The sequence below is a fragment of the Schistocerca americana genome, chromosome 5 (assembly GCF_021461395.2).
Source record: "Schistocerca americana isolate TAMUIC-IGC-003095 chromosome 5, iqSchAmer2.1, whole genome shotgun sequence".
Lineage (NCBI taxonomy): Eukaryota > Metazoa > Arthropoda > Insecta > Orthoptera > Acrididae > Schistocerca > Schistocerca americana.
In genome coordinates this window covers 119,542,522-120,695,954 of record NC_060123.1, presented here as the reverse complement: position 1 = coordinate 120,695,954, position 1,153,433 = coordinate 119,542,522, and the positions used below count along the sequence as shown (strand labels likewise).

Genomic DNA, 1,153,433 nt, shown 5'->3' with positions numbered 1-1,153,433 from the left:
TCACGACGTTCTGCAGGTTCTCTCTGAGGCGCTCAACTACTACGGTTGCTGATGCAGGTGGTCTATAGAAGCATCCGACTATCATATCTGACCCACCTTTGATACTTAACTTAACCCAGATTATTTCACATTCACATTTGCTAATAACTTCACTGGATATTATTGAATTCTTTACTGCTATAAATACTCCTCCACCATTGGCGTTTATCCTATCCTTGCGGTATATATTCCATTCTGTGTCTAGGATTTCGTTACTGTTCACTTCCGGTTTTAACCAACTTTCCGTTCCTAATACTATATGCGCACTATTTCCTTCAATAAGAGATACTAATTCAAGAACCTTGCCCTGGATACTCCTGCAGTTTACCAATATTACGTTAACTTTTCCTGTTTTTGGTCTCTGAGGACGGACGTTCTTTATCAACGATGATAATGTCCTCTCTGGTAAGCCGTCAGGTATTTTATCGTTTCGCCCAAGGGGGAGTCCCTCTAACCTAAAAAACCCCCGTGTGCACGCCACACGTACTCTGCTACCCTAGTAGCTGCTTCCGGTGTGTAGTGCACGCCTGACCTGTCTAGGGGGGCCCTACAGTTCTCCACCCAATAACGGAGGTCGATGAATTTGCAACCATTATAGTCGCAGAGTCGTCTGAGCCTCTGGTTTAGACCCTCCACACGGCTCCAAACCAGAGGACCGCGATCGACTCTGGGCACTATGCTGCAGATATTAAGCTCAGCTTGCACTCCGCGTGCGATGCTGGTTGTCTTCACCAAATCAGCCAGCCGCCGGAAGGAACCAAGGATGGCCTCAGAACCCAAGCGGCAGGCGTCATTCGTTCCGACATGTGCTACTATCTGCAGCCGGTCACACCCAGTGCGTTCAATAGCTGCCGGAAGGGCCTCCTCCACATTACGGACGAGACCCCCCGGCAAGCACACCGAGTGCACACTGGCATTCTTCCCCGACCTACCCGCTATTTTCCTGAGGGGCTCCATAACCCGCCTAACGTTGGAGCTCCCTATAGCTAATAGGCCCGCCCTCTGTGACTGTCGGGACCTTGCCGGAGAATCGGCCACTGGCCCAACAGGCGAGGCATCCTGTGGTGGCTCGGAAACGATGTCATCACCACTAGGAAGCACCCCGTACCTGTTGGAAAGGGGTAAGGCAGCTGCCACGCGGCCAGATCCCACCTTCGCCTTTCGGCCAGGCACGCGCGAGCCCACCACTGTCCGCCATTCACCCTGGAGTGATGGCTGACCGGTAAGATGCTCACTGCCGGAAGACGCAGCGACGTCAGGGGTTCCATGTGATTCCAAGGCCACCGAAGTAGGCATAGGTCTCACCACAGTTGCCCCAACGCCACTACGAGCCGACGCCTGCGCCTCGAGCTCGATGAGCCTAACAGACAAAGCCTCCACCTGCCCCCGAAGAGTGGCCAATTCTCCTTGCGTCCGCTCACAACAACCACAGTCCTTTGTAGATTTCTCATGAAAAATTATAACCAACAGTTCGGTGTCTCATTTGAGTAATGCTAACTACTAAATCATGAAGGCGGTCTAATAAAATGCAGGGAAAAAATTATTCACGTTAAATCTTTTGAAGCTGATATATCATATGGTTCTTTGATTTGTGGGATGGAGGCAACTGGGACGCATGACTAATAGGATGACATGTGTTTCAGCTGTAATAAGGATGTACTGAATCGCCGGTCGGTTTGCGGGTGTTGAAGACCTCCAGCAGGTCCCACCTCTCAGTCCTTGCTGGCGTCCATAGCACGCAGTTGCTCGACGGCGGACGGTAGGAGTACAGTGTTTGGTTTTAGTCGCATTTACTTCGTTCTCCCCTCCTGGGCGTTACGATCTTAGGACCGTTTTGTTATTGGGACCTCTCTTCTTTTTGTGAGGCCCGCCCAAGGTACAGTGTTTTGGAGGCTTTGCGCTGACTTGCCGGAATTGTATTATGCATGACCAAATACAAGTGAGTCACCTTGCTTATTCAGTGTTTTCTTCTGGTTTTCCAGGTATGTTATATTATTTCCCCCCCCCCCCCCCCCACACACACACCCCTCTATCGCTTTCTCTCCTTGTGTGGTACAATTCTTTTGACAATTGAAGGTGAGACAACATTCTAAAACTGGTCGCGCACTGAGTGAATCATTATTCCAATTCAAGTGCTTGGCAGTTTATTAATTTTTTCAGTTCATTGCACATATTTCATTCGTTCAGTCGCTTGAGAAGGACGCCCCTGAAAATAGTGCACACCATTCCTGAAGGGGGATTTAACCCCCACAGTACCAAGGGCAGCGAGCAGTCATTACTTCATGCACACCTTTTGAAAACATTGTAATCTAGTCAGTTACTTTATATTTCAAAATTTTGAAATAATATTTATTGTTTTCAACGTATTCTTGTACTAGATTCCATACTTTTTTAAAAATTTGTCAATTAAACTAAACCGCAAAGCTTAAGTTTAAAGAGTAAATTTTACACTCCTGATGAATGTGATATTCAATATTTTACAGGTTCAGGACCTCTCTTACACATCAGTACCCCTTTAAATAGTATGTTGTGAGTAAAAGTCTACAACATACCGAAATTTACATTTTTCAATTATTTTTTTTTTCCGGTCGGCATACGCTCTGTCCAACTCCCGGTAGCACAACTTAGTGAAAATGTTGATGCTGTTCTGAGAATGGTGAAATATATTTTCAAGTTCTGGATCCCACTTACACATCAGTATGTCTTGAAAAGGTTTGTTGTTATATCAAGAACAAACAAAAAAAATTATTTCTTTTTCGATTTTTTTAGGGTGGGCGTAAAGTATCCGCCCTCCCCCCCCCCCCCCCTCCCACGGGTATTGTTTGTTACGGAAAATGGGCTGGTAGTTGTAGGGTTCAATTATATGAGAACGGCTGTTAAAACTAGTAAATATGAATCATCGAATTCTAGGGCAAGTGCAAGAATGTTTCTGAAAATAGAGTGAATCGAGTAGAGCAGTTTTGGATTTAGTTTCGCAAAGAAGTAAGTGTATGGCCAGTGACATATTTGTACGGCGATGGCGACGTGAACACCTGATCCACACGACGGTTCGTACATCCTCTGGCCTCGCTGGCACAAAGAGGATACATGAACCAACCAGGACGAGCGCCGTCAGGTGGTCAGATGGACAGCGTGGGCCACACTGGAAACGGCGGGGTACATGGTGCTGGCTACAGCGGGATGGGGGTGAGATGCCGATCGCCAGCAGCCCGTCCCAGTTTCGTCCGACAGGCGCGGCCGCCCGACGGATCGCTGCCGACCGGCGGCCATTTGCATAAAGCCCATCATCGCTCAGTTGACTGTTGGCGGTGGAAGTGGGGTATTACGGGCCAGCGGCGTTTATTAGCAAGTATGATATGCAGTGGCAGGAGCAGCGGTGTGGGGGCGGGAAGGGGCGGCTGGTGCCGGGGCGCGCCCGGCGTGGCCGTGTTTGGCCAACTAATACCGGCCGGGCGGCGGGGCCGCTTGTTTAGTCTGGCGTTAATGGCCGGGGGCGCTGTTTGCGGTGTCCGGGCGACGGTGGGGTGCGGCGCGCGCTCCCTGGAAGACCGCGTGGGAGACTGTTCGGAGCGGCAGTCGGGCGCTGCGCCTGCCAGCACAGTGGCGACGCGGAACACGGCAAGGGACGCTTCTCTACATAGGAACTGCAATTCGCAGTACCTAACACTGACAGGAATGCATTCCAGCGACGCGAAAACAAACACACCGCTGGCTTCAGTTCCGGTAATTCACTTGTATTGCCGATGTCGTCCAGAAATGCTAGTGAACCGCACTTCCAGGGAAAAAGGCTCATCGGATGAAATATTTGTCATTCCGTTAAAGGAAACACCGGACGCTTTAAATGCTGTACATATTACTCTCCTATGCTGACATATGCTGTAGTAGTGCTGTGTTGTGTATGTACTAGTCATTTCTGTGGAAGTAGCGCAGTAAATCTGGTCGACACGATGAAATTGTTGTAGTGAGCTCTCTGTCTGGACGTTGTACACACAGGGCGAACTTAAATCAAACCGACAAACGCAGGACGGGTTCCTGACTGGTAATGCAGGGCAAAACGTCAATATTGACATGTGTCCGTAAATGCATCGTTGCCACAGTAGATGGCGCTGCCGAATAAAATTTCTTCTGGCCACGTGGCGTGTGTTCCTCTGTCTTTTAGGCACTGTGGGACTGACGCAGCGCACTGTAAGCAGCATATTGATACAGTATCCGTGATGATGTTTCTCTGCCGGCCGGTGTGACCGAGCGGTTCTAGACGCTTCAGTCTAGAATCGCGCGACCGCTACGGCCGCAGGTTCGAATACTGCCTCGGGCGTGGATGTGTGTGATGTACTTAGGTTTAAGTAGTTCTAAGTTCTAGGGGACTGATGACCTCAGACGTTAAGTCCCATAGTTCTCAGAGCCATTTGAACCATTTGATGTTTCTCTATGGCCAAGCTGATAAAAACGGTCGAGAGGCAGCGCGGCTATGTAAAGTACACCCACAGACATTAACCACGTCGCACAAAATTTCAAGCCCGTTTCGGGGGTTTGTGTGATCATGCGTCCTTTCAGACAGGGAAGCTGCTGACTGGCTGTACACCAGATCTGGCGGGTCGGGTACTATAGGGCATTGAGAGTTCCAGGGAAGTGGCACGCCAACGTGGTGTAAGCCAAAGTACGATTACGTTTATTCCGCTTGACAACCGCTCCTGTCCCTATCACCTGAAATCCCATGGAGGCCACTTTGAACATCTGTTGCGGCTTGGATGCGAGGCAGGTCTGTACTGTATTCCGGCACGATTTGTTGTCGTTGCACGCACACCGTCCATTTCCGTACATATGTTTGTAGGATCTTCTTTCTTCCTTTTCCAGTCAGGAATCCGCCGCTGTAGTTTGTCAGTTTTATCAACGTTCACCAAGCATTCTTTCACGCGAATGTCGTTCACCAAGCAGTGTGTTTCGTTTGCATCCCAACAAATGTAGATAATTTCTCACATCAAACAAGTGGAATATAACTGAATAAAATGTCTTAACCAATGTAGTTAAAGAGTGAGCAGTATTTAGTCTGTTTTTCATGCAGCAAACGACGAAAAGAAAGAGAGAGAAGATCTCTGACAGATGCGAGTGTTGCTGTCAGTTGGAATGACGGAGGACTCCATAAAGAGGACGTGAGCAGTAGATGAGAGTGACATCTGTGTGCAAGCGGGAAAACCTAAATAGAGCCAGAGCGTTTTAGAATGAGCGAAATACATGTAACTATAAAAAGAATGATTCTTATTCGATAGGACGATTAATTTCTTAGTGTTAAGATTACGTTCGTGTTTCTTAGATACAGAAATGAAACTTGCTGTCTTCTGTGACAGTTGTTGTAGTTGTGGTCTTCAGTCCTGAGACAGGTTTGATGCAGCTCTCCATGCTACTCTATCCTGTGCAAGCTTCTTCATCTCCCAGTACCTACTGCAACCCACATCCTTCTGAATCTGCTTAGTGTATTCATCTCCTGGTCTCCCTCTACGATTTTTACCCTCCACGCTGCCCTCCAACACTAAATTGGTCATCCCTCGATGCCTCAGAACATGTCCTACCAACCGATCCCTTCTTCTGGTGAAGTTGTGCCACAAACTTCTCTTCTCCCCAATCCTATTCAATACTTCCTCATTAGTTATGTGATCTACCCATCTAATCTTCAGCATTCTTCTGTAGCACCACATTTCGAAAGCTTCTATTCTCTTCTTATCCAAACTATTTATCGTCCATGTTTCACTTCCATACATGGCTACACTCCATACAAATGATTTCAGAAATGACTTCCTGACATTTAAATCTATACTCGAAGTTAACTAATTTCTCTGCCGGCCGAAGTGGCCGTGCGGTTAAAGGCGCTGCAGTCTGGAACCGCAAGACCGCTACGGTCGCAGGTTCGAATCCTGCCTCGGGCATGGATGTTTGTGATGTCCTTAGGTTAGTTAGGTTTAACTAGTTCTAAGTTCTAGGGGACTAATGACCTCAGCAGTTGAGTCCCATAGTGCTCAGAGCCATTTTTGAACTAATTTCTCTTCTTCAGAAACGCTTTCCTTGCCATTGCCAGTCTACATTTTATATCCTCTCTACTTCGACCATCATCAGTTACTTTGCTCCCCAAATAGCAAAAACCCTTTACTATTTTAAGTGTCTCATTTCCTAATCTAATACCCTCAACATCACCCGACTTAATTCGACTACATTCCATTATCCTCGTTTTGCTTTTGTTGATGTTCACCTTATATCCTCCTTTCAAGACACTGTGCATTCCGTTCAACTGCTCTTCCAAGTCCTTTGCTGTCTCTGACAGAATTACAATGTCATCGGCGAACCTCAAAGTTTGTATTTCTGCTCCATGGATTTTAATACCCACTCGGAATTTTTCTTTTGTTTCCTTTACTGATTGCTCAATATACAGATTGAACAACATCGGGGAGAGGCTACAACCCTGTCTTACTCCCTTCCCTACCACTGCTTCCCTTTCATGTCCCTCGACTCTTATAACTGCCATCTGCTTTCTGTACTAACTGTAAATAGCCTTTCGCTCCCTGTATTTTACCCCTGCCACCTTTAGAATTTGAAATAGAATATTCCAGTCAACATTGTCAAAAGCTTTCTCTAAGTCTACAAATGCTAAAAACGTAGGTTTGCCTTTTCTTAATCTTTCTTCTAAGATAAGTCGTAAGGTCAGTATTGCCTCACGTGTTCCAGTGTTTCTACGGAATCCAAACTGATCTTCCCCGAGGTTGGCTTCTACTAGTTTTTCCATTCGTGTGTAAAGAATTCGTGTTACTATTTTGCAGCTGTCACGTATTAAACTGATAGTTCGGTAATTTTCACACCTGTCAACACCTGCTTTCTTTGGGATTGGAATTATTATATTCTTCTTGAAGTCTGAGGGTATTTCACCTCTTTCATACATCTTGCTCACCAGATGGTAGAGTTTTGTCAGGACTGGCTCTCCCAAGGCCGTCAGTAGTTCCAATGGAGTGTTGCCTACTCCGGGGGCCTTGTTTCGACTCAGGTCTTTCAGTGCTCTGTCAAACTCTTTACGCAGTATCGTATCTCCCATTTCATCTTCATCTACATCCTCTTCCATTTCCATAATATTGTCCTCAAGTACATCGCCCTTGTATAGACCCTCTATATACTCCTTCCACGTTTCTGCTTTCCCTTCTTTGCTTAGAACTGGGTTTCCATCTGAGCTCTTGATATTCATACAAGTCGTTCTCTTATCTCCAAAGGTCTCTTTAATTTTCCTGTAGGCAGTATCTATCTTACCCCTACTGAGATAAGCCTCCACATCCCTACATTTGTCCTCTAGCCATCCCTGCTTAGCCATTTTGCACTTCCTGTCGATCTCATTTTTGAGATGTTTGTATTCGTTTTTGCCTGATTCATTTACTGCATTTTTATATTTTCTCCTTTCATCAATTAAATTCAATATTTCTTCTGTTACCCAAGGATTTCTACTAGCCCTCGTCTTTTTACCGAATTGATCCTCTGCTGCCTTCACTACTTCATCCCTCAAAGCTACCCAATCTTTTTCTACTGTATTTCTTTCCCCCTTTCCTGTCAATTGTTCCCTTATGCTCTCCCTGAAACTCTGTACAACCTCGGGTTTAGTCAGTTTATCCAGGTCCCATTTCCTTAAATTCCCACCTTTTTGCTATTTCTTCAGTTTTAATCTACAGGTCATAACCAATAGATTGTGGTCAGAGTCCACATCCGCCCCTGGAAATGTCTTACAATTTAAAACCTGGTTCCTAAATCTCTGTCTTACCACTATATAATCTATCTGATACCTTTTAGTATCTCCAGGGTTCTTCCGTGTATACAACCTTCTTTCATGATTCTTAAACCAAGTGTTAGCTATGATTATGTTGTGCTCTGTGCAAAATTCTACCAGGCGGCTTCCTCTTTCATTTCTTAGCCCCAATCCATATTCACCTATTACGTTTCCTTCTCTTCCTTTTCCTACACTTGAATTCCAGTCACCCATGACTAATAAATTTTCGTCTCCCTTCACAATCTGAATAATGTCTTTCATTTCATCACACATTTCTTCAATTTGTTCATCATCTGCAGAGGTAGTTGGCATAAAAATTTGTACTACTGTAGTAGGTTTGGGCTTTGTATCTATCTTGGCCACAAAAATGCGTTCACTATGCTGTTTGTAGTAGCTTACCCGCATTCCTATTTTCCTATTCATTATTAAACCTACTCCTGCATTACCCCTATTTGATTTTGTGTTTATAACCCTGTAGTCACCTGACCAGAAGTCTTGTTCCTCCTGCCACCGAACTTCACTAATTCCCACCATACCTAACTTTGACCTTTCCATTTCCCTTTTTAAATTTTCTAACCTACCTGCCCGATTAAGTGATCTGACATTCCACGCTCCGATCCGTAGATCGCCAGTTTTCTATCTCCTGATAACGACGTCCTCTTGAGTAGTCCCCGCCCGGAGATCCGAATGGGGGACTATTTTACCTCCGGAATATTTTACCCAAGAGGACGCCATCATCATTGAATCATACGGTAAAGCTGCATGCCCTCGGGAAAAATTACGGCTGTAGTTTCCGCTTGCTTTCAGCCGTTCGCAGTACCAGCACAGCAAGGCAGTTTTGGTTATTGTTAGAAGGCCAGATCAGTCAATCGTCCAGACTGTTGCCCTTGCAACTGCTGAAAAGGCTGCTGCCCCTCTTCAGGAACCACACGTTTGTCTGTCCTCTCACAGATACCCCTCCGTTGTGGTTGCACCTACGGTACGGCTATCTGTATCGCTGAGGCGCGCAAGCCTCCCCACCAACGGCAAGGTCCATGGTTCACGGGGGGGACAGTAGGGACACGAAAAAATGATTTTGTTGCAAAATGTTAAGGAGAAGACAATAATGGGCATTGGAAAACTCACGAGAAAAAAATAAATAACGAATGTATGTTAATTAGTTGTAATGGTTAAACATAAAGTAATTACACGCTTATTGCCCTCCATTACTCAAATTACAGGCGTTTCCTATTTTCTTAACAAACTGAATAACTGTCTTACAGTCTTAATAAAGAAAAATGGGTGAGTAAAAGGAAGTATTTTATTTGGGCACCCATTCTCCTCATGAGGGAACGGTTATATCTCGATTTTTCAGAAATACGTGCACCACTACATTTAATTAGCGAGTCATTGAACTATAGTCATAACACAGAGTAGTACGTACTTTAAAATTTGGCGTCATGTTTTTTTCTTGTAGGATTACAACAGCGAAGGAGAAAATTTCCTGGATAACTTAAACTAGATCTATCCGCTCAATTTTTCGTATCAGGATAGTTACTCTAGTCTCTCTGCGGATACCACGTGGAGTGCAACATTTTCTTAAAAAATGAATTGGGAAATATAATGGTTCAAATGGCTCTGAGCATTATGAGACTTAATATCTATGGTCATCAGTCCCCTAGAACTTAGAACTACTTAAACCTAACTAACCTACGGACATCACACAACACCCAGTCATCACGAGGCAGAGAAAATCCCTGACCCCGCCGGGAATCGAACCGGGGAACCCGGGCGCGGAAAGCGAGAACGCTACCGCACGACCACGAGCTGCGAACAATTGGGAAATATACATTTATCTGCTAACCACGAGTAGTAGCTTCGGACACTACAAAGCCTCCAGTACAATGATGAAAACGAAATACGATATACACAATGTGATCAAAAGTATCCAGACTCCTGGCCGAAAATGACTTACAAGTTCATGGCGCCCTCCATCGGTAATCCTGGAATTCGATATGGAGTTGGCCCACATTTAGCTTTGACGACAGCTTCCACTCTCGCAGGCATACGTTCAGTCAGGTGATGGAAGGTTTCTGGGGGAATGGCAGCCCATTATTCACGGAGTGCTGCACTGCGGAGAGGTAACGATGTTGGTCGGTGAGGCCTGGCACGAGGTCGCCGTTCCAAAACATCTCAAAGGTGTTCTGTAGGATTCAGGTCAGAACACTGTGCAGGCCAGTAAATTCAGGGATGCTATTGTCGTGTAGCCACTCCGCCACAAGCCGCGCATTATGAACAGGTGCTCGATCGTGTTGAAAGATATAGTCGCCATCCCCGAATGGCTTTACCACAGTGAGAAGCAACAAGGTGCTTAAAACATCAATGTAGGCCTTTGCTGTGATAGTGACAGGCAAAACAACAAGGGGTGCAAACCCCCTCCATGAGAAACACGACAACACCATAACACCACCGACTCCAAATTTTACTGTTGGCACTACACACGTTGGCAGATGACGTTCACCGGGCATTTGCCATACCCACATCCTGCCATCGGTTCGCTACATTGTGTACCGTAATTCATCACTCCATACAATGTTTTTTCAGTGCTCAATCGTCCAACGTTTACGCTTCTTACACCAAGCGAGGGGTCGTTTGGTATTTACTGGCGTGATGTGTGATTTATGAGCAGCCGCTCGACCATGAAATCCTACTTTTCTCACCTTGCGCCTAACTGTCATAGTACTTGCAGTGGATCCCGATGTGGTTTGGAATTCCTGTGCGATGGTCTGGATAGATGTCTGCCTATTACACATTATGACCTTCTTCAACTGTCGGCGGCCTCTGTCAGTCAACAGACGAGGTCAGCCTGTACGCTTTTGTGATATACGTTTCCACTTTAGTATAGCATCGGAAACCGTGGAGCTGGGGATGTTTAGGAGTGTGGAAATTTCGCGTGCAGATGTATGACACAAGCGACACTCAATTACCTGACCACATTCGAAGTCCGTGAGTTCCGCGGAGCGCCCCATTCAGCTCTCTCACGATGTCTGATGATTACTGAGGTCGCTGATATGGAGTACCTGGTAGTAAGCAGCAGCAGAATGCACATAATGTGAAAAATGTATGGTTCTTGGGCTGTTCTGAGAGTTTTGATCACATACTGTATGTAGGGAAACCCAGTTATTAACTTTCTCTCACACTGCGCTACAACAGAGAACCAGCTTTATGAACTTCGGATACAGTTTTTGGCTCGCTAACCTAGCCACCGAGTTTGTAGTACGCAAAATACTTCGTTCTCCTCATAGATCAAATCCGATGTGAACGGTCATTCAGTGCAGTAGGAACACGCTCAAAAGCACGCGGTGATTGAAGATGCTCGATTTGCTCGAACATCAAAGCGAAATTTACAACCTATCTAGAGCACATGTGCCACTTGCATCCATGCAACCAGCTGCAAGAAAAGTGTTCCTGAAGAGATGCATACTAATAGAGACCCAAGGCAAAGTTCACTCCTTGCTATGACTGTGTCAGGACAGACCGGACAGGACTTACTGCTGTCAGCGACTGCAGGTCCTTACCACCCACTTCGTGAGAGAAAGGTGTGAGGGAACTGCATGTGATGGTCACTGAGAGTCGAGTCCCGGGCGAAAGGCCATTGCTCACAGCGGCGCGGCAAGATAATTGTCTTCAGTGGGTCAAACAATCCAGGAACTAGAAAGTAGCTAACTGATTGACGTTTACTGTGCTCCGGAGGGTCTCCGTTTTACTTCTTATCAAATGTTGCATGACATCGGTGCACACAAAGGCCAACGAGGCGTTTAGACCTCAGCGTAATGGTGGTGCAGTCCAGACCAGAGGTTAGTTTGGCGGTTTGGGGTTATTTCTCGTACCGTCACTAGGGGCAACTCATTCAGCGTACCGTGACCATGAATCGTGATATTTGTTTCAATGTTTCTGTTTCTCGTGACTAACTGGGGAACATTCCCAAGTGATGCAGCACTGCGGAAGTATAGAGGGGGACAAAATAATGCCACACCTATTTCTTTTTTGTGGCTAATTTCGCTTTTAAATGATAAAACACACCTCGAAAGCTAATTTGGCATATTAGGTTGAAAGTAGGCTGTTTATGTTTTCTTATTGGCAACGTTACGTAGCGCACTGTATGAAAATCACTAGCTGTGTTGTGTGCAGTCTGTGGCTGGTTTGCATTGTTGTCGGCTATTGTAGTGTTGGGCAGCTGGACGTTAACAGCGCGTAGCGTTGCGCAGTTTGAGGTGAGCCGCCAGCAGTGGTAGATGTGGGGAGAGAGATGGCGGAGTTTTGAAATTTGTAAGACTGAATGTCATGAACTGCTATATATATTATGACTATTAGGGTAAATACATTGTTTGTCCTCTATTAAAATCTTTCATTTGCTAACTATGCCTATCAGTAGTTAGTGCCTTCCGTAGTTTGAATCTTTTATTTAGCTGGCAGTAGTGGCGCTCGCTGTAATGCAGTAGTTCGAGTAACGAAGATTTTTGGTGAGGTAAGTGATTTGTGAAAGGTATAGGTTAATGTTAGTCAGGGCCATCCTTTTGTAGAGATTTTTGAAAGTCAGAATGCGTTGCGTTAAAAAAAAAATATTGTGTGTCAGTTTAAGCACAGTCCTGTATAATTGTTCATAAGGGGACGTTTCAAGGTTTGGAGGGACTATCTTCGGAACGGAAATATATAATAATGTTCTTCAGATAAAAGCTGACATGTAATTAACGTTCTTCAAAAGTATATAATCGAATTTTCTAATAATCTGAAAGTTTTCAAAATACGCTACCACCGTTAACCAGTTTAGAAAAATTTTGTTGGAGTAATACTCTCAATTACCGTGTAGGAAATCTATGTGCAAACACATCGGCACGCGAGAATTCCGCGATTTTGTAATTATAAGATTTTGCGGAACGGCAGTACGTGAGACAGAGCTCGGCTACGTCTCCGCCTAACCGCCGAAAGCCACAGCCTGACAGTATGAATGGTGAACTGGGGGATTTCTGTAATCCGTTTAGAGAGGCCACAGCGTCCGCCAACTTCAGAGGGACGCGCGGCTGCAGGTGTTCAAGTGTTTACCAAAACAGAGCAGTGGATAGCTGGACGGACTTTCCTGTACGTGCTCTCGCCTATGTCCCACTAATTTTACGCCTTCGAGTAACTCAAGTGGGGCAGCCAGGAGTTCCGAATAACAAACTTTCAATGCAAGAACCTGTGTTCTTTAAGAATAGGAATCTCGAGTGGTCTGTTGCGAGAAAACTTCTAGTAAACGTGTTATTGCCCACAGCTGCGGTTCTTCCCAGCCAGCGAGGACGGAGTTTGCTTGTGAAATTTTGTAGAAATAAAATAATTGTGGAAAAAAGTTCTATTCACAGTCCGTACATTGGATTGCACTGGCAAACTGGGTATTTTGAGAGCTTCTAGTGATGTGATTCAGTCGGTAAAAGTTGAGGTGAGAAAACAAAGAGCGATCTTGCTGGACTGTCGGTCGTAGTCTTCCGTTCTGGGCTCTCGTACCGAGAGGACGCTAGCCAAGTCATCTCCCCTCTTGGTCTTTCGTTCTGAGAGGACGTTAGCCGCGCCAGCTCATTGCTGAGGGAAATATTGTCTCAATTAGAGAAGTTTACGGACAGCAGTCTGGTGTTCGAATACTGTCGGATTGTACTTTACGAGACGCCACACTCCGATCGCACGGCCGCGCCGTCGCCGTCGGAGACCGCCGCTACAACAGGAATCTTACGGTGAGATCGCTCCCGCTTCGGCCTGTGTTAGGAGTAACGTAAAATAGTTACATCAATTGCAATTGCTGTTTCCACGGAGGTTTCACAGTACTTTGGAGTGTAGTGGTTCTTCGTACATGTGTTATAAGACATCGCGTTTTCGATCGATTTTAACACAGTTACTGCCAATGCCAGTTAGGAAGATAGTTTGTAAATTGTGCATTGTGTTTTATTTAGCATTGATCTGAAGGTTGTAATAAAATTATTGTGAGTCAGTAGAGCCTTTACTTTCAGTAGTCGATCCTGAATTCACCCATTTGCTTTATTTTATTTTTGTGTATGTGTTTGATGTCATTGAACCCCCAAAGTGTTCGGGATAGTTCACGTTTGGAAGTGAAAATAAGTCCGATTTATCGTCAACATTACCACCGCAGATTAATTACGGGTGACAGGGCCACATTTAAATCCAGCGTTATCCATTGTTGCGTACAGTTCCACTCCCAATTTCTCTGTAAGTTTTTACGTTACTCCTAACACAGGCCGAAGCGGGAGCGATCTCACCGTAAGATTCCTGTTGTAGCGGCGGTCTCCGACGGCGACGGCGGACAAGCAACAAGTGGGGTGTTACATATGGCTGACCTATGCCTGAGATTAGTAATTTTGGGATCTGCCTGAGATGCAGTTCGGAGAAACCTCAGTTTTGTTTTTCACTGTGATCCAACTTGCCTGATCATTTTGATAGTAGAATCACGGATAAAAATAAGTAGCATAAGTTGTGTGTTTTTGTTGTTGTTGTTTTTTTTGCTTCTATGCTGCAAACGCGTTGTTCTTTTGTGGTTTTGTTGTGTGTGCTAACGTTACTTGTTCTCAGCAAATGCTGAACAGTAAGTGCAAACCGTTTGTGTGTCAATCTTATTAGCATGTATGAGTTGGTGGCATTTATGTTCACTGCGCACACCCAGTTTAGCATTTGGTTTTGTGAATGGTATTTTGTTCCTTTTAATTTTTCAGATTAAAATATATGTTGTTGTCGAGTGTATGATTCACATTAAAGTGCACATGTTGACGATAGCGAGAATCAAGTCCACAGCAGAGAAGAATCTCGTCTCTAATAGTGATAAAATGGGTCACAGTCGCGAGGGTACTGCAATCGAAAGTGACGAGTGTGAAATGCAGATGCCGGAAGGTGATGACAAGAAAATGTTCAGCCCAATGGGTAGTAGAATCTACGAGTCCGGCAGTGACGCTGAGGAACCGAGGCACGTGGAGGCTGATGTCGTAATCCATAATTATAGAGGATACAGCCCACGGAGCCATAGTGCTACTGAAACGAATTATTTACGACCCCAGTCGAGTGGTTCAGTCAGGAGCCACCCGACATTACGTTTCAAGATACAGAAAGGTTTACAGGAACACGGGAAACGGTGCTCATTGTAGGACACAGGGGACAGAAATTCAAAATGGGCCAGGTCTAGACAACATTATAGAAATTTTGAAAGGAATGCAGGAAGAAATAAAAAAAGATAACATCGCGCCTCACGCCGATCTCAGTACAAAAATATGCAACTTCGAAAAATATAACTAAGATCTTAATACAAAATTATCGAACGCCGAGAAGGCGAGCGCAAAAATGGTGGGTGAAATGAAAGAGTAGGTAAAGAACCTAGGTGTAAAATTAGAAAAGGAGGTAGCTATGATTAAAAAAACAGCCAATGAAGCGAAATTGATAGCAAAGGGGACAAAGAAAATTGCGAAGGAAACTCGCGACTCGACACAGAGTACCGCGAAAGTAGGGAAGGCTGTCTTATCCAAATTGTAGAGTTGCATTAAGCGAATTGAGGATAAGCAACAGCAACAACTGGAAGTGGCGCCTAGGGACGCACTAGGAGATGAAGTCTCCAAATTAAAACGAAACCTAGAGAATGTATATATACGCATTACCGGTAAAACCACAATACCAACTCAAGGTAGCCATCTTGGCAAAATAGCTGGCAACGATAGCAACAGGAAGGAGTGAGCGCTGAACAAATAGTTCTATCAGCTCGTAAACCGACTTCTCTGTCCGGTAATTTGGACGGCTCGTGTAACACGGTGGAAGCCGGTAGCAGCGGAGCATACCGTAACGCCACGCCGACGCCCGTAGAAAACTCGGTGAACACGCATACGTCGACGGGACACAATTGCTGTCGCCTAGTACGTAGTACGCAACATTTATCGAGTACCCACATTGACGGAGAGGAAGACAGAGTTTCAGAACAAGGAAGTTTGCACCCAGAGGTACCGATTCAACAAAATGTAGGAAGAAATCAACACTATCATGGTGAAAATACACTCCTGGAAATGGAAAAAAGAACACATTGACACCGGTGTGTTAGACCCTACATACTTGCTCCGGACACTGCGAGAGGGCAGTACAAGCAATGATCACACGCACGGCACAGCGGACACACCAGGAACCGCGGTGTTGGCCGTCGAATGGCGCTAGCTGCGCAGCATTTGTGCACCGCCGCCGTCAGTGTCAGCCAGTTTGCCGTGGCATACGGAGCTCCATCGCAGTCTTTAACACTGGTAGCATGCCGCGACAGCGTGGACGTGAACCGTATGTGCAGTTGACGGACTTTGAGCGAGGGCGTATAGTGGGCATGCGGGAGGCCGGGTGGACGTACCGCCGAATTGCTCAACACGTGGGGCGTGAGGTCTCCACAGTACATCGATGTTGTCGCCAGTGGTCGGCGGAAGGTGCACGTGCCCGTCGACGTGGCACCGGACCGCAGCGACGCACGGATGCACGCCAAGACCGTAGGATCCTACGCAGTGCCGTAGGGGACCGCACCGCCACTTCCCAGCAAATTAGGGACACTGTTGCTCCTCAAGTATCGGCGAGGACCATTCGCAACCGTCTCCATGAAGCTGGGCTACGGTCCCGCACACCGTTAGGCCGTCTTCCGCTCACGCCCCAACATCGTGCAGCCCGCCTCCAGTGGTGTCGCGACAGGCGTGAATGGAGGGACGAATGGAGACGTGTCGTCTTCAGCGATGAGAGTCGCTTCTGCCTTGGTGCCAATGATGGTCGTATGCGTGTTTGGCGCCGTGCAGGTGAGCGCCACAATCAGGACTGCATACGACCGAGGCACACAGGGCAAACACCCGGCATCATGGTGTGGGGAGCGATCTCCTACACTGACCGTACACCACTGGTGATCGTCGAGGGGACACTGAATAGTGCACGGTACATCCAAACCGTCATCGAAGCCATCGTTCTACCATTCCTAGACCGGCAAGGGAACTTGCTGTTCCAACAGGACAATGCACGTCCGCATGTATCCCGTGCCACTCAACGTGCTCTAGAACGTGTAAGTCAACTACCCTAGCCAGCAAGATCTCCGGATCTGTCCCGCATTGAGCATGTTTGGGACTGGATGAAGCATCGTCTCACGCGGTCTGCACGTCCAGCACGAACGCTGGTCCAACTGAGGCGCCAGGTGGAAATGGCATGGCAAGCCGTTCCACAGGACTACATTCAGCATCTCTACGATCGTCTCCATGGGAGAATAGCAGCCTGCATTGCTGCGAAAGGTGGATATACACTGTACTAGTGCCGACATTGTGCATGCTCTGTTGCCTGTGTCTATGTGCCTGTGGTTCTGTCAGTGTGATCATGTGATGTATCAGACCCCAGGAATGTATCAATAAAGTTTCCCCTTCCTGGGACAATGAATTCACGGTGTTCTTATTTCAATTTCCAGGAGTATAGATTTGATTTTAAACACTTCATCTCGGTGACGAAGTTTCCACATTATAGAGATGAAGGCAACAGTCTTCATCCCAAAACATTTATAGGCCAAGTTGACCTGTCTCTGCCTCGACCTGTCTAAGCTCGATATCGTGTGCTCACAGATGGAGGGAGCTAAAGCGGAATATATGAGGAACTTTGCCAGGACTTGAAACTTGTATGATGCGTTCCTGAATGCCTTCTTGGGCACATTCTGGTCAAAAGAAACACAGGAACGCATTAAGCAAGAATTAATGATGTCTAGAGACAAGCAACGGGTGGGGTGTTATAACACTTGTGAAGGCACATACATAGGGCTAACAGGGAGAATATTTGATGTCAGATACAAGGAACACATGAGAGCATGGAAATAAGGGACAAATCACTCCACTTTTGCTGAACACCTAAGAGAAAATGACCACAAACCAACGACTAGAGGAGACGACATGAGAATAATTAGAATCAACAATAAAAAGCATCTTCTGGCCATGCAAGATAATTACTACATACATAAAACCAAAGCAGAAGGGAAAATCCTGTTGGATGACCAAGTACACAGCCAAGCAATTCATTATTTTCAGTAATAGATAAAATAATAGAATAACGTTCACAAAAAGGATACATATAATAAATCTGTCCAATGTAATAACAATAGCACGCAACATCTTTACACTCACTCATCAATGACCCCTCCTCAGAATATTGAAACGAAAAGTGAAAACAGCTGTCACCAAAGTTTCCAGCCAGTAAAACCGCCACCCCACACCTACCTATAAAAAAAATTATAAAAAACGGCTCTATCCTCCGCTCTCTCTCGCTCATACACACACACACACACGATATAAACAACATAAATAGAAGTGAGTAACGAACATATACTCCGTTAGGTTCGCAACAAATAGGTAAACATACCAAAGAGGATGAAACACGTAATGGAGCCGCAATATTTACGCTGTGAAAAGAAGTGTACGACGAAATAATTGTAGCAAGTGACAAAAGAACGATAGTCCACCACAAAAAGTGTGAGAAACATGGTGAACAGTGTGTGGATGGCGAGAACACAAAGATGTGAAAATATGGTAGTGATAAAAGTGGTAGTGCGGCCTCCACACAAGATGTGAGGAAACGCAGATCAGCAAATCGTAAGTAATTACTTTTTTTTACAAAAAATCGCGAAGTTAACTGTTTGATAATCTATAACTAACAAAACTGTATCGTTATAGATCCCACTGGTGATGCCTTAGAACAGGAGAAGGCGAAACGCGTATGGGATAAATAAAGTAATTAGCAGCAGGAAAAGGCAGTTTGATTTGCAAAACAAGTACTGAAACGTATTCATTGCCTGAGGGCATGGGCATTGACCTTCATACACATTGGTCTCGGCTTGGATTATTCTCTCATATCGATACAATTTGAAATCGATACTGGAAACCCAGTTCTAAGAAAAGAAGGGAAAGCAGAAAGGTGGAAGGAGTATATTGAAGGTCTATACAAGGGCGATGTTCATGAGGACAATATTATGGAAATGGAAGAGGATGTAGATGAAGATGAAATGGGAGATATGATACTGCGTGAAGAGTTTGACAGAGCACTGAAAGACCTAAGTCGAAACAAGGTCCCGGGAATAGACAACATTCCATTAGAACTACTGATAGCCTTGAGAGAGCCAGCCCTGACAAAACTCTACCACCTAGTGAGCAAGATGTATGAGACAGGCGAAATACCTTCAGACTTCAAGAAGAATGTAATAATTCCAATCCCAAAGAAAGCGGGTGTTGACAGATGTTAAACTTACCGAACCATCAGTTTAATAGGCCACGGCTGCAAAATACTAACACGAATTCTTTACAGACGAATGGAAAAACTGGCAGAAGCCGACCTCAGGGAAGATCATTTTGGATTCCGTAGAAATGTTGGAACACTTGAGGCAATACTGACCCAAAGACTTATCTTAGAAAATAGATTAAGAAAAGGCAAGCCTACGTTTCTAGCATTTGTAGACTTTGAGAGAGCTTTGGCCAATGTTGACTGAAATACTCTCTTTCTAATTCTGAAGGTGCCAGGGGTAAAATACAGGGAGCGAAAGTGTATTTACAATTTGTACAGAAACCTGATGGCAGTAATAAGAGGCGAGGGGCATGAAAGGGAAGCAGTGGTTGGAAAGGGAGTGAGACAGGGTTGTAGCCTCTCCCCGATGTTATTCAATCTGTATATTGAGCTAGCAGTTTTCGAAGTAGGAATTAATATCCATGGAGAAGGAATTAAAACTTGGAGGATCGCCGATGACATTGTAATTCTGTCAGAGACAGCAAAAGACATGGAAGAGCAGCTGAACGGAATGGAAAGTGTCTTGAAAGGGGGATATAAGATGAACATCAACAAAAGCAAAACGAGGATAAGGGAATGTAGTCGACTTAAATCGGGTGATGCTGTTGTTATTAGATTAGAAAATGAGACGCTTAAAGAAGTAAATGAGTTTTGCTATTTGGTGAGCAGAATAACAGATGATGATCGACGTAGAGAGGATAAAAATGTAGACTTGCAATGGCAAGGAAAATGTTTCTGAAGAAAAGAAATTTGTTAACATCGATTATAAATTTCAGTGTTAGGAAGTCTTTTCTGAACCTATGTGTATGGAGTGTAGGCCTGTATAGAAGTGAATCGTGGACGATAAGTAGTTTAGACTAAAAGAGAATAGAAGCTTTCGAAATGTGATGCTACAGATGAATGCTGATGATTAGATGGGTAGATCACATAACTAATGAGGAGGTATTGAATAGAATTGGGGAGAAGAGAAACTTATGGCACAACTTGACTAGGGGAAGGAATCGGATGGTAGGACATATTCTGAGGCATCAAGGGATCAACAATGTAATACTGGAGGGCAGCGCAGAGTGTAAAAGTCGTAGAGGGAGACCAAGAGATGAATACGCTAAAAAGATTCACGAGGATGTGGGCTGCAGTAGGTACTGGATAGAGTAGCGTGGAGAGCTTCATCAAACCAGTCTCTGGACTGAAGACCACAACCAACAACAACAAATGTTACGTACACGTAACGGTTTTGTCAGAATTAGGAAAAACTAAGCAGTAAGCTTTAGTGTGAGGCTTACTGATCATCTTAAACGGCTCGTTATGAATGAATTTAGATTTTTAAATCTCATTATCAACCTCGCTCGATTGCTCGTTCGCCTTAAAGAGAACGAGACCGCCAATTACAAATTTAGAAAACCGCCCTTCCGTATTACGACGCCATGTTCGCGACTCGGCTTTTTCGTTACCTCTCATAAACGTTCATTCTTCACCTCAGTGTCAATACTAACTCGCTGTGGGAAACCGGTCATCTCTTACACGAAACCGTTAGACTTATGGTCTAATGAAATATCCTCTGGAGTGAGTCCTGTATCTCCATTCGTCAAAGCGTTCATAATCGTTTCAAAATCCTTCGTATATTTGCCCCAAGCGCTGTGACTGCGGTGACAATACGTTCTGCAAAGTCACCCCAGCTCACGCATGCATCGTTCCGCTTGATTTCTGGGCGATTAATACGCTGAGGTGAGCATCGCTTCAACACCATTGCTTTCCATATAGTCATTCCAAGATTTGGAAGTAATCTGTGCCCCATTACCGGATACAATCGCTTTTGGTTAGCCGGTATGCTCAAGGTAATTGTTTGGATTCCGCCAACTGCAGTTTTCCATATTTCTGCCTAAGCCAATTTAAAAAGTTGAGAAAGTTTTAATGACGATCAGCTTGGCTTTCAGAAAGATAATGGCGCAAGAGGAACAGTTCTGACGCTACGACTGATAACGGTAACAAAGCTTAAGTAAATCAAGACACCTTCGTAGGATTTGTTGAAGTGGATAAAATGTTCGATGATTTAAAATGGTGTAAGAATTTCGAAACACTGAGAAAAAGAACGGGTAAGGTACAGGAAATGGTGAATAATGTACAACATGTACGAAAGTCAAGGGCAAGTAATAAGAATGTAATCCAAGTTCGAAGTGCTCGGATACAAAAGAATGTAAGACTGGAAGATATGTTGGCCCACCGATGAATTTTTGGTAATATGGTAAGAATGGTGAATAACGTTACTGAAACGTATGACAAATGTAGAAGAGCCAAAATTCCTAACAAAATGTGCAGGCATCCCATGCAAAACATTAATCCAATTGATTTGCTGGAACTGTTTGCCGTGTATTTTTATGACCATTTACTGAAACAAAAGATAGTTTATCCTACATTTTGAGGTGCTGGAGGTGTTCATTAAATTTATAAAGCTATATCCTTTATGGAAAGCAACTGATAAAGCAATCCAGACTAAGATAGAAAAAAAAACTTTATGGTGAATTCCGGGAAACCTAAACCTGTACTTTCTGTTACTGTTTCACAATTTCCATTTAAGAAATGGAAAGAAGTTCTTGTCAATCATGGGATAATAGTGATATATACTTCAACTTGTCATCAGGCCGGACATCCAGCATCACGTTATGTGAGCGAAATCGGCAGCCCATGTCACGAATACTGCAGCAACATTTATATATAGTTCATGGAGTGATACTATAAGCGACATAGAGAACGTAATCAATAATGGTGTTCATGATGTAACGGGGCTTACTCCTTATGAGATTATGAACGGTGGGAAATCTTTGAATTTCCTTCCTAGAAACGTCTTATGTTACGAAAAAAAAGGCGAGGGTGAGGGAATTGGTAGAGATTAAACTGTTAGACAGGAAGAAACGCCATGACAGAATGGTGAAAAACGTTGGTATTAAAGTCAGGGATCTTGTATTAGTAAAGGCAAGAGAAATCTGAAGAAGCAGGTAATGAAGTATCGAAGTTTTTAATGTGTACAAAAGACCATTCAAAGCAGCTAGTACACCTCACGCAAACGCATTCTGTTTGCTGTATCCTGAATCCAAGACGTTGTTTGCCTTTAAGAATGTAGTAGATTTGAAGCCATGAAAAGCAACACTGACACCAACAAAAACTGTAATTGTAGTGAGTGAAATAAATTACGATATTCCCAGTTTGTAGCACGGGATCTGTGAGGAGAAATTAATGGAGGTGTAGAAAGCATATAAATTTGTTTTTATAAAGTATAAAAATGGAATAATACACTCCTGGAAATTGAAATAAGAACACCGTGAATTCATTGTCACAGGAAGGGGAAACTTTATTGACACATTCCTGGGGTCAGATACATCACATGGTCACACTGACAGAACCACAGGTACATAGACACAGGCAACAGAGCATGCACAATGTCGGCACTAGTACAGTGTATATCCACCTTTCGCAACAATGCAGGCTGCTATTCTCCCATGGAGACGATCGTAGAGATGCTGAATGTAGTCCTGTGGAACGGCTTGCCATGCCATTTCCACCTGGCGCCTCAGTTGGACCAGCGTTCGTGCTGGACGTGCTGACCGCGTGAGACGACGCTTCATCCAGTCCCAAACATGCTCAATGGGGGACAGATCCGGAGATCTTGCTGGCCAGGGTAGTTGACTTACACCTTCTAGAGCACGTTGGGTGGCACGAGATACATGCGGACGTGCATTGTCCTGTTGGAACAGCAAGTTCCCTTGCCGGTCTAGGAATGGTAGAACGATGGGTTCGATGACGGTTTGGATGTACCGTGCACTATTCAGTGTCCCCTCGACGATCACCAGTGGTGTACGGCCAGTGTAGGAGATCGCTCCCCACACCATGATGCCGGGTGTTGGCCCTGTGTGCCTCGGTCGTATGCAGTCCTGATTGTGGCGCTCACCTGCACGGCGCCAAACACGCATACCACCAAGGCATAAGCGACTCTCATCGCTGAAGACGACACATCTCCATTCGTCCCTCCATTCACGCCTGTCGCGACACCACTGGAGGCGATCTGCACGATGATGGGGCGTGAGCGGAAGACGGCGTAACGGTGTGCGGGACCGTAGCCCAGCTTCATGGAGACGGTTGCGAATGGTCCTCGCCGATACCCCAGGAGCAACAGTGTCCCTAATTTGCTGGGAAGTGGCGGTGCGGTCCCCTACGGCACTGCGTAGGATCCTACGGTCTTGGCGTGCATCCGTGCGTCGCTGCGGTCCGGTCCCAGGTCGACGGGCACGTGCACCTTCCGCCGACCACTGGCGACAACATCGATGTACTGTGGAGACCTCACGCCCCACGTGTTGAGCAATTCGGCGGTACGTCCACCCGGCCTCCCGCATGCCCACTATACGCCCTCGCTCAAAGTCCGTCAACTGCACATACGGTTCACGTCCACGCTGTCGCGGCATGCTACCAGTGTTAAAGACTGCGATGGAGCTCTGTATGCCACGGCAAACCGGCTGACACTGACGGCGGCGGTGCACAAATGCTGTGCAGCTAGCGCCATTCGACGGCCAACACCGCGGTTCCTGGTGTGTCCGCTGTGCCTTGCGTGTGATCATTGCTTGTACAGCCGTCTCGCAGTGTCCGGAGCAAGTATGGTGGGTCTGACACACCGCTGTCAATGTGTTCTTTTTTCCATTTCCAGGAGTGTAGTTCCTTAAGTTTACAACGCTATTTAAGGCGGAAGATATTCCATAACATAATGACTGCTAATTTACCAGTAGTTTCCTTTTTCTGTAATTGTGTATAACACCCAAATGGAGAAAAAACACTAAGAAAAGTAGTAAAAAAGCAACATAATAAAAACCTGAAAACCTACAAAGGACAGGGTTTTGTAAAGATGCCCATAGGTATATCTTTTTGCCTGCTAACTGTGCCCAGAACGAATAAGTTGAGGTAGAACACATACTTTTCCTTATGTAGAAAATTAAAGTGCATTTTATGTGTTTTTCAGTTAATGAATGTAGTACTTGTGATCCAGTATTGGTGACTTAACTGAGAAACATATTTTAAGATGAGTTCATACACGTTGGATTTAGCAGTATGGTGTATTCAAATACTGATCTGGTAATGGAAGGATAAGCTTACACATGGTGTGAGATGTTTCGTAATATGTGGATACATTTAACTGGTAAATTTGGTAATGACATATGAGTTGCTATAGAACATCTATGAGTAATATATTTTAAGAGATGTGAGATCAAATAAGAAATACACATCCAATCACGGATCATAAAGGAACTTATAGTTTGAGCATGTTGAAATCCGTATAGAAACTTACAGCGATTAGAACTCAGTTATTATAGAGCCATAAATGGACATATTAAGACATCCGAAATTGTGTGATGAACAGTGCAGAACTAACTCAACGCGACTTAAGTTTTATTATCTAAATTTATTGTAATTATTTTTGTAGATTTTGTTGCAAACTGCTATACTTCATAGGTTACTCATTGATAGTTCTGAGAACATGAGATTAGTTCTTCATTTGTTGAATTATTAAGCTCCATAACCCTTAAGATACGAATTTTCGTTATCGTTAGGTAAATACCATACAATCTGTTATATGTTGGATGACTCATGTTTGTTGTCACGGCTTTATTTAACAATGTTTAAAACGGAGACAGTTAAAAATAAATAAATAAATAAATAAATGAAGGAAAAAAATTGTTTAGTCAAGTCAGTTGCGACGCATATTGAGAAAACGTTGTATCTTGAGAGGTTCTTGGGAACATTTCTTAACAATATAGAGTGCAAATGTAGAGATATTGTTAATTATGTGATATGATTCTTTTCCTTCCTTCTTTTCTTTGGCTTCATTTACTCTGTATGTATATCATTGATGGTCTCGAATACAGTTGTGTTTCATTCTAAATTTGAAACAATACTATATTTTGCTTTATTTACATTGCCACTTAAATCTCCTTTTAGCTGAGTATGCAAACGTTTCAGTGAATATTCCAATTTATTTCTAATGCTTATGTGTAATGCGCTGCGTAAAACTAGATGTAATATGCAGCACTTGTATGACAGAGATGCGAGAGCGATATCGATAAACGTAATCGAAGAGCGACGTTGAGTATGTGTAGAGTGTCCTGGCGCACGCGCGGTTTTGTGTTGTGTAACCGTGCCACTCAGAAACACACGAAAACCTGCGACAGTGATCTCACTTTCCGCTCGCGGCTTAAACTGAACTTAGCCTTGGACGTTACGGAATAAAATTTTAGTCTCAGTACTGTGATGTCTGTGGAGTTGTACAACGAACAATGGCAATGTTTCCGCGTATGGACTGTAACTGTCGTTCTGAGGACTAAACTATTTGCAGCTAACCGAAGTGCACAGACTGATATACATTCGAGTTACTACCTCGTTTGCAGTTTAACGAACTGCCGCGTGCATTTAAACATTAACTGTCGCCGTGGAGGCTTTCAAACTGCTAATGACGCGTGGGTGTGACCCTGTTTTCGCCAATACTGTGGATCCGCGATCGCGATTGCTAAAAGTGGACGGATTGTAAACTTGCGATCGGCGAGTCAGAGCGGATTTCATACTGCTTTAAAAGTGTGTCCGGTACGTTGGTAACGAAATGGTGTATGTAATAAACGTTTAATTGCACACATAAGAACTTGGATTCTACACAGCAGCAACTGCATTCGACCGGCCTTTGATTAAAGGATTGCTAAGGAGGATAATACTGCCGCCTGGAGAAGATTATACCAATCAAAAGAATGAATCCATGGAACTTTCTTGTCTAATGGAGCCATAGTAATTACGCTTCTAGTACCATAATCTGCCATTGAAGTTACTAAGTATCGTCTAAGAAAATAGCGTGCAATGCCAATCGCTCTCTCCCATTAAGGACTCATAGAATTTACCGTGGTTTTAAATGCCTTTTATGGCAACTAAACCTTGTATTACCACATAGTAATGACCAAGTGTGAGTTTGCTTGGCTCTTATATAACTGAAGAAAACTGCAGTCATTTCTTAAATTGTTTACCAATCTTTTAAGGGTGTTTTCGTGATTCACATCTTTCTCCAAACTCTGGTGTTGTTACTTCCGTTAAATATTGAAGTAAGGTTATTTCGAGTTTAGATAATTGAAATTTACTGTCACAGTTACTGAAAGTAGGTATCTAGGACCGTTTTATTCACACATATCTGAGTTCGTGACGAACTACGTAACACAGAATGTTATGACTTAATGTCGTTACTCTACCGAGTTATTTTCTTCACAACGTCTGTGTTCTAACGGTTGATATTTCTGTCCGACACTTATATAAGTGTTGCAGATTTGGTTGTACACTACAATATGACCAGTCGTTTCGGTGTCTGGCTAAAAGCTAGGTTTATCGCGATCCAGGAAACACAACGCTGATGTAATAGTTTGAGTTACCAGCGGAACGCTTGATATTAGTGAAAATCCTTCCTCTCACCACTCAGGTGCTTCATGTCTGTAAGTGGGCTTCTCGTCATTTGTGTGCTTGATTTCAGTAATCATGACAGGTGAGCCTCTCACTATCACTTCACTATACCCTATAACAATGGTTGTGGTTTGTATTCCGCCCATACCACATAGAGGTTGGAGTGAGAGTTGAGCCGGCCAGAGTGGTCAAGCGGATCTAGGCGCTACAGTCGGGTACCGCGCGACCGCCACGGTCGCAGGTTCGAATCCTGCATCGGGCATGGATGTGTGTGATGTCCTTAGGTTAGTTAGGTTTAAGTAGTTCTGTTCTAGGGGACTGATGACCTCAGCAGTTAAGTCCCATAGTGCTCACAGCCATTTTGAGAGTTATGGCAGTTGGATGAAAACATACATCCCAATGGCAAGATTCTTTGACGGCCGCCGAAATTAAGCATCCTGGTGGTCTGGGAACTTATCGCAATCAACGCCACCGGAAACAGAAAAGCGCGATACCATAAAAGCAACTTATTTACCAAAAATATCAGTGTCTATCCACATTATTTTTACTGTAAAATCTCATTTTCAGCACTCAGATAATGTTTGAACATCTATACCAACCGTTGGAGAGCAAAAGTTCACATTTACATCGCAAATGAAACATATTAGGCAAATACGTCGGTCCTCAATTGTAAAAACACATACACCTGATTTGTGCTGATGGCGCCGACTACCACGAATGGGAAACAATAGTTTGAGTAAACATTATGCAATTTTTGGTATAGGATTCGAAAATGCATTAAAAATAGGAGTTCCCATTTGAAACTACCATGCTGACCACATCCACTCAGAAGGGGTGTTAGGAGGTGCCTGTTACGGCACAAAATGATGTCTCCTTTACTTATATTACCTTTTCATCAAGTACATCTATTTCGTAAGATGCGCCGTTATCGAGATATTTACATTTCTCAAGTTAAAACAAAACCATGTATATCAGTACAACACTAATCTGCCATTACGATGATTTACGCAATATGCTGAGATGTACCTACAGTTGAGGCAGGAGACAGATACACATGTATTTTAATCTTGAAAATAAATAAACAATGAAGAAGCTCTCTGATTTATTTCATACGATAAGTGAATCAATATATTTTCACGACGAATTTCTGACATCATGACTGCATAAAAGAAGGCCCCTCAAAACCTTCCAAGTAAACAGTAAATTACTACATCCGAAAACAGCAGAACACACGTCAGTGTATAAGCTGTGATAAATGGTACTTGCCAATTATGGCATATTTAATTCCTGCAGAAGAAACCCTAATTGATTCTTTCCCAGTAAACATAATTTACTGACTATATTCTCGACCTTATTATTGGATGACGACTCTGCAACCGGATTTCGATCAGGATTCTAGTAATAGACATACATGAAATTTGTTAAATAATTTATGCATCTTCATTGATTGGCCTGAGAATGAGTTGACCTTTCTAATGCGTGTGAAATTACTCAAGATGCCTCCATACAGAGTCCCACTTGGAAAGTTTCTGCCAGATATTTGCAGATTAAATTTCTAAAGTACCTAATTATCAGAAGTTCTGTCTCGTTTAATGAGATGAACTGAGCAAGAATTTACGTCCAGCGCTTCAAGTTATACTACCGCTAACGAGAGTGCTTCTTTGATCGTTACAGTTAGGAAGTCACATTTCCCTTGTCACAGTTAAGAAAACTTTCCTGGGTGCAGTAAACGAATTAGTGATAGTACAATTAGACACGAATAGCGTCTTCCTCCTTTGTGGACCTCTTCTGGATTTTAACTGAGATAATAAACGTTTGGAAGTTATATGAAAATTGCGTTAAGAATTTCCTTGTCGCATTTCGCTTGTGAGGGTAGAAGATACTGTGGACATCAGATGAGGCAGTCATTACTGGAGAGAGAATGTCGCAGTTGTTACGGTACGTTGAGATAGATATATGCAAGTAAAGGATAGTCCAAACGAATATCAAATGCTTTTCCTGTACAATTTACGGTTTTCACACCCGCAGCTATGTACTGACTACAATTTTAAGACTTAATTTAGATCGTGCTCACTGGGGAGCTGTATACGTGGTGTCTACGTTTGAACTATATCTAAGGTACATCTTGAGGCAAGGGATCATTCGCATTAACACTATCAATTTGCCTCTTTTTGTGCTTGTCGCAAGTGTAATGGAGGATGTGTAAGGGCTACCCAGCGAAACTTCTGCAGTGAAGTCGAAAACGTTTCACATCATATAGCCCCATCTGTCTCAAAGTGGGATAAATGTATTAACAGTTACAGCAGTAATTACATTTGAAGTAATAAGGAGTTTACATATCTTTTCCCGTCTGTCTTCGTTTACAATTTACTGCCCCTTATGGTTTACACTTGGTTTACTTCATTGTCACCTTGGTTTCTGACAAACGATTGTTTTTAAAAGACGTCATGCGGGCCCTTGGCTCTAAAACTGTTTATTGATGAAATTCACTATTGCAATTTCCCTCGTGTGAATAAGATGAGTAATACGAAATTGCAAACGTGGAGTACCTATACAGAAATGAACTCAAAACTAAGGCATCTCTGATAAGAAATGGACTTTCTACTAAGGAACTTGTAAAAATCTCTTACGTTACTAGTAATACATAGAATGTCAATGATTAACTAACATTTGTTAAGATATATATACAAATAAATTACGAAAGAAACTGTGGCTGTAACTGAAGTCTTTATTCAAAAGTAATTACCAGAGGCCACAGCACAACTATCCCTCTGACTTACCAGCAAAAGGATTCTCTGTTCCCAGAATTCCTCAGGCTGTGACAGGAGCCTGACCTCCACTGTGTCGTTCAGTTAGTCCTCCGAATTGAAGCACGCTCTTTGAGTTGTTCCTTTAGCTCACCAAACACATAGAAGTTGCAGAGCGACGATTCCGGGCTGTAGGATTTGAAGGTCACGCTGCTGCTGCTGCCATTACATGTGTGACCATGGAGAAATGTGGACGCGCTTAGTCGTGGAGCTGAATCATCCCCTCCATGAGCAACCCAGGCTGTTTGCTGTGTTTGCTCTCGATGGACTATCGTAGGCTATGGAGTGTCACAATACATATCACTGACAATTGTGCTTTGTGCTTGAGGAATTCAATGAGTACCGGACCTCGGACGTCAAAAAAGACGTGGGTATCACCCCAGATCACGTAAGAAACATATTGCCCGATCGCTTGGTCTAGCAGGCAACCCTTGTCAGAGAACGACCACCAGGCGGCAGCAGCGTCACACCCTTACTTCTGGAATCAACCACTAGATGGCACTCCGTTCTGTGAAATATGTGGCAACATCGGCCAAATGTGTGCAGCTTTCCACTATTTGGCGTCTGTGAAGTACAGCTGTATCTGACATACCAGTGGTTTTGGATCGAGTCGTCATACCGAGGACCTACGAGTATATCAACTGTGGAAGGAGTAGACGAACAAATCCTCAACTAAAAATGTTCAGATTTCCCGTCAAAGATAAAGAAAGGTTATGCTCGTGGATTTTAAATTCAGGTAAATCAATAAATCAGTTACGAGTAAGAATTAATAAAGAGCCATAAGCATTCGATCCTATTTAAATTTTGTCGATGTTATATTCGATATAACGTGGCAGCCCTTCCTGTACAAGAATCATATCATATAATTTTTAAATGAAATCTTTGCTGCGATTTGGACTTTTTAAAACTGTTTATTCACTTCACTATCATAATTTTGGGTGTAGAGGCATTTCTGTGTGCAATGTGAAAACTGAAACCAATATAACATATGGATAACAAAATGCAAAGCATAATGTGGTAACATTGGGCAAACAATTTAAGAAGCATTACCTTAGAAGACCTTTCCCTTGGTACTTGAAAATGGCTCTAGAGCTGAAATCGCAACAGTGAAATAAATGAATAATAGCCGTCATCAAACTGCTAGCTCATCGGTCCCTCTAAATCCTGGTATATACCAGAGCGAACGAATGTAAAACATCGTTTACACTGCTGCAAACGAGTATTCATAGATAATTCGCCAATGTTCACTGCCATTCGTTTATACTTGTGAACAAGCGTTTATACTGGAATGAAGGGAGGAGAATAGAAGAGAACGAGCATAACATTCAAACTATAGACGCCGCCTATTTTAATTTTTTATAATCTCTGCGATAATAATCCTCTCACAGCTCTCGCTTGAAAACAACACTACTTATAGTAACAGGTCTGCGCGAGTGCGGATATCCCCAGTAATAACTGTGTCTTTTGCGAATATTTGCGGGTTATCTTTAAACTGCACAAAGTAAATTTTTGACATAATTATGGTTTGCTGTCTGTGGCTCTTCAAAGTTGACACCGCGAAAATATGCTCGTAAAACACGCTTTCTCTTGTATATTACTGCGTTTGCAGCCCCCTTTCCACAACCATCCAAAATTCATCGTTTTGTGCCACTCATCATATCATTTACGATAAGTTACATGCAAAGTAAAAGAATTTAAATTTGAAATGACTGTCACTGAAGTATGTCGAGCCTTAATTCGCATCATAACCGAGTGCGGATATTGAAAACTTTCTAGTGTTAACCTGCACGTGGAGATCTTTTTTACCACCATAATCCGTATCAGAAGAACTGTATAGCAAACAGGAAATCGACGGCATGGAAGGCGAGTGTAAAACTCTTGCGACTGCAATACAGTCTGCTTTTAAACAGTAACTCGCGAGAAATGTTTGTGTGTTATTTTTCATTTATTTCATTTCGCATGTGATTGTGAGAAATAAACTTGGTTTGTAGAATTACAGGAGCTAATCTACATTCTTAGATTGAAAACTCGGGAAAAACCACAGCCGATAATGAGCTACAGTCAGCAGTGTGACGAATGCATTTCGCGCGCAGCGCTCTAGCCAAACGCAAATGAGCGTCATTCACGTCACCGAAGATACAGCGTTGCCAATTCCGCGACATGGACGGGTCAGTTAGCATTGTAGCGTCGCCTGTGACATCTGTTGACCGACGGGAAAACTATTTTTACGGTTGCCTGTTCCGCCGTAAGGACGGTCAATCTGTTCTTACGTGATCTGCGGTATCACTTTGCCTACTGAGTGCACAGTTTCGATATTTTTAGAGGGAGCTGACGACACTACATTAATGTCAATAGATGTTTCACAGCGTTATCCCAAAATGATATATGGAAATTTCAATTGGATTGGTGATTAAAACGATTCGTACCTTTTCACTTGAACTCTTCTTGTAATTATAACTTAAAGACTGTATACATGGAAAGTAAAGCGCAAACCTTTATGAGAAGGTTACATCCATTTTTCTAGGGAATCAAGTGATTTGTGAAAGTGGAGACCTACTTTCAGTGTTCCAGTTGCCTGTTAGCATTCGGTGCACTAAAGGGAATATTATTAAGATTCATAAGTGGTATATTTTTTAAGGAATAATATAATTTTCGTTCATAAATATGATGTCTGCAGTTACTGTAATGAACATTTTCATATCACCAACCTGAACTTGTTTAATGGTTTTGTATTTTTCGTGTAGATTTGTCAGTAAACAGTACTCAGATTATAGGAGTGTATAGTTTCACGGCGATACGTAGTAATAAAAGGTTCTTGGGATTCTAGCCACGTCAAGTGGTTTGAAATCCTCGAGCTTTTGGCGGAGTACTCTTTAGTCATTGTCAAGTCAAATCACCACTTGACAATGGCCGAGGTGCACTCGGCCGAAAGCTCGGGGTTTCAAACTACTTAATGCGGCTGGATGCCCGAGAAACTTTGGTTTGTACTCACAGTGATTAAATGCTAAGTGACTCTTTGTTCATCCTGCCATGCAGTTTAAAAACTGCATTCCCTGGAAGTAGAACCTATAGGTCTATTTTTTAAGATGTCCAATCGAACATCGATTATCGCTTTTGTCGTGGAACTCACACCTGTATTTCAAACAGCGATGACTCTCGATGACCACCAGGGCCTCACATAGCTAATGAATGTAATAAAGATGGCTTAAGGGTGTAAAAGTAATAATGGTTCAGTAAGCAAAAAGAATTATATATGAATATGTGTAAAACTACTAAACACATCGTGGCAAAGTCAAAATCACTCAGAGTGTATTTTTATTAATTTGAATAATTCTCTCACTTTTATTTGCCATTAAGGAAAGATACGTTACAATTTGCGTCGTGGCACTGGACATTCATGTGAATGTGTATTACAAATAGTTTCTTTGTTCCGTCTAATACGGCGAGACGAATTCTGATAGGGGAGAGGAAATGTGTGTATAAAAATACACTAAAAATACACCAAAATAAGGAAGAACTAAAATAAGTAATATCCATTTGCATTTGTTTGAGAAAAGGAAATTTATATTAACAAAAATACCAGGTAACGACGTTTTTTCTCTTGCTACATGTTGTCATGGATCTTTAGGTTCCGTAGTAGACGTATCATACCCCAGTGTAACATTTTGTAATTTGCTGTTTTTGAATTATAATTAAAACAGTTGTTGGGGTGTTATTATAATAACCAGCATTGTATTCTGCGTGGTTAATATATCGGAGCAGCGAGGTTTTTTCTTGTAAAGTCACGCGCTTCTTCTGAAAAGTTCAGGAAGAATTTCAACGCTTAGAAATTCAAGCGAATTGAATAATATTGTTCTTCAAAATTATTATCTGTGTTACAACGCAAATTGGCAAAGTAGAATACATCGATCACTTACACCAAGTACGAAGTCATTGAAATGTTGAAAATGGCAATAGGGAAGAGCCGACCGTCGAAATAACAGACAGGGCCGTCATTGAAACTATAGTAAAGTACATCCACCCCTAAACAAAACAGTTCCGCAAAAATCTGTCAAGGAAGATCGGTTTGTAATAACACATGAGAAATCAGAGGATGTGATGAAAAATTTTGATATTATTGCGGTAAATCTTGTCAGAAATATAAACGAGCTTGATCAGAGAGAAGATAATCAGGAGAAAACTAATTTTGACCAGCTGACTACAGTTTTAGATACACAGATGAAATATAACTTTAGTAAATTGGCAGAGTAACAGTATGATGAAATGGAAACGATGCCTGTTCAGGTCACAAACGAACAATTCGAACATACCAACGCAAATTTCGCGGAAATATATTCCGAAATTGCATGATTAAAATATCCATATACTGGTTGCGGTACAGCAACTATCGAATTGCGCGAGCACACGAAAAACGACGCAAGCCACAACGGCGACATCAGTACAAAAGGTCGCAATTCAGTTTCAGAATTTAGTGTGGAGCAAGAGGATAAGGTCAGAGGCAAATGAGGAGTGCAAGACCAGGAATTTGCGAATTACATTTCGTCCCGGTTTGGAAGCAAAAGACTCCTATTAGTGGATCGCTAAATGCAATGTACGGCTGCAGCACAAAGTGTGAGTCGTGCATGAATGCAGCGCTTCTAGTGATTTAGGAAGAAACAAATTTAGACAGAGTTAAAGAGTGAATCACGGGAGCGGCGTGAACAAGTAGATGCTCAGGTAAACAACTTAGGGCACGAGACAGCAGTGGTGAAAGTTAGCGTACTTGCTACGTCACCGGTAAGCACATACGCTGGTGGCAAGTTCGGAAGTTGACATTAATACGTCCGACACTAGAGAGAAGACGGGATCGGTCAGCCCATACAAAGAGAGTTGGTTCTATCAGGTGGAGACAGGGCCGACGCCATCCGCTACACTATTAGAAGATAGTCTTATGAAACATAGGTGGTTCCCAAAGATTTTTCCGAAGAAAATGTTACCACACCTAGTTGTAGCCGTAAGAGGGTTTAGAGGGATCCTATCCACAAACATGGAACAATTATTTGAAGATCAAATTTATTCCATCTTACGTACAAGGAGATAATGCTCTTTGGGCTACGGAAACAGCCGAGAAATGTCAAGCTTACGAAGAATTTGAAAGAGCTTTCTTCAATAAATATTATTTAGAGCCCTTACAGGATCGACTTTGAGAAGAACAGCACATTCCTGAGCCATATAAAATGAAACATGTCAGTTTAAGATAGCACTTCGAGATACTTCGATGAAGCCATGTCTTGCAAGGACGTTACTAAAATATAAAAATCGAAGCTGCCGACGGACTTGAAGGTAAACCTAATCCATATAAAGGAGGAGAATGTAGTACAATTTACGTCCGTTCTACATTCACTGGACGTAAAAAAAAAGGAAGAATTAAAGTGCAGCTCTGTTAACAGCGCCGGCAGCCGTCAGCGGCAGCCTGCAGAGGCCACAACAATCGCAGTAGGAACGCCGGATGGGACGGCACCGGCGCGCAGCCACACAATGGACATGCGTATGTAAACGGGTCGCCACATCAAAACAGTACTCCGAATTCCCCTGGGGAATGACAACCTGAAATGGTGAAATATACATGGAAATTCATGCAACCGTCACACATTGAGCAACACAGGACAGCCCCACATGAACTATACGGAGGATAGGTGACCTAATTCTAGAAACAACTCCATCTGGTCGCAACCAGGAAATGAGAACTGGTCGCCACCACAAAACCTGTCTCTGAGAATAGTGCAGGTCATGGAAGATAACGATCTACTGAACGCCAGTGGGTCGACAAATTGGACACTGCGGGGTAACGCGCTCTTTCGCACATCGTCGGCGGTTCTGCAACATAAATTGTCCACCTACCTCGATACTGCTGCAGATCTGCACGCGTAACTCCTGAATGCAGCTACTTAAGATATCTCAGCAAAGTAGTGTTGAAGGAACTGAGATTTCATAACTACACGTCGGAGGCCGCTATTAGTACAAAAAACTGAAATTGTCTTGTGAACTCTAAAGAATAAATCGCAAATGGGTTGCTGTTCAAATTTCTAAGTTTCTAAGTTCCTTATAAACTTGCATTAGGATTTTTTTATTGCTATTTAGCAAGATCATAAGCATACATGTGCTCAAATAATTAAAGTTCCTGTTCACATTCCTCGTCGCAGTCAAACAGCCAGACCTCTTCCTATCCATTTACTAATCATTTGCGAGAGTAACACAGTCAATAAACTGCAATTTACTTTTGCACTCGGCATTCAGTGGTGTCCTTAAATAAAGTTTTTGCTCGCCATAAATACTCAGTAAAAAGAAAAATTACTTAGTACCGCCACGCTTTTAGTTCAAAGTTTAAACATGTGATTTTTTCCAGAGCAGAATATCTCTTGACTCTTCAAACTTCACATATAGTTAATGGTAAACACCAGCTACCTTTATCACTGTACCGAAACGCGGAAGTCACAATATCACTTCATTTTACACATAATGCGTTCGGACACTTTCGGACACTTTCAGCATGACCGGCTCCTTCGAAAGCTAGTCCGCCGCTACTTCGTTCTTCTCTCTGCCTCTACAAGCGCTTCTCTCTCTCGTGCGTTAGGTGGCAAACCGTCTCACTTCTTATTGGCTGTACAGAATTACGGCCAGTCAGAAACGACTTTCAGGGCGCAGCTCGCTCCAAAATTTAGCAAGAACCTACCACTGCCCTCAACTCATTGGCGTCATTGAAGTAAGCAACTCGAAACTCTCTTGCTAAACAAATAAAATGAAATAAGCTTTAAGCTGTACTTTACGTCTGGAATTTAACTATATAGTCGCGAACGCTCTGTCTGTCTCTTACATATTCAAACATGCTTGGACATCCGTCACCCATTAGTAGGGGAACCACTGGTGGATTCGTTCCCACGATACAAAACTGGAACACTTGCAAGTTCCTATAGAGAGTTACAAACTGAAAATTTAGTATTGGCGAATGTCCCACATACACTCACACAAGTACTCTCTTTCACACTCACCCTAACGCAAAACATAAATATCTACTTGAAATTGTTAAGGTTGTTACTACAGCAAAATTGCGAAAGCTTTTCTAAAATGAGAACTTTCCAAATTTGAATCTAAACACTGAAGGTGTTATCATATCTTTTCAAATAGTCACAGTTGGTGAACTATTAACATATACATATATTGATTTAGTTTTTTAAGTGTCTGATAATTACGTTTTATACTGACTTTCCTTTTCCCTTTGTAACTTCCAAATTGTGACAGTTATTCACTTCAGATTTTGACAGACTGTTTCTATACACAACAGAGAGTAACGTACCTAATATGTAGTTCCTCAGGCTATTTCTAGATCAGTTATTAATTTTTATAGTTCCAGAGAATGTAACTACTCTGAAAACGGCTCTCCGCTACTTTCACACGCTGCAGTCACGCCATATGGTCATGACTCACGTCTCCAGGACACAGCTCGCCCGTTGCAGATCGTATAAGATTTTGACTGCTTGTACTGGAGCCCACATACATTTATACAAGAAAGCTTTAATAGACAAATCTGCTATCGCGCCCTAGCAGCGACGCCTCGATACGACTGTGCCTGGGCCCTCCAGAGCATCTTGCAGGGTGGAGTGAGCGCGATAGACACAATTACAGCATCAATATATTGAAGTATGAGAAGATATGGACATTAGTGATGGGTGTATGCAAAACTCATATGATGGATTTGGTCCAGGTGTCTGTTAGCACAATTGTCGAAGGAGTACCTACTATTATTGCGATACACTAAGGTGCAATGGTAGATGTTATTTCAAGCAATTTTTTTTGGTAAGATCAGTCAGGCCCGTCATATACTCGCGCTGGCGGTTCACATCTGCAACGTTTCTGGAGCTACTGTCGCGACATCGCAAAGTGTGAAGTGGCAGGTGCACGTTAAACTGAATATATAACTGCTGCAGCGTCATATTTGCAGCAGTGCCCAAAAGATGTTGCTTGACGATATTTAGTCTAATTTTAAAACACCAAGAACACACGCCACTTTGCCTGCTTAAGACTTCTTTATTGGCTTCTGCTTAGCAGCCATCTGAGAATCATCACATCTTTGCTGCCAAAGAATGAACAAAAGATCAATAGTACGAAGTTCGATTCCATATGTAGGAGTTTCGGTACCATTTGCAGCGTACAATTTGTAAGGTGAATCACCATTAACATTTGCGTGAGCGGGAGTTACAGGAACATCCGTCCCACTGTCGACTAAAAATTGCAATCCCGTTTTATTTGTCGGTTACAAACAAGCGGGTTTTGCGGCAATGGACTTGGGCAGCAGATCTTGCCGCTAATTCAGCTGCTGGGTCGCGTTTCCCTTTTGAGTCCAGCTGCATGGAGGTGTGCATTTTTCAGGCTTGCAGTTCTGCCCAAAGCGAAAGTGGTAATAACAGTTCTTTCCCTTGGGGTTGTATTTATTTCGAGACTTACTACGACTTCTTTTACACTGACGCTCACTACTTCTGTTACGAGACCTGCCTCGACAACTAGTTGACAGCGCGGCCATTTGTTGCTCTAGCCCCCAAATTCTTGTCATCAAGTCACTCATAGCTATCGAAACATCCTGTCTGCTACAAGCACCACTTCTTCTGACGAACAACTCCTTACGAGAATTTATTTCTGTTATTCCATCGGCCATTATAGCCACCTTTTCGAGTCCCTCGTCACTGAGAATTAGAATATTCCTTATAGAATCCGGAAGTTTTTCTAGCCAATGTGTCTTTAGAACTTTTTCTGACACATCTACACCTGTCAAAGCTTGCATTTTGCGTAATACCTGACTAGGTTTTTGATCTCCCAAATCAATTCCAGTAATTAATCTCTTAATACGCTTATCTTCACTTTCTTTGAAAATATTCAGTAGACATTCCTTAGCCAACGAATATTTATTCGCATCTGTGGCGCAAATAATGTCTCAAATATTCTCGATGTATTTTGGTTCTAATTGTGACACTAGGTGGTTAAATTTAGTTTCTTCTGTGACAATTGTGCAAATGATTAACTGTGCTTCTACTTGATAGAACCAAATTTCGGGTTTTTCACTCCAAAAAGGCGGAATTTTGATGCTAACGTTCTTTGCTTCCAGGCGATCTTTGGAACTGCTCCCGTTTGTCGTCATATCTTCTTATTATCACGTAGGGATCGCCAGTTATAACTGCTGTAACGTAATATTTGCGGCAGTTCCCAAAAGATGTTGCTTGACGATACTTAGTCTAATTTTAAAACACCAAGAATACACGCCACTTTGCCTGCTCAAGACTTCTTTATTGGCTTCTGCTTAGCAGCCATCTGAGAATCAGCACATCTTTGCTACCAAAGAATAAAAAAAAAAATTTTAAAGATATTACATCATGTTGTCAGTAATGAACCACAACTATTAACGGTCTTGGCAACTTCATAAAATATCAAAATTCCATTTAGATTCATCATTGTTGCCTTTACAAATATCGGTAACAGAGCGATAAACTGTACATTCCTAATTTCCTAATTGTTAATGGGTTAACTGCCAGCTGCATAACTTGTTCAGAATTTACATGTGAAAAGAACTGTATTATTCGCCTTTCATGTTGTAAATGGATTCTGACAGTTGATGACAAGGAATTTATTGTTCATGAATTAAAAATGGAATGGCAGAGACTTCCAGGGTAACATGTTACAAATTGTACTGAAGGATTTACCATGTATCAGTGACATGAAGTCTCACTGTCTTGGCGAATTTTTATTTATTCATTTTATTTATACATCTAGTTCTGCAGGACAAAATTCAGGAGCAAATCCCCAAGATCATGGAACGTGTCAGTACATGAAATTACAACATAAAAGTAATAACAGAGAAAATAAAATGCTTATGAAACCAAAAAAGACAAGCCATAAGTATATGTGAACGCTATCAAAAATATAACACAGGAACCAGCATAATTTTTCAAGGAACCCCTCGACAGAGTAAAAGGTGTGACCCATGAAGAAACTTTGCAGTTCCGATTTGAAAGCGCGTGGATTACTGCTAAGATCTTGGAATTTTGTGGTACCTTATTGAAAATGGGTGCAGCAGTATATTGCCCACCTTTCTGCACAGGACTCAAGAAAATGAGATCCAAATGCAGACTGAATTCCTGCCTAGTATTAACTGAGTGAAAGATGCTAATTCTTGGGAATTAGCTGATAGCGTTAACAATACACTACAATATAGAATATATACGAGTATATTGAGAATTCAATGTCAGAATACCCTGACTAATGAACAGGTATCGACAAGAGGTTCGCAAATACACACGACTTATTCCCCGAGTCGCCCGTTTCCGAGCCAAAAATATCCTTTGAGAAGGGGAAGAGTTACCCCAAAATATAATACCATACGTCATAAGCGAAAGAAAATAAACAAAGCAGACTCCTTTCGTATCGAACTACCGCTTGCTTCAGATACCGTTCGAATAATAAAAATAGCAGCATTAAGTCTTTGAACGAGATCCTGAATGTTGGCTCTCCACGACAGTTCAGTATCTATCTGAACACCTAGAAATCTTAACTGTTCAGTTTTACCAATCAAATGACCATTCTCCGAAATTTAAGTGTAGAGTTTTATTTAAATGGGTGTTAGAAACTGAGTTTTACTATGATTTAGAATTGTTTATTTTCTACAAACCATGAACTTATGTCATGAACTGCACTATTCAAAACAGTGCCAATGTTGCACACAACAACCTGTACTACCAAACGAGTGTCATCAGCAAACAGAAATATTTTAGAATCACCTATTATACCAGAGGACATATAATTTATATAAATGAGGAATAGGAGTGGTCCCAGCACTGATTCCTGGGGAACCGTCCATCTGACTGTACCCCACTCAGATCACAGCCATTCTCAACATTGTGGAGAATGACGATTTGCTGTCTGTTGTTAAAGTAGGAGGTGAACCAACTGTGAACTACTCCCCGTATTCCATAATCGTCAACTTCTGAAGCAATATTTTGTGATAATCACAATCGAAATCCTCAATTAAATTAAAAACGACGTCCAGCGTTAGAGAGCTTTTGTTTAATCCATCCAGTTCCTTACAAATAAAAAATAATATAGCGTTTCCAGTTGTTAAACCACTTCTAAAACCGTACTGTACATTTTACAGCAAATTATGTTAAAAATATGATCAAATATCGTTAAATACACAGCCTTTTCAACAACTGTAGCAAACACTGATGGCATGTAAACAGGTCTAAAATAGTCTACATTATCCCTTTCGCCCTTTTTATAAAGCTGCTTTGCTACTAAGTTAATCATTCAGGAAACTGAACATTCTTAAGGGAATAATTGCAAATAAGGCTACGTACAGGGCAAATATGTGCAGCACAATACATTAATACTCGGCTACTCGGTAGGCACTCCATCATATTCATGAGAGTCATTAGTCTTCAGTGATTTAATTATTCACTCAGTCTCCCCCTTGTCAGTATCACAGAGGAGTACCTCAGACAGAAATCTTGGAAAGGCATTTTCCAAGAGAGTTATATGATTTCTTGTAGAAACTAAGTTTTTATTTAATTCGCCAGTGATGCTCAGAAAATGATTGTTAAACACTGTACACATATCTCACTTATCAATAACAGATATATTTTTACTACGAATTGCCTTTATATTGCCTACCTTGTGCTGCTGATCAGACACTTCCTTCGCTGCTGACCATACGGTTTTAATTCTTCCTGTGAATAGCTATTCTATTTGCGTAACACATACTCTTCGCCTTCTTCACAACATTTTTAAGCATCTTACAATACTGTTTGTAACGGACTGCAGTAGCTTGATTGTGACTACTCCTAATATTTTGATATAGTTCCCACATTGTTCTATGTGGTATCCTTATCCTATTAGTCAGTCACCCAAGCTGCCCCTTAGTGCTAGTACCCTTTTAGAATGTTCTAATGGAAAGCAAGTTGCAAAAAATATAAGAAATGTGTTAAGGAAAGCATTATATTTGTCATCCACATTACCAGCACTACAAATATCCTGCCACTCTTGTTTCTTAACGAGGTTGAAATAACTCTTTATTACCATTCGATCAGCTTTGTTACGTAGTTTTTAATTATACATAACATTTGTTTGAGTACAAAAACATCTTAGTGTTGAAATTTGTGCATCGTGGTCTGAAAGGCCGTCCACCCTTTTATTAACAAAACGCCCATCTAGTAATGAATTATGAGTAAAAATATTTTCTATGACTGTGCTGCTGTTCTCCTGCACCCAGGTTGGAAAAAACACAGTCTGCACCAGAACATACGAATTTAGAAGAACTTCTAAAATACTTTTTCTTGAACAGTAACATACAAGAATGAGATTTTCACTCTGCAGCGGAGTGTGCGCTGATATGAAACTTCCTGGCAGGTTAAAACTGTGTGCCCGACCGAGACTCGAACTCGGGACCTTTGCCTTTCGCGGGCAGGTGCTCTACCATCTGAGCTACCGAAGCACGACTCACGCCCGGTACTCACAGCTTTACTTCTGCCAGTATCTCGTCTCCTACCTTCCAAACTTTACAGAAGCTCTCCTGCGAACCTTACAGAACTAGCACTCCTGAAAGAAAGGATATAGCGGAGACATGGCTTAGCCACAGCCTGGGGGATGTTTCCAGAATGAGATTTTCACTCTGCAGCGGAGTGTGCGCTGATATGAAACTTCCTGGCAGATTAAAACTGTGTGCACGACCGAGACTCGAACTCGGGACCTTTGCAAAGGTCCCGAGTTCGAGTCTCGGTCGGGCACACAGTTTTAATCTGCCAGGAAGTTTCAATAACATACAAAATTGTTATTGAGGTCACAACATATAGAAAATTTTTTGTAATTCCTATAAACTGAACAAAGGATCCTCTCTAGTTTGGGCAAAAGTGCTCTGAAGTCAGAGCTATGGAACCTATAAACAACAACAATTAGAAGTTTAGTTTCATTAAATTCAACTGCCCCTGCACACCATTGAAATACCCATTAATTGCAATGCCGTGGTATGTCTATCGACTCATAAAGTGAAACTCTACTAACATGGATTTATAACCTTATTTGAACTGCATTCAGAGTAAGATGACACAGTCACGATGCCTTGATGCAATACAGCAAGCCAAACTGGCCGATCCATTAATGAAATATATGAAGGTCATTTTCAACAAACCAGGGATCATTAAGATCTGCCAATATAACACGGAGATAGTCGCTCTCAAAATTTACTACTCATCTATAACCCATCCAATGTACGAAAAGCGAAGCCGTAAGAAAAAAAATAACAGAAACAATCTTGCATTATACGGAGACTGAAAAAAAATGCTCATGGAGAAAGGTTACATAAAACACAAGAGTTTAACACAGGGGACAAAGTAGACCTATGAACCCACTCGGAACAGCCCCTTAAGATGGAAAAGGATAAGAACAGCAGTTGACATATACTCGGCCCATTCAAAGTGGTAAGAGTTCCTCACAGAGGATGTTACCAAACAGCATACCAAAATTCGGAAAATACAAAAGTATGCATGTTCACGGTGATCTAAAGTGCTATGTATGGTAGAAATTTTTATTTTTATTTTCTGTGTGCTGTGATACATCGGTAGCTACAGAGGATAACAAAAACAGAGGGGAAACATAACAGCCGGCCGCTGTGATCGAGCGGTTCTAGGCGCTTCAGTCCGGAACCACGCTTCTGCTACGGTCGCATGTTCCAATTCTGCCTCGAGCATGGATGTGTGTGATGTCCTTAGGTTAGTCAGGTTTACCTAGTTCTGAGTCTAGGGGACTGATGACCTCATATGATAAGTCCCACAGTGCTTAGAGCCATTTGAACTATTTAAAACATAACAGTAATAGACGGTAATATGTTAGAAATTCGAATGCAATTACAATTACAGAGGGAAAGAGACATTAATGTGTACATATGTTTCTAACAAGTACTGACATGTTTGGTTAATCGTTATGACTTATGGTAAAAAAACATATGACAAGTGAAAGTAATGACTGGACAAACCACACTAAACACTTTAAGTTGTATCTACTCTGTTAAACAGTTGAACTTTCTACATTTCAGAAATATCTTTCTTTTGAAATGTAGTGAAGGATACCTTGTGGTGTGTAGCCGTATGAAAATTTACCGACTGGGTGCAAAAGGCACAGTAACGAAAAGTAAAGTGGTATACTTGTTAGAATACTATTGTGTATTACATACTTAAGAAGTGGGACACTAGATGAGTGTACTTAGTAATGCTTAGTTAACAGTAATGTGACGTGAAGACATCAATTCGAGAGTAAAAACCAGAAGCCAATGAACTGCATCTCAAGACATTGGCGTGAATTAATGTAATTACGTACTGCCAAAAGAGTAAAATCAGCAAGGATGAATTTATGAAAAAAATTTCTGTTGGAAATAATCCATTTAGATGTCTGACAGAAAAGTTTTGCAAGTAAAAGTCACTCTCTACGTTCATATTGTGTTAAGATAGCCAGGAAAAAATGGGCTATGATGGTCTTCCATGGTCTTGAAGATTTAAGGACAATACCGGATAGAAACAGCACGTTTTTGCTATTGAAATAGTTTCGTCTCGTCTGCTTTGTTTTGCATTTTTACTTGCATTCGTCAACCTCGCGATCGTAAAGGTCTGGTACCTGTGGGAAATAACAGGGATGTACTGATAGAATCGTAATTTAATTGTATGCAATTAAAACAAACATTAAAACTAAAAAGGAATACGAAAACCAATGTGTATAAATCAGGCCCTTTGGCTTAACCGAGAGTCATACAAAAGACTATTCAGATGTTAAAATTTTATCGTAAATATTAATACTGAACTACCATGTATGGGGTATTTCGGGAAACTTTAAAACTATTAGTAATAAAAACAAAATTCGGTTCCATTGGGGATAAAGATGTATAGACATCGGTAGCATGGAAATATGTGGAACACAACGTGTACGTATAAAGAGACAGGAAAATGAAATGAAATAATCGTGTGGCATTGTTGACCGGGAGGCCCCATCCGGACAAGTTCGGCAGCCTATTTGCAACTCTTATTACAGTAGACGCCACATTGGGGACTTGAGCGTCGATGATGACGAAATGATGATGACAGCACAACACTCAATTCACGAATGGAGACAATCTCCAACGCGGCCGGGAATCAAACCCGTTCTCGCTGCATGGGAGGCAAGCACTTAATTGCTCAGCTAAGCAGGCGAACAAGAGAGAAGAAAAATGTAACACAGTGGACTCGACAGTGGAAGCGAAATATTTGTATTAGCAAAAAAGGACAAGTGTGGGATCTCAACCGAGTGACACTCGTGAGTTAATGCGTGTGCAGCGGCATAGAGAACAGCGTCAGAAAAAAATTAATGAACGAGTCACTTTGTTTTGTGATCTCGAACTGCGAAGTTTACAGCAAATCTATTGTCAGATGGACTCATTAACTGAAGTAATGCACTACCATGGTCACAAAGAATGTATGCTGACCAGATTTCAGAGAAAAAAGACTGAGATACTTGTGCTTGTACTTTATACCTAACTTCATTACTACACTCATGTTAGCTTTCTAGTCATTTATAGTGATATTTTAAAATCGAAAATAGGATTATGAAGATGCAGCAGGTGAAAAACCCATGGCAAGAATGTGTATTCATTTTGTGAACTGGAAACGAAAATATAAGTACATTACACATAAATAAAATCAGTTTCTTCAGAGATAAAAGGAGACATATACATACTTTTGATAATTAGAACATTTATGTAGTGTGGAAAAGAACATGGAATAAGTGCCCGCTTTGGATAAAAATAAAAATTGATTTTGGTATCTTACTTGCAATATAACAAAAAATAACTTCTGCATAGATTTGCATTAGCCTGGATATATTCTCTGAAATGTTTATTCACTTACTAGTAATATTACAAATTGTAGACTCCGAGCGATATTTTAGATTTCAGTCTGTTAGGGAAAGATCGCATACATGACAAAGAGTATTCGATAAGCATGACTAACACAAGCAGCAACGCTCGCATTCTTCACAAACTCAAATTTTATACTTCTACTTCTAGACCTTTTTGTTTTTCACAGATATTTCATTAAAAGAAGAACATTATTGAACGCATTTTGTTTGTCGATTAAAAACCGGGACAGTTATGTGCCACGAATGATTTTTTCTGCACACCAGGGCATTTATGTGAAAACCGGGACTATTCCGACATAACCGTGACCTCTGGCCAGCCTAACTGAGTGATATCTTTGCAGATGTGAACACCACATACATGAGTCGGAACGCAGTACGACTATGACTGCTTAATGCTGACGTTGACAATGCAGTCTGCTGTGAGAGTCAATTGTCACTCTTGAAACTTACGTGCGTTATCACTGCAGCTATGAATAAGCTGTTGCCAAAATAAGCTAGCCAAGAGCGCTTTAACAAGTGCTTGTAACAGTGATTTCGAAACGGGCTGACATCTATAAATAAAGGTTGCTACGCGAATTGAAATCCCCATAAACGAATACGGATCAAATAAATAACACTGGACACCTAAAACAATTTTTCTATCATGTTGTAACACAAAGCACCATTGTACAAAGATCATTATTTTTGATCGTACAGTAAAATAGATTTTATATTGTAACAAACTGATAATGAGGTACGATTCTTATAGATATTCAACCACGATACAGTGCCTAGTCTGCCCAACAGAGAAACTAACCAACCAATGGTAACGTCAACCGCTCGCGATCCGACGACCGAAGCGGCATAGCAGCGAACAAACTCGTGTAATTTGAGAACTGAAATCACACATGGATAATGTGTGACCAGACCGCATTTCCAGTTACCTAATTTCAAATAAATCACACATGTTACGTGTTTTTACAACATAACTTCTAAAATTCAGGGGTCACTAAAGCGTATCTGATAAAAATCTGTTGTCAATAATATCCATTTTCCTAAAGAACCAAATGACTTGTGAAGGACTTACTCTTCAAAACGCTTCACTTCTCTGTGACCATTCGACGTCCTAATTCTTTTAAAACTATTTACAAATTTTCTATTAAAAGTGACTGCAACACTGAAAACACTGTGCTGTGCTGTGTAGTGCTATGAAAATGTGGAGTTTCTTTTCCGCCCCAGCATTAGACGACTTGTTTCTCCAATATGCAGAGTTTCTCCACATATACAATTTCAAACTACCGTTGTGCACATAATGACGTGTCGTTTTATTTTCTTACTCGAAGTCGGTTTTAAAGGATAACATGAGCATAGGATGAGTTGTATTTAGATCTGATTCATCGAAGCTCTGTAATACTGACCGCCTGAGGATCACGTGTATGACAGTACAGTTACAGTTCTCTCCTCACTTCAACGCTTCGAACTCATTCACGCATTCACTTCAAGCTATCTTAGTCAAAAACGACTGCAAGAAAGATACGCAACCGTACATTTTCTCACCAAAGAACGGAATTTTCTTTCTCGCCTTCGGTCTTAACATATACCCTCCACATTGTAGCTTAGAAAAGTAGGCAGCCTATGCTCGTCTGAATGTTTATTAGAGTATTGTATTAAGTTAATAGGCGAAGAAGTTTTCGAGACTTTGGGGAAAAAAGCATCTTCCGTTCGTTCATTAGTACATATTTACGTAAACTGTGTACGAGCAATGTCTTAACTGACTGCAGTTGTGATGGACATGTTCAATACATTTGTTTCGGCGCATGGACGTGAAAAGCGATCAATATTTTTACAGCATCGTTTGCTATATGTTATGAGCGTACAAGCTACCCTAAGGTCTTTTAAGGAAGTTGACTTAGGTTCTTTTAGACACGCCTTAGCACAACCATATTGTTGCTTTACCACACGGAACTCAAAATCTCCGCCATCGGGTTTAGACGTGTTATCGGACAGAAAATGTTTACTCTGTGACAATAGAAAAAATATATGACATTTAGATACGTTTTTCACTGCAACAGTATCAATGATTGCTATTAATACTATGTACATGTGTACGAATTTCGCGTGATTAATGTGCACGATAATGGAAACGATATAAGTATGTACAATTTGCGCCACTTTTATTATGTGCATGACCTCGCTCCCAGTAAATATAGATCAGTTATTTTTCAGTAAAACATTCACTTACTGACATGATGATACGATACTTGTAAGATATTTTACCAAGTTCGGAAATGCACTGAAGCACGTCACTAATGTTTCATTACCCAATGGCCATGAATGTGGCATGTTGGTAACCTATCTTTACGTATTGGCAAACAAGAGTAAGAGAATTATTTAAATTATTAAAAATATGCTGTTTATAAGTATGGGTTTGTCTCGGGAAAGACACATAACAGATGCAGTGACACCATGTGGTTAGTAATCTTACACACATTCGTATACGGGGTAAGTCACGTAAGACATAACAACCCTTTTATTTCACGAACGGTCCCAGGAATCGAAACGAGGTTTCAAGCAAATGCCGGCCGGAGTGGCAGAGCGCTTCTAGGCGCTACAGTCTGGAACCGCGCGACCACTACGGTCGCAGGTTCGAATCCTGGCTCGGGCATCGATGTGTGTGATGTCCTTAGGTTAGTTATGTTTAAGTAGTTCTACGTTCTAGGGGACTGATGACCTCACAAGTTAAGTCCCATAGTGCTCAAAGCCATTTGAACCATTTTTTAGGCAAATGATAGTACCCTAAGAGTCATGTACTTCGCGGTATTTGATAAATTGTCTTAACTCTTGTATAAATTCACATATTTTAGCAAACATAATTTTTTTTAAACTGAATGACATATTTCATCAAAGTGCTTGAAAAGACGAGTATAGTGATATAACGCTTGTTAAAGTCGTGGTTGAACCTCTTCTCAAAAGAATTCGAGAAATGTACTAAAACTGGAAAGCAATGTGGCCAGTGTCAGGTATTACAGCACAAACACCTCCAAGCAAAGATCTGATGCGAGGCTCCGTCGTTATATGCAGCAGGACAGTCCTACAGTGCTAAGATAGAACAGCGTGTTACATACAACATAAATATACTGTCAGCTACGATTCTTGTTAACGGAACTATGACGTATATTAGCTTGTGGCGCATCAGCTGAGGCTTAGAAAAACTATTTCAAACGTTTGTATATTACGAGGCTTTTGTGGCATTAAACCTTGCTCGTTGCTGCTTACTTGTCAAACCCAAAACAGATACTTCGGTCACTCATACTTCATGAACAGACAACTTCAAGAGAAAAAGGGAACTGCTGTGTTAACCTTCTTACAATTGAAAAAAAGTACGTTAGTGGTCTTTTCCTGGAGAGGCCTGTATCCTTCCTGAGGTGAACGACTGGCTGTCAGACAAATTTGTCTGTAAACACTATTCGAAATGTTTAGTAGGTGGGATGCGCATTTGATAAACTGAACAGTTTCTTCAGACTGACCTACGAGTTGTCACACACGAAATAAATGTTGTTCTTAACGAAACGTAGTGCGAAACTTTACTTAAATACGTGCTCAAGTAATATACCATCGACTGCAAGGCACATTTGCAGTCACCTTTAGAGAGGTAGATGAACAGAAGAAAGTACATGCAGTAGCACACTGTGGCGATTCGACGGCCTACATCGTCTCCTGTAGTTGGGGTCGATGATGGGCTGCATCTTTCAGTGTTCCATATAGGAAAAAATCAAGAACAGTCAAATCAAGAGACCTGGCCAGTCACATTCCGTCTGTTCAATGGTCACGAAAGTTTTCATTCAGTATTTACGTTGCAACACAGGAAGAGTGAACTGGGAAGCCGTCGTGTTGGAACCGCATACTCTGTCGCTTATCCAGTGGTACTTCTTCTAGAAGAACAGAGTATTCGTAAGGAAATGCGCATACGTAGTTCCATTTATCATTCTTGGGATGAAGTAAAGTCCTCCCATGCCATTTCGTATGATGCCTCAGCAAAGGCTTACGTTTCACGGTCGTTATTGTTATACCTGACGAAGCCAAAACGGATTTTCGGCTGCCCAGTAGAGCATGTTTCGTAAATTTACGTTACCATGGTTCGTGAACGTTTCTTGGTCAGGATAATCGTAATTTCGTCTCCCAAGCGATGCAGAGAAAAGCATCAAAATTCTATACAGCTGTCGAAATCATGTCCACCGAGGGCTTATAATGGTAGGCGATACGTGTGGAGCTTGTTGATCCCACATTCATTGGTATACATCTAACATTCGCTGCCTCGAAGTGGCATATCTAGCTTCTCCTCATTGATGTACATGCCAGCATGCAAGGAATTTTAAAACAGATATGACATGTCTATGGACGACACATTTCTTGCTAGTTCTGCACTGCAGACAAGTAAACAGCAGAAAGGCCTGATAAAATGAAGTAGCAGTTTATGAGCGTCCTTATAACGCAATAACAGAGAGAAGGCCGAAATACTGAATTCGGTCTTCCGAAGCTGTTTCACCGCGGAAGGTCGTAACACTGTTCCTCCTTTCAGTCATCGTACGAAAGTCGAAATGGCATAGAAAACCGATCGCGGAATTGAAAAGCAGCTACACTCGCTAAGTAGCCGTCAGGACCAGATGAGATACCTATAAGATTCTACAAAGGTTATGCGAAAGAACTTGTTCTCCTTCTAGCAGTAATTTATCGCTGATCGCTTGACCAACGATAGGTACCTAACGACTGAAGAAAAGCCCAGGACATTCCCGTTTTTAAGAAAGGCCGTAAGAGAGATCCACACAATTATAGACCTACATCGCTGACGTCAATCTGTTGTAGATTTATGGAACAAGTTTTATGCACAAGAATAATACCGTTTTTGGAACATGAACAGCTGTATAAAAGTCAACATGGATTTCGTAAACAGAGATGCTGTGAAACTCAGCTCGCTCTGTTCCTCCATGAGATCCGCAACACAGTGGACAACGGCGCTAAGGCTGGTGCCGTGTTCCTTGATTTCAATAAGGCATTTGACACCGTCCTGCTTTGCCGTTTAATGAAAAAAAAAAATGAGCTTACTGAGTATCGAAACAAACTTGCGATTGGATTCAAGACTTTATTGCAGATGGAACTCAACACTTCGCTCTTAACGGAACAAAATCGACAGATGCAAGGGTAGTACCCGGAATACTACAGGGAAGTGTAATAGGACCGGCGCTATTTACAATATACATAAACGATGTAGTAGAAAGCGTCGGACGCTCTTCAAGCCTCCTCGCAGATGACGCAGTTGTCTATACCATAGTAGCAACGCCAGAAGCTAGAAAGAAATTGCGGAACGACCTGCAGAAATGATTGGTGCAGGCTCCGGCAGCTGAGCCTGAACGTAAATAAGTGTAAAATATTGCGCATACATACGAAAAGAAATCCACTACGGTACAGTTACACTATTGACGACAAACATGTGGAGACAGCGTCTCCCGCAAAACATCTAGGCGTAAATATCCAGAGCGACCTTAAGTGGAATGACCATATAAAGCAGATAGTGGAAAAAGCAGACATCATGTTCCGATTCATCGGAAGAACCTTAAGGAAATGTAACTCATCCACCAAAGAAGTGGTTTATAAGGCGCTTCTTCACTCGATTATTGAGTATTGTTCATTTATCTATAATCCCTGTCAGGTAGGGGAGATAGAGAAGACCCAACGAAGAGCAGCGTGTTTCGTCACGGGATCGTTTATCTGGCGAGAGAGAGTTACGGAGATGCTCAACAAACTTCTCTGTCAGACGTTACAAGGAAGGCGTTGTGCATCAGAGAGAGAATTACTACTGAAACTTAGGGACAGCAGTTTTCAGGAAGAGTTGGACAACGTATTATTTCCCCCACATACATCTATCGTATTGACCACGAGGAGAAAATTCGAGAAATTAGAGCCAATACGGAAGCTTACCGACAATCATTCTTCTCACGCACTATTCGCGAGTGGAGTAGGGTTGGAGGGATCAGATGGTGGTACCGAAAGTACCCTCAGCCACACTCCATTAGGTGGATTGTGGAGTATGATGTATATAACAGATTCAGATAGACTTGACCTACAATTTTAGAATATATGTAGGATTCTTTTGAGAAGAGTTTCAGTCTCGACATTAACAAGCATTATATTACTTTTTTCGACTTTTCAAACTCTTCTGGATGCGGTTAAATAGTATATCAATGTATTTAAGAAATCGTACTTGCTCCAATGTCTCGATCCATACAAGACCCTTCATCACATACCAAAATACATACCTCTCAGCTTACTACCATGTGCCGAAAACCTCATTTCGACATTTGGAACCGTCCAGGGAATAAAATGGATATTACGAATCACGTGCGACCGATAATACACAATGATTACGGCATAATCATTATTCATATTACAGAATCGTAAAATAGTATCTTATTGTTATAATTCGTACGCGTTGGTGTGCCTAAGTTAGAAAGCAATGCTGTATGTGCTACATCCGCAAGTAATCGGATATCAGCGCACGCGTCAGAAGACAGGAGAGAAACAGCTGAAGCCGCAGCCAAGCGGTAGCCGAGTTAAACAGGGCTGACGGACAGGACACAGACACAAACAAGGACAAGGGCAAAACGTTCTGTGGAAACAACGAAGTGCAAATCGGAAACCATGACAACAACGCTGTCAATAGGTCAATGGTAAAGAGAAAGTACGAAACGAGGTTATTACCGAATTGCCAGCGGTACAGCGATGATAGTAACTGACAATATCAGAAGCGGTTACGGAACTGACTAACGGTTTCCTGGGCGGTCGTATTTATTAAATCGGTTGCGAGGAACACGTTTCGCCGGCTTATTCACGAGGCAAGACGCTGTGAGTGTAGCGCTGCAGCGATATTAAACCCTGGAACAGCCGTCTAGTTCCCTTATCACTGGCAGGTACTCATCTTCCGCGGAGCTATACATGAGACTATCAGTGACTTATTATCATGTAAGGTAATACACACTCAATGTGTTTCAAAGTACCTTAGTTGTGCAACGTAACATTGCACGTAACTACGTCCTGGAGACATAGGAAGTCGGTATCAGACTAACAGTTGTTTCGTTCAGCGGTGTTTACAAGTGCACATAACCGCATAACTAACAGCGGTATCAATGCAATGTTCAGCGTGAGACAGACAGCTGATGTAAAGGCGAATCTATTAATGGGATTGAAGAAGGGGGTGGGGCACCGCTTCCATCCGATATATTTTCCTGTCAGCACATAAAACTGACAGGAAGTTAACTGAAAGTCTCCTATTTCTTCACATATTTCTTCACACTCCCTGACAGTTTTTAGGTTTTCTTAATTATTTTAAGGTAGCTTTATACAGGGTGTGTCAGGAAAGCATGCAGTTTTGTACTTGTACATAAACTTACCCCAGGGCGTTTTGACCGACTGGGTTAGGTGGTGGGGGCTCTGACCTACAAAGCAATGTCTTCGTCAGGATGGCTTTCTCTGCGTAGTCCTGTTTAGTGCCTGTATCACGATATACGATGGAATCGTCACTCCTGCAACGTTATACGATTAAGTGTTGCTCGAAACTGAGCAAATCTGCTGCAGAGATACACCAGTTGATTATGCATTCTACAAAGACAGTGCTATATCGTATTCACAAGTTCCACAGTGGCTGTAAGCGTTTAAAGAAGGCCAGTAAGAGGTGGTCGACAAACCCTGACCCGGACACAGCCAACCAAAAGAAAAATCCGAGTTGCGAGTGGCACATCTCGGGATTCCCAAAACCGAAAGAAGCAAAAAAGAGCAGGTCGTAAGAGCAGACGGTGTTGATTGTCTTTTTGGACTCCAAAGGTGTGGTCTACAGAGGGTCTGTGAACGCTGGGCACTGCACTGATGTGTTGGGAAAACGGCCAAAAAGGGTCGTTCGAGTGAGAAAAGAGGCAGTCATTAACTGGGAGGTCAACCATGAGAACGCTCCAACACACCGCTCTGCGCGTGCATGACTGCCTAGTGAAGCAGAAGGTGTAGTAACGCCTGCCGCAGCCCCTCTACATTCCGAGCATGGCTCCGGCTATTGTCTTCAAGACCGCCGTGAAAGGAATCCTTTAGGATCGACTGGAACGGTCCAAGGCTTGCCGAGGTCCCCTATGAGGTCATCCAGTACCCGTAACTTGCGTGGGAGAGTCTCTGGGAAAAATGTGTAGATGCCAAGGAAACTACAGGGAAAAGTGAAATGTCCTTATCTACAGTAAATCTATGGGTTGGAAAAATTATTTGCTTTTCGGCCACACCTCGGCTTACCATTTCTTCTAGCGACTTCATTGTTCAGCTTCCAGGAGATGTGTGATGAAATTTTTGGAATGAATCTACGTCATTCACTCTATGTTTATTATACCTTAAGTGCTTTCTTAAGTTGGAGGTACCGTTCGCTCTCTGCCTAATGTGCTGTTTAAATCTATCACAGAATGCCGTTTCCCCAATTTAAAATATTGTGCACATGCCACATTCCGTTATGTAAACCTAAGACATTTTCAAGCGGCCTAATTTCACCAGAGTAGCTGTACTGAATGTGGCTCCCTCCTAGCAGAACTAGCACTCCTGAAAGAAAGGATATTGCGGAGACTTGGCTTAGCCACAGCCTGGGGGATGTTTCCAGAATGAGATTTTTACCCTGCAGCGGTGTGTGCGCTGATATGAAACTCCCTGGCAGATTAAAACTGTGGGCCGGACCGAGACTCGGACTCGGAACCTTTGCATTTCGCGGGCAAGTGCTCTACCAACTGAGCTACCCAAGCACAACTCACAGCCCGTCTTCACATCTTTACTTCTGGCAGCGCCTCCTCTCCTACTTTCCAAACTTTACAGAAGCTCTCGTGCGAACCTTGCAGAACTAGCACTCCTGAAAGATAGGAGTGCTAGTACTGCAGGAATCGCAGGAGAGTTTCTGTAAAGTTTGGAATGTAGGAGACGAGGTACTGTCAGAAGTAAAGGTGTGAGGACGGAGCGTTAGTCGTGCTTGGGTAGCTCAGTAAGTAGACCACCTGCCCTCGGAAGCTAAAGGTCCCGACCTCGAATCTCGGCCCAGCTCACTATTTTAATTTGCCAGGCAGCTTTACGTTTTTATTGGTTTCTCTCTTCTTCTTGAACCTTATGTTAGCGTATAAACTATTGGGCTGCTTATGCACTGTGTCAGTTTCAGTAAGAGTCTAAACAAAACGTATCGCCAGTGTTTAGGAACTAATACCGAACCTCAGTTCGGGATTTCTTAGACTTGGGAAAGCGTTGACGCAAACACCGGCGAAATTTTCCCTACACAGCTACGTATCGGTAGAGCATCTTGTTGTGTGTACATTATTATTTTCGCAGATGTCTGTCATTAGCGGTTCTTTATGCTTTACTAAAATCTTCCTTATTAACTCTGTGTCGTCGTAACTGAGAAGTATCTAAAAAGGAAACAAATGTGCTTTGTATGTTATCTGGACACCTTTTACGTCCAATGCTACATCGCAGGGTAATGTTAATATACAGTCATAACAATGTGTAATTTTTGTAGAACTATGTGTTAACGTTTTCTGCCAATAAAATTAAAAATGTGTTTATTACTAATAAAAGGGCACCTGTACGGTTAACAGTCGGAATTATCTGGACGTCTGCTCACCTTATTTGTGTATTTTTATTGAGCTTATTATCTTGCCTACCTGTTTCCTGCTATATAATTATAGCTGCTTTCCACGTTAACGAGTAGCAACGCTAATACCACCACAGTATTAGTGGTCAAATTGCGAATCACACTCTCTTGAAGGATATCTAACACAATCAATTTCAGAACGTTATTTAGTATGATTAACATTTTTTCAGTAAAACTGTATATGTTAGATTTTTAAAATTTTTTAAATAACTATAAAAATTTATAAACCTTCACGTACTATTGCATGTAATTTCTTTGTCAGAGCCATTACTTTGTTACAATGCTTTTCCCTAACAATCTCAACAGCACAATGAGAGCTTGTTAGCTTAATCGAACTGCAGTGGTGAAACATCGTATGTTAAGCACCATTTGGATACATACAGCTTAACAGCAAGATCGTTTCTTCGTTTAAAAGTGCCTCTAACCGGTTTTTTAGCTCGTCTGCCTGCTGTTGATTTCTCTTTGCCTTTAAAATTTGTGTGTCTTGAAGCTATATTGTCGGATACACATTTTTAGTTAAATGTTATACCCTTTGTTGTCTTCAACTATTTGATCTTCGTTTGCTAGTACTGATGTGGAGTCTCATATGCTTGGCAAGGCATACAACTAACTAACTTATCATATCTGGGATTCACAGTGATACGAGATTTTCAAACTCATCATGGTGACTTTTAACTGTAAAACTATTTATTGATGAAATGAGTGCAATAAACCGAAATTGAAACCACTACTTTCATCAGTCAGTAGTCACACAGCCAAAAGCAATCGTTATGACATTAAAAACTATTATATGATTGTGAACCTCAGTTTCAAGAAGATAGTTATACAGGTAGAACAAAGCAGATACATTAAGCATTGCGTCGATGTGTGTAGTGAGGTTGCACCTTTCATCTGTAACTGCATCAGTCATGTATTTTATTTCACTTCGTCCAACATTCTCTAAAGGACTCATGTTATTATACGTCACTTCTGAGTACAACTAGGTTATTATAATTAGAATAATTATAATTATTAATATTATTACTCTTCTCATTTGCGTAATTCATTTACATTTGGCTGTTGCCCCTGATCATACATCAAATTTGCAGTCCCCATTTGTATCTCTAGATCCACAGATATCCTTCAATATTTAATTTTCTAATGATTGAATGAATTTCTTCTGTCCATGTACTTAGTGATTTCCCTCCTTTCTTCCTGGAGGTTCCCTTTCCATGATCCACTGCAGTGATCTCTCCCTTCATATTTCTGTACCCCACTGGTTTTTCTTCCATAGAATCAATTATCTTACTAATCAAAATATCCACGGGTATGCTGCCGGTCTATAGTGTCCAACGGGCACAATATTTCGGCGATCATACATGTCGCCATCATCAGGTGAACTAACGGACTGACCTCCTGTGAACGTGCCGGCACGGAGATCCGTACGCTATGGCTGCTCAGAGCGCTCCCTCAGATCACGAATGGCCGCCCTCTCTTTACTGCTGTTATTTGACTTCATGGGCTTGGATTTCGTCAACGCACGACAAGTTTCACGACGTAATTCCTCGGCTGATTCTAGCGGAAGTCGAGCTGCAACCTGTTCAACAGCACTAACAATTTCTGCGACCGGAGTGAACTTGGGGGTAGGAGCGAAGTAAAGAGAGGGCAGCCATTCGTGATCTGAGGGAGCGCTCTGAAATTGTTGTCTTACCGGCTGTCAAAGGCAATGCTACAGTTGTTGTCTCCCATAAGGACTACACTGATAAGATGCAGAGCCTGCTAAATGACGATTCCTACCGGAAGATCAGCGTTGACCCTACAAAGAAGGTGGAGAACAAGACGAGGGCGCTTCTCAAGGACTCAGATTTACCGGAGGGTGACGCTAAGAAATTGTTACCCCAAGGTCCGGTACCGCCTAGACTATATGGACTCCCGAAGGTTCACAAAGAGGGGGTACCATTACGCCACATTGTCAGCAACATCAGGGCACCTACATATTTGTTCGCCAAATACCAGACGGGAATATTAAGTCCTTAAGTGGGTAAATGCCCTCATCACATCCGCAATTCCGTGGATTTTGTTAAACGCCTTGATAGCTTCAGGTTAGATGAGTCAGATATCATGGTGAGTTTTGACGTCGTTTCCTTGTTTACGAGGGTACCCCTGCGAGAGTCACTAGAATTGATTAGTCAGAAGTATGACGAGAAGACCACTGAACTTTTTAGGCATGTCTTGACTTCCACGTATTTTCTTTTTAATGGAGAATACTACGAACAAACGGAGGGAGTCGCCATGGGTAGCCCACTCTCACCAGTGGTAGCGAATTTGTACATGGAGAACTTCGAGGAGGAAGCCCTGTCGTCATCCGTATAGAAATCTACTTGCTTTTTCCGTTACGTGGACGACACGTTCGTCATCTGGCCACATGGTATGGATAAACTCCTTGACTTCCTTACACATCTAAACTCCATCCACCCCAACATCAAATTCACTATGGAGACTGAAACGGAGGGTAAATTTCCTTTCCTTGACGTCTTGGTCAAGAGAAGGGCTGACGGCACCCTAGGTCATGGGGTGTATCGGATGACTACGCACACTGATCTGTATTTGCACGCAGACAGCTGCCACCACCCTTGACAGAGGAATGAGGTACTTAAAACTCTAGTACATAGGGCGCGTACTATCTCTGACGCAGAGAGTCTACCCCAGGAATTGGAACATCTGAGAACTGTATTTCGAAAAAATGGGTACTCAGAGCGGCAGATTCAACGTGCTCTCCACCCAACCACTGCAGTACAACCTGTTGAGATGGATGAAGTCACGATGGAGGAGGTAGGCACTGCATTTATTCCATACACAGGCGCACTCTCGGGGAAAATCGCCCGCATTCTGAAGAAACACCGGGTCGGAACTGTATTTTGTCCTCCAAATAAAACTCGTGCACTGGTGGGGAGCGCCAAAGATGACCTCGGTTTGAGGAAGGCCGGCGTGTACCAGATTCCGTGTCAATGTGGCAAGTCGTATATTGGTCAGACGATGCGTACCGTCGAGGATCGATGCCGTGAACACCAGAGGCACACTCGGCTGATGTATCCGAGCAAGTCGGCGGTCGCTGAACATTGTTTGTCGGAAAATCACGCCATGGAGTATGACCGCACGAGGATTCTGGTCCATACGTCGAGATACTGCTACAGCGTTGTTAGAGAGGCCATCGAAATTCGCACCAATGACAACCTCATAAACCGTGACTGTGGCCATAATCTTAGCAAGGCTTGGGAACCAGCGATCGGGTATATCAAGAGTAAATCGAGCAAACGTATAGTTGTGTCGACCACGGCGGACAGAGCCATCACACCGACGTCATCTCAGACGCCGTCGCAATCTGTTCCACCGCGCGACCGTGGCGCGGGGCGCGGACGGCGGAGGGAGCGCGCCGCGGGCGGAGGGTATTTAAATCGGCCACCGTCGCGACCGAACCCAGCTCCCTCTGAGCAGCCATAGCGTACGGATCTCCGTGCCGGCACGTTCACAGGAGCTCAGTCTGTCAGTTCACCTGATGATGGCGACATGTATGATCGCCGAAATATTGTGCCCGTAGGACACTATAGACCGGCGGCATACCCGTGGATATTTTGATTATCAAATACGCCGGGAGAAACTCAAGAATCACAATTATCTTACTTGTTACATCCATTCTCTTTCTGATAACTTTATTTCTGAGACTTTACAATCTGGAAATCCCTGTACATCATCTTCAAAAATCTTATTTGTCATTATACCTTTCTTTAATTGGTATTTTAATATCCACACTTCTGCTTCATGAATCATAATGCTTTTTTCAACTGTTACAAAGAATTTTTCTTTCGTTACTATTCCAATATGAGACATTAATTTAACGTTATAATAGTACACTTGCCAGCTTTTATATTTGAATTCATTTCCTTACATTGTTTATTACCCCACCCTTCATTTTGCGGTGATATTTTTAATGACTTATAAACCGAGTGACAAAATTTGTTGATTTTCAGCAAACTGTTTGGAAAATATAGTACTAGCATTTATTGGTGTTTCCTTGTACTTGTATTAGTTTTTCTCATCTTTCTACGCTTTCTCAGCATATTTATATATATAATAAAGTTTGATTGATTGCATCCTTGAGATAAACCCAGTGTAACTGATATCCATGTAAGCATGTAAGAGAAAGTTTTGTATTTTTATCCTTTCTATAGAGTTTTCATATTGGTTCACAGTTACTTATTATAAAATTACTATAAGATGATTTTAAGGCCCTCAACAAACAGCAGAAATACAGAGAGCTCTAATATTGGAGGATTTTTAAAGCCTACCATAAACTACATGAAGGTATATTATTGTAGACATGTTCTATGTATACAAATTTAGGCTAAGTCGCTGATTACGAAAACTTAATTTTCAGGTATTTTCTGCAAGCAATTAAATAACCTGTAATGATCTTCCTGGTTATATGCCAGCATGTTTTCGTAAACTCGGTCTCTAAAAAAAATTATAATCCTTTCACAATGTCTCTTAAGTACATATCAGAACTACTCCTCTATAAATATTACATTCACGTATTCTTTCCTGTCTTATGAATTGTTGATATAAATCGTATTTCCAATCTTATCGAACAGCCTTACCATTTAAACATTTTTCAAAATGATTTCTCAACACTTGACGTAATTTATCTCTATTATAGTTCAACTGCTCATTTGGGGTTCAATCTGTTTTGGTACCTGAAACTTCCATTATTTTTGTGGCCAAACAAATGCCTGTATCATCTTCTGGTATATGACTTTCGTTATTAATTGTATCAAAAAGTTGTTCCCTATTTTGTGACAAGAATTCTTGAAAACATTTCTCCCAGTGTTGAATACACTACACTTAATTTTGTTGTTGCTCTTAAGAAACTTGCCAGGATATTTTCATTGATCATGAAGCTTTTAGATTGTGTTTCCTCCAACGATATTATTAATTTCATAACCAGTCTGTTCTCAAGTGTTATTTTTTTCATTAGTGACCATTTTTTGTCTTATTTTCGTCTGTTCCCAAGGTGAATGGTAAGTGAAACTTTCAATCACATGACCCAGTGATACATAAATAAGCTGTCACAGGTTGAAGATGATAACATTCCATAATCTGCTGACTGAAACCCGATAGAAGTCGCCTCACTTGAGAAACATGGTAATTCATTTTCTCTAGATCCATTTTCATTAACCTTCAAAACAGCATACTGGTCACATACCTGCGCAAACTTTCATCACATTACAAACAATTTTGTAACACACTTCATTGTGGTCAAGCGTTCAGCCAACATCTGACTGTGTCCCAACAAGTATCGCAAACTTAATCCATCGATCTGTAATACACAACTGTACAAGTTGCCAGTTACATTTTATCGTAACATATAGATTTTAGCACAAAGCATTGATGTTAGGAAGCATGCAGTTTGGACAACATAAATTTGGTAATCTCTGTTGTGGCCTTCACTCCTAAGCCTGTTTTGATCCTGTGACTACAGCATTAATAAATAGCAGGACTGAAAGCTGGAACAGATGGCTTGAGTTTTACAAAGCGGAAAAATTAGCACATTTGTTTAAATAACTGCATCGAAATATATAAGCAACCATCATAACTTGAATAGATCACTCCTTAGAGCATGTGAGGAAATCGCTTTTCAATCACTAAACTCAGGTTATCTCGAGTAACTAACAGCTTGAACACAGTTTTGCCCCAGAATGTCTTGCAAACAGAAAGAATAGCCAGTGCATAAAATGTTCAAGAAACAAGTCTCACAGACAATATAGCATCACATTTTAAGTGCTTAAAAGGAATTTACCAGCTGTTCAAATGTTCAAAAGTCAGGAGATTTTGGAAATATAGCTTTTTGCGCTGTTACTGGTACTTAAAACCCAACTTCAGAAGCATTACAGAAACAGAACATTATGAAACACAATCTTCAAAATCAAACATTTAAGAACAGTAGCTCCTCTTCTCGATGGTTCTTGGTTATAATTCCACACAGCCCTGTTCACATCTACTAGATATTAAAAGTACACGTGTTTTTGTTACATGTACAGACATGTTTCATCATTTTGGCTGGAAAATGAATCATCATTCATGTATACAGTTTACATCAAAATCAGCCATTACCCTAACACATACCACAAACAGATCAATATTATACTAAAGGTACAACATGTAACAACATGAGTTGAATGTACATCTCTATTGTGTTGCTAACACCTTAAATAATTGATAGACCTCTAACAGAGCTATAAGATTTACAACAGCATGAAAAAGTTCATATCAGTACCCACAGGCCACTGGGAACACATTCATAAATCTCTTAAAAATCAGTTTAAACAGTAACTGGTTCAGAATACCTGAATTCACAGACACGTAAATAAATCTTTATTTTATGTCGCATGTAACCTAATTACTAATGGTCAGTTCATCCAGCAAACAAGTTACAGAAGTTTCCCTTTGCCTAAAAATGGTTAATCACTCCAGCCAGGCATGGTCGGAATAAGTGGAACCTCATTTTCCAGCGATTCTTCAAAACTCTGTCTTTTTAGTTCATGCTAACCATTTTTGCTTATGTGTCACACAAAAATGTGCCATGCCAAAATGATCAGAATTCTGACCGTCATCTGCAAACTCAACATAGGTGAGGCCCACATTGCAAAACACCACATCTTGTCTTGCTGATAGAACTTGGGCTGTTTCCACTGCTGACGCTTGTCGCCACATGTAGTCCAGACACAAAAGTCCTGAACTCAGGTCAAAAACCTTTACGACATATTTCTGACACAGTTCTGAGACACAAATATCACTGTTTCGCTAGAGAGAGCATAGACCATCTGTGCCTAGGCAACATAGAGGCAGAATAGTCGCAACCTAGTAACGTAAACAAAAAATAGAGCGACCATTAGCAGTTCCTCCCATCCCCAATCCCCAAATTAGGCTACATGCTGCTAAAAATTCGGATCAATCTTGCAGACGTGGATTTCTCTTACAGTATGAGGACCAGTCAACAAAATGTTTACCAGAGTTGGAAAATTACATACTTACAAGGGACGCTTGAATCTGGGCAGCAGAATTTTTGTAGCTCTTCCTGTATCACTGCGAAAGTCTCAAAGTTATTAACGAAAACTTTATTCACAGCTCAGTACGTATTCTGTTATTGCCTCTCACTGCACTGTTTAGCTTCCCTTAGATGGCATCTTTAATGATGCTCTTAGCCTCCCTCCAATATAGTGGATAGGGGTTTAGTGACACTAGATATTGAGCATCATTCACAGAGGGAAGCAAAGTTCATTATTTTGTCAGGGATGGCGGGAGGGAAAGCAATACTTGTGGGCAGTGGAATAGATACTATACTTGGTTCAGAAGGTGGGGTATGAGAGAGACGTTGGTGGTACCAATAACAGTCACTATTGAGACACAAGATCTTTTAAACAAACAGAGCAATACAATGTGTTTTAACTCGCTCAATTCCTCATGGCAGCGGTGGAAATGGAAATGAGCGTTTGGCGTCATTGGCCGGGAGGCCCCTCGCGGGGCAGGTCCGGCCGCCATATCGCAGGTCTTATTACATTCGGCGCCACATTGGGCTACCTGCACGCCGGATGGGGATGAAATGATGATGAACACAACACAACACCCAGTCCCTGAGCGGAGAAAATCTCCGACCCAGCCGGGAATCGAACCCGGGCCCAGAGGACGGCAATCTGTCACGCTGACCACTCAGCTACTGGGGCGGACATGGCAGCGGTGCATGGGGGGTAGTAGTGTGCAGATTCCAGTACCCACCGATGCTGTGACGGCTCATGTTGCAGCAGAACCCCAGGTGGAGCATTCTGCCATTGAGTACCGTGCCCGTGACCCATAGCGACAGCGGCTCGTCTTTTCCTTGTGAATCCGCTCGTTGCGTTATTAACCAGCGGTTACATAGTGGCGTGGAGTGCTCCGTCCCGGAGTGGAGCCAACGACCCACCAGTTCGGCGTCTTCTGACGGATTTCATTAACCTGTAGGTTCACAGGTGATCCGTTTGGTGAGGCCATAGTCTCTTCGGCCTCGCAAGCCACCCACGTAACACCCACACGAACTTCTTTCTGGTATGGCATCTTCTGCATTGACCTATTGGCACGGTACCGACCCGTTTTGTCGTCCAGTGTAGTGGATAAGTCGTTGTAGCGATGTATGACGTCTGCTGACTAACCATCCCTCTGTCCATACGGGTGATATTTCTTCATGTCTTCTTTCTCCCCTCGAGGGACCTGTCATGTCCGTCTGTCGGAGGTATTTGTTCGGCGTTTTACCAAATGTCGCGAAGTTTCTAGTGCAGCGATTAATCCTATGTACATTTTAATACTACAATTGTATACTCAGGATTTTTGTGACGATTCGACTGGAATTTGATGTAGTGATATGTTACTGTTTGCGTTGGGTTTTTGTCTGATACATAGGAAAGTGGTACAATGTATAATTTTGGAGAAGGTGGTTCCAGAAATACCTGTGCCCAATATCACAATTCGTGTTTTATGTTCCCTCTTTAAACTGTACAATATGCTGCATCGAAGCGTAGGCATCAGTCTTGCCTAGTTGTGTGGTGATAAGAACACCTAATGACTGCAGGATAGAGTAATAAAGGGAATTGCTGATGTGAGAAAAATTCTGAGGTTTCAATAGTTGCATCGGTGATGCAGGCCGGAAAATTAGTGGGTACGATGAATTGACAATGGCCGAACTGGTTATACTTGCACGTAATTCAAATTTCATGCCTGAGAGAAAATGTAATGAGCCTGTAATATGGAAAGTAGTGTCGCTAGGTGAATCTTACATATTTTTGATTTTATGATAAAAGAAAAACCTTGTATGACCTAGATACCCTTATCAATACATTCTGCTGAATGACATACAATTCTTTCAGCACACGGTGCCTTATCATTTGTTGATACTTCCCATTGCTTAAAACTCAGAATTCCCCTTCATACATTTTGCTAACTCACTATTCTGTAAGTGATTCCATGTTATTACATTATCGATAAGATCTTTAGTATACAAAATTTATTTACATTTGAATTAAAGTGGTAGGTTTTGTATTGTGGATGCGTACCTAAATGCAAGCGCCCTTAGGTTATATTGGTGTTTTGTGTTAGTGGATCAGTAGTCTACCGTTTCCGCTGTCCTGCACTCTTCGGGACAGTATTTGCCTCCATTGGTGGCACTCCCTTAAATGCTTTCAACTGGCTTGAATGTTGGTTTTGTGGGCAACTGTGTCTTGACATTAACTGGTGACATGATTTCGACAACTTGGTAAGGACACAGGTAATTTGTTACAAATTTTTTGTCTTTCCTTTAGCAACATAGGTATTGGATTGAAAAAAAAAAACATTGTCCGATTTTGAAATACGGATACTTAGTGTGTACGTTGCCTAATTTTGATTGCCATTCTAATGCTCTGGTAACTGCTCTCTGTACTTTTTTCCACATGTGCTTAATGATTCGTGCAAATTCTCTAACTGCTTTCCATGCTTAATAGCACTGAATGATGAAGGCATCTACCTTCCAGAAATAACTTCATAAGTCGACATGCCCAATCCTTCATGTCTTTTGGTGTTGTATGCGCTTACTCACTATGGAAAGATGATACACCAATTGTTGTGTTGGTTGTTGATAAAATAAAAAAGCATTTTCCCGATTGTGCAATGGACCTTTCCTGCCCATCTGTTTGCTTGTGGGTATAAATGGGTCGTTTCATGGCGGTAGACACGAAGTTACTAAGTTGGTCGCTTATACTTGCTGCTGTTATGTCAAATTTTAAAATCTATTTATTTACCATAGCCTGTGCAATGGTGTTTTCTTGTTGATCATGGAGACTCAGATATCTTAAGAAATGTTTATAATCGATAATATGTTCCGTGTTGGTGTTTTATTAAAGGGAACATGTGTGTACATTACTGCTATTTGAAATGGGCATGACGCTTCCGGGAGTCTTTGTAATGGTGTACATTGAATGCAATAGTCTGCTCACTGCGGGCAAGGTTTGCATTTGTTCACGTATTGTACTACATCGCGCTTTCTTGTCTCCCACCTGAAACCTTTAGCAACCTGTCTTTCAGTAGTGCGTTGACCACTGTGACCTGAAAGAATGCATTAGTACCTGTCAGAGGTTTTTGGGAGCCATGATTCAAGGTCCAAGTCTAGCTGTTTGACACGGGACCCCATTCTATAGGCAAAACTGCAATTGTGCAAGGTTATATGACACCAAGTGAAGTGGGGCGGGTTTTACTGACACTAGATATTGAGCGTCAGTGACAGAGGGGAGCAAAGTTCATTACTTTGTTAGGAATGGCAGGAGGGAAAGCGACACTTTGTGGGTAGTGGAATCGGTTCTTTACTTGGCTCAGAGGGTTAGGAGTGAGAGAAACATTGGTGGTTTCAGTATCAGTCACTTACTGAGACATGAAACCCTTTAAACAAACCGAGTAAGACAATATGTTTTAACTCTTCATGGTATTTTAACTCGCACAATTCTTCGTGGGAGCTGTGCACGTGGAGTCATAGAAGGCAGATTTCAGTGACCACTTATACGGCGATTGCTCGTGTTGTAGGAGAGCACTAGGTAGCGTGTTCTTCCACGCACTACCGTATCCGTGACTCACTACAACAGCGGCGCCGTCTTCTCCTTGTGAATTCGCTCGCTGCGTTTTTAAGAAGAGGATACTGCGTCACGCGGAGTGCTCCGTCCCAGAATCGAACCGGCGACCCTCCGGTTCAGCTCTTCCGGCGGGGTCCGCAGCTCGTGGTATCGCGGTCGTGTTCTCGCTTTTCGAGCGCGGGGTCCTGGGTTCGATTCCCGGCGGAGTCACGGATTTTCACCTGCGTCGAGATGACTGGGTATTTGTGTTGTCCTCATCGTTTCATCCTCATTCATGAAAGTGGCGAGTTTGGACTGAGCAAAGGTTGGGAATCCGTACAGGCGCTGATAACTGCGCAGTTGAGCGCCCCACTCTCCAAACATCATCATCATCTTATTCTGGTGGTGTTCATCAACTTCTTGGTTCACAGGTGACCCATCTGGTGAAGTCGCAGTCTCTTCGTCCTCAACAGCCACCTGGGTAAGTACCACACGATCATCTTCCTGATAACATCTGGGAAGGCATCTTCTGCGTTGATCTACTGGTGCGGTACCGACATCTTTGTAGCGAAGTATGACGTCCGCTGATTAACCATCAGTCCGTCCGTCCAGGTGACGTTTCTTCGTGACTTCTTTCCCCCTCAAAGGACCTCTGTTGCCCGTTTGCCTGTTCGTTGTTTTCGCTAGTGTTGCGAAGTTTCTATGGCGGTGAGTATCAGTGTCAACACACGCGCCGGCTTCCCATCGTTTTACCTTTATGGTGGCGGGATCGGGAGTTGTTCTGTTGTCCTCCCCCGCATCGCCAGATACCTCACGCACGTGAATTCAGCATGCTGGAGGATTGACCGCTGATGTGCGAACTGTGCTGGTTGTGATTCTCCTTGGGAGCGTCGCTCATCTGCTCGGTCGTTCATCTGCGAAGTGCTGACTGCCGCTGCGCCAACTCTGCTGCTATTTGGCCTTCTCAAGTTAGGCAGAAACGTGACCAACGTCGACGCACGAGCCGGTTTTTCTCGTTGGACTGCTGCCGCTTCCGAATATTGTGGCTTAAGGTGTCACAGTGACTAAATTGTTCACTTAACCTATAATAAGTCTTCATGTATTTTTCTGCCGGATCTTTGCTCTGAACAACCATAAATAAAGCACAATTATAATACAAAGCTATAAATAACACAATTATTATACTTCCTACACCACTGACTAACTTTCTGTTGAGCATTGCTCTTCTCAGGCGAAATGTCGTCAGTTGACGTTGTTATGTTGTGGGGTAATTGCTGGGTAACCCAAATACAAAATAGTAGGCATAAACTGTGGGCGTCCATGACAGGCAGTGTTAAATGAAATGGTGAACTATGGAAGCAATTAATTCTAGCTACACTAACCACTGCTGCGATATGCTGCAGGGGCAGAACTTAGGTTCCAAGTAACTGAATCTTGGTGATAAGACTTTATTATGTTATCCAGTAGTAGAGAGTAAAAATATTTTGCTCCAAAATTTGCCAGTTTACTACAAAACTGCAACAAATTGCCCCATATATCCTCATGTATACTCCGCAATTGTAACAAATATTCGCAATTATCATCATGTTCCAATAAAATTGCAACAAATTGGCACACAGTCATATATTACAAAAAAATTCCAAAGAAATTCCCTGTACATCACCAATGTTACTTAAAATTCTAAAATAATTACTCCATACATCACCGTGTTACGATTAAAATGTAGAAAATCGCCTTTCATAAACATGTTATTCCAAAAATTGTAGAGAATTAACCCATATATTGGTGTGTTGCAGTAAAATTCTAACAAAATTCATCTGTTACAGAAGAATTTTATGAAATTGCTCTGTACCTCGCTGGCTTACTGCAAAATTGAAACAAACCGCCTCATAGATTGCCAAGGTACTGCACAATTGCAACTGGTTGCACAATGCGTTGCGATGTTTAGTGGTGTGGACAAAATGTGGAGCAAAAATCTAAACATTCATAAGCATCATTCAAGTTTTCTTAGAGAAACAATTTCTGAGAAATATGGCGAGGGGTGGAAAAGACAAACCATGGGTTAATAGCTATACTGGAAAACTGCTACTTAAACAACAGTCCCAAGGTAAGTAAAAGACTAGTTGATAAACAAAAGGCGAATGAAGTCAAAATGAGCGTAGTGAGAATAATGAGAGAAGCATTCAAAGACTTTGAAAGTAACATTTTGCCAACCAATCTGAGTAAAAACCCTAAGAGACTCTGGTCTTATATAAAATCAGAAAGCGATTTAAAATCCTCTGTTCACTCAGTGAACATAGTGGCATCTAAACAGAAGGTAGCAGAGATGACGCCCAAATACCGAATTCGATCTTCCCGATCTTCCAAATTTGTTTTATTGCAAAGACCATAATGTGGCCCTCCTTTCATTCAGTACATGAAAGACGAAATGGCAGTTATTGAGAAAGCAGATTTTAGAATACAAAAACAACTATAATTACTTAGTATTCCAAAGAAGTAAGAACCAGTTGAGGAACGTATGAGATTCCACACAGATAACGCGAAAAACTGGCTCGCCTTCTAGCAGCAGTTTACTGCAGTTCACTGGAGCCACTAAGGAACCTAGCGACTGGGAAATAGTGCTGGCCATTTCTCTTTTCAAGAACGTCGTACGACTGATGCTCGTGATTGGAGGTCCATACCATTGACGCCAATCTGCTGTATAATTGTGGAACGTGTTTTATGTTCAAGAATTATGATGTCAATGGAGAATGAAGCAACATGGATACTGCAGTCAAGAATCTTGAAAAAATCATCTTACTTTGTTCCACCATGAGATCCATAGAGCTATAGAGAGTGGCGCTCAGTTTGATGCCGTGATTCTTGAATTTAAGTAGGCATATGACATTGTCGCTCACTGCCGTTTAGCGAAAAATATACGAGCATACCGGACAACATTTACGACTCCTTCAAGACCTCCTTGTGGATAGAACTAAACACATTGCTCTTAACAGAACAAACCGAACAGGTGAGAAGGTGATTTACAGAGTACGCCAACGGATTGTTACAGGACCACCGTAAGTGTCAGAAACTCTTCAAGACTGTTCACAGATGATGCAGTTTTCTATGAGGAAGTAGCAGTGTCACTGGAGAGTATCTGTCTACATTAATGAGTGCAGATGACTGATGAATCGTGCATGCCCTAGCAGCTGACCATGTATGTAAATAAATGCATCGTGTTGCACACACGTAGGTAAGAAATGTGCAGCTACACTATTGATGAAAAATTGCTGGGAACAGTATCTATTGTAAAATATGTAGGGGTAACTATGTAAAGCAACCTTAAGTGGAATTACCACATAAAACAAATTGTAGGGAAAGTAGGTGCCAGAAAGAAATTCATAGGTCGAATGTGAAGGATATGAATTCATCCTTGAAAGAAGCGGCTTACAAGGTACTTTATCACGCGATTCTCGATTATTGTTCATCAGTCAGGACCCCTTACCAGGTAGGCCTGAAGAATAAGGTATTAACGATCCAGCTAAGAGCAGGGTGATTTATCATGGGTGTTTGGTGATTTGGAGAACATTACAGTGATGCTCAACAAACGCTAGTGCTAGACGCCACAGGAGAGGCATTATGCATCATAGAGAGATTTAATGTTGAAATAATTAGAGAATACTTTCTGAGAAGAGTCAGATCACATATTACTTCCTCCCACATACAATTTATGAAATGGCCCAACGGGAAAATTTGTGAAATTATAGCCTACACAGAGGTTTATCGACAATGATGCTTCCCATGTACTATTTATGAGTGGAACTAGAAAGAGGGGATCAGTTAGAAGTACCAGAGATGCCCTCTGTCACACACCATGAGGTCGTTTGCAGAGTACCAACATCGATGAAGATGCAGATGTTACGGTACAGAATGACAAACTGTTCCACACAGTATCGTGATGCAACAATATTATAACAAATTATAACAATTTAGCATAATACATAATCACATTACAATGAAATTGTAACTAATAGCTTCCTGGATTGACACGTTAGACTATACTTTTGGAGGGCTTCGAATGTACTGGTTGCTTATAATAACAAAATGTAAAAGGAAAAAGGTATAATTCAAACTCTTCCCTTATGTTGCTATTCATAATTGAATGATCAGGCACCGGTGTTGTAGAAAAACAACGAAGAAAAAACAAAGACCTGGCTAGTTTCATGTGTGTGGTGTTAATGCCACGGCTGATCACTGTTTCAAGACTGTAGAGCTTACCTTACATGCTTCGATCGGCATTGCACCTTCCCCAGTTACCACGGCACGCATTGCAAATATAAATTTGGAAGCCAATCGCACAATGCACCACAGACGATACCCAGCTGAGATACATATTGTTGATATGTTTTGATTTACTGCTGCGTGGTGGGTATCTGAATAAGTTGATGGATAGGTCAATAACATAAGAAGGCCGATCGACCTCTGTAACTTTACAGGATGTTCCACAGAATGCTTCCGCCTTACTGACTGGAATTGCATTTACACGACCCAAGTTCTGAGGGACAGGAAGCTGTGACTATGTCCCCTTCCACAACTACGTCTGCAGAGTCCGCCATCCCAAGTAGCCGAGCAAAACAGAGCATACTACCTGACCGTGCCGTGGCACGTAAGAAATCTAAGAAAAAAGGTTGCGATTACGGGGGTTGTGGAACCCCGACGTCTGATTCCTCTGTGGATTCCACAGTGGATTCTACTCGTACGTTCCGTACATTGCTGTATAGCTGTGAGCAATGACCCAAGTCTACAATTCCGTTTCCTTAACAGTTAATCGTGTGGAATCAGAATTGCGATTGGCTTCACTGCGTCAGTCCATTTTGATTCATGTGCGACGTAGCGTTGTTCTTGGGGGACGAAAAGAAAAAGAATTGTTATTTTATATTTTTTGAAAAATGTCGAAACAGTGAATATTTTGGTGAGCCACTTGGCAACAGAATCAGGGATTGATTACACTGTTATAATAACATACGTTGAACATTAAATATCTGGTTGGATTATTTTGAGCAAGAGCAGCAGATAGATTTATTTGATATCGTTCGGAAGAAACATTTTCATTTCCGTGCATTTTTATAGTCGCGATGTAGTCATACTAAGGGGCCAGAAGATTTATAGACTTTAAAAGAAATGCAGCACTACACAAAAAAGAGCTGATTCAGAAATAATAGGAAAACGATAATGTTCCTTCTGCCTCATGCTGCGTTCGGCCCATTGGCGTGATCATAATTTCTGTTGATGAACTAAAACCAAATAATTAACATTCAAGTAAATGAGGAGATGGAAATCATCAAGGTTAATTTACTAAAATAAGCACACTTATCTTTAACACACATTTTTTAATGCTACGTACCTTTTCATATTAAATTACAATAGATGACCATTGTGGTTAAATACTTTATACATAACAGTGAAAACGTCCTCTTGATGCTGTCTGTTCGTAATCAATTACAAGAAACTACATGTTTTCTGATTGGAAAAATTACAGCATATTTACTGAATATTTTCAGTTACAACATAAAATAAAGATGCGGAACGCAGTAAGTCCGCGTCCGCCTTCCATGGAATACAAAGAGTAACAGGTGAGGCGCCCAATGTCTCATTTGTCTTGGAACAACAGAATTCTTTTTTATATCATCAATCATACATGTACATAGAGATCTGCAGGCACAGCAGAAGAACGGCAAAGATAAAGAATAATAGATTCTGTCACTGCTATGTGGTGGTACATTTATTTTACTTTACAATTGATCGATAACTTTAGGCCATCAGTTGTTTACTATTGTGCGTATATTAATGTTTGTGAGGCGAAAATTACTAATATTACACTGCCTCCTATGATGAGGGAAGGGATACCGAAGGTATTACTTTCATCCTCATCGCCACTGGGATATTTGTAATTTTCTGGTGTAACATACAGGTTATTAAAAGTTTGCATTTCACATTCATTCCACAATAAAAGAATTAGCTTTACAATTTCCAATTACTGATGGTAGATCGTTGTGAGTTTGTTCTATGTTTCTATCAGTCTTTGTATGGATTCAGTCTTTCTTGATGATTCTTAAAATTAAGGCTACAAGTACACACATTTTCAAAATGTACAAGGAAAAAAAGTCAAACTTCGTTTTTCATCGTTGCAAAAGTAATTTGACTATCACAGCTGGTACACAACTTTCTGTTTTGACTGTATTCATTATACTGTCTGCGTCTTGTCAGTTGATTACTTTGTCCGTTATCGCACTTAATTATACTCTTATTTTCGTCGCACATACACCGTTTATGATAGACTTGGATAGCAGAGCGGCCACTGGTGATGGCTCCGACAAGGAAGTCCGTATCTTTCACTTTCAGTGTTCGAGAGAGGCTCTCCGAATTGAAACTTCCTGGCAGATGAAAACTGTGTGCCGGACCGAGACTCGAACTCGGGACCTTTGCCTTTCGCGGGCAAGCGCTCTATCGACTGAGCTACCCAAGCACGACTCACGCCCCGTCCTCGCAGCTTTAATTCCGGCAGTACCTCGTCTCCTAGAGCGCTTGCCCGCGAAAGGCAAAGGTCCCGATCTTTTGACGTTTTCCGTGTGCTTATTTTCATTCGAATCGTGACCTCTCGTTATAGTTTATATTTCAGCAGTATTCTGAGGTGACCTGGTAACTTATCTCTGTGTGTAATCAGTCATTATACTAATTACGCTAACTTCGCCATCTTCGAGTCTCTCAGAAGGTTTATGATACATACAAAAATGTTTTCAATACTGGGTGTCAATGTTTTTGCTACAAGATGTAGCGCACAGCAACTGCTGCCGGCGGTTGAACGTCTGCATTCTTTCGTCATATTGTGGCTCTCGGCCTCCAGTGTTGCGAGTAGTCTTGAAATTCAGTCTGCGCGTGCACGTGACTGGAGCTTACTTACAGAACGCTGATTTCGCGTTTCAGGTGCCGTGCGTCGCTTTTGTTTGTCGGATCGTGGCTTTGTGCTTTCTAAATTGCTGGATGGAGCTTCTGCCACCGAAACTGCCTCACATCACTTCCTGTCCACTATCCAGTTACGGATTCACAAGTAACGAGTAGCTACCGCTGCAACTGTATGTGTGGAATGACACTTATGACACACCGCACACATCAATGAATTTTTCACGTATATGGTGCAGTAGAATACTGCCACTGAAAATCGTCGAACTTTACAACTTCACTTGCACTGTGGTGAGCGTCTGCGTCAACGTTGTATTCGATAAAATTCTCACTTCATAAGATTACACTGTGTTTACAGGTTGATTTACATACTAATATTTACAAGAGTTCATTTAAATCGAGAAATAATGTAACTGATCACTTTGAATCAGAACAATTGTTTCTTAATTAGTCTTTTCTGTTACCATTTATGCCTACGGTCACAGGTAAGCTATTAAAAGTCCTTTTTCTCTGACTAAATTCGTTCCACTCTCCTATACAAATTAATTACATTCATAGTAATCTTTATCACGCATGCTTATTCATTTTGTAGGTCCACAAAATTTTTTAATGCTCATCTTATTTAGTGACTTGTGAGTAGTGCTTTATTTATTTCAAAGTTTCTAGCGTATGTGCTTGTCTTTAAAGAACATTCGAGGACAGATTTGAAAATAGCAAATCCGCCTCTGGATTTCGTGTAGAAATACAAACAGTCGAAAAAGAACGTGGGCAAAGCGGGCCTACTCGCGGATAGTCGACAGAATTTAAATTACTCATCAACGAGGTCGAAAATTTAATTTACATTGTGCGATACAAAAGCAATTTGCGCGTCGCGAACCTACTCATTTTTATACGTAGTGCCTCACTTTCCAATCACATGTGCATCTTTACAAGTTTATCCTGGGGAGTGGATAGGAACAAGGATCTTAAAGGATTTGCACTTAGGAAAGGAATTCAATATATTCACATAAACACAGAGAAAACAATAAATATTGCAGCGCGCACTTAAAATAAAATCTATCACTTCAAGCATGTGTGTGTAATATGTATCTTGCAGCAGGTTTCTTCTGCTCTTTGTTCATCTCTTAGACTAAGTCTATCTTTTGTATATATACAAGCCTCTCACTAGAGTGTTGTTGTTTGCTGCTGTGGCGATCAGTGAAGCTTGGGCGAGATTCTTATTCTATTCGCTGCTAGGTTGTGAGTTTGCAGTATCGCGAATGCTCTATAGTACAGTGAAGTTGCCATAATAAACCATGTTCCTGAAATGTTCTTTTACTCAGCTTCTTTATAGTCTGGACCAATCTTAATTTGCGTTATATAATTAACTTCCTTTTTATTCCATCACGCTTTTACTTAAGGTTAGCGTCAGGTCTTTTTACAATAATTGCGCTGCGTTATCAATCTGTTCATGCTTAATCCTAGGTATCTGTTTACTTCAAAGAGGTGTTATTTTGTCGCTGGCACAGCATTGTGCTGGAACTTAACAAGTCAAATCTACCGACTGCTTTGCGCTAACGGGTGGTGCCTTATTTATTTCATATTTGAAATTAGGGAATAACCTTATGGAATCGAATCTTTTCATATTACTTTCCTCCTTTGTCAGAACGTTAAGCGTCTTCTTTCAAAACAGGTCATTAATTTGTCCTCGATTAAATTTCACTTATAATACTAAGACCATATAATAATCATTTTTACATTTACTATTTAGCGAGAGAAGTGCATTATTCGCTCCTTCCTCTTTCCTCAGTTTAGTACCTCGGGGCTAATTAATACCTCTCGAGTACATCATTTTTCTTACATACTAACTTGTAACTAAAATTGGAAATCGCCTCTAGGGCATGTCCTCCTGTTAAATAAAGATTATTCATAAAAATACTTGTCTACAACTTATTCTGTATTTTATTTTCCAGACACGTTGTTTTAATACATAAGGTATCCTTTGAGCACCGGTTAACGTCCGTAGTCATTTCAGTTGAGTTTTGTCACTCTTTGGTTAATCCTGATCTCCAATACCTTAGAATTTTCTTACAGCTTAAATTAACTTAATTCCTGGCGTCATAAAATTTTCTTAAATCATGATGGTGGAACAATCCTTCGATTTTATTGGTGGCGGGGTCAGATAACAAATAGCTACCAATGTGTGGTTTCCTCATTATCACAAAGGGATCATCATAAATGTGTTGCCACTTACGATTCTTCTTTAACAACAGGGATGGTTTAGAGCGAGTCCTAACTAATACCTTTTCTCCTTCTTTGAAATCGATAACTCTGTTTACCTTCTTATCAAAAGCCTTTTTTCGGAGGTTAGCATACGTTGTCAGTGATATGAGAGCTTGCCGCATATGGAATGGAATAGCTTGTTCTACTGTAGGTTGAATGGGGCAGGACATCCATTCGATATTCAAAGCTTTTTATTAGTCCAGGTCTCTTAGAAAATAATTGTACGTAATCTGTTAATAAATTGTTAAGCTCATTCTTCTGTTATGTGGTTAATTCAGTGGATTCACTAGCTTTAACGTGTAATTCATTCTGACCGGACATTAGGTCTTTATATTCATCGTCAGTAACACTTTCAAGATCTATCACGTCTCCTGTCTGACTGTCCTGTTGTCTCTTAGTCCATGGTCGTACTGTTATTTGAAGCACACCAAAGTTTGTTTTCACCTTACTTCTTAATAAATTTACTGTTACTTCTTGCTGACCTGCTACTAGAGTACAGATTCCACACTCGATGTCAATTGTAACTTTCGTCTGTCTCAAGAATTCCAATCTCAGGATACATGGCATTCATAGGTTTTTAACAGTAAGAAAAATGCATCTTACCGAAATACACTCTATCTGGATTTGAAGCTGAGTCTGAATATTTACACGTTGTATTAGAGGACCAATTGCTCCCGAAACGGTGCAGCCTTGAATTGGAAGTGATAAAACTTGGCATATAGAGGATATTTGCTTAAATAAACATAAAGATAAGATATTTATATTAGCCCATGTATCTACGATGGCTGTTACTGGTATGTTGGCATTTGATACTCTTTTGGAAGCTTGAACTTGTTCGTCCCACGCGTCATCATTGTCTTTCGTCTCAGTATCTGCTACTAGAACATCCCGTGAGTTTGTCTCTTTGTCATACCTAATTGTTTTAATTCCGTGTGGACTAATGGACAGGGTGTCCTCATTCAAACCCGCAGCATCCTCTAGGAGGCTCAAAGATGGTGCTTCTAATTTTCTGCTCGACGCTTACTTTCCTGCTGATTTATATTTCTTAAAGTTTCTTCCGTCTCGAACTGGTGTCGGTTTTGTGGTACGAATTCCGGTGGAAATCGATCTTGTTGTCCTGGCGTACTCGCTTGCACATAATAAATTTGCGTATTATGCGGGCGTTTAGGCTTCAGACTTCCCAAAAGTCCGTTCGCTTGTTGCGTGGTGTATATTATGTGGCTGGAAAGTGTTTTGCTGTGACTTGTGTTGATTGTAACCGTTACTGAAAGGTGTACGTTGGTCTCCACCTTGATTATGCCATTCATTTCCATTCCACTGTCGATATGAATCGTAAGACTGATCGTTTTGATATTTACCGTTGGTCGATTGCGTGTTTCCATATTGCTAGGGCTGTGTATTATAAAGTGCATTTCCGTACTGATGTGGTGACGAATTATATATTGGACTGTATCTCTGGCAGTTATTGTACACATTTTTGTATTTTCGGTTGGAGTACGTAGTGCGTTTATTTTTGAAACCGTTGTGGGGTTGGTACTGGCCGTCGCTGTGACGCGCTTTCGCTCGGCCACCATTATTGCCTGCGGACTCCGTCCGTATTGTGCTGGCCGCCTGCACTGAAGTGGGCGTTGCCAACATCAACTCTAGCGTCCTCGTAAATCAGATCTAATTAGTCTAACACACGTAGGAAGGTGTCCGTACCGTCCTCAGACACGTTTACTGACTTTTCTCTGATCGCAATCGGCAGCTTTGTTTTTAGAATTATAATAACGTCTTTTGCGGTGATAGGCGAATCCCAGAACTTTATATTCGCTAAATTCTTTTCAAAATATCTCCTCCGACTACCGCGCTCACTGTTAAATACTTCGGCGTTGCAGACCTCTTTTTCTCAGGCGCTGCTGCACACCAGAACTCCAGAATTTAGCTAAAAACATCTGTTCAGACTCCTTGTAACTTTTACAAGAGTCGACCATTTCCGTTCCCCATAAGGCAGCATCGCCTACGATAAATCCAGTGACGAACTGAATTTGCTGGCGGTCACTCCAGCTATTCTGAAAAATTCCTGAAAAATTTCAGAGTAATACTACAGGATGAATTTCTCTTTTCTACTGGTGAAAGGTCGGAAAAACACGATGTGTGTTCACGCTTTCCTCCTGCATCAAACTGACAAAAGCGGGTGGGCTGGTACTATGATAAAATTGTGCTTCTATAGAACTATGGGTTTGAGGGTTATCAAGTGGTGAACGGTAATGTACCTGCTGTTGTTCATTACATGGTGGTGAAATATACACTCTCCTGACGCGGGATGTGGGGACTTTTCAACTTGACATTTTAGTGTCAACTATCTGTTGACGCCATTCAGGTAAATCTTGAGCTAACGTTCGTCTTATCTGGCCTAATTCTGACACGACCATGTCTTCTGTTTTTCCAGGGGCTGCCAGTATTTCAAAGGTTACATTTATGACAGTTTCCCTGATTTCGTTCTTGAACTTGTTTTCTATGAATCCGTCTTTGTTTTTAATCTACTCTTGGTAGTGGTTGGACAATGCATCGGCATGTGCCGTAATAGTATTCTTTATTTGATCCTCTACATTAAGAGTCTCAATCTGTTTGAAAAGATCATCAACAACATTCTCGATCGTGTCTACTGCGGTTTTAACTCCCTTGACCTCATCAGAGATTGCATTATAATCTTCTTTTAAGGTCGCAGCTTGTTGATGATATTCCATCACTTTTGAATTTCTCTCTCCCTTGGCTGCTTCGATTTTTTTTGTCTAACCGTTTTGAGAGATCCTCTATTTTTGACTCTACTTGTGCGTCAATTTCAAACCTCATGGTCGTGATCTGACTACTGATTTGGTTTTGGACATTACCCAGCAGGGTGTTTAAATGAGCTGTAATGTTTGTCTTTAGTTCGGGCTTTACCGAATTTAACCGTGTATTTACGTCATTTATCTCCGTTTGGAGATCCTTTTTTACTGAGTTTATGTCTGTTTTTATTTAATTTATGTCTGCTTTTGCTGAATTGCACAGATTTGTAAGGACCTGATCTTTATTATGCCGTCTTTCGGCCTTCTCTTTCTCTTCGCGGGACTTTTCATCTAATCTTTCCTGTTTTTGACTTTCGAACTTACGTTCCATTATTGCCTTAATCATTGCAGCTAAGTCATTTTTTTCTAAAGCGGGAATAGTTTGCACACTATGGCCGGCTTCTAAAACATCGGTCGGGGCTGTTTCTGCCTCCGCTCGTGTACCTATCGCGCGTGATCGTAGTGGATAATGAGGTCCATTCACACCACCGCAGTCGTCTGCTTCTGTTGTGTCCGCTGTTTACCGTCAGCCATTTTCATGAATTGTTTATCAAACGCCAAAACGCTACAGATATTATTTGTCACTGCCGTCAGTCGTTTGTCGGTAACGTAGTGTTATAGCATGCTGGAACCTAATGTGAGATTTTAACTCTGGGTAACAACTGACATTCACGTACGCCAAGGAGACAAGATGGTTCCTACTAATTACAAACAAATGTAATATCACACGTTTTACCAGTTTTGAGCGTAATTATCCGCCTTATTGTAAATTTTTTTTGATGCACTGATAACAACGGTACACTTTCACTGAATTTAACTACAGAAGAATGGACTATGGAGAAATTGGAATAAAGTTGTTTCAAGGCGAGGAAAGGCAGGTTTACGTTTGTGATCAACTTGAAAGATGCTTCATCACTACAAAAGCTTGGCTACTGCGAATGAAAATTTCACTTACTATGGCTGTCTTGATGGCTGTACGGCTGGAGATACTCGCGTAATTTAGCCTTATCTTAAGTCGTTCTTCCGAACTGATTAAAGGTTTGTCCCACTTCTCTTTCTCTGTTGAATTGCCTCCACATGAAAAAATGAAACAATTATTAGAACGAGCTCCGAAATTTTTTTTAAAACACATTCATAAGATGCTTTTTTGATCAGGTTCCTGTTTGGGCGCCAAGTGTAGCGTTGCTCCTGGGGGACGAAAAGAAAAAGAGTTGTTATTTTACATTTTTTGAAAAATGTCGAAAAAGTGAATTTTTGGTGAGCCACTTGGCAACACAATCAGGGATTGATTACACTATTATAATAACATACGTTGAACTTTAAATACCTGGTTGGATTATTTTGAACAAGAGCAGCAGATAGATTTATTTGATATCGTTCGGAAGAAACATTATCATTTCTGTGCATTTTTATAGTCGCGATGTACTCTTACCCGGAACAATACTATGGGACCAGAAGAATTATACACTTTAAAAGAAATGCAGAACTACACAAAAAAGAGCTGATCCAGAAGTAATAGGAAAACGAGTATGATCCTTCTGCCTCATGCTGCGTTCGGCCCATCAGAGTGATCGTAATTTCTGGTGATGAACTAACACAAAATAATTAACATTCAAGTAAATGAGGAGATGAAAATCATCAAGGTTAATTTACTAAAATAAGCACACTTAACTTTAACACACGTTGTTTAATGCTACCTACCTTTTCATATTAAATTACAATAGATGATCATTGTGCAGGGTGTATACGACCCGGGACAACCGGGAAATCCGGGAAAAACCCGGGAATTTTTTCATCCGGGAGAAAACTGGGAAAAACCCGGGAATTTTTCGGAATTCCGGGAATTTTTCATTGTTTTAGCTTTCAGTTAAATATTTGTAATTTTGACTGCAGGATTGATTCTCTAGCAAAGAATGTTATTGTATCCTGCTACTGGAGAATGATACTGCAGCAATGAAATATAGAGAGGGAAAAAAATAAAACTGTAGTGGCAAAGGAAATGTGCAGTTTACAACAACAAACAACCGTGCACGCACAAGTGTTTGCAAATAGCAAAAATATGTCAAAGGACGTAGGGCGAAGACTGTAATTCTTCTTAACAATAAACTGCTTGCTATGAGCATGACGTCACAACTGTTCACATTACGTTCGTTGACCAACTGCCAGCGGTCTGTTGCGCATGCGCATTTGACTCGCGTATAAGCAGTACCTTCTCCCGCTACTTGAAGTTTAGCTGTTAGCTGTATCGGTAGTAGCAGCAAGCAGCCAGATGCAAACGAGAAATTTTTTTCTCGCGCGCGCTAGCTGCCAGATTCACGCTTGCACAGAGTTGTCTTAGTTGTAGTGGGGATGGGGTTAACCTCCACAGGACCCGTGTTTACGTAAAGTGAATTCGCGGCTTCTCTTCATGTACTGCTCCCACGTCAAATGAAAACAAAACGGATTTCTGTGGCTGGGAGCTATCAAGTGAATTAAAATACATTCACATAATTACGCAGGGCAAAAATATATTATTAATTTCGGTTTTCTGATTTTATTTTATTTCCAAGTTAGTAGTAGTCAAGCATTAATCGCCTTGCAGAAGAGTGAAGTTATTTTTGCAAGTTTCCTAAAGAAATTTGGCTTTATTAATCTTTCCGCCGAGGCGATCATTTTACAGTATTGGCTACTTCCAACTGTTCGATAAATTTCAAGTGCAATTTCAGGTGCACGTTATCATCTTCTGCCATATATGGCATTATGCCATAATAAAGAACCAAAAATGAGATCGTAGAGTACTGGTACTCCAAGAAAATTGACATCCCCAAAACCACACTGAAAAGCTGAATATCAGATGGGACCTACTTCATTGTGAATCTGGAAAAAGCCAATTTGCACATCAGCCGAATTATGCATTTTAGTATGGTTTATTTCCATAATATTGAGGACAATATTATGGAAATGGAAGAGGATGTAGAAGAAGATGAAATGGGAGATGTGATACTGCGTGAAGAGTATGACAGAGCACTGAAAGATCTGAGTCGAAACATGGCCCCCGGAGTAGACAACATTCCATTGGAACTACTGACGGCCTTGGGAGAGCCAGTCCTGACAAAACTCTACCATCTGGTGAGCAAGATGTATGAAACAGGCGAAATACCCTCAGACTTCAAGAAGAATATAATAATTCCAATCCCAAAGAAAGCAGGTGTTGACAGATGTGAAAATTACCGAACTATCAGTTTAATAAGTCACAGCTGCAAAATACTAACACGAATTCTTTACAGACGAATGGAAAAACTAGTAGAAGCCAACCTCGGGGAAGATCAGTTGGGATTCCGTAGAAACACTGGAACACGTGAGGCAATACTGACCTTACGACTTATCTTAGAAGAAAGATTAAGGAAAGGCAAACCTACGTTTCTAGCATTTGTAGACTTAGAGAAAGCTTTTGACAATGTTGACTGGAATACTCTCTTTCAAATTCTAAATGTGGCAGGGGTAAAATACAGGGAGCGAAAGGCTATTTACAATTTGTACAGAAACCAGATGGCAGTTATAAGAGTCGAGGGACATGAAAGGGAAGCAGTGGTTGGGAAGGAAGTAAGACAGGATTGTAGCCTCTCCCCGATGTTGTTCAATCTGTATATTGAGCAAGCAGTAAAGGAAACAAAAGAAAAATTCGAAGTAGGTATTAAAATTCATGGAGAAGAAATAAAAACTATGAGGTTCGCCGATGACATTGTAATTGTCAGAGACAGCAAAGGACTTGGAAGAGCAGTTGGATGGAATGGACAGTGTCTTGAAAGGAGGATATATGATGGACATCAACAAAAGCAAAAGAAGGATAATGGAATGTAGTCAAATTAAATCGGGTGATGCTGAGGGAATTAGATTAGGAAATGAGGCACTTAAAGTAGTAAAGGAGTTTTGCTATTTGAGGAGCAAAATAACTGATGATGGTCGAAGTAGAGAGGATATAAAATGTAGGCTGGCAATGGCAAGGAAAGCGTTTCTGAAGAAGAGAAATTTGTTAACATCGAGTATTGATTTAAGTGTCAGGAAGTCATTTCTAAAAGTATTCGTATGGAGTGTAGCCATGTATGGAAGTGAAACATGGACGATAAATAGTTTGGACAAGAAGAGAATAGAAGCTTTCGAAATGTGGTGCTACAGAAAAATGCTGAAGATTAGATGGGTAGATCACACAACTAATGAGGAAGTATTGAATAGGATTGGGGAGAAGAGAAGTTTGTGGCACAACTTGACCAGAAGAAGGGATCGGTTGGTAGGACATGTTCTGAGGCATCAAGGGATCACCAATTTGGTACTGGAGGGCAGCGTGGAGGGTAAAAATCGTAGAGGGAGACCAAGAGATGAATACACTAAGCAGATTCAGAAGGATGTAGGTTGCAGTAGGTACTGGGAGATGAAAAAGCTTGCACAGGATAGAGTAACATGGAGAGCTGCATCAAATCAGTCTCAGGACTGAAGACCACAACAACAACAGTATGATTTACGAAATTCCGATGCTCTTGGAGTATCCTCTGATGCACTGCTTCTTTTATGGTGTAACGTAAGCTCTCTTAGTGCTTTATACACACGAACATACGGGCTTCCTACACCACTGCAGTTGCACACACACAATTATGCCTGTTTTCTGGTGCTCTCTGGCAACTGGTAAATCGAACCTATTTCTAACAGTCTCCGAATAGTATTGCGAACGGTGATTAGAAAAGCGTTACTTTCAAAGTAAACTTCTTTTTACGCAGGATGAATTATGTTACGTGTGAGAAAGTGGGATGGATATCTAAATCACAGAGCGTTCGAAACTGAACAGTTTGAGGACCAGCCACTTACAAGAATTTGGAGACGAGACATTTATGTCATAATTTTAAATTTACTGGCACATTTGTGTGATGTGTCTTAAAGTATAACACACGCAAAAAAATATCAACATTACATGTGAAAGCTTAGCTTCTGTTGTAGCGCGTTAATCTTAGAGACCAACATTGTATGTGAAAGCTTAGCTTTTCTAGTAGATATACGGTACGGCATACATTAATGTAAACCGTTAACTTTTCCTCTTGCGTGTTCGCGCTATGTGACCAGTGATCTGGCTATTGGCTGACTATAACACGTGTCCTATGCTCTGAATAGCCGCTGTCATCGGCTGACGAGATCTCGTGGCTTGAGATATGACTCGCTTACAAAAGGACATCGCAACCTCGGTTTCAACGCTCCGGAAACTAACGCGCTGTGTTTTGTGCAATTCGAATTTATACTTTTGTAATACGAAAATATGCAGCGTATATGTTGCTGCAAATCAAAGGTCTTTCCAAAATTTCTCTCCCTTTTTTTATATTAAAAGTCTTTCGAAAACCTTCTTTGCCTCGTCTTTTCTTTTTTTTCCGGAAATTCTATGCGATTGTATAAAACGTTAACCATTCAAAGGATTCATAAGTTTCACAGTTCCGAGGGAAAATCTACGGAAAACCTACTGTCACTTAGCACATAAAAAGTGTATTTTCGCCCGGGAAAAATCATATTTTTTAAACGGGGTATCCGGGAGAAATCCGGGAATAATCCGGGAATTTTTTTTCCTTGTCCCCGTATACACCCTGTTGTGGTTAAATACTTTATACATAACAGTCAAAATGTCCTCTTGATGCTGTCTGTTCGTAATCAATTACAAGAAACTACATGTTTCCTAATTGGAAAAATAACGATTAGCATATATACTGAATATTTTCACATGAAATGAAAAATACTGTTGCGGAACGCAGCAAGTCCGCGTCCACCTTTCATGGAATACAGGCAGTAAAAGATGAGGCGCCCAATGCCTCATTTGTCTTGAAACAACAGAATTCTATTTTATATTATTAATCGATACATGTACATAGAAATTTACAGGCACCGCGCAAGAACGGCAAAGATAAAGAATAATACATTCTGTCGCTGACATGTGATGGTTCATTTCTATTACTTCACAATTGTTCGATAACTTTAGGCCATCAGGCGTTTACTATTGAGTGTATATTAATGTTTGTGAGGCGAAAATTACTAATATTACACTGAACATAGTCTTCTTACAGAAGGTGCTATTTAGGCGTTTCTCCTTACCTGGTTTTCGTGTGATCCGTAATGTAGCACCCGAATATTCTACGGGGACTTCTTATTCTTTCGCGAAGCCATGCTTATTGCTGAGGTGGAAATGTCGGATTCTGGCAGGGCCGTAGGTTGTCAACTCTTTAATCTTACCTTGGTTCTTTTATATGCTCTTTCTGGCACTGGTCGCGCAGTGGATCGTTCTCGTTTGTGTGAAGCGGATATTGTTTATCCTGGTATTCTGTTGGGTGATCATTTTAGCTGTGTGCTGCAGATCAATCTCCAACTGTTAATTTATGTCACGAACTACATGCATTGGTTAGCTCCTATGCCTGTAAGACGTCTGGGTATGTAAACACCCGACCTTAGATAAATTTACTCATTATTGCGACTTCTAGCAGCCGGTTACATAGATTTCACTTATCAGATCGCCTGCGAGATTGCATTTTTAATGTAGAAGTCATACGAGCTTCCTTTATAGATCACTGTGCTATGACTACAATCCTCAATCTAGAACGGCAACCAGTGAAATTGTTTCGCACTACGTGGATGCTACTTGATGACCCCTCTCTCGATAAAGTGATGCGAGCCGTGTGGGAGCGTACTCTATGGTCCACTAGAAAGTACTCTTCCATCCGGGACACAGCTGGCAAATACGAGGCTCAGGCAAACTTCTAAACTGTCCTGTGCTGCCAAAGAGCGAGACTTTCGGAAACTTACGAATATTGCTATTCCACCCTGCGTGAAGATTATGATGCTGCGGATCATGCCCCTCAGTGAATAGCGGATGTTAGGCGTGTAAAGGCAAAATTATTGACCTTAAAAGCAATAAAAACGATAGGGTTGAAAACGGGGTCAAAGCCACGATCACTGGTGACGGAAGGACTGACTTCTTTACATCATTTGCTTCGGCAATAGACACGTCACCGACGCGCTTGTATTCATTCTCTCCCGACAAATAATGGACGCATCGTATCGGAGCAAGCTGATACAGTGCACGTCCTACACCGATACTACGCAGACATCAAGGACATCGATGAGTTCAGCACAAGGCCTCACGATCCACTAGACAGCATCATGGATACGACAATTACAACCGAACACAATGAGACGCTCTTAGCTGCATTTCAGCCTGAGGAAGTTTACAAACTTATTGTGGGATCGCCTTCTCAAAAATCTCGGGGCCTGGATGGACTTCCCAAGGTATTTTACGTGCGCTTCTGGCCGCTGTTGGGTGCTCCATTTAAGTCTCTTTTGAAAGATGTGATACAGGGTAGAGGAGTGCCGACCTCGTTCAAAGTTGGATAAATTGCTTTTATCTCGAAACGCCCTGGACCGGCTTCCCCTGATAGCTTTCGCCCAGTTTACTTTGTTAAAATTGATTATAGGACTGTGGCGAGGGCAGTTAATAAAATGGTTCTGAGCACTATGGGACTTAATTTCTGAGGTCATCAGTACCCTATAACTTAGAACTACTTAAACCTAACTAACCTAAGGACATCACATACATCCATGCCCGAGGCAGGATTCGATCCGGCGACCGTGGCGGTCGCGCGGTTCCATGCTGAAGCGCCTAGAACCGCACGGCCACATCGGCCGGCAGTTAATAGTAGGATGTCAGCTCCGATGGAGATGATTGTTGCCAAACATCAAAGCTGCGTACCTGGTTATGCCATTCTTACTCCTATAGTAGAGTGTCGAGACGTGGTTTCGGTTGCTGCTGTAACGCCCATCCCTTGTGCTCTTGCTTTTCTAGACTTCGATAAGGCATTTGACCGTATTAATCACGACTTCTTCTTCGGATTCTCGAAGCAGTTTGTTTTATTGCTGACTCATGGCGAGTGCTCTCAAATCTGTTTACGGGTATTTCAGCTTCGGTGGTTTTTAATGGCCAACTGACGCCACCGATAAATATCTGTCTCGGAGTGCCTCAAGGAAGCCCGCTGCCATTGACTTAGTTTTGTCTCTGGAGCCCCTGCTTTGAATGCTAGCATTCCAGCTGAAAGGTTGGACCCTTTCCGGAGGGACTATAGCTGTTCGTGCATACGCAGATGATGTGAAGGTTCTACCCCGCAATTCTGAGGAGATGCCTCGACTGAAGGCTGTAATTGATGATTATTGTCGAAGTTCAGGTGCACTACATAATGAAGATAAATGCAGGTTTCTTATCTTGCGAGGGTTTGATGACGCAGTTTTTTCATGGGCTACTGTGGTGGATCGTCATACGATTCTCAGTATCATCATTGATCATTGTCCACTCAAAATGGCGACGCTCAGCTGGAAGTCTGTTACGGAAAAAAATTCAAGGTGCGATACTAGAACATGAAAGGCGTTCTCTTACTCTGCTCCAGGAAGTCCGAATACCGGATACATATGTTTTATGCAAAGCTTATTACATGGCTCAAGTTTATCCGCTTCCTTCGATGATGGCGAAGAAACTACAGCAACTGTCTAGTCGTTTCTTATGGAAAACACCCAGCCTCGTTTCTTTGGGGGTGTTGGACATGGCTGACATACGAAGGAAGACGCAGATGCAATATGTGTGACGTACTGTTTTGATGATAACTCAATAGACTCATACATTCACGTCTCGTTTATTACTCTGTGTCCGTCTTGCTGGTCTTGAACCCCCTGTTGATGTTGGTCGCATTAAATACAAGTTAAAACACATTCGTCACTTCTATCTTGCGGTGAGCTAGGTTCTGTCATTTTATGGAGACCTGACCTCACCATGAAATTCCTACAGAGTCGTGGGAAAGCAGTCCCTCGCCCGAACCTCGCTGAAAAAAGGTCGCCGCGAACAAACCGGGCGACAGTTCCGTGCAATATCAGTCTTCCGATATTGCCGATGCGCGTAACGTACTCTAGGTATAAGGTAGTAAATAACTTGATTCCAACGAACGAGCAGCTATTCTGTACCGGGTTTAGCGAGACGGATTTATGTAGTCGTTGTACGTCTATATATATGATACGACATCGCTTTACTGGTGGTGGTCATATGGCAAATTGGTCTTGGATTAGGACTCAATTGGTGTCTCTTACTCGATCGTCTGAGCATTTGTACATTACGGACATCATATTGCGACTGAATTCTTCGCTCTTCTCACGGGCTAAAACCCGTACCGTTATAAGGTAACCAGGACATTCCGTTCATTATGTTGTAGAAAACGAGGGGGAAGATCACAAGATCTTCATGCAGTATATGATCACGGCCTATTGGACATGCTTACGAATGCCTCGATACCGAGGCCTCTCCGCCAACATGTTGAATCTTGTTTTCCGTCGGCACGGTGTTGGTTAATTTAATTTTTCTAATGATAGGAATGTCAGATCCCTTAATCGGGCAGGTAGGTTAGAAAATTTAAAAAGGGAAATCGATAGGTTAAAGTGAGATATAGTGGGAATTAGTGACGTTCGCTGGCAGGAGGAACAAGACTTCTGCTCAGGTGAATACAGGGTTATAAATACAATTCAAATATGGGTAATGCAGGAGTAGGTTCAATAATGAATAAAAAAATACGAATGCGGGTACGCTACTACAAACAGCATAGTGAACGCATTATTGTGACCAAGACAGATACGAATCCCACACCTACCACAGTAGTACAAGTTTATATGCCAACTAGCTTCGCAGATGACAAAGAGATTGATGAAATGTATGGTGAGATAAAAGAAATTACGCAGATAGTGAAGGGAGACGAAAATTTAATGGTCATGGGTGACTGGAATTCGATAGTAGGAAAAGGAAGAAAAGGAAACGTAGTATGTGAATATGGAATGGGGGTAAGGAATGAAAGATGAAGGCACCTGGTAGAATTTTGCGCAGAGCATAACTTAATCATATCTAACACTTGGTTCAACAGTCATAAAAGGAGGTTGTATACATGGAAGAAGGCTGGAGATACTGGCAGGTTTCAGATAGATTATATAATGGTAATACAGAGATTTAGGAACCAGGTTCTAAATTGTAAGACATTTCCAGGGGCAGATGTGGACCCTGACAACAATATATTGGTTATTAACAATAGATTCAAACTGAAGAAAAGGTGGGAATTTAAGGGGAAGGGACCAGGATAAACTGAAAGAACCAGCGGTTGTAGAGAGTTGTAGGGAGAGCATTAGGGAACGATTGACACGAATGGGGGAAAGAAATACAATAGAAGAAGAATGGGTAGCTTTGAGAGATGAAGTAGTGAAAGCAGCAGAGGATCAAGTAGATAAAAAGACGAGGGCTAATAGAAATCCTTGGGTAACAGAAGAGATATTGAATTCAACTGATGAAAGGATAAAATACAAAAATGCAGTAAATGAAGCAGGCAAAAAGGAATACAAACGTCTCAAAAATGAGATTGACAGGAAGTGTAAAATGGCTAAGCAGGGATGGCTAGAGGACAAATGTAAGGGTGTAGAGGCGTATATCTCTATGGGTGAGATAGATACTGCCTACAGGAAAATTAAAGAGACCTTTGGAGAAAGGAGAACCACTTGTATGAATATCAAGAGCTCGGTTGGAAACCCAGTTCTAAGCAAAGAAGGGAAAGCAGAAAGGTGGAAGGAGTATATTGAGGGTCTATACAAGGGCGATGTTCTTGAGGACAATATTATGGAAATGGAAGAGGATGTAGATGAAGATGAAATGGGAGATATGATACTGCGTGAATAGTTTGACAGAGCTCTGAAAGACCTAATTCGAAACAAGGCCCCGGGAGCAGACAACATTCCATTTGACTACTGACAGTCCTGGCAGAGTAAGCCCTGACAAAACTCTACCATCTCGTGTGCAAGATGTATGAGACAGGCGAAATACCCTCGGACTTCAAGAAGGATATAATAATTCCAATCCCAAAGAAAGCAGGTGTTGACGGATGTGAAAATTACCGAACTTTCAGTTTAATGCGTCACGGCTGCAAAATACTAACACGAATTCCTTACAGACGAATGGAAAAACTTGTAGAAGCCGACCTCGGGGAAGATCAGTTTGGATTCCGTAGAAATGTTGGAACACGTGAGGCAATACTGACCATACGACTTATCTTAGAAAATAGATGAAGGAAAGGCAAACCTATGTTTCTAGCATTTGTAGACTTAGAAAAAGCTATTGACAATGTGATCGGAATACTGTCTTTCAAATTCTGCAGGTGGCTGGGGTAAAATACAGGGAGTAAAAGGCTATTTACAATTTGTACAGAAACCAGATGGCAAGTTATAAGAGGCGAGGGGTATGAAAGGGAAGCAGTGTTTGGGAAGGTAGTGAGACAGGGTTGTAGCCTATCCCCAATGTTTTTCAATCTGTATATTGAGCAAGCAGTAAAGGAAACAAAAGACATATTTGGCGTAGGAATTAAAATCCATGGAGAAGAAATTGAAACTAGGAGATTAGCTGATGACATTGTAATTCTATCAGAGACAGCAAATGACCTGGAAGAGCAGCTGAACGGAATGGACAGTTTCTTGAAAGGAGGATATAAGTTGAACATCAGCAAAAGGAAAACGAGAATAATGGAATGTAGTCTAATTTAATCGGGTGATGCTGAGGGAATTAGATTAGGAAATTAGACGCTTAAAGTAGTAAGTGAGTTTTGGTATTTGGGGAGCAGGATAGCTCACGATGGTCAAAGTAGAGAGGATATAAAATGTAGACTGGCAATGGCAAGGAAAGCGTTTCTGAAGAAGATAAATTTGTTCACATCGAGTATAGATTTGAGTGTCAGTAAGTCGTTTGTGAAAGTATTTGTATGGAGTGTAGCCATGTATGGAAGTGAAACGTGGACGATAAACAGGTTAGACAAGAAGAGAATAGAAGCTTTCGAAACGTTGTGCTGCAGAAGAATGCTGAAGATTAGATGGGTAGATCACATAACTAATTAGGAGGTATTGAATAGAATTGGGGAGAAGAGAAGTTTGTGGCACAATTTGACTAGAAGAAGGGATCGCTTGGTAGGACGTATTCTGAGGCATCAAGGGAACACCGATTTAGTATTGGAGGGTAGCGTGGAGGGTAAAAATCGTAGAGGGAGACCAAGAGACGAATACACTAAACAGATTCATAAGGATGTAGGTTGCAGTAGGTACTGGGAGATGAAGAAACTTGCACAGGATAGAGTAGCATGGAGAGCTGCATGACACCAGTCCCTGGACTGAAGACCACAACGACAACAATGATAGGTGGTTTCCTTGTTATGTATGTTTACCATCTGATTTGCTTCAGTTTGTTCTCTCCTAGTTTCCCTGCTCGTTTTGTTTAGCGTTTTGACTCAGTATTGCTTCATTTCTATTGCAAATGTGTATAGATGAAGTATATATACAGATGAATGTATACAATCCATGAAATAGTATTGAAATTTTTCTTATTTTGCTATTTAGAATATGATCTGATTCGCCGTCTTTTCGCTTTTAAATTCTATATGATAGAAAAATAAATAAAAATTACAAAAACTAAATAAATATAAAAAACCATAAAAAATTATTTATACCTATCACGAGAGCTTCGTGGCTGTTTTTCGGCTATGTTCTCGGTTTTTTTTCCAGTGTCCTTTTGTTATCGTTTTGTTATCATAATTAAATTGTTGTCCCGTTTGCAGATTATATTATATGATGCTAGTCAATTGAAGTTTCATGATAGTACCAAGTCATTCTGATAAAAAAAAGTGGCTCTGTGGATAGGCTGACGGTTCACGAACACAGAGGGCGAGCATTCGAATGTAAATATAGCCAACTGTCGTTTTTTTTATTGAGACAGGTGAATGTAGTATTTTATATTTCAATTCGTTACAAATCGTTCAGCTGTAGGCTCTGGGTTCCACATTCTTTCAAAAGATCCCATTTTATAATAGTCTAATCTTTAAACAGACAGATGGTCATATTAAAATTCTGAATGGATTTGTTTATTTGTAATAACTTTGACCGCCACCTAGCGTTTTTATAGCTTTCAGCTCAGAGAAACGTATCAGCTGACTGGAATATTTTGTCCTTATACGCGGTTTACACGAACGAGTGGATGTACCTTTAAGTATGTGTTGTTTCCAGTTTAATACTCGTTTTTCAATTACGGTACGCCTGTTTGATACTTACACTAAAAAGCAGTGATCGGTAGCTCTTTGGTTATGTGTCACCTTACTGTACTGGTAGCTGGAGTATGTGTCTGATCGGATCTCACAGCTACCTTGTTTTTAATCGCATTGCAAATGTTTCGTATTTTATTTAATTTTTTATTAACTTATGTAGACTTTTTCAGTGTCCTAATCAGTAAATAACTAATAATGATTTGTGAATTTGATGTCTAAAAATAACCTGCCTTTAAAGGTAATAATTATCTGACCTCCCACAACAATAAAATTAATCTTCGTTGAAGGGTGATATTCATATGACCTTCGATAATAATAGAAATAATCTTAACTGGCGGATGATATTCATCTGATCTCCCATAAAAATACAAATAATATAGTAGGAAGTAGATTTGTATTTTTAAATTTATATTGTTGGCCTAATAACTACGTAGGCCATTTACAGAAAAATGAAATGAAATAAAATGAAGAGTGGGCTACGTGTGTATCAGCATTTTGTCCACATGCCATTGGCGTCAAGAACGGCTTGGATCCTTCGAGACAGTATAAACAAGTCTATGAAAAATATCATCATCCATGGCAATTGTCATCAATGAAGAATGAACCAAATCCCATAGGTCGTTCCCAGTTCCCAGAGGAGGGCCTGGCCAACTGTCCCGAAGTTGAGCACATACGTGCTCCATGGGATTGAGATCAGTTGACTTTGGAATCTACGGAAGGCACTGAATAATGCTCTCCCTTATTTGAAACCAATTTTGAATCGCATTGCTAGTGTGCGATGTATGATTATCGTGATAGTGAGGCGTCCTTCGGGGTACCAAAATCGAGTTCCAGAGATGGTTACTTTTTCAAGGAAATATTCACAGCATGCTGAAATGATCTAGCATTAGATACGTTGTAAGGTTCCTCGATCTATGTAAAGACACCCAGCCCCAATATTTACCCTTACGCGTCCGCTTCTAGCGTGTGTGGCCACTAAGCGAGCGTTATATCGTTGCCCATTCATACGGTTAGCAAGAGCCAGGACCTCTGCTTGTGAACTCAATTGGGCACTCATCGGAGAAAATGACTCTCCGCCAACGACACCTTCACAGCAGCTCCCATCAATATCCTCCCAGCCTCCCAGCATCTGATATCTAGTCTGTACTTCTTATAGACAACTATTAAAATTCCTCTCTTGGCCCTTTCCTCCTTTATACCGGCACTGTAAAAATCAATGTAATCTGCTTTATTTTTAGTCCAACTTCCTCTTGGCCTTTGTTTCACTGAGGACGCTCGCCTTCAATCTCCCCAGTTTCTGGAATACTTCTCTTTTCTTTGTACCGAAACTGTGCACATTCCACTTTGTTATAAACAGAGACCTTTTCCGTAGACATTTTCGTCTCCGTGATGATCCAATACTATTATTTTTCTGAGGCTTTTAACTAAGATCTCGAGTTGAGAAGTAATTTTTTACAAATGCTGGAGATCTGGCCGATAGATTCAACCCGCAGCCTGTAGGCCTGGGCAGATTTCGAGTTGCCATTGTGCTTCTTCATTTGTCTCTGTTATTGACACATTTTTAACCACTGAACTGAACACTATTTCTTCTAAAGAATTAAACATCTAAAAGTAATAAATAAGAAGAAAGAGAAGATTGCCTTTTTTTTCGCATCTACGAAATTAGAAGCGCTGGCAGTAACATGAGTGCAATGAAGAATGGAATCACTTGGAAAGTATTGTTTACCATCTTTTTTGTAGCTTTCTTTCTCTCTAATGGGATTTATTATAATAGCAGTATCGTCTGCGAAAACACCAGTTCTGCTTGTTGAATGCTAAGGAGGAGGTCATTCCCACCTATAAGGAATAGAAATATGAATGAGTACAAAGTAAGATGTAGGGGAAGCCTCCTTCATTAAAACATGACTAAATTTCGAGCACGCAAAGAAACAGTTTTTTCGAGTTGAAACAAACAGACATAAATCGTAATTCACTGATAACCGTAATACGACGCTGAATAACAATGCAATCAGATGGGACAACGAAGATATGACCAAGGAGCCTGCAGTTGAAGAGATGTGCTTCACAGTATCGGAGATGAACAAGTGTTCATAGTTCCTAAGGGATACATCTTGGAGCATATGTTTACTAGACTGGAACAATGTCTTTTTTAACGGAAAAGATGAATCTTACACATACAACATACGGAAAATATCTTCCACACTCATGTGAAGAAAATTGAAGAAATGTATAGTTTTTGTCTCGAATGCAATGTTCTTCAAACAACTAGATTCTCTCCAGTTAGAAACCCTTGAATGGAAATTGAAATTTTCTCTTAAAATAATAAAATCAACAGAAATTTTCTCTTAAAATAATAAAATCAACAGAATTGTGATCTCTGCGACAGATCTGAATAAGCGATGTGTCACGTTGCAAAAGATTCCTCTTACTACCTGTTACCCTTCCTTACATTCTCCAGCTCTAATTCATAACGTTGCTGAGGCCAACTTGTTACATTTAAAAATATTCTAAATGTCTGCTGTTACCGCATGTGTTCCCGTACGATTTAGCAACCCTCCCACATATGCATGAGAAACTGGACTGCTTGTGCCACTTCCGGACCAGCTTTCCGAGCTGTTGCTGTCAGTTTCGTGTTAGGAAAGGGACGTAAATCTGGAATCACCATTGTGATAGCTTCAAAAGAGTGTACCGGCGTGTGGTTGACAATCTGCAACATTGCACTGGTTGCATACAACGTTCACCGGAATGTGTGACACGTAATGCGGTGCTTCAGTGTTTCTGTCCTACTACAGGCACCGCACAGGCTGGACGGTGTGAGTATGATGCTACGGACCTGTTGGTAGGTACAGTTGTCTTAACCACCTTTTGCTAAATTGTCTTCAAGTGTGGTGAGAGGTAATGGGCGTAGATGTTCTGCCACACTTCATACTAATCATCTAGTGAAGTCCGAATATCGGACTTCATCCTCGTAGGCTTCCCCCTGACCGCCTCATAGAGCCTCATACCATTTTGCGGAACGATTCTTAACAGTCGTGTGGGACGTAGCTCTTCTGCTTGAAGAAATTCCATCCAAATGCTAGTTGGGAGGTGTCATCAAAAAAATGGCTCTGAGCACTATGGGACTCAACTGCTGTGGTCATCAGTCCCCTAGAACTTAGAACTAATTAAACCTAACTAACCTAAGGACATCACACACATCCATGCCCGAGGCAGGATTCGAACCTGCGACCGTAGCAGCAGCGCGGCTCCGGACTGGAGCGCCTAGAACCGCACGACCACCGCGGCCGTCTCGGAGGTGTCATCGCTCGGTGTATTGGAGTCACCTATGAAGCCGGTTAGCACTACCTGAATAGCGCAACAGTGGAATTGTCTGAAGATTTTCACATATGCTCACTGTTCTGTGCACCAAGAGTGCAGCATATTTGGCCAAAAGATTGGTGAGTCCTAAGATTCTCTCCACTGGTGGCTGCGTGCGATTCACGGGGTGCTATTTAGAACTCTCATCCCACCACAACTTGAACTACGGTGTCGCGTCCCAAACGTGAGTGTTGCTTGGACAAGGGCAACACGGCTCGGGAAAAAGGAAAATAGTCGGTTGACCTCGGTGAGTGGGAGTCTTGACCTGACTGTGCTATTAAAATGCCCTTATTTCAGAAGTATTTTATGACTTCTGACTTCAAACGGAAAGTGGTATCAACTACTGATACGCTTGCTCTAAGAGAATTGTATCCTCGAAATGCCCAAGTCTGTACACAGGGACGGTGAGTAACTAGCGCCGTTCCGTTAACTTCTGTCAGTAATAAGTGAGCCCATATCCACGAGAATACATGCACGTATCCCCAGAAATCCGTAGCTAAACGACTAGGTTTCTGTCAGTTGTGCAGCAACTAATGAAGATAGCTCTACTTGGCACTCCCTGGCTACTCCCTTTGGCTGCCTCTGCCGGTACAACTACCAACATCGAAGTCTTACTGCATCAAATCTCTTGGAAGGTCCTGCTTCCGAGTTTATCCAGTTTCCCCCATAACCCCTCCCTAACTACTCGGCGTGTCGTTGAAGGGCCCTCACCATCTCATTGGCTCTAATTGTGCACTTTCCTCCGAAGGCAGAGTGAGAGGGGGAGACGTCTGTCATTAATTTATATCTCAGCGTTGCTACTGGCTCTTCATAACGTATAAGTGCCCTTTCCAAAGTAGATTGATTGTATAATGATACGACGGAGATTTAGGAACCAGATTTTAAATTGTAAGACATTTACAGCGGCAGATGTGGACTCCAACCACAATTTATTTGTTATCAAGAGTAGATTAAAACTGAAGAAACTGAAATAGCGTAGGAAAGTAAAGAGGTGGGACGAGAGATTGCTGAGAGTTTCAGAGGGAGCGTTAGGAAACGGCTGAATAGAGCAGCGGAAAGGAATACAATAGAAGACGAATGGGTAGCTTTAAGAGATAAGACAGTGAACGCAGCAGAGGATCAAATCGGTAAGAAAACAATGTCTAGTAGAAATCTTTGGATAACAAAAGAGATACTAAATTTAGTAAATGAAAGGACAAAGTATAAAAATGTAGCAACTGAGGCAGGCGAAAGGGAATACAAAAGTCTAAAGAAAGTGTAAATCAGTTAAGCAGGAATGGCTAGAGTACAAATGTACGGAATTAGAAGCATATTTCACTACAGGAAAGACACACACCGCCTACAGGAAAATTAAAGCTGCCATTTTGGGAAAAAGAGAAGCAACAGTATGAATATCAAGAGCTCAGACGGCAAACCAGTCCAATGCAAAGAAGAGAAAGCTGAAAGGTGGAAGGCAATATTATAGAAATGGTAGTCCTCGTACGTGTAGATGAGATGGGAGATACAATATTACGACAAGAACTCGACAGCGGTCTGAATGTCAAAGCGATGCCCCTGGAGTAGACGATATTCCGTCAGAACTACTGATAGCTTCGGGAGAGCCAGCCATGGCAAAAGTCTCCCGTGTGGTGAGCTATATGTCTGAGACAGATGAAAGAACCTCAGACTATAAAAAGAACGTAGTAACTAAAATTGCAAAGAAAGCATCTACTGACAAGTGTACAAATTATCGAACTATCAGTTTGAGAAATCGTCGCCGCAAAAAAAAAAAAGACGAATTCCTTACAGAAAAATAGAATAAATTGTAGCAGCTGACCTGAGGGAAGATCGGTTGGATTCCGGAGAAATCTAGGAACACGCGAGGCATTAATGACTCTAAGACGTATCTTGGATGACAGCTTAGCCAAAGGCTACGTTCATAACAATTGTACATTTACAGGAAGCTTTTGACAATGTTGAGTGGAATACTTTCTTTGAAATTCTGAAGGTAGCAGTGGTTAAGTACAGGGAGCGAAACACTATTTATAACTCGTACGGAAACCGACAGCAGTTAAGCTAGTTGATGGGCGTGAAAGGGAAGCAGTGGCCAAGAAGGGATGAGACAGGGTTGTACCCTATCCCCGATGTTACTCAATCTGTACATTACGCAATCAGTAAAGGAAACCAAAGAAAAATGAGGAATAGGATTTATGGTTGAGGGAAGAAAAATAAAAACTGAAATTTGTCGATGGCATTGTAATTCTGCCAGAGACAGCAAAGGACTTGGAAGAGCTGTTGAACGGAATGGACATTGTCTTGAGAGGAGGGCATGAGATGAACATAAAAGAAAGAAAAACAAGGATAATGGAATGTAGTCCAATCAAATCAGGTAATGCTAAGGGAATCAAATTATGAAATGAGACAATGTAGAAAATAAGTTTTGCTTTTTCAGCAGCAAAATAACTGATGATGTCCAAAGTAGAGTTTCTAAACGTGAGAATATAGATTTATATACCAGGAAGTCTTTTCTGAAAGTATTTTACTTCAGTGCAGCCATGCGTGGAAATGAAACATCAACGGTCATCAGTCAAGCCAGAAACAGAATAGAAGCTTTTGAAATGCGGTTCCACTGAAGAATTTTGAAATTACGTGGGTAGATCACGTAACTAATGAGGAAGTATTGTTTAGAATTTGGGAGACAAGATATTTGTGGCGCAATTTGACCAAAAGAAAGATTCTGTTGATAGGATACATTCTAATACATCACCAGCTTAGTATCGAAGGGAAGTGGTGAGGAGGGTAAAAACCGTAAAGGGAGACGAAGAGATGGATACAATAAGCAAATTCAGAAGTATGTAGGCTGCAGTGGTTGTTCGGATTTGGAGAGACTCTCACATGATTGAGTAGCACTGAGAGATGCATCAGACCGGCCTTCGGAGTGAAGTCCACAACAAAAACAACCATCGCTTCTTGTCTCCAACTATATCACTGTTGTTTTTACAACTTATAGTGTCATCACTATCCTATGGTTAGTATTTTTCATCAATATGCTTAGGAGCCTCTGACATTTTATGCAACCACTCTCTAACGTCTGGATGTTGCCACACTTGGGCGACCAGTATCTCTTAACTTTCCCTCTGTTGTGTTTCGAACAAACAATACTTGGCGGTTTTCCGTGGGTCTATAACGGTCCTGTCGACTTTCTTCTACACGTTGAAAGCTTGCACAAAAACCGAGGTTTTACACAATTTGTACGAGCATAAGCAAAGTACGATTGTCGTTTTCTGCGTGTTTGCCGAAAAGTCACATCTACGATGGAGTGCTGATCTTTAATTTTAAACTGTGGCTGTGTGAACTGTTCTGTATTGACTCATGCGCGAATCACAAACGTGTTAAGCGGACTGATGTCTGACCTTGACGCTCCCCTATAGCATTGAAAGACCACTGCATCGCTGTCTCTCCTGCTACTAAGAAACGAACCGTCGTCATCTGAGTACACGTGACGGACTACTCGTTCTTCGCCAACCAGTACGCCCCTTTATACTGAACTCAATTCCCGCAGCAGAGGATCGAGCGAGGTAAATCTTTGATTTTGGGCTGGACAACATCTTCGTGACTGCAGTAGTAAACTATGTACCAAAGCAAAATTTCAATACGATTGTCTCCAAGCAACTATGATTCACTTTGTCGTGAGGTTTGCCGAAGTCCACTGAAAGGATCGCCTGGGGTGTTCGTGTTGTAGTGGCACTGGCTACTGTATATCTGTAGTCGAACGTAGTATTGCCATGGATCATGCAGCACTGATTCCCCTAATTACTTTCATCAAAGCCCCGTTATCAGGCGAGCAGAAAAGCAGCCGGTGACGAGACTGTAATCGGGTTTAATATAGTTTACTCTTTGTGTGTTCGCCTTTCGTCAGTAGAACTATAATAGAACTACGATACCTTCTTAGGAGGACTGCGGTAATTAGAATGTCATTAACTATGTCACTCACGACCCCTGTTATCGCTGCGTGCAGCATGTCCCAGAATCAGAAGTAGAATTTCGAGGGCAGGCCGTCAGCCACTGGCGCCTTTCCACTAACACTGTTATTGAGCGTCGCGAACTTCACCTTCCGTGGGTCGTTGGGAGAGATGCTCCCTATTCATCCTTCTGCGAATGTTTGGGATGCAAAGCATTTCCACCGCTACGTTACTGATTTCCTTTCCTGGAAACAAGCTGGTAAAATAGCTGCCCTTGTGACAACATCGCAGCCTGGATGGTAGGATGTTCTCCGTTTTCCCCTCTGAATTGGTCTCGCGTGTGTTCGCGGCGGCGCTTGTTTTCCCCTATAATATGCCAAACGTATGGCTCGTCCGTATGGAATACTGCCGTTGTGTGGCTTATTATAATCGTGATTTCTCCATGATTTCCCTTTACCGTGAAAAGCTCAGACCTGAAACAAGTTGGATGACCGCCTGAGACTCGATTTCATGGCATCCTATGCATCCTTTAACCACAGGAGATACAACCCTCTGATAGACATCGCTAAAATGCTTCCTCTGCGTCACTTCCCTGAATCGCTCCAGGCAAATGCCGGTATGGTTCCTTTGAAAGGGCACTTCCGACTTCCTTCCCCGTCCTTCCCTAATTGGTTCAAATGGCTCTGAGCACTATTTAACTTATGTGGTCATCAGTCCCCTATAACTTAGAACTACTTAAACCTAACTAACCTAAGGACATCACACACATCCATGCCGAGGCAGGATTCGAACCTGCGACCTTAGCAGTCACGCGGTTCCGGACTGAGCGCCTAGTAATTACAATTATAAAGTCTCCGATGGTGTGTCACATACAAAATAAGTACACACTGTACTGCGTTTACTCACTGTACTGACAATAGGAGATGGTGGAAATGCACTTGGTACCAACTGCAATCATAAAGTTTACAAGAGTTCGGTAATCTACAATTAAAATCAAATGTTTGAGGTCCTGCACTATGATTCTGAAAGTGAATTTAAAAGTGTTAATGCCTGATATGTACCCGACGTAGAGGTGCTCTCTTCCTCCAAAAGACCTATGTGTGGTCTAACATTCATTCAAGAAATCCATCAAAGACTGTAACTGAATGGAACATTTAACAATAAAAGACAGTGCGATGCAGCAAAGCACATATAAAACAGTTGACAAAAGTATGTTAAACTTCAGTACCTGTTCCTGGAGTCTCTCCCCATTCCACTTTCCTGTTGTGTTAAGGTTTCCGCGGGACAGTCACTGTGCGACAGCTGGGGCAGGGCCGGCGCGCAGTCCTCGCTCTTCCGCTTTCCAAGTGTTACACTTCGCGTCCGTTGAAGTTCTACAGGATTTGCTTCTCCCTGTGACCGCACCTACGTTGTTCCTTCATTAGCTTTATGAACTGCTTAGGGTGAGAGGCCTTATGGTTGCTCTCGTTGCCACTGTCTTCCGTGTTTGAGGTCTGTTGCATTCATCAGAACGTACTGACGCTAGCATCACAGACAGCGAGAGGAAACTTCCCGGTACATGTATTTATTAGCTGTGAAAGGTGGGTGCGCTTCACGCTACACAACTGTATGTAAATGCAGGGCTCAAAAACACGTATGAGATGGGCAACACAAAATTAGTAAAACATTAAACATTTGCTAAGTTTATGCAAAAAGAAGTTTACTCAGTTTTGAGTGTTGACAGTTTTGTAGCTCGTATCCAAAGCCCAAAACGATGAATATCCTGTCACATTGAACAAAACTACCTGATCTGAAATTGGTTGGCAGGACTGCTCTGTTAGATGGTGCTCTGATCTAGTCACTTGGTGCTGGATAGTCTGACGAATACTGGGAGCTATTGGCAAAGCAGGCTAGCTTCACTGAGGAGGGAAGCGGTTCAGTACATCAGCGCCCTCTGACGCAGCTGATGTCACTAGCGGCGGCTGAATCTGACTCTTTGGCAGTCTTGCAGCGGAAACCGAAATCGTTTCTATTTTATGAGCTCCGTCTAGGCGGTCAAAGGCTGCAACTATGAATGGCTTCACGGCTGATATGACTGAACGATGCATACCGCTGCGTATCAGTTACTAACTATACAGCCGGCCGCGGTGGTCTAGCGGCTCTAGGCGCTCAGTCCGGAACCGCGCGACTGCTACGGTCGCAGGTTCGAATCCTGCCTCGGGCATGGATGTGTGTGATGTCCTTAGGTTAGTTAGGTTTAAGTAGTTCTACGTTCTATGGGACTGATGACCACAGATGTTAAGTCCCATAGTGCTCAGAGCCATTTGAACCATTTGAACTAACTATACATCAAGGTAGCCGCAATGGTCCCAATTTTGCGCTTCACTTTTGTTTTCAAAATTTTGTTGTAGATCTGAATGCCGTCCGTACTTTTTGGGAGAACCTGAGATATCGATTCAACCTATTTTCATAGCTGAACCATAACTGAACTTGAGTTTTCAACTGCATCACACTAGGGATGTTCTACCACTTGAACGTCTACTTCCACCTGTTGAACACGTGGTGGCTGTGGAGCAGTACATGTGACTAGCTCACTCATGAGGGAATGTGACATATTAATATCGACAAACAAGGATTTTCTTGAGCCTCAGCTCGAATGTAATACGTTTACTTGAGACCCAGAATCTTAGGTCAACGAATCAGTTTTAGAAAGCAACGCTCGTGCGAAACTCAGCTTGTTCTTTTCTCACATAATATACACCGAACAATATATGAATGGCAGCAGACGTATTCTATATTTCTAGATTTGCAGAAAATATTTGACACGGTGCGCCGCAGCGTTTTGTTAACGAAGATACGGCTGTATGGAACATGCTCCCAGACATGTGAGTTCTTAAGTAATAGAACCCAGTATGTTGTCCACGACGATGTGTGTTCATCAGAGACAAGGATATCGTCGGGGATGCCCTGCGGAAGTGCGACAGAACTGCTGTTTCCTACACGTATAAATGATCTGGCCATCAGAGTGGGCAGCAGTCTGCCACTGTTTGCTGATGACGCTGTTGTGTACTGGAATGTGTCGAAGCTGAGTGAGTGTAAGAGGATACCAGATGACTAGTTGGTGTGATCAATGGAAGCTAGCTCTAAATACAGAAAAATTCGAATTAGCTCTGATGAGTAGGAAAAACACCCTGTAATTTTCGGATATAGCGTTAGTAGTGTACTACTAGACCCAGTCACGACGTTTAAAAACCTCAGCGTAACGTTACAAAGCGATGTGGAAAAGAACGAGCATGTGTGGGTAGGGGTAGGGAAGACGAATAGTCGACTTCAGTTTATTGGGAGAATTTTGGGAAAAGAGGCCGCGTATAGGACGCTTGCGCGATCTATTCTTGAGTTCTGCTGAAGTGTTTGGGATTCTTATTAGGTCACATAAAAGGAAGACTTCAAAGCAATTAAGAAGCGGGTTGCTGGATTTTTTACCGATAGGTTCGAACACCACTTAAGCGCCACGAAGATTATCCGGGATCTCAAATGGCAGTCTCTTTAGAGAAGGCGATGTTTTCGAGAGTCACTACTGAGAAAGTTTAAAGAACCGGCTTCTGAGGCTAACTACGGAAAGAATCTACTGCAGCCAGCATAGTTTTAGCGTAAGGATCACGAAGATAGGATACAAGAAATCAGGGTTCATAAGGATAATTATAGACAGTCGCTAATTCCTCGCTCTGTTTCCGAGTAGAACAAGAAAGGAAATGACTGGTAGTGGTACATCATACCCTCCTACACGCATCGTACGGTGTGGGGTATGTACGTAGACGTAAATTCAGTTAAACAGGGCTCCACCGCTTCGCCGATGGTTCACCGAATTACTAATTTCCCACGTATCCGGCTCTCCGTTACCTGATTTGTACGTCCTACATCCGCCGGAGTACAAGTGCGGTGAGATGTGTTAGCGTAAATCTGTTCGTGGAGACCAAAAACCACAATATACATGATAGCAGTACGCACCGGCGCGGTATTCGTTTGTTACACTAAGAACATATCCGTACGACCGTAAGGTATTAGACATTTCCTAGTTCGGATATTCGGATGGTACGCTAACAAATTCGTGAATTCGAAAGCATTAACCAGCATGTTGTAAAGTGACATAGCTAATACTACCGCCAGTACGCTTGAATTTACAGATTATGTCGTTTTCCGACACTAGTATCTCACAGATATCCTGGTTTTCCATTTAGAGACAGCACTAATAGTAGTAGATCGTGTCGGTAGGCAGGCACTCAGCCAAATACTAAGAGGACCCTATGCTGCCTAATTACGCTGATCGAGCTAGGAACCATGAACCCAGTGTTTTAATGCTGTTGCCGAGAATGTGGACGAAGCTAATAGTACCACATGCTGTACTGCTTGATGTACGAAGAGGAAAGTGCTATACGCCTTCGGATAAGATACATGTTCGTAACCGCTATTCATTTACGCAAGGCTTGGAAAGGTACTAGGGGGAGGTCTACGCAAGTAACCCCCAGATCTGCATCTACATCACACTCCGCAAGCCACCTAATGGTGCGCGGCGAAGAGTAATTTTTGTAGTACTAACTGAGCCCTCCAAACCAGTTCCAATCGCGAATAGCGCGTGGGAGGAATGATTGTCGGTAAGCCGCTGTATTGGCTCGGATTTCTCGGATTTTCTCCTGATGGTCATTACGCGAGACGTACGTAGGTGGAAGTAATACGTTGTCCGACTCTTCCTGCAAAGCTCTCTCTCGAGACTTAAATAGTAGATCTCTGCATATAACATCTCTTCTAACGTCTGACAAGGGGCACTTATTGAGCAGCTCCGAAACGCTCTCGTGCCGAATAACCGATCCACTGACGAAACCTGCCGTTCTTCGTTCGATCTTATGAGTCGTATCTGTAAGGGTTCCCAGAAAGATGAAGAATACTCAAGAATCGGTCAAAGAAGAAGCTTATAAGCCACTTCCTTCGTGAACGAGTTGCATTTCCTTAAGATTCTTCCTATGAATATTTCTGGCATCTGTTTTTCCCAGTATTTACTTTATATGGTCATTTCACTTAATGTCGCTCTGGATAGTTACTTCTAAATATTTTACGGCAGACAGTGTTTCCAGCGTTTTGTCGTCATTAGCGTAGCTACACACTAGTGGATTTCTTCTGCTGTTTATGCGCAATACGTTATATTTATTTTCGTTCAGGACCATTCATTAATACTTTGGAGATCATTCTGCACATCGTTACTATCATACAACCACATTATCTGAAAAGAGCATTAGAGAGAATCCGACGCTTTCTACTATATATATATATATATATATATATATATATATATATATATATATATATATATATTGTAAACAATAACTATCACACTTCCTATGAACGGTCCTATCACACTTCCTTGGGGTACAACGGGAAATACCTTTACATCTGTCTATTTTGTACCGTTAAGAGCGACGTATTGAGTTCTGTCTGCAAGGACGTCTTGAACCCTGTCGGAAATGTGCTCCGATACTCGATAAGGTCTTATTTTTTTCACTAAACAGAGTGCAGAGTGGTGTCAAATGTCTTCCTGAAGTCAAGGAACATGGCATCGCACTGAGAGCCATTGTCTACGCCACTGTGGATCACATGCACGAACACAGCGACCTTAGTTTCGCAGGATCTCTGTTTCCGGAATTCATGTTGATACATTTAGATGATGATTTCCTTCTCCAAGAACTTAATTCTTGAGATTAAAACATGTTCCATAATTCTACAACAGACTGACGTCAGCGACGTACTACGTGATCAAAAGTATCCGGATACCCGACTGAAAATTACTTACAACCTCGTGGCGCCCTCCATCAATAATGCTGGAATTCTGTATGGTGTTTGCCCACCCTTAGTCCTGATGACAGCTTCCACTCTCGCAGGCATACGTTCAATCATGTGCTGGAAAGTTTCTTGGGGAATGGCAGTCCATTCTTAACGGAGTGCTGCACTGAGAAGAGGTATCGATGTCAGTCGGTGAGGCATGGCACGAAAATAGCGTTCCAAAACATCCCAAAGGTGTCCTATAGGATTCAGGTCAGGACTCTGTGCAGACCAGTCCACCACAGGGATGTTGTTGTCGTGTAACCACTGCGCCACAAGCCGTGTGTTGTGAACAGGTGCTCGATCGGGTTGAAAGATGCAGTCGGCATCCCCGAATTGCTCTTCAACAGGCGAAGCGAGAAGGTGCTTAAAACATCAATTTTGGCCCGTTCTGTGATAGTCTCATGCAAAACAACGTGGGGTTCAAGCCCCCTCCATGAGAAACACGACCACACCATAACACCACCGCGTCCGAATTTTACTGTTGGCAATACACACGCTGGCAGATGACGTTCACCGTGCTTTCGCCAAACCCACACCCTGCCATCGGATCGGTACATTGTGTACCGTGAGTCAGCAGTCCATGTAACGTCTTTCCACAGTTCAATCGTCCAATGTTTACGCTCCTTACACCAAGCGAGGCGTCGTGTGGCGTTTACCGGCGTGATGTGTGACTTATGAGCAGCCGCTCGACCATGAAATCCACGTTTTCTCACCTCCTGCGTAGCAGTCATAATACTTGCAATGGATCCTGATACTGTTTTTAATATTTGAGTGATGGTCTAGCCAGATGTCTGCCTATTACACATTACCATCCTCTTCAACTGTCGACTGCCTTTGTCACTCAACAGACGAGGTTGGCCTGTACGCTTTTGTGCCGTACGTGTCCCTCCCCGCTTCCACTTCACTATCACATCGGAAACAGTGGATATAGGGATGTTTAGGAGTGTGGAAATCTCGCGTACAGACGTATGAATCAAGTGACACCCAATCATCTGACCAAGTAGGAGGTCTGTGAGTTTTGCGGAGGGCCCCATTCTGCTCTCTCACGATGTCTAATGACTACTGATGTCGCTGATATGGAGTACCTGGGGGTAGGTGGCAAAACACTGCTCCCCACATGAAAAAGCTATGTTTTTGAGGGTGTCCAGATACTTTTGATCAAATGGTGTAGGTCTATAATTGTGTGCATCGGCCCTTCTTAAAAACGGGAATGACCTGCGCTATTCCTCAGTCGTTACGTACCTTTCGTTGCTCAAGCGATGTACCCCAAATTAGTGCTAGAGGGGGAGCAAGTTCTGTCACATAATCCTTGTAGAATCTTTTAGGTATCTCAGCTGATCCTGACGCCTTTCCACCACTAAGCGATTATAGTTGATTTCTATTCCGCCATAGGTTATCTCAATATCTGCCAATTTGATGTCCGTATGACAATTGAAGAGAGGGACCGCGTTACGATCTACCGCGGGGAAAGAATTTTGGAAGACCGTATCAGTATTTCGGCGTTCTCTACGTCATTTTCAGTTTCATTGCCAGTGTTGTCACTGACTGCATCAATAGATGATTTTGGCCCACTTACTGCTTTTACATACGACCAAAACCTCTTAGGGCTTCTGCTCAGGTCGGCTTACAAAGTTTTACTTTCAAAGTAATTGAGCGCTTCTCTCATTTCTCTCCTTACGCTCATATCCGCTTCGTTCAGCCTTTTGTTTATCAGCTAGGTTTTTACTTCTCTCAAATCTGAGGTAAAGTTCTCTTCGTTTACGTAGCAGTTTTCTAACACGACTATTATACCACGGTGGCGCTTTTCCATATCTTAAGACCTTCTCGGAATATATTTCTGTAGGGAATACGGCACTAACATTTCGAATGTTTTTCTATTTGTGTTCCACATCTTCGGCCTCATCACTGAATATTTGATGCTGATTGCTCAGATACCCTGAAATTTGTTCCTGTCACTCTTGCTAAGCAAAAAAATCTTCTTACCTTTCTTAACGTTCTTTATAAGAACCGTTGTCACTGATGCTATCACAGCCTGACGATCACGGATACCTTCCTCTACGTTAACTGATTCGATAAGTTCATGTCTGTCTGCTGTCAGGAGGTCTAAGCCGTTAGCCTACCGCTGCGATCGAGCGGTTCTAGGTGCTTCAGTGCGGAACCACGCGGCTGCTACGTCGCAGTTTCGAATCCTGCCTCGGGCATGGGTGTGTATGAGGTCCCTAGGTCAGTTAGTTTTAAGTAGTTCTAAGTCTGGGGGACCGATGACCTCAGATGTTAAGTCCCATAGTGCTTAGTGCCATTTGAACCCTCTAAGACGTTATCCTCACAACTGACTCTCTAGCCATTTGCGTAACGTAAAATTGGGACATGACATCCAGATAAATGTCACATGAATTCCTATCCCTGGCACCAGTTTTGGTAGCGTGGTACTCCCAACGTATATCTCGCACGTTGAAGTCACCCCCCACTTTAACGACTAAAATTACTAACGATACTTTAAAACTCTGTCTGAAGCGCTCTACCACTACAGCTCCTGACATAGGCGGTCTATAAAAGCATCCGACTATCATTCTTGACCGACTTTTGACACATAAATTCACCCAGATTAATTTAAAATCGGTATCCGTGATAACCTCGCTAGATTTTATCGAATTTTTTAGTGCAGGAAACAGGCAGTACCATTGGCGACTAACCTATCTTTGCGATAAATATTCCAATCTGAAATTAGGATTTCATTGTCATTAACGCTCGGTTTCAACCAACTTTCTGTTCCTACTACTATCTGTGTTTTATGACCTTCAGTAACCTATTTTAATTCTGGGACTTTTCCTTGGATGCTCCTGCAGATTACTGAAATCATATTAACTTTTCCTGTCTCTGATCTACGACGAAGAATGTTATCTGAGGATGTTGTGGCTAATTTACTAGAGAAATTGTCTATTATCCCAAGGGAGAGTTTCTCTAACCTAAAAAACACTATGTGCACGCCCACGTCCTCTGCCACCCTAATAGCCGCTTCCTGCGTGTAGTTCACGCTCGACCTATTAAGGGGAGTCCTGCAGTTCTTTAACCGAAAGCGGACGTCAAGAAATTCGCACCCGATATCGTCGCAGAGCCGTATGAGCCTTTGGTTTAGACCTTCCACTGTGCTCCACACCAGAGGGCCGCGATTAGCCCTGGGACTGATGCCACAAATAGACAACTTATCCAGCACTCCGCGTGCGATTCTAGCTGTTGTTGTTGTTGTGGTCTTCAGTCCTGAGACTGGTTTGATGCAGCTCTCCATGCTACTCTATCCTGTGCAAGCTTTTTCATCTCCCAGTACCAACTAGCTGCCTTCACCAAATCAGCCATCTGGCGAAAGGAGCCGCGGATGCCCTCAGAACCCAAGCGACAGGCATCGTTCGTGCAGACATGTGCCACTATATGCAGCCGGTTGCACTCAGAGTCCTCGATAGCTGTCGGTATGGCCTCTTCCACATCATGGACAACACCACCCGGTAAACATAAAGAGTGCAGGCTGGCTTTGTTTCTTTCCATTCCAGCCTTGGCTGCTATTTCCCTGAGGGTTCACATCAGCCGCCTAACATTGCAGCTCCCAATGGCAAGCATACATACTCTCTGCACTTGTCCGGAATAGGCTGGAAAATCGGCCGCTGGCCCAACAGGAGACGCATCTCGTGGTGGCTCAGATTTGTCATCAACACTAGGTAGCGCGTCGTACCTGTTGCTAAGGCAATGGAAATCGGAGATTTGTGGTAAGTTCATATGCGACCAGACTCCTTAGGTCATCGGTCCCTAGGCTTACACACTAGTTAATCTAACTAACTTACGCTAAGGACAATACACACACACATACACATGTCCGAGGGAAGACTCGAACCTCCGACGGGGGAAGCCACGCGAACCCTGACAAGGTGCCTAAGACCGCGGTGCTATATAGCACGGCATTGTTGTTAAGGCATAGGAAGCCAGCCGTGCAACCTGCCTCCAATTTTGCCTTCTGTCCAGCGACACGCGAACCCACCACTGTCTACGATCCACTGTTGACTGAGGATGGGACGGTCGGATATTGCGAATCAGAAGGTGCAGCAACATCCGGGTGATCAGGGGATTAGAAAGGCACCAAAGGTCTTCGCTTGTCTCGTCCACAGCGCCCCGATGCCGCCGAAACTTTGAACATTAGCCAGAATCATGTCGACGGTAGCCAATGCTACCCCCAGCTGTTTGCAGACAGCAGCTTATTCCCCTGGTGTCCGCTGACAACAAGCACAGTTACTAGCCATATTGTGGTGTGCAGATACAAGATATCAAACGGCGCTACTGAGTTTCGAACGTATGCAAGATATAACGAGGAGAGTTAAGAAACACTAAAAAATAGTCTGCAGATTTCTCACTACGCCCTGAGACGACAGATTCTTAGACAAAAATTAATTTCTCTACTGAAATGGATGTATCTATGGTTAGTTGTTACTAGAAACTCTAGTTACACGAAAACTACTGCACGAGATAAGTATCAGAACTAGAAATCACTGATCTAAACTATATGCTATGTACCAGCACGAGATTTAAACTTAGTAGCATGACGCGGCTGTCTGACCCTGGTTCGATTCCCGGCCGTGGTGCAAATTTTCACTCTTCACTTCAGGCTATGTACATTGAAGAGAGAGGGTCAGTGTGGAGTGGGACTGGCCACAAGTGGCCAATCAGGACCACTCGACCGTCGTGTCATCCTCAGCTGAGAATGCAGATAGGAGGGGCGTCTGGTCAGCACACCGCTCTCCCGGTCGTTCAAAAAAAAATGGCTCTGAGCACTATGGGACTTAACATCTATGGTCATCAGTCCCCTAGAACTTAGAACTACTTAAACCTAACTAACCTAAGGACAGCACACAACACCCAGCCATCACGAGGCAGAGAAAATCCCTGACCCCGCCGTCTCCCGGTCGTTATGATGGTTTTCTTTGACCGGAGCCGCTGCTATTCGGTCGAATAGCTCCTCAATTGGCATCACGAGGCTGAGTGCACCCCGAAAAAGGGGAACAGCGCATAGCGGTCCGGATGGTCATCTGTCCAAGTGCTGGTCACGCCCGACAGCGCTTTACTTCGGTGATCTGACAGGAACCGGCGTATCCACTGCGGCAAGGTGGGCGTTTCTGGGTGTGTTACTGTTTCATGAATCATTGTTATGCAGATGTAAGCTGAGGGTATGGTTCAGTACCACGAAACTGCTTCTGATCTCACAATAAAAAGATGATATAAAGCTGAGGCGGCATCTTATTTCTCAAGATGATCTCTCAACTACAGGCCTTCGTCGCACACAAGAGCCACCCTGGAAAAAAATGATACACTTGCGAATAATGTTAACACCAAACGACTGCTCACTAAAACTACAATAACAGAACAGAAAATATCAAGCCTTAGGACAAAAAACATAGGAAATCATTTACTAAAGATTTGTGTGGTAAAGACGATAAACAGTTTTTCTGAAACGAAGGAAGAAATGTAAACTCACTTCTTGCAATTCTTACGTGTTTCCCGCATTTGTAAACGGTATCACACGACATGGAATTGTGCTACGCATAAACGTTAACTCACCATTGTTAGTTTTCCGCTTTTAAGGCAGCGCATTCCGTTGGGATTGCTCTTGGTTCCCTTAGTGGCGCAATGCATCACAAATCTGACAAGAGTACAGAAGTTCTGCCACAGTAGTTCTTCGGGTGTCGGGGTATTGTCAAGTTTCTGTTCTTGTTGGTCGAATACCAGAAGTATTGAATCCGCTTTCCGTGGGAGCATTTTCTCTATTAACTTTGAGAGCGCTGCCAACGAACTGTAACAGAGGAGCAAGGAAGAAATTTAATAAAACGCTACAGCTTATTTCTAGATTTCTCCCAATACATTTCTGGAGAACCACTTCTCAGCTGCTTGGGAGCTGTATTTCATCTCCTCCATATTTTCATCTCGCCGTCTGCAGCAGTCACTAGCATTTTCGAGTTGATATGCTCGCTGCAGGACGTATTTTTCTCATTCAGCAAAGCAGCCTGGGTCGAGGGACAAGATATGAGTGAAGTTTCTCGGCAGTAGGAAAATCCCCGCAGCAGGTTTCTGCTCCTAGCAAGCACCGACAGGCATTAGTCCGGCTTTCCAGTATTATACTGTTTCTACTGGGTACTAAATCGACGTAGTTGATTCACTGACGAAATGTGCTCTGATTTAGCGCTTTTAAGGTAGGTTTATCCTAACCAGTGTTTTGGTTATATGCGGAAATTAATGAAGTGAACTGCTTTTGAAAGGAATTATGACCGCATTCAGAAACTAAAAATTATATTGACTAAAGTTTGAAATATATTTCCCTTGTTAGCAAGCATTATTGCAGCTACAAAGTCCCGAAGCAAACACTAACACTGCAGCTGTTCATACGGCAAAGATATTAACGCCAACAGAGATGTCAAATACTGAAGTCGCACTCCAGGTACGCCTCACATTGGGTGTAGGGCGAAACGTATAGGTATACATGGTTAGTTCTAACTCTGCTCACGAACTCCCATATAGTAGCCACTACTGTTAAATGGATGTTTCGACGTAAGGAACTTGTCCGTCGCTCTTTGTACGTGGAATTGATGAACCACTTACCGAGTGCCTTAGTTCCATTGTGAGCTTGTGTGTGTGTGTGTGTGTGTGTGTGTGTGTGTGTGTGTGTGTGCGTGTTTGGACTTGAGACGTTACCATTGATTCATGGGACGAAAGACGTTAAATCCTCTTTCCTCGCCTTGTGTTGCAATTATGGAGTGATTAATCTATATCTTTCTATCGGCATTGTTTTTGGTACATTACGTCCAGTCAGTACTTTTAGATACCCGGTCAGGAAAACAGTCGTAGCCGCCGAAGTCTTTTACTAACCGTCTGTAAAGCAGGCCTTGGTGTATCACTACTTAGCGTCTGATGATCGTAGTGGGTGTCCTACTGAATAGTCTCCTTACTACCTTTATTTGTATGTTTTTATGATCTGTTCTTGTATTCATGGTCTCATTGTGGCATAACTTGTTTTGAAAGTTTGGGGAGAAAGTTGGCGAAGAATTTTTATCTGTGTTGTCCCTAATGATAACAATCATTCGATGTTAATGTTGTAATAACAGCTCATGTAGTCCAAGTCTGCAGTGTATTGAAATGAACCACCTGCAGAAGACACCTAAAACTATGTCGTATGGGAATTTATAACAGTGGAATGCGTTACTATAGTGTAACAGAGAAATGCATTATAACCACACGTAACAGCAAATGATGTAGATGAACATCTACGAATAGTACTCTAACGGTTATTCCAATATGGTCCAGCACGCTGCAATGTGTAAGTTGGGAACGGTGGAAGTGGTATCGAAATCTGTGTATGTATTTGACTAAAAGTGAAGAAAAAGCTGTAACTTTCTCTAATCCTGTACCTTTTTCCTCATGATTCATGGCAATAGTTTTCAACGATCGAATCTGGGGAAGGAATGGTTCAAATGGCTCTAAGCACTATGGGACTTCACATCTGAGGTCATTAGTCCCCTAGACTTAGAACTACTTAAACCTAACTAACCTCAGGACTTCACACACATCCATGCCGGATGCGAACCTGCGACCGTAGCAGCAGCGCGGCTCCTGACTGAGGCACCTAGAACCGCTCTGTCACAGCGGCAGGTGGCAAGTAATGACTAACAGAAAGAACGCGTTACGCATTGAAACTTGGTGGCGTAGTTTAAAACGACAATTTATCTTATTACTTTATTAATATTCAGGTCCTCAAATTTAGGTGGAAAAACGTTGATTTGAAACGATAACACCATGCCACTTTCGTTCGTTTACTGACTTCGTAACCCACTCCCTGACAACCGTACCATGCTTATGTTAACACTTAAATCTATCGCCCTTTCACACTGAACTCTTCCATTACTGTATTGCTTTTGCGAATAAATCTTTCACGCTATGCCAGTGCACAGTATCCTTTATACCTGTTCAATAATACATACCGCCGACGGATGTTTGTGAGAATGTCTGTATTGTTCAGCCCACTAATTTCGTGTGTAATTACACACATTGTCGGTGAATAAACCGAATGATTACTCACTACTGGCCCACCTGTCCTTGGCAAACTTCAAAATTCATATACACTCCTGGAAATTGAAATAAGAACACCGTGAATTCATTGTCCCAGGAAGGGGAAACTTTATTGACACATTCCTGGGGTCAGATACATCACATGATCACACTGACAGAACCACAGGCACATAGACACAGACAACAGAGCATGCACAATGTCGGCACTAGTACAGTGTATATCCACCTTTCGCAGCAATGCAGGCTGCTATTCTCCCATGGAGACGATCGTAGAGATGATGGATGTAGTCCTGTGGAACGGCGTGCCATGCCATTTCCACCTGGCGCCTCAGTTGGACCAGCGTTCGTGCTGGACGTGCAGACCGCGTGAGACGACGCTTCATCCAGTCCCAAACATGCTCAATGGGGGACAGATCCGGAGATCTTGCTGGCCAGGGTAGTTGACTTACACCTTCTAGAGCACGTTGGGTGGCACGGGATACATGCGGACGTGCATTGTCCTGTTGGAACAGCAAGTTCCCTTGCCGGTCTAGGAATGGTAGAACGATAGGTTCGATGACGGTTTGGATGTACCGTGCACTATTCAGTGTCCCCTCGACGATCACCAGTGGTGTGCGGCCAGTGTAGGAGATCGCTCCCCACACCATGATGCCGGGTGTTGGCCCTGTGTGCCTCGGTCGTATGCAGTCCTGATTGTGGCGCTAACCTGCACGGCGCCAAACACGCATACGACCATCATTGGCACCAAGGCAGAAGCGACTCTCATCGCTGAAGACGACACGTCTCCATTCGTCCCTCCATTCACGCCTGTCGCGACACCACTGGAGGCGGGCTGCACGATGTTGGGGCGTGAGCGGAAGACGGCCTAACGGTGTGCGGGACCGTAGCCCAGCTTCATGGAGACGGTTGCGAATGGTCCTCGCCGATACCCCAGGAGCAACAGTGTCCCTAATTTGCTGGGAAGTGGCGGTGCGGTCCCCTACGGCACTGCGTAGGATCCTACGGTCTTGGCGTGCATCCGTGCGTCGCTGCGGTCCGGTCCCAGGTCGACGGGCACGTGCACCTTCCGCCGACCACTGGCGACAACATCGATGTACTGTGAAGACCTCACGCCCCAAGTGTTGAGCAATTCGGCGGTACGTCCACCCGGCCTCCCGCATGCCCACTATACGCCCTCGCTCAAAGTCCGTCAACTGCACATACGGTTCACGTCCACGCTGTCGCGGCATGCTACCAGTGTTAAAGACTGCGATGGAGCTCCGTATGCCACGGCAAACTGGCTGACACTGACGGCGGCGGTGCACAAATGCTGCGCAGCTAGCACCATTCGACGGCCAACACCGCGGTTCCTGGTGTGTCCGCTGTGCCGTGCGTGTGATCATTGCTTGTACAGCCCTCTCACAGTGTCCGGAGCAAGTATGGTGGGTCTGACACACAGGTGTCAATGTGTTCTTTTTTCCATTTCCAGGAGTGTATTACCACATCAGGAAACTGTTCCACTAACGCAGGTGCGACCTCCCTGTAAACGGCCCTTCTACGTGAAACCCGAAGGAAACAGTGCCTCCTCCCATTGTGGCGCCTTGCTAGCATTGCTGGCACTTGGGCAGTACTGACGTAAAACCGGATACAGATGCTCTGCTGGAAAAAGGCCAGCTCAGGTATAAGAAACCTGCGACGCTAAGTGACGGTACCTGAGGGCTACTGCCTCTAACTTGCTATGCCTAACAGCATCCCATAAGTAGAAACCAGTTGCGTCTTTACCTGTGGCTTCTCGTACTTGAGCTACTTGGGCTATGCAGGGCTCTGTTTGAAAAGAACAACTCGATGTAGTCGTACGGTCGAGGCACAAACCTCTGCTCTCATGCCCCGTAGCTCATTCTTCATTACCAACAATGACCTATAACTGTGATCCTAAAGTCAAATAGTCTATGCACTGGCTAGAATTACGAACTAATAAAATATACAGAAATACAAAATAAAAGTTAAAATAATAATTCAATAAGAAAGGTTCTTCACAGACATCTGCAATTGTTTTAGACGACAGAGAATTATGTTGATTGATGTTTATTCACGAAAGGAAAGTGGCCCTACAGTAATCAAGTAAAATGTAGACTGAAATACTCTTCTAAAATGCAATAAAGTTCCCTTGAGAGCGCCACGAGAATGGTAGTGAAGTCCCCAATCTTAATAGTAATTGAGGATACACAAAAACTAAGTTCATTTCGTAATCACAATATAGAAATATTCACCAGCTCAAAACAGTTCAGAGTTCAACTTGACGAGTCACAAATTAAAACATGTGAGAATGACAAGTGTAAGTATGTACTCTGCCTATCCTGTTCTGTAATATCAAGAGGAAAAATTTGGAGTTCTACTCTGGAGCACATTCTAGCTTTGGGAAATATAGGTCCTTCCATAAGTTAAAGTATGGTAGTGGCCGTTCACTGCCCAGAATCAATCACTTGCGCAATCAAATACCACTCATTACCACAACACTGGAAGTGCACCACAGAAATTAAAACAAGGATACCAATGGCAAAAGAGGCGTTTTATAAGAAAAGGAGAATCTTCTGCAGCGGTATGGACAGAGAACTCAGAAAGAGACTCATAAAATGTCTTGTATGGAGTGTTCTTCTATATGGCGCTGAAACATGGACTATGAGGAAAAAAGGACAGAGAAAGGCTGGAGGCTTTTGAGATCTGGACATGGCGGAAGATGGAAAGAATAAGTTGGATGGACAGAGTAAAAAATGAAGAGGTACAGAGAAGAGTGGGAGAGAAAAGGCAGTTACTAGATGTAATAAAGAGAAGAAAAAGAAATTGGATTGGGCATATATTAAGAAAGAATGACGGACTGATGAAAACAGTTTTAGAAGGTTATGTAGAAGGGAAAAGGAAGCGAGGAAGGAAGAGATTCCAGATACTGGATGACATGATGGACGGTACAACATACAGCAGCCTTAAGAAGGAAGCAATGGATCGCAGTAAAATGGAGAGGCAAAGGACCTGCTAATATAGTAGATAACTGATGATGATGACCACAGCCAGGTCTGCCTCCTTCCCGAACTCACGTAAAAGTGTCGCAACTTGCTCCTTTGAGCTCTTCACTCGAAAAGTCCCACTCTGCAATTGATTCTCGTAGTGTTCCACTACTATGTGCTTCTCCATTGGCTGAAGGCCATCCCCACCAAAAACTAATCGTCCTTAAGCTTTACAGACGTGATTTGATTCATACTGACCACTTTCCCACCCTAAACTAAAATATTATCACAATTTTTAAATGATGAAATTGCTAAAACCTTTCTGTCGCACACATGTGATGTACAATAATTACAAACAAAGTTTTGTCCATAACTAAATAAGCCAGTGTTCTTGCGCAGATGCGCTCATGATAAATGATTACATGTTGTCGTTGTATATTATTTGAACGATTATTTATACCTTATTGACAGAAGCGTCTTTTGTTTAGCTGTTCAACTACGATGTCCACTGACACGCGGACTGATCACTTCAAATTAACCAGTTATTTAATAGCACTTGCAATCAACATTTAAACAAAGTTACTGGGAAAATATCAGACTGTTTATTAAATAAGTACGCAAATATGAAAAAATAAGAAGTATTCATGCTGTGTTGATTTGTTATGTAATTGTGATGGATATGATGTTCTGACAAACATTTGCTTGATGAAATAGATATTAAAGACGTCGTAAGGCAATAAATAATATAGATACAGATACGTAGCTTTCAGCTATGATAGCTGCACTGCAGTACTATCAAATGAGTTACAGTTTGTTGAAACTGCATGAAGCGATTGGATGTTCTTAATTCAGAGCGTCTTTGTGTAAGCATTTATTCACTGTGAAATATTAACTTCTGTAGTTGTAAAGATTTCGAAATACTGTTTTACAACTCAATGTGCCTAGTTTTTCTGAGATCGAAAATGTATTCAGATCTGCATTAATATTTGATGTGAGTTATTGTAGAGGATCAAAGAGCCGTAACTGGACCATCTTTAAGAGCGTCTGACACTGCGCCATTTCTTGGACCACATTCTGCACAAAGGCAATGCGAGTATCAGCTATGCAAATCCCTAGCTATGGGGTTTACCCGTGCCCGGCGATGCGCTCACCAACCGTGGACCTCAGCTCGCCTAGGGCGGCCTCGTCACGTTCTCGTCACGCACACTTTCACACGGTGAATCAGGCAAATTAAGCTCTCGTTAATATCAGCCGTAGGTGGACGAATAAGTCGCTCACACACTCGAAATGTTACACACTGTATGAGAGCTGACGTGCGTATCACATACTCTGGTGCAACGATGGGTACACCTTGTTTTATCAGCAACACGATTGTGTATAATGGGAATGCATTAACCTAAACCAAGCCTCGTTTGAGTTCTCGCTACAGCCACAGGTAACTAAAAGTGATGTTTAGAACACTTCATAGGGCACGAAAATAATGAATGTAGAAAAAAAAATGGTTCAAATGGCTCTGAGCACTATGGGACTTAACATCTATGGTCATCAGTCCCCTGGAACTTAGAACTACTTAAACCTAACTAACCTAAGGACAGCACACAACACCCAGCCATCACGAGGCAGAGAAAATCCCTGACCCCGCCGGGAATCGAACCCGGGAACCCGGGCGTGGGAAGCGAGAACGCTACCGCACGACCACGAGATGCGGGCAATGAATGGAGAATAAACGAATTATTGCACCATATAGTTTCGCTGCATTCATCGAAGCATTAATCAAAAATAACGAAATTTCCAGCAGTCTTCCTGGTACCTGTAGTGCACAGGAGTAGGTGGGTACAATTTCACAGATTGTATAGACACTGTTCCAGTAATTGTGTCTCACTACATACATTGAATAGCGTGTTTATCCAGCTAATGAAGTTGTATGAAAAGAGTGGGAGTTTGTAATGTGGAGAGCTGGACATGCTGTAACGAGAAGTACTTAAATAAAAACCCACTCTTCAAGTGCAATTAAAGTGATGTACTGTTTAAAAAATTCAATGATGCTGATATTTGTGCGATTTGCTTAATTTTCAGGGAAATGCTGTATATTTAACATGGCTAAAGATAATATCAGAAAGTTAATAGTACCAATGAACCTCTGATCAGTTAAAGATTCAGTCGCTTGCTACTTAAAAAGCAACTTGGTTTCTCAGGATAATTCGTAGGGACACGTTCATCTTGTGTTCACTGAATTCGTTTATATTAAGTGCTTCTTTTCCTGTCGGTAAGCAAGTCTCTTGTTGCAGAGCGACGTCATGTTACTGTTTAACTATGGGCACTGATACATTTTTGTGTATGCATGTGAGTGAATATGAATGTCTATAGGCTTTTAACAACCTGCAGTTTGTGTTTTGTTTATGTATTGTTATTCTGAAGAGCACTCCTGATGCTACATCTGTTGTGCATGTTCTAGGCCGTTCATTAGTAATTACCTGTCCGTAAGGGCTGGACGACTGGAAAACAAACCTTTCGAAATTATAAGTTAATACTTGAATAGCTACACACTCTGAAGCCGTATCATATGTAAAATTATATTACTCTCACCACATGTATATGGTGATTACTCATAATTTTAACACGTGATGTCAGATGCTGTGCAGTTATATCTCTTACCAGGAAACTGTGACCGGAAAGGTGCTGAAGGTCCAACGGTACAGACTGGCTGCCGTGTCATCCTCAGCGGGTAAGCGCCTCTGGATGTGGATGTGGAGTGGCATGTGGTCAGCCCACCCCTCTCCCGGCTGTTCTCATCTTTCGTGACCAGAGCCGCTACTCCTCAGTCAAGTAGCTCTTCAACTTGCCTCACAAGGGCTGAGTGTACCCACTTTTCAACAGCTCTGAGCAGACCCAGACGGTCACCCACCAAAATGATAGCCAAACCCGACAACACTTAACCTCCGTGATCTGACGAGAACCGGTGTGGCCACTGTGAGATGGACGCTGCGTTTACTAGGAAAGGGGTTTAATAACTCACATATGGACACCTCTGATTATCAGCCTACTGTTTTTATGAACATACAGGAGTGTATGTCAATATATACACGTTCTATAGGGACTAGAGTGTTCGAATGTTGTAATTTGTGGGAAACTGGGTAGCTGGGCATCAGGATGTCTTGCTACACCATTTCCCACCAATCATAATAGTCGAACACATCCCACTCAAGTGGGCTAGCCGTGAGGAGATGAGTGGATGGCTGGTAGACATCTGATTCAAATGTCAAATGGCTCTGAGCACTATGGGACTTAACTTCTGGGGTTATCAGTCCCCTAGAACTAAGAACTACTTAAATATAACTAACCTAAGGACATCACACACATCCATGCCCGAGGCAGGATTCGAACCTGCGACCGTAGCGGTCGCGCGGTTCCAGACTGAAGTGCCTAGAACCGCTCGGTCACTCAGGCCGGCGTAGACATCTGATGTGCCGTCACTTATAGAGCACTGTTAAACCAAACATTTACATGTCTTACTCTGAACTAGAATAGTCATGCCGAAGTTCAGAGAGGCCAACACGAATGTCTTGCAAAGAATACACAGCCTACAGGGAATGCGCTGTGGTCAGCTCAAGGCTCTGTGGCGTAAAGCAGGCGAGGAACCAAAGGCTCCAATGGCAAGACCACTGACAACAGCAGGTTGTCCTTCCAGTGCGGTGGCCACTCGACTCATAGGAGCCAAGTAGCACGGGATGACAAATGCTGTGTCGTGTGAGTTCACTGTGTTGACCAATTGTAGAAAGGTCAGATCACTGCAGTAATGTCTCCTCACACGGGCTGAACCTGGTAGCCAGAAGCCAAGTCCATGGCACAGATATATTTACGTCGACCTAGGTTGTCCAAAGTATCCATTATGTTTCATAACGGATACAGATATTGATTGCTCTTGCATTTACTTACAGGAGTTGCAGCATTAAAAAAATGTTAGAGATCTGCAGGGTAGAAGGCCAGCTGCAACTTAAGTAGGCCCCCAAGTTACATGCCAGGTAGAGGACGCAATGTCCACACATCGGACATGGCTCTAGCAGCAGGGCTGCAACTAGCAGTGGCAGTTTTCAGAGAAGGAGGTTTGTTAAGGCGTGTAGAGTACAAAGATCATTCCATCGGACTGGTGGTTGCCAGACTGCTATACCTTTAGTGGAAAACTACAGATATTGATATGGTTTTGGCCCACACTTCTTTTGCTACAGCATTGGTTTTGGCCACTGATGTGACAATGATTCTGCCTTCCTGCGGCATCGTTGATATTTCTACTCTGGATACCTTTACTCCCTAGTGCATTTCTTGTTGAATCAGCCGCAGTCCCTGATGCAATAATGTACGATTGGTTCTGGTCTGACCCGATTATGGGACCCCTTGCATTAGGCATGGCATGTGTCTTAAATTTTACTCTTTTGTGTAAAGTTAGGTTCATGCTGCACAACATATCTTTTCGGATGGTCTTCCAGAACCGCTTTCAATGCAGGACATCCTCCTGCATATCCATCGTACAGAATTATTAACGTCGACCTAGGTTGTCCGTTCTCTACTATGTTTCATACAGGATGCAGATACGTTGTTGTTCTTGTGTTTTGTTACACGTAATCGGAAAAATAAACAGCATTTCTTCCATCCATCCAATGACTTCGCGATGGAACAATAAAAATGGCAGCTCCCCAAGCACTCTATCTCCCCTCAAAAATGTCATAAGCCAAGTGCGTACTGATGAACTCTTCCACTATGGGTTACAAGAGTCTGAGTATTCTGTATGGGTTTTTGTAGACTTGAGGATTCAATGTCGTGTCATAGGTGTTGCCAGTATTTGTCCACCATTGTTGAAGAAATCCCTAAACCGCATTAACGATAACCGATTTATCCTGTCCTCTTAAATGCCCCTTCTTTACGTATGATCCTGATGCAGTAACAGTTCGCTTACAGAATAGGCCTCCACTCTATCGATTCAAATGGTTGTCACTTGGGACATCGAAATTCATTAACTGTTTTCGATGATCTATATCATCAGAGGCATATTACCTATAGTCGCTAGAACCATGTAAGCAGCTATACTTTCTGCATAGTGTCGTCTGTACGTACGAACTATGGGCAGTATTCACTTGTCTTTGTGTTGCCAATGCCCCACAATACGCAATTTGTTGGGAAAGTCGGTATCTTAAATCACTCGAAGTAATTTTCCTGTACCTCTTGAAACTCTACAATGACAACTGAACATTTTTTTTGTGTTATCAGTCTTCCATTGGGAAAAAATTCCGAAATAGTCCCCCATTCGGATCTCCGGGAGGGGACTGCCAAGGGGGAGGTTACCATGAGAAAAAGATTGAATAATCAACGAAAGGATAACGTTCTACGAGTCGGGCGTGGAATGTCAGAAGCTTTAACGCGGTAGGGAAACTAGAAAATCTGAAAAGGGAAATGCAAAGGCTCAATCTAGATATAGTAGGGGTCAGTAAAAGTGAAGTGGAAGGAAGACAAGGATTTCTTGTCAGATGAGTATCGGGTAATATCAACAGCAGCAGAAAATCGTATAACAGGTGTAGGATTCGTTATGAATAGGAAGGTAGGGCAGAGGGTGTGTTACTGTGAACAGTTCAGTGACCGAGTTGTTCTAATCAGAATCGACAGCAGACCAACACCGACAACAGTTCAGGTATACATGCCGACGTCGCAAGCTGAAGATGAACAGATAGAGAAAGTGTATGAGGATATTGAAAGGGTAATGCAGCATGTAAAGGGGGACGAAAATCTAATAGTCATGGGCGACTGGAATGCAGTTGTAGGGGAAGGAGTAGAAGAAAAGGTTACAGGAGAATATGGGCTTGTGACAAGGAATGAAAGAGGAGAAAGACTAATTGAGTTCTGTAACAAGTTTCAGCTAGTAATAGCGAATAACCTGTTCAAGAATCACAAGAGGAGGAGTTATACTTGGCAAAGGCCAGGAGATACGGGAATATTTCAATTAGACTACATCATGGTAAGACAGAGATTCCGAAATCAAATACTGGATTGTAAGGCGTACCCAGGAGCAGATATAGACTCAGATCACAATATAGTAGTGATGAAGAGTAGGCTGAAGTTCAAGACATTAGTCAGGAAGAATCAATACGCAAAGAGGTGGGATACGGAAGTACTAAGGAATGACGAGATACGTTTGAAGTTCTCTAACGCTATAGATCCAGCAATAAGGAATAGTGCAGTAGGCAGTACAGTTGAAGGGGAATGGACATCTCTAAAAAGGGCCATCACAGAAGTTGGGAAGGAAAACATAGGTACAAACAAGGTAGCTGCGAAGAAACCAAGGGTAACAGAAGAAATACTTCAGTTGATTGATGAAAGGAGGAAGTAAAAACATGTTCCGGGAAAAACAGGAACACAGAAATACAAGTCGCTGAGGAATGAAATAAATAGGAAGTGCAGGGAAGCTAAGACGAAATGGCTGCAGGAAAAATGTGAAGACATCGAAAAAGATATGATTATCGGAAGGACAGACTCAGCATACAGGAAAGTCAAAACAACCTTTGGTGACATTAAAAGCAACGGTGGTAACATTAAGAGTGCAACGGGAATTCCACTGTTAAATGCGGAGGAGAGAGCAGATAGGTGGAAAGAATACATTGAAAGCCACTATGAGGGTGAAGATTTGTTTGATGTGATAGAAGAAGAAACAGGAGTCGATTTAGAAGAGATAGGGGATCCAGTATTAGAATCGGAATTTAAAAGAGCTTTGGAGGAATTACGGTCAAATAAGGCAGAAGGGATAGATAACATTCCCTCAGAATTTCTAAAATCGTTGGGGGAAATGGTAACAAAACGACTATTCACGTTGGTGTGTAGAATATATGAGTCTGGCGACATACCATCTGACTTTTGGAAAAGCATCATCCACACAATTCCGAAGACGACAAGAGCTGACAATTGCGAGAATTATCGCACAATCAGCTTAACAGCTCATGCATCGAAGCTGCTTACAAGAATAATATACAGAAGAGTGAAAAAGAAAATTGAGAATGCGCTAGGTGACGATCAGTTTGGCTTTAGGGAAAGTATAGGGACGAGAGAGGCAATTCTGACGTTACGGCTAATAATGGAAGCAAGGCTAAAGAAAAATCAAGAAACTTTCATAGGATTTGTCGACCTGGAAAAACCGTTCGACAATATAAAATGGTGCAAGCTGTTCGAGATTCTGAAAAAAGTAGGGGTAAGCTATAGGGAGAGACGGGTCATATACAATATGTACAACAACCAAGAGGGAATAATAAGAGTGAACGATCAAGAACGAAGTGCTCGCATTAGGAAGGGTGTAAGACGAGGCTGTAGCCTTTCGCCCCTACTCTTGAATCTGTACATCGAGGAAGCAATGATGGAAATAAAAGAAAGGTTCAGGAGTGGAATTAAAATACAAGGTGAAAGGATATCAATGATACGATTCGCTGATGACATTGCTATCCTGAGTGAAAGTGAAGAAGAATTAAATGATCTGCTGAACGGAATGAACAGCCTAATGAGTACACAGTGTGGTTTGAGAGTAAATCGGAGAAAGACGAAGGTAATGAGAAGTAGTAGAAATGAGAACAGCGAGAAACTTAACATCAAGATTGATGGTCATGAAGTCAATGAAGTTAAGGAATTCTACTACCTAGGCAGTAAAATAACCAATGACTGACGGAGCAATGAGGACATCAAAAGCAGACTCGCTATGGCAAAAAAGGCATCTCTGGCCAAGAGAAGTCTACTAATATCAAATACCGGCCTTAATTTGAGGAAGAAATTTCTGAGGATGTACGTCTGGAGTACAGCATTGTATGGTAGTGAAACATGGACGATGGGAAAACCGGAACAGAAGAGATTCGAAGCATTTGAGATGTGGTGCTATAGACGAATGTTGAAAATTAGGTGGACTGATAAGGTAAGGAATGGAGAGGTTCTACGCAGAATCGGAGAGGAAAGGAATATGTGTAAAAAACTGATAAGGAGAAGGGACAGAATGATAGGACATCTGCTAAGACATGAGGGAATGACTTCCATGGTACTAGAGGGAGCTGTAGAGGGCAAAAACTGTAGAGGAAGACAGAGATTGGAATACGTCAAGCACGTAATTGAGGACGTAGGTTGCAAGTGCTACTCTGAGATGAAGAGGTTGGCACAGGAAAGGAATTCGTGGCGGGCCTCATCAGACCGGTCAGTAGACTGATGAACAAAAAAAAAAAAAAAAAAAAAAAAAAAAATCGGTCTTCTGACTGGTTTGATGCTGCCCGCCACGAAATCCTCCCCTGTGCCAACCTCTTCATCTCAGAGTAGCACTTGCAACCTATGTCCTCAATTATTTGCTTGACATATTCCAATCTCTGTCTTCCCCTACAGCTTTTGTCCTCTACATCTCTCTCTAGTACTATGGAAGTCATTACCTTACAGATGTCCTATCATCCTGTCCTCTTTCTCAGTGTTATCTGTATTCTCTCCGATTCTGTTCAGAACCTCCTCATTCCTTACCTTATCAGTCCTAGTACTTTTCAACATTCGTCTGTTCCACCACATCTCAAATTCTTCGATTGTCTTCTGTTCCGGTTTTCCCACAGTCCAATTCCTCAAATTAAGGCCTATGTTTGATACTAGTAGATTTCTCTTTCTAGGAATGCCCTTTTCGGCAGTGCGCAGTCTGCTTTTGATGTCCTTTTTGCTTCGTCCGTCATTGGTTATTTTTCTACCTAGAAAGTAGAATTCCTTAACTTCAAGTACATCGTTTCCATTAAACCTGATGTTAATTCTCTCGCTTTCCTTATTACTGTTACTTCTCATTACTTTTGATTTTCTTCGATTTACTCTCAGTCCACATTGCGTCCTCATTTGACAGTTCATTCCATTCAGCAGAGTATATAATTCTTCTTCAGTTTCATTCAGGATAGCGATGTCATCCGTTAATCGCATCACTGATATCCTTTCACCTTGGATTTTAATTCCACTGCTGAACGTTTCTCTCATTTCCATCATTGCCTCTTCGATGTACAGATTGAACAGTAACGGCGAATGACTACATCCCGGTCTAATACCTTTTTCAATCCGATCACTTCGTTCTTGGCTACCCACTCTTATAAATCCCTCTTCACTCTTGTACTTATTGTGGAATCCCATTCCCTCCATATAACTGACCCCTATGTTTCTCAGACTTCCGAGCATATTTCCTCATTTTAGTGTCGAACGCTTTTTCCATGTCGACAGATCCTATGAAGGTGTCTTCATTTTTCTTTAGTCTTAATTCCATTCTCAAACGCAACGTCAGAATGGCCTCTCCAGTAGCTTTACTTTTGCTGAAGTCAGACTGATCGTCTTTTAACACATTCTCAATTTTCTTTTCCATTCTTCAGTACATTATTTTTGAAATAACTTTGATGCATGAACTGCTAAGTTGATTGTGTGATAATTCTCGCATTTGGCAGGTCTTGCAGTCTTCGCAACTATGTGGATGATATTTCTCCCGAAGTCAGATGGTACGTCGTCAGACTCATACATTCTGCATACCAACGTGAGTAGTCGTTTGTTGCCATTTCCCCCAATGATTTCAGAAATTCTGATGGAATGTTATCTATCTCTTCTGCCTGATATGATCTTAAGTCCTCCAAAGCCCTATTCAGTTCTAATTTCGGATCCCCTATCTCTTCTAAATCGACTCCTGTTTCTTCTTCTATCACGTCAGACAAATCTTCGCCCTCATAGAGACCTTCAATGCACTCTTTCCACCTATCCGCTCTCTCCTTTGCATTTAATAGTGGAATTCCCGTTGCACTCTTAATGTCACCACCTCTTCCTTTTGTTTCACCGAAGGTTGATTTGACTTTCCTTTATTCTGAGACAGTCCTTCCGGGGGTTGTGATAAGAACAACCCAATCACTGAACTGTTCAGAGTAACACACTCTCTTTCCCGATTTCCTATTTAATACGAATCCTACTCCTATTTTCTGCTACTGTTCATATTACCCTACACTCTTCTGACCACAAAACCTTTTCTTCTTACGATTTTACTCCAATGACCCCTACTTTATATAAATTGAGTTTTGCATTTTCCTCTTCAGATTTTCTGTCATCCCTACCACGATCAAGCTTCTGACATTCTTCGCCCCGACTCGTAGAACGTTATTCATTCTTTTGTTATTAAATCTTTTTCTCGACGTAGCCATCCCGTGGGCAGTCCCCTCCCGGATATCCGAATGGGGACTGTTCCAGAATCCTTTGCCAATGGAGATATCATCCTGACACTTTTTCAGCTACATGCCACATGTCCTGTGGATACACGTTATGTATCTTTAATGAGCATGTACTCGTTTATTTCGATTGATGCTTTGTTATCGGCGAACCTTGCCACAATGTATCACTTGTAGTTGTCGTTCCACCCCGGACAATGCCCCACTCAGTTCGACAGCATGCTCCAGAAAACTTGTTTCGAAGTGATCCTTATTCAGAAAATCCAGCACTAGGATAGCGCAAGTTCCTCTATTGGACACAGGGTAACTCCTGTGTATACTTATGAAAATTCATTGTTCCATTAGAGGCAGCGCTGACCTCCAGTGATGCAGCATTTTACTCTTTCCACATCACTTATATCCTGGGGATTTGAATACCATCGTACCCATGAGGTGCAGACTAGTTACCTTCACATGAACCACAGTGCCCGCTAAAAACGTATCTTCTGTTCCTTTTATCACGCCCACCAAGAAGCACTCAGCCTCTGTACACGCTCTTACAGTATTGTTTTACTGAGAATGCTGCCCGGATGTAGCGGTTTCCTGTTGTAGTATAACGAACGCATGTTACGACGTCTGTCAATTTGCTGTATACTTTGAAAGTCATAACATTGCAGTTGGCATCATTGTTTCTGAATGTGACCCGTAGCATTTAACCTGTGAGGAGAAAACACCCCTCATGTCTTGCACACAAGTCACATACAGACCTTAATTGCATAAGCAAGATCCTTTGATTTTTCCACTGTACTCTCCTCAACGTATGTTCCTCGAAGGTAGACTGAAAGATCTTGCATGTGCAAGAATTTTGAGCAAAAAATCTTCACTAATAGTAGCAATTACCGTCAGATAAAATTGTTCACTGTTGGTGCTCCAAAGACAATGCAACTTGACGCACTGTAAACCCAGTGCTATGGAGAGAAATTGTTAACAGTAACTTACAAAATTTTTCTAATATTATTCCAGAGGAAATGTGAAAAAATTGTAACACTGTTGGTTCTAGCATACTTGTTCCAGTTCTTCGTGTTTCTCCGTCTATAAGGTTGTTTACAAAGCGTGGTGTTATTTTTAGCTCTCGTAAGTGGTAACGAGGAAAGTTTCCCGCGAAATTTTAAAAGACAGGAAGTCGATGTCTCTCGCAGCTAAAGCTGTAGACTCAGATGAAATAAAACTTGAGACAGCGCTAAGCATCTAGACAGATGGCATGGCAGCAGTGTTACGTGTATAACGTATAAAAGGGCAGTGCATTATTTATACTGAGGTGATTCATGTGAAAAGCTGTACTACGACAATTAACAGACTTCGAACGCAGAGTGGTATTAGGAGCTAGACGCTTGGGACATTACATTTCGAAATTTGTTAGGGAATTCATTACTCCGTGATCCACAGTGTCAAGAGTGTGCCGATAAAATCACATTTCAGGCTTTAGCTCTGACCACGGACAATGCAGGGGTCGACGGTCTTCATTTAACGACCACAGCGGTGGCGCTGACCTGGAGTTGCCAGTGCTAACAGACAAGCAACACTGCGGCACTGCGGGCAATAACTGCAGAAATCAATGATGGACGTACGACGAATCTATCTGTCAAGACAGTGTGGCGAAAATTGGCGTTAATGAACTATGGCAGCAGACGACAGATGCGAGTGTCTTTGCTAACAGTTCAACATCATCTCTAGCGCCTCGGCTCTTGACAATATCGGCTGGAGCTAGTCGACTGGAAAACCGTGATGTGATCAGATGAGTTTCGATTTCAGTTAATAGGAGCTGATGTAGGGTACGAGTGTGGCGCAGATCCCACGAGATCATGGATCTAAGTTGTCAACAAGGCAGTGTCCAAGCTGTTGGTACTCCCATAATGATGTGGGCTGTGTTTACATGGAATGGACTGCATCCTCAGGATGTTTGGCTACTTGGAAACCATTCTCAGCATTCATGGAGGTCATGTTCCCAAATAACGATAGCGGTCTTACGGATAACAATGCGCCATGTTATTGTGCCACGATTGTTCGCGATTTGTTTGAAGAACATTGTGGACAGTTTGAGGGAGTGATATGACCAAACAGATCACCGTACGTGTGTCCCTTGGAACATTTATGGGACATGATCGTGAGGTCAGTTTGTGAACAAAATCCTATGCCGGCAACACTTTCGCAATTATGGCTGGCTATAGAGGCAACACTGCTCAATGTCTATGCAGAGGACGTCCAACGACATGTTGAGTCCACGGCAAGTTGAGTCACTGCGCTACGCCGGGGAGTTTCGTTTCTTTTTTATCTAAGGTATTTTCACTAAAGATGTCTTACAGTGAAAAAAGGCGAAACGTTTCTAGAAGAAATAAATTACAGTTGCAACAAGAAAAGGTGGTTTTATTTACCAAACAAATATTCCTGTGCTGCGGAAGATGGCCACGCTAACAAACAGAAGTTATTATTTCAATAATGTATCAGACACATCGCCACAATCGCATACCGGCGACATTTCGAAACGATACAACATGGATTTGCTTACACAATCACAAGATTTATGCATCTCAATTGAGGTATTCCATTTTGATATCATGGTCAGTGACTGCAGTTTGCGTACTGCAGTGCCGCATGTTGGTTACCACTCTAGTAAACGGTGATTACATCTTACTTATATACAGGGCTTCCAAATCACTTCTGTCACAGTAAGAATGCGTCTTCACACAAGCAGTAAGCAGGATGACTGAGTTAACAGCCGTCACCGACTTCGGACTTCAGAGCATGCGCAAGCCCAACGGCAGCTTTCAAACGAGAGAGCTGACGGATTAGATACAGCTCAGGTAAGGCGACATACGCAAGCCTCCGCGCCAATGGTAAATACGAATAGTAACGTAGCCCATCAAACTTGCTTCATGTTCAAAAGTGACCAGACGATCTTAAATTGGCGTAAATTAGCAATATTTGTCTGATGATTTAACAACGGTGAAATGCCCGTCATTCTCAATAGTCGTACTACGGATATAGTTTAACTATGCGACTCAGGCGTGACGAAATAACGCTTCATCCCACTTGTTAAGGGGATGAGCCCTTACTGCACAACTTTGTTTCTAATGGAATTATATGAAGCAAGATCTAGTATAGCAGAACGCGTGGCAGTTATATAAAAAATAATGATTAAGTTGCTATATAGTCCGTAACTTTAATTATTCAATTTCTGGAAATATTCTAATGATTCTCCGTAGTATTGCTTTAAATTTCAATACTTTAAGTTATGAAATTCTTTTCTCGCCTGTGGGGGGACGGCAAAGTGTGTTTGCGAATCTCACACCATCTCACTCCACTATTTGCTGCATGTATAAAGAGAACGAGATGCAAGCAAAACAAAAAAAACCCTGGATGAGATGTACGAATAATAACCGAATACTTTTCAATATGAAGTTCAGTTCAGGTGAGGAAGATGCTTGTGGAAATTTCGTGTCTTGGAAAGTTTGGATAGTTTCGAACATGAATTAATAATAATCAAAGTGTGTGTGTGTGTGTGTGTGTGTGTGTGTGTGTGTGTGTGTGTGTGTGTGTGGTTATGAGTGACGAATGCCATCTAGCAGATAAGGTCAAGAATTTTTTTTTTTTTAAAGTAGGAAATTAGGTACATTAGAGTAGGGCATAAAATAATAAATATTTTTGAATATTGCATTCTGCACGTACTCATTGCTCTCTTTCATTTTAGGTAAAAAGGTAATTTTGGTTTATCATTGGCTTCTGAGGGGACAATGGAGTTGGTGGAGGAAGGAGGAGTGAATGGAGGGGGCAGTTAGTGATTTGAGTGCGTTCAATTTCAAAATAAGGTGAAAAGTCATTGGCAGTTTCTATGCTCCTGCATGTCGGCAATCCTAATGTCAGATATCATTTTGCTCCAGTCGCCTTAACCATATTACTTGCCTGAAAAGCAAGTGATGCGATATTTTGACTACCAACCCAGCAGTTCGCGAAATTAGTGGTGGGACGTTTGGGCTGCTGGCAAAGACGAGATGAAGCCTACTCTTGCCACAAGCCCCAATACATGTTCAAAAACATTATATCAGCCTGAATATACCATTACAGAGACAATTTGAAGCCAATTCTGGGGATAGGTTATCACACGTATTCTGACGCTAAACATGGAATTCCATGAAATGAAACTTTCTTAAATTCTGTGTCTATTTTTGAAGGTGTCGCTTGAAAAAACAGGGGAACTTACAGAGATTCTTCTGCAAGTTTCGACACTGTAATATTGATGAGATTTGCTTGAGTCAGACTCATAGCAGAATACCAAAGCATCTCCTAAGAAACAATTCTCATTTTCTAATAGTTCTCAAACAAGATAGTATAAATCTGAGGCTTGTATAGATTGATCATGATGTGAGGAAACAGTACACTTACATGTTTGTATAATATCTGGACGCCAACAAGCGCATGTACCAAACAAAATTTTTTTTTGTGCGATGGGTGGCCTCGTAGCAAGACAGTTCTCGCATTTAAGTCAATGGCACATGTATTGCTAAATAACGTTTAATCTGAAATGTTTAAGTGGTGGAGAGTTATATGAAATTAATGCATTACGTTCAAGGGAAGAGATTGGCATAGTACAAAATTCTTTGTTCATCATGGTATGTGTTTATTGAACAACAACGCTCAACATTTCAATTGAAAATAATATAATCATGTTTTAAATGTAACGAAGGCCATATCGTACGTGAAATCAGTTCAGTACAGTTTCATATTTGGTCTATATGGTGGTGTGCGACTCCAGGAATCTGAAACCAATGCACCCTTCAGATGCGTCAGAGAACACGACATATAGGATAGTAATACGGTGAGTACACCAGCTATTTGCGACAGCAGTGCTTCGTGTAGAAGTGGATGCTACGTTGGTTAAGGATGATGGGAATGAAATTGTGGACTGTGCTAATAACTTTTAATTTTGTGAAGGAACTTCGAAATTGTGTCTAGGCACCAGTTATAACAACAGTAACTGTTATGAATATTATTAAAATAGCTGAATTAGGAAAACAGTACTGGTATTTTTGATGTTATTAATAACGAAAGGCAGTTTCTGGATTAGGTTTATGTAGAATATAATTAAGACCTTGAGAGCAGCACGACTAGTGCAACAGAATACTGTGGCATTAATAATGTAATTCCACAATGCATGGTTTAACAACGGTAGCTATGCAAAGAAGGGAAACGCGTATGTTAGGAGTAATTTAATGTTGTAGATATTATACAAATTAGAAAGATCCCGTTGGCAAAGCGTCAAAAACTTAAACAAGTCTTAGCAAGAATTTAAGTAGATTAAAAACGTCGTCAGGACACTAAGAATTCTTATCAAGAAATGAGTGAAACACAGAAAATTTTATAAATGGAACGACAGACAGCTGCAACAAATTGTACAATGAACTTGATGAATTTACTAATTTATTGAATTAGAAGATTGATTAATTCCAAAAAGAAATTAAAAGAAACTCGATGACTGGAAACGGAAAATCAAGATTTGAAGATACAGATTACCAAACAAAACCATTTGACTGACGGAAATCTTCCTGTATGATGTCTATTGAATCAATTGTGTACAGAAATTGTTCAAAATCGTCATCGGGTGCATGAACAAGCATGTCACGAATGTTAATCGGAAGCCTGGTTTTAAGGATCCGAATAACTTGCGATATACGGTTGGTCCAATACCGAGTTTTATTAATGTACTTTTCAAAGTACGACCGTAAGGTTCCCTTCATTGGATTATAAAACTCGGGATTCTAAACCTCTTTCCTTAAACGCTCTTGCTTGCTCGTGGACCAGTACTTCGCCAGAAAAATTTTTTGAAATTCGTGACGTGTCCTACATGTTTCACTAACTTTTCTCACCCAGAGCGAAGCCTCTCCAAGAATCTTTGAAACTATAAATTGAATTTTATTATATTCAGTCAACACTTTCGGAAATATTCTCTTAAAACTATTGATGAAAATTTTGGGATGAGTTCTGTTCTTTTCCGAAGAGAATATCGGGAACTGTCTACTTTTAAATACACTGTTTTCAATATGAATTTATGACAACGCGGTTTCCTGAGTAAAAGTTTCAGATTCAGGCAAAGATCGTTCCTCACTATCGATTCCTACCGATTTTTATCCGTGACGAACTTTTTTTCTGGACTAGTGTCACAATGTTGACATCTAACGGAAAATTCCAGCACGTTCTGACTAGGATCTATCACACTATCGTTGGGAACGAAGCCAAAACGGCCTAAACTCTACATCTCCATGGGTATTTCGTTAATTACTTTGTTCTTAATTATACGAAATTCCTCCTTTAATTGTTCTATGTCCTCGACATTAGGTACGTTTAATCTAGTGTCACTCATGGAAGTCAATTTAAGCTCGACAGTGTCATTTACCCGCTTTTTTATTTCCTCTGATTGCTCATCCATCCATCCGGACATTTCCTTTTCCCACTGACTAGACTTTTTGAGTAAAACCGAATCATCATTTTGCTTCGTATCTAACTCTATTTGATTAATTTTTTCTGATAATTCCGATACCTGCTGTACTACAGAATCTTGAGTTGATTTCATTACAGCGAAATTCTCTTCGAGTGTTTGTACAGCACTAGAGAGGTCGGTGACCTCAGTCTGTACCCTTTCGATTTTCTGGTTATATCTGAGATCCCAATCGTTCTGGAATTCTAACATTTCTTACCTAAACTTTCTCTTCTCTTCCTCTCTCTATAATTCCTCCTGTTTCATAAATTCAAACATAACAGCTCTAAAGTTCCTATCTCTTTCTTCTAGACGTGAGTCCCGTTCTTCCACTCGTAACTCACGTTCCATTCTCTCGGCTTCACGGTCTTCCATCTTCGATATGAAATTGAACAACATATTCATGTCAAAGCGTCACATGGAAAAAGCATTCACAGATCCATAAGTTTCTCTTTGATCATTATTTATAGTTACTTGAGGTCTTCGGAAGTCGTGAGCGCTTTCAGTTCGTCTATTCTTTCTCTTGGCTCAATTTCAGTGTCAAGAAAAGCAATGTTCTGTACATTTTGACTCATTTTCTCTACCAGTCCTTCCCTAATTTCAGATTCATCTTTGCCATGATCTAATTTACCATTCCTAGTTCTTTTAGTCATTTTGAATGTTATTATTCTACAATCAACAGTTTACTAAACCTTTCTACACAATAATAATTACTCAGTTGTCTCAATGGTTGTACACGATATTACACTAGTACACAATAATGGTACAAGGATTTCAATGATACACCATTTCGATTAGTACTCACTAACCTGAGTTGTTCAGTACTTTACTGATTATTGTTTAGTTGAGTTTAGGCGGCGGATGCGCAGTCAACTTTGGCAGAAACAGCGCCCCCCTTTTTGAATAGTTAGTTCACCGGGAAAATTTCAAATTTTACAGTAGAATCGATGTTGGCTGAAATAGCAACATCTCTCATTTTCTATCATTAGCCAGTCTTCACTGAGTCGGAAGTCGTGGCGCTCGAGCGTCGGCGGCCTCCGACTAGTCGAAGTCGGCGCGTCGTTGAAGGTCAGTTCGCACTGCGACCTGCGACGTCGACTCCAAGTTCTGCGTCGTTATACTGTGGCGCGAATGTAGCGCCTACGCCTTTCTTGCTTTGAAGACCAATATTCCTAATCTCAGGGTCCGTACTTCCTATTCGGGCCCCGCGTTTTTTTGGGCGCCACTTTTAAATAACGTCGAAGTCCAGCTAACTAGCGGTAGAGCTGTATATATTGACGTTATATAAAAAAATCTATTTGGGCTGCGCTGAAATCCCACCGAGTGGGTTTTATTTGTCTCGATCAGGTCAAGCAATTGTGCTCCCAGGCGTATTTAAGCACAGCCACACGTGGGGATATATCAGTTCCTATTCCGGTATTAATCACAGCTTCAGTACATACACAATACCAATATCTCCCCTAAAGTTTTTCAGTTTACTTGAGCCTAATAGTTCGTAACCGAGCGATAATTTGTTAATGCGGCAAAGAGTACTTATGCACGCCGCGTTTCTAGGGCAATCAATGTCGTCGCACAGTTAATTATATGCTGAGTACACAATACTGAATGGACTGAAAGAAGTTATTAACGCAGTAATAATACTGAATGCTGGTTTATTTCATTATTTTCACATCCGAACATTGCGCGAGGAAGTATATTTTTGTATCTGGGTGGAATTAATAACGTATACTTCAGTCCAAGATATTATGCAAGTTCCAGATTCCATTAACTGATTTTACGAAAGTTAATTCTATTCCCACAAATCGGTTTCAAAGTTTAGTCTCTATACAGGTCCATCATTAATAGTTTCTAAGTCCGGGTAATGTCCAGTCTTTTATTGAAAATATTCAATTTAACACAATTCCGAATCTTTCACTAACTGGATTCTACGAGAAATCCTATCGGAAGTTACAGATTTACTTCTTACAAGTTCAGTGCGTCGTAGTAGATCGCAAATATTTAACGTTCAAAAAACAATCGCGTCGCGCCCACGTATACGAGCACACGCTGAGGTTCGACTTGCTCCGGCAGACTCTCGTAACACAGTAACAGTGCATGGCTCTTTCTTAGGTATTAAACACCATTCACAAAGAGTACTCATGAGGAGTATTCTTTGAGATCGTTCGTCCTACTCCATGCTTTCTACACTCCTGGAAATTGAAATAAGAACACCGTGAATTCATTGTCCCAGGAAGAGGAAACTTTATTGACACATTCCTGGGGTCAGATACATCACATGATCACACTGACAGAACCACAGGCACATTGACACAGGCAACAGAGCATGCACAATGTCGGCACTAGTACAGTGTATATCCACATTTCGCAGCAATGCAGGCTGCTATTCTCCCATGGAGACGATCGTAGAGACGCTGGATGTAGTCCTGTGGAACGACTTGGCATGCCATTTCCACCTGGCGCCTCAGTTGGACCAGCGTTCGTGCTGGACGTGCAGACAGCGTGAACGACGCTTCATTCAGTCCCAAACATGTTCAATGGGGGACAGATCCGGAGATCTAGCTGGCCAGGGTAGTTGACTTACACCATCTAGAGCACGTTGGGTGGCACGGGATACATGCGGACGTGCATTGTCCTGTTGGAACAGCAAGTTCCCTTGCCGGTCTAGGAATGGTAGAACGATGGGTTCGATGACGGTTTGGATGTACCGTGCACTATTCAGTGTCCCCTCGACGATCACCAGTGGTGTACGGCCAGTGTAGGAGATCGCTCCCCGCACCATGATGCCGGGTGTTGGCCCTGTGTGCCTCGGTCGTATGCAGTCCTGATTGTGGCGCTCACCTGCACGGCGCCAAACACGCATACGACCATCATTGGCACCAAGGCAGAAGCGACTCTCATCGCTGAAGACGACACGTCTCCATTCGTCCCTCCATTCACGCCTGTCGCGACACCACTGGAGGCAGGCTGCACGATGTTGGGGCGTGAGCGGAAGACGGCCTAACGGTGTGCGGGACCGTAGCCCAGCTTCATGGAGACGGTTGCGAATGGTCCTCGCCTATACCCCAGGAGCAACAGTGTCCCTAATTTGCTGGGAAGTGGCGGTGCGGTCCCCTACGGCACTGTGTATGATCGTACGGTCTTGGCGTGCATCCGTGCGTCGCTGCGGTCCGGTCCCTCGTAGACGGGCACGTGCACCTTCCGCCGACCACTGGCGACAACATCGATGTACTGTGGAGACCTCACGCCCCACGTGTTGAGCAATTCGGCGGTACATCCACCCGGCCTCCCGCATGCCCACTATACGCCCTCGCTCAAAGTCCTTCAACTGCGCATACGGTTCACATCCACGCTGTCGCGGCATGCTACCAGTGTTAAAGACAGCGATGGAGCTCCGTATGCCACGGCAAACTGGCTGACACTGACGGCGGCGGTGCACAAATGCTGCGCAGCTAGCGCCATTCGACGGCCAACACCGCGGTTCCTGGTGTGTCCGCTGTGCCGTGCGTGTGATCATTGCTTGTACAGCCCTCTCGCAGGGTCCGGAGCAAGTATGGTGGGTCTGACACACCGGTGTCAATGTGTTCTTTTTTCCATTTCCAGGAGTGTAATTACGGTAGTTTGAGATCTACAACGATTTTGTTTTGAAATTAATGCGATTCTATCTTTCTTCTTTCTTTATTTTTCAAAACACTAAGCTACTTGGTACTGAATTTCTTTTCCATCTACGAACCACTATTCAAGCAACATTGTTCCAAACTGGACTTTGCTTTTTTTCTTTTTTTTCATTTATGAAATTTGGAACTTGATTTTTGGGAATTTTGGGCTTTGGGATACAATTTTTATATTCTTTATTTTTCGTCCAAAGGAAGCGGCGTAGGAAGTTGCACTAGTAAACCTTCGCATAAGATCAATTGCAAATTGGGACTTAAATACATACGGAAACAGGTTAAAAAATCCGCTATTTACTGGGGAATTCTTGATAGGTGGCTACCATACGATGTATCGGTGACAGCAGATGAGTGTGAAAAGTAAACCTCCGTGCTTCTACTGGTCGCCCTGCATATCACACATAGGAAAGCATATAACGACGTTCGTATATTACATTGATGAATTCGGAAACTTCAGACCATATACAGATCAATTCTAACATCTTTCAGGAAAATATGCACTCCATAACTTGAAGAGCTATCAAGATTTCAGCATATTCCTGTCTGGGCCCTGTCTGCTTTACCTGCTATCCCATACCTATACGGTAACATGAAGTCGTTTTCACTAATGACGAATATGTTGCTTGATTAATTAAGTTTCAGACATATTAATTATTCTATTCCAAACATGACAGCAACATATCATAACTTTTGTTACTAAGCAAAGGATCACAAGTAAAGACTGTTGTATTACCAGTAAATAAAAAAATAAATGCTGGATAGTTCCATTCAAAAGGTTACTGCCAAATTTTAATTTTTTTTTTTATACTTTCTGTATCAGAACTAGCAGTCCATCTCCAAACAGCTTGCTACCTGCTAAATGATTTAGACGGCTAACTTGAAACTTCTGTGTTGCGACATGTATTGAATAATTTTATTCCTTCAAAAGGTTCATTTGATATTAGGTACAAAGATCTACTACGACTCTGATTAGCTAAATGTCTTAATATTGTCACATTATCGCGCTTATAATCTATCTAGCTTAAGATCATTCCCGTTAAATTCTATACCATCTCTCTGTCTCCCTTAATTGTAACTGTTACGACTGTTCTCTAGTATTTATGCCAGTTTCTGTTCTTCGTATTCTGTCATTTTGCCTCCCTTTCCTCTGGTGCTTTTTCATCATTTAACTGTATTGCATTTCCTCTTCTGAGGCGATTTTGGACTGTTTTATTTTCAGTCCTACCTTGGAATGCTTCCATATGCTTTAATTGCAATCTCTAACTGCGTATCCCTTGTTTCATTTTCTCTAATGTTGTTCCATTGGAAGCCTATCTTGGCATTTTGAGTACAGTTTGTAGACATATATCTTTGTCAAACATGTTTCATGATATTTTTAATTAACCATTATGTGTAAATGACCTCCTCTTTCTTGCTGTTTATATCACATGTTTAGTATTCTGTACTTTGCAACTTTTTAGTAGACACAGTAATTTCGTTGTAGTTATTTTCTGCAATGTTGGCCATTCTTGGCCCATTTGTAATTTACTATAAGTCATTCACTGACCACAAGCACTCCAGTTTCACCACTTTATTATAATGATTAATTATAAGGCTCTTAGGGAAACATTTTTTGTTGTTTATTTATTATGTGAACACATAAGTTATCTTCATCTTTAGGATACTTTCCTTTATAGCAGGATTTTCAGATTATTTTCTTCAATCATTTCTTCCGAACAGCTCAACATTCATCTTCTTCAGTTCGACCAGTATCTGTCATTAACCAGTTTTGTTGAATTTATAAGCCTGTAATTTTATTTTCAAGGAGGTTCTTAAGCTCGCTTTGTTAGCAACCTCTTCGAAACGATTAGTTTGCTTCACCAAACGTGTTAGGCTGCCTGAAGGTATAGCACTCTCATCGGCAAATGCCTGACAGATTACTTCGGTTTTTTGTAGCATTATAAGGAAATAATTTTTGGCCTCTATTAATAGCAGAGTCTTATTATTTTCTTCAGAACACAGATAACACGATGTGGGAGAAACCATAAACTTGCCTCACTGCCGTAGATAAAGCTGAAGAGTGTCGATGTTTCAATCATGTATTTAATTAATAATTTTTTTTTTTTTTTTGAGATCGTATGTTTGGGAGACTAGTTCGATAATTTAGTTTCAATTTCAAATTCTCCGATAATTCTAGCCTTGGTTTCACCGACAACAGAGAAAAAAGCTTTGAATAATATTGTAACTATGTCCTTGGCGTTTAGTGACATGTGACGCTTTATAGATTTTAAATTAATTTTATTTTTATGGCAAGGTTTTCACTTCCTAAATCTATATCGATTTTCATGCAAATGACTGTCAAGGAATAAATCAATCAAAATCTATACAACTCAGAAGGAACTTGTCGGGTTACAAGCGATAAATCGGCAGTGTATAAATTAATTACAGAAAAGTACACTAAGCTGACTGTCATGAGGCCGGTAAGCTGCCAGAAGTCAGCCGTGTGAATTACGTAAGTAAGATCTGGGGGAGCTCCAAGTCATCGATCGAAGGATTTTGAATGTCTTCCATACATAACGATACTTTTAAGCCAGTTCTGTCACTTGCAAGTCGAAAGCAAATGGTTATAGCTTGATGACGTTTAAGTTCTCTTACTAAACATTCATAGATATCACAGCACCTGTTTCTTTACAAAGTTATGTATAACTTCTGTAACTTGGAACTCCCAGAAATTTCTTCTCCACACATTTTTTGCTATTACTGTTCTTGGTGCCCAACCTCAAGTAGTGTTCTCTTTTCCCAGAGCATTTCCATGTTTCCGAGGTTTTTGTTCTTTCTGTTAACGTTTCTTCACATAGTTAACTTTCATTAGAATCTAATCCAAATGTTTCCTGTGCTGCATTGTTGATTCCTTTAGATATATCTAGCCACTTATCATATTGGGTTGCTTTTGGGTGATATGTACTCTGTATAGATTATATTCTGCTAAAATTTCCATCTTCTTTGATGTTTGAAAGGTTGTAATTGTAATTTATGGTTTAGGTAGCTAGTGATCTCAGACACATCCCTCACATTTTGCTACTACATTTTGCGGAATCGATCATGCCCTGTGCATTCGTCCAACATTAGATCTGCAGACATAAAATCTTCGATTATCATGAAAGTTTCATGAAATAGGTCAACACTGATTAGGCAGAAAGTAATTAACTATTTTATCGATTTTTCTGCACGCTGTATTTGTCTTACTAATTCTTAGAAAATTAGATTTTGCTGTATCAGACAACTCGTTTCTCAAAAGGGTCCAAAATACTTATGCTTTATTGGGTTCATGCAGTTACCTTCATTATCGTAGCATGATAGTTAAGGAAAAACGTACCTTTATGTTTGTGTCTAAGTGTTAGAGGATGTATTCTTTCACAACCAGATCTAAAATCTGTTACGATAGCAATTGCTCATTTTGTTATGTACATAAAGTGAGTGCCCAATACTGGCATTTCTTTAAGGTATTTCGTTTTTGTTGTATTGCGATCTAAAAGTAAGTGCTAGAATTTGTTCAAATGGCTCTGCGCACTATGGGACTTAACATCTGAGGTCATCAGTCCCCTAAAACTTAGAACTACTTAAACCTAACTAACCTAAGGACATCACACACATCCATGCCCGAGGCAGGATTCGAACCTGCGACCGTAGCAGCAGCGCAGTTCCGGACTGAAGCGCCTAGAACCGCTCAGTCACAGCGGCCGGCTGCTAGAATTTGTGTTTCATAGTATTTGATAGTAGTTCTAGGTTTATTTTACAAGTCTTATTTTTTCTTAAATTTCAATACTGAAAGATCCCTTTTATGCTCCGACTTTTCCATAGTGCATACCTGGGAACACATCAGAAACTTAGGACTCAATGCAGGACAGATTTAATATTACTTTTACTTGTAACTGATATGGTCATGTTAAACTTCCAAAAGAATAAGATTTAACAAAAAAGAATGACATTTTGTTGTAAGAATAACAAAATGAGATAGCAACTAATAGTTGTAGTGAACTATTACGAATCTCCGGCTTCACAACCCACACTTTTCTAATATTTTTTTTATATTTATTATTTGACATTGTATGTTAATACTTTACCTCTGTCTTATGTGCAATTACTTATCATAAATTTTCTGTATATGTCACTACCAGGGTTCCTCAATACTCCTCCTCAAAATAATATTGTCCTTTTTGACTTAGGAGTGACTATTCATGTCATAAAACAGACTATCGTTGTATACCGCACATTTATCTAAAGGTGATTGTTTAAGATGATAAACTGACGCGGTCACTCCGAACGTACCGGCAATGGATATCACTTATACTTTTGTAAGTTGATGCTGTATCTGTGATTGTGCTATTCTGTTGTCAACACAGCGGAGATATATTTAACAGCGTGTGAACAAGTGGTCATGTGAGAAGCTGAAAACCAGTTGCACAAAGCAATTCAAAATATTTACAAAAGGTTTTGCTTTCGCGACTAAAACATAATGGGTAAAAGAGTGTATGCTTTGTGTAGCTCTATGAAGGATAAAGCTTGGAATGGACGTTGGTGTCTGCAGGGCAAACAACGGTCGATGGCTGTGGTAGTGGGCCGTGGATTAGCGTGGCCTTTAATTGGCGGAAGGAGCGGAAGCTCTGTGTCTTGGTCTCCCTGCTGGTGTCTTCCTTCCGGGGACTGCGGTTGTCATGGAGACGCTGGGTTGGGAACTGATTAGCTGCGCTGGCAGGCAGCCGTTCGTTACTGGTGACACCGACGGGTGCATAGGAACACTAATGAAATGTCTAAACTATACTTCACGTCACGTCAACAGTCCCTTTTAACAAGACAACAGTTCAATACTGCTTTATCTGAGATTACGATAGGTCTTGCATCACACATACACTGCATTAACTTTTGTTCACTGGTACAGACGCATTTGCATTACTATCATCACTCGCTAAGCCTAATACTGCTATCTAATGGCAGTCGGACTGAATGTTGACCAGGTAAACAATACGTTTTATAATTAACATTTAGAAAAACGAAATATATTCCTTACCTAATTTAACAGTGGATCACTACCACCGCAAACACCTACACTATTCTGCAAGGCAAAGCAAACGCATATCACAACAACAATAGTGCACAACGTACTCACATGGCAGTTCGGTCAGAGAGTCTGTGAAATTAAATTATAAATTAAATCACACTCCCTAGTCAGTACACATATCTCACATATGTACATGCAAGTGTGAGTATGGCGGTCATAATAACTATTCATGGAGTTCGACAGAAAAAAATTTATTAACGACAGTCCTGATATGTACGTAGCTGTAGTTAGTACAGTGAAACAGTTCGAATTTGTGTACGTTCGACACGATTGAAGTTTGCATTTATTGTCACGGTGATATTTATCGATATGTAATTTAACTAAACGCAATTATAGCATTACGAAGCAGGACAATTATTGTTGATGAATAGTAAAATATGTACTTCGGGAAGATTTTTGACCCTGAAATCATTCATTATCATTCCTCAACTCACTCTCTCCGCTGTATGTCAGACATTTTTAATGCAGTTTCCCTCTTCGCTAGTGTTTCTTACAGTCATTTGTACAGCACACCTTATGCTCTTGCACCGCTCTTTTGTCCATCTCGTCGACTTCATTGCTTTTTCAATCGAATAGTTCCACGTTTTGGAATGGATGCGTATTTTCCGTTATCTGTTACAAGAAATATCTTTTGTACATAGTTGTTTACAATGTTCTAAGTCTTGCACACTTGTGCCGTGTATTCACGATGTAGTCTATATGTCGAAAGTGAAAGCTGTGTTTTGGGTCGAGACTTGAACTCAGATATCTGCTTTTCGTGTGCAGTGTGCTAGAAGTCTTATACCTTTAACACACTTATTGAACTATGATTTTTCATAAAGCCCAGCAGAGATCTTCCGTCCAAGGTACGAAAAAGGAAATACCAAACGCTTAAGCTTTTATTTTACATAGTATCTCGACGTCTCTTGTAGCTTTTCTCGTATAGACTGCTTCCCACAGTGGGGTTATTCGTAGCAATACTAAGACATTTTTCATAAAATGAGCATTACCAATTTGTGGGGGGATTTACTTAATGGTCGTCCTAAAAAATTTTAAAAAAATATATTTTAACTATTTTTAGATTACATTAAAAACATGCTTTCTAAAGAGTTACTTATATGTTTGTAGAGTCCAGAATGTGAAACTTCCTTTTAGAACACTCTTAGGAAAATCAGCGCTTTCGATGATGTAAAATACTGTCATTATTACAACACCAAAAACATATTTAAAAATGTGAATGTCATTCCTTGCTCTTCAATTTTATTCCCAACGTACTTTTTAAAGTGATATTGGTGGGTCAGTAAGATACTGAATGTGGAAATATTATGACATTAATTTGGAAAGCGACATCCACTACAGAGACCAATGAATGTGGAATCAGGTTGAAGAAATCAATAAAATAATACATACATTTAAAAAATTTTTACAGTGTGAGGTAACTAACTACATTACAGTATTTTCAAAAGCTGGCTGTAGTGTCCCCCCCCCCCCCCTGGTATTGCGAGGATTAACATTGTGTCATCAACATTATGTGGTAGAAATGTAGTATCTATGTGCACGTGCACGTACATAAATTCGGTAAACATTTGTATTCCACATTTACGTTTATAAATACATAAATTTGCTGAAATTCCTAAAACAATGCTGGAGACAGCGTTTCTCTCTTTTGAAATACGGTTTAGCATCGCTACTCATGTATTCACTCGTTGTGTGATTGCTACAAATACTTTCTAGTATGTGGCATTACTTGTAGATGGGCTGACAGGCTCCAGCGTTATCTGCCAACTCATAATTCGTCTTGAAGTTAAAATTACACCGTACTGTCTGAAAGCAAACGGGACAGCCCGGCTGTCAACAACTAGGTAACATAAAGCATGAGAAAGAAAATCAGGCGTGATACAAGTACATAAGTGACCCTTTGGGCAACAGGCAACATTCATACGCAGAAGTATCAGTGCACGCTTTCAGCAGTTTTTTCTGTGAGAGATCCTGTTGTGCATAAAGCAGTCTTCTCATTTGTGCTCAGCACATAATGGATACGTCTATCGTATTTGACGCGATTACGAGCTTTTGAAACCGGCTGTCATGACGCAATAATGTCGGTACGGAGATTGCATGTTCTCCGCAGCGCTAATACGGGATCATCTACAGCTTTACTGCAGTCCCTAAACGCATTAAACGCTTGCAGCCGATTGCTGTAATCGATGGCATAAAAGGATACGCAGCAGCATCGGTACCAGACGTTCGTCTATCCGGCTTTTAAGTGGCAATAAAGGAACTCGTTTGCTATGTCTTTCTGAATTAGCACTGCTATACAATCTTGTCAGAACTCATCTTTTTCCCTTATATGATGAAGCTTCCGCGGCAAAGACGTTTTCCAAGCGTATTTCAGATTTTCAGTTTCATCTGTTCCTCTAGATAACTTATGTACTTATAAGATACCTATGCCAAAATATTATAAGTCTCTTTCGAATTATTGCCTTAGCCCAAACTACTTCTATGATGACATATCGCCTGCAGAAGCTGATCAAAAATTGTGACGGGGAGATTCTTTGGTGTATTACACATGTATTTAGTAAATCTAATTTATATTTAATAATACGTATATGGCCAAGGAAACTTCATAGAATACTGAAAAAATCAGTAGGTGATGTGTTGAAGGCATCTTGAAAGTTTATGTGTTTCATCGTAACCAGAATACATTTATTTTGATATTGATTTCATATACTTTTTCCATAACTGCCATCCTGATAAAATCACTCTTCAAAATTTGGCATCGAGTATCACAGGTTCACATGAACACACTGACCTGCTTTAGTTCGCCGCAGACGTGTTCAAATGCATAAATTTTCAAAATTCTGACTACATAACTTTTCCTTGCAGTGCAAGTATATTATTATAAGTGAAGACAATTTTTCACATAATGGTTTTCAAATACATGTTAAATAAATTTTAACCAAGAAGAGGTAAATGTCGTATCTATGTGTTAGTATTGTTTATGCATGTCCGTAGAACATTATTTTTCTTGATAATATGAGTGCAGTTGCCTGTTTTTTACATAAGAATGCAGGCAGCGTGTGTCTTTTGTGATCAGTAATGTATATAAATTTATTTCTATTATTTTTCAATAAATATGAGTGGTACGTTTATGAGGACTCACAGGAGTGTTCATTATGGGATCCTGTGCATTTTGAATACTTTGGTCCATCGCAGGGAGTGGAGTGTAGCGCAGAGAAAATTGCGAACCATGTAACACACTTTGGTGGTACTGTAGATCCTGTGCGTGATATAGTAGGTACCAGGTCAACAAGATGGAGTTGTTAGAGTTCTTAAGACTTTGAAGAGTATGGGGAAGAAGAGTGCGAGGCTTATGAAATGTAGCTGGTAACATAGGCCACAATCACAGGCACAAAAACTTTTATGCAAGTTCCTCATACATGAAGGAGTCTTAGGTAGCTGTAATGCTGTACAATGTTATGGAAGTTTTTCGTAGGAGGCACATTGTTTCAGAGATATTAAAAGTGAGTTTAAAGGTTCTACTTTTTGTTAGTAATCAAGCATTAAATGTGGAAGAGCCAGTGCATAGCAAAGGTCATATCAAAAGACTTGTCAAGCCAAGTTCCTATATTAGTAAAGTATTAGATGTGCTGTAAGGTCCAAACGTAGACTATTTTGTATGATTGTGTAACTCAGTGACTTTTCCCTGATACCGTGGTTAAATGAATTTTCGCGGGTAAGGAGCCACCATCGACGTCCAGTCATTAGGGTACTATCTACTAGTTGATGTGGAGAAATCTTCAGGGCCACAGTTTAATTGTTGTTAATTTGGACAAGATAGCGGAATTCTGCAGTTGTTCCGAGCCGTTACTTTAAATCTCAAGCCACTGGTATTTAGAGGTGGAAGAAGACATGGCTTACTCACTTTCGCAGAATTAGTGACATCTGAGCAATCCCTGTCCATGGATCCAAATAGCGCAGTATTCTAACACCGGAATATTTTATCCAAGAGGTTGGATTCATCACTTAATCACACAGTATAGCCGAATGTCCTCGGGATAGTAAAACCGTTGTGGTTTGCCATAGTTTTCACCCGTTCGCAGTACCAGCGTAGGAAGGCTGTCTTATTTCATCCTACAAAGCCAGATCAGTCACTCCTACAGGCTGTTGCAGCTACATCTACTGAGAAGTTTTCAGGAGTGACATGTCGGTTTTGCGTCTCTACAGATGCTCTTCCGATACGTGTACCACGTGAGATGGCACAGTGGTTAGTACACTATACTCGCACTCGGGAGAACGACGGTTCAAACCCACGTCCGGCCATAGAGATTTAAGTTTTCCCAGCTTTAGCTTAATCACTCAAGCCAAATTTCGGGATATTGCCTTTGAAAAAGGTCACAACTGGCCTCCTTCCCATATTTTCGTAATCCGAGCTTGTGCTCCGTGTCTAATGACCACTTTGTCAGCGCAATATACTTTCTGCCACTTCCTCCTCTGAGGTTGCTCCTACGAAACAGCTATGTGTATTATGTGTATCGTAGAGGCACGCATGTTACCCAACATTGGCAGGGTCCTTGATTCAGTCATGTGGCTGACAGGTGGGTGTTTGGTATGGTGGTGTGATAGATGAAAAAGACTTGTGCACCATAGTGATTCAATTGTACTTTTCTGTATTTGAACGTTACCAACAGGAATCATCACTTCACAAGTTTACGTAACCACATGGCATGCCTGTGACGCTGAAACAGAGTTATACTTTAAATGGAAAGCTGAATTGGTATGAGAAATGCGACTAAAAGTCTGCAGACGATGAAAGCTGCTGTAGAAGATCGATTACCTGAGAAAAACCGAGATAGGAGGAGGAAACGAAGTGAAACTTTGTGGATTTAAAGGGTATTTTATGTTGTGAATATTCTTGATCTGGTACTGAGGCGGGATTGGCGTTCGAGCTGGTGCCACACATCTTCTATCTGGGAAATAATCTGTGAATCGTGCTGGCCACGGGAAAACCTAAACATCGCGCAGACGGTTTATCCGTCTCTAATGATTTCATTGCTGATGAGACGTTAATCCCTAATCTCCCTTCTGCTTAGACCGTTCATAGAGACTCATGCCGTCAGAGGCTATCAGTGTCCTGCTGAAGAAATAGCACCGAAATGCTGTTGCATGAGAATTAACACATGAGGAAGCAGGACGTTACTGACTTATTGTTGTGCTGTCAGAGTTCTCTCTATCGTTGCCTACAGTGAACCGAAGTCATACCTGATGGTTGCCCACACCATGACGCCAGGAGTGACACCGCTGTCTCTAGACAAACCATTGGGGGGGGGGGGGGGGGGGGGGATGGGACTTCCTCCATCACCGCTGCGACACAGGAAAACGACAGTCATAAGGAATTGTGCAAAACCGTGATTCATCGCCGAGCACAATAAGACGCCACTTATCAGCAGTGCACGCTTACCGGTCGTGGTACCACTCCAGAGAGAGCCGTTTGTTTTGTGGTGTTCGCTGTTAACCTCTGACCAATCACGCAGGAAGACACAGGATGTTGCAAAGATTCTATTACTTGTTTTTGGATGGCAGCCGCAGATGTGAAGGGGTTATGATGTGCTTGGTACTCGATGCAGCGATCGTGTTTGGGCTCACGGTACCGTGCAGTCCAATATCGGACCACTGTGACATGCGAATGCAAGAAAAATCAAAATATTGCACAATTCGAATAGGCGGACAAATGGAGACCCGTAAGGAGACCACTTTGAAACTCTGTCAGTTGCTGATAACTGTCTCACACGAGAACGCAGCACCTCAACGTCTGAGTTTGTTCTCACCCTTATATACCCTACAAGGCCTGGCAACAACTAAGCACGAAAAACGCTACTGCACTCTTGTGGTACTTGTACCTGTCACAAATAAGTATCGCCGTGTCCCGAAAGAGGAATAGAAGGCATTTAACGGAATACTGGGATTGTTACCTCAATTGATACCATCGGTGAGGAAAGTAGCCTGGGCCTCTTGTAATACTCGAACAGCAGCTCGGCTACAAGCTGCAAGCACTTAGTACGGAATTTCGTCTAAATCTCAAGATACAGAAGGGCTGTTTAAGTCAGACTGGGTTCATTATAATGTTATTCAATTCGAAGCACTACTCTATGGCTAGCCGTCCTTAACTAATTCAGTGTCTAGCTCTGAATTCGTACCGATACAAGAGTCCCAACTAGGCCTCAGTACATATTTCGTTAGCAACGCAACATAAGGACGCTCACAGACTATCCTATGTCCGAGACGGCGTGACTAGCTAGAGATGGGTAGTGTCTCATTACTGTAAAAGACCTCTTCATCCGAGGATGCGGACGGACCCGCGTTAATATTGTTCGACAGTTCTCAATTTAGCAGTTCTCGTGCCACTAGTACTCGTTCAGGCAGCTCCTCAATTGCAACCCGTGCCAATCCTCTCACTAACGAAAGATCTCTGGCAGTAACGGGAATCGAACCCTGGTCTGTATAATCTTAATACAAATGTGCTACCTGAAATTTTGGCATTTGTACACTGCAAATGTTACCTGAGTAACCTTTTTGTCAATTCTGAAATGTCACCATCGAGTGAAAGTGAAAAATATTTTTCTAACTAATGCAAATATAGTTAAACGAAGGTAAGTTAGCTTTGTAATTTAATGTATATAATGATTAAACGTCGTCATTACAGACAGGGCAGTCACAGGGAAAGTTAGGAAAATTTATCGATTCAAAAACCGTGAAAGTCAAATTCTAGCACTGTTTGCGGGTGCGGCGGCAGTGCGACGTCAGTGCGAGTGCGTGGTATTCCAGTGTTAGACACGTTATTGTGCTTACTCTCGTCCTGCGTGTAGAGTTAAAAGTTTGGTCCATGTGAGAGCAAGTTGTTAAATAAGGGACTCAACGGACGTGACAGATGTAGGGATATACACGAGCAACGTTCAATAGGTAATGCAAGATATATTTTTTTCTAAAAGCAGGCTGGCTTTCTTTTCGGGATTTCAGTACATCATATTATTCCCCACCCTTTGACTACAAAACGCTATTTCTTAACATAATCTCACTTCAGTGCGACGGCCTTGCACCACCTTACTGCGAGTACTTGTATGCCCGCATGGACTGACGCTAGCCGGTACTTTCATAGTTCTTACGTGACTTACCAAGCAATATAACAGCGGAGAGAAGCACCTCCAAAACATCTCCACTCCAGGAGCATACTGCATTGGCTCATACCTTTCTACATAACAGCATTACACACACACAACAGAAGAATTACCTGACGATTGGAAGTGTGCACTTATCCACCCTCTGCACAAAAAAGGAGACAGAAGGGATGCCAACAATTACCGAGGCATTTCACTACTGCCAGTCACCTACGAGATCTTCTTTTCATGCCTATTGCAGAGGACACAGGAACAAATTGAACACAAGATTGGGGAGTATCAAGCGGGTTTCCGATCCTGACGTTCCTTTCCTGAACAAATTTTTAATCTAAAAGCAACGTTGAAACACAGACCTATTGGACATAAGCCCATCATATCTACATTCGTCAACTTCAAGAAAGCGTATGACTCAGCCGACCGTAAATCCGTTGTCAATACTCTAATAGAACTCGGTCTTGACCAGAAAACACGTAAGCTCATTGAACAGACACTCTCCAACACGACATTTAAAGTAAAATTCAAGGGGGAAATCTCGGAATGTTTTGAGATCAGAACTGGAGTAAGACAAGGAGACGGACTATCTCCAATTCTGTTCAATATCATTTTGGACAAGGTCATAATAGAATGGGAGAGTGAGCTTAGAAAACGTGGCCTATGGAAACCAATGAAGATGGGAAGGAAAACTGAAATCACCTGCCTAGCCTTGGCCGATGACTTTGCAATTTTGACAGCCAATGAACAAAATGCAATACATCAAATAGAAATACTCAAGGAATGCGCGGAGAAAGTTGGCTTGCAATTATGTTACGAGAAAACGGAATTTGTGTGTACACTCTTAAACATACAGAATCTCACCACAAAATATGGATAGATAAACATAATTCCACATTTTAAATACCTGTGGGAAATTTTGGAACCCACTGAACTAGAAAAAAATCCCAAGAAACTCGAGCAAAGAGACTAAAGTGAGCCTACGGTCGAACACACCAAGTTTACAACAAAAAGTGCATGTCCATGCATGCAAAAATCAGGCACTACAGCATTGTCATTAAACCCGTGGTGGTACACGCAGCAGAAACCTTGTCACTCCACAACAATATGCTACTACAAAATCTACAAACAGAAAAACGAAAGATCATTAGGAAAATCCTTGGACCACGAAAAACTGAAGCTGTATATAGACTGCAAACCAACAAAACTACAGAGGAAATTTCAAATGTTGCTGGTGACATCAGGAAAAGACGTCTTAAATTCTATGGGCACATACACAGACTCCCTGAGTATAGACTCATAAGCCAGATACTCACAGCCACTGAAAACCTTAAAGGTATGACATGGGCCGAACAAGTACGAAGAGACCGAATGCTCAACTCACCATTCAGGACACTACAGACCGTAACATCTACAGAAGCAAAATAGAGAATTGGGAAGTCCAGCCAGAGACAAGAGCCAAAAAGACCATTACAAAGTGGACGGATGAAAGAAAGAAAGCCATGAGCGGGAGAGTGCAGGTCTCACGGAAAAACCGCTGGAAGAACTGTAGAAGCTTCACGTGATCCACAAAGAGGCTGCTGCTCGTCTCTGGATAGGACTGAAGTGTGGTCTTTTAGCCTGGCCCATTAATGGTCCACAGGTTGGGGAGTTATCTTTTGTGGTGCGGGCAAATCCAACTGTTACGTACCAAACCTTGACCAAACAGCTGGCCGCGTAATTCCATAACTGCGAGACCTCATTCACTTTGTGTTCTTTGCTGGAGAGTCAACAAGCGCGAGACGAAATGGCTGCGTTTCATCATGTTAGTAGGTCAGCCGAAAGGTAGGACATCAGTGCTTTGCACGAACAGGGTAGCCAGCATCAGCAGGAGCTTAGTAAAGCAATGCGACTGAGAAATATCACGTCACGTTGTTACGTGGAGTAAGGGGCCACGTGACTGACGCAAGAAGGCGTTCTGAATATTGTTACTGACCCGTTTGTTGTTATAAGAAATGTGTTGAGCGAATAGGCCACGGTATGATTCGCTGATACATTCGTGTTAGGAAAGCCTATGCAGTCATTACCAGCCGATATTTCAGCTATAAATACTCCAGCTTTTGAGTTCAGAAGGTTCAGATGGTTTGAGGTCATCAGTCCCCAAGAACTTAGAACTATTTAAACCTAACTAACCTAGGGAGATCACACACATCCATGCCAGAGGCAGGATTCGAACCTGCGACCGTAGCGGTCGCGCTGTTCCAGACTGAAGCGCCTAAAACCGCTCGGCCACATCGGCGGACTAGTTCAGAAGGCAGTTGGTCAGAAGGGCCGATGGCGTACAGGACGCGCGTATTCGATTCCCTACCACGGTATTAACCCTGGGTGTTAAGTCAGTTGTAGACTTCATGCTTGTACTCAACACCGCTAACAGGCGCCGGAGAGATGTCTTCCTCTCCGAAGCACCAGTCACGAGTTCGCCGCTGATGACAGCTTCCAACACAGATGGGAATGCCTAGGAGTCTTCCGCGTCGACTTGCGCCAGGACACCTGCGTTCCTAACACTTCAGCGGAGCCACGGGGCCTAGCTGCACGGCAGGCCAGGGTCGCCGCACTTATCGACCACACGACAACCGCCATCGCGGCTCAGAGAGCAGAGATGAGCCACAGATACGGCAGGGGATCGAGGACCTCCTAGGCCGGGGTGTGTAAGTCACATATGCGAGGGCCACCTTCTTCGAGTGCGCAGGGTGGAGACGCAGCATCCACTTCCTGTGTAGCTGCCGGGCGCTCGCGGTGCACCCGGACAACCTATGGCAGAGGACCGCCTTAGCATCGATAAAGGAGAGAGGTATTGGCGGAAATAAAGCGTTAAAGTCACTTTTTTTTTTTTTACTGCACCCACCGGCGTACACAGGTCACAACCACCTCCTCTTCCCTGAGGAACTGGCAAGTGGCGAACTGGGAAGTGCCTCCTGACACACCATCCATCTGCCACGCCTCTCCATATCGCCACCTGTACAACCAATCGAGTGGCCCATCACTACACAAGGTTTTGTAATGTAATAAAATAAAAATAGTTGTGACTCTTTTTCTTTACTACCAGTGTAATGTAATAGAATTAATATGAGCCGTGACTTATAAAAAAAAAGAAACACACATTACTGCAATGGCTCAGCATAAAAGAGAAATAACTAATATAGGAATATTATTAACAGTGTAATATGTTGTTTAATTTATACCGACACGTATAAGCGCTCAGTAAACTAGCTCAATTCTCAGGGGTTACGGAATCGAAAATACTCATTTGTTTAACTATTAAAACACCACAGATATTCCTCAATACACGCCTAGTCGACGTCAAGTTAAAAGTTGTGTGCTTATTGCACCAGAGAATATTTTACCAGTCCGTTCAATGTACAATAATAAATTCAGTAACTCAAGATCGTGGTTTCGCCTTGATTCCCAATATGAGATAACAAGCGTAGCTTTTGCTAATAAAATCTTATACCAGAACTAGAATCGTGTGACCAGGCGCTCCTGTCTGGGATGTTTTCCCGCAACTTTGAGGAAATCTGAAAGTGAATCTTGTTAAATTATATGCAGCGGCCGCCAGGCTCATAGAATCTGAAAGAAAGGTTTAGTTTGCTAACCGGCGGCACGTCCCTACGATGAGCTAAAAGAAAGTTCTTAATTATTTTTTAAGATGGCGCCTAACATTGAAGAATTTCTGTTAAGACCCATGACTACTCTAGACAAGCAAGGTTCAGGATTACAAATCATTTCAACGCGGACATAATTTTTTAATTCACAAACAACTCCATTTTCAGTTTAATAACTTGCATTGGCTGATACAGCAAGATGAACCTTCGTTAAACGCTCCTTACGGTTCGCGTCCAGCTCATAAGCCAAGAATAAAAATAGTAATGATAAAAGAGGGCAGAGTTCAAACACAGAATCTCAATTCCATGGAATAGATATACATTGTAGCATAATATAGTATTCCGCAAGATACTCATACAATACTTATTGTAAAAACATGGAATCTATACATTGCACATTCATGTCCACCCAGGAGAAACAGTACACTGCACCAAAAATACAGGTCACAAATTGCAGAACACATTCTACACACGTAATCTAAGATATCATGTTGTATGAGTATTGGTCTGGAAGCTGTTTTTTCGTGTTAGAACACATTTTGTCGCATTCATTAGTCATGGGAAACACCCACAAACAGAACGCATCACCGTACTACATGAACTCTTTCCCACAGAGGACGCTCAAAATATCCTCGGTGACCATTTATGCATGTATCAGCCCCCCGCCATAGTGAATCTCGGCTGCGCTGATGTATCCATGGAGTATTGCGTATGGTTTCTCAGCCTTCCATAATACGAGCACGGAGACTTTGGACATCTTGTCTAGGGTTCTATACACAGGAGTTTTCACATGCCACCACAAATAAAAGTCCAGTGAGTTTAGGTCCGGAGAGCGATGCGCCCAGGCAATTGGTCCTTCTCTACCTATCCATCTGTCATCGACAGACACTAACGCTAAAGTTAGGAGGTGCTCCATCGTGCATAAAGTACATGCTTTGTGGCACAGCTAACCTCACATCTCCTAACAGGTCAGGTGAACACTCTCTACCAAATTATGATAACTTTGTCTGTTGAGCCTGGGTGCAAGAAGGGAGGCCCTACCACATAGTCACCAACAATGGCAGCCCAAACAGTGACAGAAAATCTTTTTGTTGATAACTTGCTTCAACAGTTGCATGGGGACTGACGTTCTCCTATACCGCCGATTGTGAAAATTTACAATCTGATCTCGTTGAAACGACGCCTCATCTGAGAACAGCACAGTTGCACTAAAATTAGGACTGACACTTTGTTGAATAAATCATTCGAAGAAGAGTACCCGCACAGGAAAATCAGATGCTGGTAGTACCTGCACACGCTGTAAATGCTATGGATATAGCAGGTCCTCGTGTAACGCTGACCAGACAGGCATGTGATCAATATTCATTGTTGCAACTACAAGCCTTGTACTGACACTAGGGTCGTCGTCAACTGCATACAGAATTGCCACCTCCTGTCCTCGTCTTTCTAGGCCTCCCCGGCTGAGAGTATCGGACTTGAATGCCCCATGTTCCCTAAGGGGACGATCAATGGCTTCAAACGTTTTCCTGCCGTTGCACCTTAGTCCTGTAAATCTCTCCCGGTGGAAACGTTGAGCGCGAGCCACGCTGCCGTCAGCTAACCCAAACGGGCATCTGTCATCCCTGCGTTTGCGCACACACCTTCTGCACGAGGCAAGTCTGATTAGTTCTACGTGGTAGCCTGCGTGCTTCCAACGGTCGTACTGATCGCTTAGACAATAACAAGCAATAACGAACGCCGCATGGCAACGGGGACATGTAAAACAAAATACGGGCGGTACACAACGTAACCAGACGTAACAAAGAGCGCATGTTCCCCATGATTCTAATGTTCTGTTCTTGTGCGTTTCCCTGATTTATGTGTTGGAGGAAATGAGTTCTAACTTGGGAAAAAAACGTTTCCAGACTCATGTTCACAGAACATAATATCTTCGTTTACGTGTGAGGAATATGTCCTGCAATTTGTGTCGCACGTTTTCTGTATACCCCGTGTTTCTAGCAACCAGAGCAGAGGACGCTGCTGCTACATTTTTCTTTAAAGCATTTATTAACGATTCTGTCAACAGTTGCAGTATTATACTACGCGACTAGTTTAGAACTTTACAGGCTCATTTTCAAACTTGTCCTACTGTGGCTGCACTGACAGTACCTGATCTTGTTACTAAATACCAAAGTGGCAGCACATGTCTTAGATATGTTTGTAGAATGAATGCCGAGTCCGCAAGGCACGTGTGAATCGTGGCATTCATTCCGCAAAAGTTTATAAACCACGTGTTGCCACTTTGATGTTATGTTTACGGTAAAGTGCAGTCGTTAATAAACTCTTCAACGAATTTAATAAAGCTGTTGGTTCCCCATTAACAAAGTGCTGAAAATGAAATTTTTCGGCCAACGCTGAAACCCAAACAACGTACTTCTTTCGACCAATCACAGCAGAGGACGCTGATGTTCTGTATTCCCGACCAATCAGAACTGGCGACGCCGACGCCACTGCAAACTAACATACGATTTTGCTTCACAGAGTGGGTATTGATAAAGCCAGAACATTTGCATGGACGATTTAAAAATAAAATTTTCAGCAGAGTTTTTGAGGAGCACGGTGTCTGCAAGTGCAGGTGCCGCTGCGTCAGAAAACAGGTACTGCTGCATCCAGGGCTTGGTCCTGGATAATGTAGTAAAGAATTTTCTAACTGACACGCACTGTGCGATAGCTGGCACAGCTGCTGCTCCACAGAGGAGGTATTTGATACAGGCAGAGTAGGGTCGTAGATGATACGATAAATTTTGTACCAGACACATTGTATACAAGTCCACAGCGCCTGCTGCTGCCCCACAGATTGGAGCACTGTCTTGGACGATATAATAAATGTTGCACCAGAGCTCCTTTCGAACACACGGCTTGGGACTACGTGTGGAGACAAGTGAACGACTTGGCAGTGCTAGATGTGGTAAGTCCTTAACTGAGGCACTGTCTGGAGGTGTTATGTTTTTCGCAACTGCCCCTTATAGCTTTGCTGGGCTTGGCATGTAAGCGATCTTAACGAGTGCACCACTTATAACTACTCTTCATGCTGCTGGAGATGATGAACTCACCTATAAGGAGCACACACATTTTTATTCACACCATCTCAGTACAGTCACAAACACTGCTAGCAACACATCAGTTACACTATATGGATACCACACTAGGTTCTGTACATACATTTATACAGAGTAGTCACTTGAATGTGCATACAGTGCGTCGTATTCTTAAAACATCACTGTTCATACTACGCTTCCTCAGTCTTATACTCTACGTAGCACAAAACAGTATGGCCACACCACTGTGAGCTGCAATGCTTGCTGAGTACACATGCTACCCATTACAGTCGTGATCTCCCAATCTAACCACAGCCATAGCGGGCCATGTCTGGCACCACACAGGACTATTCTGTGTGCACACTCCAGTGGAAATTAGATAAGCACAGTTCGTGTATGAATATAACACAGTTCATCGAATGATTACGGGGAAGTTTGTATATAGAGAAGTGTCTGTCAGAAAACAGGAACGAAAAACGCTGATTGATACCGCTTCGGATGACAGATCTGATAAATGTACGAAATTAAGTCTCCAGTCCTAGATCCAGTGCATATACTACTCACTATAAATACTCCCTTCAAAGACAGCAGCGCGGGGTAGCCGCGCGGCCTGGGGTGCGTTGTCATGGGCCGTGCGGCTTCCCCCCTTGGAGATTCGGGTCCTCCCTCGGGCATGGATGTGTGTGTTGTCCAGAGCGTAAGTTAGTTTAAGTTAGATTAGGTAGTGTGTAGGCTTAGGGACCGACGACCCAAACAGTTTGATCCCATAGTACCTTACCACAACTTTCCTTTATGTATAAAGACAGGCTAAAAGACTTTGTCGGAGGGGTGAGCGGGTAACCTGAAAAAAACAAATGCATACTTTTTTTAAAGATACATGTTTACTGGCCATACAATTTTAAAGTAATTTCACATTATCTGAAGCAGACATCAAACCACTTCCTTCCTCTTTCTCTTCTTTTTCTCGCTTCTTTTGCATACATCTGTTTGAGTTGGCAGGTTGGTGGGCTGCCATATGACACGAAGCTATGGAAAGAAACGCTCTTGAATAATTCTTCGAACCATGAATCTTTATCACTTTGATGTAAGCTGAACTATTGATGTGATATAAAATCCTGAATGTGATCAGAACATCTTCAAAAGACAAGCCAGGATCATGCTACTGTCTTGAATGGAAATTTCTAGTCAATCGTAATATTGTCCCCCAAGCCTTGGCACATGTAGGATTCGGAGTTGCGAGGAAAGTCGCTGTTATATGTTCAGCATTTGTGAAAGCAAGTAATCGCAAGTCCTTAAATGAGAACTGCACATATTCATTACAGAAGACTTGAATGTCTATGATAATATTTATGTTCTGAGGTACCACCGTAAAATTCTGTGGATGTGATGTATCACTCGTTAATTTATACCACATGTTGCTCGATCGCGTTTGGTGAACAATATTTGATTACTCAGTGATGTAGCAATAATACGTACACCACCGTTACCTTAGAGGAATTGTCTAATGATTAAAATTCTATATTCACATACACTGCACCTTCCTTAGTTACCTGTTACTGCTTTGAGAACTCTATAACAGTAACAGCAACTAATTCCTTATGTATCTATAGATGAAGTATACCTCAGAATCCATCATCTCCCGCACAGTGGTAAGGTTGAAACATAACATATACGTGCACATCATTATTCCCGTTCAGCGGTAAGTTATCGTGTGGATAAAACTAAGAATTTAGGTACACTCTGGCACTGGTTACTTAACAATATTTGAGTATACTCGAATCATTCATAAAATTCCCTTTGCTCTTAGTCTGAAGCTCCAGTATAATCAACTGAGTTGTTTCTAATTAACTGCTGTTTTAATCCACCAAGTTCGTTTGGGTGCAATCTGGAGAACTGGATATTCATACAGATCTAATGAATGGAAAGTTAACGGCACTTGAGGCGTTGTATTCAGTACCTTACTCGTCATCTGCTACAGCAGAGCAATTTCTTGAGTAATGATTACTTCTCTTTGGGATTGGCTTTTCCTTGGTCATATTAAATGGCATTGTGAAGGCTGTAATACGAATCATCTAATTGTATCGTTTTTTACACTGGTAGATAGTTGGTAATACTTTCACTCCTTTTTTTTTGTCAAATACCTTAGTGTTACTGTCAGCATGTTGTTGTGTAATATTGATTGGGTTTTTATCACGAGATGTCAGCAGTAGAGATATCGCCTCCCCTGTGAGGAGACAGCAGATGTTTATCCAAGAAAGGAAGTAGGTTCATGGGCGCATGGCTCCTGGCCACTTGTGTCAGCCACCTCACCAGCAGTGGCACAGGCAGATAGAGCAGCCTCCCTTCCCTACTGCCTCTGGCTGAGTGACATGCCAGTGCGACGAAGATATACTATAGGAACATTGCTTACAGCTACTACCATACTATTATAGTGTTACTATTCTAACCGAAAAGTAGCAAGATTATAATTTTGGTGAAGTGCAGTGTTAGCTGTCAAATTTTTGTGTGTGCTTGCAAGGTATCCACTGTGGCATTAATTGCTAAACATTTATGTGCAGTTGTATGGAATGTGCTGTGTCATTAGTTGTCAAAGCAATGACGACATTTTGGGCCCTGAGTTGATCAAAACTCCAGTAATGCGTATGTACAACTATTACTACTATGTTTGCATGCACTGCTTATGAGTTGGTGTTGTTTGCAGATGCTGTTAGTACCGAGAATGAGACACCCCAGGCCATGACTGCCTTTTATCCATCAGCTCACACAGAAGTGCTCCCATCACAGTTGAGTGCTTACATACGCAGTAATAGCAGTAATAGTAGCAGTGTCTTCTTCGACAATGAAATGAAATGAGCTTATAGCATTGTTGGCCTTGAGGCCCCATGCAGGGGAGTTCGGGCGCCGTATTGCAAATCCTTTTCAGTTGGCGCCACTTCGGCGACTTGCCGGTCAATGATGATGAAAATGATGATGAAGGACACACAACACCCAGTCCCCTGCTGGGAATCGAACCCGGGTCCCCTGCGGGACAAGCGGAAACGCTACTGCTACGCTACGGAGGCAGACTCTACGACAATAATGGACATTTACATGTATTTCTTAAGAGAAGTTTTCCTTGTTTGTAGGTGTTATCGACATCAGTGGAACGATGGTGGAACGGATCAAGGTCACTGCTGTTGCACTCAAGCAGAACGACCTACCTCAAGCCTTGACTTCATTTCCCCATGAGATCGTAAGGTTGGGTCCTCTTCATCATAGATTGATCCTCCAAATCTGTTGTACGCACAGTCTACCGCCTCCCTGTTCGTTCGTCTGTCTGAAAGGACCCATGATCACACAAAAGCCCAAAAAGGGCTTTAAATGTTGTATGATGTGGTTGGTGTCTGTGAGGGTACTTGTTTTGGTATAGCCGTGCCGACTCTCGACCGTTTTCATCTCCCTGGCAGTACACAAATACCATCTCGGCTTATTTCAGACATGAATACCTGATCATTCTGCTGGTTACAGAACGCTGCGTCAAACATACAGCCTGCAACGCGCAAGGAACACGCAGCACATGGTCAGAGGCTCTTTCATACATCAGTGCCATGTACCGTGGCAACGATACATTTCCGAACACGTGTTCATAGGATAGTTTTTCCTCCATTTCCAGTCAGTAATCCGTCCCTGCAGTTTGTCGATTTTACTGATGTTCACTCGGTACAAAATTGGAAAATGGAGAGAAATCGCGGTGTCACTCAATCGCTGTGTGCTTCTGTGAGTTTATCTGAAGTGTCATACTACGCCATTTTTCCAAAAATGCGTGAAAGGCTGGTACTTGGATGCCGACACCTATGTCTTTGAGCCATTAAAAGGGGTGGTGGTGGGGTGGGGGGGCAGCTATAGCAGATTCCTAAACAATATAACTGCTAGAAAGACGAATCAGCTTCGCTTGGCCGGTAAGGGCTTTCAAGAGAAAGTATACGTAACATGGTGAGCGTCTAATCAAATACGGAACGAACAAATTTTTGAACTTTATACTTTAATGTCAGCGATCTCTCCATTAAACTACAATGTCAGAGGTAGAAACCGCACATTGTAGTTCACAGATTTAGCTTGAAGAAAGAGGGAAACCAACCAGAAGAATAAGAGTGTGAGACGCAGGAAAAGAGGAAGTGAAGGATAAAGTCGTCGGATCCATAAAATTTTACAAAGTGACTGCCGTGCATGAGAAACATGTGCAGCTGTTGCTAATTCTCCAATGGTGAGAAACCGCACTACATGTTGGTCAAGAACTTGTCCCACCTACTTTCCTTTCATCAAATAAACGCAGTCATAAATGTCATTACTTCTCTACAGGTCTCAACTCCTTTACTAAGAGTGAACGTCTAGAGATATGGATTTCTGTAGCTAGGTACTAGTACGTCTGGGGAAGCCTTCTGCGGAAAACCAGTTCTTAAAGTTTAACAATTTCCATTGCCAGAAGCTTTGTCATTTCGTAGCATATACTGATTTAGAGAGCCTGCTCGCTTCTGTGGCACACTATGAGGATAGCCCCACTGCCTCCCATACAACCGTCGCAGAACGACTCATACCGCACCAGTGGTGCTGTAACACCGAAAATGCAGATAAAATACCACCTGTGTCATATAAAATTTTCGCCATTTAATATCCGTTACTAATTTTCACTGCACCCTTGATTCTGAAGCTGTAAGCTGTATTGCAGAAACTATATTTAATACTTAACCGATGTACTGTTGTATTTACATCTTACTGTAAATTACTGGGTAACAGCCAAGGGAACTTTGCTGAAGTGGTAGTAGCTCTGCCGCTGTTTTTGGAGAGTTTCTGGACGCGCTGCGAACAGAGAGGAAGCAGGGAAGCTCGAGTCATAAAAGAGTGCGGAAATGTTTGTTGGGTCCTCCGACCCCCGCGGTGTGCAGCTACGCTTGCGCCAATGTACACGCGCCTGATTTGTTGACTCGCGACTACTGAGAGCACGGTAGGAGTGGACAGGCGGAAGAAGGTTCAGTTCCAGCTATTGCCTGTCCCATAATTATCCTTGGCTCTGGAGAGGACTCGATATTCCCATCGAACAACAGTAGCAGCAACTGCGGCAGCTCACCATTGGCTTAGCTGCAACATCATAAGACTGTTAACTGACAGTCTAATACTAATAATATTGTGTAGGCATTACCGAGTCGCATTTCTTTCACAAACTTTAACAACTAACTTCATGTATAATAGCCTGCAATAATTAAAACTTGCAGGGCACCTGTGTTGGAACTTAGAACTACTTAAACCTAACGAACCTAAGGACATCACACACACCCATGCCCGAGGCAGGACTCGAACCTGCGACCGTAGCAGTCCCGCGGTTGCGGACTGCAGCGCCAGAACCGCTCGGCCACCGCGCCCGGCTGTTGCCATTGTTCTCAGACATTATTACCAGGCAGAGTTCCTTTCCTTTCCAAGTAATCACGAATAATAAAAGTGATTAAATATTTACTGCTAGCTTTGTGTGTTTGCTAATGACCAGTTTCAGTCTAAATTTTCTGCCTCAGTGACTGTTCATTCTTGTATTGCGTAACAAAAGGTACTTAAAGTAAAGGAAAATTTCACTAGCAAAACTAATAACTAAAGATGCAGCACAAATTAAGAGTGTGCAATTTCATTTATTCTGTATCTAGCTTAGCGAGTGACTTCTGCTGGCTTGGTATGTATTTTATTAATGTTATTTTAAGAATGAAATCATTTGCTCATTTGCGTAAAGTAAATTCAATTCAATCTTTCAATAATCGAAAGTAAATTGCCTGCCTTTTTCTAAACTTTGCATTAGGTTATACTGAGGTTACCGAAAGTCATATTTTGTACATAAAACTCTGTTATGTACAAAATATGACTTTCAGTAACCTCAGTATAACCTAATGCCAGTCATTCTTAACCGGTAATTCCATTTAATTTTACCTTCAAAATTTAGTATTTCAGAATAAGAAACTGCAAACTCAGTGCTTTATGATTAATTTACTTTCTTGTGAATTGTTGTGCTGTGGAAAGGCGTGACAGACTTCAGTTGCCACGCCAGTGATTACGTGCTAAAATTTCTCTGCCATTACGTTTCCTAAGACGCTGGAGATTCATTGCCCTGGCGGTCTGGCGACCGTTTAATTATCCCCCTTTTAGTTAATCAGCGCCTACTTTTTTTGTTATCAGTGATTCTTGTAGTAAATATTACGTGGTACCCTTCGCTCCCCCCCCCCCCCCCCCACTCCCTGTGCGGTTCGTGAGTGATTGCGTTATACTCCACCCATTTCCAAATTATAAGATTATAATCAGTATTCAGCTTAAGTTAAGAATAGTTTCTTCCTTCAGAAGAGTCTCTTGCGCACTTTTCCCCAGCTAAGCAGCGTAATTTTCGTTTTGGAACAATGACCTTACTAAATAAAAATGGCTCCGAGCACTATGAGACTTAACATCTGAGCTCATCAGTCCCCAAGAACTTAGAACTACTTGAACCTAACTAACCTAAGGACATCACACACATCCATGTCCGAGGCAGGTTTCGAACCTGCGACCGTAGCAGTCGCGCGGTTCCGGACTGAAGTGCCTAGAACCGTTCGGCCACCACTGCCGGCTGGCCTTACTCACTGTAAAATTTCATTTGGTGTATGCGATCACGGTCAGTTATATCGCATTCCAGTAGGCCGATTAGGAAGGGGGAAGTTACAGTGTAATAAGTTCTATTTAATACGTCATAATCGATTCCAGTCATACATCAGGAAGATTTCTGCGAGATGATTACTCTCCAAGCTCGAAATTACTCTCTAATCTCGAACATCTGGTGTGTCATGCCGATATCTATTATGGCACCAACATTTCCATGACGTACTACATGTCAGTGATGCACTGTATAAGAAAGATGTCGTTTTTCATATTTGTAGGTTGCAGTGAGAAAGAAGTGGACACTATAGATAGAGACCATTGTCATCTAATCTGAAATTACTGTGTTGAAGGGTGCAATACGTGCAGCTTCATCTACCAAGTGATACAGCACATACCCAGTCTCTCACACAATTTGAATGGGTATGCTGCTAATTCCATCATTAGGCAGTAGTGTTATTTCTGTTTTCGCATTGATCAAGTCGACGTCCTGCCTCAGAGCGCTGAGAAATATATTTCATTATTTAAGCATATGAGGCTGAACAATACCTAGTGATTCCGCAGATCATTACATTTCAAGCAAGTGCCACTTCAGAAATGTGCTGAGATAATGCATCAGAGGGACATGCACCTCACTACAGCTTCAAATCCCGTTGAGGCAGAGTTTCAGCTACTGAGGGCGGTGTTTCCTTATGAATACCCCCCCCCATGAACCATGGACCTTGCCGTTGGTGGGGAGGCTTGCGTGCCTCAGCGATACAGATAGCCGTACCGTAGGTGCAACCACAACGGAGGGGTATCTGTTGAGAGACCAGACAAACCTGTGGTTCCTGAAGAGGGGCAGCAGCCTTTTCAGTAGTTGCAAGGGCAACAGTCTGGATGATTGACTGATCTGACCTTGTAACAATAACCAAAACGGCCTTGCTGTGCTGGTACTGCGAACGGCTGAAAGCAAGGGGAAACTACAGCCGTAATTTTTCCCGAGGGCATGCAGCTTTACTGTATGATTATATGATGATGGCGTCCTCTTGGGTAAAATATTCCGGAGGTAAAATAGTCCCCCATTCGGATCTCCGGGCGGGGACTACTCAAGAGGATGTCGTTATCAGGAGAAAGAAAACTGGCGTTCTACGGATCGGAGCGTGGAATGTCAGATCCCTTAATCGGGCAGGTAGGTTAGAAAATTTAAAAAGGGAAATGGATAGGTTGAAGTTAGATATAGTGGGAATTAGTGAAGTTCGGTGGCAGGAGGAACAAGACTTCTGGTCAGGTGACTACAGGGTTATAAACACAAAATCAAATAGGGGTAATGCAGGAGTAGGTTTAATAATGAATAGGAAAATAGGAATGCGGGTAAGCTACTACAAACAGCATAGTGAACGCATTATTGTGGCCAAGATAGATACGAAGCCCACGCCTACTACAGTAGTACAAGTTTATATGCCAACTAGCTCTGCAGATGACGAAGAAATTGAAGAAATGTATGATGAAATAAAAGAAATTATTCAGATTGTGAAGGGAGACGAAAATTTAATAGTCATGGGTGACTGGAATTCGAGTGTAGGAAAAGGGAGAGAAGGAAAGATAGTAGGTGAATATGGATTGGGGGACAGAAATGAAAGAGGAAGCCGCCTGGTCGAATTTTGCACAGAGCACAACATAATCATAACTAACACTTGGTTTAAGAATCATGAAAGAAGGTTGTATACATGGAAGAACCCTGGAGATACTAAAAGGTTTCAGATAGATTATATAATGGTAAGATAGAGATTTAGGAACCAGGTTTTAAATTGTAAGACATTTCCAGGGGCAGATGTGGACTCTGACCACAATCTATTGGTTATGACCTGTAGATTAAAACTGAAGAAACTGCAAAAAGGTGGGAATTTAAGGAGATGGGACATGGATAAACTAAAAGAACCAGAGGTTGTACAGAGATTCAGGGAGAGCATAAGGGAACAATTGACAGGAATGGGGGAAATACATACAGTAGAAGAAGAATGGGTAGCTTTGAGGGATGAAGTAGTGAAGGCAGCAGAGGATCAAGTAGGTAAAAAGACGAGGGCTAGTAGAAATCCTTGGGTAACAGAAGAAATATTGAATTTATTTGATGAAAGGAGAAAATATAAAAATGCAGTAAGTGAAACAAGCAAAAAGGAATACAAACGTCTCAAAAATGAGATCGACAGGAAGTGCAAAATGGCTAAGCAGGGATGGTTAGAGGACAAATGTAAGGATGTAGAGGCCTATCTCACTAGGGGTAAGATAGATACCGCCTACAGGAAAATTAAAGAGACCTTTGGAGATAAGAGAACCACTTGCATGAATATCAAGAGCTCAGATGGAAACCCAGTTCTAAGCAAAGAAGGAAAAGCAGAAAGGTGGAAGGAGTATATAGAGGGTCTATACAAGGGCGATGTACTTGAGGACAATATTATGGAAATGGAAGAGGATGTAGATGAAGATGAAATGGGAGACATGATACTGCGTGAAGAGTTTGACAGAGCACTGAAAGACCTGAGTCGAAACAAGGCCCCCGGAGTAGACAATATTCCATTGGAACTACTGACGGCCGTGGGAGAGCCAGTCCTGACAAGACTCTACCATCTGGTGAGCAAGATGTATGAAACAGGCGAAATACCCTCAGACTTCAAGAAGAATATAATAATTCCAATCCCAAAGAAAGCAGGTGTTGACAGATGTGAAAATTACCGAACTATCAGCTTAATAAGTCACAGCTGCAAAATACTAACACGAATTCTTTACAGACGAATGGAAAAACTAGTAGAAGCCAACCTCGGGGAAGATCAGTTTGGATTCCGTAGAAACACTGGAACACGTGAGGCAATACTGACCTTACGACTTATCTTAGAAGAAAGATTAAGGAAAGGCAAACCTACGTTTCTAGCATTTGTAGACTTAGAGAAAGCTTTTGACAATGTTGACTGGAATACTCTCTTTCAAATTCTAAAGGTGGCAGGGGTAAAATACAGGGAGCGAAAGGCTATTTACAATTTGTACAGAAACCAGATGGCAGTTATAAGAGTCGAGGGACATGAAAGGGAAGCAGTGGTTGGGAAGGGAGTAAGACAGGGTTGTAGCCTCTCCCCGATGTTGTTCAATCTGTATATTGAGCAAGCAGTAAAGGAAACAAAAGAAAAATTCGGAGTAGGTATTAAAATTCATGGAGAAGAAATAAAAACTTTGAGATTCGCTGATGACATTGTAATTCTGTCAGAGACAGCAAAGGACTTGGAAGAGCAGTTGAATGGAATGGACAGTGTCTTGAAAGGAGGATATAAGATGAACATCAACAAAAGCAAAACAAGGATAATGGAATGTAGTCTAATTAAGTCGGGTGATGCTGAGGGAATTAGATTAGGAAATGAGGCACTTAAAGTAGTAAAGGAGTTTTGCTATTTGGGGAGCAAAATAACTGATGATGGTCGAAGTAGAGAGGATATGAAATGTAGGCTGGCAATGGCAAGGAAAGCGTTTCTGAAGAAGAGAGATTTGTTAACATCCAGTATTGATTTAAGCGTCAGGAAGTCATTTCTGAAAGTATTCGTATGGAGTGTAGCCATGTATGGAAGTGAAACATGGACGATAAATAGTTTGGACAAGAAGAGAGTATAAGCTTTCGAAATGTGGTGCTACAGAAGAATGCTGAAGATTAGATGGGTAGATCACATAACTAATGAGGAAGTATTGAATAGGATTGGGGAGAAGAGAAGTTTGTGGCACAACTTGACCAGAAGAAGGGATCGGTTGGTAGGACATGTTCTGAGGCATCAAGGGATCACCAATTTAGTATTGGAGGGCAGCGTGGAGGGTAAAAATCGTAGAGGGAGACCAAGAGATGAATACACTAAGCAGATTCAGAAGGATGTAGGTTGCAGTAGGTACTGGGAGATGAAAAAGCTTGCACAGGATAGAGTAGCATGGAGAGCTGCATCAAACCAGTCTCAGGACTGAAGACCACAACAACAACAACAACAACCTAGATCTGACAAGGGGGCCGGCCGCGGTGGCCGAGCGGTTGTAGGCGCTTCAGTCTGGATCCTCGGGACTGCTACGGTCGCAGATTCGAATCCTGCCTCGTGCATGGATGTGTGTGATGTCCTTAGGTTAGTTAGGTTTAAGTAGTTATAAGTTCTAGATGACTGATGACCTCAGATGTTAAGTGCCATAGTGCTCAGAGCCATTTGAATAATTTTTTTTATTTGGGGTGGGGGATATTCGGCATACTGTGAATGTTTGGCAGGAATCGATATCCATAATTGAAGGGCTCATGCAGAGCTATATATATGGACACAAATGTCCAATAAGTTGCAGATATATGCAAGAAATTGTTTAACATAGGAATGACCCAATACACCCTGGTTCCTGTGTTCTGTTACACCTCACCAGGTATTTGGTAGGACGCTACGTTTAAAAAGACATGTATCATCATCGAATTTATGACTGATATCAATATACCGCTGTTTTTTGAACGCAGCATTTGCAGTGGATCTTGCTGATCTGTTCTTACGCATGCCAAGACCGTGAATGGGTGGATAACTGGAAGCATCTAACAATCTGAGTTACATCAAGTACATTGATGTGAGCAACTCATATGGACATATCATGCTACAATCTCTGCCTGTTAGAGGGTTTTGATGGTACTCCAATGAGGACACCGTCAGATCAGATGATTTCACGCATGTGGTACCGGATTCTGGTAAAGGATATGTCTTGGATGCCAACCTGGCATATCTTTTTAGTTCGCATAATGCACACAGTGATTGGCCCCCATAACTGGAGCACCTAGTAAAAGTAGCTCCAAGCTGATGACACTGCTGGAGGGTAAATAAAAGTAGATTAATTGCTTTAGTAGTGTCTCAGTTTTGGAAAGAAGCTTATTAAAATCACCTGTACCATGTCCTTCAAGAACTCGAGAAGGTCGAAGAAGTGTTGAATTTAACACCAGATAAAATGTTCATATGTGTGTGAACTCCCAAGGGACCAAACTGCTTAGATCTTCAGTCCTAGACTTACACACTTCTTAAACTAACTTAACGCAACTTATCCTAAGAAGAACACACACACCCATGCCCGTGGGAGGACTCGAAACTCCGGCGGGAGGTGCCGCGCAGTCCATGACATGACGCATCAAACCGCGCGGCCACTCCGGGCGGCTGACACAAGTTAGAGGGCTCTGGTGACACCTGACTTTGAAAAAGATACTGTTACATCAATGAATAATGCTGTTTTTGGAAAAACGTTGGAGAATTTTAGAAACCACTCTGATATTTAGCTCTGGAAGGAGCGTAAAGGCACAAGAGCCTATATCGCCATCTCAAATTTTAAATGCCTCACAAATTTCTGTCTAGGATTAGTCGCCCTGGAGACACCTGTTTATTTTGGTATGATTAAATTAGACCCTTCCGCACTCCACATGTACCAGTTTCATTATGCATTTACATGGCCTAACCTTGCTGGTCCAGAGTTGCCTTAGAGTATTACAGACTGTTTCATATACTGCGTGAAACGCTGAGATTTGTGTGCAGTAATAAGGTACTACCCGCACGCATTCAGTGTGTCTGGATAGGTTAATAGTACCTAAGGTGTTACAGCTGAAAACAAGAACGTTTCCGGCCTGGTGAAAGTGGAGTTTGTGGGGCTTAGATCCAAAGTATAACCATATCTTTCAGAAACAGGCTCCATCCAATGGCTGGCTAAGAGTGTACATTGCACGGTCTCAATGGTCCTACGGTTAATGATTACTTGGAATGCCAGTGCGGAGGTGCAGATGATTCTCCATATATAGGGTACCAAATAAGCACACGGTCATGAGACAATGAGATGCTCAAATGATCATGTTTAAAAATTGGCATGTTGTGTCATGATGACAAATACTTCATTTTTGGGGAAGGGACTGGTACCATTCCATACACTATTCGCTTTAGCGATGAAGAGTGGATGTTTTTATAGTGTGTGTGTGTGTGTGTGTGTGTGTGTGTGTGTGTGCGTGCGTGCGCGCGCCCACCGGCATGCGCGTGTGTGTGTAATTTAAGTGCCCATTTGATAGAGCAATCCCAAATTAGTCTAGCATCAGCAGCATTGCCCGGGCCCATGCTGACTGCTACTGCCATGCAACAGTGCTGTTTAATTACTGCTTGAGTATTGCTTCTTCTTCGTGTTCCGTAAATTTATACTGATAAAGCAAGTATGGCACAAGACTAATTTGGGACATCTGTATCGAATGGGCTCGATATTTGTAATTAAACACTGAGTATAGCATAAAAGACAGCAGTATTTGTTTGTGGTGACTCCCGTTACATACTGCAAAAACAAAATCGGAAATGTCTTCCAAAATACTAGAGAAAATTCGCCTGACGACTCTTACAGCAGACACACTGTATATATAAAGTTATTTGCTTACTTATTTACATAAAAGCTGTATCACGTACATTTGGTAGTTTCACTGCATTTGAATATAAACTTACAACTTAGCCAGCTGGCAAGTACACTGCTGACTGAGCTGCAGCACCTTTTCATCCTTATATACTTCAAGCATAGTGAAATACTCGTTTAGAGGTAGAAATTCATTTATTTCCTTATTTTAAAAATTTGAGATAACATTGAAGGTTTAATGATCATATTGATGTAGGTACGAATACATACAATCTTTGGTTCAATGGAGTGATATACGTTGTTCGTATTCTCTTGTTCCGACCTTTTCGGATTTCCTTTTTTGATAGACGAGTGAAGAGAAGTAGTCTTTGTAAGACGTCATTTTCGCAACTGACTGTTACCCGACTGAAAGTATGCTATTATTAAAAAGTGGTGTCACAAGTTCCCTTATTCATAAAACCTCGGGCACCTGGTATTATCACTTGTGACGTCACGACTAGTATCGCTCGGCTAACAGCGGCCTAACTTAATTTCAGTAATACAGTACTTCCGTGCCGTGTTTTGTTGCGGTTGAGCTTTGATGGCCACGTGATGATGTTGTTGGGTGTCCTGTTAGCTACATCATAAACACTGAGATGGCAAAACTAATAGGATACCACCTAATGTAGTGTCGGACCTCCGTCTGCGTGACGTATTGCAGCAGTTCGACGTGTCATCGACTCAGTAAGTCGCTAGGTATCTCTGCAGAAATACTGAGCTATGCTCCCTCTATTGGCGTCCATAATTTGGACAGTGTTGCCGATGCAGGATTTTGTGCACGATCTGACCTATTAATTTTCCATATATATGTTCGATAGGATTCATATCGGGCGATTTGAGTAGCCAAACAATTCACTCGAATTGCCCAGGATGTTCTTCAAAGCAATCGTGAGCAAATGTGGCCCAGTGACAAGGCGCATTGTGATCCATAAAAATTCCGTCACAGTTTGAAAAAAAGTAGCCAAACGTAGCCATTTCCAGATAATTATGAGTTCAGGTGGACCAAGGGACCCAATCCATTCCATGTGAACACAGCCCACGCCATTATGGAGCCACCACCAGATTACACAGTTCCTTGTAGACAATTTGGGTCCACAACACCGTGGGCTCCACTCCCCATACGAACCCTACCATGAGGTTTTACCAACCGAAATCGGTACTCATCCGACCAGGCAACGATTATCGATACGTGTAGGGTGATGAGGTCACGAACCAAGGAGAGAGGCCGTAGGCGATGTCGTGCTGCTAGCAACGGCACTCGCGTCGGTCGTCTGCTGCCGTAGCCCATCAACGCCAGATTTCGCCGCACTGTCCTCTCGGATACGCTCTTCATGCGTCCCACACTGATTCCTGCGGTTATATCCCAAAGTGTTAATTGTGAACTCTACCCAAACCCGGCCGTTAAGTGAAGGCCGTGATGAGAGGTAATGCCTGAAATTTGTTATTCTCGGCACACTCTTGACACACTCTTGGCACACTCTTGATCTGGGAATACTGAGTTCTCCAGCGATTTTCGAAACAGCATGTCCCATGCGTGTAGCTCCTGGTACCAACCCACAATTAACGTCTGTTGATATCCATCGTCCGGCCACAATCACGCCGGAAACCTTTTCACATGATTCACCTGAATGCAAATAACAACTCCGCCAGTGCTCTGCCATTTCATATCTTACGTACTCGAGTCTACCGCTAGCTGTACATGGGCATGTCACTCGTGTAGTTTGTTGCGAAGAGATGGAAAGAATAGCACAACTCAGGACAAGGTGGAAAAGACCCGATGACAGAAAAAGCGCTTCGTTTCATAACAACCGAAACTCGTGCTACACACAGCTATAGAGTCAGCCATTCCACTGTGGATACATTTTTAAAAACTGAAATTCGTCTGGGCTGAGGTCACTCACTTGGCCTCGTCCTACACCACTTCCAGCTTCGTGAACTACGTTTATCCATTACCAACATTTTACACAAGCAAAGTGGTTTGCGTCGCCATGGGAATTGGTAATTGCTAAAGCCTAAATGCTTACGCCGTACTCGTTTTTAATTATGTTTGCAAATAGAAGTGCACGTATTACAGGTGTCAATTTATACCAGTGGCCGTTCAGTGCTCATTCGTGGCTGGACATAAAGCGAAAATCACCGCAGTGGCCGGCAGGAATATTTAACGACCGCAGCGAGGGCGCGCGGCCCGAATGCCGTACGTTATAAATTGTGCGCACCGCCCGCTGGGTCGCCGCCCGTTTCGGAAATGAGTCCCACGGCTCGGCGCTGCCTTTTTCCAGCGGCGACTGTGGCGGCGCCTCGCGTGATAAATACGGCAGCGCCGCGACGCCCGGGGCCTTAGTCGGCCCGCGGGGACGCGACGCCGCGCCACGTGACGCCAACGCAGCCGCAGCTAACTGGCGCCTAAATTACTGCCACCGCCGCTGACTGGCAGCCCGTCTGGGCGCCGAAACTGCCCGTCCCCTCTGTGCGAAACACCGTCGTCAAAATTGTGGGCCGTAGAACTCCATTACTGGCAACTATTTCTGTAGCTTCTACCGCGCGCGAACATTACTACGAGGGTCACTCAAAAACAAACGCACACTATTTTTGTAAAAATACAGTTTTCATTTAGCATGTGTGAAAGTTTTGTAGTGTGTAGATACATCGTTCCCACTTGTTTTCAAACTTAGTTCAACCTGTTCCTGTGAGTGGCGCCCGTCACAGCATGTCTCAAGATGGCTGCTACACTTGACGTTTGTCAGAAGCAACGTGCTCTCATAGAATTCCTGTGCTGTGAAAACGAGATCGTGGGAAACATCCACAAGAGGTTGAAAAAGGTGTATGGAGATGGTGCTGTCAATCGCAGTACAGTTAGTCGGTGGGCAAGCAGGTTACGTGATGAAAGCGGACACGGCAATTTTGAGGATTGTCCTCGCAGCGACAGGCCTTGTACTGCAAACACTCCAGACGATGTGCAGAGAGTTAACGAATTCGTGACTGCTGACAGACGCTTCACAGTGAACGAATTATCATGCTACGTTGGGATAGGGGAAGGAAGTGTTTGCAGAATACTGAAAGTGTTGGCGTTGAAAAAGGTTTGTTCCAGGTGGGTCCCCAGGATGTTGACAGTGGCTCACAAAGAAACAATAAAAACGGAATGCAGCGTACTTTTGGAACAGTACGAGAATGGTAGAGATGAATTTCTTGGAAGAATTGTGACAGGTGATAAGACATGGCTCCATCAGTTTTCAGCAGAGACGAAAAGGCAATCAGTGGAGTGGCATCATGCAAATTCACCCAAGGAAAAAATAAATTCAGACCTACGCCTTCTGGTGGAAAAGTTATGGCTACAGTGTTCTTCGATTCCGAAGGACTCTTGCTTGTGGACATGATGCCAAGTGGAACCACGATAAATTCTGATGCATATGTGAAGACACTGAAGAAACTTCAAGCTCGACTGAGTCGTGTTCGACCACATCGGCAAAAGGAGGATGTTTTACTGTTGCACGACAATCCACGGCCACATGTCAGTCAAAAAACGATGGAAGCGATCACAAAACTCGGATGGACAACACTGTAACACCCGCCTTACAGTCCTGACCTGGCTCCATGTGACTATCATCTCTTTGGGAAACTGACTCTTTTCGTGGAACAATGTTGGAAGATGATGACTCCCTTGTGCACGCTGCCAAACAGTGGCTCTAACAGGTTGGTCCGGAATTTTACCGTGCGGATATACAGGCGCTGGTTCCAAGATGGCGTAAGGCAGTTGAGAGGGATGGAAATTATGTGGAGAAATGAAAATATTGTTCCTAATGGATGTATCTACACACTGTACAACTTTCAAACATGTAGAATAAAAATGGATTTAAAAAAATTGTTTGCGTTTCTTTTGGAGCGACCCTTGTAATATATGATTATCATAATTTGTGATATACGGTACCAAGAATGGTGGTGGTAGTTGGGTGCGGGGCTTTTCAGGAGAATGGGCTGTCAGTACCACTGAGTTCTGTTCTTGCTCCTTTCGGTTTCCTGATATATATCTTATTAGCGAAACATGACTCGAAAATAAAAAAATAATTTTTGGCAGCAGACATAAATGTTACTGCGATGAAACTAGAGCGTAATATACACTGAGGTGACAGAAGTCATGGGGTTTGCACATTTACAGGTGGTGGTGGTATCGGGTACACAAGGTATGAAACGGGCAGTGCATCGCTACAGCTGTCATTTGTACTCAAGTGATTCATGTGAAAACGTTTCCGACGTGATTACGGCCCACAACGGGAATTAACAGACTTTGAACCGCGGAAGGCTACTTGAAGCTAGACGCATTGGACATTCCATTTCGGAAATCGTTTGGGAATTCAATATTTCGAGATCCACAGTGTCAACAGTGTGCGGAGGTTACCAAATTTCAGGCATTGCCTCTCGCCACAGACAACGCAGTGGCCGTGGACCTTCACTTAACGACCGAGAGCATCGGCGTTTGCGTAGAATTGTCAGTGCTAACAGACAAGCAACAGTGCGTGAAACTATGTGGGACGTAAGATGAACGTAACCCGTAGGAGAGTGCGGCGAAATCTGGCGTTATTGTGCCAAAGCAGCAGGCGACTCACGCGAGTGCTTTTGCTAACAGCAACGACATCATTCCATGTAGGCTTTCACGGCCGGGGTCTTTATCAGTAAACTCTTCCGGGCTAAGTTGCCGTGGTCGATCTGTAGACCTTCTTCTCCCTGACGTTTCGTTCTCAACTGCGGAGAACATCTTCCGAGGTGAGTCGACGACTGGTTGCTAGGAGCTGGGGCCGCCGCTTATATAGAGATCGTAGGGGGCGCCACCATACGTCACGTGGCGTCGATGTGCAGCTATCTCTGGCTATCGTCTGTTCTCTCGATTGCAGGCAATCGATTGTCACGTGATTGATGCAACGTCGACCGCCAAATCTTATCCAACTTTAATCCTTCTTCTTTACGATTAAAATTGTATTGATGTTTGTGGATTTCAATTGCCTCTCTATACATACGTGTATAATAGTGCGACGTCCTCGCTAGCACGCTTGTTTTACCAAATTTTATGTCGTGATCTCCATCCTTAAAAACATGTTCCGCTACTGCCGATTTGTCGATATGTCCCAAGCGACAGTTTCTTTTGTGCTCCGTCAACCGTGTATTGATGCTTCTTTTTGTAGTTCCTATGTAAACCCTGCCGCAACTACACGGAATTTTATATACCCCTGGGGTGGCTAGGGGGTGACGAGCATCTTTTGTTGATCTTAGGCATTCACTAATTTTCTTAGTAGGTCTAAAAATGGTCTCTACCTGAAACTTGGCTAGTACTTTTCCAATGCGATCCGTGATATTATGGATGAACGGAAGAAATACTTTTCCAGCTGATGGTTGTTGCTGTCTCCTATTTTTAGGCATTTTTCTATTTGGGTGAAGTGCTCGATTAATCTCGTTTTTCGTATAACCATTTTTCGCAAAGGCTATTCGTAAATGATTTAGTTCTTCTTGTAAGTAGCCTGGTTCACAAATATTATTGGCCCTATCCACTAGTGTTTTTATGACCCCCCTCTTTTGCCTAGGGTGGTGGTTTGAGTTCTTATGGAGGTAGCGATCAGTATATGTACCTTTCCTGTAGACCTTATGGCCTAAGGTCCCATCCGTCCGTTTGATAACTGATACATCCAAGAAGTTAAGTTGTCCATTCTCTCCTTCTCCATAGTAAATTTAATCTTTGGGTTGATGCTATTAAAGTGTACCAGAGAATCATTCAAGTCTTCTTCCTCATGATTCCATATTACAAAGGTATCATCCACATACCGATACCACTTCGAGGGGCTTTTTTTGGCCGACTGCAATGCTTGATGTTCAAAATATTCCATGAATAAATTCGCAATTGCGGGACTTAGGGGGCTTCCCCTGGCTACCCCATCAATCTGTTCATAAATTCACCATTGTACTGAAAATAGGTTGAGGATAGACAGTGTTGGAACAAGGCTACTATATCAGTAGGGAACATATTGGATATATGGGAGAGAGCTTCATCAACTGGAACCATCGTGAACAAAGACACTATATCAAAACTGACAAGTATGTCATTAGGACCGACAGTAATTTCCCTCAATTTCTCAATGAAGTGTAGAGAGTTTTTAATATGACTCTCAGTTTTGCCTATGTGAGGTTGTAACAAAGAGGCAAGGTGTCTGGCTAGTTCTTGGGTAGGAGCTCCAATTGCGCTGACTATTGGTCTCACCTCGGAAGATGTTCTCCGCAGTTGAGAACGAAACGTCAGGGAGAAGAAGTTCTACAGATCGACCACGGCAACTTAGCCCGGAAGAGTTTACTGACAAAGCAACGACATCATCTGTAGCCCCTCTCCTGGGCTCCTGACAGTATCTGTTGGACTCCAGACGAATGAAAAAACAAGCCTGCTCAGATGAGTCCAGATTTCAGTTGCTAAGAGCTGGTGGTAAGTTTCGGGTGTGGTACAGATCTTACGGAGTAGTGGACCCAAGTTGCCAACAAGGCACTGTGCAAGCTGGTGGTGGCTGTACAATGGTGTCGATTGTGTTAACATGGATGGGTCCTCTGGTCCAACCGAACCGGTCATTGACTTGGACACCATACCCAGCAATTCATGGAGTTCATGTTCTGAAACAAATGTCACCAGCTCACAACTGTTCGCGATTGGTTTGGAGATTTCGAAAGATTTTCCGACATGAATTCTATCGAAAATTTATGGGACATAATATATAGGTAATTTCGAGCACATTATGCTGCCCTGGCAACGTTTTCGCTGTTATGGACGCCTGTACAGGCATCATGGCTCAATGTTTATGCAGGGGACTTCTAGATACTTGTTGAGTCCATGCCACGTCTAGTTGCTGCAATATGCCAGGCAGACGAAGGTCCGACATGATATTAGGAGGCATCGCATTGCTTTGAGTCCACGTCACAAGGATTGCCGCTATCTCCCAGAGGTTTTATTAATAAGGCAGCTTATGGCGTCAATGCTTTTAGGAAAATAGACGAGAGAACGACGTCTTACGAAGACTACTCCTCTTCATTCTTCTATTAAAAAAGGAAAGCGGAAAGGGTAGGTAAATGAGAACGTCTGTTACTCCATCGTACCAAGGATTGTATTACACTGAGTTTCACGGACTGTGTGCGAACGATACTAAATTGTTCAGTTAACTTCGAACATCAAAATCGTCGTTTCCGAAGTGCTTGGCTACACAGCGTACCTTGAACCGGCACACAACTAGTGTTTTTCAGTAGAAGAGAAATCGATCATCATACTGAGATACGTAATGTTATAGTCGTTACTTTATGTCTCATACTAAATCTTCAGCAGTTTTCTATAATTCTGAGATATAATTTTTGTGACCAATAATAACAGTAAACTTGTAGTAAATAAGATACGCAGAAACAAAAAGCTATGTATGTCTTTCACATGTACATTTATTTATAAATAATGAAATAGTAAACATTTATATGAAAATAAAGATAATTATTTATTTGTGATACGTTAGCATCTGGCGGATGAAATGTTGGTTTAAGTGGTTCAAATGGCTCTAAGCACTATGGGACTTAACATTTGAGGTCATCAATCCCCTAGCCTACTTAAACCTAACTAACCTAAGGACATCACACACATCCATGCCCGAGGCAGGATTCGAACTTGCGCCAGTAGCAGCCGCGTGGTTCCGGACTGAAACGCCTAGAACCGCGCGACCACAGGGGCCGGCGATAATAAGTTATGGGTGCCCTTGCAGCAATGTTCAATGTGTGTGAATTACTAAGGGGCCAAACTGCTGAGGTCATCGGTCCCTAGACTTACACACTACTTAAACTAGCTTATGCTAAGAACAACACACACACCCATGCGCGAGGGAGGAGTCGAACCTCCGGCGGGAGGGGCCGCACAATCAGTAACATGGCGCCTCAAAAGGCGCGGCCACTCCGTGCGGCTTGCAGCAATGTTGCTTCATGGGAAATGGAAGGAGGAAATTACGTCGGGAGATCAAATATATACGGCATAGGTGGCCTAATAAGATATAGCTACTGTTGGTTGTACGGGTCTTGAAAAACTGCAAAACTTTATGTTGGAACGTAATTTCACATTTCTTTCAGGAGGCACTTTGCGAATCTTTGACAAAGGGGAGAGAAAGAAGCGCTTGTCTACATAAATGGCTTCCTCCTTGGAACTGGCTCTCCGGCAATTCTGTTGTATCTTTAACACCGCAGTGATGAGTTTGTAATCTTCATTTGCCCGTTTCTTCCTGATAATAATCCCAGAAGATGGGACCACTTATAATGCCTCGTGCGGAGACCTCATTCATCATTTGACAGCATTTTCTTTCCCTGTGCACCATTTAACGGTATGTCCATAACGATGACCTCGGAAGCTCCTGTACAGACACCTTGGCACCCGAAGATCCCTGAGTCGGTTAAAAATCACTTTCTCGAATGCATCCGTGATGCCAGTCATGAATGTTTTTGCGTACCTACTTCTGCAGCCATTGAAATTTCAAAGGCTATCTTGATTGTGTCGTTACTGGTTCTGGCTTAGGAAATCCGTATTGGCACTGGCTAAGCCTCAGGACCTCCTTACAGGCCTGCTACCTATCACCAACAGGCGCTCCTAGAACTTAGCGTGACTGTTCAACAATCATATCATTCTGTATTCTTGAGAGCAGTTAGGTACTTATCTGTACCCTTCTGAGTATTATGGCTTTTGACACTTCCCACCGCGAGAATCCTTCCCTTACTGAAGCTTTGTCAAAGAGATATTTTAAGTACGACGCTATAAGCGGACGCATCTTCTGTACAGCTTCGGGTTATGTTCTGTCCAGACTTGGCAGCCAGTTTGTCTTTAATTTCATGATTCGCAACTGCTACAGCAGAGCTGACTCGTTGTAATCCAGGTCCAGTGCTTCCATGACACTTACATGATCGTTATCTGTGTTACCGACGTCGTCAGATGAAAGCGATCCACGGTGATTACTGATTTCATCCAACCAGTTACAATGCCCTCTGTGGCATTGTACTGAGAAGGAAGAACTTGTCTGGTCGCTGTACTACTAACCTGGTGTCTTGCTGCTTCGGTAGTCCCTCGACGCACAGTAGCAACGCTTAGGCGCCAGTTTCCATGCAAGCTGTGATTCAGCAGAAGTGGGGTGGGTCGGGATGCCTGTTGTCAAATGTTAACAACGTTTTGTACTGTACTCGTTTCAGTAAAGAATATTTTGAAACACACTTCACAGAATTTCCAATATGGCGGCTCTTGACTACGCCGTTATTCAACCCTTTACAAATCTCATGTTTAACAGCTGGAATGTTTACTCGCGACCGTTCTTTTGGAGGCGCTCCATCCCCCCCCCCCCCCCCCCCCCCCCCCCGCCCACCGCCCCGTTACTCGACCGTTCGTTTTGAGTGGCGCCTCGCCACTAAATCGTCCTGTCTTTCTGAAGGACTAGAGAGACCCCACTTTTCTCTCTCAGCCAATAGGGACACTTCACTCACTTCCTACATATATATGTGTCCAAACTTTCAGCCAATGGGCGTTCAGACAGCTGTTGCTAGGTGGATCTGACGTCACGTTTGCGGGAATTGTGACGGAAGTTTGTCTCGGAACACTGTCTCACATTCTAAGATCCCACTCCCGAATAGTCTGATCTTGCCCCTACTAAGGTTGCACAACATTGCCTCCTATGATATTATCATTAATGGTCCCTGCTGACGCATAATTGCCAGATGTACATGTAGCCTGGCTAATACTGAGCATTCCCGATCGCATAAATGTGCGTAATACTTGGCCTAAACACGTGAAGGTTATGCACGTATGCATTACACACTTATCAGATTACAATCTGCTCTTCTGCTGATGGGTAGGACTGTTGGACCACTAACTTTGCCTCTAATCAACCTCGAGAGTTGCCCCCATTAACCGTCTTTTCCCTCATTGATTTTTTCCCAATGTATGCGTCTCGTTTCAGACAGCACTTTTTTATGGTCCTTTGTAGCTCTTTTGTACAGGTACAATCGATCTTCTGCTTCATTCCTCTTATCTCACTGTCCAACTGAACGTTGGTAAATTCTTCTAGCGGCCCTAAGCTTCGGTCTCATGTGCGAAAAACTGTGCGCCATCGTGTTTTAGCTGATACACTAACTCATTTATTGGAAACGTAGAGTTCTTGAGCTTTTTGATTGAGCTGCGAACGGAGGCATACACCCAAACCAGTGTCTAAATATATCGATCACACAAAGGCAACAACATCGGCACTAAGTTCAGCCCGGTGTGCTTTATGAGGGTCGAGAATTATCAGTTGTTCTGCATTAGCTTCCATAATGTTATAAATGGCACATTGTATCTTCCATTCAATCGCATTGTGGAAGATCGGATGTAAGTACCAAAGCACCTTCCACTATGTAACTGTTGCTGCTGTGGCTCTCTTAGTAATATTTAGGTCTGCGTCAGTGTCCTCTTCTGCTCTCCCTCCGCATGTATGGGGCTGTCCCACTTCGTTCAGAACTTTTAGATTCGTCTCGTCTGTTGTCTCCCGCAGGAACCACGCTCTCTATCACCAGAAATAATACTTACAACTCAGCTATACATACAACTGAGCTATCTTGGCTATAGTGCAGCATCTATTAAGAACAACAGTAGCTGGCACTGACGTATTAAAATCTGTTACAACCAGTTTGTTGAGGGGAAGCAGGCATCCTTCAGTTTACATAGTATGTCTCCTGGAAGCAAACTGTGTCCCGTCTAATTCCTTCAAGGATATTATGTATTTCATTCATTACTAGTGAGTTCGTCCTAGATTACAAATGTAGCTGACTTCACATGCTAAGCATTCTTACTGTGTACCAAGCACTTGCACGCATCTAGGAAAAAGTCAATGTATGCTCTTCCACATGCATTCACCAAGCCCACGGACAGTCTACGTCGAAGACTTCCTCTCTCCTGGCAAAAACCTGTAGCAGCAGTTTGCTTATCGGCGTACACACAGTACACAGCCGTAGCTGTGCCTTTATCTAATATACTTGACACGTCTGTGCCTTGATGAAAAAATTATGGGTTTTATTTTATTGTACTTAATGCTATATGCGAGTGTCTTTCTGTGAGTTTATCTCCATGTTTTCAATGCCCATATGGCAGTGTGCCACACGTAAGGGCATTATAAATCACGTATCCGAAGATATGATGATGGCAATATAACTTTGCTGAAAGAAGTAATCAGGATACGTATCACAGCGATCTGAGCATAAATTTCTATTTTTGAACCTGTTTTACACCTCTTAGGTCTGTCGTTAGGCTGTACTCAAGAAACATTGCTATGACTTTTGATGTAGGGTATGTGTCTAAATTAACTTCCGCATGTGCAACCTTCACTAGAACTCGTAGAACTTTCCCAGCGTTGCTCTACTTTCAAGTATACTTAATCTCAAGTTATCCTCCAAGGTACAATATAGACGTTAGTTTGTGCGTCATCGTCCTTGACTATAGAGTTTTCCTTCCGAGAATTTTCGTTACTGCTACCTGGTACGTCTCTGTCTCTTCCAGAGTCCGCAGGAAACTTCGTACATTGCGGTGACAAGTCGTCGCTTTCACTTGTGGATTACCACGCCTATACAAGCTCGCGGTCTAATATTTGCAGTATGGCTATATTAATCCCTTGCGTAAGCAAATGGTCGTACGTTCAATTCCATTGTAAAGTACGCGTGCGACGACGGAGCGATACTGTCAAGCACTTCAGTACACACAACATGCTACGCAGCTGCGCGTAGCAAAGGTCGATGCGCATTAGCAACCTCGCTATAGCGCACCTCGGGGACTCGCCTGCAGATAGTGTGGACTAGGATATCACGTTGTTCCTGCCACTGTCCGGTATAGTGAAATCGGTGGATCCTATTTGTTTACAGTCCTTTTCCTGAAGAGCCTCTCATTGATGTTCGTTTATCCTAATGCACATTTTAACCGCTTGATCACCCATTCGACCAATATCTGTTCCAGTGAGATTTCGGCTTCGACTTTAATTCTTCTATAGGATAACAGCTCATCATTATAGAAACGTAGCTATATCAACTGATCTTCAAATACAGCTGGATGGAAGGTTGGTGTAAACCTATCGAATGGTTCATATAACCCTAGTTGTCTGTGCCGCTCTATGTTCCGGCCCAGTTCTTAGCAATAGCAGAGAGGATTTGTACCTTCGTTTATGTTGCAACGTATTGTTGATGACGTGACAGAAGAAGAGACAGGGTTTCCAGTATCAGAATCAGAACTTTGAAAGACTGAAGATCGAATAAGACAGAAGGGATGGATAACATTCCATCACAATATCTATAATCATTGGGAGAATTGGTATGGCAAATTGAAAAAGAGAGAGAGGGTGTGGAATATTTATACATGAGTATGCTAAACCCCTTCCTTCGAATATTTCTCTTCTTCGTACCTCCTATGTGTTATCACAGATGACATTTCACTGATCTCATTTGTACTAAGATTGCAGTACACGCTATGTGCCTGTTTGATACCACTGCTCTCAGGGGACTATATAAACTCTGATTAATGTTCACCAACATGCAGTCTTCTATACTTGTCCTTCCCTGCGCAGAAAACAGCACGTAGGTCGTGAATCTGTTATCTTGAGGCTTTTATAAACTCTTAGCGAGGAACTGATTTCATGTGAATAATTAAATGTCCAATAAAATTACTTATATGAGATTCCACTTACTTTGTCAATAGCAGAGCACGAGAAACTACACAATTACATTCTACTTTTTAGAGTCACAAATAATTTCATTTCTTCAAACAAAATAATAAGCCGCTTATTTCCATAAATACTATGACACTGTTCTCAACTATATGTCCAAATAACCAGAGTTTGCTAATAAAGTCTTAACTGGCGCCGACCGGGTCAGACAACATGTCTGTGCCCCGAGACCTCGCAATCAGCTCTGCTCTTCCAGCCGAACCACTTCGCCCGCCGTCCTAGTTAGGAGTGATCCTGAAACCACTGAAGTGCTTCGTCTGCCTTTTCGTTTAGCAGTTGTTTATTATTCTGCTGGTTATTAATACTTGTGAAATAACGGAATGATTGCACGCTATTGAGTGATGCTTTCGTATTAAATGCAAGTAAATACGCTGTTTAACTTTTCTGACATTAATAACCGGAGATTATCATTTTGGCGTGCTACTTCCGAATGCAGCATCCAATCACTCTTTTTTCCACGATACCCTTACCGAACAACTCATCTGTCATCGGTATCTCGCGAGACATTACAGTCACATTTCCACTTTTGCCTTCTCAGCTGCTTTAAGAGGAGTTTCTGGTACCTGAATATGATGGCTGCAATGGCAACAAAGAGGATGTTAACGTTGTTGTGCAGAATTTCTGAGTCTGGCAATATACCATCTGACTTTCGGAAAGACAACATTCACGCAACTCTGAATACTGAAAGAACCCACAAATGTGAGAATATCGGACAATCATCTTAACAGTTCATTCGTCGAAGATACGAACAAGAATAATACACATAAGAATAGAAAATAGAACTGAGCATGTGTTAGATGCCGATGACTTTCGCTTTAGGAAAGATAAAGTCACCAGAGAGGCAGTTGTAACGTTGTGATTAATGATGGCAGCAGGATGAATGAAGCATCAAGACACGTCCATAGTGCTTGTAGAACTGGAAAAAGTATTTGACAATTTGAAATGGTGCAAGATGTTCGAAAATCTAAGAAAAATGGGGAAAAATATAGAGAACGAAGAGTAATATACAAAATGTACAAGAACCAAGAGGGAATAATCAGAGTGTAAGATGAAGAACGAAGTGCTCTTTCACCCCTGCTGAACAGTCTGTACATCGAAGAAACAAAGATGGAAATAAATGAAAGGTGCAAGACTGGATTAAGAATTCAAGGTGAAACGATATCAGTGTTAACATTCGCTGATGACAGTGTTATCCTCGGTGGAAGTGAAGAAGATTTACAGGATCTGCTGAACAGAATGAACAGCCTAGTGAGTACAGAAGATGGATTGAGAGTAAATCGAAATAATGAGAAATAGGAGAACAGCTTGAAGCTTAAAATCAGCACTGCTGATAACGAAGTAATAAAGGTAAGGAATTCTGCTGTCTAAGCCGCAAAATAATCCATGACGGACAGAATATGGGGGACATAAAAAGAAGACTAGCTCTAGCGAAGAGGGCATTCCTGGCCAAGAAATTGCTACTGGTATCAATCATAGGCCTTAATTTGATGAAGAAGTTTCTGACAATCTACAATTAGAATATAGCATTGTATGGTACTGAAAAATGGATTGTGAAAAAAACGCAACAAAGAGAATCGAAGCATTTGAGATTTGGTACTACAGAAAATGTTGAAAATTATTTGGGCTGATAGGATAAGGAATGAGGAGATTCTCCGAAGTCTCGGCGAGGAAAGGAATGTATGGAAAAACTGACCAAGGAAGAACTTCCATGGTACTAGCAGGAGCAGTAGAGGGTAAAAACTTCAAAGGAAGACAGAGAGTGGAATACATCTAGCAAATAAGCGACGACGTAGGTTGCATATACTGCTCTGGGATGAGGAATTGGCACAGGAGAGGAATTCGTGGTGGGCAACTTCAAACCAGTTAAATGACTGACGACTCAAAAAAAAAAAAAAAATGCAATTGTATGTGAGTACTGCGCATCACAGGGTGTTGTACACAAGACTTTAATCGATTCTTTCAAGCAGAAACATACATTTTGCACAGTTTTTATCTACTCCACTACAGGGCTTGCGCCTGTGTGAGCGTGGAATGCACACATGGGTTTCGTTTTTCTTTGGACAGTTGTTTTTAGGTGTACTCCGATGCCATAATGAGCAGAACTCTGGTTCCTCGTACATGATTTAGTAGTGTGTTCTAGGTCGCTACATTTAAATATTTTGGACACTGCCTAATGCTGCTTGACATTCAGTGCCCTGGCCAGAAACATGCTCCGCACACTGGCAGGTACCTCTGACACCTGATGTACTGCGGTCTTGCCTTTATCATCCATTTTAAACCTCAGCTTAACCACACCTTTTTGTGAGACGCATTGCAGGATTCCGTTCATAAATCTCATGTAACTGGTCTTAATTATTGATGGCTGTTTGAACCCTATATATAACAAGTAGGAGCCTGCACTTTTTAGGAGGTTCTAACTGGTTTCTCTTACCAGTTTTCCATTTCCCTACAATTTTTCTCCGTCCTCTTCATCTTTTGTTTCAACAACTGCGCCACTGTTAGTTGCCCTCATCATTTAAATCCAATTTTTTCCTTCATGGTGTTTATAGTATTTGTTAATTCTTGTTTTACATCCATGGTTCCTTCATTATTATTAATACAATGTTTGTTTGTTGAACACCTGTTGGATCTAACAGCAGTTGATGATATTTGCTTTTGCTTTACGTCTGTTGTTGCAAATGTGGGCGTCATATTGCTCACTCCATGCTTTAAAATGTGATTCTTTTTCCAAGTATCCAACATTATCTTTTAACAACCGAGCATCAGGTTAGGAAAGTACATCAGAGAAGCATGCATTCTCTGTCTGCATCTCCTACAGTGTCCGCTTAAGTTTCAGTCGAAACAAAGCCCACATCCATAGTTTGTGCTTCAACTTCATAACTGACTACTTTGAAAGTAGATTCGCCTAAATTTTTTCTTGTAGAAAGTCTGCAACGTTTTAGAAAAACTCCTCAAGAGTATTACAGCCAACTTTGGAGTGTGAATAGTCATTGTCTTTTGCCCCGCCTTTCGCACTGCACAGTACTCGCAAGATCTGTGACACAGTTATTCATTTATTTATTTATTGTTCCGTGGGACCAAATTAAGGAGAAGTCTTCTTGGTCATGGAACGAGTCAATACATGAAATTATAACACGCTTGTAGAAAGAGATAAAATGAAATATAAGAAATATATTCAGGCGACAAGTCGTAAGTTGAAATAAAGAAAATCAACAATGTGACACTGGAATTTGATTAATTTTCAGCTCTTCCAGGAGCTGCTCGGCAGAATAGAAGGACTGAGCCATGAGGAAACTCTTCAGTTTGGACTTAAAAGTGTTTGGGCTACTGCAAAGATTTTTTAGTACTTGTGGTAGCTTATTGAAAATGGATGCAGCAGAATACTGCACTCGTTTCTGCACAAGAGTCAAGGAAGCGTATTCCACATGCAGATTTGATTTCTGCCTAGTATTAACTGAGTGGAAGCCGGTAACTCTTGGGAATAAGCTAATATTGCTAACAACAAACGACATTAAAGAAAATATATACTGTGAGGGAAATGTCAGAATTCCCAGACTATTGGATAGGGGTCGACAAGAGGTTTTTGAACTTACACCACATATAGCTCGAACAGCCCGTTTTCGAGCCAAAAATACCCTTTTCGAATCAGAAGAATTACCCCAAAAAATAATACCATACGACATAACCGTATGTCGTGTGGTAGACTACTTTTCGTGTTGAAGTGTCACTTATTTCAGATACTGTTCTAATGGTAAATATAGAGCATTTAGTTTCTGAACAAGATCCTGAATACGGGCTTTCCACAACAGCTTACTATCTATCAGAACGCCTAGGAACTTGAACTGTTCCGTCTCGCTTATAATATGCCCATTCTGTCGGATCAGACTATCGGTTCTTGTTGAATTGTGAGTTAGAAACTGTAAAAACTGAGTCTTACTTTGATTTAGCATCAAATTATTTTCCACAAGCCACGAACTTATTTCACGAACTACATTATTTGACAGTGTTTCAATATTACGCACAAGATCCTTCACTACCAAGCTGGTGTCATCAGCAAACAGAAATATTTTTGAATCACTTGTAATACTAGAAGGCATATCATTTATATAAATAAGAAAAAGCAGTGGCCCCAGCACTGACCCTTGGGGAACTCCCCACTTAACAGAGCCCCACTGGGACTGAACATCACTACCACTCTCAATATTGCGGAGCATTACCTTCTGCTTTCTGTTCTTAAAGTAAGAGACGAACCAATTGTAAGCTACTCCCCTTACTCCATAATGGTCCAAATTCTGCAGTAATATTTTGTGGTCAACACAGTCAAAAGCCTCCGTTAAATCAAAGAAAACACCTAGCGTTCGCAACCGTTTATTTAATCTGTCCAGAACCTCACAGAGAAAAGAGAATATAGCATTTTCATTTGTTAAACCATTTCTAAAACCAATCTGTACATTTGACAGCAAATTATATAAATTTAAATGCTCTGGTAACCTTGCATATACAAACTTCTCGATAACTTTAGCAAACACCGATGGTATAGAAATAGGTCTAAAATTGTCAACATTATCCCAGTCTCCCTTTTTATAAAGTGGCTTCACTGCCGAGTGCTTTAATCGGTCACGAAAGAGCCCCGCTGTTGTTCCTGACCGGGTGGCGTTGGAAGCACTAACATCCGACGTGCCGACCGGCTGTAGCTCGCGCAGTCAGCACGACCCGCGGCTGACGTCACAGCAGCTCGCTGCACACGGCGTTGTCGGGAAGGCCGCCCTCCAAGCAACACCTGCCTCTCGCCGCCGCTGGCGGTGAAGAAGACAGTGGGGCCCTGCTCCAGCGATGAGCTTACAACGCGGCTGTCGAGAACAGAGCCACTATTTACGAATTCCCTCTACTCACACACGCCAAATCACTGCTACACGGAGACGGAACACATCAAATAGTTTTACACTTGAGAGTTCCCGAACTTAGACTGCCTTTTCATGTATCTATCGCTAATCAAGTTCCCACGGCAAAACTACAGTCTCGAAGTAATTCTCTGTCAAGTCATAAATTTCATCACTAACTATCCGCACAGAAACGTACGCTATGATCCATCAACTTACTCCCATTGAAATCGCAGAAAAGAGCTAGATCGCTCACCACAGGCGTCCGCACGGCACGCCACGCTAACAAACTGCGGGTTCTTCTAATGCGCAAGTACAACTACGAAAAGCACCAAATAAGTGTTAACCTCGTAAGTACGTAGACGAACGAAACAACTTATTGGTTTGCGTCTGTCAAGGGAACGCAGAATAGGATAAATGATCTCACAAAAACATCTCTGTTTCGACATACTATGAAAGGTGGCTACACTGAGTCACTGCGCCAGAGATTGCGCCAAAGAGTATTACTCTGCCGCCTTCACTGGGCAGCTGTAGTTCGGAGGTTGCCGTGGGCAGTGCTTGTTGAGACGATGTCGATAGCAGTACTAGTTGTGAGCATGTCGTGTGCAGTTGTTCTGTTGGGCGAGACAGCAGATGCTGTTTGATTGGGGATGTTGCAATGATCATAGTGTATTTTTCGTCAAGGTATGAAGGTAACAAAAAATTTTCTTGTTTCAAATTTCCTAAATAACAATGCCTCTTGGTCACAGGTTCAGTCAACAAAGCATCTGGTTTGTGTTCATGTATTGGACTGTAATTCTGGTTTCTATGTGCAATTATAGTATTTCTGATTTTTTTAATTACTTCATTGTAAATGGTGTTTAAAATATCTTGTCGTATTGAGGAAGAACCGTGCCAGATGTGTACGTTGAATCACACTTCCACACACAGAGCGGGTACACTTGTGCTTTGTTGTTTCGTAGCTTTTGTAGTTGCTGGGGACTTAATTAATCAATTGTGTTACCGGAAATTTCCTTTCATTCTTTATTGTTATTCTATGCATTCAGATTGCGTACTAATACTACTCAGGCCAACCGGTTACGACACTTCGTAACCGGACATACAGCTACTAAAATTATTTGCATTTTATTTAATTAAGCCCCCATGCACGTGGCGACCGCTGCTTCGGATCATCCCTTGGAATTCTTTTGACAGTAAAAATTGCAGACAGTAGTATTGTTGTAGTAATTTGTAGTTTAGTAATTGTAGTCTATATTGCACGTATAGATTTTGTAATTGAACATTTGTAGTTGTCTTGTCATTCTTCTGACGGGATTTTTGTGGAATTTAATTTTTGATGAGTCGTACACGGGTTTGGCAATTTTGTGCAATTGTGAAGGTTTTAATTGTTCGTTAGGCGTGTTTGTCGGGAATCATTTCGTGTGAATGGTATTGTTGGTGATGAAGTGTTATATTGTGTGTAATGTTCGTATAGTGTGGAGTTTTGTAAATGATTACGCGATCGATGAAAAAGGCAAAAATGATGGATAGTCAGAGTGACGAAATTGTTAACATGGCGAAATCGCCAACACAGGAGAACAGTATGATGAATAATGAAGTAGAAAACAAGCCCGGAAAATAGTCCGGAACCAGTTCAAAAATTTTCACAGTCAAAAAACTTTCATTATACGAGATTAACGACAAAAGATTCTGGAATAGTATCGAACACAGATAGCTTTACGGCTATGACGAAGGAAGTTAGCTTTACGGGAAATGTTAGGGGCGAAAAGAATTTTGAACCAGTTAATATGGAGCAGTTGATGAGTGCTATATTATATTTGGGATCACAGATGGGAACAATGGTAACACGGATAGACTCACACATAGGCACAATTAAAACCGAGATGGGAACAATGGAAACACGGTTAGACTCACTGGGATCACAGTTTGGATCGGAATTAAAAACAGTGGCAACACGGTTATACTAACAAATAGGAACAATTAAAATAGAGATGGAAACAATGGAAACACGGTTAGACTCACGAATAGGGACATGTTTCAAAAACATGAAAGATGAATTACAGAAAGAAAATAGAGAAGAAGTACAACCGATTATGAATGCTCACAATGATAGATTAATTTCAATAGAAATTAGACAAAAGGAACAGGATAGAGAACAGGAAGAAAGAGATCGCGTGATAGTACAAAAATTTTCAGAGTTAAATTTACAACGTGCACACGATAAGGAAGAAATATTTGAAAGAATCGAGGAATCCGTACCAAATGACAGAATAAATAACCTAACACAACAGTATGAACAGTTAACTACTAAATGTGTCAATACTGAAACCCGAGCCGCGACACTTACGGAAGATGTAAATAAACAGAAAGAACAATTAGGTGACTTAACGGAAAGAGTTGAGGAGGTATCAAATAATTGACAAGTCTTAGTTTAAATGGGGACAGAGATTCAGATGATACAGCTCCATTGAAATTTGCAGAAACCGAAGAGAACCAGAACATACATAAACATGTTGAAAATCAAGGAAAATTTAATGAACTCGTCAAAAGGGAATTTGAGGTGTTACGAAAGCAAATCAAACAAATTGAATTCGAAATCGTAGGCAATAATTAATTTCATTTACGAGATGCAACAAGAGGGCGCCAGGCGCGCGAACTTGACAATAATCGACATTAGGACTGGGACAGACGCGGTAGGTCTTTGTCGCCACGAGGCGATAACTTTGACTATTAACACTTTTTAACTGTTCGGAAATTTAAGATCTTTCGCAATTCTCAGAATGACGTACATCAATGTTCATGGTTAGATCAATTTATGTACTCACTTCCACCAAACTCGCCATTAAGTCACAATCTGGAATTTATGTGTGGATATTTAGAAAACGAACCGGTGACACGCATGCGCGCACTTATTAGAGATTGTAATAGTTTAAATGATTTTTATCATGCATTTCTATCGGCATATTGGTCCGAAAACACGCAAGACAAGAGTCAAATATAGTCTTATTATGCACCGTAATTTTAAACAGTCTGAGTTCCGCACGCCAGCAGAATACTTTGAAGTCATGATTCGAAAGAATCAGTTCCTTTCCAACCCTTGTAGCCGGACGGAATTAATTCGCATTTGCTTAACTAAGTTGCCACAATCGATAAGACAAATTGCTTTAGCCGGAAGATGTAAAGACGACATTGAGACTTTTAAAACCTTGCTACAAGAAATAGAATATGACAACGACGACGGGACTTCTTGTAATTTTTTCAGTAACGGTAATCAAAATAGATTTTCAGAGGGAAGGGATAATGATCGGAAAGGACGTTATAGCGGCAATTTTGAGAATGACAGACGAAACAGACAGGACATTAGATACCAGCCTTACGACAGTAACAGACGTTCTAACAGAAATTACACAGACAATTATAATAACGGAAACTCCTACCGGAATGATCAATCATACGGAAATGGTAATCGGTATCATCAAGACAGAAATTATTCATACAATAATAGGAATTCTTACTACAGAAATAACCAGGGTAGTAGATATAACAATAATTTCAGAAGTGACAGTCGAAATTACACAAGAAGTAGTCATGCAGATAGACAGGAAAATAGAAATTTTAATAACAGACACAACCAAGAATTTAGATATAACAGACTGGAGGGACCTAATTGGCATGCTCCAAGTGACAGAAATTCAGAGAGACAAGTGCAAATGGTAGAAACTGATCCGCGAAATGACGAGAATAATCAAAGACGTGACGCAAACAATCGACAATGACTTGTAGCTTCGGCTTCTGGCAGCAATATAGACGGTTCAGAAAGTAATTACACTACGACTTTACACTACGTACGCCTGGAAGACATGAGAGACATTTTGCTAGACGAAAAGGGAAATAATGTAGACGCATTTTTACATCCTGTTATTGAAGTCTGTGTGAGTAAGAATAAGTTCACTGCGGTTTTAGATTCTGGGAGCCCATTGAATGTTATTAGTGAATCAGTTTTCCGTATATTTGGAAGAACTATTGCTTGTCCTGTGTTACCTGTTTCTAAAACTACAATTCGATGAGCTATTTCCGGAAAAAGTGTGGAAGTCAAACAACAGACCAACTTCAATTTCCTTTGTAAAGGTTATGAATTTTCTGCTAATTTTATTATTGTTCCATTACTCAGTACACAAATTATATTAGGTATGGAGTTTCTTAACACACACAAGGCAATTTTAAACTTTAAGGAAGGAAGTGTGACCTTGACTGTTGCCGGAATGCCGAGATGTTTGAAATTTTTTGAGTGTGTAACAAAATCTGAATCAGACACAAAATGTTTAAGATTTCTTACTTCTGATGTTTTCGCTGAGCATTATGACGACAATGTGTTCATTCATGAAAACGACAATAGGTACAGAGACGGGTTGGATGATATAATTAATAGCGAAGAGTCAATTAATGAAAAGGTTAACAAAGCTGAAGTGCCAGATGACGAAGCAAGAGAAGAACTGCACCAAATTTTGACTTCACATGCTACAGTATTTAGTCATCACACAGGAACTATACAAGGCTTACAATATATATTTAAAGTAAAAGAACACACACCATTTCGAGGGAAAAAATACGCCATTCCTTTGGCTTATAGGGACAAGGTTAATAGTGAACTTCAATCCATGTTAGATCAAGGCTTTATTGAGCCAGCAGTCAGTCCTTATACCAGCCCAATACACGTCGTTCTTGAAAAGGATGGGTCAAATCGTTTGGTTCTGGATTCCAGACAGATAAATAATATCATCATTCCTGAAACTGACCGTCCACAAAATTTGGATGAACTTCTTCAACATTTCCATGGAATTAAAGTTTTATCCACAATTGATATGTACGCAAGTTTTTGGCAAATAGAACTTGACCCTGATTGTAGAAAATACACTGCGTTTTTAGCCTTTGGTAACTGTTATCAATTTCGGAAATTACCGTTTGGACTTACTGTATCTTCAGCAGCATTCATTCGTAGCTTAAACGAAATTTTACCTGTTTATCTTCGTGACAATATTACTTCGTATGGTGACGATATTCTTATTGCTAAACGTTCTTGGAGTCAGCATAACAAAATTTTGGATTCATTATTACGTATTTTTGCAACATTTGGCATTACAGTGAACTTGGAAAAATCTGAATTTGGTCGTTCTCAGGTGAAATTTCTTGGTCATATTATTTCTACAGAAGGTGTTCTTCCTGATCCAGAGAAATTAGACGCTATTCGTAATTATGCTGTTCCTACTACATAACGTGATGTTCGTAGTTTCCTTGGTGTCTGTAATTTTCTTAGACGCTTTGTTAGATTGGACAATTTGGTCACACCTCGTTTATGTGAACTATCTGGAAACAAATCTAATTAGTGTTGGGATGAGGAAACTCAATCAGAATTTGAACAACTTCGTGATGCTTTAGTCACTGCTCCACTTCTTTCACATCCGGATTTATCTAAAGATTTTTGTTTGCGCGACGGACTCATCATACAAAGGCCTAGGTGCACACTTATTTCAAGAGATAGAAGAAAACGGCGTTGTAGTACAGAAAACTATTGCATTTGGAAGTCGTGTTCTCTCTAAATCAGAAAAGAATTATTCGATTACGGAACCTGAAGCCTTGGCTGTTGTTTGGGCTTTCACAAAATTTCGCATATTTTGTATGGCAGACATACTAAGGTTTCCACCGATCATCGAGCTCTGGAATTTTTTATGTCAACAAAATTAACACATGGAAGATTGTCAAGATGGGCGCTGTATCTACGGGAATTTGATTTCAGTACTGTTTACATACAGGGTTCTTCAAATATTATTGCCGATGCTTTACGTGCACCCATGGGTTTGAAACGAAGTGTTGAGGAGGACTGCAAAGAAAACAATTCTTGTTTGATGTATATTCAAGGTGTTGCGTTAGAAAATTTTTTTTCGTCTTCGCTCCAGGACATCGCTAAGGAGCACAATAAGGATCCAATCTGGAAGGACATTAAGGAGAAGTCGAGGAGAAAGGAAAGCGTAGCGATTAGACAGTATTATTTAGTTCGCAATGATATTCTTTTTAAACGAAAGTCGGTCGACAACTCTGTTTGGTTAGTTTGCATTCCTGATGAGTGGGTTAATAAATAGATTTGGTATACACATTTAAGTTATGCACACTTTGGTCCCAGAAAATACTTTCATAAATTACGAGAAAATTGCTACTTCAGCAATATGGAAAAACGTATTCGATCTGTTCTTGCCAAATGTAAATTATGTCAAAAGACTAACCCGCCAACTATTTCTCACAGAACACCGTTGTTTCCTATCATTCCAGCGAAATTAAAGGAGATGGCTGCAGTCCATTTGTTCGGTCCAGTGGTTCGTTGTACTAATGGCTTTGCGTACATTTTGGTAGCAGTGGAATTGACATCAAAATATGTGTGTCCTACCCCTTTACGCAAAGCAACAGCTCGTTCAGTGTCTAATGCTTTCATCAAACATTTTCTTAAAGAGGTGGGTCATGTTGATAAGGTTATATCAGATAATGGATCAAAGTTTCGTTCTAAAATTAGACTTCGTACTCTACAGCTTCGTAAGGTGAAACCAATGTTCATTTCGCTTTTTCACCCTCAATCTAACGCTTCAGAGAGATGGATGAAGGAAATCTATAAATTGTGTCAACTTTATTGTCATCAGAATCAGAGAACGTGGGATCAGTATTTTCATATTTTTCGAAACATTCGGAATGAACTCCCTAATGATTCAACTTCTTTACCGCCTATATTGATATTAAAAAATAAAGCACCGACAAATCGCATTTCTGAAATCGTTCCTTTTCTGCCTTCACGGGAACTGCGGCATCCTGAAGTTGTCAACTTGGCTCTACAGAATATTGCATCTGCGGCTGCTAGAAGAGAGAAATCAGCTAAACGTCCTGGTCGTTTAAAATCCTTGTCAGTTGATCAAAAGGTGTTAATCAAGTTTCACCGTTTGTCTCACAAAGGAAAAGGCTTGTGTTGCAAATTTTTTCTGCTTTATAACGGTCCATATAGAATTCGCAAAATTATTCATGATAACGCTGTAGAAGTAGAAACTCTAAAATCTCGGCGCTCTAAGGGAATACATCATATATCGAACGTCAAAATTTTTGTGGAAAGACATACTTTTGAGAAACTAACAGTTATACGTAGACACGCAGAGAATACAAGGATACCGCGCCGTGATCTGGCAGCGGCCCATACTCAAAGCAACAGTCAAGTCAGCGCGCCGCACATGGCAGTCGTTGACCGCGAACAATTACTTCCTACGTCACGCGTACCTACAGCTGATCGAGCGCTCAGTGCGAATTCACTGACAGCCGTAAACAAATACACCGTCTAATTTCTCTGATTAAATTCAGTATAAAGCTATAGTGACTTGATAAATTATGTTATTAACGTTCAGTTTTTTTTTTTCAGGATACAGTTGTATAAAATATTTAAGAATTTCAGGTAAATTCTGTGTGTGTCCGACGTTAACAGGACTTGCTATCGAGAAAATTTCAGGAAGAATGTAATTTCGAAGAAGAAAGTAATAAACTAAAAAGGTAACAATTAATTGATTTATTTTTCAGCTAACATATTTCCACTTAGGTACGTACTTTGGACGTAATTTGCTGCTCGCGATTACGTGATTTATACTTTGTGTTAACTGATTTTGACAATGATTGATTAATGAACAGGGTTGTTACTTATGTATATTATGCATCGCTTGGCTGCACTGTTTTTTCACTGATGTCACATTTTTTTTATTATGTGCCCGCTCTGCTTATTTATTTAAATTATAATTGTCACCCGATTAGTTGTGCTGATATGGTTATGTGTAGGTTATACTTTGTGATTTATCTGCTTGCGCCTTCATATTTACTTATTAAGATTACATATGAACATTTATTTGCTTATTCTGATATGATGCTAATGACCTGTTTATTATGTAAGATATATATTTGCTGCTTTGCGTGTGGATTGCATATTTACACATTTCTGTTTTGTTGTCATAACTACTATTTAATTTGGTATACAGAAATGCTGATAAACAGTGTACAAACATGGAGTTTAGGTCACACTATGGTATTAATTATAGATTGTTCACTTGGCAGAGCCTTGTTATAGGGATTGTGCTACATCCACTTGTTAACATTCTGTTCTCTACTGGTATATTTACTCGCTATTGCACGTTTTTCTTACGCTCAATGCCTTATATTTTCAAGATAAGAAAATGAACTGCTATAATTCTACGAACGACATTGGTAAAGAAACTTCATTGAAGTCACATGAGCTGGGGATTTTATTGAAGCTGTATAAATTTATGCTAATAGGAAGGAAGCTAACGACATGATATACCAACACTACGTTTAGACCATTGACAGTTATCACACTGCATTCTTCGTGAGCAATTGAAATAGCAAGAGACGCTTGACACAAGAAATACTCCACATGTTTGCTTCTGTTTTGCCATGATTCTTGAACTGGTGTACACACTGTGAAATATTACGATCATTCACCCTCCGTACTCGTACTTACTTACTGAAAGCTATTCAAACTAAACGCTGTTAGAGGTCATGTATGCATTTCTTTTATTTAGTGTTGGACAAGGTAACTGAAATGTATTTTATGATTCATAATGAGTAGAAGATTTGGGTCAGATGGATTACACAGAGGTTTTGTGTGGACATTGTGCCTTCAGATTGTATGGGTTGACGAATTGAAGTTTGCACAAGGTTTTTATCTGTACTTGTTCGAGGAGACTGACTAGAGGAAAGAGTTGTTATGGAAGTGAAATGATATTGGTGATGAGATTTATATGTGTCGACATATTGAAGAGGTAGTATTGAGGTATTGAGATTGTGTGAAGTTGATGATAATTGGAGTTTTGGTGGACAAGAGGTAAGGTAAATGATATTGATGATGAGGTTTATATGTATCGACGTAAGAGGTATTATTGAAGTATTAAGATTATGTGATGCTGATGATTATTGGAGTTTTCGTGCATAAGAGGTAAGGTAAGTGAGGAGCATATTTTTTTTCTTGGTTTATATGGAACAAGGAGGATGAAGATGGCTGACTAGAACACTCAAGTAGAAGGAAGATTGTATACACACAAACATTGTAAAATCAATGAGCAGTATATACTTTTTTTTGGAGAGAGGAAGTATTTGCATATCTTGGCACACTGACAGTTGTTCAGCAACCGTACATTTGATTTGGCTTGGCAAACATTGGTCTTGACATGATGACTATGACGTTGACTAACTATTATTGACTGTTATACACTGCTGCCTATACTACTTGATACACATGTTCAACACCAAATTTTTGACAGAATTGCATTCACACAGTTAACGCTATTCAATTAGAAAGATGAGTGAGTGTGTTTTGTGTATTTTCCTTTCCTAATCTCTAATAATTGGTAGCGACCTACCTCCTAAATATTATTTTACTTGTTTGTTGTGGCTTGCACTGACACCCATAAATATTATAGGTTTACTGATATTTGTGTATTTGTAATAGTTAATATGACAACTATCTGATATCATTTGTGTGTTTATTATAATTTGTATGTATAGTGTTAGAGCATTGATAATAAATTTGTAAAAGCAATTGTGTGTGCATTCAAACTGTTGTTTGTGCTTGCACCTATCATCATTGATGGGCGCCACTTGGAAATGTTTAATTTTTGCTGATAAACTCTGATGAACTGTCTAATTAGTGATAGTGAATATTATAGACTGTTACCTGCACTTGTTCAACATGATGGGCGCCACTTGGAAATGTTTAATTTCTGCTGATAAACTCTGATGAACTGTTTGATTAGTGATAGTGAATATTATGGACTGTTACCTGCACTTGTTCAACATGATGGGTGCCACTTGGAAATGTTTAATTTCTACTGTTAAACTCTGATGAACTATTTGATTAGTGATAGAGAATATTATGGACTGTTACCTGCACTTGTTCAACATTGATGGGTGCCACTTGGAAATAATTTCTGCTGATGATCTCTGATGAGCTGTCTAATTAGTGATAGAGAATATAATGGGCTGTTACCTGCACCTGTTCAACATTGCTGGGTGCCAGTGATGGAACAGCTATTACTGATGAGGTCACTTGTTGCTGTCTGCACCTGTTCAACATTACTGGGTGCCACTGATGGAACTGCTACGACTGATGATGTCACTTGTTGCTGTGTGCCCCTGTCCAACATTACTGGGTGCCACTGATGGAACTGCTTCTACTGAAATGATGTCAGGTATTGGTGTCTGCACCTGTTCAACATTGACGGGTGCCACTGATGGAGACACTGCTACTGAGATAATGTCACTTGTTGGTGTCTGTGCCTGCTCGCCATTTTTGGGTGCCACTGTTGGAGCTGTTTAAATACTGCTGATGAAATGTTATGAGACTGCTATTTTCACCTGTTGACCGTTGCTGGGTGCTACTGTTGGAACTGTCAACTACTATGAGCAGTGCTACTTATTTATTGAACTATTGAAAAGATTTTATGTGAATATTTGTATAAACTGATTTTTTGTGTATCTACTGTTTATGAAATGTTATGACACTCTTACCGACACTTATTCGTCATTACTGGTGCCATTGATTGAATGATACTTGTGTAAACTATTATGTAAAATCACATGTATGCAAGCATTTGTATTCCTTACTGTATTTTACATATATTAGGTTATTGAAGGGTCAGTGCAAAGCCAGAATTTATTTAGTTATGTGATATTTACTTATTAATAGTATCTTTTATTTTTGTCTGTATTTTTTTGGACGAATTTGGTATTATTTTCACCACCAATGCTGCAAAAATACCATCAAATTCTAGCCCATGGAGGAGGGGCATATGAAAGGTGGCTACACTGAGTCACAGCGCCAGAGATTGCGCCAAAGAGTATTATTCTGCCACCTCCACTGGGCAGTTGTAGTTCAGAGGTTGCCGTGGGCAGTGCTTGTTGAGATGATGTCGATAGCAGTACTAGTTGTGAGCATGTCGTGTGCAGTTGTTCTGTTGGACGAGACAGCAGATGCTGTTTGATTGGGGATGTTGCAGTGATGATAGTGTATTTTTCGTCAATATGTATGAAGGTAACAAAAAAAAATTTTATTTCAAATTTCCTAAATAACAATGCCTCTTGGTCATAGGTTCAGTCAACAATGCATCTGGCTTGTGTTCATGTATTAGACTGTAATTCTGGTTTCTATGTGCAATTATAGCATTTCTCGTTTTTTTAATTATTTCATTGCAAATGGTGTTTAAAATATCTTGTCGTATTGAGAAAGAACCGTGTCAGATGTGTTCATTGAATCACACTTCCACACACAGAACAGTTACACTTGTGCTTTGTTGTTTCGTAGCTTTTATAGTTGCTGGGGACTTAATTAATCAATTGTGTTAACGGAAATTTCCTTTCATTCTTTATTGTTATTCTATGCAGTCAGATTGCGTACTAATACTACTCAGGCCAACCGGTTATGAGACTTCATAACCGGACATACAGCTACTAAAATTATTTGCATTTTATCTAATTAAGCCCCCATGCAACTAACTCCTAAATACTACGGACTCTTCCACTATAACATAGTGGTATTTCCGTGTTGAACCTTACGTTTACCACTTTAGCAAGCGAAAGGTCATCAAGAGTACTTACTCTAACAGTTTTAAGCTCTGCAAATGGTCCTTCTGTTACCAGATACTCATTATCGAGAACCTCTATTTGAATACTATGGAACCATTCTCTTTAAGCAAATCCAAATGTGAATGGTGGTTTATAAGGAGTCATTTTGGACATCTAATGATGTGATAACCATCCTTGAATGCTTGATTTTCTGTTAGTGCTCCAACATGTGACCTCTTGCCATCCTATTGACAATAAGTGCAGATGTCTTGCACTCCCCAGTCTCCTTCTAAGATCTGCTCCACTTCCCTAATAACTGCATGCATGTGACTTCAAGGAGACTGAGATAACATGTGTACATATTCTTAGTCATCAAGCTCTCTGACTACTTGAGGCTTGTTGAGTTGTGTACATTTGCATGTGTTGGACGTGTGGGCCGCATGTATACCAGATTGTTGTAAGAGATAAACAGCGATATTAGTCGACTGTCAAGAATAGTTACAGAATGGGATGGTCTGTAGTTTCAACACTTTCGAGACAAAGCCCGAATCTCAGAGTATGAAATTTTTGTTTATTTAATAAATGTATTTGTTTACTTATTATGTCTTTAGTACTAACTACACACACACACACACACACACATACACCAAATTTTGCACACACTATCCATGTATACCACTGAATTTCCCTGCAAACTCATATCATGGTACAACACACTGTTCAAGAGATATGATGTCTATGGCCATAGACCATCATCCGAGTGTGACTCAGATCTGTATCTGGGATGTATTTAAGTATTACGCATGTCAGAAATTTTGCAGGATGGGCATCCTGGGTTGTTGCAGCAACTATGACTAGATGTGAGATTTTGAAGGGATTTTTAACAAACTGGAGACGTGTGATTACTTGACATCAGATAGTAACATTTGCAATGAGATCACTAACTTTGCAGAGTGTCCTGATGCTATCTTTAGGAGAATGGGTTCATTTCTAAGACATACACTGTGATGTCACTCACACACACATTAGTGGTGTAGTTTTGGCTTACCAATGATAAACTATTCAGATACTTTTGAGCACTTAGTGCGTTGTGGCAGACAGACCATCCTGATGTCGATGTGCTGTGACGTGACACAAAATGACTTGACACACCGTTGACGTGAAATCGAAAGCTATGAGACGAAACTCATGTAATTGGAAAATAGTGAATCTGTGGAAAAAATACTCAAAATCGTAAAAAATGTTGAAAAATAACATTGTGGAAAATGTTGAATACTAAGGACTGATGATAGAACCTACATATCTGCTTGGGTGTGATCTCTTGTGGTGCCTCTAATAACCAACATCGCATAATATGTAATTTTGTTATTAACCTGGTGTAATTGCGGTAACATTAACATATTGTTAACAAATAGCCACAGCCTGATTCTGTCCACATTCTACGCAGCTCCAGTATGAACCCACCCACTCAAGTATTCTAGTTATAAAACATGAAAAAGTGCAGAGAGCGCTTGAATCTTATTGGTCCAGGGATGATGTTGTAGGGAGAGGAGAGAGGAGATAATCGTGGTGGCCTTGATCAATTACCGGCGATCCTGTGGGGAGGGGGGAGGAAGGGGGGATGACGTTGAATGTACATAGCACAAGCGTGTGGAAAACCTTCCCATTGAGGGTCCCTCTGCGGTGTCGGCATATATATGATAGGCCGCACTTTCAGTTTCGCGCGCAGCCAGTTACGCCGCCGCGTTTCCTCGGACCGCCACCGCGGCATGAGGTCGCTGTCACGAACGACTACCCCGCGACACGAACGATTTCGCCGCTGCCAACGGTGTGTAAGCATCCCCTCTTTGTAGATCCAGCGGCAGGGGTGTTTAAGTTCGAACAATTATGCACTAACAGCTTTGTACTGTCTGCCAGTTGTGTAACATTCAGGGACTTACGTATTGGCCAGGGCTTGTCATCCTCTGAATACACATCATAATGAAAAGTGGCTGATTTACGAATCTTTGGTATTCGTACATATTTTTCGTTTCAAATGTATTGTTAGCAACTTAAACAACAAGGTTATGAATTACGTTTACTATTTGATATTATATGTAGAATAAAATAATGTATGTATTCTCTGTTTATTAACTGCATCTATTCCTCGCTCCCGAATCCACTGAAAGACCGCGTAGCGTGCAGAGAAAGGCACAAAACTCTTATCTGTTCCCATACAGGCAGTGATAACATACTGTCCCTTTAAACCGCATCCCTTTAAATCGCGTACATTTACATCGCGTTATCCTTAGATATGTGTCCCTTTAAATCTATAATCCTCACTGCTGTCCTAGGCGCCTATTATTAATTGTGCCACTGCTTACCGTGGACGAACATACATCGTGTACGAGAGGTCCGATAGATATAAACCCCAAATATATATGGTACGTCGTTGTTGTTTTTTAATGTTACATGTGACGTCGTTCCCTGTACTCGTACATGAGGCATTACGAGCAAACACGTGTGCCGTCCATTTGCATTTTAATTATTGTCCAGCGAAAGCATAACACTGTCATTCGATCGACTTTCGACGATCATTTACTGTGAACTTTGAATCAGACCGTACCCAGTGTGTTAACTGCGTAGGTAGTTTCGAATAATGTAACACAAACCCGAATATCCACTAGCGTACATTCTGAAAATCCGTCAATGAAATAACCATCTGCACTATACGTTTGATAATGTTAATTATACATGTGTGGTGCTGGCGTGTACTGTTAACTGTTGGTAATTCATGCAGCAAGAAACTTAAGACTAATGTGTACTTATGACAACGATCACTCAGTATTGTTTTGTCGGTAGTCTTACAGAACTACTCAGTTACGGCGTCGAAAAATGAGGTTCGGACTTTCGTTTGCACCAACAGTTCTCTTCGTAAGGATATGATGGAGAGCGCGGACGGAAGATTTTTCCTTAAGTATTCCTAATGAAGGTCTCTACTCTTTTCAGTGAAGAAAACGATCGTTCTGCTGATGATATGTACCCGGTATGGTTAAAACCAGGTCACAAATTTTATAAAGTATTCTAAGTCCAGTGCGTAGTTCATTTTGCCACAAGAAACTTTGTACCTCCTTTTCCCTATGCATTCGAAATGATAATTCTTGTTGTCCTAAAGAGCAGGTGCCTTCTATCAATCTCCTGATTATTTATTGGTTGTGTTTCACCGCTTTACTGTGCTTTAAAGGATTTGCATGTTTCTGGTCAACTAATAACAAGTCGACCCCACTTTATCAAATGTGTCCCGGACTATCCATGCATGGATATGACATTCTGACTGTTCATGCGTTGAAACGGCAGTGTGCAGATTATTAAGGTCCGTATAACAGCAGTCTCTCCTGTTATAAGGAGATTTTTCCTTTACGAACAACAAACATGGCGAACAGAAGATTTTACACTTTTTGCTGCCGCATAATCAAATGTTCGTATGTAATTTCTGGATTGTTTCTCTGCCCTTAAATTATAAACTTTTCACGAAATGGCTGTGATTGAAGAGATTTAATAAAAACAATGAGCATAGAAATCATTATTAAAATCACTCATTTTGCGAATCTTCTGGTGTAATACTATTTAAATGCATTAAACATGGTGCATTCATCCGTCACTGAACTCACAAATACACGCTGAATCCATTGTAGCACAGGAGAAAATGAGCTGAAAGCAGTCTTCCTATTACAGGCATCTACACACGTTTCACCCTACCCTGGGGTGTCATTGCGATTGACCAAATCCGAGTGGAGATTCGCAGCGCTTATACTTTTCAGGAACTGTCACAATGTAGCGCTCACGCAGGTGCACCACCTTCCGTGCAACACAGAAACTAGCTTTTGGTTTGAAGGAAAGAAAATACGGACTGTGAAGTTCGAACGGAAGAAAATACTGACTGTGAAATAAGTATTATATTATGACTTACTTGTTTCAAGTGGACTCATATGTTTTCTAGAGCATGCAGTGCAACTATTGCATTCACGTGGAATACGCCCGCGATGTGTGATGAGAACCAGTTCCATACTGATCACCACTGTACGAGTCAGTTCGGAACGTTTTGTATCCTAGTACTACAATAACGATTTAAGTAATGGCGTCGTACTGTGTGTAAATAAATTTATGCACAAGAAGCTTAGTTCAGCTGGATCATGTTACTGAAACTTCTCGTTGAAACTCACAAGCCCGTCGGTAATAACTCACGATTGCTTGTAAACAAACACGGCACGCAACAACGCTTTTCATTTGCTAGTGATTAAAGTTCACGTATATAAAATGATTTACGTCAGATTTTACGCAATATTCGAAATACATTGCAAGAAAGAGATTTACATTACGATAAGGCATTAGCTGCCAATACAAGATGGCCACCTCTTGTACGCAGTGCGACAATGAACAGTTCCTGCGAAGTGCGTCGAGTCGCATCACATTCTGCTCTCTGTTCAAAATCTGCGGAAGGCAGGATGACAGTACGTTCACGATTACAGTTTACTGAGAGTAAGAAAACTTAAAGAGCTAGTATACATAGGCACATGTAACGATATACATAAGTGCCAGGTTAAGATGTCTTACAGGAGTTGCCGGCCGAAGTGGCCGTGCGGTTAAAGGCGCTGCAGTCTGGAACCGCAAGACCGCTACGGTCGCAGGTTCGAATCGTGCCCTGGGCATGGATGTTTGTGATGTCCTTAGGTTAGTTAGGTTTAACTAGTTCTAAGTTCTAGGGGACTAATGACCTCAGCAGTTGAGTCCCATAGTGCTCAGAGCCATTTGAACCATTTTTCTTACAGGAGTTGATATTTGACAGTTTGATGTGTCGTTGTAAAATGTAATATAAACTCGCATTGGTTCTGTTAGAAAGTAAAGGGAGTGTTTGGCGGCCACTGATCAGCTTCACCTGCCTATGCTTCCAGTCTGGTGTGTTATCCATAACCTTCAACAGTCTTCAAAACTGAAGTAAAAGTGAAACTCTAAAATGTCGCAGCTATTGTAGCAGTCAGTTGGAGTGTTCCATTAAGAATAATGCAATACTGAGTTTTAATGTATGAACATGAAATACACGAAAGGAGACAAATTGTGCGTCTGCGCATGGCCTTCCTAGCTCTCTCCATTTCAATATCAAAGTAATTGCGAACGCACCTTCAAACAGTGTTTGGCATAGAAAACACTCCTTTCTCTCAGGGGTAGGCGATCTATCAGGCCCTGGTCATTCATTCAGCGAGAATAGGATTCTAAGACATTTCTAGTGCGCTAGATGTACGTGGTTCCCACCCACCAACTCTTCTACACCTTTGTCCTATTCAAGTTACTGTTACGTCGATGAGCTGATCCTTTAACTAATTCCCACGTTAGCTCTGCTTCAGTTTCTATTTTTTTTATTTTTTACACCGTGTTACGTGGACGATACTAACTTTATATACATATCGGTTTGTCTGCACATTAGGAAAGATAACGAACGTATATGGTTTCTCATCGTTCCCAAAGTCTTTTAAAATTTTAATCTGTGATGTTAGTACCTTAAAAGTAACAAATGACTGCCTTCTTAAGGCCGATATTACTCCACTGATACAGACGTCAACAAATTCTGCGTACCATGATTCGGAGTTTAACGAATGTGACATTAACAATATTTCATATATTGCGACACTGCGCTGTCATTTTGAATCGAATGAGGTACTGTTCGATGCGCTAATTAATAGCGGATAATAACGATTGGAAATAGTAATTATACCGATCTGAATGGGAGACGTGAACAACGTTAATTAGATTTTCCCCTAATACAAGTCTCCCAACTAACTAATTAAAGCTGTAATGGCACCGCGAGGCTCAGTTTCAGCAATTTCCATAAAACGTATAATTTGCTTGAAATAAACAATAACCGGCACGGGCACCGAATTTCCGTCGACAGCTTAAGTTATCACTTAAATATGTGCGCTACATGATAACGTCGGAGGTGACCAAAGGATCAGAAGTACAGATCGCTGTATTTCCGGTAGGGATGGGACCAGTGTGATATTTGTTTGAAGGTTATCCGTACAGCCACACGGCTTCTGTGGATCTGCTTTGGTGAGATTCACTTTATTTTTGAGAGACTACACTGAAATTCCGGAGTGTAACTGCGTACAGAGTAAGGGGCGATTTATCTTAGACATTCGTTCACGAGCCATATCCCGTCTTTGAATGTGGGTGGGCACAAGGAATTAGCAATACACAAGAGGTGGCTCTAATAAATTCTCTCTATAACTTGGTGGATCACTTACGAACCAAATACAACCGTAGGCGGCCACTGCAGTTGCTCTCCGCTAGAAACCTTTCACTTGCTGACGAAGGCCAAGACGCATTGTTATAAGTTGCCTTAGACCAGGGGTCGGCAACACGTCGACTGTTTTCTTAATACTAAGTTAATTTTAACTCAATCGCTGTTACTCCACAACCAAATTGTCGAAACTTCTTCTTTTCGGTTAAAATTATCCCCATGTTTCTATATTTCGATGGTTTCTCTATGTAGCCGTGGATAATAGTTTGTCGTAGTACATAAGACTTCAGTTTCCGAAAATTTCACTACGTGATCACCCAACTGAAGAGCATGTTCCACCACGGTTGACTTGTCTGTTTTCCATAGTCGGCAAAGACTTTTGTGTTCCTTCAACCGTGTATTCACACTTCTCTTAGTAGTTCCAATTTAGACCCTACCACATGTACACGGAATCTTGTGTACACCACTCGCAGACAGAGGGGGACCTTAATACTTAAGGAACGAAGTACTTCGTCTTTTTTCTTAGTTGATCAGAAAATCGGTCGAACTTTATGATTCCTTAAAATTTTGTCGATTTGATCCATTAATTTTTTGATGAACGGTAGAGAAACCGTGTTCTTTCATTGCTGTGCCCTATCGTTGTCCTTAGGCCTCCTGTTATTCGGTCGCCGTTCTTCGACGTCCGACTCGTCAGTCGGCAAGACTCAGCACAACCAGGAGCACCTCCGAAGATGTCCAACGTAGCTTTGGACGAAACGTCAGGGATAGAAGAGTTACATGGACCACGGCCATACAACCTGGAAGAATTATCGGCAGCTGAAACATCCGGTCGTGAAAGCCTTCATCGTATGTTGATCAGAGAACTCAACGCCTCTAGGACGTAAAACGTACTCAACCTGTCTGGAGACCCTGTCTTCAGCGGGAGGCCTAACAGCTTACAGGGGCGTGTATGCCGATGGTTTTTTTTTTTTTCTTTTTTTTTTTTTTGCAAGAACGCTGACCCCAGCATCGAATGTCGAATGGCAGGAACTTCACCCGCACTACAGAACATGGGCTGCTCTGTAGGAGTTACGTTGAGGCTCACCAGTTCACCAATTCACGCTGTGGACCTAGAATGGCAGTGTCTGGTCGCTCTCGCAGCGTCAAATGGAAAAGACAAGAATTCTTCTGGGTTGTATGGCCATGGTCCATGGAACTTTTCTATTCCTGACGTTTCGTCCAAAGCTAGAACACGGTTTCTCTACCCTTCACCAAATGGGCGATGGTAACTGAACGATTGTACAGCCCGAAGCTCGAACTGTAGATCCGCAGCGTAGACGGCCAAAGCAGCACAAGTAGACCCCTAGGGCGGCCTGTCGGGTGAGGGGCCCCAAGTCCACATCATTGGACATGGCACAAGGAGCCGTGTCGATCTAACACTGAGTCTGGAGAAAGTGACTTTTTGATCCATGTAGACTAACAGCTTCTGGACTTACCGCTGGCAGACTGCGATACCTTTCACTAAAATGACGAGTATTAATATGCAATTAATCATTCATTCTTTTGCTAAATGAGTTGTTTGGATCACGTAAGCCATACCAAACCGTGTCTCGTAAATCGGGCGTCTATAATAAGCAATAAATAGACCAGCAGATGTACTTTCATCCGTGATTTATTCCAGAGGCAACCAGTTTCGGCATTCCATTATGCCATCATGAGACCATCTATGGTAACGCTAGACAAAATATCATCGAACCATCATCTGCACCAGCCTACGTAACACGGCTATACTCTGAGTGTTTATGAGTACATAGACGTGTTACGTACGCTGGAGCGGATATTGATTCACTTTTGCATGCAATTTTTTCTAGCAAGTTAAGTTCAGCCACTATGTTACCATAGAGAGCCTCATAATGGTATAAAGGAATATCGAAACTGGTTTTCTCAGGAATATATCAGACGTGAAAGTACAGCTGCTGGTTTAAGTATTGCTGTTTATCACATGTCATCCTATCGTCCCCGCTTGCAAGGATGGATGAAATGAAATGAAGCATCGAGGTCACTCGTGCTGCAGCGGCTCTGCCCTCTAGTCATTAATGTTAGTGTATCTCTGTTGCCTCTGCTCGGTTAAAGAATGTGGTAATCATCCAGAGGTCTTGGGGTCAGTACTTGACACATCAGCAGGTGGCCCCTGGTTTAACTGCATCTGGCCGACTCTAGTCTGACCCGCTTCAATGCCCTTCGCAGTAGCTATGGCAGCGGAGTTTATTCGCACACGCCAAAGAAAGGTCGTGACACAACACATCTTCCGTCTTTGGTAGACCTGACCTCCAGACCTCACCTCATGGTAATCCCACAAAAACTCTATGTACACCGAAGCGCCAAATAAACTTTTACAAACATGAGTACTCAAATACAAAGACTTGCAAATAGGCAGGAAAAGGCGCTGCGGTCGGCAACGGCTATAAAAGACAAGTGTTTGTCGCAGTTGTTAGATCGGTTACTTCTGCTACAATGACAGATTATCAAGCTGTAAGTGAGTTACAACGTGGTGTTACAGTCGGCGCAAGAGCGATGGGACACAGCATCTCCGAGATAGCGATGAAGTGGGGATTTGGCATACGACTACTTCACGAGGGTACCATGAATTTCAGCAATCCGGTGAAATATCAAATCTCCGAAATCGCTGTAGCTGAAAAAGCATCCTGCAAGAACAGGACCAACGATGATTGAAGAAAATCGTTCAACGTGACACAAGTGCAAACCTGCGGCTGGTGGCTGCAGATTTCAATGTTCGGCCATCAACAAGTGTCAGTAAGTGAACCATTCACCGAAATATCATCGAAATGGGCTTTCGGAGACGAAGACCCACTTGTGTACCCTTGATGACTGCACGACACGGAGCCTAACGCCACGCCTGAGCCCGTCAACATCGACATTGGACTGTTGGTGACTGGAAACGTGTTGCCTGGTCGGGCGACTCTCAAAGACAATGCAACACCTCACACAACCAGAATTGCTACAGAGTGGCTCGAGAAATACTCTTCTGAGTTTAAACACTTCCGCTGGCCACCGGGCTCCCAGATACGAACATTACTAAGCATGAAACTTCCTGGCAGATTAAAACTGTGTGCCCGACCGAGACTCGAACTCGGGACCTTTGCCTTTCGCGGGCAAGTGCTCTACCAACTGAGCTACCGAAGCACGACTCACGCCCGGTACTCACAGCTTTACTTCTGCCAGTATCTCGTCTCCTACCTTCCTGGCAGAAGTAAAGCTGTGAGTACCGGGCGCGAGTCGTGCTTCGGTAGCTCAGTTGGTAGAGCACTTGCCCGCGAAAGGCAAACGTCCCGAGTTCGAGTCTCGATCGGGCACACAGTTTTAATCTGCCAGGAAGTTTCATATCAGCGCACACTCCGCTGCAGAGTGAAAATCTCATTCTGGAAACATCCCCCAGGCTGTGGCTAAGCCATGTCTCCGCTATATCCTTTCTTTCAGGAGTGCTAGTTCTGCAAGGTTCGCAGGAGAGCTTCTGTAAAGTTTGGAAGGTAGGAGACGAGATACTGGCAGAAGTAAAGCTGTGAGTACCAGGCGTGAGTCGTGCTTCGGTAGCTCAGTTGGTAGAGCACTTGCCCGCGAAAGGCAAAGGTCCCGAGTTCGAGTCTCGGTCGGGCACACAGTTTTAATCTGCCAGGAAGTTTCATATCAGCGCACACTCCGCTGCAGAGTGAAAATCTCATTCTGGGAACATCCCCCAGGCTGTGGCTAAGCCATGTCTCCGCTATATCCTTTCTTTCAGGAGTGCTAGTTCTGCAAGGTTCGCAGGAGAGCTTCTGTAAAGTTTGGAAGGTAGGAGACGAGATACTGGCAGAATTAAAGCTGTGAGTACCGGGCGTGAGTCGTGCTTCGGTAGCTCAGTTGGTAGAGCACTTGCCCGCGAAAGGCAAAGGTCCCGAGTTCGAGTCTCGGTCGGGCACACAGTTTTAATCTGCCAGGAAGTTTCATATCAGCGCACACTCCGCTGCAGAGTGAAAATCTCATTCTGGATTACTAAGCATATCTGAGATGGCTCGCAACGTGCTGTTCAGAAGAGTTTAAATGGTTCAAATGGCTCTGAGCTCTATGGGACTTAACATCTGAGGTCATCAGTCCCCTAGAACTTAGAACTACTTAAACCTAACTAACATAAGGACATCACACACATCCATGCCCGAGGCAGGACTCGAAACTGCAACCATAGTGATAGCCGGCCGCTGGTGGCCGAGCGGTTCTGGCGCTACAGTCTGGAACCGCGCGACCGCTGCGGTCGCAGGTTCGAATCCTGCCTCGGGCATGGATGTGTGTGTTGTCCTTAGGTTAGTTAGGTTTAAGTAGTTCTAAGTTCTAGGGGACTTATGACCTCAGCAGTAGAGTCCCATAGTGCTCACAGCCATTATTTTGCAACCATAGTGGTCGCGCGCTTCCAGACTGAAGCGCCTAGAACCGTTCGGCCACTCCGGCCGGCGCGAATGCTACGTAGTTCGTCACCCACTGATCTTGGACATGAAGAGTCCTCACTTAACCTACTATCGAGCCTCAACTGGCTACATTTCTTCGTTTGATCCTGGCTGTCGCTTTTGGAACAATCCTGCGACCAACAACGTGGTATATTCAAGTCGGCTAACATTCCAGCCGTCTTCCTGTGGAGTTTAACTTAATTAATTCCCTGTAATTGAAGTTTACCAGCGGTATCTTCTGCCTTTTGGCCGTTGACGTTCCGGCTACCTGCCGTGGTCGTTGACGTAATTTTCGGCAGTGTATTTTCCTCATCGTGTTGTTGCTGTGCAGAGCTGCGTGTAGTTTGACAGCTGAGGTGTAGTTGGTCGGTTTTGGCGCCAATATTCTGTGTGTCGTTGCATTGAAATCTTGTGGTCGTTTTGCTGGTTGCGTGGAGCGGAACGGTGAAAGGTCTCTGTTGGATTCCTTTCATGTTTAATTTCTTAAATCTGTTGTCATTTACGGCATAAATCCTCTCCTAAATTTACTGTGGCGTTTCTGACTATCTGGGAGGAGACTGAGTAGTGGATTGTGTTACTTTTACACATAAACAAGAACGATGTGTCACACTACTACACTTTAAAACACAGTTTATATGTAATTCATGTCACACAGTCTCATATGGAACCTACATCCGCTTTCTTTTATATACTGTATATGATAAGATACTGTCGTCCCCCTTCCCTTCTGTGTGAGAGGATGAATGAGCAAATGTATTTCTAGTTGCATGCTTGAGGGTAGCAGACAAGCCTGTCTGCTAGAGAACAGTAGGACCAACGTCGGAACAGGTAGCTACGCTTTCTAAAAGCAAAGAGGTTTCTATCCTTAGTATTGTCCTGTCCGTCCGTTGTCATGTTGGTATAGGAAGCTGCCCCTCTGGCCACTTCCGTTTGTATTTGTGAGCCACCCCTCAAGAAAGGCGCAGGTCAGTCTGTCCGTGGCGAGCGTCTGAAGTGGTAAGATCTCCGGCTAAGCGCGTGTCTGCTAAGTCCGTAGGACAATGGATTTCTTAAGTTCAGCCTAACTGAAAATTTAATCACCTTTATTTCAGGTTTAGCTCTAAAATATCTAATGTTATCTTAAATTGCAACGCAGTATATTTCGAGTGTGAAGTTCAGAATATTTTCCAGTAGTTGCTTTGTCACTACTTTGTGAGTAAAGTGGAACCACGTGTTGATCAGTAAATCTAACTAAGATCATCCATCTTAAATGCGAGTGTGTGTGAGATTATAACATCTCGTCTTGACAATATTTTTCAATATAGCAACTTTTCTTTATGTTCCACCCAAGTGGGGTGTACATTGTGAGACCAGTAGCACGAGCTTATACAATTGTTTGACCCATTAGGTTAATAGTAAGACGTTAGTAACCAGTTCGAGGTTTTTCTTTTGTAAATTGCTTTTCGATCTAATTTATTTTAATTATCAAAATTATTGTGGAGTTACACGCTTTGTGTAAAGCAAGTTGACCACGTGAAGCATGTGGTGTAATCATCAAAGTAGCCCTCAGCTATTCTTTTTGCGAAGATTTCGCAGAGAGTTAGTATGAATTTAGTATACCAGTGTGTGGTAATTACATGACGGACGGGATTGTGCTACGAGTGTAACTTCTTTGGGTGAAAATTGAATCGGTTGGTTGTGGTTAATTTCCTCTTGCATATGTTTCAACGGTCTTCGTGTGTTATTTTATGAATGCAGTGTTGTATGCAGTCTCCCAATCTTGGCTCCATATTTGATGTGTTCCATAAGATTGCAATGTCACATTTTCACAATCCTAAATAAGGCACTAGTTTAGTTAGGAATCAAGTTTAATATGCTGAAATTTCAATGATCAATGTTAAAATAAATTTCCAAATATGAATTGATTTATTTCTTTTTATTTAAATTATCTTTTATATATATATATATATATATATATATATATATATATATATATATATATATATATATCCTTTAAGTAAGAATTGGAACCCTGTTCTGTTTGACATTAAGAAACAACGGTTCTTGGTTCGGTCATCAAAAGCTTTCAATAGTGTCTGATATCGATTTATCGTTTCCGCCAGCTTTCGCCATTGGTGCGCTGCTGTGCCTTGCGCTGAAGGGCAGTAATGTTCACGCACGTGCGGTTGGCGAACGGCCGGTGTATAAAGGACTCGCCGCCGCGTGTTTGATTTCAGTTTCAGCGAGTTAGGGTGACTGCCTACCCCTCTGAATATGGCGGCCAGGCGAACCGTGGAAATATTGAGTCCAGATGACGGTATGTTCCGGCAGGATACGACATAAATATTAAGTTTACGGCGTAAGCGTCTACACCTAACTTCCACTTCACTAATACTTTGTTGGTAATCCGGTCCATCTCATCTACCTATATGTGCACTGAACTGCCTTCGTTTTTTAGCCATAAATACTACCCAATTTGCCCAACACGCAACAATGACAATAAGCCCGTAAAACTTCTTACTTATTAAGAAATTTCATTACATACCGTCTTTTCACGAGAAACGGCCGTGTCCAAGTTTTATCTACATTTCCTCCCACGTGTAAGGTGGCTTCTTTACTGACTGCTTTAGTACATATCTCGGAACTTTGTCCACGAGACAATAGTTTCCCTTATGTTTCCTCAGAAAACAAACCGCTAAACCAAACCTCACTCATGAACTCCATATAATACAACCGCACACGGCACATTGATTCTTCCCCTTATTTCCCTCGCTGTAATGCTACTCACAGACTGAATCCGCCATGCAGTATTATGTCTCCTTGCGGCTTTTGGTGCTACGCCACGCGTACTGATTGTTAGTGATTGCGCCTACAGTTTGAATGTTTGGTTATACATTAGAGAAGAAACTTGCAGCTGTTTATCACTGCCGACAGTTTTTCCTAGCAGGATCAAAGTTTTCTCAAGTTCCGGCGCGCATTATCAACGGTCAGTTTTTGCATGAGTCAAATGCACTGACTTGTACTTCAGTTTGGCTCCACATCCTCCACACACCACCCATTCTCACCCACTGGCGTTCACACAGCTGCATCTAAATCAATACCACCAACGTTGCTTCTCACGTACTCCGTCACATACGTTCACGTCTGGCACTACAACTTGCTCAGAGTTCATATTTTTAAGGATAAACGGCAGTCATTCGCGCATCTACACTCATGCTCATAAATGAAGGATAGCTGCAGAATGTGGTGCCACACAACGTGCCACTACACAATACTGGCGCTAATAGCACAAGCACATAGGGAATACACACGACAGAGATCTGTAAGTCCACGGTATTGGTGATAATTTGAGAAAACCATCCCGAAACATATGTGCTACAAAACGCCACTGTTTCCTGCGCATATACCCCGACATCATTATGGGATAAAATCACTATGCACACGTACACGGGCCACACAACGGGTTGGCATACTCTGGATCAGGTGGTCGAGCAGGTGGGGTATAGCCCCTCATTCTTGCACCAGTGCCTGTCGGAGCTCCTGAAGTGTCCTAGGGATTTGACGACGTGCAGCGATACGTCGACCGAGAGCATCCCAGACGTGCTCGATGGGGTTTAGGTCTGGAGAACAGGCAGGCCACTCCATTCGCCTGATATCTTCTGTTTCAAGGTACTCCTCCACGATCGCAGCTCGGTGGGGCCGTGCGTTGTCATCCATCAGGAGGAAGGTGGGACCCACTGCGACACTGTAAAGGCGGACGCACTGGTACAAAATGACGTCCCAATAACCTGACCTGTTACAGTTCCTCTGTCAAAGACATGAAGGCGTGTACGTGCACCAATCATAACCCCACTCCATACCATCAAACCACGACCTCCACACAGGTTCCTTTCAAGGACATTCAGGGGTTGGTATCTGGTTCCTGGTTCACGCCAGATGAAAACCCGGCGAGAATCACTGTTCAGACTACATCTGGACTCGTCCGTGAACATAACCTAGGACTACTGCTAAAAAAAAAAATAAAAAAAAGAATGGTTCAAATGGCTTCGAGCACTATGGGACTTAACATCTGAGGTCATCAGTCGCCTAGAACTTAGAACTACTTAACCCTAGGATGCATATACAGGGCCTCCGAGGCCCTTGTATGTCTTCATTTTTAAAATAATTCTGTAATTTTTTGTTTGATTTCGAACTGCTTCCCAGTACTCTTTCGATAACACTGTGACATTTTCCTATCAAGTCAGAGCGAGATACCGTTTTAAGTTTTTTGTACAATTCAATACGTTTACTCATACACCGTGAATGCATAAGCAGGGCTTCAGAAACCCTCACACATTTATAAATGTTTTTAAGCCTATATTGTCTTCAACATTTGTTTGAGAGCAGTTATTAATTCAACAATAACTGTAGTGGTATTTCCAGCAACAGGAGGAGTAGTAGTAGTAATGGTATGACTAAAAAATAATACACACTACTTTCACGTATTGGCGATGTCGGTGCATTATTGATCTTTTTGCTATCAAATGTTGTATTATTGCATAGTATTGTTATCCTGTGCTGCTCTTGTCAGCTTCATTGTTACTGTAGTTTGTTTGTTGCTGCAAGGCCCATATTGTTACGAGTATGACTCGTTTAGTGCTGCACAAGCTGCTGTTCGAGAGACACGCCTTTTGCTATGGCTTCGACACGCAAAGCAAGAAAGTTAGTGAGTGCAAATGCAGCTAAATTTAAAAATGTTGTGGCTCAGTGGTTTGAAGAAGATGATTCTTGCGAGGAAGGAAATATATTTGAAGATGCAAGTAGTGATGACGCAGCCAATGAACCTGAAGGTGTGAATATTGAGGCAGATGACAGTCCTTCCGATAAAATTACTTCATTGTAGTCTGAAAATGAAGAACCACCACAAAAAATTATAGAAGACTACACATACATTAGTCGGAATGGAACGATTTGGAAATTAGATCCTCCTGCAACTTTTCGTACGCCTGTCCATAATATCGTAAAGAAGGCACCTGGTCCAGCCTGTGGTTTGAAAACCTGTAAACCTAAGGATGCCTGGGACTATTTCATCTCCAAGGAAATAATAGAGGAAATCATCAACTGCACAAATATTGAAGGCAGAAGAGTGGCTGCTGTACGTGGTAAAACGTGGAAAAATATTTCGCTTGCTCAAATGGAAAGTTTTCTTGGTCTTTTACTGCTTTCTGGTGTTGAGAAGATTTGGGATGTCCCTATTAGAGAATTATTCTTGGATGAAAAGTCAGATCCTACATATAAGGCCACCATGTCAGTAAATAGATTCGAGGATATAAGGAGAATGATTAGATTTGATGACAGGCGTACCCATGAAGCTCGATCTGCAGGTGACAAACTTGTAGCTGTTCACTATGTATGGGAACTATTTCTTGACAAGTGTAGAAATGGAATGATTCCCAATGATTCACTCACAGTTGACGAACATCTAGTCCCATTTCGTGGAAGATGCAGCTTCACACAGTATATGCCCTCTAAACCAGCCAAGTATGGCATAAAAATATTTTGGTTATGTGATGCTACATTTGCATATGATTTAGCGGAATTGTTTACACGGGAAGGAAGCCCCATGAACCTATTCAGAAAAATTTTGGATTGAATGTGGTGAAAGATCTTGCTAAAAGCATCGAAGGATCATCAAAAAATATTACTGTTGACAACTTCTTTACTAGTGTGCAGCTGGCAGAAGAGATGCTTCAGAAGCAAATTACAGTGGTGGGAACAATCAAACAAAATAAACCAGAGGTTCCTAATGAGATGAAATCATCTGCCTCAAGAGCGATTCATTCATCTCTGTTTGCATTTAGAGGTGTCATTACAATGGTGAGCTATGTTCCCAAAAAGAAAAAGTCTGTAGTTCTCATTAGCACAATGAATCACGACAGAAACATTGATGCAACTCATGCAAAGAAAACAAAAAAAAAAAAAAAAAAAACAGATATAATAAAGTTCTATAACTCTAAGAAGGGTGGAGTAGATCAAACGGATGCGAAAATTCGTTATTACACTTGCAAGAGACAAACAAGAAGATGGCCATTTGCGTTATGGATGAATATGATGGGAGTCGCAGCAATGAAGAGTGAAATTTTATTTGCCGCCCAACATCTGACATACCTTAGCAGAAGAAGTGATAAAAAGCGTTTGCTCCTAAGAGATTTAGCAGAGGAGATGGTAAGACCACTAATGTAACTTTGTATTCAGATAACTAATCTTCCAAAGGAAATCGCTGATGCCATGCAAAGATGTGGTGCTCAAAAACATGTCATATTGCCGAACCAACTACCTGTTTCAGGAAAAAGAAGGAGATGCAATTATTGTCCATATAATAAACACAGGAAAAGTGCTATGACATTCATCAAGTGTAAAACCAACATTTGTAAGGAACATAGTGGCGTTCTTTGTGCTTCTTGTTTGTTACACGTTGATAACTAAGAAAATTGCAATTTTATGTAAGCAATGAATAATAACTTGTCAAAATATTGCCTATATACATAATATTGTGAATAATGAGTATGTTTTAATTGAAGAAATTGGTTGTAGTAGATGTTATAATATGTAAACTGTAACTTATAAGTGAATTAATAAAATTATTTGTATATGTTGTATGTAAATGGTGTAACTAATAAAATTTCACCCTTAGAGTGATTTTTAAAAATTAATAAAATGTTAATCAGGCCCACCAGATCCTGTTACTGTATCTTAGGAATCTTTCAATATGACAATAAACTTGACAGAAATAAATTTAACTCCATAGAATGATTATATGAAAAGAGGAAAATTTTTAATTACGGAAGGGCCTTGGAGGCCCTGCATATGCATTCATGTGTGTTTTCCTCTCCATGCGTCCTAGGGTTAAACCTAACTAACCTAAGGACATAACACACATCCATGCCCGAGGCAGGATTCGAACCTGCGACCGGAGCGCCTAGAACCGCTCGGCCACAACGGCCGGCCGACCACTGCTCCAATGACCATGTACTGTGTTCGTGACACCAGGCTTTACGGGTTCTGCTGTGACCAGGGTTCAGTGGAATGCACCCTGCAGGTCTCCAGGCGAATAATCCATGTCTGTTCCGTCGACTGTAAACTGTGTGTCTGGAGACAACTGTTCCAGTGGCTGCGGTAAGGTCCCGAGCAAGGCTACCTGCAGTACTCCGTGGCCGTCTGCGGGCGCTGATGGTGAGATACCGGTCTTCTTGTGGTGTTGTACACTGTGGACGTCCCGCCTGGACACGTTTCCTGTCTGCTGGAATGCGTGCCATATTCCTGAGAACACATTTTGTGGCACACGGAGGGCCACGCTACGACTTGCTGTGTTTGACCAGCCTCAAGTCGCCCTAGTATTCTACCCTTCATAACGTCATCAATATGTGTTCTGCGAGCCATTTTCAACATACAGTCACCACTAGCACGTCTGAAAACGTCTGCACACTTATTCGCTGCACCGTACTCTGACAAGCACCAAAATACCTCTGTGTATGTGGACAGCGCCACCTCACGACGACCGCAGGTCAAATGCACCGCATGGTCATACCCCGAGGTCATTTAAACCGGCAAACCGCCCAACAGAGCATTGTTTTTCATCATGTATCAGCATTAACCTTAATTTATGAGCATGAGTGTATTAAACTCATACATTTAAGATCTTTCTCTGTATTTTCCAATTTCGTGGATATAGTGCCCTTTCCCCTTTATCCAAGTCTCTCCACAAGTGTTAGCGGCTCCGGTCAAACAAAACCATCATAACGACCGGAAGAGCGGTGTGTTGACCACACGCCCCTCCTATCTGCATCCTCAAGCGGGAATGACACGGCGGTTGGATGGTCCCGATGGGCCACTTGTGGCTTGCAGACGGAGTGCTTTTTTTTTCTCCACAAGTGTCATATTCCTTATGGCGAGAGAAAGACCGTTGAAGCAGCAGCTAATAAAGATTAGCTACAGATATTGACATTTCTAATAATAGCTATGAGCTGTTGTTATGTTATTGCATTAGTGCATTAGATCACGCAGATGTCCAGCGACATGCAATAAAGGTTTCTGTTCATCCTCGAATATCTGTCAGTCTATTTACTATCTCCACAAAGACGACAATGGACATATGACAGGAGAAAGTCATCACGGCAGCTGATTAGCTAAAAGTATTTGAAGAATAGTGCAGCATTAAGGAAACGCAAGTGTACGGATGTAGTAGAAAGAGAATTACATCATAAAATGAATCTAAAAATAATAAAAACTCACTAGTCAGTGTCAATCTTTACTACATCGCATATTTCCGCTCAGCTGCAGATTTTCGATTTGTGTCGCAGCACACTGCTTGGTAGTAAATCCTTCCCTGTTTATTATTAAAATTTCGATTACATTGTGTCAGGAGGTTGCATGCAGACCGGTTCCGCATTTATCAACACTGCGGTCGCGTTCTATGCGACGTACTGCTATTCGCACCAGGAATCAGAATACGTCCTGGTGTCGGCCGACCAGCACATATCGGGAGAACTGTGCCGCGTTGCGGCCAATGCAATCGGTAAACACGCGGAATAACAAACGACCGCTGGGATCCGTAAATCTGAGGCCGCGTTTCAATTAGTCTGCCCGATGATTTGCTGCGGCCAGCCGTCGGAAACGCCCGCGGTGCGGGAGCATGGGGTTGCGCTGTTCTTAGTTTCACACAGTCGGGGCTCGTAGCTCGTAGAGCACTGAGCCTTCTGGCTGACTGCATAGAACTGTAGCTGATATCGTTTGATTTATTTCCTTTTTGCGGAAGGTACAATGAATCTTGGGTCTGTGACGATATAGAGCCACATAACGTAATTTTTATGACATTTATTTATAACGCAGTGAAATTTTATCTACAAATATGAAATATTTTAGAAACAGCTCTCTGAATTTGCATTATTTATAACCTAGTGGAATTTTACGTACAAATATAAAATATTTTATCCATTACATTCGCATTATTTTTTTTCAAACACGTAAAGCCCACTTAAGAGTATACATCGTATTTTCAAGGATTCTTTGTATTCCATTTAATTCCTTGCTACGACAATCTTGTTATTTTCTTCGTAACAACGTGTACTTCTAAATTTGGCAACCAGGAAAATTCAACTCGTTAAATACGGGATGCCCTACAAGATGTTAACACCATTAGTGCTGTATTTGTTAACTGCGAAAGTCATCGAGCCAAACAAGTGTTAATTCGCACACGAGACAATGGGGCCATACGATTACGTATATATAAATCTGTGCTTTCCATTTAATGAAAAATATACGTCACGTTGAAAACAGATCCAATACTTTCGAATTATAAAACAGTACATCAATTTTATTTGTATAATATAAAGGTTTAATACTGTGTATCATAAAACTGGTAATTGATAAACACTTATTCACTCTACTACCGTTTCTTGACAGCAATGAAATGTCAACGTACTATTGATATTACTGGTGATTGCTGATAAGCGCGAACACAAATAGCGCAGAACTAAAATAGAGTATTATATAATTAGGAATACTGAAGTGATGTGGCACACTTGTATCTTAGATTGTCAAATAAAATGGTTCAAATGGCTCTGAGCACTGTGAGACTTAACATCTGAGGTCATCAGTCCGCTAGAACTTAGAACTACTTAAACCTAACTAACCTAAGGACATCACACACGTCCATGCCCGAGTCATTATTCAAACCCGAGGCCGTAGCGGTCGCGCGGTTCTAGACTGAAGGGCCTACAACCGCTCGGCCACACCGGCCGGCGATTGTCAAATAACTTGTCATGAAAGCTCACTATATATTTTAGTAATTTACGCAATACAGTAACAAACAATAGCTCTTAACTTCATCGGTACTGAATTATTATTCAAAGAAAGAGTGATATTGTGTCACCATTTCTTTCCAGATACGACCATAGGTATCTTATAATTACATAATTATTCTTTTACTTGTCCATATGTTGCTTCTCTCCCTCCCCCCCCCCCCCCCCCCCCCTGTCTCTCTCAACTGCTGTACGTACACCTGCAACATTTTGGAGCTGAGAGTTTTCGAAAAGTGGAAATCGCGGGTGTACCACTTGGCTGTGCTACAAATCTCGCACATCTGACAATGAACATGATCTCACCCTCCTCAGTTACATCTTTTATGGGCACTGCTGTTAGGAATGCGACTGTTAACCCAAACGAAAGGAATTCATGCTGAACGACTGAAAAAGAAAGAACGGAATTTGCATTGTTTATTGTAGACGAACCTATACATGATAGAAACTCAAAGCCCGTGTCATTGGACAGAAGAAGGTTCAAAGTTTTTGACATAGGGGTACACTTGCTTGTTTGTGTTGTGTCCTTGCCAATGGACCCAACCGGAGCGGAGCGCTGAGACAGTTTCCCATGGTCGGTTGTTTGAAGTTCGCCGCTGACCACGAACGCGACCCAAACAGCAAATTCCGCGCCTCCGCCAAAGAGATGTACTTTCACTTTGCTATAAGCGGCGGCTACGGCAGCAACGTACGGTTTATGTTGGCGTACGACAGCTCTAGTACAGAGTTCCAGGGATGCAGTTCGTTGCTACAGTTCAAGGAGGAGATCAACCTGAGAGACGTAGTCCACAAATGGAGTCGCCTATAGCCTTCGCTTGACGACGTTACTACAGCGATTGAGACCGTGGCACCCAGGATGGACGTGGTCTTGTTGACATTGTATTCAGAATGCACACCTTGACAGGTCACCGGTAGTTTTATCTGCCTACAAGCGTACCCACCGAGTTACTGTTCAACTAGAGTATCGCAGGGCATTAAAATGTATGTTTGTGTATCACTAATTTGTTTGTACTGTCACAGTTCCTCCGTCTACCTCAGAGCACCCAAACCTGAAACGACGTGTGCGAGCCACTCTACCCAGACACTGTGTACACATCAGTTTGTCGAAACGTGGCGACTGCACCACAAGCGATATCGTTTTGTGTCTTGGAATTCGGGCGAAGACAATCCGTTGTCCAAGTGCAACGTGCATTCCACCATGGATTCACCAAGAAACCCACCCAACACAAACAAGTTTGTGACGAGCGCACTGCATTCTTGGAAGTTCGTTGCACATGCAAAGGGAAGAGCCCTGGTCAGTCACGCACGTCTCGTCAGAATGTCGAGCATATTAGAGATGCGTCCACATGAAGCCCTTGGAACTCCACAAGACAGGCAGGCGTGTTCTGGAAATGACTAGATATGAAGCCTAACAAGTTGCAGTCACTGCAGCAGTGGTCTCCTGGCGCCCGTAACAGAAAGCATGAGTTTTACATTTCAGTTCTCCAGGGTATGGCAGAGGACACTCTTCCCGAACGACTCATCTTTGTGGAAGAATCGGCGTGTAATGAGTAAAGTTTCGTCGAATATGAATGTGTTTTGGTTAGTTTCTGTTCATAGAGTTTTTGAACCTTTGATTACGCGGAGGAGGCTGTGACAGGAACTTCATACCTCGACATGCTGCAAAAATGTTGTTTCATGAAATACACGAAGATTCCAATGATTTAATTGTTATGTATGATGGCGCTCCCACCTCATTTACACCTAGACGTACGGCCTTATCCTAACAACATAATCAAACAACGTTTGATTTGAGGAGGTGAACTACAATATGTTGTGCCGGCCGGGGTGGGCGAGCGGTTCTAAGCGCTACAGTCCGGAGCCGCGCTACCGCTACGGTCGCAGGTTCGAATCCTACCTCGGGCATGGATGTGTGTGATGTCCTTAGGTTAATTAGGTTTAAGTTGTTCTAACTTCTAGGGGACTGATGACCTCAGAAGTTAAGTGCCATAGTGCTCAGAGCCCAACAACATGTTATTCATTGCTTCTGGATTTCCAGATCACCACACCTTTTTTTTTGCTGTGGGCGGTACATAAAAGACAGAACCTTTTTCTCACCTATGACAGCTAATCTTCAGGACCCGAAAAATCGAATTCTTAAGGCTATCGATTTTTTTAATAAATACAAATCTGCTGATTTGTAGAGAACGAAATTCATTACGGTTTCGATATTTCTCCAGCGACGTATGGTACTCACGTTGAATGTACGGTGTAGTGTCGGTCTGTGATAACAGAAAACTTTGAAAATTCTTCTGTCCAGTAACATTCTCAGTGTATTTCTATTTTTCATAGTTTTTTCCGTAATAAACAGCTGAAATCTTTCTTTTAGAGACACCCTGTATATCTTTATCACTCGGGAAATTTCATTTTGTTCATTAGGTATTTCAATGTTTAACAGTCATCACCAGGTGGAAGTTTAATGAGGTGCTATTAGTGGTAAAATTTGGAGATTTCCGGCACTATCATGTGCGACGTTCCAAAGCTTGGACTGTGATTTGCACTGTTAACAATATAGTTAATTAACTACAGAATACATGGAAACGACAGAGCATATGGCTTAAACATATTAAAGGTGCTACTAGCTGAGGAAGAACAGAAGGCGGGTTGCACTCTGCGGCTGCAATTCGTGTATCTTACATTGTAGTTAGCTCACACCTTTTGTTTATTTGTTTCTTTTCTTTTTACAAATAAGCTACGTTTTTTCATCAAAATGTTTCGAATCTAAGACAGAAAAAATGAATAAGATTAACTTCTAGTGGGCACTGACTTAAGTTAATGGGGAAAGTAGGATATTGTTCGTGGGCATGGAATCTAACTCGGATCTCCTGCTTACTAGGCAGATGCACTGAACACTGCACCACGCAGAGACAGTGATTTTCATATTACGCGTTACCCTTGCACACCTCCCGTTAGCCGGCCGCGGTGGTCTAGCGGTTCTAGGCGCTCAGGCCGGAACCGCGCGACTGCTACGGTCGCAGGTTCGAATCTGCCTGGGGCATGGATGTGTGTGATGTCCTTAGGTTAGTTAGGTTTAAGTAGTTCTAAGTTCTAGGGGACTGATGACCACAGACATTAAGTCCCATAGTGCTCAGAGCCATTTGAACCTCCCGTTAGATCCAAATTCTCAACTTATCCACAAACCACCGCGGTAGTGTTCCTTCTCCATTGTTCTCATTACTCCCGGCATTTCACTCATTCCCGTAAAAGTTCGTGAGCTGTGCGAGACTCACGTTCGTGCGATCTATTATGTACCATCTTGTTTTACCGTACGGCCTCCTCGTGATTTTAAATGTCAGTTACTGGTGTCACTGAATTACTGTCTTGCCTGCCTGTGAGTAGCAGCAGCGGCGCGTATCGATATTTTCCCTGCCGTATTATCTTTGCTGGACGGCTGTTACTTCCCGGTCGTGGTGAGAGATCCGACCTGGAGCGGTTGGTGTTGGAACGCGGCAGAAGTGCATTCGGGACGTAGCAGCAGCCTGGGTCGGAACGCTAGGGAGGCGCTGACAGCCAGTACTCGCCGACCGCTCGCGACACAAGGTGAACTGTCCGACAGACTGAGATGGCAGCGGAATCGACCGTTGGTCGGTCGTTCAGTTGGACACCTCTTTTGGGCAACACGTGTTTTGTCTTTTCCACGTTTCTGGGCCTCGTCACTAGGTCACCTTGCTGGACGTGGATCGGTTCCTTCTTGTGCGGAAACTACGTGGCCTATGCGCAAGCGTTACCTCTGCATGACTGGGTCTGAGCCAGTGTGCCCAGATCGCTGTGTCTCCCAGTTCCGGACAGACTTCGAATTGGAGTCGGGTTGGAGCTGCAGTGAGTTCCGGATATTCAAGACTAGCCCGACCGTTGCTGGCACATATGGTTTGAGTAGCAAAGACCTTTGTTGGTTGTTGGTCGGTCGTCTGTTCAGACGACGTTTGTTTCGTCACCGACCGTCTTTCGGTTTGATGTGTGTGTCCGCCTGTGATTTGTTCTAGTTGTTCCTTAGTGATTCGCTTTACTAGTGTTCGATTCTAATGTTGCAGTGTTTCGTGCAACACTGTGTACCCTGTGTCAGTTCGACTGAGCAACGCCTTTAAATGCTGTAATGCTGTCTGCGTGCTGCAGTAGCCAGTTGATCGGCTGCGACAGAACAGCGAGTGAGTGTTTTCTTACCCTGTTGGTGCTGTCCGCCACGGCGTCTAGTTCCACAGTCGTTGCGATGTTCATGTACGTCAGTAGTTATTGAGCGTTGGCTTATTAAAACACCAATATTTTAAGACAAGTGTTACTGGTCTCTTCGCCTCGCTGGCATTTTGGTTGTAGTACCGTTGGCCTGGTGAACGAAATCCGGTAGTTGGTTGCTTCGTCGTCTGTCTACCGGTTGGGTTGCCTTCCGATTAAGAGATTGGTGTTCAGGCTGCCTGTCTCGCCTAAACGGGCGTTAGTGTTACAATTCCAGGCCGACCCTTGGTAACTTCTGAGCGCCGCTCCGTGTCTATTACATAGGAACATCCCTGTTTGAGTTTTAGTATTTTGGTTAATGTGTGGCCTTCAGTCGAGTTTTAATATGTCCAGAATTAATGTTCTTGTCTTGTCCTTAAGGAATAAGATTGCTATTTTTTACATGGGGCTTTCTCCCGAATTTTACGTGAAATCTTTTAAGGCTTTAAGCCGTTAAATTATTGTGTTGATGTGTAGCCTGCAGCCGAATTTCCTATCTCTTCAAATGATGTTCCTAAGATTGTGATGCTATGCTATGGGGCCTTCAGCCGAATTTGCTTGAAATGTTTTAATGTAAGGCCTCCCGCCCTTTGATTGAAACACTTCTTATTGCTTAAAAAGCGGCCTCCAGCTGAGTTCCGTTTAAATTATAGTGCTAAGGCCTCCAGCCTGTATAGATTATAGATTTAGAAAATATTTTGGGTCAAACCTCCATAAGAAACTTGTATTTTAATTTTTTGCTTAGGCCTCATGTCTTGAATTTTGAGTGTGGCCTTCAGTCGATATAAAGTTAGTTAAAGGAGGTCCATTAAGGTTTTGAGTGTTTTGCGTTCTTGTGTAATATGATGTGTGGACAAATAAAGTTTGTATGTTGAGTGCAAGTTACAGCAACCTATTTGGGCTCTTTCCACAACCAAATCCGCTCTGTCCTGCTAGCGCAGACATTTCTGTTCGAGCAATGCAGTGAAATTATTAGTAAGTCGTCCTCACCTTAACTGTACACTTGGTGAAAGAACAGACACTACATATATAAATTAAGGTAAGTACGACCAAGTGATCATTTCAGTGCAGGTGCACACCACGCTCCAACCCTTAAGGGAATCGGCCAAGTGTCGCGAGTGATGAGGATAATTTGCAAAGGCCACAACATCGGTAGTGCGTGTCCAAGTTGAGAAATTGGGTGTGTTGGAAGGGGTGCTACGGTAGTCGGTGTAGTTGTGGTGAGCACTGCTTCCGAATGGCGTAGTGTGTAATGCAACTGCCTAGTAAGCAAGAGACCTGCGTACGAATCCGGTTCGGTGCAAACGTTAAAATTTGCCCTTTGATTTCAGCCAATACCACTAACAGCTAATGTCGGTCAGTTCTTTGTGTCTTGGTTAATGATGACAATGGGATCAAAATGCGTCTGTCCTCTCGGACTGTTCCCAAAGAACGGACAGCACATACATTGCATCAACGAGTTTACCTAACAGAGCTACAGATATACTTATTTTATTAGAGTGACAAGTAGAATTCTTATATACTTTTGGTTTTGAGTAAGAACTGTTACTATAGTTCTCAATGACGGACAGTTCCATTACCAGAAATGTCTATGAGATGGCGTAATGAAAGAAAATGAAGGTAAGAACGTTATGAAACTCCTTATAGATACACGGAAATTACTGTACATATACTGTCTAGATTACAGTTTCTTTGATTGTAAGATAATGGGAGCTTTGTATGACAAAGTAACTACATTTTGGATAAGTGAAGAGTTCCATATTTATAGACTACTTGGTAACATTTATGAATATATTGGGAGCTAAGCTGTGTACAAAATTCTGTGTCAAATATTTTAAAGTAATTGCTTGATTTTCTTTCAGAAGAGTTATAGACAGACGTACAAGATTTTCAGCATTAGAATGTAGCCACGTAATGTTCTTCTTGTACTGTTGGCATCTTTATTATAAATGGTAATTAACTGACACCCTCAGCTGCCGACAGGTGTTGTTGACATACCTTGATGGGGTCAGCTGAAAATGTGTGCCCCGACCGAATCTCGAACCTGGTATCTCCAGCTTATATGGTAGACGCTCTTTCCACATGAGCCACCGAGGATGCCGTGTAAGTAGCAGATCCCGGGTTAGAGACCCGGTAGGGCACACATTTTCAGCTGTCCCCATCAAGGTATGTCAACAACACCTGTCGGCAGCTGAGGGTTTCAATTAATTATCATTTATTCCAGAGAAGCTACACGGTCATCAATGGTATCTCTTCTTTCGAGAACAGTAACTATCTTCATACGCCTTTATTATCTTCGAACTATCTGCTATGTTACAGCTCTACGTTATGTGGTAAATTCACTTTATTATATACAGTGGAAGCCACAATATAATCTCGCACCTACAGATATGAAATCGATTATGTTTACCACTAAAAAAACCTCATAAAAAGACTCATTGCACCTGGTGATGCTGACCGTCCAGAGGCGTAGAAGATGTATTAAACCTTAGTAAGTGACGAAGAAAGATATATTTCACTCTGTAAACATGATCTGTGATGAAAGCTGCTCAACAAATTCGTCGCCGATACTCGTGAACTTGACAGCGATCACGAGTGAGATCTGGCGGAGATTTCACTTAATGTAATTGTAGGGATAAACGAGCCTCCAACCAATACGAAAAATTTGCCGAAATACGTGGGTATCAGGCTCTGGCCCTTCCTTGTTAGTGATGCCGTTTACGCTCAAAAGTAAGGGCCAGTCCCTGGAATCGGATAGCATCGGTAGTAATGTGGTCAGGAGGAGCTCATCAGAACTGCGGTACTCACCACATTTCAGCCTGCTACCAGACTGCCGTAGCAGCGTATTTCTCCTAGGGTAGCACTGTTATTACATCATTCACGTGTCCGACATCCCATCGTCACGTCACGCCCGGGTTAGGCCCGAGTCCTGAAATTCCGGTAGTAGTGCGTGTGGGCTTTTGCGGGCGCGGAGGTAATTAGTGGCGGCCTGTGAGCATGGGGCGGGCCAGAAGGCCCGCTAAGGCTCTCTGGAGCCAACGCATTCTGCCCGCGGCGTCCGCAAATTGCATTACCGCTGCCGTGGAGGCGGAGGCGGCAAGAAGCGGGCTCCCGTCCTGTCTCTAATACACTCGCTGGTTACCGCGTGACGGGCCGCCGACGCGGGATGTCGTGCTCCGAAAATTAAAAAGGTAATCACACGCCAGTGACGATGGCCGTCCCCTCGGCGGGGAGGAAGAAATCGCTCGCTTCCATTTCTCGTTAGGAAATAAATTGTGGACGACCTTTCGTTGTTCCTGCTCTTCGCAAATTACTGTCGTCTGTTCCCCTTATACGTGCTGCGGTTGTAGGATTAGGAGACAACGTGCACAGTGACTCAACAATGGGCAGCATATACACTGTAGCAGACACATCAACAAACGCAAAACTCTTATACTCTCCCTATTCGCTCATGATGCTCGGTGCCCATATTGATACACACACACACACACACACACACACACACACACACAATCACACACAAGCTCGCGCACTTCGAGTGAAAAAAGCGCTTATGTTGCACTTAACTATTCGGCCTTTCTCCTTAATGTTTTAATTATAGAAGGATCAACCTTAGAGACTCTGGTTAAGAGAAGGGATTATCTTTATAACGGAAAGATGTAAACTCCATTTGGCTGTATAGTATGCAAGGTGTACAACTTTGCTTCCGCCGTTTTTTCCCCAACATTGAGGTTTTAATGAAACAAATTGGTTACACATGTATCATTCAAAGTACTTTCCATCGCTGGCTACTACTTTCTCCCAACTTTCGGGCAGTGTATGAATCCCGCGTCGAAAAAATTGTTCGTCTTTTGAAGCGATCCACGAATCGATCCAATTTGTGACTTATACATGAGATCGGAAGTGTTGGTCGGCCAGGCCATACGCTATTCATCTAAACAGCTCATGGTCAGAGGGAGCAGTTTCTGGAGAATACGGCGGGTGGGATAGGACTCCCCATTTTAACGTTTGAAAGAACGTTTAGACCTCTTTTGCAACTTTGTGTCGAGCGTAGTCGTCCTGCAAAATCACTTTGTCGTGCCTCTCACTGTATTTCGGACGATTGTCTTCTAATGGTCTGCTCGAACGCATTAATTGTATTCGATATTGAGCACCTGTGATGGCTTCACTTCCTTTTAACACCTCATATTACACAACGCCGAGCTGGTACCACCAAATGCAGAGCATGATCTAGGAGCCGTGAATATTCGGTTCGGCCGTCGACATGGAAGCGTGTCCGGGATATCCCCATGATTTTTTGTGTATAGGGTTATCGTAACTAACCCATTTATCGTCCATGGTCACAATGTGAAGCAGAAATCTCCTCCACTCTTGCCTCTGAAGCAGCTGTTCACAAACACACAAACGCCTTTCAACGTCTCTTGGTGTCAGCTCACGCGGGACCCAAATCCCTTCTTTCTGAATCACGCCCATAGCCTTGAGACGTTTTGAAATGGCTTGCTGTGCCACTTTCACTAATTGTGCCAATTCCTTTTGAGTTTGACGCGAGTATTCACTCAACAACGTATCCAGTTCGGCATCCTCGAGAACTTTCTCTCTTCCACCACTACGCCGGTCTACGACGTTAAACTCACCGTTCTTGAAGCGTTGAAACCACTCACGACACGTTCTTTCGCTAATAGCGTCCCTACCATAGATAATAAAGAGAATTCGATGGGACTCAGCCACCGTTTTCTTCATATTGAAAGCAAACAGTAGTACCTCCCGCAAATGACGAGAATGAGGCTCGTAAACAGACATTTTCAATGAAGAACAACCTCATGATGCAGACACAAATCGAGTGATGTTTGGATGACGTTATGTTGACCGAGGTACATGGTAACTGCCTGACGGCCGGCCGCGGTGGTCTAGCGGTTCTGGCGCTGCAGCCCGGAACCGCGGGACTGCTACGGTCGCAGGTTCGAATCCTGCCTCGGGCATGGGTGTGTGTGATGTCCTTAGGCTAGTTAGGTTTAAGTAGTTCTAAGTTCTAGGGGACTTATGACCTAAGATGTTGAGTCCCATAGTGCTCAGAGCCATTTGAACTGTCTGACGTCTTTGATCTGTTTCTTTCGACCGCTACGTACCGTTGTCGCCACCTATCGGCAAACGGCGGAAGCAGAGTTGTACACTTTGTACTTTATTACAGGATCTAGATTTCAGCTTCGGACATTTTGCAGCGTTACAACTAGATCGTCACAGATATATCATAGTCTGCCCCACGAAATCTGTGGTGTGCCATATAATGTAAATACTGGCATCTCGTACCTATGTCAAAGCTATTGTAACCAGCGTGTGTCGTCTCTGTGATGATATCCTTTTTTTTTTTTTTTTAACACTGCCTTACAGGACGTCCTTATACAGTTACTCAACAGCGGAATGACGATACGAACTTAAGGACAACACAAGACTCAGTACGACCCAGTGGGGAATCTAACATGGGGCCATTTGATCTGTGACGATCTTTGACTATCATTTCACTTTTGTTTATGTTTGCTGCTTAGATGCAGTGAAACGTGGTTTAAACCTTAGACCAGGTCATTCATTTTATTTCACAACTTTTTCCTGATAATAAGTCCAGCAAGTCATCAACTAATTAACATCTGTAAGTAGGCCGTTTAGGTTTTTATGTTGGTATCGCCATGTAGCGCTCTATATGAAAATCACTATCTGTGCTGTGTGAAGGCTGTGGTTGGTTTGCATTGTTGGAGTAATATTCGCCATTGTAGTGTTGGTCAGTTGGCTTTTAACAGCGCACAGCGTTGCACAGTTGGAGGTGAGCCGCCAGCAGTGGTGGATGTGGGGAGAAAGATGGCGGAATTTTGAGAGCGGACGATCTGGACGTGTGTCCATCAGAAAGAGTAAATTAGTAACATTGGATATCATGGACTGATATACATATTATGACTTTTGAGCACTATTAAAGTAAATATATTGTTTGTTCTCTATCAAAATCTTTCTTTTACTAACTAAGCCTATCAGTAGTTTGTGCCTTCAGTAATTTGAATCTTTTATTTAGCTGGCAGTAGTGGCGCTCGCTGTATTGCAGTAGTTCGAGTAACGAAGATTTTTGTGAGGTAAGTGATTTGTGAAACGTATAGGTTAATTTAGTCAGGGCCATTCTCTTGTAGGGATTATCAGATAGCGTTGCGCTAAAAATATATTGTGTGTCAGTTTAAGCACAGTCATGTATAATTTTTCTAAGGGAACGTTTGATATATCGACCCTTAGCCGAGGATACCTCACTGGAATCGTCTGATTTTTTCTTGTAGTTTGTGTAATTAGTGTAGCTATTGTTTATTGCTAGCACGTAATAGTAGAGAGAATCTTCTTTGTAGTTGTAGTTTTTCATTGTTGTACAGTAAAACCGTTGTGGCATGCATGCAGATTTGCACCAAGTATTTCGTAGCTGCGCTTGCAATTAACTAAATATTATTTTCAATGCTATGTTAATGTGTTTTGTTATTTTGCTCTTCAAATTGTGCTGTTCTGTAGTATAGTGTGAAACATTGTGACAATAATGGCGTGTGAAAAACGTAATACTAGGCTCCAAAGTAAACTAATAAATGACAGTGAAGACGAAAGCAGTGTGTTAGCGCCACCGTGAATTAACTAATGTTCAAAGTAGTAATTTGGTAATTGTGCATAGGTAAATGGAGTGGGCTGCAAATAATGGTGTATACAGTGAAATAATTAGTGAATAGGGAAGCATTATCGATCGATCTGTCGGCAACAGCTCGCCTCAGGAATCCGAAATGACAGGACACGATCTTGTAGATAGTGTAGGTTCAGGTATTGCGTCCTCACCGTTTTCTCAAATAAGTCAACACACATTTTCTGCTTTCTAAATGCGAATATTGGCCGCTCAAATGCACTGCCGAATAGCACTGAGGAACATGTTTCAGACACAAGTGCATTGTTATTACAGTTAATGCAACAAATGGGACAAAGGCTACAAAAGTTAGACAAGACGCCTGAACAAAATCAGAAACAAATGGGACAAAATCTTCAAAAGTTAGACACGATGGAACGAAATCAGAGACAAACACGTCAACAGCTTCAAAATTTAGACTCATTGGAACAAACGCCTGAACAAACACGAGAAGGTTTAACTGCTGAGCTACTTAAAATCGAATTGAAATCTCAATAAGTCTGTAATGACGTAAAAACACAAATTTGTGAGCATTTTCAACCTATTTTTTCACGTCATGAAAGTGCATTACAAAATCACGAAGCAGTCCTAAAATAACTGCCAACTATTGTTCATGAAAATCACGACACCTTGCAAGCTAAAATTGACTCAGTTGCATCTACCGATTCGGTTACGCAACTTGCAAAAACTTATGACAACTTAAAGGACACAGTAGATACGATTTCAACACAAATGGACACTCTGAAACTTGGTTCAGAAAAACACACTGAGGAAATCTGTTCAATATCAGAGAAAGTAGCCGATCTTTCGGATCAGTTCACTAACTTATCTACAAAGGTAGATGGTGGTCTGAATGACACAAGACCTGTAGCCTTCACTGACACAGAAGAGTATGAACAAATTAGAAAATTCAAACAAAATCAAAATCAAATCAATACACAGTACAAAAGAGAAATCCGGGAAGTACAAGATCAGGTGACGCAGGTAATACAAGAATTACATATTTCAGATGACACTCGTGCTCCAATATGGGAAGAGGGACATGGAAATACGGAACAGCCACAAAATAACAACACAGGGTACTTCGGAAATTATGAAAGAAATTGGCAAGGTACACCGAATTTTGAGATGGAACCGCCGAAACGACGTAACAATGACCGACATGCGACTCGCCGACATGATGATTTTGACTATAAGCTGTTTATTACTTCACGTAAATGCAAAACATTTAATAATTCCGGCAACGACAGTCATCCACAAGCGTGGCTTCATCAATTATCTCATTGTTTTCTTCCCAACTGGTCATTAGAGCGCAGATTAGAATTTATGTGTGGCTATTTAAAGAATGAACCAGCTGTAAGAATGCGATCGGTCATTCACGATTGTCACAGTGAAGGACAATTTTATTATGCCTTCCTCTCAGCATATTAGTCTCAAGCTACACAAGACCGAGTAAAACATAGCATCATAATGATGAAACATTTCGAACAATCTAAATTTTCCACTCTTGTCAATTATTTCGAAGACATGCTACATAAGAATCAATATCTTTCAAATCCATACAGCCCCTCAGAACTCATCCGCATTTGCTTAATCAAAATGCCTGAACATTTACAACATTTTATTTTGGCAGGACGTTGCAAAGACGACATTGAAGCATTTCAGGGACTCTTACAAGAATTGGAAATCGACACTGACCATCGCAGAACGCAAAAACAGGAACACAACCATTACAGGTCACATCCGTCACAATTATGCGAGGAAAGGAATAATAACTGGACACCACAAGGCTATTCTTACAACATAAATCATGACCAAAACAGATACCACCCGTATGACAACCGTTGGCAGAGTAGTAATAATTACAGGGAAAGATCACCTCTCCGCAATAATGACTATCAGAGAGACAATCAGAGAAACAGACAATATGGAAACCAAAATAATTATTATCAAGGGAGACAGAATAACAGCAGACGCAACGGTCCACCACGCAGTTACGATTCCGGGAGAAATTCTCCACCACATGACCGACAAAAAAGAAACTATGTAAACTACCGACAAAACGACAGACCTGAATTTCATCAGAACTGGCGGGATTCAAACAGGGCAGGGCCCTCTCGACAAGGTGAATTTGTAGAAGTTAGACCTCCAAATCCCAATAACGACGCGCGCCAACAAAGAGACAGAGAATGACTTGCACCGCAGGCAGCCGCGTGCGCCAGCTGACTCAGAGATAAATAACATAGACGCTAATCTTGAGAAAAATTTTAGCATTCCTTGCCGACGTATACCGCATGATAATTTCGTTCAAGTTCAACCTCTGCGCACTAGGAAGAGTAAAGGATTGCACCACATTTGACATGTAAAACCGTTTATTGAGAGACAATCTGTTTTTTAACTTAGTCTTTGCTATAAAACTTTTCACTTCACATTACTAGTATACTTTGTCAGACTTAGAAACTGTTAACATGCAACAATGTTTAAAGTTAAATATCCAGTCAAGATCAGCGACTATAATTCCTTTCTTCCAATCCTCAGGAATTCTGTTCTCCTTCCACACCACCCTCAGCACTCTGTATAGCCACTGGGTTCCTACTTCTCCTGCTGCTCGTATCATATCCACTGTTACTTCGTCCCAACCTGGTGCCTTGCCCCCTTTCATCCTCTTTATGGCTTCTTCCACTTCATTCCAAGTTAGATCATCAATTTCCCCACTATTATAATCGTCTGCTGCCCTAGGCTCTCCTTCTCTGTTAGTTACCCGCTTGACGGCATTCAACAGATCTTCAAAGTACTCCTTCCAAATCTTTTTGAGATCATGCATTTCCTCCACAACTCTTCCATTATTATCCATGATCCTCAGGCACTCGCTTCTGTCGTTCCTCTTATTTCTTACCATGGTGTAAAGTACTTCTTTGTTCCCTTCACTGTCCTCTTCTAACATTCTTGTCCATTTTTCCATCCACTTCTTCTTCTCCACCCTTACTATGGTCTGTGCCACTTTCTTGCTTTCCTTATATTTTAACCTAGCTTCCTCTGTTCGGGTCTGGAACCATTCTCTGAGGGCTTTGTTCTTTCGAAATACTGCTTCTTTACATATGTTGTTCCACCATGGGGTTTCCTTACTTCTCCTCTTTGTGCTAGTTCTTCCGCACACAGTCTCAGCTGCCTCAACTAGAGCCCTCTTAAAATCTCCCCATTCTTCTTCCACTGTTCTCTGATCTTCCTTTGGCAGCTTCTTCCTGATCAGTGTCTGGTACTGGGTCCTCCGTTCATCCTCTTTCAGCATCCATGTCTTCAAGCTTTTCTCCTGTATGTCTGTTGCCCTGCTATCTTTTTTCTCTCTCAGGGTGGCTACCAACAGCCGATGGTCACTGTCTAAGGCCTCAGATGGAATGACCTTAACATCTGTGAGGCTGCTCATCATCTGCCTATCCACTAGTACATAGTCTACTACTGAAGTTTGGGACCAGTCTCCACTGTACCAAGTTATTTTGTGGCTACTTCTCTTCTTGTACCAGGAATTTGCGATCGCCAGCCCATTCCTCTTGCAGAATTCCAGCAACAATTTTCCTTCTCTATTATAGGAATTATAGTCCCGATCTTCAAGAAAGGGGATAAAAGGAGATGTGAGAACTACAGAGGAATCACCCTGCTATGCCACTGTGGAAAAATCTATGAAAAGATCCTGGAGAAGAGAATAAGAAGCAGTATTGAAAGTAGACTGCAAGAGGAGCAGTATGGTTTCAGACCGGGAAGATCAACAACGGACCTCATATTTGCGGTAAGGCAACTGCAGGAAAGGCACTATGAGTACGGGAAGGACTTAATCATGGCCTTTTTAGATATTGAGAAGGCGTATGGCAGTATCTATAGGGACAAGCTCTGGGATGTGCTGAACGCAAAAGGGATAGATGAAGAGATAACACGAAAAGTCAGAAAAATGTATGAGGGAAGTGAGGGTTGTGTGAAAGTGGGGAGGGAACGTACTGCATGGTTCAAACTGGAAAATGGGCTGCGACAGGGAAGTGCACTTTCGCCTTTACTGCTTATTATTGTTATGGATGAAATCCTACAGCAAGTATCAGATGCAGTTGGAGATCATAAAATGAAAGCAGTGCTTTTTGCTGATGACCTGATGTTATGGGGAAATTGCGAGAAGGAGGTGCAAGAGCAGTTAGACGTATGGGAGGCAATGGCAGCACAATATGGAATGCATTTCTCTGCAAAGAAAAGTGAAATAATTGTCACAACAAGGAAGAAGAATAGGCCAAATGTGGATATAACTTGTGGAGGGGAAAAACTACAAGTGGTAGAGAACTTCAAGTACCTGGGAAGCATGACTGAAAGTAAGGGGGGAAACGCAATGGAAATAAATGAAAGGTGCAGAAAAGCAGGGCAGTTCTTCAGATGCATTAGGGGGCTTATTTGGAGCAAGGAGATGCCACAGAAATCCAAGGGAATTATATACCGAACCTACTTTGGCCCCATATTGGCATACGGAAGTGAGACATGGGTAATGCACAAAAGCTACAAAAGTAGAATACAAGCTAGTGAAGTTCCAGAGGAGCAGGTAATAAGACGAGACAGATTGCGAAATGCGTATGTGAGGGAAAGACTAAAGGAGGAACCAGTACAGGACAGGATAGAAAAATCATGACTGCAGTGGTATGGACACATGAAGAGAATAGATGAGGGAAGAATTCCAAAGAGGATGTTTGATTTGCAACTGGAGGGGAAGAGGCCCAGGAGAAGACCAAGAGATAGATGGGTGAAGGGAGTGAAGGAATGTGTGACGAGAAGAGGAGAGAACTGGACGAAGGTGGAAGAGGGGGAATGGTGGAAAGACAGAACACGATGGAGAGGCTTGTGTTCCCGATAGACCCAGCCAGTGGCTGGAAACTGTCCAAGATGATGATGATGATCCAGTCAAGAACAAAGAGAATTTATTTAAAAAGAAATTACGAATGCATTGTTATAGTGAACAGACCACACAGTGTTGTTACTTGTACATTCTTGCTTGTTAGTTGCATGATTACGTAACGAATATAAGGCTCACATACTTAGAACATTTACTGCTACTGCTAATGAGAGTTTAATGCAACATTTTGGTTTACTTGAAAATACATTATGGATTTAAAGTACTTTCTGAGAGATACCAGATGACACAGCAGTTAGTTTATTTGACAGCTACACGATTATATCACGACGCTACTAATGAGCGACACAATTTATATTATTGCTTTTACGCTGTATCTTTTTTATATCTGCACAGTTTTCCTGAATTATTCCGGAAAGTAAAACATGTTTTAGTAGTAACTTTTGTGGTATAGCTACAATGAGACAGCCTTTTCCGTAGCACAACAATACGTTACAGCACAGTACTTTCTTCATCACGGCAATAAGCGTAATAATTAAGATATCTAGCAAAGCATTTCACTCTTGTTTATGACGAGGTGAGTACATTGACTTCAGCAGAACTTTGCTTACAGAGGACGATAACTACGACAGTTCCACAGAATTATCTTACAGCAAGACGCACATTTAGCGCTACAGGACACCCATTTGAGTGATTAATTTTGTACTGAAAACATTTATTTTCAAAGATTTTTGAATTACAATGATACAAAAGTTTTCTATGATACATTTCATTCCATTGCTGTAATCTGTAACGCCTGAGGTTATAATTACATTAATCCCCGGGGGGGGGGGGGGGGGGTACACACTTACTTTGTGTACCATGTGTTTGGCAAGCACAAGGAGCCCTAGCTAATATGGTATTCGCTTATACAACTTTACATATCGGTACCATATTTCTCTAACACTGAATTACACAGCTATCTGATTATTTAACAGAGAAACCAAAATTTTTTTACTACGTCAGTGACACATGTTTACGCAGTTACACAGTTGGATAACTTCACACTTATGAAATTGTATTTTGTCTGCACTATGTGAAATGTTTGTACTTTTTCGGAACCATTGTGATACTATGAGAGCTTTGAATGTCGTATTTGGTAACGGAGCATGATTTTTAAAGTACGTTTGAGATAGATGACACTATTGAAATGAGCAGAGAATTTATTTTAGGTTTTGACATTATTGCAGAAAGCTACGACGTTTTTGAGATTTGACTGAGGTGTTATGATGTTATTTTTACTACGACGATTTGTATAACGCTGTTGAGGTATGTTTATGATCAATAAGCTGATGCTATACGAGGAATTTGATTATGCTACATATTTATATGATGAAATATTGAAGAATGTCGACGAATATGCATATGTGTAATAAGGTGAGGAATAATGAGTAGTGGTTAGGAACGCTGTTTTGTGAAAAAGGATGTTGGAAACCAAGAATCGTACTTTAAGAGTTATGAAATGTGTGTAAATCCGTGAATGTATTACAATACGGGCGAAAATTTTTTGGTTGCTGTTATATTTATAGTATTTTGTTTCTACAGATTTGTAACGCAAATGTTTCGACCTGTGAAATTTTATTTGTATCAAACTGTGACTGTAGCAAAAACTGATGTAAATATTTCGGTAAGGAAGGTAGGTCACCTTGACATAATGCACTGTGAGCACCCAGCTGTGCAACAGTCGCCTGGAAAAAAGCCATTAGTGTGTGCCTTTCAAAGGCACAGGTGGAGAAAAAAGAGGAGACCATTAACCTCGCTATTGACTTTCCTTTGTAGAAAACATCGCAAATACGACACGCTGATTACTTGGAAACATATTGTACTTTGTGCTACTTACTGAAATGCTTATGAATTGATGGGAAATATTCTTATTCTGCACACCTGATTATGACAAGTGTCCTTCTACGAGAGTTGAGAGAATTGATACTAACTTATGAAATGCCACGTGACTATTGAATGATATTTTTATGCCTTGTGCATAGTTGCTTATTTCATTTGATATCTGGTTTCCAGCTGTGTTGCAGCATTGGTTATATAAAATAATGCATTTGTTAATGTGAACACTTTCTGTCAACAGACCTATTAAATAATAATTTATGATCCACATTCTTCGAAAAAGGAGCATTTGGAAAGGAAAGAACAACAAGAAGGGACTGATAACGGTAACTGCATATATAATTTTCTTTTCAAGTACTTGGTAATTTTTGTAGGATAAGTTTTTGTGGTTGACCACTTTAATTACATAGACATTAAGATGTGAATATACATTTCCCTTACCTGCAGAGTTGTCATTAGTGTACTATTTTTTCTGCTTGTGGGTTTGTCATGTTTGTCATGTTTGCCAGGCATAGTGCTACTAAATTTCACTTTGTATTACTCTGTTAAGCCAGTATTACTACTGATTTATTTTTCTTGTTGCTGCACATTGGCTCATATTAGTTGTAATGTTGCATTTGCTCTGCTAATTCAGATTTACTGCTGCTTGCTTTGCCAATTTGCATTTATTTGTCATTGCTGTTTGTGTTAATTGTTTTGTACTGCTGCATTGCCTCGTCCCTTAGTATATATATCTTGGCTCAGTAGATTTAAGTTAGCTTAAGAGAGGGTAGACTATATAAGATACGATGGAGAATAGGGAAAGAAAGCATTGAGAAGGTATATGATAAAGATTTGGCCAAAATGAGTATTGTACACTGAGAAATAATTATTTTGAAAGAAATATGAATAGAATACAGAAAGTAGGTATTGATGCGGCTTTTTGGGAATAATGATGAATGAAGGGAGATCTCCAAGAAGTAAAGAAAGTTTTGTTTGCAAAATACTGCAGTAAAACAAACCCTGTCTTTTTCTTTTTTGATATTCCGATATGTGTTTGTATACCCTTGTGTATTTGTGTTTTTCCTGTCTTTATGTGCTTAGCTTATAAGATTTACATTGTAGAATTTTTCTAGTACTGATCTACATTCACTATGATGAGGAATACTGTTATCCTCAAATATAATTTGCATTAATAATATGTTATTTACTTTGTAAAGATGTTTAGACATTATTAATTCTGTTCTGTTTCAATGCTCATACGTGAAATTAATGTTTCGAAAATTATTCTCATTATTTTATTTATTTACTAATGTCATAATTCCTGTAACACTGATGTACATGTTTATTTCTATTCTTTTGTAAAGCCCGTATTACTGCAAATCTTATCTGTACTATTATGTTCCTTAATGATGTATTTTCTACCTTTGTAATTATATTCTTATGTTGTATATTTATAATTTTATAGATAGCAGTTCATCAAATTAAGTTACATTTCACTGCACACTGCTTCTGTTGGCCATAGTATATGCACAATAGATGAGAAGTTGGGACTGTTAGTGTTTGCATGTGTGTTAATAATTCAGCAAGGGACTGATTAAGAGCATTGCTGGTTCTAAGGACAATTCCAAAAACTCTGTGAGTGCACAAGTGGTGGTTTATGGACTTGCTATATTCTCCGCAAGACTCTTCGATGGTGATTGTACATCCACACAGCCACAACAGATGGCTGCTGGCCATCTGTACAAGGACTACAGTGGGTCAGCATCGTTGAAGGCCCACCAATACCATTATTTCTACAAGGACTGCATTGGGTCTGCACCTCTGGTGGCCCATAAAAACTATAATCTCTACCGGGACCACAGTGGGTCTACTCTGTGACGACCTACCTACCAATATTCTTCAAAACTTTGACTGACTCTGCTGTGGGTTTGCTCTTTTGTGACCCATTACCTGCTTGCATGTCAAGAGTCAGCACTGTCTTTCCGTTGGAAGGACAACACTGCAATTTTACTGTGATGACTGATCAGGACTGTCTTTATGGACTGTGAGAAAATTTTAGCTTTTGACCAACATTGTAAAATAAGTGTGTGCATTTGATATCTTTGTTAGTGTAATTATGAAAAATTTCTTCAAATATAAATTGGCCACTGCCCAAAACCATTTGTAAAATATTTTGTTGGGAGCAGGGGGGCTATGTAAGTAGGCTGTTTAGGTTTTTATGTTGGTAACGCCATGTAGCGTTCTATGTGAAAATCACTGACTGTGCTGTATGAAGGCTGTGGTTGGTTTGCATTGTTGGAGTAATATTCGCCATTGTAGTGTTGGGCAGTTGGCTGTTAACAGCGCACAGCGTTGCACAGTTAGAGGTGATCAGCCAGCAGTGGTGGATGTGGGGAGAGAGATGGCGGAATTTTGAGAGCGGACGATCTGGACGTGTGTCCATCAGAAAGAGTAAATTTGTAATATTGGATATCATGGACTGATATATTGGATTTTGGACACTATTAAGGTAAATACATTGTTTGTTCTCTATCAAAATCTTTCTTCTGCTAACTATGCCTATCAGTAGTTTGTGCCTTCAGTAGTTTGATTCTTTTATTTAGCTGGCAGTAGTGGCGCTCGTTGTATTGCAGTAGTTCGAGTAACGAAGACTTTTGTGAGGTAAGTGATTTGTGAATCGCATAGATTAATTTAGCCAGGGCCATTCTCTTGTAGGGATTATTGAAAGTCAGATTGTGTTGCGCTCCAAAAAATATTGTGTGTCAGTTTAAGCACAGTCATGTATAATTTTTCTAAGGGGACGTTTCACATATCACTTACTTTTACTTACTATTCATCATCCTATACAAGGTGTTACAAAAAGGTACGTCCAAACTTTCAGGAAACATTCCTCACACACAAAGAAAGAAAATATGTTATGTGGGCATGTGTCCGGAAACGCTTACTTTCCATGTTAGAGCTCATTTTACTACTTCTCTTCAAAACACATTAATCATGGAATGGAAACACACAGCAACAGAATGTACCAGCGTGACTTAAAACACTTTGTTACAGGAAATGTTAAAAATGTTCCCCGTTAGCGAGGACACATGCATCCACTCTCCGTCGCATGGAATCCCGGATGCGCTGATGCAGCCCTGGAGAATGGCGTATTGTATCACAGCCGTCCACAATACGAGCATGAAGAGTCTCTACATTTGGTACCAGGATTGCGTAGACAAGAGCTTTCAAATGCCCCCATAAATGAAAGTCAAGAGGGTTGAGGTCAGGAGAGCGTGGAGGCCATGGAATTGGTCCGCCTCTACCAATCCATTGGTCACCGAATCTGTTGTTGAGAAGCGTACGAACACTTCGACTGAAATGTGCAGGAGCTCCATCGTGCGTGAACCACATGTTGTGTCATACTTGTAAAGGCACATGTTCTAGCAGCACAGGTAGAGTATCCCGTATGTAATCGTGATAACGTGCTCCATTGAGCGTAGGTGGAAGAACATGGGGCCCCATAAAGAATGCACCAACAACGCCTGCCCAAACGTTCACAGATAATCTGTGTAGATGACGTGATTGCACAATTGCGTGCGGATTCACGTCAGTCCACACATGTTGATTGTGAAAATTTACAATTTAATCACGTTGGAGTACATACTGACGAAACCAAAAGCAGCTGTAACATGGAAATTAAGCTTTTCCATACACATGTCCACATAATATCTTTTCTTTATTTGTGTGTGAGGAATGTTTCCTGAAAGTTTGGCCGTACCTTTTTGTAACACCCTGTATAGCCGTTTGTAACTAAAAGTATGCAAATTGTGCCTTTCCAGTACTTTGGAGTAAACATGAAACTTCTGAACAAATAACATTGTGAGCAATTTCTGCTGGGGGCGATTAATTCGGCGTCGTCGTAAATGCTCTTTGATTCTTGTATGGTTAAGCACTTGTCAACCACGACAGAGAGAGAGAGAGACAGAGAGAGAGAGAGAGTTACTTATGGACTGTAGAGCAGCAATGAAGTCCCATGAACACATGGTTATAATGAATTGTAGACATGATCGAGTCAGAAATGAGAGGTAGGTAGCATTGCCAGCATCATGACTCATTCAAGGAAACTGGTGGTACATTGGTTCTCTGAAGGCATCGATAGAACTATCAACGTAACACAATGATGAGCCAAAACATACGCACTGCCCACTGCGAAGCTGTATGCCGCCAGGTGTCGTTTCGGGCACGTGACGCAGGAACAGAAGTACGAAAGCGGAACAGACACGGACGAGGGATCACCCTAACGAAGATATGGGTTGCAATTGGGGAAATCCATTGCCATAAGCGACTCTGACAAAGGGTAGATTATTGTTGTGTAGAGGCTGTGAACGAGTACCTCAAACCGGCGAAGCAGGGCAAATGTTCACATGCTACTGTGGTGTGAAAACCGAGGTAGGAAGACATTGAAACTACCACTAAGGGCTGACAGGTTGGACGTACACGACTGTTCACATAACGTTGGTTCATAGGGTTGTCTGCTCTGTAAAGTAGGATAGATGGGAATCTGTGGCATCTCTGCCTAAAGAACACAATTTCTGAGTACACCATTCATCCTACATTGTTGCACATGGAATTCAAAGTCATACCATACCTACGTGTTCACATATCGACCGAAAAACATCGTCAGTTACGATTGTAGAGGGCCGGCGACCATCAGGATTGGATCGTCGATCAATGGGAAAGTGTCGTCTCTTCGGGTGTATCAGGTTTTTGCTACACTAGGTCGATGGTCGTCTCCACAAAAGCCGCCATCGAGGCGAACGGCGGCTCCAAACGTGCAGCACGCCACTGATGCCAGCTGATGTGAAGAGTACTATGCTATGGGAGACGTTATCCTGCTGTGATCGCTTTGAACCACCTACATCCCTTCATGCTTGATGTCTTCCCCAACGACGATGTCATCTTTCAGCAGCATAACTGGCTATGTCTCGGAGCCATAGTTTGTTGGTTGGTTGGTTGGTTGATTCGTGGAAGGGGACCAAGCAACGGGATCATAGGTGCCGTCGGATTAGGGAAGGACGGGGAGGAAAGTCGGCCGTACCCTTTCAACGAACCATCCCGGCATTTCCCTCGAGTGATTTAGGGAAATCAATGGAAACCTAAATCGGATTGCGTGAACGCGGGTTTGAACCGTTGTTCTCCGGAATACCAGTCTTCCGATTCGTTTGATGTGGCACGCCGAAAATTCCTCTCTTGTGCTAACCTCATCATATCAAAGCAGCTCTTGGAACCTACGTCCTCTATTATTTGCTGGATGTATTCCCACCTCTGTCTTCCTCTACTGTTTTTGCAGCCTCCAGCTCCCGCTAGTACCACGGAAGTCATTCCCTCATGTCTTAACAGATGTCCTAACATCCTGTCTCTTCTCGTTATAGGTGTTTTCCACATATTCCTTTCCTCTCCGATTCTGCACCTCCTCATTCATTACCTTATCAGTCCACCTAATTTTCAACAGTCATCTGTAGGACTGCATCTCAAATGCTTCGATTCTCTTCAGTTCCGGTTTTCCCCAGCCCATATTTAAATATCATACACTGCTGTACTAGAGACGTACATTCTCATAAATTTCTTCCTCAAATTAAGGCCGATATTTGATATCAGTAGAACTCTCTTGGCCAGGAATGTCATTTTTGCCATTGCTGGTCTGCTTTTGATGTCCTACTTGATACGTTCGTCACTCGTTATGTTACTGCGTAAGTAGCAGAATTCCTTAACTTCATCAGCTTCGTGACTATCGACTCTGATATTAAGTTTCTCGCTGTTCTCATCTGTACTACCTCTCATTACTTTCGACTTTCTTCGATTTACTCTCAATCCATACTATGTACTCATTAGACTTTTCATTGCACTAAGCAGATCATGTAATCCTTCTTCACGTTCACTGAGGATAGCAAAGTCATCAGCGAATCTTTACATTGATATCCTTTCACCTTGAATTTTAATTCCACTCCTAAACCATTCATCTATTTCCAACATTGCTTCTTCGACATACAGATTGAACAGTAGCGGCGAAAGACTACATTCTTGTCTTACACCGCTTTTAATACGAGAACTTCGTTCTTGGTCATCCACTCTTATTATTCCAAAAAAAGGTTCAAATGGCTCTGAGCACTATGGGACAGTACTTGAGGTCACCAGTCCCATAGGACGTAGAACTACTTAAACCTAACTAAACTAAGGTCATCACATACATCCATGCCCGAGGCGGGATTCGAACCTGTTACCGTAGCGGTCGCGCGGTTCCAGACACCGGCCGCGTCTTATTATTCCCTCTTGGCTGTTGTACATATTGTATATGACCCCTCTATCCCTATGGCTTACCCCAATTTCTTTCAGAATTTCGAATACATTATACCATTTTACATGGTCGACCGCTTTTTCCAGGTCGACAAATCCTATGAACGTGTCTTTATTTTTCTTTAGTCTTGCTTCCATCATTAGCATTAATATTTTTGTATATTTCCATACACATTAACACAAACTTTATAATTATTGACATTGTGTAATTTCTAAATGTCCATTCAATCTAAATCTATGTTAATAAGAATTTGTGTATTGTAGATATTTAGGAAACGTTTTTTAGAAACACTTTTCAAAAATATCCACAATACATTAATTCTATTAACATATATTTAGTCTGAATGCACATTTACAAATTTCACATGAAATACAAAATATCAAACATGTTACATTTATGGATAGACTTTAACAATTTAGAAATCGAATTACAGAATAGAAATGGACGACATAATTTACAAATTTTCGGTCGTACAGGAGCGACTGAATATTTAAATGCATCTCAAATCCTTGCTGAAGTGATTATCTTTTGCAGTCTTTCAAGTATTACTATGAATTTGTCACATGCATCACTTACTTTCTCAATGCACTTTACACTTTAAAATGTGGGCTGGGTTTGCTTCTCGATGCTGATGTCGATCAGTGGTGGTTGATGCTGCTAGTCAGTTGTACACTGCGTGATGTTGATGAAGACTATCGACATTTACAGTTCTGAGTGTTCGAGCACGAATTTCACCACATGGTCGATTCCATGTAGCATAGTTTTCACGAAAACTTCTCGTCCGATGCAATGCCATGATGTGAGAACATAGGTGGCGTAGTCCTTTATTGGCGTCGTTGTCATTGAGGTTTATGTGTTTAGACCATCATTTGATGCCCCCATTATGCGCAGTCTGGCTGATAGTTTGATCGCCATTGGTTGGTTTGATAGTTAGAATGAAGTTAGTGCCGTGGTTTTGTTGAATATTGCTCTCTGTTAATTCTGCCAAATCTCATACTGGTTTAAGGTACAGAATTTTGAAAGGAATCTTGCTCTCTACTGCCCCCATTATGGGACCGTTTCTTCTCTTCTTTACTTGCTGTGTCTTCATGTCTTCTTTCTTGTAACTTGTAACTTCTCGGGCATAGCGATAGGATATGCTATTCAGTGGAAGTATTCGGAAGGACTACCAGCAATGTTGTCATGAGACTTGGTCAAGTCTGAATAGAAGGTTTCGGAAGTGATATATCAGTTTTCAGTTACCAGCTTCTCCATCTGGTATATTGAGAGAAATATTCTGAGTTCTTTTTTCCAGGCGGTTGTAGTAATGAGCTGTTGCAGACGGTTTGCTGTTGTGCATCACTTCTGACTAGTTCGCTTGGCCTTCCTCGCTGGTGTGGTGCCTTTGTGCCCCTCCCTACTATTGAGTTTTCCCGTCCTCTCGCTGTTGGGGTGAGATGTAGGACAATATTCTTCAAAATACACCTGGCTCAGTCTCCGTACTGATGTGAAGTGTGAGACAGTGAGTTCCTTACCCCTGCCTTCGGTTTGTCGCCAATGCCATATTGTGTAATCGTATAAACTCTCACACTCAGACCGTAGCTACCCATCGACTTTCTGCTCCTGTCGTCAGCGTAGCTCTCTTCCCCAAATGATTGTAGTGACGTTGTGTTCTGTGCCTTCTTTGTTTCATTTGTTTTACAATGACTTTTGCTTAATTTTACCACTTACGAGTATCTTTATCGAAATTTATTATGACCTTTACATTTGAACATTTACATAAATGATACAAAATGAATGTTTTAATAGTTCTTTTCAGTACTTTACATAAGAAATTTAAATATATCTCTGACACATTAAGTTACTTAATTCTGTAACGGATCCTTTACTTTCTGAATGAGCACAGATTGATGAAGCATAGGTTACTTAACTAGTACATCATGATATTAGTTTTCCTTTATTTTTTTAACCGACTTTGATGATTTAAATTATTTGTATTATTGTACCTATGTTTGAATATTTACGTGTATGTTCCTCGTAGTGTCTGCCCTTTGAGATCTGCTGCTACCTGAATCATATCTACATTATGTATCATCTGTGAGCCGTTTATATTTTAGTTTTCATGGCTATTTGCTATATGACCACCGCAAGAATTATGATTCAATATAAGCCTTAAGGAGGCTGACGTGATGTAGACCTATATTTTTTTCTGTTCTTTGGTTCACCAATTCTACTGTATTTGCATGAACCACTTTACTAATTAACGTGGGTCCCTTATAAACTGGTTAATACGTATGGCAAACGTGGTTTCATTTTTGATAAAAAGTGAGTTCTAACCAGAATCAACTGTACCACAGTGAATACCTGTGTGGAAGCACCTTTGTCTGTTCTGGGCTGTTCGTTCAATGTTTTTGAGTGCTAATTTTATTATCTCCTGGTGTAATGGTCTTCTGGATGGGGGTGTGCGGCATTTCGTGATAATAGTCTGTAAATGATGTAAATTGGCATCCCATGTGGTATGTCGTGAATTACAGTACAGACGACACCATGTTCCAATATCCTTCATCGTTCGTTCTGCACAACTGGCGCTTGGTTTTAACTGTACGTGAAGATTGGTTTAATTTTATGACTTTCTAAAGTCGCCAACCAAGGCTTAGAACTATATTGAGGCATATGTTCTGAAATTAACCATTCTACGTGTCCCACCTGCTTGGAGAAATCACGTTGTAGTGCCTTCCTGATCGTAACACCAGTTGCACGTTTCAAAAGTAGTCAGAGTGACATACTCTGATGTTAACTCTAAAACTATAAAGATAAAGGTGTTCCCATTCCTTGCCCTTGATAACGGTCCCATCCAATCTGTTACTGCTAGATGTTTTAGCTTTTTCGGAATTTTGGGTGATAATGGTGGTCTAGTCTGAAAAGTAACGTGTTTGGCATGTTCGTAGTCCTTACATTTTTTGAGTACTTGCCGAATACGTCTTTCCATTTTGGTTAAATATGCGATCTCTTTAAGTTTTATAAAACATTTCTTCGCCCTAAAGTGCCCATTACTTAAGTTGGTGTACCATATATACTTATTCACATGCTCATCAGGAACACATACCGTTCATAACCTTGTACTCGGGTCTTGTCTGTAGAACAACAAGTCATTCTTCAGCTAAAAGTACTGATGAATGTCAACCGAGATCTCGTCTATCCAGTATTGTTTGACCCATAACGCTTCTGGGTCTTTGTTCTGTTCATGAGATTTTTGAAAACATAGTCAGTGATTTTAAAAGCAGTTAAAATTAAAATTTAAAACAGTCTTGATCGCAATCTTGTTAAATTCCTTTCTTACCGGAGTGAGTGACCGGTTTCGACAATCTTTGGTGCAGATTTTGTAGTTCTGAATTTAGACGGCTGAAAGCTCTAAGCCATATTTCACATGATGAACCATTTTAATATTATAATTTATATTCATTGACCAATAATGATCAATAATTGACACTACTATGTATTCCAACTGTAACTGTTCCTTCGTAGCTATGTATTAATTTATCTAATCATGAACGTGTTTTCAGATTGACTTCTTATGATGTCATACTCAGAACGGTGGGTGTGACCAGCCCTATTAATACCCGTTCCTCTATGCACAGTCAGCAGTTACACGAGCGTCGAGAGTCGATGGAACCCATCTAGCAGTGCCCAATCACTGCTCTGGGTATAATTTATTACTTTTCGTCGTATTGTTATATATTTTATATGCTTATTATAACGTCTATACTACTTAGAGAATATATATTTACAGAATCCGAAGATGACTCTTTCATAGAGTCGAAACCAGTCACTCAGTCCAATAAAAAAAAATATTTTAACAAGATTGCGATGAAGACTGTTTTAAATTTTAATTTCGTTCTTTTCGTTTGAAATGTTTGAGAAAGCTGTTGTCATGTAGTTTTCAAAAGGTACTCCTCTTATGTAATATAAACCGGTTTGGTCTTCATCTGCACCGATCTTCGTGCTAATTGGGGTTGCACCACGGAAACCAGGAAAGTAAATCTGCTAAGGCGTTTGCCGGTCCTGAGATACGTTGTACACAGAAATCATTCTCTTGCAAGGTTTAAATTCACCTTGCTACTTCCTTTAAGTTTGTCTCCTCGTCACACATGTGTGTAATCGTGTTTGATTTGGATTTTAGAGCCTGGCAAGTATTCTTTAGTGTGACAGTACTTCACACTTAGATTCTGGGGAGTCGTCAGATACTACGTTAAGTGTGCCTGTACTGCCACCCTGATTCAACTCTTTATCATATTTGCTATCTGCCACTGAGAGTTTCAAATTAAAATTTTCTGCGGTGTCGTCATTTATTTCGACGCTGTTTTCTGTGTCTGGAGTGATGATTACATAGACTTAGTAATACTGCCGTACTATGTCCTCGTATGTGCCGAAATTGTATACATCTGAATCTGAATTATCAGACTGTTCACATACTTTATAATCTGGTACGTTTTCCTGTCCTGACTGGTTATTTTACCTGATATTTTCCTCTCTACTATCGATTAGTTCTTCCCGATTTTGTTCCATTCCCGCAATCCACAATGCCTTAGACTTTGTTGAAAGTTTTTAATAGATCCTGTAGCGCGTCGAACTTTTAATGAAGTGTACATATCCGTACTTCCTTCTTGTTTCTGTGACATGTATTAGGCGTATTTTGTCGGTTAATACTATCGTCTTGATCAATCGTAGCTTCACAGGTTACAATAGGATATGTATTATCCTGCTGAAAATAATTTTTGGTCTGTGCAGAATCAAACATCTGCACCATATACATTAATGCTTCTTCATAATCAAATGGTTCATTACTAGGTAATGCTGGGAGTTCATCCACATTGTCAGCCCAACCTATCTCGTCCCAGGTCTTCAGTTGTGACATCCTCCCTATTTGTAGTATCTGTGCGGATACCTTTGATGATCTTTCAGTCGATCCTGTTCCCAATTCCGCCTCTTGTAGGTAACAGCTTAACCTACTTATTGCTGCGGACGCCTTATCATCCGTTTCTGCTTGAACTCCTGCAATATCTAACTAGAGTCAATTCTCACGTTTCCCAGGACTTCGTGGTAGTAATTCAACCTCCATTTGTATTTCGATTCTCCGCTAACTGCCTGAAGTATTTGCCTGTGGCTGCGTTCTCGCACCACCTCCCCATATGCTTTCTCTCCATGGACCTGGAGATCGGTGATTAAAGTCAGTCTGTCGGTTATCCGGAGTTCTCCAGTTTCATTTCCTGTTTTCGTCCATATTCCACCTGTTCCAACCACTATTAAACGCATATAGATTACTCTGTGGTCTAGTGTTTCCACTACTCCCATTTCCGTAATTTTTCCCATTTCGTCCAAGATTCAATCCCAATACTGGCCTATCATTGCTATCATTATTATTATTCTCCTTAGTATTACGTGTTATTTCAGAATTACTCTGTCCTGAATGGCGACGTCTTTGAGCGTCGTCTTCATACATGAATTCTACTTCTCTCAAAACACTTTTGAAAGTTTCCACATTATCGCCCCCACGTCCTATCAAGGATTGTTGGTACTTCATTCTCATCATTGTTGATACTTCATTCTCTACATGGGTTATCTAAGTATTGCTTCATTTCAGCCATATTCTAAATAAATCTGACTGCTGATTTCTCACGCAAATCTTCGAATGAGACATTTTCTAATAAACCTTCTTTTTTTTCTCATCTGAGTCTCAGGAGACCAATACCTTGCTATAAAGGAACTCTAATTGAAACATACGAATCGCTAGTTTCTGCTATCTTCTGTATAGTTTCAGCAACGCTTATATACACTCCTGGATATTGAAATAAGAACACCGTGAATTCATTGTCCCAGGAAGAGGAAACTTTATTGACACATTCCTGGGGTCAGATACATCACATGATCACACTGACAGAACCACAGGCACATAGACACAGGCAACAGAGCATGCACAATGTCGGCACTAGTACAGTGTATATCCACCTTTCGCAGCAATGCAGGCTGCTATTCTCCCATGGAGACGATCGTAGAGATGCTGGATGTAGTCCTGTGGAACGGCTTGCCATGCCATTTCCACCTGGCGCCTCAGTTGGACCAGCGTTCGTGCTGGACGTGCAGACCGCGTGAGACGACGCTTCATCCAGTCTCAAACATGCTCAATGGGGGGACAGATCCGGAGATCTTGCTGGCCAGGGTAGTTGACTTACACCTTCAAGAGCACGTTGGGTGGCACGGGATACATGCGGACGTGCATTGTCCTGTTGGAACAGCAAGTTCCCTTGCCGGTCTAGGAATGGTAGAACGATGGGTTCGATGACGGTTTGGATGTACCGTGCACTATTCAGTGTCCCCTCGACGATCACCAGTGGTGTACGGCCAGTGTAGGAGATCGCTCCCCACACCATGATGCCGGGTGTTGGCCCTGTGTGCCTCGGTCGTATGCAGTCCTGATTGTGGCGCTCACCTGCACGGCGCCAAACACGCATACGACCATCATTGGCACCAAGGCAGAAGCGACTCTCATCGCTGAAGACGACACGTCTCCATTCGTCCCTCCATTCACGCCTGTCGCGACACCACTGGAGGCGGGCTGCACGATGTTGGGGCGTGAGCGGAAGACGGCCTAACGGTGTGCGGGACCGTAGTCCAGCTTCATGGAGACGGTTGCGAATGGTCCTCGCCGACACCCCAGGAGCAACAGTGTCCCTAATTTGCTGGGAAGTGGCGGTGCGGTCCCCTACGGCACTGCGTAGGATCCTACGATCTTGGCGTGCATCCGTGCGTCGCTGCGGTCCGGTCCCAGGTCGATGGGCACGTGCACCTTCCACCGACCACTGGCGACAACATCGATGTACTGTGGAGACCTCACGCCCCACGTGTTGAGCAATTCGGCGGTACGTCCACCCGGCCTCCCGCATGCCCACTATACGCCCTCGCTCAAAGTCCGTCAACTGCACATACGGTTCACGTCCACGCTGTCGCGGCATGCTACCAGTGTTAAAGACTGCGATGGAGCTCCGTATGCCACGGCAAACTGGCTGACACTGACGGCGGCGGTGCACAAATGCTGCGCAGCTAGCGCCATTCGACGGCCAACACCGCGGTTCCTGGTGTGTCCGCTGTGCCGTGCGTGTGATCATTGCTTGTACAGCCCTCTCGCAGTGTCCGGAGCAAGTATGGTGGGTCTGACACACATATATATATATATATATATGCGAAAATAAAATCTAACTGATGTTTCAATGAGCAATGTGTCGGTATTCCTACTTTAAATTGGCCAATTAATGTGCAGGGGCGGGGAATATTTGCATCTTCCTCATTCTCATTCCGCACTGTAAGAAAGTGGTTATCATCGAAACCTCTCGCTTCTCTCTGTGATGTATCTTCTGGGTTTTGAAGACTGGAATTCGTCTGCATCACATGTATGCAATCTGTATAACTTGGCTCATTCTGTGACTTTTGAGCCGTAGAATCACTTGCAGGTCTCATTGCGCAATATGCGTGCATAACGCCCGCTACCGGCTCTGTATCTTGACGTGTAAGCAATTCTGGCTCGTTAGATTCCGTACTGTAGCCCGTCGGTATGCGTCCTACAGCTTGTGGCGTCGTGTATTGCGTCACAGTGGTTTGATCAGCGTATGTCACGCTTTGTGCTTGACGTACTGAACCTTGCTGCAAACCACGCTCTTGTATTCCGGATTAACCTGTTCTTCTTTCTTGAACAAGCGGTCGCAATCCAAACTGTTCCATACGGTTACCGTCACGTTCTGACATACGCTGGTTTGGACTAATTTCCCATTCGAGGTTTGCCGTTTGGACTGGCATACATGTGCCTTTCCGTCTTACGTCACACGTAATTTCGGGTACACTTTCTGTCGTATTATCGGCACCTGTTGATTCTGTAGTATTCACAGTAACATCTACCGACACTACAGAGGATTCTGTTGTCGTCCGCTACTCCTTACTGACGCTTTCAACGTCACCACGACTTTCCATCTAATGTAAAACTCCCGATCTCAGCGGTTGAAACTGGTGCTCGTTTTTCTCTTCTATTTTGAAAATACGACCATTGAACTCTTTAATGCTGCTTTTGTCGTTCTTTTGTGAGACGTCGTCTCAGCAATAACCTGTTTCGCCTTCGTCGTCGCTTTTAATGGCGAACGTTTCGACCTGTTGTTTATCCTTTTTGACACTTTGTTGTGTATCTTCATGCAACATAACCATGTCTCTTTGGACAGTCTCAGTGTCTGTTCTCAATTTTTTGTGCCCTGTAACGAGCATTTGAAGCGTGATTTGCGCTTCCGTAGCTACGGTTCGCATTTGATCTAATTGGCCTTGAATATTATCACGCGTTTGTTGTATATCCTTGTTAGTTTCTTTCAGCGTCAGTGCTATGCGCCCTTTTATTTTTGCCCTTCTGTTATGCGCCCGTCTATATGCCTTTCTGATTCCTGAAATTGTTGTAATAAACGCTGCAACATTCCAAATATGTTGGCGTTTTCATCTACACCATTTTCGCCAGTTGCCATCTGATGCAACCATTCCTCTCTCGTTTTTCGTGAAATGGTTTCAATTCCGAAAATGGTGTAGGAGCACTAACACTCGTTCTTGTATGCTACTGCAAGCCTAGCTGATTCAATATGATTGCCTTTGATTCAATATCCTGTAACTCACTATCTACAGACTCAGCGTCTGATTCATTAGCAACGCCGTTATTATGCCATTCTGTGGACCATGTTGAACATCATGTGCTGCATTTTCGGTCTCATTCGGTGTTTCTACGTGTTCTGTCTCGTGTTGTCCACTTTGATCTACCTGTTGCATGATCAAATCGATCCTATCAAGATCATCCATGACTTCTCTTTGTCCTAATCGATTATTTTCTTTAATTTTGTAGCGTTCCACTAAGTGTTGCTTTACGCGAGTTTTCCGAGCTTGACTACGCGTTAACATCTGATCATAAGACTTGATTCTATCCCATATATCGTCCACGGTCCTACATTCAATATCTGAACCCATTTTTCTAGACTTTTATAAGGCCTTTTGGTTACTGGAGTTGAGTCAGAACCCAACATAACCCAATTCACCGATGTGGCACGTCAGCAAATAAGAGATACAAGAATACAACTCTATCTACACTTACTACACAGTTGAGTCAATTTGCATTTACATTTTTTTCTCCAATTTGCGTCAGCTTGTTGTTTGGGAGGTTTATGTGTTTTGAACCCATCAAAAGCAAACCCTCTATCTATCAGATTGCTATAATTTCGAATCGTGGCATGATCGCCACTTTTGTCGGATGTCCAGCCTTCGTATCTTCACAGTGAATGTAGTAATGTGTGCAAACTTAGCTTATCACTTAGCAAGCAAATGGACAAAACATCTGAACCGTCTTCTCAAGCCCAGGGTGTCAGACATTCTAAATAAATAAGACCCTATCCCTGTAAGTCAGCTATTATCAGGTGAAGATGGCAACAAATGTTATTAGAAATGCTTTTGTCACTTAACTAAAATACATTAATTAACAAAAGTGAAATTTGACTGCTATTCTAGAAAGACAACACAGCTATTCCAAATTTTTTCTATGTATAATTTATCAACTGTTGCTGTCAGAGGTCAACTGATATGCAACAGTCATATTGAATTACTTTTGACACTCAGTAAAAAAATGTTTAATTCTTGGACCCATTGCAATGATTATTATTAAAATCATTATCTGTACACATGGAAATTTTTTGTCGCACGAAAGAATAATTATTGAAAATCCTCATCAGCTCATTTAAATCTATGTTGTCATAGCAGGTCAATGCACTGATTTGGTGGAGAATAAATTTACTTTTTGAAGCAATGAAAGAAACTCTCATGTACTCAATGTGAGTGTGGGGTAGTATTCTAGCTTTTCATATTCAGTGGTCAAAGCACACACGAGTGGGAGTGAGCAAAATCTAGGCTCAACATTTGCTGTGCCCTAATACATGATGGCTCTTTACCAAGTGGCATCTGCAATGGTGTTGTCTCTGTGCTGGATCTGAAACGCTAATTACCTTACTGTGGCCTTGACTGAATTCACTCAGTCACAACGATTCTGCTTTCCATAGAACTTTAATCTTTTCCTAATCGACATAATGCCTTCGGAACACTCGCTATGGGTTGGAGCGACGTGCACAATTTGTTTGCCAGCAAAAATTCCCGCATGAATAATTAACTACTGCTTTGCTATCTGCCGCCATGATACGTGAAGTGTATCGTCCTCACCTCGCAGAAAGCAAACCTCTCAACACCCTCGCTTATTTGCACACACTTGTGCGGTTCGCCACAAGACGACAGAGAGAGATAGAGGGTTAATTTTAGGTCTCAAATTGCCTTTATATAATGGGGATCTCCACACCGTGTCACATCTGCGTCGCCTATTATGGCTTCAGCCAATCACCATCTAGCTGAGGTGATTAAGCGTTTTTATTTTTCTTGCTGGGTCGCAGCTAGACTATTAATGACAAGCAGCCACTTACCCTTGGTCCCGGCCTTATTTACATGAAAAGGAATAATGTATTGTTCTGGCATTATCCCTTTCTGCGATGAAGCTCACTGTTTTCTTGCTAAATGGGAGTTTTATGATATCATTAACTATCTGCTCGGTTCATCTCCAAAGTGCATTTCTTTAACTTCTTTGTTTATGCCTGTCCATATATTGGTAGATATTGTTTTGGTAGTTTTTGGCACATGAGATCAGATGCAATTGGCTTTTGTAAATATAATATGATCATTATTTTCTGACAATGTCATACTGTGTAGTACTGTCATTATAGACCAAGCTCATGTAAGGTCTGTAATATCCAGACGTCTTACAAACTTGCCTTGATTGTTCTTTTCCATTCTTCTGTTTGTTATTCTTGTCAGCAACTTGGATACAGGAGCTGTTAAGCTGACTGTGCGGTAATTCTCTCACTTGTCAGCACTTGCTGTCTTCGGAATTGTGTGGATGATGTTTTACCGAAAGTCGGATGGTATGTCGCCAGACTCATGCATTCTACACACCAACATCAATAATCGTTTTGTTGCCAGTTCCCCAAACGATTTTAGAAATTCTGATGGAATGTTATATATCCTTTCCGCCTTATTTGATCTTCAGTCTTCCAAAGCTCTTTTAAATTCTGGATATAGTACTGGGTCCCATATCTCTTCTAAATCGACTGGTGATTCATCTTCTATCACATCAGACAAATCTTCCCACTCATAAAGGCTTTCAATGTATTCTTTCCACTTATCCACTCTCTTATCTCCATTTAACAGCGGAATTCCCATTGCACTCTTAATGTTATCGCCCTGTTTTTAATGTCACGAAAGGTTGTTTTGCCATTTCTGTATGCTGAGTCAGTCCTACCAACAATCAATTCTTTTTCGATTTCTTCACATTTTCCCTGCAGCCATTTAGTCTTAGCTTCCCTGCACTTCCTATTTATTTCATTCCTTAGCGACTTGTTTTTCTCTGTTCCTGGGTTTCCCGAAACATTTTTGTACTTCCTCCTGTCATCGATCAATTGAAGTATTTCTTCTGTTAGCCATGGTTTATTCGCAGTTACCTTCTTTGTACCTACGTTTTCCTTCCGAACTTCTGTTATCGCTCTTTTTAGGGATGTCAAGTGCACGTCAGATTGTCACAGAGTGTACTACATGCGTAGACATACCGACAATAAGTATTGGAAATTAACTGTCTGAAGTAGATGTGAAAACTTCATCTATATTCTGTATACAAGAGGAGATTAGGCATCAGGATTTTCATTCAGAAATCGGACGTTCGTGAGAAAACGGTATGTCGCCTCCATTAAAACGGTAAAACAATTACCGTCAAGCGTAGGTATTTGACATTGGCGTCAGTGTCGACTCCCAAGGTTGCTATTTATCGATCCACGGTACTGTTTCTCGCGGTGATCGGAATATCACAGCTGTCATGGGTAAAGTGAATCGAAGGGATCAGGAGCAATGCCGTGCAGGATTTCAGCAAGCCTAAGCAATTAGCACCATGATATCACACGTACATTTACTATGACGTAAAGGATTGTACAGGATCTTCACATATCTTGAGATATTAAATGGAATTTTTTACATCAAGACAATTATGAACACTGACAGTGTGACGACGTCGGGAGAAAATTTCGCCGTTACCACCATGAGTACTATCTGGCTTCCCTATATGTGGTAACAGACAAAGGTATACCGGCAGTGGTGTGCCCTACGAAAACACAGGATGCAGGAATCACACCACATTGTTCTTTAAAGACGAGTCGTCTTTCAGTGCTCAGAGTCAAGAAGGATAAATGTCAGTAAGTGCGGGCACCGACGAAAACGTGCGCCTTCGTCACATGGGTCCAGCGTTTGGAGCGGTAAAGTGGATACCCACTAGATGCAAAAGACGATAACATCTTGTTTACATAACCAGTAATTGGGACAGTAGGTGAAACATTTACGACGTCCTTTGCCAGGTTGCAGTGCCCAATCTCCAAGATCAATGTCGTTTTATTTTCAGCAAGGTGAGACAACCATGCGGCCAGGTAGGCAGCGTAACTTGTGAACCAAATGTTTCACTAATTCATTAGCTGCACACAACTATATGTTAAAGACTCCACACACTTCACAGAGTTCACACGAGATCAGTAAATACAGTCTACGGAACTAATGATCACCTTTGAAATAAAATCCCGCAATACATCAATTTGACGCATTTGTGGCTTGTTTTAGTTGGCAGGGTAGATAGTACGGGCAGAGTGAGAGGCAATTCACTCGAACTTCATTCTTGTGCAGTATCCATGGAAACGTTAGAATAAAGTATGTTTCGCGAAGCAGAGCCAGCGCTGCTGAATGAGTTAATTGACGACGCGTTCATCACACGGCCTCACGGAGACGCAGAGCTACGGAAATTTCATAGGCAACTCAAGAACTTACAGAAAAACAAATTTACGCTCGAGAAAGGAATCAACAGCACCACATTTTGCCTTGATATGGAAGTATATTGAGCCATGCGCAGCTCACGGTCTTGCCGTTTATACCTCGTCACCTTGTTTTTGGGGTTCTGTCGCCTAGTTTTTCTTTTAATTCGATTTTCTGGTGTTACTAGGTTGCTGGTTTACTTGCCTATGAGTGGCAGCAGCGGCACTTAACGGTAAGTGCACTATCGTACTACCTTGGGAGCGACCGCTAGTATTTCTGCGTCGTCGTGTGAGTGAAGTTGAGTTGGGGAAGGAGCGCCAGTGAGGCGCGGACAGCCAGTATTTGCCGACAACTGGCCACACACATGATCTGTCCGACAGAAGAAGATTGGAGTGGGAACAACCGCCGGTTGGTCGTTCGGTTGGTCGTCTCATTGGGCGACATGTATTTGGTCTTTTGACTGTTTCTAGGCCTCGTCAGTTGGTCATCTTGTCGGATGTTGGTCGGTTCCTTCCTCGTGCACAGATGTCGTCGCCGATGGACAAGAGATACCTTTGCATGTGTGGGTCTGAGCCAGTGTGCCTGGGTCGCTGTGTCTCCGACTTCCGAACGGACATCGAGTTCAGTCGGGTTGGAGCTAGAGTGAGCTCTGGAAAGCTACGGCTCGCCCGACCACTGCAAGGCGAACTACAGCCGTTATTTTTCCTTAGGGTATGTAGCTTTAGTGCATAGTCAAATGTTGATGGCGTCCTCTTGTGTAAAATATTCCAGAGGCATAATAGTCCTCCATTCTAATCACCAGGCGGGAACTACTCAGGTCGATGTAGTTAACAAGAGAAAGAAAAATGGCATTCTACACACCGGAGCGTGGAATGCCAGATCCCTTAAGGGGGGTAGGACGTCAAACGGACCGACTTGGAGCAGGAGAGGCACCACAGGACATTTTAATTTCCCCGGTCTATACTTTTACAAAAAAATTCATAAAATTTTGTCAGCATGACCAGGAACGATTCAGAATTCACACTCATAGCAGTGGAAGTTCAAAAACATAATGAAAAAAATTTTTTACGTGTGAAATTTCATCATTTTTTTCACTTACTAATGGCAGCATTTGTTGCTATAGGTGCACTTCATGAATAAGAGAGATTCTTCGATGAATTGTGCACAGCATACAAACCATACTTAGAGGTGTAGGAAACTCTAGAAGTTTCGAAATCTATTAAAAACTGTGGTAAAAATTGAGGTAATTAACTATAAAATTTGTGTTTTTCCTAAACATGAAGTTTAAAATATAACAGTTCATTCGTTTTTCATAAATTAAATTAATTCTAGAGTTTCGTACACCTGTGAGTATTGTATGTATGATGTGCATAATTCATCGAAGAATCTTTCTAACTTATGAAGAAAAGTGTACCCATAGCAACAAATCCAGCCATTAGTAAGTGAAAAAAATGATGAAATTTCACACGTAAAAAACCTATTTTCTTATGTTTTCGAACTTCCACTGGAATGAGTGTGAATCCTGAATCCTTCCTGGGGATGCTGACAAAGTTTTATGAATTTATTTGTAAAAGTGTAGACACTGGAAATTAAAATGTCCTGTTATGCCTCTCCTGCTCCAAGTCGGCCCGTTTGACGTCCTACCCCCTTAATCGGACAGGCAGGTTACAAAATTTAAAATTGAAAGTGATATATCAAAGTTAGATGGATTGGGAGTTAGTGAAGTTCGATGGCATGAGGATCCACACTTCTGGTCAGGTGAACACAGGTTTGTAAATACAAGATCAAATAGGGGAAAACCAGCAGTAGGTTTAATAACGAATAAAAAAACAGAAGCGCGGAATAGCTACTACGAACAGCATAGTGAATGCATCATTGAAGCCAAGATAGGCTCTATGACCACGCGCCCACGCCTACCACAGTAGTAAAAGTTTATAAGCCAACTAGCTTCTCATATGATGAAGAGACTGAAGGAATGTATTATGCGAATAAAGAAATTATTCAGATAGTTAAGAGAGACGAAAATTTAGTAGTCATGAATGACTGGAATTCGATGGTAGGGAAAGAAAAAGAGGGAAAAGTAGTAGGTGAATATGGACTAGGAGTAACGAATGAAAGAGGAAGCCACCTGGTAGAATTCTGTGCAGAACATAACTTAATCATAGCTAACACTTGGTTTAAGAATCATGAAAGAAGTATGTATACATGGAAGAGGCCTGGAGGCACTGGAAGATATCAGATGGAATATATAATGGTAAGACAGAGATTTGGCAAGCAGGTTTTAAACTGTAAGACATTTCCAGGTGCAGATGTGGAGTCTGACAACAATTTATTGATCATGAACTACAGATTAAAATTAAAGAAGCTGCAAAAAGGTAGAAATTTAAGGAGAAGGGACCTGGATAAAATGAAAGAACTAGAGGTTGTGGAGAGTTTCAGAGAGAGCATTAGCGTACGATTGACAAAGACCTGGGAAAGAAATACAATATAAGACGGGTGGGTAGCTTTGAGAGATGAAAAAGTGAAGGCAGCAGAGGATCAAGTCGGCAAAAAACTGAAGGCTGGTAGAAATCATTGAGTAACTCAAGGAATATTGAATTTAATTGAAGAAATGAGAAAATATAAAAATGCAGTAAATGAAACTGGCGAATAGGGGTGCAAACGTCGGAAATATGCGATCGAAAGGAAGTGCAAAATGGCTAAGCAAGGATGGCTAGAGGACAAACGTAAGGATGTAGAGGCATCTACACGAAAATTGGAGAGACATTTTCTGAAATGAGAACCACCTGTATGAGTACCAAGAGTGCAGATGGAAATCGCGACCTAAGCAAAGAAGTGAAAGCATAAAGGTGGAAGGAGTATATAGAGGGTCTATACAAGGGCGATGTATTTGAGGGCAATATTACGGAAATGGACGAGGGCGTAGATGAAGATGATATGCATGATATGGTACTGCGCGAAGAATTCGATAGTACAGTGAGAGACGTAAGTAAAAAAAAAAAAACGCCCCAGGAATAGACAATACTCCATTACAACTAGTGATAGCCTTTGGAGAGCCAGTCCTGACAAAACTGTACTATCTGATGTGAAGGTGTATGAGACAGGCGGAATACTCTCATAGTTCAAGAAGAATATAATAATCTCAGTCCCACAGAAAGCAGGTGTCAACAAATGTGAAAATTACCGAACTATCAGTTTAATAAGTCGTGCCTTCAAAATACTAACATGAATTCTCTACAGACAAATGGAAAATCTGGTAAAATCTGACCTAGGTGAAGATCAATTTGGATTCTGTAGAAATGTTGGAACACGAGAGGCAATACTGACCCTACGAATTATCTTAGAAAATACGTTAAGGAAACGCAAATCTACGATTCTAGCATTCGTAAACTTAGACGACGCTTTGACAATGTTAACTGGAATACTCTCTTTCAAATTCTGCATGTGGCAGGGTTAAAATACAGGGAGCGAAAGACTATTTACAATTTGCACAGAAACAAGATTGAAGTTATGAGAGCCGAGGCGCACGATAGGGAAGCAGTTGTTGAGAAGGGAGTACGATAGAGCTGTAGCTTATCGCCGACGTTATTCAACTTGTATTTTGAGCAAGCAGCAAAGGAAACAAATGAAGCATTTCGAATAGTAATCAAAATCCATGGAGAGGATATAAAACTTTGAGATTTCCCGATGACATTGTAATTCTGTCAGAGACAGCAAAGGAGCTGGAACTGCAGTGGAATGGAATGGACAGTGTATAGAAGCGAGGGTATAGGATGAACATCAACAAAAGCAAAATAAAGTTAGTGAAATGTAGTTGAATTAAATCAGTTGTCGCTGAGGGAATTAGATTAGGTAATGAGACAAAGCAATATATGAGTTTTGCTATTTGGGGAGCAAAATGACAGATGTTATTCGAAGTAGAGAGGATATATGGGAAGGAAAGCGTTTCTGGAGAAGATGAAATCTGTCAACATCGAGTTAGATTTAAGTGTCTTTTCTGAGAGTATTTGTGTGGAGTGTACCAATGTATGGAAGTGAAACATGGACGATAAATTGTTTAGACAGGAAGCCAATAGAAGCTTTCGAAATGTGGTGCTACAGAAGAATGCTGAAGATCACTGATAGATCACGTAACTAATGAAGAGGTACTGAATAGAATTGGGGAGAAGAGGAATCTGTGGCACAACCTTTCTAAAACAAGGGGTCGGTTGGTAGGACACTTTCTGAGGCATCAAGGGATCACAAATTTAGTACTGGAGAGAGGCGTGGATAGTAAAAGTCGTAGAGGGCGACCAAGAGATGAATACACAAAGCAAATTCAGAAGAACGTATGTTGCAGTAGTTAGTTGGAGATGAAGAGGCTTACACAAGATGGGGTAACATGGAGAGTTGCATCCAACTAGTGTATGCACTGAAGACCACAACAACAAGAATTATCACCTTCCTCAGAAGTGTTCAAATTGTGCTATTTTGTCCCGATGTCTTTCCAGGTAGTTGCAATGAAATTTATGCTGATGCAGCGCTTGAATAGTGCTGTGTCATCAACAAACAGGGACATTTTCTCTCACCTTCTTCGGTGTGTCATTAGAGTACAGAGAATACAGCAATCGTGTGAAAACGAACCTACGGCACTGAAGTAAACACTGATTTTATGTTGCGGCAGTGATAGTCATCCATGACGAACGACGTCCGTCCCTCTCTCCACTCTGCAATATCTAAAGTCATCATATCACACTGGATGTACAGGACCGGGTGTAATTCATTAATACTTTATTGAGAAAATAAAGTTATATTTCACACAAGAAATGAGACTCACTAGTTTACATATGTTCTGCAGTTAGTGCTTTTTTTTTTATTGTTGTTGTACGAAGATTCAGTTAACATTATCTTCCACATCGTGAAGTAACGAGCCGCTACATGCGTGTATTCCCACATTGCATAAGTACCAAACCAGTTTGTCCTAGAGGACAGGAGCAGTTCATTCCAGTAAAAGCTGCGCACAAGGTAGAGACCACGTCACCGCGTTTAGCAATGGGGCTCGCGAGAAACGAGTCACGTGTGGGGTTGTTGGAGCGTCTTGATGCTCAGGCCGCATTGTGAGTGATCTCTTGGACATAACATTCAAACAGGGCAGACGGCTTCTGCCTCCTGTCTCTAGCCTTGTTCACCATGCTCGTCCATCAGCCACTTGAAAGAGAACTTAATACTCTCACGCTTCCTTTAGTTTTGTCGAAGCCTCCAAGACTGGCCATCGACCTTTCGTTCCGTCCCAAGGCGAGCCTTCTGAATTCCGTACACTGGAACATATTAAAGTTCAATGACTTTCACTCTGTGATTTTATAATTGTCTCTTCTGTCTCCCACCTCTCCTACACCTGCACATTTGGCATAATAAGTTTGGATCCCCCACCGAAAGGTATGAACTGGGATAACAAAGCTTTTGTTCACGTTTGAAACTGAGTGGTCTACTGTAAAACGTCTCAGCTGTCACTTCGTTGCTAGCCTAGACACGGCAACGGGCCAGCGCTGATGCTGAGTACGTGTCATACTGCCGCATTCCACTGTGCCTGGAGCAAAGGCCGATCCAGAGCTTGCTGCCTGCCAGCCCATTTGTACTGAAATACGTCGTGAATATAACACATTTTCTGTGCATGAGCCTTCGCTGCTCGGGGTCCACTTGACTGCCGCTGCCGACTAGCCGTTGCCACTGGTGTTACCCTGTCGTTGCACATTAGTGCTGAGCGCCGTGCCCTCTTGAAGCTACTCGCACATATGTGGCGAGAAAATCATGCGCTGGGTCTGTACTCACCGGCAGCCTTATCAAGAGCCTGGGTGCGCCGCCCAAAGTCGTCACAGCATTCCTCCTTCCACAAGCATCGCGTCGACGAGGTGGTGCTGCCTGAGCGATAGCTGCACGACGCTCAACGTTGTCGTTCGTGTGATTGCCCGCTTTGTTGCTGCCAGGTCGCACGGCCAACAGCAACGTTTCACCATTACCTGCTGCCATGCGGTCGAACCACCACCCTTAGCGGGCCCGCACCGTCTTGAAGTCTACCAGTTCCCGCGGCACGTCTACTGCCCACTCCTTGGTACAGCCCACCTCCAGCTGCCTAGGCCAAGGGTCCAACGCCTGGGGTCACACAGCGCCTTGCTGACTTGGCAGTCACTAGCCACCGGAAGCTCAACGGCACCCTCGACTATCCTTGATGCCGTCGCTCCGTACCGTGTGGCGTCACTTCACAACTCGATCAGTATGTTCAAACTTGTTGACTAAAGAAAAGTGCCATAGAGTTGTCGACAACATGGGGCGTTTTATTTTTGTTTTGGAAATAGCTTCTGAACTGAGAGGCACTCATTCAGGAATGTCCTGCCGAACATATAGTGTACAGTTTGGTTGTCCTATTGTATATTGCTACATACTGTCTTCATTTGGTCCATATGATCACATTAATTTCATGATTGTATATTGACAGTACTCAAGGTAGTCATGGACCTATGTTTTAATCGTGATTTATGGAGACAGTGGGACAATGGAGACAGTTTAACCTAGATTAAGGACTGGAAACGTGCTTCATATCATCTTTCGAAGTAATACATACGAGCGTATAAAATGGGTACTACACACTCACAATTATAGAGTGGTGGTGAAGGTAGTAGCAGAGACCCTTGCAAAGCACTGGATGAACTCATCCTTAGAAATATAGACTCTGTAGAAGGTTGCAGGACAAATGTCTGTGCCAAGGACAGGTCCGAGGATTCAGACTACACTTGAGTGGCCATGAAGCTGAGGTCAGTGCTTTTACATCACAGTCGGGAATGGTGACCATCTCTGTTGCTATTAACTCGGGGTAACCCACTATAACATCGTTCCTCAAACATCTTCGTGATACTGCTGGAATGTGTTAAAGGCCAGATGGCTTTCAGTTAAACGTAGCGTGCCAGAAGCTGTCAGGTAATGCGTGTACTACGTATAATTTATGGATTAATCGAAAATTTTGGGAAAATATTTTGGCGAGCGGGTTACCATACAGATATTTAGGAAAGAGAGTTGTAAGTTACGGCCAGGGTACATAGGCCAGCTGAAGACACTGAAATGTCTGTAGACAAGATCGTACAAATTCGTACCACCCACATAGCTTTGAGGTCAGCCCAAGCTAGAAAGAACGCATTAAAACCGTAAGTGGAGGCGAGATCATTATTTGTGTATATCAGAAGCAAAAATCAGCAATCCCGAAGCAAGATCAAAGAGGCATCGCCTTCCACTTTGCCTGAGGCAGTTCGGTTCGCAATACTTCACAAGGCGGCCGAGCGATATGCTTCGAGCCCAACGCGCAGTGATGATCCTTGCCGTGTGTGTGTATATAAGATAAACTGCAAGAGGAGCATGTGACCGGGCCTTACAGTCAGCATGCGCCGGGGGCACTGTTGCATCCACTGTAATGAAATTGGTCATTGGGGCTTCCATTATTGCCGGTCACGACATAGGTTAAGCAGAGACAGGAGACGATTTCATAATTCAAAATATCACGTCACTTTCTCATATGTGGCTTTGAAGATGTGGTTTGGTGACCAAAGAATGTCCGAGGCGGTAGTAGCTTGTCCTTCAGTTTCTATTTCGTGTCACGACCAACGATATCTCTTTTATTTATTCTATCGGCCCCTGACCGCGGACCGATGGAAGTAGGTTTCTCCCCTCAGGGTAGCTTGCTCCTCAGACGTGAGAACCTCAGGCGCTTTGGAACCCACTATAACTCAATACAGTGTCTGGAAGAGACGCAAACCATCGACAGTGAGATATGTCATTATTATTTAATCTTTCGTTACAGTGAAATTTTTTGTTCCGACCAAGTATAGATATTATACTAACGTCTGGGACTTGACAAGAACGTCACATATTATTAAGCTCCTCAATCCTGGAATAGGCTACTATGGACCTACAAACGGAAATGTAGTCGTGAAAGCTCGATTAGCACCTGCCATCGACTAAACCACTCGAACACTGTGCGACCTATCGAACTGTGAGAATCAAGTATTATATTTTTGCTAATCTCCACCTTCTCTGTCATAGCTTTTTCTCCTCTTTCTATGTCTCAGTATTCAGCTTGTTTCTTTTGTTTTATAAGTGTGATGTTGTTGCGTGGTATATTGAATACGTGTAATTCGTAACACATCAGAAACGAAGAGAGTGTTACACAGCGCTAAAGGTAACATGATAAAACTGCCACAGCCATGAAACAACGACATATTGCTTTTTGTGTTGATATATGTGAGCGGAAAGTAGTGAAAATGCACTGGTACAGAAGATGTGTAATGATTAACGATGAAGAAGACTTGATATACACTGAAGCACCAAAGAATATGGTATAGGCATGCGTATTCAAGTACAGAGAAATGTTAACAGGCAGAGTACGGCGCTAGGGTTGGCAGCGCCTATATAACACAACAAGTGTGTGCCGCAGTTGTTAGATCGGTTACTGCTGCTTCCGTGGAAGGTTATGAAGGTTTAATTGAGTTTGAATATGGTGTTATAGTCGGCGCAAGATATATGTGACACAGCATCTCCGAGGTAGCGATGAAGTGGAGATTTTCCCGTACGACCATTCCACGAGTGTACCGTAAGTATCAGAAATCTGGGCCATCAACAAGGGTCAGCGTCCTAACCATTCAACGAAACATCATCAATACGGGCTTTCAGAGCCGAAGGCCCTTTCGTGTACCCCCTGATGCCAGCACTATACAAAGCTTTACGCAACGCCTAGGCCCGTCGCTACCGACATTATACTGTTGGCGACTGCAGACATGTTGCTTGGTCGGACGAGTCTCGTTTCTAATTCTATCGAGTGGAGACATGGAGACAACATCATGAATCTATGAACCGTGCATGTCCAAAGTTGGTGGAGGCTCTGTAATTGTGTGGGGCGTGTGTACCTGGAGTGATATGGGGCCCCTGATACGTCTACATACGACTCTGACAGGTGACACGTACGCAAGCATCCTGTCAGATCACCTGCATCCATTCATGTCCATTGTGCCTTCCGACAGTCTTGAGCAATTTCAGTGGGACAATGCGACACACCAAACATCGGAAATTGCTACAGGGTGACTCCAGAAACACTCTTCTCAGTTTAAACACTTCTGGCCGCCACCAAACTCTCCAAACATGAACACTATTGAGCATATCTGTGATGCCTTGCAGCGTGCTATTCGGAATATATCTTTATCCCCCGTACTCTTACGGATTTATGATCAGCCGTGCAGGAACCATGATGTAAATTCTCTCCTTAGTCAATCCATGCCACGTCATGTTGCGGCACTTCTGCGTACTCTCGGGGGCCCTGCACGATATTAGGAAGGTGTACCAGTTTCTTTGGCTATTCAGAATGTATAAAAGAGCCATCACTTCCTGCAAAACTGAGAGAAAAGTTAGGATGCATTTTTATGTTGATATCTTTCCTCATTTATTCCCGGTACGGACAGTACGACGATGGAAGTAGTTACGTAGCGAATTGTCAATTTACTTTTTGACACAGCACCTGTCCTGACATACAACTGTCACATTTTCGATGTATCAGCTAGGCAACAGTGCAGTGCTGTCTACCCTCTCTCCTTCTTACCCTCGCATCTCTTGAAATACAGCCTCTTATAACTCCCACTCAATCTCCTTCCCCGCTTTCAGTATTTTGGAATTTAGACATCTGTGGTAAGCGTCTGTGGGACCAAACCTAAGGTCATCGGTCCCAGACTTACATACTACTGAATCTAACTGTCTTACGCTAAGGACATCACACACACCCATGACCAAGGGAGGACTCGAACCTCCGAAGCGGGGAGGTGGAAGGGGGGAGGGGCTGCGCGAACCGTGACAGGACGCCAAAGACCACGGGGCAACCCCGTTCGGCCTTCATTACTTAGCACCCTATGGCCACCTCCCACAGAAGGGTCTGGGATTGTCTACCTGTCACGGACCTTTACCTCTTATTGCACACATGCTCTTTGTCGACAAGTGCCTTCAAAAGTCGTTCTTATCTGTGTTTTACTGTCACGTTTAAATTACCACGCTATACGTTTCCAGCTGATTGTGCCAGTGCCTCAAGTCTCAGATCCCTTGTCTAACACCTCAGTGTAGTAGAGGCTATAGTAAATGCTTGCCACTAACACAAGATGGTTAAAACTACTCTATTAAATTCTTGTACTTGTTATTCTCATTTTTTAGGTATCATCCAACAGTAAACTTCGTATTTATTACGTAAGATATGTATCAAAAGTCTTAGTGAAATTGGTATATTGGCAGCAGTGTTATAAAAATCCGTTATGTACCTTTTTCTCTGTATGGTAATTACATGGTGCACATTTATTTATTTGCTATGGAATTTGATAGTTTCAAGGAGATGACTGTAAGTCTCAGTCAAAGAAATAGTATCCAGCCAGCTATCGCAGATGGTCATTATTTCTCCCTATGTGTATATATGTACTCAAGTTTAGGCAGCGACAATATCTAGCAGGTGATACAGCCAGTTTATATTGTCATTTTTCCAGGTGAGGTACCAGTCTTAATTCACCTTATCTAGATGTAAGATTTAATTGTATATTTCCTTGAGGCACCGTTCAAACACATGTGCAGCGGTTTTTCCTAACTGGTTGAGAGCAATGACTCATTTATGTAGCAGGCCAGGACTAATCTAAACATTTAGCATAGTGGTACAGTTCCTTGGCACTACTGAGCGGCGAAACAACATTCGTCTCTGCCACCGATATGCGGTGTACTTTTGTATTGCAGGGCCATTGTTGTAGGCTGCTACCCGGCCAATTTTTGCCCTCCCTTGTTAATTTTTAGCCTTCCGCAATGCCCCTGACTCTGTCCTGTTTTTCCTCTTCTGTTGTAAAAGGTTAGTTTACTCTGAGTCCTTCCAGAAGTTCTGGTTTTTCTACTTCGCCTCTTTCCCAATGATTACTGAGGCGTGCAGCCTCCCTTCATGCAGCATTCAACATGTGCCCTCCCCTGTGGCTTTACCGTCAAGAGTGAGTCTCCTTTTTGCTCTCCCTGTTTGTAACCAATATGTAGTTAGCTTTATTGTCTTTCACTAGGTTTACCTTGTAATAAAGTACTCCTTGTCTTGGACACACAGCCAACAATGAAACTGCTTCGTTTTCGTTGACTTTTGTCCCCTTTCCTATTAGCTGCCTATTGGAAAATGTCACGTAGTGATTGTATATGTTTTTGATTATACACATCTTGAAGGATACCCATGCTTATTGCAGTCGCTTCACTACAATATATTTAAATCCCGTACTACCCATTTCAAGATAATTCGTACTTACCAGATTTGTAATAATTCATTTTATTGTTCCTGTACATAAACAATACAGTCTTTGTTATTCAGCTTGCTTTATGGTGTATGTAATTGTCTCATTTCATTGCAATTGAACTTCATTTATCACATGAGCTAATTATTAAATATTTCAAGGTTAAAAGAAGTGATGTACTCATCGCTATCCCAATCCCCTTACAAAGGTATTATGAGTACATGAGCTTCAGCTGTCATGACCTTCATAGTAATGAGTTACAAGTTGACTGTGGTTATTGAAGATACATTCGTTGCAAGAGTATTATACTTATTCCATATCCAGCTAGCGAACTATACGTTAGTAAAAAGATTTTATATCACACAGACAGTGCATTATTTCAGTTAATATACGATTGTTAACAGTTTCCTCCTCCCCTTTCTATTTCATTAATGAGTGCTTATATCCAAACCACCTGAGTGGCAGTGCATCTATACTTCCGCCTTTGAGTGAGCCATGCGTATCTGGAGTACCCAGAATGTACTAAAACTCAATGAATATCACTCTTTAATTCTCTAAATTTAGCTTCCAACTCTCAACCCTCCCGCTGCGTCAGGCTTCTCTCCTTTGACGCGTGTCAAGGAAAACACCGGCGAGACTCTCACCCTAACTCTCCATTTCAGAAATGTTCTAAAACGAGCGTAGAGACTGATTGATAGTTGAGTGCTGGGAACAGAATTCTGACTTGTTAGGGAGGAGGGCTGTCCGCACCATTAGTCGGTCAGCACTGTAAGGTAATCGCTACCAGTGCCACCGTAACGGCAAAGATATCAACTATTTCTCAGGACCGATCCCTATTGCTGGGGTAGATAGTTATCCTGCCACAATGATAGTGAACATGGGTGTGAAGGACTTGTGTAAAATACTCGATAGTCGAGACCAACTTTCACTTAGTACTCATATGTAGGGGATCAAGTATTGCCTAACACGTTACTATAATTTTTCCAACTCATAACGAAAATAAGTTTGTCAGTTTTCCCAGCATCGAAGACGAATGGAATATTCCAGATTTTGAAACACGAACAGCTGCTAGCATGAGTTCCTTTGAAGTAGATACCTTAGGGGTTGCGAAGCAACTCAAATCGCTTGATACGGACAAGTCTTCAGGTCCAGATTGTATACCGATTAGGTTCCTTTCAGATTACGCTGATAAACTATCTCCCTACTTAGCAATCATATACAACCGCTCGTTCACCGATAGGTTTGTACCTACAGATTGGAAAATTGCGCAGGTCGCACCAGTGTTTAAGAAGGGTAGTAGGAGTAATCCATCGAACTACAGACCTATATCATTGACGTCGGTTTGCAGTAGGGTTCTGGAGCATATATTGTATTCAAACATCATGAATCACCTCGAAGGGAACGATCTATTGATACGTAATCAGCATTGTTTCAGAAAACATCGTTCTTGTGGAACGCAGCTAGCTCTTTATTCGCACGAAGTAATGGCCGCTATCGACAGGGAATCTCAAGTTGATTCCGTATTTGTATATTTCCGGAAAGCTTTTGACACCGTTCCTCACTAGCGACTTCTAATCAAGCTGCGGGCCTATTGGGTATCGTCTCAGTTGTGCGGCTGGATTCGTGATTTACTGTCAGGAAGGTCGCAGATCGTAGTAATAGACGGCAAATCATCGAGTAAAACTGAAGTGATATCAGATGTTCCCCAGGGAAGCGTCCTGGGACCTCTGTTGTTCCTGATCTATATAAATGACCTGGGTGACAATCTGAGCAGTTCTCTTAGGTTGTTCGCAGATGATGCTGTAATTTACCGTCAAGTAAGGTCATCCGAAGACCAGTATCAGTTGCAAAGCGATACAGAAAAGATTTCTGTATGGTGTGGCAGGTGGCAGTTGACACGAAATAACGAAAAGTGCGAGGTGACATACATGAGTTCCAACAGAAATCCGTTGGAATTCGATTACTCGACAAATAGTACAATTGTCAAGGCTGTCAATTCACCTAAGTACCTGGGTGTTAAAATTACGAACAAATTCAGTTGGAAAGACCTCATAGCTAATATTGTGGGGAAGGCGAGCCAAAGGTTGCGTTTCATTGGCAGCACACTTAGAAGATGCAACACGTCCACTAAAGAGACAGCTTACACTACACTCGTTCGTCCTCTGTTAGAATGTTGCTGCCCGGTGTGGGATCCCTACCAGGTGGGATTGACGGAGTACATGGAAAGGGTGAAAAAAGGGCAGCTCGTTTTGTATTATCACGTAATAGGAGAGAGAGTGTGGCAGATATGATACGCGAGTTGGGATGGAAGTCATTAAAGCAAAGACAATTTTCGTCGCAGCTAGATCTATTTACAAAACTTTCTCTTCCGAATGCGAAAGTATTTTGTTGAGCCCAACCTACATACGTAGGAATGATCATCAAAATAAAATAAGAGAAATCAAAGCTCGAACAGAAAGGTTTAGGTGTTCGTTTTTCCCGCGCGCTGTTCGGGAGTGGAATGGTAGAGAGATAGTACGATTGTGGTTCGATGAACCCTCGGCCAAGCACTTAAATGTGAATTGCAGAGTAATCATGTAGATGTAGATGTAGATGTATTCAACACTGGAAAGTAACAACGTAGGAAGGTTAATGTAAGAGCTTAACTAATGATGCACAGAAGCAGCATCCCTCAAATCCAAGTTGGTCACAAGACAAATGTGTATGTAATGTTGTAAGTTACGAATAATAAGAGTTGGTTCGTTAGGAGCCACGACGCCAACAGTATCCCAACGCTCAAGAAACTAACTTAATTCTTTTCGCAATAACAGTCACGTGCTTTTCGTTTCCAGCTGATGTCCGTAGTCAGTGTCACACACTTACCCACAGCCAGGAGAGTCTAAGTTTCCGGATTTCTATTTTTCAATAGAAGTGCGGGGTACGGGGGGAGGGGGAGGGTTGGTTTGCTTGCAGGCCGCTATGATCTCTGGACTGTTTGCGACTAAAAGTACTTACCAGACTAGTGGCCTCAACATGAGGTGTTCGCGGAAGGGGAAGTGAGTTAGAACGCCACCGACGCATCACCAGGACGGCTACGCGACCAACGGTCAACACGGTCGACATGATGCACTGCCTAGATATGGTTGGTCTGTGTATAGGCACCGGTGAAGTACGTATCCAAAACGCGTACCAAGTCAGTTTCATTGCGGTCGAGGTAGAGCACCAACTCATGCTTCATGATAGAAACGTCGAGGCCATTCCAATAATCGCTATATGATGGTCGCAGTCGAATCTCAGCTGTCTTTGCAGGATTCATGACAGCATCAGCCACGATCACATTCTTTGAAACCTAGTGAGCCGAAGTACGCAGATATGCGACGGTTTGCGTCGTAACCATTAGTAACTTTAGGATATAGAACTATCTAAACAGATATTCGATTTTCGTCAGGATTCCTGCAGTTTTTGAAGAAAAGCCATCACACGTAGTGGTCTTTGGAACTGTGTCATATAAAGGATGGTGGTGTGAGAAAACAATTTGGGCATAAGTCCACTGCAGTCCCGTTCCGGTCGCTGCTCCTAACTTCTGATGGTTCAGCAGAGAGGGAAACTTTTAAGGTCGTAATGGTGTACGCATTTGGGTGTGCCTCATTGGTGGGAGTGTCCTGATGGCAAGCTTATGTATGTGTATGCCGCCTACTTTCCAATATTTTGACATAACACTGGCACCGACGACAATCCACCGGATGTTCTTCACCACACGTCACGCTTTTGGCCATCCTAGCAGCATGAGCAGAGAGGATGTCTAAAACTTTCCGAAGGCCATGCTGTCAGGCATTATAATCCAACATGCAGCGTGCGTTCGCCAACGAGAAGGTCCAAGAGATCCATATTGATCAGCATGAGCCGCCGTGGGGAACGTACTTATGACATCGATATCTCGCTGCAGTCATATGCTACCTCTGGATGCAAACTCCTCATTCACTGTTGCTTGCCAGTCATTTGCCACAGGAGCACCGGTGGTGCTCCACCGTACCCCTTCCCTCCCACAGGCATCTTCAATAATATACAGGAATGTGAATGTCGGTTGTCATCTGATAACTGAAACAGGACTATATAATCTATATAGCGAACACCATCTTCAGAACCTGAAGAGCACCGGTGCAAAGATGGTCGAAATGTTGGGTTTATAGTTATTTTTTCATCATGACGAGGCCTGACACCAAAAAAGATTTTATTGAAACTGACAGGCTGTGGAAGCTGAGATCTTAAAAGAAAAGATTAATTACACAACTTTAGATTTTTGAGTCGATAATGAAAACTTTATGACTGCCCTCTCAACTTGGTTCCACCTCTGATATACGATTTTTCGCTAGGGGTTGGAGCCAACGAGGTATAGGTAACTTGTAAATCAGAGTAGATATTGCAGTAAAAACGCAAGCTAATGCCGACATTCATGGGAAAAATACAACGTAACTCGAAGATGTAGTAAATTTCTTGTTTCTTGGAACTCTGTCTTATTTATATCCTTCTTTTGAGTGGTATAACACATTTTTGATGCTAATTTTAAATTGAACGTGTACCACATCTGCCTTCAGTAGGTGTATATTTCTGACACTACTAGCTTCTTGATCGCTGAATCTATCAGTTTCTTCCTTTCAACAACTTTTCTGGGCACTGTTCAAATGCACTGCTACGCTTTAAAGTAATAATATTAGAAACAACTAACATTGCTCGTAAATATTAAACTTTTTATGCTGACTTTGCCTTTTCAAAGTAGCCGACGACGACGACACGGAGAAATAATATCAACGAATTTTAGAGCCATTCTTAAAGTATAGATGCTGCATAAAATAGAATAAAATTACGTAGGTGTGATGTAAGATGCATAAATATAAGAAATCTCACCTTGCGTCCAGAAGTCAGTAAGAAGAGCTGTAAGAAGAGCTGCTTTAGTGTGTGACGAACAGAACCGGAGACAGGGCGTTCGAGAGGAGACTGCGCAGATGGTCTCGATGCAGGCGCAACTTTGGCTGATGCCAGCTAATGGTGTCACGATTGCGTGTACCGACGCGCTTATTACCGCTTACCACCAACTGGCCGCAACTTAGCGGCAAACAAGACATGCAAATGTGCCAAAGCGTGTACACACGTGCTTAAAGCCGAAAGCTGGCTCGTTAACTGTGGTGAGCAGCTCTGTGGAGCAACTCGCTTAATGAGGGTAACTAGAATAGCATCTGATTGTCCCGTGTGCTTCTTGTCTCTTGAAGTAAACTTACTGGAAGTCCTGTCTAATCTACAGACAAAGGGAGTTAAAATGAGAGAGAGAGCGAGAGAGGGTAGGAGGGGAAGGGGGATGGGGAGAGTTATACATAAACTTGATTACAAATGACGACTTATGTGGAATATAATATTGGAGAGTAAAATCAAGATTTGATTCCCCTAAAACTCATAATATGACGTGGTACAGGATAAATATTAACCAGGTATGTTGATGAATATATATAACAACTGATAGTTGCTAGTTAAACTTAACTCGGATGGTAATAATTTGATTACAATATTGAGTGTGTAACTAAGTCAGTGAATGACCAGCACTATATAAGACCCGATGACGATATAATTTCAGTAGAGAAGTTAAGGACAGTCAAAGGAACTACTCTTCTTTTGGCTTCTGTAGCCATAAGCTTTGGAGTAAAGACGACAAGAATTACTGGTTCAACCGTTTCGAATGATAATACAAATTAATAATTCATAGTAAAGAGAGTACAAAAGTAGATTAGGTAATAATTACGTGAATGAAATAAGACTGGTCTGAGTAACGTACAGTGGATAAACGAAAGAACCAATTATATCCCGACGGCCAGCCAAATATATATACTAAGAATTTTAAAAGTTTTTTTTGTATGTTGAAAGATATGTTTGCTATATGTCTGACGAAACTGTGATTTTTGTTTTTAAATAATGGCTGATGACGGAAGTATGCGTGACAATTCTTACGAAGTAACTGTGCTGCCGGGTGCCTGCTGACAATCAGCAACGCTTTGAATTGCATCGCTCCTCAGAGAAGTGCTCGCATATTGGGCCTTCATAATGACTCTGTACATTTTCTGGTTTCGTTTGCAGTCTTACAAGTTACTTCATGTTGAAACTTAAAGGGGCCAAGCCTACTCGGCATCACCCATTTCATCCAAACTTATAGTCAACTACCTGAGTACCCCATACTGCTGTGTATATATTTACTGCAGTTGTGTTAGTCCATCTCCTCCTTAACTCTTTCTTCGTCCGTCTTTTCCACCCTCCTCCCTCTTAACATCTCTTAATCTCCTCTGCCCATCTCCTTCTGCCCCTCACCTCCTCTACACATTCTCTACCTCCTCTTGCCCCCTCTCTCCGTCCATTTGCTACTTCCCTGTCTCTTTGTTCTTAAAATCATCCCACTTACTCTGTCTACCAACTCCAATCTCCTCTATCCATCTGCTACTTCTTCGTTTGTCCACCTTTCCCCATTCTGAGTCCACCTCCTCCTGGTCCCTCTATCTTCTCCTCACTCTCGTAAAATCCTGTGCCCGCCCCTCTCTGCCGATCCCCTCCTCCTCCACTGTCTGCCGATCTACAAATTTTTCTTCCCTTTCCTATTTCCTTTCTTTGTCCATCTCCTCATCCCCCCATCTCTCTTACCGTCTCCTGCTAATCCTCTTCTCTGTCCATTTCCCCTTCCACGTCTCTCTTTCCAGCTCCTTCTCGCTCTTATGTGCCCACGTCCTTCCTCATCTCAGTTTGTCCATCTGCTCCTCCCACATTGTCTCTCTATGTTATCATCCCTCGCCGAATATGTTTACTGGTGATTATCAACACATTATTTCCTTCTAGACAGTAGGTGCTTATCTACCAAGTAACCGTGAAATCGATTCAAGTGTTCAGTAAGTTTAGAAGTTCTTTACCTGTGACTTTTCTGGCACACGCGCATGTTCCATGTATTTCACATTTAATTAATGTAAACAGATTTCACATAAACACTGAAGCGCCAAAGAAACAGCCATTGCATGCGTACTCAAACACAGAGATATGTGGACAGCGCTGCGGTCAGCAAGGCCTATATGAGACAAGAAGTATCTGGCGCCGTTGCTATACCAGTTACTGCTACTACAATGGCAGGCTATCTAGATTTAAGTGAGTTTGGACGTAGTGCTATGGTCGGCGCACGACCGGTGGGACACAGCATGTACGAGCATCTCTGAGGTAGCGAGGAAGTGGGGTTTTCACGAATGTCCTGTAGACTTCAGGAATCGTGTAAAACTTCAAATCTCGGACATCGTTGCGGCTAGAAAAAGATCCTGCAAGAACGGGACCAATGGCGACTGAAGAGACTCATTCAACGAGATGAAAGTGCAGTTTTCCGCAAATAGCTGTAGATTTCAACGCAGCGCCGTTAACAAGTATCAGCGCATGAACCATTCAACGAAACAACTTCGGTGTGGGCTTTCGGAGAAAAAGGCCCCCGCGGGTGCCCTTGATGACTGCACGACACACAGCTTTTCGCCTCTCCTGGTCCCGTGAAACCGTTGTTGGACTGTTGATGATGGGAAATAAGTTGCCTGGTCGGACGGGTCTCGTTTCAAATTGTATGAAGTGGATGGACGTGTACGGGTATGCCGACATCATGAATCCATGGCACCTGTGTGACAACAAGGGAGTGTTCAAGGCGGTGGAGGCTCTGTACCGGTGTGGGACGCGTGCGTTTTGAGTGGTACAGCACTCCTCGTACGTCTAGATACGACTCTGACACGTGGCACTTACGTAAGCTCCGGTCTCATTATCTACATCCGCTCATTTCCGGTTTGCGTTCCGACGGACTTGGGGAGCCCAGCAGGACTACGCGACGCCCCAAACGTCCGTAATTGCTACAGAGTGGCTCTAGGAACACTCCTCTAAGTATAAACACTTTCGCTGGCCACCGAGCTCCCTAGTCGTGAACATTATTGAGCATATCTGGGATGTCTTGAAGCGTGCTGTTCAAAAGAGATCTCCGTCCCCTCGTACTCTTACGGATTTATGGACAGCCCTCAGGATTCATGATGTCAGTTCCCTCCAGCACTACTTGAGACATTAGTCGAGTGCATCTCACGTTGTGTTGCGGCGCTTCTGCGTGCTCGCGGGGCCGTACACGATATTAGACAGATATAAGAATTTCTTTGGCTCTATAGTGTATTTTCATACATATTTCACTAGTATCCCTTGCTAAATCGCTCTTATGTGGCAATTTTACTGCATGAACAGCGAAAATGTAGTAAGCGATAAACTGTCTTCCTTTCACCATTCTGGGGGTTCTGGTCAGCGAGAAGTTTCCTAAGCTTTTGAAATTATGTGCAGAGTTTGTTGCAAGTTACGAAGTGCACTCATTCTCAAATACTGTACGAATAAAGTCTGCGAATTCACGCGTCATGAGCAACACTTCTCTTTTATTCCCAACCCTACCCCTTTGATAGGTACGTGTTTCTTACCCCGCAGCGACTGTCTGCATACAATAACCGATATGTGTACCAAGTTTGGTTGAAATCGGTTTAGAAGAGTATGTGGAACAGTTTAATACTCATGCCTATACCAGTCTCTTTGGCGCTTCAGTGTATATTACCCGTCATTCTCTATAGCTTACATCTATTTTTCTCAGTATTTCTATCACCTTGCTCCATTTTACATTATTGAACGCTTTTTCCCCAGTCGACAAACCGTGTGAAACTGTTGTGATTTTTCTTCATTTCTGCTTCAAATATCAAAAGCAGCGACTCATCTGTTTTCTTTGTTTCCTTACCTTTCCTGTAGCTAAACTGCTCACCATCTGACGCATCCCCTGTACGTCTAGTACTTAGGCGAAATCCTTGAATCTACAGGAGAAGAGAAAAAAGGCACAGAAAACTAATAACAAGAAGTGTATGTCCATGTACACAAAAATCAGGCACTCATAACACCCATGTTGCTACTAACAAAATCATTTACATGTATACAGCATAAATTCACTTCATGTCGCACCACAAATGATGCACAATCTGCAGTTCGCCAAGATAATGGGATTGATAATTCTACGTTTCTCTCCTTAACTTGTACAGCATTACTACTTTCCGCGTGATTTAAACTACCAGGATTAATTTTTGTGTACTTAGATTCTGCTTCTACGCAAGTAGTGACATTTTCCTTTCTTTCAGATCTCTCCATAAAACTGATATTTCTTGTTTCATTAGTTATATGCTTTCTACCTCTTCTCCACATATTCCGGAGTAATTCGGCTGCGTAAAGCTATGTTCTTCTCCCCAATACTTATTTTCTTCTCTATATCTGCCTGGTACGATCCTTAGTTTCCTTAGGCACGTTTGTACTGGCTGCTAGAAATTCAAGGAAATGGAATGTAATAATTAGCTTCACTTACCCGAGATATAGTGGGAATTAGTTACGTTTGGTGGCAGAAGGAATAAGACTTTTGGTCAGGTGAATACAGGGTTATAAATACAAACTCAAATAGGGATAATACAGGAGTGGGTTTAATAATGAATACAAAAATATGAGTGCGAGTAAGCTACTACTAACAGCATAGTGAACGCATTATTGTGGCCAGGATAGACAATAGGTCCATGCCTACTACATTAATACAAGTTCATATGCCAACTAGCTATGCAGATGACAAAGAAATTGATGAAATGTAAGATGAGACAAAAGAAATTATTCAGCTAGTGACGGGAGACGAAAATTTAATAGTCATGGGTGACTAGAATTCGAAAGTAGGAAAAGGGAGAGAAGGAAACGTAGAAGGTGAATATGGATTGGGAGTAAGAAATGGAAGAGGAAGACACCTGATAGAATTTTGCAAAGATAATGACTTAATCATAGCTTACACTTGGTTCAAGAATCATGAAAGAAGGCTGTGCACATAGAAGAAGCCTGGAGATACTAGAAGGTATCAGATAGGTTATATAATGGTAAGAAAGATATTTAGGAACCAGGTTTTAAATTGTAAGACATTTCCAGGGGCGGATGACGACTCTGACCACTTTCTATTCGTTATGAACTGTAGATTAAAACTGAAGAAACGGCAAAAAGGTGGGAATTGAACGAGATAGGATCTGGCTAACTGAAAGAAACAGAGGCTGTAGAGAGTTTCAGAGAGGGCATTACTGAATTATTGAAAAGAACAGGGGAATGGAATACAGTAGAAGAAGAGTGGGTAGCTTTGAGAGATGAAATAGTGAAAGCAGCGGAGGGCCAAATAGGCAAAAAGAAGAGGGCTAGCAGAAATCCTTGGGCAACAGAATAGATATTGAATTCAATTGATAAAATGAGAAAATATAAAAATGCAGTAAATGAAGCATTTACAAAGGATTACATACGTCTCAAAAATGAGATCGACAGGAAGTGCAAAATGGCTAAGCATGGATGGCTGGAGAACAAATGTTAGGATGTAGAGACATATATCACTAGGGGTAAAAGGTGGGAATTTAAAGAGATGGGACCTGGATAAACTGACTAAACCAGAGGTTGTACAGAGCTTCAGGGAGAGCATAAAAGAACAATTGACAGGAATGGGGGAAAGAAATACGGTAGAAGAAGAATGGGTAGCTTTGAGGGATGAAGTAGCGAAGGCAGCAGAGGATCAAGTAGGTAAAAAGACTATGGCTAGTAGAAATCCTTGGGTAACAGAGGAAATATTGAATTTAACTGATGAAAGGAGAAAATGTAAAAATGCAGTAAATCAAGCAGGCAAAAAAGAATACAAACGTCTCAAAAATGAGATCGGCAGGAAGTGCAAAATGGCTAAGAAGAGACGGCTAGAGGACAAATGTAAGGATGTAGAGACTTATCTCACTAGATGTAAGAATGATACTTAATACAGGAAAATTAAAGAGACCTCTGGAGAATAGAGAACGACTTTTATGAATATCAGGAGCTCAGATGGAAACCCAGTTCTAAGCAAAGAAGGGAAAGCAGAAAGGTGGGAGGAGTATATAGAGGATCTATTCAAGGGCGATGTACTTGAGGGCAATATTATGGAAATGGAAGAGGATGTAAATGAAACTGTAATGGGAGATATGATACTGCGTGAAGAGTTTGATAGAACACTGGAAGACCTGAGTCGAAACAAGGCCCGGGAGTAGACATCATTCCATTAGAACTGCTGACAGCCTTGGGAGAGCCAGTCCTGACAAACCTCTACCATCTGGTGACCAAGCTGTATGAGACAGGTGAAATACCCTCATACTTCAAGAAGAACACGGTAATTCCAATACCAAACAAAGTGGGTGTTGACAGATGTGAAAATTACCGAACTATCAGTTTAATAAGTCACAGCTCCAAAATACTAAAGCTAATTCTTTACAGACGAATGGAAAGACAGGTAGAAGCCGCTCTCGGGGAATATCAGTTTGGATTCCGTAGGAATGTTGGAAGACGTGAGGAAATACTGACCCAACGACTTATCTTGGAAGATAGATTAAGGAAAGCCAAACCTACGTTTCTAGCATTTTTACACTTTGAGAAAGCTTTTCACAGTGTTGACCGGAATACTTTCTTTCTAATTCTGAAGGTGGCAGGGGTAAAATACAGGGAACGAAAGTATATTTACAATTTGTAAAGATACCAGATGGCAGTTATAAGAGTCGAGGGACATGAAAGGAAGCAGTGGTTGGGAAAGGAGTAAGACAGGGTTGTAGCCTCTCCCCGATGTTATTGAATCTGTATATTGAGCAAGCAGTAAAGGAAACAAAAGAAAAAATTGGCGTGGGTACTAAAATCCCTGAAGAAAGAATAAAAACTTAGAAGTTCGCCGATGTCATTGTAATTCTGTCAGAGAAAGCAAAGGACTTGGAGGAACAGTTGAACGGAAAGGACAATGTCTTGAAAAGAGGACATAAGATGAACATCAATAAAAGCAAAACGATGAAAATGGAATGTAGTCCAATTAAATTGGGTGATGCTGAGGGAATTATATTAGGTAGTGAGACACTTAAAGTAGTAAAAGTGTTTTGCCATTTGGGAGCAAAATAACTGATGATGGTTAAAGTAGAGAGGATATAAAATGTGGACTGCCAATGGCAAGGAAAGCATTTCTGAAGAAGAGAAATTTGTTAACACTGAGTATAGATTTAAGTGTGAGGAAGTCGTTTCGGAAAGTATTTGTATGGAGTGTAGCCATGTATGGAAGTGAGACATGGACGATAAATAGTTTGCACAAGAGGAGAATAGAAGCTTTCGAAATGTGTTGCTATAGAAGAATGCTGAAGATTAGATGGGTAGATCACATAACTAATGAAGAGGTATTGAATAGAATTGGGGAGGAGTTTGTGGCACAATTTGACTAGAAGAAGGGATCGGTTGGTAGAACATCTTCTGAGGCAACAAGAGATCACCAATTTAGCATTGGAGGGCATCGTAAAAGTCGCAGAGGGAGGCCAAGTGATGAATACACTAAGCAGATTCAGAAGGATGTAGGTTGCATTAGGTACTGGGAGATGAAGAAGCTTGCACAGGATAGAGTAGCATGGTGAGCTGCATCAATCCAGTATCAGGGCTGAAGGCCACAACAACAACAACCCCAGGCTAGCCCCCAAGTGGTACCGACAACGACATGGTCATTTCCTCAACTACAGAGAACACAAGTGACAAGGACGCTTAAACATAATACTACCATAGCACTTCGCAGTGTAATAACTTCTCTGCCTGAGTGACCTCTCATGTTTACTTCTGGATACACTGGAAACCATGAGGCACTCCACTTGCTCGCAACCAGATAAACTGCCCACACTAAACGAAGCTTTTTCTCGTGGATCCAATCGCTTCTTTGTAACACCCTGTGTATCAGAATCTGTCATATGTCACCCCTATCCATCAAAACACAGCAACTAAATAATACTATAACAAAACCATAAACAACTGCAACAACAATGCTACACACTTCCACTTTTCAATAAATAAAACAAACAGAAAGCACAGGACGAACTGAATCATATGAAAATAAGCAGACTTAAATGCAAAACTGCCACAACACTTACCGCAAAGTTAGACCCCCTCAAGCGCTACATACAGGGTGTATATTAATAAAACCAACAAACTACGGGGACAGATTCCTGACTGGACATGGAGGAAAAGAAGTCCTATGAACATTTGTCAGAAAATTCATCACTGCCACTGCGGATGACACTGACGAATGAAGGTTCCCCTGGCCATATGCCGTGTGTTCCTTTTGTGCTGCGCCGAGCGGTTCTAGGCGCTCCAGTCCGGAACCGAGCTGCTGCTACGGTTGCAGGTTCGAATCCTGCCTCGGGCATGGATGTTTGTAATGTCCTTAGGTTTATAGTTCTAAGTCTAGGGGACTGATGACCTTAGAAGTTGAGTCCCATAGTGCTCCGAGCCATTTTAAACCTTTTGTGCTGCAAGCTGCGTGATTTACGAAGCGGACTGGTTGCTGTCATTTAAAACTGATAAGGATAATAAATTAAGTGCATTAGATATTAATTTTGGAAATAATTTAAATTCCGAATTAAGTTCTCTGAAGGCTAATGTGGGCGAAATAAATAGTCAATTTGGATCAATGAAACAAGAAATAGTGAACGAATTAGATAATAGATTAGAAAAAATAGAAGTGAGCTGGCATTCCAAGGTTGAAGCGGTTGAGGCTGAGCTGAGGGGTGACACTGATTCTGGAATGTAGATGTGTGATGATAGAGAAGAGGCGATAAGGCAATCTTTGTCTGAACTGAATGTGAAAATAGTGGCTAGCAGTGATGAGACAAAAGCTGTGCTGATAAATAAAGCAGACAGCACAGCTGATGATCTCAGAAAGGAAATGGCAACAGTCACCTCAAAAGTAAATGACAGAATTACCCAGATAGAATTGTATAATGTTTCAGGTCATGCTGGGTGTCCAGGAATGCAGGCACCTAGTGGAAAGCCATTTTCAGGCGAAAACAGATATCACGTCACGGATTTTTTGGCCAATTGCAAGGGCTGTTTTCTGCCTCGGATGTCAGATGAAGCAAAAGTAAAATTTGTAAAGAGAATGCCGGGAGGTTCAGCTCAGACATGGGCTAACAAATTTAAGGGTCAGTTCATTTCATTTGAAATATTTGAACAAATGTGTCTAGACAAATACTGGAGTAAAAATTAGCAGTGTAGGTTGCAAAATGAGTTTTTGAATGGACCTGTATACAGGGGAGGCAGACAAAGTATGAGGGAATTTTGCCAGGATGAGTTGAATAAATTGGTACATCTGGTTCAGCCTTTAGGTGTGTTAACAGAAATATCTACTTTAAAGAGTAGACTACCTGAGGAGTTACAATGGGAACTCATACATTGCCCCACTGATTCTGTGGAGAAGTTTTTAGACTTTGTTGAGAGGATGAAGCAGGCTATGTGATATAGGCCTGGCTCAAAGGGAAACAATTCATGGAATAACCATAGGGATCTGGGGGAGAGAAGAAATATGAATTAGGTAACAATCATCAAAGTGAACACAGAAATAGGAATTTGGGAAATAATCATCAGAGCCATCATGGTGACAGAAATATAAATGAACATTGGAGAGGAAATGGGGGAAGCTATAATGAAGAGAGCCACAGTCAAAGGGATTTTAGGGGCAATGATGTGAGAAATGGACCAAGGCCAATGCTGGGAAATGGACCTGGAAGAGGGGACAGAACAACAGCACGCAACAGGGACAGCATCCTTTAAACTAGTAGTTGTCTCAAATGGGGTCCACTTTGAAACAAGACAAGTTGCAAACAATAGGGCCAATAGATGGAACGATAATAATGATAATCAGACTGGGGGTGGTTATCCTAAAAGGGAGTATGACAATAATGATAGAAGTAGGAGAGAGGAAAGTATTTGTGGTATGGAGGCTATTTTAAATGATGGAAATGTATTGGGGAGGTGGTGCATGGAGCATGGTAAAAGGAGAGCTTTTAAGAGGAAAAATGTTAGGGGTTTAAAGGCCCAAATGGAAGAAATCAGTGCTGAGAATGTTTTTTTGTAAAGAGTTTGGGGATGTGAATTCTGAGTAAGATAGTATTAGTTTGGTGAGCATTATTAACAGGTCAGGGACTAAGTCATTGTCTGAAGGTACAGATGGATGTTGTGATGACCAAAGTGTGTGTGAAAGTAATAGTAAGAAATTTGTTGAGTTGTGTGTAATGGAAGCAGATACAGTAGATGATAATGTTAATTCTGAGAGGGCCAAGGTGCCTGAAACTAATGGTTTTGTAGAAGATGGTAATGATTTTGGGGCCATAGTGCCTATTGTTGATGTACTGATAAATGAATATGTACCAGAGAGTGTATCTTGTGAAATTTATGAGGTTAGCTGTGAGCAGGCAGAAGTGCCTGGTTCTGAGATGTCTGGTGAAACTGGTGTGCAGGATGGTAATGCAAGTGATGTTTTGGTGGGGAAAGCTGTATCCGAATCCATGAAACATGATGAAACAAATTGTGCCAGTGTTTACATGCATGGGGTTAAACAGCAAACTAAGAATGAAGAAGAGTGTGTGATGAGGGAGAGGAATAGAAAAGGTGAATAATTATGTAGTGTATGAGGACGAGCAGTATGGGGGTATGGAAGAGGCTGAACAGAATACAGGTTGGATGGGGAAGAGTGAATGTGACTTTGATGCAAGTGATTGGGTGGATTTTTCTACGCATATACAGAAATTGGGACAAAAGGTATGAGAGAACGAGAAGTTTAGTTTTGCCACAAAATTAGGATGGTTGGGCTTAGAAAATAAAGAATGCAAAGATGCTTTTGAAGTAATATTTGAAGGGGATAATGAAACAAAATCATTCACTGGGGCGGGAGGGGGGGCAGGTATTCACTGTGGAAAAGTATTGTTCTAATGAAGTGGAGGAGGATCTTTCAGCAGAAGTAGAGCTCAAGCAGAAAACATTTTAGAAAGGTACAACCAATAGTTAAAGTTCAGATAGGTGAAGTCAGTGAAGAAGCCTTGGTGGACACAGGTAGTACAGTCAGTGGGATAGTAGAGGGTTTCTACAACTATATCAGGAATGACAAAATGGTAGAATTCCTGGTCACAGGGGCTAGAATAAAAAAATGCTACTGGTAATTATAGTATAACAGTGAGGAAGGAGGTTGTGTTAGAGGTAAACATTGGTGCAGAGCTGTTTAGTCACCCATTCCTGGTGACTCAAAATTTAAGTATAAATATAGCTCTGGGTACAGATTTTTTAAATAAATGTGGGGCAAATAGTAACTGTGGGGGACAGGTTATTGGAATTGAATGTTGGGGGATGTATAAAGGAGACAAAATTTGTAAATGCAACAGGTAATGATTTAGCGGCAAGCTTGCACATGGCCCAGTACATGTTGAATTCAGTAGGGATTGAGGAGGAGATAAAAAGGAAGGTCTGTGAGACAGAGGTATTGGTGACAATGAGAGGGAAGAACTGTATAATTTACTTGTAGAGAATAAAGATATGTTGTCAGAGAGACCTCTGAGAGTGGTAAATTTTGAATATGCCTCATGAGCCTAATAAGAAGTAAACATTATGTGCTGTGGTATCTGAATAACTGTTTAATTTTTGGTGCATGGGGGGTCCAGCACAGGCTGAACTTACCGCCTTGACAGGGAATGGACTGATATGAACTTACCAACCTGACAGGAATGGACCGATACGTCAAAAGGAAGCTGTTCAAGGCATCTTCAGTCGACGATAAGACCTTTCGTATCTAAGTCCTGAAGGTACGAATCATCCATTCAATATCTACACTGGGGGAAAGGGGCACTGGCCGGATCGTATAAGCCATTTAGGCAATAGAAGGCCGTTAGGTAGATCGACGTAAATGTGGGACTATTGTTTGATTCCAGGGTGCAAGGTGACCTGTAACAGCACTGGTGGTGTTTCGGATGATAGTGGACGACATGTAAACCACACTTTGGAACCTGGAAATGGTGTGAACACCATCAGCTACGTACTTCTACTTCTAGTTCTGCATGGATACTCTGCAAATCACATTTAAGTGTCTGGCAGAGGGTTCATCGAACCATCTTCAAAATTCTCCGTCATTCTAATCTCGCAGAGCGCGGGAAGAACGAACACCTATATCTTTCCATACGAGCCCTAGTTTTCCTTATTTTATCGTGGTGATGGTTTCTCATTATGTAGGTCGGTGTCAACAAAATATTTTCACATTCGGAGGAGAAGGTTGGTGATTGGAATTTCGTGAGAAGATTCCGTCGCAACGAAAAACGCCTTTCTTTTAGTGAGGTCGAGCACAAATCCTGTATCATTTCTGTGACACTCTCCCATATTTCGCGATAATACAAAACGTGCTGCTCTTCATTGAACTTTTTCCATGCACTCCGTTAGTTCTACCTGATAAAGATCCCTCACCGCGGCGAAGTGTTGTAAAAGAGGACGGACAAGCGTAGTGTAAGCAGTCTCCTTAGTAGATCTGTTACATTTTCTAAGTGTCCTGCCAATAAAACGCAGCCTTTGGTTAGCCTTCCTCCCTCAACATTTTCTACCTGTTCCTTCCAATTTCAGTTGTTCGTAGCTCCCTGAAGTGATCAACTTGATCGATGTGAACACTCTCACATGGGTAGTCAAGGAGGAGCCATGGCGCTAACTGTTCGCGTAGATATGCGAGTTAGAGAGAATAGGCATGGCAGGAGACGTGTGTTCACTGTCAGTGTCGATATCAGGCCAATAGACGTGCTGCTTGACCAAAGCCTGCATGCGGTAGGATGACCTGGCAGGTTACATGCTGTTGCCACCGCTACAAGACAGCTGACAGAACCTTCTGCATGACGGGGTCACGGGATCATGGGAATTCGTCCAGGGTTGCTTGTAATTTCATGGCGATCGGGTTCCACGTCGGAGCCCAGGGAGGCGGAACGAGGCATTACAGTGGCGTTTCTGGCTGTGGGCTGAAAATGTATGTCGTAAGGACATCCAATTACAAATGACACTTAGGGTTGCCGACGCTGCTGCTTCTTACCCAAGAGCTTTTCCCAGTGTACGAACACCGAATAAAGAGTTTATGGTCAGTCAACAGTTGACATGATAATTCTAGCACCATAAACAACCGCTAAGGTATCTGTCTGAGTTTGGGAGTAGCTGAGGTGCACAGAGTTTTAACATTGTGGAGGTGAAGACATTTGGGTACATCAAATCTGCTGACAGCCTGAGAGACAAAACTGTTGCGGTGCACAAGTAGGATGCGTTCATCGCCAGTGACGCATAGCGTCAAACACGGAGTTGATCTTAGACCACACCCCAGGCGCTGAAAAGCTTTATCAGAGGCGACCAACCACGCAGATTCGATCCCTTTGTTGCGGAGCTGATTTGAAGACTGCGCGACCTGCAGAAACTGTTTAAGTCAGCAAGAGCTGGCACGTTGATAACTGCATCGAAGTACTCGCGTGTGGGTGTGATACGCTTGTGAGTACGAATGTGGTCCAGGTATTTGACGCTGAGGGCAAATTTACTGCACTTTTTCAACCTATAATGGTTCAAATGGCTCTAAGCACTGTGGGACTTAACATCTGAGCTCATCAGTCCCTTAAATTTAGATCTATTTGAACCTAACTAACCTGACAACACACACACATCCATCCACGAGGTAGGATACGAACCTGCGACCGTATCAGCAGCGCGGTACCAGACTGAAGCACGTAGAAGCGCTCGGTCACAGCGGCCGGCCAACCTATAATGCAAACCACTTATCTGTAGGTGAGTGAAGAGGGATTTAAAGTTCTGGTAAGTTTTAGCGTAAGTTGAAGCCATAGTAATAATATTACCCAGATAATTAAGACAGTATAGAATGTCTTGAATTAGTTGTCGTAAAAATACTTTTGGATAGTGACAGTTGCACTGACTACCCGAAAGGATAAGTGACTGTACCTGCACAAGTCGAATGGCGGATCTAAATAGTGCCGCTGGTTTAAGCGTCATCAAGTGACAGCAGAAGGCAAGTAAATTTTTAATCAATTTTCGAAAACGTTTGAGCCCAGCTAGTTTGTACGTTGCTTTGGGCAAGGCACCGGATGTAGTTCAGTGTTCAGTGTTGTGCTGTGGTTTAAAAATGGCCATGAAACCACCACAACTACCTAACGAGTCAATCAGTATTGTAATGACAGCTATAGGAATTTCCCATCGACTAGCGGAAACAGAGGAAACAACGAGTTGATCCTGAAACCATGCGAGATCTGCGTAAACAGCTTGACAATCTGAAAATGGAAGTGGTTGAGCTCGGCAAAATTTAGGCATTGCAAAAGCCTTCAGAGAGATGTGAGCCATGAAGTTAAGTGGACACCCTGGTGCTGGCTGAAATGTCTCGTTATATATCGCTCACAATATGAGTCATTAAGTTACGCACGCACTCAGGCTTTTGTTGAAACATCACCCTACAAATCGCGCAAAGCGCGTCAAGATCAGAAAAAGGCAATGTGTTTGATACAAAATTAACTTAGTACTCTTCTGCGAACTCAAAACTAGTGGAATCACCTAAGCCGAAGAGTGGATAACAGCTGGGGAGCGCACCATTAAAGAGATTAATACTCATACACCGCTATTGCACTTAGCCACCAGTGACAATTCTCTGAGGGAAGGATTAGCCCTGAGGCAGTAAGAGAGGACTCGGACCTTGGCCTGTCGCATCGTTGGTGAATCGAGCTTGCAAATAGTACGCAGACAAGTCTCGTGATACGTGATAGTTGAGTTCCGTGCAACTGCAGCGCATACCGAGTTCGTGTAAATCGAGAATAATTTCGTACGTTGTAAATATGGTTTCAGATTCTCGTTTACTCACATATTACATTTCAAGTAGTACCGTTTCTTAGTATTTTTCACCAAAATCAGTATTTTCGTTGTAGTGAAACGCATTTCAATGCGAAATTTATGCACTGAAAATATTTAACACTGAAACACACAATAATTCACTGTAGTTACTATTCCATCTTCCATGAACGCCCAGCCTGCTCCTGTCGGAACCCTTTCCTGTCCTAAGATTCTCAGAATGGTAGATAATGGGAGGTTTTAATTTGCAGTCTTCTGCAGCCCCTCTTCCGAACTGAAGGCTGCATAGGTCCTTGCCAACCCTAAAAACAGTTGCTGATTTTTCTTCCATAGAAATAAATGTAGCCGCGCAGGATTAGACGAGCGGTCTAGGGCGCTGCAGTCATAGACTGTGCGGCTGGTCCCGGCGGAGGTTCGAGTCCTCTCTCGGGCTTGGGTGTGTGTGTTTGTCCTTAGGATAGTTTCGGTTAAGCATTGTATAAGCTTGGGGACTGATGACCTTAGCAGTTAAGTCCCATAAGATTTTACACACATTTAAACATTTTACATAAATGTACGGCTAGTTATTTATTTCCAAAAGAACTTGATTTGTAGCACAACCTTCTTCTGTCACAATACAGCAGGCTACAAGAAGTTCACCCGCACTGCAGATTATTTGGATGCACCTGATGAAACACTCTGCGCTCTGAGGCGCACAGAATCATGCCTTAGACCCAGCGTGGATGAGACAGATCACAATACCATTGGTGTGCATGGGCAGAGGGCAGGCAAAAGGGAGTGCACCCACTCGAACGATTTCAACTGTGTCATTGCACAGCGGAAGACTTGAATGGTGCAGCTTTCGGGTAGGCCCAAGTAACCTATTTGTTAGAGGCTTGTGACTTGGCATGAGCAACAGGGAAGACCTAGCAGCTGCTGAGTCCTAAGGCGGTGATCTGTAGCCTATTTGTTAGAGGCTTGTGACTTGGCGTGAACAGCAGGAATGCGCTAGCAGATGCAGAGTCCTGAGGCGGTAATATGTTGATCGATGTACGTGTGTAGACCATCAAAGATCCCCCTTGGAATTTGTGGCTGACAGACTGAGCTACCTTTGACTAAAACTGACTAACGTTTACATGGAATTGGCTCATCGTCGTTTTGCTACAGAACTAGTCTCTATCATGTAAGCCACAGCAAACCTGTGCTAGATGACAGATGACCCATGCATTGTAACCCATGGAGAGTGAAATGAAACGTCGGTACGACAGTAGATTGGTTTGCGTATCTTATTTATTCCGGCCCTGAGCCGTAGTACATCAGGAACAACTTGGTGGAGGTGTCCAGTGGCCTCCCTTGCGAAACAATAGACGTCCAGCACTGGTGACACTACAAAGAGTCAGGCCGAGTGTGGCATCACTCAGATAGTGCTGCCAGCGACATCCCTGGTTGCGAATGTGACGACATCACAGCATTGACAATACCGACGACAGCCATGACCTCCATCCAACGAGCTCCAGAGGCAGCGTCTCCTGTGACACAGCGTAAGCTGCCTCATCCCATGGTGAAACAGATGACCCCATACTGCATTCCAGTATATTGCTCCCGGTGTGAGAGGCTTGTGGTGTATACTGTGCTACTGAGACAAGTCCATTAGTACTTATATATTCCTGAATATGTTCGGTTAGGACTTTAAGGCAATTACTCAAACACTTCTATGGTGGAAAGTGAGGAAAGGCTTCCGTCCCTGCACTAGCGAACTGCAATATCGGCTGATGCTTTATTGCAACCAGGTGGCTATGCTCCGCAACGCCTGTCGGCGGTGTTTTGCCTCACAATGCGTAACACTCGTGAATGAGAATTTCACTGTTCAGTGGAGTGTGCGCTGATATGAAACTTCCTGAGAGATTAAAACTGTGTGTCGGACCGAGACTCGAACTCGGGAACTTTGCCTTTCGCAGGCAAGTGCTCTACCATCTGAGCTACCCAAGCACGACTCACGCACCGTCCTTACAGCTTTACTTCTGCCAGTACCTCGTCTCATACCTTCCAAACTTTACAGAAGCTCTCCTGCAAACCTTGCAGATCTAGTACTCCGGCAGGAAAGGATGTTGCGGAGACATGGCTTAGCCACAGCCTGGGCGATTTTTCCAGAACGAGAGACGAGGTACTGACAGAAGTATAGTGTGAGGACGGGGCGTGAGTCGTGCTTGGATATCTAAGATGGTAGAGCACTTGCCCGCGAAAGGCAAAGGTCCCGAGTTCGAGTCTCGGTCCGACACACAGTTTTAATCCGCCACGAAGTTTCGTAACACTCTTGCCAGTCTGCAGCTGGATCTGTGGCAATTCACTTCCAGTCAGGTTGCTTTTCGATCAAATGTTACCCTAATTTTCATCAAGGCCTAGTCCTTCAGGTCATCCAAAGTAGATTATCTTTTACACTAGAGGTCCTGGCAACAGACTCTTCGGTCCTGTTTCGTCTTTTAAGAAATATTCTAACAAGTAGTTTCCTTAACCATATTTATTAATCTCACACATTTCTACACGGCCCCTTTCCCTTTTCCTTAACTCAAACTCAAAGGAACTTCTTTCACTGCAAAGTTTCTTGCAAAATTACTTCTAATTGACTATTCCAGACGTACAAGCTAAAATCTATCAGCTATCCTTAATACTACTCGTTGGTGCTTTCATCTTCGTTTTGTTGTTTTTACTCTCGTGGTATCCAGTCCCCAGGAATCTGAACGACAGCTGAGTCCAGACTCCATCTTGTGCTCCATCATCTATGTAGCAAAACAAAGACTATTCTCAGCAGGACAAGTGCCGCTGTAGTGGTTGGTATGACTACAGTCATTGCTGTCTCTTAGAGGCACTGATTTTCCCCATATAAATTTACGCGCTTCAATAATGCTTTCCGAAAGACTCGTCACTCCCGTTGATTCAGAAGCTTGTTTATGGACTACATTAATCCCGGCACTGGAATTTAATTTAAGCAAGTTAGATTTGCGACTGGTAACACTTCCATCGACTCCTGTGGCTAATATAAATGAGACTGTGAAATAAGCAGTTATCCTTCAAATAGCGGCGAGCAGATGCCAAGTGGACCTCCATTATCTCGCACACCGTTCCATTTAATAACAAACCACTCCTGTATAATTCTAGCCTCTTTGCTGACGTAAGCTGCCCGTACTCGAAACAACTAGCCACTACTACCACCTTGTCACAGGTAGAGTACAAATAATACGTCTCGACCTGCTGAAAGTACAATTCTGTCTCTATGACTTCTTTATTGCATTCTCTTGACTCATTTTGTCCCATTAGCAATTTCACTGAGCAGGAATCCTGCTCCTTCTCTTATTATCGTATTCGGACAGACTGCGATTTCCATTTCATAGCACTTTTGTAACTTTGTTCCTCCATTCCTATAGATCTTCCTTTGCCTTCTGCAATTAACACTTTGCCGTCGGCAGGTCTCGTATAAATTTATTCGCTTGCGGCGGCAGCGCTAATTCGGATTACTTGGCTTGTCGCCGGGCATTCTTGACATTATCAGGAGATTATAAATTGTTACGTTTTACTAATCTCATCGTTAGTCCTCAACCCTGTTCCTCTACTTTCATGAAATTTCGAAGATATGCATTCGTAAATAAATACAAAATTTGTCTGTTTCATTTATATGTTTATTAGCATTGTCTTTGATACTTGTTATTTATCTTTCATATCATATGCAGCAAAACAGTCTCCAAGAAGTAACGTAACTCCACAAGACGTGCTTATTAAGTTAGTTGTGGTTTTGTTTTTGTTTCTGGAACATACATGGCAGTTTCTTCGTTTTCCATTATTCGTTTCGGAAATGCGTAGGCCTATTAGTTGGTGTTGCTTTATGTGACCGGAATGTCTGCCAACCGGATCATGATGAGATGTACCTGATGTAGTGGCAACCTCCAAGTTTTGTTCCGTGCGTTTATCGTAAATAATCGTATCGTCTCTTTCGTCTGCCATGGCAAAAGGGCCCAAGTACTCTTAAATAAAAAAACCTTGTTGACGTGTGTAACTTATTGTTACCTAAACAAAACACCAACAGAATGCAAAAGATACTAAAGTGCTGCCGCCGGCCACTGTGCGATACTATGCTGACGACACCACTGTGGTGTCGGCCACTGAGAGATACAATGCACACGACACCACTGTGGTGTCGCCTGCCGTTGACCGCTATTTCCCGCACGACACCAGTGTGGTGCCGGCGGAAGGCAGAGTGTTAATAATACTCGGTGAGTTTTACTCTTAGAAGTTTTTTCAGTATCTCCCTCATGAGATGATATGCATGTATTATGTAGCACTTGTAACACGCTTTTTCCCCTGCTACTGGTATAGAAACTTAAACGTAAACTTCAGCTGCATCAGCTCTCTTCGTTACTGTGGCTACCTTAAATTAAAAGGGTAAGTTTCCGTGTTCAGGTTCTACAAGCATCCCAATTTCCGGCGGTAGTTCCCTCTGTACTTTTTTTATACCTTCTAAATACTGCCCTGGCCACAACAAGTTTGTCCCTAGCTGACCTGTTAAAAGTCTGTAGGAAAGGTCCTGTAGATTTATTACTTTCCATTGTGCTCCATCTTCGATGGGCCGCAAGCAACCATTTCTTCATTACTGGTTCCCTGTGAAAGACCTCTTCTTGGGTTTGTAGTTCGCTGATATTCTGTATACCTACCTCTTCTGTAGCGCTGGCATACGTCATCACTTCTCAAGTCATACGTCGAGCAGCCATTTGTTACTCAATATGTCCTTCTCTAAACTTGCAATCGGCATAGTATACCAATCACTCACTTTTGCCCAGTGCTTAATCTCTTCTACGCTTTCTTTCACCCTTCCAGCGTCTTCCTCATCAGCAGTGCCTAATATTGTTTTCATAAGGTGACCTCCAGCGTCGATTGAATCCCTCTTTCTTAGCGTACGTGGAATGATACCCAGTACCTGAACATCTCACTACTTAATTCCTTATCGGCACCATGTACTCTCTCACATACTCCCGGCATTTCCCTTATCTAGCGCCTTTCAGTTCCTCGATAGAATTTTTGGAATGTTTCTCCCAAACCTCTCACTTCGTTACGCATCTCCCATTCGTTGAATCTCACCTGTATCACCCAGCAATGACTGGTGATCACCATGACTTTCACATGGCGAACAGCACTCCAACTCCCAGGTGTTTGTTCCGTAACGCTTCCTAGCCGACGTAGATCATGAAACCCGCGCAGCTGCTTAACCAATTACACTTAATATTTATTTTATTTTGGGTCATCAGTATTCTGATAGGTTTGTTGCAGCACTACACTTATTTCCACTCCTGGGCCTACCTCTTCATCTCATAATAGCACTTGCAAGCTACGTCTTCAGTTATTTGCTGGATGTATTGCAATTCTTCATCTCATAATAGCACTTGCAAGCTACGTCCTCAATTATTTGCTGGATGTATTGCAATCTCTGTCTTTCTCTACAGTTTGGCCTCTAAAGTTCCCTCTAGTACCATGGACGTAATTTCCTCATGTCTTAACAGATGCCCTATCATCCTGACCCTTCTCCCTATCAGTGTTTTCCACATATGCCTTTCCTCCCCGATTCTGCGCAGAACCTCCACACACATCTTATCAGTCCACCTAATTTGCAACATTCGTGTGTAGCAGCACAAATCATATGCTTCGATTCTCCTCTGTTCCGGTTTTGTGACAGTCCATATTTCACTAGCATACAATACTGCACTCCAGACGTACGGCCGGCATATGTGGCCGAGCTGTTCCAGGCGCTTCGTTCGCAGGTTCGAATCCTGCCTCAGGCATCGATGTGTGTGATGTCCTTAGGTTAGTTAGGTTTCAGTAGTTCTAGGGGACTGATGACCTCAGATGTTAAGTCCGACAGTGCTCAGAGCCATTTGAACCAGACGTAAGATCTTAGAAATTTCTTCCTCATGTTAAGTCCTATGTTTGATACTAGTAGACTTCTCTTGGCCAGGAATGCATTTTTTGGCGTTACTAGTCTGCATCTGATGTCCTCTTTACTCCGTCCGTCATTGGTTATTTTACTACTTAGGTAGAAGAATTCCTTCATCTACCTCGTGACCATCAATCCTGACGTTAAGTTTCCCGCTTTTCTTATTTCTGTTACTTCTCACTACTTTCGTTTTTCTTCGATTTACCCTCAATTCATATTCAATACTCATTACATTGTTCATTCCGTTCAGTAGATCATATATTTCTTCTTCGCTTTCACCCAGGATAGCAATATCTTCAGCGAATCAGGTCGTTGATATCTTTTCACCTCGAACTGCATTCCACTCCTGAACCTCTCTTTTATTATCATCATTGCTTCTTCGATGTGCAGATTGAACAGCAGGGGCGAAAGATTACATTTCTGTCTTACAACCTTTTTAATCTCCGCTCTTCGTTCTTGGCCGTCCACTCCTATTATTCCCTCTTGCCTCTTGTACATATTGTGTATTAGCCGTTTCTCCCTGTAGCTTACCCCTATCTTTCTCCGGATTTCGAACATCTTATACCATTTTACATTGTCGAAGGCGTTTTCCAGGTAAACAAATCCTATCAACGCGCCTGATTTTTCTGTGGTCTTGCTTCCATTACCAACCGCAACGTCAGAATTGCCTCTCGGGAGCCTTAATCGTTTCTAAAGCTAATCTGATCGTTATCCAGCACATCGTCAATTTTCTTTTCCAATCTTCAGCATACAATTTTTGTGAGCAAATAGGATGCATGAGCTGTTAACCTGATTGTGCGATAATTCTTGCACTTGTCAACTCTAGCATTATCGGAATTGTGTGATGATATTTTTTCGAAAGTCAGATGGTATGACGCCAGACTGATACGTTCAACACACCAATGTGAAGAGTAGTTTTGTTGCCACTTCCCCAAATGATTTAAGAAATTCTGAGGGAATGTTATCTACCTCTTCTGCCTTATTTGATCTCCAGTCCTCCAAAACTCTTTTAAATTCTGATTCTAAGACTGAATTCCCCATACCTGTCGACTGCTGTTTCCTCTTCTAACACATCATACAAATCCTCCCCCTCACAGTGTCTTTCAACGTATACTTTCCACCTACCCGCTCTCTCCTCTGCATTTGGAAGTGCAATTACCGTTGTACGCTTAATGTTACCACCCTTGCTTTGAATGTCACCGAATATTGTTTTGACTTTTCTGTATGCTGAGTCTGTCCTTCTGACAGTCTTTTCTGTTTTGATTTCTTCACATTTTTCCTGCAATCATTTCGTCTTATCTCACTTTCACTTCCCATTTATTTCATTCCTCAGCGACTAGTATTTCTCTATTCCTTAGATTCACCGAATATTTCTGTATTTAATCCTTTCATCGATCAATTGAAGTATTTCTTCTGTTACCCATGGTTTCTTCGCAGTTACCTTCTTTGTACCTATGTTTTTCTTTCCAGATTTTGTGATGGCCCTTTTAGAGATGTCCATTCCTCTTCAACTTTACTGCCTACTGAGCTATTCCTTATTCTGTATCTATAGCCTTAGAAAACTTCAACTGTATCTCGTCATTCCTTAGTTCATTGTATTCCACTTCTACATGTAAAGGTTCTTCCTGACTAATGTCTTGTCTATCCTGATAAGAACAACCCTATCACTGAACTGGTAAAACATTATATGCCCTACCTTCCTATTCATGACGATCCTACTCCAGTTATATCATTTTCTGATTCTGTTGATATTAACCTATACCCGTCTGACCAGAAATCCTTGTCTTCTTTCCACTTGACTGAACCCTACTATATCTATATTGAGCCTTTGCATTTCCCTTCTCTGATTTTCTGGTTTCTCTACCATGTTAAAGCTTTTGAAATTCCGCGCCCTGTCTCGTAGAACGTTATCATTCCGTTCATTATTCAATCTTCTTTTCATGGTAGACCCCCCCCCCCCCCCCCCCCCCGGTTGGCATGGCAGCCCGCTCCTTGAGATCCGAATGGGGGTCTATTCCAGAATATTTTGCCAATGGAGAGATCATCATGACACTTCTTCACCTAGGCGCCACATGACCTGTGGATGCACATTATGTGGATTTCATCGCCTTCTGCATCCACATGCCGTTGATCACTGCTGATTTTTCCGCTTTTAGTGGCAGCTTCCCACCCCTAGGACAAGAGTGTGCCCTGAATCTCTGCCCGTTACTCCACTCTCTTTGAAAAGGCCGTTGGCCGAACGAAGGTGACTTCTTAAGCCGTCTATTAATCAAAATGTAAATAGTTGCGGGATTCGAACTCGGTACTCACCACGTTTCGCTTACTATTTCAGGGCTCTAATACTACACCACAGAACTGATCTTGTATCAGTAGTCCCTAACCTAAGGAAATATTAAATAACTGTCTCCTAGTCCTTAATCCATACCGCTTACTCGTTATCGTTGCATTTACAAGCTCTCGTTCACCTTGCGATACTTGATCCCTCAGCCTCCCTTTCTCTTCCGCAGCTCCTATTTACCGTATAAGTTCCGGATTCCCATGAAAAGGTTTCAGCTGCCTTACATGCACAACTGCCGTTTCTTCGGCTACTGAATATAGACATTTACTGAATATTGACATCTATGTCTCTAAAAAATTGTACGCCCCCTGATACTTTGCAACTAACTTCTTTGTCTTCCCTTCCGGCGTAAACGAAGTTGTTAGCATCACTCACTGATCGACGTTACGCTGTGGTATTCATGTCGTGCCGGCCGGTGTGGCCGACTGGTTCTAGGCGCTTCAGTCCGGAAAAGAGCAACTGCTACGGTCACAGGTTCGAATCCTGCCGCGGGAATGGTTCAAATGGCTCTGAGCACTATGGGACTTAACATTTGAGGTCATCAGTCCCCTAGAACATAGAACTACTTAAACCTAACTAACCTAAGGACATCACACACATCCATGCCAAAGGCAGGATTCGAACCTGCGACCGTAGCAGTCGCGCGGTTCCGGACTGAAGAGCCTAGAACCGCTCGGCCACCAGCGGCCGGCCCTCGGGAATGGATGTGATGATGTCCTTAGGTTAGTTAGGTTTAAGTAGATCTAAGTCTAGGGGACTGATGATCTTAGATGTTAAGTCCCATAGTGCTTAGAACCATTTGCACCTTTTTATTCTTGCCGTGCAGCCCATAGCTTCTTCCTGTTTATCCAATGCTCGTGGATTTGCACTCCGTATTGTATTCCAAATTTCACCAAGCACTCAGGAAATCCTTTAGCAGGCTCTCCAGACTTACTTTTCCTCGTCTTCAAAATGTCGTACGGTGATGTCATTATACGACCATATACTGCTTCATACGGCGATAATCCTGCGTTCGTATGCTGTTCTGGAGTTGTAGGTGGAGACGACGTATTTCAAATAGACTCCAAGTTGCTGTGATACGAATCACCATAGTATCCGAGCATCTTCCCGATTCTCCTATGCACTCTTTCATTTCAGCCATTGATTTGTGGATGGAGAGGACTCGTCCCTAATTTCTTTACATTCAATAATTTAAAAAATTCTATAAACAGATCGACATGAAGTTCGTTCTCTGGTCTGCTTCTACTGTGCCAGGCATTTCATACTTCAGTACCCAATTATTCACGAGTGTTTGTGCCACTTTTGCTGCCTGCTGGTTTGGGATCGCGACCATTTCTACGTATCTTGAAAAATTATCTATGATTGTGAATACGTACGTATTCCTAACAGGGTGCTAATGCTTGAGGTCACTTCTGAGATAGTGCTCTTGTTCCGCTCTGTGTGCGCCCTGTATGTAATTCGGCACATACTGGTTTGCGTCCGTTTGCTTATTCCTCCACCAGTACCTTCCTGCTATGCTTTTGCTGGTAGATCTGCAACTCCGATGAGCCGCTAATACGTGATCATGAACTTCTTGTTGCACTCTACACCTTAGCTTCGCTGGTACCAATTCCCCGCTATCTCAACATGGTTTCTCTGCATAGCAACTCATCCTGCACACAAAACTACGATTGCTTAAAATACTGCTGACATTTATCATCCGCTCTATGTTTGCCATTCCTTATACTCATAATCCCAGCGTGTAATACTGCTACTTTCTATGAAAGCTATTCACATTTCCGTGCTTCTTCCCAGGTCTGACTTCGAATCAAATTCACTTAGACTTAACGCTCATCGTGTCAACCTACTAGAAAAATCATTTAACTCTCAACAATATTAGGCCTAATGCTGCATGAATTGTTACTTCCCTAAAGTTTTTACCGTACAAATAACACTGAAGTACATGATTCCATAAATAAGGTTTAACATCTCCTTCTCTACTCGGGAATAATTGTTTCTGCAGAATTTAGTTTTCTTGGTGCGTAAGCTACTGATGTTCTATGCCTTCTACCTCTAGTGCCAACACACAGCCAATTGTTTGATTTGATGCATCACATGATAAATTCTCTATGAAAGTCCGGAATACCAATATGTGACTCGATGTTAAAGCTTCTTTTTGCTTTTCAAGAGCATGCAGGCACTCTTCTGACTGCACAAATTTATTGTCCTTTGTCAACGTTTCAGTGGTCTGGCAGTACGCACATTTCCTTTTATCAACCAGTGGTGATAGTCCGCGACTCCTTACAACGATTGCCGGATTCTGGTACCGGAAATTCTCGTACAGCTGTAATTAATCTTGAGTATGTCTTAACCACACCTTTACTTATGATATGGCATACATACGCTACCTCTTCTATAAAAAAATACACTTTTCCCCTTACTCAGTGATAATTTCGCTACTTTTAAACTTAAGAGTAATTCCCTCAGTCGTTGCATGTACCGCTCCGTATGTGACGATTATGTCATTCAGATGCAGTAAGCGTTGCTGTGACTTTAAAACTCTGAAACGTTGCAGGTGAAATTTTAATGCGAATTGCATTCTTCAGAAATTTTAGTGCCTCCAGGGTGCCGAAAATCCTGTTTTGTGTCGATCCTGCAGTGCAACATCTGTCTGGTGAAAACCACCCTTCAAATCAATCGTTGAAGAATGTTTGCATTGGCAAAAATGGTCCAAGATGTCTGTGATGTTTGACCAAGGGTAGGTGTTCGTTATGGTTTTCACATTTATATGTAATCACAACAAAACCTATAGTTTCGTGTTACGTCCCTTGGTTTCTTAGACTCGGCCCTTATGCCTGCCCTCTGCATTGTGACTATCTTCATTTATCCCATCTTTCTGCTGTTGATCCATAAAACCCTCCAACACTGTCGGAAAGTACCAAGGTCGTCTGAATGGTTTGCGACAGACAAGCGATTCATTTTCCGTTGGTATGTGATGCTGCGCAATATCCATATCTGGTAGTGGCCCTTTTAGAAAAAATAAACACTTAAATTCAAAAAGTAACTTTTTCATCCGTTTCTCATTGCTTCCCTCTAGGTGCCTCACTTTCCCTCATACTGGAGATTCTGTGGAATCTTGCGACTGTCCATGGCTGACATCCCTATTCTCCCGTTCTTTCTCCTCCAGGAAATCTGTGTTAGTGATTAATAACCCCTTTGTTAATCGTATATCCTCTGCACTGAATTTATCTACAAAACTGGTACCTTGTTTTCACCCTTTATTTCTTGTACGCATGCAATATCTCTTTTAGCTAAACAACACGCCTGATCTGATACTTCATTCTCTTCTAACGGTTCCAACACACACAAAATTTCTATCTGCAAGATAGACTGAACACTGACCCAAAGTGACTTCCCTGTACCCTTAGGTACACAATCGTACGAATCAAGTATTAGCGTTATCGTTCGTGGTTTAATCCGTTCATTTTTCACAACAGACTCCCCTCGCTATATCTTTACACTGACCGTGGCTTCACATAACTGAAACGTCTTTCCGTCAAGTTTCACCCTATGTTGCCCAAGATTGATTATTGCACATACAGTGTGGTCCACCTGAAGTTTCGGATGAGATTATCTTGAAAATTGTACATGAGATAAAAATAGTGGGTAAGACAAGCTCAAAGGGGGATATCAAATGTTACTATACGTGACCCCCATCCCCCGCCCCCTTCGGTGGGGCAACTTTTAAATCTTAAAAGGAAACACCCATTTTTATTGCAGATTCAGATTCTCCGTAAAAAAGTAATCAAGTTTTGTCTGAAAAGCTTTTTCAAACCATTGACAGATCGCCCTGAAATCGAGAAAAATTAAAATTGAGGAAGAACTCCTATTTATTTACAATGATTCGAGAAGGACCCACCAAATCGATAAAAATTTTGCACCTATTCTTTCATTACGCTCATTACGCTCTTTTTTTATAAAGTGTATCCTACCCACCACAGTTTTTGATGGAGGGAGGCGGAATGGTATTAAAATCTCGTTAGGGAACTCTTCGTAATTGCATTACTCACCCGACTGTGGAGCTACCGTGGCCAAACTGTGGACTGTAGCTCTGTATTAAGCTCGATGCAATGGGATCAGACGTCACTTCACTTTCAGATTGTGAACCGTAAACATCAACTGACGAAAGTAAATTATTCCTTAGCGAAACATGGCACACTAACGTCCTACAGAGATTGTTGATATGATGTTAATTTTAGGTGAATGCCATAACAATTACGCTGCAGCTGCACAATTGTATGCGGATCGTTTCCCAAACAGAATACATACAAGTGAAAACATTATTCGAAATTTCACTCAACGAGCTCGAAATGGGTACATGCACCGTCCACCTCGTCATCGTCAATACAATGAAAATGACACTCGTACCCTTACCATTCTCGCCTGTGTTTAACTGGATCCCTAAATGAGTAGTCGTGCGATTCAGAGACAAACTGGAATACCGAAATCAACTGTTCTGAGGTTTTTGGAGGTACATAAATACCATCTGTATCATATCACACTGACACAGGCATTAACGCCGAAACATCCAAATATAAGCGCATTTCAGCCAATGGTCCTTGGAAATGATACCAGGTGACAATGATTTCTTTTTAGATATGTTATGTTCACCGATGAAGCCACATTCAAAAACAGTGGTGAATTAAATCATCATGATTATCATTATTGGTCCCCTGTCAATCCACACTGGCAGAGACCTGTTTACAATCAACACAAATGGTCGTTAACTGTCTGGTGTGGAATTTTAAACAATTACTTGCTATGACCGAAAAGTTGCTCTGGAATCTTATTTGCAACTTCTTCGCAATGATTTGTTGGAGCTAATGCAAGATGTTGATTTAGAAACTAGGCAACGAATGTGGTTCCAACAGGACGGAGCAGCTCCCCATTATGCTAAAAATGTGTGGAACGTTTTAAATTTACGGTATCCTGGTCGGTGGATAGGACATGGCGGACCAATTCAGTGGCCTCCACGTTCACCAGACTTAACATCTCCTGATATTTTTCTTGTGGGGTTATTTAAAAAGTATTGTTTATGAAAGACAGCCCAAAACCCGAAATGATATGGACCAACGTATTCGAAGTGTGCAGCCATACCATGGGATGTGCTGCTCAAAAATGTGGATAACTATCGAAGACGGATGACTTTATGCGTTGAAGCAAATGGGGATAAATTTGAACAACATATTCATGGCTAATTTCATTAATTAATCACCCCAAAATGTGGGAGGCAAGGGGACTCACACTAATGAAGCACCCCAACATGTGATAGTCAAGGAGACTCACATTAATGACGCACCCCAACATGTGAGAGGCAAGGGGACTCACAATAATGAAGCATCCCATGGAAACATTCATTCTACTACGTCCATGTCGTTGTTCCTGGGTAACGCTAAAAGTAGGATACAGTACATTTTGTTCAAAAATAGTTTAATTTGGAGTAACGAAGGAATTGGTGCACGTATTTTATCGATTTCATACGTTTTTCTCGGATAATTCTAAATAAATCAGAGTTCTCCCCCAGTTTTACTTTTTTCTCGATTTCAGAGACATCTGTCAATGGTTAACAAAATGTTTCAGACAAAACTTGATTACTTTTTTATGGAGAATCCGAATCTACAATTAAATGGGTGTTTCCATTTAAGAGTTAAAAGTTGCCACCCCACCCCACCCAAATGAGCGGTGGCCGGAGGTCGCGTATAGTATCACTTGCTGTCCCCCTTTGAGCTTACGAACTTGTCTTACCCACTGTTTTTATCTGATATATACTAATCGAGATAATCTCATCCGAAACTTCAGACTGACCACCCTGTATAAGAACTCTAACCCTAGAATCATGTCATACCCTTGAATCACATGTGACACATTATTCTATACATTGTTTAGATTGAACCATATCCAACTATCCAAATGGTGTGATATCTTTGTACCACACTCCACACAGTCTGTACCGAGGTGGGTCCCATTGCTTGTTTCACCAGACCACTACAGGCGACCGACACATGCGCCCCTACATGCAATGATATCCCGCAAATCTTTTCTCCTGCCCTTCCTCTTGTCGCACACGATTACGTTGCATCCAGTCTTACTGGTCGCTACCATAGGTGGACCTGGGGTGCCCGTCAGCGTTTAACAACATATTCTTCCCCGGTCCTCTGCTTCTATAATTATTACCTCCTACTACATTATTCACATCACCCTGAGGCTGGCGGCACTGCCTCGTAGACGCCCCGTCGGTCCACATGTGAAACATTTTATACTAGCTGCAAACACTGTCCGTTTACACTGCATTCCAGTCGACAAATCAATCTCCTCACACTCTATAACGAACCACACTAATGTTTGCATATCTATCAGACGTCCTGCGCTTACACATCTTGGGGTTTCTGCATACAACCTTCTTAAAAAAAGAATCGAGCGCGCTATTCTCAGCTTCTTAGAAAATAATTTCACTGGCCGCAGTTGTTGTTGTTGTTGTTGTGGTCTTCAGTCCTGAGACTCGTTTGATGCAGCTCTCCATGCTACTCTGTGCAAGCTTCTTTATCTCCCAGTACCTACTGCAACCTACATCCTTCTGAATCTGCTTAGTGTATTCATCTCTTGGTCTCCCTCTACGATTTTTACCCTCTACGCTGCCCTCCAATACTAAATTGGTGATCCCTTGATGCCTCAGAACATGTCCTACCAACCGATCCCTTCTTCTAGTCAAGTTGTGCCACAAGCATCTCTTCTCTCCAATCCTATTCAATACTTCCTCATTAGTTATGTGATCTACCCATCTAATCTTCAGCATTCTTCTGTAGCACCACATTTCGAAAGCCTCTATTCTCTTGTTGTCCAAACTATTTATCGTCGATGTTTCACTTCCATACATGGCTACACTCCATACAAATACTTTCAGAAATGACTTCCTGACACTTAAATCTATACTCGATGTTAAAAAATTTCTCTTCTTCAGAAACGCTTTCCTTGCCATTGCCAGTCTACATTTTATATCCTCTCTACTTCGATCATCATCGGTTATTTTGCTCCCCAAATAGCAAAACTCCTTTACTACTTTAAGTGTCTCATTTCCTAATCTAATTCCCTCAGCATGACCCGACTTAATTCGACTACATTCTATTATCCTCGTTTTGCTTTTGTTGATGTTCATCTTATATCCTCCTTTCAAGACGCTATCCATTCCATTCAACTGCTCTTCCAAGTCCTTTGCTGTCTCTGACAGAATTACAATGTCATCGGCGAACCTCAAAGTTTATATTTCTTCTCCATGGATTTTAACACCTACTCCGAATTTTTCTTTTGTTTCCTTTACTGCTTGCTCAATATACAGATTGAATAACATCGGGGAGAGGCTACCACCCTGTCTTACTCCCTTCCCAACAACTGCTTCCCTTTTATGTCCCTCGACTCTCATAACTGCCATCTGGTTTCTGTACAAACTGTAAATAGCCTTTCGCTCCCTGTATTTTACCCCTGCCACCTTTAGAATTAGAATGGGAGTATTCCAGTCAACATTGTCAAAAGCTTTCTCTAAGTCTACAAATGCTAGAAACGTAGGTTTGCCTTTCCTTAATCTTTCTTCTAAGATAAGTCGTAAGGTCAGTATTGCCGCAGTACCATATCCTAATTCATAGGAATATATACACTAACTTTCCTTGTCCTACCTGCAAATTGTTTCACAGTTTTCGTGTATCTCTTATTTATCACCCCCAATTGTTCCCGACAGCGTATGTTACTATTTCGCTTTGGTATACCTCTGAATTAAACCTTCTGTAAATTCTTCGATTGTTATGGCTCCCTTAAGGGCTTCTGCATGTGTTACATAACTTTTAGTTCCCTTGTTAGTCTCAATTTTGGAACAGTCAGTATATCATTACTAAACCAACCTTCCATCTCAGCTAGAATTCCGAGGTCTCTCACAAAAGCCTGCATATCCTCGGTTGCCTCGTTGTGTAGGCTGTGATACTGAGATGAGAAAATCATACTACGGGAATGCCTGAACACCTGTAAGCTCCAGATTATGTTCGCCTAGGGCTTAACGCACATTATATAAACACTTCCATGGTGGCAAATGAGGAAAGGCTTCCGTCCTTTTGTTAGTGTATTACAGAATTAGACGTTGCTATACTGCTGCCAGCTGGTTCTGCTTCATAATACCTGTCGGCCTTGGTTTGCTTCTCAACACATAACACTCTTGCTGGCTGCTGTGGCTGGCTCTGTTGCACTCACTTCCGCTCTGACATACATTTTGACATAAAATGGTTGATGTGCTACACGTGAACAGGAAGCGACTAGGTCATCCATTGCTGCAGTAGATCTGCCTTTCTGCTGCGTCAAAGCTATTACGCCTCTGGTGCTTCCACTCGGTTGCAGTATGTGGCATTCATCCAGATGCATTGGAGCCACAGCTTTCCGCATCAGCAGGTAGCCTCTGATTAATGTCCTCTGGCTGGCTCTTATTTGACCCACTTCTGGGGCCTCTTGCATTAGCTGCGACAGCAGGATTTAGTCAGCCATTCCATAAATTTTGTTGGCGCTGTGTCTTATCTACAATCACTTACTGGTCCAGCTGTTCGATATAGGCCAATAACATATTTGTCATCCATCAAACCCCGCCAAATAACGTTTTCCTGACTCTTATGGGAACTAGGCTTTGTAGTAATTTAACTAAACGAGACAACTAACGTTTCATCTATAAATTCAGCTGTATTAACCTGAAAATCTAAACAGTTTAAGTAGCCTCCCCAGATTTTTGAGTATGCTCTTGGATTTCTTAATTCTACTGCCAGTTTCAGCTTCTGTAGTTTAGTGCCAGTCTGTTCAACTTACTACTTAAATCAATTTGTAATTATCGTTTCAGTTCTCCGGTGTTTATAAATTCTAGTGCCTTGCTATTCAAGCTTAATACTCAATTGTTCAATGTTCCCAATCTATTTACTATCCAGCAGTATAAATTTACGATCTACTTCAATCGAAAATTGGTGCAACAACACTACTAAGCTTTTCCATTTTGAAATGCTACCCTGTAAAACTCTCGTCTGTATTCTTCACAATTAACGGTGTATGCATAAGCACAGGTCTTGACGCCGTATACAAGGCAGTAACCGCAGTACACTGGCGCAGCACTGTGGCACAGCATCCACTCGGCGGTGCCTGCAGGTCATTGACCAGCTCCTATCAAAATATGGGACACTTCGGCACGCAGAATAAGTGACTTTTGCGGCAGCAGGTCATCGTGTAATCACGCGTCACAGTGTCAGCTTCCCCCTTCAGAGCACCGCTGCTCCATTGGCGTCCTTCCAGAACCACCTGCCAGGGGATACAGCCGTAGCACTGAAGGGAAGTGGATGGTATTGAAGCCCTCTTATCACCAAGCCATTGTTCGTCCACCAGCACCAGGAACAGCTACCCAGGCGCTGGACCAGATTTCGCTCCCTGGACATCTAAACTTGCGCCACACAACGTGAGTTAGGTAGGCTGCTGGCCTGTGCAGCTATTCCAGTCTGGCGCCTCAAATACTAACGTGGATCTAACACTGGCGGGGAATGTCTACCAATCAAGATTGTACAGTGCTTGGGATGTGCTGCGTGCAGCAGCTGCGGGTGTCTTCACGACAATGCTTCGCAGCTAACATATGTGAGCCAAATCCAAATGCTAGAGCATGCCAGATGTGGACATGAGATACAGATAGATATAGATAGATATTCAAAAGTAATGAAAGAATCTGTTGTCACTGATAAGCTTTTGGCTTCCCTTGATCCACCAACTTCCTTCATAGCTCATCCACAATGTATAGATGTATACATCACCACTATACACAATATAAATACTAACATTGACTAAACTGCAAACACTTCCTTCACATGCACTGCTTAGTTGCCGCACGATTCACCATACCTATGGTTATTAGCTGGTGTTGGCGGATGACACGGTGGCATCAGCGGCAAGGGACAGTGAGTTGGTATCGACGACGGCGTTGGGTGGCAGTGTTGGCAGCACCGACCAGTGAGGCGGCGTTGGCTGCACCCATGCCGTAGCTTAATTGTATTTCCTTTCTATTTCGGACCGAGCAAGCGAAAACTTCGGAAAAATACCGGGGATCGTGACGACAGTAGTTAAATACTTCACTGTGAACTGCCGTCAGTTACTTCAGTTATCTGATGCTGAGCAGCAAAGAGATTGTGAATGCAGTTCCAGGAAACAGGAATTAAAATTACACCGTTTCGTAAAAATACTTCCAAGCTCTCAATTAAACATCACTCAGTGTTTTGAATATCCTGCATGTACTTCTCCTCACTTCTTTTCTTTGGAAAAATAAAATATGTCATTCAAGAAAAGACAGCCTTCACATTCTAACTAGTCTCTTCTCTATTCTCTGATAATAATATATTCAACTCCAGGTAAAGTATTATCTTCGATTTATATACGCAGACTCAAACAGGAAATGAAAATTTGTACCATCGCTGTGTTTAGAGCCGGAGTCTCCTACTCAGTAGACAGATGCTCTAACCACTGCACCGCCCTGACCTAGAGGTTTGCACACGTCACTCCTCAATCAAAATTACCATTCACGCCTCTGCGCACTTGCTGTTCTTCTAAACTCGAGCAGCATTACCTAGACTCTCCACCTCTATTAGAATAGCAGCACAGTATCTAAGACATGATGCCCCCTTTCATTCGATGCTGAGGTGGTGTTCCAAAGCAGTTGGATATCCTCTGCAATAGTGTTTGAGTCTAGCGTGTATATCGAGCGCGCAGAGGCGTGAATTGGAATTTGTACTGAGGAAGGGGGTGTCCTAGGGTTGTCTGAGCAGTTGTTCGAACACACTCTGCCAAGATGGTGAAGTGGTTAGCGTATCTGCCTGGTTAGCAGAAGATATGGGTGGGAATCCCAGATTTGGTACAAATTTTCATTTGTCGCTTCAGTTTACATACATACATCATAGACGTTTAAGACTTCGAAAGGTTTTTGGAACCAAATTTTTTATTTCATATTACCATCGAATTCCATTAAAAATAAACATTCATAAAGATGGACAAGAATCATATTGCGTCTCAACAGACTCATACATTTTAACACATTAAACAGAATGAAATATTGTGTAGGGTCATTATCATAACTGATGCTCTGTTACAGCGATGTTGACGGGAGATTTTAAGGGCAACAGATAAGCACTTCTCTCAGGAGTGATGGACTTCGACCCACTGTCGGTAGCTATCATGTACTCAACATTACGGTTCGGTCGTCAAAGGCATAATACATTTTCCCAGTGATCAACCACTGCTTGGCATTAATAACCACGATAACTATAAATTCATTGAAAACATTATTTTAACTCATAACAAAAATTGTAATATACTTGGTACATGCAATTGGCCGTCTGTTGCACGAAGTGAGTCATTTGCTCAAAATTAAATTCTATTATGGGATATTCAGATGGTACTGGGAAGAAGATAAATTGTGTAATTCAGTGCTTAGTTACTTCCTTGTTGCGACGACCATAGTATTAACCACATGTTAAGAGTAGGAGGTCACGCCGAAAAATAATGCCTCTGGATTTATTATATGAAAGCACTTAAAGATTTTTAAATGAAATAAACGCTGCTAGCATTCAACGTTTTTCTTCTAACTTCTACATATTTATTTCTCAACATAGTAACCATAGTGACTAACACATTTCTCCAAACGGGAGTCTAGTTTGCTGACACGATCACTGTGGAGCCACAACTTCTGTTTGCACCCATTCATCACGGTCAAAGTGAAACCCTGGAAGATATTTTTTGAGTCAAACAGGTGAAAATCGAAAAGGTCGAGGTCAGGATTGAACGGAGGATGATTGATGACAGGGGACCCTAGACTTCAGGTTGTTGCCGGTGTCGCAGCGCTCGCGCAGTGTCTGGTGTTGTCATGCTGAAGGAGAGCGTGCACCATGTTTAGATGAACTCTTAGAATTCTAAATTCGATTCCAGGACACTGTTTCTCAGGCACCGACGTAGTACACACAGCCATGTTACAAGCTACAAATGAGAACCCTCTAACGGCAGAGGGCTGCAAATGTATTTAAACTAAAACTAAATGTGTCGAATATTAATAACGTTTGCTTTACCTAAAAAGCCTAGAGTTTTCACATGAAAATTTTGGAGTCATTAGTTTTGATCATGGCCTTTTTTCCTGTTTGATTCATCGGTCTTCGAACGAGTTTGATGCTGCCAGCCATAAATTCCTCTCTTGTACGATAGGTTTCATGTCAGAGTAGCACTTGCAACCTATGTATTCAATCATTTGGTGGATGGATCCTAGTCCCCTTCTCTAAGGTTTTTACCTTCTGCAGCTACCTCTAGTACCGTTGGAGTTAATGCTTGAGGTCATTACAGATATCCCATCAACCCATCACTTCTTCTTGTCATCGCTTTCCATACACCTCTTTCCTCTCCACGTCTGCGGAGTAACTCCTTATTTCTTACCTTATAAGTCCACTTCCTTTCCTAAATTCTTCCGTAGCGCCACCTCTCATACGCTTTAATTCTCTTCTGATCCGGTTTTCCCACAGTCCATGTTTCACTATCATAACATGTGTGCTCGTAACGTACGTTCTCATAAATCTCTTCCTCAAATGAAGCTCTCGTACGTGGGACTACCACATATACGAGACGATGTTGATTCTGTGACCATGCAGTGTTAATTAGCTGTTCGTTAACATTTATTTTCATAGTATAACCACCATTCGTATCTTTCCAGGAGGTTAGGTATTCATGCTGCTTGACTGAATTCCATCTTCAGGCAGCCCTCTGGTAGGAGCAAAGTGCTTTCTCTACTACGAACCTGCAACAGGTTCCTGTAGACTATTGCTACATTCTTGAGAACATGCCACAGAACATTTCCAAGTTTATGGCGGGGTGTATACTACGAGTCTAACGGAGGGCTTAGCTCCCGTCGTCATTGAAAGCCAGCCACCATTTTCCTTCCCACGATGCTAAGTCATCTCTGGCGGTCTCCCACTTCTGATACATAATTGAGAATAAGATATGCGTAGGAGGGCAGATGACGTATATGTTTTTGAACACACTGAAACTCTTCTTTCAAGTAAAAAAAATAAGGACGGTGATAAACTACGAACGTGCAGAAGATATGTTGACGAGACACTTATACTGTTTCAAGAATCTAAAGATTAAATAAAACACCCATAAACATAAAACTATAATAATCAAAAATACAGTCCATAGGGCTAATACCGTCCCATTAAGCGGTAAGAACAAAATCGATGAATTAAAAATTCGTAGACAAACAACGGCACTAAATTATATTACGTGGGTTTTATACATCGGTAGGACATATTCACGAACAAAACGAGGCAAATTGACAGAAATACCGAATTTTACTTTGTAAGGGAGTTATCTCACATAAATAAGGAAAAATTTCATTCGGGACGATTAAAAAACTTGAAAAAAGACTTATACCTAAGATCAGAACTGGTGAAAAGTGGATAGGTAAAGCAGAAGTGTATGAAATAGACGGACATGATTACAATACGAATTGTGAAGGTCAAACAGGACGACACTTTAAAATATGTTTCAAAGAACATAATAACAAAAACAATGATTCACCAGAGGTGAGACAGTGCCTTAAGAATGAGTAGTATTCGTTATGAAATATCACGGGCAGCTCGAAAATATATTGCATATAGAAGAAAAAAGTAGATTTCCGTCAAATTTAGAGTAAATGGAAATACACTCCTGGAAATTGAAATAAGAACACCGTGAATTCATTGTCCCAGGAAGGGGAAACTTTATTGACACATTCCTGGGGTCAGATACATCACATGATCACACTGACAGAACCACAGGCACATAGACACAGGCAACAGAGCATTCACAATGTCGGCACTAGTACAGTGTATATCCACCTTTCGCAGCAATGCAGGCTGCTATTCTCCCATGGAGACGATCGTAGAGATGCTGGATGTAGTCCTGTGGAACGGCTTGCCATGCCATTTCCACCTGGCGCCTCAGTTGGACCAGCATTCGTGCTGGACGTGCAGACCGCGTGAGACGACGCTTCATCCAGTCCCAAACATGCTCAATGGGGGACAGATCCGGAGATCTTGCTGGCCAGGGTAGTTGACTTACACCTTCAAGAGCACGTTGGGTGGCACAGGATACATGCGGACGTGCATTGTCCTGTTGGAACAGCAAGTTCCCTTGCCGGTCTAGGAATGGTAGAACGATGGGTTCGATGACGGTTTGGATGTACCGTGCACTATTCAGTGTCCCCTCGACGATCACCATTGGTGTACGGCCAGTGTAGGAGATCGCTCCCCACACCATGATGCCGGGTGTTGGCCCTGTGTGCCTCGGTCGTATGCAGTCCTGATTGTGGCGCTCACCTGCACGGCGCCAAACACGCATACGACCATCATTGGCACCAAGGCAGAAGCGACTCTCATCGCTGAAGACGACACGTCTCCATTCGTCCCTCCATTCACGCCTGTCGCGACACCACTGGAGGCGGGCTGCACGATGTTGGGGCGTGAGCGGAAGACGGCCTAACGGTGTGCGGGACCGTAGCCCAGGTTCATGGAGACGGTTGCGAATGGTCCTCGCCGATACCCCAGGAGCAACAGTGTCCCTAACTTGCTGGGAAGTGGCGGTGCGGTCCCCTACGGCACTGCGTAGGATCCTACGGTCTTGGCGTGCATCCGTGCGTCGCTGCGGTCCGGTCCCAGGTCGACGGGCACGTGCACCTTCCGCCGACCACTGGCGACAACATCGATGTACTGTGGAGACCTCACGCCCCACGTGTTGAGCAATTCGGCGGTACGTCCACCCGGCCTCCCGCATGCCCACTATACGCCCTCGCTCAAAGTCCGTCAACTGCATATACGGTTCACGTCCACGCTGTCGCGGCATGCTACCAGTGTTAAAGACTGCGATGGAGCGCCGTATGCCACGGCAAACTGGCTGACACTGACGGCGGCGGTGCACAAATGCTGCGCAGCTAGCGCCATTCGACGGCCTACACCGCGGTTCCTGGTGTGTCCGCTGTGCCGTGCGTGTGATCATTGCTTGTACAGCCCTCTCGCAGTGTGCGGAGCAAGTATGGTGGGTCTGACACACCGGTGTCAATGTGTTCTGTTTTCCATTTCCAGGAGTGTATATTGCGCTTTAATAAACCAGCGTTTCAGTGTGTTAAATGAAAATACAGAAGAGTCCAACGGGCATTTCAAGACCCACTTTATGGACGTCCTTCTGAAAGCAGCCACGATCCTAATCTCTTTGTGAACAAGTTTTAATGTTTCGTGACTGCAGTTTGTGATGCACGTAGTGAGTCCAGTGTGGAACGAGAGTCTTGTGTCAGTCGACAGCTCTACTAGCAAAAACAAATGCAGCGTGTTTTGGAAGCAATATCAGTGACCTTGTATAATAAGTTCTTTCAATTCGCAATGGATGCCGATATTGTAGCATAGGGTCTCCTGTATAATGACACATAAACGTTGAAGGAATTTAATGACGACAGCAGCGTGGTAGTTGCTTCCGATGTGTACGTAACGAGAGAGCATGAACTCTGGTAGGTGATTGGCATCTGACTCTTCATTTCAGTAAACAAAGCTCTGTGACAAGATTACGTACTACAGGTAATTACGAAAGTAATAGCTAGAATTTGATAATTGGATAATCTAATTCCGAAAGACGTTGAGTTAAATCAGTGATGCATTTCGGACAATGGGTATTTCGTAATGTCTGTTCTGATATCGTGGTACAGTTTTACGATAGTGTCAAATATTTCACCCTACATGGCTTCTTGAGAACTTCGTCGCCTCCTTTCCATCGACTGCCACTTAATTATGTGCTGGCTATACCCAACGCTTATGATCTTAGCAACGCTTCTTGGAATTTCTTCACAGTCTGTTGTATGCCTACTAGAAAAGGGCTCCAAACTGTGAAACAATACGTCAGACTTGGTCATTTTTTATTTTCGTTACAAATGCACTGCGTTCTTCCAATGACTGCAACAAACCTAAGTACACCATTTGCTTTCCCTGACAGTACTTGGACGCGATAATGCAGTTTCATATCATTTATTAGTATAGCATCTACATACGTGCACGAAGTTACTTGCCCAAGATGTCTGTCATTAAACATGTAATCGCATACCATTGGTTGAACTGTGTAAGCATTCACTTGAGCACGAACAACTGCTACAATTCCGCACTGCATTGGTAATGACCTGACACAGGTCGAAATCTGATCTGCGTTGTGACTATAAATGTCATATTATAGCAACTTAATTCTACGACTGATTGCTGCTATATCTAACCCAATATAACCACAGTCGTTGCGTGCACCCACCCCATGGAGGGCAAACTGATACTCTTTTTTTCTAAAAAATTGCAGATATTAAACGGTATCGACAAATCATTCACCCGGAAAAGGTATTCATGCAGAGGTATACAGCAATAGTCTCCTCTGCACGATAGATGTAATGTAAGTATTAGCGCCGATGAAATGATGGGTAAGAATGTAGTTCAAAAAGTGAATAAATACTTTAGTAAGAATTATTTCTGCACTTTTTCCTTACAGATGTCGCAAATTCATAATAATGGCAGCAGTCGGAAGTGCAAATAGTGCTTTTTAACGTCAGTTACAGTTTAAACAAGAGTTCCTGAAGTATGTCAGCTGGGAATGATTTCGGATAATGAGTTCTATCTGGTTGTAACATTCAAAAACCTATGATGTAGTAATGTTGAAATAATATTACCCCCAAAGAGTGGGTTTGTGTATATGACACTTCAGTGCAGATTACTCCGGTACTACATGGATATGCTCACTCTCCTTCAGTGGTACTGGGTGATGACCTGATCACAGTAGGGGACTTACCACGAACAATTAAACCGTTTGACACGACATAGTGCACTCATCTACAGGACAACGCTTTTAAAAATCTAATGTACTCCAGTTAAACAATCCAACATGCTATAGAATATCGACATATTCTTTCAGTTCTATAAGAAAATGTGGAGCAAATCGTTGGCGCACAAAAATCTTCATCCCTCAGAAGAAACCACCGCTCAATATTATGATTCATTTAGTGCATCGATACCAGTTGAAATGTACGAACCGGTTGTGCAGAATGTAGGCACAGAACTACAGTCTTCCTTAAGTATCTTCATATACCCTACTATTTGAAAGAGTCTATAAATTTAAATAAGTAAACAACAATGTGTACTGTGTGTGTTTTTATATCTCTATAAAGCTACCTCTTTGTTAGTGCACAAAGTCGACACCCTGACAAAATGGACAAAGCAGGTTCGTCGCAATGGTCTCCTAGTAATTAAATGGTTCTTCGATGATACTGAAAATTTGAAAGATAGGTAGAACGGTTCGCTAATTCCAGGAAACTTACGTGCTTAACCGTTCATCTGCATGGAAACTAATCATTTTCTGTCACTGTTTATACATGCGTAGGAGATCAGATCAAGCATGTCTATATTATTTCGAAAACACTACTTCAGCTCAAATACCAGTTATTACCAGAGATTTTGCAAGGCATTGATGGAATAACCTATCGCACATTTTAAAGGTTTGAACATAGCTGCGTAGTCAGCGACCGTTTACAAAATAAAGTTCAAGCAATTATAGCCCTCGGTCGCAAAAAATTAAATCTTTAGACCAGGTTTCGACACTTGTATGAGCGCATTCATCAGAAATTAAACATTCAAATTGTCACATCACGTATAACATATATATCAAGGGATAAAGTATCAGTCACAAATTTAAAAAGAATACATGGAAGGCGGGCCTCTATGGGCTACTCATGCATGTCAAGCCATAGGTAGCAACAGACTTACCATGTAACTTTTATCACACATTTATCGAAACCAGTGAGATTCCACCGTGTGAGTAAACAAAGCCTAAGGGTGTGAACATACTATTTGATAACGTTGTGGTGGAAATCAGTCTCTGAGAAACAAACCTTTTTTCAGGCCATCATATGAAGGCCAATGTCGTTTGCTTGAGCCGAACACATTCCAGGACGCCACAGCAGTTGCTAAGGAATGATTCGAACCTTCATATCGATTTCATAAATGACCACAACAATTTAAAACATATTTACCAAACATATGTAAAACTTGCATGACGTTTACTGACTCTCCTAGCATAAGTGAGGGTTGCTGGAGTCATAAACAGTATGGCTTTTTTGTTATAGAGGAAAAGAGGAATTGTAACGAGAGTCGAAATATACGAAACCTCCAGGAGTTTCTATCTAAAAGTTAGTGTACCAATGAGTACATATCAGTAAATTGAAGACTATTGATAAAACACTCATTCCGAGGTTGTGAGGCACAGGCGTTCACAGTACGTTCTATGCTATCTCAAAACAGGTTTGTTGACGCCCACGTAGGGAGAAACGATCATCTTAATAAAATAAGGGATATTGAGCTCACACGGAAAGCTATATGCATTCGTTTATTCGCACGCGGTTCGAGAGTGGAATAACAGAGAATTTTTATGAGGTTGGTTTGTCGAACCTCATTCACAATAATTGTCTATTATTCCACTCTCGGAAAACCAGGCACTTAAACGGTAGATGTAGATGTAGTATGCGACAGTACAACGAGAAAATGTGAAGTTGTTAAGACACGGAAGGCTATTCGGCAGAAATTATTATTACTATTAGGACAGCAGCAACGAGATTATTGTCTCTGAGAAATGATTAAGAAACTTTGAAATGGCTTTCACAGGCTGTCGATGGAGATAGAAGAGAAAGAGAAGCATATGAAGAAGAAGGATACGCTATTACCATTTTCATTAGTTACACAGTAACAGTGAATTAGAACAATAGGGTCAGTGTGGATAAGCCACACGTTTTATGTGAACATCCTATACATTTCACTGAGCATGCAGTACCATTTGTATAAAAGGAATCTGAGAGAAAGCCAAGGTTGCCTAACCCAATATTCTTAAAGTCACTGAACCCAGCAATTATTCACCGAAAGAAACAGAAATGTGTGGTGAAATACTATTTTTGACAAATGCACATAGGCGAAACAGCACCATAAATGGCGAAAAAAAAGAGTCACATTCACATTCTGCATATAAGACTGAAAGCTGTACCTCTGGAGTAGATATACAATGATGACCTGAACGAAACCACAGAACAATTACGACTACTTATAGCACCACCTGCCACAGGGAATATAGCTCACATGAATGGAACCATATCAATTATTTTAGAGCTTTGAGAAAGCCAATTCACCAGGTAATTGTTGAGACAGCTGTTCATGAGGTCAAACTCTGCATGCAAACACTTCCATGGATCTGTATTATAGTACGAGGTTTAGATGATTCACGGTAAGCTGATCTTGTACATATGAAACCATGTTCACAATCGAGTAAAGGGTTCATCTGAATTTTGGAACACTTGAACAGGATGATACAAAACCTTATGTGGATGATGTCCAATCTTTGCATATCAAAGGGCTAGACACTCTATAGTCTACCACATATTACGGGGGAGTATAAAAGAACTAAACCTCATAGGATTAAAATGACGCCAATTGCTGCTCGTAATGATGAGCTTCTAAGTATAGTACACGATGGTATTAAGTTGGTGCATCCGTGCAAGCAGATCATCAACGTAGGAGATTTAGTGCATATATAGAATTTCATTCCCTGTTTCAGAAGTCTTACCTCTTGAACTGGTCAAAGGAGACACTTGCAATTTCCAAAGAGCATTGCACTAATCTGAGAACCTGCGTATTTGTGGACAGGAATAGCAGTAAAGCTCTGACTGGACGTGTTTCTCGTAGAGCATGTTACAATGTATCGAGAAAACGAGGCCTTAGTTGAGCGCCTCGGCTACCCATCAAAGCACAACAGTTGGATACGTTCATGAATTCGTATATGAGAGGGCACTAGAATATCACACTAGAATATCACCTATGTGGCGTCCCATATCAGCCCAACTGCACACGCCCCACACCACTATACAGCCTCCACTAGCTTCAACAGTTCTCTGCTGCCATATAGATTCCATGGATACATGAGGTTGTCTCCATACCCGTACAGGTCATCCACTCGATACATTTTGGAACGAGTCCCGTCCGACGACGCAGCATGTTTCTAGTCATCAACAGTCCAATGTCGGTGTTGAAGGGCCCAGGCGAAGCGTAAAGTTTTGTATCGTGCAGTCATCAAAGACAAACGAGTGGGCCTTCGGTTCCGAAAACCCATATCGAAGATGTTTCGTTGAATGGTCAGCACGCTGACACTTGTTGGACCAGCACTGAAATCTGCAGCACTTTACAAGAGGGCTGCACTTCTGTCATACTGAACGATTCTCTTCAGTCGTCGTTAGTCCCATGTTTGCAGGAACTTTTCCGGCCGCAGCGATGTCGGATATCAGATGTGTTACCGGATTCCTGACATTATCGGTACACTCGTGAAATGGTCGAAAGAGGGAAAATCCCCACTTCATAGCTATCACATAGGCGTTCCCGACCGCAGCATCATCTTCTGCCCATTTACATATCTGCTTATTTGAATGCGCATATCTGTAGTAGTTTCTTTGGCGCTTCGTTGTACGTTAAGGAATGACATGAGCCTACGAATACATAATTCAGCATTCACTGCTTATGAAGTAATGGATGTCAATCTTAAATTCAATGCCGAAACAAATTTCTGGCGGCTTATGAATGCGGATCATTGCACACTCAAGAAGCAGACGACAGAACATCTGGGATGTTTAAAAAATTGCATATATTCAGCGCTGGCAGTGGTTAAATGCCTTGAAGCAGAAATGAGTAAGAAGAAGAAGAAGAAGAAGACGTGTTAAAATACAGAACTCTACCAATACGTAGGACATCAGGTAGACTGATCCCGTTTGTAATTTCTGCACCTATGGGTCTATGGTGCTGTCGCTATTTGGCTCGTTAGTGGGAGGGGCCGCTGCCGTAGGACGAACAATGAAGAATGACAAAAACGTGGAGGAACGACTACAGGAGGCTAAAAGGCATAATAGGATAATGTTTTCCGCCACCATCGATAATGGACTGTATTTAAAACCACACAGGAAACGACTTAAGTGTTCACAGAAACATGTTCATATTGTTACTACTGGCAGGCTACTTGAAAATATCGATCCTCTAAAATTCATCAAAAACTCAAAATCCTGAGATATCGAGAAGTGTTTATGTGGAATACGTTGTTAAAGACGATGCGGAAACCCAAAAAACGTGGGACTGAGAATTTACATTTTGCAGCAGGATATGGGACTCATAGGGTTGTTTATGTTAAAAGAAAGCGAAATACTACCTACCACTTCGATTCTTTTAGTAAGTTAAGATCGCCAAAAGGATTTTCCCGCTTCTTTACCAACAAGAACCATGTCTTCTAGAATTTTCAATGCTACCAGGACTTCGATTCATATTCCTGTAGACATGTCTGCCTAATGCTTCTCTCCACAATTGGATAAAAACAAGCAGCACGCACTGCGCTGTATCAGCACTCTTACATGGAAACAACTTTCATCGGTATTAAGAGCAAACATCATTCCTTCCACAGATCGAAGCTAGGTGGAGCGAGTATAGAACTGATCTGTTTGGAAACATACAGTAGCATACTAAGTATCACTGAGGAGAACAATAAACTGCACAAGGAGGTGGCAAAGATATGGAAATACCCCTGGCTCAGACGATACTGAAGATTAGAATACTGATATAAAAAGGTTTTTACAGCGTTTTGAGTTACTTGCTAAGATTAATAACATTAAAATAGAGATCAAAACAGTGTATAGTACACTACACTTCAGCCATGAAGGTTGAACAGGAGCACAATAGTGGTTAAGTGACGAATAATAATGGTGTTAAAATTTACGTTTGAATAAAGAAATGTACACCCTTCCAGTCAGTAAGGTTCATGTTGGGCATATATCACTACAGATTCCTATCTTAAAGATAGATTTATCCATCTCGAGTTGAATATCGTAGATCATAATGATAATCAAGGGAATTTTCACAGTGAGAAAATTACAGTGCAACTACACTTGAGACAGTGTGGGTGTAAAGTATCAAACCAATGCACAGACACACACACACACACACACACACACACACACACACACACACACAGACACACACACGCACACACATCAGAACAACACTTTGCAGCGGAACCAGAACATGGTAACCAGCGAGAGTTATGAGTTCCTTAAATCGATGGAATTTAAACTTCATAATGATGTCAGTCTATATAACAATTCCAGCACATTATGATGATACTGCTGTCAGGAATGTCTCGCCCACAAAGCACTATCTTTGGTGATGTTTAATAATAATGATGAGATAAGAATTCTCACTCCACATAACGATATATTAACGTATCCAACAAAGAATTTCCTGCATTTGGAACGAAGATTTGTGTAGTAGAAATATGGCAGCTCTTCAGCCGTGCCATCACATTTGCAGATAATAGATTCAAATTTCTGTTTTAGTATATAATGTTTCGAGTTCGACTGCAGACGAAATGTTGGAATTACTTTAACCCTAAAACTATATGTTTCTGCATCAATTATAGAACTTACCACTTTACAAAATTGCCAGCTGGGTCCTATATGGATCGACAAGTAGCCACTTTATGAGTTCCATTCAAATTGTTATTGGGAGTCTTTGAGGATAATAAGCGTGTCATCATGAAAGTAAAATTGGTGTAATTTTGTTTCGATGTGGTACGGAGGACCACTCAATTACGATACAAGGAGCTCAAGAAGATGAAAATAAACTTGTGTTGGATGGATTGGTTTCGGAAGTACTCCACATGTTGGTATCAGAAAAAGAGCAGCTGAAACTTCAATGCGGGTCAAATGCAGGTGTTCAGCTGTTATTAACTTTGTGTCCACGTGATTTTCACGATTGTCCAGTCCTTCCAAGGACCTGCACACTAACATGGGCAATTTAGATACCATGTGAAATAGCAAATCGCTGGTTTATTACTATGGTGCTTCACACAGACAAAGAGGGGATTGAAGCGTCTTTGACAACTGTAAACTAACCAGTGCTAGAGCGAATTTAATGTCAGAGCTTTTCCTATATGACAGTGTACAGCTTGGCTGTGGCTGTAACAATATCGGTGTACTACAAGGTACGTGCACTACGTTCCGCTCTTCCTATTGTGAAGGCGATAAATATAGGTGCATCGTCACTCCTCAGAAGTTTAGAGAATTATTGCTCATAGTGGTGATAGATTGCACACAGCAATGCGAAGCATAGGAAACTGGAACTGTAGCCATATGTGTCGAATTTACATAATCTCAAATCTTTCCTCTAGGCACTGCAGCATACTCATAATTGCTACATGGCGATTTTGTAAAATACTCATCTCTCGCAGGAACAATACAATATGTAGTATAAACGTAGAGGTAGTGTGTCACATGCAAAGTATTTCATGACGCCTCAGACTGAAAACATCATTGTCGATACACCGATGCTTTATGAGAAATTATGTTTAAGGACATTGCATTCATTGCAGTCTCCAATTCTGGGTGAGTATCAAAGTGGTATTCCACAATCATCACTATGCCCAAACCGTTTAGTACATCGTGAAAAGCCTTGACAAACCCTCTGTGGGTAACTCACTTTCATCATGGGAAGCGCATTAGTTTACGTCAGCGGCAATGACAGAGTGCCATGGTAGTGCGAATTTTTAAAGAAAGTATCAGTTCGAAATTTCTAAGAAAACAACTTGGCAGGTCGAACACCGAAGCAATGTATGATGATGGCAACGGTAGTTACAGCTCTGCTTCATATAACGTACAAATAATCTTAAATTAATTTACCAACGAATGATACTGTCTTTTAAAAAACTGGACTTATTTTTTATTCTGTTCCTCCTATACTTATTTTCATAACAGGTTGCCTCTGTAATTCACCAAGGTTCAAATGGTTCAAATGGCTCTGAGCACTATGGTACTTCTGAGTTCATCAGTCCCCTAGAACTTAGAACTACTTAAACTTAACTAACCCAAGGACATCACACACACCCATGCCCGAGGCAGGATTCGAACCTGCGACCGTAGCTGTCGCGCGGTTCCAGAATGTAGCGCCTATAACTGCTCGGCCACCCCGGCCGGCAATTCACCAAGGACAGGAGATATAATTTTACATGCCTCATCTAAGCAACGGTGGTCAATGGCTGCCTGCAGCCAGGTGTCTTTGCGGGGCTCTCTGTAAACCCAAAAATCCCAATCATTTGATATTTGAACTGATGTACAACACTCATTCAGGAAACGAATTTTATTTTTTCTTCTGTTCCTTCATGTCCTATTTTAATTTTAGGGCAATAACAGCAACTACTGTAGGCTAGCAATAAATGAAACAGTCTTTCACAAACTGTGTATTTATTCCCTGATTTATTCTGCTCCTCCTGTATCTCTTACAGAGGAAGAATTCATCACACATTGCCCATGAACTGTGGGCCACTTGCACCGGTTGGCATCAGCTAAAGCAGCGACCACTCCAATATGTATAGGCACTACATCTCTTGCCTTGCGAGCACCTCCATACGCAGGCAGTGAGTGGCACAGTCTTCGTGCCATTAACTGCCAATGTGCCCCTATTTCGAACGGGTTCTATGTTAAAGTGCATGATCAACAAAATCTGTGACATATCTATCTATATCATTGATGTCGGTTTGCAGTAGGGTTTTGGAGCATATATTGTATTCAAACATTATGAATCACCTCGAAGGGAACGATCTATTGATACGTAATCAGCATGGTTTCAGAAAACATCGTTCTTGTGCAACGCACATCTTTATTCGCACGAAGTAATGGCCGCTATCGACAGGGGGTGTCAAGTTGATTGCCAATATCTAGATTTCCGGAAAGCTTTTGACACCGTTCCTCACAAGCGACTTCTAATCATGCTGTGGGCCTATGGGGTATCGTCTCAGTTGTGCGACTGGATTCATGATTTCCTGTCAGGAAGGTCGCAGTTCGTAGTAATAGACGGCAAATCATCGAGTAAAATTGAAATGATATCAGGTGTTTCCCAGGGAAGCGTCATGGACCTCTGCTGTTCCTGATCTATATAAATAACCTGGTTGACAATCTGAGCAGTTCTCTTAGGTTGTTCGCAGATGATGCTGTAATTTACCGTCTAGTAAGGTCATCCGAAGACCAGTATCGGTTGCAAAGCGATTTAGAAAAGATTGCGGTATGGTGTGGCAGGTGTCAGTTGGCGCTAAATAATGAAAAGTGTGAGGTGATCCACATGAGTTCCAAAAGAAATCCGTTGGAATTCGATTACTCGATAAATAGTACAATTCTCAAGGCTATCAATTCAACTAAGTACCTGGGTGTTAAAATTACGAACAACTTCAGTTGGAAAGACCAATATATTGTGGGGAAGGCGAGCCAAATGTTGCGTTTCATTCGCAGGACGCTTAGAAGATGCTACAAGTCCACTAAAGAGACAACTTACACCACAATCGTTCGTCCTCTGTTAGAATATTGCCGCGTAGAGTGGGATCCTTACCAGGTGATATTCACCGAGGACATGGAAAGGGTGCAAAAAAGGGCAGCTCGTTTTGTATTATCACGTAATAGGGGAGAGAGTGTGGCGGATATGATACGCGAGTTGGGATGGAAGTCATTAAAGCAAAGACGTTTTTCGTTGCGGCGAGATCCATTTATGAAATTTCAGTCACCAACTTTCTCTTCCGAATGCGAAAATATTTTGTTGAGCCCAACCTACATAGGAATGATCATCAAAATAAAATAAGAGAAATCAGAGCTCGAACAGAAAGGTTTAGGTGTTCGTTTTTCCCGCGCGCTGTTTAGGAGTGGAATGGCTGAGAGATAGTATGATTGTGGTTCGATGAACCCTCTGCCAAGCACTTAAATGTGGATTGCAGAGTAATAATGTTGATGTAGATGTAGATATATGTCTGCAGTGCATAGTCAGATATCAATGGGATCCATTTTGTGAAATGTGTATGCCAAATCTAGCGGATTCCTGTCCTGTGTAGAAACGCATGACCCAAAATCGGTGCTAATGTGAAACATGATCATTTACAGCATGCAATCGGGTATCAACGCAACGCTCGTGACATGTAATTATCAAGACAAGCACAGTGCCACACGTATAGCCAAGTGGCGGTGGTAAAGTACAACTATATTAGCATTATTCTAAGTGCAAGTTGGAACAGGTGAGCTGACACTGACTATAAATGAGTTATGCTAAACAGCTGCCATTCACTTAACTCTGATTTTCATTTACGGCTACTGCATCAATATGATGTGCCAATCAGACTGCCCTAATGATGATGGGGGAGTAAGTGTCCTCATTTGTCAGAGGTCCACGACGAGGCATTAAGTATACCATCATACCTCTTTGATAAAGGAACTTTAGCTTTATTCATGAATCATTTACAGGAGGCTGAATGTAAGTATACACATGTAAATTGATTTTTATGTTGTTTTAAAATGACTATTTTATTTCTAAACAATTCTTATAAGAAAATTTTGTTTTTGTAGGTGATCTGAATACTCTTGTGCATGGGATGAAATTATTCCGTTGCAGTTTTCAGCCCAAAGCGTATGAGGTTTTCGATCAATTGTGGAGGATCGAATACGTAAGTAGCATTAATTTTTCTTCCTCCTCTTCTTCTACAGATAATTTAACTATTGGATGACACCTGCACTTGTTTACCTTCTAGATGCAGTTAACACGAATGTAGTGAAAGATAGTAATGCTGAAATGAATAGGAACTATTAGAATTAATGAGTAATATACCCAGTGATGATGATGTCTGTCTGAAATCCCTTGTAGCTATGCCCAGATCGATGGACTTCTTTGTATGTTTTGATGGATAAATGTCTGTTTTCGTGTGTGTGTTTTAGTCGCAGGATACATATCAATCTCTCTTTTACCTTTGTGGGAGTATTGGAGCTTTTGGGAGGTGGACTTGTTGCAACAGTAATAACATTGTGGCCAGCCGCTACTGTGAAGCATTAATTGCCCCCGCCAGGTCCTTCAACGATGATGCATTCACAAAAATCGACGCTGTCGAAAATGTGCTCTCCCGAGTCCAGACTGTTGTGATATTGACCAAACCGTCATCGTCTTCGGTCTGCTCCTAGCTGCAACAGCCAAATGGCCCACTTTGTTATTGATCACCAGATACACTGCGCAACCACACTAGACTACTCTACGACTGCGTGAGCTTTGGGGACAGGATCTTACACGGCGCATTGACAAATCCAATGGGGACTAGTGAGATCAGATCCTACCATTTCCTAAATTCCAGTCAAGTCGTTTTGTGTAGAGAAGTCCCAAAAATCATCAAAGGCCCGCCATAGGTGGAAGGCCATTCTGTTCTGTTATCTCAGGCACCCTGCCCCCCCCCCCTCAAAAAATTCACTGATGCCAATGAAAAGAGATTCATTAAAATCTGGGGGAAAACTGGCATGATATTGCGAACTGATTCAGTTGCAGAGGTTCGGCACTTTTACCAAGAGTTTCATACTGGGCAATTTTTCTGAAATGGAGCGCTCCGCCATGTACTCCACTACTATGTGTACTCGCATTGTATGGATCCGAATAATGGGGAGGACTGGTTTCACCCCTCTTGCAGCTAAAGGGGCATGTATTGATGCCCATAATCAGGATGAGTGGGATGAATACGGTTTTGTGTGTCCCTTCTGGCTTGCGGTACAAATTATCCAGAAAATGCAGAACTTACAGATACGTACAAAACATATATTGTTCATGGGCATCATACCTTCAACGGCATCTCATTCCCTGTTAGTATCCTACACATACGAAAATTCAAGAAGCAGAAACTAGATTATTCATTTCACTCTAACAACCGTTCCCCAGGGGCTGCAGGCAACGTACATAACCCGTTACAATCTTCATTAGCCCGTAAATGCTGAAGTTTTCTATATTGTAATTTTAGTGATACTTGGAACAATGAATAGAATGGAGGACGTTAGAAGTAGTGCCAATACGAGAACACGATAAACCGACTAAGGAGAGAACTCGTATACACCAATAACGCTCGTGCCCTGTGTTCACAAAGGGCTTGAAAGGATGCTGAATCATCAGCTTGAGTGATGGTATGAGCAACACAACCTTTTCCCAAAAACAGCTTTTGGTTTTTGCAGAGAACATGGCGATATCGAAACTCTTGTAAAATAAAATTAGTAATAGGTATCCAGATATACCTCAGTTGCAATGGATATACCACTGCTGTTATTACTGTTATAAACAACGCGTATGATAACGTCACCTTACCAACGCTGGCTGTAAAAATGTAGAGGCGGAATATATCCTGTAGGTTCATGTGCAAACTTATCCACTTACATCCATATCGATCACTGGCTGTCAGAAGTGGCAACGTCAGTGGGGGCCCAGGATGACAATCGCAGAGCTTGCCCAGGGATCAATTACCTCTCCCCAGTTTATAAATATATTTACGTTGTACATACGAGGTATTTTGCCAAAAAATGTATCAGTCTCATTGGACGTTGACGACATATGTCTTAGTCCAGCGATTGACGCTCTTGATGGTGGCGTGTATACGATGGATCAAGTAATGTTTGGAGTTTTTTTTTTAAAGAAGCTGTGCTCAAGTTTAAGCTGCTGAGTAGTTTCGGTTACGTTTGAAAAATCTTTTTACTGTAGTTTAGATCGCGTGACCTAATAAACGCATCGATCTTCAAAGTAAGACGACTGTGTGCAGATTCTGATAAACGGTAGATACAAGAAATTTCGAAATATATTTAAATAAGTTAACATAATTACGCAAATCCGGACTAGCTTACAGTAGCACAATCACAGTGGCAACATTTAACTTTAATTCTTCAGCATAATTAAAAGGTGGAAAATTACTTATGGGAAATTAAGTAAAGCTTTTCATTTATTATTATTCCAGTTAAAACAAGAAACTTATGTTCATTAGTGCAGAAGTGCTTTCAGAGGCGACCTCAGTCAGACAAAAGGCAACAGTGAACAATTTATTGTAGTAGACAATACTGTAAAACAAAAAATGAAGAAAAAAGGAAAATTAAGAGCTCTGGTTCCCAGCTTTTTTTTCACACTGAGGCGAACATACAACTGTACATAATCCATTTCACTGTAACGCAAGTTCATTTTCATTATATACACGTAAAATTAATTTTAAAAGATGGAAACCCTCTCTTAACGTACAAAATGGTTCACAAAGTGGCGCCACAATAAATACAGGCTACTTAGGAACTAAATGAAGTGCATGGAAGCTAAGACGTAATGGCTGAATGAATAACATGAAGAATGCGAAAAAAGGTGGTCGCAAGGACTGACTAACCAGATAGATAAGTCAAAACAACCTTCGCTGAGTTTAAAAGCATGGGCGGTAACATTAAGAACGTAATGGCTTGAAGACAGGGTGAGAGCGGATAGGTGAAGGGAGTACATTGAAGGCCTCTATGAAGGGAAAAATTTGTCTGATGACGTGATAGAAGAAGAAACAGGAGTCGATAGGGAAGAGATAAGCTATCTGGTATTGCCACCAGAACTTAAAAGAGCTTTGGAAGACTTAAAATCAAGTAAGGCAGAAAGAATAAGCAACATTCCATCAGAACTTACAAAATCATTAGAGGAAGTGGCTACAAAACAACTATTCTCGTTAACGTGTTGAATTATTAGACTGTTGATTCACTATCAGACATTCTGAAAAATATCAACCTCACAATGCCGAAGACAGCAAGTGCGGGGTTTCCGTACTATCAACTTAACCGCTCATATATCCTGATTGCTGACAAGAATAATATGCGGAAGAATGGAAAAGAAAATTGAAGGAGTGTTAAATGGCGGTCAGTTTGGCTATAGGAATGTGAAAGGGACTAGAAAGTTAATTTTGAGAAGCGGCTGGTAATTGAAGGAAGTAGAAGAAAAATACACGTTCATGGGATTTATCAACGTGAAAGAAGCGTTCGACAATTACGAATCTTGAAAAATGTTCGAAATTCTGAGAAAAGCTAGGGTAAACTATAGGAAAAGACTGGCAATGAAGAATATTTGCAGGAATCAAGAGGGTACAATGGGCCGTGTGCGGCTCGCTTTGGTGCCGTTCATAGCTTGGCATCTTGTAATAGCGATACTGGCGTCTCGCTTTCTTAGTGTGTTCACTGGTGACCCTACGTTTGCTGGCCTTGTCGGTCCATGAGTGGCAGCAGCAGCGCTTATCGATAGTGCGTACTGTGGTACCATCTTTGGAGCGGCCTCTAGTATTTCCGGGTCTTCGTGTGTCGAGCAAGGGGAGTTGGGACGGTGCAAAAGTGAGGCCGGGACAGCCAGTGCTCGTCCCGCCCGACCACAGGCAACGCACGTGCACTGTCCGACGGAAGCATGTGGTCGTGAGAGGGCACGACCACGTCAAGGACCGGATTCAGAGAGTTTTTAGTTGAATGGACCGTGGTATTCGAGTAGCGCAACTTTCACTTGTGTGTGTGTGTCCGCCTGTCGAAGTGACCTCATGGCAGTAAGTTGTCAGTCGACTATTTGTGCTGGGACCTTTCGTGTGATTGAATTGAGCGGGGACGACCCTCGGTTGGTCTTTCGGTCGGTCGTCACAGCTGACGACGTGCATTTGGTCTCCCGAGCGCTTCTCGTTTCTCTGTATTTGTGCCGACTTGTAATTCGTCCGTGATGTTTCACAGTGATTGGTTTTAGTATTGTGAGTTGTTGGCGGAATTGTTTTCCCGGATCCGTGTGTATCTTGTGGTTTTGAATGAGCAGTTATTTTAATGCTGTCAGAGTACTCGATTTGGTGAGGAGTTGCGAACGGATATCTTGTCGGTTGGGGGCGCAGCAGCGAGCAGGTCCGTGCAGCGCGAGGGCAAGCCGGAGCCGTTGGTGGCGTGCTGCCACTGCCGGATCGAAGAGGGGTACCTGCGAGAGCGGCGACTTCGTTGCACACCGATCCCTGGACGCTAGTGCAACCTCGACTATGCTGAGATCTTGCCTTTGATCGGCGGGCTGTTGCTCCCAGGGTCGCTGAGCCTGGAGGCTACGAGTGAAGTGTTTCGAGGCGGTGGAATACTGCAGATTCTTTCTCTATTTGTTATTCATCATTGAATTTAGTATTATTCTTATTACTGAATTGCAATCAGCGGTATTTTCAGCCTTGTGGGCGCTAAGGCCCTAGGTACCTGGCATGGAGGTTAGCGTACTTTACCGGCAGTATATATTTCCTCGTCATGCTGATGCTATCCGACACTGCTTGTAGTTCGCCAGCCTCTTGTATTGTACAGTGCATGTTTTTTTGGGAGGTCTACCTTGGTTCGAGTGTTTCCTTCGGTCTTGGGTGTTTTCTGAAGATGTAGTGCTGTCTGTCTCTGTGCCCTTGCCTAAAATTCTTCCAACGTTGCACCGGTCATCGGACATTAGGCGGATTTGTTAGGCGGGTGGTCGGCGATTAAGCTGCCCCTAGTTTCAGTTGCCATCCTGTTACGTGAATACCACTCTTGGCTGCCTATGTCACCTTACCTTACGTTTGAGTTACATTCCCCGGCCGACCCTGGGAATACTTGCTGAGAACCGCTTGTATTGATTGCTTAGATTGTGATGTTTGTTTTAAGGATATTTGTAATTTTCTTATTATTGTTGGTGTGGCCTTCAGCCGACCTGTAATTTACTTCTTTGGTGATAAGGCCTTCAGCCGTGTTACAGTTTGTTTTAAAACGAAGTATTGATCTTAATATGTGCTGTTTGGATTTGTGCTTCTGACATCTAATTCAGGCCTTCAGCAGTTTGTTGTTTCAGGTTATTGTTGGTGGCCTTCGGCAATAAAATTGTGGGACTGTTTTGGTGATAAGGCCTTCAGGCGTCAAACAGTCATTGTGTTTTTTTTTTTGAAGAGATTGTTTTAAAATTTTAATTTCCTTAAAGGTATTTTGCGTATTTGTTTTTCAACCGAGAGTAAATGATTACGGACCCATCCACAATAGTAGCCCTATCCTGTCCCATCCTGGGAAACCAGTTCTCAAACAAGGAAACTGGAAAGCCAAGGACGAGGTGCTGATTTTAAAATGTGCGTAAGACTTGGATATAGTCATTCGCCCCTACTTTAAATCTCTAAGCTCCTGAAAGAATTACTGAAATGAATGAAAGATTCAAGGGTGGGATTAAAAATCATGGAGAATCGTATCCGTGATGAGATTCGCTGATGACATTGTTATTCTCAGTAAAAGCCAGCCGAATTACAGGATGTGTTGAATGGAATAAGCAGTCTAATGAGTACAGTTTATGAATTGAGAGTAAATAGAAAAAAGGCGAAATTAATTAGAAACAGCAAAAATGAGAACAAGAGAAGTGATAATCATGGAGCAGGTGAAGCATTGTGTGGTTTAGGCAGCAAATTAAGTCACGACTGATGGCGCAAGGAGGACATAAAAAGCAGACTAGCACTCGCAAAGAGGGCAATGCTGGCCTAGAGATGTCTACTGGCACAAACATAGATTTATATTGAGGAAGAGGTTTCTGAGAAGGTACGTTTATGGAACAGCGCTGTATGGTAGTGAAACGTACACCTGGGAAAACCGGAACATAAGAGAATCCAAGCATATGAAATGTGGTGTTGCAGAATACTGCTAAAACTTAGGTCGATTGATAAGGTAAGGAATAAGGAGTTTCTCTACAGTGCCAGCGAAGAAAGGAATGTATTGAAAATATCAACAAGAAGGAGCGACAGAACGACACGACATTGATGAGATGTCAACAAATAAATTCTATGGTATTAGAGGGAGCTGTAGAGGTTAAAAACTGTAGAGGAAGATGGAGAGCCGGCCGGTGTGGCCGAGCGGTTCTAGGCGCTTCAGTCTGGGACCGCACGACCGCTACGGTCGCAGGTTCGAATCCTGCCTCGGGCATGGATATGTGTGATGTCCTTAGTTTAGTTAGGTTTAAGTAGTTCTAAGTTCTAGGGGACTGATGACCTCAGATGTTAAGTCCCATAGCGCTCAGAGCCATTGTGGAAGATGGAGATTGGAATAAATCCAGCAATTAATTGAGGATGTTTGTTCCAAGTGCTACTATGAGATCAGAATTTCGTTGTGGGCTGCTTGGCCTCATCAAACAAGCCAGAGGTCTAACGACTCAAAAAAAGAAAGAGAAGTAACAACTGCTTGTCTTTGGACTTAGCGCAATTTTTTGACAAATTGACTACATCATTTCGTACTTTGCTGATAAAATACAGAGTTATATATATATGTATGCAGTTCAGAGCGAATATCTTAATGCAGTGTAGCATTTATATCTTTGAACTTGGCGCCTGTTCAAGTGAACGTCACACAACATCTATTTTTGAAATATTTCGCATTTTGTAACTTAATGCCATGTTTAGGAAGAAGTCTGGTTAATTTAATGCTTCACTGATATTGGCTGGTGAGGGAACGGAGAGAAGCCGTAATGTTACCAACTATAAATGAAGTAATTCAGCCATCTGAGTTTTCTCGATTTTGTTTATTTCCAGAGAGTACAGCTGGATTAGTTCCACTATCTTGTATTGTGACTGGCTGGAGAGTGGAGGTAGAGGGTACTTTGGAGGAGGGGATATGGTTTTCCATGTTCACTAATAGGGCTGATTATGTCACTGAGAAGAGTGATGTCTCCACTGCTAAGGAGATGCATCACTGGTGAAGCACCGTCCCTTGTGTGAGGGTGTAATGCATATGGTGATCAACGCGAGTTGGTGATACGCATCTTTAATGGTAAATTGAGGTTCCTGGATCTTGTGTGTGCGTGTGTGTGTCGTGGAGGATTAAGTAGAAGTGGTAATACTTATACGTAAATGAAAATTAGGTTTCCTTATGGATGCTCGTGACGTCAGAGCAGACATGCGTCTCACAGTCTCCATACATGGCGAAATTCCGTTATCGTGGGACTCGGTAGCTAAGGAGATACATACATAACACAGAAACGAATTTGACTCGGAACAGTAAGTAGATTCTGTTTCTGTTATTGTCTGGCTATACGATCACAAGTTAAACCGACCTGTATTTGGGATAATAAACCCTGTTAGTGAGCCTACCGGCGCCTGTTACTACCTCATAGCAGTCATTTCACAGGAAAAGTCCGTGGATGGTGGGGTCCTTTCGAAACGAGGAGAATGACCTCTTCAAGAAGGAGATAACATTTGCACACGCATTCTAAAGTGGATCTGAATAGTTACAGGTATACTAAACAAGTTGCACTGCAGTTCGGAGTCGATGTCGAACTGTAGGTGCCCCTATGGCTTCTTATCAAATCATGGCTCGGAGATATAAAACACCATTTCCACGAGGATAACGAGTTGTAAAATACCGTGGTAGTCAAACCAACCTACAGCTTGAAGCCAGCTTTGCCTTCGTTTCAAATCGAGACCGAAGGTAAGGGTGTTAAACCTACTGCATCTTATACGGGTGACTTAGTTAACCGGACATCAGTCCGATAGCACAAGTTTCTATGTCTAAGATTTGTATCCAGTTAGAAAGTATTACTACAGAGGGACGAGATATTAACGGATAAATGATGTGTATAACGAAACTGAGGACGTGTCCTCAGAAAAAGAAATATCAAAAATAACAAAAAGCTGCAAATAACATTGTGTTTTTAGCGGTCAGACGGTCGTACATTTGTAGGCTGCACAACTAGGCGGAGTAATACTGTGTTCACACAACAGAAGACTGTAGCCGAAGTGGATGGCTTACTAAAAACATACATATAAAAAGTACCCGGACTCTATGTACAAGTTGTTGTCCTGTCTTCGGAAAAATTGCGGATCTATTTCCTGTACGAAGGCAATGAAACCTACCAATATAGATTTATTGCTTTTATGGAGATTCAACAAATTAACATTCAGCTGACGAGCGATACGTTGTCATTAAAACGCAAACACGTGTAATCCGTGCATCTCATCTGTTAATGCCTCGCGGCAAACAGCGTTGTCATTTATTACAGATAATACCGTCCAAATGAATGAAATCTGCCTTCCCGCAGGTACATGGCAACTTTTGCTCGTTTCCGGAACGTTTGCCGCGGCTGGGTGTGCGTTCGAAGCCATCAGATTCGTTCTTCTCTTTTTTACCCATTCAATACCGCCGCAATATAGTTTGATGAATGGCTGCAATTATGGGTGCCCTCTGTCAGCTCTCACGCGGTCAGAACTCGCATAGAGAGGAAAACAGTCCGGCATTAGTTGTTACGTGGCGGCGAGTCTATTCAGTGTGCAGCACATCACATGTCACGTTAAGCAGGGCCCGAGTGATTGACGTGGTGGAATAAAGATACAGGAAATTTCTCTGCGGTACAGCATAAATGGGATGCAGCCAAGGAAGGATGTAATTAATCAGTAATCGTTTTAACATCAACTGCCGGTTCTAGAGCTGCAGTCCGGAACCGCGGGGCTGCTACGGTCGTAGGTTCGAATCCTGCCTCGGGCATGGATGTGTGTCATGTCCTTAGGTTAGTTAGGTTTAAGTAGTTCTAAGTTCTAGGAGATTGATGACCTAAGATGTTAAGTTCCATAGTGCTCAGAGCCATTTGAACCATTTTAACATCAACTGTCGAATGTGTAATGGAGGTCTTACACTGTATTTTACAGACAATAAGATGCTACGGACAATAAGACACATCTTAATTACTAAGCAATTTTCCAAAAAGAAATCATTCTTATAATTTTTATAATTAGATAACAAAGCCAGACTTTAAAAAATATCTTATAAGACCGAACTGACCATTAAAATCCCTGAAAATCATCGTATTCTAGTTTTGGACATTTTGCATTCAGTCCTCTATTTGCACATTTAGTCTTCCTCATTTTCTTCAGTTCTTCTTTACTTTCCCCCCAATCGCGAATGGTTTTTTCTGTTGATGGAGGGCCGAAATGCAGCTCAGCTGCTCTGTTTCCATGTTCCTCTGCGTATGCTATTACTCTCAATTTGCAGCCCGCTTCATATGAATACCTTTTACTATTTTCCATCACGAAACTACGAGTAGCTACTAACAAGAATATTGTTCTGCTGCCTATAACACAAATCACTTTCATTTCAAGTTCGATGGCACCATACACTGGAATGACGCAGCATAGGCTATACAGTGTTAGCAGGCTTGTGAATCCCTGCAACTATTGCTCCTCGCATCGGTGCACTGTTGCTGTCAATTAAATCCAATGTTGCCAGAGAAGGTTTCCCATGGCATCGAATATATGACCATTTTTTAGACTGCTGGGAATTTTAAATCAAACACTAGACATTTTGCGAGGTGTCGGCGCTAGCAGTGTATTTAACACTAAATTCTTCTAGAATCTTCATATGGAAATGATGCTCTAAGCCCTCCCCCTTTCCTAACTCCGACTTTTGCTGTTACACATGGATTAAGAAGAGACGCGAACTGACTCCAATCGACCCTACAAGTGGGGTAGGAAACAGTTTGGCACCTGCAATAAATTAATTTGATAAATAAGTTTCATTAGCGTGGTGAGAAATCTACAGAATGAAAGTTCTGTCCAAAATAAAAATTTGATTTATTATGACTAAACTCAAAATAATAAACACAACACATAAAACATTTACAATATGTCAAATTGGATACTCAAATAAATGCTGTGAAGGTGAAGTTGTCCGTATACTAGCTTGTGACGTTTATGACCAAGTGGTATGTGGAGCCACTTCCCTGCAACTCAAATCTTAAGAGAAACACCCAGCCAACCCAACATTAATTGCTGTTACAGTGGTGAGAACTCAGACAATGAACACCCAAGATATAACCACGTAATAAAAGATGGGAACAGCCACGCTCTGCTGATCTCTGATTATCACTGGGCAAAATTCCCTAATCCGCTGGTGCTGCGGATATACATTACCAAGCTGTCTTCTTAACTGCAAGGACACGATCTGGCGTACCAGAAGCGATGGCTGGTTGCTTCGATATCCCGTAGTGGTGATGATAATGTCACGAGTAAGACGGACAACATAGGCCGCTTGTACGCAGAACTCTCAGTTGTACTCGGAAAGTTACGTTGAAGTCGAAACTTCAGCAGCTTCGTCCAACAGTTACAGTTAAATGAAAGTATATTAGATAGCCAACGGAAGGCAGCAGCGAGAGCTCAGTCTTGTAAACTACTCCGACCAAAAGGCGAGAGCCGACTCCCTCAAGAGCACCCATACAAGCCGAACACAGAACATTCCCGCCCCCACGACAGTGGCCGTGGTTAAACGTTCCAATCAGCAACTCGAAAACCGGCGGAAAATTCTACTCTATTGCCGAAGCACTACCATTCCACCAATAGAGATTCTTGACGCCAATTTCTGCGTCGATTTTGCTATGTCACGGAGCTACGCCCTGAGCAAGCCAATCAAGTTGCGATTTTGCTGAAAACGCGGGAATTTGCCTGACAACACTGCCTGGGAACACAAGTCATTCCCACACCTCGCTGGTAGCCCACCAGAAAGTGTTTTCACTACATTTCTGCGAAGTAACGGAATCTCTGGCCCAGCCGCTCCTTCAGGCCCCTGTGGGTGTGTCGCCCCAGCTCTTATGACAACGTCGGCGTCTGGAAAGCATCCACTCGACTCCCTCACACCCGTCGGCTTAACCCTATCAAGATCGGCAGAACCTGCCTGTCACCGGACCACCTGGGTGACGAGAGACGCTGCGTGGGAAGTCCGCGTGTGAAGGAATAGCAATTAGAGAGGAAAATCGAATTAGTCAGAGTAAGATAGAAGGATGAGAGGAGGCTCATGCCACCTCTCAATTTTTATATTAGATTTGAGCTAAAGATGCACCTAAATTTTCAAGGTAATTTCTCGACTAAAGATATGCGGTTTGTCGACCGTAATATACGTTATATGAAAAGAGCAGGTTATATGTACCGCGCGAGAGACGGTGAAACAGAAAAATATAATACTTTTAAGATGCAAAGTACAGTAATTAAGACAAATCTTCACAATTTGTGTGATATTTTTGCCCCTTAAATGTGAGATGATTCTGCTACAGAGTAACAGAAGAAAACATTAGGTGTGAATACTGCGATTTATCGCTACTATGAGCGTGAAATAATAGGAAAGTTGACGTAGTCCCAATCGCTGGGAATGAATACAGGGGAGCTGGTGCTGGAAACCTGCATCGCCTTTCTAGGCAATGCCGAGTGGAGGCGATCTGCAAGTTGCCATCCTCCAATCTGTTCTGAAGTGTCGTGTGTGTCTTCATGCCGTGTGGACGGCTGTGATGAGTGCTTGTAAAGTGTAGTGTGTCTGTGGGAGAGGGGGGGGGGGGGTCGGCGGGAAGGGGGGCGGAGAGGTGGAGTGGGCATTGTTAAGCATGAAGGAAAGGGAGAGCGTGAAGCGCGATGCCGGCGTATGGTCTACTGTTCTCGAATAGCACTAAGGAGACGACCTGGCTTGCCTCCCATAAGCCGGCGGTACCATAGCAAATACGTACTCACATTAAACTCACGATCTTATCGTAAGGGCGGGACACGTCCCTACTTCATGAGAGACTGCGGGGAGGTTAGACATTTAATGTAGGACATGGGCACAAAGAGTGGTTATCAGAAACTTCACACTATTACCTCTTCTCCCCTCGCTGGTCTAATACGTTAGGTGAAAATTTTTCGTCAGCAGAGTTCCAACCGACGTACCTCCGAATCGTGTACAAACATACAAGCTTGCAATAGCTACTTCAGCCATGGAGACAGCCGAAATTATAGAAGAAAATCAAGAGGTACTCAGACTGGTTGTTGTTGTGGTCTTCAATCCAGAGACTGGTTTGTTGCAGCTCTCCGTGCTACTCTATCCTGTGCAAGTTTCTTCGTTTCGAAGTAACTACTGCACCCTCCATCCTTCTGATTCTGCTTAGTGTATTCAATTCTTGGTCTCCCTCTACGATTTTTACCCTCCACACTGCCCTACAATACTAAAGTGGTGATCCCTTGATGCCTCAGTACGTGTACTACCAACCGATCGCTTCTTCTCGTCAAGTTGTGCCACAAATTCCTCTTCTCCCCAATCTATTCAGCTCCTCCTCATTAGTTACGTGATCTAACCATATAATCTTCAACATTCTTCTGTATCACCACATTTCGAAAGCTTCTATTCTCTTCTTGTCTAAACTATTTATCGTCCACGTGTCATATACATACAAGGCTACACTCGATACAAATACTTTGAGAAAAAACTTCATGACACTTAAATCACTACTCGATGTTAACAAATTTCTCTTCTTCAGAAACGCTATTCTTGCCATTGCCGGTCTACATTTTATACCCTCTCTTTCTTCGACCATCACCAGTTATTTTGCTCCCCAAACAGCAAAACTCATCTACTACTCTGTCTTATTTCCTAATGTAATTCCTTCAGCATCACCTTATTTAGTTAGACTACATTTAATTATACACTGTACATACCATTCAACTGCTATTCCAGGCCTTTTGCTGTCTCTGACAGATTTACAGTGTCATCGGCAAACCTCAAAGTTTTAATTTATTCCCCATGGATTTTAATTCTTACTCCTAACTTTTCTTTTGTTTTCTTTACTGCTTGCTCAGTGCATTGATTGAATAGCATCGTGGACAGGCTACAACCCTGTCTCACTCCCTTCCCAACCACTGTTTGCGTATCCTTAATCTATCTTCTAAGATAAGTTGTAGGTTCAGTATTGCCACACGTGATCCAACATTTCAACGGAATCCAAACTGATCTTCCCCTAGGTCGGCTTCTACCAGTTTTTACATGCGTCTTTAAAGAATTCGTCTCAGTATTTTGCAGCCGTGACTTATTAAACTGATAGTTCACTAATTTTCACACATGGCAACAGCTGTTTCTTTCGCGACTGGAATTATTTTATTCTTCTTGAAGTCTGAGGGTATTTCGCCTGTTTCATACGTCTTGCTCACCAAACGGTAGGCTATCAGTAGTTTTAATGGAATGCTGTCTACTCCCGGGCCCTTGTTACGACTTAGACCCTTCAGTGCTCTGTCAAATTCTTCACGCAGTATCATATCTCCCATTTCATCCTCATGTACGTCCTCTTCCATTTATACGAGGGCAGTTCAATAAGTAATGCAACACATTTTTTTTCTGAAACAGGGGTTGTTTAATTCAGCATTGAAATACACCAGGTTATTCCCCAATCTTTTAGCTACACAACACTATTTTTCAACCTAATCTCCATTCAATGCTACGGCCTTACGCCACCTTGAAATGAGGGCCTGTATGCCTGTACGGTACCATTCCACTGGTCGATGTCGGAGCCAACGTCGTACTGCATCAATAACTTCTTCATCATCCGCATAGTGCCTCCCACGGATTGCGTCCTTCATTGGGCCAAACATATGGAAATCCAACGGTGCGAGATCGGGGCTGTAGGGTGCATGAGGAAGAACAGTCCACTGAAGTTTTGTGAGCTCCTCTCGGGTGCGAAGACTTGTGTGAGGTCTTGCGTTGTCATGAAGAAGGAGAAGTTCGTTCAGATTTATGTGCCTACGAACACGCTGAAGTCGTTTCTTCAATTTCTGAAGAGTAGCACAATACACTTCAGAGTTGATCGTTTGACCATGGGGAAGGACATCGAACAGAATAACCCCTTCAGCGTCCCAGAAGACTGTAACCATGACTTTACTGGCTGAGGGTATGGCTTTAACCTTTTTCTTGGTAGGGGAGTGGGTGTGGCGCCACTCCATTGATTGCCGTTTTGTTTTAGGTTCGAAGTGATGAACCCATGTTTCATCGGCTGTAACAATATTTGATAAGAAATTGTCACCCTCAGCCACATGACGAGCAAGCAATTCCGCATAGATGGTTCTCCTTTGCTCTTTATGGTGTTCGGTTAGACAACGAGGGACGCAGCGGGAACAAACCTTTGAATATCCCAACTGGTGAACAATTGTGACAGCACTACCAACAGAGATGCCAAGTTGAGCACTGAGTTGTTTGATGGTGATCCGTCGATCATCTCGAACGAGTGTGTTCGCACGCTCCGCCATTGCAGGAGTCACAGCTGTGCACGGCAGGCCCGCACGCGGGAGATCAGACAGTCTTGCTTGACCTTGCGGCGATGATGACACACGCTTTGCCCAACGACTCACCGTGCTTTTGTCTACTGCCAGATCACCGTAGACATTCTGCAAGCGGCTATGAATATCTGAGATGCCCTGGTTTTCCGCCAAAAGAAACTCGATCACTGCCCATTGTTTGCAACGCACATCCGTTACAGACGCCATTTTAACAGCTCCGTACAGCTCTGTCACGTGTCGGAAGTCAATGAAACTATACGAGACGAAGCGGGAATGTTTGAAAATATTCCACAAGAGATTTCCGGTTTTTTCAACCAAAATTGGCCGAGAAAAAAAGTGTAGCATTACTTATTGAACTGCCCTCGAATAATGTTGCCCTGAAGTACATCGCCCTTGGACCCTTTCTGAATTCCATTCTTTGGTTAGAACTGGTTTTCCGTTTGAGGTCTTGATATTCATATAAGTAGTTCGCTTTTCTCCAAACGTTTCTTCAATTTACCTGTAGGCAGTATCTATCTTTCCCCTAGTGATATATGCATCTACATCCTTAAATTTGTACTCTAGCCATCCCTGGTTAAAAAATGGTTCAAATGGCTATGAGCACTATGGGACTTAACATCTATGGTCATCAGTCCCCTAGAACTTAGAAGTATTTAAACCTAACTAACCTAAGGACATCACACAACACCCAGTCACCACGAGGCAGAGAAAATCCCAGACCCCGCCGGGAATCGAACCCGGGAACCCGGGCGCGGGAAGCGAAAACGCTACCGCACAGCCATCCCAGCTTAGCCAGTTTGCACTTCCTGTGGACCTCATTTTTGAGACGTTTGTATTCCTTTTTACCTGCTTCATTTACTGCATCTTTATATTTTCTCATTTCATGAATTAAATTCAATATCTCTTCTTTTGCCCAAGGATTTCTACAAGCCCTCGACATTTTAGCTAGTTGATCCTGCGCTTCCTTCACTATTTCATTTCTCAAAGCTATACACACTTCTTCTACTGTATTCCTTTCCCCGGTTCTTGTCAATCATTCAGTAATGCTCTCTCTGAAACCTTCGAAAACCTCTGTTTCTTTCAGTTAGCCAGGTCCCATCTCGTTAAATTCCCATCTTGTTGCAGTTTCTACAGTTCATAAGAAATAGATTGTGGTCAGAATCCACATCGGCCACTGGAAATGTCTTACAATGTAAAGCTTGGTTCCTAAATCTCTGTCTTACCATCATATAATCAATCAGAAAACTTCCAGTGTCTCCAGGTCTCTTCTAGGCATACAACCTTCTTTCTGATTTCTTAAACCAAATGTTAACTACGATTTCTACCAGGCGGCTTCCTCTTTCACTCCTTACCTCTATTCCATATTCACCGACTACTTTCCTTCTCTTCCTTTTCCTACTATCGAATTCCAGTCCCCCATGACTATTATCTCATCATACATTTCCTCAATGTCTTCCTCATGTGCAGAGCTAGTTGGCATAGAAACTTGTATTACTATGGTAGGCGTGGGCTTCGTGTCTATCTTGGCTACAATAATGCATTCACTATGCTGTTCGTAGTAGCTTACCCGCGCTCCTATTTTTTCATTTATTATTAAAGCTACTCCTGCTTTACCGATATTTGATTTTGTATCTGTAATCCTGTATTCACCTGACCAGAAGCCTTGTTCCTCCTGCCACCGAATTTCACTAATTCCCACTACATCTAACTTTAACCTATCCATTCTCCTTTTTAAATTTTCTAACCCACCTGCCTGATTAAGGGACCTGACATTCCATACTCCGATGCGTACAACGCCAGTTTTGTTTTTCCTGATAACAACTTCCTCCTGAGTAGTCCCTGCCCGGAGATCCGAATGGGAGACTATTTTACCACCGGAATATATTACCCAAGAGGATGCCATCACCTTTTAACCATACAGCGAAGCTGCATGCCCTCCGGAAAAGTTACTGCTCTAGTTTTCCCTTGTTTTCAGCCCTTTCGCAGTACCAGCACAGCAAGGCCATTTTGGTTAATGTTACAAGGCCAGATCAGTCAGTCATCCGTACTGTTGCCCCTGCAACTACTGAAAAGGCTGCTGCCCCTCTTCAGGAACCACACATTGGTCTGACCTCTCAACAGATATCCCTCCGTTGTGGTTGCTTCACGGTACGGCTATTCGTATCGCTGAGACACGCAAGCCTACCCACCTACGGCAAGGTCCATGGTTCATGAGGGGGACTTAGAATATAACAATGCTAAACACAGATTTAGGTATATGTGAGCATCATAAATCAATTGACTTCTTTCAATTTACTGTTTTTTTGTAGAGAAGAATATTTTGTGCTGTAAATCTAGGGCCAAACCAGAAGAAATACCTTCAAGTGCTTAAGGGAGGACTTCAGAAGTCTGGGCAATATCAATTGACGTATCACAGCTGTGGAACCATCTCAACAATATTATCATGAAGATACAATGTCATATAATAACTAGAAAAGAAAAGTTATACGTTCCTCAACACGGATATGAAAGAATTGGAGAAATGAACAGGAATGGACGTGTATATCTTACTTTAGATCGTAAAAACGATATAAATATAGAGATTTATAAGTATATTATAGATTTTATATGAAGCTATAGCATCTAACTGAAAATGGACTAAAACAAATTATCTCCATAATATGCAATATGCGGATCTCAGAATTAAAAACAAGTGTATGGGTTGACTGGAAGATCAGGTGTTCCTCAAACAGGAGACATATGCTGAAAGATATAAGAATAATCTATCAACACGTTTATCGCTACTCAAGTCCATATATGGTTCCGATTAAGGAACAGTCCAAATGGAACAACACATGAAATTCTGTTTGTAGCAGAGTATCTACATAAATTGGCTTAAGTCCTATCGCAATTAGAGTGATAAAAATGTCCAGTGTACACTTTTATTATAATACATTTTTAATAATTACTCAGTAAACATAACCTTGGCGGAAATACCTCACAATTTCTAACGACATAACAGGCTGCTGCTATTTTGTTGGGTCGTAGATTTGTAGTTTAACGCTGTCGGCGGTTTTTTGACAATGCGAAGCTCAGTGACCAATAGATGTCATTATAAACAATTTCTCAGAAAATTACACCACGTAAGAACGAAGTATTTTATCCAATTCGCGAATTTTTGCTAGTTTTATTTCCTATTGATGTTAGAATGAAATGTAAATATTAACGTCTATATCACATATTTTTTAAAAAAATAAGACTATAAATAACAATTATATGCTAGCTGCTAATAATCGCAAGGTATCTAAGAAAAGGAATCGCTAGCCGGCACTCTCTCGGTACTTGGCACTTCGTAATGGAGTGAGCTACTTTCCTACAGGAAGCGGCTTTTTTGAAGCAAGGGTGATTCAGTACAATCCAAACAATAGACGAATATTCATCAGTTGGGCTTACAGTATTCTCCTGTACCCCACAATTCACAGCAGGCATTGACAACTAGATGATGATGGTGATTACAAGGATACTCAGCATCGTTTTCAATTGCTGTATTACGAGGAAGACCAAAATGTAGCAGCGGATGGTTTCGAAATGGCCACAATATTTTGAAGTTCATGGACAAAACATATAGGTTCTGTCGACTTACAGAAGCACTAGGATATTGCCAGGTTCTATGAAACCATTGATTAGTCAAGAAGAGAAGCGTCATCTGTTTGTCATGAACGTCAGAAATGCCAACTAAAGTGCCACAAGATGTGTGATACGGCACTCTCTTCTTCCAGCAGCACCCGGTGCTGTCAGTAAGGAACGTTTGCTTTATAAATCTATTAATCGCCTTAAAGGACAAGAATTTATTTCTCGCTTTGGGTTCCTATGCTTTGTGTGCAGCAAATGAGACTGTTGCCGCGCTAATCCCATCCTTTGCGTATCTTGAAAATGTACTGCGCAGATCGCCATTACACAAGCACGCGGCACGAGTCTGCGCTCGCAGAAGAATCAAATGTGGGCGACTGTGTCACCAGTCGCCATTACTACGTTATTATTCCAAAAACATATGCTTAAGCTCAGGGGTGAAGTTTACGTGTTTAGCACTGAGAATTAGAGTAATGTTTATTCTTATTGATGCGTTCGTGTGAAAGAAAATTTCCTAATACTGCCTTGTAATTCCCTTTTGTGTCGATCAGTATTGTGAAGACTCCTAAAAGTGTTTTATATAGTGGCTATTTTTTATGTCTCATTTTAAGGGGTTCCCTAAAATTGTTTAACTTTTTATAAATTTCTTCTGTTTTCGTTATTGGTTGGTTCCTATACATTTACGGTGATAAAGACGTTGTCTGCTGATGTAAACCAGTGAAGTGATATTCGCTCAGATGGGTACGCAAAACTTTTTATGGGTTCTCGTAGATTCCATTTGACCATGAAAGCCGTTCCAAGTGTAGTGACTTTCTATTTATTCTTTATGTCCGGTTTTCCTAAGTAAATCCTGTAGTCATCCGGCTCAAATGCGTTCTCATCACCGTATGTAGTTTCCTGAAGTGCTAGTATGAGTATTTTGCGTCTATTTAAGGCATCCGTCAACTGTTTGAGTGGGTTTGGTTGTGTTGTTTGGGGAAGGAGACCAGATAGTGAGGTCATCGGGCTCATCGGAGTAGGGAAGGAAGTCGGGGGTGCCGAGGGACCATCCCGGCATTTGCCTGGAGCGATTATGGGAAATCACGGAAAACCTAAATCAGGATGGCTGGACGCGGAATTGAACCGTCGTTCTCCCGAATGCGAGTGCAGTGTGCTAGCCACTGCGCCACCTCGCTCGGTCAACTGTTAAATTCTCACAGTCTTCAATAAACTGATGATGTTCAATGTGCCTAGCAGATGTTTTTCCTTAGGCCATATGCGAGATGTTTCACGGTTTCCAATGATGCAGGATTGTATACCCCTTAGAACTATTTCGGTTCAGAGTTTAGCGTAAATTAGGAAGGGATGTTAGCCACTTAATTGGATGTTACTGCATCTATGATCGACACTCCAGATGGGATGTAACAGGCCGTAGCAAGTCGGACGCGATGTTGATTTGTGTTCTGTTTGGCGGATCGCCTCTTCCGCTGCGTCCACCGTATTGAGGTCCATCCTGTCCACTGTGACTATCGTTGACGTGTCACCGTCCGGATAAAATTACGCGTCCGCCTTCCTTGCTGCTGACGTTAATATCTTTATTCGTCTGAGAAGCTCTCAATGTTCTTCACCTCAACGGCCACTTGCAGAGTAACTGGCTTCCTCTCTCTTCTTACCATAGGACCAGCTAATAGAAATAGATTGTACCGCAGATAGCGAGTCACCTGAAACGTACGCAAACAGGCAGAATACGGCCCTGCGACCGGCAACGACTATAAAAGGCAACAAGGGTGAGATCCTGCCGCTACAATGGCAGGTTATGAAGATTTAAGTGAGTTGGAACGTGGTGTTGTAGTCGGCGCACGAGTGATGGGACATAGCATCTCCGAGGTAGTGATGAACTCCGTATTTACCCGTACGACTATTTCACGAATGTACCATGAATATCAGGAATCCGGCGAAAGATCAAATCTCCGACATCGTTGCAACCGGTAAAAGATCCTGCAAGAACGACACCAATTACGACTTAAGAGAATCGTTCAACATGATACAAGTGCAAGTGCAACCCTTCCGCAAATTGCTGCAGATTTCAATTCTAGGCCATCAACAAGACTCAGCGTGCGAACCATTCAACGAAATTTCATCGATATCGGCTTTCGGAGCCGAAGGCCCACTCGTGTACTCTTGATGACTGGACAACACAAAGCTTTACGCCTCTCCTGCGCCCGTTAACACCTTCATTGTACTGTTGATGACTGCAATCATGTTGCCTCGTCGGACTAGTCTCGTTTTAAATTGTATCGAGCGGATGGACGTGTACGGGTATGGAGACAATCTCATGAATCCACGGACTTCAGCGGGGGACTGTAAAAGCTGGTGGAGGCTCTGTAATGGTGTAGGGCGTGTGCATCTGGAGTGGTGTAGGACCCCTGATACGTCTAGAGGGTTCAAAGGGCTCTGAGCACTATGGGACAACATCTGAGGTCATCAGTACCCTAGAACTTAGAACTACTTAAACCTAACCAACCTAAGGACATCACACACATCCATGCCCGAGGCAGGATTCGAACCTGCGCCCGTAGCACTCGCGCGGTTCCGGACTGAAGCGCCTAGAACAGCTCGGCCATCGCGGCCGGCGATACGTCTAGATACGACTCTGACACGTGCGTAAGGATCTTGCATGATCACCTGCATCCATTCGTGCCCATTGTACTTCCTGACGGACTTGGGCAATTCCAGCAGGACAGTGCAACGCCCGAAACGTTCAAAATTGCTACAGAGTGGCTCCAGGAACACTCTTCCGAGTTTAAACACTTCTGCTGGCCACCAAACACCCCAGACATGAAAATTATTGACGATATCTTGGAAGCCTTGCAACGTGCTGTTCAGAAGAGATGTCCGTCCCCACGTAATCTTTCTGATTTATGGACTGTCCTGCAGGATTCATGGTGTCATTTCCCTCCAGCATTAGTGCAGATATTAGTCGACTGCAAGAAACGTCGTGTTGCGGCACTTCTGTGTGCTCGAGGGGACCCTACACGATATTAGGCAGGTGTAACAGTTTCTTTGGATCCTCAGTGTATTGCTTAGAAATTTAAAGTTTCTGCAAACATACACTATTTAAATGGAAAAATTCATATTGACTTTAACAAACTAAAAGTAGGGTAAATTAGAATGTCACTGGTACTTGGTGCAAGGTTTCTAGTGCGAATCATTTACGTATTGTGTATTGTGAAACTTTCCCAAATCGACACTTGTTTTTGATGTTGAACCCGCGTATATGCTAAGAATGACGTTCTTATGCTTGCTTACAATGAGCTTGTGCGTTCTTTGAGTACATTGAAACTTGTTGGTTTGTTACTGTGTGGCAGTCCAAGCAGTAGATCGTGACTGGAAGGTGGAATTTACCAATGCAGAAAAAGCCGACATTCTCATGGTGTATAGAAAGAAATCAGTTCGTTCGTGTACGGTGTGTGCGGCAAGAGCCCCGACAGAGGTCAACCATTTACGCAGGTATCTCTCAACCTCTTTAACCAGTTACTTGAAAGTGGTAGTGTAACACCTAAACAAAGTAAAAGAAAGAAATAAATGATGACAAAAGTCGGGAAGTGAATGGTCTTGGTGCTACTGCAGTCGACTCGCACCGTAGCTCCCGCGCAATCGCACGAAGAAGTGGCATGAGTCAGGCAAGTTTCGTACGCCACTACATCGACATAGGTTCCATTCCTATCATATCTCCGTCCATCAAGAGCTGCATGGGAACAATTATGACAGCCATGGTAACTTATGTACGTGGGAATAAAGAGGGGATACTCCAGGCGTGTCATTTATCTTGTTTAGTGATGAAGCGCCATTTACCAGTAAGGGCCAGATATACGGCAGAAACATGCTGTACTAGTCTGTTGACAACCCATGTCGGCTTCGTCTGGTGGTACGTCAGCGTCCTTCGAGTGTAAACCTGTGACGTGGGATAGTAAACCAAAAGCTGAGAGGCCAGTTTTCCATGGATGGGACACTGAACGCGCACAAATATCGCTGCATCTTAACAGACCATCTCCCACGGATGTTATATGATGTTCTTATGCGGACCTGGAGGACATAATGGTACCAAAATGACGCTGTCTAGCCCACAGTGCACGGAATATTACAGCATGTCCTCACGAATTCTTTCCAAATCGTTTGATTGGTCGCAGAAGACCTGTACCTTGCCCGGCCCGTTCCCCGGCTTTCACACCTGAAGACGGTTTTCTGTAGGGAAAGCTGAAAAACGCTATCTACAAAGACTTACTAACTACACCCGATAGAATGCAGCAACGTATTACAGCAACCTGCTGGGACATCTCCACTGAAATGCTAGCAAGTGTGCGGCAGTCGAAGTGTGGAAGCGTGTATTGCCACTGCAGGTACAAGTGTCGGTGTGTGAACTTTTCAAAACACAAAATCTCGTAAATGACTTGCACTAAAATCCTGCTACAAATAGCACTGACATTCTAGTTTACCCTACTTTTAGTTTTTTTATACCAACAGGCCTTGTTCCTCATGAAGAAGTGTATACTTGCACAAGAAATACACTTTCTAAGTATTATTACAATCTTTTAACTGGCTGATAATACGAGCCCCGATTACCAGACTGCATATTAAAAGCACTCCCCATTTCCACAACATTTACGATGCAGGCTTTAGGTGATTCACCAACAGAAAATTCTCTGCTGAAATTAATAGTTCCTTCAATTTTTGCATTGGGAACATGTTGAAACCACACTTGAGCGATGTTCATATATCTGTTCCAGTAGATATGTCTCTTAACATAAAGTTTCGTTCTGAAATTGCTCTTCCCAGATTATGAAGTGAATTTATTTGGAACAACATTCCTTCCCGTTCCTCTTCGACAAAGTTTCTTCCCGAGGAACTGTTAACGTCTTACGACAATCACTACGAAGTAAATTACATGGTTACTTATATTACTTTACACAAATAAAAAATTTGTTTTATAGTCTGTTGTAGCTTCATGAGTAGTCTTCGTCTTGAATGGATCCCACATGTGGTTAATCAATCATTTTACAGTCACTTAACCAAATCTGTATACTATTTGACATAAAAGGGGAAAAACGCATGACCAATTAATATAAGAAAGGTATTTATGATTGTGCACTCTAGTCTCCATTCGCATCCGATTCGGTTTGTATTTGTATCACATACATGCACTGCCCAACATGCCTGGCTGTGGTGGTAGGAAGACCTGCTTTAAGTAAATGCTTGCAAGTTGTTATCGAATTACCTGGCTGAAGGGATGAGTGAAGTCTATGCAAACCTCTTTGGCTCGCTCCAGTCGTTCGCCTTTGAACTAAGAGAGATTGTGCCAACTCAAGGTTACGAGCTACGCGACCACACAGGATATTTGTACTTGGGACGCCGTCCTTTTGCTGAAATCTTGACAACGCCGCTTATCTTGTGCCATAGAGGACTTCGTAGTTTAGTTTAAAGCCTTTTTCGATTAATAGGTCCTCTTTGTTAAGGTTCAACACTTTCAAGTTTAGTTTCATAACCTTTTCAATTAATTTAACATCCATCAGTAAATATAGAGACCAGCTTGTTAGGTAACCAGAGAGGGCAAAGGATAAGTTCACGGCTGTGGATGGGGCCTTAAACTGTTACTGTGGGTTGCAAAATTAAACACACAACTTTATTTTCTAAAACCACTTATTTACAAATGTCCTTAAAGGCATTCAAAACATTACGGCTGGATGCCCGAACACAAGTTATTAAAATTGCCTTAAGGAATACACACGGCTGAAGGCCTTAGTTACAAACTTTACATAAAAACTCGGCTGGAGGCCACACACTGGAGATAGAATAACTGAGATCTTAAGGCCTGAATAACAAGAATTTCAGATAGAGAAGAAAATTTCAAAAGGTTTTAAACAAGTGACTTTTCAAATTTTAATTTAAGACGGCTGAAGGCCTTATCTTAAAATATTTCACATAAAGTTCGGCTGAAGGCCACATACTGAACATAGAACAATTCAAGGCTTTAAGGCATGGATAATAATAAAGGTGAAACTACCTGGCAAATTAAAACTGTGTGCCGGACCGAGACTCGAACTCCCTAGAATACTTGCCCGCAAAAGGCAAAGGTTCCGAGTTCGGGTCTCGGTCCGGCACGCAGGAAGTTTCCTATCAGCGCACTCTCCACTCCAGGGTCAAAATCTCATTCTGGAATAATAAGGACTTGCAATCGGTAAAATTCCCTCTTTTTTTTTTTTAAAAAAAAAAACGTAGTTTAAGCAAGAATCTTCAAAGTTTTAATTTAAGACGGCTGAAGCCTTTATCTTAACATTGAAAGAAACTAAATTAACAGACGGATGAAGACCTCGCACAGTACTTGACACTAAAAGAAAATCACAATCCAAAACAACAGAACAGTGGTGCTCAGAAGTGCTCCAAGAGTCGGTCTGAGGAGGTAACTCTAATGTAAGTTCAGGTGAGAGAGGCAGCCAAGCGTAATACTATATAATCGGATGGCAATCCCACCCAGGGATGGCTGAAGGACCGACCAACAACCTAATCAATTCCCTTCCGCCAGACCAACAGAACGACAACAGGAAAATCAGCGAGGACGAAGAGACCAGTAGCACTACATATTGAAATTTGCCGTCTAAATACAGTCAAGACACAATAACCACTCAAAAATATCAACAACACCAAAGGCTGCCAGACAGCATCAACACGGGGAGGAAAAACACACTGCCGGAAGACTACGCTAACAACCAGGGCAGGTAACTGGGACATTAACGGCCACAAGGCAGAAGATACCGCTGGTGCACTTAACTAATAAGTATCAACCAGTTAAGTAGTTAAACACCATACGGAAAGACGGCTGCAAAATTTCGCTGACTCCAACACACCATACTTTGCTGCTTGTAGGAACGGCCCAGAAAGCAATAACCGGCAATGAACGAAGAGATGTCACAGCAGTAGAGGTTACATAACAGGCCGGCCGGAATGGCCATGCGGTTCTAGGCGCTACAGTCTGGAACCGCGTGACCGCTACGGTCGCAGGCTCGAATCCTGCCTCGGGCATGGATGTGTGTGATGTCCTTAGGTTAGTTAGGTCTAAGTAGTTCTAAGTTCTATGGGACTGATGACCTCAGCAGTTAAGTGCCATAGTGCTCAGAGCCATTTGAACCATTTTTTTTTTACATGACAGGTTAACTGATGAATCAACTTCAGTGTCCAGGTTCAGTGGGTGACGACCTTTGTAGCTCTCGCAGCAAATGCGACCAGGCATGCACACCGCCACCGGCCCTGGCCTCACTGGCGCTGCAGAGACTTCCTCGCTGCTCTGCCCCAACCGACCCATCAGCAAACAAAGCATTAAAATAGCAGCTCAGTCAGAACCACACGAACTATACGTGGTTCGACGAAACACTTGCACAAACAACTCGAACAATACTAAAAACAGTGACTGTGGAATAACAAGGACAAATCACGACACACAAGGAGAACCCAGAAGCGGTCGGCGACCAAATACCCGTCGTCCGATGAGACGTCCGACCGAACGACCAACCAAGGTCGCCCCCACTCAATTCATGTGTGTCGGCAACGATCAGGCGAATCATGACTGTCCGGACCTCACTGCTGCTCCGTCCCGACTCCTTTCGGACGGACAACGTCCCGGAGACACTGGCTCGTACCTAACCATGCAGAGGGAACACCGGACCATTGGCCACCCGACATCTCTGCACAAGGAAGGAAACGACCAAAGTCCTGCAAGATGATCACTTGAAGGGGCCCAGAGGCGAACTGAAGACCCAATACATATAACCCGATGAGACGACCGACCGAACGACCAACCAACGGCCGGACCCGCTCAAGTCTCCTTCCGTCGGACAGTATCTTTATCCCCCCAAGCGGTCGGGCGAGTTCTGGCTGTGCCGGCCTCACTGCAGCTCCATCCCGACTGAGCTCCCCGCACGCTACGATCCGGAAATACTAGCAGTCGCTCCAAAGATAGTACGACAGTGCGCTTATCGATAGCGCTGCTGCTGCCACTCACGGGCAGACACGCCAGCAACTTAGTGAAGCCAGTAAATCGAATAAGAAACGAGACGGCAGACGTGGGCAAACTTTCAAAGAGGTTGGCCTGATTAGCAACAGAGTCGACGCAGTGGAAAGATATTTGGGGGGGTCAATTTGAAAAGGGCACTTTACGAGCTGGGCGGCGAGGCAGTTAACTGAACGCTCAGGGAGATTAATAATGAAGTAGTGCAGCGGGAAACAGCAGATTAAAGATGCACGGGCAGAATTAAATGCTTTAGCAGTGAATCAGGCTACTAATGAGATTTGTATCTCATGGGGTAATTCATACGCGACAAAGTGTTTTGCAGACTGTGGGAAATACCACCCAGTTGATTTTATTGCTACGCGTACCTGTAGTTTTGTGAGAGGAATGTCGAATCACGGAAAAATTAAGTTCGCGAAAAGATATCTCCAGGGAAATACACAATCATGGGCAAAATAATTGATTGCTTCATTTAGTACCTATAAAGTGTTTCAGAATTGTTTCCTCAACAAATTCTGGAGTGAAGCGTAGCAAACGCGACGTCGGAATTAGATCCTGAGGGACCTATTTTCAAACACAGAGGTGGGTCCATGCGGGATTTTTGTGTGCTTGAAATCGCTAAGTTGACGTACATAAATCGTCGGCTGGGATTGGTGACTGTAATCACGATGCTATCTTGTTGAGAGTCTGACAAATGGTATTGACGAGTTGTTAGATTTTACTGATAAACCTGGACAGGGCTTGAAATTAAATCCACATAATGGGATCAGTAGATAGGGTAATAGGTACCAGAACGGAAATTACAGTAATCACCAAAACAGTTATCACGGTAATAATAACTTTCACAGGGGAAAAGGGAACATTCACAACCAAAATCAAAGCAGGGAACGAAGATCTGAGGGGCAGGAGTCTCACTGAAATGTACGAGTAACGCTAGGATACGAGGACGGAAAGTTAGATATCGCTTTATCTCGGGTCCGAAGATGGTGAAAGTATGTGGGTTTTGAAAATTCGGCAAGGAAGCCACAAATGTTGTAGATGGAGGTCATAACAACTAAGAATAAAATTCGGAACAATTTTAAGCAACGAAGTCACATAGAGGGCACAGGATATATGGCAAAATTTGTTGAGAGACTCGATAATGATGATATGGGGCTGGAGAAGTTATTTTGTAAAAGGGAAGTGAATGATGGAATGAATGCATGTTTGTTGAAAGATTCTGTGATGATAAGAGCGGTAGTGGTAAATCTGGAGGTCGAATATAGAAGCTGTGTCATGGCGGCTGCAGTGTAACACGTGTTAAGTTCGGCTCGCGAAATTTAGTTGAATTCGAAGGTGTTCTCGCAGGTGTTGTTGTCTAGTACAAGTGGAAATCGTGAAAACAACAGTGTTCTGTGCAGTAGTGCAATTTTTTTTCTGTGCTCCGCCAATATCTTCGAGAAAATGGTAAACAGAAGAGTGAACAGCAGCGCGTCCAGCAGCGGGGAAGCAGCAGGTGCGGCGGGCCCGCTCTTGGCGGAAGGTGCGGCCGCGGCTCCCGGTATAGCGGAGCTGGTCCGCTCTGAGGTAAACGCTGCGCTTCGCGATAAAAACAATCTGGATCTGATAGCAGGCACTATATCAGATACTGTAACGGCAGCAGTATTGGCCAAAATGCGTGAAACTGTTGAGGCCAATACTGCCGAAATTACAGCACTAAAAAAGTCTGTGTCTCAATACGAGAAAAAGGCACGAGAGTTGAAAGTCAAACTATCTGCCGCAACTGACGAACTAGAACAGTACCAAAGGCGAAATAGTCTACGACTGTTTGGAGTAGTAGAAAATAAGGAAGAAGACACGGACAACCTGCTTATACAGGTTGCGCGTGAAAAATTAGGCGTTGAAGTGACCAAGGCAGACATTGACAGGAGCCATCGGGTGGGACGAAAATTACCAGGTGCCACCAAACCTCGTCCAATAATAATTAAATTTGTCTCGTACCGAAAAAGGGCAGAGATCTTTACCCAGAAGAAGAAGTTAGCAAGGACAGGGCTTACAATAAGGGAAGATCTGACACACGAACGGCTAAAGATTTTAAACAGTGCCATATCCCATTTCGGTCTTCAGAATGTGTGGACTCAGGATGGCAGAGTAATCATTAAGACAGCAGCTGGAAAGAAGACAGTCACAAACATGACAGAACTGAATAGTATTAAGTGAAGCTACTCGAGCCAAAAGTGCAAACTTAACACCATTTGCAATTGTAACAGCCCCAATACTCAGATATAGTCTTGTAATTTTATTAATTTTGTAATTATACCCATATTTGTACCTTCAACTAATTGTTTTTGTAACTGTATTAACTTTTCACTATTTTTTTGTGTCTGTAGCTCTAACCATTACTTAATTTTAGTTACTGCTAATTCTTTTTTCATTTTCTCAGTTTATTCTCTTCCGTTCTAAAATAGTTCTATTGCAATTATTAGTCTCTCCTTTAGTTCATTAATCACCCATCTCTTCGGTTTAAATTGTTCATAACAAAAATCACTATCAGTATCACTTTAGCAAATTTCAATCTAATTGTAGCTTCCTACGATAATCACTACCAGTATCACTTTAGTAAATTTCAATTTAATTCTAGCTTCCTACGATAATCTATTAATTACTAAGCTTACTTCTCTCTGCTGGCAGCATCGGCCTCTTATATCACTCCCTTCTCCCTTATTTCCACCCTAAGCTGTTTCAAATACGCTAATTACATTTCTCCTCGTACGACAGAGGATATACAGTGAGACACAGCCGTCACTATTTTGGTCATATTCTCCTTGCACAGAATGCCACTAATCCATTTTCTATACTCCCGCAACCTCAGGAAATCTTAAGCAGGCGCCTTTCTTTCGGCACTCGCGGTATCACAAACAGGGCGTGCAAAATCTCTGACACCCCTGTGTTATGTCACTTGGCGGAAGCAGCGGCCAGTGCCCCTCGCGGCAGGTAGTGCCTAACAAAGGGACAAACCAGTCTGCCACCCTACTCCAGGCTGCTCGGCGGAACGCGTCAGAGCTTTTAGCAGCTCACTGCAACATCCAGTCTTTACCTGCGCATTACGAAGAACTTAGCCTACTCTTCAACCAACTAAACTACCACGTAATCCTCTTATCCGAAATGTGGTTGAAACCACACATATCCTCTGCATCTTTTCATCTCCCAGGGTACACATTTCTTAGGGCAGACAGATCAAAAAAGCGAGGTGGCGAGGTCGGCGCGTATATACGAACAGATCTCAAAGCGAAAGTGTTATGTACATAAAATCCTGCTGAAGAAAAAGAGGCTGAATTCATGTTCATTGAAATAAATATACAAAGTCGGAAATTCTTGACTGGCGTCGTGTACAAGCCGCCAAAAATAAGCTCAATGAGTTCCTTCCAGTCGGAATTACATTCACTTCAGTGTCAATACGAACATGTCATCGTAATGGGTGACTTGAACATAGACCTGCTAAGAGACACTCCCTCCGCAATAAACCTAAGAAGACTGTTTAGTTGCAATAGCATGAACATTCTTCCATTACAACCTACACACCATACGGCGCACAGTCATACTCTTATAGACGTAATCGCAACGAAACAGACTGACAAAGTAAGAGATGTTGATCAAACATCGGCCCCTGGCCTCTCAGCACATGATGTAATATTCCTGGCCTACTCTGTGCAGCCCCCAAGGATCAAATCGCGTTACATAACTTGTAGGAACATGAAACGTATTGACCTTGACGCTCTAACAGCCGATTGCTCAGAAATCTCATGGCATCAAATAATCAGAAAACCCACAATCGACAGCAAAATTAATGAACTTGGTGATAAACTCACTGCCCTCTATGACAAACATGCACCTGTGCACACAATCCGTGTAAGAAAATCTCCTGCTCCATGGCTGACAGCTGAATTACGTCAAATGATGACTAATAGGGATGCTGCCCACAGGCGTTTCAAGGCAGATCCGAAACCCGAGCGTTTCGAAGAATATAGAAAGCTACGGAACAGAGTGAAACAATGCATTCGCAATGCTAAAATCAGGCACGCTCGCTCCCTTGTATGCAGTGATCTGACGCTCACGACTTTATGGAAGAATCTCCGTAGCTTGGGGGTCGGAAAGGCAAAATCGGAAACTACTTTTCATGTGTCAGCTAACGAATTAAATGAATTCTTCTCTGCACCTCTGAATACCAGCACAGCTGATAATTACCGTCCACAAGAATCCCCAAACAGGATAACTAACAACGATACCTTCCATCTAAAACATGTAACAACAAAAACGGCAAGAAAAGCAATAATGAGAATCTCTTCTGATGCAATAGGCAACGACAGTATCGGTATAACCATGATTAAGAATGTTGCCGATATCTTAGTACCTGTCTTAACAGACATATTTAATTTGTCTCTCGTGAACGGAATATATCCCACTGCATGGAAAAGAAGCCTAATTCGACCCATCCCTAAGATCGAAAACCCGCAACTGCCTAGTGATTACCGACCAATTAGCATACTGCCTGCTGTTTCCAAAGCACTTGAATATATTGTTCATGACCAAATCACTGAACACTTGCATGAATTTAGCCTATATGACAAATTTCAATCCGGTTTCCGTAAACATCACAGCACAAACACTGCTCTAATTAAAGTAACTGATGACCTGAAATATGCCATCGACAATCGAAAGGCAACAATATTGACGCTACTGGACTTCAGCAAAGCTTTTGACACAGTTAACTTTGACATATTGCTCAGAAAAATGCAACAGCTTAATTTCTCTGATAGTGCAATGAGATGGTTTGAAAGCTACTTAAAAAAAAAGACAGCAATGTGTTGTCTGCGTAAATGAAAAATCTTCCTGGAAACATGTTTCCTCGGGAGTGCCACAAGGATCAGTCTTAGGACCACTTTTGTTTTCTTTATATGTCAACGATATTTCGTCGGTTCTGTCCTCCTGTAAATATCATTTCTATGCCGACGACCTCCAGCTCTACCTAAGCGTCAGACCTGAAGATGTAAACACTGCAATCGCTCAGATGAATGGTGATCTGTCTTCAGTAGTGAGATGGGCGAAAAACCTGGGGCTTAAACTAAATGCAAAAAAGACGCAAGTAATCTTAATAGCCCATCAGAAATTAATAAGTTCAGATTTCCGCGAACGGCTACCTCCTATTCTGCTCGACGGTACTCCAATACCATATCAGAAAACAGTGAAGAACTTGGGTGTAACTTTGGATGAGCATCTCAACTGGGCGGAGAATACAGCCGCAGTGTGCCGAAAGACGTCTGCTTGTCTCTATGCTCTCAAAAAGTTTCGGAACATATTTCCACAGGACTTGAAACGCCAGCTCGTGCAAGCACTCGTTCTACCGAACCTCCACTATTGTGATGTGATTCAACAAGGCATGAGTAGTGAAAACAAAAGACGGCTAGAGCTAACCATGAATGCCTGTGTGCGTTACACCTGCAACATTCGCCGATATGATCATGTTAGTGCTTCATACACCGAGCTAGGGTGGCTGCGGCCGGACAAATTGCGTGACTACCACACTCTATGTCTACTCCACCGACTCCTCATCGCGCAAGCACCCCAGTACCTTGCTTCAGAGATTAAAAACCTGTCATGTCATCATAATCGAAACACGAGGTCACTCTTATTTGGTATCCTAACTGTGCCCACTCACAAAACAAAATCTTTTGCAAACTCCTTCTGAGTTGCCGCTGTCCGCCTCTGGAAGAAACTGCCCCTTACCTTGCGCAACATTCGATCTCCTGCTGCTTTTAAGAAGAAGTTGAAGCATTTCCTACTATCATCCTCACAAAGTTCTCCACAAAATTAATGTACAAGGACAATCCCCTCATCTGTCAAATAGCAAAGCTAGCGTCTCCTATCTTGCTCCTGAGATGCCTTCCTCTTCATCTTTCTCTATTAGCCACGCAATCTTCTTTTCCTTTATATTTCCTTAATTATGTTTCATCATGTCTCTATTCTTCTCCTCCCTTCACCATGAGTCTCCCTCATACTCCCTGCTGCCGGCACTCCTATCTAAAATCTGTCTCTTCAATAATGTCTAATTATAACAGTACTTGTGACCTAAGAATATAAACTCTATATGTATGTATTTTTCCAGGTGTACCTTTCAAATTGTTTATTTCACTTTTTGTACTAGATGTAGTTTAACATGCCTACTAAAACATATGAATGTAAAATAAGTAGAATGCCTGGTTAGATGTAAGAAAGGGCCTGATGGCCCTAATCTTACCATGTTAAATAAATAAATAAATAAATTCTAATGAAGCACTAGGCAGTATCCACAATTACATTAATGTAGGTGAAAGTAGTGTAGATGATTGTGAATTGAGGAAGTAGGTGAAGCTCTCTGTGAAGGCGGCGACGCTGTAGGCTTGTCAGCTGGAGGTGAATCTTGTGTTGCGTATGTGAAGATATTCCTGAAGGCGGCTTAGAAAATGTTTCTTCAACTGATGATGAAATTTATTATGTATCGGTGGATGTGGGTGATTTATTGTTGAAGGGAATTAGAGGTGATGTTTTCTGTGCTGAAGTTGCGAATGTTGACGTCGGAGGTAGGAGTTCGGGCACTTATTTCTTTTCGAGGAAGTGAACTGGTATCCCATGATCAAAACGCGAATTTTGAATGAATGTTGAAGGAAGGATGTGAAAGTGTGTTAGATAGTGTGTTAAAGAATAAAATAACAGAGGCTTCAGAGAGGGAAGGAAGGGTAAGGCCTGAGTTTGGCGGAATTCAGGTGGCCTGTGAGTTCTAACTTTGAGCGATGCAACAGTGGCAGTTTGTGTAGTGTATCGGCGGAGATTCACGGAGATTTTGGAGGTGAACTCTACAATGCATCTATGGATGTAATGGACGTCATAAGTAAAGAACCTTATGACTTATCAGTGAACGTTAATGGAGTAAATTCTGACAAAATTTGTGTTCTTACGGCGGAAATAACTCAAGATATGTTTAAGAGAGGTGAAGTTTTATGCTATGTGGTTAGTTGTGAGAATGTTGCAGCAGATATCGTTAATTCGGAGGAAGGGAACAGTATATTTGGTGCGTACGACCATGATGGAACGACCGATTTTGAAGGTGATTTAAATCCTACGGGTGATTTGGAGGTAGATCACCAGGATCTAGGAGTGGCTAATGAGATTGAGGGCTGTTCTCAAATTATGTGTACCATAATATGGAGCAAAAGGATGGAATGTTGAAATTAATTATTTGAGGGCGCAATGTTTATAGAGGGGTGAAATTAAAAACGTGCGGCCTGAAACTGAAACAAACGATATGATAAAGAAAGGAAGTGTTAGCTTCACGAATCCAAAAGTGATACTCCAGCTGTGATGACAAATTTTGTCTGTAAAAGTAAGAGTGTGTTGGTGAACGAGAAAAGGAGACAGGAATTTGAGCAGGTGAGCGAGCGGGAAAAAGTGAGTTTCAGAACATATAGTAGCGAGTAAAATGTTGTAAGAGGCAACGGTGGAAGAACGAAAAACCAGTCTAAGCTGGAAGTATTTTATTTTCCATTCGACGAACAGTTTCGTGTGGCGACCGACTTTCAAATCAACTTAAAAAGTTCTGTCATCGAATGAAAAATAAAATATTTAGAACTTGGACAGCTTTCTCATTCTATTGATTAACAGAAGTTGCTGACCCAAGTTAATCCAGCATTCTGGAAGTTCGTAAACAGTGGGATAGTTCTATCTTGTGGATGAAAAACTTGGAATGAGAAATGTGGCTTGTATTGATATAAGTGTAAACGTAATTGCAATTGCATGTGTAGTGTGTCAGAAATTTGGAGGGTTACGTTGCTTGTATGTAGGGTAAATCGGTGAATTTAAGATGTATGAAAGACGCATGGAGGCATAACTTACTGCAAGGAGAACGAGGCCGCACGTCTCTTGGTGTACCGAGATCAGTAAGACGCAATTACCTTTGTTATTTACTCAAAAGAAGCATATAAATTGTCCTTACGTAAGATTTAGGGGAAAATTAAAGCGGTTGTTTATATGTGTTACTTCCAATATTTTGGATTGTTTTCTCGTATGGTATGTACAGTGTTTTGCCTGAGAAAGTAAAAATTAAGTTACGTGCTAAGTATGAGGAAAGTATTTGGGGATATATTACGTAGGATAATTATATCAATATGTGTCACTGTTGATGGGTTTCTAATAGATTTATATAAGTAAACGATGGAGATAATTACAAACGTGTGGTTCCTGAAGAGGGGCAGCAGCCTTTTCAATAGTTGCAGGAGCACCAATATGGCTGATTGACTGATCCTGCCTTCTAACATTAACCAAAACGGCCTTGCTCTGGTGGGACTGTGAACGGCTGAAAGCAAGGGATAACTACAGCCGTAATTTCTCCCGAGGGCAGGCAGCTTCACAGTACGGTTAAATGATGATTGCGTCCTCTTGGGTAGAATATTCCTGAGGTAAAATAGTCCCCATTTGGATCTCCAGGCGGGGACTACTCGGGAAGACATCGTTGTAAGGAGAAACAAACCTGTCGTTCTACAGATCAGAGCATAGAATGTCAGATCTATTAATCTTGCAAGTAGGTTAATAAATTTAAAAAGAGAAATGGCTATGTTAAAGTTAGATATGAGAATTAGTGAACGCATTATCGTAGCCAAGATAGACACGATTCCCATGCCTACCAGAGAAGTAAAACTTTTATGCCAACAAGCTCTGCAAATTATGAAAAGATTGAAGAAATGTATGATGAGATAAAATAAATTATTCAGATAGTTAAGGGAGACGAAAATGTAATAGTCATGGGGGACTGGAATTCGATAGAAGGGAAAGGAAGAGAAGGAAAAGCAGTAGGTGACTATGGACTGGGTACAACGAATGAAAGAGGAAGTTGCCTGGTAGATTTTAGGTCGGGGCACAAATTAATCATAGCTAACATTTGGTTGAAGAATCATGAAAGAAGGTTACATACGTGTGAGACACCAGGAGACACCGGGAGGTTTCCGATTAATTAAATAAGGTTACACACAGATTTTGGAACGACGTTTTAAATTGTAAGACATTTCCAGGAGCAGATGTGGACTCTGACCACAATTTACCGATTATGAACTTCATATTCAAACTGAAGGAAGGGCAAAGAGGTAGGAATTTGGGAGAATTAGAGGTAGTAGAGAGTTTTAGGGGGAGCATTATGAAAGCATTGACAAGAACCGGGGAAAGGAATACAGTACAAGAAGAGTTGAAATACTGAAGGTAGCAGAAAATGAAGTAGTTAAAAAGACGAGAGCTATTAGAAATTCTTGGAAAACGCAAGAGATACTGAAGTTAATCGACTAAAGTAGAAAATATATAAAAATACAGTAAATGAAACAGGCGAAAAGGAATACAAACGTCACAAAAATGAGATCGGCAGGAGTTGCAAAACGGCTAAGAGGGAATGGTTTGAGGACAAGTGTAAGGATGTTGAAGCATATAACGCTAAGAGTAAGATGGGTGCCACCTACAGATAAATTTATGACACCTTTGGAGGAAAGAGAACCACCTGTATGAATATCAAGAGATCAGATGGTAAACGAGCAAAGAAGAGAAAGCCGAAAGTGGAAGGAGTGCATAGAACGGGAGACGTACTTTAGGGCAATATTATTGAAATGGAAAAGAACGTAGATGAAGATGAGATGGGGGATATGATACTGCACGAAGAATTTGAGAGAACACTAGAAGACCTAAGTAGAAACAAGGCTCCGGGAGTACGACATTCCCTTAAAACTACTTATAACCATGGGAGGCTCAGCCATAACCATACTCTTCCATGTGGCGGGCAAGATCTATGAGATAGGAGAAATACCCTCAGTCTTCAAGAAGAATATAATGATTCCAGTTCCAAAGAAAGCAGGTGCTGAGTGGTGTGAAAGTTAGCGAACTATCAGTTTAATAAGTCACGGTTGCAAAATACTATCACGAATTCCTTACAGAGGAGTGGAATAATTTGTAGAAGGATAGAAGCCGCGGTAGCTCAGTATGTTTGGTCAGAGAGCTGGCTGACCTCTGTAATAAAAAAAAAAAAAAATGGAAGTGGGAAGAAGACAAGGACTTCTGGTCAGAGGAGTATAGGGTAATATCAACAGCAGCAGAAAGTGGTATAACAGGAGTAGGATTTGTTAAGAGTCGGAACGTTGGGCAGAGAAGGTGTTACTGTTAACAGTTCAGTGATAGGGTTATTCTTATCAGGATCGACCGCAAACCAACACAGACAGCAACAGTTCAGGTATACATGCCGAAGTCGCAAGCTGAAGATGAAGAGATAGAGTAGGTGTATGAGGATGTTGAAAGAGTAATACAGTATGTAAAGGGGGATGAAAATCTAATAGTCATGGGGATAGGAATGTAGTTGTAGCATAAGGTATAGAAGGAAAGGTTACAGGAGAGTATGGGCTTGGGACAAGGAATAAGAGAGGGGAGAGATTAATTGAGATCTGTAACAAGTTTCAGCTAGTAATAGCGAATACTCTGATACAGAATCAAAAGACGAGGAGTTGTACTTGGCAAAGGGCAGGTGATATGGGAAGATTTCAGTTAAATTACGTCATGGTCAGTCAGAGATTCCGAAATCAGATACTGGATTGTAAGGTGTACCTAGGAGCGGATATAGATTCAGATGAGAATATAGTAGTGGTGAAGAGTAAGTTGAAGTTTACGACCTTAGACAGGAAGAATCAATACGCAATGAAATGGGATACGGAAGTACTAAAGAATGAAGAGATACGGTTGAAGTTCTCTGAGACTATAGATACAACAATGAGGAGTAGCTCAGTAGGCAGTACAGTTGAAGAGGAATGGACATCTGTAAAAAGGGCCATCACGGAAATTGGGAAGTAAAACATGGGTACAAAGAAGGTAACTGCGAAGAACCCCAACAGAAGAAATACTTCAATTGATAGATGAAAGGAGGAAGTACAAAAATGTTCCGGGAAACTCAGGAATACAGAAATACAAGTCGCTGAGGAATGAAATAAACATGAAGTGCAAGGACGCCAAGCCGAAATGGCTGCAGGAAAAATGTGAAGACATCGAAAAAAAAATGATTGTCAGTAGGACTGACTCTGCATACAGGAAAGTCAAAACAACCTTCGGTGACTTTAAAATCAGGGGTGTTATCATTAAGAGTGCAACGGGAGTTCCACTGTTAAATGCAGATGAGAGAGCGGATGGGTGGGAAGAATACATTGAAAGCCTCTATGAGGGGAGAAATTTGTCTGATGTGATAGAAGAAGAAATTGCAGATGATTTAGAAGAGATAGGGGATCCAGTATTATAATCAGAATTTAAAAGAGCTTTGAAAGACTTAACATGAATTAAGGCAGAATGGATAGATAACATTTCTAAAATCATTGGGGGAAGTGGCAACAAAACGATTATTCACGTTGATGTGTTGAATGTATGAGTGTGGTGACAGACCGTCTGACTTCCGAAAAAGCATCATACAATTCCGAAGACGGAGAGAGCTGACAAGTGCGAGAATTATAACACAATCAGCTAAACAGATCATGCATACGAGTTGCTTACAAGAATAATAAAATAGCAACGAGGGAATAATATGATTGGACGGCCAAGAACGAAATGCTCGTATTAAAAGGTGTGTATGACCAGGATGTAGCCTTTCGCCCCAACTGTTCAGTCTGTACATCGAGGAAGCAGTGATGGAAATAAAGGAAAGGTTCAGGAGTGGAATTGAAATTCAAAGTGAAAGGTTATCAATTATACGATTTGCTGATGACATTCCTACCTTGAGTGAAAGTGAAGAAGAAATACTTGATATGCTGAACGGAATGGACAGAGTATGGATTGAGAGTAAATCGAAGAAAGTCGAAGGTAATGAGAAGTAGTAGGAATGAGAAGAGCGGAAACATAATATCAGGATCGTTGAACACGAAGCAGATGAGGTTAAATAATTCTGCTATCTAGGCAGTAAAATAACCAATGATGGACGGAGCAAGGAGGACATCAAAAGCAGACTTGCAGTGGCAAAAAGGGCACTCCTGGCCAATATAATCCTACTAATATCAAATATCGGCCTTAACTTGAGGACGATATTTCTGTGAATGTACGTCCGGAGTACAGCATTGTAAGGTACCTAGGATTGTGGGAAAACCCGAACAGAAGAGAATCGAAGAATTTGAGATTTTGTGCTACAGACGAATGTTGAAAAGTTGGTGGACTGATAAGGTAATGAATGAGGAGGTTCTGCGTAGAATCGGAGAGGAAAGGAATATGTGGGAAACACTGGCAAGGAGAAAGGACAGGATGATAGAATATCTGTTGACACACAAGGGAATGTCTTCCAAGGTACTAGAGGGAGCTGTATAGGGCAAAAAATACAGAGGAAGAATGAGATTTGAATACATCCAGCAAATTGACTACGTAGGTTGCAAGTGCTTCTTTGAGATGAAGAGGTTAGCACAGTAGATGATTTCGTGGTGGGTCGCATCAAACTAGTCACAAAACTGATGAACAAAAAATTTCAAAAAAGCCAAGGGAAAGATATATGATTTGTAGACCTAGAGAAAGCATTTGATAGTGTTGACTGGAAACTTTCTTCCGAATTCTGAAGGTGTCAGATGTAAAATAAAGGAAAGGAAGAGCTATTTATAATTTGTACAGAAACTAGAAGGCAGCTGTAAGAGTCGAGGTACACGTGAGGAAATAATCATTGAGAAGGGAGTGAGACAGGGCTATACGCTATCGCAGGAGTTATTCAATGTGTATATTGAACAAGCAGTAAAGGGAACGAAAGAAAAATTTGAATTAGGATTTAAAATCATACAAAAAGATATAAAATCTTTGAAGTTCGCCGATGTAATTCTGTGATAGGCAGCGAAATATTTGGCAGAAAAGTCGAACAGAGTGGACAGTGTGTTGAAAGGAGCTTGTAAGATGTACATCAACAAAACCAAAACGAGGATAATGGAATGTAGTCGAATACTGAGTGAACTAGATTAGGAAATGAGACACTTCAGGTAGTAGAAGAGTTTTGCTATTTGGGAAGAAGTAGAGAGGATATAAAATGGAGATTGGCAATGGCAAGGAAAGGGTTTCTGCAGAAGAGAAATTTGTTAACATCGAGTATAGATTTAAGTGTCAGGAAGTCCTACCTGACAGTATTTGTATGGGGTGTAGCTATATGTGAAAATGAAACACGGACGATATACAGTTTAGACAAGAAAATAATAGAAGCTTTTGAAATATGGTGCTAAATAATAATGCTGAAGATTGAGTTGATAAATCAAGTAACTAACGAGGAGGTGGTAAATAGAATTGGGGAGAAGATAAATTTGTGGCACAACTTGACTACAGGAAGGGATCGGATGGTAGGACACCTTCTAAGGCATCAAGGGGTCACCACTTTGGTACTGGAAGGAAACTGGAACTAATCGAAATATCCATACCCAATACAACAAATATACAGAAGAAAACAGGAGAAAAAATTGAAAAATACATCCAACTGACTGAGGAAGTCAAGGGCATGTGGCATCAGGATAAAGTTGACATGGAGGGAGACCAAGAGATGAATACCAAGAAATGGATACACTAAGTAGATTCAGAAGGAATTAGGTTGCAGTAGTTGCTCGGAGATGAAGAAGCTTGCACAGGATAGAGTAGCATGGACAGCTGCATCACACCATTCGTTTGACTGAAGCACACAACAACAATTGGATACGGTAAAAGTACAGAAATATTGTAAAATCTTATTTGATTTATGGAGACAAAATAATTTCAAAGCACAAAAAGGCATGTTTTCTAGCGGAAATTTGGACAGAATTTTGAAAAGTCGAGGTGAATCAATAATTTTTTTGGTATGAATCAGGTTTTGCTTGCTATCCTATTTGTAAATGCACCGATTCCATTACGTAGGGTGTTCAGTGCACGATTAATTGGGATTGGGGAAGTTATATTGTATGGTAGAAGAGGGTGTAATTAGACGAATGACGAACACTAACTTCACTTACCGAAGGTTTATTCAGCACTTGCACATAGAAGAGCGCGGAGCGAACTGCCTCCGGTCAGAACACGTACGGTGAATATACAGTTACAGAACATTCCAGTAGAATGATTCTTGACATTTATGGATACTTCTAAAATATACTCTAACCGAATATAGATATTAAAATTGTACAGTTCGTAGGAGTTTTGAATTCACGACCCTCGATGCAACAATGTAGTATCATAACCACTACACCACGGTTTCTGCGACAGTTCTTCCTCATCAAGAGAACACCATCTCGGTGTTACGTCCTAGTCCGGGAACGAATCATTGGTCCTGCATACTCCGACTCCCGGTGACTGATGTTCACCCTGGCAGTGACCTTCTTAGAACTTCCTTTGCCGCCACTTCGTCACCTTCCCGCTTGTTGCCTGTCGCTGGAGCTTTGAATTTACCCAGGGTTGCAGGATACTTATAGAGTTTCATTCGAAGAACGTGGACCGTATCTCTGATCTTTCGTCGTCTTGCGTCGGGGTCGAAATCTTCAATTTCATAAGTAAAATCAGACAACTGTCTTACAGCCTTATTAGGTCCCAAGTAGCGCCTGAGTAGCTTCTCAGAGAGGCCAACCTTCCGAACAGGAGTGAAGATCCAGACGAGGCCACCAGGCTGGTAGACAACAGGGCGGTGGCTCGCGTCACACCTTCGGCGATCGTTTTCTTGAGCCTGCAGCGTGCGGAGTCGAGCTAGCTGCCGAGCTTCCTCACTCAGCTCCGGTTAACACCTGGCCGATGTAGTCGTCGTTCACGTCATCAGGATGGAACGGAAACACAGTGTCCATCGTCGTAGTCGCCTCACGCCGATGGTCCAGGAAAAATGGCATAAAACCTGTGGTGTTATAGGCAAACTTCACGAAAAGTAGTGCCTCATCCCAGTTGCTCTCCTAAATATTGACGAACATTGATAGCATGTCGGCCAAAGTCTTATTAAGGCGTTCCGTAAGCCCGTTAGTTAGCGGATGGTAGGCAGTCGTCATGTGATGAGTAATGTTGCACCGACGGTTTATCTCTGTCACAGGATTCGACTGAAAACTTTCCCTCGATCCGTAAGTAAGGAGCTTGGGGGCACCGTGTTTTGTTACAATGTTTTCCACGATGAATTTGGCTACCTCGAATGATTCGGCTGTTTTCACGGCTTTTGTAATGGCGTAGCGTGTCAGATAATCAGTGGAAACAATAATTAATCTATTGCCACAAGCAGACGTTGGAAATCGTCCGAGGAGGTCAATCCCAACATGCTGAAAGGCGTTTCGACTTTTGGGATTGGTATGAGTTGGCCAGATGGTTTCTAAGGAACTGCCTTTCCCTTTTCGCACTCTCGACAGTGGGACACATAGTGACGGACACCCTTAATTAAACGTGGCCAGAAAAATCTCTTGCGGATCCTATAGTACGTCTCAATAAATCCTAAATGTCCGGCCTCAGATGTGTCATGGAATTTCTGTAGAACATCTAAGCGCATATGTTTAGGAAAGACTGGTAGCCACCTCTTTCCCAACGGATCAAAGTTTTTCTTGTGATGTACACAATTAACTACCTTCAATTGTCCTTGAACATCCTCTGACCGTTTTAAGGCAAGCATAATTTGAGATACCTTGGCGTCTGCTAAGCAGAGAGATCCTGGAGTGGAGCGAGACAGTCACTATCATCATCAAAGTCTTGATGATCAAGCACAGGGTTTCTTGAGAGACAGTCAGCATTTTGGTGTTTTCTTCCACTTTTGTACACTGTGGTAACGTCATACCCTTGAAGTCGTAGTGCCCACCTGGCGAGTCATCCTGTTGGATCCTTAAGACCCGTCCACCAACATGGTGAATGATGGTCTGTAACAACTGTGAATGGCCTTCCATAGAGATACTGTCGAAATTTGCACATGGCCCAGATCACAGCAAAGCATACTCTATCTGTAATTGAGTAGTTTCTCTCGGCTTTTGTAAGAGTCCTAGAAGGATAGGCTATAACCATCTCTTCTCCGTCCGAAATTAGCACCAGAACAACACCGATCCCATACCCACTGGCATCTGTGCGTAGTTCAGTAGGTGCTCTCTCATCATACAGACCAAGTACAGGGTCAGTCGTCAGAGCTTTTCGCAGCACATCGAAAGAATCTTCTTGATCAACACGATAAATTTAGAACCGGCTTTTAACAACTCTTGGATTGGCCTGGCTTTGCTACAAAAGTCTTTGATAAAACGATGGCAATAATAACATAATCCGAGGAATCTTCTCACATCTCTAATGCATTTAGGAGTAGGAAATTCCGTTATAGATCTCACCTTCTCTGGGTCTGGCCGCACACCTTCATTTGACACAAGGTGTCCAAGTATTTTGATTTCTTTTGCTCCAATGAGACACTTCTTGAATTAAGTTTCAGTCCGCCTTGATGGAGACACTTAAGAACGGTCCTCAGTCTTTTTATGTGTTCGTCAAATGTCTCTGAAAACACTAAAATGTCATAAGAATAACAAAGACACATCATCCACTTCAGGTGACTCAGAAGATCATCCATCATCCGTTCAAAAGTTGCTGGTGCATTAAACAAACCAAACGGCATGACCTTGAATTCATACAGGCGCTCAGGGGTGATTAATGCAGTTTTCTCACGATCAATCTCATCTACTTCGATTTGCCAATATCCCGAGTACATGTCCATGGTTGAGAAAAACTTCGAACGCAAGATTAAACAGTCCAACACAAGAGCGGCGTAGATCTAGGAACCATCGCTCTAACATCAAATCATTACAGGCACTGAAAGCTGCCTAAAACCGGATATAAATTCAGCCCATATTTTGCGAAGGGTCTATCTATGTTCGGAAACGATAGGCTAAGTACAGTTGGCGGTGGCGTGTTTGTTGCTGTTAGAGGTAGCTTATCTTATAGGAAAATTGAAGTATGGATAGAGATCATTTTTGGCAACTCGAATAAAATAATAATTTCATCCTTCTGCCGGCCTTATAACTCAAATGATACGATTGCCGAAAGGTTCAAAGAAAACTTGAGTTTAATTTCAAACATTTACCTGACTCGTACAGCTATAGTTGGTGGTCATTTCAATTTACCTTAGGTATATTAGCAGAAATACGTGTATAAATCCGGAGATACGCATCTACATCTACATCTACATCCATACTCCGCAAGCCACCTGACGGTGTGTGGCGGACGGTACCTTGAGTACCTCTATCGGATCTCCCTTCTATTCCAATCTCGTATTGTTCGTGGAAAGAAGGATTGTCGGTATGCTTCTGTGTGGGCTCTAATCTCCCTGATTTTATCCTCATGGTCTCTTCGCGAGATATACGTAGGAGGGAGCAATATACTGCTTGACTCTTCGGTGAAGGTATGTTCTCGAAACTTTAACAAAAGCCCGTACCGAGCTACTGAGCGTCTCTCCTGCAGAGTCTTCCACTGGAGTTTATCTATCATCTCCGTAACGCTTTCGCGATTACTAAAGGATCCTCCAACGAAGCTCGCTGCTCTCCGTTGGATCTTCTCTATCTCTTCTATCAACCCTATCTGGTACGGATCCCGCACTGCTGAGCAGTATTCAAGCAGTGGGCGAAGAAGCGTACTGTAACCTACTTCCTTTGTTTTCGGATTGCATTTCCTTAGGATTCTTCCAATAAATCGCAGTCTGGCATCTGCTCTACCGACGATCAACTTTCTATGATCATTCCATTTTAAATCACTCCTAATGCGTACTCCCAGATAATTTATGGAATTAACTGCTTCCAGTTGCTGACCTGCTATTTTGCAGCTAAATGATAAGGGATCTATCTTTCTATGTATTCGCAGCACATTACAATTGCCATTCCCTGCACCATGCGTCAATTCGCTGCAGATCCTCCTGCATTTCAGTACAATTTTCCATTGTTACAACCTCTCGATACACCACAGCATCATCTGCAAGAAGCCACAGTGAGCTTCCGATGTCATCCACAAGGTCATTTGTGTATATTGTGAATAGCAACGGTCCAACGAGACTCCCCTGCGGCACACCAGAAATCACTCTTACTTCGGAAGACTTTCCTCCACTGAGAATGACACGCTACGTTCTGTTATCTAGGAACTCTTCAATCCAATCACACAGTTGGTCTGATAGTCCATATGCTATTACTTTGTTCATTAAACGACTGTGGGGAACTGTATCGAACGCCTTGCGGAAGTCAAGAAACACGGCATCTACCTGTGAACCCGTGTATATGGCCTCTGAGTCTCGTGGACGAATAGCGCGAGCTGGTTTCACACGACCGTCTTTTTCAAAACCCATGCTGATTTCTTCAGAGTAGATTTCTAGTCTCCAGAATAGTCAGTATACTCGAACAATACATGTTCCAAAATTCTACAACTGATCGACGTTAGAGATATAGGTCTACAGTTCTGCACATCTGTTCTATGTCCCTTCTTGAAAACAGGGATGACCTGTGCCCTTTTCCAATCATTTGGAACCCTACGCTCTTCTAGAGACCTACGGTACACCACTGCAAGAAGGGGGGGGGGGGCAAGTTCCTTCGCGTACTCTGCGTAAAATCGAACTGGTATCCCATAAGGTCTAGCGGCCATTCCTCTTTTGAGCGATTTTAATTGTTTCTCTTTCCCTCTGTCGTCTATTTCGATATCTACCATTTAGTCATCTATGCTGAAATCTAGCGAAGGTACTACACTGCAGTCTTCCTCTGTGAAATAGCTTTGGAAATAGACATTTAGTATTTCGGCCTTTAGTCTGTCACCCTCCGCTTCAGTACCATTTTGGTCACAGAGTGTCTGGACATTTTGTTTTGATCCACCTACCACTTTGACATAAAACCAAAATTTCTTAGGATTTTCTGCCAAGTCAGTACATAGATCTTTACTTTCGAATTCATTGAACGCCTCTCGCATAGCCCTCCTCACACTACATTTCGTTTCGCGTAATTTTTGTTTGTCTGCAAGGCTTTGGCTATTTTTATGTTTGCTGTGAAGTTCCCTTTCCTTCCGCAGTAGTTTTCTAGCTCGGTTGTTGTACCACGGTGGCTCTTTTCCATCTCTTACAATCTTACTTGGCACATAGTCATCTAACGCATGGTTTTGAACTTTGTCCACTGATCCTCAACACTACCTATACTTGAGACAAAACGTGTGTTGAGGCGTCAGGTTCTCTGTAATCTGCTGTTTGTCTCTTTTGCTAAACTGAAAATCATCTTACCTTTTTTAATATTTCTATTTACGGCTGAAATCATCGATGCAGTAACCCCTTTATGATCGCTGATTCCCTGTTCTGCGTTAACTGTTTCAAATAGTTCGGGTCTGTTTGTCACCTGAAGATCTAATATGTTATCGCCACGAGTCGGTTCTCTGTTTAACTGCTCAAGGTAGTTTTAAGATAAAACACTTAAAAAAATTTCACTGGATGCTTTGTCCCTGCCACCCGTTATGAACATTTGAGTCTCCCAGTCCATATCCGGCAAATTAAAATCTCCACCCAGAACTATAACTTGGTGGGGAAATCTACTCGAAATATTTTCCAAATTATCCTTCAGGTGCTCAGCCACAACAGCTGCTTAGCCAGGGGGCCTATAGAGACATCCAATTACCATGTCTGAGCCTGCTTTAACCGAGACCTTTACCCAGAGTATTTCACATTTCGGACCTCCGTCAATTTCCTTCGATACTATTGCACTTCTTATCGCTATAAACACGCCTCCCCCTTCACTGTCCAGCCTGTCTCTGCGGTACACATTCCAATCTGAGTTTAGGATTTCATTACTGTTTAAATCTGGTTTCAGCCAACTTTCTGTCCCTAGTTCTATATGGGCATTGTGATCGTTTATTAATGAGAGCAGTTCTGGGACCTTTCTATAGACGCTCCTGCGGTTTACTATTAGCACATTAATATTGTTATTCCCTGTTGCATTTTGCCTACTCATACCTTGCCGCGTCTCAGGAGGCGTCTTGTCGGGCCTAGGGAGGGAATTCTCTAACCTAAAAAACCCACATGTGCAGTCCACACGTACTCCGCTACCCTAATAGCCGCTTGCGGCGTGTAGTGCACGCCTGACCTATTCAGGGGGACCCTACATTTCTCCACCCAATAGCGGAGGTCGAGAAATTTGCATCCCAGATCTCCGCAGAATCGTCTGAGCCTCTGGTTGAAGTCTTCTACTCGGCTCCTAACCAGAGGACCGCGATCGGTTCTGGGAACGATACTAGAAATAGCTAGCTCAGATTCCACCCCGCGAACGAGGCTTTCCGCCATCACCAATTCCGCCAACCGCTTGTACGAGCTGAGGATGACCTCTGAACCCAGACGGCAGGAGTCATTGGTGCCGACATGAGCAACAATTTGCAGTCGGGTGTAACCAGTGCTCTCTCTCGTCGCCGGCAGGGCCTCCTCCACATCTCGGATGAGAACCCCCCGGCAAGCAGACAGAGTGAACACTGGCCTTCTTCCCCGACCTTTCCGCTATTTCCCTAAGGGGCTCCATCACCCGCCTAACGTTGGAGCTCCCAACAACTAATAAAGCCCTCCCCCCGTGTGCCTGCTCGGACCTTGCTGAAGGAGCGGCCACATGTCCACTCACAGGCAGAGCGGGCGATGCCACACGGCCAGCGTCCACATTGACCCTCCGCCTCGTGCGCCGCGAACGCCGCTGAACCTGCCACTCCTCTTGGGGAGAGGGTGGCCCAACCGCGCCCGGTACCCGCGAAGATGTCTCGACAGCAGGGACTGTGGGTGAAGTATGTAACACCTGGGGTGTACCATGCGACGCACCAGACTCCCCAGTGCCGCTACACTCCGAGGCAGCAGCCTGAAGACGGCTGACCGCTGCCATCAACACGTTCAACTGTTTGCGAACAGTGACCAGCTCCTCCTGCGTCCGTACACAGCAGTCACACACCCTATCCATCCTAACAAATCAATTTACTGTAGAGAGTTAATCAACTTTCAACTAGACTGCTAATTCACTAAAGACGGCTGATTGTTGCCTAAACTGTGGTTGCTAGACACTTCTTGTAGAAAACAATGAAAATAGCACCACCTGTCTCTGGACTGTATTGAAAACAAACACTATGGCACTATGGTTGACTAAAGGGACCCTCTCTGACTGTATTCAAAACAAACACGAATCTATGGAACACTATTACTAGCACTTGACAATTAAAACTTCCTAAAAGCAAAAACACACGGAAGAAGAAGTGACAAGTAAGAAAAATACAGTTAATACTTAAATTAACGTAGCTCGCTGCACAGCAGACGTGAAGTAGACGGCAGTTACGACGACACTGACACAGACAGAATACGACATTTTAGTAAAGCCATTCTCTGAAAATTATTTCCGGCATTTAGTTCGAATAATAAACGGTTGTGAAAGCATACCTGACCTCTTAGCGACAAGTAATCCTGATTTAATAATGAGCAACAAAAGTGAGGGGAAGTGAGCACAGGGTTGGCGTAGCGACACTGAATACCATAACCTCCAAACCCACCGAAAATAAATGGAAAACTTATTTATTCAAAAAAGCAGATAAAAACTCGCCTTGACTCCTTCCTGAGAGACAATGTCAACTCTTTTCAACTTAACAATGTAAGTATGGAGCAGATGTGACTTGTATTCAAAAAATAGTGTCGACAGCAGTGGAGAGATTTATACCAAATAAATTAACAAACGATGGAGCTGGTCGTCCATGGCACACAAAACAGGTAAGAACACTTCGCAGAATCAATGCAAAAAGCGTTCAAAATTCAAACGAACGCAAAATCCCCAAGATTATCGATCTTTTACAGAAGTTCGAAATGTAGTGCAGACTTCAGTGCGAGATGCTTATAACAGTTTCCATAACTAAACTTTTTCTCGACACCTGGCAGAAAATCTAAAGAGACCGAATGTAAAGTATGCTAGTGGCAAGGAACAATCAGTGTCTTCTGCCCGCGATAGCAATGGGAATACTGTCTACTACAATGCTGCTAAAGTAGCCTTTTAAAATTTGTTCACCAAAGAAGACGAAGTAAATATTACGCAATTCGAAACAAGAACAGTTGCCTCATGAATTATTTTGAAGTAGATATCCTCGAAGTATTGAAGCAACTTAAATCACTCAATGAAAGCAAGTCTTCTGGTCTAGACCGTATACCAGTTAGGTTCCTTTCAGAGTATGCTGGTATAGTAGCTCCATTCGTAAGTACGATATACAACAGCTCGCTCGACAAAAGATCCGTACCCAAAGACTGGACAGTTGCAGAGGTGACGTAAATATTCCAGAAAGGTAACACAGGTAATCAACTAAATTACCGGCCTGTATCATTAATATCGACAGGCAAGAATATTTTGGAATATATATTGTATTCGAAAGTTATGAGTTACTTTTATAAGAACAGTATGTTGACAGACAGTCAGCACGGATTTAGAAAAAATCGTTCTTGTGAAACACAACCAGTACTAACACGAAGAGTTGAGTGCTTTCGATTAGGGTTTTGAAATTGATTCTGTATTTCTAAATTCCTAAATTTTGACACCGCACCTGACAAGCGGCTTGTAGTCAAATTGCATGCTTATGGACTATCGTCTCACTTCTGCGACTGGATTCATGATATGCTTTCAGTGAGATTGAAGTTCGAAGTAACTGACGGAAGGTCATCGAATAAAACGGAACTGATTTCTGGCATTACCCAATGTAGCGTTATAAGCCTTCTGCTGTTCCTTATCTACATAAACGATTTAGGAGACAACCTCAGCAGCCGTCTAGTTAAGTCATCAGAAAGTCAAAAGAAAAAGAAATGGTGAAGCTTTTTACGAAAAATATTTGTATTGTGCGAAAGTTGACAGTTGATTATAAATAACGAGAAATGTGAGGTCATCCACATGAGTGTTAAACTGAAACTTTTAAAAACGATTACAGATTAAATCAATTACATCTAAAGGTCGTAAATTAACTAAATATCTAGGAATTACAATTAAGAACTTAAATTGGAAATTACACATAGAACGTGTTGTGCGAAAGTCGAATCAAAGAATAGATTTTAGGATTTTATTGGAAGAGTAATTGGGAGATGCAACAGATGTACTATAGAGACTGCCTACACTAGGTTGGTGCTTTCCCTTTTGGAGGTTGTGTGGAGTCCTTGCCAGACAGGATAAAAGGAATACACCGAGAAAGTTGAAAGAAGGGCAGGATTTTTTGTGTTAATGTGAAATAGAGGAGAGAGTGTCACGAACATTGTACAGGATTTGAGGTGGACATAATTAAAACAAAGACGTTTCTCGTCCCAGCGGGATCCTCTCACGAAATTTGAGTCACAGCTTTTCCCTCCCAAAGCAAAAGTACTTTGATGACGACAACCTACATAACGATAAACAATCATCATAATAAAATGAGAGAAATTACATTTTGCGCGGAAAGATATATTCTATGTGTTCGTTTTTTCCGCGAGTTTTTCGACAGTGGAATAGCAGAGAACTGTTGTGAAGGTGGTTCGATAAAGCCTCTGCCAGGATCTAAGAGTGATTTGCCGAGTATCCCAGGAGATGTAGATGTAGGTGTAAATGCTTGTGGCGGTAGTCGGCGTGATTCGAACGAATTGGTGCCAGATTCTGGGTGGTGAATGGGCGCTATCATACTTCAGTTTCTAATATTTAGAGAGGTCTGAACATGCTCCTTAGTAGGACTTTATCCACTTGAAGGATTGACTGACTAAGAGTAACGGTTCATTGTATAGCGTCTGTCAATTTGTGAACCATCATTTTGAACTCTGAACTGTTTCAAGCTGGTGAATATTTCGTGTATTATGATTACAAAATCGACTTAGTTTTTCTTTTTTTTTTTTTTTCATGGCTTTTTAGCTTGGGTGTTTTGCTACCATTTTCATAAGGCTCTAGATGTTACTTTACCGCATTTTAGAAGAGTACTTCTGCTTATATAGTTTAACTGAATATCGTAGGACCATTTCATGTTTATTTGAAATGTCGTTTCTTGAATAATCGTTATTCAGCATAGTTCTCTATCGTCTACAACAACTATATACGTCAGAATAGAACCAATGTCATTAAATTATTTATTTAACTTTTATTTTGTATTTCTGTGATTTTATTAACTCGCAGTCGTAGCCAGTGCATAGACTATTTGACTGCAGCATCACAGGTGCAGATTATTATATGCAGCGAAGTAGCTACGGGGCGTGAAAGCAGACGTGCGCGGCTTGACACTGTTCATTTTTGAACAGAGCTGTGCGTAGCTCAGATACCTGGTAGTACCAGTTATCGCAGTTAAACATGAAGTTGGTTTGTTCTTATTTCTTTGATTCTGTTTGGAAGGGCATCTACTGAGCAGCAATAACCGTCAGTTACCGTCGCATCTGCAGCCTTCAATATGTCGCTGCGGTAGGTATCACGAAGGCAAGATTAAGTTAATTAGAGCACGCACAAAAGCATTTAAACATCTATCCTTGTGTTCTATACGAATGGAATGGCAAAATACCCAAACAACTCTTACAATAGCAAGTACCGTTTACCACGCAGTTCAGAATAGTCTGCAGAGCGTGGATTTAGATATGATGTCCTGGAAAGTGGGAGAAAACATGGAAGTTGTGTCCTTCAGTAACCCGCGTAATAACGTGTTGAAATAATATTTAATCTCTGATATATAATAATTAAGGTAACACAAGGCATTCAGCCATTTAAAATATCCACAAAAGGGATAAAACCTTCAGCTGAATAATGGAGAGGATTTTGAAAACCGAACTGTGGTCAAGGGCGCCCATACCCGTCGGCAGGGGTGGGATGTTGGAGGGGGGCTGGAGAAGTCATTGCCCACCCTAGAGCTCAGGGCAAAGGAACCATATAAGTGTAGTCAGGTATTGTTCTCCCAAAAAATTATTTAAAAATCGGCAATGTACAGTTTTATAACAGGGTCGGAACTGGAACTTCTTAATGGGTACTTAAGGTCGCCATTCGTCTTTAAAATTATTAAAAATACTCCTTACCCACAGGTGTTACACCCTCCCCTAAAATTATCATATAGTTGCTATTGATTGGGATAGTATTGGAACATTCATTGGGTGTTCCACATAATTGAGGCATATCTATTTTACAAGTAGCTTTACTCTCCGCACCCTTAGGTATATTACTATGCATGCGATGTGTCTATACATATATACAAGATTCAGTGTGAGTACGACTCACACTCTGAGGGTTCTGTACAAAGTTAATTATATATACAGGGAGTTCATCCACGCCGGGAATCGACAATGTCGCCGAATTTTGCTCGTTATCAACATCGCTATCGGCGAGGTAGAAAAATATGTCACACAAATTGCAGTATATCTTAATGTCTTTGACGTACAACCGTAAATTTTCTTCGTCGTAATATACCGTAGAACTTAATATCTGACACCAGTTTCAACTTGATACGCCAAGCCGTGGCTGACATGAAGGGGTCTTAAGACGGACGGTCAGGCAATCACATAACATATGAGAAATGAGATTTGTTTCGTGAGAAATAATTGCAAACCAACAAATTTCAGATTTATTCCTTAGTTTTACTTTAATAATTTGCTTCTTGCCATGTTTCTGTATTCTCGGCCAAAGGGACATACTCTGTAGGTTATGATTAGTAAATTGCGAGTATGAATTTATGTGACACAGTTGATTGTATTGACTTAGAAACTTCAGTTTTCTACACCGCCAGGGGACATAGACCGCAGTATGTGACATGAATTTTGACTTGATACATGTACTCGTTCCTGTGAAAATGGGTTCTTAACGGTCGTACAGACAGGCAGACAGACAAACAAACGGCGAAGTGATCTCATAAGTGTTCCGTTTTTACCGATTGAGATACGGAACCCGAAAAATGTAATATGTCTAATTTATACTTGTTAGTATATCATATGGCGCTCCCATTCGTGTATAAAAACTCGCACGTATATGAAAAATTGTTATGTTAAAATTTCAAAGGAATCGCTGAAGAACTTTTGGAGATTTAATATTTTGAACACACTAACGTGGCACGTTTGCTGGCAACGTATTCCCTTTATATATCACATGGTATGTGAATATATATATATATATATATATATATATATATATATATATATTATTTTTTTTCTACACCAAGGCTCAGGTGCTTGTGTGTTCCTGATTTACTTCTCACTGCCACCTTGTTCAGGGACTTGCTACGTCCCTTCAGCCGCTTGTACAGCAGGACTAGCGGTGGAATTGTCTCTGGACTCTTTCTCTGTAGGTGATGTTTCCGTTATGTCTTGTTTTGTTCAGTCTGTAAATAAGGTTGTAAATGTCTAGTTCTCTTCTAATATCTTTATTTCTAACCCTGTATTCCATGGTAACACATGTCACTTCGCTAGGAAAACGTATTTCTACAACTCGTAGTTTGCTTTTATCACGTTTTTAGGGATCCAGGACTCATTGGTTTCATAAAGTTCCAGTTCTCTTTCCTTTCATATTGTGCTCTGGAAAGGTTAGTTTACCTTCCTCATACTAACAGATATTTGTCAATCTTATTATCTATGACCTCGACCGTGTCACAACGTACGTCACATCCTAAAAAATTACATTTGGACACCTACTCCATTGGCGTATTATCTATAATTGTTTATGAGAATGTGTGATATTTCAAATTATGAGTGATGGTTTTACTTTTCTTTGCTGACATTCGGAACTATATTCTGTTTTCCCTAATTGGCGTTATTTACATACTGGTTTCTGTATCTCATCTTCACTTCCTTCCAGAACGGTGAAATTATCTGAGTACATAAGGGTATTAATATATATATATATATATATATATATATATATATATATATATATATATATATATATATATATATAGCTATTAACCTGTGTAGCTGGATTTACCTTTTGTCTCCAGTTCTTAATCAAATGTCTTGTGTATACATTAAATAAGGTTGATGGCAGCCCTACAGTTTTGTTTGAGTCGCTTATTAGTAGTTAAATCTTCTTTTTTATTATTACCAACTTTCAGTATTATTATTTTGTCCCCATTTATAAGCTTTCTATAGCTTCAATAAGATATCTAGGATGTCCAGCATTCATCATTATATTCCATAATTCCTTCTGTTCGCACTGTCGAAAGCTTTCCTGAAGTTACTAAAAGCTATAAATGTCACTGAATTGTAATCTTGGAGTTTTTCTAAAAATCGTTTTATGGTGAATGTATTATCGCTGCATACACGGCCTTTCTGGAATCAACATTGTTCTTCTAATTAGAGAGTCTCTGTTGTGGTCCGTAACACATTATTGATAATTTTAGCAAATAATTTATAGCCTGAATTTAGGAGCATGATTCGTCTATAAATTCGACAGTGGTGACTTCGATCTTTTTAAGAAATTGATACACTTGTGATATTTTCCAAAAGCTTGGCGTTTTACATCGGTTGCAAATCCATTAAACAAATTTAATAATCTAAAATCACTATTGTGTTTTTAAGGTTTCCTGTTATACCTTCTTGTCCATATGCTTAGCTGTTTTTCATACTTTTTAAAACTACTTGCTGTTCTCCTGTTGTGACTGAATCCAGCGTACCATAATGTGACGTGGACCCCACCCCCTCCTTCAATTCTGCCTATAACATGGTAATAAATGTGTAATAATTGTGGAGGAAATTATAAAAAAAAGCGAAAAGTTCATTTACTGAAATCCTGAAACCACCGAAAATTCTTCGCTGATAGCCTCGATGTTTTGACACAACGTTGCATTCGGGTACGTGGGTGCTTTTTTATACCTGTTTCTTCAATATAGGTAACATATAAATAAACATTTAATATATAAAGTTGGGACGCTGTTATCAGAAATCTCAAAAAGTACTCTATCGATTTAATTCGTATTTTTATATGTTAGGATACGTACACATAGACAGACAGGAAGTCAGGGCAGAATAAATGGAGGTGAAAGTGGAAAGGAAGGAATCGCCAGAGAGAGGACCAGGAGGAGATAGAGACAGTGGGGAGAAAAAAAGGCGAGATAGGGGAGGCGGTGATGGACAGACACAGAAAGACAGAGAAGAAGATGGACAAAGGAAGGGGGAGGAGCACAGAAGAGGGAGAAGGAGCTTACGACGTATATCCTACTCCGGTACATATTAGAGACATGTGCTTCTTCTTTTCTTTATCTCCCATTTAAACAGAATGAGCAACAGCAAACGAATGACTGGGAGCAGGTTGTCTGTATAAATCAAAATGTAAATCCTGGTTTGTTCAAAATACACTACAGGCCATTAAAATTGCACACCACGAAGATGACGTGCTACAGACGCGAAATTTAACCGACAGGAAGAAGATCCTGTAATATACAAATGATTAGCTATTCAGAGCATTCACACAAGGTTGGCGCCGGTGGCGACACCTACAACGTGCTGACATGACGAAAGTTTCCAACCGATTTCTCATACACAAACAGCAGTTGACCAGAGTTGTCTGGTAAAACGTTGTTGTGACGCCTCGTATAAGGAGGCGAAATGCGTACCATCACGTTCCCGACTTTGATAAAGATCGCATTGTAGCCTATCGCGATTGCGGTTTATCGTCTCGCGACATTGCTGCTCACCTTGGCCGAGATCCAACGACTGTTAGCAGAATATGGATTCGGTGGGTTCAGGATGGTAATATGGATCGCCGTGCTGAATCCCAACGGCCTCGTATCACAAGCAGTGGAGATGACAGGAATCTTATCCGCATGGCTGTAACGGATCGTGCAGCCACGTCTTCATCCCTGAGTCAACAGAGTATCACTCGGCGTGATGGTATGGGGTGCCATTGGTTATACGTCTCGGTCACGTCTTGTTCGCATTGGCGGCACTTTGAACAGTGGACGTTACATTTCAGATGTTGTACGACCCGTGGCTCTACCCTTCATTCGATCCCTGCGAAAGCCTACATTTCAGCAGGATAATGCACGAACGCATGTTGCAGGTCCTGTACTGGCCTTTCTGGATACAGAAAATGTGTGACTGCTGCCCTGGCCAGCACATTCTCCAGATCTCTCAGCAACTGAAAATGTCTGGACAATGGTGGCCGAGCAACTGGCTCGTCACAATACGCCAGTCACTACTCTTGATGAACTGTGGTATCGTGTTGAAGCTGCATGGGCAGCTGTACCTGTACACGCCATTCTAGCTCTGTTTGACTCAATGGCCAGGGGTATCAAGGCCGTTATTACGGCCAGATGTCGTTGTTCTGGGTACTGATTTCTCAGGATCTATGCACCCAAATTGCCGGAAAATGTGATCACACGCCAGTTCTAGTATAATATATTTGCCCAATGAATACCTGTTTATCATGTGCATTTCTTCTTGGTGTAGCAGTTTTAATGGCCAGTAGTGTAGTGTGTCTCTGAAGGTTCTTCATCGCTCGCTCTGAAATTTTAACAGAACATCGCTTTCGAATACACTCGAATTTTATACACGTGTTGTAGGTCCATATTGTATTTAAATATATTATATTATTTAAAGGAAATACTTAGTAAAAATCTCATGTTTGTTCAAAATCTCACAATCTTCACATGCCGCTGCGCAGTACTGTAACAACTTTGTATTCCAATGAATGGGTGATTTAACATATGGCTGCGTACCTCAATCGGTAGAAAAAATAGCCCTTCTAGGATCACTTCTGTCCGTCCGACTATTGACTCTTTTTTTTGTCGGGAACGAAATTTGAAAAACTGTAGTTTCGAAGTCAAAGCAATCAAAAGATATGGCCATTTGTGTCACATATTTTAGTACTCGCGAACACATTCATTTATCTAATTTTTCTCTTGAAACGGGTCGACATATGTAGTTTAATTTTAAGTCTTATAGTAAGGTCTGTGGCCCCTTTATTATGTAATAAATTTTATGAAATCAGTGAAGTCAAATGCACTTGCGATTTGTTAGAAAGATTTCTCAGAAAATTTCGTTTTTGAGTCATTGCATTTCCCTAGTACTCCACTCATAAACCGATTCCAGCTGTCTATCTCATCCACGACTGACCTTCTGTGGTAGATCCGTTCATGACCCTGCACAATGTTACACACATGTATGAGTTGCCCAATTCCAGCTGTGACTCACTGGTATTATGGTCATAAGATACTATGATTTTTCATTTCGTGAAGAGTTTAATTACATATTTCTGAACATTTAAAGCAAGTTGCCAGTCTTTGCACCCCTTTGAAATAGTATGACTGGATAACAGAACAGCTTCTTTTAGACAGTGCCTCCTTGTGGATAACTTCGTCATCTGCGAAATTAATATTGTTCACAAGATCATTAATATACAACATGAACAGCACCGGGACCCAACACACTTTCTTGAGGCACTGACGAAATCACTTCCATCGCAGATAACTAGTTCCTTCCTCATAACGAAAAAATATTCAGTCGAGTCGCAAACTTCCTTTGATATACCATACATGGTATGGTACTGAATAATATGCTTTTCGGAAATCGAGAAATACAACCTGACTGCCTTCATACAGTATGTCCTATGAGACAGTTGCTGGTAGGGCTCCACGTGTTCGAAATTTTCAGAATCCGTGCTGACTGGCATTGGGAATGTCATTCTCCTCAAGATACCTCTTTATGTTTGAGCTCAGAATGTGTCCTAAGATTCCACAATAAATGGATGACATGGATAATGGTCGATAGTTCTGTGAGTCACTTCGTCTACCCTTCGTGTAGACGGTTGTGACGCGTGCTTTCCTCATACTGCTGCGTACAGTTGTTTATTAAAGGGGTTTACTGTGGATTATTGTTGACTTTGTCCCTAACTGGGTATGGAATGTGACACGGATCAAAGAAGCCCTGGAGTTTTGTTCAGTTGTAACGATATCACTTGTATCTCACAAAAATTGGCAGCAATATTCGTTCACTCATCTCATCAGTGGTATGAGAATTAATTTGGGTCATTACTTTTGGACTGTCCTTTGTCAAGGAACATTTGAAAACAGGGTTAATCATTGCTGCTTTTGATATGCTGCTCCCATTTTCAGTTCACGTCTCATCCTTGAGCGACTGGACTCAAACATTGGTACCATCATAGACTTTACATATGACCAGAATTTCATTTGGTTTTGCTGAAAATCTTTCGATAATATTGTGGTACGGCAGCCACTGAAAGCTTCACGAATTTCTCTCCTGTAAGCCCTCTGTCTATAGAGCTTTGCTTCTATTTTCGCCAGTGACATATTAGTTTCGGTTTCTTCAGTACTTCCTTTACAGTTACCGTATACCACGAAGGATCCCTTGTATCATGAAGTGTCCTCCTGGTTACATATCTATCTAAGGCATAATCAACTATTCTTTTAAAGTCAATGAAATTCTTCTAGGTTTGAGGCCGCTATGTCAACTAGAAAATTCCTACGTCTCGGCGACTATTGCAAGACTCCTTCCTCAGGCTGTATTGCCAAGAGTTAGTAATACACGCTGAGGAAAGCGTCTTTCAGTACTCGCCGAAACGTCGGAATTTTATTGTTGACAATGCGGCCTCAAACCAAAAAGAATTTTATTGACTGTGACCACGGCTGTGGAAGCCTATGTTTATATTCTTTTAAACTTGGGCCATATGCCCCTATCCTGAGCTAAAATCGTATACCTCCACATTGGGACATTACAGTAATGCTTATTTGGACAGTTTGTTGAAGATATAAATTTTTCTTTTCGTTTTAGCTGTCCTTTGTATTTTCTGTTCATTGTTGTTATAGATGCCTCATGGTCAGTGATACAAATTTCGATGTCGACATCCTCAAAGAGGTCAATTCTGTTTGTTGCTGTAAGGTCTAATATATTTACATCTGGGGAAGGGAGTTCTCAGAGAATGCATTGAGTAATGACTCACAAGATGTCTTGTCACGGCTACCAGTAACTAAACTGAAGCTATCCCAGTTGACTTTTGGACAGTTAAAATCTCCTCCAGTTGTTGCAGTAAGATTAAGGAACTCCACTATCAGTGGATTTCATATTATTGTCTGATGTGTCGAAAACATCAACTGAATTTCTCAATTGCCAACCCTTCCCATAAGGGCTTACATTTTTCCCAGAAGGTTTACTGCTGTGAACTACAGATTTCCACCAGCTCTCTGTACCTACTGTTATGTGAGATTCATTGCTTTATAGGAGTGCTTCAGTTTCGGTGCCTTTGTTTACCAAGACTTCGGCACTTATATATTAAGATTTTAGTACTCTCTCCTGAGCGAAACGTCTCTTTTGATCTTATGCTGATACTTCCTGGTCTCCTATAGCTATTGTTATCTCGACTGGATGGAAAGTCGATTACTCCAAAAAAAGCCTTGTGTTCAATCCACACACTGCCATCTACTTAGGTGGTGGGTGCCTGACCTATTTAAAGGGACCCTACAGTTCCCAACGCTATGGTTCAAATCCACGAAGTCACAGCCTACCTTGGCACCGAACCTCTGGAGTATCTTATTCAAGCTTTCAGCTCGAGCCAGTACCAGGGGACGACTATGGAGACAACGCTGCAGTTCGTGAGCTTGATTAAAACTCTGTGAGTGAGGATGGCGTTTAAAGTAGCTCTGATATTCACTGCAAAGTCCAAGTATGACGTTGGGACCCAGACTATAGGCATCGCTTCTCCCAATAGGTGCCACAATGTGCAGTTGGTTGCGCGCTGTTGTCTAAATGGCTGTTGGACTAGCCTCTTCAGCATGTAGATTGATGCCTCCAGGCATCCGAATTGCGTACACTGGCGTTCCTTCCCATCCCTTGCTGCCATTTCCCTAAGGATTACCAACTGTCGCCATACCTTCCCACTGGCAACGGTTAATGGGCGCCTGCCATTTTGCGATCAGCTCCTCTTGACATAGGATGCAGCTGGTTTCCCAACAGGAGAAGTAACTTTGACTAGCTCATTTTCAGTTTCTTTGGAAGACTTCACAATGAACTTGTCAATTAGGGAGACAGATGTAACATCCTGAGCTTACCGTGGGCTCTGCCTCTCTTGTTCAGGACGCCTTGATCTTTCATTGACAGATAATTAACAGTCACGTGAAGGAGTAGTGACGGACCTCGTACAAAGAGACAGTGTCTCTAAGATAAGATAGTATTTGACGTTTCTTTGGTTGCTCTGGTACATGAATTTTGGTATATGAAGATGGTATCTGTTCTTTCGGACATTGACCCTCTTCTTCTGTGCGGATGCACACGTATTGCCCAAATTCTCACTGGACTCGGTAAGATTGTCTGCCACGAGTAATGAGTGTAATGGGCAGGGGCACTACGACTGTAGTGTGTGGACATTAAAAGTTGGGAGTGTGGGTCTCACTGGGCGCGTGCAAAAGATACGTCCCTGCAGTCGCACTATCCTCTGTGCCCTCGGTGGCTTAGATGGATAGAGCGTCTGCCATATAAGCAGGAGATCCCGGGTTCGAGTCCCGGTCGGGGCACATGTTTTCATCTGTCCCCGTCGATGTATATCAACGTCTGTCAGCAGCGTAGGGTCTTGATTTAATTGTCATTTCACGACTGTCGGTAGTCCTCCCTACACATCCATTCGCAGTAGCTTCCAATCATTTATAGGAAGTCAGTGCGATTTCCAGTTGCTTACCGACTTATTCCTTGCCTGAGAACACCAAACACAGTGAGGCTGCTACAACATTTTATACAAAATTAAACAATCGTCTTTAAAGTAAGCTTTCTACTACTCTTTCAGTTTAAGTCTCTGATAGCCTCTGGGCGATTAATAACTGAAACGCAATACCTATTGCAATAAAAAAAAATTCTCAAATTGATTGACACGTGCTTTCTTTATTGATGTGTTAGCGATTTTCTGCAGATGTGATCGTAGGTTACTCATTTGATAAATTTTTGCCGTTTCTCTAACAGCATTATTGTTACACTCTTGTGAAAGACACGTACAGCTAGTAATTACTATAACTATCCAATGTTGATTCTTGCTTTAACACGAATATATCTTAATAATGTTCAAACAGCCAAGGAATGTATTTTATTTGGATTTTACTGGCATTCAGCACGTGCGCCCATTCGGCCATCTGTTATTATATTAACGCAAGGCGAACACAGTACCCAGTCCCAGAGCGGAGAAATTCTCCGACCCGACCGGAAATCGAACCCGGCTCCTTCTCCCTCTGACTTCACCAGCATGCTTGACACATTACATGTTAATCTCAAGATCCGCCTGTTGATGCCAAATCTGATGTACCTAGAGTTCAATGGGTACACAAATTAGCCTATTGTTACGGTGTACGTCGAGAAAGGGAATACAATTTGCAGATTAGCTCTGCAGTAACACTGAAGCTTATCCGCTCTGCGGACTAAGGGTGTTCAGCGTGCACGCGTCTAGCGGGACAGCGTGCGCACGTTTTCCAGTTTCGTGAAACGCCCTCAGGCGTGCTGGGTAACTGGATATGCACGAAACGTCACTGGACTACGCCTGCGTCCGCCGGGCGTTTGTCAGTGATACGCGGACAGCTCGCCTCTCTGCGTGGCACCAACAAGTAACGGGATGCCGCGGCTATAATTGCGCCATTAAACTCTAAGTGGCAGTAAACAGAATGCGTAACTATTCCGCGGCGCTCCTCTTTGACGCCCACGCGCTTTGAATTCTGTTTCATCTAAGCCCTGACGTGGGCTACTGATAATTAAGTAAGGTACGCCACATGTTCCAAAATGCTTTGACGTATTCCCCAACAAGCGTTTCTTCTCCATATCTTATACAGTAAATCGACTTCTGTGTAACATTCTTCATCAGATTCTGAATTCCTAGACAAAATGTATGGTGAAACTTCCTGGCAGATTAAGACTGCGTGCCGCACCGAGGCTCGAACTCGGGACCTTTTGGCTTTCGCGAGTAAGTGCTCTACCAACTGAGCTACCAGAGCACTACTCACGCCCCGCCCTCACAGCATTAATTCTGCCAGTACCTCGTCTCCTATCTTCCAAACTTTACAGAAGCTCTCCTGCGAACCTTGCAGAGCTAGCAGTCCTGAAAGAAAGTATATTGCGGAGACATGGCTTAGCCACAGCCTGGGGGATGTTTCCAGAATGAGATTTTCACTCTGCAGCGGAGTGTGCGCAGATATGAAACTTCCTGTCAGATTAAAATTGTGTTCTGGACCGAGAGTCGAACTTAGGACCTATGCTTCTCGCGGGCAAGTGCTCTACCAACTGAGCTACCCAAGCCCGACTCACGCTCCATCCTCACACAGGTCCCGAGTTCGAGTCTCGGTCCGGCACACAGTTTTAATCTGCCAGGAAGTTTCATATCAGCGCACACTCCGCTGCAGAGTGAAAATCTCATTCTGAAAATGTATGGTGTTGCAGGTGGTTTCCTTTTATTAATAATGTGAAATTGAATGAAATTGTATATATTAAACATTCGATTTATTTATCATCTCTCCAGTTCACAATTATGACCAAAATGCTTAATTGTATAATATTTTTTAAGGCCCCTTGTGACATAAAACATCTCGATTAACAGTTACTTAAGACAACTTGTTCGAATGTAAATCTCTTATTCTGACATAGCAGTCACGGAAAAAGTGGAAGTAACTCCCCTAAGAAGCGAGTGATCATCGCGAAATCAGTTACTGAAGGACAATGGCTGAAGGCAATACGTACAATTATGGAAGACAGTACGTCACACCAGCTGTGGAATTTAGAAGAAAATGTAGTTGACTTGCAAAGTAACTCATTGAAATGAAGCTATAAGATATCAAAGGCAAATGCCGGGATGGTTCCTTTGAAAGGGCACGGTCGATTTCCTTCCCCATCCTTCCCTAACCCGAGCTTGTGCTCCGTCTCTAATGACCTCGTTGTCGACGGGACGTTAAAAAACACTAACGTAACCTGTAAGATATCAAAGTTGAAACGTGATTTGAATTTCCCTACATGTCAACAATAGCTGCCGTTGGTGGCAGATATACTGGAAGATCGATCTGTGGCAGCAGCAGTGTCCTTCTTTCCACGCTGGTGTCATAAGGTGAAGGTCTGTGATGGAGTTCTAAGAAGAAGTCATGAGGAGAAGCTCTTTGAGGCAACCGGGAGAAGAGAAGAGTACAATAAAGTGTGTATTTACTGTGCGACGGCGTCTGTCAAGTAAGCCTTGCTGTGCCACGATTTTCGTTACAAGTAAGACTTGATGGGTTGGATTCTACTTCTAGTGAGCTCGAACCGCTTAAAACTCTTCTGTGAGAGCGCAGGTTCCACTTACCTGGGCTTTGTTTGCCTTGGTTAACTGGTGAACTTCTTCGTAACTGATTCCTCGAAAAAAAGTCATTCCTCACTTTATTTCTCTTTCTTCAGCTAGCAGAGGAGCTCCCTTTTCGATATTGCCGTGCTCTCAGCCTCTCTGGGAAAAGTTCCTGGTGAACCAGCATATGTTTCTTCTGTTCCTAAACAAAGCTTTTTGTGTAAGAGCCACGCATTCAATGGCACTCCACAGCTTTTACAAAGACGGGAGCTTTCTTTTCGACTGCTCTATACAGATATGTGACTGTCCCAAAGTCGTGTCCACATCCGGCAGACATTAGCGCTTTCTGCTAAGGTCATTCCATGTCATAAAACGTTCTTGTAAGCGGCCCCTACACGAAACTCTCCCTGTTACGGAATTGGCACTGCAGTGCAGCGGAGCATCAAAGGAATCTCTGCGAAACCTCGGCCATTGGCGACCGCCGCCAATCATGGCCGCTTCTCAGAAGAAAAGCAACGGGCACCTGGCTGTTTCGGCGTTCGCTTCATTAGCATTCAAGTCTGGTTTTATGCTACTGCAGGTAACGATCACTCGTACATTTAAGGCCAATTAATTACGCAGGTCTTGGCTGAGTACCTAGTCTGAACATTCAGAATTTACGTATTCTGCGGGCACGCTCCGAAAAACGATCCTGTAACACTGTTTGCGCTTCAGTGTTTTGTATCTGCAAATTTCGCAAATAACAGAGGTATTTCCTGGAAACTAAACGTCATAAAAAACAACCGAAAAACTAATAATTTCTACACGTAAGCTCTTACTTGACACAATAGCACTTACTGAACAACGTCAACGACTTTGCAAAAGTTTCGTGATGTCACAGTTTAAATGCTGCCGCACCGACAGGCAACTTGCAAGAGGCGTTGTCCATTCTTTCTCACAAAATCTACAGCATTTACAGCGTACAAGGAAACAGCAGCGATCGTACAAACCTATCAGTATGGCATGACAGTAGTCTCTGTGTTTCAGCCAACTTAAGGTAAACCTCTATCAGCTGACCCCACTGATGTCTTGGGTGGACCTAGCAACCCACTAATAACAGTGGGCGATCAGAAGCCCTAAGACCACAAGAGGAATTAATAGATGACTACAGAGGAACAAATGTTAAAATTTAACTGTAATATAATTCTAAGAGTCTTCTTGGATGGCTCAGTGGTCAGTGCGAACAATTAGTAGCAGTTTCTTGGTTAGCAAAACCGACAACGACAGGAAGAGTCGTGTGCTGAGCACATGCCCCACCATACCACGTTCCGTTACTCCACTGGTAGAGGAAGGAATGGCTGTCGCTCAAGACCCATTGGGCCTTCTACGACGGAGAACGCAGGACTTCTTTATAAGTACACTAATTTAGTGGTTCATTCTTCAACCGAATCAATGTATTACTACACAAGTGAGGCGTTTTACTATACTTCGTCAGTAAATGTTATAAATTTATCATTTCATATTAAGCATTTGTATCTTAAACTCTAATCATAAGCACTTTTTAAGAGAAGTATCTAGTCACCAGCTATAGTGAAAAATGGAAGAGACGAGGAAATTATAAACCTGAACGATGGAAGCAACAAACTAAATATATGATTATCGGAAGGATGTAAGCAACAAACCAAAATTATGATTAATGTAGTACCTAAAATTCTGAGTGTCGAAGAACTGGAGCCGCGCGGGATTAGCCGAGTGGTCTCAGGCGCTGCAGTCATGGATTGTACGGCTGGTCCCGGCGGAGGTTCGAGTCCTACCTCGGGCATGGGTGTGTGTGTGTTTGTCCTTAGGTTAATTTAGGTTAAGTAGTGTGTAAGCTTAGGGACTGGTGACCTTAGCAGATTTCACACACTTTTGAAGGTTTTTTGAAGAGCTGGAACTACAAAAGTGTCGATTACTATTGTGTTTACGGTTGACTGTGGATGACATTAAGCTCTATGCTTCCTACAGCCATTGTTCAATGTAAATCTTGGAACTTCATTGGATAAATACTGTAACAGTAAGAAACAAACAGTCGAAACAGGAAATAAAGCCATATGTTAAGTGATTTATATCCCTACTAGGCACAAGATCATTTCTAAACAATCAATTGAATTTCTGTTATTTTAGCTGTGTGAAGCGTGACCGCTATAGTGTCAGGTGAACTGCACTGTTGGGTTGCCAGGACATAGTGCAGCTCCGACGTTGGGGCCTGTCTGCAGTGGTGGTGGTGGCATGTGTCGAACGGAGGCCCTTCTGGTAAAAAGTCCTAGTTAAGACAGTCGTTCATGCATAATCATTAGAGTGGTGTAATCGGAGCTGGTGAGGCGGTCGTTGTCCTCCGTCACATACCCCCGACGCAGGCGCTGAAGCATGCTGGAGGCACTTACACACCGGAAGAGCGGCGCACGATGCGGTGGTCACCGGTAGCGTGGTGCTGCGATCATAACAGCATTTACACTATGTGATCAAAAATATCCGGACACCTGGCTGAAAATGGCTCACAAGTTTGTGGCGCCCTCCATCGGTAATGGAATTAAATATGGTGTTGGCCAACCCTCAGTCTTGATGAATGCTTCCACTATCGCAGGCATACGTTTGGTCAGGTGCTGGAACGTTTCTTGGGGAATGACAGCCCTTATGTCATAGAGTGCTGCACTGAGGAGAGGTATCGATGTTGGCGATCCCAAACATCCCAAAGGTGTTCTATAGGATTCAGGTGAGGACTCTGTGCAGGCCAGTCCATTACAGGAATGTTATTGTCGTGTAAGCACTCCAACACAGACTGTGCAGTACGAACAAGTGCTAGATTGTGTTGAAAGATGCAATCGCCATCTCCAAATTGCTCTTCAATAGTGGGAAGCAACAAGGTGCTTAAAACATCAAAAATATGTTGGCGAAGAGTTCTCGGGCTTCCAGCCGGGTGGCGATGTCTTCAAACTGCGACGTTTCGAAGAGTGACATACTAATCATCTTCTGGCGAAGTCTTCGCCAGAAGATGATGAGTATGTCACTCGTCGAAACGTCGCAGTTTGAAGACATCGCCACCCGGCTGGAAGCCCGAGAACTCTTCGCCAACTGTATACGCCGGGAAAGCATACATTCACATCAAAAATATGTGTGAATTCCTATGGGACCAAACTATTGAGGTCATCGGTCCCTAGACTTACATACTACTTAAACTAACTTATGCTAAGAACAACACACAGAAACCCATTCCCAAGGGAGGACGAATCTCAGTCGGGAGAGGGGGGGGGGGGGGGGGGGGCAGGCGTAATCAGTGACACTGCGCCTCAAACCGCGCGGCCTTTAAACATGAATGTACGTCTATGCTTTGATAGTGCCAGGCAAAACAACAAGAAGTGGAAGCCTCATTAATGGAAAACACGACCACGACCACACCATAACACCACCGCTTCCGAATTTTACTGTTGGCACCACAAACGTTGGCAGATGACGTTGAAACGGGCATTTGACATACCTACACCCTGATATCGGATCGCCACTTTGTGTACCATGATTCGTCACTCCACACAACGTTTTTTCACTGTTCAATCATGCAATGTTTACGCTCTTCACACCAAGCGAGGCGTCATTTGGCAATTACCGGAGTGATGTACGGCTATGAGCAGCCGCTCGACCATGAAAACCAAGAGTTATTACGTTCCTTCTAACTGTCATAATACTTGCAGTGTATCCTCATCCAGTCTGGAATTCCTGTCTGATGGTCTGAACAGATGTCTGCCTATTACACATTACGACCCTCTTCAATTATCGGCGGTCTCTGTCAGTCAAAAGACGAGGTTGACCTACACGCTTTTGTGCTGCACGTGTCCCTTCACGTTGCCTCATCACTATCACGTAGGAAACAGTGGACCTAGGGATGTTTAGGAGTGTGGAAATGTAGCGTACGGACGTATGACACCTGTGACACTCAATCACCTGACCACGTTCGAAGTCTATGAGTTCCACGGAGCACGATATTCTGCTCTCTCACGATGTTTAATGACAACTCAGGTTGCTGATATGGAGTACCTGGCAGTAAGTGGTAGCACAGTGCATCTAATATGAAAAAGTATCTTTTGAGGGGTGTCCGGATACCTTTGATCACATAGTATGTATTAGGTAGCTGGGCAACTCATTACGGGCAGAAGGAAGCACTGTCGTTTGCCAGCTTCGTTTGCCTGCTTTTGTAGCTCGGCCGGAAACACCCTGGAATAATCTGGGTTAAACCGCTATCTCTGATATGGTCAGTGACGATGGCGTGTGCCCACACGGGGTCATGGAAAGCAACGACGTATGTCCGCATGTGGCATTGGTGGTTTGGTAGCTAGATGGCAACAACTCAACTGCACAGCCCACAGAGGAGGCAGCCATCAGCAGAAAGTGATTAGACGGTGCGAAGGCACGATGTTGACTGTATGCACACTCAGCTCAGGTAGAGGCTACCGGCTGTCGGTGGCAACGTCTGACTGCGGTAGCTGGCTGCTTCAACTGGCATTGCAAGTAGGTTTTATTTCACGGAGAGCAGCTGCGGACAACTGTATAACTGAGCATACTGTGCTCAACTGAACACTACTTAGACTGAAGGTCTAAATTAAGCGGAATATGTTTTCTCTCAAGTGTTTATTACGCTTGGCATTGATTCTCATGTGTAAACTGCTCTGGCTACCGTTTCTCGAATAACAGCAGTCCTGTGGGGTGGACTATAAAAAAAAAAAAATCCCTAATTTTCAGAGACAACTCTAGTGTCTACTGAAAAAATGATTTTGCGCACTGAATATGCGCTCTTGCGTCAAGGCACCTAGTTAGCGAGTTGCCATGCACTTCCTTCCTCAATATGACACACTGCTCGACCGACACAACTGCTGTTGGTTACAATGTGTGAAGCTCTGGTGCATCACTCCTCTTCCCTTCAAAGAAATCTGGTCCCCAGATTTTGAGGTCTTCACTTTTCTAAAGAAAATTTTAATACATTTTTCGTATATTTACAATAATCTCTGGTTGTCGGCAAGTGATGATCAAATGAATGGCTGTGTCACGATCTACGTATACCAGTGACTAAGTTCTGGTTCCTATTTTGACTGTACAAGAGGTGCCATTCTTTCTAGGCGTCGGTAAGGGGGACTGAACACGGCGTAACATAAGGCTGAAAATAAAACTGGAATATAAGACAGCTGGTGGTGTTTTTTTGCCTATTACTGTCGATCAGCACTCGACTCACACTAATAAGCTGGAGCTGTTTGATATGGTGAGAGAAAATGGTGCAGTTTCTGTTTGTTTACCATCGCAGTCTTCACGTAAGCTAACCTCTGGACGTAACCGTTTTCTAGTTGTTATTCTGGTAGAGGGACCTGAAAATTGTTAATAAGCCATCAAGAAAAAAATTGTACTGTTTTCTAATATCTAATATCAAATATAGTTTAGGCCACATTGTTACGTGTTGCCACTTTGCCAACTGCTGTAAAGGGCTTTGGATGTGTCCATCTGATCTCAAAGTATTTTCAGACGCATACTACCATCAGTCAGCGATAACTGATATTCAGCTGGAAAACTACCAACTGCAAACCATAAAATCTCACAAAATGATAACTCACCATCCAGTGCACACTGAGCCTTCCTCCAAGAAGACAACGACCAACCAAATCTCAGTCACGAGTCCTAGACTCGATGCGCGTGAATGCCAGAGTCACCCAACATTTTACGTTCAAAGGAAACTAAGCTTTGCAGATATCGCCCGAGGCTGCCATACCGATTCCACCAATAGCTGAAAAATCAAAGTGCACTCCAAGAAAAGAGAGGAAGAGATGTTGGATTAGGAAACTCTCCCAACAGGAAAGAATAACAGATTGCTGTTACAAAAAGGAAAATGAAAGAAATAGGGTGCAAAGAGATCAAAAACACTGGGACAGGCAAGTGAGGAGCAAAAATACTGTTTGGAAAAATTAGAGCTAAAAGGGATGAAGGAAAATAAAACGAAGAAAGTGGTGAAGCAGAGTGAATCAGAGGAGAGGAAGCTGGATGTATCAACTGGGGGGACTTTTACTAGAGTTCCAGCGACGGCTGGGTCGATTGCCAGAAGTATTCAGCAGACAGTTCATGTGTTGGCGTAGGCAGTGAGGCTGAAGAAGAGATTCTGATTCGTGAATATTGTTAAAAAGACTAGTACTAGTTATTAGTCTGATGTTACGAAACACATTCTGCACCATAGAAGGGGCAGAGTGATAAAAACGCAAACAACCATTCGGAAAATCTGCCAATATTGTTATGGTGTCTTGAAGTCCTCTACTTTAAAGAAGCCTAGTCATTCCGCTTCTAGAGGCGACATTCCCTCCAGTTTTACGACCATTACTGATTACAGTCATTTATCGTCAATACTGCAATCTAACAGTAGTGTGTATTTCCGCCTATTTACTCGCTATTTAATCTCAACTGCCAGAAATATAGCAAGTGACGATCCACTGCTGGTCTTTTTAGATTTCTATCGTAGTGAGTCTTATATAATGCTATGGACAGTTGACAGCTTTGTGGAGCACCCGACAAATGCGCCAGGTGCATTAAAGATTTTATCAACAGACCACATATGACTCCCTTCGAGTATTTCTTAAATTACTGCTGCATCTACTGGGAATAACCGTGGCGTCCATGAGAGCATCAACTGACATATCAACTAAAACGCTCTAATTCACCAGCCGTACTATCAGGTGTATTTGTGTAGGGTTATCTTCGACGAATCTGGAAATACATCATTTTGGATAACCCTGTGTCGTTTTTTGTTTGCAATTAGTGCCATTAACGACCTACTGCTGATGTAATGCACAGATTTCACGATACTCAGTAAGTTCTGACTGCTGAATCACCTTTAAGCGAAATGGGTTTTATAGTTGGAGATGATATTTCTTTGGAGAAACTCCCATACGTTCTACGGAGAAGGAAAATCTGCCTCGTGGAAACACGGTGAGATATTGTACACGTTGATGTTATACATTTCATATACAGTATCATCACTCAATGTTGTGTTTGGGTACTAGTTCATCCTGACGTGCTCCCCTAAGCGAAATGTATACACATTCAAAGACCTTTAGCTCACAACGGTACAAAGTAGAAAAGGAAGTTGCGGGAAAATATAATTGTAATGATCATCAAGATGAAATTGATATGAGGAATTTTATGGATTTCCCGTCAAGACAGGTATTAAATGACGTAACTATCGAATATAACGATAACAGTGTGTTTCTAAATCAAGAATCGCTCCCCACGTTAATTCTTCCTTTGCCTTACCTTTTCTGTGTTGCCACGAATGTCATGTACACTCAGGCGACGTACGTTGTGGGAAGCGTCCTAATATCGTGTCGAACCATCATTTTCCCGGCATAGTGCGGCAGTTCGACATAGCATGGACTCAGAAAGTCGTCGCAAGTCACCCGCATAAATATTGACCCATGTTGCCTCTATAGCCATCCACAGGTGGAAAATGTTGCCGGAACAGGATAATGTGAACGAACTTATCTCTCGATTATAGCCCTAAAAGTTCCATGGCTCGACACATCATCCGCTTCATCTCTCCAGAATGTACTTGAAACCAATTACGAACAACCGCTGCCAGATTACATGGCGCATTGTCATCCATAACAGTTCCATGTTGTTTGAGAGCATGTAGTACATGAATGGCTTAAATGGTTTATAAGTAGCCCAACGTAATCATTTTCGGCCAGTAATCGGTCAGTTGGAACAGAGGACCAACTCAATTCCATGTAAACACAGCCCACACCATTATGGAGCCACCACCAGTTTTCACAGGGCCTTGTTGATAAGTTAGGTCGGCAGCTGCGTGAGGTTTGCGCCACACTCGAAACTACCATCAGCTCTTACCAAATGAAATCGTGACTCGTCTGCCCAGGCCACGGTTTTCCAGTCTTATGGGGTCCAACCGATATGGTGACTGGCCCAGTGGAGACGCTGCAGGCGATGTCGTGCTGTTAGGAAACGAAGTCGCGTCGGTCGTCTGCTGCCATAGCGCATTAACGCCGCATTTCGCCGCATTCTCCTGACGTGCAAATTCGTAGTACATACTACATTTATTTCTGCGTCTATTTCCAGCAGTTTTGCTTGGTTGTTGGCAATTACAACTCTACACAAACGCCGCTGCTCTGTGTCGGTCAGTGAAGGCCATCGGCCATTGCCTTTTCCGTGCTTAGACGTAATTCCTCAAATCTGCTATTCTGTGTATCTAACGATTTCCGAAACGGAATGTCCCTTGCGTCTAGCTCCAACACCATTCGGCGGCCATAATCACGTCAGAAACCCTTTCACAAGAACCACCAGAAAACAAATGACAACTCTGTGAATGCTGCACTGCGCTATTACACCTTGTGTACGCGACACAACCAATGTGTGTATATGTACATACCGCTATCCCACGACGTTTGTATTGGAAATGCAGGACATGCGAGGGGCCTAGTTGTGGTTTCAAGGTAGAACTCTTATAATCTGTCATACTTCGCTAAACTGGGATCTTCTATAGATGTTCTTGTCCCAGTCCAGATGTAGTATTCAGATAGCGAGATCTTTGTTCTTGAAGTGAGGCTGTGAAATGACGTCTAAGATGGCTGCGAAACGATTTGATAAGCTCCAGATCAGGTGTGCCAATAACATTTTATTCACGACTCAAAACAGATACAGCTATAAACCTATAATAAGACGTATGTTATGTGCGTATTGAAACCCGTAAAAAAATTGGATGCCAGTTTAATCAAAAATTAGAATGAGTACAAGGAAATTCGGTATGAAAATGTAATTGATATTGTGAACCATGGTGACTGGCAGTGTGCTATTTTGCATGTCTTTATGAATTCAGTGACGCATTTTAATGCCATCGACCCGAGTTGACAAAAATCACCGTGCAAACTTTTAGTGGCTCCATATTGGTGTGGGCCGTGTTTACATGAAATTGAGTTGGTCCTCTGTTCCAACTGAACCGATCATTGACAGGAAGTGATTATATTGGGCTACCTGTAAACCATTTGCAGCCATTCATGTACTACATGATGACAATACCATGCGATTGTTAAGGATGACAATCAAATATCCAACACTAAAGAAAGTTGCGAACATAAATATCTACCGTTATGACACAAAGGTTTATATTTACAACGTAAATGAAGTGTAGAGGCAAATAAGTCGGTTCTTAACTGCAAAAACAGGCACACTTGATACTTGTCGCCTACAGCGCTGTCTACCTCAAATGCAATAAAATGGTTTAAGCAAACCATGTGTACTTTTGGCATGGAATCCGAATATGCGATAAGAATATGGGGTTCCTGTTTGAAAATGCCAAGTTAACACTGGATAAGCATGAGGGATGGTTAGGAAGTGGCCAGTTGTTGCACAGACAGATGACCTCATTAGTAATATTAACTTTTGATCTCGAACATTTTTTCATACGAAGCTTTGTTTTCGAAATATTTAGTTGTCTCAAGCGTAAAAACCACCCTGTATATATCCTAAGCTGAACAAAATAAAGTGATTGTTAGGGTTGATGGTTAATGTATTACCGCTCATCTTCGGTACTTTCACTGTTAAAACACTTCTGTTCCGTTTCAAATTCGATTCTACTAAAGTCCACATGAATGACATTGGCGATTATGCTTAAGTCCATATCAATGACATTTGTGTCAAAATCGTGTCGTTTTTGTTTGTGAGTATAGTTGAGCCTGTAAATTTACGGAATTAAAATCGGTACAAATGTGAATATATTTTTCACTGGTAATGGCGATAGAGCTCTTTAAAGCAGCAAGTGAAATTCGAAGATGGAACCTGCAGTCTATTTGGCACTGCCAATTCTAGGACGTTGGGATAAAAATAGAGAACAATTTATGACAATGTTTGAGCCCCAAATGTTCGAAACTGTGACATTACAACTGGCCAGCCTATGAGAAATTACACAATGTTTTTCTGCGACCGCATTACTGCTTGGTGTAAAACCATTTGTCGTTGTCGACGGATTTGTACAAAACGCTTTTCGTTTTCACTAGAATCGATTGTTAGAAGCCCGCAGCTCGTGGTCGTGCGGTAGCGTTCTCGCTTCCCAAGCCCGGGTTCCCGGGTTCGATTCCCGGCGGGGTCAGGTATTTTCTCTGCCTCGTGATGGCTGGGTGTTGTGTGGTGTCCTTAGGTTAGTTAGGTTTAAGTAGTTCTAAGTTCTAGGGGACTGATGACCATAGATGTTAAGTCCCATAGTGCTCAGAGCCATTTGAACCATTTTTTTTTTTTTTGATTGTTAGGAAGTTTCCCAATAGATATTAAAATACATGTTTTTCACACTAAAGTATGTACATAATACCTGCCACATACTACATCTAGAACTACTTGATTACTCTGCTATTCACAATAAAGTGCCTGGCAGAGGGTTCAATGAATACTGTACACAGAACCTACCTTTTTCGACGTTTATGGTCTGGAGGCTGACAGTATTGCGTATTTGATGCCCGAAAAACCGATTACCATCGTTTGCACAACTACTTAATTTTTTATTTTGTTATTTCACTTCCATAGAAAATGAATGTAAACATCTGTAAGCGGTCGAAGTGGGAAAAACCCGAAAGGGGCTAGGCGTGTACAATAAAAATCGAAAAGCTTTAAACAGTAACGCTCCGTTGACGACGCGTTCGTTAGGGACTGATCATATACTAAGTTAGTAAGGGTTGAAAAACTAAGTTTTCTTAGAAGCCACCCCGATAAGCGGTTAAAATAAACTACGGAAAATCTAAATTTGGATGACCGAATAATGGTTGCTGATTTTCAGTTTAGTGCCTAGTACCCTGACATTTCCGTGATGTAGAATTATTTTTATCTTTTTGGCCATCGCAGCTGGTAATCTGAGGGATTCAGATTGCTTGTACCCTTATCACCTTATTTATATGTGTAGTGACGTCCTGTGCATTGCGGACGTATGGAAACAAAGTTCACGAGACTCCCGTCAATGATTGCTCGAATGGAAGGGGAAACCATTACCCTGCTAGTGTAAACGCATTACCAAATAATAAAATAAAACACTGATGTTTATTTCGTGATTCGCATGTCTGGCGTCAGTGAATACGTTAATGAGTACTTATTAAGTCCGTATAAAAACCATGTGTCCGTAGTTGGGAAAGTGGGCGTAGTGTATTTCGAAACAGGGCTGGTTGCGCACAACTCGTTTCTTAACAACTCTTCATCTTCCCTGCGCAACTTGCGTCACAGTTTCCGCTACTGGAAATGCTTTTCGTCGATACCTTAGTTGCTCATTCACCATAACACATGGACGCAAGTTAGGTTTTACTCTGTAACTACTGCATGCTTTCATTTATAGTGTCTTCGCTGTTATCAATTGTATCATTTAGTAAAGTAATTTACTGTTAAAGTTTTATACCACGTATATGACAGCTACCATTTAATAGATGTTAGGAAAGGAAGGCTCAGTATTGTTTCCGACTGACCTAGATAAAGAAGAACTAATAGGAAGCAGTTCTTTCACTGCAGCGCACAGAGCTGATGTAACAAGTAACTCGCTACGGAGAATAAATTCCGCCACTCGTGAATATTCATAGTAAGTCAGCCCTGGAGCTCCTGACAGCGTAATTGGAACACTCGTCATTCTATCCAGTAGAGGAAAACTAATCATCTTGTCTCTCTCAGTGAAAAAGCACTTTCGAGTTCACTGTTCTAATTTTCTGCAAAACTGCCCCAAAACATCACTGCAGTCTTATCAAGTATGACTTTTCTCTCGGTGGAAGCGGCTGTGATTGTTATGTTTGTTGAAATAACTGTTATTTCCAGTCGTTGCACAATTTAATATTGGCATCACTGAAAACTTAGACCGTCGAAGCCCGCCACATGAATATACAACGTGGCACTATAGGGAATTAAAATTTATTTTAATAACGACATCACTGCGTTACGCCATATCCAATACTGGACCGTAGAAATTTTAGTGAGTTGCACATCAAATGACAGTCTTAGCAGGATATTGCTTCGACCTTCATGGTACAGTTTAATTTCATGAAAACGATAGATCTACACTGTTCATGCAATGTCATTATCAAAACATTATCTTATATTCTGAAACTAAATTTACAGACAAATCGCTGGTTTTATAATCAACTTGACTGCAAAATCTTTGATAACTGTGTTCCGTTTGGAGTTGTAAAACAGAAAATGTTTTTGACTTGATCCCACCTTTCCTATTTCTTCTTATTCAGGGGAGAAAGAAAATGTGGCACTGATTTTCCAAAAGAGAAGTACATTCAGGAGGATCAGAAGAGCATCTATTTGATCTAAATGACGAGCACTTTTCCACACAGCTAGCAATAGATAATCTTCACCTACATGAGTGTTCACAAAATACCTAAAACTACGTGAGTACAGTGTTGAAAATGGTAAAGAAATACGTGTACGTAAAAAGTTGGTAACACGTTTTTGACTTTCTAAATCTACATCCCCAGCTATACTCAGCAAGTCATGCTAAGGTGTGTAACGGAGGTTACATTGTGCATCAGTCTTACTTCCCCCCTTTCCTGTTCCAGTCGCGAAAGTTTCGCTGGAGAAACGATTGCTGGTAATTCTCTGTGTGGTCTCGAATCCCTCTAATTTTATTTTATATTCTTGGTCTTTTCGCGACGGAGATTTAAGAGGAAGCAGTCTATGGTCTGATTATTCTCGAAACGTAGCTTTGACGATGAACCACGCCAGAATGCAGAGCGTTCTCTAGCAGCGTCTGGGGCTGATCCAACACACGAGTATCAGTGAGACTCTCCCACACTTGACAAATGAAGCCCATAAGGAAACGTGCTGCTCTCCTTTGGACCTCAATTCCTCTATGTCCATCGGTATTATCTCGTAATCATCCCATACTAACGAGCAATATTCAAGTATTGGGAGAACTACTTCCTCAGTTGGCAAACTACGTTGCCACACGATTCTTCCAGTGAATCTCAGTCTAGCGTCTACCTTATCCGGGAACAGAACGAGGATAAAGGAATGAAGATGAATTAAATTAGGTGATTCTGAGGTAATTAGATTAGGAAATAGGACACTTAAAGTAGTAGATGAGTTTTGTTATTTGGGCAGCACAATAACTGAGGATGGTCGAAGTAGAGAGGATATTAAATGTAGGCTGGCTAAGGCAAGGGAAGCAAGGGAAGCGTTTCTGAAGAAGGGAAATTTGTTAACATCGAGTTAGATTTAAGTGCCATGAAATCTTTCCTGAAAGTATTTGTATAGAATGTAACAATCTATGCATGTGAAACATGGACGATAAACAGTTTAGACAAGACGAGAATAGAAGGTTTTGAAATGTGGTGCTACAGAAGAATGTTCAACATTAGATGGGCTGATATCATAAGTAATCAGTAGGTACTGGGTAAAAATGACCAGAAGCGGAATTTGTGGCACAATTTGCCTAGAAGAAGGGATCGATTAGTAGGACATGTTCTGAGGCGTCAAGGGATCGCCCAATTAGTATTGGAGGGAAGCTTGGAGGGTAAAGATCGTAGAGGAAGACCAAGAGATGAATATATTAAGCAGAACCAGAAGGACGCAGGTTGCAGTAGTTACTCGGAGGTGAAAAGGCTTGCACAGTATAGAGTAGCATGGAGAGCTGCATCAGACCAGCTTTTGGACTGAAAACCGCAACAACAACAACAACAACAACGTGGCGCGTTGTTATTTTGTCATTCATATAAACTTCAGCGTTGTTTGGGACATGAAGCCCATGAATGGCCCTAAATGGTCTCCAAGTAGACGAAAATGGCTCTGAGCATTATGGGACCTAACATCTGACGTCATCAGTCCCCTACACTTAGAATTACTTAAACCTAACTAACCTGACAGCACACACATCCATGCCCCAGGCAGGATTCGAACCTGCGACCGTAGCGGTCGCGCTATTCCAGACTGTAGCGCCTAGAACCCTCGGCCACTATGGCTGGCCTCCAAGTAGAAAAAGATAACTATTTACAGTCTCTGATCGTTTCAATTGTTCCCAAAGGACCCAGTCGATTCCACGTAAACACAGCCAACACCATTATGGAGCCACGCCCAGATTACACAGTCACTCGTTGACAACTTGGGTCTATGGATTCGTGGCGTTAACTCGTACCAAGTGAAATCGAGACTTATCTAACTAGGCCACAGTTTTCCAGTCGTCTGGTATCCAATCGATATGGTCACGGGCCCTGGTGAAGCACTACAGGCAATGTAGTGTTGTCGGCAAAGGCACTCGCGTCGATCGTCTGCTGTCATAGCCCATTATCGCCAAATCTCGCTGCATTGTCGTAACGAATACGTTAGTCGTAAATCCCACTTTGCTTTCTGCGATTATTTCACGTATTACTGCTTGTCTGTTAGTAGCGACAACTCTACGCAGATGCCGCTGTAATCGATCGCTAAGTGAAGGCCATCGGTTACCGCGTTCTACCTCGTGTGGGGTAATGACTGAAAGTTGGTATTCTCGGCGCACTATTGGCGATGTGGATCTCGGAATACTGAATTTCGTAACGATTTCCAACCTGGGATGTCCCATGCGTCTAGCTCCAACTACGATTTCGCGTTCAACGTCTCTTAGTTCCCTTCGTGCACCCATAATCACCTAGGAAATCTTCCCACATGAATCACCTGAGTATAGATGGCAGTTTCACCAACGTAGTGGAATTTTAAATTTCGTGAACGCGATGCTGTCGCCGTCTGCATATGTGCATATCGCTGTTCAGAAATGGCTCTGAGCACTAGGACCTAACATCTGACGTCATCAGTCCCCTACACTTAGAATTACTTAAACCTAACTAACCTGACAGCACACACACCCATGCCCGAGGCAGGATTCGAACCTACGACCGTAGCGGTCGCGCAGTTCCCGACTGAAGCGCCTAGAACCGCTCGGCCACCAAGGCCGGCGCATATCGCTATCGCATGACCACCTCAGAATACAGGGTGGTCCATTGACCATGATCGGACCAAATATCTCACGAAATATGCGTCAAACGAAAAAACTACAAAGAACGAAACTTGTCTAGCTTGAAGGGGGAAACCAGATGGCGCTATGGCTGGCCTGCTAGATGGCGCTGCCATAGGTGAGACTGAAGTCAACTGCGTTTTTGAAAATAGGAACCCACACTTTTTATTACATATTCGTGTAGTACGTAAAGAAATACGAATGTTTTAGTTGGACCGCTTATTTCGCTATATAATAGATGGCGCTATAATAGTCTCAGACATATAGCTCACAATTTTAGACGGACAGTTGGTAACAGGTAGGTTTTTTCAATCAAAATACAGTACATAGGTAAGCTTGAACATTTTATTTCGGCTGTTCCAATGTGATACATGTACCTTTGTGAACTTATCAATAAATGCTCAAAATAATGTCCTTCATCCTCAATGCATTTGGCAATACTTCTAAGGATATTCGTCTCAACAGCGAATAGTTCGCCTTCAGTAATGTTCGCACATGGGTTGACAATGAACTGACGCGTGTTGTCAGGCGTTGTCGGTGGATCACGATAGCAAATATACTTCAACTTTCCCCACAGAAAGAAATCCCGGGAAATCAGATCCAGTGAACGTGTGGGCCATGATATGGTGCTTCGACGACCAGTCCACCAGTCATGAAATATGGTATTGAATACCGCTTCAACCGCACGCGAACTGTGTGCCGGACATCCATCATGTTGGAAGTACATCGCCATTCTGTCATGCAGTGTAACATGTTGTAGTAACATCGGTAGAACATTACGTAGTAAATCAGCATATATTGCACCATTTAGATTGCCATCGATAAAATGGGGGCCAATTACCCTTCCTCCCATAACGCCGCACCATACATTAACCCGCCAAGGTCGCTAATGTTCCACTTGTGGCAGCCATCGTGGATATTCGTTGCCCAATAGCGCATATTATGCCGATTTACGTTACCGCTGTTGGTGAATGACGCTTCGCCGCTAAATAGAACGCGTGCAAAAAATCTGTCATCGTCCCGTAATTCCTGTTGTGCACAGTGGCAGAACTGTACACGACGTTCAGAGTTGTCGCCATGCAATTCCTGGTGCACATAAATATGGTGCGGGTGCAATCGATGTTGATCAACACTGTCGTTTTTCAGATTCCCGATTCTCGCGCAACTTGTCTGCTACTGATGTGCGGATTAGCCGCGACAGCAGCTAAAACACCTACTCGGGCATCATCATTTGTTGCAGGTCGTGGTTGACGTTCCACATGTGGCTGAACACTTCCTGTTTCCTTAAATAACGTACTACCCGGCGAACGGTCCGGACACTTGGATGATGTCGTCCAGGATACCGATCAGAATACATAGCACACACCTGTTGAGCATTTTGATCACAATAGCCATACATCAACACGATAACGACCTTTTCGCAATTGGTAAATGGTCCATTTTAACACGGGTAATGCATCACGAAGTAAATACCGTCCGCACTGGTGGAATGTTACGTGATACCACGTACTTACGCGTTTGTGACTATTACAACGCCATCTATCACAAAACGAAAAAAGTGGTCCAACTAAAACATTCATATTTCCTTACGTGCTACACGAGTATGTAATAAAAAATGTGGAATTCCTATTTAAAGAAACGCAGTTGCTATCCGTTTGACCTATGACAGCGCCATCTAGCGGGCCAACCATAGCGCCATCTGGTTTCCCCCTTCAAGCTAGACGAGTTCCGTTCTTTGTAGATTTCTTAGAATAATCTCAAAAGTTCGTTGATCCTGAAAAGAATTGAAGATAATTAGTACATGTAAACAATTACAACTTTTTACACAACACGTACAATTTGTTTTTGAACAATCGTGCAGAAACTGTCACCCGTGCGAGTTTCTACTCGTGCCTCGCCTGCTCGCGATGGTGGAAGGACAATAGATAACGTAAACAATATAGTCCTAACTATCTATCACTTCGCAGCAGGAACTCAACTCAGTAATGCTAAATGAAATTAGCTGAGCAGTGCTGGTTGATTTCTGTTGTGATTTACTATTACTCCTGACTGCTGTTCGAGAGAAACGCAAAACGCATTACATGGCTCAACGTAATTTTGAAAAAACGCGATCGGTCAGTCACATTGTGGCGTAGGGTTAATGGAGTGGCGGACTTCGTTTCTAAGAGAGTGTAGGTTCATTAGCGTACGATAAAAGATCTGATAATTTAGTGATCAGTACCTGGATCAAGCCAATGGGTGACGGGCTCGAGCACATCTGGATTTGTATCGCAAATAGCTGTAGACAAAGCTGATGATAACAAAAGAGTAATACAAAGGTAGATGTCTAGGTTGTTAAATAAACCAGTCTCATAGGGACTAATTAAATTATACGTAAATACATTCATGCTCCTTAAGAAACTATCTCTACATCTACATCCACACCCATACTCCCTGACGGTGTGTGGCAGGGGGTACCTTGAGTACTTCTATCGGTTCTCACTTCTATTCCAGTCTCGTATTGTTCGTGGAAAAAAGGATTGTCGGAATACCTCTGTGAGGGCTCTAATCTCTCTGATTTTATTCACATGGTCTCTTCGCAAGATGTACGTAGGAGGGAGCAATATACCGCTTGACTCCTCGATTAAGATATGTTGTCGAAACTTCATGAAAAGCCCGTACCGAGATACTGAGCGTCTCTCCTGCAGAGTCTTCCACTGGCGTTTATCTATCATCTCCGTAACGGTTTCGCGATTACGAAATGATCCCGTACCGAAGCGCGCTGCTCTCCGTTGGATCTCCTCTCTCTCTTCTATCAACCCTATCTGGTACGGATCTCACACTGCTGAGCAGTATTCAAGCAGTGGGCGAACAAGCGTACTGTAGCCTACTTCCTTTGTTTTCGGATTGCATTTCCTTAGGATTCTTGCAATGAATCTCAATCTGGCATCTGCTTTACCGACGATCAACTTTATATGATCATTCCATTTTAAATCACTCATAATGCGTACTCCCAGATAATTTGTGGAATTAACGGCTTCCAGTTGCTGATCTGCTATATTGTAGCTAAATGATAAGGAATCTTTCTTTCTATGTATTCGCAGCACATTACACTTGTCTACATTGAGATTCAATTGCTATTCCCTGCACCATGCGTCATTTCGCTGCAGATCCTCCTGCATTTCAGTACAATTTTCCATTGTTACAACCTCTCGATATACCACAGCTTCATCCGCAAAAAACCTCAGTGAACTTCCGATGTCATCCACAAGGTCATTTATGTATATTGCGAACAGCAACGGTCCTACGACACTCCCCTGCGGCACACCCGAAATCACTCTTACTTCGGAAGACTTCTCCCCATTGAGAATGACATGCTGCGTTCTGTTATCTAGCAACTCTTCAATCCAATCACACAATTGGTCCGACAGTCCATATGCTCTTACTTTGTTCACTAAACGACTGTGGGGAACTGTATCGAACGCCTTGCGGAAGTCAAGAAACACGGCATCAACCTGGGAACCAGTGTCTATTGATCTCTAAGCCTCGTGGACGAATAGCACGAGCTGGGTTTCACACGATCGTCTTTTTCGAAACCCATGCTGATTCCTACAGAGTAGTTTCTAGTCTCCAGAAAAGTCATTATAATCGAACATAATACGTGTTCCAAAATTCTACAAATGATAGACGTTAGAGATATAGATCTATAGTTCTGCAAATCTGTTCGATTTCCCTTCTTGAAAACGGGGATGACCTGTGCCCTTTTCCAATCCTTTGGAACGCTACGCTCTTCTAGAGGCCTACGGTATACCGCTGCAAGAACGGGGGGCAAGTTCCTTCGCGTACTCTGTGTAAAATCGAACTGGTATCCCATCAGGTCCAGCGGCCTTTCCTCTTTTGAGCGACTTTAATTGTTTCTCTATCCCTCTGTCGTCTATTTCGATATCTACCATTTTGTCATCTGTGTGGAAATCTAGCGAAGGAACTACACTGCAGTCTTCGTCTGTGAAACAACTTTGGAAATAGACATTTAGAATTTCGGCCTTTAGTCTGTCACCCTCCGTTTCAGTACCATTTTGGTCACAGAGTGTCTGGACATTTTGTTTTGTTCCACCTACCGCTTTGACATAAAACCAAAATTTCTTAGGATTTTCTGCCAAGTCAGTTCATAGAACTTTACTTTCGAATTCATTGAACGCCTCTCGTATAGCCCTCCTCACACTACATTTCGCTTCGCGTAATTTTTGTTTGTCTGCAAGGCTTTGGCTATGTTCATGTTTGCTGTGAAGTTCCCTTTCCTTCCGCAGCAGTTTTCTAACTCGGTTGTTGTATCAGGGTGGCTGTTTTCCATCTTTTACGATCTTGCTTCGCACATACTCATCTAACGCATATTGTACGATGGTTTTGAACTTTGTCACTGATCCTCAACACTACCTATACTTGAGACAAAACTTTTGTGTTGAGCCATTAGGTACTCTGAAATCTGCTTTTTGTCACTTTTGCTAAACAGATAAATCTTCCTACCTTTTTTAAAATTTCTATTTACGACTGAAATCATCGATGCAGTAAGCGCTTTATGATCGCTGATTCCCTGTTCTGCGTTAACTGTTTCAAATAGTTCGGGTCTGTTTGTCACCAGAAGGTCTAATACTAAACAAAAAAGCCTCTCCTTCGTTCCCGCCGAAAAACGTCGGGACTGAGCCTTTCTTCACTATCGTAGAAAGTATTAAAAATGTTTATTAACGCTTGTACACTCTCTGGTCCATAGATTTCATATTTCACGAACGGAAAGAAAAAAAAATTCTTGGGGTCTCACATTGAGCACCCTTTCCTAGACGCCTTGACAGGCATAAGAGAACATTTGCCGGATCTTGATAGATCGCATTCGTCTTATCAGTACAGGTTTATGACATGATACAGCCATCACTGACATGCAGTTGCTCACTAAGGCCATTTCTGGCACATGTGTGAGATAAGACACGGAAGTATGAGCTACACATCCAGTGTCAGGTTACACTCCTGCCCTCATTGGACGACCCCAGTCCCTTCCCAGCGGGGATCCACCAGGGCTTGATCAGATCTACCCAGGGGAATCATCACAAGATTAAAAAAAATTGTGCGGTGTATGGATAGTGGCCACGTGATATTAAATTTTTGGGAAACGACTTGCACCATATGTGGAGCTGCTCCAGCACACTCTAGGAGAAACTTTTACATAATGAATCCTGAGAGCTTTTGAAGTCATCCAATGCACACTCTTTGACTGCTTCTGTGCGGCACCTGCATCTATATGGTATGCAAACATCTTTGATTTGGGCACTCCAAATGCCACAGTCTGCAAACCATTCAATACGTCTTTTCCTAGACTGATAGCTTCCCTGTTTTGAGCTATTATTCCAAATTTATTATCTGCCACATATCCAGGTTCAAATGGCTCTGTGCACTATGGGACGTAACATCGTAGGTCATCAGTCCCCTAGAACTTCGAACTGTTTAAACCTAACTAACCTAAGGATATCACACACATCCATGCCCGAGGCAGGATTCGAAACTGCGACGGTAGCAGTCCCGCGGTTCCGGACTTCAGCGCCTGGAACTGTACGGCCACCGCGGCCGGCATATATCCAGAAGTGTCGATTTCTTCTAGATTGCAATAGTGTGCTTCATATGGATTGCACCCATCCAGCATGTAGATGATACTGTCTGTATCCAAATAAAGTAACTTGTGATCGGCGAAATTTGGCTTCGCAAAGTCGTAGTGAACGTACTTTACTCACCTCCTTCACCACCAAGTCAACAACCACAAGTATGCCATTTTTGTCTCCCTTGATCTCGAGAAAACATATGATAATGTGTCATTCCAGCCTCATCTTTAAGCTCGAGACCAACGCACTTCCCTTAATTTACGTCCATCACACCATATCCTTTCTCTCTAATCGACTCCATCCCCAGAGATCCATACTTCTAGTCTCTTAAATGTTGTCCACGCCACTGATATGACAAAGCCACCTCCTTCTGTTCATCGCTTCCAGTATGCCGATGACACGACCTTCCACTCCTGGTCCTACCAGGCGTTCCTCAGAATCAATCCTTCCTAAAACCAGACAATAATTGTGGGCAAAACCACCTCAACAACTCCTACCTTGTCATTTACGACGATCCTATCAAGTTAACTAATATAGTGAAATACCTTGGACGACACTTGATCACTGACTGACACAGAAGCCCCATCCGCCAACCATTCAACAGAAAGCTCACAATAAAACTTCAAAAACTACTAATTGGCTGAATATGTGGACTGCACCGTTCCATTATCCTCGAAAAATACAAATCCCTGATCCGATGAACACTGTGCTCTGCAAATGTGGCATGGAATTACCTCCTCCTTTTGTCACATACTACCCTCGAATACCATATACTGCGCCCAGTCTTTTGGATTCGCCTCCTCCATCCGTCTGGAATAGCAGGTTATAAAGTTCTGTGACCAGCTCTTCCAGCTTGAACACCCCTGACTATCCTATATTTTCTGTAAACACCACATCGCTAATTCCCCCTCCACCCTTTCTCACTGATGCCAGTATACTACCACCACATTCCCCAAAACGTTACATCCACACACCTTCCTCGTTCTCCTACAACGAAAACTTAATCGTCCACCTATCCTGACCACGATGTCAGTCCTGATATACACCCATCTTATTAGATCTAGCAGATCCCTCAGTCACCCTTTGTCAGGGCACCCTTCCTTCCACTTCTTCCGACCCACTTCCTAAGTTTTGGTTCGGAATCGCCTCCCTCTTCACTGTTCGTTAATCACTACTCCAAACAACCATCCACACTAACACCCTCCTAAGCACTACTCCGAATACATTGTTCTGATGGTACCCCCTCCCCAGAAAATGTGTATTGTCTCATCACTTCACTTCTTCATCTATTTCGTCATACATGAGACTGCTGCATCGAGTTGATAAAGGGTCATTTACGAACCTCCAGGAAGAAGTAGAGATTTCGGTACCATCAGAGATCCTCTGACGTCCACGTACTCATGGAGCAAATCGTGGTGAAAAATACCCACTTCTGGGAGATCATTGAGGAGCACCTTGGGAGAAGGAGGCGATAGCTCGATCTGTAAACCTCATGTCCAAATTAAACTGTCGCCATCGCTCATACTGTAGACTGGCAGGTTATCAAGTGAGTGCATTATTACTTCTTACGTAACACTTAGCTCTGTCTCACAAATGGTTGTTCCCCCACATTCCATACTATCTTTCACATGATTTGACATATTCACAATGCAACTCTTTCATATATTGCATCACATGGTCTTCGTCTCATATACTGATTGATGTCTTGAGATGGTGGTATCATTGTAACAGTGATTTGGTTACTGAAAATCTAAGCTGTGTCTACGAAGTTAGAAACATATTATCATATTTTTCATTTTATACATTAGCTGTAAGCAATATTTTGTCATGGTAAGGCCACTACAATAGAAGCATGACAAGGAAAATTACTCAAGCAGGCCACAATTAGCTATGAATGCTTGTGTGCGATACGTATGTGATATACACTGTTTCGATCATACGTGAACAATTATCATGGGCTGCGTTCCAATCAGGGCAGAGACCTCACTTATGCTCTTCCGTCTTATCCTTATATTTATCTTTACCTCCTACGCTATTATCTGAAATGCACAGGAGTATCACTCGTTCTCATTAAAGTGAAGTCCTGTCTGTAGCATCACATAATACTACAATGTTTTCTAAACTGTTTCCTGCAAAGGACACCAACTTAAGAATAATCGTCTTTGATAAAATCAGCCGAGATGAATCCTTACAAATTTCAAAAGACATTTAATGCACCATCTTCTATCAATTAACATCCCTCCCATATATTAGTCTTCAGCTCACTCTCATCAGTCCCCATTCCTCATACAAATTTTCCCTCTTCCATGTTTTCAGAATTCTTTATTTAAATTCTGTTGTTTCCTAACTGCCACTGTAACTGTCATTTCAGTCCTCTCACCTTATGTTATTCATTCCGTCTCCAGAATTTCGAGAAAGAGCTATTGGAAAGTGAAGAGGCGTCCTTGTCATAAGAAATTCGAGGCTAGTAACCTAAGATGAAGGAAAACAAAACAATCAGAGAAAAACAAAGCGGATATTGTAAAGTGTTCTTTGAAAAGGAAAAATGATAGGAAAATAGTATTTCACTACATGCTAGTATTAAGGGAAAGTCGAGAGAGAGGCGTACTCTTGCGTTAAAGAAATTGTTAATCACGATAAAATAGAATGAGTGCTAGGCTCTCAGGAATTAACAATGCGCCTATGTACATGGATTGACGACTAAAGGAAAATGCAGTTTTCAGTAAGTCTTATTTCTTCGCGTGTATTGTCTTGTTTCATTTCTGTAGTTACATCTTCCATGACAATGTTGACCTATAGCTTGATAGCTTGAGGAAGGACTTTTCGCAACTGAGGCACCATCGTTTTTGTGTTTCGCCAGCAGAGAGTGCTGAACTGTGAAGTCAGCTGTGGCAGTGAACAGGCAGCAGCCTCCAGGACAAGAGCACGTGGACCCAGTTGTCGGGGGAGGTGGCTGACGGCAGCCGATTACAGTCAATGGGTGGGACTCACCGCCTCGGCGACTCCAATATCCCCTGCCCCTAACGCAGTTAAAGCTTCACAGATGGTCGCCCGCTGCAGCGGAGCTGTGCGTATTCTGTGAGTGTCTGCCTTCAGGTGGTACCGGAAAAAACGAAACAGAAACCCCCTCCCTAAGAACAATGCGAAAATGCTCAGTGTGCCATAGCGAGATGTCTATAGTTATCATTTCTGTGTGCCTCATGAAAATACGGCAGAGTCACAGTAATTAATTCCCTGTTTTGTGGCAAGTTTCCCTCTTTCGACCTACTGCCCTTACGACATTAAAGGTAACGATTTATAATGTATCTAAAAACCGGAGGAAGAGGGCCTTCAGACAGTTGCCACGTTATATATGTATGTACCATTTTGATTCTGCAACCACTATGTTTTTAGACGCAAAGGAATTAAAACATTAGCTGCCAATGGGTATCGATTTATATCAACGAGGTATGTTGAAAAATTGTGTTGGGTTGGGATCTGAACCCGGGTCTCCTGCTTACGACGCATCAACAGTCACGGCATCTCATAGATTCCTAAAAGAGTTTGAGCATGGTGTGCATCTACACTGATGGAGTGATTGGCCATCATCACTTTAATTTGTCACACGTGTGGTGTATATGAGGGTAATGAGCAGGGGCACTAGATCAGTAAGTGTGATATAAGTTGAGAATTTGTATCTGATGAGAGGGGTTCTAGGGTAGGTAGTCCGTGCGACTGTGTTAGGATGGCGTAGTGGTCAGTGCGTCTGCCTAGTAAGCGGGAGACAAATGTTCAAATACAGCATAGATATTCAGCTTGCCCCATTGATATCAATCAGTGCCCAGTGGCCGGTAATTTCGTAAATTCCTTTGCGATTTGTAACATCCTTACACAGTAAACACATTTATAAAAGAAATTTTAATTTTTATCACTGTGGAGATGGCCACTTAAGGTACATGTTTGCACTCTTGTAATTAAGTTAGGATTGTCGTAATTTGTGTATGTACAGAGGTATTGCCGTATGATACAAATTTTTTATTTTGATGTGTAACTTACTTCTTGAATTTCTGATTTTTCCGAAACTGTTTAAATTTATGTGTTGTATTGATATTGCTTGTGTCTGATGGTTTGGGAGGAATGATGATTCCCTTGCAGAAGCACAAGTCTCTTCAGATGTGCACTCGGCCCTGACTTCATTTTCATGGTTGGCAATGAGCGATTGCATCGAACAATGAGCGTGGAGTAGCTCTTGGAACGAGAGGATATTCGCGAATGGACTGGCCTGCCCATTCCCCCGACTTGAATCCCCCTAGAGCATGTGGGGCATGCATTGGGGAGACGTATTGGACCGACACTACATGCTCCGAAAACCGTCTAGCAGCTGTCAAGAAATCCCCTCCAACCTTGTGGCCAACAGGAGAGAATGTTGCAAAACATGCAGTACCATCCATAGTCATCCAACTGAGATCCATGTCTCGACTTCCGTAATGTTCAGAGGACCATCATGAATGTCAGTGACTTTGATGTAGTTGCAGCCAATTCTGTTGGAAATATTACGTCCTTCGCGCATATGCTCCCTGTACTACACTGTGGTAGTTCTGTCAATGTATCGTTGATGTCTCAGAGAGCTATTTTATTTGTTAGTGACACATTGCCCGAAAGTTACTTTCGTCTCAAAGTTTTGCAAACAAGTGTACATCTTCTGAGACTCGCAGCTATCACATTAAACAATCTCTACGAGCTTAAGTTATTTCTGCAAATTTTTATTTATTCACCTCAGTCTATCATGAAAGCTTTCATTCCAAATATCAGGTTTTTTTTCTGATTAGAATGACCCCATTATCGGCGATATCCTTATCTAAACTTCCATGACCGTATAATTACACCGAAAGCAACATAGAATTCTCAGTCATTCTTCCACCACCTGAACATCCTAAGAACCGCAATAAACATTTCGGAATATTCTTGCAATATGTTAATTTTCATATACTGAACTCAGTCTTCAGTGTTCCGATTATGTCGTTTTTAACTGTCAAAATTCCAGAGAATACTACTATCCAGAATGAAATTTTCACTCTGCAGCCGAGTGTGCGCTGATATGAAACTTCCTGGCAGATTAAAACTGTGTGCCCGACCGAGACTCGAACTCGGGACCTTTGCCTTTCTCGGGCAATTGCTCTACCAACTGAGCTACCGAAGAACGACTCACGCCCGGTACTCACAGCTTTACTTCTGCCAGTACCTCGTCTCCTACCTTCCAAACTTTACAGAAGCTCTCCTGCGAACCTTGCAGAACTAGCACTCCTGAAAGAAAGGATATTGCGGAGACATGGCTTAGCCACAGCCTGGGGTATGTTTCCAGAATGAGATTTTCACTCTGCAGCGGAGTGTGCGCTGATATGAAACTTCCTGGCAGATTAAAACTGTGTGCCCGACCGAGACTCGAACTCGGGACCTTTGCCTTTCGGGGGCAATTCCTCTACCAACTGAGCTACCGAAGAACGACTCACGCCCGGTACTCACAGCTTTACTTCTGCCAGTACCTCGTCTCCTACCTTCCAAACTTTACAGAAGCTCTCCTGCGAACCTTGCAGAAGTAGCACTCCTGAAAGAAAGGATATTGCGGAGACATGGCTTAGCCACAGCCTGGGGGATGTTTCCAGAATGAGATTTTCACTCTGCAGCGGAGTGTGCGCTGATATGAAACTTCCTGGCAGATTAAAACTGTGTGCCCGACAGAGACTCGAACTCGGGACCTTTGCCTTTCTCGGGCAATTGCTCTACCAACTGAGCTACCGAAGAACGACTCACGCCCGGTACTCACAGCTTTACTTCTGCCAGTACCTCGTCTCCTACCTTCCAAACTTTACAGAAGCTCTCCTGCGAACCTTGCAGAAGTAGCACTCCTGAAAGAAAGGATATTGCGGAGACATGGCTTAGCCACAGCCTGGGGGATGTTTCCAGAATGAGATTTTCACTCTGCAGCGGAGTGTGCGCTGATATGAAACTTCCTGGCAGATTAAAACTGTGTGCCCGACCTCGGTCGGGCACACAGTTTTAATCTGCCAGGAAGTTTCAATACTACTATCGATAGCTGTATGATACAGCCATTCGTAATCCCCTACGCATCGCTGGTACTCTGGAACATTCACAGCTGAGCGCGTTTTTTTCCGGCAGGAAGCATGACGAAGAGCCACCATTGAAGCACCTGTATCTGAGACGAAGGCATAAATTGTTCACGTTTCACGAGGAATGTTCTAATACAGTAGAGTCACACATAAAAATAAGCTTTTCATCTCCGTCTTGCAACATTTTCCTGATTATTAATTGGAACGATATTCTTAAAATCGATCGGACATAGGTAAGGGATGATTAACAACAGAACACGCTTCGCACATAACCTAGTCGTGTTGTATTAGAGAAGAACATGTCACTTTCCTGCAAGAATTTTAAGCTCTTTTGTTTTCGGTCGTCTGTCTCCTGACTTGCTTGATGTGATCCGCCGCGAATTCTTCTCCTGTACCAACCATTTCATCTCAGAGTTGTACTTGCAACACAATTCTTCAATTATTTGCTGGTTGTATTCTATCCTCTATCTTCCTCTGCAGCTTTTGCCCTCTACAGCTCCCGCTAGCACCATGGACGCTATCACCTTATGTCTTAACACGTGTCCCTGTCGGCCTGTCCCTTCTTGTCAGTCTTTTCCAAATATTTCTTTGTCGAACCATTGAATGTCGCGTCCATTAAAATAATCCTGGTTTGTCCTCAGTGGTATCAGCAGCCACGCAAATTCTAGAGACAAGGTGCTCTTCAGTTTCCACAACATTTTCATACAACAGCTGTTTCATACGCAGAGGTGGCCAGGCCTTCGGTGCACCTCGGCCGATATACCTACATCTACATCGTACTTCGCAAGCTACCTATTAGTAACTGTAGGAAAATTCATCACAACAGTGCTGAAATGGGCTGGCGTCCCAACGTACATCAGAGCTAGGTTTCCCCAGCATTTCTGGCAGCACATATTCCACGGAGATGCGATATCTCTGCCCGTTGAGGCGGACTGGAGGAACATGCGGTCCAGTCAATCTATCACCGAGAATGCCGGTCCAACATTAATACCGTTGATGAGGACGAAGTCGAGTACCTCGTGGATTCATACGTACTGGTAATGAAACAGCCTTCTCTAGTAAACAAAACCTCGTCGGTGCACAGGATCTGAGCTGGAAATAAAAGGTGTAGGACAGTCTGATGAATTGACCGTTGTGTGAACTACGCACTTCGGGGAAAAACTTCCGGTGCTAATGCTGCTACACGCTGAAGATGGGAAGGATGAAATTGCTGTTAATGTGACACATTGCTGACGCCATGGATGTGTGGAATACGTCGTGAACTTTTAGGTGGAGTGTCTTCAGCATGTTGTGGAGTGCCGTCTTCCATTTCAGGTACTCGCAAAGTTCGGTTTCGACCTGAATAACACATAACAGCATAGAAGGCACATGTTTTACATGGCAGGAGAAACGAGACGTCCGAACGTTTCGCGTTGTAGAATCCATCGGTTGGGAAAGCACTATCGATACGTCATCAAGCCGGACTATCCGTTTCCATTCATAGACCCGTGCAATAGATGGATGTTAGCTATGTCAGTTTACGTCCACTGCTAAATGTTGACTGTTAATAGTTTTTTTTTTTTTTTTTTGTGTGACTAGGGCCTCCAGTCAGGTAGACCTTTCGCCGCGTGCAAGTCTTTCGATTTGACGCCACTTCGGCGACTTGCGCGTCAATGGGGAAGAAATGATGGGGATTAGGACAACACAACACCCAGTCTCTGAGCGGAGAAAATCTCCGACCAAGCCGGGAATCGAACCCGGTCCCTTAGGATTGACCTTCTGTCGTGCTGACCACTCAGCTACCGGGGGCGGACACTGTTAATAGCCAAAATGAGTTAACGATTACGACAGAATGGGAGTCTCTTCAAGGACGTCACAGATGTTGGCACAAGGCGGTGATTCTTGTAAATGAATCGGATTGTTGCCAAGCATACCTAAGAGCCAACCGTCCATACATGCAGCAGTTTTGAATTTCAGTACACGTTCCGTCAGGGATACTGATGCAACACCTCACGATATTGCAGTGACTTAGTTGTAAAGAAGAACGATGCGATGTTCGTCCCTGCGGCGACTGGAGGCGTTATGAAATACAAGAAATGTATTCGCAGTTGCAAATACGGACAACTACCAACTGTACAATGAAATAACGACAGCTAAAATTTGTGCCTGAACGGAAATCGAACCTGGATTTCCCTCTTTATGCGAGCGGTCACCTTATTTGCTTCGGCTATCCGTGCAAGACTCACAGTCTGATCCCAAATTCCGTATGTGTTGTTTATAAGCAGCAACTTGCACTCGTTCACACATTACGTATTTCTGTACATGGGCTGACGTTTTTAATTGAAAGTCGCTGCCTGGTATCGGCGGGTAAATGCGATACTACAGTGCCTGTGTTATTAAGAGATATGAAAATTTGGGTCTGGTTGTGAGTCGTGCACGGACAGAAAAAGCAATTAAGGCCAGCGCTCGCGCCAAGCGGGTAATACGGTTTCGATTTCGGGTACGGCGCAAACCTTCATCTACGTCTACTTCTACAACTACATGGCCACTCTGCAAATCACCCCTAAGCGCCTGTCAGAGGGTTCGTAGAACACCTCCACAAAATTCTCTTTTATTTAGAAAAGAGCGCTCAAAAAAATCGAACACAATAACTTTCCGTACAAGCAATGATTTCCATTAGTTTGTTATGATGATGGTTTCTCCCTTTGTCATCGACGTCAACAACAGCATTCGGTGGAGAAAGTTGGTGATTCAAATTTCATAAGGTGAACCCGTCGCAGTGAGAAAGCCATTGTCTTAATGACCATGTCTGCGACACTATCTCCCTTATTTCTCGATAATACAAAACGCGCTGCCCTTGCTTGAACATTCTCGGCGTACACCGTCAATCCTGTCTAGTAAGGCCCACGCACCGTGTAACTGTACTCCAAAATAGGACAGAAAAATGTAGTGTACGCAGTCTGTGTAGTAGACCTATTGCATCTTCTAAGTGTTCTGCCAACATAACGCTGTCTTTGGCTTGTCTTCCCCACTACATTTTATGTGCGTGCTTTCCAATTTAAGATGTTCGTAACTGTGATTCCTAGGTAATTAGCTACATTTATGGTCTTCAGATCTGACAGATTTATCATTTAACCGAAAATTAACAGATTTATTCGAGAACTCATGTCTATGCCCTCAAAATTTTAGTTATTTAGTTTCAATTGTCAGTTTACGCAGAATAAAGCTATCTAAATCCTTTCGCAAATGGTTTTGACCTTTTGGTACGTATCCCACTCCGGTGAGCAGTATTCAAGCAGTGGGCAACCAGGTGTACTGGAAGAAAGTAGGTTACAGTACACTTATTCGCCCACTGCTTGAATACTGCTCACCGGTGTGCGATCCGTACCAGATAGGGCTGATAGAAGAGATAGAGAAGATCCAACGGAGAACAGCGCGCTTCGTTACTGGATCATTTAGTAATCGCGAATGCCTTACGGAGATGATAGATAAACTCCAGTGGAAGACTCTGCAAGACAGACGCTCAGTAGCTCGGTACGGGTTGAGATGAAGTTTCGAGAACATACCTTCACCGAGGAGTCAAGCAGTATTTAGCTCCCTCCTGCGTATATCTCGCGAAGAGACCATGAGGATAAAATTAGAGAGATTAGAGCCCACACAGAGGCATACCGACAATCTTTCTTTCCACGAACAATACGAAACTGGAATAGAAGGGAGAACCGATAGAGGTATCAAAGTACCCTCCGCCACACACCGTCAGGTGGCTTGCGGAGTGTGGATAAAGATGTAGATGTAGATAACTTTGCTACTCGATAAATTACAGCACGATCTGAAACATCCTAAGCTCAGATTGTCTCCTAAATCGTTTATATACATGAGCAACCGAAGAGGGCCTAGAACGCTTACTTGGGGAACGCCAGAAATCACTTCTGTTTTGCTCCATGGGTTACCGTCGATTACTACGAACTGCGGCCGTCCCTGGTAGCCTAGTGGTCAGCGCGACATAATGTCAATCCTAAGTGCCCGGGTTCAGTTCCTGGCTGGGTCGGAGATATTCTCCTCTTAGGGACTGGGTGTTGTTTTTTCATCCTCATCATCAATTCATCCCCATCGACGCGCAAGTCTTCGAAGTGGCGTCAAAACGAAAGACTTGCACCCGACGAACGGTCTACCCGATGGGAGGCCCTAGTCACACGACTACGAACTGTGATCTCTCTGAGAGGAAATCATGAATCCAGTCGCATAACTTGGGCGATACTACATAAACACTAAAATTGACTACAATCAGCTTGTGAGGTACAGTGTCAAAAGCCTTCTGGAAATATAGAAATGAATCAATTTTTCAATAGCACTCAACACTTCGTGAGAATAAGGAACTAGTTGTGTTTCCCAAGAACGATATTTTCTAAATCCGTGTTGACTGTGTGTCAGAAGACTCTTCTCTTCAATGTAGTTCATTGTTTTCGAACGCAATACATGTTCGACAACCCTGCTGCATACCGACGTTGACGATGGAGACCTGTAATTTATTGGTGTATTCCTACTGCCTTTCTTCAATAATTGTTTGGCTTGTACAACGTTCCAGGATTCGGGTGCGGATCGAGAAGTTGTATATGATTGTTAAGTATGGAGCCACTGCGTCACCATACTCGGAAAGGAATGTAATTGGTATACAATATGAACCGGAACACTTACTGTTATTAAGCGATGAAGTTGCTTCACTACTCCGAGGATGTCTCCTTCTAAGTTCTGCAACTTGACAGTTGATCTTGAGTAGAATTATGGATTATTTACTTCGTCGTCTTTGACTAAAAAATTTGTGAAGGCTGCGTTTAGTAACTCTGCTTTAGCAGCACCGGCATCGATAGTGTTTCCACTGCTATCGTGCAGAGACGACATTCATTGTGCCTTGCCGTTAGCATACCAGTCGTCAGTTCCTTTTGTAGCCGACGGTTGCCGCATTCGCTATTGGGAATACATTTCACGTACAACACCTTACGTCAGCACCACTAGCAAATTGTTTCCTGACATTATTATCTGATTTCAGAGACCACATTTCTTTATCGGAATGTATTTGTTTTGATTATCTTTACGTCCGGTAGTATATCGTAGCAACAGTTTCGGAATATCCTGTATAACACAGTTTGACGCGTAGCAGAAACAGTGTTATTGCGACGAGAAACTATTCCATTTGATTCTATCGGAGAAAAATTCCTATCAGCGCCAACGTTTAGTCTCTATTACACTGTGACTAATAACAGGTTTGAGCTGGTTCTGTTACTAAACTGATTAAAATATCATCTACGATAGTCAAAACACGAGGACCTTGTGACATTAGTACGTACAAGAGCGTCCTGGGTACGGTGGATCACGGTTATTTACTCGCCGCACACATTTAAATGTAAATTGGTACCTGATAGCATTAACGCTCTTGTAAACCCGAATGGAGCCCCAAGGTCCAAGTACACTGGGCACAGAAAGGTTCCGCGGCACTCAGTGCAGAAGATTGTCTCGGCAGCGCCTGTAAACAAGAGTCCCGTCCTTCGGCGAGCGGCTCGGAGCTACTCACAAGGCATTAAGACGTGCCTTCGCGCGAGTGAGCCGTTATTAGAAACAAGCAGGCAAATTGCGGTCGTATTATTGGCGTCGCGTGCGCCGGGCGGCGCGGGGCGTCGGCGTCGGCGTCGGCTGCGGCGGCGCCACTACTGGCTGGCTCAGGGCGCGGAACGCCGGCATTAATATTCATGCGGCTCGGAGCGGCGAGCCTCCGCTAGCGCCGCCTGCCGCGACCAAGTCGCAGAACTGCGGTGCCCTCCAGCGCCTTCCGCAACCACAACTGCGACAGCCGACGTCCGTTTGCGCACTGAGCGAAACGGAGCTACAAATGTGTAACTCCGAAACCAGAACACGTAACGTGACTACCCTTTGCTTAATTAGCTGTTTCCCGAGTCAGAGACACGCGCACCTCCTTCCAATACTCCCACAAATGCTTAATCAGTCTAATATCAAACAATTAAATATTATATGCGCAGACAGGAAATCACGGGAACAACTGAAATAGCTCATCACTTCGCTGCAATTTGCATTTATTGTAGCACTTAATAACAGACCAAGAAAATGTCGCCTGTTACACTTGACAGAAAATAGCACTAGAACAATAATAAACACCTGATTCAGTTTCCTGCACTTTAGCTAAAGTTCAACAGGAGAACACAATTTAAGTTCTCCCATAAATATAAATACGCACGTAGGCGCGTTAAGGAACTGGTTACGAAATAGGCACTAATAACATCAAGGCAGGCACACTCAATTTAAAGGGAAAATTATTAGCGAGTTTACACACTGACTAGAACATTAAGGTGAACAACAGTAAAGTGCACCGTCCACAACACCTTACGGTGACAGCTAACCTCACATTTAGATTCCACCAATGTATATATGATGACAGGTTAACCATTACCGATGTGGCGTACAATGGACAGTCAATAGAGTGAACACGCAGCTGAAACCCAAGTATAATGCTCAGGAGCAAAAAGCGCAGCCTAAAGCGTGTTTAGTGCAAACACCTACTTTGAGAACAAAACAACCATGAAACAACGAATGATGATGATGATGAAGTCCCATACTCCTTGACAGAGCGTAGGGGACGATGTGGGAGACTCGCGCCGCTGCAATAGGCAAGGTCCTACAGGAGGTGGTTTGGTTCAAAATGGTTCAAATCGCTCTGAGCACTATGGGACTTAACATCTGAGGTCATCAGTCCCCTAGAACTTAGAACTACTAAAACCTAACCAACCTACGGACATCACACACACCCATGCCCGAGGCAGGATTCGAACCTGCGACCGAAGCAGTCGCGCGGTTCCAAACTGAAGCGCCTAGAACCGCTCGGCCAGGAGGTAGTTTGCCATTGCCTTCCTCCGACTGGAATGGGGATGAAAGATGATTGTGAAGACGACACAACAACACACAGTAATCTCGAGGCAGGTGAAAATCCTTGACCCAGCGAGAATCGAACCCAGGACCCAGTGCTCGGGAGCCGAGAACGCTACCGCGAGACCAAGAGCTGCGGATATATATATCACGCTTAAAAACTGTTGGAGAAACAGTAAAATGGAAATTGACAAATCTATACTCAAAGGGGCTGCAATCGTTCTAAACACCACAAAAATGGCTACTTGATGGCTAACCAGAGTACCAAATTAAGAATAGCATGCCTATAGATTGACAAGAATAAAGGAATAAATAACAAATACACGGCTTCTGACGGCCGACAAACTGTGTCGGGCTATTGAGCAACGATTAATTTAAGCTAGCCACAACACGCTAAGCAGGTTAGCGGCGTATTTAAAGACAAGCGTCGAGCAAGGACCCTGGTCAGAAGGTAATGGAACCAGTGCTAATTTACAACAAACTACAGCATTGAAATCAACTGATGACAGGTTGACCTTTACCGATGTGGCGTACAATGGATTGTCAATAGACTGAACACTGAGCTGCAGTCGAAGGATAATGCTGAGGGGCGAAACGCACAGCCAAAACCGTGTTTAGCGCAAACACCTAGTTTGAGAACAAAACAACCATGAAACAGAAGGATAATATTGTAGCTTGTAGTACAAATGGCAGAGCCCAAATATAGATTAAACCCAAGGCAGGACTATAGCACACTAATTTCTCACTCAATTAAGCTTTCCAAAAGAGTCAAAACTAGCAGGATTCCCTTTCACGGCAGATGTGCCGACACTTCCCTCTTTACCCCAGAATCAAATAGCGCAACATAAATCATTGACACATTTCAGATAATATTTAAAACAACATACTTAAATACCTTTGTTTACCACAAGCCTTAATTAGTTAACAGGTTAGGCTCTGTTATTGATGCCACGCAAATGAGGTAGCAAGCTAAGGTCTACAATTCTACTTTGCCATTTAACACGCGTTAGGACGAGGAAAGAAAGAATCCAGCTAATTAAGTGAAAGTCACTACTAGGATTCCGTATTTCACGATATGCTTCAAATCAACAGAAAAGAGTGAGAGTCAAGTTTACACTTGCAAGCAGCACGTGCAGAACATGTGCATAAGGTGAACATCAAATAAACTTCTCCTTGTTCAATCATTTACACACCGACGAAACAAATAATCTTCGCCGAATTACTACAGAAGCCGGAATCCCCAGTTGGTTGCAAATTATGCAAATAACGGTCAAAACATCTTACTTTAAGCCCGATGACATTCTTAGGATAAGAGTTTCAATGGACAACCAGGCCTCATCCCCTTGGATTCACCTGCGACCGAGTCAGTGACATTGGCTGCTATCACGACTTTAACGATGCATCACACTTGACACGAGCCACGCCAAACTATCAACAAAACGGCGTGGTCTTCTGTACACTCCCAGATGTCCGCAATCAGATTTCCTCCTCCCGACCGACGCTCTCCCGCAAAAACGGCAGGCAGCCGGCCGCAGCAACGCCACAGCGCCCTCTGGCTAGGTTAAGAAAACAGCAGAGCGCGAAGCGGGAATATCAAAAGGAACGCGCTACAGACAAGGAAGAAATGCAGAGAACCAACCCTGACATTCCTTCACGGTTCAGAGTCTGCCATTCAGATCACGGACGTCTTAACTGGGCTGCAACCTTCGTTCTGAAAGGACGAGTTGGCGCAGTGCTTTGTCATTATCCCACCATACATGATACTGTACCTCCTATCTAAGGAGAGTCCAAAGAAATGACTATGTCTCTTCTGTCTCTAGGCAATTCATATGCCCCAGCCACCTGCTTCCTCCCATCTGCTCAACTATGCCAACGACACCAACTGCATTACTCTCCAGCCAACACTTAAGGTGCCACAATGATTCATTCAAATCCACTTTACTTCCTAGAATAACCTCTCGTCCCCCAAAATACTTCTTCTGAAAGCCCAGGAAATAATAAAATTTAATGGTTCAAATTGCTCTGAGCACTATGGGACTTAACTTCTGAGGTCATGAGTCCCCTAGAACTTAGAACTACTTAAACCTAACTAACCTAAGGACATCGCACACATCCACGCCCGAGGCAGGATTCGAACTTGCGCCCGTAGCGGTCGCGTGGTTCCAGGCTGTAGCGCCTAGAACCGCTCGGCCACCCCAGCCGGCCAGGAAATAATCTCAGGATGTATTTCTCCATTACCTTGTAATGTGACAACGTGCTGTCTAGAGACTGCCAGGCATAGTCAAGGCGCAACGGTAGAGAAAGTGGACGCTTATGCCATCTGTGGGCCAGAATCGAAGGCAAAGTGGATGTGCTTCTGTTTGGTGGCAGCTAAATTAAAGAACGCTATGCTGGAGACAGTGTCTGGCTTGTGCTGCACTCTGACAGCAAAATAACAAAAAGAAATTAAACTAAATAATATTGTTATGTGTAGTAAAAATATAAATGTAATATTACTTTAATACATGAAAATGACTGTAACCGAATATTGTAATGCTATGGTATGTTTAATTGTAATTAGAGAACTTGGCTTAATGTAAAATAATGTTTAGGTGTGGGAGGAATCCCCGAGAATGAGAACAGTGTACAGGTTGGCGCCTAATATTGCCGGTAGAAGTAAGTTGCCGTAGCTCTGAGGCAGAACAAGTGCTAAGTGGCGTAAAAGTGACTGCTGATGTGTGCTGCGGTAAGGTTGCTAGCAGACCATTTAGAAGTGAGCGGAAAAGAGATATGGACTTCGTTTATCGTATGGCTACAAGCTAAATGGACACTAAGGCTTGTAAGACGCGGTTTTTCGACGGAGATGAGGTAGATTGGTGAGCTGACGTCGGTAGCAACGAACTACAAGTTGTCTTACAGGAGTGTTATTATGAACAGTGGTTATTATACCGACGCCATTACCAGTACATTTATATTTTTTGAATCAGTTTGTGTAATAGTCAAACCAAGTTCTCTACAGTGTCTAAAGGTGGAAGGCAATAATAATTTTGTGGTTTAAATTGGATTCCCCTAGTGTAATCAACTATTTAAACCGAATAGCTCATTATTACCCCATAGGAAGTGATTTACATGTGCTGCAACATCAGTGAAAGTTATTGTGCGTGAGTATCGGCGTAGCTATATTACAAGAGAAACTAGTCGGAATTAAGGCCGAAATTGCCAGCAGGTGCCACCTCATGGAACGGATGGAAGATGCCAGGCACTGTGCCACCTTAATTATTATCCAGCTCGATGTGGTGGCTTTTCAGTACATAGCCACAGTCAAAAATTACTCGGTTCCGTCCGAGCAATTTGATTATCAATTAGTGTTTTCAGTAACTATATTGACAAGCAGATCTATATTGTTCTTTAATCAAGCGTTCAAGGAAATTGCTGATACCACAGTAACATTAAATTCAGTAATTACAATTTGTGTAGTTTACATTAACCTAAAACAGGTTCAAGTGTTTATCATGTGCGTGTATGCATTGTGAAACGATTTCAGGCTGTGGTATTGTTTTAAATGAATAACGTCCACCTACTAGGCAATATCAAACATACATAATTAAGTGCTCCCTGTTCAGTCACTTCAAAGAGATTATCAGTGCTACTAATAATCAAATATAGACGTAAAGATAAGATTTCCAAAAATTCCGTGTAGTAGTTGGATCACTACAGGGTGTCTATTCAAACCTATTACACGCGAGAGCCACTTTCCGGAAATCCGATGCCGCATGGTCTAATAATAATACGGTAAATTCTGGTAGTGGCGTTGCAGCCTCCACCTCCCAATCATTACCATCCTCCTCATCGTAATAGTAGTTGTATACTACAACACTTTGGAGTAACCATTAATTAAAAAGGTCCCCCCATCTACTAATCATTCAACAAAGAACCCCCCTCCCCCCCCCCCCCGATAGACTGAAAGTATTGACTACAGTCCTTAATGTCGCTGCTGTTCTCGTGGGATATGATATTAACTACAACGTGGAACTCTGTCATGAACTTTAAAAAAGCAATATTTAGCAAAACATTGATTTCTATAACTTAAAACTGCTATCTAAGTAGAGCTCCGGTGCTTTATTTATATTAATTTTTGTCTCGATGGGTCCCGAATAATGGAACAAGTTTCAATGCTACATGAACGAGAGTATGATCCCTCAAACAAACATGTGTCCCTTTTACTTTACCAATACGAAAGTTTCTCAGTTACGAGGGGTGTTCAGTAAGTAATGCAACTCATCTTTCCTCGGATAGTTTCGGTTGAATAATTGGGGAGTTTGTCGTGGAATATCGTGGAACACTCTCACTTCAGCCCGGATAGTTCCTTGATGTTCCGATAGGAGGTGGTGCCGTATGTTGCCTCCAAAATGGGGTCCGTAATGGAGATGAGTTCCACGACGAGGGATGCCATTGAGTTTCTTTTGGTAGAAAACCAGAGCATAGTGGATGTACGTAGGTGCTTCCAGAATGTCTACGGAGACCTGAGCAGTGAATAAAAGCACGGTGAGTCATGCCTCATCACCGCAAGAAGATCGCGCTAAACAGTCCGATCCCCCAGCGCCAACCGGACGCACACAGCTGCAACTCCTACAGTGTCGGAACGTGTGGAAACTCTCATCCGAGGTGACCGACGGATGACACTCAAACTCCTCGCTGCTGCACTGAACTTCTATGTTGGTAGTTCCAGACACACTTGTCTAACAGATTGGGGTATTCAAAGGTGAGTGCCCACTGGGATCCTCGCCACCTTGCTATAAAGACCAGTGAGTCTGACCCAGTGAAGGATGCATTCTGATGGAAGGAGTAGGTGGATGGAGGAGAGGTTATTGATGTATCTTCGCCGCCTGACCTTACAGACCAGTGGATTACGACCCAATGAAGGGCGCCTTCCAATGGAAGTAGTATGTAGATGATCTGGGGGTTATTGATGGATCCTCGCCGCATGACTATAAGAAACAGCGAGTTTGATCCAATGAAGGATGCCTTCAGATGGAAGCAGTACATGGTTGTTTGCTGGGGTCATTGATGGAACCTCGCCACCTGACTATAAGGACCAGTGAGTTTGACCCAATGAAAGATGCCTTCTGACGGATGCAGTACATGGATAAAGTGGAGGTTATTGATGGATCCTCGCAGCCTGACTATAAAGACAAGCGAGTTTCACCCAGTGAAGGATGCCTTCCGATAGAAGCAGTTCGTGGATGTTTGTGGGTGGGGGGGTGGGGGGTTTCGATGGATCCTCGCCGCCTGACTACAAAGTCCAGAAATTTGATCCAGTGACGGATGCCTTCCAATGGAAGCAGTACATGGCTGTTTGGGGGGGTTATTGATGGATCCTCACTGCGAGATTATAAAGACCAACGAGTTTGACGCAACGCAGGATGCCTTCCGATGGAAGCAGTAGGTGGATGAACGGTTTTTTTTTTATGGATCCAAGCCGCCTGACTATAGAGACCAGTGGATTTGAGCAAACGAAGGGCGCCTTCCAGTGGAAGCAGTACATGGATGTTCTGGGGGTTATTGATGGATCCTCGCCGCCTGACTATAAAGACCAGCGAGTTTGATCCAATGAAGGATGCCTTCTGATGGAAGCGGTATGTGGATGAAGGGGAGGTTATTGATGTATCCTCGCCACCTGACTATAAAGACAAGCGAGTTTGACCCAGTGAAGGATGCCTTCCGATGGAAGCAGTTCGTGGATGTTTGGGGGTGGGGGTTTAGATGGATCCTCGCTGCCTGACTATATAGACCAGCGAGTTTGATCCCATGAACGATGCCTTCCAATGGAAGCAGTACATGGATGTTCTGTGGGTTATTGATGGATCCTCACTGTCTGACTATAAAGACCAGCGAGTTTGTCCCAATGAAGGATGCCTTCCGATGGATGCAGTACATGGATGTTTGTGGGGTGTTTGATGGAAATTCGCCGCCTGACTATAAAGACCAGTGAGTTTGACCCGATGAAAGATGCCTTCCAATGGAAGCAGTACGCGTATGAAGGGGAGGTTATTGATGGATCCTCGCCGCCTGTCTACAAAGACCAGCGAATTTGTGACAATGAAGGGCGCCTTTCAGTGGAAGCAGTACGTGGATGTTCTGGGCGTTATTGATGGATCCTCGCTGCCTGACTTAAAGGCCACCGAGTTTGACGGAATGAAGGATGCCTTCCGATGTAAGCAGTACGTGGATGAAGGGGAGGCTGCTGTTGGAGCAGGACGCTGGCTACGATGTAGACCAGTAGAGCGACACCATGTGGGGATACACGTCGTGCCAGTAACGTGGCGTGAGGCCGTTACATCGAACGAAGATCATGTTGAAAAACAGCGTTTTTTAGTGAAAAGAGTAACGTATAGTATCGTGTATTGACGCGCCAAATGAATCCCACCTGAGTGTTGCCCTATTTATTTGCCGCTCGTCGTTTAACTACGATAACGTGATTTTGAAAGTGCGGGAGTACATATAATATTACTTCGTTTTATTGATCCTTTTTCACTAAACAGAGTTCCTAACAATGCTTAGACACTTCCGATATTTCCACTTTCGTGATGTAGCTGCCACTGTATAATTGCGTTTTCAAATTTATCTATCACGGAAGCCTTTTCATAACTGTTCCTCTAGCGACAGGTTTTGTCAACGAAAGTTATTGATAAACAACGAGGATGTTGTTTCGTACCCAAGATTTCGTAAATAATTACGCGCACCTTTCTGTGAATAAGCCGTATCACTAAAAGAACCAAACAAAGACCCAGCCACTCACATACATGCACGTTACCGAAAGCACTTATCGATTGTTGAGGCTAATAGCAAGTTAATGCCGCGGCGGAAAAAGAAGAAAAAAAGGAAATCACGCTCAACCTCGAAAGTTCTCGAAACCAGCGATGTTTAATGAGTACGATTTACTACGTCGTAACACCAAAGATAGTAGTACTACTGACAACCGTACGTGGGATTATGTCCGCCCTGAACCGTGTGCTCCCAGAGAAGCCCTATCTGACAAATTCTCACCATCGCGAACATAGACTGAATCTCCACATCCCCATAATTTTACCACTCGTAACAACGCCAAGCACTCCACCTAGCCTCCCTAATCCATGTAAACTCGGCAGGAGATAAAATTCCCCTCTGCCTTCCAATTCTTCGAACATCTTCGCATATCCTGCACATTCTGTGGACTCGGAAACATTGACCCAATGTGACTTCCCATTGGCTGAAGCGCTTGTCTGCCTCTGGGTGTTCCATTGCTTGCCTTACATCGAGGCTGCGATACATCTTGCTTCGTCTACTACCCACCTACACATCCCACTTTCAGCCCAATATTACAACCCCTGCACTCGAAAATTACTGTACATCAGTCTGCTCTGTCCAATGGTCTCCCATCCTGTCACTTTTCCTACTTGCCCACACATCATTCATTTAGAGGTGACCTCAAAGGACTAGACAGAAGCAGATCATCATCATCATAATTCTCTTAGCACCAGGCACACCATAGCACAAAAATAAGAAAAGCGATTCACATGCCATTGTAACTGATTTACTCCCCATTAAAAAAATGGTTCAAATGGCTCTGACCACTATGGGACTTAACATCACTGGTCATCAGTCCCCTAGAACTTAGAACTACTTAAACCAAACATAAGGACATCACACACATCAACGCCCGAGGCAGGATTCGAACCTGCGACCGAAGCAGTCGCGCGGTTCCGGACTGAGCACCTAGAACCGATAGACCACCGCAGCCGGCCTCCCCATTAAAAGCCATCTAGGTGTATTGTCACGCTTTTCTTACATAATACTGTATGTGGTAAAGTAGTAAACCGACCGACGTTTCTTATGTGTTTTTTAGTTACCTCCTCAAGTCACCAACTGATTACCTGTGAAGAAGGATCTAAAAAAGAATTCATGATTATATATTCGTTTAACGCCACTCGAAAGCACTTGAAAAGACGAGTACAGTGGTATAATGATTGGTAATTTTGAGGTTAAAATCCTTTGCACAAGAATCAGAGAAATATTCTAAAATTGAAAAGCAAGTCAGCTAGAATCGCTGTTCTCTGTCAATATCCTCTTGCCAGTATACGTCATCGCTTTACATCTTTCGACTGAGTACTTGTCTGCATTGTAAACCAGCAGCGACTCTTTCATCTACCGTCAGGACATTTCTGATTAAACATTCATACAATGCTGACATGTACACCAATGAGGAGAAATTAAACATACTACTTTGTATGTTGGCAGCCCTGCCCTAGACGGTAGATGCTAGAATATTGAACTAGAAAAAGATACTTGGTTAATTTTGTAATAGGTGATAATTAAGTTATTAATCCTGAAATAAGTTATAAAAAATTTGTGTGAAATCCTATGGGACCTAACTGCTAAGGTCATCAATCCCTAAGCTTACACACTACTTAACCTAGATTATCCTAAGGATAAACACACACACCCATGTCCGAGGGAGGACTCGAACCTCCGCCAGGACCAGCCGCACAGTATATGACTGCAGCGCCCTAGACCGCTCGACTAATCCCGCGCGGCTGACATAAGTTAATTAAGGTCTAATATACCTTACCTATAGAATACTTCACTTTTCCAAAAATATAAAGTACAGCCGTATCCAATCGCGGAATTTAAGGTTTAAAGTACTATGTTTTGTTTCTTTTTAAAGCCCAAAAAGTCCGTACCGCCTACCTCAATTTAGGCCCAAGTTTTCGCGTACACAAGTTTATCGTGTTAACATAATTTTAACTGCATTTCGATTCTGTAATAACAGTACCTAAATATATTATTGTCCTACACATTAGTCTCCCCTGACTTGTGTGGGTAATAGATTATTATCGTTATACTTCAGCTAAATTTCGAAAATAAATTTGTAGACAACCATTAGTGCGAACTGTTTCAGTTGCCAGAGGAAAGTTAGTTCTGCGTTACTGTGCATCTGTTCTGACAGATGGCTTCATTGCGGGAATGTAGTGGCATGGGAATTGTAAAAGTCAATGAGAGTTTCCCTCGTATGCAAAGTATGTTTAAGGTCCGAAAAAAATAGCTGTAACGGAAGGGGAGATCAGCGTTCTTAAGGCTGACTTAACTGGGTAATGCTAGGGAGGAAGAGATGAAGTTAACCGTGAAGAACGGTGAAGACAAGTTGAAAGGGACACGAGCCACAGAAAAAGTGTATGATACTTCCATCACTGTCAGAGATATTAGATTTGCCTTGCTACCTCAGTAAAGTGAGGAAGAGGCTCAAGTAGACGAAGATGTAACGAATACCCAACATACGTTAATAAGGAAACCAACTGTTTCAAATTAGAAAGTAGGAGGAAAGCTCTGTTGGTACAGTGTAGCCATGGAAGAGCTGTGGACCAGATTTTTCAGAAAAAATTAGTCCAGTGCATGTCTTACCAAGTGGCAGAAGATAAAGGATCCTTGTGCAAGAATCGTGTTGTGATAGTGGGTGGAGTGAGAAACAGTATTGATATGGACCAGGGCTACATTATTGAGAGTGTCAGACATGGGTTTACTTCCTGTTGATGCTATTGGTAGGTGGGATTTCATTAGGCATGGTCTTTTTCTCAGTAGGAAATGGAAGGGGTAAAGTGGCTGGGCTGAAAGCAAAATCCGTAAGGAGGGTAGGGGGCTCTGGAACTCATGAAAGCACCTCCGTTTTCGGCTGAGAATAGTCACCAGTGATACAACACTGAAAGGAATCAAACATAATGAGAAGCTCAGATCAGTAGGCACTACAGATGTTCAAATATCACAGGATTCTAATAAAAGTAAAGTGAAATAAGTTGGAATATTGCATCAGAATATCAGGGGATTAAAAAACAATGTAGATTAATTTCTTGTTTACCTGGAAAATTTAAAAACAATGAATGCAACAGATGTACTATATCTGTCTGAATATCGTATAGTCACACATATGGAAAAGGTAAATGTAACAAGAGATATTATGGGAAAAAAGAGTTGTCATGTACGTTAAAAGTTTCGCAGTGTGAAAGATTTAGAAACTAAAAGTAAAGCACGTGCCTTTGAGATTATAGTAAATAATGGTAATTTAGTAACTGTAACAGTGTATGGGTCCCCGGTGGAAAATTTCCACTTATGCCTGAAAAACTCGTATTCGCTGTTGCGCTTCCTGTAAGACAGAGAGACGCTAATTATTATTTGTGGGGATTTCAGCACAGAGTTTCTGAAAGAGTCTGTTAGGAAGTATGAGTGTGAAGTGTTAATATGTTTTTTTTTCATTTTGACATAAGTTACTGATTTTTCTGCTCTGGTAGTAGAGGAGACAGCACAATGATAGATAATATTCTCATACGCCTAGATAAATGTATTCTAATAAGCATTTATCCTGTTAAGAAAAACGGTGTTTTCAGTTAGCAGCCTGACGATATCAAATTATAGGGAAAACTTGTAGCAGTTAGACTAGGATGTAGCGTATCGGGAATCTGATGTTAATTTAAATTATAACTTATTTCGTGCTGCGTTTGTGAGTATCTTTTATAACAGTTTCCCTAAGAAAATTTTGAAATCTAACTATAGGATATCATGTAAAAACCATGGCCTACTAAAGTGATAAAATTATATTGTAATGGGAAAATGGAAATGTATCTAATAGTAAGAAAGAATAATGGCCCAGAAACAGTCAAATATTACAAAAACTGCTGTAAAATATAAAAAAAATTTATAATAAAAATTCCATATGTATGTGTATTATGTCTGCGAGCTAACATCCCAAAGATTTTCGGGCTCACATGCAGTTACTCTTCATCGAAATGTCTTGCCTCAATCTCGTCTAGAAGTTCGACCGCACCTATCGCATTACACGCCTGAAATTAGACACTTGTTACCCTGTGAGTTAACGAGCATTGCGCTCTAATTTAAGTATATGTCCGAAAGAGTAAGCCTACAGGAGTTGTTGAAACGAACACTGTCGTCCAGGACAGTTTCCCACAAAGGGTGGCCGTCCGCTGTGGTCGAGCGGACCTAGGCGCTTCAGTCCGGAATCTGCTACGGTCGCAGGTTCGAATCCTGCCTCGGGCATGGAAGTGTCTGATATCCTTAGCTTAGTTAGATTTAAGTAATTCTAAGTCTAGGAGACTGATGACCTCGGCGAGGTGAGGAAACTTACAGCTGTCTATTGTCTATTGAGGCCTATGCGCTGCAGTGTGCGAGTGAGACAGACGAGAACCTACATCAAAGGGAAACCCAGGGAAGCATAGCAGTGTTAAACATGGCAGACCTAAGATCGGATATAAAGGGAAAATTTTAGGAAAATATTGTGTTCTGTATTACTGCAGGGAATCAAGCCACAGGAATTTTGATTTGACGTCCTCCATAAATTTTCACGGTGATCGCAATAAAACTTGAATATTGATCATATCTGTACTAGTTTACTACTTAATGTTGAAGTTAAATCAACAAGTGTTGTAAAAAGACCTCAATGCTAAAATCTGAATGCTTCGGTCCATCTTAGCGATTGGCAATTCATATAGAAGCGCATCATTAAAATGACAAACGTTGTGAATATCAACTCAGTAACTTAATTTGTTTAAAGGATATAGTAAATTTAAATTATCAGTGTTTTCAGTTGAGCATCAGATCATCATTTCCTCCACACGAAAATCATTGAGCGATGACAATATGACACTTTATTGAATCATTAAGTAATAGAATATTTGTTGTAAAGTTTAGCGCATTATAGTTACTTTTGTTCTTTATTTATTTATCAGAGAGCACTTAACTTCAAAGGTAAGAAGGAAATTCTATTGGTTATATGTAAAATAATTTAACATTTATTATGTAATGGATATTTTTGTTACTTTATTTAGAACGTGAAAGTGGTCAAGCTTTGATTATTTAAATACGTTAAAATGTAAAGTATTGTCGAATAAGCTGTAGCCAATCAGATGGACGGCTTCAAGAAAGGGAACTGCGCTAGTCAGTTGAGCGAAGATGTTCGGCGCTCAGGAAACGCGGTCGAAGAAGGGCAGAGGGCAGTTCAGGTCGAGACCCCAAAGGGGACAGTTCGGATGGAGACGCGAGAGAGCCGCGCGGGATTAGTCGAGCGGTCTAGGGCGCTGCGGTCATGGGCTGTGCGGCAGATCCCGGCGGAGGTTCGAGTCCTCCCTCGGGCATGGGTGTGTGTGTTTGTCCTTAGGATAATTTAGGTTAAGTAGTGTGTAAGCTTAGGGACTGATGACCTTAGCAGTTAAGTCCCGTAAGATTTCACACACATTTGAACATTTTGAACAGACGCGAGATAAAAACGGCTGTAGACACCAAAGGGACGGTGTGGATTGAGATACAAAAGCGGTCGGTCGGTGTTTAGGCAGGTAGAAAGTGAAACGACTTAGAAAATTTCGCGTTGTGTGGTATCGCGGGACTTAGTCTCTGAGCGGTGAGCAGCCGCGCGCCTGGCGAGAACTCAAACTTTTCGCAAAGCTAACGACGTGGAGTATCGAACTTGTAATTCTCGATGAGATTGTGAATTATCGAACTGTGCCAAATGGATGTGCGCTCAAATATAACAGTAACTCTAAATACGACCAGTTTGGCTGTTAGTTTGCTTTTTGAATAAACATTATCCTAACCAAATCGTAACTGTGTGGCCTGCAATATTAATGGGTCGTTAGTTTAGTTCCCGTTATTATTATTATTGTCATTATATGTTATGCTAACAATGTATTTCGCAAACTTGCCATCAGCCAGACAATTTAACACCCGTGCATATCCATTTGCCCAGTTCGATCAATCGCAATCTCATCGTGAAGTGCAAGTCTAATATTCCACCTCGTTGTCTTCGCGAAAAGTTAGAGCTCACACCTGGCGCGCGGCTGTTCACCGCTCACAGACTAAGTCCCGCGATACCACACAACGCGAAATTTTCTAAGTCGTTTCACTTCCTCGCTACGTAAAAACCGACCTTCCGCTTTCACGTCTGCATCCAAACTGTTCCCTTTGGTTTCTCCAGCCGAAATGTACTCTTTGGTGTCTAGACCATGTAATATTAGTAATTTTCGCTTCACAAACATTAATATACGCTTAATAGTTAACGCCTGATGGCCTAAGGTTATCGAATAAATGTGAAGTAAAAGAAATGAACCAACGCATAGCAGCGACAGAATCTATTACACTTTATCTTTGCCGTTCTCGCGCGGTGCCTGTAAATCTCTATGTACATGTATCGATTAATAATGTAAAAAAGAATTTTGTTGTTTCAAGACAAATGAGGCATTGGGCGTCTCACCTTTTACTGTTTGTATCTCATGAAAGGCGGACGCGGACTTGCTGCGTTCCGCATCGATAATTTATATTTTATGTGAAAATATACAATAAATGTACTAATTGTTATTTTTCCAGTCACAAAACATGTAGTTTCATGTAACTGATTACGAACAGACAGCATCAAAAGGACATTTTGACTGTTATATATTAAGTATTTAACCACAATGGTCATCTATTGTAATTTAATAAGAAAAGGTACGTAGCATTAAAAAAACGTGTGTTAAAGATAAGTGGGTTTATTTTAGTAAATTAACGTTGATGATTTCCAACTCCTCTTTTACTTAAATGTTAATTATTTTGTGTTTGTTCATCACCAGAAATTACGATAACGCTAAAAGGCCGAACGCAGCATGAGGCAGAAGGAACATTATCGTTTTCCTATTATTTCTGAATCAACTCTTTTCTCTTAATTGTGTAGTGTTGCATTTCTTTTAAAGTCTTTAAATCTTCTGGTCCCTTAGTGTTGTACCGGGTATGACTACATCGCGACCATAAAAACGCACAGAAATGATAATGTTTCTTCCGAACGATTTCAAATAAATCAATCTGCTGCTCTTATTCAGGTATTTAATGCTCAACTTATGTTATTATAATAGTGTAATCAATCCCTCATTCTGTTGCCAAGTGTGCCACCAAAATATTCACTTTTTTGAAATTTTTCAAGAAAATACAGAATAGCAATTCTTTTTCTTTTCGCCCCCCCAAGAACAACGCTATACTTGGCGCCCGAACAGGGACGCGATAAAAAATCATATCATGAATGTGTTTAAAAACTTTTCAGTGTTTGTTCCAATAACTGTTTCATTTTATCATGTGGATGCAATTCAGCCGAGAAAGAGAAGTGGGACAAACCTTTAATCAGTTCAAAAGAACGACTTAAGATAAGGCTAAATTACGCGAGTATTCAGCCGTCGCGACATCAAGACAGCCAAAAGTAAGTGAAAATTTCATTCGCAGTAGCCAAGATTTCGTAGTAACGTAGCATCTCTCGAGTTGATCAGAACAAAAACCTGTCTTTCCTTGCCTTGAAACAGATTTATTTCAATTTCTTCATTGTCCATCCTTCTGTGGTTAAGTTCAGTGAAAGTGTACAAATGTTGTCAGTTCATCAAAACATTTTTACAATATGGCGGATAATTACGCTAAAAACTGGTAAAACGTGTGGTATTTCACTTGTTTTTAATTAGTAGAAACTATCTTGTCTCCTTGGCGTGCGTGAAAGTCAGTTGTTACCCAGAGTCCAAATTTCATCTTACGTCCCAGTAAGCTATAGCACTACGTCACAGACAAACGACTGATGGCAGTGACAAACAATATCTGTAGCATTTTGACGTACGACAAATAATTCATGAACATTGCTGACGGTAAACAGCTGACACAGTCAAAAGAAGATGGCAGCGGTGATGCGAATGGAACTCACTATCCATTACGATCACGCGCGATAGGTACACAAACGGAGGCAGAAGCAACAACGACCGAAGTTCTAGAAGCCTGCCCTAGTGTCCAAACTATTCCCGCTTTAGAAAAAAATAACTTGGCCACAATGATCGAAAGTCAAGTTCGAAAGTCAAAGACAGAGAGAAACGCAAAGAAAGGGACGTGAAAAGCACGGAAAGGAAAGTGGAAAGCGGGAAAAATTAGACGGAAAGGCCCGCGAAGAAGAAGAGAAGGCCGAAAGAGGGCGTAATAAAGACCAGATCCCTGCAAATCTTAATGAAAACATAAATTCAGTAAAAACAAGATCTACAAACGGAGACAAATGAACCAAATACACGGTTAAATTCGGTAAAGGCCGAATTAAAGGCAGACATAACAGCTGATTCAAATACCCTGTTGGGTTATGTCCGAAACCAAATCAGTAGTCAGATCATGACCATGAGGTTACAAATTAACACACAAGTAGAGTCAAAAATAGAGGATATCTCAAAACGGTTAGATGAAAAAATCGAAGCAGCCAAGAGAGAGATAAAATCAAAAGTGATGAAATATCATCAACAAGCTGCGACCTTAAAAGAATATTATAATGTAATCTCTGATGAGGTCAAGGGAGTTAAAACTGCAGTAGACACGATCGAGAATGTTGTTGATGATCTTTCCAAACAGATTGAGACTCTTAATATAGAGGATCAAATAAAGAATACTGTTAAGGCACATGCTGAAGCATTGCCCGACCTCTACCAAGATTGGATTAAAAATTAATAACAAAGACGGATTCTTAGAAAACAAGGTCAAGAACTAACTCAGGGAATCTGTCAAAAATGTAACCTTTGAAATATTGCCAGCCCCTGGGAAAATGGGAGACACGGTCATGTCAGAATTAGGCCAGATAAGTCGAACGTTAGCTCAAGATTTACCTGAATGCCGTCAACAGGTAGTTGGTGAAGTTCGTACACTAAAATGTTAAGTTGGAAATTCCCCACATCCCGTGCCAGGAGAGTGGAATAATTCACCACCATGTGATGAACGCCAGCAGGTACATTACCGTTCACCACTTGATGACGCTCAAACCCATACTTCTATAGAAGCACAATTTAATCGGAGTACCAGCCCACCCACTTTTGTCAGTTTGATGCAGGAGGAAAGCGTGATCAAACATCGTGTTTTTCAGACCTATCACCCACAGAAAAGAGGAATTCATCCTATAGTATACCCCCGAAATTTTTCAGGAATTTTTCCGAATAGCTGGAGTGACCGCCAGCGAATCCTGTTCGTTACTGGATTTATCGTAGGCGATCGTACCTTATGGGGAACGGAAATGGTCGACTCTTGTAAGAGTTACAAAGAGTTTGAACAGTTGTTTTTAGCTAAATTTTGGGGTTCTGGTGTGCAGCAGTGCCTGAGAAAAGAGGTTGACAACGCCGAAGTGTTTAACAGTAAGCGCGGTAGTCTGAGGAGATATTTTGAAAAGTACTTAGCGAAAATCAAGTTCTGGGATTCGCCGATCACCGCCAAAGACGTTATTATGACTCTAAAAGTAAAGCTAGCAATTGCGATCAGAGAAAAGTTAGTAAACGTGTCTGAGGACGATACGGACTCCTTCGTATGTGTGTTAGACTCATTAGATCTGATTTACGAGGACGCTAGAGTTGATGTTGGCAACGCCCACTACAGTGCAGGAGGCCAGCACAATACGGAGAACGAAAGCGCGTCACAGCGACGGCCAGTACCAACCCCACGACAGTTTCAAAAATGAAAAAGCAAAACGTACTCCAACAGTAAATACAAATTTAAGTATAATAACGGCCAGACATACAATCCAATATATAATTCGTCACCATATCAGTACGGAAATGCAAATAATACACAGCCCCAGCGATACGGAAACACGCAACCGACCAACGGTAATCATCAAAAGGATCAGCCTTACGATTCAAATCGTCAGTGGAAAGGAAATAAACGGCATAATCATTGTGGAAACCAACGTACACTTATCAGTAACGGTTACAACCAACACAAGCCACAGCAAAATACTTTTCAACCACAAAATATGCACTTCACGAAACAAGCGAACGGACCTTCGGGAAGTCGGAAGCCTAAACGCCCGCATGATGCGCACATTTATTATGCGCAAGCGAATACGCCAGGACAACAATATCCATTTCCACCAGAGTTCGTACCACAAAATCAAAACCAGCTTCGAGACGGAAGAAACTTTAAGAAATATAAATAAGCAGAAAAATAAGCGAAGAGCGGAAAATTAAAAGCAGCACATTTGAGCCTCCTAGAGGATACTGCAGGTTTGAATGGGGCACCCTGTCTAATAATCCACACGAAATTAAAGCAATTAGGTATGACAAAGAGATAAAGTTACGGGATGATCTAGTAGCAGGCACTGAGACGAAAGACAATGATGACGCATGGGACGAACAAGTTCAAGCTTCCATAATTGCCAATATATCACTAACAGCCATTGTAGATACAGGAACTAGTATAAATGTCTTATCTTTATGTTTATTTAAGCAAATATCCTCTGTATGCAAAGTTTTATCACGTCCAATTCAAGGTGGCACCGATTCGGGAGCAATTGGTCCACTAACACAATGTGCAAATCTTCAGACTCAGCTTCAAATCCAGATAGAGTCTATTTCAGTAAGATGCATTTTTTTTATTGTTAAAAACCTGTCAGCGCCATATATCCTGAGTATGGAGTTCTTGAGACAGACGAAAGCTAAAATTGACATCGAGCGTGGAATCTGTATTCTAGTAGCAGGTCAGCAACAAGTAACAGTAAATTTGTTAAGAAGTAAGGTGAAGACAAACTTTGGTGTGCTTCAAATAACAGTACGACCATGGACTAAGAGACAACAGTTCAGTCAGACAGGAGACACGATAGATCTTGAAAGTGTTAATGACGATGAGTATAAAGACCTAATTCCCGGTCAGAATGAATTATACGTTAAAGCTAGTGACTCCACTGAATTATTCAAACAACAGAAGAATGAGCTTTACAGTTTGTTAACAGATTACATTCAAGTATTTCCTGAGAAACCTGGACGAAAAAAAGGTTTTGAATATCGAATGGATGTCCTGCCGCATTCAACCTACTGTAGAACAAGCTATTCCATTCCATATGCGAGAGGCAAAACTGTCAAGTGCGAGATCAGGAAACTGTTACTCTGGAGTGTGATAGAAGTATCTCATTCACCTTATTCGAGTCGTTTATTGTCTGTACGAAAATAAGATGGTAGTGTGAGGCTAGTCCTAGATGCAAGATTAATCAATAAAATTATAGTACCCATAAGAACGAGACCTGAGGCACTTGAAGAGCATCTGCGGAAGTTTCATAGAGTTAAGTATTTGAGCACCCTTGATTTGAACAGCAGTAACTGGCAAGTAAAACTTGCGCAAGCGTCTAGGAAGTACACTGCGTTTATATTTGAAGGAAGATCTTACCATTTCAAAGTTGTACCGTTTGGACTAAATGTGAGTTCCGGAATTTTTATTTCAGCCCTTGACTTTGTACTAGGTCCTGAACTTTTAGATGAGATAACAGTCTGTGTGGATGACGTTCTTGTAGCATCGAAAAATTGGGAAGATCATATGGCCCTTCTGCAAAAGGTATTTCAACGATTCAGAGAGTATGGTGTTACAGCAAATCTTAAGAAAGCCAAGTTTGGAAAAAGTGAAATTAAATTTTTAGGACACATCGTCATCCCTGAAGGAATTAAACCTGACCCGGAAAAACTGTCTGCTATAAAAAACTTTCCAACCCCTGTTACGAAAAGGCAACTGAGAGGATTTATCGGTCTTACGTCATTCTTCAGACGTTTTGTTTCCAATCAAGTACTGAACAATCCCGCTCTTCAGAACCTTTTCAAAAACAACTCACACTGAAATTGGACGCCGGAATGCCAAGACGGATTTCAGAAAATTAAAGACAGTCTGGTTAACAGTAACATTCTCCATCATCCTCAGATGGATAACGAATTTTGCATTATTGCAGACGCTTCCTTTGTGGGTATCGGCGCTTGTCTTTCCAGATTCAATTAGTAGATGGATACGAACAAATCCAAGTGATTAGCTTTGCGAGTCGAATGTTATCTGAGTGTGAAAAATCTTATTGGGTTACGGAGTTGGAGGCACTCACCGTTTTACGGGCTTTTAGGCGATTTCAATATTATATCTATGGAAGAAAAATTAAAGTCTATTCACACCATCAAGCCTTATCATTTCTCCTTACACGCAAGTTGCAACATCCCCGTCTTACTCGATGGTGCTTATTCCTACAGGAGCATGACTTTGCCATTGTATATATAAAAGGTAAAGATAATGTTATAGCAGACGCACTTTCTCGCTCACCTGAGGGCTTACCAAAAACCAGCGAACTGGTGGAACAAATGTCTAGTTATAACATTTTGTTAATGAAAGATCCAATTCACAGAACGTATTTTCTTCAGTTATATAGGCAGATTCAGATTCTTCAAAATACAGATCAAAAATGGAAAAAGGATAAACAAATTCTTCACGAAAATCCAGCCCACAAGTTGTCAAAGTTTTATAAAGTTCATAAACAAGTGCTATTTCATGAGACGTCAGAGTCATCTGAGAGATGGTGTGTTTGCGTCCCTCGAAATTTCATTAAACATCTTCTGTGGTACACTCACATTTCATAGGGTCACTACGGACCAGATAAATGTAAAAGGAAAATCTCGACTTACTGTTATGTTCCGAATCTACATCAGAGAATCAATAAATTATTGAGAAACTGCGTCATCTATCAAAAGGCAAAATCCTTAAACATTTCCACTTCAATCCCACTAAATCCAATAATTGCTGAAAGGCCAAACCCGCTTCTTAATTTTGATTTGGCATGTACACTACCCACCGGTAGGGGAGGCGCTAAATACTTAGTAGCAATCATGGACAATTTTTCTAAGAACATAAGACTGTACGCAGTGAAATCTTCTTGTGCAAATCCGATAATTCGTAGCATTGAAAATGTTTATTTCCCACGACTCGGGGTTCCTGAGTCAATCTTGTGCGATGACGCTTCAAATTTCACATCACGCCCGTTGCGTGCATTTCTTGCTAGCCGTGAAATCAAACAAATTTCGATATCCCAGTTTCGGCCGCAATCGAATTCGACAGAAGGATCTTCAAAGAATTTAACAGATTTATAAGGACGTACATTCCGAATAAGCAATCTAAGAGGATAGACTCCGTCACACCTTTCGAATAAATTGTAAACAACCTTCCTCATCTGTCGACCGCATTCACGCCACATGAGTTAATGTATGATCAAATGAAAGGAATGAGTGGATAGACCCCCTTCCAAAGTTACAAGGCAACGAATCGGTCCTAGACGCAAAAATCAGGCAAGCTCTCATATCATTGACAACGTATGCTAATCTCCGAAGAAAGGCATTTTATAAGAAGGTAAATAGGGTTATCGATTTCAAAGAAGGAGAAAAGGTATTAGTCAGGACTCACTTTAAACCATCCTTGTTGGTAAAGAAGAATCGTAAGTGGCAACACATTTATGAAGGTCCCTTTGTGATAGTGACGAAACCACGCATAGGTAGCTATTTGTTATCTGGCCTTGCCGCGAATAAAATCAAAGGATTGTTCCATCATCAACATCTAAGAAAATTTGATAACGAAAGAAATTAAGGTAATCTAAGCTGTAAGAAAATCCTAAGATATTGGAGATCAGGATTAACCAATGAATGACAAGAACTGCACTGAACTGACTACGGACGTTAACCGGTGCTAAAAGGAAATCTTATGTGTTAAAACAACGTGTCTTGAACATAAAATACAGAATAAGTTGTAGACAAGTATTTACATTAATAATCTCCATGTAAACAGGAGGACATGTCGTAGAGGCGATTTCCAATTTTAGTTATAAGTTAGTATGTAAGAAAAATGATGTACTCTAGAGGTATCAATTAGCCCCGAGGTACTAAAATGAGGAAAGAGAAAGGAGCGAATAATGCACCTCTCTCGCTAAATACTAAATATAAAAGTGATGATTATATGCTCTTAGTACTAGTAAGTGAAATTTAATCGATGACAAATTAATCATCTGTTTTGAATGAAAATACTTAACATCCAGACAAAGGAGAAAAGCAGTGTGAAAAGGTTCGATTCCATGAGGTTATTCCCTAATTTCAAATGTGAAGTAGGCCCGCTTTGCCGACTATTCTTTTTCAACTGTTTGTATTTCTACACGAAATCCAGAGGCGGATTTGCTATCTTCAAATTTGTCCTCGAATTTTCTTTAAAGACAATCACATACGAGAGAATCTTTGACATAAATGAAGCCCCACTCACAAGTCACTAAATAAGATGAGCATTAAAAAATGTATTGGGCCTACAAAATGAATAAGCAAGCGTGATAAAGATTACTATGAATGAAATTAATTTGTAAAGGAGACTGGAATGAATTTGGTCAAAGAAAATAATAGCTTACCTGTGACCATAGGCATAAATCGTAGAGGAAAAGACTAATTAAGAAACCACTGTTGTGATTCAAAGTGGTCAATTAGATTATTTCTCGATTTAAATGAACTCTTGTAAATATTAGTATGTAAATCAACTTGTAAACACAGTGTGATGTTATGAAGTGAGAATTTCATCGAATACAAGGTTCACGCAGACGTTCACCACAGTGCAAGTGAAGTTTTAAAGTTCGACGATTTTCAGTGTCAGTATTCTACTGCACCATATGTTTGAAAAATCCAGTTATATGTTCAATGTGTCATAATCAGTGTCATTCCACACATGCAGTTGCAGCTGTTGCTACAACTTACCTGTGAATCGGTAACTGGATAGTGGACAGGAAGTGATGTGAGGCAGTTTCCGTGGCAGAAGCTCCCTCCAGCAATCTAAAAAGCAGAAAGGCATCATCCGACGAACAAAAGCGACGCACGGCACCTCAAACGTGAAATCAAAGCTCTGCAAGTAAGCTCCGGTCACGTGCACACGCAGTCTGCTGGGCCGAACGCAGCATGAGGCCGAAGGAACATTATCGTTTTCCTGTTATTTCTGAATCAACTCTTTTTTTAATTGTGTAGTGTTGCATTTCTTTTAAAGTCTATAAATCTTCTGGTCCCGTAGTGTTGTTCAAGGTATGACTACATCGCGACTATCAAAATGCACGGAAATGATAATCTTTCTTCCGAACATCTCAAATAAATCAATCTGCTGCTGTTATTCAGGTATTTAATGCTCAATGTGTGTTATTGGAATAGTGTAATCTATCCCTCATCCTGTTCCAAGTGGCCCACCAGAATATTAACTTTTTGTACACTTTTCAAAAAAATATAATATTACAGTTCTTTTTCTTTTCACCCCCAAAGAGCAACGCTATAACCAGAACTGCCCTCTGCCCGTCCCCGGCAGCGTTTCTCCCGCGCAGAACCTCCTCGCTTAACTGACTAGGTCAGATCCCTTTCCTGAAGCCGTCCATATGATTGGATACAGCTTATTCTACATTATTTTACCATATTTAAATAATCAAAGCTTAACCAGTTTCACGTTCTAAAAAAAGGAACAATAATATCCATTACACAAAAGCAATACAATTTCCTTCTTAGCTTTGAATGCCGCAGCCAGTAGCCTTGCACCAATGTGCTTTCTGATAAATAAATAAAGAACGAAATAAACCTTACAATAAATATTCTATTACTTAATGATTCAATAAGGTGTCATGCTGTCATCGTCTAATCTGTTTTGTCTGGAGGAAATGATGACATAATGCTTAACTGAAAGCAGTGGTAGTTTAAATTTTCTATATCCTTTAAACAACTAATGTTACAGAGCTGATATTTACAACATGTGTAATTTTAATGATGCACTTTTATATGAAATGTCGATCGTTAAGATCGATTAAAGCGTTTAGATTTTAGTATTCAGGTGTTTGTTACAAGACTTGTGAATTTCACTTTAAGAGTAAACAGTAAAATATTAAAGATACGATCAGTATTGAAGTTTTATTGGGATCACCATGAGAATTTATGGACCATGGCAGCTTAAAATTACTGTGGATAGAGTTCCTGCGTTACTACAGAATTAAATAGTTTTCGCAAATGTTTCCCTTTATGGCCGGTCTTAGGTCCACCGTATGTAACACTACTACGTCTCCTTGGCCACAAAAGCTTTCTACCGGGTTTCCCTATGATGTAGGTTCTCGTCTTTCTCACTCACACAGTACTGCGCTTAGGCCTCAATAGACAATAGACTGCCGTCAGTTTCCCCATTTCGTGGTGAATCTGCCCCCTTTGTGGCACGCAGTCCTGCACGACGGGGTTCGTTTCACAGTTCCTGTAGGCTGACTGTTTCGGCCGTATATATTTAAACGAGAGCGCAATGCTCACATGTCTGAGATTTGTAACTGTGATAGTAAAATTAAATCAATTTGGAATATTGTTGAAAGGGAAAGAGGGCAAACAAGACCACAGGAAGACTATATTATCATCATACTGAATGAAAGGTTTATTAACAAGAAGTCAGAGTTTGAAAATACTTTTAATAATCTTTTTTTAGATGTTTTGGAAAAAAAGGATCCAGATATTCATTAGAAAAGACAAAGCTATGTATGGAAGAGCCAATACCTGCAATTCGGTAGAAGTGAAGTTTCTCCCACTCTACGTCTGAAGTTAGAAATAGAATAGACGCACTGAAGAGTAAAAACCCGTATAAAATTAATGGCGTCTCCAAAAATGTATTAAAAGCTAGTTCCCAACACATAAGTGGGGTTCTGAGCCAAATATGCAATAGCTCACTGAAACACGGCACTTTCCTGTGAGTTTGAAATATGCTACTGCTAAAAATTTTCATAAAAAAGGGGAAAGGTCTGATGCCAACAACTACCGTCCAATCTCACTTATGTCAACATTGTCCAAATTTCTTGAAGAAGCACTGTATTCAAGAGTAACATCACGTATTTGTAAAGATAAAGTACTAGCATAATGCCAGTTTTCAGAGAGTCTTTTCAACAGAAAATGATACCTATGCTTTCACTGATCAAACATTAAACGCCCTGAACAATCGAACATCACCAGCTGTGATTATATGTTATCTCTCAAAACATTTGACTGTGTAAATTATGGAATTCTCCTAGAGAAGCTTAAGTATTGTGGAATGAGTCGGACAGAGCACAAACGGTTTCATTCATAATTCACTGGAAGAGAAAAGAAGGTCGAAATAAACAGTTGACATAATGAGCATAAATCAGAAGATTTCTGAAACTGGGGTTTTATCAAGAATGAGGTCCCAGAAGGTTCAGTCTTGGATCTCTTTATGTTGACGAAGAAGGGAAGCTCGCTTTTCTGCTGCGTTACAAGTATTTAATCACACCCGACAGAAAGAACTGCCTGAGGAAATTGTAAGTAATGTCTTTCAGAAAATCATTAAGTCGTTCTCTGCAAATTAACTCTCATCAAAATTTGATGACATACAGTATATACAGATCTATATTATATACATTTCTGTACAGTAAATGGCACAACCCCATTGATAATTATAGAGGTTGAACAGAAGTATGTAGGAATATTCGAAATCTTTGGGTACGTGCGTTGATGAGAGATGAAAGATTGAATTGGAGGAAACAGATTGATGATCTGTTTAAACGTTTGAGTTCAAATTCTTACGCTATTAGAGTTACTGCAAATTTTTGCGTTAAACGTATAAGTTAATTAGCTTACTACTCCTTCTTTCATTCACTCCTTTTGCACAGCCTAATATTTTTGGGTAATTCATCACTAAGGTCTGCAAGTTTTCATTGCAAAAAAGTGTGTAATCAGAATAATAGCTGGATCTCAGCCAAGATTATCTTGCAGACGTTTATTTACGGAACTAGAATATATAATAAGCAGATTAAATTTCTGATATAAATTAGTAATCTTACAATTAAAAAAGGAAGAGGAAAAAACCCTTCGATTATGGAATTAAAGAAATCTTTTGTTACACTGACATGGTCTACATCATAAAGAAGTGTCATACTAATGATCTGTCGGACAAGTATTAAGGGGAGGCGGAAGGCAAGTGGGCTTCAAAAATTCAATTTTTAGATTTTAGCATATCTGAAATGCCTCGTCTTTCCTGCATGAAACAGTTTTTGTTTTGTATAAATACGACAATTTTTTCGTGGGGTATGATGGTTTTGCTGACGCTCTGTGCAATCTGGCATTTAAATGCCACACATTCATTTTTGCGGCATGCAGAGATAATGCACAGCATTCGTTTACTCCTTGTATATTACTTCATGCTTCTATTCTTATATCGCTTCAAAGTTTCCTACCCTGTACCTACTATCGATATTCGTTTTTCCGATCGTGTTTGTTTTGCTTTCGACCGTTAGTGGTTGTACTTAGTGAAGTTTATTGTGAGTGTAGTACTTGTCGATTTGAATTTTCTTTGGTGCATCGTGTTTTCGTAAAACTGCCACGAATAAAGAAATTCTCGCCTACATTAAAATTCAGACGAAATAAATTAGTAAATGTAAATGTGGTTAGTGGGTCGAAAGACCCAAGTATATTAGACATAAAGAAAATCAACACATCAAGAAAGAAACTGCAATGTCTTCAAGGCATTTCCTCCCAGTCAGTTTGTGGAAATGAACATTCGTTTGGAAATACCCCTTATGATGAACATTAGGATGCTGTGATTTCATTTCCAAAAATACTGTGTGCAGAATATGTGGTGGTGACGTATGTTTAGATGAGAATCAGCGTCGTCGTAAAAGTATTGTGCCCAACCTGACACTGAGTTGTACAAAATGTGGTGCAGTTGCTACAACAACGACATCAAAAGTGGCAAATAATACTTTATATGAGAACAACATAAGGCTAGTTTATGGTCCCAGATCTATTGGTAAAGGGATGGAGGCAGGCAAACTCTTATGTGCATTGCTTAATATTCCAAATCCTCCGTTAGAATTTATGACTTACAATAATGTTATTGGTAATGGTTGGTTGGTTTGTGGGAGTAAAGGGACCAAACTATTAGTAGTGCTATTGCTAAAGATTGTAACATCTCAATGAAGGAAGCAGCAGAAAAAGCACTCAAAAAAGTGATGGCTGTGAAAGTGGTGATATTTGTGCACTTTTGATGGCAGCTGACAGAAACGTGGACACAGTTCACAAAATGGTATCGTGACAGAACATCATTTACACCGGCAAGATAATTGATGTCGAGATTCTAAGCAAGTACTGTAAAACTTGTGACAGTGGAAATGAGAAAGAGCATGAACATAACTGTCAGATGAATTATTTTGGTCCAAGTGGTAGGATGAAAGTAGCAGGAGTTTTCAGGATTTTTAATCGTTCAGTGGCAAACAGACGTGTCAGATACACACAGTATTTACACTACAGTGCCAGCAAGGCTTATGACCCGCTATGTGCAGAACAACCGTATGGTCCTAATGTCACAATTTCTATATTAGAGTGCATTGGGTATGTCCTGAAGAGAATGGGGTCCAGGCTGAGAAGACTACTGAAAGAAAAGTCAAAAACAGTATTGGAAAATTGTGAGAAGATAGGTGGTAATGGTCGCCTGACAAATGTTGAAATAGATAGATTACCGAATTACTATGGCTTGGCCATAAGAAGAGATGTAGGGAATTTAGAAAACATGAAAAAAGTTGTATGGGCTATCTTTTTCCATAAGCTTTCCACATATGAAAATCCAGTGCACGTTCTTTGCCCAAATGATCCTGACACTTGGTGCAAGTACAGGAGAAGTGCCAGATATGACGACAAACATTCTTTACCTGCATCATTAATGTATGAAATTAAACCCATATGTAAAACCTTTGTAAAGATACCTTGTTGAAGAAATTTCCTCATGAGACAACCCAAAATTTAAATGAATGTGTGAATTCTGTCATTTGGAACCGGTTACAAAAAACTGTATGTGTTCAACTTACAACCCAAAAATTTGGTGTTTATGAGGCTATTTTATGCCTCAATGATGGTTTAATTAGATAACCGAATGCTTTGGAATTATTGGGCATAAAATCTAGTGGAAATACTGCAAAATCCATGGTGCAAACAGATAAAGAAAGAATCCGCAAAGAAGATATTGCTAATTTGAAATACACAAAAGAAGCCAGCAGAAAAGAAGAGGGACCAAGAGAAGACAAGAAGATCATCGTGATTCAGATGATGCTAAGTATGGTCCAGGAACATATTTGCGGTAAGTAATTTTCGTCAATGACTATACTAGAATTGCAATATTAAACTTTAAATGGATTTTTCTGAAAACTACTTTTATTTTACTTTCAGTTACCATTATTTGGTAAAGTAATGGGGTTAGAAACATGAAAGTTGGGCTGTTTGTACTGCATTTGGTAATAAGTTATCACATGTAAACTGAGAACCACCAAACAATCAGAATTGTTTTATAATAATTAATGTCCAAAAAAGTAAAATTTACTAGTGAAAGAATATTTATTTTCTTCAAAAGCATAAGAGGTATTTTGTTCATTTTACTTGTAAATTTAACCAAATATATTATATATATGCAGTAAAAATTTCGTTGTTTTATCACTTATAGTTCTTTTGAAAAGTGTACCTACTCAAAGGGTAAAATAGCATTGGCAGAATAGGGATAAAAATTGCCTTCCGTCTCCCCTTAATGCAGTATAGCCCAATGTAATCCCAATCTAACCTTTTATAAGGCGAATGTCAAAGAAATGCCGTTTAAACGGTACGGAGGTACAGGGATGTCTATCCCGATCGTCTCCAGCCGTCTCTCCAAGTACTTGCACGATTTATTAGGTCACTAGTGGTAACAGGCAGTTTTAACGTCACACAAAGACCGAGGATGGAGTCTGCAGCTGACAGAGCACATGAAGATGCCATTCTGGCTACGACACTTATCAATCCGCTTAGAGCCGACAGACGTGTTGCCGAGGATTACTGGATTTGCCAGACGAAAGTCATTCGCACTTCCGTCGAAATAAATTCCACACTTACCTGCAAACTGCATTAGACACTCAAAGGGGGTCATGGCGATGGTTTTGGACAAAAATTGTCGATTTCCTCTGCCGCGTCTGAGAGACGACACTACTTTTGTCCACCGTTTGGTCCTAACCTTCCAAGCAACTTTATGAACTCCGGTAACGTAATTTTACGTATCATGTACTTGTGGGCAATTGAAAATCTGCACAAGCTTCGTCAGGAAACAACGCCAATGACAATGGCGTGTAAACGTATGGCGCAGCATCCCACGCCATCCCACTGTGGAATTTTACTTCACCTCAGGATTGTTAAGAATATACCCATATTTAGTGCGAACATTGTAACGGTTCTTCAAAAGATTTACCACTGGTTAAGCGACAGTGTATGTGGTTATAACATTACGGCTGCCGAGCTTATTCTTCCCGTGGTTGCAACACCAATAACGAATAAAAAATTTCTTGACCTTTGCATAGGACGTGATGCTGCAGTGCAATGGACGGCTAGGTCCACGGGTTTCACTCATTTTGATTTCTTTCTGTGCGAAGCACTGAAACATGCAATATGTCATGAAACCCGAACCACCCTACGGCATATTATCCAAAGTAATTTCATCTAATCATCTCTCTCTGGAACAGCGACTGCAGTTGTGTCTTACAATCGATGGTAAGCTCATACCTAATTCAATCGTAAAACTACGTTTAGTCCAAAAAATATTTATTATGTTGGTGACATGTCGTCAATCATTCTGAATAGTTTATTTTAAATTTACTCCATTTCGCTGCAGTTCTGAGTAATCCCGAGAAACATATTTGTCCAAGAATAGGTGTTTCTCCTTTAGAAGGTTTGGGGCGTCTCCAGGCAAAGAAAGTTAACACAACAGTCCCCTTTCTTATTATTATGCAGTATGGATGACCGACGTTTCTGTTTCGGCTTTGACACGTAAGCAGCTATGGAGACGATTCGCAAGGAAAACTGTGTGGCGTAACTGTAGTTGTTTCCACAGAAATCTGGAAACGTACACACTTCTGCAAATTTTTCCTAAGCCCCATCTGACGCCTCAGAATTCAGCATTTGCCGTAGTTCCATGTTGAAAAACCATAGCTGACTCTGTAGAGGAGATGAGATTTTATCTTACACCTTAAGCCGTCCTTTCTGCATATATCGTCGGACTCTTGCATGAGAGCTCTGCTTGACGATGTTTACACCGCAACAGCGGACTCCGTCCACAGTAGTTTCTAATTTTGGTACGTTTCTCAGATCTTCTTCTGGAATGTTTCAATGTCAGTATTAACAAGCGCTATATCAATATAAGTGTCTTTCGACTTTATAAGGGCTATCGGATACAGCGATATCGAAATAAATCCAACATACAACTGTGGACTATGTTTGAAATGGGTCGCATGAAACCAGTCATAAAAACCATCAGAAGTTGAAACAAGTATGGTCTTCGTAATGGAGTCGAATTATTTTCAGACCATACTTTTCCAACTTCTGATGGTTGTTCTGACTGGTTTCACGCAACCCATTGCACAAACAATCCATAGTTATTTGTTGGATTTATTCCGATCTCGGTCTGCCACTACGTTCTTTTCTTTTACAGTCCCCCCGGTAATACCGATGTTACGTCTTGATGTCTTTACATGTGTTAGTTATTCTATACCTCCTTATTGTCATTTTTTCACGCGTTGCTCTACTCCCCAATTTTTCGGAGAATCTCGACTTCATATCTTTCCGGTCCAACTAATTTTCGACGGCATTCAGTACCACCGTATCTCAGACTGTTAGATTTTCTTCTTTGGCTGTTTTGCCTCATTCCATCATTCACTTCCGTGCAATTTTGTGCTCCAGTCACAAATTCAGGGCGATGTTTGAGACTAGCAGGCTTCTTTTCGCCTGTGCGCCTTCTTTCTATGTGTTAGATTTATGTCGTCGTTGCTTCGATCGGCGTGAGTTAGCTTCGAAGGTAGCAGAATTCCTGCACTCCATCTAATAAATGGTCCCTAAATTTGTTAGCGTCATTAGACTGTTAATGCAATTCAACAGAGTCTGCAGTTCTGACTGACTTTCACGAAGAATAGCAATGTCATCAGTGAATCTTATCGTTTGTTTCCATTCACCTTGATTTTTAATCTCACTTCTGAAACTTTCTTATATTTTGTTGTGAAATAACCACATCAAGCTGCTACAGTTTTGCATGAAGTGGAGACGTAGTGGTCGTTATCTAACAAACTTTCAAAATATCTATAATTTTAAAATCTAATCCATGACTACAAATGTTTTATTTCCGCCATTGATTCTTCAATGTATAAACTAGACACCGAAAACGAGAGACTACGTCACTGTATCATAGTTATTCTAATCCTAGAGCCTCGTTCTTGGTCTTCATTTCTTAATACCTCCCTGTTGTTGTAAATACTGAACATTTCCCGTATTTTCGCATGACTCATACCTGTTTCCCTGAAAATTTCGCACATCGTCCACCATTTTACGTCGTAGATGCTCTTTTCTTAAGTCGTTAAATCATATTACCCTATGTTCATTTCTCTTAAGTCTTCCTTCCAGGATCAAATGCAAAGTGAGAACTGCCCCTGTGGCTTTACCTTTGTTACGGACAAACCTAACATATTCTACGTTTTACATGCTGTTGTCTTGAGTCCGAAGACTAGTTTGGTTCAGGTCTCCATGGTGGTCCATCTGCTGCAAGCCTCTTCATTCTGCATAACTACCGCAACCTACTTCCGCTTGAACAAGGTTACTGTACTAATGCATTGAACGTTTTCTACAGATTGTCTCCCACCACCCCCCACTTCGTTGAAAAATTGGTTCAAATGGCTCTGAGCACTATGGGACTTAACATCTATGGTCATCAGTCCCCTAGAACTCAGAACTACTTAAACCTAACTAACCTAAGGACAGCACAAAACACCCAGCCATCACGAGGCAGAGAAAATCCCTGACGCCGCCGGTAATCGAACCCGGGAACCCAGACGTGGGAAGCGAGAACGCTACCGCACGACCACGAGATGCGGGCCCACTTCGTTCCATTACCATATTGGAAATTCCTTGATGCCTCAGGATTCGTCCATTCAAAATATCCCCTCTTTTAGTCAAGTTGTGCCGTAAGGTTCTCTTTTCTCCATTTCGATTCAGTACCCCCTTCTTTGCTCCTTTGTCTTTTGTTTTAACCATCTAGTCTTCAGCATTTTTCTACACCAACTCATTTCAAAAGCTTCTCTTTCCTTTTTTATTTAATTTCTTGTCGTCCACGTCTGATTTACATACATGACTAATCTCCAGATAAATACCATGAGAAATGATACCCTAAAATTGAAGTTTATATTAGGTGTTAACAAATTCCTCTTCTTCGTAAATGTTTCTCTTGCTATTTCCGATCTGCATTTCAAATCTTCCTTACTTTGGCCATGTTCAGTTACTTTGCTTTTCAGAAGACAGAACGCATCTACTACTTTTGGTGTTCATACCCTAATGTACACCCATCAGTACTGCCTGATTTACTTCCACTACATTCCATTACTCCTGTTTTACTTCTATTGATTTACTTCTATTGACGAACATCTTATGCCCTTTTTCCCGCACAGTTTCTCTTCCAAGACACTAGACGTCTCTAACCAAATTACAGTATGACCCACAAATCGCTACTTTTTATATCTTCTCCCTGAATTTTAATTGTCTTTCCAAATATCTGCTTCGTTTATTTAGAAGCTTGGTGTGCAGACTATGTGACATCGGGGATAGACTAAAACTTTTTCTTTCTCCCTTAGCAACTATGGCTCCCCTTTTATGTCCTTCGACACTTTCGTTTATGCACAAGTCATACATAACATTTCGGTCGCTGTATTTTATCCCTGCTACCTTAGAAATTCCAAAGTGTTGTCCAGCCCACATTGTCAAAAGCTTCCTCTAAATTTACAATGATATAAAACTAGGTTTTCCTTCCTTCCTTCAGTCTGTCTTTTAAGTAATTACCTTTGTCTCTCGTGTTCTACGTTTCTCTGGAACCCATACTGATCTTCTATACGATCGTCCTCTAACCGTTTTCCGATTGTTCTGTAAATAATTCGCTTCAATATTTTGAAACGATAACTTACTAGACTGACGGTTTGTAGTGTCAATGGCTGTCAGCATCTGACTTCATTTGAACAGAAATTACTCCAGAGTTCCTGAAGTCTCAAGGCATTCGACCTGTTTCACGTACCTTACATTCTTCTCCACGTTATTCCTGTAAACAAATTGTATAAATGAGATATTGAGATCTGTCAAACTCCCTCTCTAACACTGGATGACATAGGTGTTTCAGATCGACTTTTGTATGCGATGACAATTCCTAGCCGCTCTGGATTAGCCGAGCGGTCTCAGGCGCTGTAGTCATGGACTGTGCGGCTGGTCCCGGAGGAGGTTCGAGTCCTCCCTCGGGCGTGGGTGTGTGTGTTTGCCGTTAGGATAATTTAGGTTAAGTAGTGTGTAAGCTTAGGGACAAATGACCTTAGCAGTTAAGTCCCATAAGATTTCACACACATTTCAACATTTTTGACAATTGCCTTCGCTCGTAGAGGCCCTGAATGTGCTCTTTGCACTTATCCACTCTCTCTTCTGTTTTCAACAACGGAATTACTGTCTTAAGCACTTAATATATACGACTTTGCTTTTAACTTGATTGGCGGCTCTTATGATTTCTCTGAACGTTGGGCCAGTCGATCTGACAACTATATGTTTTTCTACTACTTAGTATTTTTCCTGCAGCCGTTTAGATTCGACTTTCCTGCAGTTATGGCTTATTATGTCTTCTGTTATCCAAGTTTTTCTCACACTTACTTCCTTATATTTATCAGTCCAACCTCTGTGATTGTATCTCAGAGATTTGTATTCTTCCTAAACTAAAATACAGATGGTGATAATCTTTTTTGTATTATCTACATCAGAAATCTTGTAAACTGCTTCACCATTCCTTTTTATCTGGTATACCACTTCCTCCCACACTGACACTTCCGGACGACTCTCTTAAATTTATTCCACTATTCACTATTTGTGAAAGGTGATCTGATTCTAGATGTGCTCCTGAGTACGTCTTGCATCACAATATCTGATTCCGAAATCACTGCCTGAGCATGATATAATCCAGCTGGGTCCTTCATATTTCTCCAGGCCTTTCACAAGTATGCTTCCTCCTCTTACAAATTCCCTATTACGAGATGAATTGAGTTACAGAACTGAATTGCTACTTCCCTTCTCTTGTTCCTGTTACTGAGCTCTAGTCTCCTGCTACTCCGTCTTCTAGTCCTTCCGCTACTACAGCTATACCATCACCCATTATTATGAAGTTACCATCTGTCTGTGTTAACTGAATTACACGTTCAGTCTCCCCCAATTTTCATGTTGTACTTGGAATGTCGATGGGAATATCTTAACTATTGCTGTAGGCGTTGATTTGCTGTCGATTCGGATGAGAATAATCCGATCACTGGACTGCTCACAGTAACAGTCTCATTGACCCACCTTCCTATTCATGACGAGTCATACTTCCGTTTCATCATTAATTTCTGCTGCTGATATAACCCTATATTCCTCTAACCACAGATCGATCTATCGATCTTTCCAATTCCACTGTCCTCCCCCCCCCCCCCCCCCCCCAACACCCCTGTCCCCCACTCAGGTGTGTCTAGCTTCAGACATTCCACTTGCCTTTTCAGTTTTTGTCTATTCCCTACCACATTTTGAATTCATACATCCAATAAGACCAGTAGCAGCATGTTCATCTCTCGGTGGTTTTTCCATCTTTTTCATGATCGCCTCCACTACAACAGTCGCTTCCTTAAACTCGAATGTTGGACTAATGTAGAATCCTTTCCCAAAGGAGAGATTATCACGATTTTTTTTTATATATTTGAGACAACTATCAAGTGAATACACATCAAGAGTCTTCTATAGAGTGCCTTCGGCATCCTCATGCCGTTGGTCATAGCTTATTCATCAACTCTTAGGAGCAGTTTGCTACCCTAAGAGAAAGAAGGCACCAGGGTGCCCCTATTGCACCATCTTTGATAATGCCGTTGGTAGAACTAGGGAGACTGCTTGTACTGGATAGTCTTTGCTTGCCATAGCTCATGTTTTTGAATCAAGATTTAAGCTATGGCTGGGATGAAGGCCAGGGGCAGAGGTATTTGGATGACCAGTCAAAGATGCTAATCAAGTCATAACCACCGACGTCACATTTGGTAGAATTTTATTGACCCTAAAATATTCCGATCGATGTTATGACAGAATATTTGTTTGTTTCACAGCATACCGCCAATTGGTTGCCTGCAACGAATCAGCGACAATTTCCAGGGGAAGTGTTTTCCTGCTGTAAATAGCTCAGAAATTAGGCCAGTTGTGCATTCCCCATTTTAGTATCCGATCGCAGCCCTGTCTGGTGGAGCTGCTGCTGCCCTGTGACTTCACGCTACCTGAGCTACCGGGATTGCTGGCAGCCGCGACGCCGAGTGGTCGCAGCCGTCTGCTCTATTGAAGTTTCCAGGCTCCGTCAGGACTTCGATTACCTCTCTTACTTCTTCGAGTGCTAGTCCATAGCTGCTAGGTAAGTATTCGTGCTTCTTCGAACTTGATATCGTGCCCTCTATTTCGATAGTGCTCCGCTGTTGTCTGTCTTTTCTGCTGCCCCAACCGAACACTACATTCATGGTCCGCTAAGCGGATGCTAACAAGAGGCTTCGGGTTTCTCCAATACAGACGGATCAGCACTGAAATAGCATCTCGTATACACGTGCGGCACTGAGGAGCTTCTGCTGCGTCATTAGTGCTACCTACCAAATTACAGCACTCCCTTTCACAACTCTTTGTGAAAATGTCTTGCAAGTTGGCATTTTTCTGCTATAGACGGCGATAGTGTTACTAATGGTTAGTGTAGCCAGACACCAAGCTGTATATTCTTCCTCGAAACATACATTAGTGAGTATACAAAACATTAGAAACTAAGCACCGCTTCCATTAAGCCATACAAACAGTAATTACGAATTATTACAAGATAAAATTACAGTTGCCAGTACAATGCGGAAATACTTTTCAGTGCGTAAGGAAACTGTAAAGAGTAAACCAAAATTTGGCGTGCCTTATTAATCATCGGCATTAACTTTTTCGTCAGAAGGCTGTTCAATCAAATTTTACGTGTATTATCAATAGTGCGTTTAACTACGTGACACTATTTAACCTGAAAGTCACTTCCTTTCGTTGACGGTTGCAAATATGTTCTACTTTGTTATGAGTAAAACAACATCTAAATTAACAGATGAAGTTAATTTGCAATACTAGTTTCGTCTCATATTAGTCGACCACAGTATTATTGCATCTGCGATTCAGGAAGCTTGAGTCGGCTTATTGTTAGTTTCTGTCGTGATATTTCACGTGGAAACATTGAATTACTTGATAGTGCATGCGTAATTGTCACGAAATCATTTCAAACACGATGCGTTTTCTTTGGTCGTCACTGTACGCTTGTCCGTCCTCTTATAGAATACTGCTGCGCGGTGTGGGATCCTTACCAGATTGGATTGACGGAGTACACCGAAAAATTTCAAAAAGTACAGCACGTTTTGAATTATTGCGAAATAGGGGAGAGACTGTCACTGAAATGATACCGGATTTGGGGTGGACATCATTAAAACAAAGGCTTTTGTCGTTGCGGCGGAATCGTCTCACGAATTTCCAGTCACCAACCTTCTCTTCCGAATGCGAAAATTTTTGTTGACAATGACCTCCACAGGAAGAAACTATCACAATCATAAAAAAAGGGAAATCAGAGCTCGTACTGAAATATATATGTGTTCGTTCTTTCCACGCTCTATTCGATGTTGGAATAACAGAGAATTGTGAAGGTGGTCCTATGAACCGTCTTCCAGCAACTTAAATGTGATTTGCAGAGTATCTATCTAGATGTATATGTAGACTTGTTCAGTGTAACGTCACAGTGTGTTTCCAGTGACGGCAACGAGGCGCTAAGCACACAGTTTCAAAAAACGTTCAAATGCGTGTGAAATCTTATGGGACTTAACAGTCCCTGAGCTTACACACTACTTAACCTAAATTATCTTAAGGACAAACACACACACACCCATGCCCGAAGGAGGACTCGAACCTCCGCCGGGACCAGCCGCGCAGTCCACGACTGCAGCGTCTCAGACCGCTCCGCTGATCCCGCGCGGCAGCACACACTTTATAGTGGCCGGTTAGTACACAGTCCATAAACACAAATACATGTAAATGAAAATACATTTGCCACAGTTTACAAACAGCGAAGTGCTAAACAAAATTTTATCATCAAATGGTTCAAATGGCTCTGAGCACTATGGGACTTAACATCTGAGGTCATCAGTCCCGTAGAACGTAGAACTACTTAAACCTAACTAACCTAAGGACACCAGACACATCCATGTCCGAGGCAGGATTCGAACTTGCGACGGTATCAATCGCGCGGTTCCGGACTGAAGCACCTAGAACCGCTCAGCCACCGCGGACGGCTTTTATCATCTATCATGAAGGTTCTTTATGTACCGTATGGCAATTACAATTCAGTTACTTTTGCATTATATGCTATCTGTTCATGAAATGCAAAACCTATTGCATCATTACGCAAACAGATGATAGAGCAACACAACTAGACTTACTTGATAAATTATTTTCCGAATAAAACAATCATCGGTCCTTGTTAATAAAATACGGCTGCTTTTCTTTATAATTCCGGTGGCAGGGGAAAGATTAGAACTGGGACAATGAACCTATCACGGGTACTTGACATGGGTCAATAATGTTCATATAAGCACACACGCAATTAAAATTTTATTGGTAAAAGAATACTGTCTCGTCTAAAATATAACACGTAAGAGCTATATAGCCGTAGTCGCATGATACATGCTTTTACCCTATGCAGTTGTATGTCTCACACATGGTTCTTCATGTGATTAACAAATGCTGTGGAGCCCTTTTTCAACTTATCCCTTCTTTACAAGCTGAACCAGTTATCATTCGAGGCAGTAATTTCTTGTAACCATACATATATTACCTTCGTGCCAATGTCTGTATCACGACTGACTGAGTCTCTTTTACGTTGCTACGTTCTTTTCGCGACCTTCATGTTTTCCATTAACGCAGTTTTGCGTCCTTAACATAGAGGGGGTTTCATCAGGCTTATCGTAACGTTACAGTTCAGTCGTCCTGCACATGGACCACTAATCCTTTCAAAATTCCCAGATATTACATTAAAGATATGGAAATAATTCATATTCAGTACACATCAGAAATAAATACAAAAATTATAAAAATATGCACGATATACAGGCTAAATATTGTTTTTAGTTGACTGGGATTAACCAGTTCCCAAAATGGTATGCACATCTAGGGAAAACATATGTAATGAAAATGGTATAATATTAGAGGATTTCGCAAACTTTTACCATTTAAAATTTAATAATAGTTTCTTCAGAAAGAAAGACATACACAAATATAACAGGTCAGTACAAGGCTACAGATGTATTGTAGATTATATAATAATAAATGATTTCCTGCACAGGTTAGCGATAGCAAATTTTATCGAGGAGTTTATATTAGATCAGGTCACATCTTATAGTTGGCAGTAACTGACATTTCTTTAGAATGGTGAAAACCGAAGGAACCAATTAAGGATTAAAAGGAATAACAAGTTCTTAACGTTTATCCATTAAATGATGGCGGATAAGAGATCTCTGTCAAAAGCGGACGACAAAATAATTAGCAAATTTAGAGACGATAGAAGATTTGGAAGAAGAATGCAAAAACTTTGAAACAATCACATCCAACATAGCTAATGAAGTTGTGAGGAAGACAAAGAATTACGGGATTGGCAGAAGAGTAACGATATGGACGACAGAGATGAGAACAGAAATTAACGAAAAATTCGACTTCTTTCAAGGCCTCCATACATCATCCCACTAATGGAAAGCGTAGTGGATATAAAGAGAAGAGACCCAATGCGGTATGCATAACTCGGAAAGCACATGCATAATCATTCGATCGCTTTATTAGCAATGCGGAGTATGTTTTACATGGAAGAGCAACGATAGCTCACGACGTCTTGAAATCACTCGACAATAAAATGATCATGTACGTTTTAATAATATAGTAGTGAACGAATGGATAGGTCATTATAGAAAAAAATATGGTGTGATTATACTATAAGTCTGAAGTTACCTGAACTAAATGACACTAAAGGCCTGGACAGTACTGTTATGAGGCTACTGACGGAAGCTCTAAAAGCTACAAAAGTAGCCGGCCGCGGTGGCCGTGCGGTTCTGGCGCTGCAGTCCGGAACCGCGAGGATGCTACGGTCGCAGGTTCGAATCCTGCCTCGGGCATGGGTGTGTGTGATGTCCTTAGGTTAGTTAGGTTCCAGTTGTTCTAAGTTCTAGGGGACTTATGACCTAAGATGTTGAGTCCCATAGTGCTCAGAGCCATTTGAACCTACAAAAGTAGGGAAACCACTGGTTTAGCTGGTAGTAATAGAAAACAGTGAAAATACGGAGGGTTATTCCCACATCTAAGGGATCTTCCCGTATTTGGAGAAATAAGAAGGTAGCAAAAGACTACCTGAGACCCAAAATAATACCCGTCTTTCAAAAGGGTAATGAAGAAAAGTGTAATAACTGTCGAGGTATAAGCCTCCTGGACTCAGCCCTGAAATTATGTGCTAAATCCAGAGTGTAAGACTGAAAAACATCATGTAGAACTTAATATCAGAAGAACTGTCGAGTTTTAGAAAAGAAAGATCAGCCATCGGCAATGACTGTACACTGCAAACAGGTGTGGAAATGAAACGATAATTCAATGGGGATACCCATCTTGCTTTCGCGGGTTTTGAGAAAGCATTCGATAACATGAACAGAGAAATATCATGGCTCATGTCACCTCATAAATGCTCTTAAGAGTCTATGCACAAACACCGGAAATTTTTAATAGGTATGGGAAATATAATGACACAGCCAATAAAGACCGACAAAGGCAAACGACAATGATCTTGTATTCCTCCAACACATTTCCATGTGTATATAAATGAAGTCTTCAGCAAGGGGTAAATTTTGAACATAAATGTGCTGTTTTAGATGGTGACACACACTAAACGTAATTTTATATGCAGCTGACCTAATTCTGATTACAGACAATGAAGATGACCTTCAGATGGGAGTATATAAATTGCAACATGTTGCCTCAAATTAGAAGCTAATATTTTCGGTAGATAAAACGGAAGTAGTGGTATTTTTGCAAGACAATCAGTAAAATTTAAAACAGACTTGAATAAATAATTCTGAAATAAGGAAAACATTTTAAATTCTTGGATGGGACATCACCTACAAATACAGCCATCGTGTGTAGCAAAAATGAAATTAATTTGACTTTCATATGTGAAACCATTGTTTAAAGTTTCCAGAAGAGAGCAAAGGAAAAAAACTAGCTGAAACTGTACAAAATAGTAGCAATATCAACCCATACCTATTGTAGTGAAGCTTCGGCAACAACAGGACACTAAGAAAGTAGAATACAGGCTCAAGAAATGAGATATCTAAGAAGAGTTTTAGTACATACAACAGAAAATCGAAAAAGAAATGAAGGTGTAACGAAATTTTTAGGCATATATAACCTAACCGGAAAACTAAAGCAAAATAGGAGAAAAAATATTCAACATGTAGACCGTATGGGTGTAGATAGATACCTAGCAAAGGCTCTAAATTATAAATGCAGTGGAAGAAGAAGTGCAACAATACCATACAAGAGATGGGTACCGTAACAGGAAGTTAGCCTAATACATGAATTGAAGAAAAGAGAGAAGTTGAGAATTACTAATGGCATGTACTGTTGGTGTTCAAATCCTCTATTCTGCGGTCACACTAGAAAACCCTTTCATTCCTCCTAAACGGAGCTCTTTACCTACTCGCGCACTGATGCTGTTGATGTAAGATACGTTTAGCACACGGAGGTATCTTTAATTTTCTTTCTCTGGCTCCCTGTTGCTTTATTTAAGGTATTTGTGTTGTTTGGTGGTCGTACAGTTGACTCAGAAAGTTTTATTCAGCAGTTTCAGTTCATGTTTGATGTTGTCTGAATCACACAGATAGCTCAGGTAGTTCGTGTGTGTAGGACGAAACACTTCTGGGCTGGATGATGGTGCGAATGAACATGTTGAACACGTTTGTTGGGGACAGGTTTCCGTTACACTTTTTGTTCCAGGTTGCCATTTGCTGTTTTGTCTATCTCCACAACCAGGACAGGATTAACACACTTACCTGTTATTGAGTGATCTGGGTGTACTCAAGCAGACACATAATATATAGCTTTCTAAAATGCTTCCATAAAGACGTCCTCTGCTATCAGTGTGAACGGGTGATTTCATTCCCACCACATCCGTACGCTCATGGTATTTACCATGCCAGGTGAAGTAGATCAACGGCAAATCTAAGAATACCAGATCGGCTTTATCACTTGGTGTCCATTCCTAAATGATTCTCGTAGTTTCTTCGATTGGTATGTTGGCAAATAGCAACATGTTGGCTAATGACACAATTGCTGTATGTGCTGGTCCTCCGTAAGTTGAATGAAGTGATTTGAATCTTTCGCAAATGATACTATGTCTCCTAGAAGCAGCTACGTAAGTAGATGCTGTTAGCGATACGTCCAATAATCCAGCGTTTCATATGGATCTTAGGGACTCCTTGGATTCTTGGCGTAACCGTGACTTTGACGATTAATACAAAAAATGGCTCTGAGCACTATGGGACTTAACTTCTAAGGTCATCAGTCCCCTAGAACTTAGAACTACTTAAACCTAACTAACCTAAGGACATCACACACATCCATGCCCGAGGCAGGATTCGAACCTGCGACCGTAGCGGTCGCGCGGTTCCAGATTGTAGCGCCTAGAACCGCTCGGCCACCCCGACCGGGGATTAATACACGGTAATGCGTTTTGGCAACGGACATAATCAGAACCAAATTTAACAAACCGGGTGAACCGACGATACAGTGTATCGTCATTAGGGCTGTTATGGCACAATTGTTTGCTTGAACTGACGAGATATAGTGTACTGATTTTTTTTTTATATACGTGATTCTGGTGACGGCTGTTGTGGTGTAATCTTACGTGCGAACGAAAGAGATACAGTGTTACGAGCTTTTTAAATATGATTGTGATTATGGCTGGCATGGTACAATCGTACGTGTGAACTGATGAGATAGTCCCTATCGAGTTTTTTTATGTGTGTGTGTGTGTGTGTGTGTGTGTGTGTGTGTGTTTGCGACTGATGTTAGCTGTGGCCGAAAAGCGTCAAGGAGTATTTTTAAAAAAAATAACAAAAATAAAGGTACTATAGTGATAAAGACGGACATTCACAGTGACTAGTGACAATGACTGAAAACTCTACAATGACTTTTATGTGATATATCGACACTTGTGCCTTTGATTAAGGCTTCTACCTTCTTAATTATGTTCGCCAACGGATCCCTCCTAACTCTTTGCAATGATTTATGGAGCGACTAGAAAGCGACCTAAGGTAACGTGAAAGATTAATCGATCGGGTTCACTTAACAGGTTAAAGAATTTTAAAAAATATGGCACGCAAGTGACTAAATAACCGACTTGTGAAAGGCGATGGCAGGAGTGCTGGGGGTCCTCAAATACGCAGAAAATGCTGCTCTGATACTGTTGGCCAGTAATGAGTGTTATCCCTGTTCGAACTCTCTCTTTCGCCACTGTGATTATGTTTCTTATAGGTGGAACATATGGCTGTTGCAAGAAGACTGGAAGTTACTGGAAATAAAATGGTTCCCATATGGATGAAGCTACTCAACAACGTTCGACCAATAATTAGTTAGATCAGCGGAAGATGAAGGCGAGAAACAAGACAATCAACTACCGATACTAGAATTTACGTCACACATAAAAACTTAGAAGAAAGGCCAACTTATACTTGGGACAGCAATGCTTTTGTACGTAGCCACAATTTCTGTGGAACCTATGACACTTTTCAGCTAAATATTATCAGAATAGTTGTGATTGATAAAACAAAATGCTCTTGCGTCGAGGAAGTTCAGATGATTTTTGATTTGTTCCAGATGTAATGAAGAGTTTCTCCACTGCTAATTAACACACCGCATTTTAATAAAACAGGTGTCACAATAAATTTTCTTTTTATGTGACAGTTTGTAATGTATATGTAAAGAAAGAACACTTTAGGTTAATAGCTGAAATATAATGATCGTAAATTTTTATTTGTGATAATAATAAGAAGGGCACCGAGGAGAAGACGTTACAGTACTTAGATCGTCAAAGTGCGGAGACAAGTAGTTGCCAGAGGATTATCATAATACAGTTGTTGCAACGAATTACTGATTTCTAAGAGGAGATGCCGATTTGAAGTTGTGAATAAAGAAGACGATAAGAAGACAGAAGATAGCAGAGGTGAAGAATCTTCGTAAAGGGATTGGTGTAGTACACGTGCTGAAGACATACGAGTACTAGACATCTTAAAGAAAAAGGATTAACGCGGCTGTCACTGTACGAATGTGAATATTTGATAAATCAGCAAAGATTAGTTTGAAAGAGGATGACGATATTTCGTCTTGGTTTTTTTGTGCTTGAGGAAGTGGACAGTGAGCGGATGAAGTATTGTCAAATTACTTACCGTCAAGACCAAAACGTGCGATAAAAGAGACAGTAATCTATTAGAATACAGACGCCATGTCTCTCAAAGAGATTTTCACGTTATCGCCCACTGTTGTGTGAAAAAATGCTTTGTGGATCTATCACCTTCTCAAGCAGATCGTATCTCCTTACTACATACCGAACGTTTCACAGTTTCCAAAGCAGGACAATAGCATAAGTGTGGCATCTTATGTTAATAACACTTTTCCAAATTGATATGTTGATATTAACACGAGTAACGACACTTATTTCTCACTTGTATCTGCCTTTACTAACTTTGCAATCTAAACTCGTTTGTGAAGATCTGTTCATTTTGTGAGGGTTCTGGTGTGTAGCATCTGTAAGTGGTTGTTCTTTGGAGGGTGACAATGCCCAGTGGCGCAGAGAGTCGCAAGCAGAAGCAGTTGTTAAGAGGCTGTGGGAGGTGTAGGCTGCGTGAGCCAAAGGCGGTTGCGTAGCGAATGATTTATCTCTATGTTTAATAGTAGTGGCACACAGTTTGAATTATATCATTAATTAACTCATATAATCTCCAAGGAGAAGGGAGCATATATTTGGCGACGCGTGTGTCGGACGTCGAGTTCTTCGCAATCTTCGGATCGTCGGAGAGGACGGCACAACAAACGGTGAGCGAAGCAGCGAATTGCGACCGCGGCGCTTCGTTTCAAATAGTTTACCACGTTGCACAGGAGAAATTGGGAAAGGACCTCTGAACTATGTTAGAGACTGTGATATTTATAATACGATCTTTTAAATTAAGTGTTGGAACTAATTATTAGCGGACAGTGTTTTTTGTGAACATTGTTAACAACGCAAAACAACAGGGAAGTTATTAATGAGGAGGGACAAGTTAATGCTATAGTCAACGTAGAATGCGAGTTTGGACTTGAGAATACCACACTTAATGTAATGGCAGATGGTGGTGTAGTTAGTTTCCATTCAACGACGCCTAGTTCAACACCAGTGAATAACAAACGGGAACGAGTGTTAGTAATAACGATTTGATAGTGCTGATGATGAGAGAAACCAAACAGGAAAGTAGGAACGCCAATGAAGAATTAAAGAATTTATCAAATGCAATGGTTAACCTGCGAACTGAGCTCACTAGTTCACTTAATCAGAAACATAAGTTGCTCCAAAAGGAATGTGATACCAAACATGAAGAACTTGAAAATAAAATGCAAAATCTTACCACAAAAGTTAATGAACAACGTAAACAATCTAGCACGTTAGTTAACAAAGTTCATGAAACTGTTAAGGCTCAAAACGATGAAATTTTTAAAATTAAGAGTACATGTAAAGGCAACAAAGAAACAATTGTTAAGTTAGTTCAAGGCGTGCAGGCACAATGTACTGAACTGAATACCGAAGTAGGTGAAATTCGCCAAAAGGGAAAGTTATCCGAAAATGGTTTGAATAATGTCAATAAAGACCTTATACGTCAGGAAATCAATGCAGCGTTACGCGAAGTTGAGAACAGTATGGTTAACGTACCTCAATATATTGTAGATAATGGATTGAGCGTACATAACTTTCAAGATTACGTTCCGAAACAAGGTATCCACGCAGTTGCCTTTATTAAGCAATTTACACACGCGTTTCCAAGACATTATACGGAACGTGCGAAAATTGACACGTGCATTAGCCACATGAAAGTCGAACCACATATCTGAGGCATCAGTGTTTCAGAAAATTATTAACAGTACAAGGAATTTGAATCTGCATTCTTGAGTAAATTTTGGTCGGGAGATAAACAATGGGATGTAAAATCAAAGATTCTTACACCAGCGAAATACGCAAGACATTATGGAATAATGTATGAATATATGCAGAGGTTTTAGAACGACAATGCCTATCTTGATGAACCGGTCAAGGAAGAGGAATTGACGTTAATTTTGGTAAAGAAGCTACCTTTCGCGGTAAGTGAAAAGTTAGCACTCACTCCAAAATTGAACATGGAGCAGACCTGCCTAATGATCGATAGAACTGATGTACTTAACCACGATCGCGAACAGCGCGAGAGAAATAATGACGATCGTCATTCGCGTGGTAATGGCCCACCACGACAAGAATTTATGACTAATTAAAGACCAAGCAGATTTGAGAGAAGAGGGGATGGAAAACAAAGAAGAAATGAGTATGATGCACGGAACATACTTAATTACAATCATTACTCATATCGATCACCATTTGAAGAAAACAGAAGACAACAACGATCGCCGAAACAAGAAAGGAGCCCAGAGCGTAGTCCACAGGAACGTGAACCGTCAAACTAAGTCAAGTTTCGAAGACGACCCGTTCCGAAACTCGTTACAAGAAATGGGTCGGATGTAGCGATTAACGCAATCAAGTGTGAACGAGTAGATGATATTAAAGACGATTTGTATCGAGAGGATGAAAATAATGGTCAAGAAATCTTAATGCTTTTTGTAGAGGTGGAGGTATGCGGAATTATTGTGGACGCACAACTGGACTCAGCGAGCGAAGCGAGTGCAATTTCAGAAAATCTGTTTTCACAATTAAACATTCCCCGTGAACGGCGTACGTATTGTCAGTGCTGTAGGTAATAGAAGCAAATCCATTAAAGATCATTCTCTGTTGAAGTTTAGAATCAATGAAGACGAGTATGAGCAGTGCGTATTAATTGTTGGATCTTTTAATGTCGGATTAGTTCTTGGAATCCATTGGTTGACTGAAATGAGGTGCAGTATTGAATTTGGAAAGGGTTGTCTGCAGACGAGAATAAATAATGTCGAGAAGGAGATAATGTTCAAAGGATTTATTAATGAAGAAAATAAGGGCACTGCGTGCGTGAAGATGAGGGTAATGCGTTTCCGAGGAGAAGAGGAACTGGTGACTTATGATGATTCTGAGGAAGATCCTGCTCTGCGAGAGAAGAATAATGATGAAGATACTTCGACTGGTATTCGAATCAAGATTCAGACGTCGGTGAACTTGACGGAAGCAAATAGAGGGAAATTAATGGAAGTGCTGAGACGCGAATTTGACCTGTTTTCAAAATAACCTGGATTAATTAAATGATGAGTTTGCAAAATTAAAGTCAAGGAACATGACCCATTTCGCAGCAAATCGTACGCAACACCTTTAGCGAAGAGAGACGCAGTGAACAAGAATATGTCAATTAGTGAACCGTTTTTAGTTATAAATGTGCTACGTTACTGATAGACAAACCTTTGGACAATACTCGGTAGTTATTGTGAGATGTCGAAGACTGTAGTCGGTAGCTGCAGTGAGTGCATTTTATTCTCTGTGTTTGATATCGTGTGACTTTCTCTTATGTCCTGTGACAGGCGCAGCAGTGGACAACGGAAGGACGCTTGTAGCATGTGTTTTGGTTTTCAGGAGGAGGGCAACAGTGCACAGCTAAGCACCCAGCGTGTAAGTCTTTTCGTACCTCACGCTGCCCTAAAGTTATTTTATTGTTTTCATGCCTGCCTGCCAATGACCTTCGCCGCCCGGTTTGGGGGAGGAGGAGGTGGCTGACGTCACGATCAGCTGACTGGCATCCGGCACTTGTCAACATAACGGGAACATGCCGCCGACGAACCGTACGGCGGAATACTGCTGTTCTTCGTGGGCGCAACAACAGCTCCTAGATCCTCCTGTCTCGGGCGGCGTCGATGTCACTCTTCCCTTGCATCAAACGTCGTAACTGCTTGTGACGACCAGCTCAACACATAGGACAGTGATAAAAGTAGAGTAACAAGTGTTGTATTGCGTATAGTGTTTGTGAGTCCTCAGCGGCAACGATGCCACTCCCCCTAGTGAAATCGTGTGAAGCTCTGCTCAGCTTATAGGAAGGGCCCCAAAGCTGAGTACCCAATATTTCCTTATGGTGTGAAACGTGCTCAAGCCAACAAAATGTCTTTTGTTTATAAATGATTCACTCAATGTAACTTGGTTGTAAATGGAAAATATTTCTTTAAAGGTGTGTTCTGATTTTTGTATAAATAGTCTGTGTACTGCGTGCCAAATTACAAATTTCAATAGTTAATTGATAAAATGTTTTATGCCTGTAACTGTAGTTTTGACAGATGCATAGAGTCAATGCTTTTGTGTATATATGTTTTACATTTGTATTAGGTTATTTAAAATTAGGCTCATTTATTCAGATTCCATTCCTTAGCGTCAATTATGTTCTTTACTGTGATTCGTGTGTGTAATTAAGAGTAACCTTTACTAATATGCTTGATACCTCCAACAAAAGGGAAACGGTGTCAGTCACATTATCTTGTCTTTTTTACCTTTTTATTTTGCTGATTAACCGACAGTTAGTAAATTATGTGTAAAGTTCTTGCTGTCATTAAATGATTTTCAAATTGCTATATTCATTGATCATGTTTCACGTGTGTGGAGATAAGGTTAATTTACATTAGTTATATTTTGAAAGTCATTTGTTCTGAGGGTCAGATACTTATTGCAACTACTTTGACATGAAATATTAATTAGTCTAATTTCCAAATTTTGAATTTTTATTGTATAACTTTCGCTAGGACATCTTAATCAACTGAAAAGGTAACCTAGCTCTAGTTTTGTTTTGGTGGGGATGTGAGGGTACTGGTGTGTAGTATTTTTAAGTGGTTGTTTTTTGGAGGGTGACAACGCCCAGTGACGCAAGGAGTCGCAAGCAGAAGAAGTTGTTGAGAGGGTGTGGAAGGTGTAGGCTGTGTGATCCAAAGGCAGCTGCGTAGGGAAGGATTTATCTCTATGTTTAATAGTAGTGGCACACAGTTTGAATAATAGTGTGTTTATATTTCTGCAGTGTGATAAAGGAAATAAATTAAATTTTACCAGTTCTTAATGCGTCTCCATCAGTTAGTACCACACCATTGCATTTAACATTTAACGAAATCTCGATATACACAGTCAACTACAACAAGAGGATTGTAACATAATAATCATTAATTAACCCATATAATCTCATAAGACGAAGGGAGTTCATAATTTGTACTACTTCATGACAATATATTTAAATGGAAATTAAACATAATGTATATGATTTTATATGTTTCCATAGTAGTTTCAAATACACATGTCATGTTGTTGTTTCCTTCCAATCTCATGGTAGACTACAAAACAGATTCAGTAATTCATAAGAATTTAAACATTCTTAATTCTGCACAGTAAAATGACTTCTAGTGTCACAGATGCACAACCATTCTATCAAAAAGGACAAGTAACTAATCTGTGTAAATTGATGTATAAATGTTTTTGTGATTTGATATTTCTACCTATTTTATGCAAGTGTGACTGAGTGTATGAAAATGTGGATTTGAGACATATGTCATAGGGAAGAGCAGAAGTAAGATTAAGCTGCCTACAGATTTAGGCAAGGCAAGATTTTTAGTAGTGAAATAAATAAAAAAATACCAGCAAGCTTTAGCATTTCGAATGATGGTTATTGAATCGTCTGTTTGTAGTTCATCAGTCATCTCTTCGCATGTGTGTGTGATGGAGCAGCATTCAGGCGTACTTCGGTGGTATTGCAGTGTCATTAATTCAGTCAGTGAAACATATAATTATGTTTATAACCCTTTAATTTGGTGACCATGCAGTGGACGCTGTTATTATTATAACTAGCAGCACCCGGTATAGAACAGCTCAGAAGTCTTTCGGTATTAGGCACCGGTTTTATGACAGTTTATGCTTACTGAGGCACAAGCAGGGTCAAAAGGCACGAAAATGGCTTCCGTTGTAGGAACATTTGAGTTATCAGTCATAATCAATAGCGTACAGGAAGAAGAAAGGGCAGACGAAACTACAATCTCAGATATAAACAGCAACTACAAGTCCACCAGGAGAAGCGAATATTAATCTTAATTTCAATTAATTATTCAGTATGTTGAAATAAATTAAAGGGGGAATAGAGAGCAAAGTAGAAACAGAAATAAAAGGAATGAATGGGTCAAGAGGAGCTTAAAAACAAGGTGAAAGCAGGGCAAAGTAATCTAGAGAAGTTCGATGGAATAGAAGCTAGTCGAAACAAATTGAAAGTTGTAATAAAACCGATTGAAGCTCAGTTGAAAACTAAAATGCAAGCTGGGAAGAGCAAACTAGAAGTAGAACTGAAATTGTAAGGGTTCACTGCTGAAGTGGAGTTACGACTAACAAATAAGATTAAAACAGTAGCTACAGCTGGCATTTCATGTGAACAACGAGGCTGTAAATGAACAGATAAGGAAGGCGTTTGAGAAGAGAATGGCTAATATCATGGAGCTTATAGAATCAAGGTGGCAGAATACGCTAATCGAGCAGAACAAATACAATAGAACACCAGCACAAAGGTAGAGTTTCCACTAAAATGGAGAATTAGCAAGAAAGGTTATCAAATACAATTGGGTCACGGAAAAGTTGTCATGTATGGAGCTCAGCACAACAATTTTGGTAGTATTATGCATAAGCAAAACTCAGCAATCTAGTATTTAGAAAAAAGGGCATGTACACACCACAGAATTTGTGGACGGATTACACAGAAATATACCTCACAATATGCTTGTAAGGTGTCAGGCAAATCCAACACCTGCCATGAAAATCCTGACATGATAGCAAATCCGGCATTATGTCACTTAGATCCGAATACATCCTGATATTAAATTAACCAAAGTAATATGATCAATGAGTCAGCAAATGGAATACCACAGACTAACGCAAGAACGTCTAAATGCATATCATACCTTCCCACTGTGAAACAGACGCAGTTCCGGGGGGAGAAACGAGAACAGAACCCGAGAGCAGAGCCGTGTAGGCAAAAAGGTCATACGATGAGGGACACCCATGTCGCCGGCCAACCGCCAAGAGCAGACCCTAGCCCATGTTAAATGATAGAGCCCTCCAGAAGAACACTATAAATCTTACTATAACACTAAAACTGCCACACCAGCTGCAAGTTTTAGTATGAGACTATACGCGTCTCTGTTACGTGGCAACACTTAAAAACATAGCCCCACCACGAAAATTATAACGTTTGACATTGGATAGACCGATTTTTTTTTGGTGGAGCTTAAGGTTAACATTGAGATGCTGATTGGTCAGTTGAAGACACAGTGAGATACCTTTTTCTTAAACCAACTTCGGTAAACAGTAGTAAGGAGAAGTTCGAGAGAGTTAATACTGAGACGACAAGGTGTGTGAAGCTGCGCCGCCCGCCACCCATGACGCTGCCTAACCACCGACAAGGTAATACTGAGACGACAAGGTGTGTGAAGCTGCGCCGCCCGCCACCCATGACGCTGCCTAACCACCGACAAGGTAATGAAGACAAACGATGCCGCATAAGAGCGCATAAGGCTTCACTCAGAACTGCAGAAGTCTCATCTGTTACATCCCCTTTTTACGTAATACTAGTGTCGATCGTCAATTAAACTTCGTGGTATTCATATTTGCTACTTGAAGCTAAAATATGAAACGCGATGATTTTTCTGTTATATAATTATCGAGAAGCCACAGCGGCCACTGTAATTTACGACAAGTAAAATAAGTAATTAAAGATAATCGAGGGTCACTGTAGACCATTTTGATAGTTTTGTCTTTTATGAAGCTTAACTTAAACCTAGATTATAGATGTGATATGGCATAGGTCATCTTTCGACCCATTATAGAACTTGGAAACCCATTCAGGGAATATTTATTCACATTTTTGTTGAATGCAGTTGGTTTTTATCATCCTGTATTAAAATATTTCCTTTTATGAATAGTGCAATTTATAAACAATGTTTTGTGAGAAGAATAAAAATTCCAATGGTAAACTTAGCTGCTTCTTCGACGTTATTTTACGAGCTAACTAAAAACAGGAAAGCCTTGAACCCGTTGCACTAAATTTAGTTAGTATTAAGATTCCTTTACAGGGAGTGCAGTGGAGCTGACCCTGAAACCATTAAGTATTTGATCATATCATCGCTAGTCTCACTGAACTCTTCTGAACTCTACATGTCATGTGTGGTCTGGCGTCTCCTCACCAGCAACAGGTCCCAGGTTCAAACTAGTCAATTCCTCAACAAACACGCTCAGAGCGTCGTTGCGCGAAAGTGGTAGGAAGACACAACTTAGAACAATAGACACCACGCAGAATGTTAGATGCTGCTATACAAAATTTATTCCTAGTCGTACAACAGTTCTCTTCCCTATTCGTCAGTTCACCAAGGAGGTAGAAGAAAATACTCAAGTACACGTTAGAGAATAGTGGAGCCGAGACACACCGAAGTGTTTCTTCAGACTAGAATACGACAATCACGCACGTCAGAGAAGAGGACAAGCGATAGAGCTGTACACAGCGCTCGAGTAACTTGGGCGTGAAACGCAGTAGGAGTGCAAACACCTACCGTACAATGTTCTCTTGAATGGTGGCCTGAGCAACAGAGTGCATTTCAAACCTAATCGGCGAAACACAGAAATTAATATGAAGCAACAGCTTTTCTGAAAAACTACTCATCTCTAATTTCGTCGTCAGTGTTCTGTATAAAATTGACATCATCCTAAAATGCAAACTAATAAACATATTTTCCATTCTTTGACGTATGTGCATGTCTTCTTGTGGCCTTTTAAGCCAATTGTCTAAGAGATTTCGCGTCAGTGTGGGATATCCAGTGTTTCTGAAAAGAGTCGCAGTTTATAATATGTACTGTACCTTCAACTGAGCCTGTGTGATCGTTCACCCTCTGCCAGGCACTTAAATGTGATTTGCAGAGTATCCATGTAGATGTAGATATCGTTTCACAGTGTAGTTCGCGAGTGTATCTGATTGTAGTTGTGGCTGATACGACACTTTTACTATTTCCTAAAGAGCAGTTCTGCAGTACATGGCTTACGTACTGCCGTCCCGATATTTCTTGGCAGTACTTCCAGCAAGTTTCTTCTATACGCAGTGCTCTAATAACAAAGAATGAGCTATGGCTCACTGAAACCCACGAAAACGCTTACAGATCATGCTGCGTGCATGTCTGTTTTCAGTTATGACAGTTTATGATAACATCCACGTCCTGATATCGCTGTAAGTATCACATTAGGCACTCCCTGCCGTTCTCAGTGGATGTGAAGAGAGCTATACTCGTAAGAGAAGAGTTCCTTTACTGAAAAAGTGATAGGGCTTCTTTGGTACTGGCGCCGAGCAGAATCATCTACATTAGCTAGACGTAAATTTTTACAGCTATCTCTTTTTTTGGAAAGGATTAATTTTATTATTCTCTTTTCTACGTTGAATTATTGTCACGCTACACATCTTAAAGTCAGTCCTCTGATTCTTTTACCTCACTTACCGCTTGTTTCACATGTAGAAATGATTTGCATGTGTGACAAATGCCGATGCCATTGTGGAGTCCACGATGAACTCAGTCATTTCACATACAGGAGGAAGGTAAGTGAATACCGGTTCCAACAGGGCCATGTCTGTTGACGTGCACTGGTATTCAAACCAAACGAGTTGAGGACGTCTTTATGTAACCGCTATTTACGGCACCACCTCGAACTCATTCCTACAAACTTAAGAGTCTCACAGCTCTACAGAAATTTTAATTGCGTCCGTACATGTTCCTGAAACCCCTAATTTCTTCTGTATTACATACCGCTTTTTTAGCACTCTATAGCTTCGAATGGAAGTTTGGTCAACCAATTCTATCGTTAAATGTCATATAAACCCTGCTTTTCCTTATCTAGTTTGATGTCGGTTCATCTGTGTCTAGTGGTATCAAAGCAGCAATCAGAATATAGTTGACAAAGACAGGCTCTGTTCGCCAGAGTAACTTCTGTTTTGTGTGGCGATCAGCGACCCATTCTGGCTTCGTACGAGTAGGTGGCCGATTTGTCTGCCGTAGCGATGGTAAATTACAGCCACAGACCTTCCTCGTGATTCAGTCTATATAATTAAAAAACGATACTAAAATCCTGGCAGTACTTCCTAAGATAGTTCTTCGCATACAGATAGAAATATGAGTCGGGGGGGGGGGGAGGATGAGGGGTGGTTAATTCACTACACGTATTGATGAGTCACGCGCGGTGAATATCACTGTGTGTGGGTAACATAAGACCCAGTACTTTTTTATACTTCAACTGATTTCAGTGATATATTTTTGGTTAGCACTGATTAGTTCTTGGATACTGAGTTCCGATGGTACATAACAAGAAAGACTCAAGTTGCTGTCAGCAACAACTTTTACTTAGTTCAGTCACTTAACGCAAGGATGACGTAAGAGTAAAGAGACGTAAAACCTCATTCTAAGCGGGGTGGTGTTGATTTGGGGCGGGGGGGGAGGGAGTCGTTAGATTTCGTTCAACGATGTCCTTATTAGTATCCACCGAAGGTAACAAGCACTTAAGTATAAATTACATTTTTTTCCAGTTTCCATGTGATAGTAGAAGGTGAATTAGGCTTAGTAAAAAAAAATACAGAAAACGTGTCTTCTTAAGGGTATTTACCTCGACGAAGAGGAAAAAGGTAAGACAGAAATGGAAAGTAACGGAGAGAAAGGGAGTACTTCTACGGCTTTTGTGGCAGGATGCCCATTTGAGGCAAAAGAGCCCTCTGGAAAATAAAGCAAACGAGGAAGACGGAATCTTTCTGTGCAAATGAAATGCAGATGCAAGAAATAAATGGCCCGCGTCTTCGGCCAAGTTGTCCCATGTTGCACAACTCTTGCACATTCCCACACTGATGGAACAGAAATAAGTACGTAATTAATGTACAAGAAGGAGAAAATAAAATCGTCTCTTACCCAGATCCCCTATAGGCCTACACTGTTATTTTATTTCCAAGCAAATGTAAAGATTTCCGCTTTCAACTGTTTCATTAGATCCACAATAGCCTCGGAACCATAGACGCGAGAAACACTAACGAATGGGAGACAATGTTCCGTCATACAGTCAATTGTTGACAGAGACTGAGTAATAGGAAACGAGTCGTAAACTCAAGTGATTTACTATGATTGTACATACAGAGTAAACAACATTTCATAATTCCTTCAACATTTTCTTAGCTGTGGTAGAGTGAGGTCTTCGTTTAACACTTGTCAGTAATTAATGGTACCTCATGTTAACTATATTTCTGACATATAGAACTACAACTTATGTTCTTTGTTGGGACTCGTGCACTATCCCAAAACATTTCATGTGCCACATCCCCTATTGAACCACAGCCATCATAAATCTAATACGATGCCTAAACTTGTATAAAAGCAAGAAATACGTACAAAATACAGTGAGGTATGACCTCAAGTACTTTTTATTGACTAGCACCGTTCCCATCATAAGACAAATGTACTCTTGATACTCCATACGGAACTTATAGCCGTAAGTTAATATTCGCAACCAGTCGTGTTGTTATACTCGTATGAAGCTTGATATGCTGCATAATAGCGCCCAGAATTTCTATTTTCCTGTTATTAACGCTTGGTTTTCTAAGAGTATCCTGTGGCCTTTCGTTGAACGTGTATTTATTGGTGGACTGAGTTACCACAAAGAATTTTCAGTTTTTTCGCATAGACAAAGGGGCACAATGGTGGTGGTGTGCGATAAACCCAGTGTGAAAGTCAGATCTGTTAGACAGCTGTTTAGCTCATTTAGATGAGACAGTGTGTGAGGAGTTTCCAGACGTATTGACTAACAAAATGAGAAACACTGGATCAGTTTTACAGATCAAGTTCCTGTCCAGAAACCACTAAGAAAACTGTCGCCATCGAGGGTTAAAGTAGTAAGGTAACATGTGGAAACGATACAAGAAAAAGCATTTAATTCGTCCATTCTAATTCCCATTCGTTGCTTTCATGTTCTTGGTTCCTACGTATAATGGTGTGTAACATTCGGTAGTGAACTAACATGAATTAAACTGAAATTGGATACTGATGTCAGTACTGCATCTGTTTTTGCATTCATGTTCGGGTCGTTTGAGGGAGCGCCGGTATTTACCATATTAGATCTCGACCAAGCTTATAAAATCTACATCCAGAGACGGCTTCAAACCTGACTACCACCTGCGTTATGGACTGGAACGTACTTGAATTTAATTACGCACCTCTTTGTTTGGCAACAGGAGTGGCGCTTCTCTCAGGGCTTAGGGATGACGCATGTATTTATGTAAATTTTAAAAATTTTTTCAATTATCTGGATGATCTGGTGATATATAGTAGCTTGTTTCAGAAACATATATAGTATTTGTGCAAAGTGTTTGAGTGATAATGAATAGTCAGGTTAACATTCAGATCTCAGAGAGTTCTGTTTGCTCGTGTATCTAAGAGATTTCTAGGACACATACTCTCTGGGAAAGGAAATTGTATTGATCCAGTAAAAGTCATTGACAATTAAAACAACTGCAGAAGGGCAAGGAATTCATAAGGTTTATTGCGGCAGGAGTTTTTCTTAGGAAATTTGTTAGTGGGTTTTGAGGGAAGGCAGTTATACTTAACGAACTACATAAAAGCGATGTAAATTTCTTTGGGGGCCTTCAAAGGAACTGTATTTTGTGCCTTAAAACAAGCCCTATTGCCAGCATGGGTATTAGCACCAATAGATTTCAATGCTTTATTCATCATGCATGAATGCTTCGGCCCTGGGTTTAGGAACAGGAAAGAATATGAAAGTAGTACCCTACGCTTCAAGGGCACTTACTTGATCTGGAAAAGTATTCTGTTCATGATATTCAAGCCTTGGCAGTGTTTTACAGTATAGAGAAGATTAGATATTATCTGTAATACCATAACTTTAGTCTTGGTAAAGGATAATCAAGTCCTCAGCTGGTTGTTGGCCAGACCAAGAAAAACTGGTAGCATTGCCAGGTGAGTAACTAGAATTGTAAGCTTTTGGTTTAAATTCCATGACATTGTGCGATCAGAGAAAGTTTTTCGCAGTAGACTGAGTCACATGTTTGGAGGGAGTGAGAACAACAAAAGAGATAAGCATGTACTGACAGATGATGGTTCGAAGCCCTTGCCAACTTCGCTTCTTACACAAGTTCTTCACTTTTCTTGTGATATCAGAGAGTTCCAGGATCAAGTCGGTTATTTCATGAGATTCAAGAGAGTCTACAGAAAGGAGAAATAGTTAAATCATATGTTTTGTGGGGCAAAGTGTTACTTGTAAGGCACGGGGTACTAATCAGCTCAACTTACTCGCCCCCAAGGAACTAGTTCCCTTACCTTTCCGCTATTTCGATGAATAACCTATAAGAGGAATCTAGGAGTGTTGAAAACAGCAATTTCTTTTTAATGTAATTGTAGCTTGATCTGTAAGGAAATAGCTAATTGTGAGATGTGTGCTGTTCGTAGACCAGCACTAGCCAGCAACATCGGATATGTCGTGTCCAGGTTGGTAGAAAGACGCTTTCAGCTGATGTAGATTGAAGCTGCAGGCCCCTAGCCTAGATCTAAGGCCTTTACGCCTCCATTCGAATCGCTGAGTAAAACGACGGCAACAGTAAAAAGAGCACAGAGAATGTCACAAACAGCGCAAGTAACAGCTTTAAACATGCTTTAGCATACTATAAATAAGGCAGTATGAAAGTATCAATATAAAACTATATTTCAAAAGACGATTTGCAAAAATGTAATAATGTTTTACTGTGTTTGTACAACCATACCATTTTCTGCATGTTTTAGATTGAAAAAAAAAACACTGATTATGGTGATATTTGTCGCCGAAACTATTTTGGGATAATAAAGAAATAAACAAATAACACTGTGTTTTGCATCAAGGCGGACTCAGTTTGTGATATTACTGTTCATTCGATTTGTCTCAATAGTACTCACCAGAGTAGCGACGAATAAAGCAGTAAAACAAAATATTCATGCGATTTTTGGCACTTGTGGCCCTCCTGAGTTCATAGTGACTGATAATGCCACCGTATTTGCTGCACATAAACTTAAGCAGTTTTGGCTTTGTACTGGAGTGTAGCATGTAACTATAACACCTTATTATCGAAATCCATTACACATATGTTCTAATAGTAGAGAATCTAAGCCGGCTCTTATGGCTTATCGTAATGACAATCAAGGTGGATGGAACGTTCACGGTAAATGATAACAGCAAAACAGTTGCAAGATAAAGATTTATTGAACTCCTTGACCACGGTTTCGGTATACCTAAATATATCATCATCAGAAGCCAAAATACATTAACATCACGTCCTGCAGTGGATATGCATAAAAAAAATCGTGTCAAAGGCGTCGTCAGTGGTTAAAATTAAAATATCATCTCCATCTGTACATCATAATTATGAAGAGATTAGTCTGTACAGATGGAGGTGATATTTTAATTGTAACTACTGACGACGCCTTTGGCACGATTTTTTATGCACATCCACTGCAGGATTTGATTTTCGTGTATTTTTTCTTCTGATGAAGATATATTTAGATGTAGCGAAACCGTGGTCAAGGGGCTCAATAAATCTCTATCCTGCAACTTTTGGGCTGTTATCATTTACCGTCAAGATTTGCAACAGTTGCTGCTTCAGCCATGTTTGAAATTTTGGATGGAATCTTCCATTCCTCTGGTTAACAATGGCGTTTAATTACATACAACATGAGAGATATTAGCCCACACCTGCGAACCCGCTCATGGCATATCTCGAAGTCATTCCGCTGTATAAGTTATGGGCTACTGATGACCTCTTGCCTGAAAAGAGCAGTGCCCAGCTGGTGATTACGCAATGGAGGGTTATAAATAGGAATGTAGGGGAAGTGCGTAAGAGAGATGCAATGTGCCAAAATGCGGTGCTGCAGCCGGACAAGTATCATATTGCTGACAAGCATTTTATCAAGAAATTTCAAGATGCCTGCAAAGCATCCGAAAAGATTATAATGAATTACATCCCGCGATTCAATGGTCTGTTAAAATTCTAAAGTTACTGAGCGTCTCACTGTTTTGTTAAAGGACCACCAAACATGTAATATTGTTATGGCTCACCTGTCTCAGATTAAGACGTGTTCTCAGAGCGAATCTGGGTTTCTTGGGAACTTTCCGAATTTTTTTTTTTTTTTGGGGGGGGGGGGGGGGCAGTGCCCTATGGCACTGCTGCCTAGGTTGATATTAGTAGACACATGTTGGTTATACTCCCCATTGGTTTGTGCTCTTCCCCCACCGGTGGCGGAATATTTATCTGGCGGCGGGCAGAATGTGAATGGGGTCGGAGCCACGAGAGGAGAGCCGCGGTCGCTTGCTCGCTCTGAAAGAGCTGTTATTCAAGCAGTCATTGCAGTTTGCATATAGGCTGGCCGCAATCAGTAAGCGAGTGCAGCTTGTAATGTAATAAAATAAAATTTTTTATTATTTTGTGACTATTAGTGTAACGTAATAAAATAAAATATGAGCCGTGACCTCTATAAGAAAACACACATTAATGTAATGGCTCAGCATAAAAGAGAAATAACTAATGTAGGAATATGATTAACAGTGTAATATGTTGTTTAATTTAGCCCGACGTGTGTAAGCACTCAGTAAACTAGCTCAGTTCTCAGGGTAGTTACGTAATCGTCGGTAATTAATTGTCCTTTTCTGATTTATCCAACACTACAGATATTATTCCAGGCTCGCGAGAAGTCATGTGCGTACGAGCGGGGACCCAAAAGAAACCGGACTCCTAGGGCGCTGCCACTGGTAGACGTAGTGCAGGGTTCTCACGCTAGATGGTGTTAGCAGAGACCTTCATGAAACAGCTGTGCACACGGCGTCGGTGTAGAGCTGAACGTGCAAGTGTGATATTGTGTTTCTCTGACTGTAGGCGGGTTACCTCTGCGAAGTCTTTGTGTCAACTTTAAAAGGACAAAGAGTGTGTGTGAAATTTTGTTTCCTGCTTAAAACAACTGCCACAGAGACACACCAAATGCTCCAGGAAGCCGTCCAGGAGGGCGCTATGAGCCGCACACAGATTTTCAAGTGGTTTGGGCGCTTTAAACGTGGTGAGATTTGTGTTGAAGCTCATTCTGGACGCCCTTCAACAACGCGAAATGAGGAGAACATTGAAAAGGTCCGCCAAAAGATCAACGAGGATCGTCGCCAAACGATCGCCCAAATTTCAGCAGAGACAGGAATCAGTAGGAGCTCGTGCCAGGTGATTTTGAGTGAGGATTTGCACATGAGACGTGTTGCTGCTAAATTTGTTCCGCGTCTTCTCACACAGTAACAAAAAACTATCCGCATGAATGTGTGTCAGGACTTGAAAACAGAGATTGCACATGATACAAACTTCTTGAACAAAGTCGTTACAGGGGATGAGAGTTGGTGTTACGGGTATGACCCAGAAACCAAGCAAGCGTCAAGCCAGTGGAGGACTCCCAACTGTCCCAGACCAAAAAAGTAAGGCAAGTAAGGTCAAATGTGAAGACGATGATCATTGTCTTTTTTGATGTTCGTGGAATTGTGCATCGAGAATTCGGACCCCCTGGCCAGACTGTTAACCACCACTTTTACTTGGATGTTTTATGGCATCTGCGAGAGGATATGAGGAGGAAACGCACGGAACTTTGGCGATCAGGTGACGGGTTTCTTCATCACGACAAAGCTCCAGCACACACGGCCTTACGAGTGACCCACTATTTGGCATCTCAGAGGTGGTCTGTTGTTCCCCACGCCAGCCCTGTGCGGCTTTTTCCTATTTCCACGAATGAAAAAAACGCTAAAAGGGGAGCGTTATGACGATGTGGAGGCGGTAAAAACAACTTCGCAAAGGGCACTGGGCAATATCAAACTTGAAGACTTCCAAACATGCTTCCAGCAGTACGAAGAGAGACTTGACAAGTGCATCGCATGTAATGGAGATTATTTTGAAGGAGACTGAAGTAATTTTGTAAAAAGGTTCATCAATAAATTTTTTATGACAACAATCCGGTTTCTTTTGGGTACCCCCTCGTATTGCACCACAGAATATTTGCCAAGTCTATTCGATGTACACTGCTGTAATACGTAACTTCTCGTGGTTTCGTCTCGATTCCCCAATAAAAGATAACAAAAGTAGCATCTACAAATGAAATACAATAATGGAACTGGAATCCTGTGACCAGACCTTTTCTGTCTGGGATGTTATCTCGTTACATAAAGAAAATCTGCAAGTAAAATTGTTAAATTATTAGTAGTTGCTTCCAGTCTCGTGGGATCTGAAATAAAGTTAATGGTCCTAACCGACGGCAAGTCTCGTAGTTGAGCTAAATGAAAAATGTTGAAGATTTTTCTAAGATGGCGCCTAACAATGAAATTTTTTTTTTGTTAAGGCCCACATCTACTTAAGGCAATACTGGTATCAGATTCACAATAGACTGACCACATACACAATATTCTTTTGACAAAATAACCATTATATTATTCCGGGTTTTGAGTACAACTTACATTATCAGCTGGTAGAGCAAGATGAGCTTTACACAAGAACGTCCTCTTAGGTCCGAATCCAAGCAGATAAGATAAGCGAAAGACAAAGGAAAGATAGTTTATGCATAGAAGCGCCAGAGTCCATGGAATAACATGTCCATTGTAGTTCTATCTCTTCTTCTTTGGCGTGCTTGTCGATTATTTATAAAATTTATCGTAATATTTAGTTTAGATTTTTTTAAAACCCAAGTCGACTAAGGAGAAACAGCACAAGCTCTACTGTAGTGTGGAGTCTGGTGACGGTGCAGCCTTAACATGAGGCTATGCCTGTAATGTGTTTACTCACGTATGAGACACGGAATAGATCCATGCATGAATCTGACTGAAACAAGTACTTGGTCTTGCTGTGGGCGTATCACTATTTTCTAGTTACCGTTTAAAGATTACACATCAACTGAGTTAATGGCACTGTATTATCGTATTCAACAATACATTCTGATCCTGGTTCTCTACTGTGTTATTCTTCGCTTGCTGGACAGTCGTACGATTACCTGTACAATGAACTGGACGTATATTTGATGCTGTTTTATAGTTGTACCCTTGTAGGACGCACGGGTTGGTGTACAGTGGACTTGTTAAACTTTTTTAAAGTATTCTATACCGTCTGGCTACACCAATAATTACTGGTTTCTTGTTACAAACACTCAGTTTCTTCAAGTTACCCTGTGACCTTACCTTATTTGTGTATTTACTGGTAGACTGAGGTGCCAGTACCATGGGCTATGTGGTGGTGATGTTCTGATTTGAAATACCTGTTCTCCTGCCAACTTAGTGACAGAACTGTGTTCAGTAGTAGTAGTCCTTTCTTTATGATACTACATGGACGAAATGAAACTGTGACAACAGTGTGCGTTTGATGTCTCTGGCTGCAGGGAAGAAATCTTCTTGTGAGCTGCAGTGACCAATGTGAAGCATAAAACACACATACTTCTCCAGCTTTAGTCTATAGCTGTCCCTCTTCCTTTTTTTCTATTTTATTTTGGTTAGTCCCCCCCCCCCCCCCCCCCGCGGGACTTGGCAGAGGCCTATCTCACCACATACTCGTTACAGCCCTAGTTGTGTTCTTATAATGCAGTTCAGCTTCTATTTTTTATCTAGTTTATAAACATTTTTGTGGTTATCTCTGTATGTTAAGTACGTATGTGCCCATGTGTATTCACTGGAAATTTGTTCAGTCCGTGCATTGTTCGTGTGCTATGGGATGATTACATCTCTTGTGTGTTTCTGTACTGATACTTGCGATTTTTTTGTATTTTGAGAACGTGTGATGACTTGAAAGTGAATTTTCTTATCTGTTTCACTTCCAGGTCTGGAATGGCTGTCGATTGTGTTGTGTTGATGTCTCTGTGTAACTTTAATGTCATGTCATCTGTTTCATCTGTCATCCAAATTATGTCATCAAGACGTTATTTTACTCCACACTGGTTAGCTGTTCTAATGTCCTCAAAGACATTTCCTTCATGATGGTTAAGGAGGATATTGACCAGTAAGCCACTTATTGGAGAGCCATTGGCGAGTCCTTCCTGTCGGGTGTAAATTCATCCCTCAGTCTGAAATAATTTTATCCAAAATGGTAAATAATCTTGTATCTGTCTTTCTGGTATATTATTTGTCAACGTTAGTTGTCATTCATTTATTTTGGTTGGTACCTCATTTCATACGTGGGTGTACATTGACTTGAAATCAAGTGAAATAAATGTCTTTTACTTTGTGTGTAAGTACATTGGTGTCTTCTAAGTTCCTTTTGTTTGCTCTTTTTTCAGTTATTCGATGACAGACATTTAAATGAAGTGTAGTGACTGAGCAAGTTGCACTGCATTTGGGCTTCATGATGCCAGGTCTTCTTGTGTCACATGCCCGAGGAGATGGTGTAGACAGGGCAGTGAACGAAGTAGATCAACGACTGCTCAACAAGACACATCTTGAAATTTCCTGGTGGATTAAAACTGTGTGCCGGACCGAGACTCGAACTCGAGACCTTTGCCTTTCGCGAGTAAGTGCTCTACCAACTTCTTTTTCTTATCCATGTTTTTCATGCTCTATCCGACCTTTTTTTTCAGCCAGTCCCCGGGTGAAGACATTCCACGACCCGGCCGGGAATCCTACCGGGTACCCTCTGATTCAGAGGCAGCACGCTAGGCACGTTTTTCTACTATAGTAGTTTGGATGGTAACTTTCCTTTTATTTCCGAGAAAAGAAGCACCGCGGGAGCAGGACGGCGGGTATGGCAGGGGCCGATACACGAAGCTTGGCCAGCCCGTCGCCACACCCATGCAGTTTGCCCTTTGTTCTAGAATCAGGAAACAGAATAGGCAATTTTATTCCAATAAAAGACAACCTTTACTACATGGAAACAATGGCAGCCAATTGACGGTTTCAAGTTTGTCTTCTCGAAGAATTGGCTTCCATTAAGTCCTCAATCATGTCCGGATAGTCCTGTGCATCGTTTTACAGATTAGGTTTACTATTTCGGCTTCTCGTAACTGGGAGCACGCCACTCACCCGACGGTGCACACTTGAAGTCTTTGCTCCAGATAACGACGCAGGAACTCTCCTGTTATTTTTCTTTCTTGTAAGACTTTAACTGAAACATGAATGGTGGTCTCGTGCATGACTGTTGACTAAGAGCTACATGTGCCTTTCTTCTTCTTCTTCTTCTTCTTCTTCTTCTTATTCTTCGCCCGCATCTCGTGGTCGTGCGGTAGCGTTGTCGCTTCCCACGCCCGGGTTCCCGGGTTCGATTCCCGGCGGGGTCAGGGATTTTCTCCGCCTCATGATGGCTGGGTGTTGTGTGCTGTCCTTAGGTTATTTAGGTTTAAGTAGTTCTAAGTTCTAGGGGACTGATGACCATAGATGTGAAGTCCCATAGTGCTCAGAGCCATTTGAACCATTTTTTTTTCTTCTTCTTCGCGGATGGATCACTTAGGACCACGAGTAATCAACATTTGTTGGCCTTCCTTTTCGCCCATTATTCCTTCATAAGCAACGAATGGGCTAGCTTTCGTTGCGTAGACCACGTATGTCGGTTAGTTTTTCTCTCTTCTTCATTTCTGTCATGTAAATCTGGAGACCCTGATTCTCTCAGGCCTTTTTCCGTCTGTTTGTACCAGTTCGGTCTTGTAGTTTTGTTCTTTAAAAATGTAAAGGTTTTGTGCGTTAACCTATCTGAGTCCATTCTTTCTAAATGCCCCATGAATTGGATTCTTCTCATGCGCATTGTGTCTGTTATTTTGGAGATATTTTTATATATTTTTGCATTGGGTTTTGGATAATGCACACCTCCTTTAGTTCCTAGGATTTTCTTCATTATTTTACGTTCTTTCACTTCTAATTCCCCTTTTAGTGTTCTGCGTTGAAGGTTTAGTGTCTCAGATGCGTAGAGAGCTTAGGGTTTAATTCTTGCTGTGTAGTGTCGTATTTTGCAGTTCCACGAGAAACTCTTTTTGTTGTAAACGTTTTTTGTTAACTGAAACGCTGTCCCCATTTTCAGACTCTTGATCTGACAGATTTCTTTTCATTACACTTTTCTGCAATCCATTCACCTAAATTGTTAAATTCTTTTACTCGAGAGGTATAGTTGTTACCAATTTTGAGATCAGAAGGTGCGTCTTTGATGTCAGTCATAAATTTTGTTTTTTCAAATGAAACTTGTAACCCTGTTTTTGCTGCCTGCTCTTGTAATAATTCTAGATGTTTCTGTGCATCGGTAATGTCTTGGGCGATCAGTGCCATGTCATCAGGAAATGCTAAAAAGTTCTATTCCCTTACGTTTTGGTCCCAATTTGTGTGCTGATGCACCTGCTTTTCTCCATTCTCGAACAACTTTTTCAAGAGCCTTTATATTTCTCCAAAACAAAAAACGTTATTGTAAAGGCACTAACCGTGCGCCATGCACTCATAAATAAACAAACACTCTTTGTGAAAATTGAAACATAGACGTTATGTAAATATATGTGAATATAAAGAACCTTAAGGGTACACCTATTACATTTAGGATAAGAACGCTTGCGTTAATTCAGATTCTTTCTGTACTGCGAGAAGGCAGTAACACACGACCACATACGTAGACGGTGCTCTTTTCTTTGTCACGCTGTGTTTAAAACTGTCGGAAAATAGCCACCCATCTGGGCCTTCCATTATCTGTTCCGGGAAATTTTCGAATACTCTTGCATGAGGTCATATTGAAATTCGACTAGAGATTTGCTCTTGGTTGCCAAGCAGAACTCTACGAACTTACCCATGAGCCAATAGGTTGCAAGTCGTTTCTAATTTGGATAAGGCCAACTTGTGGGAGCGAGCAGTTGTTCCAGAGACATATTGTCGTCAGTCGTGGGGTTCAGGGTAGCCAGTTTACGTCGTGTCCGTAGCCATATCTTGTTAGCGGCGCCTCAAGTAAAACGGTGAAGTAGAGTATCAGTCGTCCGACAGTGCAAGCATTGGTCGGTATTTGACAAGCCGACCTTAAAGAGAAACTCATTTGTGCGTTGGTGTTGTATACTGCGCAATACCGTGTAACTCTTACATGTGACGGTAAGGCTGAAACATGATTGTTTTGCCAAACGCGATTCCCGTGATTGTGGTGAATTTCTTCCCTAATTTTCTCATACACTTATCTTCCGTAAGTACTTCATAAACGTCCTTGCTTGCATAGTTCCCAGCTCTTTGTCGGATGTAGCTTTTCTCAATAATATATGTTTTAATATGCGACAACCTATAATTTATATGGCCGACCATAACTGTCCCCCTGTTGTCTGGAGGAGACACTGCATTCACAACGTAAGCTGCGAGATTTCCATCACCTGCTGCTAGGGCCTTTGCCGTCCGAGATATGAACAGAGATCTGCATTTGTCTGTAACGTTGGCGAGACCTAAACCACTCCTCGTTTCGGGTAGAGTCATGGTTTGAAAATCTAAAGGATTCGCCCTCTCCATATGAACCAAGCTAGATCAGATTCAAACCGTTTCCCTACAGTTGAAGGCAAAGGGAAAATACTTGCGAGGTAGTACACCTTACGACGCAGCGAGATTTATTAGCGTTATTTTTTGTATTATAGCTAGAGGACGGGTGGCACTGTCTCGTAATACCGCCCGGAGACTGTTGAGCTTCATTCTCCAATTCCAGGCCGCTGTCTTGATAGGATATCCCCTAAACCGTATCTCCAGGAGTTCGACGGTATCCGCTTGTTCAACTGGTCCTGCTTCGACGAATATTATCCCTCTGCCTAACTGTAAAATGCTCGATTTACTTACATTAATTTTAGCTCCAGAACAGGAACTGTATGTCTGAATCGTGTCCTGTACCTTCATAACGTCGGTCGAATCAGTGTGATACATCTACATCTAGATCTACATCCATACTCCGCAAGCCACCTGACGGTGTGTGGCGGAGGGTACCTTGAGTACCTCTATCGGTTCTCCCTTCTATTCCAGTCTCGTATAGTTCGTGGAAAGAAGGATTGTCGGTATGCCTCTGTGTGGGCTCTAATCTCTCTGATTTTATCCTCATGGTCTCTTCGCGAGATATACGTAGGAGGGAGCAATATACTGCTTGACTCTTCGGTGAAGGTATGTTCTCGAAGCTCTGACAAAAGCCCGTACCGAACTACTGAGCGTCTCTCCTGCAGAGTCTTCCACTGGAGTTTATCTATCATCTCCGTAACGCTTTCGCGATTACTAAATGATCCTGTAACGAAGCGCGCTGCTCTCCGTTGGATCTTCTCTATATTTTCTATCAACCCTATCTGGTACGGATCCCACACTGCTGAGCAGTATTCAAGCAGAGGGCGAACAAGCGTACTGTAACCTACTTCTTTTGTTTTCTGATTACATTTCCTTAGGATTCTTCCAATGAATCTTAGTCTGGCATCTGCTTTACCGACGATCAACATTATATGATTATTCCATTTTAAATCACTCCTAATGCGTACTCCCAGATAATTTATGGTATTAACTGCTTCCAGTTGCTGACCTGCTATTTTGTAGCTAAATGATAAAGGATCTATCTTTCTGTGGATTCGCAGCACATTACACTTGTCTACATTGAGATTCAATTGCCATTCCCTGCACCATGCGTCAATTCGCTGCAGATCCTCCTGCATTTCAGTACAATTTTCCATTGTTACAACCTTTCGATACACCACAGCATCATCCGCAAAAAGCCTCAGTGAACTTCCGATGTCATCCACAAGGTCATTTATGTATATTGTGAATAGCAGCGGTCCTATGACACTCCCCTGCGGCACACCTGAAATCACTCTTACTTCGGAAGACTTCTCTGCATTGAGAATGACATGCCACGGCCAGGTCAGCAGCGTAACATCTGCAGACAAATTTGTTGCCTCCAATTTCAATTGCAGGGAGCTTGACAAGCAATGATCGTTGAAGAGGCTCGATTGATAACTAGAACAGTAGCATCGAGAGGGGGCAGCCTTGTCGTATCGACGCTAGGATGGGAATTCTCGCTGTGTATTCTCCATTGACAAGAATTCTTGAAGTTACATTAGTGTACAATCTCCTGATGATATCGACGAAAGAGGTTTTAATAACCATTTCCGACATGACACGTAGCACGTAGTCGTGACGGACCCTGTCAAATGATTTGTCCATGTCTAACGAGATGATGGTCACTCTGCAGTTGGACGCCGATGCGACAGCCATTACATCCGGTATTGTTCCAGAGCTTGCCGTGTTGTCCTCTTTGGAACGGTACACGACTGATATTGATCGATGAGGTGACCAGCAATGGCGTTCAATCGACGGAGCAGTACCCTAGCTACTATCTTGTAGTCAGCTTTTAGGAGCGATATAGGACGCATGGTTTTCAAATAATTAATATGAACACTTTTAGGAACCAGCACTGTAAGCCCTTCTAAAAACTCAAAGATATAGTGGAAGACGTACGTAGTTCATCGAACACTCCAGTGAGAGTACTGCCGATTAAATTCCAGTACTTTAGGTAAAACTCTAGGGGTAACAGATCGCGTCCAGGGGATTTGTTCCTCGGGCTCCCTTGCAACGTTCCATGCAGTTCTTCTGTACAGACAGGAGCTTCCAGTTCTTCGTTTCCTGCATCCGTCACAGTCAGGTCAATGCACTATAAAAAAGCCTCACAATTGTCGTTGTCGCCAGTGTCCCCTTCAGCATAAAGTCTCGTGAAATAATTATGGGCTAACTTTTTGATGTTCTGCTAGTGGGTAAGTTGGTTTCCATCATCATTTCGGAGAGCACTTATGTGCAGTCGGCATCCTCTTTTGAATTCGGTCAGAAGGTGGAAAATCGCAATATTTTCATTCTCAATGCCGTTGTTGTCTGTCGATCTTATTTCAATTCCCTCTATTCGGTGGCGCTTCAGAACGGTTATTTTGGCCTTGATCCCTTTTATTCTCTTGATGTGACGTGATACATTGGCGGTATCTTAGTATAGTTCCATTAAGCACTGGAAGTAGAATTACACTGTATGTCTTTCCCAATGTTTCTTTTCAAAAGAGTATCATTTGAGTAAAGTTCGCATTTTAGGTTTTGCATGTGTTACTTACCATTCCATTTTGATTCTGTAGCACTACATCTTCCTTAAGCACATTCACCAACCCCGCGTTAACTCATGCTCAAGTCCAGTGTCTATCAGGTGTGAGATATTGAATTTCCAGACACCCCTACCCAGAAATGTTCTTTGCCTGGGGATGTTAATCGTAGCCACAACTGCAAAGAGGTCAGAAAAACTCAGTGGAGAAGATTCAACGCTGAGATCACTAGTTTTTAGGCGGCGAGAGGCGTAGATGTGGTCTAGCCTACTCATGGAATGGCTAGTAATGTAAGTGAACCCTGGGTTCACTCTTGGCTGGCTTTTCCAGGTGTCGATGAGGTGCAGTCCGTTCACAAAGTCTCCCAGTTCCATGCATACATTAGGACTGGGCGTTTGGTCGGTGGCGGAAAGAACACAGTTAAGGTCACCAGCAAGGATGATGTACTCGTTCGAGTGAGTGATTAATTCAACTGTACTTCCCTGAAAGAAGATACATCGGTCCTGTCTGTCTTGTGAAACGGACGGAGCGTAAATATTAATAAGCTGAGCTGTGTCTGTTTCGACAGAAATTCCTCATCCACTTAATAAATTTTTAACACTACCAGGTATAATCGCGTCCTTCAATAACACGACAGTGCCTCTTTCAGGTCCTCTATTGAGGATACCATTGTATCCTGCGATATGTTCCACTCTGTCCTTACAAAAAATGTTCAAATGTGTGTGAAATCTTATGGGACTTAACTGCTGAGGTCATCAATCCCTAAGCTCTCACACTACTTAACCTAAATTATCCTAAGGACAAACTCACACACCCACGCCCGAGGGAGGACTCGACCCTCCACCGGGATCAGCCGCACAGTCCCAGACTGCAGCGCCTTAGATCTGTCCTTACACATTTCACGCAACATGACTCTGTACAATCACGTATGCATTCAATTTTTGTGATCTAGTGATTCTGTTAATGTTAACTGTAGCTACACTATACGATTGTAGATCAGTGCAACTACACATTTCTGTCAGGCTTCGATTGACAGATGTGTCTCAATAGAAGTTATCTGCCATGTCTGCATCAGATCCACCGAGCTTCAACGGCTCGCGTCCGCAGCCGTGTGTTGCCGGCGCGTTACACTCCTCCATATGCTCATGCCAAGTTGAGTTGTCCTGTGGTGTTGCAGAGACGTCCATACTGTTAGGAGTGAGACTGTCAGCACGCGAACACTACGTTCTGTACCAAATCACGGATTCACTGCTTTGCAATTTTTTACGAAACGTTTCTCCAGAAGCGGTAGATTCAGCGTCTGCTGCTTGCGATGGGGGTCTCGTGTTGGACGGAGTCTCTCTCCTATTCTTCGTGTCTTGCCTTCAGGTGTTGCTGCCATTGCTTGGTTTTGAATACCGATTTCCTGATCCTCCTCCCATGCCCCTAGATGTTTGGCTGTCCGTGGTTCTATTTCCCCCTTCGGTGCGGCTGTAGGATCGATGTTCGTGTTTGCTGCGCCTTTTTGAATGGTTATGGTTTTTGTGGATTCCTCTAATTTTCCTGTTCCTAGATCCGACAGTACTGCCCTTCTTGATTTCTTCGACATTTGTTGATGTTGCTCCTGGCTGTCCGATGGCATTTCATGTAGTTTCAGTCGTACCTGTTGGACATTTCCCCTCAAGGTAGGGGAAATTTTTTCAGCTCCTTGATGGACAATCCTGTGTTTTTTGTTTTCATTTTCGTTGGTGGAGCATGCTGGTATTTCATCGTTTGTCATCTGTGCTTCAGTTTCATGTGAAGACCGCTTCTCGTTGTTCGGAGCTACGCTCGTGCCAATGTCTGCCTCGCTGCCTCGTTCAGTGTCAGTGGAATGGGCTGTAACTGTATCTTCTAGAGTTTCTTCTGTAGTGGTCGTTCTCATTCATGTGTCCTATTCCACGTAGCCCCTTGTGTTATCAATAACTCCATCTGATGTCGCAGCTCGGGCTCCACGAGCTGCTGCGACGCAGGTTTACCGGTAGCTGTGACATGGTGCGTGGAACGTATGCCCCCCCCCCCCCAGCCCCGCCTCCCCCGTCGGCAGTTGTGTCACGTGTCACTCGGCGCTGACACGGAGCGCGTACGTTTCCTGTGGAGCGACATCCAGCGGATGTTCGAGGCAGCCCTTCATAAATAACAATGGCCCTATATCCACAGACGTTAGCATATGAAGGAATATGCTTTATCAAATCCATTTTAATCTGACGCACACCATTTAAGCCCGCGAATTTATGTGCACCGGACCACTTCTCAGCAATGTTACTTACAATGGTGCCAAAATGCTTCAACACTGCAGTAATCCGTTCTGAGGCTATTTCGAATGGTAGACCGAAAACTCAATACTTCTGATTCCAAGTACAGCGTGAGTACCTTTAAGGTTACCGACATTGCCGTCAGACCATTTGAACTTAAAGTTGTGCCCATATAATTCCACAATTTGGTCACATTTTTCGGGATTCTTTAACTTAAGATCGACGGTACTGCTACTTAGCAACAGATGAATTCCAATTATATCCTCAGCTGTCAGAAAGTCCTCTACTTGAAACGATTTAGGTCGTGCATAATTATTGTCATACATAAGCTTTAAAGTATCTTTCGTTACAGGTTCTGTGATTAGAAATCGAATCTGCTCTGTGCTTGTAAGTTACGGACGGTTTACGGCGTTTCAATCACCGACAACAACAGCGCACGGCCGCTAGCAGTGGAGACGTAAACACGGCTCACTTCCGCACGCCACTGCGACCAAGGGCCGACTGCAAAGCCTGAGCTACCCAAGCACGACTCACGACCTGTCCTCACAGCTTCAATTCTGCCTGTACCTCGCCTCCTACGTTCCAAACTTCACAGATGCTCTCCTGCGAACTTTGCAGAACTAGCACTCCTGGAGAAAAGGTGTGTTAGTGCTGCAAGGTTCGCAGGAGAGCATCTGTGAAGTTTGGAACGTAGGAGGCGAGGTACAGGCAGAAGTGGAGCAGTGAGGACGGGTCCAGAATCGTGCTTGGGTAGCTCAGTTAGTAGAGCACTTCCCCGCGAAAGGCAAAGGTCCTGAGTCCGAGTCTCGGTGCGGCACACAGCTTTAATCTGCCAGAATGTCTCATATCAGCGCACACTTAGCTGCAGGGTGAAAATCTCATCCTCAAGACACATCTTACCTATCCGGAGTCCCCATTTTAACATGACAGAATTATTTCTGCCAATGACCACACGAAGATGGTTAAGTGATCTTCATGTTGGTCATCACAGGGGATTAGCTCCTCCATTGGTGGTATCCAATCACTTTAACTCTTTCCCGCAAGCATTGAAGCCTCTCTTACTCCTTTGACTTCACCAAGGGAGAAATACTTGAGACAAAGCTTTTTATGCTCCGAAGATGTCGAGAGACAGCTACGTGCCCATTTGATGGGTGTTAGTCATTACTATCGATTGGGCTTCTTCTGGCTTTTGGTGTTACTACCTGACGCAGGGAAGAGCTATTGCAGCCAGAATCTGTATTTTCTCGACTAGAGTTAGTATCAACCATTTTGTCACCTGGCGCCACGTTTTGTGAAGAACAGTATCAACCTGCTTCGAGTGTCGAGTTTGTATCACACAAAGGGCAGCATATTTTCCTGCGGAGTAGCACAGGTCTATAGCTGACGTGTCAAGTATATGTGGGCTTGCTCCCCAGCTTGTACCTTTGATTTTTTAAGATATTACTTCGTGCTGCAGCCTTCATTCTGACACTGACACAATGTTTCTTGTCAGGCTCCTGTCAAAAATAGCCCCGAGGTGTTTAGGGGTAGAGCTATGATTGAGAGGAGTTGCCAGCCATGAGAAATTTAACCTGTAGTTGGCATATTTGTTACGAAGATGTTAAACGCTGACTTCTGTTTTGTTTGGATTTGGTCTCAGGGTTCTGGCCTTGTAATATATTCCCATGTCGTCAAGAGCAGATGAAAGTTATCATTCAATGCCTTCAGATGTCTTATGCTGGGTACAGAGAACCCGATCGTCAGCATATCAGATGTCTGATGCTGGGTAGAGAGAACCAGATCGTCTTCGTAAATAAATGAGACGCAACCCTTATTATGTGTCTGGTCGTTGGTGTACAAGTTAAATAGTGTGGGAGCAAGAACGCTTCCTTGGAGAAAACCATATTTTGTTTTTAATACTAAGATAGATCTGCAATGATATTTATAAAGCAGTAATTTTTTCTTGCGTTGTACACCTTTGGGAGATGTTTCCTGATGTTTATCTTGTCGTTCGCTGCACCCGTGGTCTAGCGGTAGCATCTTTGATCAGGAAAAACTTCCTCGGTCCCGTGTTCAAACCACACCCCCACTTTGATTTTAATTAATAATCAGCATTCCGGCATAATAAGTCACCCTCAGTCTGCCAACCGCCTTGTCAAAAAGGGCTGAGGGGCGTACAGAAGTTAAGGGCTCTCATGTCCTTGGGGTGGGAAATTGCCCCTAAGGGAGGAAGAATCCGCGTTGACTAATGGTATGAGGATACAGACGGCAAAGGAAAGAACTGCATTAAAGACACGTTACGTTTATCCACAGGACATGTAGCCTGTAACTGAAAAAGTATCATGATGATTCTCCATTGACAAAAGATTGCGGGATAGTTTCACATTCGGATGTCCGCAAGAGGACTGCCAATGCGCAGGTAACCATGAGAAAAAGATTGAATAATCAACGAAAGGATAACGTTCTACGGGTAGGAGCGTGGAATGTCAGAAGCTTGAATGTGATGGGAAGCTAGAAAATCTGAAAATCGAAATGTAAAGGCTCGATCTAGATACAGTGGGCGTCAGTGATGTGAAATGAAAAGAAGACAAGAATTTCCGGTCAGTTAAGTACAGGTTAATATAAAGAACAACAGAAAATGGTATAACGGGAGTAGGATTCGTTAACAATAGAAAGGTAGGGCAAAGAGTGTGTTACAGCTAACAGTTCACTGATAGGGTTGTTCATGTCAGAATCGACAGCAGTACAACACCGACAACGACAGTTCAGGTTTACATGTGAACGTCGCAAGCTGAAGATGAAGAGATAGAGAAAGTATATGAGGACTGAAAGGGTATTATAGTATATAAAGGGAGATGAAAAGATAATACACTTGGGGGACTGGAATGCAGTTAGTTTTAATGGAAGGAATAGAAGAAAAGGTTTCTGGAAAATATGGGCTTGGGACATGGAATGAGAGAGGAGAAAGGCTAATTACACTCCTGGAAATTGAAATAAGAACACCGTGAATTCATTGTCCCAGGAAGGGGAAACTTTATTGACACATTCCTGGGGTCAGATACATCACATGATCACACTGACAGAACCACAGGCACATAGACACAGGCAACAGAGCATGCACAATGTCGGCACTAGTACAGTGCATATCCACCTTTCGCAGCAATGCAGGCTGCTATTCTCCCATGGAGACGATCGTAGAGATGCTGGATGTAGTCCTGTGGAACGGCTTGCCATGCCATTTCCACCTGGTGCCTCAGTTGGACCAGCGTTCGTGCTGGACGTGCAGACCGCGTGAGACGACGCTTCATCCAGTCCCAAACATGCTCAATGGGGGACAGATCCGGAGATCTTGCTGGCCAGGGTAGTTGACTTACACCTTCTAGAGCACGTTGGGTGGCACGGGATACATGCGAACGTGCATTGTCCTGTTGGAACAGCAGTTCCCTTGCCGGTCTAGGAATGGTAGAACGATGGGTTCGATGACGGTTTGGATGTACCGTGCACTATTCAGTGTCCCCTCGACGATCACCAGTGGTGTACGGCCAGTGTAGGAGATCGCTCCCCACACCATGATGCCGGGTGTTGGCCTTGTGTGCCTCGGTCGTATGCAGTCCTGATTGTGGCGCTCACCTGCACGGCGCCAAACACGCATACGACCGTCATTGGCACCAAGGCAGAAGCGACTCTCATCGCTGAAGACGACACGTCTCCATTCGTCCCTCCATTCAGGCCTGTCGCGACACCACTGGAGGCGGGCTGCACGATGTTGGGGCGTGAGCGGAAGACGGCCTAACGGTGTGCGGGACCGTAGCCTAGCTTCATGGAGACGGTTGCGAATGGTCCTCGCCGATACCCCAGGAGCAACAGTGTCCCTAATTTGCTGGGAAGTGGCGGTGCGGTCCCCTACGGCACTGCGTAGGATCCTACGGTCTTGGCGTGCATCCGTGCGTCGCTGCGGTCCGGTCGCAGGTCGACGGGCACGTGCACCTTCCGCCGACCACTGGCGACAACATCGATGCACTGTGGAGACCCCAAGGCCCAATTGTTGAGCAATTCGGCGGTACGTCCACCCGGCCTCCCGCATGCCCACTATACGCCCTCGCTCAAAGTCCGTCAACTGCACATACGGTTCACGTCCATGCTGTCGCGGCATGCTACCAGTGTTAAAGACTGCGATGGAGCTCCGTATGCCACGGCAAACTGGCTGACACTGACGGCGGCGGTGCACAAATGCTACGCAGCTAGCGCCATTCGACGGCCAACACCGCGGTTCCTGGTGTGTCCGCTGTGCCGTGCGTGTGATCATTGCTTGTACAGCCCTCTCGCAGTGTCCGGAGCAAGTATGGTGGGTTTGACACACCGGTGCCAATGTGTTCTTTTTTCCATTTCCAGGAGTGTATTTTACGTAATAAATTTCAGCTAGTAATAGCGAATACTCTGTTCAAGAATCGCAATAGGAGGAGGTATACCCGGAAAAGACCAGGTAATACGGGAAGATTTCACTTAAATTACATCATGGTCAGACAGAGATTCCGAAATCAGATACTGGTTTGTAAGGCGTACGGAGGAGCAGATGTAGACTCATATACATTGTAGTAGTGATGAATAAAAGGCTGAAGTTTAAGGGAATAGTCACGAGGAATCAATACGAAAAGAAGTGGGATACAGGAGTACTAAACGATGACGAGACACGCTTCAAGTTCTCTAAGGCTATAGAAACAGCAATAAGGAATAGCTCAGTAGGCAGTACAGTTGAAGAGGAATGGCTATCAGTCAAAAGAACAGTCACAGAACTTGGAAAGACAAACGTAAGTACAAAGGAGGTATGTGTGAGAAGCCATGGGTAACAGAAGAAATCCTTCAGTTGATCGATGAAAGAAGGAAGTACTAAAATGTTCATGGGAAAGTAGCAATACAGAAATACAAGTCGCTGAGGAACGAAAAAAATTGGAAGTGCAGGGAAGCTAAGACAAAATGGGTGCATGAAAGACGTGAAGAAATCGAAGAAGAAATGATTCTCAGAGTGATTGACTCACCCTGTGGGAAAGTAAAAACTACCTTCTGTGACATTGAAAGAAAGGGCCGTAACACTAAGAGCGTGATGGGAATTCCATGGTTAAATGCAGAGAAGAGAGCAGTAGGTAGAAAGGGTTCTTTGAATGCTTCTGTGAGAGGGGAGATTTGTCTGTTGTGGTAGAAGGACAAACAAGATTCGGTATAGAAGAGATAGGGGATTCAGAGAGCTGTGGAGGACTTAAGATCAAATAAGACAGAAAGTATACACAACACGCCACCAGAATTTCTAAAACTATTGCAGGAAGTGGTAACAAAACGACTATCCACGTTGGTGTGTAGAAACTATTCACGTTGGTGTGTAGAATATATGAGTCTGGTGACATACCATCTGACTTTCAGAAAGAAAAATTGTGCACATAATTCCGAAGATTGCTCGAGCTGACAGGTGGGAGAACTATCGCACTGCTAGTTTAACAGCTCATGTATCCAAGTTTCTGGCAAGAGTAATATACAGAAAAATGGAAAAGAAAAAATGAGCATGTGATAGACGAAGATCAGGCACCAGAGAGGCAATTATGACGTTGCGGTTGATAGTGGAAACATGACTAAAGGAAATTCAAGACGAGCTCATAGGAGCTTTCGCTCTGGAAAAAGCGATAGACAATGTAAAACGGTGTCAGATGTTCGAAATTCAGCGAAAAATAGGGGTAATCTATAGGGGGAGATTAGTAATATAGAATATGCACAAGGCCCAAGAGGGAATAATAAGAATGGGTGACCAAGAACGAAGCCCTCAGGTTAAAAGGTTGTTAGACAGGGAGCTGATTCACGGGAGAGGATATCAAGGATACGATTCGCTGATGACGTTGCTATCGTGGGTGAAAGTGTAAAAGAATAACAAGATACAAAATCTAATGAGTACAGAGTATTGACTGAGAGTAAATCGAACAAATACGAAGATAATGAGAAGTAGCAGAAATAAGAACAGTGAGAAGCTTAACATCAAGATTGATGATTACGAAAGGCCAGCCGCGGTGGTCTAGCGGTTCTAGGCGCGCAGTCCGGAACCGCGCGACTGCTACGGTCGCAGGTTCGAATCCTGCCTCGGGCATGGATGTGTCTGATGTCCTTAGGTTAGTTAGGTTTAAGTAGTTCTAAGTTCTAGGGGACTGATGACCACAGATGTTAAGTCCCATAGTGCTCAGAGCCATTTTTTTTATGATAACGAAAGAGATGAAGTTAAGGAATTCTGCTACCTAGGCAGCTAAATAACCAACGACATACGGAAGAAGGAATTCACCAAAAGCAGACTACCAGAGGCAAAAAGGATAATCCTGGACAAGACAACTGAACAAGTATCAAACGTGGGCCTCAATTTGAGGAAGCAGTTTGTGAGAATTTACGTTTGGAGCACAGCATTGTGTGGTAGTGAAGAACAGACTGTGGGAAAACCGTAACAGAATGGAATCGAAGCATTTGAGATATGGGGCTACAGACATGTTGAAACTAGGTGAACTTATAAGATAAGGAACGAGGAGGTTATACGCAGAATCGGAGAGGTAAGAAATATTTGTAAAAGACTGACAACAGGAAGGGACAGGATGATGGGACATCTGATAAGATATGACTTCCACAGAAGTAGAGAGAGTTGTAGAGGGCAAAAACTGTAGAGAAAGACAGATATAGGAATACATCCAGCAAATAATTGAGGACTTAGGTTGCAAGTGCTTCTGTGAGATGAGGATGTTGGCACAGGAGTGGAATTCGTGGCAGGCCGCATCAAACCCGTCAGGAGATTGGCGTCCGCAAAAATAACAAAATAAAAAAAATTAGAAAAAGAAGGAAGCACTCAGGCCAACAAAGGCAACACCGGTGACAAGACTTTTCTGACGCAGTTCTTAATGTTATGGGTAAGATTCAATACCTGCCCTGTCCAAAACTGCCCAGGTGGAAAGCCAACTTGTTCTCTAATGTGTTTATGTTCTAAAAGGGGTCTCAGCTGGGCTCGAAGAATTCGTTCAGATGGTTGAACGGCTGGAAGAGTAAGGATAATGGCTAAAAAAATTTCCGAGCGTCTGAGATTTTTCTGGTTTTGATCAGAGCGAGAACATGCATCTGTCTCCGGAGCTTTAGAATGTTGAACGCTTCCAGGCAGTTGTGGATCACTGAGCAGAGCCAATCAGTACTCATTTTGTCAAGGTGTTTTGGCATTTCTAAATGTACATTGTTACGTTATTAATAGTCTTCACACGCTTCCTGCTGCAATTTCTGTTAAGCAGAAGTTGGTGGACGTTCCCATGTGCAGTGATGCTGACAAATTGTACAGGTTCGTGACGATAAGCTCTTCGGGTGGTACCTAGTCTCTGCATTAGCGTCTCACTTAGCTCCCTTGTTACACTGAAGAAAGCATCTTCATCAAAGCTGATAGCTGTGCATCGTCATCTTTTAACCCTGGTATGTAGCTGATTTTACGTCCCCTTGGAATACGATGACACGCAGCTTTAAGCAGGAATTTGATTATTGCAAAATAGTTCTTGGGCTGTGAATCTGCTTCGAATCCTTTGTCTTCAACCGTTTTGGCGAAGATAACCCACGGTGGCCTTTTTAAAATTGAATTTGCGACTAAAGTGAGTGACTCGATGTTGTAAAACTTCTTAGTATTACATAAACCGGTCTGTGTTGTGGGTGGACGTATGGCTGGGGGCACCTGCTTCTTTAATATTTGACTGTCATAACTGAAGAAAAGGAGATCAGGGCTTTAGCTCTCCTTCAATTGACAGCAATAAGATGCCGCTGGTTGCTCTGGATCACAAGTAAGTTTGAGTTGCTGACACTCTGCCCACAGTTTAACTTCAGGTCTATCATTGTTACAGGAACTATATCCCCAGTCAATGTAGTGGCTGTTGAAATCGCCTTAGTGACTCTGTTTTAGTGGTTGTGGTGATTTACTTAAGTTCAGAAAACAAACTTAGCGGCAGAGAGTTTGTAGACAGGAGATACAGTGCTCTTGTCGAATTCCACAGCTACAAGTTCGATGTCGTCACCATCGGTTAAACAAGCGGATTTTTGTCACTGGACCCAGTTTGCGGAATATTGAACTTCCATATTATGAGTAAGGTCTGTAACTATATCTCGATTGGCAGTCGCTCGTGCCGCATTGGTTTTCTTTTATTTATAAAATATCACCATCAGTTTCTTATCATAGGTCATTAAGAAAACTGATTTGGTTGTCGAAAACCCTTGATGTTGATCGAAATTGTTCTTTGGAATGTTCTTCAACAGGACCTCTTCTGTTGTCGTCATGGCGAGAGGTTTTACCAGGACAGTTGCAATGTTACTAGGAGACACAGGGTGATCTTCCTCATGATAAGAGCTCTCAACATGGAATTGCCTTGTCCCTCAAGTTTGCTTTTGTCTGTATACGAGTAATATTTTTGTACAAAAGTACACACTTATCTGACTTATTACTTTGCTGATACATTTCTGAAACTTATCACTGGTCAAACTGCCAGATTAGCTTCGTGAATTTTTGATAAAACTCTGTTGGTACTCTGGGTGTTCCCTCTGTAACTGTAATTAGCTTTGTGACAGGGATATTTAATATTTTGTTTGATCTTTGTAAGTCTTTTTAATGTTTGTGTTGGGTCACTCTTTTTTCCTGCTATTTTCTGTACTGTCCATCATGAACTTCAGTGTTTTCTCAGTAATTTCCCTTTCACGCGAGATGGCCAGTGCTCGCTCCTTGCTTACTTTTGTGTACACTACATTGTGTGTTTTAGATTTCTTGTGTACATCTTTCGCTGTTTTCTCCACTGTCGTTATCTTAATATCATTGTCCGTGTTTCTATTCTTCCTTTCACAGTTTTGCTTGATTTCTTCTGTTATAAGTTTTGTGTTTAATCCTACACTGCATTTTCCTGCATGTTTCGTTCCTTCGTCTTTTCGAATATGTTCACCTTCTTTAAAGATGTTTTCTTTTGTTCCATGTGTGATGTATGTTATTTGGTTGTGATTGGGCCCCTTTTGGAGCTGGCGTTGTTCTAGTGTTTAAAACTGTTGAATTAACATCTCGCTCACAGAATGAAGGTTTTTGTGCTGGTGCCCTTGTCCCTACAGTATGGGTTACCCTCATCAGTGTCCGCAATACCTGATCTAGTTTTTCCCTCTTATTTTTTGTTATTATTGCTGTATGGAATTTCAGCTGCCCAGAAGTGCAACAGTAATGAATACAATTCAATATAATTGCCTTGTTCTATGTTTATCTAGTACAATGTTGTGTTAAGCTGCTGTTTCTTTGATTTCAGTTTTTGGACATCAATTTGGAGTCATGGAAAATCTGCTTTCCCTTTTGTATACTGAATGACATATTATGTGTTTTTGCATTTATTAAACCTTATATAAATAAGGCAGTTAGGTGGTCCTTCGCTGTCGTGCTTCTGTATTTTTTGTACTGTTTCAAGGCGAATGCCTGGCATGCTACTGAGTCTATCTAAATCTGATCTCAGCTTTGTTCTCAAACTTGCAGGAAGGAATTATAAATCAAAAGCTCCGCATCCTTGGACGAAAACAGTTTTGTTTTATTTCCAGACGTGTTTCACTTCATTTGAGACTGAAGGATTATTCGCATTCCGATTCACACACTTATGAAATTTTGGGTAGGCTAGGATTGTATTGATGTCAGTGTTTTTGTTGTTTTAATGACATACATCAATTAAACATTATCTTTTTTTACATTCAGTGTGCTCTGTGGCTATCAAACAAAATTAGCTACAAATCTGTACTGGGTATAAAGTCGATGTCTGTACTGAGTTCTCGCTTAGAATATAACCTCGAAATTAAGTATCATGAAAACGTCTGGTTTAGGGATAGCAAAGTGTCTTTAAGTTTCTGTTAAGTACCCGCATTGTACCTTATTTTCCCGCAGAAATTTCAATTAATTACCGGTAATTTATTTAACTTACTCATCATATATATTTAGTACTTTATGATCTTCTGAATGTTAACACATAATCTCATTGGTCGAGACACCAACAGAGCCCAGAATCCATTGCCTCCAAAGCGGTATTCTGTAAGTGATGAGGAACTGTCTTCCAGCGACGTAATGTAAACATATGATACTAGAGGCTACTGGATGGAGCTGTAGAGGAAAAAACAGTAGAGGAAGACAGAAATTGGAATACATCCAGCAAGTAATTGAGAACTTTGGCTGCTAGTGCTGCTCTGAGATGAAGAGGTTGACAGAAGCTAGGAATTCGTGGTGAGCCGCATCAAACCAGTCAGAAGACTAACGGCCCCCCCCCCAAAAAAAAAAAAAAGAATAAAAAAAAAAAAAAAAAATAAAGTTACATCAACGAAATTCAGTACAACAAGAACTCATTATATGACTGCAAATCGTAAGAACTCTCATAAAAGTATAATGAATCACTGAAGAGTAATAAATGAGCGCCGTTTGTGATTGTATGGTGTTAGACAGCCTGTGGATTGAATAAAGGAGATCGTGCGGGGCTTGTACCAACTCGTTCGGTAGACAGTCCTCGATCCAACAGGCACTGGAAATTACCACCCACGCCGTAGTGTCGGCTTTGCGCATGCCCGGCTTCTGACGTCAGCAGTCTACCACTCGTGTACAGCGTGGGAGGCTAACTTCGTTGCCTGTAATTGTGTTATTTAAGTAACTTCGTGGCGCTTTTTATAACCTAAAAAGAAGATGTCTGGTTTTCCGACAAGTTAGAGGAAATTTTTTTTCATACACTCGCCGGCTATTCTGAACTCAAAGGTTGCGAGCCGTGTTCATATAAGTAGTGGAATAATTGGTGAAGGCGTATTTGACTTCCATAAAAAGTTTGTTAATCATAAAATCTAAGCCCAAAAGTAATATTTCTAACTTTGAAAGACCACGTAACGCTATGACTGCCGGGTTTTGTGGACGGAGATTCAAATATACAGCCACTTTCTGAAATGTTCGGTAAATAGTAGCAATTCCAACAAACACAAATCATATTTTAATGATTTACAGAATATACGAAGCAATTCTTTATGCCAACAGTACATGAATGAATAGGAACTGCTGACATTTATGCACATAATTTTTGTATTTATAAATAGTTAAATGTATATACTGACATTCTTTAAACACTCATCAAGGCATAATATTAAAGCTATGAGTCTAAAGTGAATTATTCTACGATAGCTGAGATTATTTTTAAGTATATTGTGACACATGTTGCTTCTAGATTTATATATATTTTTTTCAATAATCCGTTTGAATCTGTCTCTTGCGTTCTTATGATTACCAAATAGCACATTGTCTGACTGCTCACGACACACAATAGCATTAGCAGATCTGATTACAGTGGCTGTGCTAGTTTGATTTCTATTCTCGAATGTCTGTAGGTAAGAGCCGCACAACAACATGAAAATGTTAATACGTATTATATAGGTCAACTTCAGCCATTTGCTGCATAAATACAGGTTTCATACAAAATACGTCATAAGCACTATAGAAATACTTCGTTTCACTTATTTCCCAGTGCAGCTCTTAGCTCCACTTAAAACCCATTCATCATAAATTCATAAATACATTTCTTATACAGTGATAATTACAGAAAACTATCTATATGTATTTTAGACGATCCTCAAAATGTATTTTACAGACTGAATCTTTTTGGTGTATCATATTTTCTTTAGGTATAGAAGAAACGGTAGATAGGAAGAAACGATCATCATGATACAATAAGGGAAATCAGAGCTCCTACGGAAAGATATAGGTGTTCGTTCGTTCCGCGCGCTATACGAGATTGGAATAATAGAGAACTGTGAAGGTTGTTCGATGAACCCTCTGCGAGGCACTTAAATGTGATTTGTAGATTATCCATATAGATGTAGATGTAGATGTAGATGTAGATGACAATGGCTCTAGGAGTCTAGAAGATAATGGTTAAATGTCCTGTCGACGTCGACGTCATTAGGCACCGAGATGATTTCGGATTTCGGAAGGATAGTGAAGATATTAGCCAAGCTCCTTCAAGGAAACCTTCTCGCCATTAACATTACGTTATTTAGGGAAACCACGATAAACTGAATCTGAATGACGAGATGGGGATTTTAATCGCCGTCCTCCGGATCACGGCTTCAGTGTGTCACCACAGTGACACCTTTACTCGGAGTAGTGCCTCACATCCTTAGAACGATCTTTCCTCTTGTTAACAGTAAGAGTCCACCTTTCTTTGGGAATATTGTTCTTTCTTTAGTTACACAACCTGATATGTAAATCTAAGTCAGTGACTTTGTTTGCGATAGTATTAACTATTGTTGCAGTGAAGAGAAAATCACATAAATTGAGTGCTTTATAAACTACTAATCAATTAACCATCCATATCACAGAAGGCGTTTCATAACTAAGTATATTTGAAGAGTATGAGCCAGACTTTTTACACATTGGTCGCTCTGTACTGCTAATTTTCTGTAACCAAATTCTTACATGCTGGTCTTCTGTGATAGCTACTCGTTTGACTGGAGATTTTTTCTGGTCCATGGCATAAGATGCATCACTCAACATACAGACATGATGAATCATTGACACATAACTTATGGTCGTTACATGTACACTCACTGTAGCTGCATGGATGCAATTAATCGGAAATTAACATGCTATTTGACCCACAGTCTACGGACCCAGTCATGCGAGAGCGGGATTGTACACGCAGGATGGGCATGGACCTGGCAAAAATGGTGTGAGTGGCACTTCAGAATGTGAAATATGGATCCTGGACAGGCATCTAGAAGTCAGTCGTCGTTAGCCAGCACATGGCCTCCAGCTGGAAGTCACCAGTTCTGTTTCCAGCGCATCAGAAAAGCAGCAGCTGAGAGTGGCTGCATCTAATAGCAGTTAGGTAGCATGAAACATAGCAATTTGATGGCTGCCTGCGTACAATGACATACATTGCTTAGCTCGAGCAGGTAGTATTTATAGCCGCTCGACCCGCCCCGTTGCGACAGGAAATCGTTTTCGACCGCTCAGACCACGAAAGTGATACACGCCTGGGCGCAGGTGTCATGTTATGTAGGTCATCGCTGCGACGACCTGACCTTTGTAGTGCGCTCCGTTAAAAATTCTCTAGCCTTGGAAGCTGGCACCGGGGCTACTTGTGTCGCAATCACAGCGGAGGATTTCACCATGTGAGTTAGGCTGCTTTTAGTTTCTGGACGATAAATGCAGTGACAGCTTCCTGCTCATTTTGCCGTAGGTTTCGGACGCCATTTTGAAATGCACTGGCGCAACCTTAGACTCTGGCGTCCCACCTTGAGCTCGATCTAAAAGAAATTGCTACAGGATAGAGAAAAAAATGGTTCAAATGTCTCTGAGCACTATGGGACTCAACTGCTGTGGTTATCAGTCCCCTAGAACTTAGAACTACTTAAAGCTAACTAACCTAAGGACATCACACACATCCATGCCCGAGGCAGGGTTCGAACCTGCGGCCGTAGCAGCAGCGCGGCTCCGGACTGGAGTGCCTAGAACCGCACGGCCGCGGCCGGCTACAGGATAGAGAATGCACGATATGTTGGTGCTTTCCTTTGATCCATGAGGTGTTGGGTATGGTACCAAAGCGATGGTGTTACCAGTTGCCAAGACTTGTTGAGAGAGATTTATAGTGCCTTGTCGACAAGGCCCATCAAACACAACACCGGTTTCACAGTCAACGGAGGGAGGTCTTTGTGGTTGGCTTCCTTTTACGATAGTACAGTCAACCAGAACTGCGTAAATTTAGTGTGGAATAATGTTCTTTACTCTGTTTTACAGCTAGAATTACTTTCACACTATTGGACAGAAGTTTGTATTTTACGTTTTGTTGCCATTAATGTATCGAAAATTCTTCCGGTACATTATACCTGGCATCAGAGCAAGGAAGCCATAACAATCATATCTTCCGATACATTGCTGAATGACTTACTGTAGTCAAGAAACATATGAGTGGGCTTAGCGTCTTCTGTTTCACTTGGTAAAATATTTCCGATTCTGTGGTGTTACTATAGCCAGGTAGACAGATGAAGTGCTAATCTGCTGCGTTTTTTTCAGTTACGAACCATCAAACACCAGATCATCACTCAAGTTGTTCGTGGCAAACTTTTCCTATTGATGTGAATTCCTGCAAGTAAATTAGTGTACCTAAAATATATCTAAATGCTTTTCTGAGGCAGCGTGGAAGCTAGAAACCTGTGATTACAATCCAGACATGCTGCCCTTGGGAAGTGTGAAGACCGAATTGGAGAACCGTCGGGGATACGCACTACGCTATACCTTTTGTTAAACTAAACTACTTATTTTACTCTCGAAGAAAACGAAAAAAATCGTTTTTCTAACACATGAAGTTATCAGCCTTATATACAAGTAACCTTTTTCTTCATCAGGAAGGTCAATCTGTGGTTGTTTGAAGATCGAATTTCTAACAGGTTGATCTATAACTTGGAGTTTCAATTAGTTGCAACAAGAAAGGTTTAGCCACTGAAGTTTTCTTGATTAAAACTTCTTCCAATTAAACAAACTTCTGATGAATATCAAAATCACAAAGAAAATTATATCTTTTGCGACTGCCTGTCCCTGGCAATAAAGGAATTTTCGAACTTAACCGTGTGCGTTGTGTCCTTATCGAAAAGTGTTGCAGCCTTTGCTGGAAATCCACATCTGAGAAGAAACCCTTAAAACGAAACCACCAATAAAATCTGCACAGTTACAATTTTCTTTGTCTTTTGGAACGGATACAGACTTATCTTACTGACAAGTAGAGCTTTCGTAATTGTGTAGCATATTCTAACATCAGTAGCAAGCTCCAATTTACCTGCCTCCCTTCTGAACAGACACATGGAAAACTCTGACTTGGCATATGAAATAATATTTAATAATTTGACCTTACATCTGAAATTTAGTGTAATATGGTACCAATAAGCTGTCCCATTTCCGTATGTTTGCTGTGTTCTTGTAGAATAGTTTATAGTCCGTTCTGGAGGCAGTAGACAAGGTGTGAGGATAGGAAAGCGTAACAGCTCAAATCAATTTGCCCATTTCTCGACGAAGAGGCGTATCAAAGATATTTGATCTCGCATGAATCAAACCATATTTGGATGTTTATAACAGTCGTGACAATTTAGTCGCAGATTTTCGTATCTGAACACTTCCTTTTTACCTAGATAAAGCTATAACATCGTAATAATAAATCCACCAGGGTATTGTCATTTACTTAGCCACCTATTTTTCTTTCGTATTTAGCTTTTCACTTGGGTACTTTATAACCCTTTATCCATATCTGCTGATGGAAAAAGCAATACAGCATTTGAAGCTTTGTGTTTTGTAGAAACACTGATTGCAATGTTTTAGATGTGTTTATTATTATTTCTTAGACCTGGACTGCTTTTTTTTTTTTCGTCGAGTCAAATCTTTCATCATGGGCGTTCCCCCCATTTGGTGCACAGTACCGTTGTCTCTGTAGAAGTACCCGTCTGCAAGAGCCTTCTAGAAGCTAACATGTCGTGGTTCCAAGTCAACCCACTCTCTTTTTGGAAATAAAAATTGAACTGAAATATAGAGTGACAATCAGTTACACAGATAACTGCTTGCAGACTGCATGGGGGTGATGAGTACGCAGCCCATAGAACAAAACACTGTTTAATCATTCCTCAGTCAGCCGGCCGCTGTGGCCGAGCGGTTCTAGGCACTTCAGTCCTGAACCGCGCTGCTACTACGGTCGCAGGTTAGAATCCTGCCTCGGGCATGGATGCTTCTGATGTCCTTAGGTTAGTTAGGTTTAAGTAGTTCTACGTTCTAGGGCACTGATGACCTCAGATGTTAAGTCCCATAGTGCTCAGGGCCATTTGAGCCATACCTCAGTCAATAGCACTCAGTCACTATATCCTGACTACGTCGCACGCTGGAATAAGTGTCACTCATTTTTGATGTCAGCCCCATTGTAATATCTGCGAAGGTAAAGAATTTTCGCCATGCAATTTATGACTGGTAATACAACACAGCTTTCTTTCGCTTAGATCCATTAGAACAAAGGTCTCATTTTTTATTAAAAGGAGGCGTGTACATGGTGTAACGAGTGTAAATGCACATATTTTTCTATGTGACACTTACATATGTACACATAAGTAGTCATGTCAGTGTGTTGGTTGTTTTCTCTGCGTGGAACAGTCTCCCACCCAACACGTCGCCTACTTTACTACCTGATGTTACTTGCTCGGTCGTAACTGCACCACTGAGGGGACCTATCCTGTCGCTATAGACCAAATGTTCTTCGTCCAGGCATCATACTTCAACAACTGGCCTACTGCCCAGAGGTGATAAAGCATTAATGGCATTTTCTTGTCACATTTACTTTGAGATACTAACCAACCTAAAACCGTACTACTACAGTAGCGGTAACCAGTAGTCTGCTAATGACGTATATACTGATGTAATGTTGTTCAATACACGGTCCTCAGTCACCAATATAAACATCTGAAGTTGTACATGTTAAACCCTTCATTTGATGAAATCTCTCTTTTTTTTTTAAATTTAGTGTCTATTACGCATGCACTGGGCTCACAATTTTTCTTATATACAGGTACACATCTTATAGAGCAGGATTTTACTTGTTTCATTTTGTAAAGCGTTCATCTTGTATTACAAGTGTCAACTCAATTGATGACCGAAAACATATTATAAACATAGTAGCTACCAATCAGCACTGAAAACGCATGTATGAAAAATTAGGGGGGGGGGAGGGGGGGGGAGATTTCGATACAAAATGACGAAAATTGCCGTGTTGAAAGCCCACAGATTCCTCATCGAAAGTACTGACTTGATATCGAGGAATTCTGCACCAGAAAAATCTGAGAGGTCACATGTATATTGAGAATAACGTTGTAATACGTACAAAGCCATCCTAAAATAAAACGAATATGGATATAAGTGAGCATAAAAGAATGAAGTTTATCCCGCACTACGATCCAGTCGCAAAAATACAATTCAAATAATGCTCATGAAATGTTGCGCGTTATATACCTCGGAACATTGTAAATTTGACGTTAACGCAGGTACACAGGATAAAAAAAAACATATCAACACATATCAGATAATACATATGCTTCCACGAGATGCACATATGTCTTGCAAATTTATGCTAGATATTAGAGTCGCTCAGCATTGCACAGTAGCGCCTTAGGTAAAGTCAATTAGTTAAACTATTCTCTTAATTTTCGAATGAATAGTATCATTACCAATTTCAAGAAAACATTCACAATTTAAAAGTATCTTTTCACGCAGAAGTCTCATAGGATGTTTCACGTAGCAACCCATGTCCGCATACCGTAGCATCATTGAATAGCGACGCGTGACGCCTAGAGGGTAGGCACACAGCATGCCGTCTGAGCCTTCAAGTAGCAGGTCTGCAGGGCAACGATTTCAATGTATTTGTGGCACCTAGGTAAATTAGATGTCCGGGTGAAGTTTTATCACCTTTATTTTAAAACAGTTACCCCCCTACTGCTTGAATCTATACCGTGCAACACCGCGGTAGTGTCAGTTGTACTCTTTCAAACACTTTGGGAAATTGGAAATTGCATTGTAAGGTGCCATAATTCGCGCTATCAGCTTGTTCATAAGTCTCAAGCAGTGTTTCATAAGAGCAGACAACAGATTTCAGGTGGCTCCAGAAGAATAAAAAAATCATTGGGCATCAAGCTGGGTGAATGTGTGGGCCATGGCACCGACCCGCAGAGCGCTATGCAGTTCTGACCAAAGCTTTTATTCAAACGCATTCGCAACTGCATGTGCGAATTGTGCATTTGCACCATCGTGTTGTTACCACATTCGCAGGCGTACAGTGAGTGGAACATAGTCCAACAAATCTGGCAGAGTTACTCGTAAAAAAGATTAAGCATCTCTTCGCGTTCTGTCGCCGGGGGAACATGTATGACCCGACCAGATTATGGATGGCTAAACCGGCCCAGATGTTGACAGCGAAGCGATCATGGGGACCACGAAGATAGACGGCAAGTGGATTTTCCCGTGCCGAAAAGTGTTCACTGTGGGTGTTGTAAATACCCGCTTGTATAAAGGCTCCTTCATCGGTAAAATGTACACGGTTCGGGAAATCCGGTTGAATGACACACCTTAACGAAAACCGCTGGCGGAATTCAATTAGACATGGAAAATGGTCTGGGTTAAGGGAATGAACCTTTTGGGGACAATTCATCTTCGTGTAACACGCCAAATTATGGAATGGGTGTAAGAGGTCAGAGTAGATGTAATTTCGATGTATTGCTCATGCGCTGCCTGCGACATGCAAGGTCTCTCACCAGAGAGCAGTGTTGACTGCAGTAGGAACTGTGTAGCTGTAGCAGTAGGTTGTTGCTAGTCTGGAGTCTGCTCTGGCCTGGTCTGGTGTATCGTGTTGGCTGGCCCGGTCGCGGTGCAGCGATGCCGGAGCCTGAGTATTATTATATAAGGTAAAAAGCAGCCTCGCGCATATGTAGTAATGTTATCTCAAGTCGCATGTAAATGTTTTAAAACTCTCGTAATAATAATCACCGGCCGCGGTGGTCTAGCGGTTCTAGGCGCTCAGTCCGGAATCGCGAGCGGCTACGGTCGCAGGTTCGAATCCTGCTTCGGGCATGGATGTGTGTGATGTCCTTAGGTTAGTTAGGTTTAAGTAGTTCTAAGTTCTAGGGGACTGATGACCATAGATGTTAAGTCCCATAGTGCTCAGAGCCAATAATAATCTTCCTCATAAAAAGTAACTTTTAACATCCATTCATTTCAATTTAAAGAATTTACTAATTTCTCCCATCCATGATCATCCCGATTATTGCAATAGAAAAATCAGTTGTCCCTTTCATAAATGACAGATAGGTCGGCGAGCATTGCACAGAGCTGTACCGGAAAAATTTATTCTAAGAGCAGATATATCCGGCGACTTCATTGAGGTAAGAACTTTTTCCTTTTTTTTTTTATTCAGAATGATCTTTCAGGGCCATGACGCAGCACTGCTGTCGTCCAAAATTTACCGGGTAAAATTCACAGTGAATTATTGAAAAGTCATAAGTGAGCGAAATGTCATCAGAACTTTCACACACGCTGGATGCGGAAGTCGATAAGAAATTTGAACAACAGAACAGCCAAATTGACGAACCTTTTAAAGTGACAGAAATGAAAAATGTTTCAGTCACTAACACGTCACAGCACACGCCACATTCCGAACATTTCTCATACTCACACAGCCTGTGTAATTTAGGTAATTTACAGACAGTACGTGACCTAGATTCCGAACAGCGACAGACAAACAGACTAGCATACAATCGTGAACCTGTTCAGACATTCAGAGACGAAAATTTTGATTACAAGCACTTTCTATCCGTGAGAAAATTTAAGGTACTTAATAACGACAGAACACAGAATCACGCTTTGGACTGGATATGACAATTTGCTTTTGTATTTTCTCCAGCTTGGCCTGTAACGCAGAAACCAGAATTGGACTGGATACAACAATTTGCTTTTGAATTTTCACCGGCATTGCCTGTAACACAGAAACTAAAATTTATTTGCAGCGCGTAAGAGACCTCAGACCTGTGCCGTAGCGTGCACAGGGCCCCGAGCCGTAGTAGTGCTATTTCATCTTTAGTTTTCTGCACTGCTGAATTGGCAAGAACTACCAGCATAATTTTAATAACAGACGAAATTTTAATCATCAGCATAGTCAAAATTATCTGCAACGGGAACCACATTTTGGTAACAATAGAGGTTTTTCCCAACAACAGCAACAAAATCAACCGGTTAGCATACCTAACCAACAATGTGGTTTACAAGGTCAACCAAGCTTTAATGTTTCGCCGCCTACACGTATAGCGTCGGCTCCGCCAAATAGTAACGCACAACAACAAGGAAATCAGTACGTTCAGAAAACACACCATTTCAACTCACATCGCAATGCACCGTATAGAAATGACTATCATGACAGACCTAAAAGTAATGAGCACAATTTTCAGCGTACGTTTAATAACAGTCGGTCTTATCAGCAACAGAATCATCCGGAACAACAGATATCATGAATGAACCCGGCGGTAGATATAATCTCGATCGTAATACGTCAGGACGAAATAACAGAACAGTACAAATAGTTGAAATGCCACAGCATCCTCGCGCAAATAATAGCACGTCAGATAGAATATGACTACATATAGTACAGGTTGCATCTTCCAGCAACACGAGCAATACTTTTGACACACAGAATCTTATTCACGAAAATGTTATTACTTTTGACGACATCCGAGACACTCTTTTGCAGGAAAAACCAGTTATTCAAAAAACAATTTCACACCCTGTCATTGAAGTAAAGATTGGATCATCCAAATTTTCAGCAGTAATCGATTCTGGATCACCTATGTCAGTCATATATGAAGAAACTTTCAACGAATGTAACAAAGAGAATACCCAGCCTACGTTACCATTAGGCAAAACTAAAGTAAAAGGAGCTGTATCAGGTAAAGGAGTAGATGTAAAGTTACAGACACACTTATCATTTTGTATTGCAGGTCATACGTTTCACTCAAATTTTTGGATTGTTCCCTTATTGACTACAGACGTTATTTTAGGTACGAATTTTCTGGTACAACATGACGCAATTATTGACTTTCAAAATTCGTATTTAATGTTAATGGATGAAAATGTACAACTGGCATTAGAATTTCAGCACTCTTTATCTGCAGAAGAACAAACAATTAATCGGACAAAGGTCATTCCCGCATCACGCAACATAGACTGTCATTCCACATTGTTCACACGTACTTACGTACACAACTATAATACTCCAGACGAAGCCGACTATGACGTTAAGCAAATGATTTCTGATAAAGTAAAACAAAGCAGTGCAAATACAGACGACGAACGTACTCAAATACGCAATATTCTTTTACAGCATGTCTGGTTTTATGTATGAATTTCAAGTTAAACAGCCCGACACATATAAAGCCAAACATTATCCCAATCCTTATATTCACACAGAACAAGTTAAGAAAGAATTGCAAGCTATGCTTGACCAAGGAATTATTGAACCGGCAGTTGGTCCTTACATAAACCCGCTGCATATTGTTAAGAAAAAGGATGGTTCACTTCGCCTCGTACGTGATTCGCGTCACATCAATGACATTATCATTAATGAAACAGATCGCCCACAAACACTAGAACTTCTACAGAAATTTCATGGTACTGCTATTTATTCCACATTAGATTTGAAATCGGGATTTTGGCAAATTCAGCTCCATCCCAACTGCAGAAAGTACACAGCTTTTCTCTGTTTTGGAGACTGTTTTCAATTTTGTAAATTACCGTTCAGCTTAACTATTTCTTGAGCAGCATATTCGCGGTTTGAATACTATACTTCCGACAGAATTAAAAGACAGGATCACAACGTATGTAGACGACATTCTTATTGCAGAAGCTAACTGGTCTGAACACAATTTGATTCTTGAACAACTGTTACGAACTTTTCGTGCACAAGGACTCACAGTTAATCTCAGTAAATCGCGAAACGTCTATAAAATTTCTTGGACATGTGATTTCAGCAGAAGGTATTGCGCCTGACCCGGAAAAACTTCAAGCTTTACGTGACACTACTGTTCCTACGACGAAGGTACAACTACTCAGCTTTTTGGGTTTAATTAACTTTTTTCGTAAATTTATTAATTACTCTGCTTTAGACACCCCTAGATTATGTCAATTGACGGGTTAAAACACTATTTGGTCCTGGGGTAGCCAAGCGCAGTCTGAATTTGTGAATCTGAAAGAAGCTTTGTTGAATGCACCACTTTTATCACATCCAGATCTTACTAGAAATTTTTCCATTGCCACCGACAGTTCTAACACCGCTTTAGGCGTACACATTTTTCAGGAAATTGAAGAAGACGCTACTGCAGTAATTAAAAACATCGCCTTGGCGAGTCGCATTCTGTCACCTGCTGAACGCAATTATTCTGTTACAGAACTTGAAACATTATGTGTTGTATGGGCATTTACGAGATTCAGGCATTTTATTTATGGAAGACATACGAGCGTTGACACAGATCATAGAGCTATACAGTTTTTACTTTCCGCAAAATTTACTCATGACAGATTAAGCAGATGGAAACGTCATTTACAGGAATTTAATTTTACAATTGTTCACATTCCCGTTACACAAAATATTGTAGCAGACGCACTATCCCGTTCTCTCAGCAACAATCAGCAAGACATCGCAACCAACTTCTGCCAAGCAAATTTTAGCGTTTGAAAATTTCATTTCGGTGTCATTACGAGACATAGCACAAGAGCAGAGCAAAGACAACGTATGCAAAGAAATTAAACACCTTTGGCAAGATGGGAATAATGTTACCATTAGAAACCATTACACTGTACGCAATAATATTCTGTTTCGTCGCTCTCACCCTGACAGCAACAATTGGTTACTATGTATTCCTGACGAGCTTGTTAACAAATTAATTTGGTATACTCATTTAAGTTACGCACATTAGGGAGCCAGAAAATGTTTTCTTATACTGAGACAGAACTGCTATTTTGCCAATATGGAGAAACGTATTCGACGAGTTTTAGCGTCATGCAAAATCTGCCAGAAAGCTAAGTCAGACACGACATATTCCTCCGTTACATCCCATTGTACCTGTTAAATTAAGACACATGGCCGCTGTAGACATTTTTGGTCCGATTCCAAGATTGAACTCACTTCAAAATTTGTTACCTTCACTCCGTTACGCAAAGCTACTGCTAAATCTGTTTCGAAAGCATTTATAAAACATTTTCTATTTCATGTAGGGCATGTATTGAAAGTTATTTCCGACAATGGACCACAGTTTCGATCTGCTATATGGACACGTATGTTACGAGCAAGAAACATTTTTCCGATCTATATATCCAAGTATCACGCTTCTTCTAACCCTTGTGAACGACTAATGAAAGAAATTGGTGAACTATGTACAATATACTGCCATAAGAAACATATTAATTGGGAGACACACATACTGTCATTCCAGGATGTAATTAACTCCATACCAAATGAATCTACTATGTTATCTCCGACTGTTATACTGAAAAATGTTGAGCCACCTAAGAAAATTAAAGAATTAGTATCCTTTACTACATCTCGTCGACTACGACACCATGAAATAATTGACATTGCGCTGAACAACATCAAACGTGCCGCAGAGCGCCGGATAAGACAGCAAAAACAGGTTTGTACACGCCGTGACTTTCACGTTGGACAGAAGATATCAGTACGTACACACTATTTATCCAACAGAGGAAAGAGTAGATGCAGTAAATTTGAGCTTCTGTACTGAGGTCCACATCGAATTCGCAGCATTCCTCACCCCAATGTAGTACACGTCGAAACTCTGAGAACCTGAAAAGGTAATGGCAATCACCATGTCTCCAATATTAAACCCTTTATTGAATGAACATACTTTATGGTTTATCACACTGTAGTGCCATTTTCTGATTTTTATATGACCACTTATGCAATTATATTTAACAATTACTGATGATTATCATATTTTTTCTTGGCAAGTGCCCGGCAAGGTAAGATTAGCAGGTCGCTTTTCTTGTCGTTACACATCAGACCGTGCACATTTTTCCAGATAAACTTACATATTTTATGACCAATTATGCGATTCTATCTAGTGACATATTAATTTTATCAAATTCTTTCTCCATTAAAGTCTTCAACTCTCGCCTCTATCAACTACACAACATACAAGCTGAACAAAGAGAGGCATTTCTTGTTGTTACACATCAGACCGTGCACATTTTCCACTTTTCTTGTATGTATGATTGTTTCACTGTTTTGTTTGTATGCACTACGCAATCTTCAAGATATAACAAACACCAGTTGACTTCAACATTTTTTCTTATGGTAACTCATTATCTTGACTATTCTACACTTTTGGCTGCTGCATTATGAGACTGTGTGTACATTTTTGCACCTGAACATTCTCTATGTTTTTGACATAATACGTTTTCTGTCTTGCTATGCTGTATACTTAATTGTATCACTAGAAACCAGTTTTTATTTAATGGGTATATGATTTAAATGCAAGATATTAATCCTTTTTCATCATTTTCAGAAGGCAATAACGTGTAAAAGAAGTAACTTAAACAAACCACAGTGGATTACTATGAAATGGGAATTTGACTTTCGGAATGAACGAAAGAAAATGGAATACCATGTCACGAAGAGTAAATGGATCAGAATTAACAAGCATTAACAAGAATATACTATACACATCGTATGATAGCAGTCTTAACTAATTATTTTTCTTTCAGAATAAGAGGCGATTGATGCAGGTTGTCAGACAGAACTACACATCTTAGTTTTAGTAATGAAATATGCTAGAAATAAGAAACCCTATACTATGAATAGTTGTATAAAGTAAATGGTAATATGAATAATGAAGTGTCTTTTTTTCAGATGATAATGAATAATGATGAACAGTTATATGAAGAATATGCTAATATGAATAATGAAGTTTTTCTTTGCAGCTGATGATAGTGATGAAGTTATGGTAATACGAATTATGAAGTTTTTCTTTGAAGATGAGGATAATGATGAAGTTTTTTATATTTACTGTTAGTAGTTATTTAAGTATTTATTACAGTTCATTTTGTCAAGTATGTCTTATATCACATGGTATAATGACTGAATGTTTTAGAAAGGACAGCTAGAGTACATACATATTGAGTACACGTTTCATTACCTGTTAATTCGAAGTTCACTACTATTCAGCATAATACGCGGTTCTTCTTTCAGCTTAATAATCCATTTTGTATTTTTTCCAGGAGAAGCTATTCATGAAATTAATGTGCTATAAGCAGTTAGTTATTAAACCTGTTCTAGTACTCGCAGTTTTTTTACCCATTTGTGTGTGTCATTCATGAATGTGATCACATATACTCTACTTGTTTCATAACCTTGCTACAGCTGACTCATGATGAATGACGTTACTAATCCTTATTTGCAGCAATAAGTCAAAAGCAAATATTTTCATGCCCCAGCAATTAATTATCGATCCCAACGCAATGCATTGCTGGCACAAAAAAATGTATTACCAGTCCCAAATAATGATACTAGTTTAAGAGATATTTATAGTACTAAATATAATGCAGATTTGTCAGATGTATTGAATCCATTATATCTTTGTATTATTGGACCATGGACCTTGAGTAATAGTTGTAATGTGTTACATTTAAATATGTCTTGTGTCACTTGAATGATGAGTTCTGAGTAATACTGAATGATGTTTTCTAACCACAGACTTTGAGTAATAGTTACAGTGTGTTACATTTTAAATATGTCTTATGTCACTTGAATGATGAGTTCTGAGTAATACTGAATGATGTTTTGTAATAATGCATAAATGCTACGCCAATAATTTCTGTAAATAATATTTTTGTTATACTTTATAAATGCTATGCCAAAAATTAAGTCTCATTTTGAATGATGACTTCTGCATAATACTGAATAATGTTTAATAAAAGTATATGAATACTTTGTAACTGCCCAATGAATGCCACTGTTTTTTGTACTTTAAATTTGTCTTATATCACTTACATGATGTCACATATGAATACCAGTAGCTTAATGCTACACTCATTATCTCCTGTTTATAATGATGACTTCTGAACAATGCATAAAAATGGCTTGTAACTGGCCAATGAGTGCCAATGATTACTATAACTAGATGAATTGTGTTAATGCTATGCCATTAATTAACTCTTGCTTTGTATGATCTGAATAATGCATAAAAATGGTTTGTAACTGGCCAATGAGTGCCAATACTTAGTGTAATCAGATGACTTATGAATAATGTTCTGTAATACTCCATACATAGTACAGAAATGTTTAGTAACTAGGCAATGAGTGCCAACAATTACTCAAATCGGTTGATAGACTAGTGTAATTCTCTATGATGACTAGCATAAGACTTAATGTCCTACACCTTCTGACCTAATTACCAGAAATTACTGCAATATCCGTTTGTCCTGTCCATCATGGAGCACTATATTTGGTTTTTGCACTAATTCTACGTTGATGTACCTTACAAGAATGTGGTGTTGACACATCATGCTGTCCACCACCTTGAACGATGGAGATGTTATTATGGTACCACTGTTTGGTGTACCTAATGTACTACCAAAATGATAACATTGAATATTAGTAGGACATTTCAGTGTCTTGGCTACACTGATTAATACTTCAGGGAAGAGAACTTCAGATTGTCTCACTTGGTGTTGTGCTTCTGTAGAAAGATATGGACTTTCAGTGCAGCTACGTGCAACCTACTGTGCTACAACCATAATGCAATCATTCCTTTTCCTTTCCTAGTTCTTGTAAAATGGTAGGGACATATACAGTGCGTGTGCACTTTATTTCATTTATTAATATGTTTTGTACTCATTGCGTATCCTAGTTCTTGTAAAATGGTAAAAAAATATATATATACAGTGCGTGTGCACTTTATGTCATTTATTAACGTGTTTTGTACTCATTGCGTATCCTAGTTCTTGTAAAATGGTATAAAAACATATATATACAGTGCGTGTGCACTTTATGTCATTTGTTAATGTGTTTTGTACACATTGCATATATATTTTGTCATTTCTTGATATGTTGTGTACTCAGTGCATGTGCACTCTATTTCATTTCATGTTATGCACTTATATATATATATATATATATATATATATATATATATTCTGTGACTGTAAACTTAGTTAATTAATTAGAGTTTAGAAAAATTTGTTGCTCATGGCAAGTCCAATTGACTCACCATCGCTGCCAAATTTTTGCCCCCCCCCCCCCCCCCCCCCTGTGGAGGGTTATGTAAGAGGTCCGAGCAGATAGGAACTGTGTACCTGTAGCAGTAAGTTGTTGCTAGTCTGGAGTCTGCTCTGGTCTGGCTTGGTGTATCGTGTTGGCTGGCCCGGCCGTGGTGCAGCGATGCCAGAGCCTGAGTATTATTGTATAAGGTAAAAAGCAGCCTTGCGCATATGTAGTAATGTTATCTCAAGTCGCATGTAAATGTTTTAAAACTCTCGTAATAATAATCTACCTCATAAAAAGTTACTTTTAACATCCATTCATTTCAATTTAAAGAATTTACTAATTTCTCCTATCCATGATCATCCCGATTATTGCAATAGAAAAATCAGTTGCTCCCTTTCATAAACGACAGATAGGTCGGCGAGCATTACACAGAGTTGTGACGGAAAAATTTATTGTAAGAGTAGATATATCCGTCGACTTCATTGAGGTAAGAATTTTTACCTCTTTCTTTAATTCAGAATGGTCTTTCAGGGCCATGACGCAGCACTGCTGTCGTCCAAAATTTACCAGGTTAAATTCACAGTGAATTATTGAAAAGTCATAAGTGAGCGACAATTTAATTGAGAGGTTACACTGAATGTGAACGACATAATTATAATTTTTACTGCTGAGAGGTTTAGGAATTCTTCTGTTGTGAGGTTACGCTAAATGTGAATAAATTTTGAGGTTAGATTAAATTAGAAAGAATTTTGTGGGTAGATTAAATGTAAACGAATCATGTGCGGAGGTTAATGTGAAAAGAATTTTGTTTTGAGATTACACTAAATCAGAATCATTATCCATAATATTTATTTTATTTTGTGGGGAGGTTACACTAGATTAGAATCATATTCATATTATTTATTTAAATGTTTTATGGGGAGGTTACATGGGTTACACTCATTTCACATACAACACACCGAAAGGGTGTGTATTTCAGCAGCCTCCTTTTCAAGCCCTTGTGGGCACAACGTGTGTTGACGACCGCGTGCGTCAGGCCTTCGCACCTCTATTACAAAATTAATAGACCGGGACTCGAAATAAGCCTTAAACTCACATGTGTCATTACGAGAAGGTGTGGAAAACGTACCTCAATTAAATCTGTCTGTCTTAGGGACCTGTGGATGGCATGTATCTGGCGCTAGCCGATCCGGAAACCACTGAAAGTACAAACTTTGGGCTGCGTGAGCATTTCTATCCACCGCCTCGTAAGCACAGTACATGACTGCCCTTTCCTCCCAAGAATTGCGCTTTGTTTCCTGTCCACTCCACACAGTAACAAACGTGAGTTCCTGCCTGACGACACATTGATGCAGAACGAACCAATCTCCGCGGTATGCACAGGTGCGGCCCTCTATGCAACACCGATCAAACAACGCGTTCACGTCCCAGTAAGCGGCAAAAAACCCGTAGTGTTGCCCCACCTGGAATATCGGCAGTTGTGTCGACTAAATTGTTCGCAAATAAAGGTCAAAAAGCGCCAACCCGACATTTCTTTCACCTTGATGTCACAAATACATTGAAATCGTTACCATGTAGACCTCATACCATGACGGCACGGATCGCGTTTTGTGTGCCTGCCGTCTTGGAGGCGCGCGCCGCTGTTCAGAGGCTCTTGGCGCCGTACTTTAAGGCATGCGGACATAGACTGGTACATGAAATAAGTTGTTATAACACGCTCTACCACGCCCCTGTCCGCGCAGCGGTAGCGTTACCGTGTATCACCCAAGGGACCCGGTTTTGATTCCCGGCAGGGGACTGAGTGTTGTTTGTCCATCATCATCACTGACAAGAATGTCGCGAAAGAGGCGTCAACTAAAATGACATGCAATACGGCGGCCGAATCCCGAAGGGCACATTCCGGCCAATAAATGCCGTACGATCATTTCATTTACCAGTCGTCTCCTTTTCTACGTTCATTTTAGATTCACTCTGTATATTTACTCGTCTGTTTCCTGTTTTAACAGGAAGTTCCAGAACCATGTTCACTTGGTACAAGGAATGTATACAAGTCGTTAATGGAAATAACTTGAACGTTCAGTTGTATGGGAGTTGTTGATACAGAAAAATCCTTTTCGGAACACATAGTTTAATTTTATCTTACTTGTTTTCGAGCACTTTACCAAGAAACCACAGGCTCAGATAGTGTTCAAACGCAAACGTGCATTTTCTGCCTTGTTTGCCTTCCATGTCTCATTATTATCTACGAATGGACTGAAGTATGAACAAAGTGACTGATAGATAGAAGACGTTGAACGTCCATGTTTCACTCAAAGAAGCGGAATACCTCTTGTTGGTGGATTAGACAGCAGTATAATTCAGTAGACAGAGAAGTACGGTTCCAGGAGAAGGAATAGAGGTTTCTATATCTTTCATTTTCCCGTTATTACAATTGGGATTTCTGTTATTGTGACGTGTACGTGTACCCTTGTGCAGAGTCATTTGATTCTGCAGGATTTGATCTTACGGCAAAGGATAAACTTCATTTCCGATATTAAAATTAAATTTTGTGACATAATTAAGTTACTAGAGATAAACACTGTGAGAGAATCTTCAGATGTTGGCGAATTTTATTGTTCTCCGACGAAATCTCTGCCACTTCAGATTTTTCGGTTTGATCGAGACGCATATTTGTCACAAGCTCTGAACAGAATTGCAAGACGTATATCTCCTTCTGCTAGATGTACTGCTTGCCACACGCCCTACTGATGCTGCAGATACCCAGTGCCCGTTTCTCTATATGGTCTTTGATTGCTCAATATTCTTTGTTTTAACCGTTGAGCGGAAATTATAATGTGCTTCTTCATTATCCTGTAAAACGTGTCTATGGTGACCCTATGTATGGAAATAACACCAGACGCTTGATTTCGTCTTCTGGTTTCTTCAGCCTTCTTCCTTGGCTTGACAGCGAGTCTTATTTTGTCTCCTTCGAGACATTCTTACGAATTATTCTGCACAGATGCTGTAATTTGGTAGACAGACATAAATTTTCGTATATCTCTCGTGCAGATTTGTGTTGCGCTTATGATGGCAACTATCTGCTGCAGCTTCGTGTGTATCTTCTAGCTGTACACATAGTGTCCCAGAGTGCCACCAGGGTTCGTTCAAATGGCTCTGAGCACTATGGGACTCAACTGCTGTCATTAGTCCCCTAGAACTTAGAACTAGTTAAACCTAACTAACCTAAGGACATCACAAACATCCATGCCCGAGGCAGGATTCGAACCTGCGACCGTAGCGGTCTTGCGGTTCCAGACTGCAGCGCCTTTAACCGCACGGCCACTTCGGCCGGTACCAGGGTTCGTCCTCACCAGAAAATCTAGGACAGGTATGCATCCTCTTCCCTCCACCTCCATGGTCAACCACACGTTGTCATGCATGCATTTAAAATGGCTTATGGAAGCTTGTAGATATCCTTCACTGTGTGTTAAAATGACAAATCTGTTATATATGTCGGTAGAAGGCCTTTGATTTGAGGCATGAGGCTTCGGGGGCTGTTCCAGGAAGTGTGCTGTGTATATGTTAGGTATACCTAGCGATAGAATGTATCTCATAGCTACTCTGTCTCTCTGTTTATAGAGCTTTGCACGATATTGTAAGTAGACAGTGGTGAGCCCGTGCCGCCAGTGTCACCATGTCGCTGTCGAAGTGACTGTCCAGTAAACATCTAACGGTAGCCTTGTGCAGGGGAGACGTATCTTTCCAAGGTGACTGGAACATCTCCTTCGACAAGGCGTATAACTTGAAGTACTTACATCAACACCGTTGAGTTCATGACGACTGTGGACAATGATCTTGCGATTGGTATTAATAGTTTCACCAGATGTTTGGCTTTTGTCACAATCTGAGGAATTTGTAGTTTCCATTACCAGACGTAGTAGAACTACTGGATCTCTTTCTCTGCGTATTTTCGGGAGAACATAAGGCGGTGTGGTACTGGTGTTCTGGCATATAGCATTCTGACCATATCCGTACAGTTATGAGATGTAGAAGAATGAGATGGTCCTCATTCTGACGGTTGTTGTAGGATTGCACTTGCATGTATGGTTGAACCCATAGTAGCATCCATAGTCCACACCACATCAAGTCATCCGCGCTCTCGACGATTGTCTCCAACACTGTAGTCAAGGGCTCTGCGTGACCATCGCGAAACTGGTGGCGCATCAGCATTTATGCCCACAGGAAAGCCTTTGACTCCTCAGAAAGCGGCTGATGAAGTAGTCAAATCTTAGCGACAGTCAGTCCCCCCCCCCCCTCCCTTATCCAGTATTAACAGGTTGGTGAAACGAGGACTGAAATCATAGACAGATAAAAAGTTGTAGTCTTACTGGCAGACATTGGGGACGCTACGATTATCCTCAGTGCTACAGATTACCAGAAGACATTGAGTTTGTTATTGGAAGATAATACATATCACATTCTTAAATGGGATCCTACATCATCTCTTTACATGAAGGCAGTAGACTGAAGAACCCTGGCCTCCATCATGAACATGTGCGAAAGGCCAACACATCTTGACCACGCAGGTTGTATGGTGGGCCTAAAATAACCAAAACGGTATTCCTCTGAGACCATGTGCTATCAGCTCCCCCCCCCCCCCCCCCCCCATCTCATTTTGTTTTTCTTTTTCTGGTCATTAGCCTTCTTACTGGTTTTATGCAGCAACTTCCTCATCTCAGAGTACCACTGGCAACGTATGACCTCAATTATTTGCTGAATATATTCCAATCTCAGTCTTCCCCTATAGCTTTAACCCACTACAGCTGCCTCTAATACCACAGACGTTATTCTTTGATATCTGAAGAGATGTCCACCACCCTGTGTCTTCTTGTTCTCAGTATTTTTCATATAAAACTTCCTGGCAGATGAAAACTGTGGGCCGCACCGAGACTCGTACTCTGGACCTTTGCCTTTCGCGGGCAAGTGCTCTACCAACAGAGCTACCAAAGCATTACGTGAAAAACGACCAGAATATGGAAAAAGGCAACACAAAGTCATATTGTTCCTTTTCAACGCCCCATCACTTAGGTAAAAACGGGTTAGGGAAACGATCGAGGCATTCAGTTGGGAAATACTAGGGCATTCAGCTTATTCTCCAGACTTGGTTCCGTCCGATTATCATCTATTTACATCACTAGAGCACGCTCTCGACAAACAACGCTTCAGTTCGTATGAAAATGTACGAAAATGGTTCGCTGAATAGATCGTTTCAAAGGAAGAACTGTTTTTTTTTTTTTTTTGACGGGATATTGATAGCCTGCAGAAATGTACAAACAGCAATGGAGATTATTTTGAGTAACATATTGTTTATCAGTTTCAAACAACAGACCTTCTGTTATTCCAAGCAAATTCCGGGTTCATACTTTTACATCTGGTATTTAGCTATGGCTAGTGACAGTTGCGAATCCACGGTTGTTTCATCAGTCACCTCATATCTCTTTCCCTGCTACAAAAATAAACGTTGCTTTGGCGAAGATGCGAACTACTAATAGTTCAAATGTATGTTCCACTGGAATATTCGTATAAAGGGAGACCACGTTAAGGCTAATGATGACTTCAATAGGATCTGTCCTTATCATAATGTGCGTGTGTGTGTGTGTGTGTGTGTTTGTGTGTGTGTGTGTGTGTGTGTGTGTATGTGCGCGTGCGTACGTACAAAGAAAATGTAAGAAATCTCTCGTAAAACACACGATTCGTGGGTACTTAATTGGAGATATCACATGCGTATGGAGTTCGATTTTCGATGTATGACATGGAGAGTTGTCTGTGTGTGTGTGTGTGTGTGTGTGTGTGTGTGTGTGTGTGTTTATATATGTGTGTGTGTGTGTGTGCGACTATCGGTGTGAGTGTGTGACCGCTCGTGAGCTTTAGTGTATTTCGTGTGTCTATAAGGCTAAATAATAATAGAGTTAATTTTTTCGTTTTAACCCTTTGAATCCCAAACTACAAGAAAACTTAATTTTTAAATTTTTTTCTCGAAGCTAACCTTCATTGTCATCGTAAGCAAGTGACACGACAATAAATAATCAAAAGTAAACAACCGATTTTGTTAAATGAGGGTGCTTTCAGATTGGAACCAATGGGAGCTGTAGGAAAAACCTCAAAAACACTTCCAAGGAAGAGTCACAGCTCACATCAACATTTGGTACGATCTCATCAGAGATGTCACTCACGGCTGCAAATTTGTACATTGTACACCATTTGGTTTGTTAGTTTATAATGACAAGCTTACCTTTATTCTTCTGCATTCTCAAAGAACATTACAGATCTGCCAAAGGAGATGAATTTCCAGAAGTAATTGCCTGGTGGAGAATATTCACAGAAGCATCCTGAGGGTCACTTTCTGTCTCAGATGTGTCTGAATCCTAATCACTACGAATTCCTCCTTCTAAAACAGGGACGTTTAGATCATGAGTGATGCCCCGAAAGTTCAATGAAAACATAATGTCTAAAAAAATTATAGTCGTAAATAATATGGAAAAAATGCCTAAAATTTGATAAATTCACACCCATTTGAAAAATTAATTAGAAAACTACATACTACCCCAGTGTTTCCGTGTCGAAACAACTCATATATGCTGTAGTACTAACTCAAATTTTCATTACGATAACGTTAGGTATACTACTGTCACTGTCATTGATCCCCTCAATACGATCACTATGTAAAAGTACGTGTCAAGTAAATTATGTAACTAAAATTTACACACACAAATGTTCTCCAGTCAAGTATAAAACACACTGTGCCAGATTTTGCTTTGATCGCTGGAAGCGACTGCTTCGCTACATTACCATTGTCGAAGTACCTCTGTCCACCGGTTGGAATCTGTGTCTTGCAGTAATATCGGTGTTTTTCGCGAAGAGTACTGGTAGTTCAAAAGTAATAGTAATAATAATAAAACGGTGGTTTGAGACGGAAACCTCTGATAATCAGAGGGTGAACTGAATGTAAAATACCCCATCTCGGGGTAAATTGACTTGTCAGACAATGGGAGCGTGACCTGATACAACATGCGTTGATATCTGACTTGTGGCCACCCCAATGGTCAAAGGTCATTTTTGCTTCAGACTCTCCATAACACACCCTATCGTAGTAAACAAAAACGTTGAGCTAAACAAACAAAAGAATACTCACACCTTGTAATTATATCGCTTGCTTCCTTTACGCTCCCTTTTTATTTCAACTGTCCTATGTTATCGTGGGCATGTTCGGAAAGCATTGTCTCCACCGTGTGACGTTTGCGTTTCTTTAGTTTACATGACACCGCTATCCATACGTAAATCTGTAAACTCGTTATCAATACGTAATGTTTCTTTATTTGAATCAGAATGTGATTTTCACATGACGCTTTTAGAACAATAATATGATGTTACATTTAATCATAGCAACTTTTCAAATTTGTTTCGAATGTGTAATATATTAAATTTTCTTGAGAGTCAGAGTAGGGGATCGCTTATCTAGGAAAGTCCATTCCGGAATTATACATGTTTCTTGTGGCTGTCACTATTACGGCCATAGTGTCTGAGCAAGTTTGTTGAGAGCCTAGAACCTGAGGAGTTTTGTGCTTCAACGGAAGGTGACTCTGCCACGCTGTATCAGTGAGTCGTGGACTGATGCGCCGGCTGTGTAATGTCTGAGAGTGGCAATGGTTGTATGCGAAATGAGTAGAATTAGCAGATACGCATGCACCTATAAGAGGCAAGTTCATCTATGCTGCACAGCTCTTGGGGGCAAACAGAATAAAAATTACTCTGATGTCAACTTGGCATTCACTGAGGGTTAAAAGTTTAAGGAAACTCAGCACGCTGAAATGTGAAGATTTGTGACTGTCTTTGAAGACTCACTTAGGTTTCCTCTTTACATGTACAAATACCACTCATCATGGCAGTGCTAGTAATTAAATGTAAAACTTGTAGTAATCGCATAAGGAAAAATTCATCTGAATGAGAGATATCTTTGATAAACATAATACCTCAGTAATATACGAGGGTGAGTGAAATGAAAACCTTAAATTATTATTATTATTATTATTCGTTACAGTCAACTTTGGACTACGCTAAGCATCAGTCATTTCTTGTGCTTTTTCTTGCGTTCTTCCCAGTACTTCTTCATTTTTTCTGAGTGGGCTTCTTTACGTTCTTGCGACCAGGTTGTTCCCGTCTTCTTTGATTGCGTTCGGTCTTTGAATCCCTGTATTTTGTTGATGGCATTCCTATATTCCATTCTGTTGTAAACTGTCTCTGGTATAATGTTCATTTCTGCAATGTCTTCTTTTACTTCTTTCAGCCACTTAATTTGTGTCTTTCTGCTTTCCATGTATTCCAGGATTTTCTTTGCCGTTCTTTCTGGTGCCATTCTTTTGACATGCCCATAGAAACTCAGTCTTCTCTTTTTAAAGGATGTTGTCAGTTTTTCAATTTTCTCGTATAACTCTTTATTGGATCGCAATTTATAATCCTGTCCATCCTTTTTAGGTCCTAAGATCTTTCTCAGTATTTTTCTCTCTTTTATTTCCAATTTCTCCAACAGACGTTTTCTGTTCAGTGGGATGCATTCAATCGCATACAAACTTTCTGGTTTTATTACCGCATTGTAGTGCCTGAGCTTGGCATTGATGGAGATCGACTTTTTATTGTATACATTTCGGCATAGCTGGTATGCCGTTTCCATCTTTATTGCTCGTTCCTGTAGTGAAACATTTGGTAACCCTGTCGGTGTAATCCATTCCCCTAGATACTTAAATTTATGAACTCTCTTAATTATTCCATATTTAGTTTGCAATGTCTGTGTTGGGTCTGTTTTGTCCTGTATCATCAGTTCTGTCTTTTCATACGATATTTGTAGACCTGTCTTCTCAGCGATCTCATGCAGCATTTCTATCTGAATCTTTGCTGTTTCGATGTCATCTGCCAATATTGCCATGTCATCAGCAAATGCCAGACATTCAGTTTTTGTTTTATTTCTTCCTAACGTTATCCCATTTTTCACTCCAGCTTCTGCCATCTTCTTTCTCCATTCCCTGACCACTTTTTCAAGGACAATGTTAAACAACAGCGGGGAGAGCCCATCCCCTTGTCTAACACCTGTTCCAATTACAAACGGTTGTGACAATCTACCCAAAAACTTCACTTGCGATTTTGTTCCCGTAAGGGTTTCCTGGATTAGACTTTTGCTTTTATCATCAATCCCAAATTCTTCTAATGTGTTAATCAGAGTTGGTCTATCAATAGAATCATATGCTTTTTTGAAGTCTATGAATGTAATTACTAGATTTTTCTATGTGCGTGCGCGAAGTTGTATTATGGAGAGTAGACTGAATATCTGTTCACTGCATGATCTTTCTTTTCTAAACCCAGCCTGATATTCACCCAGTTCTTTCTCTACCTGATTTTCAATCCTGTTTTGTAGTGCCTTGGATAGGATCTTATAGGCCACTGATAACAATGAGATACCTCTGTAGTTATTTGCATTTGTCTTGGCACCCTTCTTATGTAACGGATGAATCAATGCTGTCTTCCATTCCTCCGGAATCTTCTCTGTATTCCAAATCTCTTCAAACAGCGCCTCGAAATTATTTATTAAGTTTTCTCCTGCGTATTTCAGTAGTTCCGCGACTAACGAATCTTTACCAGATGCTTTATTGTTTTTCAATCCTTTCAAGATCTCTTTAATTTCTTCTTTATTAGGTGGTTCAGAGTCTGGTAGCTTATTCTTAGGCTTCTCAAATGTCAAGGTTTCATCAGGTCTTTTGCAGCTTAGCAGCGTTTCAAAGTAGTTCGCTAGGTGTTGGCAATTTTGTTCCACGCTGGTGATCAGATTTCCTTTTTCATCTTTGAAGCAGAGTGTCGGTGGTTTATATCTTGTTATTGTAGTTCTGAATGTTTGAAAGAAATTGCGTGTATTATTCTTAGAAAATTCATCTTGTATTTTCTGTATTTGTTGTGTGTCATATTTCCTTCGTTCACTTTTAATGATTTTCGTCGTTTCACGTCTTTGCGTTTTGAACTGCTCCCAGTCAGTTGGCCTTTTGGTTGAGTTGTATTTCTCCCAAGTTCTGGCTCTTTTCTGTAGTGCTTTCTCACAGACCTCATTCCACCAGGGATGCTTTTTCTTTTTGGTTAGTAAAATTGTTTGTTCTGCTGCGTCTCGTATTGAGGTTGCAATTTCTTCCCATTTGTGACTTTTGATTTTATCTGTCTTTTCCTTGTAGTCGTCTAAGACTTGCTGATTGAGCATTAAGTCCTGTACTCTGTATTTGGCTATTTTTGTTTCGTCACTCTTGTGACTTCTTTCTGGTGTTAATTTCATCTTAATTTTGGTCAGATAATGGTCAGAATCAAAGTTGGCCCCTTTCACCACCTGTACATCTTGAATGTCCCTTGAATTATCATAACTTATTGCCACGTGATCAATCTGGAACTCGCCAAGTAATTTGTTCGGTGATTTCCATGTTGTTTGTTTTTTGGGATTCTTCTGGAATTTAGTTGTCATAATGTTCAATTTGAATTTCTCACAAAACTCTACTAATCTCTGGCCATTCATGTTAGTTTTAGTGTGTGCTGTAAACCTCCCTGTGCTTTTTGATAATTCGTTTCTTCCAATTTGTGCATTAAAGTCTCCTAACAGAATTGTAGTGTGTTGCTCAGGGATCTTCCCTATTGTTTCTTCCAGTTCCTCCCAAAATGTCTGCACTTTCTCTGGATTTTGTTGGTTGTCTTTATTTATTGGTGCATGGGCATTTATAAGTGTGTACTTTTTATTTTTATTTTTGAATGTTATCAATGATATTCTTGGTGATTTAGATTTAAATTCTAGTACCTTAGTAGAAAATGAGTTATGTATCACAAATGCTGTGCCATATACCCGAAGACCTTTTGTATTCTTTACTATCTGTGCTGGTTTCCCTTTATAAATCCTGTACTGGTCTGCCTGTACTGTATCCTCATCTGGGTACCTTGTTTCTTGTATAGCCAGAACTTTTAGTTTGTGTTCATCCATTAGTTTTGTCAGTTCTTTTTGTTTACCTGTTCTCAGCATTGAGTTCACGTTCAGTGTTCCTATGAACGTTTGATGTCTGTTCCTATGTTTAGCGTTAGGGATCCTAGGACCCTCCGACTGGTCTGTTGCGCAATGATGCTGGGCCCCCGGATCCGAATGCCCAGCTTCGGCGGTATTACCACCACGGGGAGGAAACTTTCTCATTGCACCTTCCATTTCTGATACTTGGTTAAAGCTGTTGTTTCCAGAGGTATACACCTCCTTCCACTAAGACTTAGTTCGCTACACTAAGAAGTTAATTCAGGCCGCTCCTCTGGAGTACAGACGCCTTTCGCAGCCGCTTCTCTGAAGTACAGACGCTGCTGATTGAAGATAACTCTTCCGCTCCAAAAGCCGTTGGGACATATAGTGTCTTCTTCCGCCTTCTGGACCGTTGGTTAATCTTCACCTCTACCGCCAGTTCCGCCGTTCCGATGATCTTCATCTCCGCCTTCACTGCCGTTGAGGTCTTCACCGTTACCCTGGCAAGGGACCCTTACGAGGTACTATCACCCGGGCCAGGTGAACCAAGGTTTTTTAACGAGGTTGTTACTCCTCCCCCTCCTCCTTTTTCAACCGGGCTTGGGACCGGCTTTGGCGGAGTTGAAAACCTTAAATATTTTTTAAATATTATTTATTCAGCAGACGTGGTACAAAGCTGTATCACTTTTCAAAATAATTTCCCCCACGCTCAATGCAAGTCCTCCAGCGCTTACAAAATGCATAAATTCCTTAGAAAAAAATTCTTTTGGTAATCTGCGCAACCACTCATGCACCGCGTAACCTACCTCTTTATCAGAACGGAACTTCTTTCCTCTCATTGCGTCTTCGAGTGGTTCAAACATATTGAAATCACTTGGGGCAAGGTCTGGGAGACACTCAAAATGCAGGTCTGTGATTGGTGAAACTGTTGTACGGGCAGTGTGGGGCCTGGGATTGTCATGTTGCAAAAGGACACCTGCTGACAGCAATCCACGTCGCTTTGATTTGATTGCAGGCCTCGGATGATTTTTTAGGAGATCCGTGTATAATGCACTGGTGGCAGTGGTCCCTCTAGGCATGTAATGCTCCAAAATCACGCCTGTTTCGTCCGAAAATAGAGTCAGCATAACCTTCCCTGTTAATGGTTCGGTTCGAAACTTCTTTGGTTTTGGTGATGAGGAATCACGCCATTCCTTGCTCGCTCTCTTCCTTCGTTCCCGGTTGGTGGAAGAGAACCCAGGTTTCGTCCCCACTAACGATTCTTGCAAGGAAGCCATCACCTTCTCATTCAAAGCACCGAAGAAGTTCCTCACAAGCATCAACACGTCGTTCTCTCATTTCAGAAGTCAACTGCCGTGGCAGCCATCTTGCAGACACTTTGTGAAACCGGAGTACATCATGCACAGTGTGGTGTGCTGACCCATGACTAATCTGTAAAAATGCTGCAATGCCATTCAGTGTCACCAGGCGGTTTTCCTTCACTGTGGCTTTAACTGCTGCAATGTTCTGTGGAGTCACAACTGGACGAGGAGCATCTTCCACTGAAGTCACACCATTTGCGAACTTCCAACTCCATTCTTAGACTTGCTGCTGTGATAAACATGCATTACCGTACTGAACCTTCATTTGTCGATGAATTTCAATAGGTTTCACACCTTCACCACGCAAAAATAACAGAACGCAGTTCTTCCCTGGTGCACGTCGCAAGTAGGGCGGCCATCTTTATACTGACACTGCGACGGTATTTGTGCATCTGCGCCCTACAGGCCATTCGACACGCTGTTTGTAGCACGCTTACCAATTTACAGGTTAACGGGGCGAAATTTCGATGTGTTATTACAAATTTAAGGTTTTCAATTGACTCACCCTCCTATATTGACTCTAAGAAGTGGTAAGCCATTCATCTCTCCTGTTTTGATTCATATCTGATAACTAACTCGACCGTACGTTAGCTAAGTTAGAGAAGCTGTGATTACATAAATTTTGATATGGATTAATGCGAGTACAGTTTTTGTGTGGGCTGATTTTCTCTCTTCTTTTGAACATTCTGTAAATCAACCTGTTAATAATTATTTTAATTGCTTTTCTGGATGAGCTTTAGCACTGAGATACACTGCGGGTGTGAGGCAGGAGAGCCACACGAGTGGCACGCTGAAACTGACCCGCTGATGGCCGAGGGAGGACGACCTTTACAGAACCACTTGCGGGGAAATCGTGAGGTAAAAGTTACCTGTACTTTGTCTTGGAGAAAGTTGCCTCAGGTATTGTTACACTGGTGATCAGACTACGAGTACTGTCCAGATTATGCAGTGTATCAGCTTCAACAGGTGAGCTGAAGCCATTCGTTTCAGGCGACGGAACTATGCCAGGAAGAAAGTGCTAATAGAAGTATATTCAGAAGATAAATATCTCCCAGTCGCCCACAAAAACTGGCAAACAGCTCTACATATTAGAGCTTCATAAAATGCCGCAAAGTTGACGGAAAGCTTTGAGCACAGTCTTTTAGCCTTTCCCATGTGAGGCTATCTGCTGCCTGAGAGGGCAGAGATTGGAGAAATTGATGTCGCATTAGGAGGACGTAATAGGGTGTGTGCGCTTTTTAGTAAAAGTCAGAGGAATAAATATTATTGGATTTTAGCGTTTCGCTTCTTCTGGCGGTTTACTTTGTCACAAGAAAGCAATATGGAGATAGGGAGGCCAGTATAACCAGAAGGAGATTGCTTGCCAAGATCCTTTTTGTGAGTAAGTGGGCAGTCAGTTCTTTATCCTCCTCAGTCCTGAGCTCCGATTTTGTAAAAGAAAATTTATATTCTTGCTCATTCATTGTTGTTGAGCAAAATAAGATTGAAACAGTGAAATTAAAAATTTGGTGTGATTCGTAAAAATTTTAGGAGATGTTGAGACTGAGTGCTATTTATGCTAGAAAATGATTAAAATATATACAGTACCTGGAACATTCAATATGAAACACCTAAATTAGGTTACTGGAATATGAAAGTACGAATAGTTGCCAAATGTAGTCCCAGTGCTACATCGAAAACAATGCATCGCTTTATTGTTGCTATGAAGTATACAATCACTTATTCGATTGCGTAGGGTCTATCGGCATGTTAAAGCAGGGTGTAAGTGCATTCTAGTCAAAAATAGCTAAAAAGAATCATAAATTACCTTTATTTTTCAAAGACGAGCTGTCATTGCGATGAACACCTTTCTTAAGCTTATGCTGCAACCTACTGAGAAAATGGAGAGACAGATAATAAGCGTTGCAGTGAAAGCACACAGCGTAGCGTGTAAGTTGCGGTTAGGCATAACAAATTCATTTTATTCCCTGAGCTAGGAAGGAATAAAATTTCAATGTAGCATATATGCTACATAGGGACTGAATAGGTTATCAGTTAGCATTTGGATACTTCATCTCTGGTCTTGGAGCTAAATGCAGAGTTGGCAGCAAGCGTCAACTCAATTTTTTAAAATAACAACAGTGTGGTCCAATGTTTGAGTCCTTGGCATATCAGTTCTAGTGATTGTTTGATGGCAGGCAGACGTGCTATCAGCGATTCGTTCATATCGTGCTGACGATAATGGTGAGAATAACTTCCATTTCCAGCATGTTAGGACCATCATGATCTAGAAATTCAGAACCGTGTTCAGTCTCACTCTCCCATGTTCGTCAGCTGATTCACAGTTTCATGAGCTTCTTGGTTACTCCAGTTAGACAAACAAACCCTGTAATTTATGTTTAGCCAGTATGAGTTAAATTTCACAACAATAAGCATATGCTCGTAAAACAATTCGGACCCCTCCAACTAACTCACAGGCCAGCCGCGGTGGCCGAGCTGTTCTATGCTCTACAGTCTGGAACCGCGCGACCGCTACGGTCGCAGGTTCGAATCCTACCTCGGGCATGGAAATGTGTGATGTCCTTAGGTTAGTTAAGTAGTTCAACGTTCTAGGGGACTGATGACCTCAGAAGTTAAGTCCCAGAGTTCTCAGAGCCATTTGAATTTTGAACTAATTTCACCAATCGATACCTCATCTACCTTTTTCTCATAGTTTATATTTTGCATTTGAAATTTTCCTGATTTCATTACTTATTTAGATGCATGTTCATTGTTTTGCTGTATACAGTCAACAAAGATAACCTGTTGGTGGTCATGTTTAATGTGTGTCAATAACGATATGGATTTTCACTCCTTGGGCTGCAATGAGTCATTCCGTTAACTATTTCATTTCACACATTTATTCCAGCATTGGGTCTTAAGTGTGTGCGTGTATAGTGTATAGTTTTGATCTAGTTAACTTTACTCATACACATGTGGGTTTTTGCATAAATTGGCCGATCCTCCCAGAATTGAATTAAAACAGGAAATTCTGTGTTGCTGTCATAAATGTGTCTTGTTTCCGTTTTTAATTATTCATTTAAATACCTTGAACAGGCTAACAACAACCAAGTAGATGTCATGGAGCACAGTCAAGGCAGCGTTGGTGGTGATTCAAGTGACGAATAGTTGGTCTATCCCATGGAACAGTCAAATCCAATAGTTTGCGATAAAAATACAGATATCATGTAACAAGATGACGAGTTGAAGGATACTAGTAGTAATAATAATGAGGAAGATGAGGTCACTTTAGTAAATGTCGAAGCCATTGTAACAGAAATTACGAGGTAGCGATGGGCTAGACAGACCAATGGAGGAAGGTACTCAAATGAATAACTGGAGAAGTAGATTTTGGAGTGTTAAAATTCTTAAAGAAAATTTATGCCGAAGCGTAGAAGAGGGCAGAGGAAATAAGGAAACTGCTAGATGAAATTAGAAAAAAGTTAAGGAAGCAAGGAAAGCAGCGAAAGATGATCCATAAAAGACTTGGACAACTGTAAGGCAAGCAATGAAAGAAGTACAATAAACTAGGAAAGAAAACCCAGGAAACGATAGACGTACTTAAAGTCTTCCCAAGATGAAAGAAGAAATTACTCTAGACGGTTGAAGACACTGAATAGGAACAATAAAAATTTTGGGGTTTGCACAGAATCAATAGGAATTTATGGAGTAGCAGGAGAAATAGGAGAACGTGTTGATAAGACAGACGAGCTGGATGGGTAGGTCGAAGAATAGAGCGACAAGAAATTATAAGAAGCCATGAATCAGTTGAAGATTGACAACCATAAAATAGTGGAAGAAAAAATTTATACAGGTGGCGCGGTGTGAGATGTTACTTACCTGTGTTGTGTCTCTGGATGTCTCCGCAAGCGCAAGTGTACAGTGATACATAAACATTCCATATAAATGCTACTCCAGGGTATTTTTCCAGTTACTCTTTGACTTAAAAGTTATAGATTATTCCATGCTTCTCGTCACCAATACTTTTACTTTCTCATACTTGCAAGTTGTTCTGTAAGTGTTACATGTGAAAATCCTATTTGGTTCTATCTGACGTCCACATACTTGGTGATCCCGAAGAGACAACACCACCGCACGACCGCGCCGCTTTCAGCGTTTCGCGCCGCATCGATACTTTGACGTCTGTCACTTCTGCTCTAGCCGCACCGGGCTAGTCTTCTGGCGAAAATTGAAAATTTTCCAAATACTACAGAAACAGCTGCAATCAACGCAATTAATACCGTAACGATTAAACCACAGCCGTTCTGGCAAGACAACCGTATGTTGTGGTTTGCGCATCTTGAAAGCCTGTACGTCCTTGCGCAGATGTCAGTAGACGATACGAACTATAATTATGTGGTCACAGCGCTTACAGAGCACCTAGCCGCAGGATATTCTAGCCAAACCGCCGGACACTGAACGGCATGCGCCAATCAGGAACGCGCTGGTGACGCGTCTGTCACAATCACAGGCGAAGCGACAATAGAAGCTTTTGCGGAGTGAGGGGATCGCCGCCAGTCAGAATTTTTACGCCGTTAGCACATATACGCTGGCAAAGTGGTGAAAAACGACGTGCTGCGCAATATATGGCTGTCCCAATTACTGATAGACACAAAAAATTGTGATAGCTTCCGCAGACAGTGGACAGGATCGTCGTGCTGTATTCCGCAATGAACGTATCTGGACTGATACCGCGACAAGAGAATATGTGTGCAGTGACGCTAGCATCGCTACAGTCACAATTAACGGAGCTTCCCCCACAAGTAGCCTCACTGCAAATGACGCACACCCGTCAGCGGTCACCGAAGGCAATACAAAAAAGAAAAAGAAAAAAAATGGTTCAAATGGCTCTGAGCACTATGGGACTTAACTTCTGAGGTCATCAGTCCCCTAGAACTTAGAACTACTTAAACCTAACTAACCTAAGGACATCACACACATCCATGCCCGAGGCAGGATTCGAACCTGTGACCGTAGCGGTCACGCGGTTCCAGACTGTAGCGCCTAGAACCTCTCGGCCAGCCCGGCCGGCGACGGCAACACAGGTCGTCACGAAGTCGCAACACCTCACTGTCTGTACCAAGTATCTGCTGGTACCACAAGAAGCTCAGAAACGACGCGCGAGATTGTACACAAGAGTGCAAGTGGAATAATGAAGCGGAAACCATAGCTGCAAAATCCTCTTCTATTGGTAGTACACGTCTACTTTTTGTCACCGACCGCAGCACGAAGATACAATACCCGGTGGGCAGAGGTGTGGAAATGTCATTGTACACGGCAGCTCGTCTACCACGCCCGAGCTGCGACGATTGTTACGTGTTTTCCGCTAACGACTTTAAGGTTAAATAATACGATGGGGCTGCATTGTTCACCGTACAGTCGAACGGCAGTTGACAGTGGCTGGTAAATATCGCAGACTATCGTAGTAGTTCTCTTAATCTTTTTAATTTAATACCTGACCTATGACGCCAGCAGGTGATCGATTCGTGTACAAACCTGATTACGCGTGGGAGGGTGCGTTATGTTACACTGGTGATGATACGTACAGTCACAGGCAATACGCCGTGCACACTACTACTATAAGATCTCTTGGAATCACGCAGGAGTTGCATTCTATTCAGCCACTTAAACACTCAACGGTGCATCATATTTTGCCCACGCCAGGGCCAAACACTCACGAGCGGCCTAGATGTTTGACTCCAGAGAAGCTGAAAGCAGTGAAGCATGGTGTCATAGGGCATTTGCAGAGCTTCGAGGAACAGCTGGGTGGCCCCAGTCCACATGGTACCTAAGAAGAACCGGTGGCGTCTAAGTGGCGATTACCGTCAGCTCAGTGCGATCATGCCGGATCGGCGTCCGTTGCCGCACATAGAAGAATTTTCTTCCAACGTTCACGCTAAGACTATACAGGGTGGTCCAATGTTCGTGACCGGGCCAAATATCTCACGAAATAAGCGTCAAACGAATAAACTACTAAGAATGAAATTCGTCTAGCTTGAAGGGGGAAACCAGATGGCGCTATGGTTGGCCCGCTAGATGGCGCTGCCATAGCTCAAACGGGTATCAACTGCGTTTTTAAAATTAGGAGCCCCCGAATATTTATTACATATTCTTGTGGTACGTAAAGAAATACGAGTGTTTTAGTTGGACAACTTTTTTCGCTTTGTGATAGATTGCGCTGTAATAGTCACAAACATATGGGTCACAATTTTAGACGAACAGTTGGTAACAGATAGGATTTTAAAATTAAAATACAGAGCGTAGGTGCGTTTGAACATTTTATTTCGGTTGTTCCAATGTATCTTTGTGAACTTACGATTTCTGAGAACGCATGCTGTTACAGCGTGATTACCGGTAAATACCACATTAATGCAATAAATGCTCAAAATTCTGTCCGTCAACCTCAATGCATTTGGAAATACGTGTAACGACATTCCTCTCAACAACGAGTAGTTCGCCTTCCGTAATGTTAGCACATGCATTGACAATGCACTGACGCATGTTGTCAGGCATTGTCGGTGGATCACGATAGGAAATAGCCTTCTACTTTCCCCACAGAAAGAAATCCGGGGACGTGAGATCCGGTGAACGTGAGGATCATGGTATGGTGCTTCGACGACGAATCCACCTGTCGTCAAATATGCTATTCAATACCACTTCAACCGCACGCGAGGTACGTGGCGGACACCCATCATGTTGGAAGTACATCACCATACTGTCATGCAGTGAAACATCTTGTAGTAACATCGGTAGAAAATTACGTAGGAAACAGCACACATTGCACCATTTAGACTGCTATCGATAAAATGGGGGCAAATTATCCTTCTTCCCACAATGCCGCACCTATAATAACCCGCCAAGTTCTCTGATGTCCCACTTGTCGCAGCCATCGTGGATTTCCCGTTGCCCAATAGTGCATAACATGCCGGTTTACGTTACCGCTGTTGGTGAATGACGCTTCGTCGCTAAATAGAACGCTTGCAAAAAGTCTCTCGACGTCCCATAATTTCTCTTGTGCCCAGCGGCAGAACTGTACACGACGTTCAGTGCAATTCCTGGTGCATAGAAATATGTTACGGGTGCAAACGATGTTTATGTAGCATTCTCAACACCGACGTTTTTGAGATTCCCGGTGCTACCGATGTGCCGACTAGCCGCGACAGCAGCTAAAACACCTACTTGTGTCCCATCATTTGTTGCAGGTCGTGGTTGACGTTTCACGTGTGACTGAACACTTCCTGTTTCCTTAAATAACGTAACTATCCGGCTAACGGTCCGGACACTTGGATGATGTCGTCCAGAATACCGAGCAGCATACATAGCACACGCTCGTTGCGCATTTTGATTACGATAGCCACATATCAACACGATAACGACCTTTTACGCAACTGGTAAACGGTCCATTTTAACACGGGTAATGTATCACGAAGAAATACCGTCCACACTGGCGGCTTGTTACGCGATACCACGTACATACGCGTTTGTGACTATTACTGCGTCATCTATCACAAAGCGAAAAAAGCGTCCAACTAAAACATTCATATTTCTTTACGTACTACACGAATATGTAATAAAAAATGGGGGTTCCTATTAAAAAAAAAACGAAGTTGATATTCGTTTGACCTATGGCAGCGCCATCTAGCTGGCCAACCATAGCGCCATCTGGTTTCCCCTTCAAGCTAGACGAGTTTCGTTCTTTGTAGTTTTTTCGTTTAATGCTTATTTCATGAGATATTTGGCCCCGTCACTGTCAATGGATCACCCTGTATTTTTCACCTGTGATGTAGTCCGGACTGTTATCACATCCCTGCCGTGGAAGATATTCCCAAAAAAGCGGTGACAACAACGTTCGGTCTGTGCAGGGCAGCACAGATATCCCAGCATTTGATGGATGAGATCACTAGCGACTTAGACTTCTATTATGTCTACATAGATGACGTACTGGTGAAATGAGCGTTAGAAGAACACTTTCCAGAATGTGGCCCAGGTATGTCATCCCTTACACATGCAAGACTCGGCAATTAACTATATTCGACTGCACGGGGTAAGGTAGAAGCCGTAAGCAAGTACCCTCGCCCTTTACAATCAGAGAGCTACGGTATTTTTAGATGTTGTAAATTCCTGTCAGAGATTCGTATACAGTCACGCATTGATAACTGCTCCCCTGAACCAACATCTTAACTTTGCACCAAAACCAGACGACCGGGTGCATTGGACAACTAAGGCGGACGACGCTTTCCAAGCTACGAAAGTAGCAGTTGCACTCCCCGTGCACAGATTGCTCTTGGGCTTGTGAATGATGGCTTGTCTACCGCTCCTGGCACTATGCCGCAACAGCCCATCGAGCAGTGCTGGCAGCCCATTGCATTCTTCAGTCGTAAGTTGTCACTATCCAGCAACTTTTGGGCAACCCATGTCAGCGAACTACACTCCTGGAAATGGAAAAAAGAACACATTGACACCGGTGTGTCAGACCCACCATACTTGCTCCGGACACTGCGAGAGGGCTGTACAAGCAATGATCACACGCACGGCACAGCGGACACACCAGGAAACGCGGTGTTGGTCGTCGAATGGCGCTAGCTGCGCAGCATTTGTGCACCGCCGCCGTCAATGTCAGCCAGTTTGCCGTGGCATACGGAGCTCCATCGCAGTCTTTAACACTGGTAGCATGCCGCGACAGCGTGGACGTGAACCGTATGTGCAGTTGACGGACTTTGAGCGAGGGCGTATAGTGGGCATGCGGGAGGCCGGGTGGACGTACCGCCGAATTGCTCAACACGTGGGGCGTGAGGTCTCCACAGTACATCGATGTTGTCGCCAGTGGTCGGCGGAAGGTGCACGTACCCGTCGACCTGGGACCGGACCGCAGCGACGCACGGATGCACGCCAAGACCGTAGGATCCTACGCAGTGCCGTAGGGGACCGCACCGCCACTTCCCAGCAAATTAGGGACACTGTAGCTCCTGGGGTATCGGCGAGGACCATTCGCAACCGTCTCCATGAAGCTGGGCTACGGTCCCGCACACCGTTAGGCCGTCTTCCGCTCACGCCCCAACATCGTGCAGCCCGCCTCCAGTGGTGTCGCGACAGGCGTGAATGGAGGGACGAATGGAGACGTGTCGTCTTCAGCGATGAGAGTCGCTTCTGCCTTGGTGCCAATGATGGTCGTATGCGTGTTTGGCGCCGTGCAGGTGAGCGCCACAATCAGGACTGCATACGACCGAGGCACACAGGGCCAACACCCGGCATCATGGTGTGGGGAGCGATCTCCTACACTGGCCGTACACCACTGGTGATCGTCGAGGGGTCACTGCATAGTGCACGGTACATCCAAACCGTCATCGAACCCATCGTTCTACCATTCCTAGACCGGCAAGGGAACTTGCTGTTCCAACAGGACAATGCACGTCCGCATGTATCCCGTGCCACCCAACGTGCTCTAGAAGGTGTAAGTCAACTACCCTGGCCAGCAAGATCTCCGGATCTGTCCCCCATTGAGCATGTTTGGGACTGGATGAAGCGTCGTCTCACGCGGTCTGCACATCCAGCACGAACGCTGGTCCAACTGAGGCGCCAGGTGGAAATGGCATGGCAAGCCGTTCCACAGGACTACATCCAGCATCTCTACGATCGTCTCCATGGGAGAATAGCAGCCTGCATTGCTGCGAAAGGTGGATATACACTGTACTAGTGCCGACATTGTGCATGCTCTGTTGCCTGTGTCTATGTGCCTGTGGTTCTGTCAGTGTGATCATGTGATGTATCTGACCCCAGGAATGTGTCAATAAAGTTTCCCCTTCCTGGGACAATGAATTCACGGTGTTCTTATTTCAATTTCCAGGAGTCTATATGCCGCTTATGCGGCTGTCACGAAGTACGGACAGTCACTGGCCGACGGTTCACTATTTATACAGATCACAAACCACTAATTTACGATTTTACTCTAAACCCGGAGAAATCACCGTCGTAGCAGCTATGCCATCTAGATAACATTAGGCATTTCACTACCTACCTTCCCAATGTACACGGGAAGCTGAATGTGACAGTGGACGCTCTCCTGCATTTAGAGTTTTCAAATGCGACAGCAGATGCGTTGGTCATGTGTCAAACTGTAGCAACTGCAATTGATTTTGATGCCCTCTCACGGACCCAGCAATATAATGAGGAGCTACGTCATCTGTTGGAACAACTAGAAAGACTGGAGTTGCAACGCATCTCGACACCTGAAGTGAATGTCCAATTATATTGTGACTTATCCGGAGTGAAAGCACGTCCGTTTGTGCCGCAACAATTTCGAACCAAAGCAGTTGCATCAGTACAAAGTCTGAACCTTCCAGGAGCACGAAGCAAATTCAGAATGCTCAAACGAAGTTTCGTCAGGAGAGTAATGCACGCAAATTGCAGAAAATTTGTCAAGTGATACATAATGTGGCAGAGGAACAAGATTATGTAGCAAGTCAGGGTACCGTTAGACGCGTCCCTGCCACCGAATTAATGTTTCGAACATATGCGTGCTACAGTTACTGGCACTGAGTGAAAGATATCAGATCTGAGACCATAGCTGAAACTTTTTTTTTGTGGTTATCGCCAGATTCGACGTACCACTGCGAATAACTTCTGAACAGCGGCGACAGTCTGAGGCTAATTTTTCAAAGCGTTAGCTACGTTATTAGCCGCAAAAAAAGATGCACCGCAGCCTGTCATTCTGCACCAGATATTACAGTTGAGCATCTGAATCGACTATTGGAAGTAGCTCTGTGAAGTCATTCGATGCAGGATTGGATGAACGCACTACCTACTGTACTACTCGGTCTACGGACATCATTCAAAAGCAATGTGAAATCTATTGGAGCAGAGTTAATATACGAACAAATGTACCATCTACACTTTTTCTTATGTAATTATGCGGTACACAAGTCGGTGCAGCCACCATCCTATGGACCATATCCGGTGAATTGCAGGGACAAGAACACAATCCAAATTAGAATCAATGGTCTGCCTACCACCGCCATGCTGGACCGACTCCGGCCCACGTTTTTTGACGCACTGAATGCTGCAAACCCTTCAGGATCCACACAAGCGAAAGATGAGAATACAACGCCAGGAAATAATCCAGTGCGTCACAGTCAATACGAGACATGACGCAGGGCGCCTCAATGAAGAACACGACCCTGAAGATATGTACCTCACGTACCACTGGAACCACCGGCTCCAGAAGACCAACGGCGGGTTTCAAAAAGCAGTGGTAACGAGTGTTGGAAGACACGTGAAATTTAATCTACGATATCGTTATCACCATAGGGGCTGTCATGAAGTGTCCTATTCTGTCCCTGGCGGCATGAGTGTACAGTGGTAAATAAACATGCTATGTAACTCCAGTTAGAAAGTATTATCCTAGTTACTCTTTAACTCGAAAGTTGTAGACTGTCGTATCTACACTCGACTCATAAATTCTCGTACTTGTAAGCTGCTCTGTACATGTTATATACGGAAATAAAAATTGGTTCAAAATGGTTCAAATGGCTCTGAGCATGATGTGACTTAACTTCTGAGGTCATCAGTCGCCTAGAACTTAGAACTAATTAAACCTAACTAACCTAAAGACATCACACACATCCTTGCCCGAAGCAGGATTCGAACCTGCGACCGTAGCGGCCGCGCGGTTCCAGACTGTAGCGCCTTTAACCGCTTGGCCACCACGGCCGGCAAATAAAAATTGGGTTCTATTTGATGTACACCTCTGGTATCGATAGGAGAAAATCGGAAGGTACAGTCACTATTTATCTTTCACAACACAACAATAAAGCATCAATGAGTGGCAGTGTAGAAGAAACGCTTAGTCAGTTGGGAATTACAACAGTTTTCAAGAAAATATAACACAAGGATTAGGCTGGGAGACAAGAACATTTGAAACACATAATTGTGTCTCGCTGGGCAGGTCACGCTGATGGCAGAAGAAAAAGTAGTTCTGTACACAAAAATAGGTCTCAAAACTAAGGTACAATGTGAATCTCGCAAACTGCAGTTACATCGTGCATTAGAGAAGAAGGTCAAATTCAAACATTTCATCTTACCTATGGCGTATTTGGAGTGTAGGTCCTCACCAAAGTGGTGATTGCTTATTATTATGTGTGGAAGAGGGTGCTTTTGTGTAAGTTCAACAGCAGGACACGTTTCCATAAAATGATAATTCGATGGGGATATCCTTCTATATTTTTAGCGTTCTCTACCTCAGTCGCAAATTACGGAACCCTTATGGGATCACATAGATGTCAGTCCGTCTTTCTGTCTGACCGGCTAATATGGCCAGTTTTCCTCAGGAAATGCCTTATGTATCAAGATGACATTTATATCACTTACGTCTTCGTATACGGTCCCTTTTCAGAGTAGAAAATGTAAACTCATAAGCAAGTGCAATCAAAAACTACAGCCATTTGTAGCACATACATTTTTATTCGCAATACCACTCATCAACACCTATAGGAAACTTCCCGTCGATGTAGAGTCATGAAATGTGGAAAAAAGATCCTAATTTCTTAATTTTTTGCTTTATAACGCGAAAAAAAAATTTTTCTTCTCATTTGTTTTCGGTTTGTGTGTCTGTCCATCTATTTAAATCCCTTTTCGTCTCAGATTGACAATTATGCCCCTTAGTATGTTCTATGGTCTATTGGGGTGTGAATAAGGCAAACTTCTAAAATAATGCAGTCGAAAGATACGACTATTTAAGTCAGAGAGTGTTACATAAGCTCGACATTTAACAGGAATTCCTTTACGAGATATTTCTGAGAGTTGCCACAACGAAACGCTCTCTAAGAAATTGCCAGAAAAGGCAAAGTGATAATGGTCCTATCTAAAGCAAACCAACGGCAAAACTCAATCAAAATCTTCACAGCGCGATAACACTAGTTACGTTATTGATTACAGTGCTCTTAAAACAGAGTTACTAAACTCGATCTTCCAAAACATTTTCTCAACTTAAGGCGAAGTAAACATTCCAGAATTCTAATTAAGAACAGGGGCCAACATGTGTAACGCAGAAAACATGGAAGTACATATTATCGATGTAGCGAAGCATCTTAAAACACACTTGATGAAGGTAAGGCCACCGGTCCACATAGTATACCAGTCAGCTTCCTAGCTACATTCTTAAGAATCAAATGCAGTAATTCCCTCGCAGAAAGATGCGTACCCAGAGACTGGAAAGCTGCACAAGTCACAAAAACATCCGAGAAAGGAAATAGGGGTAATCCTCTGAATTACAAACTCATATCACTATAGTCGATTTGCAGTAAGGCTTTGGAAGATGTACTGTGCTGGAACGTTATGAATTACCTAAAAAATCGATTTGTTGACAAATAGTGAAAACTGATTCAGAATATATAGCTGCTGTGAAGATCAATAGCCCATTATTCTCACGAAGTGGTGAGGGCTTCGGCAGGGGATGTCAAATTGGTTCCATATTTTTTAGATTTCCAGAAGGGTTTCAACATTATTTCTCGCAAGTGACAGCTACTCGGATTGTGTGCCTTTGGTGTATCGTCTCATATGAAAGTGGATTCATGATCTCCTATCAGAAAGATAAGAGTTCGAGTAACGTAGAAGTAATACCTGGCGATCCTCCAGGAAGCGGTACAGTGCTTCTGCTGTTCTTGATCAACATAAAAGATCTGAGGAGCCCGTTTGGATTGTTTGCCAATGATTCTGTCATTTAACGTCTTGTAAAAGTCATCTGATTATCAAAGCAATTTCCAAATGGCTTAGGCATCCGTAACGTGCAGGAAATTACTGTTGACTCTAAACAATGAAAGTCATCCACATTAGTACTAAAAGGAATAGGCTAAAATTAAGTTATACGATAAATCGAAAAATCTAGAGGCTGTAAATCCTAACAAATGCTTAGGGATTACAATTACGAATAGCTTAAATTGATGTGGTAGCACAGATTATATTGTGGGAAAAGAAAACCAAAGACAGTGATTTGTGGAAATGTAACAAGTCTACTAAAGAAACTGCTCACATCACGCTTTTCCGCCCTGTCCTGCAGCATTGCTGTGCAGTATGGAAATCCCTTCAGAGAGGATTGAAGAAGGACATCGAAAAGTTCAAAGAAGGGTAGTTCGTTTTGTATGATCATGAAATGGGGGAGAGAGTGGCACGGGTGACAGTCATTGAAATAAATGCGTTTCTCCATGCGGCAGTAGCTTCTCATGAAATTTCCATCAACAGTTCCCTCTTCCGAGCGTGAAAGTGTTTTGTTGGCACTTACCTGCAAAGGGGGAACTGATGATCGTAACGCACGGAAAGATTCAAATGAGTCACGTAGACGTAACGTCCCTTTAATTTCGTGAACAGTCACACATATCGAAAGGCGGTACTCACAAATGTTGCAGCGTTGAGGGGCGCGTATGTTTTCGTTTGGCTGGTATCAACGGAGATACTGAAGGAGTAACTTTTTTTTAATGGAATCGTATTCTTTTTATTACTGCGTTCCATGTCTCTTGAAAGCCAGTTACAGTGTTGTAGTGTTTGTTAATGTAGATGGTGGAACCTGTCGCAAAAATTCGCGAAATGTCCTAGAATGTGGGAGAACGGCGCCCGGAATCGGAAGTAGCGGTGCAAACACCGCCAAGCAGAGATCTAGTGCTACGCTGTCTCAGAAATTCAACACATTGGCCTGTTTACTTGTCTCCACTGCCGGCCACTCATTTCTGCTTCAACATTCGTTGCGTGCAGACATGTACAACAGTGAGGAGAAGTTGGCTAAACTACATTTGTATGCTGAATGTAAAAGAACTGCTGTAAAAACAGCACAGTGGTATAGGGCTCTCTATTCGGATGGTCAACGTTCGACGCGCCAGGCAATTGCACGAATTATTATTATTCTAATGAGAACAGGCAGCTTGAACGTCAGAAAGGGGACAAAGAAAGAAGACTGCAACTGAAAGACAAGCTGATCTAGTTACAATGCTAATGAATCCGTAGGAAGCCGAACATCCACACTGGCTTTATCAGGAGCAACATCAACATCCGTTAAGGGTAAACGTATAGTGCGGCTTCATAGGAAATTCTATTGCTGCACCTCGCTTCATTTCAGGCACTTTAAATGGACATTCGTACGTAAGCTTTCTGACGCTTATTCTGCCGGGTCTTCTAGAATGGGTACCAGAGGATATTCGACAGTGTGTGTGGTTGCAACACGACGGTCGTCCAACTCACTAGTCTCGTTGAGCATCGCAAATACTGAATGAGAACTTTCCTGGACGTTGGATAGAAGGAAATTCTGTTGTCAAATGGCCCGCTATGTTCCCCGATTAGACTGCTCGTGATTTATTTCTTTGGGGAGCGCACAAAGATGCAGTCTACGACGAAGCCCCAACTACGCCAGACGATACGTGTCGAAGAATTGCCAGTGCATGCTCTACCATATCATCCACATTAATTACTTCTGATCATCGTTATTTCGAGCGGCGATTGTAAATGTGCCTTTCAGTTCACGGTCAACAGTTTCGACACATGCTCAAATACAATTTAAAGTTATTTTTGTGTAAGAGCAAATTTATGTAATGTGATTTGGGTGGTTACCAAATCATTGTTAGTAAATTGTTTATTTTCTTTACGTGTGTACGAAATTTCACTGTAATGGCAAATAAGTCGCCAGCGTGTGTTACACGTAGCTGGTGTCACTGACATTATGGCCTACGTTCAGCATGAAACGAAGTTTTGTGGAGTAAAATTTGTCACCAAAAAATGTTTCTAATAAAATGTTTAGTTCAACAAATGTATCCCATGTGATATAATTTAGAGTAGTGTAGATAGGGACAGTTGTCCCACAGCACGTATTTTAGATCTAAGAACAATACAGGCACGTCCAGGGAAAGATAGGTCGAACCTTCCTTCTAACATTTAAGTACTCAATACAATAGTTGCATTTTAGAGCGCATGTGACCTCTTCAGTTTTGAAGGATGAACAGTTCATTTCTCTGCTTCAGCACATATAAATCTCCGAGGATACCCAAATGTGAAAAAGTTTTCGTAAGCCCTTTGTGATACGCTAAATTCCAGCCTATAACGTATTTTCATTTATAGCATTCGTAGGGGAATCTACATCTAGGTCGTAAGTCGTTTCGTTCTTGTAGCACAGGTCTACCATACGGTATAAGACTACGGAGACTGCGCCGAGACGCCAGTGTGGAAGTGTCTGCACCGCAAATGCCGTTTCCGTCCACCATACTCTCACATTCAAGGATATTTATCGAATATTTTACGACAGGGTTCTACGTAAACATTAACAAACGCTATATCATTGTAATTGGCTTTTCAATAACTAACGAAGGGAATTACAAAAACTATACGGTTTCGTTTAAGAAAACGAACTTGCTCGAATGTCTTCACTGATACTAACGCTAAACACAATAACCAAACAAAGACGTATGAACCCCTCGAGGATCTAACGTCTGTCGAAAGCCACCTTTAGATATGTGCAACCATTCACGAAATAAAAGGGGTCTTGCACACACACACACACACACACACACACACACACACACACACACACACACTACAAAAAAAGTGACAAGACTGACCCGAAGAACTACAGAGGGATATCCCTACTACCGGTCACATACAAGATCCTCCCTAAAGCCTTGCTAAACAGACTAGGATGCCAGACCGACCACTTGATTGAGGAATACCAAGCAGGCTTCCGTAAAGGGCGGTATTGTGCGGAACAAGTGTCCAACCTGAAAATTATTTTACAACTCCAACAGAATCTGATCATTACCTTTGTCGACTTCAAATAGGTGCACGACTGTGACGACGGCAAACTCTCTTCACAATTGAAGCTGAACACAAAACAGGCAAAAAACACGGACTATCATAGAGCAAACCTGGACCAACATGACCTCCAAAGTAAAGTTCCGTGGGAAACTATCAGAGCCCTTTAAAATTCGTACTGGTGTCAGACAAGGCGTTGGCCTTTCACCTCTCATTTTCAATCGAGTGTTAGATAAGGTAATAAAAGAATGGGAGACGTCACAATAGGGGATAACCTTAGGAAACCTACCGATTAAATGCCTGGTTTTTGCAGACGATTGGGGGATTGTCACGAAAGGTATAAACGAAACAAAAGAAGCTATTGAAAAACTACACGAAATCGCTTCCAAATCTAGACTTCGGATCTCCTACGAAAAGACGCAGTTTATGAGCACAAATAAACAATCATCTCTGAACACAAAGTACGGTACGATGTAAAAAACGACAAACTTCAAATACCTCGTTGAAACACTACAGATGAGCGGACATTACACAGACTGAAACGAAGAAAGAAAAACTAAACTGGACAAGGCATACAAAGTAGTGTGGAATGACTACAACAAGAAGTCTATCTCACAAAAAGCCAAATTACGCCACTACGCCACGGTGGCGCTCTCCGAAGCACTGTATGCAGCAGAGACCACACTAATCCCAGGGCATACACGAATCAGACAACTATAATAAGTAGAACGGAAAATACTTAGGAAAATATTTGGCGCAACTATCAACAATGGAATGGGGATCAAGAAACCTACAGAGGAACTGCACAAACATACGGAGACAATCAAAGAGCAGATTAGGAAACGCAGACTACAATTCTATGGACACCAATACAGAATGCTACCACACAGACTGACCAAACAGATCTTTGACTGGATAACCATTAGAAACAACAAACAGGGGGCAGAAGTAAAAAACGACCTGAACCAAATTAACATCACACCAGACACAATAAAAGACAGAATAAAATAGGGAAACATCATTAAGAAAAGTACATGCGATACACTGTGATAAACGAACAGGCGTAAAATGGACAGAAGAACGCAAACAAGATCACAGCCGGAAGATGAATGAAATATGGGCAACCAAAAAGGCAACCAAGATGAAGCTGAAGACACGAAGCCGACAAGAAGCATGGACAGAGGACCAGAAACAGAAACACAGCGAGCGAATGAGGAAAGTTGGGACAGCAAGGTTCAAAATGGTTCAAATGTCTCTGAGCGCTATGGGACTTAACATCTGAGGTCATCAGTCCCCTAGAACTTAGAACTACTGAAACCTTAACGAACGGACTGACAGACAGCAACATAAAAATAAATAAAGAATGTATTTTCGGTGTGATGTAATTGCACATTAAAAATTTTCCGATTTTTCATTATCCTATCACACACATCCATGCCCGAAGCAGGATTCCAACCTGCGAGCGTAACAGTCGTGCGGTTCCGGACTGAAGCGCCTAGAACCGCTCGGCCACCGCGGCCGGCCGGGCAGCAAGGAAGGCAGCTAAAGGAATTGGCCATGTAGTTTAGTCTAATTGCGCTCTTTAATTGAAAAACACCAATATATGTGGGGGGGGGGGGGGTCGAAGGTTGGGTTTGTTAGCATGTGGGTGGGTCTGTGGGAGTGGTTGTGTCATTTTTTATGTGACAGTGTTTGTCCAGCTGTTTAGAGCCCTACCTCTCAGCAACGGGTTGCTGTTTGAAGTTGTAATTTGTGTCACACAAAACCTGTGAATCCCTGGGATGTAAAACCGTTAAGCCTTTAACTCAAGGCAGTCGAAAGCTGTGACTACTTATGTCACATTTTTTTACTCGTAAACTTTCGTCGAAACCTCTAGGATATTTCCCTTTGACCTAGAATTATGAATTTTGGCTAGAAGCAATGTATCACCGTATAGGATAATGAAAAATCGGAAAATTGTTAATGTGCAATTACATCACACCGAAAATACATTCTTTATTTATTTTTATGTTGCTGTCTGTCAGTCCGTTCGTTAAGCCTCTTTTTGTTCAGTAACCAAGTAGTAATTTATGTGAGATACTAATGTCTACGATCCGTTTGCTAGACTACATCACCGATCCTATCATTGTTTCTTCCATGCCACACTGTTTGTAGAAACCTGAGGATGTCGCAGCCACACTTAAACTCGATGGTTTTCATGAGATTTGCAGAGCAGATTGTCGTGCAGTTGCTAATGGACCTCCAGGTTTGGGATCTGTTGACTGTGTCCATCAGAGTCTAAGAGATGGTGTGACAGAAGGTCATGTAAAAGGTACAGTACAAAAAACCTGGGCAGTACAAAGTTTGAACATTTTTTAATGTTTGAAGTACAGTTGCTAGTCGTTTAGGGATTGTCGCTTATCTAAACAATGTTGACATAGAATGGTTAGACATCGAGATATGGGACAACAAGGGCGACAATTATATTTGTTGTCTGGTTGGTGTACAAGATTTCTACATAGATACCAAAACCAAACCCCAAAACGCAATTTTCAATATTCCCCTCGAAAGGCAGGTTACCTTCAATAAACGAAGTCACTACAAGAGCAAACACGATTATCGCCAATCTTTGTTCCCATTTTTACGTAAAATGCGACACTATTAATCCATTTTTCAGTCACCACTTAGAAATTTGGTTGAATCCTAGCAGTTAAGTAATCATTTCAACTGAATTTTCGATTTTCATACGAACTACTAAACTAGCGGTTGACCCAATCTCACCCGATTGTGAGTGAAGATAACGCAGAAAGACGCCCTGGACTTACAAATACATAATCGCTTTCGCTATAATAATGTCAGCGTTTGTAGTTATACGTTTTAGGGACTGTTCGTTTGTGAAATATATTCTACTAAATTAAATACTCCTGGTTTCGATGGGAATTTCAGACCCTGCGTTAAATTTCTAAATTGTCAGTGGTTCGTCAGTTTCTATCATAATTATAACATTTTAACGTTTATCGTATGAAAACTTAACTGATGCCTGAATGCATAAGATCGCAAATGAGAATTATGTAATCTACGATTCAGCTATCTACAACATTATTTAATAACGAAAAATAAGGGCACCAAATTAGCATAGTGTGTAAATATAACTCCACAATTAAGAAGGTAAACTAAAAGTTACAAAAATTCAACTTCTGTCTTAAGAAATAAGTCATTGTTGAATGTCTTGGATTTTCAGGGACCAACATCTTGCCAGTGTCGATATCGATTACAGGCAAAAGTCGTCGAGTTTCTCTATTCCACGAATGGATGAACTATCTGTGTAGATAATTGTACTGACCCGCCAGAGTGCCACTCACCCCTACACGCACATTACCATTTCCTTGTTTTCTTTTGTTTTTTGTTTCCTTTAAGAGCGGGTGAAACGCGTGGGCTGCTGTAGGGTGAGAAAGCTCTCTAGCCTTACGAGAGACAGAAAGGACGACTTCATATCAAAGGGATACGAGTGGCAGCTATTAGTAATCGAACCTCAGTCTACAGCGTTTATACAGGTAACAGATGGACATTAAACTTGAACTGAAGGACACTGTAATAATGTATTCTGAGTATTTGGTCCTTTAGCATTTAAGGAGAATGGAGAGATATCAATGGAAGGAGATCATGTTGGAGCAAAAATATCACATACACAACAAAACGTTAGGAAAGACATGATTCCAAAGGGAAGTGACCATTAAAGAAAAATATAGATGAAGTAGGTATGGACTTGAGTACACTAACGAAAAGATTTGTAACTGTTAATATATACATGAGAATATCATGAGTATTACCACTAAACTTCCCTTGCCTAATTTTAAAATTTGGTGCAATAGCTTCTGCTGTGTTTTGCGTGAGCTACCATTCACAGAGAAATATGGCGTGATCTGCACATCAGAAGAAAGTTAAACGATGTGGCAAGAGAATAAGAAATGTAATAGCCGTAAGAAGACGATAATGGAATTGAGGCGTGCAGTATGCACAGATTGAGGGGTGAAGAGAGACGAAATAGAAAAGAAAGGAGTAAGGGCAGGAAACAGAGCATGACTCCAAGAATCTCTGAGTGTCATATTTGCCGAAATTTTATTTATAATTGCCTTAGCGGAAAATAACTGACAGATGCACTGCGAGCATGTAACGATAACTTTCGTTGTTTCTTTCGTATGGCATGAGTAGAGCTAAACGTAAATTGGACAAATAAACTAACACAGAAACCAGACAAAACTATATGTAAACGCCCGAAACAAAACAAACTTGCCAAACCCAGTTACATAAATTTTGAGACCCAAGCACCTCCTAAGCCAATGTAATTAACAGAACGAAGACGTCTGGAACGCCCGAAGGTGTCTCGAAACCAACACCCGGCCGTATTACAAGAGAAAGATACCTATCTGGTTTTCGAAGGTGTTCGGCAGGGACAACGACTAAAACCTAAACACCTAGGTACTGCGTCGGCGGTCGGGTAGAGAGGGGGGGGGGGGGGGAGGTAGGTCCGGTTCCAGCATAGAAGAAATACGTTATCGCTACGGCTCAGGAAACACCATCAGCTCACACAGTTTAAGATGTCCTGTTAACAAACAACGAAATCCAGGATCGACTCAGGAAAAGGAAACAACAGCCACAATTCAAGAAATCAACTTGTGGCTCAGCTACGAAATCACTATCATCGCAGCAGACCTATAGGTATCTATAAGAAAATAACAGTTAAGAACTCGAAATCCAAAATTTAACTGAAGTTCACGATTCGAAGCTGAAGCTTGCCGGTTCCAAAGGAGGCCCAGAATTCAGCAAAGCCAAACTGGCTTCAACTCTCTCATCGGTGTGCCAAGTCCCAGAGCTGTCTGGCCAGACTATGCACGAAGACAGCAATGGAAGTGAGCCAAGGAACAAATCTGCCCGCAAATATGCCCAGCAACCACTCGCCGGACTCCGTCGCCAAGGCACTTGCGCAAGTCCTTGCCTTGCTCGCCGGGCGGGCCTCTCACACCGTCCCCTTCGCTCCGTTATCACTCCCTAACTCGCCACGCCACAACACGCCGCGTCCCCATCAACAACATCGAACCAGAGGGGCATTACACGACAGATTGAGCTAGTGGCGCCAGGAATTCGAAAGGCGACGCCAGCAACCGCGCCACAGCTCAACCACCTACCTAATAGCCATTATGTCCACCTTTGGCACGGATAACGGCGGCGACGCGTCGTGCCATGGAAGCAATGAGGACTTGGTAGGTCGTTGGAGGGAGTTGGCACCACATCTGCACAACCAGCGTCCTAACACCCATGTATTCCAGGGATGAGGCCATGAGCTCTGACCCCGCATTCAATCACATCCCAGAAGTCTTTGGTCGGGTTCACATTTTTCCAAGTGGGAGGCCAGCACATCAAAGGAACTCGCCACTACATTCGCCGAAGTGCTCCATCACACTCCTGGTCTTGTGACAGGCGCAGTATTTTATAAGAAAATGTCGCTACCGGCGAGAAACATTATCGTCCTGGAGTGGTGTGCGTGGTCTGCAACCAGAGTAATATTCACATCTGCCTCATGGAACCTCGCATCAACTCCACTGGATCCATCGATGCTTCCGTGATTGTTACCCAGAGTATAATAGGACCCCGCGTCACTACAGCATTACAGACTTAAAAAAATTGTTCCCCTGGAGGTCGACAGATTCGCGCCTTCCGATAGACGTGATGAAGATAGTGTCGGGATTCATTAGACCATGCAACGCTCTGCTACTGCGCCAACGTGTAGTGGCGATGGGCACGTGCCATATGGGCTGTGTGAGCCGATGGTGTTTCCTGAGCCGTGGCGATAACGTATTTCTTCTATGCTGGGGCCGGACCTACCCCACCCCCTCTTTCCACCCGACCACCGACGCAGTACCTAGGTGCTTAGGTTTTAGTCGTTGTCCCTGCCGAACACCTTCGAAAACCAGATAGATACCTTTCTCTTGTAATACGGCCGGGTGTTGGTTTCGAGACACCTTCGGGCGTTCTAGACGTCATCGTTCTGTTGATTACATTGGCTTAGGAGGTGCTTGGGTCTCAAAATTTGTGTAACTGGGTTTGGCAAGTTAGTTTTGTTCCGGGCGTTTCGCCGTAGTTGTAGAGGCTGTATTTTGCAGTGACGCGGGTGTACCGTTTGGCTACTTATCGTTGCTTTCAGTTAATTAACCGTACTACGTTAATATTTCTTTTACCATTCTATACCCAACGGAGAGGGCCTTGGAAGGCCGTTCCTCTCGTTGTATCATTTCTACGCCTTCTTATGCACATCTTGTGAGTAGGCAATTCTAACTCTTGGTTACTTAACTGAAGCGGTTAGTCATGAAGAGCTACCTCTTTTCTATCTGGCAGTCTTACTTAACAAATGGTTCAAATGGCTCTGAGCTATGGGACATAACTTCTGAGGTCATCAGTCCCCTAGAACTTAGAACTACTGAAACCTAATCAAGCTAAGGACATCACGCACATCCATGCCCGAGGCAGGATTTCAACCTGCGACCGTAGCAGTCGCACGGTTCCGGACTGAAGCGCCTAGAACCGCTCAGCGACCGCGGACGGCCTTACTTAACAGAAGCTTTTATTAAAGAATGCCAACTTGATTTCGGTTTGGTAATTTCACTTGCCTGAAGTTGTTATTATTGAAGTTCTGCCTGTTTCCTAATTGGTTATTTCACTTAACTGAAACAGTTATTCATGAAGGACTACATGTTTTCTATTTGGTAGTCTTACTTACCTGAAGCTGTTAATAAAGATGGCCTGAATTATATCTACTTGGTAATTTCACTAGACAGAAGCTGTTATTATTGAAGGTCTGCCTAATTGGTTATTTTACTTAACTGAAGTTGTTATAAAAGTAGGACTGCCTGTTTTCTATTTGGTAATTTTACTTAACTGAAGGTGTTATTATCGAAGGCCTGTCTGTTCCCTTTTAATTAAATTAAGAGATATTTGATAATTTGGTTTATGTGAAATTCTTATTAATGAAGGCGTACCTGCTTTTATTGCCCTGTTATTGAGGTTTAATATCTTACTCAATTTTGTTGTAATTAACTGAAACTGCGATTACTAAAGGCCTACCTGTTTGCGAGGTAGTTATGTCACTTAGGTAGCAACCGAAAGTGACACATGATGGTACCTGGGCCCCAACCTTTCGTCTTACATCCTTTTATCCATAATCCAACCGAATTTCTTGTTCTTATCAACCATCTGAGTGATAGTTCAGTTGGAAAATCCTATTGTTTCTGTTCGTTAAACATATAATGCTGTTACCTCAATAGAAATTCTCACTACTACTTTTCCGATTGACGTCAGGAATTGGGTTTAGATCAACCACGCGTCTAGATCTCATTTCTTCGTATGAGGCTTTTCTTCAGCCTATCAGGGTATGTGCATCCTTATGCCTCTGAAACTCCTCCTCATTTGTTTGCAGAGACTTCACAAGAAATAAATATTGGCTTTTGGTGCTTCATGTCTGGTGTCCACTTAGTAACACGCTTCTTTCATCAAACTTTTAATCTTCTGCTTTCCTGTTAGGGTTCGTCGCGCCTGGTGGCAGAGTCCGCTGTACGGATTCCCTGTCTCCACTTTGTTCGATCGTGTGTCATGTCTGGATGAGGCCCTGCCAAGACGCATTGATTTCGATGGCCACCCTAATCGTGAAGCCGAATCATTGGTACAGCATTTCCATGAGGCTCTGGCAGTGGTTTCACGGGTAGCTTGTCATGATGCATGTCGGCAGGCTGTTCACAAGCTGCTGCCAGCATGAAACTGGGTAGCTCCTGGCAGGGAGAAGAGACACTGCATTTCTTTTGTGTTATCTGCCAACTGCATCATACCAGTGGTCCGCATCTCCATTTTAGTTGCGATTTGGGAATTCCTTTTTTTTTATGGAATGTGGTTTATCCGGCCTTCGATCGTTAGTGGCGTTATAGACTGACGCCTTCCATCTTCTTAGTTACCACCATGCCTTTGTAGTAATGGCAAGAACCCTAGAAGCTTAGTTCTATCGGGATAAGGAAGCCTATGATTGGGTCAGGAAAGACAGAAAGTGAGGAGTCTTGCATGAGTAAGTGGAATCAGTATCAGACTTAGCTAAGTACCCTGTGGTCGCCAAGCACGTATTTAATAGGTGATGCCCTCAAAATGCTAGCCTGTACGTCCAGCAATGGTTTATTCCATATCTGGACCAATTCACGAAAATGAGCGACTATACGGATATTTCCACTATAAGATGTAGCAACACCATACAGCGCTTTGGCAACCTTGTCTAGAGATTTTGTAATGTTCAGTGAAGAGAGGACAGTCAGCAGAGACAAGGCAATCTCATCGTCACATGGACCACCTCCTGTGTTTTTTACCTGTGGTGCAAACTGAAGGGTCGGGTGAATTCAGGATGTCCTTATACAATGGAAAAGCTACAGTAAAATACTGGAAACGCTGTTATCTTTTACTCAAGACCACTGCGCATGTCTCACGTCGAGTGCAGAGATTTATCGGCGTAAACGGTGGCCATTTCCAGCATTTTCTGTTATGAAATTCCGTAAAGGACCGAGTTTCAAAATCGGAAGTTTTGCATTTCGCGGACAAGTGCTCTGCCAGCTGAGCTACCCAGCACGACTCACGACCCGCCCCACAGCTGTACCAAATTCTCGCGAAAGGCAAAGTTCCCGAATTCAGGTCCGGCACACAGCTTCAGTCCGCCAGGAACTTGGATATCGGAGCGCACTCGGCTGCACAGTAACCTTATACTGTTCCTGCTGTGATATTCTATGACCAGGATAAATACCACAACTGTCATATTGGAAATATTTTCTGGGACAGTTTTACTTTACTCAACTCATATATAAGACCAGTTACCAGTAGAACTTTGATAAAATAGATAAGAATGTTGTGTAACGAAGATTGTGTGAAGTGAAATTCTTCTGGTGCGCAATCATAATTAGACACCAGCTGAGTAATATCAACAGACGCTATGCCTTTTTCCTCATTATCTTATTGCTTCGTCGAAAGTCCTGATCATTTATGAAACATTAGCGTTGATTATGTTGTTCGAGGTAAAAAAGTATGTGTTTAACATGTGTGTTTGTTACCAATGAGTTCATTCACGGTACGTAGCACCAAATTTAGACCTCTATTCTACGACGTTCAGAGAGCCTTTTCCTAGAGTTACAGTAGTGCAAATATTGAAAAAAAAATTACTTGCCAGCTTCTATAACCGGACGTTATCTACGACAAACTACAGTACCGGTCATTCTACTGAAAATATTCACTCACCCCTAAAATATAAATTATGTAACAATACTCCCCATTTCAGTGGAACCCAAACTTGAAAAGACTAGGTACATCCTAAACCATCGGTGACCACGGCATGTCGAATTTCAAGCGGACCGGGTGTGGGGACCAAGTCTCGGCCTGCCGTGGCTTTGCTCATTCCTTCCCGAAACATTCAGTACGGAGCGACGTTTCATTTAGTACTAGGATGTGGACTTTTATTTTGGGCGTTACTCTTTTCAGTTCGGTAGGACCGTGGTTACAGCGCTCTTTACCCTTCGACGTTTCTTCGTGGGATGCAGGACGTTCACTGATCCAGAGGCTGTTTGCACAAAGTGAAGCAGTCTAGCGATCTATTGTCACAAGCGTTTAAAAGTTATTGGGAATGACAGAAGAGAAGCATGAGAATTCTCCATGAACAAACGATGCTGTGACATAGGTGATGGGTACCGTAAATTTGTTATGAAACGATATTGCCACGTCAAGCGGAAAGAATTTAAAGATTTATTTCAAAATGAAAGAGCACACAATTACAACGATGGACAGACAGGATTCATTGTTCTGTACATCAAGAAGCACTTTGTGCTAAATTTGTAGGCATTTAGCACCTGATTAAATAGGTGGTATAAATAGCATAACGTCAGAAGTATCATTCATTATTGCACTGTCACTTCCAACAGTTTTGGATGACACTGGACCAAGAGTATGAAGACTTTGTATATTATCTCAAAAGTAAGTTGATTAAGTTTAGGGGCAAACCTGAAACGAATTTTCGATTTAAAACTCTCTATTGTAGAGTTTAAGAAGGAAAAGGAAGCGCAAGGACGAAATTTACAACATTCAGAACGGATTTTAGACCTAGCATTTTAAGTGGACTTGCCTGCACAACGCCCACAGTAAGACACTGCAAGGTGAGAAAAAATTTATTTCTGAATAGATGGAGATGCATTTAAAATGTAAATCGCGTTATAACACAGAAAATTTTGACAAACACAGTCCACTTCCCTAAGCTAACTGCCGTTGACGAAAACGCAAGGTCTGAAGAATATTACGAGGATAGTTTCCTAAATGTTTTGAGGATACTGCCAGCCTGACATCTGTTATCGAGCTGTTTCCGAAACTTTTTCAGTTGAAAGCGCCATTACGCATATGCTGATGTAACAGACTGATTTACAGGTTAATTCCCGTTACCATGATAGATTATTTTACGTTAAAAATGCCCAGGAAGTCTACATGACCTCTCTCGGACTGAGTTTCCACGTCTCCATAACAAGGTTGAGAAAGTGCTACGATACATCTATTGACATATTTGCGTCAAAATTTTTTTTAGGTTATGAAACTAATTAAGCCACCGTCATGTATCTACCTGGTTGAGAAAATTATGAAAACATCTTTGTCTGTCCGTTCGTCCGCAACAGAAGATAAAAATTACTTTACGTCCCCAGTTCACCAAAAATAATTAAAAAATTTGTTTCATTTGTCATCTGCGTTGTTAATAAATGAGGAATATAAGACCAAGTCGTATACAGTGAGACAGCACTATCACTTACATATGGTGCGTTTGCAATTTCCCCTTCTTCCCCCCCTCTCGCGCTAGGGCAGTATGGCGTGACAGTGGGGGAAGAGGGTATGGTTCATGAGCGGAATAAACACACACACACACACACACACACAATATGTCTTTCAGCTTCTGTATAAATGTACTTACAAATTTATGTGTCATAGTTAGAATAAAAAGCTTTGACTGATTGTAGCGGGTGGTACTGTTTCTGGCGGACAAACAGCAACAGTTCACGCACTGCGCGTACCTGTCAAACAAACAGCAAAGAGAGCACGGAGCTCTTAAGAAAAATCTGCTGTTGATTGGCGACTGGTGGCGCTTCCCACAGGACTTGCTGTACGTCTAGCCTATTTTAAACGCTGTGTAACGATACGGCAAGATAAAAACGGTTGGAGGCAGTGTCTTGTAATACACTGACGGATAATATACTCATCTCTGCGAGCCTGTAAACCGCTGATGGGTGGAAGCGGTGGACCACCGATCGCAGAGACGAAAAACACAACCCGTGAAGACTGAACCGAAAGTTATGGCCCGCTAGCAGCGCGCTCATGTAATGCGTCAGTCAATAACTGGAAATCTACCAAATGTTAAAACCTATAAACATTTACGACCAGCAAAGAATGACTACTGTGCTCCGCTTTTGGACGGCGCCTAAAATACTTTCTCCGATACTCGTAAATTTTCGAACGCTTGCCCTCCACGAGCGTAGCAGGAGGAGTTACCTTCGCGTGATGTACGTCGAGGATATTGAACTCTCCTGGAAGGCACGGCTGAACTTATCTCCTGGCAGGCTTTCAGCTCTCAGAGCACAGCGGTGCGGAGGTGAAGGTTGATATCCAACCACAGTGTTGTGTTGTTTCGTTTTATGAATGTTCTCCTACCGAAACAAAGTGTGAATATTATTTCCGTACACTTGAGAGTTCAGTATTCACCTACCTGCGTAGTGATATGTGACTGTGTCGTTAGCTGCTATCACCTGATGATTAATACTTAGTAATCAATCGAAGTATCTTGAACATAGGTAGACTATCATGAAAATTAAATACAGAGGATGCTGAATCATTCGTGACTCTCAGAAATTATTTGTTGTATTTGATTGGATTTTTTGGTTGTAGGTATGTACACTCCTGGAAATTGAAATAAGAACACCGTGAATTCATTGTCCCAGGAAGGGGAAACTTTATTGACACATTCTTGGGGTCAGATACATCACATGATCACACTGACAGAACCACAGGCACATAGACACAGGCAACAGAGCATGCACAATGTCGGCACTAGTACAGTGTATATCCACCTTTCGCAGCAATGCAGGCTGCTATTCTCCCATGGAGACGATCGTAGAGATGCTGGATGTAGTCCTGTGGAACGGCTTGCCATGCCATTTCCACCTGGCGCCTCAGTTGGACCAGGGTTCGTGCTGGACGTGCAGACCGCGTGAGACGACGCTTCATCCAGTCCCAAACATGCTCAATGGGGGACAGATCCGGAGATCTTGCTGGCCAGGGTAGTTGACTTACACCTTCTAGAGCACGTTGGGTGGCACGGGATACATGCGGACGTGCATTGTCCTGTTGGAACAGCAAGTTCCCTTGCCGGTCTAGGAATGGTAGAACGATGGGTTCGATGACGGTTTGGATGTACCGTGCACTATTCAGTGTCCCCTCGACGATCACCAGTGGTGTACGGCCAGTGTAGGAGATCGCTCCGCACGCCATGATGCCGGGTGTTGGCCCTGTGTGCCTCGGTCGTATGCAGTCCTGATTGTGGCGCTCACCTGCACGGCGCCAAACACGCATACGACCATCATTGGCACCAAGGCAGAAGCGACTCTCATCGCTGAAGACGACACGTCTCCATTCGTCCCTCCATTCACGCCTGTCGCGACACCACTGGAGGCGGGCTGCACGATGTTGGGGCGTGAGCGGAAGACGGCCTAACGGTGTGCGGGACCGTAGCCCAGCTTCATGGAGACGGTTGCGAATGGTCCTCGCCGATACCCCAGGAGCAACAGTGTCCCTAATTTGCTGGGAAGTGGCGGTGCGGTCCCTACGGCACTGCGTAGGATCCTACGGTCTTGGCGTGCATCCGTGCATCGCTGCGGTCCGGTCCCAGGTCGACGGGCACGTGCACCTTCCGCCGACCACTGGCGACAACATCGATGTACTGTGGAGACCTCACGCCCCACGTGTTGAGCAATTCGGCGGTACGTCCACCCGGCCTCCCGCATACCCACTATACGCCCTCGCTCAAAGTCCGTCAGCTGCACATACGGTTCACGTCCACGCTGTCGCGGCATGCTACCAGTGTTAAAGACTGCGATGGAGCTCCGTATGCCACGGCAAACTGGCTGACACTGACGGCGGCGGTGCACAAATGCTGCGCAGCTAGCGCCATTCGACGGCCAACACCGCGGTTCCTGGTGTGTCCGCTGTGCCGTGCGTGTGATCATTGCTTGTACAGCCCTCTCGCAGTGTCCGGAGCAAGTATGGTGGGTCTGACACACCGGTGTCAATGTGTTCTTTTTTCCATTTCCAGGAGTGTATTTAAAGAAGTACTGAAGTAATGCACTCGGTGACAGATATTTAGTTTCTTATGAGTCTCAGTTGTCATGTCTGAACTAAGAGTTTCCGACGTTTCTGAATCAGTGAAAGCGAACTCCACGACGGCTCGCTAATGACACGCTCCCTAACAGAGGATGAACGTTTCAGTGCTCTGAGAATCTCTGACTCAGTACCAGACAAATTATTTCACCCAGCGTCTTTCTTTCTTGTCACATTAATTGTTTACTGTCTTCTAGATATCCTGTGTAATTACTCATTATTTGCTCCGCTTCACAGTTTGATCTTCTTCGACGGCGACATAGAAGGTTTCACTTTTAATTTCGCTGAAATTTTGTATTTATTAAAAGGTTCTAGGCATCCATGAGATATTTTCATTTCAAACATCACAGATTTCCACTCCGCAAGCAGTTTCTATACTTACAAATGCCATTAAATCTCACGACATGCTCCCGTAAATATTCTGAAGCGTTGGAAGGAGTGTTTCAGAACTCTCCATTACCTAAAACAATATATCCAACTTAACGCTGTCCTTTGCGTCGTGCAAGCACTCAGATATCGATAGTAACAATCTGAGGGCGAAACATGAGAGCGCGATTTTAAGCACCGTTGTGGACGAGGTCTGTCTGCGGGAGTAGAAGAGTGGTGTCGGTCGAGAGCTCGGAGACAGGAGACGTGTGACGCTGCCCTCATGTCGGTGATGGCAGACCTTACCACACTCAGGACCTGATTTTATTGATATAGCCAGGAGAGATTATATGGCTTAATTACGCTTGAAGATGGAATTCGAGGTGAAATTCGCAAGCATAGCGCAAAAAAATTGCAGGGTTAGGATCGTGGTTGTTAGTGCGAGTTTGCGATAATTCCATGTTTTGCTTGTCAGTGAAAGAAGCCTCCTTATCCTCCTAGTAATGCTAATTATTCAACACATCTAAATAAAATGCTGTTGTTAATAAATGTTAATGTAACGTCGAAATGGAAAAAAAATTGTTAATCTGGCACTCAACCATTATTGACACACATGTCTTTCGAAATCCCTTCTGAAAAGTTATTTAAGAGTTAACAGGACCCGAGCAAACTCCTTTTTATTAAACTCATTCTTAGTAACAATAAGCTTTAGCCGTTGCTACTGCGACTTGCTGTAAACCAAATGGAAAATGGCAGTTATCTAAGGAGGTGAGTGTAAAACTTATGGCCGAAACAGAGACACTGACACACGACAACATGTCTTGTGCTGTAGTCCAGCAAATGCCGTTGCAAAGGTCAGATTCTGTACCACTTGAAAATTCATATTCAAATACGCAGTCAGATAGCTTATAGAAATGTTAGTTTTTCTTGTAACGATGTGTTGTAGGCTTAAATGACAGTCAAACTGACATCCATACAACACGTACACAGTATTACGCAGGTTAGATTCCGTTTAGTAATAGCTCAGGTGGCTTATAGAGTCCATTTTCAATGACAAACATAGGCAATATTGGCTGTATCTACGTTACACAAATTGGTTGCATATATGTTACAACGTTTCTTCAAATATCCTAGTTCCCTTCATTCCATAATGGTTCCTCGTGGAACTACATTTTTGTCACATGTCTTTTGCATGTTTCTGAATTGTTTGGGATTTATACAGGGTCAACATCTCTTACCTTAGAAATCATACTGCATTTCATAGTTTTTAACATCTCAGCTCTTTCTATAATACCTTTAACATTTAACAAGTCCCGAATGATGAGAGCTTCGACGGAACTTCTCTAAGGCGTTGCAGTCATGGACTGTGCGGCTGCTCCCGGCGGAGGTTCGAGTCCTCCCTCGGGCATGGGTGTGTGTGTTCGTCCTTAGGATAATTTAGGTTAAGTAGTGTGTAGGCTTAGGAACTGATGACCTTACCAGTTAAGTCCCATAAGATTTTACACACACTCACACGTAACTTCCTGCATGCAGCGTTAAAAAGAATATGAGGCCATACTTCATGAAATATCCTACACATTTACAAAACATAAAGTATGTACTCTCATCACAACACACCATTAATCAAGTGAAACACAATAGAACTGATCGTAGCAGAAACAAACACGTAATTCTTTCTTCTGTGAACGGATCAAAATGTCATTTTGGTTACAGGTGAATAATCTGATGCTAAATAACTGATATCAACGTTCCACCCCGCTTAATGGAAGGTAGTTGGATGAACGTTTCGTGCTAGATGCCCCATGAAACTCTCTAGGCGCTCACGATGCAATGAGGCAATGTGTTCCAGTAACTAATAAACATACCTACTGAAATAAGTCTGTTCTGTTTTGCAGGATTTCCTTAGTCAATAGGACACTACAGTAGTTGTGCTGAATGTCAGCCGATGTGTGATTTTCTTTACACACGTCTATTTATGAAGTTATGAAAGATGATTAGTGGAGTAGAAGCTACATTTTACAAGATCCAATTAAACTGTAGCGTAACACTTTTTCACTGATTAGGCGCTGCTACGTCCCTACGTGCTATCTTGCAATTAACACAAGTCCAACAGCCGTTGTTCACACCATATTCCTAAGGTCTCCACCGCATCGAAAAATGTCAAGGGCTTTCATGCGTTAGTTTGTTATTCCTGTACTAATCATTTACATAATGTCAGAGATGGCCTTTTAGAAGGAAACTATAGAAAAAACTCGACTAATTCATACATACAGCAATATTACCTTTTACACTACTTGTTAGTTTCACTTCGCTGCTGAGAGTTCACTGCTCATACACATACGCACAAAATTACACACATGTACGATGCACTGCGCACGCGCGTGTGCGCCATGTACGCATACGACCACACGAAAATTGAATAGAATGGTGGAACTGATGTACCGTTGCCAGCCTAAGGAAAATACACACACATACACACACACACACACACACACACACACACACACACACACACACACACATATATATATATATATATATATATATATATATATATATATATATATATATATAATCCTTAGGCTCACAACAGTACATCAGTACATTGATGACAGTTCAACCATTCTATTCAAGTTTTCTATTTTCGTGTGGTCGTGTGGTACCCACGGCCAGCCTGTCAAACCTGGATCCACACCTCGTTACTATGAATGAGATGTTGAGCTCCAGAAAATGGAAAGACGCTAAGTTAATAATCACAAGTCCTGGTCATTCGATTTTACAGCAATATTCATTGAACTTTGACAGTTTACTGTAGAATAAAACTTTTTATTGCTAGATAAGGTCATTTTTTACGAAACCCTTCTCTGTGTTTTCTTAATCATCTCCGACTTCTAGTATAAGCCATTTGTGAAATTTTTTTAAACTGAATTTTTAAATTTTGATATTCAAGTTTAGTGTTTAATATTCCTGGAAAATTTACTGTTCAGTTGTACTCCAATGTAAAAATGCTATTTTGTGTTGCTGTTTGTTGGCTTTTGATGAATGTATGGTACTCGTTCCATAGTACTGCATACTGGTGTTCGTGAGATAATTGCTAGTGTTCCCCTTCATGTGAATGTAAGACTGATAGATGTACTCACAAGGTGCAGTTAGAATCCTCAACTTCTCCACTGATCAATACACGCAGTTCAGTTGTTATTTTTAATTATTGATCCGAAGGGCTTTTTACTGCTAATTTGAAGGATATGTCTTTGTTTTATGAGCGGGTTCCCCCAATAGGCAAAAGATGGAAGAGGAATATTATATACAGGAAGAGTTTTTCGACAACGTACAAACTCCACGGATTGCTCAATGAAAGGATATGTAACAATAAATGTCTAATGGACTTACATGGCTTCCACACTAGAGACCACTTATTCAGTCATACATTGTTACACCGTCTGCGGATTAATACGCTCTGTGCCATGCAGCCACAATTACAGTAAGTGTAGAAAATGGGTTCCATGTGCCTCAACGCATGCGTGACTGTGCCGTGGCATGTTCTGTCTCACACGCTCACATCGGCCAGGCTGTATCCGGACGGTGTCTCCACATCTGGAATGGGCTGTGCCTACACGATATTTTTGAGAGGACCTCATAACCAGAATTCCCACGGCTTGAGATCCGGTGAACGAGCAGACAATGCAACTGGACCCCCTTGTCCGATAAAAAATGTTTGTGTGAATTCCTAAGTGACCAAACTGCTGAGATCATTGGTCCCTAGACTTACTAACTACTTACACTAAGTTAAACCAACTTATGTCTAGAACAACACACACATCCATGCCCGAGGGAGGACTCGAACCTCCGGGGCAAGGGGCCACGCAGTCTGTGACACGGCACATCAAACCGTGCTGCCACTGCGTGCGGCTCTCGTCCGATCCATCGATCTGGGAAGACACGACTGAGATGCGTCCGGAAGTTAATGGGGAAGTGGGCTGCAGCACCATCATGTAGCAGCCACATAACCCTTCGGATCACCAATGGCACTTCTTCCAGCAGGGGAGAAAAAGTCACTCGCAAGAAATGGTGATAGTTCCGACTTGTTAGGGGACGTGGAATGAAAACTGGTCCCAAAATACGGTCGCCAGTTATCCCTCCCCACACATTCCCGCTACACTGATGCTGATGATTGCTGTCACCATGTGGTGGGGGTTCTACTTTCTCTCTAACAGATGTCTGTTGTGAAAGTTGAAGATACCACTCTGTGTAAAGATGGCCTAATCTGTGAATAGGATGGATGACACAAATCCCGGAATCGTGGTTGCTGGTGAAGTAACCAGTGAGAAAATTGTTCCCAGTGTGAAAAGTCTCTCGCTAGTAAGCCCTGCACATGCTGTAAGTGATAACATAAGTAATATTGTTAAGAAAAATGTTCGACATGGTCGTCTGGCTTACCCAGTACTGGTCGGCAAACTGCTTGGTACTGAAACGGTGGTCGCCTTCCAGTGTTAATCATATTTTCCTCCAAGTCTGGTGTCCGAACATTTCAGGTAGATCCTTCATGATTTCTTGCTTCCTGAAACCACCCTGTCTTAGACAAATGACGAAACAATGTTGCAATCACTGAATGCTGTGGCTCTTGTCGGCGGGGATAGGTCACCTGATACAACCTTGCTGCCCACCATGCCTTTCCGTAAGTAAAAGATATGTCGGCAAGATCTTGATTCGAATACAAGCATTGTGTACAACACTGTATCACCTGCACCACAGAATGATCCAGCAAGAAAAGTTAATGGGATACATCATTACCAATGACTAAAGCAGGAGAGGGTGCTAGGGCATGATGTACAGGGAACAGTAACACCCTCTAGGAGGAAATCATGCATACTGTAACTGTGGCTGCGTGGAATAGCGCAGATTAGACGGCGGTCACTGTAAAAAAGTATGATTGATTAAGTGGTCTCTAGTATGGAAAACATGTATTTCCAGACATAAGTACACGGTGGAAAAAATAACCCTGTATAATTAAAATATTTCTGTTAAACACAAGAGTTGAAGGGCATAGTATGCTAATGATATTTAGTTTGATAGTTATTTTCGTGTTTTTTCCATTTTAGGTGACAATAATAATTTCTGAAAACTTTTTGCCTATTATATAGCCTATGAAATTATCATCGACATTTACTTATACTCAATTATTTTACTTCTGTAAGCACAAATTTATATTTTTCATTTTCTTTGCGTTCAGAGTAAGTTTATTTCATGGCCACTAAATATAAGCATTCCTCTAGGTTTTTGTCTCCTTTGTTAACTAAGTGACCTGGTTTTTCCTCTTTGATTACAACATAATTAGCAAAGGGAATCCTGTCACACTGACTAATACTGAAAAATCATTAATGCATGTCATAAACTATTAAGTTCCAAAGACGCTCTATAGAGGGACTACTGTGTTAATATATTTGTAACTCGTAAACATTTCAGCGAAAATTTCGTTTAATTTGAAGCCTTTGCTACCTCTACACAATGTACCTCGTTTTTCAGATATGATGGGAACCAGTCACTGGTAATTCCTCTTGTTGTCTACAGTGGTCTACATTATCGAAAATAGATTTAAAAACACAACTGCGACTCTTCTACGGATGGTTCTGTACTGCTACCGCGTTAACAGAACCGTGCTTCGCTGGTGGAGGAGAGGGGGTATGTATATTAATTCGAACAATTCACTGTCCTGCACTCCAGAATGGATTCTATTAGTCTTAGACTCAAGGCAACAGAGAAACGGGCTTGCTGTTTTCTATGCCTTCAACACCACATTTACTTAGTAGAGGTAACACTCCAGTCTGTGTGTGGTATCAGGTATGCTTCACCGAACAATTATCCAGCTGAAGAAACCAGTTGTTTCTTACAGGTGTGATGATACACTTAAAAGTCACACAGTTGGTCCAATTTGCCACTACGTTTGAGGTATTAGCTTGATCATCGTAAGGCATAATCATATTGCGTATGCTTTAATGATCAGCAGCCAAATTCGTTGTAAACACTATTTATCTGTGAGCTTTCAGTCTAAATGACCTCCTCATCGAACAGTTAGACCAATTTAAATAAAATAAATACTAATCAAAACGACAGAAAGAGTTGTGTTCTTTATACAATAGATTATAGGCAACAGTAAAGAAGAGCCGAGTAGAGGGTATGAATCAGCAACTCAGGTGGTTCTGTGACCGTGTAGGCTGCAATTTCCCTGACATGCGAAATCGGATATTGGGTTTCCGGGTTCCGCTTAATAGGTCAGAAGTCCACTACAAACAGGAAGCGGCTACACCGGTAGCGGGGGCTATGTGGAAGGGACGGGGCGGTTTTTTTTAGGTTAGAGGGTCTCAGGAAAGCACAGAAGGGGCGTCCGTCAAAAAGGGGGCGGGAAAAACGAAGTAAGGTACACTGCTGGCCATTGAAATTGCTACACCAAGAAGAAATACAGATGATAAACGGGTATTCATTGGACAAATATATTATACTAGATCTGACATGTGATTACATTTTCACGCTATTTGGGTGCATACATCCTGAGTAATCAGTACCCAGAACAACAACCCCTGGCCGTAATGACGGCCTTCATACGCCTGGGCATTGTCAAACAGAGCTTGGATGGCGTGTACAGGTACAGCTGCTCATGCAGCTTCAACACGATACCACAGTTCATCATGAGTAATGACTGGCGTATTGTGACGAGCCAGCTGCTCGGCCACCATTCACCAGACGTTTTCAGTTGGTGAGAGATCTGGAGAATGTGCTGGCCAGGGCAGCAGTCGAACATTTTCTGTATCCAGAAAGGCCCGTACAGGACCTGAAACATGCGGCCGTGCATTATCCTGCTGAAATATAGTGTTTTGCAAGAATCGAATGAAGGATAGGGCCACGGTTCGTAACACATCTGAAATGTAACGTCCCTTTTTCAAAGCGCCGTCAATGCGAACAAGAGGTGACCGAGACATGCAACCTGTGGCACCCCATACCATCACGCCGGGTGATACACCAGTATGGCGATGATGAATAGACACTTCCAATGTGCGTTCACCGCGATGTCGCCAAACACGGATGCGACCATTATGATGCTGTACACAGAACATGGATTCATCCGAAAAAATGACGTTTTGCCATTCTTGCCCCAGGTTCGTCACCACCGCAGTCGCTCCTGTCTGTGATGCAGCGTCAAGGGTAACCGCAGTCATGGTCTCCCAGCTGATAGTCCATGCTGGTGCAAACGTCGTCGAACTGTTCGTGCACATGGTTGTTGTCTTGCAAACGTCGACATCTGTTGATTCAGGGATCGAGACGTGGCTGCACGATCCGTTACAGGCACGCGGATAAGATGCCTGTCATGTCGACTGCTAGTGATACGAGGCCGTTGGGATCCAGCACGGCGTTCCGTATTATCCTCCTGAACCCACCGATTCCATTTTATGCTAACAGTCATTGGATCTCGACCAACGCGAACTGCAATGTCGCGATACGATAAACCGCAATCGCGATAGGATACAATCCGACCTTTATCAAAATCGGAAACCTGATAGTACGCATTTCTCCTCCTTACACGAGCCATCACAACAACGTTTCACCAGGCAACGCCGGTCAACTGCTGTTTGTGTATGAGAAATCGGTTGAAACTTTCCTCAAATCAGCACGTTGTAGGTGTCGCCACTGGCACCTACCTAGTGTGAATGCACTGAAAAGCGAATCATTTGCATATCACAGCATCTTCTTCCTATCGGTTAAATTATGAGTCTGTAGCACGTCATCTTCTTGCTGTAGCAGCTTTAATGACCAGTAGTGTAGTTGTAGAAACGATCGGTATTTTAGTTGTAAATAGTCGTAGCTGTGTTGGGAAAGAACCAGAGCTCCAAGCCCTAATAGAAAGCACTGACGCTCAAAATGTTACAGGTACAGAAAGCTGGCTAAAGCCGAAAATAAATTCAGCAGAATTTTTTTTTCCAAACGATCTAACAGTGTTTAGGGAGGATATATTACATGCAGTTGGCGATGGAGTATTTATTGCTCTCAGAAGTAGTTTGCCTTGCAGTCAAATTCAAGTAGATAGTTCCTGCAAAATAGTATGGGAAGAGATTATATTTGACAATCGGACTAAACTACACTCCTGGAAATTGAAATAAGAACACCGTGAATTCATTGTCCCAGGAAGAGGAAACTTTATTGACACATTCCTGGGGTCAGATACATCACATGATCACACTGACAGAACCACAGGCACATAGACACAGGCAACAGAGCATGCACAATGTCGGCACTAGTACAGTGTATATCCACCTTTCGCAGCAATGCAGGCTGCTATTCTGCCATGGAGACGATCGTAGAGATGCTGGATGTAGTCCTGTGGAACGGCTTGCCATGCCATTTCCACCTGGCGCCTCAGTTGGACCAGGGTTCGTGCTGGACGTGCAGACCGCGTGAGACGACGCTTCATCCAGTCCCAAACATGCTCAATGGGGGACAGATCCGGAGATCTTGCTGGCCAGGGTAGTTGACTTACACCTTCTAGAGCACGTTGGGTGGCACGGGATACATGCGGACGTGCATTGTCCTGTTGGAACAGCAAGTTCCCTTGCCGGTCTAGGAATGGTAGAACGATGGGTTCGATGACGGTTTGGATGTACCGTGCACTATTCAGTGTCCCCTCGACGATCACCAGTGGTGTACGGCCAGTGTAGGAGATCGCTCCCCACACCATGATGCCGGGTATTGGCCCTGTGTGCCTCGGTCGTATGCAGTCCTGATTGTGGCGCTCACCTGCACGGCGCCAAACACGCATACGACCATCATTGGCACCAAGGCAGAAGCGACTCTCATCGCTGAAGACGACACGTCTCCATTCGTCCTTCCATTCACGCCTGTCGCGACACCACTGGAGGCGGCCTGCACGATGTTGGGGCGTGAGCGGAAGACGGCCTAACGGTGTGCGGGACCGTAGCCCAGCCTCATGGAGACGGTTGCGAATGGTCCTCGCCGATACCCCAGGAGCAACAGTGTCCCTGATTTGCTGGGAAATGGCGGTGCGGTCCCCTACGGCACTGCGTAGGATCCTACGGTCTTCGCGTGCATCCGTGCGTCGCTGCGGTCCGGTCCTAGGTCGACGGGCACGTGCACCTTCCGCCGACCACTGGCGACAACATCGATGTACTGTGGAGATCTCACGCCCCACGTGTCGAGCAATTCGGCGGTACGTCCACCCGGCCTCCCGCATGCCCACTATTCGCCCTCGCTCAATGTCCGTCAACAGCACATACGGTTCACGTCCACGCTGTCGCGGCATGCTACCAGTGTTAAAGACTGCGATGGAGCTCCGTATGCCACGGCAAACTGGCTCACACTGACGGCGGCGGTGCACAAATGCTGCGCAGCTAGCGCCATTCGACGGCCAACACCGCGGTTCCTGGTGTGTCCGCTGTGCCGTGCGTGTGATCATTGCTTGTACAGCCCTCTCGCAGTGTCCGGAGCAAGTATGGTGCGTCTGACACACCGGTGTCAATGTGTTCTTGTTTCCATTTCCAGGAGTGTATTAATTGGATGGTTGTACCGACCCCCCAAACTTAGAAGATATAGTTGCTGAACAGTTCAAAGGAAACTTGAGTCTCGTTTGAGAAATGTACCCCACTCGTCGGTGGCGACTTCAGTCTACCCTCGATATTCCCGAAACATAATACGTTTAAAGCCGGCGGCAGGCATAACGCGTCATCCGAAATTGTACTGAATACTTTCTCAGAATATTTTTTTAACAATTAGATCATGAGCCAACTCGAAGCGTAAATGGTCGCGAAAACATACTTGACCTTTTAGCAACAAATAATCCAGGACAAACGGGGAGTATCCTGACGAATACAGGGATTAGCGACCACAAGGCAGTTGCTGCTAAGCTGCATACCGTAACACATCAAAAAGAAACACAAAGTACATCTATTTACAAAAAAAGCTGATAAAAATGCTCTTAACGCCTTTTTAAGAGACTGTCTCCACTCCTTCCGATCCGATCACGTAAGCGTAGGAAACATGTGGAATGATTTCAAAGAGATTGTATGGACAACAATTGAGAGATATATACCACATAAATTAATAAGTGAACATACTGATCCCCCATGGTACACAAAATGTGTCAGATCGCTGTTGCATAAGCAGCGAAAAAAGTATGTCAAATTTAAAAGAACGCAAAATCCCGAAGATTGGCAAAGTTTTGCAGATGTTCGTAATATAGCGAGTGCTTCAATGCGAGATGTTTTTAATAATTTCCACAACGAAATTCTGTCTCGGAATGTGGCAGAAAACTCAAAGAGATTCTGGTCATATATAAAGCACACCAGTGGCAAGACGCAGTCAATACCTTCACTGCACGATAACGATGGTAAAGTCACTGATGACAGTGCCACCAAAGCAGAGTTATTACACACGGTTTTCAGAAACTCCCTCACCAAAGAAGACGAAGTAAATATTCCTGCATTTCAATCAAGAACAACTGCGAAGATGAGGAACATAGACGTAGATGTCCTCGGTGTAGAAATTCAGCTTAAATCACTTAATAAAGGCAAGGCTTCCGGTCCAGATGGTATACCAGTCAGGTTCCTTTCAGAGTATGCAGATGCAATAGCTCCTTATTTAGCAATTATACAGGGTGTTACAAAAAGGTACGGCCAAACTTCTAGGAAACATTCCTCACACACAAAGAAAGGAAATATGTTATGTGGACATGTGTCCGGAAACGCTTACTTTCCATGTTAGAGCTCATTTTATTACTTCTCTTCAAATCACATTAATCATGGAAAGGAAACATAGCAACAGAACGTACCATCGTGACTTCAAACACTTTGTTACAGGAAATGTTCAAAATGTCCTCCGTTAGCGAGGATACATGCATCCACCCTCCGTCGCATGGAATTCCTGATGCGCCGATGCAGCCCTAAAGAATGGCGTATTGTATCACAGCCGTCCACAATACGAGCACGAAGAGTTTCTACATTTGGTACCGGGGTTTCGTAGACAAGAGCTTTCAAATGCCCCCATAAATGAAAGTCAACAGGGTTGAGGTCAGGAGAGCGTGGAAACCATGGAATTCGTCCGCCTCTACCAATCCATCGGTCACCGAATCTGTTGTTGAGAAGCGTACGAACACTTCGACTGAAATGTGCAGGAGCTCCATCGTGCGTGAACAACATGTTGTGTCGTACTTGTAAAGGCACATTTTCTAGCAGCACAGGTAGAGTATCCCGTATGAAATCATGGCGGTGAATCGAGGAAGTACAGTACACACTGACTAAACTAAAATGAGCTCTAACATGGAACTTAAGCGTTTCCGGACACATGTCCACATAACATCTTTTCTTTATTTGTGTGTGAGGAATGTTTCCTGAAAGTTTGGCCGCACCTTTTTGTAACACCCTGTATACAACCGCTAGCTCACAGAAAGTTCCGTACCTAAAGACTGGGAAATTGCTCAAATCACACCAAAACACAAAAAGGGAAATAGGAGTAATCCGCTGAATTAAGGTCCATATCACTAACTTCGATTTGCAGTAGGGTTTTGGAACATATACTGTATTCGAACATTATGACGTACCTAGAAGAAAACGATTTACTGACACATAGTCAGCACGGATTCAGAAAATATCGTCCCTGTGTAACACAAATAGCTCTTTGTACTCACGAAGTAATGAGTGCTATCGGCAGGGGATGCCAAATTGACTCCATTTTTTTTAAATTTTCAGACAGCTTTTGATGCCGTTCCTCATAAGCGTCTTCTAACCAAACTGCATGCCTATGGAATATCGCCTCAGTTGTGCGACTGGATTCATGATTTCGTGTCAGAATGGTCACAGTTCGTAGTAATAGACGCAAAGTCATCGAGTAAAACTGAAGTAATATCCGGCGTTCCCCTAGGAAATGTTATAGGCCCTCTATTGTTCCTGATCTATATTAACGACAAAGGAGACAATCTGAGTAGCCTTCTTAGATTATTTGCTGATGCTGCTGTCGTTTACTGTATTGTAAAGTCATCAGATGACCGAAATGAACTGCAAAATGATTTAGATAAGATATCTGTGTGGTGCGAAAAGTGACAATCTACCCTGAATAAAGAAAAGTGTGAAGTTATTCACATGAGTACTAAAAGAAATCCGCTACATTTCAATTAAGCTCCAAGTCACGCAAATCTGAAGGCTGCAAATTCAACCAAATACCAAGGGATTACCATTACAAATAACCAAAGGTGACACGATCACATTAATAATATTGTGGGTAGAGCAAACCTAAGACTGCGATTCATTGGCAGAACACTTAGAAGGTGCAACAGATATAGTAAAGAGACTGCTCACACTACGCTTGTCCGCCCTGTTCTGGAGTATTGCTGTGCGGTGTGGGATTCGTATCAGGTGGGACTGCAGGATGATATTTAGAAAGTTCAAAGAAGGCCGGCTCGTTTTGTATTATCGTGAAATAGGGGAGATAGTGCCACAGACATGATTCGTAAATTGTAGTGGCATTAATCAAAACAAAGGCGTTCTTCGTTGTGACGGGATCTTCTCATGAAATTTCAACCACAAGTTTTCTCCTACGATTGCGAGAACATTCTGTTAGCACCCACCTACATAGGGAGAAATGATCATCACGATAAAATAAGAGAAATCAGGGCTCACCCCGAAAAATTTAAGCGCCCGTTTTTCCCGGGCGCCGTTCGAGAGTGGAACGGTAGGGAGACAGCTCGAATGTGGTTCATAGAACCCTCTGCCAGGCACTTAATTGTGAATAACACAGTAAGCACATAGATGTAGATGTAGATTTATATTGAATGAACTGTTCATATAGTTAATCAGTACAGTGAAAGACATAAATATTCAACATAGTAGTATTACCAATAGTACCTTGTAAGTAGACTATTTAGGTTTTTATATTGGTAACCCCACGTAGCGCTCAGTATGATAATCACTGGCTGTGCTGTGTGCAGTCTGTGGATAGCTTGCATTGTTTTCTGCCATTGTAGTGTAGGCCAGGTGGATGTGAACAGCGCGTAGCGTTGCGCAGTTGGAGGTGAGCCGCCAGCAGTGGTGGATGTGGGGAATGAGATGGCGGAGTTTTGAGAGCGGATGATGTGGACCGAGACAGTAAATTTGTAAGACTGGATGTAATGAACTGCTATATGTATTATGACTTTTGAACACTATTAAGGTAAATACATTGTTTGTTCTCTATCAAAATCTTTCATTTGCTAACTATGCCTATCAGTAGTTAGCGCCTTTAGTAGTTTCAATCTTTTATTTTGCTGGCAGTAGTGGCGCTCGCTGTGTTGCAGTAGTTCGAGTAACGAAGATTTTTGTGAGGTAAGTGATTTGTGAAACGTATAGGTTTATGTTAGTGAGGGCCATTCTTTTGTAGGGATTTTTGAAAGTCAGATTGCGTTGCGCCAATGAGACAGCCTTTCCATAGCACATCAATACGTTACAGTGCAGCACTTTCTTCATTACGGCAATAAGCGTAATAACTATACGCAAAGCATTTCGCTTTTGTTTATGATGAGGTGAGTACATGGACTTCAGCAGAACTTTGCTTACAGAGGAGGATAACTACGACACTTCCACAGAATTATCTTACAGCAAGACGCACATTTAGCGCTAAAGGGCACGTATTTGAGTGATTAATTATGCACTTAAAACATTTATTTTTAAAGAATCTTGAATTACAATGATACAAAGGTTTTTCGTGATACATTTCATTCTATTGCTGTAATCTGTAACACCTGAGGGTATAATTACATTAATCCTCAGGGGGCTACACACTTACTTTGGGTATCATGTGTTTCGCAAGCACAAGGAGCCCTAGCTAATATGGTATTTGCTTATAACACTTTACACATCGGTACCATTTTTCTCTAACACAGAATTACACAGCTATCTGATTATTTAACTGAGAGAGACAAACATTTATTTTACTGCATCAGTGACAGATGTTTACGCACTTACACAGTTGGATAACTTCACACTTATGAAATTGTATTTTGTATGTACTTTGCGAACTCTTCATATTCTTTCGGAACCATTGTGATACTATGAGAGCTTCGAGTGATGTATTTGGTATGGGATCATGATTTTTAAAGTACATTTGAGGTAGAAGACACTATTGAAATGAGCAGAGAATTTTTTTTTAGGTTTTGAAATTATTGGAGGAAGCTAAAATGATTTTGAGATGGGATTGATCAGTTATGATGTTATTATTATGATGATGCTGTGTATTATGCTGTTGAGGCATGTTTATGATCAATTAGCTGAAGCTATATGAGGAATTTGATTATGCTACATATTTATTATGATGAAATATTGAAGAAGTGTTGATGAATATGTATATGTGTAATAAGGTAAGGAATAATGAGTAAGGGTTAGGGATTCTGACTTGTGAAAAAGGATGTTGGAAACCAAGAATCCTACTTTAAGAGTTATGAAATGTGTGTAAATGCGTGAATGTATCACAATGCGTGCGATAATTTTTTGAACACTGTTATATTTATAGGATTTTGTTTCCACAGATTTGTAATGCAAATATTTCGAACTGTAAAATTTTATTTGTATGAAACTGTCACTGTAGCGGAAACTAATGCCATAAATATTTCGATAAGGAAGCACCCAGCTGCACAACAGTCGCCTGGGAAAAAGCCATTAGAGTGTGCCTTTCAGAGGCACAGGTGGAGAAAAAAGGAGGCCATTATCCTCGCTATTGACATTTCTTTGTAGAAAGCATCGCAAATACGACACGCTCAAACTTGAAATTATATGATTACATGATGGAGCTCTTAATTTATGATATTTACTAAAATGCCTAATGAAATGATGAGAAACATTTTGCATCTATTGTCTTTCTAGTTGAGAGCTTGCTCATTTTGTTTAATATCTAGTCTCTAGCTGCACTGCAGCATTGGTTAAAATAAAATTTAATAGATGTACTAATATAAATATTTTCTGTCTACAGATCCAGTAAATAATAATTTTATGATATACTTCGAAAAAAATGAGGGAGCACAAAAAGACATTTCCCTTCACACGAATTTTCTTTTCAACTACTTGTTAATATTTCTCGTAGAATAAGTTATGGTGCACCACTTTAATTACATAGACATTAAGATGTGAATAGACATTTCGCTTATCTGAATTGTTGTCTTTAGTGTAATATTTTTTCTGCTTGAGCTTTGCCATATTTAGGTATAAGTTATAGCATTTGCTGCTGCTGTTTGCCATGCATAGTGCTACTGAATGTCACTTGTATTACTCTGTTAAGCCAGGTTTACTACTGATTTATTTTTCTTCTTGCTGCACATTGGCTCATATTAGTTGTAATGTTGCATTTGCTCTGCTAATTTAGACTTGCTGCTGCTTGCTTTGACAATTTCCATTTTTTTCATTGCTGTTTGTATTAATTGTTTTGTGCTGCTGCATTGCCCCATTCCTCAGTTTGGCATCAGAGCTCAGTAGATTTAAGTTAGCTTAAGACGGGGTAGATTATATAAGAGAATGAGTTGCGATGAACTGGAAGAAATGCATTGAGAATTTATACGAAAAAAGTACAGAAAGCAGGCATAGGTAGGATTTTCTTGGAAATAAAAGATGAGGTAAGATAATGGAAAATAAATAATGAGGTAAGAAATATGTGAACATATAAATACAGAAAGCATGCTTGGATCGGATTTTTTTGGTGAAAACATATGTTGAAATAAGACGAAAGGCCTATGGAATGAAGTTTTGGGTTGGACTGCAGTACCAAATGTTACACTGAAAACAAACCCTGTCCTTTCCTGTTCTGTTATTCCGCTATGTGTTTGTGTACTCTTGTATATTTGTCTTTTTCCTGTCTTTATGTGTTTAGCTGATGAGAGTTATATTGTAGAATTTTTCTAATACTATGTTATTTACTTGGTAAAGATGTTCAGACATTATTTATCTGTTCTGTTTTGTTGCTCATATGTGAAGTTGATGTTTCAAAAGTTATTCTGATCTTTTATGTATGTACTTATGTCTTAATTCTTGTAACACTGATGTACATGTTTATTTCTCTTCTTTTGTAAAGCCTGTATTACTACAAATGTTATCTGTACTATTATGTTCCTTAATGATGTATTTGGACCTTTGTAATTGTATTCTTATGTTGTAAATTTATAATTGTGTAGACACCAGTTCATGAAATTAAGTTACATTTCACTGCACACTATTTCTGTTGGTTTTAGTATATGTACAATAGATGAGAAGTTGGGACTGTTAGTGTTTGCATGTGTGATATTAATTCAGCAAGTGACTGATTAACAGCATTGCTGGTTCTAAGGACAATTCCAAAAACTTTGTGAGTGCACAAGTGGTGGTTTATGGACCTGCTATATTGACTGAAAGACTCATCGATGGCGATTGTGCACCTGCACAGTCACAACAGATGGCTGCTGGCCGTCTCTACAAGGACTACAGTAGGTCTGAATCTTTGATGGCCCACCAATACCATTATTTCTACAAGGACTGCTGTGAGCCTGCACCTCTGGTGGCCCACCAATACCATAATATCTAACAGGACTACAGTGGTCTGCTCTGTGATGACCTACCTACCAATATTCTTCAAAACCTTGACTGACTCTGCTGTGGGTTTGCTCTGTTTTGGCCCATTACCTGTCTGCATGTCAAGAGTGAGCACTGTCTTTCTGTTGGAAGGACAACACTACTCTTCAAGACTGCATGGAAATCCACTACTTCTGTGTGCATTTTCTTTTGCTGCTCTGACTTTGTGCATAGAATTGTAATTAAGACTGTGATGAATGATCAGGACTGTCTTAATGGACTGTGAGAAAATTTTAGCTTTTGACCAACATTGTATCGATAAGTGTGTGCATTTGATTTCTTTGTCATTGTAATTATGAAAAAATTTTTCAAAACTGTATTGGCCACAGCCCAAAACAATTTGTAAAATTTTTTGTGGGGAGCATGGGAGCTATGTAAGTAGCCTCTTTAGGTTTTTATATTGGTAACACCACGTAGCGCTCTGTATGAAAATCACTGGCTGTGCTGTGTGCAGCCTGTGCATAGTTTGCACTGTTGTCTGCCATTGTAGTGTTGGCCAGCTGGATGTGAACAGCGCGTAGCGTTGCGCAGTTGGAGGTGAGCCGCCAGCAGTGGTGGATATGGGGAATGAGATGGCGGAGTTTTGAGAGCGCATGATGTGGACCGAGACAGTAAATTTGTAAGACTGCATGTCATGAACTGCTATATGTAATATGACTTTGGAAAACTATTAAGGTAAATACATTGTTTGTTCTCTATCAAAATCTTTCATTTGCTAACAATGCCTATCAGTAGTTAGTGTCTTTAATAGTTTGAATCATTTATTTAGCTGGCAATAGTGGCACTCGCTGTATCGCAGTAGTTCGAGTAATGAAGATTTTTGTGAGGTAAGTGATTTGTGAAAGGTATAGGTTAATGTTAGTCAGGAGCATTCTTTTGGAAGGTTTTTTGAAAGTCAGATTGCGTTGCGCTAAAAAATATTGTGTGTCAGTTTAGTGTTGATCAGAATAGGTAAAGAACGAAATATCTGAGCACGTTCAGTTCTGCTCAGCTGTTTGAAAATCAAGTAGTGTAAGAGGTTTATCAGCACAATAATTCATTAATTTTTCTAAGGGGTCGTTTCAACCTAAGCATGGACAGTAAAAGCCAATTGCTGTAGATATTGCAAATATTAATATATTCCAAGTATTAGTTAAACATCACTGGTTCATAAAAACAGGTTCACATTCTGTTGATCTGTTTGAAATACTAATCGTTAGGCCACAAATAAATAAAATTCAGTATAGCAGTTAGAATGTTAAAGCTAGTGTAATCACGACTAGATTCCAACAGGCTATATAGTAATAATACATAAAAGATGCCGAAATGGATCCGAGTTCGGAGGAACCAATTGACTCTCGCAATAAACTAGAGTATCAATTGGTGAAAAGATTTAAAATTCTAGAAATTCTTTAAAGAACAGATGAATTTTAAAGCACTTGCGCGGAAACCTGCCACCCAAAATAAACTACTGCACGAGTTTTAAATCGCGCTATCTCCAACATACAAGCTACCTCAATGATCACTGACGAATAGCCAAGGCGGCTTGAAAGCACTTACAAGCCTTTGGTAGCAGACCAAATCTTACAACAAGCAGAAAATACATAACATTGACCACCATTGACAACATACATAACTCACGTATTCAACATACACTACTCGGAAAAAATAGCGCACCTATTAAGATATCGTCGATTTTGATCCGATGACAGCTTGTACCACCTATGGCGTAGTAGATTGTCTGAGAATGGTTTCAAAGTCGTCCGCCAAAAGACAGCGCCGTGACCGCCTACCAGATCATCATCTGCGTCTACCATTTAGCAGGGAGTGCTCACGGCCGGAAAGCTCAGTATGGTGCAAACGTGTGAAGGAAGTATGGAACCACGCCACAGAGACACACTCGTGTTTCCTATACTCAAAAGAGGAAGTACAAAGAGGGTCAAACTGTGATCTTACGATTGGCGGGAGGATAGTTTCGGACAATTGCCAGACAAGCGGGATGCACTGCGTCAGTTACACACTATGGTGCTGGTAGTTGTGGTCACGTGAACATTCTCACACTCGTAGACGAGGTTCTGGATGTCAACTCAGCCCAGACTCCCGTGAGGATCGTCGTATTTTAAGGGCAACAGTGGCTGATGGTAAGGCTACCACATCACGGAAAAGAGGGCTTGTGAGTCCAGACGTGTCTACACGAACAGTTGCGATATAGTTATTAGCAGTGGACCGTTGAGCTCGTGGCCTCTAGCCTATCTTTTACTTACACCACGCCAAAGCATCGACGTGGCGTCGGAGGATCACTTGGAAGATGTAATAGCCCACTGTGGGCTTCAAAGCTGAGAGCAGATTCTGCCCACAAACAAGTGATGCATGTTTCCACTTATGACGTAGAACCTGGTGAGTGCTGTGTTGTAGAGTTTGTCAACTTTTCGACGACTGGACTGCAGAGTGAGCACATGCATTGCCGCCAATAACGTGAGTATTGCAGCATGGGTAGATGCTTGACACTTTAGAAGTGTGTGACTGCCTGCGCTACTTATCTGCAAATGTAACAATTTTATTCACTCCAATAACGGTGTTGCAACAGTAAATCATAAGTGAATTGGAAACCTCAAAAAGGATGTACAATTTCTCTTAGGCTGTGTATATGTATTTTCTGGGCCGTTCTGAAACCATGAGCAATGTCCCAAAATAATTTATTAAAATGTGTAAGTTAATTAGAACATGAAATTATATTCTCACATGTGAAAAATAATTGACAAAGTAATTATGTTCAACATAAATGTGTTAAACACATTACAATCAGTGAATATGGCCTGCTCAGTAAAAGCATCATTCACACTCTAAATAATGGTGAGATCAGATGTTACACACAAAGTGTCTTTCTTAAATGATGGGTATCTTTATAAACTATATTAGCTTTTATCCAACAAATAAAAAATCGCTTAATAAACTATACACAGAATACATTGTTATATAGGGAAATGTTATGCTGTGTTAGTTTTCTTTGTGGAAGTATGACACATTTACATAATCAAAATGAAATATGAACCATGGGATGGTTCTGTTAATGGAATATCTCCAGAGGTGATAAAAGATAATGTCCTCCACTACCATACAGCACTCTGTTTGTGAAGATTATGTGAACAGTTCATCCATTATAATATATTATGATCTGTGCAGTATTATTTAATGATATTGGCAGTGTAACTTCTAAAGTTTTTATGACATCACTGTTATTAAGAGCTCATGTTATGCACATCAGTGCTATAATCACATTGGTGCATGCTTTTTTTTTCTTTCTTCCGCCACTAACCTTAGACAAGCGACTCACACCCCACAGTGCCAGGGAAAACCCACTGCTTCCTAGCTACTGTTCACCTACCTGCAGCTACACAGTTCGTGGCTACCATGGCTGACACGGTCGGCTGCCCCAGCTTCCATCACCTAGGCCCTCTGCCGAGCCTGTACTTACAAATCCACGATTTCAGTAATTTCACCCAACAGCATATGCACCGTGTCACAAGTTACCTGAGCTGAATGACTCACGTATTAGGAGGATTATATAAGTAGTGGGACAAAGCTGATTCTGAGCAACTTATGATATCAAATTGACATGCTGATTAATTGAACTGATCGATTGAACCATCTCTTCCTCCCTTCTGGCTTTAACCTATCTTTTGATAATTCATTTATGACACCTTGTGGTTCATTTAAGACCTCCTGGGGATAATCCATCCTTTTAAGAGATGCTCACACCTCAGTGAATGTGGACGCCTTTAAGGTGTGAATCTCGTTTACTAGGATCTAGAATCCAGCAGAAGCATTCCTTCCCGTTGGGAAATAGAGCTCCTCACTGCGCATCGAACTGTTGCACACTCTCCCCCCCCCCCCCCTCCCCCCTCCCCACCCAAGAAGGCCTCTGGCATCTGACATTTTGAAGGAACAAGCCTTCACTATCTCTGGCGCGAAATTGTCATGGTGTCGCAGAGCACACCAGTCGCCGAGTCGTTTCATGAGTCCACCTTGAGTGTGATACTGGACCAGTTTTCTGAGATGGAAGTCAGAGTGTCAGTTGAAGCACTCTGCCTGATACGACATCTTGACGTCCATACACATACATTTGATCCAGTAAATGGAGGATCCAGCTGTATCAGGCTTCCTACTGATATACCTGACAAGATGGCACATATTAATTTCAAAAATGAAACCGACAAGGCTTACTTTGCTTTTGGCCATTCCTGGCTTACAAAAGAAATTAAAACCATAAGGATCATCTGCAGCATCCAGATAGATACCTAAGGAGTATAACTTTGATGATATTGAATTCCCCATCAAGATCCAGGACATAAGTAAGTATGAGATATAGAATACCGGAACATCAGTTCATATTTCTGACCATGAGAAACGGAGTTCAGGTGAGCAGAAAAAGCAGGATGAACATATAGTCGTCAGATTCCTCCACTTATCAGATTTCTCCAGTGAGCGTAATATGTATGTGCATTTGCTGCTTTTCCCAGATGAGGAAAAAGAGAAATAAGGCAGATACTAACATGTTTGTATGAAGGACATGTCTTACATACTTACATCCCAAACGAGCAAACATGGTCATAAACTTTGTATTTGCTTAAGGTCTCTCAGTGGCTTTCCTCAGACAAGTTAGCTGCAGAGAATATAGTAGACTGCGCTTCTAGGAACCCGGTAAATGTTATTTAGCCTACAGAGGAAAATGAATTTATAAAGTTGAAGAATGCTCATCACCTGGAGCGATGCTCGTTTAAGTTGTATGCCGCCTCGCTACTACGACCCGCTGTGAAGGTGACCCTACAGTCTCACATACTACCTTCACAGAAAAACACGTGACTTTACGGCAGTTATAATCCTGTGCCTTGAATTCTCACTGAGTGAAAAACTTTCATCGGAGGTTGCCAGGCCTTACAGCGTCAACACTCTCAAGACCAAATCGAAGGGAACGATGATTTGTACAATAGCATGGCTGACTTTCATATTTGTAGGCTGCCGTTAAATAAAAAAGCAGAAACTCCGTATAGCTTACAGGGAAGTTCCCTGTCACCGCCCATAGCACATGCTATTTGAAGTATCAATTACCTCAACATGAACCCGTCTTATTTCATAACTCTGTGTGGTATGACACTCACTTCCTTGTTAATCACTAGGCTGATTTCTCTATGGAGAAGAATCAGGTCTGTGCCCTGCCTGAGAGTTTGAGGAATATATTAAATTCTCCAAGCGAATGACACAAAGAATTACCCTTACCTTTCTTGAGTCGCTATAGTTCATGCAGGCGCCACTCCAGAAACTTGATGAACCTCTGACCCAGAAGTTTATGCACATCACTCAAGCTGCATTCCCGATGAGACAACATTCAACTTTTGGCTTGGAAAGCGGTTTCTCCATACGAGTAACGAGGGCATTCTCTTGCATTTGGCATGGGAAACCTACCCTAAAGGGCGGGAGATTAAGCAAAGATCAACGGCATGATGATGTAACAGGCAATGCAAACCACTTTATTCAAGACAAATACTGTGTGTCCACAGGACATAAGACCTCTAATGAAAATGTGACATGATGGTGTCTAGGATGGTTCTGCAATGGGAGGTCAACATGCGTCTGGGCGCCGAATGTCAGAAGTCTGATAGTGATAAGGAAACTAGAAAGAAGAAAGCGCTAAGGCTCAGTATAAATATAGTGGGAGGGGGAGTCAGTGGTTCAAATGTCTCTAAGCACTATGGGACTTAACCTCTGAGGTCATCAGTCCCCTAGACTTAGACCTAATTAAACCTCACTAACCTAAGGACATCACACACATCCATGCCCAAGGCAGAATTCGAAGCTGCGACTGTTGCAGCAGCGCGGTTTCGGACGGAAGTGCCTAGAACCGCCCTGCCACAGCGGCCGGCGGGAGGGGGGTAAGTGAAATGAAATGGAATGAAGAAAAGGATTTCGGGTCTGATGATTATAGGGTAATATCAACAGCACCGGATATTGGTGCAACGGGAGTAGCACAAATTATGAATAGGAAGGTAGGGGAAGGAATGTGTTACTATCAACAGCTTATTATTATTAGAATCGACAGCAAACCAACACCAACGGCAGTTCAGATATATATGCCGACGTCGCAAGCAGCAGATGAAGAGATTGAAAAACTGTAAGAGGATACTGAAAGCGTAATTCATTAACTAAAGGTAGATGAAAGTCTAATAATCATGGAGGACTCGAATGCGTTTGCACCGGAAGGAGTAGAAAAAAAGTTATGGGGGAATAAGGGCTTGGTGCTAGGAATGAAAGAGGGGAAAGACTAATTTGTTCTCCTATAAACTGTAGCTAGTAATAGTGGATACTCAGTTCAAGGATCACAAGAGGAAAATGGCAGGCATACACGAAGGTTTTGGTGAGATTACAGCATGGTTAGGCAAAGATAAGAAAATCAGACTCTGCCCTGTAAGACCTAATCAGAAGCAGATACAGTTTCAGATCACAATTTCTTAGTGATGAGGAGTAGTCTGAAGTTAAGAGATTTGAAAGGAAAAATCAGTGCTCATAGAAGTAAGATATGGGAGTACTGAGGAATCAGGTGATAAGCTTTAAGTCATCTGAAAGTATAGATAATGCGATAAGGAATAGGGCGGTAAGGTGAAGAGAAATAGATACATCCAAAAACGCCCATCGCAGTAGCTAGAGAGGAAAACATAGGTGCACAGAAGGTAATTGAGAGCAAACTATGAGTAACACAAAAAATACGATGGTTGAATGAAAATTAATGCCTCCACTTTCGTTAAATAGGTTTGGATGGGGATATTCTAGTAAATCAAATGCAGAAACAACCCCTGAAGGGTAATGATGTCCCCGCAGATCGTTTTTTATTATCGGGAACAGATGGAAGTCAGATGGTGCTAAATTTGGACTGTATGGAGGATGCCTTATGGTGGTGAATTTCAGTCTCTGCAGTTCTCCTGTGGTGTCACGTGAAGTGTCTTGTTTGGTATTATCATGCTACAGGTAAACATTTCCCTTTTCCTTTCACGTCAACTTAATCACCATACACTGCTTTAATTCTCTGATGAATCTCCTCTGGGGTGACACCTTCTGCTGTCCTGAATTCAATGCTTAAATCGCATTGACCGACCGTCTGCGCAGGGTCCCATACTTTACTCTGTAACAACACAACAGTTCATTGCTAAGGCTTCCCGCCAACTGGAGGTGTAGAGAAGAGGCTATGGAGCAAGCCAGCACCTGCCGCATACCGATGTTGTCAAGTGTTGAAGAGTTAAGAAGGTGGAGGCATTACTTTTTAGTCAACCCTCGTACGCGACTGGAACAGGAAAGGGAGGTAATGACAGTGGCACGTAAAGTGCCCTCCGCCACACACCGTTGGGTGGCTTGCGGAGTATAAATGTAGATGTAGATGTAGACTTCAGCTGACCGATGAAAGAAGTACGAATCAGTTCAGGGATGTTCAGGAGTACAGAAATGCAAGTCACTTTGAAATGAAATAAATTGGAAGTGTAGTGAAGCTATGACCAAAAAGCTGCAGAAAAAATGTGAAGATGTCGAACATGAAATGATTGAGGGAAGGACTGGCTCACACAGAAAAGACAAAGGAAACTTCAATGAAATTAAATGCAAGGGTGGTAACATTAATAGTGCTGTGGCTAAAACAGAGGAGAGGGCAGATATGTGTAAGGAGTACACTGAAAGTCTCTCTAAGAGGAAAGAATAGTCTGATGTCGTAATACCAGAAGAAACAGGAGCCGATATAGAAAAAAAACAGGGGTTCCGTTTTTAGCACCAGAGCTTGAAAGGGCTTTGGAAGACTTACAGTCGAATAGGGCAGAAAGGATAGACAACAATCCCATCATAATTTCTAAGATCATTGGGGGCAATGGCAAAAAAAAGTTATAGACGTTTGTGTGTAGAATGTATGAGTCTGGCAAATACCATCTGAGTTTCGGAGAAAACATCAACATAATTCCGAAAACAGCAGAAGTCGACAAGTGCGAAAATTATCACTCAGTCAGGGTAACACCAAATAGATCCAAGGTGCTGACAAGAATAACACGCAGAAGATTGGGGAAGAAAACTTAGGATGTGTTAGATAACTAACGGTTTGGCTTTAGAAACGGTTAACGCACCAGAGAGGCAAGTCTGACATTGCAGTTGATCATGGAAGCAAGACTTAACAAAAATCAAGTCATGTTCATAGGATCTGTCGACCCCGATAAACCGTTCGACAACGCCAAATGGGGCAAGATGTGCGGGATTCTAAGAAAAGTAGGCGTAATATGTAGGGAAATACGGGTAATGCACAATATGCACATGTAGCAAGAGGGAATAATGTCAACAGGGAATGTAGAACGAAGTGCTCGGATTGAAAGGAGTCTAAGACAGGTATGTAGTCTTTCACCTTTACTGTTTAGTCTGTACATCGAAGCAATTACGATATGAAAGAAAAGACCGAGAGTGGAATTAAAATTTATGGTAAAAGGAAATAAATGACAAGATTTGCTGATTACATTGCTATCCTCAGTGAAGCTGAAGATGAATTAGAGGATCTGCTGAGTTAAATGAACAGTGTAATGGGTATGGAATATGGACTGAGACAAAATCAAAGAAAGAGGAAAATAATGAGAAGTATCAGAAATCAGAAGAACGAGAATGTTAAAATCAGGATGAGTGATCAAGAGGAAGGTGAAGTTATGGAAGGTAACAAAATGACCTGTGATGGTAGTAGCCAGGAGAACATCAAAAGCAGACTAGCATTATCAAAAACTTCATTTTTGCGCATGAGAAGTCTGCTAGTAGCATACATAAGCCCTAATTTGAGGAAGAAATTTCTGGGAATATATGTTTGGAGCACTGCAGGGAAACACGGAATGCAGGAAAACCAAAAAAATAATCGAAGCATTTATGATGTGGTGTTACAGAAGAATGTTCAAAATTTGGTACACTGATAAAATAAGGAATGAGAGGCTTCTCTGGCGAACCAGTGAAGAAAGGAATATATGGAAAACACTAGCAAGAAGAAGGGAAAGGATTGCAGGACATCTGTTAAGTCACCAGGAAGTAACATGCATGGTATTGGAGGAAGCTGTATAGGGTAGAAACTGTAGGGGAAAACAGACATTGGAATACACCCAGCAAATAACTGAGAATGTAGGTTGCAATTGCTACTCTGAGATGAAGAGCTCGACACTGGGGACTAATTCATGGTGCGCCACATCAGACCATAGAGGAGAGGGATGATTCAAAAAAGAAAAAAGTCTCGATAAAACGGCTAAACTCAACGAAAGCACGTTAGCAGATGACACAGCATTTCCCAGTAACCTTACAGGTGATGCATTTTGGATGCAGAGTGTGAACATGCATTTAATGTCCGGCAGAAATTCAACTTCTCCACCTTAGGAGAGTACACACAGCCTTACATGGACGCAGAAGTGTGCTGGCTCACAGATGTTTTCGAGAAATTCCGGAGTCTTCCCTTCCCCCCCCCTCCCCCGCTATAATACACAGCACTTGGGTTGTCTGCTGATGCTATGCTCAAGAAAACGAAGCACAGCATCGAACTGTTGACTGATGCTGCCATGCTTCTTTTTTCTGAGAGATGCATCTGTGAAGGACGTCGTCAATGTATTCATAGGCATGAGAGAGCAAATAACTCATGTCTCATGTAATATTGAGAGGTTCGCTGCATCCCTTGATTCAAGTTCAATCATGTACTTGAATGTCAATAACCTATGTGGGCGCGCCATGCTGCGACCACTTCCGATTGGCGAGTTTCGTTGGGTGCCCCAACCAAAATGCAAGGGATTTGGTGACAAAATCGAGGGCTGGTTCTGATTTGGGGTGTGTGGTAGAGGCAGATCTCTCATGCCGCATTAGTTTGCATGATGTGCAGGCTGATTTGCCTGTGTGTCCAGACTAACTAATTCCACAGGGAAGCTCCACCCCAGAACTGATTACAACGCTGGGGAATAAGTGGAGATATATCATTCACCAGCAGTGTCTCAGATTGGAGATGAGGCTGTTTAGTATTTCCTAGACTACCTCTTTCAAGGAATCCCCCGGGTTCAAGGAGTATATAGATCTGTATATGACACTGAAGGCTTCCACAATGTATCACTTTGAGAAAGTTTCTTATATTAATGAATAATAAAATTTTTGGGAAACCAATGGAGAATTTGGGGGAACATAGTGCAGTTTTGATTATAATCGGATTGGATGGCGGTTAAGGGGCAAGAAAGTGCATTGCGAAACCAAATTTTAAATGGGTCGCAGTAGTTAATGTTAGCTTTGCTTCTATGGCGATAACGAAAGTTGCAGTACACTTCACAAAGCAGTCTGCTGTGGCCGAGCGGTTCTAGGTTCTAGGTTCAGTCCGGAACCGCGCTGCTGCTATGGGCACAGTTAGGAATCCTGCCGCTGGCATGGATGTATGTGATGTCCTTAGGTTAGTTAGGTTTAAGTTGTTCTAATACTAGGGGACTGGTGACCTCAGATGATAAGTCCCATAGTGCTTGGAGCCATTTGAACCATTTTGAACACATCACGAAACCTATGTATGCGAGGATGTGCATACTATATATGTCCAAATTCCACGTTTAACGTTTTCACTCTGAGTTTGCGAAACATCATGATTGTAAGTTACGTTTATGGTTAAAGTTAGTTTCATCTATTGACTGAAGTACAGTGATCCATATGACGTAATCAGGTGCCACAGTGAAGAATTCGACACTTCTTGATGCACGGCCGCTGATCTCTTGCAATCTCTGGCGCAATGAATGTCGTACACGCCGCAGTACATCTGGTGTAATGTCGCCGCAGGCTGCCACAATACATTGTTTCATATCCTCTGGGGCCAGCCCGTTCTCCTGATCTCACACCTCTGGACTTCTTTCTGTGGGGTACGTTAGAGGAGAATGTGTACCGTGATGTGCCTACAACCGCAGAGGATATGAAACAACGTATTGTGGCAGCCTGCGGCGACATTACACCAGGTGTACTGCGGCGTGTACGACATTCATTACGCCAGAGATTGCAATTGTGTGCAGAAAATGATGGCCACCACATTGAACATCTATTGGCCTGACATGTCGGGACACACTCTATTCCACTCCGTAATTGAAAACGGAAACCACGTGTGTACGCGTACCTCACCCCTCATGGTAATGTACATGTGCGTCAGTGAAAAAGACCAATAAAAAGGTGTTAGCAAGTGGACGTAATGTGCTGTTCCAGTCTCTTCTGTACCTAAGGTGCATCACCGTTCCCTTTGGATCCCTACGTAATTCGCTGCTCTCCGATACACACGATCGAACACCGGAGGAGTGGTACTCAAGCGTCAGCTTTAGGTTACAATATCTCCGGATGTAATTAACATTTTACAATGCAACAAACGGCACTGATTACGTATTTGTTTATATGTTCAGATGTGCTAACAAAACTAATGTGGTTCCATTTAAAAAAACGTAGGTTTGTGTTAAAAAACATACTTCCGTGCATTTTTGTATGGTTTGTATTAACCAATTACACTAGCCCCTTTCCTCAAGTTCGGTCTGTGGAACCGGTTCGTCAGTATTTGATGTGGTTTACGAAATATATCCAGCGGTAACGTTAGGTGACTCACCCTGCATATACTCAACTTGCACGTAATCAATAAAGAATAGTTTTAAGTTTAACCTCCTGGTAGCTGTCTAACTAGTGAAAGTTTCTTTGTTATTGTTTAAAATAAGCATCTATGCGTTGAATATTATAAGTACAACTACATGGTACCTCAAGAAACTAAATTGTATCTCAAGATTGAAACTGCATCTGTGATAACTGAGTAAACGAGGAAACTCGTTACCTTACGTTGGTCTTGTTCTTACCAAAACCAATCCCATCGGATTTTAGACGAAGGATGTGCTAGACACCAATTATACTAGTTTTCAGCGTAAAGGTGAAGTTTAAAACGGAAGATAACAGAATATATAGAATGGTTGCATGGGAGTACACCAATCGTGCAGCGCAGATTGGTTGATGACAGAGGAGGCAAGTGACCGTGTCTACCTCCAGAGACATATAAAAACATGTTCAAAATTATATCAGCAACAATGAAGAAAACCACGGACATAGTCTTTGGACAAAGCTGTTTACTATCAAGGTGGAAGCAGGGAGAAAAGTAATCATACACAAATGAAGTAGCAATTATTTTACTTTTTATCAAACTTGAAAGAAATTTTACATTTTTATAGGACGACACATCACTAAGTTCACAAATCTCTTTCTTTATCCGATGGAGACCAGGACACCAGGTACTGAGTAGCAACAAACTCGAAGATTCATCATACTAGAATCATTGCGGTGAAGCAGCAAGGAAACAGTTATTCTCGTTGATGTGTAGAGTCTATGAGTCTGGCGATATTTCACCTTACTTTCGGAAAAACAACATCCACACAGTTCCGAAGATTGTAATAACCGACAAGTGATAAAATTACCTCACAAATAGCTTGAAAGGCATGTGACCAAGTTGTTGATGAGAATAATAGGCGGAAGAATGGATAAAAAACTAAGATATGTTAGATGATGATCAGTTTGGCATTAGGAAAGGAAAGGCAGCATAGAAGTAATGCTGACGCTGCGGTTGATAATGGAAGCAAGACACGGTCATAGGATTTGTTGACTGGGAAAATCATTTGACAATGTAAAATGGTGTAAGACATTCGGAATTCAGAGAAAAATAGGGGCAAGCTGTAGGATTAGACGGGTAATATACAAAATGCACGAGAGCCAAGAGGGAACTATAACAGTAGAAGTCGAAGAATTTCGTCCCAACTATTCAATCCATGCATCGAAGAAGCAATGACGGAAACAAAAAAAAAAAAAAACAAAAAAAAAAAAAAAAAAAAGAAGAGGTTCAAGAGTGGCATTTAAATTAAAAGTGAAAGAAGCAATGGGATCGAAGAAGCAATGACGGAAACGGTGCTGACATTGCTGTCCTGAGCGAAACTGATGGAGAATTTCAGGATCTGTTGAATGGAATGAACTGCGTAATGAGAACAGAGTACGGTTTCAGAGCAACCGAAGAAAGACGAACGTAACGAATAATAACAGAAATGGGAACAGCGAGGAACTTAACATCAGAATTGATGATCACGAAGTAGATGATGTTAAGGAATTCTGCTATCTAGACAGCAAAATAACCCACCACAGTCGGAGCAAGAGGGACATCAAAAGCAGAGCAGCACTGGCAAAATGGAGATTTCTGGCCAAATGAAATGTTAGGCTTTAGTGTGAGGAAGAAATTTCTGAGAATTTACATCTGGAGCAAAGCACTATACAGTAGTGAAACACTGACTAGGGGAAAATCTAAACAGGAGAGAATGGAAGCATTTGAGCTGTGGTACTACAGATGAATGTTGAAAATTAGAGGAAGTGATAAGCAAGGCATGAGGAGGTTCTCTAGAGAATCGGAGAGAAAAGAAATATATGGAAAACACAGACAAGAAGAAGACACAGGATGGCAGTACATCTGTTAAGATATCAATGAATAACTTCCATGGTACCAAAGGAGGTTTTAGAGTGTAAAAACCTTAATGGAAAACGAATGTTGGAATATACGCCGGGCAAGTGCTACTCTGAGATGAAGACGTCGGCACACGAGAGGAGTTCGTTGCGGGGCGCATAAACACTTTAAAACTTGCCTTGAGGCATGTGGTAGTCGGTATGGTGATCTCCTTTATCATTGTAATGCACGTTGGTTGTCAAGAGATAAGGCTGATTCTTTGGTTGATTCGGGGGAGGGGACCAAGCAGCAAGGTCAAGACCCCATCGGCTTGGAGAAGGAAGTCGGCCGTGTCCTTCCAAAGGAACCAACCTGGCATTTCTCTGAGGTGATTTAGGGAAATCACGGGAAATAGTAATCAGGATGATTAGACGCGGATTCGAACCGCCGTCGTTCCGAATTTGAGCCCAGTGTGCTGACCAATGCACCACCTCGCTTGGTAGGTAGGGGTAAAGTGTTACGTCGATTCTTAGAATTAAGATACGAAACAGCATGGCTAATAGGTGTCTGCCTTTTCCTCAGCTGCAGGAAAATACTTGGATTTGTAACTTCGCTTCTCTTGCTGACTTCAGCCACTTGAACGAACCAAAGAGGGGTGTCATCAAAGGAGATGAGTACTGTAATTTCGTCTATGGACGAATAAACTATTTGAGGGAAACGCTGTGCATTTTCAGAAGTTATCGCACATATGTTTCGATACGTAGAAACACTCTCTACTGTGTTTCATCTCTTAGCAACAGCATAGTCAGTGGTTGTCAACGATGTTCCTAACACGTACGAAATTGTAGAAGACAAATACAACAGCAAAGGAGAGATTTCTATAAGAATGTTCCCTAAATAAAATTTATTTCGTTGTAAGCAGTTGCTGGACGGTTCTTGTATATGTTCAGTTCGGCGTATTTCAATTGTTTTCTGATATGAAATTAGCAAAGTCAAATTCACGAAGCACTTGGTCAGATCACGACCTAACATGCAATCTTGGATTACGAATATCTTAAACATTTCGTCGCAACATTGACAAACTAGGTAAAGAGAATCGAAACAGAAAATCTGGAAAAATTACCACGTAATTGTTCTCTACAGCTCTGCTCTACAATGTAGTCGAAGCTGTACTGTGTCCTGTTCTATTTACATTACGATACAACTTTTACTAACATTAAACTAGAATGTTGGTATGTTTTCCCATTGTATAGAGCTAAAAACAACATAATCTTTGCGTATTATGCAACTGGAACGGTAAGTATTAAAATTGTGGTATCCGAGACGTCAGTTGTGTTTCCTGTCTTTGCTGGAACGCTGCATCCCGCGTGCCTCCTTCCCTGCGGCAGCAGTGAACAGGGCAGTGACGTCATGAGTTGACTTCTTCGCTGTGAGGATGAACAGCGCTGCCGGCACTGCCTGCCCTCCACTGCAGTAGATCCCCTTCCGCATAGTGCGGCTAATGAACCACTTTGAGCGGCTGCAGTAGGTGACCGAGAATCAACGTGGCTTTCCCTCTTTTTCTGAGTGATCATTCTTCTGACTGGTTTCAGGCGGCCCTCCAAGAATTCCTTTCCTGGGCTAACCTCTTCTTTCTGGAGTATCACTTGTAGCTTACGTCGTCAATTATTTCCTGGATGTGTTAAAATCTCTGTCTACCACTACATCCACTAAAATTTCTATCCTCCGAAGTTCCCTCTAGTAGGTTAACAGTTATTCCCCGATGAACTTTACCTTTTTGCTGTTAGTGTTTCCTATACATTCCTTGTCAGTTCTTCGGTTAGCTTCATCGTTTCTCATCTCATCAGTCAACCTATTTTTCAATATTCTTTTGTAGCATCACATCTCAAATGCTTCAATTCCCTTCTTTTCCGGCGTTCCAACAGTCCATATTCCACTACCTTAAAATGTTGTGCTTCAAACGTATATTTTTTAGAACTTTATTCCTAAAATGAAGGTGTAGGCTTCTCTTGGGCAAAAATGCCCTCGCCAGTGGTGGCCTGCATTTTATATCCTCCTCGCACAGTCTGTCAAGGGATATTGTGCTGCCTAGGTTGAAGAATTCCTGAACTTCATTCACTTCGTGACCATCACCCTGAAGTTATGTTCCTCGCAGTTCCCATTTCCGCTACTTCTCATTACGTTCATATTTCTTCCATTTACTCTCAATCCACATTCTGTATTCGTTAGACTGTCCGTTCCATTCAACTGGTCATGTAATTCTTCTTCAGTTGCGCTGAGGATAGCAACTTGAGCAGCGAATCTTATGCTTACCATCCTTTGTCCGTAAGCTTTAATTCCACTCTCGAACCTTTCCTTCATATCCGTCTCTGTTTCTTATTTGTGTAGACTGAATAGTACGGCGAAAGACTATATCCCTGTCGAACATCCTTCTTAGGCCGACCACTTCGCTCATGGTCTTTCACTCTTATCGTTCCCTCCAGGCTCCTGTACATATTTTACATTACCTCTCTTTCCCTATAGCTTACCCCTATCTTTCTCAGAATTTCTAACATCTTGCGTCATTTGATGGTGTCGAACACCTTTTCCAGGTCGACAAACATTTTGAGAGAATCGGGGTTTATCTTCAGTTTTGCTTCTATAGCAATAAACATGAATTCGGGATCCCTCTTCACATATAAGGTAATTACCATTCCTTATCACCGCATTCATTTCTGTCACAATCCTAGACTATATAATGAGATCATACATTATGGTATACCAAGAACGAAATAACTTCACCCACAGAAATCAACATGTTTTCGCAAAGCTTCGATCACGAGAAATTCAGTTCGTCACCTTCACATAAAAAAGTATCATTGCTGTAGAGTGAAAAAAATTGGATTTGTTCCAATTTTCTAGTCTTACGAAAACCCATACCACGTCCATATCTTTATATTTAAATTTAAATGAAGTTTTGAATTATCATGTTAATGTAAGAACAAAAATAAGTCAGCTGCTCATTTGAAGTTTTGTTACTGTTTTGTATTTAAATACAATGTTCACGGCCATACAAACAGGTGTATCTTATTGCAAATATTATAATTCGATATTATTCTGTTCCTGGGTATTCGTGTTAATGCAAATCTAGTTTTAAGTATTTGCTCAGAAATTGACTGTACTATACGTTAATATACAAACTGATATAACACATCGGATAACTTGAAGTTTGTTCTTGTAGTAATTAACTAATTTATTTATTTTATTTTGCGCTCTCATGTTTAACGCCACTCTGATTAAAGTATCTGCCCATATACCGACTTTAATACACGCAAACAAAAACAAATTACATCTGTGAGCCATATCTTTGTGTCAAGATCTTTGTTACAAGAAACTGTTGTATGGCACATGCTGGATGCTGGTAGAGTTTCGCTATCATTGTGTAAGTGCATACAGATTGTGTGATAGTGTGTGAAGCGATCCACCAATTGGCCCTCAAAATGGAAGCATACTAATAGAAAAGAGCTGCCCATACTCTAGCAGTAAGTACAAAACTAAAACTTTGCATCCATGTCGTCAGATAGACAATACTCATGGCGATACATTAAAGCACGTTCCATCTTCTTGTCACCGAGGCATCACGTAGCATTATGCTAAACATAGTGCTGTAGCTTCCAGAAAACCATCTGAATGTGAATCTGAAAAGGTTCAAAAACCGGTTCATGGAATAATAAATAACTATTCAAAAAAGTGACCGGCTGCAGTTTTATATATTTACATGCAATTAACATTGAGGATTCTAAAATAACCGTAATGGAGAAGATTAATTTGGTATGGCTTTTTTAACAGTAACGATTCACATGTACAGGCTGATGTAACAAATTCGCTTTTAGGAACCGATAATTACACTAAATTCAAATGTACCATTACTCGCCTCTAACAAGGGGAGTCCACCAATTGTGAAATTAAGATTCGATTCATACTGCGCATAATAAAAGCTCATGGCCAGAGGTGTAATGTGGCAAAGCACCAAGATGCACTTCTCAGCCGTTGTCGAGAAAATCGACAGTTAAAAGAAACAGCTGCGGCGAAATACTCTCTACGATTAATAATTTTCTACAGCGTCGTAGCGCAGCGGTAAGCACTCGGGTTCGTAATCCGAAGGTCGCCCGATCAAATTTGGCGCCATGCCATTTTATTTTGTTTTTAGTTTTTTGTAATTAATATATATATATATATATATATATATATATATATATATATATATATATATATATGAACTATTAATGAATTGCTTATGAATGTAGGTGAAGGCGGATCTCTCTCCAATTGTACCGCCTCCATTTTTCGGTTTCTTTAACAGGGTGTACCAATGCTCTCACGTCCGCACCGATTTTCGACGATGTTGTAAGTTGCGCTAGGGACCGCATCTACCTTCTTTCAAAGTTAGCAGGCAATTACGCTGTTATGCATCGGCTCGTTTCGGCCCATTCAACATCTGTCCTTCAAGTGTAACGAGCGAGTAACGGAGTTTATATTTCATACCTGCCACAGCAAATTTGTGTTCGTGGGGTCTCTATTCTAATTCGAACGTTTGACTTACACTATACGTATTCGTTTCGGAATATTGTTTCTACGTCTTCCGTTAACTATACGTGGTTAACATTATGAGGACAATTAATAACATTTATGAAAAACTACTTTGTTTGCGGAAAACATAATGATGTTCGAAGTAGCCAGTATTTCCACGACAAACAACTTTCAACAACTTCTTATACGCATAATTGTTGCAACAAATGGTTCAAATGGCTCTGAGCCATTGCCGGGAATTATATATATATATGTGTGTGTGTATATACACACATTTGAACTACAAAAAACAAATACAAAAAAAAGGTTGCATGGCGTGAGATTCGATCCGGCGACCTTCGGATTACGAACCGGAGCGCTTACCGCTGTGACACGAAGCTGTGGAAAGTTATTAATCGTAGAGAGTATTTCACCGCAGCGGTTTGTTTTAACTGTCGATTTTCTCGACAACGGATGAGAAGTGCATCTTGGTGCTTTGGCACATTACACCTCTGGCCATGAGCTATTTTTATGCGCAGTATGAATCGAATCTGAATTTCACAATTGGCGGCCTCCCCTTGTAAGAGCTGACTCTTAACGGTCAGTTGTGAATTGAGTGCGTGTGGAACTTTTGTATACTTTAAAAGATTACTGTGTTACACGGTAATCCGGGCATTCTGACCCCATTTTCATTTCTGCTATCCTAAATATTCTCTTGTGCGATCCTAAATATTCTCCTGTGCGTGTCCGAGCACATCACGAAAGTTTTATGATTAGTGAGGCTATTGTAAGTTTGTTTGCGACCCATTTTCTGCCTGTATATCTGTTAACAATTGGACGTCGTTTAAATATACACTGTCCGTTAGCTTTTTTCGCCACATTGAAACGTTATTTCAACAACAGTTAAAAAAGTTAGAAAGCACCTTATACAGACATGAAGATTTATTATGCTGTTAGCGGATTATGTCTACAAATTAGATGCTGTAACACCGTTAGTTACTGTGAGCGTGTATCTTCTTCCACGACACACTCTGTAACAAATGCATTACATTATACACAGATATCCAGCTACCACCTTATAAATATTATAGCATGTGTTCCATCATGTGGTGAAACGTATGAAGTTAGAGCTTCATCACGTGTAATTACTTAATAAACAATGAACTCCATGCGCGAAAGGGCTGAATGAAGAGTCAGCATGTTACGAAATGAACACAGTCGGAGGATTTGTTTTGCATCGATTTAATCGATGTATTTCCAGTACAACTGGTTCTTGAATAAACCTCTACTACGTTGATATAGCAGCGGGTTTTTGCTGTTGTATTTTCAGATTTCACACTGTGTATTCCCCTTCACTTTTTTCGCTTGTAATTTGTTGCGCTCATCAGCTACATCAATAATCAATTGGAGTGTTTAAAACTGTTAGGTAAAAGAGGAGTAAAATCTGTCTTGAAATAGAAACCTGCCACCACAAGAGGTCTATGAGGATCCTTATTAATCGCTAGTGTCTGTAGAATAGCATACTCACATTGTAGTCTGGACAACAACTCCATTAATCACCTAGCCTTTGTAATGGTACTGGAATTACGTAAGCATTACGGTACCCCACCTCAACCTCTCGATACCAGCAGTATTTTACTGTGTTTCCGTAAAGTAGTTAACATATTTCTGAGACAACATTTAGATTTTATTTCATTAATGTAGAGCTACTTTGATACATCGACATGTTTATATTGGAATGGTATTATTCTTATGTGTATTCTTTCTTTTGTCACAATGATTTTTGACGTACTTGTAACTCTGATTTTTGGGCGCGTAAGCAGTTATTGGGGAGTCAAGACTTGGTCGTCATGTTGAAAAGACACAAATTGTAGTCAGTTTATAAAATGTGAACTTTAACGGTGAGGAGGATATTTTCAAATATGTTTTATATTGTGAAGTGATGTTTTGTGAGTTACGTGATATTGCAAAAAAATTAATAAAAAAGAAGTGTAACTTAAATTCTGAGTGCTGATTACTTTTTTACATCACCATTATGCTAACTTTAAGTTAAATCTTCAGGAATGGTTTATGAAACACATCTATAAAACTTTTGAATATCGCAGAATAACACCTGCGCCTCTTTGCATCCGAGCTTGGAATTATCACCACCTAGATTTTCGACGATTGAGCCATGAGCTCACAACGAGACCAGCGTGGGAAACACGAAAAGATGAGTGCCTCGTTTATCCATTATTTTATGAAATGACTTTATTAACTGTGCTCTAATGACACCTGCCACACACATAATGTAACTTTGTTGTTGCCCAAAAATGCAATACTTAGCAGCGTTATCAACACTACAATCGTAATTCATTCTTGACCTTTGTTGTAGTAGGGTTGTTAGACCTTCCACATCGAATAAGCGAAATACCAAATCTCTTTAGCATTTTTTGTCACAAAGTAATTTGAAAACGGATTCTCTTCTCTTCCTTTTTTCATTATTGTTATTTCATCTCTCTTGCTCCACGTGGGGTGTAGTTGGGCTGTCAGTGTATAATTTTCCGCTCTTCCACTAACGGAATTAACAATATAACATGGGTGAGAAAAACATGAGGATGGTTCTTCAGTTTTAAATTGAAATACAAAGTAAGTAAAATGTATACATTTTGAAACCACATTCCACAATAGTGAGATTCTTCTGAGGAAAACCACTGAAGCACCGCACTTTCACTTACAATTCTGTAGGATAGAGAATAATTTTTCGCTCTTCCACTAACGGAATTAACAATATAACATGGGTGAGAAAAACATGGTGATGGTTCTTCAGTTTTAAATTAAAATACAAAGTAAGTAAAATGTGTACATTTTGAAATCACATTCCACAATAGTGAGATTCTTCTGAGGAAAACCACTGAAGCACTGCACTTTCACTTACAATTCTGTAGGATAGAGAATGAGAAAAATTGTGTCCTCAGAATACCAAATGAGGTGGGCTGCTGGAGGTGGTTTGGAGAAATGTGCAGTGTAGTGGACATAAAGAACAGTAGAGCGGATTTAGGCTTGGGAAACTCTAGCATTGGGATGGAGGGTACAGGGATTAGTATTATTAATAGTGGCAAAGGACATACAATTAGAGACGAAAGGTGCATTAAGTTGATATAGTTAATGGGGAATGTGAATATCTTGGTTTTGAAGAGGAAACCGGATTGTCAGACAAAGCACGCGTTCTTTCTGTTGAGGGAGGAAGATTTTGTTGATTTACACAAGTTGAGTTGGTAGGATAGGAGATCTGTGAAGTGTAGGAACTGGTCATCACAGAAGAAAGACAAGCCACAAATGTTAATGGGAGATATGTGCTGTTGGTTCAGGTGTTGATGGATGCAGCATGAGAGTATGGATTCGAAGACCTTTCTTAAACACTGAGGTGAGGCTGATGGGACAGTAGGAGAAGGTACCTGTTGGGGGTTTGTGTGGTTTGAAGAAAAGTAGGATCAGGAGAATTTCCATAGCCGCAGTGCGGAATACAGTGATGTAAAGCGTGGTTAGAATGAATAAAAACGAGGGCAAGGTAGAAATCTTTGAGGATAGATAAAGCAGTCATGACCTTGAAAGGGGTTGCCCTTTTAGTGGGATTCTTGTTTCATGTAATTTGCTGTGAGTGGCATATTCTGTGTATGTTATATTGACCATAATTGGAAGCTGGGAGCAAAGGGTGGGAGAGTGCGCTTTGTGTGTTCATGGACGGTTGGTAACAGGGAGTATTCAGAAAGGAAATCATCAGCGATGATGAAGATTCAGGAGAGATACGATGCAAAGTGGTCAGCTTTCCTCTCATTGTCAAGTAGGGGGTGGTTACTGTGGAGGATCGAGTAGTGCAATATGGGGTTATTGCCAGCTTTCTAGTACTTGGAAGAGTTGACAGCGAGTATAGTGCATGTCTGGTGCCAGTCCCCGCGTTTTTTAGCGCTGAATAAATTCCTATTATGTCTCTGTATTTGCCAGGTGTGTAAGTGTATATCAATCATGTGTCTTCAAGAGTGAGTGGAACAGATAACGTGATATTTGAGAAGGAGTAAGGCTTGGTGGGGAAGTTTGAGACAGTGAGTATACATGGTCTTGGTAGGAATGTTAGTGGATACAGCATCAGAAAGGAAGGGTGGGGCATGAGGGATATCGTCAGGTAGCTGGAAGGGTAGGGCATGGCTCCCAATCTGGGTTCATATAGACACCGGATACGCGTTCCAAGTGATGTGGGAGTATAATCTTTCATGATTCTTGCATAGGGTAGGAATGTTAGAGGATATAACAACAGAAATGAATGATGGGGTATGAGGGATGTCGTCAGGTAGCTGGAAGAGCAGGGTGTGACTCCTAATCTGGGTTTATATAGACACCTGACATGCATTCCAAGTGACATGGGAGTATAATCTTTAATGATTCTTGCGTGGAAATTGGGATGGAGTCCATAGGGGTGAGACTGTGTGAAGGAGATGGTGAGGAGTGCAGTAGGTATCACCTCTAGTCTGATCAAGGAATTCTGCAGTAAGGTTTCGAAGGATGTTGAGAGTTGCTAAGTTTTCATGTGGCAGGGCAGTTATGGTGTGGGATGGGAACAATGTTATTTTGAAGGGGGAGGTCTACTATGGATGTTGAGGTCAGCAGAAATAATATAAGTGGAATTTCTACAGTCGATATGATTGAGGAAGTCATAGGGTATGACTGGGTAATTATGAGCAATGTAGATGGTGACACAGGTAATGATTAGGATTTGGAAAGGGAGGATAAGGATAAAGTGTGTGACGGGAGTATTGTGTAGGAGTTGGCGTTGAACATGGATGTTCTTGCTATGACCAATTCCAATGCCACATCTGATCAGGGGAAGGAAGTTGTCTCTGCAGTGTAGCATATAGGGGGAGGGACAGTTGATGTATTAGTTTGGAGGAATTTTTCAGTATAGTGTGTGGCACATAACGGCAGGTACAGATGGTGTGGTAGGGCTGGATGGACTTTTCATTTAGGATGAAACAATGGAGGTAGTGTTAGGACAGGGTATGCATGGAAAGATTTGTTACAGTATTGTGTATTCCCGTCATGCCATTGTATGAGATGTTGGTGAGGAGGAGATGGAGCTTAGACTATTGTGGGTGAGGAGGAGATGGACCTGGTTGTGAGAGTAGGAGGCTCCAGTGTTGAGATGGAAGTCGGAGTGGGCAGCTAGCAAGATTTGTTGAATGGTGTGTGGCTGTTGGAATGGATAATTATACTGAATTTTGTGATGTCTTGATGGGAAGGTTGGGGAGAGGAAATTGTTATTAAGAATTGGGGTATCATGGGATGGCTTGAGACAGTGAATTAAGGTGTCAACGGATGAGGCTTAGCTTAGCATTTCAGGGAATAAGTGGGTTGGGAATCATAGCACATGTATGAGGGTTGGAGCAGATGAAGCGTGGACGGTATTAGAAGGGGGAGATGTTTGAGGTGGGGTGGTTATGTCCATATGCTGAATGTCACTGGAATCAGTTCATACTGTTTTTGATGTGTGAGTGGGTCTAACGCCAGTGTTTAGACGTTTAGATGGTTTTTAATAGATGTTTGAGGGAAGGATGGTTATGGGATGGGAGGAGGCAGGATTTACCTGAGAGTGGTGTAGATCATTCAGCATGGTGTGAATAGACTGGTGCACTAAGGTTTGAGGAAGTGATGCTTGTGATGTGTCCTGATGCACCTGTTGCTCAGCGGCCTGATACGTTTGCGGCAGTGGTGGATGTGGCAGCCGATAAGTCGTGGCTAAAAATAAAGTTATGGGGGAACTGGAGACGGAAAGAGATGCTTTACTCCTGTGGTGGGAGAGGATAGTGGGAGAGGATAAATTGGGTAAGGGAGGATAGATGTAGAGTGGTGAATTATATTCCCTGGGACCACAGTGGAAGCAGGAGAAAGACCGGCAGAGATTACAGTTGTTGTGGGGTGTTCCATAATGGCGCACAGTTAAGAGCAGTGGTGATTACGGTGAGTGGCTGGTGAAGAGCTGTCATAGAGTAGTGAACAATGAAAAGGTCTCCAATGTGGCAGAGCTGGAAGCAGTTACGTTATGCGTGGTGCAGTGGCAGCGATAAACAGATGTAAGTGGTGGCAGCGATTGCAGTGGCTACAGCAAGAAAACCTCTGATGGAAGTGTGCGGTCGCTGATGGGGACAGTGGCGACGGCGGGATGGAGACGGCAGCACAGTGATGGAGCGTCGTCAAAATGGTGGAGGCTGATATCGGTGACGACAGCAGTTGAGGATGATGGCGGCGGTGACACCGACAATCAGGTGATGAAACGGCAGTGACTGGCGGATGGAGTCGAAGACTGGCAAGGAAAATGTGGGCTGACGACCACTGGTAATGATCAGCGGTATGGGAGAGGTCTAGGCTGTTACTGACAACCAAAGTGATAACTTTCAGCTACGACGTGCAGCGAAAGTGAAGACTGACAATGAGGACTAGCCACAAATACAATGAAGGTAGCAAGGACTGGCAGTGAAGGCGATCACTGGCAGCAAATGCGACGTTGGGCAGCGAATACTGGCAGCAGAGGCCATGACTGGCAGCGAAGTCGACAACAATGATGGGCTTTATCTTCCTTGCATCAAGAAGACAATGATGGGCAGCAAGGTTGGCCACCAATGGTGATGTCGTAGACAGTGATGGCTGAAACTTTTCCTATCGATATTCCAATCCTGAGAACAGTCCAGGCTGTTGTTAATTTAGAGAAGAAGTGTGTTTCCAGTCGCGTATGCACTTATCTTTTCTCTTCTCTTATATCAACTGAACTAGCCAACTGTGTCTGACAGTAAGTGCAGGCTTATCTCAGGAGATATTGTATGGAGTCTGATCCGGTTTTGACTACTAGATACATTCACTCACAAACAGGATTTTAGAATTTCATTTATGACTATCTTGTACAAATTGTGCGAATTATGATGGAAATTTCCCTGCTGGCACCTAAGGAGGAGCCGCCATAACTCGAGAGAGAAGCAGAGCTGAAGAATGCAAAGCGTAATCCAATTTCCATCTTCCGTGGTGCTTTAGTACGCCATATTCTCACACAAGGCGACACAGGTAGGATGTTGTTTACTTCCGCACCGTCACAGGGCTACGAGTATTCAAGATGAATATTTATGTGATGTTCTGTCCTTTGTGAGCATAGACCCTACATATTTGTGTTGGTTTACGTGTGCTCTTGTCCGCATCTATTGTTGACATAGCGTCTAGGACCGATCCACGTAATTTGTTTTTAGTCGACCCGTCACTTGTTTTGACAACGAATGGTGTGTTTTCTTGGAATAAAATTTCTCGGTTTCCAAGCAGCGTCAATTGGAATTCTTTTTGTTTTGAATTCAATAAAAGTCGAATAATTAACATATTTATAAGGCTCTTTTCCGTCAGTGAGCACAACCCTTCTTGCGAATGCTGGTGCTGAATACACGAAGGACCATGTGTCCCCTGTCTCATTTACAAGTATGAGGTTACAGTGCACACGTGACATATCGTGGCCAGGTGGAGACGTGCTTCTTGTGTAACGAGAGTGATCATCTTCATCCAAAAGCCCGCGGAGGCATTATATATCGCGATCTTCCCTTGAACAGTGGCGTAAGTTAACGATGGTGAACCTTGTGTCCAACGTCACAGACTCAAGGGACGGTTAGTCTTCTGCTAGTCTCGCCCAGTTGGCTGCAGGTGATTTTTCCCCATTAGGAACGAAGACCTTCTGTGACGTGTCTTTCCCTTGCAAGGATAATCAGGTGAGCGAACGAACGAAGGCCCTGAGCACTATGGGACTTAACTTCTGGGGTCATCAGTCCCCTAGAACTTAGAACTACTTCAACCTAACTAACCTAAGGACATCACACACATCCATGCCCCAGGCACGATTCTAACCAGCGACCGTAGAGGTCGCGCAGTTCAAGACTGCGGCGCCTAGAACCGCTCGCCACTCCGACCGGCCTGCTCAGGTGATACAGAATAAGATGCACCGTACACATGATGGAGATACGCTTTCCAGGCTCCCCCATTCCCCCGCCCCCCTCTCCCACCCAGGAACCTCCTGGTCCTTATCCCGATCCTCTGGTTGTTGGGACCGGGGTGAGGACGAGAAAGATGGAGTGTTCTGATGCTGCTTTGATGCCCGTAGGGGTGGTTCGTTCCTGTGAACCTGCCCAGCGATCGCAACACTTAGTGCTGATTCCCTTGCCGCCTGTTGAGACACAGAGGCCACATTCCTGTAGTCCAGTTCAAAATCTGTTCAAATGTGTGTGAAATCGTATGGGACTTAACTGCTAAGGTCATCAGTCCCTAAGCTTACACACTACTTAACCTAAATTATTCTAAGGACAAACACACACACACCCATGTCCAAGGGAGGACTCAAACCGCCGCCGGGACCAGCCGCACAGTCCATGACTGCAGCGCCTAGACCGCTCTGCTAATCCCACGCGGCTGTAGTCTATTATCCCCGACAGTGGCTCCGTTTGCTCATAGAGAAGACAGATTCGGGGCAGTTTCACGTGATTTGTCCCCCACGACGCCCATCTGCTATCTGATTGTCATGTTGACGAGGATCGGGAATTTTCGATGGCGGTTCCTCCTGTATAGATAGCACCAGTTCAGGGCAGACTACGACGGACCTGAATTCGATGAACGATAATTTCACCTCGTCGGCGGTAGAGGATAACTTACCACACAGCGAAAGTAAACTACGAATCCCACCGGATTGGGCCGTTGCAAGGAAACAGCAGAAGCACATAGGTTCGGCAGGACGTGGCACTAGCCCTCCCTCAGACTGGACAACGTATGCCTCGATGGATTGTGACGTTCGGGGGATGAAATGAGCTGTGTTTGTCTGTTGCCGTTTTCACCTTTCTCTTATTTTGATGCTGACCCATGTTTACACTTTATTAACCTAAATGTTATTACAACAATTACGTTTGGCTTGGTTACGTCTATTTATCTATGATGCCTGTGCTGACAGTGTACTTTTATGAGGAGTTCTTCTCATCAGTTTTGCTCTTCCTGGATTTCAGACTGTTTTTAATGTGGCCCGTGAATGTGCAACGGGTACAGGCCTTTCTCTCGAGAGAGTATTCAGTTGCCGATATTGGAAAACTTGATTCTGGCTGGGCGATAGGGTGTCGTTTTTTGAACTCCCCTTTATTTGCTTTGTATGCGCCGTCTCGTTCGGATAATACAGTAGCGTGCTCGCGGTTCTACGAAGAGGAAGTAGTCTATTTTTTGCGTCAGAATCCTCGCTGCTTCGTGTTGGGTGGCGGTTTTTATTACGTTTTTTGTCCTAGTGATCAATCCCAACATTACAATTTTGTTGTGAATTAAGTGAATTGCACCATTCGATGTGTCTGCGTGACGTGAGGGAGCAGAAATATTCCATCTTGGTTAAATACAAGTTTTTCTCCGCCACCTCTTGTAGCCGTATCGACAGGCTTTATTTTTCTGATTGTTTATTCTATACGACTCTTGCGGTTGACGTTATTCCAGTCTCCTTTACCGACCACTGTACCAGCGGCCGCCGTAAATATTGAACGCCAACCTGCGAAGCTGTGTCAGACTCAATGGATGCTGGATGTCCGCTACTTCGTGACTAGCACACCAAATGATTTGGATGACGCGTATCGGAGCGTTGCCTCAGCTCCGCTGTTGGCTTTATAGACAGATTTACCAAAGCTGAATCTTCATCAGTCCCTAATATCATTCCACGCCGTTAGAGCGAGGAACGTTAGGAAAAGTTATTAATTTTATAACATTCTTCTGCGTGAATTGTGTGTACGAATGGATGACGCTCCCTTACGAATCGAAGTGTTCCGCCGTATTAAAGCAAATCTGCTGCAGCTCGAGAGGTGTCAGATGGAAGGTTTAAAGGGCATATACGAACCTCGGTCGCTTGTTAAAGAGGAACTGACATCCTTGTCTCACCTGCTTCTGCGTTTGTCCTGCCGGCGTCGCTCCTTCATTTACGTGTTTCACAGTTGCTCAAGCCCGTCAACTGTCTGCGCAAGGCGATATTGTGCGCGCTGTCCATTACTATTATTTGGAACTGCATGCGCTGGATGGCATTGTGAGACCATTTCCCGATAACGCTGATAGAGTGGGATGACCAGAAGGTTGAATATTTGGCCGTCTTTAAGGCAAGTGTTTGCTCCTACTGTTGTTTCTCCCTCCCGTAAATCACACTGTCCCGGTGGTCCCCCTAAGGAGTTTCATGTCCGTTTTCCACTCCTATTGAGTGCAACGTTTAAGGCGATGCTAAAATGAAGACTGCGGCCACAGCCGTTCAGAAGCGTAAAACCGAATCACTCTGTCCATTTCACTGTGAACTCAATAGGCCTCATACTCTGAATAATTTTGGTTACCAAACTGCCGCGAGGGTAGTCAATAGATGGTTTTCTTCTCTGTTGGTGAATATTATCGGAGAGCATCAGAGTTACCTTTCTGATCGCTCGCCTTTGACTCCAGTAATGTAGTACCGGAATGTGACATCAGTTTGTAAAGACATTGCTTTCCCCGAAAGTCGATAATATTTTTTTTTCTGTGGGGCATTACCTCGTCATAGTACGTATGTATCATTTATTTCAACTATTCTTTATTTGTTAATACGTCACATTGTTTCTTCATTCATATTGCTACTGTTTTACATTTTATAATATACGAATACGAATGTTCTGGTTTTATATGCTTTGTAAATCTATGGTTAGGCTAGAAGAAATACTGTGTGAGAGAGAGAGAGGGAACGACTATCGATAGAGAGCGTGCGAGTTGTTGTGGTATGGTGGCCGGTTCGCGGGTGGAGAAACGTTGCAAAGTTTGGCGTGAAAGACGGTGGTACGTGGAGGAACAATTAATTACAGTGCGTCCGCTGTGTGAATAGGAGATCGTGCATTATTAACTGAACAGTAAAATTTGAAAAGTATATCGAGTGTTAGCGGTGACGATTTTACATACTGTGTGAACTTCTGACAATTAGGCGTGAACCAGACACCACCATTGTCGTGTGGAGACACTAACTGTTAGAATTGCGTGAAAGTGGAACAAACCAAAATGCTAAGTAAAAGAACAGTGCTGTGATTTGATCAAGAAACATTTATTATATCGTCCAAACTGTCTTAAAGACGACGACGTAAATTGAACTGATGTTTAACGAACTGTTATAGTGATAAACACGTGTGACTGTTTTCCTGTGGCAACACAGTGAAAGAACTGTGCGAAGTATTGGCTTTGACCGGCTATATATCTTAAATACTAAAGACATTGCATAATTCCGACCTACCCGCACTGCTTGATTAATAAACTTTTAATAATAAAACGTCGCGCGCGCAGCGACAACGCACACACTGGAACTATTATTATCGCGTCAGTGCTGCCAGCTGATTCAACTACGAGGTGCATTCAAGTTCTAAGGCCTCCGATTTTGTATCTCCGGATTGGAAAGAGATAGAAACATGCGCATTGTTTTAAAATGAGGCCGCGTTCATTGTCAATACGTCCCAGAGATGGCAGCGCCGTACGGCAGACGGAATTTTATCGCCAGCGGCGAGAATGAGAACTGTTTTAAATACTTAAAATGGCGACATAATCCTTACCTGAACAGCGAGCAATCATTCGTTTTCTGAATTTGCGTGGTGTGAAACCAATTGAAATTCATCGACAGTTGAAGGAGACATGTGGTGATGAAGTTATGGATGTGTCGAAAGTGCGTTCGTGGGTGCGACAGTTTAATGAAGGCAGAACATCGTGTAACAACAAACCAAAACAACCTCGGGCTCGCACAAGCCGGTCTGACGACATGATCGAGAAAGTGGAGAGAATTGTTTTGGGGGATCGCCGAATGACTGTTGAACAGATCGCCTCCAGAGTTGGCATTTCTGTGGGGTCTGTGCACACAGTCCTGCATGACGACCTGAAAATGCGAAAAGTGTCCTCCAGGTGGGTGCCACGAATGCTGACGGACGACCACAGGGCTACCCGTGTGGCATGTTGCCAAGCAATGTTGACGCGCAACGACAGCATGAATGGGACTTTCTTTTCGTTGGTTGTGACAATGGATGAGACTTGGATGCCATTTTTCGATCCAGAAACAAAGCGCCAGTCAGCTCAATGGAAGCACACAGATTCACCGCTACCAAAAAAATTTCGGGTAACCGCCAGTGCTGAAAAATTGATGGTGTCCATGTTCTGGGACAGCGAGGGCGTAATCCTTACCCACTGCGTTCCAAAGGGCACTACGGTAACAGGTGCATCCTACGAAAATGATTTGAAGAACAAATTCCTTCCTGCACTGCAACAAAAACGCCCGGGAAGGGCTGCGTGTGTGCTGTTTCACCAAGACAACGCTCCCGCACATCGAGCTAACGTTACGCAACAGTTTCTTCGTGATAACAACTTTGAAGTGATTCCTCATGCTCCCTACTCACCTGACCTGGCTCCTAGTGACTTTGGGCTTTTTCCAACAATGAAAGACACTCTCCGTGGCCGAACATTCACCAGCCGTGCTGCTATTGCCTCAGCGATTTTCCAGTGGTCAAAACAGACTCCTAAAGAAGCCTTCGCCGCTGCCATGGAATCATGGCGTCAGCGTTGTGAAAAATGTGTACGTCTGCAGGGCGATTACGTCGAGAAGTAACGCCAGTTTCATCGATTTCGGGTGAGTAGTTAATCAGAAAAAAATCGGAGGCCTTAGAACTTGAATGCACCTCGTACAACGGAGACGTGGGCCACCGCCGTAACTGGAATATTAATGGAACAGGAGGATCCATCTTTATATTCATGCCACGAACCAGGATTAACTTCACACATCGTCCGCGTGGACCACCGCTGACGTCATCGCACTACCTGCAGCAACAGATAAGACATTAAAAGAAAATTATTACGCTCTCTGTCATTTGAAAATTAAAGACAATTGAAGTTAAATTATCTAATTTAAAAACTGTCACAATATTAAGGTTCAATTTGTTTCGTTCCAATAAATATTCTTTCCATTATTTCGTCGTGTTGACAGTGTTGAAAACCTGCCAAATTAAAGTTCAGCTAATAATTCTCTTTCAAAATTCTTCTCAGACATTTTTCTGCTCCTCATAGATTTATTATAATGTTCGTGTGTAACTTCTTCTGGAGGGAGTACATATCTTATTTTTTGTGCAGTAAAATTAACTACCATAAAATTACGAATATTACCAGCTGATGCTGTCCGCCATTACTGCTTGAAAACTAACCAATAGCATTTTTGCACCTATTTTCGGATTGGCTGTCAGCTTCAAAACAAAATTACGTATTTCATGGGCATCTAGCAGATGCGGGATGTCAGGCCCTTACAATATTTTTTTTTTTTTTACTTTTGCCGGTTTACTGGAATTATATTGACTTTACTTGTTCATTTGGCTCCCGTTAAAGTGATTTATCGCATATATATAATAATTGTACTGAATTGCCTAATTTATTTTTTTATTACGTAAACATTGGCATACCATACTTAGATTAAAATTGACGTCTTATTGGCCCCACATAAGATTCTGCACGTTCTGACAGAGACTATGGCAATTTTTTATTCTTTTCGTCCATGACTAACACGGGTAGTCAGATTCCTTTTATAGGTCAAGTTTTATTATTTAAAAGGTTTTTTTTTCAGAAGTAGAGACTCGATTTTACCCCTGCTGCTCGATCATGTCACTGCAGCGAAGCTATATGTTAACGAACGCGATTAGTCGTGGTGAGCCCCAGAGCACCCTGCTTTCGATGTCCTCATTTTTTTTTTTTTTTCTCATTCAGGAATTGCACCTTCTCCGAGTCTCACTTCAGTTCCGTGACGCTTTGTGGTGTGACCTTCACAGTTAGGACGTGTACCGACGATGTGCAAGTTTTACTCCACGTTAGTCAAGAGTGTCCCTTGTTAATGACAGTATTAGATGACTGTCTTCGAGTCTCTGGAAAAAAGGCTGAACGAGGAAAAAAGTTAAATGCTTACGCTTCGCTGATATTGCTGTTCCCTGGGCTACTGTTGCAGACCTGCATACTTCTTTGGGAGTCATCGTCAACCGTTGCCTTGTTAAAATGGCAACAGTTGAGTGCAAAGTTGTATCTTACAAAATCTATGAAGCTATAGCGGAAAAGAAAGGACCCCGAGTTACAATTCTCCAAAGAGTTCTCATTTCCGATCCTTACGTGTCGAGTAAGGAAAGAAAATTTAAGCAACTATCGGGACGGTTTTTATTGAAACGTTCCGTAATTATCTTTCGCTATGAGATGAAGGCCAGATCGTGTTATCTTTGAGTCTGGGTCTCTCTGACATTGAGATCAAATTATTTGCTTGATACATTTGACGCAGAGGTTTGATTGTTACTCAGATGTGACATACTTTCGCGACTCGGCTGTTCACATTTGTGCGTACTCTGAGTCTTGCTCCGCCGTTGGTCGCCTTTACTTCCAACTTCACCATGTCAGAAAATTTCAGCTTAAAATGAACAATCTAGCTGCCGATGCATTGCAGCAGCCGGCACTTACGACCATGTCTTTGCTCACAAGCTGGGAGGGGTGGTCTGTTACCGCGGATACATCTACATCTACATCTACATCTATACTCCGCGAGCCACCCTACGGTGTGTGGCGGAGGGTACTTATTGTACCACTATCTGATCCCCCCTTCCCTGTTCCATTCACGAATTGTGCGTGGGAAGAACGACTGCTTGTAAGTCTCCGTATTTGCTCTAATTTCTCGGATCTTTTCGTTGTGATCATTACGCGAGATATATGTGGGCGGTAGTAATATGTTGCCCATCTCTTCCCGAAATGTGCTCTCTCGTAATTTCGATAATAAACCTCTCCGTATTGCGTAACGCCTTTCTTGAAGTGTCCGCCACTGGAGCTTGTTCAACATCTCCGTAACGCTCTCGCGCTGACTAAATGTCCCCATGACGAATCGCGCTGCTTTTCGCTGGATCATGTCTATCTCTTCTATTAATCCAACCTGGTAAGGGTCCCATACTGATGAGCAATACTCAAGAATCGGACGAACAAGCGTTTTGTAAGCTACTTCTTTCGTCGATGAGTCACATTTTCTTAGAATTCTTCCTATGAATCTCAACCTGGCGCCTGCTTTTCCCACTATTTGTTTTATGTGATCATTCCACTTCAGATCGCTCCGGATAGTAACTCCTAAGTATTTTACGGTCGTTACCGCTTCCAATGATTTACCACCTATGGCATAATCGTACTGGAATGGATTTCTGCCCCTATGTATGCGCATTATATTACATTTATCTACGTTTAGGGAAAGCTGCCAGCTGTCGCACCATGCATTAATCCTCTGCAGGTCCTCCTGGAGTACGTACGAGTCTTCTGATGTTGCTACTTTCTTGTAGACAACCGTGTCATCTGCAAATAGCCTCACGGAGCTACCGATGTTGTCAACTAAGTCATTTATGTATATTGTAAACAATAAAGGTCCTATCACGCTTCCCTGCGGTACTCCCGAAATTACCTCTACATCTGCAGATTTTGAACCGTTAAGAATGACATGTTGTGTTCTTTCTTCTAGGAAATCCTGAATCCAATCACAAACCTGGTCCGATATTCCGTAAGCTCGTATTTTTTTCACTAAACGTAAGTGCGGAACCGTATCAAATGCCTTCCTGAAGTCCAGGAATACGGCATCAATCTGCTCGCCAGTGTCTACGGCACTGTGAATTTCTTGGGCAAATAGGGCGAGCTGAGTTTCACATGATCTCTGTTTGCGGAATCCATGTTGGTTATGATGAAGGAGATTTGTATTATCTAAGAACGTCATAATACGAGAACACAAAACATGTTCCATTATTCTACAACAGATTGACGTAAGCGAAATAGGCCTATAATTATTCGCATCTGATTTATGACCCTTCTTGAAAATGGGAACGACCTGCGCTTTCTTCCAGTCGCTAGGTACTTTACGTTCTTCCAGCGATCTACGATAAATTGCTGATAGAAAGGGGGCAAGTTCTTTAGCATAATCACTGTAGAATCTTAAGGGTATCTCGTCTGGTCCGGATGCTTTTCCGCTACTAAGTGATAGCAGTTGTTTTTCAATTCCGATATCGTTTATTTCAATATTTTCCATTTTGGCGTCCGTGCGACGGCTGAAGTCAGGGACCGTGTTACGATTTTCCGCAGTGAAACAGTTTCGGAACACTGAATTCAGTATTGCTGCCTTTCTTCGGTCGTCCTCTGTTTCGGTGCCATCGTGGTCAACGAGTGACTGAATAGGGGATTTAGATCCGCTTACCGATTTTACATATGACCAAAACTTTTTAGGGTTCTTGTTTAGATTGTTTGCCAGTGTTTTATGTTCGAATTCGTTGAATGCTTCTCTCATTGCTCTCTTTACGCTCTATTTCGCTTCGTTCAGCTTTTCCTTATCAGCTATGATTCGACTACTCTTAAACCTATCATGAAGCTTTCTTTGTTTCCGTAGTACCTTTCGTACATGATTGTTATACCACGGTGGATCTTTCCCCTCGCTTTGGACCTTAGTCGGTACGAACTTATCTAAGGCGTACTGGACGATGTTTCTGAATTTTTTCCATTTTTGTTCCACATCCTCTTCCTCAGAAATGAACGTTTGATGGTGGTCACTCAGATATTCTGCGATTTGTGCCCTATCACTCTTGTTAAGCAAATATATTTTCCTTCCTTTCTTGGCATTTCTTATTACACTTGTAGTCATTGATGCAACCACTGACTTATGATCACTGATACCCTCTTCTTCATTCACGGAGTCGAAAAGTTCCGGTCTATTTGTTGCTATGAGGTCTAAAACGTTAGCTTCACGAGTTGGTTCTCTCACTATCTGCTCGAAGTAATTCTCGGACAAGGCAGTCAGGATAATGTCACAAGAGTCTCTGTCCCTGGCTCCAGTTCTGATTGTGTGACTATCCCATTCTATACCTGGTAGATTGAAGTCTCCCCCTATTACAATAGTATGATCACGAAACTTCTTCACGACGTTCTGCAGGTTCTCTCTGAGGCGCTCAACTACTACGGTTGCTGATGCAGGTGGTCTATAGAAGCATCCGATTATCATATCTGACCCACCTTTGATACTTAACTTAACCCAGATTATTTCACATTCGCATTCGCTAATAACTTCACTGGATATTATTGAATTCTTTACTGCTATAAATACTCCTCCACCATTGGCGTTTATCCTATCCTTGCGGTATATATTCCATTCTGTGTCTAGGATTTCGTTACTGTTCACTTCCGGTTTTAACCAACTTTCCATTCCTAATACTATATGCGCACTATTTCCTTCAATAAGAGATACTAATTCAGGAACCTTGCCCTGGATACTCCTGCAGTTTACCAATATTACGTTGACTATTCCTGTTTTTGGTCTCTGAGGACGGACGTTCTTTATCAACGATGATAATGTCCTCTCTGGTAAGCCGTCAGGTATTTTATCGTTTCGCCCAAGGGGGGGGGTCCCTCTAACCTAAAAAACCCCCGTGTGCACGCCACACGTACTCTGCTACCCTAGTAGCTGCTTCCGGTGTGTAGTGCACGCCTGACCTGTCTAGGGGGGCCCTACAGTTCTCCACCCAATAACGGAGGTCGATGAATTTGCAACCATTATAGTCGCAGAGTCGTCTGAGCCTCTGGTTTAGACCCTCCACACGGCTCCAAACCAGAGGACCGCGATCGACTCTGGGCACTATGCTGCAGATATTAAGCTCAGCTTGCACTCCGCGTGCGATGCTGGTTGTCTTCACCAAATCAGCCAGCCGCCGGAAGGAACCAAGGATGGCCTCAGAACCCAAGCGGCAGGCGTCATTCGTTCCGACATGTGCTACTATCTGCAGCCGGTCACACCCAGTGCGTTCAATAGCTGCCGGAAGGGCCTCCTCCACATTACGGACGAGACCCCCCGGCAAGCACACCGAGTGCACACTGGCATTCTTCCCCGACCTACCCGCTATTTTCCTAAGGGGCTCCATAACCCGCCTAACGTTGGAGCTCCTATAACTAATAGGCCCGCCCTCTGTGACTGTCGGGACCTTGCCGGAGAATCGGCCACTGGCCCAACAGGCGAGGCATCCTGTGGTGGCTCGGAAACGATGTCATCACCACTAGGAAGCACCCCGTACCTGTTGGAAAGGGGTAAGGCAGCTGCCACGCGGCCAGATCCCACCTTCGCCTTTCGGCCAGGCACGCGCGAGCTCACCACTGTCCGCCATTCACCCTGGAGTGATGGCTGACCGGTAAGATGCTCACTGCCGGAAGACGCAGCGACATCAGGGGTTCCATGCGATTCCAAGGCCACCGAAGTAGGCATAGGTCTCACCACAGTTGCCCCAACGCCACTACGAGCCGACGCCTGCGCCTCGAGCTCGATGAGCCTAACAGACAAAGCCTCCACCTGCCCCCGAAGAGTGGCCAATTCTCCTTGCGTCCGCTCACAACAACCACAGTCCCTACACATGACTATGTTTACCCTACAAGCGAACGGTGTACTCGCCTTATTAGCAGCAGGAAATCGAAGTGCTCTCTCACTGACGGTCTAACCGACACTGAGCTGTTCTAACCAAACAAACAAAAGCCTGTACGATACGAGGGTCGATAGCAACGGCTATACTGTACACTACACTGTTATTAAAATAAACGGTTGTGTCTAGTAGGCACTCCAACACGCAAGAAATTACAAAAATAAAATAGTAACTACCCAGATAACTGAAAATAAGTTGTACCTGTTTGAAGCTCGCAATAATGTGTAACAAGCGAACGGTGTACTCGCCTTATTAGCAGCAGGAAATCAAAGTGCTCTCTCACTGACGGTCTAACCGACACTGAGCTGTTCTAACCAAACAACTGGAAGACAGTGTGGAACAATATTACTTCCGCTCGAACAATCCACAGGTGTACTGCCTGTCAATAGTGTCCAACGGGCACAATATTTCGGCAATCAGACATGTCACCATCGTCAGGTGCGCTGACGAACTGAGCTCCTGCGGACGGCCGGCCGTCCTAAATCCCCTTCCCCCGCGAGGCGTTCTCTCCGCGTTCCGGGCCCGCGGCCGCACGCCGGCGGTCGCTGAGAGGCTGGCGTCGGCGTCTGTGGTGGCGTCGGTGTAACTGCCTCGTCCACCCTGGTCGCTCGTTTGTTTTCTTTGCTGAGCCTCTTTTCAATTAGACTCACTGCTGGTTCCCATGCCTTGCTGAGGTTATAGCCGCAATCTCTATTGATGAGTCCGTTCCTGGTACGAATTTCGATAGCCTCTCTAACGACGGTGTCCCAGTATTTATGTGTCTGGTATGTTGGTATTCAATTTCATGATTTACGGACAAACAGTGCTCTGTGACTGCCGACTTGTTGTGGTACATAAGTCGAGTGTGTCTTTGATGTTCGCAGCAACGATCTTCGATGGTGCGCACTGTCTGTGGAATGTAACTATTCCCACACTCACAGGGAATCTGGTATATGCTGGCCTTCAGCAAACCTAGATCGTCTTTGACACTTCCCAATAATGGTCGTGTTTTATTGGGCTGGCAAAAGTTCCTACTCGGTGTTTCTTCAATATTCGTCCTATTTTCCGCGATAGTGCGCCAGTATACCGTATGTAGGCGGTGGCTATCTCTTCGTCCGTGACTTTGTCCATCTCCACACGCTGTACTGTAGAGGTGGGGCGGAGAGCGCGTCTGATCTGCCATTCGGAGTACCCGTTATTCCGAAATACAGTTTTGAGGTGTTCCAGCTCATGGGGCAGACACTCTGCGTCCGAGATGGTGCGCGCCCTGTGCACCAGTGTTTTTAGTAGACCATTTCTCTGCGAACGGTGGTGGCAGCTGTTTGCATGCTAATACAGGTCTGGGTGCGATTTCTTCCTGTATACCCTATGGCCCACGGTGCCATCCGCTCTTCCTTTGACCATGACGTCGAGGAATGGCAAATTTCCTTCTGCTTTGGTCTCCATAGTGAATTTGATGTTCGGATGTATGGAGTTCAGGTGTGTAAGGAAGTATAGGAGCTCGTCCCACGGGGCCATATCACGAATGTCTCATCAACATAACGTAGATAACAAGTAGGTTTCTATTTGGATGACGCCAAAGCTTCCTCTTCGAAATACTCCATAGAGAAATTCGCGACCATTGGCGAATGTGGGCTCCCCATTGCGACTCCTTGTGTTTGCTCATAGTATTCTCCTTTAAACACAAAATACGTGGAGGTCAGAACGTGCCTGAAGAGGTCGGTCGTCTTCTCGTCAAATTTCTGTGCAATGAGCTCAACTGACTCTCGAAGAGGCACCCTGGTGAATAACGAGACAACGTCAAAACTCACCAGGATATCTGTGTCTTTCAGTTTGAAGTTCTCGAGACGTTTTACGAAATACATAGAATTCCGAACGTGAAGAGGCATTCACCCACACTAGAGTTTAGTACTTCTGCCAAGTATTTGGCCAGCAAATATGTAGGTGCCACAATGTTGCTGACCATTGGGCTTAACGCCATCCGTTCTTTGTGGACTTTAGGGAGTCCATAAAATCTTGGCGCACAGGTCCTTGAGGTGTCAATTTCTTGACGACACCCTCTAGTAAATCCGCGTCCTTGAGCTCTACAGTACAGCGTGTGGAGATGAACGAAGTCACGGAGGAAGAGATAACCACCGCCTATATACCGTATACTGGCGCACTATCGGGGAAAATAAGACGAATTTTGAGGAAACACCGAGTAGGAACTGTCTTTTGCCCACCCAATAAAACACGACCATTATGGGAAGTATCAAGACGATCTCGGTTTGCGGAAGGCCGGCATACACCAGATTTCCTGTGAGTGTGGGAATAGTTACATTCCACAGACAGTGCGCACCATCGAAGATCGTTGCCGCGAACATCAGAGGCAAACTCGGCTTATATACCCCAACACGTCGGCAGTCGCTGAGCACTGTTTGTCCGAAAATCACGAAATTGACTACCAACATACCAGACATCTAAATACTGGGACAGCGTCGTTAGAGATGCTATAGAAATTCGTATTAGGGACGGACTCATCAACAGAGATTGCGGCTATAACCTCAGCAAGGCATGGGAAACAGCAGTGAGTATAATTAAAAAGAGGCTCAGCAAAGAAAACGAACGAGCGACCAGGGTGGACGAGGCAGTTACACCGACGCCTCCACAAACGCCGACGCCAGCCTCTCAGGGACCGCCGTCGCGCGGCCGCTGACGCGGACCGCGGTGAGAACGCCTCGCGCGGGGAGGGAATTTAGGAAGTCCGCCCGCCCTCAGGAGCTCAGCACTCACGCACGCAGTTAGCGTTGAGATGTAGGAGCGAGAGGATGTCCGTACAGTGAAGGGTGTAGCGGATCGCCGTCCGGCAAAGCCCGCTTTGTCGGCAGCCCCATCCGGCCCCCCCACCTACGGTCACCGTGGCAACGAATATGCATACGGAATTGGAATACGTTTCGGACGCACTGCAAGTTCCGCTGCCCGATTCGGACGACGAGTCGACGGCCAGAAATGACACTTCCATCGCCGCCAGGACGACGTAAAGCCGAGCGACGACTGCCACAGGAACAACCCGAGCCCCTCCTAAGGGCAGAAAGGAGAAACAGGCAGATGTCGTCGTCGATGACGAAGGGTTTCAACTCGTCAAACGACCGGCCAGGAAGGCTCACCTCTCCTCAGCGCCGCCGGTTCGGACGGAAAACGCCTATGATGAGCTCGCTGACGGTGTGGAGATGCCTGCTCAGAAGAGGGAACCTAAATCGCCGCCCGTTGTGGTCCAACACAAGGAAGACTACGACGGACTCTACAGGATGCTCCTTCACCCTGTCGGCCAAGATAACGTCGTTATCAAGCCGGCTGACACGAACCTATAAAATGTCACCTTAAAGGCAGAAGATTGCACAAAGGTTACGGCTACATTCGGAGAACAAGGGACAAGACACTCAAGATCGTCTTTCGGGGCCTCCCTCGAAACTACAGCCTGGATCACGTCCGACGACAACTGGAGTAAATGGGCTATGCGTTTGGTCTCCGGTCGATAACCCACCTACCCTCTCGCCGCACCTGAAAGGAGAATCCGCTGGTCGTCGCGGTCACCTGTGATACCCCACACAACCGCAGGCTATGGCAAGTAACGAAGATCGCGGTGACACCTGTCACTACAGAAAAACTGCGCTCGAAGAGGGGCGAACCACAATGCTACAACTGTCAAATAGTTGGGCATGTAGCGCGGCTCTGCACGCTTCCCCCACGCTGTGTTAAGTGTGCAGGGGGGCACGCCAGTCAAGACTGCACACGGCAGCGGACAGATGGACAGCCAAAATGCGCTGGATGTGGTGGGGAACATGTGGCCTCCTACCGCGGCTGTTCCAGCTTCCAACGGGCTGCAGCACGAAGCTGTGGTCAACGACCTGGCTCAATAAAGCGACCTGCACCAGTCATACCTGGCGTCAGTTACGCTGCTGCTACTACCTCTGGCTCCTCACTGCGGGCCTCCGTCCCTGCGACGAAGCCGGCCACTGTTGCAACAGCTACCAACACCGAGATGGACCGCCGTCCATAGGCCACAGCGTGACTACCAGCTCGGCGCTCTGAATAGCAGCGGGGTGAAGACCAGGCACAACACGACCACTCCCAACAGGGACGTAAGGCTGGCGTCGTGGCAAGCCCGGCTCAACAGTCCTGAGCTGCAACTGTACCATTCCAGGCGGCCGAAACCAGCATGGACGATACGAAGCTTCTCCTGCAAGAACTTCAGGAGCTTCTCAAAGATATCCCACGGCAACTCATTGCCGCTGTTAGTGCAGCTATTCAGGCAATCTCCACCAGACCACTAGCCTCCAGCATGACCCGTAGTCAATGAGGCGTCGTAGTCTGCGTGTGGGATGTCCAGGGCATCCGCACCCAAGATGGCGAATTTCGACAGCTGTTGCGGGATGAAGCCATCGACATTTGCCTGGTTTCTGAGACTTTTCTCAAGCCTGGTGTCCATGTCCGAGCCGCCAATACGTGTGTTACTGGACCAACTCATGGCGGTGGCACAGCGGTCTACGTCCGGACTTCACTGGTGCACCATCAAGTTCCACTCTCGCCTCTACAAGCGATGGAGGCCACTGCTGTAGCTGTCGCCACTTCGCATGGGCGCATCACGTTTGTTGCTGTCTACCATCTGCCTGGCTGACATTTACTCTTCCGGACGTTGAAGCATTGCTGGCATTATCTGGACAAGTCTTTTCTGGTGGTGACTTTAACGCAAAGCACAGCGAGTGGCATTCCGTGTCACCAACAACCATGGACGCAAACTTCTCCAAGCAGCCCAACGGTGGAACGCCATCATCCTCGTACCTCACGAACGCACACACCTTCCCAACAACGGGGGCCTCTGGATGTGCTCGACATTGCGGTGGTCAAGGGGGTGCCCTATGTTATATCTTCCAGCACCTGCAATGCCTTATCTTCGGACCACGTCCCAGTTATGTTTGACATCAATGTCGATGCCTAGCCAGTGAAGCGGAGAGGAATCCCGACCAGGAACACTAACTGGAACCGATATCAGGGGCTGATGGAAGAGGGTCTCCTTGATGCACCTGACGCAGACGACGTTGGGATTGACGGCTGTGCCCGATTCCTCCAAGACTGTGCTCTACAAGCAGTGCTCCGCGCCACACCGCGGCCGCCATCTGACCCACCTGACCGATCCCAGCAACTAACGCCACATCTCATGGAGGCGATAACTGCCAAAAACCGTCTCTTTCGTGAATGGCAGCTGATGCGCAACACAGCGACGAAGACAGTTTTCAAGAGGATGAGGAGGGACATAAAAGTTGCCATTTGCAAACTACCGTCATCAGGAATGGTCCAACCGCCTGGCCACTCTTTGGGTTGATGATGGTACCGCCTGGAAAGCCACACAGCTCTTCCTCCGCCGGCGTCAGAAGATTCCGCCGCTACAAGTTGGTCAAAACATCGTCAGCAGCCCAGTGGACAAAGCAAACGCTATTGCTGATGTTTTTGAACCAAATTTCCAGCCCCTCATGTACACCATGGATGCGAATCTCGTTCGACTTGTTGCTCAATGTCTCCCGGTGTTCCTTGATGCCCCTATGGGTGACTAACGTATCCGAGAGGTGGATGCTGCTGAAGTCTCAGATCAACTTTGGCAGCTCAACAAACGGAAGGCGGGACGCCCTGACCAGCTTACAAATGCAATGCTGCGATGGATGCCACCAACAGCCACTGATCACCTGGCTCGACTTTTCAGCAGCATCCTCCACACTGGCTGCTATCCTCAGGAGTGGAAACATGCCGAGGTAGTCCCCATCCGGAAGCCTGGGAACGACTCTCGTCTACCGAGCAGCTACAGGCCCATCACTTTGCTACCAGCAGTCAGCAAAGTCTTTGAACGGCTGTATCTCTGCCGTTCCTGCGTCACATAAGGGAATAACGTCTCCTACCGGACGAACAATGTGGTTTTCGCCCTGGACATGCAACAACGCACCAACTGCTTCGACTCGTTGAAGAGGCCCTTGATGCCATTGAACGACGGGAGTATTTCGTGCCATCTTCCTGGATGTTTCATGGGCGTTCGATACTGTATGGCAATAGGGGCTTCCCTTCAAGCTCCTGAACTTCGGTGTGCCCCTGCCACATGTCCGTCTCTTAACACCTTACCTCGCCAACAGAAGCTTTCATGTACGCATGGAGGACCTGTCGACGCGCCACCGGGTCAGGGCTGGAGTTCCTCAATGCTCTGTCCTTGGCCACATACTGTACATCCTGTATACCAAAGACATGCAGCTAGTGGACAGGGCCCATCTTGCCCTCTATGCGGATGATACGACGATGTACACATGAAGCATTAATGCAGCTCTGCTCCAACGATGCATGCAGGCAGCAGCTGACACACTAAGTCAGTGGGCCTGGAGGTGGTGCCTCAGCTTCAATGGGGCTAAGAAGCAAGTCCTCCTCATCACCAAGAAGCATATCCCAGCCGACCAACCGCAGATCACCATCAGGGGAACAGCTGTACCTTGGGGCAATACAGCCAAGCACCTGGGTGTAACGCAGGATAGAAGGCTCACATGAAGACACCACATCGATGACATCGTCAAAAAGGTCAGGGGTAGAATGACTCAACTCTACCCCTTCCTAAATCTGACACCTGCACTCCCACCAGAACTGGGTGTTGCGCTTTATCTTACACTCATACGACCGCTCATCGACTACGCTGCTGTGATTTGGGGCAATGCTGCAGCGACCCACATCGACCGACTCCAGAGACTTCAGAACCGGATTCTTCGTCTGGCACTGCACCTCCCTCGGGACTTACCGTTGGACGACCTTAACCGAGTCTCCAACATCCCAACTGTTCGAGACAGGTTTCGTCAGGCTGCACGGCACTTTTACGAGAAGAACGCGCGGTCCGAAAATCCGCTCCTTCGAGCACTGGGCCACCGGGTACAGCGTCTTAACGCAACCGGATGGCCCTACCTGCTTCGCGACCAATGAGTTGCCAGCACGTTCAGGACACCGTCCCAGCAGACTGACAGGCCATAAAACAAGAAGTAAGGACACCTCACACGCTCCGTCAGTTTGGAGGAATAGCCTTCCGGCTTAGACTCCACTGACCCACAGGGGCTCATCTGTCCCTGTCCGGCATCAGCAGCAGCAGCAGCAGCAGGAGCAGTCAGGAGCTCAGTTCGTCAGCACACCTGACGATGGCGACATGTATGATGGCCGCAATATTGTGCCTGTTGTACACTATGGACCGGCAGTACACGCGTGGACTGATCGAGCAAGGAATACGCCGGGAGAAGTTGAAGAATCAATATTACTTCCGATTTATTCCACGGCATTAATCTCTCCAAGCAATAAAAAGTAGTACATTGTTTTATCCCGACTAATGACCGTTTACATCGAATTTCGATTAGTGATGCGGACAAATGTAGTGACTCAGCTCTTACAGACATCACCCAGCATCGATATACCCACTGTGGAAATTTAGCGAACTGCAATTGTCTTCGCCAACAGTTGGCTATCCTTACTTGCACCTGGCAGTTTTTTCCGATAATGAAGAACAGTACCATGATGTGGTTTCTTCATCACTGTGTACACTTCGTGGTCACTGGTGCTGGATTGAAGATTATTTGGCATTTCGCTAGTATATGCACTATTCATACTGGTGAGGCTGTCAGTAGTTCAACTTTTGTCAGCATGCTCCCTCTTATGTTTTACCGGCACAGCACTGGCTAAGCTTGGATGCGAGTGGGGGGATACTTGTGAAACGTCCCCTTTGAACAATTTATACACGACTGTGCTTAAACTGACACACAATATTTTGTTAGCGCAACGCAATCTGACTTTCAAAATTCCCTACAAAAGAATGGCCCTGACTAACATTAAACTATACCCTTCACAAATCACTTACCTCACAAAAATCTTCGCTGCTCAAGCTACTGCAATACAGCGAGCGCCACTACTGCCAGCTAAATAAAAGATTCAGACTATGGAAGGCACTAACTACTGATAGGGATAGTTAGCAAATGAAAGATATTAATAGAGAACAAACAATGTATTTACCTTGATATCACCATATATAAATATAGCAGTTCATGACAAATTACAAACCTCCGCCATCTCTCTCCCCACATCCACCACTGCTGGCGGCTCACCGCCAACTGCGCAACGCTACGCGCTGTTCACAGCCAGCTGCCTAACACTACAATGGCAGACAACAATGCAAACTAGCCACAGACTGCACACAGCACAGCCAGTGATTTTCATACAGAGGTGGCGTTACCAATGGTTCAAATGGTTCAAATGGCTCTGAGCACTATGGGACTTAACATCTATGGTCATCAGTCCCCTAGAACTTAGAACTACTTAAACCTAACTAACCTAAGGACATCACACAACACCCAGCCATCACGAGGCAGAGAAAATCCCTGACCCCGCCGGGAATCGAACCCGGGAACCCGGGGCGTTACCAATAAAAAAACCTAAACAGCCTACTTACATAGCCCCCATGCTCCCCACAAAAATTTTTACAAATTGGATTGGGCAGTGGCCAATACAGATTTGAAAAAAAATTTTTCATAATTACAATAACAAAGAAATCAAATGCACACACTTATTGATACAATGTTGGTCAAAAGCTAAAATTTTCTCACAGTCCATAAAGACAGTCCACATTGTTCATCACAGTAAAAATGCAGAGTTTTTCTCAAAGTCTGAGCAGTAAAAGAAAATGCACTTAGAAGTAGTGGATTTCCATGCAGTCTTGAAGAAGTAGTGTTGTCCTTCCAACGGAAAGACAGTGCTGAATATTGACATGCAGACAGGTAATGGGCCACAACAGAGCAAACCCACAGCAGAGTCAGTCGAAATTTTGAAGAGTATTGGTAGGTAGGTCATCACAGAGCAGACCCACTGTAGTCCTGGTAGAGATTACGGTATTGGTGGGCCACCAGAGGTGCAGACCCACTGCAGTCCTTGTAGAAATAATGGTATTGATGGATCATCAAAGATGTAGACCCACTGTAGTCCTTGTAGAAATAATGGTATTGGTGGGCCACCAGAGGTGCAGACCCACTGCAGGCCTTGTAGAAATGGCCAGCAGCCATCTGTTGCGACTGTGCAGGTGCACAATCACCATCGAAGAGTCTTGCAGAGAATACAGCAAGTCCATAAACCACCACTTGTGCACTCACAAAGTGTTTGGAATTGTCCTTAGAACTAGCAATGCTGTTATTCAGTCCCTTGCTGAATTATTAACACATGTGCAAACACTATCAATCCCAACTTCTTATATATTGAGCATTACTATGACCAACAGAAATGTGTGCAGTGAAATGAATGCTTACAAGTTGCTTAATTTGATGAACTGATGTCAATTACAATTTTATAACATGAGAATACAGTTACAAAGGTACAAAATACATCATTAAAAACATAACAATACAGATAACATTTGTAGTACAGGCTTTACAAAAGAATAGAAATAGACATATACGTCAGTGTTACAGGAATTATGACATGAGTACATACATAAAAGATCAGAATAACTTTCGAAACACCAACTTCACACATGAGCATTAACACAAAACAGAATAAATAATGTCTAAACATCTTTACAAAGTAAATAACATATTATTAATGCCAATTAAATTCGAGGATAACAGTATTCCTCATCATAGTGAATGTAGCTTAATATTAAAAGAAGAAAAAATTCTATGAAACTACACAGAGACAGGAAGAAAACAAATACACAAGGGTACACAAACACATAGTGGGATAACACAATGGAAAGGACAGGGTTTGTTTTCAGTGTAACATTTGGTACTGCAGTCCAACTCAAAACTTCATTCCATAGGTCTTTCGTCTTATTTCAACCTTTGCTTCCACCAAAAAAATCCTATCAAAGTATGCTTTCTGTATTTATATGTTCACATATTTCTTACCTCATTATTTATTTCCAAGAAAATCCTACGTAAACCTGTTGTCCCTAAACCCTACTTTTTTGCTCATATCCTCTTTCAAAATACTTTTTTTGGCCAAACCATTTCCTTATAGCTTCACAATGCATTTCTTCCAATTCATCACATCTCGTTCTCTCATATTGCCTACCCCATCTTAAGCTAACTTAAATCTACTGAGCTCAGATGCTAAACTAAGGGACGAGGCAATGCAGCAGCACAAAACAATTGACACAAGCAGCAATGACAAAAAATACAGATTGGCAAAGCTAGCAGCAGCAAATGTAATAACTTATATCAAAACATGACATAGCTCAAGCAGAAAAAAATATTACACTAAAAATGGCCATGTCTAATACCTATGTCACATCTTAACACTAGAGTGATGCATCACAATTTATTCTACAAAAGAAATTACCAAGTACTTGAAAAGAAAATTATGAATGCAGTTCCTGTGAAGATAAATGTCGCTTTGTGCTCCCTCATTTTTTTGAAAAAAAATTATTATATACTCGATCTGTAGACCGAAAATATTTATATTAGTACATCTATAAAATTTTATTTTAACCAATGCTGCAGTGCAGCTAGAAACTTGATATCAAATGAAATAAGCAACTATGTACAAAGCAAAGCGTAAGAACATCGTTCAATAGTCATGTGGCATTTCATAAGTAGTAAAAAAATCTCTCATCTAGAAAGACAGTAGTCATAGTCAGGTGTGTAGACAAACTATTTCTTGTCATTTCATTAGGCATTTCAGTAAATATCAGAAAGTACGATATGTTTCAAAGTAATTAGTGTGTCGGATTTGCGATGCTTTCTCTAAAGGTATGACAATGGCCAGGATAATGGCCTCCCTTTTTTTTTCCTTCCTGTGCTCTGAAAGGCACGCGCCAATGGCCCTCTCTCCAGGCGTCCGACACAGCTGGGTGCCCACGACGCATTACGTGCAGGTGGTCACTTAACTTTCTTACGGAAATATTTACGACAGCAGTTTCTGCTACAGTGACAGTCTCACATAAAAATATTTCACAGGCCAAGAATTAGCGTTGCAAATCTGTAGAAAGAAATTCCTATAAATATAAGTGTCCAAATAAAATATTCCTCAGCATTGTGATACAGTCACGCATTTACGCACATTTCATAACTCTTAAAGTACGATTCTTGGTTTCCAACATACTTCTTATTCCTCATATACGGTAGCAACATCTTATTGATCATAAACATATCTCAACAGCATAGTACACATTGTCGTCGTAATAATAACATCATAACACCTCAGTCAAATCTCAAAATCGTCGTAGCTTCCTCCAATAATTTCAAAACCTAAAAAAAATTCTCTGCTCATTTCAATTGTGTCATCTACCTCAAACGTACTTTAAAATCATGCTCCCTTACCAAATACATCATTCAAATCTCTCATAGTATCACAATGATTCCGAAAAATATGAACAGTTTACAAAGTACAGACAAAATACAGTTTCATAAGTGTGAAGTTACCCAACTGTGTATTGCGTAAACATGTGTCACTGATGTAGTAAAAAAATGTTTATCTCTCAGTTAAATGATCAGATAGCTGTGTAATTTGTGTGTTAGAGAAATATGGTACCGATGTGTAAAGTTGTATAAGCAAAAACCATATTAGCTAGGGTTCCTTGTGGTTGCCACACACATGGTACACAAAGTAAGCGTGTACCCCCTGAGGATTAATGTAATTATACCCTCAGGTGTTACAGATTACAGCAATGGAATGAAATGTATCACGGAAAACTTTCTTTGTAATTCAAAATTCTTGAAAAATAAATGGTTTAAGTACAAAATTAATCACTCAAATACGTGTGCTGTAGCGCTAAATGTGCGTCTTGTTGCAACATAATCTGTGTGGAAGTGTCGTAGTTATCGTCCTCCGAAAGCTAAGTTCTGCAGAAGTCAATGTACTTACCTCATAATACACAAAAGTGAAATGCTTTGCGTATAAATGTCTTAGTTATTACGCTTATTGCCGTGATGAGGAAAGTACTTTGCTGTAACGTATTGTTGTGCTACGGGAAAGGCAGTCTCATTGTAGCTATACCACAAAAGTTACTACTAAAACCTGTTTTACTTTCCAGAATAAAACAGAAAACTGTGCAGATATAAAACAGAAACACTGCAAAAGCAAAATTGTAAATTGTCACTCATTAGTAGCGTCGTGATAAAATCGTGTAGCTGTCACATAAACTAACCACTGTGCCATCTGGTATCTCACTGAAAGTACTTTAAATCCAGAATATATTTTCAAGTAAACCAAAATGTTGCATTAAAATCTCATTAGCAGTTCTGGTAACTGTTCTAAGTATGTAATCCTTATAGTCGTTCCATAATCGTGCAACTAACAAGCAAGAATGTACAACTAACAACACTGTGTCGTCTGTTCATTATAACAATGCATTCGTAATTTCTGTTTAAATAAGTTCTCTTGGTTCTTGACTGGATATTTTACTTCAAACATTGTTACATGTTAACAGATTCTAAATCTGACAAAGCATACTAGAAATGTGAAGTGAAAAGTTTTATGGCAAAGACAAAGTTAAAAAGCAGATTATCTTTCAATAAACGGTTTTACATGTGAAATGTGGTGTAAACCTTTACTCTTCCTAGTACGCAGAGTTTCAACTTCAACGCAATTATCATGTGGTATACGTCGGATTCTGTAAGGTCCATTGTAAACTAGAAAGAATTTGTGACTCAAATGTTTCTTCTTATGTGACAATGAATGAGCTTTAATGAGAACCTTCTGACCAATATACAATTTCTTTGCATTTGCTTTACCATGTAGTTTTCTCCTTTTGTCTGCTGCAGATTTTATATTTTTAAGAGCCAAATCAATTATGTCTTTGTGTCGAAGTTTACGTGTATTTGGGAAAGGTACAAGCTCTCTGATTCTGTTCAAATGGTTCAAATGGCTCTGAGCACTATGGGACTTAACATCTGAGGTCATGAGTCCCCTAGAACTTAGAACTACTTAAACCGAACTAACTTAAGGACATCACACACATCCATGCCCGAGGCAGGATTCGAACCTGCGACCGTAGCGGTAGCGCGGTTCCAGACTGAAGCGCCTTTAACCGCGTGGCCACACTGGCCGGCTCTGATTCTGTTCGGTGGTTCTTCATTCTTTAGTACAAGAGTAGGTGGTAAAGCAGTGGAATCATGAGGCAATTCATTCAGCACATTTTGAAATAAGTGTAAATATCTGTCCCAATGCTGATGCTTTCTGTGACAATAAAGTCTGCAAAGCTTATTGATTTCTTTCATAATACGTTCAGACGGGTTACAATGTGGTGAGTACAATGAAATAAAAACAGGTTTGATTTTATGGTTGCGAAGCATGCGTGACCAAACAGCAGATCTGAATTGGGGTCCGTTATCTGAAATGACTTTACAAACGTGTCCAACTTCACGTAAGAAATTTTTAACAAAGGCGTTGGATACAGACCGTCCAGTGGCTTTACGTAACGGTGTGAAAGAAACAAATTTTGAAGTAAGTTCAACAGCGACTAGAACGTACGAAAATCCATTAGATTTTCTGACAAGCGGTCCCAAGAGATCAACAGCAGCAAATTCTTTTAATTTAGAAGGAATGATAGGAAACAGCGGAGCACTATGGGAGATAGTATATGGTTTCGCCTTTTGACAAAGTTTACAAATAGACAAGACTCTTCGAATTCTCTTTTCCATATTGTTAAAATAACAAGTCGTTCGAAGAATATGATAACATTTTCGTGGGCCAAAATGTGCGTAGCTGAAATGAATGTACCAAATGAGCTTATTAACAAAATCGTCTGGAATGCAAAGTACCCATAGCTTGTCACCAACAGTGCAGCGTTTGAAGAGTATGTTCTTTCTAACCAGATAATAATGCCGAATCTGAGTGTGCGGCTTTTCATGCCATTTCCTTTAGGTGTCTTTCCAAATCGGATCTTTATCTTGTTCATGAGAAATGACCTTCAAAGATGTGGTGATGAAGTTTTCAAAGGCGACTTTCTGAATGTAAAGAATACTGAAATTTTTCTCGAGGTTGCCTTCTTTGTTACTTTTTTCAAGCCCAGCCGGTGCGCGTGACAGTGCGTCCGCAACAATGTTCTCCTTGCCGGGAATGTAGACTACTGTGAAGCGGAATTCTTGCAGAAACAATGCCCAACGTTTTAACCTGTCATGATTTAATTTTGAAGACATAAGAAATTGTAATGCACGATGATCACTGTATACTTTTACGTGCTTACCAGAAAGAAAGAAACGGAATTTGTTAAATGCCCAAACGATAGCTAAAGCTTCTAATTCAGTAACGGAATAATTTTTTTCAGATTTGGTTAGCACTCTGCTAGCAAAAGCAATGGTTTTCTGAACAGTAGTGTCATTTTCTGTGGCTTCTTGAAATAAATGGGCACCAAGACCGACTTTAGAAGAATCCGTACTAAGGCAGAAATCTTGTGACAGATCTGGATGAGCTGGTATTGGCGCGTTAAGCAGCGATTCTTTCAAAGAATTGAATTCCAACTGTGCTTGTTCGTCCCAGTTCCAAATAGTATTTTTTCCAGTGAGAGAACAAAGTTTTGGTGTAACAAGAATTTGCATGTTCAGAAAACGACGGTAAAAATTCACGAGACCTAGAAAACTGCGGACTTGTCTTTTTGTGGATGGAACTGGAATGGCTCTGATTGCTTCTAACTTTTCAGGATCCGGCTGAATGCCTTCAGAAGAAATAATATGTCCCAAAAACTTCACTTTTGTCCTACCGAATTCAGACTTTTCCAAGTTAACTGTAATTCCAGATTCTGCAAAAATACGTAACAAACTGTTGAGGATGCGATTATGTAGTTCCCATGAAGCTTCTGCTATTAGAATATCGTCCACATATAAGGTGATGTGACGTTTTAAGAACTCAGGTAATATGGAATTTAGCCCGCGAATGAATGCTGCTGAAGAAATGTTCAAACCAAAGGGAAGTTTCCGAAACTGATAACAAACGCCGAAACAAAGGAAAGCTGTGTATTTTCTACATTCTGGATGAAGTTCGATCTGATAAAAGCTGGATCTGAGATCAATGGAAGACAACACTTTTACACCATTAAAATTTTGAAGAAGTTCTTCCAACGTTTGCGGCCTGTCTGTTTCAGGAATAATGATCGTATTGATTTGTCTCGAATCTAAGACAAGCCTGATCGATCCATTTTTCTTCTCAACAACATGTAATGGATTGTTGTATGAGCTTACTACAGGCTCAATAATGCCATCGTCGAGCATAGATTGTATTTCTGTTCTAACACGGTCCCTATAATGTGCTGGAATTACATATGGTCTAACACAAAATTTAGTATGCTCACGAACACGAAATTGGTATTGAAATCCCTTGATTGTTCCTGTTTTATGAGTAAAAACTGTGGAATGTGCTTGTAAAATCTCAAAAAGGTCCTGCCTATCAGTGTTATTACAATTCTCAATTGTTTGAATTTTATTCTGAATTAACTTATTAGTGTCAAATGCGCCGTCGATATCATCCCTGTCAGTACTTGCAGAGTGATTGTTAGTGTCTAGTTCCGTAGAAAATTCCGAACTGTTGTCTAACAGAAGGTAAAGCCGATTGATTTCTTCGTCATGGTTTGAGAGCCAATCTTCAAATTTCAAAGCTATTGACTTACCTTCTTTCTCTAAACTTATTTCAGCATCGTGAAAGTTTAAGATTGCTTTGTATTCATTCAAAAAGTCTACTCCCAATATAATTTCCGTCGACAATAATGGAACAATGAGAAAGTTCATAGAGAAGCTGTGGCTTTGACAAAAGAATTCTAAACTGGTTTGTTGGCATACATCTACACTTTTTCCAAAGATTGCACCTTGTAATTTAATCTTACGTAACGGAAGTGTGGGGCAATCGTTCGATTTGTTGCATTTACTAAAGGCTGTTTCACTGATTACTGAAATGGGACTGCCAGAGTCAAGTACTGCCGTAAATTTTACATCATTTACTGTGATGTGAATCACAGGATATGCTATGTTGTTAAGTTTTACGTCGTGTTCCTGGAGTAAGATGTCCCTAATGTCTTCCATTTTTACGTAATTACTAGCTACGGCAGCTGCGTCATCAGTTTCATAAGTACGTTTTGTTGCTGCCAGCGGTGTGAGTCATTGCCTATTGTCTCTTTGTTGGCGCGCGTCGTTATTGGGATTTGGAGACCTAACTTCTACAAATTCACCGTGACGAGAGGGCCCTGCTCTGTTTGAATCCCGCCAGTTCTGATGCAATTCAGGTCTGTCGTTACGATCACATCGTCTGTCGTCATGTCGGTATTTCCTGTAGTTTCTTTCTTGTCGGTTAAGTGGTGGAGAATTTCTCCCTGAATCGTAACTGCGCGCTGGACCGTTGCGTCTCAAGTTATTCTGTCTCCCGTAATAATAATTGTTTTGGTTCCCATATTGTCTGTTTCTCTGATTGTCTCTGTGATAGTCATTACCGCGGAGAGGTGATCTTTCCCTGTAATTATTACTACTCTGCCAACGGTTGTCATACGGGTGGTGTCTGTTTTGGTCACGATTTGTGTTGTGAGAATAGCCTTGTCGCGTCCAGTTATTATCGAGGAATTGTGACGGATGTGACCTGTAATTGTTGTGTTCCTGTTTCCGCATTCCGCGATTGTCAGTGTCAATTTCCAATTCTTGTAACAGTCCCGGTAAAGCTTCAATGTCGTCTTTGCAACGTCCTGCCAAAATAATGTGTCGTAAATGTTCAGGCAATTTGATTAAGCAAATGTGGATAAGTTCTGAGGGGCTGTATGGGTTTGACAGGTACTGATTCTTGTGCAACATGTCTTCAAAATATTTCATAAGACTGGAAAATTCAGATTGTTCGAAACGTTTCATCATTATGATGCTTTGTTTTACTCGGTCTTGTGTGGCCTGAGACCAATATGCTGAGAGGAAGGCATGGTAAAACTCTCCTTCACTGTGGCAATCGTGAATGACCGACCGCATTCTTACAGCTGGTTCATTCTCTAAGTAGCCACACATAAATTCTAATCTGTGCTCTAATGACCAGTTGGGAGGAAAACAATGAGAGAATTGATGGAGCCATGCTCGTGGATGAATGTCGTTGCCAGAATTCTTAAATGTTTTGAATTTACGTGTAGTAATGAACAGCTTATAGTCAAAGTCATCATGTCGGCGAGTCGCATACCGGTCATTGTTAAGTCGTTTGGGCGGTTCCATTTCAAAATTCGGTGCACCTTGCCAATTTCTTTCATAACTTCCGAAGTGTCCTGTGTTATTATTTTGTGGTTGTTCCGTATTTCTAAGTCCCTCTTCCCGTATTGGAGCGCGAGTGGCCTCTGAAATACGTAATTCTTGTATTACCTGAGTCAGCTGATCTTGTACTTCCCGGATTTCTCTTTGGTGTTGCGTATTAATTTGATTCTGATTTTGTTTGAATTTCCTAATTTGTTCGCACTCTTCTGTGTCATTAAAGACTACCGGTTTTGTGTCGTTCAGATTATCATCTACCTTCGTAGATAAGTTAGTGACCTTATCCGAAAGTTCGGCTACTTTCTACGATAGTGAACACATTTCCTCAGAGTGTTTTTCTGAACCAAGTTTCAGAGTGTCCATTTGTGTTGAAATCGTATCTACTGTGTCCTTTAAGTTTTCATGAGTTTTTGCAAGTTGCGTAACCGAATCGGTAGATGAAACTGAGTCAATTTTAGCTTGCAAGGTGTTGTGATTTTCATAAACAATGGTTTGCAGTTCTTTTAAGGCTGCTTCGTGATTCTGTAATACATTTTCATGCCGCGAAAAAAATGGGTTGAAAATGCTCACAAATTTGTGTTTTTATGTCATTACAGACTTTTTGACATTTCGATTCAATGTTATGTAACTGACTAGTTAAATCTTCACGTGTTTGTTCAAGTGTGGTGTCTAACTTTTGAAGATTTTGTCCCATTGCGTCTAACTGTTGCTGTGTTTGTCTCTGGTGTTGTTCCATTGTGTCTAACTTTTGAAGATTTTGTTCCACTGTGTCTACCTTTTGCTGTGTTTGTCTCTGATTTTGTTCCATTGTGTCTAACTTTTCAAGCTTTTGTCCCATTTGTTGCATTAATTGTAATAACAATGCACTGGTGTCTGAAACATGTTCCTCAGTGCTTTTCGGCAGTGAATTTGCACCGGCAACATTCACATTTTGACAAGCGGAAAATGTGTCTTGACTCATTTGAGAAAACGGTGAGAACCCAAAACCTGAGTCTGTAGTATTTGCAATATTGTGTTCTGTCATTCCCGATTCCTGAGACGAGCTGTTGCCGACCAATCGATCGATAACGCTTCCCTGTTCACTACCTGTTTCACTGTCTACACCATTGTTTGCCGCCCGCTCCATTTCCCTATGCGCAATTACCAAATTACTACTTTGAACATTAGTTAATTCATTACCCAGTGGTGCTGGCAAGCTACGCTCGTCGTCACTATCATTTCTCAATTTACTTTGGAGCCTAGTGTTACGTTTTTCACACGCCATAATTGTCACAATATTTCACACGATAACACAGAAAAGCACAATTTGAAGTGCAAAAATAGGAGAACACATTAACATAGCACTGAAAATAATATCTAGTTAATTGCAAGCGTAGCTGCGAAATACTTGGTGCAAATCTATATGCATGCCACAACTGTTTTACTGTACAACAATGAAAGGCTACAACTACAAAGGGGATTCTCTCTACAATTACGCACTAGCAATAAACAAAAGCTACACTAAATACACAAACTACAAGAAAAAATCAGAAGATTCCAGCGAGGTATCCTAGGCTAAGGGTCGACATATGAAACGTCCCCTTTCAACAATTATACACGACTGTGCTTAAACTGACACACAATATTTTGTTAGCGCAACGGAATCTGACTTTCAAAATTCCCTACAAAAGAATGGCCCTGACTAACATTAAACTATACCCTTCAGAAATCACTTGCCTCACAAAAATCTTCGCTGCTCAAGCTACTGCAATACAGCGAGCGCCACTACTGCCAGCTAAATAAAAGATTCAGACTATGGAAGGCACTAACTACTGGTAGGGATAGTTAGCAAATGAAAGATATTAATAGAGAACAAACAATGTATTTACCTTGATATCATCATATATAAATATAGCAGTTCATGACAAATTACAAACCTCCGCCATCTCTCTCCCCACATCCACCACTTCTGGCGGCTCACCTCCAACTGCGCAACGCTACGCGCTGTTCACAGCCAGCTGCCTAACACTACAATGGCAGACAACAATGCAAACTAGCCACAGACTGCACACAGCACAGCCAGTGATTTTCATACAGAGGTGGCGTTACCAATAAAAAAACCTAAACAGCCTACTTACACTTGTTATGGCATGTTATGTTTCAAAACTGCATAATAACACTTATTTTCGAAGAGACTAAATTTTCAGTAATGGCTGATTGTTAGTGGGTATGTAATAGTACACGTGCAATGTACAGTGAATAGCAAAAGCAACTGGTACACCTGCCTAATATCGTATAGGACCCCAGGGAGCAAGCAGAAGTGCCACAACACGACGTGACATGCAGGACTCTCCATGAATCCGTAAGAATACGAGGGGGCGGAGATCCCTTCTCAACAACATGTTACATCTCTGATGTGCTCAATAATGTACATGTCTGTTGAGTTTGGTGGCCAGCAGAAGTGTTTAAACCCAGAAGAGTATTCCGGGAGCCACTCTTTAGCAATTCTCGACGTGTTGGAAGTCGCACTGTCTGCTGGAATTGCCTAAGTCCTTCGGAAGGCACAGTGAACATGAATGGATGCAGGTGATCAGACAAGTTGCTTACGTACTTGTCAAGTCGTATTTGGACGTATCAGGGGCCCCATATCACTTCAACGCCCCACACTATTACAGAACCTCTACAAGCTTCAACAGTCCCCTGATGACATGCAGGGTCGATGGTTTAATGACGTAGACTTCATACCGGCACACGTCATCCGCTCTATACAATTTGAAACGATACTCGTCCGCTCAGGCAACATGTTTCCAGTCATCAACAGTGCACTCTCGGTGTTAACGGCCCCAGGCGAGACGTAAGGCTTTGTGTCGTGCCGTCCTCAAGACTACACGAGTGGTGCTTCGGCTCCGAAAGCCCATATCAACGATGTTTTTTGAATGGTTTCCACGCTGACACTTGTTGATGGCCCAGCACTGAAAACTGCAGAAATTGGCGGAAGGGTTGCACTTCTGTCGCAGGAACCAATCTAATAAGAGCATCAGACACTTTTTGTCTGATATAAGCGTTGCTGACCACAGCGCCGTATTCTACCTGTGTACATATTCCTGTGTTTGAATACGCATGCCCATACCAGTTTTTTAACGTTTCAAAGCTCACATACAAAAATAGATAAAAATAACAATAAACTTATATATCAGCAGGCTCGTGGGGTGCAGTCCCTTCACAGAGGGTCTTTTGCTTTTTATTATCATTTTTCGAGTGGCGTATACTGCGGATGGACAGATAATATTGAAAGGCCTGGTTAAATCCTCAGGACGTAACAGATAGTTGGAATAGTGGAAAGGGACCAAAAATAAGCGGCTGTCAGTTTCACTCGAAAGCACAACTTTATTTATTTATATTTATATTTATTTATATTATATCGCAAATTTCCAAGCTTAACTATCCACTGAATATGTCACACAATCTTATGGCTTAAGGGCACAATCCCATTAATTTTTAAAACGGCTGAAGGCCCATGGTTTAAAAACACAACTACAACAAATTTTCAAATGCAGAAGGCCCAAATATTTACCCTTAAATAATATTAGAAAAGGAAGCTGTAGGCCCAAACAATCTAAGACTTAACAATAAGGACTTTACTTTAAAAACGGCTGAAGGCCCATGATTCAAAACATAACTTCAATAATTTTTTACAAGACAGAAATCCGAAGGCTTTATGCTTAAATAATTTTTTTTTAATGAGGCTGAAGGCCCAAACAATTTAAGATTTAAGAAGTAAGGAATTTAAATTTTAAGACGGCTGAGGGCCCACAACTACAATAAATTTTATGAAAAATTATTTCAAATGAGGCTGAAGGCCCAAACAATCTACGACTTAACAAGTAAGGAATTTTAATTTTAAGACGGCTGAAATCCCATGATTGAAAAGCAATTTAAAAGGCAGAAGGCCCATTATATAAAACCCAACTAAAAGCATAAAAATTCAAACCATCGGCTATGAGCCATTAAAATACACAATCAAACAGTAATAAAAAAAGGCAGTACAGCCAGTGGCGCTCAGAAGCTTCCGGTGGTCGTCCTGCACTTGAAATATTAACGTTCGCTTGAAACGTCCCCTTCCAACAATTATACACGACTGTGCTTAAACTGACACACAATATTTTGTTAGCGCAACGCAGTCTGACTTTCAAAATTTCCTACAATTGAATGGCCCTGACTAACATTAAACTATACCTTTCACAAATCACTTACCTCACAAAAATCTTCGCTGCTCAAGCTACTGCAATACAGCGAGCGCCACTACGGCCAGCTAAATAAAAGATTCAAACTATGGAAGGCACTAACTACTGATAGGGATAGTTAGCAAACTAGCCACAGACTGCACACAGCACAGCCAGTGATTTTCATATTGAGCGCTACGTAACGTTGCCAATAAGAAAACATAAACAGCCTACTTACATAGAGAAAACATAAACAGCCTACTTACACGCTTAGTGGAGGCAGGTAGTCGGCCGAACTATACCCGATCCGCTGGCCACCCAACCAAGAGAAGTCAACGGACCCACAGGGAACTCCAAAGCCAAAGCGTAAAAGGCGTAGCCGCCCACAACTAAGTATGCATAAGCTGTTAAAACTACACACACGTGTTGGACAGCGACAACACAGTGAGGAAAGGACACTGCCTGAATTTTACGTCAGCGGCCAGGGCAGGTAACCGGAACGCTAACGGCCACAAGACAGAAAATTCCGCTGGTGCACTTGGACTTCAAATAACTAAAATACAGTTTAACTCCACCGGATTGTGGCCAAACTTTAGCCAACATGAACACTCGCTGTTGCTCACTGGAATACCCCCAACAGCCAACCATGAAAACCAACGACACAATGTGAAGAGACCGGCTTTGGTAATTAAATCACCACTCAACTTCGATGTCCTCGGTCGGTGAGCCACGAACCTCGTAGCAATTGGAACAGCTTTCACACACTCTGACACTGCTTAGAGACCGCCAGCGGACTCGGTCCACTGCGCCGCGCGGAGATTTCCTGACTGATCCACACCAACCGACCGACTGTCAATGGATCCACCTAAAAGATAATATGTCCCAACAGCCGACAACGAAATCCAAACGGCATAATGCGAACAGTGGTGACTTGCTGGTAAATTAAATCAAACTTAACTTTCGCGTAACGGATCGGTGACCTACGGAACTCATAGCAATGAAAACAGCAGGATACTCTCCGACCGCGCGTGGACGCGGCCAGCGGGCTCGGCCAAAACGTGCGCCGAGGTTGCCTCGCTGCTCCACGCCATCCGACGAACTGCCTGTTGGTCCGTCCGCGACTGTTGCTCCGTCGCGACTGCACTGTTGGTGCGTTTCCCACTCACTTCCAGACACGCGACGGCGGAAATACTGGCTCGGACCCTACCATGCTGAGGCTCAAAATGGCTCAAATGGCTCTAAGTACTATGGGACTTAACTTCTAAGGTCATCAGTCTCCTAGAACTTAGAACTACTTAAACCTAACTAACCTAAGGACATGACACACATCCATGCCCGAGGGAGGATTAGAACCTGCGACCGTAGCGGTCCGCGCGGCCATACGATCGACCGACCGATCAACCAACTGTTGTCCCCGCTTAAATCTCCTTCCATCGGACAATGCACGTGTTTGATTAGCGGTCGGGCGAATACTGACTGTCGGCGCCTAATCGGCGCTCCGTCCCAGACTTCACTGCTGCTGCGTCCCGACTGCACTGCTGGTCCGTTTCCAATTGCCCTCACGAAACATGACGACCGGGAAGTAATACCAGCGCCGCAAAAATAATACAGCAGGGCTTATATCGATAAGCGCTACTGCTGCCGCTCACGGGGAGGCAAAAAAAAAAAAATTGCTTCAAATGGCTCTGAGTACTATGGGACTTAACATCTGAGGTAATCAGTCCCCTAGAACTACTTTCAGTCTTGAACCGCGTGACCGCTACGGTCGCAGGTTCGAATCCTGCCTCGGGCATGGATGTGTGTGTTGTCCTTACGTTAGTTAGGTTTAAGTAGTTCCAAGGTCTAGGGGACTGATGACCTCAGATGTTAAGTCCCATAGTGCTCAGAGCCATTTGAACAATTTTTTTAGAACTACTTAAACCTAACTAACCTAAGGACATCACACACATCCATGCCGGAGACAGGATTCGAACCTGCGACCTGCGACCGTAGTGGTCTCGCAGTTCTAGACTGAAGCTGCTAGAACCGTCGGTCACACCGGCCGGCGGGGAGTCAAAGCAGCAACTAACACAACGAGATGGCAGTACGGCAAAAACAGCATGTTAAATAAGAGATGGCACGAACACGAACCACGCACGGCTCAATTATATTGTCCAGTGTTGTCTTTATAGGAAAGCGCGTGCCTAAAAATGAAGAGATCGGAAAGAAGTTCAAGTGATAAAAAGTACAAGTCGAATGTATCTTCTCGCATCAGAAAACCCTCTATGCTTAAATTTAAAAAAAATGTAAAGCTAGAATTAGAAAGGTTAAACAAGCGTTAAGGCGTCTAGTTAGAAACCGACGTATTGTAGGATCAAAGCCCCGCTGGGTCACTTCAATCCCCTCTGTCTCTTAACCTAGCATTAACCTCTCAGCGATGTGGATATTCTCCAGAAATTGAGCGTTGCCCGGGTTCCACGTTTCGCTGTAGCTCCACTTTTCCAGGTTGGACAATTAATCAGGAATATGTAGGTGACATACAATTGTTTGTAATCGTTTCCGAACAACTGCATCGCGGAGCAACATGAATATCCGAAACCTGTTGTTTTCAATTCTTCATGTGTTAACTAAATCGCAGAACGGCGTGAAGACTTGCATCCTTATGTAAAGTAAGTTCTACAGCAGCGCGACATTTGTCTCAACTTCGAACATCCTGTTTTCCTTCAATCAAACCTTGATGTGGACATGATTATTTGCGTGGCACGGCGAAGGCAAAGAGTCTCAACTCACACTGCGTACTAAGCTTCACAAGAAGTGTTCTGTAACATGACCTAAACATGTACATTATGTTTGGTTGTTTTTCATTTATTTGTGCCACCTCAGCTAGCCTCTGATACATACGGAACGACTCATACACACATATGCAAATGACTTGCATACAGTAATATTTGTATAATTACGTGCTGCCATCTTTGTCAGGAGATGTCACTCCAGACGCCAGGTCTATATGGAACACGTAAATATCTGATATCAACTGTCGTTTCATAATGTTCGGTCGTTTTCAGTTAAACGATTATAACTGCATTTCAGTTTGAAAACTGGTCACAACTTCATACACTTTAATCCTTGTGTTCCTAAGAGACGGCCTCCGTTTTCGCAGCCCTGTAACAGCCACATTCATATGAAACCCGACCCATAATTCAAGACAATCTACCCATGTTTTAGATTTCGTACTGACAAGCAAATTTCTCATAGTGCAACTGAATGATTAAAGGGGATGTTTGACATAAACGAAACCAAGACAAAACTTGAAGCATAACACTTACAACATATCTCAAATACGAGGTGCGACAATGAAGTAATGATACTGATATTTTTTGCAAAATGTGGCAACCCTGCAGGCTTGCGTAGGCACAATATCTTTGACCTTGGTCTATAGGCTGCTTCTAGTCCAAGCGGCTCATCGATGCAAATGCTCAGTCCTGAGTTGTGCTGTAATATGTAAACACGTGATTGTGTCTCTCGTCACGTAAATGGAACCGCATAATATTGTGCAACGGTATGCCATTTCTTTTTGCGTTAAATTGGGTGAAAAGGCGACGACAACTTACGGTATGCTTCAGAAGGCTTTTGGAGAGGAGGTTATATCAAGAGCTCAAGTTTTTTGTTGGCATTAAGTGTTTAGTGAAGGCAGAGCAAATGTTGAAGCTAAAGACTGCAGTGGACGACCATCAACCTCTTTGATTCCAAGGGATTTCTTCATAAAGTGAGGGTGCCTCCTGGACAAACAGTTAACCAGTATTACTACAAACAAATTTAGGAAGACTTTGTAAAAGAGTTCTCCGTGTCAGTGCCAAAACTGCTGATAATTGGATTCTGCATCACGATAATGCGCCATCCCGTGCTAATCTTTGAGTACAGCTATTTTTAACCTCGAAACAAATTTCAGTACTACCACAGCCACCTTATTCACCAGACATCACTCCATGCGACTTTTTTCTATTTCCAAGAGTCAAAACGGCAGTCAATGGACACCATTTTGAGACAACACAAGATGTCCAAAAAGTTGTGACGAGGCTCTTGGAGGACATTACAGAAGATGAGTTCCAGAAATGTTAACATCAATGACAGAAGCGCTGGAAAAAGTGTGTGCCATCAGAAGGGAACTACTTTGAAGAAGACAGCACTAAACTCGACTAAGACGGTAGGTAAAATTTTTTTCACATCTGCGTCACTACTTTACTGTCGCACCTCCTAAGTACTCGCTACCTGTGCCTCTGACATACGTCTTGTAGATGTAATATGCACAACGCAAATGTGATTTCTCTCTATATCATACAATACGTAGCAGACTGAAAGTATCTGAGCTGAAGTGATACCAAAGTATCGATGATTTTTTCACTACTACCACGTGCCTTGGAATTCCATTGCTCCACGTACTAGCTGAAATTTTCATTTAAGAATAGGAAAATGTCATGACTGTTTAATGCAATTTACTCTGTGCCTCTCCACATGAAATACAGTGGAAGATAAACAAAGTCCATATGAGCACGTAGTTTCTGAAGTGAACTAATTGAACTATTGTAAATTCTTGAATACGAATTAGAGGAGTCAAAAACAAGTGTGTAGAAGTTCGTGAAGTACAGTCGTAGTGCGTCGACCCCTGATGTTTTCTACAGTTTTGTTATAAATGTGGGAAGGGGTTTAAATACCGAATATACAGGGTGAAGAAGAAATATCGCACTTCGGGGTCGGCATGCGATACCTCGTTCGAGTTCAAAACAAAAGTGTATCTAGGAAAACCTAGCCCCGGCAACAGGTTTAGTAGAAATGGATTTAAAGAATGAGACTCTGACATCGCTGTGGCCATGGACAGGTACCATGAACGTTGCAGTGTGCCACAGCTGTTCCATTAACTCAGCGTGACGAGGCTATGCCGTGGAGGACGATATGCAGACTCGATGAAGTTCGAGTAGCGTTCACGCCAAAGCATCAAATTGTACCAAATTTACACCTCCATAAGGCAGTATCATGTATTTCTTTCTGTTTCCTTTATTTAAACATTAAGACATAGCTTCTACCATATTATATAAACTACCACTATGTCTAGCCCATGATACAAACGAAGCCAATAGAAAATGATAGTGGATGCAGTGATATCATCTGGATCCAGTGATGGTCAAAAATCACGAATGGCAGACTGCACTACACGGCACATTATGCTACGCAGAATAATTCTATTCAGACCGTTTTACGTCAAGGTCTATCATCACAGAGACAGTTCTTACACAAACCTGCCACGTTCACTTTAAAGACGACATTATAAACGATCATCTTGCATTAGCATACACTTCGCCACTCGTTCGATTATTTCTGGATCCAATACAACACACCCATATCCACCATCGTTGAAGTGGCCTGCATGTGAGCTCTTGGATGGTGTACATTCATTGTTGGTGTAATGTAAACTTGTTCCTTTAAGTGGCCCACAAATAAAAATCTAATAGATTGAGGTCGAGGGAGTATTGTGGCCAGAACGGAGGACCTCTCAGATCAACCCGGTTTGTTCGAAACGTATCATAAAAGTGCGAGGAAATATATTGCAAAGAAACACAACGCCACAGTTCACTTTTCCTGCAATGGGTAAGGGCCGGAAAGTACCCCTCTTACGATTACAGCCCACAGATTTACTGCAAAGCGTGCTTCAAAGACGATGACAGGTGATATGTGGATTGTATTCCGAGCAATAATGACCGTTCACGAGTGAAGCTAGATTCGTCTGTCTATATCACGATTTTTATAAAGTGTAGGTTTCCTTCAAATTGGTGCTAAAGCCATTCACAATACCCTACTCATCGCATGCGGTGTTGTGACCGCTGGTGTTGCGTTAACCTGTAATGATATGGATGGAGTTCTTCATCGTACAACACTTCAACAACCAGTAATTGAGATACTGTGACCTGCCTGGGAATATCACGGATACTTCATCGAGGTGATGGGTGAACGGTTTCAAGAATCGCGTCCTCAGTTTGGGGAATACTTCAATTCCTTGAAAGGATTCTGCCAGTTACTTCTGCACCAAGATTTCCAGTTTCCCGTAAACGTTGCTTCAGCCGACGAAAACTATCCGTATCAGAATGGCGCCTTCGAGTGTACTACGCAGCATACGCACGAGCGGTAGCAGCAGCTTGGTTAGCGGATGCACCCACCACCGAAAGCATGTCGACGTATTCGTCGATGGTGTACTCCATCGAGAACCCACCCTAAATGAAATTCAATGGACGAGTTATGGTGTGCATTTGGCGGTTATTACACACATACATGCTGTTAAACGGATGCCACTGGCACGTGATAGGCTGTTGTCTAGTGACAAAAGGATGTCCCGCTAATAGACGACGGGAACTATGGAACGGACATCATAAAACTAAAAAAGGAACATGACGAGGATTCGAAACATAGTTCCTTGGAGGAAGTACGTTTAATGTCCCTGCGGTCTTCTCAGTGAGCAAGTGAGTCTGGATGATGGGAGAGTGTTGCAAGCTCCTCGTCTGCAAATATGTGCCCGCATCTCGTTTCCCACGCCCGGGTTCGAGTCCCGGCGGGGTCAGGGATTTTCTCTGCCTCGTGATGGCTGGGTGTTGTGTGATGTCCTTAGGTTAGTTAGGTTTAAGTAGTTCTAAGTTCTAGGGGACTGATGACCATAAATGTTAAGTCCCATAGTGCTCAGAGCCATTTGAACCATTTTTGCAAATATGTGTTTACAAAATGCACCTGACCTAATTTTGCTAGGTAAACTTTTATTCTGAATCTGGTTGAAGAATCTGTTGCAGACCTCAGTAATGGGCAAATGCGGGTACTTAAAACAGGGGCAGTGATCTTGTTCAAACAAACCAGCCACTTATGCTACGCTGATTTAATGGTCCTTATGTAAACAACGTGTTCACCTGGGGGTATGTTTTCTTTATTAGGTCATAATTAATGGGCAGTAACTTTCATGACTACTACCACAATTTATGTGCGAGATGGCGACCTATTGGGTGTCATGTTCCTTAGATGAACACTGTTTTTAGCTTAAATTTGTAATTGTCATTTTTAATTATGGTAATTCATGACCTATGAAAATGTTGCTCCCAATTCTCCACTGAGCTGTTATTGGTCGTCGTCCCCCCCCCCCCCCCCCCTCCCCACGAGATTGTCATTCTTAATCTGTACCTCGGTCGAGCAACGCTGCCACCAACTTGGAGCGTCATCTATCTCCACTGAGGAGAATAAGAAGGAGAAATCTGTTTCATTCGAATGTAAGTATTATTATTGCATTTCTGTTCCCATTATTATAATTATTTACTATTTTCGTACTGTTTTTCCTTTCTCCTACTGTGCAGCGGACTTCTGATGATAATACAGTTCACCAGCATGATTTCTAGGAGTCATTCCATTTTTCTCCACTCTTACCGATTTCATGGACAAACTTGGTGTATGTTTGTTAAGCAATTCAGTGAGCAGTGTACGACCGTGTTGGTAGGTGGGACTGTGTTTGGGGATTTTTTGGTAGTGATTGCTATGCGCTTTCTAACTTCTGAGGACGTTTTCGCAAAACTTCGATATGTATTGTGAGTCTGTACGTAGCATGTATGTTGCGTCACCAGTACATGATGTAGGCAAGGAAATGCGTGTATATTCACATAAGTTTAACTTCAACACAAATGTTATCCGAATTTAAATGCGAAAATAAATGACCTGTAGAGACTCCTGAGGAAATCTAGCCCACATGTACTAGTAATAAGGATTACACAATAAATACCCCAATGAAATCTAATACTCTATTGCCTGAGGATGGCGGTAATGTGCCGCCGAAACTAGTCGTGTGAGACAATTATCATATGTATCATTCAGCTAAAGTCCTCGTCCATGCAATAGAATGCACGTCCATAAATTCCATAAAAATTATTTTATGGAGAGAGAGAGAGAGAGAGAGAGAGAGAGAGAGAGAGAGAGAGAGAGAGAGATGGTTGGTTTGGTTTGGTTTGTGGTATTAAAGGGACCAGACAGCTACGGTCATCGGTCCCTGAGAGAGAGAGAGAGAGAGAGAGAGAGAGAGAGAGAAACATATATACAAGGCATCGAATAGGGATTACAGAGATGAAATTTTTTCCTTTTATATATCTACAAGTTGAAAAGATACATAACACTGAATAGAGATACCTTTTTTTGTTTCCTTAATGACTCGATACATTTTATATGAGTGGAAACTACGTATCCCGTGGCCATCGTATTTTTTATTAATGGAGTTGTCACCTTTTACAGTCCTGGAGAGAATCTTTTCATACAGTATTAGCAATTTTTTGTGTTGTATTTGTCGACTTTGACGTGGAACAGAGATGAGTGAAAAAATATACGCACTAATAATACTAGAGTGGTTGCCAGTAGGGGAAAAAATAACTGTACATACAGATAAGCGCACAGTCAAACGTGTACACTCAGATTATAAATAATTGTTATTTACACACACAGTGTACCCCACAAAAACCCATTTACGTAACTATGACAAACGTTTTATTTAACAATTCCACACTCATACACGGAGGGGCAATCACAAGCACACGCGCGCGCGCGCGTTTACACACACACACACACACATACACACACACACACAAACACACAGCTCAGAAATAAATACCCCATTCACATACTCAGTCACTCAAGCAAATAGTGTAAGAGTGGGAGACTCTCGATTCCGTCCTCGCACATTGACTCGTTTGTCGTCATGACGCGTCAGAATGATTTTAATTTACTAGTAGTGTACACCTCATGCTCTCGTGATCAGATGCTTACCTGTTGCGCCAGTTTTGGAGAAGAAGAATTCTCACCAGGTAAGAGGCACCTTACGACTTATCTTAGAAGAAAGATTAAGGAAAGGCAAACCTACGTTTCTAGTATTTGTATACTTAGAGAAAGCTTTTGACAATGTTGACTGGAATACTCTCTTTCAAATTCTAAAGGTGGCAGGGGTAAAATACAGGGAGCGAAAGGCTATTTACAATTTGCACAGAAACCAGATGGCAGTTATAAGAGTCGAGGGACATGAAGCAGTGTTTAGGAAGGGTGTAAGACAGGGTTGTAGCCTCTCCCCGATGCTGTTTAATCTGTATATTGAGCAAGCAGTAAAGGAAACAAAAGAAAAATTCGGAGTAGGTATTAAAATTCATGGAGAAGAAATAAAAGCTTTGAGGTTCACCGATGACATTGTAATTCTGTCAGAGACAGCAAAGGACTTGGAAGAGCAGTTGAACGGAATGGACAGTGTCTACAAAGGAGGATATAAGATGAACATCAACATAAGCAAAACAAGGATAATGGAATGTAGTCTATTAAGTCGGGTGATGCTGAGGGAATTAGATTAGGAAATGAGACACTTAAAGTAGTAAAGGAGTTTTGCTATTTAGGGAGCAAAATAACTGATGATGGTCGAAGTAGAGAGGATATAAAATGTAGACTGGCAATGGCAAGGAAAGCGTTTCTGAAGAAGAGAAATTTGTTAACATCGAGTATAGATTTAAGTGTCAGGAAGTCATTTCTGATAGTTTTTGTATGGAGTGTAGCCATGTATGGAAGTGAAACATGGACGATAAATAGTTTGGACAAGAAGAGAATAGAAGCTTTCGAAATGTGGTGCTACAGAAGAATGCTGAAGATTAGATGGGTAGATCACATAACTAATGAGGAAGTATTGAATAGGATTGGGGAGAAGAGAAGTTTGTGGCACAACTTGACCAGAAGAAGGGATCGGTTGGTAGGACATGTTCTGAGGCATCAAGGGATCACCAATTTAGTATTGGAGGGCAGCGTGGAGGGTAAAAATCGTAGAGGGAGACCAAGAGATGAATACACTAAGCAGATTCAGAAGGATGTAGGTTGCAGTAGGTACTGGGAGATGAAAAAGCTTGCACAGGATAGAGTAGCATGGAGAGCTGCATCAAACCAGTCTCAGGACTGAAGACCACAACAACAACAAGAGGCACTCCAAACAGTAATCAGTCGCGAGAACCATTGAGGCTGCACGATGCACGTCCTCACGTCCTTGGGCCACCTTTCGGTAGGACCTGTTTCTGTGTGATATGCACACATTTTGAATCCAAGACTCACAAACCTAGCTAAGAGCCAATCGTCTCGTCCCTTATGAGTCTGATAACCTCCTTATTTTGAGATGTAATACCGTATGGATTCTCAGCTACATATATGGACACGTCAGATAATTTGCTGTGATACCTACTCAGTTTATAGTTATCAAACCTTTCCTCAGTATATGAAACCGTCTATATAAACATAAAGAATCGATAAACGAATTTCTTCTTCGCAACGTCGTAGTGAAACGGTACATGTGGAATTTGGAAATGTCCAATATACGCATACCGACATAAACATACAAGTTGTATTTAATACTAAACACCCATGACAGTGCTCAGGTATTATTGGTTCTAGAATTTGTGTGATTTCTCAGCCTCTATATGAATTACAGTTGATCGGCGAAAATAAACTATTATAGACACTGTCTACACAATTCAAGGGGGATTTACAACGAAACACTGTGTTCATAATGTCAATGGTTGGATCATTTTGAGCTTAGAGCAGAGCTTAGGTCATTGAATCTAAAACCATCTGTGATCGATTTTTGTCCACCTTATGATCAGTAAAACCAACGAAATCATTAACTTAAAGTCTTTAGCTTCATTCAGTTTATTCTTGTAACACTGTCGATGTCTTCAAAGTGATGTGTCCCGCCTCCTGAAAATTAGTACTCAAAAATTTCTCTTAATTCATTGTGTTTTCTGTGGGGGACACCTTACCAAAAATGGTTCAAATGACTCTGAGCACTATGGGACTTAACATCTGAGGTCATCAGTCCCCTAGAACTTAGAACTACTTAAATCTAACGAACCTAAGGACATCACACTTATCCATGGCCGAGGCAGGATTCGAACCTGCGACCGTAGCAGTCGCGCTGTTCCGGACTGAAGCACCTAGAACTGCTCGGCCACCGCGGCCGGCCGACACATTACCAGTATTACTATTTTCTGTTAAAAGCTTCAGATGCTTGAACCGCCCTGATACTCACGTGTGTTAGCATGCCGCTTCCGCTATTCGTTGAAGCGCGCCGATTTGGATCCAGCTAACCTGGGGGTGGCTTCTTGGCAGTTTTCCACATCCGTCAGGGTGAAAACGCGTCTGATATGCGGAGTCATGCGTCAGTTACAGGCTTCCCAAATATTTATAACATGTTTCCAAACTCTCACATCAGATAACCCTAGATGCGGACGGGGTGGTAAGCAAGTTACGTCTCGTGGACATCCGACCACCCTCATCGACTAATTTCGGCAAATATAAGAAATAACATGGCAAACCTGTAACACATGGGATAAGGGCTGTGTAGAGAAGGAGAAAGAACTAATAATGGTTACTTTTTCTTTTATTTTCGTGACAGTGTAATTCTGTGTCCGTGACAGTACAGGGCCCGTTATGTTTGTTAATTGTGCTGTAGGGTTAAGCCTCCTGTGATTCTGAATGAAGCGTAGGAAATGGTGAAGCATTTAGCGTACCGAGAGAAGACAACGGAACGTAAAACCAGAGGACTACGCAAAGGGGCCAGTCCGTTACGTCGATAGTCCCAGCGACAGCCAGCGTAAACTGTCGTACCGCGATCCCTGTTAATACAGCGGCGATAGCAACTGCTGCAATCAAAGCCCGCCGCAGGCATCCGGACAATGTTGACGTGCAAAGGCGGATCAGGCTACACATGCCACCCCTGGCCTCTGCATTCTGCACGCGATTGCGGCACCACGAATACCGCCAGCAGCTGTGGATGTGGCGTGGCGGCAGGTTTTATGAGAAACCGGCATGTGGGCGCGGAGGTTACGATGGATGAGATGTGACCTCTATACGCGGTGTGGCACTGGTCCTGCGAGAATCCGGCGATTGAGTACCAGGCGGAATTGTTGACACAGTACTCTGGGCGAGATGCTTAGAAACTCGACGAAACGGACGTGGAAATGGGGCAAACATGCGGGCACAGCTAGCGGTGAAAACAAACGAGCCACGACAATTGAAACATGAGCTCGCCATGAAGGCTGGAGATAGCATTCTGCAGACTGGACTGTGGCCGATTTAACGAGCGTAAGCAATGAAAACAGTACATAGAATTTCGTTCTGTTCCTGCAGATCATGAGTGATGTGGAAACGTAACTATAGCCCGTCGTCACCATATAGTTTTCCATCCGGCCCCTTCTTCCTCTGCCGGCCGGAGTGGCCCAGCGGTTCTAGGCGCTACAGTCTGGAGCCGAGCGACCGCTACGGTCGCTGGTTCGAATCCTGCCTCGGGCATTGATGTGTGTGATGTCCTTAGGTTAGTTATGTTTAAATAGTGCTAAGTTCTAGTTTTCTGCGATATCACCAAGGGAAGTAATATTGGAAAAGACGTACTAGAGGCGGGGTAGAATGAAATGATATTGGTTAAGACATCAGAGAATAGCTTCCATGGTACTTGGGCAAGTAGTAGAGGACAAAAGGCGAAGACTGATACTAGAACACATACAACAATAAGCTGAGAACGGTGGCTATTGGTGCTACTCTGATATGAAACAATTCGCACAAGAGAGGAAACCACGGCCGAATCATAGAAATTGATCAGAGGTTAATGAGTCAGAATAGTGATAGTATCCAGCAATATTGCGTGAGATCAACGCCGAATATCTTCCAAAGGTTCCCATCTCAAACCATAAACACTGAATTATAATCAATTATTGTCATAATGCCTGTAGAAGAAACACATCGACTGGAAGTTTAATTGTTAAACGATAACTAAGTGTAGACGATAGGATGATAATTTCATTTCACTAGTTTAGGCCAGTTGAGACCATAAACTTCGGCGATATTTGTAACGCAGAGTGCAGTAACCTTAGTATAGGACAGATAGAAGAGAAGTAATGAGTCATGATAACCTCCAGCCACTTCACCAGAAGCATGAGGAATTTAGAAGACAGTAAGATTAATTTCAGGCACAACTGAAAATCATATTTACCTTCGACGCCTTCTACTCAATACAAAAAATTTCCGAATCTGTGAAGATACGTAGTTGTGTTCAAGTGTGGGTGATTGAGAAAATATATACTAAAGAGGCAAAGAATTGGTATACCTGACTAATATCTAGTAGGGCCCCTGCAAGCACGCAGAAGTGCCGCAACACGACGTCGCATGGCCTCGACTAATGTCTGAACTAGTGCTGGATGGAACTGACAGCATGATTCCTGCAGTACTGTCCATAAATGCGTAAGAGTACGAAGGGGTGGAAATCTCTTCAGAACAGCACGTTGAAAGGCATCCCAGATATGCGCAGTAAATTTCATGTCTGGGGAGTTTGATAGCCAGCGGAAGAGTATAAACTCAGAAGACTGTTCCTGGAGCCACGCTGTAGCAATTTTGGACGTGTGGAGTATCGCATTGTCCTGCTGGAATTGCCAACGTATGTCAGAATGCACAATGGACAGGAATGGATGCTGGTGATCAGACAGGAAGCTTACGTACCTGTCACCTGGCAGAGTCATATCTAGCCATATCAGGAGTCCCATATCACTCCAACTTCACACGTCGCACACCATTATAGGGCCTCCATGAGCTTGAACAGTCCCCTCCAGACGTGGAGTGTCCTTGAATTCATTATGTCGTCTTCATACCCGTACACGTCTATTCACTCGATACAATTTGAAACGAGACTCGTCCGACCAGGCAACATGTTTCCAGTCATCAACAGTCCAATGTCGGTGTTGCCGGGCCCAGGCGAGGCGTAAAGCAGTCATCAAGGGTACACGAGGTGTCCTTCGGCTCCGAAAGCCCATATCGACGATGTTTCGTTGAATAGTTTGCACGCTGACACTTGTTGATGGCGCAGCACTGATATATGGTGCAATTTGCCGAAGGGTTGCACTTCTGTGACGTTGAACGATTCTATTCAGTCGTCGTTGGTCCTGTTCTCTCACCTTTCTCCGGCCGCAGCGATGTCGGAGATTTGACGTGTTACCGGATTCCTGATAGTCACGGTACGCTCATGAACTGGCCGTACGGGACAGTCCCCACTTCATCGCTACCTCGCATATGCTCTGTCCCATAGCATTGCCGACCACAGAGCTGTATTGTGCCTGTTCTTGCCTATACCAGTTTCTCAGACGGTCTTATATATATATATATATATATATATATATATATATATATATATATATATATATATACTATTAAAATCACAATTCAATAGATCTTAGGGCTAGTTAACATCAAATAAGATAGAAGGCATTGATAAGATTCCACTGGAATTGGGATTTCTAAAATCATTGCTGAATATGGTAACGAAAAGACTAGCCACGTTGGAATGTAGAATGTATTAGTCTTTCGATATACCATCAAACTTCCTGAAATACGTCTTCCACACCGTTCTGAAGATAGCCGACAAGTACGAGAATTATCTCACAATCAGCTTATCAGTACATGTCATCAACTTGCTGACGAGAATAATATACAGAAGAATGGAAAAGAAAATTGAGGTTGTGTTGAATGACCATCAGTTTGGGTTTAGGAAACAGGGAGATAGTTACGCCATTACGTTTCATAATGGGAACAAGAACCGTCCATAGGCTTTGCTTACCCGGGAAAGCTACTGACAGTGTAAAATGGTGCAAGATGTTCCAAATTCTAAGAAAAATAGGGTAAGCTATAGGGAAAGTCGATATGTACAAGTACCAATTGATGACAATAAGACTGGAATATCAAGAATGAAGCATTTCGATCTAAAAGTGTGTAACACAGGAATGAAGTATCTCGCCCATACTGGCCAATCTATGCAGCAAAGAAGCAATGGTGGATATAAATGAGAGGTTCAATACTGGAATTAAAAATGGAAATGGAAGGATATCAATGAGATAAACTGAAGGTTGCTATCCCTAGTGAAAGCGAAGAAAAATTTCGAGATGTTTTGAATGGAATGAACAGTCTACTGAGTAAAGAATATGGACAGAGTGTGAACTGAAGAAAGACAGATGTAATACATGTAACATAAATGAGAACAGTGAGAATTTAACTTCAGAACTGGGATCACGAAGTAGACCAAGGTAAATCTCATATTTACTCAGCAAAACAACCCGGGTGGATGGAGGAAAGCGGACGTCAAGCGCAGTGCGGAAAAAAGCTATTTCTGACCAAGGAAGTCTACTAGTATGAAACATAGCCCTTAAGTTGAGAAAATAATTCCTGGGAATGAACGTTTGGCGCACAACGTTGTATGGTAATGAAACATGGACTTTGGGAAAACCAGAACATGACAGAATCGAAGCATTTGAGATGTGATGCAACACAGGAATGTTGAAAATTGTTTGGCCTGAAGAGGTAAGAAGTGAGGTGGTTTTCCACAGAATCGGTGGGGTAAGGAATGTATGGAAAACACTGAGAAGAAGACAGAACTGGATAATAGGGTATCTTGTTGTGACATCATGGATTAAGTTCCATGGTGCTAGAGAGAGAGCTGTAGAGGAAGACATTTATTGGAATACGTACAGAAACTAAGCGAGGACGTATGTTGTGAATCCTATCTAAGATGATGAAGTTGGCAGAGGAGAGGAATCCGTGGCGGGCCGCATCGAACCAGTCAGAAAACCAATGACTTAAAACAAAAAACTGTGACGGGTGCGCCTTATCATGATATATCGCAGTTCTGATTGTTTTCATTTGTTAGTGCCGATTCCGAGAGTTTCATCTTCTAACAAGACAGGGCAGTTACACATTGGAGAATTGGTGTCTGGCGCTACCTAAACGATGAACTTTCGCGTGACTTGATTTGCCATATTGGTGAAGATGATACGGCTCTGTTCGCTTGGCCTCTCATGTCACCGTACATAACGGCTTTTCCGTTTGGGGATCTTTTTTACCCACAGCAACTGCCAGTAACACTGGTACAGCTCAGAGGAGGCATCAGTGGTGCTTTGATGATCACTGACTGGATGTTGCTGCTTTCGCTACGGAACCAATTTCACTAGCGCCTGGACATGTGTCGTTTGACCATGCAGGCACTCATAGAATATGCATAGGGGGTAAAATGAAAACTTGGTAGTTTTACACATCTATTCATCCGCCAAAAATATTTACACGAGTACATACAATACTGTACAAAATATACAGCACTGAACTGAGAAGAGGAAGAAAAAATTTCTTGAAAAAAGAAATTTGATATTTCCTGGAAGACTCGAACTCGTGACCTTTGTCTTTCGAGGGCAAGTGCTCTGCTGGCTGAGGTACCTAAGCACGACTGAGGACCCCTCCTCACAGCTTTACTTCTGGCAGTACCACCTCATGTCCTACCTTCCAAACTTCACAGAAGCTCCCTTGCGAACCTTGCGAAATTAGCACTCCTGGAAGGAAGGATACTGCGGAGGCACGGATTTGACACAACCTGGTGGATGTTTCCAGAACGGAACTTACAGTCTGAAGCGGAGTGTGCGCTGACACGAAACTTCCTGGCAGCTCTCTTGCGAACCTTGCGAAATTAGCACTCCTGGAAGGAAGGATACTGCGGAGACACGGATTTGACACAGCCTGGTGGATGTTTCCAGAACGGAACTTACAGTCTGCAGCGGAGTGTGAGCTGACACGAAACTTCCTGGCAGGTTACAACTTGTGCTAAATCGAGACTCGAGCTCGGCTCCTTTGCCTTTCATGGGCAAGTGCCCTGCAAACTGAGCTACCCAAGTAAGACTCATGAGACGGCAGTTTTAATCTGCCAGTAACTTTCATATCAGCGTGCACTCCATTGCAGGTCGAAAATTTCGTTCTGGAAAGAGGAATTGTTGATATCTGACACAGATTTAAGTGTTACGAAGTATTTTAAGAAAGTGTTCCTACGGAGTGTAGCCTTGTACTGTAATGAAACGTGAACAAGAAACCGTTAAGATACGAGAAGCAAGGAGGATCAGTAACGTGGTGCTACCAAAGAATGTTAAAAATAAGATGCCTCGATCGAGTAGATAAGGAGGCACTGAACTGAACTGGGGAGAAAGATAATTCATGGAAGAACTTCACACTGTTAATAAATCGGTTGATAGCAGACATCCTGAGACGTCAAAGTGTAGCCAGTTTGGTAATGGAGGTAAGTGTGGGAGATAAAACTTGTAGAGGTAGACCAAGAGATGACTACAATATGCAGGTTCAAATGGCTGATCGCTGCAGTAGTTATTCGAACATAAAGATACCTGCAAGTGATAGATTATCGTGACGAGGTGCACTGAACCAGTCGTTGGAACGAAAACTGCGACAACGTACAGAAATACGTAAAAATGACAAGTTATCAATATTTGCAAACCGCAAAGCATCTTATCTATCAGATATTAGTAGCATTTTGTACGAAAAGATCTTACTGCCATTAAGGAACGAAATTAGTTACGGGGAAAGGTTTTATTGATTAAAAAGTAGCGTGGCTGGGTGCAGTTTCCTTCCTCACTGAAGTTCACGGAAACGGCCGCTCATTTCCCAGGCAATCGCGAATAATAAAATACACGTCTGCCATACAAAGTCATTTTACGTAACTGTAGCAGCCATGCAAAGAGATCAGTCCACGGTGATTCCACTGCAACCGTCTCAGAGTTAATATTTCTGTAATCGTTTGGCCTAAAGCGATGGACAGTTTTGAAGACCGTCGACCCGGATGCGTAACTGAGTCTGTTTGAAATGTTTACTAGCAGACTGTCGAGAGAGGGAACGTTTTGTGAGTTTGTCCGTGACCTTCCTGAATGCTGCGGTTCGGAATCGTCGAAAATGCGTCATTCAGACACGTTCCTGAGTACTGCTTTGTGGTCCAGTGACCTCAACGCCTAACGAATATTACACACTGTTCCTCCTTCAAGTGCACCGCCTCACAACGTGTACTCTACGTTGGTAAAAAGTACCACTTTTTTTTTTGTCATCAGTCTACTGACTGGTTTGATGCGGCCCGCCACGAATTCCTTTCCTGTGCTAACCTCTTCATCTCAGAGTAGCACTTGCAACCTACGTCCTCAATTATTTGCTTGACGTATTCCAATCCCTGTCTTGCTCTACAGTTTTTGCCCTCTACAGCTCCCTCTAGTACCATGGAAGTCATTCCCTCATGTCTTAGCAGATGTCCTATCATCTTGTCCCTTCTCCGTATCAGTGTTTTCCACATATTCCTTTCCTCTCCGATTCTGCGTAGAACCTCCTCATTCCTTACCTTATCAGTCCGTCTAATTTTCAACATTCGTCTATAGCACCACATCTCAAATGCTTCGATTCTCTTCTGTTCCGGTTTTCCCACAGTCCATGTTTCACTACCATACAATGCTGTACTCCAGACGTACATCCTCAGAAATTTCTTCCTCAAATTAAGGCCGGTATTTGATATTAGTAGACTTCTCTTGGCCAGAAATGCATTTTTTGCCATAGCGAGTCTGCTTTTGATGTTCTCCTTGCTCCGTCCGTCATTGGATATTTTACTGCTTAGGTAGCAGAATTCCTTAACTTCATTGACTTCGTGACCATCAATCCTGATGTTAAGTTTCTCGCTGTTCTCATTTCTACTACTTCTCATTACCTTCGTCTTTCTCCGATTTACTCTCAAACCATACTGTGTACTCATTAGACTGTTCATTCCGTTCAGCAGATCATTTAATTCTTCTTCAATTTCACTCAGGATCGCAATGTCATCAGCGAATCGTATCATTCATATCCTTTCACCTTGTACTTTAATTCCACTCCTGAACCTTTCTATTATTTCCATCATTGCTTCCTCGATGTAGAGATTGAAGAGTAGGGGCGAAAGGCTACAGCCTTGTCTTACACCCTTCTTAATACGAGCACTTCGTTCTTGATCGTCCACTCTTATTATTCCCTCTTGGTTGTTGTACTTATTGTATATGACCCGTCTCTCCCTATAGCTTACCCCTACTTTTTTCAGAATCGCGAACAGCTGGCACCATTTTATATTGTCGAAAGCTTTTTCCAGGTCAACAAATCCTATGAAAGTGTCTTGATTTTTCTTTAGCCTTGCTTCCATTATTAGCCGTAACGTCAGAATTGCCTCTCTCGTCCCTTTACTTTTCCTAAAGCCAAACTGATCGTCACCTAGCGCATTCTCAATTTTCTTTTCCATTCTTCTGTATATTATTCTTGTAAGCAGCTTCGATGCATGAGCTGTTAAGCTGATTGTGCGATAATTCTCGCACTTGTCAGCTCTTGCCGTCTTCGGAATTGTGTGGATGATGCTTTTTCGGAAGTCAGATGGTATATCGCCAGACTCATATATTCTACACACCAACGTGAACAGTCGTTTAGTTGCCACTTCGCCCAATGATTTTAGAAATTCTGATGGAATGTTATCTATCCCATCTACCTTATTTGACCGTAAGTCCTCCAAAGCTCTTTTAAATTCCGATACTAATACTGGATCCCCTATCTCTTCTAAATCGACTCCTGTTTCTTCTTCTATCACATCAGACAAATCTTCACCCTCATAGAGGCTTTCAATGTATTCTTTCCACCTATCTGCTCACTCCTCTGCATTTAACAGTGGAATCTCCGTTGCACTCTTAATGTTACCACCGTTGCTTTTAATGTCACCAAAGGTTGTTTTGACTTTCCTGTGTGCTGAGTCTGTCCTTCCGACAATGATATCTTTTTCGATGTCTTCACATTTTTCCGGCAGCCATTTCGTCTTAGCTTCCCTGCACTTCCTATTTATTTCATTCCTCAGCGACTTTTATTTCTGTATTCCTGATTTTCCCGGAACATGTTTGCACTTCCTCCTTTCATCAATCAACTGAAGTATTTCTTCTGTTACCCATGGTTTCTTCGCAGCTACCTTCTTTGTACGTATGTTTTCCTTCCCAGCTTCTGTGATGGCCCTTTTTAGAGATGTCCATTCCTCTTCAACTGTACTGCCTACTGCGCTATTCCTGATTGCTGTATCTATACCGTTAGAGAACTTCAAACGTATCTCGTCATTCCTTAGTACTTCCGTATCCCACTTCTCTGCGTATTGATTCTTCCTGACTAATGTCTTGAACTTCAGCCTACTCTTCATCACTACTATATTGTGATCTGAGTCTATATCTGCTCCTGGGTACGCCTTACAATCCAGTATCTGATTTCGGAATCTCTGTCTGACCATGATGTAATCTAATTTAAATCTTCCCGTATCTCCGGGCCTTTTACAAGTATACCTCCTCCTCTTGTGATTCTTGAACAGGGTATTCGCTATTACTAGCTGAAACTTGTTACAGAATTCAATTAGTCTTTCTCCTCTTTCATTCCTTGTCCCAAGCCCATATTCTCCTGTAACCTTTTCTTCTACTCCTTCCCCTACAACTGCATTCCAGTCGCCCATGAGTATTAAATTTTCGTCCCCCTTTACATACTGCATTACCCTTTCAATATCCTCATGCACTTTCTCTATCTGTTCATCTTCAGCTTCCGACGTTGGCATATATACCTGAACTATCGTTGTCGGTGTTGGTCTGCTGCCGATTTTGATTAGAACAACCCGGTCACTGAACTGTTCACAGTAACACACCCTCTGCCCTACCTTCCTATTCATAACGAATCCTACACCTGTTGTACCATTTTCTGCTGCTGTTGATATTACCCTATACTCATCTGACCAGAGACCCTTGTCTACCTTCCACTTCACTTTACTGACCCCTACTATATCTAGATTGAGCCTTTGCATTTCCATTTTCAGATTTTCTAGCTTCCCTACCACGTTCAAGCTTCTGACATTCCACGCCCCGACTTGTAGAACGTTATCCTTTCGTTGATTTTTCAATCTTTTTCTCATGGTAACCTCCCCCTTGGCAGTCCCCTGTCAGGTTACAGTCCGTTAAATGGCTTAAGGAATATCAATCTTACACTGTCCCTGAAGTTGGAGAGAGATCCCCACGTTAATTTGCCAGTGTCAGGTGAGACCGTATCGTTTTGTCGAAGTTGCAACACCTATGCTGTCTCTTTTGTCGGACCTCAGTATCAAGTATGAGATGTGATTCTGTTTGATTGTCTTTCTTCCAGCAACCCAGTGTTTGTATATCCACATCTAGATACATTTCATACTTCGCAAGCCTCCTAATGGCGTGTGGCGGAGGGTACTAAACTGTGCACTCCAATACCCACTCGTCAATAGAGCGTGGGAACAATGATTGTTCACAAGCCTCTATATTGGATCTAATATCACAAATTTTCTCCTCATGGTCAGTACGCGAGACGTCTTCGCGGGAAGTACAAAGTTGTTCAGTAGTAAACCTCTCCGTGACGCGCAACGCCTGTCTTGTAAAGTCTGCCAATGGAGTTTCCTGAGGATCTCCGTAACGCTCTGTTGCCGCTCTTCTTTGGGTCTTCTCTATATCTTATATCAGTCCTATTAAGTAAGGACCCTGCAGATGAACAATACTAAAGAATGTGTCGACCAAGTCCTTTATAACCCACTCTCTTCGTGGGCGAGTTAAATTTACAGAGATTCTTCCTATGAATTTGAGCCAGGCATATGCTTTGCCTTTTCTTTTGTATGGTAATTCCACTTAACCCTAGAAATGTTGGGTTGGGTCTCTGAGACCTATTATTTTTTGTTCCATTGAATTTAAATTCTCATAGTTGCTGATTTGACTCGAGCGCTCTTTGACTCGAGCGCTCCGCTAGCTTCCTGTAACATCCGAGAGAAAGCGTTAACATCTCATTGCGGTTTTACTTTGGTGAATCATTGTACAGCAGTCTTCCCAAAAGCGCGCGGGTCTGTCATACACGGCGCGACCGTTTAAGTAACTCGTTTCTGGCAATGCGGTCCCATTTTTATTTTGTTGTACACTTATCATTGAATTACTTGTGAAATAATTTGGATGTAGGAAAACCGAATCATCATTGTCAATAATTTACAATTTAAAAGGCAACAGGAAGTGCATCTCCAATAACTAACTCAGGTACGTCACCTATGCGATTTTATAAAGAAAGGAACGGAGCGTGGAAAATCGAGAAAAGCTTGTTTCTTACAAAGTGTTCGAACAAGACGTCACAAAATCGTTACTATGCATTTGCCTGGAAGAATTCCATCTGTGATCTTTAGAATCATTGCTGCTAGTTTTTAGCAATCATGAACTGAAGACATATTTTGGCCTTCCGTACTTAAATGGAACATGTACTGCTGTAAAATAAATGCCGAATACTTTTGGAATGCAGATGGGCTCGGAACAGAAATCTTTCGAGCAAGAATATCGTTGAAGAGATTCAGATTTTTGACTTATTGTAGCAGGTTTGACAACATTCATACGAGGGAATAAAGGAAAGCAGAAGACAATCTTGCTGCCATAGGATCCGTTCTTGATATGATTGTCTACAGCTGCAGTGCATATTTTGTTCCATAAAAAATGTCACTTCGATCGAAATGCTTGTTCCACACAGAGCCGAGTGCAGGTTCAGTATGTATATCCAAAATAAACTTGCCAAGTATAGGATCAAGGTTTTCATCCTAGCTTGTTCAAAAACATAGTATGTGAAACATTCGGAAGTCTAAGAAGATGTACCACCACAAGGAACATACAAAGTCAGTAATATGCAGACGCTAATGTATTCCGTCTTGTAGGCCCAGAAACAGGGTCTGGAAGATTGTTGTTGTTATGGTCTTTAGTCCTGAGACTGGCTTGATGCAGCTCTCCATGCTACTCTATCCTGAGCAAGCTTCTTCATCTCTCATTACCTACCGCAACGTACATCCTTCTGAATCTGCTTAATGCATTCATCTCTTGGTCTCCCTCTACGATTTTTACCCTCAACGCTGCCCTCCAATACTAAATTGGTGATCCCTTGATGCCTCAGAACATGTCCTACCAACCGATCCCTTCTTCTAGTCAAGTTGTGCCACAAACGTCTCTTCTCCCCAGTCCTATTCAATACCTCCTCATTAGTTACATGATCTACCCATCTCATCTTCAGCATTCTTCTGTAGCACCACATTTCGAAAGCTTCTATTCTCTTCTTGTCCAAACTAGTTATCGTCCATGTTTCACTTCCATACATGGCTACACTCCATACAAATACTTTCAGAAACGACTTCCTGACACTTAAATCTATACTCGATGTTAACAAATTTCTCTTCTTCGGAAACGCTTTCCTTGCCATTGCCAGTCTACATTTTATATCCTCTCTACTTCGACCATCACCGGTTATTTTGCTCCCCAAATAGCAAAACTCCTTTACATCTTAAAGCGTCTCATTTCCCAATCTAATTCCCTCTGCATCACCCGACATAATTCGACTTCGTCTACATTCCAGTATCCTCACTTTGCTTTTGTTGATGTTCATCTTATATCTTCCTTTGTAGACACTGTCCATTCCGTTCAACTGCTCTTCCAAGTCCTTTGCTATCTGTGACAGAATTACAATGTCATCGGCGAACCTCAACGTTTTTATTTCTTCCTCAAGGATTTTAATACCTACTCCTAATTTTTCTTTTGTTTCCTCTACTGCTTGCTCAGTATACAGATTGAATAGCATCGGGGAGCGGCTACAACCCTGCCTCACTCCCTTCCCAACCACTGCTCCCCTTTCATGTCCCTCGACGTCGGGGAGCGGCTACAACCTTGCCTCACTCCCTTCCCAAACACTGTTACCCTTTCATGTCCTTCGACTCTTATAACTGCCATCTGGTTTCTGTACAAATTGTAAATAGCCTTTCGCTCCCTGTATTTTACCCCTGCCACCTTCAGAATTTGAAAGAGAGTATTCCAGTCAACATTGTCAAAAGCTTTCTCGAAGTCTACAAATGCTAGAAACGTAGGTTTGCCTTTTCTTAATCTTTCTTCTAAGATAAGTCGTAAGGTTAGTATTGACTCACGTGTTCCAACATTTCTTTGGAATCCAAACTGATCTTCCCCGAGGTCGGCTTCTACCAGTTTTTCCATTCGTCTGTAAAGAATTGGCGTTAGTATTTTGCAGCTGTGATTTATTAAACTGATAGTTCGGTAATTTTCACATCCGTCAATACCTGCTTTCTTTGGTATTGGAATTATTATATACCTCTTGAAGTCTGAGGGTATTTCTCCTGTCTCATACATTTTGCTCAACAGATAGTAGAGTTCTGTCAGGACTGGCTCTCCCAAGGCCGTCAGTAGTTCCAGTGGAATGTTGTCTACTCCCGGGGCCTTGTTTCGACTCAGGTCTTTCAGTGCTCTGTCAAACTCTTCACTCAATACCGTATCTCCCAATTTATTTTCATCTACATCCTCTTCCATTTCCATAATATTGTCCTCAAGTACATCACCCCTGTATAGACCCTCTATATACTCCTTCCACCTTTCTGCTTTCCCTTCTTTGCTTAGAACTGGGTTTCCATCTGAGCTCTTGATATTCATACAAGTGGTTCTCCTTTCTTCAAAGGTCTCTTTAATTTTCCTGTAGGCAGTATCTATCTTACCCCTAGTGAGATAAGCCTCTACATCCTGACATTTGTCCTCTAGCCATCCCTGCTTAGCAGTCTTGCACTTCCTGTCGATTTCATTTTTGAGACGTTTGTATTCCTTTTTGCCTGCTTCATTTACTGCATTTTTATATTTTCTCCTTTCATCAATTAAATTCAATATTTCTTCTGTTGCCCAAGGGTTTCTACTAGCCCTCGTCTTTTTACCTACTCGATCCTCTGCTGCCTTCACAACTTCATCCCTCAAAGCTACCCATTCTTCTTCTACTATATTTCTTTCCCCCATTCCTGTCAATTGTTCCCTTATGCTCTCCCTGATACTCTGTACAACCTCTGCTTTATTCAGTTTATCCAGGTCCCATCTCCTTAAATTCTCACCTTTTTGCTGTTTCTTCTGCTTTGATCTACAGTTCATAACCAATAGATTGTGGTCAGAGTCCACATCTGCCCCTGGTTCCTAAATCTCACTCTTACCATTATGTAATCTATCTGAAACCTGTAAGTATCTCCTGGCTTTCTTTCATGTATACAACCTTCTTTTATCATTCTTGAACCAAGTGTTAGCTATGATTAAGTTGTGCTCTGTGCAAAATTCTACCACTCGGCTTCCTCTTTCGTTTCTTAGTCTTGAACATAGCTGACTGTAATCAGTTATTGTACTTCCTATCCAAAAGTACTACAAGAAAAGAATATTATTTTTGTCGGTACGTTACAACATTAATCCTAAGGTTCCAGTTGAATTATTACCCAAAATAATTGAAAGGAACACTTAAATATATTTGGATTTCAGGAAGGCGTCACATTACTTTCATATGAACCAAACGAAACAAATCTGTACTGCTTATTTTTCCAGAGCATCATGATGATGAAACTGATAGTGACAGCGACGAAAATAAGAAAAGCAAGTTTAACAACGTAATACAACAAAACAAAGGGTGGCGTAGATGTCGTTGATGCTACGTGTGATGAATATGCTATTGCTAGAGGGAGAAGACGGTAGCCTGTCTCTTTTTTCTGTTCCTGAACATCGCAGCTCTCTACGCTTAAACTTTATTCAAAGAAAACAAAAACGGTTCAGTTAGAGCGGAATACCTCAGACCCTAGAAAAGTCTCTCATATAACCATATCTTACGTTGCTTGCAACCAGACAAACCTCCTGCTCGAAATTCGAAGACTTGGCTCTTACCTCTTCGGCACAAAAGAACGAAGAACTGTTGTAGATCCAAAACCATGGAAAGGGAGAATATTCTACAAATGCAAGGACAGCAAAACTAAATACTTCTGCAAATTTTTCATGGTGTGGTTACGCATGGCGCTTGCTGGAATTATCTGCTGTGACTGTTTTAAATAATGATGATTATAAGGGATGATAACTCATTAACTATTCATCAAATTCCTACATTCCACTATATAATATAAATTAAACTTTTTTGCGTCTTGCTTCTACAACATGTTCTCATTTATAGTCGTATTTCATGCAAATTGTTTTGTATTTCCAGTTTACTTACATTTAGCACTACAAAGAAGAATGTTTTTCAGTTGCTGGTTTTTACAATTATTGCGTAATTCAGAAAGTTAAAATAATGTCAATCTAGCATTTAGTTGCACCTAAAGAAAATACAAACTAATATATATAAATATAATATTTGTCACTAGTAATAAGTGTTTTATTTATTGGTCCCCCCAGACCCAGCCCGACCGATCTTAGAAATATTTTTCGCCCTACCGTTCTATGGTTAAGGTTGCTCTAGATAGTTACTCCTAGATATTTTAAGGGGGGTAGGATGTGAAACGGGCCGACTTGGAGCAGGAGAGGCACCACAGGACATTTTAACTTACACTGTCTATACTTCTACAAATAAATTCATAAAATTTTGTCAGCATGACCAGGAAGGATTCAGGATTCACACTCATAGCAAAGGAAGTTCAAAAACATAACAAAACCAGTTTCTTTACATGTGAAATTTCATCATTTTTTCACTTGGCATTGGCTGCATTTGTTGCTGTAGGTACACTTTTCTTCATAAGTAACAGAGATTCTTCGATAAATTTTGCACAGCATACAAACCATACTTACAGGTGTATGAAAGTCTACAATTTCCCAAATCTGTTAAAACTGTGGTAAAAATTGAGATAATTAACTATAAAATTCGGGTTTTTTCTAAACACGTTTAAAACGTAACAGCCCATTCATTTTTCCATAGATTAAATAAATTCTAGAGTTTCATACACCTGTAAGTATGGTTTGTAAGCTGTGCACAATTCATCAAAGAATCTCCCTTACTTATGAAGGAAAGTGTACCTATAGCAACAAATGCAGCCAACAGTAAAAGAAAAAAATCTGAAATTTCACATTTAAAAAATATTATTTTTTCGTGTTTTTGAACTTCCACTGCTGTGAGTGTCAATCCTGAATCCTTCCTGGTCATGCTGACCAAGTTTTATGAAGTTATTTCTAAAAGTATAGACAGTGCAAATTAAAATGTCCTGTGGTGCCTCTCCATCTCGAAGTCGGCCCGTTTGACGTCTTACCCCCCTTAAGACAGACAGTGTTTCCAGCGGTTTGTCATCAATAGTGTAACTATACAGTAGTGTATACTATTAAAAACAGTCTTGATCACGATTTATTTATTAAGGTGACCGGTTTCGACCACTGCTGTGGTCATTTTCAGACCATTGAGTAGAGCCGGCCGAAGTGGCCGTGTGGTTAAAGGCGCTGCAGTCTGGAACCGCAAGACCGCTACGGTCGCAGGTTCGAATCCTGCCTCGGGCATGGATGTTTGTGATGTCCTTAGGTTAGTTAGGTTTAACTAGTTCTAAGTTCTAGGGGACTAATGACCTCAGCAGTTGAGTCCCATAGTGCTCAGAGCCATTTGAACCATTGAGTTGAAACCTCTCAAGCAGAAAGAAGTTCCCAGTCAAAGGACTGAAAATGACCACAGCACTGGACGAAACAGGTCACCTTAACAAATAAATCGTGATCAAGACTGTTTTTAATAGTAAATATTTCTAACATATTGATCACTGCCACTCCAACAATGTATTAAAAAGTAATTATACTGTAATGGATTTCTTTTCCCATGTACACGCAATATGGTACATGTACCGTGTTTCCAGGTCGAACGGACGTCTTCCCAAGAAGACCAGCAAATACACTACTGGCCATTAAAATTGCTAGACCAAGAAGAAATGCAGATGATAAACGGGTATTCATTGGACAAATATATTATACTAGAACTGACATGTGATTACATTTTCACGCAATTTGGGTGCATAGATCCTGAGAAATCAACACCCAGAACAACCACCTCTGGCCGTAATAACAGCCTTGATACGCCGGGGCATTGACTCAAACAGAGCCAGGGTGGCGTGTACAGGTACAGGTGCTCATGCAGCTTCAACACGATACCACAGTTTATCAAGAGTAGTGACTGGCGTATTGTGACGAGCCAGTTGCTCCGCCACCATTGACCAGACGTTTTCAATTGGTGAGAGATCTGGAGAACGTGCTGTCCAGGGCAGCAAACGAAAATTTTCTGTATCCAGAAAGACCCGTACAGGACGTCCAACATGTGGTCGTGTATTATCCTGCTGAAATGTAGGCTTTCGCAGGGATCGAATGAAGGGAAGAGACACGTGTCGTAGCACATCTGAAATGTAACGTCCAGTGTTCAAAGTGCCGTCAATGCCATACCATAACGCCGGACGAATATATGCTTCCAATGTGCGTTCACCGCGATGTCGACAAACACGGTTGCGACCATCATGATGGTGTAAACAGAACCTGGATTCATCCGAAGAAAATGACTTTTAGTCATTTGTGCACCCAGGTTCGTCGTTGAGTACAACATCGCAAGCGCTCCTGCCTGTGATGCAGCGCCAAGGATAACCGCAACCATGGTCTCCGAGCTGATACTCCATGTTGCTGCAAACGTCGTCGAGCTATTCGTGCAGATGGTTGTTGTCTTGCAAACGTCCCCATCTGTTGACTCAGGGATCGAGACGTGGCAGCACGATCCGTTACGGCCATGCGGATAAGATTCCTGTCATCTCGACTGCTATTGATACGCGGCCATTGGGATCCAGTACGGCGTTCCGTACTTCCCTCCTGAACCCACCGATTCCACATTCTGCTAACAGTCATTGAATCTCGACTAACACGAGCAGCAATGTCACGAGACGATAAACCGCAATCGCGATAGGCTACAATCCGACCTTTATCATAGTCGGAAACGTGATGGTACCCATTTCTCCTCCTTACACGAGGCATCACAACAACGTTTTACCAGGAAACGCCTGTCAGCTGCTGTTTGTGTACGAGTAATCGGTTGGAAACTTTCCTCATGTCAGCACGTTGTAGCTGTCGCCACCGGCGCCAACCTTGTGTGAATGCTCCGAAAAGCTTATCATTAGCATATTACAGCATGTTCTTCCTGTCGGTTACATTTCGCGTCTGCAGCACGTCTTCTTCGTGGTGTAGCGATTTTAATGGCCAGTAGTGTATGTGTGTTGATATTGTACAGATGGCGACTCTCGATCTCAGTAACTGGAAAATTTTCGTGATATGTGATCTATAATCCTAGTTGTCCGACAACAAACTGGTATACAGACAACCTATCTAACTCTGTCCGAACAGGCCATGAAAGGCCCAATGGTACCGAGCACCCGCCATGTCATCCTCAGGTCATAGTCGTAATTAGATATGGATGTGGAGCGGAATGTGGCCAGTGACCAGTACGCTCCTCTCCGGTCATTGTCAGGTTTTGTGACCGGAGGCGCTACTTCTCAGTCAAGTAGCTCCTGAATTGTCCTCACAAGGGCTGAGGGCACCCGCGTTGCCAACAACACTCGGCAGACCCAGACGCTGACCGATCAACAGCGCTTATCTTCGGTGGTTTGATGGGAACCTGTGTTACCACTCGGGTAAGGACGTTGACCGACTTACGTCCAGGCTGCTTCAAAAAGGAATACCTTGTATGTGAATGAAGACAGAAACCAGTGGTAAAGTTTAAATTACGTATAGTGCTTCAAAGTATTTATCTTCAAAAAGCCTTCGATTTTCTGAGAGCGTAGCTACAACCTTGGACCATAGACAAATGAAAGATAGATTTTCAGTTACGTTTAGAATTAAAGTTTTCATACACCTGTCATAAATGTGTAGAGTTCCCTCCATCGGAAGCACGGTGAACTTCATACAAAAGCGAAACTAGTCCCATACTTGAAGGAGCATGCCTAACGTTACCAATTTCACTGCTGCAGCTATATCGCTTCACCATGTACCCACATTTGTAGAAACTGAGAATGAAAACAACCTGTTGTTGATATTATACCTCTATCCCGGCTGTAAACACGCTGAGCAATGAGCGTGCGAGGGGTCGTGATAACAGGGGTTGGACGGCCCCTTTTCAGTGTCCCAAATACGTTGCAAGGGTCTGTCTGGTCAAGACATTGTTTTCTGTAGGAGTGAATGCATTATCTCGAGAGTGCATTATGTCGCAGTTAAATGCATTCAAATTGGCTAATTGTTGGTGGTCGTATGGTGGGAGTTTCCGTAATCAACTGAGCTCAGATGTTTGGCGTTTCGAGAATTATACCGCACGCAGCGAAAGCAGAGAAACATCATCCACTGAAACACAACGTGGACGAAAGTCTGTGTTGAGTGATCCTGAAGTTTGGGACGAAAAATAATATGACGGGAGCTGTAAAAGTCATCAGAGAATTGAATGTCGAATTCACGTACTTTCTCATCGGCGTCGATGTAACGCAAAGAGCAACTGCAGCAGCTGGGAATTGTAAGGCCAGATGGAAAAATAAAACTACTCATCAGTGATGCAAATGCCTATAGCAGGAAAATGTGGAGCCAAAGCCGTGAAATCTGTACTATATAGTCATAGAAGTAAGTCATGTTTTCGATGAATATCTTTTCAAACTGTTCTCAATTTCTGGCCGAGTATCGGTACAAGCAGTGCAACGTGACGACGCTTCGGTGATGAAGTGGGCAGACATTTCACGGTATTTCGTCGACCTCTCTGCAAGGTTGCATCACTGCTAAGAGCTCTGTGAACATTTGCCTGATCAAGTCCATCCCAAGGTAAAACTTCTGTTCCCCAATGGTGATGCAGTGTTCCAGGACAACGGGGCCCATGTCCACATAGCTGGCACGTCCAAGGCTGGGTCTGTTACCATGAAGATGAATCTTCACATGTACCCGGGTCACCGCAGTCACCAAATCTTAGTATTACTTAGTCTTTGGAGAGAGGGGTATGTGATCACTATTCACCTCCATCGTCCTTACCTGCACTTGCACTATTTTTCTGGAAGAAAGGTGCAAAATTCCCTTGAAAACGATGCAGGACCTGTATATATGCAAATGAGAGGAAGCTGTTTTGAATTCCAATGGCACTCTGGCATCGAATTCGGCATACTAATGTATTGTGTATTTGATTGTGTCCGGTTATCTGACTAATCCCTGTAGTTTTACCATTTATTTTCAATCAGTATTGCATACTCATTAGACTGTTAAGCAACATTTTAATTCTTCTTCATTTTCCACCGACGATCGCAATGTCATCAGTGAACCACATTCACCTTCAATTTTAATCTCACTCTTGAAACTTCCATTTATATCCCCAATTGCTTTTCCGATGTATAGATTGAACGGTAGTGGCGACAGATTGCATCCTCGTGTTACTTGGTTTTAATCCTAGCACTTCGTTTTTAGTCTTCCACTCTTATTGTCGATACCTCACAACAAGGGTCGGGATAATCTTAAGGAAAGACACGTGCAAAGTCGTCCCACATATTTTGTCATTCGTCAATTTACGAAATATTCTTTATTGCTTAACACAATTGTTACGATTAAAAATTACCTTGTAAAAGTACTAACAATTCCCAAGCATGGATAAAACTTCAAAGATATACACAACGCCCACCGAATATACAGAAAGGATAACAAGTCATACCACAGACTGCGGCTGTCGTAAAGCCCTTAACTGTTTCTATATCTCAGCAAAATCCCTAAAGCAGTAAAATACACAATTCCCCGAGACACAAGAAAAGCTGGGAAGGCATACAAATTAAAAGTGACTCCCAACTGGTACACACCAGCAGATACATTAATAATGACCCTTAAACAAACATACAATCCCTCAAAATAGAAGAAGGATCACAATTACAGAAATCAGAAATCGCTGCAAACTGTCTGCAACCACGTAAGTTTGACCATGAACACAGTTACCTAATGAATGTGGATAAAAAAACTCAACAGCTCATACTCAATAAGGAAAAGACTTTAAACCTTAATACCCACCAGAACTAGGAAAATAGGTCCTGAAAAATTTAGGCAGCTGGTAGAGAAGCATGGCTGCGGGCAAACCTAGACATCGTGCGACGACGGAAGTGTTACCACAGCAGAACTTCTCTGCTCTGGGCCCAAGAAACAGGAATGCGTCGTCCGCTGCGAGAACTACCCTGCCAACAAATATCATAGACGAAACAGTAATCTACCCAAATAAGGCTCCAAACGAAAATATGTAAGATGTAGAGAATATTAGCTTATTGCGGAAGCGGGTACACACTCCTTAGTGTTACATGAAAATTGAACTACAGGCACCTGAAAATCCAAAAACCAGGCAACACCCTCTTTTAACAGTCCATTTCCTTTGACATTAACTCTATCGCAGTCCCAGTAACATCAACTCAAGTATAAAATCTTCTCGGTTTTGGCCGCGTCAATTCCAATGATATTCACAAGCTTTCTATGACTAGCTCCACCATGTATTGGGATTGACTTGGCTTGAAAACCCAAAAGATTTTATAGAGTCATGCTCCCGCGAAACACCCTGAGGAGACTTACATCAACTCAGTTTACGATAGAGATAATTCACACACTTGCAACCATATGATCTGCTATAAACGCATTAAAATCATTTAGACTGACCGGTGAGCATCCACACAATCACTTTGAAGCGTAAGGAACATGAGAAGTCTAATTCAACGTTAACACAGACGTGGGATTGCTATAACAAGTACCAATATAACACTTAACTTCTCTCAAGTGCATAGGAGCCATGACTTCCAGGACTCGAAGCAGGGGTGTTATTGCCTCTAGTCTGTGCATGTGGTCTACAGGTGCCGTAATGTTTAAGCCTCCATAGTTAGCCAGGTGCTTGCTAACCTGGTTGCATGCAGCATCAGCTGCCATTCCCTCAACTCGCCGTTATCAATACTTAATCCAGCAGCAAAACTTTGGCTTCGACGAACTTAACAACTCGCCGCTCTACGAGCCCCACGCCCAGGCAGCAGGAGTGTCGCATAAACCAACTCGCCAGCCACGTGTCATCCCGCTAACTACCAATACCACAGCCCGCCAAACCCAACAACACACTCCTCGTCCAAAGACACAAGACCTGGAATACGACCAGCAGCGATTTCGGCTGTGCAAGTAGTTTCGAAGACAGTGCACCATATTACATCTTATAACGCTATTCCCAGGTCGAAAAACTCTAGGAACGTTTCTTGATTTTCCTTCAGTATAGTTACAATTATTAACTACAACGTCATAACTGTCTCTCTGGGGCCTTTACCACTTCTAATGCCAAACTGATCGTCATCTAACGGTTCTTCAGTTCTCTTTTCCATTCATGTGTATATTATTCGATGCATGAGCTGTTAAGCTGTCTCTGCGAAATTCTCGGAGTTGTCTTCTCTTGCTCTCTTCGGAATTGTGTGGATGACGTTTTTCCGAAAGTCTGATGATATATCGTCAATCTCATACATTCTACACACCAACGTGAATACTCGTTTAGTTGTCAATTCCTACACCGTTTTATGAATTCCGATGAAATGTTATTTATCCATTCTGCCTTATTTGATCTTCTATCTTTCAAAGCACTTTCAATAATTAGATTCCAATACCGGATCCACTATCTCTTCCCCATCGCCTCCTGTCTCTTCTTGCATCACTTCATTCCACAAGTCTTCCCACTCATAGACTCCATGTATGCACTCTATCAGTCTATCTGCTCTATTCTCTGCGTTTTACAGTGGACTTCCCTCTGCTCTCTTAGTGTTACCGCTCTTGCATTTAATTTCACAAGAGATTATTTTAACTTTTCTATATGCTGAGTCAGTCCTTTCAACCATTATTTCTTTTCGATTGCCTCACATTTTCCGTAAAGCCATTTTGGCTTAGCTTTCCTGCACTACCTGCTTCTTTCATTTCTAAGTGACTTGTATTTTCGTATTACGAGGTTTCCCTGAATATTTTTTTACTTCGTTCTGTAAGTAGGTGATTGTGCACCTGCACAGTTCCAACAGATGGCTGCTGGCCATCTCTACAAGGACTACAGTGGGTCTACATCTATGATGACCCACCATACCATTATTTCTACAAGGACTGCAGTGGGTCTGCACCTCTGGTGGCCCACCAATACAGTAATCTCTAACAGGACTACAGGTCTGCTCTGTGATGACCTACCTACCAATATTCTTCCAAACTACGACTGACTCTGCTGTGGGTTTGCTCTGTTGTGGCCCATTATCTGTCAGCATGTCAAGAGTCAGCACTGTCTTTCCGTTGGAAGGACAACACTACTTCTTCAAGACTGCATGGAAATCCACTACGTCTGTGTGCATTGTCTTTTACTGCTCAGACTTTGAGAAAAACACGACAATTTTAGTGTGATCAATGATCAGGACTATCTTTATGGACTGTGAGAAAATTTTAGCTTTTGACCAACATTTATCAATAAGTGTGTGCATCTGATTTCTTTGTTATTGTAGTAATGAAAATTTTTTTTCAAATCTGTATTGGCCACTGCCCAATCCAATTTGTAAAAATTTTTGTGGGGAGCATGGGGGCTATGTAAGTAGGCTGTTTAGGTTTTTTTATTGGTAACGCCACCTCTGTATGAAAATCTCTGGCTGTGCTGTGGGCAGTCTGTGGCTGCTTTGCATTGTTGTAATACTCGCCATTGTAGTGTTAGGCAGCTGGCTGTGAACAGCGCGTAGCGTTGCGCAGTTGGAGGTGAGCCGCCAGCAGTGGTGGATGTGGGGAGAGAGATGGCGGAGTTTTGAAATTTGTCATGAACTGCTATATTTATATATGATGATATCAAGGTAAATACATTGTTTGTTCTCTATTAATATCTTTCATTTGCTAACCATCCCTATCAGTAGTTAGTGCCTTCCATAGTTTGAATCTTTTATTTAGCTGGCAGTAGTGGCGCTCGCTGTATTGCAGTAGCTTGAGCAGCGAAGATTTTTGGGAGGTAAGTGATTTGTGAAAGGTATAGTTTAATGTTAGTCAGGGCCATTCTTTTGCAGGGAATTTTGAAAGTCAGATTGCGTTGCGCTAACAAAATATTGTGTGTCAGTTTAAGGACAGTCGTGTAAGAATTGTTCAAAGGGGACGTTTCAGTTCTTTCAAGGAGCAACAGAACTAGTTTTTTCTTACCCTTGGTTTCTTCGCAGTTACCTTCCTTGCAACTATGTTTTTCGTTTCAGCTTCTGTGATTATCCATATTAGTGAAGCGCATTTCTATTGAACCGAAGTGCCTACTGAGCTATTCATTATCGCAGTGTTTATAGCCTCAGAGGCCTTCAGACGTATGTCTTCATTCCTTAATACTTTCGTATCCCATTTCTTTGCGCATAGATTCTTCCTCACTAGTCTCTTCAACCTACTCTTAATCACTACTATCTTGTGATCGGAGACTGTATCTGCCCCTGGGTACGCCTTATGTACCGATATCTGACCGGCATCTCATTCTGACCATGATGTATTCCAAATGGAATTTTCCCTTTATTCCTGGCCTTTTTCAGGTATACATCCTCCTCTTCTGATTCTTGAACAGAGTAACACAGTATTGGCTGTTATTTGTTGAAATTTGTTGACGAATTCATTTAGTCTTCCTCCCCTCTCATTCCTACTACCAACCTCGTATCCTCCCTTACCCCTTTTCTCTACTCCTTCCCCTATAACTATACCACACTCCAATCCACCATAGCTATTAGGTTTTCATCTGCCTTTATGTACTGAATTACATGTTGAATATTCTCATATATTTTCTCTGTCTGTTCATTTTCTGTTTGCGGCGTCGGCTTGTGTAACTGAACTGTTGTTATCGGTATTGGTTTACTGACTGTTTTAGTGAGAACAGACATATTACTGAACTATTTGCAGTAACTCACTCTCTGCCCTACCAGCTACACATGACAAATCTTACTCCCTTTATACCAACTTCTGCTGCTGTTGGAATTAACGTAAAGTATACTAAGCTGACGAGAAATCCTCGTAAACTCTCCACTTCACTGGCCTACACTATATCTAGGATGAGCCTTGCCGCTTATCTTTCCACATTTTCTAGGTGCTATTTCATTTTAAAGATAATCTGTGTTGTGGAGGATTCTGCTGATTCGTTTATGGACCAGGGTGAGGTGAGCTACACGATAATACACAACGATTACGCCACTCAACAACATGGCGTCACCTTTCGTGAACCACATCCCACAAGAATTTGCCTACATAAGGGCACACTTTTGGCACAAAGTAGATAAATATCTGTAAACATCTTTCAGATGGGGGGAAATAATGTCTGTTATCAGTTACAAGCGTTATTTCTTAATAATAAATGGAAACTTAACTTCAGATTTGGTGCTCGCGAAGTAGGTGAAGTTAAGGAATTACGCTAACAATGCAGCAAACTAACCCATGAGAGGTTGAGCGAGGAGGGCATAAAGAGCAGAGAAGTCTAATAGTATCCAACACGGGTGTTAATCTATGGAAGAAATTTCTGAGAATGTATGCTTGGAGCGCAGCATTGTTTGTTACTGAAGCATGGTCTTTAGGAAATCGGAACGGAAGGGAATTCAAGCATTTCGGATGTAGTGCTACGGAAGAACGTAGAAATTTGGCGGCTGGTAACGTGAGGAATGTGTAGGTTCTCACAGAACCGGTGAGAAAAGGAGAATTTCGAAAACAATGAAACGAAAAAGGGACAGGACTATGATACATCTGTAATGACATCAGGGAGTACTTTACGTGGTATTAGAGGGAGATGTATTGGGAAGAAACTGTCGAGGAAGACCGAGGTTTCAAAAGTTCCAACAAATAACTGAGGATGTAGGTTGCAAGCGGAACTACGAGATGAAAAATTTTGCACAGGAGAAGAATTCGTAGCAGGTCACATAAAAACAGGAGGTTTCCGAACTTCTGCGTTAAATGTCGTTACTCACTTCAAAGACAAAATATTCCTGAATGTTATTTGTACTTCCAGTTAACAACTGGAGAGAAGTATTTCTTTTCTAAAATCAACCTCTGATGACGTAAGCACAACTTACTATTATTTGTGCCTGCCATTGAGAACAGATTTGTAAGTAAATAACTCACTTCTTTTCCTGTATCATACGATTCCCATGAGTCTATCACATGTTTCGTTTTCTTGTCCAAAACGTTGAAAGTCAACAATTTGAATACTTTGTTGCTTTTATGAAATATCGGTAGACTGTTTCAGTTTCACATTTAAATTCTGTTATTTATCATCATAATACTCGCTCAGGTTAATGGTGCAGCACTACCAACATTTATTCACATGTGTGCCATCATAAACATGTCTGGCAGCACCAAGGATTGACTCAGCAATCTACCATACTGGTGTTAAATGACCCTTTGATTCTCAGCTACGAAGAGTGAAATGAGACGAGAGGACTGCTGTGGTTTTGTTCAATTGGCGTATTTATTCCAGACCTCGGCCATAGTACATCAGGAACAGCTTGGTGGAGGCGTCCAGTTACTTCTCATGCAAAACAGTAGACGTTCGGCAATGCTGACCATGCAAAGAGTGGACCCGAGTTCGCAATCACTTGAGTGCCATCGTCAGCGACATCTCTGGCTATGAGTATGGTGGCAGCCCAGAGACGCAGCTGACGATGGCTGTGAACTCCTTCCAGCGAGCAGGTGGTTCCCTGCTCTGGCGGCGGCTTTCATTGAACAGCAGACCCCATGCTGCACTGTAGGATGACACTCCAGGTCTCACAGTCTTGCTGTGTAGGCTCTGGTACGAGAATGATTTAGTACAGGAATTGCTGAGTCGTTATAGGCTCCAGCCTAAGTTCATTTGAAGGTTTAAGGCATGTACTGGTGACAAGTAATGATAGGTTTCCAACTTTCCACTAGCATATTACAGCCCCAGCTGTTCCTGTATCATGGCCAGCTGGCTGCACTGCCCAATGCCCGTTGAACATGTTTTGCTTCAGAATGCATAACATTCTTCCCCGCCTGCAGCTCCCTCTGTTGCTCTCGTACATTTTTTGACCGAATACGATCGAAATGCTACACAGTTTTTAACCGCTCCTTCAATTCATTGATGCTCCACTTTGACAAAATATTTGCATATTGTAGTCTATAAACGGCAGGTATTTCCTTGCTTTTCATACATATGGAGGATGGTAACAGTGTGGTAGTTTGCACAACTGTGAACAAAACGTTTGGAAGGTAGGAGATGGGACACTGGCAGAAGTATGGCTGTGAGGGCAGACCGTTGTCATGCTTAGAGTGGTCAGTTAGTTTGCCGGCACGGTAGCTCAGGATGTTTGTTCAGCAGGATTGGCGACCTCTGTAGTAAAAAAAACTAGAAATATGTTATATGACAGCCGCACGAAGCCACATACGCAAAATAACGAAGACAGAGATCAAGAAACAATGAAGACAAAATGGTAGCATGCAGAGCAATATCCACAAAAGGCAAAGGTCCCATGTAAAAGCATAGGTCCCATGTTCGGTGACCAGTCCAGCAAAAAGTTTTAGTCTGGCAGGAAGCCCCAAACGTTATTTTTCTGTGTGCTTGTCGCTACAAGGTGATTAAATGATGGCTCGTTTGGAATAGTGAACCAAGTAAAACTTAGAGGTGTCAACAATGAGATATTTTGTTAAATGCTAAAATAACAATTTCTTGCATGAAAAGAACATTCAATTACTCTGGTTGCAGTTTGTTTCGTAAACAATACGTATCACTCGAACGCTTGTGTTTACAGCCAAACGATACACGGAATTACAAGTACTCTGGCGCCAGACAGTGCTGATTTATGAACTTAGAGTGTAATTCTAGTGCATCTATTTCTCCAATGTAATTCTTTAACACATGTTATCAATGATAGACGGTTGTTATTTTGTGTGCTAGCTGGGTATCTGGCATAGTCCACGTCTGTACATAGTCTTTTATTAGTTCCTCTCCTCCTTGCCGCTCCCCCTGGCCATGTCCATCTTCACCCACTCTCTCTTCATCTTCTACAAATCTTCTCTCTGTCCACCTACTCTCCTCTCCCACCTTTGTCCATTCCATCCTGCTCCTCTCTCTGTCCATATCCTCCTCCAACCCCAGGTCCTCTTGCCTCCACTCTATCTCCTCATCATTGTCTCGCCCTGCCCACCTCTTCAATCCCTCTTCCTTTCTATCCCCTCTTCCATTTCTCCATCTCCTCCTCTTCCCTCTCACTGTGCAATCGCCTTCCTTCCAGCTCATCCGGCCATCTCCTCCTTTCACCTCTCTTTGTCTATTCTTTTCTCCCTCGTAACATTTGTATAATTATTAGTCTCCTTATGGTGTAACGTTGTTCAATACACCTTCCTTAGTCATTAATAGAACTAAATGTGCGTATACCCGATGTGTATATATCAAAAAATGTTTTGCATCATCCCGGTTCCCAGAACTCCTGAAGATAGACGTTGACTGTGGATATTGTACCACAGACACAGTCCCTTTGGCTGTTCAGAGATGTCACTAAACACGCACAAAAATGTAAACAACCATGCATGAGCAGCGCCTATTAGACGGAGGAGTCCGACATCCAATGACTTCCAGTGATCCCACCAGGAAGAAGGTACACGGCTCGTTTTGTCTGTAGGTCAACAATGCCTATACAGTCAATACTGCAGTTAGATAGCATCCGCATTGTTACATTGTGCCAGGAAGGCTCTCCATAAGGGAAGTGTCCAGGCGTCTCGGAGTGAACCAAAGCGATGTTTTTTTGGACATGGAAGAGCTATAGAGACTCAGGACCTGTCGTTTATATGCCTCACTGACGCCGACCAAGGGCTACTACTGCAGTGGATGACCGCCACCTACGGATTACGGCTCGGTGGAACCCTGCCAGCAACGTCACCGTGTTGAAAAATGCTTTTCGTACAGCCATAGGACGTCGTGTTATGACTCAAACTGTGCGCAATAGGATGCATGATGGGGAACTTCAGTTCCGACGTCCACGGCGGGGTCCAACGTTGCAACCACGACACCACGTACCGCACTAGAGATGGGCCCTACAACATGCCGAAAGGACCGCTCAGGAATGTCATTTCGTTCCCCTCATCGATGAGTGTTTCATATGCCTTCAACCAGACATCGCCGGATGCGTGTTTGGAAGCAGCCCAGTCAGGATGTTAATGGGTATTAGATGAACTGGTGTGTACAGCAATCTGGACCACCCCCTCTGAAGGTCTCGCTGTAAGGTGGTTTTTCAAAAATGGTTCAAATGGCTCTGAGCACTATGGGACTTAACTTCTGAGGTCATCAGTCCCCTAGAACTGGAAACTAATTAAACCTAACTAACCTCTAACCTAAGGACATCACACACATCCATGCCCGAGGCAGGATTCGAACCTCCGACCGTAGTGGTCGCGCGGTTCCAGACTGTAGCGCCTAGAACCGCTCGGCCACTCTGTCCGGCTATGGTGGTTTTCATGAGCAACAGAAAGGTTGATCTCTATTCCAATTTTCTGCACAGGTTCCGGAGCTGTCGGAACCGAGGTGATGTAAATCCTATATATATATATATATATGTGTGTGTGTGTGTGTGTGTGTGTGTGTGTGTGTGGGTGGGTGGGTGTGGGTGTGTTTGTGGGTGGGTGTTTCGCATTAAATGTCTATTGGTGACTGATGAAAGTTAACTTAGTGCGGAACAATTTTCCTTACAGACAAAATGTAATTGATGCTCTTCAGCATTTCTTTGTATTCGCCAGCTCTCGGAAGACGGGATTTCACAGAATTAACAGAGTGCACTAACCAGGTGTGCTGCATACAACCTGCCACCGTAAACTGACAGAATAACCATGCAAGCAAAACAATTTCGAGATTATTATAAGAACAAACTGCTGAAGAGAAAGAAGATTTATTACGTATCACATATATTTCGGTGTTTGTGATGTTTACTCCCTGAGGCTTTGACAGGGAAACAGTAGAAAAGGCTTAGATCATGCGTAATGCGGTATTTACATTGTAACCAGCGTGAGTCACAACACGGTTTTCTAAAAGACAATTACGGTTCAATGTCCCGTTGACGACACAGTCACGAAGGGTGGCCACAGATCAGGAAAGGATGGGGAAGGGAAATGACCCAGCAGGATTTAGGAAAATTACGATAAACTTAGGTGTAGATGGATATATGGCGCTGTCACCTGTCGTCTTCTTGAACGGGTGTCCAAAGTCTTAACACTGCTCCATCTCGCTAGATACCGTTTTAAAACCCTAACACTTGTCCAGCAGGGTATATCCACTGGTCCTTAGCTGTTTAAATACTTTTACAATGGGGGAAATTAATTCACTTTCTTGCAAAAATAATGTCTTAATAAAAGTGATTAAAGCGTGCGGCATTGGAACCTATGAGTAGCTCTTCCCTAAGTTGTTTTCGATTGATGAATACCAAAACTGTTTTTGAAAATAGACTTTTCTAACGTAATTGATAAGTGGAGATAATTCATAAGTAAAATAACCTAGTATGTTCATTTACCTCCAAAACACAAACATTTATAACACAGCTAGTACACCAACTGGCCGTTTGTTTTTGCAAAAGAGAGAGAGAGAGAGAGACAGGAAGAGAGAGAGAGAGAGAGAGAGAGAGAGAGAGAGAGAGACAGAGAGAGTGAGAGACAGGAAGAAGGAGGCAGGAAACAAAAGAGAAACTGGTTGTGGGAGAGAGACTGCAGTGTGCTTACGGTAAATATCTAGATGATACATTTTCTTTTGGCTCTGTTGGAAATTAGAGTCCGAGCAGAGCAAGGTACGATGAATAATATCTCTCTGAAAAGTGCAACTGTTCCTATTGAAGCAAATCCCTCAGAAAACAGCAGTGGTAGAATGAGGAGGAGTAACAGCAATCAGTTACATTAAATGCAGATCTGACAACATATCACAGATCTAATGAAATTTTTGTACATTATCTGTGGAGTGAAGGGATTGTTAATTGTAACAGAAACGGTATTTCACTCTGAAAGAGAGATAAATTTAGGTGTCGTTACAGTAACCTTTCAATGTTACAGGAAAACTTGCTAAAATACAATGACAGAAGAAAAATTAGGACACATGGGAAGGTGACGTCGATTTGGTTGGCTTATGCCACCTGGGGAATAACAGGTGTACTGATAATGGTTTCAGTGTCGTCCGCAAAAAGATAGTGAAGTGGCATAGCAACGCTATCTGTGTCTTTCCTTTAATGGGGAATGTTCACAGCCAGGCTGATTTTCGTGCAAATGTGTGATGCAAGCAGATAACCATGCCACGGGGACGCCCTCGTGCTTCCTACAATCAATTGAGCGAGTTTAAAAGTGGTGGCATGGTCCTTTCGGAGAATTGTCACACAAGTTGGACGCACATCAGTGCTGATGTGAAGTTTCTCACACCCATAGGCAAGGTTCTGGAAGTCCAAGCAACCTAGACGCCCACGAGGATCGTCGTATTATGAGGGCAACAGTGGCAGATCGTACAGCTACCACGGTGCGGGTAAGAGGAACTGCAACTTTTACGAAACGGTTATTAGTAGTGGGAGTACGGGCACTCGGCTTCTAGCTCGTCTTCTAGTCACGCCACATCATCTGCGTGCACGGCTCGACTGGGGACGCGCCGGATCGCTCGGAAGATGGAATAGCGCACCGTGGCCTTTAGCGCTGAAAGCAGATTCTGCCCGCACGCAAATAATGGTCGTTTGCTGATATGAAGTAGACCTGGTAAAGGCTGTCTCGTAGAGTTCATTCGTCCAAGATACACTGGGTCTCTAAGTGGTATCTCAAAACCGCCTGTGCTATTGACCTGTAATTACAGTCATCTCATGCACTTCACATGTAGTGTTGAACCAATAAAACTTCAGTGAGTTGAAAATCTATAAAAGAGCGTATTAATATTTTTCGGAAGTAGTATAATGCAAGCTGAAGTAGTATCTCTAAGTGTTAAAATTCCCGGAATTCCCTTATACGTTAGTTGGTGAACTGCACTCATGCTCATAAATTAGGGATAATGCTGATACATGGAGAAACAACGCTCCGGTGGGCAGTTTGTGGGTTTAAATCACCTCGGGGTATGAGCATGCAGTGTATCTGACCTGCGGTCGTCGTACGGTGGCGCTGGCAGCAGTCCACATAGCAGAGTTGTGGTGGTGCATGTCAGGGTACGGTGCAGCGAATTAAGTGTACACACGTTTTCAGACATGCTAATGGTGTCTGTGTGTTGAAAATGGCTCAAAGAACACATATTGATGGCGTTATGAGTGTCTGAATACTAGGGCGACTGGAGGCTGGTCCAACACAGCAGGTTGTAGGACTGGCCCTCCATGTGCACAAAGTGTGGTCTCAAGATTATGAGAATGATTCCAGCAGAAAGGAAACGTGTCCAGGCGCTATAGTACGGGACGTCCACAGTCTACAGCACACAAGAAGAGCGATATCTCACCATCAGTGCCCGCAGACGGCCACGGAGTACCGCAGGTAGCCTTGCTCGAGACCTTACCGCAGCCACTGGAACAGTTTTCTCCAGACATACAATCTACAGACGACTGAACAGACATGGTTTATTCGCCCAGAGACGTGCAAGGTGTATTACACTGACCCCTGGTCGCAGAAGGGCCCGCAAAGCCTGGTGTCAAGAACACAGTACATGGTCACTGGAACAGTGGCCCAAGGTTATCTTCACGGACGATTCCAGGTATAGTATGAACAGTGATTCTCGCTGGGTTTTCCTTTGGCGTGAACCAGGAAGCAGATACCAACCCATTAACGCCATTGAAAGGGACCTGTATGGAGTTCGTGGTTTGATGGTATGGGGTGGGGCTATGATTGGTGCACGTGCACACCTGCATGTATTTGACAGAGGAACTGCGACAGGTCAGGTGTATCAGGACGCCATTTTGCACCAGTATGTCCGCCTTTTCAGGGCTGCAGTGGGTCTCACCTTCCTCCTGATGGATGATAAAGCACGGCCCCACCGAGCTGCCATCGTGGAGGAGTACCCTGAAACAGAAGATATCAAGCGAATGGAGTGGCCTGCCTGTTCTCCAGACCTAAACCCCATCGGGCAAATCTCGGATGCTCTTGGTCGACGTATCGCTGCACGTCTTCAGACCCTTACGACACTTCAGGAGCTCCGACAGGCACTAGTGAAAGAATGGGAGGCTATACCCCAGCAGCTGCTGGACCACCTGATCCAGAGTATGCCAACCCGTTGTGTAGCCAGTGTACATGTGCATGGTGATCATATGCCATATTGATGTCGGGGTACATGCGCAGGAAAAAGTAGCGTTTTGTAGCACACTTTATCACCAATACTGTGGACTTACAGATGTGTGCCGTGTGTATTCGCTGGGTGCCTATGGTATTAGCGCCAGTTATGTGTAGTGCCACGTTGTATGGCAGCACGTTCTTCAATTATCCCTAATTTGTGAGCATGAGTGTAGCTTCTCCATTAAAGCACACAAAAGTCTGTTGTCATGGGCTTCATTTCTTGTTCACTAAAAGCCACACTAATGGAAAAATATCGACTGACGCCAGCAAGAAATAACATCTGTCGTTAATCAAATACGTACCGAGCATTTCTTTCGTCACCACCTGTTTTCATTACATGTTACACGACGGGCTTCATCCACTTTGTTTAGTATAAAATAAAACTAGTTGGTGGTATTCGCATCGTCGCTAGTAACAATGATCTTATGTTACAGTTCATGGTACCAGCATTACGTGTACGTGCATTAGGGATTACTTAGGAGACTTAGCTTCGTTGGCAGCGTCACTCCATTCTACAATATTTCTTCAAAGGACGACGAAGAATAGTTTAGAATGGACGAAAGTAGAGCCATAGTTCTTATACGCCACTTCCCACACGATACACCTCGAATGTATAATTTTACGTAGTTGCCGAGAGGACAGTTTGTGAAGAAGTAAATGGTGCAAGAAATCCCGTGGCGGCCGGGAAGTCTACCTCCATTTCGAAAGGACGCACCCCTCTCCACCCCTTTCCAGCTTGATGTATGGCCAGCAGACGCTTTCGGGCGCCGTAGACAAAGGCCACCGGGGCGACCTCCGAAGAACTATTTGCGGAGACCTCCGCCCGCAGCAATAAATTCCGAAGATTGCGCGGTCGTCATGCGCCGCTGCGGAGCACCGCTGCCGTGGAACGAGCGAGCACTGTTACGTTCCCTCCCAGCCCCCGGCAGTAGCAGACGCCTCACAAGCTACTGTGCGCGACGCGACTTGATTAATTGGTCCGAGGAGCACCAGATGGCAGCACTGGCTGCCGCCGTGGCGCACTGCATTAATGGGACAAATGGAGGCGTCGACCGGCCGCCCTCTCCTTCGCGTCGTCGCTCGCTGGCCGCGGCGGGGCCTTCGCCGTTCTGTGCGGCCGCTCGTAACTAATGACGTCTTACTCAGCGCCCGGTTCGCACCTGCTTAATGAGCGGACGCGCCCGCTCGCTTCAGCGGGGGCCGTCTTCCCAGCCGAAGCAGCCATTGCGAACAGCGAAAGTGCGCTGCGCACACGGCACTAATGAGGGACGTAACAGTGCCGTTGTAGCTGTACTAACCTCACCCTTTCGCATACAAGTTGTGTGCCTGTACGTTTCTACAATGAACGTAGTGTATTAAACAGGTAATTTTAATTCAACTCATTGCTTTTGTCAGATACTCGACTATAAAACAGGCCTTGCTCTCTACGTCCGGTAACAAAGAAAATTTTAATTTTTATAAATTCCGCATCCACGATTTGGGATACAGTCTCAAATGAATTAATGAAATTTAAAATACCTTTCATCATTAGAGCAGTCATCTAATCAGTTTTGTAGCCATTTTCAAGTGAATAATATTCTCCTTGAAACACACACACTAAGGTTTCTGTTTAAATTCCGCCCTACGACGCTCTGCTTATATAATTGAGTGACGTATGAAAGTATGCGGACTGTAACACTTTTTATCCTTTAACGGTTGATACTTTTTGTTGTGTCTATACAAGACAGCCTAGACACAATGAGAGGAAGCCGATAGGCACGCGCTAAGCCAAACCAGGGTGCGTGACGTCTGAAACAGGATACGTAATGAATGCTATAAAGAAAAGTACATAGCTTCTGGAATACTTAACTTTAATCCATCCTTTTGGTACATCTGGAGATTGTGGCGATACAAGTGAGACTCTTTAGATACATGCAATGTTACTAATGGCGCCTTGCTAGGTCGTAGCCATTGACTTAGCTGAAGGCTATTCTAACTATTGGCTCGGCTAATGAGCAATGCTTCGTCCATGTAGTCGCTAGTAAAGTCGTCCGTACAACTGGGGCGAGTGCTAGTCCGTATCTCGAGACATGCCTTGTGGTGGCGCTCGGTCTGCGATCACACAGTGGCGACACGCGGGTCCGACATGTACTAATGGACCGCGGCCGATTTAAAGCTACCACCTAGCAAGTGTGGTGTCTGGCGGTGACACCACACTCTTAACTTGAGAACGGCCACACAGTCGAAACTTGTTAGTAGTAAGCAATAAAAAATTTAATGATGTTAATTCAAATGTTTCAAATGGCTCCAAGCACTGAGGTCATCAGTCCTCTAGAACTTAGAACTACTTAAATCTAACTAACCTAAGGACATCACACACCTCCATGCCCGAGGCAGAATTCGAACCTGCGACCGTAGCAGCCGCGTGGTTCCGGACTGAAGCGCCTAGAACCGCTCGGCCACAGCTAACACTAAAGGACATTACGACAAATTAACATTATTCAAGACATTTGTCATGGCTATGGACCCGGTTGTAATCAAAGAAATGACCATATTCTATCAAAATCAGATATACACTATGTGCCAGTTGCCCGCACACCTGATATCTACAACTGACTCTACAGTCAGTCTACAGGCAACTGCCTATCTTTCCATCGAAACATGAACTTATAGTACGTGCGGACTGCATATACCAGGCCGTGTTCAAAATTAATGTCTCCTAGATTTAATGCGAAATCCCTTACAGTTTAAAAAAAGAATCAAAACGTTATTAACATTTTACATCTTTAATTTTCATATGTACCCATTTATTTTTGAGTATAGGGACCGTCCTGACGAACATATATCTCCCCTCGAGAGATCAGTTTGACGATACCATGACTGTAAAACGTTTTATTTTGCTGACACAGTCACAACCTCATCTTTGCTTGCACCGCTTCATCATTATCAAAGCGAAGTCCTCGAAGGTGTTCATTAAGTTTAAGAATCAGATGAAAAGTGTTGGGAGCCAAGCCGAGATTGTACGGAGGATGATCGGTAACACTGAAACAAATGTTCAAATGGGTGTCAATCCGTAAGTGACCAAACTGCTGAGTTCATCGGTCCCTATACTTAGACACTACTTCACCTAACTTATGTTAAGAACAACACACACACCCATGCCCGAGGGAGGACTCGAACCTCCGGCGGGAAGGGCCGCGCAATGTGTGGTATGGCGCCCCTAGCCGCGTGGCCACTCCTCGCAGCTGTAACAGTGAACATAAGGCACCAGTGGGTTGCACTTGTGGCAGCCATTACGTGTGGTCTCGCATGTTCATGCTTAAGGTGACGGTGCTCCATGTGTGAAGGAATTCTTCGAATTCGGTATTCGTTTACAGTACTCTGTTTTACACCTTCCGACATAGTTACGTTACACACTTCGGAGACGCAGCATGCCTGGAAACATGTAGAGATGAAGAATAAAGGTGTAAATATTGGTAACGTTTGTTTTATTTATAAAGCTTTAAGATTTTTCACATAAAAAAGTTCGGAGACTTCACTTTTCAGCACACCCTCGTAAGAGTGGCGAGGCCCGATTGTCGTAAGATATGTTAATCTAGCGGGGCTCAACGTATCTGTTGAGGACTGAAGCCGCTCGAAAGACAAAAAGCTGCAAAGAGACGTGCTGAATTCCAGTCTATTGCAGCGGGCTGTAGGGACTTCCACGGCAGCGTCACCAGTAGCAGCGGCCATGGCATTCGGGCCACTGGGAGTGACTTCGCGTTCATCAGCGTCGACAATAGCATCTGCAGCGTCTGCACTTTCGATAGCAGCAGCTCAGCAATAGCAGCCAGCATTGCTTACTACGAATAAGCCATCACCCAGTATGTGTGGTTCAGATGATGCCACTGGGTTAGTTATTAAAAATTCTGTACGTGATAGTGTTAATAGGTATGATATTAGAGGGGCACATAGCCATAAACCAGAGAATGGCGATACAATTGTTGTTGATTCAATGACATGGTTAGTGGCAGGTTTGATAAATTTGAACATTAGTATGAGGGCACTGAAAACAAAGCTAGGTTCGCGAATTGAAAATTTGCAGACAAAAACTGACAACGTAGAGACGATTGTAGAAACTTGAGAATCTCAGGGGGAAACGTTAACTCAGATTTTGAAAGGATGATATACATTAGACTATATGACCAACTACATATTTTTTTTCTTTTTGAGCCATCTGTTTCCTGAATGGCTTGATGTAGCCCGCCACGAATTTCTCCCCTGTATCAACTTCTTCATCTAAGAGAAACTCTTTCAACCTTCTTCCTCAATTACTTGCTGGATGTATTCCAGGCTCTGTCTACTTCTAGAGTTTTTACCCTCTACGGCTCCCTCTAATACCATGGAAGTTATTCCCCGACGTCTTATCAGATATTCTATCACCCTGTCCATTCTTCCTGCCAGCAGTACTTTCCTCAGCGATTCTATTCAGACACATCTCATTCCTCACCTTATCAACCCATCCAATTTTCAACCTTCTTCTTGAGCACTACAGCTCAAATGCTTCGATTCCTCTCTGTTTCGGTTTTTCCACAGTCCATGGTTGAGTAACATACAATGCTGTGCTCAAAACGTACATTCCCAGAAATTTCTTTCTGAAAATAAAGCCTATGTTTGGTACTAGTAGATACTCTTGGCCATGAATGCCTTTTGCCAGTGTGTCTGCTCTTCAAGTCCTCATTTCTCCAACTGTCCGCCTAGGTAGCAGAATAGTTTAACTTTGTCTGCTTTGTGATCACCAATCCTGATGTTAAATTTCTCGCTGTTCTCATTTCTGCTACTTTTCATTGCTTTCATCTTGCTTCCATTTACTCTCATACCATATTCTGTACTCATTAGACTCTTCATTCAATCAGAAATTCTGTAATTCTTCTTCACTTTAATTGAGAATAGCAATTTCGTAAGTGAATCTTATCACTGATGTCCTTTCGCTTTGAATTTTAATCCCACTTCTGAACCATTCTTTTATTTTCGTGCTGCCTTTTCGACGTACAGTAGGGATGAAAAGCTACATTCCTGGCGTACTGCCTTTCTAATCAGAGCAATACGTTCTTCGTCTCCCACTCTTATTGTTCGGTCTTGGTTGTTCTAAATTACTATATTGGCGTCTTTCCCTGTGGCTTACCCATAGTTTCGTCAGAATTTCGAAGACCTTCCACCGTCTGGCAACGTGGAATGCTTTTTCTAGGTCGACAAATCCTATGTGTGTCTAGATTTTTTCATTAGTTGTGTTGCCATTATCACCCGCAACGTCTCTTTAGTCAGTCTACCTTTCCTAAAGTCTAGTTGATCCTCATCTAATGGATCCTCATTTTTCTTTTCCATTCTTCCGTATATTATTTTTGTCAACAACTCCGATGAGCTGCTACTCTGATTGTGTGGTAATACTCTCACTTGTTGCCTCTTGCAGGCTAGGGAATTGGATAGATGATGTTTTACCGAAAGTCAGATGGTATATCGCTAGACTCATATATTTTACACACGAAAGATTTTGTTGACACTTCCCCCAATGATTTTAGAAATTGTGTTGGAATGTTAGCTATCCATTCGGCCTCACTCGAGCTGATGTCTTCAAAGTTCTTTCAAAATTCTGATTCTAATCCTGGTTCACTTGTAGTCAAAATTTCTGGGGAGGGCTGCCTGGTTGACACCGAAATCAACATAGTGGAACAAGATTTCGGTGACAGTTTGGAAAAGATAAAGGACGAATTAGGTAGCGAGGTAAAGAATTGTTTGCTGAGGCAAATTACACGGAAGAATGTGACCACAATACCTGTCGACTATTTGTCGGGTACAGTGTAGAATGTATGAAAGAGATAATTAGAAACAGGCACCCGATTGAATCTGGAGTAGATAACGAAGCTGTGGAACGAGGACAACAGATTCAAGATGTACGGCCAAAACAAAATTCCTTACAAGCGAATCAGGCTACCACTGAAGCAAATGTTCCTTTGGTTAATTGAGGAACGGCAAAGTTTTTGCCATTGATAAAACGTACCACCCTGTTCATTTTATTGCTGCAGGTCAGGTAGAGATGGTTTCGAGCGAGGAACGTCGGAGGTCGGCAATTCAAAATAATGGCAAAATTAAATGGGTGCCTCATTTATCACCTATTAAGCGTTTAAGAGTTGTTTCTGAAGAAATTATGGAGTGAAATGATGCAAATGCGACTTCAGAATGAGATACTAAATTGACCAATTTTCAAACACAGAACTAGATTTACGTGGGATTTTTGTGTGCGTGAACTGACCAAGTTCACGCCTTTAAACCGTCCACAGGGAATCTTGAGGAACTTTATGACACTCGAGAGACGCTTACCGGGACTTTCACAACGGGATCTTCCCTATGGTCAGACAAAGTCCGTCCATGAATTTCTAGATTTTATTGGAAAATTGTAACAGACATTAAAATTGAATCCGCATCATGACAAAAATAGACAGGAGATTGGGTGCCAGAACGGGAACCATAATAATCATCAAAATAATTATCATCATGGTGCGCAGAGTACTTACCATCGTAATGGAAATAAAAATTTTCAAAGAGGAATGGAAACAGAAATATTCGCAACGGGAATCAAAACAGGTAATAAACATTTGAAGGGCAGGTACCTCACGAAACGCAAAACCAAAGTAAGAGGTCGGAAAACTAGAGATCGCTACATCTCAAGTCTGGAGGTAGGAAAATAAACCGGCATCGAAGACGACACGTTACCTAAAAATTCTGTGATTATCGAAAATTGGGCAATTCGGCGAAGCCTTAAATGTTGGAAATGGAGGTAGTAATAACTGACAATAAAATTGGGAATAGTTTTAAGTAGCACAATAAATATCGTAGAATGTGTTGAGATACATGATATTTATGATATGGCGCTAAAAATTTCATTTTGTGAAGTGGAAATGAATGATAGAATGAATGTATGTTTGATGAAAACCTCTGTGATCTGAAGAGAGCGTCAGCCTGTGTCTGATGACAATGATTTTTATTCAAGATTTTCTTTTAATGTCAAGGGTTATTGTATGGAGGTGGAATTCGTGATGAATTCTGATAGGGTACTAACCTATAGTTACAATTATTATATTGTAGGTAATAATACTGCGTGTCAGTGAAGCGAAACGGAAAGAAGTTACGGATATCTGCTATGACGAATATAGGTTAATTTGAATAGCAGCAGAAAGTGATATAAGTGGAGTACAGTGTAATAAGCACGTTTCATTGGGAGGGAGACCTAAATAGATAACCAAGTAGCGCCATTTCTCAGTCTCTTTAATAGCGAGTAGTGGGGGATACGCTACTCTACAATGTCACTTCAGTATTGACTGATGAACATGTAAGAGGAATGATCAAAGATCTTTTGCGAATAGTGTGGAAGAGTATTGAAGATTGGTTACCCCTAGCTTGAAGTACAGTCAATCAGCAGTATGTCCTCTCTGCTTTGCGGACACTCTGAAAATCCTATTCAAACCAAAGTTATTCCAGAGTCTCCTCGCCAATCGATGTCATCGTTACATTCTCTTCCCCATTTCCGTAATTACGAACGAGTTCTTCTGTCCAAAGAGTTTCTTGCTTCAGGAATATCCACACTGACATGGCATCTTTGTTTCAGCAGATACATCGTCTGTCAAACGCTGAATATGTACTGGAAGCGCGATGAAAGTTGTGATTGTTTGTTGCGTAGAAACCGGAAATGTAACCAAATTTCAATAGTATCGAAATCGAATCACGACACTTTTGGCAGTTAAACTGACTAATCATCTCCAAAAATATTTGATGGATAGTTCAAGTATCCCCTTAACTGGAAGAATTGATTCCCTTAAAATGCATTTTACCATAACGTCCCAAAAGAAGTTTAGATATGAGACAATTTAGAAGCATAAACTGGTTGTTGCTGCTTATTTATCATGAGATATCGTATTAAATACAGGCTCAGACTAAGAAACTAAACAAAAAAAGGACTGGTTCACATGCTTGATATGTAAAAAGAGCATTGAGTTTGAATGTTTCAATAACTTTACAGGTAATATATTTAAAGAACTGTCTCAGTTCATTAACTTACTCTCTAGATTCACGATTTTCTACCCGTGGAAGATGGTACTCGTTCCTCGTATTATCGATTTTAATAATTCATTAGCACTAATGTTACGTATCCTAATCTCAAATTTTAACTAATCCCAACGACCCAAAATTCGTGTAATATAAATAAGGGAAACCAAGAATTGCCACGAGTAATACGAGTCAGTGCTGAATCACCGAGTACAAGCTGGAAATACACATTTCCTTCAATTTAATCTTATTTTGGAAGCGGAAATATCTTATAACGTACCAATATTGATCCAAGGGTACACCTACATTCACACTTTATTCGCTGAATATGTACAGACGGCACTAAAGCTCAAGCTGAAAAAGGCAAGGCGACGGATAAGGAAGACATCATTCTCAACCTCAAACGTACCCCACTAAAGGACTTTAATACTGATAACTCGGTTACACTGTTCCTCTCGTGATGGCCCACAAAATTCAATGAGTACTTCGTACGACATAAATAACGCACGCAAATCCCAGCAAACAACACTTTACACTCGCTGTCAGAATTAATGCTGTATCTGAGGAGATGAATGACTCTGTGAGACAGTAACTTAAGTATGCGATTAATGAAAGGCGAATGTGGTTGATGAATTGCAAAAATTTATGTCTGCACTTACACTCACCTTATGCAACCAAAATTTCAAAGTAAGGTGCTTCATCAGGGCAGCTAATCACGTCTTTCGATCGCTGCTGCTGGTTATTGGCAAGCAAAAGGCAACTCCCGTTTTTGGTGAGTGTATTAAGTGCAAGCAGGGTTTTGGAATGACTAGTCGTGGGCTACATGTAATTTTGATCTCTGCACTAAGTTAATTACGAACTAAAATTATACAGTGTGTGCATTAATAAAACCAAGACATTCATGAACGGAATCCTGACTAGAAATGGAGGTGAAAAGGTAATATGGACATGTGTCCGAAAGTGCATCGCTGCCTCGATAGATGTCGCTGACGAATAGAAATTCCTCTGACTGTTGGTGACAATTATTGCATTTGTAGCACGTGATAGGGATGGTAGTGGTTGTCATGCGGTGTACACATAACCATACTTTCGCTTACCCATGTTGGCCTACCACTTACCTGGAACTTGTACTACAGTCCGCCTCAATATGCTAATGATCCCGGCCTTCCAAAATTAGTGTACGCACTGATCGCCGCTTCCTTGCTCGTTCGTCTGTCTTAAAGGACCCCAAACGGGACTTGAAATGTGGTGTTACGTGGTCGGTATCTGTGAGGGTACTTGTTTTGGTATAGCCATGCTGCCTCTCGACCGTTTCCATCTGCTTGGCCGTACACAAACACAATCTCTGCGGTTTCTCGACATGAATACCGCACCAGTCTGCTGCTTATAGTATTTTGCGTCAACCACGCAACCAGCAAAAAAAAAAAAAAAAAAAAAAAAAAAATTGTTCAAATGGCTCTGAGCACTATGGGACTTAACTTCTAAGGTCATCAGTCCCCTAGAACTTAGAACTACTTAAACGTAACTAACTTAAGGACATCACACACATCCATGCCCGAGGCGCGGTTCCAGACTACAACCAGCAACACACTAGGAACATACGGCACGTAGTCAGAGTAACTTTGCATTCGTCAGCGCCATCTACCCTGGCAATGGTGCATTTCCGGACAGGTGTGCGTAAGACCTTTCTTCTTCCATTTCTGGTCATGAAAACTATCCTTCAGTTTGTCGGTTTTTATTAGTTTTATTAAGGTTCACCACGCACAAACATCTGCCGTGCGCATGGTGAAATGATTTGCTTGCGCGCTCTCTCTCTCACACACACGCTCTCTCTCACGTCTTTTTTCAACTGATGTAGATTCTCGTTTACACTGATGTGTTTCGCAGCCGGTATTGATATTACCGGGCGTCGTCAACGAAACGTATTTCCCTAGCGATCAGTCGCAAGTTACTAGTGGAAAAAAATAGTCAGTTAGTCGTACCAACAACCTCTGGTGCCTACTAATCCACCTTGACACAACCTAGTTTCACACAGTAATTCGCTTCACGACATCCTGTAGCGTTTTCGAATATCAGCCTGTGACTATCACATAGAGTGGAGTTCAGCATTCACCAGCATCTAACTTACTTGTAAAAGTGTACTGTACAGTTCGTGTCTAGACGTACGATGACAGCAGCTAAGCTGAACTGCTAGCAAGAATCAGGACTGTGTGACAAAATCCAGGATGGAAAGTAGGTCTGACAGCTCATCAGTCTGATCAGCCAGTTGATGTTGGGATCTCAACGACACAGACTTTTATCAAGCGGAATGAAATGATCCATCATTTCGTCATGAAAAGGAAAATTTCGCTTTTACGACAGAGATGTACAGACGCAGGTTTCGTGGATACTGTCAGGAAGATCTGAGTCACATATACACCAAAGGTATTTGAAACTAGAAGGCGAAAGGAATGCATCTACGTCTGAGTGCGTAACTAACCTCTTACCATTTACTTAGAAAAAGTGTACAGGAGGACAGCCACAAGGAATTGGTAAGCTCATTAATAAGCTACGTGAAAGGACTCTGAGTGAAATTCCCCTTGCGAAGCACTGAAAACAGGGGAAAACCATAAGGTGGTGTTATGAGACCATAGAGATGGAAAACAAAGCGGTGTTCCATTTATCTGATGACTGCACGCACGGCGCAGAAGATGGCAAGCTGCAAGTGCTTCATTACCCGGCGAGTCAGATGACGTGTCAGCCGTTAACTACCGCAGTACAAAATTTAAAATATATGTAAATAAATTTTACACTCATACAGTCCACACAAGGACTTGCTGGAACCGTCTGCCATTGCTTTCCAAGCATTTTTGACATCTACGCAAAAAATTGTTCATCACACAATGGAATTCTCTTTGAGAAATTGAGTTAATTGGGTCGCGGATATTATCCTTTAATTCCTGTAATGTGTGCGGATTTGTTGTGTATACTTCATTCTTTAGTACATCCCACTAATTGAAATCGCTCGGGTTTAAATCGAGACATTGAGCGAGCCAGATAATGTTGCTAATGACTCTTGTCATGGAACACGTCATGATTTCCGTGGAAAGGGTCATTAGCTGTGTGAGCCCCTTCCAAATACTGTGGAAAATACGTGAAGCTTCATTACATTTCGCTGAATTCATTAAAACTAATTGCAGAATGATTTGCACATATCTTTCACTGTCAACTCTGCCATTAAAAATATTCGGCCTAATATTCAGTGACCTCCAACTGCTCACTACACTCGTATTTTATGACCATGAAGGGGTTTTCCATGAAGCAGAATAAGGCCATTGGAGCTCCAATGTCGACAGTTTTGGCAATTAAAGTACCCGTGTAAATGGAACCAAGCCCCATCCGAAAACAGAATGAGGTAAAGATCCATTTGATTGTCTTGCACTTCCAGAATGGGATTTTAGCTCTGCAGCGGAGTTTGCGATGATATGAAACTTCCGGCCAGATTAAAACAGTGTGCCGGACCGAGACTAGAACTCTTGACTTTTGAATTCGCCGTCAAGTGCTCTACCAACCGAGCTACACAAGGACGACTCACGTCCCCTCCTCACAGCTGTACTTCTGCCAGTATCTCGTTTCCTACATTCCAAAGGTACAGGTACTGGCAGAAGTAAAGCTGTGAGGAGGGGCATGAGTCGTGCTTGGGTAGCTCAGATGGTAGAGCACTTGCTCGCGAAAGGCAAAGGTCCCGAGTTCGAGTCTCGGTCCTGCACACAGTTTTAATCTGAGAGGAAGTGTCTTGCACATGTTTCAAAACTGATTCGCAAAACATAATGCTGTGCTCTGTTATATCAGAAGGGTTATGTTCTTACACTGCTGTTAATTTATAGGGCCTTAGTCCAAGTAACTTAGCTCTTTATACAGAGGTACAGGAAATTGGCGTTTGCCGTCAAATACACCTAAGAGACTTTTAGGGGCATTTTCCCGGCGGCTCCCAGTGTCATAGAGATGAGCTATTATGAACTCTGCATGTCGTCGTGCACTCTTCTTGTCATAAACGCTTCTCGTTTCATGACATTTATTCACTAATTTGTGCATTACGTCACAAGTTGGAACTCGAACGCCTGGGAACTTCTGTTCAAACGATCTCCAGACAGTGTTAGAAGACTCTGTACTCACTTACGAATCGTAAATAACCACTCTTTGCGGAATAGCATAATCCGGACTGGCCACTGTTGCATTCGGAGACTTCACAGCTGCCACTCGTGATGTTTGTTTCACCGTTGAAACGACATTGGCAGAAAAGAAGCGTTGTGCAGCATTAACAGGCAATCGCGGGACACCATTCGACCGACTTGTGCGGCCACGGTGGCTGGCAAACACAACCTAGCGCGTGCAGTCATCAGGTAAAAGGAACGCCCCGTAGAATCCTTGACCCCCACCTCCCCAGAATGGTTGGGTCTAGAGGAGAGCCAGTAAGACACAGAGCAAGAAGTTTCCAGCTGATGCCTTCCAGGTTGGCTGCTTAAACAACAGAGTACTTCTGTGCTGTCTCCGCTTAAAGATGCCATATAGTCTCCGAGCACATGGATGGTAACTAGCCACAGTATGTATTGCAAATAATAGAGAAAATGACTTGGGTGAAAGTATATGAGGTGCGACGATATAGTAATGAGACTGATGTGAAACAAATGTTGCTTACCGTTTTAGTCAAGTTTAGTGTTGTCTCCTTCAAAGTAGTTACCTTCTGATTGCACACACTTTTTACACCGCTTCTGCCATTGGTGGTAGCCCACCATTTCTGGAACTCATCTTCTGCAATATCCTCCAAGACCATCGTCGCAGCTTTTTGGACATCTTGTGTTGTTTGAAAGTGGTGTCCCTTGACCGCCGTTTTGACTCTTGGAAATAGAAAAAGTCGCACGGAGCGATATCTGGAGAATAAGGTGGCTGTGGTAGTACTGAAATTTGTTTTGAGGTTAAAAATTGCTGTACTGACGGAGCAGTATGGGATGGCGCATTATCGTGATGCAGAATCCGATTATCAGCAGTGTTGGCACGGACACGAAGAACTCTTTTACGAAGTCTTTCTGAAAATTTCTTTGTAGTAATATTGGTTGACTGTTTGTCCAGGAGGCACCCACTCTTTATGTACAATTCCGTTGGAATCCAAGAAGCACACAAGCATGCATTTCACTTTTGACTTTGACATGCGAATTTCTTTTGGTCTGGGTGATCTCTTCGAGCACCATTGCGAACTTTGGGGTTTTATCTCGGGATTGTACTGAAAAAAAAAGAACAACTTTCATCACCAGTGACAACACGGCTCAACAATACTGGATTGATGTCCGTGTGCTGTAACAGATCGTATGCTACATTTTTCCGTGTTTCCCGCTGTTTTGGTGTGAAACATTTGGGGACAATTTTTGCAAAAATCTTTATCACACCAAGATCTTCAGTTATTATTACACGAACCATTTCTCGATTGATGTTCAGTTTTTCGGCAAGCATTTTCATGGCTAATCTTCGATCATATCGTACGAATTCACGCCCCCTGGCCAAGTTGACATCCTTCCATGACGTTGATGGTCTTCCACTGGGTCTTCATCTTCAACATTCGTTCTGCCTTTACTAAACATTTTCTGCCAACGAAAAACTTGAGCTCTTGACATTACCTCCTCTCCAAAAGCCTTCTGAAGCTTACCGTAAGTTGTCGCGTTTTCATCCAATTTAACGAAAAAAGAAATGGCGTACCGTTGCACAATATTATGAGGTTCCATTTCCGTGACGAGAGACACAAACACATGTTAACTTATTACAGCACAACTCACGACTGAGCAGTTGCATCGATGTGCCACTTGGACTAGAAGCAACTTATACACCAAGGTCACAGATATTGTGCCTACGCAAGCCTGCGGGGTTGCCACATCTTGCAAAGGAAATCAGTCTCATTACTTTACTGTCGCACCTCGTATACCAGAACAGCTAAAGTTCCCCAAATAAGTGCAAAAGTGTGAAGCAGGATGGAAGCTAATGAAGTGGTACTCATCAGCACGAAAAATCCAAGAGGTGAAGGTGGAAGTTACTAGTTGTTTTCACCTTCTCTGCATAGTGTACGTGATGTCTCTGCCAGGGAATCGACGTCGCATCAAGAAATATAAAACTTACCTGCAGACAAAAGGGGTGGGGCTATATGTGCTGACCCGAATAAATCCGAAAGGGGGAATACTAATTGCTGTTTCTTTACGTTGTTGGCTGGGAGTGTGAATGATAAGTTATGTTACAATTACTTGGGATATCAATAGATTCAGTCTACACGAGTGCAAATAAGCGGCCAACATGAATAGCTGGTAATAAAGATTACTTATTAACTTCTCGGTGTAACCAAGAAAATGATGTTTAGACAGAAAAATTTTGCCACATCGTTACACTATTAAGGACCAGTCTGTTAGTACCCACTGAAGTTCTATTGTCGGAAAATCACCGAAAACAGGTTGTACTAACACGTTATTATGCCTAATCGCAGAATAAACGCAGGATAACTGAACCAATGATTCTGGCAAGATTAGTGAAGTTAATGGGAAAGTAAGTTTTGACAATGGCAAGAATAGTTACAGAATTAGTGAGGACAAGATTGTTAGAACGAGGAAGGAGAAGAAACAGGGACATCACACAAATTATATTGAATTGTATGACGATTCATGTTTGTGAAACTGAAGCATATGAATGAAATGTAAAACTATTTCCTCTCACAAGACTTTCTACTTGTAGCAGGCCTAATAGGTATTTCATTTGATACTTCGTGAGTCATATTCTGTCGTATTGCTTACGCAAATGAGATAGATAAAAATGACCATTTGTGCCAAGAGACTGGAATGGGAACCGCAGTAGTTATGTACTACTCAACAGAGGCTGGAATGGAAAGAGGAATGAAGGCTACGGGCCACAAAACAATGGAAGGCGAAACCATGGCTCCGGTCTCAACGGTAATAGAAGAGGTGCGCGAATGAACAACGGAGGAAAGGGAAATAGAGTGAAGCCCAGGGAATTTAGATTCGGGGGCGGAACCCAGGACGAGGGGCGCGAGGAAATGTCAACCAACGTCAGTGACTAGTTCATTAGGCCTAAATTCATCTGCGACTGAACTCGGATTCAGCTACAAGAAGTTTTGCTGGAAGATTCTTATTCTAAACAAGCCACAGATAGTTTAATGGTCGGTGACAGCCAAACATAAGCATAGTAGCATAAGTTTGTTTAGTTATAATAGTTTAAAGACAAAAATCACATCTTTAAATTTTTTTGTAGTTCCTCCATGATAATGAGCATTGGAACTTCTCTCATTACGGCTAGTAGTAGGAGTTAGGCATTGATATAATTTCACTGTACAAGTACACTCCTGGAAATGGAAAAAAGAACACATTGACACCGGTGTGTCAGACCCACCATACTTGCTCCGGACACTGCGAGAGGGCTGTACAAGCAATGATCACACGCACGGCACAGCGGACACACCAGGAACCGCGGTGTTGGCCGTCAAATGACGCTAGCTGCGCAGCATTTGTGCACCGCCGCCGTCAGTGTCAGCCAGTTTGCCGTGGCATACGGAGCTCCATCGCAGTCTTTAACACTGGTAGCATGCCGCGACAGCGTGGACGTGAACCGTATGTGCAGTTGACGGACTTTGAGCGAGGGCGTATAGTGGGCATGCGGGAGGCCGGGTGGACGTACCGCCGAATTGCTCAACACGTGGGGCGTGAGGTCTCCACAGTACATCGATGTTGTCGCCAGTGGTCGGCGGAAGGTGCACGTGCCCGTCGACCTGGGACCGGACCGCAGCGACGCACGGATGCACGCCAAGACCGTAGGATCCTACGCAGTGCCGTAGGGGACCGCACCGCCACTTCCCAGCAAATTAGGGACACCGTTGCTCCTGGGGTATCGGCGAGGACCATTCGCAACCGTCTCCATGAAGCTGGGCTACGGTCCCGCACACCGTTAGGCCGTCTTCCGCTCACGCCCCAACATCGTGCAGCCCGCCTCCAGTGGTGTCGCGACAGGCGTGAATGGAGGGACGAATGAAGACGTGTCGTCTTCAGCGATGAGAGTCGCTTCTGCCTTGGTGCCAATGATGGTCGTATGGGTGTTTGGCGCCGAGCAGGTGAGCGCCACAATCAGGACTGCATACGACCGAGGCACACAGGGCCAACACCCGGCATCATAGTGTGGGGAGCGATCTCCTACACTGGCCGTACACCACTGGTGATCGTCGAGGGGACACTGAATAGTGCACGGTACATCCAAACCGTCATCGAACCCATCGTTCTACCATTCCTAGACCGGCAAGGGAACGTGCTGTTCCAACAGGACAATGCACGTCCGCATGTATTCCGTGCCACCCACCGTGCTCTAGAAGGTGTACGTCAACTACCCTGGCCAGCAAGATCGCCGGATCTGTCCCCCATTGAGCATGTTTGGGACTGGATGAAGCGTCGTCTCACGCGGTCTGCACGTCCAGCACGAACGCTGGTCCAACTGAGGCGCCAGGTGGAAATGGCATGGCAAGCCGTTCCACAGGACTACATCCAGCATCTCTACGATCTTCTCCATGGGAGAATAGCAGCCTGCATTGCTGCGAAAGGTGGATATACACTGTACTAGCGCCGACATTGTGCATGCTCTGTTGCCTGTGTCTATGTGCCTGTGGTTCTGTCAGTGTGATCATGTGATGTATCTGACCCCAGGAATGAGTCAATAAAGTTTCCCCTTCCTGGGACAATGAATTCACGGTGTTCTTATTTCAATTTCCAGGAGTGTATTTCTTTGTAACACGTATGAAGTTTATAGAAGTACAGTCGGTCATCCCAAAGCTGACTAATTACAGTTTTTGAGAGTAGAAATGTGCCTATTTCACGACGGAAACTTCGTTAATTATTTGAGTCTTATTTCACTTGAGTTAATATGTTCTCATAGCAGTTTTGCAGTTCGCACGGAACGACGAAATCAGGTGTCACAACAACGATAAAATTTTATGTCTTCGAGTCCGAAACAATTGCACTAGTATTGGAGATGGAATTCTTCTCGAAACACCTCGGAGTTCAGCTACAATCATATTTCTTCTTTTATTGTTTGTGCGTCGCAATAATCGACCCTGTACGATCCGGTATATAACACGTAGTATAGTGCACGACAGGGGCGTCGTTGAGATTAGTTTGCGAGATCAATGGAGGTATTTTTCAGTATGGTCATGTACTGTCCACGTGAAAGGCATGTTGACTTTCTTGTGTGTTTCGCCGTGGTTTGTTACCATTGCCCAGTGCAATGTGACTTCGCTGTCGGCTGATTATTGTCATCGAAAGTGGCGCGATGTATTTTTGGTGTCTTTTTTGTATATAGATTTCTCCTTTGGTGTGATGTTTCTCACGAATGGGATATTTTACTGGAGTGTGGTTACATGGATGGGCTATCAGGTCTTACGCGTTATTTTGTTCACTGTGGTTATTCGCTTGTGGTTTTCGCTCTTCCACACTATTGTGTGATGATATTAGTGTGGACTGTCGCGAGCAGTTCGCGAGCGCCTAACTGGTAGGTCTTGGGCGATAGGTTGTACTATGTGGCCTGAGCCCTCTCCGGGGGCACCACCTTGACAAAGTACTGTCAGTGCGGGTGGAGAGGCTTGTGTATCTGCTTAAAGCTCTAAACTATGCCAAAGGTAGAGGACCTACTGCGGGAAAGGCCTCAGCCGATGGATCAGACTACGAGCCACTCCTAGTCCTACCAAATTCCCTTTCTCAACTCAATGTGTGATGCGATCCGTGCCGACGGGTGCGTGGCACATGGGAAGATTTACCAGAAACGGAGCCTCAGGGATACCAGGCGACCACCCCGAGTAAATAGCCTTACACCACATGGGGTATTTGTGTTGTGGACCGTGTAGATCCCCAAATCTCGAGGGACCAATATGGACACGATTAAAGAAAATAAAGAGAAACAAACTGAGGGACAAATTGAGAAATCAGACATCCAAACATTGGGGTCAGAGCTATAGAAGGCATTCCCACTACTGTATCAGGGTCTTCACCTGAGCCAGAAGTGGGAACTGTAACACAGAAATTAGACTAGATTAAGATCGAAACCTTGTCTAGGGCCCAGAGAAGGAAAACTACTCAGGGCACAGAGGAAGAAGCAAGGGAAATAATGGCTTCCTAAAGACTACTGGAGGGAATTAAGGGGACTAGAACCTAAGACCCCCAGGAGAAACTGTCTCAATTTGAAGGGATTACACAGACCCTCACAACGTCGAAGACAGGTAGCAAGAGGATAAGTAAGGAATCTAAGACTCCCTCCTCCCTTGATAAGTGACTCCAGAAAGAACCGAGGCAAGAAATAGGCAAACAGACCTATAGTACTGCAGTCTCGGCTTTTAGGATCCACTGGTGGCCATCACCCACAGTGGTACAGGTGGCCCTCTTTGAAAAGATAGGGGGGGGGGGGGGGGGAGCTTGCCCAGGACCCAACTTCAGGAGGGTTTATCTAGATCGTGGTGCCCTCATTTTTGTCTGTGAGGAGGTGCACACGGTGGAATGGCTTAAGGACAAGGTGCCCACGGTATACCTGTGGGAAGATGCGAAGCTGCTGGACAAGATGGCAGTGGAGCTTCTTATAACGGCAAAGGTATCTGTATGGGTACCAAATATCCATAAGGAAGTCTCTACCAAGACTCTGTTCGAGAAGATATGGACCCAGAACCCAAAAGTCTCGACAGAAGACTGCCGACTGATCAAGAAGATGGTTGAACTGGAAGGACGAACTCTGGTGGTGGAGGTCAGAGACAAGTCCCTGAAGGCAATGCGTGAGCAGGACCTGAAATTGTTTTTAGGTTTCTTGCAGGTAACTATCAGGGTTCTGAATGACCTCGAAGATGGCAGCATGACGGGGACTGGAGATGCTGCTGATTAATCTGCAGCGCAGTAAAGTGGCCTCTGCTGCCCTGAGCCACTGCCTGGGGAGGTAGGAAGTGGATGTGGCCCTGATACAAGAACCCTACTCGTATAAAGGGGTTGTATTGGGCCTTGGTGGCACTGGAAGTAAGATGATTTATGCTAGAAATCTAAGAAACTTCAGAACATGCATCAATGTAAGAAATGGAATTGCTTTCATTCCAATGATGGATTACTCCTCCAGGGACTTAGTGACCATTAAAATGCAGCAATGTATGGGACGTATCACGTGGTAATTATTTTGGCATCAGCATACTGCCCTTATGAAGACAAATCTCGTACTCGTTTGGAGGTGAGGAGACAGAGGCTTGCCATCGGCAAGGTAACCAATGCTGGAGTGTTCCGACGCCAATGCCCACAACCTAATCTGGGGCAGCAAGAACAACAACACTAGAGGTGAGTAAATTCTTGAATTTCTTTTAGCTAACAACTTGGAGGTCCTGAGTAGGGGCAATGAACGAACCTCCAGGAATAGCAGGAGGAAAGAAGTAATTTATATAACCATTGGTTCCATGATGATGGGCAGCTATGTCAAACAGTGGCATGTGGTATTAGAGCCATCCTCATCAGACCAGATGTACATTAAATTAAAGGTTGAAATGGGATTCAAATGGTTCAAATGGCTCTGAGAACTATGGGACTTAACATCTGTGGTCATCAGTCCCCTAGAACTTAGAACTACTTAAACCTAACTAACCTAAGGACATCACACACATCCATGCCCGAGGAAGGATTCGAACTTGCGACCAGAGCGGTCACGCGGCTCCAGACTGAAGCGCCTAGACCGCACGGCCACACCGGCCGGCGAAATGGGATTCAGACAGACCGTGACCTATAGGAATCTCAGGAAAACAGACTGGGAGACTTATAGGAGGGACATTGACTTAGGCTTATCGGAAATTAAAACCTCGATGAGGAATCCAGTAGTGTTTCAGGAAGTAGCAGAGACTGTTACCTCTACCATATCAGAACAGCTGCACAGAAGTGCACAAATAGGCATGTGCCTTGGTGGAATAATAACTTGGAAATGCAAAGAAAACAGGTACAGAGACTGTTTAAGATTGTGAGAGATGAAGGACAATGGGCGAAATATCGTGAGGCCCTTGTCAATTTCAGCCTTTCAATCAGACAAGCAAAGAACTAGTCCTGAAAGGGATTCTCTGAGGAAGTGGAGAGCATGGCTGCTCAAGCCAGACTTCACAGAATTCTCACTAGAGTACCAACCAATCTAGGAGGTACGTTGAGGAAGGAGGAAGGGGAATATATAAAGACAGCACATGAGACCCTGGAACTGCTTCTCAAAACTCACTTTCCTCGTTATGTTCTGCCGAACAACACAGACCAGAATGTGATCCCAGAGAGACAATGGATCTTAAGTACTCGAAGAGAGGACTGGGAATCTGCCAAGGTGCTTGTGGATTTAAAAAAAATCCATTGGGCGCTGGGAACATTCCAACCCTTCAAGTCACCTGGCCCAGATGGAATTTTTCCAGCTCTCCTGCAACAGGCAGGGAAGAAGCTCATAAGATTCCTATGCAGGTTACTCAGGGTTAGACTAGCATTAGGAATCATTCCCAATGCTTGGAGGGCAGTGAACGTTGTCTTCATTTCAAAGCCAGGGAAGATTGATCATACTAAAGACAAGTATATAAGAACAATCCGTCTGTCCTCCTTCATTCTCAAAACATCGGAAAAACACGTCAATGTATACGCTGGGAAGAGGAGACTCATAACGGCCCCTCTCCATTCAAACCAACACACATATCAACCAGGTAAATCATGTGTGACACCTCTCCATCAACTTGTTGGATATCGAGGGGGGCTACAGTAACACGACGTTCGATTCCGTAGTAAGGGCAGCTGAGGCGCATGACATAGGGACCACTATATGTAGGTGGACTAGGGCCATGCTTTGTGGAAAAAGGAAGATGCTACCATGATGAACTGAAAGACGGTAATTAAGACCACTAGAAGCTGCCCACAAGGAGGTGTTCTGTCCACTTTACTGTGGAATCTAGTGGTGAACGAACTCTTTCAGGAACTAAATTCCAGACAGTGCTTCTGCCAAGCATAAGTATATGACCTTGTCATAGTAATACTTGGCAAATTTACTGACACAGAAATATGGCACAAGGAGCATTGGACATTGTGTGAAATTGGTGCATTAAACAGGATGTGAGGGTTAATCCTATGTAGACTGTTGTGGTGTCATTTACAAGGCTGCATATCTAACACTCAAGTTGGTATCCAAAGCTCTCCGATGAAACTCTACCTGTGAAGGGGATAGTGAAATATCTAGGTGTAACCTTAGATGAGAAACTAACGTGGACCTCTCACATTAAGAGCGTCTGCGCCAAGCCAAAAAGTACTCTAGTGAATACCAGAAGGGCTTGTGGCAAAAACTGGGTCCTACGCCCCAGGGGTATGCATTAGATATTCACCACAGTGGTTAGTTAGGCCTAGGATTTACTACAGGGCTGTAGTGTGGTGGAAGAAGGTAGAACAGCAAGTTGCAGCTGACGAGCTTGTTAAGGTGCAAGGACTGGCCTGCCTAGCCATAACAGGACAAATTAGCAGCACGCCAGCTGCTGGAATAGAAGCCATGCTGAACATGCCTCCACTACACCTTTGGGTCAAGATGGAGGCAGCAGCTGTGGCATACAGACTTAAAACTAACAAAAACTGGGTCTCATTTAACTATACAGAACCAAAAATAGAGAGTGAGATAAATATAGGAAGAGCTGGGGAAATGCTTGTCAACTATATAATAACTTTCAACTGCTCCAACAAGCCATACTATATAATAATTGGAAGCAGGCAGCAGTGGGAGGAAACAGTTCGACACCATATGGGGGACATAGTTAGGTTCATCGGTGGGTTGAAATCAGACCAAGGAGTTGGGGCAGGGGTGTACAGGGTTCAGCCAAGGCTGGAGGGCATCATCTCTCAAGGAAAACTGGCCTCTGTATTCCAAGCTGAAATTACTGGAATCAGGGTATGTATGGAGGTGAATATGCGTAGGTGCTAAAATGACCATAGCACCTACATCTATTCAGACAGTCAGGCAGCCCTGAAATCATTGGAAGCTCCTGCAACAAGAACTAAAATTGTTTCAGAATGTCACAGGGCTCTGGTGGAGCTAGGGGGAAGTAATAAAGTAAACCTAGTATGGGTCCCTGTCCATTCAGGGATGTGTGGCAATGAATAAGTCAACAGATTGGCCTGGATGGGGCAATGACTCCATTTATTGGACTAGAACCAGTCCTGACAATCAACAAGGCTATGATCAAACGAGAACCATAAACAAAAACATGGTAAGGTAATGATAGGCCCAAGGAATATTTTAAAAGGAGCTCTGTAATTCTGGGACTGAACAGGAAAGACATCAAACTCATGATTGGACTGATGACAGACCATGGGAATTTCAAAAAACACCTACAAACAATAGATATGACCCTAAATGTCTGTGATAACGGTGAAGAAACGGCATGACACCTTATCTTCGAATGCATGACATTGGAGGGCAAAAGTTATACAAACTTCGGGACAACTAGACCTGAATAAATTATGTTTACCAAAAAACTGGTAAAGGAACTCCATGCACTATTTAAGGTCATTGATTGATTTTACTAGACATGCAGGGAGCGATACAGCACAATAAACTCAGATTTAGTGTGGGCAGTGGTGGGTTAGGCCAAATCTGTTTTATCTTCCCTGTTAAAATCAAATGAAATAAAATAAATGTGGCGTGAGCACGGAATGTGCGAGTCACTGTGATATGTTCTTGCTGAGGGAGCGAGGTGCACAACCAATTTGTGAGAAAGGGAAGAACAGGAGAAATGTAGGTTTCCAGTCAAATTTCGATAACACCTTGTGCCTTTTTTACGTTTGTTTCAGGAGGTAGAGTGGAAAATTTGTACACGAACCTGAGAAAATTTTGTGTCAGTTTCAGCAAAAAGAGGATTTGGCAGAGTAATTACATTGCCACATAGGAGAGAGAGCAGACTGGTAACATTGGCACTCACCGAGTTTCATGCCTTACACTAGCGTTAGTGTTACCGTAATGATAAAAAGTATTGGGAAGTCTAGTACCTTCAGTAGTTCGTATATCTCTTTTTTAGTAGTTGGGTCGGATGAATGAGTAGTAGACATAGATGGTGTGAGAGTGACTGTAGGTAATGTGTAGTCGAAGCCAGCTTAGTACCTTGAGTTGCATGAAAGGTTGCAGTAAATTAACACTACACTATCATACATTACAACACCTCACCACTGCTTAAGAGTATAAAGATTTAGACCCGGAAAAGTAACAATTTAAAATTATTGCTGTAATAAAATCAAAGAATACTTGTAGAATAGAATAAGATTTTGTTGTCAAAAGAGCTCTGTAAACCATTTAATTTTTTTCATTGTTGGTGTGGTCGTGTAAAACAATCCTTTACAATTTAGTTATAATTTTCACAGTACTTATACTGTAAACATATTTGTAAAAACATGGTACTAAATTCCCATGTAAGCATTGTGCAGACTATGAGAGCTGAGTGGATAGCTATGTAACATGCAGTTGGAGAGGCCGCTGACACCTGAGTGGCTACAGTAGCTGGACAGATGGGACGCCAAGCAGAAAGGACAGTCAAGGTCGTCCGCCAGCCCTGTGAGATGGAAGGAAGCAGCTCTCTCCAGGTGCCGGTGACCCACATAGTGACTGCAGAGCTGCTAGTCGACATGACGTCATCGGGCTACTTGGATGGAGATGGTTATGCCACGAGCTGTCAACAAAAGGCTGATGCCCTGGCGGCACGCGAGAACTTTCGCCACCATTTCTGACTCTAAGGTCCCGAGAACATACCACTGAATGGAAGGGCTAGCGCGCACCACAGGGGTGTGTTGCCGAACGCTGAATGGAGGTACTTATGTGTCTGGAGACACGGGTGAACGGAGACGGTGAAGGTGGGAGTAGATTCACCTCAAACCTGGGTCCATATGCTGTCCAGCTCATCCCATGAACGTCTTCGACAGCAGCAACGCATTGCTGACTACCACATCATGCAAGATGGTCACTAATCGAGACGCCACTGTTTGCTGCCAACAGTAAAGGTCCTGCCACACCGAGGGTGCTGCCAGTGCTGTACATGCCAAAAAAAAGGGGTAACCCATCTTGGCAAACTCATCCCACAAAGCTTCCACATCTAACCTGTTACATGACGTGTGTAGTTCTGTGTTTATTCGCGTGACAATTGTAAATTGGACACCCTAAAGACCTTTGAAAAGGGAGCTATAGGAGGTATTTGTTGTTTTCAATTAATCTGTTTCATATAAGCTTTTCTGTTTTTATTTTTACAAGATCACATGTGTTTTCTGTGTTTTATTACTAAGTTTTATTTTTTCTTAATGAAGTCATGTATTATTTTTTGGTCTGTGTAATGATTGACTTGTTTTATATCACTTATATGCTGTTTTGTTGTGTTGACACTTGCATCTTTGTACGAGTACTAAAGGAACAGACTGACACATTTTAAAGAAATAAGGTGAACAGATGACGCACACCATATGAACACTAGGAATCTTTTGTATTTGGCGAATGTGAGAACGTTCGTTATCGATGTTCTGTCAAGGAATGATTGCAGCCATGTGTATAACTGAACAGGCGTAGTAGTTTCCCATGGGGTAGAGAATCCTCATGACAACATTATTACACACTGGTTAGGGAACTAACTTTCTGTGGCCACAATTTCAGGATGAATGAGTAGACAAATGTGTGCATGACCCTGTAACCGTTTAATAATTGTCATTATAGCCTTGGTGTACAAGAATATGACCTGATGGTATGACACATCACATTTTTTTCATTTTAATTTTGTAGGCAAGCAACCGAGAGTATATGTACGACCCTTGGTTGAATGTGGTAAAGACAGGGTACAACATTGTGCTGATTTTATGGTGAACAAAGATTGATACATGTGTATCTCTTTGATAATGAGCCAACTAAAGTGTCACAGTTTATTCTGTTCCATGACACACTAACCAATTTAAAGTGTGACACACCCCAACAATGAATTTGAGAGGAATCGGGAGGTTCTGAGAGATGGCAGGACACTCTCACTCACACAATCTTATGCTGCGTAATGTTCTTAGGGATGATGATCTTTATTATTTGGTTGCTATACAGGATATGCTCTGACTTCATGCATATGCTTATTTGGTTGTCAGTAGTTAACCCCCTTTCTTGTGTTCTCTAGAGATGGAATAGCGGTAAGCTTTGCCTATGTTCAAAGGAAGAGGGTGCCGACTTAAACGACTGTAGTAAAAGCATATGGCAGTTGGGTGCAGAGGGGAGCGCTTTTTCAGTGGAATACAGGTGAAAACTTTTGCGGAATGTCCAGTCCATCGGTCTCATTGTGTAGACGCTTTGGATGGTGCCAGTCGGTTGGCGGCCACGTCCAGGTAGGCTCACTAGCGCCAAGGAGTCGCCACTGCTGTGGGCAGAGCATTGATCACCGGAAATAAAGCAGGGGATGGGCCTTTGTTAGGAGGAAGCTGATGAGACGAATGTGTGTTTCTGCGAATTTCTGATGGACAGGTCAGTGGCGCCCAGACGTCCAGGCTCTGCTACAAAACGTATTAGTGAAGGCAAGAGGCTTTTAGCAAGTTTATGGCAGTTCTTGTTATGGATGGCTGTGGTTCCATACAGATCATGCTTTTAGCAAAAGATACGGCGTGAAAGTCTGAAGGAGAGGCCGCTAAGCTGAATCTTTTTTCTTTTTCTCCCGATTAATTTTTAAAGTCGCTGATTGGTCAGATCTGTGTATGCAGAGCAAGGGGTGGTCTCCTAGCTTCGAGTGCCACACTCCAACTGCTGATTGGCTTGGTCTAAAGTGGGAGTAGTCTATGATGTACATGTGCTAGGCTACAGAGCTGGCGAGGATAACTGAGAGAAAGAGAAGAGGACACTCTTGTACTGGCGCTTCGCTCGTAATGAGCTGCAGGTCTCTACCTAAACGTTGAGACTTGTGTCCTTTGCTAGTGTGCCACTTAGAGCCTATGCGAGTCATCTTCTGAACCACCACAGGTACTGCTTCCAATATCACGCACACAATAAGTGATGCTTGGGTGTACTTATGTGTATTGAATCGTCCGTCTAAACATTTGACATATTCCGTCGCGCATAGTCGTGGCACGGAGTCACATTCGTTTGGCAGACCAGCAAACGGGTCCACCTGCACACTGGAATCCACCGGGATTTCAGAGCCTCATAGGGACGTACCTGTGTTCCATATTAGCTTACCACGAGACCCTGTAATTGCATTTTTTTGTGTGCGCGCCTTTAATAACAGATTGCTGCCGTCCACGACTCCAGTCGCCGAGCGCATCGTGGTGTGCTACCCTGACCTGCAGGAGGGTGAAATATTCGCTGTTATGGAGTAGGGCTCCAATATATGCCTCTCAGCACCCTGTTCTTTGGAACCATATTTATCTTTATGGAATTGTGGAGTACAGATTCTTGATATTAGCGTAGTTTTTTGGCCATACGAGGGATTCACATGTATTAAGTCAGGTAAAGCGATTAGTTCTAATTATTATGATCCCCAGCTAATCACTTTGTTCATCATAGACCGCATATTAGTGAAAGCGTTTGTGAAATAAAAATGTTTGTGTGATGTTTCACACTTTTTTTTTGTCTTGTGATGTTAAGAATCAATACATCTGTTGTTATTAAGACCATAACTCCTCTATGTGTTCTCATGAACAGTACCTTTGCCATTTTATTAAAGTCTGGATTGCAATTGAAAGTAGGAAGCTTGCAAGCTTCTGTGGCACGTGACCACTGTGTCAAATTGTAACATTTATATCGATTAGGAGTAGCTTTATTGTAAGTAACAGTGTGCCTACAATTTACAAAGTGTGCATTCTGTGTTGTTCGAACTCCTTGATGTGTGGCAAGAAAATTAGAGTTTTGCAATCTATATATGAAAAAAGCAGTAGACTATGTTGAAATTGTAAATTATTATAATATGAATATGTTTATGAAAAAGTATGTTTGGTTGAAAACTGGTTCATGCTTAGGGCACTTGTATTTTGAAACATGTAAATGATGTAGGGAACTCCCTCTGCATTGAAAGTGGCATGACGCAATGAAAAAGGTGGGTTTGGCGGTCAAACTAAGTGACTCCTTTGTGTGAACGGCACGCAGAGTGGCTAGCCTTAGCAAGGTACACCTTGACAGCGCTAAGAAAGGCGATTCGAAGCCGCATTAGCAAGGATTTGCCTCGGATATGGATCTGGCTATTATTTGGTATTCAAAGAATAATGGAATGGCTGTAATACGTTGAAAATCCGACGACAAGAAGAGATTTTATAGAGCATTCGCACATCAAGATCCGTGAGTACAGTTAGTCGCCATTCCGCCTGCCACTAATTTTTGCCACTGCTTCAGAGACTTCATACATTCAGATACGTAATGTGTATTGACTTGGACCATTTAATTTGTGTGATGTCTCAATAATAATTATGTAGAACGTCAATTCGTTTGCGAAACAAAAACTTCAATCCTGCTCACAAACCTATGAAGGGTCCTCGCATAAGTGCTACTAAAACGGAGTATCCTGATTTAAATTAACAGTTCTGGCATTCGTCTGCTCAAAAGCGACTTTTGTGTAAAGTAAAATGAGTAGTAAAAGTTAAAGTAAGAGTAAAATTTGGATGTTTTGCTTATAGACTACTCCAAGTGAAACTGTTAAGGTAGGAAGTAGAAAAATTAAAGATCAATCAATACGAAAGTGAAAACCTTAATTATTTAAAGGCTTAAACCATAAAAGTAGATTTGGATATGCTTTTGTTGAAGTATCCTTAGCTTATTATAAAATATAGTTTTGTAGGATTATAGTGCAAGATTGTGTAAATATTATTGCCAAGAACACCTATTTCACAGGTGATTAAAGTACAAGTACATATAAATCTTTAATGAACTGGTTAATGGTAGTACTATTATAAGTGAAGTTATTCACTTTTTCAAGGATTGTTTAGTTTGATACCTTTCATGAATGGACCCTTGTGAAGTTAATTAAGCCCATTGTAGCATTTTATTACATTGCAACGTAATATAAGTGAACGATTATCTTTTAGAGATAGTTTTAATATTTGCCGTAGTCAAAGAAACTTGGCTAGCGAAATTATACCAGTTATGGGTACGCATCATACTGTCCTATTAAGAAAACAAGAGAGCTATTACTTTTACTAAGGAAAACTGCTACATGCAGAGGAGTTTAAGCTGTGTATTTAAGATGTTATTCATCTTTATTTCGGTTATTTATGTCAGTCAAGATAGAAACCAGTCATGTCAAAATTAGTTCTGCACAACATGCAGAGCCTGCCGCTGTGGCCGAGCAGTTCTAGGTGCTTCAGTCCGGAACCGCGATGCAGCTATGGTTGCAGGTTCGAATCCCGCCTCGGGCATGGATGTGTGTGATGTCCTTAGGTTGGTTAGGTTTAAGTAATTCTAAGTCTAGCGGACTGAGGACCTCAGACGTTAAGTCCTATCGTGCTTAGAGCCATTTGAACCATTTGAACTTCATGCAGTGATGTTTCAGTATTTGATTAAGTAATGTTAATGACTGTGGCCAACATTAGTGTGAGGTCGGTGCAATTTTGCTCCTCATAACTTGCTGGTGTGTGTGTGTGTGTCTGTGTGTGTGTGTGTGTGTGTGTGTGTGTGTGTGTGTGTGTGTTTGTTATTGGTAACTGCTGCTACACACAGTACAGAGTGCACTGTGTCAGTCTGTATCCTGTTTGCTACTCAGAGGGAAATCTCCAGAAAAGTAACTTCAATAACTAATATCCATTTTCTCAAATATATATTTCCAAATTACTATGCCTAATTAGGCTAGCGACTATTCATTTTGTACATTCATTTACAATTTTACCACCTCTGTTGGTTCCCAAGGTTAAGGCCCGTTTGGTTTTACTGTCAACTTCACAAAATTTGAAATTATAGTCCGATACCGTTTTCCATTACACACACGCACTGTCGAACTTTGAAACCATCTCAGAGGGTAACATTAGCGTGTTTTACGGCACGTTAGTGTTATAACATGCCCTACTGCTGTTTTGTCACATACTTCCACCGGCTCTTTATGAACTGTTGCAATATTGTTCCCTTTCAAATGCAAAAAACGTGTTGCCGCACGTTAATCAACTATAATTTTCTTTTACTTTAAGTCTATCGTCACAAATTTTTTGTCGTCAGACTGCCGTTTTCGGTCTATAATGACACATTCTTATAAAACAGGTCGGAAGATTGTCATTATAGACCGAAACCGGTAGTGTGACCACAAAACATTTGGGACCATAGATGTAAAGTAAAGGACTTTATTCTACATCAGGTCACTGTTTTATTCGCGACCATGTCGCAACTTGTTAATTCACTTTGTCGGTGGGCAGCGCCAAGTGGTTTAATCTGCTCCAGTGAAGACCTACGGTATTGTGGTACGGAGGTTTTGATGCCTACATGGACTACATCGATGAAGCAATGATGGAAATAAAAGGAAGATTCAGCAGTGGAATGAAAATTGGAAGTGAGAGGATATCAGTGATATGATGCGCAAATCACATTGCTACCCTGAGTGAAAATGAAGAAGAATTACATGATCTGCTGAATGGAATGAACAGTCTAATGAGTACAGATTATGGACTGAGAGTAAAAGGAAGAAAGACGAAATGAGAACAGTGAGAAACTGATCATCAGGATTGACGGTCACGAATTAGATGAAGTTAAGGAATTTTGATATCTAGGCAGCAAAATAACCAACGACGGACGGAGCAAGGAGGAATCAAAAGCAGACTAGCGCTAGCAAAATGGTCTTCCTAGCCAAGAGAAGTCTACTAGTATCAAACACAGGCTTTCACTTTAGGAAGAAAATTCTGAGAGTGTGCAGCATACTACGGCAGTGGAACATGGTCTGTGGGATAACTGGAACAGAAGGGAATCGAAGCATTTGAGATGTGGTGCTACAGACGAGTGTTGAATATTTGGTGCACTGATGAAGTAGGGTATGAGGAGGTCCTCTGGAGATTCGGCGAGGAAAGGAACACATGGAAAACACTGACAAGGAGAAGGGACAAGATCATAGGACATCCATTAAGACATCAGGGAATGACTTCCATGGTACTAGAGGGAGCCATAGAGTGCAAAAACTGTAGAAGAAGACAGAGATTGGAAGACATCCAGCAAATAACTGACGACGTAGGTTGCAAGTGCTACTTTGTGATGAAAAGTCTGGCACAGAGAGGAATTCGTGGAGGGACGCATCAAACCAATGAGAAGACTGGTGAGTCGAAAAAGAGGAAACTTGCCACTGGAAGAATTTTTCTCTGTCAGTTGAACTTACTGAAGGTTACGTAGAAATGGCTGCCAATCACCACGTCTTCTGATGAAGTAAAAGACGAGAACAGCTTTGTAGCAGTTTCCATGACAAGTCTGAATGCAAAGGGCAACTCAAAAAGAATACGATTTTGAATAACCTGCAAAACATTCACCTTTGTAACTACGCCAATAAACCCATAGCCGAGGACGAAAAAAAAAAAAAAAACAAAAACAACATAATAAAACAGAACATGGACTGCACACATTTACCTGTATATAGTGGGAGGCGAATGACGAAAGTTTACTTTTCGAAGTAATGATTAAAATTTTATAACTGGTCCTCTTACTGCACGTCCTAGTATAAATGCCAAAGTTTTTATTGAATCTCAATATAATTGTTCTTAAATTTCAGCGACCACCAATGTGAACAAGACGCGCAGTACTGCTTCGGAGCATTCATGTTTGAGCTTACCGTACATCCGTACCAGTTAAAGTAGGAGTTCGACGAGGCGTCTACAGATTTAAATGCAGAACTCGGCAGGGATTTAGGTATTATTGGTCATATCGAAATTTTGATGAGAGTGTACAATTCACTGCTACAGTTTATCAATCATACCAATAGGGATACTGTACACTACACTTTTCAAATAACCATGTGTAGGAAAATCCAGAGATTTGAGATCAGGTGACCTTGGTGGCCTTGCTTCAAGGATTCATTTGCATAGCAGCAAAAGAGCTGGCCGACAATCAAGCATACAATACATTTGCAAACGACGGGCTCTGGGTACAATTGGAGAAGAGGTAGACGGGAATATATTTATAAGTTTGCACGGCAAATACAGATGTACTAACGCGTAAAATACTGAAACAGATAGCAACTCGTAACCTCACAGCCGTTATTATCTCGCCAATGCCTCGATTGTGGATCCCTGTTTACGGTAATGTTATTGCTTCCATTTTCGTATACTTCCATTATTGTCAGTTACGCTACTTATTATTATGCACCCATTACATTTTATAGAACAACGTCAAATCTGGACATGCATCTGGCCGTACCCAGAATTTCAGAAATAAAACAATACAGCTGGATGAACGACCTTCACAACCGTTTCTGCTAGCTTCACAAGCTACGACATGGTTGCGAATTGAACAGTGACCTGAATGTAGAATAAATTTCCTTTACTTCATGTCTAGGGTCACAAATTTTTATGGCATCAGGCTACCGGTTTCGGTCTATAATGACCATTTTCGGATCTCTTTTACGAAAACATATCCAAATGTACTTGAGCCATAGTGGCACTGTCGAATGCTAAACACAAAAACAGCGTGTGACGATGCTGGCACTGATTTTGTGTTTAGCATTTGACGATTCCACTATAGTTCCAGAATATTGTAACCGGTTTTTATAAAACAGATCTGAAGATGGTCGTTGTAGACCGAAACCGGTAGTTTGGTGACACAAAAATTTGTGGCCATATACGTGAAGTAAAGGAAATTTGTTTCCTTTAGCTTGGAACAGAACTCTGTCTGAAAAACTTTCTATGAAGCCTAAATGTTTAAATAGTTTTTCTAATATTCCAATATTATCTGTTATTCTTCTCCAATGTATATCTTATCGATTTTCAATTCAGTCAGATATAAAATCTTACTCCCGTACAATATCATATTCCTAGAATCCGATGCGACGATTTTAATGTTTTCTGGAAGTGACGTTCCAGTTCACTGGATTGCCCCTGCTGAATGTTCTTTTCGCCTTTGCGACCAGCTCTCGTAACGGCTCTGCCTGGGAGTAGGGGATCATTAGTACTGGAAGCGTATTTCCTGCGCTAGTCTTAACAATACGTCGTCCTTTAGCGAAGTTAGAAGGGATGTCAGGCGCGTTGGCGCGTAAAAGATGCTAGTTTGTCACGCTCATTACAGTATTCCTGGAAAGTCTCCGCACTGCCGTAGCCTCTTTTATCCGTAAATCTCATACCAGGAATTGGATTCATCTCCCTATGCCGGATTTTGCCTATCAACTTTCCCAAGAAACTAGGGATATGAGACATTGTGGCAATTACTTCTGAACAAGAGCGCATTGGCACGGATGCAACGACACAGGTGTTCCCCGAGATCGGTAGGTACGGTCTCTTTGGCGTGTGGCAGGTGGCTACTGACCACATCAGGATGTCGGGGCGTGGGACAGACGGCCGGTGCCTAGAGATGGCTAGAATCGCTCAGCAGTACTGAGCCGGTGGTGAACACTGAGCCCCAAAGGTGTGGAACAGCGGCACCAACTTCGCTATATCTCTGTGTCATTTAAAACACTTGGTTGAGTCGCAGGTCAGACTGCTAGAAATCCATGTAGTCAGTCAAAGATCATTGGTTTGCATCCTAGAGGTGGTGGTGTCGGCTGTGGCATAATGACGGCGTCGAGTAGGACAGGCTGAGTGTCGTTACGTGACCCACCTGTGCAGATGGCGAACATCTGGTAGTGTGGGGAGGGGGGGGGGGAGGCGATTCAAACACCAATATCTAGCACTGACCAATACAGAAGAAGCGTTGTTGCTGTGTAGTGTGGAAACATCACGAAGAGGGCTGGTGTTGTAGCTGCGAGCGCCATCACCCGGAAGGAGATCGACATGAAGGGTTGCTGTGTCGTATGGTCTTCTGCAGAAAATGACTGTGATGGCAGCCTTGTTACGTTTCTGGACACCTGCTATATTGTGAAACTCTCGCTATAAGGAGAACATTCATTTCGAGAAAGAGAGACTTTCTCACAGAAAGAAATTGTTGTAAGTAGAACAAACGTGAGTAGAGATTCATTGTGTTCATTGGCTTGTCGAATTAAATGTACGCTATCAGCTTATATGTTTTTCGTTCCTTGTGTTACTGTAAGACCTCTTGATTTACCGTGAGTTGGACGCAGGGCATATTTTTATAAACATCCATAAAATTATGTAGGATTATATTTCACCATTATATAATAGCTCCATTGCAGTATAAATATATTTTCTACTGACTGTAACCAACTTACTGGCAGATTAAAACTGTGTGCCGGACCGAGACTCGAACTCGGGACCTTTGCCTTTCGCGGGCAGGTGCTCTACCAACTGGACTACCCAAGCACGACTCACGCCCCGTCCTCACAGCTTTACTTCTGCCAGTACCTCGTCTCCTACCTTCTAAACTTTACAGAAGCTCTCCTGCGAACCTTGCAGAACTAGCACTCCTGAAAGAAAGCTGTGAGGACGGGGCGTGAGTCGTGCTTGGGTAGCTCAGTTGGTAGAGTACTTGCCCGTGAAAGGCAAAGGTCCCGAGTTCGAGTCTCGGTCCGGCACACAGTTTTAATCTACCAGGAAGTTTCATATCAGCGCACACTCCGCTGCAGAGTGAAAATCTCATTCTGACTGTAACTACTTTTTCTTTGCTTAATTTACCACGAACACAAAGTGTTTAAGGGAATAACGCCAATTTCTAAGTAACTTTTATTTTTATGTGATAACGACTTCTGTGTCGTTCTTGTTTCAGCAGGTGCTTCGTAATTTGACACCTTCCCCAATACGGCAAACTTGCCTTAGAGACTTCGTTCATATGCACAATATTTGGGGCACTCTGATATGACAGTGAACCGACGAAGGAGTGGAAGGGAACGTATGAGCAGACACACTCGACGTCAAGGTTCAGATGATTCAGATGGTTCTAAGCACTATGGGAATTAACATCTGAGGTCATCAGTCCGCTAGACTTACAACTACTTAAACCTAACGAACCTAAGGACTTCATACACATCCATGCCCAAGACTGGATTCGACCATAGCAACAGCACGGTTCCGGACTGAAGCGCCAACAACCGATCGGCCACAACGGTTGGCGTCAAGGTACTGCGGATGACGGCAGGAAGGAGAGATCGTCGTGCTGTGTTCCATACATCATAAACCCATTACTTTAGCGCCTGTCATCCGAGAAGGCGTAATGGACTCCCTATGACATTGGTGTCATCATGCAACATTAGTCGGAGACCAGCTGGAGGCCCACTGGGAATTACCGTCCCATGCATAGGTTGTTGTTAAAACCACGACACAAACCGGTGCTTTCTCCGTGTTGCCTTGACTGGGATGCAAGGACCATGTCGTATTGAGTTTCCTGTCAGGAAGGACGCAGTTCGTAGTAATAGACGGCAAATCAACGAGTATAACTGAAGTGAAATCAGGTGTTCCCCAGGGAAGCGTCCTGGTACCTCTGCTGTTCCTGATCTATATAAATGACCTGGGTGACAATCTGAGCAGTTCTCTTAGGTTGTTCGCAGATGATGCTGTAATTTACCGTCTAGTAAGGTCATCCGAAGACCAGTATCAGTTGCAAAGCGATTTAGAAAAGATTGCTGTATGGTGTGGCAGGTGGCAGTTGACGCTAAATAACGAAAAGTGTGAGGTGATCCACATGAGTTCCAAAAGAAATCCGTTAGAATTCGATTACTCGATAAATAGTACAATTTTCAAGGCTGTCAATTCAACTAAGTACCTCGGTGTTAAAATTACGAACAACTTCAGTTGGAAAGACCACATAGATAATATTGTGGAGAAGGCGAGGCAAAGGTTGGGTTTCATTGGCAGGACACTTAGAAGATGCAACAATTCTACTAAAGAGACAGCTTACACTACACTCGTTCGTCCTCTGTTAGAATATTGCCGCGTGGAGTGGAATGCTTACCAGGTGGGATTGACGGAGGACATCGAAAGGGTGCAAAAAAGGGCAGCTCGTTTTGTATTATCACGTAATAGGGGAGAGAGTTTGGCAGATATGATACGCGAGTTGGGATGGAAGTCATTAAAGCAAAGACGTTTTTCGTCTCGGCGAGATCTATTTACGAAATTTCAGTCACCAACTTTCTCTTCCGAATGCGAAAATATTTTGTTGAGCCCAATCTAAATAGGTAGGAATGATCATCAAAATAAAATAAGAGAAATCAGAGCTCGAACAGAAGGATTTAGGTGTTCGTATTTCCCCCGCGCTGTTCGGGAGTGGAATGGTAGAGAGATAGTATGATTGTGGTTCAATGAACCCTCTGCCAAGCACTTAAATGTGAATTGCAGAGTAATCAAGTAGATGTAGATGAATCGTGGTTCTGCGCTGCCGGGGTCGACCAACGTCTATATGTATGATAGTGACCCCATTCTTCCAAAGATTTGGAGAAGAATAGCAGTGCTACTCCTGGTATCATGACGTTGACAGCCATGGGGCATGAATGCAGGTCACGGCTAGTTGGTGATTGAGGAAACGCAGCAGGCATAGCGTATGTCACGAACATCCTGTGCCCTCATCTGCTAGCCGTCGAGTGACAGTATCGTGGTGCCATTTTTCTACACGATAATGTTCGCCCACACATGACACACGTCTCTGTGAAGTGGGAACATATACTAAATTTGACTCGATATTGTAACTACAACAATAAAATCACCTACCTTCTTATCACCTGAAGTATTAACTGTTTCGTCCTCCCCTTCTAGCTGCTCCAGATTTTCTTGTTAGGCAGTGTATTTTTCTATCCGAGCACATTGTTCTTGGTCTTTCAGTCTTATTTTTACTCTTGGTTCTTGTACGTATCGTATACTATCCATCTTTTCCTATAGTTTACTTCTATTTTTCTCAGTATATAGAACATTTTACGCCATCTTACACTGTAAATACTTCTTGATTTTCTTCACTCTTGCTTCTACGATCAAGTGCAACATAAGATCTTCCTGCATGGTATCGTTAAATTTCCTAAAGCGAAGTGAAGTGAAATGGAAATAAGGCAGGAAAATCTTATCAGATGAATATAGGGTAATATTAACAGCAGCAGAGAGTACGATGCTTTATGAATAGGAAGGTGAAGCAGAGAGCAGGTTCCTGTGAACAGTTCAGACATAGGGTTGTTCTCAATAGAATCGACAGTGAACAACGTCAACAACAACAGCTCAGTTACACATATCGACGACGCAAGTTTTCAACTGGATTGCGTCATGGTAAGACAGGAGTTCGAAATCAGATGTTGGGTTGTAACGTGCATCCAGGAACAGATATAGACGCAGATTACAGATTAGATATGATGAAAAGTAGACTGAAATTGAAGAGCCTCGTAATGATAAATCAGTATGGATGAAAGGGGACACTGAAGTACTGAGAAATAATGAAGCGCGTTTGATTTTCACCAAACGCGTGGATACCGCTGTAGCAAATACCACAGAACGCAAATCAGTTGAAGAAGAACGGACATTTTGAAAGAAAAACTGTCACATATTGAAAAGACAAACGTACGTCCTAGTTAAGGAAACGCGATAAAACCTTGCGTAACAGAAAAATTACTTCAATTGGTCTACGAAAGAAGAAAGTGCAAAGATGTTCCGGGAAAAGAGAGGAATTCATCAGTATGAATCGCTTAGGAATGAAATGAGTAGGAAGTGCATGGAACCCAAGGCGAAAGGACTGCGGTACCAATGTGAAGAAATCGAAAAAGAAGTGATCGTCAGAAGGACTCACTGGGCATACAGAAAAGTCAAAACTACCTTGCGTGAAATTAAAGGTAAGGATGGCAACAATCTAAGTGCAATGGGAATCCAGCTCTTAAACGCAGAGGGGAGAGCGGATAGGTGGAAGGAGTACATCGAAAGATTCTACGAAGGTGGCGAATTTTCTAACGGCGTCGATACAAGAGAGGTATGCGGTCACATTTTAAAAGCACCTTCTAAGACTTGAAATCAGATAAGGCGTGTTTGAAGTTCTGTGAGAAATAGGAGAAATCTGTAGGGAAAGACGGGTAATATACTGTGTTTAGGAACCGAGTCGAACCATTAAGACTTTAAGACCTAGAATGAAGTACTCGGGTTAGAAAGGAGGTAAGATACGAATAAAGCGTTTCACCCCTGATGTTATACTTTGAGGAAGGCATGGCGGAAATAAAAGAAAGAATCAAGAGTGGCATTAAAATTCACGATGACAGGTTATCAATGATTCGTTGATGACATTATTATCCTCGGTGAAACTGAAGTATTAATTACAGGATGTGCTGGACGGAATATACAGTGTAGTAAGTACAGAATGTGGATTAAGGGTAAATCGGAAAAAGACAAAAGTAATGAGGAGCAGCAGAAATGAGAATAGCGAGAAACTTAAGATCAAATTGGTGATCACGAATCAGTCGAAGTTAAGGACTTCTGTTATCTTGAAAGCAGAATGACCCATGACGGACGACGCAAGGAAGACGTAAAAAGCAGGCTACCACGAGCAAAGAGGGCCTTTATCGCCAGAAGAATTCTACTAGTATCAAACATGTATCTTAATCTGATGAAGAAATTTCTGAAAAATTAAATCTCGAAGGTAATGCATCATGGGCCGTGGGAAAACTGGAAAATAAGAGAATCGAAGCATTTGGGATATCGTGTTACATAAGAATTTTGAAAGTTAGATGGACTGATGAAGTGAGGAGTGAGGAGGTCCTCGACAGACTCGGCAAAGAAAGGAACATATGAAAAACACTAATAAGAAAAAGGGACAAGATTATAGGATTGGCTTGTGGTAACAGCACGCATGGCACCAGAGGAAGCTGTAGAAGGTTAAAAACGTAGAGGAAGACAGAGATTACATCCAACGAACAACTGAGAAGGTAGGGTGCAAGTGCTACTGTGAGGCGAGTAGATTATCGAACCGATCCTCACTATTATTTTCCATTCCTCTGTTGGTTATTCTTCTCAGCATCTTGGATGAACAAACTGTTAAGCTTGTAGTGTGATTACTCTCGCATATATGTGATCCTGCTATTTTTGGACTTGTGTACACGATATTTTTTCCCAAAGCTCTTTTAAATTCTAACGCTAGTATTGCATCCTCTATATGTTCGACATAGACTCCAATTTCTTCCTCTACCACAATAGCAGACAGCTCCTCCCCATCAAAAAGACCTTTATTCTACTCTTAATTCCATTACTATTGCACTGTTAATGCTGACACCCTAACTTTTAATGTCACAAAAGTTTATTTATATTTTTCTGCCAATTCTCAAAAATTTTTCGATTTCGTCACATTTCTACCAGTGTCGTTTTGCCTTGGCGTTCCTGCATTGACTATTTATCTCATTCTGAAATGATTATATTGTTGTGCTCCTGCTTATTCCTGAACAATTCCATACTTCCCACCTTCGTCGATCGATCGGAGTACTTCTTCTGTTCCCCCAAGTTTCCCAGAGTTTCCTCCCATGTGTCCATATTTGTCTGCCAAACATCTGTGACTGTTCTTTTCAGAAATGTCCACTCCTCTTCCACTGATCTGCCTGCTCTGGTACTACTTTTCGCTGTATTCACAGTCTTAAAGAATACTAAAAACTCTCATCATTCCCCTGTATTTCAGTGTCCTGTGTCCTCAGGTCTTTGCAAGTGGACCTCCTGGTCTTGTAATTCCTGAACACAGTATTCCTGATGACTAGCTCTAATTTATTCCAGAACCAAATTAGTTTTTCTTCTAGTTCATTACGAGTGTTACGCTGGATAAAAGCCAAGGTCACTGCAGGAATTTCGACTGCTTCAAATCTAGTATCCGACGTCTTTCGCAAGACTGGCTTCAACCCTGAGTGAAGAGAGGATTATTTTATGTTTGGAACCTGCAAAAATAGGTTCAAAATGGCTCTGAGCACTATGGGACTTAACTTCTAAGGTCATCAGTCCCCTAGAACTTAGAACTACTTAAACCTAACTAACCTAAGGACATCACACACATCCATGCCCGAGGCAGGATTCGAACCTGCGACCGTAGCGGTAGCGCGGTTCCAGACTGAAGCGCCTTTAACCGCGTGGCCACACTGGCCGGCTGCAAAAATAGGACTTTGTGGTTTTGACAGAGTGTGAACTACCGATATACAGTTAGATCTCCTTTTCTTTGGGTAGAGAGAATAATTGAATGTATTGCGCAAAGAGTCTATGGAAGCGTTGATGGACATGTTGAGGCTAACTACCTTTATTAGAAACGGAACTGAGGTGACTCACACAGATTCGGTCAGATGGCGACCGTATCATTTGTCACCACTTCGGATGAAAGCTTTAAAGTGCCTGATAGTGGAGTTGTTAGGTCAGGGTCTCATCTGTCCCCCGAAATATCTCCGTGGCCTAAACCCGTAATTTTGGTACCGAAGCTAGCAACCAAATTCTGGTGGATAAGGCATCTAAACACACATCACAGCCATAGCCAATGACTGAAATCTCTTGGACATTGTTCTCCACATCGCTGTGCTGAGTGTGCTGCAACCCTGTTGCAGTTAGATTCGTTATACTCTGACACTAAGTTTACCTTTGTTTATCGTTATCTGGGTTATCTAGCCACTCTTAGTAGCCACTGGGAAGAATGTGTTTAGCATCTGAGGGAAGTATTCACTGGACTTAGAAAGGCGGGTTTAACTGTTGCGAACAACAATATCTCAATTGATTTCGGGGAACTGTTGTTTACTGTGCATATCGAGTTCCCAGAAGAGGTTGAAGTCGATTCAGTTCACGCGCCGGCTGGAAGTGAGTATCCACCTCCCAGGAATCCTTAGGTCGTAGCTAGTTCACCCCATTTGGCTCAGATAGTCATGCCGTTAAACGAACTGCGACAGAAGTTGGAGATGGGGGAGAGTCGCTACAGGTTACTTTTAAAGCACTGAAGAACAACATACTGTATATTTCTTTGTTATCTGTTCGTGAATTCGAGATCATTCAGTGATGCTCCCCTATGCGATAAGTCAGCTGTGCTCCTGCAAGAAGATTCTGCGCGTTGGACAGCAGGTGTCCTATGTGCCTCAGGGTTTATCTCCTATGGAGAAAAAGTGCTCTGTTTATAAACTGAAAATCCAGGCTGCATTGTTTGCTCTGCATATAATTCGATTCTATCTGTAGCATCTATAAATCAACTACTAGGGTGTATTTGATGGGCCTAGGTGTACGATAAGAATAGCAAGGGCTGTTACATGAATACTGGGATTTCAGTTGGAAACGAGGCACATAACGGGGCCTCTTAATGTGATTTTTAACCGATTGAGTAGAGTATCACAAAATAATCCCAAGGATGATGTCACAGAAAAGTTGGAGGAGCAAGTCTGTAAAGCTCAGCTAGGATCCGATATTAGGAGTTTTACCGAATTGCTCAAAGAAATCACAAGGTACGAGGTAGATCAATCGTTGCATCAAGTAACAGTCTAACCAAAGGCTAGGAGATTATGCCTTATTTAATGAGGAAGGAATGGTATCGTGTATTGTTAAGTGGGGGGGGGGAGGGGAGGGTATGGGTAGGTAGTCACCACCCTAGGTTAGTGGTTTTTCAGTGAGTTAGTACTTATGTTGTGCACCAGTTACCACCAATAACTGATGAGTCGACACCTGGGAGTACACTATTCATGCTCTAACAGTACATTGGGACAATGTTATGGGCATGTAAAACCTATTACATCAGTAAGCAGCCTCAAGATACTAAAAGGGGGAAGTTAGCTTAAAAACTTGTTAAGAAACAACTAGAGATATTGTACGTAGATTTAGTGGGTCCATTCGCTAGCTCTCACTCTGTAAACAAGTACGCAGTAGTGTACGTGGAAGCCTTCTCTAGATTTTCTTAGCTGTTCCCCACGTGTACAGCGACAGTGGAAATAGCTTTACACTTACTGAAGTGGGTGTCCGGAATATTTGGTCCATGTACTAACTTAGTGTCTGATAATGCGGTGGCGTTTGCTTCCAAGGCCTTTAAGGAGATTTTGTTCTAGACTAGGTGTGAAACACTCTATGGCCACTAACGTTTATCCTAACCACCATTTGCCAGAGGGTTGATCGCAATACGTGTGCAGCCTTAACTGCATTTTACCACGTGGACCACTCACTGAGACGAGACACTGGAGTGGTCGATGTACGCTTTAACACCTCTAAGCACGAGACTCATAAGGACACTTTGGCGGAGGTTGATAACTGCCTTCTGTACAAATTCCACGTTATCTAACCTACGATCATCTGTTATCTAGTATCCCTAGCGGAGATGAAGAAATTACTTTGGGTTCTTAGTGACACGTTAGTGGCACATGACCAGGCTATCTGCTGTATAACTATCAATTTTGTGACTCTAGTTACAGAGATATTCAGGGATATGAATGACTACAGCAAGAGAGTGCAGCGCACAAGTGTCCTACCTAAAACTGCGTGGTACGTCATTTAAAAGTAACGTCACATGTTTGTGTCCTGGTTGCAGGCAATTATAATTGCTTCTTATGTTGAAATTGTATTTTAATATTTTAATGAAGTTTGCTCTTACAGAATGTTTTGCCCTTTGATAAATTGATGAGGGGTTTCGGCGGTGGAGGTTGTGTCTTGAATTACAGCGTTTTTTTTGTTTCGTTTCTTTTTTTTTTTTTCGCGCCAACAAGTGGGGAGTGTCCAGTGTATGTCAGCGCGTCACGCAGGGGCCGCCTGCAGCGTGGTGACCAATAACAAACACCAGCAGGCGAGAGCGAAGTGAGGCCTTAGCGGAGAGTTGCTTGTAAGAAGAGGGCCAGCAAGAAGGCATGACTGCTGGTGACTACCTAAGAGGGCAGCCAAATGAACGAGCCGAAACAGAACTTCGTGCGGTACGGCAGCGGAGGAAGCCTGTTGACGGTCTACTTGTGGTGACTTTCGTGCCACCCAGAGAATTAATTCCAGTCAAGACGAGCAGCTGGTGGTTGGTTTCATGAATCCAAGAAGCGTGGGGCTGCCATAATACATAATTCTATAATTTATTTAATTTATGAAAAAATGAGTGAGGTGTTACATTTTAAACTTCATGTTTAGATAAAACTAAAATTTTATAGTAAATTATCTCAATTTGAACGCAGTTTTTAATAGGTTTCGAAAATTCTAGAGTTTCATACACCTATATGTGTGGTTTGTATAGTGTGCAACATTATCGGAGGATCTCTCTTACTTATGAAGGAAAGTATACCTATAGCAACAAATGCAGCCAACAGTAAGTGAAAAAATGACGCAATTTTAAATGTATCAAAAAATTATGTTGTTATCTTTTTGAACTTCCGCTGCCATGAGTGCAAACCCTGAATCCTTCTTGGTCATGCTGACAAAGTGTTCTGAATTTTTTTGTAAAAGTATAGATAATTGAAATTAAAATGTCCTGTGGTGCCTCTCCCGCTCCAAGTCGGGCCGAATGTCGTCCTACCCCTCATTAAAGGATGTTGTGCTGGTTGTGTTCAGTACAAACCATTGTCGCACAAACGACTGTGTTGGCTTGACCAATTTAAATCATGTAAGAGGTCACTTTGCGAGCAGCATGTTCTGGTGTTTTAAAAACCTGAGAATCAATATTTCTTTGTTTACTGTTCTCCATGATTTATTTATTTATTTATTTTGCTGGTGTTGACTGATTTCCTCTCTCATACATTTGGGCTGTGAACTGCACTGGGTAACTTGGTTGGTCTACTTATGAATCGTACACTCTACTTTCGTCAATAATTACTTCACTTTATGGTTTCAGCTTTTCTCGTGTGTGTTTTGTTCGGAGTTGAGATTTCATTATTGTGGTTCCTCTTATTGTAAAGATGAAGACTCTGAGAGAGGAAGGAGATTTCAGCGTGTGTTTCAGTGTCTTAGATAGGTAATTGGTATTCGTAAAGATAGCGCTGGTTTATTTTCTTATCATCGTCTTGTGCACGCTTTCGTATTTGTTGACATTTATTAATAAATGAATGTACTTGTTGAGGATTTGCGCCAACACAACACCCCGCCGCCTTCCAGCTCCACCGTTTCCTGGTCCACACATTCAGGTCGGTGCCTCCCTGGCTCACAGCAGACTGTATGGCTCTGATTTCGTCAAACGTCTACGGTCATCATATTTAGCAGTATCCGACTGTGGTAGCATTGTCTCTGTGATACTGAAGGTCGGCCGTAGACAGTGTTGATCTCAGAAACCTGAATTCCGGTTTAACATGCGATACCCTGTTTCTCACACGTCTTGCAACGGATTACCTTTCCAAGTTAAAAGTTGTTCTGATTACTAAGAGCTGCCACTTCCACCGAGAACATGTGAATAATGCAGTATGATTCACTTCTGAGTGGCAATGGATTTGATCCTACGTGCTACCCTCCTAGTTGAAGGGCAGTCGTTGTAACACGAGAGTCTTTTATTAGTCCTGCACCAGTGCGCCACGTCACTTGTAAACTGACAAACGATTCCTCACTAGTGTTGCCTTGAGTGGTACATCTACGAAACAGGAATGGGTAGGTATCTCTTCTGGAGAACCTAAGGATTTGACCAGTGCCAGAAATTCAGACCGCTGGAGGCCTCTTGCCTTTCAGGCAAAAAGCACTACCTTCTCGGGCACCACACTAAGCAGAAGTGATTTAGGCATTTGTATTTTGAATTCGAAAGGGCGCATTTGACAAACGACTTCGAGCAATAGTGTCGCATTGAAGTCCTGGGCGCATTTGATAAACGACTTCGAGCAATAGTGTCGCATTGAAGTCGTATTGCACGATTCGTTGGGAGACCCCGAAAGGCAGGTTCGGCTGAGTTATTGGTGAGGTATCTGGTATCCTTTGCGCATACTGGCACTTTTCCTTGGCGAAGTATGGAATTTGTGTGTTGTATGGCAAGTGTATCTCACCCGTGTAGACGACTGCAATGTTTGTCTGTATGAAGTGTTTTGTCGTGCTTGCTTCGTATGATGATAGGAGAAGGGAGGGGGTGAAACACACACACACACACACACACACACACACACACATATATATATATATATATATATATATATATATATATATATATATATATATATTGGCGCAAAGTCTGGTGATCAGAAACCTCATGCCATCATCCCTCCACTCCTCTATCGGAAAGGCAAAGGGCTAAGCGTCAACAGCGCTTCACATATTCAGGCGGTCACCCATCGAAGCACCGTCCATATCAGCGTTGTACATCTTGGGTTATCTGACGCGAACCTTTGTATTCAACAAGGCAAATTCCTTGGCTATGGTGAGATAGCAATAACCTACGAGTATTTCGGTTTATTGGCGTAATTTCAAATGACGAATGTATTATGTTTATTCAAAATCGTTTCCTTGTACAGTTGCTATTTGCATTCAGACTTGCCACGGAAGTAGGTACAAAGTTGTTCTCATTTCTCATTTCATCAGAACACGTGGTGATTGGTAACCGTTTCTGTGTAACCTTCCGTAAGTTCAAGTGACTTGAAAACATTTTCCCACTTGCAAGTTTTTTTAGACGTGGCCTGCCACCAATACGTCTCCTGTGCCAACTATTTCATTTCAGAGTACTACGTGCAACTTACGGCCTTAACTATTTGCTGGATGTATTACAATCTCTGCATTCAGCAACAGTTTTTAACCTCCATAGCTCCCTCTACTATCCTTTCTGATGGCTTAACAGGCGTACTATTAAACTTCCAGGCAGATTAAAACTGTGTGCCGGACCGAGACTCGAACTCGGGACCCTTGCTTTTCGTGGGAAGGCTGTGAGGACAGGGCGTGAGTCGTTCTTAGATAGCTCAGATGGCAGAGCACTTGCCCGGGAAAGGCAGAGGTCCCGAGTTAGAATGTCGGTCCGGCACACAGTTATAATTTTTCAGGAAGTTTCGTATCAGCGTACATTCCGCTGCAGAGTGAAAATCTCATTCAGGCGTACTGTTGTACAACAACTTCTTCTTGTCAGTGTTTTACTTGTATGCCTTTCCTCGCCAATCTTGCGTAAAACCTCCATATTCCTTACCGTATAGGCCAGCCTTACTTCCAATATTTTTCTGTAGCATCACATGTCAAATCCAACAGCAAGATCACAGCTGCTTCTCTTTGTCTCCATCTTACCCAAAGGCAAACTGGCCATCATCCAGCAGACACTTCACGTTCTTTTCCTTTCTTCCGTATATCATTCTTGTCACAAACGTGGATGCATGAGACGTTTAGTTGGTTGTGCGATAATTTTTGGATTTGCTTTCTTCGTGATTGTGTGGATGATGTTTTTCCGAAAGTTTGATGGTACATCGCTAGTCTCATATGTTCTACACACAAAGGTGATAATTGTTTTGTGGCCACTTTCGCCAACGATTTTAGGAATTCCGATGGAATGTTATCTCTCCCTGGTATCTTATTCGTTCTTAACTCGTCCACAGCTCTTTTAAATTCTAATTTTAATACTGGGTATTCTATATCTTCTGTATCGAATTTTGTTTCTTCTTTTATCACATTATCAGACAATTCCTCCCCCTCTAAGAGGCCTTCAGTGTAATCTTTCCACACATCTGATCTCTCCTCTTCTTTTAACAATGTAATTACCATTGTTCTCTTAGCGTAACCAACCTTGGTTTTAATTCAGCCTAAGGTCGGTTTCACTTTTCTGTATCCCGAGTCAGTCCTTCCCTAGGTCATTTTCTTCTCGATTTCTTCAAGTTTTTGATGCAACCTTTTCTCCTTAGCTTCCTTATTCATCCTGTTTATTTCATTCCTAAGTAACTGTTATCTCTGTATTTCTGAAATTCATTTTTAAGAATTTAATTTAAGGAAACTTTAACCTTGATGCTCTGAGGCGATGTTCATCGGCTTAATCCGATATTTGTGCCGATGGCTATTAACTTAGCGTTCTTCTTTCAGCAGATCATGTTAATGGATTGGTAATTTCCAAGAATGATTGCCTGTCGATGTCGCGGGAGCCCAACGATACATATCGAACGTGCAATTTCAAATCAATCATGGGATTCTGGAGGCGGGCATTATGATCAGTTACATGTGATCGTCATTTTTATCTGTTTTTCGTCGTTCCATTAGTTGCTCTAAATTACATACCTCCGAGAATTACTTGTGAATAGCTTGGGAAACCTAAACGATTTCTGTCGATAGTGAGTGGGATGTCTGGTGTTCCTGACGTTTCTTCGGTGGATTCTCTTACGTGGAAGAACCTAATTCTCTGCTTATCAAGCATAGAAAATTTTTTGACTTTTTGGCGCAAATATGGAGAACTATCGGCCGAGGAATGGAGGGACTGTGTAGACTTTGATGGTGTGAAGTGTGTAAAACATCGTAAGAGGAGTTTAGATGCTGAAATACCGTTACAATTTCATTGCGGACAGTGCGGAAAACGAACGAGTATCAGGACGAATACGTGGTTCGACTCTTCCAAATTATCCATTCAGCCGAGCGTAATTTTTCTATGTTGCTGGATTTGAGACTACACCTTGCAAGCAACAGCATCGGAAACTGACTTATCTGCTACTACCGTGTGTGGCTTTTTCTGGTTCAAAAATGGATCTGAGCACTATGGGACTTAACAGTTGTGGTCATCAGTCCCCCAGAACTTAGAACTACTTAAACCTAACTAACCTAAGGACATCACACACATCCATGCCCGAGGCAGGATTCGTACCTGCGACCGTAGCAGTCGCACGGTTCCGGACTGCGCGCCTAGAACCGCGAGACCACCGCGGCCGGCGGGCTTTTTCTGGATTTGCAGAGAATTGTGTTATGTGGTAGTGACAAACGACAGTGGACCAATTGGTGGACCGAGTAAAGTTGTGGAAGTGGGCGAATCTTATATAGCTAGAAGGAAGAACCAGAGAGGACAACCTACAAAGAGCGAAATCGACAATAGTTGGGTATTCGGTGGAATTGAAAGAGTCCCGGAAGTGTTTCGTTGTCAGAGTATTGTCCAGAGACCGTGTCACTTTAGTGGGTCTGATAAAGCACTTCATACTGCCTGGTACTAAAGTCATCACACGCGGGTTTCAGTCCTACAAGACTCTGAAAGCTGAAGGATTCGACCACGAGTTCGTCAACCACTCTGCAGGGTTCGTGTTTTCGTATGACCCCAGTCTGCACACGCAGAACATCGAGCGGCTATGGAAGTCTGTGAAGTCTTCCATTAAAAGAGAAAGGCGTCCAGGACGAAGAGACGAACTGTATTGGCTCAGTAACTCTATTTCCACAACTTGCGTTTGCAGGGAAAAGTTAACGCCTGTGACACTCTCCCGATATTCTTGCGTGATATAGACAGAATTTACTCAGCCTATGGCAAAAAGGGAATTGTCCCTGTAGCGTACACATCACATGGACTTTCACATGACGATAACACCGACGACGAGTAAGGTAAGTCTTCTCCTTCGTAATTACAAGTATTTTTGTAACGCTCTTCTTTTGTCATTGTTGTAGTGACCACCGTAAATACACTCATAACGCCCGCCACCAGAGTGTCACGATCGATTTACTATCGCACGTTCGATATGTATCGTATGGCCCCGCGACCTCGATAGGCAATCATTCTTGGAAATTAACAGTGGATTTGTCATAGGTTTGTTCTTTAAGGATTTGTTATTTTACAACATTTCATTTATTCGCAACATCCGCCATGTCTGCCAGCCTTCTTGAACAAATACTTGAGACAATTTCGCAACAAAATGTACTCCATGCCGACAGACTTTCAGAGGCCGTTCAGGGATAACTCCTGAGGTCTCAAGCTGCACGTTACAGAGTTACTATATTTCGTTTTGTTTTCTTGTAGCTCTTAGCTCTGTATCTGTATTTTATTGAAACTAGTGCCCTACAGTTCAAATATCGACAGTAAAAGCACGTGTCTTTTCTCTGGAAACAAACTTATTCCACCGAGTCACACTATGTGCTCAGTCCAGCAGTGACATCCACTCTGCTCCTCGCCGTGAAGCTTGCAGTGTGTACTGATCGGTTCTTACCGGAGATTGTTTTTACGGCATTATTACTTGTACGTGAATATCGGTATGGAAAGGTTTAACGACGAAGATCTGGTCAATATGCTTCTCGTTTGTAGTGCAATGAATGCAGCGGAAGAATATCACAATTACACTGCGCTAAGCTAATTCGTCAGAGACGGCAACTATGTCACTGCATTTCTGCATCTCTTCATAGTTGTTCTGTGTGGTACAGTCGTGCTCAAAAGTATCCGACTGACCTGAATTGCATTTCGCCTGATTCGAATGCAACCCACATAGCGCAGCTCTCTAGCAGTTCCTCTAATCACCCCTCGGTACAGTCGTTCAACTATCGAAAATGGTTCCAACAAGTCACCACTAGAAAACACTGCTCTGTATCGCAATAACTCAAGATGTAAAGTAATACCAAGGTACTACAAATATCAGGGAACATCTTATCACAGATAAGACGGTTATTCAGGCTTGTAAGTTCACATTTATTACAATAAATGACATACACGAAATGTTATTACTCTCATTATTACGTCAGATCGGTAATTCACGTAGTATGTTCGTCGTATTCATGATTTCCTCTTCAAAATAAGATACCGTACTTATTATTTAACACAAAATGACAATAAAAATTTAAGTTATTAACGAGCAGCTAGTTGAGAATATGTATGAACTTGAAATGACATGACGAACCGTCTCGTTCTGCATATGGATTCAAACCCAGGACATGCAGACTAAGCAAAGTCTTCGTGACTGACGGAAACTAACAGTCATTCCTGACGAGGTATACAGAGAGTGATATACCTCGATTCTAGACAGTATCAGATGGCAGATATCAACTTTAAATTACGGAACGTAAACATTGTTAACGGACACGAATTCCTATCCAGCACCTATTGTCCTTGTTAACGAACTACGAGAGATGTTAAATATTGCTACTCCACAAGTAACTTACTTGAAATGCCTTGAGGTACAGCTTTGTGTTGGACAGGGATTCGAACCCAGAGCCTAATTCGATTGTCATCGAAGCACAGTCAACTGCGACATATCGGATTTTCTCGGCAGTAGCTGTATATTTTAACGAAATGACCAGACGGAACATTAATTTTTGCTTTCCGAGGACTCCAACCTGGCACCTATCGCTGTTAAAATCTAGAGAAAACGACGTTAAAAATGGGCTTGTTACATCAGCAGCGACATGTGAGCATATTTGAACTATAAATAATATGACTAAGAGTTCAGTGCTGACTGGGAATCGAGCCCCACTGGTATCGTTGTTGACTGCACACAAAGGGACGTCAGCTACCGAATTTTCCTCCAGCAGCAGCTCGGAATAACATCCTTGAATTTACATTGATTTCGCAAAGAGTTCTGTGTCTCACTGGGACTCAAAAACGTCAGATACCGTTAGTGTTGACAACGAATGAAAATACATTAAAAAACAAAATTATTACCCATCAGCAGATAGGTGTTCTCATGCTAGAGCTTGGTAGTACATAATGAAAGCTTTGGTGCCGGGCCAGGATTCGAACCCTTTTACGCGCAGTACGTGGAGATGTTGAGGAATCTGCAGTTTTGAACAAACAACAAATTGCAGTCGAGCTGTATTGTCACGAAGGGATCAAATTCCGTGTTAATGGCGGTGTGAGTTGCATTCCCACATCAGAATCAATTTTATCGACATACAGAAGCTCTAATAAAAGATGTGACCCTACATTGCCTTTGTTTCGTCACTAGAAGTAAATAACTAGTATAAGGAAGGTTTCTGCTGATAGGGTTTCTACGTGACGCGACTCCTGACTTGATTGTGGTTCAACCTAACGTCTACTTGGTAGAGAAGGAATATCATGTTTAACGTGAATTTCAGACCACAATTCCATTATACCTTCTTCACTTGGCTTAGCCAGAAGAGAACAGAATCTGTCTCTCCTTATCAAAAATCATGAGCAGAAGTCGGAATTGGGCCCAGACCATAAGTATATGAAGCGAGCATCAATCCAAGAGACCACCAAATTCTCTGCGCATTCACTCATTGTTCTATCATAACAATAGTGCGCCACACTGGTTGAGAATTCTGACACACAGACTCCCTGTAGTGGTTTGCAGCATGTCCAGTACATTCATTTACTTGGTTGACCGAATCACCATGAACTAGCTGCCTCGGCTACCCAGTGCATACATTCAACTCTTTTGTAATCACCGAAATAAAATCACGTAACTGACACCTACACAGAACTGCCAACAGTGTAGGACGCTGAAATTTAAACAGGAAGTGTTCCTTTGGACTTGAGCTACTCTATTGCGCTGTCTGTTTGTTAAAAACGTCGTGCAGTGCAAAAGAAAAGCAGTAACGGTCTGTCTCTCAGGAGTCTAGATCCGGCCATATGCATTGTCTCACAGCACTGTGCAATGCGCAAGTTTCTGCAGGAATTATTGTTGAGTTCTGGAGCTATGTGTCAGCGAGTAGCGTAAAGGTAAGCGTCGCGCACTGTTGATAGGATGTCGCGAGTTTCGGTACACACACTGCTACATTTTTTAAAACGCCACACTGCTGTCTGCTGAAGTTCTCGATGTAATGTAACTTTGAACATAATTCCCCTCACTTCTCAACCCAAAATAGTCGCATGTGGAAAAAGGGCTAACTTATGCGACATTTTGTTCTTTTCAGGTTTAATAGGTGGCCAGGCTGCACATGCATCTCGAAACTTTTGTATTATGTATGGGGAAAGCGCACATTGCCAAAATACGTCAGAAAAGTATTTTCTACATTAGCTGTCGTGTGGCAGTGACATTTTATTCTTCATAAAACCTTGTTTGACAGCTTTAACTCAGAACATGTTTTCTACATGCATGTAATCAATAAACTGCATGTGCATTATTAGACTATTATGGACAACATCAGAGAATTCGCAAATATCGTTGATGATTAATTTCTCTGTCATGTAACTAATGTTTTAACAACACTACAAGAAACCGTACGACAATAGTGCACTGTATTAGAAGAAATAAAGTAAAACTACCCACGAAAACCTTTCGACGAAAGTCTGTTTCAATGAAACTGAGTATCTGTACACAAGCGTGCCTCTATCGGCACGAATTAGTAAAATAATAATCACTTATATTTCGATTGGGTCTGTGTTTGATTGGTATGCTGTGTCATATTCAAGTGGTATGCAAATGTGGCCTTTCGTAAATAAAGAAACCCAAGATTTGTTTTTTCAGCTGCGGAAAGAGGCGTTACATGTTGTGCAGCATTGTAAGTTTTTGACCATTGCAGTATGAGCCGAAAGTATTTTCTTGCGATTTCCTTATCGATGTGTGATCTGACTGCTTGTAGCTCTTTCACAGAACTGATAGAAACGTTACGGTCAGCATGACGGGAACCGCAAACCATAACAGACGCTCTCTCTCAGGTTTGCACGTTTCCACAGAGCCAGGGAAAAGGCATGTGTCTAGGTCTCCTCTTACGAGACTAGTATTGGCTAGTAATCGTAAACCGCTATTAAAACGACGAGATTAGTTTCTATTTTCACGTGCAACGACTTTCCTCGGCTGAAAACCGTAAATTTACAATATTTTGTTACAGCTCAAGAGTTAATAATAACTCAGATTATTCAATGGAAATGACAGGAAAAAATCAAGTGAACTTTGAGGCTTAATTCCGTGCACACCAGGAAGTAACTCGTCGTTCACAGAGTTCCCAAATATACCTTGCCTTGTTGCCAAATCTCAGTTACATTACCAGCAGGAAGAAGACGAACCGATGTGATCCTACAGCGGGCTGGGAAGTGACCATAGCTGGCGTCTCAAAGACGCGGCCGCTACGGCCTGAAATACGTAATCCGTCTGATTCACATGTCTGAAACTAGGTTTAGGGACTGGAGCGTAGTTACTAATAATACTCAGAACAGACTGCAAACTAAGCTTCATAACTCAGCAACTCTCATAGTTGTTACTATATATCTTTCGTAAGTGTACTGAAAACTAAGATAATCATTGACAAACGTTTTCGTGCCTCGCCGACAGTCGAGCACAACAAACAAATATAAATAAAAAAAACACTGTGTGTGTGTGTGTGTGTGTGTGTGTGTTGTGTGTGTGTGTGTGTGTGTGTGTGTGTGTGAAACAGAGTTATTATTAACGCTTGAGCTGTAACATAAGATTGTAAATTTACGGTTTTCAGCCGAGGAAAGTCGTTGCACGTGAAAATAGCGACTAATCTCGTCCTTTTAATAGCGGTTTACGAGTTCTAGCCACTACTAGTCTCGTAAGAGGAGACCTACACGCATGCCTTTTCCCTAGCTCAGTGGAAACGTGCTAACCTGAGAGAGAGCGTCTGTTATGGTTTGCGGTTCCCGTCTTGCTGACCGTAACGTTTTCATCCCTTCTGTGAAAGAGCTACAAGCATTCAGATCACACGTTGATCAGGAAATACTTTCGGCTCATACTGCAATGGTAAAAACTTACAATGCTGCACAACAGGTAACGCCTCTTTCCGCTGCTGACAAACAAATTTTGGGTTTCTAGGAATACATAACTTTATTTATGAAACGAAACATTTGCATACCACTTGAGTATGACACAGCATACCAATCAAACACAGACCCAATCGAAATATAAGTGATTAGTATTTTACTAATTCGTGCCGATAGAGGCACGCTTGTGTACAGATACTCAGTTGTATTGAGACAGGCTTTAGTCGAAAGGTTATCGTGGGTAGTTTTATTTTATTTCTTATAATACAGTGCACAATTTTCGTACGGTTTCTTTTAGTGTTGTTAAAACATAAGTTATCATGAGAGAGAAATTAATCATCAACGATATGTGCGAATTCTCTGATGTTATCTATAACAGTCTAACAATGCACATGCAGGTTATTGATTACATGCATGTAGAAAACTTGTTCTGAGTTAAAGCTGAGAAACAAGGTTTTATGAAGAATAAAATGCCACTGCCACAAGACAGCTAATGTATAAATACTTTTCTGAGGTATTTTGGCACTATGTGCTCTCCCCATACACAATACAAAGTTTCGAGATGCATCTGCTGCCTGGCCATCTATTAAACCTGAAAAGAACAAAATGTCGCATAAGTTAGCCTTTTTTCCACATGCGACTATTTTGGGTTGAGAAATGAAGCGAATTATGTTCAAAGTTCCATTAGATCAAGAACTTCAGCAGACAGCAGTATGGCGTTTTAAAAAATGTATGCATATGACCGGATCTAGACTCCTGAGAGACAGACAGTTACAGCTTTTCTTTTGCACTGCACGACGGTTTTAACAAACAGATAGCGCAATAGAGTAGCTCAAGTCCAAAGGAACACTTCCTGTTTAAATTTCAGCGTCCTACACTGTTGGCAGTTCTGTGTAGGTGTCAGGTAGGTGATTTTATTTCGGTGATTACAAAAGAGTCGAATGTATGCACTGGGTAGCCGAGGCAGCTAGTTCATGGTGATTCGGTCAACCAAGTAAATGAATGTACTGGACATGCTGCAAACCACTACAGGGACTCTGTGTGTCAGAATTCTCAACCAGTGTGGCGCACTATTGTTATGATAGAACAATGAGTGAATGCGCAGAGAATTTGGTGGTCTCTTGGATTGATGCTAGCTTCATATACTTATGGTCTTGGTTCGATTCCGACTTCTGCTGATGATTTTTGATAAGGAGAGACAGATTCTGTTCACTTCTGGCTACGCCAAGTGACGCAGGTATAATGGAATTGTGGTCTGAAATTCACGTTAAACATGATATTCCTTCTCTACCAAGTAGACGTTAGGTTGAACCACAATCAAGTCAGGAGTCGCGTCACGTAGAAAGTCTATCCGCAGTGACCTTTCTTATACTAGTTATTTATTTCTAGTGACGAAACAAAGGCAATGTAGGGTCACAGTACACTTATTCCATCTTTTATTTGAGCTTCTGTATGTCGATAAATTTGATTCTGATGTGGGAACGCAACTCAGACCGCCCTTAACGCGGAATCTGATCCCTTCGTGACAATACAGCTCGACTGTAATTTGTTGTTTGTTCAAAACTGCAGATTCCTCAAAATCTCCACATACCGCGCATGAAAGAGTTCGAATCCTGGCCCGGCACTACAGCTTTCATTATGTATTATCAAGCTCTAGCATGAGAACACCTATCTGCTGATGGGTAATAATTTTGTTTTTTAACGTATTTTCATTCGTTGTCAACACTAACAGTATCTGACGTTTTTGAGTCCCAGTGAGACACAGAACTGTTTGCGAAATCATTGCAAATTCAAGGATGTTATTCCGAGCTGCTGGTGGAGAAAAATTCGGTAACTGACGTCTCTTTGTGTGCAGTCAACAACGATATGTATGGGGCTCGATTCCCAGTCAGCACTGAACACTTCGTCACCTTATTTACAGTTCAAACATGCTCACATGTCGCTGCTGGTGTAAGAAACCCATTTTTAACGTTCGTTTTCTCTAGAATTTAACAGCGATAGGTGCCAGGTTGGAGCCTGGGAAAGAAAAAATTAATGGTACGTCTCGTCATTTCAGTTAAATCATCTAGCTACTGCCGAGAAAATCCGATATGTCATAGTTGATTGTGCTTCGATGACAATCCAGTTAGGTTCTGGGCTCGAATCCCTGTCCAACACAAAGCTTTACCTCACGGCATTTCAAGTAAGTTACTTGTGAAGAAACAATATTTAACATCTCTCGTAGTTCGTTAACAAGGTAAATAGATTCTGGGTAGGAATTCGCGTCCGTTAAAAATGTTTACGTCCTGCAATTTAAAGTTGATATCTGCCATCTGATACTGTCTAAAATCGAGGTATATCACTCTCTGTATGCCTTGTCAGGGGGCCGGCCGAAGTGGCCGTGCGGTTAAAGGCGCTGCAGTCTGGAACCGCAAGACCGCTACGGTGGCAGGTTCGAATCCTGCCTCGGGCATGGATGTTGGTGATGTCCTTAGGTTAGTTAGGTTTAACTAGTTCCAAGTTCTAGGGGACTAATGACCTAAGCAGTTGAGTCCCATAGTGCTCAGAGCCATTTTTTTTTTGCCTTGTCAGGAATGACTGTTAGTTTCCGTCAGTGACGAAGTCTTTGCTTAGTTTGCATGTCCTGGGTTTGAATCCAAATGCAGAACGAGACGGTTCGTCGTGTCATTTGAAGTTCATACGTATTCTCAACTAGCTGCTCGTTAACAACTTAAACTTTTATTGTCATTTTGTGATGAATAGTAAGTACGGTATGTTATTTTGAAGAGGAAATCATGAATACGACGAACTTACTACGTGAGTTACCGATCTGACGTTATAATGAGAGTCGTAACATTTCGTGTATGTAATTTATAGTAATAAATGTGAACTTACAAGCCTGAATAACCGTCTTATCTGTGATAAGATGTTCCCTGATATTTGTAGTACCTTGGTATTACTTTACATCTTGAGTCATTGCGATACAGAGCAGTGTTTTCTAGTGGTGACTTGTTGGAACCATTTTCAATAGTTACACGACTGTACTGGGTGGCGATTAGAGGACCTGCTAGACAGCTGCGCTTTGTGGGTTGCATTCGAATCAGGCGAAATGCAATTCAGGTCGTTGGGATACTTTTGAGCACGACTGCACATTAGAGATTTAAAAACTAGTGTGGAGGTTTTTCCACAGGAGAAAGCTAATTTGATTAACGCACATAGTAAATCATAATGACACTATTCTGGTATAACGCCTTATCGAAGAAAACCAGTCCTTTCTACATGTGCCATGAATCTCAGAAAGGATGCCTCGACAGCCTTTGAGCTTTTGTATGTGGCGTTCTGGTTCACACAGGAAGCATATGTACTGCTCGCAATTGTCTTCCATAACAAATTCTGCAGCAGTTCAAGCATGGCAATGTAATTGCAGTGTTTCGAGATACTCGGTGGCAGTGACGGCGTCATCGTAAGTTCTTCCTGCAATCACACAAGCTCTGAGGTTCCATGTTATTAGGCAGAGTGGGCAACAAATTACCAAAACATTTTTCCGGCAAACATTGAGCTTACCAGGCCAAGTTTATCAGTCTTTGAGGCAGGATGAATTGCTGCCAGCAGCCATCGCTCTAATTAATTTTAAGCTCAGTTACAATACTTCTAATTTCCTCCCATTCCCCTTTGGTTGCGCTTCGCCGTAATTTATGACGTCTCCGAAACTTAATATTCACAGAGTTGTCAGTGGGGCATATTCACTGTCTGATGGTATATATCAGGGCACAAAACTAGGTTCTTACTCTTATGTTAACACTCAGGTTTACTTTCATAAGGATTAATGGGCTCACACACTTGACTCACATTTGGAAGTAGCAAGGGTCAAATTCTCGTTTGCAATTATTGATTTAAAGGTGTCCAGGTGTCAGCAAATCTATTACCGCGAAGGCTATAATAGTTCCTCTGAAAAAGGATTGTTCCTTTTCCAGTCTCGGTTACTGCTTTGTCATCAATGACAGCGATATCTAGAGGCTGTTAAAGCCAAAATTTCTTTTTACTTTTCTACAGTCTGTGTTTGTGTGGCTGTATTAAGTGTTGATAAACCATCCAAGCAATTCACATAACGTAGTAATTTGCTAATAGTTTTCCTTCGAAATTGATTGGTTCCAAGAAAATCCACACCAAATTAAAGGAACCGAATCAGAGCAAAAATTTATGAAAGTTTGAGAAATCGTAGCGTTCGAAATGATTACGTAAGTCAGCAAGGAATACAGCATTTAATAAATGAATCCCATGTATAATAAACTAATTTTTAAATATGTTTTTTTTAAGTAACTTCCTTTAATATCTGCTTGATTTTCTTCTGTTTCATAAGTCATCTGTCGGTTCAAATGGCTCTGAGCACTATGGGACTCGACTGCTGAGGTCATTAGTCCCCTAGAACTTAGAACTAGTTAAACCTGACTAACCTAAGGAGATCACAAACATCCATGCCCGAGGCAGGATTCGAACCTGCGACCGTAGCGGTCTTGCGGTTCCAGACTGCGGCGCCTTTAACCGCACGGCCACTTCGGCCGGCTAGTCATCTGCCGGATTTGATGCAGCTTCCTCACCTATGACAACTATTCACCTCAGAATAGCACTTACATTCAACGCCCTCATTTATTTCTTGGATATTTTCCAATCACGGTTTTCCACTACAGTTTCCGCTAGTGTGTCGGAAGTGATTTTCTGCTGTCTTAACACATACACCATTCAGCCCTTTCATCTTGCCAACGATTTTCACTCATTTTTGCGGTAGCGTCCAGAGATCGAGTTGCCACACCAAAGTCGGCAACGCAGTTCGACATTATGATCACTGCTGCAATCCGCGACAACCAGCGGGAGGCACTCCAGAATCCATGTTTCCCTCCCAGCTTAGCAGCGGCCTCACGCTGAGATTGATATAGTGTCCAGCTAGCAAGATTTCAGCCCATTTCGAGACAACAGCATAATCGTGTGGGACAGTGACAGTTACAGTTTATGATAAATTGTACTTTCGTAAACGTAGCATTTTGTACTGAAAGAGAATGCTTTGTCAATCAATGCATCAAGTGATACTTTCATAGTCCATGACAGTTGTTAATTATCCAGTACTCCTGTTCCAAAGTAGTGTATCAAAGGTAAGTAAATCGTTTATTCATATATGTAAGAAAGCGAACTAATATTTAATGTGTTCTAGTTTGATGAACCTTCTCACAGAACAATCGAAAACTCCACAATTACGGCACGACGAAATTAGTTTCGTCTGGGCCAAAAATATCTATTTTCGCCACTTCTGTGGAAAACGTCTTCGTTTCATGTCTTATTTGTCTTATAGGTCCAACAAATTTTCTACATCTTTCTTAATAATACAGGAATCGACAATTGTCCCACGTAACGAATGTGGCCCTTGCTCAGATCTGACAGTTCACGCCCCACAAGTGGCGCACGAATGCCTCATTTTGCGAATGCAGGAGGTGTTGGGCTGCGGCCCCAACTTGGCGCAGGGCTGTTGAACCTGTGGATGCCTGCACAGTGGGGAACGCGGGTTCGCACAATCATTTAACGGAGAGCGGAAAGTAAGTGCCAAGATTAATAACTGACCATTCACGTTAGTTTAATGAAATGAGACAACATATAATATTTTCAAGTGAACGTGTCGAATCAGAAAACTATGGCTTACTCGAGTGGGATAGTGGAATCGTGTGAATGTAACGTACTGTAAATAAGGCTTTAGGCGTTGTATGTTTTCTACGGACTAAAAGTATTTCAAATCCAGTGTCTTGTACGAAATGTCCCACCATGAACAATGTAACTTGCCGTTAGTGAAGTTGCTAGCGTGCCTCAGCGATAAAATAGCCGCACCGTAGGTGCAACCACATCTGAGAGGTATCTATTGAGAGGCCAGACAAACATATGATTCCTAAAGAGACCCTTTTCTAAAATTTCAGGGGCAACTGTCCGGAGATTGACTGATCTGGCGTTGTTACATCGACCAAAAAGGTCTTGCTCTGCTGGTACTGTGACTGGGTGAAACCAATGGGAAACTATAGCCGTAAATCTTCGCGAGTGCAGGCGGCTATACTCTGTGGTTAAAAGTTGATGGCATCCTCTAAGCGTAAAATATTACAAAGGTAAAATAGTTTCCTTATGGTGACAACTTAGGAGGATGTCGTCATCACGAAAAACAATACTGTGGTCTCTCTTGTTGGAAACTTGAATGTTAGATAGCTCGATCGGGCAGGTGGGTTAGAAAATTTAAAAAGGGAAACAGACATGCTTAACTTATAGTACGAATTAATGAAGTTTGGTGACAGCAGGAACACGACTTCTGAACAGGTGCATATAGGAATATAAATACAAAATCAAACAGAAGTAATGCATGAGCAGGTTTAGTATTGAATAAGAAAATAGGAACGCCACTATGAACAGCATAGTGAACTCAGTATCGTAGCCAAGATAGACACGACGCTCATCCCCATGAGAGTAGTACAAGTTTGTATACCAACTAGTTCTGCGGATGATGAAGAGATTGAAGAAACGTGTGATGAAATAAAAAGCAGTATTCAGATAGTTAACGGAGACCGAAATTTAACTGTGGCGGCAGTAGGAAAAGGAAGGCAAGGAAAAATTATATGTGAATATGGACTGGGGCGAAGGAATGAAAGAGGAAGCAGCCTGGTAGAATTTGGCACAGGGTATAATTTAATCATCGTTAATACGTGGTTTAAGAATAATGAACCAAAGTTTTATATGTGGAAGAGACCTACGGACACCGGAAGGTTTCACATTGATTATAAAACTGTTAGACAGAAATTTCGGAATCAGATTTCTAATTGTAAGATATTTCCAGGGACAAATGAGGATTCTGACCACTATTTATTGGAAATAAACCGTAGATTAAAAGCAAATAAGTTGCAAAAAAATGCAGGAAATTCAGGAGATTGGTCCCGGATCAAGTGAAACAACCAGAGGTATTTGAGAGTTTCAGATGGAGCATCGGGCAACGACTGACTAGAACAGGAGAAAGGAAAACAGTTGAAGACGAATGGATAGCTTCAAGAGAGGAATTAGTGAAGGTAGCCGAGGATCAAATAGGTAAAGAAAAACAAGGCCTGCTAGAAATCCTTTAATAGCATAGGAGGCATCGGATTTAAGTGATGAAAGGATAAAATGCAGCAAATGAAGTAGTCGAAATGGAGTACAAACCTGAAAATAAGAGACTGACAGAGAGCAATCTGGCTAAGCGGGAATGGCCAGAGGACAACTTTAAGTATGTAGAAGCATGTATCACAAGGGGAAAGACAAATACCGCCTACAGAAAAATTAGAGGCCGTTAGAGAAACGTGAAGCCGCTTTGTGAATATGAAGAGCGTAGATGGAAAATCAGTCCTAAGAAAAGATGGGAAATCTGAAAGTTGACAAGAGTATATAGAGAGTTTGTACAAAGAAAATGAACCAGTAGGCAATATTGTGGAAATGGAGGACGACATAGGTGAAGAGGAGATGGGAGGCATGATATTGCGAAAAGAATTTGGCAGAGCACTGATGAGACCGAGCCGAAAGAAAGCGAAGTAGACTACACTTGGTCAACCAACTGAGAGGTTTGGGAAAGCTAGCCATCACAAGACTCTTCCTTCTAGTGTGTAATATATACGAAACAGGCGAAATACCCTCAGACTTCAAGAAGAATGTTGCAATTCCAGTTCCAAAGAAAGCAGGTGCTGACAGGTGTGAATATTACCAAATTATAAGTTTAATAAGTCGCGTTTGCAAAAAATCTGTGCAAATTGCTTACAGAATAACGGGAAAATTGTAGAAAGTGACTTCTGGGTTATCGCTTTGGATTCCGGAGAACTGTGGGCACAAGCGAGACAATACTGATCCTGATTGGTTAACGAAGGGCAAAACTACGTCTATAGCACTTGTAGACTAAGAGAAATCTTTTGACAATGTTCACTGGAATATTCTCTTTGAAATTATGAAGGTATCAGGGGTAAAATACCAGAGCGAAAGGCTATTCACAACTTGGACAGAAATCAGACGGCAGTTTTAAGATTTTTGGGTCGTTATAAGGAAGCAGTGATTGAGGAGGGAGTGAAACATGGTTGTAGCTTATCCCCAATGTTGTTCAATCTGTGCACTGAGCAAGCAGTAGGGGAACCAAAGAAAAATTTAGAGAAGGACTAGAAATCCAGGGAGAAGAAATAAAACCTTGAGGTTCACCTATTAGATCGTAGTTCCGGCAGACGCAGAAAACGACTTGGAATAGCAGCTGAACGGAATGGACAGTATATTCGAAGGTAGGTATAAGATGGACATCGACAAATGTAAAACAGGGATAATAAAATCTAGTCGAATTGAAGCCGGTAATGCTGAGGGAATAAGATTAGGAAACGAGACATAAAGCAGTAGACGAGTTTTGCTATTTGGGCAACAAAATCACTGATACTGCCAGAACTAGAGATGTTATAAAATGTAGCCTGGCAGTGGCAAAAAAGTTTTTCTGAAGAAAATAAATTTGTGAACATCGAATATAGATATAAGGGAAGTCTTTTCTGAAAGTATTTGTGGGGAGCCCAGCCAAGTATGGAAGTGAAACACGGGCGATAAAGAGTTTAAACAAGGAAAGAATAGAAACTTTTGAAATGTGGTGCTACAGAAAAATGTTGAAGACAAGATGGGGAGATCACGTAACTAATTAAGAGTTGCTGAATAGAATTGGGATGAAAAGAAATTTGAGGCACAACTTCACTAGAAGAGTAAAAGGTTGGTGGAAGACTTTCTGAGACAGCAAGGGAACACCAAGTAAGTACCGGAGGGAAGTGTGTGGGATACAAATCGTAGAGGAATATCAAGAGATGGATACAGTAAGCGGATTCAGAAGAATGTAGATTGCAGTACTTATTCGGAGATGTGCACAGGATAGAGGAGCATGGAGAGCTGTAACAAACCAGTCTAGGGACAACAACAACAACATTACTAAATATTTTGATTTCAACAGGTCCTCCTCATCTCTTTATCTATATGGTACTGCCTTATTGATGCGAAGGAGTGAGAGTGGTATTTTGACACGGCATGTGTCACTTCCGCAGACGGTTAGAAAATGCGAAATAAATACGTGTGCTAACGCGAACTCCAGTTTTTAACGATCTAGATTAATATAAACCCAGCGTGTCGCTTTATAGCTTCTACAGCACCACATCTCAAACGCTCCGAAGTTTCTGTTCTTACCTCCCCGCCCCCCCTCCCCCCCCCCCCCCCCCCCCACGCCGCAATGCATGATTGAAACCCATTACAATTCCGTGACGTAGATTGTCAAAGATTTTTTCATTCGATTAAGGCCGATATCTGATACTAGCAGCCTTCTGTTGGCCAGGAATGCCTCTTGTGCCTGCGCTAGTCTGATTTTTATGTCCTCCTTGCTTCGGCCATCATAAGTTATTACGCAGCTAGGCAGCATAATTCCTTCACTATGTGTACTTCGCGGTCTCCAATCTTGACGATGATTTTTACACTAATCTCATGTAAACTAATTTTCAACACTTCTCTCTTTCTTTCTTTTATTTTCAGTCCAAATTATGTGCTGATTAGATTGTTCATTTCGTGCGGTATATGCTACAGTACTCTGTCGCTTCCACTGAGGATAGCATGCCATAATTGAATTCTGTCATCGAATTTTTTTCACCCAGCATTTTAATCTCAGTCCTAAAACTCTGCAGTGGTTCTTCCACATACTGGTTGAGTAGTAGGGGTGAAAGGTTGCATTTACGCCTTACACTATATGGTAATCCGAACACTTCAGTCTTGGCTTTCCAGTCATATTATTCCTTCGGGTTTCTCATACATATCGTAGATTACCCGTCATTCCCTACAGTTTTTACCTATTTTTCAAGTAATATGAAACTTCTTGCACCACTTTAGGTTGTCGAACGCTTTTACTACATCTACAAATGCGATGAAGTTGACTTGATTTATTGTTAAGCTTGATTACGTGCGTGTGTGAGTGCGCACGAGTGTGTTTGCGTGTGTGTGTGTGTGTGTGTGTGTGTGTGTGTGTATGTGTGTGTCGGTGTGTGGGTGTGTGAGTGTGTGAGAGTGAATGAAAGAAAGTGTGTATGAGTGAGAGAGAGAGAAGAACGGAGAAAAAATGGTTAGAGGAAGGGAAGGGAAGTTGAAGGATCAGAAGATGTAAACAGAGAAAGTGTGACGTAGACTGAAAGAGGACATAAAAATTTGATTCTTTTCCGTTTTGGTGGTCGGCACAACCTTCCTCAACAGTGTCGGTCATGTCCAATAATCGATATAGCGTTCACATGCGGTGTACCGCAAAAAATTACGAACCTGGTGCTCGAGGCATCCCAAGATAGGTTTAATTATTTTCGTGGCTACTCCTTGCGGCCGCTTTGTCGTCGGCGCCTGTGTGTGCCAGTGTGGGAGTAATAGAGCACCGTCAGTGTCGCGCACAAATTAGCCCACCAGACGGAGGGAATGAAAGCGACGCCTGTGGGCGAAAGCGGTGTGTGTGTGTGTGTGTGTGAGCGTTGGCGGTGGTGACACCGGGGTCAAAGTATTAATGTGCAATTTAAATTCGCTGTTCGGTTATTGGCGCAGCGCCGCCGCGTCGCCCGACGTGTCCCGTCTCGCGGCTGGCTTTGTCCGCCTGCGCATGTAATTGCCTCCCCCTGCCCTCCCTCACACACTCCCGTGCCACAGCGCCCACACTACCGCAGGCCAAAAACCATCCACTGTTCTGGCCTGGCTGCGAAGCTGCGGCGTTACCAGTGATGTCACCGGCCACAGCGGGTGGCGCGTGCTATAGACAGGGGCCATAGATTCGTCGTTGACTCCCGGACTTGTAGCGTGTGGCGTTCGCTGTGTTATTCAGTGGTTTGGTATTTAACTAATTTGTAAATGAAAATGATAATCTTATTTTATTACATTGAGTAATTACTAAATAATTTATCTCCCGGTTAAAGATTTGGTCACGTTGCTAAAGAACTCCAAGTTAACGTCGTGTGAAAGTGTAGTCTATAAGTTGAGTCAGTGTCACTAAATCACAGTTAGTACAACAGATTCTATACAACTATTGATTATGACCCCCCATGAACCATGGACCTTGCCGTTGGTGGGGAGGCTTGCGTGCCCCAGCGATACAGATGGGCGTACCGTAGGTGCAACCACAACGGAGGGGTATCTGTTGAGAGGCCAGACAAACATGTGGTTCCTGAAGAGGGGCAGCAGCCTTTTCAGTAGTTGCAGGGGAAACAGTATGGATGATTGACTGATCTGGCCTTGTAACATTAACCAAAACGGCCTTGCTGTGCTGGTACTGGGAACAGCTGAAAGCAAGGGGAAACTACAGCCGTAATTTCTCCCGAGGACATGCAGCTTTACTGTATGATTAAATGATGATGGCGTCCTCTTGGGTAAAATATTCCGGAGATAAAATAGTCCCCCATTCGGATCTCCGTGCGGGAAGTACTCAAGAGGACGTCGTTATCAGGAGAAAGAAAACTGGCATTCTACGGATCGGAGCGTGGAATGTCAGATCCCTTAATCGGGCAGGTAGGTTAGAAAATTTAAAAAGGGAAATGGATAGGTTAAAGTTAGATATAGTGGGAATTAGTGAAGTTCGGTGGCAGGAGGAACAAGACTTTTGGTCAGGTGATAACAGGGTTATAAATACAAAATCAAATAGGGGTAATGCAGGAGTAGGTTTAATAATGAATAAAAAAATAGGAGTGCGGGTTAGCTACTACAAACAGCATAGTGAACGCATTATTGTGGCCAAGATAGACACAAAGCCCATGCCTACTACAGTAGTACAAGTTTATATGCCAACTAGCTCTGCAGATGATGAAGAAATTGATGAAATGTATGACGAGATAAAAGAAATTATTCAGGTAGTGAAGGGAGACGAAAATTTAATAGTCATGGGTGACTGGAATTCGTCAGTAGGAAAAGGGAGAGAAGGAAACATAGTAGGTGAATATGGATTGGGGGGAAGAAATGTAGAATTTTGCATAACTTAATCATAGCTAACACTTGGTTCAAGAATCATGAAAGAAGGTTGTATACCTGGAAGAATCCTGGAGATACTAAAAGATATCAGATAGATTACATAATGGTAAGACAGAGAATTAGGAACCAGGTTTTAAATTGTAAGACATTTCCAGGGGCAGATGTGGATTCTGACCACAGTCTATTGGTTATGAGCTGCAGATTGAAACCGAAGAAACTGCAAAAAGGCGGGAATTTAAGGAGATGGGACCTGGACAAACTGAAAGAACCAGAGGTAGTACAGAGTTTCAAGGAGAGCATAAGGGAACAATTGACAGGAATGGGGGAAAGAAATACAGTAGAAGAAGAATGGGTAGCTCTGAGGGATGAAGTAGTGAAGGCACTAGAGGATCGAGTAGGTAAAAAGACGAGGGCTAATAGAAATCCTTGGGTAACTGAAGATATATTGAATTTAATTGATGAAAGGAGAAAATATAAAAATGCAGTAAATGAAGTAGGCAAAAAGGAATACAACCGTCTCAAAAATGAGATCCACAGGAAGTGCAAAATGGCTAAGCAGGGATGGCTAGAGGACATATGTAAGGATATGGAGGCTTGTCTCACTAGGGGTAAGATAGATACTGCCTACAGGAAAATTAAAGAGACCTTTGGAGAGAAGAGAACCACTTGTATGAATATCAAGAGCTCAGATGGCAACCCAGTTCTAAGCAAAGAAGGGAAGGCAGAAAAGTGGATGGAGTATATAGAGGGTTTATACAAGGCGATATACTTGAGGACAATATTATGGAAATGGAAGAGGATGTAGATGAAGATGAAATGGAAGATAAGATATTGCGTGAAGAGTTTGACAGAGCACTGAGAGACCTGAGTCGAAACAAGGCCCCGGGAGTAGACAACATTCCATTAGAACTACTGATGGCCTTGGCAGAGCCAGTCATGACAAAACTCTACTATCAGGTGAGCAAGATGTATGAGACAGGCGAAATACCCACAGATTTCAAGAAGAATATAATAATTCCAATCCCAAAGAAAGCAGGTGTTGACAGATGTGAAAATTACCGAACTATCAGTTTAATAAGTCAAAGCTGCAAAATACTAACGCGAATTCTTTACAGACGAATGGAAAAACTGGTAGAAGCGGACCTCGAGGAAGATCAGTTTGGATTCCGTAGAAATGTTGGAACACGTGAGGCAATACTAACCTTACGACTTATCTTAGAAGAAAGATTAAGAAAAGGCAAACCTACGTTTCTAGCATTTGTAGACTTAGAGAAAGCTTTTGACAACACTAACTGGAATACTCTGTTTCAAATTCTGAAGGTGGCAGGGGTAAAATACAGGGAGCGAAAGGCTATTTACAATTCGTACTGAAACCAGATTGCAGTTATAAGAGTCGAGGGGCATGAAAGGGAAGCAGTGGTTGGGAAAGGAGTGAGACAGGGTTGTAGCCTCTCCCCGATGTTATTCAATCTGTATATTGAGCAAGCAGTAAAGGAAACAAAAGAAAAATTCGGAGTAGGTATTAAAATTCATGGAGAAGAAGTAAAAACTTTGAGGTTCGCCGATGACATTGTAATTCTGTCAGAGACAGCATAGGACTTGGAAGAGCAGTTGAACGGAATGGACAGTGTCTTGAAAGGAGGATATAAGATGAACATCAACAAAAGCAAATCGAGGATAATGGAATGTAGTCAAATTAAATCGGGTGATGCTGAGGGGATTAGATTAGGAAATGAGACACTTAAAGTAGTAAAGGAGTTTTGCTATTTAGGGAGTAAAATAACTGATGATGGTCGAAGTAGAGAGGATATAAAATGTTGACTGGCAATGGCAAGGAAATCGTTTGTGAAGAAGAGAAATTTGTCATCATCGAGTATAGATTTAAGTGTCAGGAAGTCGTTTCTGAAAGTATTTGTATGGAGTGTAGCCATGTATGGAAGTGAAACATGGACGATAACCAGTTTGGACAAGAAAAGAATAGAAGCTTTCGAAATGTGGTGCTACAGAAGAATGCTGAAGATAAGGTGGGTAGATCACGTAACTAATGAGGTGGTATTGAATAGGATTGGGGAGAAGAGAAGTTTGTGGCACAACTTGACTAGAAGACGGGATCGGTTGGTAGGACATGTTTTGAGGCATCAAGGGATCACAAATTTAGCATTGGAGGGCAGCGTGGAGGGTAAAAATCGTAGAGGGAGACCAAGAGATCAATACACTAAGCAGATTCAGAAGGATGTTGGTTGCAGTAGGTACAGGGAGATGAAGATGCTTGCACTGGATAGAGTAGCATGGAGAGCTGCATCAAACCAGTCTCAGGACTGAAGACCACAACAACAACAACATTGATTATGATGAAAATAGTTATCTTCAGCAAAATGATCATTAAAACCACCGAATATCAGCCGCGCACAACAATGACGTATGTTACCTGAAACAATATTCTTCGCAACTCGTGCGTAATTAATTTCGGCTCCGTACATCAGCTAGTAAAGTTTCTAATAAGGATCGTGCTATGAGCACTGTTTTTAAAGAACGAATCTCATTCGAATCATTTTCATTAAAATGAGTTCGGGACCACCAGTGCACATTTATTTTTACACATTTCTATTACGTTCGGCATTTATGTCTGCAGAGTTGCGTGATTTGAATTAGCCACTGAGATGATTGTTAAGAAGGCGGCAGACAATTGATAGAGACTTTCTATTGTTAGATCAAATAAGTAAGTATTTGAAATGCTTATTAAACTCTATAAACTCTACTTTCGTATTGTGCACTATTTAGACTTCATCAAGCAAACATTTGATTTGTTTCTAAGGAAAACACAAACAAAAACGCCATACAAATCGCTATCATCAATGGCTCCGCTCGTTGCAGCGGAAAGAAATAATTAACACAGATAATGCTTACTGAGAGAGAAATTAAAGTTACAAATAATTATTCACTCATATTTATAATAATAATGAATTCTATTTTCAAGTAATAATTAACAAATAATTACAATTTCTTAACAGACCTCAGTTTGATATGCGTCCGCAACCTACAAAAGCCGACCAACAAAAGGTAAAAACAAAAGAAGATAAACGCAGATGATAAAAGAAATTTACAATTATCATTGTGTTTGTATGATACATATCGATATTACCAATTACATCGTAGAATATTATATAAATAATTAATATCTATCATAAGAATGAGATTTTCACTCTGCAGCGGAGTGTGCGCTGATATGAAACTTCCTGGCAGATTAATACTGTGTGCCCGACCGAGACTCGAACTCGGGACCTTTGCCTTTCGCGGGCAAGTGCTCTACCATCTGAGCTACCGAAGCACGACTCACGCCCAGTACTCACAGCTTTACTTCTGCCAGTATCTCGTCTCCTATCTTCCAAACTTTACAGAAGCTCTTCTGCGAACCTTGCAGAATTAGCACTCCTGAAAGAAAGGCCTGTGGCTGAGGTCCCGAGTTCGAGTCTCGGTCGGGCACACAGTTTTAATCTGCCAGCAAGTTTCATATCAGCGCACACTCCGCTGCAGAGTGGAAATCTCATTCTGGAAACATCGCCCAGGCTGTGGCTAAGCCATGTTTCCACAGTATCCTTTCTTTCAGGAGTGCTAGTCCTGCAAGGTTCGCAGAAGAGCTTCTGTAAAGTTTGGAAGGCAGGAGACGAAATACTGGCAGAAGTAAAGCTGTGAGTACCGGGCGTGTGTCGTGCTTCGGTAGCTCAGATGGTAGAGCACCTGCCCGCGAAAGGCAAAGGTCCCGAGTTCGAGTCTCAGTCGGGCACACAGTTTTAATCTGCCAGGAAGTTTCAATATTTATCATCGTTTTCACTGTTTTTTCATACGTCGAATAGATAATGTTTATAGCTGTTAGAGGCATAATTTCCTTTCGTCACACTGTAGCTAAAATTTATCTCGTGGTTTTTACAAGTGTCATCCAGTTATATGACATTGAGGTGAAAGTGAATGTTTAGAATTGTTCTTGTAAACGTGTTCTTCAAAGGAGGAAGATAATGCTTAAGTCAGCTGAATGTGAGAAAACACAGAAAATGCACGGACAGTGCATGAATGAATTAGCAGATTGACTACTCCCCCTAAACTGAACAGTTCAGCTATTCGAGGTATTGCGTACGCTGAAAGGCATCCTCACCCACGACTGATTTTAGCGACCTAGGACATACGGAGGTTGCTCGGAGAGGGCTGCAGGCATGAACGCCTAGCTCAGGTGAATGGTAGATGTGTTTCTCAATAATAAGGACACGTGGACTGATGGAGACGCCAGAGTCTCCTTATTTAGACAAGGATTATGTGATACCTTGTATTGGTCAAGGCAAATGTCGCCAGAGTCGTATTGTTGGCAAGCAAGCGAATGCACATGATGGGACATTAGATTGAAGTTGATAGTGCTCTGCAGTTTCAAGCAGTAGCAGTTCAGTTACAGTGATCGAGCTCTTCATAGCTGCCACCGCCATCGATCTCACAAGCTAAGACCCCAGTTTAAACTGCGATAAATATATGCACCGCGACTTTCCGGCCCCGTACTCGTTGCCTAACCAGTTTTCCAACAGAAAATAATTTCTAAATGCACGTTGACTGGCAGTTCCATCATTTGGAGAAAAATTTTACAACTGCAGTGAAGCTCAGGGTGTAGATCGTTTAAAACATTGAAAGTAGTGTTGATTAAGCGTACCTTCTTTCTTTATAGCAGTATAGCAAAGAAATAATATGGTACATACTATTAGAAAACTTTTCGTGAAGAGCATTATTTGTTCAGAAAAGATAGAAAACTTCTATTGGTTCAAAATGATCTGTACTGAAATTAAATATATTTAATAATTTATTCTTCCATTGATCGTAAAACGTAGGAATGTGTAACAGCCCGATACGACGCGAAGAAAGGCTCCCTGATTTGATAATTTTGGATATTTGAGGTTGGCATTTGACTACCATCGATCTACATTTCGTCCAGGTTTCGTAATGGCAATCAATTGCTTAAAAGTACAAACAAACATACATTTCCACAGTTTCAATAATTAATAAACTTCATCTTCTTCTGGTACTTTATTTTTAAATAGAGCATTTTGAACTTCAGCGCAAAGCATACTAATAAGTCTCGTGTTATTGCTATTATTTGGCAATGATTTCACCGAATTCTCAGTGATTTTTTAATTTTCATGAAAGTGAAATTTCCGAGGTACAGTGTGACGTTGCCATCTGAGTCTTTATCACATTCCTGAATGAGATTTTCACTCTGCCGGCTGTGGCTAAGCCATGTTTCCGCAATATCCTTTCTTTCAGGAGTGCTAGTTCTGCAAGGTTCGCAGGAGAGCTTCTGTAAAGTTTGGAAGGTGGGAGACGAGATACTGGCAGAAGTAAAGCTGTGAGTACCGGGCGTGAGTCGTGCTTCGGTAGCTCAGTTGGTAGAGCACTTGCCCGCGAAAGGCAAATGTCCCGAGTTCGAATCTGGGTCGGGCACACAGTTTTAATCTGCCAGGAAGTTCTTTTATCACATTCTCAAAGTACTGCTTAATTTCTCGCGATATTCATCGAATACTTCAACTGCTTTCTTTCATTGACACGAGTCTAAGTGCAGTATGTATTTAGGTTATGTTGCCAAACAGCACTGTGTAGTAGACCGCCGCAGTCTATAACAAAAATTTCATTTGAATTTATCACTGGAGACTGAGACAAATCCTCAAAACTGTCATAAAAACTGTATTTTTCCCTTTAGCGTTTTCCATCTTCATCAGGGAAAGTGGAAAAGCTTGAGTTCTTATTGTAGATACTTCCCCACATCTATTTGCTTTATTTAATTCAAAGTAAATTCGCTGAAGAATTAACAGAGGATTAATTGTGACGACGTCATCTTCAATTTTTATCCTGGATGTCACAGAGCGAAGAGACCGAATTTTATTCTTTGATGAAGCTTTCATACCTCAAAAAGGTTCCCCAGTGTAGGTCTGCTATACTTTCATTCATCCTTTATTCGCATTGTAGGAATTTAAACTTCCATTACCAACCATTACAGAATAAACAGACATTACAAAGTTGGTTTCTCGGAACTGACTGCACTTCCCAAAAATTTATCAATTTTCTGAAGATCTGCCGCGTCTCTTCTCATTCTTGAAGTACGAGTCGACATGTTGCTGCGACGTATCGAACGAAGGGCTAAAAAATCTTATCATTTCATTACACAGCTCAGTCAACGCTTTGGTGGATAAAATCCACTTTGTTTCAACAGCATCAGAAATATCACGCCCACGGGTCAACCTACCGGTAGTTTCCATGCCCTTAATCAAATGCTGCTCGATGGTCGTATCTGCAAAAATACCAGACAATGGGTTTTCAGACCTCCTGTTCTTAATAAAGCCACCCTTTACAAATTTAACACATTCAAAAGTATCCATAGAGGATTCTAATGCTGTGATATCTTGAGGGTACATGTGATTGCATTTAGCATACAAGTTATGTCCGCCAGCGTGGAAGTACGCCAACATACCTTTCAAACATTGGAAGTGCAGTCCTCTTATTGCTAGTACATTCAACTTCAAGAAAATGCTTTACGATGTTTATCATAGCAAAATATAGTATCCACAATTTACATGTTGGTCCTCTTTCCTCGATTTTTCGTAACTGGTACCAGCCAATACAATGACGGAAGTTGCAGTGCAGCATCTTCGATCCGTATTACTAGTGCAGCATGTGAATAATAGTATTGTCATTCATTCTCCTGAGGAAAATTTGCGGTTGGCAATAACGATGTTAAAGAAAAAGAAAGTGCAAAGACTCGATAGAATTCTGGTTGAAGTGGTGCAAAAGCTAGTGGACAAAATTGTACCAAATATAATATTGTCATTAAACGAGGGTCTTTTGCAGGGTCAGATGCCCAGAATCTGGAAAAACATCATCATACTAAGAGAAGGGGAAGACCCAAGAGAATCGAAATCTTACAGGTTGATTTGTTTCATAAGTACGCTAGCCGAAGTAGAGGAAAAGGTTATGTGCCACCGTTTGAGGGACAATAGACAGGTTGTAGGCATGAGGCCCCTGCAGCATGGTTTGACGAAAGGGACATCTATCAAGGAGACGATAAATCACGCAATGAATATTTTCGGCAAGTATATTTCAGGTGCAGTGACTGACATAGGTTGAAAGTTTGATAATTTGTGATTGCCTCCCCTGATCAGAAGGGTGCAGCAGATGGACTATCCCTGGTATCTCTTTAAAAGTCTACGAGATTATTGCACACACACGATAATGTCATGGAAGGAGAGTTCTTGGATGTTGGCACAGAGCCATTACTGAATCAACTTCAGAGTATAAGAAACAATAGAGGTTGCAATAGCTACGAGATGATCTCCTAATTATAGTATCTATTATCACATGGGCATTATTGGAGAAAAATAGTACCATACTTACTGAATGACTAAGTAACTGATGTGTACAAAACCAACGAACGGTAGCAGCTCGCAAAACAGTTTATATGTTAATAAAAGGAAAATTAACAAGAACAAGCAATACCATATTCAGAATAAACGCCCAGTCTGTCAAAAGAAAGCTAACATATAGGTGCTTTGGAAATGAGATGGACGAAAAGGGAAAGTTTCTTACAGATGTCGAATTCCTAAATAAAATTGCTACAATCATCCAAAGAAGGTTTCGGCTGTCACTAAGTGCAATAAGAACATACTACAACGGCTGACATGCGCGTAAGGCGCAAAACCGACTGAGGCGCTGCTGATGATATTAGGCTTGCTACCTCTAGGTATACCCGTAACAAAAATAGGTGCACAATATTGGCTCAAAGAGCTACTGGGCACAAGAGCCGTATCGAATAAGGAAATAAAAGCATGCTTTATTAGGGAATTCCTAGAAGTCTGGGACAGGGAAGAAACAGAGAGGAGAACCGACTATTTCCTTCCTAAGAACAAGAAAAACAAGAGTGACATACTTACGTCCGAAAAAGAGAGCTATACACTACTTGTCAGGACATGGTCCATATACTAGCTGCTTACTAAAAATACGACAGCGCACCACGGATTCTGTGAATATGGGGCAGTCGGCATCCCGGATCTCTTTGTCTCGTAATGTGCCATTAGATAAGGTTTACACACTAGGACAGCAACGCATTTGGTAATGCAACAGTCTATAATATAACAAGAAATGAGAGACTGTGGCGCAAGCTGAACATGGTGACATAAAAAATATCAGCTTATGAACTGCAAGCCTACACGGGCGAGACGTAGCCAACAAGAGGCGACAGATCATGATAACGAGACGCTGTACTGCAGAACATCTGCCTACTACAACCCTCTGGAAGTAGTGAGTCTCAGGGAGAACGGGGAAGGCATATATGAGACCCTGATAGCAGTATTCCAATCTCTACACTTTGGTTGGCGCAAGAGCATCTTGGCGCACCGCGGCCAACCTTCTACACAACTGGAAAATTCTACTTGGCTATGCTACTTGGCTATGATACTAATTACAGTAGTGTAATTCAGAGTTGGGTAATTTTGCGTCGTGTACTAAAGCTTGTATAATAGGGTAGTCCAGCATTACAAAATTGTGATCAACCAATACTGCGTAATAAACAGACAAGTAGCGTGTGCCTTCTGCATTCCGGATTCTGGTTATGTGTAGACTTACATCTCATGTAGATAGACTAAGCAGATTTTTGTCCCTTAAACAGCTTAAAGCATATTACTAACGCATTTGAAATTATGTTAAAATACACTAATTGCCATTAAAATTGCAACACCAAGAGGAAATCCATATTATAAACGGGTATACATTGTACAAATATATTATATTAGAACAGATATGTGATAACATTTTCACGCAATTTGGGTGCGTAGATCCTGAGAAATCAGTACCCAGAAGAACCACCTCTGGCCGTAATAACAGCCTTGATACGCCTAGGCATTGAGTCAAAAAGAGCTTGCATGGCGTGTACAGGTACAACTGCCCAGGCAGCTTCAACACGATACCACAATTCATCAAGAGTATTGTGACGAGCCAGTTGCTCGGCCACCATTGACCAGACGTTTTCAATTGGCGAGAGATCTGGAGAATGTGCTGGCCAGGGCAGCAGTCGAACATTTTCTGTATCTAGAAAGGCCCGTACAGGACCTACAACATGCGGTCTTGCATTATCTTGCTGAAATGCAGGGTTTTTCTGGGATCGAATGCAGGGTAGAGCCGCGGGTCGTAACACATCTGAAATGTAACGTCTACTGTTCAAAGTGCCGTCAATGCGAACAAGAGGTCACCGAGACGTGCAGCCAATGGCACCCGATACCACCACGCTGGGTGATACGCCAGTATGGCGATGACGAATACATGCTTCCAACGTCCGTTCACCGCGATGTCGCCAAACACGGATGCGACCATCAAGATGCTGTAAACAGAACCTGGATTCATCCGAAAAAATGACGTTTTGCCATTCGTGCACCCAGGTTCGTCGTTGAGAACACCATCGCTGGCTCTTCTGTGACGCAGCGTCAAGGGTAACCGCAGCTATGGTCTCCGAGCTGATAGTCCATGCTGCTGCAAACGTCGTCGAACTGTTGGAGCAGAGGGTTGTTGTCTTACCAATGTCCCCATCTGTTGACTCATGGATCGAGACGTGGCTGCACGATCCGTTACAGCCATGCGTATAAGATGTCTGTCATCTCGACTGCCAGTGATACGAGGCAGTTGGGATCCAGCATGGCGTTCCGTATTACCCCCCTGAACCCACCGATTCCATATTCTGCTAACAGTCATTGGACGTCGATCAACACGAGCAGCAATTTGGTGATACGATAAACCGATTGGCTACAATCCGGCCATTATCAAAGTCGGAAACGTGATGGTACACATTTCTACTCCTTACACGAGGCATCACAACAACGTTTCACCAGGCAACGCCGGTCAACTGCTGTTTGTGTATGAGAAATCGGTTGGAAACTTTCCTCATGTCAGCACGTGGTAGGTGTCACCACCGGCGCCAACCTTGTGTGAATGCTCTGAAAAGCTGATCATTTGCATATCACAGCATCTTCTTCCTGTCGGTTAAATTTCGCGTCTGTAGCATGTCATCGTGGTGTAGCAATTTTAATGGTTAGTAGTGTATTATGTAATATATGAATGACAACTCGGTTTATTCTTTTATATAGAAAACAGACTAAGAGAAAATAGCAAATAAACAAATAACTCTTCAATAATACATAGCTAATAAATAAGTAGGTCTTCAATAACTTTAATAGCAATTACTTGATCATGGTAGACCTTCGATATCTCATATATTTCCTTAAGAGTCTCTGTATATTTAAAAAGCAAGAAATATCTTGTTGACTTAAAGGAACTTCTTAAAAAAAGTTTACTAGCGCTTTTGGTTGTACTAATGTGTGTCCTTTCATCGTTCTTGATTTTGAATGGAATTCAAGTTCTTTCTCGGACCATTTTTCAGTAAATAAAACGCAAAGTACTTGTTAGAGACCAGATACCTTCACAATGAATGCAACAGATTCCAAGAACCTTACAAGCGTGTGGAAGCCTCCGAACCATACTGCAATTCATTTTAAATTGCAAGGATCGTTTGCAGGATCTACAACAGAAATTATTTGACGTGTTTTGACATATAAAGGCTGATCGAAAGTAATAAACCATGCTCCTGAGACTTTGATTTGCACCATTACCCTGTGTCGACAAAAACTGTAAATACTGTAATGGAATCACTTTGAATGTTGCTTATGAATGAAACTGGTATTATCCTGATGACTTATAATCGATATTTGTGTCAAATTCCTCTTGCTGTTCCTGGTGTCCACTCCATCCTTTCGTTGCAAGCCAATGTATGCTTTTTTATGTAACTAAAGAAAATCTGCTATAGAAATTTCAACTTCATCAAGGTCATCAACAGTTTATTTTATTTATGTGCCTCTGCCAAATAACTTAAGAGGAATAAATCCAAATTTGCCAATTTCCGTAGTTGTCAGTACGGTGCTTAATGTTTTTACTAGACTTTCTGACGCGATAGTCGAAGAAAAGAGTGACATACGTCGTGTCGCCCATGGCATGAATACTTTGAAAGACGTCAGTTGCACTGGTATTATGGTGTGGATTATCAAAAGAAAACTGGAAAAGGCATCGCCATAGATTTTAAATTGTTCGGCATCATTTACTCTAACGGTCCGATTTGCAGAGTTTCGTGGTAATACGCACACAGTCCCAAATAAGTCTAGGTGTCTAAAACACCTCTCGCGGCAGATGTCTTGTGTGTGAAAGGAGACAAACCTAACTAAACTGACGACAAGATTGATCGAGGTTTGACACAAGATATCAGCATGTACATAATCCTTGAAACCCGTTTGGCCAATTCAATTTGCAATGAATGTTAAGAGGGCTTGTTGCTCTTGATAAAAGTATCTAAAAATACCTGAAAAACATTAGGAACGTCTTTTTCAAAATCATTTAATGAGGATCTTGACGTGATATAAAAGTGTGCATATAATGTCTACTTTTTACATTTTCACAAGCAGTATGGGTAGCCATTTCTACTACTTTTAAACGCTCATCTTTATCTTTAGGAACTTTTTTGTACCATTTATAGTCAGTTGCATTACCTTCCCTTTTTACAAAATATATTACTGCATCATTAGGCACTGAATACATAGCTAAGACACCTTCAAAATAATTTTGCACACGATAAGGAAAGTAGGCTGCAGATTAACACAGAAACCTTATATCATTTCTTTTAGAGGATACTGTGTATCGTCGGACTTCTCAATCACATGATTAATTACGTAATGCGCTGCCGCAGTCGCATTTTCAACACAGGACGATCAACTATTTTCGTAGGATACTGTGTGTAAGGAGCTTCTTTATTTTCATGGTCTTGAGGCAAACGTGATCAGAGTTTTACTAGTCTACTAAAATCATCATTTCTTATAGTGACAGTGATTTCAGTGATTTACAAATGTTGTCTTTAGTATCCCCACTAGAGACTAATTTAATTTGTTTTTCGTGAGTATCAACTGTTGCATCAGAACCACAGAAAATGCATGAAATGCCGAAATCACATTTGCGCGATTCTTCTCTACTTCTTTTTAATTGTGTCAGTATCTCTGAAAAGAGCTGGATTTTGCGTTTCATATGGGATGGTTTAATGTACAAAATTTTGAAGTTTATATGAATATTCAGAAACGGTAAGTCATTCATTTTCTGATTCTTCTTATCTCCAATGTCCGTAAGCGCTTTTATAGAAGTCTTTATAGCTTTCTCACCGCTGCGAGATTTCTCTTCCTCCTTGATTCATTTAGTACACTAAATACACACTACTCAATCTCTCTCTGACACTGTACGTCTATACCTTCAAACAAAAGTTGTTGTTGTATTTAGAATGCAACTTTTACAGTTCTACTTACAAATAATGAAACATGGTATATCTGCGGAAATAATTACGAGAATAATATTCAGGTTTAGTTAGGCTTAATATAAAAATAAATAAATTTCAATGCAATGACATCATACGAGAGTATGTTTTTTTTTTTCATTTCAGAGTACATACTAACCTCTAACCTACCCACCCGGATAGCGACACGGTCTAACTTGCTGCTTCCTGAGTGGGAAGGCGTGCTGGTACCCAGCACAAATATGCCCTGTGGATTAGTGTCGATGTCCGGTGTGCCTGCCAGCCTATGGACTGTTTTTAAGGCGGTTTTCCATCTGCCTCGGCAAATGCTGGCTGGTTCCCCTTATTCCGCATCAGTTACACTGTGTCAGCAGTTGCTGCACGAACACTGTCTCCATGTACGCGTACACCACAATTACTCTACCACGCAAACTTTCGGTGTAAATTTGTCTGGTATCAGATGTACCTGTAGGAGGGGGCGGGGGTTCCACTGGGGCCAGAACCGCACAACAATAGCCCTGGATTCAGTGTGGGGTGGTGGTGGGGTGGGTGGACTGCTTTGGCCTTTTCTGAGGTTGTGAATCGCTGAGGCCTACGGCGGGACGAAGCCTCTCCGTCGTTTCTATGTTCCCAGTTCAATACACAATACAAAATACCCACACACACACTAACATTGCGAGAATACCTCCAAAAAGGAGGACAACTGAAAAAAGGATAACACCTACCATACTCCGAATAAACATGTAGTCCACATGGTTAATATTTTACAAAATAAAGATCCAAACATATACTTGCTACATGAAAAAATCCTAAACAGGTTTTGGCTGCACGAAAAAGTCCTGCAAAGGTATTCCCCTTAAATATTCCATATTTTGTGACCTTACTGTTACAACAATGTACAACAATAAGTTATTCAATAATGAAAAGTTTTGCAGTGAATTAAAATAATGGAAAGTATGTGTAGACTATTCTCGTGTAGGAAATATTCACATAGAAATGTTTCGTTGTAACATAGTACATGTTTAGATTACTTTTTTCTTTTCTCAAATCCTAGAACATTATATTTCAAAAAATTATTACTCACTAACTGCTGTAAAAAAATATCTCTTCACTCCACATACTATTGGTAATGCACTTATAACTACTACGTTAATAATCAAAAAACAAAATCATTTGTAGACGAAGTTGGGGTACTATTTGCTGTTACATTGAAACATCAAATATATTGTAAGAGCGGCGGTATAGAATCAATTTCCAGAGAGAATGCACTCCACTTCCCTCCCCTCTGATGCCTGCCCCAGCTGACGAACTCCGCGCTTGTATGCTTGATTTTATTGAGCAATCACTATCACTAGAACTCAAAGAAATGTAACCTAGTAGGTTTTTCTCGAAAATTTCGATATTCGTTATTAACTTCTAGTAACCACGTCGTGACACGTTAACTGCCTTCACTAGATCATTAAAAGGTAATTTCTCGGCTTCAAAAGGACATAGAAGCATTTTTTTTATTTCAAGAAGTAACGTCGTTGGTTTCCTTCTGTAAACGTTAATTACATAAAATAAAAGGTAAGATAGGCGAAAAAATCACACCCAATAAATATAGATGCTTTTCGAAGTCGTCGATTGAGGCTTACTAAAAATAAAATTATTTTGCAATATGGTGGCACAGCTCCTTGCGAAGAAAAGCAACCTTAAACAGTTATTGTCGGGCCATCTTTTGAAAAGATGTAGCCAGTTATCGAGAGCGCCTTTGGTCAAAGAAGTCATTGTGTCCCTAAACACAATTAACGTTTTTAATTTTTCCAGCAAGTACCTTTTTGACATTCCGTGGGCTACAGTTAGAGTAAAGAACAAGCATTTGGACATTAATGCTGAAGAGTTATAGAGAGACTGATTTTGAGCGGTTCTTAACGGGTTTTTTTCATATAACATGGAACGTAACAAAGCAACAGTCTTATAACAGTAATCGATACATCGTTTTAAGCCACGCAAATTTCTCATACAACACATTTCGACCCGAGTTATGGTATTTTACTTATTTAAGAAACCCGTTTCTATCAACTTTGCGGAAATTTTGTTCAAGTTCGTCATACTGGACCGAGTTTCATGAAAAAGAATTACTGTTTAAAATTTCATTTCCTGTACACTCTTATTTTTGGTTTTCAGGTAACAATTTTTGCAGTCACTTCCATCGATAATGCTTGGGCTGTAAAGTTCCAGTGGTAGGCCGAATCAACACATACAGGACATGTGGTTTAAGCATATCGCCACAGCAACGGCAAGCCAAGTGTGTGAAGACGTGTTTGAAGCTATCGCTCTCACGGACAAGTAACGTCAAACATATTCCTCAATTTCCTAAAGCGTTTATTTCAGCATCACTTCCCCTATTAGGGACAGTCTGGCAAAATCCTTATAGTTACATTATAGCTATACAGATGTCAACACCTTGGTATATAAGATCAAAATATCAACAGGAGAAACAGGTGATACTAGAAGGTAGGTGTTGGATTAGGTTACGATATTCATGATGTTAAACTGTATATGCTGACTTTAATCGATTTCGTGAACTTAACAGACTCGACTCCCCCACTCTTGGCGACAAGCTTCCAGTTTGGTGCTTAGAGGGAATTGAATTAGTCATGGGGGAGGGGGGGGGCAGATTAAGTGAGATTTAGATACTTACATGATTTGATTGGTACTTGAGCATTGTGAATATCAGGGTAATGGGAAATTGGTGTCGCTGTGAGAAAGGGAGTACCGTATGTTGTAAGACAGTATCTGATTCTCAGTGTTGGATTAGAAAAACGTAGGCAGCAAAATAGGAAAGCGAATTTATTGGGAATGTGCAACTGGCAGTCAGAGTGCCCTGTTAAGTGATGTGGGGGGTGCTAAAGAGCGTAAGTATTATGGTCGACGATGAAGACACGTCTTGTTGATTCCCACAACATTTCTTCGGTGCAACTGACAGACGTCTTTGGTGCAAGGAAAACTCTTCTTAGCTGCATATCAGTGTGTTGGCTGCGTCTGAAGGTGTCTTAATTATCCTGATGAAATATTTTGGGAATTTCGGAAGGACGTCCGACCTGCCGACTCGGTACTGTTTATGTAGAGTCCGTCGGTAAGCGTCATGCATGATATAAATGATAACATTTTTATTGGTAGGATGTAAGAAATTGCTTAGGTAGTGGGACCAAACTTTTCGGACGTATAAACATGCTCGGTCGTTTTCTTTTCCGATTTAGTGTTCTTGGCAGAATGTGTATGTTTTGTAGATTTTTGTTAGTGATTTTAGCTGAATTATGATGGTTTTGTTGAAAAATTAACCCCAGTAGACGAAACGCAAGCTCCTGTTTTAATAGTGTGGCGAAAAAAATTGCTATGACTGCTAACAATACAAAGTGGAACAGCTAAGACAAGTCATTTCAAATTCATCCGAATGGAGTAAATATATCGAGGTGCGGTTTTCGCTCCGTTATCGCGGACAGTGCCGTGAACTTACGTAGCATCGTTCTGATCATCCTGTGTTAGCACTCACCTCAAGTAATTTACAGGAAACCGCAGTAATCTAAATATAGATGACGGCAGCTTCTGATTACGAGATCTTCATTAATCAGTGCATCATTTCCCTCAAGTGGGCAGATGTGCTTGTGCGAGCTTGAGTGGAGAGCTTGTGTGATCTGTGTGTGAGTGTGTGTGTGTGTGTGTTATGTGTGTGTGTGTGTGTGTGTGTGTGTGTGTGTGTGTGTAAGTTTGTGTTTTACTGTCTTTTAGCAATATTGCTGTGTTACGTGTTGATATTCTCCATATTTTTTCTGCTTGCCATCCAATTGTTTCAGATGAAAACTGTGTGCTGTGTGTGTAACCATTAGTATAAATTATTAACAAATAATTTTGACAACGCCAAAAAATGACTACCTCTATGATTAACTTTCGAATCTAATGGTGCGTAATTCGGCTGTATCTCAAGAAACTGTTTATTAACAACTAATTCCAGTCCTCGAACTGAAGATTCCTGTGTTGAAGTGTCGCAGAGGAAGATAAAAGAACTGAAATATTTAATTTAATATTGCGTGCAATGTAATGACAACAAAGAGAAAAATAGGAATTTCTCTTACTTTCAGACATATTCCTGACCTTTTTATTTATTACATAATATGTAAGAAACAAAATAATATATGAAGATCTATTAATAAACTACAAATAATCACTAAAGTAATATCTAATATGTTTATAGCAAACTTGTAGTTAACACAGTTATCTTGTATTTCCTCTATATGAAATTTAGTTGGACAGGAAGAACAGATTAGTATATAAAAATAGATTTTCATAAACAATTGCTGACTAGTTCCTTACAGAATAAATAAAAACTTACCCAACTGAAAAAAATTGTCCGCTAGGTTAATGTAAAGTAATTATACTGGGTTTCATCTCATATGACAAAAGGCTCCACATAAATAATTGCTAATTACTACTTTTTTCTGTTTCTTCAAGTAGAACCCCTAGTAGGTACGATGCATGATATCAGCTGAGGTCTGGTCCTTGGAAATCCAGTTTAGACCTGAAGTGTCGACATGATATATCGTACAGAGCATGCTACATAAGAAGTAAACAGGCTATTTTTCACACGTTGTATGCTCCCGATTATCAGTATTCATTTTGCAACGAATACCTATTATGTGCAACAAATATATCTGTTTCCTGGCCTTTTACACTCTCTCTGCTTTACTTTTATTAGTAAGAAATCTTTACCCTCTCTGGTACTCTGACTGTTATATATAACTTAAAAGTTTCTTATGCATATATGATATAAAGTTAATGTTTAAACTTTTCTTCCCCTTATTTCTCTGTGGGTTCGGTTTGTTATATGTCTTGAAGCAATTTGAATGGCTGTTGGATGCTGGATGTTGTTCTTGATGGCCATCACTCACTCCCCCTCTGGACCAGGCTCGCCTCCCTAAATTCCAGAATTTAAAATACTCAATTTTCATAGCAGGTCAAAATTAAAGTTTAAATGCAAAGGGAAAATATATTCGAAGTAATCGTTTTCTGTATCAGACTTCTTTTCTTAAGCTTGGGGCTAAGAAAGCTAACAGGTAATATTTAGGTCACACCAAGGAATCATCCTGTCAACAGAGAGTATCGTTTATTGAACTTCACAAATTTATATCATCTGATATTATGGTATGTACTGGAACACAGGCAAACACTGTAATGTGTTCTATAAAATTTCGGGCTTGCAGCTGCATAAATTCGGCTTCTTCTCCTTGTATTACAACTAAATACCATTCAGCCATCTTTGGCCGCATATGCAGTGGTTCGGTCCTCGAGTTTAAAAGGACGGAGCAAGTGAGGGAGCGTTAGTCACCTCGGCTCACTCTGAAGATGGCAGGACGGTACTCAGCCGAAATATTAGAAGAAGCAGCTTAATTTCTGCAGCTGCACGCCCGAAATTTTATGGAACAGTCTTTACACCGCAAAAACATGAAGATGCACTGTAATGTGTATTCAAATTTGACGTTGTTGTTGCTATTACGAAGCCTCGTCCCTATCATCGTTATCTGCAACATCATCATTAACCTTTCAAGGATTAGGCTATTTCCTATTCTAAACTCACAAACAAAACCATTTATATCTTTTTAGATGTCTTCCAATATTCATTAAATCAGTCATTGCGAAAGTTATGGTATGAGTCATTTATGAGACTATTCGATAATACAGTATACTGACTGAGTGATATGGCAGTGTTGGTTCTGGTCCGTAGCTCAATAAACCATCACTAGTCAGATTCACAGTTGCAGTGCTCCAGTCACAGAATCCTAGACAACACTGGGAAACTGAAAACTTCGAAATGGCAACAAGGGAAACTAAAAATTACAGGGGGGGAAGAACTGAGCCATTTGTGCTAGAGAAATGTTAGAAAGGTTAAAAAAACTTGGATGACGACACTAGTGCACCTATGCTAGTGGCCATTACCCTGTCACATTGAAAAAGATCCAAGCGAGCAGAAGTCTGCACGATGTAACTCATTTGAACAATTTGGCTTCTGCACTATCTTCAAAAGTATCCATATAACATTATTAATTTATCAATAACTATGTAAAAGATGTAACATGCAGCGTTTCCACATTAAATAGATGACTACAGCTACACACTTACAGAGACACACAGGCACAGACACACACACAAACACCCCGTCCCCCCCCCCACCCACACACACACACACATGAACATGCACACAAATTAAAACATTCGTCATGCATTGGGTGAAGTGACTGAATTGTCCAGCAAACTACATCTGGGAATGTAAGACAGAACAGGCTTGTGATTGTGCATTTGTCCATAAATGATGCATTACTTAAGTATTTGGTTTCAACTTACAATAAATAAATGCATTATATTGATGATAACTATGAGATATTTTTACTAAAGAGCAAACATTATTCGCGTTTTTAATTCTTGTTTTATTCATCCGAAACGGACTCCAATGTTAGGTAATTAACTTTGTCCTGCAGTACAATACGTTTTTCTTCTTTTGGTATGAATGCTAACTAATGATGCCACACTGTGCAGACTCTGTGACACTTCGATAAAACAGGATATATGTCCGTACAGCTAAGAAATGCTATCAACTATCCACTTTCATCTACTTTCCAGAAACAGCCATACATAATAGTGACCACATGGCAGAATGTGTCAAGTCTTCTGCTTGTAATGTCAACAAATGCTTTTGCACAGGGAAACCTGTATGTCATGCAACGCCGTATTACAGCAAAATTGTAACAAATTACCATATAAATCGCCATTTCTCAGGGAAATAGTAACAAATGAACTAAACATCGCTAAGTTGTAGCATAATTGTAAGGAATTAAAACATACAGCTGCATATTACAGGAAAACGATACCAAATTTCTCTACATATCAGTAGTGTACATCAAAATTAAAAAACAAATTATCTCACTGATTTAAATTTTGGGAAAAAGAAGTAACAAACGGCTCCACTTCATCACATTATAGCAAATTTATAACATTTTACTCCATATGTGAGTGCATCACTGGAAAAATGTAACCAATTGCACCATACATCACAGTTTTATGACAGAATTGTAACATATTGTCCAATACATCAGCACTGATATTCAAAATTCTGAAAAATTGACTTATACATCGACATCGATCCGAAAAACTGTAGAAGACTGACACATGCATTGCCACTCTGTGGCAAAACGGAAAAAAATACTCCATACATTATCGTGTTGCAACAAATACATCACCAAGTTAAAGCGAAATTCTAACAAGTAATCCTATTTATCGTCATGTTACCACATAATTGGAACGAATTCCTCCGTACATCACTATTTTAATGCTTCATGCGTCATTATGAAACAGAAAAATGGAAAGAGATTAAACCCATGCATCACAACTGTTAAAGTAGAGTTTTAACCAAATGCTGTAGCATTCCTGTTTCTGATAAACTATAAAAAGTATCCCCAATCTACAGCAAAATTATGATGTAAGCTCACAGCATCATTATATTACAAGAAAACTGCAACAAATTCTTCCATAGTACATCAATATTGTAACACATTGCTCCATACATGACTGTATTGCAGCGAAACTGTATTTAATTACTCCATACATATACATGATGCAGCAAAATTGTAACAAATTTATTCATGCACAGGCATGTTGCAGCAAAACTGTGAAAATTGCCCAATATTATCCTACATTTTGGCAAAATTTAGCACATTTCCTAGCTGTGTGTATTGAAACATTTGATAAGGTTATGCAACACAAAAAAAATAAAATGACACTTCTTTAACATGAAATTACCATTTCAGTTAATTTGATCATTTCCAAAACTATAACATTTCCTGCCACAGGAGATAAGTGTTCAGTCAATAATAGAGTTAGCCCTGTAAGCCTTTCAAGAATATGTGAACTATATACCTGGCCTTATGTCCTTATTTGTGGTTGAGAAATTTCTCCCAACTGAAGTACTTGGTGCAGGAATAGAAGTTCAACAAAATTCACTTTGCATCGTATAGAGTCCGTAGTGTGTTTAACAATTAAATTCAGTGAGTCACCAAAAACTTTGCGATTCATTGCTCCAAAATTATGCTTAACAATCAGCTGCAATCTTTAACATGGAAAAGGGCTGCTTACCAATGTCTTAGTGATTGTGTTCAAGTTTAGGGCAATACTATATTGATCAGAATTATATACATTTGTAAGTTCTAAAAATAACAGTGAAAGTTACTGGATCCATCTTATAACTCTCCCAGTGCATTTTCCAAACTTTTACGTACATCCTTGCAATTTTTGTTTGCAATCTGATAGGAGCATCACGTAACAGGATGTTTAATTACTGGTGGACCCTCAGTTTTGGTCACGAATGACTCCTTCCAATATTCTTTCTTATCTGTCACGTACGGGTTTCATTGTTTACAAGAATTCATTACTTTCAGTAATATGTTAGCCAATGCCATAAGCTCTGGTTTGAAATATATCTAAGAAAGCACTATGGAGGGGGAAAACTTCTGCAAAAGCATGTAGAGCACAACTAACTGACATAATTATTTCAAGTTTATGTGCAGCACTAGAAGTTCCTTTGTCCCTCTTCTCTGGACATATTATCATGTTGAAAAGATAAACTAGTTTTCTAAGATACAAGGTTTTGACTAAACTTTACGCCAAAGTTCACAGTGTGGAAGGTTTGGGCAGATGTTTCTTTACTTCCTCATTTAGCACCCAGGTGCTCTTGGCTGATTTTGAAAAAAATGCAGCGAGATTATTTAAAATGAAGGAAAAAATTCTTCGTCTTATATTTGACACTATATGTGGCTGCAGTAATTTTGGTGAAGGAGGATAACTGTTAACGCAAACTGTAGTAGAAAACGTACGCTCTTCAATGTAGTCCATTCAAATGAGCCATGGTATCTGCAGCACCATCATAGCTCTGAGCGTATTCATATATTGTAAAAACCTTCCATCTACTTCATCAAAAACCGTCACATGAGACGTACTGAGGAGCTATACGAGAGATTACGTACGTCAGTTGTGTAATCTACATATACATAACTACACGGTGCTTGCCGGCCGGAGTGGCCCAGCGGTTAAAGGCGCTACAGTCTGGAACCGCACGACCGCTACGGTCGCAGGTTCGAATCCTGCCTCGGGCATGGATGTGTGTGATGTCCTTAGGTTAGTTAGGTTTAAGTAGTTCTAAGTTCTAGGGGACTTATGACCACAGCAGTTGAGTCCCATAGTGCTCAGAGCCATTTGAACCATTTACACGGTGCTTGGCGGCTGGATCCTTTCTGGTTCCTTGTACCAGTATAAATCATTTTCACTCCTACTCGACTCACAAATGGAGTAAGGGAAAAATAACTGTATATCTACATCTACATAGATACTTTGTAAGTCAAACGTAAGTGCCTGGCAGAGGGTTCATCGAACCACCTTCACAAAAATTCACTATTATTCCTCTTTCGACAGCGCACGGGATGACGAACACCTATATCTTTCCATGAGAGCCCTGATTTCCCTTAATTCTTTACGATGATTATTTCTCCCTACACAATATTAACCCTTTCGGGGGGGAAAGCTAGTGATTGAAATTTTGTGAGAACATTCCGCCGCAACGAAAAAAGCCTATTTATTAATGGTGTCCATCCCAAATCCCATGCAATGTAGGCGCCACTCTCTCCCCTATTCCACGATAATACAAAACGTGCTGCTCTTTGTTGAACTTTCTCGATGTACTCCGTGAACCCCATCCGGTAAGCATCCCAGACCGCGCAGCAATACTCCTATACAGGGCGCACAAACGTAGTGTAGGCAGTTTCTTTAGTAGATCTGTTACATTTTCTAAGTGTTCCGCCAATAAAACACAGTCTTTGGTTTACCTTCCCCACAACATTTTATGTGTGTTCTTTCCAAATTAAATGGTCTGTAGATGTGATTCCTAGGTACTTATTTGAATTTACGGCCTTTAGATTAGACTGATTTATCGTGCAAAACGAAATTTAACGGATTCCCATCAGTACACATGTGTATATCCTCACACTTTTCTTAATTTAGCATCTACGGTCAATTTCCACGCCATTCAGGTATCTTTTTTAAATTGTTTTGCAATTTGCTTTATTCTACTGATGAGTTTACAAGATGATAAACGACAGTATCGTCTGCAAACAAAGTACGACGGCTGCTTAGATAGTTTCCTAAATCGTTTAGATAGGTAAGAAACAGCAAAGGGCCTATAACACTGCCATGAAGAACGCTATTTCTGGTTTACTTCATGACTTTCCGTCAGTTACTACGAACTGTGACCTCTGTGACAGGAAATCACGAATTCAGTAACATAATCGAGACGATATTCCATAAGAACCGCAATTTCACTACAATATGCTTGTGTGGTAGAGTCTGAAATGTCTTTTGGAAATCCAGAATCAATTTGAAATCCCTCCGTGGGCGTCAAGAGCTAGTTGCGTGTCGCAAGATCGATGTTTTCTCAATCCGTGTTAACTACTTGTCAACAGACCGTTCTCTTAGAGGTAATTCATAAAGTTCCAACACAATATATGTTCCAAAATACTGCTGCACATTGATGTTGATGATTCGGGCCGTTAACTTAGTGGATTACTCCTACCTTTCTTGAATATTGGTGTGACCTACGCAACTTCCAGTCTTTTGGTGACGATCTTAAGTCAAGCGAGCGGTTGGGTATGATATTAAGTATGGAGCTATTGCATCAGCATACTGTGAAAGGAACCTAATTGGTATATACGCAGTCTGGACCAAAAGACTTGCTTTTATTAAGTGATTTAAGTTGTTTCACTACTCCGAGGATATCTGCTTCTAAATCACTCATGTTGGTTGCAGCTCTTTATTGGAATTCCAGAATATTTACTTCTTCTTCTTTGATGAAGTAATTTCGAAAGGCTGTGTTTAGCGTCTCTGCTTTCTAAGCTGTGTCGTCGACAGTATTTGCACTGCTATCTCGCAGAGAAGGCATTGGCTGTGTGTTGCGGCTAGTGTACTTTACATACGATTGGAATGTCTTTAGATTTTCGTCCTGATTTCGAGATAAAATTTGGTTGTAGAAACTATTATAAGTATATCGCATTGATATCAGCGCTAAATTATGAGCTTCTGTAAAAGATCGCGAATTCTTGCGATTTTGCGTTCGTTTGAATTTGGAATGCTTGTTTCGTTGTTTCAGCGACAATGTTCTGACCCGTTTGGTGCACCAAGGGGAATCAGTCCAGTCGTTTGTTAATTTATTTGTATAATTCTCTCATTTGTTGTCGATACTATTTCTTTGAATTGAAGCCAAGGGAAGGAGTGGAAATTGTCTCTCAGAAAGGCGTCCACTGAATTTTTATCTGCTTTTTTGAATAGGTATATCTTTCGTTTATTTATGGAGGATTTGCTGGTTATAATATTCAATCTCGCTACAACCCTGTGTTCACTAATTGCTGTATACGTTTTGATGCTTGTTACTAGCTCAGGATTATTTGTTGTTTAGAGGTCAAGTGTGTTTTCACAACCGTTAACTATTCACGTGGGCTCATGAACTAACTGCTCGAAATAACTTTCAGAGTTTCGTTTAGCACAATTTTGATGATGTTTTATGCGTACCTGCAGATTGAAACATGCATTCTCACCAACATAGCAAAGGCAAATTAAAATACCAACAACTATAATTGTGTGAGTCGAATACGTGTTTGAAGTTAAACTGAAGTTTTCTTTGAATTTTTCACCAATAGTATCATCTGAGTTGGGAGGTCTGTAAGAGGGTCCCATTATTATTCTATTCCCGTTGCCAAGAATGACCTCTGCCCACTCTAGCTCACAGGAACTGTCTGCTTCCATATCTATACAAGATAAACTACTTCTAACAGCAACGAACATGCCTCCTCCAACTGTGTTTACCTATCCTTTTGGAAAAATCTTAGCTGAGCTTATATCCGGCCTTAGCCAGTTTTCAGTGCTTATAACGATTTAAGTACCAGTGCCTTCTATGAGTGCTTGGAGCCCTGGTACTTTCCCAATATAGCTACGACATTTAATAACTGTTATACCGATGGTTCCTGGATCTACGTTCTTGCTATGTTCGACCTGTGGTCTTTGAGACTGAAGTCCTTTTTGTATTTCCCAGAGATCCTCTACTCTAAAAAACAGCCCAGTCCGAGCCACACAGCACCTGGTAGCCAAGTAGCCGCTTCCTACATATAGTGAACTCCTGATCTATTCACCGGAAACCGAAACTTCAGCACCATATTGCAGAAGTTGAGGAATCTACTGGCTACACGGTCAGAGAACCGTCTGAGCCTTTGATTCAGACCCTCCATAGGGGTCTGTAGGTAAGGTCTGCAATTGGACCTTTCGACTATGTTGCGTATGGTGAGCTCTGTGTTCATCTCGCAAGCAGCACTGGCGGCCTTTACCACTGCTGTCAGCCCCTTAAACCAGGTAGGAACTCTTCCGATCCAAAGCGACACACATCATTGGTGCCGATGTGAGCCACTATCAGTAATTGTTGGTACCCTGTGCTCTTCATGGCATCTGGAAGGGCCCTTTCCACGTCTGGAGTGACTCAACCTGGAATGCACATGGAGTACACATTGGCTTTCCTCCCCTTCTTGGCAGCCAAGTCATTATGGGGCCCCATAAAGCGAATAACAATGGAGCTCCAAACTATCAGTAATCCCACCCTCTGTGACTGCCCAGTTCTTGCAGGCAGAGAGGTTCCCTCTGCATCTGGTTGAGGGATAGCGTCATCCACAGACAGCACCAGGAACCTGTTTGTCAGATTATCTGGGGAGGCTTTACTTGGGGCCCCATGGGAAGTCTTTCGCCGCCTGCTACGCCCCTAGGAGACCTCCTTCTCGACCATGGCTGTGTGGTCAACCTCAGTCTGAGCAGTAACTGGGCTGGTCGGCGGCGCGGACTTAGACGAGATGGACGTCCGTTGGATCCGCACGGCCGGCCCACAACTGTGTTACCCATCTAATGCTGTGTGACCGAAGCCATCACAGCCTGGAACTGAGAACGAAGTGTCACCAACTCGGCTCTCATCCGCACACACAGCCCTACTCATACTAAAGACTATGGAAAGCTATACTGCACAGACAGACAAGGGAAATCGACATGCGCTAGCAGATCTCTACTGCAGACACGGAGGAAAATGCTAGACACTATATAATTCACTTCTATTTAGAAGCTTGAAATGTATCACAAAATCTGTTTGATTTCCGATGCAAACGAGAACGCAGGAACTGTAAATTAAACATTGAATTAACACGCAGATACTTAAGATCCCATACTACCAAAGCACACAGGCGTAACTACACAATTCGCTCCATACAAGCCGTAATTCCTTATCCTCATGGTCCTTTTGTGAAATGTACGTTGGCAGTTATGGAATCGTTCTAAGGTCAGCCCCAATAAGTGGGTTCTTTAAATTTTTTCATTAGTGTTCCTCAAAAAGAACGTCCTTGTACCTCAATGGATCTCCATTTGAGTTCATGAAGCATTTTCACAATGTGGGTTCACTGAACCTACTGCTGACTGACTAAGCAGCCTGTTTCATAATTTCTTCGAACTTTCATTTAACATGACCTGGTGGGATCCCAAACTCCCGAACACTAACCAAGAATATTGCATGTCCATCCTTGCAATAGATGATTATAAGGGATGGGGCTGTTCATTATGAAATGAAAATAAACGACCAGCAGCTGTCTCTTTTGCATTTCATTTATTTCTGCAACTTCTGTGTTCCTGAATACCATCTTCATGCCCCTTGACCTATGTAAATTTGGAGGAATCCGATTTCATGTGCAGTCATAACAAGAGCCCATGTACAATTAACAGTATCCCTAGATCTCCGATTTACTGTCCCTTCGTTCATCAATGGACGACTCGTGTAAAGCAGAGATTTGTGAACACCGATTGTTTAATATTGACTGCTCTTATGACTGCTCACGTGATTAGATTCCTCCCCATTTATGTAGGTCAAGAACTTGAAGGTGGTGTGGTGGATTACCAAAACAGGTTGCGCAAAAAATTCAAATACAAAAAGGTTGCTAGAGGTGTTTCAATTTTAATTTCATTATTCAAGATTGATTTGCACGAGTTTCTACATCGATCTTCGTTAGAGATAAACGACACTTTTCTAAAATTCGCCCACTAAAACTAGTTTGACCTTTCACCTTCATTACGAAGAACCATACATGCTCATTCCATCTGATACCGGTTTGAAACCTTTTTCCTAAACATTTATTCAATGTGCAGCACGGTATTAATGTTGAATTCGAATATTATGAGATCTGTATTTCTTCTCATGTTAATTAACTCACATTTTTCCATATTTAGAGCAAGGTGCCATTCATGTAACCGTCTAGTAGTTTCGTCCAAGTTACCTCTCGCCCTCCTACACCCAATGAACAACGGCACCTTTCCATACAACACAGCCTCTTTGACAGTCACAAATTGCAGCTCGATTTGTGTGTCAGGTAATTTACATATAAAGAGAATAAGAACGGTCCCATCACACATGCCTGGGACACTATTGACTGTATCTAGGTCTCTGACGAACACTCTCCATTGAGAGAATGTACTGGATTCCAATCCTTTATAAGTGTTCGAACCATTTCTGGGAACCTATTCTATATGCTCATACCTTCGTTAATAGTCGGCAGTGGGACACCGTGTTAAACCCTTTCCAGAAATTTAGAAATATGGGGCTGCCTGATACCCTTCGGCCGTGGTTAAGGGGCAATTACGTGAGAAAAGGGTACTTCGAGTTCGGCATAAGCAATGCTTTCTAAATTCACGATGATTTGAGGACAGAAACTTTTCTGTCTCAAGAAGATTTATTACTTTGGAACGGAGAAAATGTTCAATATTCTGCAGAAAACAGATGCCCAAAGTGGTCTTTAATTTTGGGGGTCCTTCGTCTCCCTTTCATGTATATGGGAGACATTGCGCGTTCTCCCTGTAGCTTGGGACTTTTCACTGGCTGAGAGATTGGCAACAAATGCAAGCTAAATTTTATTAAGATGTAGAGAATCCACTAACTGTATTTGGTTTTCCCGTATTTTGCTGCAGATTGGAAGATGATCATCACTGACCGAAACCGGTAGTCTAAGGACCTAACAATTTTGTGAAAGAAATTTATTCTAAATTTTGTGGAACACAGTTCTATTCAGGACTATGTCGCCACTTGGATATTTATGCTTATAGTCGGTCTTACAATGTTGAACTCTGTGTATTTGTTTATTATACAGGGTGTTTCACAATTCATGTTACACACTTCCAGAGGTTGTAGGGGGAGGGGGGGGGGCTTAGCATGTCAGGCTTAAATAGGAACCAATGAGCTCTTGCTCAATAGAGTCGTGTTTCACAGTAGCGAAGATGAACAAGCGCTCGTAGCTCCACAGGCATGCATTTTACAGCCTATCTCTATTGGACTTTTCTTCTTGTTTTGGTCCATACTACCACTTTTTAAAGTTACTTACCCTATAGTCTCAGCAACAATAATACTAGCATATGTATTCCACTGTCAGAGATTCGAGAACGGTCTTCCCTTGTAACTTTCAATCCGCTCATTTCCTGTACATGGTCACTTACCTCTAATTCATACCTTTATCCTTTTCCCTAATCCTAGAAAGTTAGTAGTATAATCACGGAATAACCCTGTATATACATATAATTAAAGCCGTCGGTATCTATAACTTTGACACTATGTCGTTGGCTGATGTTTCCAGAAATGGGTGCCAATGTAAAACTAGGCCTATTACGTCACCTCTACAACACCTAGAAGTGTGTAGCATGAATTGTGATATATTATGCATCTCCATAAACATTTTTCATTCAGTATATCAGAATATTCTTATCCCATTTATGGTTATATTCCATGATGTGAGTCCTCTTGTTATCCCCGTCGGCAGTGTTTGGTCCGAGATTTGTAAGAAACAGAGCGTCAGTTATAGCACTGTTACTCCAAGCAGATAAAATACAAGTTATATTCTCACCAGTATTGTTGTCATGCTGGACTTGGAATTTCATTGTTGACCTAGGAAGGAAGTTTAAACAAAGAATTGAAAGTGGTTCTTTTTTTTATTCTTGTCCGCAGCTTTTACTTTTGGACAAGTGTTAATGTATATAAGACTTCCAAAAATTAAAAAAAATCAGATAATCCAGATGATCAATGTGACAAAGATAATGACAACTTGTGGTATGATGAAGATGAAAACGCTGATGATAAAGTTATCTAAGACGATGATACTGTCATAGAAATTAGTGACATTCATCCAATGAAAGTGCCATTAGGAAAAGAAAATTCATCAGATGATATCAACTAGGCCAAAAACCACTGTTTCATGTATGGTCAAATCTAAGAGTGATCTACCATGGCATTCTACATCCTTTATGTTATACGTAGGTATTCTAATAACGGAGTTACGAAGTTTCAGTCGAATACAACGAAATGCACACATAGAACAACCTAAAGATTGACACAACGTAACAAATCATTAATTGTTGGCGTTTATTTCCATACACTTGGCTCCACGTAAGACCCATGGAGTTGGAATTATGAACTGGCGCCCAGATTTATGATATCAGTTTTTCCCGACTGTTAAGTTCGCACCAGATTTCAAAATTTATTAGCTGTTTTGTGGTGGGATGACACAAGAAGTTCGAACATCAGAATTTCAGATACAAATGATAATCTTCAGGCAGCAATATAGGTTTTTCTTATCATTGTGAATGCATGCATCAAGGTGGGACCAGTTCGTGGCAACTGCCCATTTGGAGTATACATGAAACAGGAAAGAGGACACACAGCAAAAATATCTGGGTATATTCAGAAGTAAAAAATGGATATACGTGTTCTGGTATCTTGCCTTGACGTCAGATAAGTTGGGTCTAGGAAACATTCCTCCTCGGATCGCTAGAGCCGGCCGGTGTGATGTCCTTGGGTTTAAGTTCTGGGGGACTGATGACCTCAGATTTTCAGTCCCATTGTCCTCAGAGCCATTTGAACCATTTTTTCGGATCGCTAGACAACATTCAAACAAATTGTTATTCAAACAAGTTCTTATTGGTAACGCCACGTAGCGCTCTGTATGAAAATCACTGGCTGTGCTGTGTGCAGTCTGTGGCTAGTTTGCATTGTTGTCTGCCATTGTAGTGTTGGGCAGCGGCAGCTGGATGTGAACAGCGCGTAGCGTAGCGCATTTGGAGGTGAGCCGCCAGCAGTGGTGGATGTGGGGAGAGAGATGGCGGAGTTCTGAAATTTGTAAGACTGGATGTCATGAACTGCTATATACATTATGACTTTTGAACACTATTGAGGTAAATACATTGTTTGTTCTCTATCAAAATCTTTCATTTGCTAACTATGCGTATTAGTAGTTAGTGCCTTCAGTAGTTTGAATCTTTTATTTAGCTGGCAGTAGTGGCGCTCGCTGTATTGCAGTAGTTCGAGTAACGACGATTTTTGGTGAGGTAAGTGATTTGTGAAAGGTATAGGTTAATGTTAGTCATAGCCATTCATTTGTAGGGATTTTTGAAAGTCAGATTGCGTTGCGCTAAAAACATTGTGTGTCAGTTTAAGCACAGTCATGTATAATTGTTTAAATGGGACGTTTCATATGTCGACCCTTAGCCAAGGATACCTCACTGGAATCTTCTGATTTTTTCTTGTAGTTTGTGTAATTAGTGTAGATTTTGTTTATTGCTAGCGCGCAATTGTAGAGAGAATCTCCTTTGTAGTTGTAGTCTTTCATTGTTGTACAATAAAACAGGTGTGGCACGCATGTAAATTTTCACCAAGTATTTCGCAGCTTGCAATTAACTAGATATTATTTTCAGCGCTATGTTAATGTGTTCTCTTATTTTCTGTGTTATCGTGTGAAATATTGTGACAATAATGGCGTGTGAAGAACGTAACACTAGGCTCCAAAGTAAACAGAGAAATAATAGTGACGACGAGCGTAGCTTACCAGCACCGCTGTGTAATGAATTAACAGACATTCAAAGTAGTAATTTGGTAACTGTGCATAGGGAAATGGAGCGGGCGTCAAATAATGGTGTAGACAGTGAAACAGGTAGTGAACAGGGAAGCATTATCGATCGATCGGTCGGCAACAGCTCGCCTCAGGAATCGGGAATGACAGAACATAATATTGCAAATACTGTAGACTCAGGTTTTGGGTTCTCACCGTTTTCTCAAATGAGTCAAGACTCATTTTCCGCTTGTCAAAATGCGAATGTTGCCGGTGCAAATTCACTGCCGAAAAGCACTGAGGAACATGTTTCAGACACCAGTGCATTGTTATTACAATTAATGCAACAAATGGGACAAAAGCTTCAAAAGTTAGACACAATGGAACTAAATCTTCAAAAGTTAGACACAATGGAACAACACCAGAGACAAACACAGCAACAGTTAGATGCAATGGAACAAAATCTTCACACCACGCTTGAACAAACACGTGAAGATTTGACTACTGAGTTACATAAAATCGATTCGAAATGTCAAAAAGTCTGTGACGACGTAAAAACACAAATTTGTGAGCATTTTAAACCTATTTTTTCGCGGCATGAAAATGCATTGCAGAATCACGAAGCAGCCATAAAAGAACTGCAAATTCTTGTTCATGAAAATCATGAGACCTTGCAGGCTAAAATTGACTCAGTTGCTAATGCTAAAGAACTTGCCCCCTTTCTATCAGCAATTTATCGTAGATCGCTGGAAGAACGTAAAGTATCTAGCGACTGGAAGAAAGCGCAGGTCGTTCCCATTTTCAAGAAGGGTCATAAATCAAATGCGAATAATTATAGGCCTATTTCGCTTACGTCAATCTGTTGTAGAATAGTGGAACATGTTTTGTGTTCTCGTATTATGACGTTCTTAGATAATACAAATCTCCTTCATCGTAACCAACATGGATTCCGCAAACAGAGATCATGTGAAACTCAGCTCGCCCTATTTGCTCAAGTAATTCACAGTGCCGTAGACACTGGCGAGCAGATTGATGCCGTATTCCTGGACTTCAGGAAGGCATTTGATACGGTTCCGCACTTACGTTTAGTGAAAAAAATACGAGCTTACGGAATATCGGACCAGGTTTGTGATTGGATTCAGGATTTCCTAGAAGAAAGAACACAACATGTCATTCTTAACGGTTCAAAATCTGCAGATGTAGAGGTAATTTCGGGAGTACCGCAGGGAAGCGTGATAGGACCTTTATTGTTTACAATTTACATAAATGACTTAGTTGACAACGTCGGTAGCTCCGTGAGGCTATTTGCAGATGACACGGTTGTCTACAAGAAAGTAGCAACATCAGAAGACTCGTACGTACTCCAGGAGGACCTGCAGAGGATTAATGCGTGGTGCGACAGCTGGCAGCTTTCCCTAAACGTAGATAAATGTAATATAATGCGCATACATAGGGGCAGAAATCCATTCCAGTACGATTATGCCATAGGTGGTAAATCATTGGAAGCGGTAACGACCGTAAAATACTTAGGAGTTACTATCCGGAGCGATCTGAAGTGGAATGATCACATAAAACAAATAGTGGGAAAAGCAGGCGCCAGGTTGAGATTCATAGGAAGAATTCTAAGAAAATGTGACTCATCGACGAAAGAAGTAGCTTACAAAACGCTTGTTCGTCCGATTCTTGAGTATTGCTCATCAGTATGGGACCCTTACCAGGTTGGATTAATAGAAGAGATAGACATGATCCAGCGAAAAGCAGCGCGATTCGTCATGGGGACATTTAGTCAGCGCGAGAGCGTTACGGAGATGCTGAACAAGCTCCAGTGGCGGACACTTCAAGAAAGGCGTTACGCAATACGGAGAGGTTTATTATCGAAATTACGAGAGAGCACATTCCGGGAAGAGATGGGCAACATATTACTACCGCCCACATATATCTCGCGTAATGATCACAACGAAAAGATCCGAGAAATTAGAGCAAATACGGAGACTTACAAGCAGTCGGTCTTCCCACGCACAATTCGTGAATGGAACAGGGAAGGGGGGATCAGATAGTGGTACAATAAGTACCCTCCGCCACACACCGTAAGGTGGCTCGCGGAGTATAGATGTAGATGTAGTTGCATCTATCGATTCGGTTACGCAACTTGCAAAAACTCAGGAAACCTTAAAGGACACAGTAGAAAGACACATGGAGGAAATTAGTTCATTATCAGAGAAAGTAGTTGAGCTTTCGGATCAGCTAAATAATTTATCTACGAAGGTAGATGATAATCTGAATGACACAAAACCGATAGTTTTTAATGACACAGAAGAGTGCGAACAAATTAGAAAATTAAAACAAAATCAATCAAATTAATACGCAACACCAAAGAGAAATCCGGGAAGTTCAAGATCAGCTGACACAAGTAATACAAGAATTACGTATTTCAGAGGCCACTCGCGCTCCAATTCGGGAAGAGGGACATAGAAACACGGAACAGCCACAAAATTATAACTCAGGGCACTTCGTAAATTATGAAAGAAATTGGCAATGTGCACCGAATTTTGAGATGGAACGGCCGACACGACCTAACAATGACCGATATGCGACTCGGCGACATGATTTTGACTATAAGCTGTTCATTACTACATGTAAATTCAAAACATTTAAGAATTCTGGCAACGACATTCATCCACAAGCATGGTTCCATCAATTCTCTCATTGTTTTCCTCCCAACTGGTCATTAGAGCACAGATTAGAATTTATGTGTGGCTACTTAGAGAATGAACCAGCTGTAAGAATGCGATCGGTCATTCACGATTGTCACAGTGAAGGAGAATTTTACCATGCCTCCCTCTCAGCATATTGGTCTCAAGCGACACAAGACCGAGTAAAACATAGCACCATAATGATGAATCATTCCGAACAATCTGAATTTTCCAGTCTTGTGAAATATTTTGAAGACATGTTGCACAAGAATCAGTACCTGTCAATCCCATACAGCCCCTCAGAACTTATCCACATTTGCTTAATCAAATTACCTGAATATTTACGACATATTATTTTGGCAGGACGTTGCAAAGACGACATTGAAGCTTTTCAGGGACTCTTACAAGAATTAGAAATTGACAATGATAATCGTGGAACGCGAAAACAGGAACACAATAATTACAGGTCACATCCGTCGCAATTCCGTGACGACAGAAACAGTAAGTCTATTCTTACAACGTAAATCGTGACCAAAACAGACACCACCCGTATGACATCCACTGGCAGAGAAATAGTTACAGAGAAAGATCGCATTTCCATAGTAATGAATATGACAGAGACAAACATAGAAACAGACAATTTGGCAACCAGAACTATTATTATCACGGGAGACAGAATAACTTCAGACGCAACGGTCCACCGTGCACTGATAATTCAGGGAGAAATTCTCCACCACTTAACCGACAAGAAAGAAACTACAGGAACTACCGACATGGGCCCTCTGGGCTAGGTGAATTTGTAGAAGTTAGACCTCCAAATCCCAATAACGCCGCGCGCCAACAAAGAAACAGACAATGACTGGCACTGTAGGTAGCCACGTGTGCCGGCTGGCTCAGAGAAAAATAACATAGACGCTAACATTGAGAAAAATTCCAGTATTCTTTACCGACGTATACCACATGATAATTGCGTTGAAGTTGAAATACTGCGTACTAGGAAGAGTAAAGCTTTACTCCACATTTCACATGTAAAATCATTTTTTGAGAGATAATCTGCTTTTTAACTTAGTCTTTGCTGTAAAATTTTTCACTTTACATTACTAGTATGGTTTGTCAGACTTAGAATCTGTTAACATGCAACAATGTTTGAAGTTAAATATCCAGTCAAGAACCAAGAGAACTTATTTAAACAGAAATTACGAATTCATTGTTAATGTGAACAGACGACACAGTGTTATTGTGTGTGTACATCCTTGCTTGCTAGTTGCACGATTACGTAACGACTATAAGGCTCACATACTTAGAACATTTACCAGTACTGCTAATGAGATTTGACTGAGGTGTTATGCAACATTTTGGTTAACTTGAAATTACATTCTGCATTTAAAGTACTTTCTGTGAGATACCAGATGACACAGTGGTTAGTTTATGTGACAACTACACGATTATATCATGACGCTACTAATGAGTGACAATTTACAATATTGCTTTTGCGGTGTTTCTGTTTTATATCTGCACAGTTTTTCTGAATTCTTCTGGAGAGTAAAACATTTTTTAGTAGTACCTTTTGTGGTATAGCTACAATGAGACAGCCATTTTCGTAGCACAACAATACGTTACAGTATAGTACTTTCTTGATCACGGTAATGTACGTGATAACTACGATATCTGTACGCATAGCATTTCGCTTTTGTTTATTACAAGGTAAGTACATTGACTTCCACAGAACTTTGCTTACGGACGACGATAATTACGACACTAGGCACATTTTTTACCAGTGCTACAGTACACGTATTTGAGTGATTAATTTTGTACTTAAAACATTTATTTTTAAAGATTTTTGAATTACAAAGAAAGTTTTCCGTGATACATTTCATTCCATTGCTGTAATCTGTAACACCTGAGGGTATAATTACATTAATCCTCAGGGGGTACACGCTTACTTGTGTAGCATGTGTTTGGCAAGCACAAGGAGCCCTAGCTAATATGATATTTGCTTATAAAACTTAACACATCGGTACCATATTTCTCTAACACGTAAATTACGCAGCTATCAGATCATTTAACAGAGAGAGAAAAAATTTTTTTTTGACTACGTCAGTGACAGATGTTTACGTAATTACACAGTTGGATAACTTCACACTTACGAAATTGTATTTTGTCTGTACTTTGTGAACTCTTCATATTGTTTGGAACCACTGTGATACTATAAGAGCTTTGAATGATGTATTTGGTAAGAGATCATGATTTTAAAGTACGTTTGAGGTAGATAACACTATTGAAATGAGCAGAGAATTTCTTTTTGGTTTTGAAATTATTGGAGGAAGCTACGACGATTTTGAGAGTTGACTGAGGTGTTATAATGTTATTATTACGATGACTGTGTGTATTATGCTGTTGCGGTATGTTTATGACCAATAAGCTGATGCTATATGAGTTATTTGAGTATGCCACATATCTGTTATGATGAAATATTGAAGAAGTGTCGACGAATAAGGTAAGGAATAATGAGTAGTGGTTAGGGACTCTGGTTTGTGAAAAAGGTTGTTGGAAACCAAGAATCGTACTTTAAGAGTTATGAAATGTATGTAAATCTGTGAATGTATTACAATGCCGATGAAAATTTTTTGGACTCTGTTATGTCAATAGGATTCTGTTTCTACAGATGTCTAACGCAAATTCTTGATCTGTGAAATATTTTTATATGAGACTGTCACTGTAGCGGAAACTGCTGTCGTAAATATTTCCGTAAGAAAGTTAAGTGACCACCAGCACGTAATGCATCGTGGGCAGCTTCACCACAGTCGCCTGGAAAAAAGCCATTAGTGTGTGCCTTTCAGAGGCACAGGTGGAAAAAAAAGAGGCCATTATCCTCGCTATTGACATTCCTTTGTAGAAAGCATCACAAATACGACACGCTCAAACTTGAAAACATATGATTATACTGTGGAGCTTTTAATTTATGATATTTACTAAAATGCCTAATGAAATGATGAGAAACATTTTACATCTATTGTCTTTCTGGTTGAGAGTTTACTCATTTTGTTTAACATCTAGTTTCTAGCTGCACTGCAGCATTGGTTAAAATAAAATTTAATAGATGTACTAATATAAATATTTTATGCCTACAGATCCAGTAAATAATTTTATGATCTATTCAAAAAAAAAAAAAAAAAACGAATGGCATAAAGACATTTCCCTTCACAGGAATTTCATACGGAATTTTCTTTTCAACTAATTGGTAATTTTTTGGTAGAATAACTTCTTGTGGTGCACCACTTTAATTACATAGACATTACGATGTGAATATACATTTCCCTCGTCTGCATTGTTGTCTTTAGTGTAATATGTTTTTCTGCTTGAGCTATGTCATGTTTAGATATAAGTTATTTCATTTGCTGCTGCTGTTTGCCCGGCATAGTGTTACTGAATATGACTTTGTGTTACTCTGCTAAGCCAGTTTACTACTGATTTATTTTTCTTGTTTGCTGCTCATTGCCTTGTATTAGTTGTAATATTGTTGCTTACTATGCCAATTTGTATTTATTTTGTCCTTGCTGTTTGTGTTAATTTGTTATGTGCTGCTGCATTGCCTCATCCCTTAGTTTAGCATCTGAGCTCAGTAGATTTAAGTTAGCTTAAGATGGGGTGGGCTATATGAGAGAACGAGTTATGATAAATTGGAAGAAATACATTGAGAAGCTATAAGAAAATGGTTTGGCCAGAAAAGTAATTTGAAAGAGGATAAGAGCAAAAAAGTAGGGTGTAGGGACAACAGGTTTACGTAGGATTTTTTTGGAAATAAACGATGAGGTAAGATAATGGAAAATAAATAATGAGGTAAGAAATATGTGAACATATAAATACAGAAAGCATGCTTGGATAGAATTTTTTTGGTGGACACAAATGTTGAAATAAGAGGAATGGTATATGGAATGAAGTTTTGGGGTGGACAGCAGTACCAAATTCCACACTGAAAACAAACCCTGTCCTGTATTTTTGTGTTATTACACTATGTGAATTTGTGTTTTTCCTGTCTTTGTGTGTTTAGCTGATATGAGTTATATTATCAGAATTTTTCTGATAATATGTTATTTTCTTTGTAAAGGTGTTTAGACATTATTTATTCTGTTTTGTTTTAATGCTCATGTGTGAAGTTGATGTTTCAAAAGTTATTCTGATCTGTATGTATGTACTTATGTCATAATTCCTGTAACACTGATGTATCTGTTTATTTCTGTTCTTTTGTAAAGCCTGCACTACTACAGAGTTATCTGTATTGTTATGTTCCCTAATGATGTATTTTGTACCTTTGTAATGGTATTCTTATGTTATAAATTTGTAATTGACACCAGTTCATCATATTATTAACTTTTAAGTTCCATTTCACTGCACACGTTTCTGTTGGTCATAGTATATGGACAAAGTGTGAGAAGTAGGGAATGTTAGTGTTTGCACATATGTTAATAACGGCTCATGGGACTTGATAACAGCATTGCTGGTTCTATGGAAAATTCCAAAAACTTTATGAGTGCACAAGTGGTGGTTATGGACTTGCTATATTATCTGCAAGACTCTTCAATGGTGATTGTGCACCTGCACAGTCACAACAGATGGCTGCTGGCCATCTCTACAAGGACTACAGTGGGTCTGGATCTTTGATGACCCACCAGTACCATTATTTCTACAAGGACTAAAGTGGGTCTACACCTTTGCTGACTCACCAGTACCATTATTTCTACAAGGACTGCAGTGGGTCTGCACCTCGGGTGGCCCACCAATACAGTAATCCCTACCAGGACTACAGTGTGTCTGCTCTGTGATGACCTACCTACCTATATTCTTCAAAACTTAGACTGACTCTGTGGTTTGTTTGCTCTGTTGTGGCCCATTACCTGTCTGCCTGTCAAGAGTCAGCACTGTCTTTCCGTTGGAAGGACAACACTACTTCTTCAAGACTGCATGGAAAACCACTACTTCCGTGTGCATTTTCTGTTACTGCTCAGACTTTGAGAAAAGCACTGCAATTTTACTGTGGTGAACGATCAGGATTGTCTTTATGGACTGTGAGAAAATTTTAGCTTTTGGCCAATATTGTATCTATAAGTGTGTGCATTTGATTTCTTTGTTATTGTAATTATGAACATTTTTTTCAAGTCTGTATTGGCCACTGCCCAAGACAATTTGTAAATTTTTTTGTGGGGAGCATGGGGGCTATGTAAGTAGGCTGTTTAGGTTTTCTTATTGGTAACGCCATGTAGCGCTCTGTATGAAAATCACTGGCTGTGCTGTGTGTAGTCTGTGGCTAGTTTGCATAGTTGTCTGCCATTGTAGTGTTGGGCAGCGGCAGCTGGATGTGAACAGCGCGTAGCGTAGCGCAGTTGGAGGTGAGCCGCCAGCAGTGGTGGATGTGGGGAGAGAGATGGCGGAGTTCTGAAATTTGTAAGACTGGATGTCATGAACTGCTATATACATTATGACTTTTGAACACTATTGAGGTAAATACATTGTTTGTTCTCTATCAAAATCTTTCATCTGCTAACTATGCCTATAAGTAGTTAGTGCCTTCAGTAGTTTGAATCTTTTATTCAGCTGGCAGTAGTGGCGCTCGCTGTATTGCAGTAGTTAGTGTAACGAAGATTTTTGGTGAGGTAAGTGATTTGTGAAAGGTATAGGTTAATGTCAGTCAGGGCCATTCTTTTGTAGGGATTTTTTAAAGTCAGATTGCGTTGCGCTAAAAACATTGTGTGTCAGTTTAAGCACAGTCATGTATAATCTTACAAAGGGGACGTTTCAGTTGTATTAAGGCTTTTTAATACGAAACCAACAATGACATTGCTTAAGTTTGACAACAGCACAAAAGGGTCGCAAGCAAAGGGCGACATGCAAATGAATAATGTTCTTCAGTATATACAGTTCCCAAGTCGCTGGTCATGATGTGCGTAATCTTGATGGTGTTGTAGATACGGGCCGCGACCAGTCGGGAGGGGCCCTTATATTCTCTTCACGTACAGGCTGCTGCTGTTGCGTTGTCGTGTTGGAGAGGTGTTGGTCAGCGTGCAGTTCGCTGATATCTTCTTCAGAGCCCTCTTTGCTCTCTCGTTTCCGACTGGCGTTGGGCACTTGACTTTATTCCGTAACATATGCAGTACACAAATATGTACGGGCATAAAGGGCAAACAGAAAGAAATAAAACAAGGGCTTTGGGTGAACCATATTATCAGTCAGCAACGGGAATAACTATACAAAAATTATGTGCATCCACACCGCTAACAGAATAATTGTTCGATCACAACAGAACATTATGGTGATTGTAGCGAAAGCACACTAGCAAGAACGAGTAAGAAATGGAACTGGACAATTTAGAGGAGTTTTAAGAGTCATTGAAGGTAATAGAATTGAAGTAAAGAAGAGATATTCTTCAGAACATAGAAGTCCGCCAAGTCTCCAACAAGAAAAAGATGTACATCGTATCCGAGATATGATGAGCGGAAGATTAATTTCATACGCATAGAGTACGACGAACCATTGTTCCAAACCCACAGAAGAGACCCAATTGTGACAAGATGTCTTCAGTGTTAGGAGAAGTCATATAACAAGGCTAAAGTTATTTGCAATTTCAAATTTGAATTCTTTATTCTGTCAACGAAGTGATTGCAGATCAAGGGTTCTACATTCAGTGTAATGGACAACAAACCATTAATGATTACTTCACATTCCTAATAAATCACCATTCAACGTTCATAATTGTCACTATCATTGTGCAGCACATAATAACAAATTCTTGTACAATGTAAAGCCACGATTATAAACTTTCTTGCTTACTCTCACGCGTAAAGCAGCATGCCAATGTGTGGTTATTATAAACTGTTGAGACATTTATGGCAGGACATGGTGGCAGAACTTGGCAGTTAGTTACGCTTCCTGGGGCTGCAGCCTCCGCTTATGTAGCACATTCACAGATCATTTCTTCTTGCCTGACTTGTAACTTCTAGTGAGCAAGATGCACCTGATCCTTATAAAAATATTGCATTGCATCATGGCTCTCCACCAAAGCGTTTAATATTTAATGTTTCTATTAGATTCGTTGGTTCCTGAAGAGGGGCAGCAGGCTTTTCAGTAGTTGCAAGGGCAGCAGTCTGGATGATTGACTGATCTGGCCTTGTAACAATAACCAAAACGGCCTTGCTGTGCTGGTACTGCGAACGGCTGAAAGCAAGGGGAAACTACAGCCGTAATTTTTCCCGAGGGCATGCAGCTTTACTGTATGATTCAATGATGGCGTCCTCTTGGGTAAAATATTCCGGAGGTAAAATAGTCCCCCATTCGGATCTCCAGGCGGGGACTACTCAAGAGGATGTCGTTATCAGGAGAAAGAAAACTGGCGTTCTACGGATCGGAGTGTGGAATGTCAGATTCCTTAATCGGGCAGGTAGGAAAAGGGAGAGAAGGAAACATAGTAGGTGAATATGGATTGGGGCTAAGAAATGAAAGAGGAAGCCGCCTGGTAGAACTTTGCACAGAGCACAACATAATCATAGCTAACACTTGGTTTAAGAATCATGAAGTAAGGTTGTATACATGGAAGAACCCTGGAGATACTAAAAGGTATCAGATAGATTATATAATGGTAAGACAGAGATTTAGGAACCAGGTTTTAAATTGAAAGACATTTCCAGGGGCAGATGTGGACTCTGACCACAATCTATTGGTTATGACCTGTAGATTAAAACTGAAGAAACTGCAAAAAGGTGGGAATTTAAGGAGATGGGACCTGGATAAACTGAAAGAACCAGAGATTGTGCAGAGTTTCAGGGAGAGCATAAGGGAACACCTGACAGGAATGGGGGAAAGAAATATAGTAGAAGAAGAATGGGTAGCTTTGAGGGATGAAGTAGCGAAGGCAGCAGAGGATCAAGTAGGTAACAAGACGAGGGCTAGTAGAAATCCTTGGGTGACAGAAGAAATACTGAATTTAATTGATGAAAGGAGAAAATATAAAAACGCAGTAAATGAAGCGCGCAAAAAGGAATACAAACGTCTCGAAAATGAGATCGACAGGAAGTGCAAAATGGCTAAGCAGGGATGGCTAGAGGACAAATGTCTGGATGTAGAGGCTTATCTCACTAGGGGTAAGATAGATACTGCCTACAGGAAAATTAGAGAGACCTTTGGAGATAAGAGAACGACTTATATGAATATCAAGAGCTCAGATGGAAACCCAGTTCTAAGCAAAGAAGGGAAAGCAGAAAGGTGGAAGGAGTATATAGAGGATCTATACAAGGGCGATGTACTTGAGGACAATATTATGGAAATGGAAGACGATGTAGATGAAGATGAAATGGGAGATTTGATACTGCGTGAAGAGTTTGACAGAGCACTGAAAGACCTGAGTCGAAACAAGGCCCCCGGAGTAGACAACATTCCACTGGAACTACTGACGGTCTTGGGAGAGCCAGTCCTGACAAGACTCTACCATCTGGTGAGCAAGATGTATGAGACAGGCGAAATACCCTCAGACTTCAAGAAGAATATAATAATTCCAATCCCAAAGAAAGCAGGTGTTGACAGATGTGAAAATTACCGAACTATCAGCTTAATAAGTCACAGCTGCCAAATACTAACACGAATTCTTTACAGACGAATGGAAAAACTAGTAACATATTGAGTATTGTGCCAATGATGGTCAGTTGATTTCGTGACCTTCATTATGGCAAGCACATGATGAATGCTATTGGAAGCAATGTGAGCGGTTCAGATGGTAACTGCTTTTACCACATACAACAGTGGAATTTACAACAGGGCAATGATTGTCGGTTTATAGTATAACTACTAACAGTCCAGACACTATAGTGGGTCACTGATGATGAGGTAACATATGACTGTCTCTACCATCGATATTGTGGTGTGGCAAGGATTATCATTAGATAATTAGGTGATTGACATGACCCCAGATGGCACTGGGGCTATAAGCGTTGATAGAATGACTATAATTACCAAAAATTATCTTGTAGGGTTACGTTGGTCCATTGACGTGGCCATTGTTGTTACCTTTCAAACGGTTGTGACCAGTGATTGTCACAGAGAGGATTGAAGTGGAAGTATGCTGGTTGGAGAGTGGAGAGGTACTGTGATCAAAAAATGAAGTATACTGTCACGCCGATTTTTTTAAATAAATGTCTTTATTTCCGACTATAACCTAAAACTCGTTATGTCGTCTGACTATCGGTTTTGGTTGGTAATGACCATCTTCAGACCTGCAGCAAAACATGGGAAAAACACGAATACTATTAGTGGATAATTTACAGCTGAAAACTATAAAATAGGCCGTAATGAAAAATTTTTCTGGCATACATGTGAAAACTATGCGCTTTAAATATGATGGAACATAACTGCTTCAAAAACACGTCCTACCATAATGGAACCATAGTAGCATCGTCTAACGTGAAAACAGAATCAGGTCAACATAGTTACACATAAAAAATGTTGCATGTACTCGTATTAGAGTCACTTTGTCGACAGCGCTACTCTTAAAAACAATTTGCTGCACAGGAGCCACAAAATGATTGTGTCATAAGCTCGTGAGACATCACTACTGTAGACGTACACATTCTTCAGTCATGTAACAGTGTAATATGGAATGAAAAGAAAAATACAAACGGCAGTCTGAAGTAGGCGTACCAGGAGTATAAGTCATTGAATAATAAAACGCAGTAAATCAATTTACAACGAAAACTTGTTAACAAAGAAATAGTTAAGTGACAATAATTCTGATACCCTCTTGCCGCAAAATTTAGATAAAAGAGAACTCCAGTATCGATTCTGACATAATTAGAAACAAAGTTGGCAACAAATATAAATTATCGGTTTTCAGAATTCCTACATGTTCATGTACTTACATCGAGGCGAGTTCATGCTATCCTATACGACACAGGGAAGTCATCTACACCTCAGTGTTTCACCGCCTCCTTCGTCTACCTCTGGCCGACAGCTGAATACGCAAATAACTCTGTATCTGTAAACAAATTGCTATAGGTAATGGTTTTTCTTTAACGAGATGAAGCGCCCTTCTAACACGCTAAGGAAATCTCTAATAACCAGCAGGTAGACGCACACTTGTCAACAAAATGGAACAAATGAAGAACGAATTAAAATCATGCCATTGAAATTTCACGGCAAAATGTCGTTCAAAAACGTGTTCGAATGTGTGGGAAATCTTATGGGACTTAACTGCTAAGGTCATCAGGCCATAAGCTTACACACTACTTAACCTAAATTATCCTAAGGCTAAACACACACACCCATGCCCGAGGGAGGACTCGAACCTCCGCCGGGACCAGCCGCACAGCCCATGCCTGCAGCGCCCCTGACCGCTCGGCTAATCCCGCGCGGCCAAAATGTCGTGGTAAACAGAAAAATGTTTCAGAAAATCTAAAGTTAGATGTGGCTTTCAAATGAACAACACACTAAAACTGCCACGAAACCTAACTACCTTGAGATCTCATTTATCAGAAACTGGTCATTCTACAAAGAGCATTGCGAATAATATCCACATTCTCCAGAAGGTGCTAAAGTGTCGTGTTCTCAACTTGTTAGATAAGCTCAAAATTTGTAACGCGAAAAAACAAGAGCCAGCAAAAGTCCTTAGTGATTTGTTTGACAGTGTTTTACTTTAATCACTGAACGTCCTTACCTATCATAGAGCGCTTTGTATGCCGTATTTTCTTGTCCCATCTCTGCTTATTATAATATATCTCATTAACTAGATTATCTCATTAATTGACTAGTGGGGTGTCTTATCGTCCTTTGCTTGGATCAGTGTATCACAGAATACGAGGTATCGCCTAGTGGTTTTGTTCATCTGACCACTTCTCACCCAAGCCGGCATTCCGGCCGTCACACAAAGGGTACTGATTACTCGCTACAGCCTATTTCATCCATTTTCTTTCTTCCCCTATTTGTCTTATCACTTTTATATAATTCTGTGCATTTCCTAAGCTTGTCCTTATATATATCATTATATTTTTATCTAAAATTCGCCGCAAGAGCATATCATAATTATTGTCACTTCAAAATTTCTTTTTCAACAGTCCCCTTTTGCTCGCGTTTTAATTTATTGCATTTTATTACTATAATGCCTCGTACACTTAGTAAGCCCGCTACCGACTTTGCCGATTGTATTCTTCTTTTTATTTCGTATCACACAGTTATATGATTGAAGGATTTGTGTGTGCCTACAGTAGCGGCATTTGTCGAACTTACGACACAAACATTTTGAGGCTTCTGTATGGCAGCTTGTTTCGAACGGTAACGTTGTTAACATAATGACTTAGTAAGTATCGTAGTCAATTTATGTCTGACGATGCTGAGTAGATTCTGTGTTTATCTTTTGACTATGCCACTATGGCTCCATTATATTAGGACACGTTCTTAAAACAGATATGCCACTTCACATTTAAAGCCCCTGTTTTCATATGTATGTTAGAAATACTCCTGATTATGAGATATTTTATTGTTTTTGCTGTAGAGAATCCATTTTCTATTCGTGTGTTTCCCATGAATGGCTGCAGATCTGAAGATAGACGTTGCTGGTATTATGAAAAGCTAACAAGATTGAGAGCATGGACAAAAGTCAAGAAATTTGTTCCACCCCTTCTCGTTCACTGCTTTCTATCTGCGAGCATTTTGGGGTGAGAACATGCACAGTTAAATACAATATTTCAAATGCATCAGAGCAAGATGAAAATTAAAAAATAAGAGAAAAAATAAAAAGAAAGAGAGAGGGAGAGATCAAAGGTCACACCACATTGCCAGACTTGAATTAAATTATCATATAATGTACTAAGCAGTTAACAGATAATTCAAGAACATTGATTCATTATACTTATAAACTGCACCAAAGTCTTAAACAAGGGGTTCGGGTGGTGCCCTCATTCTCTATACATTGTTAACTATTCAGTTACCTTATATTTTAATATTTTGGAAAAAATGTTTATTGTGGGCAATAAGTTCTACATCTACATTTATACTCCGCAAGTCACCCAACGGTGTGTGGCGGAGGGTTCTTCTGCAACACTCCATAATAATTTTCAATTAAACATAAGCCAAAAATTTAATTCTTAGTAGTAAATGTCATTTTCCACAATGAACGTCATCTTTAAGTTCGGAACGTCACATAAACATCAGCATCTCTTTAATAAGTAAGTTTTGAGTAAAACTGAAAAGAGTCAACAGGCGATACGATATTTCAGTACCTGCGTTATTCTGAATTACGATACAAAGTTCCTTTGGACATGCGTGCATGTTCAAATTAATAGGCACTGCGGCTCCTACAGCTTTTATGAAATGCCTTTAATGTATTCTAAATTGCGAATACGTTTAATGTATTTCAGAACGGCTGTAGTCGCCGCAGTGCCTGTTCCTTTGGACTTTGCGTGTCCAAAGGACCTTTTCATCGTAGTTCAGAATAACGCAGGCGCTGCAATATCGTATTTATCCGCCGACGCCGGGGAAGCGACTTCCGAGTAAAATAGGTCACCTGTAGGGGAATACACGTAACGGAAGTACGAGTACAGGTCTTAGACGAATAGTTAACGACATATGGAAGTTTTGATGTGGCCATGAGTCGAGCTCGGAAAGCCAAATTGTGAGGCGGCGGCTCGCGCTAAGACGGAGGTACTGGTTCGAGTCCGTCACAAAGTTTCATTGTTGTCATTCCATTACAGCTAATGGTTGTTCACATTCGCAAATGCGAATGCTTTTAATGTACAACTAACGGACTATGAATTGTTAATATTTCACGGTGCGTATAAAGTACCCCGCCATCGGTAGTACATGTCGCTGAATTTGTGTTGATACCGGTAAGACTGTGCTAAAAGATATTACCACTGTCTGGAACCTACTTACACAACAGTCTCTCTTCAAGAAATATGTCTTTATTATAAGTCAAAAAAATATGAACGGTATTTTTAAAAAGTTTTTATAGTGCGCGCGAAGAGTGTCCCCACTCCTCCCCCCTCCTTCACCGGTAATGGGCATTGTGGGAAATACTTTGGTGCTTCTGTGGTTAAGGCTCAATGATAAATGTCCTCCTCAGCAAAATATGTAGTAATTTAAAGCACGAAGCAGTTGCTGTAATGGTGGATCACAGATAGTTGGGAGTCAACACCGTCAAAAAGTACCAAAATGCACTAAGGGCTTAAGGAGCAATAACAAGTGCCACCCACGGTGTAGCCACAATCATTTGAAATATTAAACCACTGCAGTACATATGGATAGCAAATACACACACAAAAAAATGTTATGCATCACCTCGGTTCCGAGAGTCGCGGAAGCAGTACAGAAAATTGGAATAGAGATCAATATAAACATCATTTCCGCCCTCTTTGTTGCGCATGAAAACCACACATTGCATGTTAAACCAAAATACAGCCAGACATTCAGAGCTGGTGGTCCCGATTGCTGCACACACCGGTACCTCTAATGCTCAGTTGCACGTCCTCTTGCATTGATGCATGCCTGTATTCGTCGTGGCATACGTTCCACAAGTTCATCGAGGCACTCTTGGTGCACATTGTCCCACTCCTCAACGACGATTGGGCGTAGATCACTCAGAGTGGATGGTGGCTCCCGTCGTCCATAAACAGCACCTTTTTAATCAATCCCATGCATGTACGATAGGGAACATGTCTGGAGAACATGCTGGCCACTCCAGTCGGGCCATGTCGTTATCCCGAAGGAAGTCATCCACAAGTTGTGCACGATGGGGGCGCGAATTGTCGTCCATGAAGACGAATGCCTCGCAAATATGCTGTCGATATGGCTGCACTATCTGTCGGAGGACGGCATTCACGTATCCTACAGCCGTTAAGGCGTCTTCCATGAGTAGCAGCGGAGTACGTCGGCCCCACATAATGCCACCCAAAACATCAGGGAACCTCCACCATACTGTACTCGCTGGACAGTGTGTCTAAGGCCTTCAGCTAGACCGGGTTGTCTCCAACCACGTCCCGACGATTATCTGGTGTGTGCGACACTCATCGGTGAAGAGAGCGTGATGCCAATCCTGAGCGGCCCATTCGGCATGTTGTTGGGCCCTTCTGTACTGCGTTGCTTGGTGTCGTGGATGCAAAGATGGACCTCGCCATGGGCGTCGGGAGTGAAGTTGCGCATCATGCAGCCTACTGCGCACAATCTGAGTCGTTGCACGACGTCCTGTAGCTGCACGAAAAGCATTATTCAACATGGTGGCGTTGCTGTCAGTGTTCCTCCGAGCCACAATCCGTAGGTAGCGGTCACCCACTGCAGTAGTAGCCCAAGGGCGCCCTGAGTGAGGCATGTCATCGACAATTCCTGTCTGTGTATCTCCTCCATGTCCGAGCAACATCGCTTTGGTTCACTCCGAGATGTCTGGACGCTTCCCTTGTTGATACCATTTCCTGGCACAAAGTAACAATGCGGACGCGATCGAACCGCGATATTGACCGTCTGGGCATGGTTAAACTACAGACAACACGAGCTGTGTACCTCCTTCCTAATGGAATGGCTGGAACTTTTTGGCTGTCGGACCCCTCCCTCCGTCTAATAGGTACTGCTCATGCATGGTTGTTTACATTTTTGTGCCGGTTTTGTGACATCTATGAACAGTCAAAGGGACTGCGTCTGTGATAGAATATCCTCAGTCAGCGTCTATCTTCTGGAGTTCTGGGAAATGGGGTGATGCAAAACTTCTTTTGATGTGTGTAGTTGTAGGTCCTGCCCAATCGAATAATTATTTCCCGCAACTTAACGAACAGCTTAAGGTCCAATGATTGAAACATTATATCCCGCAACTTAACGATCAGCTTGAGGTCCAATGATTGAAATGAAGGGCGTTGACTAAGTAATGCAACAGTTTCGTTTTTGGTCAGGTTGGAACGGAAAAATTCTGAATTTGTTGTGAGTCATTGCGGAAAATTCCTGCTTCAGCCCCTATAGTTTCATGAAATTCTGATAGGTAGTTGCGCTATATGTAACCATCAAAATGGGGTCTGTAACGGTGGTGCGTCCCAAGCAGAGCGCTGTCATTGAGTTTCCTTCGGCGAGAAACCAGGCATTGCAGATATTCATAGGCGCTTACAGAATGTTTACAAATATCTGGGTAGTGAAAAGGAGCACGGTTAGTTGTTGGGCGAGGCGTCTGTTATCATCCCACAAGGCCGTACAAACCTGTCCGGTATCACACTTGCCAACCGGCCACACACGCTTCATAACATGGGAACGTGAGGACACTCTCCTTCGAAGTGATCGATGGATCACGATCAAACACCTCACTGCACCAGTGTACATCTCTTTCTTTAAGGCTGATACACTCGTCCATCAGTTGAGGTACTCAAGGGTGGGTGTTCACTGGGTTTGTCGCTACCTAACAGCAGACCGTAATGACCGACGGAGGACCATGTGTGAGGAATTGCTTGAATGTTACGAGGGTGAGAGTGGCAATGTTTAGTCGAACATCGTCACAGGTGATGAAACAAACCGGCAGTCAATGGAATGGTGCAACACTAGCTGTCCTCTGAAGAAGAGGTTCAAAGCCACTCACTCTGCCGGTAAAGTCATGGCCGCCTCCTCTTGGGACATTAAATGACTTATTCTGTTTGATCTCCTACTTCAAGGTGTAACGATTGTCTCTGAAGTGTATTGTGCAACCCTCAGGAATTTGAGGACATGACTTCAGCGTGTTCGTTGCCATAAAAATTGAAACGAACTTCTCCTCCACGACAGCGCAAGGCTTCACACAAATCTGCATACATGAGATGAGATCACAAACCTTCACTGGACTGTCCTTCTCATCCGTCCCTACAGCCAGGATATCACATAGGTTGGTAGATCGGAAAACTGGATGTAAGAATTGATGCGGGCTTCATGCAATCAGCAGCCCAGCTGTCTCACCGAAACAGATACCTTTTCCACACACGAGCGACCAAATCGTCTCCTAATTCCATTAGTTTCGCCGACTGCAAAATGGACTGCAAGGAGGGTAGTACGTGGATGATGCGGAGGTTATTCATGAGGAAGACGTTGACTCTGACGTCGACCAGAAGTGTGGCCTCATGCGGGCATAGAGCCTCCCCCCTTTCCCCCTTCCCCAGAAAGCTGGCGTAAGGCTGTGGCACTGAACGGGGATTGTATTAAACAAAGAGTGTTTTGTAGCCAAAAGTGGAGTACAACATGGTGTGTAGGAAAACTGAATAAATCAAACCTGCTTTCAGAAAATAAATATTTCGCGTTATCTACCGAACGCCCCTCGTATCTACCATGGCGAACCACTTTTAAATAATACAACTTTACGTACAATTTTCATTAACGGACATGATCACAATAAATTTATACTAAAACCGCTTCTAGATTGTGGCAGCCTTACTGAAGCATTGTTTAGAAGAAATCAGTTGATTAAATAATACACCACTGACAAAGAAAACGCAAAGCAAGCACTCCATTTCCGAGGTTGTAAGTGAGCAAACAGCAACAAAAGCCGACAAAATGTAGAGATGGTGTCTGCTACCACGGTGGACAGCAAAAGTGAATAAACAAATGAAAAGCTAAGTATCACACGGGTTGGTAGGTAGGTAAGCAGGAAGTAAGAACTAATGCCGACTTGATGTAAACAGTTGGCCAGTTGTCTTACCGAAACAGATACCTTTTCCACAGATGAATTACAAAATCTGTTTGGTGAATGCCGAAAGGCCGACCTTGAAAATAATTCATTAACTAATGTCTAATCTGTACTAAAACACAGACTTATAGGTAGAATTATACACTTTCCTGATTAAATGTAAATTAAATACATAAAATAAGTTTCATCTACACTTACAGCGTTAAACAGTATTCTAATAAAATACAGGACGCTAATGAACTAATCCTATTCGGAAATAAGCGCTAAGCACTTTTATGATGAATCGCAAGAACCGTCGATTCTCATGAGCATTGAATAAGCAGTATTTTCATGAAATCAAGAACCTAGATAATTTGTCAGACTGGTGGTTTACAGTTAACCTTAACGGTAGGTACTTTAAACATCAATGAAATACACGACCCTTTAAAGGGGGAAGGCAGTTGTGGCATAAGAATACATACAAATACTTACAGAATGATATTACAGAAAGTATACCGTGCACCCCCAAACAAGGCCGCCACGCCGCTCAGTAACGTGGCGACTAGACAACAAAATTTGAAGTCCAATACGTTTTCGCCACAAATCGCGAATACGTGGCCAGAAAACTCACTAGAAAGGACAAACTGCAAAACACAAATGAGTGCTTTTGGCTCACAACAACGGACGGGAGGAACGACAGAAATCTTAAGCTGGCCCAAAAGAAGCACGATGCTGTGTCTCACACGTTGTTTGAGAATAAGATTACTGCCCATTACCAACAGGCCTTAACATATATTCCATAACGTAGGCACGCAAATGTTCCCGAAGCATACTCGCTTCCTTAAGGCTTGTGATGATGTCGGTAACTCTCCACATGGCAGGCCACCCACTACCAGCAATGCTCGGCCGAACAGAGCGCTCACATGTCTTCAGTTGACGCTGATCTCCAGCAGCCCACTGCTGCCAGCAAGTCATTTCCCCAGAGGTAGTCGAGCACGCCTCTACATACCCGCCCACCGCTGCTTGTGCGACATCTCGATCAGAGACAACTGGAGGGCAGATGTAATCGATAGTAGATGACCAGGGATGTCGCTCGTCTACAGCAGAAAGAAGAATACATCAGTAACTACTGGGTGGCGAGTAATGATCCGTTAACATGGCATCTGTTATTACGCCACATATTAATTTACTTTGAGTTGGTGAATTATTTATGTGCTTGGAGACTGAGTCAATACACAAGCGCACACATGCACCTTTCAACAAAGGCTCCCTTACAATGCATGCAGACAGTGACGTGTGCTAGTAAACGGAAGGAGTGGAAATGGACGTATGTGATGTATGGAGGGCTGTGGTAAGACAAATGCATATGTAGAAGTGACATCACTCTGGTACCGAGCGCCGCGGGTTTAGAATCCAGCGAGACGGCATGGAACTCGATGGTCAATACAGGTCTCTGCACCAGTCGCGCCGTTAGCCGTCGCTGTGCGCGCTCCTGGCCCCGACTCTAATGTGAGGGCGCCACCGTGGAACACGTGGTCCCAGCGGAAAATAGCGACATATCCTGTCATGTATTTAGGCGGCTGCCTCTCACTCAGCTAGGCAGACACCTCTACCATCTCCGGCGGTACCTCGTAATTAGTACCGCCCTTCGATAGTGGCATTTGCCTCTGATCGAAGCGTTAGGGTTTTTGCAGGGCCTGCAAGCCAGCCAGCCAGCCAGCCAGCCAGCAGCGGTCCAGCCAGCCAGCAGCGGTCCAGCCTGCCAGCTGCGGTCCAGCCAGCCAGCCAGCAACGGTCCAGCCTGCCAGCAACGGTCCAGCCTGCCAGCAGCGGTCCAGCCTGCCAGCAGCGGTCCAGCCTGCCAGCAGCAGCAGCAGCAGCAGCAGCGGTGGTCCAGCAACAGCTGCAGCGTTTCCTGCCAGCCAGCCAGCCAGCGTTCCTGCCTACCTGCCAGCGTTCCTGCCGGCTGGCCAGCATTCCTGCCAGCCAGCCAGGGTACCTGGCAGCCAGCCAGCTTTCCTGCCAGCGTTCTTGCCTGCCAGCCAGCGTTCCTGCCAGCCAGACAGCTTTCCTGCCTGCATTCCTGCCAGCCAGCGAGAGTTCCTGCCAGCCAGGCAGCATTCCTGCTTCTCTGATCGCCTCCGCCAGCGGCAGCGGAGTGGGGCTTCGGCCCCAGTCGGCGTTTCGTCGGCCTTCATATGTCTTCGTCTGTCTTTGTCTATCTTCGTCCGTCTTCGTGAGTCCCTCGTTTCCTTCTGTAACTTTTGTCCTATCTATTCCTGTCCTCCTTGTCATCATGTCAACCACTACCACTGCCACCACTACTGCCATAGTGTACACCTCTCCCTCCACCACCAACTCCACAATTACGTTTTGTGCCCAATCACCCCCCCTCATTCCATTCCCCCACTTCTCAGTCTCCCTTCTCCTTCGCTCTTCGTCGCCCCATCCCTAGCTCCTTCCTCCCACGCCTCCTCCTCTGATCCCTTACCCCCCCTCCCTCACTACCCCCGCTAGGGTAGTGGCCACAGCCCACCCCCACTCTCGCCCTCGCCTTCACCATCGTTATCATCTTCATCATTGCCATCGCCTTCACCATCGCCATCCCTGTCTCCGGCGCCAGCTCCAGCATCCATGCTGGGACCTGCCACTTCCCACCACCTCCCAGTTGCTCCTGTCCCACACGCCCCCTCTCACCCTTCCATCACCATCAATTGCCCCAGTGGCACCCCTGCCTCCTCTGCTTCCAAAAAGGCCCAGACCCATACTCCTTCTCCCCACCCCAGGATGCCATGCATGTCTCCCCACCTGTCCCTGCTACTTCCTCCTCCTCCTCCTCCTCCTCCTGCAAGTACCTTCTCTCCCATCCTGATCCCTCCCTCCTTGAGACCCAGAACTGCATGCTCCTCCTACCGCAACACTTTCCCGGAGCCCCCATCTCCTTCCTCACTCCCCACTGAGACTACGTTCTCATCTCCTCACCCAGCCCCACCCTTCACACTGACATCCTCTCCTAAATCCCTTTTACCCGGTTTGGCCCCAATGCCTCCCTCACCTCTGCACCTTCCCCATCCACCTCCTCCTAACCCTAACCCACGTGGCGCCCACCGACCCTCACTTTGGTGATCACTCGGCTTAGTTCGACGATCACGGAGGAGGAGGTGTTGGTGGAGCTCAAGGCACACCCCTCCTTAGAAATATGGGCAGTCTGCCGCATCTTCAGCCCAGCCAGCCCCACCCGTCTTATGCGGGTGTTCTCGGAACATGCCCCATGCATAGACCGTCTCCTGAAGGAGGGTGCCCTCCTCTTCGACCAACGTTACAAGGTCGACCCCTCCTGCTCCCCTCCTCAATCCCTCCACTGGCAGAGGTGTCTGCACTATAACACACACCCTACATCTGAGTGCCACAAGGCCCCTGTCTGCCCACACTGTAAACAGGTGCACTTCGCCCCAACCTACAGTCCCTTCCCTCTGGCAACACCTGTAATCCCCCACATCCAACTTACTGCCAGAAATGTAAAGCCCGACCCCCTCCCACCACTCTTGAACTCACTGTCCCTGTCCGCCCTCTGGACGCCCCCACCCCTCCTGGCAATTCCCTTTGTCCCCGCCCACCCCATCGCTTAGGACATAATCAGGTTCCTAACCATCGTCCTCCAAAATGTCCACCCATTCCTGCGCCCCCACAACCTCCAGCAGATAGCCCTCACAGCCCAATCCCTCTTCCACCTCAACATGTATGCCACCTACTCCCATAATCAGCCCCATTTCACCTTCTCCCGTCTTGAAACCCTCGTTTATATGCCTATCATGGCGCGACAGCACCGTATCTTGTTCAATAACATCCGTTCCCTTCCTGCCAACAAGAACCTCTTCCTGCACACCCTCGCAACCCATTGCGTGGATGCCTTCCTCCTCAATCTAACCTTTCTTCAGCCCCAGCACACAGTATACACCTTGTCCTGCCTCCTTCACCGCTCCGATAATCCCCTCCCGATAGCGCGTGGTGGAGCAGCCATTGTTCACCACTGCCAGATCCCTGTTCAGCTCCAACCTCTCCTTCCTGACCCCACAAAACACCTGATCCTTAGTCTCTTCTTCCCTGGCCTTACCATCACTTGCGCCACCATCTATGTCCACCCCAATGCCCCTATTCCTTTTGACTTCCTCTCCAATATTGACCGTACCTTCTCCTCCTACATGATCGCCGCCAACCTCAACATCCATAGTCGTTCTGCTGCCCAGTTATGGCGGTGGCATCGTTTCCCCTCCTCCCTCCAAGACGACCTCGACCCCTTCCCCACCACACCCGCCCTGAATCCAACTCCGAGCATAGTGGTGGATGACCTGGACCCCACTGGTAGTGACCTTCTCCCTGTCCACCTCACCATTTCAGATGGTCATCGCCCCCATCCTGACCCTCATACTGACCCTTCCCCAAAATACGTCCATGATTATTCCTGTGCTGACTGGAATGACTACCGGGATACCCTCTCTACCCAGTTCGATAGCCACACCCTCACCCACCACCATCCTGATAATATTACCCGAGCTGCCTCCTTTCTCCAGCAGACCTTGTCTGAGGATGTGCAGTCCCACGTCTCTTCTGTCGCCATCCATCCCCACCGTCCTACTTTACCCCCATAGGCCATCCTCCTTCTCCGTGAATACCGCCGTCTCTACCTCTCCTCCCTTCACACGCATGACCCGGACACACTACGACCTAATGGCAACTACGATGACATGTCAGAAACTTGCTCATGGCTAAGAAACGCTGGGACTGGCGACAGACATGCACCCGTCTTATTGCTACACTTCCTATCAACTCTTCCAAGTACTGGTCAGCCTTCCACTGCCTTACCGGATCTAATCGCCCTCCCTACTACTCTCTCCTTCATGATAATCAACCCTTCCCTGATAACCTTAGTAAGGCCAAACACTTTGCTTCCTACCTCTCCAATGTCTATACTATCCCAGACGATCCCCAGTTCGATTACTCCCTCTTCCCGGATGTCTGTGATCGAACTGACACTTCTGTCCCTCCCCTCGCTCCTGGTTTCCAGTACTTGGACAACATTGCACACACCGAACTCAATGCCCCCATCACCACTCAGGATGTCATCGCTACACTCCACATGAAGCGCAAAACAGCTCATGGTCATGATCGTGTCATCTATCACCACATTCATGAAGCTCCCGCCTCCTTCCTCTCCACTGTGGCCAGGTTCTGTAATGTAGTCCTATCCACCAGCTACTACCCCGACCTGTGGAAAACTGTCCCACATCCTGATGTTCCTTGAACCCGACAAACCGCCATCCGCTGGCTCTTCCTACCATCCCATCAGCCTTACCTCGGTCTTCAGCAAGGCCCTGGAATCCATCCTTACCCAATGCATCCACCAGCATCTCTGTCAGCACCGCCTCCTTCCCATTACCAAGTGTGGCATTCGGCCATCCTTCTCTACCAGTGACCTCCTTCACCTCACTCATCTCCTTTCGGAACAGCTCAATTCCCGTCGCTCCTCTATCTTCCTCTCCCTCGACCTCGAATGCGCCCATGACCATGTGTGGCATTCCGGTGTCCTCTTCATGCTCCAAACCTTCACCCTTTCTATTAACTACGTCCGTCTGATCGGGTCCTTTCTTTCCCAACGTCCTTCCTACGTCACCATCCATAACAAGGATCCCTACAACTCTTTCCCCTCCGCCAGTGTGCCCCAAGGTTCCGTCCTCTCCCCTCTTCTGTACCTTTTGTATTTGGCGGACATGCTGCCGCCTTCACCCCCCGTCCACCTTCTCCAGTACGCCGATGACACCACCTTCCTTGCCCTCGCCGCCACCCTGCAGTGCTCCCAACACCTTCTCCAATCCCATCTTCACCGGTTCACCATGTGGTGCAAGCAGTGGTTGATCAATGTCAATCCTTCCAAAACCCAGGCGATCATTGTGGGCAAAACCACCCCATCCTTCCACCTCCTTGACTTCTATGTCACCATCTATGGCCATCCTATCGGCCTCAACCCCACCCTTAGGTACCTTGGCGTCACCCTTGACTGTTGCCCCTCCTGGACCCCCCATCTCCGGACAATCCAAGCCAAGACACACTCCTTTCTTGCTGTACATGGGGTCTGGCCCCCTCCACCATCCTCCACACCTATAAACCCCTCATCCGCCCTATCCTCTGCTACGCCCACCCTGCCCACATCTCCGCCCCTCCTACCTTTTACAAATCCCTTCAAATCCTTGAACGCCATGCTCTCCGCCTCGCCTATCGCATCCGTCTCCCCTCCCCCACTTGGATCTTATACGACCTTCTTCCGTTCCCCCACCTCCTCTTTTCCTTGAACGGATACGGATTCTCTACACCTCCCATAAACTACACTCCTGGAAATTGAAATAAGAACACCGTGAATTTATTGTCCCAGGAAGGGGAAACTTTATTGACACATTCCTGGGGTCAGATACATCACATGATCACACTGACAGAACCACAGGTACATAGACACAGGCAACAGAGCATGCACAATGTCGGCACTAGTACAGTGTATATCCACCTTTCGCAGCAATGCAGGCTGCTATTCTCCCATGGAGACGATCGTAGAGATGCTGGATGTAGTCCTGTGGAACGGCTTGCCATGCCATTTCCACCTGGCGCCTCAGTTGGACCAGCGTTCGTGCTGGACGTGCAGACCGCGTGAGACGATGCTTCATCCAGTCCCAAACATTCTCAATGGGGGACAGATCCGGAGATCTTGCTGGCCAGGGTAGTTGACTTACACCTTCTAGAGCACATTGGGTGGCACGGGATACATGCGGACGTGCATTGTCCTGTTGGAACAGCAAGTTCCCTTGCCGGTCTAGGAATGGTAGAACGATGGGTTCGATGACGGTTTGGATGTACCGTGCACTATTCAGTGTCCCCTCGACGATCACCAGTGGTGTACGGCCAGTGTAGGAGATCGCTCCCCACACCATGATGCCGGATGTTGGCCCTGTGTGCCTCGGTCGTATGCAGTCCTGATTGTGGCGCTCACCTGCACGGCGCCAAACACGCATACGACCATCATTGGCACCAAGGCAGAAGCGACTCTCATCGCTGAAGACGACACGTCTCCATTCGTCTCTCCATTTACGCCTGTCGCGACACCACTGGAGGCGGGCTGCACAATGTTGGGGCGTGAGCGGAAGACGGCCTAACGGTGTGCGGGACCGTAGCCCAGCTTCATGGAGACTGTTGCGAATGGTCTTCGCCGATACCCCAGGAGCAACAGTGTCCCTAATTTGCTGGGAAGTGGCGGTGCGGTCCCCTACGGCACTGCGTAGGATCCTACGGTCTTGGCGTGCATCCGTGCGTCACTGCGGTCCGGTCCCAGGTCGACGGGCACGTGCACCTTCCGCCGACCACTGGCGACAACATCGATGTACTGTGGAGACCTCACGCCCCACGTGTTGAGCAACTCGGCGGTACGTCCACCCGGCCTCCCGCATGCCCACTATACGCCCTCGCTCAAAGTCCGTCAACTGCACATACGGTTCACGTCCACGCTGTCGCGGCATGCTACCAGTGTTAAAGACTGCGATGGAGCTCCGTATGCCACGGCAAACTGGCTGACACTGACGGCGGCGGTGCACAAACGCTGCGCAGCTAGCGCCATTCGACGGCCAACACCGCGGTTCCTGGTGTGTCCGCTGTGCCGTGCGTGTGATCATTGCTTGTACAGCCCTCTCGCAGTGTCCGGAGCAAGTATGGAGGGTCTGACATACCGGTGTCAATGTGTTCTTTTTTCCATTTCCAGGAGTGTACATTTCCCTCTCCTGCTTGTCTCTCACACTCCCTCCCACCCGCGCCCGCTGCCACGCCTGTATTCCCGCCTGCTCTCCATCTCTCCATTCTCCTTACCCTCTCGCAAGGAGGCTTCCACCAGTTGTAATTATGTGTGGCTGTGTTATATGTAAGGGCCAAGCGTCAGTGGCATTAGGTGTAAATAAATACAGTGACTCTGTTGCTTTTGCTGGTTTACTTTAACACGCTTTGTGAACACATTTGATAAGCAGTAGATGTATATCAGGAATACAGAAATACAAGTCGCTGAGGAATGAAATAAATAGGAAGTGCTGGGAAGCTAAGACGAAATGGCTGCAGGAAAAATGTGAAGACATCGAAAAAGATATGATTGTCGGAAGGACAGACTCAGCATACAGGACATTGGTGACATTAAAAGCAACGGTGGTAACATTAAGAGTGCAACGGGAATTCCACTGTTAAATGCAGAGGAGAGAGCAGATAGGTGGAAAGAATACATTGAAAGCCTCTATGAGGGTGAAGATTTGTCTGATGTGATGGAAGAAGAGACAGGAGTCGATTTAGAAGAGATAGGGGATCCAGTATTAGAATCTTAATTTAAAAGAGCTTTGGAGGACTTACGGTCAAATAAGGCAGAAGGGATAGATAACATTCCTTCAGAATTTCTAAAATCATTGGGGGAAGTGGCAACAAAACGACTGTTCACGTTGGTGTGTAGAATATATGAGTCTGGCGATATACCATCTGACTTTCGGAAAAGCATCACCCACACAATTCCGAAGACGGCAAGAAATGACAGGTGCGATAATTATCGCACAATCAGCTTAACAGCTCATGCATCGAAGCTGCTTACAAGAATAATATACAGAAGAATGGAAAAGAAATTTGAGATTGCGCTAGGTGACGATCAGTTTGGCTTTAGGTAAAGTAAAGGGACGAGAGAGGCAATTCTGACGTTACGGCTAATAATGGAAGCAAGGCTAAAGAAAAATCAAGACACTTTCATAGGATTTGTCGACCTGGAAAAAGCGTTCGACAATATAAAATGGTGCAAGCTGTTCGAGATTCTGAAAAAAGTAGGGGTAAGCCACAGGGAGAGACGGGTCATATACAATAGGTACAACAACCAAGAGGGAATAATAAGAGTGGACGATCAAGAACGAAGTGCTCGTGTTAAGAAGGGTGTAAGACAAGGCTGTAGCCTTTCGCCACTACTCTTCAATCTGGACATCGAGGAAGAAATGATGGAAATAAAAGAAAGGTTCAGGAGTGGAATTAAAATACAAGGTGAAAGGATATCAATAATACGATTCGCTGACGACATTGCTATCCTGAGTGAAAGTGAAGAAGAATTAAATGATCTGCTGAATGGAATGAACAGTCTAATTGAGTACACAGTATGGTTTGAGAGTAAACCGGAGAAAGACGAAGGTAATGAGAAGTAGTAGAAATGAGAACAGCGAGAAACTTAACATCAGGATTGATGGTCGCGAAGTCAATGAAGTTAAGGAATTCTGCTACCTAGGCAGTAAAATAACCAATGACGGACGGAGCAAGAAGGATATCAAAAGCAGATTCGCCATGGCAAAAAAGGCATTTCTGGCCAAGAGAAGTCTACTAATATCAAATAGCGGCCTTAATTTGAGGAAGAAATTTCTGAGGATGTACGTCTGGAGTACAGCATTGTATGTTAGTGAAACATGGACTGTGGGAAAACCGGAACAGAAGAGAATCGAAGCATTTGAGATGTGGTGCTATAGACGAATGTAGAAAATTATGTGGACTGATAAGGTAAGGAATGAGGAGGTTCTAGATTGCCATTGATAAAATGGGGGCCAATTATCCTTCCTCCCATAATGCCACACCATAAATTAACCGCCAAGGTCGCAGATTTTCCACTTTCACTGCCATTGTAGATTCTCCGTTGCGCAATAGTTCATATTATGCCGGTTTACGTTACCGCTGTTGGTGAATGACGCTTCGTCGCTAAATAGAACGCGTGCAAAAATCTGTCATCGACCCGTAAATTCTCTTGTGTCCAGTAGCAGAACTGTACACGACGTTCAAAGTCGTCACCATGCAGTTCCTGGTGCACAGAAATATGGCTGAGTGCAATTTGAGATTCCCGATTCTCACGCAATTTGTCTGCTACTGATACGCGGATTATCCGCGACAGCAGCTAAAACACCTACTTGAGCATCATCATTTGTTGCAGGTCGTGGCTGACGTTTCACATGGGGCTGAACACTTCCTGTTTCCTTCAATAACGTAACTATCCGGCGAACGGTCCGAACACTACGATGACGTCGTCCAGGATACCGAGTAGCATACTTAGCACACGCCCGTTGTGCATTTTGATGACAATAGCCATACATCAACACGATATCGACCTTTTCCGCAATTGGTAAACGGTCCATTTTAACACGGGTAATGTATCACGAGGCAAATACCGTCCGCACTGGCGGAATGTTACGTGATACGAATGCGTTCGTGACTATTACAGCGCCATCTATCACAAAGCGAGAAAAATGGTCCAACAAAAACATTCATATATCTTAACGTACTACACGAATATGTAGTAAAAATGTGGGGTCCTATTTAAAAAACGCAGTTGACATCCGTTTGACCTACGGTAGCGCAATCTAGCGGGCCAACCATAGTGCCATCTGGTTTCCCCCTTCAAGCTAGGCGAGTTTCGTTCTTTGTAGTTTTTTCGTTTGATGCTTATTTCGTGAGATATTTGGCCCGATCACTGTCAATTTGGTGACAGTGGTATATGTTGAGAATTTGGGTCTAACAGGAGGCGTGCTACTGTGGTTCGCGCGATTGTGGCGACCACAGTGCCTGGATGGCACAGTGACCAGGTGTATCTGCCTAGTAAGGAGGAGACCCTTGTTCGAATAGTGGTCTGGTACTAATTTTCAACTTGTGCCATTGACATGAATCAATGCACATTGTCAGCTAATGTCTTAATTCCTTTGTGTCCTGAGGAAGTGGATACTCAGTTCTTTTGTTTGGTGCCCATTAGTGAAGCCAATCCCAGGTAGAAACAAAACGTCACTTTATTTTGTACAGTCGCTCTAGGTTTTAGCAATATTATTGTATTTGTATAAGATACATCGATATAAATTATCGTGTTTTCTGTCGTATATATTGTTGCTCATGGTGAGATGAGCATAGTGTAATAGTAATAGGGTGACAAACAATACTGATCTTCTGTATAATTAGCTTAATGATTATTCCGGAAACTGGGAGGCTCTGGTATTTTAATATCTTCTTTAATTATGAGCTAAAGTTTGCACAAACCTCAGCCAAAGTCTTCTTCAGCCAAATCATGCCGCCATGGGTGCCAGAAAGTTTGGCTGATCATATTAATATACTACAGGACTATTTCATAGTTCTTACACTTCAGTTGCGTAGTTCATTTATTGATCAGTACTTCCATTATCACTTTATAATCATCTTTACAGGACACACATCCTTTGATAACATGAGCTACTCTGAAATTTTACTTCAAAGTAATATTAATACTCTAGAATGGGGCCACTGTCATGTTTGTCTCACTCTAATAGCAGTTTTAGCTGACTATTGAGGGTTCTGGACAATTATTGCCAACAGTTTACACTTGTGAATAATAATGTTTTTCTCGGTAAAATGATCGAAATAATACCATCTTTATAATAGTCTCAGGTCTCAGTGATTTTATTGTCATTTTATACCTGTCGTGCATTATCTGACCTTCCATACAAGACCAAATGTTTCACATGCGTCATGCACTGACTACGTTATACTGCATAATACCTTTCAGAATAAGGAATGAGCTGCACGCTGACAACCATATGCAGGTGTTAAGCAATATGTGTCAAGTTCCATCAAAGCCAGGAAAATCCAGACCTGATAAAACTTGTGACAGTAAGTCATATAGCTCTCCCTCCGATGCGCTGTCCAGTTAGCTAGCTGTTTCTATTACATCAATTCTGTTGTGATACTTCTGTGTATGATGCTAAGACGACAATATTGTCATTGCTGTGTCAGTTACTGAATTCCAGTAGTTCAGATATTATTGAACATGATGTTAATTCATTCATATTCAGATCATGTAGATACTTTCGGACAGTGCTCCAATTTTTGGAACATTCAGTTTAACTGCTTTTGAATGTGGCGTAAAATTCAGATCATTGCTATCTTTTGAAATGAAGTTAACTTCCACTAAATTCTAATCGTTCACATACTTGCGCACATGGCTCAAATTCAGTTTGTTTTGAAACTTCTGAACATGATGCAAATTAACACAAAATTCATATTGTACAGATACTTATGAACAAGGTACCAGTTTACATATAATTCGGGTTACCGGGATACTTTTCGAACATTACAAGAAACTCTGATATATCGGATACTTTTGAACCTGGCGCATATTTACGCCAATTCAAATAGTTTAGATACTTTTGTAGACGGCACAAAACTCAGAACTTTCAGACTTTTAAAGCATGGTTGAGATTGCAGCCACATACTATATTTACCCCAAGAATGTTTCCAGTCTGGTTTACTTCGAAATACAGAATAGTGAACATGTTCTAACTTCACAAGTGTTACAAGTGTGCTAGATAGTCTGCTTCCATTTGAGTATAATGGGCAGCACATTCATACAATCATATGAAACAGTGGGAAAAGTCCATGTTTTGGATGTTGTTCAACTCGTGTATCACAATGCTTTGAATTCTGGCTTCGCTATGGAGCTTGTACCACGGACACCATTTAATTTCTGTATGAAATACGTAAAGGATCTAAGGACAAAACTGGAACTGACTTAAATTATGCTCTGGAGACTTACGTGCCAAGTAAGTGGGTTAAGGATGGAATGAACCCAATCTGGTTTAATAATAAACTAATGAAAGTGCTGCTGGAAGCAGAGACTGTTGTACTCTCAGTTCAAAAAAGAATGCGCAGATGTCGAAAGGTGAATTTAGTGGAAATTTGTGTCTCCGTAAGAAGACGATGCGGACAGCATAGATTAATTTCCACTGCCATACTTTAGGGAAATATCTTGCAGAAAACCCAAGAAAAGATCGGTCCTACGTTTAGTCACTAAGTGAAACGAAGGCTTCCAGCTACTGCAAACCTGATGTTTTATACTTCATGTTTAAGAGATGATTTAGGCTAGATTATCATACAAATATACCATGGTATGACTGTCAGGCAGGCTCATGCACGGAGAACATTGATTAGGCAAACGTTACGCAGAAAAGCAGCTGACTTGAGTTGAAAACAAAGAAGTCACACAGGAACAGACGGAAACTCAGTTCGGTTTTGCAGAGAGCAATATCCGGCAATGACTCCTCACTTCAATTGTAGTTATTGCCAATCTGTCACCCAGCACCAAGTTCCAAGCGGTTTGAAAAAAGCTCTGCCGATTCCTGCACATATAAAAGTTTGCAGAACAGGCCTGCATAATTATAGGCAAATACCCTTAATATCGATTTGTTGTAGATATCTTCAACACATTCACAGTTCGTATGTAATCAATTCCATTGATACAGAAAATCTTCTGTTCATAAATCATAGCGGTTGTAGGGAGTACTACCAGTGCGAAAAGCAGGTTGCACTTTTCTTAACTGATACATTGCGAAACATGGATAAAGAGCAACAAGCAGATTCCAAATTACTAGATTTCCCGAAGCATTTGACACCGTGCTCTGCCGGCCGTTGTGGCCGAGCGGTTCTAGGCGCTTCAGTCTGGAACCGCGCTGCTGCTACGGTCCCAGGTTCCAATCCTGCCTCGGGCATGGATGTGTGATACGTCCTTAGGTTAGTTAGGTTTAAGCAGCTCTAAGTCTAGGGGACTGATGACCTCAGAAGTTCAGTCCCATAGTGCTCAGAGCCATTTGAACACCGTGACCTACTGCAGATTGCTGACGTAGCTCAGACCATATAGTTTGTCCCAGATGCGTCCGTGTCTGAAAGTTTGTCTCGATGGCAAGTGTCGATCAGAAGCATGAGTGCTTTATGGACATCTGATGGGAATACTCATATTCGCTCAACAGGGTGAATCACCTCAAACTTGCAACGCAATAAAGCGGAAATGGAAAGTGCTATTGAGGTGAGGTTTTCGCAGAATGGATTGGTAGCCAGGGACTCGTATAGTTAACCAATAAACAGAGGGTAGTAATACTAAGAAAGTGTACTTGTGTGCAAACATACACTCTTTTAAGTGGAACAATGCCTATTGACATTAGCAGACAAAAACGAGGGTAAATTAGGAACTCAGTGGTGTTAACTGCAGGATTATAGTGGGAGTCGTTTACAAGATATCGTATTTCGAAAACTTTTCACCTCGACACTTGTTTGTGACATTCAACCTGCGGCTATTCAACCTACGCGGTTGCTAGATACGATGTCGTTACGTCTGCTTAAGGTGTGCTTGTGTGTTCCTCGAGTGCATTACAACTTGTTAGTGTGTCACTGCCCAAGCACCAGGCCATGAGAGGGCGGCGGGACTCAACAATGCTCATGGTGTGTGGCGTGTGTAGGATGAATGCATTCGTCCTTGTAACGTGTATGCGGCAAGATACCGCAATAGACGTCAACCATTTTGGCAGTTATGCATCAACCTCGTCAACCAGTTACCTGATATTGGTAGTGTAACACTTCAACAACGTAACAGAAAAAACGAGTGACGACGTACACTACGTGATCATATGTGTCCGGACGTCTGGCTGAAAATGACTTACAAGTTATTGGCGCCCTCCATCGGTAATGCTGAAATTCATTATGGTGTTGGCTCGCCCTTAGCCTTCATGACAGCTTCAGGCATACGTTCAATCAGGTGCTGGAAGGTTTCTTGTGGAACGCCACCATATTCTTCACTGAGTGCTGAACTGAGGAGAGGTATCGATGTCAGTCGGTGAGGCTTGGCACGAAGTCGGCGTTCCAAAACATCTCAAAGGTGTTCTATAGTATTCAGGTCAAGACTCTGTGCAGACCTGTCCATTAGAGGGATGATATTGTCGTGTATGCACTCAGTCACAGGCCGTGCATTACGAACAGGTGCTCGATCGTTTTTACGGATGCAATAGGCATCCCCGAATTGCTCTTCAACAGTGGGAAGCAAGAAGGTACTAAAAACAACATTGTTGGCCTGAGTGCAAGCATCCTCCATGAAAATCACGACCACACCATAACACCACCGCTTCCGAATTTTACTGCCGCCACTACACACGCTGGCAGATGACGTTCACCAGGCATTCACCATATCCACACCCTGCCATGGGATCGCCACATTGTGTACCGTCATTCGTCACTCCGTACAAAGTTTTCCCACTGTTCAATCGTCCAGTGTTTACGTTTCTTACACCAAGTGAGGCGTCGTTTGGCATTTACCGCCTAGATGTGTGGCTTATTAGCAGCCGCTCGACCACGAAATCCAGGTTTTCTCACCTTCCGCCTAACGATCATAGTACATGCCGTGGATCCTGACGCAGTTTGGAATTCCTGTTGAGTGTCGGCGGTCTCTGTCAGTCAATAGACGGCGTCGGCCTGTACGCTTTTGTGCTGTACAACTCCCTTCACGCTTCCACTTCGCTATCACATTGGAATCAATGGACCTAGGAATGTTTAAAAGTGTGGAAATCTCGCGTACAGACGTATGACACAAGTGACAACCAATCACCTGACCGTGTTCGAAGTCCATGAGTTCCGCGGAGCGCCCGATTCTGCTCTCTTACGGTGTCTAATGACTTCTGAGGTCTCTGATATGGAGTTACTGGCCGTAGGTGGCAACACATTGCACTTAATATGAAAAGCGTATGTTCTGGAGTTGTCCGTATACTTTTCGTTACATAGTATAAGGAAAAGAAATTAATGTTCTTGTTGCTGTTGGTGTTGATCCACACATTATTTCCCGCACCATCGAAAGAGGAAGTGACGTGGGTAAGGCAGGTACTATAAGCATTCTCCAGCGGCATATTCCATCCTTAACCGTTCTCGCAGCGTCTTAGGTGCAAATTTTAGGTGATTCACTTTCCATAAATCAGTCACCTGGTGTTCAGGGTGAGAAGCAATTTAGGACTATTGCTGACGACGCTTTGGCGTCCAGAAAGGTGTTGTCGCTGAGTGACTTTAGGAGAATACAGATCTAATTAGAAAAAAATTCTAGTTAGTTTGATGAACTGCTGCATGCTCTAAATGTAGACAATTGTGAGTTAATGTGGAAAAGTACTAAGAACAGTCTTGTAAGTACTGAACGCAGCATTAGTAGTGTATTGCTTGACATAGTCACATAGATTAAATATCGAGCTGAGCGTTGCAAAGCGATATGTAATATAACAAGCACGTGGGAGTGGTAGTAGGGGAGGCTCGTAACCGACTTTTCGTTATTGGGAAAATGTTGGGTAATTATAGATCGTTTATAAACGAGATGGCACAAAAAAGATCGAGTGCGACCTTTTCTTGAGTATTGCTCGAGTGTTTGGAGTGCCTAACGAGCCGAATTCAGGACAAAATAGAAGTCGTTTGGAGGCATGCTGCTAGATTTGTTGACAGTAAATTCGATCACCCTGCAAGTGTTCCCTCAATCCCTGGAGGGATGAAAATGCGGGGCACTACTAAGAAAATTTGAAGAAACGGGACTTGAAGCTCACTGTAGACTGCCACCAACATACATATCACAAAAGGATCACGAAGATAAGATGAGAGAAATTAGGATTCGTGTGGAGGCTTGTAAACATTCGCTTTTCCCTCACTCTGTTGGCAAGTGGAACAGGAAAAGATATAACTAGTCGATTCGTTGTACGTTCCGCCATGCTCCGTATGGTGGCCGAGCGAGGTGGTGCAGTGGTTAGCACACTGGACAAGCATTCGGGAGGACGATGGTTCAAACCCCCGTCCGGTCATTTTGATTCGGATGTTCCGTGATTTCCCCAAATCACTTCAGGCAAATGCCGGGACGGTTCCTCTGAAAGGGCAAGACCGATTTTCTTCCCCATCCTCTCCTAATCCAAGCTGGTGCTTCGTGTCTAATGACCTCGATGTTCACGGGACGTTAGATACTAATTTTCTCCTCTCTTCATCAGTAGGGTGGCTTGCGGAGTATCAGTGTAAATGTAGATGTAGATTAATGTGAGCATCCGCAATTTATCATTTGTGACGAATTCATATCATCTGTGATGTTCTTTTTCCACAAAAGAATCGTCTGTGTTTTGCATTTCCATCAAGTCATGGCAGCCGTCTATGCGTCTCTGGTTTTGTTCGTACGTCAAAATATATCAGACAAACACTGTACATACGCTCCTCTTCATCAAAAGAATTTGGGATAACGCCCAGTACACGTTACGGCATTACAGTTTGTGACTCAAGAACATTGACGCAGTAGACCGCACATCCAGTACGAAATACTGCATGCTCACAACAGACTGCTCCAATGCATATCTGTGCCTTACAGTTGTTAGTTTGAGCTTCCACTGCGGCTACTTTCTTCACGTTGCTTTTACTCCAGGAAGAAACTCAATCTTGGAACGTTTCAATGGATAGTGTACTGATGGGGCTGCTTCATTTTATTGGCCAGTAAAATACACCTGTTACATTTTTATAGCTCGTAAAATACTGGCCTTTGTTTGACAGAGCAAAGTGTATCTAAGTATGTATGTTGCTTGTGAGTGTGTGTGTGCGCGGGCGCGCGCGCGCACTCGCGTAGCATGTGTAGGAGGTTGGATGGCTGGATGGATGGATGGGCGGGTATATATATATATATATATATATATATATATATATATATATATATATATATATATATATATAGGTTATGTTAATGTAACTTTGGTCAGTAACTCAGCTCGTTGAAAAGCACTTGGGTGTTTGGGTAGGTGATAGTTACAAAACGCTGTGCCGATTCATAGAGCGTCGTACTCATCATCTTCCATCACCATTCACACAGTAATATAGGTCGTACAGATACTTTCGACCGTGGTGCTGAACTCATATAATCTGGATACCTTTGAACATGGCACCTACATATCGGTTGAGGGTTTTGTTTTAATGGCTGGTAAAATACTGTGCTGTGGTGGCTGTTTCATTTTAATTGCTAGGGAAGTCCTGACATGTGATTAGATCAAAATAAGTGTTTTATGTGGGTGTTTCTGTGTAATAGAATTTGCTGTCGAGGCAGAATTTTTTGTTGACGAGGTAGACTCTTGGAGGAAAAAATGTGTATCAAGTATTGGTGACACAGCGTCTGAGCTACCTGCTTCTAGGCAACCTGTTCCTTTCACTCTTTACGTGTGGTGCTGAGACGCACGTTTGTCAGTACAAGGGTTGAAGATCTGTCAATCATCGCCAGATGTGCTATAGCAATTCTGCTTAGTTGCATTCATATAGTTTTGTGTACATTATCTCATCATGCAGCTGTTAGCTAAACAAACATTCTAGGTTTCATTCGTTGTGTCAGTCTCATCCTATTCATTATGATTCCTTAAACTTGCTATTTTCCATCTGTGATGGTCAGCTGAATTTCCGTAATAGAACTGATGCTTTGTCAGATATACTTTCATGTGTAGCTCGGTACCATACAGCAACATACTCGACAAGAAACAACACTGAAAGATGCCGTCCTAGGTTGCTCCAAGTTAGTTAATAGAGGTACCAGAAAGAAACACTGCACTAAGACAACATTACAAGTGGCAGTCTATGGCGATGTAGTTTCTAACATAATGTAGATTAAAAGAGGGAGTACAGGGATGAAATTACTAGACTAGACCCTATGTGTATTCAGAGCATTCTACGAGCCTCGGCGTAACTACTAATAGAGGAGTCTGGGTGCAAAGAACAGAGAGTAAAACCAAAACAACACGGTCTTCCATGACTGCAAATGCTGCCGCAAGAGAAAAGGAAAGAAAAATGAGAGAGTGGCATCGGTAATGTAATTCGGTCTGCAGCACGCGAGACGACGCCAGATCAAAGGGCAGACCGGAGACCGGAGGGGTGGCTGGGCTGGCTGCTGGTTTATCAAGCGGGGGTATCAAGCCCAGAGCGGGCGGTGGCGGCGGCGGCGGCGGCGGCGGCCGATGCGGTGCGTCCGATCGTATCTACGGCAGCGCCACCAGTTCTTTCTTCGCACGTGATAAATGTATTGCGTGCACCCGCCCCTCCCCAGCCCCCTTCCCCACCGTACATTCACGGCTTTATTTGAAATATCAGCCAGTATCCGCCCTCTTCACAATGCTACTACGCCCAACTCCTCCCTCGCTGTTCTCTGTGCTCTTCCCTCCTTTTCTCTTCTTTCCATGTCCTCTACCAGTTTCTTTCCTCTAAATCACCCTTCACCGCATATAGAAACACGTACACACCCACACATACACACACATACGCAAGAACACGTAATCGTACTCTCTCTCTCTCTCACTCTCTCTCTCTCCTTCGCTTTCCCCCCCCACCCCTCCCCCCACCCCCACACACACGCACACTTGCGATTTTCGCCTGTGTGGGGTAATGTTTTAGATCATAATTCACGTTGTTGTGGCAGGGTATTGATACGCCTCGCTCCCAGTTTGCATTCTCGGCGGTTTGTGTATGATTAATAAACCATGTATTTTGAGATACATGGATTTAGTGTGCAAGGAATTTTCCTTTCTTTCCCTACCATGGTTTGTCCTTTCCAGTACGCCATGTTTCCACGCATGTGTTTCACAGGCTCGAAGAATAAAGGTAGGACCGTATGTAGAGCGCTACAGCCGTCCGAGGTGTGGCTCATATGTGCTTGATGTAAAAGTGACCAATCCGATGCTGAGAACTGAGTTGTTAACGCACTATAATTAAATTCAGAATGAAAAGTTACCTTTAAGAAATAATATGCAATTACTACACGATAAAAAACCTTATGAAGCATTATTTGACTGCAGTAATTCTTGGATTGTCCTATTTTCCAAGTTAAAAACAGGCGCTCAGTCTTCCAGAAGATTTTTAAGGATGTACGTCAAATACTCGATATTATTCTCCACGCGTAAATGGTTTCTGTGCTCAGAGATTTGTATTCCGTGATATAATCTGTTTCAGAATTGAATTTTCGTCCTAGATTCTGAAATAGTTATTCCTTGAGCTAGTTTCCTGTAACAATTATGCACAGATTCAGTGTATTTGAAGAATGGCGCCGTGGAACAGCATAAAACTGTCGTAGTGAATGATTTCTAAATCCCTAGCTTCGGTCAAGCGACTTCCTCCAAGTCACGGTTAACACTATATCAGTCTACTGAAGGTTTCTTGGTGTCAGGTACACTTGACAGCACAATTCGCCGACAGGAATCGCATTAGGTGCAGCAGTGACGTGAATAAAATGCAGCGTGCCACATCTGGGTGTTTCACAAGCGATGCTCAATAATTCACACGTGGAAAGTACAGGCAATAAACAGCTAAAAATTTCCATTAAAAATAGGTCTACAAATCAACCGTGGCCAAAGTATCGCATTAATTCGAATTTGGAACCAATTGTAAATGAGCCTGGATACCGCGTATTTACGTTGGTTTCTCAAGGTTTGGGATCGATTATCTGTTTATTTACACATGCGCAACTACTTCCCTTTCCCCCTCCGCGCACTGTGCCGTACCGGCCTCAGAATCAGTTACTAATGTTAAGGCACCATGGACAGAGATTACACCAATGAAGTGTTCGCTGACATGCAGTTCATGTACGGTAAAGCGAATGGTACTGCCCTTGAGGCTGTACGATTGTATGAAGAAGGTTTCCCTCTCCGTATGCAGCCCGACAGGCGTACATTGAGCAGCTTGGATCGGCGCCTTAGAAAAAACCGGGAATTTGGCAGACCGTGCACGAGAAGATTGACCATGATCCATAACCCCCCTTGTTGACGAAATGCTGTTATGCGTTGTACACGAACGTCTGAATACTTCAGCAAGGAGTACTGCCACTCAAGAGTGTGTCAAGAGTCACAGCACCGTGTGGTGGAGTTTGCATTGTCAAGTACTCTATCCGTATCATCTCCAGAGAATAAAATTTCTCACCAATGGAGACTTCCCTGCTAGAGAGAATTTCTGCCAATGGATACAACAATAGTATACCCTAAATCCCCTGTTTGTAAACAGTATTCCTGTTCACGGATGAGGCTGGAATTTTAACTACAATAACTATCACATCAAGACATCAGCAGCGTTATTCGTTGAATGTCTGGACGCAAATAGACAGTATAATTGGAACACACTTCCTACCACAGAGACTAACCGGACAGGACTACATGCGGTTTCTGCGCACTGTACTTTCGGATGTACAAGATACTGTCCCAATGAACAACGCCTGGGCATGTGGTTCATGCATGACGGTGCTCCTCTTCGCGGGTGTGCTGGTTTCAGCACGGACGTATGGTCAACATTGGAAACGTAGAGAAGGCAGTATGACATGACCTCCAGAGTCTTCGGATTTAAATCCCAATGATTTCTGTGTCATATCAAAAGCCTGGTCACGTCACCAAGGTCAACTCTCTTGAGGAATTAGGCTTAAGGATTGGGCAGCCACCCAACATTCATAGAAGTCCCCAAGACTGCCTCAGAGGATTCTCAACTCATTTCAGAGACGAGAACAGTGTTGCATTCCGACGCATGGACAACATTTAAAAAAAAGTTTGAAATGGCTCTGAGCACTATGGGACTTAATATCTGAGATCATCATCACTGCCCTAGAATTTAGAATCACTTAAACCTAACTAACCTAAGGACACCACACACATCCATGCCCGAGGCAGGATTCGAACCTGCGACCGTAGCGGTAGCGCGGTTCCAGACTGAAGCCACAACGGCCGGCGACAACATTTCAAACACATACTTTAGCGTTTAGAGATGCCACGTGTTCCTAGACACTGATGAACAGCACAGCAAATGTGTTGTAACTCTACAAAGGTTAATTTGTGGACCCATGTCTATGGAGCTTTTTAGGTACTTCTGGCCTATACCTTCCATATGTGAATTATTGACCATCACTTCCGAAATACCCCGTATTTGTATGAACCTTGGGAATACGCAGACGAGAAAATACTACTTCACAAGTTCCAGGAAACTAATTTTGGCGGTTTTTCGTATCTATTCCAATATGACACAAAATACATTCTGCACATAGAATGTCGTGGTATAATCCGTAGACTTTGAGCGTGTTAAATGTATAAGTAAAAGTTCGTGAATTATCACCATAACTCAGTAGACAATGCGCAAGTATTTCATGTGAAGTTCATTTTCTTCGCCACAAAAGACAATAACTTTTGGCTCTCCAGCCCACCGCTGCATCATATGAAACACATTTCGATGATATCGAAGCAGTAGGGAGCTGTTTGGGGAGTGGAAAGGTACTGGTATCGCAAAGTAAAGGATATTTTAATAATAGATTATTAAAAACTCCTAATAATTACAGTTATAAACATACAAAAATAATGTAATGTAAGGAAATGAAAAATTTTACAGCTGGTAGGAGAAACTTGCAGTCCGGAGCCGCGCGACTGCTACGGTCGCAGGTTCGAATCCGGCCTCGGGCATGAATGTGTGTGATGTTCTTAGATTAGTTAGGTTTAAGTTGTTCTAAGTTCTAGGGGACAGATGACCACAGATATTGAGTCCCATAGTGCTCAGAGCCATTTGAGGCCATTTTTAGAAACTTGCGATACAATTAGTGATGAAAGAACAAAACATAAAATAATGTATTAACAGACGGCCTTATCCCTAAGTGGTAACTTCAGTCTCTCAGGCTATCGGAATCTATTTATCTGTAATATTGCGCACACTGATGATGTAGCAACCTTGACCGCCGAGATATGAGTCACATGAACGTTTGTCTTTGACATGTAAACGTGGCTTTGTAATCATTGCTAGCCCTTGCTACAAATTTATCAGAATGGTTTCGTAGACCAGTGTTACTGTTAAAGTCAGTATATTTTGCGTTTCAATTATCCCTTATTTTACGAAAGGTCACCGTTGTGTTCTAGCGTATTACAAGTGCTAGTTCACTCTTTTAGTAAACTATCCGTTAAGCAACTTATCGATATTTCATTTCAGTTTCAATGAAAATATCGAAAGGGACCCTGATAGTAAATGTGTCACTCCGAAGTAAAGTGATGGTCTAATTAAGCCCAATTAGACTAACAACAGTCAGATGTTAGGGATGACGACTAAGGTTCGGGTGACTCCTTTGTTCCTGGGTATGAAGATCTGTCCTGTTCCAGTCATACCATAGACTCAAATTGGTGAAAATGAGAGTGAAAACAGTGAATAGCATTTCGGTGCATATTCCGATTCAGGTGCCACAAAATGGCTCTGAGCACTATGCGACTTAACTTCTGAGGTCATCAGTCGTCTAGAACTTAGAACTAATTAAACCCAACTAACCTAAGGACATCACACACATCCATGCCCGAGGCAGGATTCGAACCTGCGACCGTAGTGGTCGCTCGGTTCCAGACTGTAGCGCCTAGAACCGCACGGCCACTCCGGCCGGCATAAGGTGCCACAGGTAAAGAAAACAGTGTGTGTGTGTGTGTGTGTGTGTGTGATTGTGTGTGTGTATGTGCAAATAATATCAAAAATTACATGATGTGAATGCTGAGAGACCGATGTTAGCAATAACGTGACAAAATTTATGTTACCGCTTGAGGGTACAGGCTAAAGGTGAAGTGACTTCCACAGTTGCAATAAAACTCACAATTACTCTGATGTGCATGCTAAATACTTTGACAAATTAAACAACTGCTAAATTTGTTTAAGGATCAACATAAGGTACGTTTCATCATTAAGTCAAATAACCTAAGGTAACGATAGCCACCGGCCGGCGTGGCCGAGCGGTTCTAGGCCCTTGAGTCTGGAACCGCGCGACCGCTGCGGTCGCAGGTTCGAATCCTGCTTCGGGCATGGATGTCTGTGATGTCCTTAGGTTAGTTAGGTTTAAGTAGTTCTAAGTTCTAGGGGCTGATGACCTTCGATGTTAAGTCCTATAGTGCTCAGAGCCATTTGAACCATTTAACGACAGCCACGATACAATCCAAACGGTAGCAACTGCAAAAATGACTTAAATTCCAAGTAAAGATCTGTTTTATCGGCAACCAAAAACTTTAGACTAGAAGTAGATGTAATACAGTACAACGCAGTATAGCACATTAGGAAACGCAACGGCGCAAATCAAATCGAAATTATTCTTAGCAGCTGCACCAGCGGCTTATCACAGTGAAGTAAATGGGCGCGGCAAGAACAGTTACAGATTAAGAACGTAAATACTAAAATAAAGATTGTAGAGAGAATCAAAACTAAATTTTTTATTGTAGTGAAGTATTTGGGTATTTCAAAAGAGTAACATGTGCTGAATTAATGGCCGGTGACCACGCACACAAGTTTTACAATCGATGAAGGCAGTAATAGGTTTGCCTGAAATTCATGTAAGATGCAAGAAATCCACTGGTACACAAGGAAGCAAACAACGGTAGTAGCCAGTGAAATACACAAACACAAACGGCTCGGCCCGACGGGCAGCGACGTAAATACAGGTAAGGCAAATAATACATCTCAGGTGGCTAGTTTTACAAGGCAACAAATGACATGTAATACGGACTTGAAGTAACGAGCTGGCCAGTAGCCTTGTCAAAATAGGAACTTTTTGTCAGTCGTACTGGAAAACTGTTTTGTGAATGTCAAAGTGAAGTGCTGACAATCAATTCATTAAATAATGGCTGATTCTGCAACACATAAATGTAAATAGGATTAACGTCACTCACGTTACATATAAGCCAATACACAAGCCTCAGTATGTCAAAATATAAACTAAACTGGACCAGTACCAAGGGCTAAATTTAAATGAAATTTCGGTATGAGCAGTGACTGGCTAATTTGACACTACTATTGGAAAGAAACAGGCAGGTGTGATCCTAAAAAAAAAGAAAATCAATGCTATGCTGCTAAAAATTAAAATTAGAACAAGGTCCTTAAAGATACTAAATGACGCTGATGCCGTTCAGTAACATGATGAGTACACAACATGCTTGATGCCGATTAGCTACAGCTTGCGGACACATGTACCACACTAACGAGCGCCTTCAGCCCATAAACCCAGATCGATGTAAGGAGAAAAACACCAAAAAGTCACGGTGGGAACTAAAATGCCGCAACAGTGCACAAATCTTGTGCCTTTTACCAAACGATCTCAACATAGTCCACAATGTCGCCAGGCCACAGTTACCTATATGCAGGCTCGCTTCTTTCAGTGGTCAGCTAGGCGAAGTTCCCAACCTTCGTGGCGATGCCGACAGCACTCCCCAGGAGAGGCCACCACCTTCGAGCAATGTGCGAACAATGGCGAGCACTCCCCACATTCTGAAAGTAAACGGACCCCAGATGCAATTGCTGCTAGCTACTCCACATTCCACGCAGGCGAAAACGGACTTATATCCCATCCGCTGCTGTTTAGGCGGCAAAGCGTCCTCTGTTCCCCTAGAAACGGGCCAGAAGCATACGTAGATACTATTGGCACTAGTGGCGGGCTCACAGCACAAATGTACAGTTACTTTCCCACCGAAAAAGCGACGGAGCGTTGGCTACGATACAGTGAGGGACAATTCTGTTGGAGAATGACCCCCTAGATTCCCAAAATTAAATTTACTGTCTGATTTGAGAGAATACTTGAGAATTATTCACACAGTAGAACTGAGATTACATGGTAATCGACTGACAATCTGTCGCAGCGAGCTAGGTCTGCAACTGCACCATTCGTTGTATAATAGTCAACGACGGTACACGAGCCAAGTCAAACATGTGAACCACATCGCTTTCAGTCGAGTCACACTATGCATTCACCACGCCTTATCATCAACAGATTCTTGTTGATTATTATACAGTGTCAGAGGCACAATATGGCTTTCCTGAGCACATTGCGCTATTATGGAAAATAAAAAGAAAAACGAATACAGGAGGCGTGCGTGAACTGTACCTTTCCGTGTAGCAAAACCTGACCGGGATAATGAACACGACAATATCTTTAACGCAAAATCCTTTTTTAAACGCGATGGAGCTGAAACACACTATTACGTTTCTCAGGTCGGTGCATATGGTTCGGCGCTGGCTTCGGGATGTCTGATGCAAGGAAAGAGCGGCCATCATGGAGCGCCTCTGAAATGATCATCAATTCTGCGGATTAGCGTTCGCCGAGGACAAGTTGGCGATGAGTGGTGGAATTTGATATTTTGTGATGAATCAGTATCATCCTCAGCGAATGATGGTCCAGTACGAGTGTAAGTGCCATGAAGTACCCTTTCCGGCCCCAGATGAGTCCACGAGTGATCTCGCAGTGGCCGCGTGTCTGTAGCAGTTTCGGAATGGATGTGCTCCACAGACATGGAATGTTTCACAAGACAGAAAATCGATTTGAAGCTTCCAATTACACCCTAATATTAATATTATGGTGATATCAGAGTCACAACTATATCCTAAGGAAGTAATGTTTTTCAAGCAAGACTGGGGCCCGACACACGTTCCAGCAATGCTGCGGGAGAGGTTTTAAAAAAAGAATGAGGTTGTACATAATCCCAAAATACTCTGGTTGCAACAGCGACCAGCAAAATAAGAAAAAAAATATTATTTTTATTCCATAGTCGCAGTTTATTCTTTGCTGTAAAAGAAAAATAAAGAACAGTGACCGTTTATTGTTAAAAAGTGGGTCAATTATTACCGCACTTCACAGAGTGCCTTCTTCGCAGATTGTAGACAGCTAACGAAGACAAAAGCTTTAGGACAGGATATTAAGGGGTAAAGAAACCACATACTTTCGATGGTCGAAAATACCTTAGACAGAACTGATACGTAGTGCTTACTGGAATTAAGGTAAACGTGGAAGGAAGGACTCACCAATATAACTTTTTTTTACACAACCTATTTATTTAACAATATATAAACTGTGTTTTATAGATAATCGAAGAATTTAACCATAACATTTTCTTTGACAAGTGAATAAATTTGCAAAACGACAATGGTTACAATTCGGCAGGACCAGCAGCCCGCCCGTTATCGAGTGAAAGAGCTGGACACAATATGTCTTACTAAATGCCCTTCTGCAACACATTAAAACTTTATAAGTACAAATGATGGCAAGAGTGACTCAGTTACACAGAACAGATGACTTAACTTTCAATTTGAAAGCTGAAAGTCGAAACCTTTGGGGTTAAGATGCGATCCTGGGCTTAAAGGTTAAACAGATTAGCAAAGAATGTGACAATGGTAACGCTTACTTCAAGGCAATCAACCTCTTAATTTCAATCAGCAACCAATGTGTGACTGGATATCAACCCGTCCCTTCTGACAATTTTATTTTCTCTAAAGCCCTGGTGACAGTTGGCTGTTAATATTTTCAAAAATTAATGGTCAGTTATTAATATCACTCTGAACGAACGGCTTAAAACATGACTTGTGAACACATATTACAAGAGAACTCACTCGAAGGAACCGAAAGATCCAGCTAAACTACACCAATAAGAATCCGGTCTTTCAACACAGAAACGAACAGCTTAGTACAGCAGGTTGTTCAGATTATGGCTAATGACTGAGAAATGCAGTTACAGTCAAAGAATTCAACCGGTTAGCAGCTACATCTAACCACAAGGTACCTCCTTTGTTTAGCGGCAACCTGTCCATTAGTACAATTGTTCCGGCTGTATTTACGACGCAGAGATGATTAATTATAACATTAATGATTGGGTACAAACCAAAAATGAAAGGCCATATAAAAGCAGGACAGATTTTCAAACGAGAACTAGTGTCTAAGTACCACATACTGCCCATGTTTACGACCAGAGAGCCGACCAAGTAAAATTCTGTGGGTCGGGTACAAATCAGAAAATAATAAGGAGAGCCGGTAGAAAATGAAACAAAGCACCACGAGGTTTATAGAATGTTACTCGCCTTTATCAGCAAGCAGTTCCATAAATCCGCGATGCATCGCAGCGGTTAATGAGTGATGGAAGCCAAGTAGAAAAGGGCAGCCACGCTACGAGCGGTCGTCGAACACGAATGTTGCCAACCAGCCGACGGGATGTCGGCCTGCTGCTTGTAGTCGACGCCGACCCCGATGAAGTACTCCGGCACCTTCGCTCTGCTCAGGCCCACCTTGCCCAGCTCGTGGCTTCGGCCGCTCGGATCTCGTGGCCATTGTGGCGACGCTACCACCAATGTCCAAACTTCGTGCCTCACTCACGGGTCAGCGAATCCCGTATATACAGGGTGCTCCACTGATCGTGACCGGGACAAATATCTCACGAACTAAGCGTCTAACGAAAAAACTACAAAGAACGAAACTTGTCTACCTTGAAGGGGGAAACCAGATGCCGCTATGGTTGGCGCGCTAGATGGCGCTGCCATAAGTCAAACTGATGTCAACTGCTTTTTTTTTTTAAGCAGGAACCCCCATATTATTACATATTCGAGTAGTACGTAAATAAATATCAGTGTTTTAGTTGGACCACTTTCATCGCTTTGTGATAGATGGTACTGTAATAGTCACAAACATATGGCTCACAATTTTAGACGAACAGATGGTAACAGGTAGGTTACTTAAATTAAAATACAGAACGTAGGTACTTTTGAACATTTTATTTCGGTTGTTCCAATATGATACATGTACCTTTGTGAACTTATCCTTTCTGAGAATGCATGCTGTTACGGCGTGATTACCTGTAAATACCACACTAATGCAATAAATGCTCAAAATGATGTTTGTCAACCTCAATGCATTTGGCAATACGTGTAACGACATTCTTCTCAACAGTGAGTAGCTCGCCTTCCGTAACGTACGCACATGTATTGACAATGCGCTGACGCATGTTGTCAGGCTAACTATCCGGCGAACGGTCCGGACACTTGGATGATGTCGTCCAGGATACCGAGCAGCATACATAGCAGACGCCCGTTGGGCATTTTGATCACAATAGCCGTACATCAACACGATATCGACCTTTTCCGCAATTGGTAAACAGTCCATTTTAACACGGGTAATGTATCACGAAGCAAATACAGTCCACACTGGCGGAAAGTTACGGGATACCACGCACTTATACGTTTGTGACTATTACAGCGCCATCTATCACAAAGCGAAAAAAGTGGTTCAACTAAAACATTCATATTTTTTTACGTACTACACGAATATGTAATAAAAAATGGGGGTTCCTATTTTGTAAAACGCAGTTGATATCCGTTTGACCTATGGCAGCGCCATCTATTTTGCCAACCATAGCGCCATCCGGTTTCCCCCTTCAAGCTATGCAAGTTTTGTTCTTTGTAGTTTTTTCGTCTGACGCTTATTTCGTGAGATATTTGTCCCGGTCACCTTGTATATACCAGCAAGGAAAAACCTAAGAACACTACCCACAGATACCAACTCTTTCTCATAGATACTGGCACAGGGGCCGCAAGAGGGACAGTCGATACTACACCTGAACTAGTGGCGCCAGACAGAAGAACCTACTAACTCAATGGCGCCACGGCTCAACAGTGAACTGCCCGTTTCATTAATTTCGAGATCTTTACTGACTCGAAACAAATTAACGAAGGAACGCAAATAAAATGCACTTAACCAGATACGAACCAAACCTTGTCTGCTAGCAATTTACTACTAGGTAGTTGACAATGCCACAGAGCTGCGATTGCGTTTTGCTACGACAGCAAGCATTTACGTACATTTTACTGCTCTTTATTCCACGTCACGATATGTAGCGCCTTTTCCCAGTCTGCAGTGCAATAAATGACGTGGTGTAGTTTTCTTGCGTGTTTTAAAGGTCTTCCTTACGGCAAGTATCAAAAATGTATTAATCCTTCTACTACTCTTACAGTTACAAATGTTCCCCAATTCTATGAGCAGATCTATACACCCCGTAATGTGATTTGCTCCTGTGTAACGAAAGTGCCGAACTCAGCGCTCACCCATGTTTATTTTTGTGCTGTCAGGTGTAATAGGTCGTTAGCTGCGACTTGTATAATATAATGTTGCTGGTGTGTGGTGACATATAATGTAGTTAAAAAAACCGATGTGTTTCACTCCGACAACAGTTCCTTAAAATACGCGAAATATCAGTTCGCGGCTCGAAGAAGGTCGCTTGATCGTTTCTGGTTGTCAGGAATTCAGCATATTTGTAACAGTATCTTTTGGTTCCATGATGTTGTTCTGTATTCATCGAATATGAAATGGAATCAACCAGCCAGTAAAATGTGTGTTCGTGGGATACCGATGGCTCGTAACGCAAAGTTCAAATGTGCTAAGTCCTAGATACCCTGGCCGAATATTCTTCTAAGTTTATGTTCTGCAAAAGAGCGTAGATAGGACATTTATAACTTTGTCTTTCATTTCTACCAAGTGCAGGATTAAACTACATTGAGGTGAAGTACCTGCTAATAGTTTTAAATAACTTAGTGATCGACAGTAGTAAGAGAGGGGTGGGGGGAGAGCTGTGGGTGATTTAGTGTTGCTAGGAAGCTGAAAGCCATGCTCGACAAACTGCTGCAACCACCTGCACGGCAAACAACAATACCAGAACGTAACCGCCAAGGAAGATATGAGATTGGCTGGCGGCCGGGCCCAACTACTCAGCTCCCCGCAAAGTCAATAATAAAATTATTTTAATCCAAACATATTAATCCTTCCAGATATGGTTTCTATACCTGGAAAACGGTACTAGGTGTACATCACTAAGATGTGATCAAAGAGCTAAGATGTGATGAAAGTTAATAAAGCCTAAGATCAGTTTAAGAAAGAAAAGTAAGGAAAAAACATAAGTTTTAGGGATCTTAGAGGGTTTGAAGAACGCTATTAGCTCTTTGATAACCCACATGGGCGGCTTTATCCCACCCATGTCTTCTGCCGGCTGTCGACGTGGAAGAATAGGCAACTGGTGGGTGATGAATTGCGGCAGTTGTGTGATGAGTGCAGCCTCGGATGTTTCTGAGGAAGCAGTTAGAACATGATGGAAGAGTGACAGTGGAGGGGAATTCAGTACCGACTTTTGGAGTTAGTAAAGGGGCTTAGGACCTTTATACTCCACACAAGGCAACTCACAATTCAGTAGGCCGTCGGCGACCCCATACCCTGTCATCAATCTATAGCTTCAAGTGTCAATATGTTGTCTTAGAAACACAAGCGGGCATAGAAGGACATTGGATATGGCGGAGGATTGAATGCAGTGAGATTATGCGCGGAGGGGAATCGTAGAATGGGAGTGAAAGTAATTTGAAATGAACAGAGTTAGGGAGTTGATGAGAATGATTCGTATTCACCGAGTCAAAAATTGAATCAGAACTGCAAAACGTCGGAAGGTGGAAAACTGGCATCAGAATTGAAGGTAATGTCAAATGCCCGCGTAAATGAGCGTAGTACTAGAAAGAAATTCAGATAAATCTAGACTGCTCGTCAGGACAGTATGGAATACATCAGTATCTACACAACTACTCTGCAGTCCACATTTAACTGTTTCGCACACGGCCTGTTGTCCACAGTTTCCACTCAAGAAACGAGTGGGAAAACTGAACACTTGAATATTTTCGATGCGATCTCTGATGTTTCATATTTCATTAAGATGGTCACTTATCTGTATGTACGTGGGAACCAATAAAATATTTTCACACTGAGAGTGAAAAGTTGATTACTGAAATTTCGTGAAAATACCTCGCTGCAACGTTAGCGCCTTTGTTTTGTTAAAAGCCACCCCAACACTCGTATTACAAATATATTGGTGACACTGTCTCTCCTCTTTCACAATAAGAGAAAATAGCTGTACGGTTAAGTTGAAAAAGAGAGAGTTAGAGAGATGGGGTTATTTTTATACGTGTGTATCATCAACCCCTTCCCTCAAAAATATTTCTCTTCTTCATATCTCCTCTGTGTTACTACAGATGACGTGTCACTGATCTCATTTGCAGTAAGATTGCAGTACACGCGACGTGCCTGTTTGCTTCCACCGCCCTGAATGAAATGCATATCCTAATAAATGTTCACCAACCTGCAATCTTCCATGGTTCTTGTCTCTTGCGCAGAAAACAGCGCTTAGTTCGTGAATCTGTTATCTGGAGGCTGCAAGAAACTCTTAGTGAGGAACTGTTATTTTAGACATGATTAAATTTCCAATCGGGTTGTTTACACGGGATGCCAGTCGCTTTTTACTGCCAGAACACGAGAAACATTCCAGTTTAGAATCAAAAGTGATTTCTGCTCTTCAACAAATTAATGAACTGCAAATAACCGAATTAGTATCACACTGTTCTCGACTACATATCCAAATAACCATTAATTGCTAATAAACCCTAACCAACACCGACCGCTGCTGACAACAAACCCGTCTGCGGATATTGCTGAACCACATCTATTAGAAAACCATAGATAACTAACAAATTTCATCTTTACTGACCCCGCCTTGGACAAAATGTTCGTCCTCCGAGACTGCCTAACCAGCTCTGGTCTTATAGCCGAACCACTTCGCCCACCATCGAGTTTTGGGGCGATGCGAAGAACTCTCAAATTTTTCGTCCGCTTTCTATTTCGCAGTTGTTTATTATTCTGCTGGATACTAATACTTTTGAATTAATGGAATGATGGAACGCTATTGAGAGATGCTTTAAATAAGACATGCAAGTAATACGCTGTTTAGTTCGGCGCGCAACTACCGAACGCAGATGCCAATCGCGGAGGAGGACGACTATTTAGGCTGTCTTTCTCAGCTGTCTTTCTCACGGTATCCATACCTAACACGCCATCTGTCATCGGTGTCTCACACCACACTGAGTCATCTTGCAAATGCTGCCTTCTCAAATCCGTTACGAAGAGCTTCTTGTACCTGAATACGATGGCTGCGATGTCAGAAATATTCCATATCCCCCTCCTTCTGAGATATCCAAAAATCTAGGATGATCTCACATATAACAAAAACAATTTTGGAAATAAACAAATTTTGATTCAATTTTTTTTTAATAAATTTTCCAATTATCATAACTCATGGGCCACTATACTTGTAATTTGTTACTGTTTTTCTAAGTTCAATCTACTTTATAGTTTTTCATTCTCAGGTTATTAATCGGCATATAATAACAGACATAAATATTCTGTGATTAGAGAAAACTGTTTTTTACCCCCAATAAATTCGTGTATAACCTTATATTCCAAAATCATTAATCTTTAGTTTTTCTACACTAATCACAAAACTCTTTAAATAGTAAAGATTTTCAAAGTAGTGTCTTTCTGTACCTTTATGTTTTGACAGGTTTTTGTTAGTTTGTAATCTATTATTTCTGCTGGAATACTCTGTAGAAGTCCGCTATCCAAATCAAGTTTGAATCACGAATTTTTACACAGCAGTTAAGCTACTATCGGCACATTGCCGTCCAATAAATTGAACAAAAATATTTCTCGAGGAGAATTTGCAATGTTACTCATTTTTGGCGCTTTGCCGTTCTTCAAATTGACCAACTGCTACACCACTACTATCGGCGCATGGCCATCCATTAAATTCAACAATATATTTTTCGAGAAGTTACACCGCAACTCAGTTACTATCGGTGGGTTGGTGTACATCACATTCAAGATACTAGTTTCTACACTTTACACTTCTTCAGTATTATGTTGGCACCATGCCATTCTGCACCTATTTATATGAATGCGTCATAAAGACATACACTTCACATGGTTGCAAAGAAAATCAACACAACACCTATACATTTCACAAGTACATGGAGATGAAAGAACATTACGATCACACCTTTAACGATAATATACCCACGCAGCCCACAACAGCAACCCATACTGATGATTCTGTTATCCATGATGTGGTCTTGCGCCGGACGGGGTGGCCGAGCGGTTCTAGGCGCTACCGTCTGGAACCGCGCGACCGCTACGGTCGCAGGTTCGATTCCTGCCTCGGGCATGGATGAGTGTGATGTCCTTAGGTTAGTTTGGTTTAAGTAGTTCTAAGTTCTAGGGGACTGATGACCACTGCAGTTGAGTCCCATAGCGCTCAGAGCCATTTTTTTGTGGACTTGCATTGTGAAACTCCAGACTTTCAAAGTCATGTAGAGTTCAACAACTGCCAGTCCATTCTCCCATCTCCAGCTTCAGCATACAGCTCCAGTACTGTTCCATGAAACAATAAAAATTGCATTAAATTTGTTTCCTAATAATTTTAAGGATATTTTAAATAATCATGTTTTCATACCCTATTAGACCATAAATACATAATAGAAAATATTTTGTTCAGTTTTAGTGTGTTTGCAAACAATGCCTATGTTTGTGTCATTCTAGGATAACGATTCGTCAATGTTTTTCTTTTGGTCTCAGCTATGGCGACATCTAGCTTGGTCATTGTCCTTTGCATTCTTTGAGAGCTCTGTGCTTGCTCGTGAAACGTCCCCTTAGAAAAATTATGCAGGACTGACACACAATATTTTCAGCGCAACGCAATCTGACTTTCAAAAATCCCTACAAAAGAATTGCCCTGACTAATATTAACCTATACCTTTCACAAATCACTTACCTCACAAAAATCTTCGTTACTCAAGCTACTGCAATACAGCGAGCACCACTACTGCAAACTAAATAAAAGATTCAAACTACAGAAGGCACTAACTACTGATAGGCATAGTTAGCAAATGAAAGATTTTTGATAAAGAACAAACAATGTATTTACCTTAATAGTGTTCAAAAGTCATAATATATGTAGCAGTTCATGACATCCAGTCTTACAAATTACAAAACTCCCCCATTTCTTTCCCCACATCCAACACAGCTGGCGGCTCACCTCCAACTGCGCAACGCTACGTGCTGTTAACAGCCAACTGCCCAACGCTACAATAGCGAGTATTACAACAATGCCCACAGCAGAGTCAGTCAAAGTTTTGAAGAATATTGGTAGGTAGGTCATCACAGAGTAGACGCACTGTAGGCCTGGTAGAGATTATGGTATTTGTGGGCCACCAGAGATGCAGACCCAGTGCAGTCCTTGTAGATATAATGGTATTGGGGGGTCATCAAAGATGCAGACCCACTGTAGTCATTTTAGAGACGGCCAGCAGCCATCTGTTGTGACTGTGCAGGTGCACAATCACCATCAAAGAGTCTTGCGGAGAATATAGCAAGTCCATGAAACTCCACTTGTGTACCCACAAAACTTTTTGGGATGTCCTTAGAACCAGGAATGCTGTTATCCAGTCCCTTGCTGAATTATCAACACACGTGCAAACACTCACAGTCCCTACCTCTCACATATTGTCCATATACTATGACCAACAGAAATGTGAGCAGTGAAATGTAACTTACAAGTTACTTAATTAGATGAACTGGTGTCAATTACGATTTTATAACATAAGAATACAATAACAAAGGTACAAAATACAGCATTAGAGAACATAATAGTACAGATAATGTTAGCAGTAATACAGGCTTTACAAAAGAATAGAAATAGACATATACATCAGTGTTACAGGAATTATGACATAAGAAAATATATAAAAGATCAGAATAACGTTTGAAACATCAACTTTACACATGATCATTAAAACAAAACAGAATAAATAATGTCTAAGCATCTTTACAAAGAAAATAACATATTAGAAAAATTCCACAACATAACTCATATCAGCTAAACACATGAAGACAGGAAAAACACAAATATACAAGAGTACACAAACACGTAGCAGAATAACACAACAGGAAAGGGCAGGGTTTGTTTTCAGTGTAACATTTGGTACTGCAGCCCAACCCTAAACTTCATTCCATAGATCTTTCGTTTTATTTCAACATTTGTTTCCACCAAATAAATCCTATCCAAGCGTGCTTTCTGTATTTATATGTTTACATATTTCTTATCTCATTATTTATTTTCCCTTATCTTACCTCATCATTTATTTCCCATAAAATCCTACCTAAACCTGTTGTCCCTAAACCATAATTTTTTGTTCATATCCTCTTTCAAAATACTTTATTGGCCAAATCGTTTTCTTATAGCTTCTCAATGCATTTCTTTCCATTCATCACAACTCGTTCTCTTATATAGCTTATCCCATCTTAAGCTAACTTAAATCTACTGAGCTCAGATGCTAAACTATGGGACGAGGTAATGCACCAGCGCAAAACCATTAACACAAACAGCAATGATAAAAAATGCAATTTGGCAAAGCAAGCAGCTCAAATTAGCAAAGCAAATGCAATATTAAAACTAATATAAGGCAATGCGCAGCAAACAAGAAAAATAAATCCATAGCAAAACTGGCTTAACGGAGTAATACAAAGCCAAATTCAGTAACATTATGCCTGGCAAACAGCAGCAGCGAATGCAATAACTTATATCGACACATGACAAAGCTCAAGCAGAACAAATATTACAGTAAAAATGGCCATGTTTAATACCTATGTCACATCTTAACACTAGGGTGATGCATCACGATAACTTACCCTACCAAAAAAATTACCAAGTAGTTGAAAAGAAAATTACGTATCAGTTACTGTTATTAATCCCTTCTTATTGTTCTTTCCATTCCAAGTGCTCTTTCGAAGAATGTGGATCATAAAATTAGTATTTAATAGATCTGTTGGCAGAAAGTGTTCACATTAGCAAATGTATTTAATTTAATTTAATAAAACCAATGTTACAACACAGCTGGAACCAGATATCAAATGAAATAAGCAACTATGTACAAAGTAAAGCATAAAAAATCATTCAATAATCATGTGGCATTTCATAAGTTAGTAGAAATTCTCTCTACTCTCATAGAAGGACGCTTTTCATTATCAGGTGTGCAGATGTAGGTATCTTTCCAAGTAATGAGCATGTCATATTTGCATTGCTTTCTAGAAAGGAATCTCAATAGCGAGGTTAATGGCCTCTTCTTTTTCTTTTCCACCTGTGCCTCTGAAAGGCACACACTAATGGCTTTTTTCCAGGCGACTGTCACGCAGCTGGGTGCTTACAGTGACCTATCTTCCTTACCGAAATATTTACGACATCAGTTTCCGCTATGGTGACAGTTTGATACAAATAAAATTTCACAGGTCGAAATATTTGCATTGCTAATCTGTAGAAACAAAATCCTGTAAATATAAGAGTGTCCAAAAAATTTTCGCCAGCATTGTGATACATTCAAGCATTTACACACATTTCATAACTCTTAAAGTACGATTCTTGGTTTCCAACATCCTTCATCACAAGTCAGAGTCCCTAACCACTACTCATTATTCCTTACCTTATTACACATATACATATTCGTCTACACTTCTTCAATATTTCATCATAATAAATATGTAGCATAATCAAATTCCTCATATAGCATCAGCTTATTGATCATAAACATACATCTACAGCATAATACACATCATCGTCACAATAATAACATCGTAGCAGATCAATCACATCCCAGAATCGTCGCAGCTTCTTTCAATAATCTCCAGACCTTCAATAAAGTCATCTACCTCAAAACTACTTCAAAAATCATGATCCCTTACCAAATACATCATTCTAAGCTCTCATAGTATCACAATGGTTCCGAAAAAATATGAACAGTTCACAAAGTACAGACAAAATACAATTTCATAAGTGTGAAGTTATCCAACTGTGTAATTACGTAAACATCTGTCACTGATGTAGTAAAATAAATGTTTGCCTCTCTCAGTTAAATGATTAGATACCTGTGTAATTCTGTGTTAGAGAAATATGGTACCGATGTGTTAAGTTGTATAAGCAAATACCATATTAGCTAGGGCTCCATGTGCTTGCCACACACATGGTACACAAAGTAAGCGCGTACCCCCCTGAGGATTAATGTAATTATACCCTCAGATGTTACAGATTACAGCAAGGGAATGAAATGTATCACAGAAAACTTTCTTTGTAATGCTAAAATCTTTAAAAACAAATGTTTTAAGTATAAAATTAACCACTCAAATACATGTACTGTAGCACTAAACTGTGTGTCTTGTTGTAACATAATCTCTATGGAAGTGTCGTAGTTACCGTCCTCCGAAAGCTAAGTTCTGCAGAAGTCAATGTAGTTACCTCATGACAACCAAAAGTGAAATGCTTAGCCTATAGATATCGTAGTTATTATGCTTATTGCCGTGATGAAAAAAGTACTGTACAGTAACGTATTGTTGTGCTACGAAAAAGTCTGTCTCATTGTTGCTATACCACAGAAGTTACTACTAAAACATGGTTTACTTTCCAGGATAACACAGAAAAACTGTGCAGATATAAAACAGGAACACCGCAAAAGCAACATTGTAAATTGTCACTCATTAGTAGCGTCGTGATAAAATCGTGTAGCTGTCGCATAAACTAACCCCTGTGTCATCTGGTATCTCACAGAAAGTACTTTAAATCCAGACTGTATTTTCAAGTAAACCAAAATGTTGCATTTAAATCTCATTAGCAGTACCAGTATATGTTCTAAGTATGTAAGCCTTAAAGTCGTTACGCAATCGTGCAACTAACAAGCAAGAATGTACACACACAATAACACTGTGTCGTCTGTTCACTATAACAATGCATTCGTAATTTCTGTTTGAATACATTCTCTTGGATTTTGACTGGATAATTAACTTCAAACATTGTTGCATGTTAACAGATTCTAAGTCTGACAAAGCATACTAGTAATGTAAAGTGAAAAGTTATATGGCAAAGACAAAGTTAAAAAGCAGATTATCTTTCAATAAACGGTTTTACATGTGAAATGTGGTGTATACCTTTACTCTTCCTAGTATGCAGAGTTTCAACATCAACGCAATTATCATGTCGTATACGTCGGATTCTGTAAGGTCCATTGTAAACTAGAAAGAATTTGCGACTCAATTGTTTCTTCTTATGTGATAATGAATGGACTTTAGTCAGAACTTTCTGACCAATATATAATTTCTTTGCATTTGCTTTACGGTGTAATTTTCTCCTTTTGTCTGCTGCAGATTTTATATTTTTAATAGCCAAATCAATTATGTCTTTGTGTCGAAGTTTACGTGTATTCGGGAAAGGTACAAGCTCTCTGTTTCTGTTCGGTGGTTCTTCATTCCTCAGTACAAGAATAGGTGGTAAAGCAGTGGAGTCATGATGCATTTCATTCAGCACGTTTTGAAATAAGTGTAAATATCTGTCCCAATGCTGATGCTTTCTGTGACAATAAAGTCTGCAAAGCTTATTGATTTCTTTCACAATCCGTTCAGACGGGTTACGATGTGGTGAGTACAATTAAATAAAATCAGGTTTGATTTTATGGTTCCGAAGCATGCGTGACCAAACACCAGATCTGAATGGCGGTCCGTTATCTGAATTGACATTTGCAACGTGGCCAACTTCACGTAAGAAAATTTTAGCAAAGGCGTTGTATACATACCGTCCAGTGGCTTTACGTAATGGAGTGAAAGAAACAATCTTTGAAGTAAGTTCAACTGCGACTAGAACGTACGAAAATCCATTCGATGTTCTGACAAGGGGTCCCAAGAGATCAACAGCAGCAAATTCTTTTAATTTAGAAGGAATGGTAGGAAACAACGGAGCACGATGTGAGATAGTAGATGGTTTCGCCTTTTGACAAAGTTTGCAAATAGAGAAGACTCTTCGAATTCTCTTTTCCATATTGTTAAAATAATAAGTCGTTCGAAGAATATGATAACATTTTCGTGAACCAAAATGTGCGTAGCTGAAATGAATGTACCAAATGAGCTTATTAACACAATCGTCTGGAATGCAAAGTACCCATAGCTTGTCACCAACAGTGCAGCGTTTGAAGAGTATGTTGTTTCTAACCAGATAATAATGCCGAATCTGAGTGTGCGGCTTTTCATGCCATTTCCTTTAGGTGTCTTTCCAAATCGGATCTTTATCTTCTTCATGAGAAATGACCTTCAAAGATGTGGTGATGAAGTTTTCAAAGGCGATTTTCTGAATGTAAAGAATACTGAAATTTTTCTCGAGGTTGCCTTCTGTGTTACTTTTCTTAAGCCCAGCCGGTGCGCGTGACAGTGCATCGGCAACAATGTTCTCCTTGCCGGGAATGAAGACTATTGTGAAGTGGAATTCTTGCAGAAACAATGCCCAACCTTCCGACCTGTCATGATTTAATTTTGAAGACATAAGAAATTGTAATGCACGATGATCACTGTATACTTTAACGTGCTAACCAGAAAGAAAGAAACGGAATTTGTTAAATGCCCAAACGATAGCTAAGGCTTCTGATTCAGTAACGGAATAATTTTTTTCAGATTTTGTTAGCACTCGGTTAGCAAAAGCAATGGTTTTCTGAACATTAGTGTCATTTTCTGTGGCTTCTTGAAATAAATGGGCACCAAGACCGACTTTACAAGAATCTGTGATAAGGCAGAAATCTTGTGACAGATCTGGATGAGATAGTATTGGCGCATTAAGTAGCGATTCTTTCAAAGAATTGAATTCCAACTGTGCTTGTTCGTCGCAGTTCCAAATAGTATGTTTTCCAGTGAGAGAACAAAGTTTTGGTGTAACTAGAATTTGCATATTCAGAAAACGACGGTAAAAATTTACGAGACCTAGAAAACTGCGGACTTCTCTTTTTGTGGATGGAACTGAAATGGCTCTGATTGCTTCTAACTTTTTAGGATCCGACTGAATGCCTTCAGAAGAAATATTATGTCCCAAAAAACTCACCTTTTACCTACCGAATTCTGACTTTTCCAAGTTAACTGTAATTCCAGAGTCTGCAAAAATACGTAACAAACTGTTGAGGATGCGATTATGTTGTTCCCATGAGGCTTCTGCTATTAGAATATCATCCACATATAAGGTGATGTGACGTTTTAAGAACTCAGGTAATACGGAATTTAGCCCGTGAATGAATGCTGCCGAAGAAATGTTCAAACCAAAAGGAATCTTCCGAAATTGATAACTAACCCCGAAACAAAGAAAAGCTGTGTATTTTCTACATTCTGGATGAAGTTCGATCTGATTAAAGCCGAATCTTAGATCAATAGAAGACAATACTTTTACATCATTAACATTTTGAAGAAGTTCTTCCAACGTTTGCGGCCTGTCTGTCTCAGGAATGATGAGAGTATTGATTTGTCTCGAATCTAAGACAAGCCTGATCGATCCAATTTTCTTCTCAACAACATGTAATGGATTGTTGTACGAGCTTACTGCAGGCTCAATAATGCCCTCGTCAAGCATAGATTGTATTTCTGTTCTAACACGGTCCCTATAATGCGCCGGAATTACGTATGGTCTAACACAATATTTAGTATGCTCACGTACACGAAATTGTTATTGAAATCCCTTGATTGTTCCTGTTTTGTGAGTAAAAACTGTGGAATGTGCTTGTAAAATCTCAAAAAGGTCCTGCCTATCAGTGTCATTACAATGCTCAATTGTTTGAATTTTATTCTGAATTGACTCATTAGTATCAGCGTTGAAATCATCTCAGTCAGTATTTGCAGAGTGATTGTTAGTGTCTAGTTCCGTAGAAAATTCCGAACTGTTGTCTAACAGAAGGTAAAGCCGATTAATTTCCTCGTCATGGTCTGAGAGCCAATCTTGAAATTTCAAAGCTATTGACTTACCTGCTTTCTCTAAACTTATTTCAGCATCGTGAAAGTTTAAGATTGCTCTGTAATCATTGAAAAAGTCTACTCCCAATATAGTTTTCGTCGACAGTAATGGAACAATAAGAAAGTTCATAGAGAAGCTGTGGCTTTGACAAAAGAATTCTAAGTTGGTTTGATGGCGTACATCTACACTTTTTCCAAAGATTACACCTTGTAATTTAATCTTATGTAACGGAAGTGTGGGGCAATCGTTCGATTTGTTGCATTTGCTAAAGGCTGTTTCACTAATTACTGAAATGGGACAGCCAGAGTCAAGTACTGACGTAAATTTGCGTCATTTACTGTAATGTGAATCACAGGATATGCAATGTTGTTATGTTTTACGTCGTGTTCCTGGAGTAAGATGTCCATAATGTCTTCCATTTTTACGTAATTACTAGCTACGGCAGCTGCGTCGTCAGATTCAGAAGTACGTTTTGTGACTGCCAGCGGTATGAGTCATTGCCTATTGCCTCTTTGTTGGCGCGCGTCGTTATTGGGATTTGGAGACCTAACTTCTACAAATTCACTTTGTCGAGAGGGCCCTACCCTGTTTGAATCCCGCCATTTCTGATGCAATTCAGCTCTGTCGTTACGATCATATCGTCTGTCGTCATTTCGGTAGATTCCATAGTTTCTTCCTTGTCGGTCACGTGATGGAGGATTTCTCATTGAATTGTAGCTGCGCGCTGGACAGTTGCGTCTGAAGTTATTCTGCCTCCCTTGATAATAATTATTTTGGCTCCCATATTATCCGTATCTCTGATTGTCTTTGTGATAGTCATTACCACGGAGAGGTTGTAAGTAGGCTGTTTAGGTTTTCTTATTGGGAACGTTACGTAGCGCTCTGTATGAAAATCACTGGCTGTACTATGTGCAGTCTGTGGCTAGTTTGCATTGTTGTCTGCCATTGTGGTGTTGGGCAGCTGGATGTGAACAGCACGTAGCGTTGCGCAGTTGGAGGTGAGCCGCCAGCAGTGGTGGATGTGGGGAGAGAAATGGCGGAATTTTGATATTTGTAAGACTGGATGTCATGAACTGCTGTATATACACTCCTGGAAATTGAAATACGAACACCGTGAATTCATTGTCCCAGGAAGGGGAAACTTTATTGACACATTCCTGGGGTCAGATACATCACATGATCACACTGACAGAACCACAGGCACATAGACACAGGCAACAGAGCATGCACAATGTCGGCACTAGTACAGTGTATATCCACCTTTCGCAGCAATGCAGGCTGCTATTCTCCCATGGAGACGATCGTAGAGATGCTGGATGTAGTCCTGTGGAACGGCTTGCCATGCCATTTCCACCTGGCGCCTCAGTTGGACCAGCGTTCGTGCTGGACGTGCAGACCGCGTGAGACGACGCTTCATTCAGTCCCAAACGTGCTAAATGAGGGACAGATCCGGAGATCTTGCTGGCCAGGGTAGTTGACTTACACCTTCTAGAGCACGTTTGGTGGCACGGGATACATGCGGACGTGCATTGTCCTGTTGGAACAGCAAGTTCCCTTGCCGGTCTAGGAATGGTAGAACGATGGGTTCGATGACGGTTTGGATGTACCGTGCACTATTCAGTGTCCCCTCGACGATCACCAGTGGTGTACGGCCAGTGTAGGAGATCGCTCCCCACACCATGATGCCGGGTGTTGGCCCTGTGTGCCTCGGTCGTATGCAGTCCTGATTGTGGCGCTCACCTGCACCGCGCCAAACACGCATACGACCATCATTGGCACCAAGGCAGAAGCGACTCTCATCGCCGAAGACGACACGTCTCCATTCGTCCCTCCATTCACGCCTGTCGCGACACCACTGGAGGCGGGCTGCACGATGTTGGGGCGTGAGCGGGAGACGGCCTAACGGTGTGCGGGACCGTAGCCCAGCTTCATGGAGACGGTTGCGAATGGTCCTCGCCGATACCCCAGGAGCAACAGTGTCCCTAATTTGCTGGGAAGTGGCGGTGCGGTCCCCTACGGCACTGCGTAGGATCCTACGGTCTTGGCGTGCATCCGTGCGTCGCTGCGGTCCAGTCCCAGGTCGACGGGCACGTGCACCTTCCGCCGACCACTGGCGACAACATCGATGTACTGTGGAGACCTCACGCCCCACGTGTTGAGCAATTCGGCGGTACGTCCACCCGGCCTCCCGCATGCCCACTATACGCCCTCGCTCAAAGTCCGTCAACTGCACATACGGTTCACGTCCACGCTGTCGCGGCATGCTACCAGTGTTAAAGACTGCGATGGAGCTCCGTATGCCACGGCAAACTGGCTGACACTGACGGCGGCGGTGCACAAATGCTGCGCAGCTAGCGCCATTCGACGGCCAACACCGCGGTTCCTGGTGTGTCCGCTGTGCCGTGCGTGTGATCATTGCTTGTACAGCCCTCTCGCAGTGTCCGGAGCAAGTATGGTGTGTCTGACACACCGGTGTCAATGTGTTCTTTTTTCCATTTCCAGGAGTGTATTATGACTGTTAAGGTAAATACATTGTTTGTCCTCTATTAAAATATTTCATTTGCTAACTATGCCTATCAATAATTAGTGCCTTCTGTAGTTTGAATCGTTTATTTAGATGGCAGTAGTGGCGCTCGCTGTATTGCAGTAGTTCGTGTAACCAAGATTTTTGTGAGGTAAGTGATTTGTGATAGGTATAGGTTAATCTTAGTCAGGGCCATACTTTTGTAGCGATTTTTGAAAGTCAGATTGCGTTGCGCTAGAAATATTGTGTGTCAGTTTATGCCCAGTAACCTGTATAAATTGTTCAAAAGGGGACGTTTCATAAGTCGACCCTTAGCCGAGGATACCTCACTGGAATCTTCTGAATTTTTCTTGTAGTTTGTGTTATTAGTGTAGCTTTTGTTTATTGCTAGCGCGTAATTATAGGGAGAAATTCCTTTGTAGTTGTAGTTTTTCATTGTTGTACAGCAAAACAGTTGTGGCATGCATGTTGATTTGGAGCAAGTATTTCGCAGCTGCGCTAGCAATTAACTAGATGTTATTTTCAGTGCTATGTTTATGTGTTCTCTTATTTTTGCTCTTCAAATTGTGTTTTTCTGTGTTGTCGTGTGAAATATTGTGACAATAATGGCGTGTGAAAAACGTAATACTAGGCTTCAAAGTAAACTTAGAAATGACAGCGAAGACGAAAGCAGTGTCTTAGCGCCGTAGAGTAATGAATTAACTAATGTTCAAAGTAGTAATTTGGTAATTGTGCATAGGGAAATGGAGCGGGCGGCAAACAATGGCGTAGGCAGTGAAACAATTTTTGAACAGGGAAGCATTATCGATCGATCGGTCGGCAATAGCTCGCCTCAGGAATCCGAAATGACAGGACACAATTTTGCAAATACTGTAGATTCAGGTTTTGCGTCCTCACCGTTTTCTCAAATAAGTCAAGACACGTTTTCTGCTTGTCAAAATGTGAATGTTGCCGGTGCAAATGCACTGCCGAAAAGTGTAGAGGAACAGATTCCAGACACAAATGCATTGTTATTACAGCTAATGCCACAAATGGAACAAAGTCAGAGACAAACACAGCAAAAGCTTCAAATGTTAGACAAAATGGAACAACACCAGAGACAAACACAGCAAAAGCTTCAAAAGTTAGACACAATGGAACAAAATCTTCAAAACTTAGACACAATGGAACAACACCAGAGACGAACACAGCAACGGTTAGACCCAATGGAACAAAATCTTCACACCACTCTCGAGCAAACACATGAAGATTTAACTACTGAGTTACATGAAATCAAATCGAAATGTCAAATAGTCTGTAACGACGTAAAAACACAAATCTGTCAGCATTTTGAACCCATTTTTTCGCGGCATGAAAATGCATTACAGAATCACGAAGCAGCCATAAAATAACTGCAAATTATTGTTCATGAAAATCATGGGACCTTGCAAGCTAAAATTGACTCAGTTGCATCTACCGATTCGGTTACGCTACTTGCAAAAACTCAGGAAAACTTAAAGTACACAATAGAAAGACATATGGAGGAAATTAGTTCATTATCAGAGAAAGTAGCCGAACTTTCAGATCAGTTCACTAACTTATCTACAAAGGCAGATGATGGTCTGAATGACACAAGACCTGTAGCCTTCACGGACACTGAAGAGTATGAACAAATAAGAAAATTCAAACAAAATCAAAATCAAATCAATACACAGTACAAAAGAGAAATCCGGGAAGTACAAGATCAGTTGGCACAAGTAATACAAGAATTACATATTTCAGAGGACACTCGCGCTCCAGTACGGGAAGAGGGACATAGAAATACGGAACGACCACAAAACAATAACGCAGGACATTTCGGAAATTATGAAAGAAATTGGCAAGGTGCACCGAATTTTGAATTGGAACCGCCGAAACGACGTAACAATAACCGATATGCAACTCGCGGACATGATGATTTTCACTATAAGCTGTTCATTACCACATGTAAATTCAAAGCATTTAAGAATTCTGGCAACGACATTCATACACAAGCATGGCTCCATCAAATCTCTCATTGTTTTCCTCCCAACTGGTCATTAGAGCACAATGAGAATTTATGTGTGGCTATTTAGAGAATCATCCAGCTGTAAGAATGTGATCGGTCATTTACGATTGTCACAGTGAAGGAGAATTTTACCATGCCTTTCTCTCAGCATATTGGTCTCAAGCTAGACAAGACCGTGTAAAACATAGTATCATAATGATGAAACATTTCGAACAATTTGAATTTTCCAGTCTTGTGACATATTATGAAGACATGTTGCACAAGAATCAGTACCTGTCAAACCCATACAGCCCTTCAGAACTCATCCGCATTTGCTTAATGAAATTGCCTGAACATTTATGAAATATTATTTTGGCAGGACGTTGCAAAGACGACATTGAAGCTTTTCAGGGACTCTTACAAGAATTAGAAATTGACACAGACAGTCGCCGGATGCGAAAACAGGAAAACAATCACTACATGTCACATCCGTCACAATTCCGTGACGCCAGAAACAATAACTTGACACGACAAGTCTATTCTTACAACGCAAATCGTGACCAAAACGGACACCACCCATATGACAACCACTGGCAGAGTAATAATAGTTACAGAGAAAGATCGCATTTCCGTAGTAATGAATATGACAGAGATTACCATAGAAACAGACAATATGGGAACAAAAACAATCATTATCAAGGGAGACAGAATAACTTCAGACGCAACAGTTCAGCGCGAAGTTACAACTCCACTGGAAATTCTGCTCCACATGACCGACAAACAAGAAACTATGTAAACTACCGACAAAACGACAGACCTGAATATTATTAGAACTGGCGGGATTCAAACAGAGCAGGGCACTTTCAACAACGTTAATTTGTAGAAGCTAGGTCTCCTAATCCTAATTACGACGTGCGCCAACAAAGAGACAGACAATGACTCGCACAGCCGCAATCATGTGCGCCGGCTGCTTCAGAGAAAAATAACATTGACGCAAACCTTGAGAAAAATTCTAGTATTCTTTACCGACGTATACCGCATGATAATTGCATTGAAATTGAAACTCTGCGTACTAGGAAGAGTAAAGGATTGCACCACATTTCACATGTAAAACCGTTTATTGAAAGATAATCGGCTTTTTAACTTTGTCTTGGCCATAAAACTTTTCACTTCACATTTCTAGTATGCTTTGTGAGACTTAAGAAACTGTTAACATGCAACAATGTTTGAAGTTAAATATCCAGTCCAGAACCTAGGGAACATTTTCAAACAGAAATTACGAATACATTGTTATAGTGAACAGACGACACAGTGTTGTATTTGTACATTCTTGCTTGTTATTTGCACGATTACGTAACGACTATCAGGCTTACATACTTAAGACACATTCTGGTACTGCTAATGAGATTTTAATGCAACATTTTGGTTTACTTGAAAATACATTCTGGATTTAAGTACTTTCAGTGAGATACCAGAGGAAATAGTGGTTAGTTTATGTGACAGCTACACGATTTTATCACGACGCTAGTAATGGTTGACAATTTACAGTGTTGCTTTCCAGTGTTTCTGTTTTATATCTGCACAATTTTCTGTTTTATTCTGGAAAGTGAAACATGTCTTAGTAGTAACTTTTGTGGTATAGCTACAATGAGACAGCCTTTTCCGTAGCACAACAATACGTTACAGTACAGTACTTTCTTCTCACAACAATAAGCGTAATAACTACGATATCAATACACAAAGCATTTCACTTTTGTTTATCATGAGGTAGGTAGATTGACTTCTGCAGAACTTAGCTTTCGGAGGACGATAACTATGAGACTTCCACAGAGATTATCTTACAACATGATGCACAGTTTAGCGCTACAGTACACGTATTTGAGTGATTAATTTCGCACTTAAAATATTTATTTTTTTAAGATATTTGAAGTACAATGATACAAGGGTTTTCCATGACACATTTCATTCGATTGCTGTAATCTGTAACACCTGAGGGTATAATTACATTAATCCTCAGGGGGGTACATGTTTACTTTGTGTACCATGTGTTTGGCAAGCACAAGGAGCCCTAGCTAAAATGGTATTTGCTTATACAACTTTACACATCGGTACCATATTTCTCTAACACACCAATTACACAGCTATCTGATCATTTAACTGAGAGATAAACTAATTTTTTAAAACATCAGTGTCACATGTTTACGCAATTACACAGTTGGTAACTTCACACTTACGAAATTGTATTTTGTCTGTACTTTGTGAACTCTTCATATTTTTTTGGAACCATTGTGATATTACAAGAGCTTTGAATGATGTATTTGGTATGGGATCATGACTTTAAAGTACATTTGAGGTAGATGACACTATTGAAATCAGCAGAGAATTTTTTAGGTTTTGAAATTATTGGAGGAAGCTACGACAATTTCGAGAGTTGACTGAGGTGTTATGATGTTATTATTACGATGACTATGTTAATTATGCTGTTGTGGTATGATCAATATGCTGATGCTATATGAGTTATTTGAGTATGCTACATATCCGTTATGATGAAATATTGAAGAAGTGTCGACAAATAAGGTAAGGAATAATGAGTAGTGGTTAGGGACTCTGGTTTGTGAAAAAGGTTGTTGGAAAGCAAGAATCGTACTTTAAGAGTTATGAAATGTATGTAAATGCATGAATGTATTACAATGCCAACGAAAATGTTTTGGACTCTGTTATATCAATAGGATTTTGTTTCTACAGATTTGTAACGCAAATTCCTGACCAGTGAAATATTTTTATATGAGACTGTCACTGTAGCGGAAACTGCTGTCCTAAATATTTCCGTAAGAAAGATAAGTGACCACCTGCACATAATGCATCGCGGACAGCTGCGCAACAGTCACCTGGAAAAAAGCCATTAGTGTGTGCCTTTCAGAGGCACAGGTGAAATATAAAAGAGGCCATTAACCTCGCTATTGACATTCCTTTGTACAAAGCATCGCAAATACGACACGCTTAAACTTGAAAACATATGATAACACTTTAGAGGTCTTAATTTATGCCTAATGAAATGACGAGAAATATTTTTATGTCTATACACCTCATTATGACAAGTGTCTTTCTACGAGAGTTGAGAGCTACTGACTTACGAAATGCCACATAGCTATTGAATGAATTTTTTATGCTTTGGTTTGCATAATTGCTTATTTCATTTGATATCTGTTTTCCAGCTGTGTTGCAGCATTGGTTTTATAAAATAAAATAAAATGCATTTGCTAATATGAACACTTTCTGTCAACAGATCTATTAAATAATTACTTTATGATCCACATTCTTCGAAAAAGTAGCTCTTGGAATGGAAAGAACTATAAGAAGGGACTAATAACAGTAACAGCATATATAATTTTCTTTTCAAGTACTTGGTAATTTTTGTAGAATTAGTTTTTGTGGTGCACCACTTTGATGACATAGATATTAAGATGTGAACAGACATTTCCCTTATCTGCATTGTTGTCTTTAGTGTACTATTTTTTATTCTTGAGCTTTATCATGTTTAGGTATAAGTTATTGCATTTGCTGCTGCTGTTTGCCAGGCATAGTGCTACTAAATATCACTTTGTATTACTCTGTTAAGCTAGTTTTACTACTGATTTATTTTTCTTGTTGCTGCACATTGGCTCATATTAGTTGTAATGTTGCATTGCTTGGTAATTTAGATTCACAGCAGCAATTTCCAATTTTTTCATTGCTGTTTGTATTGATTGTTTTATGCTGCTGCATTGCCTCGTTCCTTAGTTTAGCATATGAGCTCAGTAGATTTAAGTTAGCTTAAGATGGGACAGGATATATGAGAGAACGAGTGGTGATGAATTGGAAGAAATGCATTGAGAAGCTATAAGAAAATGGTTTGGCCAAAAAAGTATTTTGAAAGAGGATATGAGCAAAAAAGTAGGGTTTAGGGACAACAGGTTTACATAGGATTTTCTTGGAAATAAATGATGAGGTAAGATAATGGAAAATAAATAATGATGTAAGAAATATGTGAACATATAAATACAGAAAGCATGCTTGGATAGGATTTTTTTGGTGGAAACAAATGTTGAAATATGACGAAAGATCTATGGAATGAAGTTTTAGGTGGGACTGCAGTACCAAATGTTACACTGAACACAAACCTTGCCCTTTCCTCTTGTGTTATTCTGCTATGTGTTTGTGTACTCTTGTATATTTGTGTTTTTCCTGTCTTTATTTGTTTAGCTGATATGAATTACGTTGTAGATTTTTCTAATACTGTGTTATTTACTTTGTAAAGATGTTTAGACATTATTTATCTGTTCTGTTTTGTTGCTCATATGTGAAGTTGGTGTTTCAAAAGTTATTCTGATCTTTATGTATGTACGTAAGTCACAATTCTTGTAAAACTGATGTGCATGTTTATTTCTATTCTTTTGTAAAGCCTGTTTTACTACAAATGTTATCGGTACTATTATGTTTTAGTGATGTATTTTGTACCTTTGTTATTGTATTCTTATGTTATAAAATTGTAATTGATACCAGTTCATCAAATTAAGTAACTTGTAAGTTACATTTCACTGCATACGTTTCTGTTGGTCATAGTATATGGACAATTTGTGAGAAGTAGGGACTGTTAGTGTTTGCACGTGTGTTAATAATTCAGCAAGGGACTGGATAACAGCATTGCTGGTTCTAAGGACAATTTCAAAAACTTTGTGAGTGCAAAAGTGGTGGTTTATGGACTTGCTATATTGTCCGCAAGACTCTTCGATGGTGATTGTGCACCTGCACAGTTGCAACAGATGGCTGCTGGCCATCTGTACAAGGACTGCAGTGGGTCTGCATCTTTGATGGCCCACCATTACCATTATTTCTACAAGGACTGCAGTGGGTCTGCACCTTTGGTGGCCCACCAATACCGTAATCTCTACCAGGACTACAGTGGGTCTACTCTGTGATGACCTACGTACCAATATTCTTCAAAACTTCGACTGACTCTGCGGTGGGTTTGCTCTGTTGTGGCCCATTACCTCTCTGAATGTCAAGAGTCAGCACTGTCTTTTCGTTGGAAGGACAACACTACTTCTTCAAGACAGCATGCAAATCCACTACTTCCATGTGCATTTGCTCTTACTGCTCAGACTTTGAGAATACCACTGCAATGTTACTGTGATGAATGATCAGGACTGTCTTTATGGACTGTGAGAAAGTTGTAGCTTTTGACCAACATTGTATCAATAAGTGTGCGCATTTGATTCCTTTGTTATTGTAATTATGAAAAATTTTTTCTAATCTTTATTGGCCACTGCCCAAAACAATTTGTAAAATTCTTTGTGAGGAGCATGGGGGCTATGTAAGTAGGCTGTTCAGGTTTTCTTATTGGCAACATTACGTAGCGCTCTGTATGAAAATCACTGGCTGTGCTGTGAGCAGTCTGTGGCTAGTTTGCATTGCTGTCTGCCATTGTGGTGTTGGGCAGCTGGATGTGAACAGCACGTAGCGTTGCGCAGTTGGAGGTGAGCCGCAGCAGTGGTGGATGTGGGGAGAGAAATGGCGGAATTTGGAAATTTGTAAGACTGGATGTCATGAACTGCTGTATATATTATGGATGTCAATGTAAATACATTGTTTGTTCTCTATTAAAATCTTTCATTTGCTAACTATGCTTATCAGTACTTAGTGCCTTCTGTAGTCTGAATCGTTTATTTAGCTGGCAGTAGTGGCGCTCGCTGTGTTGCAGTAGTTCGTGTAACCAAGATTTTTGTGAGGTATGTGATTTGTGAAAGGTATAGGTTAATGTTAGTCAGGGCCATACTTTTGTAGGGATTTTTGAAAGTCAGATTGCCTTGCGCTAAAAATATTGTGTGTCAGTTTAAGCACAGTCTTGTATAATTGTTCAAAGGGGACGTTTCAAGGTGATCTTTCCCTATAAATATTACTACTCTGCCAACAGTTGTCACATGGGTGGTGGCTCTTTTGGTCACGATTTGTGTTGTGAGCATAGCCTTGTCATGTCCAGTTATTATTTTTGTCATCGCGGAATTGTGACAGTTGTGACCTGTAATTGTTTTGTTCCTGTTTTTGCGTTCCGCAATTGACAGTGTCAATTTCTAATCCTTGAAAAGCTTCAATGTCGTCTTTGCAATGTCCTGCCAAAATAATATTCCGTAAAGGTTCAGGTAGTTTGATTAAGCAAATGCGGATGAGTTCTGAGGGGCTGTATGGGTTTGGCAGGTACTCATTCTTGTGCAACATGTCTTCAAAATATTTCACAAGACTGGAAAATTCAGATCGTTCGAAATGTTTCATCATTATGAAGCTATGTTTTACTCGGTCTTGTGTAGCTTGAGACCAATATGCTGAGAGGAAGACATGATAAAATTCTCCTTCACTGTGGCAATCGTGAATGACCGATCGCATTCTTCCAGCTGGTTCATTCTCTAAATAGCCACACATAAATTCTAATTTCTGCTCTAAAGACCACTTGGGAGGAAAACAATGATAGAACTGATGAAGCCACGCATGTGGATGCATGTTTTGAATTTGCGTGTAGTAATAAACTGCTTATAGTCCAAATCGTCATGTCGGCGAGTCGCATATCAGTCATTGTTACTTCGTGTCGGCGGTTCCATCTCAAAATTCGGTGCACCTTGCCAATTTCTTTCATAATTTCCGAAATGCCCTGTGTTATTATTTTGTAGCTGTTCCGTATTTCTATGTCCCTCTTCCCGTATTGGTGCGCGAGTGTCTTCTGAAATACATAATTCTTGTATTACATCTGTCAGCTGATCTTGTACTTCGCAGATTTCTCTTTGGTGTTGCGTATTAATTTGATTCTGATTTTGTTTGAATTTCCAAATTTGTTTGTACTTTTCTGTGTCATTAAAGACTACCAGTCTTGCGTCATTCAGATTATCATCTACCTTCGTAGATAAATTATTTAGCTGATCCGAAAGTTCGACTACATTCTCTGATAATGAACTAATTTCCTCCATGTGTCTTTCTGAACCAATTTTCATACTGTGCCCTTTAAGTTTTCCTGAGTTTTTGCAAGTAGCAAAACCGAATCGGTAGATGCAACTGAGTAAATTTTAGCCCACAAGGACTCATGATTTTCATGAACAATGGTTTGCAGTTCTTTTATGGCTGCTTCGTGATTCTGTAATGCATTTTCATGCCGCCAAAAAATAGGTTGAAAATGCTCACTAATTTGTGTTTTTTCGTCATTACAGACTTTTTGATATTTCGATTCAATGTTATCTAACTCATTAGTTAAATCTTCACGTGTTTGTTCAAGTGTGGTGTCTAACTTCCGAAGATTTTGTTCCATTGTATCTAACTGTTGCTGTGTTTGTCTCTGGTGTTGTTCCATTGTGTCTAACTTTTGAAGCTTTTGCTGGGTTTGTCTCTGATTTTGTTCCACTGTGTCTAACGTTCGAAGATTTTGTTCCATTGTGTCTAACTTTTGAAGCTTTTGCTGTGTTTGTCTCTGATTTTGATTCATTTGTTGCATTAATTGCAATAATAATGTATTAGTGTCTGGAATCTGTTCCTCTATGCTTTTCGGCAGTGCATTTGCACCGGCAACATTCACATTTTGACAAGCAGAAAATGTGTCTTGACTTAAATGAGAAAATGGTGAGGACGCAAACCTGAATCTACAGTATTGGCAAGATTGTGTCCTGTCATTTCATTTTCCTGAGACGAGCTGTTGCCGACCGATCGATCGATAATGCTTCCCTGTTCACAAATTGTTTCACTGCCTACACTATTATATGCAGCCCGCTTCATTTCCCTATGCACAATTACCAAATTACTACTTTGAACATTAGTTAATTCATTACTCTGCAGCGCTAACGCACTGCTTTCGTCTTCACTGTCATTTCTCAGTTTACTTTGGAGCCTAGTATTACGTTTTTCACACGCCATTATTGTCACATTTCACATGACAACACAGAAAAGCACAATTTGAAGAGCAAAATAAGAAAACACATTAACATAGCACTGAAAATAATATCTAGTTAATTGCAAGCGCAGCTGCGAAATACTTGGTGCAAACCTACATACATGCCACAACTGTTTTACTGTACAACAATGAAAGACTGCAACTACAAAGGAGATTCTCTCTACTATTATGTGCTAGCAATAAACAAAAGCTACACTAATTACACAAACTACAAGAAAAATTCAGAAGATTCCAGTGAGGAATCCTCGGCTAAGGGTCGACATATGAAACGTCCCCTTAGAAAAATATATGAATGACTTTGCTGATAAACCTCTTACATTATCTGATTTTCAAACAGCTGAGCAGAACTGAACGCACTCAAATATTTCGCTCTTTACCTATTCTGATCAACACTAAACTGACACAATATTTTTAGCGCAACTCAATCTCACTCTCAAAAATCCCTACAAAAGAATTGCCCTGACTAACATTAACCTATACCTTTCACAAATCACTTATCTCACAAAAATCTTCGTTACTTAAGCTACTGCAGTACAGCGAGCGCCACTACTCCCAGCTAAATAAAAGATTCAAACTACTGAAGGCACTAACTACTGATAGGCATAGTTAGCAAATGAAAGATTTTGATAGAGAACAAACAATGTATTTACTTTAATAGTGTTCAAAAGTCATAATATATGTAGCAGTTCATGACATCCAGTCTTACAAATTTCTAAACTCCGCCATATCTCTCCCCACATCCACCACTGCTGGCGGCTCACCTCCAACTGCGCAACACTACGCGCTGTAAGCAGCCAACTGCCCAACGCTACAATGGCGAGTATTACAACAATGCCAACCAGCCGCAGACTGCACACAGCACAGCCAGTGATTTTCATACAGAGTGCCATGTGGCGGCGGCTTTACCAATAAGAAAACCTAATCAGCCCACTTACACTCGCACCATCTGTTTCTAACAGCCCAGTTCCCTAATGACTCATGCTGGTATGCAGCACCATCTGTTACGCACTTTAAATCTTACCAACGGCGGCTCAACATTGCGATTCACAGGCATATCGAAAAAACCGTTTTTAATTTGCTTCAAGCATAACCCACAAACATTCATTTACCAAATAGTTGCTTAACTTCACAGTAGGAGGTATCATTCCTTCTACAATAGTGTGTCACTGTTGCTACAGAACAGAAAGTAGTATTGGAACTGTTCATGTAAGGATTGTGTATTTACTATTGACTTTGATATACGAGCCTCATGTAGAGGGTTAATATGTAGGGGATAATTATATTGTTATTAACTATAGTTTTATTCCACATTCAGTTCATAGTTAAAATCAATATACTTCATATTGAGTAGCCCTCTATTTTAACTTTATCTACAATATTTACGTCTTTTATGAGATTCCATGTGCGTGTTGTGTTCTTTGTCGATAATATACCTACTCCCTTGTACTTCATAAAGTAGTTGCCGAAGCCTTTTCGCCCATGCATACTACTTAATGGCCGACTTACACGTCGCCTTTTCCCTTTCCTCACTCATTCTTCATTAATGATTGGCCGACTTACCTGCCGAATAGTAACAAAACTCCACCTTTCTCTCTCTATGCACATAATTTTCCGATTCGTCTGTCACCTAAACTATAATTCTCTACTTACAATTTCTCTCTCGTCATAAATAATAACGCGACTTTTCTGTCGCCTAATAACCATATCTCTCCATTTACCTCTTTTCTCCCTTTGTAATGGTGCATCATCTCAGGAAAACATTTAGTAATTTCTATTAATTTTTCCACCATTATTGCAATATTGTACGTACATTGTCATGTTCACCTACCTGGTTTAGCGTTGTCGTTCTCTTCTGCAGCCTTCATCTTATTTTTAGGCGTTATTTCATCTGTGTAGTACATAAAAGCCCAAGTCTTGGTTTCCTGTTTTTAAATTGTTTTCAAACATAAGGGTTGTGTATTAATGTTGTAAATAGTTAAAAATTGTTAGGCTACATAATTTATACGACTTTTTTTATATGCATTAACGTTATACTGGTGTCCTGTTGTAACTGTTTAGTGCGTTCATTTGTTGCTGTATCTGTAATCCTACACTTCCTATTTGTGGGCTGTTCACATGTATGCTGTTGAGCCTGTTTTTTACCCGTGCTATGCTGATGTTTATTCTGCTGTATTACTTTTTTTTCTCATAGCTTGATTCTTTGTTGTCGCATTCAGTGTAAGTAAATTCTCTCATCATAACCTTGACAGTGAAGAATGTTAAAGAAGTCAGGTAATAGTTCTGAATGAAAGAAGGGGAAGAACTAACAGCAGGAGAAGAAAATGATGTTGCTGTCTGTTAACTCGGGTACCTGGTAGTCATGAGTTTCATGGCAGTACAAAGAGCGTTATTGTCCCATGAGGTTAATATTCATGAGGCGTTTATACGCCACTGATTGAGATTTCATCTAATAATTGTTGTGCCGCTATTTCGGTGGTAGGATGAAACACTTCATTCACAAATTGCTCAGATTCAACAATGTAAACTACCCTAATGTGATGCTTTTTAGAACTGTACTGATAAATTCGTCTCCCATAGACGAATGCAGTATGCAATGGACCATTTTCGCTGGCAGATTCTGCCAGAAGGTGGCTGTCAAGCCTATATCTACTGAAAGCTTGACGCCATTGAACTTCTGTGCAGGACCTTGTAGTGACTTACTCCTATCCACTTGTGGTATGACTTTTCACCTTAAAACTTTCTGTCAACAAATGCTTCATCTCTCCCTCTCTTTTGTGGGCTGCAAGGCCAGTCTTGATTCAAGAATGCTTGAACAAATTCATTATATGTTTTGCATGTGTTACTGACCTCTTTTCCCCATGACTTTCCTTTCCTTCTAACCAACTGGACACGAAACTGACTTTTTGTTGTTCAGTCATGTTTTCAGGAATGATGCCTTCGAACTGTCCAATGAAAGGTACTGGGTGTATAGATCCATTAATAGAGAAATGATGGTATGTAAATGCATTAGCATAACTTTCTACATCACGTACGTGAATAATACATTTCTTCCGTTCAATTTCACATTAAATTTCGACATTTTTGTTACACTTTACTTTTTGGTTCGCCCTGCACCTCTGTAAGTACATTTTGCTCTGTTTTTCTCAATATTCCCTGAACAGCATTTGTTTTGCCTTTACAAGAAGACTCTACATGTGAAATGTTACAAGTAAGTATTTCATGATCATTTTTGATATCATTACATAATTCGCTAGCATTTCTTTGCTCTTGTCTTACATTACTAACTCCAAATCGAGCGAGGTGGCGCAGTGGTTAGACACTGGACTCGCATTCGGGAGGACGACGGTTCAATCCCGCGTCCGGCCATCTTGATTTAGGTTTTCCGTGATTTCCCTAAATCACTCCAGGCAAATGCCGGGATGGTTCCTCTGAAAGGGCACGGCTGACATCCTTCCCTAATCCGATGAGACCGATGACCACGCTGTCTGGTCTCCTTCCCCAAACAACCAACCAACCAACTAATTCCAATACATGTGGTTTCTATTAACCTATTTTGATCCTGCAATTTTTCATTTTACTTTTTGATTGGTGGTTGCGGCGGAGCGTTCCGTGTCTTGTGTGATCGCTAGCACTGAGTGAAGCAAGCTGCCAAATTAATGTCCACCTACCTAAGTATGCTATGACACATACGGCAGGCGACATGTCGCTGCCACTGAACACTACTATACTGCAGGCTTCCAAAACAGTTCGCCATAACGTAACAAACTTACTGCAAAAATCTGCAGTTGCGTAATAGCTGCGATGCTACATGGCCTAACTTTTGATTTATTTCCGAATTACAGAGTTCTAACTTTTTACCCGATTCTTTTGTTCCACAATCTATTTTCTTCTGACAAGCCGCAGTTTTAACTTCAAGAATTTGTTCCAAAGCATTGGACTTACCGTTACTTTGAATTGTTCCTACATCAAATTCTTTTAACCACTTATCTATTTTCTCTTCTATTTTTCTTAATTACTCTTTACTTTCTTTTTGTGTTTTACTTAATTCTTTCTCTATTTTGTTTTGTTGTTTTCTTGATTCCTTTAGTTCTTGTTAAATTTATTTTTGTATGGACATATCCTGATCATCATCCTGAGTTGGCAACGTGGCATCTGCTGCTGTACCATGATTATATGTACGTTACTTAATTATTGGCTCATTAGTAATGTCAACGTCATAGTCATTTTCTCCCGCATTATAATTCCACTGTGTCATTTCGTTTTGAGTGGGTACTGCAAATCATGGATTTACATTATCAAATATTGCCACTAAATCAACACTTCCACTGCCGTCATTGTTAGTTAACAGTACATTTTCAGTGAAATCATTGATGGCTACTACAGAATTCTCCATTACTGAATTTGCTGTCCGGAATTCTGTCACCAAAGCTTGAACTAAATTTTGACTTTGGTTATCTGTGACTCCATTCGACATACCACTAAACCCGTATTTAAATTCTCGTTACCACGAATGTGAGACTAAACTACTTCTCTAGCTCTCAGAGCGTATCTTATTTCCGTTTTTCCAGACACCCTAATACCAATCTTCCAATAAAAAACCTTAGACTGCTATATGCACGCGCATAACTTATATTATTTTCTACCTCGACGTACTGTCGCTGATTCTTGTAGCTGGGGGCAGCACCGCTGGCTACAACTCCGCCGTCCTCTGTCCAATGCTCCGTACAGTGTTATCCGCGCCATGCGCTGCCTACAGCTGCCGCACGCTACTCTACACTCAGCGCCGCCTCGTAGCATGAACAATCTTGAAGTGATGATTAATAACGTAATCCCACGGACTGCGCACACAACGGTAACTTTTATTCTCGTTGCACTTTCGCACATTCCAGTCCTGCTTTACATCGATCCTACTTTCATTGTAACCGAAAATTGTATTTTGCGGCATCAGTTATCATATCTCAACAACAGTTAGTATCCCCTGCGCAGAAAGGTCGTGAACCCTTTATGTGTTGACTGTAAGAAACTCTTAGTGAGGAACTGTTGTTTTTGCAGCGATTAAGGGGCTCCGGAAAGGCCCAAAATCATGAAAAGTTCAATTTTTACTTTTTTGCGTTTTCTAAATCAGCACACTATTACCTTTTAATAGATATATAATTTATTCAATTCCGAAGACTACAACTATTTTTAATTTTTTTTTTTTTTGAAATGTATTCTACATGGGCGTGACCCACTGTGGCGCTGTTAAACTGCTGTCAAATGGTGTTATTATTAACGTCCGTGTTCATCAGGTACATTTTAGTGATGTGAGATAAAGTATGTGTTGTGGCTAACCTGTGATGGTTCAATATATATCGCGGGTGTGATTGTCGATTGTTTCATGTTTATTTACTCTGTCGTTATATCGAAAATATTCGTAATTAATTCTGTTTCTTGAGTCTCTGTTTTGTTGAAGTATAATAATGAGTAAAAGTAAAGTTATTAGAAATCCTCTGAAGGCTTTTAAGAGAAGGAGAAATGTTGGAAAGCCAGAGGTATGTGTTATTACTGCAAACAATAAAGACGATAACCAAGTGAGTGAACCTAACCTCTCAAGTACACCTGCCCATAGCAGTCAAAGTGGGAAAAAAAAATACTTCACAGAAGAAGCTTGGTTCAATGAGTGAAAACTATGAATGTTTTATAGGCGAATCGGATGTGAATGAAATATTTGATACGTCGGTTCTCAAAGGAATTTTTTCAAACTGTGTAAGATGTATTCGTTGTAGTGAAGTTGGTCTGGAACTCTTCATAATAAAGCAAGTAGGACTTGCTAGTGAAATACAACTGAAATGTGATAAGTGTTCATACATGACCACCTTTTGGAACAGTGTTGCAGTAACTGCAACTGAAGAAAATGGTAGCAAAATCTACGAACACAACAACGAGCGATGCTTGCTTTGGACAAGGAACGCCTTCGGGCTGCAGACAGGGCTGTAAAGAGTCTAGAAATACAAGCAAGAGTAAACAGGAGGAGGAACAAGAGGAAGCTGGAGGAGGAGTTTGCAGAGGATGAAGATAATCCATCCTATGGACCTGGAATGCACTAAAAAGTTAATCCAATCTTTGTCGCTCGATTCCCAAAACTTTTATTTTCTCATACTAATTACATGTTTTCTAAGGATCTTCCAAACATATTTGTTTCAAACTTTCAGTAAATGTTACACAGTACCTTCTGCATAATTTAACACAGCCTTTTTCCAAAAAACTGTATGTTTTTGAATATATAAATAAAAAATTGCAAAAAAATGTTGTGAATTTTCATTACAATTGAAAAAAAATCATCTTTAATAACTGAACTAAAAATTTGTAAAATCCCTGTGTTAAGTTGTAGCCCATATTCCAATAAATAATCTGTAAAAAGTTCAACTTCCTACCTCAAATACTTTGTGAGGAAAGATGTAGTTTATAACCGTTATTTTAACATTGCAAGTATGGGGCGTTCCGGAGCCCCTTAAATTGCCCATCAGTTTATTTATACGGGATGCCAGTCGCCTTTTATTGGCAGGACACGGGAAACTGCTCAGTTACATTTCACTTTAGAGTCACAAATGAATTTTTTTGTTAAAAAAATTAATGAACTGCGTATTTCCTTAACTAATATAACACTGTTTTCAACTATACGTGCAAATAACCATACATTCCTAATAAAGCCTTAACTAACACCGACGCTGCAGACAACATGTCTGTCTTCTGACACTGCGGAATCAGCTGTGTTAATAAACCATCGATTACTAACAAATTAAATCTTATACCGCGGTGGACAACACGTTCGTCCTCCGAGACTGCCAAACCAACTATGGTCTTGCACCATCCAGTTTAGGCGGGATCCGAGGATCTCCGAAGTGCTTCGTCTGCCTTTTCCTTTCACAGTTGTTTATCATTCTTTTGGTTACGAATACTTGTGAAATAATGCAATGACAGGAAGCTTCTGAGAGATGCTTTCAATACGACATGCAAGTAATACGCTGTTTAGTTTGTCTAATATTAATATCAGAAGATCGTCATTTTGTCGCGTAACTACCGAAAGCAGCAGCCAATCGCGGAGAAGGACCAAAATTTAGGCGATTTTTCTCACGCCATCCGTACCTAACAAGCCATCTGACATCGGGAGCTCACACCACACTGCGTCATCTTGCAACTGCTGCCTTCTCACCTCCTCTAACAAGAGACTCCTGTACCAGATTATGATGGCTGAAAAGCCAGAAATACTACAGCTGAACTTCTTTCGACTTTTTCGATAGATTCAAATCAGCATGGAATCGATTCAGCTCGATGTCTATGATACAAAGAAACAAATTTTAGATACTAATACCCGACACCAGCAGCCCAAACAAAATCCACCTTGAGAATACCCATTACACTCCATTATTGCGCGGTATTAACTCCCTCCTTGTGTGAGTCGAGCATTGAACTTTTCTCGTCCACTGGCTGTGTAGTTGCGTTTATTCCGCTTTGCGGGTGAGGACTTTAATCCGGTTTCATCAAAGGTACATAAAACCCCGTATCTGCTGCCAATTTTTGTGGATTATTGTGTCCCCATACCTCACAAACGTTCCTACGTGTAGGTTTCATGGAAGGACTAACTTTCAACTCCAGGCTAACATCTGAAGCGTGGTTGTAAAGACGTTATTTGTCGCAAAAACGCTTCTACGGTTTGCCGCCGGATCGTATGGTGTAACTCCACATCATCAGGTGGTGGTAGCTGCTGCTATCACTGCTGCAATGCGCGACTGATGGTAATCGCGCGCCGGCGTCGAAATTTATCATGCCGGGAGCAGGCATGTGTGCGCGGCAAGACGCTCTGAGTTGGAGGAAAGCGGCGCTCCTGGTGCCACCTGCTGGGAGCCGCGTAAAAGCCTGCCACTCGTGTGCTATGGGCAAGGAATGTGCTGCTGGACGCTCCTGTTCTTAAAGGCTGAGTTAAATGTCAGTAGTGAATCGGAAATTCTGATTTTCCCCGTTTTGCTTTAATGCCAGCCAGTGCAGCATTCCAGGCGGAGCTTAGAAGAAAATCTACATCCCTGTCGATATGGTTGTTGGGCTGGGTTGATTTTGGGGTAAGAGACCAAACAGCGAGGCCATCGGTCTCATTGTATTAGGGAAGGAAGTCGGCCATGCCCTTTCAAAGGAACCATCCCAACATTTGCGTAGAGCGATTTAGGGAAATCACGGAAAACCTAAATCAGGATGGCCTTCCGAATACGAGTCCAGTGTGCTACCACTGCGCCACCTCGCTCGGTCTGGTTGTCCGTCGTTCGGATTTGTATGGCCTGCTTAGTAACACACTCCGAGAAAGATGACGCTGGAGTAAAATTTCAGTCTTTTCGTAGAACATGCGATGTCCAGAGTCCAGGCAATGTTCCGCTACTGCAGATTTATCGGATTGCCCAGGCACGTGTGAAGACGGTGTTCGACGCAACGTTCTTGCACGATTCGGCATGTCTGCCCAGTATAAGATTTTCCTCATCGGCATGGGATTTTATACACTCCACGTTTAATATGACCAAGGTCGTCTTTGACCGAGCACAATAAAATCCTCAATTTTGCTGCTGGTCAAAAAACACACTTGATGTCGTGACTTCTGAGGGTTCTTTCTATTCTAGAAGATATGCCGCTAAAATAGCGCAAGAACGCTGTTGAAGTGAGTGCCTACACGGCTTCATTTACATCCCTGCTTCGAATTCGCTTAGAACGGAGTGCATGGCATATCTGCCTCTCGGAATAGCCATTCTGTGGGAATACCGTTCTTAGGTGTTGCAACTCATCAGGTAAACTGTCGGCGTGTGAGACCACGTGTGCTCTATGCACCAAAGAACCTAAGACACTACTGCGTGGCGCAGGATATGACAACTTGTGGGCTGCGTATACAGGGTGTCCCATTGATCTCTACCACCCTAAATAACTGTTTGTCCAGATGGAAATTAAAAAAGGTTTCAAGCCGTCAAGGGGACTTCAATCATAACGATTGCCTTCGTTGTAGCTTTGTTGTTTACAAAGTTATGAACAGCGGTATGACTTTGTAAATGGCACCCTGCATTTTTAATTCGGTTATTCATTTCCTCTCCTAAAGACATATTCATAAATGAATCACAGTGTACTATTCATTGAAACACAAAGTTATTAATTACATAATGCAACAATGATGTTGACACTCCCAGTGCTTAGTGCAGGTACTCGGGGTAATGGAACACGTCAACGTGCTGACATTGACAGAGGACAAATGTAAGTATAAGTAGAATGCACCCCTCTCATTCCGTCAACCATCGTCAGTTGAAGAGTTGTGGGAGTAGAATGTACACCAACGAAGAGAAGGTAGAAACGCTACTAATCTATGGGGAATATAAGTTAGCAGAACAGTAATTGCAATACTGTTTCCCTGTGTACGGGTACATTTAGTACAGTAGTTTTGTCCTTATAAGTACTGTTGTGTAGAGCAGGCATACAGTAAAGGCTGGCCTTCCTACAAACTGCATCGACATAAAGTTCCTTTTATTGTTGTTGTTCTTGTTGTTATTGTTGTTGAAGGTAAGCGAAATTTTACGCAGGAAGCGGAACTGTTCAGAGAGCGATATCCTGACAAGAACTCACTGTCCCGACGGATGTTTTCCAGTCTTGTTGCGATGATCCAGTAAACGGGAAGTTTCAACCCACGACAACGCAACCACCGTAGCACTCACACAAACGAAGCTGTTCTCTGTTCCGTTGGTATGAAACCACATGAGCTTGAACACGAGATTGGACTTCCTAAAATCAATGTACATCGTATTATTACACGTCACCGGTTCCCTCCTTACCATGTACACCTACGTCAAGAATTGCATGGGAATGATTTCCAGAATCGTGTACAGTTCTGTCAATGGACACAGCAGCAAATTCTCGCCAACCTGAACTTCTTCTCCAATGTTCTATTTACCGATGAATGTTCCTTCTCAAACAAAGGACAGGTAAATACAAGTAACAAGCATTATTGGTCCAGCTACAACCCACGATGGCTTAGGCAGCGTCAATGGGGAGTTAACGTCTGGTTTGGGATGCTTGGTGCTACAATTAATGGCCCTTATTTCATCAATGGTAGTCTAAACGGCACAGCGTATGCCAACTTCCGCAGATGAATTCTTCCTCCTCTTTCGGATGAAGTGCCGCCAAGAACCAAAACGCTTATGTTATGTCAATACAATGGATGTTCAGCATGTAATATCTGGCGTGCACGTGGTGTTCTTAACCGAAGGTATCCTGCCAGCTGGATTGGTCGAGGAGGAACAGTTACTCCACCTGCTAGAACTCCTCATTTAAATCCTCTGGACATTTTCCTTTGGATATGTAATAAAGATGTTGTCTATCGCGATATTCCAATAACTCTAAAGGAAATGCAGGAAGGTATCGCACTTGCTTGTAATTCTCTCCAGCAGACAACATTCGAAGCAGTAAATAATTCTTTCATTCAACGAGTGCACCAGTATATCGGTGTCCAGGATCACTACTTGGGGCACCTTTGAATTTTCTACTCCTGGGAAATGGTACAGGAGAGTGAAAGTCAATTTTGTGTTATGTTTTTACTTGGCTTTCATTTGTTTTCTGACAACTCCAGCAAGTGGACGAGTTTGTGATTCCAAGCTCAAAGTCAATGTTGTGCGATGTAATTAATAACGTTGTGTTTCAGTGAATGGCACACTGTGATACATTTCTGAATAGGTCTTAAGGAAAGAAAATGAATTACCCAGTAAAAAATACAGGGTGCCGTTTAAAAAAGTCATACCACTGTACACACCTTTGTAAAAAACAATGCGAAGGAAGTCATGCTGATGGATGCCCCCCTGACGGCCAAAGAACATTTGCCTGTAACAGTTTGTAATTTGAATCTGGACAAACAGTTATTTATTGTGGTCAAGATAAACGGGACACCTAGCGTAGTTCTGTATTAGTTAATTTTGCGATAGACGCTATGTCCCAGTATACTATCAGTTTTTCTTCTGACTATGACGTCCAGGAACGGAAGTGCCATCCTTTTCCACTCCCATTGTGTATTGTATGTTGGGATGGAGCGAGTTCAGATGCCGGAGAAATACAGATCATGTCTCCACTCCGTGGGGCCACACAACAAAACTACCGTCTGCAAACCTCAAGTACTAGGAAGGTTTGACACTTGCCGACTGCAGTGCTCTTTCCTCAAAGTCTTCCATAAAATAGTTCGCCACCATGGGAGACGAAGGACTTCCCATGGTGAAACCGTCCACTTGTTCAAAATACTGGTCACTGAATAAGAAATAAGTTGAGGTATGAGCATGTTTAAATAATGTCACAATGTCTTTCTCAAATTGATTGCTGATAACCTCTAGCGAGTGTTGCAGAGGTACTTTCATAAATAAAGATACAACGTCAAAGCCAATCAAAATATCCGACGCTTGTACCTTAAGTGTCTTCAGGCGTCCTATGAAGTTCTCTGAATTCCGGATGTAGTGATCTAGCTTGACTATGAGAGGTTCCAATAATGCAGTAAAATGTTTGGCCAGAGAATAAGTAGAAGCTCCAATGTTGCTCACTGTTTGGCGGATTCCCATCCTTATGTATCTTGGATAGGCCGTATAGTCTTGGGGAATTTGCAGCCTGTTAGCGCAGGCTTTTAGTCACCTTGGAACGTTCAAAGGGCTCTGAGCAGTATGGGACTTAACTGCTGTGGTCATCAGTCCCCTAGAACTTAGAACTACTTAAACCTAACTAACCTAAGGACATCACACACATCCATGCCCGAGGCAGGATTCGAACCTGCAACCGTAGCGGTCCCGCAGTTCCAGACTGTAGCGCCTAGAACAGCTCGGCCACTCCGGCCAGCACTTTGGAAGGCACAGAACTCTTCTTGAGAAGTATCTAATGTCTGTCTATTGATTTTGCCAGTCGGATCCTCTCTTAGCTTCCGGTAGGCAGGATCGTCGAGCAATGCCTCCATCTTGCTCGTGTATTCATCTCCTTGTTGGCAGATAAAATGATGAGTATCACAGAGCCTTCCATTCCGCTGAGCTAATGTTGAACTTGATGGGGCTGTTACTGTCACAAAACTGAATTATTTTTAAAAGATCGTTACTATTATCACTCATTTGATCTATTAGAAATGGTATGTGGAAGTCTGCCACTATGAAAATGCCAGGTTCGTTACAAATACTAGCATTAACGCGTGACGCAGTTTATTGGAGATTATAGGTTGTGAAACGAATATATGAACAACATCCTCACGTTATCCACTCGCTACATACATGTTTTGTAACGTTTATCTACGCTGAAGCGCCAAGGAAAGTGGTATAGGCATGCTTATTAAAATACAGAGATATGTAAGCAGGCGGAATACGGTGCTGCGGTCAGCAACGGCTAAATTAGGAAACAAGTATCTGGAACAGTTGTTAGAGCGGTTGCTGGTGGTACAATGGCAGGTTATCAATATTTAAGTGAGTCTGAGTGGTGCATCTTAGTTTGTGCACGAGCGATGGGACACAACATCTCCGATGTAGCGATGAAGTGGAGATTTTCCGTATGACCTTTTCACGAGTGTACCGTGAATATCAGGAATCCGGTAAAACATCAAATCTGCAACATCATGTTGCCGGTAAAAGATCCTGCAATAATGGGACCAACAACGACGTGACAGAGTCGTTCAACGTGACAGAAGTACAGCCTTTTCGTCAATTGCTACATATTTCAGTGCTGAGCTATCAACAAGTGTCAGCGTGCGAACCAATCAAAGAAACATCATCGATATGGTCTTTCGAAGCCGAAGGTCCACTCGTGCACCCTTGATAACTGCACAACACAAAGCTTTGCGCCTCGCCTGGGCCCATCAAAATCGACATTGGACTGTTGATGACTGGAAACACGTTGCCTGGTCAGACGAGTCTCGTTTCAAATTGTATCGAGAGAATGGACGTGTACTGGTGTGGAGACAACCCCATGAATCCATGGACCCTGCATGTCAGCAGGGGACTGTTCAAGCTGGTGGACGCTCTGTAACAGCGTATGGCGTGTACAGTTGGAATTACATGGGATCCCTGATACATCTGAATACGACTCTGACAGGTGACAGGTGCGTAAGCATCATGTCTGATCACCCGCATCCAATCATGTCCACTGAGCATTCCAATGGACTTGCGCAATTCCAGCAGGACAACGTGACACCTTACTTTTCCAGAATAGCTACAAACTACAGAGTGGCCACCGAACTCCACCGACTTGAGCATAAGAAAGCACATCTGGGGTACCTTATAATGTGCGGTTGGGAAGAGCCGGACAGTGTGGCCGAGCGGTTCTAGGCGCTTCAGTCTGGAACCGCGCTACCGCTACGGTCGCAGGTTCGAATCTTGCCTCGGGCATGGATGTGTGTGATGTCCTTAGGTTAGTTAGGATTGAGTAGTTCTAAGTTCTAGGTGACTGATGACCTCAGAAGTTAAGTCCCATAGTGCTCAGAGCCATTTGAACCTTTTTTTTTTGTTTTTTCAGAAGAGATCTCCACCCCCTCCCCTCCCCTTCCGTACTCTTGCGAATTTATGGACAACTCTGCAGGATTCATTGTGTCAGTTCCCTCTAGCGCTACTTCAGACACTAGTCGAGTCCACGCCATGTCGCGCTGCGGCACATGTACGTGCTCGCGGGGGCACTAAAAACACGATATTAGGCAGGTGTACCCGCTTCTTAATGTATGATTACGACTACATCCACAAAATTGACTTACTTCTTGCAGAAAACGGCAGTCGAGGTGAAGAAAAATTCTGTAAACAAATTTCAGTTACACATAAGGAAAACAACTGGAAACAGTAGCATTTTGTTTCCAGATGAGAAAGTCACACGTAGATAGAAAACGATGAATCCGCCCATTCTGTGCTTTGTTCGCGAATTAAATTAGGCAAGAGGGAGGGGGGGGGGCAACTTTATGCCGATTCTTAGCAATATGTCATGTCCCCAATCGCAAACTGAACTATGAATACATAGAAAGATTAGAAACAGCATATGCTTATGATAAGACAATTATTGTCAAAAATTGTTATGAATCTGAGAAGGATATTATGGATCTACCATTCCCAGCTGGAGCTACTTTAGCTCTTTTCACCGTAGTTAAGCCATAAGAGTAGCATATTTAGGAAGACGGCGACTACTGACACAATTATAAACGCGAAATCCTGTCACCATAAGAAGCATAAATGGACGTACTTTAGAAACATGATCAACGATGCTAATACTATCACTGACTCTAAGCTACGAAGTGTAAGAATTAGATCTTATTATACACTTAGCCAAGGCTAAAAGGTATAAGGACCGTGATGTGATGAACCTTTATAACTAACTAAAGTCAAAAATACGTGATAAGATGGAGACAATAGATCCTGACAGAGGGTACGAAGTTTGTTGTTGTCATAATATGGCAGTTTTTCCGACGGACTTGCACAAGCTTTAGGAAAAACTAAAGTAATAATTGGATTTCAAACACCCAAAGATACAACTGGTCCCGGGCTACGACACAAAACTGGCAAAAAGTTAACAAATATTTAAAATATGGTGTCTATATGATCAACTGCCAAGGTTGTGACAAGCTTTATATGGGTCAGACGGGAAGGAATATCAAGGTTCGTTTCGCGGAGCATACATACAGTCAGAATAAAATCGCTTCCGGTACGCATCTGGACAAAGAAAAACGTGGGGCAGGAAACATAGTGGATAACACGGAAGTGATGCGTAAGGCACGAAGGGCTTCATTACTGAACGTACTCGAAGAACTGGAAATTCATGCACACAGAAAACGGAAACGGGAAGCACTGCTAAATGAACAGAATGATTTTAACCTGATCAATTATTTTGATGAATTCAGAAATCTACTAGTTTGAGCAGCTTGGCTTGTTGTCGTGTGCGTCGGTCACGAGCGGCGAGAAGATTGGGCATTTTCCCGCAAGCTTCGACATAGGAAAACAAGAACTTCACGCAAATACAACACGGGGCGGTGCCATTGAGATCCCACTCCGGATGTGTTATCGATTATCGAGTTCCTAATTAATAGTGACTGTTTTGTTAATTACCTTACACTTACGGTTATGGTTTGATACATTTGTCACCCTGGAAGGTTTCGATTTATAGATGTGATGTTCTGTTTTAAACTTTCTATTCTGACTTTTAAAAATTACGTGTTCTTAACTTTGCCTGGTTTATTACTCTTTTTAAGTATGAATCAAATTCCACATTTTGTATGCTAGTTCATGCTTTTTTTTTTTGTCAGACTCTTATTTTGCCACGAGAAGTAATTTTAATTAATGACTACACATTTTAACTATTAAATTTACGATACTGGTTACTCATGTACCATAGTTGCAGTGCCTTCTGCTAGCTTCAGTTATCTGTATAACTACCAGACGTATCCGGGCCATTATCCCCATGTATAGATTTTCACGTAGATACCTGCATTAGAATATTTAATGGTCTGTATGGATGGTAAGCATTGCTCTCAATCTAGTAAATATTTTTTATGTATCGCTAGACCTGTTATATATTTTGCTACAGCTAACTGAACTTAATTAGTTACCTCACTGTTGTTTTATTTGAAAGAGAACTGAAGATGTCAGTAGCTGAAAATGTAATAGTGAATTCTAAAGTTCGTGTGATGAAGACGGACTTTTAAAAATAAACATAATTGACATTAACATTGATACGTCGATAGTAGCGCGTAGGAAGCGAGTGGATAACTTGGATAACTTCAGTGTGGAAACTCCTAGGTTGCTGACGGATCGAGTTCCCCGCACTGCGGTGCAATTTCTTGTCGTAGGTGAACCTCTGACGTATTAAGGAGGCGAAGATGTGCAAAGCAAAGGGGCCATTGTGGCTGTAAGTCACACGCTCCAGGTACTACTTTCGAAAATTTTGCTGGGACTTCGAGGATCTTTTTAGCTACATATTGCCTCTCGTACCGCTGACGCCACCAGAATATTGTGCACCGCGCGAGACAATGCGCTCCATACATCTCTTTCATCTTGTGATAAATTTGTGAGTCATGCTCTCCTTCTGCGAGAAGAAATTGGATAACCGCTCTTTGTGCTGATCGGGAGGAATCTATCATGTAACGAACGGCGGAAATAACTCTCCAGAAATGAGAAAACTGCTGCGAAGCCGGTTAACTTCGCTTGTGCAACTGGGAATTTCACCTCTTCATCTCTCGGAAAATACATTCACCCAATGGGATTATATACAACGCCGCTGCAGCGAAAGTTCGCTTTGAACTTGGCATATCGTATACAAAATGTAAAAAGACTGCTGCTGATATCAGAGTTGAGGTTTATGGCGTAATTTCCATCTGGTGACGACGTCAGATTGCACAATGATGGGAAAATAACTAGTCACTGAGAGTTTCGAAGGATATATCCTAGGCTTTTCCGAAGTCGATTTAATGAAAAGGAGTTAAACTTTAATGGCGAACAGAGATTTGAGTAGGAGTCAACAATATTAACGTCGATATCATATTGTCTGGTTGTGGACATCACATCTCATCTCATCTGCTGTTCCAAGAATGTTTCTCGTCCAGAGCTCTGAAACTCTGCGATCTCAACATAGTGTATGAAAAGGCGAATATTTGTTTTTAGTTTGCATCGTTTGCACTGTTGGCTGCACTGTAGTGGCAGAGTCACTGGACTTTCAATCGGCAGACGTGGAATGCAATCTCTGCCCGATCATTTTGATACAGATTTTCGGCGCTTTCCCTAAATAGCTTGGAGGCGATTCTTTCAAATGACCAATCAGAGATGGTTTTTCCAGGACACATTAACTGATAATTTTATTTCTTCTCAAGTCAACAGCCCAGAGTTCAAAATACATCTCCACATTATTTAGTATTTTCTTGCAATTAGATGCAAAATATACTCACTAAAACCTAACATACACTTTGCATAGCTGTATTTCTTCAATATACTTCTTATTAAAAACAGAATATCTATCCCTTTCAGTCCCAGGAGAAAACGGAAGTATTTTGATGATGTCACTGGCACAATAAAGAGTTCGCCCACGGAGAAGAAGCCAGTCTTTTTGGTTGAATCGAGTCAGTCACAATTTTTGTACCGTTACGGCCATTATGACTGTGAAGAGGGAAGAATACATTGATGGTATGTTTTGGAAGAAAAGTATCGTATTATCAGTGATGAATGAGGACTATACCTATTGGTTTTCTGATGACATCAGCATTAAATCATTTCAAAACTCAGTTAGCTGCTTCAACCAGATTACTCTCTGTCGGCTGTCGAATGGTGCGTTGGTGGGATTGTTTCGTCGTTTTAGCGACTACGCAACAAGAACTTATAAATTACCATTCTAAGCATTCAAAAAGTAGCCTAGAACGTAGTACTGGCGATTTACATTCCACTTATTCACATTTCAGCTCATCTAAATTGAAGTATAAATTCATACTCTTCAATTCGAAAAAGAGTAAGGAAATAACGGCGATGCATTAAAAGTTCAGTGCTTTCAACAGAAAAATATATTCAAAAGATCTATTGTTTTACATGTACAAAATTTTTTATGAGTCTCTCAAATTTTTATTAACCTCACCAGCTCTTTACAAAGTTGAGAGCTTGAATCGGCGGAAAAAGGCATTTAATTTAAATTAATATTTCCAAACTATCCATTCCAGTAATCCAAACTACTATTTGTTGCCCGACTAAAAGTGGTACAATTTGATACTCAACGTGTCACGCGGATTTAAAATGGAAGGCATCTCAAGTATTGCAGCCCATGGAAAAGTTCTACCATTTCTGTAAACGCCCGATCTCGAAGCATCTCGGTATGAATAAAGGGTGTCTGTTAACAGCCATCCGATGATTAGCGTTCCCGGTTGCGGATTACATCGCAATTCCCTTCATTGAGTAGTTCGGAAGTGGTGTGTTTGATGGCAACACCCACTGTCTGTTAACGTCTTTCAGTGAATGAACCACGCTGGAGCTCCGAGGTGGTTTATGCTGTCTCACTTCCGTCAGAGGCGGACCTTGAAACGGAACAGTCTCTGCTAAACCGCCTGATCTCCTGGACCCATTCCTAAAAAGCTCCTTCTCTGCATACTATACCATCAATAACTTTTCTATCAGATATCGTATCGCCTCTGTAATTATACTTGAACTACATTTTCAAATCTTCTTAATTATAAATGTTTACCATTTTTAAATGAAACTTTCAATGGCCTCTATCCTCCGACCCGTCTCTTCTGTACCGTTGTAAAGTACTTCAAATCCGTCGAAACGTGGTACCTCTTTATTATTCCTAATAAGGAACATAATGCTGTATTTTCTATACTATGGCTTAAACTTAAATGTAGCATAATGTACACAGGACCATGATGTGATGAACCTTTAGAATAAAGTGAAGTCAAAAATGTATGACAAGAAGGGGGCTATAGATCCAAACAGAGGTTAAGAAGTCTGTTGCTGTCATAATACGGCGCTTTTCCCGACAGTTCAGTTCCACTCCCTTTTTACTTCAGAATGTACATATCCAGAAAAATGTCGAAGATAGTTTTATCAAACCTTCTACATTATAATTTTATGTAATAACGTATTGATTCTGAACATTTCACCAGTGTATCTATTTTCCCTGCTGGATGTGATATTAGAAAAATTGCATTTTCGTATAGCATTTCGCTGAGACTAAGTAATCTTACATCTACATCATTCTACACTATTCTGTGAAAATATTCCTGGAACATGTCACTCTTTAATTTTCGTTTTACAGTGACTACATAGTCTGTCCTCTGCCAGGAGTATACACAGAAGATGCATCCAGCTTGAGGGTGGGGTTGGATAAACAAATCGCCAAAGTCTCTCTCTACCGCCCTCTCGCCACTGTTACAAGGCAGCAAAGATGATTGCTTCCCCACATTTGTCATATTTACTTTTGTGGTAAAATTACTATCACAAAATGAATACAGATGTATAGAGACTAGTGTATTTTGAGATTAATCTGAAATTTAAACTCCATCTGCATTAACAAACATATCGTTAAGGAAATATACTAGGAAATTTTTCTCCTTACGCTACTCAGATGAAAAACTGCTACCATTAAAGGCTGCAAGTATAATTCAAATCAAATTTTCTCATTTTTTCAAACCACACTAATGTTGAACAGTTAAATAAATGCAGATACAAATACACATGTTTTCAAACTCAGGGTAAAATTTCTTCTCTTGATCATCTTTCACATCAAATCATACAACTTCCTATTTAACTTGCAGTTTTCGGCCTTTAGGAACTAGTGTAAGGCGGCAGAATAGGTGATGGTCAATTTCGCACCCTACATAAGAGTTTTTTACATCGTAATGGGAAGGTGAATATGACATGTAACCTACTTTGTCGCTAATGAGCATATTTGCCCGTAAGTATGTAATGCAAAAGGGACGACACTCAATCGATGGTATTAACACACCACTCCTATATGAGGCATGTCAATGAGCAGAAGGTGAAACAAGCAGGGAGAGGAAACGTTTCGTGTGGAAGCCAGTGTGGGCAGACGCAGAGGCCGCACTCTGGGTGGCGCTACAGAAACCTCTTAAAGCGGGGGGGGGGGGGGGGGGGGGAATCCAATGGTAGGCTAGCGACCTGACAGGTGACGCATACTGCAGGGCGAATAATGGGTCACCTGAAGTAAGACAGAAAGAAGCTTTATAAAACAGCATTTTGGAATGTCTAAAGAATGCAAACAAAACAAGTGACGCATTCGATCATGTGAACTGCAAGTTGTACACATGCGATAGACACACGTAACTTTTTAGGCGTCTCGAACAGGCACAAAACGTCCTTTTGGCGGAAACGCACCGGGAAAGAGTAAAGTGCCACGATTTCGACGCAGTTTAATGGGAGGACCCTTGCGATTGGTAGAGAGAGTTTCCACAAAATAACAGGAACGCTCCTATAGGAGGAAAAAAGCCATGATGTGGAGAACGAAAGAACCCAGTTTGGGAGAGAGTTCGCAATGAGAACGACAAGACAGAAATTTCAAGCGACGCTTCTTTGAACTGGCGTCAAGTGCAGAATGGAGTGCATAACGCTCTGTACAACGCAGAGGAGAACTTTGTGTGAACACTGTGTTCACAGAGGCTCAGCTCCAGCTAGAAATTAGATGTAGCGTCGTTGAGCTCCAACTGTGGAGAAGCAAGCTAGCGAGTTAGTTAATTGTTCTTGTGAGAACTGTGGGGGCATTGCAATATGCATGCTGCTCCAGCCATGCACATGTACATCGCCATAGTCTGAGACAAGGGATGAGTTCATTCTTTCTTGCATGTGGAGAAATGTAGGGAGAGTTACTGCTGGAAAATTCAGCAAAGGTTTAATTAGTTTTATAGTAATTTCAGAGGGTGAGAGTAGCCAGGCAGACGGCACCTCATCACAGGTAAGGTAAATACCACTTGCAGACGCATAAACTTTTGGTTCACCAGCTTGTGTTCATTGTAAACTTGAGCGACCTTGAGCAATCTTTAGCTCGACTTGTCACAAAACCTCTCTAGACCTGATTGTTATCCTAAAAATAGCACCAAACTATGAAACGGAATCGGATTATTTATCGTAGTACTAGTCAACATCATAACCTAATCATAACAATAATTTTGTAAAGTAACTTCTAGTTAATATTTAATATTGTTGAGTTTAGGATTATTTAAATTTCTGAGAGTTACAATTTTATAATATTGTGTTAGGGGTAGTTCACTTACAGAGGTCGAGAAGCATCATTTTGACAACTGTCTTAAAATTGTCATATTGGAAACGGTGTAACCACGTGTATTTCAGTGACAAAATTGCAAAATTAAACATTGTCACTACAGCTTACACTGTTGTGTTCAGTCATAGAATAAGAAAAAACATAACCATAACCTTACAAATGGTGACCTTGCAAGGATGGCAATTGGTCTGCCTGGATGGCAAATAGTCATATTAGAAAGGGAATTTAAAATTTTGTCTTTTTTGTTTCGTTGTTTTTCTGACGAGGTAACCCAATGAATTTAAACGTATAGAGCTCAGAATACCGTATATGTGTGATTCAAAGTGTAGAAAAGTTGCATTAATAAATGAGATAAGGTTTATTTTGGTGTAAAAGAAGCCAGTGTGTGACTGTGCTGGAGTTTGCGAAGCTTTCACGGCGTTGTTGAGTTGGGTTGAAATTCTACAAACAGTGAACAGCGTTGATAATAATGTGTACATAGTGAAAGAAACTTTCTATGATATACGGGAAACGTATTAAATCATATAACTTGGTGTTGACAAGAGCGCAAGTTCGCGCAAATCGAGAAAGACCGTGGTTAGTTAAACGATCGGAGTGGGCGGAAGAACGGAGATTATCGCAGACAGGGCAAAGTGAAGATCCTGACAAGATAGAGATTGATGTACAACAAAAAGTTTCGGGTGCGAGTCACGGAACGGAACGTAGTGATAGGGCTGAGGGAATGGTGGTAGTTTCACGATTGGTATCACATTCTGAGAATTCACAAAATCAAACAAATGACGGAGCTAGTGGGTCAGAAGTAGAATTAGAGGACGAACAACTTTAGTAGGGTGAGCCAAATATTGTGATTCCAAATCATACGGGACAGTTTCCTACAGAAAGAATGTGTGTAAGGGCGTCCGCACTATGTACGGAAGTCGGTGAGACGCCACGTGAAATACGCGAACGGCAAAATCTACACCAGATGGTGACAGGTGACGATGGCGAAGAGTCTGATAGTGTGTTTGCAGTGTTGAAGCAACTCACTATTGTCGTAAATCAAACGAGTGAAACGACAATTGCAAAGTTAACAGATTTAAAAACTAAAACGGCGAAGCTAAAAGCTGAAACAGCAAATATAAAAACAGCAACACATGCTGCCTTAAGTAGTCTCCAATTTGAAACCTACGCTGGGTCCGCGAAGATCAACAAAAACTACGAACAGAAGTCAATGAACAGTTCACAGAAATCCGGAGAGAGGAGAGAGACTAGAGAGAGCTTATACAATCGTCAACGGCTGACCAGAAAAAGATGCGTTCTGACGTTGACCAGGTGCAGGATGCAGTGTCTAATGTTAACCAAACAGTTAAGAACTTAGCACGTAAGACGTCTGGTAAGGCGCAACAAATCGTTGAAGAGCTCAATGCCAGAAAACGTGTCACCCGAGCTGCATTAAAAAGATCCGATGGACGCATTGAAAACATCGTCTCGAAAAATCTGAAACAGTATGAACAGCTTCGTGGAGAACTGTAACAGGGTACCGAGAGCCGTACAGAAAGTAGTAGTGCGACAATGGAATCGGTATTATTATCCGACATAGTGATGGACAGAAAACCAGAAGTAAACAAGTCAATTGTGCACTCTTCCGTAGCAGTAGCTGAAATACAAGAAAGGCGTGAGATATCAGTCGTATATCCACAAGATGTTGCTTCACTGATCACCGAAACGAAACAGAAGCAAATAGGAAAAGAACAGTTAACACAGGTGTGCGAAGGAGGTAATAGGGGGTCACAGCTGACAATAGAGCGAGAAACGGTAAACGTGAGCATTCCTAGAGAACGTACGCGAGTGAAGCGAGAACAGAGCGAGTTGCGGCGACACATGTACCAATTTCTCAATTTCCAAGTTACAGTACAGCAGGTTATAGACTGTAAGTCAATATGAGTTAAATAGGAAGACAAAACACTGAACCAGTAACGGGAGATGTATAGAATATTTCAGTCCGATACACGAGGAACGGTACGGTTAGGATCACTGCACACCATTGCGTATATACGATGCAAAATGGGACGTAAATCTGTCATCTCAGGACCCAAATAGGGTAGTACGAACACGAGAAAACATGTCACAGTTGAAAGGAACGGATAATGTTGAGAAAACACAAACGCTGTATGCTGGAATAGAAAAATTTCACAATGATCGCTTTTTGACAGTCAGAAAATTCCAACATTGCGAAGAAAGCGGGAACGGCTTACACCCACCCACGTTTATAAATCAATTCCAGATCGATTTAACAGAGCATTGGCCACTTCGACATGAACCTGACTCAATTTGTGGGCATATGGACGGCGCTTTAGCGAAAACCATGCAAAGAGTAGCTGTAAACTGTAAATCATATGAGCAATTCAAATCCGCATTCTTGGAACGATAGTGGTCTGCGAAAACCAAAAATAGAATGATGTATGAGTCGTTACAGTAAGAGTTATTCGAAAGTTCAGGAGGAAAGAACCCCGTTAGATTTTTCGAAGAAATGACGTAAAAGTATCAGTGTATAGATAAACCATACAGTGATGAGGAAATGATACGAATGGGCACAATGAAATTGACGTTGAGTTATCAGCAGTGATTGGTTGTTAGGGCAGAAGTTAATATAGAAGCATTTAAGGGATGTTAAGAGAACTTGAATTCATCTTCAATGAAGATGACGCAAAGAAACAACGTACAGTCAGAGAAAACAATGGTAGGGGGAATAACAGCAAACCGGTCAGGCTTTAACAATAACTACAATGGCAATGATAACGTAGGAAAATGTAATCGTTTGGGGAGGAGTGGCAATCGGCCAAGGGATAACAGCAGTAACTATGGTTTTGGAAACGCAGAGATCACGAACAATAATTATTACGGTTCGCTGGGCCGCGGAATTACAATAGTGGGTTTGGTCATAGAAGCTACGGTAGTAACTATGATCCAGGATATAATCACCGTGCAAACGAGGCAGGAAAGTTTAAAGGTTTTCAACTACAAAATACAAGTTATTCAGAACGCGGAAATGTTGGGAAAATCATGCTTCATCAGGACAAAACATGCGAAATGAACCGGTACAGGAAATACAGAGTTGAGGCCACCAAACCCAGGTAAAAGACAGAACTGACGAGATGAACGGTACGAAGACCAGTCACAAGTCATTCAATTAAATAATGAATTTAATAATATAATTAAGCATGCAAATAGACTCAGTTTTGATCAGCGACATTCAGAAGTAGGTTTAGGTGGAGATCGGATACAAACACCAGCATGCTGGGATTAAATTGACTAGGAATCGACCGATGATGAGGAACAGGAGTTATTAACGGTGCATATAGACAGTAGTAAAAATCCTGATGATGACCCGATAGTAAAAGATGTAGCTCAGGGATACGAAACGGAGAGAGAAATAGTGTGCCAAGGGGATAATGTACATTAGTCTTGCACCATGTGAGTCATTTACAAGCGTATAAAGTGTAAACAAAAAAGAGTAACTCTACACGGGAATTTAGTTATATTAAATGTGTAGAACTTAAAGAAAGATTACAAACTGCAAACAGATAAAACGTTTGGCTTGTACTTTTCTCAGTCAACAAAAAAAAAAAATGATTTTGTAATAAGGTAAAAGGAGAATGACGAAGAAATGACAGGAAAGTAAGAACTAAAGAGTAGGAAACAAGGAGGAAGATAGAATCAGCATGTGGATAGTTTGACGAAATAGTAGTGGATTCTCTCTTAAAGATGTAGTGTGAGGGAGGAGGCAGCTGATTTTTATGGACGAAAGGAAGTGAAGAAGTAGGAAAGGAACAGATAATTAGGTCAGAAGGTGACAGTTGTTCCTGATTTGTTCCGTCAAAGACGATGAATAAAATGGTTCAAATGGCTCTGAGTACTATGGGACTTAACATCTGAGATCATCAGTCCCCTAGAACTTCGAACTACTTAAACCTAACTAACCTAAGGACATCACACACATCTATGCCCGAGGCAGGGTTCGAACCTGCGACCGTTCGGTCGCGCGCTTCCAGTCTGTAGAGCCTAGAACCGCTCGGCCACTCCGGCAGGCAACGATGAACAAATAATTGAGGAGATATGTAGGGGGAAAGTGTGAAGCATATATAAATTGTGGAGCGTACCACAATCTGAAAGAAGGTTGTATACACGGAAGAACCCTGGAGATACTAAAAGGTGTCAGATAGATTATATAATGGTAAGACAGAGATTTAGGAACCAGGTCTTAAATTGTAAGACATTTCCAGGGGCAGATGTGGACTCTGACCTCAATCTATTTGTTATGAACTGTAGATTAAAACTGAAGAAACTGCAAAAAGGTGGGAATTTAAGGAGATGGGACCTGGATAAACTGAAAGAACGAGAGGTAGTACATAGTTTCAGGGAGACCATAAGGGAACAATTGACAGGAATGGGGGAAAGAAACACAGTAGAAGAACAATGGGTGGCTTTGAGGGATGAAATAGTGAAGGCAGCAGAGGATCAAATAGGTAAAAAGATGAGTGCTAGTAGAAACCCTTAGGTAACAGAAGAAATATTGAATTTAATTGATGAAAGGAGAAAATATAAAAATGCGGTAAATGAAGCAGGCAAAAAGGAATACAAACGTCTCAAAAATGAGATCGACAGGAAGTGCAAGCCGGCCGAAGTGGCCGTGCGGTTAAAGGCGCTGCAGTCTGGAACCGCAAGACCGCTACGGTCGCAGGTTCGAATCCTGCCTCGGGCATGGATGTTGGTGATGTCCTTAGGTTAGTTAGGTTTAACTAGTTCTAAGTTCTAGGGGACTAATGACCTCAGCAGTTGAGTCCCATAGTGCTCAGAGCCATTTGAACCATTTGAGGAAGTGCAAAATGGCTAAGCAGGGATGGCTAGAGGACATATGCAAGGATATGGAGGCTTATCTCACTAGGGGTAAGATAGATACTGCCTACAGGAAAATTAGAGAGACCTTTGGAGATAAGAGAACCACTTGTATGAATATCAAGAGCTCAGATGGAAACCCAGTTCTAAGCATAGAAGGAAAAGCAGAAAGGTGGAAGGAGTATGTAGAGGGTCTATACAAGGGTGATGTACTTGAGGGTAATATTATGGAAATAGAAGACGATGTAGATGAAGATGAAATGGAGATACGATACTGCGTGAAGAGGTTGACAGAGCACTGAAAGACCTGAGTCGAAACAAGGATCCGGGAGTAGACAAAATTCCATTAGAACTACTGACGGCCTTGGGAGAGCCAGTCCCGACATAACTCTACCATCTGGTGAGCAAGATGTATGAGACAGGTGAAATACCCTCAGACTTCAAGAAGAATATAATAATTCCAATCCTAAAGAAAGCAGGTGTTGACAGATGTGAAAATTACCGAACAATCAGTTTAATAAGTCACGGATGCAAAATACTACCGAGAATCCTTTACATACGAATGGAAAAACTGGTAGAAGCCGACCTCGGGGAAGATCAGTTTGGATTCCGTAGAAATGTTGGAACACGTGAGACAATACTGACCCCACGACTTACCTTAGAAGCTAGATTAAGGAAAGGCAAACCTACGTTTCTAGCACTTGTAGACTTAGAGAAGGCTTTTGACAGCGTTGACTGGAATAATCCCTTTCAAATTTTGAAGGTGGCAGGGGTGAAATACAGGGAGCTAAATGCTATTTACAATTTGTACAGAAACCAGGTGGCAGTTATAAGAGTCGAGGGACATGAAAGGGAAGCAGTGGTTGGAAAGGGAGTGAGACAGGATTGTAGCCTCTCCCCGATGTTATTCAATCTGTATATTGGGCAAGCAGTGAAGGAAACAAAAGAAGAGTTCAGAGATGATATTAAAATCCATGGAGAAGAAATAAAAACTTTGAGGTTTGCCGATGACATTGTAATTCTGTCGGAGACAGCAAAGGACTTCGAAGAGCAGTTGAGCGGAATGGACAGTGTCTTGAAAGGAGGGTATAAGATGAACATCAACAAAAGCAAAACGAGGATAATGGAATGTAGTCGAATTAAGTCTGGTGATGCTGAGGGAATGAGATTAGGATATGAGACACTTAAAGTAGTAACGGGGTTTTGCTATTTAGGGAGCAAAATAACTGATGGTGGTCTAAGTAGAGAAAGTATAAAATGTGTCCTGGCAATGGCAAGGATAGCGTCTCAGAAGAAGAAAAATTTGTTAACATCGAGTATAGATTTAATTGCCAGGAAGTCCTTTCTGAAAGTATTGTATGGAGTGTAGCCGTGTATGGAAGTGAAACGTGGACATATATAGTTTAGACAAGAAGAGAATAGAAGCTTTCGAAATGTGTTGCTACAGAAGAATGCTGAGGATTAGATGGGTAGAACACATAACTAATGACGAGGTATTGAATAGAGTAGGGGATAATAGGAGCTTGTGGCACAACTTGACTAGAAGAAGGGACGGGTTGGTAGGACATATTCTGAGACACCTATGGATCACCAGATTAGTATTGGAGAGCAGCGTGGAGGGTAAAAATCGTAGAGGGAGATCAAGAGATGAATACACTAAGCAGATTCAGAAGGATGTAGGCTGCAGTAGGTACTGGGAGATGAGGAAGCTTGCACAGGAAAGAGTTGCATGGAGATCTGCGTCACGCCAGTCTCAGGACTGAAGACCACAACAACAACAACCACAATCTGGTATTGAAAGAGACATAGGAGGGAAATAGATATAAGAAGTCGTTAGGATGTAAAAGTTAGGAAAGACAATTGAAGTAAAAAAACGGAAATGTCGTGTGGCTAGGGCCTCCCATCGGGTAGACCGTTCGCCTGGTGCGGGTCTTTCGATTTGACGCCACTTCGGCGACCTGCGCGTCGATGGGGATGAAATGATGATGATTAGGACAACACAACACCCAGTCCCTGAGCGCAGAAAATTTCCGACCCAGCCGGGAATCGAACCCGGGCCCTTAGGATTGACAGTCTGTCACGCTGATCACTCAGCTACCGGGGCGGACACAATTGAAGCATTAAGCTAAACAAGAAACATGTTAATTCGTGGAAAGAGGTAAACAGTAGGGAGTAAGATCGACCCAGAAAAGATTTCAATAAGAGTATGATGAGGGAATAAATAATTATAAAATTTACTATCGAGAAAAAGGAGAAAGTGATAAGTGTAACTGAGAAAAGGAATTTAGAAATTTTAAACACTGCAATAGCACTTTTGAGAAGTGAAAGAGCAGAAAGAACTGTGTTTTTGAAGTTCTGTTACAGCTAACGCCAAAATGAAGAGATTGGTGACGTAAAGACGCTGGATTCGGAGTGAAGATGCGAAGTTTTCAAAATAAGATACTTGCAATTAGAAAAATGTTAAGTGGTAATGGGAAAAATTCACTAGTTTTCTAACCGTCATCACCATCAACTTTATTCTTACCATCCGTCGTGATGAAGATGAGGTAACCATGACCTTTATCTTAAGGAATAATTAAACAAAACGGGGGAAAAAAACGAATAAGTGAAAATAGTGATGAGAAAAACAATTTTTGGATAGAATAAATGATACTTTTTGTAAGGTTATAAAAATATTATGTATGTAAAATTTGTAACGTAACTTAAGGGAGTAAGGGTTATAATACAATAAATTTGGATATGAGAGGAAAAAGTGGATAGGTACGGATGCAAAGAAAGTAAGATACGGAAACAGGAAAAACACTGTATCAGATATGAAGTCAGCAGACAAGGAGCACCATCATTTTGGCCAGATCGACGGCAGGACTGAGGAGAGTGGTTAAGAAGGGACACTGAGAGTGAGTGGCTCGTACGTCACCTTACAACAAGACGAAAGAAGAGGCATTGGTGAAACGCCGATTGGTCTGAGGCGCTGCAGTCATGGACTGTGCAGCTGGTCCCGGCGGAGGTTCGAGTCCTCCCTCGGACATGGGTGTGTGTGTTTGTCCTTAGGATAATTTAGGTTAAGTAGTGTGTAAGCTTGGGGACTGATGACCTTAACAGTTAAGTCCCATAAGATTTCACACACCTTTGGACCCTCGTAAAACGACGTTCCTAGAGGATAACGCCTTTGCGGGAAAAGTTTGCAGAGCTAGAACGGATCCTGGATACAATCAACATGTACCATGAAGTGAGCTTTACCTATATGTAAGCCACGTAAAAGCTTCGTAACAATGGATTTGCGGAAGTGTTAGGTACTTGACACTTGTATCGCGAAATGTTCAAAGCAGCATACAGAGAGATAAGGGATGTCCACCGAACCGGAACGGAGGCGGAGATGGTAGAGCGAGGAAGAGCGGGTGTTCAAATTCACCGCAGGAAGAATAAGAGACGCCTTTATGTAACACAACCTACAGACTCGATGAAAGAGTTATCAGACCATACAGGATGCAGGAACTGCGAAACGATCCCTGAACACTCATGGGACGAAGCAAGAAAACGACGGCTGTCCATTCTATCTAGATGAACAACCGAATACAATAAAAGAATATACAACAATTTCAAAGAAAACGCCATAAGAACAAACGATAACGAGATTCAGCAGGTCTTCAATCCCAGATCCCCGTCCAGAGAGGAACGAAGACACAGCTGAGAAGACAGAGAGATGCACTAAGAACAGAAGATGCAATGCAGAAGATTTGGAAGAAAGAAGAGTCCCAACCAGAAGGGACCAAAAACCTTTCCAAATACTTTCTCATACAAAGCATTATTGCATTTAACTGTTCTAGCAGTACAAATATCCGATAATCCTTATGGAAAGTTGCAACACCTTCAGGTATCATACCGAGAGATGGGAGATGACTACCCAGATGAAAACTTGGAGACGAATAGACACTTGATGAACTGACAGAAAGATTCGTTAAAGGAAGAAAAGTGTACGCTGCCAAGAATAGATGTCCAATACAACGACGCCATAGACACATGCGAAATGGAACAAAGGCAACCAGGCATTCACGACACGCTCAGTCCTTTAGCAACCTTTCCCTCTGCCGACCGTCATTCCATGCTCAGCATAGACGTGCCGACGCCCACGGACGATCGTCATCCCATGTTCGACGGAGGTCCGTTTAAACTCACGAGAAACAAGGAGACGATTGCAAAGAACCATGGTAAAGAGGTAGGATAAAGAACTGTCTGTGACAGACAGTATTCGAACATAGGGCAGTAACAAAAATTTTTGCGAATATGTTTAAATATATTTGCATTTGAAGACTTTTACGTGTTAACAACAGATCCTTGTTGGTGATGCGTTTAAGAATTTTTATCTTGACACAACGACAATATTTCCCAGTATTTCATATTTTCAACGTGTTTTCATTAAGAAAACGCAAAGTTAACATTTTTGAAAGGTTAAGAGTCTAATGTGAGAGAGGTTTTTCAAAAAGAGACGATAGATAAATATAAATAGGTTTAGGTATTCCATGATGTCTGTTTAAATTTTGTAAAGTAATTAGTAGGATTAGAAATTTAACATGTTTGTAAAAGTGAAATTTGAGAATTTTTGGGAATATAAACATGTTAATGAATAGGATTATGCCCGTAAAAAATGAGAATGATTTGGTTGAGTTTAAAATAAATCATACACTAATACTGTAAGAAATGAAACTTTCATAGATTATGATTGATATAAAAGCTGTATATGTCGAAAGAGGGGAGGATAATGTCAAATGGTGGTTTCCTCAACTTCAGTAAACATCCATAATCATTTAACATAAATTAGGTAATCAAAAAACAAGTCAGTCTCAAAAACTAAAATTTTTAGAGATAAAAATTTGTAGATAAGCTCCAATTGTTTGTATTTAAATTGAAATTAAAGTGTACACTACTATATTCAAAGAAAATATGCTTGGACGAGTTAAATAGAATTGTACAAAAATCAGAAAATTAGAAAGAATATTAAATTTTGGAAGGAAAAATAATATAACTTAAGAGCTCAATTCCGTAGATATGAAATCAAGTCAATGTGAAATAGAACGATAAGGAGAGTAGTTCGAACCACTGTGCAGGGTACACAAAATATTTAAATAGAATGTTGGTCAGTAAATAGGTGAGTCAGCAGTTGCAAACAATTTTGCACTGACTTCAGTCATTTTCGCAACCAATGATTAACCGAGTACAAAATTGAACACGGACGGAGGAGGAGATGTAAGGTGGCGGAATAAATGAAGGTCAATTTCGCACCTTGCATAAGATTTTTGTAGATTGTAATGTGAAGATGAATGTGACACCTAACTTACTTTGGTGGTAATGAGCAGATTTGCCTATAAGTATGTAATGCAAAGGGGATAACACTCAAACAATGGTATTAACACTCCACTGCTATTTAATGCATGTCAATGAGCAGAAGGTGAAACAAGCAGTGAGAGGAAATGTTTTGTGTGGAAGCCAGCGCAGGCAGACGCAGAGGCCGTACCCTGGGAGCCACTGCGGGAAGCTCTTAAGGAGGGGTGTCCCATCGCGGGCCAGCGACCGGTCAGGTGACACATACTGCAGGGCGAATAATGGGCCACCACGAGTAGGACAGAAAGAAGCTTTAGAAAAGTGCGTTTCGGAATGCCAAAGGGATAAAAACAAAACCACTGATGCATTCGATCACATGAACTGCAAGTGGTACACACTTGAGACGCAGATGTAACATTTTAGGCGTCTGGAGCAGGCACAAAACGTCCGATTGTCGGAAACGCACAGGGAAGGAGTAAAGTGCCGAGATTTCGACGCAGTTTAATGGTAGGACCTTTATGATCGATGGAGAGAGTTTCCACAAAATAAGAGGCACGCACCTATTTGTCGAAAAAAGCCATGATGTGGAGAACGCAAGAACCCAGGTGGGGAGGGAGTTCAGTTACGAGAAAAACAAGACGGAAATTTCAGGGGACTCTTCTCTGAACTGGTGTCGTGTGCAGAATGGAGCGCATAACGCTCTGTACAACGCAGAGGAGAAATTTGTATAAACACTGCGTTCACAGTGGGTGACCTCCAGCTAGAGATTATCTGTAGCGTCGTTGAGCTCCAACTGTGGAGAAACAAACAAGCCACTTAGTTAATTGTTCTTGCGGGAACTGATAGGGTATTACAACAAGTACGCTGCTCCAGCCATGCACATGTACATGGCCATATTCTCAAACTAGGGATGAGTTCATGTTTTCTCGCTTATAGAGAAACATAGGGAGGGTTTCTGCTGGAAAATACAGCAAAGGTTTAATTAGTTTTATAGGAATTTCGGAGGGTGAGAGCAGCCAGGCAGACAACAACTCATCGTAGCTAAGGTAAATACCACGCGCAGAGGCGTAAACTTGTTGTTTCACCAGCTTGCGTGCACTGTAAACTCAAGTGACGTTGGGTAATCTTTCCCTCGACTAGCCATCCTCCATAGACTTGATTTTCATCCTAAAAATAGTACCAAACCTTAAATCGGAATCCGATGATTTATCGTAGTACTGACCAACATCATAACGTAATCATAAGAATAATTTTGTAAAGAAACTTCTACTTAATATTTAATATTGTTGTGTTTAGGATTATTTAAATTTCTGAGAGTTACAGTTTAATAGTGTTGTGTTTAGGATTAGTTCACTTTCAGAGGCCGAGGTGCATGATTTTGACAACAGTCTTAACATTGTCACATTGTAAACCGTGTAAATGCGTGTATTTCCGTAAAAAACTTGCAATATTAGAGAATGTCACTACAGCTTACACTGTTTTATTCAGTCATAGAATAAGAAACCACATAACCATAACCTTACACTAGTAAAATAGGAACTTCCTCTCTAAACTAGATACCCATGTCTTTCTAAATGTTGACTCTACCACTGCCATACTTATGAACACACTTTCACTAGCTGTGACACTAAGCTTGCAGTAAACCAATAGGGAACAACAGTCCAAACTTGGATTTTTTAATATCTGGAACAATTAGTTTGTCTTTCTGACGCTTGTTCACTACACCCACCATAAATTTACTTTTCTAAGCATTGTCTGAACCACGTCGTTATTTTCACTGAGTAACATTGTCTCATGGTGGTACACATGCAGTAGCCGTGATCGCTCTGTCGTTGAATGGAATAAATGAATGCCACCGAAACAAAAATATGTAAATGGCACGCATTGCTTGTGAACTCTAACATCTGTTTGTTTGTGTCATGTTTCGCTCTAAGATCTTAGTCGTTGCTTCTACCAAGTCAGGATGGCAAACAGGATGGATTTCAATCCGACTTTTTATTGGTATTGAGATGCATTTTGATGAAAAGTGGTTCATTGAGTGATTATTATTTCTTGCTAGCATTATGTCGATTTCCTGGCAGGAAGTTCATACGAATTAAGAGGGACAGAGAATTATTAGTTTCTAGAAAGTAATTTTAAGTTATTGATTATAGTACTGTGAACACGGAAACGTAATATTTTATTTATTTGTTGTTTCCCAGGCATACTATATATACACATACGCACAGAAATTGGGGATGTTGGTGTCATTAATTTATGTTCATATATCTTGTAGATGCTTTTATTTATAGTCGTCTACTGACTTTTGGTATACAGAGGCACACAGTTTTAAAATGCGTTATAGAATAATGAATGGGGTAGAAATTGTGGCACCACAAGTTTGTACCGGTACAACATGGAAATATTTCTGAATTTTAAATTGTTATGTAAAATATAAGCGTGATTATTGTTGACGATACACTGTCGCAGGTATCATAGAGTTGCGCGCTACTTGAAACACTGTTCACTGCGTTTGTGTTGTAGCAAGACATGGTCTTATGACGGTACTTCCTAAACTTTAAAATGCAGACGCTCCGCTGAGCTCGAGTCTTGTTGTGACAGAAAAAAAGGAGGCGCAACAGCGTGTGTGTATTTGACAGCTGAAGTGACTTGCCGGCTGTACTAGGCCGGATTGAACAACGACCTACGCCAGTGCTTTAGCGATTGCTGGGAGCTGGGGGCAAGGCTCAGCAGAAGAGCACAGCGTTTAAAGCCAGTGACGGTCGGACAATAACAGAATCGGTAATCCCACGGAAAATCCCTGCTTTGACTAAGTGGATGGAAATGCAAGGTGCAATTAGCCTTTGGAGAGGTGCTTGAAAGGTGGGTCCACCATACTAGAAATGAGTCACAACTGTGAGCATTAAATAGACGGAAATTTAATAAAAATTGATCCCAGACAGATACGGAGTAACTGATAAAGACCAGTGCGTCCGCGAAAACGGGCTCTTGATCAGACAATAAGTTTACAATTTATTGTGCATGAATTGTTCGAAGGTTTCATAGTTAACATGAATTATAAACTTAATATCTGACCGACGTCTTGTACGATCTGTATCAAATAAGCACCCACGGATGAAGACAATACAGCTCACCAGGAAAAAGCTAGTTGATTTTTAGACGTATTATTCATTTTAAAGTACATGCCAAAATACGTATTCCGAGGACAAAAAGGCAAACTTTGCGTAAAATAATTTGAAATTTAATGAAAGTGGCAGATGAATGTAAGTCTAGGCCCAGCTATTTATGAGTAAATATACTTCTATTATTTTCTGATCTATAAACAGTTACATACACTAAAGCAACATTTTGCAAGACAAAATTTTGATTCTGACCAAACAAATTAACTCATAAAAAAGAAAGGTCATCGACGGAAAGCTGATGAAAAGTTCATTTTATCTGTCTTATCGTACATATGTGTACATTGAGATTAATTGCTTTAAGTGTGTGGTAGTGGGGTGGAAGGTGGGGGGGGGGGGGGGGTAGGTGTGTGAGATAAGCTTGTCTGCTAAATTTTTAACGATAGTGTGAGGGTATAAAATGGAAGTCGCACCTGGCCACATGCGTAGGAGTATGTATGGGTGACGATTAGGTCACGTTGCAGTAGGGTTCAGAACTTCTGTATGAACTTCTGGAATTACTGCGTGTCAGTGTAGAATAGTTAGAAATTCTGCAGCATAATTTCACGTAGACAAGAGGATTAAGGTGGGTTAGCCAGAGTGGGGACCCTTGATAATATACTTACGGTGATACGGACTACACTCTGAAATGAACACATCATAAAAGTTTTGCATTACTCCGGTTCACATAACTCTTGAAGACAGACGTTGACTGCGGATGTTGTATCACAGACAAAGTCCCTTTGACTGTTCAGAGATGTCACTAAACCCGCACAAAGGTGTAAAGAACCATGCATGAGCAGCGCCTATTATTCGGAGGGGGTCCGACAGCCGATCAGTTCCAGTCTTTCCACCAGGAAGGAGATACACTACTCCTGTTGTCTGTAGTTCAACCATGCCTAGACGGTCATTACCACGGTTCGATCGCGTCCGCATTGTGACTTTGTGCCAGGAAGGGCTCTCAACAAGGAAAGTGTCCAGACGTCTCGGAGTGAACCAAAGCGATGTTGTTCGGACGTAGAGGAGATAGAGAGAGATATGAACTGTCGACGACATGTGTCACCAGGCCTCCTAAGGGCTACTACCGCATTGGATGACCGCTATCTACGGATTATGGCTTGGTGGAATCCTGACAGCAATGCCACCATGTTGAATAATGCTTTTCTTGCAGCCACAGGACGTCGTGTTACGACTCAAACTGTGCGCAACAGGCTGCATGATGCGCAGCTTCACCCCCGACGTCCATGGCGAGGTCCATCTTTGCAACCACGACACCATGCAGCACACTACAGATGGGTCCAACAACATGCCGAATGGACCACTCAGGATGGGCATCATGTTATCTTCACCGGTGAGTGTCGCATATGCCTTCAACCAGACAATCGTCGGAGACGTGTTTGGAGGCAACCCGATAAGGCTGAATACCTTACACACACTGTCTAGCGAGTGCAGCAAGGTGGAGGTTCCCTTCTGTTTTGGGGTGGCATTATGGGGGCTGACGTACGCCGCCGGTGGTCATGGAAGGCGTCGTAACAGCTGTACGATACGTAAATGCCATCCTCCGACCGATAGTGCAATCATATCGGCAGTATATTGGCGAGGCATTCGTCTACATGGACCACAATCCCCCCTACCCCGCCATCGTGTACATCATGTGAATGACTTCCTTCAGTATAACGACATTGCTCGACTAGAGTGGCCAGCATGTTCTCCACACTTGAACCCAATCGACACATGCGTGCGATAGATTTAAAAGGACGACGTGGCGCGCCAACAGCCTTGATGAACTTGTGGATAGTATGTCATGACGAACACGGGCATGCATCAATGGAAGTGGATGTGACACTGGGAATTAGAGGTACTGCTGTGTACCTCAATCTGCACCACCACCTCTGAACTCGCTGTGTGGTGGTACAACATACAATGTGTTGTTTTTATGAGCAATAAAAAGAGCGGAAATGATGTTTATGTTTATCTATACTCCAATTTTCTGTACATATTCCGGAACTCTCGGAACAGAGGTGATGCATAACTTTTTTTGATGTGTGTATCTTCCAGAGGTTATGAGCGTTTAGGTCTTGTGATGAGTGCTCCTTATCTAGTATAGATCCCGAAATCAGAACACGCACGATTGAACTCAGAACAAATACCAGTAGTTTACAGAAACCACTCTTTAGTTTCCGTTGTATACTCCTCTGGTCTTTTGATCTAAAGACCTTAGTGCTATCCTTGTGCTGGTTCTACTTATAAAGGAGTATTGTACTTCGATTTATTTAACGCAAAGCGTTTATGAGTTGTCAGTACAATTTTTTTACCACATAGAAGAGATTTGCATGCATATTATAGTTAATGAATTCTTTTATTACTGGTGAGTGGACATTACAACTAGAGCATGGCTGGGTCCCAGACGTTATGTGTAGCTAAAATAATTAAAATATCCTGCAGATAACGAACAGCTTAAACCAGTGTGTCCTTATATGTATTAATATTATTATTCCTTACTGTTAAGTTGCAAGCTTATTTGCTTCTATATTGCTTCAGTTTTTTTTAAAATAACTCCAATATAAAAGTTCCTGTCTCATTATCCTTTCCCTCTTGTGCACGAGCCGTGACACATATAAACCGACATGCGAAAGAGCGAGAGAGGCAACAGGTTCCTGCCGTTGCTTGCTTGAATTTGTGCAGACAGACACATGACTCACGTTATCGTTTTAGTGGTTGTCTGCTGAATACAGTACTTCATGGCGTGCATGTGTTGTAGGCGCGCTGGCCGCTTTTCATGGCTTGTAGAGCGCAGCAGAGACACTCGAAATCCAGCTGCACTACCTATTATTGACTTACGAATAAGTGGAAAGCTGTATTGTCTTCTATCTTAATGCGTTATAGAAAACATTTATGATTCACACACACACACACACACACACATATATATATATATATATATATATATATATATATATATATATATATATATGTGTGTGTGTGTGTGTGTGAATCATAAATGTTTTTCAGATACAGACACAATACAGCTTTCCACTTATTCGTAAGTCAATAATAGATAGTGCAGCTGGATTTCGAGTGTCTCTGCTGCGCTCTACAAGCCATATATATAGGCGTGTTTTGTAAGTACCGTTTTGAAATTACAAAAAGACGTGCTAAGATATCTCAATAATTTTATTTTTACATGAAAGCCTGTGCCTTAATACACTTTTCTACATAATTTGCGTCAATACTGAGGCACTTGTCATAACGTTGTACCAGTTTTTGAATACCCTCCTCATAGAAGTCTGCCACCTGACGTGTTAACCACTGCATCACCACTGTTTTGACTACGTCATCGTCTTGATGACGGTGACCGCCCAGGTGTTTTTTCAAGTGCAGGAACAGATGGTAGTCACTGGGCGCAAGACCGGGGCTGTACGGAGGACGATCTAGAGTTTCCCATAAAAAAAATGTGATGAGATTTTTGGTCTGATTCGCCACCTTCGGACGGGCATTGCCTTGCAGCAAAACGATGCCCTTGCTCAACTTCCATGGACTCTGTCTTTGATTCTGGTGTGACGTAGGCCACCCATGTTTCATCGCCTGTAACAATTTCGCTTAAGAAATTATCACCGTCGTTGTGGTACCGCTCAAGGAAAGTCAATGCACTGTCTAAACGTTCTGTTTTGTGCATATCCTTCAACATTTTGGGTACCCAACGTGTGCACAATTTTCGGTAACTCAAGTGCTCGGTCACAATGCCATACAAAACACTACGAACAACATTAGGAAAGTCATCCCCCAAGGAGGAAATCGTAAAGCGTCTGTTTTCTCTCACCTTATTGTCCACTTCCTGCACCAAACTTTCATTAGCGACCGAAGGTCGCCGACTCCGTTGTTCATCATGCACATTTGTATGGCCATCTTTAAATGCTCTCACCCACTATCTTACCATTCCATCACTCATAAAGTTTTCTCCGTAAACTGCTCAGATCGCAAGATGAATATCGATCGCTTTTAGGCCTTTAGCACTAAGAAATCTTATAAAAGCCCGTACTTCACAGTTGGCGGGATTCAAGATTATCGGAGGCATCTTACTCAGAACACAACGTAAAGAAAGGAGAATCATACTGTGATGGTGTCAGTGCGTAGATTAAAGTACTAGCTTTCATCTAAAATGTAATTATTGAGAAATCTTAGCACGTCTTTTTTTAAATTTCTATATGAGATTCACTTCCTGCATCTGATCTTTTGTTCCACATCCCATCTGCAGGTTGTGTTTAGCATATTGACTGGTTTACAAGGAATGATAACACATCATTAAAAAGCTGTTGCTCTGGCCTAACGAAGGCTAGGCATTACACTTCCTCTGGTAAGCCCTCCTTAGCACACCAGAAGCTATGTTGAACTTTATTACAACGTCGGTATTGGCATCATCATCAAAAGACAAAGTTCACTTCCGTGTGCAATTTCTTTACGTCTCATAGACTGAGTTCCTCTCATGTAAATTGTTCTACCATTGAATTCTTAAATCCAGAACAATCCCAGGAAGTAAAAAACGTGGACGGTTTGCAGTAAAGCTGTTCTAATCTTGGCGCCATCATTAATTGTGAGATGAACTTAAGACAGTAATAGAAACTAGACGGCCTTTTCCGCTAGACCGCACTGTTTAGTAGCCAAGTTCACATATTACGCGACGGTTAAAATTACTTGGCGTTAATTGGAATCCACACGCCACGTATTTTCCAGGGCACTGTTTTTCGATGCTCCGTGGCTGTGCTGCTTCTGGCACCAGGATTCACAGAACTTGTGACTCCGTTAATGTATTCGAATACGGAAGTGTGAGGTTTCATATACTGAAAACACTGTGGAATGTTTACCTTCTCCCGTGGAATTTTCCATGTCGTTTACAGTATTCATAATTAATGGTAATTTGCTTAACATCCTGCCAATTGAAATGTCACACCAATTTCGTAGGTTTTTTTATTACTGAATAATCTATCAGTAATTAAATCAGTAAGAGCAAAAGGTAACCCCGAATACGAAAAATTTCTTCCTAATACTGATGGCCGGCCGGGGTGGCCGAGCGGTTCTAAGCGCTACAGTCTGGAACCCCGCGACAGCTACGGTTGCAGGTTAGAATCCTGCTTCGGGCATGGATGTTTGTGATGTCCTTAGGTTAGTTAGGTTTAAGTAGTTCTAATTTCTAGGGGACTGATGACCTCAGAAGTAAAGTCCCGTAGTGCTCAGAGCCATTTGAACCATTAGAATACTGATGAATAAATTTTAGCATAAGCCATTATTATTCTACAACAAATACAATTGTTTAAATTAGACAACTCCTTAATCCATGCGTTGTTTTATTGAAAATTCCCTTCTGTATATATGATCATCTACATCTACATAGACACTCAACAAGCCAGCATCGGAGGGTACCCTGTACCACTACTAATCATTTCCTGTTCTGTTCCATTCGCAAACAGAGCGAGGGAAAAACGACTATCTATATGCCTCCGTATGAGCCCAGATTTCTCGTATCATATATATCCGTGGTCGTTACGTGCAATGTATGTTGGCGACAGTAGAATCGTATGGCAGGCAGCTTGAGATGCTGTTTCTCTAAATTTTATCAAAAAATGGTTCAAATGGCTCTGAGCACTATGGGACTCAACTGCTGTGGTCATCAGTCCCCTAGAACTTAGAACTACTTAAACCTAACTAACCTAAGGACATCACACACATCCATGCCCGAGGCAGGATTCGAACCTGCGACCGTAGCAGTCGCGCGGTTCCGGACTGCGCGCCTAGAACCGCTAGACCACCGCGGCCGGCTAAATTTTATCAATAGAGTTTCTCGAACAGAAGATCGCCTCCCCTACAGAGATTCACATTTGTGTTTTCGAAGCATCTCCATAACATTTACACGTTTTTTTTTTTTGAACCTACAGGTAAAAAATTTAGCAGCCCGCCTCGGAAGTTATTCGTTGTCTTCCTACCACCCGACCAGTTACGGATTCGAAACATTCGATTGGTACTCAAGAATAGGTGGTACCAGCTTAGTACATACGATCTCCTTTTATTAAAATTCTCAAAATAAACAGAAGTCGACCATACGCCTTCCCTGACACAGTTCTCACATGCTCACTCCATTTCAAATCGCTTTTCAGAGCTGCACCCAGTGATTTAAACAACTCGACTGTGTCAACCCAACCTTACACACTGGCTCTGAGCACTATGGGACTTAACTTCTGTGGTCATCAGTCCCCTAGAACTTAGAACTACTTAAACCTAACTAGCCGAAGGACATCACACACATCCATGCCCGAGGCAGAATTCGAACCCGCGACCGTAGCAGTCGCGCGGTTCCGGACTGAGCGCCTTAACCGTCCAACCTTACACCTTTGTTCTTCGTATTCATTCGTATGTACTCACAATCTTCCACAACCAGAATTAGCTGCCATTCATCAGGCCAAATAGAAAATTTGTCTAAGTCGCCTTTTAACTTTCTTCAGTCACTCAACTTAGACAACTTACCATACATCACAGTATCATCAGCAAACAACTGCCGACTGCTGCCCACCCTGTCAACTAAAGCATTTATCTATATAGAGAGCAACAGCGGGCCTATCACACTTCCCTGGGGCACCCCTGACAATACCCTTGTCTCTTTTGAGACTTGACGTCGAGGACATCGTACAGGGTTCTATCACTTATGAAGTCTTAGAACTGTGCACGTATCTGTTAACTTATTCCATGTGCTCGTATCTTCATTAACAGCCTGCAATGTGCTCCTTGTCAAATGCTTTCCGGAAATGTGGAAATATGTAATCTGCCTACTGCTCTTCATCCATTGTTCGCAGTATATCGCGGTCGAAAAAGGCCAGCTGTGTTTCGAATGCGATGCTTTCGAAAACCATGCAAAATAAGCCAGATGACTGTCATAGTCAGCACGCTCCCCACTTTTTCAGAATCTATACTAGCGATATCTTAACAATGATTATCCCTTACGAGTAAATCACAATTCCAGCACCGAAATGCTCCCTAAACCCGTCACATTGAATCTGCCATGCTTAGTAAGTATTACACAAGATCATTTTCAGTTCTTCAAGTCGTAAATAACTGGAGATAGATGACCATTTGCTCGAAGGCTCTCCCTTCACATTTTATTCGTTTTTTCACCGTTAGAAAACTGTCTTCTTGGCTTTAGATTACAATCTCTCCTTGGAGCATCGGCGCTACTTATTGAGATAGGACTTCCCAATGCGACCACGAAAGACCACAACAGTTGTTTTAAGGCTAGGCACAGATTTACTGCGAACAATTTCTAACGTAGAGCGTTAGTTTTGCTTCCTAAGATAACATTCTGGGGTATGGTGGTTAAATTACGTTCTCTGATGAAAGGTGGAATTTACAATAGAAGTCGAAGCAATGAAATGAAAATGTGGCAATGATTCTAATTCGTACTAATAATTGATCAAGAAATTACGATGACACATTAAATCAGTTCCCTGTTTGAAGAAGGCAGTGCTGACAAGATTTCGAGGACACTTTAATAACAAACATGTTTGTGGAAGCTATAAAAATTTCCTTTAGGCTGAGAGTATATTTCAGTTGCCCATGTTTTGAAATTTGGTTCCGTTTAAACTTTAATGTATTAAACTACTCTACTGTCATTAGCTGCTGTTTGTTTGTACTTTAGCAACACCGTTAATTAGTAATTCTTTGCAAGAAATATATCTGAGAGATACTTCGTAACTAGTTTGATGACATGCAACAATAAAATCTGAACATAATTCCAGCATGGATTTCGCGTAAGTGATAACGTTTACTGTAATTTCCTGTCTCACCAACTCTCTTTTTCAAAGTGGGCGTAATATATTGTGACAACTGCGATTAACCATTTAAAGGAAACCAATCCATATATGTGACCAAAAAATTACTCAATAATTTTCGCTGTTGACAACTGGGTAGCAGGGACATCAACCATCCCCAGTCCCTTAAGGCACAAAACGAAATGGTGCCATCAGTTTTTTTTTTCTTTCTTCAGGTAAATGAATGTAGCTCTATACACATCTTCATATAAAACTTTAATTGTTCATGGTATCCTTATTCGTGATAGATTCGACGATATTCGTCGTTGAACCTAGTTGCCCGAGAACGTGATTATGGTGTAACGACAACCCCAGCGGTTGTAAGTAGCCTGTTTGTATGTTGGCATCGCTATAGACTATGTTAATATCGCTGACAGCCCTCTGCGCCCTCGGCCAGAGATTCTGCGTTTGGACGGACTAGCAGTTAGCAAGTGGATAGGGAAGTGTATGGACATGATATTCTTAGTGGAGGCTCTGTGTTGGTGGGATATGCATTGTAAAGTGAGATTAAATGATGTGCTTATAAGAAAATAAGCAAGGAAAGCACAGAAAGGGCGTCCGTTTGAAAGGGGACAGGTAAAGCACAGTAAGGTAGTTATAGAAAGGATCGGTATTGTAGTTATTGTCGTAGCTGTGTTGGGAAAGAACCAGAGCCACAAGCCCTAATAGAATGGGTAGAGCCTATGCTTGACAATCGGACTAAACTACTTATTGGATCGTTTTACCGACCCCCCCCCTCCCCCGACTCAGAAGATATAGTTGCTGAACAGTTCAAAGAAAACTTGAGCCTCATTTCAAATAGGTACCCCACTCATACAATTATAGTTGGTGGTGACTTCGATCTACCCTCGATATGCTGGAAAAATTTTACGTTTAAAGCCGGTGGCGGGCATAAAGTCACCCGAAATAATTGTACTGAATGCTTTCTCAGTAGTAGTAGTAGTAGTAGTAGTAGTAGAGGGTTTTGTGGGCGCACGACAGCAAAGTCTTCAGTACCCGCTCAGTAACAGATTGAGGCCGGTGTCAAGAAAATACTCAGAACAGTAAGATAAAACAGAACGTAAAACACAGGTTACAAGGGTTAAAAAATATTTGCCTACCCACACGGAAGTGTGGGACGAAGCATGTCGTCAGCAGGAAATCATGGACAACACAGGAAGAAAGAGGTTAAGAGAGCTAAAATAATATAGCAGATGGAAGTGGCTGGCTGACCGCAAGGAAAAAAGGGAGGAGCCAGCCACTCTGCAATACACTAAAACCTCCAGCCTAAAAGTTTAGGCCAGAGTCCAGACACATCACAAAACTTTAAAACCCTAGACACCCACATCTCACCGTTTGCTAAAACACAAGGCAGATCCCCATCAACTTGTGCTTCTGCCCTTGCATCACGGTATAAAATGCAGTCTTTTAAAATGTGCCGGACAAGGATGTGCACACCACAAGCATCACAAAACGGGGGATCCTCTCGCCGTAATAGAAAGCTATGTGTAAGAGGACAATGCCCAATCCGAAGACGTGTAAGGGTCACTTCTTCCCGCCTGAGCAACCGGTAGGAAGAACGCCACGGCCGAGTTGTTGACTTCACCAACCACAGTTTATTGGCCGTCACAGCCAGCCATGCTGCCTTCCACAACTCCATGCACTTCTTGTGGAGTGCTGAAATGACAGACTGCAAGGGAAGAGGACAATGGAACACATCCTGCTCTCTGCAGGCCGGTTTGGCAGCCCGATTGTACTGTTCATTGCCCCATATTCCTACATGACCAGGCACCCAGCTGAAGGACACCTCCTTACCCCACCGTTGGAACAGGTAGAGTTGGTCGTATATCAGCTGGACCATCGCCTCAGTTGGGTACAGATTCTGCAGTAATTATAAGGCACTAAGAGAATCGGTGCAGAGGAGAAATCGATTGCCCCGAACACGATTCATCTGCTCCAGTGCCTTCAGGATCGCGTGGAGCTCCGCTGCGAATACGGTATATTCATCAGGGAGGCGAATCCAGGTAACATGATCAGGGAATACTACAGAACAGCCCAGGAAACTTTCGTGTTTGGAGCCATCAGTGTAAACGACAGTAAAATCTTGATGCACATCTAAGATGTTAAAAAACAGAGATTGAAATGTAAAATCTGGTGTACTATCTTTCTTAAAATTAGTCAAATCTAAAAAAAGTCTGGATGTCCGGAGGAGCCAAGGTGGAAATCTGCTCCAACCGCGACGTAAAACATGAAGACCAGCCATATCCATCGCAGAGAGGCAACCCTGTTCGCGAATCCCATAGGGCCGCGTCGCACGTTGCCGGTTATGAAATAGCCATGCCAGAGGAAGCTGAGCAACGGTATGGTATGCAGGTGTGTATGGCGTGGACAAAGTTTTATACGCCTGGTGCACCGTAAGTAGCCGTCGCCGCATATGAAGTGGCGGCTCACCAGTCTCTGCAAAGGGGATTGGTGTGGCGCTAGTTCTGAATGCCCCAGTGGCCAACCGAAGCCCTCCATGGTGCACAACATCCAACATCTTTAAGTAAGAAGGGCTAGCAGACCAATACACCGTGCACCCATAATCGAGCCGAGATCGCACAAACGCCCTGTAAAACTGGAGCAGACAAGTCCAGTTAGCTACCCATGTGCTTAAGTGACCGTCGTTTCAGGTCTTGAAGATGAGGTAACCACGTAACCTTCGAGTCAGAAATGAGCTTCAGATATCTCACCCTGGATTGTGTCCCTCATTCTCAACCCAGGAAAGGTTAAAATCGAACGAGAACGGTGAAAAAGAACACATACGGACATCTTGGTGGAAAACTTAAAACCACTCTTCTGCGCCCAGTCATCCAAACGTCTAGAGTAAGTTGCAACTGATGCGTTGTCGTTGCAAGGCTTGAAGAAGAGCGTGACAAAGAGATATCATCCACTAGCAAGGAAAGCTAGACAGGACATTTCACGATGTAGGTACTGCCATTAATACCGATGGTAAACACAGTCACACATAAAACGATACCCTGAGGGACCTGTTCTCCTGCTCAAAGCGATTAGACAGGACGTCACCAATTCGGTATCTAAAATATCGTGGCGAGAGGAAAGATGAATAAAAACAGGAAGACAACCAAGAAAACCCCATTCGTGAAGCTTCTCCCGGATGAGACGCCTCCAAGTGGTATCGTAGGCCTTCTCGATGTCAATAAATACACCTAGAAGGTGATGATTGCGTAGGAAAGCTTGTTGTATAGACGCCTCCAGGAGGGCAAGGTTATCGAAGGGGGAACGAAACCTGAACCCACACTGAAAGCGACTAAGCAGTTGCCGGGATTCTAACATCCAGACAAGGCGGCGGTTGACCATCCGCTTCAAGGTCTTTCCCATGCAACTAGTGAGGGCAACACTACGGTAGCTACTCGGACTCGTGAGGTCTTTCCCAGGATTTCCAGAATTAATTAAAACTGCCAGACTCCACGAGTCAGGAAAGTGATCTGACGTCCAAATGGCATTAAAAAGTGCGAGGAGGATTTCTTTGTTGCGCCTTGTGAGGTGCCGTAGCATACTGTAATGGATCCTGTCGCGACCAGGGGATGTGTCACAAGCTGTAGACAAAGCAGAATACAGCTCCTACATAGAAAAAGTGCAGTTGTAAACTCAATGAGAGGTTGACTTGAAGTCCAGACTACACCTATCAGCAACCACTCTCACGGTGCTGGAAACCCGGATCCTGAGTGGTTGATGCAGTAGCTGTGGCAAAATACGTTACCATAGTCTGGGCAATGTCTCGCGGATCCGTGTGGGAAGTGCTGCTAGTCATCACAGGAGACATGGAGCACCTCCCTCCTCTCCCAGAAATTCTCCTCACGGTCTCTCAAACAATGGAACTTTCGGTGGAACGATTAATGGTGTTCAGGAATTGTTACCACGACCTCTTCTTGCTCTCACGAATAATGCGGCGACATTTTGCCTTCGCCACCCGAAAGGCTGCAAGATTCTCAGCAGTCGGCCGACACTGGAACCGACATAGAGCCACACGCCTGGTCCTGATTGCAGAGCGGCATTCAGCACTCCACCAAGGGACAGGTTGCCTCTTCTGGTGGCCTGTGGACTGTGGAAGCTTCGTGGTGGACCATCTTGGTAATATGATCCACCCACGCCTCAACGTTCGTACAGTGTTCGAACTGGGCCAACTGGCTATAAAGTGTCCAGTCAGCTCTACTGAGCCCCCATCTTGGTGGTCTCCTTTCGGGGCCCACGCCATCTGGTAGGTGAATCCAGATTGGAAAGTGATCACTGCCGTGCAAGTCAGCAACCACTTCCCATTGAGCACAGGCAGCAAGAGCTGGAGAGCAAAGCGAGAGGTCAATGGCCGAGAACGACCCAGTCGCTGTGCAGAAGTGAGTACTCTGTCCTCCATTGAGCAAGTAAGCACAGGATGACAGGAGAAGCCTCTCAATTGCTCTACCCATAGGACAGGTAATTGCAGAACCCCAAAGCGAATTGTGGGCATTAAAATCACCACAAATAATGAATGGCTGAGGGAGCTATGTAAGAAGGTCGGTGAGGGCCACGTCATCAAGTGCATCATTTGGGGGCAAGTAAAGCGAACAGACAGTCTATGGATGAGGCACATGCACGGACACAGCCAAGTCCTGTAAAGTCGTCATAAGCGAGAGAGGTGGTAGTCCGTCCTGACGAAAATACCTACGCCTCCTCTAGCTCTTTATCTCCACGCAGGTCGTCCTTTTCGTGGATTGTATAGGCTCGTAGCTCAGGGGAGTACCAAAAATGGTTCAAATGGCTCTGAGCACTATGGGACTCAACTGCTGTGGTCATCAGTCCCCTAGAACTTAGAACTACTTAAACCTAAGTAACCTAAGGACATCACACACATCCATGCCCGAGGCAGAATTCGAACCTGCGACCGTAGCAGCAGCGCGTCTCCGGACTGGAGCGCCTAGAACCGCACGGCCACCGCGGCCGGCGGGGAGTACCATGGATGGAAATAAGTCTCCTGGAGACACAGACGCAGTGGTCTACCCTGAGAGAGTAGACGAAGTTCCTCTACATGCGACCTGAACCCCTGCAAGTTCCACTGATGTTTGGGAGCCATGTCAGACGGAGGTAGCACCTTCATCCTGTCTCCCCCACGGGGTGGGGAGACTACAGCAGGTGGAGGGGCAGGCGTGGGGCGAGATGATTGCCCCACACATACGTCATACTCCATGAGCTCTGGGGAAGAGTCAGATGAAGCCTCACATAAAACGACATCTGCATGGTCTGACGGTTTACCGTATGATTTGATCCGCTGTTGCTGCTGTATAGGAGCTTTCTGCGGTTTTGTGGCCTTTGGGGGAGCCGACGTGGGAGTGGTGATGGCCGCTGCGGGCTTCGGAACAGCCGCAGCTTTTGGAGGCGCCAGGGGTTTGCCCAAGTGGCCACTGTACCTTTGTCTGCCTGACAGCTGCAGGTGTTAGTGTCAACACTCACTACCTCTGTCTGCATAGAGGCATCAGCTTTTGGAGTAGGCCTCTTAACCATGGATGCAAGAGATGTTGCAAATGTGGGAGGTTGCATCGACTTGTAGATCTTTTTGGCCTCACCATCGGGGATACACTTGGTTGTCTTTATTTCCTGGACTTTGCGTTCCTCTAAAAGGATTCGGCAGTCCCTACTCCATACAGGGTGTTTTCCAGCGCAATTGATACATTTTGCTGGAGACGAGCAACTGACGCCTTCATGAGCAGCCTCACCACAGTTGCCACAAGTCGCTCCGCCTTTACACGCCAAGGTGGTGTGCCTAAAACGCTGGTATTTAAAACAGCGCATTGGTGTCGGGAAATAAGGCCTCACACTAAGAGGGACGAAGCCAGCTTTAACAAGATCAGGAAGTATCGTGCTGCTGAAGGTCAGAATGAAGGAGTCGGATTTGACAAGATTGCCATCAACCCTCCTCATGATATGTTGTACATCAACAATGCTTACCTGAGCCCACTAACGTTGCAGTTGTTTCTTAGGGATATCAACTAGTTCCTGGCATGTCACAACACCTTTGCTATAATTCAAGGTGCTGTGCAGTTCATTGTCTATGGGATACTCCCGAAGGCATTTAGCAGATTGGAGGTTAGTTGCTTGCTAGGAATTGGAAGTTTCCACCAGCAAGGTCCCATTTATGCAAACGCTTCACTGATTTTAAGGAGCCACAGATGCCCTTGAAACCCCTTTGTATATAGAAGGCTGAAACCTTCTCAAAATTACCCTCCTTCCTTTTCACAATGAGAAACACGTTCCGATTACCAGAATGCATTCTGCTACTAAAGACAATACTTGTTAAAGATGCGCTGGAGTCAGGCGGACTGACTGCACGGACCCTCTGGAGAGACAGGGTGTTAGAACCTTCCAGCGGCACACCCTTTCCGCTGGGAGGAGGAAAAGAGAATTTAGAAGGCTACATCTCGGTCCCACGACCAGCTAGGGAACGAGAAGTCCACCTAGACAGAGGCACGTGTGCCTAGGTAAGCCTTATACAACTGAGGTGCGGCAGGTTCCCCAGTGGTTGCCCACCTCAACAGCCATGCATCTCATCAGTGCGCAGCACACCTTGAGATTGAGGGGTTGTTTATAGAGGTTTATGCCATCCTCGCGATCCGGGCGGTCATGTCAAGATCCCCATTCCCTGAGACACACAACGTTCCCCCGCCGCGCCGCCCAGTGGTCACTGAAGTATGCCCAGAGCTTACGGTAACAGGGGACTGGCGGCGCTTACCAGTCCCCAGCTCAGGAACCCCGGGGTCGCCAAGCCCATACCCAGCAAATGAATGCTGAGCCCCTGGGGGCAATGCTTTCTCAGAAAATTATTTTGAACAATTAGTTCATGAGCCTGCTCGAAGCGTAAATTGTTGCGAAAGCATACTTGACCTCTTAACAACAAATAATCATGGGAAAATAGGGAGTATCATGCAGAATACAGAGGTCAGTGACCACAAGGCAGTTTCTGCTAGGCTGTATACCGTAACTCCCACAACCAATGAAAAAGAAACGCGAAGTACATCTATTTAAAAAAAGATGATAAAATGCTCTTAACGCCTTTTTAAGAGACAGTCTCCACTCCTTTCGATCTGATCACGTAAGCGTACAAAAGATGTGGAATGATTTCAAAGAGATAGTATCGACGTCCATTAGTAACTGATGGTACTGATCCCCCATGCTACGCAAAACAGGCCAGATCGCTGTTGCAGAAGCAACGAAAAAGGCATGCCAAATGTAACAGAACGCAAAGTCACGAAGAATGGCATAGTTTGGCAGAAGTCGGAAATATAGCGCGTGCTTCAATGCGAGATGCTTTCAGTAACGTCCACAACGAAACTCTGTCATGGAATCTGGCAGAAAAACCAAAGAGATTCTCGTCATATATAAAGCACACCGATGGCAAGACGCAATAAATACCTTCACTGCGCGATAACAACAATGAAGTCACTGAAAACAGTGTCACCAAAGCAGAGTTATTAAACACGGTTGTCAGAAATTCCTTCACCAAAGAAGACGAAGTAAATATTCCAGAATTCCAATCAAGAACAACTGCGAAGATGAGAAACATAGAGGTAGATTTCCTCGATGTAACAAAGCAGCATAAATCACTTAATAAAGGCAAAGCTTCTGGTGCAAATGGTATAACAGTCAGGTTCCTGTCAGAGTATGCAGATGAAATAGCTCCATATTTAACAATTATATACAACCGCTCGCTCACAGAAAGTCCCGTACCTAAGGACTAGAAATTTTCTCAAGTCCCACCAATGCCCAAAACAAGAGTAATCCGCTGAATTGCAGGCCCATATCACTAACGTCGATTTGCAGTAGGGTTTTGGAACATATACTGTATTGGAACATTATCAAGTACCTCAAAGAAAACGATTTAGTGACACATAGTCAGCACGGATTCAGAAAATATCGTTTTTGCTGAACACAACTAGTTCTTTATACTCATGAAGTAATGAATGCTATCGACAGGGGATGACTCCACATTTTTAAATTTTCAGAAGGCTTTCGACACCGTTCCTCACAAGCGTCTTCAAACCAAACTGTGTGTCTATGGAATATTACCTCAGTTGTGCGACTGGATTCGTGGTTTAGGGTCGGGAAGGTCACAGTTCATAGTAATAGACGGAAAAAACGTGTAAAACAGAAGTAATATCCGGCGTTCCCCAAGGAAGTGCTATAGGCCCTCTATTGTTCCAGATCGATATTAACGACATAGGAGAGATTCTGAGTAGCCTTCTAGATTATTTTCCGATGATACTGTCATTTACCGTTTTGTAAAGTCATCAGATGACCAAAATGAATTGTAGAATGATTTAGATAAGATATCTGTGGGGTGCGAAAAGTGGAAATTTGCCCTGAATAAAGAAAAGGGGGAAGTTATTCACATGAATACTAAAAGAAATCCACTCAATTTCGAATACGCGATAAGTCACGTAAATCTGAAGGTTGTAAATTCAGCTAAATACTTTGCGATTACAATCATAAATAACCAAAGTTGGAACGCTCACATAGACAATGTTGTGGGTAGAGCAAACCAAAGACTGCAATTCATTGGCAGAACACTTAGAAGGTGCAATAGATCTACTAAAGAGACTGCTTACACTACACTTGTCCTCCCTATTCTGGAGTATTGCTGCGCGGTGTGGGATCCGTATCAAGTGGAACTGACGGATGCTTTTGAAAAAGTTCAAAGGATGGCGGCTCGTTTTGTATTATCGCGGGATAGGAGATATAGTGTCACAGATATGATACGTGAATTGAAGTGCAATCATTGAAACGAAGGAGTTTTTCGTTGCGACGGGATCTTCTCATGAAATTTCAATCAACAGTTTTCTCCTCCGATTGCGAAAACATGCTGTTGGAACCCACCGACATAGGGAGAAATGATCATCGCGATAAAATAAGAGAAATCAGGGCTCGCACTGAAAAATGTAGGTGCTCGTTCTTCCCGCATGTAGTTCAAAAGTGGAACGGTAGAGAGACAGCTTGAAGGTGGTTCATTGAACCCTCTGCCAGGCAATTAATTGTGAATAGCAGATGTAGATGAAATGTATGAGGATGTATGCTTAGTTGACAATGTTTGGGCATTAGGATTATTATTGACATCTATAAAAATTTGGGACCTGGATGTCACACGAATAAGGTAACATTTTCTAAATACATTGTTTGCTCTTCAATAACATCTTTCTTTTGCTAACCATATGCCTCCCAGTAGTTAGAATCCATATTAATTTGAATCTTATTTCTTTAGCTGGCCGTGGTTGCTACTTGCTGTAACAGCTGTAGTTCGTGTTATGAAGATTTTCTGTGGGGTAAGTGACTTATGAAAAAGAATGAGGTTTCCAGTACCGGGATTCGTAATTGAAATGAGTTTAGGCAATTACAGAGTTGGAGGTAGTTTCATACTTCTTCAATTTCATGTTCTCTTGGATTGTATTATTGTAAATATTTCTTGCAATTAGGGTCATTCTTTTGTGTTAATTATCGGAAGTCATACTTTCAATATATAGCATGAGACTGCGTTAGGCTTGTGTATTGTTGGTAATAAATGAATAGGTTAAGTCTGAGTTTTCTTAGTCAGGGAAAATTGTAGGTCATTGTTTAATAAAAAAATAATTAAAGAATTAGTTACACTGTAAACGTTTAACGGGTTTAATGGTAAATGAAAATGGTTATCGGGTTAGCAAACAAAATCATTGAAATTTTCGGTCATGACTGCACTTGTTTTTTCCGGCTTGTAGGTGAAAGTTAAAAGCAGATAGACCCACATCTTCTTGTGAACAAGCTCTATCTATGAAGGACTATTCCGCAAAACACTCTGCTTCATTGCATTAAAATTAGACATGAGATTAGCTGGAAGCCAGATGTGACCTCTGGCACTGTGGCTACAAAAACGATTTCAAATAATAGGAAACACCAGGCCTGTTTCCACCTCTACTTTTTGCCAACATTGTTCTAACGCAGTACTCATGTTAGAAAACCGTTTTTGACACATGATTAGTCGTCTGAAATGCACCACTATCTTTCTTCTGACACATTTTCGGAGTAATCTATCTCATAACACTTTGACGCTGATAGCTAAAAGCGAACTGTAGTAAGCATTTTATTGAAGTTTTCGTCTGTGGCTGCAGTTCTGGCCGTCCTTGAGGTACAGGATCATCAAGAGACTTAAGGCCACATCTTGTAAGACGTCGTGGTCTCCTGACCTTCATTGCTTACGTATTCCGCCCTCACAATCATATTCCGCACATCAAAACGCATCATTCGAACCCAAACTCGATAAGATAATGTCAGTGTGTATGAATTCATGTAAACGATATGCAATTAACAAGTAAGCGCACCGTGGTTGAAAAACTCGAGGCTGGCGTACACACATACATTCCAGACACAACGGTCACAGGAGCTTTTACTTCGAGAGAAGAAACCGTACAACGGGACGCCGGTCCTTTCAGAGGACGACCCAGCCTATGTCGGCCGGTGGCCGCCCGTGAAGCGGACAGCAGGTGTCCGAGTGAAAGGGGGGAACAACCCTGTGTTCAGCTTAATAGCAAATTCCGCTACATTGTGTGGGAGCGGCCGGCCTACGCATTCTTTACACATAGCACGCAGTTTCAGAGATTTTCACAGGGAGATAGCAAACGCCAAACGCCAATGCTACAGGTTTCTGGATTGGTCACCTTAAACGAAACGTAATTCTCCCGTTTTAGAAGAGCAATTCTGATTGGCAGACGATATTTCTGACGCCTTGAGCTGAAGGATAATAGAAGACACCGAAAGATATACCCCTTCACGTCTGGCGTGGAGAGGCGCCGTTCCGTTGTCGCTCTTGCAGCGAGGAACAAGTCTCTCCTCAGCACTTCACTGCGAGAGCACCTCTGTCGAGAGCGAATCGAAGTGCTACTCTATATTGAGTCCTTGCGAGTAAGCGTTGTTTACTGTGTTGGCCGACACACTTATTGTGCGGTGTGAACGGACAGAGTTATAGTTTAACGCCTGCGAGCGAATTTTGAGTGGCATCACGGTGGACTGGTTATCTGACCGGTGTACCACGCCAAAAGTTAGACTAGGGACAAATAGGAATCCTTGACGTCATCAAGGCATAGTGAGAGTTCGATTGGCGAAGGTCAATCCAAATAGAACGGGTGTTATCTTATTTGACAGCAGTGAGCGGCGCAGACAGCAGTCATCGCAGCTTACGGTATTGTGCGCTACAACTCTTGCGAGCTCCATATTTCCTCCACAACAGTACACTTCACTGCATTTCGCACGCGACAGCCTCGACCGTACCTAGCAACATTCTAAAGGATAATTATTCAAGTTGAGTAGGCGCGCCTCTCAGCCATTCTGCCAAGTCAACAACCATCTGAAACTTTGTATAGAAACTTAATTAGCGAATCGTATATTTCAGAGGTAACTTCACATTCCGAACAGAGCCAGAATATATTTTGTTCAATTTATAACTAAAACTGACATTGTGATTTCTCAGAATTTTTGCAAAATAAATAATAACTTTCGTTAGTTTCATGTTTTTCTTACACTAACTGGTACTACTCCAGTACCCAAGTATCCCACTAGTTACGTAAGAAATTTTGTGAATTTTTGTGTCATTTCCTTACGGCGGACGACTCCAGAAGATATTTATTGCTGAAAGTTTTTCAAGCTTTTCTCTTTAGAACGTTAGGAGCGTCTGTCTAACTTCTGTAGTAGTGTGGGGTGGAAATTGCATCTTGCAGTAGCCACAGGGTAAAGGGTACATCTCAGATTAATCAGTTGCGCAGAATAACATAATTACAGATCAACCTCACACATCAGAATCTGAATCCAGCTGCCCATTCTCATCTACTGAAATGATGGAGAAAACTACCTTTTAACATTCAGTGAGAATTGACGAGTTTCCGTTAGCGGCAAATTATCCAGTTATACATTGTGGACCATTGATAGTGACCGGGCCAAATAACCCACGAAATAAGCGTCAAACGAAAAAACTACTAAGACCGAAACTTGCCTAGCTTGAAGGGGGAAACCAGATGGCGCTATAGTTGTCCCGCTATATGGCGCTGCCATAGGTCAAACGGATATCAACTGCGTTTTTTTTTTTAATAAGAAGCACCATTTTTAATTACATATTCGTATAGTACGTAATGAAATATGAATGTTATATTTGGACCACTTTTTTCGCTTTGTGATAGATGACACAGTAATTGTCACAAACATATGGCTCACAATTTTAGATGAACAGTTGGTAACAGGTAGGTTTTTTAAATTAAAATACAGAATGTAGGTACGTTTGAACATTTTATTTCGGTTGTGTCAATGTGATACATGTACCTTTTCTGAACTTAACATTTCTGAGAACGCATTGCTGTTACAGCGTGATTACCTGTAAATACCACATTAATGCAATAAATGCTCAAAAGGATGCTTGTCAACCTCAATGCATTTGGCAATACGTGTAACGACATTCCTCTCAACAGCAATTAGTTCGCCACCGTAATTTCTCTTGTGCCCAGTGCCAGAACTGTACACGACGTTCAAAGTCGTCACCATGCAATGCCTGGTGCACAGAAGTGTGGTATGGGTGCATTCGATGTTGATGTAGCGTTCTCAACACTGACGTTTTTGAGATTCCCGATTCTCGTGCAATTTGTCTCCTATTGATGTGCGGATTAGCCGCGACAGCAGCTAAAAGACCTACTTGGGCATTATTATTTGTTGCAGGTCGTGGTTGACGTTTCACATGTGGCTTAACACTTCCTGTTTCCTTAAATAGCGTAACTATCCGGCGAACGGCCCGGACACTTGGATGATGTCCAGGATACCGAGCAGCATACATAGCACACGCCCGTTGGGCACTTTGATCACAATAGCCAAACATCAACATGATATCAACCTTTACCGCAATTGGTAAACGGTCCATTTTAACACGGGTAATGTATCACGAAGCAAATATCGTCTACATTGGCGGAATGTTGCTTGATACCACGTACTTATACGTTTGTGACTATTACAGCGCCATCTATCACAAAGTGAAAAAAGTGGTCCAACTAAAACATTCATATTTCTTTACGTACTACATGAATATGTAATAAAAATAGGGGGTTCCTATTTTAAAAAACGCAGTTGATATCCGTTTGACCTATGGCAGCGCCATCTAGCGGGCCAACGATAGGGCCATCTGGTTTCCCCCTTTAAGCTAAACGAGTTTCGTTCTTTGTAGTTTTTTCGTTTTGTGGTTATTTCGTGAGATATTGGTTCAAAATGGAACTTAGAACTGCTTAAACCTAACTAATCTAAGGACATCACACACATCCATGCCCGAGGCAGGATTCGAACTTGTGACCGTAGCGGTCGCGCGGTTCCAGACTGTAGCGCCTAGAACCAATCGGTCACCCCGGCCGGCTGATATTTTTGGGCCCGGTCACGATCAATGGATTGCTTTGCATTACAGCAGTGCTCTGAATTCTACCCTCTCATGAAACGTACGCTACAAAAATATTCTGAATAGAAATAAAGGCACAAAAATCACGAGCATCAACTTGATACTGTACGTATCAAGCGCTAACTTACAAATTATACAAAGACGAGACAGAAAAATAATTTACTGGTTTCGTCATGTAAGTGTGAGACCTTTTTTCATAGCCGACGTACAGAATTGACAATAGGCGAAGTACGTAATTATGTGTTGGCCTCTCGACAGAAACAAATTTTTTGCGCCAACAACTGTGGTTTGGGAGGTGCTGCGACTGGGAAATATGAACTGCTATTAAGAGGAGCCGTGTTGTGTTCGACAGTGGATGGCGGTTCTGCTCTACGTCAGGTGACCGTCTACGGCGAGTATGACCCGCGATGTGTGGAGAGGTCACATTCTTCCAATGCTTTCGAGAGGCGTGGCGGTGGGAAATATGGCATGATGCTGTGGAGACTCACTAGGTACGACTTAAGGTTACAGCGTGTAGTAAATGAGGGAATTCTGACAGCGCATCGGTACATGATGGACATTCTGCATCCTCATGTGTTACCTTCCACGTGACTGTATTATGGTGTAATTTTCCATCTGGAAAATGCTCGACAAGAAGTGGAACGTGTCTTTGTATAGTTTCTGCGTGGTTCTCCCACGGCCAGCAGTTTCATTCGGCGTCTCCCCGTTACAACATTTGTGGGACCATCTCGAACATCAAGTCCATCCGTCTGCCGGTCTCCAGGACTTAATGGACTGGTTACAACTGTCGTCGACCAGCTTGCCACAGTAGAGGACACAGAGGCTTTCTGAAGCTCTTCCCAACAGAATTAGTGCATACCATGTGTAGTAGTATGGAACCGAATTACACGTTTGTTGCTTGAAACTGATAAGAAACGTTTCATTAGACCCAATCTCCATTACTATTTATAAATTTTTTCCACCTCTCTGGCAGGCTATGAATGCCACGCCAGAAAACTGTTCTTTTGAAGCGAACTAGTCAGCGAGCAATTTTCTTACATTTTCATACGCATTGGAGCGTTGTTCAGCGGCAGCGTGTTCCAGTGATGCAAATAGATGATAATCAGTTGAAGCCAAGTCTGGAGAATAAGCCGCATGGCCTTGTATTTCCCAACTGAACGCTTCGATCCGTTACAAACATAAAATTGTCTCAATGTTAATGTTTTGTAGCTGCTGTTCACCGCTCAGAATGAGTCACCTACACAATTGAATCATACACTTTACCACAGGTACGTCAGCCTTTTTCAACAACTCGACATAAAGTGTGAGGTATCGCTTCTGTAAGCGAACCATCCGAGAAAATCCGAAATAATGTGTCTGTCTCCACTTGAGCAATTATCCGCCAGTGTCTGCTTCTTCATTGGGCTATGGCCGTCTCCTCCAAAAATTGCGTGTTCTTATGCTCTACACACATAATTTAACTCTGTTTGACAACTTCTTGCTCTAAAGTCTAAACCGATACATAACAACAATGCTTAAATAAATTAATGTTATGAACATTTTATTACAGTAAGGCCAGGCACAATAAATACAAATACAGATTAGTTCGTAAATAAATAAGTCAGCACTCTTTCACAAAGGCACAGACGTTAAATGACAACTGATTGTCGTTGAATATTGTTTAAACAGTTATTTCTGTCTGCATAATAGCAGCATTTTTTTACATGCATCACGACAGTGGTGTCATTTAACACATGTGATTGACCACTTCTTAAATTACCTTGATTGTGTACTAGCAGTTGTAATCTATAGTTAAATAAATGTCCAAAAAAATTGGAAAATAGTCATTAAGTAAATAGTATGTAAGTATGACAAGGCGTGACGTATTCACACTGCATTCATTTACTGTGTTGTTGTGGAGGATTCAGTGTTGAGACAAGCACTTGCGTAATGAAAACAACACAAATAGATCGTACGTCCAGCAATAAATTAGATACAGCTACGTAACTTCAGGGTTGATAGAAGTTGTCCAATGATATCATCTGAGACACTATTGGTTAATTCAAAAGTTCATTGTGAAAATATTTAGTCACTGAGAATTATTGACTTACGTAGCTTTAAATATATTGAACTCATTTTATGTCAGTGGATATGCGTCATTTGTATTTGAGATCGCCAATGTCTACAGATTTGCTTCATTATGCATCCGTGATTTACTGTCGAATTTCAAGGCGTTGTAATTTATCACATTTTTCAGTCTGTCTCAAAGTCAACCATAGCTGGTGCATTCGACATTACACTGAGCGAGCGACCACTCTCCAGCTCCCGTCTCTTTGGATTTTCCCCATTTCCGGCTGTGTTGCTTGTCTTCATACCTGGCTGGCCCATGCAGGTTGGTTGCCTGAACAGAGCTCCCTCAACGCTGGAGCCTCCAGCTAACGTTTAGCTCTACAAGTAAATTCGCCTCACCTAGTACCAACCCTAAGCAGCCGTTTAACTCTCCTACATACGAACGCGTAACACTAGACACCTTCACCTAATGTGGCACATTAGTTCATTGACTTTGCACAATTTGACATACTGAGAAGACAAATAAACGTACCACATACATAAATACACTCTTTACTTAAATAACATAAATACTACATAACTATACTTTCTACATGCGTGTCAGAATCGTGGTGCCAGGAAATTTGTGTTGGAGTATGAAACAACATATGCCTCATAGGATATGCCAAAAGATCTATTATTAGCATAAGTTTTTCGGAATCTGACATAAACTATAAATTGGCAACACATTAATTAAAATCCCAAATAACCAAATAAATTAAAGGAAACTTTTAAGTCAACTCCACTTATACAAAAATTTCAGCGCTGTTGCGTCCATTTCATAGCACTTCACTATCACAAACGCAGTACACGATCGGTGTTCGTGGGTCGAAGCTTTCATCGTTCGCAGTTCGGTCGCAGAAATTCATGAATCCCCCTAGCCACGTACTGCTCGTAAACATACGCCACTCTGCAGGTACCGCCACAGCTAAAGTACTATAGCTGTCGAAATACGACAGTGGTGTAGTTAGCAATAATCAGATGACTTCCTAAATACACATAGATCAGGCACTGAACGCCCTCCCCCGTGGAATCTACACATTCAGAAACAGGATATCATGCAAAATCTGAATTATAGCATGCGCAAAGTACACTTGATTCAACTTGATGTTTGAAACACCCTGTCCATGTCCCACTTGGAAACACATTTGTCGTACTATGAAATTTGTTCAACAACATAAATCAAATAATTCATTTCAATTAGAAACTTTAAAAGAATAACACTGCCCTGTGCATTTAACTCTGCTTTTCACAGTAGCTAAACTGCGCTATAAATTTTTATCAGTATCCTGCTTCTTGAATACAACACTTATCCTTAGAATTATTCTCTTGAACATATTACGAAGTTATCCTCAAAATTTACTTACGTGTACATATGCAAAACCCTTCCACAATGTCATAATTGTAGAGTATTAATAAAATAGTATCAAATCAAGTCGGACGATTAACTGCTACACATATGTGAAATGTTACGCGTTCTGAATTTTACGTGTTTCAGACTAGGTGGCTCTATCCTTTGCAGTAATTCTCCATGATTTCTCTCGCACATGTGTTCCGCCTACATAAACACAAGAAACAGGAAATTAGTTATCCCGAAGATAAGTAATGCTAATAACACGTAGCATCACCTGTAGCTTTTCTAATGGTATCAAATCAGTGAGGAAGGGAGGCCACAACTAAGCCATTTCGAGATGAAACCGTAAATGATGTAGTCCTATAGTCCTAGAAAAGTTGACTGCTGCGTTCCATTTACTTTTGCAAATAGCCTAGAACATTTTCTGCGATGTCTTAGCGCCCCAGTTGAGGTGCACTAGGATGTTTGAGTGTTCATAAAACCAGAAATGGAAGCATGCAACCATTTGAACACGATTACTGTTCTAGATGACAGTAGTGTGCATGGCATACGTATCCTGAAGACGTCGAAGAAAAGGCAATACTTAGTCACAGAGGACTATCACATTAACACGAAAACCAGAATGTGGCTGGGGGCAAAAGTTATCATATGCAAAACACCTCCAAAACTTCACATGACCCCTCTGGCCTGATCTAAAACCTTCACATAATTGGTTTAAAAGCTGCATTAGCTCGTCAGACCGCTCGACACCTTGAGTAATTCGAAAACAGGAATTCCTGGCGAGTCTGACTATAGTACATGCCTGTCATCAGGAATTAGGCAATTCCTAGTGAGTTAAGTGGGCGACGTCTTCACTGCGTAGTATTATTTCCTTTAATTTCTAATTAGACACAGTAAAATTGTAGGTCAATGACCAGATGTTAGTTGGCGTATGGTGCATAACAAACTTCAAAGTGCTGGAGACATGTTTTCTGATGGGAAAACCGACAATGTTATAAAGGTCGAGCCAAATCGAATGTGTTTTTCCTGTGCTACAAATAAGTTTTTGCTTGCTGTCATGTTTGAGAATGTATCGATATATGGTAATTTTGAAAGTCATATGATTACTGCTAGCTACTTGACGTCGTATCTCGACAGCTATCGTCCTTCTGCTTTGACGTATGGTTCGGCGCAGTACGTGTCCAAGGATGTCATGAATTTGTAAAGAGGCGGCTAGACTGCGAACAATGTAAGCTTCGACCCAAGTTCGTATGCTGTGTTTATGGTAGTGAAGTGCTATGATGTTGTCAAAGCGGAGAGTGCTATCAAATGAACACAACTGCTTTGAAGCATTCGTAAAAATAGAGTTGATCCGGAAGTTTCTGTAAAGTTACGTGGTTATTTAGACATTTAATTAACGTGAGATAATTTTTATCGTTAGTGTTGTGTTTGGAGCATTTATGTTAATAAACGGAGCTTGGTTTCTGTCATTGCTCACCAGTGATCGATATCGCTAACTCTGAAGATGAAAAAACTGGAACGAAGATTTTTGGGATGTGGTACGATGAAACGTTAATTTTTATTAGTAAAAATGTTGTTTCCCCATTTTCAAATGCTCAGAAAAGCATGAAAATAAATTTTCAGGGGGTATAAGTTTAAAACACACCCTTAGGTAAGTCACAATATCGGAACCTATTTATTTGTGAAGTCACAATATCGGAACCTATTTATTTTACAAATGTAACACTACTAATAGTAGATGTTATGACTCATTCTAGATGGTACATGGTGCTTCATACACCGCCTCCACCATCTTCGCACTATTGACTCATTGTAGACGGTGCATGGTGCTTTATGCACCGCCACCACCATCTTCGCGCTATTCTTCTGCTTCATACACCGCCTCCACTATCTTCGCACTATTGACTCATTGTAGACGGTACATGGTGTTTTATGCACCGCCACCACCAATTTCGCGCTATTCTTCCAACACGCTAGTAGCGTACTTTATTTATGTTGCTTATATATTTATTGAGTAAGTATGTCAATTTTGCTGCGAGTTAATAACGTAAGTTAGCAAGCTAAAGTGCTACATCAAGTGGAGATGTGTAACATTACACGTATGTAGGCGCCTAGAGTTTAACACCGTTTTCACAACATCTACAGTGCTCAAAAGTTATCAGGGAGCTCTTTTAAAGAGATGACTGATATTTCGTCAGGTGGGCTTATGTGTGTTCGCTGTTCGTGAAAGCTCTGCAGCTTTCTCGCTTCCTTTCTTCTCCATGTCGGTTGTCAGTTACCTATCATGTGTGCCCATACCGTTCACAACGGGTCGCACTGCAGTGTTCGAACGTGCGTCGCGTGTCCATTATGACTGGACGGCCGGCTGGGTGCCCCAGGGCTGTGTCGCATACCGGTGAACACTAACCACGTAGGTGTTGTCCTACGTGAGCGAATCGTTGCGAAGGCGGCGCGGCGACCGTGCGGAAACGTCAAACACTCGGCAGTGTCTAAACTGTCCTAAGTAAGCATATACGCGCAGTGCGTCATGCACAGCACAAAGCGAAGAAGCAGACGCAATCGGTTCGTTCTAAGTTTTCGCTTGAAGTGGACGTGGTTTGCGGTTCACGTTTCAAGCTAGTATTATGTTCGAAATTTTGGTCAGTGCTCTTCATCTACACACTTGAAAAAACGGTCGAGTGCGTGCCAAAAGGGACGTCTTCACCGGTATTTTGGGATTTAGTCCGTGTTTTACCAGCAGACTCCAAATATCACGCAACCATACATCCATCGATCAGAGGGAACACTGATTCCATATGAAACGGTTTTTAAATATTACCTATCTTAAGCATTCAGGTTTATGAAAGGAATATTCGGTATTTTGGTAGTCAAGTGGCAAATCTAGCGTTGTGTCATTACAGATGAAGTGGAAATCTTGAAACTAATTTAGTCCTTTGTAATTTTGATCAGTAATAAGACTTATATCCTATGTTGTACAGGACGTACGACCTCTAAAGTTGGCGACAAGCAGTTAGACCTGGTACTTGTCATCACAGGATAAAAAAAAACAACTGAAATAGTGAGACACCTCCGTCTTAAGACCATATCAGGAGTGTAGCTGTAGAGACAAATTCCCAGGTTTGTATCATTACTTGTAGCTTTAAGCATTCTAAAAGTTGTATGAAAGAAAAGACATTGGATGCAAACTCAAATATTTAAAACGTGTAGTTACTTAGCGATTACGTCTTGTCACATAACAACAATCATATTTCAATTAAAGGTAAGCAGCTCACATAGAAAGTCGCAAATATTTGTGTGCGTTGTCACATAATTCTCTTTTGATTAGATATTAAATGCTATTGAGAAAACAACATTGGACCATGGACATCCTTTCTATCTCGACAGATAAAGTTCCGACGCTTCGATGTGTTGAACTATATGTAAAATATGACATGTGTTAAAACTACATAGAGAAAAGCTTTAAGCATTCTAAAAGTTGTATGAAAGAAAAGGAACTGGATGCAAACTCAAATATTTAAAACGTGTAGTTACTTAGCGATTACGTCTTGTCACATAACTACAATCATATTTCAATTAAAGGTAAGCAGCTCACATAGAAAGTCGCAAATATTAAAGTGTGCGTTGTCACATACTTCTCTTTTGATTAGATATTAAATGCTATTGAGAAAACAACATTGGACCATCGACGTCCTTTCTGTCTCGACAGATAAAGTTCCAACATTTCGATATGTTGAACTATTTGTAAAATATGACGTGTGTTAAAACTACATAGAGAAAATTGGGTTTATGTAAAACAAATCTCCAGTAGACATACAACGAAATATCTCTATAACGAAAATAGGTATCGTTCTTCTGTCATCTATAAACACGATTTCGATATGTTAGCTATATTACATATGCACACTGCATAACCTAAAATGAACCATGCTCAATGTCTACGCAATGCGTTTTTACGTCTGAAAATTCTTCAAATAATTGCAATGATCTAGTTATTCTGGGCTGCTCATTATGATAGATAAAGAAAATGTAGTAAATATATGAGGCTGTGAGACGCAAAAGAATCAAAATTTTTCACCAAGTAGTTTCTTAAAAAGACTAAGACGCCTTCCGACACTTTCGAGAATTGCTGTTACTGGAACTAATAAGTTAACAATGTGTAAATCTTGTATGGCTATTGTAAAAGCTATTTTTATTATCCCTGCGGGTTTACTGGATTGCACACCCAGACACCCACTCTTCTATTGAATCCACTGCTAACCTTAGTTGTTAATTGAATAATTCAGTACTTTTCACTAAAGATTAGAGCCAACATTTACAGCTGTGTCAGGAACCAGTACAGACTCATCGTACATTTTCCTTCTGATTGTAAACAACACACTTTATAGAAACGGTCGTAGAGATGCAAGTCTTAAAAACTATTCTTTTAATTTAACTTAAAATCCATACTGACTTTTTCCTCGCAAGAATACTACTTTTAAGTCAAGAATGAAACGAAAAAGACATTTAGCATAATTAAGTGACTTTTGCAAGGAAAGTAACAAAGGTTTTCGAATTGAAATAAAGTTACGCTGCTTTACTTATTGAATTTCATTTACGATTGAGATACTAAGTAACTCAAACTATTCGGTGGATATTGCAATGCGATCTATTATGCTAACTGCGTAATTCTGTATCTGAATTTCACCAGAAAAACTACCTACTCTCCCTGACATGCCAATCTTTCCCCTATCAATTTTGCATATAACAAGGAAAGTCGACAGTTTGCCTTTAAGTCTCAGTACAGTTGGCGTTCACGGTATCTTCACGTTTCATCTGAAACAGACAAACTACGCCATATGCTGCACCTCTCTGCACAATGCTTGATGTATCTGTGGTACACACATTCCAACACAGAATTTGGTCCAGAAATATCTACCATTCAAGCTAACAATACATATGTCACGACATACTACTAAAAAGGCGATAAGCTATTTCTTTTACAAACAGCTGTGTGTTTCTATAGTGTATCTTATTCAGTCACCCACTCTCCTGAAAGTAGTCCTGCTTCGCAGCTTCTCTGCCAGATTCTATGTATTTCTTCTTCATTTGCTGCTCTAAGAACGAGGTTAACAACACTTTTCTTTACACTTATTTCAATACCTTTACACCTGTTCACGTTTGCGTTTCTCCTTTCTGCTATTCTTTTTGTTCCCAGTCTTTTTGGAACAGTTTTGTCTAGGAGACGTTCTCTTTTATAATTTCGTTTCTGTATTATGCTCTGTTTTAAATTTCTAGAACATTTCTTCCAATTTCCACTATCTTAATTAGTTGAATTTTCTGTTTTATTTCCAAAATTCTGTGCAGTTTCCCTCCTTAGTCTGTAGGATTCAATCTTCAATTATACCTATAATACATGTATCTACTGTCCCTAGTTTTACCTGAAATTTTTTCTACATGCCTTACTTCTTTATTTAACTTTCTCTACTGTTGTTCTATTTTGTAAAACTTTCCTTGCCGTTTTTCGTTTATATTTTCTAATTTCTTCATTTTCTTTAGAATATTTAAAATAGTCACATTTTATTACCAGTAAGAAAGCCAACTATACCTAATTCATATATGTAAATACTCCTGAAGGTCATGTTGCCAGTTTGTCTAAAAACATAGTAAACCGTTTAATACATTTTATCTAGAGCAATTGTAAGCTCATAACGGTAACAACTGCAAGAAAAAGTTCCTTGCAAAGAGTAAATTAAGAAAATCCTTTGCATGGGTTCTGTGCAAATCAACTACAACTATGGGATATTTACGTGATATTTAGAACAACTACATTAAGCTGAAATGGGAATCAGCAGATCCCATAAAGCACCGAGGTATCGCGAATCTCTATCTGCAACATTCCTGTAGGTTGTATACCTCGGTATTGCAGACTTATTCAGAATTCCCAGAAGCTGAAGGTCCTCAAGTAAGATTTAGTAAAAATTATCGAGTTCATAATTATTACGCTCATAGTTCACTGAAAAGATTAATTCCGCTATACACTTTCCTACTTTTTAATACTGATGTTACCCATTGATGGCATATTATCATTTCATATTTTGCATAAGATACAGTTAAATAAATGATGTAATGTAGGATTCCTCCTGTCTCGATCAAGCAAGTCCGCGCCAACCTGAATCAGCTGTGCATTCACGAAAACATCGCGTCGCTGTTCCAAGTTCTCTGCGACTTAGCATAGCGCTGTGCGTTTGCTGTAGACGCACCTGAAGGTTTCACTGTCATCCTATTCCTCCCGCAGCTTAACTTTTTTATATCGTCTACCCTCTCCCGTTGCCATTTTTCTTTAAAGTTACTCTCAACTTCTTTCACCGTTTTCCCCGGATTTTGCTCCACATCAGACAGTTTTTTTCTCATTAATGTTCCTGTCTAACGTGTTATACTGATATTCATACATATACTTCTGCTCTGTTGTCTTCAATCTTTCATCAAACACAACACCATATATCATCGTAGCGTTGGCTAGTGTTGATTTCTTGTGAACAATCTGTGTTTACCTATCATATAACTGAGTGTGCAATCAGACACATTATTTCCCCTCCCATGAAATGTATACAAATTGTAGTTCCTGGTCTATTATTAATTACATCTTGATCATGATAAAATTACGATTTTTCTATAATAAAGAGTGTCTCTCCATTAACGTTAACACTTGATAATTTGTAAGTTTTAACTCCGTATAAATAAACATTCATTGGAGTCAAGCATATTATATAAAATTTCCTAAAATACTTATTGATCAGCGTTCAATAAACACATTACATAGGGCATCAAAATATGCTTTTATTAGTCCTCGCGGATGATGTGTTTCTTTGGCCTTGCCACCGCTACCAAGTGCTTTCTTCTTCGTGCAGTTACTGCATGTCCAGTCGGAAACTGCGTATCACTCCTCCTCTTCGTAGACTGTATACCTCTACATATAATTTGCTCCAAAAATCAATAGTGATACCGTTTAGGATGTTACGTGGTGATGGGATGTCAGCGAGGTCGAGGCGATGTCCTTCACTTCTACATTTCATGAATGATATTACTATACATCTCTAATTCCAGCTCCCTCTTCTCAATCATTATATGAAAGCATTTAAATTTTTAATTAAGGAATGTATGATCTTAAAATGTACTTAGGGATCTGACAAGTGGTTTGTCACACTTACTGAATCAGGTAAGTCCCCTAGCGCAACGATGAACTATGCACGATGAAGACAGAAAGTTGTCTACCGTTTCTCCCCCAGCCTTCCAGTGTCCTCGACCGAGACAGTTCTCAAGGGAGGCTCACTGCTAAACGACAGTGTCGCATGATACGAAATGGAGGACAATCGGCTTCCCGCCAAGCAATACAGTAACAATAGGGCAGTAAAAATAACAATAAAGTTTACGTTTTTCCGTTGATAGTGCTCTGTATGATAATCACTGATTGTGCTGTGTGCAGTCTGTGACTGGTTGTCATTGTTGGAATATTCGCTATTGTAGTGTTGGGCAGTTGGATGTGAACGGCGCGTAGCGTTGTGCAGTTGGAGGTGAGCCGCCAGCAGTGATGGATGAGGAGAGAGAGAGATGGCACAGTTTTGAGAAGTTACTATAAGCGAACGATCTAGAGGTGTGTTCTCCAGAAAAATTAAATATATAGAGTTGGATGTCATGAATTGATATATATATATATATATATATATATATATATATATATATATATATATATATATATATAATGACTACGAATGGTATTCAGGTAAATACATCGATTGTTCTCTATCAAAATCTTTCATTTCTTAACTATTCCTATCAGTGGTTAGTGCCTTCAGTAGTTAGAAACTTTTATTTAGCTGGCAGTATTGCAGCTCACTGTATTGCAGTAGTTCGAGTACCGAATATTTTTGTGAGGTAAGTGATTCATGAAAGGTATAGGTTATTGTTAGTCAGGGCCATTCTTTTGTAGGGATTATTGAAATTCAGATTGAGTTGCGCTAAAATATTGTGTGACTGTTTAGTGATGATGAGAATAAGTAAAGAGAAAACTATCTGAGTGTGTTGAGTTTTACTCAGCTGTTTCTGTATCAAGTAACGTAGAAGTTCACCAGCACAGTCATTCTTAATTTTTCAGCGGGACATTACATATGTCGACCCTTAGCCGAGGATACCTCATTGGAATCTTCTGATATTTTCCTTGTTGTTTGAGTAATTAGTGTAGTTATTGTTTATCGCTAGCATGTAACTGTAGAGAGAATTTCCTTTGTACTTGTAGTTTTTAGACTACACTAGACTAGAGTAGTGCGTTAGCGCCACCATCTAATGAATTAACAAATATTCAGAATAGTAATTTGGTAACTGTGCATAGGGAAATGGACCAGGCGCAAAAACGGTGTAGACAATGAAACAATTAGTGAACAGGGAAGCATTGTCGATAGATCGGTCGGCCACAGCTCGCCTTATTAATCCGAAATGGCAGGACAAAATATTGCAAATACTGGTTTTGCGTCCTTACCTTTTTGTAAATTAAGTCAAGACACTGTTTCTACTTTTCAAAATACAAATTCTGCCGGTTCAAATGAACTGCCGATACGCACAAAGGAACATGTTCCAGACACTAATACATTATTGTTGCAATTATTGCAACAAGGGAACAAAATCAAAAACCATCACATCAACAAATGGCATAAAATAAGAAACAAATTAAAGAAACACTTCAACAAACACATGAACGTTCAACTGCTGAATTACTTAAAACTCAATCGAAATGTCAAAAAGTCTGTAATGACCTAAATACACAAATTTCTGAGCATATCCCACCAATTACTGAATCATGACGCAGTCGCTAAAGAACTGCAAACTATAGTTCGTGAAAATCACGATACCTTGCCAGCTTAAACTGATCCTCAAATAGTTTGGAAATATGTTTAGATATTAGTTACTTTCTTATGTTTTCCTTTAATGATCATATGTCAAATTAATATTTGAATATTCTCATTTATTTACTTATGTCATAATTCCTGTAACACTGATGTATATGTTTATTTCTATTCTTTTGTAAAGCCTGTATTACTACAAATGTTGTCTGTATTATTATGTTTTTGAATTATGTATTTTGTAGCTTTGTAATTGTATTCTTATGTTGTAAATTTCTAATTATATAGGCATCAGTTCTTCAAATTAAGTTTCATTTCACTGCACACGTTTCTCTTGGGTCATAGTATATGCACAATATGTGAGAAGTTAGAAAAAGAACTGCTAGTGCTCGCATGTGAGTTGATAATTTCGCAAGGGAATGGATAACAGCACTGCTGGTTCTAAGGACATTCCAAAAAGTTTGTGAGTGCACAAGTGGTGGTTTATCGACTTGCTATATTATCCACAAGACTCTTCGATAGTGATTGTGCACCCGCACAGTCTCAACACATGGCTGCTGGCCATCTCTACAAGGACTACAGTGGCTATGCACCTTTGATGACCCACCAATACCATTATCTCTACAAGGACTACAGTGGGTCTGCACCTTTGGTGGTCCACCAATACCATAATCTCCACTAGGACTACAGTGGGTTTTCACCTGTGGTGGCCCACTAATAGCATTATCTCTACAAGAAATACTGTGGTTCTGCTCTGTGACGACCTACCTACCAATATGCTTCAAAATGTCGACTGAGTCTGCTGTAGGTTTGCTCTGTTGTGGCTCCTTAACTGTCTGCATGTCAAGAGTTAGCACTGTCTTTCAATTGGAAGGACAACACTGCTTCTTCAAGACTGCATGGAAATCCACTAATTCTGTGTGCATTTTCCTTTACTGCTCATACTTTCTACTACTGTGATGAATGATCAGGACTGTCTTTATGGACTGTGAGGACAATTTTCGCTTTTGGCAAATAGTGTATAAGTAATTGTATGCATTTGATATATTTTTATCGTTAATATAAAAAAATACCAAATAATTATCAGGCACTGCCCAAAACAAATTGTAAAATTTTTTGTGGGGAGCATGGGGCCTATGTAATTAGACTGATTAGGTTTTTATGTTGGTAACGCCACGTAGGATTCTGTATGAAAATCACTGACTGTGCTGTGTACAGTCCGTGGCTGGTTGGCATTGTTGGAATATTCGCTATTCTAGTGTTGGGCAGTTGGATGTGAACAGCACGTAGCGTTGTGCAGTTGCATGTGAACCGCCGCCAGCAGTGGTGGATGTGGAGAGAGGGATGCCAGAGTTTTAAGAAGTTACTACAAGCTAACGATCTGGAGGTGTGTCCTCCAGGAAAATGAAATTTGTAAAGAGGGATGTCGTGAATTATATGATGACTTTAGAATGCTATTAAGGTAAAGACATTGTTTGTTCTCTATCAAAATCTTTCATTTGCTAACTATGCCTTTCAGTAGTTAGAATCTTTTATTTAGCTGGCAGTATTGGCGCTCGCTGTATTGCAGTAGTTCGAGTAACGAAGATTTTTGTGAGGTAAGTGATTCATGAAAGGTATATGTTGTTGTTAGTCAGAGCCATTCTTTTGTAGGGATTATTGACAATCAGATTGCGTTGAGCTAAAATATTGTGTGTCAGTTTAGTGATGATCAGAACAAGTAAAGAGAAAACTTTCTGATTGTGTTGAGTGTTACTCAGCTGTTTCTGTATCAAATAGCGTAGAAGTTTACCAGCACACTAATTCATAATTTTTCAAGTGGACGCTTCAAAAGCACATGGTTTCCCTAATAAATGCACCACCTCACCGCTCCATAATTATTATCAAAATCGTCAGAAGGACAGTCCATGTACGGGAGCGTTCTCGGGAGGCCTTGATAGGCAATATTTTGTACTGGACGTTATACAGAAATGTAGGTCAACAGAGATAATGTTTTTCTTTTGTTCATTTTGCCACGAGCTCAAAAATTCTAAATGTAATATTATAGCGTGAATGGCCTAACTTTGCCTCAGTAGTACTGAGGGGAAATTTTAAACACCAACTCATCGTGACGTTTCTGTTTCGTTTGTTCATATGATAATACTGGAGAGAGAGCTGTTGAGACGTACTGAGAGCCAAAGGAAGCGCGATACATTTATGTGAAGTAGAACTGAGAAATGAGAGGCGAACATAATTACTCTCGAGGCCTACAGAGAGCAGCACTTCCTAACCAGCATATATCTTCAGATTACGATATAATTAAACCCATTTCAGAGAATAACTTAAAGTCTACACTGCAAGCGTACTATGTAACTAATAACTTACCGAAGATTGTGGGTCTTGACAGCAGCAAAAGAGAATTCGGTATAAGGTGCGTTATTTCAGATATAAACTAAATGACTCAGCTTCTGCCTTTGACGGCCTTAAAACGTTTAAAATAGTAAACTTTGGTAGGGAACACTGATTAAACAGAACGCGAAAAAATAATGAAGTGTCAAAATGCATGATTTGATGCGTATGAAAGCTAATAATTTTCTGTCTGACATTTGAGTTCTTTATACTTTTATCTTGTGTACTTAAAAGTTAAGGACAGAATTCGTCATACAGATTATTAATATGTGTGGAGTGATACATGTGTGTGTTTATTTCACACGAGGAAATAACATTAATCACTTTCGTTCTTTGAATGGATAGTGAAATCAACCATATATATTGAACGTACAAATTTTTGTGAGAAATGAGTGTTGATAAAATCTATAAGGCAGTTGGAGATAAAAACATTATTGTTCTTAATGCAGATAAAGGCAATGCCACCGTCATACTGAACAGTGAGGACTATCATGTAAAAATCAATGATACTTTGGTTCCCTCCAATTACAAAAAACTCCAGAAAGATCCGACTATGAAGATTTTAAGAATGAAAAATCGACTGGTGAAAGCGTCTTCATTTGGCTCCGACGATAAGAAGCTGCTTTGTAAAACAGAAGCATACCCACCTAGACTTTATGGCTTACCCAAAGTCCATACACCTGGGATTCCGTTGAGGCCAATTGTCAGCGCTATAGGCGGACCAACACACGAGTTAGCTAGACACCTTGCCTCAATGCTGCAGACTTATGTTGGTAGGACGGACAGTCATATTAATAATTCAGCTCATTTCATTGACAAGTTAAAGGAAACGAGCGTGGGTCCGGATGATATCCTCGTCAGTTTTGACGTTGTGTCGTTATTTACCATGATTCCGGTAAACGAAGCTATCTTATGCACAGCCGATATTTTTCCTACCGAAATTGTGGCATTATTCCGACACTGCTTCACCACAACCTACTTTCAATACAATAATAACTTCTATCAACAGATTGACGGGGTGGCTAGGGGCAGTCCTCTCAGTCCTGCTGTGGCTAACCTATTTATAGAGACTTTTGAACAACGGGCGTTGCAGACTGCCAGTAAGAGGCCAGCCAGATGGTATCGCTATGTCGATGGCACGTTCGTAGTATGGTCACACGGAGCAGTGGAGTTCGATGCCTTCCTGTCACATTTAAACAGCATTAATCCGAAAATCCAATTCACTATGGAGACGGACAGGAATGGGCAATTGGACTTCCTGGATGTGTCTGTGATTAAACAACGGGACGGAACGTTGGGCCATAAGGTGCATAGAAAGCCCACACATACTGATCGTTATCTACACCATGATTCAAATCACCACCCTAGACAAAAAAGAGGTGTAATGAAAACTTTGGTAGACAGCGTACAAACTGTGTGAACCTGTTTATTTAAAAGATGAGATTGAACATCTACGGTCAACTTTCGTGAAGAATGGCTATTCTAGCAAGGATATTGATCGAGCACTTCGCTCTAAGCAGAGAATCAGGAGTAACGACGAACAACAGTCGTCCAAGGGCAAAGTTTTTTCTTCCGTTCATTAGTAAGATCACAGATCGCATTGGGAAAGTTTTAGGCAAGTATGGCGTAGAAACTATTTTCAGACCCACTAGGAAAATAAAAGAATTTTTAAGGTCGGCAAATGATGCACGACACCCTTTGGCTACACTGGGGGTATATAAAATTCCTTGTAGTTGTGGACAGGTTTACATCGGTACCACAAAGAGAAGTGTGAACACTCGTCTTGTCGAACATAAGAGCAATTGCCGCCAGGGTCACACGGATAAATCGGTCGTAGCGGAACATGTTTACCAGGAATGTGATCATGAAATAAAATTCGGCGAGACTAGCGTCATATCAAAAACCTCGTATTGTTATGCACGGTTGTATAGAGAGGCTATCGAGATTGATAAACATCGTAATAACTTTAACAGGAAAAACGAAGGTGTCAAACTGGATAAAATTTGGATATCAGCGTTGCACCGCAAGCGTGACGATCGATTACTTTCAATCGAAAATGTTGGCATTACCAGAGACAATCTCATAGCCGACGCCACGTGATCGACAGTGGCGCCCTCTGTACTGCCTATATAATCAGCGCTTCCTCGAGTTCTCTTCGCAGTTCGCCGCTTTACCTCCGAGGATGTCTCCCGCAGTCGGAGACGAAACGTCAGGAGACAGTTTTATACTTCGACCACGGCCTATCAGCCCGGAAGTTTAAAGTGAAGACAGTACCGGCCGTGAAAGCTTACATTGTATGATATAAGGCAGTTACAAGTAAAGTATGACGAAGGAAAACAGTAAGTTGCTACGTACAAGGAGACTTCCGAAGAGAGACATAATACACACAGATCACAAGATCATCGTAGGTATTTGTTTACAATTATTTTCGTTAATTGATTGTGTATGCACTTTATTAAGAATAGCAATTGCGACTATAGTCATCTTATTGTCAGTTCCTCAGACTGTTCGATAAAAGGTATCTGATTTCCGTGTAGAAAGTAATAATGAAAACTTATGATTGCTGCTCTAATTATTCCAAACTATTTTTATCTCTAGTATGCTAAACTGATGGGTATACAGAAACGGTTCAGTCACACGACACCTACCTCACAGGACATACAATGGACATCATGCGTAATTCTACAAACAATATGTATTGTATAAAAGAGCTCTAATGAAGGTATTACGATGCTGCAATTACTATCAGACAAAGACGTGCTTAAAATTTCTGTACCATTAATTATTCAGCGACAGACCTGCGGTGGTTATATGATGTGATGCTGTAACAACATGAACTAAGGTTTGCAAGTTGAGAAATCCCCAACATGTGAAAATTTACCCTTAGACAGAAAACTACTTGTGTGATGCTATGCCCTTAAGATCTAAGCTATAAATTTAATATGCACAACGTTAATGAATAACGAGATATTTAAGGCACTAGTTGTAGATCCTAAAGTGGGGACTTGCAGAAATAAATACTCTCTAAGACAAGAAAACTATCAGAATGGAACAGAAATCGATAGATGTGATGTACGTGTAAAAACTAATAACTGATTAAAATTTCATTAAAATTGGATGAATTATTCAAGAGAAGGAGCTTCACAAATTCAGCAAGTCAATAACTCGTTGGTCCACTCCTGGCCCATGGCAAGCAGTTACTCGCTCTGGAACAGATTGATGGAGCTGTTGGATGTCCTTCTGAGCATATCGTGCCCAATTCTGTCCAATAGATATGTTAGGTCGTCAAGAACCCGATATTGCTGGTGGGCCTTGCCCATTATGCTTCAAACGATCTAACTGGGGGAAGATCAAGTGACATGTCTGGACAGGGAAGGATATGGCAAGCACCAGGACAAGCAGTGGAAGATCCGTCATGTGCAGGGATTATCTTGCTCAAAAACAAGCCCATGAAGGCTTCCCATGAAGGGCAGAAAGAAAAAAAATAGGAAATCGAGGTAGAATATTACTGACATACAGCTATGCTTTAAGGGTGCTGCAGATGACAAACTGTGGGTCCATCTACGAAACAAAATGGTACGCCGGTCATCACTCCTGGTTGTCATGCCATATGGTGAGGTGTCCAGATCATTCAGAGACACATCTTCATTGGTCATCGGGGCTCGGTTCGAGGCAGGCCTCATCACTGAAGACAATTCTACTCCAGTCAATGACATTCCAGACCATAGACGTATCTGGAAACGCTCCGACGGACGGCACTGACGTCCCGACAACTAGACGTGATACCTGGGGTGCTATTGTCTTTCACAGCGTGACCCTTTTGTTGTTATCCGCGGTACCTATACAGCAGAGCGATATGTCGAAGATATTCTGACCTTTGTTTTGTTCCCTTTCATGATAACCCTTACTGAGCTACTATTTCAGAAAGGTAATTGCCCGGCCGTACACGACGAAAGTTTCTACTGCTTGTCTTCGTGAATGTCAAAGATAACCAGAAAGATGGCCGCATCTCAGAACGTTTGGGGCATTTTGGGAAATGCCCTCCGGCAATGTTGGGTTTCTTACGATCTAAGGTATCCGTCAGGAGGACATCCAACTATTCTGTCAATCAATGCCAAGCTGTATAACTGCTTGCATAGGGGCCAGAGATAGACAGACGAGTTACTGACCTGCTCATTTTGCCAAGCTCTTTCCCTGGAGTAAAGCGTGCAAAATACCTGAAATTGCGAGCATTTGTTTCTGTGTATATATAAATCAATCTACACATTTCCGTTCCATTCAGATTACTGCAGGTAAGATGTCTAACATAGAGAATGTTTCGTTTAACACAATATTTGCTCAGTAAAGGCATAGTTAATCTGATTAGATTATTAGAGACTGTCGAACAGTAAATATTATATAAAGCAAACCAAACAAATTCCACTGTGTGGAATACATCTCGCAAACAGTGGAGTTTGCTTGGTTTGCACTGTTACTTAATTCAGCATTTTAGCAGTGGCGTATTCTCACACATAACAACTAGCCTCACATCATAGGTTTTCTGGAAATGTTAAGCAGCTCATGCGACCAGGCAATTATCTGTAAGCCGTGATATTTTACGGAATATGTCTGATGGTTATCCACAAAACATGAAAACCTGGCACTCTCCAGCTGCTTACATCACAGTCCAGCCACAGTTCACTCACTGGCAGAGCTAGGCTGTAAAACTACAGATTAGCGCGCTACCCCAGGCTTTCTCCCTGGTATCCCAACATCCTCCAAGACAACATCTGAAGACTCGGTCTGCTCTGATGGGTAAGAGGCACTCTTGTTTTCCATTGCATTTTGTGCGTGCCCTGTTCCAAAGCCAAGGAGCTGTGCCTCCTCCCACACTCAAAAATCATCGAGAAAAACAAATGAGCTGAGCACCAACCGAAAACTACATTGACCTCAGTAAGGCCAGCCCCTTCGACCTCACATACTTTCATAAAAAGTTTGTCGCTGAAGTCCAAACCATAATTTATCTCTAATAACAGAATCAGTGTCATTTCAAATGAAAAAGACATGCAAATCTGCCTGCTGCCTGTCACAGTTACTGTCATATAATGCCTGCAGTGAACATCTTATGCCAATTTACAGAGCTTCTGTTAGGAGAAATTATTTCATCGTTATTAAGTTAAGAGCGCCTACACCAATATTTAACAGTAACGAATTTGTTCCCCAAGGTACTCGTTACAAGACCATTGAGCAGTGGTAGGATGACTTCAGGCGAGACGGGCCCTCCTTTGACAAGGTTGAATCAATCACCACAAGCTGTAGATGGTCTCTGAGTGGTATGGATCAGAATGGATCTCTGAGGCCTTTGCGGTCTCATTCAGTTCATCTCACGTTATGTCGTCGACTTCGTTTGGGCGAATGGATAGTTACACATTGCTATAATGCGTGCCTATACTTCACATTTTACAAGTGTGTACGCTCGCACATCTACATGAACGACACATCCATCTGCGGAATGGAACTTTATGTTAGCAGTAGGAGTACTAGCTTTATTCATCTGTAGATCTCTTTTTACAAGGATATAGGACATGTCAAAGTATTTACAAGTTTAGATCAATTTAAAATAAGTTAATTCGTATACACAAATATTAACAAACTTCTAGTTAGAGACAATCATTAGATTTACTCCTGATATACAATATTTCTTTTACAAATAACTTGTTAAATAGTATAATGCCGCAATGTTCACCCATATCTCCTTATCAGTCACTGCACGCACTAACCACACATTGTTTCATAACACTTCACTCACTACACACACACACACACACACACACACACACACACACATACAAAATGGTGATCTCTGGGCCATTTTCTGTACCACAATATCACATTTGCTATCCTGAAAAACTGATTCAGTATCGCTGCATAGTGAGTGAGATGTTGAGCTCAGAAAGAGGAACAGCTGTTGGTATTGTGGTATGCCTAGGTTGAGGGTGCGTCTTTCTAGAAAGGAAAAAAGAACAAAAAAAGCATAAAGTGAAGGTTTTATGCGGAATGTTGGATCTTTTATAATCATTATTATTGTTATTTATTTGCATAACTTTTTTTATCAAACATCTACTCTGTTTTATCTAAGTAATCCTTCAATGTATAATATGTATTGAATAACAGATACTTTTTCGTTGCCCATTTAAATAAGTGTATTTTAGCGATTCCTTTAACCTCTTTTGGTAATTTATTGTACAGTTTTATTCCTTGATAGAAAATGCTGTTTTGAGAATTATGTTTATTTTTTCTTGGTAAATGTAAGTTGAGTCTATCTCATGTCGCATTGTCATAGACAGAGCTGTTTGTGTGCTAATGAAGAACGTTATCTTTGATGTGTACAACTGACTTTTGCTTATTATTCTTATGGCTCTTTTCTGGAGTTTGAAAATTGTGTCCATATTTTGTCCATTTCTTCCCCCTAAAAATAATGCTATTGCTAAGAACCGAGAGTACATGTGAATATTTTGTAACTAAAAGATGCTGCATATTACACACTAACGATAGGATTCTGAGGGTATAAATAACATGGTGACGACATACTGTTTGCAAGTATCTTTGCGTGTTCACACCACTTCAACTGAGAATCTATATTCATTCCTAGAAATTTTGTATTTGTAACACAGCATTTAGAGGTGCCATCTTCGTACATTTAATTTAACATGGCTCTTTTCCTCTTCAAACTCTAATTCATGGCATTAGTTTTCTTTGTGTTCAATGCCACTTTATTGCTTATTGACCAGTCATAAACTTCCTTCAGAGCTTCATTTGCTTTCTCGGCAAGGAGTTCTCTTGTTTTCTCAGTGCCTATAATATTGCTGTCATCAGTGAAGACAATTTTTTCACCATCAGTATCACTACTGGGAAAGTTATTTATGTATATCAGGAATCGTATTAGTCCTAATGTGCTACCTTGCAGAACCCCTGTATTAATGTATTTTGATTCTGATAGTTTTCCTTAATGTTTACATCTGTTTCAAGTATGTGTTATCTCTAATCTTTGTACCCTATCTGTTACATATGATCGTAATCAGTCATTAGCAACCCCCCGTTATTCCTAATGCTTCTAATTTATTTAGTAGAATCTTGTGGTCGACTTTACCAAACGGCTTAGGAAGATCCAAAAATATGCCTGTGACACACTCATCTTTATCAAGAGCATTAAGTACAACTTTTGTGAATTCCACTATGGCTGACTCTGTATTTTTGCCACTTCAGAAACTATAATGTGATTAACTTAAAAGATTGTATTTATTCAAGTAATTCATTAACCTGTCTTTCATAATTGCTTCTATTATTTTTTAGAAAGCTGACAGCGGGAAAATGGGCCAGTAATTTTCTGTGTCTTCGGCATTACCTTTCTTAAGCAAAGATACAACTCCTGCCTGTTTTAACTGCTCTGGAATCGTCCCTGATGTGAGAGTTTCATTTATTTTATTAGTTAAGGGGCCTTGTATAATCCCTATGTATTGTTTCAGTAAACACTTTGGTACTTCATCTAAAACTACTGGCTTTTTATTTTTTAGTTTTTGAACCCTTTTATTGACTTCACTGTCTGTGGATGGAAGTAACATCACTGTATTTAGTGTAACTTTATTTACAGGTTTTATATTTGTTTTGGAGAATTTTTGCTGTAACTTCCCAGCAATACTTGAAAAATGCTCGTTTACATAGTTTGCTAAGTGTTGTGGTTCATTTATTACCCTATCCTCCTCCCTGAGCAGTATGTTATACGGCATTTGTTTGCCTCTCCCTGTTTCCTTTTTTATAACATCCCAGATAGCCTTGCTTTTATTCTCTGCATGATATATTATTTTGTCATTAAATGACTTTTTTGCATCAATCAGCATTTTTCTATAGATCTTTCTGTATCTATGATAGAAATTTAAGAATTCTGGATCAATGTAAATCTTTTTCATGGAATTGAGGTGTTTAAGTGTTTGGGAGGACTTCTTAATACCTGATGTTATCCATCTGTTTTTGTGAGATGTTGATACAGACTTACATGCTCTAGGAAATGACATTTTACAGTTCAATTTAAACAATGTGGTGAATTTAGAGAATTTAATATTCACATTGGTTACCTTATTCACTTCATACCAGCTTTGTTTTGTAGCACTTTTGAAAAATCTTTTATTTTGATTTATGATATATGTCATTTGTACGCTTGTAATTTAGTAAATGATTCAGTGCCGGATTTTACTGTTGTTAATTGAGAGAGATCGTCTGGTAGTCCGAGATCTTTTACAGCTACATCACATTTTTCCCTGTCCATATTGGTGGCCACATGATCAATTACTAATGCAGTCGTTGTAGTATCCTGTGTTGTACTATTGGACATTAGGGACATGCCAAAACATTGAAGGTTGTTTATGAAGGTGCTGCTGGATACATTTATAATATTAGTGTTGATGTTAATGTCCACACACAGAATTATGTTGACTTTTGTGCTTGAGACTTTATCTAGAAACTGTGTTAATTTATTGAACAATGTGTCCGCTTTACCACTGGGAGATCTATAGAAACACAAAATGAATAATTTCCTGGTGATATCAAGCCCTATTAATTCAATAGATGACATTTCAAAGTGTTTGTCTTGACTTAGTGTACTGAGGTCCTGTCTTGATTCGAACTGCGTTCCTTTTCTGACATATGCATGATCCCCCCACACCTCGAAGTAGTTCTGGAGTAAGAGTTTGCCTTTTCTTATAAAGATAACACTACATGCTAGATTTCTGTGTCCCTTCACCAGTGCTCAGTAATATTAACTACGGCGCAGTTCAAAGATTGGAGCTCAACTTCTAATAGTTGTATTTTATTTTTTATCGATTGCATGTTTTCCTGGAGGATTGTTTATTCTGTGAAATGCTCCATGTTACTCTTTCCAATAGTTTGTTTTCTGTGTGAAATCTGGTGTATGTGATATTTGAAGTGTTAAAATCTGTTTTGTATGTGACTGTTTCGGTATTTTTTAAACTGCTGGAGGTACTCTTTAGACAGAGGAACCTGTTGTCTGGAGTTATCGTAAAAGAGACCTACTTTATGTACCGATGACAAAAGGTACTTGACCATGTGTGGCCCGAGACGTGAGCATGGATTGCCTGCCTCTACCAGCTGCTAGCTGTTTAGAGATTTGTGCCACAAGGAATGGTACATATTCGTCAATCGGTATAACGAATTTCCAATGCATGTATGTATTAATATCAAAATCGATTTTTTCATGTCAGGTAGGCCCTGCGCCCTGTGTGTGTGCCATAACTGATGACGTCTTCCACCTGCGAGAAAGTACTGTGCTGTGCCATTGGGACCACGTGAGAACTTGGCCTGTTTAAAAATAACAAAACACATCGTAGGAGGAAGTACCATCAGTCCACACGAGAGTTCTGCTCTGTGTCGTCCGGACTGTGTCATCTTTCCTACGCATATGGCCAGTGAGGATAAACTTTGTAATTGGAAGTGGATCACGCTGAGTAGTCGAAAATATGTGTCAATAATTGGATCATTCATTAAATGAAAGTCAGTGTCAGTATTTGCTTTTTAAATATCGTTTGCAGTCAAATTCAACCTGTAGCTCGACATGTGTGAGCAGCCCATGTCGGCTTGCCTTCCACGTATTCTACTTTAAGAATTTTGTGACTAAAGCTTTACGCTTGATATTCATTTTATACATGGCATTCCAGTTTGAATGTTTTACTTCTGATGAAGGCGCTCATAGTAGTGCCGAAACCAATTAAACACACTTAATTTTGCGACCAAGGGCTATAATTGTTTTAATTTTATCGTTTTATTGATCAGTAACCTATACTTTGTAACGATGTGCAACGAATGTCTAATCGTTTGAACTCATGAATTACGCTAAATATTCTACAGAATTGGTAATTGGTAGTGTTATTTACCTGCCTATAATCATGTGTGTTAAAGCACCACTTCCAGAATTGGGAGGTGCCCTAATTCCATATCGAATCCGCCGGGCGGATTGAAGATGGGGATTAGTGTGCTGGACGGCCTCGATGTGGTTTTTAGGTGGTTTCCCACTTCTCACTAGGTGAATACCGGATGGGAACCCTCGTCTCGCCTGAGTTACATGATTACTAAACATTGGGAAAATGTTCACTCACTTCCGTGTACCTGACACTACATTCAGACGGTTGGGATGCACATATTCCACCCCTTATAACGCGATGGTGACTGGAAGGATATCTGGTTATCTCTTGAAATACACAATGCCAACTACGCTAGGAAAATTACGACCCTACACCAACGCGAGACAAAGTAACAAGTAATGTAAAGTAACTGCTAATGAAATGTATTACCGTATTTAAAATAGCAACAGAATGTAATGAAGCGTTTGAAATCCCTTTATTTGTAACATTGTATCTAATTTTTATGTGTTCAACGTTTCAGAACATAGCAGTTTATGATTGCACGTATAGAGGAAGCGTCGTATAGCGGGAAGTGAAGCTAGGAGCAGTCTGGTTATGTCTATATAACTTCCTGTTCTTTTCTTTCTTGGGTCTATTACGACCAAGCACGTTGTGAACATTTTCTTCTCCAATATAACGTATATTCTACGAAAACTGGCAAATATTATTAAACATTTTTGGGTCTTAAGTAGATTACTTTTCCTTCTCATGTCGTTGATTCTATGATTGTGATCAGGCTCTGTCATTGTGAGTAAAATAAAAAGAAAGCGAAGTGATAGGGAGCTGGTGGAGAAAAGATAAGATGCTAGGCAAATTAAATCGTATTTCCACAAATAACAGTTTATTATCTTTTCAACAAACAGTCTCGAAGGAGTAAGGGGTATCAATTGAGATGGAAGAGTAAAAAATGTTAAAGCATAAAACTAACACAAACGCAATTAAGTACCATTTACAAAATGTTAAATTGTGTAAGTACGGCAACGTATAGAATAAAATGCAAGACGAATCAACACAACTTTAGCAATTTCCGAACAAAAACTTAATGTCAATCGATAACAATAGTAACAATAATCTTGAAGAACTAATTTAGTGGCCTAGCCCCAATCAGGGCGTTCTGGAATAGTTCACTGGAACAGAAGAAAGTTCCCCAAATACATGTCAGTAACTCTAATTAAATTACATTATTGCAGGCAGACAGGCTACATGCATTTGAACGTAATTAAATTCTAGACCCATGCCCAGTCAAAATGTTTGTAGTTACCGCAGAAACTGTAATGGGAACTATAGCGAAAGAACAGAACTGGGCTGAGGTGACGAAATTAAGTTAAACGCCCAAATAGAGAAACTAAGAGTTAAAACAGTTAGTGGTTGTCCATTGGCAGCAATACAGATACAAAATACATTATGCTAAAACGACTGTGGCAGCAGAGGGAGACAAACATGCACAATAATAGTAGTACACGACGCGAGAAAAGTTAACTGCAGTAGAACAGCAGACAACTTAAAGTAAAGCGTATGCATGAAGTTGACCTGCCAGCAGTTTTGAAAATACACAGAATATCTAGTCCAGTGGGGTATAAATGACAGTACCCTGAAGCGTCTCTTCTTTTTTTTTTTTTTTTTTGTATTACTTGTGAACTTAGTTCCACTCGGAATCAGAAAGGTCAATACGAAATGGCACACTTCTGAACTTTCTTTTCAATTCAGTACAATAAATATTGTGAAGTAATCATTAGATCTCCTGCAACATGCAATCTGCATGAATCCTAGTTCCACTAAAACGACAAACAACATGCACCAACGATTGGGGCAGGGTTGTTGAGCACAAGAAGTACAAACGCCAAGAAAAGTTTATAGCAGTTTCTCGATTCTGTATGCCCTTGGACAACATAAAGACGCTGGACTTCTACAGACAATAAAAAGCCATGTCACCCAGCACGATGGCCATGGAATGTCAAATTTGCCAGTAGTAAGTATAATTAGCCAACATTCACCACACGTCACAAAATATGCTGCAAACGGATAGATATAGTGAACCCAAACGAGTGCATATGCGCGCCGCAGTATCAGACCAGCAAGAGTAAATCACTCTTAAACTAGACAGATGGCCAGGATTCATGTGATCGCAATGCTTGTGTATCAAATTCACATTGGTCTGTAACTGGAAATGGACACTGACCACAAAATCCGCAGTTCTATGGATACACGAATTCTAAAGCTACGCTTGTTTTCCGCTAGTTATTGAGTGCCTGGCAGTTTGAATCTAATCTGGTGTCTCGGCGCTTACAACATACACCTCTAGCCGAGCTGTCGACGTCACAAAATGTTCAGCATGCGCGGTTCTCAACACATCTGCGGCAAAGAGTACCCTGATATACACACAGGTCTTGTGATTTAAGACTCTCCGAGTGTACCTTCTGTGTCCACATATTACCGCTCGGTGCTGTCTCCCTCTGCCCTGGCGGAAGGCGTCCTTCGGTTACGCAGCGACAGGGCAGAGACATTCGTCGTAAATGGCTACTGCCATGGTAAGTGAGTGGCCCCGATATGGAATGCACACAATTCAGTAGGGTATAGTACACCAGTCACTGTTCTAATAAATACTACATGACTGTCAAGTAGAACATGCTTTCAGTACTACTTACTGCTTTATTTTATGATATAGTCATATATGTGCAGGAGGTGTTATTCAATTTCATTTCTGTTAGTCTGGGCACAGTTTTACGTTGGATGTTAGAAACTAAAACAAATCCCTAAGAAACAAATGCCTTCCGGAAAATCGGAATAGTACTGTCAGTCCAGTACAATTCTGATTAACTCTATATCACATCTGCTTTTTTTTATTAATAACTACGATATTCTTGTAGTGTAGTGCTCATGCGCATCTGCCCAATCAAACTGCACCATCAAAAATACCTGTTTGAAGGACTGTATTAATAACTACCCCTCTTTGATGCAGGTGCTGGAATGTAACACAATATGCACTTGGACTTCAAGTGTTCCTTTCAGCTTCAGAAGGATTTGCACTTGCCAGAGGCTGCTTAAAATGCTCCTTTGTATCTTTAATGACTGGAGTCCATGATCAGAGGTGATTAGGTCTAAGCAGACATCGTCATGCGCAACAGTCGCCTTTGCCCAGTTTCAAGACTTACTCCTTACATGAAACTTCGAAGTTTTGTTGGCAAACCAGGACCAGCATACACTGTCTGACGAAAATATCCAAACAGCCGTAAGTATTGCGAAATGAACCACTGGATGTCACGAGAAGGCACGCCACTGGTAGAAAAGGAAGCGGGAGGCAATGTCTTTCAACAGATGTACCATAACAGGTGAATGGGTCGATCAAGAGACATCATTTGCTTGAAACGTCAACCAGTAATTTCATTTCACCTCAGACAGAGGGACCTCTAAACCATTCTAAAGTTGTCCAAGTCTATGTGATCGTGGATTGGAAACCTGAAGAAACAACTACAGCCAAACGAAGACCAGGCAGAGCTCATGCACTGAGAGGCTGGTACCATCGAGAATTGCGTTAGTTGGCTGTAAAAAAATCGCATCTAATCACTGGAAGTAATCACTCGTGATTTGTAAATTGCTATCATCAGTCCACTTAGCATGATAAATGTGCATAAGGAGTTAAAAGGAATGGGGTATAATGGTCGAGCAACCCCTCGTTTGCCACACAACGCTACGTGACGCTTGAAGTGCTGGAAAGAGCGACGTCACTGGTCAGTGAATAATTTGAAACGAGTAATTTGCGGTGATGAATCAAGCTATGGTCTGTGTCAGTTCGATGGTTCACTTGGGACTAGGCTAATGCCTGAAGAACGTTACTATCGTATGTAGCGCCAAAAATAACATACCGAGAAGATTATGTTATGATATGAGGATGTTCTTTGGTTAGGGTATAGTCACCTTATAATGCTTAAGAAGGATATGAACACATTTTAGCGCACTGCGTACGGCAAAGAAACAGTTCTGAGGCGATATCGGTATGACTAAGCGTTCTCTCATAAAGCAGTATGTGTGATTCAGTGGTTTATGGTCAACAACATATCTGAAATGCACTAGTCTCTCCAGGCTCAAGAAGTGGAGCCAATGGGACATATTACGAATGAGTAACATCATTGGGTTCACTCCAAATTCCAGGGTTTTACATCACTACCTTCTCTGTTTCGGTTCAGGAGGGAGAACAGGATGCCACTCCTACGTAGACATACAGACACATCGTTGAAAGATTCTGCAGGAGCGTTCAAGCAGTCATAAGGACGAACCCTGGACACTCACAATATTAATGACTACTAACGGCTGTGTGGGTCCTTCTGATTGCATTGTATAAATTCTTTTACGCAAGTAAACAAAGGTGAACTTCAAGAATTCGATAGGTGGCAGTGGGATTTACTATTCAACAGTGACACTGTGCATAAATATAATCCAGAACTGTAGCTGTGTACTAGCGATACTAACTATAGTTTGATACAAGGTGACAAATAATTAGGAAAATTGAGAGTGAGACAAAAAAATTAAAAATGAGTATTAAGAACCCGTCAGGGAACCACATGCTGTATTACGATTTAACTACATTAGGCGTGAATACGTGTGATGTTGTAAAACTTCACAACCTTCTTCATGAATTAGAATGTACAAATCTTATATCAAGAAACTCTATAGAGTGCCCTTGACTTCAATACTTACTGAATTCTCCGATAACAACGTTGTCGAAGATCTTGTTGCATTAAGTTGTGATTGAATTTCAAGATTTCATGAAAATTATGCTTTATGTTCGTCGCTCCTTCGACTATGTAGACAACTACCGCAAAGAGTTGAGCCTCTCAGACACGGATTTAAATTCTGTCTCGACTGTCTGACACAAACTGAAGAAATGTTACGCCCTGTGGAGATCATGTGTGATTTCACGTTTCCGATAGGCTATGGTAGTAGCTTCATGGAAGAAACTTGTCACAGCACTTCTCCGATCACTACTTGCACATTGAGTAAAAATAGTGGACTTTCTAATAAGCACTTAAAGACGTGGAATATGGATGCTGCTTTGGAAGTACTGACAGTGGAGTATCCTTAGGAGCCCATGAACGACCTTGATGAAACTGGGATAGTGTCTACAGAAGGAAAAATAGTTCAACACAAATTCTTCTTCTGGTGCCACGTCTTACTTTCAAGCGATAAACTCACACCAAAGATAAGTTGGCATATTATCTACATCTACATGGGTACTCTGCAAATCACATTTAAGTGATAGGCAGAGCACTTTATATTTGGAGGGAATATCTTCGAAACAATAATTTATAGAAAGAGGTCTCTCATACAAATTTTGATATGTAATTAGTGTTCTTCGGTCTATAATAATTTGAAATTACATACAAATGTTGATATGTAATCAGTGTTATTCAGTCTGTAATAATTTGAAATTTTGCAAAATACCCAAGCACCATTAAAATGAAAACCTTCGTTACGACGTAAATTAAGGAAGCTTTCGAGCTACATACATATATGCATAATGAAGCTGTTTTCTGGAAGACCATATTGTGAAAGTAAGCTCAACACTATGAGCTGTCAAAGTATTTTCAACACACTTTATTAAAATACCCAATCATTCATTGTTATTATTACTATTTATTTTACTTGTATTAGTTTTATGTTTTAAATTGTTATTTTACATTTTACATTCACGATTACAGTAATCATAACCTGTAAATAAATGCTTAAAACAATGTTTTCTTATATCATGCGTATAAAAGAACGAAATTTCGACACATAACATACATGACGGCAATCCAATGAAATACAAAATTCAGCAGGGCTTCAAACCGATGAGGGTAATCCTCTACATATCGTGACTTCTATCAGACATATTTCAGTACATTGGTAAGCCCTGGCGAAAATAATTGATTATATACTAGTGATAGCGCCTCATGTATATTGTTTCTCAATTCAACAGAACTAGATCAGAAAGTATTCTCACGAAGTTTATCAAACATCGAAATCCGTCCACTTCTCAAGACTGTACCTGTACAATTGAGACTTTTGCGATCACCAGAAGAACAGTTTGCTCTATATAGTCCTTTCATATACATGACCCAATAATCCTACAATAATACACCGTTTCCTCCCTTTCTGGGAAAGGAAACATCTTCCAAATGTCATTTCACCTGGTTAGACGTTTGTGTACCAAATCTCAATGCTGACATGAGGATATGTGGGGCTCAAAAAGAGATTCTAGAATTCTTGTTCGAAATTCACAATTTGACTCTTGTAAAATTAAGAAAATGCAGGTGGTCAGTGCGAAAAATCCGGTTTGACTGTCGTGCCTGAGGACAAGAAACCTGTTCATCTGGTGATCCCAAAGAATTCGACAGCACAAGTGCAGATGTGGTACATATACGGCTTTCGATGTTGGAAGAAGGTCGTGAGAAGATTTTCAGATCTAGTTCTGTTGAATGATTTTGATGTAGAACTTCAGCTAAGAAACAATTCCAATGATCTGCAGTCACTAGTACAATTCTTTTCGTAATTTCTTATCAATGTACTGAAGTATGCCTGATACAAATCAAGGGATTTTGAGGATCACTCGTGTCAATTTGAAATCCTGCTAAATTTGGTTTTATCTTGTGTTCTCCGTCGTGTATATTGTGTGAAGAAATTTAGTTTGTTTTAATAACATGTTTCAAGAAAGAGTTCCGTTTTAAGCATTTATTTGTAGATTGTGAGTGTTGTAACGACTTTGTATACTGTAAAAACTGTAAAGAAAGACAGAGATTGGAATACATCCAGCAAATAATTGAGTATGTCGGTTATAAGTGCTATTCTGAGACGAAAGGGTTGGCACAGAAGAAGAATTCGTGGTGGGACCCATCACACCACATATAAGACTGATGATTCAAAAAGTAAAAGGAAAGGTTCGTATTTGATTATCATTTTTGCATGATGTACGATGTACATTGATTCCAGCATTTATTGCCTGGACTAGTTTACAATCGATGTACCGAAGCGAGGGAACGTCTGCACTTTATGGAAATGTAATTTCACTAGAAAATTAGCAAGCAAATAGCCGAAACCGGAGAGCACATCATCCTCCATGTTACAGTGAAAGTGGACACAGTAGGCAAAATTGAAACTGACGAGGGGGTTTGCATTACTGGTCACTAAACTTGTGACGATCAGCAAGATGGAAGTGTAGAAATTATAGAGGTTTGAGGCCCAGGCCCAAAGTATACCTAAAGAAACAAGGGAAAATGAACGGGCTAGAACTAATGAGGCACACTAGCTCCTTAGAGGAATATTGGATGTACTAGGACCGCAGGGTCATGGTAAATGGATTTTTAAGAGCTCAGTAGCACATTATTAAAGGAGAAGGACAACATTTATCACTGTGAATTGTCTGTTATTAAAAAAGACATGATTGGCATAAAAGTTCAGAGTGTACTACATCTCACAAGACAATTATCAGTTTTAGATAATAGTGTAAGTTGTTTGTGAGAGATAACGGTGATGGCCAGTGTTTTGTATTTTAATTTTGCTATTCGAGGTGCCATGACAGGCAAGAGTGCTGATGTTAAAGAAAAATATGAGATAGATTTTATATGCGAAACACACGATTTCTAACAAATTTTTTTGTTACACAGAGCTCAAACATTGAACGAATATTGGGACTATTTGAAGAGATGTGAGATGGTTATGCACCTGAGAGAGAAATTTTTGTTGCAAACGTTGTGAATAGAATAGTCAATCTGTGCTTCGAGAACTATGTAGAGAGAGAGCTCAAGGACAATGTTTTCTGGTAGCAATGGGTGTGGAAATAAAACCGAAACACAAGCAGTCTATAAGGTGCTAGAACTGGTGATACTGAATCCACAGATGCAAGAGCAGGAGTAGAATATGTGTGAAACCTAGGAGGACTGCAGCCATCATTCCGGTTGGTACACAGTTTGTACGGCGTCCGGATTTTATGGACCTTACATGAACTTGATCCATGACGACAGGATGATACAGTATGATATCATCAGAAAATAATAATTACATTATATCAACAAAATGCAACTGCAGCTAATCTCATGTACTGAAAACTAACGAAACAACCTCGACCAATATGGACAATGGTATGAAAGAAACAAATTAAAGCAAAAGGGATTTTTGAGATGAACGAAGCAGGTATTAATAATATCGTAATACTCCCATTTAACAAGGGAACAGCGAGCTTCAGCGCAGAAAGGGATAAGGCAAGAAAAATACGTTATTCTTTTAACGTAAATAAGGCCGGGACGGCGGGTAAGTGGCTGCACGTCATTAACAGGGCTAGGCTGCGACTCAGAAAGAAAAATAAAATGTATTCACCTCTAGCGTGATGGTGATTGGCTGAAGTCATAATTGGCGACGTAGACGCAACAGAGTGGGGAGATCCTCATCATATAAAATGATATGAGACCTTAAAGCACTATTGCTCTCTTTCTCATCTCGCGGCAGACAGCAAAAGTCTGCGGAAATAATTGAGGGCATTGAGAGCTTTGCTTTCTGCAAATTGAGAACGATATGCTTCACGTATGATGGCGACAGATACGCTGCGCTAGTATTAGTCTTAGTCGTAGGAAAGGGGAATTTTGTTAAAACTCAGTAAAAGCGCGGTTGTGCGATGAAGTCCGGGGCCGCTGGCAGTGTGTGGTAATAGGCGACAGCCAGTAGGCCAGGCAGGGTAAACATGGCGCGGAGCTGCAGTGGCGAATTGAACGTACTGTTTGGAGTGGAGCAACAGTGAGGCAGGGAACTGCATCGTTATTTTAAGTTATTGCGATGTATGAATTGAGGCAGTAGGCAAGAGCTGGGAGTGGCGATGTGTATGTGGCTGACATATGGGAATTTACCCCTGATATAGTTTCTCTCAGACACTATATCAGAAGCAAGGGGAAAAGCAGTATAAATAGTCAGGCACTTTTAGCTTGAGGGGGTGTGCCAGGTCAATCGAAAGTTGGCCGGACCTGTACTGGTCTATGCTTACTTGTATAGGGGCCAGTCTGGCAGCAATGTTGTAAATATTCTGTGTAAATCTGTACTTTGTTTCTATGTACTTGTTCTGGTTGTATTCCACCTCTGGGGACACGACACTAGGCCGGGACGGAACGGCAGCTGGGTACTTTGAAAATTCACGGTCTGCTTAAGCAGGGCAGTGACAGAGGTCTGCAGTGGGTCCAGGAGGGGCTCAGTTCCACTCCAGTCTATGGGCCACGTACGCTTCCCAGTGAGTGTATGGGGGTCTGGGCAGGGCGTACTCTGCGGGAGGCATGGCAGCACTGTAGCATCGCCGGAGATGTTGGTGGGTGTTGCCATCCAGCAAGCACAACAAGCGGCAAGTTGTGGCACGTCAGCCAGGAGGGTGCGGGTTTGAGTCCCGTCCTGTCCTGGGAGCAGCGGAGGCCCGACGGCCATGATTGACCAGTACCTCCATCTTCGTAACATGGTCGGACAGAACAGGCCAAACGAGGAGTTGGCGGCGAGGACCATGGACTGTAACAGTCTCCGGAATCGTGGGCAGCTACACAGGGCAAGACGTGATGCCTTGGCGGGGTGCGACCGTGCAGGGCGCGGCCGATTTCCAGGTGAGTGGCCTTGATGACAACAGCAGTGAGTTGCTGAGGCGGCTGGACTCACGGAACTGCGCGTGGACGACGCCCTGACATAACGCCTCTGTAAGCTAGCTGAATATAGAAGGGCTTCCGAATACTGCTGTATCACCCCGCATTGCCCCTCGAATATCTTGAACTTGCTCAGCCCCCTGACGAAATACGGCGCGGTTGGTCGTGGCTTCAGCTCTGCCAACTGCAGTCATGGGTTCAATCATCAACAGCCCGCAACAGATAACAAAGTGGTAGTTAATTATTCCTGAAGGAATTTTTGTGGGCAAGGAAATTGTGCACATCGCTCCAACCCATAGTGATTGTGCAATAGCCATCATTTCAACTAGGAAAGATAAACGTTTTACGTAATGCTGGAAAGTTGTGACTGAATTCAGGCAAGACCAGAGTAGAGAATTAGCGTTTCAGATCCAGCATGGAGACAATGCCATTGCAGATGCCGATTGGTAAAGTACCATCAAGCATTAAGCCAAATTAAATGTTGAGTCTAGATTTAGCTCACTCCAACTTGTGTACATTTTGAACTATTGGATATCGAAAGTAGGGATACTAACTTACGATCACATTTAGTATGTTGTTGTTGTGGTCTTCAGTCTGAGACTGGTTTGATGCAGCTCTCCATGCTAATCTATCCTGTGCAAGCTCGTTCATCTCCCAGTACCTACTGCAACCTACATCTTTCTGAATCTGCTTAGTGTATTAATCTCTTGGTCTCCCTCTACGATTTTTATCGTCCACGCTGCCCTCAAATGCTAAATTTATACTCCCTTGATGTCTCAGGACATGTCCTACCAACCGATCCCTTCTTCAAGTTGTGCCACAATCGTCTCTTCTCCCCAATCTCATTCAATACCTCCTCTTTAGTTACGTAATCTACCCACCTTATCTTCAACATTTTTCTGTAGCACCACAATTCGAAAGATTCTATTCTCTTCTTGTCCAAACTATTTATTGTCCATGTTTCACTTCCATACATGGCTACACTCCATACAAATACTTTCAGAAACGACTTCCTGACACTTAAATCTATACTCGATGTTAACAAATTTCTCTGCCTCAGAAACTCTTTCCTTACCATTGCCAGTCTACATTTTATATCCTCTCTACTTCGACCAACATCAGTTACTTTGCTCCCCAAATAGCAAAAGTCCTTCACTACTCTATGTGTCTCTGTTCCTAAGCTAATTCCCCCAGCATCAGCCGACTTAATTCGAATACATTCCATTATCCTCGTTTTACTTTTGTTGATGTTCATCTTATATCCTCCATTCAAGACACTGTCCATTCCGTTCAACTGCTCTTCCAAGGTGCTGTCTCAGACAGAATTATAATGTCATCGGCGAACCTCAAAACTTTTATTTCTTCTCCCTGGATTTTAATACCTACTCCAAATTTTCCTTTTGTTTCCTTTACTGCCTGCTCAATGTACAGATTGAATAACATCTGGGAGAGGCTAGAACCCTGTCTCACTCCCTTTCCACCGACTGCTTCCCTTTCATGCCCCACGACTCTTATAACTGCCATCTGGTTTCTGTACAAATTGTAAATAGCCTTTCGCTCCCTGTATTTTACCTCTGCCACCTTTAGAATTTGAAAGAGAGTATTCCACTCAACATTGTCAAAAGCTTTCTCTAAGTCTACAAATGCTAGAAACGTAGGTTTGCCTTTCCTCAATCTTTCTTCTAAGATAAGTCGTAGGGTCAGTATTGCCTCACATGTTCCAACGTTTCTACGGAATCCAAACTGATCTTCCCCGAGGTCAGTTTCTACCAGTTTTTCCATTCGTCTGTAAATAATTCGCGTTAGTATTTTGCAGCTGTGGCTTATTAAACTGATAGTTCGCTAATTTTCACATCTGTCAACACCTGCTTTCGTTGGGATTGGAATTATTTTATTCTTCTTGAAGTCTGAGGGTATTTCGCCTGTGTCGTACATCTTGCTCACCAGATGGTGCTCTGTCAAACTCTTCGCGCAGTATCGTATCTCCCATTTCATCTTCATCTACATCCTTTTCCATTTCCAACTTATTGTCCTCAAGTACATCGCCATTGTATAGACCCTCTATATACTCCGTCCACCTTTTTGCTTTCCTCTCTTTGCTTAGAACTGAGTTTCCATCCGAACTCTTGATATTCATACAAGTGGCTTTCCTTTCTCCAAAGGTCTCTTTAATTTTCCTGTAGGCAGTATCTATCTTACCCCTAGTGAGATAAGCCTCTACATCCTTACATGTGTCCTCTAGCCATGCCTGCTTAGCTATTTTGCACTACCTGTCGATCTAATTTTTGAGACGTTTGTATTCCTTTTTGCCTGCTTCATTTACCGCATTTTTATATTTTCTCCTTTCATCAATTAAATTTAATATATCTTCTGTTACCCAAGGATTTCTACTAGCCCTCGTCTTTTTACCTACTTGATCCTCTGCTGCCTTCACTACTTCATCCCTCAGAGCTACCCATTCTTCTTCTACTGTATTTCTTCCCCCAATTTCTGTCAATTGTTCCCTTATGGTGTCCCTGAAACTCTGTACAACCTCCGGTTTAGTCAGTTTATCCATGTCCCATGTCCTTAAATTCCCACCTTTTTGCAACTTCTTCAGTTTTAATCTACAGTTCATAACCAATTGATTGTGATCAGAGTCCACATCTGCCCCTGGAAATGTCCTACAATTTAAAACGAGGTTCCTAAATCTCTGTGTTACCATTATATAATCTATCTGATACCTTGTAGTATATGGAGGTTTTTCATTGGTTGGAATAGTGAATTCATTCTCCACCATCTCAGTGCATTGACCAGCTACAACATGTAGATTTAATTATCTATTCAGGATACTTAATATTTTTTCTTTCCTACAAAAAAATTTTAATTTTTAGTGTTATCAATTTAATTAATCGTCATTTCAGTAAGTCCAAGAATTAAATATTTTTGTTGAGTGTCAAAAGTAATTGAAGCGAAATTATTGCGTTCTGATAGAATGAGGTTTTGCTTCTGATAGGTACAAAATACATAAACCTCCCAAACAAACATCTGCCTGGCACTTCAATGTGAATTGAAGAGTAATCACGTAGATGTATATGTAGAACAATAAGCGGACGCAAATTGGAGCAAAAAAATGAAATGTGAGTATGACTCAACTGTGTAGTAAGTGTAGATAGAATTGTATTCATGTTTTTCTTATTTTCTGGCACACCACATCGTCGATTTGGGTTGTGCTGAGTTGTGACTTAGCTCCACTAACCAGAAGGCTATATGATAGACTAGGAAACGGGTTAAAGTATTGAATATAGTACCTTGGATGATATTTTGGGGTAGTATCAAGTCTTACGATCAGATATTAAGGCGTGGTCAGCTTCGGAAAATTCGCGAGCAGCAACGCAAGATAGAACGCTCAAAAATGACGTAAAATAATCGATTAAGACAAAGAGAAGTCATGGAAGAACTTAATAGGTTCAAGATGGACACGTAACAGGTAAATTAGCGTCACCAACACGAGACAGAACACGTAGAAATACCAAACCAGACCGAAAATGCAACACATGATGTTCAACATTGTCCAAAGAATGTACATGAGAAAGGCATTGCTAATGAATCAGACGCTGAGTCAGTAGATAGTGATTTACAGTACATTGAACCCAACGTGAGCATACTGAATCAGTCAGGCATGCAATTGCATGAAAGAACATGTGTTAGTGCTCCTACACTATGTTCGGAAGTGAAGGAAACGGTTCACGAAATACGAGAAAGGGACGGTTCCATCAGATGGCAACTGGCGAAAATGGTGTAAATGAAAACGCCAACATATTTGGATGGTTGCAGCGTTTGTTACAACAATCTCAGGAAACAGAAAATCGTATAGAGGGGCGCATAACACATCAAGCATCGTAAAAGCGTGTACAAGGGCACATAACCAAGGGCAAAAAGAATTAGAAGGGCATATATCACTGGTGCTAAAAGAAGCTAACAAGGAAATAAAAAAAACGCGTGATTAAATTAAAGGCCAGTTAGATCAAATGCGAACTGCAGCTAAGGAACACAAATCACGCTTAAAACGCACGTTACAAGGCACAATCAATTGAGAACTGACGGTGACACCGTCCATACAGACATGATTACATTGCGTAACGATACACAACAAAGTGTCAAAAAGGTTAAACAACGGGTCGAAGCTGTTGCCATCAAAGCGACGACGAAGGAGAAACATGCTATTGCCGATACGACGTCTCATAAAAGAATGTCAAAAGCAGCATTAAAGAAATTTGATGCTCGTATTTTAAAAATACAAGAGAAAAACGAACACCAGTTTCGACGACTGAGATCGGAAGTCGTGGTGACGTAGAAAGCGTTAGTGACGAGTCGCAGACAACGACAGAATCCACCTTAGTGTCGGTAGATACTACTGCGAATACTGCAAAATCAACAGTTCCCGACAGTACGGCAGAAATGTTACCCGAAATTACGTGTGACGTAAAACGGAAAGGCACATGTGGATGCCAGTCCGAAACCGCGAACGGGCAATTAGTCCAACCCAGTGTATGCCAGAACATCACGGTAACCGTATGCAACAGTGTTGATTGCGACCACTTGTTCAAGAAAAAACAACAGATCAGTCTGAAAGACAAGAGCGTGGTTTGCATCAAGGTGCAGTACGTCAGCACAAAGCGTGACATACGCCGATCAAACCAAAGTGACACGTTACGCAACGCCACAACCTGTAGGACGACCACCGATGCGTTACAGTGCGGCGTCTAACGAGCCACGTCAAGATACAGAGCCAACATGCACACATATTGCGCAATGAGACCTGCAAGTAATACTACGGCACAAATGTCACAGGATGAACAAAGTTACACACGTTTACGTAGATATTTCGCAAACCAAAGACGGAATTCCAGTCTTCAAAACCCAGCAGACACATCACAGAGAGAAGCAAGAGGTTTTGATGATAACCACTTTCTTACAGCGCGGATATAGCAGCACTATAAGGAATATGCAAATATTCTCCAACCCCGGACATTTAGTGGCCAATTTAAGGTAGGAATACGGACAAATTGGCCATTGAAACGTAAGTTAGATTTTATTTGCTCACATATGGAGGGAAGTCGTGCTGATACTATACAGAAGCTAGCAGAAACTTGCGAATCGTCTGATTCGTTTAGAGCTGACTTCACAGCAAGATATTGGTCTCCTGAGGCTGAGATGAGAATAAAATATGGATTATTGTAAAAAGTCTCATTCGAAAATTTGCGTGAGGAAACAGCAGTCAGATTCTTTGATAATAGGGCTAAAAGGGTCCAATAGATAATCCGTATGTAGTTGTTGTTGTTGTGGTCTTCAGTCCTGAGACTGGTTTCATGCAGCTCTCCATGCTACTCTATCCCGTTCAAGCTGCTTCATCTCCCAGTACGTACTGAAGCCTACATCCTTCTGAAACGGATAGTGTATTCATCTCCTGGTCTCCCTCTACGATTGTTACCCTCCAAGCTGACCTCCAATACTAAACTGGTGATCCCTTGATGCCACAGAACATGTCCTACCAACCGATCCCTTTTTCTAGACAAGTTGTGCCACAAATTCCTCTTCTCCCCAGTTCTATTCAATACCTCATCATTAGTTATGCGATCTACCTATCTAATCTTCAGCAAACTTCTGTAGCACCACATTTCGAGAGCTTCTATTCTCTTCTTGTCTAAACTATTTATCGTCCACGTTTCACTTCCATACGTGGCTACACTCTATACAAATACTTTCAGAAACGACTTCCTGACACTTAAATCTATACTCTATGTTACCAAATTTCTCTTTTTCAGAAACGCTTTCCTTGCCATTGCCAGTCTACACTCTCTATTTTGACCATAATCAGTTATTTTGCTCCCCAAATAGCAAAACTCCTTTAATACCTTAAGTGTCTCATTTCGTAATCTAGTTCCCCCAGCATCACCTGACTTAATTAGACTACATCCCATTATTATCGCTTTGCTTTTGTTGATGTTCATTTTATATCCTCCTTTCAAGACACTGTCCATTCCGTTCAACTGCTCTTCCAAGTCCTTTGCTGTCTCTGACAAAATTACAGTGTCATCGGCCAACCTCAAAGCTTTTATTTCTTCTGCATGGACTTTAATACCTACTCCGAATTTGTCTTTTGTTTTCTTTACTGCTTGCTCAATATACAGATTGAATAACTTCGGGGAGAGGCTACAACACTGTCTCACACCATTCTCAACCACTGCTTCCCTATCATGTCCCTCGACTCTTGTAACTGCCATCAGGCTTTTGTAAAAATTGTAAATAGCCTTTCGCTCCAAGTATTGTACTCCTGCCACCTTCAGAATTTGAAAGAGAGTATTCCAGTCAACATTGTCAAAAGCTTACTGTAAGCTTAAAAATGTTAGAAAGATAGGTTTGCGCTTTCTTAAGCTAGCTTCTAAGATAAGTCGTAGGGTCAGTATTGCCTGCCGGCCGGTGTGGCCGAGCGGTTCTAGGTGCTTCAGTCCAGAACTACGTTACTGCTACGGTCGCAGGTTCGAATCCTGCCTCGGGCATGGTTGTTTGTGATGTCCTTAGGTTAGTTAGGTTTAAGTAGTTCTACGTTCTAGGTGACTGATGACCTCAGATATTATGTTCCATAGTGCTCAGAGCCATTTGTACCATTAGAACCAGTATTGCCTCACATGTTCCAATATTTCTACGAAATACAAACTGATCTTCCACGAGGTCGGCTTCTACCAGTTTTTCCATTCGTCTGGAAAGAATTCGCGTTAGTCGTTTACAGACATGACTTATTAAACTGAAAGTTCGGTAATTTTCATATCTGTCAACATCTGCTTTCTTTGGGATTGGAATTATTATATTGTTCTTGAAGTGTGAGGGTATTTCGCCTGTCTCATGTATTGCTCACCAGATGGTAGAGTTTTGTCATGACTGGCTCTCTCGAGGCTGTCAGTAGTGACGGAGAATTGATTCAAATATGCAAAACGAAACTGCCAATGAAGTACCAACAAGCCTTGATAGGACGTGAGGGTGATAATGTAGAAACTTTCAAAGGTGTTTTGAGAAAAGTAGAATTCATGAATAAAGACGAAACTCAAAGACGTCATGATTCACGACAGAGTAATTCTGAAAGAACACATAACAGTAAGGAGAATAACAATAATGGGAACAATTACGGAAATGGTAGTAGTGGAAGCACTACACCACAGCGTAATCTATATGGTTTTAATAGCGGTGGGAACAGGCGGAATACAGACGAAAACAGGAACGGAAACTGGAGAACTCCGGATAACCGACAGACTGACTTTGATCAGCGAGCTCCAGGTCCATGGAAAGAAAGCAGATGGGGATGCGGTGCGAGATCGCAGCCTCAGGCCAATAGTTCAGGTAATTACCTTAGAAACGAGCCACAGGTGGATATTGAATTACGACCACCAAATCCTCCGAAGCTTGAGGATTGACAGTAGTCAGGTATTGCGGGAGTTCTAGCAGATAACACACTTTCGGCAGAAACGGATGACAAGGCGTCCGCAGCAATACGTAGGTTAAGTTGTGACGTATAAGAGACGGAATTGGGAACAGGATCGACAGGAAGCTCATCAAAGGTATCCGCCTAGGTACTACAAATAGGGAGGAAGTAACAACTGAAGTGTTTTGACGAGATGGGTTGGGTTGACACTGACGATGAAGATGAACTCCCAGCATTACATATTAATGAACCATTTGATTATGACGAAGCATTAATGTATATAGTGCAGATATTTGATTCAGCGCAGATGAAAAATGATTTTCAGCGGGATTATACATATCCTATTGTAACCTGTGACGCTACTATTGATCAAGACGATAGTATCAACCGACAGAATACGGCTAGTACACATCACAGAAAAAGAAGGTAGTATGGATAAGTCCACCTTCGACACTCTACAGGATCTACTAAAGTCCTTCCACAAAACTTGGGAAGAAAGGCAGAAACAGTGTAAGGCATCGTGGATAGCGGGAATCGAACAAAATCCGGAAGAACAAGTTGATAGTGCAGAGGAAAATGTAATCATCACACCAACACAGAAAATAGCTTCGAAGTAAATGACGACACAGCTGAAAATTTGAATCTGCAACTGTCAGTTGAAGATAACAAATATGATAACGAGTTGAACCAGGGTGCGAGTACAGACACTCTTAACGTAGAATCTGACGACTCCCCAGAATCTAAGTGTGAAGTAATGTCACACTTTAAGAATACTTGCCGCCTCTAAAAACCAAATTGAGCACGATTACACAAATGTGTGACAAGGAGACAAACTTAAAGGAAGTAGAGGAAGAGAATTTAAAATCCAGATTGGTTACTTTAGAAGCTGATCTAGAAGCAGCGAGACAAAAGTTGGACAAATTATAAACACTCGATGAAGACCTTGAAATGGAAAATTACGCAACTATGGATGTCCACCAACATCCAGTTGTGACAGAACAAGCATATATATAACAGTTAAATTACGAATTAACTGAGGACATATTAATGTCGAAGACGAGAGTACTTTGGAGATAATCCAAGACAGTCAAGGATATTGTCGTTAACGCAATAGTAGATAGTGAGAGTGAGTTAATGGCCATATCAGTGCCGTTATTCAATCGTTGCAGTGGTGACAATAACTTCTAAGTGTTAAAAACACGAAAGGTCAGATTACACGGACGAATTATGGGACGTTCGTCAAATGTCACAAGGCAGACAGGACATGCATTTGACTGCCAGGGTCATGTAATAGAAACGAATTTTTCATAGTACCAAAGATGTCAGTCGATATTATTATCGGAGCAGACTTCCTCAATCAACATATAGCTGTGTTGGATATCGGCTGAGGAAGTGTCACTATAGGAGAAATCACCCTAAAATTCGAGGGAAAACTTCAGACGTGAAGAAATGTGTGGAAATCTTACACCGTTACAAATGCAAGTAGTAGGAGATATTGCTTGTCAGAATAATCAGCGATATCTAAGGATGACCGATCCACTGCATATGGATTTGGGAGTACTTAAAGACATTTGCAAAGAGATAAAAAAAACACACAGAGGGGTTGACAGATCAACAAATTTTAGAATTAAATTGAATACTACGCAAGTATGCGATTGTATTTGAAGCGAACCTGGAGCAATTAGAGATCTACAATACAAGCTAGACGTTAAGGACCATAAGCCTTTTAGAGTAGCTCCAAATAACATCTCATTGAGTTACCAATTTGCTGTGTTCTCGGAGTTAAATAAGATGGAACAAGATGGTGTTATTTGACAGGTGGCATCAACTTATAGCAACCCATTATGTGTCGTGGGAAAAAAGGATGAAACGATACGTTTGGTGTTAGATTGCAGACAAATTAACGCAATCACAATTCCAGAAACAGTCCGTCCTGAGAGACCAGAAGACCTGCAGCAAAAATTTCATAATGTAAAAGTATTCTCATCACTACATTTATGGTTTGGCTTTTGGCAAATTTAATTAGCTCCTGAATGCAAGAAATTTACTGAATTTACTGCTTTTGGAAGGTGTCATAGTTTTAAAAGACTCCCCTTTAGATTGAACATCTCATCTGCAGATTTTATTCTTAGTCTAGCAAGTATTCCACCTAAGGTGTTACAGGAGTGATTGAGATGTTATGAGAATGACATCCTCATAGCAGAGACATTGTCGGCGGAACATAATGAAATTGTGGATGCCTTACTGAAAACACGTAAAGAATATGGGGTAAAGGTAAACTTGGAAAATCCAAGATGAATAATGTCCCACACCTCACCCCAATAATGAGAGTACAGGAAAACCCAGTAGCAGCAAGGGACACAAAGGCCGCACACCTTCAAGGAAGGCCAAGCAAACCCATTAGCAGTGACACACTATAGGAATCAGTCTGCAACAGCTCATAAGTACTACTGCCTGGAAAATTAAGCTCAGAATATTAGTAGTAGTAGTAGCTTTATTCATCCATAGATCTCTTTTTACAAGTATATAGGACTTGTCAAAGTATTTACAAGTTTACGTCAATTTAAAATAAGCAAATTCCTATACACATGCATTTACAGACTTCTAGTTAGAGACGATCATTAGATTTACTCCTGGTATACAACACTTATTTTACAAAGAACTTATTAAATAATGTAATGCCACACTGTTCACTCATATCTCACTATCCGTCACTGCACACACTATACACACATGGTTTCATAACACTTCACTCACTAACACACACACACACACACACACACACACACACACACACACACACACACACAGGTGATGTCTGGGCCACTTTCTGTACTCAAACTACCCATTTACTATCCTGAAAAACTGAGCCAGCATCCCTCCATAATGAGTGAGATTCTGAGGTAACAAAGAGGAAGAGATGTTAGTATTGTGCTATGCACTGGGTACGTATTTCTATAAAGGAAAAAAGAAGGAAAAACTATAAAGTGTTGGTGTTATGTGGAATGTTGGATGTTTTATAATCATTATTATTATTTATTTGTATAATATTTTTCATCAAACTCCTACTCGGTTTTATGTAAGTAATCCTTCACTGTATAAGATGTATTGCATAACAGGTACTTTGTAGATGTCTTTTTAAATAAGTGTATTTTTGCAAGTTCTTTAATCTTTCTTGGTAATTTAATGTACAGTTCTATTCCTTCGAGAAAACGCTGTTTTCAGTTTTACGTTTATTTTTTCTTAGTAAATGTAAACTGAGTGTATCTCTTGTTACATGGTCGTGGACAGAGCTGTTTGTGCAGTAATTACCAACGTTATTTTTGACGTGTAGAACTGACTGGTAAATGTATTCACATGGAGAAGTTAAAATCCCCAGTGTTTTGAACAAATCTTTACATTGAGCTCGACAAGTATTTTTGGTTATTATTCGTAAAGCTTTTTTCTGGATTTTGGAAATTGTGTTCATATTTTGTATGTTTGTTCCCCAAAAAAGACTTCCAAAGCTAAGTACTGAGTGTACATATGAATAATATGTAACTAAAATGCACTGCATGTTACACACTGATAATAGGATTCTATGTGCATACCAAGTTGATGACATTCTGTTTGCAAGTACCTTTGTGTGTTCACAGCACTTCAGCTGAGAATCAGTATTCATTCCTAGAAATTTTGCATTTGCTACACAGTCTATGGAGGTGCCATCTACATTTAATTTAAGATTGTCATTTTTCCTCTTCAAACTGAAATTCGTGGCATTAGTTTTCTTTATGTTCAGTGTCACTTTATTGCTTGTTAACCAATCATAAACTTCCTTGAGAGTTTCATTTGCTTTCTTAGCATGGAGTTCTGTGGTTCTGTCAGCGCCTATGATATTGCTGTCATCAGCAAAGAGAATTTTTCACCATGAGTAGCACTACTGGGAAGTCATTGTTGTATATCAGGAACAGCATTGGGCCTAATATGCTACCTTGCAGAACTCCTATATTAAAATGTTTTGATTCTGATTAGTGTTTTACTAAATGTTTTGATCTATTTGAAGAATGTGTTATATCTACTCTTTGTAAACTATCTGTTAGATATGATCGAAACCAGCCATTAGCTCCCCTCTTATTCCTTATGCTTCTAATTTATTTAATAGAATCTTGTGGTCGACTGTATCAAACGCCTTAGAAAGATCCAGAAATATGCCTGTGATATACTCATCTTTATCAAGAGCATGAAGTACAACTTCTGTGAATTCTACTATGGCTGACTCTGTACCTTTGCCATTTCGGACGCCAAACTGTGTTACGCTTGAAAGATTGTATTTATTCAGGTAATTAATTAATCTGTCTTTCATAATTGCTTCTATGATTTTTGAGAATGGCGAAAGCAGGGAAATGGGCCGATAATTTTCTGTCTTCTGCATTATCTTTCTTAAGCAAAGGAACAACTCTTTCCTGCCTTAACTGCTCTGGAAATGTCCCTGATGTGAAGGATTCATTTATTATATTTGTTAAGTTGCCTTGTATAGTCCCTATGCAATGTTTCAGTACACACACTGGTACTTCATCTAAGTCAACTGAATTTTTATTTTTCGTTTTTGAACAGTTTTATTGACTTAATACTCTGTGGTTGTAAATAACATCATTGTAGTTAGTGCAATATTATTTACAGGTGTTATATTTGTTTTTTAGAAATTTTTGCTGTAACTTCACTGCAGTACTTGAAAAATGCTCATTTACATAGTTTGCTAAGTGTTGTGGATCATTTATTACCTTATCCTCCTCTGTTAGCAGTATGTTATTCTGCGTTTGTCTGCCTTTCCCCTTGTCCTTTTTTTATAACATCCCAGAGTGCTTTGCTTTTATTCTCTGCATTATATATTTTGTTTTGTCGTTAAATGACGTTTTTGCAGCAGTCAGCACCTCCTGATAGATATTTTTGTGTCTATGATAGAAATTTAAGAATTCTGAATCATTGTGAATCTTTTTCATGGAACTGAGGTGTTTAAGTGTTTGGGCTGATTTCTTAACACCTGCTGTTACACATCTGTTTTTGTAAGATGTTGATAAAGACATGCATACTTTACGAAACGCCTTTTCAAAGTTCGATTTAAACAGTGTGAATAGCTTAGAGAATTTCATATTCACATTTGTTTCTTTTTGCAATTCATCCCAGCTTTGTTTTTCTAGATATTATGAATAATCTATTACTTTGATTTCTGATGGATGTCATTTGTAGGGTTGTAGTTTAGGTAATGATTCGATGCCTGATTTTACTGTTGTTATTTGAGAGAGATGGTCTGATAGTCCAAGATCTTTTACAGCTACATCTCATTCAGACCTGACCATATTTCATAACAACATAACTGGTAGTCCTTCTGAATAACTTTCGCTGAATAACGTATCGTATGCCTGAGAAGTTCCAAGTTCCAAGAAAGAAGACATGAAGACACATCAAGTAATGATGGGAAGAAAGAGTCCCAAGATGAGGGCAGAAGATGGCGAGATTTCTTTCTAAATCCAGTACCATAAACCAGTCTGAGATTTAGCAGAATCAACAGAAAGCAGTATTCAACAAAACCCTTGCAGTGTTTCATTCTAACTCTCAAACCAACCAAAGGCAGTAAAACTTTCAACCTGAGTACACATAATTTGGACATCAAAAAGCAGCTGACCATGTAATATCATTTGTGCTTGAACACTCAGAACTGTAAATGCCGATAGTCTCCATCAGTGTTGCACAGAGTCTACAACTGACTAGCAGTCTCAAGCACCACTGATCGACAGCAGCATCAGGAAGCAAACACAGCTCAAATTTTAAAGTGTAAAGTGAATTGAGAAAGAAGGTCGTGAGTGTGACAAATTCATAGTGATATTTTAAAGAGTGGAAAAGATAATCACTTCAGGAAGGAGTTGAGGTGCCTGTAAATATTCATTCGTACTTGTACCACTGAGACTTTGTACTTTGCGTGTTTCATTTGCATTCTGTAACTCTATTTGTAAATTATTACAGTATATTCATAAATATACCATGTTGTATATTTGGTATTTGTAAATGTCAGTTTAATCTAAGTATATGTTAATAAGAATTGGTGTATTGTAGATGTTTTGGGAAAATATTTTTTTTAATGATAAATAATGTCATTGAATATAAAGTTTGTGTTAACGTCTGTGGTAATATGCCAAAATACTAACTATTTTAATTACATTATGCTCACTTAAGTACATAAATGTCTGTCTATGATTACAGTATTTAGTAGTGATGTATCATTTAAGTGTTGAGAGTGGATATAAGAGAAACTAACACTTCTTTGACTTCATTCATCTTTCACAATCATCTACCTATAAGGGACTGTAAAGCCACATAATAAAAATCTAGATATAAAATGCCCTGTAAAGAAATACATATCATATCAAAATGTAATGTTAAAACGACTTCATCCAGCATAAGATAGACAAGTAGTTGGACAATGATTAAATAATTTTAATTTCAAACTTTTTACTTCAATGAGCATTGCCTCAGCCATTTATCACAGCAGCACAAAATTAATTTGGTTGGGACAGCTTGTGTAAGGCGCTGGATTTTACATAACTTGTGTGTGCTTGTTCCATAATGACATGATGATACGGAATGATATCCTCAGATAATAACAATTGCATTATATCAACAAAAGGCATTTGCAGTTAATCTCATGTACTGAAAACTAACAAAGCAATCTCTACCATTATGGACAATGGCATGGATCAAACAAGTTAAAGTGAAAAGCATTTTGGAGAAGAACCAAGTATGTGGTTAATAATATCATAAGACTCCCATGTAGCAAGAGAATGGCGAGCTTCAGCACAGAAAGGGATAAGGTGAGAAAAATTTATTATTTCTTTAACCTAAATAAGGCAGCGGCCAAGGGTAAGTGGCTGCACATCATTAACAGTGCTAGGCTGCGACCCAGCAAGGAAAATAGAAATGTATTCACCTCTAGCGCGACGGTAATTGGGTGAAGTCATACCTGGCGATCCAGACGTGACACAGTGGGGAGTTCCAATTATATAAAAGCGTTTGAGACGTTAAGGCTCTATTTCTCTCTCTAATCTCATGGCAGACTGCACAAGGGTATGGAAATAAGTGAGGGCTTTGAGAGCTTTGCTTTCTGCTAAGTGAGGATGATATGCTACATACATTGTGATGACAGATAGCAAAGCGGTAGTTAATTATTCCTGGAGCAATTTTTGCGGTTAAATAAATTGTGCACATTGCTCCAACCCATAGCGAGTGTGCAATACCCATTATCTCGAATAGGGAAAGATTAACATTCTATGGAACACAGGAAAGTGGCGGCTGAGTGAATTCAATCAAGGCCAGAGTAGGGAATTAGTGTTTTAGATCCAGCATGGCGACAATGTTGTTGCAGATGCCAACTCGTAAAGTACCATCGTGCATTAGGCCACAATAAATGTTGACTGTAGATTTTGCTCACTCCAGCTTGCGTACACTTTGACCATTGAATATCAAAAGGTAGGATACTAACTTACCCTCACATTGGGTACATGAGAATATTTTCATAGGTTCAAAAAGTGAATTTATTCTCCACCAACTCAGTGCATTGACCAGCTAAAACAACATAGATTTAAATGTGCTCATGAGGATTTCTAATATTCAATCTTTCCTCTGATAAAATATTTTACATTTTGAGGTATAACGATTTTAATAGTTATTTCAATATGTACAAGAATTAAATATTTTGTTATTGAGTGACAAAAGTAATTGAACATGATTTTTGGTTATCATTTAGCCCTGAAAGCAACAGTTGATATATTATATGTAGAATAAGAAAGGGAATACCTGTTTTGTCTTTCTGGAGTAGACCCCAAACTTTCAATTTTATTAATTCATGCGTTCTAGGTACGTGACAGCAGGATTTCTAAAGATTTTTGTTATGGCCCGCACATGATATTAGCTGACTTAAAGGCATTTAGAATGTCTGTTTGACACACTGGGCTTGAGAACATAGTTCAGATGTTTTGTCCATTTGCCCACTAAGCGGTAAGCTAAGTTTTCACACATTAAACACTCAGATACAAAGGTTGGGCGTGCAACATGCTTTACGAGACTTATTTCTCGTAAATCGTTTATTCTACAAATATAATACTCTATGATTTTTAATAAGTATTTGACAGATATATGTCTGCAAGGAGAGAAGTATTTAGCACCTTTCTGAAAAGAGACATCATGATCTGCTACTAAATGGTCCACCTCCCATCATCACCTCAGATACATGCCAAGGTACTGTGATGTGATTTGTCATATCCGCGGTAACAGCTCAGCATAGCCTGAGTGTACCACTCTCGTATCACTGTCACCGAACGCAAATGCGGGGTTTTTATCGGCAAGCTATTCAACTGTTAAACTATCCGTACTATTGTGCACCACTGCTAACACAGAACCTAAACTGTTGGAAAAGCAAACCAGGGGTAGAAATTCTGAACGTAAGCCTAACGAAAAGGAATAACGATTGCTGTGGTTAACAGGCACCGACTTCCCAGAAATTCTGTGGGTGCATATTAATGGCGGAGCCCCCACGTTCTTCAAAGCGATTGTCTCTACAAAAACCGACAACAATCCAAATTACGTGGATACAATTTCACCAACATCTTAAAATCACACTTTTGTCTGTAACAATCGGCTTCCTTGTATCTCGGATTAGTCTTTATTATTATGCAATATTGGAAAGCAGATATTTTACAACAGTTGTTGACGAATGGAACTGACATACAGGGTGTTTCATTAAATGTGTTTGTTTCTGTAAGTTACGAAGTAATAGGCGTTGGAAATATTTATAGCAGTATGTCACCATAAGAATCGTTACACTGTCTGCGGGCATATGAACATAGTTTATTGTATTATTATCCAAAGAGTTACAGCAAAGAGATACCATTTTTAAATGGAACAATAGTTGTTTCTAACATCCGCTGAAATCAGCAACACCAGCTGTGTATACATCAATTTAAATTAGATTCCAATCACTTTTAGTTTGGGAGCTACAATCCTTCAAAATTTCATTGGCAGATACCACACACGCTGCGCACAGCGCAATGCGCCTTCTAATTGTGGTGCGGTCGAGTTGCAACGCCGCCGGTGTCACGGAGCGAGAAGCTTCCTCGATGCGCTGTTAGATGGCCGACTGTCGCCTCACACGGCCGTATACCCGACGGTTCGAGCCACACAAACAGATGGGGCTCAGTATACCACAGTTACTAATATCGGGTGAAGATGGGGTTCACGAACTGCGAGTACGTTGACATGTTGCTGATGCTCGGCGAGTGCCCACACGATGCCACTGAAGCAGCCATGGCGTACGCTGTGAGATATCCTAGGCGAAGAGCTCGGCAGCCATTACGTTCTTACATACTGAACAACAACTTCGGGAAACAGGCAGCTTGGTAATGCGCCGCAGTAACAGACTAAAAACTGCTAGAAGCGAGGAGATGGAGGTGTTGGCTTTAGCTGCAGTACAATACAATCCTCATGTCAGCTTACGAGCCACTGCTGCAGTCGGTGGTGTCAGTCTCATTTCTGTGTGGCGTATAGTACACGGCCACATGTTTCGCCTGTACCACTTGTCACTGATCCAGGAGCTGCATGGGAACTGTTTCCGTGTGAGAGTTACATTCTGTGAATGGGCCATCCGTAATTTCACACTGGACTCTTTACAAGGTGTTATGTTCTCTGATGAATCCTCGTTCACAAATTATGGTGCAGTGAATCCCCATCACGTGCACTACTGGGCCGCAGAAATCCTCAGTAGGTACGACCTGTAGACTGTCAATGTAGGTGGTCTATTACTGTATAGTGAGGAATACCTGGGTATTAAGTTATCGGTCCACGCTACTTCCCAGGTAAACTGACAGGTGAGTTATATCAAACGTTTATAATCGACAGCCTAGGTGGTCACCTTGAACACTTGTGTGTAGACACGAGAGTCCATATGTGAATGCAGCTCGATGATCACCCAGCCCATTCTGCGCATGCTGTTGTGGAAGAACTAAACAGCAGGTTTGCAGGAAGGTGGTTGGGGCGCCATGATCCTCATTTATGGCCTACAAGGTCGCCAGATTTAACACCATTAGATTTCTTTTTGTGGGGATATCCAAACGATCGTATTTGTGTCACTGAGCCCACATCCCCAGATGATCTAAAACGGCGCATCGGGGACGCATGTCGCTCCGTGACACCGGAGATGTTACATCTCGTTCACAGATCCTTTAGAAGGCGCCTTACATTTTGCATTAAGGAACGTGGACATACATTTGAACATCTCATTTAAATCAACTTCCCACCGCCAGAACATCCATCACCCACCACACATCCATGTATTACGTACAGTGTATGGTATCTTCCCCTGAAACTTTGAAGGGTTGTGGCTCCCAAACTAAACGTGATAGGAATGTAATTAAAACTTATGTATACACAGTTGGTGTTACTCACCTCAGTGCATGATAGAAACAACTATTGTTCCATTTAAAAAATTGTATCTTTTTGCTGTAACTCTTTGGATAAAACACAATAAACTATATTCACAGCTCCGCAGACAGTGTAACGTTTCTTATGGTGACCTACCGCTATAAATATTTACGTCGCCGATTACTTCGTAACTTACAGAGGCAAAAACCATTTAGTGAAACACTCTGTATAGCAGCGTGTCACTTGTAAGGAAAGATGAAAGCAAACCGAGAAGATGGCGTTCCATTCGCAGTATAGTTCGGCTGTTATTCTGGTGAGTGCCTTTTACTTGCCTGAGAAAGGCAAGCAACTGGAGTGTGTTGCTTGGCTGCCTGAGCACAAAGACATCTGAAAGAAACAGATATGTTTCAGAGGTCAGAAATATTAACTTAGATTTCACTGTATTAATCGTTCATTACCTTCTGATAAAGGCTAGTGAAAAATTGCCCTGTTATTACCTGTGTAAGACAGACACAAGGATGAATGGGGTCAGAAACTAAAGGCTATGCGACTAGCCTGTAACCAGACTGGATCCTACGGGTGCTTTATGCCAGAGTTCTCACAAAATATCATTAGAAAACCTTCGAAATTTTGCTCACAAATCAGCTATATCATATCAATGAATATGGTGTCAATTTTCGTAAGCATGAGTTCTCCTTCCTTGGCCTAAAAAAAAATGAGGCAGCTACTTTATACAGTTTATTTGCATGTTCGTTATTTGCACATGCTCCCATCTAATTAAGGATTGCCTTCATTGCCTTATTCATGCTAAGGCACAGGTGTTCCAATCTTGGTACCCTGGCGCCCTGAAGCAGAGTGCCCCAGTAGTGGGTCATCTAAGTTGGCGCTCGGCGTTCGTGAGACCGATAGCGTGACCACAGCGAACTCAGTGCGCTGCTGCTAAGTGTAGTAGTGGCCACCTGCCGACAGAGGGCAACACTGGCGCCGCACTGCTGCTAATGGCCGCCCACGGGCCTGCTCCTTGGTCTGCGGGCGGTGGAAGCAAGCACTGCGGCAGACCGCGCTCGCCGGCAAGGCGACCAACTTGGCGGGTGTGTACCGACTTCTAGTCGGCGGGCATCCAAAGTGTGGCCAACAGAACTGCGTGCTGCGCTCCCAGTCCTTCGCCGCGTCCACCCTGACCGAGGGACGGCCAGAAGCGCTAATGTAACTGCGCTCTCCAACGCCATTAGGGACGATCAGTATTCCCTTCACGGCCGTTGCTGTCGTGTCACGTGGCAGTGACCAGTAAACCAGAGTTAAGCAACTAGTAGTTTGCTCCTTTGCCATACATGTCACACGTTGTAATTTCAGTGGTTGACGACAACTGACGACAACTACTGCTACATGTACTGAAGGTCGTTAAATACGTAAAGCCCCACATTTTTTTTTTTTTCTCAGAACTTATTCACTGTTGAGGGTCAGACTTTGGTGACAGTATACATCTGTTTGTGTGTCCATGAACTATTTTTCTACGTAGTCTCCATCACGTTCTATGGCCGCACGCCAGCGTTGTGGAAGAGCATGTATTCCATGCTGATAGCAGCTCTTGTCCTGTAGGCGTAGCCATGTTTTCACTGCATGACTGACACTCACGTCATCTTCAAAGTGTATTCCCCGTAGAGGATCTTTAAGCGGCCCAAACAGATGGAACTCCGAGGGTGCCAGGTCTGCACTGTAGAGTGGCAGAGGTAATGATGTCCAACCGACTTTGCAATGTGTCGCCGGGATCTCAGACTTGTGTGTGGGCGTGCATTATCGTGTTGAAGCAAAATATCTGCTGAATTCTTTTCCGATAGAACACGTCGGAAATACTTCTTGAGTTTATTCAAAGTCATCACTTACATCTCTGAACTGCTGTTTGACCCTTTTGGCATCACATCCACGAGAATGACGCCATCATAATCCCAGAAGACTGTCAACATGACTTTACGGGCAGAGGGGATTGTCTTGAATTTTTTCTTTTGTGATGAATGTGGATTTGTTTCTGACGCAAAGTGGAGCATCCAGCTTCGTACCCCGTAACTATCCGTCACAGAAAGGCCTCTCCGTCGGTCTCAAAACGCTCCTACAATTAATATGAACTGCCCTTTTTATGAATCCTGTGGTCGACTGTGAGCATTCGTGGAACGCATCTGGAGCACGTCTTTGAGTATTCGAGAGTCTCGATCATTGCAGACACACTTCTAATTCTGACCGACAAGTGTGGAGCGAACTGTCGAGCTGAGATGGGCCGGTCGGCACAAAAAATGGGACCCGCACGATTCAGCGTGTCTAGAGCAGTGGCCGATCAGGGATCTCTCTGTCTCTGTATTTCCCCAGGCTGCAACTTTCTCTACCCATCGCCCAAATGTACTTCAATCAACTGCAGCATCGCCATACATTGCACACAAACGTTTACGGATGCTCACCACGGTTTCTTTTTCTCCACACAAGGATTCAATAACAGCAAGCCGCTTGTAGCGTGAGTCGTATGTATACGCCAATTTGACGCTGTACTACCGCTCTGACACCTGCCAGAATGGGGCAAAACTTCACCGGCGCACAGAACAAGCATCTAATTCGAAGCACCAACAGATACGTATGTTATCTATATTAATAGCTTTTTTTTAAAAAAAATGTGGGCATTACGCATTGTACGACACTCATATATGTATATTTGTTTCTTTCGGTTAATCGTCTCAATTCTTTAAATCACATACCTAATTAATGTCTTGTTACGAATAAGGAGAAAATTATATACCGAACCTGGAATATTTCATTTGAATACTTGGATTCAAGACAGCTCTGACGTAAGTGAAATAGAAGAAATTAATTAATTATTATTTTGTTATCTTAAATTCGAACCTAAGTAGTAACGAATCTACAGATAAAAAATGCAGGAATAATATATATACATATATATACAAAAAAGAAAATTTTTTGGATAATTGAATAAGAGAAAGGTAAGTATAAGGGAAATTATATACATATACATACAAAAAAGGAATTTTTTGGGATACTTGAATAGGAGACTGGAAAGTATAAGGGAACCAGGAATATTTAACTTTCTATCCCAAGAAGCAGTATTTAAAAAAAAAAAAATAAGAAGAATTGTAAGAGCAGGCAACGATTAGAGTGACCTAAATATCTTATTGAAGGCATCGATGTTGAAACAGGGAGACTTTTAAAATTATTGCATAACTGATACATACAATGTACTGCAAAGTATTATTCTTAAGAACACCACTATAGAGCAGGGGTGTCCAACAGTTGGACCGCGCGCTATGTGTGACAAAGGTATGTGTGAATGCCGCCCAGGAAATGAGAATCTATCACATGGTCTTCTAAGAAGAATAAATTCTATAAAATTGAGTTTCTGTAAAGTTATGATAAACCGTATCATAATCCCAAACAGTGGTTGATATCTGATGCAAAAATTATGAAACAGATTTCAGAATTAAAAAATCAAAATTTTCGTAGTTATTTGACAACTTTTTAAAAGAATATAAAACCCTTGCAGAATATTTTTACATGAAATGCACAGACTTGCAATATGTCATGCAGCTAAAGGAAAAATCTGATCATGTATCCTTGTTGGACTTTCAAATATCATACCTGCCAAGAGCTAAATATCCTTTGTTGCACAGTCATGCGTTATTTACATCGCCTTTGTGTGCAAGCACTTTTGTTTGTGAACAGTTATTTTCAAGAGTAACGCACACAAAGAGAAAAAAATACAACGAAAATATCAAATTAACACAATGAAAACACCATGAGACTTACAACCACTACGATCGAACCTGATACTGAGACATTAATTTCACAAATTCAGAGTCAAATGTTACATTAATTCTACGATTTCTTATTACTTATATACAAAATGTTAATCTAGTCTCATAGGTTACTTACGTACATAACTGTTTATCTCCGACCATACCTTTTGTTGTGGGTTGGCAGGAGAGCCAACACTGGGTTACTAGGGGAAGCTGAAAGGCACGCATTTTAGCCCACGCAGGCTGGCGTGAGGTCTGGAACAGGACAAGGAAATTAGACTTTAGAAAAAACGGACGTAGCTGGTGGAATACTTAACTTTAATCCATTAATGATGAGCGTCGGCCCTTGACTGTACATGATTCATAATATCAATAGTAACTGAACATGGCGCGTTGCTATGTCGTAGCAAATGTAGCTGAAGGCTATGGTAAACTATCGTGTCGGCAGATGAGAGCGTATTTTGTCAGTGAACCATCGCTAGCAAAGTCGGCTGTACAACTGGGGTGAGTGCCAGGAAGTCTCTCTAGACCTGCCGTGTGGCGGCGCTCTGTCTGCAATCACTGATAGTGGCGACACGCGTGTCCGACGTATACTAACGGACCGCGGCCGACTTAAAGGCTACCTCCTAGCAAGTGTGGTGCCTGGAGGTGACAGCATACCTTTTTTCAGCGGTTATAGTTAGTGTTTAGTATATTATCTGAGGCTCAAAAGTATTCCTCTTGCAATCTGAAAGGTTGGACATCCCAGTTGTAGAGCAATGAATGTGGGACTTCATCAATCCTTACGACAGCACACGAGAATCTTAATTGTTCTGTGGCTGTCTACGTAGCAAGAGCTGTTGTAATTAGTGATTTACAAATTAATCTCTAAAACTCTAAAAACAGCTTTAGGAGTTAACGTTTGCTCACGATTCTGACGGAGCAGTATGGGACATTATGGGAGAGTCTGAGTCCGTATTTCTCCTCGAAGTTCGACAATTTGATAAACAGTCAGAATAATGATAAAACGTAACAAGGATTGCTGAACTCTAAATGGAAGCAGCAGATAACATTCATTAAATAGTAGTAGTCAATTTACTTCTGCCACAGTTACAGTAACACATATCCACACACAGACACACACACACACACACACACACACACACACACACACACACACAGACACACAGACACACACACACGCCAACGTAAACAAACAAAGGCACATATGTGTGTGCGTGGCTGACTTTTATGTTTATACGTTGTTGTATACCTGAGAAAAAGTATTATAGGGAGAAGGGAGTTCTTCATACGAAGTACAGACTACATGAAAGCTGAGTTCAGCCCAATTTTTAGTGTGTCACACGGTACCAGCGACTGTAGAGTGGCTGTAAACCACTGCCTGTAGCACACATGTCCGATGTGCGGTCCACAGACGGTTATGGGACACTGCCCGACGAGTGTAAGGGAGGAAGACTGAATACACCAAAAAAAAGTGAGTCAACTTATTCTGTATGTCATACGAATATGCACAATATGCGTAAATTAGGTTGACAGAACATATTGCTACGAGCAGTAATTACGCAGGGTGTACCAAAAAGAATCAACCGATTTTTAAAAAAAATCATAACTATTATGTTATTTGAGATATATGCGTGAACAACGTACTGTTGGAAAATCAAACTCTCGAGTTTTAGTTGGTTCGCGCTTGGTAGCAGCAGTGTGTGTCCACTTCAGTGCTAGTAAAAAATGGTATTGGGACAACAGAGAGCGTTTTGTGTTCTACGTTTTGCGCAGTGCGGGTGATTAATAACTGCTCGGCGGGAGTTTCGTACTAGGTATGGTGTGGAACCTCCCACAGCACAGAGCATTAGACGGTGGCATGAACAATTCCGAGATAAAGGTTGTATATGTAAAGGCAAACCGCAGGGCCGTCTCCGAGTGTCTGACACAACCGTCTACCGCATCCGCCACTGTTTCACAAGGAGTCCGCAGAAATCCGTTCGCCAGCTCAACATGCCCCGGATGTCGTGTGGAGTGTGCTGCGTCGACGTCTACACACAAAACCTTACAAAATGCAGCAACTGCAAGCTCTTCGTGAAAGTGACAAACAGCTACATTGTGGAGTTCTGTAGTGTCTTTCTTGAGAAGATGGAGGATAACAGTGTTCTTCTACGCTTAGTGTTTAGTGACGAGGCAACGTTCCATTTAAATGGAAAGGTGAATCGTCGTAATGTGAAAATATGGGTTACGGAACCACCACATGAAGTTGTACAACATAAGGACTATTCAAAATTTAATGTCTATGTAGCAGTTTCGCGGGAAAAGTTGTATGGTCCGTTTTCCTTTTGCCGCGAACACTGTTACCGGAGGCATATATCTCGATATGCTTGAGAAGTTTTTTTTTTTTTTTCCACCGTTGGAGACTGAGCCGAGCGACTTTATTTGCAAACAGTATGGGGCACGGCCACACTGTCATCTGAGAGTGCTGGAACGATGGAACTGTCGCACTGGACCACATGATTCATCCTTACATTGCTGACCTCCAAGGTCACCGGATCTGACTGTAAGTGATTATTTCTTGTGACAAGCTAATCACACAAATTCTTCTAGTGCAGCTCTTCTACTGTAGAGCCTCTCCTCTAGTGCGGCCGAGACTAGGCGTCGCGTCGCTTTTATTCCTTCTTGTAGTGACTGCTCCTGTCGTGGTGACGTCATGGTCAGCGTGCTATTGGCTGGCGACGTCTCACAGCCCTCTCTGCTGTATCGTTCTTGATCTTCGTGCCGGCGCTTGTCGTTACGCCGGAACAGTATATGTTGATCAGTTTCAGAAATGTAGGCGTGCCAAATCGGATGATTCTTTTTGATACAATCTTGACACACGCAGTGGTTACGGTTACTACAAGCCACACCACAAGTTGGGAAACGGGACCAAATTTCTAGTAGTTTACTGTCGAGTTGACAATTTCACACACAAATGTTTTATTCATATCTTATAGAAACTAGCAGTACGGCAATAAACAGCCTTTTAAAAACTTCGCTAACGGCGATCAAGTAATTTATAGCAATACAACAGTTTAAAAAAAAATTAAAGAACATTAGTAAACAGGTTACTAAAGTGAATACAGAAATTTGTTAATACAGTATGGTGAGGTAGTGAAGCTTAACTTGCCGACAGAATTAGAGCTAACCTCGTGCCAGGAAACATTACACCACACAGTCCTGAATGAGCGACAACATGATCAACCAACAAGATGCATGAATTTACTCATAAAACACGACAGAATAGGGAAACAATTAAACTGGCAGAACTACACCTTCCATCTTATAGTAACGAGAGGAGGAGGAAAGATCACTGACTTCAATTACACCGGTGCCGAGGACAGGAAACCCGATCGCAGGAGGCCACAAGGCAGAAGAGACACTGGTTACTCAAACTTATTACTTAATGATCAAACCATCCACGAACTTAACTTGGAATTATGCTCGAACAGGCAGTACACGACCTCCGATGGCCAGGATCCACACATCCGACCGCGCGCGCGTCGCCAATGTACCCAACACGCCACGGTCACGCGACGACACGCTCTGTCACCGGAGTTCACGTCTTCTCTGCAACGTTGACGGGTAGTGATCGCTCCTTCGTGTTAGATGTCTTCTTTTCAAACTCCAGTGTTGAAATTGAGGACTTACAGAAGCTTGTTAACGTCCCACCAAGGTGAAATGAACAGCAACTACTCGTGGGGCGATTCTGTACACAACCAACCCGCGGGGAGCTCTTCCATCAACTCCACCCGCTCGTTACACACAACTGACATACATCACGTGGCGACTCGGCACAACCGACCACGCCTGCTTCGCGCTGGAGAGCCACACAGCCCTCCCGTGTCCACCAGACTCTCCGAGCGCAACGCTCCTACTTCCGCGACACCACACGAAGTTACGAACTGTCAAAGATCTCACTTCCTCCATAGCAGTTTCCCGGAAGCAAATCGCAGATATCGATAGCTGAGGGAAAAGACAACCAAGCAGCCACTTAATGACTGACAACATATCAAACAAACATGTTAGGGGAAGAAAAGGAAAACCAATGCAATCTAAATACAAGGTGTAGCACAAGTCGGTACACGGCTCAAATCTGTATTAATTTCATTATCGCTTCGGGAAACTCAAGCTGTGACCATGAATGTTCCTTAGTTTTGAATGTGTTTACTGTAATAATGACTGTTGTAACTAGCTACACATGATAACATGTAGAGACCATTTAATGATCATCTCCAAATATCAAATAAAAATGAAACACTACGATTAAAAATATTTGGAGAGACTGGAAATTTTTAAAACCTAAAATTCTTAAACTTCTACCAGAAGTAACAGATAAAATGGGTTCGATGTTGTAAAAACTCAAACTGCTTTAAAAATAATCAGTAAAATAAAAGGAAGAGCATTACAGTATGCAGGTGAAAACATTTAATTGTATCCTCCTTTGTACCAGCTGCACGCTGATGAATGTTGTGCAGAGGAGAGAGGGTGGTAGGAGGGGGACAGGATAGGTTCTTGATTATAAAGATTCCGCCTCGATTGCAAATAGAAACCGGATGTAGACCTAGGTTTCGGCACGGATAACCACGCCTTCATCAGAAGACACTAAAACTACAAACTGCCTAAAGAGGCATGGTCCAACATTAATAAAGAACGCCCAAAAGGGCAAAAAACTCGCATAAAATGTAAAATAAGCGGTACGTATGTGCCATGTCAGTAACTGTACTTAGCTCGAACGTCAGAAGCTTGCTTCCTCACTCCAGCCAACGTTCGGTGGGCAACGGGCTCTCAGATAAACTACTAAAGCTACTAAAGCAGTGCGATACTCAAATGTGACGAATATCTGTCTGGAACATGTAATGCAGTTTACTTAAAATCTAAGAAGCTATTTGGATCATGCACTTGATATCAATAAGTGAGGTCCTTGTTAAAACTCATAATTAAATGAAAAAATTGATTTGAACTGTATGCCTGAGTGCACACAGTTTTTCCCGGAGGGTGTCTAGAGCTGTGCGTTTCTGCTTGTGCGCAATTGGTTAGTCTTCCTGCGGCAGCGCTGCTATGCCGCCTACGAGTTCGGTATTCCGCTATGTTTGTTTTGGGGCTGTAGCGCACATGGAAAGCCCCTGCTGAGTGGGCAGTCCTAGTTCATCGTCAACATTTCTTAAGTTTATTGGATTCTTCAATTCACACTGTAGATTGAATATTGTATAGGGTTCTCCCAGGTGATATCAATAGAATGCAAATTCCTCTAGGATGATCAAAAAACGGCCCTTTGGCCCAGATATACAATTTCAATGTGTTTCACTGTTGGACCTACCGAAACTTTACTTTCAGTTACATATCTCTGACCACACCTTAAACCATTCTGAGCCCGTGGGGTTGATCTGTTATTCTGTTATTCCGCGCAACGGATTAATCTGAGATGTACCCTTTACCCTGTGGCTCCTGCAAGATGCAATTTCCATCCCCACACTACTACAGAAATCAGACAGACGCTCCTAACGTTCTAAAGAGAAATGCCTGAAATACCTTCAGCAATAAATATCTTCTGGAGTCGTCCACTGTGAGGAAATGACACAAAAATTCACAAAATTTCTTACGTAACTGGTGGGATAGTTGGGTACTGGAGTAGTGCTAGTTAGTGTAAGAAAAACATGAAACTAACGAAAGTTATTATTTATTTTGCAAAAATTCTGAGAAATCACAATGGCACTTTTAGTTATGAATTGAACAAGTTATTTCTGGGTTCTTTTCGGAATGTGAAGTTACCTCTCAAGGATAGGATTCGCTAATGAAACTTCTACACAAAGTTTATAATGGTAGTTAACTTGGCAGAATGGCTGAGAGCCGCGCCTACGCAACTTGAATAATTATCCTTTAGAATGTTGCTAGGTATGGTTGAGCCTGTCGCGTGTGAAATGCAGTGAAGTGTACTGCTGTGGAGGATATATGGGGCTCGTGATAGCTGTAGCGCACAATACCGTAAGCCGCGATGACTGCTGTCTGCGCCGCTCGCTGCTTTCAAATATGATAACTCTCGTTCTATCTGGATTGACCTTCGCCAATCATACTCACTGTATGCCTTGATGAAGTAAAGGATTCCTATTCGCCCCCACTCTAACTATTGGCATCGTACACCGGTCAGATAACCAGTCCACCGCAGTGCCACTCAAAATTCGCTCGCAGGAGTTTAACTATAACTCTGTCCATTCACACCGCACAATAAGTGTGTCGGTCAACACAGTGAACAATGCCTAATCGCAAGAACTCAATATAGAGACGCACTTTGATTCGCTCTCGACAGAGGTACTCTCCCAGTGAAGTACTGAGGAGAGACTTGTTCCTCGCTCTTTCAAGTCCATGTACGAGCGCGCACGCTCTCGTTACGTGTTCTCGCTCCAAGAGCGACAACGGAACCGCGCCTCTCCATGCCAGATGTGAAGGGGTATATCTTTCGGTCTCTTCCATTATTCCTTCAGCTCAAGGCATCAGAAATATCGTCTGCCAATCAGCATTGGTCTTCTAAAATGGGAGAATGACGTTTCGTTTAAGGCGACCAATCCGGAAACTTGTAGCTTTGGCGTTTGGCGTTTGCTGTCTCCCTGTGAAAATCTCTGTAACTGCGTGCTATATGTAAACAATGCATAGGCTGGCCGCTCCCACACAATGTAACGGAATTTGCTGTTAAGCCAAACACGGGGGGTTGTTCGCCCCTTTCCATTCGGGCCCACGCTGTCCGCTACACTGGCGGTCACTGGCCGACATGGGCTGGGTCGTCCTTTGAAGGGCCTGGCGTCCCACTGTGCGGCCTCTCTCTGGAACTAAAAGCCTCTGTGACCTTCGTGTCTGGAATGTATGTGTGCACGCCAGCCTCGTGTATTTCAACCATGGTGCACTAACTTGTCATTTGCATATCGTTTACACGAATTCATACAACATTGACTGTATCTTATCGAGTTTAGGTTCGAATGAAGCGTCTTCATGTGCGGAGCATGATTGTGAGGGCGGAATACGTAAGCAATGAAGGTCAGGTGACCACGACGTCTTACACCCTTAAAGACGAGCGAAGCAAATTCGCATAGTAGAAACCGACTATAATTAATTGAGAGTTAATAGTTATACTGTGCCTTTGGCTGCAAATGTGGATTGTATACCAAGCTAACAATGCCTCTGACATGTGATTCCCACTCCTGGGTGTTTCGGGTGCATACGAGTGTACAGAGACTTGCTGTTCGTGTCATTTTTGACAACACATACACACACTACAAGCTATCGTTGCTGTTTACAGCTAGATATAGAAGCATGTTTAGTTCTGAAAATAATTTGTTTGTTCTATAGTGATGCAAATCACATTTTAATGTAATAAAGCAGTTGCATCCTCAACTGAATTTGAAAATAATATTTGTCTAACATACGCATAATTTTATGTAATTGTATTTTGGTGGTCGCGTGCAAGAGGTGAAATCAGGTGAAGTGAAAGTAAATATTTCCCTTGCTTAATTGCACCAAAAGAGCTGAGTGACAAATTGTGTTATCTCCGTATACATACTACAAATTATTACAGGTGTCCTATAATCCCTATGAGCATCCGACTGTGAAGTTCTGCTTCAACAGATTACACTTCACTTCTATTGCGACGTAAAATTTCTAACAAATTACTAATACTCTGAAGCTTTTATTTAATTAGCGATGGATCCCCGATGTTTTACGGTCCTCGAAACGCAAACAGAGATTTCAAAGCTCGTATACCACCTGCGGCCAGAGACAGTTAAAGTTTCAGAATTTCTCGTAATACACAAAGTGATCTGCTAGGATTCAAATCGAGAATGGCAGAGGCGTTCTGCAAGCAGCGAAAAGGGGTGACGTATACAATGATAGATAGGCTTTCAGCCGGTATAAAGGCAGAAGTACTATGCGAGAGGTATCAGTGTGTCGTTGGCCTCGTTACATATGCAAAACAAATGTGTAAAATACCTGCATCTAAATAAGAGAATAAACTGTTTACTTGAATTTTACGAATAGGGATAAGTGTTATTATTTATTACTATTTAAAATAAATGTTACCTTCTTTTTTCGTTTCTAATCATGTATCCAGGGTGCCTCAGGTCGGAAAGAGGTGATAAAGAGTGTACAACCACTGGTAGAGAGATAGGGAGCAAATTGACGGAAATAGTATTTCCTGGGTTATGGACATACACAACGCACACTGCTTGAAAATAGCGTAGCTCATAGTAACTGTTCACAGTGACGACCGTCAGTCTCCGTGCATGTGTTGCAACGGCACGTGCAGTTCTGCCGCACTCTGGCGAAGATCCAAGGGGTCTGTTGTACACCGGAATAGGCAGAGAGTGATAAACAGCTTACACCCTTGACCACCATGCGTACTGAACGTGTGTCGTGTGACGACCGCATGCGTTGGACCAGCGCATTCGCCTTGCCGCACTCACACCTCTATCCCTGGTCTCAGGTGCCCATTGCATTACACAGGTTATGTCCATGATGAGGTGTGTTACTGGCTACAGTGCATGACGTATACTCGAAGATGGAACGTTACAAGTAATGAGAGTTGCCTGACATGGATTTAAAGGATGGTGCGGCAGGATGCAGTCTCGTAAAGCAGCACGAATGTCCCGCGAAGGCTTTACCGACAAGTGTTATCCTACCTGGAGGTAGTTTGTCTCCGTGGATACCAAATTACGAGAGACGGGGTCGTTCACTCCACAGAGAGGTGGCCAAGGTTCCTACCAAAGAAACACCCGACAACCAAACTATGACGAGACAGTTTTGGGGCGGGTGGTCGATCACCCGGACGCTAGCAGCGCCTATCCCAGTACACGCACACATCGAAGGATGCACCCCTATAATAAAGAACGTGTGTAGGCACTGGGAGCAATACATTTCGATCCCCACGTTCACTTCCGTCAATGGATAATCCATCGCAGGTCTGTAGTGCCGAACTTCGGACAGTTTGTATTGTTCACAGATGAGGTCTCATTCACCCGTAATGATATTTTCAACAACTGCAACAGCGAGGTGGAAGTGAGGAGAGTACTCACTCCTCCACCCCGCCCCCCCGCACATCAGTGGTATCTGCTAACTCCCATTTTCAGTGGTCCACGTTACCTGATGTTACTGCGAGATGTGCTGCCACAGTTCTTAGAGACAATACTTCTTGTTGTCCACGAAAGGATGTGGCTTGAACACGACGGTGCACCAGCACACTTCGATTTTAACCTCAGCGAGAACCTGAAAAACAAGTACCCTCACCGTTGGCGTAGAAAGAAGGGTCCTCTTCCATGATCAGCGCGATCGCCGCTAGACTTTTTCCCTGGTTTAACGTCAAGACTTTGCTGTATGAAACCCCTATAGAAACGGATGAACACTTGCTTTCTAGGGTCCAAGCGGACTGTTTCCAGGTAAAACTGCCCCAAGGGTTCTTTGAGACGGTGCTGCAGAACTTGATGTGCGGTTGCCGTGCATGCATGCATGTATACCGTCACTTCGTACAATAACTATGAGCTACACAATTGTGGTATCGATAGCAACGATGCCACGGAATTGTTTCTCAAGTTGGCATTACGAGAGACACAGAGGACAGCGCCCTCTAGCCGGCGCTGGAGAGCTCTACGACCATCGCTACAGATTCAGCCCATTTGATCAGGTGCAGCCAGCCAGGTCACTTCGCTTCAGCATCGCACCTACGTACAAAGTTATGTAATCGTTCATCACCTTGTGTTTGCACCAATAAACCATGTTCTCGCAATACTGACTTGCATTACCTTTTTCCGTTCCTACCCACGCGCCGCCCCCCAGGCGGGATACAAAAACAATGAATATGTATTGCCGAAGACTGGTTCCCTATCTCAATGTAGTCGGTTATGGACACAGTTTCATCTGTTTCCAATTTGAAACCAAAGGTTTTAGGTACCCTCTATGCTATCAATATTTGTCAAAATGTTACAAAAACATGTTTTGCTGATTGAAATGTTGCCCCAAAAATTCGATGTATCCGATTATACCTGACTTGTACAACACTTCTCAGATTTAACCTTATGTGCCTGGTAAGACTTCGTCACTGGTTATGAAACATATTTTTTTCAATGTTTGTTTCCAGTATAATTTTTTTTCTGTATTAAGGTGTTGAAAGACGTAAATAAAATCCAAAAAAAAAAAAAATTATCTTATATGCCTGTTGAATATAGATGAAATTTGCTAGATACAATAGCGCAACAGGACGCAAAAAGTAGGTTAAATGAAATGGCTCTGAGCACTATGGGACTTAACAGCTAAGGTCATCAGTCCCCTAGAACTTGGAACTACATAAACCTAACTAACCTAAGGACAGCGCACACATCCATGCCCGAGGCAGGATTCGAAACTGCGACCGTAGCGGTCGCGCTGTTCCAGACTGAAGCGCCTAGAACCGCTCGACCACACCGGCAGGCAAAAAGTAGGTTAAGAATAGGCTTCCGCAGAATTTCATTTCTTTGTTTCCGTCCAACACATGGTACAAATAAATCAAATTTGAAATTTAGTTCATCAGGTGTGTAAAATGATAGTCGCCCACAACATACAGGTCGTACTGGTAGCACTTTTGACATACGATTTAAAGAAAACACTTCACTACGAAATAATGAGACAGTGTTTGTAGATCATCTGACTCAAAGTAAACGTTAGATAGGACAAATACAAACATATCTGAAAATTTTATACACTGCACTTAAAGGACATTCTTTGATCATTCTGGAAGAACTTGAAGTTGATGGACATCACCTAAAAGAACTAGATAACATTTCAGTCTCAAATGCGATTTTTAAAATTTCTATGTAGTTCAAGAATTTTGAGTACGCACTCAGACTGCCAAGTTAGGATCAGCTCCTCATGCTTGCTACAACCCCACTCGGCGGAAGAGGATTTAAGCAGAACGCCGCACTAGCAGGCAGCTTATCACTGTGGCAGGGCAAGAAAGCCCAACGCACACAAGCAGAGAACATACTTCAGTTGTCCACTGATTGTGCGAACAATTAGTGCTTCAGATCAATGTTTCAGTTAACGAACGGCTGAAAGCAAGGGGAAATTACAGCCGTAATTTTTCCCGAGGGCATACAGCTTTACTGTATGGTTAAATGATGACGGCGTCCTCTTGGGTAAAATATTCCGGAGGTAAAATAGTCCCCCATTCGGAACTCCGGGCGGGGACTACTCAAGTGGACGTCGTTATCAGAAGAAAGAAAACTGGCATTCTACGGACCGGAGCGTGGAATGTCAGATCCCTTAATCGGGCAGGTAGGTTAGAAAACTTAAAAAGGGAAATGGCTAGGTTAAAGTTAGATATAGTGGGAATTAGTGATGTTCGGTGGCAGGAGGAAAAAGAATTTTGGTCAGGTGAATACAGGGTTTTAAATACAAAATCTAATAGGGGTAATGCAGGAGTAGGTTTAATAATGAATAAAAAATAGGAGTGGGGGTAAGCTACTACAAACAGCATAGTGAACGTATTATATTGGCCAAGATAGACTCGAAGCCCATGCCTACTACAGTAGTACAAGTTTATATGCCAACTAGCTCTGCAGATGACGAGGAAATTGAAGAAATGTATGATGAGATAAAAGAAATTGTTCAGGTACTGGAGGGAGACGAAAATTTAATAGTCATGGGTGACTGGAATTCGACTGTAGGAAAAGGGAGAGAAGGAAATATAGTAGGTGAATATGGATTGGGGGTAAGAAATGAAAGAGAAAGCCGTCTGGTAGAATTTTGCACAGAGCATAACATAATTATAACTAACACTTGGTTCAAGAATCATAAAAGAAGGTTGTATACATGGAAGAAACCTGGAGGTACTAAAAGGTATCAGATAGATTATACACTCCTGGAAATTGAAATAAGGACACCGTGAATTCAATGTCCCAGGAAGGGGAAACTTTATTGACACATTCCTGGGGTCAGATACATCACATGATCACACTGACAGAACCACAGGCACATAGACACAGGCAACAGAGCATGCACAATGTCGGCACTAGTACAGTGTATATCCACCTTTCGCAGCAATGCAGGCTGCTATTCTCCCATGGAGACGATCGTAGAGATGCTGGATGTAGTCCTGTGGAACGACTTGCCATGCCATTTCCACCTGGCGCCTCAGTTGGACCAGCGTTCGTGCTGGACGTGCAGACCGCGTGAGACGACGCTTCATCCAGTCCCAAACATGCTCAATGGGGGCAGATCCGGAGATCTTGCTGGCCAGGGTAGTTGACTTACACCTTCTAGAGCACGTTGCGTGGCACGGGATACATGCGGACGTGCACTGTCCTGTTGGAACAGCAAGTTCCCTTGCCGGTCTAGGAATGGTAGAACGATGGGTTCGATGACGGTTTGGATGTACCGTGCACTATTCAGTGTCCCCTCGACGATCACCAGTGGTGTACGGCCAGTGTAGGAGATCGCTCCCCACACCAAGATGCCAGGTGTTGGCCCTGTGTGCCTCGGTCGTATGCAGTCCTGATTGTGGCGCTCACCTGCACGGCGCCAAACACGCATACGACCATCATTGGCACCAAGGCAGAAGCGACTCTCATCGCTGAAGACGACACGTCTCTATTCGTCCCTCCATTCACGCCTGTCGCGACACCACTGGAGGCGGGCTGCACGATGTTGGGGCGTGAGCGGAAGACGGCCTAACGGTGTGCGGGACCGTAGCCCAGCTTCATGGTGACGGTTGCGAATGGTCCTCGCCGATACCCCAGGAGCAACAGTGTCCCTAATTTGCTGGGAAGTGGCGGTGCGGTCCCCTACGGCACTGCGTAGGATCCTACGGTCTTGGCGTGCGTCCGTGCGTCGCTGCGGTCCGGTCCCAGGTCGACGGGCACGTGCACCTTCCGCCGACCACTGGCGACAACATCGATGTACTGTAGAGACCTCACGCCCCACGTGTTGAGCAATTCGGCGGTACGTCCACCCGGCCTCCCGCATGCCCACTATACGCCCTCGCTCAAAGTCCGTCAACTGCACATACGGTTCACGTCCACGCTGTCGCGCCATGCTACCAGTGTTAAAGACTGCGATGGAGCTCCGTATGCCACGGCAAACTGGCTTACACTGACGGCGGCGGTGCACAAATGCTGCGCAGCTAGCGCCATTCGACGGCCAACACCGCGGTTCCTGGTGTGTCCGCTGTGCCGTGCGTGTGATCATTGCTTGTACAGCCCTCTCGCAGTGTCCGGAGCAAGTATGGTGGGTCTGACACACCGGTGTCAATGTGTTCTTTTTTCCATTTCCAGGAGTGTATAATGGTAAGACAGAATTATGATCCAGGTTTTAAATTGTAGGTCATTTCCAGCGGCAGATGTGGACTCTGACCACAATCGATTGGTTATGAACCGTAGATTAAAACTGAAGAAATCGCAAACAGGTGGGAATTTCAGGAGATGGAACCCGAATAAACCGACTAAACCAGAGGTTGTACAGAGTTTCAGGGAGAGAATAAGGGAACAATTGACAGCAATGGGGGAAGGAAATACAGTAGAAGACGAATGGGGAGCTCTGAGGGATGAAGTAGAGAAGGCAGCAGAGGACGAAGTAGGTAAAAAGACGAGGGCTAGTAGAAAGCCTTCGGTAACAGAAGATATATGGAATTTAATTGATGAAAGGAGAAAATATAAAAATGCAGTAAATGAAGCAGGCAAAAAGGAACACAAATGTCTCAAAAATTAAATCGACAGGAAGTGCAAAATGGCAAAACAGGCATGGGTAGAGGACAAATGTACGGATGTAGAGGCTTATCTCACTAGGGGTAAGATAGATACAGCCTACAGGAAAATTAAAGAGACCTTTGGAGAAAAGAGAGCAACTTGTATTAATATCAAGAGCTCAGATGGAAACCCAGTTCTAAGCAAAGAGGGGAAAGCAGAAAGGTGGAAAGAGTATGTAGGGGGTCTATACAAGGGCGATGTACTTGAGGACAACATTATGGAAATGGAAGAGGATGTAGATGAAGATGAAATGGGAGATACGACACTGCGTGAAGAGTTTGACAGAGCACTGAAAGACCTAAGTCGAAACATGGCCCCAGGAGTGGACAACATTCCATTAGAACTACTGACGGCCTTGGGAGAGCCAGTCCTGACAAAACTCTACCATCTGGTGAGCAAGATGTATGAGACAGGCGAAATACCCTCAGACTTTAAGAAGAATATAATAATCCCCAAAGATAGCAGATGTTGACAGATGTGAAAATTACCGAACTATCAGTTTAATAAGTCACAGCTGCAAAATACTAACGCGAATTCTTTACAGTCGAATGGAAAAACTGGTAGGAGCCGACCTCGGGGAAGATCAGTTTGGATTCCGTAGAAATGTTGGCACACGTGAGACAATACTGACCTTAAGACTTATCTTAGAAGAAAGATTAAGGAAAGGCAAACCTACGTTTCTAGCATTTGTAGACTTAGAGAAAGCTTTTGGCAATGTTGACTGGAATACTCTCTTTCAAATTCTAAAGGCGGCAGGGGTAAAATACAGGGAGCGAAAGGCTATTTACAATTTGTACAGAAACCAAATGGCAGTTATAAGAGTCAAGAGCCATGAAAGGAAAGCAGTCGTTGGGAAGGGAGTGAGACAGGGTTGTAGCCTCTCCCTGGTGTTATTCCATCTGTATACCGTGGAAGCAGTGAAGGAAACAAAAGAAAAATTCGGAGTAGGAATTAAAATCCATGGAGAAGAAATAAAAACTTTGAGGTTCGCCGACGACATTGTAATTCTGTCAGAGACAGCAAAGGACTTGGAAGAGCAGTTGAACGGATTGGATAGTGTCTTGAAGGGAGAATATAAGATGAACATCAACAAAAGCAAAACGGAGATAGTGGAATGTAGTCGAATCAAGTCGGGTGATGCTGAGGGAATTAGATTAGAAAATGAGACACTTAAAGTAGTACAGGAGTTTTGCTATTTGGGGAGCAAAATAACTGATGATGGTCGAAGTCGAGAGGATATAAAATGTAGACTGGCAGTGTCAAGGAAAGCATTTCTGAAGAAGAGAAATTTGTTAACATCGAGCATAGATTTAAGTGTCAGGAAGTCGTTTCTGAAAGTATTTGTATGGAGTGTAGCCATGTATGGAAGTGAAGCGTGGGCAATAAATAGCTGGGACAAGAAGAGAATAGAAGCTTTCGAAATGTGGTGCTTCAGAAGAATGTTGAAGATTAGGTGGGTAGATCACGTAACTAATGAGGAGATATTGAATAGGATTGGGGAGAAGAGAAGTTTGTGGCACAACTTGATTAGAAGAAGGGATCGGTTGGTAGGACATGTTCTGAGACATCGAGGGATCACCAGTTTAGTATTGGAGGGCAGCGTGGAGGGTAAAAATCGTAGAGGGAGACCAAGTGATGAATACACCAAGCAGATTCAGAAGGATGTAGGTTGCTGTAGGTACTGGGAGATGAAGGAGCTTGCACTGGATAGATTAGCATGGAGGGCTGCATCAAACCAGTCTCAGGACTGAAGACCACAACAACAACAATGAATTCTGATATGGTATCTCATTTATTAACATCAGCTTCACGATTCAAATAGCTTCCCAGTTTTTAAATAAGACAATATAATGGTTACATTTTAAAGCACTGCAGGATTAGCAGCCTGTGATCTCCCCCTCCCGTCTCCGTCTCTCACTACTCATCATGCACCACTCAGGGTTGTGTATGATGCAAAGTGGTTTAGTAAAATTCACGGTACGTCAGAATTTTGTCACAGGTGTAGTGTAGTGTTGTTCCTTATGACAGTGTTCTCTTCTTGTAATAAATTTCGCATTTCACAGTTTGTGATTAGTCGCTTACTTTGTCTTAAGTTTTAAGTTATTTCAACTAGTGTTAGTTTCCTATTCTTGCACAGTTAAAGAATTTTAAATATGAAACCTCCTGGCAGATTAAAACTGTGTGCCAGACCGGTACTCGAACTCGGGACCTTTGCCTATCGCGGGCAAGTGCTCTACCATCTGAGCTACCCAAGTTTTAGTCTGCCAGGAAGTTTCATATCAGCGCACACTCGGCTGCAGGGTGAAAATCTCATTCTGGAATTTTAAATATGTTCAGTCTATTTTCTTAAATAGTTTTTTTTTCATGTCAAATTTCATTCTATTTATAAAATTTTGTGGTAATCATTATGTGATCGATACAAGTGGTAAAGTGAGACTAGTTGCAAATGAGGCTGTTAAAATAATAATTAAAAGATAATACAGTTGCGACATGTCTCACGAAAATATGTCATCGATTACCAGTCTTCCTTCTCTGTTTACACACTCTCCAATTCCTTACATTTTTCCCATCAATGGATGATTCAACAGAGATCTTGGTTGTAAAAATATGCTTTCTGACTGTCCAGGAATCTTTTCACATCGAACTCAGCGTCCTTTTGGAAATGCCTCACTGGCAATGTTTCATCAACCAAGGAAAGGGATGTAAGTCAATAGTTGTCATTTCACGAGAAAACAGTGGGTTGGAGTGGGGGGGTTGATATTAAGCTTAATTTAGTACTATACAGAAGAGGTAAGTCATACTGCGTCTCGTGCAGAATGACTGCGGACTCTCTCCTGCAGCAGAAACGCCAACATGCAGAGTTACCATCGATATTTCTTTCGGACACTGTCCCGTGCTTTCGTTATGTGTTTGCCGCTCTCTAAACATTTTATCAATAGTCTTCGCAATTTTCTTCTAATATATATAGCTCGCGTTCTGTGGTAATGGGGTGGAGGGATTTACATGTGTACCAGGAGCGATGAAATTGTCCCCCCTCACTTCACACTTTCTCTATGCGTCAAAGGTTTGATTAAGTGCGTGACTGATTTACAGTACTTTGACTCCACTGGCATCTAGCGGATGACCACGCATCTGTCGCAGTGCTCTGTCAATCATGTATTAACTTGTCGTAATTTTATGAAACCGAAGGCAGGATTACAGATGGTGAACTTAATAATGATATAATCACAAGCTGGTTACCGTTTGGTTATAAGTGGTTATTTAACTTTTGTTTGATTCCGTGAGAGAAGCAACAACTTATAGAGTCAATAACTAGATAACGAAAAGTCGCTAGTTTTTGATCACAGCTCCTCGTCTAGTTGCTGGCGTTGCTGTCCCCAAATCTCGGGGTTTCGAATTGTATTCCTGGCCGGTTCGGAGACCTTCCTCACTCAAGGATTGTCTGTAGAATAACAATCACCTCATCTGATTGTCATCTCCGAGTAAGTCGCTCCATTGGAATCAAACAGAAAGATTCGTAACAAGCGACTGAACAATTTTCTCGGTCGAAAGCGCCATGCTATCGCATAATTTTCACAAACTTTTACGACTCTAGTGTTTAAGGTTAAAATCCACGTTTGCATACGGGAAAGTTTTGCTAGTCCAAACACGATGCTGCAATTTATTGATGAACTCCAAGAAACGTACTCTAAGAAACTTTTCTAAGTTCCTGAGCTCCTGCAGAAATTTTACAAGTCTCTTAAATTGTCGGATGATACAATATAGTGTCATGATTGACAAGCTACCCATCTGCACGTGAAGTACGTATCGGTGTTGACCCAAGCCATAGTTACTCTAACCACCATGGCTGCCACCCTTATACAGACGCGGATTTTCAAGATAATTATCCTAATTTCACAAATTTGTACATGTTATTATAAAAGCTACCCACATGAATTCGCAGCAAGCTTTGCTCGTGCTCGCTGATTCCCTTGGACTGTTGAAAGATATTAGATATTTTCTAGTCATCCAGAGGTCCAGTATAATGCATTTGGCTTGCACACATGGTCGTCACATCCAGTAAAATGTGGATGGTACTTATTGCTACCACAAATATGAAACATGAATTAGGACTAGAATTTTGCATCTCTTCCCTTATGAAATAGAGGTTCTGCTGGGTCCTTGGTGTCGATTTATATTTGTATCTGTGAGGTAATTAACGTACCTTTATTTACTATTATTTATAATAGAATTATACGATCACTTAATGCTATGCTAGTTTACTGTTTGAAACAGCCACTACATTTATTGTTTTGCAACTTACTATGCATTAAATGATTTTTTTTTTAGATAAGGAAATCAACATTAGATTCACAACACAGTTTATACCGCATTAACTAATCTTCTGAAGCCGTTTGCCGATAGTGCTGTGCCCGCGTACCCTTTGTTGTATAGTATCGCTGAAGGTGTTGAAAAGACATTACATTAAAAAAATTAATTGATACATACACACACTACATCATCAACATCTTAAGCACAATTTTAGCTACGGCTTGGGTGTTTACACGTGCTTCCGCACTTTGTTTCTCTATTCTATGTGGTGCCATAGACTATTCTGTACGTTTAATGGTTTAGATTTTATTTGCTCAGTGACTGTAAAATAGTTTATGGCCTCTGAGTTAATGTCAAGCCGGCACCTCACAATACAAGTGGGCCTGCAATGGCAAACGTCGTACCCTTCGAGTAAAAAAGACCAGTTACAGCTGTACAGCACTCAGAAAAAGCCTCTGCTACCAGTATGAGATAAAGACATGGCGTCAACAGAGCTCGCATTGCATAGGCTTTCCACGATAAGTGTGACATGCAAGCTTTCAGCTCAACATCACCAACATTCGCATTGTAAACGGACAACTGCAAAGCCTTTATTCTTCTATCCAGTGGAAACGCTACACAAATTCCAGACCTCAAATGTGGTACTAAGTGAAAAGGTTATTCATTATAGTATGGACCGTTAATTAACAATAAATCAGTAACTACTCATACACCACGGCTCATGAAAACAACATCAATACCAGGAGGATACCGACATGCTAGTACTGCCAGCTGTAAATCAATCACTGTGAGCACGTAAGAGCTCTAAGAAGGAAAAAAAGTACGCACTTACTTTTGCTCATTTGCTTTACAAATAATCACCTTATTTAACAAACGTAGTTACCACAACGTATTCCGAAATGAACTAATTTCTACCAACGAATCAATGGCTGACAGCATTTAGTTCATGGGCCTCAATCTGTGCATCCATGATCTTTACCAACACTCCAACTTAGTACCCTATAATTACTTTCACCCAACATTGTTAACAAATCTGTATAAAATTCTAATCATAAACATATATTATTAAAGAGCTGACATTCTATCTACATCCTGGACAAGTAAAGGCACCAAAAACATATTTAGATGTGTAAAAGAAAACTCAACTGCAAACAAAATGCTTAAGAAAACCTAAAACAGTTGCAACAACATGTCAACAAATCTAACACCGAGCCACCCTTTATTTCCTATGGTCTTCTTGTTTAAAATATATGTAGTATGGCATAATGATAAGACACAAACACTAAATAAATTAAACTGCTGAATTTGTGAATTAATACTTTCTCATCACATTACCTTTTGCATCAATAAATTTTCCTTGACAAGCAGCTTCCTGAGAAGGTGATAAAAGTACATTTAGTGCAACATAATAAACAAAGATTTTTTTCATTTTCTAAATATGATTCTAACATAACAAATGCCTGTATCAAAGAGATCAACAAAATTTAGCAAACATAAATATAAGAAAATTTATTCAATTAACACTTCACTTCCAAAACTGCTATTTTAGCTACTGTTTTACTGACACCTCTTGTTTTGACTATGTAAATTCACAGAAGTTTCTTTGTACTAATTGGTTTGTTGATTTAGGATACTGTAATCTATATGCATTTGACTGACACATGCTTACGACTGCAAAAGAGCATAACACTACCGTCCGCTACTGCTATATCATAACATCAAAGCTGGAGGCAGTTCATATAAATGAAATCAATTTTATTAAAGCAACTGCAGTATAAAGAAGCAGAGCAGTGTTACCCTCGAAAAGGAATTATTAAGCTTTGTTGACCGCGATGTACCTAGTGGAGGTGGCTTATCGGAAGCGAAAGTCAGAATTACGTAAATGTTTAAACAGTAACAAACAATAATTTACCTATCCGCAGCGTCCAAATGATAATTAAAACGGTCTCCAGCGTAATTAGGCATGAGAATGAGTAACATTCTTATTCAAGAACTGAAAATAAGTAACTTCAATGGGTAAACACAGCCTATAGTTTTGTCACACGAAAGTTCAATGAACTCTGGCACCTGCATATGTTCACGTTAAGGTAGGAGCTGACAGAGCAGAACAAACTATTTGCATAAATAAAGCAGATAACAATATACACTCTTACATTCTGGGCTTATTCAAACTGAATGGCGTCAATAACATTACTGTGAATATTTACTATAAAATTATAAATTGGGCATAGGTTTAGTCTCTCTTTTACCAATTACTTTTCTATCTGACATGAAAAGATTTTATTTCACTAGCAGACCATTTCTCACTGTCCTCTGAATAAAAGAAGTTACTGTTGTCATAGACAGTGGTCTTTCTGTTACTTGTTACTTAGCATGAGCTCAATAGACAAACTGTGGATCCTCTTACACTATTAATACGCACTTCCAATACATAATAGAGACAAACATTTAGCAGACCTGACTATATAACTTTCCACAAAAGCTGTTCACGACTTTTACTGCAGTGAGACTCAATGTTGACAAATTTGCAAGAAACTGACTCACCTTTTAAAGTTTACTACAGGCAGCACTACGATCATTAACTAAGCAAAACCTTATAAGCCTCAGTTTTAAGAACTTTTACTTTGTAGACTTTTACAGCAAATTGTCTTTATTACCACAGTCTTCTACTTTCAATGACCAATGATTCGTTAAGTAACTTTGGAAGTCCACAAAACTTTAAATTGGACTAGAATGAAATTTTCACTCTACAGCGGAGTGTGCGCTGATATGAAACTTCTTGGTAGATTAAAACTGTGTGCCCGACCGGGACTCGAACTCGGGAGAGCACTCGGTAGAGCACTTGCCCGCGAAAGGCAAAGGTCCAGAGTTCGACTCTCGGTCCGGCACACAGTAATAATCTGCCAGGAAGTTTCATATCAGCGCACACTCCGCTGTAGAGTGAAAATCGCATTCTAGAAACATCCCCCAGGCTGTGGCTGAGCCATGTCCCCACAATATCCTTTCTTCCAGGAGTGCTAGTTCTGCAAGGTTCGCAGGAGAGCTTCTGTGAAGTTTGGAAGGTAGGACACGATGTACTGGCGGAATTAGAGCTGTGAGGACGGGGCGTGAGTCGTGCTTGGGTAGCTCAGTCGGTAGAGGACTTGCCCACGAAAGGCAAAGGTCCCGAGTTCGAGTCTCGGTCCGGCACACAGTTTTAAATTGGACTGTTTCAATCACTGAGAGGCTTTCACAAAGCTACATTTACTACCTCCCACATTTTGACCAAATCCACAGTAAATCTGAACTCCCCCCTCTTACCAAAAGTCAAAGAACATTATTTAATTAACTGTTTGGCTCTGAGGCTTTCATTTCTTCCACAACAATGACACTCGGTAGTCGTATTTCAAACGGAGAGGAACCTGAGAGGTGTTGTGATAAGGAAAAAATCAAGGTAGGTACATAAATTCAATTGTAAGTTACCTTATACATGAGCACACTAAAACATTAAAAGAGCTGACCCTTCACTTTACATATTTACAATTCCTTGGTTCCGTTTCAGCGATTGCGCAAAGTGGTGGTGAGTGTATATTGGTGGGTGGATCTGCAGGCGGAAATGCTGGACTCTGTCATTTCTTGGTGGGGATGATAGGTACCAATTCCAGATTAGTTCCAGCTCTATATCCGTCCATCCGAGGCATTGGAAAGCGGCACGAAAAGCCTCTCTCGTCACCAACACAACACACCACTTTTACATGAGCAGTTGACAGTTTGGTATCTCGTCCCCGTCTGTTCCACCTTTCTATCCAAGTCCATCATATTTAGCACTTGCTACATGCTTCCGTTCTCGAGGGGAACCACAACACCTTTTACATACAAAATAGCTAAGAACCCTAAGTGAAGGTCAGCAGTTTACATAACAGCAAACAATCACTTTAAACAAAACAGAGTATTTGCAGATATTGACATTTCTAAAAAAATTATATTCATTTTTAAAGACAATCAAAGAGATTACGTGAGAAAGACAAAACATATCATTTGTTCATATTGTGCATATTACAGAGATTACACTTCATTACAGTACCGAATTAATAATACTCTAATTACAGATGTTCTACAATGGGATGTTGATCGAAACAGAAAGCTAAATGAATCAACAAAAGGTATGTAGTGACTAAGCTATGGTGTTGCAAGGGCCGTGGTGTAATTCTATAATTCTAAAAGTTTCTTCATATATCTATCTATGTCACTTGCAATTTTCTTTGTTCTCTCAAGAATTAAATCACCCTCTTCGTATTTAGCAATTCTGTACTTTATACCGTGTCCGTACTTGCTTTCCACAGGTTGGTTCTTCATAGGCTCTCTCAACAATGTCTCCCAGGCAGTGACTCAACTATATTAGAGAGGAGGCTGTTGGCGTTTCGTTGAAGATCATGCAACGTGTCATGAACTGCGTCGAATAGTTTACACTTTAAAGTAATCTGCCGTGCCACGTCTCTGTAGTGGCAATATTTTCTGCCTAGCCTTCCAAAGTCTCACATATTGGGTTCTGTGGAAGTGTTCACTGGTTTATACCCTGAAATTCTGATATGCTCGTTGTACATTGCATAAAATTCCTCAATAAATGAGATACAAATAGATACCAACTACTTGACAGCAGTGCATTCGGCTTTCCATGTTTTGCAAAATAATCTCTTTGCTATTTCGCTGTCGTTATTTTGCTGGTCGCTCTCGCTATCCCACACAGTCTCACGTACTTTTCAGAAGCATCTGACACCAGCAGACTGCATTTTTGTCCACCCATTCCATTATGTATCTGTCCTAAAATATTTGTAGCCGGCCGGAGTGGCCGTGCGGTTCCGGGCGCTGCAGTCTGGAGCCGAGCGGCCGCTACGGTCGCAGGTTCGAATCCTGCCTCGGGCATGGATGTGTCTGATGTCCTTAGGTTAGTTAGGTTTTAGTAGTTCTAAGTTCTAGGCGACTGATGACCTCAGAAGTTAAGTCGGATAGTGCTCAGTGCCATTTGAACCATTTTTGTCATTTGTAACAGGTCACCTACCATGCCCTGGGTGGATACGGTGTTTGCTTCACTCTTAGGCATCTGCCACATGCACTGAGTTGTTTCTTAACTGTACAATCAAGTTATTAAATAAGAAAAAATCCTGTAAAATTCAGTGACTGTACATGTTAATCATCTTCGCTTTTGTGTTTTCTAGCCACCCTCCGTGGATCTGCTGTCGTCGATTTCTCTGAAGTCAGATATTGATGTTGTTATCTACTGTATATGCCCGACTTATCGCTATATCTATATCTGATATGGGGGCGCCACAAACATCTTCACTGTAACGGCGACTAAATTTCATGTTTCCACAATAATAATGAATGATGGCTTTTTGCACAGTCGATCGTCCTTCACTTGTTGCTGCGTCAGCGAAAACAAGATAGTTAATAACGTCTTTGGATGTTAGTTATTATTTCAACTTCCAGTTTCCGACGTCACTACTGATTCGCACTGTTTGTGACTTTGGTATTATTTCTGCCCGAGTGGAAATGAAATGTTAAATAGTCTTTAAGTCACAATTTATGCTTCTTAATATTTCATGATCGAACCTTCCTTCACCCAAGGCTACAGTTTGCAGCTTGCTATGATTATCGTTCACAAATACGCTCGCTACTGTTAAAATCACTTTACTTTTTAATTGTTGTTGTTGTTGTGGTCTTCAGTCCTGAGACTGATTTGATGCAGCTCTCCATGCTACTCTATCCTGTGCAAGCTTCTTCATCTCCCAGTACCTACTGCAACCTACATCCTTCTGAATCTGCTTAGTGTATTCATCTCTTGGTCTCCCCCTATGGTTTTTACCCTCCACGCTGCCCTCCAATACTAAATTAGTGATCCCTTGATGCCTCAGAACATGTCCTACCAACCGATCCCTTCTTCTGGTCAAGTTGTGCCACAAACTTCTCTTCTCCCCAGTCCTATTCAATACTTCCTCATTAGTTATGTGATCTACCCATCTAATCTAATCTTTTTAATTAATGACATTTAATAATAGTTAAATGATCACGAATTATTGTGTTTTATTGTATGGTAAAGTGGATTGATCCTACAATTACTCTCAGTAATTACGGCAACTAAAATGTCTGTGATTTTTATTGTTCGTCTGTGCTCTATCGTTCGTCTATGCTTCGATACAGTTATTCAAACTTCGTACGCTGTCGCTTTCACAGAGATATGTATTCAATTCTGATCTTATATTCAATTTAACACCGTTCATATACTCCACAAATCCTATCACCGATTATTCGGCACGTAATAGAATTTAACACCAAGCGCTTCTTTTTCTCGCGCACACAATTTCTCAGAAATTCTTAGTCCATGACCTTACAGCAAAATTCTGACCCATACAAATTAACTATAGTCAATTTTCTTGCAGCTTAGCAAAAGTGCCCTGATCTCTTCCGTAGTACATCACACGGAAATGCCAACTATATCGCACGCCGCGCTGCACAGACCTATTAACAGCGCAGAAAACAAGAAAATGGAACTAGCAATACCCGCGCATGGTTTATATAGTAGAATTTATAAATAAAATTAGCCGCGTTAAACCCCCTTTGATTTCCCTGAATCGCTACTTTGCGGCAGGCGTTATTCTAATGAGAGATTATATATCGATAGTTTTAATCAAAACTTTTTCAACGCTATTAATTATTTACGATATTATCCATCCCTTCTCTCATATATGAGAATAAACCCGATAATTTTATTCTCAGTTAAAAGAGATGTTATACTTTCCTTCAGAGCACCATTTCTAAATTTAGTGTAACCACGTTAAGTTTTCTGTCACCTATAGACTGTAGGTGGTTTTGGTTATTATTTTTAAAGCTTTATCAGCACGTTGAATACATCTAATGCTATTATATTTATTTCTAATGGCTTTTTCTCATGTGCATCAGTCATATAAATCATTTTAAACTTCGTATCTCCACCATCCTCAATGTTCTCCTCACTTCCAAAATGTAGGCACAAAAGCATATTGGCTATGACAGTACCTTTGACGTACTCTATTGTATGCTGAAATTGCTGCAGAAACAGCATTCACTTAGTTTTCTATCTAGCACTTGTAGTCCTCAAAATAGCTTAAAGCTTCATAGTCAGTCACTGCGATGGTTTCATGGCCCTGAAAATGACTTCATGAAGTCCCATACAATTAACTAAAGTTATTTTTCAGAATTATGACAGGCCCCCTCATGTTCAGACAGAATCGTACTGGGAAAAGCCACACTCTAGTACTCCGTAATTTTCTCTAATGATTTGCTTTTGGAAATGAGCTGCACCAGTCCAAAACTCCGGGCGCACAGTTGAACCATACCACAAGCTGATTTTTATCATTTCACTGTACCACTGTGAGCTATCCACAACCATAACACATTCTTCTTTAACATCCATAATAATTAAGATGGATTTGGGTTTTTGCCATTCAAAACCTTGATACAGAAGCTGCATATTCCTTTAAAGGATTTCAACTTCTTCCTATTCCTAAGTTTCGCACACTCCGCTACTGTTTTTGTTTTCTCGTCACTATACGGGACTCTGGTGACACTACATATCCCAAAAAGTTTAATGCGCCTTTTACAAAGCAACACTTCTTTAATTTACGTTTCCTCCATTAAATTATACTGTTCTTGTGAAGTTGCTGTCGCTACCAGATGTCATCGACCTATATAGTGAGTTTACTCATAAATTTACCACCAATTACACAACACAATGGCAAACGAACAGAACAACCGATACTGCTTTGTACTGGTAGCACCTACCTCCAAGCAGAAAAGCAGGGTACTTCCTGCTGTCTTCTACCGATGAATCTTTTCCAAACCATCAACAAGGATAATAAATAACCTAACTTTTTGAAACCCTAAATTAGCTCATCCTTTTTATTAATTCATTATTATTTCGTTAAATTTAGTAACATCTACACTATCAAGATTGAGATATCCGTTTTCTTGACAAGTGTAATGGAAATAGAGAATTCACTTCCACATTGCCCAATAGAATACCACCGTAAAGTCGTTTGGAGCTCACCGCCAACAGAACTGGAGCTCACGTCCATCAATATCAGTGTCTGATACTGCTATGGGTAAGGCCTAATTTTAATGGGCCTAGGTGGGTTTAATTTCAGTGAGTGTATAAAACTTTGCACCTTCCCTGTTCCTTCTGACCATAAATCCCCCTTATTGTGCAACAACTGAAACAGCTCTTCTTTGTCATCGTAAATTTTATCATGTGTACTATTCATTTTTGTTTCATTTCCTCTGCAATATCTATATTCTCCACTACACATAGATACACACAGAAACTCGGAATCAAGTTTCGTCTAATGAGTATCCTCATAAATCTTTCTTTGTTTCTTTCTGCCACGTCCAGCTCTTAATTCAGATCTGTCCCTACAGCAAATGCTGGACTCCTGTTTCACCGAACCACTATAGCGAGAACCACGCTAACAGTCAGCCATTGAATTATAAGGAAAAGTTGATTATATTGTTGCCCTCATATTTCTACGACTAGTATAACATTTTCCTCACTGGTTTAAATAATTCTGAGTGAAATTATGTATTTTTAAACAAGTGACAACAAATTCTCTAATGTTACTGTTCTTAAAACATCAATAAATGTTGAAGCAGTTGAATAATGATAATAATTATGAAATAGTAAAGCGATAAGAGGAATAGGTGGAAAAAGAGACGTGTCGGAATCCTTGAACAGATGAAGGAACAGGTTGGTGGGACTAAAGCTAGGACCTCTACGGTTAGTTGCTTTTCGATGGCAGTGGCTGCGGAGGGGAAAGCAGAAGAATATGAAACGAGAAAAAGTGTATATTACATGAAGAAATTAGAGAAGATAAAACGTGTAATGGTATGTATAGATGAACACACTAGTGCAATATAAAAACAATAAATTAGAGAAGTGTACACTGCATATTGAACTAGAGTCTGTCATCAAAAACTACACTCTCAGACTGCGGCCAAGGGAAAACGCATGGCTTGAAATTATTACTGACGTTTTATGTTGATTGCAGTAGAAAATACTTTCCTGTAGGTTTTTAAAATTGCGGAATGCAGAGCAGTGACCATATGTGATAGTCCCTGCGAATTCGTAAAATCGAAACACAACGACAAAAACCTGTTCAGAGCAAATAAGGGAACTCTATTCGTCGTGGAGGCGGATCAGAAAAGGAGGCACAGGGCACAATCTTCCGATTTATATTCCATTTCCCGTGGAGGGCCGGTGGCGCCACAGCGGCACGGCGCCGTAGTGGGGCTCTGGGGTTGCAGTGGAGGCGGGGGTGGCGGTGGGAGGGACAGGAACGCACACGCCTCGCGTGGAATCTCATTGTTGGCTGGGATCCTCCGTGCTGCCAAGCGGTACGACTGTCGGACCCTATGCCTTACGAGAAGAGTTAAGGGTGCCTGCAGTCTATAGGGTGCTGTTCACTATACGCTTTCATTCCAGTAAGTTAAACTATACTTCTATTAACCGTGTGCCGGCTCCTTGAGTCTTTCGTTGTTTCATTTCTTTTTCCTCCACAACGCCTCTGCCTATTTTGATGAGAATTACCACGATTTTATCACCTGTACCAGTGTCATTAACGCAGAGTAACGGTGATACTGTAGAATTTAGTTTATTGATTTTAGGTGTTTCCAAACTTGTCTTCCCATGTATTATCATGAAGGAGGCGTATACGGCCTACAATTCCCCAAGGGAACGTCTAGTGACATAATTGGATATGGTCTATTTTCACCACAGGTATTGGCCCTTTTAAACATGGTGTAAGAGGTCTTGAAATAATTTAGTTTTCTTTGTTCGCTGTTCTTGTAGCAAATTGATTTGTATTGTTCTTATACCAAATTGCTTTATATTTCGCATGCTATGACATGTTATGTGCTGCTGTTTGTACCGAACCATGAATCACCCCGGTAACGTGGCCATCTGCACACTGTCCATAAAATTATCAGACTGCAATCAAAAACGTACTTGCTTAGCTGGTTTAGCATATTGCTTGAAAACAGTTACACAACCAAAGTGTCATAACATACACAGTAAAACTAAAGATGATATAAAAAAAGGGGAATACTGGAAACTAATTTCTCTCAAGAACCTTATCACTTCTGTTTATCCCGCTGCAGCTAAAAGAGGTTTATTTGTTGCGCCTTTGATATGGTATTATTTTTGCGCTGCCCGTTGATGAGAGAAGGGCCAGGGAGAAAATCGGTCCCTGCAAGTGGTCTACTTCTCTAGAACGGAGCCAATGAGGCCGCCAGACTGATCATCCCCTCCGACTGATGGCTCAACATCTCCACTGTCACATGGCCTCCCTTCAGAAGACGAGGCTCAGAGGTTTGGAATTTAATCAAGGACATTGTGTCAGTTTAAGTGATCAAGACTTTTAGTTTACCACATTTTTATCATCACCGGCCGACTATTTTTGGTGGGCACGACTTGCATCACCAGCTCTCGATCTGGCTACCTCTGGGTCGAGCAACAATGTGCAGAAGTGCATTAGTGACCTCAGTGGGGGGTTGAGTTCTCCACTACTTTCTGTTAGGTTATTCTCTTATGTATCGACATAAGTCCTGTCATCCCGACTCTTTCTCAGGTTACTCTTTTTTATATCATCTTTTCTCGTCCATTTTCCCTGATATTTTATACATACGTCCGACTGATGTAGAAACTCCACTTTCAAGCAGTGTAGTATTCAAAATTACACTCTGGATACTTCTGTCGAGTATTAAGGCGGATGTTTGTCGGTAGCAGATTCCCTTTTGCTACAAAGTCTTTCCTTGCATATGCTAGTCGGCTTCTCATCTTCTCCAGGAAACGTAGCCCGATCAAAGTGTTCCCTGGAGTGAAAAATTTGTTACCCGTGGGGTACTGTATGTTACTCTGGACAGTTAGTAACATGTACAAGCAAACGAAATAGTTTCTACAGAAAATGAATGAAAAAGTGCATTTTATCATCATTCTATGGGTACTATTTTACCAATAAATTAAAGTTATTGGTGAAGCAGAAATAACTGTATTCATTTCACTTTTGTATTCATTGTTTCCTCAGAAGTTTTCAAGTAATGACTAGATGTTTATGGAGAAGAACAGGAAACAAATCAAAAAAGATGTTTTGTTCCGTTTCTGGAACGAAAAAAATGGTAATAGGAAGCACAGTGAAGAAAACTAATGAAACGTTCCAAGTGTTTGTGAACCTAAAGAAAGAATTCAGCAACCTGATCTGAAGAGTGTTCAAATCTCATAGATATGTTAACCTCAAATACAGAAGCAAACGATTGAACTTCGACGTCTGCACAACCGAAACTGGAATTATAAATCTGCATGTTCAATAAATACCACTTAGTTTTAATGAGTGTATAAGGCAGGTTTTAAGTTGTACAGCTCTGCTATTTACGAGTACGTGAAAAATGTTATAAAATTTCAGAGGAGGAATAAAAGAGCAATGGAAAACCGTCCCGGTGTTAAGTGTCACCTAATACAGAAACATAACGGCCGGATATGACAAAAACTCAAAAGACATGCAGACGAGAATGAACATCACTGGATGTGGCATAAGAAAAAAAACAAGTAAAGAAGAAGGTGAAAGAAAGAAGCGTAAAGGAGAACAAGTACTTGCTCAACTTCACAGTCTTATAAGATTACATTGGTGGGTGAAGTAATGTAGTTGTCAGAGACAGGTTAGGGAAGATTGATTCAATGAAAGAGCTCTGCTATTATGATGTATCGACATCGACATATAAATATCTTGAGGCTATATATGTGGAAGTGAAAGGTGGATTATTGGAAAGATAAGCAAATTGAAGGAATTCAAAAAGTGGTTTTGAATAGGGAGGACAGTGGAATACGAGTAACGGTACTGCTGTTGACAAGAATGAAGGGTAGGCAATTTTTAGGATTGCTAGGGTGGACTAAACAAGGAGAAGAACTCAAGTATGCATGCGCTCCAAAATCCATACCTTCGCAAACATGATCACTTAATCAGCTTCGATACTGAGAAATACGTCTCTTATACTGAAAAACAGCCCGTAGCTCATAAGGTACGTATTTTAGAATCCATCTTGACATTTGAAATTTGCATACCCTAAAGTCTTAGCAAAAATTGTACTGGTACACGTATTCCACTGTCCAAGGTATCAGAACAGCTTTCGCTTGTAACTATCCACTCATCGTCTCCGGACCAGGTCCAGTGACCTCAAATTGATACACTTACCCCTCTCCATCTCTCCTGAGTGTATTTAACATCATCACTGAATCACCAAGTACGTGTTTCACATACTCCACCCTTTACTCACTCTTACTATACTTCTTTTTGGTTTGACAATAGCTGTGTGAATGTCCTCATCTTAGGAAAATCTCCTCCTCCCCTCAGCCTCTCAGCTAGCTGGCCTACTGACTGGACGCTTTCGTCCGTGATGAAAGACGATGGTCTTCCTTCCCGATCAGCATCCCAAATGCCTGCGTAGGTCAAACGAAAGACATCATTTCATTACAGCTGGACCCAACATAGCATTTGATCTATTTACCGCCAGAACTTCACCCTGAATAAGTGTGAAGTTTAGGCGATTTCCCCACAAGAATCGTACTGTCCGTACTTCAGGTTCGGAAAACGTCTACAGCTGACGCGCTATTTCACACGATCACTGTGATACATCTGTTACCTGTACCACAGCAGAAGCGCGTCTGCAGGAAACTCAGAGTTTGGACACCTACGTCTCCATCCAGATTCCGCAAACCAGCTAACCCTGTGTGCCGGTGGGTGCTTTTGCACCACTATGTGTTCCCCCCTTCCCTGTGCCATTCGCGAATGGCCCGTCGGAGAAGTGACTATGAATAGACTGTATTAGCTCTAATATCTCGAATTTTCTCGTTGTGGTCATTTCACGGAACATATGTAGTAAGAATTAGTACGTTGTTCTGCTGTTACCGGAGCTTACTCTCCCGGAATTCCGAGACAAAAGACATCGCTCTTCGTTGCAACTTGTCTATCTCCTGTGAATCGAAGCTGATAAGTGTCTCAGACTGATCAATAGTAACTGAGGATCAGTAGAACAATGTTTTGTAGGCTTCTTCAGTTCAAGTTGACTTTTATAGAGATTTTCGTTCTCAGACATTTCTGAGCGTAAAACCGGCTCCAGAATTGTATAAATGATTGACAGCTATACATGACTATAATTTAGGGCGCCTGTCGTACGACCTTACTTGAAAACGGCAGTGAACTTCACTTTTTTCTTCCAGTCGCTAGGTACGCTTCGCTTCTCACACAATCTACGATAAATTCGTCAGGGAAGGGGATCAAGTTTTTAGCATTACATCTATAGTGTCTAACCGGCATATCATCTAAAACAAAAGCCATCACCTATCTCATTATCTGACGTTCGTGCGATGGCTGAAAGGAGGGACTGTATTAGAGTCTTCCGCAGTGAAATAATTTCGGTCAATACGCATTGGTGTTAGCTTTGGGTGACATGTGTAGTAGGTATAAAACTCAAACTTGTTCTAGTAAAGGCCTTCCATTGGCGCCATTCGTGAACTATTCTTCTTAGTAATTCTTCAAATCGTACCTTATGGATCCACTTGATGTTTACTCTTCTTAGATACTGGTTTTAATTTGCTATTTGGCGCACATTTATTACGGTGATAAATATTTATCTACGTTTTTGATGGGTCTGGCGTCAATATCCATCTGTTGAAGTATCGTCCATTATGTTAAACCTGTACTTAAGAGGCTCTCCTCACTTGTAGAAGGGATGATGTACAGTAAGCTCCCGTACCTAGGATATATCTTGAGATCTGAATACGAAGGTCGACATCGCACTAGGCAATCTGTCACAAAGGGTAATACACAAGACATACCGAATCCAAAAAGGAGCACCAAGAATGGAAGATGAAAATGAAGCATTCGATTTAAAAAGGGTATAGGACAGTGAGCATTCTGCCGCGCCTTGTGTTCAGTCTGTACGCCTAAGAAGCAATGACGGAAATTAAAGAAAGATTCAGAAGTAACATTAAAGCCGCGACGAGTAACCGCGTGGTTTCAGGCGCCATGTCACGGATTGCGCGGCCCCTCCTTCCGGCATTGGTGTTGTGCTGTACATAGCATAAATTAGTTTAAGTAGTGTGTAAGTCTAGAGACCGATGACCTGAGTAGTTTGGTCCATTAGGAATTTACACACATCTGAACTTTTTTTGATCAGTAAAATTCAGGTGAAACGGTATCAGTGACCGTGTTCGTTACCGGGAGTGAAGGTACACTGTAGGTATTGTTGGTCCGAATTAATGTCAAAGACGTACAGAATATGGATTAGGGGTTAAAGGAAGACGGACGAACCTAATGAGCAGTAGAACTGAGATTACCGGTGACACCGAAGTAGATCAAGTGTTGAAATTCTGATGCCTTCGAAGCAAAATAACGTATTATGGACGAATCAAGGAGGACATATAAAGCAAATTAGTCTTCATAATCCAACATCGACGTCGTTGTCTGATTTGTCGATATGTACTTTAGAAGACATTAACGTAGGTACAGATTGAAGCAAACTGTGCCCTCCCCCACCAGAACCGATCTCAGAATCCGCACCTCTGGTTATTACGTCGTGTAGAGAGCAATCACTTGCTAGCCATTTGGCGGATAGGATAATTTAATGCTGGTACCTGATCGTCATTTGTAACGGTACCACCTCTGATGAGGTTTGCTTTGATCTGACGAAACTCCACAGCTAACTTCCCGGAAAACTGTTTTTATCTTCCACTACAAGAAATAAGAATTAAGAATAGAAAAAAGGAAATAATTCTGCGGCAATAAACACATGGTACTGTTGGCAGGAGCGGTCGTAATGGGAAACTCGGCACGCTCAGGAAGACGGCGTTCTTTGGGAGAACGCTTTAGAGGCCAATTAAAACTTTGAACAAGCGCCCGCGGCCCTCAGCTTCCGAGCAGTGGCCAACAGCTGCGGTCGGCGGGCGTTTATTCCTCCCCTTGCCAAGCGCCGCGCCCTTAGCGGCGTCGAGAAATAACGAGCAGCATCAGCGGCGTTGCGCCGGCGGCGGCGACGGCGATCCGTCACACGATGAATCGTATAAGGCGCGCCGGGCCGCGCCCTTCCCGACGCTCGTCACTTTTTGCAGCCACGTCGCTGTGCAGTAGTTGCGAAGGGTGCAGCGCAGCGGCACGTGTGGTCTCCACTCCACTAGCGAAAGTGGTCTCCGAGGGTATATGTCACGCTGCCACTCCAGTTACCAGACGTCAATATGGCGGCTACATGTCTGATCTGCAGTCGTTACCTGACGAAATCAGCTCTTATTTCCGCGTGGGTGAAGTAGTGGGGTTCTCAGGGAATGCTGTTGCACCTGTTCTACGTCCATCGTGCCATCGTCAGCCACTTGATATCGTCGCCTTATTCTGAGTGGACACTGCCTTCAAAGGAGGATATAAGATGAGCACCATCAAGGATAATGGAATGTAGTTGAATAAAGCAAAGTGATGCTGGGAGAGTTACACTGGGAAACAACACACTTAAAGTCATAGACGAGTTTTATTATTTTGGTAGCAGATTGTAGTGGTACTTGAATTACGTAACCATTACCGCACCTCAACTCAACCTCTCGATACCAGCAATATTCAACTGTGTTTCTGTAAAGTAGTTGACATATTTCTGAGACAACATTCAGATTGGATTTCATTAATGTAGAGGTACTTTGATATATCGATATGTTTATGTTGCAATGATTTCGTTCTTATGTGTATTCTTTCTTTTTTCACTTGATCTTTGACGTACTTGTAACTCTGATTTTTGGGTGCGTAAGCGATTATTAGTGGTTAGAGTGTCGGACCTTCGAAAGGTCAAGTCTTGGACGTCATGTTGGAAAGACGCATATTGTAGTCAGCTTATAACATGTGAACTTTAACAGTGAGGAAGATGTTTTCAAGTATGTTTTATATTGTGAAGTGAAGTTTTGTGTGTTACATGATATTGCACAGAAAGTAATAAAAAATAAGTGTAACTTAAATTCAGAGTGCTGATTACTTTTTTTACATCACCATTGTCCTGCAAAAGAGTAATCTTCAAGGATGGTTTGTGAAACACATCTATAAAACTTTTGAATATAGCAGAATAAAGCCTAGGCCTCTTTGCATCCGAGCTTGTAATCATCACCACCTATATTTTCGACGATTGAGCCATGATTTTACCACGAGACCAGCGTGGGAAACACGAAAAGATGAGTGCCTAATTTATTCACTATGACATGAAATGACTTTATTAACTGTGCTATAATGACATCTGCCACATAATAACTTTGTTGTTGCCCGAAAATGCAGTATTTAGCAGTGTCAGCAACACCACAATCATTATTAAATTTTGACCTTTGTTGTGGTAGGGTTGTTAGAAGATCCACTGATGATGGCCTATGTAGAGAGGATATAAAATGTAGACTGGCAATGGCAAGAGCAGGAATTAATATCGAATGAATATTTAAGGTTCAGAAAGTCTTTTCTGATATTGTTTGTAGGAGTGCACCCATGAATGAAAATGAAATAAGGATGATAAACGTTTTAGATAAGATGGGAAGCTTTTGAAACGTAATGCTACAGAAGAATTATGAAGATTAGGTGGGTGGTTCACATTAAGTACTGAATTGAACTGGTGAGAAAAGAGATAAGTGGCATAAACTCACTAGGAAAATGAATCGGTTGATGGGACACATTCTGAAACTCCAAGGGGTCGCCAGGTCAGTATTCAAGAGAAGAGAGGGGGGTAAAAATTATAGAGGGAGACGACTGCAGTAAGCAGATCCAGAAGGATGTAAGTTACAGCAGCTATTCGGAGATGAAAAGTCCTGCACTAGGATAGAGTACCATGGAGAGATGCATTAAACAAGTTTTCTGACTGAAGACCACAACAAAAACGTTCTGAACAGAACGGGCACAACAGCCTCGATAAATTTGAAGAATGCTATCGTTTCCACCAGTCTATAACTTTAAAATTCTACTTTTGTAAGTGCTAATATGTGGCTCGAACGTTGTTAAGTGTACAATAGATATCGTTTCACACACACATTGTCGACACATATTCTGAGATGGTATACAGTGACTATCATGCTTTGTGTAACTGTATACACCGTATGATATCTTTTGTGACGGGTACTGTGGGGGTCAGCACTGACACAAGCAAGAAAGCAGAGAAGTTACGATGGCCGTGGCAGGAATCCAAAAACATCTCTATAAGACACTTTCTAATTAATAGGAAACTTTATTTCTATTAAGGGAACAAATATAACTTAACTTGATTCCTATGCTTCCGGTGCCTCTTACATACCAGTACTTTATTCTCTGTTACTGCCCGCACAATGCAAGGCAAGTGACGTCTCTCCCTTACTAAGTACTAATGCTCTAGAAGTTTGCAACCACACTGGGGAGACCAGCGATGGGCCCCTGGTTAAATCAGCATTGGCACTCTTATTGTGACAATGTTTCTTCTATTTCGTCGCTAACTTTTAAATTCAGATGTACACCGACTATATCAATCCTCAAGCTGCGATTCTGGTGCAAAAACGCAGCCACTGGTTTTCCATGCTCATTGCTGTCACAAAAATGGAGTTGCAGTATTTCCACTTTAGCTGTTCCTCTATTTAGTTTCAAAGACGATGTCAGTGATGTTTCAGACTTTCTAGCACATAGGCATGTGTATCTAAATAAATTTTTACTACAAAGTGCCTCACTGGTGCAGATATACACAAGCCATCTGTCATGCCATTAGATTGAAATTGTTTTATATTTTGTCTGGATTTCCTAGCAAATTGTTTTTGGTAACTATCTACTGCATATAATTTCATTATATATTGAGAAATGCCAATAATTAACTTTCTTTTCCAAAGTTTAACTCTCGATAAATTTCTTACACACTGTGCTCTATACGAGTAATTCCCACTTCATGTTTCATAGATGTGATACGAGTGTAACAGATCAGGAAATCCAAAAATGTCTATCGATAACTAATGAAGATCTTAGTGAAATCTGAGTGAGCTCATCAGATGACGAGAAGGATATTATAGCTCTAGGTGACATAATTCATAACCTGGGTTGTGAACATGATTTCCAGGGGCTATGAATGTGATTAGCAGACTGTCATAATTTCTGTGTGGGAAAAGAGGTTATCATTTTGTGGAGTAAAACTCCACACAAGCAGTAGTCCTAAACAGTGAGAAAGAATCTCATAAAAATCTTCCCTGCTCCCGAAAGGAATGCAAGGCATGTGAGGCCAAGGACACAAGCTCTCCCGTTTATGAAAGATGATAATATGATTGATAAAGTAATTACGTGTACAAACTTGTATATTAAACGGAAGAAAGCTGACACTAATCATTTTAAGAGATCAGAACTATATCGAAGTAACGAAGGAGGAAATAATTGCACTACTGAGCCTACTCTATATGATAGGGACGAAGAAAGGAAATCACACAAATGTGCAAGGACTGTGTGCCTCAGATGAAACAGGAATACACATGTTAGAAGAGGAAAAATTTTGTAGATTCTGAGATCGATAAACTTCGAGATTGCAACCACAAAAGCTGCTCGCAAAAAGCAAATAAGCTTGTAACCTTAACAAAAATATCCTCGAATTACTTAGAAAAAATCGGCAAATTTACTACAGCTCTAGCAAAAATGTAACAACTGATGAAAAGCTAGAATCATTTCAACTCAGACGAAGCTTTGTGTCTCATTTTCCGAATAAATCTGCCAACTACAGCACAAAAAGCTATGTTCTATGTGATGTCAAAATTTACTTTTCTTAGAGTTCACAGTTTCACTGTAGGAAAACGACCAGTGGGCCTTTCTACCTTTCAAATATGCCAACTGGTATTGTAAATAGTTTCACAGAGAAAATTTTGCTGTCAAACAGGTATCCTCCTCCTGATAATTGGTACTCCAATTATTATTTAGCATTATATATCCTATAGAATAGCACCACTATTATTAGTACACTGCGTTAGAATAAAAGAGAAATGCCTACACTGTTTCTACCACACAAAGACTGGGCAGCTGCTTGCAAGGTTTTTGGCTTTTACAAAGCCGCTTTTCTTGTCTCGTTTGCTCCTAAATAAAGCACATATATATGTTTGTTATTTTCAACGATACATGAAGATGGAGCTGTGGATGAAGAGGCCAGGTTCTCTGTCACAGTTCTGAATTATAACATGGTGAAATGATAAGTAGGCGCAGTTGACCAGTTATGTTGCACATACGGCGTTTCCTGAGTGACAACGAATGGTAATTGACTTTGTCTTTGCATTACTCAACATAGCTGCAGTTAATACCTCCATAGTTTATGAAGACAATCATCAAAATGAACCAATCACTAGAACAATACTTTTGAAGAATCTGGCTCCACAGATGATGAAACAATACCTAATCATTTGATCACTTATAGAGTTACTGCCGCTAGATATGAAGTCATTTTTGTGGAGGTGTAGGACATAAGACACATCGTCGCCAAGGAATAGAGGAAGAATCGCAATTTATGGAATAGGTAAGAATAAATTGTGAGCTCCCCTCTACATGTTTCTTTATGATATTTAGTCCAACTTTAGCTATTACTCTATAAAAAAAATCTATATTTTATTACCAGGAATAGGTACTCAAAATTTGTTATCCATTTTTAGATCTTAAGCTCATATGCTAACCTTCGACTAAACAGAACCTAATTTCAATTGAAGTGTAAGTGGTCTCATTACAGCTTCTCTACATATTAAATGCACAACTAAAGTAAAACAGTTATCTGGCATTAATTCACTTATCTCACTTCTTAACAATAATTTAGCAGATTTCTCAAAAGCATAGCAGCAAACACCAAGGAGCCTACAGCTAAGCTAGATTTGTACTTCAAAAACAAGTATTGAAACTGTTGCATACCTCATGGTGCACTGTGGTAATACATAGCGTTAAACATACTTTAGACCATAGGATGTGGAGAGTAACTACTCCTATGAAATGATTATCCAAGACAACGATTTCAGAATGCACTATGTATTCAAAAAGCCGAAGAAATGCTCACATGATATTCACACTCAACATTGGTCTGAAAAATATTATGCTTAACCAATTGAACCATTATTTGTAAAGGGTATAAGGTTAACAGAGAACTTCTATAAAAACCTAACACCTTAATGAATTTATACTTTAATGCATGACTGAGGGAAGTGAGTTGGTCTATTTCTCATTTCTGAGCAAGCTAACTATCTGACAATAATTATTCCTGGTTGTGTTGTGCCCCGCTTTTACCTAATACTCGTCTCTGCAAAGATAAAGAACATTACCAAAAATTTATATCCTTTTCACACTACAATCTATACATCATAGTCATCCTTGCTGCCCTTCACAATAAGCCTTTATTCATCTAACTGATAAACCACAAGTCAACAAAGCACTACTTAATTTGTCCTTTACCAACCACACTTGAACTTAAAGTGCATCAGACAGTGCAGAGGCGAAGACTGTGTCACGACAAGATAAAAATTTGTTTAGCAGTAACATAACTTGATCTCCCTCGGAAGTGCACATCGATGAGATACAAAAGTCGAATTCATATTCTCACCTTACATATCGTCTTCCATCCCTGAGTAGAATTTTGTGTGAGGTTCATTTCAGATTCGACTGGGGTAACGACACAACTCGAAACATTTAAGATAGGAACGTAGAAGACATGTTAAAAGTACAAAGATTAAGACTTAAAAAACTACAACAAAAAAATGTTTACATAATTTAAGAACCTGTGAATAAAGTAATCAATAGAATTCACCCCACCTAGGTTATCATGTTTGATAATGTCTGAGAGAATGTTCTGTGCAAGGATAATATGAGAGGCTTATGTTACATTTTGCACTGAAGTAGTATTTGTGATCTACACTTTCCTTGCAGTAGCCAGGAAGTAGATTAGAGTGTCTATCATTCAAGTCTCACATTTCTGAAGCGCAGTCATTTGTGGCAGTAGTAATTTGCATGATGAAAGTAGTTAGAAGATTGTCCTTGTCAGAAACTGCCAAACTTCGTCTAGCTTGTTGCAATTATGTCGTTTTTGTTGGAAGTTATATGGAAGCAGACTCAATGAGACTAAACACACTTCTAAGCTTACAACCCAACAGTAAACTTTGTATTAGTACCTGCTTGAAGGAGACTAGAGACATTGCAGACTCCAAAACCATCTTTTAGTAATGAAGAGTGCCTTATAAAAGTCCGTTTCAGCTTGTATTGGTGAAGTATGCCAATATTTGGCAGAGAATATTTGAGCATATAATCAGTAGACATATTTATTCCACCTAGGCAAGTCTCATTCATTTGTGGTGAGTGGTGAATCAGTTAAAGTTATTTATTTTTGCAACATACAATATACCTATAGTAAGACAGGAGTAATAAGATTTTACAAAGCTGTACATATGGAATGCCTGTGTGGTGTAATGGTAACAACAGATTTCCATGTCTGTAAACAAGTATAGCAAAACAGCGTCATGATTTTACAATAATCAGTTTCAGATACATCAGAGAAGTAAGTCATCCAAAGCAGTGTAAAGTTATAGGCATAATAAGAAGCTATTCTTAAATTAGTAAGGTAGAAAGAGACACATGAGGGATGTGATGGCACATAACTAGAGGATGAAATATAATTAGATACTATGCTAACTACTGACCATATTAAGTGTTATAATACACTGACTTTGACTGTATTAATTATTCTTACTCCTTAATCCATGCTTCTCCTAATAATGTATTTGTGTTTCTCTATCTATATGTGTAAGACCACTATCCTGATTTGTTTTTTTTCTTTGCTCATATAGATGTTATACAATTTCTGTTAATACCATTTCATTTTTATTCCTCCTTAAACATCTTTCATGACTTCTTACACCTCTTTAATGACTTATGAGAGCTCCCTAGAGTACTACCATAAACATAATTATTGTAGAGTACTAATGGCGCCACATCCTGTAGTATCAATGAATACTGAGAATATACATCATAAACAAACTCAATAAATAACACAGGTATCAGAGCAAAATACAAGGTGTGATAGGAGAGTTTTAAGAATGGATCCACTACTGCTTACTTGTTAGGCAGGCAGGTACACAGAGGGTGAGGAATGAGTCATAGTCTGGTCCTTGAATGCCCTCTGACAGGAAAGTGGATTTCCTTTATTCACTTTGTGGTGGTCAGTTTGTTGAGTGTGGGTCTGTTAGGGTTTGTTGCCGATTTCTGCCTGCGTGAAAATGGACGTAAAAACGGAGTAACAAGTTTGTGTGAAATTTTGATTTAAAACCAACAAATTGGCATCTGAGACTTACGAAATAATAAAAATAGCTTTTGGAGGTAATTGTATGAGCCAGTCAAATGGTTTTGTCTGGTGCAACAGATTTAAAAATTTCAACGAATCATTTGAAGGTGAACCACGGTCCTGCCATTCTTCCACCTCAAAAATGAATGAAAATTTTCTGTAACTTTGCGACTTAGAGCACTCGTAGACTTACATTTAGGGATATGGCTGATGAAGTTAATTTATGTTTCTATGCAGTTCAGGCAATTTTAACAGAAGTTCTGAATATGCATCTTGTGTCTGCAACATTCATTCCAAAAGTGTTGGACAAACCAGAGGCAAAACCGACTTGAAGTGTGCCAAGAATTGAATAGTTGGAGTAAAACTGACCCAGATTTTTAAAATAGGGTAATTACAGGTGACGAATAGTGGGTATTTTGATATGATGCTGAATCCAATGTGCATTCTTCGCAGTGGGAGACTCCAGGTCCACCAAGACCGAAAAAAGCAAAGGCAGTCAAAGGTGAGGACAATGCTGGTGTTTTTTTCGATTCTACTGGTATTGTGCATCATGGATTTACTCCTGAATTACAGACAGTTAACCAGGAGCAATATAAATCTGTCCTTGAGCAATTGCATGGAAAGGAGCAGAAGAAAAGGCCTGCATTGTGGAAAGACAGGAGTTGTGTCCTACACCAACACAATACTCTGGCTCATTGTGCCTTCTCCATCGTTGAATTTTTTACCAAATTCAAAATTCCTGTGCTTACGCAGCGGTCATACTCCACTGACGTGGCCCCTGCTGACTTCAACCATTTTCTACACTTACATTTTCACTGAAAGAGAAGTGATTTTACTCGATAGAAGACATCCAGCCAATATGGAGAGCATGCTTAACACACATTAGGAAAAATATTTTCAGGAATTTTTCCAAAGGTGGAAACACCGTTGGAGTCGGTGTTTTCAGTCATATGGGGACTATTTTGAAGAAGGTGCATCACAGTACCATGTAAGTACCACGATTGTACAACTACAAGCCCATCTTAAAACTTTCCAATTACACCTTTTACAACCATACATTACTTAAGCTAAAGCAATGCATGGCATTATACTACATCACATCTAAATAAAAAAGACAGTTACTTTGCGATACTATACATGTTTGTAGGAAACTTAAAATTGTCTTCTCCTAAGTCATTGCAAGAACAGTAAAGCTGAAAAGTAAAAATATCATCATTAGTACGTCACATACTTCCTGTATGTCCGTTGTCTCATTGCAGTCAATCCACGTCATCTTCATTTCCATGTCTTCCAAACATCTAAACTGATGGACAGTGACATTGTTTCATCCATATGTGAAGTTTACCTGTTAGGCAAAGAGAAGGTACATTATCTGTACAGAATTTGTTGCATGCATGTAGCTATAAACAAATCAGAGAAATGTCATTCATCAGTATAAAGAAGAAAATAGACACTACCAAAAAGACAAGACAAAATTTTTTTAATGAGGTACCCTATGCTGAAAGGGTGTGTCCCAAATAAAGTAGGAATCAGTGCTGAGCCACATCTCTGCAAAATATTTTTCATGCAGAAATAGAGACAAAGTCATACACTCTTTGAATTACTGGTTAGTATCCGAAAATGTTAATCTTGTTTGTTCTGATAAAAAATCATAGTATATGTTTATTAAAATGGTTGAATAATCTGCATCAGGTAGTTATGAACTCTACAGAAACAGATAAATGTGTCTTCTCAAATTATCATACCTCAAATTACTATTGTTATGTAACAACAGCTTTTGAAAAACTTACCTTTTATGCTTATAAACACAAAATGCATCCAGAAGGCATAAAAATTAACTATAATAAGAAACAGAGTCACTTTGCCCTAAAAGATTACTCACTCATGCCTTCTCTATATCAATCATCATAATTATTGCCTTCTTCTATTACAGTACTCATCATTGATCTGATAACTATCATCTCATGTACGTAACCAACATAAACCTCTTTATTCTATTGCAACATCAATCATGTTTACGGTCTTTGTTTCAACATACACTTCAAATAACTTTTCCCTGCCATGTTTTTGTCCACATATTAGCACATAAACAACATCGCATAGCTATAATAGTGAACAACTCAGTTCAATAAACAAAACTTCACTACCTCACAACAGATCCTGAGAAACTTCTTACCAAACTACCAATTACTCTTCTTTACAGACAACTCAGTTTCCATCCTAAGCATCTGTATATCTCTTCAGAAGTGGTAGAAGTTAAATGTCTGTGGACTATCATCACTGTTTATAGCTGAAAATATTTTGTAAGTGAATAATACATTGCCAGTAACCTGTGAATCCTACCATAACTTGTTTAATAAAATACTGTCAGCGTTCATTGTATTAGAAATAATGTTCCTGTTCATACTGTAGGTGAAATTTAGAAGACTGGAGCATTGTGATTAATGTATATGTCATTGCAGCAAATAGCTCAATTCGTTGGTGGTATATAAAGTATGTTGTGAGTAGAACGCCCAAGAGAGAAGTGGCTCAAAGAGCATTTTCGAGTAAAATTTAAAGGTTTTGGATCAATGATCTAACTTCGGTGTTTCTCCAAGCCAAAAGGTGACATTGGCCTCTACAAAGGAAACTAAATGCTACATAATTACAATGAGGAGAAAAATGTCAAACAAATTGGAGGTATTATAGAACTTAGAAAATTACAGTAAATAAAAACAAAAGTTTAACTTTCTTTATTTTTCTAATTTTTCCTTCATTTAATTAATTAAAAAAATTTCAGTAAGTATTCTATATTGTGAATCATTAATTATATTATTTTTTCCATACATATTAACATACGCAATTGTATCATTTGAGATATTTTCATTAAAGAATGCATATAATTTCATTGTTGTTTATTGAGTTGGTAAAACATTCATTCTTCCAGTCATATTAATTATATACATATGACAACTTAGACTAAAGTTGAATGCCCGCATCTCGTGGTCGTGTGGTAGCATTCTCGCTTCCCACGCCCGGGTTCCTGGGTTCGATTCCCGGCGGGGTCAGGGATTTTCTCTGCCTCGCGGTGGCTGGGTGTAGTGTGCTGTCCTTAGGTTAGTTAGGTTTAAGTAGTTCTAAGTTCTAGGGGCTGATGACCATAGATGTTAAGTCCCATAGTTCTCAGAGCCATTTGAACCATTTTTGAACTAAAGTTGAATGGACTTACATTTACATCATTATTTAAAGGTAACCTTTTAAAAATCTCTAAAGGAATCATAAGCTTTTAAGAAGTTATTTGGTGGACCAATATTCCATAATGCTTGTGGGGAAACTTCTTTTGTTCCGTTTTAATATAGATATTTTGTAGATTAACATCATCAAATAAAGAAGAATCAAGTAAGGGAATATTTCTTCAGTTATTTTCGAAATGGTATAATTATAATAATTAATATCTAGTTGATAATTTCTTTGTATCTGTAAACCAGGAAATTCAGTTGTTTTAAGTTTCAAGTAAGAAGTTGGAATTTTTCGATTTTTAAATCTTTCTTTTTCTAATTCAAATGAATATTCTGGCTCATATTTAACAACAGAAAAAGGAATATCCATACTTTTTGCAACAATTTGATGCTCTTTATGAAGTGTAAAATCATAATTTTCTGTAGTCCAAGGAAGAGTAGAATCCTGTACATAATTTCTAGACCTCCGAATAAAAATAACAGTTAAATCACCAACAAACATAATTTCTATATACTTTTTAAAAATCTACCAAATAAGACTTCATTTTGTTGATTTTAATATCTTACATGTTAAGAATATATCCATCCATAGTTAATACATTGGAAAGGGAAGAAATCGATCGAACAAGAGTTGAAGAAGAAATACAAACACGCTCCATTCTAGATAACATATTGTAACTTTTTAATTTCTAATACCATCAAACAATTTAGAAACGTTATCATCAATTAGATTAATATTTAATTATGCAACATATACTGAAAAATCTGTTAGATGCATTTGAATAACGTCATAAAGCACCGAAAGTAGCGGACACTTAGGTTAAATCTAGCCTTCACCAATATTAATATTAACTTCTGTTTCCTTGTTAGGAAAATTTACATTATTTTTCGTTTTTCCATTTACTGATAATGAGTAAAATCAATAACTACCTATTTGGTTCACGATTTACTGAGGGAAAAAAAGCATTAATTCATTTCTAATACAACTGTTTCATTACACCATTGAAGTCAATTAAATTACCTCTTTCATCAGTTATGGTTATATATAGATTCCGAAAAGAATTGAAACCTGGAAATTTTATAATTTTGTGGTTCATCATAAATTATTTGTCCCCCCCATGAGCCATGGACCTTGTCGTTGGTGGGGAGACTTGCGTGCCTCAACGATACAGATAGCTGTACCATAGGTGCAACCACAGTGGAGGGGTACCTGTTGAGAGGCCAGATAAACGTGTGGTTCCTGAAGAGGGGCAGCAGCCTGTTCAGTAGTTGCAGGGGCAACAGTCTGCATGATTGACTGATCTGGCCTTGTAGCACTAACCAAAATGGCATTGCTGTTCTGGTACTCTGAACGGCTGAAAGCAAGGCGAAACTACAGACGTAATTTTTCCCGAGGGCATGCAGCTTTACTGTATGATTTGTAAGTAGGCTGGTTCGATGTTTATATAGGTAACGCCATGTAGAGCTCTGTATGAAAATCAATGTCTGTGCTTTGTGCAGTCTGTGGCTAGTTTGCATTGTTGTCTGCCATTGTAGTGTTGGGCAGCTGGATGTTAACAGCGCATAGCGTTGCGCAGTTGGAGGTGAGCCGCCAGCAGTGGAGGATGTGGGGAGAGAAATGGTGGAGTTTTGAAATTTGTAAGACTGGATGTCATGAACTGCTACATACATTATGACTTTTGAAGACTAGTAAGGTAAATACATTGTTTGTTCTCTATCAAAATCTTTCATTTGCTAACTATGCCTATCAGTTGTTAGTGCCTTCAGTAGTTTGAATCTATAATTAAGCTGGCAGTAGTGGCGCTCGCTGTATTGCAGTAGTTCGAGTAACAAAGATTTTTGGTGAGGTAAGTGATTTTTGAAAGATATAGGTTAAAGTTAGTCAGGGCCATTCTTTTGTAAGGATTTTTGAAAGTCAGACTACGTTGCGCTAAAAATATTGTGTGTCAGTTTAAACACAGTCATGTATAATATCTCTAAGGGGACGTTTCATACGTCGACCTTTAGCCGAGGATACCTCACTGGAATCTTCTGATTTTTTCTTGTAGTCTGTACAATTAGTGCAGCCTTTGTTTATTACTAGCGCGTAATTGTAGAGAGAATTTCCTTTGTAGTTGTAGTTTTTCATTCTTGTACAGTAAAACATTTGTGGCATGCATGCAGATTTGCACCAAGTATTTCGCAGCTGCGCTTGCAATTAACGAGATATTATTTTCAATGTTATGTTAATGTGTTTTCTTGTTTTGCTCTTCAAATTGTGTTTTTCTGTGTTGTCGTGTGAAATATTGTGACAATAACGGGGTGTGAAAAACGTAATACTAGGCTCCAAAGTAAACTGAGAAATGACAGTGAACACGAAAGCAGTTTGTTAGCGCCGCCGAGTAATGACTTAACTAATGTTCAAAGTAGTAATTTGGTAATTGTGCATAGGGAAATGGAGCGGGCTGCAAATAATGGTGTAGACAGTGAAACAATTAGTGAACAGGGAAGCATTATCGTTCGATCGGTCAGCGACAGCTTGCCTCAGGAATCTGAAATGACAGGACACAATCTTGCAAATACTGTAGATTAAGGTTTTTCGTCCTCGCCGTTTTCTCAAATAAGTCAAGACACATTTTCTGCTTTTCAAATTGCGAATATTGCCGGTTCAAATGCATTGCCGAATAGCAATGAAGAACGTTTCAAACTCCAGTGCATTGTTATTACAATTAATGCAACAAATGGGACAAAAGCTTCAAAAGTTAGACACAATGGAACAACACCAGAGACAAACACAGCAACACTTAGAGACAATGGAACAAAATCTTTGGAAGTTAGGCACCACACTTGAAGAAACACGTGAAGATTTAACTACTGAGTTACATAACATTGAATCGAAATGTCAAAAAGTCTGTAATAACGTAAAAACACAAATTTGTGAGCATTTTCAACCTATTTTTTCGCGGCATGAAAATGCATTACAGAATTAAGATGCAGCCATAAAAGAACTGCAGACTATTGTTCATGAAAATCACGACACCTTGCTAGCTATAATTGACACAGTTGCATCTACCGATTTGGTTACGCAACTTGCAAAAACTCAGGAAAACTTAAAGGAGACAGTAGATTCGATTTCAACACAAATGGACACTCTGAAACTTGGTTCAGAAAAGCACACTGAGGAAATGTGTTCACTATCGGAGAAAGTAGTAGAACTTTCGGATCAGTACACTACCTTATCTACAATGGTAGATGATGATCTGAATGACACAAGACCTGTAGCCTTCTCTGACACAGAAGAGTATGAGCAAATTAGAAAATTCAAACAAAATCAAAATCAAATCAATACACAGTACAAAAGAGAAATCCGGGAAGTACTAGATCAGTTGACACAGGTAATACAAGAATTATATGTTTCAGAGGACACTCGCGCTCCAATACGGGAAGAGGGACATAGAAATACAGAACAGCCACAAAATAATAACACGAAGCACTTCGGAAATTATGAAAGAAATTGGCAAGGTACACCGAACTATGAGATGGAACTGCCGAAACGACGTATCAATGACCGACATGCGACTCGCCGACATGATGATTTTGACTATAAGCTGTTCATTACTACACGTAAATCTAAAACATTTAAGAATTCTGGCAACGACATTCATCCACAAGCGTGGCTTCATCAATTCTCTCATTGTTTTCCTCCCAGCTGGTCGTTAGAGCACAGATTAAAATTTATGTGTGGCTATTTAGAGAATGATCCAGCTGTAAGAATGTGATTGGTCATTCACGATTGTCACAGTGAAGGATAATTTTACCATGCCTTCCTCTCAGCATATTGGTCTCAAGCTACACAAGACCGAGTAAAACATAGTATCATAATCACGAAACATTTCGAACAATTTGAATTTTCCAGTCTTGTGACATATTTTGAAGACATGTTGCACAAGAATCAGTACCTGTCAAACCCATACAGCCCCTCAGAGCTCATCCGCATTTGCTTAATCAAATTACCTGAACACTTACGACATATTATTTTGGCAGGACGTTGCAAAGACGACATTGAAGCTTTTCAGGGACTCTTACAAGAACTGGAAATTGACACTGCCAATCGCGGAACGCGAAAACAGGAACACAACAATTACAGGTCACATCCCGCTCAATTTGGCGATGACAGAAATAATAACTGGACACGACAAGGCTATTCTCACAACACAAATCGTGACCAAAAGAGACACCACCCGTATGACAACCACTGGCAGAGTAATAGTTACAGACAAAGATCGCATTTCCGTAGTAATGAATATGATAGAGATAACCATGAACCATGAAAACAGACAATATGGGAACCAAATCAATTATTATCGAGGGAGACAGAATAACTTCAGACGCAACAGTTCAGCGCACAGATAAGATTCAGGGAGAAATTCTCCACCACGTGACGGACAAGGAAGAAACTACGCAATCTACCGATATGACAACAGACGATATATTCGTAACGACAGACCTGCATTGCATCAGAACTGGCGGGATTTAAACAGGGCAGGGCCTCCTCGGCAAGGTGAATTTGCAGAAGTTAGGTCTCCTAATCCCAATAACGACGCGCGCCAACAAAGAGACAGACAATGACTCGCACCGCAGGCAGCCGCTTGCGCCGGCTGGTTCAGAGAAAAATAACATAGATGCTAACCTTGAGAAAAATTCCAGTATTCTTTACCGACGTATACCACATGATAATTGCGTTCAAGTTGAAACTCTGAGTACTGTGAAGAGTAAAAGATTGCACCACATTTCACATGTAAAACCGTTTATTGAGAGATAAACTGCTTTTTAACTTAGTCTTTGCTATAAAATTTTTCACTTCATGTTACTAGTACACTTCGTCGGACTTAGAAACTGTTAACATGCAACAATGTTTGAAGATAAATATCCAGTCAAGTACCAAGAGAACTTATTTAAGCAGAAATTACGAATGCATTGTTATAGTGAACAGACGACACAGTGTTATTGTGTGTGTACATTCTTGCTTGTTAGTTGCACGATTACGTAACTACTTTAAGACTTACATACCTAGAACATATACCAGTATTGCTAATGAGACTTTAATGCAACATTTTGGTTTACTTGAAAATACATTCTGGATTTAAAGTACTTTCTGTGAGATACCAGATGACACAGTAGTTAGTTTACGTGACAGCTACACGATTTTATCACGACACTACTAATGAGTGACAATTTACAATGTTGCTTTTGCGGTGTTTCTGTTTTATATCTGCACAGTTTTTCTGAATTATTCTGGAAAGTAAAATATATTTTAGTAGTAAGTTTTGTGGTATATGTACAATGAGACAGCCTTTTCCGTAGCACAACAATACGTTACAGCACAGTACTTTCTTCATCACGGCAATAAGCGTAATAACTAAGATATCTATATGCAAAGCATTTCACCTTTGTTTATCATGAGGTAAGTACATTGACTTCTGCAGAACTTAGCTTTTAGAGGACGATAACTATAACACTTCCACAAACATTATCTTACAACCAGACGCACAGTTTAGCGCTACAGTACACATATTTGAGTGATTAATTTTGTACTTAAAACTTTTATTTTTAAAGATATTTGAAGTACAATGATACAAAAGTTTTCCGTGATACATTTCATTCCATTGCTGTAATCTGTGACACCTGAGGGTATAATTAGATTAATCCTCAAGGGGGTACACGCTTACTTTGTGTACCAAGTGTCTGGCAAACACAAGGAGCCCTAGCTAATATGGTATTTGCTTATACAACTTTACACATCGGTACCATATTTCTCCAACACAGAATTACACAGCTACCTGGTTATTTAACAGAGAAACAAACATTTTTTTTTACTACGTCAGTGACAGATGTTTACGCAATTACACAGCTGGATAACTTCACACTTAGGAAATTGTGTTTTGTCTGTACTGTGTGAACCCTTCATACTTTTTGGAACCATTGTGATACTATGAGAGCTTTGAATTATGTATTTGTTATGAGATCATGATTTTTAAAGTACGTTTGAGGTAGATGACACTATTTAAATGAGCAGAGAATATCTTTTAGGTTTAGAAATTATTGGAGGAAGCTACGACGATTTTGAGATTTGGCTGAGGTTTTATGGTGTTATGGTGACGATGTGTATTACGCTGTTGCGGTATGCTTATGATCAATAAGCTGATGCTATATGAGGAGTTTGATTATGCTACGTATTTATTATGATGAAATATTGAAGAAGTGTCTACGAATATGTATATGTGTAATAAAGCAAAGAATAATGAGTAGTGGTTAGGGACTCTGGTTTGTGAAAAAGGATGCTGGAAACCGAGAATCGTACTTTAAGAGTTATGAAATGTGTGTAAATGCGTGAATGTATCCCAATGCCGCGAAAATTGTTTGGACACTGTTATATTTATAGGATTTTGTTCCTACAGATTTGCAACGCAAATTCTCGATCTGTGAAATTCTTATATGAGACTGTCACTGTGGCAGAAACTGCTGTCGTAAATATTTCGGTAAGAAAGGTAAGTGACCTCGACATAATGCGTCGTTGACGCCCTGCTGTGTGTCGCCTGGAAAATAACCATTAGTGTGTGCCTTTCAGAGATACAGGTGGAGAAAAAAGGAGGTAATTATCCTCACTATTGACATTTATTTGTAGAAAGCATCGCAAATACGACACGCTCATACTTGACAACATATGATTATACTGTGGAGCTCTTAATTTATGATGTTTACTAAAATGTCTAATGAAATGATGAGAAACTTTTTACATCTATTGTCGTTCTAGTTGAGAGATTGCTCATTTTGTTTAATATCTAGTTTCTAGCTGCACTGCAACATTGCTTAAAATAAAATTTAATAGACATACTAATATCACTATTTTCTGTCTACGGACCCAGTAAGGAATAATTTTATGATCTACTTCCAAAAAAAACGAGGGAGCACAAAAAGACATTTCCTCTTCCTGACATTGCATACATAATTTTTGTCAGTGACTTGGTAACTTGTCTGCTAGAGTAAGTTACAGTGATGCATGACTCTAGTGTTAAGATGTGACGTAGGTATTAAACATGGCCCTTTTTACTGCAAAATTTTTTCTGCTTGAGCTTTGTCATGTTTAGATTAAGTTATTGCATTTGCTGCTGCTGTTTACCAGGCATAATGTTACTGTATTTGACTTTGTATTACTCTGTTAAGCCAGTTTTACTACGTATTTATTTTTCTAGTTTGCTGCACATTGTCTTATATTAGTTGTAATAATGAATTTGCTTTACTAATTTATGCTGCTTACTTTGGCAATTTGCATTTTAATCATTGCTGTTTGTGTTAATTATTTTGCACTGCTGCATTATCTCGTCCCTTAGTTTAGCATCTGAGCTCAGTGGATTTAAGTTAGCTTAAGATGGGGTAGGCTATATAAGAGAACGAGTTGTGATAAATGGAAAGAAATGCATAGAGAAGATGTAAGAAAATGGTTTGGCCAAAAAAGTATTTAAAAGAGGATATGAACAAAAAAGTAGTGTTTAGAGACAACAGGTTTAGGTAGGATTTTCGTGGAAATAAATGATGAGGTAAGATAATGGAAAATAAATAGTGAGGTAAGAAATATGTGAACATATAAATACAGAAAGCATGCTTGGATAAGATTTTTTTGGTGGAAACTAATATTGAAATAAGATGAAAGATCTATGGAATGAAGTTTTGGGTTGGACTGCAGTAACAAATGTTACACTGAAAACAAACCCTGTCCTGTATTTTTGTGTTATTACACTATGTGAATTTGTGTTTGTATTCTCTGTATGTGTCTAGATTATGTTGTAGAATTTTTTTGATAATATGTCATTTACCTTGTAAATATGCTTAAACATTATTTATTCTGGTTTGTTTTAATGCTAATGTGTAAAGTTGATGTTTCAAAAGTTATTCTAATCTTGTATGTTTGTACTTATGTCATAATTCTTGTAACACTGATGTATTTGTTTATTTCTATTCTTTTGTAAAGCCTGTTTTACTACAAATGTTATCTGTATTGTTATGTTCTTCAATGATGTATTTTGTACCTTCATTATTGTATTCTTATGCTATAAAATTTTAATTGACACCAGTTCATCAAACTAAGTAACTTGTAAGTTACATTGCGATGCACATGTTTCTGTTGGTCATAGTATATGCACAATAGATGAGAAGTTGGGACTGTTAGTGTTTGCACATGTGTTGATAATTCAGCAAGGGACTGGTTAACAGCATTGCTGGTTCTAAGGACAATTCCAAAAACTCTGTGAGTACACAAGTGGTGGTTTATGGACTTGCTATATTGTCTGCAATACTCTTCGATGGTGATTGTGCACCTGCACAGTCGTGACAGATGGCTGCTGGCCATCTCTAAAAGGTCTACAGTGGGTCTACATCTTTGGTGACTCACCAATACCATTATTTCTACAAGGACTGCACTGGGTATGCACCTTAGATGACTCACCAATACCATACTCTCTACCAGAACTACAGTGGGTCTGCTCTTTGATGACCTACCTACCAATATTCTTCAAAACTTTGACTGACTCTGCTGTGGGTTTGCTCTGTTGCGGCCCATTACCTGTCTGCATGTCAAGAGTCAGCACTGTCTTTCCATTGGAAGGACAACACTACTTCATCAAGACTGCATGGAAGTCCACTACTTCTGTGTGCATTTTCTTTTACTGCTCATTCTTTAAGAAAAAAAACCACTGCAATTTTACTGTGATGAATGATCAGGACTGTCTTTATGGACTGTCAGAATATTTTAGCTTTTCATCAACATTTTATCAATAAGTGTGTGCATTTATTTTCTTTGTTGTTGTAATTATGAAAAAAATTTCAAATCTGTATTGGCCAACGCCCAAATCAATTTGTAAAATTTTTTGTGGGGAGCATGGGGGCACTATATGTAGGCTGTTTACGTTTTTATATAGGTAATGCCACGTAGCGCTCTGTATGAAAATCACTGGCGGTGCTGTGTGCAGTCTGTGGCTAGTTTGCATTGTTGTCTGCCCTTGTAGTGTTGGGCAGCTGGATGTTAACAGCACGTAGCGTTGCACAGTTGGAGGTCAGCCGCCAGCAGTGGATGTGGGGAGAGAAATGGCGGAGTTTTGAAATTTGTAACGCTGGATGTAATGAACTGCTATATATATTATGACTTTTGAACACTAGTAAGGTAAATACATTGTTTGTTCTCCATCAAAATCTTTCATTTGCTAACTATGCCTATCAGTAGTTAGTGCCTTCAATAGTTTGGATCTTTCATTTAGCTAGCAATAGTGGCGCTCGCTGTATTGCAGTAGTTCGAGTAACGAAGATTTTTGGTGAGCTAAGTGATTTGTGAACGGTATAGGTTAGTGTTAGTCAGGGCCATTCCTTTGTAAGGATTTTTGAAAGTCAGATTGCAATGCGCTAAAAATATTGTGTGTCAGCTTAAACACAGTCATGTAAAATTTTTCTAAGGGGACGTTTCAGATTAAATGATGATGGCGTCCTCTTGGGTAAAATATTCCAGAGGTTAAGTAGTCCCCATTCTGATCTCCTGGAGGGGACTACTCAAGAGGACGTCATTATCAGGAGAAAGAGAACTGGTGTTCTACATATAGGAGCGTAGAATGTCCGATCCCTTAATCGGGTAGGTAGGTTACAAAATCTGAAAAGGGAAATGGATAGAGTAAAGTTGGATATAGTGGGAATTAGTGAAGTTCGGTGGCAGGAGGAACAAGGCTTTTGGTCAGGTTAATACAGGGTTATAAATTCAAAATCAAAAAGGAATGATGCAGGATTAGGTTTAATAATGAATAAAAAATAGGAGTACCGGTAAGCTACTACTAACAGTATTGTGAACACATTAATGCGGCCAAGACACACACGAAGCCAACGCCTACTACAGTAGGACAAGTTTATATGCGAACTAGCTCTGTAGATGATGAAGAAATTGATGTACTATATGATGAGATAAAAGAAATTATTCAGGTAGTGAAGGGAGACGAAAATTTAATACTCATGGGTGACTGGAATTCGACAGTAGGAAAAGGGAGAGAAGGAAACATAGTAGGTGAATGTGGATTGGGGGTAAGTAATGAAAGAGGAAGCCGTCTGATAGAATTTTGCACAGAGCATAACTTATTCATAGCTAACACTTTGTTTAAGAATCATGAAAGAAAGTTGTATACATGGAAGAACCCTGGAGATACTAAAAGGTTTCAGATAGATTATATAATGGTAAGACAGAGAGTTAGGAACCAGGTACTAAATTGTAAGACATTTCCAGGTGCAGATGTGGACTCTGACCACAATCAATTGGTTGTGAACTGAATATTAAAACTAAAGATATTACAAAAAGGTGGGAATTTATGGAGATGGGACCTGGATAAACTGAAAGAACCAGAGGTTGTACAGAGTTTCAGGGAGAGCATAAGGGAACAATTGACAGGAATGGGGGAAAGAAATACTGTTGAAGAAGGTAGCTTTGTGGGATGAAACAGTGAAGGCAGCGGAGGATCAAATAGGTAAAAAGACAAGGGCTGATAGCAACCCTTGGGTATAAGGAGAAATATTGAATTTAATTGATGAAAGGAGAAAATATAAAAATGCAGTAAATGAAGCATGCATAAAGGAATACAAACGTCTCAAAAATGATATCGACAGGAAGTGCAAAATGGATAAGCAGGCGTGGCTAGAGGACAAATGTAAGAATGTTGAGGTTTATCTCACTAGGGGTAAGATAGATACAGCCTACAGGATAATTAAAGAGACCTTTGGAGAAAGGAGAACCACTTGCATGAATATCAAGAGCTTTTATGGAAAACCAGTTCTAAGCAAAGAACAGAAAGCAGAAAGGTGGAAGGAGTATATAGAGGGTCTATACAAGGGCGATGTACTTGAGGACAATATTATGGACATGGAAGAGAATGTAGATGAAGTTGAAATGGGAGATATGATACTGCGTGAAGAGTTTGACAGAGCACTGAAAGATCTGAGTCGAAACAAGGCCCCCGGTGTAGACAACATTCCATAAGAACTACTGACGGCCTTGGGAGATCCAGTCCTGACAAAACTCTACCATCTGGTGAGCAAGATATATGAGACAGGCTAAATACCCTCAGACTTCAAGAAGAACATAATAATTCCAACCCCAAAGAAAGCAGGTGTTGACAGATGTGAAAATTACCGAACTATCAGTTTAATAAGTAACAGCTGCAAAATACTGACGCGAATTCTTTACAGACGAATGGAAAAACTGATAGAAGCCAACCTCGGGGAAAATCAATTTGGATTCCGTAGAAATGTAGGAAGAGGTGAGGCAATACAGACCCTACGACTTATCTTAGAAGAAAGATTAAGGAAACACAAACCCACGTTTCTAGCAATTGTAAACTTAGAGAAAGGTTTTGACAATGTTGACTGGAATGCTCTCTTTCAAATTCTAAAGGTGACAGGGGTAAAATACCGGGAGCGAAAGGCTATTTACAATTTGTACAGAAACCAGATGGCAGTTATAACAGTCGAGTGGTATGAAAGGGAAGCAGTGGTTGGGAAGGGAGTGAGACAGGGTTGTAGCCTATCCTCGATGTTATTCAATCTGTATATTGAGCAAGCAATAAAGGAAACAAGAGAAAAGTTCGGAGTAGGTATTAAAATCCATGCAGAAGAAATAAAAACTTTGAGGATCACTGGTGACATTGTAATTCTGTCAGAGACCGCAAAGGACTTGGAAGAGCAGTTGAACGGAATGGACAGTGTCTTGAATGGAGGGTATAAGATGAACATCAACAAAAGCAAAACGAGGATCATGGAATGTAGTAGAACTAAGTCGGTTGATGGTGAGGGAATTAGATTAGGAAATGAGACACTTAAAGTAGTAAAGGAGTTATGCTATTTTGGGAGCAACGTAACTGATGGTGGTCGAAGTAGAGAGGATAAAAAATGTAGACTGGCAATGGGAAGGAAGATATTTCGGAAGAAGAAAAAATTGTTAACATCGAGTTTAGATTTGAATGTCAGGAAGTGGTTTCTGAAAGTATTTGTATGGAGAGTAGCCATGTATGGAAGTGAAACGTGGACGATAAATAGTTTAGACAAGAAGGGAATAGAAGCTTTCGAAATGTGGTGCTGCAGAATATTGCTGAAGATTAGATGGGTAGATCACGTAACTAATGAGGAAGTATTGAATACAATTGGGGAAAGAGGAACATGTGGCACAACTTGACTAGAAGATGGGATCGGTTGGTAGGGCATGTTCTGAGACATAAAGGGATCACCAATTTAGTATAGGAGGGCAGCATCGAGGGTAAAAATCGTAGAGGGAGACCAAGAGATGAATACACTAAGCAGATTCAGAAGGATGGAGGGTGCAGTAGGTACTGGGACATGAAGAAGCTTGCACAGGATAGAGTTGCATGGAGAGCTGCATGAAACCAGTCTCAGGACTGAAGACCACAACAACAACAACAACAAATTAGTTGTCCCCAAAATTCGGAATATGTTTTAAATGAAGCAAAGACTTGAGTGTCTTGAGGAAAATATTCATTATATGTGACATACATTCCATCAGGCAAATCAAAATTTACATTAATAAATTCAAATAGAATGATATTAGGAACAACTTTAGTAAGACTTTTTGTATTAGTTTTGATTATTAAATCCAAAAAGACTTGCAAAATTATTATATGAATACTTAGATCTTTAACACATTTAATAACATATCTATTTGTAATTTTATCTGTTATAATATGAATATTTGGATATTTGGACTGAACACAATTTTCCAGTTTTTTTTAACTATGTTATCCAAGAGGTTTTTCTCCATCATAGTAATGTTAGTATTTTTTGGTGTAATATTTGAGTTAAAAACGAAGAAAAAATGCCGAATTGTAAAATAATTTTACAAATTTGATTAATTGGAACAGTTAATCATTTTTTCAGAACAGAAGAATTATCATTTAGTTCAAAAAATCTATTCATTTATGTTATGAAAAATTGTGTAAATAACTAACAGTTTGGGAACAAAAAATATGAAGCCTGGAAAATAAATTTAAAACAAATATGGTAAACTTTCCCCAAATACAGTTCGATGTACAATTATAGGGTCTAGTGGTTATGGAAAATCCACATTAGTTATTGATAGTTATATTTTAGCAGCTAGATGGTTAAAGTGAGGAAAATTTAAATAATTTGCAAATTTTTCAAGAAGTTTAGAACAACCAAAATATTAAGAAATAATTAAAATACTTGTAAAAATTGAATATAAGACACATTAGATAATTATTAATTGAAAAAAAAATTATTGTATTAGATGAATGTGGAAGTAATGCAGTTGTTGTTTTTGATGGTTTCATTTTTGGGAATCAAGATATAGTATGAGAATGTTTTACTAGAGAAAGACATGAAGGAGAGATTGTAAATATGGAAGTCAAACAAATTCAAAATTACCAAAACAATTAAAGATAGTTTTAGATTCCTAAAAATATTTGGGCAAGATGATACAAATTTAAATCGTATTTGTCATGAATTTATTGGTGGTCATTTTAAGTTTGATGACATTAAGGAATTAGTTAAAGAATTAAGTATGTCTCATTTTGGTGGTGTTTTGATGATTGATGAATTACCCATTCAAAATAACTTAGAATGTGGAGAAGTAGATTTAGATACTTTCTGATCATGTTCACCTTTTTGGAGTAATTATTATAAAAATAAAGGCATGAGATGTGTTTTTTTCATAAGCAAAAGATATATGGAAAAAACTGGTTAGTTATTTGAGAAAAAGTAATGTTTGCTACAATATCGAGAAAACTGAAATCACTGACAAAGTAATTTATGGCAATATTTGTTTGTTTTAAAACTATTGTCCATGAATTATAACCTAATGATATTTTCATTAATTAAGTGAAATTTTAGGAAATAAACTCAGTTCAACTTTCAATCATGTGAACTGAAGACTAACAAGGAATTAACTTAAAAGATTAAATATATTCAATCCACTGCAGACTGAACAAAGGTAAAGGTAATAAAATGAGTCCAGAAAGAATTACATAACACTTTCGAAGTAGCTAAATAATATATTCATTTAGAAAGTAGAAGAATAGTTAATATAGTATGTCCACTTGATGAATTGGATCGAGTGATGAAGACATACGTGGAACCAAGTCTTTTTGATCATAAACAAGTATATGTAAATGTATTAATTATGTTTGAAAACATTTTTTCCAAGGAGGACATTGTAAAAGCTTTATCAGATAAAATATGTGATAAATAAATTATTGTATTTACCTTTAACACCAGAAGAGAAAAAAACACACACAATTTCAACAAATATAAATTTATTCCTAAAAATTTCCTCTTGTTGGTCAAAATATAAACATTGATTTAACGTTTTATAATTTTGGAATTTCGATGTGTGTTGTTGGCGAACATTTCTAAATAACACCTTAAATCGAATCAATCTAAATCGTTCAGAAATAAAATTTTCTGACTGTTGTCTTAAGATTTACCTTGGAAACGGTTCCAGTTGATGTAAAGATAATTCTATTTGGTGAAATAATTTTCATTATCTTTTACTGTATACAAATGGAGAATAATAATCACATTTACTATTGGGAGTACAAAACTCTATTGAAACACTTCATCCACATCGATTAGCAACTAAAAATGGTGAACAAGGAATTGAAGTTTCACTAGCAGTTTGTGAAACTAAAAAGATTAAATTTGTTAAAAATGTAGGGGTCGCTCTAAACGTTCGTGAACAAATTATTAACGGAATTGATAAAATATATCTACTTTCTTTTTCAATTGACATCTTATGAAATTCTGGTTTAGTGAAAATGGTTCATGAAAAGATCAAAGGAGTATCAGAAATGAATAAAGGACAAATATTTATTGACTACTATCAATGTTTTTTTTTAAATCTGCTTGGGCAATTCCAGTTAAAGATAAAACAGGTAAAATATACTTGATTCTACCAAGAATTATTTGAGTTGGGTAAAACCAAATAGTTACCAAACAGATAATAGTTAATAAATTTTATAATTAAGAATTACAGAAATTACTGAAAAAAATTAATATTAATAATTATTGAACTTTCAGTAAATTAAGAGGAAATGTGGTCCCAGGAATTACAGGAACATTAAACCAAAAAATTAGGAAGAATTTTGTTCATCAAAAAATTTTAAATGTGTAGACTTTGTTAAAAAATCTGATGATATCCCTAGTAACATAAAACATTCAACAACGAAAATTCAACTGACATATGTATATAGAGATATTGAAAAATGTTATCGAAATCTGTTTATATAACTAATTTGTTAGATACTAGCCTTAAATATAAAATTGAGGAGATGGCAAGAATAAGTAATAGGTAAGGAATTTTTGAAATGGGATGTACAGTAAATTGGTCAACAGAAATTTCTTATATTGCATTGTTAATCATTTCAGTGCGAGTTAATATAAAATGCGTGATGTGAATGGCGAACAAATGAAAGGAAATTTTTATGAACAAGAAGTACTGGAAATAAATTTTTTAGATATTTACCTTGTTGACAAAGTTTTAAAGATGGAACATAATAAACTTCATGCTAAATGGTTAGGTTTGAAGAAAGACTCCAAGTTATGGTAAATATATGTAAATTTATTATATATATATATATATATATATATATATATATATATATATATATATATATATGATATGAATATAATAGTCACTATTCTTATTGTTTCATTAAAGATTGAAGGTTGTAAATATGCATTGCAGAATTAGTGAATTTTGCTGATTAGATACATAAAAACTTCAAATGAATACGATTTAAAATTTGACTGTAGGTACGGTACCTCAAAATTTAGATATATTATTTAAGAAACGTTTGATTGATTATTTATATTTCATACCATTGTATTTTTAATTATAATTCTGAAATAATTTCATTTGGGAATAACTCCAAAATTTAATTTGATTTGGTTGTATAAAAACTCAGAATTAGGTACATTATAAATTTTTAAAATTTTTCATAATTTAGGTATTTATTTCTGATAAGATCTATTTAATTTTGTGCTTTTTGACTTGTATTTAAGTAACATAATATTTATAATTATAGGCTTTATTTATAATCCTAAAATGGCAAAAGTAGGTACAAACTTTCATCACTCAATGGAGGAACTAAATGTTGTGATATGTATTTATTTTTACATTGCTTTATGATTCTAATTGCTTCATCAATTACTTACCTGAACTCTTCAATATTTTCATCTTTTATTTTATTTAAATTTTTGAGTGAATTACTTGTTCTCTATAGAATTTTTTTATTTTTTTCTGCATTGTTTATACTCTTTGTAAAGCATCATGAGTAACACAACTTTTAAATTGTTTGTTTATTCCTCTATTGATTTGAATATAAGAAACATATTGCAATTCATGAATAATTATTGTGTATATTTATTTTCCTTTTGCAGGCATCCCAAAGAGAGTTTTATACTTTCTAGTATCACACACTTGTCTTTGTCAATAATTTTTCAAATAACTTGTATGGATATTTTATCTTCTAAAAGGTTAGCCACATGTTTTGCTTTAAACAAAAGATCATTATTTTCATAAATTATAATTCTTATGTTTACATTAGATATTATTTATAACTAATATACCCCCATTTAAATACAGTTCATTTAATATACTTTGGCTTTTTAACTACAATATATCTTTTCTTTAGTAACAGAGAGTGATAATAGAATATCTCTCTAAGAAAGAAATTCATAAGGAAATTAAAATAACAAGACCAAGTTTGCCTTCAAAATCATTTTGTAAAGATTGTTACAGAAAGAGATAAGGACAACTTCTTCATAATTCGGACAATTAAACATATATTTTGTGAAAAATGAGGAAAAAAATTTAAAATACTTCTAAATATCTTCATATCTCCAAACACTGAAAATATGAGAGATTAGCTTTAGAATATAAAAATGGAAAAGAAAGAGATTTTCAAAAAGTTGAATAAATTTTGTCGATACTGGGTTTGTGTTTTTATTTTCCAAGTCATCAAAAATTATCGTTTCATGAAAAAAAATTAAGATTAATTTTTTTTCCATGTTTCTGTGCGACTGTTTGATAATTTTAAGATATCACTGCTATCATCTTTTATTTTATTTAGATTTAATTTATATTAAGCTTACACTATTTCCACTTTATAACACGACAATTCATCATCAGAACTTAAAACAATTTATTACATTCAACAGTGTATGAATCATATTTAAATGATCTAATCAAAATCTTTTTTCTATATTGTATTATTTTATCAGTTAATTATGTTTTTAGAATAATCGAAATGAAATGTCTCACTACTGATATTTTAACTTCTTAACTCTTTTTCTCTTCCTTTTCACCAACTTTAGAAGCAAACATATATGATCTTAAAGTAATTTGTTCTAGACTAGTTTTCCCACTATTTTTATTCTTCACTTTTCCAAAACCTTCGTATTTACTACCAAAATTTTATACATAATTTCTTTTGGATAATCACTAATATCAAATTCGTTTGTCAATACATCTCTTCAGTAAATCTGATTGAACAAATGATAAGAATATATGAGTTTTCTTAAATTTTAATCAAAGGTTTAACTTTGTTTAAGACTACTAAATGTAAACATATATATATTTTTTTAATAGTTGTCGAAAGTTATTCCTTCCTTCTGGTGCTGCATGTTAATCTTTATGTTTCATGTATCTTATCAGAATAAAAACTTCCTAGTTACACCCAATTAAAATCTTTAAAAACGAAAAACTGAGACAATGTCCAATCCCATAATCTACATGCATCTAAATATGCAATATAATTTGTTTTTCTATTTACTTAAAATTATAATATAGTTTTGTTATTTGATTTTCATTTCCTTTAATTCTTTCAACACAAATTCTTTTATCAGAAATGAAATCATATCATTATCATGTAATTAATATAATTCTACTCTTCTCATTATAATATGGAACCCCAAGAAAATTCTGGTTCAGTAAAATATCAAGATGAAAAAATTAATAAGATTTAATCTAGCAACGCAAGTTAATAACATTTAATCTTGTGTCTGCTAAATTTAAAGCATTGTGTGGGTAATATAGTTTTTATACAGCCATATTCATGTTTTATGTTGATTTTTTTCCAAAACGTATTTGCTCTTACATATTTGTCATAGAAATTTTATCTTCAGAAAATCTTGAACAAGTTATCTGCTTTAGTCAATGTTTTATCATAATTTTATTTCAGAATCCACATATTTATGAGAATTATCTCTTTTTTTAATTATTAAATCTAATTCATTATGTAAAAAATATTTTGCTTTTATATTAATTTTTTCTTTAGTAAGGTTAGAAAGTAAACCATCAATACTTGTCATAAAATACTAAAGTATCTAAAAATCTTATACTTCATCCATCTACAACAGGCCTATTAAGAGAAATAAATTTTTGGTCGTTCTTTGGAATTGAATCACTATCCTTACTAACTATTGCTAATTCCTATATAACAATTAAACCTCGTACTTTGTTGAATTATACTTCCAAAGTGTAATAAATTTCTGATTTTCATAATTAAGATAGGAATCTTCATATATTGCACCTCAGTATTTTCCTGTCAAATGGCAATACTTTCTTATATTCTGTTGACAAAAGTGAATTATTTTTCATAAATATTAGAAATTTCTGAATATTTGTGATTTATTACTCCTTCTTTAGTCTATTTCACTGGAAAAATTCGATCATATATTCTAGCAATTTCTCTTGATTGATGTTTGTATATTTTAATGATTATTTTGCAGCATATTTTCCTTTACAGAACTGTTATAATCTCCATTAGAAAATTTAACATAATAACTGAATCAAATCGGTAAAAGTTTTTGGTACTTTTTAAATATATTTCTCAGGTTTTTGTTGATAATTTACTAAATCTTTTTATAAATGTTCGAAACTCATGTGGAATTATAATTTTTTTTTTAAATTTCAATTTCTTCTCCTTTAAGAGGCATATTTATTTATACTTGTCTATTTTCTTTACAATAGTATTCATAAATGTCTATTGTCTTGTGTGAATCAAAATTCTAAAAGATCCATAACAAGGATAAATTTTTCCAATGACTTTTCTTGTATGTGTACCAATCAGTTGCCAAAGATTTTTTATTTAATGATACTCTGAATTACTATCATTTATAATAAAAAGAAGTTTGTCATATGTTTCTAATTTATTTTATGTTTGGTAATCAGGATATACAATAGTTTTTTTCTCCATTTGCTTTCATATGCATAAGCAACATTGAAATATGTGATTTCTTTTCAAATTTCAAAATATTTATTAAATGAACAGGAAACGGAATTTAGTGTTGTTTGAAAATTTGATCCATTCTATTCCAATATATCTCTAGTTATTATTTCTGACTACATTTTTGTCTAAATTATATAATACAGATTTTATAGCCCCATAAAACATTTTTGATCTGTGTTTTTCACACTAATTACTGCTTTCTTTATCTTTAATTACTTCTGGCTAATGGATATAAGAAGGTCTATTTACATGTAATTGTAAACTGTCTGTTAGTAGTAAAGACCAATAAAATATTTGCTTTGTATTTCTTACATTTCAATTAGTAGTATGTTTGTTGTTTTTGATAATGATCATCTAAATATATCGTTCTTAGTAATTCCTGGTCAGTTTTATCAAAAGTGAATTCTTGTTTTCTTCTTGTATTTGAAAATTCAAATAAAATTTCATATTAACTTTATAAGACTGTATTTGAATTGACACATTCTTTATTTTGTTGATATTTTCTTCCATTATTCGATTAAAAAATTCAATTGTGTCTACACAATTGTCATTAATGTTAGTGCAATAAGTTACGTTCTTGATTTTAAAGCTGAAGCTTTTTCTGTAAATCTGCACCCTAAGGAATATTGAAATCTGATAAATTTTCGGTTTTATTTCTTGATATTTATCTACTTGAAGTTATGCAAAATATATCTCTTTGTTGTTAATAATTATGTTATCTAATTATTTTAACAATTTTTCCTCATATTTATTAATAAAATTGATTTATTGTTTTTTATTAAGATTATAATTATTTATCACATTTTTCGATTTACAGATCTTACGAATTTGATGTTTTAATCAAATCGTTATCACTATTAATTTTCACTTCAGTGTTTGACATGACTGATTAACTTCTGTTAATTTTGGGTAACTATTATTTTTTATTTTACAAATTGAAAGGGGTCTTTCGAATTTGTTTGGTCAATTTATTACCGTTATCATTTGTATTGATAGTGTCAAGAGGATTTACAAAAAGGTAAATTAATGTTTGTTTGTAAAGTTTTGAATAATTCTTCAATTTCCCTATTCTAGCAGTTGATCAAAGTTCTTTAAAGTTTTATTTAAGTATCTCTCCTGTATCTCTTTGTTCCTTTCTTTCTGATTAAGCAAATCAATAAATTCAAGTGATCTTTTCTAGTTACATTTGAGTAACCACTTTCTTTAAAGTAATGTTTTAAATCTTTCTCTTTTAAATTTCCAGTATATTTACATATATGAAATTTTATTTTCAATTTTTTAAATTATAGGGTGTAATCTTATAATAGGTTTGATGGTTGTTATTTATAAAGAATAAAAATAATTAGATTTTCAAATGGGGAAATGAGAATTTTCTTTTTTCGATGTTGACAAATGAGGTTTCTTTGTTATTATCTACAAATATTAAAATTTATTAGATGTGAAACATTTTAAATCTGAAAAAATTGGAATTTGGTCTTTTGATATAGGCAAATGATATTTTTTGGCTTGGGGTAACTGTGAAATTATATTCTTGGCTTGTGACCTGGAAATTTTAGACGAAAATTTTCTATGAGGCACAACTCTCTTAGATCTACTACTGTTGCGAGACCATTGTCGTCAGATTCTTGTCGAAAGTAGCCTGGTAACCGATGGAAGTCACTCTGGCTAGCGCTGCAATAGTATTGTTAAACACTAACTGTTGCTGTGAGCTGTAATGCAAGAAAGAGATGACATATAAATCGAAGAGGCAAAGAAACTGGTAAATCTTCCTAATATTGTGTAGGTCACCTGTGATCACATAGAAGTGCCGCTACACGACTTGTCATGGACTCGAATAACACCTGAAATAGTGCTGGAGGGAACTGACATCATTAACCCATCAGTGCTCTCTTTAAATCCTTATGAATACGAGGTGGTGAAGGTCTCTCCTGAAGAGCACCTTGGATGGCATCCCAGATATGCTCAATAATGTTCAAGTCTGGGGAGTTTGGTGGCAGGCCAAAGTTTAAAAACTCAGAAGAGTGCCCCTGGAGCCACTCTGTAGCTAATCTGGACGTTTTAGGTGTCGCTTTGTCCTGCTCGAATATCCCAAGTCCGTCGGAATACACAATGGACATGAATTGATGCAATGATCAGACCGGATGCTTATGCAAGTGTCAACTCTCGTATTAGGGTCCCATGTCACATCGACTCCAAAATCCCCACACACCATTACAGAGCCTCCACCAGCTTGAAGAGTATGCTGCTGACATGCAGGGTCCATGAGTTTATAAGGTTTGCTCCATATCTGTACACACCCATCCGCTCGATACAATCTGAAACGGGACTTGTCCGACCAGCAACATTTCTTCAGTCATCAACAGTCCAATGTCGGTATGGACGGGCCGAGGAGAGGCGAAAAGCTTTGTGTCATGCAGTGAACAAGGGTAAAAAGAGTTTGATGTTTCGTTGAATGGTTCACACACTGACACTTGTCGATTGTCCAGCACTGAAATATGCAGCAATACGTGGAAGGGTTGCGCTTGTGTCGCGCTGAACAATCACTTCAGTCGTCGTTAGTCCTGTTCTTGCAGGGCCTTTTCCCTGCTGCAGCGATGTGGGAGATTTGATGTTTTATCGGATGACAGACACTCACATTACACTCGTGAAATTGTCGTACGGGAAAATCTGCATTTCATCGGTACATCTGAGATGCTGTGTCACAACACTCGTGCGCCGACTATAACATCATGTTCAAACTCAATTAAATCTTCATAACCTGCCATTATAGCAGCAGTTACCGATTTAACAACTGCGCCACACACTTGTTATATACAGGCGTTGCCGACAGCAGCGCAGTTTTCAGCCTGTTTTCTTATGTCTGTATGTGAATACTCTTGTCTGTCCACTTTCTATGACGTTTCAGTGTAGTTAGAGTTATACTGTAGATGATTTGATATGATGAATTCCTGTACACTTGTTTATCCGAATGGTTTCAGTTTCCACAACATTGTCGTGTACAGTGCTATGAATTCATTAAGGTCCATTATATACAAGAAAGAATTTGCGACTAAGCTGCTTGCCTCTACAAGACTAATCATGGAATTTAACCAGAGTCATCTTTCCAATCTGCAGCTTTTTGATGGTTACTTGAACCTGCTGAGTATTCTTTCCTCTTCCTGCAGCCTTTTCACGTTCTTCAGTGCTATACAACGTATTTCCTTTTCACGTAATTTCTTATTGTTTGAAGCTGGAATTTTTATTAACTCACTGATACAGTCTGGTGGTTGTTGATTTTTGAGCATAAGTAACGGAAGTAATGATTTAGAATCGTGTGTTAACTCACTAAGAATTTCTTAGAATGTATTCGTCCTTTGTAGCTTCCTCGTCGTTGATTATCTCGTGTATTTGGTGATCTGACTTCAGTTGATTCTACCTGTCATGCTGGGCTGGCTCTTTCCCAGTTTTTCCACTGCAAATGATGATTACTGTGACTGTGTCGGTGTGGGCTGTCTTGGTTTCTACTAGCACAACTGATGTTGTGTCATGTCTTTTGAGGATTTGATCTACCTGAACTGCAACCTTGAAAATATCCACGAGTACTGCATGACTTAGACAAATGTCTGTGATTATTTTGACAGTAATTAAGATAGTTATGATTACACCTGATCTCATTTCCGTAGTTACTATGACGTTTGTTACAATGTTCGTCGACAGATCTACGGAAATTACTTTTATGACTATACTCGTTATTCACATACGCGTATTTTGCGTCATACGGACTATGTCTGTTAGCTCATCTGTGATTGTTTCCGTGGTAGCGTTTGTTTGGCGTGTTTCCATAATTTTGGTTTTCAGGCACTAGAAAAGCTTCTTGCGTGTCATACCTTCTGTTGTGATTATTACTGTGTCCTTTTTTCGTTAAACCGTTATCACTGTCCAATTCCAAATCATGAAGTAATGTTTGAAATGCTTGTAAATCATCTTTACGTCTGCTGGTGAAAACTACATGCCTTTGTTAAGCAAATACGAATTAGCGAATTGTATGATTTCGATAAGTGCTGATTTCTACATACAGTGTCTTCAAAGTATTTTCCCTTCTACAGAAGGCAGACTGATAAAAGTTTTGTAACATCATAATGCTATGTTTTACACGATCCTGTGTGACCTGTGACCAGTAGGCTGACAGAAAAGCTCGGAAGAGATCATTTTACGCTTTGACAGTGTCTCTCTATTGAGCTGTAGGTTCATTTCCAAATAACCACAGATAAATTGTGCACTCCTTAGGGATGAATTTCGTTACCGTAAGTCCTGAAAACTTTGAATTTATGTACTGCCAGAAAGTGTTTATAACTGAAGTTAACAGTTCTGTGAGAATCAGATTGTTCCTTATTGCACCACGTCGACTATTCATTGTCGCATCTGGATGTGTGGTACCGTTCTTGGGGAAAACCATCTAACTGCTATAAATTTCTATAGTCAGCGAAGTTCTCTGAATGTGGATGTACACGGACAATTTCGTCCTTTTCCTGGCTGCTCTTAAACTTTCTTTCAATACACTCGACTTTTTCATTCATGGTCTTCCTATAACGCTTACTTTCCTGTTAATTTTCTCCTGGTTGATTTCAAAATTTATTGATGACTGGTATTCTGCTGTGGCTGTAAACTGTACTGGAAATGTTTCATTTGAATGTCTTTATGCATTAATCGACAAATTTGCCGTGTGGTCAGTAAAGTTAGATAGAAAGAAGTTAACGATTTCAGGTCAGATGAGTATAGGAAAATACTGAAAGCAGCAGAAAATAGTATAACAAGAGTAGCATTCGTCATGAATAGGAAGATGAGGCTGAAAATGGATTACTGTGAAATGCTCATCTGAATCGTCAGTAATCCTACGCTGACAACAAGAGTCAGATATACATGCCAGAATCGCAAGCAGAATATGAAGAGATAGAGAGAATAATATAAAACGATACTGAACGGGTAAATCAGTACATGAAGGGACATGAAAAATTTGGTCAAGGAGGACTGGAATGCGGTTGTAAGGAAGGGTGTAGAATAAAGGGTTAGCAAGAACGAGAGAGGAGAAAGTCTGAGTTGTGTAACAAATATCAGTTTGTACTAGCGTATAGTCTTTTCAAGAATCAAAGGAGGAGCAAATTGGGTGGTTTTTGGGGAAGGAGACCAGACAGCGAGGTCATCGGTCTCATCGGATTATTGAAGGATAGGGAAGAAAGTAGGCTGTGCACTTTGTTAACAATTAGGTGTCTGATAAGTTAAGGAATGAGGAGATTCTCCTTAGATTCGGTGAGAAAAGAAACATATAGTAAACACTGACAAGAAGAAGAGCTAGGATGATGGGACATGTGTTAAGACGTCATCGAATAACTCATGGTCTAGAGAGAGCAGTAGAGGGTGAGGACTGTAGAGGAAGGCACAGACTGGACAAAAATCCAACAAATGATTGACTATGTAGAATGATATAATTTGTACTCTGGGATAAATAGTTTGGTGGAGGAAAGAAATTCGTGGTAGGCCTCTTCAAACCAATCACAAGGCTGACGGCAAAAAAAAGTACTTTCCTCCTGAACAGCTCGAGGCAAATATTCGGCTGTACAATATTACGCGTCCCAAGAAGTAGTGACCAAAGTGTCCCAAGAAGTAGAGACCAAACAACAACACTATCGTCAACATAACTGAAAAAACACGTCGGTTTCAAATTAACCGAATCCAAAGCACGTTACTCAACACCTTCCATAAACACATTGGTAGTAACAGATGACAAAGGACTTCCAATCGCAACCCTGTTTGTCTGCTCATAGTATTGGTAACTGAATAAAAAATAAGTGCAAGTCAACACATGACGAAATACTTTCATTAGTTGAAAACGAAACGTAACATCAGTTAACTGTAACTATTCAGAAAGAGGAATGCGAGTGAAGAGAGAGACCTTCCTAAAGCTTACTAGAATGTCATATTCATTCAGAGGTATCCTCTGTAATCGACATTAAGAGATCCACCGAGTTCTTAATGTTAAGGTGACACCGACTTACTAGTGGGCTCAGTAGAGTAGCAAGATATTTTGCTACAAGATATGTTGGAGCACCTATGATACAACTGGACGACGAAGAAATCCTTGTTTGTGGATCTTCATAAGGCCAAATAGCCAAAGGATAGGTGTGGGGGGTGGGGCAACAGAAAAAGCATTAAGACACTTGGTAGACTCCTGCCACCAGGAACATTTCTTCATGAGGCAGTTAATCTTTCTGTCAACCCTTCTTGTGGTTTCAGAACCAGTAAATTAGACAGTAAACACTGCTTGTCCAAAACAACTGTAGTATTGTCGTCTGCAAGTAAAATAATAGTATCCAGATAACACCCAGTGAACGTAAAGCGACCCCCTCCGCTGGTGGTCGTACTCCAGTCAACATAGGACATCCTTCCCTACTAACCTCCGCTTCAACATCAGGAGGTAGTTTAAAAACAGCCTGTTCAACAGAAACAAAGGAATCACACAATGCCAAACGCTTGGACGTCGCAAAAATGTAAACCTTTCCCTAGCATGGATGAAGCTGTGTTGTCAAGAAGCTTCTTCGTTTAATTTCTAGCAGAACGTCGAGACCCACAATTAGGCTCCGAATCACTTAATCTTTGTCAAATTCCGGGCAGTTACAAAGAGTAAAATTACCAGTCAGACCGCAACCAAGAAGCACCGTCCAGCCACTATCATGAAAAGGCGTAAATTTTTAAAGTAGTCGTTAAATGAACACAAAATAATTCCTTGCAAGTAGAATCCGATTTTAGACGACTTTAATAGCGCCTTTCACGAACAAGAGCTAGGCAGCACGTTGCTTGATACGATTGACGGTAGGACAATTAACATGATGAACAACTGTGAAAAAAGTTGTGACAATATTTAGACCAGGACACCTCAACAGAATTTACAACGCACATTTCAGTCTTGTTTAACTACTGCAGAGTGTATCCAGCCTCTACAAGCTTAGACAGAGGTAAGCAATGTGGTACCTGTGTTTCACCTGTCGTATACAGTGTTCCTATAATTAATGGGAATGCAACCTGATGCACTTACTTGCTGCCGTCTTACCTTGAAAATTACAGTTTTTGTACATGTCGAAACGTAAGCAGTTGTGGATAACGTGTCCCATCTGCATTCCCTTACGTTATTTTAATATGGTTAATCGTGTTAAATACGCCCCTTGTTCCTTAACGCGAGTTACCAATAGTGTGGCTGAAAATTAGTCAAATAATCTTTAAAATTATACGAACGAAAAAGGTACATATGGGGATGTTGACTAGAGGTATGCAAATCAACGCTGTGCATCTGACGTAATTAATTCTTACTCTTGAAAAAATCAGTGTGGACGTCGTTTTGTACAAAATTAAAACGGAATAAAAACTGACGCATTTTACTACACTGAAGTGCGTGCTAACGTATCTGACAAACATCGACAATGTTAAATAAATACCTTGGAAAGTCTTATAATGGGGGTGGGGTCTGATTCTAATAAAACCATATCACTATAAAATAACTGCCAACATGAAGTAGTACCACGATTGCAGAAAGGTTGTGTAAAAGGCAAATATCCCCATAAAAGAATACAAAGTCTTGCCTGTGGTAGATGTTAGAAGCCTACCTATCGCAATATCTGCAAGCAAATCACCAGAGTTGAGATCGAAATTATTAAAAACAGTTAAAATCGCTCTTCCCGCTGTCTAAGCTAGACCTCATCATGTTGATCTGCAGGTGGAAGCTGAGGTGGTTGCAAAATCAGTCACTAGATCCTGGTGGAGATGTGATTTTGTGTTGCCTGCTTCCTAAAACGAAGATTCGTTTCTTGCGATTTTCGTTCAGCTTGGCACTTCGATTGGCTGGCTATCGATATTCCGGATCCCTATTGGTAAAAAGATCCCTTAAAGGAAGCTGGTTCCCATCTCTGACTCTTACTTCAGTCAGTTTATGTGATGGAAAACATCGTCCTCCGCTCTTTCTGTCTGTGTCTTTGGACAATGCAGTCGGACCTCGCTTGCACAGTCGAGTTCCTCTCTGTGATTTCTATATTATTTATGTTAGCCAGTCCTGGAAGTTACTTCTGTGTTAACTATTTAGTCTTTGCATTTTGCACTGCCTGCGCTAGGTTGGATCAAGTCTAGTGTACTCACTCCACTTTCCGATGTAACTAAATCAGTCAGAATATTTCTCAGACGCCCTCCTTTGTACATTTCGTTCTCTAAAGTGATCTACCATTCAGCGGAAATGGTACAGATACTTCTTCCACGTTCTGGTTGCTATATCCGAAACTCATGATGGTCCAGCACTACAGGAGACGGTATCTAGATTGCAATTTCTGGCAAGCGGAAACCAGAGGCGCCTCTTCTTATGGAAGGTCGTAATGACGAAGCGGCATTTATATCTACATCTGTTGGCATCTCCTTCAGGGCGTTCTCCTTGGGAGCAGTCTTCCTTGCCCAGATAATGTGACCTGCTGCACGTCTGTGTTTGCAGCCCAGCTCAGTGTGTCATCATAGGGGCCTCTTACTTAAGTTAAACATACAATTCAGTATGAAAATGTGATGAGTGTTAATTAAGTACTGACAGTCACTGTTACTCCCATACATCTCATTTATCAATGCGAATTAGTTATTCTGATTCCAACGCTATTTTCAACTCAGGTTTTATATCGGTTATGGGATAGTTTTGGAAAAACAGTCCAGTATCATTACCCCTTACTGTAGTTTTTAAGTTTATGCAGAAGCAGTTACGCTCAGAAGTTACTGAACTGTAAGTTTATAAAAGAAATTTGACGTGCACGGCATAGGGATTATGTGATCATTTGAGGGACGGTTTTGGGTTAAGAATTTGCCAAATATACTCGTCTACATTTTATTATATTATATTCTAATATAATAAGCCAACTCTTATTCACTCTTTCACTTCGCTGGTAAAGTTAGTTTACCTTATGAAACATTAAAGATAATTTAATGTACCAGGTATCAAATCATTCACTCTTTTTAAAACTGCCATTACATTCCAGCTCTTAGTTTTAAACATATTTACATTAAATAACTTTATAAAACAATGTAATATTACATTTATTACTGACTCAGTCATCAGTGGCTTAACACAAACTTTTTATACTTTAAGACATCGACTCGTTGTTCATTCTTACTACAAACAATTTTCAAGATCGAACTCACAGTTTTGCAAAATATGTAGACATAGCAACAGAGTAAAATCTGTTGAAAAATACATCATCATACAGAAATATAAAAAGTACCAAATTCAAAGTATATACAGCAGTATAACTGCTATAAGATATGCAAAACATGTGCATGGTACAATATGTGCGTAAGACAAGATACACAGAACAACATACTCAGCACAAGAAAGTGTAAATGTAAGCACACAAAAAACTGTATTCAGTTTTCACTACAGAAGTCATATTTGTGTCACTGTGTGTGAAATGGTGTACTCGTTTCTAACTAATATTTCAAATTTTAAATTAATAAAAGTATATATGGGTGAACTTAAACATTACAACATACAGTTCCACCACATGGGATAATAAATACGTACATTAATGTAACAAAACTTTTCAGACATCGTTAATACTAAGACATTTTAATCAAGATCTATAGGTTAGTTCTTTCTCTGTAAAAGGTAAGACACACAAAGTACAAAAACTGTCTCTGAAGAAGGAAAGCACGCAAAAATTGTTATCGCTTTGAGGTAAAATTCATATTCGTCGCACAAGGTTGGCGAAGTCACTGGCCTGGAATAAGAAGAAGGCGATTAGTTTCAGTGTTCAAAGTTCATGCAAACAAACTAGGTTTGTTGCATCAAAATGACATTTTCACAGCGCTCGTCAACGTAATCTGTCTTACATAAGTCCAAGTCTCTCATCTGATCACAGAAGTTTACATTAGTTTTTAAGTGCAGGGGTACAAATAAGGTCAAAACAAGGTCTCTTCCCTCCGGAATAGTGCCACAATGTACATCGATATTTAATGGATAGTTTCCTTCCACTTCTTCAGTATTGTGAAGTGTGGACGTAAAGGAACAGTCTTATTGTTCCTTAAGTATGAAGACAGTAGTGTTTCATGCTACAGGCAACACGTGGTGGTTGCTTGATAAACTACATGAAGTGCATATACGACACCATAACTTGTGTGTGTAAACAGTGCGACTAGTTCTGTCGGAGAAGCGACAGTGTGTTCCGCCACGTCCATTTGGAGCACCGCTTGTGTGGTGGTCCCATCTGTAAGTTTGGAGCAAATTGCCCCTGCAGAAAGGTGCCTCAGCAGTTTTCACAGACACTCGCCTCAGTAGTCTCACTTGCCAGCTAGGCCTCGAGAGCCACATGTGTGTCTGGCAGTGACTCAGCCATGGCACCTCATACTTTTTCCAGCCCTCTCGTTCCATCAGCCATCTCCCTCTCGTGCCTCATTCCAACGTGTGACTGCAAGGCCTCAAACAATTTACGAGACACATATCAATACTACAACCCACATGGACAAAAAAGTATTCGGCTGATACAACTTTTAACAACTTTTACAATTACACTTTTGTAACAACCTCACACCTCTGTTGTAAGTTCCAATGATTTGATGAAGTTACTTCCTCAGTTTCATTTAAATCATTGTTTATAACTAATGGACCAATGTCCTTTTAATGATTCATCTCTGTATAGTTAATTCGTATGAACTGTAACATTTGTCGCATTGTACAATTTAACTTTTACTTTGATTCATGTTATTTCGTCCTCTCAGAAAGATTCTTAAAAACATTGTCTTTGTAGAATTCTTTTGTGAGGTTAGGAGCAGCGGTGAGGTTGCGTTAGATTCAGTTTTCCATCTCCTTATTTATTATCTGCATGTAGTATCAATTATTCCAGAGGGAGACGAGTCTCTCAATTACCTGTGTTTTTGCTATGTTTTCCAGTAAGCCAAGACCACTTTACCGATTTCACCGTTTACCTGGTATTATATATATTTGGATTCCATACTTTTGCCCTGTTAAAATTAACTTCCCCATCTTTCCACCTACCTTTCATCTCACTGTTATTCACACCGTTGGTTCTCAAGAACTGTAGCGATTGTATATCTGCAACACAAACAGAAGTGAATTTAGAGTCTTAACACATAAATCAAATTCACAGTCCGACGTTTCACTTAATTTTGTAGATCTATCACTTCAGTGGTTCCTTGACTTACCATTTTCCTTACTTTGCTTTTTACATTTATCCACATTTGCTAAGTTTCTTGGTCTCTCCCTCTGATAGTGAGGATACTAAAAATCAGAGCATTCCTTCCTCCAACAAGGTACAAATTTACTCTGATGTTCTTATCCTTATTTCTGCTTTCACGTGTGTCATGGTTCATCAAAAGTTCATCTGTCTGTCCTGTCAACAGTACATGAAGATACACAAAATTATAACATAACACTCAAATCAACTCACAAAATATTCATATAAAACAGCCTATTTTATTATCATTATTCATTCATATATGGCAGGGTTAGTTCATTTCCGATAAATCCTAAAAGTTCTGTGTTCCCTCATGTCTACTGATAAGGCACACGGATCCTTGTACAGTACTCCATCACATCTGGCATACTTATAATAAAATAAAATTCAACCAACACCCTTAACTTAAACATGAAAACAACAGTCAGTGATCTGTTTAATGTCTCTCTTCTCAGTCTCTCCTACACCATCCTCGTAACTTCTTTGGATGAGAACTGAACTCGTTCGATGAGAAAACTTTCTTTTTCGACCTCATAACTCTTAGACTTTCCCATAGGGTCTCTTTACTTAATCATCGATGCCTCTTCATGGTATTACTGGTAACTTTCTCTTAACCATCTCAAACCGATATTTGTCGAATTTCGAGGACAACTGTTTGTTGATCAAATAACGGTACAACCTTTTAGTATCTTTCTATCAGAGAGGTTGGGCGATTTCACATCTTTCCTTGTGCCTCACCAACGTTTCCTGATTTCCTAACAGGTACTGACTTCCTCATTACTGTTACGACAAAAATTATTCGTTGATTTGCTAATTATCAGAAGGCAAGAAGTGGTTCCCAGAACCACAAGATATTTACAGAAATATACATTATTCTTAGAAAAAAAACAAAACGTGCCATGAAACTATATAGCTTACATAACATTAATAAATCGTAATACAAAACTTGTCTCAACCCTTACAGCAAAAAATATTTAGAAATCTGACCTAGTTGCGGACACAAAATTCTGCTCAACACTGCTTAACAGAAAGTCTTCAAATATCATACTCATGTAATCTCTTTATAAAAACTTCGACGTTTACTGCTCTGTCTTTTGCATTTCTCACTTTGAAACAGTGAATTGTCAACTTGTCTACTTCTTAATCATAACTTGAGATGCACGAAAAATTCTCGATTTGCAATCTCAATGTTCTATGACGCTCTTCCTCATCCTACGAGCGTTCATGTATTCTTTGCCTAGTATTGGCTGCCTCATAGCATATCTCCTCTTCACAAGTCTGAGATCTCGTATCGTCCACTTATCTTAAAGCTGCCATGCTCATATCATACTTCCAAGGTGACAGTCGGTCACCGACCTTGTGCAAATTCATTAATATATGACACAATCATACTAACCCAGTGTAAATTTTCGCTGACGATAAGGTGACATTTCCACACACAGACGTAAGTTTATCAGTTCGATTGCTTTCTACAGATCATCCAGTTGTAGGCTGCGCTGAGCTGTGCCAACTCGTGATGTTTCGGCATAACGTAGCACGTTATCATTCGTTTTCCTGTATTCTATTTTTATTTATTCATCTTCAATCAAAATTAACTAAAAAATGCTTGTTTAAATCAGTCAAAAGTTCGTGCTACTGAATGTGGTACTCGGGTTTCATTAACTTCATTCACACTTGTTAGTTCGTAGCCGGCCGCGGTGGTCTCGCGGTTCTAGGCGCGCAGTCCGGAACCGTGCGACTGCTACGGTCGCAGGTTCGAATCCTTCCTCGGGCATGGATGTGTGTGATGTCATTAGGTTTAAGTAGTTCTAAGTTCTAGGGGACTGATGACCACAGCAGTTGAATCCCATAGTGCTCAGAGCCATTTTTGTTAGTTCATAGCTTGTAGCAATGTGGATAACGCACCTCTGTGTACTTAATTTAACATTTCATACTTGTAGAAGCTATTTCTCTTTAATGTATGTAGCTTTGGTGTTACGGGAATTCCTTTCGAATGGGACGGACTACTGGTCAAGCCTTCGCACGGTCTCGAGGAACGAGCCGTCGTTTAGGTTTAGTGTTATCATACCACACAAACAGCAGAGCTAGCCTCTCTGTACTAATCTTGCTAGTATACTGGGAAGTGGGACAGAAGGACAGTCAAGTAATGTGCAACACTTTCAGTACCAGAGCTGAAGACCAACAGTGGCACGAGTGGGAATTCCATATGTTAGCAATTTTAGGTTTTGGTGGTGTCTTCAGCTAATAAAATGCTGATATCCCACTGTGTTTGGTCTTCAGACTCCTCCTCAAAAGCTATAAGTATGACCACACTCGTGTCTGTAAGATATACTAGCTGTACTTTTCTGTAGGAATAAAATGCGAGACTCTCACTAAAATTATCTTAATTTTCTTTAAGCAAACCTTGCGTAGGAATGCAGTGAAACTCATTGTCTAACACATTATTAGCCTGTTGGTGGGAGCTAGAAAAACTGCCAAATCCTTTTTTGCAGCAGAACGTAGGCTCTTTCTGTAATTAGTAGGAAAGATTACGTGGAGTGCCGTTGCAAGTGCTGCTATCAAATGATGGAGAGGGACCCTTGGTTGCGATGTTTGGTTGCACAGTCGTCCGTATTTTCTTGACTTGACGTTCTGCCGAATCTTAAAAGCGGAATTTACTGAAGACTTACAGAATTTTTTCGCATCCGCGATAGGTAGTCACGAATCGCGGCTTGTGGTCACAAAATTCCAACCCAACTTCAGAGCGTGATCGGAGGGAAGTTTATCTCTGGCTTACTGTCTCAGCTAGTGCGTAGTATGCTCCACACATCTATAGGCATGTACTCTGCTGTTTAATTTTCTATTCCAAGGGGATTTTTCGGTATTCAGATAACTGCTCATGTTCCGATTCGCTGTTGAGATGATTCACGGGTGTTTCATTGTTTCTTAATTTGTTGTGCGATCTGCTCTGATACAAACCTTTTTCCTATTTTTCATTATTATTATCAACTTTTTTTCACGCCTTTTATTCATAGACTGTGTCATTTATATTGACTTGCTTTTGTATAGCTTGCCAAGTGTCGTTGACTGCCGTGCATCTCTGTACATTGTTTACGTAATCCATGGCACTGCATTTCAAAGTGCCCCATTCTACTATTTTTACAATTCTCTCAGACGAATCGTCTCAACTTGAGAAAAGCCGATGTATCGAAAATTTACTTCCGTTGTTCCTCCGAGTAACAGATCCCTTTCTCAGTTACGAAAATCAAGTAAACCAGCTACCTTCCGAGATTCACTCAGAATTCGACAACGACGTAGGCAGTTAAAACCTCCGTAAAATAGGTAACTGAAGACTAGTGCTAGAAGCTCTCGATAGTGATGCCCCAAGTTAAACTTATTATTGCCAAATACGTTAAATACGTGGTCAACGAAATTCTTCCCTTAATGCTTCAGAAATCGTTCGTTACTTTCCTCATCTTGTACACGTGTGGTCATTGTTTTCTTCTCTTCTGGCTTATTGGATCTAACACTTGTTTTAAAATTACGTGTGGTATCAACACACACGCTTCGTCTGCCAACTATACCGCTTAATATTTCGTCCTAAGAATTAACCATGCTCCCTCTGATTAATCGAATGCAAAATCTCCAGACAGTTTTAAAATAGAACGTAAAATAAGTACAGAACGGTTGCATAATGTGTGTGTCCCACTACACTGCAATGTGCACAACGACCATGGTACAGACCTCTTCAAACTTCAAGAGCATTTCATCTGAGCTCTGTTCGAAATATTTCTCTCTTCCCTGGTACCGAAGTTACTTTAAACATTAGATATCTCGACATGACTACTAATTCAATGCTGAATTTCGTAGTACACAATACGTACAAACACGAAACACGAAAAACAAAAAGGCCACCAAAAACTCAACGATGTTTCTATAGTTTAGCAACGATGGACATATACTAATGTCAACTTACTGAAAGATATACATAAATGTTCAGGTATGAGCAACTTACATGTTATTTATTAGTTAAGCGAATTTGATGATTAACGAGAAAAAAGGGCAAGTCCTTTTTTTAATACAAATTTCACGGGCCAAAATTCGGTCAAAGAATCCTGCTCAGGAGTAACCAAATTTGTGGGGTTCAGGTCGGGACGTTGACTAGAGATATGAATCGTGGCGCTATTGATCTGATGTATTTAGTCGTTGCTCTCCAAAACAACAAATTGTCGCTAAATACGAAAATAAACAATAAATACAGTTCATTCATTTTGTATGTTAAAGAGCATGGTGTTTCATCTGATTAATTCTATTACTGTGGGAAAGCTAGTTAAGGGATCTGGTGTCTTATTCTAATATACGATAATAGTACGAAACGGTTACAATTGCAAAGTTGTCCCATGATGACCAAAAGATTGATTTAAGTAGGCAGAGAGCGCTATTGAAAGATATCTGTCTTTTTTTTCGTATCCCGCCTGGAAGGCGGCACGTGGGTCTGCTTCTGCAAACTGACGGGTATGTCGAATGTAAGAAGCGAGCAGGAGCAGGTGAGGTAAAATTCGCAGCACTGCTTTTAACATAAAAGTACATTTAATAGAGAATATTAGTCAACGACATATATGTAAGATTTGGTAAAGATGAGCACGTAGGTGCGAAACCAGATGTATCAAATCTAACACAGGCAATATCTGTGGTGGCTCTACCACTATGAAGATGAAACAATGTTGGATGGTTGTCAGCTCGCGAACAAATGGGGAGAATCTGGAGTGGCACTCGTAGAGCTTCACAGCACCAGACAGAGGGTTCTGTCGTCAATGTTGGTGTCGTAGTGCCAACCTAACAACTATGGCATTGTAGCTATCGATACCACATCCCTCGCCCCGAAACGGCGCACCATAGTCGAGTAGGGCTTCCGATGGCAGGTGGAGGGACCCAGGGGCAGCGCAACTGAAGGGGTGGACAGCGAAACTGCTGGGGTGAGCTGCCCACCCGAGACCCCAAATTGCTCGCGAGGAGGGAAGGTAAACGTCTCTTGGAAAACCTGCCAAGGCCGTGCACTGCCACTGGGTATGCTCGGATGAGGAGGCGGAGCAATAACCTCCATGGGCAATGGCGACGACGGCTGTGTTATGGCAGCCTCAGCATCCATCGGTACCGGCACAGTGGAGGAACACGGCGGCGGCAACGGTGGCGACGGCGGCGGCGGCGGCGGCCGGAGGTGGGGCCGTGGTGGCGGCGAGAGGCGTCCGCCCGGTGCAGGAGACTGGACCGACAGCGGCGGCGGCGGCGGCAGTAGCTCTAACCTAAGGACATCACACACATCCATGCCCGAGGCAGGAATCGAACCTGCGACCGTAGCGGTCACGAGATTACAGACTGAAGCACCTAGAACCGCTCGGCCACAACGGCCGGCGCCAGAAAACAACCAGCAGCAGAAAACTGAGGATATCACAACCGAATATGATTCCAGTGTCACTTGACAGTGCCGGAAGGACCAGAAATGACAAGGTGTGGCCAAATTGGCAAAGAATGCGCCCCTGCTCCCAGGGCTGCCTGCCAGAGAAAACGCGATAGAACACCAAATCATGCGGCGCCAAGCCAGAAAAAGACGAAGCAGTGGGAGGGCGCAGCGGCGGATGCAAGAGCTGCAGGAGCGACCGATGGGCGTGGCCATGTAGCAATTCCGCTGGGGAATGGGTGCCGCGCAGTTGGGAGAGATAGGAAGCAAGGAAAGTCCATAGTGTGCACTCGTGACAGTGAGTGGCGTGCAACTTGTTCATGTGCCACTTAAATGTATGCACAAAGTGTTCAGCCTCCCCGTTCGACTGGGTGTGGAATGGTGCTGAGATCAAGTGGCGAATGCCATTCGAAGCATAGAACGATTCGAGGTCTGAGGACAAAAATTGGTGGCCATAGTCGGAGACAATAAGTTCAGGAAAGCCCTCAATGCAGAAAATAGATGTCAAAGCCCGAATAATACTGGCAGATGTCGTAGAAGACATAGGTACAACAAAAGGAACGTTGCTGTACCAATCAATGACTATCAACCAGCGGGTGTCCCAGAAAGGACCCGCAAAATCAATATGAACGCACTGCCAAGGCACATTAGGAGTCGGCCACGCAAAGAAGCGCTGGCGGGCAGCAGATGGACGCTCCATTCAAGAGCGACAATTAGCTAGCAAATTGCCGGCCCGAGTGGCCGAGCGGTTCTAGGCGCTACAGTCTGGAACCGCGCGACCGCTACGGTCGCAGGTTCGAATCCTGCCTCGGGCATGGATGTGTGTGATGTCCTTAGGTTAGTTAGGTTTAAGTAGTTCTAAGTTCTAGGGGACTGATGACCACAACAGTTAAGTCCCATAGCGCTCAGAGCCATTTAGCTAGCAAATTCTCAATTTGTTTATGAATTCCGACCCAAGTGCAGTGACGACGTTATAATTGCTTCATCCGCACTGTAGTCCAATGGCCAGCGTGCAGTAATCTGAGTATTTACCATTGCAACGAATGAGGTACAACCACATGGGACTGATCATTGTCAGTTCGTAACAAGATAACACTTTGCGTACAGACAAGTTGTGACGTTGCGCAAAGTAACGTTGAGCAACTGGATCACGAATCTGCGTAGCAGATGGAGGACTGAGTACGAATATACTGCAAAAGAATCTGCAAAGAAGCATCGGAGGCTGCCGTGGAAGCAATGAAACGAAAATCCACTGGAAAACCATCAGCTAATTGCTTATCTTGTGATCAATAAACATGCAAGACAATTCGGAAGAATCAAACACTTCTTCAGGACCGATAGACAGACGAGAAAAAGCATCAGCATTGCCATGCTGCGCCGTAGGCCGAAACAAGATTTCGTAATTGTAGTTAGACAAAAACAAAGACCAACGCTGCAACTTTTGTGCAGTACAGGCCGGAATTGGCTTTGATGGGTGGAACAACGACGTCAAAGGCTTATGGTCGGTAACCAAATAGAATGTCCGATCGTACAAATAATGATGAAACTTTGTCACTCCATATTCAGTAGCTAAGGCTTCTTTCTTAATTTGAGAATAGTTTTGCTGGGCAGAATTAAGCAACATAGACGCAAAAGCGATCGGGCGATCGACAGAATTAATGCGGTGCGAGAGAACAACTTTGATGCCATGGGAAGATGCATAGACAGCCAAAAGAACTGGTTTGGAGGGATCGGAAGGACTCAAACAGCGATCACTCAACGAAGCGTATCTGAGCTTGTGGAAAGCACCGTCACATTCTGAAGACCAAACAAAAGGAATGTTCTTATGCCAAAACCGATGCAACAGCGCTGCAATCGGCGCTGCATTCGGTATAAACCGAATTTAATACGTAAGTTCTTTCAAGTCCCTGGGTGCTGGCAAGTCTCTAATCGCACGGAGATGTGTGACAGCGAGGGGTGGATACCCCTTCCGTTTATCGTATGTCCTAAACACTGAATCTCAGTTAGAAAAAATTTGCACTTGTCTCTGTTACACTTGAATCCTGCCTGAAAAAGTACGGTAAATAAAGCACCCAAATTCTGCAAATGTTCGTCAGGGGTTCGACCTGACAACTATATCGTCCCGACAATTTGAGCAACTAGGGACAGTGGCACACAACTGCTGCAGAATTTTGAAAGTATTAGTCCTGCAAGTCAGTCGTGGAAAAGGATTTTCCCGCACCAAGCTTATCAAAAATGTCTTTACTACGCGGTAAGGTTAACGTAGCGACCTGTCTGAGGATTTACTGTAGACTTAAACTCAGCACAAATACGGAGACGAGCGTTTGGTTTCTTCACACACAGCATAGGCGAAGCCCATGGCGAAGCACATACAGGTTCAATGACACCACTCTCATGCAAATGGTTAAGTTCAGCAGCTACGACGTGGCGCAGTGCGCGCGATACCAAGCGTGCGCACCGGAAAATAATCATGGCATTGTCTTTAACTACAACATGCGCTGAAAGTCTGCGGCGCAACCAAAGCCATCAGAAAAGAGTTCACCAAAATCATCGCATAGTGCGGCAACACTGTCTGCATGGTCACTAACTTTGATGCAAAGTACATTGTCCTGAACTGCGAGGGAAAAAAGTTCAAATGCGTCCAAGCCAAAAATGTTCATTGCAGCACTAGAGAGGAGCGCATGGGTAGACATTGTACATGCCGTTGCGCCATACGTGGCACCCGAACACTGAAATTTCCTGTCCAGTCAATGCAGACAGCATGGAATGCGAAAGACGAGGTGGGGGCGAACCTAGCAAATCATACGTTGCGTTATTCAGTAAAGAAACTGACACACCAGTGTCCAGCTGCATCCGAACAGAACATCCACAAATGTTCTAAGTCACAAAAAGTTTCCTCGCTTTGGGCTGAATGCGAAAGGAAGTGTCAGGCCAAACTTGATTCACACGACGAGCTGTAGAAGCAAGTGAAGCAGAAGGCTTTGAATAAATGGCATTAACGTCCATAGGCTCATGTGAAATATAATCACAGCAGTTTCCATTGTGGTGACGCCCACGCGAATCACATGAATGGGAGACAGGTTGTGAGGTAGAGTTTCTCTTACTACACACAGCTTGCATATGTCCATTATTATTACAAAAATAACACTTTGCCAGACTGGATGGGCAGCTGTCCTGTGGGTGGGAAATAAATCAGTTCGGACATGATCTCAGTTTCTTAGCGGGTGCCAGGCGTGAAACGTGTTTACTTGCGCACGAGCGGTGCGGCGTGGCTGTCTATGATGGGGCCGGGCGGGAGGGCACGAGTTGTGCCGCGCTAACAGTACACACACCTGGGCTCACGTCGAACGTGGAAGTACCATATCTAATGTATCTTGTCTGTCTAGCAAGTCCACTACTTCTAGCAAAGACGGGTTATTAAATTTTAGGATTTGCTCGCGGATGTGGTGCTCCTCCACATTCTGCACAATAGCGTCTCTAAGCATTTTATCCGCATATGAACGTCCACATGAGCAATTTAAGTCACTGAAGGTCCGCTAACCAAGATTTATTGGACTGAGTAGGGCCCCGAAAGAAATTGGAGGGTGCAGCTACATCATTTACACTGTCACGAAAGTGGGAGTTCAAAGCGTCAATCACTTCGTCGTCAATTTTAGTTTCTGGGCGGGTGGTGGGAAACAATTTTACGAGCACACGGTATAACACAACACCCGCATTAGCAATGAAAATGGGAAGCCGCTCTGTACCTGGTATGTTGTATGCTGCGAAGTGAGCCTAGAGCTGGGCGATGTATTCTGACCAGCGTTCAACGTCCAGATTGAAAGCACGAAATGGCGGCGACGGAGGTGTCGTCGGCGGTGGTACGGGCGGAGACATCGGAGGCGCCCAAGCAGCTGCAGTTTGGAGTGTGGCCAGTCCATTTATGGCAGCAAGCAGCTGCGTCATTTGCTGAGCCTGAAAACGTACAAGATCGGACAGCGACAAGAAAAGAGAGGAGAGGAGAAAAATTTAGTCCCTGCTTGTCGCCAGTTTTTGCATCCCGCCTGGAAGGCGGTGCGTGTGTCTGCTCCAGTAATCTGAAGGGTGGGCAAAATGTAGGAAGCAAGTCGGAACAGGTGACGTAAAATTCTCGCTACTGCTTTTAATGTAAAAGCAAATATAATAGCGAATTTTAGTTAATGCCATATACGTATCTTTTGGTAAAGATGAGCACGTAGGTTCAAAGCCGGATGTATCAGATCTAACAGAGGCAAAGTCCGGCTCTGCCACTATGAAGATGAAACAATGGTGGTTGGTCGTCAGCTCGGGAACAAATGGGAAGAATCTGGAGCGGCGCGCATAGAGCTGCACAGCGCCGGCTAGAGGGCACTGTCGTCGGTGTCGGTGTTGTAGTGCCAACCTAAGAACTTGTACCTGCACTGTGACATTATAACTACCGATACCACAGTTTTCATTTGTGGCTTGCGCTGAAAGCATATAGGTCATAACATGTGCAAGCAAGCCTTCAGATTGATATTTGAAATGACTGAAACTCGTAAAATCGATGTCACTGATCCTACTGACCTTCTTCCTGTTGTGGCTAAGTCTCACACGCTAGGGGGTGTAGGCGTAGGCGGCAGTGGGTGCAAAATAAGTCACTGGCTTCATAACAACCACTTGCATCTGTGGCTAAGTTCAACCCAGGTAGTGGGAACACTTTCTAACACTTGGTGCAATAAAGCAGTTCGGACATAATTTCTTTTTCGTAGCGCTTGCCAGGCGTGTAAAGTTGTGTCTGTGGACTATAAGGTTGGACTCCATCTTCGCAAAGATGCTCTTCTGGTCCTCATGAAAAATGATACATCTCCTGCTTCCACATTCAGGCTTTTAAATCAGACCCTTCTGGTGGCCTGCTCTATAGGAGATCGTATCTGCATTTTGAATTCTGAGCAGCTGCACCAAGTGGGCTTCTTCAAGTGTAAGGCAATCCTGAACAAGTGGCATTGATCTCTGCTGCTGCTAGCACGTTCATCCGTAGATTCTCCTTGGGGTGGCCTCCCTTGTCTGGTTAATTGAAAATGTTGCACGTCTGTGTGCTTCCAGGCAGTTCAGTATTCCTTCATAGTGGCTTGTTATTTATGTGAAGCATACAGTACAGCTTCAAAACGTAATCTACGTTAATTATGTACTGCACACACTGGTTCAGATACACATCTCATTTGTAAGTGGGGACTAGTTAATTTGATTTGATTTGTCCATTTAACTCTTGTTTTAGGTCATTTATGTGACCGTTTTGGGAAAAATGCTCATCTAATAGTTTAACTAAAAACTAAACTAAACTCCGCCCGAGCAGGCCATAAGGGGCCAATGTCACCGACCGGCCGCTATGTCATCCACAGCCCACAGGCGTCATTGGATCTGGAGGACCATGTGGTCAACAGACCGCTCTCCCGTCGGTATGTCAGTTTATGAGACCGGAGCCGCTACTTTTCAGTCAAGTAGCTAGTCAGGTTTCCTCATTAGGACTGAGTGCACCCGCTTGCCAACAGCACTCGGCAGATTGGATGGTCACCCATCCAAGTTCTAGCCCAGCCCGACAGCGCTTAACTTCGGTGATCTGACAGGAACCGGTTTCACCACTGCGGCAAGGCCACTGGCGTAATAGATTAACTGAGAAATGGTAGTTGATAGTTAATGTTAGTTTCCGTCATAACATTCATAATAGAATCATAGTGCTAAATCGACTTCTAAAACCAATTAGTCCACTACCTGAACGCACTAAGCTTGAACACATACGCCGGACTCGACATTCGGTATCAATAGTGTCCTGGTATTTTGAAAATGGCGAAATGTCGAAATGTGGCAACTCGATGTGGCATGGACGGCTTCTACAGCCGTCAATAATTTTTTTTTTAAGAACTGACCTCTCGATTATGACCCATAAATATTCGATGGGTTTCATGTCGGGCGATCTGGATGGATAAACAGTTCACTCGAATTGTCGAGAGTGCTCTTCAAACCAGCTGCGAACAGTTGTGGCCCAGCGGCATGGCGCACTGCCATCCCTCACAATCGCATCGTTGTTTGCGAACATAAAATCAGTGAATGGCTGGAAATGGTCTCCAAGTAGCCGAACATAACCATTTACAGTCAAAGATCGGTTCAGGTATACCGTAGTACCCAGTCCATTCCATGTAAACAATGACCACACCATTATGGGGTCACCAACATTTGGCATAGTGCGTTGTTGACAACTCGGGTCCATGGTTTCATAGGGTCTGTGGCACATTCGAACCATAGCATCAGCTCATGCCAGCTGAACCCTCTGTCCAGGCAAAGGGTACAACCAATATAATAACAAGACCAGGAGAGTCGCTACAGCTGTGTTGCGCTTTTAGCAAAGGCACTACCGTCGGTCCTCTGCTTCCATAGCCCACTTATGGCAGATTTTGCCACACTGACGTAGTGGACACATTCGCCGTTCGTTCCAAGTTGATTTATGCGATTATTTCACGCAGTGTTGCTTGTCTCTTAGCACTAGCAAACGGCGCTGCTCTCTGTCGTTAAGTGAAAGCCGTCGGGATCTGCATTATCCATGGTGAGAGGTAATGCGTGAAATTTGGTATTTTCGGCATACTGTTGATACTGTGGACGCTGGAATGTTGAGTTCATTAACGATTTGTGAAACGAAAAGTATCACGCGTCTAGCCTCCGTTGTGCCACCATAGCGATGTCGAAAACCTTGTCACGTGAATCAACTAAGTACAAATGACAGCACTGGCAATGCGCTGACCGTTTATACCTTCAGTTCATGATAATACCACCGAACGAGGTGGCGCAGTGGTTAGCACACTGAAATCGCATTCGGGAGGACGATGGTTCAGTCCTGCGTCCGGCCATCCTGATTTAGGTTTTTCCGTGATTTCCCTAGATCGCTCCAGGCAAATGCCAGGATGGTTCCTTCGAAAGGGCACGGCCGACTTCCTTCCCTAATCCAATGAGACCGATGACCACGCTGTTTGGTCTCCTCCCCCAAACAACCCAACCCCCTCACGATAATACCTCCATTCTGTGTATGTACAAATCGCTAACCCATGACTTTTCTCACGTCAGAGTAAAAAAAATATTTTGATCAAAACGAGAATGTCATTATAACATTGTTTTTCCCGTGCATCAGTTGAAAATTATAATAACTTTCATGTTACAACTGACAAAGACAAATCGGATGAATGTATAATTTTGTATGAGATGTCTCCTTCGTTTCTCACATAGTACAAGAATTAAAGCATTAATGCGAACAAGGAAAACATCAGTATTGGTCGTATTTATTTGAAACTCTTTATTTATTATAGCATGTCGATTTCAATCACAGAGTGGACATCTTCAATGTAGGATTAATTTCCGTTGTCTCACATAAACATGCACTAAATATAACTTCAAACATAGGTTCATTGTGAAGAAAATGCCAAGAGCAGGTAAGAATCTTGAAGGTGAGACTTGAAAGTGGTCAAATCTAACTGAACGTCTCCACTACTGGCGGCAAGATAATATGCACAAATCGCGTACAAACTATATTATCTCGTCCATGGACGTTTTATGCATAGGAAGCATTAGCATGTTTAGTGATTATTAATCAAAGATTTTCTATATCATTGAGTTTAAACTGATAAACAACATTATTTCGAAGAAAGCACCCAATTAAAAAGAAAGTGTAATGCGGTTTTCCCCCTTTGTGATTTGTAGCTGTGTGTCTCTGGTTCGGCTACCCGAATAAGTACAGAATATGTGCAATGACTGGCAGGAGGAGGCAGCTGGATGTGGTAACATTTAAAGGTAATTAGCTCAGATTGCTTTAGAAATTTCTGAGCACGAAAGCTATCACTTGGAAACCGCGGAATGGAAATATTATCGTGAAATCGTTTCGGTGGATATTTCTAGAAGCCAGTGAAAAACCGTTAGAGTTTTTAGGCTGACAACTAAGGAGGAATAAATCGGAGTATGTTTGGATGCAATGAATCTTATGTGACCTATCTTATTTAGAGAATTCGACATTAACTAATTTTATTAATATTTAACATAACGTTTTTCTATTCTATTCTAGGCCATAGAAAACGCAAACCATTTAATAATATTCGGTAGGTACGGTGATTTATGATTTATTTTGATGATCCTACTTTTAATGTACGTCCTTTCCCTTAGTAATTACTTCTTTTTCACCAGGATGGTCGTGAGCACTCGATCGTATTCTTTACATAAAGGAGTTCTCCGTTAGCACAAAAATGCATTTGCAGAGAGGCAGATTTCCGTTAGGACCAACCTAACGGCAACATAACTACCTTGTAGAATTCCATCAGAACTCGCTTCTACTTTTCTCGATTTTATAAAGCAGCCAGCAGAGATGTGCCACGTTCTGTAGTTAATATCCTCCACAATGGAACTCGAGTTAGGCCCAATGTTGTTGAATGTCGTGTACTGGGCGTACATTCACTCAGAGGAATGTTGTCTCTCACATAAAGCGTGAAGTTAACTGTTGGTGATGCATATTTTACATTCAAAATGTATGCCATTGGGAGATGGTAAGAGGCACAAAATGTCGATACCACGCCTCTTTTTCTACTGTCTCTCTCTCTTTCTCTCTCTCTCTCTCTCTCTCTCTCTCTCTCGCACCCTCTCTCCCTCCTGTCTCTCTTCCTCTTTCTCCCTCTCTCCCTCTCTCTCCCTCTCACCCTATCCTTCTCTCTCTCTCTCTCTCTCGCTCTCTCACTCTCTCACTCTCTCGCTCGGTCGTCTCAGCCCTTTGGCGCCTTTCCTAAGAACCGATATAATTCATTTTCTGTCCTCTACTTTTTAACGTAATGTTCTGTTAACCAGTGCAATCTGACGACAAATAGTAGTGTACCCTTTTCCAACAATGTCAGAGCAAAGTATTTGTTTGCTTAGCTACTTTCTAGTCTGTGAGGTACAATTCAGTTATCGAGTTCAAATGGTTCAAATGGCTCTGAGAACTATGGGACTCAACTGCTGAGGTCATTAGTCCCCTAGAACTTAGAACTAGTTAAGCCTGACTAACCTAAGGACATCACAAACATCCGTGCCCGAGGCAGGATTCGAACCTGCGACCGTAGCCGTCTTGCGGTTCCTGACTGCAGCGCCTTTAACCGCACGGCCACTGCGGCCGGCTCAGTTATCGAGTCAAATAAGGTTTATTCATAGTATTACGATTTTTGCACACCCATTCCTCGACACCTATGTTACCGTGATCAACTTCCAATAACCAATGTGCGGACTAGCTGCTCCGACGACAAGCGTAGGCAGGTCGCTGTATGATGATGTAAGGCTATATCGAACGGGATCTCTTTGCGTTCCACTTCACAGATTCACTCTTTTGCCGCTCTCGTATTTCTGTGGTTTACTTATGTAAAAGAAATAATTAAAATCTCTAATTAATTTTCTGTAACAATAGGGTTCCACTTCCACTACAGCGGTGTTCTTCCCTAGTCTGTTCTCCTCCGACTCATATTTATTTTTCTGCAGCCTGTGGTTTATACGGCAGAAGCAGTGTACATTCAACGCCGGTCTCTGTTATTGTTCCGCGGCAAAGATACGTGGAAACGCGGCATGCGCTGTTGGCTCTGTATTGTCTTGAGGGCTGAAGCCTTTTTCGCTCAAGTACGTCACCTACACCACACTCACATTTCGTAGAAACGTCGTGTTCCCGGTACTGTTGTAACATCTCTATAAAGAGGACCCATGTCTACACAGTGAGTTAGCTTTGCAGTGAATCCAGTTTTCGCTTACAATTCCGTAAATTAGACTACTGTTTTGTTACCTCGGGGGCTTTCTAACTGTCTCTATTGTCTGCACGTAGTGAGAAGTCTCTGGACAAACAGTAGAAGTAGCTCTGCTCACATAATGTTGAGCGACGTTCCGCAACGTACGTTGTCTGCGGGCGTCTGCTCATTTTTCAAATAATAGCTTTCAACCAAAATAACGAGTGAAGATGGAATTTTCTGACATTTTTGGTACAGATATAACAAAATGTATGTATGATGGTCATTTTGAGTCAGAATTCAGTTAACATTCAATTTCTCAGAATATATTACTCTGTTTTATTTCGCAAATGACAGACTCAACTACAACATCAGAATTGTCTGCATTTATGTAGCCGGCAGGGGTGGCCGAGCGCTTGTAGGCGCTACAGTTTTGCAACCGCGCGACTGCTACAGTCGCAGGTTCGAACCCTGCCTCGGGAATGGGTGTGTGTGATGTGCTTAGGTTAGTTAGGTTTAAGCATTTCTAAGTTCTACTTGACTGATGACCTCAGAATTCAAGTCCTATAGTGCTCAGAGCCATTTGAACCAATTTTGTATTTGTGTATGTTAGCCATCTTGAAATCTGCTAACTTTGTGTAGTCCGTGCATGTGTTTCTCAAGTAGGATTATTGAAATTTTATGGAGAGTAAGATCTATTTACTCTCTTATTTTGTCTCGAGTTATCTATGTTTTTGTTTACTCGTGATCGATTTTGAAGCTTTAATTCTACGTCCCCTTGCAAAACAAGACACGCTGTCTGGATAAAAAATTAACAGGGGAATAGCCTACAAACTACTAATGTATCCAGTACTGCTTGCACTACGGAAGCAAAAAGATTATTTAAATTGGTGTTTTCAACAAAGAATGAAGGAAGACAACCAGGTAACATCCTTATTTTAGCCACATATTTTGTTCTAATTTTCTACTGAGGCGTGCACTGCCATATTAGCCCACCTAACAGTATAGTCGCTATTTTATTATACAGTGGAATGTGTGGTATCAATAGCCACGATGCCACGGCGTCGGTACAGGTTCTGAGGTTGGCACTACGGCACCGACACGGACGACAGCGCCCTCCAGCCGGTGCTGTGCAGCTCTACGAGTGCCGCTCTGATTCAGCCCATTTGATTCTGAGTAGACGACCAAGCAATATTGTTATTATTTCATAGTGGGCGAGACACTACAGATTTTCCCTTTGTAACTTCTAGCCGATGTTAGGTTGATGTACAGCTTCGCACCTCAGACCAAATTAAGTATTACCAGTTGTATATCTTCATACACTAGTACCGAAACATTTCTCCTTTTCCTGCTCCCACTCACTTCCTACATTCGGCCTACCCTTCAGCTTACAGGCGGAGACCCACGCGCCGCCTTCCAGGCGGGATACAAAAGAATGTTTTGAAGCTGTGAAGTTAGTAAGCTTCCCTGTATGCACCAGCCCTACTGTGCCGTCACAGGTATTGTAGTTCTGGATTGAGCTATGAGTGAACAATACTATTCGAAATTTTAATTTAATACAATTTCAAGAACATTTTTACAATGAATTTTGAAAAGTGACATTTGTTTTAGAAGTGAAACATTTGATAGCATTATCGCTACTCTGCATCAAGTCGAAGACTGTGTGTGAAATCTTATGGGACTTAACTGCTAAGGTTATTAGTCCCTAAGCTTACACATTACTTAACCTAAATTACCCTAAAGACAAACGGAGACACTCCTACCCGAGGGAGGACTCGAACCTCCGCCAGGATATCAAGTCGAAAGTCCTAGGTGTTACAATAACCAAAAGAAGTTCAAACACATGTAACACACCCCAAGTGTACCCACATAATTCTAAAATAGCTTCAATGGTAAAGTTACAGAGAGCTGCGGCCCGAATGAATCACAGATGGTCAGATATTTTAGAACGTATGACAGACTCAAAACAAACTAACGTACCTAGGCGTGAACAGCGTATACAAGCTTCCTATAACCGTGAGAACTCTTACATGAAAGCTTGCTCTAAATACACACACTCAGTGTGCCCAGTAACACAGCTACAAGCTGACGGCAATATAACCAACTCCGAAGCAATTTGAAATAGAGGATAATGACCAAATGCTTCTGTAATAATTTAGACTTTCTGCTCGGAGCGAATTTATGACAACAACATTAACCGGAAGAAGCAAAGGATCAATCATTGAAAGAGGAAACTATATGGATACTTAAGCACTCTTGCAGAAAATATACCAAGGTTTGTCTCAATTATACTAGTTGGTATGATTTGTATTTGCTCTCACTACCGGGCATTAAGTACAACGTACATGCTTCACAGAGCAGCATGGCACAACTGCATTGATTCGAGAGCACACCATATTTAGAAACAATGGTAACTGTATCAGGACTGAGCAAGCACGCATTAATCGTTAATCGCTCCAGCACTGAATAAAACCGTATGTACACAGAAATAAATCTGTTCTATGCGCACACCGCCGATAATATGAGGAAGATGATCAAATACAAAAAATTGTGGAAGCGATGAATCACTCACACACACACATACATACACACACACACACACACACACACACACACACACACACACACACACACATACACCTCCACACACACACACACACACACACACACACACACACACACACACACACACACACCAGGCATGCCGTACTCTGTGAGGTATGCCGGCAAATTGTTCTTAATAGCTACCGACTCAACTACGGCTGCACAGGAATGCAATCATATTCATCCAGCTCGGTCGGTGGTGTCTTCTGGTTCTTTGTAATTGGTTCTCTTCTGCGAAGTCTAACGTTCTGTCTTCCATCACACCGCGCACTCACGTCGTGGCGCTTGGGGGTGCTAGTGTAATGTTGCACCCGGTGCCAGCAGTGGCGCAGTGTAGAGGAGGTGCGGCCTCGCCTTGTGTCCCAGGGCATTCGAACTGTCCACGGACGGTGACGTCTAGCAATGGAAAACATATTAAAACCTGAGAGATACCTCGCAGGGAGAACCTTTTGCGTATGGCGTGTTGTGCGAAGAAAACACCATACGTACCAATGTCGAGGCTTGTAAGGGCACGAAACACGATACGGTACGGTATCGGAAGACACCAGCATGCTGCTAGTCACAGCAAATTTTCAAATTAACCTAGTTTCACTATATGGCTATATTCCATGTGTATTTGAAGTAAAGTTTATCGATAGTTTTAATACATCGTGTCTAGAATCGTGATCTTTGCTCACGACCACACGAGTATCCTGCGGCGAACACACAGCAGAGTGTGCTCTGCCAAAAATGGTCAAATGGCTCTGAGCACTATGGGACAACTTCTGAGGTTACCAGTCCCCTAGAACTTAGAACTACTTAAACGTAACTAATCTAAGGACATCACACACACCCACGCCATAGGCAGGATTCGAGCCTGTGACAGTAGCGATCGCGCGGTTCGAGACTGTAGTGCCTAGAACCACTCGGCCACCCCGGCCGACGTGCGCTGCCAAATCAGCGGTCTACGCCACGATGATGTCAGTAGATTGCTGTCCAGTAGGGCTTGCCCTCCGACCAGCACTTACGAAGACCTTGGCAGACAATGGACTCAATAAGTGCAGGTACTGCATGCGTAAGGGATGGGTGACCGAGGCCCCACCCTGTGGTGGCAAGTGCGTTTTCTCGAAAGACAAGGTCCAGATCACTGAAAAGCCACCGTTCCACGATAAGAGCGTAGGTATTACAACGATGAACCATTCTCTGTGAATACTCCACAGTCCACGGATGACAGAACTCAACAAACCGAAATGAAGATTTCGAACGGCGTGACCAACTCGCCAGAAACAGAGTCACCTGACGCAGAAAGCTTGCATCTGAACGTGATGATGAAATCTCTGTAGGACTATGCAGATGCTATAGAATCAGATGCTGCGCACCTGTTCATAAACGGGGAGGATCATTAGGACTATCGAAATGATGAATTATCTTCGAGCAGGATTAGCCGTGCGGTCTAAGGTGCTGCAGTCATGGACTGTGCGGCTGGGCCCGGCGGAGGTTCGAATCCTCCCTCGGGCATGGGTGTGTGTGTGTTTGTTATTAAGATAGTTTAGGTTAAGTAGTGTGTAAGCTTAGGGACTGATGACCTTAGCAGTTAAGTACCATAAGATTTCACACACACAATTATCAAAATAATGGCTCTGGGCACTATGGGACTTAACATCTGTGGTCACCAGTCCCCTAGAACTTAGAACTACTTAAACCTAACTAGCCTAAGAACATCACACACATCCATGCCCGAGGCAGGATTCGAACCTGCGACCGTAGTAGTCGCGCGGTTCCGGACTGAGCGCCTGAACCGCTAGACCACCGCGGCCGGCCACACAATTATCTTCCCAGTTTATCCGAGGTAAGAAAGCCACTGGGGAAAGGAATTATTTCCAACAATTAAAACACTTAAATGATAAATCTACTGGCAATGTCAAATCAATTCACAATACTGTAGGCGGATATGGAACTAAGGGAAGCAACGAGTCACCTCACTGCTGGTACAACATTTCTTGAACTAGTACCTCCAGTAACGGTGACGTTACAACCATATTGCTGCGCCACGAATAAATACGGACGTGGATTTGGGGAAGGTTTGTAAATTTCGGGCCGCTATTGCTGGAAGGTAGTAGTTAAGTGACCGACTGGCACATCGGATGGCAGCCACGGAGAGTGTTGGTAGTTCGCAAACGATTTTGTGGGGCAGGTTTACAATATCGCTGGCATGCGGGAAGGCAGTACGAAGTAACCACGGCAGTACAAGGCACTGACATGTTGTGACGAACCCATACGTAGCAGTTACAACGGCACCTAGTGACGTGTTTGTATGGGCCCAAGCAGGCTGCGGAACTCTGACGTTGTAAAGTCTGGGAAACATCGTCAAGCAAACTGCTAGCTGCCGTCCACAGGGCGGTGCTGGGGAGCGAACACATGACCTCTCGGATGCAGAGCGGTCTGCGTTCTCTGAACGAGCTGCCTAGGATGGATGGTCGGAGCTGATATGGCTCAATACAAAGGCGACGGTCGGGTGTTTCGCTTCGGCGCTCTACATGGGGTCCACGAGTCAGCAAAGAAAATCAACTAATAGTATACAATCAAATAAAGCTGCTGACAACAATAATATATGAAAGAATGGCAATGAAAATTGAGTTTATTTTTACGGTAGCTCTGGCTCCAAGGATAATAAAGGCAACAGAGAGTAATTGGACTCAATAAAGAAGGTAAGACTTAACAAAATTCAAGAGACTTCTACACCATTTGTAGACCTACAGTAGGCATTCGACAACAACAAATGGGGGAAACTGATAGCAACGTTCTGAAGAATAGGTATATGCTAAAGAAAAACAGGGATAATTCAGAACGTGCATAAAATCCAAAAAAAAAAACGATAAGAGTGCATGAAGGTATGACATCAGTGAGAAAGCTATCATTGAAACTGGGGACCACGTAGGAGACCAAGTCAAGGAATAGGACAGATAATCGGTCTCAGAAAGTAATCGGTTTTTCACTAATCGATAAAATTCGTCAGCAGCGACATGACTGAAACTGAAATGAGGCGACGAAACCTAATTCTTCGGGATTCGACCCTGGTACCGATCGTCGTCTTTTAACAGTCACGAATGGATGTTACATATCAGTTTATTTAACCAGTAGCGAGATATCTATATGAACTAGAAACAACGTGACGAAAAGAACCGTGTTGAGTAGTAGCCTCACATACTATCGTTGATGACTACCGATGAAGAGCCATTGAACACTGGACGCCTTTTCACCAGTTTCTGGGAGTTGCAGGATTGCACCTGAAATGATATGATCATATGTTCTGGTTTTGAAAGAGTCAAAATAGGCACCAACCGTTATCGCTGACAATACACGAAGAGACATAAAAAATCATTATTTTGTTTCACCTGCGGCAATTTCTGCGGTTCCTATAGCCACGAGTGGCATGAAAGCAATTTCTGGGGCTCACGTGTATTCGAATCCAGATACTTGCCTTTAGGAAGCATCTTGAGGAGATACGGCTCTTCCGGAATCAACGCGAATGTATATTCGCCAAAAGGCGAAAGCCCCCCAAGAATGTGTACTGAGTTTTAGTACCAGCCCACCACCAACATTTTCAATGTCTTACGTTCAAATAGCGTAATATTTTATATGTGGCAGGCACAAAATGTATAATTAAGGCAAGGACCATATATGATCCCGTTAGTGCTGACCCAAACTAACCAAAGTTGAGAATTTGGTCTGATGGAAGCCCGCCAGAGCCGTCTGTGCACTGGTGGTATAAACTATGTCTCAATGGAGAAGTGATCAGTGAATCTTTCTAGTAAGCAGGAGATGTGGGTTCAGATACCGGTCCGACATGAATTTTCAACTTTTCTCATTGGTTTAAGTCAGTGTCCACTAGGATCTAATGTCTTCCTTTGTGTGTCAGATATCATTAGATATAAGGGCCCTGTGACCTTACGTAACAACTGGCTCACTAATAAATTAAAATTTCTGGTGTAACGCTGTTTACTGATAGCAGAGTTTCTACTTGGCGTGACTTCTACCTCTTGCCCAACTGACATTGACTCTCCTCCAATTGGTTCTGAAGGGACGTCATCTTTAACGTGAGTTGTTAAATTTAAGTTGCTCGAAGTGAAGAGGTTACATTGATGCTTCTTAAAACTAGTTGCCTGAAGTGTGAATAGAGCTCAGACCTTAGGCATATTAAGCTAGAATCATTACAAAAAACTATATATATATATAGGGATGGCTTCTGATCTTTTCGTAACGAAGGACGCCTGAAACAGGATAGGAGATTTAATGTCCTGAAGGTGGATCACAGCCTGTGCTAAACACTGATGTTCTTGATCCTCTGCATCGTTATTAAACCAGTTTTTTCACTTTACAAATGCGGAAATTCGACTTGATTTTCTAGTGACTGAAATAAAATAACGTAATGTCCTTCTGCACGAAATGGCAACACGATAATGCGCAGTAAGTTATGCAGAACGTGTAGTTTCCCACTTGGTCTACTTTGGCGTTATGTGCATGTCTTATCTAACAGTAAGTCTGGACCTGTGCAAACACAAAGTGAAATACCGTGCAGGCACGCCTCTTAATTTTTGTAAAGTGATTTTCGTCTCATACGGTTTTACAGCCAAGGACATTGCGACCGTTTCTCTTGTAGTACATGACGTCGTGAATTAACCTACCAGAGCAAAATTTATCTTAAAAAGCTACGTTTCTGTTGTAGCGTAGCAACAGGAGCGGTAAACCATAGTGTTGGAACGGGAAGCATGGTTCAAGGAATAGTTCACATAGCAGAATCGTACAGACGTACCGTCACTTGACCATCGGACAGTCTCCCGTATGGACGACATAGTAATAAGCATTCCTGGCGTACAGAAGCAACTCAAAGATTTGAAAGCAAATAAATCACGAGGTGCGGATGGGATTCTAGTTTGATTTTACAAAGAGTATTCGATGGCAATGGGCCCTTAGCTAGTTTACATTTTTTGTGAATCTCTCTCCTAGCACAGAGTCCCAACCGAATGGAAAAAATCGCAGATGACTCCAATATATAATAAAGGTAAAAGGACTGACCCGTAAAATTACAGACAAGTATCCCTGGCTTCTGTTTGCTGCAGAATCCTTTAACATATTCTCAGTTCGAATATAATAAACATTCTTGAGTCTGAGAAATCTATGTCCACGAATCAACATGGTTTTAGAAAGCATCGACCGTGTAAGATTCAGCTTGCCCTTTTTCTCACATGATGTACTGGGAACTACGGATGAAGGTCAACAGGCAGATTCCATATTTCTAGATTCCCGTAAAGCATTTGAGCCAGTACCTCAATGCAGGCTGTTAGCGAAGGTGTGAGCGAATGGAATAAGTTCACAGATATTTGAGTGGCAGGAAAGCTTCTTAATCATTAGAAAAAAGTGTTTTGTTCCCGGCAGCACTCTTATCACACCCAGATCTTAATAGAAATTTTTCCATTGCCACCGACAGTTCTAACACCGCTTTAGGCGTACACATTTTTCAGGAAATTTAAGAAGATGGTTGTACAGCAATTAAAAACGTCGCCTTTGCGAGTCGCATTCTGTCACCTGCTGAACGAAATTATTCTGTTACAGAACTTGAAACATTATGTGTTGTATGGGCATTTACGAGATTTTGGTATTTTCTTCATGGGAGACATACGACCGTTTACACAGATCATAGAGCTATTCAGTTTTTACTTTCAGCAAAATTTACACATGACAGGCTAAGCAGATGGAAACTTTATTTACAGGAATTTAATATTACAATTGTTCACATTCCCGGTTCACAAAATGTTGTAGCAGACGCACTATCCCGTTCTCTCAGCAACAATCAGCAAGACATTGCAACCAACTTCTGCAAAGCAAATTTCATTTCATCGTCATTACGAGATATAGCACAGGAGTAGGGTAAAGACAACGTATGGAAAGAAATTAAACACCTTTGGCAAGATAGGAATAATGTTACCATTAAAAACCATTACACTGTACGCAATAACATTCTGTTTCGCCGCTCTCACCCTGACAGCAACAACTGGTTACTATGTATTCCTGACGAGCTTGTTAAAAAATTAATTTGGTATACTCATTTAAGTTACTCATGTTACGGAGCCAGAAAATGTTTTCTTATACTGAGACAGAACTGTTATTTTGCCAACATGGAGAAACGTATTCGACGAGTTTTAGCGTCATGTAAAATCTGTCAGAAAGCTAAGTCAGACACTACGTCACATATTCCTCCGTTACATCCCATTTTACCCGTTAAATTGAGACACATGGCCGCTGTAGACATTTTTGGTCCGATTCCCAGATCTGATAGAGGTTTTTGTTACATCTTCGTCGAAGTTGAACTCACTTCGAGATTTGTTACCTTTAAAGCTACAGCTAAATCTGTTTCGAAAGGATTTGTAAAACATTTTCTATTTCAAGTAGGGCATGTATTGAAAGTAATTTCCGTCAACGGACCACAGTTTCGATCTGCTATATGGACACGTGTGTTACGTACAAGAAACATTTCTCCGATCTATACAGGGTGGTCCCGAATTCATGGTACAAACTTTAATGGTAGGTACAGGACATTGTAACAAGGATTTATTGTATAGGAATGTATAGTCGCAGGTGACGCGGTGAGGCGTAAACAGGGGAAAGAGAAATGGAGTGATCGGTTGGTGTCACTGCCGGTAGAGGGCAGTAGATGAACATGATGTATCGCAGTAGGGACAAGCGCCATTCACAATTGTGCTGCCGTAGACGATGGGTGACTTTACGTATGCAGAAAAAGCAGACATGCATTACATGTACGGCCGTGCAAATGGTAACGCCAGAGCTGCGTTACGAATGTATCGCGCGGAGTATCCTAATCGACGAATGCCGGATCATAGAATTTTTCAACGGTTACATCGTCAACTTTGTGAAACAGGTACGTTCGACGTCAACAGACATGACGCTGGTCGATTAAGAGCTGTACGCACTCCAAGACTGGAAGAACGCATCTTGAACATAGTGGCTGATAGACCCGAGTCAAGCACAAGAACTGTTGCGCGTGACGTACATGTGAGTCATCAGACTGTATGCAGAGTGTTAAATGAAAATCGCTTACACCCCTTCCATTTTCAAAAAGTACAAGCATTGAATCCGGCAGATTATCCTCTTCGCGTGAACTTCTGCCAGTGGTTGTTGCAGCAATGTGCGTTGCAGCCGGATTTCGTAGGTCATGTGCTATTTACAGATGAAGCGACATTTTCACGCGAGGGTGTCTTTAATGCGCACAATTCCCATGTGTGGGCAACAGATAATCCACATGCAACGCGTCCACATGCGTATCAACAACGTTTCGGTATTAATGTGTGGGCTGGTATTGTGAACGACTTTTTGATTGGGCCATACTTACTACCCACGCGACTCTGTGGCGAAAGCTATCTTATTTTTCTGCAAGAAGTGTTACCAGAACTGCTGCAAGATGTTCCGCTCGCCATTCGTAACCGCATGTGGTTTCAGCACGATGGAGCGCCAGCACACTTCAGCACTGCTGTACGGAATTACCTGAATGCCACGTTTGGTGCTAGATGGGTTGGGCGTGGTGGACCAGTCCCTTGGCCACCCCGATCTCGTGATTTCTCTTGCCTCGATTACTTTTTATGGAGACATCTTAAGAGTCTTGTTTATGAGACTCCAGTTGACTCAGATGAGGATCTCGTTGCTCGCATATCTGTAGCTGCTGCAGGTGTGCGTGAAATACCAGGCATCTTTGAACGTGTACGCCAATCACTGCACCGACGCTGTCAAGCATGTATCGCTCATGGTGGACGCAATTTTGAACACTTACTGTAAACATGACACTTGTCAACAACGATTTCAATAAAATCTTTCGTTTTCCTTTCGGCCGTTATTTCCCCTGTTTACGCCTCACCGCGTCACCTGGGACTATACATTCCTATACAATATATCCTTGTTACAATGTCCTGCACCTACCATTAAAGTTTGTACCATGAATTCGGGACCACCCTGTATATCCAAGTATCACGCTTCTTCGAACCCTTGTGAACGACCAATGGAAGAAATTGGTAAACTATGTAGAATATACTGCCATAAAAAAAAAATTGATTGGGACACACACATACTCTCATTCCAGGATATAATTAACTGCATACCAAATGAATCTACTATGCTATCTCCGACTGTTATACTTAAAAATGTTGAACCTCCCAACAAAATGAAAGAACTAGTATCTTTTCCTACATCTCGCCACCCCCCCCCCCGCCCCCCCCCCCCCCAGTGGAGGGTTATGTAAGAGGTCCGAGCAGATGTAATTTCGATGTATTGCTCATACGCGGCCTGCGATATGCAAGGTATAAGAGAATCTCTGACCAGAGAGCAGTGTTGACTGCAGCAGGAACTGTGTAGCTGTAGCAGTAAGTTGTTGCTAGTGAGTGGTCTGCTCTGGTCTGGTATGGTGTATCGTGTTGGCTGGGCCGGTCGGGGTGCAGCGATGCCGGAGCCTGAGTATTATTGTACAAGGTAAAAAGCAGCCTCGCGCATTTGTAGTAATGTCATCTCAACTCCCATGTAAATGTTTTAAAAATCTCGTAATAATAATCTTTCTCATAAAAAGTAACTTTTAACAACCAGTCATTTCAATTTAAAGAATTTACTAATTTCTTCAATCCATGATCATCCCGATTATTGCAAAAGAAAAATCAGTTGTTTCCCTTTCATAAATGACAAATATATCGGCCAGCATTGCACAGGGCTGCGCCAGAAAAATTTATTGTAAGAGCAGATATATATGTGTTATACGGCGACTTCATTGAGGTAAGGATTTTTCTCTTTTTTATTCAGAATGATCTTTCAGGGCCATGACGCAGCACTGCGGACGTCCAAAATTTACTAGGTTAAATTCACAGTCAATTATTGAAAAGTTATAAGTGAGCGACAATTTAATTGAGAGGTTTGTTACATTGTATTATTACCAGGTTACGGAAATTGTTTTGTTGGGACGTTACACTGAACGCGAACGACATAATTATAATTTTTTACTGTTGAGAAGTTTAGGAATTTTTCTGTTTTGAGGTTACAATAAATTAGAATCATATTCATATTATTTATTTTATTTTGTGGGGAGGTTACAGTGTTCATGAGACACAAGGGTATCCTCAGGAGTGCCCCAGGGAAGTGTGATAGGACCGCTGTTGTTCCCTATATACATAAATGACCTAGCGGTTATGTAGAGTAGCAAACTGCAGTTGTTTGCTGAAAATGCCGTGGTGTACGGTAAGATGACGACGTCGAGTGACTGTAAGGAGATACGACTTAGACAAAACTTCCAGTTGGTGTGATGAATGGCAGCTAGCCATACATGTGAAAAAATGTAAGTTAATGCGGATGAGTAGGAAGATCGAACCTGTAAATTTGCGGATACAGTATGACTAGTGTCCTGCCTGAAACAGTCAAGTCGTTCAAATTTCTGGCCGTAGCGCTCCAAAGCGATATGAGGTGAAAGGAGCTTGTGAGAATTGTGGTTGGGGAGGCCAATGGTCGACTTCGGTTTATTGGGAGAATTTTAGGGAAGAGTGGTTCAACTGAAAAGGATACCGCATGTGGGACACTGGTGTGACCTATTCTTGAGTGTTTGGGATCCGTGTCGGGTCGGGTTGAAGGAAGACATGGAAGCAATTCAGACAGGGGCTGCTACATTTGTTACCGGTAAGTTCGAACGACACGCAAGTGTTGCGGAGATGTTTCGGGAACTCAAACTGGAATTCCTGAAGAGAAGGCGATATTCTTTTCGAGAAAGACTACTTAAAAAATTTTGAGAACCGACATTTGATGCTCACTGCCTGAGCCGTGCGTGGCTCATGTTCGTGCCGTCTCTTCTTTTATATCCTGTTTTTGCCATACTGCCACCTCGTTATGTTAGTTTCAATCACTTGTGTCACTGAGTTGCTGCTTTGCCTGCCCATGAGCGGCAGCAGCAGCGCTTATTGATACAAGCCCGACGGTATTGTCTTTGCTACACTGCTATTACTTTCCAGTCGTCATGTGTCGACCAGTCAGTTGGGACGTGCAAGCAGTTACTTCGGACTTGGCAGTGTTTGAGTTGGTACGCGGCACAAGTCTAGTCAGGGCGCGGTAGCAGTGAAGTCCAGACCGCCATGACTCGCCCGACGTTTGCCGGACTACGTGAATTTGGCCGGCGATCGCTTACGGGTTGGCTGTGTGTGCCAATTCGTGATTCATCCCTGTTATTGTACAGTCACTGCCGTAGCATTGTCTGGTTCTTCGTGCAAGTGTTCGTGGAACTGTGTGTTTTGTGTGATTTTGATTGGCAAGGTGTTTTAAATGTTGTCGGTATACTGACTGCGAGGAGTCGGTCGGTTTGCGTGTAGCAGTGAGGAATTCTCGGCGGGCCGTAGTTTGGCCAGGGCCCGCTGGCGGTCCCCACGCTGTGTCGGAGAGTGTGGAGCGGTTCCCATTGTTTCGAGCTCCGTGGCTCACAAACCCTGGACCGGAAAGTTGAATTTTGATTTAACCTATCAGCAAGTCAAGGCTGTTTACACTGTGTCGTTTGGATTTCGTTGTCGTCTGTTGGGATATTCCCGCGAGCAATAACGTGGTTCTCAAGTTGGAATATTCTAGCCACCCTCCGGTGGAGTTTCACTGTATGTGTATATTTGATTTGAAGTGCACCAGCGGAATCTTCTGCCTTGTGGCCGTTACCGTTCCGGTTATCTGCCCTGGGCGTTGACGTAAATTTCAGGCAGTGTAGTTTCCTCATCATGTTATTGCTGTCCAGCACGGTGTGTAGTTTGACAGCTCCGTGTAGGATTAATTGTGGGCGCCAATATCTTCTGCGTGGTTCCGTTGAACACCATGTTGTGACCTGGTCGGGTGAAATGGAAGTTATCTTGTCGGTGGGTCCACAAACTGTCGGTCGGTTGGGTTGTCGTCGGATCGTGAATGGTTGGCCCCACTGCCTGTCTCACCTATGCGAGAGTTAGTGTTTGAATTACAGGCCGACCCTCGAACATCTAGGCGCCCTTGTGTGTACTGCCTTATTTTTTAAAAATTTGTTCTTGTTGTTGGTACTTGTATGGCTTCTAGCCGGTTTTGTGTTTTATATTTGGGTTGTTCTACTCTTAAGGCCTTTAGCCTAGTTTAAAGTACTGTTTCACGTAAGCCCTTTGGCATTAAAAAAGATTAATTAAATTTTCAAGTCATCGGCCTTCAGCCAATTTGAATTTAACTTGTTTACTTCATTTTGTAGCGGCGTTCGTAGCGACAAGCAATTCGCTGTAGAAACGGCTTACGAAGTCACCGCCACACTTTTAGTAGCGGGCCGACCGGTCCGCTGGAACAGTGAACAGAAAGATGAAAACCCAACCACTCTGATTAAATAAAAGTCGGTACTTATCTTTATTAACGAAGATACAAAACACAGTAGTGAACTCCGTGTCTACAGAGATCTGTCTAGTTCGAGTCGGAGCGGCTAGGTCAGCGTCGGCTGACGACAAACAACAACTCTGCTGCGATGAACACACAACTGACTAGCAAGTACACAATTCGGTGGCGAGTATCCAACTGAGCGGCGAATACAGAACTGTCCTAGCGCTCGCGACTCCAGCGCTTAAGAAGCCAGAAGCCAGCGGTGGCGCGCGCAGACTTGCGGCGATTTCCTGTCTCGCTGGCGCTGCTTATGCGGACGGCGTCCGGACTTCGATGCTGCCAACCTTTTGGCAGCGGGCTCGGGTGGCATTACTGGCTAGGATATAACACTTCAACCTATTGAATTTTTAAGTCTTCGGCCTTTAGCCAGCCTGGGTTTCAGTTGTTGCTTCTTAAGCCCTTCAGCCTAAATTAAAGAACTGTTTCACGTAAGGACTGTGGTATTTTGAAAAAAAATTATGTTTTGGAGTTTTAAGTGTTCGACCTTCAGCTCATTTGAATTTAACTTGTTTATTGCAGCCTAACTAAAGAACTGTTTTAATATAAGGGTTGGCTTTTAATTTTCTGATTGTACTTGCGTTTTAAGTTATTGGCCTTCAGCAGTTTTTAAATGAAAGTGGCTTTCAAATGGTTCAAGTGGCTCTGACTATGGGACTTAACTTCTGAGGTCATCAGTCCCCTAGAACTTAGAACTACTTAAACCTAACCAACCTAAGGACATCACACACATCCATGCCCGAGGCAGGATTCGAACCTTCGACCCGCTGCGGTTCCAGAGTGTAGCGCCTAGAACCGCTCGGCCACTTCGGCTGGCTAAAGTGGCTTTCAGCCGGTAATTAAGTCCCAAGGATTAAAGCTGTGTGTTTAGAAATATTTTTGGGCTCTTGTAATGTTTGATTAAATAATAAGGTTTTATGTGCGAGTGTAACTGACAGCGCCTTATTTTGGCCCCTTTCCACAATTTATTCTATCTCTCCTGTCCTTTGGGTTTAGCAAGGTATTTCACTGCCGAACGATTCTACTGCCGCCAACATGCATTGCGCTTAAGGACCATAAAAATAAGACATATATGTGGAGGCATACAGGCTGACGTTTTTTACTCGTTCTATTTGCGAGTGGAACAGGAAAGCAAATGACAGGCAGTGGTACAGGGTACCATCATCCGCGCACCTTACTGTGGCTTGCTGAGTATCTATGTAGATGTAGATGGCGGTTGGAGGTCGGGATACCTGTAGTCCACTACCAGGTAAGGAAGCAGTGAGGCGGTGGACCCCAGCTAGGCGTCTGGTGTTGCAGTGGAACAGCATTTAAAATTCACACATGTACTTCTACGTGCTATTATAGTCGTGCCGATATCCGGAAAAGCTAACGCCCACGGAACATAAGCCGTATGCTGCCAACAGGAAAACTGCTGTGGTCAGCACGCGGCTCCTAAAAGCGAGAAAGCGATGACAACAACGGCAAATCAATGTCACTGACACCAGCATGTCTGTGTCCCTTTCAGCAGCTGCACTGCCTAAAGCCTGCCAAATGACCCCAGGCGATGTGTGCCTTGAATGTCGTTGACGCAGTGCAGAAGGGGTAGCTTGTCACGGCAGTGTCTGGGCACACTAGCAGTGTCTGTCAGCCTGAAGTTTTCCCGCGGGCGCGACGGTAGATACAGAGCTGCACGGCCCGAGATGAGAGACTGAGAAATCGTGGGTAGAAGGTCGGCAGCTGTTAAAGTAGGCTCTCGCTTGTGGCCTGCTAGTTACAGTGTACTAAGTTCACAGTATCGAACTTAGCACCAGCAGCAGTGCTGCAGCTACCAGCTTCAGATTAAGACGAGGGTGACTGGTTGAGTGACGTAGACACCTTAACTTGTATTCTTGTGGACTGTTAGATTCGTGAATTAATACATTCGTGGATTCGTTAACTCACGTACATGGCCGGCAGACTTTGAAAATTTTGTCTAAAAATTGGCCCGTCCTTGTTTTGCTACATCAGGTTTTTATCACGCATGCCAAAACAAGTTCTTGACTAGATGTGAAATAACCTGACCACCGACGCTGCTTTGCTGATGCGTAACTGATTTCCATTCAACCAGCGGCCTGCAAAGTAGGAACCGCCTCATGTCGTAGCGTAGTTCTTCTTGTGTCAGCAGCGGCCTCCATTCCAGCAATGTTCGGTCATTTTCGGTCTGACCAGTGTAGGCGGCCATTTGCATTAGCTATGGCAGGTGTCTTAATTTTTACTCATCTGTGGCTCACAAATTATTCTGAGCGCAAGAGTGTTTAAGGCCTGGGAGATTGTGACTGGTGTGTTGTCAAATATTAGAAATTGTATTTGAGGTTCTGGAATTGCCCTAGCGTTGAGTTATTGAATGTTGCACGTTTCACGGTTATGAGAATGATTATGCAATTGTTCACTAACAGAACGTTGAAGGGGAAAACGTTAAATTTTTGTGACATTTTCTTCTCGTATGATTTAATAGAGAGTTGCACACAGCTGTGAGAGCCCCTCATTCTTCGTCTCACTTCTTTGGTAACACAGAAAAATGGCTCTGAGCACTATGCGACTTAACTTCTGAGGTCACAGTCCCCTAGAACTTAGAACTACTTAAACCTAACTAACCTAAGGACATCACACACGTCCATGCCCGAGGCAGGTCGCGCGGTTCCAGACTGTAGCGTCTAGAACCGCTCTTCCACCCCGGCCGGCTTGGTAACACATCTCCTTTTATTAACGTTGACTTGTTGTCCAATTTATGCCATTCAATAGCCGATGGTTGAGGTTCGGCAAGTACAACAGACCAAGAAGCCATTATTGATGCGTCTGCTGACGACAGTTCTGAAATCAGATTAATGAAATCACGACACAAGCCTCTAATAACATCTTGCGTTCTGAAATGAATCATTCCAGAATTAATTCCCCGTTCTGGAGCTACGTTCCACACACTCGCGCTAACGCTATGCTCACACGCGGCCATATACATCTTACGGCACCTTTATCTTGACGACTCCGGGCAACTCCCAGCGAAAACCAGGCTGTGCGCCCGAAACAAGTAACAGTTATCTGATGTCCCAAACAGAGAAGTTCAGCCGCACACTGTTCTGGAAAAAATTGCCTACATTTATTCTCCTGAAGAAAGAGGCACAGCAATGGTAACTCACACACCTGGCACAGTTAAATTTTCTACCTAGAATGCAAAACTACACCCGAATGAAAAATTCAGGTCGTCCAAGAAAGATTACCAGTCATTTACATCTTGGCATGCCTGAAAGTAACGTACTTGTTGTGTATGTAACACAACTTTAACCAGGTGAAAGACGTATAACGTCAACAAAAACAACATATATGTAGATAACATACGTATAGCAAATAGCACAACATACGTACACCTTGAAAACTTCTCTGTGGAACGCTCTCATAGAGGAAAAAAAGGCAGAATCTTGTCTGACTTTGAAGTTGTGGTCACTATCAATTAGGTGAATATGGATTGGGGCTAAGAAATGAAAGAGGAAGCCGCCTGCTAGAATTTTGCACAGAGCAAGCTAACATTTGGTTCAAGAATCATAAAAGAAAGGTGTATTAATGGAAGAAGCCTGGAAATACTGACAGATTTCAGATAGACTATATAATGCAAAGACAGAGATTTAGGAACCAGGTTTTAACTTGTAAGACATTTCCAGGGGTAGATGTGGACTCTGACCAAAGTCTATTGGTTACGAACTGTAGATTAAAACTGAAGAAACTGCAAAAAGGTGGGAATTTAAGGAGATGGGACATGGATTAACTGAAAGAACCAGAGGTTGTACAGAGTTTCAGGGAGCGCGTAAGGGAACAAATTGCAGGAATGGGGGAAAGAAATACAGTAGAAGAAGAATGGGTAACTTTGAGGGATGAAGTAGTGATGGCAGCAGAGGATCAAGTAGGTAAAAATACGAGGGCTGGTAGAAATCCTTGGGTAACAGAAGAAATATTGAATTTAATTGATGAAAGGAGAAAATATAAAAATGTAGTAAATGAAGCAGGCAAAAAGGAATACAAACGTCTCAAAAATGAGATCGACAGGAAGTGCAAAATGGCTAAGCAGGGATGGCTAGAGGATAAATGTAAGGATGTAGAGGCTTAACTCACTAGAGGTAAGATAGATACTGCCTACAGTAAAATTAAAGAGACCTTTGAACATTACAGAACCACTTGTATGAATATTAAGAGCTCAGATGGAAACCCAGTTCTAAGCAAAGATGAGAAAGCAGAAAGGTGGAAGGAGTGTATAGAGGGTCTATTCAAGGGCGATGTACTTGAGGACAATTTTATGGAAACGGAAGAGAATGCAGATGAAGATGAAACGGAGATACGATACTACGTGAAGAGTTTGACCGAGCACTGAAAGACCTAAGTAGAAACAAGGCGCCGGGAGTAGACAACATTCCATTAGATCTACTGACAGCCTTGGGAGAGCCAGTCCTGACAAAACCCTACCATCTGGTGAGCAAGATGTATGAGACAAGCGAAATACCCTCAGACTTCAAGAAGAATATAATAATTCCAATCCCAAAGAAAGCAGGTGTTGACAGATGTGAATTAACGAACTATCAGTTTAATAAGTCACGGCTGCAAAATACTAACGCGAATTCTTTCCAGATGAATGGAAAAACTAGTAGAAGCCGACCTAGGGGAAGATCAGTTTGGATTCCGTGGAAATATTGGAACACGTGAGGCAATACTGACCCTACGACTTATTTTAGAAGCTAGATTAAGGAAAGGCAAACCTACGTTTCTAGCATTTGTAGACTTAGAGAAAGCTTTTGACAACGTTGACAGGAATACTCTCTTTCAAATTCTGTTGGTGGCAGGGGTAATATATACGGAGCGAAAGGCTATTTACAATATGTACAGAAAGCAGATGGCAATTGTCAGAGTCGAGGGGCATGAAAGGGACGCAGTATTTGAGAAGGGAGTGAGACAGGGTTTAGCCTACCCCGATGCTATTCAATCTGTATATTGGCCAAGCAGTAAAGGAAACAAAAGAATAGTTCCGAGTAGGTATTAAAATCCATGGAGAAGAAATAAAAACTTTGAGGTTCGCCGATGACATTGTAATTCTGTCAGAGACAGCAAAGGACTTGGAAGAGCATTTGAATGGATGGATAATGTCTTGAAAGGAGAATATAAGATGAACATCAACAAAAGCAAAACGAGGATAATGGAATGTAGTCGAATTAAGTTGGGTGATGCTGAGGGTATTAGATTAGGAAATGAGACACTTAAAGTAGTAAAGGAGTTTAGCTGTTTGGGGAGCATAATAACTGATGATGGCAGAAGTAGAAAGGATATAAAATGTAGACTGGCATTGGAAAGAAAGCGTTTCTGAAGAAGAGAAATTTGTTAACATCTAGATCTAAGTGTCAGGAAGTCGTTTCTGAAAGTATTTGTATGGAGTGTATCCATGTATGGAAGTGAAACATGGACGATAAATAGTTTAGACAAGAAGAGAATAGAAGCTTTCGAAATGTGGTGCTATAGATGAATGCTGAAGATTAGATGGGTAGATCACCTAACTAATGAGGAGGTGTTGAATAGGATTGGGGAGAATAGAAGTTTGTGGCACAACTTGACTAGAAGAAGGGATCGGTTGGTAGGACATGTTCTGAGGCACCAAGGGATTACTAATTTAGTATTGGAGGGCAGCGTGGAGGGTAAAAATCGTAGAGGGAGACCAAGAGATGGTTACACTAAGCAGATTCAGAAGTATGTAGGTAGCAGTAGGTACTGGGAGATGAAGAAGCTTGCACAGGATAGAGTAGCATGGAGAGCTGCATCAAACCAGTCTCAGGACTGAAGACCACAACAACAACAAGCACTTGTAACAATAATAATTATCAAGCGAAGGCCATTTCCATCTAGCCACAGTCAGTTACTTCTGTGTAAGCAGACAGACGTTAGAAATCCCACTAGGTTGACTGCACGAATACTGTAATTGAACCGTGCAATCGTTTGACGTAAAAGTAGAATTGTGAACATTTGCCATAAAAATTGTCTGTCAATAAAAGTCATTTATGTGAGGAAGAGAAATGAAAATACAAAAAAAACACCATGTAGAAATATACATAATACAGTAGAACAAAATAACTTGAGATGTAATCGAACAACATTATTAATTTATTTCATTATACACATATAGGTAAAATTGTCTCATCACAAAAAACAACACTATAACTTGCAGCTTTGAAATTACGGTAAGAAAGAATATGGTTCAAAACTTTCTACAATGGTAAAGTTCCGTATTATATAGATGCAGTCTCATGATGCGCTGTACAAATCACAGCTTCACTATGCTTTGTGTTTATATAGTTTATACACACCACTGTAGACAGTCATAGCTTGAGGATATCACAGGAAATATGACATGACCAAAAATTAACAAAAATCTCTCTTTCTGACAATGTATGTCAGACATAGACAGTGCGATCACGGAACTAAAACGTTAATGTTGTTCATAGCGTATAGGCTTTCACGGCCGGCGTCTTCAGTAATTAAAACTTCCGGGCTAAGAGGCCGTGGTCCAATAGTAGAAATACTTCTCCCTGACGTTTCGTTGCCAGCTGCGGGCAACATCAGATGATGTTGACCGCAGCTGGCAACGAAACGTCAGGGAGAAGTATTTCTACTATTGGACCACGGCCTCTTAGCCCGGAAGTTTTAATTACTGTAAATGTTGTTGTTACAGATTGTTGGAGGTCAGACATACCAAGAGGAAAAGTCGTTGCCGGACACCGGTTGGCAATGAGCTGTATATCAAATCATAGTAAATAATCACAAAGACAGATACAGATTTTAGTAAATAAGGCGAACTATCGTAGATGTAGAATACATTATCACCAAATTTCATCTGAAGAGCATAACTGCTAAGCGACAGACTGAAATCTCTGTATCTAATCACTCATGCACACTACGTGGCCGAAAATATCCGGATATCCCTATGTAAAGCAAAATAGACTACCTGATGTCAAGTGAGACGTAACGGCCAGTATAAAAGGAGGCAGGGAGTATCGTGTTGCCAATAAAGAAGCAGAACGAGAAGAATGGGTCGGTCGAAGAGATCGATGACTTCCGTCGTAGACTTGGCACTGGAAGTTTCCTGAATGACACATCCGACAGGAATATTCCAATCTTTCTAAAGCTGTCCAAGTGGACTGTTGGTGGTTTTCAAAATATGAACGGGACGAAACCACCACAAAATCAGGCGGACATCTTGTGCTAAGCTAGAGTTTATATATTTCACACATGGCAGTGAATCAGATCACGTGTGTTAGGGAACGGTAATGTATATATGTTTTTCTGTTGTTCCGTAGCGTAGCAGTCTGATGAAAAGTTCTGACTGACTTTTTGGTAAGGACTTTAAGTGATTCACTTCCGTACTAACACAGCAAAGGCGGAATTCTAATTGTGATTCAGCTAAAGCAGATTTTAACCGGAGGTTACAACGTGTCGCGTTTAATACTTCATTGTAGCTCATTCACTCAACAGAAAACAAACCATATTGATGAAGTTATGCCTACTGCGAAAATGTCAACAAAACAAAACATCGCTATCTGAATTTCAAACACATCGTAGTTTGCATTCTTTCTTCTTCATCATTATCTCTCAACAGCCAGCAGAGACGCGTGGATAGTGAAACATTAAACCAATGGGATGGTTCAAAACTGGTCAAGCCATTGTGAAAGGCAAACAGCGGTCAGGATGACAATGAAGATATCAACCCAAGGAACAACTAGGATATTGCTGAATCAGTTCATTTAAGTCAATTAACGGGATTCGACGCAGTGTTCAAAGCTAGTATCGGCGAATTGGAAACAATATTAATAGTATTGGAATACCGTAAACAGTGAGCCGCATGTGTGCACCCGAATAACAGAACTGAATTTGCCGTCCAGATTTCTATCTGTTCAGCATTGTGGCAGAAAGCCAGCGAGGGCGCCAATTACGCAGCAACGATGCGACGACAACGGTTACAAAGCAGGGGTCAGAATTTGCTGATTCTGTTGTATTCAGTCGTGTCATATGACTTTGCATAATTCCCCACGGGACTGGTGTAACGAGAAACGATAAATGAGATGAGGCGTTTTATATCCAAGAAGCAATAAATCAATAAAGCTCGTAACTTGGTGTAATGAGAAGGTCGCAACCATTTCCTGTCTAGCACTCTTCTATTATTGGTTACATTTCTCATTCCCTTGTCAAGTGAATGGGTAACATGGAGCTAATGCACCTTACAGCTAGGGGAAACAAGTGCAAGATTAGACTGTGCTATTTACACATTTGCAGGAAAGTTACTAGTCCTATAAATGTGTTTAACCAGCATAAATCAAATCTTTTACAGCAGCTCTTGGGACGAAAACGATGAGGCACATCACCTTGGCCGGCCGGAGTGGCCGAGCGGTTCTAGGCGCTACAGTCCGGAACCCCGCGACCGCTACGGTCACAGGTTCGACTCCTGCCTCTGGCATGGATGTGTGTGATATCCTTAGGATACTTAGTAGTTCTAAGTGCTAGGGGACTAATGACCTCATAAGTCAAGTCCCATAGTGCTCAGAGCCATTCGAGCCACATCACCTTGATGACGGTCCTGTCAGTAGTCGATCAGATATTATGAGTAGCCGAGCAGCTTGAGGCTGTCAATTGAAACGGAAGAGCAGGGTCCAGAGGAAGGGGGTGGGGGGGGGAGAGGCAGAATACCTCGTTTAGGAGCGGTGACAGTCGTCGGCATATCGAGAAGTGCGACAAACACTTGGGTGATTTGCGCTTTCTATTAACCTCATTTTCAGCCAAATGTAGTGGCGTTCATGACATCGATCATTGGTCATAATGAAAGCTAAACAAGAAATGGGATGCCATTTAAGACAATTGTAAACAATAAGAAAGATTAAATTAAGAAATTTTAGGCATTAACGTAGGAAATAGCCGGCAGACAATAGTTTTAATCGAAAGTGACAAATGAACTACGGGTTTCATACTTAAGAAAGAAACAGTAGCCACTTGGTGTTGTAGTAGCAAGTTGTCTTATAGCAGTAGCATGTAAAATAGACAGCTAGAGCCAGGAACTTGAGGGTTATGTAATCTAAAGCGTAAATGGATGAGAACTGCATCCCACAGAATTCTGACTAGACTGTGGAATAATGCTAAGGATTGCGCGCCGAGTACGGACGGGGTAGAGATTTGTCGCTCAGCTACATAGCTCAGCCTACGGTAGAACGGAGTCACTCACACTTTACGTACAGAAGAAGATGGTCAGTATCATGAGATCGTAGAACAGGAGTAACAGTTGTGATGTAGCGTCGCAATTATAATTTTCGTGGCATATGGTTCTACACCGACAACTGTAATGTTCAGCGAAAGACTCTATACTTTTAAAGTTGAGTGGCGTTCGTAACTGAAGTATGTGCTTTTCACAGGTGATACTTCACACTTGAGAATGGCTACATAGGTGATACTACGTAGTACTGAACAATACAAAATGAAATGATAATTTATGATGACTTATACCCAACAATACTAGCCCTTTCGGGAGATTTAGTTTTAAGAACGTCGATTTTTTACACTCACTTGCAAGTTTCTGATTCTATTCATCCACACTGTCGGACAAAAAAAGTGAAGCACGAAAAAGTGGAAGAGGGAAATGAAACTTCACGCACAGAGTGGGTATCTGATATTATTCCAAGGATTATTAAATTGAGTAAATTTTACAAAGAACTTGGCTGTCTGAGCCTACAGATCAGCATGACGTACACTCTCTCTGGCCTGGATAAGTAGGAAATGTCCCATAACGCCAAGGTATCCTCTATTGAGACAAGCTGGCCAGCCCCGTTGAAATCGGTTCTTGGTATCCTGGAATGTGGCACTGGTAGAAAGTTGGCGTACAAGCCGGTTACACAACATATTCAGTCGGGGACAGAAATGTGGACCTTGCGTAACATCTTGGCGCAGACAATTTCTATTTACAGTTCCATGTGTGAAAGAGCATTGATCTGATGAAAACGTACTGTCGCATGAGAGGTAACACACGAGGAAGCAGGATGTCCGCGTCGTAATATTGTGCATTCAGAGTTCCTTCAATGACAACCGCCTGTGACATAAAGTTATACGCGGTAGCTCCCAGCGTCATGAAGTCACGAGTAACACCGGTGTTCCTCGACGAGTGTGATGTATCACCCGGCCTTCCGCGCATTTGAAAAATCCCGCCACCTTCCTTGTGGAGCTATGTCTGTTAGTCTGACGCTCCATGGTTGCGGAACCCGCTGGTAGTCTCTGTCGCCTCCATCATACCCGATCGTGTTTTTCCCACTTTGTCACCGACGCAGTAGTGCTGCATTGAGCTGCTCATATGGCAGGAACGATATCATGACGTTATGGGCAACGTAATGAATCTGTGTAGCGTTTAGATTTCTTCCTACAAGTCGTGCTTCTCACCTGCCGGTATTTGAATTCTCTGTTCATGACCATTGTCCCAGGAACTTGCTTCGACAAGAAAGCTGTGCATTGGCGTTACACTACGCTGCTGAAAGAGGAAATGATTTTTAACTGTTCTGTCTTCTCTCACTTTATTTCTTGAATCATTTTGAAATATGGTAGTACTGTCTAGCTTAGTTTAGCTTATATCAGTGCCAGATTACAGCAGTTATCGGTGGCTGGCTACTCACAAGCAATGGTGGTGCGCTTTTGTAGGAAGAGTAGAAGGCTTGTGTGTCAGCGGTGTGTTTTGTGTTTTGCCCTCTGGAATCGAGTATAGATGCACGGGGAGTGGTTCCACTGTAACTTTGCAGCAGGGATCAGTTACATAAGTCGGGTGTGCGTAGGTAGTCGAACGGCAAGAACACTTTCTGCAGTGGAAACCCCCAAGTTGTTTTCGATGCCGGTTTGTAGTGTGATTGGCTTGTGAGTTCTCGTTGGTAGGGACCGCACGCTCAGGAATCGGTTATAGCTCTACTGCGAGTGCTTCCACAGTGACCTGTAATTGGTAATGAAACCAATATGTGTCATGTGTGTTTTCTACTTCAACCACAAGAAAGATAGTGCCGTATAGTTTGGCTGTCTGATGTGCTGTATTAGCTTGTGTAGAGACCGAGTAGCTATTGTTCGAAATTTAGCTGATTCAGTATCTTAGGACATAAGTAGTGTTTACTGATGAGGAAATAGTATGGAAGTTCCGAGAGGATGACCGGAAACTATCGCCCGTGTGTACTGAGTGCAACACAAGGCACTAAATCGAGGCCGAAGGTATCACTATCCGTCATCTATACAGGGTGAAGTGAAATTCGCGCACTCGGGCTTCGCAGCGCGACTACTCTCATGCCAGCGATAAAAAAATGTCTGTCACAAAATTTCGTCAGGCGAGTAAATCCAATAGAAGAAGGACTTTAATGAGTGGCGATCTGGCAACATTGTAACAACATGGATGGTAACTACACCGGTTAGCACGTATTTGTAGTGCTGTACAGCTGGTGCAGTGGATACAGGTTTGGTTTAGCATGCAGGAGGTCGACGGTTTGATCCTGGGTTGGGGCGCATTTTTTTTTTTTTTTTGTAATTTTATTGTGACGTTTCATATTGTAATATACACCGTCTCTCAGGTCACGTGTATTCTAAATTTACATTTTTAACACTGAACATAACAAGTATGTGGTTATATAAACAAGAAATAGATAGCTGAAACAAATGAGTAACTACAAAAACAATACCAATTTTGAGATGCTAAGGACGATAGCACAGTTCAGTAACACAAAATCTACTTGTCACGACAGTAACGATGTCCATATTAATGTTCGCATGACTTTCACAACAGAATACATTGTCATCAGAACAAACAGACGCTCAAAGCGACCTCCCTGCACATCGAAACATTGCGCAAACCCTCGTATCATTCAACTCTTGACGCTTCGCAGCAAAGCCGCGTCCATAGTAACAAGAACAGCATGAACATGCTCTACCAATTATTCCACACTCGTAAGCGGAGTAGAGTACACGTGTATCTTCAGATGTCCCTAAATCCAGGAGATTTAGGTTTTGGCATACAAGTGGACCTCCACATCCGAGCCATTTCACTGAAAATGTTCTGTCCAAACATTGTTGCACATTAATTCCAGAGTGTGGAGGTGCGTCATCATGTTGGAACCATATCCTCTGCCGAACATGTACTGGAACATCTTCCAGCGCATCCGGTAGATATTTTGAGAAGAATTGTCTCAACCGGTCAGGCAACATGTAGGGACCCAGACACCTGTCACCGAATAGTCCACCCTAGACGTTGATACCAAAGCGAACTTGCTATCCACGGTCGCGGGTGACATGCGAGTTAACCTCATACCAATGGTGGTCGTTGTGCATATGGAAGACACCCTCACAAGTGAATACTGCTTCATCTGACCATATTAGGGAGTTCACGAAGTCACCGTTCGCTTCCTGTTGTTGTTGTTGGAACCATTCACAGAATTGTATCCGCTAATGGCGATCTGCAGGATGCAGGTGTTGCGTGAAAACATAATGATAGGAATGCAGCCCATGCTCGTGCAGCACGTTAACGACTGTGTGTTGCGAGACACGCATCTGCCTTGCTACTCTACGTGTACTTCCCTGAGATTCTTGTTGTAGGACCTCCAGAATAGCTACCTCAGTAGCTGGAGTACGGCGAGTCCGTGGAAGACCTCTCTCACTCGATCGTGGAAAGAGAGAACATGACTCCCAGAGGCGCAACTCCAGGCGGCGTAACACATTTTTATTGGGTGTCGTCGACGAGGATATCTAGCAGTATATTCACGAGCGGCAACACCTGCTCGGTTATCAGATGCACCAAGGACCAGAAGCGTTTCCTCATATTCATCGTTTCTGTATGCCATACGTCTTCCGCACTGGATTAGAGGTTTACAACGAGAAAATTCGATACGTGTACGCATGTACACTGGAGGCTGTTACGGGCGCGTTACTCCTCTCGCATCTAGTCCTCGTCTCGTGGACAGCGCATGCAGTATAAACACGCCGTCAGTCCTGCGCGCTGTTCCACCTAACGTGCATTACCCCTCTGGCAGATATTGTTCTGCATGATTCATCTGCACACCATTAATTGTGAAATGTTCCGTTTCGAATTACACTGTTTCCCATACGGTAATAAACACGATGTTTCCACAATCCCATAGATATAATAATAATAATAATAATAACAATAACAATAATCACGTGTGGATTTGATAGTCTCCTATCGGGCGCCTCCCCAGGTGGCGGATAGGGGAATGCTCTCCAGATATGGAGGGTACCGGGGAAATAAAATACCCGGGGTGGACCAAAACTATCAACCGAAATCCACTAACGTCTGCCTGGTATCCAGGGGTTAGGGGTCAGCGTCTGTTCGCCTAGGTGGTGCGGCTGCAGCAACCTTCTTGATCTCAACAATCAAGTCGTAATCCTCGTGATCTTTCCTCGGAAGGACCACCACCAAGTTAGTTTTCAACTTGAAAACCAAACATGATGATAACAGAAGCAATGAATCCACTACCCCGGGCACCAGTCGCAAGGCTGGCTTTACCTTGTCATCGGATTCCGGGGGACCAGGAGCTTCATGTTACACCTAAGGTTGACAACCAGACGACATCCAAATTATCACACACAAAACAAAAACACTTCATCGGTACACTTAATACTAATACTCTCTTCGAACTGGGCAAGATTAAACAACTTACAGACGTGCTGCAAAAATTCCAGCTCAAAATCCTTGCAATCCAGGAAACACGATTTACGGAAGAAATCCATTTTGACACAGACAACTACAGGATCTACAAAGGAAAACCAGCAGTTGCAAATAATGAGAAAGGTCTCAAACAGTTTCGTACAGCATTTGTAGTTCACAAATCTATCAGCCACTCTGTCATTGACTTCCAGTCTGCCTCAGAACGTATATCAACGCTCTCCGTCAAATCGGCCAACAAATCATATACCTAGGTCAACGCACACCCACCCACAAATAACTATAACAAGAAGAACCCCCAGACAGTGGATGACTTCTGGACAAACAAACACCATGTAATGACCTTCTTACGCGACTTTAACGCACAATTAGGCAAAGAGAAAAAATACAAGATAATCACCGGAATCCATACAGCTCACAAGAGAACTAACAAGAATAGGGAAAGATTGATAAGCTTTGGCGAAAATTTTAGCCTCGTAACTATGTCAACACAATTTTAAAAAAACCAACAAGAACCTGTATACTTGAAAGTCGCCCAACACAGAAAAATGGCTCTGAGCACTATGGAACTTAACATCTATGGTCATCAGTCCCCTAGAACTTAGAACTACTTAAACCTATCTAACCTAAGGACATCACACAACACCCAGGCATCACGAGGCAGAGTCGCCCAACACAATGTTGGGTGAATTCCAGATAGATCATGTGACCATCTCCAAGAGTAACACAACAGAAATTCTGAATGCGAAAACGGGTAGAGGATTTTTTTGAATCAGACCACCATCTTCTACAGATAAAGACCAGATTACAACCCAATAGAAAAAAGCCAAAACTAAACAAAGTGCTGAGACCAGACTCCGAATACATAAAACCCATGAAGGAAAACATCTTACAAGAATTTAGTCAGACAAACATCACAAACTGGACAGAACTTGTGGGCGTCCTCAGATCCGCGATGAAATTGGGTCAACCCCCGAGAAGGAGAAAACACAGATGGTGGAATATAATATGTGACCAAGCTATAGCAGAAAGGATCGAAGCTTGGAAAAACCTCAATAGTCACAAAACATCAGAAAAATGGCAACAATTTCTACTAATCCGAAAAAAAACATCGAAAACAATTGAGAGGGAAAAAATAAATTATGACAAACGGCGACTAGATGAGATAGAACAAGACTTTAAGAAGAACAACACCAGGAATCTTTATAAGACGTTTAAAGAACACCCAATCTTTGCTTCAAGAAACCGGATGGTTCACTAGAAACTAACACGAAGGATAACTGCCAAATCCTCGCAGACTATTTCAACAAACTTCTCAACTGCGAAAGACCTACAGAGGATATTCACTACCAGACGTCTACACCAAACCCGACGCTAAACCACCAACTATCAACGAAATAGCAGAAATTATCAAGACACTGAAAAACAATAGAGCCCCAGAAGAAGATGGAATTATTGCAGAACTATGGAAGTTAAATAATGAAAGATTTACAGGAAAAACCCAAAAAATCATATTACACTTTTAGGAAACAGAACAGATCCCATCTGAATGGAAATGCGCACTCATCCGTCCACTCCACAAAAAAGGGGACAAAACTGAACCAAATAATTGCAGGGGTATCTCACTCGTGGCGGTCACATATAAAATCCTATCAAAAGTTCTCATGAACAGATTAGAAGAACAAGCTGACCCACAAATAGGAGAATACCAGGCTGGTTTTCGCAAGGGGCGATCATGTATAGAACAGATCTGGAACCTGAAAATGATTCTCCAGGTGAGAAACACCCGAAACACAGTGGTCACTTTTGTAGATTTGAAAAAGGCCTACGACTCAATAGACAGAGTAGCGCTCTGCAACATGCTGGAAGAATTCAGCATTGACAGGAAGACAAGAGCACTCATTCGGCAAACATTAACTGACACAGTCTCCAAAGTCAAATTTATGGGGGATATCTCTCAACCATTTGAAATACAAACTGGACTGCGACAGGGTGACGGACTTTCACCATTACTCTTTAACCATCACGCGCTCGCGCGGGCGATGAAGTGACCGCCTTTTTACAGTTTCGCGCCATACTTACTCCACGAAGGTAACGAGGCGGCTGGAGGGACATGTATTATCTAGTTGCACAGATGCTGCTCAAAATTCGTCCAAATCGCACCTCTCTGCCTCTCAGGACAAGTTCAAATAGGTCCGAACACGTTCGGCGGTCAGTTTACCGCCTTGCGAGCGCTTACGGCCTTACAAACACGGTCAGTTTAAGCCTTGCAAGCGCTTACGGCACTTACAAAAACGGTCAGTTACCGCCTTGCGAGCGCTTACGAGACTTTGTTCTACTCGTCTACTTCGAAATGTAATTCCCCTATAATTCCTCAATTTTATAGACTTTTCCAATTCGCTAGTGAATGTGCATTACTTTCTATAAATTTTTCCATTCACAAATTCTGTTTTTATTTCTACTTTAGCACTTCGTCATTCTAAGAAATTTCTGTTGGCAAAAGTAAGAACTATTTTTTTTTTAAAGGGAACGACGAAACCTTACGTCTGATGACATACATAGCATCTTGGCTGTATTGGAGAGAGAAGAAGCAGAGGGGAAAGGCCATGAGGAATCCCTAGAAGATGACGTTACCGATGACCCAGATTTTGACCAAGAAGGGATTGAAGATGATATACATCAAAGTGAGTCGGAAACTGATTTGGAAAACTGGGGAAAAAATGACCTAGAGCATCAGGAGCTGCCAACAAATGACATCAGATATTATATAGGTAAGGACATGAAAACTATTGGGCTAGTACTGCCAATATTACCAGCACAAAATCAAAGGCAGAAAATATAATCAAATCTCTACCAGGTCCTAGAGGACAAGCCAGACAATGTGAAACTCGACTGGAAAGTTTTCAGTGTATAATAACATCCGAAATGGTAGAAGGGGTCGTAAGGTACACGAATATTTATATTGAAAGGAAAAAATTGGCACGTCATGCACTGGCAGAAGGAAGCAGTAACTCTGAAGTACGTGAAAGGGATTATAAGCCGACAACAACGGCTGAAATGCTAGCATTGTTTGGTGATTTGTTTTTGATTGCGGTCAAAATAGGAAACCGTGTAAATTTCTCTGAATATTTCAATAGCAATGGAACAGGTCTGCCAATTTTGAGAGCCAATTTCAGCCTAAATAGATATAGATTTTTATTACGAGCTATAAGATTTGATGACCTAAACACGAGATTGGAACGTCAAGCAACGGACAAACTTGCTCCTATACGAGAAATTTTGTCGTCTTTCATTGCTAACAGCGAAAAATCATTCAGTTTAGGGCAATTTGTCACGGTTTATGAGATGTTAGATGCGTTTAGAGGACGATGGTCATTCACCCAGTACATGTCTCAAAAGCCAGCCAAATACGGGTTAAAAATGTATGCATTGTGTGTGCACGCACTTTTTATACATATAATTTATAAGTGTACTGAGGAAAACAAGTGCCAGGCCCTAACGTACTCTCCAACAAACCATACGACTTGGTCGCTAGATTGGTTGAATGCATAGAAGGAACAAATAGAAATGTAACAACTGATAATTATTTTTCAAGATACCCGTTGGCTGAATACCTGCTTAGCATAGGCCTCACTTTTTTAGGTACAATGAGAAAAAATAAAAAAGAACTTCCCCCAGAATTTGTGACAGTAAACGGAAATGCAGTGGCAGGAGACTACATGTTCGGTTATCAAGATGACAATACTTTGATTTATATGATTACAAAAAAAGGAAAGCTGTAGTAGTGCTCTCCACAATGCATGATACCGACACCATTGGTGAAGATACCAAAAAAACCTGTACAAATCACAGACTATAATTCAATCAAAGATGGAGTTGATACTGTAGACCTCATGTGCTCCAGAATTTCAACATCAAGAAGAACACAAAGGTGGCCTGCATGTATATTTTTCCGCTTACTTGAATTGGGAATAAATTCGTTACGCATTTTTCAATTCAACACAGGTTATATGAAAGAATAAACGAGAAGACAATTCTTACATGCGTTATCTTTGGAACTGATGAGCGAAAACCTGAAAGAAAGAGCTAAATTGAAGCCTTTACCAAAAGATTTGTTAGTATTTTTGGAAATTTACAGAGAGAGTGACGTACTTTATCCAGCTGTATCAACTCCTACAAGGAGAGGAATACGTTATTTGTGTGGCTCAAAAAAGAATATAAAAACAAAGTGAGAATGCAGTGAATGTGGAAGAAACGTCTGTCTATGACATTCAGCCACGACAGTTACGTGCAATAATTGTTGTCAACCTCAAAACGAAAATGAAATGGATACACACTGATCATCATTTTTTATCTGACAGAAATGTTTGTAACATTTTCAATCAAAAATTCTTTTTCCAAAGCAAAATGAGCTTTTCTTGAGACGATTTAAGACAGTGAATAATTCTAGTTTTAAGTATTACATTATATAGTCCCAAAACATTACAACTAAAAAAATGTTCTTCTATTTCATTTGGGTATTTGGCTTCCTTTTTGGATTCCATTGTATATTTTATTGTTAAATAAATAATTTTGACTACAAATGAGTTTGCAATATTCTGTGAGATATCCTATGTCGATATTTTATGGAAATATGACCTTTAACAACGGAAAACATCAAGAGATTGTTGAAAACTCTCGGGCGGTCGGCCGAGCGCGAGCGCAAGATGGTTAATATCATTCTTGAAAGAATCATCAGGACATGGGAAAAAAAGACAAAGAAATCCAAACTGGCATTACAAAAGATAATAGATTCAATGTGAAGTGTTTAGCTTTTGCAGATGACCTTGCAATCCTCACAAATAATATAAAAGAAGCCACTATCGTCATAGAGAAGTTACACGAAATTGCACAAAGAACTGTCCTGCAAATTTCATATGAGAAAACCCAGTCCATAGAAAGAGTGCCACAAGACAAATTGCCTATTGTGACAACCCATGGGAAAATCGTACAAGTACCACATTTTAAGTACCTGGGAGAAATCATCCAGCGATCAGGGATCAACCTAAAGGCCAATGAGAAAAGATTAAAAAAAGTACAGGAAGCATAAAACTCACGTGGAACTATTATAACAAAAAGTCCATATCCATTAACGCAAAATTGAGGCACTACAACACTGTCGTACTTCCGGAGGCACTGTATGCATCTGAAACAACACAAATAAGTAGGCAAACTAAAATCAAAGAAATAGAGAAACAAGAAAGGAAAATTGTCACGAAAATTTTGACCCGATACAAGAGCAAGGAATCTGGAAAAAGAGACCAACATCAGATTTATATAAATACACAGGCATGATTACGGATATAATAAGGAAAAGTAGAATACAGTTCTACGGGCATATCCACAGGATGAATGAAAACAGAATTTCAAAGCGAATTCTTAAAGTGGTCAACTTAGGCAGGGGAAAAACAAAACGTGTGCGCGCGGGCTGTTCTTCCCGTGGTGGCACATTGGAGTGTGAATGTATAGTGCGAGAGAACTTACTGTCCTCCCCTTGTTTCCACTCACAATAACTAGACGGAACAAGTTATCTGGTATAATTGTTTATTACATTAAACGTTACAACTTGCACAGGCAGCGCGCCAACTGCGGCTCCTGGCTTAGCTGGAAGACATACACGCCCATCCGCTATGGGGTCTCGCAGCTACCTGCTCGGCCGTTACAACGGCTAATCCTACCTGCGCACACAAAGGACCTGGGAGGTCCACTTCCGCACATAGGTTGCAAATTCTTCCGACGGGGAGCAGACTATACTGGACAGTCTGACCTGGCCAGTCTGAAGCTGCCACTAGATGGCAGTTGGAGTGAGTAGCAGAGTCCAAACATACTCCCACTCTAAAATGAGTTTTCTCATTTTACAAATACCAAAATTTTAACAAACAACAAAACCAAAACAAGTAAACAATAAAAAATATAGCTAGGTACAAGATCAATGCACATAAAACATGAATACACTAACATTTTTTACAAATAACCAACATTTTAACAAACATCAACACCAAAACAAGTAAACAATAAAAATATAACTAGACACAATATCAATGCACATAAAACATGAATACACTAACATTTGGGATGCCCACATCACCAAACACCACTGTCATGCTGCATGTGAAACACGATGGGTACTAACATGCAGGACACAAACCAATAGAGTATTAATATTATACTGCATAAAAACATGAAATCAATACTAACAGCGGTTAGTCCACAAGGAACATCCACAGCCTCCCAAGCTGATTTTATGAATTGTGAGGTTATTCCAGTAAATGACAATTTGGCAGTGGCTCTGTATCATATAATCACTACACAGATCTGAGGGAACACTTAACTGATTCACTGTTTAGGTAAGGGACACAATTTTGCTATAGGCCTCTTAATATGCCCATTAGCAGTTTTTACCATTACCACATGCACACACTTATCAGGACCGGGAAACAGCTGGTCAATGACACCCAACCTCCACACCAAGGGAGGCAAATTATCCTCCATGACCAGCACATGATCGCCGATCTGGGGTTGCCATGCTCCTTCCGATGTCCATTTTTTGCGTTGCTGCAGATCATGTATATATTCTGTGGACCACCTCTTCCAGAAGGACTGATGCAACTGCTGCACAAGTTGCCATATGTGCAACCTGTTGGCGGGAGCCTCAAGGACAGAGGGTTCAGGATGAGCACAAAGGGGCTGTCCGATTAGGAAATGACCAGGAGTGAGAGCAGCAGGAGAATCTAGGTCATCAGAGAGAAGACACCACGGCCTTGAATTCAAGCATGCTTCTATCTGAATTAACACAGTAGTCAGTTCTTCAAATGTCAACACTGCATTGCCGATAACGCGTTTGAGATGCGACTTCATGCATTTGATTCCTGCCTCCCAGAGTCCACCAAAGTGAGGGGCACGAGGTGGAGTGAACCTCCAACTGATTCCCTCTGAGGTCGAATAATTCACCACACCTTCAACAGTAACATCGTTGGAGAGAAAACGTTTAAGCTCATTGTCTGCACCTACAAATGTGGTACCATTGTCACTGTACATGTGAGAAGGTTTCCCTCTTCTTGCAATGAATCTCCTTAGGGCAGCCAAAAATGAACTTGTTACCAAGTCACTAACTAATTCTAAGTGAATGGCCTTGGTTGCCATGCAAATGAATAAAGCAATATAAGCCTTGGTGGTAACTTTACTCCGCCTCCCACCATGCTTTACAGTAGTAGGGCCTGCATAATCTACTCCACAGTGCTGGAATGGATGAGACTGGTTTACTCTAGCTGCAGGCAGCTGACCCATGAGTTGAACTGCTGTCTTGGACTTAAGCCTAAAGCATTTTATACATTTTCTGATAACTCCTTTGACTGTGTTACGCCCATTGGGGATCCAGAACCTCCTACGCAACATAGCCAACAAAAGTTGTGACCCAGCGTGCAACAGATTTTCATGTTCATCTAAAATGAGAATTTTTGTCAAATGATGCTTAGGCGGAATGATAATAGGATGGCACTCATCATATGGTACATCAGCATTCATTAATCTCCCTCCCACTCGTAAAATACCTTCGGCATCAACAAACGGGTGCAAATCCCTTAATTTGCTATAATGTGGAATAGGGGAGCTGGCCTTCAACAAAGCGATCTCTTTACCATATTCACTGTGTTGAGTTGCGCCAAATGCCCTTTTGATAGCGTTGTGGCATTCCTGTGGAGTGAGTGGCCCAGTTATCCTGTCTGATTTCTGAAGCCTAGTGTTATTAGCAAACCTCAGTGCATAGGCCAAAACTCTGTAAGTTTTTTTGAATGATGAATATTTACACAGCAGTTCATCATCAAGATTAATGACAGACACCAAGGATACTTGTGTACACCTTCTCTCAGGCACATCTTCTACACTAAGTGGAGTGCAAGTGTTGCAGTCTAGGTCGCAAGTGGATAGCCATGACGGGCCAGACCACCACTGAACAAGTGAACTCAAGGCAGCTGGATTAATACCACGTGATAAGTGGTCAGCAGGATTGTCCTCTGATTTGACATGTCTCCAGTTGGCAACTGAACTCAGTTCCTGGATTTCAGAGACTCTGTTAGCAACAAAGGTTTTCCAGTGACAAGGACTACGCTGCAGCCAACAGAGAACTATTGTGGAGTCTGTCCACAAATGAATGTCGCCACTATCTATGATGCCGAAGGCATTGGACACCTTGTGAATGAGTCGGGCGAGAAGCAGCGCACCGCATAATTCCAGTCGTGGAAGAGACTGTTGTTTTACAGGGGCAACCCGAGACTTGGCTGCAGCCAATGAGACCAACACGCTGTTATTGGGAAGAACACATCTGACGTATACACACGCCCCATATGCCAACTGTGAAGCGTCACAAAACCCATGAATTTCTAATTTAACATGCTGGGGGCAAGGAATAATCTTCCTGTTAATGAAAATACCATTTAGGGAAGGCAGTTGCACACAAAGAACATTCCATTCATCAGTGAGGTTGGATGGAAGAATTTCATCCCAATCAAGGCTTAGTTGCCACAAGCGCTGCAAGAACAATTTACATCTTATGAGTGCTGGACCTAAAAGCCCCAGTGGGTCATAGATTGATGCTATTGTAGACAGGACACTGCGTTTGGTAACCTTTGAGAGCCGAAGACTCTTCAGCTGTACATGGCACTGGAAAGCGTCAGAGCCAGGGTGCCATAATATCCCTAACGTTTTTATGGCTTGTTCACCAGTAAGATGACAAGGTAAAGACGTGTCTCTGTCCTCCACAGGAATTTTTTCCATGACCTTGTGACTATTGGAACACCATTTTCTCAGTGGAAACCCCCCTGAAGCAAGTAGTTGAGTCAGCTGGATTTGAAGTTCCTGAGCTTCGGCTTCCGTGGCAGAGCCACCTAAGAAGTCATCCACATAAAAGCTAGACGTCAAGGCTTGTGATGCCATTGGAAACCTGTTTTGATTTTCCAAAGCCAACTGTTGAAGACATCTGGTAGCAAGAAAGGCAGCAGGCGCGGTTCCATAAGTGAGTGTACACAGTCTATATTCTTGCATAGGTTCAGACGGCGATTCCCGCCACAGAATTCTCTGGAAGTTCCTATCATCAGGATGGAGAGACACCTGGCGATACATTTTTGCTATGTCAGCTGACAGAGCCACATTAAAAGAACGAAATTTTATGATAATGGAAAATAAATCTGGCTGGACAGTGGGACCAACCATCAAGATATCATTAAGAGATACTCCATTAGAAGTGGCAGCAGAGCCATCAAATACTACCCTCAACTTAGTAGTGGAGCTGCATTCTTTGAAGACAGCATGATGTGGAAGGTAACACCTTGGACCAATAATACCTTGAGGATTAGAGATCTCCATGTGCCTCAATTCGACATATTCATGCATGAATGCAGCATATTCCTTCTGCAGATCCGGTTGCCTTTTAAACCTCCTCTCAAGATGCGCCAATCTCCGAGATGCTTGTTGTCGTGATTCGCCTAATGATTTACAGTCAGGTTTCACTGGTAGTCGAACCACAAATCTCCCTTCTTCATCTCGTGCCGTGTGGCGCTGAAAGTGAGCCTCACATATTTTATCCTGCTTACTAATCGTTTTCGTAGACAGTTCCTCTAACTCCCAAAATCTTTGCAGTTTGGCATCTAAATTGTCACCTCTAACAAAGCACGAGGTCACTGTAGAACGAGGCATGTTGCATGAAACTGAAGGCATCCTACCAGACAAAATCCCGCCAAATTTTGTTTCGACCAGTGAGGGATGACCTGGTTTCACCAGCCTTTCCTTACAAACAACGTCAAAGAAAACCTCAGCACCAAGAATTAAATCTACTGTGGCAGGCTTGTTGAATTCTGGATCAGCGAGCGGAAGACATGGGACACTCCAGGACCTTGTGTCTATCTTGCTCGCTGGTAGGTCACTGGTGACATGATCTACGACAGCACAAGTGGTTCTGACACGAAAGTCGTTGACCCTAGACGACAGTTCAACATCACAAGTGTAAGACACTGAGGCAGCAAAGGCATTGTTTATACCCTTCACAGGAAACGAATGTTTACTTCGTTTCAGTTTTAATTTCTCTTCCATGCCCTTAGATATAAAGGATAGCTGACTCGCACTATCTAGCAGAACTCTGCAAACCTGCTGTCTACCCATGCTGTCTTTAATGTTGACAACAGCTGTTGCCAATAAAACATCACAATGGATGTTTGCTTTCCCGTTTGTAGCTTGATGGGCCAAGGAATGGTCTCCTGGTTTACTATTCTGCCCATTCCTTGGTTCAGCAGGCTTGTGTAGCAGTATGTTGTGCCTTCCTTTACAGGTCTTACAAGGAGAAATCCTGCATTTAGTCGAGAAATGACCAGAGCAGATGCACAAAAAACAAAGCTTTTTTTTTGTCACATATGCCCGCCGCTCATCGACATTTAGTGCCTGAAACCCTTTGCATTTAGTGATAGTATGAGGTTCACTACAAAAATTACATGATTCCTCAGCATCAGCATTAGCGAGATGAGCCCTCCTTACATGTCTTGTTTGATTTGAATTATTGACATTTCCTTGCGAATCCCTTGAGGTGTTATCCCTGAACCTGATCAACTCAAGGGCCTGACATTTTGTTTCCAAAAAATCTATTAGTTGATTTAATGTGGTGAATGTCGACCCAGACATCTTTACCTCCCACTCATGACGATCTGTGGGTCGCATACTGGACAGAATCTCTTCCGAAAGAATAACTTCATGAAGTGGAATATCAGGTTTGAGAGCTTCTAAGGCCTTCAAATGGCTGCATACGTGATTAATTAGTTGCCTATAATCGCTCGCTGCGCCATGGCCGACTGTAGGCAAGGCCAACAAAGCCTTAGCATGTCTGGCTGCAATTATTTTTGGGTTATTATACCTCTGCGTAATAAGTCCCCAGGCTATCGCTAGATTTCCTGCTGTGGCAGGTATATGTTTCAAAAGGTCCTTAGCTTCACCTCGCAAAGACGAATTAAGGTAATGTTGAACGTCATCAATTGAATTGTTATTCATAATGAGACTCAAAAACGTATCCCTGTATGATGACCACTTAAGGTAGTCACCTTCAAAATTTGGCAAGTTAATAGCGGGTAGTTTCAAAGAACTGACACTGCCTGATGGATTCGAGCCCAAAGGCTGCGGAATCTGGGTGTATCTCTTCATTGAACCCTTGAGAGTGGATTCAACAAAGTCCCACGAATCCTCGAATTCTGCCCTGTCCTTACTGTGATCTGCTGATTCGTCTTCAATTTCCAGCCGTGTTTGAGACGACTCAAAATCAGTCTGAATCCGAGTCAATCGATTTAATTTTGATTCCAACATTTCGATGCTGGCACTGTCTGCAGACTGCACAAAGCTCGCTAAGCGCGCGAGAGCGGCCTTTGCTACACCTCTCTGCTTGACTAATTTTGTTTTCTCTGAGGGCTCCATCTTAGGACCAGGAAGATGATAGCAGGAAGCCAACAGTTGCACTTACCAGGCTGCAGCGGCAGTACGGACTGGAACAGCAGCGGCGTCACGGGCACGAACACTGGCAGCTGGCGTGGCAGGCGTTGCAGTCTCCGACGGCGCGAAGTTTCGGCGGGAGCAGGAGGTGACGTCACCGACGATGCTGCACCGACTCGTTTCTGTGCCTCCCGCGTTACCATTAGAGACACATTAAATGTTCACAAATATGTCCCCGATCGTCGTTGTTAAGGCTGTTATTGTCGGAGTCCCGAACAGGCCTTGGGACACTCGATAGCAGGCAACAACGAAACCGATCACGTGCGCAGCTCACACGTGGTTTTTTTAGGAGTTCACAAATACCGGAAAATAAGTCCGCGCGAACGTAAATTCCGCGTGGTCACTGTATCCGGCCCGGAGGACCAAAATATGTGCGCGCGGGCTGTTCTTCCCGTGGTGGCACATTGGAGTGTGAATGTATAGTGCGAGAGAACTTACTGTCCTCCCCTTGTTTCCACTCACAATAACTAGACGGAACAAGTTATCTGGTATAATTGTTTATTACATTAAACGTTACAACTTGCACAGGCAGCGCGCCAACTGCGGCTCCTGGCTTAGCTGGAAGACATACACGCCCGTCCGCTACGGGGTCTCGCAGCTACCTGCTCGGCCGTTACAACGGCTAATCCTACCTGCGCACACAAAGGACCTGGGAGGTCCACTTCCGCACATAGGTTGCAAATTCTTCCGACAGGGAGCAGACTATACTGGACAGTCTGACCTGGCCAGTCTGAAGCTGCCACTAGATGGCAGTTGGAGTGAGTAGCAGAGTCCAAACAAAATGGATGAAAGAAGTTGAAGAGGACCTCAGACAAGCACACATAACAGTAAACGATAGAGAAAATAGAACTGAATTTAGGAACATCATCAAAAAACATAAATTTGGCACCACAGCACAGAAGAGACCAGGATGCAAATGGACAGCGGAGCGAAAGAAACAACACAGTGAACACCATAAAGGAATTCAAGTTCAAACGCTCTCTTTAAATGGGAATAATCGAAAATAATAATAATAATAATGCATTGAGGTACATACTAAACAGCATGCGGTTACCAGAGTGTTGAAAGGCATAATTAGTGAGACTATGGTAATAATACATACATATAGTAACCGAGTTTGCACATTATTGACAAATCACGTTGCTAGTCCTACTGGTAACTTGAGGCCCTAACGAAATAGTGATATACGGGACCATTAGAGGGGAGCACAAATAAAATGGGTTTAGCGTCTAGTAGATGAAGAGGTGTGAGTAAATTCACGCTCACGAACTGGAAACTTCTTCTTTCTAAGATGACCAATCTTCCGTTTCTATGACTTTAGTATGTAAGGGCAAATGTTTTCTACAGGACTCGCTGCAATCGCTCTTGACGATTAAGATGCCAGATTCCCCACCACCTGGACTACATAAAACAAATAAAAACATATAACTTAGCCCACCATCGAACCGTCGAGCTCCTGCATGCAAACGGTAAGCCCTATTCTCTGCACCAACTGTATAGCACGACGAGTGTTTGCTGACAGAGGCAGTTAGCATATGTGTGATTATAATGTTGCCAGATTGACACTCTTTAACGTCCTTTATCTGCCGGATGTACTAGCCGGACGAAATTTTGTGATAGACACTTTTTTATCGCTGTCATGTGAGGAGTCACGCTGCGAAGCCCGATTCGGTGAATTGCGCTTAACACTGTATAGTAAAATATATTTTTATCGATGTGATCTCTGACCATAATGTGGGAGCTGCGTCTGACACAGTTATTTGTGTGGCTGGATTTTAATTTGCTGTGATCTCGTTATTCGTACTTCTAAATACGTTGGCGTATTTAACGGAGTTCGATTAATCTTGGGTGTTTATTGCGGCGGCAGCTATTTTCTTTTTACGTGTACTACTTTTGCTATTAATTGAGCACGTAGAGAAATGTTAGCTATGTTACTGTTTGACGGTGAATGCTCGTTTGTGTCAATGCTGTGTTTCTTTCTTAATTGTACGAAATTTACTGTGACCTGATTTTTATTAATGTGTATTCGGCTTACTTTGATGGCTACGCGCAATACAATGCTGAATAATAAATATGAAGTCAAAACTTGCTATAATGCCTTGGAGGGTGAACTAGTCACTTCTCTGTTACAGAGGAAAGCGGTTCCGCTTTCTCTATGTCTTGCTCCTTTGACAGCTGATAGGGTGCGTGCCGTCGTTGCCAGTCTTACCGCATCAGTATTATCATCATCATCATCATCAGTGTTCTGCCTAAAGGCAGGTTTTCACATGGTAGTTCTCCAGGCTGTCCGGTCTTCTGCCAGACTCTTCAGGTCTGCATAATTTCCTCTTCCCTTTATGTCGTCTATCACCTTGTATCTCCTTCATCCTCTCAGTCTTCTCCCACAAACCAATCCTTCCAAAGCATCTACTAGCAAGCACTCCCTTCTCAGTGGATGTCCCAACCACTTCTTTTTCCTTTCTTTTTCAACCTTCAGCAGACATCTTCTCTCACCAACCCTTTCCAATACTCTTTCATTACTCACTCTTTCCATTCAGCTTATTCTCTCCATTCTCCTCCTTTTACAACCTTCAGCAGACACCATTTCCAATACTCTTTTATTACTCACTCTTTCCATCCAGCTTATTCTCTCCATTCTCCTCCACATCTCAAATGCTTCTAACTTTTTTTCATCCTCTCGTCTCAAAGTCCATGTTTCTGCCCCATATAGTGCCACACTCCAGACAAAACATTTGGCTAGCCTTTTCCTTAGTCCTTTAGCTAATTTGCCACATAAGAGTCTCCTCTTTCTTTTGAATGCCTCCTTTGCTATGGCAACTCGAGTTTTCACCTCCTGTTGACAACTCAAGTCTTCAGTTATTGTGCTTCCGAGATATTTAAATTCACTTACTTGGCTAATGGTAGATTGTCCTAATTTAATATTGGACAGTTGTGTCTTGCACTGATGACCATACTCTTTGTTTCTGCTGTGTTTACTTGCATCCCATATTCCACACAAGTTTCATTCAGATCTTTGAGCATGTTATTCACTGTCCGCTCACTTTCTGCCACTAATACTATGTCATCTGCAAATCTTACACATTCTATTCTCTTTCCACCAATACACATTCCTCTTTTCCCATCTAAACTTTTCGCAATAATATCTTCAAGGTATACGTTAAACAGCAGTGGGGAAAGGCAACAACCTTGTCTAACACCTCGTCCAATGCTGCTTCCTTCTGACATTTCATTTCCAATCCTTATCCTTACTTTCTGGTGTAAATATAGATTCTGTACCAGTCGTGTCTCTTTCCAATCTACTTCTTTCTTCTTCAAGATATCCGTCAGCTTGTTCCACTGAACTCTGTCGAAAGCCTTTTCTAAATCTATAAAAACAGCAAAGATTTCTCTACCCTTTTCCATATAACTTTCCCCTATAGTTCTTAGTAGGCCATTAGAATCTCTTGTTCCTTTTCCTCTTGAATGTATCAGGGAGTCCAGCACCTGATTTCGGGTGGCAGGCGCAGATGTGTGGGGATTACAACTTGCTTGGAGCATAACACCACTGTCCTCCAATATGGCGGTCAGACGTGGTCGAACAGAACTATGATGACATTTATATGTGTCCTCGTATTCCCAAACATTACAACATCTGAACACTGTCTCATTCGACTATGTATATTGCACGATTCGAGCAGCTGGACAAATAAAGACCCATAATGAAGCCCTTTTCAGGTGCTGACAATGTCTTACAAGAGCGCGTGGCACCTTTCTATCATTCATTGATACCTCAACACCTAAAGCTGTTCAAGCCCCTTATATACGCCACTAGCTGACAAACGCGGCATTGTCTGGGTATTAATTTTGTTAATTTTCTATTAGAAATGAAAAAAGAAAACATTCAGCGTTACACAGAAAAAAAGAGTAACATGAATTCGTGAAAACCCCTTTGAAACTATGGAACAGTTTTACAACGACATATGCATAAGGTCCAGATGTATAAGTTCAGTATGTTGGACTGTTTCTGTACACTGGGTGCAGATTCTTGCGTGTCCTCAACGCTATATATATTGTGAACGCCTCTGTGACAACACCTCTTCATATTTCTGTAGAAGGTTATTGTTTTCACCAACAGCCGTCTGCACTTCGCAGTTGAAATCTGTTAAAAGGGCTGTCAGGTGTCTGGGATTTCCTTCAGTAGACTCAACAGCAGGAGTGTGTAAGCAGTAGGGAATAAATGTGTTAAGACTTCATGCGTGAAGCGATATGTTTTCGTGGGTCTTATTGTCTATGACAGCAGATCTCTTGAATTATATGTCGAACAGCGATAAATTTGCATGCATACACTCAGTAGCATATGTGAATACTGTCTGCGAAATATGTTGCGAAAAGAGTTAGTAACAAGGAAGTAATAAATTCAATCATCATTTGTGACTCCGCACATTTGCGTTCATCTCAGTGTTTATGACGTCATACTTCGATATCAACGGGTCACACAATCATACAATTGTGTAGGTACATTCAAAGAAATATGTGGAAACTACATGCAAATTAAATTTCGATCAGATTTAGTAGCAAAGGTGTAATAATTTGAAACGTCCTGCACAGTACGGCAGTTGTTCGAAAATCTCAATGTTTATGGCGCCACATCTCTTTACCTACGTATGGTACCGTGATATACTTTTGTAGCTGCATTTAGTGGCATTTGTGGATACTGTCTGCCAAATTTATTGCAAATAGAGTTAGTATCACAGAAGTATCAATATTAAATGTCATCCATGATGTTGCAGTTTCTTAAGCAACACATTCTTTATGACGGCATATCTCACGAACTATGGAAGGTAGGTGGAGATTGTTACCTGACCGTAAGGAATATGCGTACCAAGTTTGGTGTTTGGTTTCGGTCCGGTGACTTAGAACGAGATTTGGGATGTACACATGTGCACAAACACAGAAACCTTTTTAAAATGTTTGTATGCAGGCCATGAAGCAAAAATAAACAGGAGCAACAATAATATACTCATTTGGCCGGTCTCTCAGTCACAGAAAATACACTCCTGGAAATTGAAATAAGAACACCGTGAATTCATTGTCCCAGGAAGGGGAAACTTTATTGACACATTCCTGGGGTCAGATACATCACATGATCACACTGACAGAACCACAGGCACATAGACACAGGCAACAGAGCATGCACAATGTCGGCACTAGTACAGTATATATCCACCTTTCGCAGCAATGCAGGCTGCTATTCTCCCATGGAGACGATCGTAGAGATGCTGGATGTAGTCCTGTGGAACGGCTTGCCATGCCATTTCCACCTGGCGCCTCAGTTGGACCAGTGTTCGTGCTGGACGTGCAGACCGCGTGAGACGACGCTTCATCCAGTCCCAAACATGCTCAATGGGGGACAGATCCGGAGATCTTGCTGGCCACGGTAGTTGACTTACACCTTCTAGAGCACGTTGGGTGCCACGGGATACATGCGGACGTGCATTGTCCTGTTGGAACAGCAAGTTCCCTTGCCGGTCTAAGAATGGTAGAACGATGGGTTCGATGACGGTTTGGATGTACCGTGCACTATTCAGTGTCCCCTCGACGATCACCAGTGGTGTACGGCCAGTGTAGGAGATCGCTCCCGACACCATAATGCCGGGTGTTGGCCCTGTGTGCCTCGGTCGTATGCAGTCCTGATTGTGGCGCTCACCTGCACGGCGCCAAACACGCATACGACCATCATTGGCACCAAGGCAGAAGCGACTCTCACCTCTGAAGACGACACGTCTCCATTCGTCCCTCCATTCACGCCTGTCGCGACACCACTGGAGGCGGGCTGCACGATGTTGGGGCGTGAGTGGAAGACTGCCTAACGGTGTGCGGGGCCGTAGCCCAGCTTCATGGAGACGGTTGCGAATGGTCCTCGCCGATACCCCAGGAGCAACAGTGTCCCTAATTTGCTGGGAAGTGGCGGTGCGGTTCCCTACGGCACTGCGTAGGATCCTACGGTCTTGGCGTGCATCCGTGCGTCGCTGCGGTCCGGTCCCAGGTCGACGGGCACGTGCACCTTCCGCCGACCACTGGCGACAACATCGATGTACTGTGGAGACCTCACGCCCCACGTGTTGAGCAATTCGGCGGTACGTCCACCCGGCCTCCCGCATGCCCACTATACGCCCTCGCTCAAAGTCCGTCAACTGCACATACGATTCACGTCCACGCTGTCGCGGCATGCTACCAGTGTTAAAGACTGCGATGGAGCTCCGTATGCCACGGCAAACTGGCTGACACTGACGGCGGCGGTGCACAAATGCTGCGCTGCTAGCGCCATTCGACGGCCAACACCGCGGTTCCTGGTGTGTCCGCTGTGCCGTGCGTGTGATCATTGCTTGTACAGCCCTCTCGCAGTGTCCGGAGCACGTATGGTGGGTCTGACACACCGGTGTCAATGTGTTCTTTTTTCCATTTCCTGGAGTGTAGTAACTCTTGTCATCCACAAACCTGTAGAAGTTACATACAACCATATCCTAAGTTACCTTCTGGGTGCTACCCTTTTTTTTCGTCAATGTATTTCAGGTTTACAAGACATTTTGTGGAATGTGTCGTACCATTGAAATATCTGTGTTTCTTCATCCATTTTACCGAATCAAATCAATCAAAATAAAGTGTTGGGTGCAGGATTTTCAGACAATTTATAAATTGTACGTAATGCCTATTATAAGAACTACATCAATGACAAGTTTCATTGGAAGAAGATATTTTCTGGTGAAAAATGAAATAGCCGTCGGTCTCAACACCACAGTATTTTAGTAGGTGAAGTCCTATTCGAGGTAATGTGTTCATGCCTCCCTTCACTTCTGTACTGACATATACACGAGGTTATGGGGGACAATTGATTTATCGTGTAAGCGGCACCGTTGTTAGCCTTGGCCTTACTTCATTTAAACAAATCATGCCGTAGGTGACAGAAGCAATAAATGACACATGAAATCTTTGCCAAAACAGTGACAAAAGTGAGTGTACTATGTGAGAAAACAGTAGTTGTCGATTACAATGAAATGAAGTTAAAGCAAGCAGATTGAGCAGTGGCATTTGAACACGAACGGCTTCCATGCAATGTCCTCAATACGTCCAAAGCGTCAGTCGTGATCTCAACAGTGTTCTAAAGTTATGTCTACATCTATACTCTGAAAACCACCATGAAGTGTTTGGCAGAGGGTACGCCCCATTGTTTCAGTTATTAAGGTTTCCTCCTCTTCCGTTGTCTTTCGAGCTCGTGAAGAATGATGGTTTGAATGCCTCTCTGCGTGCAGTAATTATTCTAAACTTATTCTGATGATCCCTATGTGACCGATACATGGAGGGTTCTAGTATATACCTAGAGTAATTATTTAAAACTGGTTCTTGAAATTATAAAAATAGACTTTCTGGGATAGTTTACAACTGTCTTCAAGAGTCTTTCATTCAGTTCCTTCACCATCTCTGTGACACTACCCCGCGGACCAAATAAACTTGTGACCATTGAAGCTGCCCTTCTCTGTATACGTCCAAAATCCAATGTTAGGTCGCACATTTGAGCAATATTCTAAAAGCGCTCTCACGCTTGATTTGTTAGCACTTCCGCAGTATTCTACCAGAAAACCGAAATCGAACACCTGGTTTACCGACGACTAAAATGGAAATGCCATGTGGCGAGGGCCTCCCGTCGGGTTGACCGTTCGCCTGGTACAAGTATTTCGAGTTGATATCACTTCGGTGACTTGTTTGTCTGTGGGAATGATATGATGATGATAAGGACAACATAACACCCAGTCCCTGAGCGGAGAAAATCTCTGACCCAGCCGGGAATCAAACCCGAGCCGTTAGGTATGACATTCCGTCGCTCTGGCTACTCAGCTACCACGTGCTTTACCCACGACTGAACATATGTGATGATTCGGTTTAATATCCCTACAAACTGGCACACCCGGGTATTTGTATGAGTTGGCCAATGCCAGCAGTCACTCACTGATGTTGTAGTCATAGGATACTTCGTTTCTTTTGTTTTGTGAAGTGCACTATTTTATATTTTTGAACATTTAAATCAAGTTGTCAACTTCTGCACCGCTTTGAAATCTTATCAAGATCTGACAGAATATTTATTCAGCTCCTTTCAGATAGTGCTTCATTATTGACAACTGAATCATCCGCAAAAATCCTGGTTTTTTACAATTAATATTGTTTGCAAAGTTATTAATATACAGATGAAGAGCAAAGGCCCCAAGACACTTCTCTGTGGCACACCCGAAGTTACTTCTACATCTTGCTATGAGGCTCCATCCAAGACAACATGCTGCATCCTCCCTGCCAATAAGTCCCCATTACAGTCACAAATTTCGCTTGTTACCTCATATTATCCTATTTTAGACCATAAGCGAAGGTGCAGTACTGAGTCAAATGCCTATCGCAAATGAAGAAATACAGTATCTACCTGATGGCCTTGGTCCAGATCTTTCAGCATGTCATGTGAGAAACGTGTGAGTATGGTTTCATATAATCGATGTTTTCGAAATCCATGTTGGTTGGCACTGAGGAACTCATTCTGTTTAAGATACTTCACTGTGTTGGAGGTCAGAATATGTTCTAAGATTCTACAACAAATCGATGTCAAGGATATTGGACGTTAGTTTTGTGGAGCACATCTGCTATCGTTCTTGCAGACGGGTGTGATCTTTGGCTTTTTCCAAGAACTGGGCACGGATTTTGTCGGAGGGATCTGAGGTAGATTATAGTTAGAAGAGGGGCTAACTCAGATGCAAATACAGTACAGAATCTGACAGGGATTCCAAAGGCCCTGCGGCTTGGTTCAGTTTTAACTATTTCAGCTGTTTCTCAACGCCATTTGCACCAATACTTATTTCATTCATCATTTTAGTTGTACAAGGATTAATCTGGGAAAATTCTCCTGGGATTTCCCTTGCAAACGAACATTTGAAATCGGAGTTAAGCATTTCAACTTTTGCTTTGTTACCCTCACTTTCAGTTCCTGTTTCTTTCACTGAGGACTGGACACTAACAGCCTTTATATACGACCTGTATCTCTTTAGGTTACGTGAAGTATCACTTGACAATATTTTCTTAGGTATTAATTGAAGGTAACACACATTGCTCTCTTGGCAGCCAAACAAGTTTCATTCAGCACCTCTCTATACACCTAGTAGACAGAAATCTCTGTTACCTTAGAAATTCGTTTACAGTGACTCTGTACCACGGATGTTCTCTCCAATTATGAACTACTTTGCTGAATACATATCTGTCCATTGGACGGTCAACTATTCTTTTAAACTTGAGAGAGGGATCCTATACATTCTCCTGCCCCGTGCTGAATATAGCAAGTTCCTTATTCAGATATGAAACAACTGATTTTTATCTATTTTGCTGAAAACATATACCTTTCTGCTTGTTTTATTTGTCCTTTTTACTTTGGTAATCATTGTTGCCACACCCCTTCATGGTCACTGACGCCAGTTTCGATGTGGACATCCTCAAACTGTTTCCATCATGAGCGAGAGTGGTAACTATATGTTCTAGACAGTTTTCAGAGAAGGCATTTAGCAAAGTTTCACAGTATGTCTTATAAAGCGCCACACTAGTAAAAAAGTAATTTTTCCAATTAACCGTTCGATGATTTAAGTCTCCTCTGATGATTACAGTATGATTGGAGACTTACGCACAAGAGAAATGTGTTTTTCTCCAAAGTTTTCGGTGGCATCAGGAGATGAGACTGGAGGGGGACAGAAGGATCTAGTCATCTTTGCATGTCTGGCCCAAACAATCTCATATGCAGCTAATTTCTACATCGGTGGATTTATGTTTTTTGTCTACTGGGATAAATACATCACTTCCAATTCCTTTATGCCTATCTTTTAGATATACACATAAATTTTCCCAAAAAGTCTCACTCATGCCAGTTTTAACTTTCAACCAGCTTTCTGTACCTAATATTATGTGAGCTTCAATTACGTTCATGAGCGCTTCAAACTCTGGCACTTACTTGCGATTGCTTCGGAAGTTTACCATTAGCATTTTAATGCTCTCACCATTTTTAGAAATTCCTTTCCATCTTACGCTGATATTTCTGCTTTTTCTACAGCTCTGTTTCCACGACTGGATGGAGAGTCGCTTAAATGATTCAAATGGGTCTGAGCACTCTGGGACCTAACTTATGAGGTCATCAGTCCCCTAGAACTTGTTGTTGTTGTTGTGGTCTTCAGTCCTGCGACTGGTTTGATGCAGCTCTCCATGCTACTCTATCCTGTGCAAGCTTCTTCATCTCCCAGTACCTACTGCAACCTACATCCTTCTGAATCTGCTTAGTGTATTGATCTCTTGGCCTCCCTCTACGATTTTTACCCTCCACGCTACCCTCCAATACTAAATTGGTGATCCCTTGATGCCTCAGCACATGTCCTACCAACCGATCCCTTTTTCTAGTCAAGTTGTGCCACAAACTTCTCCCCAATCCTATTCAATACCTCCTCATTAGTTATGTGATCTACCCATCTAATCTTCAGCATTCTACTGTAGCACCACATTTCGAAAGCTTCTATTCTCTTCTTGTCTAAACTATTTGTCGTCCATGTTTCACTTCCATACATGGCTACACTCCATACAGGTACTTTCAGAAACGACTTCCTGACACATCTGGTTTCTGTACAAATTGTAAATAGCCTTTCGCTCCCTGTATTTTATCCCTGCCACCGTCAGAATTAGAAAGAGAGTATTCCAGTCAACATTGTCAAAAGCTTTCTCTAAGTCTACAAATGCTAGAAACGTAGGTTAGCCTTTCCTTAATCTAGCTTCTAAGATAAGTCGTAGGGTCAGTATTGTCTCACGTGTTCCAATATTTTTACGGAACACAAACTGATCTTCCCCAAGGTCGGCTTCCACTAGTTTTTCCATTCGTCTGTAAACAATTCTCTTTAGTATTTTGCAGCAGTGACTTATTAAACTGATAGCTCGGTTATTTTCACATCTGCCAACACCTGCTTTCTTTGGGATTGGAATTATTACTATTATTATTATTATTATAACTTAGAACTACCTAAACCTGACTAACCTAATGACATCACACACATCCATGCCCGAGGCAGGATTCTAACCAGCGACCGTAGCGCTCCCACGGTTCCAGACTATACCGCCTAGAACCGCTCGGCCACTTCGGCCGGCGGAGAGTTGCTTAATTTAAGAAACTCTTGTGTGCACCCGACACACAGTCAGCTATCTGAGTAGCAGCAACTGACGTGGAGTGCGCACTTGACCCCTTTATAGCGACGCTACAGTTCTCAACCCTATGGCGCAAGTCCAGGAAGCTGCAGCGTAGCGTCTCACAGAACCTTCGGAGTCCCTGTTTCACTCCTTCCACTTGACTCAGAACCAAAGGGCCACGATCAGTTGTGGGGAAAATGCTGCATTTTGTGAAACTCCTTGCGAAAGACTGGTCTTCTCAACCATCTCTTCCAGTCACTAGAATGACCCATGTATGACCCCGGAGCCCAGACGACAGGCATCATTTGATATAACGTGCGCCACAATATGCAGTTGTTTGCACCCTGTTCCCTCGATAATTGCAGGAATAGCGTCTTGAATATGTTGAGAGAGGCCACAGGCATACACACTGTACTTTCCTGATTCTTGATGCCATTTCGTTTGAACTGCAGACGATTCTGTGTAATTAAGGATGCATTTTGAGGGAGGTAAGTGAATTCTAACAGAGGCAAACTTTTCGTGCTCCTAGGGTGGGTACTTTCGTAGCTACGGGGTTGGAAGAGGCACCAACCGAAAACATATCGCATACACAGAAAGCGCAAAACATTATCCAGTAAGACACAACGTGGACGAAAGCGTGTACTGGGTGAACGTGGCAGTCAGTTATTGGACAGGACTGTGAAGAAAAATAAGAACAGCGAAAGCTGCAAAAGTCAGACCACAACTGCATGTGTGTCCGCAGTTCATGGTCGTGCGGTAGCGTTCTCGCTTCTCACGCCCGGGTTCCCGGGTTCGATTCCCGGCGGGGGCGGGGATTTTTTCTGCCTCGTGATGACTGGGTGGTGTGTGCTGTCCTTGGGTTAGTTAGGTTTAAGTAGTTCTAAGTTCTAGAGATCTGATGACCATAGATGTTAAGTCCCACAGTGCTCGGATCCATTCTCACAACTGCATGTTACACTCGCGATCTCCATCAGCAACCACAAAAAAAACACGAAGGGAGTTCCATAAGCAGGGAATTAGAAGACGAACTGTAACTTGAAAAGCTGGCCGTTGTGGCCGAGCAGTTCTAGGCGCTTCAGTCCGGAACCCTGCGACTGCTGCGGTCGCCGGTTCGAATCCTGCCACGGGCATGGATGTGTGTGATGTTCTTAGGTTTAAGTAGTTCTAAATTCTACGGGACTGATTACCTCAGATGTTAAGTCTCATAGTGCTCAGACCCATTTGAACCATTTTGTAACTTGAAAAGCACCTATCAGTGATGCAGTTGGCTAGAACTGCATACCATGGCGCTGAGCTATTAACGTGAACTGCGGATCATTGTAAGATAATAATTTGGTCCAATGATTCTTGTTTCACTCTATTTCCTACCTCCAGCCGAGTTTACGTCCAAAGAGTGAGACACATCGGGGATTCGGTGACGAATTTGGCAAGAATGTAACGGTGTTCCATGAGACCATCGTTTACTCTGCCAGGTCGCACTGCTATCGAATACAATGTGACAATTCGGCTGACAACGTCCATCGCACGGTACAGCGTTTCTTCTAGAATGGTGATAGTGTCTTCCAAGACGACAGGAGCGCTATTCACAGAGCTCGAACAGTCTGGGGCTGATATTGTGAGCACGAGGATGACTTGCTGCATCTCTGCTAGTCGCTGAAATCAGCGATTCTCGGTACCGCTTAGCCTTTGTGGTCTACTTTTGGAGAGAACGGTGCGTGATCGCTGTCCACCTCTACCTTCATTACCTTAAGTGGCCACTGTTTTGCAGAAAGAAGTATATACATTTCCCTTGACAACCATACAGCATACCTGTTTGTCCATTGTGTGACGATTGGAAACTGTTTCGAATGCCAACTGTTTTAATACACCAAGTTGGGGACGATAATGTGCTGTGGTTTTGGTGTGTGTGTATATGTTTGTCTACCCACTGTATGAGTTACAGTAAGAATACAAAGACTTCTTTATTCATGATGTCATTTTCGATCACCTGTCGGTTTTCGCCGTCATGGGACTGTGGCCGCCATTGTCCAGGATAGTCTACTTGTGATGCCAAATTTCATTAAGCAAAACGTCAGCAGTATTCCATCAACAGCTCAAGTAGTAGACATACATTGTCTTTCATTACACAAATATACAGAATTCATATTCAGCCACGTGCGTGCAGTGACAGAAGTGGCCGTACAGAACTACAGTGAGATAACTGTAGGAGAAACAAAGTTTACAATTCACAGTTAATTATGCAGAATTTCGGTAGTCGCTATGTAGTGTTGATTTAACGCAGTAATGGGATTGGATGAAGGATAACACCATACCGCTCAAGTGGGAGCCTCATAATTAGTAGCGAAAACTGAACCTGCTGGATCGCTTCTCCACACGCCTCTCAGCTACAGCAATCAACCTGAGGACGGAGGCCGCGCGGCTGTTTTCGCTGAAGCGCGCGCGCCGCCATCCAATGGAGTCAGTTCGCCGTCGCCAGTAACCTTGTTTCCCTCGCGTCGTCGCGTTAATTGGCCATTGTGCGCACCAACATGTGCTCCTACCCACGTTTATCGGTCTCGCTTGCACAGCGCTCCTAACATTCTACATTCAAAATACATGCCACCGTCCACCTCCATTCCTCCATTGCCATATGATAGCATCGTGCTAGGAACGGAATTTTGCCAACAGTGTTATCCACTTCTTGTAACAGGTGACATAGCAGAAAGTAGTTCACTAATTCCTTGCTGGAAATCTAGCCAATGGTCACCATTTTCACCAACATTCTCATTGTTGTCTGTGATTCAAAATATGCCTTAATTTTCCGTACGTCATGTAAATAACATTGCCTCGAAATCTCATAAATTTTCCAAAAATGGTTCAAATGGCTCTGAGCACTATGGGTCTTAACTTCTGAGGTCATCATTCCCATAGAACTTAGAATTACTTAAACCTAACTAACCTAAGGACATCACACACATCCATGCCCGAGGCAGGATTCGAACCTGCAACCGTAGCGCATAAATTTTGGACTGTCTTTCGGAATTAAATGAAAAATGTATAACGACGTGTATAACCGTTTCGACCTTGATGTTGGATTTTATGGGGGGGGGGGGGGGGGCATGTGCTCAACGGCCGCAATATTAGTACTGTAAACAAGAACAATGGCAGCATCTGTCTTAATGTTTCGACCTTGATTATTTGTTGGTAACTGCTGTATATCTCGCTCTATTAATGTGTTTTAAATCAGTTGAAAGAGTTGTTCTTATGTCATTCAAAGTACTGTGAGTTTTACATCTTTGGGTTTCCTTTGCAACTGAACTTAGAGGATATCCAACTGGAATTTCTTGCATCAATATTACTTATAGCAACAGCAGGAAGAAAAAGTGTAGCTTCTCAGCAGGTGTAAAGTCTTGAGACTAGCCTAGATTTACGCAGTAAACTTAAAGATATAAATAATAGCTGCAGTTGTAATAAAACAGTGAAAGACGCATATTTCCTTGGAAACGTAGACTAAGAATTTACTGACCATTATGACACTTTGCATAACAGAAAACGAAATCATAATCCTGACGTGGAATTTTGTGAAAGTTGTGCCTAGGATTACGATTTAGTGTTCGGTCGATATTAGCTGAGGTGTTGTATACTGTTAGCTAGTCTAGCCGTAACGTAACAAATCACATGATATAAGGGCTACCACTGCTCTGATCATACGTTTCTTATATCAAAAATCGAGAATTTAATTTAAGTTGAAGGCGCTATAAGGAACCACATGACTACAAAATAGGAATGTATTTTCAGTGATTGAATAATGCTGAACAATTGCACAGTGCTTTTATACTTCAATTTTTTACCCTTACGGAGATATTAAAGATACATTGTATTGAAAGGCTCATACAAGTCACCTTCTAATACACCTTACATTAATTAAATATTTCCTGTTATAAGATAGTTCTAATTACGATGTTTACGTCCTCTTTAGGTCAAGTGTTCGTTACATGAAGATGTGACGAGCTGTTGCAATATTCATCATTTGAAATAATGTAACAGCTGATCTCATCTTGATATTGCGATGCATGTATTGTTATGCATGTATCCACACCCATCAAAACCCCGACAACATGGCCGTAAAATCGTCGTACCTTCTTGGATACTTGCCAAACGTTACTTTATGGAGCGAAGGGCAAGTAGATGTAACTACTTACTTTCCCCTTAAAGCTTTGTCTCAGTATGAGCAGATGTCCCGATACAAGGCACTGTGGGTACTCAAGATCAGTTCTGCATAGAGCCCACACATTCTGTGTAAGATTATGTTTGACCTGTAAGTATCCATTGGAAATGCCTAGAGAGTAGGGCGTTTTGAACGTGCAAGGATTGTTTTTATGAGAGACACAAATCGTAGGGATACTAGTTTCCAAAAGTGTACAAGAGGTGTGATCCTGAAGGAATAAAAATGGGTGCAAATGTCGTGACCGTTCTGATTTCACTTATCGCTGATCAACCAATCGCAGGAGATTTGCCGCACCACGGGGACCTTTCCTTGTGTCCTCATTCTGGCTGCTACCCATAAAGCAGCCTAGCGATTCCCTGTATCTCACTCAGCTGCTTGACAACCATTCGTAATGTATAGGTGCAGTCGCGTTCAGTTGCCTGTATCAACAGTTGACCTGCGGTTTATCTCCAACTCACACCTACCTATCGCAAGTGCGGGGCGACTGCTCAGTGGCCCTTATTCACTGAAAATACATTTCCTTATTGCAGTCACGTTGTTCCCTATAGCATATTTTTCTTCTTTTAACCTCTTCGCAACTCAGTAAATTTGATGACTGTGCGTTTACCTTTAGCGAAATCGTGCAGAAGAATCGATTGGCGTACCACCACATAGTTTCGTTCTTCAAGAGTAACCACCTAAGTGTTACACAACTATGACGAGTGAAAGATTATTTGGATAGATCATGAACAAAATGTTTGTCTTTTAATACAGGTAGTTGAAAGGTGGCTACACTGAGCCACAGCGCCAGAGATTGCGCCAGAGAGTTTTGTTCGGCCGCCTCCGCTGGCAGTGATTATTGAGAAGTAGCGGAGTGCAGTGCTTGTCGAGAACTCGTAGTAGGCAGTGCTTGCTGAAATGTGGTAGTGAAAAGTTCTTGTCGAGATGTCGTAGTAGTGAGTGCTTGTTCCATGTTTTATGCAGTTATTTGATGGGCTAGATAGCAGATGTTGTTCCAATGGAGATATTGTAATGATTAGAGTGCTTTTCATCAATATATATGAAGGTAACAAAACTCGCATTTTTTCTCATTATTTCAGTGTCTTAAATAACGCGTCATTACAGGTTCAGTCAACAAAGCATCAGGCTCGTGTTCTTGTATTAGGGTGTAATTCTGCTTTCCTTACGCAATTATAGTATTTCTATTTTTTAATTACTTCAGTATAAATGATTTTTAAAATTTCTTGTCTTATTGAAGAAGAACCGTGCCAGATGTGTACGTTGAATCACACTTCCACACACAGAACAGCTACACTTGTGCTTTGTTGGCTTCGTAGGTTTTATAGTTGCTGGGGACGTAACTAATTAATTGTATTAACGGAAATTTTCATTTCATTCTTTGTTGTTGTTCTATGCAGTCAGATTGCGTACAAAAACTAGTCAGGGCCAACCGTTTACGAGATTGCGTAACCGGACAGTCATCTACTAAAAATTTAAAAAGAATTCGCATTTCATATTTATATAATAAAGCCCCCATGCATAGTACTAGAATTACCGTAAACGGAAGGAGAGCTAGACTGTTTCAAAGTTATTTTCGGTTGTCATATTTAGTCTGTGCACATCTGGATGCGAGTGTGTTTTATTAGGATGCTCCACTAGAAAATAATGAGACTCGCAGATTCTCACCAACAGTTACATCTGTGAAACTTCCTGGCAGATTAAAACTGTGTGTCCGACCGAGACTCGAGGTCGGGACCTTTGCCTTTCACGGTCAAGTGCTCTACCATCTGAGCTACCGAAGCACGACTCACGCCCGGTACTCACAGCTTTACATCTGCCAGTATCTTGTCTCCTACCTTCCAAGCTCTCCTGCGAGCCATGCAGAACTAGCACTCCTGAAAGAACGGATATTGCGGATACCTGGGTTAGCTGCTGATCCTTTGCTTATGATTTGCGGGAGGTGAGACAGATTGGCACTACAATAGGTACTAAGGAAGAAGGCTCTGTACTAATCTCTGATTGATGTTGCGTGTGCAAACACGTTAGAGGGTAACCTTAAGCCAGCGTTGGCAACCAGCGCAGTGTTGAGAACTGTTGGACTGGTGTCGCTTACAGACTGCAGGTTGAGAACTGGTTCCTCAGGAAGGGACAGGATAAGGCTACGATTGTGGATGGAGCCGTAATCAATTACTCGTGGTTGCACAACAAATACGTAAACTATATTAAAAGAAATTAAACATTTAATAACAATCTCTTAAAAAACAGATTTGACTGTGTGACGTCTGAAGGCCTTATCACAGGAAACAAAAATTCCACAGCTTCTGGACTGAAGGCCACCAACAGTAACCTCAAACTACAAACTGCTGAAGGCCTGAATTAGAAGTCAGAAGAACAATTCCAATTAGCACTGAAACGTCCCCTTTGAACAATAATACACGACTGTCCTTTACCTGACACACAATATTTTTTTAGCGCAACGCAATCTGACTTTCAAAAAAATCCCTACGAAAGAATGGCCCTGACTAACATTAACCTATACGTTTCACAAATCACTTACCTCACAAAAATCTTCGCTGCTCAAGCTACTGCAATACAGCGAGCGCCACTACTGCCAGCTAAATAAAAGATTCAAACTACTGAAGGCACTAACTACTGATAGGGATAGTTAGCAAATGAAAGATATTAATAGAGAACAAACAATGTATTTACCTTGATATCATCATATATAAATATAGCAGTTCATGACAAATTTCAAAACTCCGCCATCTCTCTCCCCACATCCACCACTGCTGGCGGCTCACCTCCAACTGCGCAACGCTACCCGCTGTTCACATCCAGCTGCCGCTGCCCAACACTACAATGGCAGACAACAATGCAAACTAGCCACAAACTGAACACAGCACAGCCAGTGATTTTCATACAGAGGTGGCGTTAGCAATACAAAAACCTAAACAGCCTACTTACATAGCCCCCATGCTCCCCACAAAAAATTTTACAAGTTGGATTGGGCAGTGGCCAATACAGATTTGAAAAAATTTTTCATAATTACAATAACAAAGAAATCAAATGCACACACTTATTGATACAATGTTGGTCAAAAGCTAAAATTTTCTCACAGTCCATAAAGACAGTCCTGATCGTTCACTACAGTAAAATAGTAGTGTTTTTCTCAAAGTCTGAGCAGTAGAAGAAAATGCACACGGAAGTAGTGGATTTCCATCCAGTCTTGAAGAAGTAGTGTTGTCCTTCCAACGGAAAGACAGTGCTGACTCTTGACATGCATACAGGTAATGGGCCACAACAGAGCAAACCCACAGCACAGTCAGTCGAAATTTTGAAGAATATTGGTAGGTAGGTCATCACAGAGCAGACCCACTGTAGTCCTGGTAGATAGTATGGGATTGGTGGGCCACCAGAGGTGCAGACCCACTGTAGTCCTTGTAGAGATAATGGTATTGGTGGGCCACCAGAGGTGCAGACCCACTGCAGTCCTTGTAGAGATGGCCAGCAGCCATCTGTTGCGATTGTGCAGGTGCACATTCACCATCAAAGAGTCTTGCGGAGAATATAGCAAGTCCATAAACCACCACTTGTGCACTCACAAAGTTTTTGGAATTGTCCTTAGAGCCAGCAATGCTGTTATCCAGTCCCTTGCTGAATTAGTAACACACGTGCAAACACTCACAGTCCCAACTTCTCACATATTATCCATATACTATGACCAACAGAAACGTGTGCAGTGAAATGTAACTAACAAGTTAATAATATCATGAACTGGTGACAATTACAATTTTATAATATAAGAATACAATAACAAAGGTACAAAATACATCATTAAAGAACATAACAATACAGATAACATTTGTAGTACAGGCTTTACAACAGAATAGAAATAAACATATACATCAGTGGAATTATGACATGAGTACATACATAAAAGATCAGAATAACTTTCGAAACATCAACTTCACACATGGGCAACAAAACACAACAGATAAATAATGTCTAAACATCTTTACAAAGTAAATAACATATTATTAATGCAAATTATATTTGAGGATAACAGTATTCCTCATCATAGTGAATGTAGCTGAGTATTAGAAGAAGAAAAAATTCTATGAAACTACACAGAGACAGGAAGAAAACAAATACACAAGGGTACACAAACACATAGTGGGATAACACAAAAGGAAAGGACAGGGTTTGTTTTCAGTGTAACATTTGGTACTGCAGTCCAACCCAAAACTTCATATATCTTTCCTCTTATTTCATCCTTTGTTTCCACCAAAAAAATTCTGTCTAAGCATGCTTTCTATATTTATATGTTCACACATTTCCTACCTCAACATTTATTTCCAAGAAAATCCTACCTAAACCTGTTTTCTCAATGCATTTCTTCCAATTCATCGCAACTCATTCTCTTAGAGGCTACCCCCTCTTAAGCTAACTTAAATCTACTGAGCTCAGATGCTAAACTAAGGGACGAGGCAATGCAGCAGCACAAAATAAGTAACACAAACAGCAATGACCAAAAAATTGGAAAATTGCAAAGCAAGCTACAGTAAATCTAAATTACCAAGCAATGCAACATTACAACTAATATGAGCCAATGTGCAGTAACAAGAAAAATAAGTCAGTAGTAAAACTAGCTTAACAGAGTAACACAATTTAAAATTCAGTAGCACTATGCCTGGCAAACAGCAGCAGCAAATATAAAAAATATAACACTTATATCTATACATGACAAAGCTCAAGCAGAAAAAATATTACAGTAAAAATGGCCATTTTTAATACTTATGTCACATCTTAACACTAGAGTGATGCATCACAAAAACTTACTCTACGAAAAAAAATTACCAAGTAGTTGAAAAGAAGATTATGTATGCAGTTCCTGTTATTAGTCCCTTCTTATTGTTCTTTCCATTCCAAGAGCTCCTTTTTCGAAGAATGTGCATCATAAAATAAATATTTAATAGATCTGTTGACAGAAAGTATTCACATTAGCAAATGCATTTAATTTTATTTTATGAAACCAATGCTGCAACACAGCTGGAAAACAGATGTCAAATGAAATAAGCAATTACGCAAACCAAAGCATAAAAACATCATTCAATAGCTATGTGGCATTTCGTAAGTCAGTAGCTCTCAACTCTCGTAGAAAGACACTTGTCATAATCAGGTGTGCAGATGTACGAATATTTCCCATCAATTCATAAGCATTTCAGTAATTAGCACAAAGTACGAGTAATCATATGTTTTCAAGTAATGAGCGTGTAATATTTGCGATGCTTTCTACAAAGGAATGTCAATAGCGAGGTTAATGGTCCTTTTTTTTTTCTACCTCTGTCTCTGAAAGGCACTAATGGCTTGTTCTCCAGGCGTTTGTCGCGCGGCTGGGTGCCCACGACGCATTATGTGCAGGTGGTCACTTAACTTTCTTACGGAAATATTTACGACAGCAGTTTCCGCTACAGTGACAGTCTCATATAAAAATATTTCACAGGTCAAGAATTTGCGTTACAAATCTGTAGAAACAAAATGCTATTGATATAACAGTGTCCAAAAAATTTTCGTCTGCATTGTAATACATTCACGCATATACACACACATTTCATAAATCTTAAAGTACGTTTCTTGGTTTAAATAGTGTCACCTACCTCAAACGTACTTTAAAAATCATGCACCCTTACCAAATACATCATTCAAAGCTCTCATAGTATCACAATGATTCCGAAAAAATATGAACAGTTTACACAGTGCAGACAAAAATACAGTTTCATAAGTGTGAAGTTACCCAACTGTGTATTGCGTAAACATGTGTCACTGATGTAATAAAAAAATGTTTATCTCAGTTAAATGATCAGATAGCTGTGTAATTTGTGTGTTAGAGAAATATGGTACCGATGTGTAAAGTTGTATAAGCAAATACCATATTAGCTAGGGTTCCTTGTGGTTGCCACACACATGGTACACAAAGTAAGCGTGTACCCCCCTGAGGATTAATGCAATTATACCCTCAGGTGTTACAGATTACAGCAATGGAATGAAATGTATCACGGAAAACTTTCGTTGTAATTCAAAAATCTTTAAAAATAAATGTTTTAAGTACAAAATTAATCACTCAAATACGTGTACTGTAGCGCTAAATGTGCGTCTTGTTGCAACATAATCTGTGTGGAAGTGTCGTAGTTATCGTCCTCCGAAAGCCAAGTTCTGCAGAAGTCAATGTACTTACCTCATGATAAACAAAAGTGAAATGCTTTATGTATAGATATCTTAGTTATTACGCTTATTGCCGTGATGAAGAAAGTACTGTGCTGTAACATATTGTTGTGCTACGGAAAAGACAATCTCATTGTTGCTGTACCACAAAAGTTACTACTAAAACATGTTTTACTTTCCAGAAGAATTCAGAAAAACTGTGCAGATATAAAACAGAAACACTGCAAAAGCAACATTGTAAATTGTCACTCATTAGTAGCGTCGTGATAAAATCGTGTAGCTGTCACATAAACTAACCACTGTGCCATCTGGTATCTCACTGAAAGTACTTTAAATCCAGAACATATTTTCAAGTAAACCAAAATGTTGCATTAAAATCTCATTAGCAGTACTGGTAAATGTTCTAAGTATGTAAGCCTTATAGTCGTTCCATAATCGTGCAACTAACAAGCAAGAATGTACACACACAATAACACTGTGACGTCTGTTCACTATAACAATGCATTCGTCATTTCTGTTTAAGTAAGTTCTCTTGGTTCTTGATTGGATATTTAACTTCAAACATTGTTGCATGGTAACAGTTTCTGAAGCATACTAGTAACGTGAAGTGAAACGTTTTATGGCAAAGACAAAGTTAAAAAGCAGATTATCTTTCAATAAATGGTTTTACATGTGAAACCTGGTGTAAACCTTTACTCTTCATAGTACTCAGAGTTTGAACTTGAATGCAATTGTCATCCGGTATACGTCGGCAAAGAATTCTGGAATTTTTCTCAAGGTTAAGGTCTATGTTATTTCTATCTGAGCCAGCCGGCGCACGTGGGTGCCTGCGGCGCGAGTCATTGTCTGTCTCTTTGTTGGCGCGCGTTGTTATTGGGATTAGGAGACCTAACTTCTACAAATTCGCCTTGCCGAGAGGGCCCAGCTCTGTTAGAATCCCGCCAGTTCTGATGAAATTCACGTCTGTCGTTTTGTCGGTAGTTCACATAGTTTCTTGTTTGTCGGTCATGTGGTGGAGAATTTCTCCCTGAATCGTAACTCTGCGCCGAACTGTTGCGTCTGAAGTTATTCTGCCTCCCTTGATAATACTTGTTTTGGTTCCCATATTGTCTGTTTCTCTGATTGTCTCTGTGATAGTCATTACTACGGAAATGCGATCTTTCTCTGTAACTATTATTACTCTGCCAACGGTTGTCGTACGGGTGGTGTCTATTTTGGTCACGATTTGCGTTGTAAGAATAGACCAGTCGTGTCCGGTTATTGTTTCTGTCGTCACGGAATTGTGACGGATGTGACCTGTAACTGTTGTGTCCTTGTTTTCGCGTTCCGCGATTGTCAGTGTCACTTTCCAGTTCTTGTAACAGTCCCTGAAAAGCTTCAATGTCGTCTTTGCAACGTCCTGCCAAAATAATATGTCGTAAATGTTCAGGTAATTTGATTAAGCAAATGCGGATGAGTTCTGAGGGGCTGTATGGGTTTGTCAGGTACTGATTCTTGTGCAACATGTCTTCAAAATATTTCACAAGACTGGAGAATTCAGATTGTTCGAAATGTTTCATCATTATGATGCCATGTTTTACGCGGTCTTGTGTGGCTTGAGACCAATATGCTGAGAGGAAGGCATGGTAAAATTCTCCTTCACTGTGGCATTACTACGGAAATGCGATCTTTCTCTGTAACTATTATTACTCTGCCAACGGTTGTCGTACGGGTGGTGTCTATTTTGGTCACGATTTGCGTTGTAAGAATAGACCAGTCGTGTCCGGTTATTGTTTCTGTCGTCAAGGAATTGTGACGGATGTGACCTGTAATTGCTGTGTCCTTGTTTTCGCGTTCCGCGATTGTCAGTGTCACTTTCCAGTTCTTGTAACAGTCCCTGAAAAGCTTCAATGTCGACTTTGCAACGTCCTGCCAAAATCATATGTCGTAAATGTTCAGGTAATTTGATTAAGCAAATGCGGATGAGTTCTGAGGGGCTGTATGGGTTTGTCAGGTACTGATTCTTGTGCAACATGTCTTCAAAATATTTCACAAGACTGGAGAATTCAGATTGTTCGAAATGTCTCATCATTATGATGCCATGTTTTACGCGGTCTTGTGTGGCTTGAGACCAATATGCTGAGAGGAAGGCATGGTAAAATTCTCCTTCACTGTGGCAATCGTGAATGACCGATCGCATTCTTACAGCTGGTTCATTCTCTAAGTAGCCACACATAAATTCTAATCTGTGTTCCAACGACCAGTTGGGAGGAAAGCAATGAGAGAATTGATGGAGCCATGCTTGTGGATGAATGTCGTTGCCAGAATTCTTAAATGTTTTGAATTTACGTGCAGTAATGAACAGCTTATAGTCAAAATCGTCATGTCGGCGAGTCGCATATCGGTCATTGTTAGGTCGTGTCGGCCGTTCCATCTCAAAATTCGGTGCACATTGCCAATTTCTTTCATAACTTCCGAAATGCCCTATGTTATTATTTTGTGGTTGTTCCGTATTTCTATGTCCCTCTTCCCTTATTGGGGCGCGAGTGTCCTCTGAAATACGTAATTCTTGTATTACCTGTGTCAGCTGATCTTGTACTTCTCGGATTTCTCTTTTGTACTGTGTATTGATTTGATTTTGATTCTGTTTGAATTTTCTAATTTGTTCGCTCTCTTCTGTGTTATTAAAGACTACCGGTTTTGTGTCATTCAGATTATCATCTACCTTCGTAGATAAATTATTTAGCTGATCCGAAAGTTCAACTACTTTCTCTGATAATGAACTAATTTCCTCCATGCGTCTTTCTACTGTGTCCTTTAAGTTTTCCTGAGTTTTTGTAAGTTGCGTAACCGAATCGGTAGATGCAACTGAGTCAATTTTAGCTTGCAAGGTCTCATGATTTTCATGAACAATAATTTGCAGTTCTTTTATGGCTGCTTCGTGATTCTGTAATACATTTTCATGCCGCGAAAAAATGGGTTGAAAATGCTCACAAATTTGTGTTTTTACGTCATTACAGACTTTTTGACATTTCGATTCAATGTTATGTAACTCAGTAGTTAAATCTTCACGTGTTTGTTCAAGCGTGGTGTGAAGATTTTGTTCCATTGCGTCTAACTGTTGCTGTGTTTGTCTCTGGTGTTGTTCCATTGTGTCTTTTTAAGATTTTGTTCCACTGTGTCTAACTTTTTAAGATTTTGTCCCATTTGTCTCTGATTTTGTTCCATTTGTTGCATTAATTGCAATAACAATTCACTGGTGTCTGAAACATGTCCCTTAGTGCTTTTCGGCAGTGAATTTGCACCGGCAACATTCACATTTTGACAAGCGGAAAACGTGTCTTGACTCATTTGGGAAAACGGTGAGGACGCAAAACCTGAATCTACAGTATTTGCAAAATTGTGTCCTGTCATTTCGGATTCCTGAGGCGAGCTGTTGCCGACCGATCGATCGATAATGCTTCCCTCTTCACTAATTGTTTCACTGTCCACGCCATTGTTTGCCGCCCGCTCCATTTCCCTATGCTTAATTATCAAATTACTACTTTGAACATCAGTTAATTCATTACTCGGTGGCGCTAACACACTGCTTTAATTTTCACTGTCATTTCTCAGTTTACTTTGGAGCCTAGTATTACGTTTTTCACACGCCATTATTGTCACAGTATTTCACACGACAACACAGAAAAGCACAATTTGAAGAGCAAAAATAAGAGAATACATTAACATAACACTGAAAATAATATCTAGTTAATTGCAGCTGCGAAATACTTGGTGCAAATCTACATGCATGCCACAACTGTTTTACTGTACAACAATGAAAAACTACAACTACAAAGGAAATTTTCTCTACAATTACGCGCTAGAAATAAACAAAATCTACACTAATTACACAAACTACAACAAAAGATCAGAAGATTCCAGTGAGGTATCCTCGGCTAAGGGTCGACATATGAAACGTCCCCTTTAAACAATTATACATGACTGTGCTTAAACTGACACACAATATTTTGTTAGCGCAACGCAATCTGACTTTCAAAATTCCCTACAAAAGAATGGCCCTGACTAACATTAAACTATACCTTTCATAAATCACTTACCTCACAAAAATCTTCGCTGCTCAAGCTACTGCAATACAGCGAGCGCCACTACTGCCAGCTAAATAAAAGATTCAAACTATGGAAGGCACTAACTACTGATAGGGATAGTTAGCAAATGAAAGATATTAATAGAGAACAAACAATGTATTTACCTTAATATCATCATATATAAATATAGCAGTTCATGACAAATTTCAAAACTCCGCCATCTCTCTCCCCACATCCACCACTGCTGGCGGCTCACCTCCAACTGCGCAACGCTACCCGCTGTTCACATCCAGCTGCCGCTGCCCAACACTACAATGGCAGACAACAATGCAAACTAGCCACAGACTGCACACAGCACAGCCAGTGATTTTCATACAGAGGTGGCGTTACCAATAAAAAAACCTAAACAGCCTACTTACAGCACATATTAAGACCGATACTTCGTTTTAAAACAAACTGTAACACATCTGAAGGCCTTATTATAAAAGAAGTGAAATTATTACTCGGCTGAAGCACACAAACAATTGCAAATAACAAAAGGCTTAAGGCCTGAGTTAGAAGTCAGGTGAACAATTCCAAACAGCACATATTTCAACAAATACCTTGCTTTTAAAACAAGTTTGCTTTAAATACTTATTGTAACATGGCTGAAGGCCTTATGATGAAAGAAGTCAAATTAATGCTCGGTTGAAGGTCACACCAACAATAATTAGAAAATTACAAATATCCTTAAAACAAACATCATAACACCACAATCCAAGGAATCAGGTCAAGCGGTTCTTAGCTAGTGTTCCAATGGTCGGCCTGAGAAAGAAACTCAAATATAAGGTAAGGTGAGACAGGCAGCCAAGAATTGTACTCACGTACCAGGATGGCAACTCAGACTAGCGGCAGTTTAATCGCAGAGCGACCGACTAACCAATCCGCCTAACGTCCTATCACCGATACAACGATAGAATCAGGCCTACGTCTTCAGAAAACACCCAAGTCCGAAGGAAACACCAGTGAGCCATGGCTGGCTCGTGCTATGCGCTGGATTAAACCTTCGTTGCGATTCTGTGTTTAGTCTCCCGCGGTTATCGCAATTATGCTGTGATCCTCTCCTTCCGCGGGTGGCAGTAGCGGTGTGTATCGATATTCGCACCTAGGACTGTCTTTGACCTGGAGGTTACAGCTTCCGGATGGGCGGTGTCCGACCAGTCGGTCAGTTGGCGTGGAGCAGCGAGGAAATCTGCGTGGAACGAAGTTTAGCCCGAGCCGCTGGAGTTCTCTACGCTGTGTCGGAGTGTCTTCCCATTGCCACGAGGTTCGTGGCTCACCGACCCTGGACACGAAAATCGAGTCTTATTTAATCTACCAGCACGTCAAGACTATTCACATTGTGTCTGGATTTCGTGTCGGCTGCTGGGATATTCCCATGAGCTACAACTTGGTTTTCAAGTTGGAAAATTCTAGCCACCGTCCAGTGGAGTTTCATTGTTTGAATTGAAGTGCATCAGCGGAATCTTCTGCTGTGTGGCCATTAACGCTCCAGTTACCTGCCCTGGCCGATGACGTAAACTTCAGGCAGTGTAGTTTCCTCAACGTGTTGCTGCTGTCCAGGACGGTGATGTAGTTTTACAGCTCCATGTATGATTGCCTATGGGCGCCAATATGTTCAACGTTGTTCCGCTGAACTCCCTGTTGTGCCCCGGTCAGGTGAAGTGGAAGTTATCTTGTCGGTGGGACCGTTGACTGTCACTTGGTTGGATTGACGTCGGATCGTGAATGGTTGGCCCGACTGCCTGTCTCACCTAAACGATCGTTAGTGTTTGAATTCCAGGCCAACCGTCGAACATCTGAAGGCTCTTGGTTGTACTTTTTTTTATTTGTCTTGTTGTTTGTACTTGTATAGCTTCTAGCCGATTTTCTTTAATAAGGTAGTTTTGCCTTTAGGCGTAAGATTCCTTAGGCCTTCAGCCTAATTTGAAGTACTGTTTCACGTAATACCTTTGCCATTTTTAAGGTTTTAATGTTGTTGAATTTAAAGTGTTGGGGCTTCTGCCGATTTTGAGTTTGAATTGTTTCGCTCTTAAGGCCTTCAGCCTAAATTAAAGAACTGTTTCACGTAAGGCCTTTGTCATTTAAGAAAAATTAATGTTATGGAGTTTTAAGTGTTAGGCCTTCAGCCAATTTGAATGTAACTTGTTTGCTCTAGAAGTGTCTGATCCTTTGGGCCTTAAGCCTAACTAAGGAACTGTTTTAAGATGAGGCTTTGTCTTTTAAATTTCTGTTTTGGTATAGTTTTGCCTCATTGAGAACTGTTTTACGTAAGGCCTTTTTTAAATTTAATCTTGTTTAGCCTTAAGTGTTGGGCTTTCAGCCGATTTTTGGATTAAAATTGTATGCTCTGAAAATCTCAGATCCTTTGGGCCTTCAGCTTAAATAAATAACTGTTCTAAGATAAGGCTTGCCTTTTAAATTTCTGATTATGCTTGCGTTTTAGGTTATTGGCCTTCAGCCGTTTTTAAATTAAGTGGCCTTCAGCCGATAATTAAGTCCCAAAGATTATAGCTGTGTGTTTAAAAAAAATTTTTGTGGGCTCTTGTAGTGTTTCATCAAATAATAAAGATGTGTTTTAGAGTGTAACTGACAGCCTCTTATTTTGGTCCCTTTCAACAATTTAAATTATCTGTCCTATCCTGCGGGTTTGGCGGGGTGTCTCAACTAGAACCAAAGTTGACCTCCAAAAAAAAAAAAAAATTAAATACATAAAAAAATACACAGTACAACACAAGAGGCTGTCGAACTACATGCCATGTCGGACAGCACCAACGTGATGAGGAAAGGTACATTTCCTGAAAATGACATAAACTTCCAGGGCACGTAACTGGGGCGTTAGCGGCCACAATGCAGAAAATATCGCTGGTTGTACTTCACTAACAAGAATAATACTAAATTCAATGACGAGTAACAAATAGAGAATGATGGATGCAATATTTCACCGCCACGAAACACTTCAATCATTGCCGCCAGGCTCAGCAGCCCTTGGAACAATAACCCGCCCACCAAAGATGAGACCTCACAATAGTCTAGGTTGCATTAGCAGTTAACTCTTCACTCAGCTTAAACGTCCGAGGTTCGGTGTGCAACAAAGTCATCGCTCTCGCAGCTACCCTTCCTTCCTTGATCCGGCAGTGGCAGCACGCCGCCAGCGGCCCCCGCTCTCCCTCACGCTGTAGGGACCTGCTCGCTTCTGCATCCCAACTGAACTGATGTCCGTTCGCAACTCCCCACATCAACTTCAGTACGTAGACCGCATTAGAATAACTGCTCATTCAGAACCACATGATACACACGAATCCGGGAAAACTATTCCACCAACAACTAACAATAACAAAACCAGTCACTGTGAAACAACATGGACGAATTATAAGTCGGCACAAAGAAAACAGAGGAGCCAGAAGCCGTCGGAAGACCAACACTGCGACGACCAACCGAATGACCAACCAATGGTCGTCCCCACTCAAGTCAGGCACGGGAAAGATTCGAATATAAATCGTGGACTGACAACTTATTGCCATGAGGTCACTTCGACGGGCAGACACACACTCACACACACACACACACACACACACACAAAGTCAAAGATGCACAATTCGAATATCACAGTCCATTCAACTAAAACTCGCTGAAACCAGTCCTTGACGTGGTCGTGAACTCTCACGACCACATCCTTCCGTCGGACAGTGCATGTGTGTCGCCAGCGGTCGGGCGAGTACTGGCTGTCCCGGACCTCACTGCCGCTCTGTCCCAACTCAACTCGCTCGACACACGACTACCCGTAAATACTAGAGGCCGCCCCAATGATTGTACCACAGTACGCGGTATCGATAAGCGCTCCTGCTGCCACTCACGGACAGACGAGGCGAGAAAACGTAGTGGCGCTACTGAACACACTAAAACAACGAGACGCCACTATCGCTATTACAAGATGCCAAGCTATGAACGGCATCAACGCGAGCTGCACACGGCCCACAGGTCAGGGCATGGGATGGAGGTGGTGACGTCACCGTCGGTTTTCATTGGCTCTGGCACGGCTGGTATGAGGCCTGCAGCCAACGTCTAGCGTTCCACAGACGGTTGTGTACTTGGAATTAATGCACTGCCTGCTGCTGCAGAGTGAATATTGTATCTGTGAGGCCGAGCTTCTTGTTGAATTGTTCTGCTTTATATGTGATCTTCATAGCCAACGCCAGTAATGAGATGGAGTATTATCAGAGAACTGTTGGGTACGACAGGTTGTCGAAGTTGGGGTTCTGGGATGCGAGATAAACACTGAAGGAAGCCTGATTTAGCTATTGCATATTGTTTGTGTCTGAAGGGCACGATTATGTCGTCACTTAGGATATGAATGTGATTGACCAGGTGGCAGGCAACGTCAAAAACGTAGAGTTGTCACCCTAGGTTCCTAGTGGTGAAACTGCGCATTCCACTATCGCATAACGCAGGTCCAGTTGTTCCAGCTGAAATGTTGGTAGCTTGGACTGAGGAGCAGTTCACTGTACAATGTAGCGACCGGATCTGGTGGTACTATACAAGTCATGCAAATGAGTATGACAGCGTGTCACCAAGCATTCATGGCATCATTGTACATCTAGTAGTGCTCATCCACGTAGTGCAGACACTGGTGCCTTGCATTGTTCGTGATGGTCATGGTGTCGAACAGTATCCATGTAGTGGCTGGCGTGGATGCCACTGCAGTCACAGAATCATACATAATGTTCACCGAGCACCAAAATCTAAACGTGTAGCATGTGGATCCTAATCTTGCTTCAAACCCATTTGTAGGTTGGCTGATGGTGGTCATGTCTGGAGATAAGACACTGTGTGATGAAGCAGGCACAACTGATCTCGGTTCAGAATTTGGCAATGTTTGTCAGTAAAGGAAGTAGTAACAAGTCACTCAGCAGGATCCATGAGATGCAGCCACATAAAGCAGTAGCTGTAACAGGCATAACGTTAGATGAATGCAGGATTTGTTCATAGGAACTTGGAATTGTAGGAAAAGTTATGCTAGTGTGAATGTTGTGACAACCGAGGGTCACCAACGTCGCGGATTTCTCTACACAGTATTGCGAGATATACCATAAATGTAGACAACATATGCAGTGTAATATGCATTATTAACACAAAGCACAATTAAACACATCCACTTTACATCAGGTTCTAGACCAAACCGCTTTGATTACACTGGCATGGATACTCCACAGCATTATAGAGATTCTCTAATCACTGGTACTGCAGTCACTGATATTCTCACACATTCTGTGGGCAATCAGAGAATTAACGGAACCCAGAGTGCTTACAAGTTTAAAAAATATATTTAGCTATTGTCGGCATTGTCCTCTTCAGAGAATTCTGCAACTGGACATCAGTAGGTTTTTAAGATAAATCTCAGTTATTGTTCCATCTCAGTTCCAGTACTCTGATATGCTCTTATGAGAGGCAAGACAGATTGCTGATGCAATTACGTAGATCTCAAGATGATCCAGATTGATCGAAACATGTAATGTAATTAAAAAGGTATGCATCTGAGACGTAAAAATAAATGATAATCATCTTAACAATATATTTAGCAATGATTGTACAAATCCTCCATGGACACTGGTAATCACTATGACCTTCAAAAATGTAATGTAAGAAAAGTGACAGGCTTTATGATAAAAATTGTTCAAATGTGTGTGAAATCTTATCGGACTTAACTGCTAAGGTCATCAGTTCAGAAGCTTACACATTACTTACCCTAAATTATCCTAAGGACAAACACACACACCCATGCCTGCGGGAGGACTCGAACCTCCGCCGGGACCAGCCGCACAGTTCATGACTGCAGCGCCTCAGACCGCTCGGCGAATTTTTATGATAACAAGAGACTGACGTAGTGTGCTTCTGACACTCCGCTCCTTTTCTCGTTTGTCAGACATCAGCAAATACACCCCGTGTTTCCATTAGCGTCTCTAGAATCAGTGACTATAGTTAGGAGTGGACCCTTATTCTACGACAGAGCACATTGGTACCTAGCTGTACATATTTCTTGTAATTTCAGAATTATTGTCAAAGAAGTACACAAATTTGCGTAGGTTGTTACATGACAATGTTATGGTAGTTGTCAAGATAACGCATTACGTTGTGTTTAGCCTAAATTACACTGAACACAACAATATCAAATTTAAATAGAAGGTTCTCTACAAATTGAACTTGGCCAATATTACGAAAAGTCATCCGATTCAGGTTCTAAGTTCGGTACTATTTAGCTGACAGTCAAGTCCATTGAGGATGGTTAGTTTTTGTAACAAGATGAGCAAAAGATTACTCAAGGTTGCTCGAGTTCACAGTGGACGCAAGCTGGTGACTCAACAAGTTTACGATTCTACTAGCAGCATTAACCCTATCTGCGACGAGCTGTCGGCTGCAGGGCTGCTCTCTCCCTCTGAAAATCCTATAAAAACCGAATCAAAACTTTTACTGATTTTATCAACAGAAACTGTCCTATGTTTCTCGTTGGGCGAGAAAACATGCCCTCATCCCTAGTCTGGAAATATGGCGATGTACACCTGAATACATGGAGCAATGCGTTTACTACCATGCCCTCTCAGTTCTCACAAGAACAATTAACTACGTGGCTGTTTTGTTTCTCCACTGTTGGAGCTCAAAAACTTTTCAGTTAATTTATAGCTTAATGTCAGCCGAAGTGAATGCAGTGTTCACACATAATCCCTCTTTTGGCATCGTACAGGGCACGATGCGCCCTCCTCTACACTTGACGCTGGTTCAGAGGAGATTTCTCGAAGTTTATGGTCTTGTGCCTTTCGTAGCAAACTGTCCCCAATCTGTTTCCTTTCGTGTTTCACGTCACGGCTTTTTCAGGTCAATAGGAGCGTTCATTTAATCTTGAGGAAACTACCTCTGCCCATCGCAAGGGGCCTACCTTCAAACCTCGTCGAAATGTCGCACCATTCTACTCGTTCCACGTCTACTTCAGCCAGTCGGATAATTTGTGCCCGCTTCTGACGCCTAAAATTGACACGCATACATCACGAGTGCACCACGGGCATTTCAAGTGATCAACTGTGTCACTGGTCTGTTTGTATCCATCTGAAAATTCCCCATCCTAGTTTGCTAAAGACTTTCTCCATAACAAGCAGTGCTGGTCAGCTACCTGCTCTGTTCCACACATTCGTTGTACCTTTCGCCATCTTTCTAAAGGCATTCCGTGGTATTCAGGCCATGACGGCACAACTCGTGTCAGCCCCCAAAATAAAATGTTTCCTTCAGAAGTTTTTTTCCTTTTTTTCCTCATTCACATGAAGCATTTGGGTTTGGTGTGTTAATACCGTCGAATCGAGTGTCATCCCTTAGGTATTGTACATTATAATAGATAAAACTGCTCATTTTAGCCAAAGTAAGTCAGGTGACATACTTATCTACTTCTTACAACACACAAAATCTCTCATGCAAGGTGCGTAATTGACATTCACTAAATCTTCCACCTTACATGCTATCCAAATCTGTTTTCTAACCTCACTGGTAACTATCAATAGTATGCTTTCCTTCTAATGTAATTCATGATAAACTATTTTCTGATAACGTTATATTTTATATCGTGGAGGTTCTGTTTTTATATGACGTGCTGCGAATATGACTGAATCAAAAACTGACCCTCAGGCACGTTCTGCATGTTGTGCATGAAGAAAACTACAGCATCCATTTACTTCAGATACAAATGTTACATGTAGCACCATCTTCATAAAGAAAATGCAGTTTATATCTGTGATTTCAAAGATATAAATGTGAAACATAAAAAGAGATATGAATAAATATTTATTCACAGTTTTCTGAGTTACAGAACAAATAGATGTGTTTATGAAAAGTTCGCACTTCTGGAATTTTTATGTGTAGACCAACTAAACAAAACTCGCCACTTCAGTAACAGAAACATTGCCTCAAAATTCTACTCATATGGTCTGAGTCTGGAGCACCACACTATTTCAGAAAGAAAACGAACATGCAATATTGAACTTCATAAGACAAAAAGTGAGGATGGCTTTATTGTAATGGCAGCAGAACGGGTGTTAGATTTTATAGAATATCCTTGGACACAGTTTGGATGGTAAATATGTGACGTTTGTGCCTCATTTCAGCCCACGGTTCATCTTATAGTATATGAAGGTTCACGGTCCAGTAAGTTAGGGAGCAGGTAACCTCATAACAGACAGATAGAGACAGATGGCCGGAGAACGTTTTGTGCTGGAACCTAAATATAGAACAGTGACTGACCTTAAACAATGAAACATTGCACCTATTACATATTTTTTCATATTTAGCACGACGCATTTCGAAAACGTATGCCCATTGCTAAGTGCTTTTTTTTCTGAATGTTTTTGTGTGATGTTTGTGTGTTCTGTCCTTCTTGCTCTATAGTTGTCTTTTTGAGATTGTAGCACAATGGGATATTGGACTAAATTGATATTGAGATTTTTTCTAGCGAGACACAAGGAAATTAAAATATCAGCTAGTACTGGGCGTCCAGTTAATCATCGCAGAAAGGTGACAATTTGTGTCGAACTGAGATTCGAACCCAGCTCTCCTGCTCACGAAGCAGAAGCACTGAGCACTAAGCCATCGAGACACCGTGGTCACGGTCTATCCCGCACGCCTCCCGACAGGTATGAGTTATCTTTATACTGCTGACTTAGTGAACTGTCCCACTCATTACTCGTGGCATTTCGCTGATTCCCGTAAAAGTTTGAAGGATCATCGGCCGTCTTCTCCCTAATCATATATGTGGTGTCTGTTCTTTGGGACACATCCAGAAGAGCGGACACCACTTACATAATTTTTATGCGCTGATGTTAGAAGTAGTATCCTTTTGGGCCCCGTGAAGGCACCGTGCTTCCTGCATTACAGAGAATACCATACAAACACCATCACATACTCAGCTTTTGAGAGAAACAGATGTTATAGAGATGTTGTTATACTATGCTTTCACTAAGAGTTGGGACTTAGTGTGTTACATTTTCCGTGGCCAACATTAATTACATAAGTTCGTCGATTGCAAATTTATTATACCATAACTAGTTATTATTGACATTACACTATAGATTCTGCTTTAAATTCCATTTTGCTGAGTTTTGAAGGAAGAAACATATTTACGGAAATTACTACAGCTGTGACATATAAGAGAAACATTTGAAAAAAAAAAACTGACTCATTATCGAATTTTCATATTTAGCCCTGGTTTTTCTGATTTGCAAAAATATCAGCTCCTGCACGATATCCATTACATGTACTATCGGGAGCTGGTGGAGAATTTCGAAATGATTTTTATGATTTTAAATGTGATCTTCATGTGTGTCACCGATTATGTATTTGTGATCTGGTTATGTTTTTAATAGTTGACATGTTCAGTTTATTAAGTACTAGTGCCAGTCTGACCTGCATAGAAACATGAGCAAGTTCTGTAAGTGATTTTGTTTGTTGCCGAGTCTGAGAACTTATATTTTTCCTTATTTAAGGTATTCACTAATATCTGTTGTAGTTTGTTGTTTGTAGAGAAGATATTTTCGCTTAATGTGACCCACGTAAGTTTGCCATATATTACCTACATAGGGTATTTATAATCAGTAATCACTCTCTATTTAAATCATATTTGATACAGTTGCAGGATTATGATGAATAAAATTAAGAGGTTAACCCACCTGGCGTGGCGGCAATACGTATAATTTTTATTATTTAAATCTAACTTTTAAAGGTTTGTACAAAGTTACAACAATACAGAGGACCTTATCCACACCTAAAATCTTATGACTGTAATTTAAATCAACCTAAATTCACATGTTTTAAATTACTGGCGGATTTGATCTGCCGCATTGTGAACAGTCTAGCGAGAAACAGTTTCCACATGTCACGTGGAATCTACGACTAGATTTCTAACAGGGAACACGTTCACTATGTGATGAAAACTATCCAGACACATCCAAAAACATACGCTTTTGATATTAGGAGAATTGTGTAGCCACCTACTGCCAGGTGGTCCATATCAGAACCTCAGTAGTCATTAGACGTCGTGAAAGAGCAGAATGGGGCGCCCTGTGGAACTGAAGGACTTTGAACGTGGTCAGGTGGTTGGGTGTCACTTGTGTCATACGTCTGTTAGCGAGATTTCCACACTCCTAAACATCCCTAGGTCCACTGTTTCCGAGGTGATAGTGAAGTGGATACGTGAAAGGACACGTAAAGCACAAAAGCGCACAGGCCGACCTCGTCTGTTGACTGACAGAGACTGCCGACATTTGAAGAGGGTCGTAATGTGTAATAGGCAGACATCTATCCAGACCATCAGACAGGAATTTCAAACTGCATCGCCGGTCGTGGTGGCCGAGCGGCTCTAAGCGCTACAGTCTGGAACCGCGCGACTGCTACGGTCGCTGGTTCGAGTCCTGCCTCGGGCATGGATGTGTGTGATGTCCTTTAGGTTAGTTATGTTTAAGCAGTTCTAAGTTCTAGGGGACTGATGACCTCAGAAGTTAAGTCCCAAAGTGCTCAGAGCTATTTGAACCATTTTTTTCAAAATGCATCCGGATCCACTGCAACTACTATGACAGTTAGGCGGGAGGTGGGAAAACTGTGATTTCATGGCCGAGCGGCTGCTTATACGCCACACATCAAGAACGTAAATGCCAAACACCTCCTCGCTTGGTATGAGGAGCGTAAACACTGGACGATCGAACAGTGGACCAACGTTATGTGCAGTGCCGAATCACGTACACAATGTGGCGATCCGATGGCAGGGTGTAGGTATAGCGAATGGACGATGAACGTCATCTGCCAGCGTATGTAGTGCCAATAGTAAAATTCGGAGGCGATGGTGTTATGGTGTGGTCGTGTTTTTCATGGAGAGTGCTTGCTACCCTTGTTTTTCCGCGGCACTATCACAGCACAGGCCTATATTGATGTTTTAGTCGCCTTCTTTCTTCTCACTTTTGAAGAGCGATTCGGGGATGGCGACTGGATCTTTCAACACTATCGAGCACCTGTTCATTATGCATGGCTTGTGGTGAAGTGGTTACACGTTAATAACATCCCTGTAATGGGCTGGCCTGCACAGAGGCCTGACCTGATTTCTATAGACACGTTTGGGATGTTTGGAACGCCGATTTCGTGCCAGGCCTCACCGACCGACAGCAGCCCATGAAGAATGGACTGCCACTCTCCAAGAAAACCTTCCGGCACCTGATTGAATGTATGCCTGCGAGAGTGGAAGCTGTCATCCAGGCTAAAGGTGGGCCAAAGCCATATTGAATTCCGGCCTTACAGGTCGAGGGCGCCATAGACTTGAAAGTAATTTTAAGCTATGTGTCCGGATACTTATAATAACAAAGTACATTATTTCCTTTAGGCTCTTGTACATATTGTATAGCCTATTAGCTGCCCTTGTCTGTTGCTTTCCCCTATTTTTTCCGAATTTCGAACATTTTGCACCATTTTACACTGTCGAACACTTTCTCCAGGTCGACACATTCTATGAACGTGTCTTGATTTTTCTTCAGTCTTGCTACCATTGTCAGGCTCAATGTCAGAACTGCCTCCCTGGTGGCTTTACCTTTGCTAAAGTCAAACTGATCGTCATGTAAGACACCGTTAATTTCTTTTCCAATCTTTTGTATATTATTCATGTCAGAAACTTGACTGCATGAGCTGTTACTCCGATTGTGCGATAATTCTCACTTCTGTCATCTCTTGTAGTCTTCCAAAAACGATTGTAGAAATTTTAATGGACTTTTATCCATCATTTCTGCCTTATTTGATCTTACGTTCTCCAAAACTCTCTTAAATTCTGATTCTATCTCTTCTAAATCGACTCCTGTTTCTTCTATCAGCTCAGACGTATCTTCTACCTCATAGAGGCCTTCAATGAAATATTTCCACCTATCTTCTCTCTATTCTGCATTTAACAATGGAATTACCGTTGCACTCCGAATATTACCACTGTTGCTTTTAATTCTACGGAAGGTTCTTTTGACTTTCCCGTAGGCTAAGCCTGTCCTTCGGACAACCATTACTTTTTCGATTTTTTTACATTTTTAATGCAGCCATTTCGTAGTAGCTTCCCCGCACTTCTTACTTAATTCACTTTTCAACGACTTGTAGTTCTATATTCCCAAATTTCCCTGCACATTTTTGTACTTGCTTCTTTCATCGATCCACTGAAGTTTTTCTTCTGTTACCCATGGTTTCATTGCAGTTACCTTCTTTCTACCTATGTGTCTTTCTAACTTCTGTGATTGCCCTTTTTAGAAATGTCCATTCCTCTTCAACCGTATTGCCTACTGATCTATTCCTCACTGCTGTATCCACTGCCTTAGAGAACTTCAAGCGTGTCGCGTCATTTCTTAGTACTTCCGTATCCGACTTCGTTGTGTATTTCTTCTCCCTGATTAATCTCTTAAACCTCAGCCTACTCTGCTTCAGTACTACACACAGCTACATTGTGATATGAGTCTATATCTGCTCCTGGGTACCCCATATAATCCAGTGCAAGTTACTTTATAGTTTCTAATTTCTCTGATTTTCGCGTGAGGGCGATATCTCATGATAAATATCGAAGCAATATCGAAGCAATATTGTTGCCTAGCTCTTCTTGGGAGGGATGATCTAGCAATTTTTAACTGCTGTACTAGAGTAATAGTGTCCGTTTTTGCACGCGTCGCCTTTTATGTCGGTTTTTATTCCGCTGTTCACCTACAAACGAGAGAGGCAAGTACCGGCCTGATGCAAACTCGAGCGAAAATGGGCTACAAAGTAATTATCTGTGGGGGTCCGAGGATTCTCGTAAGAACGTGGGTACAAATGTTTTATATGCTGAAATACGGAGAATAGTCGGCACGTTCTAGGGTCACCGAACGATCCACCAGTACCGGTCAGTCAGTGAAGCAATTGTGGCCCCTTGTTGATGGACAGTCTGATAATCAGTAGGAAGAGAGGGAGAAATTCTATATATATGGTGGCAGGCCGAGAGCTGAGAACAGACAGGCACATGCATTCTCCATCGACGCCCTGCTCGCGTCCCTGCGGCCAGCATGAGATAACATTGGCCCCTCCCCCCCGCCCAAACGCACACACAAAGATATCTTGTTGGATGCTACATACGCTGCGTGGGTTAATTCGTCAGCATCCCTTACCAGATCCAAAAGTTTTATCCTGAAACAATGGCTGAATCTGGCACATAGCTCGAGGAGAGAAGCCGGCCGCGGTGACCGTGCGGTTCTAGGCGCTCCAGTCCGGAGCCGAGCTGCTGCTGCGGTCGCAGGTTCGAATCCTGCCTCGGGCATGGGTGTGTGTGTGATGTCCTTAGGTTAGTTAGGTTTAAGTAGTTCTAAGCTCTAGGGGACTGATGACCACAGCAGTTGAGTCCCATAGTGCTCAGAGCCATTTGAACCATTCGGGAGAGAAAGTAACAAAGTATTATTCATGATCAATAGTTGTCTAACTGTTAGTAGCTTAGTCATAATATCTCTAAGACTGTTGGCAGCTTGCATACGATGAACCTCTCATCGCTGCACAACGCCTCCTTTTAGCATCTCTGATACCAAAGAAACTCGCGATGAAATTCTGTGAAATTCTTCGGCTCGTCATATCCCGCCTGTTAATTAAACCCGCAAACGGTTACAGACTGATGGACAATCTTAGTATTCGGTCGAACTAATATTTAATACGCCACTACTTTAGGATGTCTGGAGTAAGGCACCACTTTAGCCTATTTGGAACGACGCTCTTGATTGCATTTCCTTTCCATGCACCTTTCAGTGAGTTACTTTCAAAAATGTGACCAAACTGAAAATAGTTTATCATTGTATTTATGAGCAACAGACTGAGTTTCCTTACGTGAAGGTCGACAGCTACACCCTGTAAGAAGTGACGATCTTGGGCAGTCCTTCCCGCATTATTCTGCATTACTGCTACCCACCAAATCATGTACACTGTGTGATCAAAAGTGTTGGAACACAAGTTATTGCACATTAATATCGGATGTGTTCAACCTTCGCCTTTATGATGGGTTGAACTCTGTTTAGGATAGATTCAGTAAAGTCTGACTGGCTGTCGAGGAATAGTAGGCCATTACTCTAATGACACAAATCAAAGAAGGTAGTGGTGTTGGATAATGTGCTCTGTAGCAATATAGGTGTCGTGACTCTCCCCAAAGGTGTCCCATTGGTTTGTATGTTGCTCCAAGTGACTGCATGCTGGTTAAAAGGACAGAGGATGCATGACTGTAGCACTATGGGTGTATCAACGGTCGTAGCTTTCTTTTTAATATGGACCTCTTGAGGCGAGAATGACTCCTCATCTCAACGTAGAGGTCAGTTCCAATTCTTCAGTAAAGTTTCTTCTTTTTCCGACTTGTCATAACTTTTGGATACCACTGTAGGAGTAAATGTTTAGAATTGTATTGATAGACTCGTGATACATTACTCTGTTAAGGTTTACTCATAATGAGATTGACTCATAATTCTCCATTCGTCACGAGGAGCTGCTGAAATGCAATTTAACTAATTGTCTTTCGTTCAAAAGCTACAGCCTCTAGGTACCACACTGTTTATAAATGGGAAAAGGTAAGGAAACAAGAAACAACGTAGGTTTGGAAAACTAGATAATATTATTCTGAGGACTGTCATTCCCAGTAGCATTACAGAATTATTCTTCACCACATTTCCACTCGGATTCGCATCAGACCGGTAGCTGCCCGTCTCGCTTACATGTTACTGGCTTATTTAAACCAGAGATTACGGTCTCTGCGTGTTAACAACACCGCAGTCAGATTCTCACACCACTTGATTGGAGCCAAGCGGAGCTCAGTGGATAGTTACAGCAACCGTGAGCTGTGCGATTGCCGTCCGTTTCCATTAACGACCGAACTCAGCCGATACACCCGCTTCACTGCGGTATCAATACTCGTTTACAGTCAACCGAAACTGGATGGCGTATCTACGACTACGAGTACGTTAGTGAAGAGCTGAAAAAACCTCAAAACACACGTAGCTCGCATTCTACTTCTGCTCTTGGGAAGCCGTGCAGCAACGTGAAACACTGTTTAGCGATGCAGGTAACTGTATTTCATAACCTAATGTGTCTTAAATTACCAAGAGGTGAAACTCTGCTCTCATGTTTTGAATAACTAACCCAAACCATTTAAGATGTGTAAATTCACCTAGTACCCAACAGTCGAAAAAAGATTTAAGATTTCACATGTTATCGATGACTCCTACGCGTTCTTAGACCAATTCATCAGTTCACCAGCCACTTTAACCATTGCACCGTGAGAAAATGTCGTAGGCATAAGAATCGTAAGTGCAACCTCAAGGTGTTATAAATTTTTGTCAGTCAACTGTGTGACACACACTGAGTAACTATTATTTAAAAGGTCAAACACAAAAAACTTTGCATTCAATAGCATAGCCACGGCATATTTCCAGGAAGTAGCATAAGCGAAGCAGCAGAACTAAATGAGTATTTGACTTGATCTTCACCCCACACAGGGCGGGTTGCTCAATGCAATTGTCTACTTTCCATGGCTCACTTTGTATTTTAGTTATCTACTCAGGTGGATAGATATCTTCGTTTGGGAACCAACCAAAAGTTCCAGAAACAGTGTATTTCAAATAAATAACTCTATCAGTGTATGACATGAAGTTTTTCTGAAGTCTACTCCCTTCCCATAGTGTTGCCATCAACAGTTTGACAACGATATTGTCCATATAGTAATATGCCGACGGAAGCTATTAAATACTGCAAATAAACATTGACGTCTCTCAAAAAAGTTTGCTGTTAATTCTTTATATTTTGGCACTTTAACGACGACATTTACAGCCTCATCAGAACTGACAAAATCCCATACATAGAACGTGTTACACAATATGCGGTATCGCCCACCCCACCAATAAATGAATACATAAAAGTAAAAAAGTTAAAAATTGATAATTATTAAAAAGTTAACATACCAGAATAAACACCGACACAAATAACTGATTTCCGAAAGGTTTGTTCTTTTGGGCTAGCGGCTGTACACAGAGTGATGTGCAACTTTCGGTTGGATAAATTCCCGAAGTTCCTGCTTCTACCTGAGAATGCAAATCACTTCACTATTTGATGGGAATGCTACTACTACTACATGAAAATGATAAGAGACGGCCGGCCAGTGTGGCCGAGCGGTTCTACGCGCTTCAGTCCGGAACCGCGCTGCTGCTATGGTCACAGGTTCGAATCCTGCCCCGGGCATGGATGTATGTGATGTCCTTAGGTTAGTTAGGTTTAAGTAGTTCTAAGTTCTAGGGGACTGATGACCTCAGAAGTTAAGTCCCATAGTGCTCAGAGCCATTTGAACCATTTGATAAGAGACGTATTATAAATATAGCTGTCATACAATTTCCCAATAGAGTTAGTGTTTGTAATACCTTACAGCAGGAGAACGATGAAAACAGAGTTTAATTGTAGTGGCGTTAGAGCGTTTGGAATCTTGGTGTTAGCCGGCCGGAGTGGCCGAGCGGTTCTAGGCGCTACAGTTTGGAACCGCGCGACCGCTATTGTCGCAGGTTCGAATACTGTGTGATGTCCTTAGGTTAGTTAGGTTTAAGTAGTTCTAAGTTCTAGGGGACTGATGACCTCAGCAGTTAAGTCCCTTAGCGCTCAGAGCCATTTGAGCCAATCTTGGCGTTAAGCTGTGTGAAAAGCGTCATACCTTCATGGACCTCTAAGGAAAACAGATACGATCCCAGAGGTACAAGAGAACAATGGTGTCACTGCTGGGTAATTTATCTGAGGAACTGTTAGTTGAGACTCCCTCTTCCTTCTTATGATGAGTAGTGCGGATGCGAAGTGCCATGCGGGACGGGACTGTGGTACTGCAATAACGAATCTATTGTTTGCTAACGTACAGCCGGCCGCTGTGGCCGAGCGGTTGTAGGCGCTTTAGTCCAGAACCGCGCTGCTGCTACGGTCGCGGGTTCGAATCCTGCCTCGGGCATGGATGTGTGTCATGTCCTTAGGTTAATTACTTCTAAGTCTAGGGGACTGATGACTTCAGATGTTAAGTCCCATTGTGCTTAGGACCATTTGAACCATTTTTTTGCTAACGTACAGTTGCTTAAGACTTTATCTGCATGGAAGATAAACTGTGTGCCCATGGCGACTAGGTGAGACCTACTGCACCCTGTCACTAGCAACCAATGACTCTTTGAGACATCCATACACCACATTGATAGCAATCGATTTGATTTTACCGAGACTTCACAAAGCAGCTGCTAAGCGTTATCTGCGTATGACCGTTTCCGACGTTACTAACAGCTATCTCTCCATCATGTGTTTGGCAGCGGGCTGTGCCTTCTACGTGGAATTACGTGTTGCGCCACCAGTGCCGCTTTTGTCTAGGCTGGAGAAAAGGTGGGACGGGGCTAACGCCAATCCTGTTGCCGTTTTGAAATGAGATGGCTCATTTCGCGAGACAGTTACGCTCTAAAACTCCGGGAAGAGACTGAGGTCTCAATGGAATATGCTTATGTGACTGATAAAAATTGTTTATTGTGACTTTATTTAAATAGTATTTACGGAAGGGGAAAGTAATTTAACGCGTATAAACAGGTAAGCTTTTCTTCAAATTTATTCATGTACACTCACGTTCAGAAGAAACAGAAAACCTTGAATGACGAGAGATAGGGCGTACATATTCATAGAACATGTACATGGTATCTTCTTCTGAAATGATTAGCCTTTCAGTCACCTCGGTTCAGCATGTGTCCGGTTGCCTAGTAGCCACAGGGTTCGCCATCGGCCCTGATAACCCCTTCCATGAGTGATGACATCGACGCGTGTAAAGCACGTATGACGTGCTGTGATATAGCCATCAATGCTGCATTCACATGGTTCCAAAGTTCATCTGTGGCGGTTGACATTAGGCAACAGCGCTGCACGCGCCGTTTCATTATATCCCGCACACGTTCGATTGACGACAACTCTGGTGATCTGGCGGGCCAGAGCAAAAGACTGACATCCTGCGACACCATGAAGCCAAGTGTTCGTGAGGGAACATGTGGTCGTGCATTGTCTTGATGAAAATGGCATCTGGGGTGCTCTGCAGAAAAGGTATGGCTACTGGTCGCAGAGTGTCATTCATGTAGGTCACAATGGTCATAGTGTCCTGGTCACGCACCAGCTGTGAGCTGTGGTTGTGCAAAGTAGCACCCCAAGCAATAGGACCTTGAGTTGATGCTGTATGTCTTGTGCGAATCCAGTCGCTGTTATTCCACTCCACCTGTCTGCGGTGAACCAAAATCCGCTCTTCATTTTCAAACAGACAGACTGGATTCGTCCAAAAACAATGTCTGATATCATTTGTGTCCCCAGAGACGTAGGTCCACACACCATTGTCGTCTAACGGGTTCCCGCACATTCGTCAAACGTAGGTGGAGAAGTAGACGACGATCACGTACCCCATGCCGTAATAAACGGCGACAGACTATCTCATCTCATAGTGTACGATGTGTTACACAGTTCCACTGTTGCGCCAGAGCCGAGGAGGACGCAGATGTGTCCCGCAATGTCGTTGGGAAGAGGTGTCCATCTCCTCGGGGGTGGATCGGGGTGGTGTGACCTGACCCATGCATGACATTCTCTCATGCCAATAATTCGCCATCTTTCAAACTCACTGAATTGATAGTATTGTCCGTGCCTACGTCTGCAAGGCATCCTCCAGGTCTGTTCGGCTCACTGGTCCATTATCTTTGGTTTATAACGACAACTTGAGCCGCAGGCATATTTTACTAGTAGGTCGTGTTGCATCGTGATATCAGTGTTGACCTCAAACCTGCTGGCCAGCATGGTCCAAATGTAATCACTTCTGAAGAACGTACCAGTGTAGATGTCCTTTGGATATGAACGTCCTAAAGACGTTTGAGACGTTCTGGTTTTTTTCTGAACATCAGTGTATATATCATTAGTCTTGTAACTTATATGTCTGTACTAATTACTTTACATTATTATTTACACGACTGGAGCTCCCGTTCCGGCCTTCGCTTCCATTGCTTTTACGTTTACAATTTTGTGCCCTGAAATGCTCACAGATTAAATAGCGACATAGCTCGTTGTTATTTATTTGAAGTGAAAAGAGAAAATAACAGCGGCAGAAGAAGGAGATTGCCAAGTAAATCACTGGTCGTTATTTCTATGACAACAAACATCTCTGCTCTAGGGGAAAATGGGGAGGGTGCTGTATACAGGAAAATTGGAGGCGAGACAACTGTGCCAAAATGCAGTACGATGTTTTGCAAAGTATCGGTGCATGGCTATAGACCTAGTAGTTGACGCAGATTAATATAATTTACTGTGATTAAGAGATAGGAAAGGCCCATTACCCTTATCTTATACTGTTGACTATACATCACTAGAAACATTAAAAAATTGTGTGTAGTAGTTGTAGAGACAGATTTAGTAAAAGCAAATCCCCGGCTGAGATACAATAGAACATAACAGAAATGTAATTGACCTACGAAGTAACGGGCACATAGACACTTATTGGGCCGATTCCTGCGTATTACTCCTGAGTACAGGGTCCGTACTGGTTACGATCATATAGGAGACGGTTGCAAAGAGGAGACGGGATGGTTCAGTTAGCGAGAGAACGCGTATCGAAGCATCGTTGCAGACACTCAAGTGAATACCACGAAATCCCATTTCTGTATTTTAAGTTAGGTGGATTTGATTCACTAAAGATGCCCTCAGTACAATATTTTGTCTTAGTAAAAGCGACGTACAAGCCTGTCTTCCAACTAATAACGACAGACATAATCAAACTAAAAACAAAAACACTTCTACTCATATATCCGTAACAATGAAACAAAATGTACGTAGCATCTTACGTACCAAATCAATCCCCTCCATACGCGGGTTAGCCTGTTGCAGTTAGAAAAGTCATGAATTAGGCTGCTGTTACAGTGGCATCCACATGTTGGCACTCTGCCGACGACCGACACCGACCGAAGACGACCGAACCTTCCAGACCAATACGCCAGTATGGGCACGATCTCAGCCATACCGACGTCAACGCCCGATCACCTCGAACTCTGGACGACATTTAGCAAAACTAAAACTAGTTTGCTTACTTTATTCGGGAGATCAGGAACGTTCCCACACGCAAAACGTGGCTAGCGAGATATATTTATGTTTTATACCAGGAACAAGAAATGTATAGCATCTTGAAGATGGAAAATATAATAACGCGTACATTTCTCTGGAATCTATTGTCTAAATTCATTACGTTATTGAAAGCCACAAGTTTAGAACAACACTACTAATTAAGTGAACGTTACCTTATACTACATTGTGCAGTAGCTATGGTTGTTTGGCAATTTCCGTCTAACGTCTATTCCTAAAATGTTGCATGTTTATAACAATACAACTGTTTCGTCGAGAGAGAGAGGTATGACGACATCACAATAAACTCATGTGAAAAGTTTTCTACTTTACGCTAGCACCAACCAGACTTGACGATAGGCATCGGTTTCAGTCTCCTAAAACATGTAGTAAGAAGAATAAACTTCGAAAGCTTTTTAACCTGTTAATGATAATTACCACCTGTCTCTCGCAGTACGACAGTGCCTTCTATCCATTGACAATTTGACGTGAAGGTAGTTTACATATACAATGTCAGTACAAGACACTTTTGGCGGGCTCAAGGAGATTAGAATCTGTTTTGTCAAGGACATTAGAAACTATTATAAAGAGGCAAGTACTCTACACCTTTCCCCTCAATTATTAGAATAACCAGACAAGTTTAATGAATATCTGAGATGAAGAAAGAAACTTTCTAGTATATGCTTGAAGTGGTTCGTAGTAAAAGAGAAATTCAAGATTACGAACACTTAGCATCATTTCAAATAAATTTCTGAATACCGAATTGCGTCAATTAACCTTCAATGGCTGTGATTCAGTACACGAGTGAAATACAAATATAAATTTTAGAATAACATATCCTGAACATCTAAAGCAGTGGAAAGAACATACACATCATTTTCCAACCATTTCGTATAACAGAATAACGAATCTACCGTAATAAAAGCACCACTGCCCTGTACTAATAATTCGATGCGGCGGTCGTCTTCTTGAAGACTCTTTTTGTGCACTGCGAAGATGGTTCGTGATGCGCATAGAGAGGAACTGGTGTACTTGAAGCTTGCAGAAATGAAATACTTTTCTTCCACGAGCTATCCACTTTTTATTTGTTAGCCACGTGTACAACTAGACATGTCGGTACACCACGGCTGACGAGAAAAGTAAAGCCATGTTACAAGCATTAAAACAAGACAGGTGGTTAAAATACCTCTCCGTTGCTCTCTCGGATTACATTAATTAAATAATATATCTTGGCGCATTCAACTAGCGCTTGTATAAATTAAAATACTTGGTCTATGTATACAGGTAAGTTTTATAGTTAATAACACACATGGCATGCACGTAAAACCTGTGTCCAAAATTTTTTGGCCTAGATTATAGCCTCAAAAAAGTTGTGCGTTAAAGTGATGAATGTAACGTTTGTCAATACATACGTCGTGTGACAAGGGCCTCCGGTCGGGTAGACCGTTCGCCGGGTGCAAGACTTTCCATTTGACGACACTTAGGCGACTTGCTCGTCGATGGGGATGAGATGATGATTAGCACAACTCAACACCCAGTCCCTGAGCAGAGAAAATCTCCGACCCAGCCGGGAATCGAACCAGGGCCCGTAGGATTGACATTCTGTCGCGCTGACCACTCAGCTACCGGCGGCGGCCGTTTGTCAATTATGATGCTTAAAGGTACTGCAGTGGAACTTTTGTCAGTTGTGGTAAGCGAGCGTCACCAGTGTACGAGTTACTTGTACAGCGTGACAGTGCTTTTATTACAGTAGCGTCGTGATTCTGTTATACGAAGTGGTTAGAAAATGTTGTTAAGGTGCTTCTGCTTTTCACTGCTTTAGGCGTTTGTAAAATGGTTCAAATGGCTCTGAGCACTATGGGACTTAACTTCTGAGGTTATCAGTCCCATAGAACTTAGAACTACTTAAACCTAACCAACCTAAGGACGTCACACACATCCATGCTCGAGGCAGGATTCGAACCTGCGACCATAGCAGTCGCGCTGTTCCGGATTGTAGCGCCTAGATCCGCTCGGCCACAAACTCATATTTCTCTTTCTTACATGTGTTGAAAGATAGTCATTGAAGGTTAACTAAAGTTATTCGATTCTCTTAAAATTATTTGAATTAATGCACAGTTTTCGTAATCTTGAATTTTTATTTCACCACGAAACACCTCAACTACGTGATAGAACGTTCATTTCTTCATCTCAGATATTCGTATAACTTGTCTGGTTATTCCAATAACTGAGGGGAAAAGTGTAGAGTACTTGCCACAATATAATAGATTCTAATGTCCTTGACAGAACAGATTCGATTCACTATGACCGAGGTGTCACACGATGTTACAGGGCGAACTCTAACGACAATTGTCGGTAACAGTGTTACTGCACGATGCCGAAATAGGATTGAAAGGATTTCTGCAAAAGTATGTCTCATATTGGCGCTGTATATGTAAACTACTTTCATGTGAATCTGTTCTTGGATAAAAGGAGCGACATTGCATTAGGATAAAAGTGACAGGAACGAGAGTAGATATTACAACCAAACAGAAGAGGGACATTCCTTTACGAAGAGAAACACGTCGATTTTGCTTACGTATTATCAGTAGTGATCGTGATCAATCACTCTCCTCCTATTCTTGAAAACGACACACTGTGACCTGCAACAAATATTTTGTGTTAGACTTGTCAACTACTGTTGAGAAATGAAGGATTCCTTATGACTGGACGGTGGTCACCTTGTGTATTTTTTGGAGCATTTCATTGCTTGGCCCGTATGTTTACTTATAACTGTAGGAACTATTTTTACATTAATATGTAATGTGCTTGGCGTGTAGCATGATTGACCGCAATGCAGATTTACCTGGATTGTGATCCTGATCTAAATTACACATATTATAAAATATGATAAACCCTTTAATGCATCGTGAGTTTCATTTATGAAAGTCAGTATTTCGCTCGTGGACGGATATGAGGATAAACAGAAATGCCCTTTTCAATGGATCCCGTTCTCATCTAATTTTTGCCTGGGTAAACATGAGTTATATTTCATGATACGAAATTTAATATCATTTAATACTATATAATTTTTCAACACACATAATGGAATGTTGCAAATACCAACTGATTGTAGATTCTTGTTATTACTGAGCTTACAGTCTTATGTTACTTTATCTGTCGAATGGTGTAGAAATATTAGAAAAAGAGACATCTTTAAGCCCATTACTCTGAATAACCACTTTGTCTCGGTTCTCTTAATGTGTCATTTTGCTAAACACGTGGTTATAAGTGTCTAGTCGGTATCTGAAATATGTGTAAACCTTGACGTCGAGATGTGTAAAGTTCGGTGCAGGGCAACAGAACTCAGTAAAAATTTCATTCTGAAACGCAATATGTGGAGCTCATGCGACACGATGCGAAATCCAGACCAGCTGGTGCATCAAACAGTTCGCCTGCGACAGCACAATCCGGTTTCAATACAATTGACATATGCTATCTGACTGCAATACAAATGACTCAGATTAAAATGTTGGCCATCACTGTTGCTAACCTTTATCTTAAGGCTTGGATACAATCACTGTACAAGAACTCTCATTGTAATTACCAAACAAATAAACAAAAAAGTAATGCATCTGACTATCTGATAAAACTGCTTGAAAACTGATAAGTTGGGATTTTACTGAAAACTTTTGTTAGTATTAAGCCTCACAGATGATACTGATATTTTCAGAAAGACACTATGACAATCACTGTGTTTTACAATGGACATGAGCTCTGTTGGTAACTAAAGTTATTGGCTTACCTGTGGGCACGGAACGCTCGTCCGCTCTGCAACCTGTTGCCATTAGAAATTTTCATGTGACTGTTGAAAATAAAATTTCGTTTGCCGTACTTCTGATGTGCAATTCAAGATGCTATGTTAATAATTTTCACAAAAATAGTTCTCAGTAACAACTCGCGATGTGTATGCAAACGCAATCATAAAAGTATATGTAGAAGGGAACCTAATCTTGACTGGTAAATGAAAGGAGACTCTAAGTTAAACTATGTTTCATTATGCCAAGACAACAAAACACCTTCTCACAATGTTCTCACACCTAGACAAGTCATAAAATCATTAATAGCTCTCTTGTGTATAATTGCATTCCTTGACAATTATTTCAACTTTCTGACAAGAACATGGGCTTCACTATGAAATTTTAACTGCAAGCTTTAATCATAAACTGTGTTCAAAGTTTAATATGAGACTGTCCAACCTACACTACTACTCTCCTCGAAAGAAGTAACCTCTCTGAGCAACTTCTGTGGTTTTAGGAACAGACTTATAAAGTGTATGATTATATCAGGACTATAGAGCTTGAGTACATTTATCCAACTGAGAACTTCCGTTACTTTTATGACCAAAATTTCATGAACCCCTCATGGGAAATAGGACAGATAACTTTTAAGCGTTCTTTGTGGCGTCTTTCTATTCTCTTTAACATTATGATAATCCCGTGGAATATTTAAGGAACATACTCTGAGGTGAAAAAAATCAAATATCTCCTAATATTGTGTCGGACTGCCTTACGCCGGCGTACTGCCTCAACTCGATGTGACATAGACTCAACAAGTAGTAGCAAGTATTTACATAGCCATGTCTCCTCTAAAACCGTTCATAATAGTGAATGTGTTGCTGATGCTGGATTTTGTGCATGAGCTAACCTGTCGATTATGTCCCACATGTGTTCGATGGGATTGACGTCGGGCGATCTGGGTTGCCAAATGTTCCACTCGAATTATCCGGAATTTTCTTCAAACCGACCGCGAACTATTGTGGCCCGTTGGTGTGGCGCATTGTCATCCACAGAAGTTACACCGTTGTTTGGGAACATGTAGACCGTGAATGGCAGCAAATGGTCTCCGGGTTGCCAAACATAACCATTTCCAGTCAATGATCGGTTCAGTTCGACCAGTGGACCCAGTCCATTCCATGTAAACACAACCCGCGCCATTATGGATACATCAACAGCTTGCGTTCATGGATGACGATGATGACGATGATGATGATGATGTTTGGATTGTGGGTCCCAACCTTTTCTCAGTTCAATCTTGCCACGTGCTTGAAGGATGATGAACTGATGAGGACTACACAAACACCCAGTCATCCCGAGGTAGGTGAAATTCCCTGACCCCGCCGGGAATCGAACCCGGGACCCCGTGCTCGGAAAGCGAGAACGCGACGGCGAGGCCACGAGTTCATGGAATCGTTGGGTCTACGCCAAACTCTAAACCTGTCATCAGCTCCTAACAACTAAATTCCGGACTCATCGTTTCAGGTCATGGTTTTGTAGTCGTCTAGGGTCCAATCGGCATGATCACTAGCCCAAGAGAGGCACTGTAGGCGATGTCGTGCTGTTAGCAAATGGCCGGCCGAAGTAGCCGTGCGGTTCTAGGCGCTGCAGTCTGGAACCACGTGACTGCAATGGTCGCAGGTTCGAATCCTGCCTCGGGCATGGATGTGTGTGTTGTCCTTAGGTTAGTTAGGTTTAACTAGTTCTAAGTTCTAGGGGACTAATGATCTCAGAAGTTGAGTCCCATAGTGCTCAGAGCCATTTGAACCATTTATTAGCAAATTAATTAGGGTCGCTCGTCTGCTGCCATAACACATAAACGTCAAATTTCACAGCTCTTTCCTAATGGATACGTTCGTCGTACGTTTCTACTTGATATACACTCCTGGAAATTGAAATAAGAACACCGTGAATTCAGTGTCCCAGGAAGGGGAAACTTTATTGACACATTCCTGGGGTCAGATACATCACATAATCACACTGACAGAACCACAGGCACATAGACACAGGCAACAGAGCATGCACAATGTCGGCACTAGTACAGTGTATATCCACCTTTCGCAGCAATGCAGGCTGCTATTCTCCCATGGAGACGATCGTAGAGATGCTGGATGTAGTCCTGTGGAACGGCTTGCCATGCCATTTCCACCTGGCGCCTCAGTTGGACCAGCGTTCGTGCTGGACGTGCAGACCGCGTGAGACGACGCTTCATCCAGTCCCAAACATGCTCAATGGGGGACAGATCCGGAGATCTTGCTGGCCAGGGTAGTTGACTTACACCTTCTAGAGCACGTTGGGTGGCACGGGATACGTGCGGACGTGCATTGTCCTGTTGGAACAGCAAGTTCCCTTGCCGGTCTAGGAATGGCAGAACGATGGGTTCGATGACGGTTTGGATGTACCGTGCGCTATTCAGTGTCCCCTCGACGATCACCAGTGGTGTACGGCCAGTGTGGGAGATCGCTCCCCACACCATGATGCCGGGTGTTGGCCCTGTGTGCCTCGGTCGTATGCAGTCCTGATTGTGGCGCTCACCTACACGGCGCCAAACACGCATACGACCATCATTGGCACCAAGGCAGAAGCGACTCTCATCGCTGAAGACGACACGTCTCTATTCGTCCCTCCATTCACGCCTGTCGCGACACCGCTGGAGGCGGGCTGCACGATGTTGGGGCGTGAGCGGAAGACGGCCCAACGGTGTGCGGGACCGTAGCCCAGCTTCATGGAGACAGTTGCGAATGGTCCTCGCCGATACCCCAGGAGCAACAGCGTCCTTAATTTGCTGGGGAGTGGCGGTGCGGTCCCCTACGGCACTGCGTAGGATCCTACGGTCTTGGCGTGCATCCGTGCGTCGCTGCGGTCCGGTCCCAGGTCGACGGGCACGTGCACCTTCCGCCGACCACTGGCGACAACATCGATGTACTGTGGAGACCTCACGCCCCACGTGTTGAGCAATTCGGCGGTACGTCCGCCCGGCCTCCCGCATGCCCACTATACGCCCTCGCTCAAAGTCCGTCAACTGCACATACGGTTCACGTTCACGCTGTCGCGGCATGCTACCAGTGTTAAAGACTGCGATGGAGCTCCGTATGCCACGGCAAACTGGCTGACACTGACGGCGGCGGTGCACAAATGCTGCGCAGCTAGCGCCATTCGACGGCCAACACCGCGGTTCCTGGTGTGTCCGCTGTGCCGTGCGTGTGATCATTGCTTGTACAGCCCTCTCGCAGTGTCCGGAGCAAGTATGGTGTGTCTGACACACCGGTGTCAATGTGTTCTTTTTTCCATTTCCTGGAGTGTATATGGTTATTCCACGGAAAGCTGCTTGCTGTTAACAGTGACAACCCTACGCAAACGCCACAGCTCTACATCTACATCTACATCTGCATTAATAATCCGCAAGCCACCCAACGGTGTGTGGCGGAGGGCACTTTACGTGCCACTGTCATTACCTCCCTTTCCTGTTCCAGTCGCGTATGGTTCGCGGGAAGAGCGACTGTCTGAAAGCCTCCGTGCGCGCTCTAATCTCTCTAATTTTACATTCGTGATCTCCTCGGGAGGTATAAGTAGGGGGAAGCAATATATTCGATACCTCATCCAGAAACGCACCCTCTCGAAACCTGGCGAGCAAGCTACACCGCGATGCAGAGCGCCTCTCTTGCAAAGTCTGCCACTTGAGTTTATTAAACATCTCCGTAACGCTATCACCGTTACCAAATAACCCTGTGACGAAACGCGCCGCTCTTCTTTGGATCTTCTCTATCTCCTCCTTCAAACCGATCTGGTACGGATCCCACACTGATGAGCAATACTCTATTATAGGTCGAACGAGTGTTTTGTAAGCCACCTCTTTTGTTGATGGACTACATTTTCTAAGCACTCTCCCAATGAATCTCAACCTGGTACCCGCCTTACCAACAATTAATTTTATATGATCATTCCACTTCAAATCGTTCCGCACGCATACTCCCAGATATTTTACAGAAGTAACTGCTACCAGTGTTTGTTCCGCTATCATATAATCATACAATAAAGGATCCTTCTTTCTATGTATTCGCAATACATTACATTTGTCTATGTTAAGGGTCAGTTGCCACTCCCTGCACCAAGTGCCTATCCGCTGCAGATCTTCCTGCATTTCGCTACAATTTTCTAATGCCGCAACTTCTCTGTATACTACAGCATCATCCGCGAAAAGCCGCATGGAACTTCCGACACTATCTACTAGGTCATTTATATATATTGTGAAAAGCAATGGTCCCATAACACTCCCGTGTTGCACGCCAGAGGTTACTTTAACGTCTGTAGACCACTCTCCATTGATAACAACATGCTGTGTTCTGTTTGCTAAAAACTCTTCAATCCAGCCACACAGCTGGTCTGATATTCCGTAGGCTCTTACTTTGTTTATCAGGCGACAGTGCGGAACTGTATCGAACGCCTTCCGGAAGTCAAGAAAGATAGCATCTACCTGGGAGCCTGTATCTAATTTTGTCTGCGTCTCATGAACAGATAAAACGAGTTGGGTCTCACACGATCGCTGTTCCCGGAATCCATGTTGATTCCAACATAGTAGATTCTGGGTTTCCAAAAACGACATGATACTCGAGCAAAAAACATGTTCTAAAATTCTACAACAGATCGACGTCAGAGATATAGGTCTATAGTTCTGCGCATCTGCTCGACGACCCTTCTTGAAGACTGGGACTATCTGTGCTCTTTTCCAATCATTTGGAACCCTCCGTTCCTCTAGAGGCTTGCGGTACACGGCTGTTAGAAGGGGGGCAAGTTCTTTCGCGTACTCTGTATAGAATCGAATTGGTATCCCGTCAGGTCCAGTGGACTTTCCTCTATTGAGTGATTCCAGTCGCTTTTCTATTCCTTGGACACTTATTTCGATGTCAGCCATTTTTTCGTTTGTGCGAGGATTTAGAGAAGGAACTGCAGAGCCGTCTTCCTCTGTGAAACAGCTTTGGAAAAAGGTGTTTAGTATTTCAGCTTTACGCGTGTCATCCTCTGTTTCAATGCCATCATCATCCCGTAGTGTCTGGATATGCTGTTTCGAGCCACTTACTGATTTAACGTAAGACCAGAACTTCCTAGGATTTTCTGTCAAGTCAGTACATAGAATATAGTTTCGAATTCACTGAACGCTTCACGCATAGCCCTCCTTACGCTAACTTTGACATCGTTTAGCTTCTGTTTGTCTGAGAGGTTTTGGCTGCGTTTAACTTGGAGTAGAGCTCTCTTTGCTTTCGCAGTAGTTTCCTAACTTTGTTGTTGTACCACGGTGGGTTTTTCCCGTCCCTCACAGTTTTACTCGGTACGTACCTGTCTCGGTTGTTAAGTGAGAGCCGTCGGCCTCTGGATCGTCTGGGGTGCGAGGTAATATATGAAATCAGGTGTTTTCGGCACACTCTTGACTCTGTGGATCTCGGAACATTGAAATCTCTTACGATTTCCGAAATGAAATTTCCCATACGTCTAGCTCTAACTACCATCCGGCTTTCGGATTCTGTTAATATACGTCGTGCGGCCATAATCACGTCGGAAACCCTTGCCGTGAATCACCTGAGAACAAATGACAGCTCTGAAAAGCACTGTCCCTTTATACCTCTTGCACGTGATCAGTCTTTCGTGTGTATATGTGCTTATCGCTGTCTTATGATTTTTGCCACCTCATTGTACATATTACAGGGAGTGTGACAAATTAACGTACTACTTAGTCTTTTGAAAAATAAAATTAGTTCTCTTGAACATGTAATCAAGCTTCGTCTTAGCGGATATCGATATCGAGAACAAACGTCTGTTGTGGCGAAATAAACTGCCTGCCTCCCTGGATAAATCTAAACGCTATCTGTTATCGTTTTGCTTTCATCTGCCTAGTAACATCAGTTGTGAACTTTTTGTGGTAGTATATGTGACTATGTGTGCTGGAGTAAGGCGGTCATTTCCTGTCCAGAAACGTAAAGTCTGTGACAACTGATAATCCATAACCAGCGAACGACCAAATAAAGTAAGCAGTGTCACTATAAGAGGTGACAAAATACCAGATCAGATTAAACGCCTTGATACTCATATAATTTAACATAGTGTTTCTGTAATAATTATGAATTTAATAGGCATTTCACATCAAATGTGTATCAGGCATCAATAACTAGTGGGTTCACGGATTTACAAATGACGCTGGGTAAGCTGTGGTGTGGAATCACACGCAGCAGGGCGATCGGTCTTTCAGTGTCAAAGAGACAGTCAGCTGGTACCTCTGTAGAAGAAGACAGTCATCGAATAACTCTGTATAAGAGTGTGTCACGTTTGATTAAATGTATTCGTTATGTGGAACGACTTCCTGCACACTGGTATTCAACAAATAACGTAGAGGCTTGAATGAAGGAGTTAAATCAGTCACTTTTCTTTATATTCCTGTGAGAATGCCAGCTTTCACTATAAGAGGCAAATTACACCCTCTGAACTTCCAACAGGACTACTGTAAAGAGTGGCTTTGTCAACATAAAATGTCTTTGATGTTTAAGCCGGACAGGTTTTATGCTATCGGCCTGTAACGTAGTCAAAGCAAGCCGCTTAATCCTATAGCGAAACGCTTATTACCATGAGAGACTATCGACTTGCTAGAAACAATTTTGTAATTAAGTTTTAAATGATAAAAAGTAGAATGCGCTGATTTACGTAAAAAATAAATTATAACTTTCTCTGAATGGAAGTAAGGAATTTAAGGAGGCAGAAGAAATTCGCTTTCAGATAATAAGCCTGCATGCTCTGGACATTTTCTTGTAAGAAGCCTACCTCTTAAGATCATGTTGCCAACAGCAGTAAAATTCTTCATATTGGATTCAGACTGGTTACATCGCTACGCTAACGAGGCACAGCGGTCCTGTTTGCTAACAGCAAGTAAATAATCTCATTATGAGCAAGAAAAATCTTGGAGAAGAGCTTCATAAATAATACATTAGTGGGCAATAGCCGTAATGTATTCAGTTACTACAGTGCTATTTTCATTTCATTCTACTCTTAACATCTCGTTAATCTGTGCAGACTTGAAGTGTAGGGGTTTTGCAAGAACGGAGACATAGCTTCCTAAGTGGACGGATCTATGCTAATCTATGGAAGACATTGCTCTGCTAGACCAGAACACACGACTGATAATACTTCCCGCGAGGGATTTCGTGCGACGTAAGACTATCGAACTTTATTGGTATCAAAATCTTTTCTAATCGAGCTAGCGTCTACATGACTGTGTTGTTATATGCATGGAGACCAATACATCTGAATTCCCAACACAGGACTGGGTTTTTGTTTCATAGCACACTTTCCCATCTTTCTCTCGCGGTGTGGGGGTATCATTGGAGAGGTGTAAAATAGTTAACGACAGATGCATGTAGAGTGCACTGTCGAGCGAGATCTTCTTGATATACAGGGTGTTACAAAAAGGTACGGCCAAACATTCAGGAAACATTCCTCACACAAAAAGAAAGAAATTATATTATGTGGTCATGTGTTCGGAAACGCTTACTTTCCATGTTAGAGCTCATTTTATTACTTCTCTTCAAATCACATTAATCATGGAATGGAAACACACAGCAACAGAGCGTACCAGCGCGACTTCAAACACTTCGTTACAGGAAATGTTCAAAATGTCCTCCGTTAGCGAGGATACATGCATCCACCCTCCGTCGCATGGAATCCCTGATGCGCTGATGCAGCCCTGGAGAATGGCGTAATGTATCACAGCCGTTCACAATACGAGCATGAAGAGTCTCTACATTTGGTACCGGGGTTGTGTAGACATGAGCTTTCAAATGCCCCCATAAATGAAAGTCAAGAGAGTTGAGGTCAGGAGAGCGTGGAGGCCATGGAATTGGTCGGCCTCTACCTGTCCGTCGGTCACCGAATCTGTTGTTGAGAAGCGTACGAACACTTCGACTGAATTGTGCAGGAGCTCCATCGTGCTTGAACCACAAGTTGTGTTGTACTTGTAAAGGCACATGTTCTAGCAGCACAGGTAGAGTATCTCGCATGAAATCATGATAACGTGCTCCATTGAGCGTAGGTGGAAGAACATGGGGCCCAATCAAGACATCACCAACAATGCCTGCCCAAACGTTCACAGATAATCTGTGTTGATGACGTGATTGCAGCCGGCCGCGGTGGTCTCGCGGTTAAGGCGCTCAGTCCGGAACCGCGCGACTGCTACGGTCGCAGGTTCGAATCCTGCCTCGGGCATGGATGTGTGTGATGTCCTTAGGTTAGTTAGGTTTAAGTAGTTCTAAGTTCTAGGGGACTGATGACCACAGAAGTTAAGTCCCATAGTGCTCAGAGCCATTTGAACCATTTTTTGACGTGATTGCACAATTGCGTGCTGATTTTCGTCAGCTCACACATGTTGATTGTGAAAATTTACAATTTGATCACATTGGATTGAATCCTCATCCGTAAAGAAAACATTTGCACTGAAATGAGGATTGGCACATTGTTGGATGAACCATTCGCAGAAGTGTACGCGTGGAGGCCAATCAGCTGATGATAGTGCCTGCACACGCTGTACATGGTACGGATACAACTGGTTCTCCCGTAGGACTCTCCATACAGTGACGTGGTCAACGTTACCTTTTACAGCAGCAACTTCTCTGACGCTGACATTAGGGTTATCGTCAACTGCACGAAGAACTGCCTCGTCCATTGTAGGTGTCCTCGTCGTTGTAGGTCTTCCCCATTCGTGAGTCATAGGCTGGAATGTTCCGTGCTTCCTAAGACGCCGATCAATTGCTTCGAACGTCTTCCTGTCGGGACACCTTCGTTCTGGAAATCTGTTTCGATACAAACGTACCGCGCCACGGCTATTGCCCCGTGCTAATCCATACATCAAATGGGCATCTGCCAACTCCGCATTTGTAAACATTGCACTGACTGCAATACCACATTCGTGATGAACACTAACCTGTTGATGCTACGTACAGATGTGCTTGATGCTATTACTGTAGAGCAATGAGTCGCATGTCAACACAAGCACCGAAGTCAACATTACCTTCCTGCAATTGGGCCAACTGGCGGTGAATCGAGGAAGTACATGGTAGACCACCTGCATCAACAACCGTAGTAGTTGAGCGCCTCAGAGAGAACCTGCAGAACGTCGTTAAGAAGTTTCGTGATCATACTATTGTAATAGGGGGAGACTTCAATCTACCAGGTATAGAATGGGATAGTCACACAATCAGAACTGGAGCCAGGGACAGAGACTCTTGTGACATTATCCTGACTGCCTTGTCCGAGAATTACTTCGAGCAGATAGTTAGAGAACCAACTCGTGAAGCTAACGTTTTAGACCTCATAGCAACAAATAGACCGGAACTTTTCGACTCCGTGAATGTAGAAGAGGGTATCAGTGATCATAAGTCAGTGGTTGCATCAATGACTACAAGTGTAATAAGAAATGCCAAGAAAGGAAGGAAAATATATTTGCTTAACAAGAGTGATAGGGCACAAATCGCAGAATATCTGAGTGACCACCATCAAACGTTCATTTCTGAGGAAGAGGATGTGGAACAAAAATGGAAAAAATTCAGAAACATCGTCCAGTACGCCTTAGATAAGTTCGTACCGACTAAGGTCCAAAGCGAGGGGAAAGATCCACCGTGGTATAACAATCATGTACGAAAGGTACTACGGAAACAAAGAAAGCTTCATCATAGGTTTAAGAGTAGTCGAATCATAGCTGATAAGGAAAAGCTGAACGAAGCGAAAAAGAGCGCAAAGAGAGCAATGAGAGAAGCATTCAACGAATTGGAACATAAAACATTGGCAAACAATCTAAACAAGAACCCTAAAAAGTTTTGGTCATATGTAAAATCGGTAAGCGGATCTAAATCCCCTATTCAGTCACTCGTTGACCACGATGGCACCGAAACAGAGGACGACCGAAGAAAGGCAGAAATACTGAATTCAGTGTTCCGAAACTGTTTCACTGCGGAAAATCGTAACACGGTCCCTGACTTCAGCCGTCGCACGGACGCCAAAATGGAAAATATTGAAATAAACGATATCGGAATTGAAAAACAACTGCTATCACTTAGTAGCGGAAAAGCATCCGGACCAGACGAGATACCCTTAAGATTCTACAGTGATTATGCTAAAGAACTTGCCCCCTTTCTATCAGCAATTTATCGTAGATCGCTGGAAGAACGTAAAGTACCTAGCGACTGGAAGAAAGCGCAGGTCGTTCCCATTTTCAAGAAGGGTCATAAATCAGATGCGAATAATTATAGGCCTATTTCGCTTACGTCAATCTGTTGTAGAATAATGGAACATGTTTTGTGTTCTCGTATTATGACGTTCTTAGATAATACAAATCTCCTTCATCATAACCAACATGGATTCCGCAAACAGAGATCATGTGAAACTCAGCTCGCCCTATTTGCCCAAGAAATTCACAGTGCCGTAGACACTGGCGAGCAGATTGATGCCGTATTTCTGGACTTCAGGAAGGCATTTGATACGGTTCCGCACTTACGTTTAGTGAAAAGAATACGAGCTTACGGAATATCGGACCAGGTTTGTGATTGGATTCAGGATTTCCTAGAAGAAAGAACACAACATGTCATTCTTAACGGTTCAAAATCTGCAGATGTAGAGGTAATTTCGGGAGTACCGCAGGGAAGCGTGATAGGACCTTTATTGTTTACAATATACATAAATGACTTAGTTGACAACATCGGTAGCTCCGTGAGGCTATTTGCAGATGACACGGTTGTCTACAAGAAAGTAGCAACATCAGAAGACTCGTACGTACTCCAGGAGGACCTGCAGAGGATTAATGCATGGTGCGACAGCTGGCAGCTTTCCCTAAACGTAGATAAATGTAATATAATGCGCATACATAGGGGCAGAAATCCATTCCAGTACGATTATGCCATAGGTGGTAAATCATTGGAAGCGGTAACGACCGTAAAATACTTAGGAGTTACTATCCGGAGCGATCTGAAGTGGAATGATCACATAAAACAAATAGTGGGAAAAGCAGGCGCCAGGTTGAGATTCATAGGAAGAATTCTAAGAAAATGTGACTCATCGACGAAAGAAGTAGCTTACAAAACGCTTGTTCGTCCGATTCTTGAGTATTGCTCATCAGTATGGGACCCTTACCAGGTTGGATTAATAGAAGAGATAGACATGATCTAGCGAAAAGCAGCGCGATTCGTCAAGGGGACATTTAGTCAGCGCGAGAGCGTTACGGAGATGCTGAACAAGCTCCAGTGGCGGACACTTCAAGAAAGGCGTTACGCAATACGGAGAGGTTTATTATCGAAATTACGAGAGAGCACATTCCGGGAAGAGATGGGCAACATATTACTACCGCCCACATATATCTCGCGTAATGATCACAACGAAAAGATCCGAGAAATTAGAGCAAATACGGAGACTTACAAGCAGTCGTTCTTCCCACGCACAATTCGTGAATGGAACAGGGAAGGGGGGATCAGATAGTGGTACAATATGTACCCTCCGCCACACACCGTAAGGTGGCTCGTGGAGTATAGATGTAGATGTAGATGTAGAAGTACAATACATACTGAGGAAACTAAAATGAGCACTAACATGGAAATTAAGCGTTTCCGGACACATGCCCACATTACATCTTTTCTTTATTTGTGTGTAAGGAACGTTTCCTGAAAGTTTGGCCGTACCTTTTTGTAACACCCTCTATAGTTAGATAGATAAATAAAGAGAGAGAGAGAGAGAGAGAGAGAGAGAGAGAGAGAGAGAGAGAAAGGAATGGCAGGATCCCAATCTGATTCATAACTTGCACCTTTCGATCGGCACCAACGACATACCACATCAGGCTACGCATACGCCTAGCGAATCACAACTAAGATGTCATTTATCTTCATACTGTGACATACCACAAATGCTGACGGAAATAACTACGACTTGATCAGTGGGCAATGTAATTGCTCGCTTTCTCCCTTAAAGAAATAAATATAGCTGCTCTAATTCTCAGTTAACACCTACCATAAAATACCCGGGTTCGAGTTTAGTGTGTCCTCAACGATATTATCCCGCTGGAACGTTACTGTACGTCTTTAGTAAGAACATAAGTGGAAATTGCTAATGGAAGACATATAACTACAGCTACATTATTTAAATTATAGAGAGATTTATGCTGAATGACACACCACGACAGTGCTTTATCAACCAGTGCCTTTTATATCGCTCTAAATTAACAGCAGTAGTACCAGGATGGCATTAACGAAAGTCGTCGCAGATGCAGTATGGTGCAACGAGAGAACTATGTAATTTCAGAGAGTCAATTACAGGTTGACTTTCACAAAGGGAAGAAATCTTTGGGAACTGTGAGGATTTTGTTCACGGGGATAGTGCTTGGTGGTTTGAACGATAATCAATGCAGTAAACATACACAGCTCAACTAGGGACAAGATTAACTGCTGGGTCGATCTCTGAGACGCGGCTGAACGGCTCAACTGGTAATGCGCAGTCAAAGAAAGGCAGAGAATCAGGTCCACATGCTGGTCCAGAGTGCAGTTTCAATTCTTCACCCATCATAAGCAGTAAAATATGTGGTTCACGTTATACGTCCAGACGCTCTCCCTCTTCAGCTACGCTTTCTTTTAAAACAAGTTCTACACATACTAAATTGCATGCGTGTTAGTAATGAACAACCTATATACTTGCGTGTCTGACATCAAGTTTTATAAGATGAAACACATTCACACAGGGAGATGTTGGTTGGAGCCAATGGGACACCAAGCGTGTTTTTTTTTAATTAACATCAATTCAGTAACTGGTGATAAGGCAATTTTACTTTAAAACGCATTGTCAAAAAAAGTCTCAAATTAGATGGACTAATTTAATCAAAGTTGATGGGGGTAGGGTGAATGACTTCAGTGAGGCCCAGCCATATTTCAGCCGCATAATCCTTTGCGTATCAAAAATATGGTTATATTACGGAACAAAACTCAAACACATCCACATAAACACGGAGAATTCGTGAGCTATATAATGCAGAATGTAGTTAGTAGTTATGTGGTGCTAATGAATCGTTATTTGGTATACTTCAGATTCATACTGATGTACAGTGAAACAATTAAGATTTTACTTTCTGTTGTTAGATATTAAGAGATCTAGCAGTCTAATATTTTATTGTAATAACTTAGCTAACGGATAACAGCTGATCACTTTTCAGTGCTATGGGAGCTGTTTCAGTCGGATTTTGGTGGCTCTCTAATTCTGTATTTAAGGTGTAGAGGTCTAGCAGTAATCAACGTTATGTTATTTTGCACTAAGTAAGGAAATATATAATGATCAAACTCAACAGGAATCAGTCACTGCCTCTGCCAACCACAAAAGTTCTCGTCTAATCTCTAAACCGGTCTAATACATCGAAATATCGTCAAACGTCGTTATAAGAATCTGCAAACGAGATACATGCCGCACTTCATTGGCCAAGGTGCCCGACACGAACGTGTAGAACCGGCACTCCGTATATTACCATCACTTGTCTGTAAAGACATACTTTGTCACTAGCCAGTGTAGTTCATTTGGTGTGCTGTCGTTAATCCACGGTAATGGGCACGCACTCAACCAGTGCAATATCTCCTCCCACTAAGCCATTACAACAACCACTGTACTCGCTGACTGACAACATCCCTCTTTCAGAGAACTTGGCAGGGCTTGACAGTCAAGTCTTTACCTACCCTAGACCTTTGTCACCTACAAATGATTACCGTCGAGTAAGGAATCGTGGATACCTTACATCCCTGCCCTAAATGTCTTCTGTACAGCTGCAGACTAAAAAGAAAATAAAAAAAGTTGTCAAGGGATTCAAAAAAACAATATAAGCAACATTAAATTCAAGAGCAAACACTAAAAATCACAAAATATCATGGATGAATTCCTCTGATTTAAGTTGTGAAATTTCTCTACAAAAATATCACGCAAAAACTTCATACACCGCAATGAAAGGTAATTGGTTTAACTTCTTTTACATCCCGTTACAATGAGTCTCTCATTTCCGTGAAAAGTTGTCGCTATTAAAACGCAGTCTTTGCTGGTTGCCTTCTTTGCAGTACAGCACAAAAGCACTCAGTTATATTAGATGCTCAACCCTTTCGGAACGTCATCATTTCTGCTCATCTCAGTCACCATATATGAAAAGTAGAAAACGAATATCACGTATTCATAATTATTCCATTCTTATCTCTTCAAAACTATTATTTGAGCTATGAGAAGTAAAACATGGTTTCAGTAAATTGGATTACATAACAATTAGACGTTTGTTTACTTTTGATTCTAACAGTCAAAAATGTAGAAGTCAGCTTTATATTCCACCGCTACACACAACTATAACATTTTGAATGATTTCGTGATGCACTCAGCTTCCATTCTCTTTACGTCATGTACAGTTTCAGACTTGGGACTTTTCTGGTATCTAATGTGGAAGCATTATATACTGAATACATTAGTGACACTCCTGTTTTAACATAGGAACAGACCATTTCTATATGGGCGATTCTTTAGTGCTACACTATACAATATATGTTCTTGCTCGTATCACTGCATATAATATTCGTAAAATAAATTAGAAACGGTTTTTCGCTATTTTAGGAGTGCGCTACTTTCGGTCAGTTGCTGCAGAGCTCTAATATATAAGGTTGATGTTTTAACGTACTTACACTAGGAAGATTATACTTATTTTATAGAAATTTGTTCACCTGCGTATGCATTTGTTCTCGATTGCATTTCATTATTGTTCACCATAGATGTAAATATGACTGTACGTAATTTCTTCAAATTAACTTGCAAATATTTGATTTGTTGTTGTGCGAAAACGTCACTTTTGAATAGTTGTTACAAAGGTCTTATACATAAAAATGATGGTCAATGTACCCTAACGAAACAGTCCTGAAAACAATAACAATCGAGGAAAAACTGCTTTATGGCTAGTTGATATTTAGCATTATAGTCTTGTTTATTAATGAGTGTAGCTATAACTTTATATTCTGTGGTTCTGTAATGCTTCGTCGACGAACTGGTAATATGGGGTCTAGGACGGCAGCAGTGCACACCACCCGTCCTACGGGTGCGCATACGTTCCCTGCCTTGCTAAGTGTATCACAGCTTTCTACTAAGGATTTTAGGCTCTTGGTTCCTTGAATAATTTGAGCGAGATATATTTTCTGGAGGGCACTAAGCTGAGGTTACATACAAATACTTCTACAACGTACAGTTAAAATTTAGTCATAGTTATTCTTCTGTATGCGATCTAATTCGCTCCCTGCGTACCGACCGTCGAGAATTCACAGAAGGCCCCAAACTACCGACTAACACAAAACACCCCCATTTGCACTCCACTACTACACTGCTACCATAGTAGCTGCTTCCTCTTTGTAGTGCATACCTGATCAGGAATCCTACAACCTTTCACTTGATACTGCGGGTCCAGAAGTCTGCAGTCACGAGTACCAAAGAAACGACGGAGCCTCTGTTATAGGCCCTCAACTTGGCTCCAAACCGAAGGATCCCAATCGTCTCCGGATACAATGCTGCAAATTGCGAGCTCTGTACCCTGCAAGTGGGGCCAGCTGTCTTCATCACTTCGGCCATCACCTGATCGAACTGAGAAGTCACTGATGACGTTATCAGAAACAACTCCCAGAGACTGCAACGTGCACCTTCGACAGCTGCTGGCAAGGCTTCCCCCACATCTCGGATGAGGCCTTACAGATGACATACTAAGTGTATATTGGAATTCTTTCAGTACTGGACGCAATTTCTTTGAGGGGTTCCACGATGCACTTTAAGTGGAGCTCCTAATAACTGGCAAGTTATTGTCCATTTGTCTACTTTTATGTTATATGTGTCAGCTTTAACTGACCATTTGCAATAATACTATTTAACGTGAAAGCTCCATGTGACAGACACAATGAAAAGATTCAATGATATTAACAATATGGATAATTACAGTCACTAGAGCATTTGACTCTAATTGACTACTAGCCATGATACTAATTAATAGTCAAATATGTGCAATTAACAATTGTTATTTACTGATTAACACAAATTTTACCTAGTTTTTGGGAACTTCGTCTTTTTTCTTAACGTTCGATATAGATTTTGTGTTGCCACTAATTTTGGTATTATCGTTTAACGGCACTGGTGCAAATAACATGCAGTGACATACGTGGAAAACAGGGAGGAGATGTAAGCTGTGGTGGGAGTAGGAGCAGTTGTCAGCCATCCATAGAGAAGCAACGCGGTTCTCATTTATGGCTCGCAATATCAATAATTTAAGTGTAATGATTCATTTTAAGTATACATGAGTTACCTCTGTTTCACCGTTATGGAGTTACTGATTTGGGTAGATTCAAAACCTGATCCTTTATGATTGAGATTATTGCTCAACAAAGCTGTGCATACATTTGGCAGAAGTAATATGGATATGGTGGAAAAGGATCATAGAATGTGCCCCAGGCACAGCCAGGTAAACAATGACGTGAGTAATAATCGGAAAACTCATCAGTATAGCAGAAATGATAGAAATATGGAAAACAGTCTGATGAATAATAGCAACAACAGGACTGAGGATGAGAATCAGAAAAGGATTTGAATAATACTTAAGCAAGGCAACAGGAACTAAAAGGTCACTGGGGGAACTACTACAACAGTAAGGCACGATACACACAGGAGAATAGTTGAAGGTATGTTGAAATTGTTAGAGGAAACCCATAGGACAATATTTGGGAATCTGAATTCTGTTCTAAAAGGGTTCATATTTGGAACATTGAATAATGAAAGAAACAGGACTAAGGGATGGGATAATAACAACAGGCAAAATAGCTGGAGGCTATAGAAATCAAGAGGAAGGGAGTAGAGAATCTGCAAAATGTAGGCAATTCGGGCCAAAAATAATTTACGTGAAGGTTGGTCTGATCTGATTGGTAAGTGGATGTTAAATAACAGAATGTCCAATAAAGACGCAGATAGTTGTGAGAAATGAAATAATATTGGTAGTTTATTTGTTGAAAGTAATAGGAAGGATGAGAATGGTGAATGAGGTGGAATTGCAGCATTAAAACTCTTAATAAGAACCCAAGAGTTAGTTTCAGCTGTGTTGTCTGGGAGAATAAAAATGTTCTGCTTTAAGACAAATGAAGGTGTGAATGGTGAAAGGATTAATATTGATATGGGTCGAGTGAGGTTCGCTCCAGTGAAAGTTCATTCTAATTATATGTTTGATGTTTCTGTAGATGGAGATATAAATGGGGACATACGCTCCAGTAATGAGGTTGAGCTTAATTGTGTGCAGTTAGCGGAATATTTTTCATGTGCTGCAGGTGATAATATTTCTGTTGTGCATAGTATACTGCATAAAATGTTTTAATGGTAGATGTGTGAAGGATACGTTAAAGACTAATCAAGTGAAATATGTTGCTAATGGTGTAAATGAAAAGGTTGGACAGATATATTTATTTATTAATGGGTATCAGCAATTGAGTGTTGATAATGAAACTTTTGATGGCGATAAGGATTTTAAATTGTTTGGGGTAGGACATGTGTGTATGATGGGGAAAGAGTATATTGTTTATGGATTGTAGGATATTAGTTATGTTAACGAAAAAGCACATTTTATCGTCAATACTGAGGATTATAATGATACTCAGACCAATTTAGTTACTGATTATGACAAAGATATGGTTGCAGATAAAAATGAATCCAACAGAGAATTTATGGAGGTGATTAATTCAAAAATGGCAACGAAAGAAAGATGTAAGGTGATGAGTAATGGGCGCATATGTATCAAGCGGATTATACGTTAATTTACAGTTATGTTTGAAAAGTATTATTGCAGTGTATCTAAATACAAGTTATAGCCGGGGCCGTGGAGCGCTGAATTATGTGTAGGAACATGCAAGCATCAGCTACGTATAGTTAGATTTGGTAGTAATTCAAAATGCAGATGTTAAATAAATAATGTGTTAATTTTTGGGTAGGCGTGTTTAGTTTATAATAGCCACACATTGAATGTAAATTGCTATTAAATTTAAGAAATTTGGAAGGACTGAAAGTTAATGAAATACGTTACTTTATGGAGTAATATCTAACTTGTGGGTGTAAACTGTTAACAACAGCCGGCCGAAGTGGCCGTGCGGTTAAAGGCGCTGCAGTCTGGAACCGCAAGACCGCTACGGTCTCAGGTTCGAATCCTGCCTCGGGCATGGATATTTGTGATGTCCTTAGGTTAGTTAGGTTTAACTAGTTCTAAGTTCTAGGGGACTAATGATCTCAGCAGTTGAGTCCCATAGTGCTCAGAGCCATTTGAACCATTTGTTAACAACAGATGGAAAATTTGTGGTTCAGCATGCTGCAGCCACAGTGACTGCTTTCCAGTATTTTATGTGTTGTTACTATGTTAGGAAAAAAGGATTGTGATTCCGTTTTGATCGCATATCAACATTTGTGGTATGCAGGGATCCAGCTACTAATAGATAGCAAACCAACTGATTTGAAAATGTGAGATTAAATGAAGTTTATAACTGTGAGTAGTGTAGAATGCTCAGTTTATTGTTTTTGATTTTCTTATGATTTTCGTCATTGGAGATCGTTTAAACTTGTGCAGTGTTAACTTATGTTTTTCATTTGTTATATCAAACTTGTGCTTAATCAAATAGTTCGTGCAGTCGTTATTATTCTGGTTTTAAAATGGGAAAATAAGTCTTTTAATGTCACCTGCTCTGCACCTAACTTGCATACCTTGCCAACATTGTTACCTAACTACTTGGATCAGGTTTCCTTCTCAGATATAGTCTTTCATTGTGTCAAGTCTGGATGGCAATATATTAAGTATTTTACATTAACAACACCTCACAATTTTAACTACACTACACTACACTAGGATGTATAGAGAATTGGGTTGGACCTGGAAGCACGCTGGAGAGCCAAAGTTGATAAGGCGACCTCTCGTGACACGAATGAAATCCAGGTTCGAGTCTCTCTCTGGCACAAATGTTCATTTGTTTCGAGTAAATTTTATATCTGTGGTGGTAGAGTATTTGCAATTTGCAAATACATTTCATGACAGTCTAGTGGTTCAGAACATTACTATCTTTCATTTCCGCTACTCCTACGTATCTGATTCGGTGGATTTGATTTGCTACTATCGTTCAGCAAATGGCAATAGTCTGTGAGCTTTTGTGCTGCACGTAGAAAAATATTCGAGTCGCAGTGTATCGTCTGTTGGTCGATGGATTGATTTCGGGAGGGGTCCAAACAGCGAAGTCAACGGTTCCTGTACCGTCTGTCTAACCGTATGACCATCCTATGAAAGTTTTTCGCTAGTACCCAAAGGGTTAATAATGGGATGATATCTGTGCTGGAGAGATACGTGCTACGCTTGGTGAACGAACATTCTGATATCATTGTGTGACGATTAGCAGCAGCAGGGGGAGTGTATGAGTCGTCATTTTGTTTAATTTTGTGGTACACCATTAACAGCTGCTATACTTCAAACAGCGCATTATTCCATACGGCGAAGGGCAGAGGGATGTATTTTTGTAGGGGAATGTCCCTTGGATATGTGTCATAAATAAATGCTAAATTAGAAGTTTCTGAGAAACCGAGATGGTTTGCATCCCCTGACCCACGTTTATTTGACTTATTATTGTATTATGATGAGTAGTGCCGCCTCTGAAAATACATTAGAAATAGTTTTGTACGTTGGGTGGAGTGTTCCCACTGATATAACGAAGTTATCTAAGGCACAGAGCAAACTGCAGTTTCACGGCCCATCTTTCCTTCTTGTAACATCACATCATTCCTCTTCGTTTAATTCTCATAGTTGATTAATCTTTTAGTTAAGATAAACATAACCTTACATATTTAAAAATCCAGTCTTGAGGTGTACAGTTAAAACATGGTACAACACGCTGACCCGACTCACTTAACTTACGCTAATACTAATCCTTCATCACTGTTTCATTGCCACATATTATACCCTATGCAATGGCGGAAAATATGAAACACGTTTCTCTGCGCCAGGAAGGAAGATGTAGCTCAAGAAAATCCGATACGATTTCTACTGATATCATTCAATACATCTTCTCCTCTAACTCCAATTATCAACCTTCCAAACACTTCCTTTTCTTTATACGTCTTCTTCCTCCTACTTCCCCCTTCCTCTTCTCCTTATCTACATTATTTGTCTGTTACAACTTTGCTCCCTCACAGGAAACGCTCTGTGTTAGCCTTGCATAACTTACGTTACTGGATGGTTTACTCTGATTAAAGGATAGGCAGAGGACAAATAACCAAGGAGGACCAGATGAAACCAGGCAGAGGACTGCTGATCAAAAAAAAAAAAAAAAAAAAAAAAAAAAAATATGACAAACTTATATATTAATCCTGAGGTGGGCGCGTGGCGGCATACAGTATCGCCAGTTCAGTTTTCTTTCCGTAATTAACGGGCCAAGCACGTAACAATGGTGGTAGATATGCTGCGATGAGAGTGTCAGGCGGCAGGGTTCGCTACCGTCGCATTTTAAGACCACAACAACCGTTGTTTATCTGCGAAGTGGATAACTACATTCAGGCGGCACTGCGTACCGCTCGCACACGGTGATGTAGCTGAATGTAGCGTAACCTGCGCTGAATTTTCTCAAGATCAGAAGCTGTATCTTACAAAAACACTTCGAGTGAATTATTATTTACTAACTGAATAATAGTATTACTCTTTTCCTATTGTCTTGAAGGTTTGGCACCAGACGAAGCATCTTATTCTGAAATCATCTTGAAATGTTTTCTGAAGGGTAGGCGGATTTCTTGATTGTGTGTTTCCGCGCAGTAGCGCCGAGACGATTTTATAGCTGACAATAGACACTGCGATTACAATGAAATTAATAACTCTGTGACTGAATTACATATGTAATTTAAGCGAACAAGGACTCGCAACTATTTTGTTGTCTCTGTTCCTTTTCAGCTATTGTGTGGTAGGGTCATAAAATATATTGTTTGGTCTGTTAT

The 1,153,433-nt window shown here is 41.8% G+C and overlaps 1 non-coding gene and 1 pseudogene across 1 annotated transcript; one reads left to right on the top strand and one right to left on the bottom strand.

The window, feature by feature from the left end:
* Positions 1-379,783: 379,783 nt before the first annotated feature.
* Positions 379,784-379,858, top strand: Trnai-uau. The gene has a single exon. It is a non-coding gene; the product is annotated as a tRNA-Ile (tRNA).
* A 659,236-nt stretch (positions 379,859-1,039,094) lies between these two features.
* Positions 1,039,095-1,039,212, bottom strand: LOC124617457 (annotated as a pseudogene).
* Between the last annotated feature and the right edge of the window lie 114,221 nt (positions 1,039,213-1,153,433).